At 40.6% G+C, this 962,541-nt stretch overlaps 17 protein-coding genes and 4 non-coding genes across 35 annotated transcripts; 15 read left to right on the forward strand and 6 right to left on the reverse strand.

The window, feature by feature from the left end:
- Nucleotides 1-6,947: 6,947 nt before the first annotated feature.
- LOC109036491 (uncharacterized) lies at nucleotides 6,948-28,342 on the reverse strand. Its single transcript, XM_019050739.2, has 3 exons — nucleotides 28,316-28,342; nucleotides 25,369-25,488; nucleotides 6,948-8,286 (listed from the first exon to the last, which is right to left on the reverse strand). The coding sequence occupies exon 3, from the start codon at nucleotides 8,251-8,253 to the stop codon at nucleotides 7,087-7,089; it is 1,167 nt and encodes a 388-aa protein (XP_018906284.2). The 5' UTR covers nucleotides 8,254-8,286; nucleotides 25,369-25,488; nucleotides 28,316-28,342; the 3' UTR covers nucleotides 6,948-7,086.
- On the forward strand, nucleotides 22,954-27,391 carry LOC109036493 (UPF0235 protein HY04AAS1_1378). 2 transcript variants are annotated; one of them, XM_019050748.2, is made up of 6 exons: nucleotides 22,954-23,183; nucleotides 24,283-24,366; nucleotides 25,084-25,175; nucleotides 25,419-25,515; nucleotides 26,642-26,769; nucleotides 27,137-27,391. In XM_019050748.2, exons 2-6 carry the CDS (start codon nucleotides 24,354-24,356, stop codon nucleotides 27,233-27,235), a joined length of 429 nt encoding a protein of 142 aa, XP_018906293.1. In that variant the 5' UTR covers nucleotides 22,954-23,183; nucleotides 24,283-24,353; the 3' UTR covers nucleotides 27,236-27,391. The 2 variants fall into 2 exon arrangements, with proteins under 2 accessions (XP_018906293.1, XP_018906292.2); XM_019050747.2 differs by lacking the exon at nucleotides 22,954-23,183 and adding an exon at nucleotides 23,286-23,600.
- A 582-nt stretch (nucleotides 28,343-28,924) lies between the features above and the next one.
- Nucleotides 28,925-46,588, forward strand: Mat89Ba (nucleolar protein 6 Mat89Ba). The gene is made up of 19 exons (XM_019050735.2): nucleotides 28,925-29,099; nucleotides 30,092-30,246; nucleotides 30,802-31,068; nucleotides 31,831-32,013; nucleotides 32,725-33,031; nucleotides 34,568-34,728; nucleotides 35,470-35,590; nucleotides 36,046-36,221; nucleotides 36,610-36,725; nucleotides 37,641-37,944; nucleotides 38,468-38,695; nucleotides 39,146-39,428; nucleotides 40,217-40,371; nucleotides 41,352-41,515; nucleotides 42,128-42,381; nucleotides 42,572-42,786; nucleotides 43,344-43,532; nucleotides 44,719-44,820; nucleotides 46,198-46,588. The coding sequence occupies exons 2-19, from the start codon at nucleotides 30,112-30,114 to the stop codon at nucleotides 46,330-46,332; spliced, it is 3,495 nt and encodes a 1,164-aa protein (XP_018906280.2). The 5' UTR covers nucleotides 28,925-29,099; nucleotides 30,092-30,111; the 3' UTR covers nucleotides 46,333-46,588.
- Nucleotides 46,434-81,649, reverse strand: Vdup1 (arrestin family protein Vdup1). The gene is made up of 6 exons (XM_019050746.2): nucleotides 81,325-81,649; nucleotides 62,338-62,454; nucleotides 50,334-50,551; nucleotides 49,176-49,358; nucleotides 48,793-48,978; nucleotides 46,434-48,336 (listed from the first exon to the last, which is right to left on the reverse strand). Exons 1-6 carry the CDS (start codon nucleotides 81,449-81,451, stop codon nucleotides 48,160-48,162), a joined length of 1,008 nt encoding a protein of 335 aa, XP_018906291.1. The 5' UTR covers nucleotides 81,452-81,649; the 3' UTR covers nucleotides 46,434-48,159.
- Nucleotides 81,650-88,367: 6,718 nt separating this feature from the next.
- LOC109036485 (uncharacterized) lies at nucleotides 88,368-93,557 on the forward strand. Its single transcript, XM_019050730.2, has 4 exons — nucleotides 88,368-88,412; nucleotides 89,399-89,504; nucleotides 91,064-91,219; nucleotides 92,593-93,557. Exons 1-4 carry the CDS (start codon nucleotides 88,383-88,385, stop codon nucleotides 92,712-92,714), a joined length of 414 nt encoding a protein of 137 aa, XP_018906275.1. The 5' UTR covers nucleotides 88,368-88,382; the 3' UTR covers nucleotides 92,715-93,557.
- On the reverse strand, nucleotides 93,327-805,253 carry RapGAP1 (Rap GTPase activating protein 1). 4 transcript variants are annotated; one of them, XM_019050723.2, is made up of 15 exons: nucleotides 805,101-805,253; nucleotides 798,594-798,912; nucleotides 708,886-708,945; nucleotides 295,009-295,084; nucleotides 290,482-290,574; nucleotides 151,327-151,560; nucleotides 103,474-103,653; nucleotides 102,575-102,813; nucleotides 101,849-102,000; nucleotides 100,510-100,636; nucleotides 99,804-99,969; nucleotides 99,172-99,447; nucleotides 98,629-98,729; nucleotides 97,993-98,188; nucleotides 93,327-97,209 (listed from the first exon to the last, which is right to left on the reverse strand). In XM_019050723.2, the coding sequence occupies exons 2-15, from the start codon at nucleotides 798,884-798,886 to the stop codon at nucleotides 97,066-97,068; spliced, it is 2,337 nt and encodes a 778-aa protein (XP_018906268.2). In that variant the 5' UTR covers nucleotides 798,887-798,912; nucleotides 805,101-805,253; the 3' UTR covers nucleotides 93,327-97,065. The 4 variants fall into 4 exon arrangements, with proteins under 4 accessions (XP_018906268.2, XP_072157338.1, XP_018906270.1 ...); XM_072301237.1 differs by lacking the exons at nucleotides 708,886-708,945; nucleotides 798,594-798,912; nucleotides 805,101-805,253 and adding an exon at nucleotides 615,799-617,193; XM_019050725.2 differs by lacking the exons at nucleotides 708,886-708,945; nucleotides 798,594-798,912; nucleotides 805,101-805,253 and adding an exon at nucleotides 395,971-397,328.
- LOC109037379 (uncharacterized) lies at nucleotides 134,142-138,393 on the forward strand. Its single transcript, XM_072301510.1, has 4 exons — nucleotides 134,142-134,897; nucleotides 135,189-135,223; nucleotides 135,667-135,819; nucleotides 136,611-138,393. The coding sequence occupies exons 2-4, from the start codon at nucleotides 135,192-135,194 to the stop codon at nucleotides 136,762-136,764; spliced, it is 339 nt and encodes a 112-aa protein (XP_072157611.1). The 5' UTR covers nucleotides 134,142-134,897; nucleotides 135,189-135,191; the 3' UTR covers nucleotides 136,765-138,393.
- LOC109036484 (uncharacterized) lies at nucleotides 655,674-708,148 on the forward strand. 3 transcript variants are annotated; one of them, XM_072301240.1, is made up of 5 exons: nucleotides 655,674-655,858; nucleotides 658,443-658,766; nucleotides 695,805-696,131; nucleotides 700,653-701,288; nucleotides 702,925-708,148. In XM_072301240.1, the coding sequence occupies exons 1-5, from the start codon at nucleotides 655,786-655,788 to the stop codon at nucleotides 703,428-703,430; spliced, it is 1,866 nt and encodes a 621-aa protein (XP_072157341.1). In that variant the 5' UTR covers nucleotides 655,674-655,785; the 3' UTR covers nucleotides 703,431-708,148. The 3 variants fall into 3 exon arrangements, with proteins under 3 accessions (XP_072157341.1, XP_072157342.1, XP_072157343.1); XM_072301241.1 differs by lacking the exon at nucleotides 658,443-658,766 and adding an exon at nucleotides 686,761-687,081 and having other exon boundaries at nucleotides 655,675-655,858; nucleotides 702,925-708,143; XM_072301242.1 differs by lacking the exons at nucleotides 655,674-655,858; nucleotides 658,443-658,766 and adding exons at nucleotides 684,105-684,262; nucleotides 686,761-687,081 and having other exon boundaries at nucleotides 702,925-708,144.
- Nucleotides 696,999-957,898, forward strand: LOC109036406 (glycine N-acyltransferase-like protein 3). Its single transcript, XM_072301243.1, has 5 exons — nucleotides 696,999-697,008; nucleotides 953,363-953,508; nucleotides 953,838-953,960; nucleotides 956,428-956,678; nucleotides 957,429-957,898. The coding sequence occupies exons 2-5, from the start codon at nucleotides 953,416-953,418 to the stop codon at nucleotides 957,856-957,858; spliced, it is 897 nt and encodes a 298-aa protein (XP_072157344.1). The 5' UTR covers nucleotides 696,999-697,008; nucleotides 953,363-953,415; the 3' UTR covers nucleotides 957,859-957,898.
- On the forward strand, nucleotides 765,631-765,749 carry LOC140224928 (5S ribosomal RNA). Its single transcript, XR_011900149.1, has one exon. It is a non-coding gene; the product is annotated as a 5S ribosomal RNA (ribosomal RNA).
- LOC140224925 (5S ribosomal RNA) lies at nucleotides 781,371-781,489 on the forward strand. The gene has a single exon (XR_011900146.1). It is a non-coding gene; the product is annotated as a 5S ribosomal RNA (ribosomal RNA).
- Nucleotides 781,876-781,994, forward strand: LOC140224931 (5S ribosomal RNA). Its single transcript, XR_011900152.1, has one exon. It is a non-coding gene; the product is annotated as a 5S ribosomal RNA (ribosomal RNA).
- LOC140224935 (5S ribosomal RNA) lies at nucleotides 799,174-799,292 on the reverse strand. The gene has a single exon (XR_011900156.1). It is a non-coding gene; the product is annotated as a 5S ribosomal RNA (ribosomal RNA).
- On the reverse strand, nucleotides 809,442-813,828 carry LOC109036481 (uncharacterized). Its single transcript, XM_019050720.2, has 2 exons — nucleotides 813,446-813,828; nucleotides 809,442-812,896 (listed from the first exon to the last, which is right to left on the reverse strand). Exon 2 carries the CDS (start codon nucleotides 812,881-812,883, stop codon nucleotides 811,714-811,716), a length of 1,170 nt encoding a protein of 389 aa, XP_018906265.2. The 5' UTR covers nucleotides 812,884-812,896; nucleotides 813,446-813,828; the 3' UTR covers nucleotides 809,442-811,713.
- On the forward strand, nucleotides 813,973-823,562 carry Pop4 (ribonuclease P/MRP subunit POP4). Its single transcript, XM_019050722.2, has 5 exons — nucleotides 813,973-814,252; nucleotides 815,507-815,679; nucleotides 817,552-817,757; nucleotides 820,897-821,051; nucleotides 822,058-823,562. The coding sequence occupies exons 1-5, from the start codon at nucleotides 814,228-814,230 to the stop codon at nucleotides 822,192-822,194; spliced, it is 696 nt and encodes a 231-aa protein (XP_018906267.1). The 5' UTR covers nucleotides 813,973-814,227; the 3' UTR covers nucleotides 822,195-823,562.
- On the reverse strand, nucleotides 823,719-843,720 carry LOC109036480 (uncharacterized). 2 transcript variants are annotated; one of them, XM_019050718.2, is made up of 5 exons: nucleotides 843,539-843,720; nucleotides 832,927-833,446; nucleotides 830,921-831,273; nucleotides 829,572-829,839; nucleotides 823,719-828,909 (listed from the first exon to the last, which is right to left on the reverse strand). In XM_019050718.2, exons 2-5 carry the CDS (start codon nucleotides 833,428-833,430, stop codon nucleotides 828,703-828,705), a joined length of 1,332 nt encoding a protein of 443 aa, XP_018906263.2. In that variant the 5' UTR covers nucleotides 833,431-833,446; nucleotides 843,539-843,720; the 3' UTR covers nucleotides 823,719-828,702. The 2 variants fall into 2 exon arrangements, with proteins under 2 accessions (XP_018906263.2, XP_018906264.2); XM_019050719.2 differs by lacking the exon at nucleotides 843,539-843,720 and adding an exon at nucleotides 843,361-843,525.
- Nucleotides 893,958-907,707, forward strand: LOC109036536 (glycine N-acyltransferase-like protein 3). 5 transcript variants are annotated; one of them, XM_072301228.1, is made up of 6 exons: nucleotides 893,980-894,069; nucleotides 902,527-902,585; nucleotides 903,191-903,333; nucleotides 904,386-904,532; nucleotides 905,585-905,835; nucleotides 906,764-907,707. In XM_072301228.1, the coding sequence occupies exons 3-6, from the start codon at nucleotides 903,238-903,240 to the stop codon at nucleotides 907,206-907,208; spliced, it is 939 nt and encodes a 312-aa protein (XP_072157329.1). In that variant the 5' UTR covers nucleotides 893,980-894,069; nucleotides 902,527-902,585; nucleotides 903,191-903,237; the 3' UTR covers nucleotides 907,209-907,707. The 5 variants fall into 5 exon arrangements, with proteins under 5 accessions (XP_072157330.1, XP_072157329.1, XP_072157328.1 ...); XM_072301229.1 differs by lacking the exon at nucleotides 902,527-902,585 and having other exon boundaries at nucleotides 893,958-894,069; XM_072301227.1 differs by lacking the exon at nucleotides 893,980-894,069 and having other exon boundaries at nucleotides 902,314-902,585.
- On the forward strand, nucleotides 909,878-916,717 carry LOC140224748 (glycine N-acyltransferase-like protein 3). Of its 2 annotated transcripts, none has more exons than XM_072301232.1 (5): nucleotides 909,878-910,088; nucleotides 910,630-910,777; nucleotides 912,586-912,710; nucleotides 913,720-913,976; nucleotides 915,013-916,717. In XM_072301232.1, the coding sequence occupies exons 4-5, from the start codon at nucleotides 913,771-913,773 to the stop codon at nucleotides 915,428-915,430; spliced, it is 624 nt and encodes a 207-aa protein (XP_072157333.1). In that variant the 5' UTR covers nucleotides 909,878-910,088; nucleotides 910,630-910,777; nucleotides 912,586-912,710; nucleotides 913,720-913,770; the 3' UTR covers nucleotides 915,431-916,717. The 2 variants fall into 2 exon arrangements, with proteins under 2 accessions (XP_072157333.1, XP_072157332.1); XM_072301231.1 differs by having other exon boundaries at nucleotides 909,878-910,063.
- LOC109036415 (uncharacterized) lies at nucleotides 918,915-924,301 on the forward strand. Its single transcript, XM_019050616.2, has 2 exons — nucleotides 918,915-920,101; nucleotides 922,087-924,301. The coding sequence occupies exons 1-2, from the start codon at nucleotides 919,806-919,808 to the stop codon at nucleotides 922,490-922,492; spliced, it is 702 nt and encodes a 233-aa protein (XP_018906161.2). The 5' UTR covers nucleotides 918,915-919,805; the 3' UTR covers nucleotides 922,493-924,301.
- Nucleotides 925,176-935,354, forward strand: LOC109036437 (glycine N-acyltransferase-like protein 3). Of its 3 annotated transcripts, none has more exons than XM_072301565.1 (5): nucleotides 925,176-925,265; nucleotides 928,484-928,613; nucleotides 929,700-929,822; nucleotides 932,183-932,439; nucleotides 934,439-935,354. In XM_072301565.1, the coding sequence occupies exons 2-5, from the start codon at nucleotides 928,518-928,520 to the stop codon at nucleotides 934,920-934,922; spliced, it is 960 nt and encodes a 319-aa protein (XP_072157666.1). In that variant the 5' UTR covers nucleotides 925,176-925,265; nucleotides 928,484-928,517; the 3' UTR covers nucleotides 934,923-935,354. The 3 variants fall into 3 exon arrangements, with proteins under 3 accessions (XP_072157666.1, XP_018906191.2, XP_072157667.1); XM_019050646.2 differs by lacking the exon at nucleotides 925,176-925,265 and adding an exon at nucleotides 926,512-926,668; XM_072301566.1 differs by lacking the exon at nucleotides 925,176-925,265 and adding an exon at nucleotides 926,704-926,864.
- On the forward strand, nucleotides 942,016-949,993 carry LOC109036528 (glycine N-acyltransferase-like protein 3). Its single transcript, XM_019050813.2, has 3 exons — nucleotides 942,016-942,658; nucleotides 945,259-945,509; nucleotides 949,209-949,993. Exons 1-3 carry the CDS (start codon nucleotides 942,542-942,544, stop codon nucleotides 949,636-949,638), a joined length of 798 nt encoding a protein of 265 aa, XP_018906358.2. The 5' UTR covers nucleotides 942,016-942,541; the 3' UTR covers nucleotides 949,639-949,993.
- Nucleotides 957,899-962,541: the final 4,643 nt, after the last annotated feature.

Genomic DNA, 962,541 nt, shown 5'->3' on the forward strand with positions numbered 1-962,541 from the left:
CAGAAACCGTTCATAGGGAACGGTCCTGGTCAAGGTAACGACGTCACGATTATACACAGCAATGGTCGACTTAACCCATGTAGCCATTGCGCGAGGAAATTTATATCGGAAAGTACGGATCAAAAGTCACAGATTTCTCGTGCTCATAAAGATGGGCGGCCTTTCTCGTGACGGTTGTGCACAGTCAAGTTTAAACCGAAATCAGATTTGAGGCGTCCCACATTGTCTATGATCGTTGATCCTCATACAGTCACTGCGCGAAAAATGCGGATTTAAAAGATAATTAAAGAAATGCACTGCACTTATTCGCATTCGCATGTTTCTTTGAACATGAATATTTTTCCATGTATCATTTAAACAGTGTATGTGTTCATTGTTTGTCTCAATCCGCTCGAAATATCGAACGGACCGATTTTTATTATTTTGCTGTTTCTGATGGGAGATAGTCCCTGGATCATCCCGCTTTATTTAGATTAAGTGACAAGCACTGGAAAAAGAAACTCTTGAAGTATTATTTTGACTTGAGGCGTCGTTTCTTGTCGACAAAATTTGTTTTTTTTTTAGTAAAGGAACATTGTTTTGCTATCGTTTCTTTAACCTAAACTTAACTAAAACAAAACGGCGCTTTTTTTAATAAAAAAAAACACTGAAGGTGAGTTGAATCCGCACTAATTTAACTGAAAAAAAATAAATAAATAAATAAAATTGTCGACAAGAAACGACGCTCTAAGTCATAATAATATCTCAAGAAAATGTTTTTTCAGTGAGGGCCCCCGAAGCGGACCTGGAAGGGCGCGACGCGCCGTACAACGATTGGGCCGCGTATCGTCCAGCGGGCCGATTATTGAAACTGATGGACAAAGCGATAGACAAAGAAGACATAGGGAGTATAGAGCGATCTTATTGGTTGACATGGTTGGTTCCTATAGACTAAAGAAGAAAATGATGGACTAACTGTCGGGTCTTTGGTGGGTTGCCGTTAGTTAGTCCATTACCTACCTCCTATGTCCATTGCCACCACCCGCTTCCACCAATATGATCCCTCCAAATCCCTTTTGTCGTCTTTGTCTATAGCTTTGTCTATCAGTTTCAATAATCGACGCGCAGGGATGTACCCCCTAATTCTGAATATTATCCTATGGGTTTATCTCGACTTACATTCCTACACATGTTTCCTCCACGTAGTTCGGCCAAACACGAAAAATGGCTCAGTGGCTCAGGAGTTCATTAACCTCTTAATTAAAAATACTCGCGTGTAAGCCAATCGGCTGTTTTTGACAGAAGGCACGTCACGAAATTTCGTCGGTCACAATATCATAAACTTGTTCTGATACGGCACTTTTTCGGCTTGAGTACTCGCTTCCGCCTCCTGCACGGAGAGAGTTGCTGAATAATAAGGAGGCTCTAGATTTTGCACAACCGATCACGTCACGGCTAAAAAGACGAGAGTAAAATCCAGGAAAGTCCAGTTCGTTTCTGGAAGTAGACTTAGGTTTGATGAAAATGTGGTTGAACCATACTGCCCTGCTAAGGAAGAACGCCGCGCCGTATTAACATTCGAGAGTTGCCAAATTTTCCTTGATAAAACATGTATTTTTGACAACATTTATGCATATTTTTCCTTGGAATACTCAAATATTTTAGATTAAATTGTGCACAACATTGTCCGAAAATTTTGGAGAATAATATTCGCAATTTTTTCTGTACATTTGGTTCTTGTCGATGGAAACTTGACAACGTCTGAAGGCTCATACGGCGTTCTTCCTTAGCACGGCAGCATACTCATTGATGACTTCTTCGTCAACAGTTCTTACAACAGAAAGATCCGAAAGGTTATGGCCTTTATTCAAACAAAAAAACAATTGTCATCCTATGAGAAAATGTGTAATTTTTAAGCTAACTCAACCTTCAGCCCTTGGAAGACGATCCGAAGTCCTTCTTTTTTAATGAAACCACATACAGGATAAAATAGCTGAGTTCTATAAGATTGTTTTCGTCAAATTGTGAACGAAATTTTGCAAAACAAGAACTGCAATGGATTCAGATAAAATACGAACCACGGATTTCTCTCATTTCTTTTGCAATTGTAGCTTTTATTTTAAATGAAGGGTATTGCGCAGATGATGGTATTAAGTGACACTTTTGTGATCACACAAAAAAACGCGTTTAAAATTAAAAATTACAAAGGAGCCCGTGATGAGAGTGAGCTATGAGCTCGATTAATGAGACAAAAATGAGAACTGATTTTCCATTTTCGCACAGTGTGCCTACACAGCCAGATTAGTTCTATTTTACTAGAAATCACGAACAGCTGTGGCAATTTCACTTACCTCCTACATCGATGGGACTCTTCAATTGAAAGCATCTTGTAGCGGTAGGAAATGATCGGTAAATTGTACGTACTTACTTACAGATCTAAATTTTAAACCATTATTCAAGGTATCCTTGGCAATTTTTTTTTTATTTGATACGGCAGGAATTTCACAAAACGTCCAATGAGACGTAAAAAATACAGCAGTTTAACATAGAACGTTGCATACGTTACATAGGGGACAGTGATACGGTGAGCTCTTCTAGGCTCCCCATTTTGAATGACTTTGTGATTGGGGGTCGATTATTTCCTTCCAGGGTGCCATTTATCGGACAGATATTAATAATTGGACTGCATTTGCAATATGGAACCAGTATTGCTATGAAATTGCACGTACATAGAAAACGATTCGTATGAGAAAAATTTTGGAATTGAACTCCTGTATAAAATACACAAAATGCTGTAATTGAACAAAATTAAGTACACGCATCCATACGAGGGTCGCCAAGCAAGTAAATTTTATATTATTTTATATTTTTTAATTAAGTTAAAAGAGATAAATTAAAGCGGTAAAAAGTCAAATTCTGAGAGCTTTCTCCGTTATTAAACTGTTATTATAGAAGCCCAATATTTTTGAAGTAGAGTAACGCTCCATTTGTGAATTCTTCATATTTTTTACAATAATGCAATGTGATTAGGAATCTTACATCATAGTTACTCGATGTACGGTGCGTCGAGAGGAAGGAGCGCTCTATCTAATCATAACCGGCCAAAATGCTAAAAATGAGTTTTGATATCAAAATTAGCTCAAAACGTTTGATATCACAAACAAATCTAATTCGTTTTTTAAAAAAAAAATTAAAACGTCAAGCGTGAAGTATGTTCTATTTTGGTACATTTAAATGTACGGAAATAATGATTCGGTGACTTACCTCGTTAGAAAAAAATATAGTTAAAAAAATGTCTCTCATAAATAATAATAAAACAATGAATTAGCTGTATTTTGGTTTCGCAAAATCATACTAAATATGATAGTTCAAGATCATAATTTTACAACTGACCAGGCCATGCACCCTTTTACCTGTCTGCTTTTTATATTATTTTCTTATGCATTTGCACATTGAGCTGACAATACCGATATAGCATTTTTCAAAATAAATTGAGGGGTTTGGAGGATAAGGCGCATAAGTGCAGATTTTGAAAAAATTGAGATATTCATAAACTCATCCAAAACTAGTTTGGAAGCATATTCTGGGAAAATTTCACAACTGAAATCCAACTTTAAAGCATCAATAAGTGAGTTTAAACTTCCTTTCTGCCATAAGGCTCCATATAGTTTTGAAACTTTCAACGCGTATTTCTTGAAATAGCAAAAACTGCACTTATGCCTTGTCCTTTAAGCCCCTTTATTTAAGTTTTTAACCGGAAACTAGTGATGACATCTGACAGCCATAGATTTGGAGAAACAAAACCAGTGTTGACTCACGATATCTTCATCTCCTCTGCGAACTCGGAGGGTTACTCAGAGACCAACAAAACAGGAAAAAATGACGTGGTTCCTTAATTCTCAGACAATACATACTTGAAGTAGTTCCGTACATCGGGTACGGCGGTGACTTCTTATCATGGTCTACTGTATGCAAACGACCCAACGCATGGTTTCCATAAAACTAAAATGATTTGTTGCCTCACGACACACTTTTCGCCTCTATCAGTAGAACATGACAGTAATTGGACGTATTTCTGTCAAACGGAACTATGTGCATTATGGCGTGAGCCCTGTTATGTATATGTTCATATGGGTCTCAGAGCTCATGTCTTAATGCACACAGTTTCATTAGGCAGAAATACGTCCGGTTGGCCCACTCTCCTCGCCAAAAATCATGAGGGGAATCGTCATATTTCACTGTATACATACACCAATAATTCAATTGAGAAGTAATATAATTTCAAAATGGGTTTCCCAGATATTGAAAAATTAAAATGTCTGGAGTCATGCTCAATTTTTTTCCTTCGCGCATCCTTATAGAATACTAATTAAAATTTAAAAAATGGAATGTTTAGTTTCATTGATACACGTTGTTTATACACTCTGTTTTGAACTTTTGCATTTGTCTTTTGCAATTTAACTTAGCGTTGGTTCTTTCTTTTTAAGAGCAGATTTGAGAAATACTTATTGTTTTAGTGACCGATTAATGCTAAGCACATCGAGTATACTTACCTATCACGCATTGTGGACATTGTTGTTCGTCTTATTTCATTCTGACCATGTATAGAAATGCTATTATTATTACAGTGAGAAAAAGCAAATGTCTGTTGGGTTGTTGTTTACCGACAGCAAATTTCCCTAAATTTGTAATCCCTAAAATATATTTAATGCACATTCCGTTGAGTGCATTTTGAACTTTTATCTGTATTTGAATGTTTTATATAATTTCTTACTTTCAAAATTTTCCAGTGGTCTCAATTTCAAAAGAAAAATAGTTACAGCTTCAAGAATGCATTGTTTGAATTGCTAGAAAAGCTTTTAGCTGACGGATGGTCAATCACAATAAAATATGAGAAAAACATGACTAAACTGGCGATTTTGCGAACTGGCAATTCTGTTTTCTGTGTCCTCCATTTAATATCAATTGAAAATATCGATTTCAGGTGAGGCAAACTGGTTTCGATTGTTTTACATATGTTAAATAGCGGAAAACAGTGTTGCCAACTTGCTACTTTAACCACTGACTAAACATAAAACTAAGAAAAATTTTTCCGTCGCATGAGGCTTATTGTTCTACTGATCGAAGAAGTTAAAGAAAAAATTACCCAAAGAAAAAAAATAACAAACCGAATTAAGATCAATTTGATCGAAGAAAGGAGACACGAAGAAAATTGTCGGGTATCGCTTGGTTGATTACTGTATTTAATGGCTGAATAATAAATAGCTTGAGGTGTGATCATTGCTGAGGTATGTGGACTTTTGTCTACACGTAACGTTCAATGCTATCAAAACACTGTGTTTACTCTAATACTTGTCCATTCAGACCTTTCCACCCCTATCAAAATTTGAGCCGAAATAACGTCGCATGCGACATAAGAGCGTAACTAACATTGAGATGAGCCCGGGAAAGCATTACATTATATAGAAGACAGGGCTCATTGCAGAGTTGTCACGCCCTTATGTCAGGTAGGCGACGATAAACGCTCATTGATCTCTTTGCAAAGCTACTCTGTCGCACAGCGGATCGAGTCAATTAGAGCGGTCGGACATTACATTTTTGACTAAAACTGCAGATATAAATGTTTATTTCGTCACATTTTAAATTTAAAGGGTGCAAAATGAAGGAAATTTCAACGATGAAAACCAATGAAACCACCTTTGGAACCTCAAAGTTTGTATAAACGGAGTTAAAAACGTTTAAAGTCTCCAAATTTTGTCCAACCTCTCCTGTTGACTCGGTCCACTGTATGTCGGTACCAAAATTTGTTTCTCCCTATAGAACATCGGCCTAAGGGCCTTAAGGTGGAAACTCCAACTGTTCAATGCAACGAAATAACTAATTTTAGATGAAAAAAATAATTTTCAGCTTGTGATGCCTAAAAATTCTTAATACTTAAATGAATATTTGACTGATATTATAAGCATTTGGAATGAATCGTTTCTAAAACTGATTACAACGCTGGCATACTTTATTTGTGGTTTCCTCAAATTGCAGCACATCTTATCCTAACTTTCAAATACTCTAAAAGGGTCAAATGTGGAACCTTTGAGCGTTCTTTGCGTGAAATGATTCAGAGTTAATCCCTCTAAGCTATCAAATTTTTATCTCATTTCAGTTTTTTCCACCTTTAGGACCCTTTTGCCTGCCTCTGTCACATATTTTTCTGAATCGTCGAAAGGCCGTCCAAATGATGAGCTGATGCCCGGTTGCAAAGCAGCGCATTTTTCGCTATTAGTACAAATACGTGTACATTTTTCGAGTCAGGGAATACGATTTCTTTAAAAGAGGAAAGTTAAGATTCAAGATTTACAATAATTCACGTCAAAATGTAAGGGTTGTTTTGATAGTTCTGCCGGTAAGAAAATGGAATACTTAGAATCAAACACATGGCAATGTTTCTAAAAATCACGTGTCTTTTAAAATGGCAATATACTTCAAAGCAAGGATTCCAAAAAGCGAAAAAAAGTTATTAAACTTTACGAGCCACAGGGATTTTTTTTTTATTTGATTTTATGTTTGCTAGTTGAAAAATGCATAGAGTTTTAGTAAATAAAGGGGCCGTTCATAAAGTGCAAAATACACCTAGGGGAATTTTCACACCTGTCATTTCTATTTATCCTTCTATTTATACACTGGAAAAAAATCACATTGGATCTAGAGTCCAGACTCCTAAAAACATTGACAAGAAAAAGTACTCTTGATTCAATCAGAATCTAGCTTAAATGAAGAACCAAACCTCTTAATTTAAGCAGATTTCGTTTGGATTCAAGCAAAAATCTGATTGAATCAAGAGTATATTTTCTTGTCAATGTTTTTAAGAGTCTGGACTCTAGATCCAATGTGTTTTTTTTTTTCCAGTGCACCCTCCTATTAACAAAACCTCTTACCTGGAGGAGTTCCCAGACGAAAAAATAAAAACCAGGATATTAGAAAACCAAAACATATTTAAATGAACAAAATTAGATCACATTCACAATAATTTAGTACGAAAAATCATCACTTTGAACAGAATGGGTGGCAGAGAAGCGTACGTGGCACAAGATAGTCCGCAGTCGGGACTCGCGCTCAGTACGAAAGTGCAAAGTGCACGCACACGGCCAGAAGGGCGAGGGCACCGCAGGTCACGTGATCTGCCCCGGACTGGTCCTCGCCGGACTGGAGGGTCTGGGACCCGGAACCTCCGGTTTGCGGGGGCGCGATCGTGGTTTTGTTCCCGGAGGAACTCGTCGAGTTCTTCGGGCTCTTCGTCACGGTCATGATGGAAGAAGACTCCGGTTTGGTCTTGGGTTTCTCCGTCGAGTTGGGCTTCGAGAGCTGCTGGTCCTGGTGGGTCTCTCCATGACCGTTCGTCTCCGTGTCGTCGCTGTCGTCCCCGTCGGAGCTATCCTCGCTGTCATCCTTCGAAGGCGCCGTTGTGGTTTTGGGCTTGGAGATGTTCTCGTACTCACTCTTCGGGTTGGATTTGTTCTTCGGGCTGGGGGATGCCTTTGCCTCGGCCTTAGCCTCGGCGTTCGAAGAGGCGGCAGGCTCCATATCGGCGCTCTCGCCGGCGAACGCTACAACCGAGCTAGGGTTGCTGCCGTCAGGGAGGATGGTCTCCCAGGAGCCCGAAGACATGTCGGCGTTTCCGGTCAGCGCGGCGCTCTCCGAGGAGCCTTTGCCGGAAACGACACCTTTACCGGAAACGGGGGTGGAGTTCGCGGAACTTCCGCTAGACGACGCGCTTTCCGAAGACGAGCTGGAGTCACTGGTAGATACACTTTTACTGGCAACAGGGGTGGGGTTTAGGGTACTTCCGCTGGACGACGCGCTTTCCGAAGAAGCACTGGTCACGGACGCACTTTTATCAGAGACGGACGTAGGGTCAATAGCACTGGATGACGCGCTTTCTGAACTTTTACCGGAAATGGACGAAGAACTGATGGACGAGACACTTTCCACGGAGCTGGAATCGCCGGTCAGGGGTGCGCTTCTACCGGAAACGGGGGTGTAGTTGATGTAAGGGACGCTTTCCACTGAGCTGGAGTCGCCGGTGATGGGGGCACTTTTGCCGGAAACGGGGGTGGCTTTGAGGCTGTCGGAGGCGGCCTCCGCGGAGCTCTTCCCAGAGGCGAGGACGGCGGGCGGGACGTTTCCGGTCAGGGCATTTCCGGTGGGGGTGTTTCCGGCGGAGGAGTCGAGTCCGTGCGCCAGGAGCGCGGCGCAGAGAACTAGGAGTCCGCGGCTGATCATCTTGACGCGTGCGACGGGAGTGGACGCCCGGGGCTGGAAAAACAAACAATGCGGAAAAGTTGTTGATTTTTCCGAGTCGCGATAGGCGAATTTGGAGTGGGGCGCGGCGGCCGAGCGGAGCGTGGGCTTGCACTGCACTGGTTCCTCGTCGGCGTGCTGTGATAAAACCGAAAGGTGAAGTGCGGGCAAATACCATCAATAATTCAGCCGGGCCGACCACTCGTCCCTCCACGCTCCTCCCCACCCCCGCTTAGCGAATGTCTTTTCCGGGACGCCGGGAACTCTGCCGTCCTAAGGAAGAACACAGTATGAGCATTCGAGAGTTGTCAAATTTCCCTCGATAAAACATGTATTTTTGACGAAATTTATGCACATTTTGCACTGGAGAAAAAAAACACATAGGATCTAGAGTCCAGACTCTTGAAAACATTGGCAAGAAAAAATACTCTTGATTCAATCGGATTTTTGCTTGAATCAAAACGAAGTCCGCTTAAATTAAGAGGCTTGGTTCTTGATTTAAGCTAGATTCTGATTGAATCAAGAGTACTTTTTCTTGTCGATGTTTTTAAGAGTCTGGACTCTAGATCCAGTGTGTTTTTTTTTCCAGTGTGCTTTGAAATTTTCAAATAGTTTAGATTAAATTGCGCATGAAATAGTCTGAAAATTGGGGGGGGGGGATGCACAATTTTCCCAATAAATTCGGTTTTTATCGAAGGAAACTTGGTGACGTCTGAAGGCTCATGCGGCGTTCTTCCTTAGCATGGCAGAACTGTTCGTTGTTGTTCCTCAAACCTCTTTTAATTCGTTGGAGGTAATATAGTTTTTCGTGGGACGAAACAATGGTTTGAGGACTCCACAATTCGTCGCTTCTCTCACGAAAGAACGTAACTCCATTTCAATGTTGCCAAATTTTCCCGCAGAAATTGCATTTTTACCAGGCGAATTTTGGAAATTTCCTACTGAAAATGTCACTCATGTTTCTCTTGATCCCATTCGAAAATCAGACAAATTTTAAACGAAAATTATGCAGACTTACTCTCGTAAAATACTTAATTGTTTGGGTTAATTTTGGAACGTTGGAATGGAGCTACTTTCCTTCGTGTGGAAAATGACGAATTGTTCTAATTTTAGAGGATATGAACCAAGTCACAGACGGGCAAAATGGTTTTCTACTCATGTCTAGGGAGGGAGGTAAAATGGCTACATCTTAATTTGGGGTAGGTATCAACTATGCCCGGATTGACGTCTAGTTCTGCAAGTCTAAGGCTGGTATAGAATCCTGGCGGTGTGGCCGAGGAAGAGGGCGTCCACACGGTTCTGCCCCCCCCCCCCCCTCCTTATAACTTGAAAATTTTGCTTTAGAGAAAGTGAATTTTCTGAGTCCTCATAAATGTTTTACCCTAAGGTCCCTCTCCCCGATGAGAAATTTTTGACCGTATATCCTTCCCCTCCCCACGAAAAATTTCTGACCCTGCCACTATAGAGCCCAGCTCTAGAGTCGCTTTTTCGTGCACTTCCAACACAAAAAAAATAATGTTTGAGGTAATTTTGAGTTTATCAGTATCTTTTTTTTTTTTTTTTTTTTTGCTGTCAAAAAATTAAACCTTGCAAGAATTTGTAATATCTAACATCGAGTCGGATTAAAAAGAATAGGCCAAAAAGTATATCTAAAAGGAGAGGGGACCTTTAATCGTATCTCTCTGTTGTAACTAAATGGGACTGGGTTTTATTCCATTGAATTTACACAAAGGTTTTTTTTCAAAAATAATAAGAGTAATAAAATAAATAGAAATTCAATTTGACATCAGAAGAAGGACATTTTAACTTAGGTGAAATGAAATTCAATCAAATAACCACATTAGATAATCCCCCTCCCATAAAACATTTTACGACCATTTTCAGAGTTTCCATCATGAAAACCTTCTCACAATCACAGCACACATTGATGAAAATAAGAATAAAAAGAAGTAAAAAATGCTAAGAACCATAAAAAAAATACCAATATTTTATATCCTTTGCTCCACTTTTTACAAAATCTGAGAAAAATATTTAAAGAGTTTTAATCAAAACACATATTAGAATTTTCAACGTCAAGTAAGAGATCCCACCAATTCTGATCGCTTGAGCTCATGGTTTTCATCAATCACAGGAAAATTTATACCTTATTTTTCAACGTCTGATGGCGTTAGAAGAGTTTTAGATTTCTTCTCCAGAAAATCTGTCCCACGTGCACGAAGTGCGCAAAGATGAGAAACACCATATCCAGTAGCTCTCCTTAAAATCTTTGATTCTACGATTGTGCCTGCTGCGCTGAATCAGCATTTTAACTAATTTCAGAGTCTCTGATTTTCGGCTTTCGAGACTCGAATTTAGACCATGTGCAGACGTGAGAAATTTCTGCCCTGCTATGTAAGAAAAGCTTAACTTCAAAGAAAAACTTATGTGCAAACGCTCTTTTTCGTCCGACACGATCTGTTGTGGTCTTCAAATCATGGACATACGTCAGATTGTTTACGCAAGACGACGCTAGCCGCTCCGCGTTCAAGGTCGATCGGCCGTTTTTCGTAGCCGGGTCTCGGGTTTCCGGGGCAGAGCGCACCGAAAATCGATTTTTATCGTAGAAAGCCGTTGAAAAATATCGAAAAGCGTACTGAAACTCGGACAGCGATACATCCTATGCAAGCCTATTGGAATGTATCGAACTGGTTACGCAGGTTCACTGTTGTTATCACTTAGACGCGGCTGTGACCCGTATAGCCATGTGCGGCCCGACGGTATGGTGTCACATACATTTTTTTTATCGGTTCTTTTCCTAATTGTGCTGGCCGGAAAACTCATAAGCCAACTTGAGCGGAAATATAGTTGGGGTATTTGTTCCAGAGAAACGCTAAGTTTCAACATACTTATACAAATGAAAAAATTAAACACTAAGAAGCGGCCCAAAACTGTATATAACAAGGTGGAGAAATGGTGCTGGGTCCACACCATTTCGCGGGGAAACAAAGCCAAGAAATACCAAAAATTAAAATTAGAATCAAAAATAAATGTTTAGAACTCTAATGCGCACCAGTACGAATACTTATACATTTGTAAGGTCCTCGAGGATAAAAACTAATCGAGGCCCTCCAATGATCATGTGTATAGTGGATTGCAAGTTCCACCTACTTGTCTTGTCTTAGTTACTATGCAACCTTTTTGTTGACTTGGTCTCAGCAACAATTCAGCTTTGGTCGAAATAGTTGTTACCATTTACGGCACATTTCAACGATTGTTTTTTTGCCATGTTTGGTTAATTTCTGATGACCCTACAATAAGCTCAATCCATACTTACACTGAATAAGGTTGATGATAGCTTAGGACGTCCCTTTTATTGGGTCCTTTACGCGCATTTCTGTTGTTATTGTGTTTTCATGATTGAACTTTTGTGCACCAACAATATGTAGTTTTGACCAAACATTTTTGCAGAAGAATGTACGCGAAATTTTACTTGGGAAATTCAAATGTTTTTTCTCTCGCTCCCGCGCTACTGACTGTTATCAGCGAGCGCATTTCCCGGCGGTTATCACTGATAAGATTTTAAGCCGGGGCGACTCGAAAAGTGTCCATTGATAACAGTAAAATGCGTAAATAAAAGGAAAAGTTTTTATGAGTCGTAAGTGCTTGTGTAGTTATACCTGCCCAAGTGAGAGTTTTTAAGACCAGTGGCAACATGGCTATAGTGATAGCACTGAAAAAAGTGACGCGACGTCAGCGGAATAGTTCCCAAACTTCTGTCAAAAAAATGCCTTCTTAAATCAAAAATAAAATAGCTTGAATTGAGCAGATCCCTGTTTGATTTTATAAGAATGTTACTGCTTAAATCGAGTCTTTTTTTTCTAATGTGTCTCGGATCGTCGAATCTTCTGCGACGATTCAGATTCTTTGTAATTTTCTCAAAGAAAAATCAAGGAGCCTTATTTCTTGCATCTTTCTTTGGTGGTTTTTTTTAAATTTTTTTTTTTTTTTTTTAATTTTTTTTTTACAGTATGAGCAGAATATTCTTTACAAATTTCAAAACGTAACGTTTACTGAATTTGCCCTAAAAAATTAAAAAAATGAATCGAGACGATACATGTCTAAATTTAGTCCCAGCAATAAACGAATGAAACATATACTACGAGTACTTTCTTAGAGTAACGATTAATGTAAGTACAAAAAACTTCCGTATACCCTAACGTGGGAGGAGATATCCTCAAAGATTTTGCAAAAAAAAGATGGTAATTTCACTGATACTTAATGAAAGAATTTTATATTTAAGCTCGTTTTATTATTTTAAAATTGCTAATCTGTAAAACGCAAAGATAAAACCATGATTCTAAACTTTGCGCGTGGTAAGAAAGAGGTCTGCATGCGCGTTTGATTGAAATCCATTATGGCGTTATATCAAGTAGCTTAAATAATCATCTAAGCTCTCTTCCCAAAAAATACCTTACGTACTTAATAGCCGTTTAGTGGTGAGTCATTCATATCAGACGCATGAGTTCGGAAACAAAATAAACATTTCTGTGTTTGTCTCTGTGACAGATATGAGGAGAAAAACAGAAACATTCGGTAGCCACAAATGTGATTGTTGCAGCTGATTTACATCAGTAATTTTCATTTTGTAGACTGCCTCGCTATTTGACGCAGTCGGTTAAGCAAGTAATCACTGGTTATGCCATGCCGTTTGCAGTTTTCTTTTGAATCCTGTGGGTAAGTCATCAAAGATTACGATCATACGATGAATTTACCTTCAGTAAAGTTAAAAAGCACTCTAGCTAAAAACAACCTCTACCACTTCATCTATAATGGTTGAAATTCCAAGTAGGCAATTGCTAAATTAAGTGGCGCAATCGATGGTAAACTTCAAATCAAGGAACTTTTTCCTACTACTAGGAAAACATTAAAATTATTCGAGGTAATTAAAATGTGAATTGCAGTATACAGTGTTACTTCAGTTACATTTCATCCTTTGTATTGATCCTTGTAAAGATGAGGAGCGAGAGATTTTGAGGGCTGAATTGAAATTTTGGATTATAGCAACGTTTTGACAAAAAAAAAAAAGCTAAGTACAGCAAGCCCAATGAAAAAATCTAGAATTGCGCCGATACTGAGGGAATGAATCGTGCCGTGCGTATTTTTTTGTGCGCTGGATGTCAACAAAATAAGAATTTTTACCCTCTCTCTTTTCACGGGGGAAAATAGTCCCTCCCACTATAAGATCACATGCAAATTAAGTAGTTATTCAACTTACACCGATTAAAGTATAGTAAATGGGGGAACTCGAATAATTCGCTATATACTCACATCCAGTAAATAAACATCTTTATGGCGGTCAATACGGAAGGATTGCTATTTTAAACGTGTAAATTTGCCATACTATTTATAGATGCATATTACGTTGAAGAGTCCACATGTGACGACTGATTTTCTATAAGTGTTCGGCGTTCCGTGCCACATGAAACAACTAACCATGACCACAGCAATCAAAAAATCGATTGAGAATAATAAGAAAATGAGCAGTTGCAAATCGTGACATCATTGATTCCCTTTCGTTCCATACAATGGACATGGCTTGTCACCAAATATGCAAGAAAAGAACATGAGGTGCACAAAATAACAACGGATTAACAGTTTAAACAAGGTGCAAAAACCTTCGTTTGGGTGATCCAGAGTTCTAGTCATAAGGATCTCTGAAGTGCTTTGGCTCATGCATCCGATAAGGAGGGGTTGCGATTTGGGCCGAAATGCCGATTTCCTCCATGGAATTGAGAAATTTTTGGATATTTGGCAGTTGACGGTGCACATTTGACAGAAATAATCGAGTTTTGCCGACACTCACGTTTTTTGGCGGCAAAACAGGGACCTAAACATGGCTCCGGAGCCGAAAATAGCTGAAATTTCGCGTTTTTCGTGGTTCTACCTAAGATTTCGACCTGGACCCAAAGACGAAGGGCGATGAGCTTCGAATACGATGTCAAGAACACCTAGACACGTAACAGACTCGCATATGATCAACCGTCGCCCTTGGGCCCAACTTCAAAATCGAACATTTCCAACTTTTTAGCCCGAAATAGCTGAAAATCCATGTTTTTCGCGGTTCTACCTCAGATTTCGACCTGGGCCCAAAGGCGACGGGCGATGAGCTTCAAATATGGTGTCAAGGACACCTAAGACACGAGACAGACTTACATATGATCATCCGTCACCTTCGGGCCCAGGTCGATATCTTGAGGAGAACCGCGAAAAACATGGATTTTTCAGTTATTTCGGTTTCCGAAGAATGGTCATACCTTAAGATTTCGTCAGTTTATCCTTTCCTGTCTTCCCTATAACTCTCTCTCTCTTCATCATAAAAAATCGCTTCCGAAAGATGGCCTGCTTTAATTTACAAAAATCAGAGATGTGACAACAGAGTTTGTTTGATTTTCAGCCAACCTTGACTCTAGATGCAGTCTTTCGCTGCAGCAAAACAATAACAAACAGCTGACTTGACGTTCGGCAATGATTGATGGACGAATGCATCATTCTAAGAGATCGACGACTTCATTGACAACTCTATTTCGTGCTAAAAAATAACGCATGTGTTGCTTATTGCACGTTGCACATATGCCTATAATAATTTCTCATAAATTCGTAAACCTTCTTACAGAGAATTTTAAACCAGTATTTCCTTATATTCACCTGTCTTTCACGTTTCTAATATTTTATTTGTTAATGAACCCCAAAAAAAGTTACAACCGGTATACCCCCGCACAGAAAATAAAATAAAAATCAATTGAACGAAAGTCACGAAAGACCGACAAGAGAGCTCGATAAGAACCGTTTCCGGTGTTAAATGCGAGAAAAATGTCAAGAGAGCAGGACAGAGGACGTGCGTTGCTAAAGCCCCTTCATTGAGATGTGATGCAATTCAAGACACTTGAGTACGAATAGTTGCTCATTATCAGCTTCATTGTCTTTCATTTGAAGGGGCTCCATAGATGACTTATGAAGGCATAAAAACGGAGAGCCTTCCAGACTCTGTAAAAATCTGTGAGGCTGCTGAAATCAAAAACTGATCGCACCGCTTATTTAATAAAAAATTCCAATCAAAATCGGGCGGCATCAAAATTACAGAACATATCGACGGTGAAATTACCAGACCAAGTACCTCGTTTGCAATGTTTAAAAATCTCCGCCCCTATTTTATTTTTTTCAGAGGGAACAAATCAATCTCATTTCTTGAAATTTTCACACAGTTTCCTTCGCATAGAAAGAAAAAACACGGACATTTTCAAGAATTGAGGTCGGGTACAGGGTTGGACTGGCATGCATCTAGGGGCGTCGACCCTTGGCTGGTTAAAGGGGCGTAATGCGATATTTCCTGGTGGGGCTTCCCCTACGTGGAGAGGGATTCAGAAAATTTTGGCAAAGCAGCACAAGTTTACGCTATTTTCAGATTTAAAGTTTCTTAATCGTACAGAGTAAAAATTTCAAAATTAAACGTATTGAGGTAACCGAAAGACTTCTGAAATTAAAGGAAACATAAAAAGTTAAAGCCACTAGACGTATCCAAGCACCATTATATCTAAAAGAACCGCGCCAGTGCTGCGGTTTACTCAAGCTTAAGACGTGGGTCTGCAAATCCATGCTAAAAAGAATTATACAAGAACCTGAAAAAAGAAGAAAGAACAAGTATCGACCGAAGTCAAAGACAGGAAAGACGTATTCGGGCCTCTTTTTTAACTTTTCTCCCGAATCTGAGCGACACCCCATTGACAACATATGGCAGAACATTGAGAGCTCACGCTTCGCGTCATCGCGCCTTCAATTTTTCAGATGCAGCACGGACGTTCATCAAGTACGAATAGTTGTATCTCTGCGCCGTCGTGAACGCGCATCCTTTCCCTCACTTTATTTCCACATTGTATTTGCTTGAGTTTGTCTTGTTGCTTCAAACTAGTAGCAAAGAGCAAAGCTCACGACTCACACCATCGCGTCTTAAATTTTTCAAATGCACTGGAGATGTCTCTTATTTTTTAATTTAGAGATAAATTAAGGTTAAGTTTGCCCAAGACATGCTATGATATGTATAAATCAATAGTCATTTTGAAAAGGAAGAAATATGTTTAAAGGTCTCTCAAGAGGTCTATAGAGGATGCGTACGTTTAAGAATCGAACCGACCATCGCTTCTAAGGAAGTTACACATAGCAAATAGAGGAGGGGGATCATGAAGCGCCTGTATGTCAACATGAAGGTGAAAAATTTCACAGGAAATTGTTTACGCTTCAGGAAGTAGTTCCTAGACCCCTGTTCACCACTCATGCGTAAAAGCACATATTTCTTTACTCCTAACTCTCTTTTTCCGTTCATTTAAGACATTTTCCGCATATATTCTCGGTCGTAATTTTTTTTCTCTTCTTGTATTTTGCTATCTGTCAGAGGGGCGCGTTTTCGGCGCGCCAAGGGGGCGTATCTGCCAATGACAGATTGATCTTACGGCCAGTCCGAGCCTGGTTGGGTAGTTTTCCGTTTAAAAAATAATGTCTGACAGGAAGTCTAGAACGTCGCAAACCGAGATGCGTAGTCTGGTAGTTCCACCGTCAATACCTATACAACTTTTTGCTGATGAAACAATTCATTGCATGCCATTTTCCTGTTCTAAAGAGCATTTCCACCCCTCAATATTTTGTCTCTTTTTCGCATCTTTTTCCCCTCTCTTGGTTGACAGGTTCTTACTATATGTGATGAGGAACCCGAACCAATGAGGCTGCAGATATGCGAGACAAACAATGGAGGAGATGGTGATAAATACACCGGCGCATCGCATTCCTGGAAACGTTCAACTTAAAGTCTTTTTGTTTGACGTAAGTGTGCCCGGATAATAGGGTGCAGTAAATTGTTAAGCACATAATCTCCAGCTCGTTTAAAAGTCGAATATTGATATGCGGAAGCCAAAATTTAAATTAACACGGAAGCACGAATAGTAACTGATGGAACAAATGTTTAAATACAGGTATGATGCATTGGAAAAAAAACACATTGGATCTAGAGTCCAGACTCTTGAAAACATTGACAAGAAAAAGGACTCTTTATTCGATCAGATTTAAGCTTAAATCAAAAGGAAATCTGCTCAAATTAAGAGGCTTGGTTCTTGATTTAAGCTTAAATCTGACTGAATCAAGAGTATTTTTTCTTGTCGATGTTCTTAAGAGTCTGAACTCTAGATCCAATGTGTTTTTTTTCCAGTGTGTGTGATGTGTATGAGTAAATGGGAATACTCAAGATAGAATGTCCAATTTTACGGAAGTATCGTTCTTTGATAAGTAAACATTATGTTTCCCTATGATGAATGTTTTCCCTGGCCTTGTTTCCCCTCGTCATATTATTGTTTACCATCTAATCCTCTCATTGTTTGATTAACACGGAATTTAAATTTAAAGTAATAACTTCAATGAGTCCTTCATTTGATTTTTTTCGCAAGTTGTTTTTTCCTGCAGGAGCAATGCATCAAAATGAAGTGAATGTTATCAAAAGCTGAATGGCACAAACATAATTGGCGATCTTAAAAGGGAATTTTTTGGGCAAAAAATTCCCTTTGATCCATATCAATACTGATAACTGCAAGAACTTTCAATTTACATAATATGTAGGTGTAGGTACCACAGCAGAAAATTCCTTTTCATATTTTGTGCATAGTCAAAGTTTTATTCTTTACGCTGCATACTAGCCGATGCTCTCAGGCAAATTGACTCCTTAGCCGCTTGTTAAAGTAGGCTGTTTTCTCGTCAATTGTAATTTTGTCACCGTAAGAAATTACGACTACTGCGTCTTGACCCTTAACCTTATCCTTGATCTTCACCTGTCACGCGACATTTAAGCACCGGCTGTCAATTAATCGAACTGTCGTCGGGGGTGGATAAGCGCGGCAGGGCGACACGTCATAGTTGGGGACTTGAAAAAACAGGTAGTTCACCGCGAGGACCACTTCACCCCCGAAAAGCTCCCAAGTCTCGCACTTTAATAACGAGGAATTTCCCTCGCCCAGCTTTGACATTGATTATGACACGACAGAACTGTTGCCGAGTTTGACCGAAAAAGTTCACGTTGTTTTAAGCGAGAAATACACGATTATAATGGGACTTTAAATTAAAGTGCTTGTTGCGGCTGCTGAGTGTATTGTTTGTATCTCGTGATGACCGGCGCCGGATTCTTAAATTTTTTAAACTACCGCGTGATTGACTTGAGCGGCTTATGAGAAGATGTGTGGGGCACCTTAAAGCTAGAGAAGTACTCAGGGAAGACCCACAAAATGATCAAAATTTAGAATCTCATAAATGGCATTTAAAGTATTCCGTCACTACGTTTGCTAAGAATGAAATGAAAAATTGAAGAAAAATGTACAGATTCTCTCGTTTTCTTCGGTCAGCATTGATTCTTCCTACATTCTTACACATCAATGGCTGCGTTCTATCGACATTAAAATAATCATCACTTTCATGTTTCTACAATTTTGTTCATTGTGCCTCCTCCTCCTACCAACGATTGGATGAAGAAATTCATTAGAGTACATTTTTCCAAGACAACGAATGAAAACAAAGTAAGAACTAGGTACCTACTCAACTTCAAAAATCCGTAATTCTCAAACAAGCTAATACTTTCCAGATTGCGATTTTACTGGTGTGAGTGATAAAATAATACCAATAAATTCCGAACGAAACCTCCAGTCAGGAGAAAAGCATGATGTCAGAAAAAAAGTAAATTAAGCACGAGATCGAGGACAATATCTATCAATAGGTTATCAAAATCGTTAAATCGATTCAAATCAAAGCTCATGGAACGATATGACAGTATGTTAATCAAGTAGATAACTATTCGCGCTCCGCAGTATATTTGTTGCCTATACGGCAAAATTGAAGGCGAACGTCAAAGGGGACGACATCTGTCAATCAGTTTATGCATGGGTTATTATTGGTTCTATTAAAGTTTATGGCGAGAGATTAATGTGTGTCTTTCCAATGTTGGTGTTTCGCCTACGCAGCAAAATTGAAAGCGAAATTCATATGGACGATACCTTGCCTTTAACTACCCTAAAGCTGCCATTTTGAGCTCCCATTTTCATCGAGCAATTCTCATTTTAAAATGTGAGTGTCAACTTCTTTGGCTCGGTAGTTTTAAAGTGTGTGTGGTGTGTGTTTTTTTTCTAGAAGGGTAAAGTTTTCGACATAAATGCATTTACTACGGTAGAGGACAATCCAGAATTTTTTCGTCAACCGATTAGCGAAATGACGTATTTCTCTCTTGATAAGAGTAGCGTTCATAGGAAGTTGCTATTTTATGCAGATTTGGTCATTTTAGATTCATAATTTTTTTCCTTTTCCCCCAAAGACTTACGTGCGTCACATTATACGTCTCCGGATGTTGTATTTTTTAACCGCTGTGCACATTGACAAATTTTTGTTTTTCAGGAGGCAATTCTTGCCTATAGTTGGGTCGAAAAATTGAGTTTTGAGTCTTTAACGGAAAATGCTATCCCTACCCGCATCTAAAGAGCAGGTTGCTGGAAGTTCATTAGCTTCATTTTGTTCCACTCTATGGCCAGAAGTCCAATCATGATTCAAAACTTTTGAGACCCTAACCTGACAGATTTAAATCTCGAACAATATTTTTTCATAAACTGTGGTTTTTGAATAACAATATTCGAAGAGCCGAACTCTGATTTGGTTTGACACGTTTCGTTTGAAATGTTAAAAAAATCCGTCCATGTGCGATCGTGCAAATATCTCAATTTTAAGGTTTTTTAAAAGTTCTTTGAGGTTTATAATTCAAGATGAGCTCTGTAACCTTAAATTAACATTATAATACGGATCAGCACACCCTGAAAAAAAATCTCGGTGTATTTACCAAGAAGAGGGTAAAATTACCAAGAATTCAGGGTTCTATTTGATCCCAGTTTTTTCTTGGTAAAATTACCATTTATGGAATTAGTAATTTAACCGAGAAATCTCGGTAAAATTATTGAACTTTCCTGGTAATTTTACTGGACCTTGGTAAAAACGCCAATATTTTTTAAGTTACTGGGAATTGATTACCAATAAAAGTGGTACTCTTACCTGAAAAAACAGTAAAAATACCGGTTTTTAGGTAAGCTTACCAGTCTATCTTGGTAAAATTACCAATAATTGGTAAAAAAAGTGAGATGGTAAAGGTACCAACGGACCTTGGTAAAAACGCCGAGAATTCTTTTTCAGAGCACATTGATGCTCCAGGCTTTCAAATTCCAGGGGTTAAAAGACCGAATGGAATCCTAATAAATATATTTGTATATTTCTGCAGATCCAATCGTTCATAAGGCTCTCCTTGACGTAAAAATATTATTAATCTGTCAAGCTAAAAATTGAGCAAGAGCAAGCCGTGATTTGTGTGCAATTTCAGACAACTATGGGCGGCCCTTGACCGCAGCTGTCCCTTCGCGCCGCGTCGCTCCAATCATAACTAAAGGGACTAAGCGTTGACTGCGGGGACGGCCAGGAACCAATTTGCAGAGAGCCGTCACGCGTCACTCAGACAAATGAAAACCACTTTCTTCGAGTTGATTTTCAGGGTCATACCGCGAGGCCCGAGCCCGATATCAGAAAGTGTCCCGATCGAGTAACATACTGACCCGCTCACCGTACCAGCGTCCTTTTAATTTATTTATGCTCGATACCTTCCGTGAGGTCAGTATTGTCGTCTCGATGGGCCCGGATCGATTCATGTAAGTGCTTTCTGGGGGAGCGTCTTACTCCGCGAGATCTGAACTTGATTTAGAGAGATATATTCCGAAAAAAGGTTGATTCGGTTTGAATGAGCTCTCACGCTGCCATGCTAAGGAAAAACACCGTATGAGCCTTCAGGCATTGCCAAATTTCCTTTGATAAAATACGAATTTCTTGGTAAGCTTATGAATATTTTTCTTCCAGTCTTATAGTAAATTTTGTTTGCAATTTCACCTGAATTCCCTGAAAATTTCAAGGAAAAATAATAATAACTTTCCTCAAAAATGAACATTTTATCGAAGGAAATTTGGCAACGCCTGAAGGCTCATACGGCGTTTTTCCTTAGCACGGAAGCATGGATCTTGCAGAGCCCAAAATCAGCTTCAGCGTCGGTCGGGGGCCCAAAATCAGCTTAATCGTCGGTACACACTGATCATGGAAAAGTTAATGGGTAAGTGGCAGAGACATACACTGCCGTGCTAAAGAAGAACGCCTTGCGTCTCTACATTCGCTCTGTGTCGCGGTTTCTCGGGTTTTCCTCGGCTACTTAATTATGGCACCTTTTAATAAGTTTTCAGGTTCTCAGACACATAACATAAGACCGAACCACTGGTAAAAGAATAATCTTTGATTTCACCCGACGCCCGAGCTTTTTGAGGAGCACAGGATGTAGAAGGTAATAAGTCCTAAAATCCAGCCTCGATTGATTATCTACACCATACCAGGACTCGGCAATACAACGACAAGGATCCTTATTTATGGACTACCAAGGCCGGATTTACCTATTTGCCGCCCATGGGCCGCCTGTATTTCGCCGCCCCTTCTCATTCGTTTTGAAACATCGATTCAAACAATCAAGTGAACGTGCCGGAGGAGGAGGGGTGCACAAGACGCGTTTACTCGTGTTGGGCACATTTTTTGTGAAAGCCCTATCAAAACTAGCCAAAGTTCACGGAGCTTTGCGCGAAAATTAAGTTCCGTAAACCTATCTCTGTGTGGACAAGGCTTTTCATTCATAAGAAATGAACGAAAAAATTATGAGAGAATAAACACGAATGTGGTTTAATGATTTTAATTTCCGCCACCGCGCCAACCGCACTGTGTTTGGCGCAATGCGTGAAGTATCCCTACAGTCTTGTGGCGCTATGCGTTTCACGCCGACCGCTGCTGACCGCACTGTTTTTAACGCAATGCGTGAAGTATTCATGCAGTCTTGCAGGCACTATGAGTTTCACGCCAACCGCTGCGCTGCTGACCGCACTACGTTTGACGCAATGCGTGAAGTATTCATGGAGTCTTGTAGGCGCTAATATATGTTTAATGCTGACCGGCGCGCCGAGAAGGGCTTCTCCTTTCCATCTCAAGTCCTCGTCATCATTGCTCTCTGCGCCGCGCCTGGCCGCGCCGCTCCAGACCAAATTGCGTGTTTGGTCTCTCTCAACTAAACTAATGAAAGGCGCTGTCTCTTGTATCACCGGTAGACGAACAAATTAGAAATTACTATACTTTAACTCTCAAGAAATGAGAGATTTTTTCGCCTTTTCTCGTTTGAAATTGTTTTTTCTGAATCAGATTTTTTCTTGATACCTACATTTGAAAGAATTACAACATTTGCCGCCCCCTAAATTTGCCGCCGTGGGTCGCGGACATGTGGCCACCCCCTAGATCCGGCCCTGTGGACTACACTTTGCATCTAAGAACTTAAATTTCTGGCTCGGTTTAGAAACAATGTTTATATCATTATTTTCCCGATGCATATATGTGTTTTTACGGATGATCTAGAAATTGTAATTCCTAATTGCAAAATGTTGTCCTTTTGTCCCGGAAGTAGTTGCGGGCAAGTTGAACAGGAGCGTCAATTTGAATTACGCGCCGTCTTTTTGGCGCGAACGAGGGAGAGGGGAGTAATCACGTGGTGTAAATAAACACGGGATGTAAACATAACCTAAAATTAATCATTAATCAAGAAAATAGTTCATGAAGTAGTTTATGAAGCTGTTTGACTTCCTCAATTCTACAATTTACTCAGTGATAAAATTGAATAGAAATTGAAGCATATCATCCCTTGACACCACTATCCCTAAACGATTAGACGTTTCGTGTGCTGTTCATCCACGGAAAATTTTGTCTTGTGTTGCGATTCCCGTTTGTCCTTTAGACATTTCTCAGCCGTAAGTTATCAACTGATCTTTCATTTATTATAAGCATACTCTCATCAGTTCAGTGATTAAAATCTCATGATGTTCATTTTGATCTCCTGGTAATGGCACTCACTTTATTTGCACGTTACCACAACAAGTTATCTAGTGCAGTTCAGAAATCATTATTTCAACTTCAAAAGAAAACAATACTAATTCTCACGATAACCATCTGCTGGAAGCGCATTTTGGAGAAACTGTATTCATCTGAAATGTTTACCAAGATAATGATTTGTGCACAACATACCTAAGTAGCTGCCTGCTTTTCAATTTTAATTGTAACATTCGCTTTGTGATTTATCTCAAATTCATTTCTTAATCCTGTGAATTTGTTATTACTTGAAGTGAAAGGAAATCATTAATCAGCAATGCTGTTTCTTGTTTTCTCAGGTAATAACTTTTTAAGTTGTCGAAAAATCAGAAATGAATTATGTATACCCTTGACTGCAAACTCCCTCTGGTTCAAATATAAATATATGGGTTAGCAAAGAAATTTAATGAACATAACTGTGGAGTTCACTTTATCCTGGGACGTAGGAAGTTAAGTCATAGCATTGGTAAATGTTTCTCGAGACACATAGGCAAGCGCAGGATTAGCCAAGTGCGGTCTCTGGTATATTCACAAATGGGCAAAGCGCTAAATTGGCCTTTTGTAGATGCATACGGGCTCCAGAAAAAGTGAAATTTCTAACATGTTTGAAGCGCTTTTTTTCTCTAAAGAAAAAATATTGCAAAAGTTTTCTCTTCACAAATGCATAAAAGGAATGTAGTTTATTCTCTTGAACGGAGACCGTACAACAGAGCTCCCTCTGATGGTGCTATTAAAGTGTGAAATATGTTTCAAATGTGGAGAGAATCTTCTGAACTTCATTCACTTCCGGAAGCAGGGGCTCCCAGAGTTCCTAAATAGGTACCCTGAATTTTCTTGATCTGGCACACCTACAAAAAATTCTCTGCAAACACCTATGTAGGTACTCATATAAATATAATATTTTCATCTCCGAAAATGTGTTTTTCTAAAAAATAATCTATCACATCCATGGTACTTTATCAGTTAAAATGTTTTTTACAGGTCACTATGGGCAGAGGCAGCGCTTCAATACGTCATATGTGAAAAAGATAGTCAAATTTTCCTTGCTGCTCATGTTCCTCTCTGGTAAGTTTAATAGAAATGCACCAAATCTTATTTTGGAAAAAAATGAGTCGGAAGTAGTTATAAATTTCATCAGTCATAACTTTCCTCCTGCCAAAAATGAACTGAGTAATTTTAAGAACTGAATCATATTCTTTATTGAGCATAAGGATGGCTGAAGTAGGAAACTTTATAACTCCATTTGCGATGTTGCAAACTTCCTGACATACTTTATTTTTTCGTTGGAAGGCTAGTCAATGTAATACTTTGAAAACACCCTTGATATTTCTTCTTCGTCAGCATTATATTCTGTATAATATTTCAAGCTATGAAATTGGCTTGTCTCCCTTTGATAAAATAAAATTCATGCAGAAATTTTGAAACATTGCAGTGAAGATATGTAGTTTTGCACTTCAGCCATTATTATTACCCTTCCTCTTCCTCCTTATCCTAAGCTGAACTTAAAAAATTGGAAAGCGTAAATTAGAGCTCTCATTTTTTAAGGTCAAAAGTATTTTGAAACGTACCCCATCACATGATAATCAAAGCCATACCGACTTTTATGAGGCATTGAAAAAAACAGTATTAATCCAGTGCCATTAAGTAATAATGGAGAAAAATTAAGAGGAGAAAAAAGATAAGTCTTGCTCCTGAGGTGGCAATATTTACATTGTGCCTTTTTTAGCTAGGCTTTGTCCAATTTCATACTTTTAAACATATTTTTTTATTTTCTGTTCATAGTTCTTTCTCGCTCATTATCAGATGCACGAAGACTTAAAATGCCAAAACCTTCAAGCAAGAATGCCAAGAAAAGTGAAGCCAGTGAACCAAAGGTGAGTCTCATTTAAAAATGTTCAATATGAAGTTTATGATGACTCAGAATTAACTCTGGGAAGATCACCATCTTCAGCTCAAAATCCAAATCCAATCGAGTAGGAAAAGTTCATACATCCATGAAATTGAGCAATTCCCTAAAATTTAAAAGTTCTTGTAATAAATTCCTTATCCAAATTAAAATGCACATACCTTACTTTTTGCCTGAACTACTGTAATGAGCACTGGATTTTTTATTTCAGGAATCTTCAACAGCAGATGCAATAGCAGAGAACAAGAACGGGAATATTGTTTTAAGCATTCAAGCCAAACCTGGAGCAAAACAAAATAACATCGTAGGTTAGTTGACTTTAATCACTTTTATTTCTCAATTAAAATGATCACCTAGTAATCATTAATCCTGATATTACTCACCCTGACAAGATTTACCGTTATAATTACATTCTCATCAAGGATAATTTTTACTCTTAAAATTTTACCTCTCTGAATAGTCAAATGAAGGTAAGAGATCTCTCAGTCATCAGGCTTTAAAAATTGATGGTCTGGTGTGCAACAAAGTAAAACTTGTATTTCTTATGAATTTTTGGTAAAAGTAGGAAGTTTTCTACTTAAAAGCAGTGAAAATTGCATCTTTTCTGCAAAATTGTAGCAATCTGGACATTAATAGAAAAAAAGAAAAATTAGATCATCATTTTGGAGGTTTTAAAGAAAAATAGTTTTTAAAATGGGAAGTTGACTTGAAAAATGGGAAAACCAAGAACTTTCTGTATCCTTGCAACTTACAGTACAAACTTCTAGAAAAATTTACATTTTTGCTCCGGATGATCACATTTTAAAATTTACGGAAATTCTACAGAACGAACGAACAGTCGTCAACGAGTTTAAATAAAATGAAAAAACCATTATGTCTCTGGTTTCATTCAGTAACTTCAGACTGTAACTTGTGTCTGCAGGACTGGTCACCAAAAAAGACCATGGACAATTTATTTTCCTGGAAGTGTCAAGCGATTTCTACTTCGAAAAAGAGGAAGATGCTTCTCTTCTTATGATCTGATTTTCTCTATCATATAAATTTTCCTGAATTTGGGTAAATATTGATCACCAAAAAGAAACCTGAAAACTTCATGCCCTGAATGGAAAAGATAAACTGAACTTTATTTTGCAACAAGGAACGACCATCTCTACCTCATCCGTTAAAGCTATTATCTTCACACAGAAACGTTAAGCACTCATGCTGTTGGATAATAAGTGAAAAATACTGGTTCCATTTTGCATAGTAATCTAAAAGGACATCATGGAAGCTGCGTCCTTTTTATGCATGCTTCTAGATTGTTGATAAACGTAGGTCAGGAATTTGAATGTTAAGATATGCATTCTGCATTTGTTCTAATGCTGCGAATACAAAATTTAAACTTTACACATTCCTACTTAGTTGTTAATTTTTATCTTTTATTTTCATTTTCAGATATCAGTTCGGAAGGTATCGGTGTCCAAATCAATGCACCTCCAGTGGAAGGAGAGGCCAATACAGAGCTAGTCAAATTTTTATCGAAAGTTCTTGGAATCAGGAAAAGTGATTTAAATCTGGATAAAGTTAGTATTTTTTTTTTATTTTATTATATTTTATTTTATTTGGGTGGCTTTAGGTATGTCTGATAGTTGGGTTCATGGAACTTTTTTGTATCATTTCATTTTTCCCTAGTGAGTAAATAAAAGATGGCATCATTAGCTCTGATATGCCACTGTTAAAATGTAATTTAAATTGTATTCTTAATATTACAGGTATTGATGTCTCCATCATGTTACCTTAAAATTGAAAAGAAAAAGAAACAAATTGTGAATTTCAGCCTCAAGTTATGTGGAATAGTTAAGAGAAAAAAAATGAGTACACATTTTCAACTGAAAAGTATGCTTCTTTGCCACAGATTGATTATTTCCATTTTTCTCCTCTCTTTTTCAGGGCTCAAGATCTAGGAAGAAAGTTATTGTCATCGAAAAAAGCGCTATATCAATTGATGAAGTTCGCAAGAAGATAAATGAGGAGATAGCAAGAAACTAATAATATTTGATTTTTATTATTAAGAGGTAATGTTATAATTCTTGTAAAAATTATTCTACTTTTTCTGAAGGCAAGAAATATTACAAATTTAGCTGTACTCAATGCATTTGTAAATGTTACTTTACAAAATAAAGTCTGTGATAATTAATTACAGTATCTTTCTATCACTTTTTCTTTATACTTCAAATGAATTTAATCATTGAAACAAACAAACACAGATATGAACTGTACTTAATAGCATCACAGTTCATCTGCAATAATGCCAGAATTTCATGTTTTATTGCCCCAAGGCAATTAAAATTTTCCAGCCCTCATCATGGTTCCAGCAGGAAAAATTGCATAGGTACCAAGGGGAGTCCAGGGGGTCTCCCCTGAAAACTTATCAAAAAGGGACGTTTCTATTGAGCAAGTTTGATCTATTTTTAATACAATTTTACATGGCAACTGTAAATTTAAAAAAAAAATGGATAGTTAAATCGTTCTTTCCTTTGCTTCCTTACGTAATTTCCTACTCCTAGGCAGCTGTCTAGCTTACCTACCTGGTCAATTCAGGCTTTCCTAGGATCAGATTGTTGCACAAGAAGAGAGCCAAAAGTCTCCACTGTCAATTTTAATATGATTTACATCATGAAAAATTATTTTTATGTACCACTAATTAAGATGAAGTGAAATTCTTTCAATATGATGAAAAGATATCACGTTATTTGTCCGAGACTCAAAACATGAAACCAAAATTTCAATTGTAAAACCAAAAATGTGAGGCACAGTCTCAAGAGGATTGGCATTGCTAGTGGGAAAGGCACCAATGAAAGAAGTTACTTTCAGCAATCAAAATAACAATGACATGAAAAACAGGAAAGAGGAATGAAGATGCATCACTCATGAATTTTTTTTGGATTTTCCACATCAAGGTTTAATTAATTCACTTACTATAGATTTAATGGCTAGAAAAAGTCTGGCTGCATGATTATATTTAAAAACAAAAAGAATGATTGAGCTGCTTCACTGTGACATGAAACTGAAATATGGTTACCTATGGAATCCTGCACAAAGCAAGAACACAATAAGAAATTATATTACCCATCTCTGAAAATCAATTTTGTCCAGGGTGATTCAGCATTTAATTTACTCGAGGGATCAACAAGTCTTCTTTGAGGGGTGCAAACCAAAGTCCTAAGGTTTTGGCTCTAGAGGTTAAATTTTTGTCCCATGATCAATGTAACCTAAAGGTTTTAGTAAAACGAAATTACAACTTTGAGCAATAATCTCCCACGTTTCCTTCTGAATGGAACTAAAGCCACGTCTATAATCTTAAAATAAGACTACATTGTATAAAACATATATTACTTAACAGGGAGGAAAATTGTTAATTTTGTTTTTTTCTTTCTTACTGGGTAAGTGTGAAATTCTAGGGGTCTGCTTACCAGTCATATGATTTTTTCCATTGCACTTTTTTATGGGTCATTTCGAAATTAAATAAAGACTGCACGAGGGGGATTTCTATTGAAAGAGAGATTACACGAAAGCAACGTCAAAATATGATGATCTATTTTAAAACTAAACGAACTTTTCAATTCAGTGCGGATTTTGCCAAAGCTTGTCCGCAATTTCAAATTTCGCACTGCTTTTTCAAACGTGACCCCTCTGCGATGACTTTCGTGCGCCAACGGTGCCTCACCATGAATCGCCGAAGATTTTGAGGTTAGGATTTGAGCGTGTGCAGTCATAGTTTTCAAAATATATTCCACTCCAAACAACTCTCATGATTGTGCTTTTCTTTTGAATTCTTCAATTTTTACATTCCGTTTCGTTACGTTTTTTGCTGTAGTTTCATCGTCTGAAGATCTTGCTTTTTTATTTCAAGGTACGCTACACCACACTGCATTCAGTCAGTAATGAAGTTTTACGAGTTGATCACTGTCTCTGTTTCATTCATTGTTCGCAGTGTAAATATTCTCTGTTTTTTATTGCATTGATTTCCTAGTCTCATTTATGGCTAGCATTGAATTCAATTCACAAGCGGCTTCCGCATTCTGAGGAGGCGTAAATGTTCTTGTCATCCAAGACAGTCTCATGATGATCATTATCCGTCTCTGTCAATTGTATGTCATTCTAAATTGAAGTGACTGCAAAAACTTGGTTCATCATCTTATGAGGATGAACTAAATCAAATTTCAGATTTTAAAAATGAGCCTTAGTTACTTTATTAGTCCATGAGTACAAAGTGAAGAGCAGCATCAATTATGTAGGTGCGTGTACGCTGGTTAATTAGTGTGTATTTCCTGATGCTGAACCGGGCACGTCATAATATCTGTCATAGGAAAGTGTGTAATTTTTATATTCACACTAAATTAAATTATTTTATACATCAGGATCAGTATCAAGCGCAATTTGGTGGGACTTATGCTGGACTTGTTTACATTAAAAATCAAGGTGTTACATTAGAAATTCAGGTTTCAATGGTACTATTTGTCACTAAGTATATCATTCCTCTTGACCCATAGAGGGGTGTATGTGAGTAATCTGTACTTTCTTATGCCATTGTTTGAATGTACTAATACATTTATCCTCAGATTTTTCTGCTTTAATTTCTAATCATCCTACATAGTATTCATGTTGTTCAATGGTATTCTCAAACTACATTCCCTCTATGGTATATATTAGGATAGATTAAATTGATCTGCATCAGAATTAATCGAAGAGTTGCTCAAAACATGCTGCTTTATCTTTTTTGGTGTAAGATTAACCTACCTATTGGCAAATACAGTGGGTCAACTGTACTTGAGAGGCAACCTATCGCTCTTGTTAAAAAAATTTCCACAGTTTATACTTAAAGAGGATCTACTCATTTTTCAGGTTGACGCCATCTCATCATAATGACCCAACTATTGAATAATGAGGCATCAATTGATGAATCAGAAGATGAACCTTCAGGAGAAGAAAGTGAAGTTGAGGAAAACTCGGAAGAGGCTTCCGCATCAACACAAGAAGGGAAGCGTAAATTTAGTCAGGTGTGTTCATAAATTGTTTTACTATGCATGTCCTTACTTTAGTTTTTTATACAGAATCGTGTTTAATATTGAACGCAGAAAGTTGCGGTTTGGACAGATCTTATTATTTTTAGCTAATCTACATGAATCAATCATGAAAACACGATTCTGTGACTAGCTCAACTGACCCATTGTGCACAATTGGATTTTTTTTTTTTTTGAATCCATCCAAATTTCTATCCCATCTCATCTTGTATAAAATTAGTCGTAGAAGGTTGATGGCAAATGTAAATGGCTTTGATAGAAAAGTTCCTTGATCGTGAAGACACTTTAGTGAGTAGGTAAGTGTTAAGCAGGCACATTGAATTTAGAATTTGTAAATTAATTAGGAGGTATGTCTTCTAGTGGCTCAATAATTACAAGTCGTTGTAAGTATGTATGTCAAAATTTTGTTGTTGCAAGAAAGTCAAGAATCAAAGCTGATACAAAAAATCAGTGCCTGTGATAGTTTTGATGTTTTTACTGCATTTATTTTACATTTAAAAAAATGTCTTAAGTAATTTTTTATATTCTCAGGTCTCTGATGAAGGAGAGGTTCCAGATTCTAGCAAGAAAACAAAAACAGAATCAGAAGTGCCTAAAAGAATCAGACCCCCAACTGCAGCAGAGTTAAATCGTCTTCGAGAAACAGAGAATTTGTTTCACTCCAATTTATTTCGTCTTCAAATTGAAGAAACTCTGAAAGAATCTAAGCCTAAGGATGCTGTTCTAGACAAAACAAAAACTTGGTTGAAGCAGTTAAAAACCATTCTTTGGAATATTGAAGAAACAGACCCAACAAAGGTATCATGTCAATTATTTTCCGTAATTTAATTTAAATTTTCATCAACTGCAATCTGCACTCATTAACTGCTATGGTGACTCTTGCTTGCTAATCACATAGCAACATGCATTTCTGGAAAATAGATTTGCAAAAAAGAAACTAAACCATGTGTAGCCTCTTCACAGCGGTTTTGAAAAGGAATGTTTAACTTTTACTTCAAAAAATGGAGAAAAAGAATAAGAAACTATGATCTGCCGGACAAGAATCCTTCAAGCTTCTTGCTTGACTTGTTTCTCGATTCGGAGGCACTCGTCATGCATTGAGTAAGCAAGAGAAGCAAGTTTAAGTATTCTACTATGATCGATTGATGATGGTCGATCTACCTCAAAAGCCTGATGAACCATCTGAACGATTGACCAATACAAAATCCAAACTTCTTACTCATCTCATCGTCTCCTAAGGAATTCAAATGGACTTTTTTAAAAGTTATCATTTCTTTTTTCTTGTATTGCAACTTGCAAGTTTGCAGTTCTGTCAGTTTAGGGGGTTAAAAGTCTCTTGGTTTTTAGAGACGATTTATCCTCCTGGTCATCATATTTTCTCTTTGCCTTTCTATAAAAAATATCCAATATGTGTGGATTGATATAAATGTATAATATTCTTGTACCATAAAAGACTGCAATTTTAAGCGTTAGATTTCTCAAATAACTTCTCATTCCTCAATTTTGCTCCAAACTTGCATTAGACTTAAAGTGCTTTCTTTCTAACTAAAATTCATTTAGGTGTCAGAGTTGAGCTGGTTGAAGGAAAAGAAGATCAGACCGCCAATCAAACTGAATGCTGTTGAACTTGAAGAAGAATTTGCGTTCAAGAAGCCCAGTAAAATAGAAGTAGTTGGGTCGTACAGTCTGGGTTACTTCTTAGGATCAACTATAGCCATTGATTTAGCGGTTCAAATTCCACAGGTATGAATTTTTTTTCCTGTGGTGGGTAGACGTCGTAGAGCGCCCTAGAGCGTAGTAAAAGCGACTTACACATACACATGAATTTTTGTTTCCAATCGACGTAAAAATTTGTTTAAACCTAAGAAAACAGAATCAGAGCTGCATTATGTAATGCTACGAAAGGAACAGGAGAGCTAGGTTTCAGTATTATACCTCGACCCAAATTCCCATTGTTGTGAAAAAAAAAGTTAAAAGAATAGGAGAGCCAAACTGTGTCAAGAAAACTGATGAAGAACGACAAGTAAATCATCAAATATTAATATTTTTCTGTTCATATTTATGGTAAAGAATTAATTACTAAAGTATTTGTTACAAACACACTGACAATTGATCCTTTTCTATAGGTTTAAATGTCAGATCAATCGTCTTATTGCAGAGCATGATGCACCACCAACAAGAATTGGTACATCTCTGTCCAGCATTGCGTCATACATGTAAAATGGGGAGAGAGGTCTGGATCACTATCTTGATTACTCTTAAAAAGAAAATGAAGAGAAGATTTAACGCACTCTGTAAAAGTGCTGTTATCTGCAAGTCATAAATTGAGTACTTTCGTGTCACAAGAAATACGCATGTTTGTCAACTCGGTTACCAGGCAGTTTGTGGCGGATATTAAAAATGGCAGTTGTCAAAAATTTTTGTCATCACATATTAATTTCTGTCTTTTTTCAGATTATTTTTGGCAAGAAAGACCATCAAAATGAGAGGTATCATCGTAAGAGAAGCCTTTACCTTTGTCATATTGCTAATGCCCTTTTGTCCAATTCAACCATCGTAAATGAAGACATGCATTTTACGCTCCAAAATCATAACTTTACAAAGCCAGTTCTAGTGGTAAAACCATGCGGGAGTCTCGGCAACAAGATCACTGTCTACATTCACTGTGTTGTTAGTATGAGTATGTGCAAACCAACAAAATTGGCACCCAACAGGAACAATATCAAATCCTCATGGTTCTTGGATAAAGAAGTAAATGAAGGTATACATTTCAAAATTATCTTTATAGTCTTTCTTTTAAGTTGTGTAAGGTCGTACACTGCATGTATTAATTTATAATTTGGATGAGTTATTAGACCTAGTAGATGCAGGTGTTAAAAAGTGGTTTATCCCATGACTGCATGCATTTTGGCTCTGGGGCTATGCAAGTTTATAGTAATATTTTGAGTTGAACCATGGGTTCTTAAACACCATCAGAATGCTCAATACAGTAGGCGAAAATTATTTTCCCGTTGCTCAACTTATAATTCTTTTACTGATAATCAACTCATGATTTGATTTGTATTTACAAACTTCAGAATGAAGATTTCACAAAAGGATGATTTTTAAATGAAATATGAACAATCATTAGATCAAAGTAATTCACTTTTTCATGCATGCCCAAAGATAGTTGAATAAAAAAACGAAAAAGTTTTTTTCCTTTTTATTTTGATGCAGAAACAGTGGAATCTGACCTTTTTTGATTCTTTATTCATGACTTGCCGCGATTTTGCGAAGGAAACTCAAATTTCTCCGATATTTTGCAAGAAACTTGCAAATCCTATCAATTTCTTGTGAAAATTTGCAATTTTAACAGAAGTGTGAGCTTGTCTTCCCATTTATTCATCTGATCATTGCATTATCAGAAATTCTACGTATCCTTCCAGAAAAATGGAAGCATTTTTGCTCAAACAATCAAAATATTCTTCGCAATAAAACCACAACTTTGTGTAATTTTACTTTAACACTTACAAAGAGAACACAAAAAAACAATGTGCTTTCTCTCTTTTATTTGCATAATGTTTAAGTTAATGAGAAGAGCAAAAGACAATCAAATGCAAGCACAATCACCAAACAGAGTTCACAAAAAAAAAAGCCTCACAACAAAAAGGCAGACACAAATTCAAAAGAACGTCAAAAATTCAATCAATTCAAACAAAAACAAAAAAAAATCAAAATCAAAAAACAAAAAAAAACTCATCATTTCAAAACAAAAATCAAATCACAATACAACAAAACAATCAAAAACCCCAGAAAAAAGGAAGCATTTTTGCCCAACCATCAAAATAATCTTCGCAATGAAACCACAACCGTTGTGTAATTTTACTTTAACACTTACATAGAGAACACAAAAAACGATTTGATTTCTCTCTTTTATCTGCATGATGTTTAAGTTAATGAGAAAGTTTTAGATATTTTTGCAGCAAATCCCTCGTGTTAAGCCTCTTTCATCATTGCAGTCACTATTTTTATAGTACTAAAATGAGCAGTGGCAAGTGGCGTGCGTTGCCGATATAATCGATTGTTATGCCATTTAATAACCTGTGGAAAAGGCATCCAATAAACAGGGGTTGTTTGCAGCGAACACCTGAATAATCGATTCTTTACACCATAAGATTTTTTAAATGGGCACATAACAATCGATACATCGCAATTCACGCCACGCCCACTTGGATATGATGCTTTAACATGTATGTATTTATTTGTCAAAAAGTTCAGTTTCTTATTGTCAATTTTATTTATATTTATTTATTTACAGAGGATGAACCAGCAACCCCATTTTACAATTCAAGTATTTTAGAAGATATGGTTACTCTCAGCAATGAAATTCTCAGAAAAAAGATATTTACAGAGAACCCAAAATTCAAAGATGCCATGAGTCTGCTGAAGATCTGGTTGAGACAACGGAAACTTAATGAGGTGTGTGACTTACAATTTGTTTATCATAAGATATATTGAACCAAGCCTGCACTTTTTCCTCCTATCTAAAAATGATGAGGGAACTCAAAGAGCTCTTTCTCTGTCATATTTTCCAGGAAAATCTCAGTATGTGAAATGTTTGATTAATCCAGTATCAAGATTTAATACCATCGCTTGGTGTTTTGTGAGTTTTCATACTTTTTGGAGGCATTTTAACACGGAAAGCATAAAATTTTATGCCTTGGCATGCTCTTAAAACTTCTAATTTTCTTGTTCCCTATTCAATTAATTGCATTTATTCAATAGATGTTTCCCTAATTCGAGGATTTCAGCTTTCAGTGTCAACTTTTCCAGGTATCACCTTTTCTTGAATAACTTTTGATGCAAAAATAAAGTCAAGGCGAGTGAAATACAGTTATGGCCTTAAACTTTCACTCTGGTTCTCCTATTCATCTTCTTTTTCATATTTTTACCCTCTAGGAAGTACTCACAAAGAGTTTCCACTTTAATATAAATAGTTTCTATATTTTTCAGTGTAGTGAAGATACCTCTTCCAGTTATTTTTATATCTACTTGCCATTCAACCCAGAAATTCCATAAGATGGGTGAAATAACGACTCAAATCCTCTGAAGAATATACTAATATCCCCGTAATGATGCTTAAAATGATTGACAATTGAAAAAAGCAAGTTAATTTGCAAAGTGATGGTTGATGTAATTTCGAGCCTGGATGTGTTTCAGGGAGTTGGTTCGTTCAGCAATTACATGATGTCAATGTTTCTAGTCTATCTCTTTCAAATTCGAAGACTCAATAAATTTATGAGCAGTTACCAAATTCTGCGTAATGTGTGGATTGTTTTAAGTAAGTGTTTCGTACATATTTTTCATCCTAATTTTTATTTAAAGAGCATACCATTCTGGTTTTTTAAAGTGATTTTTACAATTGTTATAGATGTATTTTTAACCATAATTTGACGCCAACTAAACCAGAAAGAGGGAGCCCACTAAGCAAGGCCGTGCTCTAACGCTCAGTAAAAAGCCTCTAAAATGCTGCGTGACAATAAACGTTTTGCACCTGTCTTGCTGATCAAACACTGAGAAACTTGATGTAAAACGCCTATGTGTGCTGAGGTATTAAGAGTAAGATAGATCAGAGGAAGGGAGACATACTTTTCTCATCATCCGTAGCTTCGAACCGTTTTCATTGTATACAAGCAACATGGCTTTAACTTTTATTCATAGATATTTTCATGATTTTCAAGGATTCAAATCTCTATTTTATGAATGCAGTCTAACCTATTCTTTTGTTGATTTTAGGTCAAGCAAATTGGACAACTGAGGGTATTTCTTTGCAACCTGCCGTGAAGAGTGAACCAGAAGGGCCCTCAGTACCTAGTATTTCTGATTTTCATGCAGCATTTGAAGTTGTATTTATTGATTTAACTGGATTACACAACATTTGCTCAAGTTTAAGCAAGACTGTTTATTTAAAGGTATGATCCAAGCAAGTTTTTCTCCCCCTTTAAGAGTCAAAACATTACCTTCTTTCCTCATTTTTCCCCAATGTACCTGTGAATCGGTCGAAAAACTAAATATTTTATGGGTATAATTCTTCTCAGCATATTGTATGAACAAAATACTCTCTGAGGACTTATCTGTAATTCAAAGTTACACATTTTTCCAGCCTCTTTATCCAGGGAAAGGCGGCTGCAAAATATAACAGATCAAAGACAAAAAATTATGTAAAAAAACTAAAACGTTTCAAGATAATTGCCCAGTCATTTTTGTCTTTGATCTTTTTTATCTTGCAGTAGCCTCTCTCAGGATTATGTTATTATTTTACTGTGTTTTTTTGACTGATTAAGTTGTTTATTTTTACAGGTCAAACGTGAAAGTGCCTTAGCTTTGGAAACTTTAGACAACTCCAGCGTAAACAGTTTTCAATCATTATTTATGGTTCCCATTTCATTCTTGCAACACTATGACAATGTGATTCAGTGAGTTTTTATTGAAAATATCAATTCAAATGATGGTGCTATGATAAACTAAAATTTTATTACATCACTAGGAAGCGCACTAATGTTTCAACTCCTCATCAAATTCTGTCAAGTCTTTCTGAATTTTTTTTACTTAATTATGTGATTGAAGCTTAGAATATTGAATTGCAAAATTTTTCTGAGACCTTTCAAATTTGTATGCATTCTGGGAACAAATGAATCCTCAAGTCAATCAAGAAAGTAGACACCATTCTTAAAAAATTGAAATATTAGTGACTTTATACAAAACATACTCTAGAGTAAACTTTCTTTCCTCTACATTTTAGCCTTCAGCGTAACTTCAAGCATGCCATGAGCTATGAAACTCAATTTAATTTTGGAAAGTTGAAACTATTAAACTCATTTTCATCCAAATCGCAAAAATTGTACGACTTTCCCAATTGGAGTACATTTTGCAATTAGGAACTACAATTTCTGGCTCAGTTTAGAAATAACTTGTATGTACCATTAATTCCCCTGCACACATAAGTATTTTTATGGTTGAGCCAGAAATTGCAGTTCCTAACTGCAAAATGGAGTCCAATTACCCAAAGACTGCTTTGCATTTCATGTATCTAACTTCCTCTCTTGTCTTTAACAGGAAATGTACGCAATGCAACCTTTCAAAAAATCTCTATAATTTCACTGAAAGTATGTAGAATAAACCAAAAATATTTCAAGGCACCATGTAGCTAAGTTCTCTTCCAATAAAATAAGATCTGGTAGAATATCAAGCAATATCTGATACAGTTAGGCTTATTCTGGTCGATGCCATCCAAATCTTAAAGTAGCCTCACAATAATCCTCTATTTTTCAATCAACAGCGTTCATTTTCCATTCTCTTTACTAATCTGACACTCATTCTCTGTTTTCTAGTTTTCGAGATTTGTCTTTTATGAGAAGTGTAATACGTAAGCACAGTCCTCAAGAGAAACAGCTTGACAGCACCAAAAATGTTATAAGACAGTTCACGTCTCTCATCATTTCACTCGTAGAGAATGGTCTCGGTGATCGTGTCTCTCAAATCGGCATTCAAACTCAGCCTGCACCTCTGAAGTGGTCGATCAAATCCAAACCATCCTCCATCCAAGATTCTATCTCTGTGTTAGTTGGTCTGATGTTGAATTCAGAGACAGCATTCAGTGTTTTGCAAAAAGGTCCTGATGCTAATGTACCAGAGGTATGTCTATTCCAGACATTATCATTGCTTTCTGACTTGTTTTCTTGGTTAATTGATTCTATTGAATTTTAGTTTGTTCGGTGATTTTATAGCACTTACCTAGAGTAAAGAATCTATAAAATAGAGCATTATCAAGAGATACCATCAAAAAGACTAGAGTTTTTACGTTTTAATTGATTTTTCTCTTTCTTCTAAATTATCAAAACGAAGATTTTGGATTCTGACTTGGATGAGGTAGCATAACTTAGAAGTTGATTATTTTAAATTTTAGGACAGAAATTTTAGCTTTCTTTTTTGTACTTGGATTTTTTATGGATTAATTCCAACAATGTTTGGTACTCTATTTAATTTTTTCACTCCCCAAGTACATTTAAGTGAATATGCCTCCCAATATTTTACAGGGAAAAAAGATTAGCCTCAGGCACAGGTTCATAGAATCTGCAGTTATTTTAACACTTAAAAGTTGCCATACATTCAGGTGTTTTCAACCAATTTGACCAATCATGAATGCTGTTTTTTTCAGGCCAAGGGTTTCCGACAATTTTGGGGAAGCAAATCAGAGCTGCGACGGTTTCGTGATGGTACAGTTTGCGAAGCAACTATCTGGGCTGAAGACAATGCTCCTCTCAAAGAAAAACGGATTACCACTCAGCACATGCTCACCTACCTGCTGGACTTCAAATTGAATCTGAAGATGCCCCAGTATCAGTATGTTAGCAATCAAACAGAAAACTTTCTCGATAATAATCAGGTAAACCAACTTTTCAGTTTTGCTACCTTATTTTTCCAATTCTGGGTCATTGTTACCTCTAATTTTCTTCGATCTTGATATTCCACTGATTGAACAAATCGATAGCCCAGTCAAGTATCAAATATACATAAATATAAATGTTTGTATGGACCAAGAATGTTCCATCACATCTTTCCTGCAACTTCAGGGAAGTATTCGCTGGATAAATGCTGCAATTTATCAGATGAGTGTTTAAAAACAATACTGGAATTTTTTTTTTGTGAATTAATTTACTGTGTTAAAATAGCTGATGACATGTACGTACAGTAAAAATCTGGAATTCTTTCTCTAACTTCCTTACAAAAGAACGTTTCATAAATTATAAAATTCTAAATCACCTCAACAATTCGGTCTTTTCAAAAAAAAAAATTTTAAGTGCTCATTGATAATTTTTATGATGTTTTCTTCCAGTTTATTCCACATGGTTTCAAGTATGGAACTGGGGAAGAAGCTTGTCTGCAGGTAATGAGCGCTTTTGATCAGTTAGGGAAGCAATTACGAAGTTTGAAGAACCTACCACTAGATATCAGCACCCTGATCGGCACTTCTCCGGTGTTCCGCTATGCAGACGTTTTTCCTCCATTAGCTCAGACTTTATCGCCTAACCCTGCTGTCACAACTGTCAACGAGGGTTGTGTTATTTTCAATGGCTTGGAACTAAACAAGTGCACCAATTACATTCCTGCAATTGATGGTAGGCTAAGTTGATTTTTTTATGGTTTTGCTAGACCCTTTGCGGTCAGGCAAGACTGGACAAAATTATTTGTGAATTCTGATTGAACGTCAAGCCAGGCCTAAGATTGACTCGCAAGTTTGCTTAGTTAAATGTCAGGCCTGGCCCAAAATCTGACTGGAATTCAGTACTAGTTTAGTCTGGTCTACAATTTACCGCAGAGGGTGAGACACTTCTTCACGGGCCCCTTAAATTTTCAACATTTTGTATTACATTCCATGACATCTCATTCCATATTAAGTAATGAATTAAAACTCAAGGGGGAGACAGTCACAACTAAGTTTTGACCACAAAAGATCGAGTAAACCGGTTGATCAAATACTAGATTTTTTTTAATTTTCTAAGAATTTTTAGTGAATTTCCTGTAACATAGTAGACTTGAAGCTTTTTTAGCTTCTTTTTTTGACCACATCATTTCGCAGCAAAATGAAGTCTCCAAATTTTTTAAGTGCAGTAAATCTGTGATCTATTTCAATGTGCTACGCAGTCATCTCATTCTCCGGAATGACCTCATAATTTTTCTGTTTTTGTATTTGATCATTATAGTACGTCCACATTAAATCAATTTAGTGTTTAAAAAAAACTTGTGCAAATTTTCAAGACGTGGATAAATTGAGATCTGGTGTCCCAGGTTAAGAAATACCTTTGGTAAATCAATGTTTAAAATTTTTAAGTTAAGTTTAATTTTCAAGTGCATTTTAGTTTTGAGACTCATTGTTAAATTTCATTTCATTTCATTCCTGAATCAGGTGTCATACATCTTATTGGAAGTGGAAAATGGCCAGATGATATCGCAGCTGTGAGGAGAATCAAAGCAGCATTTTACGTCAAGTTGGCGGAACTTTTACGAGTGGTTCATCGGCTGGTCTGTCAGCCATATCCAGAATATTTGTCTGTCATTAAGGTAAGAACATAAGATGTGTAATCAAGGAGCAATTCAGTCTGATAGGCACTGAGGCTATCATCTTTGGGTTTTACAAGAATTGAATTTTCATGAGTATCAGGTAGTTAGATGTTCTGAGAGCAACTGAAATGGATTTTTGGTGAAAATTTGCCAGCATCTATGTCACTAATGACAAGATTTGGGAGGTAAGTAAAGTTGAAAGTAACACCATGCATGACTTCATTTCCTGGCAGTTTGTGACGTACGGACATGTGCCAAAAACATTGGAAGAGAGGTTTTCTCCATGGTGTCTGCAAGTCCAGAATTTCCGGAAATAGTACTGATTTTTTAAGGGCGATCCGCAAGTACTGAAAAAGTGCGGAAATTCTACATGATGGTCCAGAATAATTTTCATTTTTTTTTCATTTTTGTCGCAATTTTATCAAGAAATTCAAATTTTTAAAATTTTCAGAATTTCGTTTAATGGAAGTACTGAAGAAGTAATGAATTTTTTATTAAAAAGGTACTGAAATTCTTGGGAATGAACTGAAAAAGTACTGTGCAAGTACTGATTTTGGCCAGCCTGTTTTAGTAGACACCCTGGTCTCAACAAGTTTTGAATCGGGTTCTTCCAAGGAGAAAGCGACAGGTACATTCTGTGAAGGTATAGCAGCCTGAGATTGCACAAAGAGATCTAGAAATATTAGTTGCCAAATGACTTTTGGTGCAACAGATACATATGGATATGGCATTTGGGCGTCGCAAAGTCAGTTTGCTGTTTGAGTGACTTGCTATATTTATCAATGGGCAGTCCGCAATCATGTATTGGTAATTTTAAGATATAGGTAGTGGGCTAGGGGAGCCCAAACTTACTCAATTTTTTAAATCAAAGATCAGATTATTGAAAATGGTTACTAAAGGACTATGTAGCAGTGTAAGAAGAGTATATGAAAATCAATGAAATGCTAACTCGGTCAACAATTATTCTTTGGTTTTCATAGGATGGCTTTGTTTTCCGGTTGAAAATCTTCTATTCAGGTGAAGTAACGTTGCTGAAACGTCGTCGCAATGAAGAGGACTTGATTGAATATCATGATACTGAAGAATCCTTAGAACTGGAACGCAACCTCGTCCATCTACCTCAAATTACTAGTGCTCTGCATGGGTATGTTATGGTCCTCACAGAAAGTATTTTTTTATTCCTTAACCCTCAAGTGGTTTTAGTAGCCATCTTAAGACTACTTCACCCTTCAATCCTCTATGTACAAAAATATGCTTGAAACTGAATCTGTAAGAAAGTATATATTTGGAGCTCTAATTTTTATTGTCCATCATTTTTTTATACTGCATATCGGTTGGTTAATTGGTAAAGCCAGAATCGAACTAAAGTCTAGGAAGCGTAAAATATTCTATCAACATTCATAATGTCATTCTATACATGGACAGCAAATTGTCAAACCTTTGTGCAAATGAAATTGAGCAATTAATGATTCCCATTTGTCTAATAAAATGGACTATAATAGTAAGTGCAAGAACTATGAATTTAACATATTAAATACAGTTTTGTAATTAGTTCTGAAAATCATGCTGTTGGTAATAGCTTTATCACTTCACAAGATTGTGTACAGCTCGGAAGAGAGACAAGATGAACTGGTCAAAATTGCATGAGGTCAAAGACCCTCAAGAATTTGGTAAAGCTCCTTGTTTTAACTTTTTCTTTTTATCTGTGGAAGGTTCAACCTGAGAAATTCTTCATCCAATATTTTTTTCATTTCAGATTGCACTTAAAATATCCCTCCTTTGGGCCTGCGTGTGCTCTTGCTAAAAGATGGCTGAACAGTCAATTATTGGATGATTTCCATTTTCCTTCAATCATCGCTGAATTATTAGTTGCCTCTTCATACACTTCTCCTCATCCACACTCACCTGCGTTCAATCCGCAGACCGTCTTCCTCAGGTTTCTGGCGTTGCTATCTCAGACTGACTGGAACACAGAGCCCTTGGTCGTCAACTTCAATTCTGAAATGCCAGGTTTGTTAACTCAGTTTTTCATCCGTCTGCAGCAAAAGTTTGGTTTTATCTTGAATCCGATGGAACTAATGTAAGAAGAACAATGATCCACCAATGTTAAAAGCCAAGTTTCTGGTATATGTAGTCATAGTCTAGCGTAAGAAAATTTGCCTCAGTCTAAAGTCACCTAATCAGAAAATTTTTGTTGCAGCGAACGTTGTTGTCGAACTAGAGAAGAAATTCCGTGAAGAGCGTGATTCGTTTCCACCGCTGGTGATATTTACTCCATACGATGAAAGTGGTACCGTCTGGAGTAAAGACAGTCCTTCACCAGTAATCTTCATCAGAACTGTGAAGCTTGCCTCCCAAGCACTTCAAAAGTTTGAGACAAACCTTTTAATGATGGATGCTTCGCTTGAAGTAGCGGTATGTATCATATTGATGATGAAATTACAAAACCAAGTCGACGGTGTAAGTCGGCAATTACATATCTCGTTTGCGGTGTCTGAACATCTCCGCCTCTATGTTATTTTTTTAAGGGAGAACAAATTGACATCATTCCTTGAAGTTTATGCAGAATTTTCTTTGCACAGAGAAGAAAAATTACGGCAGTTTTAAAGAATTGCTGTTGAGTAGTTTTCCGTTTGAAAAATAAAATATGGCAGGAAGTCTGCGACGTCGCAAACCGAGTTATGTGATTGCCGACTTACACCATCAAAATGTCTCACTCTGCAATATTGCAGTCTTTCTGTTACATTTTTCTTTTTTGAAGAATGCCTGGTAATCAATATTCCACCAACTTGTGTGTGGTTTTTCTTTACACTTTCAAAAACATCTCTGAAAATCTTGTCCAAAAATTTAGAAATTTGTGTGTCTTTTTGTGTCTTTGTTGTCTTGTTGTGTTGTTGTCTTTTTGTGTTTATTTCTTATCAATAGATGAATGAATAATGTAATTAATTATTTCTGTCTCTTTTTTTCTTTAGGGTCTATTTGTTCCTCCTCTGGATGCTTACAATATTGTCATACGTTTAAAAGTGAGCATGTTACCTCGTCAGTGGTATGCCATTGACGCTCCAACAAATATCTCTAAGCACCAGTTACAGGCTCCTAATTCCTCAAAACTACCTATATCGGATTTTGATCCAGCTCAGTGTTTCCTTAAAGAACTTAGGGTAAGTCAAAGATTCTAAAACTGTTCCTGTCATAATAGCAATTTTTGTCCATCAGCTCTGTCAGTAAAAAAATAGAATAATCCACAACAAGCAGATCCCCCTCTTTTCTCAAAAAATTTGGTTCTATCCTAATACAATGGGCCTGTTGCAAACTTTTGCCAGAACAAAACTAAGAGTTGTTTCTCATAGATAATGCCTCAAAAATTACGATGAGCGCATCGGCAAAGTCTGAAATGCACCCATAACTTCACAATCTGCGTAAGAAATTTGCGGTTATTTGAGCTTTCCCCTTCAAAAACGATACTATGACACAGGTGAACATTTTGTTGGAGGAGTCGTACATGCGATGGGACGAGATAACACCTGAACAGGATTAGACCAGATGACAATCGGCGTGTTTACGTTCATATTTTCCGCGCCCGCCTTGATTGACCTTGAACTCTCCTTGAATTACGCGGGGAACTGCGCAAGCGTCGGTCACGATAAATATTGCTGACGATGGAGCAACTCCTCTAACAAAATGTTCACCTGTGTTGTAGTATTGTTTTTGAAGCGGGAAGTTAAAAAAAAACCGCAAGTTTCTCACGCAGATTGTGAAGTTATGAGTGCATTTCAGACTTTGCTGATGCGCTCATCGTAAGTTTTGAGTCATTATCTATAGGAAACAACTTTTATTTTTGCTCTAGCAAAAGTTTGCAACAGGCCCATTACTTCTCTTATCTTGGACTGCATTCTGCACAGCTGCATTCCATCCAATCCTATCACCATATTCTAAAAAAAAACCTATCCAAGTCTCCTCCAACTTTATCAGAATCCAAGAGACTTTTCATATGGTTACATATGGTCATTACCACAACAACTCCTTTTGAAAATGAATAACTCTCTTTTCCTTATGAGAATTGGTGCTTCTATAAATCCTGAATATGTTTTTATGCATTAATCTGTCGTTAAAAATTTTCCCTCCAAAATAATTTTAGTATTTGCTCGGAGGGTGAAGTGGCAGTGATATAGAATTCATAGCTTATCAATTGAAGTATGTACTGAACTTTCATGAGCATTTAATGTTTTATCATTATTTATCACAAAATAATTGCCCTCTTTTGTATCTAACTTATATGCTAAAGCAATTTTATTGGTAATTGCAATGCTTAATCTGTTTTTTCTAATTTCTTTCACTGAATTTCAGGAAAACTATGATGAATTTGCACTATTTTTCCATGACACTTATGGTGGTAGTGTCATTGGAGTTCTCCTAAAGCCCACCGTCCTAGAATCTTGCGAATTTAAGGTAACCCTAATTTCAGGTTGTTTATACTCCAAATAAGTTAATTTAATTTTCTATACTCTACCACTTGTTGCGTACAGTTCAGAACACATTTTTCAGTGTTTTCAATTTAGTTTATCCTAGATGTTTTCAGTTGAACCTCGTTTTTTTTATGGATCAGTGCCACGGTTTTAACCAGGATCAGCCTAACTGCATTTCACATTGCCTGATTTCATCTCAAGCTCTATATTTTTAAAAGAGAACCAAACAACAGTAAGGAGGTGGATAAATAACATCCAAGAGATGGAGAGTTGCCAGTTTCCGAAAGATCTCAATCTTGACAGATTTCTGTAGCAATTGAGCGTCACAGAGCGTCCCAGTGTAAGAGCGTCTTATACTTACCCAGCAAATAACATCATTTCCTCAATTTTTCAATCCATTTTCCCTAATTTACATTTCAAATCAGAATTATGATAACTTTTTTATTAAAAAAATAAACCATGAAAAGAAATCAGGCAATGTCAGATTCTGGTTAAATATGTCAAATTCGAATCCTGAGAGTAAGAAACAAGTACTCCAAGTAAAACTTGTAAGGTTATAATGTGTTAAAAACAGAAACTTGTATTCACGAATTTACATCATTGAAACACATCCTATTTGTGCCAGCACAGGTGAGATTCGTTTTAGAGTGGTGAATTTAAGAACAAAAGTTTCCATTTATTACGTTTATTAGATTTTTTGATGAGCTTTGCCTTCAACATGGACTCCTAACTTAACTAGCTAGGGCGCAAAAAACTCACGGTGTCTACTGTAAGAAAAAAGAATGGATACGCTGAAAAAGCATGGATTTTCAAAGGTTTGCATGGAAGTAAAGAAAATTTACAGATTCTCCGTAAAGAGAATACATTATACATTGTACATTATACATTATAACATTTATACACATGGGAGGAGTAAAAAGGTGTCGGAATTATAGGTGATAGTCTCATAAGACACCATAAGCTTTAGGCTCACATGAGAACGTTCTCTTCATAACTTCAACTTTAAACATCCTCTGCTCAAGCAGAATAGCTGTTTTGAGTTTTTGAAAGCTTGGGAAACGCGTTTCTTGCTAGAATGTACCGTGAAAATGCCTATTTTTTCGGCTGTTCCTGTACCTTGCGACAGCCTAATTGCAAGACATTGATATTGGTACATTTTTATAGCCTTTATTCTTTGCCATTCAACAAAAAAAATGTCATCTTGATCATTGTTGTTAATTTTAACATTTTAAATTTTAATTTTGTGGACAAGATTTTTTGTAGTTTTAAACATTTGAAAGATTTTAGTCTCACTTTTACAAGTTTTAAATAAAATTTTCATTAACTTATGTACTCATACAAGAAATATTTTCTGTTGCAGGCAAAGTTTTTCAATGGACGATGTCCCTCTGGAGATAAGCAAAATTCTAGCTTGACATTCAATGTAGATGCCTTGATCGAAGACTTTAAGACGATAGGTGCAGGCCTTGTAGAATCTGTAACGTTGCAGAAATAAGTAAGTTTGAACAAAAAAAAATTCTTTCTGGGTAAGTCCATACCAACGGAAGGTATTTTTAAGTCAAACGAATTTCATCAGAAATAAATAAAAAATGATCATATTTTTTTAGGAAATTTTATTTATTAATGTACAAAATAAGTTAAAACTTCTGTTAAATATTTTAATTGTAAATGTATGTACATACATTGTAAATATCCTTTTAAGTAATATTGTTTTGTAGCCAGGGACAAAAGTAATAAAAAAAAATTGACCTAAGTTGCTATTATTATTAACGTGATGTCTACACTCTAACAACAAATTGAGCTAAATTTCTTAAATCTATGTTTCTAATCAAGATACTTTTAGTTGCTTGTAGGTCTTCATAAACGTTTTACTATTGCACAAGAAATGAATAAGCAAGTGTGACTTGATTTATTCGGAAAAATTGTACAAATTAATGAGAAGTTATTGGAACAATAAAAGAGCAAAAAAAAAGGAGCACCGTGTGTAGTGTAACTTTGCTGAAGCATTAAAAAAGTAATTTTTTTTTTCAAGAAAAGAAGGAAAAATAAAAAAGGGGGGAAACTGAACTTAGACTCCCATCTCATCGAAGAAAGAATCTTAAAAAATTTTTTACTAGCACCAAATGAAAACAAAATTTCACCAAGACTTGCGATTGTGTTCCGACTGTACAATGAATATCTCAGATTTAATCACAGTTTAGAAAGGATAGGCTTGTTAAATCATACAATGAATGGGCGGAAAAGTAACATTTAGAACTAATGAAAAACTCACGGAGGACAAATATTGCTGGAGCACTATCTATAACTAATCAAGGCAGTTCATTTATTTAGCGATAACTATATATATTTACACTCAAGAACCTCCATGAAAAAAGAGCTCTTGCTCAATCCTGGTCAAAAAAACTAGTCGACATTAAAACTCTAAGTCTCAAGGAAAACTAACTGCTGTAACCAACATTACGTCTTAAATTGCAAAATATGTATTCCGAGAGAAGCGTTGAACCAATACATTCAGTTAAAAAATACTTGTCTATTATTTTTCCAGGGTTGAAAATATTTTATGCGATGAGTTAGGTCAAAAATTAGATTGTAGACTTTTTTACTCCTCTGACTTCGTTCTTTTGTCAAGTTTATGTTTAAGTATTCGCTGGATGTTTATACTTTGATCAGAAAAGAAGGCAAAAGCTCTTGTTTCATGAGGCAAGCTCAAATCATAAAATTCAGTATTGGTAACAACAGATCTTGTTTCGTTCGTCCTAATCGAACATCCATAATTCTCTAATTCTATTTCAAATCACTGTGGTATTCTAAAAGGCTTACACCTTAATCTAATGGCAGGATCATTCAGCAATGCTAAAGTATTTTACGCATCTGAAATTTTCTTAATTTATCAAAATATGATAGGAAGGGAGGTTACTATAGTTACAATCACAAAGAAGAAAAACTGTTTGGAGTTGTGTCTCTGGATGGGCCTGTTTCAACACAAACACAAGTAGTTGCAGTCAAAACCTATGGTATTCCCTTCCAGTTGCAGGCTTCTATGAGGAAGCCTTTAAATTGAATCAATTATTTCCCAATTTTCAGAAGCATTGAAATTTTGAAATTTAACTCGAAAGGATTATAATTCAAATCAATCATTACTGAATTTTGTTCTGTTTAATGTAATATGCATTTTTTCTCATCTGATATGAATTTTTGGGTGTTAATTTTACAGGATTGGAAAATAATTGACGCATCATGTGTGTGTTCTTTCTTTAAAGAATTAGGACAATAAGGTGAAACTTCTCTTTCATAACCTATCTCCTGGAAAGACACAAATGGATTAAAGTTGAAACGTTTTTTCCTCCAGCCAAGGGCGGAAAATTGGTAGAGTGGATGGGTAGTGAGTTCCTTGTTTCCTGGACAAGGTGCCTTCACTTGTTCGGAGAGGATATGTCGCCATCATTATTGGGAGTTGTAGCTTGACCTCTTTTTCTAAACTCTTAGGAGCTATCACAAACTGTAAAGGAAAATTAGTTATCATTATCATGTGATATAAACAGCACAATCGTTTTATCTTTGAAAGAAGGAAAATAATTCCGTGTATTCGGAACCACATGCCCTTGTAAATGAGTTTTGTAGAGTTGAAAAGTTCTCCAGGAGAGCCCTCAGATGTTATAAAACAATTAATAGGTAATGCTATAATGTTCATACTTCTAGTGTAACCCAAATAGTTCCGCAGCTTTAGTTCTCCAAAATCAGGAACTCCAACGAAATGATGAAATTTTGACAAACTGAGAAATTCGATAAAAAGTCAGCTGTTGTTCGAAAAAATTTGAAAAAAAATGGTTTTTGATTGGAATTGGTGAGGATGATAAATACGTGTGATGATAAAAATTGGCTTAATTACTACAAAGTCGTATAAATGATTACTGAGCGCATTGAAAAATCAAGTTTAAACAAATTATATACTCACATAAACATCATACTGAATTTTGATAAGATGACATCCTCGAAGGTTGGTAGGAGGAAGAGGAGGAACGTATAATTGCTCATTGTCCCATTCGTCCAATTCACCTGGTCTAATTTTTCCTCGCGTTAAGGAGGCTAGTTCACGAGTCTCAGACTGCAGGACCTTACTCCTTGCCATGTACTGAATCGTCTGAAAAAACAAATTTGGAATGAATCCTCCGATAAGCTTGAAAATTTCAAATTGAAGCTGAAAGAAATTAAGATAATCAACTGCAAGCACTTTAGTGAAACAAAAAAATATTAATGGATTCAGAAGATTCTAAGATGCATTAGTGCACTGGTTCTCTCGTTGATTTTAAAGATCCCTGTCATAGAAAATATAGTTACCTCTGTGAGAGCGGCTTTAGTAGATTTGATCGTCACATTGCTTCTATTCCGGATGACTGCTGTTATACCGATGGTTTCTCCTGGCACATAGCCACCTCTGTCTAAAGCCACGTGACAGTAAACTGGTCCTGAGTTTACACAACTGACTCCTAGTTTATGCTCGATATCGCATTCGAATGGTTGCTGTAACAGTAGTACAAAAATTCAGTCCGCTTGAAACATAACTTACAAAAGGAGAGAAGATTGGAATAAATTTTCCACAAGATCTTGAGTTGATTCAATGATCAGCTTGAACTTATTGTCAAATTAGGTTCTCATTTGGATTTGGTACACCTGTTAGATAATTGCTGTGATGGAGACCGGCTCTCCAAACAGACGGCAAAAACCAAAAAATGTATACCTTCATTGCAACATTTGAAAATCTCAGAATGTTCTATTTTTTTTCAAAAGAAAACTGAGTAGAGTATTTCCTTAAAATTTACTGTACGAATTTATTTTAATAAGTGAAGACTATTCACTGAAAATTTCAAGGAAAACTTCACGTCAGTTACCTTTTAAAAAATAAAGCAAGAGCAGACATTTGCAATGTTGCAATCAGAGTGAAAAATTCCTCAACATTAAAATCTTCCTCAAATTTCCTAAGTTATCATAGTCATAGATCTTCAGTTTTGATGGAACAGACCAATTAGTATGAACATGAATTTTTCAAGCAATTGATGCACAGTAGTCACCAAAAACATTTTTTTCTGAAATTACCCATTTTTATCACACTAGTTTTTAAAGATTCCCATGAGTCCAGAAAGACCGATTATTAAGATTTTAAGTAAAGCAGCACGATTAGAGATGAAATGTGATACATTGCATGGTAAAGATAATCTTGTCTTGTGGTACCGACATGGATTCAGTAATCGGGCTGCAATTGAGATAATTCTGCAACTTTGAAACATCCATCGCCATGGAAACTTCTGAACCTAAGTCTTAAGTTCCCATTATTAGTTACAAGCAAAAATTCTGGAGAGGCAGGAAAAAGTAGAAAATGTACATTTATATTAAAGTTTTCACATCAATCTCTTTTCCCTCCCCTGGTGTATTTTTCTGCAGGAAAGAATCGAAACTTCAGTGTTTAGCTTAGTCGGAGAAGAAAGTTAATTTACTCACAGCTAATATTGATGGCTCTAGATTGAGATCGATTGGACTCATGACTATGAACACCTGTTGATTCTTATGTGTCAGCCCGTTAACCTCTCTGAGGGCTGCCTTACAGTAGTACTGCACCCATCCGTGTTTCCCGAGGAAAGTCGAAGGTAGACCCAACGGCAGCCCCAATTTGAAAGGAAAACTATGGATTCCTGGCGATAGAACTACTGATCCTTGTCCTGGAAAAAAGAAAAATCAATGTATCAGTATAGATGCTGAGAAACCCCAGTAAAAAAGGTTGTCAAGGAAACTTCCCTCCTACGGGGAGACGGTGCTCAACCCCCTTTCCCCATTCTGTTGTGCAAAAGAAAATCGCTGTACGAGAATTCGAGAATTGCCAAATTTCCTTCTGTAAAATTCTCATTTTTAAGGAGGGTTATGAAACGTTTCCCCTTGAAATTTTCAGATAATTTAAATCTAATCGCAATTAAAATTCTCGAAAAAGGGAACAAACCACATCAGCTATTGCCGAATTTAACTGGGCAATTTATTTTTTACAAGAGAATTTTTGTGCGGATTTCTTTGAAAATTTTCAGAAATTTGCTTCGTACTGTGCAAAAATTCACTGAGAATTGGTCCTAGTTCCGCTCAACCGTTTCCATGTCAAAAATTCAATTTCCCAATGAAATTTGGCAACAGCTGATGTGGATTAGTTCCTTCTTGCTTGAGGCGGTCCAAATACTCACAGATTTCTCTGAAAATTCGATTTGTATCAAAGAAAATTCGGCAGCGTATGAGGGCTCATACGGCGTTCTTCACTGGAAAAAACCACATTGGATCTGGAGTTCCAACTCTTGAAAACATTGACAAGAAAAAATACTCTTGATTCAATCGAATTTCTGCTTGAATCAAAACGAAATCTGCTTAAATAAAGAGGCTTGGTTCTTGATTTAAGCTAGATTCTGATTGAATCAAGAGTACTTTTTCTTGTCGATGTTTTTAAGAGTCTGGACTCTAGATCCCATGTGTTTTTTTTCCAGTGTTCCTTCGCACGGCGACGGCGGTATTTGCCCGATACAAACCGTCGAAAATGACATCGCCCGCGGCTGTTAGGTGGGTCCCAAAATCGGAACACATGTTGAGTTGGACCGCTAGACGACCAACGCCAATCCGTCGAGTGTGCATAAAAAAAGGCGTAAAGAATCGAACCGTTTACGACGGACAGCGATTATGCAAACGTCGCGCGTCGCTCAGCCGCCTGCGCCTCTGAGCCCAACGACGTTGCCTCGTTGTGCGCAATCACGCGCATGTTCCCGCGAAAATCATGGACAGACCGTGAATCTTACAAGGGAGCCGGCAGCACCGTAGTCGTAGCCGTGGGAGGTGCGACTGTCAGTGCGAATGTCACGCGGAGACGGCGGAAGGACGCGGGCCCCCGCGCGGGGGGCGTCCAGGGGGCACGGGGGGCCCCTGCATGCCTACGGTAAATAGAGGCGAGGAATTTTAAAGAGGCTCCATTATTCGTCGGGAAATTGAAGGGCTTAGGAAGAGAGGTGGATGGTAATAACTCGCATCTGACTTGCGTGGCGATGATGCTGAACGCATGTATCAGCTCAAATATTCGGTGTTGGAGACTCTACAGGGGTGCTTTTAGAGACCGATTGCCAAATTTTCTGAAGAACTTGTCCCGTTGTTTTTTTTTTTTTTTTTTTCGAATTAAATTAGGGTGTTTACATCAGGGCCGGATTAAGGGGGTGGCCACATGGGCCGCGGCCCATGGCGGCAAATTTAGGGGGCGGCAAATCTTGCAATTTTTTTAAATGTAGCTATAAAGAAAAATCAGATTTAGAAAAAAAAATTACAAACAAGAAAAGGTGACAAAATCTCTCATTTCCTGAGAGTTCATTAATTTCTAATTTTGTCGTATTTCGGTGATACAAAAGACTGCGCACCTTTAATCAGTTGAGTTAAGAGAGAAACCAAACACGTAATTTGGCCTGGAACGGCGCGGCGCAAAGAGAAATGATGACGAGGACTTGAGATGAAAAGGAGAAGCCCTCGACGCGGCGGTCGGCATGTAACACATATTAGCGCCTACGAGACTGCATGAATACTTCACGCATTGCGTCAAACACAATACGGTCAACAGCGGTCGGCTCGGCGTGAAACGCACAGTGCCTACAAGACTACATGAATACTTCACGCATTGCGCCAAACACAGTGTGGTCAGCGCGGCACGGCGGCGGAAGTTAAAATTATTAAACCACATTTATGATTGTTCTTTCTTAATTTTTTAGTTCATTTCTTACAAATGAAAGGCCTTGTCCCCACAGAGATAGGTTTACGGAACTGAATTTTCGCGAAAAGTTCCGTGAACTTTTGCTAGTAGTGTTGACAGGGCTTTCGCAAAAAATGTATCCAACACGAGTATGTAAACGCGTCTTATACACCCCTCCCCCTCCGGCATGTTCACTTGATGATTTTTATTGATGTTTCAAAACGAATGAGAAGGGGGCGCCAAATTCAGGCGGCCCATGGGTAAATCCGGCCCTGGTTTACATACTAGTGAAAAGTGGCTTGGAAAAGGCAAGGAAAAAAGTTAACATAAAAATGTTGGGAAAATAAAGAATTTCACGGAAAATGCTGAATTTTTCCCATAAATTATGTTTGCACGCCGGTTCAAGAATGGGGATTCTGGTCGCAGTTCAGAAATCATTAAGCCAGGTAATGTTTTTTATTGTTTAAGTGTTAGGAGCATTTCAAGCAACTGTAATCCCAACCCAAATCATGAATGGAAACGAAACATGTTTTCTATGTTTGTAAAATTATATTTTTGAAGAAAAAATCATGTTTCTTCATTGGAAATGACCTAATCAATAATTCGCCAAACAAAAAGCCTGGGCAATCTAGCGGCACTTTTCGGGTACGGGCCAGATATCTTAATTTTTTTGAGCAATGATTTTGTTGCAGCTGTATGTGCTGTACGTCCTAAAGTTAATGATCTAAATGTTTTTAATTTTTCACTCCGTATGTTTGGAGGGTCAATAATTATCTCCAAAAACGTTACGTATCGCAGCCCCATCAGCCTGTCTGCTGTCAGTAGAAACCGGAAAATATTAGGAAATTTGATGTCATCAGGAAAATTAGTAGGGGTTCAGGAAATTCCGAGTGCATCGAGCATTTTTCAAACTGTACATACAGTTTGGATTGTGCAAAAGTGAAACATTCGATTCAATTTTTGAATACGTTGGTTTTTAAAACCAAACAGCTGTCAATTTATTCCCGTAAATTATCAGGAAATTTCATTTTAAATATCAGGAAAGTTCAAAATTATATTTTAGTAGACACCTTGCCCACGCCAACGATTTTTCCCGCATGTTGGGTCGTAGTTTGATTAGGTTTGGACCGGGGTTCGGTCCGCTGATAGTAGTCCGGACGATTATTCTATCGGGGGAGGGGGGGGGGGGAGGGCTCTCGATCAAGGATTTGTCGCGCTGCTGCATCTTTGAGTGCAATCGAGGAGTGTGTCGGGCACGACGCCGCGCCGTAACGCAAATAATATCCCCATTTTGTCACTCCATTACAGGAATGATCACCATAACAATGAACTAAGAGGTCCGGCAACAACGGTCACTCAGGTCGGGCGACAATGCACTCCGGTTGAGCCGAGCGAATCGCGGTTACGAATCCGGTGACAAATCGGTGGCACCGTTGCGTCCGTTGGATCGGGCGATGGCCAGTGGGAGGAAGATCCCAGGCAAAGACCCAACCGCCACATGCCGCTAGCCATGGGCCCTGACCTGGATACCCGCTGTCGCTGGACCGATACCTCTGAAAAAAACTCACTCCAAATTGTCCAACGACCGATGTTTGGTTACGGCGAGTTAAGGAGGGAGTCTAGAACAGGGTGACCACTTCTTGAAAAATCTGGAGTGTCCACTGGAAAAAAAAAACATTGGATCTAGAGTCCAGACTCTTAAAAACATCGACAAGAAAAAATACTCTTGATTCAATCAGATTTAAGCTTAAATCAAGAACCAAGCTTCTTAATTTGAGCGGATTTCCTTTTGATTTAAGCTTAAATCTGATTGAATCAAGAGTATTTTTTCTTGTCAATGTTTTCAAGAGTTTGGACTCTAGATCCAATGTGTTTTTTTTCCCGTGTCGAGTAGGTAAATTTTACTGGATCACGAAAAGTCTGCTAATTTTTTTTTGTTTAGGCACAATTTCAGACTGGCTTTCATTTCTTGTAAAAGCGGACGTTATCGTAGAAAATAATATTGCAATAATGGAACGCTATTAGATAGCATAAGTAGAAGTCAGAGCGAATCGCTGGTATTTAATATCAGTAAAGCAACAAGGGAAATTATTACCAAAGCGTGAACATTTTAATCAAGCTACAATTTTCTCAGATTTTGCCGAGAGCATGAAGAGCTTACAGCTCTGTTCAAAATCGCATGGATTTGAGCGAAAATGAGCGAATGCTCTTTCAAAAGAAAAGTTAGAAAATTTCGATCTTCGGCCAAGTTGCTTACGTATTCCTTGAAGTGCTTCCAAAAGAGAGAGGACAAACGGAACCAACCCAAGATGGAAATACAGCAAGGGAAAAGACGCGTGCTGTTGACGGCGCAGAGATACGACTATTCGTGCTTGATGGATGTAAGTGTTGCATCCACAAAGTTGAAGGCGCGATGGCGCGATGAGTGAACTCGCCATGCTGCCAATGAGGTGTAACTCAGATTCGAGAGAAAAATGGAATAATGAGGCCCGATTATGTATCTCCTATCTTCGACTGTGTCGATCACGTAGCCCTTGAATCACCATTACATATGAAACAAACTGTAACAACCATAACATGATAATAGAGCAAGAGAAAGAACCGCGTTGATGACGGCGCAGAGATACAACTATTCGTGCTTGATGGATGTCCGTGTTGCTTCTGCAAAATTGAAGGCGCTAGGTGTGAACGCGCATTGCTCCGTTCCATGTTGCCAGTGAGGTGTCACTCAGATTTGGGAGGAAAGTTAAAAAACGAGGCCTGATCACGCCTTTCCTATCGTCGGCTTGTTGACACTAGATTTTTTTCTCTCTCTCTCTCTCTCTCTCTCTCTCCCCCTCTCTCAATTTGACAGCTGTCTCAGAAACTTAACGTCAGCATGGATTTCAATAAATTTTACTCGGGAAATTCAACCATTGCAACACGATTCTATGATGTGTAGGTGCAAAGGAAGGACCCAATCTATGTCGTTCCTAAGGAATCGCTCAATTCAATTAAAACAGTCTAATTGTAAGGGTAAAAAAGTGCAAAAAAACGAAAATCTGATCGAAGCTAACAGTTTTCAACATATTTATCACATTGCATGTTTTCAATTTCAAGAGACCTCTCGCTTAAATATTCTAGTGAGAAGCATTTTAAATGAAACCATGACAAAATGATGTTGAAAAGTTAGCAGATTTTAAGTTCAAATTCCATGAATACTTGGAGCATTTTGAAATCCTAGAAACCTTGTCACCCCGCGACAGGTGTCTCCAAATTATCGCATTTTTTTGTCTTGAAAATACAAACGACTAAAGCCCCCAGTCAATCTTGTCAAAATCTACCAATGCTCACCCGATGACAGGCCAACCAACTGCGATCGGCGCAGACCGCATGTTAGCGCCTGCAAGACTCCAATAATACTTCAGGCATTGCGCGTACTCCACCGTGCGGCGCGCGCGCCGTTAGTGCCTGCAAGAATGCATGGATACTTCACGCATTGCGCTTACGCCACTATGCGCTCCTCAATCGTCGCGTTGTCGCGTTTTCCCGTTTCCCGTCTTATGTGGTTCAAAGTTCCGAAGTGTAAACAACGTGCAACAGCTGAACCGTTTGCTTAACGTTCAGAATGCGTTCGACTCGAGTGTTTATTATGAGCAGGGATTTTGAATTGTATCAGAAAATGTAGTATTTTGGTAAGTAGTTACTTTCAGTAATTTTCGTTGTATAAATCGTGTTTAAAAGGTTCACACTGAAAATCGTAGGGTAATTGCTCGAGAAAATCTACTGTACAAAAAAATATGAAAGTTTCGCATAACGCATAACGGGACCTAACTCTAGTCGTTTCCGCTACCCCTTTGACAACATCACCCCCCCTCCCTCGCTCATTCTGCGCCTACGCAATTCGGTAAAAAAGTGCAAAAACACGAAAAATCTGATCGAAGCCAACAGATTCCAACATATTTATTACATTGCATGTTTTCAATTTCAAGAGACCTCGCGCTTAAAATGTTCTCGTGAGAAGCAATTTAAAGGAAACCATTACAAAATGATGTTGAAAAGTTAGAAGATTTTAATTTCAAATTCCATGGAAAGTCGGAGCATTTTGAAATCCTAGAAGCCTTGTCACCCCGCGACAGGGTGTCTCCAAATTATCGCATTTTTTTTTGTCTCGAAAATACAAGCAGAAATTCAAGCCCCCAGTCAATCTTGTCAAAATCCACCAATGCTCACCCGATGACAGGCCAACCAATTTTTTTTTTTTTTCAAATAAAATAAAAGTGCGTTGTGTCAGACCCCTCAAAACTACTGTCCTATAGTAAAAAGTTCACTGGAAAAAAAAACACGTTTGATCCAGAGTCCAGACTCTTAAAAACATCGACAAGAAAAAATACTCTTGATTCAATCAGATTTTAGCTTGAATAAAGTACCAAGCCTCTTAATTTGAGCGGATTTCCTTTTGATTTAAGCTGAAAATCTGATTGAATCAAGAGTATTTTTTCTTGTCAATGTTTTCAAGAGTCTGGACTCTAGATCCAATGTGTTTTTTTTTCCAGTGTTGTTTGTTTTTTAAATTTTCCGCAGTCGGGTCGTTTCCGCCTGAGGGATCCAAACTAAACCTACTCACAATTTCACCAAATGACATTTTCGCCCCCCCCCCCCCCCGCCTTCCCCGTTCGTGTGGGAAACCCGGCGGGAACGATGACAACGGCGATTTCTCCGGCGTGACACGGCGCATGGCGCGCGCGTCACACGGTCTGACGCGTCCGGGTCGCGGCGCGTGGTCGCGTTTGACCATTTTCCACGCCACGATTCGCATGAAAATGTAGTCCAATAACCCGATGCCCGGTCCGGCGCGCCCTGCCAGATCGTGGCGGGAACCCTCGCTTTCCCCGGGCGGCGCCGGCGATTTCCCACGCAGGCGGGCAGCACCCCCCGACGCTGCGTGTGACCCCCTTTCCCGCCTCTTTGTCGCCGTTTTATGGATTACTCCACGCAGTGTTCTTCCACCTGTTTCCGTCAACTTCTGGCTTTTGTCGTCCGTGCCACGTGATAGGCCGTTCGCTTGCATACTGGGATGAAATTAACCAAAAATGTTGTCGCGGGTAGGACGGTTACACAGAGGCGCAGCTCATAAAACCCCTTTTATAAACTCCCTTTACCCCCCCCCCTTTCTGTCCCTATATTTACGTATATTTCGACCCATTTCATCGAGAAGGAACCAACCCACATTTTCGAAAAAATTGAGTTAAGGATATTTTTGAGTTCCTCTAGTTATATATTTCCCTCTGCCAAAAACTCAAAGTCGAAAAAAATATTAGTTTGTGAAAAGAGCGTTGAAGTTACTTTCTACACTAAATCTTATGGAGGAATAAAACTTCAAACCTCTTTTTCTCAGTTTCAAATTGATGTGGGTTGGTTCCTTTCTGATAAGTCCATTTAAGTGCCAATTTATTATTACAGTAATTGAATATTATTAAGTTAATTTTTCTTACATCTCTCCTCACTAATGTATAATAATTAAATTAAGTATTTTTGTCTCCGTATTTACATTAGTATGGAGTATGAAAGCCTGAAGAGGAAAAAAGGAGGAAGGAAACGATGGGGAAAAGAGAAGAAAAGGAGAGGAAGGGGCAGGAAAAGTGGGGACGAAGATGAAGAGGCATTGATTTGGGGGCAACAGATGCCTCTTTGGTCAGGAAATCACCCTTTGAAGCTTGATTTTTAAGCAAGAAGGCGCCGTTCTGGTGGTGGCGTGGCTTCTGGTTCTCATGTCTCTCTGCGAAAAAGAAGCTGCTCTTGTTGGCGCCTTCCTCTATCGAGAGGCATATTTGGAGACGACGCGTGGCTTCAAAGGCCGAATAGTCGCATCATTTCCAAATCTGATCATCAGTGTAGCAGTGTAAATTAGCGAGCAATGCAGCTGCTGGAGAGAATACTTTGATGAAGAGCGTCAACGCATAAATATCGCCTTCATACTGAAATGATACTTCCTCGCGTATCCTCAGAGGCCAAATAGTTGCATCGTTTAAAAGCCCAATGTGGCCTCATCTAACTACATTTGCTGACTGGGTGGTCTTGCAATTACTGGGATAATGCAAGAGGCCTCGAATAATTACCAGTCTCTATTCCTTTTTGCATCTCCCCCTCGATGGAGGGAGGGGGAGGGAGGAGTATTCAGGACGATATTAGCTAATTTTTGCCAACCAGAGGAGCTTCCTCCAGTTACGCCCCAACTCTGCGATTTTCCTTTCATAGAACGAGGGAAAACTCATCGTTACTGCAAGGCACGAGTTAATCTATCATTCTGGGGTAAGAATCTCATGAAAATTCAGGCGTTGCCTAATTTCCACTGATAAAATACGATTTTTTTTGGAAAACTCGTGAATTTTTCCCGCGAATATATCCTTTGAATTTTTCAGAGAATATTACTCACCATTCCAACTAGTGTATCTGAAAAACTTCAGAAAAAAATATTCACTAATTTTCTTGAATATATATTTCCCTCAAAAATATCCTATCAGATGAAATTTCGCAACGTCGGAAGGTGCATACGGCGTTTTCCCTTTGCACGGCAGTAATAACGTCAGAACTCGGATCCCGAGATGGTATTAGCGGAACCGTTACATCTATCAAATTGTAGCCTCGGTAGACATTTCCACCATCTGCACTCGAGGGAGGAGAGGGATTGTCCAAGAGGGGGGGGGGGGGGATTGGCGCGTGGGTCCGACGCGTGGCTGCGAGTCGGTGCGTCGCGGCGTCGGGTATTTATACTGTTGTTGTTGTTGTTGACCTCGCGGTGAGGCGGGGCGGCGGCGAAGTGCAATTGTTTCGATGGGATCGTCAAAGACAACAGGAGGTACCCACGGGCACCCATCGTCATCCGCACCTTGCAGTGCGGCTCTTTCTTCATTCGTTGCAGCGAGATGAAAGCTTGCCCTATGCAACCAAGAAAACATATTTAAGGTGATTCGATGGACGCCATATTTTGTGTCAGAACGACGTGCGATATATCGCATCGATTGGCTCTATTTTTTCAGCTACTAATAATTTTTCTCGCAATTCTGTTGTCAGAAGACTAAAGCACTCACTTGCCAATGTTTACAGACAAATTCAATGTAATAAAGGCGTGGTTTTTTTAGAGAGAAAACATCGCATTCGATACTGATATCGAAACTGCACTCGATTGCGATATTTTCTCCCTAAAAAAACCACGCCTTTATTACGTTGAATTTATTTGTTAGAATTGGTAAGTGAGTGCTTTAGTCTACTGACAACAGAATTGCGATCTCAAAATTTGAGACAAATTACGAGTAGCTGCAAAAATGGAACTAATTGATGCGATACATTACATGCCGTTCTGACACAAAATATGGCGTCCATCGAATCACCTTAAGTTCGTGTTATCGGCGAACCAAACTTGTATAGTTTTCTCATGAAACTTTGGAAGAATGTGACTTGGTTAAAACAGAAGTGATCTTGAATTTGCCGTCAAGAAGGTTTCCTCTTGAATCAAGAATAGAACCGCTTGATTTGCGAGCAGGTTTCCTGCTGATGTAAGCAACTTTCCTCCTAATACAGACATTTTCCCGTTACATTCAAGAGAAATCATTCTAGGCCGCAAATTCAAGAATATTGCAGCTTACATCAGAACCTGCCTAATATTGACGTCATTTCCATTGATAATCTCCAACGTTTGATCGGAATTAATTGAATCTCTCAGTTCGAAAACCACCCAGCAATGAAATTTTTCCTGAGACGATAAAAACTGCGTTACAATCGGAAAAGGAGCCAGAAAATCGTGAAAAATCCAAGTTGGGTTATTTTTGAACTGAGAGATTCAATTGTGACCGAAACATGTGGAAAGAGACCTTAAAGACGAGGAAATACCTATAGCAAATGCTCCGTTTCTTTTCACGAAAACTAACACCACGTTTCTTTTCAACCGAAGAAGTTTTGCATTGAGACTTCAGGAGCAAAACCTTCTTCAATTTTTTAGATTTTCGGGTAAAAAATGTGTCAAAATTTCCAGTGCATTTGCGAGAAGTATAGGAAAATTTTCTTCCGAAAGACAAGATCCCTTTTCATAGATCCGGTCACAAGTGGACTGCACATGGGCGTAGCTAGGGGGGGCCTACCCCCCCCGCCCAGAAAAACGAGCGCAGTTCCTCCCTGTCACCTCCCGCTCTCTTCACCACGAGAGGTGGTCCCATGGCCCACCCCCCCCCAGAGAAATTTCCTAGCTACGCCCCTGGGACTGCATTTTGCAATTCGGAACTAGAATTTCTGGCTCAGTATAGAAAGAGCGCAATTTCCCTGTGTAGGTACACACGTGCACGTGTTTTCACAGATGAGCCAGAAATTGTAGTTCCGAATTGCCAATTATTGCAATTCGGAACTACAATTTCTGGTTTGGCAATTGCCAATTATTGCATTTCAGAACACATGCAATTTGCAAAATGTAGTCGAATTACTTTAATCCCTCATTAATCGGCAACATCGGGGCAATCCAATTTTAGGATGAATATTTGCCTATTTAACCTGGAAATGATGCTCAATGATAAAACACAAATGAGACTGACCACCAGGAGCCACCCGATCGAATCGAGCCTAAACGGACCAACCGGAAAAGAGACCGAGCCAGGTTAATTGAAACTCGCCCAGTTGAAATTGAAACCCGCAGGAAATGGCCGGCTCATCATCGGCATTTCCCTCTGTTTTGTCGAAATCCGTGTTTCTGCACCAAATCAGGTCACCATACCAGCGCACGCTGCGCTGCTGCACTGTGGGAATGGCCGGATGGATAATCATCAAATCCAGTAATCCAGATCAGCTGTCGGCCCTAGCTGCTTAGCTCATCGTCATCAGGGGACCGTAACCGACACAGTTGCCAATTTTTCCGCAAATTTTAGTTTTATTGAGTGGCAGGCCTCATAGAAAGAAAGTTAGGGACTATACTGAAAGATGGTGGCCACTGCACTATAGATTGTCTGGCTATGTAGACCTTCCAGAAATGGACATATTTATGCTAAAAGCACTTAATTCCTTATAGCATGGATTCGTGCAAATTTAGTTACCAGCACTGACAGCATTGGCTACTAGGTTTGCTATTTAGCATGCAGATTTCATGACACTACTGAAAACGTTCTGGAGATTACCAACAGGCTAATGGTTAAACATACCGAAGTCCAGCACTATATGTGCTGGACTTCCTGGAGATTAAACATGCGTATAGTTAACACTATTAGGAATCTAGTGCTGATTGCCGGATTCTATGAAGATCATGTTCATATATGCAGTCAAACTATCTAGGTATGATTTTTTTATCCAAGCAGGGTTGCTGTCGTCTAACGTAGTTTCTACTTTTACAAATACAAAACACTCTTTATTTTTGCATCATAATTTACACCACGGAAGTACTTTAAAGCGTGAATACGAAAAATGCTTATTTTTCTAATCTCAATCGTTCCATGGATCATAATTGAGTATCGGTAACTTATTTATTTAGAAAATACAAAAATCTCTCGACCGAAAGAACATTAGCGTGAATTGTTACTCTCCTTCGTGCGCACTACCTTGCTCCTAGCTGGTATCCAACCTGATCAGAAGTTTCTCTTAATTGTAAGAAACCTATCATTAATCTCAGCTTCATTAACTTTTGAGTTATTGGTCCACTCGTGGGGCTCAATTATTTAATCATAATTTAAGATTTCTTTTTCCAGAGCCGAAGGTGCAAAGATCGGCTCGAAAGTTGAGTTGTGAACTTACCAGGCTCGCCTAGAAGTCGCATCCGGAAATCGATGTAATTCTCCTTATCGTATATCCGCTCTTGCCTCTGGCTTTTCAGTCTGACCACTCCTTCGCCCACCACGTGGAAATGGAGACCTGAAACACGGAATTGATTTTTAAAGATGATACAAATCATAAAATTACAGTGAGTGAACAGGGCCGGATTAAGATGGTGGCCACATGGGCCGCGGCCCATGGCGGCAAATCTATAGGGGGCGGCAAATTTTGCAATTTGTTAAAATGTAGGTATAAAAAAAATTCGGATTTAGAAAAAAAGTTATAAACGAGAAAAGGCGACAAAATCTCTAATTTTCCGGTAGTATAGTAATTTCTGCTTTTGTCGTCTTTCAGTGATATAAGAGGCAGCACCTTAATTAGTCGTTAAGAGAGAAACCAAACACGCAATTTGGCCTGGAACGGCCAAACCGACCGGCGGCGAGAGAAATGATGACGAGGACTTGAGATGAAAAGGAGAAGCCCTCGGCGCGGCAATCGGCATGTAACACATATTAGCGCCTAGAAGACTGCACGAATACTTCACGCATTGCATCAAAACACAGTGCGGTCATTGCGGACAGCGTGAAACGGATAGCGCCTACAAGAATGAATGAATACCTCACGCCTCACGCATTGCGACAAACACAGTGCGGTCAGCGTGAGACGCATAGCGCCTACAAGACTGCGTGGATACTTCACGCACTGCGTCAAACACAGTGCGGTCTGCGAGGCGCGACGGCGGAAGTTAAAATCATCAATCCACATTTATGTTTGTTCTTTCATAATTTTTTCGTTCATTTCTTATGAACGGAAGGCCTTGTCCACACAGAGAAAGGTTTACGAAACTTATCTTTCGCGCAAAGTTCCGTGAACTTTTGCTGGTAGTGTTGACAGGGCTTTCCCAAGAAATGTGTTCAACACCAGTAAACGCGTCTTATGCACCCCTCTCCCGCTGGCACGTTCATTTGATGGTTTTCATTGATGTTTCAAAACGAATGAGAAGGGGGCGGCAAATTACTAGCGGCCCATGGGCGGCAAGTAGGTAAATCCGGCCCTGTGAGTGAACACATGAGAATTGAACAGAAGAAGAAAATGGGATGAAGTTAGCCCCATGGTATCGCAAATCGTGTTCTACGTGATATTTTGGTTAATTAACATATAACTTTGTAGCTCGTCTAGTGGTCCATTAGCTTGTAACGAAGGGGCCACGCCCTCTGACCGCTCCGCGGTCCAACACCCCGATGCGCTTCTCGCCTCTGACGTTATGCATCAGGCGTTATCCTTACACTTTATATTATAGAGTAAGATCAGATCGTGCGACAAGATCAGCTTCCAAATTTTCAAGTTACGGTCAAGAAACCACAGGCTGCTCTTCGCCGTGAAAGCGCAGCGGTGCGGGCCAAGCCTTGGCTATCTCGGTCATCGGCGTTCGGCGGTTGCGTTAGGCCCCCCCAAATAAGGCGAGCCGGCTTCCGACCGCTCCGCGCGCCAGCTTCATCGCAGTCACCAATCACAACGTCAAAACACTCGTAAAAACGAGCGAGTAGGCAAACAAATCCATTTATTATAATTACACGAGCCAGCCACTCCAGAGAACGGCCCTCCCACACCTCATTTGCCGAGAGATCCGAACGCTTCGGATTTATCTCGAGTTCCGTGAGAAGGCGCACGTACCATTTGCTGGGACCATCAATCGATATTTTTTAATAATCTGGGGAAAGGTACTCGAGATGAGTGACTTAGTCTCCAGAAAACCGTCAACTCGGTTTCTGCACTCAATTTTTATTAGTCGTGCAGATCACCTCACCTACTTTGTTTCGCAATTAATTGACCGTTATGTTTCACTGTTCTAAATTGCTGTGAGCGTCTAGCTCAGCTCCTACGTAACTCCTGCAGGAAAAAGGGGATTTGAGTATGCGTCACAAAGCAAAGGAGAGATAACTGAATCCTAACGTCTTGTAACAGTTCGCACTTGGCGGAAAAGAGATGAAACAATAATGTGAAATAAGTTAGGAAGAAAAAAAAAAACTAAATTAAGAATATTTAGGAATCGAGAGGAAACAAGAAATTCTAGGTCATTTTTGTCTACAGAAATAAGCAGACAAAATTTGGGGGTGGGCTATGCTCGCCCTTGTTATGTGATCTCAGAAGAGAGATTATAGGTTTGCGCAACTAATGCACTACAAAGGAAGAATCCAAAACGAAAAAAAACGTTTACATTATTTGAGCGCCTCTGAAACCACCGACTAATAGTCTCTAAAATTTTAGTGATTTTTCTATGCCGGCCATACATAAAGCAATATTTTATTCAATTTTGAAAAAATTAACAAAAAAGTAGCGGTTTGATGTCTCGTTAAAGACACCAATTCAGCCAAATCTTGAAGAGCAAAAGTTATTTCGGAGGGAGTCTTTTCTGCGGTGGTACAATTTCAGATAATAGTAACATCGAGTCAAATCGCCTGAAAAATGTCAAACTGCCAATACAAGTGAGAGAGATATGGGACGGGTGCCTTTTATCGCCGCTCTGGAAAGCATTTCTGTTTGTTTTTGAACAATTTAGCACGGAAGAAAATTACAAACCGTCGAATTCAGACGGGTCTGTAAAACGAAATGCCGCTCTTTTTTATGTACCTACTTAGTGCACTGAAGCAAACTGTACTTACCACACGAGCGTAGCGTATCTGCTTAGTGTATTGCACATTTCCTCCGCAAAAATAAGTCATAGTCCAGCTCCAGTAGGCGTGTTAGACGGTAGGTAGTGTAGGTATTAATTGCAATCGTGCAATCTGAATCGCCTCCCTAGCGGATGCCATTCGCAGGTGAGCTAAATCTGGACCGCGCGGATACTGATTGGACGTATTTCTATCAAACGGAGCTATGTGCATTAAGACATTAGTCCTGAGACCCATAAGTATATGTGTATAACAGGGCTCACGCCATAATTCACATAGTTCCGTTTGATATGAAAACGTCCGATTATGCTCTCCTCTTATGCATTGATTTATTCATTATGCAAGCGAGAAGTGTATTGATAGCTGTTCCTTTTCAGTGTCAGGAATTTATAGTTGTCGTTTTCCGTTACAAAGGCATCAAAATCCGTTGGTGGATCTGAAGATCTTTTTTGCGCATTCGCCGCAAGTGTGCAATTGGGCGTGTTTATGCTGAAAGGAGCTATGTTACATGCGATCCCTATGCGCACATAGTTCCTTTTAGCACGGATAAGTTCAATTTATTGTGGGATGAAGGGGAGGGATTGACAACTATGCGCTGTGTTAGTCGTACGCTCTTAAACACACGGCCAAACGTGTCATTATTCCATGCTGTGAAGCATGAAATAATAGCTCTATATTTTTTTCTCGAAAGCAAAAACGCTTGGAGCAATAATCGAATGAAATAAAGGGCGCATCATTAGTCTGAAGGTATCAAACAATGATCAACAAGAAACCTAGCGATGTACATCACGATTTTGTCGCATACAAAGCAAATATTTCTTTTTATGCTCAGAAATGCCACCACGTTAAACGCAAAGACTTGTTACTGTGCAATAAAAACATAAAGTAATACTTCACATTTTTCATCCCTGGTAATTCTTTCACCAGTTAGAGAATTAGTGCAAATAATCAGCTGATGGATATATTTTATCTGACCATCAAGAGGTTCAAAACAATGAATAAATAAGAGTGATTCATGTTCTCACAATATGATCCCTCCTTTCGGAGTATAAAGATAAAGAGCAAAATGTTAACACTACTTTAAAACAACGACAAATCTTTGCTACGTATATAAAATGACAAGAGTTTCGCATGACGCAATACGGTATTTTACGCTGGGCGTGTCCGCTATCCCTTCCACATCACCCCCCCCCCCCCGCTCATTCTGCGCCACACACTGTAACGAAACATAGGATTGCCCGGTCATGGACTTCCTCCGCAACTTCTTTCCGCTATATCCTTCGATCTTTATGAAATTTCAGGTCAGAATCATGCGTTCCCGAAGTATTTTCATCGCAGAATCCGATTTTGACCTTAGTTTTGCCGATTTTCAAACGGAAATGCATGTTTTCGGGTGTTTTTATGAAGTATTGCTCAGGATTGTAGGAACCAAGGTGTTTTCGTAGATTTTCTCTCCAGTTTCTCTCAACTGTTTCACTCCCTTTTCCAAAATTTCAAGTTAAATTTCACATAATCTGAAGTATTTTTATCGTAGAATTCGATTTTGACCATAGTTCTATCGATTCATCGACGCCAACATTACATCACATCAACATTAAGGAAGAAGTATCGGGTACAATAAAATTATGCTTTAATATATCTGATTATTGTGCAGTTATTTCAAAGTGGAATAATTAGAACGTATTGAAACAATAGGAAATTAAAGTAAACCGTCAGTTCATGAAAAAACTCTATACTTATTCAGTATACGGTTCGCTATTAGAACACAGTTGACAGAAAAAATCGGTTGGAAGGCCTATGTAATCATCTTATTCGCTGTCGTCCGTTCCGCCATCGTCCATCGATTCCTCTACTTCCTCTACCTCTCTTCAAGAGGGTCCTCTTCGAAGTTGATGTCACTGCATGTCATTATTGCTATGATGAAGGACTAGAAGTGCAGTGGCCTCATGATTTTTAAGATTTTGCGATTAAGATTATTGCGTTTTTATTGTTGTTATCAACCATATACAACTGTTTAATGTAAAACTGATTATTTGATGCATTTCCTCTTATCCCCTCGATTGTTTTGGATACCAGATTCAGGTGGCATAACAGTCATCAATAAATGGTCTAGTAACAGTTAGGATAAAGTCCCCTCGTCGATCAATTTACCTCTAATCCTACGATGGGAAATCCGCATTGGCCAGTTACGCTGTACGTCGCGTCTTAAGCGGATGGAATGTAACCATATTTGCTGATGTTTAACACTACTATGCGTAGTCATTATTATGTTCACAATATTACTTAGATGAAACTGCTACGCCTTACTTCGCAGGGTCTAATAATTAGATTAAGCGCATTTAGCAACCTGCGATATTTGCTTTCGAGAGAGGCAAATACCTCTAAGCTGACACCGGGGGGAGGGGGGGGGGGGGTTATAATTTAGGTATCTTGGGCAGAGGAATGCTGGTCTTAAAACCATACAAAATATATGAACAATTGTACATTTTCCAATTTTTTAGGAGGGACGTCCCTACGTACGCTTTTGCAGGATGCCTTGTGCCGTCTGCAAAATTCAATAAATTTCGCGAATGTGCAGCTATCTGCAAGCAAATATGGCTGATTATCATTCTCAAAAGATTACTGGAGCACGCCATATGCTTACTTTTTTGGCAAAATGCGGCACAATTTTTAAAAGCTTGCTTAAAGTTCAATTTTCATGTTTCTGAAGCGGGTAACTTTAGAGATACGTGGTAGCCTTCAGCGTCGAGATAATTTCAAATGTGGCCAGTGAAAAATGTTCCGTAGAGTCTTAAAAATAAGTTTCAAGCATCAAAATTTACATGGGTTAATCTCACAACAAAATATAAGGGTCGAATTGAGTTTGACGGAGAGAGACCCGCTCGTGCCGTCTGGCCTTTTCAGACGAAAATCAAAGAATCTCACGAATCTGCGCCTATCTGCAGCCAAATATGGCTGATTATCATTCTCGAAGGATTACTTGAGCACGCTATATGCTTACTTTTTCGGCGAAATGCGGCGAATTTTTTGAAAGCTTGCTTAAAGTTCAATTTTCATCTTTTTGAAGTAGGTAACTTTAGAGTTACGTGGCAGCCTTCAGATTTGACATAATTTCAATTATTACCAGTGAAAAATGTTCCTTGGAGTCTCAACAATAAGTTCCAGGTATCAAAATTTACATGCAATAACGTCACAACAAAATATAAGGGTCGAAAAGATTTTGACGAAGTGTGACAATTTCAGGAACAGCGGAATCTGCCACATTTGAGGAGCTCTAGGAAAAAATTGGAGGAAAAAAATTGAAAATACATGCTAGATTCGTATAGTATGAACCCTTAGGAACACTTCATGCCCACTCCGGATCCAAAATTAGAGACACCCCCATGTCCGACCTTTTACCCATTTCGTCACAGTGTGCGCCAATTCAATCCGTTACCCTTCCTCATGAAGAGATACCCTTCCTCCAACCCCGATTCTCCTTCCTGGCCCTTCCGCTTTTTGTCAACCATTCCCAGTTATGAATGAAGGGAAGAAAATTAGTTGAATTTTGTGTGGGGTTTTATTCTTTTTATCAGAATAAATGACAAATGGTCCATTCAGAGTGTAATTGGCAAAAAACTTTAAAATCACAAGTTGAAAAATGCTGCGCGAGTTTGAATGGTCGCGCTAAACACTGCGATCGGCGCAGAACGCATGTTAGCGCCTGCAAGACTCCACGAATACTTCAGGCATTGCGCGTACTCCACCGTGCGGCGCGCGCGCCGTTGGTGCCTGCAAGACTGCGTGGATACTTCACGCATTGCGCGTACGCCACCATGCGCTCCTCAATCGTCGCGTTTTCCCGTTTCCCGTCCTATGTAGTTCAAAGTTCCAAAGTATGAACAACTTGCAACAGCTGAACCGTTTGCTTAACGTTCAGTATGCGTTCGACTCGAGTGTTTCTTACGAGCAGGGATTTTTAATTGTATCAGAAAATGGAGTATTTTGGTAATTAGTTACTTTCAGTAATTTTCGTTGCATAAATCGTGTTTAATGTTCACACCGAAAATCGTAGGGTAATTGCTCGAGAAAATCTTCTATACATAAAATTATGATAGTTTCGCATAACGCATAATGGGACCTAACTCTAGTCGTTTCCGCTACCCCTTTCACAACATCACCCCCCCCCCCTCGCTCATTCTGCGCCTACACAATTCGCTACCCTTTCTCATGCAGAGGTATTCCTCCACCCTCAATTTCTCATCCTGGTTTTCTCCGCTTATTGCTGACAATTACCAGTTCCATGTTCATGCGACACGTTCGTTTGTGTGGTTTAGCCAGGTTTTTTTTCGTTCTTTACTTCTATTACTACTTTCTTCCCCTTACTCATTTGGTTCCAAAGATTTTTTCAGTGAGTCAAGAATTAATCTTTATAAAATTGCTTTTTTCCTCATGGTAAAGTATCATTATTATTGACCCCCGCGATAATTCTGAGCATATTTTTCCTCATGAAACACTCATTTAATGAAAATGTATCTTCCCGTATTGTAAAATATCATTGTTATCGATTGCTTCAATTTCTTAGCCTGGGGGCTTATCATTAATTTCTTATACTTCATCTCCTCTCACAGTTTGGAAAATCGATTTTGGATATCAAGAATACGGTCCCCAGATGAGCCCACTCAGTGGCGTGGTATGCTTTTCGATAGATCGATTTATCTGCCATTTAAACCTGTGGCAAAGGATCGATAAGCAGCGTGTTCGCAACGAACATCTAAATAATCGATTCTTCACTATAGCTTCAAATGGGGAAATGTCGATAATCGATCACTCACGCCTCGCCACTGAGCCCACTTCATAGATTAACCCACGAGGGGTCCACGAAGCAGACCTTAGAGGGCGCGCAGCGCTCGGGGGGTTAAGCCGCGTAGCGACCAGGAGACGCACCCCCTAGTATCTTTTCAAAATCAATTAGTAATACTGGGAAGTGATAAACGATGATACGAGAACATACTCTGTGTTGTGTGCGTCCTGGATGACTTCACACGACCTTCCCACTTTCCTACCCATGCGTTCGAGTCTCCCGGGAAATCAGTTGTCACGGTCAGCGTTGTGACTCTAAACTTATTCAACAATACAGGAGTAAAAGCTAAGGCCTTGGCCGTGGCAGTGTTGTCTTTTTCACGTGAAAATTTGTCGAATCGCTCTTGTTTTGATGAAATATTTACCGGATTTAGCCTCGATTGACAACAGAGATGGAGGAGAGTTCGCACGAAGAACAGTGAACGTTTATCACAACGCTTAGCTCTTCATCTAGGTTTCGTCAGTGGGAAATCTTCATCGTCTACCGCAGAAAATAATGAAACATCTTACACATTATGAGCATTCAGTTGCATTGAAGATGAACATTGGGGGGGGGGGGGGGGTTATCGCATTTATATTTTGATCTGTCCGCTGATGTGCCCTTGTAAATCCAGGATTTTGAAACAATACCCAAAATTGCTTAACGCACAGCATTTTGAAAACTGCTGGACTTATTACCTTTAGTAAACATACAGATTTTAACCTAGCAAAATAAGCTAATAAGTAAATGAGGGTAAACTTGTTTTTTATCTCTTTCTTTTCGTTACCCAAGAATTTATCATTGGCATTATATCGATTGTTTTTAGCAACTGGATTTTTTTTTTCTCATCTGAAAATTCGTTCTCTTCTCTGAACACTATTGTTTTACTTTTAGAAAGCAAACTTTACGTCTTTTGTAATTACTTCTCGTAATTTAGAATTGTAATTATAAGTAGTTGTTTTCTATCTCACTTAAAATTCAGTATTAAAACAAGGATATTTGAAGCCGCATTCAATATTGCAGTCTGACGATCGACGTGGTTAGATTACAGTTAATGTGACATGATCTTGTGATGTTATCAGACTCCTTTTATCCTCTCAAGTATTACGCGAAACCACGAGGCAGGTGTCAGGAGGCTCCAGAAAAATCGGAAATCGTGGGTGTCCAAACTTATTTTTGTGCAAGGTACAAAGCACGATTTGAATTAGCGGATATTTTGAGGTGGCCGTCCCATCACGACTTCTCTCAAAGTCGTTTAGGGGAATGTACAGTTTACACTGGATCTCAGAATTGAACCTGCACGATTGCAAGTTTAGTCGACCATAAACGCCCAGGTGGCACAATTAAAATCGACTTTAATCTCGGCCTTCAAATAAATCACTAACTCGTTTGTACCTCCAAAACTTGCTGCCTAAGGTCTGGGGAGGCTGTAAACTGCCACCCATTTCCTGGAAACATGGACAACTGCCCCCCGTATAAATTTGAAAACTGCCACCCGACTTGACAACTGCCCCCCGTGTAAATTTGACAACTGCCACCGGTAGTGACAACTGCCACCCGTTGAAATTTGACCAAGGAGCGCGATTGAGCGGGGTCGCACAGTTTACCAAACTTTCCTTCACACTTGGACAGGCTGAGGACTGTCTACTGAAAATCAACACATGATAAGAAATTGAGCAGTGTCTGTGATGATTTTTAATAGGCGTGTTTAAAAGTTATTTTTTAATACAATTTTTTTAAAATTTTTTAATATGGTGAAAAGAGGTCAATGGGCTCTTAGTTGAAAGTAGTGAAAAATTGTAAAAAGTATTTTTACAGTAATTTACAGTATTTTTATAGTAAAAAATAGTTAAAAGTAGTAAAATTTTAGTAAAATTACAGTCAAAGAGTACATCACTACTAGGAGCTTTTTTCATCATTTGGCATTACTCTTAGTTGAAAGTAGTGAAAAATTGTAAAAAGTATTTTTACAGTAATTTACAGTATGTTTATAGTAAAAAATAGTTAAAAGTAGTAACATTTTAGTAAAATTACAGTCAAAGAGTACATCACTACTAGGAGCTTTTTTCATCATTTGGCATTACTTTTGTTATTCTTTTTTTTCTTTTTTACCTTTTGAACTTTCTTCTGACTTTTACCTTCTTTCTTTTTGGTGAGGTTGGTGGGATTTTTGGCGAATTTAGTGGAAATTCTTTTCATGAAGTCATAAAGGGACATCACTTCGCCTTCTTTGTTGGGGATTTTTTCATCAAATCGCTTGATGACAGCATCCACCCACTTACTTTTTTTCTTTACCTGGGATCTCCGAAAATCTCTAAATGTCCGCTTCGACCCTCTGTGCGCCGAAATTCATGTGGGTGGCAGTTGTCAAATTTACACGGGTGGCAGTTTTCACTACCGGTGGCAGTTTTCAAATTTATACGGGTGGCAGTTTTCATACAAATTTCTTGAAAACTGCCACCCGGGTGGCAGTTTGCCGTCGCCCTAAGGTCTGACCTCCGACTCGCGCGAGATAGAAAGAATAACGTGACGGCACCATGTGAATTCGGTCAAGCCCCTGCAGAACATCTGATTTCCCAGCGCTGAAGTTTTAATCATTTTGGTTAACTTTTGATACTAAAAATGACCTCTTTTCTCATAGTTTTTATTATTGAACGCAAGTTCTCTGGATTTTGAATAAGCATTTTAATAATGCTAGTTTTCATAAATTATATCTTACATAATCTTAAAAATGCCCATGATTATCAATGGTCTACTTTTCCTTGCAAAGTATACTACGCTGATAACAATCCGCGCTTGGTATGATAGATAGATTGGTTGATAGCTGTACAAACACTGTTCTTCCATATTGTGGATCATCACGTTCAGCGTCCTGAGGGATTCTCGGCTGTAATAACTAGATTCCATGGTTACGACGAGTTACCTCTCGCGGATAGATAACTGAACATGGCTCTGCGGCGCTTTCACCATTCCAAAGATTAGCATACAAGAATCAGTCAATATTACCTAAATTAAACTTATCAATCACCGTGTCTACCCCACACTTTCTTCGAATGTCAGCATTTGGCTCGTAAAAGAAATTAATTTTTCACGTTAATCTGTTTTTTTTTTCTTCTTATTTTTGAAATGTGGAAAGTACTTTATTCGCATATTGCATCTAGTAATCATGATTAAGTGTACAGAAATAGTTAGCCAAAGATGCGTATTTTAGAAATTATATGAAATATGCATCTTTGGCTATAGCCATTTCTGTATACTCAATCTGTCTTTATGGGAACGGTTCGTTGAGCAAGTTTCAAAGCAAATTTTTACAGTCGGGCAAAAATCAACATACAATTAAATTATGTGAGTTTTAATGTTATTTTCATACATCCACATGGTTTTCATCTCAGATGGTTCTAAAATACGGAAAAAGATTTGTGAAAGCCACTCGAGCTTCACATCTGGAGATATTTACAACCGCCAACGGTCCTCGCGATATCTTCGGAAATTGAACACTCAATTTCCTTTGGAAAATTGATCTCCCAGTCGTACTCGCAGATCAAAAATTTCTAGAAAAGTAAAAAAAAATCGGGAATAGGACCGGGAATTTTCGGAAAAATCTCTGATGACTGTTCAAAGTATCAGTGATAATGTATACGTGAACGAGTGTATATGTTTCTGTGTCAAGCAGTGGCGTGGCGTGAAAGATCGATTATCAATATTTCTCCATTTGAATCTCCATTTGAACCCCTTGATAATCGATTATTTTCCATAGATTTAAATGGCAGATCAATCGATATATGCAAAGCACGCCACGCCACTGGTGTCAAGTGTTTCTGTGTGCGCATATGTTTCTCAGGAATGATCTTTTATCCGGGCAAATTCACACTTAGATCCCTACACAGTCGCATCCAATGCCAACATCAAAGACCACCAAAAGTCATTTGGCCACCATCCAGAGGCGGATCCAGCAATTTGGCAACACCCGCGGATTTCCTCCATTTAACCTATGTTAAATAACCTTTTTCCTATGTTAAATAATCGATTCTTGTCGGAGCACCTGGCCCCTTCAAGAATCGATACATTTCCATACGTTTAAATGGGGGGGGGGGAACAATGTTGTCAGTTTGCTGGATCCTCTACTGCCACCACACGAAAAAATGATGGTGCTGCGACAGACCTTTTGTTCATACGGCTCCCACAGTCTTGTACACTACAGAACTTTTGGTCGTGGGAACAGAGTGCTCTGTTCCCACGACAGAAGTTCTGTCTCACAACAGAAAGTTCTGTAAGTGTAACAAAGAAACTGTGGGAGCCGTATGAACAAAAGGTTCTGTCGTCAGCACCATCCATTTTTTTCTGTGCACCGCTATTTTGTTTCCGTCTCACGCCGTAACACAAACTTCACTTGGAAAAGCATCCCGGGGAAAAAAGTTGCTTAGATCTAGAGTGCAGACTCTTACTAACATTTACAAGAAAAAATACTCTTGATTCAATCCGATTTTTCCTCGAATCGAAGAGCCGAGCCTTTGATTTAGGCGGATTTCCTTTTGATTCAAGCGAAAATTCCGACTGAATCAAGAGTATTTTTTCTTGTCAACGTTTTCAAGAGTCTGGACTCTAGCAGAGTACCTGTATAGCGAGAGAATGGACAGATCGCTTCATGGAGGGCTTAGGGCCCAAAAGTGCAGCCACTCTTCTAACCAACTTCTAACGCACACAATTTCACTGCCAGTCTGCAGATTCCAATTCTAACGAAGATGGCTAAGGAAGTACATAAATGAGCGTTCTTCCACAAAAATGAGTAAATTTATGCAAAAACTAAGTCAAATACGTGCTTTATAAACGATGGTTCGTAACAATTGTATTAATAAATCGCTCTGGATAATTGAAATTCATAGGTTGGCTGCATTTCTGGGCCCTAACTTTATTCGCGGAGGCATCGGTGAAGGCCTGATGGATTTTCGGAGTTTCATATCTGTCTGCACTTTTGCTATGCAGGTACTCTAGACTCTAGATCCAAGCGACTTTTCTTTTAGTGGTATAGCAAATCTGCAGAGGAGGTAACCCGAATAGGCAACATGGACCACGTATCGAAGACGTTCATCATCGTTCCGCCGTTTAATGGCGTGCGGGACCCGGGCCAAATTGATCGTCTGGCAGCCGAAACGCGGGCCGCTCACGTATAGACGAGCTTGGAGCTTGCGCTTCGTTTACGACCGGTCCGGACACCAGAAGTCGCGCTTACGTCCAAGACTACGCTCCACGCACGAGGCCCGCGTCTCCACTCGGTCCCGGCCCGGCGCCCCCCTCCCACCCTCCCTGTCTATTCACTTTCTCCGTCGAAGCACCACTCGTAGCGTGGCCATGATCGCGAAGAAAGCCGCCGATCATAGACAAAATATTATGAGGGCCCGCAATGCCATCTTCTTTATAGTATCGACGTTGTTTTTGGGAAGGAATGGAGATGTTGCATGCGTGAGGGATTTGCGATTTGACTGTTGTTTCTTATGTAAAAGTTCGCGAGAAACACGATGGTGCCACTGGTTTTCTCTGAAATTATCTCCCAAGCTCAAAAAAAGCTCTCAAAGTGAGGCCAAAATGGAGGGGATATCCAGCCCTACCCTATGAGAGTCCACCTCTACATCAAAACAAACTCTCCATGCAAAGATAGGGAGCAAATGCATTGACAAGGCTGCAAATTTCTTTGGGGACTCCAGAACTGAAAACACGGCAACCCTGCTAATGTATTTGCTCCCTATCTTTGCATGGAGAGTTTGTTTTGATGTAGAGGTGGACTCTCAGGTAGGGCGGGATATCCCCTCCATTTTGGCCTCACTTTGAGAGCTTTTTTTGAGCTTGGGAGATGATTTCAGAAAAAACCAGTGGCACCATCGTATTTCTCGTCAATTTTTACATAAGAACCAATGGTCAAATCGCAAATATCTCACACATGCAACATCTCCATTGTGTTGGTTTGAATGATAGCGGTTTTGTAACAGTCTGCAAAACAAAGACTCAGTTTGGCAAACTTGCTTCGAAAATCGCCTACTTCGACATTCATCAGTCATCAATAGGATAATAAAATGCTCGACAAATTGGCAATTAATCATTACCGGGCGAAATAAGTGTTGATCCCCGAACTTAATTTCTGCTCCGCCCAATCGCGTATCTTGAATTGGAAGAGTGAGGTCTCTCTGGGCTGAACTGAAAGAAAGGAATCTAAATTCATGGGGGGGGGGGGGGGTGTCAGTAGGAGTCAGTTTTTCGTACATACTCGTCTATCAAAAATATTCGATAAATCATAAGGAAAAGTATTTTAAATGTGGAAGGCGTTGAACTTTATCTCTGACATTGTGTTTTCCTGAGGAATAAAAATGTAAAACTCGCTTCTTCTGGGTTCGATCCTACGTGACTATGTAACAATGCGGTCTGTATCGTTTTGTTACTGTTAGTACTGATACACGCAGTAGCTTAATCAATTGCACTTGTCAGAAATATTTACCATGCGAAAACGGAGAAACTTTGTTGATAGGAAAGTGTCATTAGTCAGGAAATGCTCTTTCAAGAGATGGACACAATCGATTTCACCCACCATATTTATGTAAAATTTTACAGGAAAAACGATGATCTCAATAGTGTTGTGTAACTCCAACATTTATCTCAGGTAAAGCTTTTGGAATCGTATTCATAATCGTCACTGAAACGTCGAGGCCTCTTTTATCCGTGTAATTTATGGCCAAAGGCGGCCTCATCATTTGAGGATCAACTAAGAATACGGCCCTGAGAGTTGGGGCATGAAGGAGGAATTCAGGAAAGGGCAGCCCACCTGCATGATTGGCCAAATCAAGAATTATTGATCAAATTTAAAACCCCTGACTTTTGCAAGGACTTCGTGGTGATAGGTCAAAATGTCCAAAAGTCAAAATGTCCAAACCCTGAATGCCCAAAAATTTAAAAAGGCCAAATATCAGTAATGTCCAGCAGACAAATAAGTCCAAAAGTAGGCAAATGTCCACATGTGAGATTAGGCATTGGTTGAGTTGTCATTGGATTTTATGGACCAAAAAGTTGCTACTTATGACCGAGGAACATTGCCAAAGTTTCAAACTTCTATCTCAATTAGGGAAAAAGATACAGGGGTGATAGGTGACTTTTGGATAACCTTGTACATTGACGTTGCGTAGAGCAATCGACTTGTGATGCTGACACTGATTCTGACGAAGAAGTCTGAAATCAGTCAGTATATATTTACTCTTTCCATTAATTTGGACATTCGCCTACTTTTCGACTTATTTATCTGCTGGACATTACTGATATTTGGCCTTTTCAGATTTTTGGGCATTCAGGGTTTGGACATTTTGACTTTTTGACATTTTATTTGGGACATTTTGACCTATTACCGACTTCGTTACGTAACTGAATGAAACCCTTCGAATTACAAAACACCTTCATTTTCAGAAGTATGCAACTTTACAACATTACATCTCGCATGATAAATGCAGTCCAACTTTAGACGCTCAGAGCAAACCTCCGCGATTCCAAACGCGGCAGGAATGACTTCCCGCTCGCTGTGCAAAAGCCGAGATCTCTCATTATCTTATTATTCGGATTCCGAAAATTCCCACAATCGGCAAGTCGCCGAAACAAATTATTAGCTCGTGCCCGGCTGACATTTCACTTTCGTTTTCGTGGGAATGCTCCATTGCTCCGGCGGCGAGTCCGAATGAACGGGCTTGCTCGCTAAAACACGCGTACGTTGGCCGAATACAAAGCGGTTACCCAACCTGCGGTCTCGGCTTTGCTCAATAAACAAACTGGTCTCAACAAATAAGGCTTCGTCGACGGCGTCGAGGCGGGCATCCGGCGCTTGCGCGAGTGAAAACATTTCCTCCGTGTTTATGATGGGCGTCATCAGAAAAAACTTCAGGGGAAGGATGAGGGTATGACATTTCGTCATCAGTGATCATAAATTGTATACTCTCGGTGATTTTTGGGTGTAAAGTATTATTGATCACAAACTGATTCGCACTGGTCGTAAGATGGTAAGTTGGAATTTCTTTTTAGCCAAAGTGCGTTAAAAATCAGCAAAAAGCTGAAAATCTCAATACAGAGGACAAAAGCTCATATGAGCACAATTTTCCCCCGAAGAGATACGCTGTTTGGTCGAGCTTGGTAGCAGGAAATTCAGGAGGCTGCGCTGCCCTAAGGATTGGCCCAAAACGGCCGAAACGCGCCTGCAGTTGCCTTCCTGAATGGTCGTTACAGGTGTTGTACCAAACAGCGTATCTCTTTGGGGGAAATTGTGCTCGTATGAGCTTTTTCCCTCTGTATTGAGATTTTCAGCTCTTTGCTAATTTTTAACGAACGTTGGCTAAAAAATTCCAACTTTCTGTCTTATTGATCATGTACACAGTTAGACATTTTCATATTTATGTTCTTTGAATTACTTATCGGTCACATCAACAAAGAAGGGTTGTTTAATCGACCAAATTTTTGGTGAAATCGCCGGAACTATAGGTTTTTTGAGACATCTGGGATAAAAAGAGTGTCTTGCTAAACTGATGAACTCTTATTTCTTTAAGTGATATTCAGAGATTGCGACTTGCTAGTAGCTAGCGCACTGGACACATTTTTGTCACCTTCACGATAACTTTCGTCAGTTGATACGACCAGGGTAATAAAAAGGAGTAGGCAACTCCTGCACTCTTTTCATCTACAATTTAATATTCTTTTTAGAAGATTTTTCGAGGTTTTGTGTGCACCCTTTGAACTATGGATTCCGACTAATATTTTTCTGTTGTGACGACAATATGCATTTTGAAATGCATGTCCTCCAAACTGACAGTAGGACAAAATTATTTTCAAATTTATACCTCTATGTGTACCCACCTGTTCGCATGAACCCACGCGCTGTGTAAGTACTCATTGTTTTCAGACAATGCGCAGAATTTTTTTTTTTTTTTTTTTTTTTTTTTTTTTTTAAAAAAGCATCGCTCTCTTTCAAAATAGTGAATAGGATATAAAAATCACCTAAGCTGATCAAAATATACAACTTTTCATATTTTGTTAAAAATCAACATAATAAGATCCTGAAAGTTCTAAATCAGAAATTATTTAATTTAACTGGACCTCTAAGGGCAAGCAACATTCTGACATCATATCCAGATCTTGGATCCCGAACTGAAATAGTCCATTTTCTAGGTTTTACTTTGCACAAAAAATTGATACCTATACTGATAAATAACTTGGGACCTTTCCAAGGGTTCATGGCTATTATTTACATGAACCACTAGACTCTAGCCGATTTCATCCTGAGTCTCATACTGACATTTCCTTGCGTATCATCCCTATAATTAATAGAAGACTTGGGGGACCCATGAGCAAGAGAAAACATTGCTTCATGGAATCGTGATCCTCAGTAGCGAGGTGTGGATGATCGATTATTAATATTTCTCCACTCGAGCGCTATGGTAAAGAGTCGATTATTAAAGTGTTCGTTGCAAACACCTTGTTTTTTTTATCATTTATCATGTGTTTTAATGGCAGATTAATATATTTATCCCAAATTACGCCGCGCCACTGCCGATCTTGCGTTCTGAACCCATCCCACCATAGACTCCGTGCTAAAGCACTTATTTTACACCGATATCGATTGGAAACTAAAGGTCTCATAGAGAATTCGGATATAACTGGAAAAACGCATCTCGCGTGCTGTTATGATAAAGATGAAAAAGTAAACCGAAACACGCATAAAATTAAAACGCTTATGCGTGTTTCGGTATACTTTTTCATCTTTTTCATCTTAATTCGGATATCCTTACTACGGGTCTCCCTTGTCCGCATAGATTTCTGACCCTTGATGTAAGTTCTGCATATTCTCACCCCGTGTTCTATTATAACGACCAACGCGTATCTCATTCCAGCCTTGAGGCCCAATAAAAATCCATCGTCAAAAAACATCGTCAATGATCCTCTGACGTAGGCACCAAAAGATTTTTCTGATAATAATCGAGGATTGTGATTTGGTACATTATGAAAATCGCCTGATATGCATGCCTGAAATACCTGAAAATCGCTTGTTCTGACGAGTAAATCCCAGGTGACGAAACCACGATGTGGCGACATTGCCTTGATTATCATCGGGGATCTTTCAGCATTTCTGAAAATTTACATGCGGTTTTATTTTTACCAGAGATTGATGAAAGCTTATGGGTTCTACGACTTGAGGGATGTACGAGTGAGATAAAAATACAGTTTTTTTCGACTTACTGTAGTTTCCTTGTTTACATTCATTATGAGACCCTCAGCTTGAGTCATGAATAACTTTCCCATTTCACATCTCATCATAGCCCTGACTCACATTCTTTCAAATTATTACAGCTGAGGCTCTCGCTATAGGATCCGAAAACTTTTTCAATGGGTCTCTTGTTCACATGAATCACCAGACTCTACCCTCAAATTTTTGAACTGAACTACTCTGGGTGAGTCTGAGTTCCAGCATACAACACTCGACACATCACACATCGAAGCCACATTTATTTGGGGTCTCCTGGACGTTATGGTCTGGAGTTTACGGTGAAGTCCTTGGACTCCATCACTTATGAAACTTAAAATATTATCCATGAGGCATCCATGGATCACCAGACTTTCATCTCAAGCCCTTCATCACTTTGATGGCTGACCTTTCGAGCAAGCAAATTACACCCTATACCCATTGAAAACTGAAGGTCCCAACTTTGAAAACCATAGAATTTCACGACAGATCTCTCTTTCGCTCAAAACGAATGGACCTTGTTTCCGGACCAAAACCGTACTTGTTTTACCACCTGTCTTCATGAGATGGAGACCTAAGAGTTGTAGACTTATAAATCTTATGATAAATAAAGAAGTGTACACCCCATAGGCAGGCCTCATATTTAAATGAATTAGAGGACCCTGATCTTGAGTTCTGGAGGGATTCCTGCCCTGATTTCAATCAATGCACTCAACTTATCTCTTACCCCCAATGAAAATTGTCAGAAAACTAATGAGTTCTAGGACTTCTGGGGCTTACATGTGAAAAATGAACTCAGGTCCTTAGTGCACTAGCACTAAGGGCCCGAGTTTATTTTTCACATTTAAGCCCCAGAAGACCGACACTGCGGTATTGCTCGGAAATTCTTGGTATGCTGATGCGTTTTCGGGGCCCCTTCCTTTCAGGTGGGGCCCCCTCCGATTAACTCCAAGTCCACATGTATGTGGTTTTTCAAATTTTGGGGGCCCAAAAAGAAACCTGTAGGGGCCCTATGAGCCACCCGTCAAATTTTTGGGGGGCTAAAGTACCCCAGTACCCCTGGCTAGACCGCCCCTGCTCAGTGCAGGCCTCTTGTTTACACGAACCACTAAACTCTGATCTCCAATCCCACTCTAAGTTCCATGGTATCATCCGAATACTCACCCAGCTTATCAACTAACTTATCACCCATTCCAATGGATTTCGAAGGGTCTTACCGAGGACTGGCGTGTCATCCTTGAGCTCGATAAGCACACGCCCACTCAGAAACTGTCCGGGGAAGTAGAGGAGATTCGTGTTGTCGAACAGGATGAGGAACTTCACCAACTTTCGCGTCATTGTCATTTTCACGGGCACTTCACTTCACAGGGAGACTCCACTCGCGTTCCGGGGGGCGCACTCGCGTTTTGGGGGGACGGGAGCCCTCCGTCACGTTTCCGCGGGCCCCGGGGTCATCGGGGGACCGAAAAAGTGCCCTCGTCGATGGGAGCTGGAGCTGCGATCTCGCCGCCGGAGAAACCTCGCTCACTGAGTCGCGCTGCGGTTGTGGCGATTACGCGGCCGAGTCGCGGTGGGAGTTGCCGCGCGACGGTGCCGAGTTTCTGGTTTTCCGCTGGTTTTAGCGGAGAATTTTTGGGGTTTTATGTAGGGTTGGCAACAAGGGTGGAGTGCATCGTTGTCGGGTTCTCGGTACTCTGATTTAGTCTTCAGGTAACCTGTTCTTCTAGATGTACTGGTTGGGCTTTGCACCAGCTGGGGTTGCGGACCTAAGAGAAATTTAGAGACGTTCCTAGTATTCTTATCGGCTGACTTTATTGATGATTCGGAATCTCACATGCCAATAGGTCTCTACAAAAACTGGTTTTTTCCCTCATAAATTTAGAGGTAAATTTTTTTGTCAAAAAGTTTGGAGATAAATCAATTCCCTCTTTAATGCTTATTGCGTACTGTCATAAATCTGATTGAAAAAAATATGCTTTTCCAACATTCCTTTCTTTTTCCGAAAAAAAGTTTCTTAAAATTTTAAAAAAAAGTGTCCATTACAATTTTTTTGTTTTGTCATTTTTTTTCTTTCCATAAATTTTGTACTTTTTTTTCTTCTTTAACCTTCTTTTATTTTTTGGTATGATTTTTTTTTATTTTTTTTGTGTCTGAATTTTCATTCATCTCTTAATTTTTTGATTCGGCTGTGTTAACGTTTGGTGATCAACCTTTTTAAATTTGTTAATCATACTTTCAGACCTCATTTACTACAAAAACAAATGAAAACTCTACCTTAAGAGAAAACGGGAACTCGGAGAGCATTATTACACATAAAAAATTCAATGAAACGTCTAAATAAGAAAGGTGTAATAACAAGTCTGCAAGTCTCTTGCAAGTCTGGTTTCCGGCAACCACCGCCAGGTAGCGCGCGACACCTGCGCTAAGACCGGCAACTCCGGAGCGTTGCATTCTATTCATCCCGGATGGTGGGGATTTGTTCTGGGTCGTTGCTTTGCTGGATTCAAAATACGAACACGGCCTTATAGAGGAGCAGCCAGAGCCCCCCTCTCGCCCCCTGATTCTCCCGCTCCTAGACAACCACCTCAGAGCGCTCCCAGCGAGTTGGAGCTACAGCTGCCACCTTGCACGGCGCGCGGTGAGTCCGGAGGTGGGAAATTCAAATCCATACTACTGATTGGACTCTCGTGTATGGCGGGTATTTCGAATTCCGCACGGCTCTTCTCCTAGCGACGCACAGTGCGGCCCTCCGCGGACAAAAATCAAAAATTAACAACTCGACATCTGTATATTTTTTTGCAGTTTGAAATCTTGAAGATATCTCTGACTCGCAATGATGGTTCATTTTCAAATTTTTCGCCCCAAACTACTTCAAATGTGGGTAGAAAGTGGGCGAAAAATGGGTCGAGAATCACGGGTTCACAACGAAATACACGGGAAAAAGAAGTCAACTTCAAATGAAGATTTCTCGCTTGAAACGCAAAATGCTCCGGGCGGTAGATATTTTCTTAATCCTCAGATACATAAGTTTAATTCTACCCAAAAGATCTTGGGACTTTTTGCTACTATCAGAGATATTTGAAGTTAAAAATTGGGTGTTTCACGATGCTTTTACATTGTTAACATAGGGTTGATTCGAGGTTGCCAACTTCAAATAAACCTTTCTCGAAAAATACGCCAAATATATCCTGAGATATAACATTGTCCCATTCTTCGAGTGTTTATCTTTGATAATGCCAAAGAGTTTTCCTATGTTTGTGCTACCATCTTCATTATTTAAAATTAAGTGCCTATACCAATTTTTGTCCGCGTCGTCGCCATAAGGATGCCGCACTGTGCGACGGTACGATAATTCTCGCAATTCGAGGTGCAAATTAAAAATTTCATCATATCCGATGGTAAGCTGTAATCTGCTCAGTAGAAATGTTTAAAATGTGAGTCTTTGGTAATTCGATATTTTTATTTCTATTCGAGTTAATTTATCAATATCTTAACGCTGGTAAATCGAGCTTCTCCAGTTCTGCCGAACAGATGTGGTTTAATCGTACTCGTAATAATTTATACAGAGGATCAGGTTGATTTCAGCTCGATTGTAGAACTTTCGATTTTGACACTGAAAGACTTGCCCTTCTTGGGAAAGGTAAAATTTAAGCGGATTTTTTGGAGATACGTCGTCGATTCGCACTTTGAACATCGATATGTGACTCGGACATCTATCAAGCCTGAATAATTGCATCGAGGTGCTGTCATAAATGCGTTCGTTGATTGACCCAGCTGTAGATTGTGCGTAAAGTCAAAACGCCTTCAATTTGTTGAATACAATACAGACATCCTGCGAGGTTGAATAGTTGCGTTAAGGCTATGTCATTAACACGTTCTCTCATCAATCGATCGCTAAACACGAGAGCAATTAGTGCGAAGAAAGTGATGAGGCCTTCTGTCTCTTGCAAATGCAACACGGGCATCGACCGAGCACGATGAATTTCATCCATTCCCAACAGAATCAGTGAGATTTTTTTAAAGAATAACAACAGCACTGACAAGCCCTGTACTTGACTCCGTCGGTTCCAAGAGGGGTGGTATGCTCCCCTCTGTCTTTTGGCCGAAAACTGAGTAACCTGCAGGAAAGAGAGAGGAGAAATTGAAAAAAGACAGGGAGTAAAAGCTGAAACAGGTTCCAAACATATTAGTTTGTTTTTGTAGCCGTTCGTTTCGGTCTCCGGAATCTATTTTGATGATGAGTAGATTGATGATTCCGCTTAGCATTTTATTGGAACTTCATAGAGGGATGATGTGGCATGGTTGACAATAGGAGAAGGGCGAAACCCCCCATTCTATTTCCCATGTGATATTCGATTAGTGGTTAAAAACGCACTTTTTGGTCCTCGCGATAGTCAGATTCAGTATTTCTCTGATTCTGAAAGTACAGGATGATCCAGGGTTAAACCGCCAGACTGTAGGATTATGTTTCATGGGCAGAGAATTAAACTAAATTAACACCCTCTTATGGTTTTTGTCCAAAGCACCCCCAGTCGAAGCTACGCCCCCCCCCCCCCCTACATTTTTAGAGAAAATCATCCCCTTTTCTGAATTTTGGTTACGGTTATGAACCAAAACTTACGAAAAATGGCTAATACTCAAAAATTTTAGAGTTGAATTCATCCATGGCCTCTAAGATATCGAAATAGCAAGGTGAATGAGGATTTCAGCGGGTTCAAGGGGGTCAGTTATTTAACCTGAAAAAATGTGAGACCGCCTGCTATCTTCTTTTGACTTGAAATTTCGATTTTTTTCGGTCGTGAATGATTTTAACGCGCTCCAGTTAAGGCCTTATCTCCACGGAACGTTTCATGGGATTTGTCTTAGGGAAAAATCTCACTTGCGAAGTTGGGAAAAATGTTGAGTTAGTCAATACTAATCACAGTGACAATTAAGAGTCATTGTGGAGTCCCAGAAACGACTTAAAATGAAGAAGAAGAAATTGTGTTGTGATGTTTAACGGGAAGCAAGCCCAGAAGTTTCATTCCTGCGATTCGAACTTGCACTGGAAAAAAAAACACATTGGATCTAGAGTCCAGACTCTTGAAAACATTGACAAGAAAAAGGACTCTTGATTCAATCACATTTAAGCTTAAATTACAAGGAAATCCGCTCAAATTAAGAGGCTTGGTTCTTGATTCAAGCTTAAATCTGATTGAATCAAGAGTATTTTTTCTTGTCGATGTTTTTAAGAGTCTGGACTCTAGATCCAATGTGTTTTTTTTCCAGTATGGGAAAAATCCCGTGAAACGTCCCATGGAGACAAGGCGTTAGGGGGAAGGTCATTTTTATTACCTTCTCCCGGTTGACTTCGTTGAACGAGTGAGGGTCTAAGATCATGACCAAAATCAGGAAAATACCGAAGATTTGAGGGCGCCTTAACTCTTTCAGAGGCGTTTTATGTAAAAACACACTAGACGAAAAAACTCTTTAACTCTTGTGATTTTTCCTCTTCGTTAGCAAATAATTCGTTCTAAAATTCAAGAATTAATTTTGACTTTTGCTTTTGAAAAACAGAAATTGGAGCGGATTTTTTAAAATATCACAATGGAGATAGGTGGTTTCGCACTTTGGACGAAATTGCAATTCATCGCAATTTTTCATCGGATATATCTAATATTGCAATCAATTGACGTCGATCAAATTGTGATACTCGTACATTCTCCGATTAAATCGCAACTTGTAGCGATCACTAATATTTGAGGCGGTAGATTGGATTGATTGAGAATTTTGACAGTTTAGAATGCTCCTTAACTATTTTTTTGTACACTAATAAGCACGCTTCGATGGTAAAACTGCAGAGCAAGGATCTCGATCGAAAATTTTCATTTGAAAATTCCGCTCAGCAGGCGACAAGCGGTTGCAATGAAGAAATTCGATGAAAATCGGTCTTGCGTCAATGGGCCACTGGACAGGGTCTGAACTAGAAATTAACGTCTCACAGTTTCTCGTCAAAATCTTTCATAGAAAACGGATCATATAACGGGCGTTTCAGAAATCAACTCCTAGACGATTTATTATCGCAAATATTTTTAGCACAAGTCAAATGGAGGCTTGATTCTAAAGATGACGTAATTTGTATTTTTCCCCTATAACGGATTTGTAAGTACGGATTGTAAATACTTATATGTTGTTTCGAATTTGATTTCTAGACTTCCAGTTGCGTGATTCGCTCTCGTCATACAAGTCCCCGTCACCGCCGACCAACGCGTCTCTCGATCGAATCAACTACAGTTAGTATGAGCAGGGAGTCAAAACGCCTTCAATTTTTCGCACGCAATACGGACATCCGTCGAGGTTGTATAGTTGTATCACTGCGCCGTAAGCAAACGCGTCCCATTGTTTATCGTTACAGACGAATATAAGTTGAGAGAGGAAAGTCATAATGCCTTCAAATTTACGAGTATGCATACATATTTTTGGGCAAATTGCGAGACGACGTTTCTCCATTTGCGACGTTGCAGACTTCCTTAGAAATTTTATTTTTCTTTCGAGAAGGTGGTGAACATAAAACTTAAATTCTCCATGGTTTTTCGTATTCGATAGCAGAAGATTTGGTTCAAAATCTAAAGTCGTAAATTTGGAATGTTTCTCATGGGAGAGATGAAATAAGAAAGGAAATTTTGAAACACCGCAATGGAGATACGTGGTTTTGCACTTCAGTCGGTGCGATACGGACATCCATCAAGTTCAAATGGTTGCATCAAGTCCTCGTCACCGCCGACCAACGCGTCTCTCGATCGAATCAACTACAGGTAGTATGAGCAGGGAGTCAAAACGCCTTCAATTTTTCGCACGCAATACGGACATCCGTCGAGGTTGTATAGTTGTATCACTGCGCCGTAAGCAAACGCGTCCCATTGTTTATCGTTACAGACGAATATAAGTTGAGAGAGGAAAGTCATAATGCCTTCAATATTACGAGTATGCATTCATATTTTTGGGCAAATTGCGAGACGACGTTTCTCCATTTGCGACGTTGCAGACTTCCATAGAAATTTTATTTTTCTTTCGAGAATCTGGTCAACAAAAAACTTAAATTCTGCATGATTTTTCGTATTCGATAGCAAGTCTAAAGTCGATTGCGCGTGGTCCCAAAGCTCGCAGGTGCTTTTAGAACCGAGAAAAGTGACAAAAGTTCCCCTCCCGCGCGTTTTTCGCAAGTTGAGCAAGCCACCGGACTCGCGGAGCATTTTGGATTAGACAATCGGTCTCAGCGGGTCATTACCAAGGAGGCGATCGGCGTGTAACACATATTAGCGCCTACAAGACTGCACGAATACTTCACGCATTGCATCAAACACAATGCGGTCATTGCGGACAGCGTGAAACGGATAGGGCCTACAAGAATGCATGAATACCTCACGCATTGCGTCAAACACAATGCGGCGGCGGAAGTTAAAATCATTTATCCACATATATGTTTGTTCTTTCATAATTTTTTCGTTCATTTCTGATGAATGGAAGGCCTTGTCCACACAGAGATAGGTTTGCGACAGTTAACTTTCGCGGAAAGTTCCGTGAACTTTAGCTAGTAGTGTTGGCAGGGCTTTCCCAAAAAATGTGTTCAACACCTGTAAACGCGTCTTATGCACCCCTACCCCGCTGGCACGTTCATTTAATAGTTTCCATTGATGTTTCAAAACAAATGAGAAGGGGGCGACAAAATACTAGTGGTCCATGGGCGGCAAGTAGGTAAAAATCCGGCCCTGGTGGTTTCGAACGTTGTAACTGTATTTGAGGACTCACCAGCTTATTTGCCATTTTTGAACTGCAATGAAATCGTGAAGTACTTTAGGCCGGAAAATCGAACTCGACGCATCGTTTCAAACGGGACTAGCTCTGTTTCCGCGAAAATCAATGGGTTCATTGCATCCCTCGAAAAATTATACTATCTCGTATGTTTTCAGTTAGTAAATCCCTAACCCAGGCTTGGCAAGACCTATATTTAACGTTTTGTTTGCGACAGTCGTTTAGAAGAAGTCTAAGTATTAAAGAAATCACCAAAGGTTTCCTCACTCTTGTAGCGGGGGAGTAGGTGATAGCATTAACGATACAAAGGTTAGAAAAGTCAATCTGGAAATTACTAAGTTAATTTCCGGGGTTCGAAGGTGGTACTTCGTATAGGGTGGAGCGGGTGGGGTGCGGATAAGGGAGGGCACAAATGAATTGACTAAAGGGTGTGGCCTCAAAAACGAGCTTCGCGTCTAGCTTTGGACGGGTAGCTCAGTCCAACATGAGTGACTATAGTGGAGTGTATCATGAGGTACGTGGCCCACTTTCAATTGATTAAAGCTCACCAAATACCGTTGAAAATCCGACCTTGTAAAAGTGTACAGTTCAACATTTAGATACTAAAGGTTACAAGGATAATCCCTTGGCATGTTCGTGAAAAGTATTACCAGTAATAATAATTAGGAGAGGATTGAAAAGTGCGCTTTATCAAGCAACCTCGTTCGGGTGGTTATTAAACTCTCTAAATTTGTATTCTTCAATTTAAATGCCCTTTCGAGAACTCTCTTTTTGTGGCACTCGCAACCGAAGCAGGGAGGAATGATAATTCCTCCCTGCTAATACATTAAGGTGTATGATAATACATTAAGGTGGAATCGAGAGGGAGAAAGAGAAAGGGTTGAAATTTTTTCCCTCCATGACACTCGATTAAAAGAAGAAAGTTCAATAATGCAATTATTCACGAGTATTCTGGCGTCCTTTTTGAAAATTCATGGCAGACGCGCGTTTCGCCACCACATATGGGGCTTTTTTAGTGCCGAAACTAACGCTAAAATACTAAAAACGCTAAAAATCCTTCGATTGTCCACGCGAAATTGGGCATATTTCAAAAGTTCGTATCACATTTTTAAAAGAAACACTTGAATAAATAAAAATCGACCGATTTTTTAGTGATTTTAGTATTTCAGCGTTAGTTACGGCACTAGAAAAGTTCCATTTGGGGGAGGGGCGAAACGCATCTGCCATAAATTTTCAAAAAGGAAGCCAGAATGCTTGTGCGTAATTGCATTATTACTATTATAGTACTTGCGAATTCTACGTTTAATAAAGTTGAATCCCTATTTTCATACGATTTTCTCGACTTTTCGAGTTAGGTTAGGTTCCTTAGGAACTCTTATGCTTGCTTCGATTTTTTTTTAAAACAAGGGTTGGCTCCTTTCAGCCCAGCACCGAAAAATATATCGTGTCGTTCTTTTATTTCATATCTTAGTTGAAGCATGGATTGAAATCTGGTTTCAGAAACCATTCAATGAGACCACGAAGCCATCTTTGGTCGATCAGCTCATTTTGTATAATTTCGGCACTTGGTATGTTCTGGTGGCAATTGTGACGACCTTCACGACAGGTTTGTGGTTTTGATAATACCATCGAGACTCAGTAGATGAAACCTACTTTCTTAAAATATGATGCAGTGGCGTGGCGTGCTTTACGATATATCGATTGATACGCCACTCAAACCTATGAAAAAAGATCGAATATCAAGGTGTTCGCAGCGAACACCTTAGTAATCGATTCTTTACCATAGCTTTAAATGGCGAGATATCGATAATCGATCATTCACGCCACGCCACTGATATGATGGATCCTCCCCGCGAGGCTGTGTCAGGAACAACTTCGTGACATCGCCAAATATCCAAAGACTCCCGAACCGCGAATCTCGTTTGCAGTGTTTTAAACTTCCCGTCCCCATTTTACTTTTTTTTAAAAAATTAAAAGAGAACAAATCAGCGACATTTCTTGAAGTTACGCAGCATTCTCTTCACACAAAGAGGAAAAATCACGGAAGTTTTCAAAAAAGTAGTTCTGCCTTTGAGGAATTACGGAAGGAAGTCGGCAATGTCGCAAACCGAGAAACGTGGTTTGAGAGTAGGGTGGCAAAATTTTATGAAAAATAAAATCTTGAAATTTCACGCGAAACATTTCATGAAATTTCAGAACTTTATGAAAGATATTGAAAAATACCGGTTCCTTTTCATGTTTCGCAGAATGTAAAAATTGTGACTTTCTTTTATTTTTTTTTGTTTTTGTTTGAAGGCAGGAAGGCATATTATAGCCCCTGAAAAATGTGAAATATTACCTACACAGCTTCGTAAATTTTATGAAATATTTAAATGAAAATTTCCAATCTTTCATTTGTTTCTTACGTTTCATGCCACCCTGTTTGGGAGTCTTACTGTCGCTATCTGAACCTTATTTCAATGAGGCAAGCCTCTTGTCCAGTGCATTTTCTAATGTGCCGTTTTACGCGAGAAGCCCTAGGAGCTTGACCGCAAAAGGTATTTGATTCTAAGAAACCTCAAAATGGAACTGGAGACATTTGGTTAAAAATAACTACACAGTTTAGTTTATCATAATCTAATTGCCCCATCAAATCTAACTAGTATCGATTCGATGTTTCATTTTCATGGTGCATGCATGAAAATGTGTGTGTGCGGCTAAACATGAACCATGTGTGCGACAACGTGCTGGAAAGACCATGCTGTAAAAATTATTTTGGCTGTTAGGTACATTTAATCACACCAATTCTAAATTAATTTTAAATTCTGGTCCCTCCACAAATCTTGCGCGGGAAAATTAATCAGCTTAGAATATTGCTCCTTGAATCCTCGAACTCCAAAGTACTAGTTTCTTTTTCGCACAACATTACCTATAACCCACTCTCTGTATGTAGAGTTTTGGTGCTTCAACGCTCCTTCAATTTTAAGGAATGCAAAATGTCTCACAGAAGGCCGCTGATACAACAGAGGCTGCTAGATTAGTTGCATATCCTAAAAAAAGAAGGCGGACCGCCTTCTTTTCCGGACCGGACGATCGACTTTTTTTCCGAGTAACTAACTGCTTTATGTTAAAGTGTATCGCAGACAGCGCTTTGCAGTAATTATTCTGATTACTGATTCCTTACAGGCATCATTATTCTCTGCTGCTGCACTAAATTTCGGATTCCGCGGACAAAACAAGAAATAGAGGCCGATTACATACGGAATAAAATTGCCAGGAAATTCCAAAAACATCTCAGGATGATTCAAAACAGTGAAATGGACGATATGACTTTAGAAAAAGGTAAGTGACTGAGGTGATCTACGTGATCTCATTTGGAGTGGCTGGGTTTTTTTTTTTTTTTTTTTTTTTTTTTTTTTTTTTTTTTTTTAATACGAGGGGAAGGGCTAAACCTATCATGAGATCCACAGGTGCTAATTCCAAACGCAGACGAGGGGAGGCATGTTTTTTTACATATTATTTTTGCTATGACTTCACTTTGACCTGGATTTTGCTAATTGTAAGAGTCCATACACCCCGTGAAGCATTTTGAACCAAAGGAAACTATGTATCCTAGCCATTTTCCAAGAGACTGGTTTTTTTCTAGTGTAATTGGGAAATGTGTTATTTTTACTTCGAAATTTTACTCGATGTAATCCTTTGCTCATTTTTGCGACTTTGGACAGGTATACATTTTTGAGATGATTGACGGATCCCACGCACTGTGGGACATAGACTCGAGTGCCGAACGCTTAGCGGCTTTTCGGGGCATTCAAAAAGTGGAAGTCGTGTTTTTGACAGCTTTTGACCATTTCATTTTGACCTGAGTTTTGCTGATTGCACGGACGTGATTAGAGGGGCCCCTCGCCCTAGGTTGTGATCGTGATCGTATGCTGTGTTGTTGCTCAAAATGATTAGATCACTGTGGGGGCTAAAGAGGCCCTTGCCCCCCCCCCCCCCCTCTTCACAATATTCCCAGCTACTCTAATCGAGAGAACCAAACTTCTCGTGAATCACTTTGGACCATAAAAGGTTCCTATTTCCTCTTTTTCTCGTTTTATTGAAAGGGACCTGATTTTTTTGGAAATTGATTTGTCCGTGTACAATTGATTTCACTCTTGAAATGTTTATTCGGTAGAAGTGCCAAATGATATTTTTTCCCCTCTAAATCTGTTTTTGATAAAGAACTAATTCCAGGGGTACTTGAATCTGAAAAACTGAACTGATCGTCTTTTATAAACGAGATTGGTGTGTTTTGAAAAAATTGCTGAATGAATTCCATATTCTATATTTTTAGTGTACTAGAGGGCTCTGCCCCCTGGTTTAGTGTATTTTCAGAGGGCATGTACAGCGCACACACTTTCACCATTAAAAGTGAAACACGGCCATAAGAAGCTTTGAGAGAGAAAATTAATTTTGCCTTTATTAAAAATTGAGTTGAATATCCAAACAATGGAAAAATGGATTTGCTGCAACTAAACAATCTTTAATTTAAGGTTCTATCAAAGATTTGTAAAATTATATTGGAATGATAGTCCAGCCAATGAAGTAGTTAGTTGACCTTCACCTCATATCTGCTCGGGCAAAATTTAGAGGATGAAGTCTCATTTTTGGTTTAATAACTGGTAAAAACTGTAAATTAATTTTGATTTGGTCATTATTTCATTTTGTTTCAGCACTGGACCGTGTAAGATCAGACTTTTACTCATTGGAGCCAATGCCTAAGGACCTGAGAAAGAAGTTAGAGCCAGGAGCTGTGGATACACTTCAGAAAGTTAGCATCATTCGGACATCATAAAAGTTCTTAAAATTTCCAACCACCTTATGATTTGGGGTTTCGGAGTAGGTAACACTGATTCAATGGAATTCTAAAATACTTGAGATGAGTTCTTACAGAATTAATGAAAATTTCGAAGATGAGGAAAATGGTAGAGAGAAGTTTCTTGTTCGAAAGTAGTACCATGAATGCCTGAATTGGCTTATGGTCAGTTGGTTTTCCAAATGTTGACCGTTGGTAGGCATGATGGTCATATTATTCACTTTTTCCTGTTGAATATCTTTCGTTTTTCAAGAAAGATTTGAAGGAATTATAAGGAAAATCTATCAAAATTTAAGCAGCATTTGGCTGGAGGAAACAATTTTTAAAAAAGTCATTTTTTTTTTATAAAAGTTGCTGGCTGAAGTTTATGTTGATTCCTGTAAAAACTCTTTTATGCCAACAATTTTAATTTCAATGAGTCATGGAATTTTTACTTGTTCATTTTTTATCAAGAACCAAGCTCTATGGTTTCCAGAAAACTTGAGATCTTCCTGCTGAGAAGAACCACTTTAAAAAAACTTCTTTGTAGAAGCTTCTTCTTTTTATTAATTTCTTTAGAGAGGATGGTATATAGAATGAAAAAGTCAAATGTTAGCTTGAAAACACAAGGAATGTGAGACATTACTTTAATAACCTTTGGTATATGCTTGCGGTACAATTACAGTATGTACAATTTTTTTTTTTTAAAAAAAAAGAGAAAAAGTTAACTTGACCTATACAAATAATGCTTAAGTTAAGTTACGCAGCTAGTCTCTCTGTACACTAATTGTACATAACAGTTAGAACTGTTGTTAACAGTTAATACAATTCATTCAAAATAGATCAACTTTGTTTTTATTTACAGTATCTTGTAAGGTTGGACGTATCCATCCATTATACAGGACCAAACAGTCAGAAGTTTAAATGGTGGAGAAGTTGTAAAAGAAATAGAAACTATAACCAGTAGAGAATAATGAAAACCAAAAAATTATTTTAAATCATCTTTTTTGTGCACTGGTTTTGTACTGCGCGCATTATTTTGAGAAAGATCTCTTACTTTTAAGTACCTAAATGAAGTCGGGACAGTGATTAGATCATTGTTCAAAAAAAAAAAAAAAAAAAATTCACTACTTAACAGAAATTCTGGGAATAACACATACGTACAAGTATAAGTGTACAAGAGAAAACATGTTCTTCAAAAAGCAAGCTTACCGTCTTAGTGTCATTACATGAATCAAATGCATGTAAAAAAAGATCGAAGATGAAAGATTCACAAAGGGAGATGTTACCAACGATTACAAGCTCAAGATGCGCAGCTAGACTGAACATTTGAATATTGGGAAGTTTGAACTGCTTCAGTGGCAAACATGATCAAAACTAGTATTGAGCAAATATGTTCAAACATCATTTTAATTTTCAAGGATTGAATTTTAGAAAGATTTATTTGAGCAGATTTAATACGTGATATGTTTGACAACAGGGCCTCAACTAGATTCCAAACAAATCTAAATTTAGATGTTGGTTGAGAGGGTACTTATGCTTGAAAGAGTAGAAAATACCTAGACTTGGCTGTTTTAATCCTGTATGAATGCTCTCTCTCTGCTAAGAACAATTGGCAACACCTTTTCCTAGAAGGAAATTTTGGGAATGAGAGGAAAGGTGAAGTTAGTATGTACGACAAAAATTGTTTACAGATCACCATCAATAAAAAAATTTCTCTGACAGTTAAAGGCCCTTTGACTCATCGCAACACGTATCATACTGTAAAATAATGTATCTTTACGCTTTGTGTAAGTTTCTATAGCTCTGAATAACAGCAAAAATGAAAATTAACCCTTTCATGTGGGTTAGATAATGAAGCAAAAATACATGAAAATTACATGAAATACCCGTAAGAAGAGATAGATCTGGTAACTTATAGAAAACTGTGAAGAGACCTTTGAGAGAGGGAGAAGAATTATCTGGAATAATAGGCATGGTATAAGGACCTGAGTATTTAAAAAGATTATGGGGACCAGTCTGATTTAGGCTAAGTAAAGGGGCAACCAAGTACTGTTTGACACTGTTTTTTTCATGCCTTAAATAAAATGCTAAAATTATCACTCTTGGACAGATTGTGGTTAGATTCGAACATTTAATTTCATTCCGCAGTATCTGCATTGATAAAGAATCTTTCTAGGAGATGACCCAATACTGCAAAAAGATCGCAAATACTCTAGTTTTTGGAGAAAAATGTTGCTTTTCATGACACTATGAAGTTCAAATAAATTAGTTGCCAATAAAATCTTTCAGCCAAGGGGAAGAGGCAACTCATTTTCTATGATGTAAACCTCATTTGGAAAATAAGGGCTCCTTCCAAATGTTATGTAGGCAATATTGTTTTCGTTGAAAAATGAAAGAAATACTTTACAATGCCTGAGATACAAGATACTTCAGTATTTTCTATCATCGAATTTAAGAAAGAAGAAAAATGTAGGGAGAGATTAGTGGCTGTGAAGGGACAAATATTCAGATCCTATGGCCCGGGGAAAAAATTAGACATCAAATGTAAGTTTTCAGTACACTTGTAGTCAGGATGGTTGAAAAGATTTTCGTAAATTGAATTTAACCAGGGATTGAATTTTGATTATGAAACTAGAAAAACATAGACCTCAGATCATGATGGCTTGCTTCTCGTTGGGATAAGTTGTTTTACTTTTTGAAAAATAGGAGTTTCTCAGGATAAAATGAATTATATTACTACACGGATTTCTTTTCCTCATTGCTTTTTCTCTGTCCTGTTTCTCATCTAATTTACTGTTTTTTTTACGGACTCCTCAGCAATTTTGAAGTTTTATTTGATGTTACTGTATGGAACTAGGTGTGACTTTTGCCTTCCGACAATTGCAGCCAAAACATTGGTGAATATTCTCCGAGAAACTTTAAAAAATGAGCAGAAATTTTGAAACACCTTGATTGAAATATGTGTTTTTCTAGTTTGAGTATCAATATTGACTCTCCAATTTAGTTGTAGCACATAAGTAGGAGAGAAAATAAACGTTTAATGTAAATATATATTGAAACTGGCTTAATGGACATCCTGAAGCGATGATAAAAACTTAAAATTGACGTAAAGTAACAATATGCGCTTAAAATTAAAATAAGTGAATTTGCAAAAGGTCATAAGGTTGGTGCTGACAGACTTAATATAAAAATTATTTACATGAGAAAATTACTTTATGTGTCCATGGTACGTTCAGATAGAAAATCTTTCGTTAAATGAAGGAAATATAGTGCAATCCGTAATGTTAAATTACTGGTCTAAAACTATTCCCCGGATAGTCTAAAAAATTATACAATCAAAGCCAAATATTTTGAAGAAATAGCCTATTGAGCAGAGAACAGTTTTTGAGTCTTGAGAAAGAAATTGACTTGTTAGTGCTGTTGTAAATAAAAAATTCTTACGTACATCAGAGAAAAATTGGGAGTGACAAATATCACTTACAGAAAATTTTATAAAAAATTTGGATTTTTAAGAAAATGATATGTCTGATGAAACTTTAAATGATCTCTCATTTGAGTCGTTGGTTGTAAATGAAGTATAGCTCCATTGCAAAATTTCCACATTTCTGCAACTAGTTTATTAAAAATATAACATGACATAATATAAAACCGATACCTACTGCAGAAAATGCAGTTATTTTTTTTGGCAATGTGGAAAAGGATAGGTTCAGTGAGTTAAGAGTTCTTTAATAAAAAATTGAAGTTCACTGAAATTCTGAAATGCTGCAATTGAGTTAGACCACTTCTATTTCCGACTTGCGTATATAGTGTAAAAATAAGATGCACAATTTATAAATGCCACTTGAGTTCAGTAGAGGTGATAAGAATGCATTAGGGAATTTTTTTTTCTACATCATGATGCTCTTTTCAAAAGAAAAAAAATGAGGCAAAAAACTTAAATTGCCTCTCCTTGCTTTTTATCATGGTTCATGATAAGTCTCTAGTCTTTTGGCTGAATAAAGTCAAAAAATATAAAATAATCTTCATGTATCTTGAAAACCAAAAGATACTTCAAAACAATTAAAAAAAAAACTGAAAATGTTTCTTCAAGGAACAGATCTTCACAAGTGATGTCATTTTAACCAAACAACAGACAATTTAAGTCATTTCCATGACTTTGAGTCACTGAAATATTTTGAGAAGATTTATTTCAGAAATGAATTGAAAAAGGTGCATCCAGAACACTGTGTCTGCAAAAATAAAATTACTCAAAACTGAACAAAACAATTGAAACAAAATATTACAGAAAGGAAATAACAAATGTCTGAACACTATACATTTATAAATAATTTAAATAGTACAATATTTCTTAAACGGGTGATCCTTCGATATTGCAAGTGGAGAAGTCTTTTAGTAAGCCCCGCAGCCTCAAGATTTCTTTTGATGCAGCATCTAGGTCTGACAACAACTGAAGTTCTTTTTCTCTAAGTCTTTTAATTTCTCTTTGACACGTCTGAAACAGCAAAAAAAAAACTTTAGGATAAATTTGCGAAAACAAAGGATCCTAATACAATACATGAAAGATACCAGGGTTGACAAACTTTAAATCATTGAAGCCATTTTGGACCAAAACCTTATACATAAGTTGGCCGCTTGAAATGTGGTGGTTGAAGCCCTTCGCCTAAAATTAAGAGGTCCAAGATTCAATTACCTATCTGGAGACCCAAGTTTTATGATGGATCTTGGTAATGCCAGTGTCAGTAAAAAGTTACATGAGGCTGATGGCTGATTACAGCATTAGGAGGGTAATCAAGCACAGGATTTGTCTCTGGGGACTGTTTGTGTCAAATTAAGAAACTTTTTACTCTCAATGATAACTTTACATTTCAATTAGAAACAACAAGAATTTTTACACATCATATTATCCTATTAAATTTAATACCCATGAAAAACAGCAAAGTTGGACTACAGCTGATGTCTTGAGTCTCCGGTTTCCCCAGAAAATTGACTGTAATTCCACGGGCTCCAGAGAAGTTTACTTTTGTTAATGCTCCTAACAGAGTACCCACTTCCTCCTCCCTACGGTTTTTCTCTGGTTGGTGTAGAAATTCTTTGGTCTACACATGAAAACACATGACTAGGTACTACACCAAAAGAGATTAGGTATGTTTCTTAACTCGCTTGATGCGATGCATTTGTATAAAAAATACATGGAAAATATGAACCTACAGTTCTCACTTCCAGTCGTTGAATAATTTGAAAATCTTTTGAGATAGGAAATATCTTTTTAACTTACCACATTCTGCCGTAGTAAATCTAATTTATCACACTTTAAACGAGTTATTTCATGTGTCAGGGCACACTGCTGCTGGGGCGTTTCTGCTGAGGAGAGACTTTCCAGCCCTGTATCACTGTCTCCAGCTCCGCCGCCGCCGCCACCACCAAGATCGACAGAACTTAAAGATGAGGACTCACTGGAACACAGTCCCATCCTAAAACGACAAAACAAAATGTAAGGACTAGGATCCAGAGGCAGAGATCAATAATTTGTAAAAATAATTGATTTTCTAGTATGAGAATACATTGAGAACCACTCTGCACTGCATAGAAAAAAAAAAACACAAGGAAAATTTTTAGTCATTTAACACAATGGCAAAAAAAAAATATAGAATTTACAATCAGATTAGATCAGCCATGTCTATAATTTAACCACCAAACATAGAACTAAACTCCCTACTCAAATTCCACGCTGCAGAAAAAACTGATAATTATTGAATTCTTGTAGCATTTTTGGTTAGATCAAATTGAAATCGCAAGTTCATCGGATGGTTGGAAGATTCTATAAGTGTCAATTCATGCTGTCCATTTTCTTGAATTTCCTTGGATATTTATAATCATTGATGATAAGTAAAATAATAAAAATGATCATTACCTCTGCGATCGAGTGGGGCGAATGTCTGGACTAGAGGGAGGAGAAGGCGGGGCACTTTTTCTGCTTCCAATACTGCTTTTTGAGAGTGAATTTCGTCCATTCTGAAAAAATTACAAGGCGTTAATATTCACTTGTTAAACATATTAGAATCATGATGGTGCCAACTGAAATTTGAAAATGTGGTGAATGTCAATATGTATTTGGATTTTAAAAGGTTACTTCAATTGAATTAACTAAAAATGATTTTAAACAAACAAATTTAATGATAGGTAGGTATGTCCTTTCACAAGATGCAAACAATGGTGAGGATGAAAATTTTATGGAATTATTTTAGGAAAATTAATTCCAAAAATAGGAGAAAACATACTTTGTCTGGTGAAAATTAATATTTACTTAGCGCACACAAGGGGGGATTAATAATCCAAATATTGAAAATAAAATCCAGAGACAAAACACTGACTTAAGCCCTTGTATTCATAGTATTCAATGAAATCTATAGATTTGGAAAATACAATAGATTAGGTAAACATTTTTAATACTTACAACTGTTGGTGTTTCGGTTGGGGTCACACTTTTCTTCATTCCATTTAATGTGTTATTGTTATTATTGGTATTGTTGTTATTTGTCTCTTGATTCTGATTTCGCACTCGAGCGATGAGAGCTTTCCGGACAGTGTCTATAAATCGGCTGCCAGCTCCGTTACTCTCCGATCGATGAGATTCATTCACAGACTCCGTGGATTCCCCACCGAGAAATTCCCTTGTCTTCTCTTTCAACTCATCGCAAAGAGAACTCAAGAGGGATGCTCTTGTCCTCAGCTGAAATAAGTCAAACAAAGTTATTAATATCTAATAAATATTAATATATAATAATAAAAATGAAATATCAATTCAACTCAGTGCCCCACTGAGAAAATTTAACTTAGTGCCTGTGATATTTATTAGTTTCGTCGCAAAAACCTTAGATGAGTCATACTATAAATTAGCAGATACGTGAAATTTAAATGCATCAATTAACCTAATTACATCAGTTATTGAAATTTTTATTTTACACAACTGCTTGAGCAATTATTTCATTTTGAGTGTTTTTTTTTTTATTTATTTATTTATTTCATCATCTAAAATTACTTAATCGAAACTGAAAAATAAAAAAGGATGAGAGATCATTTACTCACTTCAAGTTTTGCAAACTTGTCGGCTTTGTAGCAGGCGGTTTCGGCATTTATTAATTTTGTGAGTAAGAAATCCCGTAACTCTGCACCTCGCCTGATGATAGGAGGATTTGGTAAACTGGGTCCAAAGAATGGAACGTCATCTCTTGCAGCAACACTAATTTTGTACCTGTGGAAAAATAAAAAACAGTAATGAATTGTTTAAATAATATTGGGGATGAATTATTTTAAATTCGAAGGTAATTAAATCTGATTAAAAATAGAGAATGATAAATCAGCATTTTTTTATAGAAATAAATATAATCTGATATACGTCTTTATCTAACTTTTGAGCACCTGGTTTTATGTATAGCAAAGCACAGATTGCCTATGAAGAGATTGTAAAGCAGAGATTTTTGATATCCTGTCCTAAGTTACTTTCAATTAATTTATTCACTATACTTTAACTGTTAGGCATTAGTTTTAAGATAAAAATAAAACCCCTGTCAGTTACAAAGAAATAGGTGATTTTTTTCATTGCATTGCTGATGTATGATAGAAATTGTCCGATGATGGATTCATAATTTTAATTAATTAAACTATAATTTTTCTGATTGGGGAAGTTGAGCGCATGGAATTAAAAAACTTGATCTCTAAAGACACCTGCATACTCCTGATTACACTAAAGAATTTAAAGTATGCCCCTTGGCTGGTGCACCTTGTAACATACCTTGTATCAGGGGTGCATGGGTCGATTGGTTGAACTACAATAAATGCATGAAGGAAATGAGATGCGATCATGTCAGGAGAAAATGGTGTGTTAGCTTCTTGAAAAACGATGGCTACAATGTCGTTTCCTGTGAACAGTAAAAAAAACGATTTTTCGTGAGAAAATTTTAAAGTTAAACACAAATTTACATCAGAAAATACTACAAATATATGTAACAAATCCAGCTCACTACTCATTTTTTTTTTATGGTGGGGGGGAGGGTGCAATTTTAAAGCTTGTAAAAATTACCCGTTCACATTATTTTACACATTATTTAACGGACTGTGTTACTATAGACGTTGTGAAGAGACATAGCCTCACCAAATACCTACTTGTACCTAAAATAGCGGGAGGAAATCCCTCGGGCAACAAAGTTCAAAGGAACACATTCTTGTCTATCGGTACAACAAAATGTCGACCCCTCCCCTCCTTCGTGTGTAACAGCTATGCTTTGTCACCGACACACTTTCGGTCGCGCGAGGGTCAAAGTTGAGCTTCCGAAGCGAACTTCCAAAGAGTCATGGTCTGGGGACCGATTGCCACCGGCACACGCAAGAATGCAGGCATGTCGGGGAGTGTCTCAATCCTCAGTAGCAGGGAGACAATGACTCCCTGAGAGACTGTCAAATTCTAGGCCGGGCGTTTTACGACGATGCCGGTTGAGATTGTGTCAGAAAAACATACCATAAACAAAACAAAAAAGTTCATACCAGATTTAAGAACCCGATCGTCAGAAACTGAGAGGAGTGACAATTTTTTACCCTTGAGAGTCGATAAGTCATATGTTTGATACCATATAGATTCCTCAAATTTTTATTTTCATCAGAATTGTGGATATCATATCGATTGATGTCCTCTGCCAAAAAATAAGCATACCCACTGCGTTTTTCAAAATATCCGATAATGTTTTATTTTATTTTAAAGGAAACTGAACAAAATACATTTTTAGAATTTTCTGTGAATACATAGGTACGCTGAAATGAGTGGGAAATTCGACGTAAAATTTCAAGAGGAACTTTTGGTTGGTGATCTTTTGAAAAAGTAACACAAGTGCTGATTTACGACGCACAATCAGAGCACAGTTCTCGACTTCAGTCATCAATACAGAGATCCATCCCCCTATTCGACAATTTTCGGCTAACGGTAGATACAAAATGCCAGAGAAGTTTGTTCCCTTGAGATTTTCGAATTAAAACGCATGTTTTTCAATGCGCGTGAGGTGCTTGTTGAGGGTTGGGCCGCGTAGCAACCAAGGGGAGGACCCCCTGGCTCCAAAATAAATTTCGTTCGATGGACTTACCTATGTGCCTTTTCCTTTGAAGCTGCTGAGGATCGTTCTCTGTGTACGGTAGGAGGGTGGAGACGTGGAACATGACTTCTCGGTCCTTGTAAACGTGGTAAACGGCCTCGTCACCCGTCTGACCGAACTGTGTGTCCAGACCTCCTCGGTAACTGAAAATTCACAACGAGAAAATTAAACTTCGAAATCTTCTATAACTGAAGTTTTATAGTTTATAGATCAGTATCTGGAACTTTTAGGCCATAGGTTTCTACGGTAATAAGGCCAAAATGACGGCGAAATGGATTGACCTGTTCGTTGAGGAGCTAGGCAGTTAAGAAACTTACACACTATGATTTAGTTCCTATATAGGAGTGCCCATGAACAAAGGATGCAACTATTCGAACTTGTGAGTCAGTTTTTGGCCTACTCGCCAACATGAAGGCGAAAGGGATTGACTTGTTCGTCCAAGAGATAGGCAGGGAACTACTTCCTATGCATAAGAGTGCAATGAACGAAGATGCAACTATTCGAACTCGTGTGTCAGTTTTTGGCCTACTCGCCAAAATGAAGGCGAAATGAATTGACTTATTTGTCGAGGAGATAGGCAGGGAAATACTTCCTACATAAACGTGCAATGAACGAAGATGCAACTATTCGAACTCAGGTGTATGTTTTTGGCCTACTCGCCGGAATGAGGGCGAGAGGGATTAATTTTTTCGTTGGAGGACTAAGCAGGAAACTCACCCTTTGTGGTCCTTGAGCTGGATGCGCTGTCCGAGGACATGGAGGAACTCGTCGAAGGCGGGGGAGGAGTGTCGGTTGCAGAAGATCTGCTCCTCGGTGATCTGCCCGGGCCGCTGGTAGAGGACCCCGAACTTGAACTGCGACACGATGATCCGCTCGTCGTAGGCCGCGATCAGGTGCGAGCACCGCGGGTGCATCACCGGCGCCCAGTTCACCAAAGTCAGCTGCTCGTTCAACAGCTGAAACCCACACACAACACCGCTCAGTTTCACTTGATATATCCACCAATCTTCCATATTCTTTGTAAAGACGTTAATAGCCTGCGATGCTGACTGTCTCTGAATAAATTAACTAACCAACTAACTTACCAGGGTGTCTACTAAAACAGGCCAACCAAAAATCAGTACTTTTACAGAACTTTTTCAGTACATTCCCAAGAAATTCAGCACCTTTGCAACAGAAAAATTCAGTACTTTTTCAGTACTTCCAATTATTGACGAAATTTAAAAAAATGTGAATTTCGCTCAAATTGAGACAAAAATGACAAAAAATTAAAAAAATTCCGGACCTTCTTGCGGAATTTCTGCACTTACTCAGTACTTCCGGACCGCCCTTAAAAATTCAGTACTGTTTCCAGAACTGTTACTGTTTTTTTCTCCTCATTGTAAGTCTCATCGATTGTCTAAAATGACTTTAATCTGGTTAAAAATGCCGAGGACATAAGGAATTTCTTATCTAACAGAGGTGCCACTGTGGTCAGTGCTTTCAAAATAAATGGCACTCATAGCAAGTTTTACTTGTTACTTGCTTGCCTGATGGCGGCCTGTATCAAACTTTCCATTTTCATCTACGTTTAGATTACGCACGACTAGCTCGATTAATCAAAAGAAAAAGCTCACCTTGGCCAAGTGGTATGGACCGGAGCTATTGGCGCACGCAGCGGGGATGAGGTCGTGGGTGGTTCCCGTTCGGAGCCTGAGGAGCAGCCTCAGGTATTCTTCGTCGTTGTTCGTCTCCGTCTTCACAGAGAGTAGCACCGGGCCCAGCAACTCGTCCTCGCCGACGAAGTTGTGGTGTTCCTGAAACAAACCCAAACAACCGTATTAGTACTCAGCTTAGGCGTGCGTACAAGGAAACCTGGGTAATTTAACTCTCGTAGACTCATGCATGATGAGCGTCGTTATGGTCTCCCTTAATGGAAAGCTGCGTTGGGACAAAAACACGGAGAAATCAAGTCGTGTGAAGGCCAATATTGGCTCTTCATGGAGATTTGCGATTGGATTTGCACTCTAATGAAAACTATAAAATTTCGGAGGATAAAATGGGACACTGGAAAAAAAAACACATAGGATCTAGAGTTCAGACTCTTGAAAATGTTGACAAGAAAAAATACTCTTGATTCAATCGGATTTTTGCTTGAATCAAAACGAAATCCGCTTGAATTAAGAGGCTTGGTAATTGGTTTAAGCTAGATTCTGATTGAATCGAGAGTACTTTTTCTTGTCGATGTTTTTAAGAGTCTGGACTCCAGATCCAATGTGTTTTTTTTTCCCAGTGGACTAAAGGCGGAGAGACCAACTGAAAGCCCACATTTTTGGAGGGGGAAAAAAGGGGTAGGAAAAAAAGGGTAGGAAAAAAGGAAAGAGTGAGGCACTTTTTTTGGCAAGATGGGCAGTAGAAATGTCGCTCCTGCGGAGACCAGCAAAATAAGAGTGAAAATTCAAAACCCGGTGAATGCTTTTCGGGCTTGCTAGGGTTGTGCAGCTGCGTATTTTTCCTTACTGCAGAAGAACTTGAATTCCCTCGCTTCGTGGACTTTTTATTCGAAAATTTTCTAAATTTTGGCTTTATTTTCGCAATAGAATGTCTTAGTCTCAAGCCATTGGTGTCACCTTCGATACGCACAATCTCAGCAAAACTTATGACAATTACCAAACTCTTGTCGATGGCACCCGATTGCTCAAGTCAAAAACTCAACCGCAAAAACACCTCACAACCGTGCCCATTTTTTTTTCTTAGAAAACTTAAAAAACCACCTCACGGGGTCCAGACCCCAGCCGGGGGATCGAGTTACGGGCCGAGGCCCCGTAAATCCCGGGGCGCGAATTTGCATGGGGCCATTTGTCGGGCGTGACAGTAATGGCCGGAGCATTATTAATCGGCCGCCCTCCTCCCCCTCCCCCCCGGCGGAAGACGCATTGTATGATGATTCGGGAGTATGATAATGAGCCACCAACAAAGGTAAATCGCGCCCACGCGACATACACCCCCTCCCCCTCCAGCCCCTCCCCCCGACACCGAGGGGAGTCCTGCGTACGCGATGCACTACGAGAGGGGGGGGGGGGGCGTAAGTTACCCGGATGGTAATCTGGAACTCCGGTGTGCCGGTGAAGATGCAAATAGTGGGGTACCGACGCGACGGTGCTCGTGATGTACTGGATGTCAATGGCAGACGTAAGAGACTCTACAGTATTTAAATGTAAGTACCGGTAGCGGTCGGCATCTTGGAACTTTCTCTCTCTATTTCACTCATGCATATTCTGATGCTGCTGGGAATTTCCGAATCGTGGGATTCAGGGCTGAATTTTGGACGGGAGGAAATTTATTACGAGGTAGGGCGACTATCGAGAGTGCGAATCCAAGACTGCAAGAAGATCTTTGAAAAATATGGTCGAACGGAAAAGAATGGGAAAGAATGAACAAATATTCTTGAATTTGCCACCAAAATGAAATTTTTCTTGAATCGAGAAAAGAGCATGCTTTTTCCAAGGGTAAATATTCTTGGTAGCAAATTCAACTAACTTTTTCCACTAAAAGATACAATTCCTGAATGATAAAAGAAACTACCCTCCTTGCTATCTGCAAATAATATCCATAATGAATTTATTATTAAGTCCAGTGTGCGTCAGAGCACTGGAAAAAAAAAAAAAAAACACATTGGATCTAGAGTTCAGACTCTGAAAAACATTGACAAGAAAAAGTACTCTTGATTCAATCAGATTTTTGCTCAAATCAAAAGGAAATCCGCTTAAATTAAGAGTCTTGGTTCTTGAACTAAGCAAACATCCGATTGAATCAAGAGTATTTTTTCTTGTCGATGTTCTTAAGAGTCCGGACTCTAGATCCAATGTGTTTTTTTTTTTTTTTTTTTTTTTTTTTTTTTTTTTTTTCCAGTGAGGAACGCAAGGCCTGTGCATTTTCGAAGACCATAAGGCGCTGACGTTCAATGACTCTTGAGCCGTTGCCGCAAGTGGAACAGTCCCTATTTCGAAGCGGTTGCCTTGCCGCGGTCAACGTCGCGTGGTCTCGTGGGCAGGAGCCTTGGTGACTTTTGGGTATCGATAGCCCTTTCAAGGGCTCCAGCTTTCACGACGTGGCACTGCGGATTCAACACGCGCCAGCGTCCAACTTCTCGGCAGCAGTGTCACATGGTGCGCCGTTTTTATGACACAAGTGATGCTCTTTTTTCCGAACTGTTTTAATTGGAAATGCTCATGTCATCCAACATTCAACAACCCCTACCTCTTTTTTCCGAGTGCATGAAAACGCATCTTTTGCATTCTGTTACTGGATCAGACGACCGCATCTTTTCGGAACTCATCGGCTCCAAGCTGACAACCTTTCGGAGGGCATGCAGGCAACCTTGCCGCGCGATAAATTTAATTAATTAACCGATTAAGTTTTTGTCGGTGGACCGGTCCTTCGTTCCTGCGGCGCGGCGGAATGAACCACCAACAGACGCGATGCGATCGGCATTTCGGGCCGTTTTGGTTCGCTCCTGCATCCGTCGCGTCTCTTCTCCCGCTCAAAAATTGATTACATCGATTGCATCGATACCGCGGTCCTACATACGCCCAGGTCCGTTGCGCAAGGGCCAAAACGAACGCGCTGCGAAACCTCTCAGTGCATTTATGGAATCTAAACGTACCGCAATATCATTCGAGTTATTCCAAAGAGATGTTTTCCATATCTGGGATACAGAGAGATGATTCCCTTCTCTTCAGATGATATGAAGCTTTCGGGAACGATCGACCAATTAACAAGAATGCATGGTCAAAACTGAGACTTAATTTGGATCTAAATTTGGATTCTCTTATCTGCTGATATCACCAAAATGGGATCCTCGTCTTTTGTTTTTACTTCATTTTATTTTCTCATTTTTCTTCGGCTGATTGACAAGGGGACCGAGACCTCCTCGAAACGCTCCGAACATTTTGACGTACATTAATTTATAGCCTTTTTACTCATGTACGTTTATGTTTTCCTACCGCTACGCTAACTGCAGAGGACACTACGTCGATGCGTCTCTACACCATATTATAAAAACTGCCAGATTTTTCAACTTTGCGAAAGAAACAGGTGGACAATAACCCAAACAAAAAACAGTTGAGAATGTGCTTCCCTGTCGATCCTCATCTCTGCCCATAAATAATTAATAGATTAAGCCATCGCCAGAAGTAATGAAAACTGCCCAACGGCCCGCATCCCGCTGAGAGAGAGCGGGCACATGGCCCAAAACATTGATTGATGGCACGGTCCTGACGTCACGCGGAATGTGACAACTCATTACAACGTAACACTTCGTTTTCCTCCTGATGTAAGAACGTAAGTGCACCGCGCGATGGGCCCTGTCGTCCATATAAATCAATGCTTTATTGGGCTCATCTCCAAGTGTGGTTACGCCTTGCGACAACTTATCACCACGAGCCGGATAGTGCCTCGCGAGACCTCTTTCGGATCACACACGAGTACTTCCGAAAACGAAGAGGGTAATGAAGAGGGAGGGGAGGGAGGAGACATAAATCTAATTGAAAAGCCATGCGCCCAAGTGCCCCCCGCGGTGAGGTTTCGGTGGAAATGGGCGCCCGGCCGATGATAATCAGCCAGGGGGCCGTGTAAATTGGCGAGGTGTGGATAGGACGGCGGCAACGGAGTACGGCTCCGAACTCCCGTATAGAAACCTCAAGCGAATATCCAGACATGGTCGTAAATTGAGCTCGGGGGTGAATGGTTGGTTTGTGGATTCTTCTGGCTCTTAGTGCGGGAGTGCTTGCCGATTGCTTTGAGGAATTTTGAAAAGGGTGTTTGGAGTAGATGCGCACACAAATTATAGTCCTTTGATTGTTATCAAGAATTAGAGCAAGTATGATTGAACTCCATTTTCCAATTAGGAACTGCAATTCCTGACTCAGTTTAGGAATGACATATGTGCCATTAGTTTCCCTATGCACATAGGTGTTTTTACAGACGAGCAGGAAATTTTAGTTCTTAATTAAAAATGAATTCCAATTGAAATGGCATTTCTTGGTCGCGGTGTCTTAGAGTCTCCGCTAACGCTTCATTTGATCGACGTACTCTGTATGTCAGGCGTTTGCAGACATTTTTCCTGAATATTTTTTATGATTTCACAGTGCTCTAAACAAAAAATTTCGGAGAATTTACCAAATAATATTTTAACTGGCTGCCTATTAGAGCACACTGGGAAAAAAAAAAACAAAAAAAAAAACACATTGGATCTAGAGTCCATACTCTTGAAAACATTGACAAGAAAAATGACTCTAGATTCAATCAGATTTAAGCTTAAATCAAAAGGAAATCCGCTCAAATTAAGAGGCTTGGTTCTTGATTTAAGCTTAAATCTGATTGAATCTAGAGTCCTTTTTCTTGTCAATGTTTTCAAGAGTCTGGATTTTAGATCCAATAGGTTTTTTTTCCAGTGCAGCATACTTTGAAATGCACCGGAGACTGACGAAAATGCAGCTCTGTAAATGGAGGCATGCAGTTGGCGGTTGGGGAGTGCAGGAGCAATTCGAATGCGTAATGACCTAATTCCGTAAACGAGACAATAAATCCAATTGAGGGACTCGGTCCTGGTGGCAGCGCATCATCGCCTCGACCGGACGGACCGTCGTGTTCGCCGCAACGAACGCGGGCGCCTCTGAATTTCGTTGACGACCGCTACAAATGACGTCACATTCACATGAGGAACGCAGGGTTGCTCTCGTACACGGTTTTGCTGAATTAAGGACCGTTCAGGAGCTTCTGAGGTAAAAGCTGCAACTTCTTTTCCGTTAATTTCAGAGACATTTTCTGATTCAGGGCTGACACAGAATTTAGAAAATGAAATTCCCTGACGTTTCCCTGACACGTTTTGGTGAAATTCCCTGACAATTGAAGATATGCCAGACGGTTAAAAAGACATAATTTCAAATGATTTCACGCAAAATATATTGCTTGAAACATCAAATCTAGTATAGAAAGCAGATAAAGGTGATTTGGCAATTTTCCCCGGACATTTTCGACAGTTTCGTCATTTTTCCTCACAATTCCAGGTTTTCCCTGACTTTGTAAAACTCCCTGACTGTGGCAACCCTGATTTTCTTACAATGAAGTATAATTTATGCGAGGCTCTAAATCTCGACCAGTGCGTATTCCGCAAAACCGCAGGGCGTTGTAAGGCACGGTAATCAGCGACCCATGTGGGTTATTTCATACATGCGTTTAATTTTTGGAAACTTGGCGCCAACCCGATCGCGAATTGCGAATTGCGAGGCGTTGAAATTGAAGCCGAAGCGGCGGTTGATTGGATCATCGATGGAAACGCGTGAGACCCTTCCCATTTCCCAAGATCCCGAGGGTTCCACTCAACAGCTCCAACTGACAGGGTTAAGTGTTGCGTCAGCGTTGTCAAACCTTAAACTATACGGCAAACCCTGAGACCCAAGAAAGGTCGAGGAACAGAAGGAAGGATCAGCATCTTCCTTGCATTGTCCAGTCAGCGCGGCGGAACAATGATTAATTATCTTGTTGGCAGTGGTGTGCTTTGCGATATGTCGATTGATCTGCGGTTTAAATCTATGGAAAAGGATCGATAAACAGGGTGTTCACGCAAACAACTTAAAAATCAATTCTTTACCATAGATCAAAATGGGGAGACATCGATAATCGATCATTCACGCCTCGCCAAGTCGCCACTGTTGTTGGTGTACAACAAAACCTACCAACAGGTACAGGAGTTAAGAGTACAATTGGACTGCATTTTGCAATTTAGAGCTATAAATTCTGTCTCATCTGAAAAAACACGTATAAGCATAGGGAAACTAATGGCACATACGTTGTTTTTGAACCGGGCCAGAATTTATAGTTACAAATTGCAAAATGCAGTCCAATTGTGGGGCTTGGAGGACAAGGCGCGTAAGTGCAGCTTTTGCTACTTCGAGAAAAACGTGTTTGAAGTTTCAAAATTACATAGATCCTCATGGCGGCAAGAAAGTTCAAACTGACTTTTTGATGCTTGAAAATTGGAATATGGCAGCGAATTTTTCCGCAGAATATACGTATTCAGTACTTAATTTTGATCATATGAAAAATGATATCTAGTGTCAAAGAAGCGAAAAGCAATCGCGTATCTAAAGTTCTGATTACTCGAAGTTTTGCCCAAGTTGATATTTTATGCCCATTTGGATTATAATTTTATTCTATAGAGAATTTTTTTTTTTTTTTTTTTAAAAAATTTTTATTTTTTTTTATAAACATCAAATTAACTGTCGGTTTGAGACCTTGATTTAACGTCTCGACTTTTTGCTAATCCAGCACATTAGAATGACATAAAATGAAACTTCATCTCTTTTCTCGATCTCTGATTAATCTCTCTGAATTTCTCTCTCAAGCTGGCGCGGTCGGTCCAAGTCGCATCTGTCGTCTCTCTCCGTTGTTTGCTTCAATCCTTTGCATTAATCAAGCATCGCTCATGGAAATTGTTAATTCGAGTCTCCCTCGGTTGTCACATTTCCGAAATATCCGCGGAAACGCCCTTTTTGATCATATTTCTTGACTTACTTCGGCAACATGGTTCTCCACTAAGATGCCTGACTCCAGACTCATTATGAAAACAAACTTCGCTAAATGTTTCCCCGCAAACATGCAGCTGTTTAAACCATCGTTCTTCCTCCTCTATTCCTACCGTCCCTGTGTCTCCTCTTTTTTATTCATAGAATCTGGTTTCTTCCTATTTTCTGATTCTAATTCACGCGATTCAAGCTCTTTTTCATGGATGATCCTATTCATATGATACCCGTGTTTCAATTGTTTCTTTAAAACTCAACTTAACAAGAAATTGAGGATCAGAAATATTAGAAAAACTAGACGTCGATGGTATCGCCTGGATGCATAACATCGACATAATTATAGCTGCTTGATTGCTGTGTGGGTTGCATAGCATAAAAACCGAAGGCGCGTTGAGTTTCCTTGCGCAACACGCTAGAAAATTCATAAAGCCTTGATGTATATATGATCTAAAACCATTCTTGCTTGATTACGATTCCTATCGCAACGGTACACAATACTAAGATGGTATGTAACGCAGGATTGCTTACATTAAAAAGTTGAAAAAGAAAAAGAAAGAAGAACAAGAACGAAGAGAAGAAGAAGGACAAGTTGAGAATATCAGAGCATTTGTTCTCTTTTTCTCTTCCTTTTTTTTCTTTGTGATATTTTACTTATCGACTCGAATGATACCTGTAAAACTTTGATAGACCTTCCGTCTAAGATTTTAACAGAAATGAATCAATGTGAAATGAAAGTTGCAAACTTTCCGAAACAACCATTAAATCATTGCTTCGGCGGAAGGCCCATATACAGATTTGGAACATCTGACCACCTGATGTTCAAAAAGACGTCCGACCACAAGAGGCAATACCAAAAAGCGAGTCGCTTTTAACAACCGCGCTGCAGAAATTCAGGCTTCATTAAAAAACGCTCGACGTTTGTTAAAAAAAAGTCTTCCAGTTCGCAAAACGGACACGAGTCGACGCAACGGTAATCGCGACGGGTCCGCAAAAACAAAAAGGATAAAAAAAAGCAATCTCGCGAAAGGAAACAATGGCCGGTCGACTCGTGTTTAATTTTTTCGCGAACCCACCCCCTCCCCCTCTCCCTCCGCCCGGGTGTCCTATCTATTGTTGCGTCCGGCGGAGCTTTAATCAGGGTTGAAAATCCGCGATTCCAGGCGAAAAATGAAAGTAACTCCTACGCGGGCGGAATCGTGACCGCGCTTACAGGGTCGCCAATTTATAAAAATCAAAATTCCCAGTCTCCAACTCAGGGAAAAACGAAAAAAGTTGTCGGATAGGCAACTACGATGGGGATTATGCAACGGCAAATTTGTCCCAGCGAGACTTTTGTGTTTGAGGCGCGCGATTCGACCGCTCGAAATTCGTGCTGCTCACTCGATTGTGCGGAGGGAAAATATGCACATTGATGCGATGTATCAAATGTCTCGATCGGGTCGATAGGTCGGAAGGTTGGTAGTCGAGGCTAATGAAAACATACGCTGCGAGGACCATGATTTAAACCGACGGCGGGAACAGAATTGGGTACGTGCTGCCCGCAATTTTTCCAGGTAATCGCGAACGGCACCGACTATGTTGTCACGAGTTGCATGAATTCGTGGGCGTGAGTGTGGGCAGAAAATTGGGGATTGAAGAAAAAAGCGATGAAAAGAGGCGATCTCTTATTTTTGGACACGTTCGAATTTTAGCAGAGATTTTGATTGATAAAAGAGCATAGCTTAAAAATTATTTTAGCCATCGTCTTTCCCGTTCGGACATCCAAAAGGTGCAGTAATCCAAAAAATTCAGTACCTCCTCAGTAGAAAAATTCAGTACTTTTTCAGTACCCCCATTTGACGAAATTCGAAAAATTTCAAATATTTGAATTTCTCGCTCAAATTGAGACAAAAATGACGAGAAAAATAAAAAAAATTCCGGACCTTTTGCGGAATTTCCGCACTTTTTCAGTACTTCCGGATCCCCCTCAAAAAATCGGTACTATTTCCAGACTTTCCGGAATTTCCGGACTTGTAGACACCCTGAATGGCAAAGCCAAAAAATTTTAATGGGAGAAGGGGTGAGTCTATGACGTAAAGTATCCTGAAAAATGAAAAAGTATCTTTTGCTATGAGGTGTTTAGGTTATGAGTTTTCAGCCCATGGCTTCTGATGCGAGTTACACGGGCTAGTTCTTCTTTTTTTTAAATGAGGTCCAACAAGATAACTTTCTTTCAAAATGTGACAACATAGCGGGTACAAAGTTGCGGGCTGACTTGTGGCGTCTGGGAAGATTCGGGCAGCCTGATAAACTCGGTGTCAAGCAAACATAATACCTTAATTAATAATTGCTGGGGCTCTCTCAGATTGCTGCTTGACAATAATACGCGGTGGTTTTATCGGGGGAGAGCACGCTGCATCAACATTCCTCGTTGGCGTCCCTGGAAAAAGGGTGAGGACCGACTTGAGTTTCAGCGGCATCGTTTAGAGGGATCTTAGAAAGTCAGAAACCTGAAGCCAGTTCTAGTGGTGCTCGGGGCGGGGATACATTGAAAAAGGCATCGTTTTAAGAGGCCACCAGAGTCTCATCTAACCGTAATATTCCGTTCTCTGTAGGGTTCAGGAAAGGCGCGTTCTATAATTTGATTCTGGATGAATTTAAAATGTCTGCGTGTCAAACATATCCCTAAAACTGAAATGCACAGATTGGTTTGGTGCACAGAACAAGAAAATATTCGACATTGTAGACGATTTCAGAGCTGCTTCTGACTAGATTTTGAAATTATAAGGTTTTGCTTTGTTTCTGATGAACTCTTTTTCACAATTCGTGCAAGCAAGGAAGTATCCTCCACAAATGAAGGCGATTTAATATTCTCCGATACAGTCCTGGACTTTGACTTCGATTCCCTTTGACATATGTCCAGAAAATCACAGAAACTGGATCCTGAACAATCTTTCTCAGAACCGTTTGATTTACTAAACCAAACTTCCCGACTTTCAGCAGCTCATGAGCTGTAATTTTTTATTGATAAAGCAGATTTCTCGGGGGGGGGGGGGGGACCAAACTGAAGAAGTATGATAAGATTTGACTACCCGGATAGCAAACCAGTTCATCTGACCGAGCCTTTTTTCAGGATCGACAATTGGACTACATTTTGCAATTTGGAACTATAATTTCTAGCCCGGTTTAAAAACAACGTATATGTGCCATTAAGTTTCCCTATGCACATGAGCGTTTTTCCAGAAGAGCCAGAATTTATAGTTCCAAGTTGCAAATTGCAGTCCAATTGTTAGACACCTTTCTTTCTGCAGAAAACGTTAATCCTTTTCTTTATTTTTTTACTGAAAGGCAGGTCTGTGTGAAGATCCTTTCGGCAACCTTCCGCGGCCGGAAAACTACGGCCTCGGTGTGGAATTCGCGAATTTTTCCGCTCGAGTTGACGGCAAAGGCACCTGAAAAGAAAGGCGAGACCCACGGTGCACCTGCCGGAAAAAAGCACTCGTCGAGAAGGTCGAATTTCGGGCCGACGCGGAAACAGATGGGGTCAGCGAACCGTGCGAATATTATGTCGGGGCTTTCGCGAGACGAGAGCACTTCAAAGCGGGGGCTTAAACCTGTGAAAAATAGAGCGGAAGAGAAAGAAAAATAGTTCCGCGCCCCGCGCCGCGGAGGGGGATGAATAAATTGGAGTGTTTTGGGACGTGGCGCGGGTCGGTTATTGTACGGGACGAGTGCCTTTTATGAGAGACAGCGGAGTGGGATTTGATCCTCAGTCCGGAATAAAAATGTTATTGAACATAATCATAAAAAGTGGAGTACGTGTGGCGGGGTTGTTGCGGGGCCGTCATATTTTGGGGGAGGTGGTAATTTACTCCGCCTAGGTTTGGAAATTAGACAGCTTTTATTTGATCCATTGTGGTGTGACTTTGGGGCTTTGTAAAGTCACTGGAAAAAGCACATTGGAACTAGAGTCCAGACTCTTAAAAACATCGACGAGAAAAAGTACTCTTGATTCAATCAGAATCTAGCTGAAATCAAGAACAAATCCTCTTAATTTAAGCGGATTTGGTTTGATTCAAGCAAAAATCCGATTGATTCAAGAGTATTTTTTCTTGTCAATGTTTTCAAGAGTCTGGACTCTAGATCCAATGTGCTTTTTTTTCAGTGTTCCTTGTTTCCCGAACGAAGGAATGTAACTCCATTCCAAGGTCGCAAAATTGACTAAAACAATTAAATTATTCGCAAGAGTGTACCTGCGCAATTATTGTACAAAATTTCTCTGATTTTTGCATGAGGTAAGCAGAAATATCGGTGAAATTTTCAATCAGAAACACCAAATATTCTCCCGGTAAAAATTTCTTTGGCGAGGGGAAATTTGGCAACATTGGAATGTGGTTACGTTTTTCCGTGGCGGAAACGACGAATTATGCCCCTCGGTTCTCTTGGGATCAGAGACTGCAAAATGATGGACGTAAGGCGACATCAGGGAAGAGAGTCATTTTTGTACAAAAGGAGAGGACCTGTTTCCGAACTATACGGTTAAATTAAAACCGATAATTTGTGGTATAATACAGTCATTTTTCCCATCGAACTTTGACTAACTTTTAGACAAATCAGAGGGCGTCTCAGAGACTGACCACTCGCGGCGATTGCGTTGACCCCTATCACGACTTCTCTATCGCTATATGCATCAGCACCCCGAGGGGCGCACTTCGGTGGCGTGGCGTGCTTTGCGATATATCGATTGATCTGCCAATGAGCTGGCATTTAAACCTACGGAAAAGGATCGATAACCAGGGAGTTCGCAACGGACACCTTAATAATCGATACTTTATCACAGCTTCAAATGGGGGAAAATATCGATAATCGATCACTCACGCCACGCCATTGGTGCACGTACACTTACACACTCACCAGCATTACTTCGACTCGATAGCAATTTTTCGCCACCTCTTTATTCAGCCCGTGCTCTCGCATTTTTATCATTCATCGGACATAATTTCGTGTTAATGTCCATTAATGACGCAATTATGGGCCAAACGACCCGCTCGAAGACGATAAATGGTGTTTTTTATGAAAGGCAGATGAGCGGAGTTGCCACATGAGTCAACTTGGTGCTATCCTCGGTCGCACTGTTATTTAAATTGACTAACTCGTTGAGTTCGACAACTTTCAAGATAAATACTGCACAAACAAATTTCAACTCGGCATTGCCGCACGGTTCGAATATTTTGCACATGACAATGTTTTTGAAACGTACATGAACAGTTGTTTGGTGGGAATAGTCTCCGAAGTATTTTCGTTTCTCTTTTTCGGAGAGACAGCGGAAAAGTTTGTCAACTCCTCTCCCTACCCAAAGACTTGGACTTTTCCTGGTTCAAAGAATGAGTTGGAGAGTGGAGAGCCATTCCCCTTTATTTATTTATTTATTTTTTTTTTTTTTTTTTTAGAATTGTGGAAAAATTTTGAGAATTATGGAAAAATTAAGGAGTGGCATTTAAAAATGGAAGTGTTCTGAGGCATCCAAATCATACTGCGTTTTCTAAGTAAACTTTTTTACATTTATGGTCGGTTCCATTATTAAGATACTTGAAAAATTGAGGTATTTTCATTGTTAACATTGACAAGTTCCGAGCACAGTGAAACTTCATAGGTCAATTTTTTTCCAAGTTAGGTCAATTTTTCAATCTCGTTTTGAACGTTGGCTCCCACTGTGCGTTAGCGCGGCCTTTAAGAAAAGTAGCGAATTTACAGCCGTGGCAGGACATAAATTTCGGACTGAAATCAGCGGCCGGCTCCAAGTGCAGAGCGGGACACCAGGAGACCGATGCGGCCGCGACCTGCAGCCGGCGACTTTATGAGCCTTCGCCATTAACCTTTTTCGCTCGGGATCCGAAGTGGCTGCTGCTGCTGCTGGTGAGTTATCGGGGCGCGCTATCGGTGCGAACTCCGGCCCGCGATTCCAGCAACGAGTTACGAGCAATTTTCACCGCCCCGCTTTTCGCGTAGGTAGTCGCGATTCCAACATTTGTCTCGGGAACCCGAGCTACCTTAGACGCTGCTGCGTCCCACGGTTCCCAAATTGAGGGGAAATTCGTGAGAAAAAAAGAAAAAAGTATGGTTATTTTGACGCCTGGGACCTTAAAAAGTCCAGAAGTGATGAAATTTCAACATTTTTACCCCTTCGCAGGATGACGATACTTCCTCTACCCTAGGGTAGCGAGAAAGTGAAAATTGCTCTAAACGTCCTGATAATGCTTCAGTAAAAGGGTTCGGGTTTAACAGAAAGGAACCGAGGGGGGGGGGGGGGGCATGCGGTAGGATTGTTGTAGATTACACTTTTGATTTCATGTACAAACAATTTTGCGTTTCAAAGTTTTAATTTTCAAAGACTGTGATTTCCTGTACAGAAACAGAAACAGAAATAGACTCCAGGACTTGCCTTCGCAAAAAAATTGGTTTATTTCTGTTCCGTTCAATTCAGAAAATGAGCCGTTAAAAGCCGTTTCTGCATTAAATGGTATAAAATTCAGCGTGAACGGCTTTTCAGATTCAGAGAAAAATGTGAAAAATTAGTGGGTGTGATTCTCTCCTCTTTCAGTTTCCGACAGCCTTTTCGCGTGAAGTTCGACTGCTGCAGAAAAACGGGAACTTCTGATTTTTGGGCAAACTTTGACAATCGCGCAGCTATTACACGCTTACATACGTCCATATTTTACGAGCTTTTCTGTTTTCCCGTCTCGGATGCGGTTATGTACCCCCTCGCTTCGTCTTCCCTTGCATCATTTTTCTTCCCATCCCTCATCCTCATATTTCCTCATATATATCTCTGTAATCCCTTATTTACCGCTTTGTCTTGTGCCCTCATTTTTTTGCCTCATAAATGGAGTACAAGTGTAGGGCACTGCGAGCTAAAAGGGTACGTGTGCATTTGCGATTGTTGTCGACTGCCCTTAAAAATGCACGATGACTGCGGATTTAAAGAGAAAACGTTCCCAGATTTTTCCAGAGTTTCTCTGGCCGGCATAAAAAACTTCCTGGAATTTACATCGACGCGAGAGCATTTTGCGGCAATATTTGTCATAAATTTGAAAAATACCCTGAAATCTCGTACTGTTTCTGATTAAAGTTAGGACTTTCTGCACTCTCCATTGAGAGAGAGGTGAAAACTCAATACAGAGAAAAATATGTGAAGAGATGGAAAATGAGATTTTTTTCACTGATGTCTTATTATTACATAGCTTTTTCAAGAAAGTTTTCCTTTTACACTTTTGGAGTTTCCGACTGAAATTTCCTGATAATTTCAGTTTTCCCGATCAACATGACGAAATTTTCCTGGTTCCTGAAGGCGTCTTTTGTGATCAGCTACTAATTCTGTCAATTATTTACCCTTATCCACTACGGAGGAGTATTTTTTGTCCTCTTTAGGTAAAGCAGACCTCAAATTTTTAAGTCTTCCGTTTCAAAATCACATTTTTTTAAAGTTTCCGTTCGAAGGGACTTCTTAAATCATGAGGAAGAAACAATCGAGCGTGAAAGGAAACTCCTGTCCTCTAAAAATTCCTTGCCATTAACTTCCAACATCATCAAATCTTTTCTTAAAAAATTTCAAATATTCCCCAACTTTTTAAACTTCCTAAAAATTTCTCTGAAATTTTCCAAATTTTCTTCCCCCGCAGAAACCTTTAAAACAGAGGTGCCTGCAGGAACGTACAAACGCATGGAAAAATGTGTAAACGTGAACATTCTCTGCAACAATGTCAAGATCCAAGCTGTGCGAGTAAGGAGAAGCGACCGGGGAGGGTCAAGCTTTATCCTTGCCACTTGTAACCAAGTTCCCAGCATGTAATCAGCGCTCTTGACCAGGAATTCTCTCACAGCCTGGGGGCAGATGGCCGGTCCGTTCGATTCCGCCGGGTCTGCCGTCATCCAAACCTGGGCTTGAGGCCCGAATAGAACGGCGCAATAGAAACATTTGAGATTGGCAACTTGAACATTCCAGCCGGCTGATTGTTGAAATTGGTAGACAAAGCTATAGACGAAGAAAAAAATTATAGAATAGAAACATTTGAGATTGGCAACTTAAACATTTGAGATTGGCAACTTAAACATTCCAGCGGGCTAATTGTTGAAATTGGTAGACAAAGCGATAGACAAAGAAGAAACAAATGATTTGGAGGGATCCTATTGGTGTAAGCGAGTGTTTGCAATGGACAACGAAGGTAAGTAATAGACTGACTGACGGCACCCACAGGAGACCCCATAGAAAGTCGATCATTTTCTCCTTTAGTCTATAAGAACCACTCATTTCGACCAATAGGATCGCTCCATACTTCTTATGTCCGCTTTGTCTATCAATTTCAACAATCAGTAAGCATGTAATATTTTAATGGTCGAAGTAGCTTCTTGTTAGATGAGTGAGAAAAGAAACGAACAGCAGCATTTTGATCAGCCTAAAAGGCCACGTCAAAATCTAGCTAGGAATGATAAACTTACGACGCGAGTCAAATTTACTTCAACTAAGATAATGCAACGACGTCTGCAGAGACAGATCTGAAGAAAGAAGGTAAAAATAAGTTTAGATGCCTGATATTTAACTAAAACTATGGCGTCAAACATAGCTGGATTCTTTCCGGGCGATGGAAGAAAAATGACTAGGCGATGAACCTTTATCTAGGACCAAGTCCAGCGACAAATCTCTTAGAAAATAAGTACTCATTAAGGTTGCTGGGCATGTGACCTGACATCGAGGTCTAACTACTATAATTGAGGTTCCGGTATTCATATCTCCGCGTCCTAATTTCAAGAATCGGTGCGCCGAAACGGTGAAATCTACAAACGGTAACGGAAAAAATTCGGGGACATGTTTGGCGTGTTCGAACGGCCGAAAAAAGTGTCGCATCATTTTTTAGAGCGAGTCGGAGTTGAATCGTGACAGTCGTTAGCATGATGTCATTAGCGCTGAGCTTCGGTAATATTTGTACACTTTGATTATGAATCCGACCAAAGGGGGACAAAAAGAGACGTCGTCGCATAAACTGTGTCACTTTGAAAGTCGTGCCGCGCGGATGGCCACGCGAATCCCGATTTTTCGGAAGCTGCGACGCCAAAATTATTCTTAATTTGATAAATATACTGAGAACTCACGCTGCAAACCATTAACACAGCCGTAACACACGCACTGGGGGAAAAACACATTGTATCTAGAGTCGAGACTCTTAAAAACATCGACAAGAAAAAGTACTCTTGATTCAATCAGAATCTAGCTTAAATCAAGAACCAAGCCTCTTAATTTAAGCGGATTTCTTTTTGATTCAAGCAAAAATCCGATTGAATCAAGGGTATTTTTTCTTGTCAATGTTTTCAAGAGTCTGGACTCTAGATTCAATGTGTTTTTTTTTTTTCCAGTGTGCCTTCACGAGGGCAGGGTACTGGGTACCCATGTATAAATTTTGCATAAAATATCGGAAGGAGGAATCACAAATCTCGCTTTTTAACGTCATTGAGACGTCAATTTACCGTCTCTCATTGCCGGGAGAAAATGAGGAAGTTGCGGATCACGGCAACTTTGTGATGCGCTCGATACCCTCTTGATGAATTCGAACAAAATTAGCCTCCACTTCAAAAACAGCGTTTTTTTTTGAGAGAGCTAAGAACTTAAGGTGCCATTTTCTCCGCCTCACGATTCTATACAAGCTATACAAACAGCACGTAAATTCGTCATTCGTAACTTTCACGGTTCGAAGCGAAAATTCAATCACACGCTGGGGTATTTCACAACGCCCCCTTCCCTCAACATTCACAGCGACCTCGGTTACATAAACTTATTAATCCGAAATTGGTTAGGATAAAAAGTACGGATCTATGACTCTGAGTGGTGCACCGGGTTCGGGTTTCGGTAGCTGCGGTCACTCGAAATCTGGACGGTCGATTTGTAAAAGCACGTGCTATTCGTGGGATCAGTGTGGCGTTGAAGTCTGTTTTGGGGGGAGCCACTCGGTTCGGGTGCACGCGGTAACCGACGCTTGCAGTGACCTCTACCGGTAGGCGATAGCACGCGAGGACTTTCACAACACAACGCAACGGTGCGTGAATAATGACAGGACATTAGTTCCTAGGGCATGTCAGAGGTGACCGGCCGAATTCGGGTGCGTGCTGATTAGTGTCGTGCATCCAGATCATTGAAATTGAAAGACTAAGTTATTGACAAAGAAGACATAGGGAGTATTGAGCGATCCTATTGGTAATTGAAATGGGTGGTTCCTATAATAGACTGAGGGAGAAAATGATGGACTAACTATAGGGTCTCTCGTGGGTTGCCGTTCGTTAGTCTATCACCTACCTCCTATGTCCATTGCAGCCACACGCGTCCACCAATAGGATCCCTCCATATCCACTTTGTCTTATTTGTCTATAGCTTTATCTATCAATTTCAATAATCGGCCCGCAGTTCGGGACGTCTTGTAAGTAAACTACAATATGGCTTTTTTCCAGATTAAATACAGACATATATTGAGCATTACGCGCAACTAATGTTTTCTGATTATGAACAAACTTTTTCCCGGAAACAAACCGAGGTGTAAAAAACAAGATAGATACAACTCACGACATGTCTCAGCGAATAGATTCATGACTAAATTTCGTTCTTACCTGCAACAGAAAGAAAACAGTATTTAATTAATGATGACTCAAAAATCAAGGGTGAAATACATTATTACAGAACCTTTCTTGAGAGATACTGCTTATTATAGTTCAAATTATAAAAAACCAAACGCCGGATTCATGAGAGGGAAGACGGAAAGGAAAATATCATAATTGGATTACATTTTGCAATAAGGAATATGTGGCTCTTCCATATAAGCGCCTTACTGCATAGGAAAATCGATATCATACATGCTGTTTCTAAAATGAGCTAGAAACAGTGGTTCCTTATTGCAAAATGTGGTCCAAGTATGAGTGAAATCGAATAAATACGCCTCTATTTTGTTCCTGCTGATAAAACAAGGATTTTGGAGATGCCTGGACAAATTGGGCCTACTAATGTAATTTTTTTTAGGCAGACAAGAATAAATGTCCGTTTCAAAAGTTTGCGCAAAGTGTGTAGTTGTGAAGGCGGATGCCTTCTTCCTCTGAGAAGAGAAGAATGCGCCTCGAAAGTATACATCCCGTCATGCTGCTGATATCTGCGACACATCCTGTGGACTCGACTAGAGCGTATTCGCAAACATAAGATTCACCGAACTACAAACAAACGAAAAAGAAAGAAACCCCGTTAATCATGGACTTCGAAAATCTGAGTTCGGGCATAAAAAGTAAGTTATAACGGTCGTAGAGTTATGGAGAGGATAATGGCGCTAATCGGCTTAAAAAATACACCGCACCCTCTATCTGCAGTTCCACGTTCCTTGGTCGACTATGAAAAGATCCCGTTTAAACCGAACCGTTGTACCTTCATCAAATAGTTATTACCTATATGACTTGATTGTGTTTGACAGTCTGCATACGGCACCGAGTTAGAAGTGCTGTCGTGGAGCCGAAGAGCGTACTATAAGATTGTAGTTCGAGATATGACAAAAAAGAGTAGACACGTTATATGATTTCAGGAAAGTAGTAAACGTGTTGTTTCTGAAAGTAGTGAGAATGGATTTTTAAAGATTTTCAAACCTCTACTTTTCTACTTTAGCGTTTAAGTCTCTCCCAATGCGCATGGATGAGACTTATGAAACGGCGAGGGATTCGGAAATTCTTTTTTAGACAAATTTATAATACATTGATTGAAAATGAAAATGTACAACTTTTCTATCTCGGCGTTTAAGTCTCTGCAGAGGCGCAAGGAATATAGAGGACAAGAAGACTAACTACAGTTCATGAATTTGAGCCTTGATTAAATCGAACGATTAATTCTGGAAGTATAATCAAGAATGGATCATTAACAATTTTGAAGTCTCTACTTTTCTACTTCAGCATTTAAGTCTCTTTCAATACGCATGGATGGGACGTATAAAATAGTAAGGGATTCGGAAATCCTTTTGCAGAAGAATTTAGTAAATCCATTGAAAATAAAAAATTCACATCTCTACTTTTCTACTTCAGCGTTTAATTCTCTGCAGAATCGCAAGAAATACACAAGGCAAAACGACTGGTGACAGTTCATTTGGATTTGGGCCTTGATTAAATGGTCAAACCACGAGTAAATTGAGAGACTGATCAACCAAAATTACACTTCTACTGGCTGATTATTAAAATTGATGGACAAAGAATAGACGAAGAAGACAAAGAGAAAATGGAGGGATCCTATACCAGATCGAAACGGAAAATGATAGACGAAGTTTTATGCGTTGCCGTTAGTTGCTTTTTGTCTTCTTTATCTATCGCTTTGTCTATCAATCTCAATAATCAACCTGGGGGCCACCGGATTTGACAAGACTCAGCCAAACTACATCAGTCATTGCCTAATTTCCTTATAAATGAGAGAAAAAATGGAACAAGGAAAGAAATTAGGCAACGCGAAATGTAGTTTGGCTGAAAACGGTGAAATGGTCATCCGTAAATACCTCGACCATTTAGAGGGCATTGATGATAGAATAATACACATGGAAAAACGGTTCTACACGTTAGACGACGATTAGAAAAAATCAACACATTACTCCACGGATAATAGCAGTTTGGTAACGTTAAAAACAAAGTTGTCAGATTATGCGATAAAATGTGGTTATATTACATGGACCGAAATGGAAAAATGCTGATTTTTCAGCAATATCTGGCAACAATGGTTGAAAAGGCAACGAAGGCGAGGGCTTGAACTTGACACCCACGGGCCGTTGCACACGGGCGGGGAACCGGTGAGTCGCGACAAGTCACCACTCACCGGAGATCCACCGAATCCGATGGCCGAGAGAGGAAAGGGACGCGGAGGAGGGGGGGGGGGGGCACGGGAGATTATTTGTAATGACGATTAACGGAGCGGCGCGGGCCGTGTTTTCGCGACCATTAGCGAGCCATTAGCGCGAACAGGAGTCGGCTGATGGATGGTGGCAGTCGGGGTTGATGGAGGTACGAACAGCGACCCGAGCGGTGATCTAGAAAACACGCGTTCGGCGCGGAAAAGCACTATACCGTCGATGTGAGTTTTTAAAAATCCCTTTCTTTCACTTTGACCGACTATAGGAACCTCAGCTAGCGTTCATTGAAATTAGTCCTAGCATCTTTCTCAGCTTTTTTATAAAATTGATATTCGTTGAGTTTTTTCTTCTTCTTTTTTCTCACCAAAAACGGAAGAGCGAGGATTGCGTACCTCTGTAAGCATTTTGATCAATTTTGATCAATTTTAAAGCATTCTGGGAGATTCTTTGTCCCAATTTCATCTCCCAAATTGTATCTCTTGTGGTAAACTTTTGCTTCAGGGGTTATGCCGAAATGAAGCTTCCGACAGGAAACTCAAACTACTTTAGGCGTGTAAGACCTCAAACGGTAGATATGCACGTTGATTTTAGGTGGTGACAAATTCTAAAATATTGAATGGTCACAAGTTTAGAAAGTTTCGAGTTTTAAATTATTTTTAATTTTTTTCACGGCTCTTCTGAATTTCAGTCGGACTGTATTAAAATAAGAGGATCGCATGATTTTGAATAATTCTGATGTCACTGGATAAAATTAAATTGCGATGTATATTCTCAGACCCGTAACTTAAACACGGAGGGCAAAAAATCGAAAGTTACAAAATCCTTCCGTGACTTCCGTGAGACAATTCACCCACTGACATTTGATATGCTTGTGAACTGGTCGGATTTGGAATCAGGGTATTGAGCATCAAAACAAGTCAGGATTCATTTCTACCCACGCCCAGAGTTGGAAAGAAATAACGAAAAAAGAGGGGGAATGAGAAAAGACAAAAAATACCGTCACGCCAGGTCAAATAAAACGTTGACGTGTCAGGAAACTCGAGCGGTCCTGCAGTATCTAATTACCGGGGCAGAGGACAAACCGAGGTTGGCGCGTAATTTTTTCGGCTGATGACAAATTACTGTCGCACTAATTATCAAAAAATTGATCAGTTGTTGTGACCACGACAGAGCCGAGACGACAAAATATTTGACAGGTTAATTCATTTTTCTCCTCCTTCTTTCAGTCGCAACGATCAATTACACCTACATTCTGCGATGCCTGGTGAGTATACAGAGAAAGACGGAATCAGAAACAACGCATTCATATTGACAAATATGCATGCGTTACGCTCCGAATATTTTTACTCAGTAAGGGAAGATTTGCAAGCTGAAATACTCAAACGTGCTAATGTTCTGGTATTACTGTAAGCTTACATTAAAAAACATAATTGAAAATAAGAAAGAACGGAAGTAACTACTGATGATCAAATGCAAGAAAAGAAGCTAACGTTTACAAGGTGAAAAACCACTTAATCAGTCAAAATTCACATAGTAAAATAACAACTTAATTTAGGGAAAAGGCTGCAAAAAAACCAGGCTGTTTCTTTGCAGCCTTTTCCCCAAATAAGTTGTTATTTTATAATTTTCACAGGATGATATATTTTTAGGAAATAAGTAGAAAAAAATTGTATATATTGAAGTTCATAAAAACCAGATGCGAACCTAGTTGCGCTGTACATCGTCCTGTTTTGAAATGTCCGACTACTATGAGTCAACCGTTATTCACACCGTTCTGACCATTGAAGTCTTCAAAAAGATCCAAAGGCAACATTCAATAGTGACGTTACTATAAAAATACAATGGATGTGACTTTTATTACCCTGATTATTAAGACGTCCAAACGCGCCTGGGTGGCACGGAGCAGTACTAGAAAATGACCTCACCGTTGCCAAACCGCAGTACAATTCTCCCGCACCCTCCATAAACACCAACGAGAAACAGACGAAATTACGACAAAATTCGGCAATGTCGCTTGGACACCTCTCCCCTAGACTGGACCATCGTCACAGCATCTCCCTAAAAGCCTGCCTAAGACGCTCGGCTTGGGGAATGACCGTCATTTACATACATATTGTAAAATCTACGCTCCAGTCTATTTTCATTCAAATAGTCGCACTTTGGCGTTGTTTATTTTAGATCTAGGCCTCGGAAAATATTCAAAAACGGGCCCGTGGATGATATTAACTGCCCTAGACGAAATATGGTAATTCCCGAGGATAAAGAAAGAGATGACCACGGGACTCCGGGATTACAACGCTTGAGCCAGGAAGAGGGGAGAAATCCTGGCATGACCTACCGGCTCCCCTCCATTTGTTCTTGGGTTCCTATTCTCAAAGAAGGACTCGATAGTCGATTCTTGGTGGAAGTATGCTGCTTGAGAATGTTCGATGGGTGATTTCGGGACTTAGCGAGATAAGTATACGAATTAAGAAATGAAGCGGACTTTGAGGAATGCGAATAGGGATTTTTTGACAGCTATTACGTTCGGAATAGGTGGGGTCCGTTCCCGAGGCATAGAACACCCAGGACTAGGCCCGATAATTGAATGACCCGCCGAGCTGGAGCGTTGCGGAGCCGCGGCGATACCGAAATTTAAAACGACGTTGGTTTTTGACAGTTTTGATTTAAGCGGACTTTCATTCCGGATACCTTGCGGTCACACGAGTGAAGCGCACAGTGAACTCGGGTTCGAGCTTCAAAGCTGTTGAATTCATGCGTGCAATCGAGAGGTCAACGATTTATGTATTGAAGAGTTTAAAAATTAGGTGTAAATTTGAAAATTTAGAATCTGTGCCCGGCTCAAAATAATATTAAATTAATGATAGGAACTATAATCGTGTACAGTGTTACTAATTCGGGTACAAATTTACTAATTGCATTTGTTACAAAGATTTTCAGGGTCCTTAAATTTAAGACATCCTTTCCGAGCATTAGGAACGTCAGCTAAAGTCAGCTTTCACAATTTTTAATCGGTTTTCAACCCTAACGATAAAATAACCCCCCCCCCCAAACACACAAAAAAAGGATACGTTTTACAGACGATTTTCCTTTGGCAGGGCTTCAAATCATTTAAACTGATGTACGCCAGGTTGGGAAATTGGATTTTCGAACAAGTTCTAGTTTGACGAGATTATTCGGCAAATCACTGATCAACGGTACGCAAATATTAGTGATGCTACCCATAAGAGAATGTTAAATCGTCGTGTTGAGACTTGAGAGAGAAAAAATAAACCAGCTCCTATTCAATGAGTGCAACTGTTCTATTAAGGAGAATTATCATTGCATTAACAATTATAGATATTTCAATCTCTGAAATCGGCTTTAACGTTATTATCGCTGACAACGCTTTGACCAACCGATCATCAGCGAGTCCATCCACCATCGAACCAAATTCGGTCCACTGTGAACCAGGTGGGTGCGGGCCTCGAGCTGGGCCTAAAATTCACTCCCGCGAGGAAAGGACTCGAACCGCAGTGCACTCGGATTCCGATGCGGGACTCCCATCGACCGGCAATGTGCAGGGCCGAGCTTAAAGTTCGTTAGATTAGAGCGCCGTTTTAATGGGAGCTTAATTAAATTTATCGCTCGCAGACATGCGAGCGAACCAAGCGGGCCTTAACCTTGAGCCCGATTCGGCCATGCTGGGCAAAAACCGCGTTTTGAATTGGGCGGCCGTGGCCCTTTCTCGCTCTACGCGCCGCCGTGAGAACCACAAATCAGGCGGGGTTGGTGGGTGGAGAGCCGAAAAGTCTATAAATTATGGGGAACAAGCGAAAGAGAACGCGACGTATGGGAAAGAGGAGTGCGATTTACAGGCGCAACAAAAGTAGATGTCCGCCGGAATAGGGTCAATGTTTCCACTAATCACGAGGGACGAGACGAGATAGGTGTGTATTGACGAAACTGCGTGCAAGAGGTTCGGGAATTAGGGGTGACGTCATTCCATTATCACAATTTTCAAGATCATTTGAATTTTTTTTTACCAAGAGTCGTTTTGGTATTGTCGAAAAACTGGTGTGCGATGCGATGTGGAGGCCCTCGGACACAACACTAAAAAGAATTTGAAAAATTGTCTGAACAACACAAAAACATTGGCTTTTCTCATTTGTACTTTTTGAAGAGAACAATAATTGGAATGGACATGTTTTGATAAAGAGGGTTGACGAGTTATTAAAATTTGACGAAATTTACGCTTCAAATATTACGTTCAATTCTAGACTGCTAAATGCTCATTAGCTCTCTTCTCGTAGACAAAGAACGGAAACTTCATGGCAAGAATGCAACATTGACTCCGTAGTTTAAATTTTTACAAGAATACGATATGACTTTCCGTTTTCTGTCCAAAGTTGAGCTGACCTCGTTAGGTAACCAGAAGAAATGAAAGCAGAGCTAGTTTTAATCAGGAATGCTCAAACAATTCTCCAGTAAAAATACAAATAATGATTACAAGTTCTTTAGTTACGTTCTCTAACTCACTGTCATATTTACAAGTTCCTTTAACGTCATCTAGTAAGAAAATGTCAAACCTAGAAAGCAAGAAATAGTACTACGTCTATACCCCAGTTAGTGTGCAGGGAAACTTAATTACCCATTTTTGCCATTATACTACGATCTGATAAACTTGGTCATTTGGCATACTCATTAGTGCGATTTATTTTTACACATACGTCCAAGAACATAAATGCCGGACGTTCAGCGCTGAACACCCTACTGCAGCCAATAAACAACTCATAAACACGAAGCCGCACTCGCAACCCACGCGACACACTGAATGGAATCGATATTTCCTCCTCTTGAGGTGCAATAAGGTCCTGAAACAAGACCGGCGCTCGTAACTATCGCAGCAGCATTCCCGGCAAGAATCGAAGGTGCTATGTTATCGACCGATAAGTTTGGAGCGCACCTATTTTTTCTGAGGATGAAGTGCGTGTTGGAGCGGGTAAATCATCGATACATAAAAATCGGATCTAAGAGGACTGCCAGACCGGAGTGAGTCAGCTGCGGGAACGTGCAAAAACAACTCCGGTTTAACGGCCAATAAACACTTCGCGAATGCATTTTAAATGAGTGTCAGGGTCGGAAACCTTCCATTGTTCCTGCAGTTAAAAAACGCCTCCGCAGTGCTGTTACTGATTCTGGACCGAATGACACACGTAAATTCCAGCTTTGAGGGGGATTGTAGGGAGGAAATGTGAGTTTTATCGCCACACGACCTTGATTTCAAATTTACTGAGCGTCCGGTGATCGAAAGGTGAATTTCTAGCCTTCTTCTCCACTTCTTTTGAAATTGTATCATCGAACGATGTAAGTTAGAAACTTTGGTGTGTTTTCGGGGTATTCTCTAGTCCACTCTACAGAGGAATTTCTCTTTTTCTATGAGGAAAAAAATATTAAATATTTAATATAACATTAAAGTAAAAAATTGATTAGTGGCATAGGAAAATTGCAGTTTAATATTCTACTTTTTAATGATTTTTTTCAATTTTCAGGGATGAAAAACATTTCAAACCCAGACAATCATTTTTTTACCCAAGAGCTTTTCTTGAAAATTCAAAATTTTGTTAAGTCTAACTTGATCGGTAAGTAACAGGACTTGAGGTTATTTTCAAGAGCCTCATTACTTGGCAATGCAAGCTTAAATTGTACATTTCACACTTCAGTTTTCTTCCATATTTATTTCCTCGATGGAAACCCAAAATATTATTGTTATAGCTTGAAATTCTGGGAACATTTCCCAACTTTTCAAAAAAACCCAAAATTAATTTTAGTAGCGTTAGCCGGTTTTGCATTTGTAGACTAACCAATAACAGGACCACCTTTGAAGCGCTGAACGTAGAAAGTTATGCGTACGGTTTGATAATTGAATCTCCACGCCCAGGCGTGCCTACAACCAATATTAGACCTAGCGCGCATTATCTTCTCTTACCGTAACGTTACGTTTAAATACTACATTGAAAGTTCTCGCGGAGCTCATACGGGCTCAATTTCGAAAACCGAAGCCCACCCCGTCCGTTATTTGGCGCGGAAACCGCAAGCACGCATTACGCAACGACGTTAACCTCAGTTTACCGCTACCGCCGACGGGATAATCCTGTCTTTTCGGTCATTTTTGCTTCCTGTTATCATATCCCCGCGCTACAATAGAAAGCTCAAATCACTCTTTCGTACGGTTTCTCCGACACACTCAGTTCAACCTGCGGTCACCGGTTCCACCCCCCTCCCACTCCGCGATTTCTCACCTGGTTGGAGAAAGATACACGATACTCAATGCGCATGCGCTCAGGGATACGAACGCGCCGTAATGAGGTTGCCATGGTTACAAGAAAGTATGAGCCCGCGGGATCTAGAATTTCATGAACATTTTTCGTTTCGAATTAAACATGTTCGCTCCTTTATTGACTTAAGTCGTATTTTGTTCGCCGCAACAATTGTTTCCTGTTACCGATTTTGTGTTATTTGCGTCACTTTTTCACAACCAATGAGAGCAAAGCAGCTAGAAGTGAGGTTAGAAATCTTGTTAACAAAACACAACAGTTTCGTAACAAAGCTCTGAGGACGTTCCGATTGTTTCGAAACAATGTCGCAAAACGTTGCCAAATTGTGCAAAATAATGAAACTAATAAAAATAGGCCACGCCCCTTAACATAAATAACATTCGAACAAAATACGACTGTTACTAGTTGTTCCGAGTTGTTTCGTCGAACAAAATACGACTTTAGAATCAATGAAATTAGAGTTATAGGAAACTGAGATTTAAATTAAACGACTCTCGGCTGAATTCCCGATTGAGTATAGCAATTACGATATCAAATTTCAATTAGCTTGGTAAAGTCGATTTTATTTGTTCCCTTTCTCCCCTCCCTCTTAAATGAAGTTACTAACACCCTTAGAGGTTTTCGGAGGAAACGTTTCACACCTTTTTTGAGGTTAAAGAACTCGAGCTTAAAAAACCAATCTGCGGTTGAAACACGATATTCATATTGGAATGTTGAATTTAAAGGCTCAAAAAATGCCGTTGACAATAAAATAATTTAGAGGAGGAAAAAGTAAGATTAAAAAATTGGGCTGAGAAGACTTGTGCGCTCTCCGCACAGGCTTTCAATGCTTTTCATTTTTACAAGTTGCTCTAGTTGTTCAATGTAGCGACCGGGCAGAAATACAGGTAAACGTTCAAAAACTGTTATTTTTAAAGAATACAACTACACAAACAGTGTTATCTAAGTTTCGATGGTTTCCTACCCCTTTAATCTATAACGCAATTGACAGGCACGCAATTGAAACTTAGCTTTCAATGGCAAATTATTTAATTATCTCGACTAAATGCCTTACTTAGCAAGCCTGCGACCTTCCGAGCGACACGTGCTATACCGGTTCTCGAGTTAGGCTACTCAATTAAGGAAGGGGATGCACGGGGCGTCTCCCGGTGCCTAAAGGGTTTCGAGGGCACCTGACCCCGGGGTTCCTTTCTTACCACCGGAAAGGCTCTCTCGAGCGAAAGGTGGCTAGTGCGACGTAATTCAATCCCGGTCTTAGCGGGAGCACATATTAGAATCGGTCGATGCCAACACCGAACAAGCTCATTGTGTGATGAGCCCTGAAATGAATGGATTCTTATGAGCCTCGCGGCTCATCAAAGAATTGAATTGTTCGTTTCAACTCGGACCTATTCATTTTTCTGGAAGCTTTGAAGGGAGGGTGGGTGAATGCATCGGGGGGGGGGGGTGGATGGAGGGGTAGGGGGGCGCCGAACATCTCCACTTCCGTTGCGGGATCACGCGCCGCTCGAGGATTTCCGGTTCCCAAGGTCCACATTCGCGGCACGGGCACGGGGCTACGGGAATAATGGACCCGGGAAAATTCCTCGGTAATTACGCTTTGTTGTTTTATCGCGATCCGGCCCGGGGCTTGGCATCCTGAGGGCGATGATAGCGCATTCTGGGACCGCGGGACGGAACTACATTCCGTTCGGCCACGCGAGGAGGACGCTTCGTGCCTCTTCTTGCGATTGTTGGTCGATGGGGTCAAAGTTGTTCTGGAGGTGGGTACGAACCCACCCTTCCTGGAAAATTTGCTCCGGTGAGTTTTCAGGGACTCGAGAAAACTGGGTCGAGCTTCGATGCATCGATGCAATTGCTTCAATGCAGTCTTGAGCATCGATGGCCCAAGTGTAAAAGCCACGTAACCCCGTTTGCGTTGCAGACTTCTTGTCAGATTTAATACTTGCATGCAACAATGCGATTATCTTTTTCCACCAAACTTGCACCATCTACCAATTTGAAAATTATCTTCAAAAAATGTGATTTTGAAAAGTATATCGATGGCGAAAGCACAAAACCACGTATGTCCATACCGAAGTTTCCAAATTTCCATCCACACTTTATGAGTTCAAAGATAAACAAGGCGACTTTATAGATTGAAAATATAGAATATTCTACTAACAGAGAAGAAAAATTGGGGCGGTTTTTAAAAAAGTTCGCTGACAATTTGTCCGAAGAAAAAATAAATTATGACAAAAAGTCTGCGACGTTACAAACGGAAATACGTGGTTTCACCTTTGTGCTAGTGCCGTATTATGTATCTCCAGAAAACAATGTCGGACACACCAAACAGTGCAGTGTATACGGCATCATCATCAATAACTTTTAAGAGCACCAAGAATGAACAAACAGAACATCGGGGAGAAGGAGAGGAAAGAGGAAAGGAAAACAGATTTTGGTGAAAACATGTGGTGAACAGTGTTTGGGCACTTCGAAGTCATTTTTAGTAAACGCGTAGGCGAGCAGAGGATAAGCAAACCGAGACGTGTTCCTTTGCAAACAAGAGATTTTCTGGTTCCTCGCTTCACGGGGGGCGGGGAGGGGGATGGTTCGGGCTCTTTATTTTTCCAGTTAGCGCCTCAGCGTGATGTTTTCTTTGCGTGTCACTGCTGTGGTAACATTGTGTCTTATTTTTAGCTTGGAAACCGGGTTCTCCTGGAATCTTCGACGCCAGTGGCGCCCACCAAATTTCAGCAAAAAATACGGTAAAATTATTATGAATAAGACCTTTATAATCATAATAACTTCGCAGTAATATTTGTTTGGAAGGAGGATTATTACCATCAGCATTAATCAACGACAATATGACTACAGACAAAAGGCATACTTCCTGAAATTGAGATATTCTGATTGTTTGCAGGACTGATAACTTTCCGAGCGTTTAATGATATCGCGCCTAGAGTTAATTGAGAGCAAAATCTCAACATGATGTAGGATGAGGTTGACAAATACGCATTTCTGATCGTTACATGTACATGTTCCTGGAAAAACGCAGCCATGATGTTTGACAGAGGCATTTGTTACTTTGTAAAAATGCAGAAAGAGAAAGGAGTTTTAATTTTAGCTTAGAAAATGTTTTGGCGGCAGAGAGAAGAAAAAGAAATAACAAGAATGATTCCCTAAAGTGTGATTTCGAAGTTATAGCTTTCAGAACGGACACGATTTCATAAAATTTTCGAAAATACACGCAAAATATCATAAAATTGACGTTATCGTATGATTCTTAGGTGGAAAATATACAAAATGAAATTAAAAAAGAAATGTTGAGTTTACTACATATTGCAACGCAGCAGAAAGTCAAACTACATTCACTCGCCTGAACTCGTCGGTGTATTTGAGTTTCAGCCCGACGAAAGAGCGTCGATAATGGAAGAAAAGGAAGAAGACAGTACAAAAGGTACAAGTGCATGCATCTCCCGCCGTGGCGAGGGGTGCGGCGGGGCCTAAGAAGGGGATGAAACAAAGAGACGCGAGAAATAAATCACTTTTCGAGTTTATTGGGCCTGATGCGCCCACGCTGTGTGTCAATAGATCTACGGAGCTAAGCTAATACGCTCGGTGAAGACCTGACTGTCTTCAGTGGGTAAATAATTTGTCTCGTTGTCGTCTGGCGACGTTGGTAGGAGGTCGATGAATAACTTTTACAGAGGAGAGAAATCTTTGAATTTCCAGCGTGAAGAGGCAATTGTGTTTTAAACTCGGCTTTTATGATTAAACCTCGTGTTGGAGCAAACACGCTGACGAAACCCGAGATAAGGAACATAGAGACATGGAGGTAAAAGCCAACTCGGGGTACCGGTGCTGGGGTCGCTGCCCCCTGTGTTCATCGAGCTTTCGATTTTGAATATATTTAATCTACAATAATTTTTCAAATCCATTGTTTTTCAGAATGTGACGCGTTGCATTAGACAAAGTGACTTGGACGTTTCGTATTTTTCGGACGTTTAGGAAGTGTCGTATGATGGAATGAAAAGTTTAAGTTCCGAGGGGAAAAATAGAAAAGTAAATGAAGCATTTGAGCATTTTAAACAAATGAAGATCGGTCGCTTTGCGATAGTCAATAAAAAGTTAGTCGAGTCAGGATAGTATACATGCTTTTTCTAGAACGAGATCAAAAATTTCCTTCAAAGCGGTGTATAAGCAACCCGACGACAGCTACGTTTGAATAGTTGTATGCTCAAATGAACGAGTATTAACGATATCTGTGTTTGCGTTAAACCAGTAAAATGTTCCGGTGTGTGTCCAAAAATCGCCTTCAAAACGTAGTATAGGCAACCCGACGACAGCTACGTTTCAATAGTTGTATGCTCAAATGACCGAGTATTAACGAGGTTTACGGCAAATCGGTAACACGTTCCGGTGCTGTCCAAAAATCGCCTTCAAAACATAGTATAGGCAACTCAACGACGGTAGAGTTTGAATAGTTGCGTGCTGAAATGAACGAGGCTTAAATGAAATTCGAGCTAAGGCATTCTAGCGGCTCTGGTGCTTGCACTAGAGCTGCTATTCCGGACGGTCCCAGCTGGGGAGTATCAATGCAGCATGTTACATTGTAGAGACCGCGCGTTGGTTGATGGGAATCGGCGCCATTTTCGGCTATGTTCCTTGTCATGACTTTATTTTATTGCATACTGTTTTATTGTTAGTCAATGCTATGTTGTGTATTGTATTTTTGGAATCATGGTGATACAGTCAACAATTCAAAACTTGTTTGTGCTTTTATCTCGTGATGGAAAAAATGTACTTTACGTTCAAAATTTGAAAATTTGAATTTTAAAGTTTTCGCGGTTAAGGAAGCTTTAACTACTGGGTTGGAGCTTCCTAGTCATATTACTCGATATCAGCTGATAGCAAACAAAGGTTACCAGGGAAACCGTAAACGTCTAACAACTATCGTGGCCATTGGGGCGATTATTGAAATGATATCGACTGTATGTCGCCGCTTACGACAGGACATAGCCCTATCTTAACTGTGTAATATATCGCAATTCGATATTGTTTTGATTTTTAAAAGGAGCAATTCATTCATACAGTTCCGATTAGTTTTGGCGAACGGGCCCTTAACCTACGGCACTCGGCTCATGGGAATTTTTTAACTTGTCCTGGACGGACTCGTCTGTAGCGCCTCGTTCTTCGTTGTGTGTGTGATTTCGTGAAGAAGTTTCTATGGCAATTTGCTTTTATTTGTGAGCTGTTTTTTCACGGGATTTTTGAATGTTCTGTACGAATAAATTCGGTGAGTACCTCATTTATCCCTCCTTCCAGTAAAATTATTTCAACTTTTCCTTCTCCCTCATTCTGGACCCACTCATGGGCTGATTATTTTCTCATTCTTGAAACTTTAGACTGGCAATTTCTATGCACAATCTATAGCTCATTAACCTATAGTTCAAGAGTTCCTCACTAGTGTCTTGCTCTTCTTTTTTATTTTTAAAGCCTCAATGTATTTATAGAATTTCAAAAATTTAGTTTTTGAGTTGACTTAAAAAATGTAGAAAATATAATGCTGTTTTAATTTTCATTTCAGGTAATGAGTCGACGCAGTCAAAGAATAATTCAGAGGTAAGAAATCTGCTTTTACTCAATATGTAAGTGTTAGTTGATATGCAAAATTGAGGAATGTTTTGGACATCTATACGTTTGATAAGACCATTTTAGGAGTTAATACTTTGAATACCTAATATTTAGTGGTGGCTTAATTTGTTAGTAACCAGAAGTTGTGTGGTCTTCTTGAACTGTAATTTGTTTTTCAATGTCCTGTGAAGTAACTGGATGATAATGTATCATTTTACTATCAGAAAATTTGTTTGCCAACTCTTAATGCGATGATAATAAGTAACAAGTTTGCAATGCTTTGCATTTATTATTTCAGTTCATGGCTATTGTTGTTTCACCTTATAACCAATTGTTTAATTTTCTTGTCATAATATGGCAACCAATAAAAAAATTTTAGCAGAAGCTTTATTAATCTACCTAAGAAACTCTCCATTTTTTGCTTGTTTCAGAGATACAGCTATAACCAAATGCAGAAACATTCCTGGTTTTGATGAATCCACCCCGATCCAAAACAATACTATATGCATTGAAACATCTGCACAATCGTATGACGCCGAGCCAAAGAAGGAAAAGAAAATAGAATCGAGTGAAACCTATGCACTGTAAGTAAAAATTTCAGTTAATTCTATTCTAGTTGCAACCTTGCGTTGTTATCAAGTTTATTGTGTGACTTTAGATGTTCCTCAGAAGGTGGTTTGATCATCTTAATTGCCCATTGGCGGCTTTCCAACTGGCAATACTGCAAATTAACAAAATTTCACCACTTAAAATGTTGTAGTTTGAGCATTAGTCTTGTGAAACAAAATTACACTTTCCAAAATCTCATTATGCATATTTGTTTTTTTACAGACGTGAGTATTATTAAGTTTACTATTATGTTTACTATGCGGCTGTAGGTGCCCCTTAAATTGTGGTTTAAGCATCTTAATTATCTATTGGCTGCTTTCCAACTGTTAATACTGCAAATTGACAAAGGAGGGGTATCGTTAAGGGCCTTTTTTGGGCCTACCCTGAAATTCCTCAACTCTGCGTTTTTTTTGGTCATTGAAGGTCTATATTTTACGGAATGCATAATGGTTTGGTCATTTCCGATCTATTTTGGGGTCTACCACTGGCCTAAACATGGGTCTGAAGGCCAATTTTGGCGAAAAATGCGGGTTTTTCAGCATTCAACGCGCTATTGTAACCGATCCTTTCGGAGGACAAAAAATTCCTTCAAGTATGTTCATTAGGGATGTAAGAGTGTCACTTTGGCCAATTTTCGTCGATGTCAAATTTTGCGCTCATAGTTAAAAAAAAACTTTTTAGAATTTTGTTCAACCCAAGTGGCATACATGTAGTAGAATTCCAATTTATTTTTAAAACAACCGATCTTATATTTTCCTCTACACAGGGTGAACGTTGCAAATGATATATCGAACAATGATTCTGATATTACGCATCCAGTAAATGAAGCAGAAAATTCATTCATCGAAAATCTTGAAACACATCAGTCGAACTCAAAGCCTAAAAAGAAGATAAAATCAAAGTCACGTGACTTATCGTAAGTACAAACCTGCAACTTTGTTTTTTATAAAAATAGGAATAATTTTAAATTAACTGTAAAGCTTGGAATAAGTATGCAATTTTTCCCTGCCAGGAAATGTGATAGTTTCAAGAATATACAATTTTTTTTCTCTTTTTTTTTATTTCAACAATGGGCAACCTTGACTTTTTGCCGATGGATTCGTTGGAACTCGGTTTCGGGTTTATCTGAATAGGAGGAAAACGATAAGCTGATAAAAAATACATAAAAGAACAGAAAATACATTCGGAATGCTGTAACCTTTGAGACAGGTACACACCTACATTAAATTGTGCCATGTCGAGGAATTATTTCTACCGGTTTTTGAAAAGAGTTGATCCGTTTTCAGCATTTGCGAACTGAATTAGTTAGTGCTACGGAGAAAACTATTTTCTCTTCGCTGTTACGACTCATTGCTCCGGAGAGAAATTTTTTCTTTTCGGAGCAATTATAAATACCTATAATGTAATGAAATATACACGCTCTAATCATTTAATTTGTATTACCTTTATGTTATGTACCTACATGTTATACTATTTTTATAATAAATTTTGCCAACATGCTTTTCAATTCAGTCTACAACATTTCATTCCGACGTGGCAATAATGATTTATAATGCCCCTAAACATTAAAATGAATTACAATAGTAATGCCGCATTATAATGTCGTATTATACATCGCAACGATTCATGTCCTACTGATTATTGATTATTGTAAGATGAATTCTGTTTTCTCTGATTGTATGTTTCATACGTGCGAAGCAAGTACGGGTCACTAGAAACGTGGTTCGTACGGGTGGCTGATGAAATTGATCTTCGAATACCTTTTGATGAGCTAGGGAAATGGAACCATCTGCATCTCATGGACAATAAATAGTTGCCGTAATTAAGGTCATCCCGTGATTAAGGTGCCGTGATTTAAGTCATAAATTCTTCATCTAATTCTTGATTCATCTCCAAAATGTCTGCTAAAGCTTTCATGCGCTTCTCCTTGTATGCATGAATGAGCAAATTGGGTATCGAACAAGCGGACACTTTTTGAAAATTTAGATGATTCTGGACAATATCGTACAGAAGTCCACGAGCTGCAGATAGAACCATTACCTCTAGCTCATCAAAAGTTATTCGAAGATCATTCAACAACCTCTTTGACAAGTTGCAAAAACTTTTCGTTAACAATAGTGTCACACGGTACTAGGAATATTTACTATTTAACGAACCTTATATTTCCCTGACTCAGTCCTAAATTATAGAAGTATGCGTTACTTTTCCAGCAATCCAAAAAAACAATTATACAAAAAACCAATACCTACACTTTCAGATATAAAAATGCAAATTTTTTGCAGCCTCGCTAAACGACTTATCAACCAGAGATTTTTTAGGAAGCGGACCTCCAAAGAGCTTTCAAAATTAAAAGTATACAACAAGTGATAATGCCATGTATTCGCCATATCAAAGCCCAATACACATTTATACACCGGCTACGTAAATCTGCTAAGTTACAAAACATGAATCGACAGTTGTCGGATTGTACATCAATGACAAAATGTGTCTAGGCCCTCATTCTTGACTACAACTACTGCCCCCAGAGCCGCTCTCCGACGCCAATGCGTTGGAGCTTCCTGCTCGTTTGTTATGGACTGTCGTATTTTTACGTCAGAAAAATTGCGCGCTGTAACGTGTAACACCTGGCAACGCACGGGCGAAAAGTCCCGATAGTTTCGCGTCGTAAGTTAATTGCCTCCGCCGAAATCGAAATCCCGTCTGCTAATTCCCCCGCTCCCTCCCCCCCCCCCTCTGGGGCCAATTTTCTTGGGCCCCGCTCGCTTAGGTTGGTTGTCGAATCGATACGTTCCTTACATTTAGTTCTTAGCGCTTGCACTCACACACGCGCGCTGTTTACGCACACGCGGGAGGGCGGGGGTAATTAACTTACGAGTCTCGCTAAAGTCATTGCTTTTCCGTTCCGGTCCAGCCCGTTCCCTGTTCTGCCTTCGAGGGAAAGAAACGCAAAACTCCGGGGGAAACTTGATGGAGATACGTGGTTTTTCCTTCACAGGGTTGTGTTTCCCAGTCCCGTTTTTCGCGTCAGCGTTGGTTACTCCGCGCTCCGTAGGATGTTCGTTGAAAATATGATACATGGTTCAGGGTTGCCACGGGATTTGATGCATGAAATTCCCTGAGCTTTTCCCCCTGATACATTAATTTCCCTGCCTTGAAGGTGTTTTTAGATGCTTTATACAGTTTTTCAGAGCATTGCCTGACTTTTACAACCCCCTAAATTATCTCCGTTTTCCTAACTTTTAAAGAACATAGAAACAGTATTCATGGTCACCAAAATTGAATTTAACTCCGTGATGCCAAATACAAATCTTTGCATGAGTAGACTTGTATCCCAATGCCAAGGTTTCGAAATTTACTCTCTTATTTTTTTTAAATCAATTTATTTTTATTCATTTTGAGGAAAAACAAATCAATTCTAATATTGAAGCGCGCAACATACTTTCATCGCGCCAATGAAAAACCGTGGATATTCTATAGAATGGAAAAACTATATCGACAAGGTGAAAAAATTTCCACGAATTATAAATAGTGACATAAAATTAAATGGCAGAACTTGCGGGGAGCCACTGTTCACGCCCACGCTCCTCCTTGGAAATAACATTCCACTGTGATACAACAGTTTAAACTCAGGTGCATTTTTTGTATCATTCCTAATTGAAGGCGCAAACTGAGAGTACTGCCTTTGATACTCTTAAATGTCATCTCATTTCACACCTAGCCTACGCTGAAACATTACGTTCTCTGGATGTCTCTCCGAATTGCAATGAAACAAAATTACAACATTTAGATACGTGACGAGATGAGTATGTAGCGATATATTTCATTCGATAAAAGAGCGGCTAATTCCACCACTGTCTCCCAAATCAAAAGATACGCAAACATATTTCCAGTGATACAATAGTTTAAACTCTGGTGCATTTTTCGTATCATTCCTGATTGAAGGCGCATGTTGCGACTGCTGCCTTTGCTTTTTACTTGTCATCTCATTACACACCTGGCCTGCGATAATACATTACGTTCAGTGCATGGCAATCCAAATAGCACTACAAGATTCGAAGATTAAGATATGTGATGAGAAGAGTGTGTCACGATACATGTCATCCGATAAATGAGCAAATTCCACCACAGCGTCCCACAAGAAAAGATATACGAACATTTTTCGAGTGATACAATAATTTAAACTCTGGTGCATTTTTCGTATCATTCATGATTGAAGGCGCATGTTGCGAATGCTGTCTTTGCTTCTTGCTTGTCATCTCATTACACACCTGGCCTGCGATAGAAAACATTACGTTCAGTGGATGGTAATCCAAACAGCAATGAAACAAGATTCGAAGATAGAGATACGTGCTATGTTGAGATCGGCAACCTGTCGCGATAATTTTCTTCGATAGATGATCGGCTGATTCTGCCACTGCGTCCCGAATCAGATGCGAGGACCGTTACACACGGCTCCTGGGTTTTCTTTTATCTCGACTCGACGACGGAGCGATGGATGCGCTATAATATCCGTCGGCGAGTAATTGTAATTTGAACGCGTTTAATAGCTCTCGGTCGAGTCGTTTGAGGAATCACGCGAAATACGTTGTAATTGACCCGCGGGAGAGGGAGGATATTCTTCGCACGAAGTTCCAACGGCAAATCGACAGAACTCGGAATGACCGAATCAATTGTATCAAGAATATATGTTCACTTGATTATTACAATAAAAGGAAAAGTCCAGTGTCTTAAAAGTAGCTCAGTCTTACAAATAGCGCCTTGCAAGTGTCAACCTGAGCTTTGAATGCTGGGTGCCACTGGAGGAGGGACAGGTTTCCCATCTCGTAATTTGTGACGCTAATTTGATTAGTAAAAACTTTGCTACGGTATTTAAATTTCCTTGAGGTTAACATATTAAGGGACTTTTTCGTAATACTGAAGGTGCATACGTTAAGAGGAAGTAAAGTATGCTTAAAAAGTGAGGCAAAGTTTCGGAAAATCTCTAAAAATGCCTTAAATTCGATGATTAGTGATCAAAATTGCCGTAGAGAGATTATTTCTAAAAGATGGCCATAGGTGGATCCAGACATTCCGAACGCACGGGACGGAGGGAGGATCCAGGGCTTTCACCGAGAAAATTTTCGAAATGTTAGAGCATCTAACATGCAATTTGAATCAATTTCGTCATTAATAATTTCCAAATTTAAGTGTTTTTCCTTCTTTTTTCCTCCGTCTGCTTTCTTCTTCCTTTCTACCTTCTTTTTTCGCTCCGTTCTTGGTTCCGCCTATGAAGATGGCCCCTCATGCCCTCCCTAAATGACGCTCATGCTCAGTATCTATATTGGGTCCAATTTTCCTCTGACAAGTAGCAAAACGGTTTCGATCGACGAAACAGCGCCAAAGATCCACCTGAAAACATCCTTCCAACCGAGGCATTTTTCACGTTCCCCTCCGTTTAATCGGACTCGATATCCACCTCATTACTTTTCCGCCTCGAATATGACATATTAGGGACCGTTTCTCGATACCGAGGAGAAATCTCTCCCAATGCAGCCGTAACATCCATTTGGAACCAGATCTGGAAACAATGACGGGAACTGGAGCAAAACTCCCCCTCCCCCCCTCCCCCTCCCCCTCCCCCGGGGCCGAACGTGAGAGAAGGCGCGTCAGATCGTGATGCTGCGTGATGATGAGCTACGAGCATCGCGGCTACCGTTGCTCGGTTGCCAGAATGAACGGTAAATCGCAGGATTTTCGCATGAAATTCTCGATATGCGTGATCGATTTGGCGGCTGGGTCGATGCAGCTGGCCGCTGCGCCGCGATGAAGTGATGATCGATGGGAATTTCTGATCCGGGGACTGCCACTTGCCGTTGCGTCGGTGGTTAGTGGTGCGATTAATCGAAATCAGGCGGATAGATCGTTCCGACGTGCGTATTTAAACGTGTTAAAATAATCGAATCGAAGATCAATGGATCGCGGTTGTTACGTTGCGTTGTTGGCTGTTGCGTCGGCGTGCGATTCTTGGAAACGCTGTTCGAGCTTGTCCATCGGACACTCTTCATGACATGTGCCGTGCGACTTTAATGGACTGCAATGCTCCGTAACCCCCCACCCCCCTCTTTTTCTAGATATTGCTGTTCAGTTCATGGTAAAGAGCGACCATACTTGAAGATATGAGACACATTTTTCGACAGAAGGGTTGATTTTCTGCCCCTTTTTCATTTCGTTCCCATTCTCACCCCCGCTTCTTCCTTCCTTTGTTCTTTATCCTCGATCTTCTTCCTTTACTTCGAACTTGATTTTTCCTCGACGACAAGCTTACTTGGATTTTAAAGTTTAGGAATTTTTTCCTAGCTACCTAAAAACTTGTAAAATTTTTCTGGGATCCGCTTGAAAAGTATAGATCTGGAATTTAATTTTTTTTCCTATTCGATTTCCTGACAACCCTCGTTTGAATTAAACATGATGTAGGAAAATGGATGTTTACAAGAAGTAACAACATTTTTCTGACTCTCATTTACAATGAATTTGTAAATTTGCCTCGACTCTTACGAGAGAAGTAACATCGGACAAGAAAATTTTTGGGGAATTCGTGCGGTGAAAGTGGGGATGAGAGGAATGAGAAAATAATGAAAAATCAACTTACAGGAATGACCAAAAATGATGTTCGAGTATGAGGGCAAAAATTGAAACTTACCTAAAACAAAAAATAAAACAACAAATTACAATTTAGAAAGAGAGGGAGAAACAAATACATCCAACTTCAATGATCCAAAGAGGGAAAAATATGTTATCATGGTTTAATTTTCATCATCCCTCATTTTAGATCATTCACAAATAATCGAGTCTGGGTGAAGAAGCTAACCATCGATTTTTTTCCAAACATTTGGATGGACAAAACCTAAGTCAGAGTGTCTACTAGAATAGGCAGGTCAAAAATAAGATCTTTTACAGTACTTTTCCAGTACATTCTCGAGGCATTCAGTACCTCCTCCAACATAAAAATTCCGTACTTTTTCAGTACCTCCATTTGACGAAATTACGAAAATTTCAAAAATTTGAAATTAAGACAAAAATTGCAAAAAATGTAAACAAATTCCGGACCTTTTTGCGGAATTTCCGCACTTTTTCAGTACTTCCGGACCGCCCTTAAAAAATCAGTACTATATCCGGACTTTCCGGAAATTCCGGACTTGTAGACACCCTGCTAAGTTCACCGACTTTCGAGAGTTCTCGATAAATCGATTATTTTACATACATTTAAACGGACGAAACCTAAGTTCACCGACTTGCGAGAGTCCTCGATATATCGATTATTTTACATAGATTTAAACGGACAAAACCTGGTGTGAGAATCGCCACTGGTTGCGTCCTATTCATACGCTCGCGGGTGACCCACTCGACGCGGGGACAAAACGGCTCGTTTCTCGGCTGGCGATCTTCTTTGAAATCCCGCACACTGACCTACTTCGGGTGCAATTTCCCGCGCGCGATTTAAGTCGCGTTGAAAATAACCGCGGCCCCAAGCGATCGGATAGTGCTGCCCCGCGCGTGTAAAAATAAGTCCACGCCATCGGGACACGTTCGCAAGATGCACTTGTCCCATTCCCCAAGGCTTCACGCTCCTCGAAATGTCTCGTGCACATCAGCCGAAGGAACCGTGACGTCATTCGGTTGCAAAATTGCACGTTCCTGGGGTAAATTTAACTTCAACCGCTTTAGAATATTTTGAAATAAAGGAAAATAGGTCGAGCGTTGGGGCCTGAAAACAAGAGCTTTTTATGAGGAAAGCAATGATAAAATTGGTCTTTATTTCATAAATGGGGAGTACAATTTCTGGCTCATTTGTGCAAACACTTATGAACGTAGGGAAATTAATGGTGCAAATGTTGTTTCTAAACTGAGCCAGTTTAGGTTCCCAATTGCAAAATGTAGTCCAAATATTGTAAGCCAGGCAAACAGCCTCACCGAGATTCGATTGTTTTACATGCATTCAAATGGAGGGAAAACGGTGTAGCCAACTTTCAAAAATCCCCACTGCCTTGTGCACCGGGCTCTTTGCGAAGTTACCAAAAAAAGTGGGAAAATGGAAAATATCGGAGAACGCGAGAAAAATTGAGTGGGGTAAGCCATGAGGAATACAGAGAACGTTTCAGGGAAAATTCGCAAAACGTGAGAATTTTCGGTGCATTACAGAAATGAACGGCCAAAATTTGAAATTCTGGCCGCGTGATTAGTTTCAGCGCTGATTTTTTTCCCTACCCCTGCGTCGCCGGCCGGTGATAATTTTCAACCGCAGAGGAGTCATCACCAACTCTCAGCCACCGTCCGTGTTTGCATTGCGTGAAATGCGTGCGAAAAAGCGCAACCCCCTCAACTCTTCCCCTCTCCCAAGACCAAGCTCTGTTACACCGCTCTCGATTACCCGAAGTGATAGTTTCGCCACTATTGTGCCGTCGAGCCGAAAGTCTTTGTCCTGTGGGAAGCCCCGAGCGTGAGACGAATCCCACGAGAGCCCTGGAATCTCCGCTCGCAATTAATGCCTCTATTAAGCTCATATTTTCTGGAAAAATACGTTTTTTTAGCGCCTCCCCCCGCCGCGCCCCCTCGCGGCCGCTTTTAATTACCCGCCGAAGCCAACGCTCGGAGGGTATTGTTCGGGCGCGCTTATCGGGGTCCCGGGTTCGAGCCCCGTAATTGAATCACGGCGGTTCGCACGCTGGCTCGCCCCTGTGAAGTGGGTTTTTGCGCGACGTGTCTGGTCGGGTTAATGAATGGCGGATCCGGGCTGTTATTAATTGCGCTCGTCCGAGTTTTTCGCGATAACATTTTTTCCCATTTGAATAATGTTGCGGATAGGAATATCTATCAGAGAGGAGACGTGAGGTGGAACGGTCCTTTCGTTGGATATCGCTCGTATCGGTAGAAATTGCTGAAATCAGGATTCATTCTGACGATTTTCTGAAACCTAGAAGTTCAATTTGAGGAAGAAACCTCGTGGTGACTGTTGTTTTGACGAGAAATTTCTGTCACGGCTATTTGACAGTGATGGAGAGTTTGCACCTAATAATTTTATTGATTTATCTGAGACTGCTTAATGAGCTGAGCCCGCAGTGGTTTTCATAATTTTCTTCTAAAATGGGCCATTGTGGATGAATACATTTAAAAGTGAGAAAATTTGCCGCCTTGTGACCCCGCCTTATCTAGCGGCATTCCCCATTTAAACACAAGCTTCTTAGCAAATTAGATCATTTTAGTATATTTTCTCCAATACTTATGCGATTTAGAAAACGAGGATATCTTCGGGCTCAGTTCTCTTGGCAGTTTTAAAAATGAAATTAACAAAATTTTGGACAACTGCAAATTCTGCTTCCCTATTTATTCAACAGGATATTTACGTACCTCGGCGAAAAACGAGAAGAAATCATTTTTCATTATTTTGCGCTCAATTTCTTCACTTTCAACATTCCCTGTGCTCCCATTCGCGCGCTTAACGCACGCGAGGCGAGGCGACGCTCGCTAATCGGCGCGAGAACATCGCAGGTGTCCCGCGGGCTGCGAATAGAAGCGGCGAGTGCACGCGCGTCCGTCGAAATACTACACCGGGCGCCCGGTGGATTCGCACGAGGGCGTCGTGGCGCCGGGGTACGGGATCGGCCGCTTTCAGGAGATAGCGCCGGCAATTGGCGTCAGGTCGGTTTTGCCGGAGGAGTGCGAATTTTAAGAGATGCGCCTCGCTCCTGTCTCCGCGAGAAACCTAACACCTGAGTGCGAATAACCATCGGGGGCTCTTTCACTTACTTATTTGCAGGAAAAGTAGAAAAATAGACTCGGTGAGTCAGTGTAAAAAGTCTATTTCTATATCTTATATCAACGAAAGTAACAGATCATCCGATCCTTTAAAACTCATGTAGAAATGTACACTGGAAAAAAAAAAAAAAAAAAAAAAAAAAAAAAAAAAAAAAAAACACATTGGATCTAGAGTCCAGACTCTTAAAAACATCGACAAGAAAAAGTACTCTTGATTCAATCAGAATCTCTAGCTTAAATCAAGAACCAAGCCTCTTAATTTAAGCGAATTACGTTTTGATTCAAGCAAAAATCCGATTGAATCAAGAGTATGTTTTCTTGTCAATGTTTTCAAGAGTCTGGACTCTAGATCCAATGTGTTTTTTTTTCCAGTGTACGGAAATTGAACTATACTTTAAAGAAATTGTAAATCAAGCTTTTACGGCTTTTTACACTGAATAAAATATTTAAAAATTATTCATACTCGCAGACACATGCGAATTCTCTAACCAGGGTGGAAAATGACTTCAACAGTGTTCCTCAAATGGGTATACCTCTTTTCATATAGGAATTGGAAAAATGGAATTTAGAGCGACATTATCGATTTTTTTTTTTTTTTTTTCTTTTTTTTCTTTACCTGAGGGTTTCTTTCACTGATACACAAGTTTAAAAAATATCACAACTGGCCTTTCATAAACGATAACAAGGAGTTTTCCATCCCTACCAGACCAGCTTGCTAAAATAAGAGACTCCTCTTAATCGATAATTTGCGCCGTTCGGTAACCGCGAAAGCCTGAATATTCAAATTAAAACTTTTGATCAATAAGTGAGAACACAGAAGGACCTCGACTTGATGGCTCAATCCAGGCGGAAAATCCACTCGCCCGAGTTTGTCCCACTGCCAGCATCCACACAACCCGCAAGGCCGATTTTTTCCTTTCTAAGGTCACCAAACGCATCACGCCAGGACGCGACCGCGGATTTTGCATCGAGTTTTGGACTCGGGTTTCCAGACTTCCTCCTATTTGGAAGAAAACCATTTTTCAGCGCTCCGAATACGGCAACCCTGGGAGCTGGCCAAGATACGATCAGCACTGTCCAAACGTGTCACCACGTGGGCGCCGTTGACAAATCGCACTTCAAAATCATGAATTAATTATGTTGGGTTTATGAGTTTCAGGCATAGGTTGAATATATTGTGTGCGACGTCGCTTAGGCCTTCAGATGACACTAGATGCAGACGGTGAGATAACCCTCTTGCGTTGCGCTGCTTCGAGATCGAATTTGTATCCAACGATAGTCTCTTGCAAGAAAAGGGGCTCAAAAATCGAGGTGCACATTTAGCCCGTTCTCGTTGGAAAATTTGAAATATCCTGGAACGGTCGGGCAATGCTGTGATATGACTGATTACTTACGTCAAAGTGTGACGGTAAGACTCTGGCAGTGAAGTGCGGAAAAAGTTTGTTACAGGCAAAGCAGTGGAGAGGCGTGGATGATTGATAATCGATATCTCCCCATTCGAAAGTAAGGTAAAGTATCGATTAGTAAGGTGTTTGTTGCGAACACCCTGTTTATCGATCCTTTTCTATAGGTTTAAATAGCAGATCAATCGATAGATCGCAAAGTACGCAACGCCACATGAGCAAACGAAGTCTCCCTCGAGGCTCTTTGAAAGCTACACCAAAGAGTTTCCTTTGAATGCAACCGAGCTGGAGTTGGTAGCGAAGGGTAAGTTAATAAAGAACTTCTACCTTGAAATCAAGTAGTTTCGATTGATTTCGTAAGGTTCTGACTGATGCATCTACTTTGAACAGTCGGCCTGAGGTAAAACACTCCTAAAAACCAAAGAAACTAACTTATTTTTGGAAGCAAATAGTGAGATGTTAGGGCCAGGACTCCTTGAACCCTTCCCTCTCGGGAATACCTCCGACTCATCTCATTTCCCCTTAACAGAAAGCTGCTTTAACGAAATCTTTGTTCTGACGTAACGCAACTTGCAAGACGAAGCAAATTTAAATGAGAAAGACGATTGGAGCAGATTATACAATAAAGAGCCAATATTAACGATTCACCCATACACCCATTAAAGCACCTTTCTGCAGAGGAAACCTAACTGGAAGACGCATTTATTGTTTTTCAAATGAGCGAAAAATATTGGTCCTTAGTGCAAAGGGTAGTCCAATATATTCTTTTCCATGATTTTTTTTGACAGCATTTTCTTTGCCCTCGGCATTTCATAAAATAATTTTTCCCCTTGCCTCCACAATTTTATTTTTTTATTACCAGCTTTCGGAAGCGTTCCCGAAAGAAAGGTAGGTCCAAGAGGTTCCTTTACGTTCTGAAGTTTAGTAAAAAAAGGTGATTTTCAGTAGATACATTTTATATAACTTAAGCCAAGTGTTCAAAAGCAGTACGCTCGTCGTCCTTTGAATACAGCAGGCGAAACAATAACACTCCCTTATAAGTGAATTACTTTTTCACACAACACCTTCCTCCCATACAAACGATAAGATCACCAGGACAGCATTGCTCAGCACACAGTAAGACATACTACGTGGTTATGAGACATGGGAGTGAACGGTCATCTAGTCTCTCCTCCGACGTAAGAACGTATCTCGGTTCCCCTGTGAACCCTAGAAAGCGAGGAATGAAATGGACGACAGGGCTCATCTCTGAATGGAGTTAGGTCATCTGGACGACGAAACAACCGCGCGCCTTGACGGATGGCCGGACGGTAAATCACGAGCCAGCGGCCGTTTGTTTGTTTAGCCGCTGATTAATCTGTTGCGGTGACGAGACGAATGAATACAAATCTCAGCATCTTCTTCTCAACGCATGCTGGAAGGGAGGAGGAACGAGTCGTGGACGATAAACAGACGAGCCGTGGTTTTGAACTTTACAGCTGACGCGGGGGGAAGGGGAGGGGGAGTGGTGAGGAGGAGGAGGGGGGCACGTTTACTCTGAGCTTCTTGTTGCGCTGGAAACGTGGTTAGGGGCTCCGGCACCCAGGAAATTAGAGACTCGTTAAGCCTGGATAGAGGGGTTTGGGGATATTTCAAGCTTTATTTCGGTTATTTTGATAATTTTTTAGGCGTTTACGGAGGTCCAGGCAAAAAAATTATATGGCCATGCCCACCAATGAAATGTTTGTGTTATGGGAGAAATGAGTGGAATTTAATTCCTGTAAGATATAGTTCTCAGTAAGTTTACAATCTTAAAATTATGCTTGCAAAAAGGGAGCGCTTTATAAGTTGACTTGACAATTTACTTCCAGTAAAATTGTAGTTCTCGGTAAGTTCACCTTCTCAAAATTATCACTTTGCGACATCTATGTTTAGACAAGCGTCTAGGAAGCTAATGGAATTGAAACGTGGAATTTGGTCATCGCACGTGAAGACCAAAATTGGGTGCGCGAGGATGGCTGTAAACCGACACCGCAAAACAAGCGAACTGCAAGGCGCTATTTTTACCGAATCCTCTCCGCTTCATTTCCTGATTTTCAAAATTCGATCGGAATGCAAAGCCGTGGATCGGCGGGGGGCTGGAGCGGTTAAAATTAGCAGACTTGCGACTTGTGCGCGACGGGGCGGTGGAGGGCGGATAATTTATTTGAGAGAGAAGTACCCGAACGTCCGTGCGTCGACATTGCTGGAGAAAATCGCGGATATTAGTCCGCTTTCAGTTGGCAAGCGTGCCAACCGCTGAAAATATTTTCTCCAGAGATTATCAAACTCCGACGTTGCCGGGGAGAAATTTCGGAGTATTTCGAGAAGCTTCTACACATACGTTGTTTCCCCTACGAAGGAACCAGGGCCGCATGAATACTTCACGCATTGTGCCAAACACAGTGCGGTCTGCGCTCTGCGCGGCGCGGCGGCGGACGTTAAAATAATTGATCCACATTTATGTTAGTTCTTTCATAACTTGTTCGTTCGTTTCTTATGAATGGAAAGCTTTTTCCACACAGAGATAGCTTTATGGAACTCAACTTTCGCGCAAAGTTCCGTGAACTTCTGCTAGTAGTGTTGACAGGGCTTTCCCTAAAAATGTGTTCTACACGAGTAAATGCGTCTTATGCATTCCTCCCCCGCTGGCACGTTCACTTGATGGTTTTTATCGAGTTTCAAAACGAATGAGAAGGGGGCGGCAAAATACAGGCGGCCCATGGGCGGCAAGTAGGTGAATCCGGCCATGGGAGGAACGTAAATACATTATAATGTTGCAAGATGTTTCCGAGCATATTGCATTTTTACGAGGAGAGTTGTAAGCATTTATAACTGAGAATCTCACTTATCCTCGCCAAAAGTTGCATGTGAAGAGGGATTAAAAACCAAAGAAGTGTTATAGGAACGGAAAGGGGAAGGAACTATTAAAACCAAATCCCGATTTTGATTTCCCGCGTGATTCGTGTTCTGGCACAAACTGTGTAATCCTTTAGAAACACCCTTAGTCTTATAAATGCGTCGACTTCAGATCATTTAGGTATGAATTAATCTTCCTTGATGAGCACAAAATGCACCTTCCTTAGTCACATTTTTCCATTCTTGAGTATCATTTGGCCGGCAACTGGAAAAAAAGTCTTTGGGGTAAACCTTGCCTCTAGCGCTGTTCCAAAATGCAAACTTTGACAAGCGCGCTAGGGAAAGAGGTTAGGCGCGGTCTATGTCTCTCCAGACGCAAGTCTGCGAGTGCGGTTGGTCTCTGCTTTCCTCGATCCGGCCAAAAACTGTTATGAACTATAATTAAGCGCTAAAGACACCCGCCTCTAATTGCGCGCACTGCGGTAAGGCGTAAGGGCTCTCCCCCCCCCCCCGCTCCTCCAGCTCGTTCTGCCAACTTTACGATAATTACACGCAAAGCGGCGGAGCCTGCAGACCGATTTTCCTGAGCTTCCTTCTCTCGTTACTCTTCCGACACACGTTCCTGTATTCGTTCCAAAATTCGGAGCACTGGACTTCGCGGCCCCGCTGAAATTTTTGTACGTCCGGGCCGACACGAACGGTTTCATAAACTGCAACGCGACCGAGACAACCTGAGTGAATAACCATGAAACTCGTTAAAATTAACGACCAGCTGAAAACGTTCAAAGGAGAGGCTGCGTTAAAAATACAAACCTTCCCTTGGCGCGTATGGATGCAAGCGTGAGTGCCAGTTGTGAATTGACAGAACGGTCATCCATTAACTGCATATTTCAATATTTAAAATCTTTTGAAGTCTTCGCGGAAAAAATAGGGTAGTCGACACAACCAGCGGGTAGTTAAAAATGCGCCAGCTACCGTGCGGTAGTTATGATAACTACCGCGGTGGAGGTCAAAACTAACCCGGTAGTTACATCAACATCCATGTTGATGTATATGATTTATATATTGTTGATATACAACAATTTTCATTCATTGATGCCAATGCATATCGACGGTGGGTGTCGGCAATCACATAACTCGGTTTGCGACGTCGAATACTTCCTGTCATACTTTCTATTTTAAACGGAAAACTACTCAACGTCATTTCTTTAAAATTACCGTGATTTTTCTTCTCTGCGCGAAGTAAATTCTGCAAAAACTTCAAGGAAATGATGTGAATTTGTTCTCTTTTAAAAAAATAACATGGTGGCGGAGATTTTCAGACACCGCTAACGAGATATGTGATTGCGGACTTCCGCCGTAGATAGACTGAGAAGATGAGATTCGAATAAAAATAGTGTGTGGACTTACCCTTCCGAGGAAGTATTTTCGGTAGCACTTGGCGGTGTCATCGGTTTCGATTTTGGGCCGCCACGTGGGTGAGGAGGGGCAGGTGGAGTCTGGTTTTTCCTGGCAGTCGAGCCAGTATCCACCGCCAACAGGTAGCACCACCATCGGGTATGGGGTTGGTCCCCGGAGAGTGTCCTCCAGGAGGGCTTGACTCCCTTCCCGATCCTTCGAACTCCGAGATTCCTCTCGCGAGCTCTGAAACACACAATTACATAAAAATTACAAACGTGGAACAGTTATCACAACAAACTCAAACATGAAAATTCAAAATGACGATAAGAAAAAATAAATAAATAAAAAATATGCTAAAACGGAATTTAGAAAAAAAAGGATACGCTCGGTGTCGCTCAATTTTGGGAGGGACCTGAAGATGTGTACCAAGGACGGCGGACGAAGGAACGTAACTACATTCCAAAGTTGTCAAATTGACTCAAAAAATGTATTTACTTTACAAGATTTTACACGATTGCAGTTAGAAATGCCCAAGATTCTCCTGATTAGTATGCAATTTTTCAGTGGAAATTTTGAAGCATTGAAATGAAGTTACATTCTTTCGTGAGAGAAACCACAAATAGAGGGGAGAGGAGGGGATTGATTTATTTTACAAGAATGTACCTGTGCAATTTGTATCCAAAATTTGTCTAATATTGGCATGAAATCCGAGGAAAAATCATGGACTAAGTCCGACCAAAAACATGGCAAGAAATTCTTCGTGATTCATCAATGCAATTTGAGAGGCGTCATAATTTGGCAAAATCATGAAATGGAATTACGTATCTTTGTGGGGAAAACGACATGGAGGAAAAATCAGTGACATTTTCATGACAGCCAAGATTTTCCTGGTTCATATGCAATTTGAGAGGGAAAATTTGGAAACGTCTAAATGGAATTACGTTCTCTCGTGAGGAAAACGACGGAAAGGGAGGCAAAAGGAGGGGGCAAAGAACGGGCAGAGTTCACGGACAGCCCTCAAGTCGGGTCTCAAATTCCGAGTGACATTTCGCACTCGGCGCGACCCCGTCTGAAAGTTGGTCACCGCGGCTGGATGTGAGTATCATTATCCCGGTGTCGCAACCGGGGAGTGAGTTTACCTTACACGACCGGCGTCGCGACGCCGCGGCGGCGTCGGCGTGCACGCGTTGCGCAATCCCCGCACGCACCCGCAGCACCCCCGCCTCGATCCTTTGCTCCTTTGAGCACTCTACCCTGCTGAATAAAAAACCGCTTAACTCGAACGGCTTCCCTTTGTGAATACGCAGTTAACACTTCACACGATGACACGACAGCGCTCCGTCTGCCCTATTAAATAAAAAAAACGTAACCACAATATATTTCCGATGAAGATACGTGGTTTATGCTTAGGAGTGCTCTGTCTGCCCGCTGAGGAATATCCTCGTAATCCCAACCGATGATACGTGGTTCATGCTTAGCGCGGTCCGGCGGCGCGCAAGAAGCGAATTGATGGGAGAAATCGGACATGGTTTCTGCTGTCTTAAGTAAAACCGCCGTAACTACATTCTTCAATTTTGAAGGAAAAAAAATTCGGACAAAATGCTGTTTCACAAGAAAACTAACAAACGCTCCTCCTTCATTTTTTCGAGTCAACTTTGACATACTATTAGAAAGTTAAAAACTCGAAAACGAAAATTGAGGTCTTGTGGCAATTGGTTTTCTTATAATGGGGCAGTATATGTGTGAAAGAAAATGCGACATTTGGGATGGAGTTACGGCCTTCTTGCTGTGGACGGTAGATTTTGAAACAATGAAAGTTTACACTTACTTACGTTAGTAAAAAACAGTAAAGGTTTTAAAGTGGTTCCGTTGTTTTTCTCGTAAACTTATTTAAAGAAACATCCCTTAAAATGTATAGTAGGAGGGTAAAAACATCCAAATTGGCAGCTTTAAGTCAAAAATTTCACGTCTAACCGCTCTCAATACTTTGTCCCATTGTGCAGCGATCTGGTCTCCTTTGGTCGCCTCAAAGCTCGCACCGCACCGTTGCTCGGTGACTATTGTTCTTGTTCTTGTTCTTGTTCGGAACTTCTCATGATCACCGGGTAATTGCGAACTCCGCGCAAACTTTCGTCACGGGTCGGGGCTCGAAGGGGGGGGGGGGGCGTCGCTGCATTCAGAGCGGAGCCGTGCATTTGCTCTTTGCACGTGATGCAGTGCTTACGGCACGGTGTTTGCCGGCGAGCGTTTCGGCTGATCACGTGACGTTGTTTCAAGGTTGAGGCTGGAAGCTGGAAGCTGAGGCTTAAAGTTGAAAGTTGAAGACTTTCAAATGCGTGGAATTGTTTTTGTTTCTTACGCAGATCGGAGGAAATTGCGCGGTGACAAGTTTTCCTGGATTTTTTTTTCTTTGGTCAACAGAAGGGTTTCCTGGATCTATGAATGGACTTTCCTTTGGTTGTTCAACGTTTTTGAACATGCAACTTTCTTGACCTTCAAAAAATGTTCGGCAGTATGGTTTCGTCTGATTTGTGCGTTTTAATTTCAGTGACTGCAAGCACTACGGTTGAAAAACAAATCTGTTCAGTTGGAGAAAATAAAGATCTGTCCAATGAAAAATTCGTGACTTTTCTCTGATTTTTCACGATTGACTAATATTTCTTGACTTTTCCAGGCTCAAGTTGGAAATTGTCAAGTTACCCTGGAAGGATTGAATAAGCAACGATTGGAGCTTCCGTGCGATACTTTCTAGTATTTTGTGCATCTGAAGGCACAGTTGCCGATTGTATGCTCAGTTTTTATCCCAAGTTTCCCTTTACAAATAAAAGTAAAAAAGTTCAAAAGCTTGGTCTGATACTGAATTTAAAAATATATTATCTTCACGAGTTGCACTTCCTTCTGCTAGCGATCCGCTAAGGTTAAGATATGCTAACATGGTCTCGATTCGCGTGATTTGTAGAAATCGCTACGGTTGACTCTATACAAATACAAAGGGCCTTAACTAAATAAGCACAGGACAAAAAGCCGAGTGCTGGCATATTTGAACTTATGAGTTTGCAATCTTCGTCGTATTAAACTGATTTCTTGAGCATTCAGATCAACATAGAGGAGAGAAGGCATTGAAAACAAAATTTCAACACGCCATAATCGTACAAATAAAGTGAGTGGCTGATTCGAGTGTTTGTCTGCACCGGGCTCTCCAAAATCAATCTTATTTGAGCCACGCCAAAAATTCACTCCACTTGAAAATCGTTTCATAACGCGACAGAATTGCCAGACTGTTTTAGGATGAACCACTTTTTGCGATCCACCAAATATTTGAATATTCGACCTCATGAAATATACGCACTGAGCGTATTGGATCACAAAAATGTGCACTGAAGTTTTTTTTAAAGGGGAGTGTCATAACCTTTGCACAAAAAAGTTGTTCCCTGTTATTTTTCTCTTCATTTTTTTCTTATACGGTCCAGGTTTTTCTAGCTTTTTTTCATCACATTTGAGAAAAATAAACATTTGTAAAGAAAAATTACTTTTCGTGAATTTTTCCACCTTCCCACCTCGAGTACAAGACTCAGCTGCTGTGGGTTACCACACTCATCATCCGAGATCCGCACAATCCTGCCGAACAGCGCGAAAAACCGAGCTCCAATTCATTTTAAAGCATCTCATTAATGATGTCTCACTCCTTTATTTTTTCACGTAGAAAACAAAAAAAGGCCTTTGCCGATGCATTTGCCAAATCTTCTGCCGCGAGGCCACCGAGAGCCAAAAATACTTTTCCGGCGCTCGGAAATTTTCGGGACTTTTCCGGCGATCCGACACCAAGGCAACTCCAGGCTCGAACGAGGTATCAACACTTTCCAATCACGATAATTAAATTTCAATCAATCGGTCTAATTGCGCTCCGTGCAGATCGAACACGCATCGCGGAGGGGCGGCGGGGGCCCAAACACGCGAACTCCTAACAAGGTGCACTCGCCGTGCAGTTAAGCAGTTCGTTTGCTCGTGCTTCGGAGGAAAAGGCATCATTAACGCGCTTTAATTTGGTGTTAATGGCGGTTTAATGGTCTGCTAACCCGCGCCGCGCAATGAGAGGAGCTCTATCGACCTTGAAAGTCTGCGGACACCGAGATTCCCTTGTTTGCTCTCATTTTGAAAGCTCCATTGGCAATGACCGAGCTTTTCGGCCGAACACGTCTCTGTTGAGTTTCTCATGGTTTTAGCAGTTTTTTGTGAGCTGATCTTTTGCTAAACCTTCAGCTTTCCGAGTGTCTGTCTGAGCATCTCAAAAGATTCCTGCAGTCGAAACAAAACAAAAATCTACAATTTTTAAGGAGTTTTCAATGCCTTTATCAAGTTCTTCAAAGAGTTCTGCTTGATCAATGTGAAAACTCGCCTCAGAGTCACAGAAGAAAATCTAAACTTCCGATAGGCAACTAAACTAACTTTGCGGTGACGCGTGGAGTATCATTCAAAACTGAAGGCGCGTCGGGCGAGAGTGATGAAGTGACATTCGGTATAGAATATCAAAGTCGGAGAGATTCTTCAAGCCTGGGGGGGGGGGGGGGGGGAGAAAGGGCATAAAGACTGAGAGAACTGACTGGAGGAACTAGAATTTAATCAAAATTCTTGGGAATCAGACCCAAAATTCTCCCGCAAGGTGAGGCCCTGCTATGGCTTGAAAATCTGAAATTAAAAAAAAAAAACCACAGACGAACTCTCCACGGCCGGAAAATCATCATCAACAAATCCAATTCCCGATCGCCTTAAATCCGACAACAGTCTTCATCGTGACCATCAATCGGTTGCAAGTGAAGGCGCACGGACAAACGTTCAGCTACCGAATCGGACATAGGCGCCAACGGACAAGTCCGATGGAGGAGGGAATGACCGCTCGTGGATTTCGGCGGACAGAACCGTTGCGCCTTCCGCCGCGGCGGGCGGTGCTTTTGGCGGTCCAAGATCGCATCCTCGCACGTCCACCTTGGAGCCCTCCTCGGCATGCCGAGCACGAAGCTGCGATTCCATCGGTGCTCGGCGAAAAACGACGTATCACAGCATCGCGGTTAAGCGGGAAGGAGGCTTTTCTCGCAAATCCTGACGTGTTACGAGTTACAACATCCGGAAAACACAAACGTGGTTACTGAGCATGATGCTTATGTTCAGGACTTCAGGATGAGGTTAAGATTTTCCTTCAAGGCTAAGGATGGAGGGTTCCCGGGAAAGTTGAGTGGTGGGAGAGGGAATTCCTGGGAACGCTCTCAGTTGTCCTTAAAAATGTGAATTTTAAGTGAATTTAAATTTAGGTATGAATGCATGGTGTACACTGCAAATGCGCGCGTAATTCTATCAGTTTCCTGGAAAAGAACATTCCGGTCGAAAATTTCTGGGATGGGGAAGTTGTCTTTTTGATGACTGATACAGGATTCAAAGTATTTCCAAAGTTCCCAATTCCCTGTATTTTCCTTTTGTTTTTTTCTTGGTTTTTCCTTCTGTTGAAGAAGAGAGGAAAAGGCAGAACGTAGTAATAAAAATAATCAGACGCTTAAAACTTAAAATTGTAAATCATTATCTTTGTAAAGTGCCCATGTTCTTTTTTTTTCAGAAGATTTTTCAAAATTCCTACTTTTCAATATGATTTTCACTCATCGAATCAAAGCCCTTGAGTTTTCCTAATGTCTTCCGTCGCAATAAAATCTGCAGACAAATGTCGGATCGAGAACAAGTTTGTAAAACCCTGGTCGCACGATCAATAACTGAGTCATGCAGCTTCTTTACAGGAAAAGTCAACGAAGAAGCAGCGTGACCTTGATATTTGGATGAGCAGATACTCAGCGTGTGGTACGTCTTGTTTACTGAAAAGATTTCTCGCCATTTTTTATCATCGTAGACACCATCATTGCAAGCCAGTATGAGTGTCGAGTACGAAAAAATAACTTTTACACGAAGGGGAAGAGGGTCGTCTCTGCCTACGGCGTTCTAGACAACCTATATAGATCGTGGTTGATTGTTGGTGCGATCCCAAAATCCTAGTCGGTATTTTTGTAGGATTCTCAGCGCTGGGGTATTGTTGTGAGGGTTGGGGGTCGTTCCCTCGTTAGACGGTCGAGGCCCCAGCGCACGCTGCTCAGATGCTGCGGTGATTCACCGGTGTTTAACTGGTTAAGTCGGGATTAGTGGTGAGATCAGAGGCGAGTCTAGACAACAGATCGAAATAATGAGATGAACTCACACTGCGTTGCCACTTTCTTCGTTTTTCGATAAATTACCACCATCCCTCTGCTCATCTCAGCAGGTCTTGGTCTTAATGTTAACTTCACATAATAGCTTCGAGACGTATTTTAATGGGTAAAAAAACAATGAAATCGTCCTCAGAATTTTCTCTGATATAGGCATAAATCCGTCTTCAAACTGACAATTGAACGCATTTATGCCAAAAGGAACTATGTCTCACGCAATCCCTATGCACATAGTTCCTTTTAGCATGAATAGGTCCAATTATACACTCCTATGAAAGTCTTTTGTTGTTGAAAAGTTATCGCTCAATGTCTTTCCAATAGAAGCAGCCTCAGATAGCATTCTTCCTCACACCCAAACCTGACATCTTTCGAGTAACACATATGAAATTTTCCTTAACTTTTTCCCCGATTTTATTTCACCATGGGTTTATGCTTAGTTTAACAAATTCCCACTAATCTTGCAACTTGCATACTCTCTGAAGACTATATTCTGCTAACAAGTACTAGCTGCCTCTCAATTTTCTTCTCGGAGATAGTTTTACTTTATGCATCAAATCCGATCATACGATCCAAAAATTGGCGATAATCGTGGAGAGTGCTTATATACGTTTAAGAAAATTATAGAGTGCTTGTTGTTCCAGACATAAAAAAGCTGTCATCTGTTCGGAATGCCCGTTTAGTAAACTCGGAGGGAAGTATATTGACATCTTTGAAAACAGACGAAGCACAAAGACCACTCCGACATTCATGAGTGCTATTATAGAAGCTTTCCGTTTCATTCAAAGGTAAAGCTCAAAGCAAACGTGACATTATTTACAAGAATAATGATATTGAGTAAGCGCAGTAACGATCTTTCAATTACTCGACACATCCGGGTTTTGCAAGACTCTCAATTGCGACAATAACGAGAACCTTTTACAAACGGTCGTCACTGAAAAAACGCATTTGGTGATAAAAAAAAAACCTGGAAACTGGACGATCCGGCGACACAGTGGAAGGGATCACGGAGGCACCTCGTTACTCGCGTCTTAAGCCGCGTCGGCCGCTGCATGTGTCAGTCAAGGCGTCTGTGTGTGAGTGGAGCGCGGTGCACGCTGCAGTTGTTGCACTCTTTGGTCCGCCTTCGAGCCGGTGCACCGATAAAGGGTTCGCTCTCCCCTTCCTAACGACCCCCTCCCCTCTCCACCCCTCGGCGCCCGACAGTTTAGAATCCATTTGAATTTAGATACAGTTACCTCTCAGCCTCACGCTGCTAGGCCTGCATGCTCAGTCGAAAAAAGAAACATGGGGCGACGAGTCGATTCTTAAATATATTGTTGAAGAAGCTTGGGTTTTAAGACTCATCCTCGTTCGGGTGTACAGGTGACTTGAAAGTTTTTGATAGGTAAAATTCTTACATCAGGGCGACAAGTTTCCACGGATTTTGAAATTACAGAATGTTCGGGCATTCAGACACAAAATCCACAAACTATTCAATGTTTTTACTGGCATCATTTCTCGTGGAATTGTTCTCACGAAATATTACAGCGAGGAGACATAACGTTTTGAGAAAAACACAATTTTTTCTGGCTTTTTCTGGCTTCTTTTCTTTTTTTTTTATACTTTTTAAGAACTAATAATTTTGTTCATACGGTCCATACGCTAGAATACCAATATCCTGGTCTCTTCCACCTTATTCCTGCTGTTTATGACATAAGTGGAACAAATTGGGCGTCTAGCCCAAAAAGGTACCTTGCAACGGCGTAAAATAGGTTTGAGGGGCAATTCCTGCGGACAGCTCAATGCAGAAGAGAGTCTTCACATTACATTTTGTATAATATAGTGGATTAAGAACTGATGAGATGAAGGTACGGAAACAATTTAGCACCTTGAGCAACACACAGAATAACGTTACCAATACCTCATCGATCCTGAATTTAAGTACTACCGCGCACATTCCAAGGACTTGCTCTTCTCGTCATTCTCAGCGCAAGCAAGGGAGGACCCCGGGTCCGGCCTCCAAGAATAGCCCCACCGAAGCGCCTGAAGAATGGGCCGCGACAATTTTGATTTGCCACAGCTGCTCTGGATGGACTCCACTGGCGCCTCTCCGCCCGATAAAAGCGAGCTCTCGGCTGAATTAATACGAAATTCGGGCGTATGTCCTTTGATATGGCGACGCGGGAAAGTGCCATCACAATACAAGTGACTGGCACGACCACCGTTGAGCCTAGCGCACGCAGCACATGGCACACCGGCTCCATTGCCACATCGAGAATGTATATTGAATTTGATTATTGACTGGACATTTGGGCGTGTTTAAATTAAAATTAGCTATCTCGATTGTGATTGGGCCCTGCGACACGCTAGGGTACATGCACGAAAGGGCCCATGTCAAATGGAGATGGTTACTTTTCATTTAAATATGCCCGACGTCCAGATGATTTATACATTGATAGGATTTGGACGGTTGAAACATGTCAGAATGTTGCATGGAAATTTGTAATTTCTAGGGAACAAAATTAACTGATTCAGGCCGAAAATGCGCTGATTGGTCGTGACGTTACAAGGGTCTACTCATGTTTGATTTTTTGGAGAAAAATAAAAACAAACCGACGCTTTTTCTGAAAATTGTGTGGATTTTCCTCAAGTTTTTAAAAATATTCATTGAAAATCTCAAAAAAATATTATGGTAGGACGACCTCATAGCCAAAGGCAACCCGGACGACCGCCCAAGAGATGGTCACAGAGCTGCCTTTCATCCCCGGAGAATTAACCCTCTCTCATCGCCATCATATGTTATTTGTCATATTTATTTTTAATTATTCATATTTATTTATTTATTTATTATCATATTTGTCATATTTATTTGTTAATTTAGAAGCTAGACAAACAGGGTCACGGCCCTAGTCAAAAGGTAGAAGAAGAAAATCTTAAGGAGATATTTGGGTTAGCTTTCTCCTGAAAAAGTAAAAAATAATCAGAGATTTTTAGACCTTGCAAGAAAGATACGCATTTTTAACTTCAGTCATCGCCTTGTTACACAGAATTTTTGCGATGCTCGAAAATGGACTTGCTCTGATTCCAGAGGTGTATTCAGCAGGAGGACGAAAAAAGAAAACCTGCTTAAATTGATCAGTGTTGACAAAATCACTTAGTTTTATCTAGCTCCCCGTTCTTCCAGTTAAAGGAGACCAAATCAAAGGCCAGGGACTGAAGCGGCGCGGCGGTGCATCCCAATTACCGATTTAGAAAACGGAGCAACCCTTGGTGCTATCTCAATCAGTGGTTTGACGACCGTGACACACAACGAGGAGCGCGAGTGACAAGCAGGCTAATCAACCCGGCCGCGGCGTCCGGACATCCGGCGAAAATGCCGACAGAAGAGGAGACATGCAAGCACGGACGAATCATACGTCACGATGATTGGTGGAGATCATGGATTTTCTCCTTTAATTAAAAGTTGACATGGAGGAGAGCGCTGCTAGATCTGAGGAATTGGATGTTGATAAGAAGGAGAGATGTCAGATGATGGAGACAAATAATTTCTGGGATTCTTTTAGAGCATAGCGAGATCTTCACACGAAGAAACAATGACGGCCAAAGTATAAGCACTGAATGAAGATTCAGCTCTAAATGCGTTATATTGGGTGAAAAACGATCATGATTGTACCTGTCCATTTTGTCGAAAAACCAATGAAAATTAGGGCAGGGAAAAGTTCTGCTTATTGCTAGAATTCAGTAATTCAAAGTGGGGCCCACATTTAGGTTGCAGGTGTGCGACAAGGGGGAAAGAGGGACGAAAATGGAGTAAGTGCGTAATATAAAAAGTGGACGCTTCAATCGAGCTTTTCTTAAAGAATTGTTATAATTTCTACCTTTTCGAGTGGCTTTTATCAGGATTTTCCTGATGTTGCATGACTTTGAATGACTCTTTGGTACCGTAGACAGAGATTTCGATTACAGCTATTAGAAAAAGCAGTAAAATCGCCAGGAATTTCCGGTGATTTACCAATTGGAAATTCAGTGATTTCGGTGACTACTTATTCTAATTTTGTTCCCTTTATTTCAGAGTTGCCTTAAAAAACTTTAAAATTAGCTCCAAACTGGCAACCTGGACAAAACTACGCCGCGGCTCCAAGATGACACGGCGTCACTGGCTACAGTTTAAAACGTATGAATGCGGGCGAGTAATTGCTTACTCGATGAAAAATAGAAAAGAAGAAGCTCGAGGAGACGGGGCGCACGGAGGGCTTACGCAGGCCCCCGCGCTGCCGTGCTAAGGAAAAACGCCGTATGAGCCATCAGACGTTGCCAAGTTTCCTCCGATAAAATGTTTATTTTTGAGGCAAGTTATAAATATTTGTCCTTGAAATTTTCAGGAACTTTAGGTGAAATTACTAACAAAATTATCCGAAAAATTGGCAGAAAAATATCCATAAGTTTACCAGGGGATTCTTGTTTTGTTAAAGGAAATTTGGCAACGCCTTAAGTTTCATACGGCGTTTTTCCTTAGCAAGGAATAGCGCGGGTCGCATCTCGGGCGCCGGCTGCGGCTATTGTCGTGTCCCGCGTTCCCAGGAGATCTGTCCGACCGGCGAAGAACCGTTGAGCGTCGTGTCTCCGATTTGATTGGCCGATTGTGATTTGCAGAAGAATGGGAACCGGGGGAGACACGTCCTGTCGCCCGCGTCGGGGAGGACTCTTAACGCAGCTGATTAAGTAAGTCCCGGCTGATCGATGCGTACGTTGCGTAGATTTACGGTCGGCGCCGGTCCCGGTTGGCAGCACTGTTTTGAATACCGTTGCGTTTGCGATCAGGGTGTCAACGGACTCGAGAGAACGGGAATCTTCGACTTTTCACGGTTCCTCCTGGCTGGAAACGTAGAAAATCCCTAAAAAAATCGAAATTCAGGGCAGGCGCGTAGCCAAGAAAGGGAACGGGAATCTTTCACTTTCCACAGTTCCTCCTGGCTGGAAACGTAGAACATCCCTAAAAAAATCGAAATTCAGGGCAGACGCGTAGCTAAGAAAGGGGGACGTGAGGGCTCACCCCCCCCCCCTCTCACAAAAAAAAACAATCCTGGTTACTGCCAGCACCGAGGCAATTAATTTTGATTAATTTAAGTTTTGACTGACTGGATGGAGAATGGACGAGATGAATCGCACGAGAGGAAAAACTTGCAGTTCTTCTCAAGAGTTCTCGCGATAACGTTCTCATAAAAATGGACGTATTTGTGCTAAAAGGAACTATGTGCACAGGGTTTGCGTCTAGCATAGTTCCTTTCAGCATAAATACGTCAAAATAAATGTTTAGGACCCTGGTTTGACCAGGATTGGATCCATTTATGGGGACGAATCACGGTCCGATCATAAACGAACACTGACTTATATTCGCTAGAGAGTTCAAGTACTCTCCTACCTAGGGTAAATTAAAATTATTGCTGAAATGAGTGAATTTTCTACTGCTGACAGGCTAATTTGTGCAGATACAACATAATCGACCTGCGAGTAGCTCAAATTGCATACTTGCTGAAATGAAGGGGCGTTTGGTTTCTCGCTGGTGTTCTGCGTTGTTCTGGATTTTTAGCGAATTACACTGTGAATAAAACTACATACACCTGTTCAAAATAAGACGACAACATTTTTGCATAAACGAGGGCACACATTTCGTTGAGGCCCGATGCACTCCGATTTCAACGCGAGATTAGAAAGGCGAAAACGCTTCAAGATCCGACAAAAGTCGCTCGCAAAGGTGGGGATATCGATCGGCTTCTCACATGGAGCGGTAGTTCGCTGTCGCTCGAACAAAAGCCACCTCGCATCAACAGTTATTATCGGGGGCTCTCTTGAGAGTGCAACGAAACATTTTGACGAGCACCTTTATCGTGCTCCGAGCTCCGGCATTCACCATTCACCTGTCGCAACACCTCACCGAAGCTTACGTTGCACCGAGCGACGCGAGTCGGGAATCGGGAACCGGGAGCGGTCCCTGAAAAAGGTGAGAAATCCCTCGTGGACACGCTCCGCTACCCCCAGCCCGAGTCTCACGGACCGACTTTTCCATCCGAGAAGCCTGACACCTGAATCCATTGCTGTCAAAACGGGCGATAAATAATCACATTATCTACAGATTCAATTCGCTGAGGGCTGATTATTCTACAGTCCTTACATGAGATAGTGTAGACGCGTCGAAATCAGAAGCTCTTAGGGCCCGAAAACCTTCTAACACGAAAGACGCTAGAAAAATGGCACTGCCAATCTTCAGATTCCAATATCAAAGCAAAATGGCAAAAAATAAAAATAGGCGTCCTTTCGGAAAAATGAGTAAATTTATGCAAACACTAAGAAAATACGCGCTTTACAAACGACGGGTCACATCAATTTTAACACTGAATCACTCTAGATAATTTAAATTTATAGATGGGCTGTCTTTTTGGACCCTAAAAGCTTCATGACTTAATTTCCAAAATTACCGACTTGTCACCTTACTCTCCCCATAGAAGTGTTCTAGATTTTATAGCACTATCACGGGTGCCGTTCATCGCAAGCGAACGAAGGCTGTGAACAAATCTGATAATTCGCCCGCAAAATCTAGCGTATGCAACCCGGCCCACCTTGGAGTTAAGATAGTTGTATGTTGCGCCCAAACCCAACTTCATATATTCTTCTATTGTTCTTTGCAGTTGAAAGAGCGTTCCGTTGTCGACCATGATTAAAAAAAGCCTCAGATTTTATCAAAATGCTACCCGTCCCTAATTTGTGACAAGGATTCAAGGAAACTCATCTCCTCCATCATCACCCGTGAAGCTTGCGACAATTAGACGGCTCAACCCGATAAAAATTTAGACATCATCCGAAAACACACTTTCCTCGTCCTCAGACCGGATCCACCGATCCGTTCCACTGTTCCCTCGTGCGCCGCGCCGCACACTGTGGTATTTGACCGAAAAACCTGGCCAAAACCTCAATTTTAAATTTTTTTTTAGTGGAAAACCAATGTGATATTCGAAATCTACACTGATTTTTACCCTGGCAGACATGTATGTACCATTTTTCGAGTGGCTCAATTTCCCGCGAAGAGACCACGAAGTTACCTATTTCTCAGCAATTATTTTGATATGTTTCGGCGCGCTACTCGTCGATCAGTTTACTTCAACTGTGCGATCAAAAGAGGCAAGTTCGGCGATATGCAACACATTCTTAGGGGTATATTCTACACAACTAACCACAGTATTTTCGAAATTTCTTTTTTTAGTGATTTTCACAGGAGGTTGAAAAGTGATGTAAAAGTATACGTTTTTTTCGAAATTCAGAGGCCGATATCTTTTTTCTCTCAACTGTTCTCAAGCAGTTTGAGGCGGGATGTTATAGTCCGAAGTGGGTATTTTCAGGATTCAGCGGTGACAGACTGAGGAAAACTGAGGAAATTGAAATATTTTACTTTAAAGATGGACTTTTGAGCGATTTTCACAAACATGAATGGGAAAAATTATGTCGATACTAACGACTGAAATTGTATTTTTCCAACAGCTCTGACCCATTTAGTACCAATCGGGTGATATTCGGTCACGCAACCTGTTTCTTTGGCCCCTACGCCCTCGAAAGAGGGATAAAAAAAATAATTTGAAAGCGGATGGGAGGGTCACTTTAAAGTCTTGCAAAAGTGTTTAATCCGTTATCTAACAATCTCTTCGTGCATTATCCTTCAGTATAGACATATTTATGCCATGATTTACTTTGACAGACAAATTTGAGTCCATGCGGCCCTGGGGATGGGGCTTTAAAAGTGGCCCTCTGGCACCATGAAATTACGCTGTGAGGCACATTTGAAGCCTCGTAAAAGTGAGATATGTGGTTTTCTTACGAATTTCGTAGTGAAGTGCCTCACTTTGAGATGTGGACCATGGGTTAGGAAGGAACCCATCAAAATGAATCATTTTCACAGGTGCTTTCTGTCCTTACAATGGTTCTTATTATGATAGAACTCATTTTCATCTTATAATTTATCCTTAAATCATCATATGTAGGTCCCGGCACTTTCATACTAGCACTAATTTTGATTCAAAACTATCAAAAATCTGATATCTAGAATGATTCATATTAATTTTTTTGAGAAATGTACTATTACTCCTCAATGTGAGAGATCGGCTGTTTCGTCAAAAATTTTGAAGTGACTTACGTTGTTTTAAAAAAAAACCATTAATGAGGTAATAGAAAGTCCTTATTTCGAAAAGTTGACCATAGGTGAAGGAGAAACTCGTCTAAATGCACCGCTTTAGTTAGATACATTGCGTCCTTTTAAAGGCTTTTTGGAGGGCTTCTTGCACCCTCTTTTAACCCTCCGCAAATTGTCATATGATGTGTTAGGTGGTTAAATTGTGCATATTATCACTTAAGAAGAAGTACTGATTGTAAAATATTTTTAAAACTCGACGATATCTAGTGATAGATAGTTTTGGCCAGCTTTTCAGGTCCAATACCACAGTGTGCGCCGGTTCGACGGGAGGAACGGTGGTCAACCGTGGCTCTCACGGAACCACGAGACCAGAACGCGAAATGCTTTTATTTATCAAAACCAAACCGCGGGCCGGGGGAGGGGGGAGGGGGAAGTCATCATCGTCCCCTCCCCTCGGTGGGCTAATCTCGAAGAAAAGCACCTGCATTTCCGTCGCTGCAAAGGGGTAGTAGCCGCGACGACGGAGGCCGGAAGCCAATGCGATTTATCGATTGATCTGCCATTTGAACCTATGGAGAAGTATCGATAAACAGAGTGCTCGCAACGAACAGCTTTATAATCGATTCTTTACCATTAATTCAAGGGGAAATATCGATAATAATCGATTATTCATGCTTCGCCACTGCCGGAAACGATGCCGGGCCAACCGTATCCGTATCAACTGGTCCCCTCCGAAATGCGGCGAGACATCACGCGTTGCGTAACCGGCGCGGATGTCGAAGCTTCCAGAAAAAGGGATGTTATCCGTAAAAGAGTATGTTATTATGGATACGGTGGTTTGTAAAGGAACTTGGCAACGCTGGTAAACGGATTTGACTTCGGTGCGGTACCGAGTTTGAACTGCGATTGTCGGTTGTGCAACGGGCTTGGCTTCTCAACAGTTGGGCGCGAAATTGAAGGGTACAGGGAGAGGGAAAAAGGGTACTAAAAACTCGCCTGATGCGGAAGTTAAAACTTGAAAAAGTTGGAGGGGTAAGAGCCGCGCAATTTTGCCCGATTCCGCCCCCGAGTAGACCGAAATTATGCACAAAGACGTGTGAAAACTCGTCAGCTCCGTATTATAAAAAACCTCCTCCCTCCATATGCAGGTATTCCTTCGTAACTTTGGGGTATTTTCGTCATATTCTCATGTTTATTTCTGGGCAGTGCTGACACGCGATGGGGCGCATGAAAAATCGTCACTTCCGTATTTAATAGGCAATTATATTATTTTACTCCCGTTACATTTTTCGGATTATAATGTTATCTGATCTTATTCATCATGCTTTTTATATATTTTTTATACACTTTTACCCTACGCTTTCACAATTTTACCTTGCATGGATTTTTTCCCTACAATTTTCCTAGTTTTTAGTCCGATTTTAAGCATTAAAGCCCGAAAATTAGGATCATGGATGAAAGAACCGATACAATTCGGCCGAAGATATTTAGATAAACACAATTCCGGTAAAATATTAAAAGACAGCCCTTTCAGTCCCCTGAAAACGCGAGGAAATGACCTGAAAACCTTTGATCATGGGAAAATGAGGAATCTCAACATTGGTCGTCGAGTTAGGCTCTGATAGTCAACAAACGCGCGAACCTCACATCGATTCCTCGCGACTACAAGCCCTGCAACTTCAGACTGATCATTTCAGACTAGCCGCTGGTGATCAGATCGTAAACCGGTATGAGATAATATCGTTTAAAATTGAACCACTCCGCCGATGATGGTCGGACATATTTTTCTTTCCTTTTTATCAACTTATGCGCAAACGGGATCGGTTGTATGCATGCCAGCACGTCGGCGAACAGGCGCAAAACCGCTTGTAACAGTACTTCGCCGACCAAAAACGGCGTATTTAAATTGCCTCCCCGTTCGCGTTACGTCGTTCTTGCGGTCCGACGTAAGCGCCGCACAGTGGATCGAGTCGATGAGAGAGGTTGGACATGAACTGTTTGACTAAAACTGCAAATTTTGATGTTTATTTCATCACAATTTTAAATTTTAAGGGTGTTTCTGGAAGGAAATTTTACGAGGAAACCAATGAAACCACTTTTAGAACCTCAAAGTTTTGTATAGACGGAGTTATGAGCGTTTAAAGTTTCCAAATTTTGTCCGACCTTTCTTATTGACTCGATCCGCTGTGCGTCACCGTGACTATGCGTAAGCTCGGCTACACGCTGCGGAATGAAGTAGCAATTAACGCAGCGCGGCATCGTGGAATTCGCGATCGTTTCAGGCCGATATTCAAACGTGAGAGGGAAAAATTGGACCGGTTGCCTATTTTGAAGCGGGACAGCCACTCGGTCTCAGAAAAGTTGGTCGTAAAACACTGACGTAACAGGAGACAGAAGTAATTTAACGAGCGGACTTTGCAAAGGAACGGAATGACAGGCAGATCCACATTTCTGAGCGTCAATAGGATGAAGGTCCTGGGTTGAAGTGCCTTTCACTAATTGATTTCGCTAGTTTTATGATTTTATGAGGATCTTATGAGTTGGCGATAACATGCACACCCAAGACACTTTTAAAGGTTCGATTAGATTAGTTGTGAGTTGAGGAGTAACAAGGAGACTCCTATTTATTTCGAAGGGAAAAACCTGTCTCGATATTTTTGAAAAGAATTCCTATTCAGGGCGTCTACTAGAACAAGCTGGCCGGAAACCAGAACTTAGGCAGTACTTTTTTAGTACATTCCCAAGAAATTCAGTACCTTCTCAACAGAAAAATTCAGTACTTTTTCAGTACTTCCATTTGACAAAATTCCGAAATTTTCAAAATTTTTAATTTCTCGCTCAAATTTGCGGCAAAAATGAAAAATTCCGGACCTTCTTGAGGAAATTCCGCACTTTTGCGGTGCTTCCGGACTGCCCTTAAAAAATAGTACTTTTTCCGGACATTCCGGAGATTCCAGACTTGTAGACACCCTACTATTGATCCTAAAGGAAGTGCTTCTCAGTGCACTCTGTAGGAGCCGGTGTTACTCGTATAAAGAGAGGGAGGCAAATTTTAAAAAAAGAAGAAACTCTAAAACACTGCAATGCTTTTAATATATGTATTAGCCAGACAGTGCCCAAAATCGTAGTGCATAATGCCAAAAAATGAGGGTCCTTTCGGACTGGCCCAACGTGACAAACATACCTCCACGAGATTAGGCAAGTGTCAGCGGCGTCCAGTGGAGGTCATGAAATGAAAATTTTCGTGGCGACTCCTCAGTCCTCAGCGGTGGCCTCAAGTGACCCAGATGGCTAAAAAAGGCGTCAAAGAGTCCGTGCGGGACACCGGTGCAATTACGCACGCGCTTATATGATCGGCCAACTCTTCGACGGAATGCGGGCTGCACCCTCAGATCGGTATTCAAGAGTTGACTTTTATTTGCATGACCAAAACAGCACATGTCACACGCATTCCTGAAACCGGGTCCGGTTAACAACCGTGCCGGCATTGCGATCGAGTTCCGATGTGCAGTGTGTTCGACAACCTCTTGTGGATGTAATGGTTCTTAAGTACGATGTATCGAACTCCTCCCCTTTAGCGCTATTTCCAATCGATAGCTACCTTTACTCAGAATTTTTGTACTTCCATCGCAAAATGAAGGCACAAAGGTGACCATCACACGGATTCATTTCATTACTTTCATCTGCACCTAATTTTCTCATTAGAATTGCTGTTATTCTTATTTTAGAACCAGTTCGAAACAAATCTTTAAATTCAAGCCCGAAAGAACCCAAACAGAAGCAGAAACTTGGAACTTTCCATGCTGGCGACAATTTTACCGCCATTTACATGAATATAAGCAAACAAAATTAAAGCTAGCCTGGAGTCTCATTCTCAGACCAGCGGGCTGATTATTGAAATTGATAGACAAAGCGATAGACAAGGAAGACATAGAGAGTATGGAGCGATCCTGTTGGTTGAAACGTATTCTATAGAGTAAGGATGGAAAATGATAGACTAACTATCGGGTCTCTCGTGTGGGTTGTTGGTAGTTAGTCTATTACCTACCGCCTTTGTCTATTGCAACCACTCGCTTCCACCAATAGGATCCCTCCATATCCCTTCTGTCTACTTCGTCTATAACTTTGTCTACATATTTTAATAATAGGCCGGCAGTTATACAACTTAATTTTTCCTGAGTTTTAAGCAAAAATAAGTAAATCGCGCGGTTTTCGAAGTATCCGCGTCGGACTCAGGTTGTAAATACGAACATTGCTCGAAGATTGAAAAAATAAACAGTTTGCATCGTCAATTTTTGTCAAAATTTTTATTTTACGACCGGAAGCAATCGTCTCGGTAGGCACGCTTCGATTTCCCGCCACGCGGGCTCCGAAACGCCGCATGACCCAAAAACTGAGCTCCGTCCAAAAAGAAAAATATGACTCATCTCTGCTCGCGGAAAGCGGGCGGGGAGGCAGTTCGGGGACGTAAACTCTCGCTGAAAACGGTTTCATTTAGTGCCGTGTGGGCAGATTTTATGCCCGAGCGTTTTGACTTTATTGCATCTTTCTCCGTGCATCGGTTCCCGCGACAGATGCATCCGATCTGGAGCTGGGTTTCGAAATCCCGACTGCTCTTCTTTTACGCTAGGCTTCAGTATTTCAAAATTCTCGACGGGCCCCGAGAAATTATTAAATGTGTGGCAAGATTTAATAAATCTTAGTGGAGTGACTGTCAAAAAGCTATATTAGTTTTGGGGTCCAGAAGGCGGTCCTTTTTGGGAACCATTTCATTACAATCAATGGCGATTCTTACAAGTTGGCAAAACAGTTTTTATCCATTTAAATGTATGTTAAACAATCGATTGTAGCTGCCTCACCTAAAATCAATATATTCAGTGCACTGGGGAAAAAAAAACACATTGGATCTAGAGTCCAGACTCTTAAAAACATAGACAAGAAAAAGTACCTACTCTTGATTCAATCAGAATCTAGCGTAAATCAAGAACCAAGCCTCTTAATTTAAGCGGATTTCGCTTTGATTCAAGCAAAAATCCGATTGAATCAAGAGTATTTTTTCTTGTCAATGTTTTCAAGAGTCCTGACTCTAGATCCAATATGTTTTTTTTTCCAGTGTGGATTTAAATAAAGAATTACCAGTGTTCCCAAGTTGCTGGATTTACCACTGATTATGACCCAATCCTTTCGATTGGAGTAACTAGTTTTATAACTTATTACTAGAGGTTATAGAGGTAGAACAGAACTTTTAGATCACCCTGTAGAAGAATTAATGTTAACTGCCTTCGAAGGGGAGAGAGAACCGTCTGGATAAATCACAAAACAAATTCAGCACTCATTTCTCCACCCGTCCAAACTTCATAATAAGCCTAATTGTTGGACAGAACAATCTTAAACCAACGGATCTGCAATGAGGAACAGGGTTCGAGTATTTCCTCCTACAACGAACTACGCTTTGGGTATAATTTGAGCGGGCTCATGTTTCCCGCCCCCAGCGTACTCCACGGCCCCGCCTCGGTGATTTGACTTGAACAATATTTGAATACATTGTTGTCAAACGGTGTGCGCAAAACCACCATACTTCTTTCTAATGTGAAATAACCATCTTTAGCGCATAATTTGGCAGCCGCTCGAATAGCTCAACGGTTCGTCGAAGGAAATTTTGGAGGATCCGAAAAAGCCGAACTCAGCTTTAATCTATCTTTAAAGGCTTCGTAAATATTAAACAAACCGACTATTAGTCTTCGTAGGAAGCTGTAACATGATTGCCAACTAATGCAACGGTGCGTATTGAAAGTAAAGAGCATTTTTACTAGTTGGAGACAACCATATTTATCGTGATTTCCCTATAACATTGGCGAATCGAAATTGAACGGATCTTTCGCTAGATACTTTTTGGAGAGAAAAATAATTGGGTAAAATTTTGGGTAATTTTCTTAATTTTCAGGGGGCAAATACTATAACATCTCTTTTGAAACGAGACGGGGTTATTCTATCAAGCTCATTACATGAATACACCTTCGATCCTCATGATTCAGCAGCTCATTTGAGTACGAAGATCTTCCCTCAGAGAGATACCAATATTCAATGAGACATAGTTCACATAATTATGACTAATCAAGACCTCTTTCGGATCATAATAACTAAGTTGAAAGGTAATTTTACTCATTCGTGATTCTTACAATCCTCAAAATCTCAAATAACTTGTTCGATATCTTGCCAAATGTCCTCCTTCAGAGGACGCAAAATACAAAAGGAAAAGTATGATGCCTAACCGATTTGACAACCACATAACGAAGAGGTTCTTGTGATTGCTCTCAACTCGAGGCACTTTCGACGAAGTCGCTCGAAGCCAACTTGAGTTGAGTACTCGGGCACAAGACCGGCTCACGTCAAGAGCCCAAAATAAGCGTGGGAATTTTTCGCGGGAAACACTTGGAATCGGTCGAGTGATGCTCGTTTCGCCATTGTCAGAGAGAAAACTCGTCGTGGAAAATACAATGGAAAGGAACGTGGAGGAAACTTCAGTCGTTTCGACTGTTTGACAAACAGGGGCCCTAAAGTTTGATAGCTTTTCTTCCTCCTACGGTAGACAAAAATGGAATTCACCACTTATAACGATACATCTTGGAATTGCAGTCTCATGGTTACTGTTGAGCACTGTCAATTCATAAAAGTGAAGGGTTTGAAGTTTATGCACTTAATGCGATATTGACATGGCTCGAGTGTCCTGGCTTAAACGCAGCAACAACTGCACGCTGTATTCTTAATTTCGCGCAAGATTCATTATTGCGCGCAATCTTTTAATGAGCCTCATCTTGCTTGGCTAATCGCGGTAACACTTGAAATAATGATCCAAAGACATAAATACGAGTATGCACTTGTGCAGATACTTGAGCTAAAGAGTTTGGAGTTTTGCAACGGTGAAAGAAAGAGGTCATCTACATTGTTTGCGGAATTTTAAGATTAATACTATCAGACTTATTTGGGTTGGTTGCAATGGTTGTTAAACAGTTATTTGAGATGAGACCCAATGAGTACATTCTGCTGTTATGGAATTAAAACCGTAAAATCACTGAAATGTTGCAAAATCTCCACGAAAAAAGTTCATTTAAAAAGAAAATAAATAAATAAAAAGTTAGGACTATTTTTCTCTGATCTCTAAAAGCTTCGAAGGAAAAATAAAACCGTTTTACAAACAACGTCGGCACTTCTCCAGAAAAGTGCGGCATATTCTGCATGTGTATACGTAGTTTTCCCTGAGACGGCACAATAATTGGACTGCATTTTGCCATTAGGAACTAGGATTTCTGGCTCAATTTAGGGACAACGTTTGTACCATTCATTTCCCTTGGAACATGCTTGTTTTTACAGATGAGTCAGAAATTGTGATTCCGAATTGTGAAATATAGTCCAATATTATGATAACTGATGTTTACCCGCCGAAAGAACTGAAGTTTGCGGGAGAGTTGAGGGTTGGAACGCAAAGAGGTAGGGGGTGTAAAGTCTCTGTTCCGGGGAGGGGGTTTGCTAAAAGTTGAGAATCTTGATGAAATTCCCAAAAATGCACAAAGATAGACCTCAATAACCTGAAAAAATGACGAATTTCCCACGAAGCTTCAATTCTTTGAAAGGCGTCTCAGGCGTTTGCGATTGAAAAGCCCGACGACGCTTCACCGACGGCGGCGTCCATCCAGTCCCTCTCGGGGGTCTGGAAAACTGCGGCGGGTCAAGTTTTCTCCTCACATGACCGGCCGTACACGGGTTTAATCTGCGGAACAACTCCGTGTAACAGCCCCCCCCCCCCCCCCACTTCCTCCACTTTTAGCCGGCGCGGGACGAAGATAAAAAGTTCCCTGACCGTAAATTATTCCGGTGTAATGTCTGCCCGAGACAATATGTGGAATCACCGCGATATTACGCGGACCCTCGGAAAAGTGTAAAATGGTGTTCTGATGGCGTTTCATTATCTTTCTAATGAAATTGTGCACTTTTCCATGACCGTGTAGACCCCCCCTCCGCCCCGCCCGCCGCTCGTAAGTTATCCCCCGTCCCCCCACGACCCCCTAGGAATCCGCGTTCGCGTCGTGGGAGCCGAGTTCGAAACTAGTTTCGATGAAATGGACGTATTTCTGCCAAACGGTACTATGTGCATCAAGACGTGAGCCCTGTTATGCATACATTCTTATGGGCCTCAGGGCTCACGTCGTAATGCACATAGTTCCGTTTGGCAGAAATACGTCCAAATGAGAACGAGTGTCCGCACGAGGTAGGAAATTCGTAGTTTCGCTGATATAAAAACATAACCACACTTTGATATAAGCCTTATATTCCACAGAACACCACGCATTTCAGGGCTCACGTGAAAATGTATTTACGTCCTTTGGGAAAGATTGTCCGCTTCCCTCGGTTCCTCCGTTCCAGGCTTCCTTGAACGGGTGAGGAAAATCTTGACCAAAGTTGCCAAATCGTGAATTTAAATGTAGATATTTTACATGCGTCTAAATTGGAGAAATTTCTGATTTTTCTGCACTATCTGGCAGTATGATCTTGACGCGGAAAAAAAGTTGAGGGGCTCAGGCGGACGATTAAGGCGGAAATCCGGGCGGAACGAGACGGCTACGACTAATAAAAAAAAACTGAGGGGCTTTTTCCGTTGATCCGAGTTTTTCCTCGTCTCGGAAAAGTCTACCCGAGTGATGAGTAACCCACCCCCCCCCCCCCCCAACTGCACGGCCTTTTCGATTTGTCTCCGTGATTTATTGGATGGGTTATGTTGTCATAGTTTCGTTTACAAGTTTCCTTCTAGGTCAAGTCGAATTTAGAGTATCGAAAAATTAAACAAGAAAACTTTGTTGACGTAAATACCTGAAATTAAGATGACGTACTTGCTGGGAAAATTAAGGGGATTCCAGTAAATTGTACAATTTAAAGAAAAAGGGAACGATTCGAGCGAGGGTTCTTAAATTCTTCGACTCAATAATATAGATTTGTGCCACTTCACAAAAGGAAAGGAAAGTTCGGTTCATATAGAACACCGAACTTTTTTGGTTCACGAGACCAAAAATGTCGGTCTTCGGTCACTGAGACCGAAATTCGGTTTTTAAAGGACCAAAAAAGTTCGGTGTTTAGCCCCAAGTTCGTTTTCAGCCTCGATTCAAGTTAGGATACGCTCACTCAGCTTTCCTCATAATTTTTGCCCCGTGGATTAAAAAAGAGGGCAGCAAGAGCAGTAGTAGATCCGTAATGAATCTAACGGGGGAAAGACGTGAGTAAATGGATTATTACCGACGAAATTCATGTTGCATTAACGTAATTTCTCAAGCCACAGCCGAACATACTGCCATACCACTGAGGTGAACGACTTTTCAAAAATGGCTAAAAACCCTAAAGCGGTCCCGACAAACGGAGTCCGTGCTCTTTGAGATGAACAAAACTCGGGATTATTCGGAGCCTATGTTGTCAAACTCTTCGACTGAAAAGCACTAATTAGCGCTCTTGTCTCAGCTCCGTTTCGTCAAAAATCTTGCACTCAATTCGTATACTGCTTCGTTGGAAGCTTGGCGCAATTGAGCTGATCTCAATAATTGCTGCAGATTCATAGGAATCAAAAATTAAAATATGAAATTGAGAATTTACAGATATCTGAAATTTGACGAATTTCGTGTTTAAGTGAATAGTAATGAGTGAGCTGAACACGCGGATATACTTAGTTCATAAATTGGACAATTACTGGAGAAATGATCATGAAAATTATAAAATCTGCTAAAATACATGTGTTTAAGAGAGAAATGCCGTCAAATGACGTCACTAGGCGATGCATTTTCTCTCTTTTAAAACTATTTTTATACTACTTCCAAAGTCAGAAAAAAAATCAAAAACTACTGCGAAATCAGCTCTTTCACCACTTTGAGATTAAACGATTCAAAGTTTTCGTGCGAATTCATCATTCTGTGATTGGTGCATCTAACGCATGATTTCAGCAAACAACGATCCAACGTGCACCTGCTGCAAGGGGTCGGGCGAAGAGGCAGCCAGGGTCTCGCAGCGTGGATGCGTACAAATACCTTACGTATTTTATTTGTTTTGGTATTCTGACATTCTCGGTGGGCTCACCGAGACAAGCGTGTTGCCTAAAACGGTGCGTTGAGTGGCGCGGGCGACTGTTGCAGCAACAAATGGACGGATCAAAGCCGCGTGACCACGGAGAGCCGCGCCAAGACTAAATACCTGAACTAATTAATACCGCCGATTTGACCGGGGAGCAGCTGACAGACGTCAACTTTGACTGTTGACTCCCCGAATCGCTTGGGAAATTTTCTGGGCTTGTGCTCGTCGCACAAGGGTCAAAGTTAGTGCTGTGACGATCACATTTGCAGAAAGTTTGATTGTAGGAATCGGAAGTTTGAAAGCCGAACTTTTGGCTCGTGTTTGAGAGTCGGACCCCTTTCTTCGGTTTAATTCAGATTCGAAAGATCCGTTGGAGGGGGTTGGGTTTAAAAAACCAAAAGTGTACCGAATAATATACTTTATGATTTGCAATGCACTTCCACCGTGAAATGATAAAATACAATTCTACCAAATTGTATCTATGACTATCGATTATGACTAATTTAAACCCCTATCTCCAGAGAAAAAGTAGCTCTTATCTCCTATCTTCTATCTCCTAAGCTCTAGATGAGTCTTTCTGGTTGTAATAAGAGATTTTGAAAGAAAGAACAGGATTAGTGGAAAAATCCGACTCCATAAAAATTGTAAAATCGTTAAATGAGATAACGGGTTTTATAATACAAGATTCAATTCCGAAATGGCTACTTTTGACTCCTGAAAGTTTTATCCATAATTTCTTGGTATTGATTGGATATGTTTTTATTTTTTCTAAAAAACAGAGGGTTGTGATGCAGTCAATAAATCAAACCGAACACAAAGAATTCTCAATTTAAAAGTTCGGATGTGTTTCTCAAAAACTAGAACAGTAAACGTTTGAACTTGATTCCAGCGAAAATTGCTTAAAATGAGCTGGAACCGTGACCTACGAAGCAGAATAAATTAGGGTCGGCAAACTTCGGGACCTCCTTACATGTGCGTCGCCAAGATGGCTCGCTCTCAAAAATCCGCCAAACATTCCTCTCCTCGCCCCTAACTCCCCCCTCCCTCCCTTTTGATGTACTCTCATCCTCTCTCTCTTCCTCCGTAGTAATTAACCTCAATGCATTATGACTGACACGTAATTAAATCTCCCGCCAAAACGGAGAACCTGGCTCACACGCGGCATCGGGGCAACGACACGGAATCCGTGCTGCCGAATCGGGGTGAAATTCAGCTATTTTCCGTTAGTAAGCTGGGTTTTATCATGCAATCTGGCAATTCTGCGCGGAATTGTGCCTGGCAATCGATCATCCCACGAAAAGTAGTTCAGTGGAAAAGTTGGGCGCGGGTTCGATTTGGAAGATTGGTTTTGGGGCCGGAAGACTAGCCAGGAATGGGGGGGGGGGGGGGGTGTTAGTATTTAAAGTGACGTCATTATCGTCTGGCTTGCTTTATGAGGTCGTGGACTTGTATGTGTACGTCCTGGATCCAATAAAACACCTTAATGGGTCAGTTACACGTGTCACGTCTTGATGTTTTGATGGCTGGATCAGGCAGATCGTCAAAAAAATAGACAACATCAATGGCCGCACTTGGAAACCACGTGTTCCAGTTTGCGATATTACTGACTTCAATTCATGCTTAATTCTATGAATTTTGAAACTAGTGAGCGCATTTTTCCTGAAAATGTTCGTGATTTTCTACTTTATTTGTAGAGTATTTTGTAAAAACTTTAAAAAATAAGTTGGTTCGTTTCTCTTCGAGCAAATCAAATAAAATAGAGGCAGAAATGTTGAAATACGTGGTTTTTGCGTTGAATCCTCGACTTTTAGACGCTTTTTGACTAGCGGAAGACACAATCCTTTGAAAACCTCGGTGGATCACGCCATTCATAGCAGTGGTACATACCATCCTTTCTCACCGATTTGGACTGGTTGTTCTACGTGCGTAACTCATAAAACCGAGGTTGAACAACCATGGTGTGCAGATGGACTCACGTGGTGAATGACGTCATCAACCGTGTTTTTTAAACGCCAACAATCTCTCCACGGCGTCTGAAAAGATCTTACTACTTTTTGCTGATCTGCGAGCTCCAACCATTTGAACACGATTCTGCGGCACGCGCAACTTACCCGAGAACGGAACGCAAGCACTTGGCGTACGTCAGTAGCGTGGCGTGAAGGATCGATTATCGATATCTCGCCATTTGAAGCTGTGGTAAAGAATCGATCACTAAGGCGTTCGCTGCGAACACCCTGATAATCGATCTTTTTCCATAGGTTTGAGTGGCGAATCAATCGATATATCGCAAAGCACGCCACGCCACTGGCGTACGTAACGCGACGTGCATGAGACTCACGAACTGGAAGTCCAAACAACGGGCGGCTGAAATCGATTCTCACCTGGAACAAACGGAAAACAAAGATCGATTAGCTCACGGGTCGAAATGGGCAGCGAGCATTGGCTTTGTAAACAGGATACATGGAATTGAGGTGACTAAGGAGCTAAATAATTAACAATAAGCTGACTACCACGACGAGAGGGCGGTAGAGGGCGGATCTGGGTGGACGCGGGTCGTGATCTCATGCGATGCTGCCGATTTTGGCGCGAAAATGGAAAATTTCGAATCGGTTTCTACACAGGAAAATTTAAATTTTTTGAGAATGTGCAGCTTTGCTCACACGCTCGTGATCAGGACTCCGGTCATCGAGTGGCCTGAGTTTGCGAAATTGAAGCTGAAATCCGACGGACATGTCAGAGTACGATGGAGGGGAGGAGGGGAGGGGGCAAAGCCCTGAGTGGACTTAAAAGTGTCGCGAGATCGCGAAATCCGGACAATTAAGGGGTATAGGGGACATTAACCGTAGATCAAAAACCTTTCCTTCCCTTCCCTCTCCCTATGTTCCCTTCCATTAGTGCAAGTATATGTGTCTGCACGCAGTGCACGTGGTGAGTTTTGATAATATTGAGAGATGCACATTGATCGTGTTGGAAGGCTCCAAAATTTCAAAATTCCCTGCGTTTCCAGGAATTTCCTTAAGTTCAGCAGAGATAAATTCCCAAATTTTTCTCAGATTTCCCGCATGACATTAGTCTTGCCTGATGACTGGCTGAATTCAGCTCCCTTCACAGACATTGATAGAGACTGTATAAAGAAGATAAGTACGAGGCTTGTCTTAAAGTACTCCTGCCTAGAAAATTTCATGAACTAACCTGGAAAAACGCTGAACTTTTCGGGGGTTCGAGCGTTCAGGGAGTCAGGTTTTCTCGCATTCCAGTTCTCGCGTTTCTGTAAGTTTGACTTCAGAGAATAAGTTTCCTAGCAAGAGATTTTCAGATCTCCACACCATCCCTTCTATCCTTCACGGTTCCTATTAGCATATAAAAGAAGGGAGAATTCGGACATTCCATAGAGAGGGCTCGACCAAATTCGGCACCAAGAATTATCGAAAGATTCACCTTAAGGCTACCCGGTCCAGGAGTTGAGCAAGCTCTCGAGTAAAACAAACTCAAGCTCTAGCGCGAGTAAATCTCGTAACACTCGCAGTTTCGTTTGCCCCGTAATCATCGCAGAAGTGGATGTAGAGCGTAGCGTTGGGATCGGCGCCCTCGCCGCCAAACTTGGCGCGTTTTGATTGGCTACCAGGGGGATTTGGCGGAAATTCGACAACGGCGATTGGCCGTGGTCCATGGCTCCGACGAGGATCACGTCGCGCCCGCAATAGACGAGTGGCCGGCCAACTGTGGATTGTCCGCTTTCTTCATGCTTTGCAAGTTGAGAGTGAAGGCCACAGCCCCGCCGGGCTTCGCTGTTGTGAGGTTTGTGGTGCTCCATTGGTTCCCTTATGGTATGATCTTACCATTGTCCACTAGGCGATTGTCCTCTTACCAAGTATTTTAAATAAGTTCGATGTTTCCACCTATCGTCGGTGTACATATATTTTCAGCTCAAACTGGGTTTCAGAATACTCTCTGAAAAGTTTGGGGATTTTTTGCATTTTTCCTTTTTTTCAGGACTTAAAATATTTGAAGCACGTAGGATTATTTATGAGAATATTTCTCAAGTAATTTCCTTTGAAATAGAAGTGTGACGGTTCATCGGAAATGGAAATTTTCTGCAGCTGCTGCCGAGAGACTTAAAATTGAGATTATGGTAGCGTTGCTCATAGGTGGGATTCAAGAATATCTGAAAACCGTCAAAATATTTTTAGGTCAAAAAAACTATCGTAATTTTTTATTTGTCTTTTTCAAGGCTCGAAATGGACGGATTACAATAAAGCCGTACATTACTTCAAGGCACAAGAGTCAAAATCTCTAGAATTTTGGGAGTCTTGATAGGATAAAGGCTTCTTTTATAGATCACTACGGCTTCCAGGGCTTATGAATTTTGGGCCCTTTAAGCTCCTCGCTAATAAACGGCCCAAACGGACTTTTAACCCTCACTGGAAAAAACCACATTGGATCTAAAGTCCAGACTCTTGAAAACATTGACAAGAAAAAATACTCTTGATTCAATCAGATTTTTGCTTTAAATCAAAAGGAAATCCGCTCAAATTAAGAGGCTTGGTTCTTGATTTAAGCAAAAATCCGATTGAATCAGGAGTATTTTTTCTTGTCGATGTTTTTAAGAGTCTGGACTCTAGATCCAATGTGTTTTTTTCCAGTGCTCGATTAAGGCAATTAAGGTGCACATCGGACTTTTTGCCCTCGATTAAGGCAATTAAGGAGCACACTTGTCATTTTTTCAATTAATAAAGTATTCTCAGTTCTTAACTCAAATTTCGTTTTCTGACCCAATCCGACGAAAATTGCTCATCTGGACGGTTGTTTCCAGAAACAAAGGGCCGGTTTCCCGGAGAACGATCACATTTAAATACGTTAGCGTCATCCATATGTGATGGAGCCGTTATCGACTCGCGTATGACAACTCTGTAGGCGTATTGCGAAACCCGGCAGCGTGACCAAGGCTCCGCGGACCCCACGATCCACGTCCACGAGGCAGGAACAGGGCGACCAGGGCGGGGACGACGACAAAGCGTCCCTCGCTCCTCCCGGAGGCGCGAGGCGGGGACCCAATTCCCCATTCACTCCGAAAACACCCACAACTGGGTAATCGGGCCACTTCCGACTTCCACAGACCGCCGCCGCCAGCGTGCCGAACAGATGACACCGACGAACCGGCCGGAATCAATCGGGAGACCTGGTTCCATTTACCCGGCACGCGTGTCAAACTTGAGGGACGTAATTTTGACGAGCCCAGTGCATAGTATGAGTCGGATATAAAACAGTGGCGTGGCATGATTTGCGATGTTTCGATTGATCTGCCATTTAAACCAAGGAAAAGGATCGACAAACACGGTTCGCAACCAACACGAACTCCTTCATTATCAATTCTTTACCACAGCTTCAAACGGGGGAAATATCGATAATCGATCATTAACGGCTCGCCACTAACATTAAATGAAAAATTGTAGAGACACTATATCATCAGCTTAAATGAGAAAGGGGGGGTGGGAGAGTGACTTGATTTAAGCAGAGTCATTTTTGAATTTGCCGCCAAGAGGAAATTTCTCTAGAGTGGAGAGGAGAAAATGCGTACATCAAGGGAGAAATTCACTCAAATACAGCAGAAACCATGCCTAATATAAGCGATTTCACTCTTGATTCAAGAGAAAATCTTCTTAGGATTCGAGTCAAACTTTCCTCGCAAAACCTCTTTGGTAGCACAACGCGGTGCATTGCGAGTCCACGCCGAGCGCCTTCAATTTTGAAGACGCAACATGGACATCCATCGAGTACGAATAGTTGTATCTCTGCGCCTTTCTCCTGCGCTACTATTTTCCCGGATCTGAGCGTCACCTTATTGGCAGTTTAGAGCAAATCATTGCGAGTTCATGCCTCACGTCATCGTGCCTTCAAGTCAGCGGATGCAACACGGATATTTATCAAGTACGATTTTATTCTTGATTCGAGAGAAACTATTCTTAATATTCATGTTACTTTTATTGCCAGTGTATGTAAAAGTTGATTCCAAAAATCTGCACTAATTATAGACCGATCATCTCTACTAGTATTCTTTGTTAATTGCGGAATTTTTTAAAGGAAAACTCATCGGTTTTACGAATTTCTTGCGCAAACTGGTTCGCGTGGAGTTGTTCAGTAGTAAATGAATATTAAGAGCAGGCTTTCCAAAAGACTCCAAGATGTAAATCCTCAACGACCGATCGTTAATTCTCGAAATTCGAGATACCTAGTTGATTTCTCCCCCCAACAAAACTCCTGGATTACAAAATCGATCCTAAACACAATCGAAATTAAACCCGACTCGGATGTTCAACCGCGAGAGCTTTGAGAAGTGATTTGTTTGCCGTCCTGTCCCCGAAGGACTCCGAAATTCCCGAAAAGAGTAATCAAGCCGGAAAGCGCGTTCGGGGCTATTTTTACCTCCTGATTAATCGCCCCAGCTTTCCGCGCCCGATCTAGGTGTCCGAGGGCCCCGTCTTGGTTTATAGGTATCGATTTGTCTAGAGGGTGCCGACTGCCGCAGCCAAGTGGGGCCGCAGCGTCTGATACTGCTGTTTGAGACTGTTACCATGCCAATAATAAATAATTCCTGGCTCTTGTAGTCAGTCGGCCCGTCTGGGAAATGACTGCATTTCAGCCGCCGGCACGGGTAACGCCGGAATTAAATATTAATCCCACCCTGACGAACAAGAACCACGTGACTTCCCTCGAAACTCTGTGTATATATACGTGTTTTTCGCTTAATGTCAGTAGTAGAGCACGACTCGTGGTCTCTCCGCGACAAGTGCATATTTTCGCTCTGCAAGAATGTGTCGGCTCCTGTTCTGCCATGTGAGGGAAGAATACCATATGAACATTCGAGCGTTGCCAAATTTCCTTCGTTAGAATGTTATTTTTTGGGAAGAGTTATAAATATTTTCTTTTGAAATTTTCAGATATATTAGATCTGAATGCGAATAAAATTCTCTGACAAAGTGGAGGAAATATATTCACGAATTTCCCTGAAATATTCGACTGTTACTAAAAGAAATTTGGCAATGCCTGCAGGTTCATAAGGTGTTTTTTCCTGAACAGGGCAGAGTTGTCCCCGAGTGAAGGGGAGTGGCTGAAAACAGCATTGCAGCTGTGTCCACGAATATTTATCGGCAAACAGTCGTCGTAGTCTCTGGTCTGGAGCCTGCAAAATTCTAGCCGGGATAAATTTTTCAGCCGAGCAGACCTTCAGAGCGAGCGGAGATAAGCTTTTTGGCATGGGGATCTGCTGGATAACGCTGCCTTAGAAATAAATGATACGCAGTTTTTTTTATTTTTAAATCTTCATTCTTGTTTTTGAATGTAGGTTTGTTCTTGTTTTACGTGAATTTTACCCTTTTCTTCGGACTTAAGGTGAAGCAGTGACCTTGCCAAGGAAATCCTGCAAGAGTCTAGGCCAGTATTTTTTATAAGAGGGCAATACAGAAGAAAAATTCCTAAAATTTCAGAAATTTACTGATTTTCGAAAAAATTACTGAACAAGACCCCCTTACTCGGATCTATGATCAAAGTTTTTTCACGAAAAAATGTCACACCGTAAACAATTCTCCAGAATTGTAGACAATGACTTTTTCAGAAAAATGGCTGCCAGACCCTTGAATCCTCCCTCCATCAATCGAATAGCGAATTCAACCGTTTGTTTGGGATGTAGTACCGACTACATTTTGCAATTCGAACTACAATTTCTGGCTCATTTCAGAAACAACATAATGTACCATTAGTTTCCCTATGCAGATAAGTGGTTTATCTACGAGCCAGAAATTTTAGTTCCTTATTGCAAAATGCAGTCCCTACGATCAATCCGTCCAGGATGAGTCCGAAATATCCGTCAAATTCGAAAACTCAGATAGAACCGGAGGCTCCACACTTTCTCCCCGGAAAAATCGATACAACTGGAATCACATGAAGTCACGCACCCGGGACGATAGACGAAGGAGATAAGATGACGGAAGACCTGGCTCGGAGCAAGGCTGACAAGACCCTTAGCCCGGGACAGTTGACGGATGGGCTGGGGGACAAAACCCGCAGGAAGTAAATAAAACACTGCTTTTGCGGCTTCGCAATCACGGCGATCACCATCCCCTTTACTTGTCTTTTTTTGGCGACTAATGGTCCTCCCGGGACCTTGACCCGGTGACTTATCCGTGATATCGCACGGTGACTATGAGGGAAGACTCCTGAAGGGCGGTGGGTCATCGAGGATTCATCGTCAGTGCAAGCAACCCCATTTCTCAGTTTCTGTCATGCGACTTTCGGTCAATTTTCTTGGATTTTTTAATAGATTACATTTTAAATTAGAAACTGTCTCATCCACAAAAACACCAATAGATTATACATAGGTGGATCCAAGGTAAGGTGTATGGGGCATACGCCTCCCCTTTTCCGAGAAAAAAAGGTGGAAGGGAAGGGGGAAAAAGAAAAAAGGAAGGCACGAAAGAGAGAAGAAGGGAAAACGCTTATATTTGATGATTTTTCATGACGAAATTGACACAAAATGCGCAATAGATGTCTTGAAATGTCGAAAATTTTCTCAGAGAGAACCCCCCTTGCCCCCCTCCCCCACCGTTTGAGGTTTCTAGATCTATGCATGAACTCATAACAGATATTAATTTGAACTCTCGGAATATTAAGTGATAATTGACTAGGGATAATATTCTCTTATTTTTCAAAAATTGATATTCCTCTGACTAATTCCTTCTCAAGTAAGATATTACTTCAAAGCTTGACCGTACTAGAAGTAGCCCACCTACTACAACACACCACCTCTGAATACGTATCGTTATCCGAAAATCTCGACTCTTTCTTTCTACATACTTTCATTAGTCAGGATCCCCTACTGGCGCGAACCCAACACGTCAGCCAAAACGTCCATCAAACCAAGTAAAAGGTTGAAATCGATCGACATTCATTGATCGGCTGGAATATCGATCACCGGCTCGGACGAACATGACACAGCCGTGCTGTCGCTTTTATTCAATTTCAGCGAGTGTTCCTAGGGATAAAAAACTGGGATTTTAGGCTCGAATGGCATCAGAGGAAAGTATCTCGAATCAATTAGATTTCGTCCACACAATGCCCTTGCCTACCGTGGACTGTGCTTGGAACAACAATAATAATTACGCTGTCAAGTTGGCGATGGGCGTCGACGCGGCCCGACACAATGAAGCTCCCGCGGGTTCGTTAAGTTGGCAGTCTTTCCCAGGCGGGCACGCTTTGCATTTGAAAAGCTTTGAACAGGATAGCCCCGAAAACCAATAGCAATGGCTTTTGAAAAACTTGACAATTTTAAAATGACTTAAAAAAACGGTTTTCAAATTTAAAGCATTTTTCAGTATTTTTTCGAGTAAAATTTACGAGAGATGAAATTAAAGTGAAATCATTGAAAAGTCTCAAAAGCTCTACTGAAGTACATTTCAAGACACTCCAAGAAGTGCTGTCAAATTCTGTACAAAATCTACGTAGTTTTTTAAACAATTTTTGGCGAGAATTTTATCAGATACGTTTTAATTTTAAACGCGATGATCAGGAAATTTCCATTTGGGTGAATTTCAGGATTTTTTTGAGAATTTCAAAAATACTTCGCAACAGCCAGTGCCACAAGGGCGCAGTCAGCTGATGAAAGTCCTTCAAAAATATTGTCAAAGCTTTTTACCAAGCGCCTCTAAAATTCGCGCATTTTTTCCTTCAAATAGCCGGTTATGCAACAAACTATTCTTGGAGTTACAATAGTTATCTACTCTGCGCCTTACACTTTAGCAGCGATCACGGGTAGCAAACGAAACTTGCTTTTTGCCTTCACTTTTGCAGCTGTTTACCAAGCTCCTTTACAATTCGCGAATTTTCTCCTTCAATTAGCCGGTTATGCAACCAACTATCCCTCGAGTTAAAATAGTTATCTACCCTGCGCCTTACAATATAGTAGCGATCTCGTGTAGTAAACGGCGCAGCAAAGAGATGTACTTTTTCCTTCATTGCTGAGTGTATAAACTTATCCGTTTGCTGCGAGATTGAAAATGCAAAATTTGAATTGATGAAATTTTACGATACTGTGTTACTTTTACTAAAGCCAGTGAATGGGCCATGCAGGACATACCGTTCTATGACAATCTAGATAGCTCGACAGGCATGTTCTACTTACAAGAAAATGGGCTTGAATTTCCACGGAAAAGCGAGTCAAAAAGACTTATTCGTTTAGGAGGAAAGAAGGGAGGGTGACATTTCAACCCCTCTCTCGAGGGATTCCTTCTTCAGCCATAAAGTCATTTGAAGAGCTTTACAGCTTTCCCTTTCAACTTTATACGCGTCTAATTGAGCGCGGCCTGAAGTTTCACGAGAATCTTTGGCTTAAAGAAAAAGTTCCGATTTTATCCACCCGACAATATGTCTCAATTTTTGCGGGAAGCATTAAAATATTCGTATCCGTAGCAGAATTGGTTCAGTCTTTTACAAAAAGGAAAAGAAGAAGGCGAAAACAAATTTAAACAATTTGGGTCGATGATTTGTGTTATATGAAAAATCCATTCCGGTGATAAAAGACGATTTCACTCATCTAAGATACACTGATTTTATTCAGAAAAGATTAAAAAATGTCGATTTCACACACTTGGAACGGTTTATTTACCAATAAAATCATTCAGTGAGAAATCGATTTTTTCGGCGATGACTGAAGTTGACGTAAAAAACAGCTCTATTATTTTTCGAAGAAAGTATACGTTGCCCTGATTTTTGCAGGAGGTTCAAAATAAAATTCATAGTTATTTCCATCAAAAACCGCCTCCCGAACTAGATCCAATTCATAATTCCAAAGTACCTATAAAAAAACACCTAATCCATTCGTCAAGCTATCACATAAACGACAGTAATAAAAATGATGCGCTTAAAATTTCAATCTTTCACTGAGGACCTACATCCATCTCCTCGATCAAGATAAAAGAAACAATAAAAATGATAAATAAACGCTGAGAACGACAGACCAAATTTACTTAATTCTAAATTTGAGATCAAGGTTGCCTGATCTAGCTAAAATACCCGATAAATTTTTACGGGATAAAAAAAGACAAGAAATTTAAGAGGTCTATCTGTCAATAGGGCCCAGTTTGTTTCACTTGGCATCCTGACCGAATAACTGAGAAATTGCTGTGTTGACGGCACTACTTTTCTTTTCCTGAAATTTATGTATTTGAACCTCAATTCATTTTTATTATTTTTTATCTTTTAAACCTACATAAAATCCATAAAGACTTCATTAAAAGGAGAGATACTAAAGTCACTAGATAGATGGGTCGTGATTCAGGTTGGTTCCTAGCGGTTGGCCATGCGCCGTGTGCGGTTTTCACTTCTTCGCCGCATGCGGTAGGCGGCTGAAAGTCACACTCGCGAATATTCGCCGTTCACTCGCGCGTTCGCGGTTGAATTCGCTGCGTTCCTCGCACTATGTGGCGTCAGTCACAGCAGCGATTCTGATTGGCACAGCTGGCCCGTTCGCTACTTTTCGAGTATTTAGTGCTCAACATTGGTGCCACTTTCACAGGGAAAGTATGCAATTTGGATCGTAATTCATAGTTGATTGTGGGGAAAAGGTAGGAGCGATTTTCCCAGCGATTTTTTGTGACTGTAACCCAGAAATAAGGTGTAAAGGACAAATCTTGTGACAGAGTTTAACTGTATGATTGATTGTTCCATTTTAATTATTATGAGATAAATATTCTAAAATTTGTCGTTTAGACACATAATTCATCGCTTCTTTTACTGAGTTTACTCATTTGAATATGACGTTTCTCTGGTTTTATTGATTCAAAGCGAGATAGTACGTGGACCCAAAAGATAGATGACGAATTTGACTCGATTTTCAGTTGAAAAAGAGGTAATTTCATACCATGAAAAGATAATTTATGACCAAACGAAGCTTCATGATTAAAACTAATATTTCTAAAGGAAAATTCATCAGCTTTCTACCAAACGACTCTTCAAATATTGCCACCGAGAAAACGCTTTAGTCACATGTACCAAGAAGTATTTAAAATCGCCCGAACCATTCGATTTGTTGCACCGAACTCTGATTTAACTAACCGAATACCTATCAATGGAACAAATGTTCGGTTAATGAAATCGAAATTTTCCTTAGATGTAACTAAACGGCAACCTTGCAGCCACTCGATCGACAGGCGATCCGGGGAGTCAAGAATTCTACAAAGGCGCCAGTTGCGAAAAAAGCGTCGCAGGAGCTTGGAGCTTTCTTGTCGGATCCGTCGAAGACGAATGGGTTTCCCGCCGGTAACCTCCGGGTAGCCGAGGTGCCACGACCGCGCTGTTCGAACTGGGTCTTCGGGTCCTTGTCCTTGATTCGGTAGTGAACGCGGTGAATTTGAAAAAAAAAAAAAAAAGCTGTTTTAAATTTTTAATTTGATCGCGTCAGAGATAAGTTTGACCTAGGTGGCGAGATTGTATATCGGGACTCGGGCGCTACCAAGAAACCTACGGAGACAATTAGTCAAAACCGATAGAACCGTTCGAATTTAACAGTTGTTTTAATTTCTCCTAATACATCTTCACGGGTTTTTTTTGGATGCTGTTTTCTTTAAGTTTATGAGAGTGCGCCATCTCTGACGTATCTAGTGTGTAACCTCTGCGCATTTATGAAACTTTCACCTGAACAAAGTTATGTCAAAGTTGATTATCAATCCACTTTTAACATCCTTGGCGATGACTTTCGTGTACGCATTTTTAACCCCTTATACCCTTCTCCTAAAAAAATGAAAATAAATCCTGAAGTGTGAAGTTAAATTTGAGGAGAGAACCAACAGAAGTCCAGTTAATGAAATAGAGGATTAACCTTTGATTAAAATTTCATTTTTGATTAAAATTTATACGCCTAATTAGTTTCTCTGGTGTCTCCCCATAAATAGCTACATCAGGCTCTATTTTGATTATTTCACCAAAGCGCGAAGTAGACCTCCTCGATCTCACCATCAAGATAGACCAAATCCATCTTGATCCCGATATATTCTAAACAAAACAAATAGTTAGTGCATAGTGCACTTGTGCCCGACACTTGAACCTTTCATTCAAGAGCGCAGCGGCTACGGCTGTTCATAGTTGCCAAATTCAACACAACATCCTCCTGTTTCCTATGATTCAGGTACGGAATTTCACACTGTTTTGGTCCGTTCAGACAACGAAGAGGCGAGAGCGGGAGCATGACCACCGTCGGTCGCGTCGCGGCGCCGACGCCGAAGGACATGACTCTCACTATCGCGATCGGACGCTCTTGCTTTCAGCCACTTTCAGCCTCTTTCAGCTTCTTTCAGGGCCCCCCTTAATCGGCCGCTTACGCGCTGCCGGACCCGACCGCTTATCGACGCCGCGCGGTTATCGTCCGATAGGGCGTGACGATCGTCGCGCTCTGGAACTTTCTTGGTCGGCAGCCAGAGCAGAGCGTCGGTGCCGATGCCCGACCTCCTCAGAGATAGAAAAAACGTGTTCTGTTTGGACCGAAGAAAGCAGAAAAGGACCAACAGTACCCTGTGGAAGGAAACAGCAACAGATAAGATGTTGAAATCAACATGTTCATATGGCTGATGTATAGTTTTTAGTTCAGGTGGCCAAAGTTTTCGGTCATAGAGACTGAATTTCTTGCTTCAAGTCACCAAATTTTCGTTTGCCATGCTGAGGATCAATTTATTCTACCAGAGATTATGACTACAATGATAGTGCGGTTTTTATGACAAAAACCCCTTATTATTGACTAAAACCAAGAATTCCAGTGGTCCATGAGAGAGATTGTGACAGTAGATGTATAATGTTTGCTTGGTGGTTTGGTCTATTGAAATCATCAAAATAAAATAGTACACTGGAAAAAAAACACATTGGATCTAGAGCCCAGACTCTTAAAAACATCGACAAGAAAAAATACTTTTGATTCAATCGGATTTTTGCTTAAATCAAGAACCAAGCATCTTAAGTTGAGCGGATTTCCTTTTGATTTAAGCTGAGATCTGTTTGAATCAAGAGTCCTTTTTCTTGTCAATGTTTTCAAGAGTCTGGACTCTAGATCCAATGTGTTTTTTTTCCAGTGTAATAGATTGTGGAATTGGATTTTTACGAAACTTAGTCACACGGTAGGCTGATTTTTCCCTGAAATAGGTCCATGATGTTATAGTCATAACGTCTTCAGCATCGATCATTTTACGGTATTCTCCATTCATTCCTCCATTTATCGTGGTTTAATAATCGGGCCCTGCTTCACCGTATTACGGGAGCCCTCGACAAACGCATCTTGCGGCTAGACATAAATCAGATCAGTCTCGCTTTCGTTCGAGAGCGTTTCACACCTCGCGCTCTCAACGGCGATTAGACATTCGAATATAAACCACACGGTTGTCAGACTCACCGAATAATCTCTGATTATTTTTCCCCGTGCTAAAATGCAGATTTTCCGCACAATTCGGCAATGTCGGCGGGAAGAGCCAGTTGATTTGCGTCGTCCATTGGCGGTTCGGCGCTAATCGCTCCGCCTGGAGCCTCGCGATAAGTTTGTTGTCGTTTTGACTTGGCAGTTCGAAAGCACGCGGGGTGGAGACGGTGAATAGAAAGCTCATTGTGGTCGGCTAGAAAGAGAGCTTTAGGAGGCTTATTTAGTGGCTAACTGAGGATTGGCGAGGAACATTATTCAAAAAACGATTAGGTTTGTGGCTCCGGTTACGGAGAGATGGAGACCAGATCTGTAATTATGATTCCACTAAGACTTTTTCTTTTTATAGATTTATATAAATAGAGTTGCTCTAAGTCAAACTCGGCAGTGCTCTAGTCGTAGACAGATTAGTGTATGTATGGACGGCGGTTACTATAATCAGCCTGACTGTGTTTAACGATACCTAAGCTTCTCGTAAGTTTTATTAGCTTTCTCTTGAACTGATTGTGAGCAGCACAATGATTTGAAACTCTCTGTAAATTTTCCCTAGATTCTGAAATAATTTACTGAGCAATGTCAAATTAGCATATCGTCTGATTTTTTTTAAGAGGAGTCATTAGTATGCTATTTGGCTGATTTTGGGTGTCGCCAATAGTAGCCGGCCGCTTCCAATCCGAACAAATGAGCTGGTTCAGACAAAATTTAAGCGTAGAAATCATCACTGTTTTTATTTTTGTTTAGGATGAGTCTTGGATACGCAAAGCACATTCATCAAACTATAGCCCTTGCTTGCAAAATATAATGCTCAACACTTGGGTCAATTGTCAACATTCCGCAATTTTTTTAAAATTGTTTATAATCTTTGAACATTTTTCTGACCTCGAAAAATAACTTTTACCCTACAAGAGGACAACAGCGTTACATCTTTAGAAATGCACCGTCTCTTGCCACACTGCTATATTCTAACCTCACACTGGGGGAAAAACGCATTGGATCTTGAGTCCAGACTCTTGAAAACATTGACAAGAAAAAATACTCTTGATTCAATCGGATTTTTGCTTGAATCAAAACAAAATCCGCTTAAATAAAGAGGCTTGGTTCTTGATTTAAGCTAGGTTCTGATTGAATCAAGAGTACTTTTTACTGTCGATGTTTTTAAGAGTCTGGACTCTAGATCCAATGTGTTTTTTTTTCCAGTGCAAAATTGTGTCTCTAGTTACACCACTGTGCCCTAAATTTAGTCCTACTATGTCCAGCTTCCAGTGGTCCGTTGACCCAACCAATCAGATCGATACCCGGCTCTGACGTCAGACGCGCATTGTTTGCGTGGGAGAGTCCCGAGGGAGATCCCGTCCGAGTTTTTCCGCGATCCCAATCACGTTGCAGGATCGGATCATCGAAACTTTCCGCGCGGACGAGTGAAAGTTTCGCGGGCTCGGCGAGTCTACGGCACCGAAAGTTGCGGACCACGCACCGGGTGCTAATCTGCTTTACGGCTGTTCGGAAAGACGTTAAATCTTGACGAAGAGATCGGATCGCTCCGGAGTCCATTAATTGGCTCGGAGCGGCGCGCGGTCGGCCAAGGTCGCGTCCGCTCCAATCGGAACCGCGGCCTGGTTGTGATTGCGACCGCGGGTTTTCGATAAAAAGAGCTCTCATTAAACGGCAAGGTTACTGTCACTGATCACAAAAATCCCCCTCCCCCTGCACGGCCCCTCTGCCTCCCGGCTACTTCAATTTTTGATCTGGATTCCCGGAGAGCTTCCAGTGCGTCGCGCTCCAAAGTGCGTCGTGATTTTCGCCAGGGTGTCTACTAAAACAGGCTGGCCGAAAATCGGTACTTTTACAGTAATTTTTCAGTACATTCCCAAGAGATTCAGTACCCCTCAACAGGAAAATTCAGTACTTTTTCAGTACCTCCAATTGACGAAATTCGAAAAATTTCGAAAATTTGTTTTGACCGCTCAAATTGCGACGAAAATGACAAAAAAATGTAAAAAATTCCGGACCTTCTTACGGAATTTCCGCTCTTTTTCAGTACTAACGGACCGTCCTTAAAAAAATCAGTGCTATTTACGGACTCGATCTTTAGACGGGGCGATGGACAATGAAGACAAAGAAAAAATGGAACAATCTTATAGGTAGCAGACTCAGGAGGTGAGTAATAGAGACTATATAACGGAAAACCCATTTTAAATCGACTCTTCAACTTTTCGAATACGTAACGTTTAATCGAGAGAAATTGGCAAGATCCTTGCCACAACATCCAAACAACATCAACATTTTGACCGAAGGAGAGTATTTCCGTCTGATTCGACAGCTCACTCGATTCCTTCGCGGTTTTGTCATCTCGAAAACCACTTTGACATCGTCGGCTCTCGCGCCACGACTCCTAATCAGGTTTTATTGCTGCGCAATTCACTGTGTGCCTCGCGTGTGGTTACGACTGTGACAGAACTGATTGTATCAATATTTGTCACTCGATCGTAAAACTCCTCCAAGTGCCTCTCCGAGGTGCTTAACGACTTTCGTTTTCGATTTCTTTTCTCTTCGGTTTTTGCGCCTTCCTTTCTTTTTTTTTGCGAGCGGATCGGACACGATCAACATTCCGACGGAAACACCCTCAAAGATCCAGAATTTAAGTGCGATTTCAGATGCGATACTGTTGGAAACTGATTTTTTCTTCTTTGTTTTCTAAAAACAAAAACTCTGAAATTTCCGAGCTGGAGACTTGAAAAGAGGTATCAAGAAATCTTGGCGTTTCCTGTTGGATCAACAAAAAAATTGACTTGTTTCCAACAGTGTTCTCGTTACTTTGAAAAGGCGTCCTGACGCTCTTATGACATTTCTGTTTAATTTTACGAGAATTCCTGTTGCGGCATATACCTATGGAAGGAACTTTCTCTTCGACCAATTTAAAACCAAAATTCATTCACGAGTAAATTATTTGACAAAAATTAATGAACTAAAAGGGAGCTACTGTCCAATGGAAGTTTGCAGAGTATGTTGAAAGTCTCCGAATGTCCTAGGTTTCCTAGCTTGAAGCCACACCACTTTACTCGAATTAGGGTTGTAAAAGTTCGATTGATAAAAATTTAAGAGATGTTTCATTATTGGAACTTCAAAAATGTTAAAGAAGACTCACGGATGATAAACCGCTCCGACCGCTAACAGCAGACAAATACAGCTGTGCTCAGGAAGAACGCCGCATGAGCATTCGAGAGTTGCCAAATTTCCTTGGATAAAATTTTTACTTTTGAGGAGAATTATGAATATTTTTCCTTGAAAATTCCAGACAATTTCGATAAAATTACAAAGAAAATTATCTGATAAAGTGGCAGAAAAATTGCACAAATTTTCCTGAAAATTATTGATTTTCCAGAGGAAACTTGGCAATGCCGGAAGGCTAATACGGCGTTTTCCTTAGCACGGCAGAACAGAAAACCCAGTTACTTGGAACCATCTTCTGTGATTGCCTGCCCCGACCGTCCAATCGTTTCTACTCCATCTGCCTTATTGAATGACTTTAAGGCGAGATTCAACGTACTGAACCAAAACCACGCAACTGCAATGAAAAGTGTATTACTGCACACGCGTTTTTCGGCGAACCCGGCTGAGATTAAGTCGAAGAGCAGCGCCGCGGGTTCGGATAAGCCCGATCAGGCCCGGGAGCGATGGAGCAGAAAAGGCAGGATGTGCGGCCTAATGGCCGGAAGTGGAAAGTGGCCGGAAACGGGGCCGTCGAAGCTCAAGATGAGACCAATTATTGTGAAAGGTTCGGGTGGTTTTGCGTCGAATTTCGTCCGCCACTCGCGAGAGTGCCGCAATTTTCTCACCGGAAAAAGGGGAGGATATTCCCTCTTTTTTCACCGGGAGAAAAAATCCTGGAGGAGGGGGTGGATGACCGGGGCCTGACTGCCTAATTCGCGGTGCCGTGGTGATTGAGAGGAACACCGCCTTGCTAAGGAAGAACGCCGTATGAGCCTTCAGACGTTGCCAAAATTCCTTCGATAAAAACCGAATTTACTGAGAAAATTTTGAATATTTTTTCCCAAAATGTTCAAACAATTTTGTACGCAATTTAATCTGGAATATCTGAAAATTTCAAGGGGAAAAAATGCATGAATGTCCTCGAAAATGCTTGTTTTATCCGGAGAAATTTGGCAACTATCGAATGCTCATACGGCGTTTTTCCTCAGCACGGCAGAATAAATTAAGCGGGGAAGCGTTGGAAACAATCAAGACATCCTGGGAGGTGGGTCAACAGCCTCCGTCCAGCAGGGCTCACGGTTGGAATAGTCATGAATTTAGAGTAGCTTCTAGTTCGAGGGTTTAAATGTTCCCAGCGTTAATAGAGAGGTATTTCTCGCTGAGAGACGGTTTGGATTTTGGAGTGAGGGCCGAAAAACCGTAAATCAAATAAAAACGTTGACTGGTGGGATCCGAAGAAAACTGGAAATTGAATTGTAGAGGCTGAAAATAAGATGTCTCTGGCGGGAAAAACACTCATGAGGGTTTTATTTTTTCATTTGGATTTTTAAAATGTATGAATTTTTTGAGTATCCTCGTCAAAAACACAGTCTAAAAATTGACTCTTGGAAAAAAATTTCCCGAACCCTTCAGAACTGGTTCTGCTCATTGAAAATAGAAATTAGAGGGCACAATTTTAAGAAGATGAACGCTCGATATATAGTTGTTTAAGTACATCGCCATGAACCCAGGTAAACTTCAAAGTCAAAGAAGGAGTGACGGTACCGAAGTATCTTTAAAGGCTTTCGAACTATCTTCCAGAGAACAAAATCTTGCCTCCAAAATGAATAGGTACAGAAAATTGGAGTTTGAGTATGAGAAAGAACGTAAAACAAAGATTCCGAATATCAATCCCCATCAAGCTTAAAACTCGAGCGAAAACATCCCGCGAAATTGGGTATGCAGCACACGTGTTCTGATCCATAAAACGTCGTCTCCCTGACGTAAAGGCGTATCTCAATTTCCAAGTGACCCCTATTCTGTATAAAACTCTACGCTTTTCAGGGCTCACGTAGAAATTGAAGGTACGTCCTTACGTCGGAGGAGCGACGCAAAGCGTGCCGCCGGGATAACGGCTCGATTTGGCGCGGAATTTATGGAATTATAAAGGGGATTTGACGGACTCCCCCATCGTCGCGGCGGACCGCGGAAAAGGTGGGGGATGAGGGATGGGGGGGGGGGGGCGTCGCGACGGTATCAAAACCGTAAAATGGACCGTAAAGATGTGACGACGGCAAGACGCTTGTTTTGATTGCTCAACGACCGTATGCTCTTGATTGAACAGCTTACGGCCGCTTGGAGTCTCGATATGCCCGGAATTGTAACACGTAGGGAAGAACGAGCTTTCGGCGGTAAAAACTAAGAAGGACGGAAGGACGCCGTATGAACATTCGAAAGTTACCGGGTAAAAAATGTAATTCGGAGGAGTGTTATGCGTATTTTTTCTTGAAATTTTCAGATATTTTAGATTGAATTCCGATCAAAATCGTCAAGAAATTTGAAGAAAAATAGCCACGATTTCTCTGATAAATTTGTTTTTGACTGACGGAGATATGGCAACGTCTGAAGGCTTTTACGACGTTCTAATTTAGTGCGGCAGTATAGTTATTTTCGCAACTGGAAAAATGGTTTGCAAAGAGGACTTCTTTTGAACAAAACCACTTGAATCGAGCAGATTCTGCTTGATATAGGCAACTTTCTTCTTGATATAAGCTACTTTCTTTCTTGATTTAAGATTTTTCATTGTTGTCAGTTAATTCAAACATACATTAAGTCACTGATTTTCTGAATGGGAAAGTGATTAAAAATTTGGAGTTTAACCACGGTAGATGCCCCATAATCTCAATCTTAATCACCGGCCATCAATTATGACGTGAAGGTGAGTCAAGGTACGAACTAGGTTTACCATGTTCCGGTGAAAGCCCAAGAAAAAGCAGGATAAGCACGAAACAGTGGTTATTCGAGACGAAAAACGCGGAAGCGTCCAAAAAGCTACTCGCAGTCATCTTCAAGTCTAGCTGCAGGCAATTATGCAACCGGCTGCGGCGGCGCGAATTCTGGCTTTATGGATTCGAACAAGGCTATCAAGTCTTCATGAAACTCACCTTTTCGACTTTATTCGTAAATATTAAAAACAAGGGGAAATTGCACGGTCCGGCATCTTTGCCTCGGACCGATTGCGCAATGGTAATCCATACCGTGCGTTCAGGTTCCTCAAGATGAGATTCGGCCGCCGAGGTCAGATCTAACTCGTGCGTGCATGGCGGTTTGGACGATGCTGTACTGCATTAATGGGAATTTTCCCTCGTATTTCTCGGGGTAAAGATTATGAAAATACTGATATCTACATTAGAATTGGCAGCAATGGACTCGGGAGTCTAAATAGACACGCTTTGATGATCGTTACTTGCGGACGAGAGTTTCGTTTTCTAAACTCATCTTGAGTTGAATTTTCAGATTCGATAGATAGAATTTTGAAAGTGAGCACACAACTTAACTGACTAAATAAAATCGTAATTTTTTTAGAAACTGGGGGAAATTCTTACAAATAGATGAAATTGTAAGTAGGTTGGGCACAGAGACAAAATTGCGCAAAGACCCCACAATGCTTTTTCTCTATCGAGTTGAAGTAATTTTCGGATGGCAACGCTCAGATTTGCCTTAGAACGACCGATGACCTAAGTGTTGAGCAATCTGCATCGCAGAAAAGGCCTAGTTTGGCTAAAGTTCGCAAACTGCTCGATTCAACATTTTAATTTTATCATTAAGCCAATAAAATGCTCAATAAATTTCTAATCAATCATCTTTACGCGAAAAACAGTGTTTATCTCAGAGCTTAACTGTCTGCTTCAATCGGTAAAATTGCTAGAATTGGGAGTGCGTGCTGTTCTGTTTAAATGATTTTAGATCAACTGAATCGTGTAGGTAAGAGGTGTTTAATACATAGACCGCTTTGTTCCTTTTGTTTCAAAGGAGAGTCATTAAACTTGCAAGCACGAAGTTTTGGCACTCTTAATGAGCCATACGCCACAGAGCTGTATTAAGGAGCCCTTATGCCTCGAGCTATCCTTGCAACACGAACCTAATCAAGACTTGGGTCTATAAATCAACTAAAACAGAAATTACCTTCAATAACCCTTATCCAATCTTCATTGACTTTATTGTCGAGCTTGGCTCATTAGATTTTCAAGGCTGGGAATTCAGAACGAGAAAAAAAGCATTGCATCGGAGCAGGGGGTTGACCTCTGTATACAGGTCAGTAAGAGCTCCGTCCCGCAGTAAGTTTGATCGATAAATAAGTGGAGGGAAAATAGAGAGTAGGTGGGTGCATTGAGCACGACTTACAGCTTTGAATAACCTTCAAAATTCAATTACTGCGCTTTGCCCTTACCTGCAACAAAAAGAAGAAAATAGAAATTAGTTTTTGAATTTCTGCGAAAGTTTATTTTAAACATTACTCTAACAATTGAAAATGCTCCGATTTAATTGTGGGCGAAACTTTTCCTGAGGTAACCTTGTGCATTTAATTGGGCGAATAGCGTAACAAGAGAGAAAGCTTTCTGAACCGAGTCCTGTGATGTTTCAATCGTGGGCACGGTATTCAAGCTGCTCCTTGGAGCCCTGTCGACTGCGAGCTTTGACATAGGAGGATACATTGACTTTTTAAATGGTCAGCGAATGCCTACAAAGTCATCAGTGAAAATAACTTGTTTTTTCCGCATATCAGCCGACATAGGCTCATTGCTCTTGCATGCAAAAAAGCGAGACAGCCGTGGCGTTGAGCTTTAGGAGCAAAAAGACATTATCGACCGGGGGGAATGACATTTTAGCGCTTGAAAGTTAATTTCATGTATGCGCTCATGGCATAAAGTTTAATGCGCTTTCCCATCCACCAGGTGGTGGTAAACCGAGCGAAAAGCGGACCGTTCGCCGATTCGCCCTGTTGTCGGCTCGATGGAGCCATATGGACATCACTAGAAGTACCCTCTGATAAGTTTTTGTAACTCAATAAAAAAAATCAACCTCATTTTACTGTAAAAAAGGAAAGCACTTGAGTGAAACTGCGATATGTATTCGATATAATTTTTGGCAGATTTTGACGGAAAAAATAAATTCATGACTTCTGAAACATCACAAAATTCGAGCTTTAAAGGACTAGAACGATTTTCGAACGGCGCGAGTAACATGTTCTGCGAACATTCGGTAGGTCGTCAAACGATGTCTGTATGAGGAAACAAAGGGGCATTTGAGGATGACAGGCAATTTACAAGCAGCCAGAAGGCCCGACACAAAGTAAATGAGTGGTCAAAAATTAGCACTTTCAGAACGTTAAACAAGAGGTCCCGAAACCGGCTCAGAGCCTCCAGCAAACGATTCTGGTTTGCAAAACAGCGATCGTAAAACAGACAGAAGATGTGGGCTACATGTTCGTGTGATGTGAGTCTACCTACATCAGACTAACATCATATTTGGGGTTTCGGACAGCAAACGAATTTCACTGCCAAAAGCCTATCAGATCTGTCAATGTGTCTATTAACAGTTTTAAAGAATTTAATAATAACTGTTACACACTCGCATTGCGAAAAACTCACGAAAGTATTTCACTTCAGCGAAAGACATTTAAAATTTTGGAGATAAACATGGACTGATTGTACTTTTCTACAATTCAACTGTCAATGTTATTACAATAAACGTGACAAGAAAACCACAGTAAGGTCGCTGAACTAAAAAAAATACGGAAATTCGTTTTTTTTGACAAGAGGAAACGAGTTTTACATGAAAGTGTATTTCTTTCTTTTCATTTCGTTCCTTTGTCGAGAGAAGGGTAAGTAAATCAACAGAGAAAGGTTCATTAGGCTGATTTAACAGACTTTGAACATCAAAAATGCTGTGTCAGCATGTTAATTTGTGGAATATTCAATTTGGAAGGAGCCACGAATTTCCTCGCAATTTTCCGACAATCATGACAGGCAGCGGACCGACATTCGCGGAAAACACGGGAAAGACGCCGCCCCAGGCCCCGCTAACGAGGCCCGGACTCCACACGTGTGCGTGAGTGAAGCAATCACCGTGAGAGTCCGTCCACCTGTATAAATTAACACGAGAAACACACAGAAGCGCATGGGAAAATGACACGAAAACAAAAAAACACGCTGAGAGGGCCGTGCAAATTCACACCCTCCTCCAAAAACCCGAGATAAAAGTGCGTGAGTCCACGGAACGCCTTCCGAATCCTCGTTGAGCAAGTCTCTGTTTTCGTGACGTAATTTGTCGATCCCTATATTGACAAACGCGGCTGATGAGCCGGGTGTGGAAATGATGGACACGAAGGAGGATTCGTGACGATAATTGTGTTTTTTTTCTCTCGGTATTGGGACATATTTATTTCGTTTGCGGAATCGATCTGAGATGGGCCTCCCGCCAAGTAGGACATGTGATCGATACTTAGTTGTAGTTGGGAATAAATATCCAGGCAGCTAAAAGTGGCCGGTTAGAAGGTGAAGAACTAGAGAGTAGGTTACCCTGTTCGATTTTTCTCCGAAACGATGGAGAATACTGCCAATTGATCAAATAAAAAGCTTCGGTGACCTCACCGTGCTTCCTCTTCGCTTTGGAGAGGGACGAATCAAAAAAAGTTCAGCCTATTTTAAGAGTGAAATTAAACGGCAAACAAAACCATTTTGACCCCTCGCTTATCTGCCTGGACGTTTTTGGGAGTGAGAGTATTATAAGCAGGGGACTGAAGCATAGGATAATTGGGATACCTTAAAAACGGAGTCTAAAATATTTATTTGCCCAAGAAACAGAACAGCAAATACGTATGAATTTAAATATTTCAGAAAAAGCATCATAACGTCCATCTAATCGCAATTATAATTTCCAAAAAAACCTGCTGAAGAACGTCTTACTGCATAAATGAAAAAAGAAGAAAAAAAAAAATTCAGAAAAGAAAATAAACATGAAAGCTGTCAGAATATTGCTTAGTCAGAGCAAATATGCTAAGCAGGCAGTGACATTGACATTAGAAAAAAAAGAAAAGAAGAAACAAATCAAAATCAGCGCGAATAAAGCGTCGAAGAAAAAAGAAGAAAAAAACGCAAATGAAAACCCCGCGAAAAGTTACAAAGCACAATTCATTGTGTTTACGTTATACTGAGGACTGAAAGCACCGCAGAATAATTGCAAAGTGTGATAATTGGGTGCAGAAAAGAAAATCTGCTACCACACAGCACACACACGCGCAGACTGAACAAGGAAAACCACTCACACGCAGGCAGGGGTACCGTGTAAAGTGTTTTCCAGTTCCTTTTTTCCCGGCGTCGAGGCGAAACAGCAAAGTGCTAAGTTTCAAAATAGTTCTCCGTAGAGTCATTGACTTGTGCAGTGGCGCGAAAGAACCTTCTTCTTCCTCATAAAACCCTTGTTCTTCTTCTTCCTCTGGGGCACGTAATACGGAAACCGTCAATTTCGTCGCCTTACAGCTCACTCTGGTCTCAGCACTTTGCATCTTGTTGCCGGGCTTTTTAGTACCCTAACGTTGCCGCTTGTGGCTCAAAGGAATGAACGAACGAAAATTGGGTCAAAGTTTTGAGCACTTTAAGTTTCTTTTAAAAGAAAAATAGGAAGATTATAAATCTGAGTGCACGAAAACGAAAATGAAAATAAAACTGCTTGAGTAGGCTGCAACGCTTACTTGCAAAGTAGAAACTGAACCGAAGTTGTAGATGAATGAAAATAACGAATAATTTTGATTATTCGGAATAAAAGTTGCCAATCTTTACGTGTTAAAAATCAACAAAGGCACGATTGATTTAAATCAAAGTGTTTCACTCGGAAATCAGAAATAAACCACATTTACTGTGTCAATGGGCACAGTTTTTATGCCAACCTAAAATCTTGTGGTCGAAATGAGAAACTAAATCTCAAAATAAAGTGGTACCAAAATATTAGAAACTATTAAACATGTTTAGATAATTTTCAGTCGGAAATGATACAGCTGATTCCCTTTTCTGCCTTTAGTTCGCATGATAACGAATTCTCAGCGTCAGTATTCCGTGCACTGAGAACAAAAAATGTGATACAACTATTCGAACTCTCCTGTCGCTCAAATTGCATAATCGAAGAATTGAAGGAGCACGCTGACTCCCGCCAGTAGCTGTCCTATTTAACAGTTGTTCTGGGATTTCTTCAAGTTTATCAGTCTTAGAAATATATTTTTATCAAAGAATTGAAGGAGCACGCTGACTCCCGCCAGTAGCTGTCCTATTTTACAGTTGTTCTGGGATTTTTCAAGTCAATCAGTCTTGGAAATATTTTTTTACAAATGACTGGATAGTTTGCTACCCGACTAAATCCGCAAAATCTGGCAGCGCTATACTGTCGCGTGGACATTAAAAATCGAGAGCATGCGATTAACTCGAAAAAAAAAAAACCACTCGGTGAAAAAAGAAAAGAAACTGCACATCCTCCTTAGCAGCTGCCTCATTTACTCCGAGTAATGAGCCTCCGTGACCCTGTCCCCTTCCCCCTTTTCGTATGCCTTTAGCTTTAACCTTAAGCCCACCGCCGCGGTGCAAATCGCTCCTGCATGCGCAATTACACCTCCCATCCAATGCACCTAATTCGCGCTGAAGAACGGGAAAACACTTGAGCGTTTTTTTAAACTTCAAGGGGAACCACCTCCGAACGCTGGTGCATCTGCCCTCCCTCCCCCGCGGGGGCGCCTTTTCATTTCGTTTTTATGGAATTTTTCCCCCATCATTTTTTTTTTTTTTTTTCAAGTAATGGCTATAAAAGCCGCCGCGATATGAGCAGCTGTTGAGCTATTCTTAGGAGCAATACGGGTAATCATAAGTTGATCCTGCCCCTATTGTCTAAAAAAACACCTTATTTTGCCTCAGGTGGGCGAAATAAGCATACCCACATCCAGAAAAGTCACCGTTTTGATCGATTAAAAGAGAAATTAATATTATGGAGTGCAAAAATGGAAAAATATTACTCTATTTATTTATATGGTTTTTCTTTTTTAAAGAAAAATGAAAGTTCGATAGAAAGCGAATGAGTGACGAGAAAAAGAAGCGATAAAGATGTTGAAGAGAGCACTATAATTTTGTTTTAAAACTTCAAGCTCCCAAACTTCTCTCTGGAATTCCTCCATTTCCTTGTTTCTTTCCTCATCGCGTTTGTGTGAAATCCAATTATTCATAACTTTTCAGGGACCCAAGGGACATACCATCCTGTCGAACATCGAAACCACCATTCTCACGGTTTAAAAATCACAAAATAAATTATCATACACGATTCCGTAATTGCCAAAAATAACTACAATTCCGGAAACTCTCGCAAAAATAAAACACTGTAAATAATACTTTTATTCCATGCAGATATGACAACAAGGCGAAATGATGATTCTGCGGTTGCGGTTCCCTTCGGATCGTCACTTATCACTGTCACAGTAATTTTTGCAGGCGCTGAGCAGACACGCGTTTTGGCGCATTATCTGCCGCGCTCGTCATTAAGTTGCCCGTATTTATGCTAAAAGGAACTATATGCATAGGGTTTGCATGGGACATAGTTCCTTTTAGCATAAATACGTCCTGTTGGGGCTGCAGCGACCAGACCAGCATCCCACCTTGAAACTAATCATCAATGTCAGGAAGCCGCGACAACGCGAGGACGGTCCACCTTGAGTTTCGGAATCGAAAACCGGACGATCGCTCCTTTGCGCCGTCGTTTTTTCCCCCGTTTCGAGAGCACTCTACCGTGGAGTCAAAACCGCGTAAGTACAATAAAAACCCTATGCGAGTCGGTCGTTTTTGCGAGTTCCTTTCGATTCCGCGATGGATTCGACAGGTGGATCTAAGTTGAGGTAGACTCGGATAGGATTAATGTCGGATCCGATTCGATTCGGTCTGCAGTATTCTGATTGTGTGATGGTTTGACAAGTTGTTTGTGCAAGAGGTTCCTTTACAACCACTCGACAGAGTAAGAATTAAAATACTACAATACCTGTTGTATTGTGAATATCCACTCAGGAAAGGAGGCTTGGTTCTAAAATTAAGTATTTGATGCTATTGCTTCGACAGCGAGTCATCCTTTGAGTGAAAAATTTTTGCCCCTGAAAACTGCAATTTCAATTTTTTTATCCAACTTGATAAAACTTACTCTCCGAAAAAATGTTCCTCAGTCCACTAGGATTTTTTTAGCGTAGACAATCACAAATAACAATCCAAGCCATATGCCGACAATACTACAAATCGATGATGAAACTACCAAACCAAGTATCTCTGTTTGCGACTTTGCAGACTTCCTTTCATACTTCACTTTTTGAATGGAGTCCTGGTCAACGTCCATTTTTAAAAGCTTTCGTTGTGTTTCTTTTCTAAGCCAGGCAAATTCTGAAAAAAACTTCAAAGAATGAGTTCCAACCCCGTCTGGTGGCCAAAATTGCTTCACTTTCCTTTGGCCGTGGCAACTCCGAAACCCGACTGCCTGAATCGGAGCGTCTGGCGTCTGTGCGGGTCTCCCGACTAACTCAAGAAGCACGTATCACGGTATCAGTCTATCAGTATCGGTTTATATCGGCCGCACTTTACCATCCATTAACACGTCGATGAAATCATAACTCGACCTCAACTATGCGCCACTCCACGAGTCCCGAGATAGTGCCGCGGCTGAGACGCCACGTGGAGTGTGTACTCTCTACCGACGTTCAATTCTCTGTGTCATTGTGGAGGTATCAGAGGCTCGGTAGGATATTCGGCAACAGGTCATCCGCGGTAGGATATAGTGTGCGTTCCAGGAGAACAGGGTGTCTCAGAAAAATGTATTGCATTGAAAAAAAATTTTGGGGTTTTTTGAGCTTCTTACGTCACGCGGCTCACACCCGCAACGTAAACTGAAATCCCTAGGCAGGTCTTGATTTGCGTTGCGACAGTTTTGTCCCTTTCATAATCAATGTGCGATGAAATATGCGAAAAAATCATTTTCCATCTTAGGAAATATACGTCCTTTTAAAGTGGGATCATAGTGTCACATTGCTCCAGCCGAATATGTTGTTTTAACCCTTTTTTCGGTTAGAAACGCGTTTTTTGCAGAAATCTACCAAGAAAACTCAAACTTCACCGGCATTGTCTGGATCGTGCAATAGTCTCATTGACAACTTGCTTGAAGTTGCCGTAATAAGTAACAGATTTCAACTTCAGTGAAAACGTTCCACTTGGGTGACAAACTCACTAAAATCATTACGTGTTTGCGTTTTCCAAATTCGTTACTGGAAAAGAGTGATAAAGAAATTCTTACGAACAAAAACCAAACGTTCATCGCCATAGTGTTTCAGCGTTATCAAGTTCCATCTCAAGACAACCTCTTCATACATACAAAATCTCTTCGCACATACTTCAGAAACTTTCCGAGATGCAGGGCGGAAACTCTTATCAAAAGAGAAGTGATACGGATGGACCAAGAGGATCAAAGGAGCGACCAGTATTACAGACAGCATCGCCAGTTCGCGCTTATTTCTCTTGATTCCTCCATAAATATCGAAGTAAATAACGAGGCTATTACATAGATTAGGCAACGTTGAGGAAACTGTTGTCATACTGTTAAAATTCTCTCGAACTCGTGCTGCTACGATGGAATATAATTATGAATATTGAGGACCATTTGATAACCAGAGGGGCCTGTTTAAGGATGTGGGTGGAGGCCACTCCACGTCTGTTCACTTTGGGCTGTCACGTTTAAACGGTCCGGCATCGAATTACTCGGGGTGTTGACAGGTTGCAGTTAGATATACGGATTTTGAGTTCTTTGTTACGGTAAATATGGCCCCTTTTGTGAGATTTGACATGCTCCTGGTCCAGGTGACTTCGTCTGTTCTGAGATTTGAATCATCTTTGTTGAGTCATCTCGAGCGAGTCGGCCGACCGACGGAATTGAAATGTACTTATATGAGGATTAAAATTGTTTCGCCCAGATGTTTAGGCCATCTCTTCAGCGGAGCTTTTAATCCTTTTCTGGTCTTTTGGCTACAAGGGATCCTCTCGAGCAAATCGGGTTGAGTTGGTTACCTTGATCTACAAAAGGTCACTTTTCTGTGACCCTGATGGATGTTTGGGGGAAAATAATTTAAAAAATTTATGGGATCAAAATTATACTGTTCGAATGTCAAATGTCTATTCCATCAATTCTTACAAAAAAGCTTATTTATCTTTTCAAATGACACTCGATCGTTTTGCTCGAGAAAGTATCTGAAAACAAGTAATTTTTAATTTGAGTGAATATGTTAAATTCAACGACTTGAACGCATACAAGAAAAAAAAGCGCGAGGGATAGGACTACGAGGCACATCAAAGTTTGAAAGATAAAAAAAAAAAAACAAAAAAAAACAAAGAGCTTAATTGATATATTTAGATTCACAATAACTCTTGTGTCCTGAACAACTAATTCAGGAATACGAGGCTTCCACTGAGTGCTTACTCTGCGAAAACCAAAGTCACATTTTTCCATCTGTAAAATTCTTAAATGTTTAATGGATTAACCCGCGCACGGAATTTTTAGGTGCAGGGTGTAGTGCATAACGATCCAAAAATAGACCCAGTTCCCGGAGCTTTCAGCGCTGATAAAAAATGTAAATCGAGGCGCCATTTTAATTTAAAATTTCACGTCCGTACGAGCGAGCGAGAACACCTCGGCGCGTCACGAATATCAAAAACTTTTCATTCGCGCCCCTTATCTACATTTCTTCCTGGCGGTGTTCTCAGATCTGGGATAAAGTCATGGAATATCAGAGAAAGACCCGAGAGAAATATCGAGTTAAAATGCACAATCTGACAAATTTACTTTTGACACTGAGGAATCGGCCAAATATTTGTGCTATGTAAACACATCCCAGTCGTATCGCATCGGCTGTCATAGTGTGCGCACATCAACGGCTGAGATGAAGTTTCTCACTTGGGCTTACATATTAGTGAGGAATATTTTAGCACGCTAAATCACGAGGGGTGGGGAAACTTCGATGCAGAAAGTTCAACACTGTAAACAAGAAATACCGGGGCAGAATTGTGCGTTATTAGACGCGATGTTTAGGAATTAAATATAAGTTACACTAATTTGTCTTTGAGAGAAATTATTTTTTCATAGTTCGATAAACTTGACTTTAACTTTTTTTAAATTTCATAAAGAAAGAACACCTCAACGAGTGTTGATGGCGGCCAACGGAACCAACAAAATGTGGAAGTAGAGCAAAGGAAAGAACGCGCATTGATGACGGCGCAGAGACACAACTATTCGTACTTGATGGATGTCCACGTAGCATCTGCAAAATTGAAGGCGCGATGGCGCGAGGCGTGAACTCGCAATGCTCTGTTTAATGGTATGCTAATGAAGTGTCGCTCAGATTTGGGAGAAAAGTAAACAAACGAGAACCAATTACATGTCTTCTATCTTCGCATGTATAGCTCACGTAGCCCTTGAAGCATCTCTACGAATAAGACAAACGGAACAGACAAAATGGGGAAGTAGAGCAAGGGAAAGAACGCGCATTGATGACGGCACAGAGATACAACTATTCGTGCTTGATGGATGTCCGTGTTGCGTCTGCAAAATTGAAGGCGCGATTGCGCGAGGCGTGAACTTGCAATAGTCCGTTCAATGCAGTCAGTGGGGTGTTACTCGGATTTGGGAGAAAAGAAGCTGTGCCAATGAAAACTGAGTGTAACTGCGACTGCGTTCCTTGTGACGTACATTACATTGTAAAAAGGTCCTATTTGGAGGCATGATGAAGCTATACTACTTGACACAGGGAAAAAAATTTCATATTATTTTTTTTTTATTTATTTTTTTTTTTTTACCACTTCAAATACCACACAAGTGGTAATCCTTGCGCTTCCAGTTAGAGCCCCTCCATCATCCGTCCCTACCATGTACTAGCCCAAGGCAGCCGTTGTTTGAGACCATCAAACTCGGGTCGCCTAGCCGAAAGTCGAACCCGGGGCCTCCTGATTAATAATTTTCACGTCAGAGTTTTTTAGAAACACCCGAAATTCTATTTGTCCCGGTAAAATGTTGGTTCCGACAATCAGACTCCAGTCGAGGCTTGACGTTTGGATAGTAAATTTTAGGAGCACGGTCCTAGACCATCAAATGACCATACCTGAGAAGTAATGACAGGTTGAAGTGACGGAGGAACTAACCAAATCGAGGATCGGAACAGAAGTACAAGCAGTAAAGTGAAGCGTGGAACACAATCAAAATCAAAGGGTAGAGTACAGAGTTCCCGTGCACCACTTTACGGGAACCGATAAACCGTCCTGATCACGAGAGCCGAGAGCAGACCCATAAACTATTCAATATCGACGCTCGATGATTACCCCAATAAAAGCCGTCTGGAGCGGAGCTCGCCGCTTTTCATCGGAGGTGAAGCAAGGTACAACGTCTCAGCTGCCAAGCTTCTCAAAGAACTACCCGAATCTTACAGAAATTGTTTGAAAAGAGACTCGAATCTTACCAAAAATCACACAAGTTTATCCAAAATTTCACCCATTTATACAGGGTGTCACAGAACTAAACGCCCAAAATGTCGTAGCTTGTTTATCATTGAGTCAAGCGTTTTTTGTTTTTTTTTTTGTTTAATTCCATTTTTTCAAAAGCGCTTACTCGTGGTTACGATTTGCCCCGCCAAAAATCAGAGCAAGCATACTTTCCCCAAAGTTTAGAGGAGGAGAAGTGGTTTCAACTGGGGGATCTTTTGGCAAATCTCATACTAAAAGCAAACAAACAAGAAAATTCGGCTATTGAAGCTATTCTTACGGGTCACATTAACATATTGTCCGCATTTCGGGCTCAGAGGCCGAAACTTCCGGGTGCAGCACCCGAGCAGTCGAAGCTACGGCTCCAGCACACGGAACTCTCGGCCTCTGAGCCGGGAGCGGACGGTAGGTCTATAGAGCCCGCAATTTTTTTTCAGAGCACGAAAAATCAGTCATTCCGCAAGAATGATCGATTCTGATTAAAAGCTGAACCAAAACCAGGAGATTTCACCAATATACGCCAAAAATGACAGAAGAACCGGAATTTCCAACAAATATTTAAAAATCACGAAACACATCCTTTTTCAGCATCACGCAATCGGATTCTGTGATGCATGCAGCTCGAGATCAATGCAGTTTGGCAGCGATCTTGGATGATGGGCACAGGCGCTCGGGTCTTGTAACTTTGTTTGTTTTAATCCCTATCCCCCCACCCCCTCCCGCACTCACCTCCGGCGCCAGAAGTTTCCTCGGAGCTCATACGGCTTACCCCTCGGGTAAACAATACGGTACCTAGGTCGGGACTCGTGCGTTCCGAGGAATCACATCGAGTTTTATTGATTCTTTTGTCTTTTCCAATCACACAGCTCATCAACTCCGCCACGATCTTAATCACCGAGCAGTCGTGCTCCAAGCACCTTGTTTCGTTACTCCTCAGACGTAGTAACTCTATTTTCACGTGAACCCCGGAAAGCATCAAGTTATACAGACAACGAGGCTCATCTTAAAGCTAAGATACGGTGTTTTTTCAGCAATACAGTGCGGGCGGAGATACGCGTTTACCTTGGAAGAAAAAATGAAATTGGAATCGTAGCGCTCAGAGGTGGTGGTCTATGGGAATGGAAAAACTGATTACACCTAGATGAAATTACGCTAAGTAAAACTAATGGACCAAATGATGAGAGGGTGAGTCCGTGCTGCGAACATTATACTACGGCAAAATCATCACGCAAGGACGTAGATGCTTTTGGTGTGGGGCGAAATGAAACAAACGCTATCAGTATTGTCCGGACGATTAAAGAATTGACGGAAGATTCTGCCGAAATCAGAAAGGGAAATCCCAAATTTTCAGATAGATAATATGTACAATGTTTTCGAAAATTTTCATGCTATCCTTAAATTTTCCCTGTACTTACGCACGAAGAAAAAGTACAAAAATCACTTTTAAAATAATTTAAATACCTAAAACTTTAAACATTTGCTTTTCGTCATTGGATAGTGCCACCTTATTCTGTGTTCGGAACTTTTTTGCACATTCTCCTGCCTAATAGTGTCCTTAAACATTAAAGTGTCTAAATTTTCGTAATTTTCTCTCCTGTCACGATTTCTTGGATCCCTGGCTTTTCATTGAGACTACAGCCAAGACTCCCATAGTTCAAAGCACATAAAAACATCATGTCAGGATATTCAGACGAGTTAACGATAAAAAGAACTACGTACAAATTAATTCAATTGAAAACAACTGCGAAGCATGCAAATCCTCTGGACATACGATAATTCATTTCTACGTAGTTCATTTCTTTTTTTCTTTCCTTTTTTTTTAGCATAAATACATTCTCTCGACTCGAAAAACATCTGGCTCCACTCTGCCAAAGGTGGTGTTGTGGTCTGGATCATAAACAAACACCGCACATCCAATTGTGACGCCACAGCACCACTGAACGAGTTACGATAAGTTTAGTAGGTGAGCTTTACGGTTGTGAAAGTTCAAGAGGTGTCAAAACAAACAAGAGGACTTGTCTAGTGACGCCGAGGATGTACTCGGGACTGGCGTCTCGACCGCGGCTCGACTGTTGAATCGATATCGTTATCGAATCACCTCAATCGATAGAAAGCATTGCTAAGATAGGGATGAATCGATCAGAATCATTCGATAGCGATTCGATAACCGAGCCGCTGCAGCTAATTAACTCAAAGCTCGGATCGTTGAGCTTCGGATTGACATCCGATCTCGAGCAATGATGGTTAATTGGACGTATTTCTGCCGAACGGAACTATGTGCATTAAGACATGAGCCCTGAGACCTATAAGAATATATGCATAACAGGGCTCACGTCATAATGCACATGGTTCCATTGGGCAGAAATACGTCCAATTGGACAGAGTTTTCAAAACGGGATCGATTTTGAAATCCAAGAAGAGTTGTCTGTTAACGCGATGGGCGGCTCAATAAGGACAAAGACGCGGGTACTTCTCACATTTTTCTCCCACATTCGTAATTTTGAGGTCGAATGTGAACAGCCGCTCTTTCGAGTGCAATCTTTGCGTACGCACGCCAAGACGCTTCCCACGAAACGGTTTCGCGGCGTAAATTATCCGATGAATGGTCGGTGTTTACGCGTCGGATCCCGGCCAGGTTTCTATCGCGACGACCGGGTGTTCGGTGGGATGCGGCGTAAAGTTTTGATGTTTATGTATTTCTGGTCGCGAGGGGATTGCAGAACTTCGGGAACGGGAACGGAACGGACACGCGCCGCGCGGATTTTGAAAGGCATAAAGAATGGAATATGGAGAAAATCTCGATTGTAGATACGGAGCTCGACAAGTACTTACGAACGCGGGTGATACTCTCTAAAAACGAGTCGATAATTTAATTGAATCATGCGTAAGTACCTACTTCGCGGAGAGAACATTATGTGCCATGTTTAATATTTTGTTCGATCGGCAAAAATAAACCAAATTCCACATTTTACGGTTATCTCATTTAGGAAACAAAAAGTGGAGGCAAAGTCATTCCCTGAGATTTACAATTTTTCGGTTCGGTCTTATAACCCAGCTAAGAAAAATTGATAAAAATAACAATTTTTCTTGAATTGGACGATACAAGATTTTGCGGCATTATTTTTTAATTCTACTGATTTACTGTACTTTATCAAGAAAACTTTGATATGAATTTTTTCGAGCAAAATCTGGAGGCAATTATGATTTATTGATCAAATTTTTAACCAAGAAATTTTAACTACGTATTTTGACAATTTTTTAAGAGAAAAGCTTCAAATTTCGACCTAGATAAATTTTATCGGTCATTTTCCTACAAGAACGCATACCATCGTACACGACAAACCTCAACAGTGGCAACAATGCCATCGTCCATTTCAGCCATATCTGCAATAGCGACGTGCGCATCGAGTATCCATCGCGGTGGCCCAGTGGCCGGCCTCCATCTCTGGTTACCACGCGCGAAATTTTACAGCTCGAGTTCTACTACTTCGGCGGCGAACGCGGCGAACACAGCGCACGCGCAAGTGACGTCGTCGCCTAGCGAGTAAACATTCCCTTTTTGCTCACGTCCGTTTTGGCACGCTCCGATGGTCTAAGTGCAAAAAAACAGGTTCCCCGTGCGACGTTTCATAACACCCCGCCAAGCTTGCACTAGTTGAGAGAAACGGCCAACAACAGTTTCGGTCGTAAAATTCAGTCGCTGAGCAACACTTTTATTTGGGCTGTTGAGTACGTTATCGCTGGGTAAATTTTGGTTCGCGCCGTAGTTGGACGTCGCATGATCGCTTGCGGACATCTGCCAGTCTTTTTTCGCTTAAATTTCGGATGAGGAAAGTTACCCTGGGACCTTTGTAAGATTTTTCAGCCCTGTAGCTACACGGCTAACGTCGGAAGCTTTTTCTTCGAGGATTCAACACTTCCTTATGTACTATTATAAGGAAGGACCAGTCATCACCCTTTTTTCGGCTGTAGACCTATCTACTGGGTAAATGATGAGCTTGGGGTGAAATCGTGGGCCAAACAAGTTTCCCAAACTCCGGTTGGTTTGCGAAACGGAATTCTCAACACGAGTTTGACCATTCATCCAGTAGGTAGATCAACAGTTGAATGTTGGAGCTCCGAAGGTAAAAGCTCCCACCATTGCCAAGATATCAGTGGAGGGTTTCTTGTCTCTGCTTGTTGTTTGGTTTGAAGTTTACAAAAATAGTATTATCAGTCTTTGATCTTTAATCGTATTCTCATTGAAGAGGAACTTCAATATTTCATTCTACATATGGACGTATCTCTGTCAAACGGAAAGAAGCGCCATAGGGGGAGGAAGGGAGAGGGGGGCTTGGATTGGCGGGTGTTGCGGAACGCCATCCTAAACTCGCAATGCTTTTCCATGGCGCTTAGTTCCGTTTGACAGAACGCGCTATCCGGATTCTAAATCCTCAAAGGAACTCAAATTGGCGCTTAGTTCCGTTTAACAGAAATACGTCCATATATGAATCTTCGGTTTTTCATTGAGAGGAAATCTAGAGTATTTCGGTAGGAAAGTGCAAAAACGGGGCGAGTCGCAACAGTGAAGGTCCGCCTCTCTCTCGGTCTGAATCTCACAATCAGCTCGGCACAATCAGTTTCACTCACGGACGGATGTAGTTACCTGAAACGGCTCATCTTCTCTGCTCATCCGCGATCCGCGCGGATGTCAGGAGTCAGAAGCTCATCGCTGATCTCGATCGCCTAAACGTCGATGCCATGCCGAGTCATCTACCAACTTTTACCCGCACCGACCCCCCCCCCCTCTCCCCCCCTCCCCATCTCCGCCTCTCCGGGAAGCTCCGCTCGAGGGCACCGTTGCCGATGTTTCTAGCACAGGTGGGATAAACATTATGACATTAACTGGTTCAAGTCTCATGTCTACTGGGAGAGAACAAAACATGCTAGAATCGGTATAGGAGCGTCCGAAGGGTATTTTCGAGCTGAAATTCTGGTGAAAGACAAGAACTCTCATTGTGCTGGAGGAGTTTTGCTTTGTGCAGCAAGAATTCTAGTTGCACCGAGGAGACCTCCAGGCAAAAATTTTCAATGGATTCGAATCAAACCAGAAAGGAAGGTAGACTTTCCTCTTGCAGTGTCAACGGCATTTTCTTTGTACCTCGATGATCAGAGCATACATGAAATTAAATGAAGCCTTTAGCGTAAAGCGCAAGCTTCATCAGGAAAAATGTAAGAAATGGTAAAATGAGGCTGATTTATCATGATAGGTATTACTTCCACTGAGAAAATCAAAAAGGAATCAGTGCAATGCACACAAAAAATGTTTGACTACTTTTGACGCACCCCTAACAAATTTTAGCGAAACTTTAAGTGAAATTATCGGAATATCACGATGCGTTCCTACGTACAAAACTTAGCAGAACTGGACGCATTAAATCAAAAGGAACTATATCCATTTTGACATCAGCCCTCTCATGCATGTACACTTATGGATCTCAGGGCTCATGTCAGCATGGATATAGTTCCTTTTAATTAAAAGTTCAAACTTCAGCAGTTTCGAGTGAGGTAGTGAGCTACATTGATAAAAATTACCATCGTGACACCAGTAATGGGTAAAAAACTAATAGAGGTTGACCTCGGCGTGAAAAATTGCTCTATGTACCTAAAAAAATCTTTCTGTGTCAAACACGAGTCCGCCTCAACTAGCAACACCGGGTATGAGCTTGTGAGCCTGCATACTCAGTATAAATGACAATGACGACGTGACATTAATCTTCATACTTATACCCGCTGCCCCAAGGTTGCCGTTTTCCCCCGGAAACCTACATTACCATTTCGATCCGTGTATTTGAATACGTCGGACACGTTCGTTAAAGGTTGGCACCACGGTTCCGGCCTTCCCCGGTCGGCGAGACCCCCCCCCCCCCTCCCCCCTTGTACTCTCAGCGACCCGGCCTCTTCCGACAGTCCCGAAATTTCATTCATCATCCGCTCTCTCATCGTTTCCTCTCCACTTCAGTTTTTCCTCACCTAACCTCTTTCCGGTGGGCCGGGCGGGAAATGGTGCTCTGGGACCGTCGTTGGGCTGTCAGTTTGATGGTAGTTTGACGTTTGTTTGATAGACAAGCAGCCATTCGTGGATAGGTCAAGGCTGAAGTTATGCACTTTAGAATTTTCGGGGAAGTTGGATGAGTCAGTAGCGATGATGACCCATTAATTTGTTGTTGGCCTGATAGTTTGATGGCAATTTGACGTCTGTTTGATAGACAAGCAGCCGTTCGTGGATAGGTCAAGGTTCGAGTTATGCACCTCAGAATTTTTGGGGAAGTTGGATGAGCCAGTAGCGCTGGTGACCCGATCATTTGAGACTTATGATTCGTTCTCTTGTTAAGTGTTGCATTCAGGATGGACCAGAGCTTAATCTTTCAGCCTAAAAAATGCCCCTTCCAGCAAACTGCACGGAGTATAAACATCGGCTACACTGACTAGTAGTCCGATCGTATGAAGCGATAAAGATTCCGGTTCAGATGACCGAGATTTGCGTTGACAGGAACTGAACTTCCGATCAGAAAGCCGAAGTTTTTGATGAAGGTTTTGGTTTGTAAGGATGCCTTACAAAAACTTTGGGCAGTTGCTTTGAAGTTCAGTTCCCATGCCGAACATTCCGGAAACTGGACCTAAAATTTCAGTGTTACATAGGAACCAAAGTTTCTTCTCCTTTTTCTCTCTCTTTTTTTCACCGTGCAGATGTGCGTAATATGATACTTGAAAATACCACTAGACGCTCCTGATTGATCGGAATTCACGCATACTTCGAGATCCAACTACAGCAAAAACCAAGTAACCGTGTAAATTCGGCGACAGGGCAACGCAGCTTTCATTCTTGCGCCCTGCTCTCTCTAATTATGCCATTCTGCTCCTCCAGCACCATCTCCGGCATAATCGGTGTTTCTCCGAATCATCAGCCTGTTGACTGTTGAGCCGGTGATTTGCGCTTTTCGGCTATCCTACGCACCGCACCGCAGCGAGGAGTGCGTACGGAACTTGCCGCGCACCGTGGCCGTAGCGCTGCCACACGGTCGAACGCCCGCCGCGGAAATTACGGCTGCACCCATCGTCGCACAATGAGAACGAGCCTTCGGACATGGACTTGTAAACTGATAATACACATTTTGATGTTAATGTAGTCAAATTAAAAATTTTATGGGGTGTCTCATCGTGAAAATCCTACGAGAAAACAAGTGGAGCCGTTCGTAAGCTTCTACGTTTTGAATTAATGAAGCTGTAAGCTTTTGGAGCTTTCGTCATCTTGTCCGACTCTTCCCGGCGATTCGCTCCAGTGTGCGCCGTTCCGATCGACTTTCTTCGGTAATTAGAAATTAGGTGCGGTCTTGTCTGAAAGGTCAGGGACTGACCGGCAAATTGCGCCCGCACGAATTGCGGAGGTTGCTTTCAGCAATAACTTAGCACCGTGATTCCGAGAGGATAATTCAATGAACGGATGTAGAATCACTCAGGATTGACCGAGTATAGGTTTAAAATAATATTCTCTCAGTTCATAAATACATTTCGAAGTGATTTCGAGAGGATAATTGGATGAAAGGATAGAGAATCACTTAGGATTGACCGAACATTAGGTTTAAAATAATACTTTTTCAGTTCATAAATACATTTCTGAAATACTGCTGTTAGTTGCTTGGATTCTCTGTTTTTCGCAGAGAAAATGTCCAAAATGAATGTTAGAATGAAAGAGGTACCCTGCATAGTTGTTAATTTATGTGAGCGAGCTAACATCTGCACCAAGTGTCACTATGTTGACCCTTCGGCCCTTGGTACTCGTGTTCTATTGCAGTGGCGTGGCGAGAATTATCGATTATCGATATTTCCCCATTTGAATCCGTGGTAAAGAATCGATTATTAAGGTGTTCACCCTGTTAATCGATCCTTTTCCATAGGTTTAAATGACAGATCAATCGATATATCGCAAAGCACGCCACGCCACTGTTCTATTGCTCAATTGCGTTCGAGTACGGTTCTAGGGTCACCAGTCTACAAGTATACTGCGCCGTTCTACAGAAGAACACCGTACGTGCATTCCAGAATTGCCAAAATGGCCTCGATAAAATATTTATTATTGAGAAGGATTGAGGATTTTTCTGATATGCTAGATTTAATTCCGAATAAAATTGTCTGATCACTTCAAAGAAATATTCTCACACGTTTTTTTAGAAGATTTGTATTTTATCAATAGAGATTTGGCAACATCACATGGCTTATACGGCGTTCTTCGTTAGCACGTCGGGTCTGCTGAGCTGGATTCGAACGCGAATATGGCGACGAGCGACTCCTCGCGCCTCGGTCTCGGTACCCGGGTTCGGTAGCGAAACGAGAATAATCGACCATCGATATATTCCTATTTAAAATTAAGGTAAAGAATCGATTATTACGGCATCCGTTGCGAACACCCTGATAACCGATCCTTTCTCATTGGTTTAAATGGCAGATCAATCGATATATCGCAAAGCACGCCACGCCACTGCCCGAGTTCTCCGGTGCCCGCCGCCGGGGGCCCCGGGTCGTTTCGACTTATTTGGTCGCGGAGTCGTAGCTCAATTCGGGACAGGCAATCTGCATTGTTTTCGGGTCTTCGCATCTTGTTACAGCGTTGCCATATCGTGCTGCAAGCTCGAAATGTTGTTGCAGAAAAAAGGTGATTATCGACAATCTGGCAAGGATTCCGTGACTCCTGCCGCGAAAAAATGCGAGCAAGTGGCGCGCCGGTGTTGCTTTTCCAAAACACTGTTTGATTACTAACTGTAATACCTAACGATGGATGGAGGCCAACGCCCTATTAGCCTGGTATTCTACTGTGTTCACCGGTGGACCGTGATATTTACTTCAGGTAACAACTGGATGGTGGCATTTATCGAAAAGAAGCGGAATGCATGGACGAAATTTTAAAAAAAAACCTATCAAGGAATGAAGGAGGGGCTGTTGCCCCCCCCCCCCCACTACAATTTAAATGTGACCCTAATTTTGGGATAATTCTAACTAAAATTTGAAAAATTTAATGGTACTATTGCGGATTTTTACACGTTTCTATTTTATCTCCATCACAAGTTGCGTAGAAATAGAGCTTCATCAAAACTATAGAAAAAAAACTGTCGATAGAAAAACTAGGAGGATTCTGTATAGGTTTAATCTCATCTGAAAAGGCCTACCTACGGCCTTATATTTAAATTTTCTCAGTTTCAAAACAATGCAGGAGCTTTGAAATCTAGCCTGTCAAAATAGCCCGAAACAACAACTTCTTGCGCGGAAACAGAATGAAAAAAAAAAATCGAATTTCTCGTTTCAAACGGCGACATTGCTTACAAACATACCGTCTAAATCAAGTCAAATTAGGAGTTGCTTCCGAAAACCTGCACCTTGATCTCAACAGCGGCCGAGCAGGATTCACAAAAAAATTCCTAAGCGCTCACTTTCGACCATGCAGGTTTTACTTTTTTCTTTCTTTCTTTCTTCTTCCACCAGAGTAACACACGCACTAATAAGAATGAATCCGCGAAAAACACCACGACTGAAACAATCAAAATCGGAGCAAATTTCGAGTCCAGTTTTCGGCCAAGCAAGGCACGTCAATACCAGGAAAACCAAAACGCTAAGTCGAGCCAACTTTGTCCATTTTCGTGAATTGAATGGCAAGCTGCTGATTGAAAAATGACGTCCAAACCAGTGCTTGGAAAATGAGGTAGGAACGACCAATCGAACGTACTATTTTTTTTAAAAATGCGAGCTTTCAAACTTGAACTAATCATATTAACGACTCCTTTCCAAGAACGATAAGTCATTGAAGACGTCAAAATCAGGCTAAGTTCGAAAAATAGCGTTTCGTGAGTCAGCATTGTCCATTCCATGAGTAACACAGGCCGTAGGCTGAACGTTCATTACCTAAGTTTGAGTTCAATTTTGTTTGAGTTAAAATGGATGGTCAACACAAGGTGCGGAAGACAATTTTTTTAATGGAATTACCTGAATTATTGGTAAACTCCATGCTTAATTTTAGGGAAATTCTTCATATTTGGGAACAATGATGAGTTCAACTTTCCTCGGAGATGAATTGAAGTAGTATGACAAGCCACTTTAAAAATCCTCACGTCCGTAATGCCATGTTTCCTTGACTTTTGGGATATATTAACTAATTTTCCCTGACATTATTTTTCGGTTTTCAATAATTGAAGCATTTTTCGGTAAAAAGGCGTAAGGGGCTTGCGATTCTGTTAAGACTGTGCAATTTTAGCGGTAAGATTGAGGAATATGAGATTCATTCACAGTCGTCGTACTTCCTTTCAATAGTGAGAAAAACTCGGAGTAGATTCAGGGAAACATTCATAGCAGAACTTTTGGATAAGTTACTTAAAACCAGAGAACTACGTTGCACAATCTTAGCAGCATTGAAAATCTCATACGCCCTTTTACCGAAAAGTGCCTAAATTGCCTCATTAAATGCCGATAGATTGCGGTTTTTAAAGGCAATGTTTACGCCCTATTTTAGAACAAAAAGGATCTTAAAGATTCTTAAGGCCGCGAAGGAATACAAACTCCTGAGACCTGAAATCTTTCTCTGTAGATTGAAAAGAACGCCTTGAATTTCGTTGTTTGACTCGGGAATAACCTCCACCTCTTCCCCTTATTCCACCGCTGAACTGGAAAATTCATCGGGAAAATGAGGCGTGGCGGCCGGGGGGGGGGGGGGGGAGAAGGGGGCGTAAAAGTATTTAATTTTACGGTGGGTTACGGTCTGATCCATCGACGAGTCGATGCCGTGCGGTTCCGCTCCGCCGACGCGACGGTGTTTTTTCGTCACGCGTTCGAAAAATCGGAGGATTCTTCCCTCTGCGGAGTGCAGAGACTTCCGTTGATCTGAGATGCATCAATTAGCGGTCATCGCCTCTTCGATGGATTCAGCGATGGATGCACCGGTGAATTGGCGGGGCTGGCTGATTATGTAAATTCTTTTCGCTTCAAGATAACGGGGGGAAAAGACGCTTTCAGAGTGGATACTGCAATTTGAAGGTTCCTCTAGCTGTGAACGTAACAGACATATCTTTTGGAAATATCGGTGATAAATTTAGAAGACGGTAAAATAAAATTGAAAGCGTACCCCAGTAAATTAATACGACGTCACATGGACAGCTCCATCCTTGGACACTGATAACGGGACGATTTTTAATTAAATTTTCATAAAATGCATAATGCAATCGAATGTTCCTCTAATCTTAATGAAATCAGCATTAAATTTTAAATCTCCTTTTGGGCAAACTATGGAATAAAAAATCATCTAACTTTTACAGAAATCAGTACTCTCTCGTCAAATTTGACACAGAATATCATGCAATAATGACACTACCAAATTCGATGAAGCCTTGGCAAATTTTCTTGGAAAATTTAGTCACGAGCCAAAATTCTGATTTCCGATGAGTAAATATGCATGTTCACGAATGAGATTACTCAGAAGTGATGTGACCGCCTGGACACGCCGAAAAAAGTACGAATATGATCATTTTTACTATATTTCTGGCTGATTTTTGCATTAGCCAGAGGTTAGTCGCACCAGCCTAAAATGGTTGATTCAACCATCTAATTGTCTACTTCGATCATACCTCCCTTGGCTATACCTCAACACGATTACACTTTTTCGTGCGATTTAGGAATATTTCCAGCGTAAAAAAAAATTGAAAAAATTCTGGCAACAGAGCGTGGTCCCGTGCAAAACGGTTGACCGCGTCGGACTGATTGCAGGCTAACAGCTCGGCTCCTTCGAAGCGTCAGCGGATGGATTCAACAAACCAATCAATCCCTATTCATTCTTAAACGCTTCATTTTACTTCCTCCGTGATTAGCATGATAGCCGCGCGGCCACAGTTAAAACTCACCGGTAATGGTTTTATTACGCGCCGGGACCGATCGCTCACGGGAAATGGACCGCTATTCCGACGACTCAAGATCAAGATCACGGTCCGAGGTGCTCCGATGCCCGCAAAGCTCTTCGTGATCGACACCATAAATATAGAATTAAACACTCCTTCCCCCGCAGAGCTTTCAGGATTTTAATAAATATCTTTTTGGTACTAGTAGACGAAGGAGGAGGAAACACAGTAAAAATTTCAGTTTGAACGAGTAAACTTGAATTCATGTCGCCGGTTGAAGTATTTGTTTGGATTTTCACAATTTTTGGTACATCGCTTACAGGTTGCAACAACTTGAAGCCTCCATAGAAAAAGGAGAGTTAGTGAAATTTCCATTGGTTTCAGGTGACAAATATTCCAAATTTGATAATTACATTGAGTGTTGCGGCTGAATTTAAGTTTGAGCTGATATCGCTCGGCTGAGAATTGAGTCCATTTCGGAAGGGGATTTTTTTTTTCCTTTCTTTTTTTTTTCGATACAGGTAACTTTTCTTCAAAAATTTCCCTTACATCTGGAGATTCCTTGCAACCTAGTATACGCATCAGCTGGATATCACGTCTGCAGTGAGCTAAATTCCCGGCTGAAAAAGTGGGTGAGGCATTCTAAGGTCAGCAGTAAGCGTATCATTGGAGTAAATGCACGAAGCACCGCGTTATACGGAGCTACTGCATTTTTCCGCGAATGCCGCGCGCCTCATTTTCTCCATAAGTCTCATGCTGCTGTGCTAAGGAAGAACGCCGTATGAACCATCAGGCGTTGCCAAATTTTCTTCGATAAAACATGAATTCCCCGGTAAATTTATGAATATTTTTCTTTCCATTTTTCAGGAAATATTCTTTGTATTTTGATCTAAAGTTCCTGAAAATATCAAGGAAAAATCTTCAAAATTTGTCTCATAATTAAACATTTTATCAAAGGAAATTTGGCAACTCTCGAATGCTCATACGGCGTTTTTCCTTAGCAGGGCAGCATGCCGCACCAGCTGGCTCCACAACCAAACGGACTGACCGGGTATCACTGCGCAAAAGCGGGGTACTCCAACGTGAACTCCAACCGGCATTAAATGCCTTACCTACCAAGTCTCATTTGGAAACGCAGGTAGCTTGTTCTTTCTCCACGATGTCCAATGCACTGCACTGGAAATAACCGTCTTGCAGGGCTGTTCAAATTACGCACAGTCGGTGATTTGAGCTGATGGTGCGAGTCAGCTAATTTCGAATCCAAAGCGTTTTCTCGAAAATTGAACAGAAGGAAGGGTCGGCTTGATTTTCTGGAAGACACGTTGAATTGATGCTCTCTTCCGTTTGGATGCCTACACTGATCGGATGCAGGTAGTATTTGTCGCTCATGCAAAGGGTTGTAGAATTCAAATTTTTTGGTATACTAACTCTATCTCTAAACGTTTTTAATTATTTTTAATTTATCAATATTTACACAATATAATTGAACGCTACGACACTGTTCCGTCAAAAATCAGCCGAATCTCAACCTTTAGACCGGTGATTCCTGTTGTAAATACGAGAGGACACGGCTCTGAGTGGTAACGCGGCTGTATTTCGACACCAATGGCGTGGCGTACTTTGCGATACATCGATTAATCTGTCATTCAAACCTATGGAAAAGGATCGATAAACAGGATGTTCGCAACAAACATCATAATAATCGATTTTTTTACCATGGCATCACGTGGGAATACATCGAAAATCGATCATTCACGCCTCGCCACTGTTTGAAACTAAAGTCGACATTTGACAATGACGTAAAGCACAATGACCATGATGTAAAAACGGCATGAAAATATCCTTAGCCCTATCCCTATCACGAAGCGACAGGAACCGCTTTTGAATATTAACTTTGAATAATGTTGTGTGCGCACATGCGTGTAAAGTGTGCCATTTTCAAAAATGTTAACCCGGTTAAGAATCCTGATTTTTACTTTCTAGCTCCCATAGGGTAGAGAGGAAGTATTGTCATCCTCCAAGGGGAAAAAAAAAAGTTGAAAAATTTTTTTTACAGTAGGTACAAAATAATTAATTTTTCTATTCTACAAACCTGACAACGGGGGTTTGGAAAGAGCAGCATCGCACCTATTCACGGCGACCGAGGAGTGGGCGCTAAAATTAACATTTTCAATTTTTTCCCTCCCTTTCTCGACGGGTTGTGCAACGGCGAGGCGTCATAAAATTGCGAGTGACAGTCCTCCCGTGGATCTGACGGGACTACGCAAGCCGATAGCACACCTTCACTCTTCCACGCATCGTATGACACACATCGATATCATGCGTATCGATAGTTCCTTCGCAAAGTATAGGGAATGAATCGAAAATAACAATCGATTTGCGATATATTGCACGCGTGGCTCGACTCGCGGAAGAGAATGACCAGTGAGCTTTAACAAAGGATCGACGTGGGATGAACTGCGGGTAACGTGCCAAGAAATGCGGTTGTACGCTAATCACCGCGGTCACTCTCCAGAAAAAAAAAAATTGCGCCCAGCAGTTACAGAACGAACCCAAGTCCAGAAATGTGCTTTGCAGGGATAACAGTGTTGCCGTTGCTGTGTCAAATTATGTAATTATTTATTAATCTTCCCGTGTGAAAAGCAGAAAGGAACTTAACAAAATTGTATTTCGGTGCTTTGGAAGAAAGCAGAATGTCCAAAAAAATAGTGTTTTCACAGTGAAAATTGAAAACGGATTTTTTTTTTAGGATTATCTTCAACGTGGAAGCTGGGTCACAAAATGTGTCTTCAGAGTCGAGCCATGCACAAATAAATTACCATAATTTGAAATTTTGTAATACAGTTCCCATATTGAAGGTAGTCGGAATCTAAAATGTTATATAGAGTTCGAATTTTCGAGAGAAACGAGAGAATTGTATGCATGACTTCTTACGGGCAGATTACATCTGTATCATCATTCATTAGCGTAATTCCTCGAAGTTCAGATATTCCGCTACAAGTAGCTCGCTCTTTAGGAGCTTTTGAATAATACATCACATCTTATGCATGTAGGAACATTTTGAAAACACTGCTTCCTTCCGTTGCATTTCAGGAAACTAGAAAAGTCATCACTTCAGATTGACATTTTTCCACGCAAATGTTTCCTCATTAAAAAAGTGAAAGAAGTATCAAGAGACCAGCTGAGAAATGTTAAAAAAATCACAAACTCACAGATTGATTGAATGAAGAAGGGGCAGCACAATAATGCGATTCTTACCTGTAACAAAAGAGAAAATTACATTTATTTACGATTTCATATATTGTTGAAGTTTTGATAAAATGCAGCAGAATGAGACGGTGCATGGCTGTACGAAAGTTCACGAACTCGTAAAAACGAGTTTTCTGGGACAAAGATAAAATGTGTGTTCGAGGGTTTCACTCTAGCGTGAAACTACGTCCATGGGACGCACTAAAGTAGTTAACGAACGAATCTACCCGCAAAGTTGCAACTTTGTTTGTTCGAGGTCCCCATCAACTGGGCGCAAACATGGCATGGAGGGTGAAATTTTAGAGGTCTTCCCGCGCTGAAACTCGATTCCATAGCGGGGATTTTCTTTTTCACGAGTCGATGTACTCCGTTTCATGCGGCTGAGGTTTGTTAAAAGTTCCGGAGAATTGAGTTCGGTGCCCTCTCGCATTCTCTTAACGTAAAATAGTAGTCGAGAGCAACCGTTTCTAAAAGCTCCTCCTTTTCTTTCCCTTACGTTCCTTTCTTCGCCAAGTCTGCGGAGTTTAATTTCTCCGTTTTCATTTAACGAACTGCAAAGCAGCACTTAAGATGCTTTCCGAGTATTTTCACTGAGCGAAAAAAAGTTTCCACTCACCCGGCGAACCAGTTCAGTTCAATCAACTCTAATGAATATGAACGATATGATACAACTTTCCAAAAGCTTGAGGGACAGTTAGGGATGATTGTATTTTTGCTGTCGCTCTAATGAAGCTACTTCAAGTTCTGAAAGTTGCAGCTTGAATACTGTCATACATGCCGTCAAAATCACCAGAGAGAAAAAAAGGAAACAAATTATTTTCTTCCAAAACCGTAGTATTCCAGAATCCTATAAAACCTTACTTTTGTAGACATTTCATTCCTTCTGTGTTGTTTCTCTTTTTGAATGAGAAGGAGAGAATTCACCTCTGGTCACTCGGTGGGCCAACCCCCGGGGTTAATTACCATTACAATTATGTCATTACCAAACATGCACTGAACTTAGCTGCGTGAACGTCCTTTCGCGATACAATTACTTGGGTACAACTGAATGGCCTTTAATGATGAAAAATTGCCTTTTATCCTAATAAAGCGGCTTAAAAATGGCATGACTCGAAGAACCCTCAGTTTTTTGAAGATTTTTTTTTCTTTCAGTATCAAGAATCATCTCAATCCTGCGAGTGTTCGATTTGAGTGTTCCAAGACTTCACATTTACACAATAACCCCCCCCCCCCCCCCCTACAAAATAGGAAGAAAAAATCCCTCCCAAGTTGCTAAACGGAGAAAAATTAAGAAACGTCGAAGGAACGCTTCCAACGCTTTAGGATGAAATTACACCACTCCATTCCAACCATTCAAGTAGGAACTTGGTGGCTAGGTCTTAACAACTACTCAACTCCCCACGAACAAACAAGTTCAACGAGACCCACACATTCCGATAATCTCCACAAAACAACCCTCGTCGCGTCGCGTCGTCAAGACGGACAAACACAAGGGTGGGCCCTTCCCTTACGCAATCCACCACTCGGCGACCACTACAACTACCCCCTTGCCTGACCGTTCCGCTCCCTCCCTTGTCCCCTACGGAACGGAATTCGAGTTACGTGTCCGTTCACCCCTCCCGGGCCGCCTATCATCCGGCTAAATGTAGCAGAACCCTTTAAGTTCCTTGCGTGCCGCTTGGGTCTTCCTGCGAGCAGTGATGTCCGGCCAGGGAACAACCGCGTAACTTAAGTGGGACTCCGCGGGAGATGCGCGGTTTTGCGGGAAACAGTGGGAATAACACCGATTAATCTGCTTCTTCGTCCTCGCGGAGTCGCGGGTTGCGCCCCGATGGACAACAGTCGCCATGTTGCCAAGTTTGGTACTAGGGACGGTGGATGGACTGATGGTTAAGCGGGATGCGCGACTTGATTCTTTTTAAGGGTCAAAAAGAGTCCTAGTACGAAAGGCAAAGATAATTTTGTACAGAGCTAAAGATTGGTGGAAATAGGAAAAGTTGACTCGAAACCGCACCTTCTTTTCGTAAACAGGGTGTTTAAAATTTTCCGAAAACCTGTTATTTTGTTAACTTTCTAGAACAAAAAGTAAACATTTCCAGTCATTAAACATAATCCTCCGCTTGCGTGTAAACTACTTAAACATTTTTCAATGTTGTACGGGACTCCAGATTGAGATGAAACACTAATTATGAGAATAGAGACTGCGTTCCTAGCTACGTTAATCAAAATCGTTTAACTTATAGCACATTTCTTTTATTTTTATATTTACTCGATTTATATTTGGAAAATTTGGACAAATAGGCTCCACCGTAATTGAAAGGAACGCACCCTTCAAAGAACCTGAGTTACCAATTGAAAATGCCAAAATTTCAACGAGAAAATGCGCTGTTATTTGGACACATTTTGTAAAGTCTGGGTGAAACAAAGTTTTACCACTTAAAAGTTGTATTAAAGATCCTCCATCAATTTGGATTTATTTTTTTCATCAACTATTTCCACACAAACTTTAGTGATTCCTCCGAATATCCTTGCTAATATTTAAAATCTGCTGGAAATCCAATCGTTAATAGACTAAGTTTTGTGGTAATTTAAGTATTAAGTAAGACAGGTTTGTTGAGTGCAGTTATTTTGTTCCCGGATGCACTCGCGGGAAATTCCCCGGGAAACGCTGGCAACGGGGCCGTGCCTGCGTGCCCGAACCAAACGGAGCGTGGTTTTCCTCGGGTCTCGGGTCCGGGTCGGCCAATTTCCAGCTGCACAGTCATTGCATCATTGCCCACGCCAAGTTCAATGGCTGCCCCGGCTCCGCGTCGCGACGCCACTGCCAACTGCCCGTCTCCAGCGCCGTCTTGGTCTGGGTCGCCGGTGGCCGAGTTAAGTTCCGAGTTTTCAGGGTTGCCCGCTCCGAGCCCCGAGTCACCGCCGCTCCGACACCCAATAAGTCCTCCGCTCAGGGTCACCGTCCCCGCCGCCTGTCGCCGGCCACGTCTCTGCTCCAATTAACACCGCGAAAACGGCATATCAGCAGAACAATCGCGTGCCCTGGAAACCCGTCAGATGTGCCTCGGCCAGAGGTCGGGAGTCTGCTCTCGGACAGACTGCAGTTTCCCAGCGGGCTGGTCATTGAAATTGATACGTCAACGACAGATATGAGCGATGCTATATCAGGTCCAGCTACACTGAAAAAACATGGATCTGATCACTAAAATCGACAGAAAAATACTCTTGATTTAATCGGATTTAGCTTAAATCAAGAACAAGCCTCTTAATTTGAGTGGATTTCCTTTCGATTTAAGCTTAAATCTGATTGAATCGAGAGTCCGTTTTCTTGTCGATGTTTTCAAGAGTCTGGACTCTAGATCCAATGTGGTTTTTTTTTCCAGTGCTGGTTATTGAAGTTGGACGAATTTCTGTCAAACGGAACTAGGTGCATTGTGACGTGAGCCCTGGTGGGCATATATTCTTATGGGTCTCAAGGCTCATGTCTTCATGCACATGGTTCCGTTTGACAGAAATACGTCCGATTGATAAGCAAAGCGATAGACATAAAAAAGGAGGGATTTATGGACGTGGGTGGTTGCGATGGACAAAGGAGTTACTTATAAGCGATATACTATCTATGACGTCAATCCACAAGAGATCCTGCAGTCAGATCATCTGTTTTCCCCTAAGTGTCTAAGAAACCAAAAGGATCACTCCATAATCCCTACGTATTCTGTGTCTATCGTTTTGTCTACCAATTCCAGTTTGAAGCAATTTTATCACGCATCGTAAATTAAAGATTGATTCTCGGGTGGAAGAACTTATTGATATCCCAAGGAATAAGTTGTGAGCGCCTTGTGTCATTTCTCCGCCAATGACGGACATAAACATGCAGAAGAACTGAAGGCAACGTAGACTGAGACTGAGAGAATTTTCTCTTCAAAATTACACGATGAAAATTAAAAACAACGAACTGTTTTGAAAATCAGATGTCACGGAAGATCAAAGCTCCTAAACACACGGTGAGATGCTTTCAGAATGAGCCAGCTAAGTAACGTCGGGAGATCGATGTTTTCGTCTGCAGTTTACAAACACGCAGATGTGAACGACCCCTGCGAGGTAACGAATCGCAGAAATATGGAGGCATCTTGAATTCGTTACCTTGCAATGAAAGATGACCTGGCGCCCGACGAATATCTTCCGAACATAAGGTTGGAATGTTATTAAATTAGCGATAAAAGAATTAATGGTCATTCTCAGCGAGCTCAAAGAGTTCAGCTCCTGAAAGAGGGCGATCTTTCGAATCCCGTGTTCGAATTTTACTGCCCCGCTTGACAGTTATTCGTTCCGTGATGTTTGCGCGAAGTTACGATGGGATGGTTGAAATTTTTCCGCGACAAAGGGCAAATGCCAAAACCGAACGATACATCTTACTCCACGACGAATAGAGCGAATCGGAACGGAACTGCCGATGATATTAAAGTTCACTCACGTTCAAATGCCCTCGCCCTTGATATTTTCGAAAATCAGCATTCCGCTTGCGAAAAAACTCGTCTTAAACGAGAAACGGAAAATGCGGATTTGAATGCCGGCGAAGAAAGTTCGACAAAATTTCTTTGTCTACAGATTTTTTCATATTAATTGTTCGCAATTATGCACATTGACCTAAGGAAATTCCGTTCGATATAATAGTTGTCTTGGCAAAAGTCAAAAGGTAAGAGAGGGCGTGTAAGCTGAATAAATGCCGTTCATTTGCTCTGAATAATTTTACAATCTTTTTCACGGAAATATATTTTTAAGTCCTACTCTCAATCAAATTTTACAGTCTAATTTCGAAAGGTAAGGCATTTTTGAAACTTCCTGGACTTTAAATGACCTTATATATAAGGATTTCAATTCACTTCAGGAAATCTCAAACAGGTATCAAATCAACGTGGTATTAAGGTGCGTCTTAAAATCCTAGCTTTTTAAATGCATAATGCATGCTTTCAGTAATGTAGTACTAAGAATGGCCCTGAATTTGAAATTACACAAACACGGAGACTCTTCTTATTTTATTACTTCCAGAGAAGTGTGTTTTTCCAGTTATGGTTATTCGAGAAAATGTGCAGAAATTCGATCGAAGAATTTGTCGACTCAATTCGATTGATTAGTGATCCAAGCGGCTTTGAAACTTTCCGCAATGAGTATCAGTTTTCCTGTAAAAAAATGACATCCCTATACATTTTGCATGCCATACACTCAGCTTATCACCTCGATTGCATCATTTTCGCCGAGATGAAAAACCGGTAAAGCCCATCTGTCAACCAGGTGGAGTCGCGAACTGGTTACCCTGCATTTATAGAAGACCACGCTTGTCGGACATGAAAAACACAACCACGGTGTTACTGGGCCGCGGGGGGAGGGGGGTAGGGGGGCAGTGAAGAAGAACGACGGGCGCCTCGGCCCACGGAGGGCGCGCCCCTCCCCAGGAAGGAGGGCGGAGTCGGGGGGAACGGGCGAGTGAGCGAGCGATACCTCAATCGGACGAGGGAAATAATGTAATCGCACGTATCGCATCGCCTATCGCGTAATAATGCAGATGAATTGCAGCGATGAAATTGAAATCGGGCTCGCGTTGAGCGAGGGGGGCGGGGGGGGGGGGTCCGTGGAGGGCGTTAGCCCGGGAAAGCCTCCAGTTGGGGACAGGGTCGGTGCCAGCTATTGGGAAATAATATCCTCGCTTTGGAGTTAATATTCCGCCCTCTCCACATGGTTTTTACGGTCTCGTCGACTGTGTCAGCTCTACAGCTGCTCGACATGAGAGGAGTCGAATTCATTACGACAAGAAAGACATTTACCTCGGGAAGTTTTTCGTTACGCTAGAGGAAAGGACCCTTATGAGGCTAACTACGCCAGAAAAAAATTGTGCGTGTCAATGAAAGTTTACTTGTCCTTGGTTTCGTTACTCTTGAAATATTTATGGAATTAAATGCATTTTTGAGAGGTTGTGACTGAAATTTTACCAGACGTAATAAATAATTTTCATACTGAAATGGATATTTTTCTCAGCGCAACAAGAAACTGCCAAGAAGATGTTTTTCTTGGTTTTGATTAATCCAATTTCCCTCGTTGCAAATGACCATATTTTTTCGCATTCAAGTGCACGTTGAGTCGACACTAAATTTATTTTTTTTAAAAAAATAAAAATGCCACCATATATAATGGATTACACTTGCCATCAACTGGTTACCATTAGCTGGTGTGATGACAATTTGGTTAGCGTCAAAGACCAATTTGGTCGATTTTCAGCACCCTACGGATCGGCCGGGCAATTAGCTCCCGAGTGCATCCTCTTTTTTATTGGATTTCAATGCCTTTTGAACTCCTGACTGATATATTTAAAAGCTCTAATTTTCGAATCATGACCCTCGGTTCCAATTCTGTAAAACAGTCATCTGGGGGCGCAAATGAATCCATTAGATTTGCTTAACCTTTCCTACGATCCCCAGAGTAACTTCATAGCCTCTGGAACACTGAACCTCTAGGTACGGCGCACCTAGGTCCTAGGCCCGCAACCTGATCTCCAAGATCAAGATCCCCGGAGATTGGCAACCCCGCGATGGAATCAATCGTTCCTCGGCTCTCCAGAGCGTGAATCCAGAATATCCCGTCCGCGTCAACGACTCTGCAATCGTCGTATCATTCAACTCGCCCCCCCCCCTCCCCTCGTCTTGACGCCCGCCGCCCCCTCCACCGGTCGACCCGCGAATCGTTAATCATTGATCAACGCGCCAGGAGTGATTGTTGCACTGCGCCTGCGCTCTCAAGGCAACGCATGCCCGCCAATAATTATACGGATCGCCTTGACTTTGCCAGGCTGCGTTGCGGGCTCTGGCCGCTGGACGCGAAAAGGCCACCGATGGACGTCATTATTGCTACGTCACGGGGAAGCGATGCAGTTCGGTTCATTATCATCGGTAGCGCAGAAAGGGGTTGATTCGATTCGAAATAATGGAGAAATCATTTTGTGACGTCATAGGGGAAGGGAGTAATCGAGAAGAAAGAAGGGGTTTGTTTCAGAGCGCCCTGTATTTCCCTTACTCATGCCTGGAGAATTTATCATCGTAGTTCCGGATTTTTTTTCAGTTGAGGACCTAATTATGAACCCCTCCTGAAAAGGGTGAGCTTATTAATGGTTAAACTACATTGGGTGTACAGACAATAGGCCTTATAATTCCGGTTTTCTGCCAGAACAATTAATTAATGTATGATTTTTGTCGAAACTTCGCTTCTTGTAGTATTTCTCGCGAGTTGTTAAAAATATTACTGGCTCATTGTGAATTAGGTTTGACACTGGGATGACTTCACACACGAGGATCCTAAAATAGTCCGCAAATTTGAGTTTAAGAATCAGCTTAACAAATACTTGCTGTGAAATCTTGCGCTTTCTACAAGTCGACGAGTTGCATTAGTTTTTCTATTAATTTTTCACCGGATTTAAAATATTATCACAGATTTTAAGCACTTCTCTTTCGCTTCGGGAAAATTCTAAAGCAACAGCAAGTAGACTTTCTGTCTAATTGTAAGTGTGTTAACATAAGCTTATAATTAGAGCACATGCTGTTTGCCGCCATGAAAGTATTGAATTCCTGGGCACTGTGTCAGAAAAAAAGATCTTGTTATTATTTACACTCTTTTTGTTTGAGAAGTAGTTGAATAGCTTAATGAGCTAGCGGCGCTTACACCATGCTCCGAGAATGTGGCGCTAGGCCTGAAAATTTCACATCCTCTTTTCTCTCCGCGAACAACAGGGAAGAGAAACTCCGGCCGAAGAATGACATCACGATGTGCGCATGCGCATGGTGCCCCTCAAAGAAAAAATAATGACGCCAGCAATCGATCCATCCTCTTTTCCCGCGAAGTCTTTAGAAACCGAGTTAATTAAATTTCGTGACCTGAGAAATTCATAACGCCCGGCGACCCGGCAACAAAGACACGACAATGAACCCAACGATGCCAGATTTTTTTAATACAATTCCGGATTAATGAAAGAAAGGTTGATGCTGTATTTTTTCGAATATTTGGCGCCGTCGGATACACCTTGGGGACTTGTTACCGTGGTCGGCGCTTGGGGAGGGCCGGCTACCAGCTGCGGTTATCGAATACTATCATTATTACTCGTTAAAAAAATTGGATTTTGAATGATCTGAAAGCGCACTCCGCGAGTTACATGCGCACTGGCGTGATTAGAATTTTTTTGTGGGAGGAGTCAGATTCCCTAGATGGATAAAACCGTGGATTTTCGCTTGTTTTTGCGATCTTCGCATCGCTCGAGGCGCGATCGGGTCTCAAGTTGACGCCTAGCACGATCTTGTGACCGGGCATGGAAACGTAACAGCTCGTGGCGAAGTTCGCAAGAAAGCTTAACCCTACGATTTCAACCGTCTCCAGGATATGTTACGTGTTCGTGATTGTTAAAAAAAAATTAGAACTCGTGACGGTTTTTTAGCATCTCTTCCGCGAATTCAGGACCTATTTTTGCAATTGATCGCAATTTACGCGGGGAAAGTCGGCTGTCCCGACAGCAAACTGACAGCGGTCCAATTTGTAAAGTCTGAACTATAAACAGAAAAAAAATATTTTTGTCCTTGTGTTACTTTTGGTTAACATAGGAAGTGAATCAAAAAACAACCCAAATCTTGTGTTGATCTTGGTACAGTTTGCGATGAATTTAGCGCAGAGAACACTGGAAAGGCTGAGAAACCCCGAGTCAACCGAAAGCTTGGGTTATTTTGTATTTTACTTCTACCTGGATTTGTATGTTGAATTTTCTCTCTGCGTACCCACATTTTAAATCAAGCTCCTTATCTACATATTTATAAAATTTAAAAGGGGTCATTTCACTTATGATCAACGATCACTCTGTTCGATTCCTCAACTTGCATGGAAAAGTTTCGAACGATTCCAAGAGGACCATTTTATTTTCGTCTTGAAGTTATGCTAAGGCGTTACGAAATCCACTGCAGCTTCCGAATTAAATGTTGAGACAAGCTTCGCAGTCGTGGTAGATACGGGCGTGGCAATTCTAATACATAAATTCAGAGGTGTTGCCTATTTGCTGCAAAAATCGGGGCTTTCTCCGACTGAGCAATGTAGAAAAAGCGTTTTTATACACTAAATTGGCAATGCCGGCCGCAGATATCCTCTCGCAAAAATGCGATTAGTATTCCGCGGATTAGAGAGTCAAGTGGATCCTTTACGGAGCAGCGGATGAGGGGATGAGGGGATGAAGGGGGGCGGGGGAGGAGGCGCTGGAAAATTGCTCCTCACCTGAAAACGTGCCCCGGGGGAGTGAAGTATTGCGTGGATATTTCCTTGGAAAAACCGCGGTGACTCGAACAGAAAAACCACCGTCGCTTCGCGGAGATCGATTTGAATAACGAAATACTAGTGCTCGAGACGTAGTTAAGGTATGGCATTTTGTGCAGGAAAGGGGTAAGCCAATTTTAGCTTTCCCCTTCAAGAATTGGTTTTTTAAACGTGCGGTCTGTTTTTGTGGTAAAGTTTTTTTAACGCAAAAACAGACACAAGAATTTAGAAAAAATGAGAGGATAAAAGCTTTTAGAAACACTTGAAAATAGGAAGGCCATTACGAATATACTATTTGACGGTAGAGAGAGGCTCATTAGTCAACTCGGAAAGAATTTTGCTTGGCTCCACCATCAAATAGGGACAAGCTCAGCATAAAAAAACTCAAGTATATTAAAGCTGAAGTGGAAGTTATGACCTTTAGTTGCGTAAATTTATTTCTAGGAATGGCAGAAATGCAACTACTTGGTTAGATTTTGAGGAAAACGTTAATGCACAAAATAAAGAACACCCTAAAAAATCGAGGATTATCGAAATTGAAAAGATCCGCAGGTGCGGTATGATAGTGATCAACTAAAATTTTATTGGCTTTTAATTTAGAACAAAATCTATTCTTCCTCATGCGGGAATTTTGAACACGGCGTGAGAGGTAGAAAGCCCTGCAGAAAGCTCAAAAAAACTTCATCTCAAATGCAAATATCGATGCACCGCTTCAATAACTCAAAAACCGGACGATTGCGGGGGAAAGGACGGAAGAAAAACTATCCCACCATCAATTTCCCATTTCAATTCGCACTCGGAACTTCGGGGGATGCAAAAAGTGGGCTACCTGCCAAAGTGGCCCTTCTCCTTTCCCTGAGGAGGGGTCTCGATAACCTGACGCTAATAAAAACAATTCGGCGCGAACTTCCCAAGCTCGGTTGACGTCAGCGAGATAAAAGTCGGGCTCCGTGTCTCGGCGAGAGCCATGCCAAGTTCCAGGCGGTGCGCTGCGGAATGTTTACAAATACTCGCGGATCACTCCGGGCCAAGAAAGTTGTAGTTTTTTCGCGCGGTAACCAGACTGTGCGGACTCTGCCGTTCTACTAAGCAATAACGCCGTGTGAGAAATCAGAGGTTGCCGAATTTCAGTCGAAAGTATAATAATTATCTAGAAAATATAATTGTTGGTACCTCGGTATTTAAATTTTACCATGAAATCGATCAGAGTGCGAGATCGAATCACGAGCAAAATTGTACGGAAATTTGGGAGGTAAAATATTCACAAGTTCTCCGAAAAAGTAAAAAAAAATTGATATTTGAAGATTTTTCGCTAGAATCTAGTAAAACATAGCATGAATTTTATTGGACGAAGTTTTTATAAATCCCCGACAGAGCTTGAGAAATTTTGATGCTATTTATCACTTTTATTTTTGTACTAAGTTCCACATCGGAATAAATTATAAAAAAATACTGCGAAATTAGTTTCATAAGCACTCTCAGATAAAGCAAAAAAATTTGCGTGTAAATTCTCTATTACTGTTCTTCCGCTAATTTTTCTGTGATCGAAGAGAAACTTCTGTAAAATCTCCAGAGATTTACAAGAAACTGTAATTAATCACCGCGAAAGTGACTAATTTCACCGCCTCCTAACAAGGTGTATGCCACACACTGTATCACGGAACTCTCCGCAACCCTGGTCTAGATTTGATGGACAACTGTGAAATTCATGCTTGGCTCCGTCCGACACTCCGCATACTTTCGTGAGTTCGGTAAGGGGTTTAAGAACCCCCCCCCGGGGGGGGGGGGGGGGGGGGCTCTTCCACCTGCGGAAATCAATTGCCGCGCTTAAAAGTTGGAGCGGGAGGCACTTGGCGCTGTTGGCTGTTTCCGAGCTCCGTCTCGGCAAGTTTTCAACTTCCGAGCTCCGAGTTAAGAGTAAGACTCTCCAACTCGAGGGCCCTCGTAACTTCCATCCGTTAGTGATGCAGCTGCCTCCTCCGCTCGCCGAGCCAACGGATCGCGGAAATTTGAATTTTCGCGCTCGCGAAGCTCGGCGCTGACGAGAGCATATCAAACATAGGATCGGTGACTTAACTTCTAAAACGCTCATTTTTGTCCCTATTCGAACGGAAAAGGGGAAAAAACGATCAGATTTCTGATCCAAGCAGGTGTTGAGGCTTCAAGACCAAAAAGCTCCGATAAGGAAATCAAAATCGAACTGCGTCACATTTTACGAAAATTTTTTTCAAATTTTATAATCACTGCGGAACAAAGAGTCGCTTGGATCTTGAGTCCAGACTCTTAATAACATTGACAGGAAAAAATACTCTCGATTCAATTGAATTTTTCCTTGAATCGAAGAGCCAAGCGTCTTGATTTAAGTAGATTTCCTTTTGATTCAAGCGAAACTCCGATAGAATCAAGAGTATTTTTTCTTGTCAATGTTTTTAAGAGTCTGGACTCTAGATCCAAGCTACTTTTTCCAGTGATGTTTGCCCAGTTAGTAGATCTCTTTCGAAATGTTAACGGATTAGACTTAATTGGTTCGTTTTCTCGGGGTGTAATTGAAACCGGTAACTTTTAAAGGCCCTGGTGGATAAGCCGACCACACCTTGCGACGACATTTTATTGTTAGTAGTGTAGAAGTAATGCAATTTCCCTACTAAAAAATAAAGATATGTTTTATTTTTACGACAAATTGATGAATTTATACACTAAGTTATGGAACATACATTTGCCTCCTGCACAGAGATGCGTACATGCACCATTGATATACCCGTTCCTCAAAAGCTGGTTTACAATATTCAGTTTGCCTCCTGATTCTCACTGTTGTATCAACTTGATTTGGATAAGGCGCAGAGTAGATAACTGTATAAACTCCTAGGAAGGTTTGTTGCATAACCGGCTAATTGAAGGAAAAAAATCGCGAATTGTAGAGGAGCTTCAAGGGTAAGTTGCGTTTGCTGCACGTGATCGCTACTGTAGAATGTAAGGCGCAGGTTAGCTAACTATTTTAACCCCAAGGATATTTTGTTGCATAACCGGCTAATTGAAGGAAAAAATGCGCGACCGTTAGATGTGTTTGATAAACACCTGCGAGAAAGTATTAATAAACACGGCTGACGCGCGCTGAAAAGCGAGAGGAGTGAAAGTCAAACTGGTGCTATTCTTCATCAATGAAAAGGAATCCATTAATTTGAAATACACATTCGAAAAGTAGCAACAAGTCAAAGTCACACCTACAAATCCTGAGGCCATTTAGATAAATGCAAGCCGCATTCCGCTGTGAAAGCATTCCCTAAACGGCGAGGAGAGGGCGGCTTTTTTCATAAAAACTCCGCCTTTAGATAATATTTCAAACATTTTCAATTATGAGAGGCCCGAAATATCGGTTCCGTCGCTCGGCGAGCCTCAAACAGTGGGAGGCGAAAATGATGCATTCCCGATTCGTGACGCGAGAAAACGTCACAGGGGTTAGGAACGAATGACCGGAAACCAGCGCTAAATCTCCAAGACCGTGAAATCTCGTTGCACTTCTCAGCATCACATCCCTCACACCTTTCCGTTTTTTAACGCAAACAGTGATGCCGGATTGCCGGGGTTTCTGGGGCGATCAGGTGAGTTTTGCCTGAGTTTTACCGGATACCTGGGAACGCTGTGAATCTGCATCATCGAAGGAGCATCCCCGTGCTGACCTTGACGAATCTGTTCACAACCTGAGTCACAGGCGCATGCGTGCCGGAGGAGGATCCTGGATCCTCCTACAAGCTGAGTTGCCAAATTTAGTTACATTTTTTCGATGGGGTTGTGAAGGCAAAAATAAAGGGTGGCTCACGGCGTGTCTTCTTGCAACTGAGGCTGTATCAGTGAATGTCTTCTTATGATTAAGACCAAATTAGTGCACATGGGTCGGGATATCGCTTGCACGAGGAGAAAAATTTTCTATAATAGATTAAATGTATGGTAGCATAACATTTCCAACTGAGAGTCTCCAAAGGGAAATTCGAAAACTAAAGGTGAATACATTATTTTTGGAGAAATACTCACGAGACGTTTTTATTAATCCAAATAAAAAATTTCATCCACGGCGTAATGAACGTGAAACTTTGTGGGAAGAAACTTCGAATATCGGTGGAAAAATGCAAGAAGTCTCACTTAAATGGGTGGATATAATCATGCAAGGTTGCCATGATTTCGTAAAATTAACCGTAATGAGTCACAGCTAAGTGATTTTCTCCCTTCCATTGGCCGATTATGCAACAAACTATCCTTCAAGTTAGAATAGTTACCTACTCTGCTCCTTTCACTGCAGCAGCGATCAAATTAAGCAAACGAACATTTCTTTTTTTGCGTTCACTTACTTAGCCGGTTATGCAACAAATCATCCCTGTGTCTTTTTTTTCTCATCCCTGTAGTTGATATAGTTATCTACTCGACGCCTTATTCAAATTCAAATCTAGTTTATACAATAGCGAACATCAGGAGGCAAGCTGAATCTTGCCAATTAAAATCGTTTGAGGATGCAAGCCGAAAGATTCAAACTTAGGGGTGGGCAAAAAAAGAGTACTTGGCATGGAGAGATTAAGTTCAATTGTCTACGGATTAAGAGACGGTACAAAATAAATTAGTTTTCTCGACTTTCAACGATTTGACAACGAGACCTCCAGAAAGCCTCTTGCTGAGTGATTTGAGGCCCTCTCACTTGGGGTCTCTTTCTCCATTCATCAGACCCGTGTTTTTTGAGTCAACCCCATGGGGCCCAGCCTTGGAAGGCTCAGCCTCCACTCCGGGGCCCGCGGCGTGGCGTAAGCGCATCCAGATGTTTCTCGACTCCGATTGAATACAGATTTTTCGGGAGACACCTGTTTTTACGCTTCCACCCTTTATTATACGCTCAGGAAGTGGAAATCCGGTATCTCGCTCTCTTTTTGGATCAGAAACAAAGCTCCTGTGTCGCGGTCGGGTAGTTAGCGATTGATCGATTGACTGCGGTTTTGGTGTTATTGATTTTTGAGGTTACACGCCGCGGCAACCGGGGACATCAAAAGGCATGATCCGGCCCTTTCTGTTTCCGTCCCTTTCAAAAATAGACCTGCGATTCAGAAGTTTCGTAAGAGCTTCGGTTCGAAATTGCGTCATTATTATCCCCATGAAAAGAGTTTTGTCGGAGTTTCTTTCTGAAATTTCCGAAGGAATTAGCAGTTTATCAGCGTTTGTCTAAAATAGGAAGAGACATGTCAGAGACTTAAAGACTTTCCTCCGAATTTCTTACGGGATACTTACTACCCTTATTGCTGATTCAAACAGGACCTGATTAGCAATGCTATTGGGTAAAAGGGCTTGCACAGAACGGGATGTATACTCCATAAATTGAAGGCGGTTTATATTTCCGAGAAAAAAATGTCACAGATGCCTTCAATTTGAAATCCTAAAGCTTAGGTAAACTTTTCGACTTTAAGTAAAATGTAAAGATCTCAATATCAAAATGAATTAACTATTCAAATCCACAGTAGTTAATGGAACTAAGTTCATTGAGTTTTGATGAGCAGAAATAAAGGGATCCGATTTTCTAAAACGTTGCCCATCACCAGTTCAAAAAGGGGTCCGATTTTCTAATACGTTGCCCATCCCCAAATCAATCAGGACAGTTGTGCCAATTAAATCACTCATTGATCTCTCTGTCAACTAGGATCGAAGTTCAACCATTGATGTGAATCGACCTGCTGCTACACATCAGTATCCGCATCCGATTTGACGATATATACATCAAAAATGTATAAAATCGGGTTTACTGCGTCCCTTGCGGGATGGACATATATATTTTGTGAAAAGACAGAGAATAAATAAATATTTATTCACTTGGTCCAATGGCCAAAGCCCACAGGTCGAGCTTTGAGAGGATTCGCAACACGGTCCAACCAGCCACCGCCACTAAGAACCGGTTTACCTGCCACTCACTTCTGCTCCCCTAATACTCGCGCCATGAATGTCGAAATGCACACTATCAGGACCGCTGATAGATATGTATGCAATCGTGAATGAGGATTTTTACTGACGTGTTCATGAACTAATTCGACGTGTATTATTATTTTTCCTGATTTTTTTGTAATCTTTCATTGAAAAATTTACAAATAGTTATGAACAGTAGAATGATTTAACCCGGTTCATTATTTTGTTCGGCGAATTTATCAATAATTATGACTTCATAAATCAAGCATAAATATAGTGATTTGCTAAGCACAATAAGTGACATAAGAAAGGAGTACTCCAACATCATTGTATTTCACTCGGATAAAATAATCATTCCTTGGTAACGTCGTGATATTTTCAGCTAAGACTCGCCGTATTTGATTCCGAAAAAAATTATTCGAAAAATCGAAGAGAAAAATCCGTTATAGGTAATTTTAGAAGAAACTTGGCAGCGACCGAACGTTCAAACGACTTTTTTCTTCCTCAGCCTCAATGTACTTAAACGCGGATGATCCTTTCGAACAAGAGCAGGGAATCAATTCCGATTCCGTTTTTTTGCGGTTCAAGGAAGATAAAAATCCAGGTAGAAAAAGTGCAGTCTCCAGCCTTTAATTCCGGCGTCTCGATCTCGGAATCTGCAACCCGACGACGAATTTAAAAACCAATCGCTCAGACGAGTAAGCTCAGCGACTCCGGACGGTGGCGTGGCGTGAATCGCGATGTATCGATTGTTATGCCGTTTAAACCTACGGTAATGAATCGATTACTAAGTTGTTCGCTGCGAACACCCTGTTTATCGATCCTTTTCCATAGGTTTATATGGCAGATCAATCGACTTATCGCAAAGCATGCCACGCCGCTGATTCCGGACGACGAATCAATTGAAAAAAGGCCGCCCTCCGGGTTTCTGCTAATCTCCATCTCCAACGGCGGAGGCACCGTCGCGAACCCCGTGATTTCTTCCGATTCCACCCCGCGAAAATGTTCGCGTTTCGAGGCGATTTGGTCGCGGGGTGCGGGTGCTGTGGACAGATCACAAACACAGCTCTGCGAGAGGATTCAGCTGGTATCTGATGCTCCCAGCTTCGCGATATTCTGAGCTACACTGTCACTTCGTGCATGCAAAAGGCGAAATTTGGTTGCTCATTTCCCGCGGCCCAGACCTCAGTTTCCCGCGGAACTGATTTAAAACAGTTTTTAGAGAAGCGATTATTGACAAAGAGGGGTTGAAAATCTTTCAGTACGCACTTTCATCGAAAGTCGCAGATGAAAATCGTAAACTCGGATTTTCACCTGCGACATTCGAACGAAGTTCTCCCTGAAAGATTTTCCACCCCTCTGATCTAAGATAACCTAAGTTCGTCTCTTTCTCTCTCTCTCTCTCTCTCTCTCTCCCCCTCTCGTCTCTTTTTTGCCAAAAACAGGGCGTAAGGTTATGTTCTAATCAGACAATTTGCAGCCATACAAGCAGCCGACCGAAACTTTCAATATCTATCTTAGCCTTTTACTGACCGGCAATTTTTGATCACTGCAAGTCCGGCTTAAGAGGAAATTTTCGAGCTTTTTTCTGCAACATTTAAACGAATGCTGTTATTGACTGAATTATCGCTGCTTTTGAGGCACAAACGTTCATTTTTCAGGAATGATTGCATTAATCGAAATTATAATGCTCTTTTATTTTCTTTTTTTTTCAAACTTTTATCTTTTTTAGCCCTCTGCGTACTCCGCACTGAAAAACAGCTTTGTAGAGGCAAAATCCTCCCACGCCTGCGAAAAATTTTCGCATTATCTGGGAGAGGAGTTCCGGATTGAGGACAGCGCCGCGGCGGGCGGGGGAGGCGGCGACGGGACGCGAAAAGCGGGTTTAAACTTCACCAACATTTCGCGATCTCGTCGACGACGGCCGGATTAAAGCACGGCTGCTGGATCTGCTTTATCTCTGGCAGACATGCAGCAGCCTCTCCCCTCCCCCGCCCCCAGCCTTCCGGGGGAGAGCAGGAGAGGAGAGGAAAGCGGGGGAGGAGAGAGGTCCTTCGGCTTGAAAATCGCGAGTATCGCGCCATGCCAAACGACGGATTGTTCCCATCCGGGTTTCGGCTGTTATCGCGGGAAATAGGTCAACTGCAGGGGCTGCAAGTGCATTTTTCACGGCTGGACTTGATGACGGGGGGGGGGGGGGGATAGCGTTAATTGGGTTGGGAGTCGGGGCCGTTTAAACTCATCCCTTGGGTAATTTATACTAGATTTTTTAAGTTACGTTACAGCAATTGTTAACGATTCATCAAAAAATCCCCTGATTTTTATTCAGCGCATCCAAGCAGGTGTCCGTACACAATTTATCACGCTTCCGAATTTGACGTTCACCTCGCCTCGTTTCCATCAACTTTTGAGCAAACTTCTACTTGCTCTTTTGTTCTGATTAAAATGTCTCTCTCTCTTAAGGTCTCGTTCACGCCCCTTCGAGCTCGAATTAAATATAATCAAAGATAGGCTGTAAAAAATTTGTAAAAAACCTCTGTTGCGTTCGGTGCGGTGTTGAATCTGTTGTTTTCACAGTTGATTAGTTTCGTCGAGTCTTGCATTCTAAAATTCTCTTGTTAAATGATCAAGCCCGAATTTCAATTAAAAATGGCGTCCTGTCGACTTTTCCACTTGACAGCGTTTCGCTTCAACGAAACTTTGATAAATGACTTCGAGTCAAGAAACTTGTAGTGAGCTCCAATCAAGCTATCACCTCCATCGTTGCATAATTAAACATTCAATACGACGGAGAAGTAAGTATACAGCTCCTCGTACCTACAAGAAAGTTCTCAAAATTTCAAATATATCAATTGAGAAAAAAACGAGCTTTTTTCTGAGAGATCCCAAGTTCGGGTAAAATGTTCAGGACAATGTTGTAAACGTGATAATAGAAGTAAAAGACAGCACATTTTATGAATTCCAGGAATGACTTTCATTTCTTGACTTTTTTCTTGGCCTTTTTGGCTATGCAGCCTGTTGATTAATAAGGCAGCTATTTTCCTGAGACTAGACATCCTTATCCACCCTCGAAAAATATTTAACAGTAGAGCTAGGAACATAAATCTTCATTTGAGTCACCATCTCTCCGTCAGGGTAACGAAAAATGATTGAGAAAAAGCCGGAAGTGATAAAAAAAGGGCCGAGGAGTAGAGCGTTGGCAGCAGTGTGACAGGTGAGAGGGGACCAAATGGATTAAGCATTCCGATAACAATGCGCTTTAACGGAAATGCGGGGGAAGGGACTGGGATCGAAGGGAGGCTGCTTAGCCCCGGGACTCGGGGACATGCGGATGCAGGGATGCAGGGATGCAGGAAGGCCACCGGCTTTTTAGACGACAGGGTTGTCAAATAGTGAAAGATCACGGGTTCGCACCGATAAAAAACGCAGAGGTTTTTCAATCGGACATCGCTTTACTTTTAAAACATCATTGAACTTGTCTTATAGTTTCTCATCGTCTATCATTTACGCACTTTTTATCAGGTGCCTTTAAAAAATTGAGGAAGAAGACATTTGTACCAAAATTAATCAGATGAAAAAAGGAAGAGAAAAAAATTATTATCATGAGGAACACTTGAGACGCATTATTTTCGAGAGTCTCAGGGCGTCGAGGGTTGCTAGACCTTCAAAATTTCAACAGAGATCTATTAAAAATAAGTACATTGGTGCTTATCTGATGAGATTTGGACGAGACTCATTGAACGTCTTCTCTTTTTGAGCATTGATTGACAAGATTTACATAACTAATGATAGAATTCTTTTTTTCTAATTTTTCGTTGAAGAAAGGCAAGGAGCTCAGTAGGAAAGAGGAACATTCCACAAGCTTTGGAAAAGGTAGGTATAAAGTTCTTTTATAGAATATTCTCAAATTGGAGACAGAACATGCTGAATTTGGACGACAAAATAGCTTTCTGCTGACAGAAGAGAACGTTATAAGAAGTAGAATGTGTGAATAAATGTGATCATGTTGATGCTGAACCACGTGAGAGAATGCTGCATGTCAAATTGCAGGAATCATTTCAGAGACTTTAACGCAGCACAGAAAAGTAAGCGCACCAACTAGGGCGAGTCGCTTGACGCATGGAGACCTTATTATTTTAAATTTTAATCATGCCAAGCGGTACATACTTATGTCCACCCCAAAAGACCGTATAGAGAGCGAAATTTCTGTTATATCTTAGGCGGTGACTATTTACGTTAGCAATCTGACGCATGTATCGACTTCAACGAAGGACCGTTTCATTTTTCTGCAGCCGAATGGACGTAACTTCATATCGTCACATGGCGTTGCAAAGTTACTACTTGCAATTTTAACTTCTGCTAGGAAACTGTTAGAAGTTTCTGCCTGATAAGTTCACTGATTTTTCTCCTATGCACGCGCAAAAATCAGCAAAATTGTCCACGGATGAAGTCACACGGTGATAGTCATGCAAAAAAAAGTATTTTTCGAGTCAACTTTGCCTCGGAATGGTGATACGCTTCCTCGTCTGAGAGGCGACGTTGTATGATAGGACTTTCGCTCGCTATCCGGCCCAAAGGACCATGTGCTACGGAATCCGCGATTTCCACTCAACCCTTCTAACTCAAAATCGCGGGACTCCAGTGGAGGCTCCACGTCCTCCGTGGATTTCGGTAAGCTCGGCGGTTGGACCCGCGATAATCTAGGGGAAGTTCGGCAACCGGGTCGGTTACCTTCAACCTACCTCGTTGGCTGACGTCATGATGCTTTGGGTCGGCGAGCTAGGTGAGGCCAGCGAGCTGGTGGAGCTGGAGACGCCGGCTTCCGCCGCGTGTCTGCTGGTGCGATCGCGCCATCGGAGGACCCCCATCACTGCATGCGTCCAGCCTCCCGAAGTTCCCGTTCCGGCCACCGTGAAACGCACTCACACAACCCACACGGCGCACTCACACAACGCCCCACTTCCACTTTCCATGCTACGAGCACGATTTTTCACTCCAGAGCTTCGCTGCGGTCTCGTAACCGATAACCACCGTCGAGTTTCCAACAAGATCCGCTTTATATATATACAATTATAAATATAAAACAATAACTAGTCACGAGGAAAGTCTACTGCAACCGGTTAACGAATTGCACCGATAAAAAACACTCCAACAGCGCGACTAACCGCAAAATGGGCCGGCTTTCTCGGTTTCGACGGTGGAGTTGTAAGTTCCACGATTCCGAACTGAAGAATCGGCACAGGGGGTGGACGGCACGCGAGACCGTTACTGCATTCGTTTCGTTGTGATAGCGGCGAAGCACAGATCAAAGCGCTGACAGTTGATTTGTGCACAGATAGGGGTGGATTGTGACGGAGGGGTTGCAGTCAAAGGGTAGCGACATAACCTCAAACGTTTGAATGGATTCGGAGCGCGCACGAGCGATATGTGGGTCACAGAATTGAATAAACAAACACTGATTATATTTTTTATGCGCGAGGCTCCAGAATAATTAAACTGGTGTGTGCACTAAAAAACGTTAAATTTGTTTGAATTTGAGTGGGTGGCCGTTAAAAAACGATGTAGAAAAGAGCGTTATAAAGGGTTATAAAATATTGGGAAAAGATGCACAAATATTAAAGGATGTGGCACAGGACACAAGAAATGCAACGAAGTAAGATGCAGAAATATCCAGTAAAATGCAGTGAACGTTCCGTAATCACAATGTATTTGGAATTCCGTTGAAAAAAACAACGTCCGAATAACTTCGTACTAACTAGCCGAACAGTTTAAAATCGGTGAGAATGTGAAAAGTAAGACAGTGCTACAGTTCACTAACACAAAATACGCGAAAAATGCGATGAAAAATCCGTCCAAAATCCTGGGTAAAATCGGGTTAACTCCGCGTAAACACAGAAAAACACCAGCGAGTACAGGCGAGAGTGGACAACGAACGAACGTGCCCTCGCAACGAACCACGACTCAGAACTGACGGCGGATTCAAAACTCGGCCGCCGCGGGCTCTCTCCCCCCCCCCCCCCCCCCCCCATCGCGGCCGGTGCACCCCGCGCAGCGCGGCGTCTTGGCTCTCCGCGAGAACGAGAAATCGTCCTTTCTCTCCTCTCTCTCCTTTCCTCCGTTTCTTCTCTCCTACTTCCACGGCACGGCAGAGGCACATCCACCTGGCGCATCTTCGCATCGGTGTCGCTTTGACCTGAGAATTATTGAATTCCTCATCCTGACGAAAGATCTCATTTTGGGCTAAATAGCTTTAAAAAACCTAGTAAATACTGGAATTTTTCCTTAAACTTACAGCGGGAACTATACTGATTGTAGAATTTTAAAAGTTAGTTTTACTCTTTGGCACCAGGTGAATTTTCGGAACAACAAAGGTATAATGGCCTGGTTACACGCTCAAATTTTCGTCAAATTCCGATCAATATGATGACCAAGATGGCGGTCGAGAGTTATCTAGATTGATGAGTAAAATTAATTAAAACAGCGTGTTGATTGAAATAAGCACGGTTGTGTGGAAATCAGATGAAGGATGAGCCCCACAGCTACATCATCTACCATCAAATTTTTGCAGGCCGCAGTAATTTGATGGTAGATGGTGCGCACCAGTCACCATTTGATCGGGAATTGATGGAAATTTGAGCGTGTGACCAGCACATTAGCCCTAGGGAAATAGATGCGATGCACGTGAAAACTAAACATTTGAGCCATCACAACGAGAATCTAGTGAAAAATAAATAAGGTCACAGCAGCCAGGGTGAAATATATTTCTGAAAGGGGTGAAACTCATTTGGAAACATGTTTTATTCAACGTCTGTAGCATTAAAATGCACCACGAGGCGAATAATACGGATGGAATAAATTAGATCATCGTTCTTATCTGTTGGCTTTTATTCTCTCTATACATTTTTATACTTAAAGTATTTTGATTTAAATTAACAGTTATTACCATTGTTATTCATTCCGTATGTCCCCTGGCGTACCCCTAATTTTCCAGTCCGGTGCAATCGATGAAAATGTAACCTTTCTTTCTCGTTTGGAACACTGGAGGCCTAAAATACGGAAACCAATCAGAAACAGCAACCTTTACTGTCAGTATTAAAGGGACTCTAAAACCTATTTTAACTGGTGACTACCGATTTGCTATAAATTGCCGCAGTCACTTGTGTCGTTTTGACTTTTAGGTTCCAATATCGCAGAAGACAATGGAGGATGTAATTACAGAAAACACGGATCGGAATTTGTCAACAGCGCGTGGAGTCCTCCTGCCCCGGTAAACGGATAAGGTCTCTGCGGCTTTCGGAGGCAGAGGCACGGTGTGTCAGTCGGCAAAGCAGGTAACTGGTAACTGGTAACTCATCAGGCGAAGAATGGAAGCGACTGGTGCGTGAGGCGTGAGCGTGTCAAAGCAGGCCTCCCGATGGAATGGAAAGTGTTGTCTGAACAATTACGCAGACGTAGTGACTCCGGTTCCGATACTATCATTCGCACACGAAAAAAAAAAAGAAAACAAATCCACGAAGAAGAAAAAAAGGTGCAAAAAATACTGATCGCCTCCTTAATGACCGTGAGTTTGATGAGTCCTCCTCCTTGCGAATTGGGCTGGAGCCAAGGAACAAGTTTGGACTTGAAACTCTTTTCGTTTCGACCATCTTGCCCATGATTCATGTTCTAGCGACTGATTTTTGGTTGCTGGTCGTTGGAGAGCAGTGTTCATTGTTCTTTCTTTGAGTTCAATGCTTCAGTGGTCCGTCCGCATCACAATGACAAGAAATGCGTTAAATTTGAAGAGGCTACTGTGAATATTGCCCTGATAATTATTGTCATATGAATACGGCAAAATATTAAGTTTTCCTACACTTCGAAGAGTATGCAATGTGACCTGCTTCGACGTTGATAGAATTGTATCACGCATTTTGATTCGAGAGGGATCGGACGAAGTATGCGAAGTTGGGTTCGAACCTAACACATACAACTATTCGAACTCCGCGGTGAGGCGGGTTGCATACGCTCGGTTTTTCGGGCGAAATCTGAGATCTGCCGACAGCTTTTGCGATAAGGTGCAGGATCAATTGGTGTTTTGTTCGTGCGTGACGTCTATTTTCGTCAACTATAGTGGACACTTCTGTCGCACATATTTGTATCAACGATATTAACAACCCAAGATGCTTCCAGACCGATTCTTCTCAACACACCTAGCATTTGAAACACCTGACAATTTTTGTACGGTCGTTGCAACATGCCTGTGGATTTGAGTTGTTTTGAGAAAACCGAGCCGGCTGATCTAGAGCGAAGCCGAGGGAGACAAAACAAATAAAGTGGAACAGTGGCAGCGACACGGAAAAAGATGCTGACCAATCCGAGGTGTTCAAGATTTAGGTGTGCAAAAAATGAAAAGAAAACGAGAGAAATAAGTAAATCCGCTGGTTATCGACCTGATCACGCTTGTCATTCCTCAAGATTAGTGACTCAGAACTCGAACAGAGTAGAAAGCTAAGTATTTGCCCAAGAGTGAACTACTCACGTGATACTTTTTCAAAATCCCCATGTATAATTTCAAAGAAACTCTATGCTTTTAAGAATGGTTTTAGCGGAATTTTATCTGCAAAATAACGAGTTATCAGAGCAAGCTTTTCAACTTGCTTTTTGTTTTAATTTTTTATTTCATTTTTAAGTTTCGATGCTAATTTACACTAAAAAAGAGTGCAATCGTGGTAGCTAAATTTTTCGAGTTCAGGATAGAATGGATTATGTGTTTCAACCGGGTGAACGGTTTGAGTAACGGTGCTTCTGTCAGTCTCGTTGAGTGTACCTAAAGTTCGCGATTTGAAAAATAAAACAGTTAGCTCGATGAGGGGCACCAAACGCTCGATTCGTATGAAGCAAAAGAGTTTTTTTATTCTTCTTCTTTTCAATCAGAGAAAGCCATAGATCAGAGCGAAACCGGCTCGATTCAAGAAGAAATATTCCTAACAAAAACGTTAGTTCTCCTTTTTTTTTCTTTCTTTTTTTTCTACAATAGTTTTCAGTGCTCTTCAATTGGCTCCATCGTCTAGTAGTCCGTGGTACACCGGTACATTGGAGTAGCCTCTTTCACGGTTGGAAATCAGCCAAAACGGACAATCAAGTTTAACAACATCACATTTGAAACAAAGCAGAAGCTGAAACCACCGGGCCAACCTCCGGGCGTCCAGTTCCCGCTGGCTCAATTTTGAATGAATTTTACGACGTTGGGCAGCGCGCGCCAGCTGTTGGAAAAAACATAGATCGGGATTTGGGCCCCATACATATTAGTTAAAGACTATTGTTCGCTGCCCGTGGCCCGCATAGTCTCGTAAATTTGATCGGCAGACGCATAGCTCGTGAGCCCACACCCTCCGAATTACGGCTCGAATCGAACTCGGTTTTTTACTCGCCGCCGTTTTATGTGAACGGACACGCGCTGCGTTGGTCAACCGGATTCAAGTTCTCGGCCCCACCGCGCAGCTTATTGATATGACCTAAAATTACGACAAAAAAACTATGCCTATAGTACGTCGTCTCCATCACGAAAGAACGTAACTTTATTTCAATGTAGTCAAATCTCTCCTCACTAGAAAAAAAACACATCGGATCTAGAGTCCAGACTCTTGAAAACATTGACAAGAAAAAATACTCTCGATTCAATCGGATTTTTGCTTGAATCAAAACGAAATCCGCTTAAATTAAGAGGCTTGGTTCTTGATTTAAGCTAGATTCTGATTGAATCAAGAGTACTTTTTCTTGTCGATGTTTTTAAGAGTCTGGACTCTAGATCCAATGTGTTTTTTTTTCCATTGCTCACAAATTGCATTTTACCACGAGAATCTCAGGCATTTCTAATCGAAAATTTGCTTTGATTTTTCACCGGATCTCATGCGAAAATCAAACGAATTTTGAACACAATTTCATAGGTATACTCTTGTTAAAAAAACTGAATTGTTTGCGCCAATTTTGCGACCCTGGATTGAGTTACGTTCCTTCGTCTGGAAAACGACGAGTATACATGTGCTGCCTCCACACGTTTCTTTAGGTTAAGTGAGGAATTTGTGAAAATAAAAGGTTAACCAAGCAACTTTTAACGGACTTTCACTGTAGAAAAGGCCTAATAACTATTTCTAGGGAGTCCGCACCCTAGCCGCTCTGTGGCCCAAACCTCTGAAAGTCGTGTTACTGCCAGCCTGATGAGAAGTATGAGAAAGTTTGAAGAAATGCAATTTAGCGAAAAAATTGAAAGCACGAATACATGATTATGAGAATAGGGTGAACAATTGGACTAAATTTTCCGATTACGGAACTAATATTTTAGGTTCTCGTCTTAACCTAACTTAAGCAAGCCTGACCAAGATGAGCCCGCTTTCTTTAAAATTTTGAAATTTGATAGAATGAGTGACTTTTTGAGGGCATGAAGCGTCTTTTTGAGGCCGGGCCGCGTAGGAGCCGCTAGTTTTGCTGCCCTAGTAAATTTATATCGACTAAGAGGTATACTATTGTTGGAGAAATAATTTTCCTCGCTTTCCAACATGCGGTTCCTAGCTAGCTAGGCTCATTAACAGTGGAGGCCTAATCACTAGTTTGCGGGACGCAAACTCCAGATCGCTTAGCGTAAATCAAATTCGAGAAATTATGAGGCGCCTCTGCCGTCGGAACGAAAATGGAAACGGACTTAGCGTTGAATTTTTTATCCAGGATCTCTCGAGCCTCAGGCCCTCGGAGTAGAGGTCAGCTCAACCACCCACTGACACCCGTTTTCGGTAAGTCTCGTGCCGCACAGTAACTAAAGACCAGATTTTCAATCGCCAAAAATCGGGATCCAAACACTTAATTTTACTAATCGATTATGCCGCTCATAACGACCGAAAAGGCGGGTGCATTAAACGAATATGCCATTTTATGCTAGAGAGAAGTCATTAAAATTACCAGTATTCCAGGTAAATTCATGCAACGAGAATTCTCAGTGATTTTTTAGTCACCTATACCGAAAACGGTAAAATTACCGGATGCAATCTCGCAGGTTCTCCGGTAATTTGACATGGTCAGTGGTCACTGATAGTTTTTCCCTACAACCTTTTTCCCGTGTAATGTCATGGGAATTTTGCAAGAGAAAGATAAAGAACCGGAGGAAAATATCTATAAAATTACCAAGAACACGATTAAATCACTAAAATTCATAAAATCACCAAGAATCTTGAGTGATAATTGACAGATAATTTTCTTGATTCTTTTCTCAGTGCAGTGCGCAAAAAATTTGATTTCATGCAACCATATGCTGTACAATTTTTTGCGCCTGAATCGTCAGTGTTGTGACACTAACAATTTCGGTTCCTGTCCATTGTGCGCCAGCTCCAAAACGAACACTTTTGCCCGTATTTATGCGAGAGCCAAGCCCGCATGAAGATATTGAAACACAAATTTCGATTCTCACCGCACCGTCTGACAGAGGCCGAAAACACCTTTCTTCTCCCGCAATCGTTTTGAATCCAAGAACGCGACGGTAAATCCCGTTGATATCAATAACCGAAGATTAAAATTTCTCGGAGTGAAATGTTAAGTGAAATGTTTCGTTTTGTGCGGCTCGCGATTTGAATTTTATGGGTTCATGAGGAGTGGTGCTGAGGTTTGTCTTGCGTTATCGGGCAAAGGCCCTGAACCGTTATTGGTTTACGTTGCTGAAACGCGTGGTAGGAATCGCTGCCTTAACCTCGATTTTTCTTCTCCTTCTACGACTCTACGTCTCTTCTCTCTATCTTCCTCTCTTCCTTTTTCCCTCTAGTTATTGACGAATTCCACAGCCAAAACCAAATGGTAAAAATGTCCTGAAGAGCACTTGCTACTGAAGCACAAACTACTATCAGGTGACGCCATGATAATGTTAGTGAAGACTCAGAAGCGTTCTTAAGTAGAAAAATGGAACAATCCACTAGATTTGAAAGTTGGAGGCAATATTAATCCATTTTGAATCATTTAAGACCATCAAAGAGATAAATATTGCACCTTAGCTCCCTTTTCCAGGACAAATTTTGTCGCCTTCGAGCAATTTTTGACACCCTGAAACTAATAGGACGCCCCTAGAATCGAAAGAAAGAACTACGGGTTTTACTACGTGCGAGGAAAGAGCGCCGTTATCGTTTGGAAAGATGTCCCTTAACAAATTACGCATTTTCTGAAGAATTTGTGAATAAGACTCTGTCATTTTTCAGGGGATCTTATCCACAATTTAAACTAGTTAATGTGCATATTTCAATGAAAACTATGCATGCCCACGGCCGCATTTACCTACTTGCCGCTCATGGGCCGCCTGTATTTTGCCGCCCCCTTCTCATTCGTTTTGAAATATCAATGAAAACCATCAAGTGAACGTGTTGGAGGGGAATGGGTGCGTAAGGCGCGTTTACTCGTGTTGGACACATTTTTTGCGAAAGTCCTGTCAACTCTACTAGCAAAAGTTAAGTTCCTTAAACCTATCTCCGTGTGGACAAGGCCTTCCATGCATAAGAAATTAACAGAAAAATCATGAAAGAAGAAACATAAATGTGGTTTAATAATTCTAACTTCCGCCGCCGCGCCGCGTCACGTCGACGCTGCTACCGCAGTGTGTTTGACGCGATGCGTGAAGTATTCATGTAGTCTTGTAGGCGCTATGCATGTCACGTCGACCGCTGCTGACCACACTGTGTTTGACGCGATGCGTGAAGTATTCATGCAGTCTTGTAGGCGCTAATGTGTGTTACATGCCGACCGCCGCCGCCGCGCCGAGGGTTTCTCCTTATCATCTCAAGTCCTCGTCATCATTGCTCTCAGCGCCGCGCTGCTCCAGGCCAAATTGTGCGTTTGGTTTCTCTCTTAACTCGATTTATTGAAGGTGCTGTCTCTTATCACCGAAAGACGACAAAATTATAAATTACTTTACTCTCAGGAAATAAGAGATTTTGTCGCCTTTTCTCGTTTGCAATTTTTTTCAGAATCCGATTTTTTTTATACCTTCATTTAAAAAAAAAGTGCAAAATTTGCCGCCATGGGCCGCGGCCCATATGGCCACCCCCTAAATCCGGCCCTGTGCATGCCTCTCAAAAACACCCAATTTACGAAAAAATCGGCTGACCGGAGAAAATTTCGTGATATTTGAGTACACTGACGGCGATTTTACTCGAAACGGAGGCACAGATCAAGCACAAATATCGGCATATTCAATAATACGCCTAAAAACCGACTGCGGACCAAACTGGTTGGGAGTCGATTTTTCAATCAAGAAAACGGATACTTTCATCGGCGGTAGTGAATATGATGAGTGTGAGAACCTCGGTTTTCGGAGCGCGGTGCCATAAAACGAAGAGCCCCGGCTGCGTGAACTTTTTCTCACAGTTCCGCCTTCCGCGTCCCCGGAGCCTGGACTTGGATGGCAGTCTTTGATGTCTTCATACGCTTTGATTAAAAGCACTTTAATCAAAGTTTATGACCGCTCCGCAGCGTGGCTTGCGAGCGGCGGAGGATCAACAAACTCCAACAGCCGTTATTACAAATCATGCGTTTTGCAAACAACGTGATGAGGTGAGGGAATTATGGTTTCGCGTATGTGAAACGAGAGTGGATCGGTTCAATAAACCGTTCATCTTTGCGCCATCGAGGGGCACATTTCATTCCGGATGTGACCAACAGTCAGGGATAAAATATTGGTTATTTGGTGCTGAGCGCAAATTCTGAAAGCGAGATGCTTTATCGTACGGAGGAGAGATTCGCGTTAGTAAGAGACTTCCAGAGAGAGTAAAACTAAGCCTTTCTCCTCGAATTTTCTTTTTTAAAAAAAGGTAAAGTACCGTAGATGCCTTATCTCCAGCACGTCCTTATGGTGTGTCGTCAGGGTTTTTGGCGTAGTTGGACTGGCGTACAATACATTGCATCGCGATTAAGTTCAAAATCATGGCGAAGATTTTGACTTTTTAGCCAAAACAGGATGATTGCCCCGGCGGATGGGTCTAAATAAGAATCAATCTCAACCAAAAATATTACAAAATTTAGAAATGAACGCAGGATTCTTCTTCGGGAAAAAGTTTTTTTTTATGCAGTTCGACCTCTGCATCGAATGCAAAATTTTTTCACCAAGAAGAGTACTGTTTTAATTTCTCTAAATTTTGCAATTTTTTGGTCGAGAATGATTCATTATACACATGCGCACAGGCTATCGTCGTTTTTGCCTTAAGAGTCAAAATCAGCCAAAATTTTAGACAAAATCAATGCGACGAATCGCACACCAATTCGATTGCACCAAGAACCTAGGACAAATCATCAAAATTTCCTAAAGGAGAGTCTACTAAAGTGTAAAAGTTTTTTCATGGATCAGCAGTATCTTCACTTATTGATGACCGATGGACGATTTGGAAGACATATATGTTCAACAAGCGAGATCCAGGTTGTTAAAGTGACTTTATTGGTCGATTATGCATTTGGCATATTGCTCAATGCGCCACTCGTCATCATCAGCCGCAGACGAGTGTCAAAAGGATACGGTCGAATCCCACGGAGCAATTTTCGTCTCACGCATTGACAGTGCTTCGAGCGCCTTTGAGATATTCTTTCTCTTGTTTGACACCTTCCCTCGCAGTTGACCAGCCTTGGGCGCCTGGAAATCAACGTCGATCATGCGAGTGTCAATGTCGAGATGGTGGGCTTTTCGAGCCAGAATCGGCAAAGATGTCAATGCTAGATTGATGTAGGCTTCGGCCGCGGTCAAGATTCGACTTCGCACGTCTAAATATTACCCGCGAAAGTTTATGCGCAATGTTTCGGCGGTGTTTATTATGCGAGATTTACCAGCTTGGCAGTTCTCCCATTCTCACGGATGTCCAGACGATCGCTTTGATGTGAACTTGAGCTTCGTCGGACTGGACTTGAAACGAGCTTCCCAACTCAAGCACGACTGATTTCCCCGGAATTTTTCATTTCACGGAATTTGAAGTTTCCTCAAAGCACGGTTGTGGTCAATGTCGAGCCGAGTGAATGTCAGAATGAAGTTTCTACACACGGATCGAAGTTTTCTTTCCAATAATTGCAAGCTTGCATGCGTTGCATGCTATGAATTTGCGGCTGGGCAACTATTCAAGAACTTTATGGTACCGAAGTTGTAGGCGAAGCAAAATGGAGACGCTCTTTATGTAAAACAGAGCTGCATCCATTTCCCGGGTCAATGACTAGTTCTAGTCGATGATGAGAGGCAATTCTGCCGTGTTAAGTAAAAACGCCGTATGAACATGCGAATGTTGCCAAATTTCATCTTAGAAAATATTAAAGTTTGAAAAAGTTGTAAATTTTTCCCTTGAAATATTTAGAGGTTTTCGATAAAATTATGGACTAAATCCTCTCAAAAATCGGAGGAAAAATATTCACAAATATTCTTGAAAATTCGAGCTTTGACAAAGGAAATTTGGCAACGCCTGATAGGGTGTTCTTCCTTAGCACGGCAGAATTGGACGCTGAGTTTTATGGAAAATTGTGCTTCGGAAAATATTTTAAAAAAATGAACCTCGCGTTTGAGCTTTTTCGATTTGAGTCATAGAATTTTCATTTATTATGTTCCTTGGGAGAAGAAACTGTACGCTGGCTTCACAACCATGAACTACAAAAGTTAATCAAATCGATACTACGCCACACCTAGCCATGTTGCCAAAATTTTGGGACGTAATAATCACATAATCAAATATCTCACGTATGTATCCACATCAACTATTGGCAACATTGCGAATCTACGCGCAGATCCGTTCCTACTCGAGGGAAAATTTAAATTTCGAGTGCTTTTCGACACCACAAAGGCGTTGACTTCGACTCCTCTTCACTCGGGTAGCCCATGATTTACAGCCCGCGAATTCAAGCCCGGGAATATTTCACCAATGGTGCCAAATAGAGCGAAATTCTCTCGATAAGTTTGACTTAATTGGCCCGATTCGTCAACAAGGATTTTTGGGTCTCGGTCAGCGGACCTTGAGATGTTCAGCGAAAGTTTCGCGCCAACTAATTATACTTGTCACGAATCGATTTATTAACATTTTGTAACCCTCCTTCTTCCTCTGTCAGCGCCGTTTGTTCCTTTGTTATTTTTTATTTCTTTTCCCCGACTAGATCTTTCAACTCTGACCGCCAGGGCCGCCAGTGATGTGTTATGGTCAGTTTTGGCTGCGAGTGAAATTTATTACTGAAAGTTATGGGTCAGAATAATAATAATACACAATCGTGTGATGTGACTCACTTTCAGAGAAGTCGAAAATGCAAAGATCTGTCTTGCGTGATGAAAAATTCAAAAACGCAGGAATGGTATTCGTTCTGAGTGTTGCTTAACTTACTAGTTAGGCAAGTGTTAAAGTGCTTTTTTCACTTACTGAAATTATCTAAAAAAACCTAAATAGTGTATTTCCTTCGGAAAATACACTAAAAAACACTGCTTCAAAATGATAAACTATCAAAGTTCACAAAGGCGCGGGAAAAATTTGACAAGGTATACATATTATGATAATTGCAAAATTACGTTGACGATCCATCGGACCGCACTAAGATCTCTTTAATATGCATGTGTAACAAATGCAAGAAAACTCACCCAAACCAAAAGATTTGCTCCAAAAGGAAATATGGCTCCTTACCTGAAACAGAGAGAAGGAAAATATTTGAATTTATTCAACACACTACATCGTAAAGGTACAATACACATGATGTGTCCATTTTTTTGACAGCGACTCTTAGTAATGCGTTTTTATAGTCTCTTTCACTCTTGAATAAAAAAAATTGAATACGAAAGTGAGCGGAAACAGTAAGAAAAAAATGCTTCCAATATAAAACAATCAAAATCCTGAGCAGATTTAGTTTAAAGAGGGGCATTTCATTGGATAACTATCCTTAAAAACGCAGAACGGTAGTGGCGGCATTTGTTGGATAGTTCCGGTCAAGCTTTCAAGTACCGAATTCGGACCGACGGGCTTCCCGTATTTGGTATTTTCCGACCACTTTCACTCGCAAATGTCAAAGAAATTGTTTACGTGCGCGATAAACGTGGCGGATATACTTTTTTTTTTTTGGCTTTACATGTTTACCTCATCCTTCAATAAACCTCATAAGAGCTTTTTATGAGCCTGATTCTTTTCCATATTACGCTAAGTCTTTTTCAAAGTCGCTTCGTGAACTTCGGAATATTGAAAGCATGAAAAATTATTCAAATCAAACTTGAAGTATCCCAAGATACGTGATATGTGTTAGATGACAGAGTGTAATAATATTTGATTATTTTTTAGGCGTGTCATAGACATTCCGCAAGATAAAATGGAAGTTTTTAAGGTACGAACTACGATGCACGCTAACTCTATGCTAATACTTTACGTTATCATAAATACATCCAAATAAGGATAGATTCGCTAAAAGTAAAATATTCTTGATTTGTGAGGTCACCACATAGGATAGCAACCCTGCTGAAACAGTAGGCCCCATCGCGACATTTTATAGCTGAATATGGAGGACTATAGAGGAGAACTCATTCATTGACTGGTCATGCTCCTTCAATACGGCCTAAAATTTCGGATTTAATTCAGAACTTCAGACCTGATTTTAGAGGAAACCACTACATAAATATAAAAGTAAATCTTCCAACCCAAAAATCGATTATGTGAGGGTATATTGATCCCTGTCATTACAAAAAAAAAGTCTTAACCACGGTTTGACGTCCGACACGACATTGACTGAGCACGTCGAGCGGTTTTGATTAATCCGTCAAAGCCAACGAACAAAGTCATCGCGAGTTGGAACAACGCTAATAAACAGCGAAAAGCTCTTGATCAGAGCGACGAGACGCCACCCAGCTGCAGCACTTAACGGCACAAACTCAATTTAGAGCTCGCGTCGCGCGCGCACCGGCCCAGGTGCAAATGACCGCGGGCCGGCTAATGGACGCCTCCTTCCTTGCCTCGAGTTGAAAAATTGACCGATTCGGCAGAAACCCACTTTTCCGCCCGAATAAACGAGTGCGCATTCAAATTAAAACGAGAAAACGTCACTCCTCTGACTTAACAGCGTATCTCGATATCCAGATGAGCCCCAGAAAGCATGGGTTTAAATGTAAAAAAAAGAGTTCATCTGGATATTGAGATACGCCTTTACGTCAAAGGAGCGACGAAAAAAGCTCAATCCAAGATAAAAATCGAAATAAAGTTGATGAATTGATTAAGCGGCGACTTAAGATCGCGGCCGCCTGTCGCGTTACTACAAATTGACGATTTATTAGTCGACGATTTTTACGGCGCGATATATCGATGATAATTCGATTCATCCCACTCGTCGATAACGAGATGCACGGTGGATTTTTGGTGGGACCATTTGATTCTTTACATTTTCGAAATCGGTAATCGATGGTTTCGATTTAACCGATACTTGTTCTGATACTGTGGAGTCGATTTCGAGATGTGTCGCGCGCGTACTTTTGGTAGGTTAATCTATCGATATAAATCGATGATAATTCGATACATCCTACTTATCGATAACGAGATAAACGGTGGACTCTTGGTAGGACCATTTAATTTATTACGACATCTTCGAAATCGATAGTCGATAGTTTCGATTTATCCTATGCGATATTGTGGAGTTGATTTCGAGATGTGTCGCGCGCGTATTTTTGGTAGGTTAATATTGTTATTTGTTGGTTTTTTAAGCATCTGAACCGACTAGATGTCGCGCTGGTAGGCGTTGCGGGCTAGATGTTGCGCGCACCTGTTGAGGTTGACGAGAACGGCCGCTGTTCGATTTTTATGTCACTATAAAATGCATATCAGTGCAGGCAATAAAAAAGGAAGAGACCGATCGAAAAAGGTGTGTCTGACGTTGTTCCTAGGTGAATTTCTGGGGAATCGACGAGCTAGGCGGTTAGACGAGAACTAGGTGTCCCCACACGCAGAGGAGGACTGGTTTAAATGGTGCCCAAATGATTCCAAAACTGTCATCTTGTTGGGTATTTGAAATCTATAATCCTGATCATTGATTTCGTCACGAACTTAGATGCACCAAATCAAACTTAATGAAATCTCTTATGAAAGCTGAGTTTTTGCTTTACTGACATTTCAGTAAATATCATATATCAGGGAGCAATAATAACATAGATAGGTAACATGGATAGGATAACTATGATTCTTTTCTGGGTTGGCTCTATTGCTATGAACATTTTATTGTTTTCATCAGAGACAAGAGACCCTCCACTGGCATCCTGACAATGGACTCCTGTTTACTTTCTGGACTCCAACATTCAACTGTTGACTTTACCTACTAGGTGGATGGTCAACAACGTGTTGTGAATTTCACTTCTCACTTTCGGTCTGCAAACAAACCGAAGTTTGGGAAACTCGTTGGGCTCATTACGTCGCCCGAGGCTCATCATCCACCAAGGAGGTGAGATGACTGTTGCCCCCTCGTAATGGTTCATAAGGAGGTGTTGCATCCCCGAAAGTAAATGCTTCCACCTGTCACTGAGAGGCCAGCGAAGGGTATTTTGTCTCAGGTTTTCATCGTATTTCCCTAGATTTTAATTTCGTCGTCGTGCGTAGACATAGAAATGGGTGAAAATGATAATAAGAGATGGATAAAATCATCAAACAATCAAGGAAAAACAACAAGAAAATAACGAATTTTACGTAAAGGTGGTAAAGATCCCTTAAATTAATGTTTTGTCACTTGGACAAAAAATCCCACTTTCCCGAACCGGCACAGACATGAACTTAGACATGAACATAAACATGAACTTAGACATAGACAGAGACATGGGCATAGGTATGGACATACACGTAGAAAAAAGCAAAGTACAATGAAGAAAAAAACGACAAGAAAAAGACCTATCCTCGGATGAGGAATTTGAGGTAAATGTGGTTAGAGTACAAAAGCCCCCCTTTGCCACTCGGACAAAAAATCTCCATTTCCCGAGCCGGCAATACGGCGTGGGAGTCCTTTGAGAGGACGAAAACCCTTTCCCGCGGAGCCGCGCCGAGGGGGGGGGGGGGGGTGCGCTTATCTGCCGACGGGAACGCGGTGGGACGGGGGGCGCCAGGGCCAATATCGCGGGGGACACCGGTGGGGGCCGGGGGGGGGCGGGGGACAAAGCTTCGGGTACTTCATGCTCCAGTTACGTCCGGGCTTCCTGTCCGTTCTTCCCGCTCCCCGACGTTGTTTCCGGGTTCCCACTGCTCGCCCGATCGGGAATACGAAATCCCAGGGAACTCGTCCTCTGACGCTCGGCTTTCCGTCCGAGGTGAGGACAGAGCGCGGGTAAGTTGATGAGGTCACGAGCGAAATATTTTAAGGGACTCTCTGAAAGCTTGAACCTATTTTAGACGGTCAAGCCAAGCAGTAGCAGTACGCTGGAGAGCTAATCTCGGAGGGAGAATCACTCGGCAGATATATAAACTGTTTGAGCCAACTTTTCAAGATAGGAAGCCGCGAATAACTTATTCTGCCGTGTTAAGGAAAAACGCCGTACGAGCCTCCAGGCGCTGCCAAGTTTCCTCCAATAAAAACTGAATATACTAGGAAAATTGCGAATATTATTTTCTAAAATTTTCAGACAATTTTGTGCGCAATACAATCTAAAATATCTGAAAATTTCAAGGAAAAATATGCATGAATGTTGTCAAAAATACATGTTTTATCAAGGGAAATTTGACAACTCTCGAATGTTCATACGGCGTTTTCCCTTGGTACGGCAGCTGATCTTTCCGGAGAGCAAACTGACCGTACGAAATATTGAGGTAATTTTTTTAAGTTCAAGATTCGAAGGATTTTTGACCCGGAATTCAAGGACAAGACAATCTTAGTCATAATTGGATGTATTTCTGCCAAACGGAACTCTGGGCTGTAAGACATGAGCCCTAAGACCCATAAGTAAATATGCATAACACGGCTCCCGTTATGATGCACTTAGTGTCATATGGCAAAATGGAGTCCATAATTACAATGTAGCCTCAAAACCGTGTTCAAGTGGCTAAAACCAATATAGCCCCGAAAAAAACATCCGTTTAAACGCCAATCTGCTACCTCGACATTACGCTGAAAAAAGTCCCTCACAGTCCAAAACATGTTCGGCCAACACCAACATTCGGAACGACCAGACCTCTGCAGCTGTGATGATGTTTACAGCCGGAACCCCCCGCCCCCCGACCCCATCCGAGGGGGCGGCCTGCTTCCGATCTAGCATATGGATCTTGGTCCTGTCTGGCGTCGACACGGCGCATGCGCACCGCGCGCGGAAATGCCACGGTCACCAAAGTGTTTCCTTGCCGATTGGCTTCTGAATCACCCCACTTTTTTGAAGAAAAAAAGGGAGAAAAAAGTGAATTTTTGCGCATTCTGGCAACTCCGCCCGCGCGTTATGCATTACATGTCACATGCGTCGTAGAGTTGTGATAAAGTATCAATTACACCCACCGCCATTAGGCATGACGGGGGATTGGGCGAAAAGACAGGGAGAGTAACAACAAACAGCCCGATTTTATCTACAACCGTAATTAAAACGACGTGCCAGACCAGCAGTCTAGTGACGGTTCAGGGTTTTTGCGGGCTGACAGTCCACAGTCCAGCTCCCGAATTTGTGGTCGGTTGCCCTCGTGGGGGAGGAAACTGTGGTTAGGCTCAGACCTTTTACACCGCGTTAAGTAAGTTAATTTCGTGGATCAACACCGTTTTTTGCTCACTGGTGGTTGAAGAGCGACTTATAGAGCAATTTGTTCCGCTAGTGAGAATAATTTAAAGAACTATCTTTTAACTTTCAGAAATTTTCAACACGCATTTTGAGCATATCATTGGAAACATGAGAAGAAGAGGAGGAAAAGGAAAGGGGGTAACCTTTTAAATCACTGAGGGTGCGTTATATATCTTTCACGTCGAAAGATATACATACTGTTTTGATGATATAAATAAAGGAAATTGGCACCATTCGTGGACATCATCTGGAAAGCAAAGGCACAGCCGAGGGATAGACTCTTTTGACCAAAAATTTGGGGGAAAAGGTCATCATTAGGAGTTATTTTTATCTTTGCACCTGTGAGACATTTTTGACCGTGGTCCCATGACAAGTTTCTGGCTGCACTCCTGCCTATAGGGATAGTCAACTTCAAAAAATCATCCGAGCAGAATTTTCATGTGTGCATTGATTGATCTTGTATTAATTGAATTGTATTCATTAAAAACTCACTTCTTGATAAAAGTTGGACTTTTGAGTGATACAGTAAAGATGAATCAAAAGAAAGGAAAGAAAAAGAGTTTAAAAAATTAACGATTCGATGAAAATTTCCGCTCTGACAACTCCCACCCACCTGATTCACTTGCATAAATACCAATATTCACTTCTCAAGCTAGACGCGCCCATTCTGGTTCAAATAAGACACACTTACTTTTAAATAGAAACGGACACGTATGTTGAGAAAATAAAAGTAAGCAAAGATGGAACTCAATAGAATGACGAGAAAAATTTTAAAAACAAGAACAAGAAATAAAAAAGGAAGGGAAAGAAACCAGAATTGAAACCTTTTTCTTGGACATGTTCTCGGCAGGTGTCGGTGATCCGTCGAACTTCACTAATTAATCATGTCGCAGTCGAGTGGACTAACCAGTTAAGTAAAAAACTTAAAAAAGTTGACAAGACCGAAACTTTCGGAGCGGAGCATCGTAGGAACAGGGTGGGACCGGCCGAGATTCGACACTGGGGCCAATTAGGCGGTGCATCTATTAGATAAATTGTCGATGTTACACGGATCGGAGCTGTATACACAAGTTGACTTTATGGCTCATTATTCGTGCGGTTTTGTTTTTTGAGGAAAACCCGGGAGAATGCCGCGGGACCCGTTCTGACACTTGGCAGGTGAGACTTGAAATTATTCGAAAATTGCTGTGCAAATGGTGGGTGGAACGTGAAGTATGAGAAGTGAAAGTGTTGAGTACCACTGATAAATTTAGGAAATTTGAGACGTTTTCTTAGGAACTCACTTGAAAAACATGGTAAAATTTGAGTAAGGGCTTGAAAATAAGAACGAAAATCGGCTCATTTTGGAAACTTAAGATTAATTCCAAAAATAAGCAATATAATGAAAAATAGTATGATGTATCGTTCATTTACAGGTTATGGTTGTCTCGAGGAATTGCGATTTTGGCTGTGAATTCATCATACGGAAAAATTTGAACTTTGCAGAAACATTCGTCCTTCACCAGAAAAATTCAATTACAGATAAACTGATTTTAGCGCTAGGTAATACATATAGTTAAGCGAACCGTGTTTTTACCAACACCTGTCCATTTTTAAATTACCTTCACCAGACAGACAGCGGATTCAACCATATTTCTTGACTGACGTCAAACTGAGGGAAGCAAACGGTTGTAATTTATCAAATTTTTTAGCGTTATTTGCTGAGAAGACAGCAGAAAAGAGGAAGTATCGTAGATATTTCGTGCTGTTGTCCAAAAGAATCGGATATTTTAGGGACGAAAACACACATTTTCGTCAAGATAGCGAAAAGATGAAGAAACCTTGTTAAAAAAGAATGACCTCTGGGAGAATACAATCGATTTCGATGAACATTTTCCGCTCCATCAGCATGTTAATCTTGACGAGCAGAACTTTGAAATTAAACATTGAAGAGCAACTTTAAAACCCTTCATAACATTGTCTAGGAGCCAACGAGCCTGGATATGGCGTGAGTTCGAGCTTTTAATAATCGCAGTTGATGTTGTGGAAAAATGCACAACTTCTCGGAAGCACGCGTCGCGTAAGAGCCGCAATAGCTGCTCACTGGAGCGGAGAATCCGCGCAGCACCTCTCATCAAACAAACCGCAACTAAAGTTGCAGGCTCCGTATAGTCTTTTACGGATTAACGATGTAATTTAAATACAGAATATTCCCTCGCGGCCTCCCTTTGTGCGAGTTTCGACGTTTTCCTCTTTTTCTCGAGCCGCAAATCGGTAGCTTTGAGACTTTTCCAAACAAGTAAACATTTTTTCCCGAGTTGTCTCCGATTTGCACGGCGGGCCTTTTATGTCTTCACTTAAAAAATAAGTGAAATAAGCGAGATTAGTACAGAATTTACTTCGCCCCTCCCGGAGTTAAATCAGGGTCTGCGATGCGAGGTTAACAGTTATGTGCAGTTGCAAGCTTCAGGCAGGATAAAGACAGATAAAGACAAGGATGTTTAATTCGTCTCATAACAAAGTGTCCTCCTTGGAGAAAATTGTGCATATTCATGTCTGACCTTTCTTCCAGACTGGACGGTTTAACTAAAGTGTACATTTGTGAGAGTGAATGTTTTGACGAGATCATACCCAGGTTTACCTTTCGTCAAAAAACAAAACGATCTAGTACCGACTAAGTGGTCGAGGACAATTTGATAACAAATTAAATTCAGCACACGTACAGGAGTATAATTTCACGAGACTCGGCTTGTGATATTAATATTTTGAAAAAGAGCTGAGAGGGGGATTAACTAACAAGTTTGCCCTGACGAGTTTGTTTGGCTCTCACATGTAGCTTTAACACGTCTCCAGCAAAAATGCTCTACTGTAAAATAAATGATATAGTTTCATGATGTATTTAGCTCCGGAGCGGGGGAGGGAGAACCAAGGTCATTTTAGGCCCCTCTATTGCAAGGTAAACATATGAGTACTGCGAGCCAACTTCCTCAAAAATCGTAAGAAATAACGAACGCTTCAAACGAATCCGAAACCCCAACACAGTTCGAATTGCGGCCTCCGAATGGTACAGCGTCACGCTATTTATTTATTTTTTGCAGTCCAGGTTGGATTTCGTTCAACCGCGAGGCGAGACGCACAGGCAGGACCTTTCGCCTTCGGAATTGGGAGGCGAAAAGATTACGAAAGTGGGCTGGGAGTCGGTTACGGATACAACCAAAAGGTCTCGGCGTTACCGGATTTAGCGAAGAATTCCGATATTTTACAGTGACTTGTGTCGTTGAAATGCTGATTATTCGGGATGATGTGGCAACGTGGCCGTGTCTTGGGGCTTCCAGACGCGAAAAAAGGCGAGACGCGAGGCGCGCGACAAGGTGGAGTCGCTTTGTCTGACCCCTGAGAATCCGGCCGAAATCAAAGGAGGGTGCATTAATAAAGAAAAAGGCAGATCAGGGACTCGCGACTCCTGGGTTGATCATGGTCTAGAAAAACGTTGCCGGATTGGGCGGGTCTTTTTGAAAGGCGAGACAGCTGCAGTGTTTTACGAGAGGGAATAGTTAAAAAAGTGGGTAAAATGGGACTAAAAATTTTGAACACGCTAAGCCTTGTCTCCGCGGGATGTTTCACGGGATTTTTCCCAAGTTCGAGTTGCAGGAATGAAACTTCTGAGCTTTTTTCCCGTTAAACAACACAACAAAATTTCTTCTTTCTTCCTCTTTTTAAGCCTAGGACTTCACAAGGATTAATAGTTGGTACCGTGATTAGTATTGACTAACTCAATATTTTTCCAACTTTCGCAAGTGAGATTTTTCCTGGGACAGACTCCATGAAATATCCCGTGGAGACAATTCCTTAGAAGGTGGGGTGTTCCCACTGAGTTCGAATGATGCGTATTTTTATGCAAGTTGGTGTTTATTCGACTGAAAAAAATTTATGCTGACTTAAATTGTTCCTTCCTGCGATTTTTTTAAAAACTGTGTAGAGCTTCAAAAACGAAAATAAATACAATCAAGAGTAAAAAAGGCTAAAATTTTTACCCTTTTCATATTATTATTACCTTGTTATGTTAATGAATTACATTAATTCCCGTTTTATTTTAATTTAAAAAAGGGTGAAAACACTGAAGACGGAACATTCCACCGACTGAGTTTAGATCACCGCGCAATTTCATGTTGAATTTCAAGATTACCGACATGAGGACCGAGATTGGAATAACTTTTTGGAGCGACTTAAATCGAGCAACCTAAAGGCACAGTACAGTGAGCAAAAATAAAACAAATCCAAACTTTACCCCCAAAATTAAATAGTAGCTCCATATTTGAAAAAAAAATCCGAGCATAATTCTAACACTGCCTCTTGCTGTTCTATTTTACACTTTTGCCCACTGATCCCTGAAAACTTGAAGAAAAAGCCGAGCAACCGCTGAAAATTCCCACCAAATTTTGAAACTACACCCGGTTATTAGGTCATAAAATCGTGTTGGATCCAAGTGTCTGCAGGCACGAATTACCGAGTTGCAGTCAACTTGCCCAGTGTATTTCATAAATCTGGCAACGTGCAGCAAATGTGCCGCCTGTGACCCCCTAACGTCTTCAGTTCTTCAGTGCAGGCCGTTATTTTTTCCGGATTCTTTTGTCAAGCGCCGCGTCTCCGCGCGTGCGTACAAGACCATCTTGCGACTGCGAAACACGGTCGCCGTCTAGTAGCAAAAAATTATGGGCTCTCGTCTGAACTTGAAAAAGCCCATTGTTGGCATCGATTTTTACATTAAAATCGGCAATGCTGTCTGCGATTTTGCCAGGCGAGCGTGATGTATACCTGCGGAATCCACGCAACGACACTTTTCGGTGAACATCGCGACAACCTTGCTGCAATATCCACGGAAGACAGCCACTGGGGAGAATAATGAGTTTCATTTCTCAGGTGGTGCTTAACGTTTCAACGTTGAGAGGGGCAAATTGGAGTGAAATGCCGACAGCCTATTCCGGGAATCTTTTGTTGTGCATTCTTTACCTATGGCAATGGGCACCAGAAAGTGTACGTGGTGTTGAATCAGGAGGAATCAAGCATTCGTCGAATAGCTATACTCGCACCTGCCATAGACGATAGAACACTGTTGCAGTCTCTCATATCATGACATTAAAATTTTTATGCCTTTTCGGAAATTATGGGAATTCTGGGCGTGCAATACAATGCGAATACTTTGTTTCCCCCTGATAGGATTTCTATCAACTAAAACCGTGTTTACATAACTTTACAACTTCCCTCAGCTTCTTGGCTCAGTCGAAATTCTTAAGAAGGCCGAAAACGCCTTCAGTTTCGCGCGATACTTCACCGCTCACACCAGAGTTAAAATATTTGTATCATAAATTGCCGTGTAGAATCCTCCGCCTTTTGAACATTCAAGAAGTATATACTCTCGTATTTTTTGGCTTGCTCGGAGTTCGTCGAACATTTTTTCGGGGAAATTAAGACTTTACGTATTCTATTGGCCTTTAAATTTTTCTTCAGAACAAATTAAAGAGCGTTTTCAGTTACAACTCAAAATTCAACTTTGGACCAAACTTTATACGACCTTGCTCTAAAACATTACATCTCCGTTTACTGAGGTTTTCTTTCTTTGCGGATAATTACATTGATAAAACGACGAAAGCTACTCATTTTGAGCACAAAGTAATCAAATTTTGGCCAAGAAGACGCGACGAGAGCAACGAAGCTACACAGGAGTCTCGTCGGCGGAAAAAAGGGTTAGTGGTTACAAACCCACACCGCAGAATGAGAGATCAACTCCGAGTATTTTCTTTACGCGAAACGCCCGGCTTGACGACAACAGTCGACGGTTTTCCAGAGTAAACAGGCTCGAAATTACGGCTCTAATAAAGCGGATAAATGACGTAACTCGAAGCACACAGCTTTCCCTAATGACTCTGACACTCACACACCCCCACGGCTGGCGTCATTAAACCGAGTAATTGACAACACTTTAGCGCCTCGAACGACCGTTAGGACCGACCGTGTGAAAAACGACCACCGCGAGGAATTTTGGCGATCGTTTCGAAGTTTATTAGGGTTTCCGATATTCACAAACAAGTTACGCATATTAAGGACGTTGGAAGAGCAAATGAGCGATCAGGGTCGAAGGGGTTGATCTTGGGTGATATTAAGAACCTTGAAGAGCTAAGGGCAACATGCAGGAAGGCGCGGTGTTTCGTCGAAAACTGGAGGTCCCCTTCTGTCATCAGTTCAAAGTAGGTGATCTTGTGTAATAAAGTTAGGTTTGACCGAGGAAGGGTTACTCAAGGCCTCGTCCCTGGTAATGCTTGGGGAAGGCTCTGAGCTGAGCTGTTGGGTTTAAACCTGAGCATGTGATGCTCTCAGATACAAATGACACCTTTTCACCCCTTAGATTTTAAGGGATGAAACAATAATTAGTAAATCAATAATGTAAGTTCATTAAAAGTTCCAGAAAAAATTCCAAGAATTCTCGATTGGTTGCACTAGCTTTCACCAACCTCGTCTTTCTCGACCCACCCTTATTTACGATTCGTGTATTTAAACGAATTGTTCACGTGGGGCATTTTGAATCATTAAATTGAATAAAAAAAGACAATTTTTGAAGTTTTCTCGGAGAATTTTACACAAGAATGGTCCACAATTCATGCTAGGATCTTCGACCATCCGTTGTTTTCTTTGATTTGCCACTCAACAGACAACAAAGGCCAAACCCTGCACGACAACGAGCACTCGGACTCCCTAAATGTTCACTTTTTGGGCACGGTTCATTCTACCGTTCTACTGGACTGATTTCCATGATTATTGCTATTGTTGACAAGTGATAGTCCCTCGATGAGCCTGCTCTATTCAAATTATGGAAATATAACTGAAGTCTTTTTGTGAATTCTCCCGTATAACCGATGTAAATGATCTTTTTGTCGAATTTAGTTCTATAGATCTACCGGGCCTACGAGTATTTTCACGATTTTTGTGGTTATCCAGTGGCGTGGCGTGAATTGCGATACATCGATTGTTACGTCATTTAAACCTATGGAAAAGGATCCATGAACAGGGTGTTTGCAGCGAACACCTTAATAATCGATTCTTTACCATAGGTTTAAATGGAATAACAATCGATACATCGCAATTAACCCCACGCCACGGCGGTTATCGATAGGAGCTCCTCCCTTGGATGAGCTCGCTCTATTTACATTAACTCACAAGGGCTCGAGAAGTGGGCCTTAGAGGGCGCGAAGCACCATTTAGGGGTTGGACCACTTAGCGGCCAGAGGGCGGGCCACCTGGTAATACATTTTTTTCTCTATCAACATCAATGCTCTGTAGAGAAAAAGAGGCGTCTCAAAAATTTACGACGGGAAAAAACACTTTCGACGTTACTCTCTGAAAAACGTATGCACCGAAGAACCGGCAAAGTTTTCCTTCCTGAAGATTTTATTCCTCAAAATAAATTAAACGTGAGAATAACCAGATGTGAACGATCACGGTTCCCTCTATCTCCTCTTTCATCAATTTTCACGTCCGTACATCAAAACTGCACTCGGCGGCGCGTATGCGACATTCATGAATATACGGTACGTAAATAAAAACCCATTCACGGTTCCGCATTTTCCGCAGTTCCGCACGTGTTCTCGATGCGCTACGGAACAAAAGTACGCGTCATTGCCACCCTCTCCGTAGATATGACGTCATCGATACGGTGTAACGTCATGCACGACAGCGATCGTGAATATTTGATGTTACACGCTTGCGTTCGTCGAGTGATGGTTATCGGCCCGACCTTTTCCGCAGATGAGAAAAACGCCGCATGAGCCTTCAGACGTAGCCAAATTTCCTTTCATAAATTACGGATTTCCATGGAAATCTGTGACTAATTTTCTTCCAGATTGTCAGAGAATTTTATTGGCTATCAGATCTGAGTTATCTGAGAATTTCAAAGAGAAGATGTTAAGATATACAAGAATATCATAACTCTCCTCAAAAATAAACATTTTACTGTAGGAAATTTGACACCTTCCAATGTTCGTACGGCGTTTTTCCTTAGCACGGCAGAATAAGGCCATACTACGGAAAAACGCCGCATGAATGATCAGATGTTGCAGAATTTCAGTGGCGTGGCGTGCTTTGCGATACATTGATGAAATTGCCATTTGAACGTATGAAAAAGGATCGAAAAACAGAGTATTTGCAACGAGCACCTTAATGATCGATTCTTTACCATAGCTTCAAATGAGGAAATATCGATAATCGATCATTCACGCCTCACTGCACTGCAAGATTTCCGCGGATAAAAACCGAGTGCTCTTCAAAATTTATTTACATTTTTCATTGCACTTTTCGCACAAGTTCATCCACACACTGGAAAAAAGAGTCGCTTGGATCTAGAGTCCAGACTCTTGAAAACAATGACAAGAAAAAATCGATCAATCGATTTTTGCTTGAATCAATAGGAAATCCGCTTAGATTAAGAGGCTTGGTTCTTGATTTAAGTAAAAATCCGATTGAATCAAGAGTATTTTTTCTTGTCATTGTTTTCAAGAGTCTGGACTCTATATCCAAGCTACTTTTTTTCCAGTGCAGTTCATTAGATGTCGTCTTAGAAATTTGAGGAGAAAACACTCATAACTTTCCTCGAAAATTAATTAATATCTGAGGAAATGTGGCAACGATCGAAAGTTCATTCAGCGTGTTTCCTTAGGGTAGAATACGAAATTACGGCATTCCACTCACAAAAGCTCTCTTCCACAGCCGAAATGTCAAAATACTCGTTTTGACGCGCCGCGCCGGTACGAATGGACTGAATTTTTCCATCGCAGCCCACTCTAACTTTTCCCACGCCGGTATTTTGCGCCTTTGCGCTTTGAGTGGTCGGCTTTCTAAAGGGGTGGTGAGGGCGGTTGACACTAGCTTTGACACGTTGTCAGCAATTATGTCATCCTCGTATTAAATGATGATGGCTGGGCTCGCGTCAACAAAGAAATGTAATTGCATGGATCAATTTGTTATTGGACTACATTTTGCAATTAGAAACCACAATTTTTAACTTATCCGTATGAATATTTATGTGCGTAATGGAAGGAATGGTGGATACGTTGTTTCTAAACTGAGCCGAAAATTGTAGTTCCTAATTGCAAAATGTGGTTCAATTTTCTGGGAAAGACAACTTTCACCTCTCTTATCTGCATAAAATAGGGTTGATCTTAATATATTTCGTACAAAATCAGTCGAGAATGTAAGGAATCCACACTGTCAACTTTGAGCGGGCACGTCACTTTCAGCGCGGGGAGAATTTGGTCTGACGAACTTTAATAGAAAATTACTGGTCGTACCGGTACAAGAAAAATCTTTCTGCCATGGATGATCTCTTCTTAGAGGACACACTTAGTCTCCTTTTGTGTAAATGGTCAAAATATGGTTACGAGAGCGATTTTTTCCGCACATGACGAAAAATCATACCGTTATAGGCGAAATTATTTCATTTACAATCACATTGGATCTAGAATCCAGACTCTTGAAAACATTGACAAGAAAAAGTACTCTTGATTCAATCGGATTTTTGCTTGAATTAAAACGAAATCTGCTTAAATTAAGAGGCTTGGTCCTTGATTTAAGCTAGATTCTGATTGAATCAAGAATACTTTTTCTTGTCGATGTTTTTAAGAGTTTGGACTCTAGATCCAATTTGTTTTTTTTCCAGTGCATGTCCCCGATCGTGGCAAATTTTCGTAGTAAGTTTTGTAAAATTTTGACATTTGTTTACTTTTTCTGCCTTTACCCAAAAAAGAAAATAAAATGTTGACTGTATTCAAAATTGCTAGATTTTCTCTCACTTTCCACCTTTTAAAAAGTATCCAATTTTCGCTACCCCACGTCTTAGAAGTTCGATAAAACCCGGTTAAAAATCCAAACAAAGGATGGTATTGAGAATAGCGAGGAATAGACACACTCTGTGAGACGAGTCGTGTTATTGTCCCATCTGTCGCGGCTATGAATGGACACGATTATAGCTCCCACCATGTCCATTTCGAGACGTTCCGTTTCGATAAGCCAAAACGGGGCCGCGGATTGCGAATCGGATGTGCGCACATTTTTATCGCGGATTCGCGGCCCTCCTATTTCGGGACATGTTTGAACTGGGTGCAAAGAAACGAGCCCCTTCAAAGCCCCGTAACGAACCCGAAAGGACAAAGGTTAGTTCGGTCTTCGGAGTTCGGAGGCGTAACATGACCACATACCGTTGGGCGATGCGCCACGGTATATTTAGTAGCGAGTGCCAAACTGTGCGAAAATGGATGAGGATGTGGGGTACAATGGGCTTCTGCACGACGTGCGAATCAAAGCACGACACCACCTGGTTTCGCTTCAAAATTGTACGAGAAAAACGAATCGCACGACGAATGATCTGGAAATCAACTATTTGAAAAGATATTATAATGTTGAAAATTAACATTAATTAAACGGCAGAAATACAAATTATGTCATTTGTGTAATCTTACGTCCACTTGATCCGTGTTAAAAATACTTGTTGGTATCTCGTTCAGAAGTTGGTTTTCAAACTTCATGGTATGAATCGTTTTTTACGTACAATGTTGAAGACAAGTGACGTTTACTGATTGTTCATGCCTTGTGTAGAGGCCCATACTGCAAACCTACACTGGAAAAAAAACACATTGGATCTAGAGTCCAGACTCTTGAAAACATTGACAAGGAAAAATACTCTTGATTCAATCGGATTTTTGCTTGAATCAAAACGAAATCTGCTTAAATTAAGAGGCTTGTTTCACGATTTAAGCTAGATTCTGATTGAATCAAGCGTACTTTTTCTTATCGATGTTTTTAAGAGTCTGGACTCTAGATCCAATGTGTGTGTGTGTGTTTTTTTTTTAAAAGGTATAACTTATAATAATTGTCTGATGTGACTATTTCAGCATTTTCTATGCCTGAATTTTAAATTCGAAATTAATTTGAATCTTATTTGATTCATTCTTTTGCAATTTTCTTTGCTTTATGATTTATTTATTTACTTATTCAATTTAGTAAAACATAAGAGCCGTTCTTTTGATTCAAGGATCGTGAGCGTTTGGCGTTCGCATCGTTACCTACCTTACTACTCCAGTTTACATCTATTTTACTCGTTACGGCGAATATTCCTAATTACCGTTATCATTAAAGAGCTCTTTTGCGTGTGTAGCTCACTTTCTCTACTCGTCTCGTTTTCTTAAGAGGTCGTCTAACGACTATTTTGAAACACTCTTGTGAAGTAAGAGACATTTCGAAAAATTCTGGGCTCTAGCGTTTTCGTCGCGGGTCTCATTACTGGCAGAAGTTCTGACGCAATTTTAAAATTAATAGTCTTCATAACTTGTCCATTTTCGTTGCTATTTGGTTTACCTTCGGAAAAATCATAAAGTTTACCTCCGTACAATAAGTTTTTTATTTTATCCTCAGTTATGTTTATGACACAAAAATGAAAAATGCAGTTCACAACCTTCTGCTACTCAGATTTTGTGTTTCTGTGTTCGCTTTTTAATGATCCACCACTCCAAGTGAGATTCACGTCACCATAAAACCTCTCAATTTTTAACAGATGGATTCACCAAACTTTTGAACAAATATCATTAAGACTTTCTAAGTTCAAAAATAGATTTCAAAGGAATTTAGTATTTTACAAAATGATTCATACAAATATTCTATTTGCTTTATCCTCCCTTATTTGCGACTTGCCAAGTTTGCTGACATGCATTTGGGACTTGCAAACTCTGAAACATTGTTTCCTGCTCAAAATTGCGTTTGAAATTTTGGGAAAACTCGACATACCTCAAAATTTACAAGTTCCAAATTTATATCATTTTCATTAAAGTTTGAGGGTATGTTATTCCATTACTCAAAATTTGCATGATATGATATGAAATCAGGATTATTTTTTAATGTCCGTTTCAACATATTCGACTCGAAATTATCTCTAACACGGGAGCTAGGTCAAAAAAAAAACTTATACCAGAATTTCTCTAGCCCATCTAACTTAGGCCTGTAGTCCATTTCAATCCAGCGGAATATTGAAATTAATAGACGAAGCGATACACATTGAGGACAAAGAAGAAGTATTTCGTCCATCATCCACCTCTTTAGTCTAAAACACCCACCCGTTTCAACCTCCATTTCCTCCTCTGGATACCTGGAATTCTTTCCCTGGATCGCTCCATTTTCCTGGTGTCTTCTCTATCTATCGCTTTGTCTATCAATTTCAATAATAAGCTCGCAGCTTCCATACTGCAGATAATCCGAATCAAAACCGCTCTTAATTTTTCTCGATGTCTGTCGATGCGAGGAAGGGCCGAAACGTCGACCGGAAAAGTAACGATTGTCGCCATCATCTCGCAACGCGGTGTCGTTGTTTGTAGCCGAAGTCTATCACGGCTGCGTGTTTGTGTGCTCAAGTGTTTGTGGCCGGGCTGGAAATATGGATTTATTCAAGTGTTCGCAAACACGAATTAAATGAGCCCCGATCGACGGCAACAACACCGGAAAACGCAGTACGGGACGCGGCGTGGGACGAAGTTCCGCTGCGTCCGTCTGCCGCGCGGACGGGACCGGCGACACATCGACGTTTCACGTCGAATCAAACGTCGGAACGCACGGCAAGGGTGACGTGGTAACGCTTCGAGTGATCCACTTGTCTTTCAGAGTGGTGGAGATGATGTATGGATTATAGGCTGCGTGCGTGGGTGTATGCGTGAATCGCATTGTTGAGTCGCAAAAGCTTACCGGAGTGGAGGTTGACCTTTGGCGGGGTGCAGGTGGATAATGTCATCGCTAAAGTTCGAGGGTGTCTCTCGGATACGGAAGTTGTGTATGCTTGTACAGTGATCGTATCGTAAATGATTCGAGATACGATCAGAAACGGAATGTTTTCCGGTTGAGTTTTCAATACCAAGCTGTCTGAATTATTCCGAGGAAAACTGAACGTCATCGGTCGCAAACATAGGGAATTTAAGTGCATTGCATATTAGATCAAAGCTGATTTTTCGTGGGCGAACTGGAACCTTCTATCGACTTTTTCCCATTTAATACAGACGTATGGGAGGGAACTTTTCTACGAGCGGATCTTACTAACTATTGGATTATTGCTACTATCTCGAGCAACCATTGATGTTGGGTGGAAAATTACATCCGCAAAATTAGGAAAAACGGAGTTCTTGATAGAGACTTTTGAAAGCAAATATTATTGCTATGTGGTGATCGATTTTACATTTGAAAAACTGAAAACGTTCTAGTTACCTTTACAGTAGCGCCCTCCAGCTGTGCTATGGCGACGAAAAGCCAGGGATGCAACTATTCGAGCTTAAAGGTCGTCCGTTTTGCATACGCAGTAATTGAAGGCGTTTTAAGTATCGCGGCGGAGCACTTCAGCCGTACCTAATCGGTGAATACGCTTAGATACAACTATTTGAGCTCTAAGGATGTCCTCATTGCATAAGCCAAATATCGAAGGCGCAAAGGCGCAAAGGCGAAAAGTAGAATTCAACTTCATTTTTATAGATGACGAATTTAAAGATTTATGTATGTTTTTTCGGAGTTGAATTCCTTAAAACTCGTACATATACTAGTGGAGAATCCTGAAATACGGCACGGTTGGAGTAGAACTCAAACCAGTGTATTGAAAACTTGGTATTTTCTCTAAGTCAGTTTCAGGTCATTCTGTCCAGCGATAGCTGGAGGGGAGCTCGACACCATGGTTATAGTTCAAGAATAATCGCACGCATCGAAGGTCGCACTGCGCAAGGTCTCCGCCGCAGTGCATCTCAGAGCTTGGACAAAGTAAGGGATAATGGACGCCCCTTGCGCAAAAAGAGCGAAAAGCACGCTAAAAGGTTAGTGTTATCGGGCCAAATGAGCCATTTCCACGGCGGCGAGCGAAAGCAGACCGACGTCTTCGGGTTGATGACTCGTTTCAAAATGATCGCCCCGGGCTCGGCCGAGGATGCCAAACTTACGGAAAAGCGAGATCAGTGTATTTTTCGAGAAAACAGCTCTTAACTCTAAGGACAAAGAGGCAGTTCAGCTTAATACAGAAACGTGTTTTTTGGTTAAATCTGATAGACAGTAAGTGAAAAATAAGGTCAATCAAAGCACCAAGTGCCAAATAAGAATTACAAAGACATCACACCTCAATTCCTCATAACACATGATGATGTCCTCAGTTTTGAAACCCAAAGATTGATATCTTGAGGAGTACCATATTGGCGAATAGACGGATCTCATTATTTTTTTTCTACTGAACTAAAAATCGCGATATTGCCCGTTTTTGTGGCAAAGAGAGCGACCCCATTGATAAACTGATACATGAGTGGCTAAATGGAAAAATTGGGTGATAAGTCAACGAATATTCGAGTTCAGATTCTTAAAAAATTTGACAAGAAAAAATACTCTGGATTCCATCGGATTTTTGCTTAAATCAAAAAGAAATCCGATTAAATTAGGATGCTGACTCTCGATTCAGGCAAAAATCTGACATATTTTTTTCTGACCGAGTATTTTTTCCTGTCAAATTTTTTAAGAATCTGGACTCTGGATCCGAGACATTTTTTTTTTCTAGTGAATACAACAGATTTATCTAGGAGTATCGATATTGAGTTTTTCTCTCTTTTTCCTGGTGTGAAGACTGATCATTGACGGTTTCAACAGAACACTATCAACTCTCGAAATGGTATGATTGGCAACTCTAGTGGAGCAGCCAACCCATGTGTGCAAAGTTCGATTATAAAACGCGGATTCTTTCATTAATACTACGGGTAAATATTAATTTTGAGGACAATCTGACAAGATAGTGGTTCTTCTCTGTCTCGTCACCGATCTCATAATTGCATGGAAGTATTCAATTAGAAGAGCCAGCCCGGGACAGTGGAGGATTTTAAATTGTTACGTTAGATCTTATCGATGCTCCGCAACCTTTCATTACCTTCTTCGCTTTTGATTTTCGATTCATACGTTCAGACGTGGCGTCATAGCAGCCCTGAGTGAGTATTGATTATTCGATAAAAATCGATTTTTGCTCAATCAGCGTATTGTGAAAGGTTGTGTGCCTGTTTTTGGATCAAACTAAGTACTATTGACAACAATTACAGCTATTCTATCAAACTGGATCCAAACATTTACATGACTTTCCTCAGTGCTAACAATGAGAATAAATTGATATTTTTCTATATCTAACTCTACTTTATGATCTAAATAGGTTCATGCATGCTATATCATCGTCCAGTGAAAATCTTGTTGCTATAATCCGATTTAGTTTTCCGATGAATTTGGACTACATATAATCAACATCAATTATGAAGAGGGAGGTCAATTTTTTTTCTCATTTCGAAAACGATAAATCTGCAAAATATCTACCTTGACAAAAATGTAGTTTTACAACGCATATGCACTAGTTTCTCTTCGATTCCTGAGTCGTTGTTACAGGACTTTTGGGAGGAAATTCGGAAACGTCTGGAGGCTTATACGGCGTTCTCCCTTAGCAGTGCATCTCAGTAAAGGGGGAATCCGGTTGAAGTAAAAGGACTTTCGATTCAGCGAAGAGTCGTTTCATGAGCTTTCGATATATCGCTACCCGCAGCATACCCGTAACATCGTGACTGGAAAACCTGAGACGCAGACTTTCCATTTCCTGGCGTTTTGCTCCTACCACACTCCCTTTCTCCCGCCGAGCCATCATTTCCCGATACGGGATGTTAACCACTGAGACCGAGTTTCCAATTAAGGCCCCTGCGTCTTTTATTGCCGCATTACGCAATCCATCGACCCAGGACTCCGATATTATCCGTCGTGAGATACTCTAGGATTTGCTCAGCCGATGGCACTGAGCAAAGGTAACGTCGATGCGCTCTTCCGAGAGCAAGAAGCGATCGAGTGCTGGTTCTGTCAACTCTGGTTAAACCGTTGCAATTATGTCTACTCATAGGTTAAACACCAACCAGCTGCTTTTTACCATCTCTTGTCTTGTTCCGTTTAACTTCCGGTCCAATCGACCTTTTCCAGCGAAAGAATGTATTTGTACATTTCAACGCTTTAAAGCTCCCATTCATTCAGAGGTACTTTTACGAGGAATCCGATGGCATTTCTGAAGAAATTCACGGATTTTCCTCCTGCTTCTTCCTAGTGATGAGTAAACTTTTGAAAATACTTAAGGCAGTCATATTATCGTGGAAATTGAATTGTTTGAGGCGATTTTACAACTTTGGAGTGCGGTTGCGTTCTTTCGTTTGGGAGACGGAGAAATGAGGCTTGATATAGAGAGGAACTCTGCGCATATGCTTGAATTCTGTGCATGGTGGCGTGAAACGTACAAGAAAGAAATGAAAGATTGGAAATTTCAATGAGATATTTCATGGAATTGCATGAGGCTGTAAAATATTTCATATTTATCAGGGGCTACAGTATGCAACCTGCACTTAAACATACAAAACTTACAATTTTCACATTTTGCGAAACATAAATAGGAGCCGGTATTTATCAATATCTTTCATGAATGTCTGAAGTTTCATGAAATATTTCACGTGAAAGTTAAAGAATTTTTTCCCCTGGATTTTTACCGCCTCGATTCTGTGACATGTCTTTCGAGCACTTAATTCTGTAAAATTGGCGAAAATTCTTCATAAACAATGTTCAGTAGCTCCCTGGTAAAAATACAATTTACGAGTCGCAATTTTGCAATGCGGAAATGAAATTACAATCCCTCGCCTGAGAAACGACAAAATGTCTCTCTTCACCACAACATTATGCTCTCAAGATGTAAAGCAAATAGTAAAACACCACGTCCGTCTTACGTGTACCTTTTAAGAGCCGTTGCATGCGGGTTGTTACCTCACGTTTTATTCCGCCCGAAAGTTGCCACTTCAGTCAATACTCGCCCATTCTTCACGGGAATAAAACCCGAAATTCTCGCAAAAACGGCAACATCGTTCGGTTGCAGGGCGGTACAAGTGTCGAACTCCTCCGGATGACCGGCGACGCCGACGAGGACTGTGCCGACCGTTGTAACGTCCTGACGTCGCGTCGCATCGCATCGGTGCGAGCTCTGGGAGGTCGGCGGGGGATGGGGCTGGGAATGAGGCTGGGGGCGCTGCAGACAGTGATTAAAATGCAGCCATGATTATTACTCCGCGCATAATTTTTGCATGCGATAATTACGGGCCCCACTCCGTATTTTCGCATTCGTTCCGCCGAGACCTTTTCGCTGTCCGGCAGATGCTCGCCCTTGCCGCCAAATTTGCCAGGCGACCGGGTGGATCTGGCCGAAATGTTGTGACCTGACATTTCTTCACAAGTTGCTGTACTTTATAACCCTGTCTATTTAGTTTCGGATAAAAGTGTGTCCATATGAGGTTGGCATGGTTCCATTAGTGGATGAATTTAAGACCTCTTGTAGGATCATTCGTTGCTGGGGGTCTTGCCGAAGATTTCTCTATAAGCGATGGCTTGGATAATTTTATCTCCGATTTTGCAGAGGGAAATTGGTTTTGCCAGGATTTTAGTTTTTCTGCCGCATTCCAACTCGAGAGGACCTGTAAATTCAGAGACAAAATATTATGGAAACCCTGCACTGTTATCTTCTTCTCAGTGTCAACGTTACTTCGGAAGTCAAAGCTAAAATTCGCCTCGTGATGAGTGATGACCAAAGAGTCAAGCAATTAGTGTAGCAGCCCTAACCAAATTTGCAAAAACTCGCCAAGAAAAGTGCTCACTCCAACATTCATCAGTCATCATTAGGCGAATTTTACTTGACTTCATACTCAATTAGTTGCTCATCAACCATCACTGGGCTAAAAGTAGCGTTGATTTACCTTTTTACGCAGCCGATTACAATGCTCATTTTATCAATGCAGGGTCTCTAAAATGTATTGTCTCTGAGGAGACTCTCGACGTCTGTAAACACGCTGGGAAAAAAGAACACATTGGAGCTAGAGTCGAGACTCTTAAAAACATTGACAAGAAAAAATACTCTTGATTCAATCGGACTTTAGCTTAAATCAAGAACCAAGCCTCTTTATTTAAGCGGATTTCCTTTTAATTTAAGCAAAAATCTGATTGAATCAAGAGTATTTTTTACTGTCAATGTTTTCAAGAGTCTGGACTCTATATCCAGTATGTTTTTATTTCCAGTGCACCAAGAAACTAAAAGGTTAAAGTCGTGGCTTTTATTTTTGCGAGAACTTCAGGACGATTGAGTACTGCCCCACCTGGCAACAGGGGGTTTAGGCCGCGGGCACACGAATCGGATCTGTCGTCGCCGAAACAAATGGCACGTGAGAGGACGACGGAGCCTCCTACGAGATCATGCGGTTGACACGTCATGGGCGGTTGAGTTAGGTGAGTTGGTGAGGACGGTCCGTTGACGCTGGGTGATGATTTGTCGGTCATGCTGAGCGCCGATGAGAGTTGCATGTCGGGTCGTGAGTGATCGAGAGCTATGCCTCTGCCCGGGGGTGACGACTGACTTAGTGCCTTTCTCGGGCTCGGAGCTTTCAAAAGCTCGCTGTGAGTGTGGGTTGGTGATATGACGTTAGTGTGAAAAACTCAAAAATTTTATTTCAGCGTCATGTTCATCGTCAATTCTTAGCTTAAAACACCCCAATTTCATGGCAAGAATTTGAAACCGCGATTTCAGAATCAAATTTTGCTGCTTATGCGTACAATCAGAGGCAAAACAGTGGAATTTTTGGTCAAAAATACTCAATAGTTTCCTACTGAAGGTAAGATTCGCGCGTGAAAATACAGCGTCAAAAAACTGAGGCCAATTGGACTGCATTTTGCAATTTGTAACTATAAATTCTGGCCCGGTTTAAAAACAACGTATGTGCTTATTGGTTTCCCTATGCACATAAGTGTTTTTCCAGATGAGCCAGAATCTATAGTTCCAAATTGCAAAATGCAGTCCAATTTAAGGTTGAATCCTAGTGGAAAATCTAAATTTCACAATTTAAAGACATGTTTGGAGGTATGGGGGTCTTTTGACCCAAAAAAGCCTTTTGACATTGGATCGAGCGTAAAAATTAGGTCATTTACCTTTTTTTCACAGAAAAATAGGCATCAGATAAAAAAATACTATTTACAGCGAGTCTTAACTGTAAGTATTTTCGAGAACAAATAATAAACAAAGCAAATTAAAAATAGGAACGGAACTTTAGTGAGAATTAAAAGCGAAAAATCTCTAAACCTATCGTAAATATCATCATCATCTTGAGACATTTTCAAAACATGGGATTCAGACGAACCGACCGCAAAACCGTTGCGTTGATTTAAATCAAAAGTTGGCGTCATTCATTATAACTACACAGATGTGTTTCGCCTTTGAATCGCTGCTCATGCAAGTAGTCATCCATTTCATAGGATATAATAAACCTAAATCGATGTTACAAACATAAATCCGCTCGAAGATTTGCGACTAATTGCAATCGAGACACGTAATCGCTTAATGGTTCACGTAACACATTTAGGAGCTTGCAAATAATCGAAGTTGAATAATCGATTTCCCGCACACGAACTTTAATTTACACCTATACGGCTGTTCAGAGGCGAGTCTCCCGTTATACTCCAATTTATAGTCGCGTGTTGCTCTTATGAGGAAGGGCCTACTTTGATTCTTATGTGAGCTCTAGAAAGCACACACGCAAACGCCGAACAGGGCTCATGTTGAAATATCGTACCGTGCTTTGACGGGCATGCGGCAGGGGGAGCTAGAGCCATGAATAAAAAACCCGCTATGAAACATTGATTGAGAGGGCGAGTTGTGTAGTGGCCACCGTGAACCCTGAACCTGTTCCCATCGCAGGTCGCGAACCGCAAAATTTTCGTGGAGAGAATTCTATCGCGTAGCATCCGTGCGCGTAGAGAAAAAAACAGGAAGTTGCGGCCATGGTTAAAACTTTTTATGCGTGTTATTTGATGGCGTCTCGGATGTGTCATGATGAAAACTCCGATTACAGAAAAATGGTACACAATGTACGAAAACAGACCAAATTTCAGTCCGGATCCACCAAAAAAAGAGTGCCGAGAGTGCTGAGACATGAGAAATCAGCTTACAATTTTCCAGACATCAAGTTCGTTCCAGCCTGCACCTGCCTTTTTGTTTCTACCTCGAAGAATTCTTACAGCATCAGCGGTTTCAAATCTCGAATTGACCAGAGACCCCCGCTTCGTCTCTATGGTCTGTGTGAAGTACTCTTACAAAGAGTTCGAAATATTTAATTCATGTGCTTAAAAATGACAATTCAAAGAGGATTCATAAATGAATATTTTGCTCATGTGCTTCTGCCCTTGGTTGATAAACGTTGGAGATTGAAAATTGTTGACTGGTTGTAGAACAGCACTTTTATAATGCGCAATCGCTCCATATTACAATTTTAAAGTTTTCAACGAATGCATAACAATTCCAAACCACACTAGGATTTTAATCCTGCTCTCTATTGCATCCTTACCTTCACATTAAATATGCTACTAAGTACTCTTGGAGATGATTTCAATATTTGTTGAGCGTTATCGCAACGATCCTGGATGCCGGAAAAGCATGGAAGCGATTAATCGAGAGGAAATAGGGATCGGAGGCAATTATTAGTCTTTTGGTCGGTTGAGCGTCATCTGGCACGCAGGATCACCAGTCAAAGAGGCACATCGTGCAAGAATCGCTCTCTGCAGCTCCTCACCTCTTCTCTTCCTAACTCAAAATTGAAGCTAATTCGGCAACCACGAATTTGGTCGAAAATGAAGATGGAAGATCAGGACGGGAACAATCTGTTATATCAACCTGTGTGTGTGTGACCTGATCACATGATTATTTTGAGGATTATGAAACAAGCAATGTTGAGCTGCCCTAATGCACGCATTCAATGCTCGTTATCGGCAGAATAACAGAGGGTAGGCATAGATCCAATTAAGAACCAATTATGAATTGATAATTGGTTGCATTCGTGGACGGAGGAGAGGAGAGGTAAGTGATCAGGACTAAGAAGAGAAGGAAGAAGTTAAAATAAACTAAATTAAATGGTGAGGACGAAACATGAATTAGGAGTGTCAAATCTTCAGCTTAATTTTAGCATGTCAAAAATCCAAAGTTCAGAAACAAAATTTTGAACGTTGAAATAGCGATTAAACTTCATCTGAAATGTTGAGCCTCCTAAGGAGCAAAAAATATTAAGCCTCTTTCATTAATTCCAACTTGAAAGGCTTTGATTTCTTTCTGCTCAGTTCGATCAAAATGAGAGAAAGAAGAAATGAGCACGAAAAAAATGAAGATAAAGAAGAAAAGAAAAAAGGAAAGGAATGAGAAGAAAAATGAGCAGGACGAGAGAGAAGCAGGAGGAAGAAAAGAAAAGAGGGGAGTTTTTTTAGTGGTTGACGATCGTAAATATCTCCTCGAAGCAGTGGTACCAATACTTCAATTCTGAGTTTTTCGATAATACGGTTTCCGCTTCTTCTGCGGGAAAAATCTCATCCAAAGACACATGAAATCGGGATTACTGCCTTATGCCTGCTTCGGCGTGAAACAAAACCTTTTATTCTACTTCACGTCCCACTCAGGCAAATTAATCATTTTAACTATGAATGTAAAATTAGAGCAAGCCACTTAAGAGAAAAGCGCATAGTCGACCTTTCCCGCCGACACGCGAGGGCGCAGAAAAAAATGGGCAATCCCACCTGCACTCCGGGTAAACACCGACGATTGTTTCTATTAATATTCGACGGTTTCCTCAAGAGCATGTGAGCTGGAAAAATTTAATTAAGCCATTATTTAACCTGGCATGGATTTGCATATGCTGCCGCGCTAAGGAAGAACGCCGTATGAACATCCGAGAGTTGCCACATTTCCTCCATGAAAAGTTTATTTTTGAGGAAAGTTATGGATATTTTCCCACGAAATTTTCCGGAACTTGAGGTGGAATTGCGTACAAAATTACCTGAAAAATCGAAAGGAAAATATTCATAAATTTACCAGGAAATTCGTGTTTTCTCGGAGGAAATTTGGCAACGCTTGAAGGTTCATGCGACGTTTTTCCTCAGCACGGCAGTATGGCTTCGCGCTGAAAAGCGCGCACTTTGGCGGATCGAGCTGAAAACGTGCATCTGAACAATCATCGCTGACCCAGCGCAGCCTTGGATAATCGCATTATTCCACGCTTGACATCACGGAACATTAGTCTCTCGGAATCGCCGCCGTTTTAATGATTCCAAGGAGGTCGTTTCGGCAAGCAGCCACCGCAGCGCTACTAACGCCAACTTCACAAATCTGGAAGCTCATTGCGGCGCCTTTATTTACACTTACTTATAAATTTTGCTGTCTGACATTGAGCTAATGCACTGAGCTACGGTTAAAGTTCAAGGACAGTGGAAATGTTCACCGTTTTGACCCACATTTTAGTATCTTTAGAGTCGATGCTGTGTACTGAGGCATGTTCCCAAGACAGAAAAGCGTATTTTTTTTCCAAGGTTGCAAAACTAATTCGAACAATTCAATTTTTCATAAAAGTTTGATGGGTAATTTTCATCCGGAACGATGATTTCCGCTCAGAATCAGGAGGAAACGAGTTTTTACACATGAGCCAAACAAATGAGGTCTCTTGTTCCAAACCCAACAATCTCCATTGTCCTATCTAAAAACTGTGCAATCATATTAATTTTCTGTGAGGAAAAATCAAAACGTCCAGTAGTTTTTACAATTTTCCAAATTTGCTCGCTTATTAACAGAAAATTCACAAGAAAACATAAACATGTAGGTTTTACCGTTCTTTCACTTTTAAAATTATAATGATCGCACAATTTTTAGACAGGGCAATGGAAATTGCTGGGTTAGGAACTAGGGGCCTTAAATAGTTCTTCAGGAGTGATGGAAATATAATATAAGAAGAGATTTCCACTTCTAATTCTCTGACTACGATGTGGGTGTGGTACGTCCATGCTCGCTAAATTTAGGATGAGATTAGCACATGGAATGGCTGACAGAATCTTTCAAACAGACTTGCATACCTTCATTAATATAGGATTAATCACGGCGGCATTTGTCGAGGCTCTTATCTCACCTTTCATCTCCTTGCTTAGCGTAATGACATTTCACTTGGAGTGGAGTGTTACACAAATGTATGTAGATATATTGCATACCCCCGGCGTTTTCGTGGGACTGCCAACTCTCGGACTGGTTGGCCTCCACGAAATAAAGTCAGCCACTGATCATAAAGTTGTGAAAAAGGGAGAATGAGTTGACAACCATTCTGCCAGATAGAGACGAAAATATCGCCGCACCTCTGACGTAAGGCCAAGGGCGTACCTCGATATCCGCATGGGCCGTGGAAAGGATGGGTTTATACGTAAACAAGGGCTCATATAAAAATTGAGATACGCCTTCTTACGTATGAAGAGCGACTATATTACGAAGGTAAATGAAAGGTAGAACAATACTGGCGCGAGAGAAATACACCGTACGAATATTCAAACGTTGCCAAATTTCTTCCAATAAAACACCAATTTACTAGGAAATTTCCGAGTTTTTTTTAAATTCAAAATTATTAAGAACATTTTATGGAAGTATTTTAAAGGGTACCTATAACTTTCAACGAAAATACTTGTAAACTTTCTTTAAAATAGAAATTCCATCACGGAGAATTTGGCAACATTTTTATGCTCATACGATGATTTTCCATTGCACGACGGAACGTTTTAATTATTTTCCGCGTCTTAAGTTCCCTCAAGGAGGAACGAACGAGAAATTATTCTAGAAACGCGTCTTACCTCGATGGTCGGTGGAGAGATCACGTACCATGTCCTTTTGAATCTAACCACGTAGGAATTCTTACCTAATAAATTAGCCCAATGACTAGCTTAAAGTCGATTTTTCCTGCAACGCCATATCAGGAAGATATCTAGCTCCTTGATAAATGTTCTCGCCAAAATTTATTATAATGTTACTGATCACCATCAGAGAAGAATTCTCTCTGTAGCGTGAGATTCAACTTCTACAAACCTTAATGTTGATTAGCATAATTTTCACTGACGGTATGTTAAGTTATGATTAATTTGTTTTGTAAGCTCTGTAGAAATAACTAATCAAACCTTTTTGTCATCATAGTTTGGAATTTTTAGTGTAGAGCGGTATGCACTATGTAAGCCAGGTGCTGCCTAGTAAAAACGGAGATCATTCGTGCTTTGAGGTAATTTACATAAACAATCATCGGACTGCAAAAGTTGGAATTTCGGTTGGCCAAATATTTCAAAAATTTTGGCTTACACTGCTATACGAATTAAGAACGATGAATGGGTCCTCTCAACTTCAACAGCAAAAATTTCGGCATTTGCAGACACATATTACATGATTTATAAAGGTTTTATCTGGGTTTGTGGCATTTCCCCCAAAGAAACAAGGATATAATAAATCATTTCTGATAAGTCCTGGGCAAAAATTAAAAGCAATCTCTATCATTGTTAAATTATACTATACTACACAAGTGGGAATCTGATATTTCCAGTTTAATTGCCCTCACTAGCGATAGTATCCCTCACTTTCTAACGTTTTCCCCTTTTCGCACAGTCGTCAAAAAATCCCTCTTATTGTTCAATTTTATTATTCGCCAGACATCATGTTCCTTCATGCACCTCCAAATTTCAAAAACCTGTCTTCGAAATTTTGCAGTCAGCGCGGTTTTAAGAAACAGCTTCGTAATTCACCTTCAGGTGAACGACCCTCTGGTATGTTAATAAGGAGTGTTTTCGTTCAATGAGTCAGTTTAAAGTTAACTGCGATAATTAATCTCTCCGAAATTCACGAAAAACGTTCCCGGACGGATTGCGCAACAGAAACTCGGACAATCGGGTCGTCGACCTCGGTGCAACGGGTCAGAACCCTGGCGCATTAAAATCCGGACTCGATTGATGATGCGCACCGTTGACACTGCAACCAAAATGACGTCATATTCGTGACGTCAACACCGATAGATCACGCGCGCCTGGACGGAACAAAGCCGATCCGAGAAAACAAGGGACTCGAGGTTTATGGGCACGACACAATGCTCGATCAAAAGCCCCCTACCAAAACAGACAATAAAACAGGTAACAATCGTAAAAGAGGGAACAGCCGCCATAAAACGGGACTGCCTTGTATCAGTTCTATTCGAACAGGTTAAGAGCACCTCAGGACGTGGTTTGACTCGGTTTTTGGTTTGCACCGCGACAGGACGGGCATGGAGAAATGGTTTGAAGCGTGACTATAAAATAATCTTTTCGATAAACATGCAGAATAATACATTTCGGTAAAACCGTAGAGCTCCAATAGAATTTTCCGCGGCTACGAGCATGATTCTCAAAACTTCTAGAACTGGTGCTATGGATTGCTGTTCTGAAGTCGCATCTTCTTCGGTTGGTGGGTTCTGCGGTTGCAAGTACAACCGTTTCAACTGTGAGGTTACAACGATGCAACTTTCCGAGCTGCGGTCGTACACAATTTGCTACTATTATATGTAGCGATGTCCACGGTACTGGCTTGGAAAAGCTTGAATATAAATCAACGTAATTCCTTACTTGAGTATAAGAGTGTGGGAGATTGTTACTTTTTTAACTCTTCAAGCGTTATTCATAGCTAAAAATTTCCGTAGTCATGGTTACTTTTAGTTACTTTTTTCCGTCTGATAATTATTATACGAAAAGAACTTGGCTGATCGAACACATTTTTGGCTACTCTGAGAAATCTTGGGATGAAAGGATTTTTGGATACACGTACTTACGTTAAAATGCATTTACGGATAACCGCTTCTTTGGTATCACAAAATGGGGTCTACGTATTTGTATAAATTGATAATTAATTATTGTATTGTATAATTTTGTATATTTGTATAATTATAAATAATTTTGATTTTTATAAATTAGTATATATTTGTGTTTCCTGGTCGAGAAGGGGGTTGAAACCACCCCAAAATGTCCCAGGTTTTTCATTTTGTTGGTATGGCCTTGGTTACCCATTTTCTTGGTTTTTTTAGTTGAATTATCTAGGCTATTTTTGTGTATTTTACTAAAATTAACGTGCTCCATTCTATTTTGGGGCAAAACTGGAGAATTAAACGTTAATACGAATCCAATCTTTACTTACAGGGGAGGGGAGAGGGGTCGAAAGGGAATCGAATCCTTAAATGGACGTATTTCTATCAAACGGAACTATGTGCATTAAGACATGAGCCCTGGGATCCATAAGCATATGCGCATAACAGGGCTCACGTCATAATGCACATAGTTTCGTTCGATAGAAATACGTCAAAATATTCATATAGAAGCCTAAATCACCACACATATTTCCATACTCACTCCTCGTTACGTTGAGCGTAAAAGGTCTCGTTGACACACCCCTCGTCATAAAGTCAAAGGGTCATCGGTGCAGATTCGTTAGTGGGTTTGTTATTTTTTCTTCGCACGCGGCGCAGCATGAGCACGATTGCGGCGCGCGCCGTCGTCGTGACGGGTTTGACGCCTGGACGGCTCATTTGTACGGCTGAAATGACTCGAAGCAGGTCAAAGGAACGATCTGTCACAGCAACAAGTTGCGGGTGTCGAGCCAGCCGAGTGAAAGGAAAGGGCTCTCGGACGCCGCGACGCCACGGCGCGGCCGCCGTCGCACAGTGGCGCGGGCGGCGGCAAAAGCCGGTACATTATATCATCGATGTTTAGACTATGCAAAGCGTAAAATATTTCGAAGGTACTTTGCAAATAATGGTGATATATTATATAAAATATTACTGAGAGAATATTTTGAAAAATATTTAGACAGGAATTTTTTAGATTGTGTTTATTTTTAAAAAAAAATTAATTGAGAAAATATTCATGCAGCTCTTTCCTGAGCATATTAGTGTCAAAACATGTTGGTTTTATTTTATACGTGTGACTAAATCATACTTTGAATAATAAATCCTCAAAATATTCCGCTACTTGCAGGTGAAGTCCGGATTACGATTAAAGGAAGAACATGAGAGCGTTAAGAAGTTTGAAAAGCATTTCTAGCTTGGAGTAATATTTCAGAATTTTTATAAAAAGAGATGCTTTGAGTTATATTTTAAAATTGTTTTTTAAAAAAAATTACTTGCGCCTTTCTACGGAAAACTGGGATAAAAGACATCGAATTTTTGATACGCCAGATATTTTCAACGTTATGTGAATTCATCGCTAAACCAAATTACTGTGCGGTCAAAAGGCTGACTTTGTATCGCGCGCGCACTCTATATGATAAAAAGAAGGGCTCAGGTTAGACTTTCAGTCAGTAGAGCGCTCTGGTATGAACGGAACAGGCGGTCGATGAGCGGAACCACAAGCATACATACGGCAGGTTAAAACTCCTTTCAGGGTAGGCATTCAACAATGCGTTAGAAGAGTTGCATAGCTGCGCATTTGAAGGCGTTTTTTCGCGGTCCAGATTGAACAAGTAGCGAGCGCTTCGTCCTCGCTGCGCGCGGTTATTGTGAATGTTTAGTTCTTTCTGTTTCATGGAAATATGTTTTCTTGAGAATAGTAGGGATAAAAAAAAGCGGCCGTAGGACAGTCGATGTAGAACTAGGCTTTTTCCCAAGGGAGGCCAGAATGGTTTAAGATATGATTACAGGAGGATTATTAAGCATTATATGTGGGATGTGGGACACTTTAAATAGTATCGGCTAAAATTAAACGAAATAACCTTCTACACTGATTCCTAAAAAAACGTGGAATGATTTGTCATTGGTACAGAAAATTAGTATCAATTTACAAAAATTTAATGTCCAAGTAGATCGGTTGAAATCTTGAAGTTTGTCAATACCATTGAATATCCTCGTTTGCGCATATTCAATTTTTGGTTGGCTTAGTAAATAATTTTAAATCTTCACAGAGATAAATTCACAATAATATTTCGTAGATTTGTGCATGAGGTCCGATAAACGGCATTTTTCACGAGGCTGTACTGGAGCGCGTATTATAAAACGGATTTCCCCTTCTGGCACTTTGCATGGATCAACGCTTGACTATAAATACATGAGTGAAAATACGGGATTAACATACGCACAGAGAGATCATTCGTTAGGTGTTCATTTTACATTCGAAAGAGGTTTGCTCAACTGCAGCGTGGAAACGCTTGTTCTCATACAACTATAATTGATGACTGCCGAATTTATCATGGTATCTAATTTTTACCTTAAAAGTTTTAGTGTAAATTTAAATCAATCCTAGCGATTTGACACCACAGACTACCGACGTACAGGAACTATGCATTAACTCCCGGCATCAACCCAGGAGCGCATAAAAGACGCATGCTTTAGCTTGAAAAGGCGGAGTAAAATTTGGAGAAGTATGAGTTTAATTTTAAAACAATGTCACGCATTTCTAGCTAGCGGAAAACCTTCAAAAATGTATAGTAATGAATAAAATTTAAAAACTATACTTCAACAATAATACTTGGAACAGCTTAACTGACCAGAGCTCAAACTGATAGAGCTCAAGCGGAGTGGCGTCAAGTTAACGAGCCTTCCGCGGTGAGCGCCTTCAATAATTAACCCACGATATGCAACGCAACTATTCGAACGCTGCCGATGCTGTGTAGCCTACCCAACGATTTGAAGGCGCGCTTTCGGCGTCGAACAATACGCTACGATTTTGTTGCTCATTAAGGACCTCCAGCCCGTTTGGATACAAATAAGAGGTGGAGTTCGTTTTTTCGTGATCATTGTATACAGTGCACTTGATTGATTTAATATTAAAGGCTTCCTTAAAATTCTCTTGATAAGAATTAATTGATTTTTTGAGTAAAGGAACTATTTGGGGAGCGACTATGAATTCAGCCCTTGCGATTTAATTTCTTAACTTCAAAATTAGACAACTTTAAGAATTTTACTCAAACCGCATCTGCATCTACCTGCGTGTTGCAAATTTCCTTGCATTACATTTGTTCCACACGAAACCGAGAATTATTAAACTTTGATATTGTGAGCTATGTTTTTACATTACGTATGTATGAGCCATTCTCAAAAACTTTCAAAATTCAATTAATATTAGACTTTATTGAATTAGTAATTTTAAAAACAAATTTTATTTTTTTTTAAAACTACAGATCTTATCGGGTCATTTTATCAATTTTTTCGATGTACTTTTCAATTTAGTAACAAATTTAGCTATCTCTAAGGACTAGATCCATAAATTATAACTTTAACTTGACACATTGATGTTATCTTTTGACTAAATCTTCTATCAACTTAAAAATTAAGTAATTTCTTTAACTTCAATAGTAAATTTCATTGCTTCGTTATTCGTTTCGGAATAAACTACAAAACAGAAAAAAGTAAACTTAAGAAGCAAGATGGCCGCGTTTGATTCCTAGATGATAAGATTAAAGAATGTTCAGTCGTATATGTTGAATTTGATCCGTTTTAACTATAGTATCCAGGGCTTGGGAGAAAGAGGCTACGAGCATGTGGCTACGACGTACCTGTTGCTGAATTTTGAAAGCTGCTTCAGTTACAATTAGAACTTTCAAGCTCGTAGTGAGCATTCATTTTTATTTCTGAAGCTGACAAGGGTGAGGGTGAGAATGAGGTGAAAAGCTCAAAGCTCGTCAAAGACTAGCAGCTAGGGATCACATTGCGAGCCCCGCCGTGATCGGAAACAGATTGCCAGATCGCACGAAAAACACCCATTTCCCGAGGGAAAAATCTGCAATATTTCCGGCGATGTGGCGACCCGTCGGAAACACTTGTTCGCGTCGATTGGCGCTCTTTCTTTCGGATGCTTTCCGCGCCACGGATTTTCATTTAAGCTTTGACTGGTTCGTGCTTTTATTCGTCACTAGGAAAAACCGCGTATCTACGTTCAGTTCATGATACGAGGTTCGTGGTTTTTTTTGAAAAGGGTGTCTTATTCGATGTTTTCGAGCGGTTAGTGAGGAGAGAAAAGGTATTGAAACCTGAGCCTAGCAGGTGATCACCCGTCATAATTCGACGCTCTTTGCGGTTAGGTCTGTTTTGTTCTACAGCCACCTTCTTGCTGGTGCTCTTATTTTCTCTCCCTGTTGATCGCGTTGGAAATAGCCAATACGATTAAGGGATGGTCGGTATTATTGTAGTATAATCTGACTATAAATAGCATAGGATTGCTTCTCCTTCGCGGATAGGTTCATCGATTTTGATCATGGAGCAGATTGAATTGAGTTGCCCTGGAATATCATAGACCCTAGTACGAAAATCAATTTTTTTTTTTTTTTTTTTTTTTTTGTGATAAAATGTGTCGGGAACGTGGGAATTTTTAGTAGAATTTTACATCTATGTGTGTAATAACCTGAAATCAAATTAATACCGGGTGAATTTTAGTTTTTAATTACCTGCATTAGGCTCTCTCGTAACCGTAAAACGTAGGCTTTGATTCTTTTGAGAGTCGAATTTGATTAAGATTGACGCGGAAAAATACGGAACAATTAAACACAAGCATGCAGCATTCGAGGGCGGTTCAGATTAAAACTGTTTAAAGAGCTAGATGAAAAATGTTTACCTGTGAGAAATAAGCCGGCAGGACACATCTTTGATCGTCCAGTCGACTGCATTGCACCCTTTCGAGTAATTCAAACAGGTCCTGTGTAGCATTCTGGAAAAAAAAGAAATAGGACATAAAATAACTAGAAAATTAGAACAAGAAAAGGGTTGATTCCACAAAACTTTTCAGATGATTGAATGTGTGTCCATGGCATAAGTTTAAAATCTGATTTCCACGCATACGGCTTTTAGCAAGTTTTAAACGCGCTTACGTGAATTCTAAGAGAGGAATTCAAGGGTTTTCGGATAGGAGACATACTCTCGGAATACTAACGTGCTAAGGAAAATCGTCATAAGAACTTTCGAAAGTTGCCAAGTTTCCTCCAGTAAAATTTATATTTTTGAAGAGAGTTATGAATATTCTCCCCTGAAATTTTCAGATAATTTAAATTTGATCGCGCATAAAATTCTCTAAAACAATCGAGGAAAAATAGTCATAGATTTCCCTGAAAATCCATATTTAATCAAAGGAAATTTTGTAATTTCTGAAGTCTCATACGGTGTTTTTCCTTAGCACAGCAGAGTAGAACTTGTGCGTGGGAAAAATTCCATGAAACATGAGGTGCTCAAAGCCAAAATTCAACGATAATTACATTGCAATGGTGGCTGCTCTCCGCAAAAATTTCAGTCACTCGCAAGAGTGTGTCAAGTACGTGCATGTATATGGTGAAACCGAATATTATGAAGAGAAAAAATGGGATTAGGAGGCAACAGTGGGTGGATTTTCCGGGACTTGGCCGGAGAAGACGTTTCTGCAATCACTACTCAGCTGTCGGCCAATTGCAATCCATCATTCGTCGGGACGGAAAGCGAGTTAGAGGAGAGATAAACTTCTTCTGCCGCAGCTTTTATGATTGATCGGCTGACTTTTTATTCAAAGGAGTCGCTGACTGCCCCCCTCACTATGCCCCCCCCCCCCTCCTCCTGGGCAACCGTGGTGGTCGGACACCGAGCAAACTTTGCTCCGAATGTGTTTTTGGTTTTAGAAATTCGAGAACTTGGTTTACAGTAGGGATTATTCTGGGTAAACTGTCTCGAAATTATATCTACTGCATAGTTTATGTCACCTCCTATTTTTGAGAAGACTTCCGCTTCACTTACTTTAAAAATGTTTGATGAAAATTTTCAAAATCTTCAGAAAAACAAGTCTCCCCGTATTTTGTCAGGATGGGGAATTTGCACAGCATATTATTTATTGCTTCATCTGAGTGCAAATTCTCCGTTAAGATTGGTATCGTCGGAGCATTGTTTATAATGAAGGAGGAGCAAAGAACCGTCTGAATTTAATTGCATTGGGTTAATACGTGTATATTCTGTAGTCATTCACGTATCTAATCATTAGTAATAAAAATATAAAAAAAAACTTAATTGTATTCTTCTCAGTGATGAATCAATAATCTAGAAAATTGTGACCGCTGACATGAAGAGAGGGAGACAAAATATTCATTACTATCCTCAAAAATGAACTTTTAATCAGAGGAAATTTGGCAACTCTCGAATGTTTATGCGGCGTTTTCCTTTGCAAGCACTGGAAAAAAAAACACATTGGATCTAGAGTTCAGACTCTTAAAAACGTCGACGAGAAAAAGTACTCTTGATTAAATCAAGAACCAAGCATCTTAATTTAAGCGGATTTCGTTTTGATTCAAGCAAAAATCCGATTGAATCAAGAGTATTTTTTCTTGTCAATGTTTTCAAGAGTCTGGACTCTCGATCCAATGCGTTTTTTTCCAGTGAGGCAGGATTCTATCCCACTTTTCCTTTTATCTCGGTAAAATGGAACAATTTCGCACAAAAGTCGCCAACATAGTAAAGCCCATGATTATAATGGATCCGGATGGTCACGAAGGTATCCTAAAATCTCCAAACGGTGGACCGTTTCAACACGAAGCAACCTATCACAGTGGCGTGGCGTGAATTGCGATCTATCGATTGTTATGCCATTTAAACCCATGGAAAAGGATCGATAAACAGAGTGCTCGCAGCGAGCACCTAAATAATCGATTCCTTACCATAGATTTGAATGGCTTAACAATCGATACATCGCAATTCACGCCACGCCACTGCTATCATCTAGTTCCCGCTCGTAATTAAACCATCCACGAAAATTCGCCGCCGGGGCCACATGCCATGGATACGACTAGGACGGCGATTTATGCAAATTGCGTAATGGCTCGTAATGGCCACTACGCCGGTCCCAAATTTGACTGCGAACAAATTCGGGCGGCTAAAATGGGTCGCCCACGCGGGCCTGGCTGAGGTGGCGCCACGGCCACCGGAGCGCCGCCGGGCCAGATTTCGGGGAGCCGCCGAGGTGTTCGCAAATTGAGCCGATTGAGTCGCTACCCGTGATTTATTGCCCGCGCTTGGAAAGTGCGGAGGTGTGGCCGAACAATGACACTTGTTTTTCGGTGCGACGTAGAATCGTTAGTTCGTAACGTTTTTTCCACCCTTGCACTGCGTTATGAATGATCGATTCTAGACGAGGGGGTTTGCTTCGTTTAATCGATCGCTTGTCTTACACATGTCGCAGACAAATGGTCAAATTAGGCATTTATACGTTAAAAGTCAAAAAAGTTCTGATTCTTTTAAATTTTTTAGCCAAATAGGTCTTTGGTTCCGTAGGAAATAATTAACTCTAAAAATTGGCGCCATACAATGGTATCTCTCATGATTTCTAGCTCTTGAACATATACATCTCAAAATTTTACAGTATTTCATAAACTGCAGGATTCTGAAAATTTGTATAGTTAGAACATACTTATAAGGAGCATTTGAAGCGAAAAATGCGAGGAAAATTTGTAGTTCAAATTCTTACGTTCAAAACTGGAAAGTTATCTTTGATAAAATGTAAAATTTTAACCATCTGCAGGGGCATTTGATAAAAAGCCTGATTTGACTGATTTCCTGCGACACATGCAAATAAATGGGCAAAATGCTACATTGTGAGGATTCGTAGTTTCCCAGGAAGATGAACGTAACTAAACTACATTTGAATGTTGCAAAATTCACTTTAGACTACATAATTTATACTTCATTCTAATGCAGCATTTTTACTGGAAGACTGATGGGCATGTCTATATTTTAAGATGTCACTGATATTTTATTCTGATCATACGCAGTGATCAACAAATTTTGGATAAAAATAGCCGTCGAATTCCCGTAAAAATTGGCATCTTTGGATCAATTTTGCAACCTTGGAATGGATTTACGTTCTTCCTTCTCGGAAACGGCGAATTGCAACGGTGAGTCAATTTAGGATGGGCTATACTAAATCTGCGATAAATTTTTCCTCTAACTCGTCACTTTTGGATGATATTTTGACGATTTTCTTCCTTCTGGTTCTTTCTCCTATCCACGACGGGAGGCGTGATCGGAGAAAAAGAGGCTGTAAATTTAAAGTTGACCTCTATTACATTTCCTTACGCAACGCCTACCTGCGTCCGGATACGATTGGTTTTGCTTGCTAATTTATTAGGTGGCAAATTCTTATCATGAGCACAGATGTTGGAACCAATCGTCCATTGGCCTTCCTCGTTGATTTGTTTCATATTTGAATTTATTTCTTAATTAAACTTCAACGAAAGCAGGTCAAATTTATGACCGTTGCGTATTCATAAGGAGAGATTCACGCTTTTTGTCCTGGAGGATTTGTCGTGTATGGATTACTTAAAGCGAAATAGAGCCAATTTTTGGGGAAAACCAGAGTCTGTGAGTTACTTTTATGGCAAAATGTTTCAAGAGATTCAGTGTTAATAAATATACACTCTAGATTAATCTGTGATTAAATTTGTGTTTTGTCCGGTCAATTTAAGGAAAACATATCTCACGATGAATACTTGTTCAAAAATAAACCGATGAAAACTTTCCGGTTCATAAAACAGAAAGTGTGGGATGGACTTCTTTTTTAAGTTGCGTGAAATTCTATAAATATAATTTCCTTCTCTCTTAAAATAAATCGGCTTCCTTCAACCTGAAGGACAGAATGAGTAGCAAACTATTCTGCCGTGCTAAGGAAAAACGCCGTATGAACATTCAAGAGTTGCCAAATATTCTTCGATAAAATTTTAATTTGTGAAGAAAGCTGTAGGTATTTGTCCTTGAAATTTTCAGGAAATTTAGGTGAAATTGCGAAAAAAAAATCTGAAAAATTGGAGGAAAAGCGTTTACAAATTTACTCGAAAATTTTTTAATGATTAAAGGAAATTTGGCAACGCCTGAAGGCTCATACGGCGTTTTTCCTAAACACGGCAGTATTGACTCATGCCGCAGAGAAATTTAAGATGACAGAAAACGTCTTGTACAATTAATTAAAATTTGAATAATTTCTTTATCGTTTTTATCTAATGATCGAAACAAATATTGCGTGAGAACACACAACCTCCTATTTTCTAAAAAAAAGAGGGAAAAAAAGGACATAGTATCTAAGATGACTATTCAAAATAAATTATCGAGATGTTGAATGGATGAGAAAAAAATGGGTTACCTTCACTTTTTCTTTCTGTCCGGTGTCTGGCGTGGGAGGCGGGGGACAAAACAGTTGGTTGTCTGATTCTTGACGTCTGAAACAAAACGAAAAAAAATCTGCGTGAGTCACATCTGACGTTTGAAGTCGAGTCCGCGATTTAATCAATCTTGGAGCGTCCGGCAAAATTAACTCTCGCGCGAGACGCACCTTTACTCGCTGAAATCGCGATTTCAAACAGGAGCAGAGTTGTCAATTTTCAGTCTGGTAAAAAGAAAAATAAGAGACTCCCAGAGAAAATTAGGTAAACAAATGATTTAAAAAACCCAGGTCATGAGCATTAAAATCTGGGCTGAACATTTTGAGCCTACACAAAAATGTTTTCCGCCTGACGATGACTGGTGAGCATTCTGTCTTTGACGTCATTTTGCATAAGTAGCTAAAATTTCTGACCCATCTCCAAAAGCACCTATGTGCATAGAGAAGCTAAAAATAAAACAAGAAGAAGGAGAGTTCCAAGAAGTTCCAAAATTTATTATTGGAGTTCAAAAATATTAATTTTGACTCTAATAACAATTTTTGGAACTTCTTGGCTTTGTTTCCCCCTAGAAATGGTGTGGACCCAGCACCATTTCTCCACCTTGTTGCATAGAGAACTAATAGCACGTACGTTGTTTGACGATGAGCCAGAAATTAAAGTTCCTCCTTGCAAAATGTCATTGAATTGATAAATGTCTCATTGGGAAGTTCCAAAAACAGTTTTAAAACTTGGGTTTCTTCATTCAAAGCAGATTTCACGACACCTTGCGAATCTGATCGATCATTTTTGGTAAAAAATAGTGTTGACATTCGAAAACAACATTTAAACCACGCACGGTAAACAAGTGCAGCGGGTTCATTGATAGTGCATACTCTATCTCTCCTTGCACAAATGCGAAATTACTAAAATTTTACGAATTGAAGTGCGCAAATCAAACACAATTAAACAGGATGTGATTATTACTTTTCCGATTTTTCTTTGAAGTGTCCCAGACTTTCTCAAAATCTCACTCAGGTTTTGAATAAGCTCACATTTATGAACGGAAGTGGTTCATGAGGGTATTGAAGGTGAAGGTGAGTTCGTAAAACGTGCCGAGAATCTCAACGAACACTGAATGTAGGTGAATTTCCTTGGGCTACACCCTGATCGAAGTACGTGATTCGAACAGTTTTTGCTCCCCGGTAAAATTTCACGAAACTTCCCGGCGCGGCGGCGAGACCGCAACGCTGCGGCAATATTTACGCAATTTATCCTCATGTTCGACCGTGTTTCAGGTCTTAAAAGCTCGGCGTCGGACTGAAATATGTCACTGCCTCTGAAATTTCACTCGCTCCGCAAACTCCACGCTAGTCGGAGCGCGCTTCAAGTTTAAGCGGGAAACTTGGACCGGCGTCTAATTTCATATTCAAATATGAGCTTTCGAGTTCGAAGCCGTAGGGTTGCCAAATCGCTACTTAAATAGAACATTTCAAGGGGGAAATAAAAAAAAACCACAATCTCAATTGCAGGGTCTCACATTTTAAAAAAAAGTTCATTTCCTAAAATTCCAATGGAATCATCCGTGGTGGTGCCTTCCACACAACATGGGCAAATAAAGCACCATTGTCAACGCTCTTAAATAGAAATGCACCTCTTTTTAAAGTTTCAACAGTATAATGATACTACAAAACCGCATATATTAATTTAGCTCCATCAAAATTTCGGATCCTATTTTATATTTTCAAAGATTACATTCAGATGTAATGTCCAGACATGTTTGCACGAAATTTTCAGAAAATATTCTTGAAGAGGCAGAGAGGGAACACAGCGAAATATTCTGCCAAGTTTTTTTTTTTCAAAAAGCTCATAAGTGAGAGGAAAAATGCGATTCCACGAATCGAGAAACGTGTTTTTACACTTTCTGAACATAAAATCCATCTTTGACAGCTTCAAAAGGACGTAATTCTAAACGATTACCGTTATTACTCAACTTCATGGTAGCTTTTTTCCGGGTGGCTTATCAGCTTTCAACAAGGTGGCCGACTTATACTGAACGTATTTAAATCAAAAGAAACTATCTATATTATAACATGAGCCCTGTTATGCATATATCCTCATACGTCTCAGAGCCCAGGTCCTGTGTAAAAGTAGTTCATTTTGATTTAAATAAGTTTATATGTTGAAATATTACGGGCGAAATTGAAACAAAGTGTGCCAACAGCGCCCACCTACGGCCCGGCGCAGCGCACACATCGGAAACAACTTGACGAACAAATTGAAAACTTAATATTTTACGGGGGACGGCCGAGTCGCGTCGCGTCGACATTTATCGAGGGGCTCCTGACGGCTGTCGGATTAGGTTCCAATTATTTCTTCGCGTTGCTCAGTCCTCGATTTACTGATGAGGAAAAAGCGGGAAGCTGGATTACTTCCGCCGAGCTAATCTTTCGAGGAAAAATACCGGGTAACAAGTGGCCGAGGAAACTATGGCCCGCGGAAAAAGGAGGTGTGAACAGCCATCCCGGTTTGAAGCCATTTTGAGCGTTCACCACGTTAGTAGTGTACGCTCTTTCCCGTCGTTTTGCATCGGGTATGTTACTAATGTATCCATTGGTAAAGGCCCGCACTACTCCATGGGAATCGGCGCAAAGAAATCCACGTTCTCTTGTAAAAAATTAAATTGCCCAGTTAAATTTTACAATAGCGGATGATGTGGCTTGGTTCCTTTCTACTAAACGCGATCAAATTACAAGGAAACTGGAATTTATAAAATATTTCTAACTGAGCTGGAAATATTGGTAATTTGTATTGACACTCTAGTAAGTAGAATCACACTCTCAGTATTATCGACTACGGTCGATCTAATGCTCATTCTTCGTGGCTTAAAATATCTAATATATCTTCCCATGATATTATTTTCTTATTTTATTCGTGTACTTCCTCCTGAAAAATGGTGAGAGAAATAACTTGTATCTTGGTTGAGACTCAATTGGGGTGTTCCAGAGTTTCGATCTATATCCCTTTATTGAATCATATAAAACTAACCAACAGTTGTACGTGAGGTTTTTACAGGGATTTTACATATTCTCTTTTTCTCCAACAAAGTATTCAAGCAAATGCTTCGCTCTTTATAGGAAAACCATCCAATCTCAAAATATTCTGATAGGGGTGAATGAACGTGACGATGAGAAGAAACGAATCAGGGTGGCTTGGAGTATCTGAAATAGAACTGACCAGTGGGCCAATTCAATTATTTGCGCCACTTCAAAAGATGTGAGAGTTGTGGATCAAAGGATCAATCCTCAAGGGGTCGGCGGCCCGTTTCTCTCAGAATTTTTATATCAATGTTGCCAACTGTTCGAATTTTTACGAAAGACACGTAGGCTCGATCTGCTTACATTTATTTGCATGTTCTCCCTTGAGAGAGACATCCCAATACTCTCTGATTCTGTCTCTATATTTTTCATTCTTGCCTGAGGTTTATTCCTTGAGTTAATTTTTACATTGGAACATAATGTGCCTGAGAAGTAAATACATGAAGAGAGGAGTGTAATCATACACTGAAAAAAAAAAGGGTCAGATTTTAGCCGAACTGGTCAGTTCAGCGGCGATTAGGCTAATAGGCAAACTGTTTGAAGTAGGAAACAAAACCTTTGAGCTCCTAGCATAACCAAGTTTATGTGCTATCTAAACCCTATTTTAGATTCATCACAAACCTAAAAGTTTATGTTGTATCTAAACCACTTCTAGGTAGTAGCTGAACTAGTTCGGCTATAATCCAAACTGGCCATATACCGTCACAAACTGTTTAGGCAGGTGCAGTGACGAATCACGTGCGTTTAAAAAAGTCCGTTACTTTTTCAGTCTCAGTTGAAATGCTAATGGCGTCGCGAGTCGGTCGTATCGAGTCGGTTAACGAATTAAAAGTAATAAAAATTGATTATCTCAAGTGCTGTGCTATTTCAAATTCACCGCTCATTCTCGGAATCAGTGGCGCTCTCTGAATGCAGTAGAACTTAACTCTCAGTCAGTCAGTGCTGTTGATTGATGTCAACAGGAAACTGATAACAATAACACCATCCCGGTGGGTGAGTCAAGGTATTATGTTACTAATTCTTTAATCATTAAACTAAACACATCTGAAAGCATTATTGCTGATCTTTAATCTTTCAAGTAAGGCAGTATTCCTTCGTTCAAGAGTGTAGATGTTTAACTAATCTGTTCGTTCGAGCGGCGTGCTGCGTGACAAGAATTCGCGATGAAACCGGAGGACTTTAGTCTGACAGTGATTCTTATCATCAGTTTGTTAAATCAAGAAACATCAGCATTATCCAAATCATCATTTGATCGCTCGATATCGGTGTTATTGTTTTAATACATGGGATAGTAACAGTGTGTACCTATCTATGAGTCGCTCGTAATTAGAATCAGGACCTCATGTATGTATCAAAGCTCAATATTTTGGTTTCTTTCAGCGGCACATAGATTTTAAGGTGACAACTTTTTCTCAGGTAACTCATCTGAAATATTTTTAACTTCGTATAACAACTTAGAAATCAATTTACATCTCCGCTCAGCGCCAGAACACAATTGTTTATTTTTCATTAAAGCTAACCTCAAAATATATTTTCATTCTTTATCCGCCTTGGTTTTTCATAACAGTCACTGCGTATCCAATATATCCATGAAATGGACTGTATTTTGTAGGAAGGTACCAAGTCGCATCAAAATCAAATTCAGGCAAAGAGGTTCAAAGTTTTACCACTTCATATGACTCAACCAGAGATTAGTTCTGGAGGAATTCTTTCAAAGGCTGCCCTGAAATCATTTTATTTCAACTCATTTCTCCATCTTCTCTAGAATATCGATCCATCAAACCTGCTTAGTTCAACATTATAGTTTCTAGCTCTTTACTGCAATTAAATTGCGGAACTATAATTTGACAGTTAGCAGAATATCCTTCAATGTACCCACACTTCCAACCTGCAGAACTTACTTTGCAGATAACTGAACAACAATGATTAGCACGGAGGAGAAGTTCGTAAGTACTTAAGTACATATACACCTACTAGCAACTTTACATATCTAGCCCCATTTTCAGTTACAATATTAATAGTATGTTTCATTTTCATGGAACCGGTTATGACTCCAGGTTTGTCTTCCTATAAGCTGTGTTTTTCTGTGCCCATTATTCAGGAGTCAAGAGTAGAGGATTGGAAGTCTGGAGAAGAACCGATCCATTTAATGCTACATCATTAGCATGTCCAAAATTTTAATTTCCAGAGAATTATGTGGTGATGAAAAGCCAGAGCCCTGTTATCCTCTGATTTCTTGTATTTTAATGATTTGAGTTTAGGTATCAGATTTGTAATGGGTGGGTAGTGTACCTTTTTGATCGATTGATGATAAAAAAATTGATGGATGCTTGTCCTACATTCAATTTAAATTTACAAGTACCTGTTAAATGAATTCATAACGAAAATCAATAATTTCAGTGATATTATTTTTATGCTGTCTACATACACTGGGTTCTTATTCCGTGCCAGGATTGTTATCATTTACCAAAAAATACCTTGAAACTGAGCAAAAGATTTTTTCTGGTATGACCTTTTGGAACTGCATAATAAGGGAATAATGCGTGTTTAGAATTTGACTAGGCATTCTATCCACTTTCCCCCTTGTAAGCTAATCTTTTTTATTTAAGACCTTCACATCATTTTTTCCTATTTTAGAGAGAGTAAGGAAATGCTGATTATAACAAAATTTGAGGAACAATTACTTTCATCCCTGTTGAATGAAAAAAAATAAAACGAAGCACCTACCTAAAAAAAAGAATAAATAAAATAAAGTAAATTAATAATATTAAGTAAATAAATAAAATAAAGTAAATTAATAAAATAAAGTCAATAAATAAATAAAGTAAATACATAAAATACCTGAAGTCTAAAGAAAATCAACCAAAAACACAAAATGAAGTAAAACAAATGACGTAAAATAATATAATGAAGTGAAAAAATAAAATGAAGTAAAATAATGCATTAAAATAAAAATCGAACAAAAGCTTTGTAAATTGGTCAAGATATCCTGGTTGTCCTAGCAATTGGAAGCTAAATGCGGGTTTTTCGTCCCCGATCATTAAGTTCTCGGCATGGCTCAGTAGGTAGGATCCTCGTCTTCGGTTAGGTAGGTCCCAGGTTCTAATCCCGACATAGGCCAAAAAAATTCTGCACGTAAATATCGAGAAATATGCCTCTAAAAGTCTCGTGGACCATATTTTTCGCGGTTTTAGACATTATTTCCGTAAATAATCCATTTTGGGGGGCTCTTTTCAACTGTCCCCTGGCTACAAACCCCAAAATTTGCTGCCGATGCTTCAATTTAGCGATCCAAACCAGGTTTAGATTTATGCCCAACTAGTTTAGATATTAGCTAAACTTCCGAGTCAGCGTAGATACCAAAATCGGGTTTGCCTACTATCCAAAATAACTAGCTGGGGCCATATCAGCTATCCGGAGTTGGTGTTGTACACCGATATTCCGGCAAAAATCCAAACCCTTTTTTTTCAGTGTATGCTTTTTCTGTCAATCAGCTATTCCTAGTTAGATATTGAAAGTCGGGAAAAGAAAATCTCGATAACGACGTTTCAAAAGTTGCGATAAATGTTGACTTTGTCAAGAAGCCTGAATTATCGGCTTTGTTTAATTGAAATTTTTACTCAAATAAACTATGTACAAATTGCCCGTGATTCTTGAATAAATTTCCAATCACATTTAGCACGGTAGATAAATAATCTCCAGAAAAAATCAAATTTGAAAATAAATTTGCAACGTCGCAAATCGATATTCGTGTGTTCCAACATATTCTCTCGACTAAAATCGAGACACTTCATTAACTTGGAACACGTTTGAAATCGAGCAATAACGAATGGAGACCAAAGGAAACTCGGGCGCCGAAACAACGCCATAATTCACCGGCGCGGAAAAATATTCAATGAGCGACTAACCTCCAAAGCGCACTGAACAATCGACCATAAACACTCGGCGGAGATAAATATTCATGACCATTATCACGGCGGTTTTTCACGTCCAATTACGGAATTTATGCTTCAAATGTGCTCTGGTCGGGCGAGGTGACGGTGGCCTACGCGGTTTTCATACAGGGGTGCGGCCGCAGAGCGGTCTGGAGGGTGAGTGGGAAACCGCCTGAACAATCGAACCCCGAGTTCCAAAAACTGAACTTGGCAAATGAATGTAGAACTTATTCTCCCCTTTCTCCAAAATTTTAGTGAGCAATTTTTGATAGGCCTCTTGTAGTGTAGTCTTCGTTGCGCTGAGCTTCAAGATTTTCGCTTCGTACGTCAAAGTATTGAAATCATAATAAACGGGATCCATATTGCTTGGGCGATTGAAGTTTCTGGAAGGGGTAGTTTTGACGTAGGAAAGTTACTCTGCAAAGCTCCACGCAGGTTTTAACGCGGATCTGGTAATTGCGAATGATTACCATTGAAAACACATTCATTTACCAAATAAAGCTAATCAAAGTTGCGAGTCCGGCATGCCAATTTATGCACTATGTTTGGCTCGACAAATTATCAGGCTGTAATCCAGCATTGCTAATGCATTGACGCGAGACGCATCGAAGTACCATTTATGATAAAAAAAAACAAACTTTAGTGTGTTTCTTTCTTCCAGGTAACCGTCAGTGAAAAATATGCCGTTCTTTTCGAAATAATAAATAAATACAACTAAATTGATCCTCACGATCAAAAAGTAAAACATAATTTGTGTAGTGACCGTTTCTGGACGTGCAAATTACATGGTATTCGCAGAATCTCTGATTTTGCCTCTTTACAAGTATGATAGATAGATATTTGGAAAAAAATGAAAACGCTTGACTTGTTCTACATAAAATTTAAAATGAATTTATTTATTGTACAAGGAGACATATATGGTGGATCTTTAATTTTCATCCTGTCAGCGGTCTTGCTTCACCGCTGGAAACAAATCTTTCTTCCTCTAATTTTTCTGAGAAAGCTTCGAGGCTCCTGGAAGTAACAGGAATCATCATGTAGAACTTTTTTGCTGCGTTCATTTCTTAAGAGGCATTGGCGAGGCCTGATAATCGACTATCGATATTATACCATTTGAAGTTATGGTAAAGAATCGATTATTACGGTGTTCGTTGCAAACGCCCTGATAATCGATCTTTTTCATAGGTTTGAATGGCTTATCAATCGATATATATCGCAAAGCACGCCGCGCCACTGTAGGAGCGGCCTCGGTTGATGAGGCGAGGTGCAGAAAACGAAACAGCACAAAAGATCAATTGTTCCTCTTATTACCGCTCGGAGGCACAGAAAAAGATTTCCTCTTGTACGGGCGCATCTTAGGAGCACGGTTGCAACTTTCCTTATAAATTATCAAATTATAGTAATTATCACTGGAATGTACTTTGAAGGACCCGTAACACTCGATTTTTCTTACAATTTTTTGCGCTATAATGGCAACGGTGCCGAAGACTGACGCTCACAACCGCTACGGCCTCAGATCTGCAAGCTCAACGTGTGCGATATTGAGATGCGATCTATCGATGAAGGCCTTTCGATACTTTCAATGGAGTAAGGCGGGATTTCGAGTTATTTTAAACGACTGTTCGAACTATCGGAAATTTGAGGTGTTTGCACCCGGCCACACGCACACTGACTCGCGGGCACATTCACAGGCTGACAGTCCGTAGAAGCATCGAAACGTAGTTTTTCAGGTTCATTGCGTTAAATGAATGAATCAAATAAAAATGGTAAGAATTTCAAAACATTTAAGGAAATTGGTTAGTTTTTTCAGAATACGGAACACAATTGGAGATTTTTAGACGTACACCGAAAAAAATTATAATTCTACAAGAATATGGTGAATTCTATCATCAGCTACTTGATTTTTGATAATTTGTTATTACGGCAATACTGTAGGGTACAGAAAAACCAAACATTTGGTAGCATTTACCATACTTTGGGTGAATTAAATGCGGCTCGAGTTATAGAACTAGCAATAATATAGTCTATTTGTGATTACCATACTCATATAACTGTACTTCTAACCATACTTTTTCTTCAAGGTAGTAATAGAGATACGTTTTTCCGACTTAAGTCATCGATATTTATGTGGACTAATCATTGCTGATCATTCAATCAGGTCCTTCTTAAACATACGAGGTGAACAAATCTCAATTCTTAACGCAGCGTGTTTCTGCGAGAAAGATACGTTTTCGAGTAAACGACAGAGTGAAGGTATTGATCGGAACGACAATAAGGAAGTGATTCGAAAGTCCAAAATATACGACTGACCCCTCAAGCCTGGTTATGGCGCGTTTAAAGTTCACCCTAATAAACCACCCGGCAAACTAATCACAGACGTAAACAATCGCAAAAACTCTAATAAGCCCGTCAATGTTTACTGTCACAGTCCGAGAATCTATTTATCGATCGGGCACCACTAACGCAGCAGTGGCGTGGCGTGCTTTGCGATACATCGATTGATCTGCCATATGAACCTACAGAAAAGGATCGATAAACAGGATGATCGATCTTTCACCATAGCTTCAAATGGGGAAAAATCGACAATCGATCATTCACGCCGCCGAAAGTGCGAGGGCGGAGAGGAAAAAGACGCTCCAGAAACGCGTCCACGCGGGAGTTCACTACGAATTAGTATTCCATTGACATTGATGTCTCTATAAACATACCGACGAGACAATGTCTGGCCTGATTCGATCTGTGTTTGAGGAAAAGATCGGGACCGTCCGATCAATGGAGACATTAAAACAGGATCGGATCTTCATTGAAGATTCTCCGGATGATGGTCCGCTCCGCATTGGTGGGATTTTTCGGATCTTTTACCTATGACAATCGCCCGTCTGATCCGACTGAGTGCTGAAAAAAAGGGGTTTCCATCGTGGTACACAACCTTATATCTACTCCAGTGGGCTGATTACTGAATTTTATAGACAAAGCGATAAGTGAAGGAGGCAGAGGGAAAATGGAGGGATCCCATTGGTTGAAACGGGTGGTTGTGAAATACACGGAAAAAATTTACAATTTAATTGTTGAAAAAAGTGACTACAATGTTTCAAATGTACATTTCACAATGTGGAAAGTTAATTTTACGGCGGGAGTGGTTAAATTAGCATTTTTTTTATCGTGAAATCTACATTGAAACATTGCAGTCACTTTTTTTAACTACAAAATTGTTAAATCAGCAATTTAATTTTTTCCGTGGAGGAAAACTGATGGACGAACTATTGGGTTTCGTAATACTTGGAACTGACTTATCGAAACTTGTAAGATCAGAAGCAGATAGCACATTTATAATTAAACAATTCATACCTATAATTTAGCTCCTACTCATTTCATTATTTTTCATGCGGAAAGCGATTAAGTTTCATATTTGGCTGCTATCTGATCGTTTAAAAGTGATCGAGTCTACTCGGAATCCATAAGGAAATCAGGAATTCTATATGATCTCATTGGTTTTGGCAGTTTTGGCGCTGCAGTTTAGAGTGAAGGTTGCCAATTTTTCTCGATTCGATTAGATGACGGTAAGGCTTCCCATTAACCGTTCGCTCACTCAATTGAAAGAGTGCGAGATTTCTGATGAAGAAACACGGAATGCGCCTTTCAAAAAGAGTCCGTTTATAGGAATAAAAGCTCAAATGAAACTAAAACAAGGCAACCCTGTGTTGACGATGATATGCTTAGTACGTGAGCAAACAAATCGATACAGGAAGATATTAAATCGCGGCAATAACACCTCGTTTTGGCAGGCGTACATTGAAGCGTGAAGGCATCGATTTTCAATATAATGCCGTGCACCATCATAAAAGCGAAAATAATGAATAATTTGCAATTATTAACATACATTTTTGCCACAAAGGTGAGAAAAACAGTAGCTGGAAGCAGACGATCGACTTTTTTAAACAGCCATCTGCTGGTTCCACAAGGTCGTGATCATTTCTTTACATCACACTGATTCCAGACATGCAGAGCATAACGTGACATTATTGTTCAGAGGTGAGTCCAAAAACAGTGTGAGTAAGATACGTAATGAAGAAACAGATTCACTCGTATTGTATTCTAATGCGACTTTCTGGAAAAAATATATTGATCGAGACATTTCTCGCACGATCATTGTTTCTTATGCACAAGGTGCTATTTAAGGAGAGACTTGCGACTAATTTTTCGATCAGTTTATTAAAACTTTGTTATTTTTTTTTAGGAACAATTAACATTCCACGGACGTTATTATGCTTATAGTTTACCTCGAAATGGAGGACTTTAAATTTTAGTCTAAAAATTAGAAAAAAAAATTAGTCCGTGAAAAGTGAAAGAGCCGTGTGCAAAAACGACTTTTTTCGCCTCCCCCCCCCCCCCCACTAAAACTTATTTAAACTTTATCAGTTACTTATACTAGAGCGCTTCTTTCTCCAAATTTTCAGACCCCCAAAAAAATTTTTTTTGGGGAGGGACGCAAGGGGGGGGGGGTGGAAGTCAAACTTTTTTGGGGGCCTGAAAATTTGGAGAAAGAAGCGCTCTAGTATGAGTAACTGATAGACTGACCAAGGGACTATTTTCATTGTACCTCATTGTTCCTTTATTTGAGCTTATGAATTTAAGCAAGAATAAGGTGAGGAAGGGCAAAAGATAACTCGTCGAAATAGGCTCTCCTCAAGTCAGAATTAAAACGAAGGATTAGAGGATCAGAGACAGGGCTGTAGCAATAAATACGACAGTAATACGAGTACTGGTTGATGGCTCTTTCAACCACGCTGAATACCAATCAATTACTTCAAACAAGAGATATGAGGAATGCAAGGTTTATCATTCCTATAATTCTTGAAATATATTATTTACTGACTAACACACTTTCGTTTAAAAAAGAGGGATTGTTTAATGATATTTACGTCCGTAAAATTGTTAAAAACTGTTCCTTCATGAACAACGTTGCACATGCCAATTTTAATGTAAATTGACATGAATTTACATGACTGAGCAATTTTATAAACGGCTCCATGTTTATGACTGTAAACAGAGAAAAAAACGTATGAGAGTTTCTTCTACTGAAAGACTTAGAGTGAAAAATAAACTTTGAAGTTCAACCTAAACGTAACCTAAGAGGGAAATTCTGCATGATGACGTCACGAGGCGGTGCACTGGAAAAAAAAAAAAAAAACCACACACATTGGATCTAGAGTCCAGACTCTTAAAAACATCGACAAGAAAAAGCACTCTGTTTTTATTCAATCAGAATCTAGCTTAAATCAAGAACCAAGCCTCTTAATTTAAGCGGATTTCGTTTTGATTCAAGCAAAAATCCGATTGAATCAAGAGTATTTTTTCTTGTCAATGTTTTCAAGAGTCTGGACTCTAAATCCAACGTGTTTTTTTTCCAGTGTGTATTTTCTCAATTTTAAATCTATTTCCTCACTATTTCCCACACCACAAAAAAATTATAAAATATTCTTCGAAGTTAGCTCAGCAAGCACTCATTAAAAATTTTTCTAGCAAATTCTCCATTACGTCCAAATAGCGTTACAGTTTACTATGCCATTTAAAAGTCATTCTTCGGAGGGATTATTTAATTTCAATCGTGAACATGCGGAGGATTAAGCTGCATGTTCCACTCGAATCCAGCGCAACCACGGCAACGAGGCCTCATTCCAATTTTCGATGCTTACGAGTGATAACCGGGGCTGATTGGACGCTCGGATATTGGACCGGTAGAGTGAACAGTGGGCGAATTTGTTTCGCCACTTTAATTGGGATTTTGCAGCATGCGTTTGGCTAATTAAATTCCTGGCTCCGTTTCCGAGAACTTCGCGATTTGCCTCCGTCCACCTCACGGTTGCCGCCTGGCGCCAAAAATCCATCAAAATTACGATGTTTCTCTTTAAAAATTGAGGATATTTCGCGCGATTTGGCCTGGTTTTTTCACACTTGCTCCTTGGTCCAAAGTTGCGTGCCGGCGACGTGAGACGAGGAATGTCTGGATGAACAACTGAACCGGAGAGCGAAAGAGAGAGAGAAAAGGGTAAATGGGTTTGGTAAACTCTTTCCTAACTTCTTGGATTCCACGCCAAATGAAGTGCTTTAAAGGGATGATTTCAACGAAAAAGGGACTCGGTTTGCTAGAATTTACGACAGTTGAACCGAAAAAGGAGCAAGCTTTTTGGCTCGTTCCAGAAACAGAATTCCAATGATTGATTTGGCCCCTCAAATGAATAGCGCAATGAGATTTCCATACATATGGTCCAAGGTTCTCTTTTTCTAAGCTCTATACCCTTCAGAGGAAATAAGGGATTAAGAACCAAGTAAATACCTTCTTTTTAAGTAAAAGAGGTGTAACGCATACTTTTGATTGAATGGACAGCTAGACAAGATACGAGTTACAGCACACGCTGTTTGTTGTCACGAAAAAATTTTCGGGGGGAAAAAAAAAAAAATCATACAAGAGGAAGTCTGAAAATTGACTGTCTTATACGAGATATAAGTGTTTACAAGTACAATGGCACTACAAATGACAAAAATACAAAAGACGTCATTTTTGTGATCTAACTTCCATTTGATGAGTGTCGATCTCGTTCAAATAGTCATCAGATAAGGATATTTGTGTTTACACTAGATGTATTGGACGTAGAAACGTGATGATTGGACCAATCCTGATATTTAATTCCAAAATAAAAATCAGACACTCGAACACGATTCTACATCATACGTACAACTAAAAACTTGGTTGTAACTGTAGGTACCATTCAATTAACACGATTCAGTAAATGATTACGGAAAGAATCGAATCTACGTGAGAGATCAGATACAGGTAGCTAGTTTTAGTAATGAATGGAATCCGATAATCCGGCGGTAGGGTCACTTTGGTTAATAAACTACTGCGTTTACTTGATTAAAACCCCGTCTGCAAGAGTCGGATTTTTGTGGGAAGATCCGGAAGATCTTGGTCACTTCGGCGGCATCGATTTTATGTGAAGGCTCGGAGTGGACTGATTTCAATCGGAAGGAATGTCTAAAGGCGGCTCATTAAATGAGGAACAGTGGCGCCTAAACGCTTCAGAGGGTCAGGGCAGGGACCAGTTCCGAACTTTGTTCAACCTCAATGGAATTCTTGGATGCGGGAATTCTTGACTATAGGTTCAGATTCAGTTATAAAAGTTCGCGAGATATCGATAGTGCAACGGGTTATCCCATACTTTGATACCTTAGGCCTTGTCTCCACGGGACGTTTCATGGGATTTGTCCCAGGGAAAAACCTCACTTGCAAAGTTGAGAAAAATAGTGGGTTAGTCAATACTAATCACAATACCGAGGAAGATTCCTTGTGGAGTCCCTGTAACGACTTGAAAAGAACATGAAGACCTTTTGGTGTGTTGTTTGATAGGGGAAAAGCCCAGAAGTTTCATTCCTGCGATTCGGACTTGGGAAAAATCCCATGAAACGTCCCGTGGAGACAAGACGTTAAGAAATTCCGTTGTTACCAAAAGTGAGACAGAATCAATATTATCCGAACAAATTGGTTTGTCAAACCAAAATTTTTAATGAAAAGGACTTACTAATCGATCTTGTACGTGACGAAACTTAGAGTTCATGTAACTGAACTTTCGAATTACAGCTGAGCTGAAAAGAGCTATTTAGGAGCACAATTCCGATCACGTGAACCGAAAGTTGAGTTACATGACCCAAAAGTTCAGTCAGACGGACCCAACAGTTTGGAAAGTATCAAAAAATAGAAATTCAATTCCTACGACCGACCTATTTTTCGATCAATGGATAACACACAGGAAACAATCTGACGGGAAAATGCTAAAAATGACACAAGTTAAAAAATCGAGACGTTAAATCAATAATTAGACGCATTTAAATCGCAATTTATATCCATTCTGATATGAACCCTAAGATTCATAAAGATACATGTAAATTAGGGCTCATGTTATAATAAATATAATCCCTTTTGATTTAAGTAGGTCCAAATATAAAAAACTGGATAAGTTTATATGTTTCTGATGTTACGAGGCGTTACCAGTGGCGTAACGTGCTTTGCGGTACATCGATTGAACCTATGGAAAAAAATCGATGAACAGGGTTTTCACAACGGACACCTTAATAATCGATCTTTTACCATAGCTTCAAATGGGGAAACATCGATAATCGCTCATTCACGCTTTGCCACTGGACGTTACGCCATTACAATAACCGTCGTTTTGGCAGAGGACAAGGGGTTCTTCGTTTGACGATCCAGGTTGGAGCGGTGAGTGAGGCCGTCCTCTCACGTTCTCGAGTTATTATACTCCGCCATCAATTAAGCTAGTCTGTGTGAACCTGGCTTTGGATCCAACGTCCCCACGGTTGCCGAACCCCGGATTTTCTCATTCGATTCGACTTTGAAACGGAATATATAAATACTGAGTCAAATTAATACCTGCGGGTTGAAGCCAAAATTAAGGTGATTCGATGGACGCCATATTTTGTGTCAGAAGGGCGTCGCATGCATATTTTGTGTCGTTAAACGACACAAAATGTGATGTCCATCGAATCACTTTAAAGGCGCAATCCTCACTTCTTTGAAATTGAGACGCTTAGAAGGGTCCTCTTGCTGATCTCAAGCTAGAAGTTTGAGGGAAAATTTCAATTTTGTTTTATTTTCGAGTTGTTTTTTCATATGAAAATTGCATTGAGGCGTATCACAATTCCATCAACATTTCTCGGGAAAGTAGATATATTATATTACATGGTGGTTCTTCGGAATACCGCAAACGAGAATTTTCCAATTTTCATCCCTACCACGCAAAATAATAGTTGGTGCTGATGACAGAACCTTCTGATCACAAGGCTTGTACACGGAGAAAAAAAACTTCGTGCGTGGGACCCGAAGTTGAGGTCATATGGATCTCTGAAGTTTTCGGATCACGTATCTGAAACTTGAGGTCCAGCTGCCGAAGTTCGGGTGAGACATCTGAAGTGTATGTATGTATGAGCCGCTTTTACGGCGCGCTAGGGCGCTCTGCGACGCCTATTCTCCACAGGAATCTGTCATGGTAGAGATCCTCTGGAAGGTGGCATCTCTCCATCTCTTCATGGATGCCCTCTACCCACCGTTTGGCTGGACGCCCTCTCCGTCGCCTACCTGGTGGGACCCACTCCAACACCTTCTTCGGCAACCTGGTATCAGCCATTCTCTGCACATGCCCATACCATACCAATTGCTTGGTCATGATATCGTGCACAATCGTCCCCTCAACGCCCATTATCTCTCGGACACGTTCATTCCTGACACGTTCTCTCCTCGAGATTCCAGCCGATCTTCGCCAGAAATCCATCTCGGTCGCCTTGAGCATTTCTTGGGTCCGCTTCTTCAACTGCCACACTTCACTGCCATAGGTGATAATAGGCTTGACAACCGAGTTATAAATCCTCTTCTTGTTGTCTTTGGAAATCCTTTGGTCCCAAAGGATCCCATTAAGCATGGCGATGGCTTTCCTTCCTAGAAGATTACGGTCCCGAATGGCCTGATCCAGCTTCCCATCCGAAGTCAGGTTCACCCCCAGGTACTTGTATTGTTCGCAACTTTCTATATGTTGACCATCCTCCAGGACTATGCTTTGCTGAGCACCTCCAACTGACATCTTTTTTGTCTTACGGACACTAACCTCGAGGCATCTGGGGACATCTGAAGTACTTCGATATATACCGAAGGGTTCGGGTCACACATCTGAAGTACTCCGGTACATACCGAAGTGCCTCGATGTCTGACCCGAACTTCGGCAGCTCGACCTCAAGTTTTCGGATGCGTGATCAGAAAACTTCAGAGATCCATATAACCTTAACTTCGGGTCCCATACACGAAGTTTTTTTCTCCGTGCACACTTTCTTTGTTGTTCTTACAAAATTTCTCTGTTGTGAGGACAGAACTTTGGTCGTGAGCTCAGAGCACCCTGTCCTCATAATGGAGACTTCTGTAGCTGTAACAAAGAAAGTTCGGGAGCCCTGAGAACAGCGCTATTTTATTCATTGCACACGGGTTAAAACCGTCGCATTCGTCGACCGTTTTTTGGAGCAAAACGCCTCGAAAAGTCGGGAGATTACGGCAACGCGTGGCGTGTTGCACTCGGTCCGGAGTGGTTTTGCATAATCCCGGTGGATGGGGATCGGTGTAACGGTGTTATTGACATTAGCAATGAAAGTGAGGATTACGGCGGGAAACCGCGCTTGCGCGGCGCGGCGCAGGTGTGAGATGCTTCTCACCGACGACGATGCGCCCGGCGTCTCACCAGTCACCAGGCACGTGTAATCAATTCAAACGAGCGAAGTCGTCGACGCAGTGGATCTAGAAGACGAAAAATGAAACCAGTTTCATCTAGTAATTGGTGATCAAGAACTAGAGGCTTCCCTCTCCCTCCAGCAAGTAAAACAGAAAAAATGTTCAAGTCTACATTCGTCGTTTCGCGAACGAAGGAACGTATCTCCATCCCAAGATTGCAAAATTAAATAAAACAACTGCATTTCTTACAAGAATGTACCTCTGAAATTTTCTGTCAAAAATTTTTCTGATTTTTGCTTAGGATCAAAAGAAAAATCAGTGAAATTGTCAGTTATCAATGCCCAAGATCCTTCTGGTAAAAATGCGATTTTTAAGGGGAAATTTGGCAACATTGAAACGTAGTTACGTTCCTTCGTGAAGGTAACGACAATATCTATCTATATGAACCGACAAATCCGAGTAATCGATCTGTCGATAGTCGATGAACAAAGTACCATAATAATGTTGTTTTTTTGACAAACAACCCGTCAAAAAAACTGTCTGAGGTCCGTGCGTCAAAAGAAAACGAAACTTTTTAGTCTCCTAGAAAAGGTCCGAAAATCGGACGATTATTTTAAAAATGTTTTTACGACATCATGGGATTTTTTAAAAAATATCATTTAAGAAGAGTATTGTTGAAACTTAACGCTCCTAAAAGATTAATTAGCTTTCGAATTGCTTGTGCTCACATGATATACCTCTCCGGAAAGGATAGCGTGTTGTTCTTAGACGTATACAATGCAGGGCGAACTTAAAACACAGATCTTTGGCCACAGATTGCGCTTTGAAACGAAAAAACCCTTTTGTGAACCATTCAACATTTTCCTTGGCAAAATGAATGAAAATTCTAATTTACCTAATTTGCTAACGAGGTTTTCATGCCTATTTACGTTTTTCTTATACCTACCATTAACAAATTAGACGAATTTCCACAGATTGGTTCACTACATTCAGCTCATTCAATGTCGTAAGATTATCTTAAGAGCAAAATCACAGGAAGAAGTCTCTCTCGGTGATAACTATCATGATTACAGAAAATCCCCTCGCGGCCACGCACCGCAAACCGACGGCGTAGTTGGCGGGGATTAAAAGTATAAATTCAAGCTCCTGCCTTGGCGACACCTCATCTCGGTTCAGGCCACAACCTGAAAGAGGTCTCCGCATTCAAAGTGCACGAATGAAAGGCAGGTTACTTCACTGAAAGAGAGCCCCTTCACCACACACTCCGCGGATCTCCCCGCGTCAGAAGTGTTCCCCGTTGTTGTCGAAATGTGGCTGAAAATCTCGTGACGTCAAGCAACGCTAGCAACCCTTGGGAAAAACAGGGACTTGCATTTTCCGCCGAGAAGATTTCCTCTTGAATCAGTGAACAAAATACTAAAATCTAGCAGATTTCTGATTTATGCATTGGTAATTTCATCTTGATGTAAGTGTCACAGGCAATTAGGAATCGCCAGCGATTTGCTGGCTAGTAGCGAGGAATAGAAAAATATAAGATTTAAAAATTATGAAAAAGGAGCGATCACTGATTTTTTTACTTGAAATTAAAAGCACTATTTTTCCTCCGTTAATGCATGAGCGACTGATACACTTGCACGTGTGTTTAGGGAAATCAGTGATCTTAGATGGATGTGGGTCGGATAGGCAACTAAACTAACTCCGTGACAACGCGTAGAGTATCACGGAAACTGAAGGCGCTCTAAGCTGAGTCTGTGCTTTCAAAGGCTATAACTTCTAAGACCTTCATTATGCTGATGCACATCATTCCGGTTTGCCGAGTCAATATATAGACTGCTTGCATATTGTATCCGATTGTTAATTGCCTATACGACAATATCATATTTTATCCTTAATTTAAGAGAATTTCTTGCTGGCGGAAAATTAAAAATGTTTCTGCTTCGATCAAGCCACTCTTTCTGAACAGTGGTGATGTGGTGGCAGTTTGAAGGTATATTTCCAGATAAATTCGGATTACTAATTAGGTTAATGGGAAAACGAATCCGGGTTACAATCAATTCGTCACTATTCATTTTCGAGGACGAAAGAGTATACGGCATTTCTCTTTTTGAAAAGATAAATTAGACTTGCGAAATTACCTCGGCAAGATTCGAAGTATGATTTCGTGCCTCGATGTGGCAAGGAGGGCTCTTGAGGCTTTTCAGACTATCTCGACTTCCGGTCGGGAAAGCTATTTTTCCACCCTCCAGGGCTTTTTCAAACGCACTTGCCTCTTGCTTCAATACATTCTGAGATCGCGTCTGCCTACGCACAAAGTTTTTTCATCTTTCTTGTCTTTCCCTACTATAAAAAAAGCAAACTGTCTAAAGGGACCAAGCAGCCGGTAAATGGTGCATATTTACGTTGAGGGTCACGAGTGGATTTCGTGTGTTGTTTTAATCGTAAATAATAAATTCAACACATTGATTGCCCTTGCAGATGCAAGAGCGTGTAAAAAACATGCATGTATTGGACTTTCCCTTCTATAGTGTATTTTCCGAAGAAAATACGCTATTTTCTCGATTAATTTTGTCTGAATAAGTAAAAAAAAAAACCTTGCTGCCGGAATTTCATAAAAATAACAGCTGAATAAAAAAAAAAAAAAAACTCCGTGATGATTTATTTAGAAACCATGTTTTTTATTTTCCGAAAATAATCCCTCCTATGATCAAAGCCTCAAGGCATTTTCGAATTTTGATCACTTGGGGTGATACAGTAGCTTCCGAGACGCCCAAAACCGGTCGCCGTTTTGCTTAGAAGCGCCGGGTTGCGACGTTGCCATTTTTTAAAGTGGAAACCTTTAAAAATTCATATCTCCGCCGCATCTCAACCGATTTCAATGAACTTTTTTTTAAAATGTTCCTCTTAAATAGAGCTTTCTAGTGATGTATAGTTTCTTGGGGTTTACTTGGCTTTAAGTGGCACTTACGCGGTTTTAGCAGTTTTTGATAGACACAAAAATTTAGTTTTTATTTTACCACGATCGTGGAATCGACGGAATCTAAACAAAAACCAGTCTAAATGAAAGTTCAGATTCTCACCTTTCTAACGAGCACAAGATCATCCCGGGGAAACGTTTAGTTTCCGAGATATGACCGCTCAAAGTTGGTCACATGCGCTTTTGCGCAATGTGAATGCGTGTTATCACTAAGTCATTCGCGAACTAGGGGTCCCTTACGTTCAATTTACGTTGAAATAATTACACAGAGCAGTAAGGTGTACAACACGAGCCGTATTTTCACCTTCGGCTGCCGATGTGCGACGTTGCCATTTTTTGAAGTGAAAACTCTTAAAGATGCATAACTCCGCTGCATTTCAACCGATTTCAATGAACTTTTTTTTAAAATGTTCCTCTTAAATAGAGCTATCTAATGGCATTTAGGTTTCTGGATTTTATTTACCTTAGGGAGGCACTTAGGTCGTTTATATGGTTCTTTGCAGAGATTTTTCATACAAAAAATAGTGTTGCTATTTATATTTTTTTTTTTCTCGGCGGATTGTGGGAGGGTTTAAAATGGCAAAATTTAAAAGAAAGAACTTTTAAAAAAAGGGATTCTTTTAATCACTATTCTTACGTGTACAAATATTGAAAGCGACGCTCTCATTGTACAGGAGAAGGTGGTGTTGCTAATTTACCAAGATTTTTACATTATACTTTAAGCGATGGTGATCTTCCGATCTAGTTTGAATGTTAAAAAAAATCGGGGGAAATACAGACCCCCTCCTGAAAAAAAAGAAAAAAAAATAGCAACACTATTTTTTGTATGAAAAATCTCTGCAAAGAACCATATAAACGACCTAAGTGCCTCCCTAAGGTAAATAAAATCCAGAAACCTAAATGCCATTAGATAGCTCTATTTAAGAGGAACATTTTAAAAAAAAGTTCATTGAAATCGGTTGAAATGCAGCGGAGTTATGCATCTTTAAGAGTTTTCACTTCAAAAAATGGCAACGTCGCACATCGGCAGCCGAAGGTGAAAATACGGCTCGTGTTGTACACCTTACTGCTCTGTGTAATTATTTCAACGTAAATTGAACGTAAGGGACCCCTAGTTCGCGAATGACTTAGTGATAACACGCATTCACATTGCGCAAAAGCGCATGTGACCAACTTTGAGCGGTCATATCTCGGAAACTAAACGTTTCCCCGGGATGATCTTGTGCTCGTTAGAAAGGTGAGAATCTGAACTTTCATTTAGACTGGTTTTTGTTTAGATTCCGTCGATTCCACGATCGTGGTAAAATAAAAACTAAATTTTTGTGTCTATCAAAAACTGCTAAAACCGCGTAAGTGCCACTTAAAGCCAAGTAAACCCCAAGAAACTATACATCACTAGAAAGCTCTATTTAAGAGGAACATTTTAAAAAAAAGTTCATTGAAATCGGTTGAGATGCGGCGGAGATATGAATTTTTAAAGGTTTCCACTTTAAAAAATGGCAACGTCGCAACCCGGCGCTTCTAAGCAAAACGGCGACCGGTTTTGGGCGTCTCGGAAGCTACTGTATCACCCCAAGTGATCAAAATTCGAAAATGCCTTGAGGCTTTCAAAGATGACTGAAGCAAAAAAAAATAAAAAAAATAAAAAAATAAAATAAAAAACACACTTCAGATTATGAGATAGTAACTGTAAGTCTCTGCTCTTGATTTTATTTATTAAGAAGACAACCAACCAACAGTCTCTATTGAAATTTTCTGTCAAATTATTTTCATTCATCCTAACACACAATTGCATGGACAATTTTTGATCAGTTTTCTTTGGTGAGATTATAGCATGATCGGAACTCAAATGTTGCCATTAAAATAAGAGTTTTTCGCATTAGCCATCGATAAAGAAGGAGAGAATTAAAACATGGGTAAACAAGGCTAAAACATTAAAAACACTAAAAGGCAGGACTTTCGAGCTGTTACCAGCTCATTTTCAGCTGCAAAAAACACAAAAACAAGTAAAAAATTAAGTCCAGCTCGAAACGTCCTGCCTTTTAGTGTTTTTAATGTTCTAACCTTGTTTACCCATGTTTTAATTTTCTTCTTCTTTATTCGTATATTCGGGCTATGTTTTTGGGCTTTATCGCCATCGATAAATCGATCGTACTCAGAATTCATTGTGACAATGTTGAGAGTCTACCAAATTGGCTCATAGTTGGTTACGCAAAGTCTGCTCCTCGCCCGAAATTTTCCCAGTCGAAAATACCGGATTCTCACGGAGCTTTGCGCCCGGATGTGAGGCAATGAGAGTGGGATCGCGAAACGATTGCCACGGAATGGATGCATCAGGAGAGACTGATGCGACGACACCGCGGGAAAAGCAAAAGCAGCGAAGGCCGCGGCCGGCGAAAGCACAAAATTTCGGATTTTGGGGCCCATGATGCCGGGCCGCGGCCGCGCGTCTAGAAAATGATAGGGCAGCGTAATGAATAATCACGGCACCGTGTGGGAAAGGGGCTAACAGATTTGGAAACGAAGAGCGGGTGACGAGAACTATCACTCAAAAATAACTAGTGAGAACGCCCGAACGCACCGTTGGCATGTTCGCTCGAATTTCACCCATTGCCACGACCAGCACTGGGAAAAAAGTAGCTTGAATCTAGAGTCCAGACTCGTGACAGTATTGACAAGAAAAAATACTCTTGATGCAATCGGATTTCTTGCTTGAATCAAGAGGAAATGTGCTCAAATTAAGAGACTTGGTTCTTGATTAAATAAAAAATCCGACTGAATCAAGAGTATATTTTCTTGTCAATATTTTTAAGAGTCTGGACTCTAGATCCAAGCAATTTTTTTTTCCAGTGAGCGGAATCTTCTACTTTGACTATTTCCGAAGAATCAGAGGTTTTGAGCCTGGACTTGGAGAGCATAATGTAGCAGGAATGACACTTAAACCAAACCAGGGAAAGAGGGTGAGAATGGTGAGATGTGGAAAAAGGGTAAACATTTTGAGATAAAAATTGTAGGGGAGTGGGAGGAAAAACATCTAAAAGATCCTTAAAATTCAGATTTTAAAAAAAATTACCAAAATCGATAAGTACATAAACTTCGGAAGGAAGGAGGAGGAGGAAGCAATCGCAAGGAGGAGGTAAAATTTGTTTGAAAATCAAGAGTAAAAAATCCTTCGAAATGTCCTAAACTTGATCAAAATATACCAAAATCCACTCAAACGAAGGTCAACATTTTACGCCATCCCCAAATGCCACAGCTGATATCGTCGCTTCTCTGGTGTAGAGGCTTGCCTTAATTTCCGTATGAGCTCCAGAGAGCATGGATTTTACGTAAAACGGGCTACGTGGAAATTAAAATACGCCCTTACGTCCAGCAACCGCAAGGTTTTTCACTCCGCAATAAAGTTTAAAACCCTTGCCATGTTCTCCATTGGTTAGCTACCCTAACCGACAACACCGAGCACGAAGCCACAACCAAAGTCACAAGAACCAAGCCCTTGGCCCGTTCTAATCACGACAGCTGATTCCCAGCCTGAGAACCGCTCACGGGCTGTGCCTGTGCGTTCGGTCAGGAACGCAAGCTCGCTACGCAAGACGGGAATGCGCTGTGCAGGACATGACCTCAGGCAAGGAATTAAACTGTCAAAATTAGTGTAAGTATCAAACAGGAAAAGGGTGCCGCCAGTCGCCACCCTGCAGCAATGCACACAAATCACGCATTTTACGCACTTGAAAATATGCATCCATCTCTTATTATGTTTCTTAACAAAATGAGGGTAAAAATCCTCCTTGAAGCTTATTTTACCTCATTTCACACTAATTTTCCACTTAGAAGAGAAAAAAAAATTGAATCAGTGAGAACGAAAACACACCAACTCGGTAACTCGAAAATTCTCAATTTTCATTCAAGACGGTCAATTTTCATAAAAGTCATTGAAGTTAGCGCAACTGTTTTAACTTGGACCTTTAAGGTGTTTTAAAGTACTCGTCTTTCGGCACCAAAAATCTTTTTCTGAGACTAACTTCTTTACCTACTGTGCAGGTGTGTGTGTGTCTTGATTATTTTCATTTTTTCGAGTTGGTGTGTCTTCGTTCTCACTCATTCAATTGAGAAAAAGACCGGAGTTAATTTCATTATCAATTAACTAGCAATTTTGACGGAAAGTAATGCGAGCGAGAGTGCTGCAGGGACGCAGTTGCATCGTAATGCATTGTAATATAATCGCAACACTTCTTTATGGGGTTTTAAGGGACAGACCCTCTATCAAACATACGACTCAAAAGTCACAGCGCAAAATTGAGAGCCTCTACCGGTCAAAAAGTGTCTAAAACAGACTTGCAAGTCGCACACTTCTCTGATGATTTCAGAGTGGCACATCGTCTCGTTGTATCTACTTATTAGAGGAGGATTGAAAAAACTCACAGTTTCACCAACATCATAGCTTAAAAAGACTGCAAATTCGCGGGGACATACCTGAAAAATACAAAAAAACATGCTCATTAAAATTGACGAATGCTCGAAAATTGAGAAAGATAAAATACAGATAAGAAGATGTTGCGATAGTGAGGACAAATTCTTTTTACCTCAGCATAGTCTTACAGACTGATCCTTTCCCCCATTCTTTCTGTAGGTAGGTATGTTTTAGACACGAGAGATGAAATGAAATACCAAGAAAAGAGTAATTTTTCATGTACTCTTATTAGATAAATTTAAAGGAGCTAAAATGAACGTATGTTACTGCTAGAGCACCTACATAGGAAAAGTATGGACATGTCGGAATATGGAGCTCTTAGGGCTCAAAAGAGCAGTCAACCTTTAAACAGTAGAATTAGGAATCCTACAAAAATTCATTTGCCAATCTTAAGATACTCAAACGTAGATGGCCAAGAATGTTCATAAATGAGCGCGCTTTCGCAAATTGATTAAATTCGTCTGTAAACTAAGTCAACTTCGTGCTTTACACACGACGAGTTTTTTACATTGTAATAATAAATGGTCCTAGATAATTTAGCAGGTTGCCTGCCATTTTGGTCCCTAACAACTCCATGCCCTAATTTCCGCAATTACCGAAAAGTTCATACTCTCTTATATCAGGAACTCTACTGTAAGCTGGATATCCGTCCAGACCACCACCCATTCTCGCATTTCTACCTGGCTGGCAACATTGATGGAGTAGCCTCGGGGTAGACGCACTAAATTATAGTGGGAAGGAAAGAAAGGACCTAGGCGCTGCAGCGAGTTTAAAAACCGTGTTGCACAGCGGCACATTAAAATCAACCTTTCCATGCAGATTTTCAGAGGATATTTAAGTGATTATCTTGACCTGGCACTCATGCCTGGATGCGTGGTGCTGGTGCAAGAATCCCTGCTTTCCCTCGAACCAACGCATCGCGACGCACGCGGATTAAATTGGCGGTTGATGGTTACAACAACAATCTCACAATGGTGCACCATATGCATTTGAACTTGGAAACAAAGGAATTAAATTTCGTTGATAAAAATATCCTTCTTGAGGGAAATTCTTCTTTTTTTACCTTTTTTAGAGAAACTATGTCCCGCAAGAAGATAAAATAGAATTTACTGGTTACAAGACTCCTGGTTACATGACATCCCCAGGAAATCCTAGTAGCGAATACGAGATTTCTGACAGAGTGTATCACGCGGCTGGTAAACGGTACAAAATGCATGATCAACAGACAAGGAAAGAGAGAGACGATTTTTCAGATTGAAAAAAGAAATCCCATCTAAAGTAAATCATCTCTTTATTTCGTACGATTTGGCAACTTAGACTAGTGACCCCTTAGTGACTCTATGGTTAAGACCAAGCACCATGCCGACGACTATCGTCTCGGATTAAAAACCTATCACACACCCCTGTGCAGGCTAGAACATACTCGGCTCACAACCGCAGGCGGCTTGCATGTAATGCACACACTCAGTGGCGTGGCGTGAATTGCGATATATCGATTGTTATGTCATTTAAACCCATGGTAAATAATCGTTTATTAAGGTGTTCGCTGCGAACACCCTGTTTATCGATCCTTTTCCATAGGTTTAAATGGCCGATCAGTCGATATATCGCAAAGCACGCCACGCCACTGCACACACTATAATATATCCGCACTTAAAAAGGCATTCCTTTGCCTTTGAAACAATATAGAACTGATTTACAATAACCGACTGAAATGCCATGATGTTGAAGTAACGATAGAAACGAGCGAGATGAGCTTTAAATTGGAGCGTCAAAAGTTCAGAAGTACAGACAGGCCGATTCCATGTGACGAAATATTTGACGCATTCCGAAAAGGAAATACGCAAAATTGATAGAGTGCCTTTGGGAAATTCCGCGGCTTTTAATTGATTTAGTCGTCTAAGGCCGCGAGCGTGTTCTAAGCGGCTCATTACAATGACAACACCTGGGAAAGGAGGAATTTTTACGACTTGTCGTTCTATTGTTGTCGGGTAACGTCGTTGTGTGTGTGTGTCACTCATGGGATTATGTCTGCCTATTGAAGCCTCATGAAAATGTCGGCTCAGTTGGACATGAAATTTTCGACGAAGAATGCGATTTGTGCTATTAATTTCTTCATATTATAAATTGCATGCGGTGCTTCTTGAAGGAAATTTTAAGAGAAAATCAATGACACAAGATCTAAAACATATACGTCCCGTATTAACATTAACGCAAGCTTTTAATGTCTTTAAATTTTGTCCGACACCTCTAATTGACGCACTCCAATGCTGGTGAGGCAGTCAGTGTCTACAAAACGCCTTCTCTTTCGTGCGTATGCGACATGGTCATCCATGGTGCCCGAATAGTTGCATCCGCGCCTTACAATGAAATTCGTTGGTTTCCGTCGCATGCGGCGGTATTTGAAGCTTTTATTGTTTCTCCCACACTTTGACTTAATTCCAACCTTGCCCACTATGCCGATGAAGTAAATCTTTATTGAATATTATTGCAACATTGTCAATATTTAGAGAAATGCATTAATTACACGTAACAACATTGCTATCCCTCGAAATCGCAAGAAAATTGGGTATATGAGCATGATATGTGGTTTCCTTGAATCTACTTCGATAAGTCATCCTTGGTTTGGATTTTTTCGTTATTTCGTCTTTTTAAAAAAAATAATCTTGACGTTCAAGTGCGAAATGTTTGAGCAAAAATCTAGACAAATCGCACGGAATTTGGAACCAAAACAATGAACACTCTTCGTTCAGCAAAATGAACTGCGACAAAAATCTGTAACATCACGAGCCTAAATACAGGGATATTTTTTCTGGGTGCAATGGCAAAACTATAAAACACAAAAAGTCAGGTAAACATCAGTGAAAGTTATAACATTTTCTCTCCCTTCTGGAATGTGGGCTGCGCCTCGTATTCTATTCAAAATGTGACTTAATTCCTTTCTGGTCGAGGCTTGCAATGCGATTTGAAGCTATTTATATCTATTAAGCCGAGAGTACATCAAACTCCACTTCTACCTGGGTGTTCCCCTAAAAATTCGCCCGATAAACACGGGACATTTGTCTTCGTTCCTCTCTGCACGCGGACGCGTTATCACAGCAACCTCCGGAGTGCACATCTGTCATGGTCAACGGAGCCGCCTGCCCTCCCGTTCGCCGCGTCAAAAAATGAAACCATAAATGAAACTCGACGGCGTTGTCAGATCGTCAAAAATCCGCATCTTCACATGACTCCATAGTAAAAACGCACCGATTTGGAGATTAGGCAACACGGTCGAGGATAAGTCGCGACGGAGCGCGTTATTCCCCGTTTGTAGAGATTGATGTGTAAAAGATTCCCACGATGTAATCAATTAGGAGGCTACTGACGATGGTCGCACATCGCACCGTTCTTGTCCCGTTCCTGTTGTCGGTTCGTGCGCCGCACCATTCATCGATTTTTCACACCGGTGTCTTATAGACCTACGTTTAGATTCCATCTTCATGATACCAGAGGCAGTCAAATTCAGAGAAACGGAATCAAGTGAGGCGAAGGTCCAATTCGCTATTTTGTGATGATTGGTGAGCAACTTGGTGAATATAAAATTTGCCAATTGATGACTGAAGGAGGTTCGAGTGAACACTTCGCTGCACGAGTTTTTGCGAAAATAATTAATATATTGAATAAAATTGGAATGTTTTGATGGATCCACTGTGTTCAACGCGAGATTTTGATGAGGAACATGTGGTGTGGTACTTAATTTTTTTCTGGTGGTCCACAATCCACATGCTGGGTACATCTGACAACAATGTTCGAGTCATGCCCGCATTAGCTTGATTCCTGGCTGTGATACCATTTTTTTCTACGTTGATCCTTCAATGTCGACGGCGAAGCTGAGACGTCTGACGTCTAGCCTAGTCCAGGGTGCATCTGAGTATAGAGTTGCCCCAGTGGCCGAGGAGTGAATGAAAGAAGTAACTCATACGTGTATGTTTCGTGTGAAAAATATGCATGTATGCAACCAAAAGACGAGATATTCAGTTGACAGTAGTTTCCGATTATCTACCATTTTGAAGCTGATGATTGAAATTGATAGAAGAGCGATACACGAAAGAGGCAAATTCTAAAATGGAGTGATCCTATTGGTGAAGGCAGGTGGTTGCGATGAATAAAGGAGGTAAGTAATATACCAGCTAACAGCAACCCACGAACGATCCTGTTGTTAGTTCATCATTTCCTTCCTTGGTCTTGAAAAACCTTATCTTTCAACCAATAGGATCGCTCCATTATCCGAATGGCTTTTTGTCTATTGCTTTGTCTATAATTTCCAATAATTGGCTCGCTGTAACAGAATTAGTCACGAGAATTGAATCTTGTATATAAATGCAGCTTCCCAGAGTGTCCACAACAGGTCTCTTCACCCACGAGACAGATTTATAAAAACCCAACGATAAGTAAATTTATTGAACGTCAGTGTCTATCATTTAGACTTTTTGTGCCAAACGAAGAGAGAAGAAAAACGCCGGAATGCAGCAAATGGGTTCAAAAAAGCGAGCACTGGAATCTGGTCAGAGCAATCGATCAATCTTACGTGATCAATCATGCTCGGCGAAGTAAGACTCGATTATAAAATAGGAAAAAAAAACTAAAAACTTTTTTTTTTCGTCTGCGTTTAAAAAGTAGGGAATATCACCGACGAAAGAATGGCTTTCGACGGTAATCGAAAATAGAAATTTTCTTTCTAACGCTAAATCTAAAATTTCCCACGTTCGGTGTTTGCGGAAAAACACCGCACCCTCAAAGAGTACGACAGTCAGTTTTATGACGGATACCGCGGGCAGCAAAAACTCTGGACTTCCTAGCTCTGCCGTGCTAAGGAAGAGCGCCGTATGAACATTCAATTGTTGCCAAATTTCCTTTGATAAAACATCTATTTTTGACAATATTCGCGCATATTTTTCCTTGAAATTTTCAAATATTTTATATTAAATTGCGTACAAAATTGTCCGATAATTTTGGAAAATAATATTCACAATTTTCCCAGTAAATTCGGTTTTTATCAGAGGAAACTTGGGAACGTCTGAAGGCTCATACGGCGTTCTTCCTTAGCACGGCCGAGCTGTCGTGGCTTGTGTTTACGGATATTCTTCACCCCGTGCAAAACCAACGTATCTACGCTACGTTTATAACTGCAGGTAGGCGGTTCTCGGTTGGCGGGGCGGTATTCGGGACCGACTTGGCGACCGCACCTCGCTCGCTGCGCAATGGGTAATTAGTCTCTAATCCCCGAAGAAAACAAGCTAATCCCTTTCGACGCAAGCCATAAAAAGACTCGGGATATTCGGATTGCTACTAATTGCGAGTTTACCTAACAAATGAGCCTTCCTCGTTACGGCCGATCAGGACCGCGTAAGCGTGCCGCTCGGCTGATCCGCCTGATTGGCTGCGTTGGCTGGAAAGGAGTAATCAGTTACGTGGCATCAATCAGGAATCATTCCGCAGATGGATACATTAGTGCCAGAGCCAATAACTGCCGGCTGATTTGCGGGCCGATCGCGAAATTTAGTAGTGCAAAGCGCGTTCGGTTCGTTTCAAAATTGCGCGTTGGTTACTGCGCGTTAGACGACTGCGATGGGAAATCCATATCCAACGTCTTCGATGTCTACAGGCTCCGGCCACACTGGAAAAAAAGCACATTGGATCTAGAGTCCAGACTCTTGAAAACATTGACAAGGAAAAATACTCTTGATTCGATCAGATTTAAGCTTAAATCAACAACCAAGCCTCTTAATTTGAGCGGATTTCCTTTTGATTTAAGCTTAAATCTGATTGAATCAATAGTACTTTTCCTTGTCAATGTTTTCAAGAGTCTGGACTCTATATCCAATGTGTTTTTTTTCCGGTGTAAGATAAAAAAATAAATTTTACAAAATTGGTGTCAAAACTGAGTACATGCAACTAATCATGTGATTTGAATAATTTTCACGATGAAACAAGCAAATAGAACCTAATTATCTGCTCTTTTGAAGCTTCTGCAAACGACGTCCGCCATTTTTTTTTCCTTTTACTTTCCATGCGAAGCCTAAGATACCTGAGCCGATCAGAGGTGGATCCTCTGGTGGCCATACTCAGTCGATGAAAGTCGCACTTTCCGCAAAGCCGGAAAATCGCCTGGAAGGCGATGCACTGCCTCATTCCCGACCAAAACCGTAGCAAGAATCTCGAATCCGAAGATAAAAAAGACAAAAAGAAAGCACTGAAGCCTGGCGGCGCGCGGCGCGGCGCGGCGGTGCGAAAGGCGAAAACAATGCTGCTGGAAGTTATGAAGTCGTAAACTGGGCGACTGACGGTGCGGACGACCGCGGCCGTTTTGGGAATCAGTTTCGCGCTCGAGCGGGCAATCAGCAATCAGCACTCGGGGCACGTCTGCTACTGATTCCGACCATCGCGACCACCGTTCCATTGTTGTAAATCGCTCCACCGTACACCGTTGCCATCGATCAGATCAATTTTTTGCAAAGAAAAGGCACAGACAATATAGGTATTTATATATAAAGACTACCTGTGCTACCTCCCCTAAAAGGTTACTTCAAACTTGGAAAGTAGGAGCGAAAATTGTAGTTAATCGGTGCGGTTGTTTAATGGCTCCCTGAAAACGAGTGCAATTTTCAGAGGCTGTCACGCAATGGATGTCAGTTGGTTTGAACAATTACAAAACGTCCAGAATAAAAGACCCCAAATTTACAAAATTACAGCTGTTGAGTATGACTGTATAGATTCTGACTCTCAGTTCGCATTCTGAAAGCGTGAAAAAAGCAAATAGGAAGAGCGTTATTTTCGAGAGTCAACACTCAATTTTTCTCACGTATTTTACGAACGGCTCCCAAGCAAATCTCATGATTTTTTGCTAACCTAAAAAAATTCACCATCTAAACACTGGATCACAGACAAATACGTCATGGGTACCTTTTCAAGTACCTTTTAGCATCAAATATCCACCACAATCAACTGAGGCGGGGCTCTGAACGGCAACATGGGAGCGATCGTTTTGTCTTTATTTGTTCCGTCACGTCGGCTGCGGCAGTGACTCTTTTGGCGGGAAAAAGCCGTAGACAGCCGCGACGCTTTAGGAGCTCATTTTCGACGGCCTTGGGGCCCGGTGCCTTTGCAACCGCGCCGCGCCACGCAAAGTCGCCCGTAATACTACCCAACAAATTGGGCTGTCAAACGCCCTTGATCGAAACGCAGACCGCCGACGGCGAGCCGATTTTTCCCGTCTCAAATCCGCCGAGAAAAATGCGGTGAGGATGATTTTTCTTCTTCTTTTTTAGGCGAGCGAGCGTACAAATGGGTCTGTTGCACACATGAAATACAGGTAACTGCGGCTGATCATGGATTGATAGGCAAAGCCATAGACAAAGAAGGTCGAAATATTACGAAAAAGAAGAAAATAGCACCATAATTTCAGAAAAACGTCATGTTAAAAATATCGATTTTGAAAGTAATCAAGAATGGATCATTAAGGATGTTCAAGTCTCTACTTTCCTACTTCAGCGTTGAAGTCTCTCAATGTGCATTGATGGGACGTATTAAATAGGGATTAGGGGATACTTGTTAAGAAAAATGTAGTAAAACCATTGAAAATTAAAATTTACATCTCTACTTTTCTACTTCAGCGTTAAAGTCTCTGTACAGGCGCAAGGAATACAAAAGACGAGAGGACTAACTAAAATTCATGGATTTAGGCCTTGATGAAATGATCAAGTCACGCGTAAATTGAAAGCTTAATCAACAAAAATCGCACTTACAAACTAATTATAGAAATGTATGGACAAAGTGGTATAAGTAGAAGACTTCAAGAGAAGATAACACGCGATTCTGTTGGTTTGAAAGAGTGGTTGTTGTAAGAGGACTTGAAGACTTCTGTGCTTGGGAGTGCATTTCAGACATTTCTGATGGGCTTAACTTCATTTCCGTACGAGTTTCCTGGAAGGTAGTGTACTTGGTGCAACGAACCCAGTTACTGAGTCCCTCGTAAACAATAAAAGATTGGGCTCTGGATTCTAGTTGATTTTAAAAATTTTCACTTTCACGCTTCACACGAGAAACTTCGATGAGGAAATCGTCATTTTAACTTTGTCTAGTGCTTAATTATGCAGAACCTGGATAGAAATAAAGACTTCCTGACTTGGGACGATTTAATGTGCGCAAACTTTTATAATAACGGTTGGTGTTGCGTAATTAATTAATAAAGCTAGTGTAAGTTTATAGACCTATCGAACCTGCTTGGCCGCTCGGTCGAGCTTCGTTTGACCTCGTCTCGTGACAAAACTGCGCTGAATCTTTGTTTGTCTCGAGGAGAATAGATGCAACTGTGCCGTTATACAGCCATAGACTTATGACGTGTGACATATTGTGCTGATTTCAATGTCATTCAATCCGCGTGGAGTTTTAGAATTGGGAAATTCATCGTGGGAAAACTCAAAAGACCTTGAACAAGTCTCGATTCACTAGAAATTAGATACCTGTTGCGAGGTATTATTCTGGAAGTTTACTACTGTTTATGTTTGAAGGTAATTGGGCAGCGGTTTTGTGAGTTTCTTCCAAGCTACAAAGGGTTATATTCCGTTTTGTACCTACCATTAGATATGCCAAAATGATATCTGGAGTGCATTGTATATATTCGCAAAGGGCACACATTTCTTTTTTAAAAAAAAATACGAAAGTTTGACAAAGGAGCGACCATTGAGCCAGTCCGATCTTGAACCGTAAACGGTGCGACGTTTCGCATAATCAGACGGGCGATTATAAACAGCCGATTGCTTCCCATTAAATTTGCACAGGAATCAGCGTTGCCAGATTGTGCAATAAAATTAGCCTGATATCAATATTTTGTGCAGGAAGCATCGCAAAATTTGGCTACTCTGTTAGGAATGCGCAACCGGGCACTTGATCCACGATTTCGCACGCCAACGCGACACCCGCCAACGTCAATATTGCCAGATGCATTGGTATGCAACGAGTTTAGCTGCTGATCGAAGATGGAAAAGAAGAATTCAAAAAATTGATTGATATTATTGGATCAAGAACAACTTACGATGAACACTTCGGCATTTTTGGAGGGCATTTATGAAAAAAAGGTCTCAGTATCGAAGAATAGAATGTAACATTAAATGGCTCGGAATAATATAAACTTTTAATCTTCTTTCAGTCGCATTTTTTCTTTTCGTTATGAATATGTTTTTTCTCCACGCGTATGGAGGGGAGGGGCAACGAAATTTTTGAATTTTTGCTGATCAATGGAAAGGAACCAAAAGCTTTTACTGTAAATTCTGAAAAATTCCCGGAAATATGAAATTTTCAATATGTTTAGTGAGAGATTAGAAAGGATGAAATTTACACGAAATAAATAGAATTCCATGAGTTGAAAAAAATGTCTTCTTCGAAGGGATTTTTCGAAGAATTGGTCGGAAGAAGAGGGGACGTCGAGAAAACACTTCGAACTTTGAATGATAAGGAAGTTGTAGCATAACGATAAGAATTCAGGGTTTTGCCAAATCAAGAGCGTCCTTTGACAAGGTCGCCTCAAAAAGGCTGCTAAATGGCGGAAACGGCTGTGCATCGCTTAGCTTTTGGATCCGTAACAGAGACGATTCAGTTTATGGGTTTTCTGCAAATTCGAGTGTAGCAGCCTTGGCTTATTTGGACATCCGCCGGTAATCCAATGCGCGATGGAAGCGTTGATTAAGCTCAAAATTGATTTATTTTCTTTGCGACTGAAGATAAAAAGTCAAAATTACACTCATCAATTCTTACGGTAAATTTTCCGCGCCAAATTTATGAACCGTCAGAGCTCAATAGCGAATTAATTTAAGTACAAAATAAGGGGACGAATTAATATGGGCCTCGGTTGTACCTTAAGAAACGATTTGAAGCAATCGATTATCACATTAGGTTTTCTTCCGTTGCATATACGTAGTACTAAAACAGTAACCTTTTAGTTTCTTTGACGTCATGTCAGTGTGCCTTCAATTTTTAGAAGAGGCAACACGGGCTCCCAGGTGGTCGAATAGTTGTATCTTCGTGAAATGACCGTTCATTCATAATAGCTTAGTGGGCAAATTTATTTCTTTGAAACTTCCCTCAGATTTTCTCTGTATTATTCCAAATATTATGGTGCAGTGAGGTAAAAGCACTTGGGTCTTTGCAAAAGAAAAAAAAATCAAAATATTAGGGTCACCTGTTATGAGGTCGAAAAGGTCAAGACGTGTAAAAAACCTCCTGGGATATTACCTAACGGATTCACACCATGTTCCGTTTCATAAAGGAAAGAAGGCTAATAGAGCACTTTAAAAACTCGTGGTTGTAATTTTTAAACACCCATACATGTTCGCCAACTCTCCCACCTGGGTCCGCTGAAATCTTTCGCGAACATTGTAGCACGGCGGCGAGGGCAAGTTCTCACCATCAAGAGAGTAGGCCCGCTCAGCCGGGCATCTTGTGTCTTATCTTTGCATCCGTTAATTGGAGTTGTGCGGCGTCGGCCGCAACACTTGAAGCCCGGACAACTCTATAACGGCTCTAATAAAATCAATTTCAATCGTCCGGCCATGCAAATCGCTCATCAGCCTCCTCTACTCTCCCTCACTTTCTCCTTTTCTCTCCTTCTCTAGGAGCCCTCTCCTTGGTTTCTGTTTCTGCGATGGTGAGATTTCCGAGACGCGATTTCCGAATTTTGGAAACTTTGAAAGATTCTCTTAAAAAGAGATCGAGTTGCCTTTTTTCATCGGAAACATGGAGAATTGATTGAGATGTAATTAGAATGAAAGCTTGGAAAATGAGAAGCCTTTCTTCTGTTATCATTTTCATCTTGCGTGAATCGTGCCAGTTTGAGTTTTTAACACATGCATTCATGCATGGGCTTTCTTCACAATGATAAAAAATATGAAATTTTGCTGCCTAAGAGAAAACTATGTATCCCTGCATAAAAGTAACTTTGTCACACGCTTTCAATTTTTGAATAGCTTGGGGGGAGGGGGTTGTCCTCGATAAATTTTGGAGCATAGAATTCTAAAAACAGTTGTTTTTTTTTTTTTTTTTTTTTTTTTTTTTTTTTTTTTTTTTTAAAAAAAAATAATAATAGGTAAAGTCATATTTAATGTTTTTGTAGGTAGGATTTTTTCCAAAATTATTAGGATTTTGCCAAGATATTTCAGAAGTGGAATTTCCAACGGCAATATAGATAGAAGTGCGGATTTATACCTTACTTGAGTGAGCCGATGAAGCCAGTCGACGTAAACAAAGTTTTCATCCAATTTTTCACATAGTCATATTTAATTAAATGGTCTGATCAAAGTCGGTTGGATTCAAAATTGCAACCAACTCTTCATCTTTCATTCATTTCAATGTAAATCGATGAAATTATTCAGTTGCATGAGCTATTTTTGATCAAACCGCGCAATTCATTTCATTTCATTTCATCTACTTTGTGTAAAGTGGGCTTAACTAGCGAATAAAGATGAGAGATGAAAATGAATGATTACAGCAAAGCGTCCACCACGTTCACTCATTGCCAAGTTTGATGACAAAACCACTGGGTAACCTCCGTCATTAAAATTAAATCATTTCTGGTTCGATCTCGCGACAAGGGACATACTAATTCCAAGGGGCAACATTGTTATTAAAGTGTATGCAAATGTTTTTGACAGTCTATGGTTTCTGTCACTCAACATCTCTCCATCTCTCTCCGTCTCTCGATTCGCGGTAGCGCCCCCTCTTTGTCTCCTCTCACAGGACAAGAATCATCTGTTATGATTACGATTTCTGCTTCTGTTATTGATTTATTCGAGCGTATTTATGCTAAAAGGAACTATGGTGCAGTCAAACCCTATGCACATAGTTCCTTTTGGCGTTATTCCAGCGTTTGGATGTTTAATTCAAGTGATTTAGCTGTTTGCGATCCGTGCGAGTGACTGAGTGTGCTGACCGGATCGTTTTGTTTCAGTAATTAAGTTATGGACGAGGTGGGTAATTTGGTTCTTGTTTTCAATCTGCATTCGAAATGAGTTTGTTCAAAGAGTCGTTGCGGCTTGTGGTTGGGGCCATTGATTTCGATGCAGTTTGTTACTTGTCTCTGCTGAACGTTATTGCTGTCTTGTACACTGAAAAAAAAATCTCGGTGTATTTACTGAGAAAAGAGTAAAATTACCAAGAATTCAGGGTTCTACTTGATCCCAGTTTTTTATTGGTAAAATGACCATTTATGGAATTGGTAATTTTACCGAGAAATCTCGGTAAAATTATTGAACTTTCTCGGTAATTTTACTGGACCTTGGTAAAAACCCCAATATTTTTTATCGACTGTGGTAGAATTACCGAGATAAAATGGCAAAGTTACCGGGAATTGATTACCAATAAAAGTGGTATTCTTACCTGAAAAAAACAGTAACAACGGTTTTTAGGTGAGCTTACCAGCCTGTCTTGGTAAAATTACCAATGATTGGTAAAAAAAAAGTGGGATGGTAAAGGCACCAACAACGGACCTTGGTAAAAACGCCGAGAATTGTTTTTCAGTGTAGCACGAGTGTCAGAGAATGTCAAGTTGCAATAAGTAGTAAACGTAGTTTTTTGAAAATAGGGGCAAAAATAATTTTTTTTTACATACCTACACTGGGGAAATGCTTTTCTCTCAAAATTATTTGGGGAAAAAACAAATTCGTTATTGACAGGGAACGAAGGAGTTTCCCTTAATTTGCGCCAAAGTTAGGTCTCTCACTCGCAAATCCATAGAATGTTTCGAGGAATTCGCAGGAAAAAAAAATCAAGAGAAAGATCGGAATTTAGCTTGCATTGTTTCATGTTTTAGAGGGTAATTTGTCAAAATTATTTTGTTGAAATTTTTAATGTTTTCTTTTCACAGATACGCTGACGGTTAAAAGGTGGAAAATAGGCGATCCCTTTAACAACGCGCGAAGCTGATTTCGGTGCATAATAGAAATATTTTCGAGTTTTCAATATTTTTAGCACGATAAATACATTTTCAAGTTAACTCTTCCAAAAGATTGGTGATATCTTCAATTTACATACTATACGATTTGGACAAAAATCGACCAGGAATAACATGGAATTTGAAGTAGATATTGTGCGTTCTAAGTGAAGTTGTGCGGGTGTTGAGATAGTCAGAAAATGTAATAGAAAAGTACAGGAACAAAATAACTAAAGCTGTGATTCGATTGCTGACTGATATTTCCTTCGTCTGCGAGCAGAAAAAGCGCGGGAGTATATCTTTGTGGAGCTAGAATTTGTGCAAACAAAATTCTCCCCATTCAGTTCCAGCTCCGGCTTGACACTGCGGCGATGACAGTAAACCAATCATATTTCTTCGTATTTGCATGACTCGACGGATGGCTTGGGAATCTTGTAAATGTCAAAGATGATGCCGAGTGACACATTAGCCGGGCTTGCCGGATTAGGCAAGAAAACATCGACATTTTCCCCAGCAAGAACGCAAGTACTTGGAGTTTGGGTAACAACCGCACAACGTGGAAAACTGATCATATTCCGCGGCGAGGTTTTGAAAAGCAGACTTCGCTATTTCCGACAGCAATCGATAGGGCAAAAAAACAGCGTCGCTGCTTTCCCCAATTGTGTGCTTGAGTCTTAAAATCTTTAATCTACTCTCCCTCAAAGTCATTAATGATAATATCTTCAACAAAATCGGATGTACCTACTGAAAAAATCATAATATTTCTTAAAAGTTGGTAGTTAGTTAGTTTACGACGATCAGCAACCAGGCTATTTACATCGTGGACCAAGAATAATACTTCCCCGATGAAAATTTTGTAATATTCGAGATGCAATTAATTTAATGACCTTATCCCTCAAGTGATTACGCCTTTTCTCATGACAGGCCACTGTATTTTGCGCGATGCTACAAATTAAAAACGATTAATGAGATGATTTTAGATCGATAAATCCACTCGAATTTGGGTCATTTGAATGAATAGTTTCACTCCGTAAACTTTTTGTAGTTACATCGAGGTATTAGTTTAAGAAGGGCAAAAAGGAACTTCATAGCGATACATTCAATTCCGAAATCTTTTTTTTTTAAACTCTATACCGAGCCATAAAATGTTCGGATTTCATTTATTTTATTTTATTTGAAAAAAAAAAAAAAAACAGAAACAGACTCTCTTCTCTCTAAGTTTGAGGCACTTCAAATGATGCCGTTTCAATTTTCATTAAAATGGACCGACGAATTGAGAAAATAAAAGAATAAACATTAATATAAAACAAATAAAATTTCCGTGAAATTTTTGAAATGCTACAGCGAACCTGTGCGCTTAGCCTATAGGATCTTATGTGTGCGTGAGCATATTTTGCACTGAAAGAAAAACAAGGGAAAAAAGTCAAATTTTACTTAACAATGGCAACAATGGTCAGGCACACGCGTCGCGGTTCCCATATGCAACGTCCGGAACTCAATCCGACATCTACAGAGAAAAACGACAGTAAGTCGGGTTTTAAAATTGTTCGGCGGGTACAGCCCAGGAAAAGGTATAAGCCCGGTTTGGATACGGTCTTCAAAGGCTCGTTCACCAGATTTGGGGGTCTTAAACCATAAGTCCGGATTTTTCGTATGCATTAAACCACGGTCAAGGTGCGCGTGTAGCGGGTGCATTCTGCGAAAGGAGATCCGGAATTTTTACAGAGCTGTCGAATTGCGGAAAAATGTTATGATTTGTTTCTCATCGCTGGAGCATCGAGTATTTTCGACACACGTTTCGGCAATCTGCATTAATTTTTGTCCGTTAGGTCTGGAAGTGACTATAACTTGATGTGATGTCCTTGAAATTTATTCTACTGGAATTTAATTTTTTCACAGTCACTGGTCACCGGAACTCAAATTTAAAATTTTTGAAGTATGATGATTAAGTCCCGAAAGGATTCAAGGGCTGAGAGTTCAGGAAACGGAATTTGTATTCAATTCTATCGACATATTTTGGAATCGTATAATGGAATCATATTATTTTAAAGAATTCCGATTTATATTCCGTGCTTGCAAAATTTAAAAGACCAGTGGAGACGGCAGAGGCAAAACATCGTACATTGCCATCAAGCCGAACCTGACTAACGGTTCATTCCAACGTAAATAAAAAGTAATTCATTTCGTCGCAAATCTTATTACAATGATTTGTTAAAACGGTTTTCGAGGCGGTTCAACTCTGTTTAGCGGTAACGTGGTCGAATTATTCAGGAAGCTAATTGGACAAAGCTGCATTAAAATGCCATCACCTGCAGTAAAACACTATTGATGTCACTGTTCAAACGTATCGTCACGTTTCAGTCGAATTCGTAAAAAAAATCTCAAAAATGGCAAGTTCAGAGCAAGGTCAGTATCAAAAGCACCATGTTCTGTTTTCCAGTCCGCTGAAAATTTGGGGCCGAGATCAAAAATAGACGGATTCAGTGACTACGTCATTCGATAAAATATCGAACTCCTGGTTCAAACCAAAACAAATAATATGACTCACACGTACAAATTCTTCGTGAGTGAATTGTGTTACTTCATTACATTTTAGTTGACAGGTTTTTGCAATTTCGCAATTTGGAACTATAAATTCTGGCTCTTCTGGAAAAACACTTATGTGTATAGGGAAACTAATGGCACATACGCTGTTTTTAAACCGGACTAGAATTTATAGTTCCAAATTGCGAAATGTAGTCAAATTCATTACTCATTAATACGAGAAATTTCGCTTGTAAGAAACACTCGGGCACATTTCACCACCATGACGCGAGGGACGCGAATCAAATACAAGGTCACGTCTTTGTTTACAATTGAACTATGACGTAGCCACTAAATCAGTCCATTTAGAATCCTCTCGTTGCTTCATTCGAGTTTCGTTCACTTTCTATCGGAGGAGCACGTCTAGTTTTCATTCACCTTGGAGTCAGCTTCCTCATCGGAGGACTTCATCAAGGACGGAGTTGCGTTCGGCCAGGATCGGATGAGAGGAAGCCAGGAATCCGTTTTTTATTTTGATTCGTAATTCCTCTGGAAGCGCCCGGATTCCTCACGCTTGAATAAGGGAATTAGCCACGGTAAACATTTTAACTAGGCTACTGGGCACAGCCACTCAGCCAGCCCGGGAGCCAGGACCCGGGACGACATGACACGGCGCAAACGACGGCGACAGATCGTCCTACTGGTGTATCCTTCCTTCTTTTGAACATTCTGGAATTTCGAAGAAACTTTGTGTGCATTATGAATAAATTATCTTAGATTTAAAGACGATCTTCGAGACTGGATGTGTTTTAATTCAAGTAAAAAACATCATTTAGGAAAATACATTTTCGTAACGTGAAACGGAGGAGAAATATTAATTTGAGACGAAGAACTTGTTTACGTTCAATTTATGAAAACCAAAAAAAATGTCCTCATAGCAATTATTATCTTTCTCATAGCAATTATTTTCTTTCTCACACACTGGAAAAAAACACATTGGATCCAGAGTCCAGACTTTTAGAAACATCGACAAGAAAAAGTACTCTTGATTCAATCAGGATCTAGCTTAAATCAAGAACCAAGCCTCTTAATTTAAGCGGATTTCGTTTTGATTCAAGCAAAAATCCGATCGAATCAAGAGAATTTTTTCTTGTCAATGTTTTCAAGAATATAGACTCTAGATCCGATGTCTTTTTTTCCAGTGTATTATAAAAAAATTACCAGAAATTCTAATGACAAATTTGGACACTTTCAGTTCATAGCGCAAGTACGCTAATAGCCAATCAAAAGTTTCAACGCGATGGTAACATTCAAGGTTTAAAGGCGACATTTCCGTTTGAAATGTTTTGTGCATCTATCAGGCATGAATGAGCAGGTATTAATGTCGTATCTGCCCATGTACAAATTAGCTTCGTTTCAATTCTACCTAAAATCTAAAGAGCACTATAGGTATACACTACCGTGCTGTGGAAATCCGTCTTGCCAGGCATTAAACGTTGCCAAAAGTCTTTCGACAAATCACGAATTTTCAGGGTAATCTTTAAATATTTATGTTCCGATTTTTCAGAGGATTTCGTTCGTAATTTGATCTAAAAAGTCTGAAAATTTTGAGGGAAACTTTTCATAATTTTCTTCAAAAATAAGTATTTTCTTAGAGGGAATTTGGCAATAACCGAATGCTCAAACGGCGTTTTTACTATAACGCACGACAGCACCGAAGTGCTAAGGAAAAACGCTGTATGAACATTCGAGAGTTGCCAAATTTCCTACAGTAAAATGTTTTCCTTAACGGAGAGTCATAAACGTATTCTCTTGAAATTTTCCGATAGTTTAGATTGATTACGAATAAAATTCTCGGAAGAATTTGATGAAAAGTATTAGTAGATTTCCCTGAAAATTCATATTATATCGAAGGAAATTTGGCAACGTCTCGAGGTTCATACGGCGTTTTTCCTAAGCACTACAGTACAATGCTATCAGTTCAACACATGCAACGTCGGATGTGACTGCCTCGGCACGCAACATTTTTCGGAGTTCGTTAACCACGGACAGAGCACCAGCCTGGCGGGGTTCTCCATTCATAGCGTCGCGTCGAGTACGAGTCGCCGGGCTCACATAAAGCATCCCCGACAAAGTGAGCTGTTGCGATGTACCCGCGCGGGATGTAAATCAGCCCGCGGCCTCCCGGCACAGATACCGCACGGATATTAATTGGGCGCGATCCTGCGATCCTGCGGTCCGGCGGCCGACGACAACGTTCCTACCCAGTGGCGTGGCGTGAATTGCAATATATCGATTGTGGTGCCATTTGAACCTATGAAAAAAGATCGATTATCAGGGTGTTCGCAGCGAACACCTTAGTAATCGATTCTTTACCATAGCTTCAAATGGCGAGATATCGATAATCGATTATTCACGCCACGCCACTGGTTCCTACCCCAGCGTTTAAGTCTCCGACGTATTCTCAGGCGGCACACAATGGATCGAGTCGATTTGAGAGGTAGGACATGAAATTTTTGACTAAAACTGCGACCGATCCTGCGGTCCAGCGGCCGACGACAACGTTCCTACCCCAGCGTTTAAGTCTCCGAGGTATTCTCAGGCGGCACACAATGATCGAGTCAATTTGATAGGTCGGACATGAAATTTTTGACTGAATCTGCAAAGTTTGATGGTTATTTCGTCACACTATAAATTTTAAATGGAATTACGAGAGGAAAACTTCACGAGGAAACCAATGGAATCACTTCCAGATCCTCAAAGTTTTGTATAAACGGAGTTGTATGCGTTCAAAGTTTCCAAATTGTGCCCGACCTCTCCTATCGACTCCACTGTACGGCACACGTTGACTGAGTTCCCGCGAGCAGGAAATGGAGGCTGCAATTCGACCAATTATTCTTATGCAAAGTTTTGACAATGAGGCCCAAAATCAACTCTTGAGCTCATAAAGCTTTCAAAGTTGAGGCTGTAATGTAATGATGGTAAAATTTACGATAATTGGAGAGTTTACTTTTATATGAATCCTGTATGCAGGTTCAGAGTTAAATACATAAACAAGGCTGTCACTCAGTCCAAGGGCTCCAAGACGTCATTCCCCCCCGAAAGAACGTAACTAAATTTCAATGTTGCCAAATTTCCCTTCAAAAATTGCATGTTTAGCAGGAGAATCTTGAGTATTCCTACGTGAAAATTTCACTGATTCTTCTCCCAATCTGAAGCAAAGATCAGAGGGATTTTGGACAAAAAGTACACAGGTACATTATTGAAAAAAATGTAACTGTTGAAGTCAATTTTGCAATCTTGGCATAGAGTTACGTTCCCTCGTTCGGGAAACGGCGCGGATTGAAGTAGATAAATTTCACCTTTTATCTTTGGAATCTTAGCTTATGAATTTAGCAGACGTGTGTTTTCACGAATGTTCGTGCAACATTTTTTGCTTTCGTTGATTTTTCAAACAAAATTTTATTGCGTTTTACTGGTTATACCCTTATCTCTTCGGAGATGAACCACCGAACTACTTTGATGCCTCCAAAGTTTACGCCCGAGCCTTTTACAAAAAGCAGCGGCCTTTGCGTTCCTGAGCAGAAAGGATCAAGGTGCAAAGAAAATTCTTATAAAACAACTTGAGGTCCATGAGAATTCTTTCGCGGTTAAGCGTTTTTTAACACCTTCCTAGCAAATGGACCCTTCCCGCTCAACGACGTCTATTTAAACCTCAATCCACAGTGTCGGCGGATGCCTGGACTGACCTGAAGACGAGGTGTCGGGGAAACCGTTGCACCGCGGAATTAGCGCCGATTAAAATGCACGAAAGCGCAGTTACATCATCTGCATTCAACCGCAACAGAACCCCGGCCTGAATAATAAGCCGTTCCCTCGCCCGGCTGATGAGTTGAGCAAAATGCGTCATAGTGGCCCCCATCGTACCCTCGCAATTTCCGGTGCAACCCCCCTCGCCCTGACTCTTGTGAGAAAATTATGGCGAGGAGATGCGGTGGAAAGCAGATTTTCGATGGGAGCTTAACCTCTCGCTGGGAGCTGGCCTCTTCGGTTGCTCTTTCTACCGGGCGCATCTGCATGAGTAACGGTGTTCGGTTGGTTGCTGTCTTGTCTTACGGTTCGCGTTCGAGTTTGAGACGATCTAGGGAGACGCATTTGAACGAATTTAGTCAGATTCACTGGAAAAAAAAAAAAAAAAAAAAAAAAAAAAAAAAAAAAAACCATTGGATCTAGAGCCCAGACTCTTAAAAACATAGACAAGAACAAATACCCTTGATTCAATCAGTTTTAAGCTTAAATCAAGAACCAAGCCTCTTAATTTGAGCGGATTTCCTTTTGATTTAAGCTTAAAGCTGATTGAATCAGGAGTCCTTTTTCTTGTCAATGTTTTCAAGAGTCTGGACTCTAGATCCAATGTGGTTTTTTTCCAGTGCATACTCACAAGAATTGAAGTCAGAAAATTGCGTTGTTCTCAGTTTGAAAAAATAGAACATAAGTATATTTTAAACAGAGAACAATGCAACATTCTGACTGAATTTAGTTCAAGCCGCGCATATTAAAATTGATTTTTTTTTTTTGAAACGCATTGGATATTAATTCTTTCTGAGAAACCGAAGAAAATTAACAGCGTTATTTTTGATCGTGATCCCAAATGTTTCATCTGACACAATTATAAATTCAGACGACACCTCCTCAGCTACACGGTTGCGTAGGGTGAAAAATAATGTAAAAATTAAGGTAAAAACTACGAGCAGTCTATTTGACCATGTTCAATTTTTTCTCTCTATTAACACTCAGTTATAAATCCAGACGAAATCCTCACAGTCAGGCGGATGCGTAGGGTGAAAAATAATGTAACGACCACTCCGCTACACTTTCCGAGACCAATCACGTGCTAATTGGACGCAAGCGGCTCATCGGCCATCCATCGGAAAGGCAATAACATCGCGTGAGAGAAGTCTATTTCGATTTCCGAACGTGCCCGAAAATAAGCTCTACTTTGCGCAAGGTAATTGAGTCGAACTTTCACCGCTTCGACTATCTTTAGCGCCTTTTAATTTACGGAGTATCCGGTGATAATTTACTAATCGGCGTGGGGTTCGGACATGTGTAACATGGATTCAATATAATTATGTCATTTGGCTTCCTCTCGAATAAATTCCCTAAAGCTCTGCGTCTGGAGACCAGCTGTTAGAGGTGATATTTTCTTCCAGGAGAAAACAACAAACAAACAAATCAATGAACTATTTCGGCAAAGGAGGTCTCATTCTGCTGCGTTGTTTCATAATTTCTTTCTAAAATTGTTGTTGCCAAAGGAGAGCTATCATGTAGTAATTGGAGACAATGTTAGGGAGAAAGTTACCTTAAAGTAGATAATTGCGGCAGCTAATTTTTTTAAAAAGCAATTTTTGTTTATTTCGGTCAATGGGTCAGAAATTATAGTAATTCGACGCTGGTGTGTTGAGGATGAACGCCCTGTGCATGACTATGTATTCTCGAGAAGACTTGTAGAATATTTGTATTGAGAGAACTTCCCAAACACAAGTATAGGTGTCCCTTCCTCCGAGAACCCTGGGGAAACATCGACATACGGTTCAAGTGAGATCTCATAATGAGAAAATCTTCTTTTCCAACTTACAATGACTTAGATCCCGTTCGGAGCCTGAACAACATCACAGAATAAACTCGAAAACAGTCTCTCGGATCTAGAGTTTGGACTCTTAAAAAAATTGACAAGAAGAAATACTCTTGATTCAATCGGATTTGCGTTTAAATCAAAAGGAAATCCGCTTGAATCAGGAAGCTTGGCTCTCGATTAAAGCATACTTCCGATTAAATCAAGACTCAAGAGTATTTTTTCTTATTAGGACCTATGACCTTACAATCAGACGTGCTCACTACTAGGCTAACCATACCGGCAAATCCACATTTTATGAAACAAATTTGGCAACGATGGAAAGTTTATACAGTATTTTTCCTTAGGACAGCAGAATGACCCGTCCGGTGCCAAGAAAACCAAACGCACCGCGTGGGTGATTTCATCACTCCGCGAGCTTCATCTGCGTTTTCTGGGCGGCCGTTTTGGGTCCCTTGGGGCGGAGGTTACTTGCAAAAAGCGAGCGAGCGATCGTCTTGTCCGCCTTGGGCTTGCGTCACCGGCGCGGGCGCGTGTATTTTCGTCGGCGATTTACCGGACTGCGTTACCAGCTGTCGTAAAGATCACTCAGAGAGTCGATAAATTGTCGAGCAGCTGCGACCGTCGTGAAGCTTTCGACTGCTTTCGGGAGTAGGTTGGGCCCGTGCGTAAGTTGCACCAGCGTGGATCCGTATTTTGGGTCCGATGCCAGGTCGTCGCTCCGTTGTGCTGCTGTCCACCGCAAAAAAACCGTAATGGGCCTGTTGCAAACTTTTGCTAGAGCAAAAATAAGAGTTGTTTCTTATAGATAATGCCTCAAAAATCACGATTAGCGCATCGGCAAAGTCTGAAATGCACTCATAACTTCACAGTCTGCGTGAGAAATTTGCGGTTTTTTGAGCTTCCCGCTTCAAAAGCGATACTACGGCACAGGTGAACATTTTGTAAGAGGAGTCGTTCCATCGTCGGCAATAATCATCATGGCCGACGCCAATCCGCCAAAACACGTGTGATGGGACGAGATAATACCTGAACTGGATTAGACCACATAACAATCGGCGTGTTTTAACGTTCATGTTTTCCACGCCCGCATTGATTGACCTTGAACTCTCCTCGAATTACGCGCAAAACTGCGCGCAAGTGTCGGCCATGATGAATATCGCCGACGATGGAGCGACTCCTCTAACAAAATGTTCACCTGTGCCGTAGTATCGTTTTTGAAGCGGGAAGCTTAAAAAAACGCAAATTTCTTACGCAGATTGTGAAGTTATGAGTGCATTTCAGACTTTGCCGATGCGCTCATCGTGATTTTTTAGGCATTATCTATAAGAAACAACTCTTATTTTTGCTCTAGCAAAAGTTTGCAACAGGCCCATTCCAATCGATATTTGAATACATACTGCTCTATAGCAATAAATGGAGATGTTGCATGTGTGAGAAATTTCCGATTTGACTATGGATTCTTATGTAAAAGTTAAAGGGGGAAAAATTTAAAAAACTTAGAGTGGAGTTATGATGTTTTTGGCAAAGAGCTCTCCAGAAGAGGTTATGAGTTGAGACTGTTAAAAATTGCGACAGCGACATAAAAATGCGGCCCTAGACCGTTTCTTCTTTGAAAATAGAGCAACTCGTTTATTATTTATCATGAAAGGGTTTAAACGACTCACGGTTTAACCAGAATCAAACAAGAGGGCTGCGTGATGGCAAATTTACGATTGCTTACCTGAAACATGAAAAAATAAGATAATATTAAACTTGAAGAATATCAATAAAACATGCAAAATAGAGGTTGCGATAAAAAGTTGTTTTCTACTGTTCGTGAAATGCACTCGGAAACTAATGTTGCACTTGTTCCGCATTCATTTTCCAAAAGCAAATAGATTCTTCTCATTTACCTCTTTTCCATTGAATGAGACATTCATTAAAAAAAATACTTTGGAGAACCTGAGATACAAGCTCCTCATAGTGCCAGCTCATGACTGCTAGTTGTTGAGTTTGTCAAACTATAAATTTCTTTGTGCGAAAAACAGTGTGGGTCCCCAAAGGCGGCTTTTAAACTTTAAAATTTGTATTTCTAGACGTGGCGATACCAGTATTTCAAGTCAGTATTTACAGATACTTTGGACGAAAAATGACAACATCGCTTTCAACATCGGCTTCAAGTGAAGAGTTAATACTACCAGTCGTTGTGCCAACTCTCAACAATTTACCGTTGAGTCCTTTGCCGCGCGGTGTAACAGCACCCATAAATCCACAAAAATTGCTCCTTGCGACCTTATCAGAGTGCATTTTGGATCGCGCAGCAGCGGCCTGAGGCTCAATGATGAGATGTCAAAAAACCGTCATGAAATTAAATCGTGGCGTGGGCAGCTGCTATACATCGTACTTTGACTCAGCAAAACTCGGACATTTTATCAAGGAATTCAGTCCGTAAGCAGAGTTGCTATATTAGCTAAAAAGAAGTCCTTCTGTGATTTTTTTCTAATCATGAGTATGATTTCAAAATCCAGGAGAAAATAGGGAGCGCCAGGGAAGATTTTGAAATGAAAATACAGTGAAAACCTCTACTTGCTGCGTACCTGACTGTACTAGTAGGGTTGTAAGAAGAAAAAAAGGAATCTGAAGGATCAGAGATTTTCTTTTAATTCGGTACGTGGACTACGTAGAGCGAGGATATCACCTTATTAATTTGTGGTTGTTGCGGAGATCATGTATATCTTTTTCTATTTTTTGGAAAATCCAGGACTCTGGATTTTGCCACCCCCCCCCCCCCTCCTCCGGTAAGGACCCGTAAGCTGAACTCCGACCCTCCGTCTCTAGCGTGAGTAACTTACGTAATACTTGACGAACCAAGAAGCCAAGGAAGATGGGAGGCGAAAAATCAAATAATTATAAAGTAGCCCTTTATTTTTATTTTGATAATTTTAAAAATGGCTTCAAGTGGGAGAATAGAATTCATTTTGAAATCTGGCATGTCAGCACGAGCAACATGGTAAAAACTCACCAAATCCACAGAATTTAGATGTTGCATGTATGAGGAATTTGCAATTTGACTACCGATACTTATGTAAAAATTCGCGAGAAACACGATGGTACCACTGTTTTTTTCTGAAATCAACTCCCAAGCTCAAAAAAAGCTCTCAAAGTTGAAGCTGTAATGGAGGGGATATTCCACGCTATAGGCCTGTCAATGTATTTGCTCCCTATCTTTGCATGGAGAGTTTGTCTTGATGTAAAGATGGACTCTCAGGATAGCGTGGGATATCCCCTCCATTACAGCCTAAGCTTTGAAAGCTTTTTTGAGCTTGGAAGTTGATTTCAGAAAAAACCAGTGGCACCATTGTGTTCCTCGCAAACTTGTACATAAGTATCAATTGTCAAATCGCAAATCCCTCACACATGCAACATCTCTATTTTGAATAAAAAAAAGGTAATTTCGAGCTGGAACTCGGCAACGGCGTCCGGGGCTCCCTTGGCACAGTTCTGGCGGGTATCGACGCTGTCAGTCACCGTCTGTCAAAATATTTCCAGGGCCCGCGCCCATTATTTTCGAGTATCGCTAATTCCCGGTGCCCATAGTTTACCGACTAATTAGCCAATTTGTCGAGGGTGATTCGTCAAGAGGCCCGAATCCCGTGTGGGAGGCAGATTTACTCCCGACGTCTTGTCCGCTTTTGGTAACATCGCCCGCCGGATCGAATTGAATCAGCACCCCGATGATCCGCACGCACGCGTGTCGAAACCTCTGATTGAAAAAAAACCTTGGATTAAGGCTTTTAATTTTAATCGCCGTTGAAACGTAGGAAAGTTCGCGGATCAGGCTTGACAGCATCGGCGATTTTCGCAAGCTGGCGACACTATTTAAAAATTGAATCCATGAAATATCGATAGTAGGTGAGGCAAGAGACAATATATTTCAGAGACTGTCTTCGCTAATGTGTACTTCCGGAGATAAACGCTGAGATTTGTCTAATGATGACTGATGACCGGGGAGTTGAACGATTAATTTGTCAAACCTGACCTAATTTTCCAAAACTTGCGAGGCATAATGTTCACCCCAAAATTTATCAATCAGCATTTGGCAAATTGTATGCTTTAAGGTGAATCTTCGGCTGTAGTTCCGAAAAAATCCACCACGTCGCGCTGCTAAAATCCGACTCCGAAATCAGTGATTATTTAAATATTACAATAAATATTTTAAATTCTAAGACACTAATACATTCTGCTCTTCACTACAGCATTCTAATAGTAATGCATTTCAGTAACGTTCTCATTGCGATATGAAAATAAAACTTCATTTTAAGCCATTTTTTCTTTACATTTACTTATAGCATCCACCTGTTTTAAGTCCTAGAGCTCCATGAAGCTCAAGATGGAGGCACCAATCAAAAGCGATAGCCACGCGGCAACACTCCGCGGATTTCGCTAAATTTCGGCACATTTTTGAGAAGACTGAATCAATTTCCGCGAGGAAAATTCTTTTTCCCGCCGTCGATTTAGCGACATCGCGCCCGCTCAATCACTCGCTTAACTAGCGAGCAAGCATAAGGGGCTGTCAGATAGACTAATCACCGAGTTCATGACAGCAGCCGCCGACGAAGGTCATTACAGTTCAGGTGTGACAATTTACCAATTTTTCGCCCTTTGTCTTCATTTTACGCCCGGCTGACATTTGAGTCCAGTGCATAAATTTCCGAGTCCATTTGTCCACCTTAACTAATTCCCTTGTTCTTCATTCCTCCGGTCTCTAGCACGGGTTGATAAGAGGATACCGCTAAGCGTAAACGTCTTATCTACATTTCAAGTTGAGCCCTGAGGAAAGTGCCTTTCAATGCAATCGAGGGCTCAAGACGGGATTTCGATGGACTTGACGCTGTCCGAGTCTAAGATGGAGTGGTCCTAGGCACGGGTAGGATAGGAATGATCACTGCCGCGACAGAACGCACGGCGCGACGGCAGATATTAAGACCGGGCGTGTGTCATAATGGACCACTTAAATCCGTCGAGAAATAAAAAACCCGGGATGAGAAAATGATTGAGTGCCCGACGCGCATTATCGGAAAGTAATTGGTTTCGAAAACACTCCCGTTGTCCGCGTGACAGGGCCCCCCCGTCCGAGCGTTGGCAAATTATGCAGATATGTCGGGACTTTTCGAATTAGCATATTTTCAAAATCCAGCTCTGATTATTGCTGTCGTTTCGGGCTGTTCATAATGCACGTATTGCTTGAGGGGGGCGGGGGGGGGGAGGGGCAGGGTCTTTGATCGCTTTATGGTTTGTTACGAACGAGTCACGATCAGTGTGATGTGAATATTTCGGCGCCGGTTTATTTTTAGGGGAGCTGTCAACTCTTTAAAACTGACCTCAAAATCGGGAGTGCCTACATGGATGGGCATTCTCTCCACTCAACGCGTAATTTCTTTTTTTTCTTTTTTTTTGGTAAAAATGAAGAGGGGTTGGAGTCAACGGCGCATATTTTTTTAGGGGATTCTCTAATGTAGAAAAACTGATTCTGTAAACAGGGAGCACCTGACATGGACGTTGGAAAAGTCCTATTCAATTAAGTCGTAAAAATCTACATTTTTCTTCTTTCCCCCCTTGCAGTAATAAGAGCAAGGCTCAAAAGTTGAAGAAGCGTATTTTTAGGGGGGAGGATAGAAATAGGGAGCCTGGAATTTCTCAAAAACTGATCTCAAACACCGATAATGGACAGGAATCCTCTCACTGAGAAGAAGGGTTGAGCCTGAATTTGACTACAATTACACATAAGAAACAACTAGATGATTATATGGATAAGCCAGAAATAGTAGCTCCTAACTGAAAAATACAGTCATATTTTTGTCAAGAAGAAATTACAGAAAAAAAGAGAGAAAAAAGCTCGAGTTTGTTGTGATATCAGCCAATTTGAGGGTTAGGATGCCGAAATGGCATCAGGGCGAAGGACCACGCTCAACGGCCCATTATTCATAGCCGTTGAGTTGCGGCGAGAAAGCTCAACGCTCAACACTCAGCGCCGGTGACCGGTGAGTTGTCCGACCGGGGAACACAAGTTCGAGGCGATGTTTATGTGATTGATCAAATAAAAATCCACGGGTTTACGACCTCGGTTCATTCGGACACCGCCCTCCCAGGAAAGAACCACGTACGGCTCGACAAAAACTCCCGCGTATACGAGGTTTTCGCCGGGTCACGATTTCGAGTCGCCTCTTAATTTTCCGCATTTCGTTGATCTCCTGCCAAAAAGGCGTAGCTGAATCAGGAGGTGGACCCTGTTGGTCGAGTATCTAGTGGTTCTCCGAAGCTCACGTAAAAAAAGCGAACTTTTTGCGGTTGAATGAGATATCGGGGTACGGTGACACTCATTAGCTCGTGGCGCCGAAAATATGCGACAAGATCATTTGTCAAGCGATAGAATTAATCGAGCAGTCTTGGTCGGCGAATGAATCATGCGTGCCCCGAAGCTCAAGGGAAAGCCCAGATAGAGGTGAAATGTAAGAATCTTCAGTGACAATAATCATCAGAATGAAAACAAATGTGTCATTCTATGGCATGCGGTTCGATCTTGCACTGCTGGTCTTGTTTTTAAATTTAGATTTTGGAATGGATGAGCTGAGCTTTCCCACTCCGTCGGCGCGTAATTTAATGGGATTGCATTTTGAATTTTGAGGTCAGAGTCAGAGGGACCTAAAATATCAGTGGATTTACAGAGCATTCACGCAGTATGGGTAAATTTAGTTTCCCAGAAAGTTTGCTATTTTAAGAGTGGAAAATAAAGTTATTTTATTTTTTATTGATTCTATGTAACCGTACAGGTAAATGTAAAATCATATATTGTATGAGTGGTAACTCGAAAGTTACAGTTCTACTTCATCTCGTTACCGACGCGATTAAAACAAGATGAGAGTTTGAAACATTTGTATTTCGGCCCAAATCTTCTTAGTCTCCTATTTTACGAAAAAAAAAAACATTGAGCTCTTTGTAAGAACAACCCTCGCAATATTCTTTCCTTCAGAGTCATTTTGCTTGGAAAGAGGCAGAACAAAATATGCATGATAAAACATTCAACTTTTAATATGCTACCCCAGAAAAAGCGGGAAATGCCATGATGAGGAAATAAGGATATGAAATACGGTAATATTTCAACTTTTCTCACTGAGGAATCGTAACAACTTTTTTTCCGCGGTCTAAGCGACTTTATTACTTTTCAGAGGCCTTAAATTTCTGTCAAATTCATTCTTATTTGATAAAAGCTGACGAGTTTTATTCTAAAATAGTCTCCTTGAGTTAGTTACAACTAGGAAGTTGAAAGGTGATTTCTCACACAGGAGTCTTGTCAGTTGGATCACTTGTCACACGAAGTCCAAAAAATGACCTCCTTGTAAAAAAAAGAAGAAAAGAGCCCCAGTTCAAGAAGGGTAGGTGTTACGCTTACACAAACCACCCCCTCCCAAAAACGCATTAAATCGAACAGCTGCAAAAATATTGATCAATCAAGTTACGGTCCTTCCGAGAGGCAGGTATTCTATATAAAGTGGGTGGTTTAAAAAACCTCAGCGAGAGGAGATACTCCTCTCAAGTGGGTATCTATCTTCCGGGGAGAAAACTTTAAAGCGAAGGCTGCAAAGGGGATGGCACATTTCCCAACCCCTTCCGCCCGGCCTGCGATTCAACTCCGACCCCATCCCCATCCCGTTCGCACCCCGTGTTTACTTTTCTTTTTTTCGCCTCATCGAACGAGGGAGCTAATTGTCCGCTTGCGGTTACTTAACTCTCCACCGCGAACTCTTTCTTTTTCTTCTTTTTTTTTGCTTCTTTTTCTTCGAGGGGCGCGAGGATCGACGATCGACGCGGCTCATCAATTATTCACTGGCCCGATGACTTCTGGCCGCATGCGCTAATTGGCGGGGGTGGTCGATCGGGGATGGTGCACTTTTTTCCTCTCGTTACATCTTGGTTACTTCCTCTTCCGCAACTTCCCCCGCGCTCGGATCAAAAGCTTCTTAATTGGACCGGCGGAATGGCCTTTGAGAAAAAGCCGGTTTTCCGGTTGGCCACTCCGTGTGAAGCTTCGCATCAATGTCAAGAGCGCGTCGATAATTTGTCGTACCTCTCTGACGGACGGGCGTATCTCAATTCCCACTTGATCCCTGCTCACTATATAAGTCAATACTTTTCGGAGCTCATGTGGGAAAAGAGATACGTATTTAAGTAAGGAGAGTGACGATTTAAGAGGTGTGATCCATGATCGACATTTATTAATGGGGCGGGTTCCAAACTAGGACGTGCGAAAAAATGTGCGGGGGTGAGGTGTGGTCTGATTTTTTGACCCTGTGAGGAATGGTAAGTGATTAAATTGTTGGGAGATTTTTCTCATGGAGTGAGAAATGATTGAGTGACTGTCCGTCGTATTCCATCTTCGTCCGGATTCACCCTCTACCTCATATTTTCCGTTGGATCTCTTCAGAAGGAAAGTAAAAAAATTATTCTGGAACTGTTACTGTTCCAGAGATATCGTGAGACTATATGAGAAACGAGTACTTCAATCGTAAGGGTGGAATTCAATTGCTACAATCCCATCCTCCGTCCTTACTAAATTAGTTAGGAAGGGTAGAAAATAAATCGTTAAGTGAAATCGAGAGACGGTTACCCTGTAAACTTTTTTAAAATAGATAACAATTTGAACAAACCGTTTTGATATTATGCCTGGCCAGATTCTAGGAGGAGAATTTAGGTTAAGCATTAAGATCTCAACTCGAAAATATTGGTTTACGAAGATTGGTACTCTCTAAAGACGTTAATAAAAATTCCCCTTTCTCACAACAGCTTCGATTCTCTCATCGCAATAATAATTGCAGGCCCTATTTTTCTACATTCAGAAAAAATTTTATTGCTGTATTTTCCTTTTTTCCGAAGACAGTATTGCTAAATTATGCTTTTCAACCGTGTCCCTCTTTGATCTTACTATTGTTTTACCCGCGCCTACTCGTCTCAAAATTACAATATACACCGCGTTGTATGCAAAATAATTATCTCCATTTTGCCTCGAGATATGGCGGACGAGACGAAAACAATGTGAACCGAACACCGTCGCAACCTTCGAACTTTTAAATCAGGCAATAATTAGCACGGCGTAGGGAACGAGTTTTCTCGGCTATCTCCGGGAAAATCTTCAAAGATTTCGCGTCAAAGATTGGTGCCCGGGTCGAATAAATCTCACCTCTGAAGCGTCGACAGCGGCGGCATCTGGTGAGGGATCGAGGAAACAGCATCGTTGCCAAATCCTTTAAAAAAAAATTAAAATATTTCTTGTAAGTTGCTTAATTTTTTTTTCTTAAATATTCTCGCTAATGACTTCACAACTTATTAAAAACTCGGGGAGTTGTATAAGATAAAAATTTGATGACCGCACAGAGGTTCTACTGTTTGTGTTCACATCATAGAGAGAAGGAGATCGCAAGCTTTCTTATTCTGATTATTGCATGTAAAAATCATGCAAATCCTCAATGACTTACCCAAAACTCCTCAATAAAAATTGTTCCTGTCAAACAAGGCATCTTAGTGAAAGAGTAGACAGGAATTTTGTTTTTAAAAGTATAAGAAGCACTTTAAATTAGGTCAATAAATCAAACCTCTTATTTTCTATGGCAACCACACAAATCTCTGAAATACTAAATTATGAGAGATAGGTCATTCTATGTTTATTAATGGCAGGAGACTAACCATAGAAGTTCCGTAAAAGTTGAGCCTTAAGAAAAGCCGATTTAGACTTCAGACAGTTTTACCCCAAAATTATACTCTTTTAACTTCAGACGTCAGACTTTTCTTCTTGAATTACAACTCCGATTTGACTTGGTGCGAACATATCGTCGCCTACTTGACATAAGGGCGTAACTAAACTCTGCGATGAACCATATTTTCCATACAATTCAATGCTTTTCCGGGCTCATCTCAATGTGTAATTACGCCCTTATGTCAGCCAAGCGACGATATAAGGTTTTTTTCACCAAAATTGTGTAAATAAAAGAAAAAAAAAGGATTAAAAAATAGGTTTTCGACCAAAAAATTCGCAAAACATTTATCCGTGGAATGACGCGCTGCAATTTTAACTTTATTATCTTTCAAAACCCCGTTCCGGTAGAAGGTCACGCATGTTCAGTACATGAAATTCTCACGAAACAGGAAGAAAAATCCGGGTCCTAGCCGACAACATTGACACGAAAGAACCCGCGTGCGAGTTCAGTAGCGTGGACCCGGGGCCCGGAGGAGTGAAGAATTTCATTTATCTCGGCATCAAAGAAAGGCCCAGCGGAGAAGAGCTTGATCAGACGACTGGTGGCTGTTGTTTCTAATAGAATCAGCTCAGCAGATCAGTGATCAGTCGCTCCGGTCCCGAGCCCCCCCCCCCCCCCTCCCCTCCGGGTGCTGATTTATGTTCGAGGGGACCTGCCCCAAGGCCCTGTTGCCTTCATGTAGACACCGCTATAAGGCCCCGAATTTCTCGACTTGCTGTCCCGTTGCGCACGACAGAGAATGCGGGGAGAATTTTCCGCGGGATTTGAAATTTTTTTTGAGTGCCCTTTGACATGAGAATGAGTATCTGGTTTATTTTCTGCGAGATAATTATAAATTTTAAACTTTTGTGCTCGATGACTTTTTCTTGACTCTTGAGTCTACCGCTGGAAAAAAGTTATTCAGAAGAGAAATTTTTTCGATGATTCCGATAAGATTCTTAAAATTTAATCGTTTCAGTGTTACAGATACGGTATGGTTGAAAAGGATCGCCGCGAAATTGTTGGACATACGACGAGCTTCCCTCTTTAAACTTAGTCTTCTTGAGACTTTTTCGTGGTTATTGCTCACCAAAAAGCTGGTCATTCTATCTATTTATTCTTCGGTTTCTACGATTTTCATACTTTAATTTTCCGCTTTAAATTTTTTCAAAGAACAATTGATTTAATCGGAAAAAAATCAATCAAGAAACGCAAAGAACGCAGTCTCTTAGTAAAAATACAATTCGCTGATAAAAATTTTGCAACGTTAAAACGAAGTTACGCTTTTTCATTTGACAAGTGACACATAAACGTAATCTGGCTATAGGCGATTAAATTTCTCTGGACAAGCCCACTCTCTTCAAATTTTTTGCATTACCAGGGTGTCTACTAAAACAGGCTGACCGAATATCAGTACTTCTTGGGAATTTTTTCAGTACATTCCCAAGAAATTCAGTACCTCTTCAACAGAAAAAGTCAGCACTTTTTCAGTACCTCCAATTGACGAAATTCGAAAAATTTCAAAAATTTGAGTTTACCGCTCAAATTGTGACGTAAATGACAAAAAAAGGAAAAAATCCCGGACCTACTTGCGGAATTTCCGCACATTATCAGTGCTTCCAGACTGCCCTTAAAATATCAGCACTTTTTCCGGACTTTCCGGGAATTCCGGACTTGTAGACACCCTGATTACGGCTCTCATAAGACTGCCCAAGGGGGGGGGGGGCGTAGGGGCCAAGAGGGAAACCTCCTAGTTTTCTATACTATGAATGGCAACGCTGGCCCAGCAACTCTCGAAGCCCGTGCTCAGCCCCCTTCGAGACGGGCCCGATGCGTAATAACCGCCTGGATTTTCTATTAGAAAATAATCAGGTGTCCGCCGCGAAGTGTTACCTCGATGGCGATCGTAGATACAGAGATGCGCCCGGCCCGTTGCCGTTACGGTTACGGGCTACGGGCTTACGGCCCGTCGTAACTTATCTTTAGGCTCGTAAATATTTCATAATCGTGGCGAATCGCGGCACCCGTCGCCGGAGCACAGCGAGGAAAATTAGAAGCAGACGCGACTCTGAAAATAAAAGAGGAGAGAGAGTGACGCGGGGTGGAAAAGAAAGCGCAGGTTTTTTCCGCGCTGGAGGATGTGTAACGCCTGCCTATAACGTCGTCGTGAAGGTAAAATGAACGATATACGAGAGACTAAGCCATTGTTGAAAGATTTGCGGAGAAATCGAATCTATTAAAAATATCCACATTTTATAACACAATCTGGCAGCCTTGGCCAATACTAATGAGTCCGCCAAAAGTATACCCCAATGAAAAGGAGAGATTCAGATTTGAGGTCTACACTTTCATGTAGACCTCAAATGATGATGATGATGATGATGATGACCTCGAATGATGAAATTTTCGCGCTGATTTCCTGAAAAATGGGCACTTTTTCCCATTCAAATCCATGTGAAACATCCAAATTGAGTAGTACAACCTGGCAGCCTTGGCGAAGACTGATGAATCCGCTGAATCCGATGAAATCTTTGAGCTTCAGAAAAAATAAGCGGAAAAAGCTTTTACAGAGGCTTGTAGCACGACACCTCCCTGTAAGATTTTGAACTTGCATATTTTGAAGACGCCTAACATAATGCTCCATCGTTTATGGTGTGATTCAAAATGTTATACTTTCGCAGTCGTAAAAGCGTTATTTATTGATTCCATACTCCTCCAAATGCTTCTTAACTGATTCCATCATCAGCGAAAATAACTGTTAGAAAGCTCATCTTCCAAGTTTAAAATCCATTGTTTAATTAATAAGAACGAGGAGTTTTTTCATGGCTGGGCTGCGGAGAATTAGTTGAGCGAGGCAATTATCCGAGCAGGAAAACTGCGGTGGAAAACACCCATAAAACTATTAACTACCGCCGTGAGAGTAGAGGTAAATTGGGCTTGTCTTGTTCCCATTAAGGTGTTTATTATACCCTAATTATCACGTAATATTGTTGAGAATCCTGAGTGTGGATGTTGTTTCCAGTCAACCGCAATGTCTAGCAGTGAGTCGTTTAAAATCGGTGTCACGCCTTACTTACGAGCATTGATTCATGACATGATGCAAACGGTGGTTTTGCTTCCTTCTTTCTACCTTGATATTTCTATTTTCCTCTGTTCCTCATTTTTGTATGCTTTCATTGATTTCACTTCCAGCGATGATATTTTTAATGGTGAAAACGAAAAAATTTTTACCGTGAATAAAGTTCATTGTCTCAACTGTGAATCTACTTAACGTCATAAGTTAACGTCTCAACTGTGAAGTTGCTTAACGTCAGGAACATTGAAAAAACGTTGCTTAGCTATAGCCTGACGATTCTTGAATTTGCCGCCATGAGTTTTTTTTTTTAATATTGATTCAAGCTGAATTTTTAGAGACAAGAAGGAAAATGTTTGAGTTAAGCAAAAATGTATGGCTCAAACTAAGCAGCAATATTCAAAGAATTTCTTGGCTGCTTTAAGATTCTTTTTTTTTTTTCAGCGAACGCTACGAAAAATGCCAAGAAACAGTTATTTTTTTGCTCTAATAAATCAGAGAATTGTCACACGAAAGAAAATCAGTATGACTATAGATACAGCCTTTTTATAGCCGTAAAATTCACTGGAAAAAAAGTCGCTTGGCTCTAGAGTCCAGACTCTTAAAAACATCGACAAGAAAAAATACTCTTGATTCAATCGGACTTTTTGCTTGAATCAAAAAGGAAATTCGTCTAGATCAAGAGGCTCGGCTCCCCCATTCAAGAAAAAATCGTATTGAATCAAGAGTACTTCTTTTCGTCGATGTTATTAAAAGTCTGGGCTCTAGATCCAAGCGCTTTTTTCCAGTGTAAATTATAATGACAACGGTAAGTTTTCATTTATTCACTTTATTTTAACACTGAAAAATCACTGGTAAAAAAAAACCTCTTGGTTCAAGAGTGCAGTTTCTTGTCGCCGGATTTAAGAGTCTGGACTCTTGTTTCAATGCAAAATCCGCTTGAATCAATGCAAAATCCGCTTGAAACAAGAGTTCAAGACTCTAAAATCCGGCGACAAGAAACTGTACTATTATGTCAATGCACCGCGGCATTGGTCTAAGAGGTTTTTTTTTACCAGTGATGACCTGTTACACACACTGACCTCTCTTTGGAACCACCGAGAAGTCCCAGTTAAAGAGTTTCGAGGATGCTCAGGAACCAGCACTATGCTCGAGGTCATAGCAGGACCTAGGAAAAGAATGGAAAGCTCCAGGGAGTGGGTCATCGACGATGGCAAAGAAAATAGGAAGCTCGGGACGTCTTTGTTGTGGCCGAGACGAAGCGCACCGACACCGAAATTATTCATCGCTCCCCTGACAAAACCGCATAACTACACATCGAGATGTGCTCTACATCCCATTAAACTCCACACAACTCAGAGCCCATCGTTACGTCCTTTCGTCGATAGAGCGACGTATTTACAATCGGTTGAGGTTGGATCAACAAACGCGAGGGCACCGGAGTGGATCGAGGCTCGCTTCCGAGCGCGAGAACCGCGTAAGTCCTCGGGAGACGGCTCGGGAGATGCGTTGTTTTCGCGGCGGGAGGTGTCGGAAGGTGGACATCTGAGCAGAGGCGCCGACCCGGGGCCCGGCACACAAAACACTGATTTGTATTCGGGGTTTTTCAATGAGCCGTTGATTTTGTCGGAATAAAACGCTAATATTGATTTAGACGCGACGCTGGACGCGGTGGCTTGTGGTGGTGAGGAAAATCTGGCGGTGTTGTCAAAAAAGGCGGAGATTTACCAAGAAAAAGTAGCTTGATTGAGATAGAAAAAGGCTTTAATTTTCTGCCGATATTTCCTCTTGAATCGAGAAGAAAAATGCTGACATCAAAAAGAAAGTAAGCTGAAGTCGAAAGAGAGCCGCTTGAATCAAGCAAAAACCTGTTTGATTCAGGCAATTTTGTACTCAATTCAAGAAAAAATCTTCTCAACGGTAGATTTAGGAATATGTCTGCTTAAACCAAGCACTGTTTCCCAGTGCTGGTAACGAAAAGCAGGTGAATTCGTGGTCACAAGCTATTTTGTTGAATGGACGCGGGTGGAAATCAATGGTGGACAAAGAAGAAAAAAGACAATAAACAAGTCTCAAAGGGCTAGTGTCAATTGGTTTGATTAAAAAAATTAAATAAAATTCTGTGAAAAGTTTTTCTACGTCGAAAACTGAGATACGCCTCACCATTTTCACCATTAACATACTGGTAGATTCAACGCCAAATAAGTTCACACACTTCTGGACTGTGACAGAAAATCTTTTGACGTCACTTAAACGTGTAAAGTAAAAGCAGTCAAAATGGTACATCTTCTGTCGCAGTCTACAAGTGCGTAAACTTAAAAGGCATGGAATATAAGGAGAAGAAAATTGCGATACAACGATATTAACTTCACGGTAGGTCAAATTGCATACACGTCGCAATGAAGGAAAACTAATGATTTTACAAAAGTTAATTTCTAGACTTTTCGTCGTGTGACTCCTATTTCTTGTGAAATATTGAAAACATATATATCGCGTAGTACGTAGTACGTGCTCGAATTCACACCTTGTCTAGAGGCCCCTCGCACAAGAAAATCTAAAAATCCACCTGGATACCTGCTCGTTACACCAACAAGTCTACCCTCGATAATTCACGAGCGAAGACAGGGTCATTTCATTCCGAGTCCATCATCATCTTCTCCAGACACCTAGGCGGGGCAAAATCCAAAATCCCCTCGATCTGGCGCAAACGCCGCCCCTGCGCCACGCCAGGGGGGAGGGGGAGGGGGGACCCGCCCCGAGTTCCTTCGCCTTCGTCGAGGTTGTGAGGCCGGACCTCAGAGGAGGCCGAATACACACTCCAGACCGATGAGGCCACTTAAAAACCGGGGCCCGGCGAAATTCGACCTGTCGGGTACACTGGTATGTAGAGGAGTACCAGACGAAAACCGAATATCTACACGGGAACTCCGTTGGAGGTAGGTGGTTTTCGCCGTGTGGGGCAGAGTAAAGCTCTGTAGATTTACATGTAAATGCCTCGGCCTCGCCCTTAGACTCGAGGGGTGAGCCGGTTCCATTCATGATCAAGGCGGATCCTCACGACGAAATGTCGGTGGATAGTGACGTCACGTCGAGGGACTGCAGATCGAGTGTGAATGATTCGGGATTTTTGATCGATGAGTTTCGTTTTCTGGGTTTAAGAATATTGCCGATTCGGATTTCTTAATTTGAGAGGAGGAATTTCAAGATTTAAGCAGGGTGTCTACTAAAACAGGCTGGTCAAAAATAAGTACTTTTACAGTACTTTTTCAGCACATTCTCGCGAAATTCAGTACTTCCTCCAACAGAAAAATTCCGTACTTTTTCAGTGCCTCCATTGGACGAAATTAGAAAAATTTCAAAAATTTGAAATTGCGACAAAAATGACAAAATATTTAAAAAAATTCCGAACATTTTTGCGGAATTCCGCACTTTTTCAGTACTTCCGGACCGCCCTTAAATCAGTACTATTTCCGGACCTGTAGACACCCTGTTTAAGGGAAACTACTACCGCAAAAGGATTCTTTAAACTACATTGAGCATGAAATAGGAATAGCTGTAAGTTGTCAGTTGCAAATATCACCACCCCATTTTCTGCTTTTCAGCCAATCCATACTTTTCTGCTTCAACCAACGAGCATCCGTGCTACCAATATATCATGGTCGAATGCTGTGATTGGTCCAAGTCATCGAAGTAGCCAATCACAACACCTGACCTTGATATGTTGAGCATGGCTTGATCGTGTGACATTAGCTTCAAAAAAAAATAATAATTAAAAAAAATAAATAAAATAATTATTGAATTAGCATTCTGACAAAGCCGCAAAATGTTCACTAGTTCTGCATTGGGCAAAGTCGTTTCACTGAACTACTAGGCGGCAGATCGAGTGCACCGACGAGATTTAGAAACTGGAAGTGATTTCCTTTGATTGAGGGCTCGTATCCAGGTTGCTAGTAAAACTTATTGGCTGCGAAGGGATTCGAATCCTCGCCCTTTTGTACTGGTGCCTAAAACCAGCGCCTTAGATCACTCGGCCACGCAATCCGCAACACTCGCGGCGAAATCGCGGGATATAAACCCAGCCGCTGCGACGAGCTGGTATCGGGACGGTTGCCCCGCCCATTTCCTCCCCTCCTCGTCCCCCTCCTGGGGCCGTTCATTCACAAGGTCGCGACACGTAGTAGCGTAACGCTCTACTCCGAAGTGAATAGCCTGGATTTCGTCGATTGACGAATTGTAATTTCCACGAACTTTTGAGTCGTATGTAACAAATTTTCGTCTCGTCTGTGAATTACCTATTTTTCGATTTTTTTGAATAATGCACCCTACCTTACGATAGCCGTTCTTTGAATCCAGATCCACGCACAAATCCAGTTATATTTGTAGTCTTCAAAGTGCGAGGGGACCTGTCTGCACTAAGAATTGCAAATAACATCGCTTCCTGGCTGACAGAGGGGTTGAAACGACCCCGAAACTTCCAAGGCATTTTAAAGTTTATTTAACCCTCTTAATCCATTTTTTCTTTTTATTTATGGTTAATGTCTTGTAATCTCACATCTTATCTGTACATCATACTGAGTTTTTTCTATGAGGAAAGTTCATTTTTGTGCACTGATTTCGAATGATGTAACTTTTATCTTGCAGAGAATGAAAAACAACCGTAAATTTTAACAATAGGCTTTTAATTCCTCCCTGAAAAAAGAAAAATCTACGTGGAGTGCGGTTAGCGAAAACACTTCCATAATTTTTAACTGCGGTGATCACGTTTAACGTTTATGACTGAGAACTGTGAGGTAACTGAAAACACAGTCAAGTGAGAGGACGATCTAGGGGGCCCAGACTTCTTATGATCGAAAATTTTTCCCCAAAAGAGATACGTTCCTTTTGGTATCCTTTCTCCTTACAAAAAGTAGTTCTGGCTACATACCTCCTAGAAACCATTACGGTAAACATACTTTTCATGTGTGGTACTTCAAAAATTGATGATACATTACATTAAATCTCAGTGCGAAATGGTGGCGCTCGCATTAAGGCGATAATAGAATTAAATCCAACGCAAAAGCCACTTTGTAAAATTAAAATTCACTATTTCTTTTATAAACGCGCGGAAAAGATTTATTTGACAAGCCCGTTGATTTTCGCTAATAACGATTCTTACGTAAGAAGCGATCAAATAATCGCTACGATTTTCCATTTCCAACACCGGCCAGGATCCAACTTCAAAGGAATAGAATCGTATACGTAAGGACGAGAGAGCAGAGAAGAAAATAAATCAAGAGTGATGAGGAGAAATGCCTGATTATAAAGAGCACAAAGATTAACAACCCGAAATTAAAAACATTGTTATTAATCCCTTGGCCCTCGATTCCCAGGCAATTATTCCGTGCTTACGTTTCACCGTCCGATACGAGGCTAGCACAAAAACTTAACGATGGCGTTCCCGAAGATTACAGAGTGCAGTGGCGCGGCGTGAATTGCGATACATCGATCGTTATGCCATTTAAACCTATGGAAAAGGATCGATAAACAGGGTGTTCGCAGCGAACACCTTAATAATCGATTCTTTGCCACAGGTTTAAATGGCATAACAATCGATAGATCGCAATTCACGCCACGCCACTGGCGGGAGTCAGTTCGGCGATAAATCAAACAGGTTGAAAGGTAAGAGGCAGGAGTCAGGGCGGCCACCGACTAAATCATTGCGAGTTTTTCACCCGCGGCTCGTGATGAAAAAAGTTTCCTTTTACAGAGAAAAGCGGCGGGAAACCCCCGGTTAAAGCATTCCACTCTGCGGAACATTCATTTAGTTTTGGAAAGTTTTCGAATGGGTCAGAGGAGCGCCGCCGTGCTGAGGAAGAACACCGTATGAGCCTGCTGGTGTTGCCAAGTTTCCTCCGATAAGAACCAAAATTACTGGGAAAATTGGGAATATCATAATCCAAAATTTTCAGACAATTTTGAACGCAGTTTAATCTAGAATAACTGAAAATTTAAAGGAAAAATCTGCATAAATGTTGTCAAAAATACATGTGTTATAGAGGGAAATTTGGCAACTGTCGAGTGTCCTTACGACGTTCTATCACACCACGGCAGAGCGGGCAGAGTTCTGGACGTAAATGGCGTTTTGGTGCCTGACGGACTTCGGGAGAAAGAGATGTTTTTGATAAATTCTTGTCTTGCCACGACGTGACTTAAATGGTGGTCGAAATTCGAGACAAAGAGTCATTAATCAGTCCTTGCGGCGAGTCAAGAGGAGTAAGATTTTTTGGCCGGCGAATTCGGGTTGATCACACGATTATTGGTCGGGTCTTTTGATCAATATAAGGCTGGAGAGTTAGGTAGAGATAAAGAAAGTTGGGTGACAACTTACTATGATGCTCTAGAGTATCCAAAAATAGATTCAAATTGTATTCAGCGGGAACTTACCTGAAACATGAGAAAACAACATAAATTAAAAAATGAAAAAATGGCAAAATAAGAAACTGATTTTAAGTGGTAAACGCTGGCAAAATTCGTATACAATTAAAAAGTTGAGCAAATAGTTCGCCAATTTTTACGTAATTTGCGAAAACTCGCAGAGCTGGGTGCTCACCCCGACACGCATCATTCATCAGTCTGCGTATTTTATGGTAACGATTTGAACGAAAAATATCGATGACCTCCGAATTGAACTTTTGCCTCAATCGTTTACATCGCTCAGATTCTTAGTGCGAGGTCTTTAAAACACACTGGAAAAAAAAAAACACATTGGATCTAGAGTCCAGACTCTTGAAAACATCGACAAGAAAAAATACTCTTGATTCAATCAGAATCTAGCTTAAATTAAGAACCAAGCTCCTTAATTTGAGCGGATTTACTTTTGATTTAAGCTTAAATTTGATTGATTCAAGAGTCCTTTTTCTTATCAATGTTTTCAAGAGTCTGGACTCTAGATCCAATGTGTTTTTTTCCAGTGCAATCTGTCCCTACAATCGACTTGGGATCTATCTATTGAAAAGAAAACTTTATAAACCCGTTAGGGCAGAATACAGTATAATTTCTATTCTGTTAAAATCTCCCAAACACGTCCTCGTGGAATAGACATCTCCAGATGAAAATTCGTACGTGCAGAAAGCGTCATGCGGGCCGTTTGCCAATTTCGCGAATCCCCACGAAGGAGATCGAACGACATCCCGTCCGTGCCCGTGTTGAACGATGCGCGGCGTGGACGTGGAAGTCGTCATCGATCGGTGTTTTTTCCGGTTTGCTGATTTGATGACCCAATTCCTATTGTCATCGATGTTCCGATGTCGATGCTCAATGAGAGCAGTTTCCGATCCGTGCCTCTTACAATCGTTCCTCGGGCCCGTATGACTCGTGGCCTTGACCGGCGAGCTTTTATGCCCGCATCCAACAGGCCCGCGCCTCGTAGCCCCGCCACCTTCCCGCCTTCCTCAGGAAAAACGACGTATGATCGGTCGAATATTGCCGAATTTTCCCATAGAAGATATTTATTTTTGAAAAAAGGTAGACATGCTTTCCTCCACTTAGGCTAGATTAATTGGACTGCATTTCGCAAGACGGAACAACAATTTCTGACCCATACATAAAAAAACATATCTGCTCGGGGAAAATAATGGCATAAATGATGTTTCAAAAATAAGCTTAATATTGCAGTTGTAATTGCAAACTTTGGTCCTAGAACGACTAGAAATCTTAAAAAGAGTCGGTGGGAGATGTTTCTTGTTTCGATTTTCCCCGTCCTATATTCTTCTTCTTATGCCTCCTTTTCTCTCCGTTACTCGTCATCTTCTTTTCCTCCTTTTCCGCTCTCCTCCTCCCATGGAGCTTCCTCCAGCTTCTTATTCTCTTTCTTTTTATCTCCTCTCCCTCAATTTCCTTTCATCTTCTTGTGCTTGTTCGGATTTCAAACGCGTCTTCATCTGACAACTGTTGGGAGTTTTGTAATCTGAATATGTTAGACTGAAATTAATAGTGGAACTTTGGCAACATTCGAATGTTCATACGACGTTTTTCCTCGGGGCAGCAATGCTGGGAGTGGAGTTGCTTCGCAGTTACGGGACTTGTAGAATCAAGGGGGCCGGGGCGAGGGGAGGGGTACATGGGCCCCGTTGAGAAGAAACAGAAGGTGGTGCCCCAGTGATTTGTACTCATTGACATTGCATTAGAGAGCAATGAGTAAACAGAGAACTCTAGAAAGCTGAGAAGAAAATCGATGCAACTGATGTAGTCGGAAGGTTTTCCTTTCCCACATGATTGTGACGCGATTTGAAAAATGGCAGTGGGTAATTTTCCAGAACAATATTGTGTACTTCAATGACGCGCACTCACTTTTACTACATGGTAAACATGATTACTACATGGTTTACCCTCATTCATCCTGTTCTGTACCGTCGAATGAAACTTCGCGATGATTGATTTGACTCCAAACCCGCAATTCATAGAAGTTGGAAAAATACGATGGCTACGCACGATGAATGAAAAAACCCCAGACGAACAAAGCGCAAATAGCGAAAGCAAGTTTTACCGCGCAACTCTGAGCCAAGGAAACCGTCACCTTGTGGTTTTTCCGTTTTCGATAGTGCGACGAAAGTTTGTTGGCCCGACCTCAGGCGCCCGCAAAGCGTCAAAGTTAGAACGCATATATCAGTGCGACCAACTTGTTTCCACAAATCTATTATCAGTACAGAAGTTATGGAGCTAAAAATGAATTGTGCACGGGTATGAAGAAAGTGCTCGCTGTTTTTGGTCATCGATGCTACAATAAAAGAGGCCAAGATTGGGAAACACATGCTATTTGATCGATATAAATGACAAAAACAATCTGATCTATGGTTTAAATGTGGTTTTTTCAAACAATTTTGTTGACTGAGCTACTTCGGACGTAAAATATATGCAAGAATCATCAGTAAGGAACAGACCTTAGTCCATTCCATTGTTGTACTGAGACGATACTTCATTTTTAATGGTTTTAGTGTATTTTCCGAAGGAAAAATACCTTATTTCTTCTCTTTCTTTTTATATTCTGTGTAAATACTTGGTGCATAAGCGAACGTGAACATAAAGGTTCCTACTCTCCGAAATAGAACTTTCAGCTGCCACTTGATCCCACCACATCCAGAAGGATTATGGCGGAGAAATCAACAGCGTTTGTGAGCCCGTGCATTTTTCAGTGCTATTCACATTAATTACGAGCACTCACCAGCAATTGATAAAACTACGAATTATAAGCGATAGCATTATCAAACGCGACGACGAACAAAATAACCATACCAGTGGATGCGCTCTGATGTAGGTCAAAAGTTTCGGGCAAACTTTCAAGGGGGGACTGATCGCAGCTGCCAGATCATCTCAAAAACGAGTACGAAACTAAAACTGAAATTTTTAAAGGTTTCTATCCGTGCATACCATGGTAGAAAAGAGAGAAAGACAAAATAGTTTATCAACTGAGATATTCAACTTGTAAATATCATAGTCTTCGCATTTTCATGTCTAAAGTTACGTTAACGCGAATAAAAAGAATTTGCACTGCCTGACGCTCATTACCGTCATTTTGGCCCCGTTTCGAGAGTGGCGTGGCGTGAATTGCAATGTATCCATTGTTAAGCCATTTAAATCTATGGTAAAGAATGGATTATTTAGGTGTTCGCTGCGAACACCCTATTTGTCGATCCTTTTCCATGGGTTTAAATGACATAACAATCGATTTATCGCAATGCACGCAACGCCACTGCCGTTTTGCAAACACTGGAAAAAAACACATTGGATCTAGAGTCCAGACTCTTCAAAACATTGATAAGAAAAAATACTCTTGATTCAATCGGATTTTTGCTTGAATCAAAACGAAATCCGCTTAAATTAAGAGGCTTGGTTCTTGATTTAAGCTAGATTCTGATTGAATCAAGAGTACTTTTTCTTGTCGATGTTTTTAAGAGTCTGGACTCTAGATCCAATGTGGTTTTTTTCCAGTGAAATACAATCCAAATAAGGAATGAAAAAAGGCAACAGAGATAGAATTCAATTTCAACATTTTCTCATGGAGGGCGGCACGACGTCCCCCCCCCCTCAACTCTACATTTCCCAACAGCCCAAAGCCCCCGCTCCACCGCCACGTGACGTCAAAACTCGAAACCCCTTTTTTTCGCGGTTTCCACCACACCCCCCTTCTCCGTCCGCGAATCCTCTTGTGCAACTAGACGTCACCGGCGACTCGTCAACCCACCGGGGAGGGGCGGGGGCTGATATCAGGTTAACATAACTGAATCCGCTTAATCGGGCCTATAAATCAAGAGATGACGCGCGTGGGGGTGCCACGGGGGGAGGGGGGGCAGGGGGCTGCCGCTGGCTGCTGGTGCCGTGGCGTTGGCTGTCGTGGGCGTCAGACGCGGCGGCACGGCACATGGCGACCGGCCGTTGTTGTGACTCGCCTGACAGAAATATGACGTAATGATCCGCGCTGGGAACCCGACGGGACGGGCGCCCAGTCCCGAGGGCCGCGGACTCGATGAGAGGTTGGTATGCTCATACCCAGCGCTAGGTGGGCTCCGGACCCTGAAGCGGACTGAGGGTGCCACTCGGCGAACCGAAGGGGAAAGTTCGGGGGTTGGGACGAAATAGACGTCATACGGGAGATCATTCGTTAGCGGTCGTGGATATGAAAATTTTTCCAAATTTCCGCTTTTTAAACAGATACTTACGAATTTTTAAGATGTGAACCCATATTCGGAACACTTTCCCATGTTCTCACCTCTCACTGGAAAAAAAACACATTGGATGTAGAGTCCAGACTCTTGAAAACATTGACAAGAAAAAATACTCTTGATTCAATCAGATTTAAGCTTAAATCAAAAGGAAATCCGCTCAAATTATGAGGCTGGGTTCTTGATTTAAGCTTAAATCCGATTGAATCAAGAGCATTTTTTCTTGTCAATGTTTTCAAGAGTCTGGACTCTAGATCCAATGTGTTTTTTTTCCAGTGAAGTCGAAAACTAAAGTCATAAATTGTAGTCGCAGTTACCAGTACAACAAAAATAAGACCGTATCTGAGACTAAAATTCTATGTTTCGCCGGGAGCTCACCATTAAAATCATCCAACCACGATTCCTTTTCCTCCGTGTTTCCTATTGGGTGCCTCTAAAATCTAAATCAGTTAACATTATAATACCAAGAACATCCATACGCGTCGTTTGCACAGCGGCGAAGTGAACGCGAAATTCCGGAAAAAATTCCATCACGTTCAGTGCACCGTGCACGCATTGAAAAGTGCAATCAGCTTAATCTGCTTAGTTTAATGTATTCCTCTCGGGGTCCCTGCGCCCTGTGTGCGGGGAGTTGCTCGGGGACCCCGGGCGGGAGCGGGGGTCGACACCAGCGCGCCTGGCGGCGACGTGCGACAGGAAATCTCCGTGCTGGACCCGGTCTGTCGCGGGAATCTGTATTTATGCGAGTCCTCGAGACCTAATATGACATGTTTCTCCACTCGGGCTTACGATCGCGATCACGCCACGGGAACAGACAGCATCGCACTCGCCGCGGCCGTTGCAAAGGCGTCGCGGTGGCTGGCGGGCCGTGTAAACTCGAGCGCAACGCTCTCGTTTTTACCCAGCGAAAATGTGCGGTTTTTGGGGGCACTGGAAAAAAAAAACACATTGGATCTAGAGTCCAGACTCTTAAAAACATCGACAAGAAAAAGTACTCTTGATTCAGTCAGAATCTAGTTTAAATCAAGAACCAAGCCTCTTAATTTCAGCGGATTTCGTTTTGATTCAAGCATAAATCCGATTGAATCAAGAGTATTTTTTCTAGTCAATGTTTTCAAGGGTTTGAACTCTAGATCCAATGTGTTTTTTTTCCAGTGGGATTTTTGCTGGAAATGGGCACAACTTAGCGACGTTGGTCAATCGAATTGCATAGGCTGTCCCAAGGTTCAAACGCTAGGTTACAGCAGCATATTCTGCAAGTCAGAATTAAACCCTTCTCAAGGACAAAGGTTTTTTTTTCTTACAAAAAATTCCAAGCCAGAGGTGTGCCTACCCTTCGAATAATCATCGTTCATTTTTGAATTTTGGCAACGATTATGGTTCGGTATGTGAGACTCGTCCAGATTTCGAGAAAAAAACGATGGTTTCCTGCATAAGACGCGTTTACTCGTGTTGGACACATTTTTTTGCGAAAGCCCTGTCAACACTACTAGCAAAAATTCACGTAATTTGGCACGAAAGTTAAGTTTCGTAAACCTATCTCTGTGTGGACAAGGCCTTCGATTTACAAGAAATGAACGAAAATATTATGAAATCAAAAACATAAATGTGCTTTAATAATTTTAACTTCCTCCGCCGCGCTAATTGCACCGTGTTTGGCGCAATGCGTGAAGTATTCCTACAGTCTTGTATGCGCTATGCGTTTCACGCCGACCGCTGCTGCACGTACTAAGTTTGACGTAATGCGTGAAGTATTCATGCAGTCTTGTAGGCGCTAATGTGTGTTACATGCCGACTGCTGCGCCGCGCCGTAGGTTTCTCCTGTTCATCACAAGTTCTCGTCATCATTAATCTCTGCGTCGCGCCGTTCCGGGCCAAATTCCGTGTTCGGTTTCTCTCTTAGTCTTAACTCGGCTAATTAAAGGTGCTGTCTATTGTATCACAGGAAGACGACAAAATTAGAGATATACTCTCGGGAAATGAGAGATTTTGTCACCTTTTTTCGTTTGTAATTTTATCTCTAAATCCGATTTTCTTTTTAGATATATTTAAAAAAATTGCACAATTTGCTGCCCCCTAAATTTACCGCCATGGACCGCGGCCCACGTGGCCATCCCCTTAATCCGGCCCTGGTTTCCTCACAAAAAAAGGGTAGGCCGTAGCTCTGGCTGGGGCTTTTTCAGGGGGAAAATGAGCTCAAAATGAATGACAAATCATCGTTTACTATGGGCGTGGTTTTCCGCCGAAATTTGACGCCCCTGCCTGGGATTATGTCCCAGATGGACGAATTTAGATCACCGGGAATAATCTAGTTTATGTCACATTCGCCTCCGCTGTTGCTGTTCCGGAAATGAGCCGTCCCCACTTCCGGCGTGCCGTTTTGGCCGAAGCGCCAGAGGGAACATCATACCCAAAACCACGTGTTACCTTGTTATATTTTTGCATAGAGAACTGCACATGAACGGCGATGGTCCTCGAATTCCAAAAAATGTATGTTCTCATGAAGGCTACTCATTTGGATTCAGACATGATTGATTGAGAAAGTTAAAAAAGTTAAAATTGGTAACTCACTTGCACGTTTTAGTATTATTTTTTGCAGACGCGTTTCGGGCATCGGCCCACCATCAATGCTAGATCGCGACTCCTAGATGATTGATTATTCCATAGAAAACGAAGAAAAAACAGCCCCTCTACAACCAAAACAGCGATTGGCGCTTACGTGTTTTGGAAAACAATCGGTTCAATTTTGGTGTTTACTCGGGGAACGGTGGATGAACGAAAACTTGGCATCCAGGTCCGAAAACACCAGCCGGAAATACAGACGCCACGCCAGATATTGCGGCCGCGTAAACCGCGTTATCACAGGCGAACAAGACACGGTATTGACAGTGGTGTCCTGATAAGAATTCCAATTCGGCGATAAGGCAAGGTGTATGTACAGAGCTGCAATAATCCCTCACCCACCTCCTCCTCCTCCCTCGGATGTACGTACTACTTTATTATGAAAAAACGCCGTATGAACCTTTGTCTGTTGCCAAATTTCCTCTGATTAAATACGAATTTTCAGGAAAACTCGTGAATATTTTCCGTTCCATTTTTCAGAGATTTTTCCTCGTAATTAAATCTAAATTATCTGAAAATTTCGAGATGAAAAATTCATGACTCTCCTCAAAAATAACCATTTTGTTGGAGGAAATTTGGCAACTCTGGAATGTTCATACGGCGTTTTTCCTTAGCGTGGCAGCGTAGCCCGCGGCCGATAACCCGCGCTCAGCGTCGTCGCGATCCGGCGTTGTTTACATTTTTCTCGCACCGAACCGAACCAAGGTGCATTTTTTCTGAGGTTGACGACTTTGAAACGTTGCCGGATCGAAGTCGCAATTCGAAACCAACAGGTAAAAAACTGATTTATCGAGGAAATTTGGCAGCCTCGACAATTAAAGAGTCCGACCGTCCTGTTAACGCAGAATCGCGTAACGCGAATAGAAACTCTACGGAGATGGATACGTGGTATTAACTTAGCGGCGTTGAATTAGCGAAGTTTCGCGAAGTTTGATATGAGGTTGTTTTCGTTTGGCATCGGTGGTGATGTATGTAGGTGCGTACGATGGCTAGGCGACGAGGTGTTTGAACTTTCCATTGTTATCAATTCTGGAAACAGTAGCTTTCAGCGTTGAAGGCCACGCCTACTAACAAGCGAAACTTGCGAATATTCGCTACGCAGTTTACAGCTTTCACGGTCAATTTTTGCCTGACTGCGAAAAAAGAAAAAAAGTAACACGGTAATAATTTCGTGCTTTTGTCCCGTTGGTTGAACAGACTTAGTTCACTAAGATTTCGCGAGGAGTAATACAAAAATTAGTGGTTTTTAAGTTTAAAATGTTCGGATTCATTCCTCAAAACGTACTGTAGATCTTTGCAGATATGATGAATTGGGCTTCGTTAAATCCATCGGAGCCCTCAATTTTCCTAAACTTCTGATCAACATTTTCACGTTGAAACATTTAGGTTTATGCACACTGAGGAAAAACTATGGTTATAATTACCATATTAGTGGTGTTCAATATGCACTCTTAATTAGTAGTGGCCATAACCAATAATAGTGCTATTTTTACTGGAGCAATCGTAATTTTACAAGTGTGCGGTATTAAAATTACCATTTAATGGTAAAAATATGTCTATTACTGTTATGACAACTACTAATTAAGATTTCATACTGAACACCCCTAATATGGTAATTATAACTATAATTTTTTCTCAGTGCAGTTTTAGGTAAAAACAATAAAATTTTATGCCTTCCGAAACATCCCAAATCACGATGGACTGCGAATAATTTTTCGAGCTTAAGTGGGGACGAGTTCGTATCTTGATCTGCGAATCAGAAATTTTGAGCGAAGGAGATTTTACACGATTAAGTAACCATCTGCTGCGTTACCTCATCATCTAGAGTAGCTCGATTGAATCTGAAAGTTTTGCAAAACCGGCGAATCGAAGAGGGAAGAGTGAATAGCTCGTTAAGACTGTCATCAGGAGCATTGTATCGTGATATAGAGATGATTATGAGTTTTAGCATTGTATGCGCGCCTGCCTTCTGAATCTATGCAATATCAAGCCGTGAAGTAGGTTAGTGAAGGAGACAGCACATCTTAGTAAATAGTGCTTCCCTTGAGAATAAAGTCCTTGCACGAGCGAGGGATCTGCGATTTAACTGACTATTCAAATGTAAACTTTCGCGATAGAAACACGATGGTGCCACAGATTGTGTCTAAAATCTCTCTACTGGCACGTAAAAAGCTGTCACAGTTTAGATCTTAATGGAGCTTTATGGTTGGAAATGTATTATTAGGAAGGTGAGAGAAAAGGGTGTTACCAGATTGATAACTGAGGGCTTTCGCTGATGTGATTTTTTCCCCCTTAATGTACAAAATTACGCTAGTCATTGCAAGAGAACAGGTTATATTTTCTCGGAAATGTTTTTTCCGGGATTCTTTCTTCTGCAAGAGGGTTTACTTTGTAGTCCATTCGTGTAATGTGATTCCCATGCAACTTTTTATCATTTTTACATGCTTTTCTCGTAAGTACAAATACGTCACTTATTACTTCGGCCATGACATCTTTCAATTTTTTTCAAAATTGAAAAAATGCTTAGTTTATTTGAAAAATGGGTAGATCAGACTGTTCCTCCACGCCTCTGGCTTCGATCTTCTTCTGCACCTCATAAGGTGAGACTTCCAGACTTTTTTGCCTTCTCTGCCGATCTTCAAATACGAGGTGCGAGCAGAAATAAGACAACACGTGAAGGTAATGGATGACGCAACCTTCAACCACACAAAACAAACATCACATCAGCTTCTTTTTCCAATATTTTTCCCTCGCTTGACATTACTTTTGCATTAAGCGCGACTATTTTTACAAGTCGCTGAATGGAGACATTTCAAGCAGAAACACGACACTTCTAGCTTCGGTCAGTATGCCAGTGCATCGGCTCAAGATGGAGAATAATTACAGCACTCATGACGGACGACTCACATCGAATTAAGTCGTAAGAGGGACGAGGGTGCCCGAGGGCGTTTTGGCTACCTGGAAGCGGACTGGACCGAGATCGAGATGCGAGGTGACACGCAGAACGTTGTCGTACTGAGGAGAAACGCCGTATGAACTTTGAGGCGTTGCCACATTTCAATTGATAAAACACGAATTTCCCGGTGAACTTATGTATATTTTCCTTCCGATTTTTTAGATAATTTTGTTCACGATTTCACCAACAGTTCCTGAAAATTTCAAGGAAAAATATTCATAACTTTCCTCAAAAATAGATATTTTACTGAAGGCAATTTGGCAACTCCCGAATGTTCATACGTCGTTCTTCCTTAGCACGGCAGCTCGCGGGTCGGTCGAACGCGAGGCAACGTCCCGTGTTCGCGGTTCTCGATATCACACGCATCGATGCACAAACGTTTCGCGGATGAGAAGCTTGCGACGCGAACGAAGTGACGTATGGTTTGCTTATTTCATGGAGGGATTTCCTGGAGTAAGGTCGTTGCCAAATGCGGCTAAAGCGGAAGCTGTGAGAGTAAGCCCGAGGGCAATATATTTAAGGGGCCCCCCCACTGACAAATTCAGCAATATAATTGGGTGATAAAAAGTTAAGTTCGGGGTCAATGACATTTTCCGCCTAATGATGGTTGATGAGCACAAAATGCACTTTGATGCACTTGTTGCACAAAAAACCGAATCAAATTCTCCTGATGATGACTGATAAAAGTAGGGATTAGCATTTAGCTAGGCGAGTTTTGAAGAGACAGAGGGCCGCCGTCCGTCCGCTGGCTTCTTGGTGATTGGTGGATTAGTAAGCCAACTAAGTTATGCATGATGGCGATCATCGAAAATTGGGAGGAAGGAGAGTCACCAATTCACTACGCAGTGAAATCTGAATCCGACTTGTTTTATATTTTGAAGGTGAATGCACTTCCGTGCTTCTCAATTGAGGGACTAGGAGGACATTCGCATAAGTGCAGTTTTTGAAGGAATTGAGATAACAAATAGTGCGATCAAAACTAGTCTTAAATTATTATTATAAAGAAACATTTACTGCTAAAATCCAATTTGTAAGCATCAAGCAGTGAGCTTGAACTTTCAGTTCCTTCCCTTCATGAGATTCCTTGTAATTTTGAAACTTTAGGCACGTAATTTTTGAGAAATCAACAAGTGCAATCATCTGCCATGTTCTCCAAGCCCCTCAATTCCGATGAATGCATCCTTCGCTCAAATAAGAGCGTCAAGAACAGTGTAGTGAGCAAGGAGTCGACCCGGGAATGACGTTAAGAATCACTGAGCACGATGCGAGCGTGGCGTCATACGTCCACATTTTACGCGCTCGCATGTTTCGCGACACGGGAGCGAGAGGGGGGGGGGGGGGGCGACCGCACAGAATTTTATTCGCGAATAAATCTCTCGGGATGTGACACGGCGCGGGTTCGGTGGCGACGGTGGCGACGGTGGCGACGGTGGCGCTATTTAGGCCGCCGCGGAAAATTATGAATGGGAGTCGTAAAGCGACTCACGTCGAAACGCGGGCGTCCCACACGCGCTTTTAGGGCCGTAAACGCGCCGCGCCGCGCATGAAATACGGCCCCGGTGAATTAGTGGCCCCGCAAGTCGCGGTAGCTACCACCGTCGCTCCAGTTTTCAGCCGACGCCACGGACGACCGTCGAATCGCGAGAAAAGCCCCCGGACGTCGCGACGCCCGCTGGTGCCCAAAGTTCGCGTTTTTTTAAACGCCCATCTGCTGTAGCCGATTGCAGCCGTAAGATTTTCTGGGTAAAACGTTGGAGATTGTACTAAAAGCCCCACGATAGATGTGGCGTCACTTAGACTGCATTTTGCAATTACAATTTCTGGATTAGTTTAAAAACAACGTATACCATCATTTCCTCTGGGCACATACGTTTTTTTTACAGATGAGCCAGAAATTGTAGTAGGTAATTCCAAAATGTTGTCCAATTTACATGTTACGAATACGCGATCATACCACACGATTTTCAATTAAACAGGGAAAAAACGGAAAACGAGGCTTGAATACATCAATAAAACACCAGAGACGTTTTGACTCAAAACTGAGTCATTTTCAGCAGGAAAATAAGTTAAAAATTTAAAAAAAAAAAAAAAAAAAAAAAAAAAAAAAAAAAAATCGATGAAAAACTCTTGAGACCTACACGTTGTTGGCCGAGATCCGGAGAAAAAAAGACCCGTTTTTCTCCTGTTACCATTTTCTCGGGCTACTTCGTAAAAATTTGTTTCAACATTGCAATTAAAACAACTGCCGACATTTCTTTCTTATTTTCGAAGAGTTTGTCACCTTCACTTTCTGATCCCTTATAAGTTTTTAAAAATATTTCCATGCAAGCTTTCGTTAAAATGGCACTATTCTCAAGATTCGAATACAAGCTTGACGCCAGAACTGCAACTCCTGTTCCTCCTCCACCTCGCGCCGCGATGCAATTAGTTGCATGCGCACGGGTGCATGTCCGAGTAAGGAACGCACGCGCGGCGGTCGGGGGCGCATTCTAATGGCCCGCGACGGGAACTATCTTCCACGTAGTATCCTAACGACAGGGCCGACCGCGGGAATGACATCACGTCCGATTATTACCATACAGTGCGGGTTTGTGGCTCCAGTCTCAGTTTCTCGGTGCGGGGGTGGCTCATGAAATCCACGGATGCAACTCCGGAGCATCTCACGCGGTGCAATGCGCAGCCCGTCTTTCTTGCAGTGGCGTGGCGTGAATTGCGATGTGTCGATTATTATGCCATTTAAACCTATGGAAAAGAATCGATCATTAAGGTGTTCGCTGCGAACACCCTGTTTATCGATCCTTTTCCATAGGTTTAAATGGCATAACAATCGATAAACCGCAATTCACGCCACGCCACTGCTTTCGTGCTAGGATGCACCCAGTCAGAGAGCACCGACTTTTGCGGTTTACGATGCGACGATGCATATCCAAACTCTTCGAAGAGACAAAGATTTTAGGCTAAGAAAACCCGAGAAATGAGCATAAACTTTCCGCAAAATATATCGTGGGATTCGCGATTAATGGAATTGTTCCCACTTGAATTACGCAAATTAATCGTAGTTTTGTCTAAAATTCAAGCTCAGTATGTACAGCACTTTAAGTGAGATGAGTATGACCGAATATTGTCGTATTATGGTGAAGTCTATCTCAATGTACGCACATACATTAAAATATCTTTATGAGTATACCATCTGCACCGGAAGTGAATTTCATTATTGAAAGGAGAGTTTTGCTTTGTACAACATTGTATTCATTTTCTCATGAAAAATTTGATTAAAAACTCATGAATTAAAACGGATTTTTTTCGGAAGAGTAGGACTTTCATATGATTTCTAACATTCAATTTCATAAAATCCAAACTTGACATGATACTATAGAGAGAAAACTGAGAGAAAATTTCAAAAGAGCTTCGGTTTGACACTTTCACGAAGATTACACTTTTTGAAAACCAGAGACCTTGTGCACCTTTTTTTTCTTTTGGGGGGGGGGGGAGGGGGGTTGTGACGGGAAAGTGAGAGAACGAACCAAGAAAAATGACATAAAAATAAAAAAGATGCGAAAGTTGTTGCAAACAAATGACAGCAACAGTTAGTTACCAACACCAGTGTTAGTTTGCGATGAAAAAAAATTTGGTCAAACACGACCTTCATTTTTGTGGGTCACTACTGAGAGAATTCCAAGAACTCCAGACTCCAACGTTTCACAACAGTCAAGACTCGAAAAAATGAATGATAAGTAATGAGCCATTGGTTTTCTAATCGGTCTACATGCATAACAGTGAAGTGTTTTTGTTTGCACGATGAAGTGTTTTCCTTCTTTCACTTTTATGCCTCTCCTGTACCGGCCTGCCTTTAGGTCATCTGCGAATCACCTCAAAGGTCGATGCATAAAATAAACGGCGATAAATATACAGCCAAACGATTCAAGCTTTCAAAATTAACTTTTTTCGGTCAATTAAAACCCAGCCCGTGGCAAAAAGAGTCAAGTATGCCAAGAATCAGAGCCAAAAATTAAGCACATACCCTGTTTATAATCGTGGCATAATGAGGTTAGTCGATGTAGTTAGAAGCTTGAGCATCTGTATGCAAGCGATAGTTGTTTGAATATCGGGATGTCTAATTAAATTCACGAGTGCGCAAAACAAGATCGGCGAGGAGAAGCAATTCAGATCAAACGCGAACCAGTTTTTGCGAAAAGTCTTAGGAGAAAGGAGAAACGAACCTGGAGATAGACGGGTCACTGTGTGACATCAATCGAATTTCGGGTTTCTTTTTCGAAGGAAGCGTCGGAGAAGAAAACATCTTCTTTTTCATGTCAGTCGGAAACAAAACTTAAAATTTTGTGCAGGTCGAAAAATGAAATGCGCTAAAATGACTGCGCTACGTTGATGATCGCGAGAGGACTGCGTTTTTTAGAGGGTAATGAGATATTTCGTTGGCAAAACACCAAACACGAAAACTCTACTCTCATGCGTCATATTATGAGAAAATGAGGTTTTATCAGGATTACTTTCAGGGCAGCAGGAAGTTTTGCAAGGTCGGGAGTTAGTAAAAACCGAGAGAACTCACAGTGATACAAGATAGCGGGGAAATTCTCGGATGACCTTGGAGAAGTTGAATTGGACTACTTCTTGCGACCAGGTACGACTGTTTTTGGCTCATCTTGAAAACATTGTATTTGCCATTAGTTTCTGTGTGCAGAAAAGAGCTACACTTTTTGAAAGCGTTCGTAAAATTCCCCTCACTGCCTCTTTTTACCGAATACCTCGAGGAACGCTATTAAATTTTATAAAAGATGATTATTTTTTAATGATTCGCAAAATTGTTGGGTGACGCGAAGCGCTGTTGCGCATTGAGCCAAGAAACCTCTTTCGATACAGCTAAAAGGTCACTGATCCGAGTCAAGATCAAACTAATCAAACCGAATACTTTGCGAAAACATAGCTTTCCTCCATTCTCACTGTATTGACGACATCTTGGATCGAGAGGGAAAACATCTATGCAACGCGCACGACACGAGCTTCAGGTATTCCAAACATTTCTTGGCGGCTGCGACGAGCGGCGCACAGTGGATCGAGTCAATAGTAGAAGTCGGACAAAATTTGGAAACTTTAAACGCTTAAAACACCGTTTATTCATGACTTCGAGGTTCTAAAAGTGGTTCCATTGGTTTCCTAGTGATATTTTCTTCAAGAACCACCCCTTAAAATTTAAAACGTGACGAACTAAACATTAAAATCTGAAGTCTGGGTCAAAAATTTTGTGTCCGACCGCCCTGATTGACTCGATCCACTGTGCGGCGCAGCGCGGCGTGTGCGAAAACGAGAGTCGAATTTCGAGCTTGGCGACCGCGGAAGAATTTTCATCCTCCGGCGCTTGTAACAATAATTGGCGCGGTCTTCATCTGCCGTAATAGCGAAAAAAGCAGTAAGTGCCTGCTGGGATGAGCCTTGAGACACATAAAAGCATGTGTTGACCATGGCTCATACAGAAATGTACTTACTCCTCTCCTCGCTATCACGGCAGACAAGCTCGGGAAAGCATTTCGCTGTTGCGGAGTGTTTGTATACAAACGCACGATCGGTTTAATTTTAATGGTCCGTGTTGGTATTGTTCTCCGCCGATGGAGCTAGTATTTGCACGAGCTGGGAATTCGCGCTTTAACAAGTGTACCAATGATCGTTCATAGGGGAAAAAGGTCCTCGTGCGCGGGGGAACATGTTTTGAAGAGGTGATTTTTGTCATTGACTAAGAGAAAAATTAGTTGAATAGGCAGTAGTATTCTCAAATTTTTCTTCACGAGATTTCTTCTTGAATCAAGAAGAAAAAGGCTTATGTCCAGGGGGAGCGATGCTTACATTGAGAGGAATTTTCTTAGATGAAAAGGAAAATTGGGTATATCAAGCAAAAACCTATTTGATTCCAGCAATTTTGTTTCAAGAAGGAATCTTCTTGGCGGTAAATTAAAGAATATTCCTTCTGAAATCAAGTCACTTATTTCCAAAGATATTTTTACTGTTTTCCCGATAATTTCACTTAATTTTCCTCCAAACACGGCATTGAGACTTCCTAATTATCGGTGACTACATTTAAAATTGGTAATTTTACCATCCACTAAAAAAAAGGCTCTGAAATCCCAAGGCGGATAAAGAATGGTGGTCGCATTTCGATTTTGGCTGCCATCTTGAAGCGTTGTGACGTCAGGAGGGTACGGGTTTTGCCGTGCAATCCGAGGTTGAGTCGGCCCCCCCGGCCTCGGCCAGCCCATGTACCCGATGTACCCGATACCGTGTGACGTCCAGAGGGTACGAAATGCGACCACCATTCTTTATCCGCCTTGCTGAAATCCCGAGTTTAGGCTCTTGTAAAATTTCACATGAAAAACTATTCTTGATTCAATCGGATTCTTGCTTGAACCGAGGGCCAACCCCTTAACTTAGGCGCGATTCCTTTCAATTCAAGCAAGAATACAATTGAATCAAGAGAATTTTTCTTGTCAAATGTTTCAAGAATGTTTAAAGCCAAATTTGGCTGGCTGAGCTATTAAAGACATGGTAAACGATGTATCAAACGAGCCAAAAGCCAAAAAGCATTTTCATCTTTTGCTCGCTGTGTTAACATCAAGTAGGTACTTAAATACACTGAATTATTATTTTTCTTCTGGCTTTTAGCTCTTTGGATACATCGTTTACCATGTTGGAAGAGTCTGGACTCTAGATCCAAGATACTTCTTTCCAGTGTCTCAGTGCGTGATGCTCCCGAATTTCACAAAGGAATAGGGGATTAAACCCGTAATCCCCACCTTTCAATCTCCGCTCAGCCTACAATTAAATCGGAGCTCAGGGGCCTAAAAAACGGTGGCCGGGAGCGCCGAAAATCAGAGCCGATCCCGGGTGGAGCATCTGCCGGCGGGAATGCGATGACCTCCAGGGATCCTCCCTCACCATCTCCGAGACGCCGCCGCCGCCGCGCCAAGCCGCCTTCCGTTAAACCCCGTTTGGAGGGCTCCGAGAAAGGGGGCATGAGTATACTCCACAATGGCCACTTACGAGTGAGTTATCAAGCGACTCAACTTCTTAAGGTGCTCGATCGGGGGTTATCCGCCGCTCGGTGCAGCGGGACTGGTGCATTCTCGGACAACACCCTCACACTGAAAAAAAAATTCTCGGCGTTTTTACCAAGGTCCGTTTGTACCTTTACCATCTCACTTTTTTTACCAATTATCGGTAATTTTACCAAGAGAGACTGGTAAGCTTACCTAAAAACCGGTATTTTTACTGTTTTTTTTTTCAGGTAAGAATACCACTTTTATTGGTGATCAATTCCTGGTAACTTTGCCATTTTATCTCGGTAATTCTACCACAGTTGATAAAAAATATTGACGTTTTACTAAGATTTTGTAAAATTACCGAGAAAGTTCAATAATTTTACCGAGATTTCTCGGTAAAATTACCAATTCCATAAATGGTAATTTTACCAAGAAAAAACTGGGATCAAATAAAACTCTGAATTCTTGGTAATTTTACCCTTTTCTTAGTAAATACACCGAGATTGTTTTTTCAGTGTAACTGGAGAGGAAGTGTCTTGGATCTCTAGTCCAGACTCTAGAAAAATTTGACAAGAAATAACTGGATTCAATCGGATTTTTGCGTCAATCGACAGGAAAGCCACTTACATCAAGAGCTCTCGATTCTAGCGAAAATCCGGTAAAATCAAGAGTCTTCTTTCTTGTCACATTTTTTTAGAGTCTGGACCCTGGATCCAAGAGACTCTCTTTCCAGTGTTAACTCTTGGCAAAAAGAGGGTTTCAATTTGTACGAAGCTTTATGATTAGATTTTTGGAACGGGAGTTAGTATTTTTAATTCTTTAAGGGTTGAATAATATCACGATGAGAGATTTTTGGGAATGAATTCGAGAAATTCTGGCCTATTAAACTTTTCCAGAATTTTTGACGAATTGAAAGAAAAAATAAGTAAAGCGAGTTACCTTCCAACTTCTCTTCCAGCTTCACGAAGATAACGATACAAGTGATGGCAACCTCAAAGATTGACTTAAAAGCAAGGCATTAGTATTTATTATCAACATTAATCGAATGGTATTATAAAGCATTAAAGACGTGGTGAGTACACTATTTGGTCAGTGTTAAGTGCATTTATACGTGGAAATCTCATTAAAAATTACGCACGGTCATATAATTACAGTCAGTTACGTGCGTAACACAATGATAGTTGACGGTTGCAAATCTCATGAAAGATGGACTGTAATTTTTAATTTTTCGAATTCCACAAGAAAATTTCATGAAATTTCACGGTGAAGTTTCAAATTCTTAATTTTCATGATAATTCCCATCTCGGCGTGGTGTAGGCTGTAGGACTTCGATAACCTATTTTTCGTGGATTGGACGAAAAACTTAGCGTTTGGGCAGATCTTAATAATGTTGCCAATGAATGGAGTATCAACACTGGAAAAAAAAACAAATTGGATCTAGAGTTCAGACTCTCAAAAACATCGACAAGAAAAAATACTCTTGATTCAATCAGATTTAAGCTTAAATCAAGAACCAAGCCTCTTAATTTGAGCGGATTTCCTTTTGATTTAAGCTTCGATCTGCTTGAATCAAGAATCCTTTTGCTTGTCAATGTTTTCAAGAGTCTGGACTCTAGATCTAATGTGTTTTTTTTTTTCTCCAGTGAACTATCAAAACACGATTCTATTAACGGGGGAACATGACCCATTTCAAGACGCATGCGTCGAGGGAGCTCCACTGAGCGGCGACGAAGACGGTCGGAGAGGAACGATCAATCATAGAAGCATGTTGGAGAGAGATAACTGGATTAGATAAACAAAAGTTAGTCATTTTTCACATTCACATTCACCCGGTGCAACAACGAGCACCGTTGAGCCCCCGAGTCTCAACAGTGACCGGCGTCTCAGCCTCAGCCCCGCGCGTGTGATTCCAACCGATAGTTCCGGTCACCATAAATATTACAAGGATTATGGTACTTTCCACCGTTGCCATTCCGGCGCTGACGCTGGATATTTTTCACCTCGGGGTGACAAGAATTGGCGAGAGAGACTCAGGAAACGTGCCGGGTCTGAGAACCGAGATTACCGGATTATATCGTCCTTCTTCCGGGTTGCGAAAGAAACTCAGAAAAGGTCCGGGTCTGAGAACCGAGATTACCGGATTGTATCGTCCTTCTTCCGGGTTCAAAGCCCGTAAGTTCCGAATTTGAGAGCCGCAGCTCCGGGCCTTGATTCTGTAACGAGGAATTTTGACCGACTTACCACGTACGTACGGCTCTTAGGTCTGAATAAGTTTATTGTTTTTAATTTGTTCCCGCTTTTACTTTCATTTTCAATAAAATAGAAGAAAGTTGCTTTACTCACGCACATAGCTATAGAATTCGAGAAAAACATCGAGTTATGCCTCCTTCACACTTACCTGAAACAAAAGAAAATAAAATTTTCGTTAGATGATTATAATAACTTAAAATCGGTGAAATTTGGAAGGCAAGCAATAAATTCAATAACCTAATTTAAACACAATAAAAACCGATGTTTTTCATACTAAGCACGGGTTATTAAATCCAAAGATGTGCCTTTCAGTTTTAAAAAGCTGATAGTTGCATCCAGGTTTCGCAAGTGAGAAAACCATCGCGCCTTCAATTTTTGTGCACGCAACCCCGACATCCTTCGAGCGCGAATAGTTGCATCAAGACGATTTTTATAAATAACCGGATGGCATTGCGTTAATTTTTCTGAGCAAGTCACCAGAGGTCAAAGGCATCTATTACACGTTTTGAAGGCCTCATTGCGAATTTCGACCGCGTAATGAATTTTTACATACAGAATGGCGGACAGATAAATACGATTGCATATGAACCCATAAAACGGATCTAGGGTTGGCGTAAAAAGAGGGAAGGAGGAGAGGAGACGGAAGGAGGAAAGAAGAGAGAAGGAGGAAATAAGAGGGAAGTAGCAAAGAAGAGGGAAGGAGGAGAGAAGACGGAAAGAGGAGAGAAGAAGGAAAAAGGAAAGAAGAGGGAAGGAGGAGAGAAGACGGAAAGAGAAAAGAAGGGGGAAGGAGGAAGGAGGAAAGAAGTGGGAAGGACGCTAACATTTGATAATCATTCAAGACAAAATTGACTCAAACTGCATATTACATCTTCTAAAATTTCGAAAATTTTCTGAGAGGAACCCCCAACCCCCTCGCACTCCCCCATTCGAAAAGTCTGGTTCCGCCTGGGATCGAACCCGTCCCGGCCGTGCGGCAACGCTGACCTGCGTCTGTCAGACGCTGGCGGGCTGGCGGGCAGCGCGGCCGGGTGTATCGAACACCGATCGGACACGCAGCGAACACGCCGGAGCGGCTCGCGGTCGCCTTACACTTACAACTTCTTAACCGTGTTTGCTTTATGCCTTTGTCTTGCTCTGCTCCTAACTTATTAGTTTGCACTTGTCTTGCTGTCAGTGCGCCTGCCCCGGCCGCTCCAGCTCGGGTGAGTCGGTGACTCGGTGAGTGAGTCTTTCCCGGCCGGACCGGACCGCGCGCCCGCCTCTAATTACGACGTCTTACACGACGGGCATTACACGCGGCCGATGACTCAATCCCGGGGTTGCGCCGACCTAGTTTGAGAACTGATTTTCCCGTCCAAGGTTTGGGACCTTAAGGAAAACGCGTTTCTGTTTCCATCGGATTGGATGTACAGGGTGATCCAGAAATTCCTTTTTCCACTCCTACAACCCCTAGGGTTCTTGCTGCTTTACAGGGTGATTTCCTAAAAATTTTGAAAGGGTCCCAAGAGTCGTTTCCTTGGACATACGAGCATTCAATAAAATTGCAAATCTCTTCCCAATGTGTTCAAAATTTACAGAGATTTTCTTGGTGCATATGGTGCCGGACTTTTGGATCATCCTGTATAAAATCCGATGAAGCCAGCAGAGTACTCACTAGATGTGGTTATGAGCTGTATCAAAAAACTGCCAAATCGAATCATATGGGAACCGTGAAAAGGGAGTTTAAAGTTTTAATTTTTCCACATACATACACGAGTCGCTTTTATGAGCCGTACTGAGTTCATCAAAAAACTACCAAATCGTATCATACAGGAACCGTGAAAAGGAAGTTTAAAGTTTTATTATTTCACATAAAGATTCAAAGTTAAAGACAAGGTTTAACGACTATTTTCCTGTGCAAAATTTTTTTCTCGACTATAATTTTTTGGCAGGCAAACATTTCCGCCTAGTTGAATTCAAAACTGATCTGGACTCATTTTTCTGTATTAGTGACTCGATACGTTAGGTTGACCTCCCTCAGCACAATTTAAACCGCATACATGGAGCCTTACTTGAGGAGAGGGACTGTTAAAGCAGCGACTACAAACACGGTCCTTGTTGATTCTTGCTTTTTAACATGCATTCTTCGGTAAACGCACAGTTTAAGGGTGCCTCCTTTGGGGTCAAAATAATCCACAGGATCAAAAGGCGAGAACCCGAAGCATCTCATTAAAGGATAAGTCACTCGAGTGTTAACCTTTTCAACTCCACGGGAGCTGCAAGCGTGGTCAACTACCGTTAAAATCACGGGAGGGAGCGGCTCTGTGCGGCGATCACGCTCGAAAAGATATTTTTCTCCGACAAATATAGATAATTATTTGCATCGCTACCGCCTTTGAAACTACAGCTTTTTAAAAAACGGAATAAAAAATCCATATTAATAAGTAGCGATCAGTGCGCATCATCACTTCTCTCACTCTCATTTTTGAACACCCCTCTAGATCAGCCACGTTGGCAGTTCATGCAGATGGAAAACGTCTTGCTGTTTTCTTGTTCTCATATGGACTGTTTCTCTTACATATTTACCAGTTTGGTTTCTCTGAGATGTCATTAATGGTCATGAAAACGCAATTCAGTTTTTTTCCATTTGTCTGACGTGTTCCCAGAAGCCAACTTAATCACATTCCCACGTATATTGAGCCAAATTTTCTCGGGACCACATCGACATATCATACATGAACTGTCTAACAACCCAAATTTTCATTATTTGTTATAGTTCATTATAGAGATATACTTGGCCGATTTACGTGCTTTCTGCGGCTATCCCCATATGAACCATTTGTCTATACATTTTTTAAATATGTCCTAAGGAGCGGCCTTTTGACAGTGCCACTATTTCAAGGGGTTTGGCCGCGTAGTGATCAGAGGGCGTTCCTTTCAATAACATACGTAGTACGTACCCACTGCAGTGCAATCGTTGCATCCGGAAAAAACGAGCGAGACGATACCGAGGTAAAAGTAATTTACGAATATGGAGTAACGTCCTCGACATTGTGAAAGGAATTTTATGTGCAGATTCTTCACGGATGATATTTTATGAAAATAAACGTTTTTACTGATCACTGATTGCTCGCACAGAGGAACAGTTTAAATTCTTAAAATAAAAATATACACTGAATAGAAATGTTCCGCCGCATTTGATATTTTCACACTCGCGGGAACTTCCAAGGGCGAGGGACATTTCCGCACACTTTTGCGAAATACATGTAAATAAAAGTGTGCGGAAACGTCTGCAGCCACTTTCAAACCGAGATTCGACGGAAATTCCGCGGAAAATAACAAATTACTTGACATTGACACTCTCAAGTTCGACCGGACAGCCATGAGATCCCATTAGACCTATCCGGTGCCTAAATTCGCCGCGCAGCCCACTTACCACACGTCCCTGACCTACCTCCAGGTGCCTTATCTCGGAGCGACCCGCGCGGATCGATTCTTCGGGGCCTCGTATAAGCGCGAAGAAAAAAGTATCGACAGCTGAACCGGTGGGTCGCGACGAGAGGCGCGCGGAGTGGGTACAATCGAGATCGTCCTAGAAACGGAGTTCGGAGTCGTACTCAACTCGGTTTCCGCAAACACTTTCGCGAATTTGCCGCAAATATTTGCGCGCCGGTAAGAGGTTTGCTTGATTTGAATGGAACGTAGGAATCGCAGTTGCCAGATAAGTTCGTTTTGGGGGAGGAAAAAAATCTGGGTAGGGTTTCGAAAATTGAATGACACACTGGAAAAAAAAAAAAAAAAAAAAAAAAAAAAAAAAAAACACATTGGATCACAAAATCACATTTGGAGTCCAGACTCTTAAAAACATCGACAAGAAAAAGTACTCTTGATTCAATCGGAATCTAGCTTAAATCAAGAACCAAGCCTCTTAATTGAAGCGGATTTCGTTTTGATTCAAGCAAAAATCCGATTGAATCAAGAGTATTTTTTCTTGTTGATGTTTTTAAGATTCTGGACTCTAGATCCAATGTGTTTTTGTTCCAGTGTGGCTTTCATACGGAAAAAAGCGGTAGGTTGTTGGATGATATGGACATTTCCAATTAACGGTGGGAGTACACCGATTAAGTGCGGTGGTACCCCAATAAATTAGGTCACTGGCCCAAATGTAGCGGTACTACCACAATTTGAGTTGCGCTACTACCACAGTTAATTGGAAATGCACATACCAAACTATAAATTGAGGCAGTACCACAGGTTTAGGGGATGATCCCTTAAACTTTTTTCCGTGATCCGGAAATCATCATTAGCTGTTAATCGAAAAAACAAGGATACGTACAATGAAACTTTGAAAGTGTAAGGAGATAAAGCTACTGATTTCCTCTTTGTAAGAATATGTGTCCTAAATGAAAGTCGATGAAAAAAACAACCAACGGAGGATCACCGATTCATGACTAAATCCCAATAGGACGACAAAATGAAATCAAAATCTTCACAAATATTGCATGCTGGAGTAGAGAGGATGAGTTTCCATTACGATATGATAAGAGAAAAAGAAGGGAATAAAACATCATGAGATGATTCAAATGTTTGAAAAATGAAAATCCGTAATTTTTTGAAAAATGAACATTTTTGGAAATATTTTGTCAGAAAATTAATAAAAATTGCAGAGGAGGCAAGGAATTATAATCTCATATCTAGCTCCGAGCATTTTAAGAGTAAGGCCCTGAAAAGGCAATACGAGACCAGACCAGTGGCTCTAACACACGTCCGCATAAATTTTAAAATAAATTAATTTTTTCAAAGGTTCGACAACGTTGCTCGGGCTAGGAATCAAAATCGAGAATGGTGCGGGATCCATTACGGGAACTGGGAAGGCTGCTCATTGACTCGGTGGCCCGCCGCGATACAGACGGATGACGTCCAAACATTCACTCTCGATGGACCTATATTTTAATTGCTAGTGCAAGCCATGGTCATTACTCAACCGCTCTTGCTCTTGAGCGCCGGCGCTTTGTTTGGGTTTCAACTGCTCGGTGCTCAATTGCTGACACGTCCAAAACGGGAATCCGGCTAATTACTCGCCCGCCGTTGCCGTTGCCGCCCGGGAAAATATTTCGCGCGGAAAACTCGTCGAATCCCTCGCGAAAGAACGTAACTCCATTTGAATGTTGCCAAATTTTCCTCGAAAATTGCACAAAACGTCGTCTCCCGGACGAATGAATGTATCTCCGTTCCAAGTTTTCCAAATTGAAAAAAAATGGTATTTTTTACGAACCTGTACAATTTGTATCTAAAATGTTCCTGTGCAATTTGTACCTAAAATTTTCGTGTGCAATTTTTATCTAAAATTTTCCTGATTATCGTATGAGATCTGAGGAGAAATCAATGCAATTTTCTGTTAGAAATGCCCAAAATTCACTTGTTTAATATGCAATTTAAGAGAGAAAATTTGGCAACATTGAAATGGAGGTACGTTCTTTCGTGAAGGAAGCGATGATTACCCAGGGGAATTTGAGGCGTTTCTATCTGAAACTGTCACTGATTTTCCCTCAGGTCTCATGCAAAAATCAGGATAATTTTAGATGAACATTGCACAGGTGCATTTTTATGACATAAATTAATTGTTTGAGTGAGTTTGACAACCTCGGAATAGAGTTACGTTGTTTCGTGAAGGAAACAACGTTGAACTAGGAGAATTTTAGGCGGTTCTATCTAAAAACTACTTTCACTAACGGTTTCACTGATTTTCCCTCGGATTTCATGCAAAAATCAGGAAAGTTTGGGATAAAAATTGCACAGGTACGTTTTTGTGACATAAATTAATCTTTGAGTAAGTTTGGCAACCTTGGAATGGATTTACGTTCCTCCTGGAAGATGAACGACACGATGAACTGTGAGCGAGAATGGCACTCTGCGAAGGAGAATCACACAATCTGTGATCTCATGGAGAAGAAAAATTCATCGTAGCGGATTACCATTCTTCAAACAGGAAAAGATGATATATCTCAGAAGTAAATAAGATGTATCAACTTCTGAATTTTATGACCCGAGTTTATGGCATTTTTATCGCTTTAAATTGTAGGATGATACAAGTGTATTGTTGGACAATGATGCTACTGAATTCAAGTCTTCGCCTTGTAAGGTAAGGTGATTCGGAGAAATTGTTCCCTTACCCTGAGAGTATTAGTTTAAAGAGATAATCATGGTTATAATGGGCATTCTGAATAAGTTTATGATTTGATTTGTCAGATTAAGCTGTGCTATTAGGAGTTGTGCTTTAAAAATTTCCGACTTCAAAGGAAAATCACCCATAAATAATGGAAAATTAATGGAAATTATGTTTCCTTCAAAGGTCTAAATAGAGGCAAATTTTATAATTTGACATCAGCTAAGTGCGTTTCAGTCATTACACCGACGAAAATGCAAATTTACTGAGTCGCAATTATTTTTTGGAAAACAGGTATCCTACTTGTTCAAAATGATAAAAGGCGGAAATACTCTGGAAAAAACACTTTTGATACAAATAGGAAATGTCTCTCTCCGTATAAGTTAAACGGCTCCTTCACTTAGCATATAGCCACGCATGCGTTTAATTGATCTAGTGATAATATGAATGGCATTATGCCATATAGAACAATGTAAACTACTGCTGTAATTGGGAGTTTTTTGCCTTTGAAATGATGAGCCAGACATCATCGGAAATTTTTATGCAACTGTCGGTTACTGCCCATAGTAATACGCTCGATTGCATTAATATTTATTGATTCCAAGAATTTTGCCACAAATTTGATAACAATCAAAGCATCAAACCGATTAGATTATCGCATGCAATGATAAAATGTATACCGACCAAAACATATCATGATTGTTGTTTCGGCTGGTTCTTTGGCTTGTATTTTATACGTCACAAATGAATTTCATTATTTCCTCACAGATCATTAAAATACGTACAATTACTAGATGTGCTTTGAATTTTTCAGGTACCAAAGTTCACTGGAATTTATACCACCACACCTACTCGTCATCTCCACGAAAATATTTTGTACCCAACGGTATTTGCCCATTGATCTGAAGTTAGTCAGGGTGACCACGTGATAAACCTGACAAACTTTTACAGGGTTGAATTTCAATCTTACAGCATTCAAAATGAACTTCTTCCTCGACGCAGGATTGCAACAGCCACCGGTCACTCTAAGTTCAGAGTAGAGCAACGGGAGGGGGGCTGAACCCTTCCGCACCCCCTGCCGATCGCCACACACATATTCATATCCTGAACAAAAACCACGGATTAACATGATGTTCCCCTTGCAGTTACGAGGTTCTCACTCATACGGGCAGTTCTCGGGAGAAAACCGCATGACGCAACGGAGCTGACCCAATTGCTCGGGTCGGAGCGATCAGGAAACCCGATGACATAACCTCAAAACCGAAAACGCAATCATAACGCGATTGATCCGAGGATGCGCGCGGCTGACACCTCGACAATTAAACGATTAGGCGAGGTGACAGGCTCGCCGCGGCCAAGAAGGCAAAGGACGACATCCAGACAAAGAGGGAGCTGCTTAGCTGGCTTCTATAGAAAGTAAAACCGAGAACGCTTTGTTGTTGAGTAATTTCTTACACCGCTCCACCAATGACATACCTGCGACGCTAGGTGAGGCGCCGTCCACGGGTTTTTGGACCGAGGAAAAGGGAGATGGAGGAAAAGTTAGCGGTAGACTAGTTAGATCCCTCCCAGAAAGTTGCCACTTTTTTCGGGGAACTTCAGATATTTTTTAAAAAGTGGTTGAAATGACATAAAGTGACGAAAAAAACCTTTATTTCCGGCTTGAGCTTTTTCTAGTTTTGACAAGAAAATATGTTCACATTCGGAGTACATAGGTTTTTGGACCGAGGAAAAGGGATATGGAGAAAAAGTTAGCGATAAACTAGTTAGATGCCTCCCAAAAAGTTGCCGCTTTTTTGGACACTTCAGATATTCTTTGAAAAGTGGTTGAAATGACATAAAGTAACGGAGAAAAAACCTTAATTTCTGGCTTGAGCTCTTTCTAGTTCTGACAAGAAAATATGTTTACATTCGGAGTGCATGCGAGGAAATTTTTAAATACTAAATAATGTAAACTTTGCGAAGTTGCACGACCAAAATCAACTTTGAACTTAAAGTAAAACTTTCATCCGGGGCTTGTAGAATCATAAAGGAGTTCAATTTTTCCACATGTTGATGAAATGTCCAGGTTCCAGAAAAAATTGGGAAAGGCTCCTTTTGATAAGACTCTTTTTCTGTTTCCTGGGAGGCGGCGGGACAACACTTCTTTATTGAAATAAACCACAGCTGACAACGAAAATTTTTTGTAAAACTACAGAGGAACCTATGAAAGTGTAAATATCGTCGATTTTCAAACAGAAACGCGTAAGTTTACCTCGATTGGGGTAGGTCAAAATTGCAGTGCATTCTTTATTTCCTTGGGACAGTGCGCACTGACTTCATCCCTCAAAAGAGCAATTAAGAATGACCAAAATACTGTGACGTTGTGTAGATCGTCAATCCCACCATCGGTCTCAAAAAAAAAAAAAAATGTTGCGCTCTGAAACGAAAACAAGAGAAGTTCTTTTCGGCCGCGAAAACCGGGAAGAAAGTTACGTCAAAAGATACGGCTGTCTCATGAGTGGCGCTTTGCGTAGCGCCACTGAGCGACGGGGCTGACTATAGACGGGCAGGATTTATTATTTTTGTGTGACTACGACGGATTCCTCGACCGAGGTCGGAATCTTGCGTGCCGAAGATGGGATTGATGCACTGATGGATATTTATCGAGTCGTCGCTGGGTCTTTGACGCCATTTGTACTTTTACAGAGAGTTACACTTACGACTCACGACGCATTGTTGAGAAAGTACTCTCAACTAGTCAGTCGGACGTGCGGACATTTCCACCGATTAGCTTCTTCCTGCTTGTGAAACCGGGGGCAAATATCTTTTATAGGGCTCTGGCGGGTGAAGGGAAGACCCGTCTGGCGATTTGAGCCTATCAACAAAAGGATAGCGAAGTTCTGTAATCACGTAACTAAATAATAGCGTTTTAAAATCTCCTTTTATATTAGGGAGACACAAAACAATATTATGGCTTTAAATTTGTACTGAGTAATTATGATATGTGAGGAAAAATCGGATAAAATTTCAAAAAATAGTAAGGCGTTTTTCTCCCTTAAAAAGAAATCAGAATTAAACCACGAGAGAAAATTTGCAAAATTTGCATTCGAATGTTTACAAACATGGGGATAACATATTCTGATGTTTCATTTGTCGAAAAACTGCATAGCTCCTCTTGGCTTGGATAATTTGATGCATTCATTGCAGCCAGGGGTCTGATGCAACTATTCCAACACTTGAGTGGCTCATATTGCATAACCACAGAGTTGAAGGAGCGCTGAATTGCTGAATGTTGTCACTGTCAAAATTTGGATTACTATCTCTGATGGCTGAAATGCGTGTGGCAAGAAACACACTACACGTGTTGTGTGTCTATGTTCAGTGTTTTGACTCAAAAATAACTGACCTTACTTAAAAGGTGAAATAAGGGGTCAGTCGAATTTTCATTCGATAAGTATTAAAGATGTTTGTGGCAGATTTTATAAACCTACTTTTTGTGATATAATATCATGAAAACGTACATTGTTCACAAGAACGGACCAATCAATCGTCGCATCTCATTATATAAAAAGCTGCGTGATACATTATGAATGTTTCCATTGTTTCCCTCACCTTAACTGGTGGTTTGACAAATCAATGAGGACGAATTTTCTCAACTTCTTTTCCCGGACCAGGCAAAATTAGAAAAAAGTTTTGATCGGTGACACATTGACCAATTTGTTAAGATTAGAATGCAACCAATAAAGTTCGCTGAACTTTTCATGTGTTGTTTTTTTCTTAATTTTGTCAAAAAGTATCTGAAGAGCGTTATTGACATGATACATTTTGGGTGCGCCCAATCCTTGAGACAATTGGATCAAAGTGGCTTCTTCAAATCAAAATCAGCTTAAGCAAATCTGAGCATAAAGCGCTAAGCACAGAACTAATTTCCTTTTCTCGACTGATTTATGTGCAAATTGCAGAGGATGTATCTAAATACGGCACTTGAGAAAAGTACATTTATCAGGCATACCGACATCGCAGCTCTACTTGGCTCGAATCAGTTAGGAACGCATCTATCAGCTTTCAATAATGCAATCATAATCATGACTTATTTGACTCGACGTCCAAGTTTTCAAAATCCCTCAACGCACGAGTCAAAACTGAGCCGGATGCATCAACGAGCGTTGTTGCAAGATTAAGCTTGAATAAAAACGAAATGTTTCTCTTCGCGAGGTCCACAGGAGCGTCGAAAACTTACACCGATTTGGCAGAGTTTAACCCGCGGCCTCGTAAATTTCTTTCGATGGCTCCAAATCTTATCGACTGCGCGTTGTTTAAGGAGGCAGAAGTCAACAGCCGTATAAAGTAGAATCTTCGAGTTGATGAAGGAAAAGAAGGTGCGAGATAAATTAAATCGAGCTTTCAATCGTCAATCGGGCACAGCACATTAAAACGCACCGATAGTTAACTAAAAAACTAATGTACAACAAGATAAGTGTCTTCATCAACACCTCACGGGAACACAAGTGACACATTGAAAAAAAGCCCAAAATTATCCCATAATGACGAAGCTCATGGAAAAGTAAAATTAGGAAAATAAAAAAAATACTTAAAATAATTATTAGACTTCTTGGATCAAGGGTTGGTTTAATGCAACTGGAAAACACTTCCTGAAGAAATACGACAATTTTTGAATAATATTGGTACAAGATATTATTTTTTTTAATTCTTTTTTTAAAAAAAAATGTTTGATTTTTTGTATTTACGTAAAAATGTTTAAATAAGAGTTTGATAGTCTCAAGAAAGTTTTGCAAGTGCGAGATGAAAGCTTTGGAATATTTCCACCGCACGTGACTATCCACGGGAAAATTGAGTATGCTGAAAGACTCAAAACTAAGTGGTGTTCCACGAAAAATTTAGCACAGAAAGCGCCCAAAAATGTCAAATCAAACCGGAGGTACGACACGAAATAATCAACCATCATGAAAAAACGACCTAATTCGAGAGATTTATGGTAAAACGGCCTGAAAACGGAAATTAGAATCCTTCTGGTTATACACAAGTTTGCAACCGTGGACTCGATTTCCTTTTAGATGAACTTGAGCTTGAAAGGAAGCACGATTTGCTTAAATTTGCATGTTTTGCCCAACACTGCTCCGTCTCTAACAGCTGGTGAATTCTATTTTGGTCCTACTCGAAAGAAGACAATAACGCGCGAATCATCGAAGCTGAACTCACGGTAACTCAGTGTCAAAATCAGATGCTAAGTCTTGTCAGCGATGCCACCATCGGTAAAACTTAAAAACTTTAAAAACTGGGTGAGGTTTAATTTCTCTTTGAACCAGTACTGGAAATTATCCTGAGTCCAAACAGACCCAGAAAGTTGGAGCCAAATATTCACTAAAACAGGTTGTAGAATAAATTCCTTGAAAGCCGTATGTTGTCTATACACCACAAAATTGCGCCAGTTATTCACAATAAAAAAAAATGGAAAATCGAATAACCAGAAATATGCACGGATTCAGGGCTTTATAATTTTTTATGATCAAAGGTGGAATTAACTATGCATTAAAAACATTACATTTACTTTAAAATTACTTCAAATGAAAATAATTTTCAACAACAGACATTTTGCACTTGAAAGTTAAATATTTTATGATCGCAAATCGTAGATAGAAGTAGCGCTCTCTGCTAAATATTTCACTAGATTTGTTGAATGAAAGGTCCTTACCCCAATGAAAGTAATCGATTTTTCGATACAGATGCCCTCCTTTTCCCACAAAAATTGAAACAAGAACCTTTTTTCATTTCACTTGAGTTAACAAAATAATGTCTACACCACAGTAAACAGGCGCAAAGAATTGACAAAAATCACTTCAGCACCTCACTACTTGATCCTCGTGACTGCTAAATTATTGCAGTTCTGTGTTTGTCATCGAAAAATATTCCGACCTATCCCCGAACAATCATGCGTATTCGTCAGAATTATATAAAAACTAATCCAGGAAAATATACCGAAATAGCTGGATAACAATACGTTCAATTCGTTCGGTTGAAAATTGATAAGAGGAGAGTCCATTGCCTCTCCAATAATCGCTTCTAAGTGTCGCGCAAAAAATTACTCCCTCGCCTGTATTTTCTTCGTTCTTTTTTGCCTCTCACGAAGATTACTATGCAAATTGCATCCAACCATTCTGCCGCGTTATGAAAGAACGCCGAAAGAATATTCGAATGTTGCGACATTTCTCCCGAAAAATTAACAATTTAAAGAGGCCTGTGCGACCAATTGTTTAGGTGAAATTATCAGAATGATCACATTACTGGAATCATCCATCGGAAATAAAGATTTCTCGCAAGTTTTTCGTTCTCCTCTGCTTGGGTCAATTGAAAATGATTGATTCTAATTGGACTACAAGGATTGTTTTACGCACACTTAAATGGACAAAATCAATTGTTGCCAATACGGACGAGTCCTATTTTAGGGCTGAAAAAATGTTTTTTTTAAACGCACTCCTCCCTCTTCTCCACCCTTCTCTCACTTTTAAGTGGATTGATGCAACATTACAAAAAATAACTGAGTGACAAAATATTTTTTGAATTTTCAAATTTCCCTGACTTTCCACTTTTAGGCATGAAAATGCACCTAACGGAAAGACAGCAACAAACCCAAAATCCTAGTATTACCGATAGAACGTATGAGTCCGATTGGAGCCGTGAAAAAATTTTAGTGGGAAAAGAAAATTTGATGCGAAGTTTCCTTTTTCCTGGTTTATTAAAATTTGAGTAAAATTCATCGACATTGGAACATTTAATATAAGTTCTTAGGAACTGTGCTCCTGAATAAACTTCCTGACATTTCATCACATATTAATCGTTTTCCATTTGTTTCCCTGGGAAAACTGGAGATTTGGCAACATTTGAATTTCCATACAGCTTTTCTCCTCGGCACGGCATCGTTTGTGTGTGGTCGCGCAATGCGTTGTTGAATTTTCCGAATTTTCCGACGGATTAGCGCCGCGCATGCATCTGCCAGTGTTCTTTCACACATCTTCCACTAGATTTTCCCCTCCACTCTCAACTCCTTATTTCTCTTATTCCCAAGTCATGCTCAGTCCACTTGTTGCGGTTAGAATCGGTGGCGTGGCGTGCTTTGCGATAAATCGATTAATCTTCCATCCAAACCTATGGAGAAGGATCGATAAACAGGGTGTTCGAAACGAACACCTCATTAATCGATTCTTTACCTAGGTTTCTAATGGGGAAATATCGATAATCGATCACCCACGCCTCACCACTGGTCGGAAGATTAATCCGGCCGGTGCAATCGATCAAGCTTCTTATTAGATGGGGAAAAATCGCGGTGACAGGTTGAATGCTTTTTCTCAAATTTGTCCGCGGACTCGTCGGAACGAAGGGAGACGGAAAATACTCGCGCGCATATATTACGCGAGTCTGGGTCAATAACTCTACGTCTGGCGATGGATGGGTTCTCACATCGGGGGTATTTTTCACGTCCGAGGAAAAGTCTAGCTTCGGGAGTGCTTTGAAATTCGGATCAGGCTCCTCGGAGTTCACTGCTTGTCGGGATGAACAGGTCGAGTAGATTTGGTCGGGTAGATTTAGTCGCTTATCTCTCGTCATGAACAAAAAAGTGAAGAATCGGGGCCGTTCATAAAATACGTAACGCTTTACACTGCCGTGCTGATGACAAACGACGTATGGACCTTCAGTTGTTGCCAAACTCCCGTCGATAAAAACGAATTTATTGAGCGAGTTGTGTTTAATATTCTTCAAATTTTTCAGAAAATTTTGCCCCTACTTTAATTCAAAATATCTGAGAATTTCGAAGGAAAATATTCATAACTTTCCTTCATTATACTTGTTTTATCCGAAGAAAATCGGCAACTCTCGAATTTTCCTACGACGTTACTCCTTAGCACGGCGGAAAAAAAAAAAAAAAAAAAAAAAAAAAAAAAAAAAAGTATTCGGGAGAGGGGTCGAAAACAGCATAACACAATTTTATTTTTACGTGTTAGAAAACAGGGACCTAAATAAAAATACGTTACAAGGGGTTGGGGTGGGGGGTTAAAAAATCCCTAATTTAGCGTTATACGTATTTTATGAACGGCTCCTCAGCAATCGTTGCTGAAAGTGTTCAGAAAATTAAAGTTTCATATTCGCGACGTTTTTCACTACAATTGGATGTTGGAACACGATTTAAGGACCAATTAAAACATTCCCGAGGAACACGTTTCCAGCGACAAAATAATTAATCAGAGGTATTTCAGCATCAGCCATAAAAGAAGCAACGAGGTAGCCGCGGAAAGGAAAATTAAAAAATGCAGCACTACATTGCTGGAAGAGGTAATCCCGCAAATCTACAAGCACACGTAGGAGAGAAAAAAATGCGAAAAGGTTCAGAAAACCTACAATGCCGTGCTGAGGAAAAACACCGTATGAGCATTCAAGCATTGCCAAATTTCCTTTAATAAAATCAGAATTTTCAGGGAGACTTGCGAGTATTTTTTCCTCAATTTTTTCGAGAATTTTACTTGAAACTTATTCTGGAGGACCTAACTAACAAATATTCGTAACATTCATCAAATACAAAAGTTTTATCATAAGAAAGTTGGCAACGTTCTAATGTTTTTTACGTGGTTTTTTCTCAGCACGGGGGTATAGCGTTGGATACGGATAACCATCATGGGTGGAGGGCGAGGGTGAGGGGGAGTAAGAGAAGGGCAGGGCAGGGCAATTAGAGGGGGCTGAGTGGTGCAGAACTTCTGTGCACACATGCACAATTTCTGGATCTAAAAAATGCAGTAAATTATTTCTTCTCTTCACTCTTTTCACCCTCAAACAATAAAAGCTATCCTCCTTTTTTTGCGAAGTTTGCGGTAGTTGTCGGGTCGGCACGGAAAATCAACATATTTGAGATTCCTGGAAGGAATTTCCCTTGAAAAACCGAGAAAAGCGCAACTTATTTGTGTGGAATGCAACAAAATCTTGCGCACCTGACTCTGAGTTTAATGACGTAGGAGAGAATGCACGTTACTGAAATAAATATTACGTTAAAAAATGCAACAAATTGAATGAAAAAAAAATACTAGAAAGACGATTATTTAGCTGCAAGCTTAAGATAAAATAAATTTCCTTCCGATCAATATTCCTTTGGATGAGGCAAATGAGTAAAATTCTTGAAAAAATGAGGAGTCTGATACTTTAAAAATAACTTTTTCGGAAGCTAGTAAGTAAAGAAAGAAAAAGAGCGAAAGCTGAAAATTTATTTTAAAATATCACTTTTAGCTTCGCGACATTAGTTGAAACCTTTTTAAGTCATTACCTTTAATGTCATTTTTAAGGTTTCACTTTCTTCTGTTTCAAAATCCTCGACAGAAATCATAGGTTGTTTTCTTCTAGTTCAATTCAGATTTTATTCACTGGTTCTCTCTAACTTTCGCAAATTATGAGCTCAAATTAAAATATTAAGAATAAAAATAAATTGTGAGAAAATCGAAAGAATATATACAGGAGGTGCACGATTTAAGTTTCAAACTTTTAGCGAGAAAGTTGCTTCCTCCGAAATGAATGTACTGATTTTAATAGGCAGATAGATCAGGGAACGAGGAAGAGGCACGCCGAATACACTTTTACTTTTTACTCGGCGTGCCGTCAGCCGTCGACCGTTTCTGGTCATCTATAATTAATACCTTGACCTTCTTATCACAAATATCACATTGGCGAGCCAAAACATTCGTATCCGTCTATTTTTCCACGGAAAAAATGCTATACTCGCCGCATTCAACGGAAAAGAAAGTTTCAAACGCACGATTTTGCTTGATAATGTTGCCAATCCCAATTAAAAATAGTTAAGAAATATGCATGGCGTGGCGAGTAAGTTTTTGAATTGAAGGCACAGATTAGGTTATTACGATGTCGTGTATTGAAAGAAATCTAGTCGAAAATAGTTCCATTGCCAGAGATTGAAACTAGCTATGCTTATTTAAAAATCGAATTTTTCTCAGATTTTTGCTGCAAGATGAAAGCTTTGAATGCCTGCGTCTGTCAAAAAGTCAGCAGGAGTTAAAATACATTACAGTCATCGAATTTCTTCATGTCCGTGGGAAAATCATTTTCATGAATCAATTTTTCAAAATATATCGCATCATCTTAATCCTGGAAGAAACCAATCATGACATCGCGTACTAACAAGTCATTTCCAATTGGTATTCATTCAACTAATCAATTCGATTTTGACACACTTACAACATACTTTTTACAGTATTTCAATTGCGTGAATTTAAAAACGGCATTCGATGTAATTTCTTTTGAAATTGTGAAAATTTCTTAAAACAACATTTTTCTTAACCTCTCTTCCACGACGTAAACTCACATGATTAATTTGTTGCTTATACCCACTTCTATTCATCATTTGCGCTCTCAGCGACTATACATATGACTATCCTTTCATCATCATGGATGCTCATGTCATCCCATTCTCCCATCATAAAAAAGATAAAGTATTTAAAGTAATTTAGCAACATCGCCACACATACCTTCGCCTAGAGAGAGAATACTCCTTCCGTCCTCCCGTGGAGAATTTCATATCTGGATCGCAACACGTGCAAAAAGGTAACTCCGCAAAACTATCGCGCGCAGCACATCGCGTCCCTCCCCGGCGGGCGCCTGCGTACGGCAGTGACGCAACCCGCTTCACAGGTTTCCCGACCCTCAGTGAAAGTGCACGCGGCTTACGCCAAACGGCGCATTGCACCCGATCACAGCTTGATTACGCACTGAAGCACCAGGATCACTTGCTGAGCGGAAAGCGCAACTTCCGGGAAAACGAACAAAATTCACGCAAAACGCACTAGCGCAATCTTTTGAGAAAAAAATAACTATTCGTAAGGGTTGAAAATCATAATCCACCGACTACTAGAGGATAATAATCGAAAAATTGAGTGATGATCTGTTGATGATAATTTTGTGGGTAAAGTATGCACTGTACGTCGATAACCTGGAAAATCGCCACGGCAAAATAAGCTTTCGAAACAATGAAACTACACGAATTCCGCAAAAAAAATCGCAACCCTGACTGAAAACGCAAGTAATTTGAAAAAATTCAGACGCTGATTTGCATAACGAATAATCCAAACTGACTTTTGCTCGATCAGTAACACATAAACATCTCCGGCAAAATGAACGGTTGCAAAAGCAACTCCGATGCACCAAAAAACTCCTTTTCCAGAGCTTGCGGAAATCACTTTTTCATTCCGTTGAAAATTCGACCAAGAAAACTGACACCGTAAAAATCCAGGTAGCGCAACTTGGAAAAAATGGTGGAAAATCACTGATAGCGCACGTCGATAATCAACCAAAAACACCGCAATCCGTTGAAAACTGAGTTAAAAAATCTTCGGAAATCCAGGTAACGCGATTCGAAGATGGCGGCTAATCCCACGTGGAAAAACACTGCTAATTTTTTCCAAAAATCGAACAAAAATACCGTAATCCGTTAGAAATTGGGGTTATAAAACGTTGGATATTCAACCGATGTGTGGTGAAAAATCACTCAGAGCGCACGCCGAAAATCAACCAAGCACACATGGATCCGTTAAAAACCAAGGTTATTAAAAAATCGTTCCCACGTGGAAAATCGCTGAAATGGTGAAAACTCAGGCGGAAAACGGACGGAAAATATCGTAATCCTTGAGAGAGCACAGCACACTTGCTTGACACTGCGACGCGGGTCGCGCCCGGGCAGCTAAAACCGAGAGAAATCCAAGGAAAACTGAGAAAAGCGAGGGATCGAGCGTTGTGAAGACCACGTTTGCGCGTGCGAGCTCCGAGGAAAAACCGCACGCGGGACGCACTTGCCGAGCGCAGAGTTGGGCTGAGACTGAGGAGCTGAGAGCGAGACGCACTCGCCGCTCCGCTCCGGGGCGACGAGACGAGTCGGGCCCCTCTCGCGGACCAACTGCAACGCCCAGTGGAGGTAATCCGCACAGGGGACTTGACTCAAAGTTCCTAAACAAATCCATATCTGTTGATCAACTTGATTTTATTTTATTTATTTATTTTTAATTTTTGTTGTCGTTGTTGTTGCTGCTGCGTTTGTTGTTGTTGTTGTTTTTTGGTTCTTTGGTTTTTGTTGTTGTTTTTTTGGTTCTTGGGTTTTGTTGTTGTTTTTTGGTTCTTTGGTTTTTGTTGTTGTTTTTTTGGTTCTTTGGTTTTTGTTGTTGTTTTTTGGTTCTTTGGTTTTTGTTGTTGTTTTTTTGGTTCTTTGGTTGTTGTTGTTGTTGTTTTTGTTGTTTTTGTTGTTGTGGTTGTTTTGTTTTGTTTTTGTTGTTTTGTTTTTTTTAGTGTTTTTGTTATTATTGTTGTTGTTAATTAGATGTATTGAGTCAGCCTAACAGACTGTCAGGTTACCTAATTTTTTCTTGTGTGGAACACAAATACTTGCATCAAGGTGCAAGAGCCAGAGCCAACTCCAGTCGAAATACTTCGTATAGCTCTGGATGATCAATTCTAAAAAAGACTTAAGAGCCAGAAATTAATATGAGAAAAATAGTATGAAAAAGTTTTAACCGGGCTGTCCTTTTGAGAGCTCTGATATATTACAGCTCCCAACATTGATTAGGTACTCCCATTGATACATAATTTACGATTTAAAACGGGTCGGTTTTTACAGAGTCTGATGGTTTTTTTTTTCGTGTTTTCATACATGGTGCTTCCGTATTTTACAGAATGACCGATTCAAAGTTTCGCCTTAGATAGATACTATGTTATGAGAGTGTACAACTGATGAGTCCGTGCATCTTGGGAGGAGTGAGAAAAGCGGAAGTTCCTTCCATTGTGAACATGCAACACGCATATCCGTGGAACACGAATAGTCGCATCACGGCAAGGCGTCACAGCCAACTCCGGTTGAGATACATCGTAGGTCAAAATTATCACCGATTCGAATCGGTCATTCTAGAAAATACTTGAGTGGCAAAAACTATAATACGAAAAAAACAGGGGAAAAAAGTTTTAAGCGACCAGTTTTAAATTCAGAGCTTTGAAATATTAAAGCACGAATCTCCATTACCTATTTTCTGCGCTAAATTCACCTCAAATAGTGTCAAAATCAACACACAATTCGGGTTGCTTTGAATTTCACTTCCTTTACTAACCAAAAGTAACACGAGTACACAAATATTTTTATCACTGCATGGGAAATGACCAAAATGTTGCAATTTCGTTGGTGTAAACTCCTGAAATTTCATAAACCTATCTTTCTACCCGAGCGTTAAAGTCTCCAAGTTAATCTCCACGGAGGGCGGAGGGCCATAGAGAAAATAGAGATCCTCCACTAGTACGGAGACATAAGAAACGACCAAAATGATGCATCTCCGTTGAAGTAAACCCCTGAGGGCTAAACGACTTGTGCTGAGTTCTCACGAAACCGGCCCACAGTGCGGCGCTGGATCCGTGGACCATGGACCAGTTGAAAGCTGCGCTCGGGCAAAGCTGCGGCTGGGGGCTACCAGAATCGGAAGTCCAGCGGGCGCGATGTGCGCGCACGAGCAACCACACTTTTTCGCATTTTATTCCGTCGCTTTTTTTCTCTTTTTCCCGTCGGGTTTTATTTACACCAACGCACCGCTCGCATCCGCGCGTCGCCCTCGTCGCGTAATTGCCCGGGCAATTATTCAGTTTAGCACTCGCTTCCAAGAAAGAGGAGGGCGGGTGCCCGGCTACTCTGTAGTTAGGTGTCTTTTTTAATTAGTCCCGGCTCGAGACGATGATGTGGTCATCGTCGTCTGGACGTTTATTCGCTCCACACGATTTTGTGCGCCTTGATGTGTGCGGGATTGGATTTGGGAAGGGTTCCGTTCGCAGAAATGGAGGGAGCGGACTTACTGTACGATGAGACGAAAGTTAGATCTGTTGAAAGTAATAGACTGCTTTCATTGGTATGTCATTTGATGGGTATCGCTGTTCGAGGGTTTTAGCTTGGACGGATGCAGATATTCGTTGAATTTATTGAATAACAAATGCGTCGTCGAAGTGTTCCTGATTATGATAATATCCAGAGTTCTAGGGGCCAGAATTCATGATTTGCTGATTGATGAAAAAACTAAAATAATAAAAACCATAATTTGCATTATGCGCACTTGTGAAAAACGTTTGAAATGAATACAAATATCTAAAGCTTGCAATATTGTAATTTATTTTATGAGGAGGTCAATAAATTTGGACTCAAATAAAAGCAGGCTTACGAAAACGCCGGCAATCAGGGATGACTCTCAGTACAAAAACGGAAAAACTCTCTCCAATGATGGGGTAAACTTTATCTTAATTTTTCTCAGTTTACAACACTATCAAACCGAGACACTTGCGTGAAAAATACTGCTGAGAGGAGAAATGAAAAAACAAGAGATGACAACAGGAAGGATCTCGAACTCACACGGCGCATTGATACCACTATTCGTGCTTCATGGATGTGCTTGAAGTATCATCAAAATTGAAGGCGAAATGGGACACTTGGTCTTCACTCCAACCTCGAGTCGAACATTGGGCCGAACTCTTTGTATCAAGACAAACGACTATTCCCGATTTCCGAGCATATCGATAGCAAAGCTGCAAAACCACGTGCGGCGTTGCGGATTTTCCGCCGTATTTCGATTTTCCGAAAGATAATTGACTGCTGTGACAGACACTTGGTCCGATCATTTGTTATCTTAATGCGGTTGTGAGGGAGGACATTTTTTGTTCACCGGCTTTTTCATCCATGAGAGGTTGAAAATAAGAGTCCAAATTAGCCCCCCTAAAATTAAGGGACCCCCTCAAAATCCCCGAAATCGAAAAAAAGGTTAGAAAATCGATTACTTTCTCACTGTTTTTGGCCGATGGCTCGGAAACCGTTGATATTCTGGATATTTGTGTAGCGTGGAACTGAGCTATCCTTAAATTTAGCGAATATACATAGGCTGTCCAAAAAGTACCGAGACTGGTTCCATAACTCAAAAACCAAGATAGCTAAAGGCTTGATCTTGGTTTTATTTGAAAGATCAACTCAATATCTATCGATTGAGACCAAAATCAAAACTTTCGGTCAAATATTTCAAAAGTTACAACACTGTTTGTAAAAAAAATATCTGGACCCCCTACCGTTTTTTATGACTATTTTCTCTTGCCGGAAACACTCTCTAAATTAATGATCGATCAGTGCACGGTTCTTTTGGAACTAATCATGGCAAAACCTTAGTGATTTGGAAACACTAGCTGTCAAGTCGTCGTCGTCGTCGTCCGACTACGGATATAAGGGTTCAAAGTCAACGGAAAAAGAATAAACCGTCGGTCAGCCACCCCCAAAAAACCAGGGAAATTTTCGGCAGTTGTTGACAGTTCACAGTGCGTGCGTGGTCTACGCTGCAGATGGTGAGTGATTTTGTTTCTGTGTTCAAAATTGTTGATACCATCATAGAAAGAGCTAAAGCAGTGGTATCAAACATTTCGAACACAGAAACAAAATCACTCACCATCTGCAGCGTAGACCACACACGCACTGTGAACTGTCAACAACTGCCGAAAATTTCCCTGGTTTTTTGGGGGTGGCTGACCGACGGTTTATTATTTTTCCATTGACTTTGAACCCTTATACCCGTAGTCGGACGACGACGACGACTTGACAGCTAGTGTTTCCAAATCACTAAGGTTTTGCCATGATTAGTTCCAAAAGAACCGTGCACTGATCATTAATTTAGAGAGTGTTTCCGGCAAGAGAAAATAGTCATAAAAAACGGTAGGGGGTCCAGATATTTTTTTTACAAACAGTGTTGTAACTTTTGAAATATTTGACCGAAAGTTTTGATTTTGGTCTCAATCGATAGATATTGAGTTGATCTTTCAAATAAAACCAAGATCAAGCCTTTAGCTATCTTGGTTTTTGAGTTATGGAACCAGTCTCGGTACTTTTTGGACAGCCTATGTACAATTTGAGCTACTCAAGAAGTGAAAAGTGGTATCCCGCATTATGTTTTGTTGGCGAAACATTTTGATGAGGACAAGGTAGGATGCATTTATCTGTCAATGTCCTCTAGATAATTTGACGATTTATAGAAGCTTTCTGGTCTGAAGAAGGGTTTTGAAGTCGGAAAACAACTGTTCAGTCCATTTTCGACCCAAAATATACTCAAAATAAGAAGACAAAGAGATAGCATTCTACTTAGCATACTTCTTAGAGATTGCAAGGTTTGGAACTAAGTTTTCCTTAAATTTAGCGAATATGCAATTTCAGCTACTCTGGAGTTAAAATAGTGGTATCCCAAATTTTTTTAAGCCTGTATACCCGGAACGATAAGAAGTTTTCGGCACCGTCCGATTCCGCACCTAGGTTTGATCCTAGGTGCTCCGATTGGAGCACCGCCGCGGGGGGGAGGGGGGCTGTAATTTGTCGCGGTTCTCGCGGGGGCGGGGGCTAGGGCGTCGGACGGGAGGCGCAATTACGGGCGGGCGCTGACGAGGAGTATCGAATTACCTTGGCATGATTAATTGTGATCCGCGGGCATTGGGCGCGTGGCGCGGACGGCCGAGTGTCGACTCCGAGCGCGAGTCCATGCCGGGCCGGCCCCGTTGATAACTTATCAAATCCGCCGCGACCGCGCTCCGTTGCGGCTGCGGCTCATCCCACGCACGCACCGCCGCGCCGCGCCAGACGCCACCGCACGTCACGAGAGCTGCACAGCCGCGAGAAACGAACCTGAGACTATTCGGATCGTCGCCTCGGACACGAGCACGAAGCTCAAGGGAGTGTGTCGTGTCCCTTCGTGAGCCTTTCGGCGACAGGTGGGCAATTTTCCTATCAGCACTCCACCGACTTTTGACATAAGAGTCGTTCGAATATTGCGCTCAGCATTTAGACAGATTTCTGGATCCCCATCCTTCACCTTCTCGTGAGACGCTGAAATACACCCATAACTGCAAAATCTGCCAGGGCCGGATTTAGGGGGTGGCCACATGGGCTGCGGCCCATGGCGGCATCAGCATGAAACGCATAGCGCCTACGAGACTGTAGGGATACTTCACGCATTGCGCCAAACACAGTGCGGTTGGCGCGGAGGCGGAAATTAAAATCATTAGACCACATTCATGTTTATTCTTATTCATTCACCAATTTTTGTGAGAAACAACTCTTACTTTAGCTCTAGCGAAAGTTTGCAACAGGCCCATTTCGCAGAAGACAACGAGTCGAGTTCGAAAAATATGTAAAAAAGTTGACTCATTAGGAAAAAAAGTAATTTTTTGGGAAGCTCATGTATGATTTGACTCTTATCCTTCCCGCCAGCCACCCTCCCTCGTACGACCCGGTAAAGCGAACTCAGAGTCCCCTTCTCAAGATGTTTACACTGATGGATCCAAACAAAGGCTCCCACGATGCTTCAGCAGAAATAAAGCGATACCCTTAAAAGGCTGCAATGCCTTCAACATGCATTTGACTCAGCCTGGGGAGGATGCGGTAGTTTACAGACATGGCTGTTATTAAGTTTGATCGAGAAGATTACCGTCAAGCCGGGCTCATCATGAGATTATCTGCCGCGTCAGATGGCATTTCGAGCGGCTCATCGAAAGTGAAATACCGAGCTCCGTCCGCGACCGCGTCGAACTTTCGTTCGGTAATGAGGCACTTGCGTCTCATGACCGGTTGCTCAAAGTTTGCCTATTTTGTCACCGTTCGGTTACCCAACTCATTTCTGGTGGCCTTCGTCAAGGTCCAGGGCGAATTCCTCGCGTGTCTCAAGTTCACGTGCGTACGACCGAAAATTCTTTCGATTCTTGGCCCGGATAATCCCGGCCGAGTTAATTCTCGCTGCTACTGTTGCGGTGTTTCCAAGACGGGGTGTGTTACTATTGATTTTTGCGATTTTTGAAGAGATGGGATTTTGGGAACATTATTTGACATTCTAGAGCGCTGTCTTCACTCGTCAAAATGGAAGCTCAAAATGAATCGAATTCCGATCGCAGACAGTGCTCACTTGTATCTTACGACACATGCAATTTCAATTTCCTTTAAACGTTAGCAAATTCAGAAAAGATACTGTGTTTCAAGATTCATGTGTTGATTTTCCTGCGACGCTTTCGGATTCACTATTTACCCTTCTATTTTATTTATTTTTTTCTTACGTGACTTTGAATCTTGTTGAAGAGACGGTCTAATGTTACGTAACCGTCTTTAGTGTATCTTCCTCACTCCCTTTTTCCTTCAAAGTACTGTATACCTACGGTGTAACCAAAAGCTCTCTTAAATGTCTGCGTGACACTTACGGGAGCATACGCAGTATTTACGTACCGCGTACCGATCAATCAAAACGTTTAATGAATATTATTAGCAATGAATTTCTGTTTGAAACACGGTTTGGGGGGGGGGGGGGGGTCGAGCGTACACGGGATTCTTGGGGACTTTTTGCTGGGAGTCCCTGACACTCCAATGAACAACTTGGGCAAAACCTTACATAATTTTTTTTTTCTATTTTTCCTATAATACCTGGACTATTCCCTCGAAATAGGACTACTTACGTTCCGGATACACTTGGTCAAAATAAATTCTTTTCGCTGTACGTCCAGGAGTGGGCCGAAAACTTTCGATGCTTGCTAACTTGGTTTTCATTACTTCCGCGTGGAACTTTTACTTTCGTTCTTAATCCCGTTACAATGCAGGCGGCTTCGGCCTCGATGGATTTGCAGGGCGGTAATGATAACCTATCTCTCCGTAACCGAAAATCCGTGCTGTCCCACGAGGGAGCGGATGTTGCGTAAAGTGGCCGAAAAGACGGCCAGACTATCCCGTTCGAGAATCCATTTCCGGCCGTTGTCGAGCGGCCTGGCACATCCGATTAATAAGAAATAAATCCAGTTCGGATTGAATGAGAGATTAATTTCGTGGCAGGTCATTGTGATTCATTCAGCAGCGTTGCCATTTCGCGGATTTTGAGTTCGTTTTTTTTTTGATCTCCTTTCTTTCCGTTTTCTAGGTCTGTAGACAGAAGAAAATGTTTCCTATTACTTTCACTTAAAGAAAAATTAGTAATTTTGACCTCGTTTAAGAATTGTATTCTGATCGCTTTGCGTCTGACAATGAGGCCTAGTAACCGCGCTAAACTGCCTATACATACAGGTATGTAGTTTAGGTCTAAACTACTCGAGAAAGTAAAGAGCGGTAGATTCATAATGGCCGCCGGCTGATTTTGGCACCCACCACAAATATTCCTCGAGGAAAATTTACAGATGCCAGACATTTAATGAATCAGCATCAATGAGGCGGTAAATTTTCTCAATTTCAGATCTATTTTCTTCACCGTTTCCCACATAAGGGACAAATAATTTTAACAATTACTGGGAACTCAGCTTAGTAAACACTTTCGTGCAAATTCTCCATTCTGGTAAGGGTAGCAGTTCCGTTAAGGTAGTTTGAAGCTTCCGGAACATAAAAACCCGAGACGCCTCTTTCAGACGAATCGATTTTTTTTTTTACATTTTCAATCGAGTAGAATTTCTAATCTCGAAGTTTTACATCTGTGACGTAGGTATATTCATAATAATTCAAATTCTGTACACTGGAAAAAAAAACACATCGGATCTAGAGTCCAGACTCTTGAAAACATTGACAAGAGAAAATACTCTTGATTCAATCAGGTTGTTGCTTAAATCAAAAGGAAATCCGCTCAAATTAAGAGGATGGTTCTTGATTTAAGCAAAAATCCGATTGAATCAAGAGTATTTTTTCTTGTCTATGTTTTCAAGAGTCTGGACTCTAGATCCGATGTGTTTTTTTTTCCCAGTGAATAGTCATCTTTTTCAATTACTATGTAATCTGTATGAACATCCTCAAGAGAAACGGCTGTCCACCTTTAAGGAGAACACGCTGAGGGAGAAAAAAAATGACGACAGAGACGGCTATAAGTCTTAGATTTCATTTTTTAAAATATTCAAACTGGCAACAGCGGAATCCGATGATCGGGCCTGGATTTCATCAGGCACAACGGACTTATCCGGGCGTCTGGGCGAACCGAGGCGTTCCCGCTTTGTCAATTTTCCGTGGGCCGCGAGGGATCCCGGGTTCGCGGGATGCGCGGACAGGTTCCGCGGTGACACCTGATCGGGACGGGATAATCACCGGGTCCCTCCGCGCCTATCGCCGAGTGCGAATTTTTGCCAACGTCCTCCCAGTCTCCCCGTTTTTAATTACAGGTTAGGGCCTTTGTTTCTCCGAAATTTTTGCTCGATTCCTATCCCACAGGGACTAAGAATGAATGGGATGGGCGAAAGATTTTGCTACGGATTTCCGTTACAGGCTCGGGTCTTTTGTGAATTTTTCGCAGAGAAAGAGCGTACCGTTCTTTCGCAAGTGTTTCGGCTGTTTGGAAATATTTAAATTGAAGGGCGCATTTTCACCAGAGCACCACCCTATACCACCCCTTATATTATTGCCGGTCTGATATGATTTGGGTACGATAATATGTGTAACGGTTATGTGAAGTCCGGTATGAAACTTTGAACCTTATGATTTGGATATGAACACTCAGCACCACGTGCCGATAAACAAATTCTCCAGATCCGCTGGAAAAAAACACATTGAATCTAGAGTCCAGACTCTTAAAAACATCGACAAGAAAAAATACTCTTGATCCAATCAGATTTTAGCTTAAATCACGAACCAAGCCTCTTAATTTGAGCGAATTTCCTTTTGATTTAAGCTTAAATCTAATTGAATCAAGAGTCCTTTTTCTTGTCAATGTTTTCAAGAGTCTGGACTCTAGATCCGATGCGTTTTTTTCCAGTGTTGAGTTTTCGATGTGTAGGGTACATAGGTGCGTTTTACGAATATTTTGGAATTAATCGTCAGACCGAAATGATAATCATTGCTTGAATACAAAATGAAAACACAACTCTCAGGTACATCTATCGGGATTTCATGACTTTACATAACGACAAAGTATATTCCCATAGATCTATCAATTTCTCACTGTGGGTTGTACGACGTAATATACTAATTTCAAACTAGTTTATTTCATTTCCAGCTTGCCAGATTATAATTTTCGTTTATCGGACGAAAAATAATTTCGGGCTTGATTTATTAGCAGCATCATCTTCGCATTCCTCGAAAGCTCATCAAAAACCACTTTCATTTAATCCATCGTCCGTATTGCTCGGGTCGAAGCGCATTCAAACATTCACATTTCGATCTGGGTCACTTTAATCTGGAGCGGAATTTGATAGACCAACTGCAGGTCGTAGTTACAGGAAAAGAGTAGGTGTCTCATAACATCGTTAAAAGAAACACGAGAAGAAAGTGCCCACATTCCTGGCACCGATTAGGGCAGTTGGATCTCCTTAACTTAAGCTTAGAGCAAATTTATGAATGGGGGTAAATAGTTGGCATCGACAGGAGGATGCTCAAGGTTATTAAGAGATACGATTCGCTACATTTTATCGTTTTTTTTTTTTTTTTTTTTAAATGTATCCCGATTCATTGATTTATTTTCTAGACAAAAATAGCGTGACTTTCCTTAAACGTGAGGATACCAGATGAGAGGGACTTTAAAAACTGCGAGGTATATGAGGATCTCGCGAGCTATCGAAAAATTAGGGAATCACTTCAGAGACTTTAACGTAAGCGCAGAAAAGTAGGCGTACCGACAAACGCGAGTTGCTTGACGCATCATTATTTGAAACATTTACTCATGCTGTGAGTTCCGCACATAGAATTTCCACGGGAGAAAAATATTTTCGGGGATTAGAACTCCTTTTTGCCCCGATATGATTGATTGATGATGTTTTGGGCAATCTGTCAGCAAAACAAGATCTGTTTTGACAAATATCTTCGCAATATGCTCAACCTGACACCCATTTGTCATCGTTAAGAGGAATGAGCAAGTGGCCTCATCAATAATCGTTCTGCAGAAAAAAGTGTTAATCCCCAAATTAATTTTTTTCTCGCTCATATATTATTTTTGGAATAACCTGCGAGGGTTTTTTTTTAAATATTTTGCCGGTGATACTTTAGAAAAAATATAATTATGGAACTCTTGACTGATCCTAATATTGATACTTTCAGTGGTACTCGATTGGATCCTCCGGGATAGATTGTCATCTTCTCAAACTCCCCAGATGAAGATCCATTCCGCTTCGTAACTGTCAATTGAGAACGGAAATAGAATCAAGATTTATCGAATTATTTAGAATAACGATTATGGTCGAAATATAACCTGATATAGAATGCCAATTCCGTTGAAAGAAACTAACGATAATGTCTAGCTACATTACTAACTGTAAAGAGCTACCGCCGGATGTAAATTCAAATCCACACAGGCCTAGCTAACAGCCTTTTTTTCAATTGATCTAAGAAAAAAATCATTCAAATTCTCGATTCATACCCTAAAAAAGCACTTTTGAAAGGGATTATCGACTCAAAGAAAGCCGCAATGACGGACGCCCCCATAAGTAGGGAAATACGAATCAAAACCGAAATATGATGCTAATTCACGCTCAAAGGTGCACCGAAAGGCGCATCCTTTGATAAGAGAGAAACAGGCCGATGATAACAAGGTGAAGCACCGGAAGGAAGTTCCGATTCGAACTGCGGTGACGAGCAACGCCTCCTGCGGCGGGGACCGCAAACCGAAAGGAGATCGATTCAAATTCAAATCTGCAGCGGTGCAGCGGATCGAACCTGTGCTGGGCGCTCCGTTTTTGATCCGGTTGTTTTTACCCACGATCTCATTGATCGGATCGATCCACCTACCTTTTAATAGTTCAAGGTGACGCTTGTGAATGCTCGTTGTCACATTTATAGCCCTCAGTTATGCACTTTAGAACAGAGCGCTCTTAAGATTTTCTGTTTTGAGTAAATAGAATTTTCGTTCAAAGGACAATTCTCCTATTCAAATTCCTCAAAAGAAAATGTTCTAGTCACCCCAAAGGAATCCTTACATTTGCAACAGAAGTCCGGTTTATTCGAGGGCAATCCCAAAGTGTGCATGTTCGTCAGAAGTTTTAACTCACCCAAACTCGTAGCGGATCCAAAATGGAAGGAGTAACGAGATGATGTCCCCCTTTTTCTACTCCCATAGGACGGAAAAACGAGGGGAAAATAGTATGGAAACATGTAAAAAGACAAGAAAGCAGAAGAGTGAAATCCACCTTTTTAGAAAAAACAGGAGCCAAACAACGGAGCGATTCTGGGCTTATTGTCCGAGTGGATTAGGATAAATGCAAAAGCGAACATTATATAATTTTAGGTTAAGTTCTTTTTGGCAAAGAAATTAGCTTCTCCAGAACAAACAGCCTCAATAGAATGCTTCAAAAATGCAATTTCAATTGCAATATTTCAGAAGAAAAATCTAAATACGAATCATTTTTACACAGATTTTTAGGGGACAAATCAAAATCTATCTCCTCTCTTCACTTCGTCTCTGTCCCGCCAAACCTCCTACTAAGCACCTCCCCGGATTTTACAGAACTGACGCACTCAATTTACAAGTATCTCCCCCAAAATTCTACGATTGAAAAATTGGCAACGTCGAAACTCGGACCGGAGAACAGTAAAGCGCCACCACAAGAACTGACAATAGACTCGGGCGTTGCAAGGCTGGTAACGCGAGGCCTGAATCTACATATGTATCGACGGAGGTATCACAATCGTAACGTAAATTACGCTGCGTATCAATAAGTGTCGGAATGGACTGTGTTGCCGAGCCGTTAAGTCTTGTTAATGTAAACCATTATGAGTTATAACACACGGGAAACTTCGAAAATTGCGCGCTAAATACGCTATCAGAGGTAGATGATGATGTGAACGTAGTTATTTCCTGTTCTGGTTCTTAAGTAGTCCAGAATCATAGTGAAAATTTTTGAGGAATTTTTTTACAAAATCTTGCACGTATATCTATGAGAAATACCAGCCACACTCTAATAAATAAAACCGAGGTGTTAATAAAGTTACATAATGAGTGGGCGTTAGCAAAGATACTAATTTGGAAATTTGGGGGCCGAGAAAATAATAAAAAAAAAAAAAATTATGTAAATACATAAATTAAATGTGAAGATAGCCTGAATATAAAGGTGCGCTTGAGTACTTGAGTGGTTAGTTTAATCAAAAGAATTTTACCTAAAAATGTTTTATTTGTCCAACTAATTGCTAAAAATGTTGCCATGCAACTACCAACAAGATGGTTGAACTCACCGCTTAGATGATAGAAATCTACAAGAAGAAATTTTCATTCATCCGCAATGTTCTGAGGGCTACTCACATTTTGTCTGTGAATAAAACTGGTAAGACCAATTTAGTTCTGGCTAGATCTAATTATAAGATGAAAATGGTACAATTTGGCCAAAACTATCTCACAAACGGATATTTTTACGCAAGCAGAGATATAATATGAAGGTTGCATGTATACTATGTATCGCAGAAAAAATTGAGAGACAAAAAACTGAGGAGCTAGGGGGAGAACAAGGTGTGAAATATTCAAATTGTACATTGCGAAAGGGAAACCGGAATTTAACTCGAAATTTATGCGATCGGTCTCGGAATAAAAGGTGTAACGCACGAATCACGATCGTCATTGAGATATCCGCGTGCGGGTGATCAATGGCTCGCTCGCGGCGTTTTCCATGTGGTTTACTTTACATTTGGGCGTATTTATGCTAAAAGGAACTATGTCACATACAAACCCTATGCACATAGTTCCTTTTAGCATAAATACGTCCATTTTGCCTTGACGCGAGGAAAAGCACGCCCAATTTGCGAGCATTTTTAGAATTTACGGGCCGACGTGGACTATATTAACTTTCATGTCGGACGAAAAATATTTATTAAGTCCTCGGGTAAGGTACACTCTCCTGGACTATTGTGATCGTGAACGGGGCATGGGGCCCGTACTGAATGAAAGACAGTCTGGTGAATACTTTGTAATCGGGGTCTGTCTCGCCCGGAACGTTACAATCTGTGATCACGGACCCAAAATGTGGGCCAAGAGGCCAATATTGGGCCATTCTGCCGGAATTTCTGTTAAAATTTTTAGACTTGCCACTTTTCTGTTCCTCCATTGTCCACTTCTGGAAATGTCCTGTGGATCTCTTAAATAGCACATTTCTATTCATTCAAATGTTATCCAGGTCTTAAATATTGGGCAGAATTAAGCTGAATGAAAGTTATAACAGAGGTCAGAACTGATGCCATTTTGCAAGGACAATTAATTTCAAGATCTGTTGAAGACGTTTGATTCAACAGGATCTCAGACCCCTTGGAAATGTCAGGGGCCCCCGCAACCAAATCATCAGATGGAATATCTCAGTCGATTCGTTGACTTAAAACAGCTGAAAAACAGACTAGGACGTCACACAAAGAGGGTTCTCGTCGTAAATAACACTAAAGTATAGCTAAAATGCTTCACACGTTGGAATTTTCAACATTTGTTATTCTTTAAATACAAGTTTTTTTCCCCCACCGGTGAGGAATATTCTGCTCTTATCAAAGAAGAAAATTATGGGATCCATGCGTATCTTTCCACAATGCCTGACACCATGCCATTTATTCTTAAAATTGTGTACCGTATCCTGGAATAAATGAAAACTAAGTAATTTGTCTTGTAGAATCTTCCAGTCAAAGTTTGTACGACTGAGAATTACCTGCCCTGCACTGTGAAGTTCCGTGAAATATATTTGGTGCCGGGCGGGTTGGGGATTGAAATTTTAGCTGTCATAACTTGGCTGTTCAGCTGGAAATAACACGTCACCGAAGTTTCAAGCTCAATTCGTACGGTAAAACTCTTCGCAGCTCTCTGGAGTGTTTCTTCGGTATTTCCAGAAACTTTTCTGAGATGGAGTTGCATGAGCAAGACGATTTATTGTGAGTGCATCCGAGAAGTATCATTGGCAAACTTCATCTGTGTAAAAGATTGATGTGTTCAATTTTTTAAACCTATTTTCTCCCTCGCAAGACTTCCAGTTGTTGCATGCATATCGAAGGTGTAAGTCCGCACCACGTATCTCGGTTTGCGATGTCGCAGACTTCCTGTCATAGTTCATTTTTTATACGGAAAACTACTCAACGGCAATTCTTCAAAACTGCCGTTCGATTTTTCTTCTCTGTGAGAGGAAAATTCTGCAAAAACTTGAAGGAATGATGTCAATTTGTTCTCCTTCAAAAACATAAAAAATAAAATAACAATAAAGAGGCGGAGATTTTCAAACACCGCAAACGAGATACTTGGTTGCGGACTTACGCCGTCGATTTCTATCGTTTTGTCCATCAATTTCAATAGTTAGCCCACAGTACCAAAAACATTCAATATGAACCATTTGATTCTATAATCAGAATGTTGCATCTCCGTTGTTCTACTTCTTAGATAATTTTTCTAAATATACACCGAGCAGCCTAGCTACCTGCAGCAACGTCCTCTAAAATCAGCATCTTTCCACGCGCTTACAACGGTGAGCTACGCGCAACCGTACTTCAACACCTAGCGCATTGTTCGCGCAGTCAAACATGCATTCCCGCACATCTCCATTTTATATCCACGCTTTTATTCATTTTTTATTTACTTCCTCCTCTCGCGTAACAGGCCGAAACGACTAAATTAAAATCGCGTTCAGGCCCGACGACAATTAACCCCTGCGCCTCACACTCTCCATTACGATCTTACGCGTTATTAAATTATTCGTTTTAATTATAGCTTTGTTCCCGCCCGAGCAAGGACGGCTCTCGCAGCCTCTCCCGTAATGAGAGCACGGTGTTGGAGTCGAGAGGAGGGGGGGGGGGGGGGCTGCACCGGTAAGGCACTGGATGCTGCGCGATGAATGTGGAGCGATTATCGCATTGATTCGTTTGCGCGTTCACACAATTAATTATGCACTTGTATACAAACAGATATGTTTGTAAGGTCCTTTATTTCGCGTTCCTCATCTCGCCGGTGTCACTTTTTATCACTCGGAGGCCGCGAGCACAAAGCGCGCCTCCCGTGAGATGAAGTCCGCTTCGAGTTAATTATTAGGGTTCTGTTTTGCGCCGTTTGTTTTACGGTTTTAATACTTTAATATTTTCGTGACGTTTTTCGGCTTTTTTATCAACCTGCCCCTCCGGCTTTTTTCATGTAAATTTTTTACTCCCTGCTCAGGAGTGGGGCTTGTCATTCCTCGTGTCGTTTCATACTACTGCGTGTCTCCATGCGGCACGATTGTGTTCTACGACGGTTGCATTTGCGCATCGAGCCGCCTGCATTACAATTCTTACCGGCCGGGACTTCTGTCAGGATCTGACGGATGTCGACGTAAGATCGTCAAAAATTTCGTTTTGTTGCGAGTAAAATGACGGCTTGCAAGATGAATATTCAATGACTTTAACTTTTGATAATCGCTCGTATTGTTGTGAGCTGAAAGTGCATGATTGTTACCACTGTTTTGGTGAAGCGGTTGGTGTAGCCTACAAAGCCACAAAGCTCAAGTTCCTTCAGTTTATGCTCGTGAGAACATTTAATTGATGTCCTACAACCCGTAAATATTGCATTTCGGGGACTCCGAAATGCAATCTTCAAGATTGCATATAAGAGGTAAAAGCGATGAGATTTTACGGAAGAAATTTGAAAAGTAGAGTATATTAATTGAAACCTTTGAGTTTCCAAAAATTGACTATTATCCGTTCTTCTTGTTATTTAATTTAAATAAAATAAATAATAAACAAAAAGAGGCGCTAATGAAAAATACTGAACGATAGAGATAATTCCGTTTGGAACTGGCTTTATTGTATATAGTATGGGGCTGCTTCATACACTTAAAATAATAACTTTTCCTTCATTCAGTACGTTACAAATTCAATCCCTTCCTATGAACTTTTTCACCCCCGTTCTTTCTTCCTTGCGTAATAATTAAATGTTTTCATCCCGAAATTACAGTAAATAGAACAGACAACAGAAATGACAAAGTTGGAATGGTGCCACACTCAATCCTTAGAGCACTTAAAGTTGCGCTCATGAATTCTTCCTCTTCGCGGAACTTTTAAAGCAGGGGATATAAACATTTTCGGACTCGAGTCTCAAAGTACTTAGCTCAGTGCATATTCAAGTTGATTTACGTTCGAACCTAGAGACATCCGTTTAATTCAAAGTTACGAGAGTGTTTCAAGCACCATTACTTATTGCGTGTTTAACGGTCACGCAAAAGACTTAAACGCAGGAGTAGAAAAGTAAGACATCAATTTTTCAAAGTTGATAGGAAAAGGTTATCGACTTTGATATGCTTATCCAATGGAGCCAAAATGGCAGTCGCAGCAAATAATTCCTGAAATTCTAATAAGTGAATAAATGTATAAAAATCGTCACTAGATTAATCCTTAGATACAGAGTGATCCAGCCCGACCACTTGATAGTTATCAATATCTGAAAAACGGTTAAAATTTGAGTTTTCTTGTTGAAACTTTCAGTAGGTAAACCTATTCCATGGCATCCAATGAAGCATGTTCAACCCCCAAAACCCTCTTCCAGATGAGGGGGGGGGGGTCCCTCTCGTTTATAGCGATTTTCAAGTAAGAAGGGCGTGTGTAGGAGAAAATTCAGGAACGTGTATCGTGGCACGTTAAGTTGCAGACTTCAAATTGTTTCCATGACAAAATGTTCAAAGTTATTTCTTGAAACTTTCCTAATTTTTTTACTTTGTGTAAGGAATATTCTGTAAAAATGTCAAGCAAAAGCGTTGGCTTGTTTTCTTTTGTTAAAATAAAATGGAAGCTAGAATTTTGAAACTCGGCGAATGAAATACGCGTTCCTGCAATTCCACAGTGAATACTGCTTTTTGTAGAGAATTTTCCCGATCAACTTACAGGCACCTCTCGGTTCACGAAAATAAACTCGGTTACATTCCGCTACATGCAATTCATTTCTAGTTTCAAGGTGTGAAGAAAAGTTTAACGGTCAATCTAAATTCGAGATGACTCATCAAATTGCAAAGATTCGACTCCGGTTGAATCGATCGGTAAGATATGACTACTCTCGCTGGGACCGCAAGAAAGCGGCGTGGACGAAACGACAAGAAACGATAAAAGCTAATAAAAGCTGAGACGAAAGCTGCGGCCCCTAATAGTCCGAATGACCACTTCACGCCGTCGCAAGCTCAGCAAAAACCGCCCATCACCAATTTGGTTTCCACTGAGGTTACGGGATTTCCACTTAGCACGAGCGCCTTGTCCTAGCCGTCGCTTGTAATTTGATAATGGGAGCCTCAAAGCGCCGGATCTGAAAGTTCGAATGATTGAGTCGTGCTCTTTGAGATTTCGGACCGCCGCCGCCGCGCCACTCGCCAATCGGAAGAGGATCCGCTGTCCGGCAAAGGAACGACCTTGAACGAGGTTGACAAGTTGAATTCGTACTCATTTTCTTGAAAAGTTTCCTTCCTTCCTTGTCCTCAACCGTGTCGCTATGTAAGCCTTAAGAGGATCTCTGATCAAAATAAATTTTTAGGATAGAAAAAATTGAATTTGGAGGTGAGCAATACTGCCGTGATGAGAAAGATCGCCGAATGAGCCGTCAAACGTTGCCATATTTCCTTCAATAAAAATTGAATTTATTGGGAAAACTGTGAACATTTATCTTCAAAAATTTCAGACACTATTTTTCGCAAATTAATCTAAAATTTATGAAAATGTCAAGGGAAAATCCTCAAAAATACATGTTTCATGCGGGGAAATTTGGCAACTCTCGAATGATCATTCGACGTTCTTCCTTACCACAGCAGAATGAGTTCTTCCTATTCATGACTCAATTTCGATTGCTCGACCTTTCAATTCCACGAAAGGGACGCGAACGGTTGCTCAAAGCTTGATCTTAGCAACACGAGATGGCGCCTGCGTACCAAGTTTTGAATACCCGATTAGTGTTGTATTAACTTCTAAAGATTTAATTTTATTCTTTGAAAACTGGACAACACGGCTTGAAAACTGCGTCTCGCCTATCTGACGGGTGGAAGCGCGAAGTGAAAACAAATGCTTTCGTGAAGCTCATCGGCTGACCATCCACGGATCGGGTCGTCACGCGCGGAATCGACGTTTAATTTCATTAGATCCTCTGCTTCGCCCCCTTTTCTCCTCCGCTGCACAATGGATGCGCCACGCTAAAGCTGATCTACCGGCTGATTGTGCAGATGCGTGTTTCCTGTGCTGCACGGAGAAAAAGACACTGCGATTCCCTTTACGCTTAAGTCTGATTTTAAGCCCAACCTACATTCCAAAAATATTAATGTAACTTACAATTGGACTACGTTAAGCCAAAGGGAACCAAGGAGCATCAGCTATCGCCAAATTTAATTGGTCAATTTCATTTTTTACATGAAAATAGTTGTGCGGATTTTTGTGCAAATTTTAGTGAATTTTTTGCATGGTGCGAAGCAAATTTCTTAAAATTTTCAGAGGATTCCGCACAAACGTTCTCTCGTAAAAAAATTAATTTGCCCAGTTAAATGTGGCAATAGCTGATGTGGCTTTTGGTTCCCTTCTGCTAAACGTGGTCCAATCAGGCTAGTTTAGGTTGGGCCTTAAATCAGACATGAGCACAGGAAGAGCTACGTTCTTTTTTTCTGCACACTGGAAAAAAAAAAACACATTGGATCTAGAATCCAGACTCTTAAAAACATCGACAAGAAAATATACTCTTGATTCAATCAGATTTAAGCTTAAACCAAGAACCAAGCCTCTTAATTTGAGCGGATTTCCTTTTGATTTAAGCTTAAATCTGATTGAATCAAGAGTCCTTCTTTTGGCAATGTTTTCAAGAGTCTGGACTCTAGATCCAATGTGTTTTTTTTTCCAGTGCACCACTACTGCTCGAGACAACAACTACACTGACAAGAGTGAAGTCAATATGAATAATATGAAGGCGCTGATGTGTATTGGTGCACTGAACCGATGACTAATGACAGAGCGTGGGGCTCGAAGGAAGGAAGCCAAATTTCAGGAAAAACCAAGAATGATCCCTTTTAGTGCTGAAAAGTATAAGTAGAGTTTCGTAAAGAACTGGCTTCACCGTCGGGGGCGCGACGAATTTTCTACACCGTCAGGAACTTTAAACAAACAAGTGCAATTTGTCTAACAACTCACCGACTGCAGAAAATCATGACTCATAATTAGCAAAATTCCAACGAGCAGCTTACCTGGAACAAAACAAAAAATCAAGTATGAGCCGAGTATAAGAAAGAGGGTTGTTGGGTACGTGAAGAACAATGCATTAAGCATTTTAAAGTTTTAAAGAAATGGATACTTACATTTTGCAACTTAACCAGTTTCAAAAATATCATGCAAATATTTAACGACAGGGTGATTAAAACTTAGTATCGTTACCAGCGAAATAGAACAGATACACGGTGTCATCGATCATATTGTATGTTCCCATGATAATATGATATAGGTATTTGTCAGTCTTGTGCGTGGTACTAAAGATCTGAATTCCATTTTTTCAGGCATTAAGGACTATGACCGCCACTTAGTTATAGTTGCCACTTCAAATGATTTGCATCTTCAATTATGAAAATTAATCGCGGAGAAAAAAAGCATCAGCTATTGGCATACATTTTGTTTACATGAGGAAAGAATATAATCGCCCCAGACAAATGTTCGCCTTGAAAGAAGCGAAAGTTTAACTCTAATTTATGATCTTTCTCCGAAAAAAACTCCACTTTTGCTTCATTCCTCGTGACTTGAACTTGAAATCAGCACAAGTGAATGCAACGAAAAAACGGAAGACGGAATCCGCGGCATTTCGCTGCCGGCGTCGTTTTTCGGCAAAACCGGCGAAAACAGGTTTATTACGAGCTGGTCACTTTGGGCGGCGAACTCATTGATGTGCACCTATTTGATGACGTCAGGTCCACCACGATAAGGAAAAGCGCTATGGACCTTCAAATGTTGTCAAATTTTTACCATGATCGCATACATTTTTGAAAAACTTACTTGGAAATATTCAAGAACTACATTCCTTCTACAATCTAAACGTACAGTGATTAAAAGTTGCAGGAAGAGAGAAAAATGTATTCGTTTTCATTCGTTGCTTTGCGTTGAATTTTACTCTCAATTTCATTTTTTCCCTACTTAGGAGAAATTTAAAAAAAATATTCATGAAGTTTTTGAAAAAATTGTATTCCACGAATCAGTGCATCCGAAATACTTGGGGAAAATTATTAACCGGTTTTCTGGTTAACTGGAGGAAATCTCTCGAAACTTTCCGCACAGCCCAATCCAGTGTATTTGAAAAGCAGTAACGAAGCAAGAAAGTCGAATATTGTCTGAAAAATGAAAAATCGAGAACTTGTTTCTTTTTTTTAAATAATTGGCAACATTTGAACGCTGATGTGGCGTTTTTCCTTTGCATGGAGATGTGTGATGCCTTCAGCTTGCTCATCAGCATCGGGTGAAAAAAAAGATTGCCGGTGTCAAAACACTCGTCGCAGTCAAATTTCAGGACGAAAAATAATTCATAAATAATTATGGAGCATCCAGAGAGCGAGAACTTTGATCACCAGGCCCTGTTGCCATTCTTTAGAAAAATACCAGATATGAGGTTACGATCTGTGAAGGAAGTGAGATCTTTCTGTATAAATTTGACCGTGGCGGATCATGAATATCTCACTTTCTTAATTTTTTCCTCTCGGCGTTACTGACACGCATCCAAGCCCGACAAAGACGATTATCTTGACAGAAAAGAGTGCATTCATATGTATAAATGCGCAGCGGCATTGCCGTTTTCGTTAAGTATTGTCGATTCTACGCGTCATATGGACGAAGTTTGACTGCTGGAACTTGACGATGGACAAAAAGTAAGCGGGTTCACCCAATGAAACGGAAAAATTTATTTTGAAAAAAAAAAACAAAAAAACACACATTTTTAAAAAGTAAATCAGTGATAAATACGTTGTTTCTGAAATTAGTGCAAAAAATTGGTCCCTATTCGATGAAATTGGTCCTTTCTCACGTAGATATAACACATGACATAATCATAAAATTCATTCCACGTAATCAACAGCATGGTCTTATTTTCTTTTTAAACTTGAGGTTAAAAAAAAGGTAGAAAGTTTACTCATTCACATTATTTCCGCTTAAGGAACTATTCACCCACGCTAATTCACCCAATACCTTTTTACCCAAAGATATTCACCTTCAAACCCTTTCCGTCTTCATGTCTTTTTACCTACAAGCATTTTAACTAAACAAATTGCATCAAACTTACAAATTGTGACTGTTTAGCTTGCATGAATCAAAGGCTGATATCAAGCCCGCAACCCGCATGTTTTAAAAAAACTTAAACGAAGTAAAATAAGATGAAAAACCGCAATTTTTAATTGAAAATCGGCAACGCAGTAGTCCGTTGTACACAGTCGTACATATCCGAATTAGTCGGAGCATTATAGGTTCCGAATCTTGTGAGCCATGAGACAACGAATACACAAAATATGCTAATCGCTGCCACAGCCACCCTTCCGATGCTTATCGCAAAGAAACCGAAAGGTATTTCAGCCCCCTCCCTCCCGGCCCTCAAGATTTCGGTGGGGACTTGTTTTGGGACAGAAATATTCATTTGATACCCTCCGTCGGGTAATTGCCAAGTTAGTCCACGAATTGCGCCGATTTACAATCATTAAATTATCGATTCCGTGCCCTCGCTGTTTCACCTCTGATGGGGGCTACATAGGTTAGGCTTCTTTGTGTATATAAGGAGAAATGAGACGTGAGAAAAACACTTGATGAGAATCTAATACGTAGATTTAGTTCTACCGATGGTTGGCATTCCCTGTTAATTTGAATAAAAAAGTGAAATTGAAAATATGGTATCACGTAAAACCACAAAGAATAACTTCCGCGTCATTAAGAGATTTCCCCCAGAAAATATTTAGTGCAAAAAATGTATAACTTGCATTTCCTCATGTGTTCAGTGATGTGTTAATGGTATTGTGCGTTATTCTCTTAAAGCGCAGTCCTTCGTTATGATGGGAGCGCCAAATCTACTTCAAATGCAAGATTCAAACATACTGAAGTGCATTGACCGAAAAAAAAAACAACTTTCTGTCTTTGAGATAGTTAAATTAGGCGGAGTTTTTTTAGGATAGGGCCGGGGTGGCTACCGCCACCTGGAATTATGCATCATACCAGCACTCATCTTGTTGACCGTGCATATTATCATGAAAAGTTTCATTATTCGTGGAATTATGAGGCTTTCACATACTTTGCTAGATTATGAAGATACTATCCGACGAAAGCGATCGAAGTTGGCAAAATGTTCAGAAATACATGGAGTAACAATAAGTATATAGGGCTAAGCCAACTTTAAAGATCTTCAACGAAGGACCTTTTTTATTTATAAATTACAATTTGAGATTTTGTAAAGATAAAAATAGCGCAAAAGTTTGGAATAGCTGCTCAATCAATCTCAAGGGGTTTCCCGAAGCAGTTTAGTCAAACCACATTTTGCAATTAGGAACCATTATTTCTGACTCATCCACCAACGCAGCTATCTGCGTAGGAAGACGAATAGCACATGTTTCTAAAATGAGGCAGAAACGTTTGTTCCTTATTGCAAAATGTAGTCTAACTGTCCTCCCTTGCCAGGATTGGGTACATCAGACAAAAAGTAAGAGATAAGAAACAAACAAGATCCTTACGGATATATTCTATGATTCTTGCTTAGAATTGACAACAGCGCCATCCCCATTCCAACGATTATTCAAATGATCGGTAAACATTTACACACATTACTCAACCAATTATAGCTGCATTTTTGCGCACCCCGCGTGCACGAACCAAAATATTGTTTCCCGATTCCCATGTCCATTGGGGTTGCTCACGGTTTTGGTTTCGATTTTGATTTGTATGTATTTCTGCCAAACGGAACTATGTGCATTAAGACATGAGCCCTGAGACCCATAAGCATATGTGCATAACAGGGCTCACCTCATAATGCACATAGTTCCGTTTGATAGAAATACGTCCATTTGTATTTAAATGAATCCACCGCCCAAGACCGCGGAGGGGTGGATTGGGTTTCGACCCCTCTGAGTTTGTTTAACCAACGCCCAGGGTGTGAATCGATCGCTAAGTCCCTATCTCAGCAATGTTATCTATCGATCATACCTTTCCGTATCGATACCTTAATCGGTGCGCGATGCACTTGTGCCGCTAGTTTAAATATCTACACGCCACGCTATTTTAGCGGTTATTGATCTCGGATCGGTTCTTCAACGCCAGGTAGAGGGTGATTGACGCAAACTGAGGAATCAAATATTGCTGACGTATGTAAGTTTATTCGCGGGTTATAAATAAAAGATTTTACATGGGAGTCTGATTTGTGCATATCGTGTTTCTTCCCGAGGGATTTGGTCGATGTCTGGTTTCCGTTTTCTCAGCATTAGCTCGAAATTACCCAATAATGTCCCAAGGGAGAGTTTTTTTTTTCCTACCTTGCGATACCCACAGAACCATTCTTCAGCCTTAAATAATCCTAATGGTTTTAATGATTCAAGGGATTTAATTTTGCTATGCAAAGCACTGTGTAAAAAATGTTCCACGCAAAGAAAAAGGAATCTTGGCTATTACAGATATTGTGTTTGACTTTGGACTCAACCTATATATTTTTCTCATGCATTTTCAATTTATTTTGGCATACATTTACGAAGAGAATATTGTCGAATGAAATAGATTTCTAATGTGATATTTGACAGCTTTAAAGTTGTTTCTACTGGGAAATTGGTCAATTCAACATGATATTTTGGTTGTAACCAAAATCAGTCAGTGAATTAAAACTATCATTCTCTTTCGATTTGAGGATTGTACATTAACCCAAAAAAGAATGATTCCTTGAATGGTGCTCTGTTGTTTATAATTCTACACACGTGAAGATGTAAAATTCACGTTCTGGGATGTGAGAAGAAAATCTTGAGTGAAATTAAATGAAGGTTCTAATGTCACCATCTCATTCAAAATTTAATGGAGCAACTGGATTGTATTTTCAAAGAGGAACCAAGAGCATTCAAATTTAGCTAAGATTATGCAACTTTTTTGCCTTGCAAATATAAACTGATCATCTAAATAAGTTTTATGGTTACTCCCAATAAACTATAAAGTCAAGAAAAAAATTGCCTTTGTAAATTTAATTTTATGCATGATTTTAGAACTTTTATGAACGTAAGTTACACAATCCTAGCTAAAGCAACATCGAAATGCTCCTGGTGCTCTTTTTTGCAAAATGCAATTCAACTATTCCTTTCTCTAACCTTTCTCCCTTCCTCCTCTCTTAACTTCCGATTAGCTCCTTAATCTTGTGTATTTTTCCATCGGAAAATTGCGAAGCCACATACTTTTAAAAATACATAATCCTCAACAGGAATAACTTTGAAAGTTGATCGTGAACTTCAGGAAGGATTTTATACCCGCGAGCATACTGATACAAATATTTGAACACAAAATTTTTATTCCCGATACGAATCGCAAATTCGCGAATAGGATTTACCGAGGAAAACTTTGCCAAGCGGAACAATTTTATAGATTGAAAAAGTTACTTTCCTTAATGCCGTTCACCGAGGTTCTGTAACGTGTCTGAAACGCCAGCAGCGCACTCGAAGTTTTCAAAACACCGCGGAGCACTGCAATTGCATAATTTATCACCCATCGAAGTGATGAAATTCCGAGCGCACAGCGAGATACTTCAGACGATGAAACATCCAGATAGTCGCTCGTCCAATAGAATCCGATGAAGAGAGAATAGAAGCAGGTTGTTTACTGGGATCTGCACTTTGTGACATTGAACAGAAATCTTTCCGCTGCGTCAGGGGGGCCGAGAGGGACCGAATATTTTTAGCAACAAAAATTCAAACCTCCACATCGATTGCGGGTGATATTGTTCAATTATTCATTCGCGGATCCAGGGATGCCAATTCTTACTCTATAAATTGTGTTTGTTTACGCCAACATTCATAGGGATCTTCACTGTTAGCAGCACTGGCATACATTAAAGAAGTGGGGAAAATTAGACCGTGCTCCAATTGCGGTGTTTTGGTGTACTCTGTCCGATGGTGAGAATAATCACACACTTGTCGATTGGGAAAACTTTTTTCCTTGAATCGCGACAGCTGAGGAAGATAAATCAAGAATTATACAGCATTATTAGTTGCGGTCTTGTACGCGCTGTCGTATGGATTATAAGGCTACGCAAATTAAAAACCGCGTGTTAGAGCCACACCCTGATGCCTTCTTGCGGAGCAAGAAGATAGCTTTGGGGGACAAGACAAGGCCTTTTGTACAGCAACTTGGTGAACATTACATCTTCATTGTAAGCTAGAATCTGCAAAATTCTAGACTTTGAGAGACAATTTTTTGAAACGCAAAATGTGTTAGTGCCGCCCGTGTCCGCTATCCGGTACAAGTCCATAAACTGAGCATATTCTACTTCCAATGATAAAATTACAAAGCTAATATAAAATAAAGATAGTAGAGGAGATAATTTATTTTTTTCATGAGAAATTCATCGATTTCCTTGAAATTTTCCTACATAATGACAACATGGAATATTTCTCAAGTTTTCTAGGAGTCTCTTTTATTTCGGCTTATCGATAGCTTAGGAACGATACTACCTGGCTCACGATTTTGGCAAAAATGAGATAGCGACGGTGCCGCATTCTACAGTATAAAATACGCAAACTGATGTTCTTAGTAATTTTCAACTCTGCATGGTACCATTGTGATGTATAAAACAATGTCAAACCCATACTCAAAATTAGAAAAATGGCGAAGTTATTCTTCGTTGTGAAAAAGCATCAGTTGAGAGATACGCGGCATGGTTCTTTAGGGACAAAGAAGTTGGATTAAAACAATTAAAATTTAATTTTTCTTACGACCAACAAATTCCGAATCTGGTTGAGATATTTTGATTCTTACATAGCCTTTTCCTCTATCCTTTCCCAAAGCAAATTGTTGCCTCAGGTGATACGATCCGTTGCCCTCTACGGATCCCCTTTTGTAACGGCTTCACCATCGATGAGTGGCGATGTTGATGGATGAGAATCGGGCGACGACCGGTTCAACGGACGCTTTTACTTTCGAGTCGGTTCGCTGACATGGTCAGATTATAGAATTGGATCGGCTGTCTCACGTCTGTCTATGTCTGTGAGTAATCTCGGAGATCTGGACATCCTGACAGCGCGCCGCCCGTTTCCGGGCCGCGCTTTGCGTAATCCTCGCCGATCTTGGACATAGAAACTCGGCAGCACCTCAGTTGAGATAGAACGAATCCTACACGTGTGCAAATGCCGGCAAATTTTCCTTCGGATATTTTAAACTGGAAAACGGTAGCGTTTCTGACTGAAAATTTGACTACATTTCGTAATTGAGAACTTCTATTTCTAGTTCATCAGCAAAAACACTTATCTGCACAGAGAAACTAACTGCACATACGTTGCTTTTAAAGTGAACTGGAATTGGTAGTTTCTTACTGCAAGATGCAGTCCAATTAAGTGGTAGCAATGGCGTGGCGTGCTTTGCGATATATCGATAGATATGCCACTTAAACCCATGAAAAAAGATCGATTATCAGGGTGTTCGCAGCGAACACCCTAGTAATCGATTCTTTACCATAGTTTCAAATGGCGAGATATCGATAATCGATCATAGCGAAATTGACGCGGAGGTGGTGTCACGCACGTTGCTACTGCGCCTTCAATTTTTGAGGTAGGCAAAATACCCTCGTGAGTCGAATTCTGTGTGTTGGAATTTTGTCTTTATGTTGTTTCGGTATGTTGTTTAGCTGTAAATTATGCTAAAATCTACCCTGTTTAAACTGGCTCGGTTTTTCTATTCAACTCTTAATGTGTATAGATGCTATAAAAATAATAATAAGAATCTGGAATTTCTTATGGGAGGCAAAGCTTTCTTAGCGCAAATGCAGAGAAGAGCTACTTTCGGAAGATAGACAAACCACACATCAAAGACACTACAAAAAGTAAATTGAACAAAAAGTTCGAAAAACAAACCACCTAAGTTATCATAGTCTGTGCTGTGTTAATATTTTTAAGTTTCAACATTCAAGGAAGGATTATCGCACACTCAATATTCGAAACAGCGAATTAAAGCTGGCGACCAGCATGCCTTTCTCTATGCCGACATTTTCCTTCATTTACTGGTCATTTCTTCATTTATGCTCGGAAAGTTCGTTCATTGGACGAAAAAGGATACCAGAGATTCGACCTCTAACAACTAAACACAGAAATCAGCTTTATCCACACGAAATAATGACTGGTTCTTCCACTTCCCTCTTTCGATATTATTATCAATAAAGATCTGATCTACTCTCAAGATGGCAGTTGCATAATCAAACCCTACAGATTGCAAAAGCACGATGAGGATGCACTAAAGTAAGAATATTTCGTTACCACAATTATCGAAAACTCCATTTTTGCAGTCTTACCTCACGCAGCCTCCCAACTTTACGACGCGGCACAGATGTGTGCGTACTTTGTTGATACTTTTTTTTAAGGAGCCACACACTTTTTTACCTTATCCGGCAGCGCATCTCGCTTTACGACTCGCAGATGTGAACCGCTCGATGTTAAAACGTAGCAAACCAACTTCCTGACCGGCTCAGACACCCGTAAGAAATGCCCACTTCGATGCGCTCATCAACAAATCGACTTACGCGGTTTCAACACCGACTGTCATGCGCACAATACTTCTTCGTCCGATCACTCACCGCTCATAAATCCGTCCATTAAGTTTTAATGTCCGGTCATTAGGCGCCCGTGACTCGCTGAGTGAAAACCGCTGTTTCACTCCGGGTGTCTATTGCGGGATACGCGGTTTTGTGTTTGAGGGGATCTTGGGGGTTTTTAGGGACGATTAGTGAAATTTGAGTGAGGGCGATACCCGGCGAAAAAGTAAAAACGCGAAACCGAATCGGACGGCGTGTACGTATCGGCGATGCATTATTTATGAGCGCAAGGGTTCGACAAACGGTCGCAATAAATCGCGGGTCATTATCGTTAGCGGCATCGCGCGCTGCGGGGCCGTGCCCTGACCTCTGCCGCCGAGCGCGACCGCGTAAAACCGCACAACCGCGCGCTTCGCTCCGTTGCGGGGTCGCCCGGCGGATTCCCACATTTTGGAATCGTAAACATTGAAATTGAAAAGAGAATAGGAATAGGGGGTAATCTGCGTGTATGCTCGATGAAAAATTAAGCATAATGGAGAATTATCATGAGGATATTTTACGACATCATATCAAGACGTTTGATGTGCTGAGTTTACAGTTAGCAAAGTTTTGTTTTGAAATGAGATTCTAGAAAAACATAAAAAGTGAGAAAAGATGTTTCTCTAAGTGACGTCACAGAACGGTGTTTCTCATCTATGAAACGTGCAGATCAGAAGATTAAGCTCCTACATTTTCTTCAATACACTGGAAAAAAACACATTGGATCTAGAGTCCAGACTCCTGAAAACATTGACAAGAAAAATGACTCTTGATTCAGTCGGATTTAAGCTTAAATCAAAACGAAATCCGCTTAAATTAAGAGGCTTGGTTCTTGATTTAAGCTAGATTCTGATTGAATCAAGAGTACTTTTTCTTGTCCATGTTTTTAAGAGTCTGGACTCTAGATCCAATGCGTTTTTTTTCCAGTGTATCCGACCAGTTCACCGATCGACGACATTTTTGTATCACTGGGTGGTTTTCACTTTTAAATGGAAATAAGAAATTTTAACTCACATGTGAGTTCTACATTTATTTGAATAACGAAAAAAGGATGAAAAAGAGAACAAGTGTGTTGCAGTCTTATGACGTGCTTTAAATGCTCTATCTGCGGTCGAACAAAATACGAATATAAGTAATCTAATTCTATGTTAGAGAAATCCTCTAAAAATCTGATTTAAAATTGTTGTGCCAACTACAGAATCGTCTAGTTTTTGTTCAAACTAATATATTTGCAAAACTGTATCAGATTTCTGAGACAAATATTGACGGATATAACATCGCCCATCGGTAAAACTGTTTGCGACATCATACACCGGTTCCCATGCAACCCGGATGCAACAAACAACACTGATTGCTCTCCGTACATCACTCATAAAATAAATATATTATAAGAACTTAAGTACACACTGACGTGGTAGGTGACGTCAATCCCTGAAATACAATGTGTACTTCAATAAAAATCAATTCAGGACGAGAAAACTCCCCGATAGAAAAACATTTCATTACCGACAATTCAACACGGCAACAGGTCCCGTTGCAGCGCACTGCCACTGCCAAAACACGCCGGTTTTGACACGAGGAAATTAATGGCTCCGATCCCCGCCGGGGTTGCCAAAACTCGAAAAAAATCCCCATACCAGCAACATTATCACAAAGAAATCCCTGCATCCGGCAACCCCACGAAAGATTCGGAAGAAGCATGGGAAAATCACCGTTTCCGGTTGGCGAGATGACTCTGGTGATAAAACAGGGGTTAAACGACGGAGGAAACCGGGTGCCCGGGGCCCAGGTATAACGGGAGCCGAGCGAAGTTTAATTGCGCATCGCACAAAGATGCGAGTCATAAACTGGACCAATGAAAGAACGATTAAAACTGGGCCGGGCTGCCCGCGGGCGGGGTGTGAAACTTATGACTTGCGCGGGATCCGAGGACCCGCGGCGGTAAAAACTCGAAGGGACTCGTCCCTCCGGTAAAGAAAGGCGTTCGATGGAGGATCGTATCTGTTGGGTGCCGTTTAGCGCGAGAATGGGAGTCATTCATAACTTTCAGCGCGAAGTGCGAGAAAATAACTGATTGGAACACTAGCGGAAGCCTTATAAAGCTTCAGCATGATCGAAAAGCTCTCCTTTTGAGAAAATGCACTGGGGGGGGGGGGGGACACCTTGGATCTAGAGTCCAGACTCTTAAAAACATCGACAAGAAAAACTACTCTTGATTCAATCAGAATCTAGCTTAAATCAAGAACCAAGCCTCTTAATTTAAGCGGATTTCATTTTGATTCAAGCAAAAATCCGATTGACTCAAGAGTATTTTTTCTTGTCAAGGTTTCAAGAGTCTGGACTCTAGATCCAATGAGTTTTTTCTTTCCAATGTTTTTCGGGTAAAATGTAGATTATTTACGCTCAGTTGACCATTTTGCCACTGCATGGTTACACCGCAAAAAGTAAATAAAACTAACGCGAATACCAATCGAATATAGGTAATCTAAGTTTTAGTGGAATTCATTACATTTTTACATAGACGTATTCGATGGCAACCAGTCCAATTGCCTTTCACTTTATGCTTCAGTTTCTCTTATTTTTAATTTTTTAAACAGAAACGTAGACAGCGTAAAAAGCTTAATTTTTCTGTGAGTATACCCGAAATTACGAAGGGTACACGGGGGGGGGGGGGGGGGGGAATACACATTGGATCTAGATTCTAGACTCTTGAAAACATTGACAAGAAAAAATACTCTTGATTTCATCAGATTTTTTCTTAAATCAAAAGGAAATCCGCTCAAATTAAGAGACTTGGTTCTTGATTTAAGCTATAAAATCCGATTGAATCGAGAGTATTTTTTCTTTTCGATGTCTTTAAGAGTCCGGACTCTAGATCCAATGTGTTTTTTCCAGTGTATTCTTCATCACATTCACCAGCCTCCACCGGGGTATAAGATCAAACATACTCTTTTTCGTGCACATAATGAAGCAGATTAAGAAAATAAGTTATTTAAGGTCGTGCTGCGGGGGGAAATATGTCATTTTTGAAGAATATCTAGCGCCCCATAAAACAATTTTGACCTAAGCCTTGATAAACTACTTATAATTAGTAAAATGGCAATAGGAAATATAATATCAAACGTTCTGTTGAATTAAAACAAAAACTTGTGTAAAGAGAAAAGATTTTTTTTTTCTTTTCCGTCAACTGTCCAGGGCTTTTAACAAAATCTGGTTCACACCAAATTCTGTTGCGACCTCCAACATAAACAGTGATGATGATGATCACTTAACAACCTCCTTGGAGATCTTGTTGTTGCGAACACGTCATGGGAACAAGTTCTGATTTCCCTGGAAGTTGCGGGAGTCCTTCCGTCTCAGGAGACACAAGGAAAGGTCCACGACCCGATCATTGGTTAATCGTCTGCAATGCGTCTGGCTTAGTACAGCGTTACTGAGTCGCAAATTGCACGAAGCTTTGGATTCCCTCGTGACGTTGCCGCCTTGACTTCATCACGAAGCGGGTTTCAAAAGTGCATTGATAACGTTCTGTTTTCAATTTGCTCACTTTTTCCTCCTTCTTTCTTTGACACTTTTTGATCCAAACAAATTAGTCTATATGTGTCGCAGGCAATTAGCAATCGCCGGCAGTTTGCAAGCGTTTACATTTTTTTCGATCCGAATCTGCGTAATGAAGGCCTGATGGGTTAAGGCCTTAAAAAGCACGACCTCGCATTGGAGCGCCTTCATTTTTTGTGATACTCAACGCTTTGTCACGGTGTTAGTTTAGTTGCGTGACCCAACTGAACCCGACTAAGTTCATGGTTTCCACCAAACGCTCTCGGGAGTTTATCCGTTACTACCATGCTTTTATGAAGGGAAAACTGTCCACTCTCATTAATAAAGGGTAAATAATCAGTGCTTTAATCTTGTTCCTATAATTCTAAAATCTATTCTTTTCTATTAATTCACTTATAGCTTGCGAATTGCCAGCGACTGCTAATTGCCTGCGACATATGTTAACAATTAACGTGCCAAAGAATTAAAATTCAGCAAGGGGGTAAGGTACAGTTTTACTTGAACAGAGTATCAAGCCTTACTGTTTTAGCCCATTTGGGCTACATTTTGCAATAAGTGGCTCTCATTTTGGGTTCCTTTTAGAAGCAACGCACAAGCCGACATTTTCGCAGTTAAAATCCTTTATAGATGCACCAGAACTTAAATCTGCAAACTGAGTTCCATTTAATGTTTCAAAGAATGTATAGAGTGGACCACGATATCTCTTTACAATTTTGATTGTCTTGCATTAAATTTAAGCAAAAATTTCGTCGTGACCACGTTAGACTTTTACACCCCATGATCCAAAAAAGCGATTAAAAGGAGGAAAGAAAAAAAGAACATCATTTTTCATAATTTGAAAGTAATTCCCAAAAGATAACAAATTGAATGTCCTCCAAAAGAAGAGTCGTCCATTAAAAACTCATTTTTCGATTGACTGGACTTCTTTAGTTTCAAAATCGACCGATTTAAACGCTTCGAGGGTTTTCTTGTGATTGATAGAAAAGTACGAGAGTTATTGAAAAAAAAAACACATTGGATCGAAAGTTCAGACTCTTGAAAACATTGACAAGAAAAAGGACTCTTGATTCAAGTCAATTTAAACTTAAATCAAAAGGAAATCCGCTCAAATTAAGAGGCTTGGTTCTTGATTTAAGCTTAAATCTGATTGAATCAAGAGTATTTTTCCTGTCGACGTTTTTAAGAGTCTGGACTCTAGATCTAATAGGTTTTTTTTCCCAGTGAGATATTATACATGTAAAAGCCTAATAAATATGGCAAATAGGTTTTTTTCTACTCGTGGTCCTCCTTTTTCTCGAAGTGCAGTTCCGTGTCATTTTTGCGCAGCGTGACTCGGACTCGACCGTCGAGTCCGCTGCGTCTACTTTTTTCCGTATTTTATTTTCGTTCGACGTCATCTACGTCGAACTTAACTCGTGTAGCCCTGCTCTTAATGTCGCCACGCAACCATGCGGTAACAGCGCGGCCGGGAACCGAACATCAGGAGCACCGATCGATGGAAAAGAAAACTTGGACTGAAAACTACAGCGTAAGACAAGTCAGTGGCGATTTTGCAAGTTGGCTGCACTGTCTTTCCTACATTTAAACCCATCAAAAATATCGATGTTAGAAAGCTGCCTCGCCCAGAATCGATTGTTTTGCAAAAACAAAACATTTGAATGAAGAAAAACGGCGTCACCAACTTTCAAGAATCGCCATTGTGACAAGGTCTCTGGCAGTGGCGTGGCATGCTTAGCGATATATCAATTGATCTGCCATTTGAACCCATGGAAAAGGATCGATAAACGAGGTGTTCGCAGCGAACACCTTAATGAGCGATTCTTTACCATAGCTTTAGCAAATACGGAAATATCGATAATCGATCATTCATGCCTCGCCACTGTTCTCTTGATGATTTGATGCAAGTATCCACGAAGAACACTGGGAAAAAAACACATTGGATCTAGAGTCCAGACTCTTGAAAACATTGACAAGAAAAAGGACTCTTGATTCAATCAGATTTAAGCTTAAATCGAAAGGAAATCCGCTCAAATTAAGAAGCTTGGTTCTTGATTTAAGCTTAAATCTGATTGAATCAAGAGTATTTTTTCTTGTCGATGTTTTTAAGAGCCTGGACTCTGGATCCAATGTGTTTTTTTCCAGTGAATCCGACTACTCTGACAAGATCAGAGACGAAATCGAAAATCTACGAATTAATTTTATTGCTCTCATTTAGATTGCTAAGAGCGGAATCTAGTGGATGTGAAACGCGGAATGTGCCGAAAACGGAAACTCCAGGGATCCATAAAACCTGATACCTATTCGATTGTTTTTAAAAGATCATTCAGCTGCCATTCGGGGATCGGACTGTCACGCGGGACCTGCTGACCACTAGGTCAGACGTGATCGAGCTTTCAAAGACGCGGTTTCAGCCGGGAGAAACGCCCGAAACCTATGAATATTTAACCGCTGCATAAATTATCAAAATGTCACTTGACACATGTCACAAGAATAAGATTATCTCTCAGGCTTTAAAAGCGCTTTTATTTTGATCGAAATATACCAACAGTATGAGTGGCAAAAGTCCAGTCGGGTAGGAAAATTTTGGCAGTCAAATTTTCGAGCGTTCCAAAAGTTCAAATTGCTACGCAAGACGCCTAGGGGACTTTTAACACGACTCTACCTGCGTGTTTTGTAAGTCTAGCGACACGCCCTAGTTGATGACATTCTTTGGAGAAGAATGTCAATACTCTTATATATGGCTATGAATCGATGGACTTGTGGATTTTTGAAATTTTTAATGATGGGAAGAACGTAATGACTTAGAAATTCCTTTCTTTATTTTTATCAAATAATACCAGAAGTTATTGAACAGAAAAGTAGAAGAACGTTTACTCTGACCCATGGAATATGGTGCAACTTACAATGAAGTGAGAATTAATTTTCACAAACCGTCATGTCGGCCGATCAATTCAAATTGTCAGGAAGTTCATTACTGATCAGCTATTTGCACCAAATTCCTTTAGATAGTATAATAAGTTTTAAAAAAAATTGATAATGAAAAAGTAAGTTTTATTTCCTTTAATCGAAAGAAAAAATCTTCACGAAACGATAAATAGTAAAAAACACAAAAAGTTGAAAACAGCTGCACCTTTAGTGATAGTAAGAAGACTTATCTTCATTTGAACATTTGTCAAGACATCATTTATGAAAACGAAATCTCACGATGGTGGCGTTGAGAGAGCTACATTTTCGAGAACTCACTGGGAGGCCTGACAAAACACCTCCCGTTCAGTTTTCCGGCGGAAATTTCATCGCCCCTCTGGCGTAAGGGCGTAACTTAATTTCCATGTAAGCCCTGTTTTACATATAAACCCATACTCTCTGGGGCTCATTTGAAAATCGAGATACGCTCTTACGCCAAAGGAGCGAGGATTTATGAGGTGGTTGCACCGCACCGGGGCCTACCGGCCTACCTCCCGCGTATTTGTCCCACGATCAGATCATGAGTCATAGATTTTTCAAGATGCCCCTGGAAAAATTAATTTCCTCGTCACCTAGCTGCAGGGAGAAGTCCGTTTGACCTCAGATGTGGGGTGATAAAAGCCACTGTTTAGGCGCAAGGGACTCTGATCTAGGTCTGACTCTTGGGAGCTTTGGTTAAAAATTCGGTTCAATCTATCATCGCACCTAAAGAACAAAGAAACGAACCAAGCTCAACAGATAAGAACCCAGTCATAGTAAGTTGGAATAGACAAAAATAGTTTAGGTCTTAACAACAAATGATTTGTTTAAACGTAAAGAGTAGATTTTGACCTCGTATTATATATTTGTTTCCATTTTGAATTTTTTACGGGAGAAGAGTAATTAATTGAGCAGATGGAAGCGAAACCACGAAAGAAGGATCAGAAGGACTGCTTTTATGAGCATGACATAGGCCGTACAAACTGTACGGCCAATTCTACAAACATATTTGCCCCTATCTGCATCGGCAAATCCATGTTAGATATCAATGACTCGAATCGGAAAATGTGTCCCCGGCCGAGTTGAACGTTGCAAATATTTGATAATGCTATAATTATTCGTTTCAGAAGAAGAAAAACAACCAATTTTCTAGGAATTTTCTATGCACTTCCTCCGCTCATTCAATGAAATTTCCCGAAAAATTTAAAGTGATGTTTTGGTTGGTTGCCTTTTGAAGAATAAAAAATCGGAACTTTTTTAAACGTTGCAATGAAGTTACTCATCTTCCTAATTTGACCATCTATATGTTGTCTCTGAGACAAGCCAAAATAAAAAATTATTTCATTATACTTAGACAATGGCCAATATTAATTACACGGGCTAAATTAGCGGCTTCGCGAGATGATAGAAATAAAAATTTAAGTATAATTGCTGCCGACTGATGAAAAACCCCGCCTCGGAAAACGACGACACCCTCAGCCTGACTCATCCTCTTGCGAAGACGACGAATTGCAGCGACATTTTTCGCGTGACCGTGGCAAAACGACGCCGACGACGACGGCGCACAGTGGATCGAGTCATTAGGAGAAGTCGGACAAAAGTTAGTAACTTCAAACGCTTATAACTTCAATTATATAAAACTTTGAGGTTTTAAAAGTGGCTCCATTGGTTTTCTCGTGAAATTTTCTTCAAGGTGCACCCCTCAAAGTTGAAAATGTGACAAAATTAACATCAAAATTTGATGTTTTAGTCAAAAATTTCATGTCCGACCTCTCAAATTGACTCGATCTACTGAGCGGCGATGCAGGACATTCTTGGGCTGCTCGGATAAAATTCGGACCATTACGCGCCCCGAAAGCCAGACTCGTTTTGCGTTTTATTACTCTGTAAGGTCCTCGTCGTTGTCGAATTTCAGGGACTTAGGCCAAAGGTCTGAAGAAATCATTGTCAGCTTCTTGAAATAGACTTGGATCTTGTGGAACTGAAGGGGCAAAGCCAAGCCGGATCGGGGGCTGGGCCACTTAGCAGCCAGAGGGCACCCCGAGTACCTTTAAAGATAACTTGTAAACGGTCCGCCGGCTATGTTATGGTTAATGAAACGCGCAACCCCTGCGCAACAATGTTTTTTGAAAACAGAATCATTAAAAAGCTCACCAGATAGAGGAGCAGGAAAGAAAGTATTTAAAAAATTACAAAAATTATGCGTGGAATTTACAAACAAGAAAAAACATTAAAAATGTAGCTCAAACTGAAAGAGCAGAAAGATTGTATTGGGTGGGGTCCACACTGTTCTGCGGAGAAATAGCGACCGAAAAATGTCATTAGACTAAAAAAGTTGAACTTTCATGAGTAAGAATTTACACTGTGTAAAAAAAAAGAGTTAAAAACCATGAAACCTCCCACAAAAAACGTTTCACACTCCACAAACGGCAACAGTGACACAGTGCAGAGTTTATTCCTCTCGTACTCATATTATTTGCTCTTTATTCGACAGATCTCCCATCGTTGACAGGTCATCCGTGTCCTCTATTTCACACGTTGCCAGATCGTGCTGTAAATTTGAGTATCATGGATTCTTCAGACCTTAAAAAGCATTTATTTATGCCTTGAATCGGCTAAGCCACATTTTTACACTGTATTTCCTTAATTTATGTGTCCAGTAATTCGAATTCTTTCTAACATGAGCCCCCATTAAAAGAAAGGGCGGCGCGGACGATGTTGTAAAATTGATCAACTCTCACCCGAAGTTTCCCTTGAATTATTTAGAAATGAATGAGATGTTGAAACTACGCGTCGCCTGCAAACCGTGATGAGTAGATTTGTTCTTTGTCAAGTACCATCCGAGTTAATCTTTGATGTCTTCTGCGCTCCTTAATTACTTCCTTCATCGCTTTATCACGTTGCAGAAGTTGGAGCATCGTCCGCTTTTTTCACGATTTTCCTGCTTTCTGTCCTCCTTCAGTCATCGGGATTCGACAAACAAGCGCGGGCCACATTTCCAATTGGGTTGTGTTTTTTGAGTTTCTGCGCTAGTGGGTCAGTTTGACTTACCGAGAAGTAATTAGATTTCATCGCTTGATAAGCGAGAAAATTAGGAGGATAAAATTTGGGTGGTGACTCTGAGTTGGAGTTGAACTCTGAGAATTGAGATGTCAAGGTAGGTGTCGCTATTAAGTCACCCGGAATATTCGGACACGGTAAACATTCTTACATTTGGTGACTGAGTCCACTTGTTTAAAGAAATTATTTACAAGATGTAGAACAAACAAAAATTCAGCATCCCGTAATTCTGCACCCTTGAACTGTTTGTGACTTGGATTGGTGCAAGTTGCTAAGACGGCCGCTTGACCTATCGCGCCTTCATATTTTACATATGCAATACGGACATCCATGAAGTACGTATAGTTGTATCCAACAGCTGCGATGAATGAAACGCACTTGATGCTAACAAAAGAAGAGTGTGGGGGAAATCAACGCGCCTTCAAAACTGTAGGTATGCAACTCGGAAATCCATTAAGCACGAATAGTTGTATCTAAATGTTGCTGTTACTATCGCACATTTGATATTGGGAAGTAGGATGCTTCGATGTAAAGGAATTTGTCGGGCCTTCATACTTTTGGGTAGCCAATACGGACATTCATAAAGCAGGAGTAGTTGTATTCAAAGGTATTTTTTAAATGAGACGTTTCAATTAGAAATGAACTTAAGAACTTTAAATCAAGGCAACATTTTATTATTTTCAACTGACTGAAAATTAAGTTTAAAATGAGTGAGTTTCCGAGTAAAGAAACAATATCAGACCATGATTAAATCCGGTAGTATTGTCGTGACGGTCATTAAAGATGATTTTGTACCTTTGAAGATGATCGATATTCTATTTATACTATAGGGAGACAAAACATCATATTTGACACATCCATAAGCTACGTGATCAAAATACGATTTAATGGCCGGTTAACTGACTTATGAAAGCACCGAGAACTGAGAAACCACACCCGAGTTGCAGTGTTAAGGGAAAACGCCGTATGAACATTCAAATGTCGTCAAATTTCCCATCATAAAGAATTTATTTTTGAAGAAAATTTATGCAATTCTCCTTGAAATTTTCAGATATTTTAGCATAAATTGCGAATAATTTTTTTCGAAAATGCGGAAGGAGAGCATTAACAACATTCCCGATGAATTCGTATTTTAACAAGGGAAATTTGGCAACGCCTGAAGGTTCATACTGCGTTTTTCCTCAGCACAGCATCAGAGTACTTGGCTTAGGCTTCGGGGGCTCGGTGCGACGAAGGACACGGAGTATCCTTCAAGAAGGTGCGTCTCGGCCGGGCGGTGCAAGAACCGTTGTTTCGCACGACGATCGCCAGAGGGCAGCAGGAGCGTGGTCGAAGGAATGATGAGCAACCTTGGCAGAGTGGTTCATCATTATTTGCACCCTGGAGGGCTCCCTTAAATACGGGTCAGAGCAGCAATAAAACGGAATAATTAGGAGAGCCCGCTACAACCAGGAATTACTTACAGGTGCTACTTGCAGACTTGCACTCCCGATCTGACGCTGCCACAGGCTGCCAGATCGAAGAGGAACCGAGAAAAAGGGTGGAAAACGACGTAAACGGGCTTAATTATTAATCGTGGTGATAATGGCGTTCCAAGGCCGAGGGGTTCAATGTGTTAATGTTTTCATCACGACTAGATCGGAGATAAATTACCGACACCTCCAATCCACATTGAATATTGGGGAAAAGAATCTGTGTGGAAGGGTACATGAGACAATATCAAAATTTAAATCATGCTAGGAGTAGTTCCACCTCCTCATCCGTCCATTAATATACTCACTCTAATGTAGTATGCGAATAATCTTAATATTGTAAAAATATCGATTGAATGGATGTAAAAATTGCGAAGATTCTGAGCAAAATCCGCTCCTTTATTGCCAGAACGATTCCTTTTCTCAACACGCAACAAAATTGTATTTTCAGAGTGATTTTTCTCATTTTTTATGATGCACTTCTATTTTTTCGGTAAGATGAAGTAAGAGTTTGGATGGATTTTGTGCTTCCTTCCAAAATAGAGTATTACACAATTTTGACAGTATTACATGTACTTCGTTTTCCTTTACTGAACTCGTTCCAAATAATGTTCCTCACTCTCATGTCCATGTTTTTGTTTTTTTGTTTTAGCCTATGAATTGATTACAGTAATTGGTAAAATTTTTTCGAGGGAAAAAGAATTTCTCTAAAAACTTGTTCTACGGTAAAAAAAAAAAAAAAAAAAACCCCAACTAACGGCGAAAAAAATCCAAAAAATCCCTCGAATTCATCGGAGAAGAAGATAGGTATACTCCCCCGCGTCAAGTCACCACTAGAAGAAAGTGATCGAAATGGTGGGCAAATATCATTCGCAGATCGTTTCGTCAGAAATATACGAGATGACCATTGACCCGTCATTTCTAAAAAGCATATACATGTTTTTCTATCGAAGCCATTCGTTATGAAGTACAGTGTAGCAACAATGTATAATATAAAATAGACTGCTTCGTCCAGCTTCGTCCCACAAGTTGAGGTGGGGCTGTTGATGCCAGAGCTTTGGCCGGCTAACAAAGTTTAACCATTATGTCCATGTTGCCACGTCATTTTGCAAAATATCTCTAAGTCTAGAAATTAAGGTTAGGCGCTTCATTTTTGACATCATATTTCCAAAAGCTATCCATACCTATTCGATCTTGCATTCATGATGTAAGTGAATTCTTTTGGTGGATCTACTGACTGCAATTTCTCGTATTGACTTCCTTCCCCTTCAATTACGCATTCCTAATTCTTTTTCTTACGGTGAAAAAGTATATTCAGATGAGAGGAAGAAGGATATGCACCATGAACGCATAAGACTGCTAATTTATGTTGAAATTAGATCGATTATTGAGGCTGCCTTTTCAAGGAAATGTATACCTAAATACCCCTGAATTTTTTAGCAAACACCGGCGCATATTCATAGGTTAAGCACGGTGTAGTTCTTAGTCTTTATCAAACAATTACAACCAAATTGTGCAAGTCTTGCGTGCGGTTTAAGTAAAACAAAGCTGCAACATTAAACCAGAGGCTTGGCGTGCTTTGCGATAAATCGATTGATCTGCCTTTTCTACTTATGGAAAAGGATCGATGAACAGGGAGTCCGCAGCGAACACCTTAATGATGGATTCTATACCACAGCTTCAAATGGGGATATATCGATAATCGATTTTTCATGCACCGCCACTGCATTAAACATTTTTTGTAAAAAAAAAAAAGGAAATGCTAAAATCTATGAGAAAAAAAAGAAGAAAAAGAGTTGAAAAGAGCAAAATAACAAGAGAAATATTACGACAGATTTTCAAAAAAAAAAAAAAAAAAAAAGAAGAAAAAATTTTAAAAAACAAAAAGAAAATGGACGAGACCAAAAATTTGTCGGAAAAAAGGACGGAAAAAAGACATCGAAGACAGAACTGAAACCAAAAACCCCGAACCCTACGTCTCAAAGTCAAAGCCTACCTGAAAGCAAAGGCCGTCAAGCCCATGATAATCTTCATCGTCCAGCTGGTCCGAGTACCATCAACCCGTTCTTCGGCTGAGCCGGCGGTTGGGCGTTTTTCACGTGGGGTCCACGGCGGACACTTTCACATAAAAGATCATTCAGGCTGTCGTCGTTCCGACTCGGAGCGCATTAAATGTCCAAGGTCCCGATCTGTTTACATTGTCCGCGTGCGATACTTCCACACGCGAAGCTCGCCGCTTTACGCTTATTGTCCGCCGGGAGGCGATAAACCGCGCGGAAAAGGAGTGGATCGATTATGTTGGCTTTTCGAGTGGCGAACACACCCTCATGGTCGCGGTTCCAAGCGCTGATCGTTATTGGTCCTCGGATTTACGCTCTGCTTTGCTTTGGCTCTGGTCGCTCCGGTTCCTGAAAAGAAGAGCCAGTCAGTGCTGCCGATTTTCCGGTCGGAATCACCGGGGAAAAAACTTTACTGGAAAAAAGTCTTCTGGATCAAGAGTCGAGACTCTTGAAAAATTTGACAAGAAAAACTACTCTTGATTCAATCGGATTTTTGCTGATTAGGTTAGGTTAGGTAAGGTTAGGTTAGGTTAGGTTAGGTTAGGTTAGGTTAGGTTAGGTTAGGTTGGGTTGGGTTGGTTTAGGTTAGGTTAGGAGAAATCCGGTTAAATCAAGAGGCTGGGCTCTCGATTGAAGCAAGAATCTGCGTGAATCAAGAGTAAATTGTTCTTGTTGATTTTTTAAAGAATCTGGACTCCGGATCCAAGAGACTGTTTTTTCCAGAGTTCAATGATTCAGTTGTGCTGGGAACAGAATCGAGTTTTGATGACTTTAGCTTATAGATTAGCGAAAAATAATCAGATCTATCCAAACACCTAGTTTTGAAAAAGCCAGCGCATGGTCTAGTAATATATTAGATTTTTTTAGTGGTAGTCTATTACCTAAAATCGTCAAAACACAATTTTGGGACTTGCACAGCTCTGACCGCGCAGTAATTTGATAAGATTTAAATAAGTTACTGGAAAAACTATGCCAATCTGGTGAATTCTACTAACTATGTGGATACTTTCAAAAAAGGTCAACTAGAAAAGAAAATTAACCAGAATCATGAGAGTCTTACCAGAAACGTATTTGAATTTATCAAAATTCAAGATCGACGGGACAGGTTTTTATAACGAGCGAAAACGGAAATGCAACTTCATTGACGAAGGATCCAGTAAAAAGATTTGTCCTACGACCGGCCAGACCCGAGAGTTATCGGTTCAAGCTGTATAAAAACGATGACTGAGCAGAAACTAAAACTGTTTTTACTCTAAATTTTTTTGTCGAGAGAGAAAATCTCCTCTCCAGAAGCTTGGGAAAGGAGAGAGAGAATAGTCGGGGGAATTCCAAGCCAATTACGCCGGGGGAAAATTGAAGGGTTGTCCGTTATTAGAACATTCAATACTTTGAATGTTCAATGAACAAGAGTTCCAGTTCAAACAACGCCAACCTGAGGAGAAAAAAATTGTGGAAATATTTTTTCTAGATTATTATCTACACCGATGAACTTTAAAGATCAACTTTTTCTGAGCTTCCCTATTAATTTTTCTTCCTCCTAGGTTCTTATATATGGAGCCAATGATACTTCAGCTAGTTAGAAAGCATATGAATGACCAAAAAACAAGGAAACAAGAGCAGTGACAAAGACGGAGCATAAAAACCAGGAGCTCACAATACACATCAGCAAACATCCAACAAAAACACGTAATTATATCCAACCCTGGGGTCAGATAAACGCATGAGACCCACCCCAGGGGCGAGGATTAGCCGACGCATCTCTGCATGTACGACTGTCAAAAAAATGTCAATGTTTGTTCCCGCACCCTCAAGTGTACCTTTGTTTGATCAAAAAACAAAAAACAGGAGCGGCCGAAAAAACGCATGCAACAAACCGATATCCTCATTAAAAGGCCAGAAGTTATTCACGTAACCGAATTAGGAAGTCTCGTCCGTGAGATCGCGAGCCTGCATCTAAATATTCATATTTCATTAGCAGTCTTTAGTTTCGGCGAATCGCGCAAAGACAATGCAGCTAATAGAGCAAACCGAAGCTCGAGGAGCTACCCTTGCTCGCGGGGATGAATTAATTCCGGTCACTGTGGGGGGTTCGCGACCTACTTTCGAGTTCGGAGGGCCGCTGACGAATTCAAATGAGGGATGGAAGGGATATCCGCCCGAGGGATCCGAAGAGGAGTCCTCAAGATCTATTCAGATGTGTCGAGTTGTTTTTTTCTCTTCCTTTCATCGTTCGTTTCCCCGCGTAGTATTTTCATTCTTCCGAGGGTTAATTCATGCACTTTACAGGTGGCGTGGAAGTGCAGCTCTAAGTGGGGCACACCCGAAGGATCCCCGAGTAGGAGAATCACAAAGAGGATTAGTAAAGTAAAGGAAATTAATTGATAACTGTTCGATTTCTTCGATTCTCAGCTGCTGAGATTTTATATCGAGCAGGGAAAGAGTGCATTATTGGCCTCGGCCCGGGACGCTCTGCGAGATTAATTTTACGCTTCATTAGATATTCGATGAGGGTCGTAATGCAAAAATCGTGTAAAACGATACTGTAGGATTTACTGCGAGGAAAAAGAGGTGAGGAATTTAGAGCACTGGAGTTCTGGACAGACGCAAACAAAGGAAGTAAAGAGGATAATACAATGCGTTGACGTCAAAATAGAGAACGATTCGTTCCATCGGTGGATTGTGAGCATATGCAGTAACGACTTTCCAGCAAAAGTGGACGAAGTATTCAGTTAATAAACCTTGCAATAAAGTTAAGAACGTTTTTTGTCATGACTCATCGGAAAATGCAACTCAACGATAACTTCAGGGAAATCTCTGAGGAAATTTTTAGGGAAAACACTCCTCTGACTCACAAAATTTGACTTCAAAAATAGTGAACAAAAATTCCCTGATTTGACTGTAACGTGTAAATCGTCATAGAAAAAGTTTATCGCGCATGAGTATCTCTGCAATTTTTGTTTTTTTAGAACGTTTTTCTCTAAGTTTTAACTAAGGGCCTGATTCTTTTCTGCTAAACTTCGTAAAAAATAGCTCAAACGGGAATTCAAATCCTCATGAAACTCAAGAATTAATAATTTTTCAGCAGTGCAGGCAAACCAGTGCGCCGATTCTGGAACGTTGGTAACACCGTTATACCTCCATTTAAATGTATGAAAAACAATCGGTTCTCGGTGTGGCAGCTCATTTCACCTAAAAATCGATACTTTTAGAGGATTCGAATGGAGGAAAAACAACGTTGCCAACCTGTAGAATCTCCACTGGTGCGAACTTCGTTTACTCCTCCCGTTGAAGATATAAACTTTTCGATAACAAACCGAAGAGGGAAAAGAAGTAAAGCATTAAAAGCACATCCCAATTAATTAGCCTCATTTTCCTAACTCTCGGATGTTGCGGGAAAAGCTTGGAAAAAGTATGTGAGCTTCATTCGAAATCCCTGTCTTTCTGGGATTTTCTCCGTGCTTCCTTGGCTCGCATGAAAATTCCAAGCTCCTATCCTTCCCTCTTCCCTCTTCCCTCCTACCTCCTACACGTCCTACCTTCTTCGCGGTCTCATTAGCGGAGACACGGTTACCACTCGGGGGTGTGGAAAGCGTGAATCCGAACGGCATCCCGCCGACTGATAATTGAGACAAGTGAGCGGTGGAGAACTAAATACTCTCGTCACTATTAGCTCAGGACTCGTGAAAGACAACATAAAATACGCGAAAGGGGTATTCTCCCTGTAAAACCTCCTATCTTCCCAACGTTAGTCGATTGAAGTGAAGCGGTTCTGGGTTGGATTAATCCAGGGGCCGGCGGGGCGAGGTGAGAAGCACAATTATTCCATTAATAGCCGGGCGATGCGATGGGCTGTTTGCTGTTTGTTTGTCGACAACCAGATCAATTTACTCGGGAGCTTTTCGTGGGGCGCGGCGGGGCGGGAGGGGGTTGCTGGGGATGCTGGGGACGGACTGCGCCGTTGCCAGGAGGCGGGATCCCCGGGTACTTTCAACGTCGATAAAACGGGATTTTCGAGCGAGGTGTGGCATCGATGGACAAGAGTCACGCGATTTCGGTGTTCGCTGTTGAGCCGTATAATCAAGTGATCTGCGCGTGAGAAAAGCGTCGTCGTCCCGCGGATTGGTCGAATGCGATGTTGCCGCTCTGAGCAAGAATTTAAACAAAATTTCAGTGAAAAAATTTGTCAGAATGTACTATGTTTCATCGTATGGTAAAACTATGACCAAAGGAGTCCTAACGACAAAAATGTTCTAAATGAGAATAGATGAACTTCACTGGACAAAAAACCGCTTGGATCTAGAGTCCAGACTCTTTAAAATATTGACAAGAAAAAATACTCTTGATTCAATCGGATTTTTGCGTAAATCAAGAACCAAGCCTCTTAATTTGAGCACATTTCCTTTTGATTCAAGCAAGAAATCCGATTGCATCATGAGTATTTTTTCTTGTCAATATTTTCAAGAGTCTGCATGGACTCTAGATTCAAGCTACTTTTTTCCCAGTGTTTAGCAACGAGGAACTACTATTTTTGGCTCATTTTAGAGACGAAATACGTGCCGTTATAGTTTATCCTTGCAGATAAGTGTTTTTAGGGATAAGCCAGAAAAAGAATATCTAATTGTAAAACGGAGTTCAAGTATGGAAACGTGTACCGACCACTTTCAACAAGCAAATATCTCTTTCCCATGAAAGTTGGTACCCTTTCGCTGAGCGCTGATCATTTTTTGACACGTGGAAGCTATCTACTGTCCCAAAAGCGTTACTCGACGTCACACGGAAAACATGATACAATGTTGCTAGATGCAACGAGAAACTCAAAATAAATACACTAAAAATGGTTTTAAACAAGCTCTAACAGAAAAAAAACACAACCAAGACGTTTTACGGCGATTAGATGCTCATTCTCTATTGGCACAAAAACTAAAAATGAACAATGGAAACAAGCATGATAATGCACTAAAAATTTAATTTTGTATTTTCCTAGTTTGCAACGTCCTAGGTGAATGTTCTTTTTTTGTGTGCGTGTTAGACTTATTAAAACCATTTTTAGGATATTAACTTTAGGGTAATTAGCTTTACATATTTAGGCTCTGATCCCCTACTGTAATTTTCTATGCACCGAAATAAAATCTTGAGAGTTAAACAGTTGTGTTTCGAATTGGCGGCACTGACACAGAGAGGCATCTCCTTTCTGCATCCATCTGTCGACTCGGTCCAGCGCCTCAGCCTCCGCAAGGATGCACCGGCACGCAATGGCACCAACCCCTTAATCTTTGCTCCTTGAACTCTTCCAGTCGGAAAACTGGTTATCCTAGTCTTGCCCCCGTAGCATCGGGTTCTTAGCTTGAGCGGATTTTTTATCGAATCGTGCTGAGGCTTAATCAGACGTTCGGTTACGACTTCTCGGACATATCCTTGATAATGATGACACCGGTACGTAAAAAATACTGCGATGAAATAATATCTTAACTCGCTGGACGGTGAAAAAATCGTTTGGTGGGGTTCATAAAATGCTCTGGCCTTTGGCGAGAAATGGTGACACGTTGAGATCCGAAAAAACATTAAGTATTTAATAAAAATATTAGAGCCAATGAGTAGTGAAAGATTATTTCTTTCTACGTGCTAGTATAGGATACATAAGGTCTTAGAGGGCATTTGGGCTACCCACGAATGCCATGCATCTGAGAAACCAAATATTTGAAAACAAACAGGTACTCGCTTGAGAGTATGTGGTTGCAGCTCAGGGGCATGAGAAATGAATTTTCAAAGCGTACCGGCTCTGATTTTACTTGATGCTTATAGGCGCTATTAATTTCAACATGTTCAATTAGTAAATTCCCACGTTCAAAGTAAGAAAAAAAAAAACAGAAAATAACTCGGGTTGAAAATTTTCGAACTACTGAATTTTATTATCAGTAAGACCAGTAAGACCATGCATACTTTTCCAGGCCACTGAGAACAACGGAATATTCAGCTTGTGATAAAACCCTCCGGCAAATAAAAAGATAAAAAAAAAGTTTCCTTCAAAAATAGGAGAGTACCTCCGAGATCCCTTGAGTTAACCCATGGAGTATCCACTTTCAAAAGTGTTTCTCACACTGGGATTTTAGTACACGCGGTGATATTTTGCCTGGCACTATCATTACACAATCAGTGTCATTGTTCCCGACAAAAAAGTTCAAGGCGCCGGGTTATAATGAAATCAAAATAAAACAAACCGAAAAAAAACGATAATTGGATGGGTGGAATAATTTATCCTCTCTTCTCCGATTTCCTCTTTTTTCGATGAACTTCATCTCCCCAGACGGATTAGTTTGATTAGTTCATCTTCTCCTACTTTAAAAACAACAAGCGTACAATGCGCACGTTTGGCCGGTCTATAAAAACCGCCGAACAAAAACTTCGCGTAGGACAAACTAACTGAGCGAAAAAAATCTCGGTAGGAGCGAAAAAAATGCATCCGAACGGCACAGGTTGAAGTCTGGACGAATGCATAAAAAGTGCGGGGTCGGTGTGGAGGGCTTTTTTACCGGACTTTTTTACCGAGTGGTTGAAGGGAGAAAGAGGGGGGCATTCATACGAGAGGTAATTATCAAAATCCTCCTCGCACAAAAAGGAGGGAGTGCGCTATTTACCGTCTCGCAGCCGACCGTTCGTCACTCGCTCGGATCTTGCTGCCGGATCGCTCGCTGCGCCTGGATGGCATACTCGCGTTGTGCGGGTGGCGAATAAGTTGCATAGCAGGAAAATTGAAGGCGATTTGAAAAGACACGGAGACGCGACGCTCATTGCTAAGAAACATTCGCATTTCTGGGTAGCGGGCGGATTAATCGTGCATTCGGAGGTATAGCATTATTTCGCCGATTTATAACGCTTCGTGTCCTCTCGAAACGCGTCCAACAAATAACCATTTAGTGAAAGCGTGAGTTTTTTAAATTTCTTAAAAGTTTTAATGCAACAGCTTTTACTGTTAACAAAAAGTTCGATTGTTTCATTGAAAATCACGAAAAAATTACGGTTTATTTTATTAATTTTATTTTGTTTCCGAAAAATGGAATGAAGCAACGAAAACATTCGGGAATAAACCAAAACTAGTCTTTAACTCAACTGGATTAAGTTTGTAAAACAAAACACGTCACTTTCTTATTTATTTCATTTTGTTTTAAATAAAATTTCGTTTTAGCCGATTTTCAACGTATATCATACTTGCTCGTATCAAAGAATACAAAAAACTTCAACGTACTTCTAACTTTTCCCAAATATTTTGACTCCGCTCTTTTCTGTTGAATGCAATCCAACTGTAATGTGGTTAAACCAGTAATTTACCTCTCAGTTCCATGACAGTCCGTGTATGCCTCCCATAAGTAATGGTTTAAAAAATCAAACAAGTCGCTCATAAAAAATGTGGTGGATTACAATCGAACAAGGAAATGACAAAGTGAGCGCGAGTCGGGAGGCTGGCCTGGGAGCAACAAGTTAAATACGGCCATCGAAGAGGGTATTTATTTTATCATCAGTTACAATCTAGCTACCTCAGCGGGGTGCCCCGCTTGTCGTTGGCCCACTGCTTCCCCCTTTCTCCCTGATTGATGACGAATAGTCGGAATCTTCTCTACTTAATAATTATTGATGTCTGATTCTCATGTGTTTCTTTTAATAACTGTTATTTCTACTCCATTATCGTGTCGAATATCGGTTTGTATTGTTCCGCGTGATTCTTGTATTTCCCATGCGCTCTTTACTACCGAGTCCTTGCGTTCGATAAGAGGGAGGAAATCTTAATCGTTACCGCAATGGTAAGCTATCTTGGCGAAGAAAAAACATCCTGGGGGTTGTACGGGTCTCAATGCGCATGAGATTCAACCAAAATATTTAAGTTGAAGCTTTGTCATAGTCTTTGGCTCCTTCTTCATATTTTTGTGTGCTTTGTCCTCGTCGTTTTTACACATATGCCATTTTTATTGAACTTTACACAGAGAGAAAACTCACCACAACATTTTGGATGATATGGAGAGTAAAACACAAAACAACCAAAGCCTTCGGTTGATTCTGGGGTTCCCAATTCTCTACGTTGTTTTCTGCGCTAAATTCACATTCACACATTGGCAAACTGTGCCAAATTGTACACACAATTTGGATTGGTTTGTGTCTCACTTCCTATATAAACCAAAAGTAGGTAACGCAATAACACAACAATTTTTAACCGTGTAGGTCTTGGATTCCTCAGATACTTCAACATAAGAAAATAAAAGCTTACTTAACATATCATTCATTAAATACGTGGAAAACGTTAAATACGGCCGAAGTCAACAAAAACGCTTACGTTTCCCTTGAACTCATTTGTCTATCGCTTTGTCTACTAATGTAAAGAATCAGCCCGGATCTGCATGTTTCACGGAATAATTCCTGGGTTCACCTCACCCAAATCCGCTCTCCCGGTTTACGCGTTTTCGATCCAGATGCTTGAGAGAGATCGATATTTTGCAATATTCATCGAACGATCTTAATCGATGCATTCCTATCTTAGCAATGCTTTATATCGATCATTCGATAATGGTATAACAATTGAATCTGCGTGTTTAAGGGAATATTTCCTGGGTTCACCTCACCCAAATCCGCTCTCCCGGTTTACGCGTTCTCGCTCCAAATGCTTGAGAGGGATCGATTTTTTGCAATCGTTATCGAACGACCTTAATCGATACATCCCTATCTCAGCAATGCTTTATATCGATCATTCGATAATGATATAACAATCGAATCGCGAGGGAAAAATCAGGGGGGTGGCGGTCGGGTCGGTTGGGACGGCGAAACCGCAGCAGGGAGCGATTAAAACGGACATTAGTGGCGCTCAAGGGAAATGACTCGGGCAACAGCTCCGTTTAATACCCACCTGAGCGTAAACCGCGCAACTTGTCGTAGAATTGTAATGTAGATACGTCTTTTTAGCTTCGCGTGGTCATGTAACCCCACCGGAGGAAGGTCTGACCACGGTGGATGCATTGCGTTTCGATGGGTCGGACGCCGGGTTGTCGCTTCGGGCCTTCCAAGATAAGGGATGAGTTTCCTGGGAGAGGTAAAAATGCTAGGAAATGACGGGACTATGAATTTTCTCAAATGCTCTTCAAAGTGTGAGTAAAACTAGAGTCCCTTTATACCGAGAGTCAAGACAACACCCCCTCATGGAGTCACAAACTGGAAAAAGATACACAAATTGAACGTTTTCGTAATCTTGATCGCCATTCTCAAATCCTTTCTCCGTTCCTCTCAATCCGTTTGTTTCTTGCGAACCGCAATTACCTGTCCATTCCAGATTATAATCTTTGCAATCGTGAAATGTAATCTTATTCCGTTTGTGACACTGCGAAGGCCTAAAATACGGGAACCAATCAGAAATGGATTCACACTGTCTTGACTTTCAGTATAAAGGGACTCTAAGTAAAACTGTGTAAATGCGTGTGAGTGTAAGTGTGCTGTGCGCGTGCTGTGTAAGTGCGTGTTCTCCATTAAAGTTTCCCGGGAAAGCAGATTCGGGTTGAGATTTTTTGGGAATAGTTCCGAATGGCCCTTGAAAGTTTAGGTAAATACTGTGAAATACGCGCGTTTTTGTGCTTCTCCATGAAAGTTTCCCGGGAACGAAAATTCGCCAGCCGGAAATTCTCAAGAGCGCTCTGGGAACGGGAAAATTTCCACCTCGATCTCTAAGCAAGATCGCAAGCAATAAGAGACACGAATCTGCAAGGGAAAGAGGAGAACATGTTTCTGCACACATGATCAGTAATATCCTTCAATTTATAAGATTTGGTGGTCATAGAATTCTATTAAGAGGTTATAACTTATTTTGCAATATTATTTGGCTTCTAATCCTTTGTAGCAAAAATAGTGGGATCTGCCAGAATGAAAAATTTCTACGGCAATTCGAGAAACGCGTTTAATGACGTCATTCACCGTGAGAGTGCATGGCATGTTTTTCCCCATTTTGAATTCTCAATTCAATGTATATTGGTTGTAGCACGTTGATTATTGAAACCGAGTCGTGAGAAACCGTATTAAACGCTAGTGGCTTGCGGAAGAGGGTGGTTCCGTAAATATTAACCGTGGAAACTTGGCATTTGACGTGTTTCGCCAATCCGAGTTTAACCCATCAAAATCCAGTTATATGCACGTCTAGCGCAGCAGACCCATCGAATTAAGATTAGGTTTCCATTCGATTTTCAAGTGGAATTAAATAATAAAATTGCAGTAAAAATCGCGTTAAAGAACAAAGCACAATACAATGGTTTAAATTTCCGTATGCAGCTCGAGTTGAAGACATTCCAAATAAATGAGCAAGAGAATTGGTACTTGAATTCCTGAACGAAAATGAAAGTAATGACAAATGAGAAAATAAAAATAAATAATCAGGATTAAAAATACACGGATTTTCTACAAGAAGAATGAATCTTATCTCTTTTTTGCCGAGGGTTTGACAAATTGAAGTAATGTGGTGGACAGAAAAAAAACTAATTGCAACAAGAGAGAAAAAAGTGGTCGGAAATTTGCTGGGGCTAGAACAGGGGATTTATAAACTTGTAACTGTATTTTCATTCCTCTCTCATCGCATTTTTTCCGATTTATATTCATTGTTCGGGCTGCGAGAGGTCTCTTGCGTTTATCCTCATTTTCCTCCGCGCCGCACTTCAATCTGGATTTCTATAAAATATGGAAATTCGCCGCCAGAGTTATGAGCATAACGCGAAAATATTTTCATCGACATCAAATTTCACCCCTGGATAGGCTAGGAACTAATCGAAAAAACCATCAGCCGAGCTGTAATCGTTAAGCCAAGACAAGGAGACCATAGATGCCAACTCGCTCTGAATATATCGATCGGCTCAAAAGAACTTAAGAAATGAGCATAATTGGTACTTAGCGTCTTTGAGCTTTGGCCTTTTGAAGTTTAATCACTTTTTCAATTATTAATTTTGTTGCTTAGTTCCCTAATTCGAACTTAAGGTGCCATTACTCGTCGCGTCGTTTCGTTCCATTAAGTTCTCCAGTACCGATCACAAAAGACTTTTCGAAAGAAATTTTCAAAGTGGGTTGGGAACGATTCGAGTTGTAAACGAAGAAATGAAAGTAATGATTGCACATGGGTCTAAAGAATAATTTAAAACAAAAATATAACAAATTTCGAAAAATCAAATAGGGGGCTCGTCTATAAAAATTAGAGAATTAGCATAGACGGGAAAGAAGAAAAACATTTTCATTTCCTGAGACTTATTTCCTGTTCCCGATCACCGCAAATACCTTTGCTTGGACGATGTGTCTTGATGATCCTTGGATTCTCCAGTACGCTGATTATTGAAGTAAAGATAGCGATGGACAAAGAAGACAAGAAGAAAATTGAGTTTTCCTACAGGTTAAAACGGGTGGTTCTCCATACAACTGTGAGATGATTGTGATGGACTAACGATGAGGTCACTAGTGAGTTGCCTCTAGTTGGTGTATTACGTGCCTCCTTTGTCCATTGCAACCACCCGCTTCCACCAATAGAATCGCTACATTTTCCAATTATTTTCTTTATCTATCGCTTTGTCTATAAATTTCAAATATCAACCCGGATGTACCAGCGGGTTAATTATTGAAATTGATAGACAAAGCTATAGACAAAGAGGACATAGGGGGTATGGAGCGATCCTATCGGTTGAAATGTGTGGCTCTTTTAGACTAAAGGAGAAAATGATGGACTAGCTATCGGGTTTCTCGTTAGCTGCCGTTAGTTAGTCTATTACCTACTGCCTTTGTCCATTGCAACCACTCGCTTCCGCCAATAGGTTCCCTCCATATCCCTTTTGTCATCTTCGTCTATAGCTTTGACTATCAATTTCAATAATCGACCCGCAGACATCATACTTTTACTCCTTTACCAAGTTTTTTTTATTTTTCATGAGACGATGAATTTGGCGGCACCGCGAACCGGCCGCGACCCAGACCCAGACGGGACTCGGGATGCGCAGCTACGCGTGACACATTTGTAATAAGCAGAATCTTCCGCCGCCGCCGCCGCCGCCGCCGCCGCCGCCGCCACCACCACAGCGCAGTGCAGCCGCCGCCGGGAATTACTGGAGTGGAAACCGTTTCATTATCGAACGAGGAGGAGGAGGCCAAGACGGCCAAGAAGTCAGGAGACGATAACTAGGACCAGGAGCGCCCGGTGTCAATTCCGCGAGGATAGTGGGCCACCGCCATGCTCGCTGCCTCCATTGTGATCCGACGGCGGAGTCCAATCGGCTTCCGCCGTTATACCGCTGCGGGGGAGCAGCTTCATTTTGGCGGTCTCCAAGGGCCAAGAGCAGGGAATTCGCAATTGAGGAGCTTTCCGGAAAAAGGGCATACAGCAAAAAATTGCGTTTGAGAGAAATGCATTTTAAGTTTTGATCATCGCTTTATGGCCACTGACAGTGACTTTCGTTCGAAATCGGGAGTCCAAGCTGCTTTGAAAGGTACCATCAGTGGCCAGAAATGAATGATGGAAACTTAAAATGCATTTTTCTCAAACGCTATTTTTTGCTACGTGCCCTCAAGCTCTTCAATTTGATATTTAACCTATGTCTGGCCGACTTGGATCTTTAGCCCCGAGGTTTGCTTCTTCAGATGCAAAGAAGCGATAGGGTAATACCAGCATATGGGTCGTTTTGAAAAAGGACGTTTGTGGGTAACAGCTTAGAACTATTCTAACATGTCAAGTGGAGACGCAAAAGAAATTGAACGATGAAGGAACAAGAAGGAGATGAGGAGGAAAGACAAGATGGCGAAGGAGCGAAAGAGGGGGATGAAAACGAAGAAGAAGGGGAGGAGGAAAATAATGACAGAAAAGGATTGAAAGAGAGGTGAAGGAGAAGATGAGGTGGAAAAGAGGGAGAAGAAAAGGAAAAACGGAAAGAAAAAGACGAAGAAAAATAAATTCGTCCCCTTCTCTTCCTTTCCCTCCTTCTTTCTGTCCTTCTTTTCCTTCTATTCCTCTTCTTCTCCTTCATCATCTTCCTCTCATCTTCATCTCACCTCCTCACACAATCGTATGTTCCTCGTGACACCTCATTCGTATCAGCGGAGAAACGGTCAAAATAAACACAACGCAGTGTTCAGTTGCTTTAAACAGTGTATAGTTTGGCTATTCCTCCACGGATGCGTTCGCGTTCGGGGAAAAACTTGAAGGGTCAAGCTAAAGTGAATAAATCGCTTTCTCTTCTTTTCACACTCTCTTTAGCGCCAAATTCAGACAAAATTAATTTCTCCAAGCTCGCGCGAAGCAGACAGCACCAAGAAAGGCTCGAGGAAGCCCTGCGACATCGACATCGAACCACGCCGGATGCGAAGCCAGGGGTCCCGGTCCGGGGTCGCGAGGTCCCCCAAGAAACGAAAGACGGTCGATCCGTCCGGCTGGAAAATTAGCCCCGCGAGAAACGCGCGAGCGCCCGGGCCGGGACGCCCCCTTTCAGCCCCCCCCCCCCCCCCCCCGGCCGGTTGGGATGATGTATGATGTTGACGTCATCGGTCGTGAGCGGCCACCTGTTGCCGGAGAAGGAGCCCGGTTTTCGGTGGCGTTCGGTGTGAAAAATCGATCCGACGGCGATGGATGGTGGTAATCCGAAAAAATTAATTTGCGTGGTCGATTCGGCCCGCCCGGGAGCGCCTTCCGATTTCGATGAGCGTTGGTTCCGTTTGAAGCTGTGGGAGCCGGGAGTGCCTGGTTGCCGTTGCGACGAGAATCCGGATATTCAGGATAATCGCGGAATATTTAGAGATAATTCAGGGTGTCTACTGAAATAGGCTGGTCAAAAATCAGTACTTTTACAGTACTTTTGTAGTACATTCCGAGAAATTCAGTACCTCCTCAGGGGGAAAATTCAGTAATTTTTCAGTACCTCTAATTGACGAAATTCGAAAAATTTAAAGAAATTTAATTCCTCGCTCAAATTGCGACAAAAATGAACAAAATCTGGACTTTCTTTCTGAATTTTCGCACCTTTTCAGTACTTCCGGAGCGACCTTAAAAAATCAGTACTATTTCCGGACTTGTAGACACCCTGGAATCCAGATATTTAGGATAAGCGCGGAATATTTAGAGCTCATTTCCGGTGAACCGCAAATAAGATGGAAAAATACGTTTTAAAACATGTTTTTGAAAATATTATTAAAATAGTGATGTCAAAAAATCTGTTTTAATTAATTGAATTTAAGGTAGCCATACCTAACAATATTCAAAATGCGCAAGATTTCCGAACAATTTTCAATTGTGTAATTTTAACGATCCATTGTCCTGGTCGAAGATTAGGCCATGACTTAATTAAAAATGCTCATTCTTCATACCATCAAACACGACCTAGCAACAGGGCCTTGCCCAATCCCAAAAACGAAGCGAAAGCCGGCGTGTACCGTTGGGCGGGATTCGTATCCCATCACGCATGCGCATGCGCACCGAAGGAGCGGCGGCGATGACGCAATCAGGGGGTCGCATATTGCACGCGGGCACGGGCGCCCCTGATCGACTCCGTAATTCGGGCCGACATTAAACATTATGAATTTCTATTTATTCGCTTGATTGTTTCGCCGCGCGGCCACTAATGATAATTCCGCCACGTACGCCGGGCCCCGCCGGATTTCACGCTTTGTCCGATTTGACGCTGTCAAATTTCTCGGGGGTCGGAGTTCAGCTATAATTGTGCAAGCAAATGTGGCTTTTTGTCGTGTACTCCTGTCAAAATATGACGGACGACGAACGAAATTAATATCTGGGAACATATGGTAAAACCTACAGCCGCTATCTAATTTCTTATGCAATGGAGTTTCACCGGATTTTACTGGGTGCGAACGAATTGGATGTAATTTTTCATCCGAATTCGAGTCAAACTGATGCTGCCATCTTCGTGCTTGGATGGAAAAAAAGATTTGACTGTCTTCGACACAAAAAATATTATTTTGTACGGTTTAATTGTATACAAATTAAAATTGATGAACTCTTTCCGTCTGGAATTGTCTTTCCTTTCTTGGAGCCCTCATATTCAAAGCGAAATTTTTCGAGTAAATTTGGAACCATACACAATTAATGAGTTGATTATGGTACTCTGCGGTGGAACTAATTAAGGGTTTTAAATACAAAAATTAGATGATACTTATGGGAAAGGTTTCTTTTTCATTTGCACATTAAAAAAACGCAAAATAAATAAATAACTAAAAACCTCCAAAAGAAAATTCCAAAATTCGAAAAACCCACAGATTAATTTTTTTCCGATTGCTCAACGAGAGAAATATTGATTGAATTAATCGAATCATGAGAGAAGCATTGGATAGAGCTCGAGAGCAAACAAAATCCTCGGAAGCACTCATAATGCGTGCCACTTTTACGCCACGTTCATCGCTCACAAAAAACGCACAAAAAAACTCGAGACCACCTCGCTAGGAATCTCGGAAAGTCATAATTCAGTTATCAAATTATCGTCCTCGACTTCATCCCGAATCAAACCGTCGGATTCTGTTTTTTACGCTTCTTAAACGCTCACGCAGGAGGCAATTCCTAAAAACCCACTTTTCCCCTATTTTACAAAATTCGGGAAGCAATTGTCTCCTGATCGCGGAGCGCTTTACCGCCCGCCGTCAAATCCCTGCTGCGGTCACCCTCCCTCTTCCTGCCCCGCAATTCATCGAGTGAAAAATCGATATTTTGCGATACATCTTTCAGCGATTGGAAAAAGGAATAGAACAAGAAATAGAACAAGCCTTTGAGTAAAATATACTTCACATTGCTGATGAATCTATTAGTAGACCTATGGATTTCTGGGTGGATCCTCAAAAATTTTGTGGGCAGAAGTCCAACTGTTATCAAGCCTCCATGGACACGATCTACCAGTATAGTTGAAGGGTCATCATTGGCGTAAGGAGATTTGAGATTTTACGATTTAAAAACTGGAAAATCACTTATAATATGTTAGTTTTAATTTTTCATTATTAAAATAGATTGAGTAAGTATTTTATCAAAAAAAGGGAGTATTGATGTACAAAAATCATCAAACCATTCATTTTCCATTTGAGTTTTTAGAGGTTTGACCAATTTTTTTTGTCCAATAAATTGACATCCATACTATTTCTTGTTGTTTTCCGATCCAAAATATCAGATCGGTGTGAAGTCAAAATTTCAGACTCGCATCGGTGTAAATTTTTAAGAGCTTGAAACCCTGACTTGTACAATTAGACGCTCAAGAAAAGTTTGCTCTCCTTAAAATGTCCCTTTTTTAAAAATTCTTTTAGTATGATAAAAAATTTAATTACTACATAAAACGTACTTTTTATTTTTTTTTAGAAATCTCTCATACTTTCTGAAAAGTTCATTTCCCCAAAAAATTGATCAAAAGGTTTATCTTCCACCAAAAAATGCATTCAGAACAACACGATGCAACTGCAAATAGGGAATGGTGCATTTTTTTGGTATACCTGGCGCCGCAGTCGCGCGAACCCTTTAATTGCGCTGCGGTGGGAATCGGGCACGGTGTCAACAGCGGTTTATCAGCGCCGCGGGAGGCTTTTCTTCTTTATTTTTTTCCTCGATCGCACCGAATTTGGACCGCGCTTCCGAGCGCCTTCCGGGTCCATTCGCAGCGCCTAATGAGCATAAAACAAGTGCTAAGGGTTGACACCGCGGCTGTGGGGTCAAAGACACTCCCTTCCCACCCCACCCCCCACCCCGTGGACCACAGCGCGCGGAAACAGCGGAACTGATATCACGATGATGGATGGGTTCATAATTGGGTGCGAATTAAGCACCAAACAATGCTATTGTTCTCCGCGGCTAAAAGGGTAGCGATTTTTTTTGTAGGAGTAGGAAGTTGCTGCACTCAAAGTTCGAGTACCTCTGAAATCCGACCTGACGTTCTCGAGGGTAGCTTTTAGCGGGATAATGAGATAGTAATGAGCAAAGCTCAGCGAAAAGGAGCTATTCTATCAGTGTGCAATCGTCTTGCTTCCTGCTATTCCCGATAGTTTTAAAATTGGATTCTTAACGAAACTTGAGGATTGAGCAGCCCAAGCAGGGTGTCTACTAATACAGGCTGTCCAAAAATCAGTATTTTTACAGTGCTTTTTCAGTACATTCCCGAGAAACTCAGTGCCTCCTCAGCGGGTAAATTCAGTACTTTTTCAGTACCTCCAATTGACGAAATTCGAAAAATTTAAAAAAAATTAATTCTTCGCTCAAATTGCGACAAAAATGAAAAAAAATCCAGACCTTCTTCCGGAATTTCCGCATTTTTTCAGTACTTCCGGACCGCCCTTAAAAATCAGTATTATTTCCGGACTTTCCGAAAATTCCGGACTTGTAGACACCCTGCCAAAAGATTGGTAGAACAAATTGGTCATCAAACTAAGAAAAGTTTGAGTCCTCAGGCAGTAGCGTTGGAAAATTGCATCAACAATTTTAACAATAGATTGGCTTTGTTCTGTCCTGTACATAAGACCATAACGTTAGTGGGGCTCTAGACAAGGCACGAATAAAAACACTTCGCAAGATGTTTTACTCTTCAAAATTTCACGACAAAAACGAATCACGGGACAAAAAGTCAAAAAATCAACTCCTAAACCAGATATAAAAGTTTACAAATAACATTGGTTCAATCTCAAAAATACAAATGACTTCATTCGTACATATAATCTAACTTACATTATCTGTGTTTAAAATATTTGCTAGAATCTCGTTCAGGAGTTAATGTCTGATATTTCTGTTGTATGATTCGTTTTCTATGTAAAATTTTGAAGAAAATTCATGTGATGTTAATTTCTGGTTCAGATTCTGTCTAACGTGATGATCAGTATTCTAACAGCGGCATTAGAATACCTAGTTCAAACATACACATACTTGAAAAACCACTCTTCTCCTATAGTGGTTCAGAATGTAAATTTGTTCCTTTTTCTAATTTATTGGATAGATACACCACTAAAATTGAATGACAAGCAACGAGTCATATTAATCAAAAGGTTTCATAAATGCGCTCTCACTTTATTTCGTGATAATTTTGACATTTTGATGTGTTTAAATGTAAAGGGAGTTCAAATTTTGACCGCACAGCATTGAATCATTTTGCTCCTGTAGCAAAATTTATACTCCTTCGAACTTTCGATTACTCCAAAACGAGCTCCCCGTTTACGATAGGATTTCATTCAAGCACAAAGAACTTCTGCATGTTTCTAAGAGAGGTCAACTAAAAAAAAAATTATATGAACTCTCCTAATTTATTTAATTTTTTTAAGATGTTTTCAGTGGTACCATCAGCGTTTAGCTCACATTCAGAACCAACCCCAAACAATGAAAAAGAAAACAGATTTAAAAAATCCAAAACCTGTAGGATCCAAAACCGTCGATGAAAAGTTGCATTTCCGTTCCCGCTCAACACAAACAATTAAACAAACACCTCATAAACACGTCCTGAAAAACATCCGAAAACAGTCAGGAATCACCAACACAACGGACATCAAAAAACGGAAACAACGCGTCACTCGAAACACCCCGAAATCACTTACGAAAACACCGAGATATGATCGCCGAAAAGCGCGGTTTAATTAATTCAGCGCGAAGCGACACGAAGCTACAACACCACGCACGCAAGGAGGCCAGGATCGTACTGTCATTCAAGAATCAACAAGTAAACGGGGGAAGCCGAGGAGGGCTCGAAGGAGCCGAAGGGAGGGCGAGGGGTCATTAAGAAAAATACCGGCAGGGGTAAGTGTAAGTCGGTAGCTGCGGGGACGTAAAAAACGCAGGATGCGCGCGAGCGACTCGGAACCCGTGAGAGAGGCCCAGGGACAGGGGGATGGGGGCAGGGAGCTACGAGGGAAAACAACGCATAATATTTACATGCCCGTAACTACCTGTGTCCCTTGTAAGTGCCGTGTCACGCATTTTTCGCCCTCTATCTCGGCGTGATGATTAATGGTGGACTGATTTTCGTCGGTTTTGCATAGAAATGACCATCGAAATGCACCTCGTAACCGTAGACTTGGGAGCTTAGCCCCAGGGATTGGAATTTCACGGTGGTGTGGTTTTTCGGTGCAGCGTGGAGGCACAGCACGGGCTGGTAAACACCGGTGTTTCCGTTTGGTAGGAAAGCACTGCTTTTTTTAAAAAAGCTGGGTGGATATTTTTGTATTCATTTTTTTCTTAATTAGGAAGTTAAATGCTTGTCTTCACTGGAAAAAAAACACAATGGATCTAGGCTCTTGAAAACATCGACAAGAAAAAATACTCTTGATTCAATCAGATTTAAGCTTAAATCAAGAACCAAGCATCTTTTAAGCGTATTTCGTTTTGATTCGAGCAAAAATCCGATTGAATCAAGAGTATTTTTTCTTGCCAATGTTTTCAAGAGTCTGGACTCTAGATCCAATGTGTTTTTTTTTTTTTTTTTTTTTTTTTTTTTTTTTTTTTTTCAGTGAACATCAATCATTGAGCTTTGAATAAATAAGTAAAGCTAGTATCGGTGTGTCGGAGTTTGAGTTTGAGACGATTTTCTACGGAGCGAGACTAAAGGGCGGCACAAGAAACAATTCTTTGATGAGATAAATATTGCTGCTCGGAGGATGTTCTCTGGCCCATCTCAAGCAATGAAGGCGGAATGGTAGGAATACACTGCTTTTTCAAAAAGCTTCGACTCTTGGAGAATATTTTTACAGTAATTTTTATCTGGATTAGGAAGTTAAATGCTTAGTTTGTTTATGTAACCTCAAAAACTGAAATTTGAATGAATACAGAAACAGCATCAAAATTGGAAAGGTGGAGAAGATTTTCTGCGGGGCGAGATTAATGGGCATACAGCACGAGAAACAGCTCCTTGAAGCGATAATTATTGCTGCTTAGAAGATGTTTTCTAGCCTATCTCAAAAATTGAAGGCGTAATGGTAATTTGCGTTATCTCCCTACCGCCTTCTTAGCGTCAATTTTGCTTGCTCTAAATGTCTATCCAGGAAACGCGCGGTCATACTATATCTTAGTTTTACACATGCAGCGAATGAAAAGACCTTCCACTTGCCTCCTGAGTGAACTTCTATGTTGGAAGCTTGAAACTACCCTCCTATTGGCTGCAGAGGGACGCGCTAAGCAATCTATTTGACAAAAAAACCGTCCTACGGTGTACGTTCTTCAAGTTGTAAAACCTTCGATTCATGTCAGACTATTTTTTTTCTGTGCACCTCCCGTCGAAAATTCAACCAAAGGAATCAACAAAAACCCAACGAGCCGTAAAAGTAAAGATCCCGGCATCAAGAACGCGACGTTTAACTTTCAACTGACCCTCACACTGACCCACTGAGCAAACGCAGGAATCGTAACAAATAGCTCAGCAACAGTCATTTCCAAAAGGGAACAAGTCCGTTTTCGGTTGAGCCTCGGAATCCGCAAGAGCGCGTGTATCCGAGGGCTCAAATAAAAACGACTTTTGAAAAACAACCGATTCCCGAGTCACGCCTCACTAGTGAAAGGGCGCGCCTGCTAGAGACGTGTGAAACACAGGGGGAGAAATTACACCATATTTAACACCTGAAGGTGATACTTCCGAGCACATTATGTCACAGCCGGACAATCGAGGCGAGAATTAGAGGGTGAAAACCCGCCACTCACCGCCTAACGACACTCAATCAAATCCGGACAAATCCGCTGGAAATCTTCGCGGACCCTCACGAGTCGCGACTTTCACGCCCTCGGCAAGCTCTCGCTTATCTCGGCAGATTATCTCGAGGGCGACGGTCGGTGACTTGGATGTTTCCACCCTTTTGGGCTTCAAAGACAGGGGTCAGTCCGTGATTTTTGGCTCCTCTCGTTGTCTTCATTTAGCCGAGGGTTTGATGACGCGAGGATCAGGAAAATTGAGATTTATAGTAACTTCGCTTTGGCCGAAGTACGTAATTGTCACTTCATGTGAGCCCCAGAAAGTACGGTAACAAAGGGAGCTAGTTTCAAATTTACTCAGACCTTTTACCAGTCTTGAAATCATAGCAAAAGAAAGTTAACAAAATATAAAATAGCCGCCAGTGATATGATACCTTTTCGTACTAGAGTGCTTATCCTAGAGTGGATCATCGTATTATCTACTAATGTGCATAATTTTAAAGATCACATATTACGATAGGACGTAATAAGTTACAGGTGCCCTGGTGCCATTCAATTGTTTTCAAAAATTGATCAATCTTATACCTAAACTACTGAGCGTTTTGTTCCTTAAATGTTGTGAAATAAAACATGGATGAATCTTTTTATTTTCTGCTTGATCGTGCGATTCAACCACCAAAACACGATTCTCTGATGCGCACAACTAACGTCGTCCATCTTCCATTATGAAAGTTTAGTAGATCGTCTTTCGATTCCCAAAGATAGAACTTCGACACATTCGTTACTTCTACATCGATGGCTATAAGTTGAAGAATGCGTTTCTCCATTAAAACGCTTACAAATTTCCCAATTTTGTTTTATATTTTAGTAGGAACCTAATCATGATATCCCTTCAATATTTTCCTTGAATCCTATTTAATAAATGAGCCAAAATCACTAACATTTTGTTAAAAAATTGTGGGTTAGTTTTCTTTCAATAAAGAAAAAAACAGCGGAAATTCACAACATCGCAATCGAAAACATGCACTATTTTTAAACTCCAGCCATCGCAATACATCTTTTTCCGTCGGATGATCTTCCGTTACAGATCTAGCCGAATTCCATTCTCAAACCAACCAAGTTTCCCGCGATGCGAATCAGATTCCACACCCGTCCACATGCGATCACGCTCCTAAAAAAAAAAACTGCAATGACAATTTTATTTCTCGGACCAGAACCGCGCTTTTGTTTTCCGCACCAACGACATCTTAATAAACGCCGGGGCGTACCGTTCGAATGAAGTGACCGACCCTCGGCGTTGCCATTTCGTGCACAAAAAATAGATACTTGGAGGGAAAAAATTGAAATAAGAGAAGGGACGCGGCAAGGGGGACCGCGGAACGGGCCCATAACTCAAAACGGTACCTCGTTAATTCACCCCTAGGTGGGCACATGAATAAATTGAGCGTCCGAAAAATCAAGTGCAACTCCTCCCGGAGGGCCCGGTCCGAGATTTATGAGCTGCTCCGGGTCGTGCGATCGGCTAAGTGTAACGAATGCCGATTGGATAACGAGATAGCGCCATGTACTCCGTGTCTTCGGCGTTCCGTCCCGTCCGTGCACCTTGACCTGTTGCTCCGCTAATTAATGGCCCGGTTATTGAGTCGTTCCTTCATGAGCCTGCATCTTCTTGCGCTGCAATACTGCCTTGCTAAGGAAGAACGCCGTACGAGCCCTCAGGCGTTGCCAAGTTTCATTCGATAAAAACCGAATTTACCGGAAAAATTTTGAATATTTTTTTCCGACATTTGCAGACCATCTTGTACGCAATTCACTCTAAAATATCTGAAAATTTCAAAGAAAAACGTGCATAAATTTCGTCAAAAATGCATATTTTATCGAAGGAAATTTGGCAACTCTCGAATGTTCATGCGGCGTTCTTCCTTAGCACGGCAGTACAATACGTCCGCAGCATCTCCGATCTCGCGGCTTTTGTTCTGGATTTGTAGATCACCGAGAGCTGTAATTGGACCGCGTTTAGCAGAAAGGAACCAAGCCACATCAGCTATTGCCAAATGTGACTGGGCAGTATATTTTTTTACAAGAGAGGGTTTGTGCAGATACATTTGAAAAGTTCAAGGAATTTGCTTCGCACAATGCAGAAGCCCTATTGCAAAAGCCGTGGGCAGATCTCAGATTTCGCCTGCAAATTCGAGCGTATGCAACCCGGCCCACCGCGGAGTTAAAATAGTTGCATGTTGGGTTCGAACCTAACTTCAAATGGACCGAGTTTAACAGAAAGGAACCTAGCCACATCAGCCGTTGCCAAATTTAAGTGGGCAGTTCAATTTTTTACGAGAGAACATTTGCGGAGATTCCTTTGAAAATTTCAAGGAATTTGCTTCGTACAATATAAAAAATTCACTGAAATTTGCAAAAAAATCCGCACAACCGTTTTCACGTAAAGAATGAAGTTTCCCAGTCAAATTTGGCAATAGCCGATGTGGCTTGGTTCCTTTCTGATTGACGCGGTCCAATTGTAATCGTTCCTCGTGGCTGTTGCTCGTTACGTGGCTGAAATCGGGATGTTAAAAAAAACACAAGAAAATTAGTAGAAACCAACGCTAAAATTACACGAACATCGAGTAGAGAGTTACACAGCTTGTGTGTGGAACTTTAGCTTTGTTTCTCACTAATGTTTTTTATTCTTCTTTTTTGTGTCATACATGTCGAGCCACCATAGTTTTAAAGTTTTATTCACGAAGTTAACTAATTTAATTTTCTTTAAAGTGTTATTCACGAAGTAACCTAAATTAATATGTTATTGAAAGGTTGTCTCAATTGATCCTTCCGTAAAATTGCTTTTAAACCATTCTTAAACCTCCCTTAGTCAAAATGTAACCTAAAAGAGTCTCCCTACGGTAAGAGGATGCTCAGAAACGGCTGCTGAAATCACTACTCACAATCAGTTTAATCAAATAAAATCATACCAAAACAAACATGAAGTTATTTGCGCGAGTAAACACAGTTATTATATCAATGTCTGCAATCAGTGCAACAATGTGTTTCAGCATCTTACATCCCCGAACCTGTACTGTGAATGTGATACAATGTTTAACAAGGAGTGGTTGAGTGGAAGCTATAATTCATACAAGCAAAGATAAAGCAGTCAAGCTCAATCGCAAACTGCATCGCTAACAGTGATGCACCGGCAGATAGCTGGCGCGGATGATTGTGGTCTACGTGGGTTTCCACTTTTTACCCTTATTTTATCCCGTTGCCGCAGAACACAATCATTGGGGTTTGATGTGTTTGTACTCTGAGCGTAAACACAAGTGCGTTTAACAGAGGGTCGAGAAGTCAGGTTCTTTCTTCCCTCTGCAATAAAAATTACACCCTTCATAACTGCTGCTTTTTTAGTGTGAATTTAGCGGTAACCTTTCCAAGAACAATGGAGATGCAACTTTGATCAAAACGATAAAGTAAAAAAGTAAACAAATAAAAATTAAAAATAGAGGAATTTACTGTTCAATCGACCGCAAAAATACTCGTGAACAATGGCAGTTCCTCCAAGAAAGCCGTTACAGACTCACACAAAATACAATGTTAGACTTGTGTAACGTAAAATTCGATTTTTCCTACGGAGTTACTCATTCGCTGATAAAATATTATGAATTTGTTTGAGCGAAAACCAAATAAGTATTTTGAACATAATATTTGGTTAATTTTGGTATTAAGTTTTGTTTAAACTCGATAAATCAAGTCAACACAGATTTTTTTAAAAAGAGAGGTGGATTAACAGATGCATACTTTTGAAGCCATAAATGGACGTATTTCTGCCAAACGAAACTACGTGCATTATTACGTGAGCCCTGTTATACACATATTCTTATGGGTCTTAGGGATCATGCATTAGTGCACATCGTTCCGTTTGGCAGGAATATGTTCAAATTTCCAGTGACTCGGGAAACAACATCATACACATTTCTAATTGTTGAAATTTTATCGTTAAAAACAGAGAGAATGAAGTTTGGGCTCTCACACTTGAGCTGACAACGACGAATAATTGTTTCGGCTAAAAACGGCGCATCTTCACTACTCTATACCCAAGAAACAAAAAAAGCCAAAATATCATGCGATGCACTGGAAAAAAACACATTGGATCTCGAGTCCAGACTCTTAAAAACATCGACAAGAAAAAGTACTCTTGATTCATTCAGAATCTAACTTAAATCAAGAACCACGCCTCTTATTTAAGCGGATTTCGTTTTGATTCAAGGAGAAATCCGATTGAATTAAGAGTATTTTTTTTGTCAATGTTTTCAAGAGTCTGGACTCTAGATCCACTGCGTGTTTTGTTTCCAGTGTGTGCATTGCTAGTATTATACTGCGTAAGATTAAACCAGGTTTGCCTCCTACACGAAGCTTTTTCGGTGAATAAGTATTTCAATCTCACACGTCTTCCCCTATTCAATTTTATTCTAAAAACGGAAGCATTACACCTAATCCCTTCACGTAAACGCAACCTTAATTAATAAAGGAAAAAAGGATAGAAAGGGGGAAAAAATCACTCGGCCAGCGGGTCGCGTAACGAGTCAAAAGGACTTCCAGCGGATGTAAGAGCCTCGGGCTGATTATAATACCCATTCCCACGAAAGCTGGCCGCGGCTTCTGGCACACGCTAGGTACACGAAAAAAACTTGGCAGGCCGCGCTGACTTTTTTTATTAAATAACCACGTAACTCGAACCTTTAAACCTATGCAAATCCGCGGTTTCGGAAGGGGGGTTGCACGGCGCACAGCAGTGCTGCAGTCCTGAGGTAAAACGCCGTATAAGCCTTCACGCGTTGCCAGATTCTCCTCAATAAAAACCGAATTTACTGGACATTTTTCGAATGTTTTGCCTCAGATTTTTCAGACGATTTTGTTCGCATTTTGATCTAAAATACCTGAAAATTTCAGGGAAAAATATATGAGAGACCTTCCCAAAAAATACACGATTAATCTTGGGAAATTCGGCAACTATCGAATGTTCATACGGCGTTTTTCCCTAGCACGGCAGAGTGTCTCAAGAAAAGGATCGTTGCGCTGTAGCATTTATGCATGGCTGATTAGCTCTCCGGGCTGCTGTCTATAACGGAACTCCCTTATTATTTCGTTTTGGGAGATGGAATAAGTCATTTTTCAAGCGGCAGCGATGAGCCCTCGTATCACGGTGCGGTGAAAGTCCTCCGTGCGGAGGGGTGCCATAATTATTGTTGACATAATAGCTTCCCCTCAATTATGCTCTGTATTGACGTTTCTCTTTATCTTCGGTGGATGCCTCGCGGCCGTTTTCTTTGCTCGTGTTAGGAGGTGAGTTTGCTCAGACGGGGACCGTCCCCATTGCCTCAGGGGTGGGCTCATCGATATGTGATCGGGAGGGCTCCTGTGTCGAATTTGGGCTCACGGAGCTCGCTCCTTGAGAAATATTGAAATTTTGGAGTCCTTCACGCTTTTGGAGAAGCTTTCGAGGGGTGTAGAATAGAGATTAAAAGGCGAAATTTTAAGATGATCCTTTGAAACCGCTTGATCTCACTGGAGAAAAAACACATTGGATCTAGAGTCCAGACTCTTAAAAACATCGACAAGAAAAAATACTCTTGATTCAATCAGATTTAAGCTTAAATCAAGAACCAAGCCTCTTAATTTGAGTGGATTTCCTTTTGATTTAAGCTTAAATCTGATTGAATCAAGAGTCCTTTTCCTTGTCAATGTTTTGAAAAGTCTGGACTCTAGATTCAATGTGTTTTTTTTTTTTTTTTTTTTTTTTTTTCCTTCCAGTATGTGTCTAAAACAAGCATAAGGATTTAGATATGTAAGAGGAAAACTCAAATTCAAAAGCGTCACGAAAAATAAACTTAAAATGTATGTCTATGTAAAAATTAAAATTAGCAAGAGATGTACTTCGATTTGTGACGGCTATATTTCCCCACTCATTTTTCCTTTCCTACTTCTTCATTGGAAGCATTCAAATCCAAAGGGACTATATCCTTCCTGACGTGAGCCTTTTAAGTTTCATATAAACGCATGCCTCGCAGGGCTCATGTCACAGTGGATATAGTTCCTTTTGATTTAAGAACGTTCATTTGTCTACAGAAAAGTCAGCCACTTCTCATACTCATGTGATTCTTCTTAACTGGACTGCAATACGTTTCTAGACAGCGTTGTGCTTTAATTCATATATGAATTAACACAACGCTACGTGTTTTCTTTTCAAAATTCCATAAGGAAAACGAATCACACATCGAAAAGCATGAAAATCAACTCCGGAACAAGATATAAGTGTTTTTTTATTAAGATTGCGGTTAAATGGTAAAAATACAAATGACGTCAATTATAAAATTGAACCTTCATTTGATCTGTGTTTACTTGTGTTATTTATGTGTGAAATATTGAGATCTCGCTCCGGCGGAGTTGATTTTCAAACTTCCCGTTCTATGAATTGTGTACTATGTAAGACTTGGAAGAGAAAACATGTGACGTTTCCTTTTACCTCAGACCTTGTCTAGTGGCCAATTTGCGGTGAGGAACCAATACGTGCCATTGGTGCCAACGTGCAGATAAACGTTTTTGTGGCAAAAACGGGTCCAATGTATTTTCAACTGTCTAAAATTCTGTGCAAAAATATTGGTCTAGTTTCTTTTAAAAAATAAGAAAAGAGCACGCGTTTTCTTGTTTCGCCATCAATACGAGAGTGCTCCGTTTGGGGAGCCACCCGATATGAAATATACACCTGGAAGATGAACAACTCAATCGAGTTTCAGCTGTCAACGTGTGCCTAGAACTTACACCAGAATTAAATGGGCGTGAACGTCTACTTAGAGATATTTCCACGGCGGACAGCAACCCCGCTCCGTCACATCTGAGCGGCGAGCGACAATAATTGACTTATTTTGCGGTTTTCCGACATCATCTCAACGCATGTCTGCGAATTAAAAGGCCTCAAACGCCGTTGCCGAATGTTTGAGCCGATAAAAAGTACCATACGTGGTCTGTCCGGAAAGTATCAGGACTTTTTAGATTTTGAGAAATTGAGCTTACCTATGACATTGTGGCTTTAATCTCCTTCGAAGTACTCTCCGTAAGACACAATGCACTTGTTCCAGCGATTTTTGAGCTGTTCAAAACAGTCCAAAAAGCACTCCTTTGGGATGTCCTTCAGCGGTCTCGTCGTATTCTCTTTTGGGTCATTGATGGAGTCAAATCGAGTCCCTTTCATTGGAGATTTCATCTTTGAGAACAGCCAGAAGTCGCAAGGAGCTATGTCTGGACTGTATGGAGGATGTGGAACCAGAGGAATACCGAGCTTTGCCCAAAAACTGTTGCACAAGACAGGAGGAATGAGCCGGAGCGATGGCACAAATTTCGCTGCCACTCTACGGAGCCCGAGTTCTTCAGTTAAAATTTCCGCAACGACGGTCTTCGGGATATTTAGCTGCTTTTCCAGTTCCCGCATGGTTAACCGACTGCCTTGGGCAATAGTTTCCCGAACTTTTTCCACATTATCGGGAGAATTCGTCGACGAAGGTCTCCCGGACCGCGGATCACTAGCGACTGTTTCACGACCCGATTTAAAGCGATCATATCACTCATAAATATTGCTCTTGCTCATAGAATCAGTGCCAAAAGCTTTCCGAATCATTTCCATGTTCTCCTTGGCAAATTAAAGCAAAATTTAATACAAATTCTCTGATCTTCACGCTCGGTCATTTCACGAAAAATAAAAACGCGACGATAGCACTTGACACACACACTTTGATCAGTTGATTGCAATCGAATGATTAAAGGTGTGAAAGCCCGATTGTGTGGCTGCATTGGAATGGACATTGGCAAAGTCCAACCCAAGTTTCAGCTCATTATATGCATTACATTCCGAGATAATAAAAAAGTCCTGATACTTTCCGGACAGACCACGTACTTCTTTATGCGTGCAGTTGATTCAACTCGCGAGAGTAGACATAACATCTTCGACTGAAAATGATTCAATTTTGAGTCGAAACGTCTTGGGTTCATAAATTGTGTATTTTTAGCCTTGTTTCCCGTTTTTTCATCCTTGTTTTTCCACTGTTATCATAGTCTTGGGCTGCTCTTAAAAATTTGTATCCATGACATCTTTACTAGATGAAAAACTAGCTAAAATGAGGCTTTTAATGGCGAGAGGGTCAAATAGTCGGCTAAAATGGCTAAAGTGCTTGAGGGTCCCTAAAAGACGTCCCTTACCTACTGATTTCATGGAATCATGTACCGTTGTTTTTTTTTTTCTTTGCTTTTTTTTTGCAAAGAGGGCTGATTTCTCTATTTCAGCGGAATCATCCAAACGAGGGTGGTAGAATTTTGAAGAAAACACAATTTTGAAACTTTGATCGCAACTGACTTCAACGGTACACTGGAAAAAAAAATAAACACATTGGATCTAGAGTGCAGACTCTTGAAAACATTGTCAAGAAATAATACTCTTGATTCAATCAGATTTAAGCTTAAATCAAAAGGAAATCCGCTCAAATTAAGAGGCTTGGTTCTTGATTTAAGCTTAAATCTGATTGAATCAAGAGTATTTTTTTTGTCGATGTTTTTAGGAGTTCAGACTCCAGATCCAATGTGTTTTTTGTCCAGTGTATCATGGTAGTGTGGTCCGTTATCCCCTTTGAGAGCTGAAAAAGTTGGCAGCGTTGGTTTTATCTCGGGGCGCGGGAGTAAGACACAAGTAAGTGGGTTCATTGACGCGGCATGGGGCGTAATGAAAAGGAATGTCTAATTACCATTGCGGAGGCTCCTTGCTTCCGTCTTGAACCGCAGAGAGGCCAAGGGGCTACGACCATAGCCACCGAACTCGCCGTGCCGTCTGCTCCTCGCGGCCGTAATTACGCCCTCTGCAACCCTGTTCGCGCCAAAGGCCAAGCCCCTTGCGAAAGTCCCAAGCTCTCGCCGTGCAGTGGCCATGTTGCAAGTTGGCAACACTGGTTTTTCTCCATTTAAATCCATTAAAAATATCGATTTTAGGTGGGACAAGCTGCCTCACCAAGAATCGATTGTTTTGCGTACATTTGAATGGATGAAAACAAGATTGCCCACTGGTCATAATCGCCACTGGTCGTGATTTGAATAATACGCGGAACGTAAGACCGTGGAAGAATATTTGGACTGCATTTTGCAATTTAGACCTATAAAGTCTGGCTCATCTGAAAAAACACTTATGTGCATAGGGAAACTAATGGCACATACGTTGTTTTTAAACCGGGCCGGAATTTATAGGTCCAAATTGCAAAATGCGCAGTCCATTTGAATCAGTGAGAAAGAAAACACACCAACTCGAAAAAATTAAAATAATGAGGACACACAAAAAACTGCACAGTAGGTGAGGCATAAAATCAGGAAGAAAATTTTTTGTGTCGAGAGAAAAGTATTTAAGGACACTTTATTGGTCCAAGTTGGAACAGATTCGATAACTTCAATGACCTTTATGAAAATTGACTGTCCAAAGAAAATAGAGGATTTCAGAGTTACCAAGTTGGTGTGTTTTCGTTCTCTTTGATTCATTTGAAGTTAGGTTCGGACCCAACATGCAACTACTTTAACTCCGCGGTGGGCCGGGTTGCATGCGCTCGAATTTGCAGGCGAAATCTGAGATCTATCCAGGTCCACGGCTTTCGCGATAGGGCACGGGTGCAATCAGTACTTTCCTCGAGAGTGGCGTCGATATATTTCGGTGAACTGTTTGGACGCTCGCACCTATCAAAAAGAGCAGCAGAGACGAAATTTACGAAATCGAGTTCAAGTTTCTTCGAAATTCCATGAATCTGATTCGAGAGAGGTGAAGGTTCCACTAAGATGACATCTGCCAAACTTGCATGGAATACACAAGGGAGCGCACAAAAATTGACTTCACGTTTGACAAAATAGGAGCAAGTCCAAAATATCCCTCCAAATAGCTATCCTGCTGGTTTGTGTAAACGGGTACCCTTTTGGCCGAGGTATGAACTTTGTTTTTGTCTATTGTTTGTTAGAAATGGAGCCAAGCAAGAAGTAAATTGCTAGCACTGAAAAAATGTATCAATAATAAAATAGCTTGAATCAAGTAGAATCCTACTTGATAAAAACGTTTTTATTTTTGCGACACAGCAGGATTGTTTCTTGATCCGAAAGGAATGTCTTCACGGTGACAAGACAAAGTATATTTTTGATCGAACTGAGTCGTGTTTTTTCCCGGTGCGACATGAAATAAACAAGTTCCTTTTTCATATTCGAAGGTGAAATTCATCGATTCATAAAGCTTAAAAAAAATAGTCTTCTAGATGGCCACTATAAACATTTTACAAATGACGTGTCCACACATGTCATAACAATTCACGTATCCACATGGTCGATGCACTGAAAATGTAGTGGTTAAAGGCAATAGAGCAAACTAAGATGTGTCTATGTAAAGAAGAAAAGGCTCAAGGAACTTTTTTTCAACAGTCACTTTAAATAGGGTAGTGCCTCATCAAAAGATCGAAATCACCACTATTTAAGTCAATGATGAAATTAATAGTAAATATCCGCAGTTAGGCACACATCACGGGCCCACATTGTGGATACATTCGAAAACACGCACGATGCGAATAAAAACGATCGTATTCAAACGTTGAAAAAAATTTGAATAATGTGAATACAAACGGGGAGAACGAATGTAAAGAAACGGGATACTTAGGAAAATAAATAAAATAATACAGTCATTTGCGACTCTCTTTGAGGCAGGAGCGAAGATTTCGCCCGGGCGAAGGGGAAAAAAAGAATAAAATAACACACTGACGGTGGCCTGAATGCATCCTTTGGGTCCGCGGGCTAATTTTCACTCATGCATAAAGAATTCCCGGCGGAACACGGATAATCCTGGCTAATTGGGATTCGATTCGTAAATCGTGCGTTTGTTCGGATGAATACCTGCAGGAAATTGGTTTTTGAGAAACGGGCGCGGCGTGCACTTGCGACTCTTCGCACTTAATAAGCTCGGTTTTCCGTGAATAAATCCCGATGTGAGCGCTGGATTTAAGTTTGGTGCTCTCTCATTGCTCCGCTGTTGCCGCATTTTCAGATATTGCGGAGAGTACGGTTGTGGTGGCGGAGAGAGCATAGTGCACAAAATTTCATATCATTCTCAATTCAAATGTTATAAAATATAAAAAAGTGCACAGTCAATGTGAGAAATAGATCTGCTTGTACGAAAAGACACGCAAAGTCGGGAAATAAAAGTTTACAGGAAACAGCCTCAAAATTAACAAAATTGCGGGGGAAAACATGAATTTAAAATGTAAAAACCAAGGAGTGTTCAAATTATTTTCCCGTTTTTCTTGGATAAGTTAAGACTCCTTTTTAATGTTTGCTTTACTGTTTGCTTTCATCGGACAGCAGAAAAAAAGAAAACTACTTTGAGTACGTTTGGTAAACTCGATAAAAACAAAAAGTCGAACAACGTTTTGTGCGAAAACGATGAGGAGGACTTCTTCAGATAAGACAGGAATATTTGTAATATCTCAAACCAATATTTACGTGATTTGGTACTTTCACTACCGGTAAGATTATTTTATTTCAAGAAACTCCTTGATTTGTTCCATCCTTTCAGTACTTTACTACTTTCCACTGCTCCTATTACAATCTTCCTCCTTTTTCCCGAAGAGGCGTTCAGGGTTTCTACTAAAACAGGATAATCAAAAATAAGTACTTTTACAGTACTTTTTCAGTACCTTATCAAGAAATTCAGTACCTCCTCCAACAGAAAAATTCCGTACTTTTTCAGTGCCTCCATTTGACGAAATTCGAAGAATTTCAAAAATTTGAAATTGCGACAAAAATGACAAAAATGAAAAAAAAAAATTCCGGAAATTTTCGCGGAGTTTCCGCACTTTTTCAGTACTTCCGGACCGCCCTTAAAAAATCATTACTATTTTCGGATTTTCCGGAAATTCCGAACTTGTAGACACTGTAACTGACTTTAGGAAATAATGAAAAAGTATTCCAAAGCTTCTCCTATCAGCTTAGAATTTACAAACACATCAGCAATACTGGGGATAATTCAAAGATTTGGCACCGGGAGGTCTCCTGCGGCGGGATCAATCGAGCACCTTTCGCGTCACTTACGGGCGGATTATCGAGATTTTATTATTCATCCCTTTCGTCCGGGCGCAACCCTTTTCTCATGCGGGCTCCCGAAAGTTGGGCGATTCAATGAGTTTTCGGACTGATTGATGAATGATGCGATGAGCCGGCAAGGAGCTGCATTTCCGACGCTTCCGATGCAGTCCCATCAACGCCCGACCACCTAATCCGCGCCGGGTCCTGAGAATCCAACGCGACACAAAAGCCGCGAACAATCACGGGAGCTTTGCAAGGTAAGTTCTTTCAAACGCCTCTTGTTTCCAACTGTTTCTCCACTATAGATTTGAATTGAGAAAAGGTCCGCGGATGAAGCGTTCATTTGCAAGAGAAGCATCGAAAATTACAAGGGAACGAGGAGGTGATGGATGTCGGAAGTTTCAGAATCAGAAGTGCATGCATCTTAATTGGACTTCATTTTGTGATAAGGCACCATTACTTCTGGTGCTTTTCAGAAACAAAGTATGTGTCCGATATGAATAAGTTGAAAAAATCAACAGTCAATGTGTTATAAATTGAAATTTATTTTGCCAGAGGTCTTTCCACTGCTTATAATATTTGCTTTGACGAATGGTTTGTAGCATGATTTTTTTGTTATTTAGTTGCACTGATAATGCCTAAAAGGCATCTAGCAAATGACGTTCAAGGTATGAAACCTTGGCTGCCTTCTTTTTCAACTCATTCATAGAACGCAATTGGTGGTGGTATAGTAAATGAACAATGTTCGACCAACGCATGCGTTATTAGTTTTTCTATGCAAATAGAATTGCAGCCCATTCATACATGTGGAAGGCAGTTAGCGATCACCAGCAAAGTGCAAACGCTGACTTGTTGTTTCCATAAATCGCAATATTGTGTATCTGCATGATGGAGGTTGCATCGGTAATGACCTTTAAAATCACGATCTCAGCTTACAGCGCCTTCATTTTTCTGTGATTACTCAACGCTTTGTCACGGAGTTAGTATAGTTGCCTGTCCGATCCAAACTCGAATGAAGTCGTTAATTTCACCATACTTTCACGTGACTGCGCCAGGTACTGCCATGTATTGACGAAGGGAAAAAGCGTATTTTTTAAATAAAGGCGAGAGAAGTACACTATTGCGTGTAATATTGTAATACGGTAATTAGGTGACTTACCATCTGGACATAAACGGCATTGACTCGAATGAAATTGAAATTGAGACTTACCTAAAACAGAAAAATAAAATAACAAAATTAAAATAAAGCAGAAACCATGTTTTCTCTGTCCTCATGAACACGAACTGTATTGTTGTCTCAACATTGGACATGAGAACTTAGTATTTGGTCAGATCTTATAATATTTCTTTGATCTGAAATCATCGAAATATGATACCGTGACAGGCGCAACTGACCTATTGGCCGGCGAATGGTGATAAACTTAAAAAAACGGAAATTTATTACGTATCCTCCTACGTTTGAAAAACGATATGCACGCTCCTCCATGGCGCATGAAAGGCAACAAATCATGTATCGGCTTCCAAGTTCCGGTGGGAACTTACAGCGTAATCGCGGCGCCTCCTCAATCTCCGTAAGCCGCGCACTTCACCTGGAGGGTTAAATTTATTTACAACCTGCAATGCGGCCCCCTCCGGCTCCATTTTATGACCAGCGCTACCGACCAGCGACCACTCCACCGTTGTCAAGTCTCATCATTTACCCACGCATATTTGATGCAAAACGCGTGTGATACAGTGCGGGCCGGCAAGGTCGGAGTGCCCTATGCGTTTGTGCATGTTGCGATAATCCCGGACATTGAGGTCCGCTCGTAAAATTACGGCGGCGTCCGTTGCGCAGCGCCGTAAAAGTCCCCGAAAGCGCGGGTCCCGCGGAAAAAGGCTTACTCGTCCCGCGCGCCCGGCCCGGGTTTTTTTATTCAAAACCCCGCGACTTTAATTGCACTGCCCAATGATTTAAATCGGGCTCGCGCGTTGCCCGATGGACGATGAAAATATATGAATTTAATTTTACGGAAATGAGGAGTCACTCACAGAATTGCGTGGAGGCAACATGCAGTGGCGAGGCGTGAATAATCGACTATCGATAAGTCCCCATTTGAAGCTATAGTAAATAATCGATTATTAAGGTGTTCGTTTGCAGACACCCTGTTCATCGATCCTTTTCCATCGGTTTAAATGGCAGCTAAAACGATTAATCGCAAGACACGTCAAGCCACTCGCAAAAAATCCCAAATTAGCAGTCGTTTTCTTGCAATCAGTAGGGTTTTTTGTCTGACGGTCTAATTACTACTTAGGATTATTGAAAAGTGGACGATTCAATGTCAAAAGCTGGACTGTAAGGCATAATGTGCGATCTGCTCAATTTTTCAAAAATATGAGAAAAAAAACTGCAAGTAGGGACCCATTTATACCTTATTTTCCACTTTTTATTCATCTTTACTTTCTGTAAACATCCAGTTGCGTTAATTGCAGGATCGGGGTGTAAGAAGCCTTAAACTACCTCTCTATATGATCAGAAAATATGAAAATAAAAAAGTGTGGTCAAAAAAAAAAAAAAAAAAAAAACATAAAATACATTTTTTTGGAACATTTTGAATGTACTTTACGTTTTGAATGTACATTTTGTTTGTGCTTTAAAGTTAGAGATAATTCTTTGGCCAAAGTGTCGAATTCTCCGAACGATGTTGTAGGTATTCAAAAGTAGTGAAGAAATAATTTAGTTTCTGAGTATTGAGGTACATAAGAAACTTTTAAAGTGCGTTTGGCGATTTGGGTGGTTCCCTGGTTGCACTTTTCAACGGCTTAATTTCAGAATTTTTTTGCGAGAAGAAAAATATAACTAAATAAAACATGGACGGACATACAAGTCAATCAAGCAATACAAAAAATAAGAAAAAATGAAAAAGTAAACAAGAGGAAGCAAATGCAGTGATGAGACATCCTGCGAATATAAAGAACCACCGCCTTACAAAAAATATGCAAGAAAATCCATTATTTACGAGTCTTAACGCGGCATCACCGCACTGCATCCCTGTCGATAGAGATGCAACCGGCCGCTCGAGGCAGTGCATTGATGACCGCGGTTTTTTTATGGAATTAAAGCTGCGGTCGTAAAAATCCTCCGACCACCATTCTTTACGAATTTATTGGGCGTTTTCCGGTTTGGTCAAGGGACTGGGCAGAGGGGGTTGATTCTCCGCTTTGCCACCCCGTTTTCTCACCGTTTACTACATCCGAAAGTTGGGCCGGGCATCTTGTCACATAAATTCGATGATTAGAGAGTGACAGTTATTCCTTCAGAATGCCTTCCGACGACTTCATTAGCCCTACTTGTTGAGTGGACGAAAGAGAAGTTGGCCGTGCTTTGGTTTTGAGTTAGTTGCAAAGAGGTCTTTATCGCGAAACCGTTTCTTCGAGAAATCCGGTTCAGAGGTTTTGGTCTGCTTATTCGTTCATGCTATCAAGTAAAAATTGTTATGATTACGAAAAAAAGTAATTCTATTTTTTCCAAGTTTGAAGAAAACCACATGTAGGCAGAATGCAACACACGTATCTTCTTCTTGTTACTTTTACGATGTGATATGTGAATGAGCTTTCCACTCAAGTATTAAAAAGCGTTGATGGTATGAAAAATTACTTAAATTTTACTTAATTGTCAAGTGAAATAATGTTATTACTTCTACAGGGTTTTTGTTTTTTCTACTAGGGAACACGTACTCGTAATTCCAGGATTAAACAAGGGAGAGGGTTGTTTTCACATTTGTGAGCATTTCATTTCTAAGCAGTCAGGTAAAAACTGTCTTCACAGTATAACTTTTCACAGTCATTTGGTATTCAGCAGGCATTAAAATTTAGGAATACCATAATTCCACGGTTACCAACTTTCTTTCTAAACTGTTTCAGCTGAATGGAGTCACTCCGTTTGCGATTTGAAGCTTTCGTTGGAGCTTAAAGCTGCTGGTTCTATTTTGGGCAACAGCACGGCTTAAGACTCCCACGTCTCGTAGTTCCATACTCGACACTAAAAAGAAACGAGTACTTAGGAACGCTATAACAACAAAAACCTTAAACTCAACATTTTCTCCCTTCCCTAACGACCCGGAGCAGCTGGGAGCGTGATTTCCGCGAAAAATTCCCAGAAATAATCCCTGAATCTCGAAAGTCGTTCTCGACAAACGTGATTCAATTACTCAACTTCCCGCATAAGCGCTTTGAAAGGACAACCGGGGACTCAGCGACGCCCGTTGAAAGTCATCTCAAGAGCTCTACTTTAACTAACCCTTTCAACTTTCCAAGGCTTCCGGGCACTTGTGAACACGTCTTGGTCTTGTCCGGCGGTTATGACAAATTAATTTTCGTTTTCGCGTGTCGCAATGCGCTAATCGCTCCGGGAGGACAAGACACCCGCATAACCAGATCTCGAAGGGCTCAAAGGCTTCAGAGGCCGACACCTTTGAGGGGAACGTTGTCAAGTATCGTTTTATTCCAAGTCGTCGTTTTTGACCCTTCACGTTTTGGTAATTCCACGACACCCACATGATTGAAAAAAAAAGCCTAGAAGTGATAAAATTCCAACTTTTTTTTGAAAAAATTGCAGTATCTTAAAGGGATAATAAACGCTAGCAACCTTCGGAAAAATAATAAACAAAGTTTTGAGTGGACTACCGACATTTGGACCGAGCTCATCAGAAAGGAGCCAATCACATTAAGCTGAAACTGAGAAAAAGAGGTTTGAAGTTTTATTCCTGCATAAGGCTCAATGTAAAAAATAACCTTTAACCCCTCTTTTCACAAATTCTGTTTTGTTTTTAGACTTACAGTTTTTTGCAGGAGAAAATATACGGCTAGTGAAGTTCAAAAACGTTCTTAACTCAATTTTTTCAAAAATGTGGGTGGGTTCCTTTCCGATAAACTCGGTCCATTTCAAGAACATTCTGTATTTTTGGCTACCTATCAAGAAATGAACTAAATATCCGGACGAATCGTTCTCTCTCAACAACACGAGCGAAAAGAGCAAACATTTTCAAACCAAACTGTTAATCAAACCCTTCAACACTGCGAATCCGGTTGTTTTTTTTCTGCCGAATTGGCTACCGGTGCCACTTGACGAGATTAAAAACCAATTTGCAAATAACGACGCCGCGGGCCACTCGAGAGCCGAGAGCAGAGGAAGGGAGGTTGACAAAGGCTCCTCAAGGGCTGAGCGACAAATAAAAAGGATACAAAGTGATTTAACACCCCACGATTGGCCCGGAGTAATCCGCGACATATTAAATCGCACTTGAGTCTGGTCTGGGGGCCCCTCTTCTCGATCGGCGGAACTGGGAAGATTTCTGATCGATCGCTGCTCCTGGAAGATTTACCTTTGTTGTTGATGCTCCGCTGTCTTCGGTCCATTTTTCTTCGGAAGCGGAACTCCGCCTCGCTAAGCAATACCCGCGTATCTGTACGGGATTGTCGGTGGAGTTAGGTGGTTTTTGCTACGTAGGGTGGAAGTTGTATTCCGGGTGCTAATTGGTAGCGATTAGCGGCGCGGCGATGCCGGTCGTGTGGGAATGAAAATTCGTCGGGGGAATTGACCGCAGACTTATTATTACAATATTTGCAGGACCGGTGAGGAAGGAGAACGAGAACAGGAAAAAGACGACAAAGAGAAATGACTGTCGAAAAATTATAGTATTCAATGAAGGCTTAAACTTGAGAAATCAGCGAGTAAAGAGCTGGAGTCGGATTCCGTAGTTGAGAGCTCCTCGTGACCAAAATTTTCGTTCATTCAACAAAGGCACGAATTTTAAAGACCTTCTCCAACTTCTAAAACTGCCAAATATTATTCTTGGACACAGTGGGCTTGGACTCACAATGACTGCATTAAACTATCTGTTTCCTCTCATGTTTTATTTTTTCGAAAATGAGCATCATTCTGGCTTGAAACGCGGAATGATCTATTCTTCATGATTGAAGTAAATTCACAGAAGTGACGCTCATATTTTGGTAGAAAATGTAAAACATAAGAGGAAATTATGCAAAGTGACAAGCAGTTAGACTGATTCTAACTTCAGCCACCCAATCGATCAATGATGCACAAATGATCTCTTAGTTTTTCTTGTGAAAGTTATCATTTTGTGATCTACTATGTGATTTCATTATTTTCCCTACTTGATAAATGTATGAAAATATTAATGTATAACTTGACATATTTGTAACAGCCTTTTTGTGCAGAAACAAACAAACATACATACACGAGTTGCTTTTATAGCGCTCTCTGGCGCTTTTTTTTCTTTTTTTTCTGTTGTTTAATGGCTTTGTGTCAAGCACCTGCAGTCAACATTAGGCTCTGGCGCTTTGCAACGCCTAATCGTCACAAAACTCGGTCTTTCCACAGTCAAAAAGGGAGTTGACATTCCCTCATTTCATTTAACACCCCCTGTCGCCACCCTCTCACTGGGCGTCCCCTTCGTCTCCTCCCAGAGGGAACCCAATCAAGCATCTTCTTTGGCAGTCTCTCTTCCGGCATCCTATTAAAATGACCGTACCAGACAAGCTGTTGGGTCATGACGTCGAACACGATGTCATTTTCGACTTCCATGATATGACGTATTCTCTCATTACGGACCCGATCTCTCCTAGAAATTCCTCTAGAAATACATCTCCGTTGCTCTTAGCATATCCTGTGTCCGTTTCTTCAGTTGGCAAACTTCACAACAAAAAACAAACAAATAAATCTAAAAAAAAAAAAAAAATCGGCATTTACATTCCGACGGTCATGGACAGACACTCAAAGGGAAGTCAAAACTTAGGCAAGAGTTAAATATTTGCGATCTTTCCCCCACCACACTTTTTTGTAAAATTTTTTCTTCCGTCTTGTCCAAACTTTTCTAAATTTATGACTCCGTAGATACACAAAAGCTCAATGTAACTTTTTCCTACGGAACGACAACGCCAAACTTCGGACGTCGATATGCAACAGGCCGAGCTCTTCAACAACAGGCTCCCTTCCTGCAAGTCCGCACTCGATTTCATGCACCCATTCAACCGTATAGTATCCAGTATTGTCGCTCCCCAAAATCATTCAACGATTCATACCAAAGACAATTTATCTTAGAGACCCCACACTAACAATCAAAACAATGTAATTGTGTAAAGGAAAAGTTAAATTCGGAGGTCAACGCTAATTTGCGCCTAATGATGATTGATGAGCAACTTGCTGAGCAAAAAATTAAATTCGCCTAATGATAACTAAAAAATATCCAGGTAAGAACTTTGCTAAACGAGTTTTTACAAATTAGGTTAGGATTACCATGTCAATTGCTCAATTCTTCAGTCATCAGTCATCATTGGGCGAATATGATATGGACTACATTTTGCAATTTGGAACTATAAATTCTAGCCCGGTTTAAAAACAACGCATGTGCCATTAGTTTCCCTATGCACATAAGTGTTTTTCCACAAGAGCCAGAATTCATAGTTCCAAATTGCAAAATGCAGTCCATATGAGCGTTGACTTCCGGAAGTAGCATTTACTCTAAGAAAAGATAGCAGAGCAAGGTATCTGAAATACATTGCCTCGGCGGGCTAATTTTTGGAATTGATAGACAAAGCTATAGACAAAGAAGAAAAATAGAAAATGGAGCTACCCCATTGGTGAAAGCGGATGGTTGCAATTGATAAAGTAGGTAAGTAATAACGACAATCCAAGAGGGACCCTATAGATAGTCCATCACTTCCCCTCTTAGTCTATAAGAACCACCCAATTCAACCAATAGGATCACTCTATAGTCTCTTTGTCTTCTTAGTCTATCACTTCGTCCATAACACTTGAGCTCGCTGTTCCATACTGTAAGAGCCCAAAATAAACAAGTCTTCACACGCGGCTTGGCAACGCCATGTCTTCGGATCATAATTCCTCACGAGGACAGGTATATCGACAGAATATCATAAGCGGCTTGAGCGATGGGGACTAACACCGCTAAGTATCGAGCTAATTGACGGGATCGAGAGCTTAAACACTCGACCCGTCCGGTGCTAAAAGCTCACATGTCCATTCCCTGATGAGCCCTGACATGTAGGCATTCTTAGGCGCTTTAAGACTCATCAGAATGCGGGATTTTCAAGCCTCGATATCGACCTCTGTTTCTCGTGCGCAGGTAGGCAACTAATCACTTTATTGAGTGCATACTTGATTCGGGTTAATCTGCACCCTCGTGATTTTCGTTTCAGCACGGGAGCGGTTTTAAGGGCCCGATCAAAATATTGAAATGAAGTGGGGTAGCGAGCACCTCATCCTTTGAGGAGGTGCATCGTAAAGAGTGCATAGAATGTCGCTGATCTTTAGTCGTTGGGTTTTTAAATCTTACGCACGTGAAAGTTTGTAACTGCCGTTTCGGGTTTACGATCGAGATGGGTCGACGCCGGGAAGAGACATCGAGAAATCGAACAAATACTACTAAATTACTGGTTCCACTTTAGTTTGTTGGCGAAAAATGAATCAATTACGTATGGAGCACGTTTCGGCTTTCTTCCCTAGTAATTCACTTCGTAAAATCTAAAATAAAGGTGAAAGTTTGCATGTGCGAAATATTGCATTCGATTGGTGGAATCAAACGGTTGATTTTCACATTTGCATAATTTCAGCTTTAGGGGTTTATGGAATAGATTTGTCGAAGAAAAACAGCTAAAATGTGTCTCTGGGGGATATCGATCTTTGTTTATCCCCAAAAATTTGAGGTGAATCAGTATTTCATCAAAATATCTTTCATCTTGATTACTCTCATTCTGGACTCGTCTTAATTTCAGAGAGAAAGAGAATAGTAAAATTTTTGTGAATAACTTTGGTTTACTCAAATAAAAAGAGAACTTCCTACTTTGTGGATGCCCGAGAGTTCTGACATGAGTGAAATACTCACAGACGCAAATCCCTGGGCCGAAGATTTGCATCCTATCCATCAAATTTTGAACCCGCCCCTAAGAGGGGAATTGAGAATTTTGGATGCTGTAGTCATTGCTGCACTGAGAAAAAATTATGGTTATAATTGCCATATTAGTGGTGTTCAATATGAACCCTTAATTAGTGGTTGCCATAACTAATAATAAATATTTGTACCATTAAATGGTAATTTTACTACCGCACACTTGTAAAATTACGATTGCTTCAGTGAAAATATCACAATTATTGGTTATGGCCACTACTAATTAAGAGTGCATATTGAACACCGCCAATATGGTAATTATAACCATAGTTTTTTCTCAGTGTGCCAACGTGAGAAATTGAATGTTGCAGCATAGATAGGTTGGATTTGCCTAGTGGTTACCGCTAGCTCACAGGAAACCCTGGATAGTTATATCATCTTCCGGTAGTTTTAGTAATGTCACATTACTGTATACCCGAAATTTATAGCTACTTAGCCAAAAAGTGGGTAAATTTACCGAAAATACAGTAATGTCACCATATTCCCCAGAAAAATGCCGGATTCCTCGTTTGAATGCAACACGTTTACCACGTCTTTAGCATAAGTCGAGATCGGTGGCACTCGCCGAAGCTTCAGAGCTTCAGGTAGAGCGCCTCTCTTGGGGGCCGTTACAAGAGAATAGAAGGGCAGAAAGGAGTGAGGGGTGGGGCGGCAGGGGGGTTGATTAGTGCAACCTGGATGCATCTTATCGCCGTTAATCACCGAAATAGCGGAGCCTTTGAGGTTTCTGCCACCCCGCTCAAGTGATCGCACCAATAACAAGCTATTAAAAATGCATTGACCTTCCGTGTCACGCCGAGGAGGTCGTTTATACCTCAAAAGGCGCAACAAGCTATAAGCAAAATGAGAGACCATTGTTGCCGCGCCGATCTGAAAGCTCTGAGCTATTTAAGGGTTAAATTTCTACTTCCGCTTTAGATCATTCCTCCGCTACTACATCCTTTTCTACTTCGTCTTTTCCCTCTTTTCCGCCCTGTCCATCTTCTTCCTTTCCTTTTGCAACTCTTCTTCTATCTTACTTTCTTTAGTCGGCTTCATTTTCCTTCTCACTTTATTTTTCTCTCCTTTTCCTCATAACTACTCCCCATTTTCCGTCATCTTTTCCCTCGTTTTATAAAAAGTTTCTCTCTGACTAAAATTCAGTCTACTGACCGATTTTTCCTCCATTTGTTTCTTCTCACGTTAGACAATTTTTATATTAAACTGGCCGATTTACAGGTAAAGTTGGCGCGCTTTTTTGAACCTAATCTGGGATTTGGCTAGTTTTCTTCAGGATTTGGTTGAAAATTAGATACTAGATTCTGATTGGTCCAAATTCAAACGGTGGTGTCATCGGTTCAACGGTGATAGTCATTTCTCCAAAAAATTAACCGAATCCAGTCGCGAAAATTCGCCTTTTTCCAGTTTGTGCTTTTTCCTTTCCTAGATCAGATGCAGGCTCATTTTACCTATTGTTTTAATTTTTAGCTTTGATTCCAGTTCAGAATGGGCATATTATTGACCCAAAACGTTTTGGCCGTGTTTGACTACTATTTCAGCTGCAAAATACCCATCTTATTAGTGTATATTATTCTTACATTTTAATTAAAAACAAATAAAGCACGAATGCTCGTCATACTTTGATGTTGAGGAATGTCACGATTCAGGCTTGCAAGCTGCCACCCCTGGGCTCAAAACTCGAACTCGTGCCAGATTCGGCATCCAGGGGGCGGATTAATTTTCCGCGCGGCCGAGTTCCGGGTCCGGGCGGGGGCTGCGCCTCGCTGGGGGTGCGCCCGCGCCCCGCGCCCCGAGCCGCGCCGGCGTTAATTCACGGTCCCCAAGAACAATACCACCTCCGAGTTAAGATGTGCTGCGCGTCTTGGGTCTTCGCGCGCGCCTCCTTGCACCGTTCAACCCCCTTTCCGACCCCCTTCGCGGAGCTTCCGCTCCCGGTGGCAGCGGCGTTCGTTCAACGACTTCACCCCCCCCCCCCCCGCCCAGATGTCATCGTGGGGTCATAACTTATAACTTAAGCAAATTGGTTTCGATGCAGGCGCGCTCTGTGACAAGAGCTTCGCTCCGGATTAATTTGCACCGGGTTCAATGGTGGGCGGAGATGATAACGGTCCGTGCTCAGCAGTGGATGATATTAAAAATGCTCTGATGAATGAGACGCTGGGGTGGGGTGGAAGTTCGGGTTATTTGATGCAAGTTTAGAGAGATGGCTGTTTGGGGTGACAGGTTTTGTATGATTTCAGAATGCCTTGACTTCTCCATTACTTTCCAGGGTTTTGAAATTTGAGGTTATCGGATTTGTCCATTACTATTCATTTTCTTTACTTCTCTTTTTTTTGGCACGATTTCTGATGAAAATGTTTTTTACAAAAAGAGAGAAAAAAAAGAAAAAAATCAGTTCCAAGTCTCGAAAAAATTAAATTTCAGAAATTACAGGCAGCGTGTAAGTGCGCAAGAAAATCATTAAATTTTTCTGCCGGAAAAAAAAACATTGCGAGGTTCATCGGCATAATTTTACGATGACTTTTCAGGAATGGGCAAATTTCTTCGAATTTTCCACGATTTTAATTGCTTCTCAAAAACACGCTATCCTCCTATATGTTGCTTGATGACTAATCGTAAGAAACACTTGCGTAACGAATTATGAAAAATCAAGAGATGACAACAGGACTAGGATTTCAAACTCACACGTCTCTTTGATACCACTATTCGTGCTTTGTGGATGCGCTTGAAGTATCACTAAAATTGAAGGCGAAATGAGAAACCTGGTCTCGACCTCGACTTAGTGCCACGCATAAAGACGACCTTTTTCCATCTAAACGTGTAAATATCCCAGAAAGCCGGGTGTATCTGGATTCATTTCGAAAAACGTGATCAATCTAAACCAAGATCAGATTATTTGATCAAAAGTTTGCCAAATTATGGCTTTGTTTAAGGGATGCATGACTATCACCTTATGACCTTAGGTTTTTCTTCGATCAACGAGTAACCCTTACCAAAATACGCGGTTATAACTTTTCAGATGCTCTTTTGAGTATACAAATACCGCTACACGATACTGTGTTTCTTGCTATCCCTCCGTTTTTTGGTTAATTCGATTTTTTTATCAACACATGTAATCGTCAATTTGAGATATATTTTTTGGCCATTTTTCCCTGCTTTTTTTAAATTTTCCACCAAAAACGCATTACTTAATCGCAAATTTGTTTGAAGTAAATTGATCAGACATTGAGAATATTACCATTGAAGGACATAAATGAAAATATGGAAAAACTTTTGTACAAATTAGGCTAAGGACAATGTAACCAATTTTCACAATTATATCTTGCGAGTCAGTAACAGGGGTTGCGTCGATTCATTGTCCATCGGTCACGCTGCAAAATTTTTAGTCGGGATTAGGTTCAGATCACCACCGCTGTAGAACGGCACTTAAAAGTGAGGCTTTCAGCGCTGGAGGTCTCAATTTGCTTTTAATGGAACCTGGGAAGCTCAAAGTTTCGCGACCCCTGAATGTTAAATTTAATTACACGATACGGGGATCGCACAGTTTAACGGCGTCATTTCTCTCTACACGTGTAATTTCCCTCGCGGAGGTTGAAAAAGATTGTGATTCAATTTCGGGACGCAACCGTACAGCAAGCCGCCGCCACCCGAAATCTCGCTTCGCCCGGATGTCCTGTGCCGCGGTAACATCCTCGCGAGATTGTCATCAACCCCCGCCCCCTTCCCACCCTCCGCCACACGCACGGGGCCCTTAACCCACCCCTTCCCTGCCCCAAACGCCCCCAAAACGGTGGTCGGAGCTGGGAGGTGTAATTATGACACACGCTCCGCAATCCAGATTTAAATTAGGAACCTCGTAATTACAGTTCTGGGCCATGATTTCCAACGAATAAGCTTGCATTTCGTTGCATCCACGCTCGGTAAGGAGCAGCACATTTTTTGCCTCCATTTTTTTTTCACCTTCGGTTTTTTTTCGATCATTATTATATTTTTTTGCCTCAACGCTCTGTGGGTCATGAGTAGGGTCCGGAAATTCTGGGAGACAGAAATTTCAAAAAGGGTTTAAGATAGGGTAAATAATAATTAAAGGAGTATTAATTCAAAAGTAGCGGTTCTCGTGTTGAAAAAAGTTAATAGTGAACGTATTTCATTTTATTTTTTAGAGATCATGACAAAAAGGTAAACTTCTGATACACAGATTTGGCAAGAGCGATCGTGCGCATAACCAATCGGGTCTGTGTCTCACAAAAATATTGTAGAAATTCACAATGTAACCGTCGTAGTTTTTACGATATACAGGAGAATCGAATTTAAAAAAAAACAGAAGTGGCCGAGGTTTGCTCCAAAGTCCTTGGACAAAGCTCTTAATGAAAAGCGTCTACTTCTCGGTCTGTTAAGTAATTATATCACACCCTTCAAAGGCTGAAAATATTTTTTTCTCTTACCAGGGTAATAAAATTGCTGACAATCAAGAACCTTTTAAAGTCCTTTGGGAGCTAATTTTTGTATTTCTTGATCTACCTTTTTTAATTTTTAAAAATGCACTTTTAGGACACAATTTTGCACACTAAAATCTTTAAATCTCTTAAAATATCTCATGAATTGAAACAAAAGCTAATCATAGGCATATAGCTCTCTATTAGGGTCGTTAAGAAATTTATCCCACCCTAGAATCTGGAACTTGAAATTGGGCCTTAATTTTGCATAAGGCTGAATTTTGCGTGAGAATAGCCTCAAAATCGGCTTCAGAGCCATCAATACGTCCACAATTTCCATGCGAAACCCTTAAAAAAATCCCCAGACCTAAGCGTGTAAAAGTGTAGGCAGGGCACCTCCAAGAAATTATTGCTCCAGCTATTCCTATGAATATAAAATCGTCAATCATAAGCATATTAAAACGAAGCTACACAATAAAGCAAGCTCCCCTCGCATTTCGCAACTGCAATTCTCCACATGCGAGCTTCAATATTTAATGACGACGGAATCACCACAATATCGGATCAAATCGATTAACCCGGATGCATTCAGCCATTAGTGACAGCGCCAACTGTTGCAGCGAACCCTTCGCCGATAAAATTCGAGCATTGTCGTCGGGGGCCTTTGAGGGGCACTGGACTGTCCATTCCCAACGGAAACGGCGGATCATAAAAATCAGACAGGTTTGCGAGGATGATTCGGATTTTTGCAAACGAGGCCCCCGATGACTCGGACGTCAGGGGTCGACGAGTCATCGATGGCTAATGACCGGATCCGAAGGAGCACCGATCACCGACGCGATGGACGGTGGGAATCCGACTTCATCGCCACCGCTGTCTTATAAATCAAGAGACAAAGCTCTAATGACACCACCGCGCCCCGCCTTCCGCGTTAACTTTCGCACCGAGAGGGGAGGGGAGCCCCCATACAAAACCGCGCATCTACGATAGGGGATGATTTTTAGATTGTGCGCTTTTTGCTTAGGCCGCGACGCAAGCTGCCTGAAAAATAGCTGACGATTTTTTCGCCGTCATGAAAGGAATGACCGGTAACTGAGGGGTGAAAATTATGAATAAGAAAAGTAGTGCATCCTGGCCGGGAGCGGGGGGCGGGGGGTGACTCCAAAAAACAATTAACACGTGGCTCCCGTAAGGAGGCGAGGGGAGGGTCGAGGTATCGAGGGTGAGTATCGAGTCGCCCTTGTGCGATTGAGGACGGGTGGAAGGGTCGAGTTTCGAGTGTCGAGGATCGATTCGAGATATCGCGCTATTCACGCGAGAGGTAAGAAAGGCCTAGTTTCTGTTGAGACGCGCTGAATGCATTTTGCCCCTCCGTTAGCAGCGTGTTAAGAGGCTGGGGCTGAAGCATGAAACATCCCTTGTTGCCATTGATAGTATTTTCGTATAAAATATGTATAGTACCGTTCCGTTCAGCTTTTCTCCCATTTGCTATTCTTCTTATTTTCATTTTCTATCATTCCTTCCTTCTTCATCCCTTACCGTGCGGCTAAGTCTTTGGAGAATTTCGCGACACCAAAAAAGACCTCCTTAATGACATCTTAAAGGTACTGTTTAGATTGCTGAACAAAGATTTGTCTTGAAATGACAAGCCTTTTTTACTACGTTTATGATAATCTCGACCTAAATTGAGCTAATAGTCACGGAAATAAACCAAAATAAGTTTGAATAGAATTTTTGATGATATTTGGATGATGGGTATATAGTATGTGGATTTTATTTGATGGGTGGACATTTGATAGAATAAAACTCAGAGAAATCAAACATCTCTTGGCCTAAATCGTTATTTCACGGTTAAAAACAAGAGCTTTTCAATCAATTCGGACAATTTTAAATGTACCATGAAGAGGACTAAATTTAAAGTTTCTCAACACTCATAACCTCAGGGCAGTAAGCTTAATATACTTTTAAAACGATTCCTATTTTATTACTTCAATTTTTCCATACATACCTCCCAAATACATCGGCAAAGACGAATTTTATTTTTTTTCACACTGCTAAATCTTCACCACCAGCCTTGCAAAATCCTTGCAAAAGGAAAAACTTTACTGTAATTTTCACGATAATGAGTGTTTCAATGAAACTCTGATGTAGTAAAAAGAGACGAGTCCAAGAAGTAAAACACACCAGAGGAAGAAAAGAATCGACCGACAAATTCGGAGGAGGATTCGGTCGTGAGCAGGGTAATTTTTCAAAATTTTGAATTCATCAAACGCTTTGTAAATCACTGGTTGTCAAGATGGCAATTTTGAACAGAGACGTGACAAAGCTGAACTTTAAAGTCACGCAAACTCGTTCTCGCAAGGGCACGCCCCTTTGACTAAACGCCGTTGTGGTGACGGCGGCAACAGTGCGGGTCTCACTGCAACACCCCTTTCTTCTTGCACTCCCGGTTTGTTCACCCCTGTTACAAGAGGCAAGCAGAGACCGCTGCGTACCACTTAATTCATAGTTTCCAGCTTCCTCCAATTGGTTTCCGATCGTAACTTTAGAACTAATCCACCTTTGTTCCCGGCACAGCAACCTGTAAAAAAGGCACTCGAAGGCCAGTGCAAACATCGACAAGGGTTCGACGACCGTTTGCGAGTGTGAGTGTGAGTGAGAGCTGTGAGAATCGCCGCGCTTTGAAATGGAGCTTTTTTAAAAATCCCCCCCTGAGCAAATAAACCCGGGGTCGCATCGTAAGCTTCGATGGCCGCTGCCCTCTCGCGAATTTTTTACCTGTTGCCCCCGTTTCGCTTCGAACAATTACTTTCTTGGATGCCCGTTGGAGCTGGAGCCCCGGACCGCGGTGCTACAGTTGTAAAAATAATTGTTGCGCCTCAATAGACAAGGGGCTCTCTTGTTTGCTCTAGAAACAATGGGGGCTCTGCGGTGTGGTATATCATCACGCAAATGGACTCCCAAGATGGGAACTAGTTACTCTGATCAATATTTCAAATCCAACGCTCAATGAATATCGCTCTTTTCGTTTGGTTATGATTAAAGGGGGAGTCAGTTAGATCGAGTTCGACAGACAGGAACCATGGTTTTTGGCAAACAAGGGGTGTGTTTATTAGAGTTCATAAAATTACGAAACGCTAAATTTAATAATTTCGGTTGGCTCCTCCCGGAAGTGTTACGTCTTTTTGTGAACTGCCTCTAGTTCCTTGGAAGAAACTCATACGCATCACTACGCCGAGCCGTTGAATCTTTTTTCAGAATTGATTTGAATTTTTTGCATTCAAGAGAGGGGAATTGAGTTATTGAAAATTGTAAAAATGTAATGATTCTTTCAGCAAGGTTGGGGGTTTCTTTTAAAAAAAATATAAAATGAACTAAGAAAACTCTTACAGTTTATTAAAATAGTTATTTATAAAAACAAAAATCGGATGATTTTTTTTCATCCTTGCGACAAGATAGACGAGAACGTTCAGCAAGGTTGGGGGTTTCTTCTAAAAAAAATATAAAATGAACTAAGAAAACTCTTACAATTTATTAAAATATTTATTTTTAAAAACAAAAATCGGGCGATTGTATTTTATCTTTGCGACAAGATAGACGAGAACCTTAAAAAGTTTAGTGGATGAAAAACACTGAGGTTTTTAACATAACCTCGCTTTCAATGAATAAACAAGTAAAGTAACTCGAAAATAAACTACAGGTTTTACATAAACTTTTGCGAGCCGGATAACTCACCCCAAACTATATTAAACAACGACTCAGCAGTAAACAAATGAACATCCAAAAGAAAATATTAAACTCTTCAGTTGGCGAGCCAGTCTCCGAGAAACGAATTTTTCTCCAGAAAAAACACAGTCAGAAAGAGAGGTTTCCTCCGCTAATATTTGCTCTGAAAAGTCAACTCACTGCGGCAACTTTCCTTATTTACTGCACCGGAAAGAAACTTTCCAGGTACGTACAAAAGAAAATTGCACGGTTTAATTCAAGTGCACTGTCGGAGAGGAGGAGGGGCTGCAATCGGATTTGCAGAACGAGTCTAGGCGCTCTAGGGGTTCTACTGGGGTAAAAAAGGGGGAAATGAAAGGGCGGGGGTTTTAACGTGGCTATTGCATTAAAAATGGAAGCCCCACGGAAAATCGTCCGCCAAATTACAAACTTTTTTCAACGCTCAGGTTTAGAGCTCGAAGTGATGTACTTTTAAAATATCGTAATAAAAAGATAAAAGTTTTGCAGATGGGAATTGGCGATGCATTTCCCTGTTTTGTGCAATTTTCTGCATTCATATTTGAACGTAAGCTTTTCAGTGGATTTTGTCGCTAGTTTACAGAGGCTAAAAAGTTAGGTGCGCTTTTTAATTTTGCGTTAACACTGAGGTTATTGCTTAGCTCAGTAGCTTAGCTGGTTGTTTAGCTTGGGGAAGGGAGGGACCCGGAAAAATGTTAGGGTTAATTTTCGAGAAACCCACCTTTAATTTTACCGTTATTTGACGATCAAAAGATCAATTTCCTCATCTTCCCACTTGGGTTGGAATTTTGAGTTGAGTCTCATGTACTCGGGGTGTTATATTATTGACAGTTTGGCTTCCAGAACTGCAAATTTAAAGTCCTGCTTGTAACACAAATCATTAATTTTCAAATACTTGAAAAATCCACTCCAAAGGTTTAAAAACTTCTTGGAAGTGCTTCGTTGCGCCTTGGACTATGATACCATTATTTAAACTTACGTGAAATGAAAATTGCATATCTGAATAAATGAAGGCAATTTTTTCAGTGGCTGCGATTTGTTGACTTGTATCGTCCGTTTTTTTCTTTTTAACTTTTCCAGGCGAAAATTTGCATTCATGCAGACAAACATGCGACGTGAAATTAGAAATTAATCGATTCGACAACTGAATAATAATCAACCTTCGATTAAATATTCTAACGACGCTTTGTTGAACTCGCTGAACCAGCTAAATGGGTAGCTCGCTTCTTGAGGCATAGGAGTTTATTTTTATTCATCTAATAAATTCTTTGGAAAATTTAAAATTTTGAAGGAAACTCATTAAAAGAAATCCTTTCTTCAAAACTTCGTTAAGCACACTGAATAGAAAAAAAAACAAAGTCATTAGCTGATGACAAAACCAAGTGTTTCCTCCGTATTTTAAGCTCCGTATCATAATTTTAAATTCCAAACTAACTTCAATCTTTTCAGCGCGGAACTTATTAATTTCATGCCGCGGAAAGTTATGAAGGCACAAATGTCGACGTCGCTACGATAATAGCAACAAACAAAACGCGCCCTTGTACAAGCACATCGCTACAAAAGGATGCATATTATTACAGCGTCATCACTCTACGCAGGAAAGCAGCTTCCCTCTCATAAAAGAGCTGGGAAGCTTTAGTTTGCGAATTAATGACTCTTCTAAAGTTTCTACCGTGCCACGCAAATTTTCAGCGATATTTTCGTCGTAGCTGACGGTTGCTTACAACTTCAGTGACCTTGACTTACTCTGCAAGCGCTTAATTTTGGCCGACCGTCTGAAAAGCAGGATCAAGAGTTGCACAGTTTTAAAGAATATTCGCAGAGTTCACTTTGCCGCTCGAGGGAAAAAAGGTTTTTCCAGAAAATCGTCAATTCTGTGGCGGACTCAAGCCATAAATCGCTCATGAAAATAAATCATAGCCCGGCTGTAACCGCTTCCGGCTTTTACGAGCATTTTAAGGTCAAAAGGAGAGAAGGAGGGGCAAGGCAAGGATTATTTTATAAGGGATGAAAAATTTGCCATAAAAAAGGAAATACATGATTTGATCCTGTGAACTAAAGTATATGTATAGTCGGCAGAACTACCCTCTTTGCGCGAGTTTGAGGATATTCAAGCTTTAAAAGATGCCTCAAAAGGCAGCGGATTTTAAAGGCATACACTGATAAATATCTCGGACTGCCTTTCACTCCGGAGCCTATTTTGACCGCTAATAACCGTTGTCATATGAGGACTGCGAGTTGATTATTGAAATTGATAGAAAAAGCGATGGACTAAGGGAAAATTCAGTCATCCTATTGCTTGAAACGAGTGGTTCTTACGGACAAAGGAGGAAAATGATGGACACTGATTTGTAGGGTTTCTTGTGGGTTCCCGTTATTTAGCCTATTACTTACCTCCTTAGTTCATTGCGACCACATGCCTTACATAGGATCGCCCTATTTCCCTTTGAGTCTTTTGTCTATGGTTCTGTCTATCAGTTTCAATAATCAGCCGGCAGATATATTTGAGAAACATGAATGCATTTAATAAATGTACCAAATTTATCAGAAAGGAACCAACCTAACCCACATGAAATTAATACTGAAAACAAGCGAGGTTTGAAGTTTTATTCCTCCCTAAGACGCAATGTAGAAAATCAACTTCAACCCCTCTTATTTTTTAGAGCCAATTTTTTTTTTACTTTGAGTTTTTGGCAAGGGAAGAAATTCGACTAATGGAACTCAAAAACATTCATAAGACAATTTTGTCGAAAATGTGAGTTGGTTCCCTTCAAATAAACTCGGTCCAAATATAAAAAGAAGCGTAACGCTTAAAACTGACGGGCAACCTTTAGACATAAGAAAGCCGATACTGAAACCACAGCAGGCGAGGCTTTTTCCCACCCCCTACAGTCCTACACGATACGTCACTCCTGAAATATGAGGCTAATTTTCTCTTACGATCCAGAATAACGGTCAACCCCCACAGTCTCGCGGTTCAATCAAACCTGCCATTGTCAAGACCGATCATTTTTTTCGCGCACGCCGACGAGACACAACCGCATATCGACAACCTACCCCCGCACTGGACCGTCCACGACGGGGACGTTATGAAGTCGCGACTACCTCATTAACAGGGCATAAATCCCCGTCCGGGAAGGGTGAAAAAGCGACGAGGGTGACATCAGAGCTTTTTGATTCTGGCGCCCCCGCGTCGGCTGATAAATATCTATTACGGGCCTCAAAAGCTCCTTAATTGGACCACTCGAGTGGACCGGTTCGAGCCCCGAAAGAGGTTCCCATCAGGGAACTATTCGTGCCTGCTTATACATGTAAAAGCGCTTAAATGACCCAATGTAAATAAACGACAATTGGCAGGTATTAATGAGTCAAGCCGGCGACAACCGCGGGACAAGCCGCTTATGCAAATTCGCCTCGTTATGCAAAATGCGGTGCAGTTCTCAGTGGTGCATCCGAGATTTTTTCTACGGGACGGATCTGCCCTCGGACGATGAGAACCCCGCGAAATTAAACTCGTGGGTGGATCATTATTTTCTTCCGTAAGATTTCACAAATTAGATTAAATAGCCCTGAGAAGAGGATAAGACGCGGTTTCGGGCCGTTCGGTTCGCGTTGTTTAGTGCAAAGGCCTCGTTTTCATTCATGCTTGGATGGTTCCGAATGCGGAACTTTCCAACGGACTCTTTTTGATTGAGCGCGGATACCGTAAAGTTGGTGCTTGAGAGCAGCTCTTGGATTCCGGCATGGGAATGAATTGTTTTTGAAGAATTTTAAAATTACGTATCTATCGAGAACGGAGCGAGTTGCGTAGACGACTGTAAAGGAACTATATCTATTCTGAAGCGAGCCCTGCTACCCATGAGGATAGAATGCATGCCAGGGCTTATGTCACAATGGATGTAGTTCCTTCCGATTTGAATACGTCCAACTATTCTGCATTTCTGAGCTTTTTCAAAAGCTTTTTCAATCGAGCTTAGAAACTTGTGCAGGTCGAGTTACATGAAAATGTTTAATTCTGATTATGCAGCAGGAGAAAGGAAATACATTTGAGAGTTAAAGAATGAATTGCACTAACTAGGATTTTTGAGAAAACGTGTCGGAGGGTCGTAAAAGACATTGTGGTTCAGCGATAAGATTTACTTCAAAATATTTCTGATTTAGGGAACCTTAGCATGAATTTTGGCGAGAAAATCGATCGCGCAACCAAAGAGGTCTGTGGCTCCGTAAGTAGAAGATAGATATTACTGGGGAATACAACCTGATAACTTGAGGCTCAATTTCGTGAGGTTTCGTATGCATTTTTCAACTTACCTGTAACAGACAAAACAAAGAAAATTAATTCAATCTTAAAAATTAGTTAGAGATGAAAATGATTCAGACATTTTTGACAAGAAAAATGCACACCCATTTTCAATTAACGCCACATCCCTATTTTTCACTTAATTGGACCGGGATAATCAGGAAGGAACCAACCCACATTTTGAAATAACTTGAGTTAAGAATGGGTTTGAGTTCCACAAGCCGTATATTTTCTCCTGCCAAAAAATGAAAGTTGAAAAACAGAAATTAGTTCGTGAAAAGAGGGGTATCATTCCTACATTTCTGTATCATTTTCTACATTGGGCCTCCTGCAGGAATAAAATTTCAAACCTCTTTTTCTCAGTGCAACTTGATGTGGGTTGCTTCCTTTCTGGTGAGCTCGGTCCAATTTAAAGGGGGACCAAAAGGCACCACCTCTTGAAATGTCTACGGAGTAAAGTCGACGTGAAGTGACAAAAGTTCACCTCGGGCAACAAAAGTGCGTTTCATCTAAAATGTGAAAGTTCATTCAACAGTTAACAAAAAATGAACAAAGAGTCCTCCCCCACCAGCGAGGGGGCAAAATCCCTCACGTTGCGACCGGGTTAATTTAACCCGGGAAGATGAGATTCAAGCGGAAAGCCTTTCCGAATGGGAAACTGCATACTCGACTCGGGAGCTTTCGATTCGGGAGGGCAGGGGGGCGGGGGGGGGGCAGGGGAGGGCACCTCCGACCACGTGTTGTAAACAAGGAGCCGTGCTTTGTATCTTCGTACGAGCCGCTCTGAATTGAGGTGAATAAATTACGATTCAAAGAGCAAATCTCCACGAGGGGAGGTGCACTGCGGAGCCTTATGAATAAATCAGGCTAGTTACACGGGCTGGATTAGCCTCTAAATAGAACGGTCAGATCTTCCGCTTTCGCGGAACCGATGAAGTTCCGGAAAACTTCTGGCATCGGGAAGTAATTGATCCCGGAGAAAACGGTATGCGTTCGTACAATGTAAGGCTCATTCCGCTGTCCCAACTTGGCTTGCGAAACTTTTGGCAACTTTTTTTTGCTGAACTTGAGATTCTATCACCGCGGTATTTATAGCGAAACATTCTAGATGCCATCTGTAAATGAAGTTAGAATGGTAGAAAGGAAGAAGGATCAAGGAGTCCTTGGCCTATGCTTGACGGGGGGGGGGGGGGGGGTCGTATCAATCCTGACATCAAGTTCTCAGTAACGATTGAAGCTGTCCGAAGACTGAAAAACTTGAAAATTTAAGAAGTTAAGCAGAAAGGAAAAAATGAAATTTCTCTATACTCGGTTCACCGAATCAGCTAAAAATATACCTTCTCTTCTGAAATAGGTTTTTCTAAGTAAAATTATTAACTGAACTACAGCCTTAATCATTCTTCTCCTTCAAAATTGGTCTATCAGGGCCGGATTTACCTACTTGCTGCCCATGGGTCGCCTGTATTTTGCCGCTCCCTTCTCATTCGTTTTGAAACATCAATAAAAACCATTAAGTGAACGTGTCAGCGGGGTTGGGGTGCATATGACGCGTTTACTCTTGTTGGAAACATTTTTTGGGAAAGTGCTGTCAACACTGCTAGCAAAAATTAACCGAACTTTGCGCGAACGTTAAGTTTCATAAACCTATCTCTGCGTGGACAAGGCCTTCCATTCATAAGAAATGAACGAAAAAATTATGAAAGAACAAACATAAATGTGGTTTAATGATTTTAACTTCCGCCGCCGTAAGTATTCCGACAGTTTTGTAGGCGATATGAGTACCACGCCGACGACCGCTGCTGAACGCACTATGTTTGACGCAACGAGTGAAGTATTCACGCAGTCTTGTAGGCGCTATGCGTTTCACGCTGACCGCACTGTGTTTGGCGCAATGCGTGAAGTATTCATGCATTCTAGTAGGCGCTATCCGTTTCATGCTGACCGCAGTGACCGCACTGTGTTTGATACAATGCGTGAAGTATTCGTGCAGTCTTGTAGGCGCTAATATGTGTTACATGCCGACCGCCGCGTCGAGGGCTTAAGCCCTCGTCATCATTTCTCTCTCAGTGACGCCGTGCCTGGCCTTAGAAGAGAGTAGTGTAGCGGAAACGTTGCATCGGACATCCGTGGACCACACGAAATGATTCCGTGCGAAACGGAAAAGAGAGCGCGAGAGGAGTAAAAAGTCGGAAACAACACAGAAAGTTCTGCCACAGTCGGTTTCGATCGAAATCGTGATGCACTGACGTGACTTTTCAGTTGAACATCAACGCTATTCTTCCGTGCAAGGGACGAGGACGACACCCTCACAATGCGATTTCGGATTAGAAAGTTCCTATCTACTTACTAATTGCGACTTAATGAATGGATTAAGTTGTGACATTTAAACACATCGTGTACTTCAGTGGCGTGGCGTGCTTTGCGATATATCGATTGTTATGCCACTTAAACTTATGGAGAAGGATCGATAAACAGGGTGTTCGCAGCGAACGCCTTAATAATCGATTCTTTATCATAGGTTTACATGGCAAAACAATCGATACATCGCAAAGCACGCCCCACCACTGGTGTACTTTGCAAGCTGCTAATGGGGAGGGATCTTAACAACTCCTCCCTCAAACGCACTTAAAATTAAAATGTAAATGGTGATTCACTGGAAGATTGAGAAATAAAAGATAACGAGAAAACCTCAACATTCTAAATGTTCCCAGTGCTTACATTAGTTATTGGGAATTATTTTAATTTTACTATCTTTCTCGTAATTTTATCGGCCGTTCAAAATAAAAAAATAAAAATTAAACTATCAGGAAAAATTAATAGTAAGAGTGGGGGTTTCCCCTCAATATTGACACCAAAAGTATATGGAAAAGAGTTGCAAAAAGGTAAGAAGCACGGTATTTTCATGGCACAAAATACACTTAATAAAAGTGCTTGGCTCAAGTTTGACGCTTCTTGTATTTACCATCAAGGGTTTTTTTACATCTTGCCTGAAACTGAATTCTTCTAGGAACTAGTGAAAATGATTGAGACAAGCAAAAAAGTAGCTTAAATCAGGCAGCATAATTATTAATTCGGGACAAAAGTATATCTTGGTGGTAAATTTGAGATTTTTTTCCAGTGAATAATCGATTTTCCAGCCTATTCGACTACGTAATAAAAGGAGGCTTTTTGCTAATTCTATTCAATTGAGGAACATTTCCTTGCTTTTAGATTTTTCATGCATTAGATTTTGCATTTTTGAACTGTTCGAGATAGAAAAAAAACTTTATTCCTTGTTCTACTCGACAGCAGCGGCTCAATGCTGCCTAGGCTTTCGATTCACGAAAAAACAATAACTTCTATTTCCTGTAATATTCTGTAGATGTCGACCCACTGACCCCGTCTGGAGCTGCGAGCGTCAAAACGAGGAGCCAAAATGACCACCTAAACTTTCCGGCGCCTCCTCACTAGCTTAACGGTGATATAACAGGCTCCGAAAATCCCCTCTCTACCCAATTTCATCTTTTACGCGAAGATTAAGGTAGTAGCATCAGGTCAAGGCAGTCCCATTAGTTTCCATCATGCAGTTGTAGAAGTAATCAAAATAATCTTGTCATGCTCTCAACGAAATAACGCTCCGTCCACTAGCATGTTCCAACTCACCTGAAAACTAATCTCGGGAGGATAAAAAGGAAGGAACAGAGAGAAAAGAAAAGACGATCAAATGGTTAACGGGGCGTTTTCGTGTCGCGATCCTGTGACACTTTTCCTCTCTCTCTTTCTTTTTCAATTGTTGAGTCTTTATCGAAAGAATCGATAAACCTCTATCTTAGCAATGCTATCTATCGATTAGAATCGTTCGATAACGATGTAAGAATCCAGACGCATATCGATTACTGTATCGTTATCGAATGATTTTGATCGATACATCCTTATCTTACCAATGTTTTCTATCGATTGAAGTGTTTCGATAGCGAGTCGATAACGGACCCGGAGTCCTCGCTCGGACGGGCAATAAATTACTCAGAAATCAAATTACCTGCACTTCGGCAAATTTCATTTACTCGACGGTGATTTTTCTCGACCCCCGTCCTGAGACAAAACCGCGGATTTACGTTGCGTTTCTTTTGGAGTTGAGTGGTTCTTGACTGGCAGGACGGATCTCGGACCATAATGTGGCCGTACTTTCTCTCGCGAATTCCACGGTTAAAGTTTTCTTTCTTTGTCCAGATTTTTCCACCACAGTTTTTCTTTCTTCCTCCGCTGACGCTTTAATTAGAGATGTTGGCCCGAGTCGCTCGCTAATTAAATTTTTCTTCCACCCTCCGGCCCTTCTTTTGTCGCCAGCTCCTCCTTTAATCTTCATTTCCTAGTCACGCGCATTAATTATTTTCGAATGCACTTTTTATTTGTATTTATTTCTTCTTTCTGTCGCGGATTCGTCCGTGCATGCAGGTGCTCCAGATTTTCGGTCTCGCGTTCTTCTCTTGCCGATCAGTCTCAAATAATGAACATTTTCAGCTTACAAATCTATGAAACTTGCTAAAAATCTTCGGTTTCCGCACAAATGGAACGTAACTCTATTCCTGGGATGCAAAATTGAATTAAACAATTTGATTTTTTATGAGAATGTATGCATAAAGTTTTCTTTTACATTTTTTTCTGATTTTTGTATGAGATCAGAGGGAAATCACTAACATTTTCATAATGAAATTCATGATAAAAAAATGCTCAAGATTCTCTAGGTAAAAATGCAATCCAAGCGGGAAAATTTGGCAACATTGAAATTTAGTTACGATCTTTCGTGGAGAAACGACGAAATTAGGCGGGCAAAGATTTCTTATACAGAAAGAATCAAAGATGACACTTCTAAGAAGCTAAAATACAGTGTGTTCCTTTACGGTTTAGTACGGCCTCAGCGCCCAGTTGTAGACAAAATATGACACAAGGAGACCCCCACACGTGCATGGAGTAACACCGAATACACACGCACACTGTGGAGCTAGGGAGAAACGACGTTTTAGCTCTCGGACGTTGCTACATTTCATCAGATAAAACAAATATTTTCTAGAAAAATTCTTAGTATTTTCCCCCAAAATTTTGAGAAAATCTTATTCACGACTCAGTCTAAAACTTCAGAAAATTGTATCGAAAAATATTCATAGCTTTCCACAAAAATAAATGTTTTACATCGGGGAAAATTGGCAAAACTCATATGCTCTTACGGCGTTCCTCTTCAGCGAGGCAGCGCACTGCCGTGCTAAGGAAAAACGCCGTATGAACATTCGAGAGTTGCCACGTTTCCTCCGATAAAATGTTAATTTTTGAGGAATGTTATGAATACTTTCCCTTAAAATTTGCAGGAACTTTAGATGAGATTGCGAACAAAATTATCTGAAAAGTGGGAAGAAAAATATTCATAAATTTTCCCGAAAATACGTGATCTACGACAGGAAATTTGGCAACGCCTGAAAGTTCATACGGCGTTTTTCCATAGCATGGCAGCGCACACCTCGAGTTTTTTCAACCGTCAATAGCCGCTCACACACGCATGCTAATTCGGAGAACGTAATTCCGGCCAGACACTTGACGGTGCGCCAGACGATCATCGAATCGAAAGAAGGGCCGGGCACTTAATAAACGGATGAAAAAAAAATTAATAATGCGCGTTCGACAAAGCAGATTCCTTTCAGGTTAAGAAAAAGAAAAAAAAACCGTGAATTGAATACCCGCGCAATTCGTCGTAATCTTCAACGAATTGGGTAATTGTGTGGTTGGAGCATACCTATGTGGTGAGGAAAGGGGGAAGGGAAGGGGGAGGGTGACCCGCATTATTCAAGAGACAAACGACTCTTCGAAATATGCATGGTTAAATCGTTAAGAGTCGATGGTGATTTATCTATTGAAATTGATTAAAAGTACACACTTTGTTTTGGTACCTTTTGCTGTCTTGTGGATCATTTGCGCTAGGTGTAGATCTCACTTTAATGAAATGTGATTCTGAACTACGCATAACACAGTGATGGCGGACGAATTGACGTCTTTTACCGCGCTGGTGCATGAAACGTCGGTTTGCGGACGAGGGAACATAAATATTTCCAATTTTGCAATATCGATTCAATTTTTTACAAGAGGATGGTTGTACAATACATGTCCACGATGTTGCTGATCTTTATGGGTGACAGGTAGGGTGGCCCTTATTTTGGACTTTTTGGAATTTAATGAGCAGCACCCCCTAAATTGGTTCTATTTGATGTAAAAACACTGTAAAAAAATTTTTAGGCCTCTACGTCAAGGTTAAATGGTGCCGAAAACAGGGGAAAGATGCAGCGCGTAAAACTGAAGAAGCGCACTTTTACGCTTTTCGCCGATTTGACTGCCGTCTTTAAGGGAGTTGTAGATGCTCAACACCCATTATTGATGGTGTTTCTAACACAACTTTTTGCGTAGATTTAGAATATTTTAACAGATTTGGCCTCAGGTAATTACCTACCCCCCTTACGGTAGGCTAAAGTGGCCCCAAAACGTCATATAAGCTCCCGAAATCGCTTTTTTCCGAAGTTCGGCGCTTGTTACCGGCAAATGAAAAGACTTCAAGAAGTATAATTTTCTTGTATGTGGTGCAACTTATTCCGTAGATTAAGTATATTTTAACATGTTTGACCTCAGGCAATTACTCCTCCCCCCTCCCCCTCCCTGCACACAGTAGGTTGAGGGGGCACTGGAACGCGATTCAAGCTCCTGGAATCAGATTATTTCAAAGTTAGGCGCTCGTTACTTGCAATTTAAAAGACTGGAAGAAGCATAATGTTCCTCCACGTATAAAATAACTTTCAAATACACAAATTTTAAGAAATATACTGAAGAAGGGTGTAAAAAAACTTACAATGACTTTGGTTAGTCCGCTCTACAGTTTCTTCCGTAAAGTTGATTTTTTAACGTTGGGAAAAGCTTTCCGATAATCGCTAACAACCTGAAGAATCGGTTGCCGCTCTTCGTCCGATTTCGTGAGTTTCTGGCTGTACTCTTCAAACAATTTAACGCCGCGTTCGGCTGTGTCGTTGACAACTTTGATTTTTTTCACAATTTCGCGATTTTTGAGGTACTGAGGATTTGCTAGCCATGTTGATGGATCTTCTTTAAGAAAGTTTGACGAAAGATGGAATCGCTCAAAAAATCTATATGACGAACAAGAAATAAAATTGGAAACATCTTTTCCTGAAATGTCTTCTGCTGATCGTAGTTTTGTTTTCTTCTCGCCATCTTCGAGAGGGTTTTCTTCAGATAAAGCAGTTACCATTTTCCGTTTGCACTCAACAGAAATATCTCTGTCAAAGAAAGAAAACGCTGCAGCTTCAGGGATCGGGTACCACAAATGGCTCGTGAGATTTGATAACGTAGCTACAGAGATTACCGGATCGATTTTTCTATAATTTGATAGAATTTGCAAGAACTCGATGTCATGTTGGGGAGCTTTCACTGAACGCGTTGAGGTAAACCGAGTTTTGGTGTAAACTTTCACAATGAAAACACAGACATCACAGATACCCTTGAGCTCTGATTCGCTAAGCTCAAATTGTCCTGTAAAGAGGTAAATTTTAAGTGAATAAATAGCTTTCATCATCCAGCGCGCGTGGCGAAAAGCACCTTGTGCGTATATTACCGGATTGGAGCCAAATTCTCCTAGAGAATATTTTGCTAAAATTGATTAAATTTTCATGAGCCATTTGTGGTACCTGATCCCTGAAGCTGCAGAGTTTTCTTTCTTTGACAGAGATATTTCTGTTGAGTGCAAACGGAAAATGGTAACTGATTTATCTGAAGAAAACCCTCTCGAAGATGGCGAGAAGAAAACAAAACTACGATCAGCAGAAGACATTTCAGGAAAAGATGTTTCCAATTTTATTTCTTGTTCGTCATATAGATTTTTTGAGCGATTCCATCTTTCGTCAAACTTTCTTAAAGAAGATCCATCAACATGGCTAGCAAATCCTCAGTACCTCAAAAATCGCGAAATTGTGAAAAAAATCAAAGTTGTCAACGACACAGCCGAACGCGGCGTTAAATTGTTTGAAGAGTACAGCCAGAAACTCACGAAATCGGACGAAGAGCGGCAACCGATTCTTCAGGTTGTTAGCGATTATCGGAAAGCTTTTCCCAACGTTAAAAAATCAACTTTACGGAAGAAACTGTAGAGCGGACTAACCAAAGTCATTGTAAGTTTTTTTACACCCTTCTTCAGTATATTTCTTAAAATTTGTGTATTTGAAAGTTATTTTATACGTGGAGGAACATTATGCTTCTTCCAGTCTTTTAAATTGCAAGTAACGAGCGCCTAACTTTGAAATAATCTGATTCCAGGAGCTTGAATCGCGTTCCAGTGCCCCCTCAACCTACTGTGTGCAGGGAGGGGGAGGGGGGAGGAGTAATTGCCTGAGGTCAAACATGTTAAAATATACTTAATCTACGGAATAAGTTGCACCACATACAAGAAAATTATACTTCTTGAAGTCTTTTCATTTGCCGGTAACAAGCGCCGAACTTCGGAAAAAAGCGATTTCGGGAGCTTATATGACGTTTTGGGGCCACTTTAGCCTACCGTAAGGGGGGTAGGTAATTACCTGAGGCCAAATCTGTTAAAATATTCTAAATCTACGCAAAAAGTTGTGTTAGAAACACCATCAATAATGGGTGTTGAGCATCTACAACTCCCTTAAAGACGGCAGTCAAATCGGCGAAAAGCGTAAAAGTGCGCTTCTTCAGTTTTACGCGCTGCATCTTTCCCCTGTTTTCGGCACCATTTAACCTTGACGTAGAGGCCTAAAAATTTTTTTACAGTGTTTTTACATCAAATAGAACCAATTTAGGGGGTGCTGCTCATTAAATTCCAAAAAGTCCAAAATAAGGGCCACCCTAGTGACAGGGGTCTAGTGATACGTTCGGACGGTTCGAAGGCGAAAGCTTGGACACAGTATAATCTCGCAATAGCGATAATTTTTGCATTATTTCAAAAATTAGTAAGAAAGGGCCATTCATGGTCTCAGCCCGACATTCGACTAAAAATCAGTTTACGGTCAACAAAGCTCCAGCTTGTGAAGTATAAAGAGAGTGTTTGATCTCCGTTACTGCAGTTAATTAGCAAGATTTCCTATAAGTTACTATAGGGAATTTTGAAAGATACCACCCCGATGCACAGTAAAAAAAGGAGTAACAGACACATTTTGTTAATATGGGAAGTAAAAGTAAAGCACAAAGTAGCCTGAACATACGGGACATGCAGCTTTTCTTCGGATCCTCGCTAAAAGTCAGACCCAAGCCGCCAGGTTCGAACCCGGATACAATAGATGATAATCCAATGCACTGGCAACTTGCAAGTTGCAACCTCTGAGATTCATCGCGAGAAACAAGAGTACGCTTCTTCTGTAGGACACTTCCTCCATCCCTAGAGGTCTCAGGTTAACCTACGGTTTCTGTCGATTCAAACAAAACTTTTGTCGATGAATCAAACCCATTTCATAAATCTGACCGAAAAAAATCACTCCGACTGGGTATCTACTGAAATAAGCTGGCTAAAAATCAGTACTTTTGCCTTTCTTTTTCAGTACATTCCTGAGAAATTCAGTACCTTCTTTCTTAACAGAAAAATTCAGTACTTTTTCAGTAACTCCAATTGACGAAATTCGAAGAATTTCAAAGATTTGAATTTCTCGCTTAAAATGCGACAAAACTGACAAAAAATGAAAAAAATTCCGGACCTTCTTGCGGAATTGTCGCACTTTTTCAGTACTTCCAGACCGCCCTTGAAAAATCAGTACTATTTCCGGACTTGTAGAAACCCTGTCCAAGTAACCAAAGGTAAACATAATTACGGAAATATTTAACGATGCACACGTGGAAAGATGCGGGAAATAAATTTTTCACCGCACACCGTGCAAGTTCAGCGGTGCATCCGTACCGCGTAACGGCAACACCGGTGAGACAATCAATTAAATGGAATTCGCACAAAAGGAGGGGCAAGAAAACACAGCGGGGAGGTCCAGGAGTCCTCCGGGAGAGATTAAGCCCGGAGATAACCCTTCCGCAACCTTAAAAACCTCTTCCCTCATCCCTCGGGCCATCATTTGTAGGATAAGAGTGCGATCGAGATTGTAATAATATTATTAATGATGGCGACGATATCTCCGACTCCAAAGCTCGGGCCGATTTCCGCACATCGTTTGGGTCTTTTTGTCGAGTCCGTTTCCGAACAAAAAGGCTCTTATTAGAATGCCTTTCTTGGTGCATCTATAGATATTGAAATTACTTTGTCCCAAAGAGCTTCCTATTCTTTATCAGTCAGTCGTCTTTGACCCCGTCCAGGTAGGGAGTCGTGTTAAATGATACACGCAGTTGTGTAAATAGGAGGAATGTTCGAAAAAAAAGCGTTACGCAAACAAACAATAAAATAGTGAGATTATGACTTTGCGGTTCTCATTGTTCGGCGGAGGCTGCGAGAGAGCAGTTATCGAGTTGTCTTGGTAAACACTCAAATTCCGGTGAGATGAAGGTGGGTCATGTAGGTCATAGGGTGACAAACTTTCTGGAACTATAGAATGGTTCAAGTTTTCAATGACTTTTTCGATAGTTTTCATTTAAAACCAAAATAAACTTGCCGGGACGCTTCTTGCAATAAATTTCTGGAAAATCCATTCATATTCCTCGATGCATGGTACCCTCTCTGGATCCCCTCAAACTTTCCTAGTCCCTACACAAAATATAAGATTGGAAGATGCAATGACTGGGTATCTCCAAAAAGTTCATCATATTTTTCGTTTATTTAACCTATTTTAACGTCAACTTAGAATTGATTGAACGATGATTGCTTAAGAAACTAGCATTTCGATTTTTCAAAAGAATCCACCTTACAATTGGACGTATTTCTATCAAATGGAACTATGTGCATTATCACGTGAGCCGTGTTATGCGTGTATCCTCATGGGTCTCAGGGCTCATGTCATAATACACATAGTTACGTTTGATAGAAATACGTCAAATTGGACTACATTTTGCAATGTAAGTGCTAAAATTGCTTGAAATTTTAGAGACAACGTAGGTATCATTTGTTTCTCTATGCACGTCAGTGTTTTCCCTAGTAAAAGTGAATCAGCCTGACGGATTAACCAGAAATTGTAGTTCCTACCTGCAAAACGCGGTCCAATTATTTGAGGCTCATCGATCGTGCCCTATGGACGCTACTGCACAAAAGCTGAAGATCTACCATAATCATGTTTTAAGGATGAATATTCAATTACCAGCAGATGAAAACCTGTGAATCCACTTCGCTAATCACTCCTCAACGGGCAAATCTCGTCCCCCGAAATCAGATACGTATTTCCGGCCGGTTTCCGTCACTTGGGGAGCGGAGGAATTTTCCAGGTGATAAAAACTCGCGGGGCCGGGGGGAGGCGAGATATTTCACAAGTTTTCCAGCTAAGCGTGGGACCGCGGCGCTAATGGGGTTTTCGACTCGGGCGTCGGGTCCATTTTCTCACGTTTCGCGGTGTTTTCTCCCGCGACGCCGCGCTGGACAGGATGAGGTCTTAATCGAACGGGTTATTTATGTCGTCGCCGACTGCGAATTCAGGATTGTGGAAATTCGGACGCCGCCGCCACGGCCGTCGCCACCGCCACGCTCGGACCCTCAACCGCCCGTAGCCGTCATTTACCGGATACGTGATTTACGGACCCCTGTTGCCGATTCCCACGGTATATTGCATGGAATTGAGCGAACGGAACAGACCTTAGCATGTAGGCTAGGGCCAGGTTTAGGATTTTCGGGACCACAGGCGCAGTCTTAGTCTGTGGCGCGGACCCTCGATAAGTTAACCGGAAAAGGCACCTTAGCGGTGGTTAGAAAAGTTTCAAGAGAGGATACGATACCGTTGAATAACTACTTGGTAAAAATGATGATAAATCGAAAATATCACGCCGGAAGTAAGGAGAGCAAAAAAAAAAGGCGTCGCAATGTCATGAAAGTCCCGAAGTAGTGTCTTAGACGGTTCCGGGAATAATGATTGCAACTCTATTATTTAAAAAGAATTAAATGAAAATAAGTAAATAGGTAGGGACATGAAATGCACAATATAACTAAATTGATAGTTGATATGCAGCTATATGTAAGTAATTTAATCTATTTTGCACAAAGACTATGTCAATTGCACTTCTTCCCAATTTCGAGCAAGACTGCTGTCGGTCTTGTTTCAAAGTTTTGTTATCTGATAAATAAAATCATTATTTAAAAAAAAAAAAAAAAAAAAAAGAAAAAAAAAATAAATATCATGAAAGATATTTTCCAGTAAAAATGCAATATCTGCGATGATGGAATTATGCAAAAATGAAATGCGTCGCCCTGTCCTATTGCCAAAATTATACGACCATACGTCTAATATAATAAGTCCTTAAACGGCATCTTTCCTTAAGAGACTTAATGTAGTTTACATGGTGATGAGGTGTGGTTTAAGGAGCTCCTCATTATGGCATCACACGTAGAAAAACTTAAACGGATCTCGAGTCGATTTTGAAGTACAACTTGGGGAATTGATCCTCGCGAGGGATTTTGATGATTTGCCACTAAAAATATTGTAAATATAGAGGAAACTCCCACAATTTTGACAGGTTTAAGGTAGGTGGAGACCTGCCTTAAAATTTTCAAAACCTGACACATTTTTCTTCTGATTTTTTCAATGTTTTTTGGAGGCAAATCATCGTAAAGATGCAAAGATGCCCTTGCAAGAATCAATTCCCGAAGTTTCACTTCTAAATTTTACTTGTAATTCGTTGAAATCATCCTTTCTATGATGTCCTGTTGAGGAGCTCCTTAAAACTCCCTTAATCACCATGTAAACCATATGAAGTCTCTTTAGGGAAGAACCTATTTAAGGAAAGACTATATGGACACGGTCCTGAGGGTACGAATTCAAAAGCTTAAATACTCGAGCATTTAAATGACTTTTTAAAATAATCAAATGCTTTCAAGGACATGCAATTTAAGGGAAACTCGCTCGAGGCTACTCGACCCGTTCAGCTTTCGATTCGGTTACCGGGTGTGAAAATTCCCGGTCCACTCGTCCGCGGATTCGCCCATACAACGGCACACCGACAACGGCGCGGCGTGCATGAAATATTGTTTTTCTGGAGCAGCGCATCTCCGGTGCGCTGTTGTTGAGAGAATCGAAATTGAATTGGAGCGAGCGGAAAAGACTGTAATTTTCATTCTTGCGATGACTCTTCGTTCGCTATTCAAGATACGTCCTCCCATTTCGTGCAAAAACATCGAATCTGCATTGGCATTTCATTGGAGTTGCGCGGTTTTGTCTCGACAGGGCCGCGTTTCAGTTCTTTTCCCCGGGGGCGCTCGACGCCGTGCCCGTGCGTGAAAAAAGCAATAGGAAGCGCAGTTGAATGGAGGCCGCCGGGCGTTTAGGCGATGATATTCAATCCTCCATTAATTTCCCTCCGTCGGCGAATCTCGCATGCAAATGGTTTCTCGGCTATGCTTATAAACCCGAAAATCACTTTCGAAGCTCGAGATTTCTGTATCTTATACCCGGCGCAAGTTGTGGAGCCGTGACTCGGTGAAATTCGTCGGGTGGAGAGGCATCCTTTCCTATCGTGCTACGGAAGAACGCCCTATGAATCTTTAGGCGTTACCAAATTTCCTTAAAAAACCGAAATTACTGGGAAATAGTGACTATTTTTCTTCAATTGTTTCAGCCAATTTTGTTCGTAGTTTGATCTGAAGTGTCTGAAAGTTTGAAGGGAAAACATAAAAAACTTTCCTTAGAAATACATGTTTTATCTGGGGAAATTTGGCTTCTTAATAATGTTCATGCGGCGTTTTTATGTAGCACAGCAGTATACGCTTCTGACAAAAGAAAAATTCGCTGTAACACCATTAGTATTCCTCATATTGTTTTTTTTCTAACAAACTGCTGCAAAACAAGGAGACTTAGTCTTAGTCGTGCTATGATTTTTTGCGGTTTAAGTACCAAATGGTGTGCCTTAGTCATCTTGAAAATAAAATAAGTGTAAGTTCAGTGGTTATCTTGTAACAGAATATTTTATTTGAAAACAGTTCAAACACCCTGAGATGCCGTTGTGACATTCCACCACAGGAGCACAGGAGCAGAAATTGAACTACTCGTATTTTGTTTTATTGAGGCAAAATTGAAAGCAGAGAGCAAAAGCGCTTAAAAAGTATAAAAAGCGCACAAAAAATATAAGAAGCGCACAAAAGTTGCAAAAAGTGCACAAGCGGAGTCATAATCCTTAACATAACCTTCAGCATAAAAAATCGCGCATTTGTGAGCCTTTCGCTTTAAAAAACGAACGGCCGCGAATATATAACTTGAGACTTTGTCATTGAGATCTTTGAGGAACCAACTTTGAAAAAGATAAACCGGATGCAAATCGAAAATTCCTTGACTTAAAAAAGTAATCCGATAATTAATTGTGTGCTGGACTGGAATGCTTTTCTTGCTTTGCTTTGGCGTATATCAACTTACTAAAAACTGGAATGATTCAAAATCGCCCTTTCAAAATATCGGCTCATAAATTAACGTGCAGGGAGGTAGTTAATTCAACGTCATGGGAAGAGCTGCACAAAGTGCATACCGACAATAAGAAAGCTCGCTCTGAAATACAAACTTCCTCGATATAATGCAGTTGCAGTTGATCCTGTCGGATTCGGTCCATAAATCTGTCAATTCCGACGTGCTCATCGCATGGGGGTGGATTCAACAGGAGATCCATCCTTTAGGAGGAGGCTCCGTTCAAAGGAGCAACACGGTTGCAGTTTGAAATATTGCAGGTGCGACAACAAAGACGGATTCTGCAGAGTTTTGTAGACAAAGGGGTAGGTATGTATAAAACAAGTACTCAAGATCCCTAATGGTTGCAACCGTGCAACAAGAGCGCTGCTGCCGGCCTTCCGCGGAATTCACCTTTTCTTCAGCGTGTTAACCGAGGTTCGAAATCTTTGGATATTTTTTCGTTTTGGATTAATTTCTTTTTTAGATATTTTGGAAAATTAGAAATAACGCCTCCCTCTCTTCATTTTACCCCAACTAAATCAGAATCACAACTATATACACGGTCTCACGATTTGGGTTATCCGCGATCTGTTGAAGGAGTTTTCTAGCGCGTTTAAGGAGTTTGAATAAGAATGCTTTTAAAACAATTATCTAATAAGTAAAATTTCCTAATACTGTAAAGTAGGAGAAATGAAGAAAAAAAAAAAGTATATGTATTTTATTTCTTGAAAACACTCATTGTTCTCTCCTCGACTTGTTTCAGTTCTAACCGATAAAATTATAGTTCTCTGAGAGAAATGGAAATAATATTTGATAATTTTTCAAATCAATTTTTGAGATGAAATTGCTTCAGTTAAGTTTTCAAACAATATTTCAGTCTTCAAGTAAATTTGTTTTTAAATGAGTCAGAGTGCCTGTGATCCAAATTATTGCAGATATTCAAGAAATAATATTATTAAATTTCACGTATACTGAGAAGTATATTTGATCGAATAAAAAGTAACATCTATTAAATATTTCATGCAATAGGCTTTTGGTTGGTTTTTACATAATTCGAATCAGTCTAAAAAGAAATGAAGAGGTGTCTCAGTTTCTTAGGACGAATTTCGGTTTCCTTGGAGGTAAGTTTACAACTACTAGAATTATTCTGCAAAAAATATTCAATAGAAGTTCCTTCTGATTAAAATGATCATACTTCAGGGTGCACATTACTTTCCAGAAAAAAAAAAAATAACTTCTTTCATTTGCGATCTGGCAACGTGCAACGGGAGTTCCGAGCCACGGAAGTACGGAAGCTGCAAAAAACCCCTCGCGGCGCGATTAGAAATGTAAATCCTCAGGTCAGCGCGAGATGAGCCGGGCGGAAGCGGGGTCAGCGGTGCCCTACATCCCAGGGGCGCGGGAACAATGGCCGCGAAATCGGGAAGGGTTGGGGTCACCGGCGAAAGAGTGTTTTAAACTGTTACAAGATGACAATACTCTCCTCGGGCCCATTGTCGAGATTCGCACGTTCCGGCAAGGAGGGATCCCTGTTTGGCAAGAACCCAGTATATCCAAAGGGATTCTCGAAAGGAGATGCGAGGTTTTTGATCGACGGGAATAATTGGTCAACGCTCCGTCGACCCACTTTTAATGTCTATATTGTCAAATTAACCATTGCTTAAACTCTCATCTTTATCCGGATGATGAATGATCAAACCCTGGATTTGCGGAAGGGATAGCGGGGTAGCAGCGGGGGTATGGGCGTTAACGAATCCAGATTCACTGTGTGAGTTTTGTTTATTTTATTTCGTTTCATAAAACATGTTTCGTGCATGTGCGAGTATTTTGCACCGTTCAAAGCAAACATGCCAATTCTATTCCAGATTTTTATTCTTCAATTTTTGTGGCAGAATGTTCCAATAGGAGAGAACCTCATCCTATTTTGGCGCCTCTTATAATATTAGACTTATCCAGTATCGGTCAGTATCAGAGGATGGTAAAACTATTGAATTTTGGCGAAGATGGGTGTTCATACATTTTCATCAATGGCAGATCCTCGATAAAATCACTCGCACTGCAATAAAATCAAAATCGGAGGAAAAATGATAAAATTGCCTGAAGTTGGTCGGTAGGCCATTTCAGAAACTGTGGCTAACTGCAAAAATTGTTGTTGCATTTTGCAACACTCATTTTTCTTTTTTCCAGTTGACAATTATTTCACTATGACAATTATTTCAATATGTCAATTATTTCACTATGTCAATTATTTCACTATGTCGATTATTTCACTTTGTCGATCATTTCACTTTGTCGATTATTTCACTTTGTCGATTATTTCACTATGTCAATTATTTCACTACGTCGATTATTTCACTACGACGATTATTTCACCATGTCGATTATTTCACTATGTCGATTATTTCACTAGGTAGATTATTTCACTATGTCGAATATTTCACTATGTCGATTATTTCACTACGTCGATTATTACACTATGTCGATTATTTCACTATGTCGATTATTTCACTATGTCGATTATTTCACTACGTCGATTATTTCACTACGTCGATTATTTCACTGTGTCGATTATTTCACTTTGTCGATTATTTCACTATGACGATTATTTCACTACGTCAATTATTTCACTTTGTCAATTATTTCACTGTGTCGATTATTTCGCTTTGTCGATTATTTCACTATGTCGATTATTTCACTATGTCGATTATTTCACTATGTCGATTATTTCACTACGTCGAATATGTCACTATTATTAAAATAGTCCTCTCACTTTGTCGATTATTTCACTATGTCGATTATTTCACTGTGTCGATTATTTAACTTTGTCGATTATTTCACTATGTCGGTTATTTCACTATGACGATTATTTCACTATGTCGATTATTTCACTACGTCGATTATATCACTATTATTAAAATAGTCCAATAAAAGTCGTGTCTTTTATTCACAGAGCGCCTATAACCGGTGGCAAAATGCAACCATTTTTGTTGCAAGACGCTATGAGCCGTGGTTTAATGAACAGATACCATTGTCTTGTTTTGATCTTATTTTTTTGCATTTGTTTCGCTAGTTGGGAATGGGCATATGATTGGTCAGAAACGCCCTGGGTGTGTTTTTGATAATATTTTAACTTCGTTTTAACCACTTGAGTGTTTTTCCTTGATTTTGAAACAAAATACGAACTCCAAATCTCCGTTCTTGACCGTGTAAAAGCGGCACCGGCGTTTTTCGTTTCCGTTTTCCGATGAGAGCCGAAACCCCGGAGCTCGAGGAGTAGAAAACCACATCATATTTTTCCCCGATGCACTCCTTCGCCCTTCAATCATCGGCCGCGGTGCTGTCATCACGCGATGGAACGCTGGTGAGTGACGTCACGTAGCGTCGCATCACCGCGGCGGCGGCGTTCTCGGTCACGTCGGGACGTCATGAGTCCGTCAGCTCTCTCCGCGTTCGGTACCGTCATGACGTGCCATCGTTCCACTCGACCGCCCGATCCGCGAGTCCGAAATCCAACGCTGCGCCCAAGAACGTCGCACACTGGAATGAGTCAGTGGAAAGAATCTGACATGAGACTCTTGACTTAACAAATTTTGATATTTCGTTCGTCATTCTGTAAACTTTAAGGGGTACTTCTTGAGCAAAATTTTACGAGAAGACCAATGAGACCTCTTTTAATCACCTGTGTTTTGTATTGACTTAGAAGTAACCTTTCAAAGTTCTTTAGAATAATGTCCAACTTTTTCCATTGACTTGTTCCAATGTGCGCCGAGGGCGAGGATCCCAGCAGGCTGGGCCGAACAGCTTTTCAGTGCAATTTTCACCACTAGATTCCTAAAAGACAGCGAGTTGAGTGTTGAAACTTGGTAGTCCAAAACATCGCAAATCTATATATTACGCACTGGAAAAAAAAAACACACACACATTGATCTAGAGTCCAGACTCTTAAAAACATCGACAAGATAAAGTACTCTTGATTCAATCAGAATCTAGCTTAAATCAAGAACCAAGTATTTAATTTAAGCGGATTTCCTTTTGATTCAAGCAAAAATCCGATTGAATCAAGAGTATTCTTTCTTCTCAATGTTTTCAAGAGTCTGGACTCTAGATCCAATGTGTTTTTTTTCCAGTACGAGGCATATAAATAGGGTTATGTCTTGTCTTGTTTTGCCGACAAAGCAAGAAATAGTTTCCCCAATCAGCCAGCTGGAGACAAAAAGTTAACTTCCGCGATACTCGAAACCAGAGAATGTCATGGGTTCGTGCTGAGGCGTCTTAAAATACACGGGAAAAACACCACAGCACTCAGCCTTAATACTTCAGGTGAAATACTCGTGGCGCCAATTTTCGGCGGTAATGCTGAACTCTGCAGCTTTTGAGTCCAGTTTTACAGCTTTAGGGTCCATCCCAACTGCTTGCAGTTGACGTTATTATGGCTCAGCGCTAAGTTGTTTTTTTTCCGTCTCTTACATATATTGATTAAGCAATTTCGATCCATTGTGCGAAGTTAAATAGTTCTGAAAAAAAGAATAATCTAAAATATGTTGGTTTCGATAAGGAATTGCCTATTGGGTGATAATTTACACTGCGCTAATCGTTAAACTATTATTTCCACTTGAAACGGTACGCTACACTCAGGTTGAAGTTCAAGCTCCGAACTTCGCTCGCGGACGACAAATAGAAGCTCCGACCGAAAGCCACAGTCATTAATATTTCACGAGGGAAAGACGATTCACCGCTCCATCTTGCCCTAACTCTCCAATTAGCACGAACAATAGCTAATTCATTGTCGCATTGTGAGGGTGACAAAATGCCGCGGCTACCAGGAAGCAGCTTTGACAGCCAGAGCTTTCGGATGCGGGCCAACTTAGAATTATGTTTCCTCGTGCCTTTCAATTTGGGGCGAACGGCGGAGACTGATACTGCCGTGCTAAGAAAGAACGCCGTATGGACCTCCAAACATTGCCAAATTCCCCTTAACAAATCATGAATTTTCTAGAAAATGTATGAATTTTACCCTCCCGATTTTACAGAGAATTTTCTTCGTAATCTTATCTAAAATATCCGAAAACGTAGAGAACAAATACGCATAACTTTATTCAAAAATAAAATAATTTCTTGAAAGAAATTTGGCAACATTCAAATGCTCATGCGATGTTTTTTCTTAGCTCGGAGGGATAGTCGTTCAAGGTCTCGGTCAGCCTAGACCCGGTCATTTCGAGATAACGAGGCTACAGTCACGTGAAGAAAGGACAGTTTATGGATTGTGATAGGAACAATTTACGAAGAGAATTGAAGAGACGGGATTTACTAGAAAGTGGCCAACCTAAATTATTGGGGAGGAATTAAGTTAGTCCAACAAGTCATACATTTTCAACTATGAGGCTTAGGAACAATAGTGATAATATACTTGGATTTTGATGATGGACAGTAACGGACAGTATTATTTATTTTTCATAAAGTATCGTGGGAAGGAATGAAACAGCCTAACCTTTTTTCCCCAGGTTTAAATTCATGAGTGCCGATTCATCTTTGCTTGACTATCTCAGGATCAAGGCACGACACCTTTACCTATTAACCTCTGACTAACCTAGTAACTTTTGAACCATCCAACAGATATGGCTGTCTCTAAAATATACATCTCTGTTAACTTTAATGAGAGAAACAGGTACAAAATTTGCCTTAAAATAGACTCTGCTCTCTTAATCATGTGACGGTCCTTCTACAAAATATTTGCGCCATGATTATAACTTGTTTTCCTTCTGAACGGTACAATAAGCGAGTGCGCATGTATTTTAAAGGACATTTTCCCTACCATATAAGATTCACAAATATTTCAAGAATCGTTAAGCCGACAAACTAATTTTCGGGACAAAAGAGGTAGCTTAGTACGTGCTCGAATTCTAAGTGATACTTCGAATAAATAACATGAATTGAACAAGAACTAAAAATTAGTAGGGAGTCGGATAGCGAGTAGCAGAGGGTCTTCGGAACCACTGTTAACATTCACAACTCACACACGCACGGTGCGGTGTGATGTCTGAGGGGTAGTGAAGCGCCTACAAGAAGACCAGCCGGCCACCCCTTCACCACGCCGCTGTTACTGCATTTCGAATTGCATACCGCGCTTATTGAAGGAGTTTCTTCCCCGGTGCTCTTAGGCTACGGCGGTATGCTTTGAATGATTTGCATCCCCCATATACGCGTATTGTTTTATGTTTCTACCAAATTATGAAGAGATATTCTTTGGCATCTGTTTGCAGGGGTTTCATTTAGGAAGGACACTGGGGGACTGCGGGGGCAATTGTCTTTCCTCTAACAATTGATTTTGAAATTTGTATCACTCTTAAGGAAATATGAGAGATTTTATACGATTTGCCAATTTGCCCACTCAAAACAACTTTGGGGCTCCTCGGATATTTCAGAAATAACGCAGCTATGCACGTGAACCAATTGAATAAAACAAGTTTTGACGTATGTGACTCAAAAATTTATTTTCATATTAAATTATTTCCAGAACTGCTAAACTTTGTTTATTATTTCCTTCGATGATGTGTTAATCCATTCCTCGGACCAACTATATGAAGGGCGCTAAAAATCGCGATCCTCAATTTAAAAAAAATGGGGCCAAAGCATGCATTTGCGTCTGGTGCAAGAATATTTATTGTTGCTTTTTGAAAGTCGATGGTCATAAAACAATCTTAGCGCCGTCAAATGTATGACTTGAACTTTGGGGTCTTGCAATTATGACGACTACAGAGCTCTCAGATTGCTTTTGTCTTTCGGCTTATAGGACCAAGCGAAAATACGGATTAAATTTGTATTTTCGCACATGCTCTGAGCAGCGTGCGTAGGACCAGAGAACATCATTTAGGGCGTTGCGCAATTAAATAGGAACAAGGTGTTGTGTTTCGTCACTTTCGGGCGCCGTGAAAATATGATGGACTGGCTCGACGTCGGTTAAAAGCCCATTCGTATGCACTAACGAGACCCCCCCCCTAATAAAATTTGTCCGTATAAAATACCACATTGCCATTTTTATCGTGAAAAAAGTCCAACGAAATGGAAACGTCGGACCTAATGTGTTTGAGAATTTACAGAACTGACTCAGAATCGAATTTGCAAACGGCAAAAATTTTTAGTTTTCAGAACTAAACAATACCTTTTTAGGAATCCAACGTTTAAAATAGAAAAGTTATTTAAACCAACTAAAGATCAGCGCTCGTTCGATACGTCATAAAAAAGGGCAAATAATCAAGATAATTTTCTAAGATATTGAAAAAGGGCGTTTTCTTTTCTTCCTTTTTTCTCAAATAAACATGAAATATTAAAATAAAAATTTGAGTCGTAGACGCACGGTAGACGCAAATGTAGATTAAAAGATATGTAGATACGCAGACTAAGATACGTAAGAAATGATAGGCTTTTTTCCCAAAGTGAAGTGACTGCAAAACGAAGAGAAATACATGAGTAGGGAGCTTGGAGCTTAAAAAACTGATTTTCGGGAATAATTCTTGCAAAGCGATAATGAATAATTCTTTTCTCCATCGCGCGGGAAAATTATACACTGAAATTCCTCAAAATAGTGACAAAGTATGCAATGCATTTTGAGTCACTGCATCGCTAAAGTCCACTATTATGAAGATGTTAAAGAGAAAACTTTGCATGTATCATGCATAGGCATACACAAGTAAGATTTATCAAAGATCGCAAGTTGGCAAACGCGCAACGAGCTTTGGCGCTTCGCGAAACTCATCTCTGGGAGGGTCAGCGAAAAAAGCACCGTAAAAAGTGATTAAAATCGTGTTTTATTGGAGTATTGCGTAGGGCTGATCTTTTTTCAGGCGTGCTTTGTTTATATGTTGAGGCCGCGCTCGCGTCGTTAAGCTCTCACCCATCGATTTAAGCCGCCACGTCCGGTTTCCTGTAAAATACTACGTTACACCCTTGCCATCTTTCCAGAAATTTCTGAATATTTTGAGCGACAAATTCTCCGGATTTAAATCCACACTATATCCACAGCGTGTCTACTAAAACATGGCTGGCCAAAATTCAGTACTTTTACAGTACTTTTTCAGTACATTCCCAAGAAATTCAGCGCCACCTCAACAGAAAAATTCAGTACTTCGTCAATCCCTTCAACTGAGGCAATTCGAAAAAGTTCATAACTTTGGATTTCTCGCTCAAACTGCGACAAAAAAGAAAAAAATTCCGGACTTTCTTGCAAAATTTCCGCACTTTTTCAGTGCTTCCGGACCGCCCTCGAAAAATCAGTACTATTTCCGGACAATCCGGAAATTCCCGACTTGTAGACACCCTGCTCCATATTCAATCTCTACTAAAGGAAACTAGAGAACATTTGGACCGCATTTAGAAGAAAGGAACCAAGCCACATTAGCTATTACCAAATTTAACTGGGTGACTTAATGGTTTACAGGAGCACATTCGTGCGGATTCCTTTGAAAATATTGAGGAATTTGCTTCGTACCGTGTGGAAAATTCACTGAATTTGTGCAATAATTCACAAAACCGTTTTCATGTAAAACATTAAAAACCCCAATTAAATTGGGCAATAGCTGATGGGGCCTGGTTCCTTTCTGCATAACGCGGTCCGTTTAAAAACTTGTTGTGCAATACGGAGTGGATATCACTCATAAATAGCTGACGAGGATCCCAAATGATATGAATGGGGAGAGGACTCCACTCACCGCTTTTACGGAGCGGAGTCCAATTTTGCGGAGTAAACCTAAATATAACGGAACAGATGTATCGTAACCCTACATTAAAATCACTCGGATTCCTTGATAACTGCATCCTGCATCCGGAGCGAAACTCACTCCGGATTTCACTCCACACAAATATTTCCAAAACTTTATTTTCCTCGAGACTTGGCGGCAGCGCGGACGGGTGGCAGCACTTATACTCGCGTAAAATCACACCTGGGCGCGCTTTTTACGCGAATGTGTTTTCGGAGGCGAGTATAGGTTTCGTTTGGCGGTAATGGAATTCTGATGCTAAAATATGTCGTCTCTCAGTTTTGACAGTTGGCGACCGCTCGCGACTGTGTTCGTCGCCTTTACGACCGGCTTAAAAAGCTCCACCGAATATCATCTCGGGACCCTTGCGAAATCTTAACGGTTTTTTTTTCCATCTCTCCGACATAACGGGCTCATCCCAGTTTTCAATCGATTTTTTTATTTTTTTTTATCACGGCGAGGTGAAGATGAAATATGTCAGGCGTAAGAATATTCTTGAGGTTTTCCGTTGAGTCTGTCACTTTCCAGGAAGAAAACATTTCCCAGAATTTCCACGACTCTCTGAACCCGAAAATGAGAATCCCTAGACTCATGTTTATAAATAGTAAACGTGTCCTACAACGTATTCATGCTGGGATCCGAATTTTTTGCTTTCTGCAAGATCCCCGACTTCTTCCCCAAACGAAAGTGAAAATTGTATTATTTTTCCATCAAAACTAAGGCTTTGTTACTAAATCTTTTGTTCTGTTTTGATTTTACTGCATTTGGACCGCATTAAGGATAGAGGAACCAAGCCGCATCAGCTATTGCTAAATTTGATCGGGCAATTTAATTTTATGAAGACGGTTGAGCGCACTTTTGTGCAAATCTCGGTAAATTTTCTGCGTAGTACGAAGCAAATTATTTAAAATTTTCAAAGGAATCCGCAAAAACGTTCTCGTGTGAAAAATTGAATTGCCCGGCAGTGCTTGATGTGATTCGCTTCCTTCCTGCTAAACACGGTCCATTTAGTCCTACGGGGTGAAAATATCGTTTATACCAAACGAACTAGACGATTCACGAAAGTCCGTGTGGAGCTTTTAGTCTTGGAAGCATAATTTTGATTGATATAGTGAAAGTTAGAGTACCTGTATAGCGAGAGTATGGACAGATCGCTTCATGGAGGGCTTAGGGCCCAAAAGTGCAGCCACCCTTCTAACCAACCTCTAACGCACAAAATTTCACTGCCAGTCTGCAGATTCCAATTCTAACCAAGATGGCCAAGAATGTACAGAAATGAGCGTTCTTCCGCAAAATTGAGTAAATTTATGCAAAAACTGAGTCAAACACGTGCTTAATAAACGACGGTTCGTAACAATAGTATTAGTAAATCGTTCTGGCTAATTGAAATTCATAGGTTGGCTGCATTTCTGGGCCCTAACTTTATTCGCAGAAACATCGGTGAAGGCCTGATGGATTTTCGGAGTTTCACTTCTGTCCATACTCTCGCTATACAGGTACTCTAGTGAAAGTTTGTGTGAAATGCGAGTCTTAGCACGGCTACCAAAACTTCACCCCTCAAACTAAACCAGAATCCGAGTTTGGTTTCCATGACCAAGAACTTCGGTCCCCGCAGTTGAAAACCTCGGTGTTTCGTAGGGACCGAAGTTGTTCAGAATTCTCCATGAAATTCAAAAGAAAGTTGCGGGACTACTACCATCATGAATGCGCACATTACAACTTTTTACATACTACAGATAAGCAACAATGAATACAAGTTTTATGAGCTAAAGAATTCACGAGTGACTATACAGCGAGATAACTTAAGTTCAACCATTCAAACGAGGACTTCTCAATGGGGAGTAAAGGTGAGCGAGAAAGCTGGCCTGAAGGTCGACCGTTCAATAATTATCGAAAGACGTCAATCGATATATATAATTTACTAAGATATGGGTATATCGATCGAGTTCATTCGATTGACGATTGATCGATGCTCTGGCGTGGAATGACATCGATGATGAGAGGATTATAGCGCGTAAATCCCATCACGAAGGCTTAGGAGCTGCTCCTCTTTTCAGTCTCTTGTAATCGGGTTTTGAACCGTCATTCACCTCCGAGAAATCGGTATTAGCTTTAACAGGAGTTGGCGCAAGTTTGTGCAAATATTTTCCGAGGCGTTTCCACCCTCTCAGTTGACATCAGCGTGTCAGACGATTAAAAACTGGATTAAGACCTCGGAACCTTTCAGAAAAGTAACGGAATAAGTCGAAGATTTTCGCGTCAGCTATGTTAAATTAGTCACGGTTGGGCTTAAGAATAGCCACGAAAGTGGCATCCAACATGCATATATTTCGCTACAAATGACATTCAATATTGTCTGAAACACATCTGATGTTTGCTTCATCGAGAAGAAGTATTTATGACGATGGTTGCGAATGAGGAAAAATAATGGGTTTTGACGTACAAAGAATGTCTGTGTAGAATCTACTTTGGCACTCACAATCAGTAAACGTGCTAATTAAGAAGTATTAGTAGAAGAAGTAATTAGTATTCCAGTAATGAATACACTCAAAGAAAGCAAATAAGTACACATGCACCAAAAGTCTAAAGCAGTTACTGATATTTCACTAAAAGGGGTCTAGGATGGGTGTACAATTAACCTAAAAAGATGCTCAACTAAAACTTCGGATTGAAGACATTTATAAAACGTTCTGGATGGAAACTTTTTTAAAACCGAAATGTAATCGCTGCTTGTCAGAAAAAAACCCTAAACAAAAACGCGACATTTAACTGACCGTCTGGCAGCGCGATTACCTCCTCTTCGGAAAATGTAGATCGGTCGATTTTTTCAAAACGCCTACAAAAAAGTCAGGATGCAACTATTCCTGCTTGTCTGCCGGCAAAATTGCATAAGCAGAAAAAATGAAGGCGCACTGGTAGCCGTTTCGCGAGCATCCAGCGGTGAAATACGCCGTGCAAACACACTTTTTAAGGTTCGCACCTTACGACTCCATCAAAAGCGTTACATCGACATTAGAGAGCTCTGGATAACAAAATATAAAAAAACGTACTGTTATTCTGGAATAATGAAACCGCGAGAAGTGCTACTCGGAAAAATGACAGGGGTCAAGAGAGCGAGAACGAACACGTACGATTTACCGAAAGACCCTTGATTTTATTGCAGGTTGTTGTACTTCGGTAAATCCCCGGGCACGACTCACAGTGGGTCGAGTCAACAGGAGAAGTCGGACAAAATGTTGAAACTTTAAAAGCTTGTAACTCCGTTCATACAAAATTTTGAGGTTCTAAAGGAGGTTCCATTGGTTTTTTTGTAAAATGGAGATGTTGCAAGTGTAAGGAATTTGCAATTTGACTGTTGATTCATATTTAAAAGTTCGCAAGAAACATGATGGTGCCACTGGTTTTCTCTGAAATCAACTCCCGAGCTCAAAAAAAGCTCTCAAGTTGAGGCCAAAATGGAGGGGATGTCCCACGCTATTCTGAGAGTCCACCTCTACATCAAGACAAACTCTCCATGCAAAGATAGGGAGCAAATACATTACCAGGGTTGCCGTGTTTTCAGTTTTGGAGTCCCCAAGTAAAGTTTCAGCCTTGTCAATGTGTTTGCTCCCTATCTTTGCATGGAGAGTTTGTTTTGATGTAGACAAGGACTCTCAGGATAGCGTGGGATATCTCCTCCATTACGCCCTCAACTTGAGAGCATTATTTGAGCTTGGGAGTTGATTTCAGAGAAAACCAGTGGCACCATCTTGTTTCTTGCAAACTTTTAAATATGAACCAGTAGTCAAATCGCAAATTCCTCACACACGCAACATCTCAACTTTAGTCAAAAGTTTCATGACCGACCTCTCTGAATGACTCGATCCTCTGTGCGACTGCTCTATTAAGCAACGTTTTACGGACCAATTCACTTACTTTGTCCTCCGTAGCGCTGAGCTCTTATCGAGTTAGTCAGCTTTACGGTCTTTATCCTGTTGTTCGGACTGCTTTTTTTACGGCCGCTCTCTTACTTTTGTTTTAGGGGACGTTAAAGTGAGAATTTGGCTCTGCAACCGACCGACGCAATCTCTATAAAACATAATCTTCGCGTAAAAGGGGAGCTGTAAGCGTGTCTTTTAAATGCTCTGAGGTTGGCGTAAGATGCACAATCGGACGGCTTAGACCAAAATCAGCCCAATATCAATACATGTTGCCTAATATTTTCGAATGTTTCGTTTTTAAAAACAAAATTAAAAACGAATTTTTCGCATTTAAATTTTATGGGCTGCTTCACAAACCGTACATTTAGAAGATTCTGTAGTATTTTACTTTCAAAAACAGGGGAAGTACAAAGGTGAGATAAAATTAGTAATTTCTCTTTTGCATATTTTACTATGATGGTCTAGTAAGTGAACGATTTGCCGTGCGAGTAGAGACTAAGAAAAGTGAAATAAAAGTACCCATATAGATGAGCGGTAAAACTTCTGAAGTTTTGTTTTCTCTCGCCATTCTTATCTAGGTTCAGCGCAGCGTCTGGAATATTCATATACATTCGTGCGATAACTGATTCTTTGCAGGTAAAATTGCGAGAGAAAAGTTATCACACGATGGGACTTTATATACTCGCGCTGTATTTCAAATATCAAGAGGAACGCTAAAATTAAATGTTCGACAAAGTACATTCTAATCAGAAAAAAAATGAAAAAATGATCTCAAAAGTTTTGCTGGAATGAATTACTCCGCTTCTCGACGAAAAACACTGAGGTTAATGAGTGAAAACTGATTGACGTTACATACAAGCCGAAAATCATGCAAAAATTTGCTAAAATTTGATGAAACCCAGGAAAGAAATCTTTAATGCTATCAAATTTTACCTTAGACAAATATTTCTTAGGAAATATTTATTTTAATATTTTGCCTTAGAATTTTAGGATTCACTTGCTTGAATTACGAAGTGAATTGACTGAAAAAATCAGGTAAAAAGTCTCCTCAGTTATCCAATGTATTAAAATTCTACCATAGAAACGGCAACATTCAAATGTTAAGACGATGCTCCACCTATGTGCAACAGAACGCGTTTCATATCCACAGGCGACTTCCCGGAATCATAACTCACGGTCACGGGCGAGATTCGGTTAGTGAGGGCGCGTTCGGAGCGCCTGCCACGTATGCAATTTCGCCTGCAGCTGTGCGCGTGAAGGCGCTCACATGGAGATAAACTTTCAAATACAGCATCGAGTCCCCGCTTCACGACCTTATCATCTATTACTGACTGACGTTAAGGTGTGCTGTTTGATCTGTTCTGAAACTCGCTGAGAAAAGCAATATGTAAACTTCCTAATCGAAATTATGAGCTGACTTTCCAGCACAAGTTTCAAGATAAATTCGTGCTGTTGGTAGCGATAAATATCATATTTTCCTCCTACTTTATAAAAAGAAGAGACTGAAAAGTAATAAAATAAACTTTGATTAAGAAGTATCTACGCTCAATGGTGTTCGTACTTTTACCTTCGAAACTTTCTATGCGCGGTTGGAGCGAAATAATCTCATCGATCAACTTAGAAAGCACAGATTAAATTTGTACGCTCAATTTGATATTAAAATCATGAAAGAATCATACTTTAACAGTGATAAGAGTGGCGGTAAATGTTTTGGGGGTCGATTTTAAGATTCATTTCATGAATCTTCATACTTGATCATTAAGAGGGTATATACGTCACATATAAACCGGAAAAAACGAAAATCTACTAATAAAATCAGTGGAAACTAATGACTGAAAAAAATGAGGTCTTCGGAAAACGATAAAAGAAGATAATTGAGTTGTTGCCTCGCGGTTTTCGCAAGAAAAAGAAAGGAAAAACTTTCCTCGAAGAGCTAATCAGCTCGCTTAGTGAAAATCCTAATTCAAGTGACTGGAATCTTTAAACGGAATGTTCCTCTTTAATGCGAGACATTAATTGGAATTCGTTTGATCTATCAGAATTGTCGGCACATAGATACAGTTGTGTTGTTACAATTCCAAGCACGCAGATACAATTCATGCAAGGCAGAGGTAGACTTGACACTTTAACATTTTTGAATGATCACTCGTTTGAAAATATCTTCGCGATGCCAAACTTGCCCGAACTGAGTTAAGCTGAACTTTGATGAGCCGAGGTCACCACGCTGAAATGTATTATCAAAGGTGTAAAAATCAGATAATAGAAGTCAACGTTTTGGCTAAAACGCCCGGCGATTCCCGTCAAGATTTTGTCGCCTTCCTGACATGAGAGCGTAACTACACTCGACGATGAGCCCTATTGTCCATAAAACTCAATGCTTTCCCGGGCTCATCTCAAATTGGACTGCATTTTGCAATTTCGAACTATAAATTCTGGCTCTTCTGGAAAAACACTTATGTGCATAGGGAAACTAATGGCACATACGTTGTTTTTAAACCGGGCTAGAATTTATAGTTCCAAAATGCAAAATGCAGTCCAATTGTAGTTACGCGCTTTTTCCAGTCAAGCGACGATTTGACGGAGGTTAGCCTAACCAGCCTAGAAATGCCGCACAGCGAGCTGATTATTGAAATAGATAGACAAAGCAATTACCAAAGAAGGCAAGGGGGGAAAAAAGCAACCCTATTGGTTGAAATGACTGACTACAATAGACAAAGGACGGAAATGATAGACTACCTATCGGATCTCTCGTGGGTTGCTGTTGGTTAGTCCATGAACCCTCCTTCGTCCTCTGCAACCACCCGCTTCCACCAATAGGATCACTTTGTTTTCCCTTTATCTTCTTTGTTTACCTCGTTGTCTATCGATTCCAATAATCAGCCCGCAAAACTGGGATAAACTGTTGAGAGCTGTCAGACATGAAATGTTTTCATAAAACTGCAAATTTTCATGTTTATTCTGTCACAATTCAAATTTCGCGGGGTGTTGTGCTGTGTTAGGAAAAGGTTACGGGAAAATCAACGGTGCCAATTTTAAAGTTCTACATTTTTATTAACAAAGAATTAAGCTTTTAAAGTTTCCGAATTATTTCTGACCTCTATTAGTAGACCACCAGTGTGTGCCATGCTGGGCTGAATAAAATAATCATAAAAACATTCGAACGTTCCCAAGTTTTTCTCATAAAAACCTAATTTTCTGGAAAACTTTTTCGTTTTTAACTTAAAATTTTCATTAGGATCTTACTCGTAATTTATTCAGTGTCTCTGCAAATTAAAAACAAAATCGTTAATTTCCTTCAGAGCAAAAACTTCCTCGGGAAAGATTTAAAAGCATTCGAATTCTTATACGACGTTCTATCTTTCACCGGCAAAAAAAGGAACAACGGTCTCATTGCGTCCCGAAACGAATCCCACTTTCGGTATCGATTAAAATCCTCCACCGCCTTCGATTGTCGGCCAATCAGAGCAGCGGCGCCATCACACGGTGACCCTTGACCGAGGTCAGCGGATCATTCTGCGCCTGGTTGCCGTTTGGGAATTAAAAAAACCGAATTACCAACTTGCAGTATAATGCAGAATAGGAATCACAATGACAGACGTGGCACATCGGATTTCGCGTCAATCACACGTCCCCCGTGAAAGTGTTTGAGCATCGATAAGAAAATATGATTAATCCCAGCACGTGTGTGTGCGTATTGTTTCATTCGAGAGTGAGTGTAATTACGCTCACCGTGAGAGGGTGTGTGTGTGTGCGTGATGCAACGGTAATGACTGACAATTTTCGAGCAGTCATTGCGTCGTGCATGCAGCTTGCATGGCATTGTCGGATTTCCGAAAACCTTTCGCTCCGAGAGACGCACCCAAACGGCTAAAGTCTCATTCGATGCCGAAAGAGATGTAAATTTTTAGGTTTCACGGAGAAAAAAAGATAAATTAATTCTTCAGAGTCATTCATAGTTTATCTGTTGCAATTGGATGTGTAAAACATGAAAACTCCAAAAATCCCGCGAGAAATGCTAGTTTACGTACACCTAATTGCAAAACCACTAATAGTCACAAGTATTATTATTGAGGTACTACTATTTAGTCTGTCTCCTTAGCCATACATGTATTGTTTAACACCATTTCAGAGAATTTTTTGACGAAAACATCAATATTTTTGGGATTTTCATCAATAAAATGAGGTTTGCTTCCTTTTCAGTTTTTGTTATTCAAGATTCATCGTGATCACTGATGAATATTCCCCCAAAAAACGAAAAATAACATGACAGACGACAGAGAGAGAGAGAGACGACAAAATCGCAAAAATCTACGACCACACAAGAGAATCTTTGGAAGTGTTCCGAAAAAATCATGAAAAAAGAATTGCTCGTCTGTAATCGATCGAAATCAAATTGCTTTACGACTAATTTAATTGAGGACTACTTCCGACTCATTTTCTTTCAAAATACAACTTGATGTGTTTCGAATGAATTAAGCTCGCATACAATCATGTATGGTGACGTCAATGTACACACTGGAAAAAAACACATTGGATCTAGAGTCCAGACTCTTGAAAACATTGACAAGAAAAAGGACTCTTGATTCAATCAGATTTAAGCTAAAATCAAGAGGAAATCCGCTCAAATTAAGAGGCTTGGTTCTTGATTTAAGCTTAAATCTGATTGAATCAAGAGTAATTTTTCTTGTCAATGTTTTCAAGAGTCTGGACTCTAGATCCAATGTGTTCTTTTTTTTCCAGTGTGCAACACAAGGTCTGTTTCTCGGGATGAAAATTAACGACCAGCAGCTCAATCATAATGTTATTACGCCTCACACGGCAGCGCTGTAATGTGCGGAATGGTCCGTGCAATACGCGTTTGAATTAGCTGCAATTACATCTTCCGCTACGAATTACAGGAGATAAAACAAGGCAAATACCCAGACGTCAGGTTTTGATAGTGGTGTTTCTCCCGTCCGAGATGGCATTGAAAGGGCGAGGAATTATTGGAAAGGGATCGTTTCTGCAGCGTGATAATTAAGTAACCTTGATTCATTGAGAAATGTTCATGCCGCGCTCTGATTTATGAAACAGAACTCCCACTTCAAAATTGTAAAATTCGGTGAGCCGTAAGCTAAATTCGTCCCGATAAGCTCTCAATAGTGAAGGTTTCACGCCAGGGGATTCCTTAACCCTGCTATTGCTTTGAAAAAAAGGACTACACTCACAAAAAGGAACTAAAAGTATCGCTAATGATTTGATTGTTCGTTTTCTTCCCAAATAGCACATCCAAAAACAAGTTCATGTTAAATAACTTTTATTTTGGTCCTTTAAAAAAAACAAATTTTATTTTGATCCCTAAGAAACAAATATGAAATAATTAAAAAAAAATTTTAAGCAATTTCAGAAAACAACTAGAACATGCTCTATTCTGGAGAACATCTGGGACGTGAAACACAAACCAAATCTTCCTTGTTGATTTTGACACAAGTTATTTTTTTGTCGAGTTCTCTTTTATAAAGTTAGTTAGTTATTATAATTTTGAGACATTCAGCGACTCAGGCTATTAACGTCTTTACAGATAATTTTGAAAATAGGAGTATAAACGAAAATTTAGATTTTTAAATTAAGAGAGGTGAAGAGTTTTAGAATTTTGGTGGTAATATTTGTTCAATTTAAAAACCAAAGATATATCGAGCTTAGTTCTCTTAGTGGTTCGTCTGAAGCATGAAATTCACAGAATTTCAGGGGCCTGGCACCTGCAAATTCTCCATTTAGCACGGAAAATAATGAAAAAACCAGGAAAGCTCAGGATCAACCGAAGGGTTGGGTTATGGGTTACATTGTGGTCCACAACCCATATTAACCGATGCTCTTGTGTTAGTTTCGTTCTTAGCGATCGTATTTTTCTACACAATTTCCCGGAGTTCCAGTGCACTAGGAGGGAATATACACAGTGATTGTGCGGCATTAACCACGGCAATGCGAACTATGGTTTCTTCAATTTTCTTTTAATTCGTTGTGTGTCACATTAGCAGTACTGTATTAATGATAGATAAATCCAAGGTGCATGAAACAGCTTAATGCACTATTGTGGCGAATGTCGTCAATCACCGTGGAAACTTTTAGATATTACTTTCTGTTAATCTGTAGGATTTGGCCTCCAAAACACGGTTCTATGACTGGCACAACAACCCATTGTCATACGTAAAGAATGTAGTATTTTGTGAAGGATGTCATTGAAGATAAGTTCCTTGCTTTAGGATTGCTGTTGATTAAATGTCACGATCAAATGGTCTTTAGACAAGGTATAATCTAGAAAAAATGTCAGAAGGTAATCGCTTCAAAATCTTGCATAGAAAACGAATCACACAACAAAAAAATCAGAAATCAGCTCCAGGCAGAGATATTAACAAGCATGCTTAGCACACATCAAATGGAAGCTACGTAATACGAGTGAATAAGTAATTTTTATTTTTGTAATTTGATCAGTTTTAATTTAAGACCCATACATTTGTCTGAGGAGTTGATTTGCATGACTTTTGTGGTTTGATCCGTTTTTTTCGTCAAATTTTGAAGAAGAAACATACGTAATGCTTTCAATCATACCGCGTCTAGACCCATTATTCACTGAATTTCTTATCCCTACTTTCCGATTGATTTTCGAGGTCTCCACGGACATTACGAAATCATTTGGGCATTCAAGCGCCAATTGAACATCGAATGGGCTCGTGAGTAAGTTTCTCTCATTTTTTCAAAGATTCCTATCACGGATAAAACTACCCGCACTGAATGAGACTTCAGGACTTGAGCGAACAACGAAAGCTAATTATTTTTGCGTAATTTCCTTCCATTAAAATGCACACAAACCCACTCGGTTATAATGAGCAAGTCTGTCAGAGAAACAGTGCGCTGAAATCGTAACACAATTTAAATACTTGCAAGGCCACGATTGCTAGTAGACACAGTTACCTACATAACTAGTAAAATGTGATGAAATGAGAGGCAAAACTAACAAGGGAGTTTCGAGCGCAGTCTAAACACAGAGAAAGCGGCTAGCGTGACGGTACTTCAAAAGAATAGATGAAACATGTTTTTTGACAGTAGCAAGGAGAAAATTTCAAGTTTTGAGGAAAAGAAAAATAGACTCAGTTTAGAATCAGACTTTTTCACCAAAAAAGAGAGGGAGAGAAAAAAAATTGAGTTATAAATAATTTTGAGTTCGGTTAGTTAACTTTCTCCTAGAAGCAATTACAGTCATCAAAAAATGTGTACAATCTCAGTATGAACAAAAAAACCATTTATTATACTGCGTATTGGATTCTTACTTACAACTTTTCATTATTACTCATTTACACTATTTTACTCTCCGATTATTTTGATGGGGTTCGAAACTGAGTTCGAAATCTGAATCAGACTTTCTTGCTCTCTGTTGGTATTAGAGTCAAGCGAACTATTCCAATACTCACATTCGCTTCCGTATACTGCCATTAAAATCTCACAGGACTGTATAAATTTTCAAGGGTGAGGATGTGTTTACAGCGTTACAAATGTAATAACTTTAAATTGATACAGTTACGAAAGATGTCATCGATGTCTCAACGATGTTTCAACGACTTGTCTGGTGCAAAGCTTAGCAACTTACCTGCAACAGAGAGAAAATGAAAAACAATTAGCATGTGCAGGAAAAGTGGTAAAAAATAATTGTAATTACGATAGAAATTGGTTTATTTTTTTGATGAAAATGAGTACGAATTTTACATTTGTTTTCGATGGATCAGTTGCGTTTGTCACAGAAGATTCACATGATCCGAGAATCAAGTAACTTTTTTGGATCTTCGAACGGCGATAGCTCTGTTGTTGTTGGACGTAAAAATTTGGCGTTTGGACAATTCCTATTAAATTTTGTTGCTACACACAAGCTGCGACTCAAAAGAGGATTGTGTGACAGGCGGCAATGACCCATTACGCCTTAAATCAATCGCCAACGCTCTTTGACTCTTGATCATCCTTGTGTCAACTCTGTCCTCTGGGTGCCAGTGATTTCTGCTCGGTCCACCGTCCACCCACGGTTACGGAAGCCCTACGATCGCGACTCCGGCAAGCCCGGGTCAAATTCACCGCGCACTGCTGCCAAATGTCCTGCTTTAATGGGCTTAAGCCGGCTCCAGACTACGCGGCATTCGCCGAATATTACTCGCCGAATACCGAATATTTGGCAAGTCCCGCGTAGTCTGGATGGAACATTCGCGTCCACTTGGCTCGTGTTGACGCGAGGCGAGTCACTCGGCTCGGCATTCGCCCCAACCCGCTGAAAGTCGGTTTTTGTGACACGAGTCAAAGGGATCGCGAGTACGAAGCCGAGCGTCCATCGCGACATCGGAGCAACATCGGGGTGCCATCCAGACTACTCGTCCTCACTCGCCGAATGTTCGCTATAGTTTTGTAGGAAGGGGGCGAAGAGGTGCAGCGTTTTCCAGTGTTTTTTCTTCACTTGGCGAACATTTGTCCTATCCAATCAGATATTCGTTATTTACCAAATGACGAGCCAAGTACGACTTTCACGAGTAGTGTGGCGCTGTACACTCGTGGAAACATTCGAATCTGCCCGTCGATTCCCGAACCCCGAATATTCGTTACTCGGCTCGGCATTCGGCGAATGCCGCGTAGTCTGGAGCCGGCTTTATCTAGGCAAAGTATGAATTAAAACACTGCACTACGCATCGTATTATCTCTTTGAAAGTTCACGAGAAAAACGAACAACATTACGGCAAGTCTAGAAATCAAATCCTAAATATGATATCAGTATTTAAAATTAACATTGGTCAAAATAGCGAACAAAAATGACATCATCTGCACAATCTAACTTCCATTTAGTCTGCGTTAAAAATACTCATAGTATCTCGGTCAAAGGTTGATTGCCAAACATTCCTTCGTGCGAATCATCCTCGTCGTCCTGCATACGATTTTGAGGAGAAAACATCTGAAGTTCTTGTCAGATTTGGACTTTTTTCATTTGATATAAAAGCTACTTTCGGAAGTCAACTCTCGGATTCGACGAATGATGACTGATGGCTAAAGAGTTGAGCTAATGATTTATCGATCCTCACCTAATTTGCAAAAACTTGCCTAGCCAAGTGCTCACCCTGACGTTTATGCGTCATAATTAAGTAAATTCTTTTATTTTTTGCTTAAATAGTGGCTCACTACCCATCGATGGGCAAAAAGCAGCGTTAAACTCTGCATTTAACTTTTGCCTCGCGTGATTACAATGCAAACAATTTCAAAACGGGGTCTCTAAAATATATTTTCTCCGTAACTAGACTTTATGTAATAAAAATATTACAGAACAATGACGTCACACTTTAACCAAATTATTTCCGCTAATGGTGCATCTGGCATCGAGGTATAATAGTTGCGTGCCGTAGAGGCGGACGAATTAATCGCAATCAAGCGAATAGCTACACACTCGATCGAGCGATGAAATCCCGCGATGCATCGATGAATCGACTCGAACGACTCCCATTTAAACCTCTGAAAACAATCGAATCGATCGATACATCGCGAATCGATTAAACGGTGGGAGCCGGCGGTGCTAGGGGGCGGTAATCATGGGTACAATATGGTAAAACGAGCCCGCAAACGCGCCCGTACTCGCTCCTTAACGTCATAAATCATCAGCGCCCGCTCTGCCCGCTAAGCAAGAACCACAGAGCTCCGATTGAAAAACTTATGTAGTTACGCGGTTTTTGATCAGCACGGAAGCACTCCGTCCCCCGTTGAGTTCCCCTCCCCCTCCGACGATAGAGGCTCCTGCTAGACACATGCAATTTCCTTGAATTTTGTTAATTTCTTCTTATTTCTTCATGGATAGTAAGAAACAATATAAGCAAGCGGGAAAGCTTTGAACCCCTGATACTTTTGTATTGCAAAAGTGCCTAGCTGTTTTCTAGTCAGGCGCGTCCGTAAGTTCTCGGAAGAAGATGAGCCCCGTTGATATGAAAGAACTCGCTCACCGAAAATTTCAAACATCAATTTTGAGACAACTACACTACCGCTAAAGAAAAAAATAAATTATAGACTAAAGATTATTGTCCTCCGCGCTTTGACAGCAGGGTGTATCAAAATAAACCATCAACCTTGTATATCTTTCGAACAGATGCGAATATCAAAAACCGCTGGAATGAGAGGCTACGTATTGAATATTTTTGAAGGGGATCTCAAAAATATTCAATACGTGTTCCGATGTTTTTCAATGATCGAAGTCGTTCAAAGATAAATAATGTGCAAAGTTTCTTTTGAAACATCTGGTGTGCAAAGTTTCGGTGAAAAACATGAGGTTTATGATGACGATGAGAGAAATTTTTCGAAACCACCTTTCCAGAGGAAGTAGCTTCCTCCCGCATATGGACATCCGAGTCCTTAAAATTTGTTTAAAAAAAAAAAAAAAAAAAAAAAAAAAAAAAAAAAAAAAAAAAAAAAAGTGCGCGCACCCGGTAGGTGACGTCATCCACCACGTTGTCCGTTTACGTAACTGCGCTTTTTTACCGGAGCAGTCGTGCGACGCCGAAAAATCCTATCTCCGACTCGGATCTCGGGGTGCGACTAATACCGCGGCTCGTTTTGCCAACCCGGCTCACTGTGTATCAAGTCAATCACAGAAGTCAGACATGAACTTTTTAAGTGAAACTGCAAATTTTTATGTTTAATTCGTAACATTTAACTTTTTAAGGGGTGCATGGAAAAACAGATTTCACGAGGGAACCAATGAAACCACTTTTAAAACCTTAAAGTTTTGTATGAGCCTAGTTATGGGCTTTAAACTTTCCAAATTTCGTCCGACTTCCCCCATTGACTCGATCCATTGTGCGGCTGAGCCCTGCGGCGCGCAGCTTTCGACGATGTCGAGACACGCGAAGTCGTGGCCGCGGCTATCCTGGAACGCGGCAACGGATGACGGGACGGAACGGGACAGGAATCGAGAGTAATTGCAGTGTGAGGGCTTGAGTGGCTCGTGGTGTAGAATATTACCGGGTTCGCTTCCTGGTTGCCCCACGAATTACGCTCTCGTTTAGGCCGGATCCGGAGAAAAATCGAGGGACGCCGACTACGAACGAATCGTCGAGAATATTAACCGGAATGGAAATCGAGACGGGGAATGGGACTCTTGCATGCCACAGGGATTGACGATTGAGATAATTTCCTGGACGTGATATTTCGCGAGAAACACAATGGTGCCGCTGATTTTCATCGAAATAAACTTGCAAGCTCAATTTTTGTTTTTAAATGGGACGTATTTCTGTCAAACGGAACTAAGCGCCATCGGGGTAGGAGGGTAGAGGGGGCCTTGGATTGGCGGCGGAACCGGGCGTCGGGTTCATTCGTTCCTATACTCGCAATGCTTTTCCATGGCGCTTAGTTCTGTTTGACAGAAATACGTCCAATTAAAAATAATGAGTATAATATAATTAGTATGTTATTGTGCGTTGTAATATAATACATATTGATATAATGTAAGTAAAGAGTGTCATTTTTGGTATCTATATGGGCTCAAATGGACGTACTTATTCTAAAGGGAACTATACGTATAGGGTTTGCGTGTAACATAGTTCCTTTTAGCATAAATACGTCCAAATCATCCCATTCATTATACCACCTTCGTGATAATCGCACGTCTCCGATAGACCATGCGACCCTCGAGTTCCTCATGACTTCCATCCCAAACAATAGAGGAAAACGATTCTAAATAACTTCACGCCTGGCACGTAGGAAACGTGCACTTGGGCCACTCTTGCTTTCAAGACGGATCCCAGATCGATTCCGAAATTGATTTCGTCAGCCGGGACGTCAACAGTGACCCCCAGTAGCGAGCCACCCAACTCGTGCGCGGAGTTTCCATTCCGCAAGAAAAATTCAAAATTCAGCATTGAACCATGTGAAATTTCTGCACGATCTGACAAGCATGGGTTTGGTGAACCCATTCACATGCAGGCCGCGGCGCTTTGTCGACCAATTTGCTGCGTCGGGATCAATTAAAACAAGCAGGAAGCTCCAACGCATTGGCGTCGGAGAGCGGCTCTGGGGGCAGTAGTTGTAGTCAAGAATGAGGGCCTAGACACATTTTGTCATTGATGTACAATCCGACAACTGTCGATTCATGTTTTGTAACTTAGCAGATTTACGTAGCCGGTGTATAAATGTGTATTGGGCTTTGATATGGCGAATACATGGCATTATCACTTGTTGTATACTTTTAATTTTGAAAGCTCTTTGGAGGTCCGCTTCCTAAAAAATCTCTGGTTGATAAGTCGTTTAGCGAGGCTGCAAAAAATTTGCATTTTTATATCTGAAAGTGTAGGTATTGGTTTTTTGTATAATTGTTTTTTTGGATTGCTGGAAAAGTAACGCATACTTCTATAATTTAGGACTGAGTCAGGGAAATATAAGGTTCGTTAAATAGTAAATATTCCTAGTACCGTGTGACACTATTGTTAACGAAAAGTTTTTGCAACTTGTCAAAGAGGTTGTTGAATGATCTTCGAATAACTTTTGATGAGCTAGAGGTAATGGTTCTATCTGCAGCTCGTGGACTTCTGTACGATATTGTCCAGAATCATCTAAATTTTCAAAAAGTGTCCGCTTGTTCGATACCCAATTTGCTCATTCATGCATACAAGGAGAAGCGCATGAAAGCTTTAGCAGACATTTTGGAGATGAATCAAGAATTAGATGAAGAATTTATGACTTAAATCACGGCACCTTAATCACGGGATGACCTTAATTACGGCAACTATTTATTGTCCATGAGATGCAGATGGTTCCATTTCCCTAGCTCATCAAAAGGTATTCGAAGATCAATTTCATCAGCCACCCGTACGAACCACGTTTCTAGTGACCCGTACTTGCTTCGCACGTATGAAACATACAATCAGAGAAAACAGAATTCATCTTACAATAATCAATAATCAGTAGGACATGAATCGTTGCGATGTATAATACGACATTATAATGCGGCATTACTATTGTAATTCATTTTAATGTTTAGGGGCATTATAAATCATTATTGCCACGTCGGAATGAAATGTTGTAGACTGAATTGAAAAGCATGTTGGCAAAATTTATTATAAAAATAGTATAACATGTAGGTACATAACATAAAGGTAATACAAATTAAATGATTAGAGCGTGTATATTTCATTACATTATAGGTATATTACAATCATTTTTGTCATTGTTGGAAATTTTGATAGTTTGAATTTTGATAGTTGATAGTTGATAGTTTGAGAGTTGAAAATTTGGTTATTTTATTTAGTTAAGGTGATTCGATAGACGCCATATTTTGTGTCAGAATGGCATGCGACATATCCCATCAATTGGTTCCATTTTTTCATTTACTCATCATTTTTCTCCAATTTTAAGTTTCGCAATTCTGTTTTCAGGAGACTAAAGCACTCACTTATCAATTTGTATATTTATATTGAGTTAAGGGTAGAGACGTATTCCTCACCGGAATTGAGGAATGGAGGTGTTACAGTAAGTCCGGCATTAGGTTCCATTTCGACATCAGCGACGATCAACGCTACGATACTGGAAGCCAGTCTTCCGATATTAAATCCCTAGCGGGGAAGAAAAAAAATGCCTAGATTTCGCTAAAAATCCCTAAATCCCCAGATTTGCTCAAATATACTTAAAAAATCCCTAGATTTTGCAAAAAGCGCCATTTTTTTATGAAGAATCATGATGTCATTCGATGTAGCGATTTGCAATATTTAAATCTGATTGGCTCGTTTGAATTTTGGCGCTCTCTGAAAGCAGTGCTAATCCAGACCAATAAAATGAAAGAATATTAGTTGATTTCTTATTATTAACAGGTTGAATGCAGTTGAATGTCAAGTACATCGAAGGACGCAATCGTTTTAATTTCCAGCTTATTTGCGGGGAAAATAGTGTTGCCAAAAAGGCCTACAAAATATAGATGAAAAAATGTTTTCGATTGTCGAAGCTAGAATTGAGGTTAAAAAGTTGATTTTTGGTAACTTTACCTCATCAAAAAAAAATCCCTAGATTTCCTGAAAAATCCCTAAATCCCTGGAAATTCCGGAAAATCCCTAAATCTAGGAATAAACTCTTAGACATCGGATGGCTGTTGGAAGCATTAGAGTCAACATTTGAAACGCTGCTGCAGAATTTGCCGGGAGTATAATCGAGTGTTGAAAGTCAGTAGAATTGAACAATGTAATAATTGCTTTCCGAAATAAGCGTTATAATAAAAAAACAACGAATCTGAACTGTTAATACTGGAACACACCTTCTATAAATGTACCTTGCGAGAGATAAGTAAAAAAATAGATGTACTGGAGGAGAAGTGCTTCTCCACAGAGTTTGAAGAAGGAAAAAAAATGCCCAAATTTACTTACTTCAGCATTTTCGGCAAAATCACTGCAATTTCCGAACCTTTTTCTGGCCAGGGGCCAAAATTAAATGATTATGAAGGGCCACTTAGATGTTGTAGATAAAAATAGGACTGTTGAAAAAGTCGCCGTTTTCAATAAATATGTACCCGGAATGGAAGACATCTAGGGGAAAATTGTTACGATTTTCCGATGCAAATATTTTCCTACAATCTATTTTCCTGCGTTTTGGGATTATACGTACTAAGCAGGCTAAGGGCCCGTTCGCCAAAACTAATCGGAACTGTATGAATGAATTGCTCCTTTTAAAAATCAAAACAATATCGAATTGCGATATATTACACAGTTAAGATAGGGCTATGTCCTGTCGTAAGCGGCGACATAAAGTCGATATCATTTCAATAATCGCCCCAATGGCCACGATAGTTGTTAGACGTTTACGGTTTCCCTGGTAACCTTTGTTTGCTATCAGCTGATATCGAGTAAATGACTAGGAAGCTCCAACCCAGTGGTTAAAGCTTCCTTAACCGCGAAAACTTTAAAATTCAAATTTTCAAATTTTGAACGTAAAGTACATTTTTTCCATCACGAGATAAAAGCACAAACAAGTTCTGAATTGTTGACTGTATCACCATGATTCCAAAAATACAATACACAACATAGCATTGACTAACAATAAAACAGTATGCAATAAAATAAAGTCATGACAAGGAACATAGCCGAAAATGGCGCCGATTCCCATCAACCAACGCGCGGTCTCTACAATGTAACATGCTGCATTGATACTCCCCAGCTGGGACCGTCCGGAATAGCAGCTCTAGTGCAAGCACCAGAGCCGCTAAAATGCCGCGCGCCGTGCCAATTTGTGCCGTTATTAGCGAATTTCCAATTGGATAAAAAAGGTAGACATGAAATGGACGTATTTCTGTCAAACGGAACTATTTGCATGAAGACATGAACCCTGACCCATAAGAATATATGTATAAGATGGGTCACGTCAAAATGCACATACTTCTGTTTGGCAGAAATTCGTCCAAATGGACTTCCTGCAATTAGGAACTTCTATTTCTGGCTATAAAAGCACAAATTTGAATAAGGAAACGAATGGCCTATAAGCTCCTTCCACCATTAGCCAAAATTATTGGTTCAAAGGGATTGCAAAGAACAATCTGAATGAATCTGTGCAGTTCCGCGATTGAACGACTTTTGTTCTTTACTATTTGTAGAAAATGAGGTATCGATTATTCGGAATGAAGAAACAGCCTACTGCGACACTTTTTGCGACTTGTAGGATTTTCGAAGATTTTCAGTTCTATCCATTGGTCTGGGTTAAAGAGAATAGTTATGGTTACTAGATTCCAAGGTGCATTTAACAACTTGAAAGCTCGTAGCCAAGAAAAATATGTGTTCGCCATCCACTATATCCATTACAAGAGTGGCTTAGAGTCGATAGAGGATTGACACGTTTCCTCTAATTTGAAATTGGCGACAAGACCAAGATTTCATGAAAATTTGATTAAAATTTTGAGAATTTTTCATTAAAATTCAATTTCAAAAAATGACTTTTGTGTTACAATAACCAACGATGAATTCATCAACGAGGATTCCACGTAAAACTTTGCCGTATACATACTTCTTTCAAAATGTAGAATTTTCAAATTAGTTACTGATATTTAAATCGTTTTACTTTTTCTTCAAAAAATTGATCAAATGCCAAACATCCCTGAAACCAGCAGTCCCTGCACTGGAAAAAAAAACACATTAGATCTAGAGTCCTGACTCTTGAAAACATCGACAAGAAAATGGACTCTTGATTCAATCAGATTTAAGCTTAAATCAAAAGGAAATCCGCTCAAATTAAGAGGCTTGGTTCTTGATTTAGGCTTAAATCTGATTGAATCAAGTGTATTTTTTCTTGTCGATGTTTTTAAGAGTCTGGACTCAAGATCCAATATGTTTTTTTTCCAGTGTACTTCAATGATGCCGGTTTCGGGCCTTCAACCAAAATTGATAATGGACCACTAGACAAGTTACGAATTTCAGCATTCTGATTTATGTTTCTTAACCAAAATTTCACGTAAAACACGATGCGCACAACAAAACTTACCAAAATCAACTTCTATGAAGATATTTAATGATTCTTCATGCGTGAATCCAAACTATCCGCTCATGAAAACTCAATGCTCTACGCGATTCACATCGCGCTCTAAACGGTATCATGACAGTCTCTGCGGTATAAAAATCTGGCAACCTCGATCTTGACGCTTTGGCTCAGCTATAGCAAATTGCTTATAGTTTGAACAACACATGGTGGGAAATGAACATTACTCGATTCAGAAGCTTGCTGAAACCGTTGTAGTGGGCGCTTTGACTCACGTAGAGCTTTGAGTTTCTTGTCAGCGGGCAGTTCAAATTCATCGTAACCAATGTGAAATATAAATGTTAATATATTCGTTATTAGTTGGTTTCAGTAAGTTTCGTTGCGCGAATCGTGTTCTGCGTGAAATTCTGGTTAAGAAACTAGTATTAGATAGCTTAAATTCGTACCTTGTCTAGTGGTCCATTATGTGATTTCGTTTTTAATTATTTCTTTTCCAATAGGAAACATGGCACCGCTAGTCAGGAGCGTGCCATATAGGGCGTCCTGATGAGAGTGCGTTTGGTCAAGCGACGGCATTGCCTGGACGCAACTGATCAAACAGATCACGCGGGCAAAACAATTGGTAATTATCGTGACGTCACATCCGCCGGATGACTTTAATTATTAGTCGTGAGCCGAGTTTTATTTTTCTTCTTTCTTTTTTCCGTGCCATTGGACATGAAGTCGCTGTATATTGCTGATTTATGGTCTATAGATTGATGATTGGCAAACAATGATCGCGAACGGGCGAACGTATGGACTGAGGTGTTGGCGAATGCGTCAAAGAAACTGAAAGTTTGACTTTTTGGTCTCGTGATTCAATAGGAGACGCACAAAATAATCATAGAATTGACGATTCAAGCGCAAAACAATTCCATTTGGTAAAGATCACGATTGAGATGTTTTTACGCTCAAATAATATTTAAGACAAGTGCTGGGTGACACTATTTAGCGGAGAAAGCATGATGGCCAAAAAGTTCGATAATTTTCAATTGGAATAAAAAATTTCGAGCTTCAATAAGTATCAGTACACGACTGAGGCGGGAGAGTGTTCAATTCAGGCAGCTTTATTAGACTATATTTGAATATATATAATACATTCAAGTTATGCTAAATGCTGCTGTCATCTACATATCGACAGTGAGACTCTTAAAGCATGTGTCTCGATCGTTTGCGGTGGTTTAAAATCTCCAATCCTATTTCATTTTTTAAAGGAGAACAAATCAACATCTTTCCTTGAAGTTTTCACGGGATTTTCTTCGCAAAGAGGAAAAAAATCACTAAAGTTCTTAAGAAGTGAAATTAAGCAGTTTTCCATTCAAAAGATACAGTGTGAAAGGAAATATGCAACGTCAAACCGAGATATACGTGGTTTGGTCAGGTTATATGTGTCTATTGAATACCTGTTTATGTGCTTAAGAGGTTGATAGGATGTCGATATGAATGTTCCAATATGAGAAAGAAAAAAGTAAAAAACTGGGAGCGATAACTTTATTTACTCGAAGGGGAAAGAGAGGACACAGCGTAACAAACATGTGAATCAACGCGGAAAGAGAATTCTCAGACCGAATATTGTCACTGACCATCACAAAACCGCATGTTGTGCACTGAGAAAAAACTATGGCTTATAAACCTATTAGAGGTAAATATGGAACACCACTAATAGTAGTACCTCTACATATAATAATAGCACATATACCTTAGTTATGGTACCTGTACCTTAATTAGGTACAGAGACCTTAGTATGGTTCACAGACCGAGAATCATTAGTTTATTTACGACTATTATAGGTGTTCCATATTTACCTCTAATAGGTTTATAAACCATAGTTTTTTCTCAGTGTGGATGAGTCGACGAGAAACAACGGATGAAACGCGTCCTGTTATCGCGAGCAATAAAAAACACACGTGAAAAAACCGCACTGGACTGACAAATATTTGTCCATACGGGTAGGCTAACAACTTTTAGATTGTAACTGACTTTAGCAAACACAGTGAATCAGCGCTGGAAGCATCCGATGTACGTTGAGGGAGGAAAAAGAGAGATTACAAGATTTCTTGAGACAATGTTTTACTATCGATTGTGACCCTTTACAAAAGAAGAGATCTAAACACTGAAAAATTTAAAATGGAACACTAGACAAGGTACGAATTTCAGCATTCTGATACATGTTACCTAACCAAAATTTCACGTAGAACACGATGCACACAACGAAAATGACCGAAATTAACTCCTTACGAAGATATTTAATGATTCTTGATGCGTGAATTGAAACCACCCGCTCATGAAAACTCAATGCTCTACGTGATTCACATCGCGCGCTAAACATTATCATGATAGTCTCTGCGATATAAAAATCTGGCAACCTCAGTCTTGACGCTTTGGCTCAGCTACAGCAAATTGCTCATAGTTTAAACAACACGTGGTGGGAAATGAACATAGCTCGATTGAGAAGCTTGCTGAAACCATTGTAGTGCGTGATATGACTCACGTAGAGCTTTGAGTTTCTTATCAGCGGGCAGTTCAAATTCTTCGTGACCAATGTGAAATAAAAACGTTAATATCTTCCTTAGGAATTGGTTCCAGTCATTTTCGTTGCGCGAATCGTATTGTGCGTGAAATTTTGGTTAAGAAACATGTATCAGAATCCTTTAATTCGTACCTTGTCTAATGGTCCATTAAGATATTGATAATAGGGGTCGTTCATGAAATACGGTGCGCTCTAGAGAGGGGAAGAGGGGTCTGGGAGAGCACCATGCCATTTTGTTTTTACATATTGACGGATAGACTTTGTAATTTGATAACATTTTGGTGACGTAGGTCCCTATCCTTTAACTCGTAAAAACAATGCGTTACGCTCTCCTTGACTCTCTCTCCCCTAGAGCGTTATAGATGGCTCCATAAGGACCTACGTTACGACAGCTTTACAAAGGGAGAGGTGGTAAAAAATGCCGAAAAAGTGCGTCACGCAATTTATGAACGCTCTCTTGCCACCTAAGAGGAGTTTTAGAGCATTTTGCCAACGTAAAAAGTAACTGAACGGCTTTCAACTTTTTCTTATGAATAGCAACCCTGTCGCGAATGGTGCGTCATGAGTCAGGCATTTATCACCCCTATGAAAACTAACCCTTGCAAAATGATGAGCAGTAATCGTGCCTTATGCGGTGGAGGGCTTCATCTAATTACAGAGTGACGAGATGAATACATGACAGACACGATTTTTTGCGGAGCAATTTACATATTAAATTAGCAGCAGCCGCACTTCATGATCCCTGGTATCAAAGATGAGATCAAACATTTAGAATACGTGGGTCTGTGGTTTCAGCGCCACGCTTGCGATAGCTCTAAATTGGCAATTTTTACATCATTCTAGCTTTTTTGAGTCGTATGATTTTACTCTAGTGAATGGAGCAAAAATGACCGCGATTAAGTTGTTGAAGATCGGGTTTCCTCGATTCTTTTACAAATTCACTAATTGCTCCAAAAGCACACTGAGAAAAATATATGGTTACAATTACCATATAAGTGGTGTTCAAATGTACTCTTAATTTATTAGCAGTGGCCATAACCAATAATCGTGATATTTTTACTGGAGCAATCGTAATTTTACAAGTGTGTGGCTGTAATATTACCATTTAATGGTAAAAATATCTCTATTATTGGTTATGGCAACTACTAATTAAGAGTTCATATTAAACACCACTAATATGGTAATTATAACCATAATTTTTTATCAGTACATTAATGTTAAATCCGAAGTGGAATTAGACTTAGACTATACTGTAGTGGATGACTTAAATTATTGTTATTCTTTGGTCGCACAACCAATAAGTATGACTGAGTATTTTGCGTAATAGAATACTAATCTTATTTTAAAATACGAAATCATAAGATTAACGCGTAACGCTTAACGCAAGAAGCGCTTAAGCGTGTTGGGCTCGGGCCGCGAAGTGGTTGAGGGGCTTCATAGCCCCCTGGTTTTTTTTGGACAATTTATGAGGATCTGGATATCAAATTAGATGTGCAATAGATAATATTTCGAATAAAATTATCTAAAAAATGTGAACAGCGTGTCTACTAAAATTGGCTGGCTAAAAATCAGTACTTTTGCAGTACTTCTTCCAGACATTCCCAAGAAATTCAGTACCTCCAATTGACGAAATTCGAGGAAATTCAAAGATATGAATTTCTCGCTTAAAATGCGACATAATGACAAAAAATGAAAAAAATTCCGGACCTTCTTGCGGAATTTCCGCATTTTTTTAGTGCTTCCGGGCCGCCCTTAAGAAAATAGTACTATTTCCGGACTTTTCGCAAATTTCGGACTTGTAGACAACCTGGTGAAGAATGAAATTCAAACAAGTTTTCCAGAGAATGGCGCTTCAGGATTCAATTATCCAAACACAAATTTTATGACTTGCACAATGGATGGAGTGAAAGTAGTTCCCACAAGCATCAGGTTGAATATCTATTACTCGGCGAAGGGTATTATTATAGATGACAACGTCTGTTGCAGCTTGCAGGGGCAACAGCTGACTACTGCGCCAACTTCTCTTCGAAAGAGCGAGGGGACCCGGGATCTGGTATCATGACGTTGCTCTCTAGGCTACGAAAATACCTCTTCTCGACTATTTCCGATCCGCAAAGGTCGATTGTAGTTATGTCAGTGGTATTCCGACACTTAGTTTAACATGCAATAGTTGTTTGGATTTTTTAACGTCAGGTCGCTACCAAAAGCAAGTTTCAAATTTTGTGTTGAAAATGCGAAAATGGCTTCAACATTGTCGCAGTTCTAAATTGAATTGGAGTTTTTGCTGAAAATGGATTTCTAGCTCACTCAAGATGTTCAATCTAAACATTGCCGAAGTATTGTTCTTCCTCCTACACTGAATTTTCTGAGCGGTGGACTTTTGAGAGCGTGGTTGTTTTTCTTATCCTATCGTTCAAGTCTTTTGACCTACATGATAGGAATATGATTCCGAAGTTCAAACTCACTCCAGGCAATCAATCTGAAAAATGCTACATCATCGTGCCTTCTCCTGAACTGAATATTCTGGGAGTTGAATTTTTTGGTAGCGTGGTTGTTTTTCTTATCCTGTCGTTTAAGTCTCTTGACCTATATGTTGTGAATATGATTTCGAACTCCCTCAACGTGTTAAATCTGAAAATTTTTACAGTTTTGTCCCTTCTCCTTCACGGATAATATCTATGGTTATCGGACTCTTGGGGGCGTGGTTGTTTTTCTTATCCTATAGTTTTAGTCTCTCGGCCTTTATTATAATTGGTAAGAGGCATCGCAGGTACAGACTGAGACCGTTTCATACATTATGTCAGGGTTCCATTGGGACGGAGGGATTAGAGAGGTGTATGACATATATATTATATTGGGAGAAGGGGAAGGTCAAGCTGAACCTGAAAAACCTGAAGAACAACCAACCAAAAAATATTCACCGCATGTTTGGGTTAAATTATGTTCTACTGTCCACATGAACACAAAATGTTAGTTATTTTTCTTACTGTAAAAGAAGGAAGTCCCGTTTTTTTTTTCTTAGATCGTCGTTTTCCTTACAAATAAATGTAACTACATTTCAACGTTGCCAAAATTCTCCTGGCGAACATTTTTACAAAAAGAATCCAAGGCACTCCAAACTGGACCGCGCTAAACAGAAAGGAGTCAAGCCACATCAGCTAATGCCAAATTTAATTGGCTATTTTAAATTTTTTACATGAAAACAGATGAGCGGATTTTCGTGCAAATTTCCGTAAATTTTCTCCACAGTACGAAGCAAATTCCTTAACATTTTCAAAAGGATCCGTACAAACGCTTTCTCGTAAAAAATTAGATTGCCCAATTAAAATTGGCAATTGCTGATGTGGCTTGGTTCCTTTCTGTTAAACGCGGTTCAACTGAGAATTGAACTGATTTTTCTTCTAATGTCATGCAATAATTGGGAATTATTTGAACACCAATTGCAAGGTCACATTCTCGTAGAAAATTGCATTGTTTGAGTCAATTTGGCAACCTTGGAATGGAGTTACGTTCCTTCGTGCGGGAAAGGAAGAAATGTCGGCCTGCGGACCGATTATTGAAACTGATAGATAAAGCGATGGACAAAGACGACAAAAGGGATTTGGAGGGATCCTATTGGTGGAAACGGGTTGTTGCAATGGACAAAGGAGGTAGGTAATCGACTAAGTAACGGCAACCCACGAGAAACCCGACAGTTAGTCTATCATTTCCCCCCTTAGTCGATGAGAACCACCCATTTCAACCAATAGAATTGCTTTATACCCCCTATGTCATCTTTGTCTATCGCTTTGTCTATCAGTTTCAATAATCGCCCCACTGACTCTTCCACCAGTATCTTCATTTCGTCTCTATACGGATCGGTCCGCTTCATCGACTTCATCCACGACCGTTAATGGTTCGTCTCCTGGATCATAAGGTCCTCCGCGGATCCCGACCTGCCTGGGTGTTCGAGTTTTTGGCATAGAGTTTCGAACTAGTTCGTTAAAACGAAACCGAGAGACGTTTTTGGAGGCGTTTTGGAAAGGTTTCAGCCGGGCGCGCTATGATCCGTGCAGAGCGGAGAAGCTGCAGAGGGCTCGACGCGGCCCGAACCCATAAACTCCATAAAGTACGCTCTGAGTTATGCTCCGCGCCGCAACATTGTGGCAGTTTTCCAAGCGTGAGTCAGCGCTAGCATTACGGAGGAACCGAGGCAGGGTTGCCGGATTTATAAAACAAAAACCTACACCGAGGAAGAAGAAAAAGAAGAAGAAGAAAATAAACAAGATGAAGAAGAGGAAGAAAATAAATAAGATGAAGAAGAAGAAGAAAATAAACAAGATGAAGAAGAAGAAAATAAATAAGATGAAGAAGAAGAAAATAAATAAGATGAAGAAGAAGGTAATGAAGAAGAAGATGAAGAAGAAAAAAATAAATGAGGAAAAGAAAAATATGAAGAAGAAGAAAAAGAAGAAGATTAAAAAGAAGAAGCTTGCAAATCAGTTGAGAGCTTTTTAAATCAGTAATAACTGTGGCCCCACAACATGAAATTTAACCTCATAATAAATTAAGCCATAATCAGAGACCAAAGTATATGCGTAGGGGTCCAAGAGTAGGGTAAATATCAAGATATTTGGTCAATTACCGAAATAGGGAATACAGAATTTGCATAGATATCTAAAATTTTGAGAATTTCATGTTCAAGAAAAAACTACTCAGTGAATTAAGCATGAGAATATCCTTAATTGGTTTTTAAAATGAATAATTATTAGAGGAGATATGCCTAAATGATCTAATCGGCATGCATGTGTTTGAATGGGAAATGCAACCTGATAACGTCACAAGGTGGCAGATTTTCTCATTTTTTAATAGTTTTCCTTACAATTTCCTATTACAGAGACGATTATGAAAAATAATGTGAATTCAGCTCATTAAGCGCTCTCAAATGCAGCATTAAGATTTTCTTGCAAAGTGTCTATTGAGCATTTGCTCGCGTCAAAGGATGCTGATGGCCGAATCTTAAAAGAGAAGCTGAGTGGATCTTACTTGATGCCAAACTCCTAGGTTCTTTGGCTATCGTCATTGAAATGAATGAAATTTGATTCCGTTTCTTTACGGTCCTCATAATCCATACAGACAAACAAATGATCTACCTATCAGAATCGTCGGATTGAAAAGTGGAAAATTTTCTCTGAAATTTGGCAATCCAGGTCCAAATGACCGCCATCACAGTTTATTACCGAGTGCTACAACATTGACAGAAGCGTTGATGGACGAGGACTCGAGGGCGACCAAGAAAAATGAAAACGCCAATATTGACGGGTTTCCTCCCCTCCTTATTGAAATTGCACCTGATCTCAAATGTCAGCAATATAACTTGTGTTCTGGCTGATGAAGAGATCGCTCGATCGACGTCTCTATAAAACCGTCGGGTAGGATTGCGCACATACATTTATGGGCGATGATTTGCAGAACACAAACGCACCAAAAATTGCAAAAACTAAAAACTGGAGAGAGCCTGTCAGAAAAAAGGGGGCCTTCAGATACCCCTTTTTTCCACCTCGCACGTACAAATATTCGTAGCAAGATGGTATACCAATGAGAACAACCGCATTTATTTTAACTTCGCACTGAAAAAAAATCTCGGCGTTTTTACCACGGTCCGTTGGTACCTTTACCATCTCACTTTTTTTACCAATTATTGGTAATTTTAACAAGACAGACTGGTAAGCTTACCTAAAACCGGTATTATTACTGTTTTTTCAGGTAAGAATACGACTCTTATTGGTGATCAATTCCTGGTAACTTTGCCATTTTATCTCGGTAATTATACCACAGTTGATGAAAAATATCGGCGTTTTTACCAAGGTCCAGTAAAATTACCGAGAAAGTTCAATAGTTTTACCGAGCTTTCTCGGTAAAATTACCGATTCCATAAATGGTAATTTTACCGAGAAAAAACTGGGATCAAATAGAACAATGAATTCTTGGTAATTTTACCTTTTTCTTAGTAAATACACCGATATTTTTTTTTCAGTGCCCTTTTTTCCACCTTACACGTACACATTTTCGTAGCAAGATGGTACACCAATGAGAACAACCGTTTATTTTAACTTCGTCCAGTCCAAAGGTTCTTGACATCCAAATAAACCCTCAGGCTATACGAACACTAGCCTTCGGTCAGACTAACAGTTAGTCTCGGTTCCGAGGTCAGGGCACCATGTCACTCTCCGAGTCTTCGCACCCTTCATCAACTTTCAACGCGCTGAGCGTCTCAACTTATGAGAGGCGCGTCATCCAGCGCATGTTCGATTGTCCCCGCAAACTCTTCATCTTGAACGTCTCGCGTTGCAAAATTGAACAATTTAAAATGTTAATCCATGATCCTTAATCCACACTTTCATACAAAATTGGGAACTTCATTTATGTTAGGTACATACACTTTTGGCATTGGGCAAAAACTACATGGATTTCATTCTGCAGAAAGGAACCAAGAGCATTTCAATGTCGCTAAGATGGTGCAACTTTTCTACTTCGCAAATATAAACTAATTATCTAAAAAAGTTGTATATTTACTCCCGATAAACAATAAATTTTATACGAAAATTACTTTTGTAAGTTTAACTTCTTGCAACATTGCAGTAATGTTATTGCAAAAAATGTAAGGAGCACAATCGTAGCAACACTGGAATTCCCTTGGTTCCTTTTTGCAAAATACAATCCATATGACGAATAATAAGATGGACTAACTATACTGCCATGCTAAGGAAGAACGCCGTATGAACATCCGAGAGTTACCAAATTTCCTTCAATAAACTGTTTATTTTTGAGGAAAGTTATGAATATTTTTCCTTGAAACTTTCAGGAGCGTTCGGTAAGCTTGCGAGCAAAATTATCTGAAAAATTGGAAGGAAAATATTCATAAGTTCACCAGGAAATTCATGTTTTATCAAAGGAAATTTGGCAACGTCTGGAGGTTCATACGGTATTTTTCCTTAGCACGGCAGTATAGGGTCCCGGTCCCTTTTGAGTTGCCGTCAGTTAGTCTATTTCTTACCTCCATCGTCCATTACAACGACCCACTTCCACCAATAGGACCGCTCTAGTGATCCTTGTCTTCTCTACAAATAGAGTTCAAAAATCAGCCCGCTGTATCCTTCAATAGTTTTCCAAACCAGTAACATGACTACATGGTACCAACGGTATGGGCCTCGCACACTTCGGCTCACCCTAAGAGCTTTCTTTTCACCCGGCTGATAAAGGCAATGAGTAAAAGGCAACGACGCAATAGTGACAAAGTTAGAACCCATGTCAAGCGAGATGTACGAAAGGTGTAAACGCGCGGCTGTCCACGCGCAGTCGCAGGCGCGGCGGAGCGGAACCGTTGGTTTTACATTTTCCTAGGTGCAGATTTACAGCTGGCGGAGTTTAGAGGTTATGTCAACAGCAATAAACAGCGACATATCGCCGATGGAAATTACTGGTTGCGTCCGCGTCCGAGCCGGTCGGGCCTGGACACTCAAGGGAGGCGATTTGCAGCCGGTCCGCTAACCAGCTGACGACAGTTGCCGACTTTCCGGTGATCTTAGGTTTTCCGCCAGAACTAATACGTATTACTTGTTGCTAAAAATATCCTCATTTGAAAAATAAAGAAACAAAATAGGATTGTTCAATCATCACTGAACTTTTTAGAAGCTTTTGACGATTGAAAAAAAAATTGATTTTTTTTTTTTTTTAAATTGTTAATGCAGAAACATCTAATGAGTACAGAATCTCACGCGAGACGGCAATATTTTTTCGTTAGCAGTGAGATTTCTACATAGTGCGTCTACTTAGCTTTCCTCTGTAGCTTCGATAGAAAAAATTGGTGGTGATGATAGAGCAACAATGTTACTCGGTAAGACCCTTCAACGGGCTATTCTCAGAGAAATATCTAATCGACTAAAATGAAAATTATGGCAAAATACGTAATAAAGAATTTGAATGTGTCCATAATTTGATGAATTTCGTGTTTAAGTGGAAACTACTTAGTGAACTGAACACAAGGATACTCTTAGTTCATAAATTGAGCAATTATTGGAGGAGATATGACAAAATGATCGACTCTGCTGTAGTAATGCATGTGTTTAAATGGGGAATGCCACCGGATGACGTCACCAGGCGGTGCATTTTCTTACTTTTCAATCTATTTTAAACTATTCCCCGTAACAGAAAAAATTATTAAAAAATCCTGCAAAATCAGCTATTTGAGCCCTTTCAGATGAATCAATAAAAAATTTACTTGCAACTTCTCCATTCCCATAATTTTAAAACACATTTAGCTTCTTTTTTCTTTAAAAAAAAGAAAAAAGAAAAAAAGGACGAGCTATTCATTTTAAAGGAATAGAGCATTTGCAGATATTTGAAATTTTGTAAATTCAGTTGAAGTCAAAACGGAATCTGATTTTTTTACGCACAGACTTGCACAAATTTTATCGCAATTTTCTCATCATTCCCCCTCCCCCTTTCTTCTTTCATCCTCACTACGTTCTTCTCTTCGATCTGGAACCGACAATCTAGTTTTTCCGCTCGTGAATCATTTGATGCTAAATGACTCACAGAAAAGATGATCATCGAGGTTAACATACGTTTGAGAAGGGGTCCATTCGAATCTCGAGTGACGAGACGGCCGGAGACTAGTGTGCGGGCTTCTCAATTAAAAGCCTATTTGAAAAAAGACGAAAAGCTGCGGGGTGCCTTGAGTAAATATGCGGTTTTTGGAAGAAGTGGTTCGATTAAAGGCTCGCTGAGCAATTACACGGGATGCAGGAGTGAGAACAAGACACGAACAGCGATCGGTGGCGCGTGGGCTACCTCTGATGGGCTACCGGCGATTCGTTTGCGACCGCTCCCGACACGCCACTACGCGCCGCTGAGTAGGCAGTAATTAAAGTTTTTGTGGCTCAAAACTAGAAACATCGACTTTATGGATCAAAAATAACTAAATGTATGGAGAAACTAGGGGGTCAATAAACGTCAAGAGAATAACTATAGTTATTCCGGTCTTCAGACGATAAAAACATACGATAGTAGTTTTTGGCGCACTGGTAAAAAAAGTAGCTTGTATCAAGAGTCCAGACTCTTAAAAACATTGACAAGAAAAAGTACTCTTGATTCAATCGGATTATACCTTGAATCGAAGAGCCAAGCCTCTTGATTTAAGCGGATTTCCATTTGAATCAAGAGTATTTTTTCTTGTTAATGTTTTTAAGAGTCTGGACTCTAGATTCAAGCTACTTTTTTTACCACTGCGCCGTCGATATGAAAAGAAATACGAAACTGGGGGAAAAGTCTCTTGGATCCAGAGTTCAGACTCTTAAAAAATTGGACATGAAAAAATACTATTGATTTCGTTGAATTTTTGCTTGTATCGGGAGTCAGCATTTTAATTCAAGCAGATTTCCTTTCGAGGCAAGCAAAAATCCGATTGAATAGAGCTTTTTTTTCTTGTCAGATTTTTTTAAGAGACGGGACTCTGGATCCAAGAGACTCTTTTTTCCGGTAAATAGGAAAATTGGATTCAAGAAAAAAATATTTTTCCGAGTTCCTACACCATATCTTACGACAAAAAGTCCAAGTGAATCTTCCGATGAGTTCCAGTTCAGAGGCGATTTATGTTGAAAAAAGTATCTCCTTAAAACTGCCTGAACTTTGAGTTTTTGGGGAAAATTACTTTATTTTGTGAGCTGTGACTTACTTATCTACCAATAAGCAAATTAATTGTTTAGGTCCTTTCAATGATAATGACTCAACGATTCTTGGTCGAGAATCCTTCATTTCTATCCACTGTGCGCACCTACCGTGCAGATTAATCTACTCCAATCAGGGATTTCGTCATATGTTTAATAACAATTTGGAGTCAATGGGCGTTTGGGGCAAGAGGTGGGGTCAATGACTAAAGTTTGGGTGTTTATATCAAAATTGGACGCCTCCGCACAAAAGAGTGGAATCACGATAGATGTATTAATTTTCCACGGATTAAAATTATGATTTTTAGTGGCTAGAAGCGTAAGTTTCTGTAAAACCTAAGCATTTTTCTCTTGGAACTTCAGGACTAGTATCTCTTTCAACTTTTGAGCTTTTAGGGTCAAACTTGCAACGGAATTTCCAGATTTTCCTCCTTTACGCATTTGAAAAAAGTTACAGGAAATTTTCTCCCGAAAGATAAGGTCCCATTTCATCACAATCCCGGATACATTTTGTCCCCCTGATGTTCAAAGCAGTTCACTCAAAAATTCAACACTCCTTTTCTTGAGTCTCATGAACAAGTGTTTACGGAGGAAGTCAAGCGACCTTTCATGACATAATATTTAAAACTTTCAAATTTGTATTCGTGACGTGCCTAAAAAAACTAGCGCGATCATGTTGCAAACCAATTACTTGAATTCCTCAGTTTCTGGAGATGAGAATAAGACGCTTAGAGAAAGATAACGGATTACTAACTTGTGGATAGTAAAATGGACACTTGATGATTATCTGGGAGAATCCCTTTCTCGAACCCGATTCGCAGTTTTACGTCATGCTGCTAGGTTCACTGGTTTTAGTCTTGGAATAAAAAAATAAAAGTATGAAAAAAATCCACAGAAAATCTTTCTACGTTGGATCTGATAGAGTAACCGTGGTGGATACTCTTGTAGCTAAGAGTGTTTACTGCAAGCAAGTCTTCAGAATATAAAACGGTTCTGAGAAAGTATATTAAAGGAAAAATTAAACATATATATAAAAGAATCACACTTAAATTATAAAAAAAAACATCATTTGGAGTTTATGACCTCGACCATGTGCCTCGCTAGGAAGGAGCAACGAAACTCATAGATCTTATCAATATGCTAGAGCCCTGGTACATCTCCGCGGAATGTGAACTTGAATTAATAGCTGTCACCGAGTGACTTTAATCCGACAAACACAGCTGTTTGTCTTTTTTATTGTGTGCTTTTTGACAGGACCACCGCATCAGAGAGGTGTTATTAAGACTATCGCCACGGCGAGTTTCGGTAATTTGCGAACTTCTTTCATTTTTTAGCTGCTCTTACTATGCAGATACAAATCGGTTGAGTTTTCTGCGCGGTTTCTGGGTTGGGCTCCCGTTGGAATTTAATTAAACATAAAACAGAGACTCCAGCTTCCAGTGCGTATTTCGTGAAAAAACCTAGGGGGAAATGAGGATAGAGAGAGAGAAGAAAACAGTCCGGTGGTCGCTCAGATCATCTGAATGAGTGTAAGCGGAATTTTCCTAAAATTACATTAAGGAAATATTCAAAGCGTCGCAGAATGTATAGTGGCTCAAAATACTGCTCCGGTTTGAAGATTTAAATTAATAAAGATTAAATACGGTCAAAGAGGAAGTTTGCTTTAACTCATCAAGTACAACTATTTGGAAGTATGAAAAAATGCAAATATTCTCTCGCAGCACTTGAATTAAATCAATAATGCGGTATTTCCCTAAAAACGATTCCGTTAGAAATTGATTTTCCTTATATGCCTTGGATCAAACAATTCCTTTCGGATCTGAGAGTCGAGACATGGGCTTAATATCTTTCACACCCAATTTGCCATAATGATATTAAATTATACTTTTTTCAAAAAGAAGATACCGACAAGTTTTGAAAGGATTAAATGTACAAAAATAATCAAACGACCAAGAGGATGTGTTCTACTGGTCAAGTGCGGAAGCGCAACATCAGAAATTGATGGATGTCCAAAAAAGGTAGGAACTCACATGGGAAAGAGGAGGTGTAGGAGAGGATAGACTCTGAAAAAGAAGGAGACGAAGGATGCTGAAAAAGTAGGAGAAAGAGAGGAAGAGATAATACAGTGAAACCTTTCAGCTTTCCAGTATAACGCACGAGATTTAGGAATAACGCGTGATTTTTAAATAATATAAATATTCGCGAACACTGGAAAAAGAACATAGGATCTAGAGTCCAGACTCTTGAAAACATTGACACTCTTGACTCAATCAATTTTAAGCTTAAATCAGAAAGAAATCCGCTCAAATTAAGAGGATTGGTTCTTGATTTAAGCTTAAATCTGATTGAATCAAGAGTATTTTTTTCTTGTCGATGTTTTTAAGAGTCTGGACTCTAGATCCAATGTGTTTATTTTCCAGTGAACTTGATTCGTAATACTTTAAGTTCTGTTGAATCAAAAAAGACTTTACGGCTTCTACTGTACAGAAGATTACACAATTATCAATAAAAACAATCAATTTTTCCACCAAAATAACTCCGCGTCTTAGAGCAGAAATTTACATATTCAAATGAAGAGACGGTCACACGGTTCGATCTTTTTCAAACCGAACGATGTAGCTTGGAAATTAGCAGTTGCTAATTTTAAACGGCCGACGAGCCGACCAGTTGTTCGGACTAGCGAACATCAAAAAGCGACCGCTGTGTTCAAATATGGCTCGAGGAGTTGGCGACTTGCTCGCTTTCGGGCGCCTTCCCGCAGCGCTTGCTTTTCGATGAATCGATTGATCCTCCATTTAATTCTATGGAAAACAATCGATTATCAGGTTGTTGCTCAGTGATCGATTCTTTACCGTGGCCTCTGAGGAGAAAATATCGATATCCGATGAATAACGCTTTGCCACTTCTCTCCGAACAGATCCATATTGCCTCCTTGTTGGAAATTATGGAGTTTTCCATGTACATCGAGGTAATTTGTGAAAATTATGCATTAAAATTGGCGACGTTGGACCAGATCTTATCCGCCAAGAACGTCATCGTAGGGCTCTTTCAAGAGCGGACCAGATCAGATATACTGGGTGACAAGCCGTGCAATTAGCTTCCGTACAGCCGTGAGACATGGATGCCGTGCTGTGCGGTAATTACATGCAAATTTCGAGTAATGGGTTGGTAATTATTGTGCGTATCAAAGCATCTTGTTAATACGGCAGAATCGCTTAAATAATAATCGGACAAACCCAAATTCCCAGTTTCTACGATTCGACGGTCGCAGAATCACATCAGGTCACTGCCCTTAGAAAATGTCAAAGTCTAAGACATTTTTATACACTTTCGAAGAAATTCAATAAGTCTAACTTTCCTCCTTGGAGAAAAACTATGCATTTTGAGTAAATTTTCCAGGATATTTGCAAAAGATAGGAAACTAGTCTCTAAAGAGGTGAGGGCCATTCTGTCTCATCAGTTAAAGTCATTAATACCCATCAAGGTTCCTGTGGGCTCATTGTTGAAATCGGTCGACGAAGCTATAGATAAGGAAGACATAAGGGATAGGGAGGGATCCTATTGGTGGAAACGGTTGGTTGCAATAGACATAGGCAGGAGGTAGGTATTAGACTTACTAACGGCAACCCACAAGAGACCTCATAGTTAGTCCATGATTTACCCCCTTAGTCTATAAAAACCACCCATTTCAACAAATAGGACCGCTTCATACTCCCTAAGTCGTCTTTGTCAATCGCTTTGTCTATCAATTTCCTTAATCAGCCTGCAGAAATCAGACGCGTGTCTACTGGAAAATGAAGGTCTACATCAGGTTCAATCCGGCACCAATGTTGATCCGCACGAGAAGGGGTGGAAGACTCAAGCTTATCATCTCGGATATCTTGACACTGCGGTATACGGTAAATCAGCGGTAACCACAAATTAGGTTAATCTTACATCGGGTCAGTTAAGCCCTTTCATTTACTCTACAGCTCGCGAGAAAATCACGACAAACGAATCGACATCTGGACAAGAGGCTTTTTCCGTTGGAATTAAACCTATATCTCTAGGATCGACACCAACCACTTCTTTACGTTTGAAGGAACCGGATAAGCGCTAACAAAAGACATCAGAAGGGAATCCGTTGAGAGCAAAATCAGTGCGAGAAAGCAGAGTCAGAAATTCACTATTGACTATTTTTTTCTCGAGCAAGTTCTACCGTAAATTCAAAAACAATTCGGGGATGAATTCCAACTCAAGGTCATAATCATGAAAGAACAAATACTTATCAGAGTTCCGCTTTGCGATTCAATTATTGAAGTTGATAGATAAAGCTATAGACAAAGAAGACGAAGGGAAAAAGGGGTGATCCTATCAGTGGAAGCGGATGGTTAGACCCTAAAGTTAGTCCATCAGTTTCCTCCTTACATGGAAAAAAAGAGATAGAGGTTGTTGGATGATACGGGCATTTTAAATTCATTGTGACATCAGCACCCCCTACACCCCCAATAAATTGGAATACTGACCCAAATGTTGCGGTCCTATTCAAACTTGAGTTGTGTTACTACCACAATCAATCGGTAACACCCATATCATCCAACAAATTGGGGTTATACCACACATTTATGGAATAACCCTCAATACTTTTTTTCCCATGTACTTTTAATCAACCGTTCGTTTCAACCAATATAGGATCACTCTATTTACCCGTCTATTCCTTCGTCTTTCAGTTTCAATAATTAGCCCGCAGTAAATGTATCACGCCGGTTGTTTGGGAGCAGAATGGGCAAACCACTGGAAAAAAAAACCACATTGGATGTAGAGTCCAGACTCTTGAAAACATTGACAAGAAAAATACTCTTGATTCAATCGGATTTTTGCTTGAATCAAAACGAAATCCGCTTAAGTTAAGAGACTTGGTTCATGATTTAAGCTAGATTCTGATTAAATCGAGAGTACTTTTTCTTGTTGATGTTTTTAAGCGTCTGGACTCTAGATCCAATGTGTTTTTTTTTTTTTTTTTTTTCCAGTGAATAGTGAAATATAATTTAGAGAAAAATAAATAAATATATAAAAATATATAAATATATTAATAAAAAAAAAATAAAAAAAAATAAAAAAAAAATAAAAATAAAAAGATAAAAAAAGATAAGATATAAATATATTTTTTAATATAATTTATTTACAGTGTGTAGCAAATCTAAAAATCCACCAAATTGCAAATTTCGTTGCAAAAAAAGAGCTATCGAAACAGACCGATGTCGCGAAATCAGAGCACGGATTCGACACGAGGCGCGGAACTAATGAATGTATTCATGCTAAAAGGAACTACGGGCATAGGATTTAAACGTAACACAGTTTGTTTTAGCATAAATACGTCCTAATTATCGGAGGATCCCGGCCGGAATTCGATTTTTCGGGGCGGAACGCCTCTCATCAGTCTCGTACTCTCGTCGCGTCGGGTTGTGTCGGGCGGAACTTAAAGCCCGCTTCCGGCATGTGTTGCATCGCGGGTTCGCGGGCCCGGAGCGTGGCCAGTCGAGTGGTGCAGCGCCGAAATGAAAGGCAAAAACGAGAAAGAGAAAAATCGCAGACCTGCATACGAATCTAATACAGCTTACGCGGTTCTAGTCGAGGAGGGCTGAAGTGCCTCTCGAAGATGAGGACCTATTCAGACGTCAGACTCGTGCCGAAGCGGGGCTGCGAGACTGTACTGGAAAATTTATTCAAGTTTGAATCTTAACTCGTCGTTTCTCGGCGAAAGGAATGTAACTTAAAAGTTGCAAAACTGACTCGTGTGATTCAATTTTTTACAAGAATGTATATCCGTGCAATTTTCCCCGAAAGTTGTCTGAATTTTGCATGCACTGGGGAAAAAAAATACATTGGATCTAGAGTTCAGACTCTTGAAAACATTGACAAGAAAAAGGACTCTTGATTCAATCAGATCTAAGGTTAAATCAAAAGGAAATCCGCTCAAATTAAGAGGCGTGGGTATTGATTTAAGCTTAAATCTGATCGAATCAAGAGTATTTTTTTTGTCGATGTTTTTAAGAGTCTGGACTCTAGATCCTATGTGTTTTTTTTTCCAGTGTGAGGTCAGAGGAAAAATGCCAAAGATTCTTCTGATAAAACTTCTACTTGCGAGGGAAATGTAGGCGGAAATTGAAATTTAGGTACATTCTTTTCTGAAGAAAACGACGAAATATGGATAGGATTACAGATTAAGGAACCAAGTCACATTCACGAGAAAATGAGTTTGCTTATAACTACATGCATGCAGCTCCGATCAAAAATTATAGTCGAGAAAAAATACTACTGATGAGAAAATACTGCTGAATAAGAATGGATTACATTTTGAAATGAGGAATCCCTATACCTGGCTCTTTAATAAAAGCAACTTTCTACACAGGGAAACCAATGGCATTAATGTTGTACCTTAAATGAGCCAAAAATTGTGGTTCCTTATAGCAAAATGTGGTCCAAATATTGTGCTTTTCTGCCGGAGTTGATCAGGTATTTCTCTGATTACAGAATACGTTTACCAGCTACTGTACACCACATAGTAAAAAATCTAGCACAGATAGGAACTTCCTAATTTTCTGAGTATCAATTACAATCAAGAATCTAACTACCAACATTACTATTGATCTGAGCGGAAGAGTACAAAACTTCACTTTTTAATACCGATTTTCGGACGTATATTCTAATTTTTTTTTGGTGCGTCGCGGTAAATCCCGGGTGCCTAGGGACATCATACTCATGCTGGAGTCATCTCTTTGGTCTGACAATAAATGACTCGAATCTGTGGTCAGGCGTGACCCAGTTCCCACATCGGAGATAAACTGAGCAGAACTTTTTTACGTGCTTACTGTACTCCACTGGAAAAAAAACACATTGGATCTAGAGTCCAGACTCTTGAAAACATTGACAAGAAAAAATACTCTTGATTCAATCGGATTTTTGCTTGAATCAAAACGAAATCCGCGTAAATTAAGAGGCTTGGTTCTTGATTTAAGCTAGATTCTGATTTAATCAAGAGTACTTTTTCTTGTCGATGTTTTTTAGAGTCTGAACTCTAGATCCAATGTGTTTCTTCTCCCAGTGTCGAAGAGGATCTCCTCCCCTGTCGAGGGGATCGGAATGGCTTGGCAACGGAGCGCGGAGCCATTTGCGGAACGGGCACTTGAGCGACTGACTGACAGTGACACATCTTTAGCCTCCCACATGCCGTCGGGATGTTATGTTTGTGCTGCAATATTTACCGGTACTATTCACTTATTCAACTCCACCGCAGGCAAGGTGAACGTTCTTGGATATGAAACTTTGAAACGATTCGCGTGTCTCAGGCAAAGCACGATCATTCTGAAAAAAGTACGATGGTATGAGCTGTGAGAACATGGAAACAGTATGATAGTTTCGACTGTATTCCAGCGCCAGCCCAAAGTCTTGTTGTTCTGCTGTGGTAAGGAAGAACGTCGCAAGAGCGTTCAGCCAAAATTCCTCTCATAAAATATCTATTCTTGAAGAAAGGTATGAATATTTTTCTTTCCTATTGACACATCCGATGGTAAACAATTAATGTAATTACCTAGGGTAAATTAACTTATGATTACCCTTTTAGGAGAGACTTTACCACCACCAGCAATGAGTTCATAGATTCTTACCTGAAACATAAAAGAATAAAAAAAAAATTATTTCCTGGTAATATACAATAATTGATAGTGCTATTTGAACAAATATTGGTTGACAATCCTTTGAAGGTTCGTAACCTAGCAGCGTTTTTTGCCGATCGGAGTTACATGGAAAGAACAAAAAAGTGTCACTAAAGATCTAAAAATCTCTGTTGTAGTTCAGCATCAATATGAGCAAATTTTTTAATACAATATTGATAGGTTCTCCGTGCGTTAAATCAAGTCACTCGCATTTGTTGTTGCGCCTACTTTTTTGCCCTGCGTTAAAGTCTCTGAGGTGATCCCCGCATTTGCCCGTCTTATTGATCTCTCGTGTTGTTCAGCATGATACAATTTTTACGGTGCGGAACCTTCGGAACGTCAATCCGCGGCATCTAACACCGGCACCGCACTGTTCCAGGCGAAAACGCTCTGCATCTTAGTCAAGGGATGAAAGACACTCAGATATCGTTGCACGGCACATACGAACATCAAGTAAGGTGAAATATGCACTTTCGATGAAATCATTATTTTTGAAAATCGATACTTTAAAACGAAAGCACACTGGAACTGTCACCACGCTTGACGAAACGCCTTCAATTTTCAAAAGTAGGCAATTTCTTGACCTAGGAGCACGTTGATTTGTATCCATTTCGCTGTTCCTTTTTGTCATTTTAAGAAGGTTAAAAGCCGTTTTACTATGGTGTCAAGCTCCATGTCGATGCTTGCAGATGACTTAAGGGGCAGAAAAAAGAAAAATAAAACGATCATCCTCTGAAATTTGCCACTGCGTTTCCTTAATTTGCCACCTCAAAAAATGTGTCGCCATTTGTCGTGGCCCATGTGGCCCCTCTCCCTCTAAATTGGACCACGTCACCAATTACCGCCATTCAGGAATATTTGTTTCCTCCTCCTCCTCCTCCTCCTCCTCCTCCTCCTCCTCCTCCTCCTCCTCCTCCTCATCCTCCTCCTCCTCCTCCTCCTCCTTCTCCTTCTCTTCATCTTCCTACTCCTCCTCCTTCTTCTTAGAAAAAATGTTAAGTAGAAGCAGTCTCAACGTTCGTCTTAAATTTTCAACCTTCTTTGCTCTTCTCCTTTTCCTTCTCATTTGTTTTTTTTTCTAATTTTACTCCCTTTATGGACAAATATCCAAACAAAGCTCGACACATCTCGCGCCAGAAAGCGTCGTATCCCAAACGAAGGCTAGTAACTTCGTTCCAACGCAGCAACATCGACTTCAGCCATCTTTCTGCAAGACCATTATAATGCCGGATTTCCAGAATATTCTTGCTTTTAGCGTGAAATTTTTTTTTGTACCTTCAAATTTCCCTCAGGGGATAATCCCACGCTTGCCGTCCCTAAATTCCCATCCCTCCTCAGTCCCTACACTAACCAGCCACAGGTGACCGTCATTCGAGACCGTCAAACTCGGGTCACCCAGCCGCGAATCGAACCCGGAACCTCCCGATCGTAGAGAAAGCGCTACAACCACTACACACCACAGGAGGCCGACAAATCGACGAAATCGACGGAATGACCACTCGTGGTTCCAGTTAAAACCGCCTAACCGTTCCCGGTAAAATCAAAATCTACGAGTGAAAAATGCAACATTGTAATGTGTTTACATCCTCCCGTTTGGGCATCGACGAGAGACCCCGCGAGTAATACGACGCGCAACGGTTCTGCCGCGCAGCCGTGAATTCGTGATACAACTGACCCGGTCCCCCCCCCTCCCGCCACCCACACCCCCACCCCCGCTCCGTCATTCATTTCCCGATAATAGCGTCGTCGTCGCCTTCCGCAGCGGGAATAATAAGTGCATCGGGAGGCATGCTGCAGCGGCGGGCTCTTCCGCCATTTTTCTTCTGCCGCCAGAAATTTGTCCGACGTCCCGCCGCCCCCCGGCGGATTGTTCCGTTGCCGAGTGCGATACGTCACGACGCAACAGATCTGCCACACTGACCGGATTCCGATTGTGTTGGGGCTTTGTTGTCCGCGGCCGGGGAGGTTAGCGACCTCTCTCCGGTCCTCGGGGACCACGCTGCCGTGCTAAGGAAGAACGTCGTATGAACCTTCAGACGTTGCCAAGTTTCCTCCGTTTAAAACTGCAATTACTGGGAAAATTGTGAACATTATTTTCTCAAATTTTCAGACAATTTTGTACACAATTTAATGTAAATTATCTAAAAATTTCGAGGTAAAATATACAAGAATGTTTTCAAAAATACATGCTTCATCATTGGAAATTTGGAAACTCTCGAATGTTCATACGGCGTTCTTCCTTAGCCCGGCAGCACGGGCGCGGGAGATGGATGGTTTTCACGAGGGGACCGGTCCGATGCGCGGTGGCTCCTGGCTGCTGTTGAAAAGCTTTCCCGCTTCGATGGTCCTGCTCCTGGATGCTCGTTCTGTGCGCGCAGTTCGTTCGTGCAGATGAAGCTTGACCTAATTATGTATTTTTGTTGTTGTTCTTCTTCTTTCTCCTCTTTCTCTCGGCGATCTAACGCTCGTCTTGAATTTTCCACGCCGCTTTGTGTTCGGATGACCTCAAACTCGCCTATTTTACCACGGAATTCAAAGCAGATTCATCCACTGAACGCAAAGGTTTTTTCAAGAAATCTCGATAGGGTTGTCTTCCGATTGCTTGACCCTGGACTGACTGACTCAGGTCGAAGGACTCCTTACATATTTTAGATGAAGATGCAAGGGCAGCATCCACGAGGAAAACCGATGGTGTCAACTTTTCAAGATGCAAACGCGGGCGCAGTGTAGGATCCGCACAAACGCACAGGGGATCGAGTCGATTAAAGAGATCGGACATGGAATTTTCGAGTAAAACTGCAAATTTTGATGTTGATTTCGTCACATTTTAAATTTCAAGGGGTGCTTTTGAAAGTAACCTTCACGAGAAAACCAATACAACCTCTTACAGGACCTCAAAGTTGTGTATAAATGGAGTAATAAGCGTTTAAAGTTTCCAATTTTTCTCCGACGTCTCCTATCGACTCGACCACTGTGAGTCGGTGAGTTCGGTGGCCGGTCGCGGGCGCAGGGAGTCGAGTCGGTCGAGTCGGACGGACACCGAAATAAAACGATGATTTACGGGAACGCGCGATGGGCGCGCGACACTCCACCGCTGCGTCCAGCAGCCAACGAGAGGTGTTCCCTGCTCCCTGTTCCGTATTTCCAGTTAGTTTCGTGGACGTTGCCGCTCTGCGGAAATTTTTCCGATCAGTGTTCGAAACTCACCTTTGAGTTTTAGGAGCCATTTGGCGCATCAAGCCCGATTTTTAGGCGCCATTGAAGATTTTTCAGGGGCCAAAATGACTTTTCACCTACATATTACGGCGCATTTAGTGAAAAGTTAAACGCAATATGTTTTCGTAACAGAACCAGTAAGTGGCTGTAACTTGGGGAAGACAGAGGCACTAAGGATGAGATTTTGAAGAATAGAAAAAGCCTTCACTTGTAGTGCTGGAAATTTCGAATAGTCACCTAAAATGAAAATTCAGATTTTTAGGGAGCAATTTTTAGGGGACATGTTGGCGCAGAGCCTTCATTTTTTAGGCGCATTTGGCGCGTTGGCGCCTGTGAGTTTCGAACACTGTTTCCAATGGTTAGAAAAACAAGCAGGAAGCTCCAACGCATTGGCGTCGGAGAGCGGCTCTGGGGGCAGTAGTTGTAGTCAAGAATGAGGGCCTAGACACATTTTGTCATTGATGTACAATCCGACAACTGTCGATTCATGTTTTGTAACTTAGCAGATTTACGTAGCCGGTGTATAAATGTGTATTGGGCTTTGATATGGCGAATACATGGCATTATCACTTGTTGTATACTTTTAATTTTCAAAGCTCTTTGGAGGTCCGCTTCCTAAAAAATCTCTGGTTGATAAGTCGTTTAGCGAGGCTGCAAAAAATTTGCATTTTTATATCTGAAAGTGTAGGAATTGGTTTTTTGTATAATTGTTTTTTTGGATTGCTGGAAAAGTAACGCATACTTCTATAATTTAGGACTAAGTCAGGGAAATATAAGGTTCGTTAAATAGTAAATATTCCTAGTACCGTGTGACACTATTGTTAACGAAAAGTTTTTGCAACTTGTCAAAGAGGTTGTTGAATGATCTTCGAATAACTTTTGATGAGCTAGAGGTAATGGTTCTATCTGCAGCTCGTGGACTTCTGTACGATATTGTCCAGAATCATCTAAATTTTCAAAAAGTGTCCGCTTGTTCGATACCCAATTTGCTCATTCATGCATACAAGGAGAAGCGCATGAAAGCTTTAGCAGACATTTTGGAGATGAATCAAGAATTAGATGAAGAATTTATGACTTAAATCACGGCACCTTAATCACGGGATGACCTTAATTACGGCAACTATTTATTGTCCATGAGATGCAGATGGTTCCATTTCCCTAGCTCATCAAAAGGTATTCGAAGATCAATTTCATCAGCCACCCGTACGAACCACGTTTCTAGTGACCCGTACTTGCTTCGCACGTATGAAACATACAATCAGAGAAAACAGAATTCATCTTACAATAATCAATAATCAGTAGGACATGAATCGTTGCGATGTATAATACGACATTATAATGCGGCATTACTATTGTAATTCATTTTAATGGATTAGGGGCATTATAAATCATTATTGCCACGTCGGAATGAAATGTTGTAGACTGAATTGAAAAGCATGTTGGCAAAATTTATTAGAAAAATAGTATAACATGTAGGTACATAACATAAAGGTAATACAAATTAAATGATTAGAGCGTGTATATTTCATTACATTATAGGTATATTACAATCATTTTTGTCATTGTTGGAAATTTTGATAGTTTGAACTTTGATAGTTGATAGTTGATAGTTTGAGAGTTGAAAATTTGGTTATTTTATTTAGTTAAGGTGATTCGATAGACGCCATATTTTGTGTCAGAATGGCATGCGACATATCCCATCAATTGGTTCCATTTTTTCATTTACTCATCATTTTTCTCCAATTTTAAGTTTCGCAATTCTGTTTTCAGGAGACTAAAGCACTCACTTATCAATTTGTATATTTATATTGAGTTAAGGGTAGAGACGTATTCCTCACCGGAATTGAGGAATGGAGGTGTTACAGTAAGTCCGGCATTAGGTTCCATTTCGACATCAGCGACGATCAACGCTACGATACTGGAAGCCAGTCTTCCGATATTAAATCCCTAGCGGGGAAGAAAAAAAATGCCTAGATTTCGCTAAAAATCCCTAAATCCCCAGATTTGCTCAAATATACTTAAAAAATCCCTAGATTTTGCAAAAAGCGCCATTTTTTTATGAAGAATCATGATGTCATTCGATGTAGCGATTTGCAATATTTAAATCTGATTGGCTCGTTTGAATTTTGGCGCTCTCTGAAAGCAGTGCTAATCCAGACCAATAAAATGAAAGAATATTAGTTGATTTCTTATTATTAACAGGTTGAATGCAGTTGAATGTCAAGTACATCGAAGGACGCAATCGTTTTAATTTCCGGCTTATTTGCGGGGAAAATAGTGTTGCCAAAAAGGCCTACAAAATATAGATGAAAAAATGTTTTCGATTGTCGAAGCTAGAATTGAGGTTAAAAAGTTGATTTTTGGTAACTTTACCTCATCAAAAAAAAATCCCTAGATTTCCTGAAAAATCCCTAAATCCCTGGAAATTCCGGAAAATCCCTAAATCTAGGGATAAACCCTTAGACATCGGATGGCTGTTGGAAGCATTAGAGTCAACATTTGAAACGCTGCTGCAGAATTTGCCGGGAGTATAATCGAGTGTTGAAAGTCAGTAGAATTGAACAATGTAATAATTGCTTTCCGAAATAAGCGTTATAATAAAAAAACCACGAATCTGAACTGTTAATACTGGAACACACCTTCTGTAAATGTACCTTGCGAGAGATAAGTAAAAAAATAGATGTACTGGAGGAGAAGTGCTTCTCCACAGAGTTTGAAGAAGGAAAAAAAATGCCCAAATTTACTTACTTCAGCATTTTCGGCAAAATCACTGCAATTTCCGAACCTTTTTCTGGCCAGGGGCCAAAATTAAATGATTATGAAGGGCCACTTAGATGTTGTAGATAAAAATAGGACTGTTGAAAAAGTCGCCGTTTTCAATAAATATGTTCCGGAATGGAAGAGTTAGGTTAAAAAATTTAGAGTTAAAAAATTCCCATGAGCCGAGTGCCGTAGGTTAAGGGCCCGTTCGCCAAAACTAATCGGAACTGTATGAATGAATTGCTCCTTTTAAAAATCAAAACAATATCGAATTGCGATATATTACACAGTTAAGATAGGGCTATGTCCTGTCGTAAGCGGCGACATACAGTCGATATCATTTCAATAATCGCCCCAATGGCCACGATAGTTGTTAGACGTTTACGGTTTCCCTGGTAACCTTTGTTTGCTATCAGCTGATATCGAGTAAATGACTAGGAAGCTCCAACCCAGTGGTTAAAGCTTCCTTAACCGCGAAAACTTTAAAATTCAAATTTTCAAATTTTGAACGTAAAGTACATTTTTTCCATCACGAGATAAAAGCACAAACAAGTTTTGAATTGTTGACTGTATCACCATGATTCCAAAAATACAATACACAACATAGCATTGACTAACAATAAAACAGTATGCAATAAAATAAAGTCATGACAAGGAACATAGCCGAAAATGGCGCCGATTCCCATCAACCAACGCGCGGTCTCTACAATGTAACATGCTGCATTGATACTCCCCAGCTGGGACCGTCCGGAATAGCAGCTCTAGTGCAAGCACCAGAGCCGCTAAAAAATTCTGACTCTGTTTGAGACATCTCATATAATCGTAGTATAATGGAACTATGCTGCGGAAAAATCGAAAACCTGCTAAATTGCGGGGAATTGTCGATACTTGGTAACAAACTATGATCTCTCGATAATTCTAATACTAGGGGGCTATGCCCTCTGGCCGCTACGCGGCTCACCCCCTAGAGGGCGCTTCGCGCTCTCGTAGGCCCGCGTCAACAAAAGAACGACTCAAGAAACTGAAAGATTTTCATCCACGACTCTCATGTATCCAATCTCTCTCTCTCTCTCTCTCTGGCCGAGAGCGATTGGACCAATGAGAATCGAATGAAAAAATCGGCATTTATGTCAAACTCCACGCCAATTGACTGAAACGAAACGGGACGGAGCGTTTCGTCGCTTTTGGATAGTCTGTAGCAAAGGAGCATACCTTTGATTCACTTACCCTACTAACAGACCGACTAAAGGTCCGAAAAGCGAGTACTGCGAATGAGTGTATCAATGTTGTCGATGTGCAGAACGGCAAGGCTGCGGAGGTCAGAATGCAAATATCGAGGAATAAATCATGGCCTGGTTAGTCGACCACATTCGCGCTGTCAGTCGCGCGCGCGGCCTGATTGGTTTCGGCCGGCTAGCGGTCACCGTGGTACCGAAAACAGCCAATGTCGTCGATAAATTTCACGAGAGCGCTCAAATCCACGGCTGTACAGAGCTTCGACCGTTAATTTTTGCACCTACCGCGCTACCCCGCGCGATCTATCGAACTATACTTCGATATATCATCCGCCGATCAATGGACATCGAAGCTGAATCGACGTAGATACCTTAAATTACACTGCCTACTGCTGCCGTGCTAAGGAAGAACGCCGTATGAAGATTCGGGAGTTGCCAAATTTCCTTCGATAAAACGTTTACTTTTGAGGAAAGTTGTGAATATTTTTCCTTTAAATTTTCATGAGCTTCAGGTGAAATTGTGAACAAAGTTATCTGAAAAATTGGGAGGAAAATATTCATAAGCTTACCAGGAAATTCTTGTTTTATTAAAGGAAATTTGGCAGCGCCTGAAGGATCATACGGCGTTTTTCCTTAGCACGGCAGACTTGGAAGGGCGACACTATTCCCAAAAGAGGTGATTCGCTGGGTTGGTCGAGGCCACCGCACGACGCGAAATGATCTATGGTTCGCTAATCTGACAGCCACGTTCATTTAGACTAGATTTCTCAAGAAGGACTATCTTCAAATGGATTCACTGACCACGCCGTTTGATTAATGGGAAAAAAAACGGCTCAAATTACTCTGAAAAATATATGGTATGGATCCAGCGGTAAACAGGAGAATCTCGTGGATTTTACAAAATCAAGGATAGTTTTGAGACATTTTTATTGAATTTGAAGCGACATAGTAAACTGATGGTTTCACGGTTCGAACAAAAAAAACTGGTTTACCTAATAGCAGGGATGTCTGAGTTAATGACAAAAAACTAAAGGTTCATAGTTATGGGTTCATATTTAGTTCATACTTCTGAATATTTTTCCTCCAATGTCTCAAACAATTTTGCTCGCAATTCAATATAATATATCTGAAAATTTCTAGAAAAAATATTCATAACTTTTTTCAAAAATACACGTTATATTCGGGAAAAATCGGCAACTCTCGTATGTTCATACGACGTTCTTCCTTAGCCCGGCGCACGGTAGATCGAGTTAATTAGAGAGGTCGGACATTAAATGTTTGACTAAAATCGCAAATTTTGATATTTATTTCCTCACGTTTTTAACTTCAAGGGGTGCTTCATGAAGAAAATTTTACGAAAAAACCAATGAAACCACTTTCAGAACCTCAAAGTTTTGTATAAACGGAGTTATGAGCGTTTAAAGTTTTCAAATTTTGTCCGACCTCTCCGATTGACTCGATCCGTTAAGCGGCGGTACACGGCACTCAATCCTGGGGTTTTAATTTTCACCCCCTAGCCCTAGGACTATTCCCACAGCCGGCAAGTCCATCCCAATCAATCAGTAAAGTTGTCCCTGCTCACGGTTTTAATCGGCGCGCGGATTTCACTCTCGCCCTTTGTTTGTTCTCTGTCTGTTCCAGGTAACTTATGCAAATACGCGGGTCCTCCCGGAGGCCCCCCCCCCCACCCCGCGGGGTCCACGCTCGGTTACAAGCGGTGGGTCCGGTGTTTATCTAAGTGTTAATGCGACTTGTCGCCCGTCCATCCGCCGGTTCACGGGGTCAGCTGCGCGGAGATGGAGATGCGACTGTGAGCTTGTGGATATAGGTCACGGCCCTCGACCCCTATCCTGCCGCGATAGCGAAGAGAGCAGTAAGTCCACGCTGGGATGAACCTCGAGACACATAAAAGAATGTGCTAATCGTGGCTCATACAAGCAGCCACTTACTGCTCTCTTCGCTATCACGGCAGTATCACTCTGACCAGGAAGTCGACGGAGCTACGCATCGCACTCTTTTATACTGCCGTTCTGAGGAAGAACGCCGTATAAGCCGACAGACATTGTCTTCTTTCCTTTTTTTTTTTTTTAAAAAAAAAAAAAAAAAAAAGAATTTACAGAGAAAATTGTGAATATTTTTCTTTAAAATTTGCAGACTATTTTGTACGGAATTCAGGCTGAAATGTCTGAAAATTTTAAGGGGAAAATGAACATTACTTTTCCCAAAAATGCATGTTCTACGCGGAGGAATGTGGCAACTATCGAATGTTTATACGGCGTTTTTCCTTAGCACGGCTGTATATAAGCGGATTAAGGATATGTATTGGTCGACCTCTCGTTTCCTTGCGTGCCAAGTTAAGTGTCACCCTTCGTCCTAGACTTGAGTTGTTTCATTCTTTTAATTGTATAATTGGGTATTTGTGACAGGTCTCGCAAAAAGAGACTTTATCAACGAAAAAATGAATTGAACTACTGGATCTCTGTTTAGAGTAGTATTTCAGGGCGGATTCGGTTTAGAAAGGACGCTCAGAAAAGTCAAATCGAACCAGAATTGCAATGATTTAAAGTTTACAGTTCAAAAAATGGAATTTTGAAAAAAACTGCAACTTACAGTTTTAATAAGTCTGTTGCACGCAAGGGATACAGCCGCTTGAATACATCCTCTTCTAGTAAATTCGCTCTAAAACCACGTTAAGCTCAAAAAAAAAGCCTAAAATCCACTCCTTAGCGCGCAATCTGCGTAGATTGTAACACTTTTTCAAATTTACCGCGTCTGCGAGCAGTTTTCCTTGGTTACTTGGTTAGCGGCAACCTCAGTCAACGCATAACGACGACGGCGTAGCGATACGACTATTCATGTTTGACTAATATCCGTGTTGCATCTGCAAAATTGAAGGCGCGACTCCGCGAGGCGTAAACTCGCAATGCTTCGCTCTATGCTACCATAGAGGCGTTCCTCAAATTCTGCAGGAAAGTTTAAAAACGAGACCGAAAACAGCCTTCGGCTGTGCTGCTCACGAAGCCCTCAAAGCACCACTACACATAAGGCAAACGGAAACAAACACGATATGAAAATAGAGGAAGGGAAAGGTAACGTTGATGACGGCGCAGAGATACAACTATTCGTACTTGATGGATGGCCGCGTTGCATCTGCAGAATTGAAGGCGCACTGGTGCGAGGTGTAAACTCGTACTGGCCCACTCTGGTAAATTCGCTCGAAAACCACGTTAAGCTCATTAAAAAAGTCTGAAATCCACTCCTTCAAGCGCAATCTGCGTAGACTGTAACACATTTTTTTCTTATCGCGTCTGCGGGCAGTTTTTCTTGGTGGTCGGCAGTCAGATCTGCCCGGAGAAAGACCTATCCTAAGTAAACAACCAATCTCGGGAACTGTACTAAATTCTCCTTCCGTAAGATTTCAATCAATTCAACGGTTTTGTTTTTGCAACATAAAGTAAGAAAAAAGAAACGAACGTTTGACGCCGATTGAAATCATACAAAAGATAAAGTTAGTGAAATTGTTTATTTATACTCAGGTTAGTTTTTGTTACTCCTGTCTATACAAACCTGGTCCGCGGTGACTGATCGTGAGAAAAACTGCCCGTAGACGCGGGAAACTTGAAAAAGCGTGTTACAAACTACGCAGATTGCGAATTCAGCTTGCGTAATCTATCGCGTATACAGTGAGAAAAAATTATGGTTATAATTACCATATTCGTGGTGTTCAATATGAACTCTTAATTAGTAGTTGCCATAACCAAAAGTAGAGATATTTTTACCATTAATGATAATTTTACTACCGCACACTTGTAAAATTACGATTGTTCCAGTAAAAATATGACTATTATTGGTTATGGCCACTACTAATTAAGAGTGCATATTGAACACCAGTAATATGGTAATTATAACCATAGTTTTTTCTCAATGAGAATGCGACAAGTCGCCAACTCATTTTCGCCTAAATTGTCATTTATGCGGTATTGTTCCTTAGTCCTCGTTACGTGAACAAAAAGCAATTCGGTCAACTGCCGAGAGGGGTCCCAAATAAAGATGTAAAACCAGGGGTGGAACTTCATCGATAACCACTTGATGGTATGTAAATAAGACTGTTGACATCTTGATGACACTGCAGTTTTGATTGGACGAGTGTCAACAGGTAATCAGCATGAATGCAATCACAGTGAAGCTCAGCGACAGGTTTTGCGCCTCGGGTGGTGCGGTCGTTATGGTCAAGGGGTGCAGTTGCAGTGTCCAAACCTTTAACCCGTCTTGCACTTTGGCCCTGCGCTTCTTGTTTCCCATGGGACCGATTGACGAAACATTCGGAAATCGATTTCATGAGTGTATATTTGAGTGATGATTAGAATAACGGTTTTGAATGAGCACACTTGAGTGCACTTGTCAAAGTTGATAAAACAAGGCGACATCCTCACCAACTGCCTTGCAATATGAACAACTTCAAGATAAGAACGGTGATTCTTCGTCTGTTTAAAAGGCGCAGATGCATCTGCCCCCCCCCCCCTTAACCTTGTACTGATATTCATTGGAGCTCAAATTTTTGAACTTTCTGGCCTTGTTTTCCCGCAAAATAGTGTGAACCCGGCACCCTATAGGCGAAGTTTAAGGATTTTTTTCGCGATGAGAATCATTTTTCTGGGCTTTAAATTCTTAGCAATAGACAATATGTGACTTAGTTGAATTCAGAACTGTTCCAAGCTCATTTTTTTTCCAAAATACATATAGATGTTTAAATTCTGTTGTTTAAATGTTAAAATCTGTTTAAATTATTCTAATTAGTCATGGAATCGGTTTTTCTTTGTCTGGAATTTTTTAAATCATAGATAATGAACATACACTGCGTAAGTTTATTTGAAAAAGTATACACCTTTCCTTTTTCAAATTTTTCGAATTTTTTCCCTCTAAATAGGAGTTTACGTCCTATCATTCTGTTTGTTCGCGTGTAGTCAGTTTTTATCAATAGCAGGGATGCGCAAAGGGCAGCCAGTGGAAGATGAATGTGTACGTGACCAGTGTGGAAAGAAATCATAGTATGCGCAAAGTAGGTGGATGATGGGATAAAACCCTAAATATTCTTGTTCCTTAGCAAAAATCAAAAAATTCCGACCAAAATTCCCTGTTTGCCCCAGGTGTCAACGTGGCATGGAACAATTAGCACCAACTCTGGCACGGTGAGAAATTGGTGCGAATTAAAAAACTGTCAACGTAGAAAGTCAGAAAAATCGCGACCGACCTACAAAGCGCCGAATCCTCCGCAATCACTCAGACTCGACAGTCGATACAATCGATTAATCACACAGAGCTAAACGGCTGAATTTCGACCCCAACCGCAATATCGCAGAAAAACTCGATTCGCGGAGTTGAAATTCCTCGCACGGCCCGGTCCCCAGTTGGGCAGGCATTCCGTCCGTGCGCCGGGCGCCATGGCTGCCAACCTCCCGAATTCGCACGTGCAAATTGATAGAAAATGGAAGTTGGGTCTCTCAAAGTGGCAATCCTGGTTTGGTTTAATTTGGACTGGAGGAGGAGATGGGCCCTTCGCTCATTTAAATTATAATCCGCCCGGTGTTAATTGGGATCGAGCAACGGTGTATTGCGGGGCTGTCGCGAAATCGAAAAGGGTCCCGGGACACTGAAGCGCTCAGCGCGGAAAGCTAAAACACAATCAGTTTCAGCTGAACCGTTGAATATGGCTCGTTAGATTCAGCCAAGGAGTTCATAAAATATAGATGTTCGATTCATTTCAATTTTTTTTTGAACCAGCAGAAAATGAGGGGGGGGGGGGTGAGAGGATGCACCTAAACAACATACTTCCTAAAAGTCATTAAATGTATCGATGTAAGATGGTGACTAGATTGGGCTTTGCTGAAGTATCTTTGGCTCACATAGCTGACAGTTCCGGCCGAAACAGTGCCTTGAGACTATTCGAAAATCGCGTGACGTTTCGCGGGCTGAGTTGAGGTGAACGTGTTACCGGTATCGTTACGCATACAGTTAGTGAACGGATGTGTTGAAAGAAATAAGGTTCTCTTCTTAACTAATGAATTTTCAACCGTAATTTTGCGAAATGTTCGGCAAGTAAACAGAGAAAAAATCAAATTCTTGATGCACGTCCAATGCAACAGTGTTTTCTGTCATTTTTGATGGTAATTCTATCTCATTCGAATAATTTTATCGTTTTTCCAATCTTTATTTCGAGGTTGCAAAATTGATTCTAACATTTTAATACTGGCGCACTTTGTGTAGAAAAACTGGGTGACTTTTACATACGAGATTAGAAATGAGCACTGACATTTTCAGTTAGAAATTTTCAAGATTCTCTTGGTAAAAATGCAATCGCACGGGAAAAGTTGGCAACGTTGTAATGTAATTAAGTTTTTTCGTCGCAGGGGAAACAACAATTCAGCGCTCTTTTTGTAGTCGAACGGACGGTTATTATTAGAAACACATCGCTGTGAACGAGAAAAAAATGTAAAAAATGCATAGTCAAGATTTCAGATATTAAATTAAAACTAACCGTACCTAACTAATGTTTTATATTCATTCTTTACATGACAACTTTGAAAGCTGATGCAAGGGGTAGGGGATGGGGGATTTTCTACAGTTACATTTTAAATATTTTTAAGAGGAATAGCCGGGCAGAGTGTAATGAGGCGTTACAAAGGGTGATTCGGTGTTAAAGTAGTAAATTTGACTTCACTTAAGTTATTTAAAAGAGATAATCCCATTTTATTTAATCTATTTCAATTTTTTACTGTATATTTTCCTTTAGCGAGGAACGGGAGAGAGAACATTAAGTTCCGAAGGTAATGCAAGGTTTCGAAAATTGAAACGGTGGCGTCAACGAGACTTCTGCAACACGCAACGAGTCTTTAACCTCTAGAACTGGTTTTTCATGAGTGGATATTTCGTGATCTTGACCATCGCGAGACCGATGACACGCTGAAATCTGACGCAAAATCAGTGCACCAGTAACCTACATCTTGCATTCTTGGGAGATTGGAATTTCAAAATGTTCCTCGGTCAAATTCCTGAGCAGCGACTGATGAAAGGTCAAAGAATGTCCGAATTTTCATCCCGGAGTTTTAGCGACACTCTTTATTGTCAAGGCTCCTTTTGTATCACAAAGTTGCACTTCAAAAACGCTTGAGTCGAATATTTCATCAGAGGTATTTCTGAAATACTAATGACGTCACAATGAGCGATATCTATGAATTTTTAAACACAAAAAATGGACATGGTTTCAAAAAATTCCGATCAAGCGTGACTTTCAATGACCACGTTGCGGAAAGTTAAGGACATTTTGAATCTTAGTCGGGCAGCGTTTATCGCAAAGGAACCAAGTGACATTTTGGAGAAGAAAAAAAATTAAAGTAAGGATGGTTTTAAGCTCTCCTACAATTTTTTTCTATATACAGTAAAAAAAATATTTAGTATCCAACAAGAGGGCTTGACGTCATTTTTTCTTTAACATTCAGTTAGACGAAGAACTATAGTTTCAAACCCACTTTTCTCCGTTTCAAATTTATATAACTTGGTTCAGTTTTACTAACCACCGCTAAAATATAGTCTTTTTACTGTCCTATTATCGGTTATAGTCAAACAAATAAAAAATATTCAATGCTGAGTTTAAGCTGGAGTACTTGAATAGAGGGAATATAAACACTGAGTTCCATTGATTCCCTTAGAGCCCAGAAAAATGGTGGGAGCTCTGTGGGCGAGAGACTGGGGTTTGTCAAATTGTTATTGTTATTTTCCCCTGCACTTGCTGCCAACCTTTCCACAATAAAGGTAGGGGTTGAAGGTATTTTGTTGGACGTAATGTACAAAATTGGTTTCACGACTATTACGCTGGTTACGCGACTTTACGCTTCATCAAGTTTTGGTAAGCAAATTTTACCGCGTTACGCAACATGGATTATTGATTCGGCTAATTTCTCCGTCACTATCTGCTCGGGTCCAGCGTCCAGTTGCAGTTGATTATTTATATTATTGCGGAGGATCAACAACAGTACAAAGAAATCAATATCATGTTTGCTCTTCCCTACATTCTCAATTGCGATATGATTGCGGCCTCTTTGTGCTCAGAACGGATCTCCGTTAACAGATAATATGTTGTTCTTGGTAAGGGAGCGGTGCGTAGAAACTGACTATGCTTTAATTGAAAAAGAGGTCACTGACTCAACTGACTCAGCCAGGAAGTTACAACAACTACCATGGTAAATGTTGTAACTATCAGGTTAGCTGTGTCCTCTACTGTGGTAGTTATCGTAACTACCGCACGGAGGCTGACGCATTTTTAACCAGCCGCTGGTTGTGACGACTATCCTATTTTTTCCCGTGTGGACCAAGAACACTGGTAAAAAAAGTAGCTTGGATCTAGAGTCCAGACTCTTAAAAACATTGACAAGATAAAATACCCTTGATTCAAATGGAAATCCGCTTAAACCAAGAGACGTGGCTCTTCGATTCAAGGAAAAATCCGATTGAATCAAGAGTATTTTTTCTTGTCAATGTTTTTAAGAGTCCGGACTCATGATCCGAGCTCCTTTTTTACCAGTGAAGGTAAGTAATAATAGACTATTTAACGTCAACCGACAAGAGATCCTACAGTTATATAGTGCATCATTTTCCCCTTTAGTCTATTAAAACCACCCGTTCCAACCAAAAGGCACGCTCCATACTCCTAATGCCTTCTTTGCCTATCAATTTCAATAATCAGTCCTTGCATGTAACAAAAGACTGGGTCAGGAACTATTAGATGAGACATTAACCTCTTCTATAGGGTAAACACCCCTCAGACCCTACAGTTAGTCCTTCATTTTCACCTTTTAGTCTGTAAGAACCACCCGTCTCAACAAAGAGGATCGCTCCATAATCCCTAGGTCTTTTTTGTCTATCAATTTGTCTAACAATTTCAATGATCAGCCCGCCGTTATTGCACGTAACCACTGGGTCAGGAACTATTCTGCCGTGGTAAGGAAAAACGCCGTATGAACATTCGAGAGTTGCCAAATTTCCCGGATAAATATGTCTTTTTGAGGAAAGTTATGCATATTTTTCGTTGAAATTTTCAAATAATTTAGATCAAATTGCGAACAAAATTGCCTGAAAAATGTGAAGAAAAATATTCACAATTTTCCCAATAAATTCGTTTTATGTTGACAGAAATATAACAACGCCTGACTGTTCATACGGCGTTCTTCCTTAGCACGTAAGCCCGGCAGTATTGGATGACCTCTTCTGGATGGACCCCTCACCCTGAGCCAATCAAAATGAATTACAGGATCCACGACCTCCGGCAATTAAAAGCTCGGAGCGGCCGCCTCATCATCGTAATAATCCGGTGGAAATTGCAAAATCCCCACCCATACGAGTAAACCTAGCTTCTACCGGTCGACCACGCAACGGTCGATTCGACTACCGAATTGGGAGCTGCCGGTGCGCGGTTCGCGGTGACATGACGAATGGCACTGCATCCAGGGACCATCGCCATCTCTATCACCCGGGTCACCGACTCCGACTTCGGCTCGCTCTTCGTCCGAGATGACAACTGCCGTGCTGAGGAAGAACGCCGTATGAACATCCAAGAGTTGCCAAATTTCCTCCGAGAAAACGTTCATTTTTGAGGAAAATTATGAATATTCTTCCTTGAAATTTTCAGACACTTTAGATCGAATTACAGTCAGAATTATCTGAGAAATTTGAAGACAAATATTCACAGATTTTCCTGAAAATTACTGATTTGTCGAAGGGAATTTGGCAACGCCTGAAGGCTCATACGGCGTTTTTCCTTCGGCAGACAAGCAGGAGCTCCGGTCGTCGGATCTGGACCCGACTTAATTACGTTCGTCACAGCCGTCTGCTCCCGCCCTCTTCGATGCCTTCGCTTATGCCTCGTATATCATTTCTGGGCCTTTCTCCCACAGGAATGCACAAACACGTAAGATGCACACTCGAGCGTTGCCAAGCCAAGATGCAACAGAAGCCCGAGAAAATGTAGCTTTTTCGGCATTCGACCACAAATATGCAATACCCGAATTTTTCGCCAGAATTGGCCTTTAGACCCATGCATCATAATGCATTTCGTGGACCAGGGCCGGATTTACCTATTTGCCGCCCATGGGCCGCCTGTATTTTGACGCCCCCTTCTCATTCGTTTTGAAACATCAATAAAAACCATCAAATGAACGTGCCAGCGGGGGAGGGGTGCATAAGACGCGTTTACTCGTGTTGAACACATTTTTTGGGAAAGCCCTGTCAACACTACTAGCAAAAGGCCACGGAACTTCGCGCAAAAGTTAAGTTTCGTAAACCTATCTCTGTGTGGACAAGGACTTCCATTCATAAGAAATGAACGAAAAAATTATAAAAAAACAAACATAAATGTGGGTTAATGATTTTAACTTCCGCCGCCGCGCCGCGCTGCTGCTGAACGCACTGTGTTTGACGCAATGCGTGAAGTATTCACGCAGTCTTGTAGGCGCTATGCATTTCACGCCGACCGCTGCTGACCGCACTACGTTTGATGCAATGCGTGAAGTATTCATGGAGCCAAAGCGTCGATATTGAGGTTGCTAGATTTTTATAACGCGGAGACTATCATGATGACGTTTAGCTCGCAATGTGAATCACGTAGAACATTGAGTTTTCACAAGCGGGTGGTTTGAATTCACGCATCAAGAATCATTAAATATCTTCGTAAGGAGTTGATATCGGTAAATTTCGTTGTGCATATCGTGTTCTACGAGAAAATTTGGCTAAGAAACATGAATCAGAATGCTAAAATTCGCACCTTGTCTAGTAGTCCATGGGCAAAAAAAATTGTAGATTTTAGGAAATTTAGAGTGCGACCAAAAGCGGCCCTTACTGATACCCCCTCTTTTCAATTTAAGGTAGTAATCTTTTCAACGTCACAGAGTAACATAACATTGGAAGACTTTGATTAGCAAGGATAAAGCACATTGCGATATTTTCAAGTACTTTTCGAAATAAAAGTCGGCATGAATTAGCGTTACCGGAACGTTTTGCTATAATCTTGCAATTATTTGCTTAAACTTCGTTGGTTCCTTGAGAGGGGTGGATTGAAAACTTGCAGTGGTGATTTAACAATTTCAGTGATAAATTTACGATTAAATTCCTAATTTATATCGGGATTTGCGATTTAAAACCACTAAATCGATGAACACATTCACGAGAGTCATCATGTCACAGGCATGGCGTACTACTAATTTTGCTGAAAATATCCGTTCGAACTCCTGAAAAATTCTTTGGAAATGAGGCCGTGAAAGCGGTATAATTCAGCACTACGAGGGTGACTGTAGGAGGGTTAATTGAGCGACGGCTAGATTGTCATTAAAATTCTCTATTCAAAGATGAGACTGAATGCTTGAGCGCAGAGTTATCATAAATGCGAGCTAAAAATAACCCGAGTGATAATTGCAGTTCTCACATATACTGGCAGCAACCCTGTTCATGTAATCAGCAGTAACTGTACATAGAATATCTGAATAATTACGGAGGTGGACTCATTCATACTTTGTCAACTTGCGCTAGCTATTTCAGTCGTACTTTGAAGAGCTTTTTGTGAGATATGGAAGAAACTTCTCCCTGTGTAATTCGTTCCGCTCTCTACGTAGAATTAGAGGCAGGGTTGCCGCTTAGTTAAAGAACATAAATATTATATTTAGGCCACAGTTCGTCATCTCCCGGAGATGGCCTATCTTCAGATAGGTTCTTCTCCTTCTTCTTCTTCCTCTTCTCCTTCTAACTTCTGACTAGGGCCGAGACCCGGTTTATCTAGATTCTACTTTAAGAAAATACTATAAAACTTAATCAGGGTGTCTAGTATTTTTTAATTTTGAAAAATCCTGATATTTTCCTAATTTTTCCTGATATATTATAAAAAAATTCCTGATTTTTTCATTTTGAAAATTTCTGATATTTTCCTGATTTTTCTCGACTCCTGGCACGGTAGGCAAAAAGCAGTAAGACTTTCTCCGCTGAGGAGATCCGCGTAAGAAAAATTCCTCATAAAACGTCCAATTTTCCCCATATTCCTGATATTTTCCTGATTTTTTCCTGATCGGCCAAAATTCCTGATATTTTCGGGGTTTTCCTTATGCTAGACACCCTGTTAATGGTCCTCCGAAAAATAGGTTTACACCCCACAATTTCATTATTGGTAAGCTTCTGAGACAATTTGTCTCCGTTTCCTTAGGAATGGAGGCAAGGAACCAAGACCTGGCAGCGCGGTGAAGAGCGCATCGTACACCTGAGGATTCTCCCATGCACAAACTGGCGGGCCGTGCTATCCCGTCTCATCAATGACCCGAGCTGGTGCCGCCGCTACAAGTTGGGCGGTTGACTCGACGAGTAAACAAAGAGAATTTATGAGCCGTGCCAGACGCGACTCGACGCGGATTACGTGTGCTTACGCCGCGCCGCTCGCGAAAGTGCGCTCATGAGAATTCGTTACAGCTCCTCATCACCGCGTTTCGGTTTCGGGGGCGAGTGAGGTGAGTGAGGGAACGACGCGTCGCATCCTGAAAGAGAAGTGGGAGTGGACCGAATTCAAAACGATAAGGCACTAGGTGGAATTTTTTGTTGTTGTTGAGGGGGGGGGGGGGGAGGGAGGGCATTGCGCAAAAAACACCATGCGGAAAAAAAGTGTTACTGTTACAGGTTATCCCCTAAAATTGTGGTACTACCCCAATTTGTTGGCCGATATGGACATTTCCAATTTATCGTGGTAGTACCGCCACATTTGGTTTAATGACCTAATCTACAGGGATGATACCACAATGATGGGGTACTACCGAATGGATTGCATTTTGCAGAAAAAAACCAAGCCACATCAGTTATTGCCAAATATAACTGTGTAATTTAAGATTTTACAAGAGAACGTTCGTGCGGATTCCTTTGAAAACGTTGAGGAGTTGGCTTGGTACTATGAAAAAAAATTCACTACGAGCACTCAAATCCGCACAACCCGTTTTCATATAAAAAATGAAATTCCCCACTTAAATTTGGCAATAACGGACTTGACTTGTTCCTTTCCTTTTTACGCGGTCCAAGTGATAGACTAACTGACCGGCAACCGACGAGAGACCCTGTAGTTAGTCCACTGTTTCCCAATTAGTCTCTCTTACATCCACCCGTTTTAACCAATACGACCGTTCCATTTCTCCGTCGTCTTTTTTCTCTACATTGATTTGTCTATCAATTTCAACAATCTGGTTTTTCTAAAACCAACGCGCAAACAGAATCTGTCCATTTCGTGAGATGGAAATTCTTTTTGGATTAACGTGAAAGCTGTCTGTGCACAGGAAATGCCAGCGGGCCAGATTGCAGCTCAGGTCGCAAGTCGAGCGTGTTTAGCGAGCAAAGTTGAGCTGACGAGATAAGGGTAGGGTAGGGCCGCTGGGCGTAGGGGTACTAATTAATCGCGGAAAATGGCGACAAAACACACCTTCCTCCACGCCTCCCCCGCTGACATCTTCCTTCAGCGCTTCCTATCGTTAATTGAATCACAATTACTTCAGATGGGTTTTAATGAGCCTGGCGGCACACAGTGGATCCAGTCAATCACAGGGGTCGGACATGAAATTGTTGACTAAAACTGCAAATTTTGATGTTTATTTCGTCACATCTTAAATTTCAAGGGGATGCTCATGATAGAAAATTTCACGAGGAAACCAATGGAGCCATTTTTAGAACATCAAAGTTTTGTATAAACGTAGTTATGAGCGTTTAAAGTTGCCTTCGTTTGACCTCTCCCATTGACGCGATCCACTGTGCGGCATCGCGCGCTGCCATGTGGACCACTGCGGGGGTGAAAGGATCTATCTCAGAGATAGACTTGTAGAAATATCGGGTTTTCTGAGGGAAAACAGGCTCCGAAGTGAAATTCACTCCCGGTCTTTACTCCGATATCTCTGACAGTGAAGTGCAATTTGACCGTGTTAAGCAGAGAGGAATCAAGCCACAGCAGCTTTCGATAATTTAACGGGGCAATTTAATTATTTACATGAAAACGGTTGTGTGAATTTTTAAGCAGATAGTGAATTTTTTGCATAGTACGAAGCAAATTCCTTAACAATTTCACAGGAATCCCCAAAAACGTTCTCTTGTGGAAAATCAAATTGCTCAGTTAAAATTGGCGATAGCTGATGTGGCTTGGTTCCTTTCGGCTGTGCGCGGTCAAATTCAAGGTGTACAAAATAGGTCGTCTCGCGTGCTCATTTTTGAGAAAATTAAGTAGTAGACGTCGGGATGTGTGAAATCAAATTTAAAATTGTGTGAAGTTCTAAAAAGGTCCATGGTGTCTTTGAATCAAGATGACGCCAAAATTGACCATCAGAAAACCGACAATTTCTACATTGTGTCGCAAATCTGACTGAGATGTTGTTCGAAATAAGAATGGTCATGGGATTCGCGTTCAACATTTAAAAAGCTCTTCGACGAAAGGAGTGCCTCTTCTCCAAATCCAACATGGCGGCCAAAGTGAGCGCTTTTGAAGAAAAATGGCTGACTATCTTTTCCGCACGAAGTGTGTGGTAATTTTTCCGATTATCGTTGCCGCACAAAATAATTTTCGCACAAAAAATGTTCTGTGGTTTGTGGCAACGTTGAGAAAAATATGAGGCACATTTAAGAAAAATGAGTGAACAAAGATTGAAAAAAAATTTTTTTAACATACTCAGCAGTCCAACAGGGATCGTCAGGGTCCAGTTGCTGTGCGATGTTGCCAGATGTTTCAGATATGATTTGTGCGAAAATAATTCTGTGCGGCAACGATAATCGGAAAAATTACCACAAATGTACTTTGTGCAGGAAAGATATTCTGCCAGAAAAATACCCAAATTTGCGCCATTTTCTTTTCGTAAATCTTTTACGTGCACCGACTCAGCGGAATGCCCCAGGTAGAGGATTGGGTTAACAAAAGATTAGAACTGGCTGAAACGCAGGTAATCCCACGTTAAAAAAGTGCATTTTTGTCGTTATACTACTTAACTCGTTAAAGAGCAACGAGAATGTGCGTTTAAACTGCTGATCGTTTACGAGCGACACAGGAGTCGATATAAAAATTCTAATTCCCCATGGCGGAGGGTACGATCTGATTCGGTGTCGTTTGCATGCGCCAAACGAGTTGTAATTGCGTGCGAGGCGCGGCGCCTGTTAATGGTTCTCACAGTTTGTTTTCACAGCCACCAGATTCCGCAGCTCCCACAATTAACCTCCGCCGAGTAGCCAAATCGGTTTACCACTTTGCGGCTAAAAGTTGCATCTGAATTGCATCGAAGACTTTGCAACTTGACTGCAATGAAAATTTTGGAGCTTGGTGGTAAAGAATATTGACGGCGAAACTCTCAAACCACGTATCCCGTTTGCGGTGTTTAAAAACCTCCGCTCCTATTTAATTTTTTAAAGGAGAACAGATCAACTTCACTTTTTGAAGTTTTCGCAGAATTTTGCTCGCACAAAAAAGGAAAATCACGGAAGTTTATGAGAATTGGCGTTGAGTAGTTCTCCATTTAAAAAATCAAGTATGACAGGAGGTCTGCAATGTCGCAAACCGAGATACGTGGTTTGGTAATCTCACCATCAATATGCAAATAAATTGCAATACTTCTGTGAGTCTTGATTGAACATACTGCTGCTGCTGGCTGAGCTTACTTGACTGAATTTCATTGAATTGACAAAAATTTAACGTGTAATACCTGCAACTACTGCTCTACTGGTCACAATTAACCTTGGATGAAACGGCTCGGCCAAAAGCCTGGCATGAATTTGTGACGATTTTTTTGCAGTTACTTAATTAAGAAATTTAATTGAAGTTTTGGTCACGAAATATCATTACAATTTTTGTAGAATACTATTGCAAGGCTCTTACAACACGTGCTCCTTGGACATTGCTTGCTGCTGCATAAATAGATATGGATTACCTACATGCAAAACCACGTATCTCCGTTGCAGCGTGTCAAAATTTCCGCTCCTAATTTTAATTTTTTCCAAGATGAATAAGCCAGCTTGAAAATACAGATTATTCTACCAACAGAAAAAAAAATTCAAGGCAGTTTTCAAGTAATTAAATTGGCTAGTTTCCCAAAGAAAAAAAGAAGTAAGAAAAACAAGCAGTGAACTCCAACACAATGTGTTGATAAGGCGCGTCATTAACTCGCACATATCAACCCCTTTAGTTTTCATTTACAGAGATTTCAAAATAGGCAAACAGCATAAAAAGAGAATTCACGATCCAACACTGCGAGGTCAAAGACGCACCTTGACGAGACCGTGTATTGTGAAAGTAGAAAGCTATTCGATCGAATTTAAGTTTTTTGATCTGCCTCAAGCAAAATCTTATCAGATTCTTGAAGAAAAGTGCTACGGAATAATTTAAGCGAAGAAAGGAAAAATTCTGTCGAACTCCTAGAAGATAAAGTCGATTTAAAGGTATTTTGGGGCTAAAATACCCAAATCACCGGTAGTAAAAATCCCGTTATATTATTGAAAAGAAATTGACTCGATATAAATGCAATTGCATTAAATACGTCTTGATTTTGTTATTTTAAACGTCTTTCCATGCAAAGAAGTTCAACCATGTCGTTGCTTTATTCATTCATGAATTGAAAGTAAGCAATCTACATCCCGAAAATCTACTGATTTGCCGTAAAAAATTGCAGAAACTTGATATACCAGGTCGATGCACCCACTCGTTGAATTTACCAACCAATTTTGTGAGTGCAAATGTGTAAGAATCAATATGCTATAGTCATTTTGGGTGCATTTATTTTTCATGAAACAATAATAATTTCAATCCCGAAAAACCATCAATTTTCCGTATAAAATCGAAAAAATCAAAATATGTCAACTCCCCGACGTGAAAATTAGATTCTACGTATGTAAAATGTAAATACTTATGTATCGATATGCTGAACAGAACTATGTGTGGACAGTCAGAAGCCCGCGGCAACATTAATTCAACAGAAAAACTGTAAAAATTAGATAGGATTTTAGCCGCTTTGCCCGCCTCTCCTCGCTACTTACAACAAACCGTTCTTATACTCATCTCAAAATTTTTCTCAGAGCTTTGGGTTATTATCAGCTTCCATTTAAACTCCGGTTCGATGGCCGAATCGGCTGCCAAAAAAGCAAGCCACTGTTGAGGGGTTCTATGAGAAATTCGTGATATTATCGGCTCTCAGGAAATCACCCCATGGCTAAAATTGGTGGTATAAATGTTTAAGTGCTTAAAATAATCGTATTCAAGAAACTAAGGAATTAAACTATGGAGTCAATTTCTTTTTAATAATATAACGAATTTACTACCGGTGATTTAGCTATTATAGCCCCAGAATACTTTTAAAGCGCCTTTGCGTTCCAGAATCTCGACGGAATTTTTTTTTTTTTTTTTTTTGCTTAAACGATTCAAGAAACATTGTAGTTAAAAATATAAAGATTTTTCGATTTGGACGTATGAAAAATGTTTAACTCGTTCAGGCACATCGTGTATTGTATGGAGTACTGCTGTTATTCGACCGTTGTCTTCAGGTCAAAATTCTTACAAAGAAGCCCCTTGCAAGAGGCAAATTTTTTGTAATTTCTCCCAGTTTTTTCAGCGTTAGGTATATAAATGAATTGTTTGTCAAATTTTGAGGTCAATTATATTTAATTGTAATTTATACTTTCTTTTTTTCCCCTTCATTTTATTTTTCGTATCGAGGAGTCGAGGTTTTGTTGATTTCTTCGGATTTCGATTACTGTAACTTCTCTTCTATTCGGCCGATTTTTATGAATGAGGTCTCTTTTTATTTGTGTTTTAACGGAGAGTAAGGAAAAAATTGCTAAATACATGCGAAACAATTTTTTTTGAAAATTGGATGAATCCTAGCGTGACGGTGAAATGGTTAATGAAGCGTGAGTAATTGGGGTACGGGTATCGGCCGCGTTGGGACCCAAGGCCCATTGTTCTTCGTGACGCCGACGCAGTGATCAGGAGCGTGGGGACGAGAGGGCTTAGTGGACTCCTGTATGAGCCACGTTTAGCAAATGGTCTAATGAGTCTCGAGGCTCATCACAGATTGCACTTACCACTATCCTGGTGGCCCCGGCTATCAGAGCAAGGAGTACCAACTTTTGAAAAGGATAACAGTGTTGTGGAGATATGTCAAAGCAACGTTGTGAACAAAACGGAGTGAGTGAAATTCTCATTCAAGGAGTGCCGAACTGGTCAGCCATCCTCGAATCAGTTCGCTTGCTTCCGCTTATATATGCATATTTTAAATCAGCGCGCCCCATTCTAAGGTTTTTTTAAAAAAAACCAAGAAACGTAGACTCTTGGTATTCATTACACATAAACTAGCGAGCCCCAGAATGAGAAACAAATTTTAATCATTATTATTGACGGATTAGTAAACTTTTTACACGCTTTGGAAAATCTCAGAAGTTCTTGGTAGTCACTTTTCGGTAAGGAACTAGGGGACTCGGTTATTGTATCGGGGGGGGGGGGGGGGGTCGAAACGATCGCAAAGGCGGTATACTACGTATACGCGCCAAAAGTTTGCAACGTTAAAAACGGAGATACGCAGTTTTATACTTTGGGCATGGATATGCAATATTCCCCCTTGAAACTAGAAAAAAAGTCATATTCAACACTTCATAAGCGTTTATGCAGTAGCTGCATGTTTGGCAAACGTGCAGACGAAATTAATTACCGCCATTAATTAATTTTGCTTAAGAAAATAGACCGAAGGAAACAAAAAACTGGTTCTCGCGCTCGGTGCCATAAAAAGATATGATGCAAATGTTGAACAACTATATTTCAGGAGCTTCATAATAAACCGTTTTTTTTTAAAACGGTACCACAGAGCAAGGACCAGGAGCGTCTAAAACTGATCGCGAGGGAACCTGCATCCACACGCAATGCCTTTTTTATTGCGAGCGAATCGAAAAACTCGATCCGTTTTGGCAACGAGGCGATCGCGGGAGATTTTAACCGCTTATTATACACTGCAACACGCTCTCCGGCTCAATAACGAAGCTGCGAGGAAAATTCCAATTCCGCCAGACACATAGCTTTACGCGGAGCGACATGAAGCTCCAATTTTTTCTACACGAAATGGGTCCCCAGCGAATACAGGCAAGAGCAATTCTCAAGCGAGGAGAGAAATACAAACTCTTGGAGCGCGGACACGGATTCTTTTTTCATCGACCAGATACCAGAACGCTGCTGCACTTAGGAAGAACACCGTATGAGATCTCCACCGTTGCCAGATATATTTGATTAAAAAACGTATTTTCCGAGACTGGAGACTTCGCACGCAAATTTTTTATTGCTTCGTCTGAGACTGCTTGAAAAGCTGATTTTTCAGTGTATTTGATATTTTTTTTCTGATATGTGAACACTGAAAAAAAAACTCCAGCCGTGGGAGCCGCAATTACGGGCTATATAGTATATAGACATACCGTCCGTTCCGGGCTCAAAGGCCGAAAATTCCGGCTGCTGGAGGCGTAGCTCCGATTGCTCCGGGTTCAGAGGCCGAAGCTACGGCTCCAGCAGCCGGAATTTTCGGCCTTTGAGCCCGGAACGAACGGTATGCCTATACATAGCCCGTAATTGCGGCTCCCACGGCCGGAGTTTTTTTTCAGTGAAATAGTTAAAAATAGATTTAAAAGTAAGAAAATACACCGCCTTGCGACGTCACCTGGCGGAATTCACTGGAAAAAACACATTGGATCTAGTGTCCAGACTCTTGAAAACATTGACAAGAAAAGATACCTACTCTTGATTCAATCGGATTTTTGCTTGAATCAAAATGAAATCCGCTTAAATTAAGAGGTTTGGTTGTTGATTTAAGCTAGATTCTGATTGAATCAAGAATACTTTTTCTTGTCGATGTTTTTAAGAGTCTGGACTCTAGATCCAATGTGTTTTTTTTCCAAAGTTCCCCATTTAAACACATGTATTTTCGGAGATTAAATTATTTTATCCTCGAATAATCGTTTACTTTATAAACGACAGGTCTCCTCGTGTTCAGTTTACACAGCAGTTTCCACTTAAACACAAAATCCATCAAATTTCAGACACCTGGAAATTATCAATTTCATTAATTTTTCATTTTTTTAAATTTTTATGAGGATTTTATTCGCAACTTCATCTGGTATGCGAAAAAGTTTCAATGAAAAATGTTCAAGTTTTTACTCAGAATTAATTGTCTCCCTGGATGAAATTTGGCAACATTCGAACGATAGTACGGTGTTTTTCTTTAACGGTCCAGTTGCGGCTTGCGGGGGTGGAGGGACTCACCTCTGGTCCAAAAATGTAATTGAGTGTTAAATTATCACCGATTTTTCGCGGACCGCTACGACAGCTATTAGATGCGCGACACCGTCGAGATCATTATCGCGTCACGAGCGAACAGAAACGTAGGTCGTTCCTACGCGTACTTAGCACTTGTACCTAGTATTGTTCGTCTCTAATCACGCGCAGTTTACGGTCGTCAAACCTGATATACCGAGAAAGAAGAACAGAGTTTATGGTCAAATGAAGTCTTGACATAATAAGCTTCACTGGGAGAAAAAGACTTGATTCAAGAAAAAATGTTCTTGAATTTGCCGCTAAGACAAACATCATGCAACATTGAATCAAGCAGGAAATCAACTTACACCAATTAACAAGTTGCTTATATCAAGCGAAGTGATTCTAATCTTGAATTAAAAGAAAATTTTCCTGGCGGCAAATTCATTTTTGCAGTGGTAAAATTCCTGCTTGGGTGTTTTACGTACACACGGTTTCGTATAAATAATTTCCAAAAAAACCTGAGAAATGAAGATTTAAGGTTTGAATTTTAAAAACTTAGGTTTAAGAATAACTTAATGAAATCTGAAAACTACTTTGTTCATAGTACCAAATTTATAGGCAAGGGGTAATTTCAAGTTCTAGTGTGGCATAAAAATGAATATCTTCTTTGAGAAACTTGAATGCATTTTCCGATAAGGGCTTAAATGATTAATTCCATGCTAAATTCGAAAAACAGAACTCACTTTAAAATTTCCCTACATGCAGGAAGCAGTGAGGAGGCGTGAATGGTCATTGGTCAAGTATCGATACTTCTCCATTTGGCATTATAGTAAATGATCGATTATTAAGGTGTTTATTGTGAATATCCTGTTTATCGATCCTTCTCCATAGGTTTGAATAGTAGATCAATCGTTCGATATATTGCAAAGCACGCCACGCCATGCCACTGACAGAACGGTTCCATTGTCCAAGGAAATCAAAGATATTAGACTAGAATTTCGATTACTTACATTTAAAATTGAAATATCGTGAAAAAAGTATCCTCCAGTTGAATAAAAGAACATCAACTCACCTGGAACAAAAAATAAAATGAAAAATTAGACACCTACTTATTGGATATTTTTTCATAATCACGAGGAGTCGGCCGAAAAGACAGCGACATGATACATTGCATTTCCTCGGAGCCTACTTTTAATAGCTGTTATTATTTAATCCTCGTCTAAGTTTAAGTTGATGGGAACAACGACTCGGACAAGGAAGTGGCCGAAACCGGTAGCTCACCTCCTGGCGTTGGACGGACATGGTCGTTTGGCCGTCGCGACGCACCAGGCTCCGGATCATCGTTGACGGATGGTGCTGAGAATCAACACTTTTCCCCGCATAAACCCATGTAAAATAGCCGTAATTTATCAGACAATCCGGCAACCTTCCTCCGGATGAGCCCGAGGGCCGCAGTCTCCGCGGGAGAAACTCGGTCCGATTCTTGGGAACCAGCTCTTGGATGTAGAATCGTTATCGAAAATCTTGGATCGATGATTAGCATCGATAAGATAGGAATCTATCGATCGAGGTTATCGATGACGATTAAAAAATCGACCAAATGGGTTATAGACGACTATAACCTCGTACAAGTATCCTGACTCGCGGTGAAACACAAGCACCCTGCAGCAACCTAAAGGGAACGGAGGCAAATGGAATTTTCTGAAATCGAGTCTGAGCCAACGAGGTTATTAGACAGGAAACGCGCTGATTGGTACCTTGTCCCACGCGTTAGGGTCACTACTTGTCCCTCAACTCGGTTTACACGTAAAATGGCCATTGAGGCATACCTACGCCGCTGCCGTAAAGTGCTACAGTGAGTGTCGTTGTAACGGATGTATCAATAAATCGATGCTCAATTTGACAAAAATCGCGGTTAGCTTCCCGAGGAACAAAATTGGACCTATCATGTGCAGGATAAGGCTGAAATATGTATGATTCCTCTCTGATGACTTCGTTAGTGTGAGCAGAGTTGACCTAAATTAGACAGGGTGTGAATTAAAGCCGTACAAGATCTGTTTCCTCATCAAATTTTAACGCAGACCGAGTTCAAGAAGCCCAAAAGTTACGAGCGAGATTATAAGTGATCACAGAGAATATTGGACTAAGTCATACGTTTATGGGCAAAAACTATGATTTTCAAAATTGTCAGCTAACACACTTGCTACTTCCTCGTCATGCTACTGCTAGAAATAGCAGTGCTGTGCGGTTTGAGTAAGAAAGGCGAACCCACCGAAATTTTAAAAAATTATATCTTGCTCAATTTCTCAGACCCTCCCCCCATGACCGTAGTCTTGCCACAGATTCATAGAAAACATCGGTTTTTTTAACGTAAATAGGAAGAATTGTCAAAGAAAGCAAGTATTTCTATACTTCGATTTTTTCGAGACTTGCATTTTGACGGTTACGCCCTTCTTCAGATAACCCGTTCAATTGAGATGTTGCATGTGTGAGGAATTTGCGAGTTGACCGTTGATTCTTATGTATAAGTAAGTTCGCGAGAAACACGATGGTGCCACTGCTTTTCTCCGAAATCAACTCCCAAGCTCAAAAAAAGCTCTCAAGTTGAGGCAAATATGGAGGGGATATCCCACGCTATCCTGAGAGTCCACCTCTACATCAAGACAAACTCTCCATGCAAAGATAGGGAGCAAATACATTAGCAGGGTTGCCACTTTATTTGGGGACTCCAAAACTGAAATCAGGGCAACCCTGCTAATGTATTTGCTCCCTATCTTTGCATGGAGAGTTCGTTTTGATTTAGATGTGGACTCTCAGAGTAGCGTGGGATACCCTCCATTTTGGCCTCAACTCGAGAGCTTTTTTTGAGCTTGGGAGTTGATTTCAGAGGAAACCAGTGGCACCATCGTGTTTCTCGCGAACTTCTACATAAGAATCAACAGTTAAATCGCAAATTCCTCACACATGCAATATATCCATTTTCCCTCTTATCCTGGGTGACGTCACTGAGGACGTCATAACGGCGAAACGGGCAACGTCAGTCGTCGCGTCGTCGGGCGAGCGGAAGATTTGGACTGGAGTCAAGATCAAGGGTAGAGCACAAGCGACCGGGGCCGAGCGACGGGCACGAGCCGAGTCGTTCTCGCTCGTCGTTGGCCAAACTTGTTCCCGGTCGCGATCTGGTCGTATGGAAATTCCTCGCGTCCTGCCGCGGCTTTGCCCCGCAGTCACACCCCAAAGTTCACAACCGGCTTCATAGGATCCAAGCCGCGGACCGCGTTGGCAGATCAGATCCAACGGATGTATTAAACGTGAATCGCTCGTTTATAAAATCTATTAGAACATACAGGGTTATCCAAAAGTCCGGGACCCCCCTTATAACTTCTGCTAGAGATTTGAAATTTGGGGAACGTTCCTAGGTCCCCGAACGTTCCCCAAATTTCAAATCTCTAGCATTTTTTGTTCAAAAGTTATAGGGGGGGTCCCGGACTTATGGATAACCCTGTATAGGAAATATAGCCACTGTGAGATATGTCCTGGGTGAAATATCTGTCGGAGAGGGTTTTGGCAATAATCGGTAATTCGCGAGCAGCATGCGTGTCATAAGCGGATCCATGGAGGGGGTGTCCTGTCCGCCCGAAAAAAAGAAGGAGGAAAAAGGTAGTAGAAGTAGTAAGGTAAGTTTACTTTAAAGCGGTGCTTTAGCATCTAAGGCCATTTACACCTCTGTGTGTTAACATGGAAATCAAGGTTACATCAGTGAAAATACGAAAGGGTTGAGGGGGAAGGTTAAAAGGACCGGAGAAAGAAAAGAAGGAAAGACGCGAATATTTGGTAATTTTTCGACGAAATTGATTCAAACTACCTATTAAATTATTTAAGATTTCTAAATTTTTTTAGGAGAAGTCTCCCAGAACCCCTCCCCCGTTCAAAGTGTCTTCCGCCTACGATTAAGTTGTCAAATCGCGCATAGACGGGTTAAGGATTCATTCGTAAGAAGCTTCAGAAATATGACCTCAACTTGGAGCGCCTTCAAGGTCGGGTGATACCCTTTGCATTGCCAGGCAGTTAGTTTAGTTGCCTATCCGAACCAAACCCAAAGAAGGTCAATATTTCACTACACAGGCTCGCTGCTACCATGAATTCAGGAGGAAAAAAACGTCTGTATGAATTCCAAGCATAATACTTTCAATCCTGTTTCTTCAATTCTAGGTGTTTTTTTAGGAAGCAAAAATGGATTTACAGTTCGCCGGTGATTGCTGATAGCCTCCAAAATATCGATAGGAAGATGAGGAGCCGTTTTAGTATTACGTGAGCTACTAAAGGGTAGGGGGGAGCGGGGCGGGGTCTGAGTTTGTCAAACGACGTCTTACGAGAATGGAAAAGGGTCAGTTTTACGAAAGTTTCCCACTTTTGACGAAGTGCGGATAGAGGCTCCATGTGGTCGCCTGACAGTTGAAACTCACAAGACGAAGTTTAGAGCACTAAATTGGTAACAAGTGCGCAGCCTTGAAAAGTCGAAGAGTCTTGCTACCAGATTAATGTCATACTTGGCATATACGTTGGACGTTGGTTTTAACGTGATCTTCTATTTTTCCAACAGTTCTTTTGTTTCCTCTGATTTACTCAAATCACAGAACGATCGGTGGTTCCGCGAAACAATTATTGTTCCTTCTCAATTCCTATTTTCTCTCCTGCAGACCTTCCCAATCTTCATGTGTTGTGTTATTTCCACTACTATTTACCGACGCAAATCAAAGGATGGGAACAGCGAGTTAATTTTAGATTTTTCCGAAATGATCGTGAATCACCTCGAATACCTCCGAGATGAATGTAAATTCATTAATCACGACGGGAAAAAAGTGAAATGCATACGCGCGTCGCGTCCTGATTTTACTGGCCTCGTGAATATTCTTTGGAAATTCCTCTGTGACGCTAAACGCCGGTGTCAGTAATGTCACGGCGTAAATCATGAGCATGCACCAAGCGTTTGAATTATTTTTCAGTTCGCGCGCTTAGAATGTCACCAAGGCGTGAATCGGTGTTGCCAAATTCAGAGAGGCATGGAAATATTAGTATAGATTTATCAGTGACTTGGGCCAGTCAGCGCCTCACTACTCCGGTCGGATAGGTGACAGGTTTTTTAAAACAATTTCAGTGTTCTTCAAATAAAAATATCCAAGAGTTTAGGCAAAGTGTCTTGGCTTTTTTTTCTTTCCTAATGTCAATTTTAGCATTTTTCCCTGGGTCGTGTTCTTGTGTTAAATATTGATTGGGCTACTTTAAATTTTTTTCTTCTTAAATGTGACTTACATTTATCACTTAAAGTAACTTGTAATGAATAATGACTTAACTTGAGTGCAATCTGTGGTAGGAATCCCTAGGATTCTGACTCGAGCCATTATCATTTATTGTAAGCAGTCTCAGGGCTAAAATAAAAAGCTTCCAGAAATGCTTGATGCCGCAGAGAGTCAAGAAGGTGATTTTCCAGACTTCGATAATTTCGAAGTATTTAAAACAGACAAAAACGTCGTATTAAAGTTAATTGCAAGGTAATAACTGACAGAGATACCGAGATAATTGGGTTTTTATCTTGACTCTCATTAGCACCTGAGAAGTATTACACGTCACTTAATATTAAATCCTCTGGGTGCCTTCAGAATAATGTAAATCCTCTTGCATATTAATGAGGTTTTAAACTCAAAATAGTATTTACTCAAGACTGAAAGAAAATTTTATAAACTTTCGATTTGAGTCTACATGCTTGACTAATTTTTCTACAGGATCAAACCAATATACAAGTTTAGAATCATGTTAAGAAAATCAGAGATTAAACTCTCAGAGGATCTCATTGTCTTCAAATTCTACGTTGCAAATCTCCAGTACATTAAATCGTAAAAAAACATCTCGCTATTATTCAAAAAGTTGAACTTTTGATTCTACATAAGAGTAAAACGTTAAGAACAAATAACGACTATCGTCGTGTTCACAGTATTTTTTTCCACTTTGAATTTTTGGTGGGAAAAATTTACAAGTAGCCGAATTCAAAACTACTCGTAACTAATTTTTCTTCCAACTTTGTGCAATTCAATTTAACTCGGCCCATTGAGTTTATCCTTTGCCATCGAAATCCTACTGTAGAAACAGATTTATTCGTCGAGACAAACAAAATCTCAACAATCACCGTAGGACGGCAGCAATCCGGCTCGGAAAAAAATTATGTGAATACGACATAATAAACCGAAAAAAAAACGGACCACTCCGACGAAAAAACACGTAAATCCAAGACAGTCGGCGGCCAATTTGGGGGGAGCGTAATCCAGCGTCCAGCGTGTCGCATTCGTGTCAAAAACGGGCGAATTTTGACAACCCTCTTCCATTTTTTATCCCGTTTTTTCACCGGCATGTGTATTTCACGCATCACTTAACAAAGGAGATAATAGACCCGAGGTGGTCGCGCATTGTGATGAGCGCAGGCACTTATGCGACGAATGAGGCTTATAAACTCCGCGACTCGCGTTGCGAGTTCGCGGATCGATAGCGGAATTAAAAATCGATATCAATATCGATATCGAATCCAGCTCAATAGCGCCAACTGGTGGAGTTCTTGCAAGGACGTGTAGTCCGCGTTTTGACAAATTTTGATTTTGACAAATCTTTTGTGATATTTTGCAAGATATGCAATAGTGCCACTGGTTTTGCTTTAATATCACACTCAATGCTCATATAAAAAAATAACAACTAAATTTGGGGGAAAGGCTACAAAAAAAGCAACAAAGGATAAACAAACCCGGAACATATCAAAATGAAATTGTTACTACTTCGAAACGTTCCGGGTTTTGTTTATCCTTTGTTGTTGTTTTTTTTTTTTTTTTTTTTTTTTTTTTTTTTTTTTTTTTTTTTTGCAGGCTTTTCCCTAAATTAAGTTGTTATTTTATTATGTGTATTTTGGCTGATTAAGTTGTTTTTCATGTTTATATAAAAGCTTTCAATGTGCAGTTCTTACTAAATGATTATATAAGATTCCAATTCTTCATTTGTGATTTTATGAATTAATCTTATACCTATGAAAAACGAATCATTAGACAGAGTTAATACTAAGGCACCGCAAGATATATAATAACCTTAATAAAATTTACACGTAAACTGGAGGTTAATTTTTATGTTTAGGAATCAAAGAGCTTCTGGTATGATGAACTGAAACCAGTACATTAAAATCAATCCTCGCAACAAACACAAAATCCGCGAAAAAAACACAATTAGCCTGAGTTGAAGCGGTCATAAAAAAGCAATCTTATTCGCGTCTGAACAATAACTACAGTTTAGTTACGGAAAACTCTCTCCTCCATTAATAAAAGGATTTTCTAAAATTAATTGCCATACGCAGATATCGCCATGCTTATGCAATTTATAACATCGTAAAGCTCACTGAAATAATATCTGTGCCGAATTTGACTTAATTACTTTTTTTTGGTTGGCAATCTGGAAGTTCGAATTGGCAGATACAGATACCACAAATTTCTCACTTAATAAGTAATGAATTCAATTTAGAGATTCACGATGTGCTCAGCGTAAAATTTCCGCTTAAAAATGCTTCGTGTTGCTTAATTTGAGACTTTGTAAAGTTGCTCATTTTACCAAAAACAGCGCTGCGCTATGGGTTACTGGTTTTCCTAAAGTTAGTTTCAATTCTCACAAAAAGTATTTTATGTTAAAATTACAGTGCCACTGCAATATCAACACGAATACGCCCGGAGCGATAGAGCTGAATTAACCAGAGTTTCAACTCTATGTGAGGTCTCCAGTCGGTAACTACGATGAATTTTCAGTAATTTTACTGTATTCCTGGTATTTTACCGAGTTTTTTCTCTCCGAGAGACCTCGCAGGAATTCCATCACGCACGAGGGAATGGGAGACGGATTCGATTATCGACCTATCGCACCATCGAACCATCGCGATGAACACAAGTGAGTGCACTTAATGTTCGACCGGAACGCACTTTCATATTTTCTCTCTTTTTTGCCGGTATTTTTCGGCGGGGGGAGGGTCCAAGCCGCAGCACGGAGTTAAAGCGAGCGTCGAACAATATGTGCTTGTGGATGATGGATCGAACATGACGAGCACAAAATAAAAAGTTGAGTGCGTGGAATGAAATTGGAGGAAAAAACTCGAAAATATTGGAAACTCGTTTGTTCTTTTTTTGTTTTTTTCGGGCTCGTTTGTTTTTGCCTCGCCCCTGAGTGAGTAAGCAACTTTGTTTCAATTCACCCCTCCTCGCGGCGAATCCTCTTTTTCGGGGGTTTCGGGTGTTTCCGTAAACTCGCCCGCGTCACCCAATATCTTGTGAAATTCCCGAGGCAATGTTTTGACGGCCTGATTATCTCTGGTTACGGGAAGACGATACGATTTTGTAGGACCTGCCTGTATCCTTTGAAAGGTAATATGTTAGATTTGCTTGAGATGGAAAAAAGGGAATCGATACTCATCTTTGATTTTATGTTCACGCTTGGATGATTTCTGGGTGAACAGGAAGCGTTCGCAAAATCAGGCGGGATTTTTCCCCCTGAAAGAGTTCCCAGGAAGGGTTGAAACTTTTAAATTACACATTAAGGGATAAATCAAAGTAGCCAAGGCTTTTAAAACAACCTGATATTATCGAGAACAGGTATACTCTTATAATGCGTGCCTGACACGATAATGGCTGCACAAATAGGGCTAATACCATACCGTAGTCGAAGAAGGAGGAAAAAGAAGAAGAAAAAAAAGATGAAGAAGAATAACTGCAAACTGTGTTGTATGAGAAGGTGGGTACCTTAAAAAAACTCACTAAATCGCACTTTAATATACATTTTCTCCAAAGTTTTATTTCCTCAAGAGGAAACTAATTGCCAACACTATTCTACCTTGAAAAATGTGAATGCACAGATCCCAAAATCTAAGAGAAACCTTTAATATTTTAACAGTGACTCCTTGATTATCCGTCCTCACCGGTGTCATATTTGCTGCGGTTGATCAAAACCGCAGAGAACCCGAAATGTAAGAAACATGGCCTCGAAAAACTATTGACCAGATATACTCCATTTTTCAAAGCTACTTTAAAATATTAAAACGTTTAAAATACAGGTGTTATTATAGCTAAAAAATAAATACTTTTTACCTCATATTTAAAGACAAATTGAAGTGAAAATAAAATTTTCAAAAAAACTGACAGAAATGACGGGCTCAAAAACTGATGTTCCATGTTTATTTAAAGAAATGAATTAGCCCCAAAAAAGTCAAAGAAATCTTTTCAATTAACCGGGGATAAACTCCAGAGTGCACATGATCGGACTGCGCTTGTTCGAGACTCGCGCTAAACCTACGCCTGCGAGCTGATGATAAAAACTTATGGACAAAGTGACAGACAAAGGGGACGAAGAGAAGATGGAGCAGTCCTATTCGTTGAAAAGGGTGGTTCTGATAGACTAAGAGGGGAAACAATGGACTAACAATAAGGTCTTTCGTGAGTTGTCGTTAGTTGGTCTTACCTCCTTTGTCTATTGCAACCACCCGCTTTCACCAACAGGATGCTCCATGCATTTTCTCTTTTCCCTCTCTGTCTATCGCTTTGTCTATTAATTCCAATGATCAGGCCGCTGGATGGTTGAATCGTTATCGAATGGCCTCAATTGATAGAACCCTATCTTCGTAAAGCTACTTATATTGATCTAGGCCCTTTGATGACGATCCGACAATCGACGCGCTGAACCTGTCATGAATTATGACCACATTCGGAGACTTCAACGCTCGGGTATAAAAACAAACTCGGCTATTGAAAACCGAAATCAATATTTTCAATCAGGAATCGCGCTTAGATTTATTAGCCTCGTATTGAGTGATTACAAGTAACGGTAGTTACGCGTACATCTTCATCCACACATTTTCTCAGCGCTTGTTCTAGCAGCTTTTGATGCGACATATCCGCCCTTCCGGGCGGAGCTGAAATTTTGTTTTGTACATTTCATCGGTCATAAAATTAATCCCGAATCTCAGGGTTGCTTCCGAGGAAGACACAAACACGAAGCGATAAAACGATTAAACAGCTAAAATAAAAAGATGGGAAGTCTTGGAGAGGGTGAGAACGCATACACCTCGGTGGCACCTCCGACCTTGGCAGCACTTAGGGCGCTAAACTGCTCGTAAAACCTCGAGAGGAGGGCTCCGCGAATAACCGCGGGACGTAAAAAACTTTTGAATTGCCCCCGTAATTTACGAATGTTTTGATTTACTGTTATTAGTGACCTAATTAAATAGAAACGGCCCGGGATAAAAAGTCGCGCGCGGATGAAAGGTTTATCGAGCCGGAGGGATGAAATGAAAACGGCAGATTTTTACTTTCCACCCCGTATGACCGCCGCCGTATGGCAGCTGAATCCCCACACTTCCCGTCGCGCAGTATCGCGTTCAACCATGAAACCTGGCCAAACTCAAGTCAAGGAAACCTTTTTAAGCGAAATTGCTGTAGAACGTATTTGGAATAAAAACCATTTAATTTACATGGAAAAGCTGCAATATGCCTAATTAAATGCAATTAATTCTGATAGCCCACGGATAAACAAGAAAGCCATCCACTGCGATTCTTTTGATTTATTATTGAGGACCAATTCATCGTCTGTTTTAAATCGGTTGCACAACCACCAGAGGGCAGTCAGTAGATAGGCATGGTACGGATTTATAACGGTAAATACTACAAAATTATGGAAAATTTATCCAGAGATATGTATACTTTTTTGACGAAAATAGATATTGGAGAAACGTAGTAAATGGACCGTTTTAGACAATTTTGACTAAAAAAGACGATTTGTATCAAATGATGTGTCACATAATTGAAACACAGACTTTCTTGACGAATTTTGAGGGAACTAAATATTGGATAAACCTTATAAATGGTCCGTTAAGGAGGATTTTAACAAAAATAGACGATTTGAATAAAACGATGTGTCAAATACCGGTTTTCATAAATATCATTCATATAATTTTGATAACACTGTTATAACCAGGTAAAATTACTGAAAATGTCATCCTCAGAAAATTCATTCTTTCAAATAAAATGAGTATAGTTCCAGCTATTAAATATTTTTGTCCAGGTTTTAAGATCGAACAATCCAATGTGCGCCGTTCCATCCCTCTATGTTTTTTAGGGGCGCTACTTTTGTCTCTTTCGATTCCGCATTTTTCCGTTGATCTGCGCTCGTTTTTCACTCGCTTTGATCACAATTGCGGCCAAAACTTCGAGTTATGACGCTGTCGTTGGGATTTTTTTCCTGTTTCTTGGTCCGCTCTCGGCGCTGACAATGTGTGAGAACAGCGAGAACTTTATGGACAGGTGAAAAATGAGGAAGTAAAGAAGTGCTCCTTCATAGAACAACTCAAGAGCTTGTTTCTGTAACTGTCGGTCTCGATAGTAGAACTTGTCTGCGTTTTTTGTCGCCCCTTTTTCTCGAAAAGTTTTTTCGGTTCTTCGAGGATGTAAAAAATACACGTGGCAAGTTGAATTTGCGCGTGCGTTACCGGATTGGTACCAACGCGTTTTTGGTTTGCTAATGGAATTGTCGGGGGAAAATTAAGTTAAATTTAATTATTATCGTTTAGCATTCATTTCTAAAGAATGCGGTCGGTATTTTTGAAAACAAATACCAGCTAAAAGCAGCGTATCATAAAAATGTTCGAGGCTAACGAGTAAGATCCGATATTTGAAACTGCTGATAAACTTGCCAGAAAGTTGCCTTCGTAATGTCACAGCATTTTTTTTTCTTCGCTTCAACAATCGATACAATGTTTGTAGTATATAACTTGTTGACGTCAGAAAAAGAAAAGGGAAACAAATATTCAAATTTTTAACTTCAGACCAACTAGCACGCTAACCTAGAGAAAAATACCAGATTTCGAAGAACTAGGTTAAATATAAAACAACTTCAAGTTGTGTTTCAGCCTTGCACTCTCAGATTTTTGACGAGCCAGTATTCTCCAACAAATATTTGTACCTATTCAAACTTCCTGTCTACTAAAAATATTTAAATAATTTGTTCGGTTAAAGTACTAAATAAAATTGAGCTACCTGGGTATTGCTGCAATTTTAAATAACTCTAGGATTGGCAGAAATTGCAATAAAAGGTAAAATTGTACCTCGATCACGGTGTCCCGAAATTGTTGTTTCCTTTATTTTTTTTATTGGGATATTATTTGACACATTTGGTTGTACTCTTCATAGAATGTCTTTAAGAGAGTGAAAACAATTAATCGAGAGCTCCAACTAGCGTAGCTAAGATATTCGATTATTCTGTTGTAAAAAGAAAAGTGACGGAATATCGAGACCGCAATGAATGCAGATACGTTGTTTGTCTACTTTAAATATAGCTTCCATTACTTCGGCTCAGTATGAACTGGACACTTTTAACTTCCCTACCACCTCCCGAAAAAAGGGAGGATATAAATCAATTCATAAAAGCGACGTCGTCGTCAGAATATAAAAATTACAAAAACACCTGGTTAATATTTCAGTCATAAAATAAACTCCCTCAAACGGAGAAATATACGAAACCCTCTTGGAGAGATGTCACCGGAAGATCGCTGCTGAATAAAAAGGCCGCACAGACATTCAAACGTTGCGACATTTCTTCCAGAAAAATTCGAAGTCCCAGGAATACTCATGGATTTTACCCTTAAAATTATAATCGGAACCAAAGATTTCATCGGCCTCTTTTCTAGTGCACCTGAACATCCCGAGCAAAAATATACATATATTTTCTCCACAATACATATTTTAACGTAGAAAACTTGGCAAATTTTAGAAACTCATCCGTCGTTTTATCCTAGGCACGACACAACAGAACCAATTCAATCGGTCCGATCGAAAGAGGTCAACAATAAAAGGTGCGCGTCGTAAACTCGGAACAGTCACAACGACGGCGCATCTGCCGCGGAACGAGGACCGGCTGAAAATAAACCACTCAAGTCCGATAAATACTCTCCTTACTCACGCGGTTCTTACAATAAAGGACGAGAAGACCGGCTAAACACCTATGTAATTCAGTGAGGCCGCAGTTAATAGCCGAACGACTACAAGCGTGAATTGGATGAAGACATCGCGCGAGGGTGTTAAAACAACACTCATTTGAATTTTGGTCAGCGGGCCGCGGCCGCGCTGCCTCGATTGCTCGTTCCCCCTATTAAACCAATGTAAAATAGGCGGATTTTATCGCACGATCTAACGACATCGATTAATCCACCGTTGCCGCGCGCGGTGGTGGAATTCGCCTACTCTGCCGTGCTAAGGAAGAACACCGTATGAGCCTTCAGACGTTGCCATGTTTCCTCATATAACAGCCGAATTTACTGGGAAAATTGCGGATATTATTGTCCAAAATGTCCAGACAATTTTGTACGCAATTTAATCTAAAATATCTGAAGATTTCAAGGGAAAATATGCAAGAATGTTGTCAAAAATACATGTTTTATTAAGGGAAATTTGGCAACTCTCGAATGTTCATACGGTGTTCTTCCTTAGCACGGCAGTACTCTGCGGAGGAATTAGGGGAGGTTTTCGATGAGTTGGCAATGTGTTCTTCGCGGGGGCGTCATGTGGACCCCGCGAGAATTCGGGGCCTTTGCAGCGGGCCGGGCTCCGCATGGTCGTTTACATGCTTTTAATGAGACCTTTTGTCCGGCCGCGAAGCGGCCCGATGGAGCGTGGGGTCATCCGAGGGGCATTGTTGTGGGGCGCTACTTTCGCGAGGGCCCTTTGCGTGGACGCCACATCTCGGGAGGGTCAGTTCCAAAGTGGTGACTAGTAAGGGATGGTCTTGGAGCTCAGTAAAATTGAAAAATCATTTATAAAAACGAAATTTGAGCTTTACAGTTGTACTTAGATTGTGCGTCATTTACGGCAGAACAATTTGATGGCATACCTACAATTTTCATCCCAAAAATCTTTTAAAGTTTTTCCTAATTTTCCTAAGGCTATGACAATCCAATTTGGTTTTTCTGGAATTACACCCGAGTCCGCACAGTTCGAGCGGCATGAAGAGCATATTGATGGCTAAAAAGCGACACCACATGTCTCCGTTTGCGACATTGTAGACTTCTATTCATACTATATTTTTCCTTGGAAAACTGGACGCATTTATGCTGAAAAGAACTTTGTGCATAGGGTTTGCGTACAACACAGTTCCTCTTCGCATAAATGCATCTAACTAGTCAACGAAATTTCTTGAAAACTTCCTTGATTATTCTTCTCTAGGAGAATGTTCTGCACAAATTTCAAGCTATGAAATTGACTTGTTCCCCTCGGAAAAATAAACTAGGACCGGAGATTTTGAAACACCGCAATGGAGATACGTGGTGTCGCACTTGAGCCATCGATTACGTTTGTTCAATTGGTTAGTGGAACGAAAGTGTCAATTTCAATGTTTTGAGTATTTTAAGTTTCAATGGCAAGCGCAACACTCTCGTGAACGTTGGGTGATTGAGTCAGGAATCTATGGCTCCTTCAGAAATTAACGTCGTCCCAACTTTTTTCTAAATACGAAAACATGAAAATGGATTCCATGAAGTGTATTTTTATTCTTGACTGTTAAGTACTTACCTAACATCGTGTTTTGTTCAAAGCACAATATTAGGTATAAAAGAAAAAATAAAAATATACTACATGAAATATCAGAGAGTGCAAGATGCGAGTTAAAAAAATGGATTGGTCTCATGTTCAATTAAGTTATCCTGGTTTCTAAAAACGCAAAAACCTAGATAGGTGGAACAACAACCCCCATTGTCGTAGAACAACCCCCCTCCTGTGTATCCATCCTGTTTCTCTCATTTTTTACGAAGTTCTCTATGAATCACGCTAGACCAGCTCCCAATAGCAAACCTCCCCCTCAATAGGTCCGGTCATCTATAAATCACCAGCGATAAAACACCCGGCAACGCAGCGAGGCGCTACCGTCGCAGCCCCGCGTTTAATTGGTTCTCAATCGCCGGTTTTTTTGGCCGCCCATCGCGCCCGGCTTTTCGTCGCCGATTATTTGCACTTAGCCCCCCGCCTGCTTTGTTGTGCCCGATTTGCATAGCCATGAATGGTGTTTATTTACTCGCACGCAAACCGGAAATGATTGACGGCAGTAGCGCAGCCTCCTCACGATAAATCGATCGATCCGCCGTATAAACCTACGAAAAAGAATCGATTTTTAGGTTACATCTTGGTAATCGATTCTTTACCATTGTTTCAAATGCAAATATATCGATATGCCTATGATTGACGTGGCTGCGGATTCGCAAAGGCCGGGGCGTGACTCGCCAATCTGGGGTCCGAGGATAATACGTTGCCCCTCCGACGTAAGGGCGTAACTCAATTTCCACGTGAACCCTGTTTTACATGCGAATTCATGCTTTCTAGGGCTCATCCTGAAATGGCTATACGCCTTTACGTCAGAGGAGCGACGAATAGTCGCCTCGTGGCGATAATGGAAAAGCCATCGAAAACACGCCCTCCGCCCGACAACTGTATTACGCTGGACCAAAAAAAGCTGTATACAAGTTTTTGAATGAAATTGAGTGTCGTGACGTGAGGGGTTTAGTGGTAACGGCATGTACGCATAGATTGAGGAGCACGGTTCAATCGGTCACTTTACTCTGGGTCGCTTGATTGAGCCCTATACACGATGGAAAACGTTCCAGCGACATTTGCACCTAGAAAAACGTGGCAGCTGCAGCCGAAATTCGACGATAGTTTTGTAATTCTCAAACGATGTGCCGAATTTTCGGTGATCGGCCGTGTTTGGTCGAGAATTTTATCTCCAGCTGTAGAGCTTTTTGGAGCGGGTATATTGCTTGAGAGTTCTCAGCGTGTAACCTAATCTTGGCAACATGCATTATAAATCTCTTCAGCCCTATATCAAGTGACAATCTATGTCAACATTCGCAAAATGAGAATTTTTACATTTAACGAATCTGTTATGTACGCTGATTGATAATTGTATGGGTAGACTACATTTTAAGACAAGGTACTACTGTATGTGACATATTCTAAAAACATCTATCTGCATAGAGTGGCGCTGCCTCTAATGTAAGCCAGTAATATTAGTTGCGAATCACAAAAGTCAGCCATAATCTATTCGAAGAGCAACATTCTTCTATTTTTTTAAAAGAAAAACAGTGTCAAATTGAAAAAAAGACGAAGAAAAAAAAGTCATTCTACTCGTATATCATTGACAGAGAGAACAGTATCTCTGTTGGAAAGATAAGGGTAATCTAATGTTTACAGTTGTATTGTTTTGTCAGACTATACAACACAGGGAAACTTACTGAGCTGAGAACATATTGCCTCAGAGAGGAATAATCCAGGAATCTTCCTAATTTTAACGTCGTCCGGGTTTGTAATGCATTTTTACTTCTTATACCGCATTTTTTTTAAAAAAAAGTCAGTTTCGTTCCCAAAAAATCGTCAGTTCACGAGATCTCTCACATAACGTTTATTCTCATTATACTATTAGATAAATTCAGTTGAATTAACGCCTCAGTAGCGTTTTCCCATTCCTCGATCCAAGTCAAAGTTCATAGACAGTACCTTACTCAAAAAGACATTCGAAACCAAATCTGCAAAAACCATTTATCAATTCCCAATAATTGTGTTATACATCAAACCGTGGCGATGCACACATTCAAAACTCGCTAATTTCGTTGTAACCTCCCCGTATTTTGACAACTCGGGAGTCAATAACTCACCGCCACGTCCTCCCTTGACGAGACTCCTCAAGCGGGCCCTTTTCATCGCTTTTTACAACGCATTTAACACCGTGAATGAGTGTTTTCGGAGGCCGACAAATGCTTGCATAAATTGGGAGATCCGCTGAAAGCCACTCGAAAGATGCGCGGAGCCTAATCCCACTTGCGGGCGGCGATGCCAAATCGGGCAAATTTGCCACGAACGGACACGGGCGGATTCGCGAAAAGGCAACCGCGGCCCGAATCGGGATGGGACGGGGCGCGTTTTAAAACGGTACAAGTTATCATGTTTCAACCACCCCTGGGACGCGACCCTCCGCGAAAAAAGGACAGTCGTAAAAAAGGTGGAAAGGCTCGCCGAAGGAGGTCTTTGTGCGCGCTGCCGTTAATTAGACTGCATTCAGGAATCCGCGTAGACAATGCGCAATTAGTCGCCGAACCCGTTCGACCGTGCGGGCACGGGCGTGATTGTTTTCTTATACCCGAATTGTATATATAGCTGTCTATATATATAAAAGGTATCTCTACATATATAAAAGGTGTCTATATATACATAACTGCACGGTTTCGGAATTTCGGCCTTCCGATGCAACCCTTCTCTTCTTTGACGGGTGTTCATATTTTTTGACCCCTCGAACGATACCAGATTTCATGCCCGGTTTTTTTTCGGGGCGGCTTGTAACAACTGAGTGACCCTTTATGAGCGTGTCCGGGCGATTTTATGACCCCCGCGTCATCTGGTCGATCAAGCGTGGCGCCGCGCGTGAAGCGGAAGAAGCGGATCGGTCCGGGCTGCAAAAACGGAGGAAAATTGTAATTAACCCGTCCGAAAAGGAGCGCGGACTGCCCGTTGTTAACGCGTGCCTTGTTCGCGAGAGCACAAAAAAAATGATGATGAGCTAAGAACAATACGTTTCATGGCGCATTGTGGAATGGGATGTTTATGATAGTGAACTTTTGGAACGCGCATCAAGACACATGGTATGACAGTTAGAAGGGTTTGGATGCACCGACACGCGCAGTAAAAAATAATATTGGAGGTTACTAGATTTCTGATTATGTGTGATCTGTAGGAAGTCTAAATGCCAGAACTAGATTATTGGCAGTTCTTATCACGCGGCTGGTGAACGAGAGCCAACGATTTTGTAAATTGGCAACACGGTATTTCCTCAATTTAAACCCATTGAAAGTATCGATTCTAGTGGAGCAAGGTGTCTCGCCAAAAACCGATTATTTTACATGCATTTGAATGGAGAATAATTTACCGTATTTTGCGGCTATTTTCAAAAGAAGTACTATCATTGAAACTAGACATTACTCAGAGTCTCAGCGAATCAAACGATTTCTTGCAGAAGTGTCATATTATCCGCTTTTATGAGAGCTGAGAGGTTTTTAAACGCTTAGCAAAAATCTAATGAGAATGGTGAAACGTATCGATTCTCAGGCTTTCAATACTCCGAAGTGATAACTTCGAATTAATAATGACACTAAGCCTTGTTTTAGAGGATCGTGACAGCTAAGGAGAATATCGAGATAGATATTTTCGATAATGTACTGACAGGAGTCTCAGATAAAGGGGTCAATGTTTCGTTCTGAACGGCCTCCATTGACTCGGATTCCACCTTTCCCTGTTAATTGATAGCAAACTCAATAATATATAAGATCACTCTGCCACTAATGATATACCTTAAACTGTGCTGGAAGAAAACTTGGCTTTACTCGAAAAGGACCCTACAACAAAACGGCCAAATCGGCCTAAACACGGAATCGTACGATTTTCTCAGGAATGATAGAGGGTCTTCCCAGACACTCAAAACTGGTCATATTTTTTTGCCTAACCCCCAGGGAAAAGGGGGAGAGGGGGTCAAAGTCAAAACTTTTAAATTAGCATAACTTCTCAACGGTTTGTCATAGAAAGATGATCTTGGTGTCAAAATTTCCAGAAAAATGAGAGCTTTCAGAATATAGGTATGAAATTAAATAAATTTTAAAATTTGACCCACTTTTGGGGCATTTTACAAGGTCCCCCTTTCGTAATTTTCGTTTTTTGAGATTTTCGGTTGTTCGGTTCGCACGGATCAAAACAAAAACAATTTCAAATAAAAGTAGAGCGTTTAGGCTTTAAAACAAGCCCAAGATGATCTTGGGGAAACGATTAGAAGCGGAGTTATGAGTCTTCAAAGTTGACGCGGCGCGCGGGAACCTTGTATGTTCCGAGTCTCAAGGTCACCTGCGCGCCCCGGATTGCCTGCAGGTTGCAAATTTTTGTGTTTTTATGCTTCTGTAGGTCATTCTTAATGTAAATCATTCAATGAAGATAGAATAATCGAAATTTTTTAATTTTACGGGAGGAGCGAGAGGGGGCTTAGAGTATCAACCATTATGTCCATCATACCTCATTAAACATTTGCTGACGATGATGATTCTGCTCTTATAATTTAGAGGAAACCATGGACCCTCAGTTCAAATATACATATGCTCCATACAGAACTGAACCATTTAGAAATTATAACCCATTGATGCCAAATTTTGGGGTACCCCTAATTTTAAATTTTTTTAATTGAGCTATAAGCTACAGCGCTTGACGGAACTCACTTGTAAAGCCAAATAGTTTCTCGTAGAAGCAGACGAGCTTTGAGCTTCAAAACAAGTCTCAGTTATTCTTGAGGGGGCTATTTGAAACGCAGTTAAATTTTTTTGACGTTAATGTTGTGTACCTCGCCGAAGGCCCATTGTGTAAAATAAAAAAATTCTGATTAAACTATCTTCATTGAATGATTTACATTAAGAATGACCTACAGAAGCATAAAAACACAAAAATTTGCAACCTGCAGGCAATCCGGGGCGCGCAGGTGACCTTGAGACTCGGAACATACAAGGTTCCCGCGCGCCGCGTCAACTTTGAAGACTCATAACTCCGCTTCTAATCGTTTCCCCAAGATCATCTTGGGCTTGTTTTAAAGCCTAAACGCTCTACTTTTATTTGAAATTGTTTTTGTTTTGATCCGTGCGAACCGAACAACCGAAAATCTCAAAAAACGAAAATTTACGAAAGGGGACCTTGTAAAATGCCCCAAAAGTGGGTCAAATTTTAAAATTTATTTAATTTCATACCTATATTCTGAAAGCTCTCATTTTTCTGGAAATTTTGACACCAAGATCATCTTTCTATGACAAACCGTTGAGAAGTTATGCTAATTTAAAGGTTTTGACTTTGACCCCCTCTCCCCCCTTTTCCCTGGGGGTTAGGCAAAAAATATGACCAGTTTTGAGTGTCTGGGAAGACCCTCTATCATTCCTGAGAAAATCGTACGATTCCGTGTTTAGGCCGATTTGGCCGTTTTGTTGTAGGGTCCTTTCGACTGTACACTGAGAGGGAAATAATGAGTGCGTAACTATTTCTTCCAGACTTCCTCAATTAGTACTTCCATCGATTTCAATTTTTGAACGGTCGAGGAAAATCAACTGATGTATCAAGTTAAGTAAGTTCAGCGAACAGTGTAATACAATGTCTAAAAGGTAGTAGCACTGAATATATTGGTATTTGGAGTGTAGCCAAATGCTAGAAATGATGTAAAATTTTCTTTAAAAAAACTCACATTTTATTAACAAACTTTGATCAAAGCTTTTGATCTAGCTTTTTTTGGATCGAAGCTTTTGATCCGAGTGTTTTGATCTTTTAGTTTGTTATCAGTTGTTACCACTGAAATCTGTTACCTTGTCTGAAATTAAATTATGGCCTTTGTGATACCTATTTTGTGACTCTGGCGATGAAGCGCTTGCTTCGAAAAGCTTCGGTCAATGTTTGTTAATAAAATGTGAATTTTTTTAAAGAAAATTTTGCATTATTTCTAGCACTTGGCTACACTCCAAATACCATGTTAAGTACATTAAAGAAATTTATAAGGACATTCAATCAACCTTAAAATAACACATGAAGTCAATTATCGTAACAAGTTGCGGAATTTCGTATTGTGTTTTTCTCTCTGCCCAGAGAACAAAAGCATAGAGAATCAGTGGGAACATGGTATGATTAGATACATTTTTGTTTTAAAATTACATCTAAGTGATTTCAAAGAATTTGGTTCGTATTGCATCATTGAATGGGTATTTAATTTAGCAATAAATAAATTATTTTCTCGTTGTTTCAACAGTTCGCAGGTTGAAAAGTTGATTCGGATTACTCTTACAAGACTTATGAGCTTTTAACTACGTCAAACTTTCACACCAAGCGGCAATGATTTGAAAACCGATTTCTCCGCTTCATAATTCATTTGAAAACAATTTAAACAACATTTCCGGCTTTTTTCTGTTGATTTTGATCCTACTAGCTGGCGAGGAATAATAACGATGACGAGTAGCGATTCGTTGCCAAGTAATATCGCTACTCCGATGCTTAATTTCGAAATTAGTGTGAAAAAAAAATTGGCGAAAAGGAGTTCCTGATCAGATTCGATATTGATAAACCTTATTTGGCGGACTAAATGGGGTCCCATGTGTTTAAAATCTCTATATTATCATTCTGCCACTAGATTATAACTTCTGATATCTGATCTTGCGTGCTCAGAGCAGTTGGAGCTGTAGGGCCGCCTCTTCAATTCGAACTTGTCGAAGAAAGCAGGAAAAAGTTCAATGACTAAACATGGCGAATTCGGAAGATTGAAGAGGCTCCTTAAATAGAGCGATGCGATGTTGATCTTTAAATTATATCGACGTGCGATAGCAAAAAAAGAAAAAGGAATAAAGAAGAAACGCGTAGAATTTGCCGTATAATTATTGCAAAATATATACGGAGTATATTTCACGCTTTCACGACAAGGAAAACGGCGCCGCGCTCTAGATGCCTTCCTCCAGCCCTCAAAATTCATGACCGACAAGAAATGCGCGTGGCGATTTTGGTCTTAAAGTTAGTTGTAAAGCGAGACCAGTGTTGCCATTTAGGCGCATTCATAGTTAAAGAGATTATATTATCATGTTCAGTAAAAAAAATTAAAAAATTAAATTTTACGATTCCTCCAAATAATGGCGACGCGTTGTCAGTGGCGAGGATGACGCGTGGAGCTCTAAACTAGGTATTCAATCTGAAATACGTCCAGTTTTGGAGATTGCAATATATTTTTGGCAAAACGGTGCGAATGAAATATAATACCATTTTTTAGCAATGATTTCTCAAATTTGAACCATAACTTGGGTTGAAAATATGAGTAGATTTTGCGCCATCTCCCAATCACTTCACAGTCGAACAGAAAACAAGCAGGAAGCTCCAACGCATTGGCGTCGGAGAGCGGCTCTGGGGGCAGTAGTTGTAGTCAAGAATGAGGGCCTAGACACATTTTGTCATTGATGTACAATCCGACAACTGTCGATTCATGTTTTGTAACTTAGCAGATTTACGTAGCCGGTGTATAAATGTGTATTGGGCTTTGATATGGCGAATACATGGCATTATCACTTGTTGTATACTTTTAATTTTGAAAGCTCTTTGGAGGTCCGCTTCCTAAAAAATCTCTGGTTGATAAGTCGTTTAGCGAGGCTGCAAAAAATTTGCATTTTTTATCTGAAAGTGTAGGTATTGGTTTTTTGTATAATTGTTTTTTTGGATTGCTGGAAAAGTAACGCATACTTCTATAATTTAGGACTGAGTCAGGGAAATATAAGGTTCGTTAAATAGTAAATATTCCTAGTACCGTGTGACACTATTGTTAACGAAAAGTTTTTGCAACTTGTCAAAGAGGTTGTTGAATGATCTTCGAATAACTTTTGATGAGCTAGAGGTAATGGTTCTATCTGCAGCTCGTGGACTTCTGTACGATATTGTCCAGAATCATCTGAATTTTCAAAAAGTGTCCGCTTGTTCGATACCCAATTTGCTCATTCATGCATACAAGGAGAAGCGCATGAAAGCTTTAGCAGACATTTTGGAGATGAATCAAGAATTAGATGAAGAATTTATGACTTAAATCACGGCACCTTAATCACGGGATGACCTTAATTACGGCAACTATTTATTGTCCATGAGATGCAGATGGTTCCATTTCCCTAGCTCATCAAAAGGTATTCGAAGATCAATTTCATCAGCCACCCGTACGAACCACGTTTCTAGTGACCCGTACTTGCTTCGCACGTATGAAACATACAATCAGAGAAAACAGAATTCATCTTACAATAATCAATAATCAGTAGGACATGAATCGTTGCGATGTATAATAGGACATTATAATGCGGCATTACTATTGTAATTCATTTTAATGGATTAGGGGCATTATAAATCATTATTGCCACGTCGGAATGAAATGTTGTAGACTGAATTGAAAAGCATGTTGGCAAAATTTATTATAAAAATAGTATAACATGTAGGTACATAACATAAAGGTAATACAAATTAAATGATTAGAGCGTGTATATTTCATTACATTATAGGAATATTACAATCATTTTTGTCATTGTTGGAAATTTTGATAGTTTGAAATTTGATAGTTGATAGTTTGAGAGTTGAAAATTTGGTTATTTTATTTAGTTAAGGTGATTCGATAGACGCCAATATTTTGTGTCAGAATGGCATGCGACATATCCCATCAATTGGTTCCATTTTTTCATTTACTCATCATTTTTCTCCAATTTTAAGTTTCGCAATTCTGTTTTCAGGAGACTAAAGCACTCACTTATCAATTTGTATATTTATATTGAGTTAAGGGTAGAGACGTATTCCTCACCGGAATTGAGGAATGGAGGTGTTACAGTAAGTCCGGCATTAGGTTCCATTTCGACATCAGCGACGATCAACGCTACGATACTGGAAGCCAGTCTTCCGATATTAAATCCCTAGCGGGGAAGAAAAAAAATGCCTAGATTTCGCTAAAAATCCCTAAATCCCCAGATTTGCTCAAATATACTTAAAAAATCCCTAGATTTTGCAAAAAGCGCCATTTTTAACGAAGAATCATGATGTCATTCGATGTAGCGATTTGCAATATTTAAATCTGATTGGCTCGTTTGAATTTTGGCGCTCTCTGAAAGCAGTGCTAATCCAGACCAATAAAATGAAAGAATATTAGTTGATTTCTTATTATTAACAGGTTGAATGCAGTTGAATGTCAAGTACATCGAAGGACGCAATCGTTTTAATTTCCGGCTTATTTGCGGGGAAAATAGTGTTGCCAAAAAGGCCTACAAAATATAGATGAAAAAATGTTTTCGATTGTCGAAGCTAGAATTGAGGTTAAAAAGTTGATTTTTGGTAACTTTACCTCATCAAAAAAAAAATCCCTAGATTTCCTGAAAAATCCCTAAATCCCTGGAAATTCCGGAAAATCCCTAAATCTAGGGATAAACCCTTAGACATCGGATGGCTGTTGGAAGCATTAGAGTCAACATTTGAAACGCTGCTGCAGAATTTGCCGGGAGTATAATCGAGTGTTGAAAGTCAGTAAAATTGAACAATGTAATGATTGCTTTCCGAAATAAGCGTTATAATAAAAAAAAACCACGAATCTGAACTGTTAATACTGGAACACACCTTCTGTAAATGTACCTTGCGAGAGATAAGTAAAAAAATAGATGTACTGGAGGAGAAGTGCTTCTCCACAGAGTTTGAAGAAGGAAAAAAAATGCCCAAATTTACTTACTTCAGCATTTTCGGCAAAATCACTGCAATTTCCGAACCTTTTTCTGGCCAGGGGCCAAAATTAAATGATTATGAAGGGCCACTTAGATGTTGTAGATAAAAATAGGACTGCTGAAAAAGTCGCCGTTTTCAATAAATATGTTCCCGGAATGGAAAAAAACAGCTCACAAATAAAAGCAAATTGCCATAGAAACTTCTTCACGAAATCACACACACACAACGAAGAACGAGGCGCTACAGACGAGTCCGTCCAGGACAAGTTAAAAAATTCCCATGAACCGAGTGCCGTAGGTTAAGGGCCCGTTCGCCAAAACTAATCGGAACTGTATGAATGAATTGCTCCTTTTAAAAATCAAAACAATATCGAATTGCGATATATTACACAGTTAAGATAGGGCTATGTCCTGTCGTAAGCGGCGACATACAGTCGATATCATTTCAATAATCGCCCCAATGGCCACGATAGTTGTTAGACGTTTACGGTTTCCCTGGTAACCTTTGTTTGCTATCAGCTGATATCGAGTAATTAACTAGGAAGCTCCAACCCAGTGGTTAAAGCTTCCTTAACCGCGAAAACTTTAAAATTCAAATTTTCAAATTTTGAACGTAAAGTACATTTTTTCCATCACGAGATAAAAGCACAAACAAGTTTTGAATTATTGACTGTATCACCATGATTCCAAAAATACAATACACAACATAGCATTGACTAACAATAAAACAGTATGCAATAAAATAAAGTCATGACAAGGAACATAGCCGAAAATGGCGCCGATTCCCATCAACCAACGCGCGGTCTCTACAATGTAACATGCTGCATTGATACTCCCCAGCTGGGACCGTCCGGAATAGCAGCTCTAGTGCAAGCACCAGAGCCGCTAAAAAGAACATGAAATCTGGAGATGAACATGATGAGGTCTGAGCATGATTTTTTCGCATGTAGTAGTTGCAAGTTTAGATTGACACATCACCTTTTTGATAAATGCGTATATGTATAATGTATACAATTTCATCATAACATACTTCCTAAATTTTAAGAAGATAACTCTTTGACGGATACAATTTTTGCGTGAGAAAGTACGTGTGACATTTGAATACTTTTGTTTCATTTCCTTATATCCGAAATTTTATATGGGATCCAATTTGTTTGAAAAATGATTGTTCATCTCTCGCTCTTGATTTAATCCTCAGAAGTTTCCATAACTGAACAAAGCAATCAGAAAATGCGTGAAATTATAAAGTAAATTCATTTGAATAAACACGATCTTGTCATCTCTTCATCCAGTCTAGTGTTTTATTGCACTAATTTACTCTGAGGAAAAATGTGAGGTTATCAGCACTGACGTGGAAACAAGGAGATCACAGCTTAATGAGATGAAATCAAAGCCACCGGTGGGAAAAACAAACATCTGGTTGTTGTCACTGAATCCGGTTGACACTGTCATCTTCTCTCAGCTGATACTGATCTTAAAGAGTCAATTTTTATGGGACGTCGATCAGGAAGTAACGGTGGGAATCAGGCTTCGAAGCGTGTCTTGTCTATTGTTTCTTTTTGCTCATTAGTTTGTCGACCGAAAAAGTTGTTAAAAAAGCACCGTTGGGGCGACTTGTTTCCTTTCTAGAAAAGTACGGAAATGGGCACTCTCTGGGTACGTAACGCGATCAGTTATTCCGTCGAATGATGATTTTTTTTCTTCTTCCGTTTTGTCGAATTAGCTAGACTTGGGTCATTTTTCAATAGACAATGGCTCGACATAAAGTAGAAAAACTTAATAATCGAACATCAGAGGAAAAAAAGTGCGAATTAGAAAGAGGAAGGGGCCTTTTAAAAGAAGTTGATTCTTCAAAAAAAAAAAAAACCTTATATAAATTAAAATATTCTTATAAATTTTGACGGTACAAGGTAGTGGAGTGGTGTGCTTTACAATACATCGATTGATCTGTCATTTAAACGTATGGAAAAAGATCGATAGACAGGGTGTACGGAACGAACACTTTTATAATCTGATATATCGATCGGAGAAATATCGATTATCGATCATTCACGCCTCGCCACGGAAAGGTTATATCAATGATTAATTTCGACCGGTATCACCCACCATCACAGATTCTTGCTAATCTAAATTAAAAATAATTTCCGATATTGTATTATCAGAAAAACATCGGAAATGAATATTGAACCTTCTCAGAAATGTAATTTTATTTTCATTTCATTCTTAAAATATGTCAAAATCGAGAAGGAAGATAAACCAAATGCGAATTACTTTTCAGAAATATATAGCATCATTGTGTAAACTATGATGAAAGTAGGCTGTTAGGAATATGGTCGCCCAGGACGAACATTCAAACCAACTATTAATATGTGATGTCATCATACAATGAACTCCAAAATCCTAAAAGTAATATTACTAAAATTATTCCTAGTCAACCAAAAACTTGAAGCTCATCAGCCTTTCTTTTAAATGAATACAAGATGAGGCCAAATGTTTGCGGAAAAAGAAAAAAAAAAACTCATGGTGACGAAAAAGACTACGATGCTTGTAGCAAATTTTTGCTGATTTTCAAAGAAGTTATTCCGAAATTAATCCTCTCTCGTTCCGTCCCTTCCTCCTGCACTTGAGTTATGCCTCCTCTGAAATTCTGCTAAAACGGCACCCCTTTACAAAAAGGTTCTTATCCTGCAATATAATTATTCATATTTTTTGAAATAGGCTTTCAAGGATGGGGGCGGAAGCACCCACTTCAGATCCTAAAAACGCAGTAAACGGGCAACTGAAAAATCGGATCGCATGGACAAATGATCCGAATTTGCCAGACAATAATTCATATTTTTCGCTCACTTCAAGAACGACATATCTGCCACTTATTTCTACTCTCCAATATGTGCTTTTATAATTGTATCTCAGTACTTGGTTCTTTTTTTAACCTCGGTACAAATTACCCTCCGTACACAACCGAAGGGCACGGGAACCAGATTTCATTTTTCGGGGCATAACCGGTACGCCGGATGCTTCATATTCATTGCACTCTTCACGCTATTCATCCGGATTATTTTTGTTTATTTTCAAAACAGCGCGGGTGGGGATAATCTCGACAAAGGCCTTTTCAGCGACCATGTTTATGGTCCATTCAAGAACCGACTTTTACGGGATTTCAAGAGCAGCGCTGTCAAACTGTGCAGAAAGTAGTTCGCCGATCAAAATTGGTACGATGTAATCGAGGCAAAATGTGCAGAGTCAGCCGGGAGTTGGCCAGATAGCAATCGAGGGGTGAGATCGGCGTTGCCAATCTTAATACATAGAATCCATTAAAAACACATCGTAAACATATCAAAATAAGAACAGATGTCCTTTAAAATAGGGTTACTGATTGGGTGAACAAATAAAATCGACGCGCCCGTCGACAGGGGGGCGCAGGGGGCACTTCCTTCCCCTCCGTTCGTCCGAAAAAAGGAGGAAGGAAAAAGGAAGAATGGAGTGAGAAAGAAAGAATGAAGAAATTGAAGAAAAGAGAAGAATGAAGAAAGCGTATATCTGGTGGTTATTCGTTTGACTGAAGCTGCATGTTGGATGCTTGAAAATATCGACGATTTTCTGGAGGAAGCCTCCCTCCCGTTCGAAGCGTCTAGATCCGCCAATGTTTTCACGTAAAGGTTTCGATACACGATCATGTTCCCGAACCGATTTTCATCAAAGTGTCGGGAGTTATCAGTCTTAAAATCCTTACTTTGCTTGATTTTATAACGAAAACAGGGCAGAAATGTTTCGTGCGGCAGAAAATGATGAACGTTGGCACTCCATTCTGATCAAGATTTGACGGCCCGTCCAATTTTAATCAAAGAGTACTGTTGCATGGTGACCATCAGTCATCAACTGGTCTACTTTGATGATCAAAAGCCCTGGATAGACGATCAAATTCCCGAACCAATTCCGATCAAAGTAGCATCAAAGTGTCGGGAGTCATCAGTCTTAAACTCATTAATTTGCTTCATTTTAAAATGGAAACTTGGCAGAAATATTTCCTATGGCAGGAAATGATGAATGGTGGCACTCCGTTCTGGTCTTACTTTGAACAAAAAAGGGCGGCCCGTCAAAATTTGATGGTAGGTGACCACCAGTCATCAGCATGTCTACTTTGATCGGAATCGGTTCGGAATTTGATCGTATATCCAGGGCTATAGTTTCACTGGAAAAAAAAGTCGCTTGGATCTAGCGTCCAGACTCTTGAAAACAATGACAAGAAAAAGTACTCTTGATTCAATCGGATTTTAGCTTGAATCAAGAACAAAGCCTCTTAATTTAAGCGGATTTCGTTTTGATTCAAGCAAAAATCCGATTGAATCAAGAGTATTTTTTCTTGTCAATGTTTTCAAGAGCCTGGACGCTAGATCCAAACGACTTTTTTTTCCAGTGTTGATGAGAAATGGCTCGTTCTGATATCGGCAACTCTGCGCTCGGGCTCATGCCGGAGGGCCGAATGTTGACTACGGTTGAAAGGAGTACAGTGAATCTTTAGGGGGGGGGGGGGGGGAGGGGGTTGAAGTACCGAAAATCGAGCACTTGAGCGAAACTACTGCACACATGCCCCTTGCACTCGGCAACCGGGCGCGCGCCCGGCGCGGAGCGGCGGCAGAGGAGCCGGCGCGGCGCTGGCTATTGTCGCGATTTGCATATTATCTGCATATGAATGCGTATCGGAATCGCGGCGGCGAATAGCCCGTTGCGTCCTGCACCGAGGTCTGACCACTTCAGCCTCGTCCGGTAATGTGCTTAATTGCTTCCTGATGCATCCACGCTCGAGTGTTTGCCCCTCGTCGTCGATGCGAGGTTTTACAAATTTCGAATTCCGTAAAACCGGGAAATGGTCGCCGTTGAGTTCGGTCCCTAGGGCGAGACTACGCTGCCGAAGTGAGGAAAAACGCCGTATGAACATTCGATACTTGCGAAATTTCCACCCCTAAAATGTTTATTTTTGAGGAAAATTATATGAATATTTTCTTTGAAATTTTCAGGAACTTCAGATCAAAATACGAACAAAATTCTCTGAAAAATTGCAAGAGAAATATTCGTAAGTTGACCAGGGAATGCGTGTTTTACCAAAACTTTGGCAACGCCTGAAGGTTCACACGGCGTTTTTCCTTACCACGGCAGTACGGTCCGTCGTGGTTTGTTTAATATATAGTGGCAGGTCAAAAACTTGTAATTGATGTAGATACATACGACTCTACTTTAAAAAAAAAAAAAAAAAAAAAAAAAAAAAAAATTGTACGTAACTACGCCAATTCAAAGTTTTTGACCTTAGACGCTATGTATAAAACAAACCACGATAGACCATACTGCCGTGCTGAGGATAAACGCCGTATAAACCTTCAGGCGTTGCCAAATTTGCCTAGGTAAAACACGCATTCCCTGGTCAGCTAACGAATATTTCTCTTGCAATTTTTCAGAAAAAATGTTTAGACACCGAGAGACACCGTTTCCTATACCCAAAGCTTTAATTTTGGGGCTAACATCATTCCCTGACTTCTTTATGTGGTGCTCTTTGCGGTAACTGGCCGCTGCCGGTGATATTTGGTGGTTTTCAAAGGTATATCCTCAATCGGTGGATGAGGTTGGGTTAGAGACAGTAGTTCTCTTAACTTGATTGTATCCCCGCTATTAATGTCAAAAAAATAGAAAAAAATAGGAAATTAATTTGAAACAAACTTCAGAACCGCAGAGAAGGGCCCAGAGGGCATCTCAACCAACTACCGGACGGCTCCCCGGTGAATAAATCGACGAATTAAACGCTCGACGGTCGCTGGGCCCGGGCCTGCTTTATCACTTTTTAAGTGGGCCCCATTTGAGGCCCATTTGACACGCCAGTGAAAAATAAATTAAAAAGCGACGAGCGATTGTTATTATTACGCTTTTGCGTGTCGCGGGTCACCGCTCCTGCCGATGCAGCTTGGCCGCTGGTTTAGGCCGCCTCGTTCTGGGATGTTTGTTTTCCCTGCAAGCTTCCTGCACCTCTTCAAGCCATCCTCGCGTGGCCCTTGCTGCTTCCGTTCGATGGTATCCCTTCAAAGGGCTTGTTTCAGGTCAACGACCAACGTACTAGATCAAAAATATCTATAGGGTATCATTCACCGTGAGTCAAAAGGTAATGTATACATTATTGACTCGTGTTTTAGAATGAAATAAATTGAAGTTATACAGTGTGAAAAAGAAGAAAGATCAAGATCCATCCACCCACACTTCACGTTTTGGCCGAGGTAATAATGGTTACGACAACCTTAAAAAAAAAGACATATAATGCATAATTTACACTATTCATATACTAGTGCCTACCATGATAACTCCACTACTAGGTTTGCGACGCTAGAGAATTTCTATCATACTGCATTTTTTGAGTGGAAAAATATATTATCGTTAAATGAATTATAAATATATTATAAAAATATAAATAAAAAAATATATTATAAATCGTTGTCTCGTGAATGTCCCTAATTTTTGATCTCTGTGTGAAAAATGCTGTATGAAAATTGTATATATTGTTGGTTTATTCTCATTGCATTAAATAAAAGTAGAGATTTTGAAACATCGCAAACAAGATACGCGTTGCAATGCACTTGGATTTATAAGGGTTTTCCGTCAAGCAACCGGTGTAAAAATGCGGATTACTAGGATTCAAGCTGGAGGAAACCACTACGAGTTGAATTATTCGTAAAATTATTTAAAAGGTCGCTCAAAAACATCTAAGAGTTTTGCGTGAAAATACATGTTTCAAAAAAAGTGCAACGTTGGAATTCGAGCTTTTGTGCTATATTTCTAACGGACTTTTGGGTGTCAAAAGTTGCTGTTATTAAATTCACAATAATTGCTATGAGCCAGCAGGTTGTATAAACGGATCTTGCGATCCGATTGGCATGATTCGCCTTCAATCAGCCGTGATGCAATTCGCGCTCCCAGGAGTTAAAATAGTTGTATCACAAGTCATGGACACGAACTCCTAAACCAGCGTGCACCAGAGTGTTAACAGCTGCATTACTCAGCGTATCTGTGCGGAAATACCGATGCAAATTTTGTACATGAGGTTTTTTTTACAAAATTCACCGGCAAGGAGTTATAAGTGCGAATGCTATGGTCTGTACCTTTTATTCCAATGCAAACCTACCGAATTTTTTCCGAAATCAGAGCAATTTCACAAATGGTATAGAACGTAAATACTAAATACTGCATTGTCGCCAACTTTGTCGGAGTCAATCGTAAATGTTACTAAAATTTTCCATCAAAGTTTCACCAATCCAGGTCATTTTAGGTCGGACAATGACCCTTTTAACCCGTCTTCAAAATTCTTTTATTTTATTTTATAGGATCCGAACTGATCATGGCCTGTACAGATGCCCCCGAGAACAAATTTTCTCGTAATTTTGTGCATGAATGTTGCCAAAGTGTTGAAAAAAGTTTACATTTTCTAAACATTTCAGGAGCTTTGGCTACAAGGCCCACTTACGTAGCTTTTTTACGAGTGAAATTTTCAACACCAAACAAATATTGTACTTGTGATAAAATTGTAAAACTCTTTAAACTCAACCTGCACTGGTAAAATTTTCCATATCACATTCTTGAGTAATACTTTCTCCCTTGCACCTAGGACTTAGTTGTTTTCCCTTACTTTGTTGGGTTAAAATTGTCGGCCGTCTTCCAAATTTTCCACGATTTTTAGACCAGCGGACACATTAAAACCACAAAAAAAGATCCGCACTCACCCATTTCCTTCGTCCTGGACGAAATGTTCCAACATCTGAATTTTCAGCATCTCGGCAATCTTTTAATCCATGCTCGTCAATCCAACGCGAGTGTAAACGCACTCGCCTGTTCACACACACCACGTCACACCCGGAAAAACAACACGCGTGGAAATTTCCCGCCGCGTCGTCGATTCCAACGACAACGCCGCCCGGGGGAAAATGCGAGGGAACCGGAAAATTTGCCAAACCGGGAATAGCGCGGTTTCCGGCGCCGGGATACCGGGAACCGATAAGGAAGCGGTCGTTAACCGAAGAATACGTTACGACCCAGACGCTTTTCCAGGGAACCAATCGCCGTTAACGCATCCGTTCTTTCCAATCGGCAGATAAGAAGCTGCGGGGATTAGGTGACACCGATGCCTTTTCGATGAATGTTGACGGTCGGGCACGAAAGGAGGCTTCGTTGAAATTTCAAGACGTAAATAAAACACTTTGCACCACTCCCGCACAATCAAGCAATCAACAAAAAACCGCGAGGAAATTACAAGCTGCGTTTGATTTCAAGTTGATTAAAAAATGCTGCTTATGAACTCTCGGAAATTGTCGGAGATTCGATTCTGCATACGGAAAAAACTTCTTTTCAGTTCATGAGACGATGGCAACGCGAAAAACTGTTTACGTCGCCGGAATATTTTCTAAAAGTAAACGCACAAGTAAGTATGTGTGGCACTGCATGTCGAATGAGGCTTTTAACAGCTTTATGAACAATTTCAAATTGTAGAGCGGCGCAAAAAGTTGGATGTGCTGCTACAGGAAGCGAAATTTGCACTAGATATGTTAATTAAGTAATTTTTTCACGATTTATTCACGTTAGTAACATTTTGAACGATCTATCCATCGAATGTGTCAAAATTGAAGTTGAGTACACTGCAAATTATCCGATGACAACGAGAAATCCGGTGGAAAATTCGTTGTTTTTAGGAATAGGTTGAAAAAAGTAAACACAAGCCGCGGCACATGAAACTCGCGGCGAGAAATTCTTCCAATTTCCCAAAATTTTTTCGATCACATTCACAATGTGGTTGTTTAATGCAAGGAGGCTAAAAAAAGCTACAACACAACCACACATGCGTTTTTTCACGCAATTTTTTACGTGACGGAAATTTCACGCAAAAATTATCCGGAAATCGAAAAAAGCAGCCGCCGAGAACACCATCACAACACAAAAATCCACTCTAGAAATTCGAGAAAACAACGCCACGTCTGACAACACGAAAAATTCAGGATCCGCGGGAAAGCCGGCAGTAAATTCCGCGTTTCAAAGATCGCGTGGAGACCACATGGTCCGGGGCGAGCACACACACGGCGCCGTGTTCCGACCTGACTTGGGTAGCAGCTCAAGTGTCACTGACTTGGCTCGCCGGGTTGTATATCATGCTCCGCGGGGTGACGCCATGCCATCGCGGGCTGCGACGCTAGCGCTGCTACAACCGACCCGACCCTCCGCTCCCGCCGTCATCCGTCGCCGTGAATATTCATCCTGCGGCCGCGGGCGGCGGGGCCCGCGCACCGTGGCCTAGGTCAGTGTTTATTGACGACGCGCACAACCAACGGGACTCGTGGAGGTGCGGGCGGGGGCCCGCGGGAACACGACGTCAATGACGTTAGACGTCACGAGGCGCTACAGTCGCCGGTATTGACAGTGGAGCCTAGGTTAAGGTAAATTTACACTGGGAATGTGTAGACAAATGTTTAACTAATTTTTGCTGGATTAGAGGCAGAGATGCAAAATTGCATGAAACTTCGTAGGATTAAACGTGAGCTATGGAAATTTTTAAAACCACCAGGGTTACAAAAAAAAAAGAAAGAAAAAGAAAAAAAAGGTATAGAATGGACGGAACGCATAAAAACAGTTAACAAATTTGAAATTTAAAAAAAGAAAGAAAAAAAAAAAAAAAAAAAAAAAAAAAAAAAAACATGAGTCAAATTTCACATTTGCGAATTGAATTCTTTGATAATTGTTGCGGGTTGTATACGCAACCCCTGAAAACTCGTTAAAATTTCATGAGAAATGAAAGTTCACCATTCAGCGAAATGAAATTTCATTTTGATGCCTGGTCATAAATTTGACTTTCAAGCTTGGACAAAAATGGATCCATTATGCCTAGGTAAATTTTAGGCACCCTTCCCTCCCTTAGGATTTATTTTATGATCTCTAGAATGAAGCTAGATGTATGCGAATGCGTAATATAAGTATTTCAATTGATAGGTTCAACCGAACATTAAATTTTCGCGCTCGCAAATATTTAGCATCATTTTAAAGTCTGAAGAATAGATTGACACACATTGAACGCGCCCTCAGGCGTGATGGATTCATGTGTTGCCTAATTTTTCAAGTGGCCATTGTTGCTGAAATCGAGTGAAAATAACCAAATCTAGACGAGCAACTATTGATGCTCATAGGGCGCCCAAATTGCCTATGCGCCTCTGTGAAGGCGAACTGGATGCAGGATTCGGAGCCTCGCCTTAATGATGAATTTTACAAGCGCCTGAATCTTACATGTGAATGACGAATTTCACAGAGAGGATGTCACCACACACTGGAGGAAAAAAAAAACAAAACACATTGGATCTAGATTCCAAACTCTTGAAAACATTGACAAGAAAAAATACTCTTGATTCAATCGGATTTTTGCTTGAATCAAAACGAAATCCCCTTAAATTAGGAGGCTTGGTTCTTGATTTAAGCTAGATTCTGATTGAATCAAGAGTACTTTTTCTTGTCGATGTTTTTAAGATTCTGGACTCTAGATCCAATGTGTTTTTTTTCCAGTGCATTACACTTTTCATGAACAACTAGGGAGTATACCCCCTGACTGCTTTGTGGTAAAACCCCTTCACAGCCTCGGGCGTTATTCATTATACGTGTTACTCGTATGATTTTATATTAGAGAGCAAGAAATTTGTCATTAATATTCTGATATTATACCTCATAAATATATAAATATATATTATACATCAGCGTTCGATATTCACTTGATAATATTAGATCAGAGAGATATTAGCGGTTCCATCACTAGCGGCATACTAAATGCACCTGGTGGGAGACTGAAGTGATTCGATTCATTCCGTTTAAAAATAGACGTCACTCTAAAGAAACTAGTTTCCTTGGAAGGAACTTCACCGTAACTAAGTCTAGCCGAGCGAAAGTGAAATTTGAGGAGAGCCGAACGGATCAAAAGCGCGCTCGGATGAGATGAGAGGAAAATTGGATTAAGCAACTGTCAAAGGAAAGGAAGGCGTGAAACACTCCAGATAAGCTGCGAAAGATGACTTGAAAGTCAAACGCCAAGTTGAGAATGAAGTGGAAGGAAGTGAAAAGAAAGCTAGACTGCCACGTTGCGGGGAAAACTATTTCCAAGAGACACCGAGTGACCGTTTACCCCTCGCCGATTTTATTATCGAGGCTTTCATTGAGCAGTTTTTACGTGTTAAAAATAAGTGTTGAATACAGAGCCGGATTAAGGGGTGGCCACATGGCGGCAAAATTTAGGGGGCGGCAAATTTTGCAACCTTTTTGAATGTAGGTCTAAAAATGGGAGAGAACAATCGGATTCAGAAAATAATGTACAAACGAGAAAAGGCGACACAATCTCTCATTTCCTGAGAGAAAAAGTATAGTAATTTCTAATTTTGTCGTCTTTCGGTGATACAAGAGACAACACCTTAAGAAGTCGAGTTAAGAGAGAAACCAAACACAATTTGACCTGGAACGGAGCGGCGCGGCGCGGCGGTCGGCTTGAAACACATAGCGCCTACAAGACTGCATGAATACCTCACGCATTGCGCCAACACGGCGCGATCGGCGTGGCGGTGGAAGTTAACATTTTTAACCACATTTATGTTTGTTCTTTCATGATTTTTTTCGTTCTTTTTTAGAAATGGAGGGCCTTGTCCAATCAGGGATGGGTTTACGGAACTGAACTTTTGTTAGTGTTGACAGGGCTTTTACAAAAAATGTGCCTAACACGAATGAACGCGTCTTATACACCCCTCCCCCACCGGCACGTTCACTTGATGGTTTTTCTAGATAGTATTCGACGGATCACACAGGTGAGATTATATTGAAATCGATTTGTTCAGTATGTAACCAAAGCCTCAAAAGTCAATTGAGAAATCTGAGGTAACGGGTCTTATGTGATCGAAATTTTATCCTCTCGAGTACCAAATGACAATGAAAAGTGAACTTGTCAGGAATTTTCTCATTTTCAGCTTTTCCAAAGTAAATCCTAAAACTTTTGTTTTTTAGGTTATGTTCTATTGTTTTGAACCAAACTATACATCGAACCACTGTCGAATACGATCTATTGATGTTTCAAAACAAATGAGAAGGGGGCGGAAAAATCCAGGCGGCCCATGGGCGGCATGTAGGTAAATCCGGCCCTGGTTGAAAATAATGTTATCGATGACTCCAGCCTGGACCAAAGCAACTTGACTTTAAGGATTCAGAAAGTACGAGATGTCGGAGTCCAGATCCCGCGAAGTAAGAACAGCTTTTACTCAGGAAAGATAAGATTTTCTCCTATCTTCCTGTCTTCGTTTGTCGAAAATCATGCCATGCTTCAGCCAGCGCGGAGCGCATTTGCTTGCTTGCTTTCTTTCTTTATTTTTCTTCTGGCGGGAAAACCCCAAAAGTTGGATCGTTTTTTCATATTCCTTTGATATATTGGGGTACAATTTTTCGGAAGAATATATCTGCTTGAATATAGGCCATCTATGGCCAGAAAACGACATGACTGCTATAACCTACAATTGTCGTAAAAGGGACATTGTTATGAGATGAGAGCTCGTTCGGTCTGAAATACACTCCACGCGATTAACTTAACACTGGGGGCAAATGATGAGAGGGAGAGAGAGAAAAAATCAAGTTGAGACCGTGATGAAATGGAGAGGCACACCTGCATAAATTTAAACCATAGTATTTACTTAAGTAAAAGCCCTTTGGGTTCCTCTCCTTTTTTTCAAAGCTCGCGTTCTTTTCCCTCTTCCGTTTCCGTCCGGATCGTTACGTCGCATTTCCATTTTTTTTACGTTCTCGCAAACTAAGTGAATGTACACAACTAACGCAGCTAATTTCGTAATGAACAAGGCATCGAGGCGCGAAGACGACGAATCTGACGTCAAAGGAACGGAAGCCACGGGTGGCGAGGTAGGGTGGGGGAGGGAAGGGGTAGAGGGGGGGTGGAGGGGGGCTTTGGAGCGGGGGATTCGCTTCCATTTGCAAAAATTTCGCTCGCAGTCATTCTTTCCGAAGATCCGTCGCGACGCAATATCAATTATCCGAAGCACCGCCGGCTGCATAAATTAAGGGGTTTAGTTGGCCCCGGACCTCCCCGGGCTCCCACGTCACGAACTCACGATCCCACGATCTCCTTCTGCGGTGCTACGGAAAAACGACGTACGTGCATTAAACATTCCCAAATCTATCTCGATAAAACGAAAATTTTCCGAAGAGCTTGTGATTTTTGCGTGATTTGAGTGGTTACGTGATAACGGCTGGGGTCGGATCGCCACTCAATTTTTTACTCGTTTTTTTTGTGTTTTTGCAGCTGAAAATGAGCTTGTATAACAGCTCGGAACGTCCTGCTTTTTAGTGTTTTTTAATGTTTTTAGCCTTGTTTACCCATTTTTTAATTCTCTCCTTCTTCTTTCTCTCCTTCTTCTTTCTCTCCTTCTTCTTTCTCTCCTTCTTCTTTCTCTCCTTCTTCTTCCTCTCCTTCTTCTTTCTCTTCTTCTTCTTTCTCTCTTTTTTCATTGTGGTTACGTGATAACGGCTGGGGTCAGGTCGCCACTCAATTTTGTACTTGTTTTTTTTGTGTTTTTGCAGCTGAAAATGAGCTGGTTACAACTCGAAACGTCCTGCCTTTTAGTGTTTTTTAATGTTTGTAGCCTTGTTTACCCATTTTTAAATCCTCTCCTTCTTCATTCGCATATTCGGGCTGTTTTTGTGCTTTATCCTTGTGATTTTTTTCCCTTAAAATTTTTTAGAGGATTTCAATTGATAATTAAATCTAGGATATCTGTTATTCTGAGTAAAGATATTCATAATTTTCGTCGAAAGTAGAAATTTTAGGAGGGGAAATCCGGCAATATTCGAATGTTTGTACGGCGTTTTTTCCTTAGAGCGGCAGCGTCACTGTGTCGTTAAACACGCCCTCTTCTAACTTGGGCTTAAATTTCGGCGCGATTGTTTTTACGCCGCCCCACGATGGAAATTTTCGCTCGGGCTCTGCTTTTTGGGCTTCGCCGGGGTAAGGGGGAGAGGGGGTCGCGAGTTATTAATTCGCAAAGAGGCACGAGGCTCCGTTGAAACGGGGTATGAGACGGGGATGACGGGTTGGCTTAATTTATCACGCCGAAATTGCTTTCATGAGTGGTATTGCTTCTGGAGTTTGTCGGAGGAATGACAAGTTTTAATTAGGGCAAAAACTGTCCCTTTGAGGATCAGTTATAATGCTGCGAATTCAGGGGTTAATTTAGTTTCAAATTAGAAAGCTAAAGCTCAAAAGCGAATAATTTTGATTGTGAAAGTCACTAAATATAGATGATAATGCTTTGAAGCATATTTGGTTTTCAAATTTGATTATTTGAACTCGTCTTCACCAAAATTTCATTCTTCATCAACGACAGAAGCAACACCTCGAGGCTTCATCATTCTTGCGATATTTCACAGATCAATTTTCGGTGGTTCCAATGTAAGCGATAAAACACATTTTGATTTTAAATTTATGGTTGTAGGTACCTTTGTTTTCTTTACTATCCAAGTAAGTCTAAGTTCTGCAAAGATTTCATTACAATTTTGCAAACATCAGTTGATAACTTATCAAACACGAGAAATTTCGATTTCAAGAAACACTTACAGACACATACTACCACCACCTTGCCGTGAACATGATGAGGTTTTCAGGGTGTCTACTAAAACAAGCTGGCCAAAAATCAGTACTTTTACAGTGCTTTGTCAGTGCATTCCCAAGAAACTCAGTACCTCCTCCACAGGAAAATTCAGTACTTTTTTAGTACCTACCTCCAATTGACGAAAATCGAATAATTCCAAAAATTTAAATTTCTCGCCCGAGTTGCGACAAAAATGACAAGAAATGAAAAAAATTCCGGACCTTCTGCGGAATTTCCGCACTTTTCCAGTACTTCCGGACCGCCCTTAAAAAATAAGTACTATTACCGGACTTTCCGAAAATTCCGGACTAGTAGACACCCTGGTTTTGTGTCTGTTTGCAAAGGAACCATTAAACAGAGTTATACATCGGATTACATAGTTTACGAATCGGTCCATTCGAACATCTTCGTGCACATGGACTTCATTCATAGATGAAGGTGACCAGCGGCTCCCCTCTCGATTCCAAATTTTCAAGAAAGGCTCATCCTTTGAAACTGGATTGATGCGATATATCAGCGAATCGCGATGATAATCGGATGCGTTTGTACGGAGCCGTTCATTGACAAAGTGTGACCAAGCGCTCCCCTCGCCATCCGGTTCCGATAGGATCTCAATAGAGCGGCGCGAGGCGTCGCGTTAGGCTCTCCCCTCCTGGAAACGGGGTCGCGGCGACCCTACTAATTCCATGCGAATGTTTAATTAGAGCTCCCGGCTCACCTTGGCTTTTTATTGTTCTCAATTGACTCGCAATTGACTAATCCTTCACTTCCCCCGGCCCGACCAGCTCAATCTCGGCCGATCCGCGCCCGGATAAATATTTTTAAACGCCGCTTTAGATCCCCGCGCGATAGGCTACGAAAACCAAGTATCGGTTCGAAACGAAAGGGGCCGTTAGCAAAATCATATGCCGCGATCACACGCTCACTGGAAAAAAAAACACATTGGATCTAGAGTCCAGACTCTTAAAAACATCGACAAGAAAAAGTACTCTTGATTCAATCAGAATCTAGCTTAAATCAAGAACCAAGCCTCCTAATTTAAGCGGATTTCGTTTTGATGCAAGCAAAAATCCGATTGAATCAAGAGTATTTTTTCTTGTCAATGTTTTCAAGAGTCTGGACTCTAGATCCAATGTGTTTTTCTCCCAGTGCTGAATGTGGGAGCTGAATGTGCATTGAATGTGGAAGACATCGGCCCGATGCCTGAATTTTGCCCGTGACGCGCAAAATTCAGAGACGATTCTCAGTGACCATCCGATAATGTCGGATTTGTCTGAACTATTCGTATAGATTTGGTGCACATTCGGATGAAAATAACTCGAATTAGTGAAATTTCAGCTGTTGAGCGCTGACTGTTGACTGCCACATTCAGCTGCCAAATTCAGCGTGTGATTGTGGTAATAGTCGTAATGTAAATGAAAGAGCTGGCACCACTTTTAAGCATTTTCGGTTCCCGAATTCCGAGACTCCTACGTCACACCGGGTCACTTTTTCGATACATAATCGATTTTTATCGATAAAAGGGGACCCGATGATCTGATGTAAACAAAGAGGATAGGAATTACTACGTATTCTACATCGCCATTTTGGGTCGAAAATGTATCGAAAAAGTGATCGAAGCTCGGCGCGCACGGGGCTCGGAACTCGTCGACGAGAATATGGCGTCAGCTTTCCCATTTACATTACGACCCTATGTAGTTACTTTGGGAGTAAAATAAATAACGCTTAAGCCGTGTCTACGGGCCGTTTCAAGGGCTTTGTCCCTGGGAAAAATCCCGCTTACGAAGTCGGGGAAAATATTGATAGCCAGTCTCTTTACCCAATTTTGATTGGTCCGAAGTTTTTATGGTTCATGTTAAGTTTGTTCAATAGTTGTTTTTTTTTTTTTTTTTCTTTCTTCATGTTTGTTGATGTTTTTAGAACCAACAGTTTACTTAGTCCAGTTACAAGCAATGATATAAGTGCTGAGATTTCGCCAAATAATGAAAGTGAACCCTTAGATGCCTAAACTGGGTGAAACTGACCCCAAGATTGCTGAAAACACGTGCCCCGCGGGTTTTATGGGGCCGGTACATCCGAACTTTAGATGTATAGGTCTACAAATACATCTTAAAACAAGCGGGAAAGTTCTAATACTGTCGTATTAGAAAAGCGCTCAGGTGTTAGTCAATGTATTTAGTGAAGAAAGGAAGTATAAACTCCGTCGACTTGGCTGGGTAATGGAAATAAAACATCAGCTGATAGCAAACGAAGGTTACCAAGGAAACCGTAAAACGCGTTTTTTTCGTTTCCCGAAAATGATAGTCACCGTTGAGCTCATCAGGTGCGTTTTTTTAAGGCTTCATTTGAGTTCAACGATCAATTTCGATAAGAATTACTCTACCGCTAAGAAATTTTCTTATAGACAAACGATCGAAACTACCCGCGCAATACGTTAAAAGCGTAAAATACGGTTTTCACAGCTTTATTTATTTCAAAACTGGACCCCCCCCCCCCCCCCCCAAAAAGCCTACACATCGATGGGCTGGTGCGCCATTTAAACGAATTAGCACTAGTATACTAGTACTCTAGAGGCAAGTCGAAATCAAAAAGCGCTGCCTATCGGCTGAGCGCTTAAAAGAATAATATATCAAATTTAAGAAAGAAGGGGAAAAATCAAATATTAGCACAGCCGAAGGTAGGAAAGACCTTTTGCGTCTGGCTTCTTTAACTTTTCCCCGAGCCAGAAAGACAGTTCATTAGCAGTCTAGAGCGGAGCATCGCGAGCTCACGCCTCACGCCATAGCGCCTTCAATTTTGCAGATGCAACACGGACATCCGTCAAGCACGAATAGTAGTATCCCTACGCCATCATCAACGCGCAACCTTTCTCTTGCTCTATTTCCACGTTTTGTTGGTTCCGTCTGTCTTATTTGTGGTAGTGATTCAAGGGCAACGTGAGTAAAACAGACGAAGATAGGAGAGATGTAATCGGGCCTTTCTGTGAAACTTTTCACCCGAATCCAAGCGACACCTCATTGGCAGAGTAAAGCGGAGCATTGCGAGTTCACACCTCGCGCCATCACGCCTTCAATTTTGCAGACGCAACACGGACATCCATCGAGTACGAATAGTTGTATCTCTGCGCCGTCATCAAAGTGAGTCCTTTCTCTCACTCTATCTCCATGTTGTGTTGGCTCCGTTTGTCTTATTTGTAGCGGTGCTTAAAGAGCTACGTGAGCAACACAGCCAAAATATAACTTTGATTTTTGTTGGCCAAATTAGGTTTCGGGTAAAAAAATTGGGTGAAGTGTCTAGCTACCACGATGTTGAGTTATAATCAATACTTTTCCCGGTACCATGTCGTCAACTTCTGGCCGAATGTCACAGGCGCTATTTTTATCGATATTGAGTTATGGAAAGTTTTTAATTAAGAGTATGCATTTACATACGAAAAAATGTTTTATTTTATTTTTTAGATTGAAAATGAATAAATATGGGAAAAAATCTGTTAAATTTGATGAGCCTCCGTATCACAAGCGCCAGGGGCTCTCAGAAAACCCCGAGAACGCGGTGTCACAGGCGCCAATTTTCAAAAAAAAAAATCGTTCTTTTAAAGAAATTGTATTAAAAGGCTAGCAGTTGTGCTGGAGCAGGATTCCAAGTTTTAAACCGAAACTCCATTTTATGCGGTCGTGAATAAGTTTTTCGTGTCTTCTGAAAAGTTGGCAAAGTGGCGCTTGTGATATACTGTTGTCGGGGTGAAGAAGTGTAGCTCCTGTACCCCTAAGACCAACTGAGAGAGAAAGAAGAGATGAAAGCTAAATATGTGATACTTTTTAAGTACTAGATCGTTCGTGTTTGCTCAACTAAAATACTGTTAATCGTGAGTATCGTTAATCCTGTTCAATTATTACCTTAATTGTGGCTATAAATACTCGATTTTTACGAATTTATCTTCCCGCGCAAACTTGTCGCAGGAACGTGAGAGCTTCGTCCACTGGGGGAAAAAAAAACACATTGGATCTAGAGTCCAGACTCGTGAAAATATGGAGAAGAAAAAATCCTCTTGATTCAATCGGATTTTTGCTTGAATCAAAAGGAAATCCGCTTAAATTAAGAAGCTTGGTTCTTGATTTAAGCTAGATTCTGATTGAATCAAGAGTACTTTTTCTTGTCGATGTTTTTAAGAGTCTGGACTCTAGATCAATGTGTTTTTCTTCCAGTGTCCCGTGGAGACCGGACCTGGGAAAATTCCAAGAAGTTCCATTCCTGCGATTCGAACTTGGGACAAATCACATGAAAACGTCACAAATTTTTCGAGTCCCTTCGTAACGCTTTTGTAACCTAGGTCCCTATCTTGTGACACGTAAAAGCAAGATGGCGTGACGCTCTCGGCTCTCCTTGGCCACCTTACACTCCCCTACCCGCTAGAGCGTTACGTATTTTACGGACAGCCCTTGAGTCGATGAGTAGGGCATCTTGTGGAATAGCACGATTAGCAAAAAATTATATCCTGTATTGATCCTGACCGTGCTGGAATAGTATTTTGAAAGTCCGGCTTAGATACCAGTTGTTTTATTCACCAATAGATTCCATCCTGTACTCATTTCAGAGAATGTTACAGTTACGTGTGTTAAAGTGAGCAGTTCCGGTTTATGATGATGCCAACAGATAATAACAGCAACGCAAACTCAAATCGCCTCCATTCCATCGCGCTCATCCCACTTCAATAATCCAGGCGTGCTTCCACATTCCGATTCGGGATTGGGGGTGAGAAGGTGGGGTCATCACGAAACAGAATGGAGGAGGGGGGGGGGGGGTTTAGTCGATAGCATTGGAAAACAAACCGAGTGGTAAAAATGAATTATTTCCGCTATTATGAGTTCAACCTCAGGTTAAACGCATTACGCAGAATTAATACTCGTATTTGATGAAGTGCGGCGAGATGTTCCGAAGAGGGATGATGGCTCGTTCCAATGGCGTGGCGTGCTTAGCGATATATCGATTAATCTGCCATTTAAACCTATGGAAAAGGATCGATAAACAGGGTGTTCGCAAGGAACACCTTAATAATCGATTCTTTACCATAGCTTCAAAAGGGAAAATATCGATAACCTGGTCCGTTCATCTGCCCAGTGGCGAGCTGGGTCCCGCTTTGAGGAGGGCCGCAGTGGGCACCGCCCCGGGCCCGGGTAGGGTAGGGCAGGGCTTGGATTTGACCCTTTGAAACCGATCGGAATGGAAACAAAGGTGTTGTGAATAATGAATAAATTCGGACGCTTTGTAGTTGTAGTGGAGGTGCATTGACACTGGGGAATGAATGATCGATGATAAATATGAAATTTAATTACAGGAGTATAAGGCTCCTAAAATAGAGGTTTTTGATTGTTTCTTTAACGCTTTTTAATGAGTTTTGGAGCAGAACTAGATTGAAATTTACCTAAGGGGTGGTGTTCACCTATTCATTTACTGCAGCATGGTGATACAGTCACTTCTAAAATGATCAATTGTATTAATTGTTCATTTAATGTCTTCAGCGTAGACTTTTAAAAAGTAATTTACTTTAAAGTAGTACATATTTTAGACTTTTTCAAAACATTTAATTAAAAATTATATCGGTTAAAATCTGGTGTGACAGATTCAATAAGTATAAATAAAGTTTGTATATTTGATGGAGTAAGCGCAAAGCGAGAAGGGAAAAATGATGCAATGGAAGGGGTAGCGGACACGCCCAGCGTAGGCGCCGTTATGCATTACATGAAACTCATATGAAATTACACCCTAGAGCATGAAATGCTATAACAAGATATCGTCACCTTGCGGTTGATTCAAAATTTCCGCCGCCATTTCATTTTTTTTTACAGAGAAATTCTTCAACGAAGCTGTCCAAAAATTACACTGAATTTTCTTTGTGCTGCCGATGGAATTCAGTGAAATTTTCGAACAGATTCAACCAACAATTCCGCTGTATAAAATTAAAATGGCAGCGCATAGCCCTTGTGATACTTTGGCAGGGAGGTGACGATATCATACACTTGAAATACTCGCCTTTTGATGGTTTTTTAGGTTCTATGAAACATAAGATGACTGAAAAAATCAAAAATGGATCCTCCAATGACCCTACTCTCGATACAAAGGAACTCTACCCGAAGAAAAAAACTTCGTGCGTGGGACCCGAAGTTTAGGTCATATGGATCTCTGAAGTTTTCGGATTGAGCATCTGAACACTTTAGGTCCAGCTGTCGAGGTTCGGATCACACATCTGAAACTTCAGTTCTTACATCTGAAGTACTTCGATTTTCACATCCGAAAAACTTCCGAAAAACTGAAGTTTCAGATGTGTGATCCGAACCTCGACAGTTAGACCTGAAGTGTTCAGATGCTCAATCCGAAAACTTCAGAGATCCATATGACCTAAACTTCGAGTCCCACGCACGAAGTTTTTTTTTCTCCGTGTAACTTTAACAACGTCAGAGAGACGAGACTGCATCCTGAAATGCCACGATCATAGTATGGAAGGCGGGCCTTTTTAAAATGAGACACGCGACTCCGACACCTCAAGAGGGTGTGATTTCATTGTTGGCGGCTCCATTCATCCTTCATTCAAAGGAGCCACAGCGAGAGCCGCGGAGGGAAAGATTAGGAGCACGACAGGAGCCACGTGCCGGCTGCTCCCCCATCGTCTTGGGCACCAACCACCTTATTAACAGGTGACACCGACACCTTGAACCAGAATCCCGGTTTCTACTCCTGCCTCTCGCAACAGGTGGACTCTCCTAGAAACGCTCAGGGTCGTATCAGAGACTCAGAAAGACCCTCCAATGCTGTACCGTTAATGATGGAAGTTTTTACTTCAGGGACTCTAACATTCAACTGTTCTGACTTTACAAGCACTAGAAAAAAAACACATCGGATCTGGAGTCCAGACTCTTGAAAACATTGACAAGAAAAAGGACTCTTGATTCAATCAGATTTAAGCTTAATTCAAAAGGAAATCCGATCAAATTCAGAGGCTTGGTTCTTGATTTAAGCTTAAATCTGATTGAATCAAGAGTCATTTTTCATGTCAATGTTTTCAAGAGCCTGGACTCTAGATCCAATGTGTTTTTTTCCCGCAGTGTGGGCGTTGAACAACGTGTTGAATTATTTTGTTTCACGAACAAACCGAAGTTTGGTAAATTTGTTTGACTCATTGGATGACCCGAAGCTCATCATCCACGAAGAGGGTAGGTCAACAGCCAAAAAAAAAAGGTAATTACTTTTGCTCCCTTATAATTGGACCGAGTTTATCAGAAAGGAACCAAACCATATTTTCGAAAAAATTCAGTTAAGAATGGTTTTGAGTTCCACCTGTCGTTTATTTTATCCTGTCAAAATCTGAAAGTCGAAAAAAAGAAATTAGTTCGTGAAAAGAGGGGTTAAAGTTTATTTTCTACATTGAGCCTTGTGCACTTGTGCGGGAGTAAAACTGCAAACCTCTTTTTCTCGGTTTCAACTTAATGTGGGTTGGTTCTTTTCTGATGAACTCGACCCAATTGTTCATAAAGAAGTATCGAATCCCCGAAATTAAAACTATCCACCTATCGTCAAGAGGCTACTGGAGGATCTCTCTTTGTGTCTGAATCGTATTCATGGTCATTTCTTAAGCAGCTCCATTCCTTAGGAGGTCCCATAAGATTTACACTGTGATTCAGGAAGATACAGGGAGATTCTTAAAATAGCATCATAAAAAGGGTAATTTTTGCCTATCTCGAGTTACATTCAGGATAATTTTTGCCCACCTCGAGTTACATTCAGCAATATAACTTTAGAGATAGATCCTTGCGAGAGAATACAATGATTTGCCATGCAAAAAGTACAAAATACGGGGAAAAAATTTAATGATTACAAAACAAATTACGCAGATTTTACGTTCCTAGAAGAGACTCACTCCCGATTTTCAATCGCAGGGAAAGACGTCTTGCAGGTCGAGCTCATCGACATCGAATCGAACGGGATACGTCCATGCACGCATGCGCACCACTATTGCCAAGTAGTACGTGCCTCATATTATTTTAAGTTGTGATGTTATTTCCGTCTACAATGACTTTGCAAAAATCATTTATTCGTTCTTCTATGTTCGTTGCAATGGAAGAAAAGAAGTTGCAGCTCTGAAGACATTGATTTTATTATGGACTGACGAGGTTATCAACGTGACGTACTTATTAGGAGAATTAAATCTGAGCCTGCGTTAGGTATATACGATTGACCAGAGAGTAGAGAGACTGAAGCTCGTTTTTATACAAATGCGTGACAATCTAAAATGCTCGATCTAAAAATCAGAACTACCTGCTTTGCCATGACCAAAAAACGCAACTGTGAATAAAAAACCCTGATTTGCGCTAATTTTACCTAAACCAGAAACTGCTGAGGTACACTGTTAGTTTAGGATTGAAATCTAATGTGCAGTACACGCCGAACTATTTGCCCCCAAAAAACCCCCCGAGCAATATGAATAAATGGTAAAATCAGCGCAAAAAAGGTAGATTTCGCGCCGGAGTCATATCACTTGTGTTTCCTGAGGCGAGTGAGATGCACCCCGAACTTTACTCCGGTATTGTTAAAGGCTCTTTTCCACGCACAAAGGAGTTCTCAAAGAGGCTTACCGGTGCAGTTTTTGACTCTCTGATTGGCCAGCGGAGCGATTGGAGATGATCATGGAGCCGCTTTGACAAGGGGGAAAAAAGTTTGGGGTTATGGCCTAAAATTTTGGTATACTATCCCAATTTGTTGGATGATATGGATATGTCCAATTATAATTGTGGTAGTACCGCAACATCTGATTTATTGGGGTACTGCCACAATTAATTGGGGTATCACACTGGAAACAAAAAACACATTGGATCTAGAGCCCAGACTCTTGAAAACATTGACAAGAAAAAATGCTCTTGATTCAATCGGATTTTTGCTTGAATCAAAACGAAATCCGCTTAAATTAAGAGGCTTGGTTCTTGATTTAAGCTAGATTCTAATTGAATCAAGAGTTCTTTTTCTTGTCGATGTTTTTTAGGAGTTTGGACTCTAGATCCAATGCGTTTTTTTTCCAGTGCACCACAATGAATTGGAAAAGTCTACATCATCTAACAACCTCGTTCTCTTTTTTCCGTGAAGCCTCTAGCTTTTCCGCGCAGAAAGTTGACAGTGTACTTTCTGACGGCTGATTTTTATTTTGTCCGGTGCAAAAGTTAAATCCATGGCTCATTCGGCAACGCGGGTCGGAGGTAGGAACGAAGCCGAAAAACACCGGTGAGTAATCGGAGTGGACCGCTGCGTCCACCGATGCGTGAACGCAGTCGTGCGGCCGCGGACAGCCGATGGTGATTTACTGGAGTGCCAATCGGTGCGTTGCCCTCCCTTCCACCGGAGACTCATCACATAATTAATCACGTAATGTATCGCCGGCTGGTGTTTGTATCAGAATTTGTAGAAACGACTTCAATATGTCCAAGTGATTTGCTAATCACCGAACGGCAAGTAACAATGACAGATTTTTGAGTAGACCTTCTACTGTTCCCAGTACTTCGGGAACGGAATGGGCTTGTAGCAAACTTAGATGTGAACGGTTTCTCAGCATTTTTAAAAATAAAATTCTAATGGTTCTGATAGTTTTCATATGCAAAATGCAAAAAAAATCTCCTGATTTTCGCGAACTTTTGGGCGAAAAAAAATCCAAGATATTTCCATGGTTATTTTTTTCCTGAATTTTCCTGAATTTAATGGGGTTTAGCGGGTTTTTTCCAATACAAAAAATCCCTGATAATGCCCGGCATTTCTGGTGTTTTGAGTTGTACACCCTTCACATCGAATCACCTTCGATTTTAAGGGATGACTACAAAAAGTTCATTTCCTGATAGTTTCATGATATTTTCGACAAGATTTCCTTATTTTCCGTGCAAATAAACTGACACTCGTTTGATTTGAAAAATCAACATGCTTAATAAATTCAATCAAATGTTTGAAAAATGCTTGCAGCACTCAGAATTTCCTGATCCATGGCAAATTTTCCTGATTTTTCCTGATAACATTGAATACTCTGATACATTCTGGTTTTTACTGATGGTAAACACCTCTTGTTTACCTAAATTTATACTAGCCTACGATTATTAACAACACTTGAAAATTAACAGTTTACAAATTATCGTGTTTTTTCAGCCTCGATCCCCGCCTTTTCTTGTCCTATTTTTTTTTACATCCATGTTCGCGGGCTACCAAAGGGTACATATATCCATATATTATTAACAACTATTTTATATTTAGACCACATCCCATCACAAGTTCCAATAAATCTTGCACGCAAATCGCGGCGTGCAAATAATCGCTTCCCCGAAAATAGCGTAGCGGCGCACCCTCAGGCCGCGAAACGCACCCCACAGCCATCGACAGATTAGACTGGCAGATTGCCGGGGGGACCCCTAAACTCGATAATCGACTCGTCAAAAACAGACAAATGATCCTCGGGTTTCGTTTTGATTGAGCACGGTGAATGGCGTTGTTTGCATCTCGGTCCTCGGAATCCGTGTTTCGTCGAAACTGTGTTTTTTCCGCCAATTGGGCACACATCAAAGAGGATCCAATGAGAGCCGAACGAGTGAGCGCACGTTAATGGGAACCGGGGGAAAATGAACTGCTGAGGGGATTTCGATTGTGACAGATCACGGTTTTCGCATCATTACCGGCTCGAGGATGGAGAGTTCGTTTTAACAGTGTCCCTGGATCTGCGAGCTTTTTTAAGATTGGGGATTGACAGTTGTGACAATCGTTACCCAATCGTCTCTAAGAACTCGATGAGCGAGCCAGTGGCGTGGCGTGAATGATCGATTATCGATATCTCGCCATTTGAAGCTACGGTAAAGAATCGATTACTAAGGGGTTCGCTGCGAACACCCTGATAATTGATATTTTTCTATAGGTTTGAGTGGCATATCAATCGATACATCGCAAAGCATCCCACGCCACTGGAGCGAGCTCCCTCCGACTCATTGCGAAGTAAAAGACTTTGGGCGGCATTTTTTTTTTAAAAATGACCCTCCGAATAGAAAAAAACTTGGTGCCAAAGAACACAAAATTTAGACGATGGCGCCACAACAATTTTGGTCCGAATGAGCACTTAAATCCGGTACACTGGAAAAAAAAAACACATTGGATCTAGAGTCCAGATTCTTAAAAACATCGACAAGAAAAAGTACTCTTGATTCAATCAGAATCTGGCTTAAATCAAGAACCAAGCCTCTTAATTTGAGCGGGTTTCCTTTTGATTTAAACAAAAATCTGATTGAATCAAGAGTATTTTTTCTGGTCACTGTTGTCAAGAGTCTGGACTCTAGATCCAATGTGTTTTTTTTTCCAGTTAATACCAGAAATGAAAAAGCGGAATATAATTAAAAATATGCATGGAAAACGATGAAAAATCAGAGTTAACTTAAATGAATAAAAAAAGAGGGAAAAAAATGCCCTCACTTGCACTTACACAATTAAATTAGGCACGCGTTGCGGGGTAGTTCGCTGACTTCTAAAGATTGGGTCGTGGGCGCCCCGAAACACGTACCTGATTTAATTGTAGAAGTGAAAAAGAAGTCCGAGTTTTTTTTACGAGCTCTTGCAACTACCGTAAATAATCTTTCAAGTTGTAATCCGACAGAAATTATTTTGGATACCCTTAATTGTCCTTAAAAAATCAGAACACAATTACATACATTGAGACCTTGTTTTTATTGTTGCCATGGCAAAGTTCAATAAAAACAAAGATACGATAAATATTCGGTGTTTTCCTATGTTAGAGACTAAAAATACTTCAGATAGTACAAAAACACTTAAATTAAAGTTTCAAGTGTTGACGATTATCTGTAAACTTCAATGGAGGGAAGGGAGGCCGTGTGTGTGTTTCGTTCACATTCCCTTTATTTCTTGCACCTAGAAACGTTATCAGAAGATCTTGATTGAAGATTATCAACCTACTTCCAGAATTTGTGTCTCTGAGTGTGGATAGTGTGTCGATTTTGATTTAGTGATCATTAAATCTTACTTTATGAAAATCATAAGAATAACGCGTAGCGCATGACGCCTGAGACGTAAAGCACTTTCGGGGTTGGACCGCGAAGCGGTCAGGGGGCGTACTCCCAAGTGAGATTTTATTTCAGAAACATCTGAGCTTAAACAGAACAGCGGCAACTTGGTAAGTTGTGGCACGTTTACCGCACCATGATTCACCATGATATTTTGCTGGCATGCTTTCTCCTCTTATGTGCTATTCACACAAGCGCAGGAGTAGACCAGCAACCCTCTTACCTACATCAGAAAAATCTTACTGAGTTAGCTTTCAAAGTATGCCAGAGCACCGTTAAATATTCTCAGAAAAAACTGATATTTATTGCAGATTTCAACTCGAACCCCGTTGTTCCGCCTTTGATCCGCCTTTTGCACGACTCTTCGATCCAGACCGTCCTTTTAGACCACCCCCAAAAATTGACAGACTTGACAGCCACGAGTTCCAGGAAAAATTTAATTTTCTTTCTCAATGACGTCGGGGAGTTAGTAAGTTTGATATTGAGTTCAGTCTGTGAAAAATATTTATCTGGAGGTGTACTGTACGTGATCATAAGAGTCTCGTGTCGAGTGGCGATTACAATGGCTCACTTTTCGCGGATAGTGTAAAACACAAGGTACACAATTTTCCTGCCGATTTACCTCACTATTGCATTCGTGTAGATGGTGTTTTATTGGACCCTAAAGAGAATATGATATGTGATTATCATGTGAGAATATCCTCCGAAGAGCTTGGCGATATTTCGACTTTATCAGACCCAATACTTAATTTGACTCATGGCTTGTACTCCAACAAAATTTGGAACTCGGATAATTACCTAATTTTTATACTGTCCACACTGAACGGAAAAATCTTCAATGCTAAAACTTACATGGAGAACCGTAATATAGGGTCATTGAATTATATTGATTCCGTCAACGAAACTTGCTTCGTGGATACGTCAGGAAAGGCCTTCAGCTTCAAATTTTTTTGGCGCTTTTTCAGAGGTCTGAAAACCATAATCTGCGACCAAACAGGCTGCGGAAGGTACGACCCTTTTACAGAGAATATCATCCTGTACGAAGGAAATGAGAATGAACCTTATTTTGATTTTACTTGGAATAACATGCACCATAAAAAAATCCGCTTTATCTTTGACTCAGATCGTAGAGTGAACGAAATCAGCACTCTGACAGTGGCCAGTTTTTGGTCGGTGTTTTTTTTTGAAATTCTTGATGATCTTGCAAGTTCAATGAATTGCACTGTCGAGTATCAAAATCAGTGGTATCAACAGTATCCCAAACGATATGTTAATCACAATACTCTGCTCGGCCAGAAATTTGGAGTTCAACTGCATTCATTGGACATCATCGGGATTTCCCCGAATTTTCCCAGCACAGATGTTGATTATTCTGTTAGCGTCGACTCTCTCGTGCTAAGTATTTTAACCCCACACAGTCAACTCATGCCTCAATATTTGGTAATTTTCAAAGCTTTCACACCAACGGTATGGGCTAACATCCTCGTAACGATTTTTATTTTCGTTTTGACGCAATATTTCTTTCAATTTTCGCAGCGGGAAATATTTCGGCATTTTTATTCGGATGCAGAAATAAGCTCCTATGAGGGGACCTCTTCGTTGTTGACGGTCTACTCATATTTTATCTGTGGAAGCCCCTCAACCTTGCTCCTGGGTCGCCTTTGCACGGGCAAGTTGCTTTTCGTCATTTTCAGTTTCGCCACGATTATTATCTCTACGGTGTTTTTAGATGGTATGGCGACTTTACTGGCGAGGCAAGTTCAATGCCCCGAAATAAATTCTTTGGAGGAATTGGGAGAGAGTAACATGTTCATTCAAGTCGTGAACGTGGAGCTAACCTCAAATTTTTTCCTCCAAGAAAAACAGCATAAAAACCTCGTGACCAAATTAACAGGTAGCTTTTATTCAACCCTCTCTCCTCTCTACCGTGAAATTGGAGAGAACCAGCATTTATTTGGCGAATATGCCCTCAGAAATTGGACCTTGGACGGATTGGATTCTCTAGGTGAACCTCAAAGTAGTGATAATTTAAATAAAACTGTGCAAAATTTGCGTATGATGTATGAAACGGATGCATTCTTGGAAAGTATTCCCGAAGCCTTAGTCTCAGAGCAAAGCGTCAGCATGGAAAGCGCACTTGACAAGAAGCCGATTGATTTTCACCTGGTTCAGGAATATATAATGAAGTATCCTGTATCGTATATATTCTTGAAAAATTCATTCCTCTTTGAGAAAATCAACCAAAGATTAACCCAGTCACTGGAGACTGGCCATGTACTCAAAAACTCACTTGCCGTAAAAGATATGTTTAACAACAGTGACACTTACAGACAACTTACAGATGTTGGGGAACCGAGGCCGTACTGTTTAAGAGATATGCAACCCGCGTTTATTGCACTTCTCGTCGGTCTATTTCTAAGTTTCATTATATTCTTGGTAGAGATACTTGCTGACTTGTCAGGAAATTCAATCGCTTCAAAACGTTTTGGGTGCCTTAAACTGTTCTCCCCTATCCGAGCACGATGAGATTAATATTATCGATTAGTGCAAATAAGTACTCCACACGTGAACATTTCTGTGTTTCTGTATATTTTTGGTTACTTTGAGTTGCTTCTTTTTCGATCAGATCAACCGGATTTCCGTCAGGACTTGTTTGATCGATCGACTTTTTTGTTAAACCGACCAAGCTATACGTTATGCTGCTGAACCAAGGTACTGTCGTATTGTTTCTTTGAACTTCATTCACGGACTGCAATTTTTCTTATTCAGTTTTGCTGTTAGGCAAAATGTTTCTATAGATCTGGGTGTTTACTTGGAAATTTCAAAACCACCTAGGGCAACACATTTTCGAAGAACTGAAGAGTGGATCTGCAGAAACAGACTCTACTTGGCCTTAATCTCTGAAAATTTGAAAGCCTGGAGCATGGATGTATACTAACCCTAATCCTAACCCTAACCATAACCCGATGCTCTTCCAAGGTTGCAGAATCCTCGAATAGATTAAAAACCTCTGATACTTTAAAAAGAAACAAAAAGAAGAAGAAGAAAAAAACCCACAAGAAGAACTATACTTTCTCGCCGTATGATTCGTGGTCGCCCTCCTGACATAAGGGCGTAACTAAACTGGGCGATGAACCCTGTCGTCCATATAAATCAACGCTTTCCCGGGCTCATCTCTAGGTGTAGTCATGCCTTATTTCAGCCAAGCGACGGATTGACTAACGACACTTCGATCGATCCCCTGGCTACAGCTTCGGAGAGCACGTCATGAGAAAAAAAACTTGTCTCATCGGAATGGCTCCATCCGAGATGGGAGCGCGACCTTGGGAGCAGATGCGTTTGGCCAATCGGCGGATTAATTAACACCGTCTCGAGTGAGTGCGACTCGGCGGTCCAGATCACTCCTCGGAAGGGATTCCACCTCTGTTTCTGTTTTCGCCGAGGCTAGAGACGTTGCATCCAGAACGAGGATCCCGCCACGGCGACGCACGTTGCCCCATTAATTAGAAACACGCGACAGTTCGACGCAACGACGCTCGGATAGGCCGTTTCTTCTTCGGTCAATGTCCGCACTATACAGTCCGCATACCCTGCTCCACTCTTTCGGATCATCGCAAGGACGACGACAACGTTGCAAGCTTCGCGAGGACTTGTGCCCAGGAATCCAAAGTTTTTGATACAAATGGACCATTTACAGGAAGGGAAAAACTTCTCGACCATGCGACTAGTCGATGCTTGGCGTAGTTGGCGTGAGAAAATGGGAGAGCCCTGAAAACTAGAGTCCCTTCATACTGAGAGTCAAGACAATGTGAATCCATTTCTGATTGGTTCCCGTATTTTAGGCCTTCACAGTGTCACAAACGAAAGTAAAGATTACATTTTCACCGATTGCAAAGATTATAATCTGGAATGGACCAGGGAATTATGGGTTCGGCGAGGAACAAACGGAATGAGAGAAGGAGCGGAGAAATGAATTTGAGAATGGGCCGATCAACGATTACAAAAAACATTCAATTTCTGTAATCTTTATTCCCCTTTGTGACTCCATGAGGGGTGTTGTCTTGACTCTCAGTATAAAGGGACTCTACTGAAAACGGGAGGGCGCGTTTGCGCAAAAATCGAGTATTTTCTGTGATATCTTTACAAAAATCGCGTGTTATTTTGCAAAATTGCTCGGATCAGTTCCACGGGCAACAGAATCGTTTTCTGATGGTTTGAGCTTATGGATCAGCAAAAAATAATATGGTAAAATTTTCTACATCCAATACTCACAGAGGTAGCGCAGATCGCTCATCAAATTACACGTTGCATGACGTCTTTCACTGCGATAGTGATATCATGAACCATGGTGGAAGAAACCATGATGTGCACCGCCGTGGTACCACGGTGGTAGTTGACATCATGGGCCGTGATTTTCGAGAGGTGACATGCCCAATATTGGACGTGGAAACTTGATATTTAGACAGATCTGATTATTTTCTGCTGGCCCGTAATCTCAGATCATCAAAGCATGGTTTTGATGACTGGCGCAACTGGCTGGTTGATGTTTTTTTTTTCGAACTAGCAGCCTTTTGTAAGACAACAGTAAGAAAGGTCGCATTTTCTTTTATTTTTTAAATTTTGGGAAAGAAGAGGTTTCTGAAATGGCAAAGCCAATTTGAATGGTGGGAAGGCTGAACAATTTTTGCATCCCTGCGACCACAGAAAAAATATCCGCGGAGGTGAAGACAAGCGGACCACGGGAGAAAAGAACCAAAATTAGTTGTCAATCGTTCCAATCTGGCAACGATAGACTTAGAGCGCCCGAAGAGAAGAGGGAACAAGTAACTAAGAATGTTTTTTTTTTTTCTTACGGATTTAATGTCTTAATGCACTGAATCTCGAATCAAGAGGGGGGTACTCATGTAGCGGACAATACGTTGCACACTTTAGGACGTTGTCTGATTGCGCGTTGCTTAAATCAATCTTGATAAAATGATGACATTGAAATTGTTCATTATAATCTTATTTCTATTGATAGAAACAAAGATTAGATTCTTTTTTTAACATTGCAAGCGTTAATCTAGTTGTATTCCAAAAGTTTTAAAAAAAAATTCAAATTTTATGAAATTACATTCGACAACTTCAGAATTTTCATACAACACGGTTCTTCCGATTGGCAAATGGGAATAGTAGTATAGAGATTCTTAGTTAGATCGAACTGGACTCTGACAATAACGTTGGTATCCCCTTTTTTCAATGTTACCAACGAGAAAAAATCGAATATATCGCTTTTCTCTGTCGTGAAATGTTACGTCATTCACACTGGAAAAAAAACACATTGGATCTAGAGTCCAGACTCTTAAAAACATCGGCAAGAAAAAATACTATTGATTCAATCAGAATCTGGCTTAAATCAAGAACCAAGCCTCTTAATTTGAGCGGATTTCCTTTTGATTTAAGCTTAAATCTGAGTGAATCAAGAGTCATTTTTCTTGTCAATTTTTTCAAGAGTCTGGACTCTAGATCCAATGTGTTTTTTTTCCAGTGCAGAGAACTGTGGCATGTATTTAGGTAGACCAAACTTCGCGGAACAAAACGAGCCTATACGGCTTATCTGTCACCGATTTCCCTTTACAATTAAGTACTTAGTTCTATACATTGTCATGTATTTATTTGATTCCCTCAACTAAACTTGCCCCGTAAGACGGCAACACGGCAAGAGCTACCTGTCTTCGAAGCAGACTGCTCTACTAGCCAGGGCAGGCGTGAGACATGCTAATTGCCAACAACTCATTATCGGGACTAATTGGAGACATATTTATCCTGCTAATTGCAACGGAGTAACCACGCTGGACACTCGACAAACAGCCCGATTTTTATGGGCATTTCCGCCGCTGCACGTCAGTGGCATGGCGTGCTTTGCGATAAATCGATGGATCTGCCATTTAAACCTGTGGAGAAGGATCGATAGACAAGTTGCTCGCAACGAGCACTTAAAAATCGATTCTTAACCATTATTTCAAATGTAGAAACATCGATAATCGATCATTCACGCCTCGCCAATGCTGCACGTCACCCACCTGCCACACAAGGCACTGCGAGCTGCGTAAGGTCCATGCATAAATACACACTTCAGAACTTAAATTATGTAACTCGATCGAGAAGAGGAGAAACAGAGGTTCAATAAAAAACCACGTATCTCGAGTGTGACGTTTAAAAGTGTTGCGTCCACAGCGGAATCCAGATTATTCAATTAAATAGTGGTGATAGGGGGCGTTGAATACAGAAAATGTGGGATAAATCGGGATAACTTGCCGACTGGACTACCGCACCTATTTTTATGTGAAAATCGGAAAATTACGATAAAGTAAGAAAGTTTAAAAGACTAGGTTGGTCTTATTGCGTAAAAAAATGCATAAGTATATGCTGCGCTTAAGAAACTCACGAAAGAACTCTACTAGAGAGGTACGAAATAGATTCTTCATGCGCCTTCAGAGAGGAGAATACTTCCCTCAACGCATTGACGCCGTTGGTCAGTTCATTCTGATTGGATTTGTTCCGATGAGGGGGTCATGATTAATTAATACAACTGATGAAGAGAAAAACGTATTATGCACTGCAGACGTAATGATGTTGAATGCTGCAATCTAGCATAATTTAAAATTTGGATCTTTTTTGAGTGAATAACTTAGAGAGTTAAGTAACCGTACTTACAGAACACCTCTCTCAGAGAGAACCCGTGAAGCAAATTGAGGAGAGATACAAATGAATGCTTACCTAAAACATACAAACAAAAAAGAAGAATCAGATCTCTGTGATTATTTCTGAAAATGATCAATTTTATTATAGATTTAAGAAGTCGTATTTCCGTAACTGACACTTTTAAAATACAAAGATTAAAAGCTGTCTTCAAACATTTGGAGTGCTACCGTGCTCGTAATGATGTTTCGTTCGATCCTACATTTTCAGGCATGTTTTACTTCTTTTCGACAACAGTAATTTTCTTTGTTGAAAAAAAAACCAAAAAACAAGGAATTTGATTTGACTAAATCAACCGACGCAAAACCACAAATATATCAGTAGTTTTAAGGCTTGGGGAGAAATGGTCGTATCTGATTCTTTCTAATCTTTATACAGAGTGATCCAGGGTTAAACGGCCAGACTGCAGGAGCGTGTCCTATGGGTCAAAATAAGACTTTTTTGTTGTACACAATTTTTTTTTCCAAAAGTGCCCTCAGTCGGAGCTACGGCCCTCAAAATTGAAAGTAAATCGTTTTTCCCGAATTCTGGCAACGGTTGTGAACCAAATCACATGCAAATTAGTATTCCCCTGTACTTTTATACCCCGAATTCATGAATGATCTGGAAAAAAAATCGAAATCTCTATTTAAAGAGAGGGTTTAGGGGTGTTTCGGCTCTTGTAGTCTGACCGTTAACACTGGATCACCCTGTATGTCACAAGCAAACGCCCAGTGGCCCCTTCGCTTCTTATATAATTCGCAGATTCGGAATTTTCACGTTTTTCGCCAGGCGGTAAAACTTATCACCGATTTGTTATCGCGTAAACTCCCCATCAATCTTTAGTATATTGAGAATACTCAATTTTTCAAAAAAAAAAAAAAAAAATCAGTTACGACCCTTTTGCTCACGGCTTATTGTACCTATGTAGGTTTCCAAAGTGTGTTGTTTTATTTTGGTTACTCAGTGCAGTCAATTCCGTACCGAGGAAAGTTACTTTAACTAACGACAGAAAAAAAAGGAGAAAAAACAATGTGACGAAGTCTCGAAGTTACATCAAAATCTTTGACTGGCGATACGCTTTCCTTCATAAGCTCACCCAATTCAACGCGAATTATATTGCGAAATCGAATTATTCCAGACGTCAAACTTCACGTGACGGCAACGTCAATTTCTCGCGGGTCGACGTTAAGTGCCGCTCGGAGGAGACGAGACGGATCTCGCGCGAACTTCCGTGCGCCTTCAGAAACACTTGGATACTTCAAGCGATGCAACAACACACTTGGTGAATTCGCACAGCTCGGCTAATTACTCCGGCAACAATTTGAGATGTTTCGAAGTTTATCGGCGGAATTTCCCGTCGATTCTGCCGCGCTAACGTAAAACGCCGTACGAATCTTCAGGCGTTGCCAAATTTCAATTTATAAAACACAAATTGCCTAGTAAAATTACGAATATTTTTCTTCCAATTTTTCAGATAATGTTGTTTGCAATTTCACCTGGAGTTCCTGGAAACTTCAAGGAAAAATATTTATAACCTCCATCAAAAATAACCATTTTATTGAAAGAAATTTGGCAACTCTCGAAAATTCGTACGGCGTTCCTCCTCAGTACGGCAGAATTCTGAGACAGAGTCCCCCGACTATGATTAAATTGGATCAAATTTTAGTTACGTCATCTGTGCAAAGTTTAACAGGGGCCGAGTGGCGTGGCGTGAGTATGATGTTATGGTCGGAATTAGTACCTTCGGGACCTGTCGTAAGAGGTCCTCTTCAGGATGCTGGTAAAATTTGAACAGGTGACAAGGAGGCGAGAAAGTTACGTCTAACCTCTCAAAATGTATTTGTCGTGCACCGAGACAGTATCATCACCTCTCGGCCAAAGTATCACAAGCGTCATGCGACAATTCAAAATTTCACTGCTTTGGAAAAAAAAACATATTGGATCTATAGAGTCCGGACTCTTAAAAACATCGATAAGAAAAAATACTCTTGATTCAATCAGATTTAGGCTTAAATCAAGAACCAAGTCTCTTAATTTGAGCGGATTTCCTTTTGATTTAAGCTTAAATCTGATTGAACCAAGAGTATTTTTTCTTGTCACTGTTTTCAAGAGTCTGGACTCTAGATACAATGTGTTTTTCTTTTTCCAGTGCGCCATTTTTACTTTTTTTTTACAGAGAGATTGTTGGTCGAGTCTGTTGGAAAATTTCACTAAATTTCATCGGCAGCACAAAGAAAATTCGGTGAAATTCCGGACGGCGTCGTTGAACAATTTCTCTGTAAAAAAATAAAATGGCGGCAGAAATTTCTAAACGTCGCAAGTTGCTTGTGATACTTTGGCCAGAAGGTGACGATATAGTCACACAAAATGAAGTTTGAAAGTTACTTATACTTGAGGAGATCAACGCTTGGATTCGCTCAATAATGACTAAAGACCAAAGAATCGAGCCATCTGTTCAGCAGTTGGACGCATTTCTATCAAACGGAACAGTGTGCATTACGACGTGAGACCTGTTAGGAATATATTCTTGTGGGTCTCAGAGCTCATGTCTTGATGCACATAGTTCCGTTTGTCAGAAATACGTCCAATGGACCACTAGAAAAGGTACGGATTTCAGCATTCCGATGCATGTTTCTTAACCAAACTTTCACGTAGAATACGATACGCACAACGAAAATTACCGAAATCAACTCCTTACGAAGATGTTTAATGATTCCTGATGCGTGAATTCAAACCACCCGCTCATGAAAACTCAATGCTCTACGTGATTCACATCGCGCGCTAAACGTTTTCATGACAGTCTCTGCGATATGAAAATCTGGCAACCTCAATCTTGACGCTTTGGCTCAGCTATAGCAAATTGCTTACAGTTTGAAAAATACATGGCGGGAAATGAACGTTGCTCGGTTGAGAAGCTTGCTGAAACCGTTGTAGTGCGCGATTTGGCTCACGTGGAGCTTTGAGTTTCTTGTGAGCGGGCAATTCAAATTCCTCGTAACCAATGTGAAATGAAAACGTGAATATCTTCGTTAGGAGTTGGTTTCAGTAATTTTCGTTGCGCGAGTCGTGTTCTACGTGAAAGTTTGGCTAAGAAACATGTATCAGAATCCTTTAACTCTTACCTTGTCTAGTGGTTCATTAAATGAAATTTTATAATTTACAAATCTGTGGGAGACTCGAAAATCGTACGATTTTTCTCCCACGCTCAAGATTTAGCGGACGGATCATTGTAAATGAAATTAAATGTCGAACCACACTTCTCGAGACGTTTCGGAAAACCTCGGAAAATATTCAATTTCTGCTCCGTGGGAGAAAGTTCAATCCCCACGCTAATACATCCGCTTCCTCTAAATGCAAGGCAAAATGGAATTCTTGATGTCGTGGAGCGAGGTTCAGAACATCGGTTGAGTCGCTGAAGCTTGCACCTGAGACCTGGGACCGAGGCTGACTGACACTTTATTTCATTGTGATCGAACCGATCTTTCTGATTCCCCCCCCCCCTCCCTCACTTCGCCCCCATATTTCGCCCTCGGAGTGGAAGCGAGAGAGGGAGAGCATCTTAGGATAATTCTAAAATACCACACTTGATATCGGAGGCTACGAAGTGTAGTTGTCGAATTGGCGTTATTATTAACATTTTTCGCGAAGAAACAGTAAAAGGAAAAATAAAGATAAAGATAAATAAAATAACTGATTTAAAGAGTCATAACCTAACAAATAATGTTTAATTAATCAAGTAACAAAACTTGCATTTTAGCTAAAATCAGTTAGTTTATTTTATTTATAATTCGCCTTGCTCATTGCAAACATGTTTGAATAAAAATAACTTAATGTTTTGTAGTGAGGTCATCTGTTACATCTCATTAATTTCATTAGGTTATTTTTAATCAACAATTATCAACCTTCATTTGTTTCTTAGTAATCTTCAATCTAATACTGCTGATTTTCATTCTGTTGAGCGTTTAGAGAGATGGAAATTAAAAATAAAACTCATGAAAATGTTTGATAAATTCGATTTTCCTTTAAAATAAAATAAAATTTAAAATAACGCAAACCGGGGTACAGGTGTTTCTTGTATAACCATTAGTATACTTTCTGATCCAGTAGCATCACTCTATACAATACTCGACTGTTTGAAACACTCCACCAAAATAGTAAAACACCAGCCTTTTGGGCGCTTCTGGGTACCAGATGCGCCCTTTCCAACCGTTCGACTCCCCCGATGTAACATGTACTATACTACATGCCCTTTTGCCTTATGGGTAATGACGCCATTCTGGTACACCCGGGAAAATTTGATTTTTTTCTGCATCTGGTATTCGTAAAAGTTTTCGTGAAATGTTTTGCTTTTAAGCATAACAATCTCGCACGAACGTATTACCTGGTTAAAGTATTTTAGGGCCTCCTAATGCTTTAAATACTTATATCCGAGGCAGTACTTTCAGATCGATTTGAAAATATTACGAACAGTCACGTGATCTCTTCATTTTAGTGACGTATTACTGTGCTACTTTGTGATTGGTTCATTTTATTGGCGCAGCATCGACACGTCAGCTGTTTGCGGCATTGAGCGGAAGGTTTAAGGTTATGTCATGGACCATGAGAATGAATAAGGACCCCCAACTCCAGTTAGCGGAGACATTAGCGCTGCCTATATTTTCATCCATGGCCGATGTCACCGCCGGCCGGCCGGTCCCTCTCTTCCCCGCGACCCGCGCTTCCCTTCCCCCTGGCTGAACTCCTCTTGACGCGGCCCCCCCGCTCCCCCGCGACCTGCGCGCCCTACCTCGCGGCGTCGCGACGCCGCTGTCCGCTAGATCGCGTTGACGCACCAGCTTTAGAGGTTCCGCCGCTCTTTCCCGTCGTCTGATTTACAGTGGATCCTTTATGTTTCCATTCACCACCAACTTACGCTTGTCACAAAATGCTTGTGGGAAGTTTCAGATCTTCGCGGTCGATCTGTAGCTTTGAAGGATTTTGCGTATAAAGAATCCCTCTTCAAATTCCATCTTCGCCAGCCTTCGGGTACATAAGTTGGTAGTAATATGCTTTGTCAAAGAAGCGCCCTTCAACGCTTGGGCGTTGGAACTGCTTGTTTTAGTTCTCTGGGTTTTTAACGCACGTTGACCGAAAAAGTCCAACTTACGGTCTATACTGCCGTGGGAAGGAAGAACGCCGTATGAGCCTTCCGACGTTGCCAAATTTCCTTTGATAAAACACACATTTCCTGGTAAACTTATGAATATTCTCCTCCTAATTTTCCAGATAATTTTGTTCGCGATTTCACCTAAAGTTCCTGAAAATCTCAAGGAGAAATTTTCATAAGTTTCCTCAAAAAAACATTTTACCGGAGGAAATTTGGTAACTCTCGAATGTTCATACGGCGTTCTTCCTAAGTACGGCAGTATACGACTCGTGCATCTACCGCAATCAGTCCATGAAAATAAAAAAGCTGATCATTAAACGAAATTTACGCGATGTCCTGTTCGAATGACACTTTTTGTCCTTGTAAAAATACAACCGTTCATGAAGTTTAAGCTTCTTACAAGATAAAAGAGGCGACAAAATCTACGCGGGATTGCAACTCGAGTAAATTCCTACTGCGAAGTGCAATCCAACTTTGGAGTGCTTCCCGATTCCGCAAACTAAACACCGCTCTCGAGTGTTTAGACCGGCAACGCTCCGAGAAAGCGGAGTGAAATACACAGACAACCCGCTCAAGATGGAAATAAAAGCGCTGGGAGAGAGATAAAAAAGTTTGTTTGATTTCGAGCACTGGAGATAAACTTCCCACGCGGGAGTATCACCTCTGCGCACCTCGGATTGAAGGATAATGGGGCGCGGGGATGAAGGGACGAGGGGGTGGCTGCACAGGTTACAAGGGAAAGTGAGACGAAGGGATGAGCTGGAGCTAACCTCGACGAGGTTTCTTCCATTTTCGCGAACTCGCTCTCGGTGCAGTGGCGGTTGACTATCGATATTTCGCCGTTTAAAGCTGTGGTAAAGAATCGATTTTTAAGGGTTCGTCGCGAACGCCCTGATTATCGATCCTTTTCCATGCGCTTAAATGGTGGATCATTCGATAAATCGCAAAACACGCCACGCCACTGTTCGGGTGCAGTTTTTCTCATTACGACTGGCTCGAAATGTAAGTTACGGAAAGGAAGACAAACGGCTGGATTCGTCCGTTTGTTTAGGTCAGGAAAAAGTCAGGGGCTGAAGCGAGGGAAGTGTGGGGCAGTTGTTTCGGCGGTGGATAGTTCCGTGTTGTCTTGGACCTGCTACATCATGCACACTGCACGTATACGCCTCGTCCTTACATTATTACAGTTCGCCCTCGCCCATACAAAGAAATGTAACTCCATTCATAGCAGTGTTCGAAACTCACAGGCACCAAGGCGCCTAAGAGATCGGGCATGACGCCTAAAAAATGAGGGTTCTGCGCCAACGTGGCCCCTAAAATCCCCCCCCCCTCCTAAAACAATCATAATTTTTCTGTTTCGCGGTCGGCACCATATTCTAACTTTTCAGTAAATGCGCCGCGATATGTAGACAAAAAGTCAATTCGGCACCTAAAAAATCTTCAGGCCCCTAAAAGTCGAGTTTGGTAGTTCACATGGCTCCTGAAACTCAAAAATGAGTTTCGAACACTGATTCCAAGGTTGCGAAATTAACTCAAACAATTTAATTTTTTAGGAGGATATGATTAAACTAGGGGGCTACGCCCCCTGGCCGCTACGCGGCCCAACCCCCTGAAGGCGCTCCGCGCCGTCAATGGGCCGCTTCGCGCCCCTATTTTTACCCTCCTATCGGTGTTAGTTTTATTTTTCCCCTAAAAAATTACGATATGAGATATACTTTACTTTTAGAATATAATACTTTTTGGTTTTGATGAATAAAGAAACACATTTTTTTTTTAAGTCTAAAGGACGCGTTTTGAAATGACTGCTTGATGAAATATTGCAGTAAAACAACGATCATTGATAATCAGGTATTAATTAAGTATATCGGGATGTGGGAATCGAACCCACACCATGATCTGAGTGGACGCTTCCGACGTCTTTGACGACTCGGCCACCGCTCGTCTTGACGGAATCAGTCAAATCTTGTGTAGATAAGTGTAGAGCTGATGCGCAGGCTACACATGCTACTGCGCAACCTCCTTGACCACTGCGCATCCTCCCGCGCATAGCGGTAGCAGTCTCGGAGCATTCTGAAAATTCACTCACTTTTATAACGTGATTGTAAAAAAACCTGGGTCCTATTTCAAAAATCTGAATAGAGCGGGCTCATCTAGGGCCAATTACCCGTCGATTACCGCAAAAAACTTGGAAATCGGCCCGGTAGAACGCTCAAACGAACTATGACAAAAAGTATAAATTTACATTGTTTAAATGGGAGAATTCGCAACTTTACCACTTAATATAAAAAAACCTGGGCCATATTTTGAAAATCTGAAAAGAGTTGGCTTATCTAGAGACAATTGCCCGTCGATAGCCGCAAAAATTATAAAAATCGGCTTGGTAGAACGCTGGAACTAAGCGTTACCAGTTTCGCAAAATTAGGAGGTCTCGGAGCTTATAGTATAGATACCACTTAATATAAAAAATCCTGGGCCATATTTTGAAAATCTGAAAAGAGTTGGCTTATCTAGAGACAATTGCCCGTCGATAGCCGCAAAAATTATAAAAATCGGCTTGGTAGAACGCTGGAACTAAGCGTTACCAGTTTCGCAAAATTAGGAGGTCTCGGAGCTTATAGTATAGATAATTTGTGCTCAAAATTTTGCTGGTTTTTGCGTACAGTTAAGAAAAATCGGTGAAATTTTCAGTTACAAACTCTAAACAGTTATCTTTTAAAGAAAACAATGCAAGAATGGAGATTTTACAACACTGAAATTAAGTTACGTTTTTCCGACTGAAGGGCAACGAATTACTGAAATTAATGACTTAAAATTAAACGTATCAGTCGACGTTGATATCTTTTGGTTTGCTGAAATCTCGAGTGCTGGGAAGGAATCATCAGGATAAACTGGCAGAAGAATTTGGAGTGTTCACGCATCAAACCATAAAGTGATCAGCTCAACTTCTAGGGCAGTTGACAAAATGCTCAGGACTTTTAATCCGAAAACATTTTTTGAAGACGACGGAGTGTGCGATAAATTCCACCTCTTTTAGTCTTATTTACGTTTCCTTTCTTAATCCAGAAGTGAAAAATCGTTCATCGCAAATATTGTGGGAGGAAACTACGACAATGTATAGGGCACGTTCACTAGATATGAACTAATTTACTCAGCTTTTAAAGTCACCCTTTTTAACTGACTCTAAAGAAATTCTTGTAAATGCGTGTGTTTATATTATCGACAGAAAAGTCTGCTCACGCAGTTTAAAAAGTATATGTTTCCTCGCAATTAAGAAAAGGAAACTTTCAAGGTTCCAAAAAAGACATGGAAAAACAATCTTTTTATAAGAGCTCCAAAATTAGAAGAAAAATTTTTAATACTCCTTACACGACTTGGTGTTCCCACGTTCTTACTTCATTGACCTTAAAGCCTTGAAACTCGTATCAATTTGATTGTTATGAAATATCACTCAGTATTTTGAACGCCAAAAATTTTCACAGGTAAACTCTTTTTTGATAAAAAAAAAATTAAAACAATTAAAGTTGTTTACTCTCAGCGTGACCCACATGTTGACGAATTTTAAAATTGAGTGTAAGCAAGAGGGATGAGCAAAAAGAACACTACGAAACGAACACGATACGTGACATTTAAGGTGATTCAACGGTTGCTGTTTTTCGTGTTAGAGCGACATGCGATATATCGCATCAATTTGTTCCATTATTTCAGCTACTTGTCATTTTTCCAAATTTTGAGATCGTACTTCTGTTGTTTGGAGACTAAAGTATTCACTTACCAATTTTGACAAACAATTTCAACACTGGAAAAAAAACACATTGGTTGTAGAGTCCAGACTCTCAAAAACATCAATAAGGAAAAATACTCTTGATTCAATCTGATTTTTGCTTAAATCAAAGAACCAAGCCTCTTAATTTAAGCGGATTTCCTTTTGATCTAGGCAAAAATCTGATTGAATCAAGAGTATTTTTTCTTGTCAATGTTTTCAAGAGTCTGGACTCTAGATCCAATGTGTTTTTTTCCGAGGCGTGGTTCTTTAAAAAGGAAAATATCGCATTCGGGTGCAGTTTGAATATCAGTATCGAATGCGATATTTTCCCGGTTTCAACGGTGGCCGTTATTTGTGTCAGAGCGACGTGCGATATATCGCATCAATTTGTTCCATGATATCAGCTACTTGTCATTTTTTTTTAATTTTGAGATCCCACTTCTGTTGTCAGGAGACTAAAGAATTCACTCACCAATTTTGACGAACAAATTCAACTTAATAAAGGCGTGGTTTTTACGAGGGAAAATATCGCATTTGAGTGCAGTTTCGATATCAGTATCGAATGCGAGTTTATTCCTCTTAAAAAACCACGCCTTAATTACGTTGAATTTCCGTGTCAAAATTGGTACGTGAACTCTTTAATCTCCGGACAACAGAATCGCGATCTCAAAATTCGAGAAAAATGACGAGTATAGCTGAAAAAATGGAACCAATCGATGCGCCGTATCGCGTGTCGTTCTGACGCAATATAGCGTCCATCGAATTACCTTAAAGAGCTGAGTCCATAAATCTACACGTAGTCGCTTAACTGCTACGGAAATCAGGCACGCAGATTAGTGGTTTTTGCAGAATAGGCGGCCCCTAGAGTTGTCGCGGTTATCAGAATAGATGAACATTATTTCATCGGGTCTACTTCGGCGTTGATGAGACTGCATCCTCGCATCCAACCCGTGCACCGAATGAATATCAATCGCAGATTAAATATTCATACCAGCCGCGTAAACCATTTAAACTGCAGCTCGTAAAAATAATGAATGAGAGCTCCTCTGTCAGATTGTGCTCGAGCGAGTCGGATTCATGATATGCGGTTCCACCCTTTCAATTGGCTCTTTCGTGGACCGTTACGCTGAACGGACAGGCGTCGATAAATGTTGAACGTAGGTGCGCTTGTGTGAATGACGGTAAGTCAAATCCACTATTGATACCTGAAAATAGAGAATTTGCAGGTGTCTGAAATTTGATGAAATTCCGTGTTTAAGTGGAAACTACTGAGTGAGCTGAACACGAAAATACTCTTGGTTCACGAATTGAACAATTGATGGAGAGGATAGACAAAATGATCTAATCTGCTAAAATATACGTGTGTATAAATGTGAAATGCCGTCAGATGACGTCACTAGGCGATACATTTCCTCAATTTTGAATCTATTTTTATACTGTTTCCCATATCGGAAAAAAACTACAAAAAATACTGTGAAATCAGCTCTTTAAGCACTTCCAGATGAAGCAATAAAAAATTTGCATGCAAATTCTCCATTCATACTGACCCTCAAAAATAAATTTCTTATTTTGGGAGCCCGTGGTGCGGAATAAGTTGGTAAAATATCTCATATCCAAATGGTGGTATATGAAATATCAATGGAGAAATGTTATTCACATATTTGCTAAGTTGCGTAATTTTTGTGACATAGTGGTTCCTTGTTGCAAAATGAAGCGGAGCTTTCCAGACGCCGCAAACGAGTTATGTGATTGCCGACTTACACCGTCGATGTGTACCATTTGTTTTCCTATACACATGAGTGTTTTTAAAAATGAGCCAGAAATTGGACGGAGTTAAACAGAAAGGAACCAAGCCACATCGGGATCGAACCGAGAAAAAGATGCTCATAGTTTAGCTCCTGCATAAGACTCAATGTAAAAGATAAACTTCAAGTTTAATTTCTGCAAAATTTGCTCCAACAAAAACTTTGAATTTTTGGCGATAGATAGTAGAGCAGTGGCTGAGTTCAAAACCACTCATAACTCAATTTTTTCCGAAATGTGGGTTGGTTCCTTTCTGCTTAACTCAGTCCAATTATACTTCCGAATTGCAAAACGTAGTCCAATTAGTAGTAGAACAGTTCAAACAGATTCCAGAACACACTGAACAAAAATTATCGGCGTTTTTACCAAGGTCCGTTGGTACCTTTACCATCTCATTTTTTTACCAATTATTGGAAATTTTACCAAAACAGACTGGTGAGCTTACCTGAAAACCGGTATTTTTACTGTTTTTTTCAGGTAAAAATACCACTTTTATTGGTAATCAATTTCCGGTAACTTTGCCATTTTATCTTGGTAATTCTACCACAGTCGATAAAAAATATTGGCGTTTTTACCGGGGTCCAGTAAAATTACCGAGAAAGTCGATAATTTTACCGAGATTTCTCGGTAAAATTACCAATTCCATAAATGGTAATCTTACCAAGAAAAAACTGGGATCAGATAGAACCCTGAATTCTTGGTAATTTTACCCTATTCTTAGTAAATACACCGAGATTTTTTTTTCAGTGCATGATTATCATTGAGACTGTGGCATTTTCCCTTTTTCTGCGGCAACGCTGGTTGGAGCGCGGGGCGGTGTTTATCGGGACCGAATTAATTCCCGATTCCGCGATTCATATGTTAATACTACGTCACCGTGCACCGGTGCCCCGATTTTCGGATTACCGTCGGAATCGTTGACACGCTCCATTATTTCACCATTCATCTTTTTAATTGCCCCGCGCCAAGCCGGCCCGTCGATTGCTTCCCCGGCCGGGGCCCCTAACTGCCCTTGCTCTTGTGCATGTTAAATTTGCCCGCCACTCGCCGACATGGTTGCCGGATCGGTCGAAAAATCTTTATCGGGCGTAGCGGGTGATAACTCAAAATTTTCCAGGAATCTGGCAATTTGGATGATCCGTTTGGGGAAAACCCGGGAAATTGGAGGAGATGTGTCGAGGAAATTGTAAATGAAACTAAATTGCTAACTGACTCAGTGGGAAATGAAAATTTCGGAATTTCACGTGAAACAGATCATGAAATTTCAGAAATTTCAAACTGTGAAAATTGTGCCTTTCTTCTATTTTTTTGTGATTGAGTACGGGTTGCATACTCTAGCCCCTAAAAAGTATGAAATATAATCAGTGCAAACTCACTGATTTGCAGGAGTTTGCACTGATTCCTACCTCGATCAGTTGCATGCTCATTTTCTCGTTTTAATTTTTACATTTTTTAGCTTCTGTTCCAGTTGAGAATGGGCATGTAATTGGCCCGAAACGTCCTGGTTGTTTATGTATCCTCTAGCCTTGTATACCCATTTGTTTTTTGTATTTTAGTGTGTTTTTATTAAAATAAAGTAATATAATAATGTGCAAGAATAATAAAGATAATGTAATGAACAATAATAATGTTTGTCTTTTGCAGTTATGCGGTAAATACTGATACCATTCCTATCAATTCAGTGCCCTAGATCATAGATAATTATTCTTGACGAAAATTTTTTTTAATTGGATTGATCCAAATCCTCCATTGTGAAATGAAACTGAATGGACGGAGGTAGGTGAGGGTATGCTACTGTTCCGAGTTTCTTCCCTTTTGATCGTTGCACAAAACAATAAGTGAAACTGTGCATGGTTGATGTGCCTCAAACGTCTTTTGTGAAGTAATGACCAATACCTTTTGGCCCAGATGACCCCTTAACTACAATAAGTAAAGAGCTTTTTCTAGCCGTTCCTAACATGTCTACCAATAATTCTTGAACAAGGTTACAAATGAAAGAAGATAATAACATTTCCACTAATTTTTCCAGTAAAATATTATAAATGAGAGAATAAAATTTCGCCCTAAAATACGCTGAAGGCCGTACTCATTTGCGAAAATAATATAGTAAGTAAGTAAGTAAGTAAGTAAGTAAGGCCGGGCTGGCCGGCGAGGCGCCCTCAAGGGGCCAAGGCAACTGGCAACTGCCGTCGTGCACCCCGAAGTTGGACCGTACTCCTTAACATATCTTCGTACTATTGACACATTGAGTATCATCTATATTTCCGCAAGGCTCAGCGGCCGTCTGATAGCCAACGGAAGGTCTTATCAAAGACTGTGGCAGACGCTGCAGAGCACGGACTTTCGGAGCACGACCATGCCTCCACCGAGTTGGACTATGTTGATGCAATCTACACTGATAGGTAGCGCTGGCAGTCGCGCACACTACGAGTGATTACCGATTTTTCACAACCCAGTCGAACAGTGCAGACGGATTACTTACTGGGTGACTATGTCCCTCCCGCACCCTGTAACCTCGAAGGGTCAGGGTATTGGAGTGGCATAGTCATCCACAGTCACGATGACTGATATTTGAGTGTCCTCAAATATCAGTCACCTCCGGGGATTGAACCCGGGACCTCAGTGTTGGCAGCGAACTGCCTTGACCACTACACCACTGAGGCTGACGCGAAAATAATTTAACCAATTGACCTTTTTTATACTGAGTTACTGAAGTTTTCTGGGTCCGTCGTTTTTATTCGCCGAGCTCCCAGATGCGGATCTAGCAATTTGGCAACACCGGAAGTCCTCCATCCAAATCTGTGTTAAATAATCGATTCTTGTCGGAGCACCTGGCCCCTCTAAGAATCGATATATTTCCATAGGTTTTATATTGGAGAAAGAAAACGTTGCCAATTTTCTGGATCCGCCAATGGCTCCATTATTGGGGTACACGGCTCGTAGGTCCAGAACTTTAAGCTCTTTTTCGAAAAGGTTATAATCAACACAAGCTAAGGTTTTTTAATGGAGAATAATTCATTAAGAATGATAGAACAGATCTCTTTGTCACGAAAGAGGAAATAATGCCTAAAAACCGATTCATGACTTGCGAAATGATGAGTGCATTCCAGGTGCATTTTTGGAGTGTTTCACATGAAATCTCTGAGATAACCTTCCACTTTCATGCGAAGAATTTTTTAATCGGACAAAAACACCCATAACGCCTTTGTGAAGAGAAACTAGGCACATGCATCATGGCCTAGATCAAGTAGTGAGAGGGATAATCACGTCTGGGGAGGCATATTCGAACGTCAAGCATTTTTTTCCGAATCGGAAAACTCTTAATGCAGTTGCAAAACAGCTGTTCATTAATTCATTTTTTGTGTGGGTCGCGTCATGGAGAAAGAAAGTCAAACCTACGACTGTTTCCTGTAAGTCGAATTCGGGAACCCTTCATGAGCCCACCTTAATACGACCCATGTCACTTGATCAATGGCCAGACTCGATAGAAGTGGTTTAGTTAAAACGTTTCAGCGTCTCTTAGTTTTTGGCTCGTAATGATTTTGCTAAAGCACCTGGTTGCTCTGGGCTTCCTTATTACATGCTCAGTTTTGTGCAACGATGAAAAAAGTAAGTTGTTCCTTCATTCACTCATCTTCCACCTCATTGTAATACATTTTTGTACACCCATTAAGATTATTCCGCGATAATATTAAAAGCAATGAGAATGATTTAAAAAGGTTTACAGATTTTAAGTTGAACATCACCATTGTAAGAGCAGGCAATGAAAAAAACCGAGGTATTGCGAACGTTTCGAAAGCTTCAGTGAAGGGACGTACACAATACCTCGGCTTTTTCATTACCTGCGATTCATGGGTAGGCAATGATAAAATTAGAAACTGCTGTTTTAATGTAAATGAAAACCTGGATTTTAATCTTAACTGATAAAATGATCAAGTTCAGTATTGTGAATGATAGAGGTCGAGATATTCTATACATAATAAATACTGGGAATGAATGATATTGAAATGGTGCAATCATTGAACCCGTGTCGTCACCTCTTTGAAATCTGAATTTCTACCGAAACTTGAGAATAGATCCATAAGGACCGTGAAAATTCTGTGAACGGATTCTTACCAAAAGAAAGAAAAAGTTTCCATTTGAACATTTTTGCAGGATACCTCCTGAAGCACTGCACTCAGCTATGGCTAATAAACCAATAAGTGGTTCATATGGAACACCTCTAATAATATTAAAGACAACTTATAATAATAATAATAGCACATACACATACTACCTTGGTAATGGTAAATATATACCTTATAGAATGTTACGAGATACCTTAGTATGGTTCACAGATCGAGAATCATTAGTTTATTTACGACTAATAGTGGTGTTCCATATGAACCACTAATTTTTTTATAAAGCCATTGATTTTTCTCCCTGTGGTACGTGAAGCTTCACTTTGATTTTCTTCAGCACCATGCAGGGCATATTTCCCCGCGGACGGTCAAAAATCGACAATGACTTTATAGACACATGGATAACATGAATACGGGTTTTATACTTGGACTGCTTGGACTACTTGGAGTGCAATAAAATACAATCTACGCGTTAATTTCCTTTTTAGATATTATCACTAGAAATTTTGATAGGAATTGAGAGGTTTCGATAAGGGCCGTTCTTGGGTCCACCTTTGGTAAATTTTTGCATGTCTACCATTTTGTTTCATCGAGTATCTATATATTTTACGGATTGTATCATAATTTGTTCGTTTTCGGACTTTTTTCGGGTTCAATACTGAAACATGGGTCTTGAAGCCCAACTCTGGAGAAAAGTGCACGGGTTTGCGATCGAATGCCGGAAAATCGGCCGTTAGACCCGTGTTTCGGCCAATTAGCCCTAAAAAGAGACCGAAAATGATCAAATAATGATGCATTACGTAAAATACAGACCTAAATGAGCATTAAGGGTCGAGTCGTCAAAATTCAAAGTGGGCCCAAAAATAGCCCTTATATACACCCCCCCCCCCTACTAGGGGTAGGGGTATTATACCCCTACTTTTCAGAGATTACGATTACAAAGGCAAAAAATATCACACACAATTCCGTGCAGTGATGATGACGAGCCATATCCCTAAAAAAAATACAAAAAATGCGAAATACCACACCGAAAACAGAGATAATGGTCGCAAACTGTTGCTAGAGCAAAAATAAGAGTTGTTTCTATCAGTAAATGTCGCAAAAATCACGATGAGCGCATTGGCAAAGTTTGAAATGCACTCCTAACTTGACAATCTGCGTGAGAAATTGGCGCTTTTTTGAGCTTCCCGCTTCAAGAACGATACTACGGCACAGGTGAACATTTGGTTAGAGGTTTCGTTCTATTCAACCCCTGAGCACTAGGATACTTCACGATATTCAATATGGCTGACACCAATCCGCCAAAACACATGTGCCTAGACGAGATCACAAACATTTTTTAAAAACCCAGCGTGCTTACCTTCACAATTTCTTCGCGTTGATAAAGATTCGTTTTGGTCTTGTGCTCCCGATTCCGATTTGCGTGCGGAAACGTCGGCTATGTTGAGTGTTGCTATTGCGAAAGGGGTGAATGGAACGACTCCTCTAACGATTTGTTTACCTATGCCGTAGTATCGTTCTTGAAGCGGGAAGCTCAAAAAAGCGCCAATTTCTCACGCAGATTGTCAAGTTAGGAGTGCATTTCAAACTTTGCCAATGCGCTCATCGTGATTTTTGCGACATTTACTAATGGAAACAACTCTTATTTTTGCTCTAGCAAAAGTTTGCGACTGGCCCATTATCTCAGTTTTCGGTGTGGTATTTCGCACTTTGTTGTATGTCTTCAGGGATGGCTCGTGATCATCATTGCACGGAATTTTTTGTGATATTTTTTGCCTTTGCAATCGTAATCTCTGGAAAGGAGGGGTATCGATAAGGACTATTTTTGAGCCCACTCTGAATTTTGACGACTCCACCCTGCATGCTCATTTAGGTCCGTATTTTACGAAATGCATCATTATTTGATCATTTTCGGTCACTTTTTGGGGCTAATTGGCCTAAAGGCCAGTTTATCGGCATTCCACCGCAACCTAACCTAACTCTAATTATCGCTGTAGCAACAGATTGCAACAAGCCGATCAGTTTCAAAGTTTAATCATCGAAATGTATCTTAGCGTACTAATCGATTTCAGAGCCGAGGCCTCAGACACCCTGGGAGTGCAACGAGTGGTGTCACACGGAATTAGGATGCATCCACGATGAAGCGCCATGGGGTTTGCAATGGGTCGCAAACGGGGAACTAGGAAAGAAGTGCCAGTGCCAATTCGACCCGGCATTTTTGGAATATTTGGAGAGCCGGGGGATAAACCATCATTCGCATATAATACGAAAACTTAGAAAAAAGGGGACTCATGAAGTTAAGTCATTGTTGGAAAAATGGGAAATTCCACTGACTCATGATTGCGAAAGTGCAGCTCAGTCTCTCATCGAGGAGGAGCATGAACACCATATTCCAGGTGAGTCCCTGCCGTATATTGAGTGATTAAAGCTGCGATGACCTGGCTACATCTGCTAGCCATCTTTTTAAGTGTAAACTACCGTAAAAAAATCATGTTTCATCTACAAATACTACCAACATCAATTCAAATCACTCTATGTTTTATGCCCCTGCTGATTTTTTACTGCCTTCCTATATACAACATTAGATCAAGATTTTTCGGTTTTCGACCCATTGCAAACCCCATGGCGCTTCATCGTCGATGCATCCTAATTCCGTGTGACACCGCTCGTTGCACTCCCAGGGTTTCCGAGGCCTCGGCTCTGAAATCGATCAGTACGCTAAAATACATTTCGATGATTAAACTTCGAAACTGATCGGCATGTTGCAATCTGTTGCTACAGCAAATATAAGAGTTAGGTTATTTTGCGGAGGAATGCCGATAAATTGGTCCTTAGGCCAATTAGCCCCGAAAAGTTACCGAAAATGATCAAATAATGATGCATTTCGTAAAATACGGACCTAAATGAGCATGAAGGGTGGAGTTGTCAAAATTCAGATTGAGGGCCCAAAAATAGCCCTTATCGATACCCCTCCTTTCCAGAGATTACGATTGCAAAGGCAAAAAATATCACAAAAAATTCCGCGCAATGATGATCACGAGCCATCCCTGAAGACATACAAAAAGTGCGAAATACCACACCGAAAACTGAGATAATGGGCCAGTCGCAAATTTTTGTTGGAGCAAAAATAAGAGTTGTTTCTATCAGTAAATGTCGCAAAAATCACGATGAGCGCATTGGCAAAGTTTGAAATGCACAACAACTGTTCCTAACTTGACAATCTGCGTGAGAAATTGGCGCTTTTTCGAGCTTCCGGCTTCAAGAACGATACTACGGCACAGGTGAACGTTTGGTTAGAGGTTTCGTTCTATCCAACCCCTGAGCACTGGGATACTTCACGAAATTCAATATATAACAACTGTTCCTAACTTCACAATCTGTGTGAGAAATTGGCGTTTTTTTTAGCTTCCCGCTTCAAGAACGATACTACGGCACAGGTGAAAAAATCGTTAGAGGTTTCGTTCCATTCACTCCTTTCGCAATAGCAATACTCAACATAGCAGACGTTTCCGCACGCAAATCGGAATCGGGAGCACAAGACCAAAACGGATCTTTATCAACGCGAAGAAACACTTTCTGTCCGACTAGTTTGTGTACGATTGTTCCCAGGTTTTTTTCCAAATTTAAACTTGAAAAAAAATCTTATCATTCAAATAATATCGTGTAAGATGAAGCATTTATTTTAAATCTGTCGACTACGTAGTGTCGTTTTCTGCGCTGAGTTCGTTTTTAGCCTTTGAAAATGTATGCATTTACTTTTGTGAGCAATTTTGGCAATTTCCCTCACTTTCAGATTTTTTTTTTTTTTTTTTTTTTTTTTTTTTTTTTTTTTTTTTTTTTTTTTTTTTTTATGAGCTTCGATCCTAGCCACACCTTGAAAAAAAATTAATTAATATAAACTAGACGCTATGTGTATAATTTCTTTACCCGCTGATTACAAACAGTTCCGATGAAAAATTTCGCATGCGAGAATCCTGCGGTATCAAGACTATCTGTTCATTTCCGACCGAATATTGTAGCTGCAAATCCGAGGAGCGCTAATACAATTGATTCGATTGTGCCAAAGCTTGTCATCCGTTATCGATACAATTGGACGCACAGTTACAAACCAGTGGCGTGGCGTACTTTGCGATATATCCATTGATCTGTCATTTAAACCTACGGAAAAGGATCGATAAACGAGGTGTTCGCAACGAACACCTTAATATTCGATTTGTTACCACGGCTTCAATGGGGAAATATCGATAGTCGATTGTTCACGGAACAGTTTCCTCTTGCCGCTCCCTCCTCCTATGCAAATTAAAACCATTCGTTTTTACGACCGAGCAATTTATTAATGTTTCCACCGTGGGTATACTTGGATAGTTAGCTATGCGAGTCTTTAGTGACGCTCTTCTTTTGATGAGGTTGTAGATGGGTGTTATTGATGGGATCGAGGGTTTGCTGCGCTTTGTGCATTGTGCAAGCTGTATGATTAAAATTCACGCCGCCTCGTTTGGGACAAGGTCGGAAGTTGTCGGAAACCTTTGGCCGGGAAGTGAAAAAAGAATGGTATTAATGAAAATATATTCTTCTGAAGCTCTAATAGTGTACCTAAATACTATTTTAAATTAAAAAAAGTTAGCATCGCTTATATTTTTACTTTCATTCGACTTAAATTTATATTTCATCTAACTTAAATAAGTCTCAGCCACGGGGAAAAAGAGGTAGGGGTTAAGACCCAACTTGGGCATTCCCATTTAATTGTGGTAGTACCCAATTAAATTAGGCTACTAACCCAAGTGCTGCGCTACTACCACAATTTAAGGCGATAACCCATAACACATTTTTTCCGTGCAATTTAAATGATTTTAATTATCTTTAATACCGTTACTAAAAACAGTAAATAACTTGGTGTTCGAGACAGAAAAAAAAAAAAAATTGTTCAGAGAGGATAAAAATACTTTCTCTGCTTTGAACGCAAATATAATATGCAGAGTGTTATGACTTTAAAGGCACGGAGGATGACTCATTGCTGAAAAGTGACATAATACGCACACTGACTGACACCATCTCTACTTAAAGCAACAGTACACAATGATTCAAATGAAAGTGACGCAGATTCGAATTATTTCAAGCTCGTTTCAGAAATGTTTCCGAGAGTAAAGATGTTTTAAACTCTCACGTTATTGATGTAAGTCGTTATCGAGACAGGCAGTTAAAAGCGACAGGCAGAAAGGTGCATCATTGTGCCGAGCTTCAGCGCTAACGAAATTTTCAGAGATACATACATACATATAAGTCGCTTTACAGCACTCCCTCGCGCTAACCTCCACTGCTCTCTTGAAGCGGAAATTTTAAGAAATTACTTTTTTTATTTCAGCTCCCACTTCCAAAGCAAATTCTGCCTCCCTCCCCCGTTATATTTGGCTGAAACAACACCACTGCCGTGTAGAAACACCGAATATTTCCGTGACAATTTGATGTTAACCTCAAAGTGGTAAATTTGTATGAAGAAAGATGTGCTGGTAAATATCCGTGCAGGGCACATTGAATCGAGTCAATTAGAGAGGTCGGACATGAAATTATGACAAAAACTGCAAATGTTTAATTCGTCACATTTCAAATTTTAAGTGGTGCTTCTAGAATGAAATTTTACGAGGAAACCAATGGAACCACTTTAATTATATCAAATTGCTGTATGAACGGAGTTATGAGCTTCTAAAGTTTCCAAATCTCATCCGACCTCTTTCATTGACTCGATCCACCGGGGGGGGGGGGAGGAGGAGGAGGAGGGATCCGATGATTCGCCGACCTGTGATGCATACGTTCCCCTCAAAGTGCATTTTAATAAATTGCACGCAAAAATCTCGTTATTTCTCGCTCGCGTTGTTCCGCGGAGTATGAGAACAATCTGTCTGGCGGCGGGGGGGGGGGGGGGGGGGGGGCACGTGAAAAAATCATCGATTCCCCGTAATTTACCGGCGTAACCGGGTGTTATTTGTTATCCGATCCGCGAGTGGGCTTGAGAGCAAATAAATAGTGTAAAAGGGAGTGAAATAATAAGACGCATGGACAGGAGTGCGGGACGTCCATCTAATAAATTACTAGAGGTGCATCGTCACTGATTTATTTTCCCCGGTTCTCCGGCCGTCGGAACAGGGAAGTTCGTGCACCCCTTTTCGTTTACCCCCTTCGACGGATGGGGGGTGGGATACTCTCTTTATAATTGAAGCATGTTGGATGGAAAGGGCTCAAGGGCGCCTTTTTTGACGAAAACCGCGACATAACATTTGGGGTCTACGGGGTAAATGTGTCTGACAAACTCTTGATAATGGAACACTAAACAAGGTACGAGTTTAAGCTTTCTGATACATGTTTCTTAACCAGAATTTCACGTGGAGCACGACTCGCGCAACGAAAATTACTGAAACAAACTCCTAACGAAGATTCCTTTTATTTCCCACCTTTATACCTTTTACCTTTTTATTTCACATTGGTTACGCGGATTTTGAACTGCCCGCTCACAAGAAACTCAAAGCTCTACGTGAGTCAAATCGCGCACTACATTTTCAGCAAGCCTTTCAATCGAGCACTGTTCATTTCCCACCATGTGTTGTTCAAATTATAAGCAATTTGCTATAGCTGAGCCAAAGCGTCAAGATTGAGGTTGCCAGATTTTTGTATATCGCAGAGACTGTCATGATAACGTTTAGCGCGCGATGTGAATCACGCAGAGCATTGAGTTTTCATGAGCGGGTGGTTTGAATTCACGCATCAAGAATCATTAAATATCTTTGTAGGGAGTTAATTTCGGTAATTTTCGTTGTGCGTATCGCGTTTTACGTAAAATTTTGATTAAGGAACATGTATCAGAATGATAAAACTCGTACCTTGTCTAGTGGTCCATTGCCATCATTTGGACTAAAAAGACAAAAAAAGAATTCGCCGCGGAAAAAAATCAGGTAGCTTTTACCATGTCGACGGTGCAAGTGGTCAATCACATAACTCGTTTGCGGTGTCTGAAAATCTCCTATGTTATTGTTTTAAAGGAGAGCAAATTGACATTATTCCTTGAAGTTTATGCAGAATTTTCTTCGCACAGAGAAGAAAAATTACGGCAGTTTTAAATAATTACCGTTGAGAATTCCGTTTAAAAAATAAAGTACGACAGGAAGTCTGCTACGTCGCAAACCGAATTATGTGATTGCCGACTTACACCGTCGATATTCTGGTTAATATAGGGCACAACCAGAGAGTATGCTAACTTTCATCAAAATTATCGTGAAAGTAAAAAGACTTTTCCTTATTGTGACAATAATTTTGGTGGAAGTCACCATACTGTCTGCTTGTGCCGTTTTTTAACCAGAGGATGGTGAATTCTAACCAATTTTTTTTTTCCGTAAGGGGCTTGGAGGACAAGGCGAATAGGTGCAGTTTTTGCTATTTCAAGAAATACGTGTTTAAAGATTCAAAATTACATGGAGCCCTATGCCATAAAGAAAGTTTAAACTCACTTTTTGATGCTGTAGAGTTGGATTTTACTTGTGAATTTTTCACAACATATACTTTCAAATTAGTTTTAGTTGAATTCATTAACATCTCGATTCTTCAAAAACTCCACGCACTTTTAGACTGCGAAAGGAGATCGTCTGGCGTCACTTTAGTATGCGGGAAGTAACTACAAGAATAAAGATGGAGGATCTTCTGTCGCAGTCTAAAAGTACAGACACTTAATTGGGGTGGACTCCAGTAAAAAAAAGAATGATAAGATCTACTATAAGCCTACTTGATTTTTTACACAGTGATACTAATATTAGTGAAAATAACCAGAATTATGGTAATGTCACCAGAGCTCTGGTGATACTCACCATCATATGGTAAGTGCTCCCATAAAATCTGGTTTCAATAACCATATTCGTATCTCTGTGTCAGAGTATGGTAAAATCTACCATATTTTTTTCAGTCTCTATATGGCCTTGGTTATTCTGACTCTAGTCCTTTTCCTCTTAGTTATGATAAGCCACGGATAGGAGAGGGCCTCTGTTTCTATCAATATCTCCTTAAGATGTTTTAAAGCAAGTGAAATTTAGAGCGAGAGTGTGCCATTCGGTGTGAGGTGAAATTAATTCCCCACTGTTTGAGATGTCACGATCCGTGCACCGCGAAAGCTCGCGAAAGTTAGAAAAAGCTCTGAAATTTCGGCAACCACGAACGCTCGACCGATGAAACCGCGGCTGGACTTAGCTCCCGAGTGGAACGAAAACACGGGTTAGCGGACGGGTACAAAACCAACAGTCTCCAATTTGAAAGACAAGTAAGCAACTAGAGGACTCGCTTTCGGACCAGCGCTGCGCTGCATGGCCGGCTGTGGTCGTGCGCAGTGGCGTAGCGTGCTTTGCGATGTATCGATTGACCTGTCATTTAAACCTATGGAAAAGGATCCGTTTACAGGGTGTTCACAACGAACACCTTGATAATCGATTCTTGAGCATAGCTTCAAATGGGGAAATACCGATAGTGGATCACTCACGCCACGCCACTGGTCGAACTGTAATCAATCTCGAACGGAACACTCGGAAAATGCCCGATCCGTTTACGATTGGGAGGATCAGACCCTGAAACTCGTGACAGGGTCGTTCAGAGGGACAGTGCTCAATCAAAAACACTAAACTGGGCGCGACAAAAATATGAAATTCGTTTTTTTAAAGGATAAGAGAACAAAAAACACCCCTGAAAATAAAGAATTTCCATTGAGTAATTTGTAGGGTGGCAACAGATTTCTTCCCCCACAAGAAAAGGGAGGCGAAAAAGTAAAAATAAGGATGAGTCGAACTTCAGAGTGCCGTATGTTTAGAGTTAATAATAATTCTTCTGAGATGTGCTCAGTGCGAACATTAGTGCGATTGTCTAATTTTTCTTTATTATAGACAACAAATTACAAATCATTGAAAACTACTGGCTTAAATAAGTTTTTCCCTTTTTCGTCTCTTCCTTTTTTGTACTTATGTACTTTTCTATCTCAGAACTGGGGCGTGTTTCGACAAAACGATTCAATTTCAACGAAATTACTTGAGGCAGCGCGCGCCTTCATCGCGACCAGTTATGCAAAAAACGCGCCCGCGAGTTTAAATAGTTGCCGAACTAAAAATTGACTTTTAATCTCGTCTATCAAATGCATGCCGCTGAGAGCTTGTTGTAACGCGCGAAAGGTATCCTGGCGGCGGGGAACAAACTTCCTTAATTTAATTTCAAGCTCTAAACAAACTCATGCGTTTGCCTGCCGACACTTAATTGCGAGAAACGAGCTCTATATTTTTCACTCCATTCTCTCTCTCAACCTCTCATACCAGTCTTACTAAGATAGAGAAGTTACCATAATTTCAATTACTGCGTCAATGAAGGCGCGAAGTCAAGTTTTCGCCAACTTCAGAGGTACCAATCTGCTCTCGGAAGTTTTGGGTGCACTTTTACTTTCCAAGTTTGCGGATAGAGTTGCTCAAACTGTAAGTACGTCGGATGTGCTCAGATCAATATATTTATAATCGTTTCCCGAGCAAGTAGAAGCGGATTTCAAACTTTGACACGCGTAAGTTCAAGGAAAAAGCGAGGATATTCACACTCAATGTCAGATTATTTTTTCTAAAATATAGGATTCAAGATTTAAAATCAAATAAATATAATGTGATTATATAAATTTGACTGGTCCGTTTCAAAAGAATGTTTGCTAATCGATGGGGTTCTTTTTTAAAACTACGAAGTATGGAAAAGAACAAGAACACATACTACACTTTCTTCATTCCCAAATGAGGGGTTTGGGGAACAAGGCGCATAAGTGCAGTTTGTGAAAAAATTGAGATATTGACGATTTCAAGTAAAACTAGTCTTAATACAAATTCTGTGAAAAATTCGCTCCCAAATTCCAATTTTTAAGTATCAAAAAGTCAGTTTGAACTTTCTTTACGCCATACGGATCATTGTAATTTCGAAACTTTAGTTACGTATTTCTCGAAATAGCAAAATCTGCACTTATGCGCCTTGTCCTCCAAGTCGCTCAAATGTTTCTGAGTAAAATACAAGTTTGGTCGATTTGACCAAATATTTGGTCGATGAACCAGGTCCTCTTGGTTGATCCGAGTGAAAAATGTGACTCAAAGTAACTTAACGTAACCATAAACACGGAAAGTTTTAAATGTGTGGATTTGAACAGTTGTAAACCACAAGGAAAACTTGCGCTGAATTGAAAATAAAACTTCACGGCTTAATGACATTAGGGCGACGTTAAAACCTTTCCACTTGCACTCTCCTCGAAAGGTGAATTCAAACTTTCGAAAGTGGTCATCGTTGGCTACTCGCAAAAAAAAAAAAAAAAAAAAAAAAAAAAAAAAAAAAAAAAAAAAAACAGTGTTCGACCCAAATCATATTTGGAGGGAGGTTGTTACGTCCGTGGTTGGCATCACATCTAGTAAAGGTCGTCAGAAAATTTTGCCATCCCACTTAACTATGTTATGAAAATAGCTTAAAAATACAAGATTAAGGCCTTGAAGAAATGACGGTCGCAATGTTCCAACGAAGAATCCTCCACTTGTCATGACATTTCCAATCTGTGCGACTCTTAAAAATTGTTTGTGTACTTCATAATCGACGAATTTCATTTTTAACAATAAAACCCGGAGAATTATTAAAGTCATGTTACCAAAAACTAAAGTTGGCGTAAAAATCTGCATGCTTCCGTGATTACCTTTTAAACTTTAGACTAATTCTAAGGTCAGAAATCAACAGAAAAGTATTCCAATTTGCTAAGCACTGCAGTAGGTATACATGTTCCTCGCAGAATGATGTTTAATTCACTGCTGTTTCGCCATACAAATTACGTAAATTACGTAATTATTTACGTGAATTTTTGCGCACTTACAGCTCCCTAACTTGTTAGCGAAAAAGGCATGTTTTCCTATTTTGGAGCGATCATTAAGTTCATATAAATTAGACTTATGGCATTACGAGGAAAACTCGATTTAGAATTTTAGCCTTCACGACTCTCTTTGAAATCACAGCAACGCACCTCGTCTGATGTTTGAAACTGAGCACAAGTCATCAAACCCTGAACTTGTCGTTCCTCTGACGCGTCGCGTCGCGGGCGTAACGTCGTTTTCACATGAGCCCTGAAAAGGAAGAAGTCGAGGGGAAAGTAGGGCTCACCTATTCTGTCGTGCTAAGGCAAAACTCCGTATGAACATTTGAGAGTTGCCAAATTTTCTCGGCTAAAAATCCTAATTATTGAGGAAAGTCAAGCATTTTTTCCTTGAAATTTTCAGATATTTTAGATCGAGTTGGGAACAAAATTTGAAAAAAACGCTGTTAAAAATCCCGGCGCGAAATTCACGCTTACTCAGTTGCTATTTTGACCACCTCTTACTCTGAGTGTATGGATCCGGCGCGAAATAAGCTCGGCGCGAATTTCGCGCGCTGGCCGGAGTGAAAATCTGACAGGCAAACGTAAAACGGAACCGCCGCAGCATGGGTTTGAACTCGAGTCGCGGCAATGGTAAACGAGTGCTCTACCACTTCGCCATTTGGCGCTCGAATCAGATAGCCCTGAATTTACGATACTTGAGGTACCTCAAGTAATTCGTCCGTCCTTGGTGATATTCACGCTCTGATCTATTCACTCAGAGTACGGCGCGAAATTCGCGCTGGATTTTTTTTTCGCGCCGGCTATTCACTCGGAGTAAATCACTGATTTTTAACAGTGAATATATTCAAGATTTTCACAGTGAACCCAATTTTTATCAAAGGGAATACGGCAACGTCTGAAGGCCCGTACGGCGTTCTTCCCCAGCACGGCAGTGTAAATGTATCGACACCCTTACATCAGATGAGCCGCGACTTGTAAATTCGTTACGATTTCGAACACGTCATACCTCGCACAAGCCCGTTACCTTGACTTTTGACTTTCCCCCTCTACAAACACAGTTGACACGAAATTCCAGTCATTAGTCCCTTCCGGCTCGCACTCGGAGGTGTTTCTGTTTACCGATCCGCCCATTCGAATTCCGGGCTCCGTATCCAAACCCCATAAAAAAAACGCCGGGGCATCGAAAGAGGGGGTGGTCCGCCGACGACAAACGCGGAACCACCCTCTCTCCAAATATCCGTGCGGGAACGCCGCCGTACGGGCAGCTGCGGTGCCCGCTCTCGAGTGCAGCGTTCTGCGAGCGATGCACCCTGACATCCCTTGATGAATTTATAGGTGCTTATTTCGCAATTAGCATACTCCTTTTGAATCGCCGTATCGAGAGGGTTGAGTCTTCCGCATTGCCAGGAAAGTAAATACCATTAATCACTGCGACAGAAGTCGGACTTGTGCACCAATAAGCAAACCTGATCTATTTATATTTTCGCGCTCGAATGAACTCGCGTATGCTCGACGGAGCTTTCGAGCACTTGCGTGCTTTTTCAGAGATGGGGGAATTCGGATTCATCGTGTATCCTTGCAGTCGTGGAACCGAACTGGTGATTTATGGTGGATATTATTAATTACGCGACTGTATAGGTCAGCTGTTTTTGCGTATGCCATTTCTGAGAGCATGAAAAAACTCTCTCTCGTGACGTTATTTTAGTTTAGTGACAGGTTTTTTTTTTTTCTTATAAGTGACTGGTTTAAGTTAAATAACTTAAATACATCTTATTTCAGGGTTGAATCTTCAAATGTGCGAGCAAAACTTTATCAGCGGGGATAATGTCATCCTCGCTTTTACTAGATTCCCTTTTATACTCAGAGTCAAGACAATGTGAATCCATTTCTGATTAATTCCCGTATTTTAGGCCTCCACAGTGTCACAAACGGGAATAAACATTACATTTTCACCGATTGCAAAGATTATAATATAGAATAGGCCGGGGAATAACGGGTTTGGCAAGGAATAAACGGAATGAGAGAAGGAACGGAGAATGGAATTTGAGAATGAGCCGATCAAAGATTACAAAAAAGTGCTAATTTGTGTAACCTTTATTCCCGTTTGTGACTTAATGAGGGGGTGTTGTCTCGACTCTCAGTATAAAGGGACTCTATAGCTTTTACATGACTTTTACAGATTTCTAATTATAAAATTGCCTGCGTCTTCTTACAGTTTTCGGGGATGCAAATAGCAAAGATGCTTCTCGTGCTATTTTTGACGGTATAGGCCCTTCGAAACAGAGCGAGCACACATATCTTAGGGTTCTTCGTATCTCGAAGCAATTTGTCTAAATTTTCCGGGAGAAATCTTTTTGAGCCCCTCTAGGAAGCTCCTACTTTTACAGGAAGGTAGCAATTTTTCCTGCCCATGGTGACGAATAGGTCACCGTCTACATAAAAAAAGCTCAGACCAGGGCCTGAAACTTTTTAATAAAGAATGATGCAGTGTTGGATTGAAAAATAGGCAAAATGTGTGAGCGGTTTGATCAATTTTAAGGTCAGATGATTGGAAAATCGCATTTCATTCCGGCCTTTGAAGCCTGGAATGTGGCAGATTAAACTTTTGCCTGATCGTCCCTTAAAAGTACTTTTGGAAAAACTTCAAATGGTCAAAACTCCGTTTAATTTTGACAGTTTTGGCGTTTTCCGTCACAAATGTTCGTATGGCACATTTTTATTATCTTGCATCAACTAAAAGTAGTTACAAGTCAGTTTTATTGTGGATTCAAATGCATCTTCCCGTAAAAGCTCAGAAAGGTATGTAAATTCCAGACCTGCTCATGGCTAACTTCCATTATGCTGGAGGACTAAACTACGAGTATTCGGAGAATTTTTCCGCTCCGATTCTAGCCAACAACATTTCCCTAAAATGCGTTGTATTCCGGAAAAGCTATCAAGGAGATTAGAGGCGGATTCACATGAAATTTCCAATTTCCGCGAAGCTCCCGATTTCCACGAAATCCCTGATTTCGTAATCCGACGTCGCTTCTCCACCACGGAATACCTCGATAAACAGGGATCAACAGGGGCCGTTTCAAAAAGGAGCCCCGTCGAAGTCCCAAGCTTTTTCCGCGAAGGTCAAAAATAAACAAAGTCGCTTGGGGCGCGCATAAAAATTTATCTGCCCTTCGCGACGCAGCATTCGATCTTTTTGTACCTCTTCACTTCCTCGCCATTCCACCTGTTACTGCGCCCCTATGCACGCGTTTATCAGTATTTGCATCGGCCCCGTTCTCACTTTTATGCCTCTTTTACTGCCGTGTTGCGCAAAAACAGCGCATCTTCAATGGTGCAGCTATGAATGCGGAGTGGTTCTCGCTCAGCACGGGAGTTTTTACCGTTGAAAGGCTCCGGTGCATTTCCCGCCTTTATTCGCTTTTTTACTGGAGGCAAGTTTGCCAAACGACGAGGATAAACTCTCCCATTGCAGTATGCTTCCAACTGAACGGAAAAATGTTGGCGCATCGGCAACAATGCTCGGAGTCCCTCGTTGATTTATCTTTTCAGAGCTTTCTGGAACAGAAAGCATGCACTTAAAATACTGGTGTTTCTGAATACGTGCATATTCTCTTCGTTCTCAAGTCGATACGCCAACGGGGGAGCGGGGCGAGAAATAGCCCCTACTTTTTGTGATGGAAATTCAACTTTTGTGAAGGCAATGCCGGTCAATTTCAGGGCATTCTTAGGGAAGTTTTGCACACCTACACCCCCCCCCCCCCATGAATATTTTGCCGCCTCTGAGTAAATTATATCTATTAGGGGAAAATAGAGATCACACTTCATTTGGACAGTTTAACCAAAAATAGCTTGACTGCATTTCAGGTTTCATAATCTCCTTTAATTTTTCATTTTCTGGGCATCATGAAAGAAGAAGAACACATTATCTCTTGAAGATTTGACACATTTTAGACATGTTCGTCAAAAGAATACATGATAAATTGATAAAAAAAAAATTGGTACTATTAAACGCAGAAATAAACCCTTTTTGAAAACTTTTTTAGATCCATCCCTCCCTTAAAGTTAAGGAGAGCCTTAACCTTTTAAGCCTTTCTTATTAGAGCGTTCCATCCCTTACAGTTAAGTTAGCTCTTTGCTAGATCCTCCTCTCCCTTAAAGTTATGATGCTCTGAATTATGGAACAATTCGACGATCGGTCATCTTCGAGCTACGTCTGCAGAGCACGGTGAAAATCAGTGAGCTGGTATTTTGGTTTAGAAATGTTTTAACATTGTAAAGATTTTCTTCAAAAGTTTTGTGACACATCATTTCGTTCACGTGATACACATTCAGGAGGGAGAAATTCTACAGTCAAGCCTCAGATACTTAAGCCCGTCACGAAGTCATGTGCGTTAACGAAAATTCAATATCGATCACTCGATACTCATGAATTACATTTGCAATGACACTTTCGCCTCCAATCGTTGATGCTCTTCACTCCGGAGCACTTCACTTTCGCGCACCCGCGGACGACAATGGATGACGTCATTTTGCGGTTGCGCACGCGTGTGAGGTCGATGGCCAGGAGCATTGTAATGCGGGGCTTCCGAACGACCTATTATGATATTATCGACAGATTGACAGAGGAGCGCCATGCTCAGACCCCTTCCGCCTTTTCAGGTCAAGTTCGAGTAGGCATTATTAGGAGTCGTATTGTCGTCTGAATCCTGGATCGAACATGGATTTAGGGGGCGTCCTGAATATCCCGAATTAGTCCCGGTTGACATTGACACGAACGGAGTGTGCTATTATCTATATTTGACGATGTTGCCAGAGCTACCTAGCACCCTCGGCCCCAAATTATACTTTTTTTCCATTCTAAGTTTCACGGATACTAATAAATATTTTGTAATGAGAGGAAAATGAACCTCCTTTGGGTTAGTTAAAAATAAACTAAGGTAATTTTTAGGCGAGTAAAGGGTTCACTGGAGAAAAAACCACAATGGATCTAGAGTCCAGACTCTTGAAAACATGGACAAGAAAAAATACTCTTGATTCAATCGGATTTTTGCTTGAATCAACACGAAATCCGCTTAAATTAAGAGGCTTGGTTCTTGATTTAAGCAAAAATCCGATGGAATCAAGAGTATTTTTTCTTGTCGATGTTTTTAAGAGTCTGGACTCTACATCCAATGTGTTTTTTCTTTTTTTTTCCAGTGTATTTTTCGATGAAAAAATTAGTTGACGAAAGCGGAGAATGATAAGTCGATGGAATCCATTGTTTTGTGATTTATTTTATGAGAGTACGGAGTAAATTAAGGTCCTAGAAAGTGGGCGAATCCACGTGGGAGGCGTACAACCCCCCCCCCCCCCGGTTTGCTCGGAAAAAATAAGAAGAAAAGGAGGAGGGAGGAAGAAGGAAAGAATGGAGGAAATAAAAAGGTAAGACGCTTACATTTTGCAATTATTCATGACCAAATTGACTCTAACTGCATATTCGATGCTTCACAAATTTTCCGGGTAAGGCGCCCAGATCCCTCTTGCCCTTCCCCCCTCTTCATTCGAGGTGTCCGGATCCGCCTATAATAGGATTCTTTTCACTTTAAACGGCAGAAAAATATCGTTGTGGAAATTCCACGCTTGAAACGATATTTTTAGCGGACGCTGGAGCCGAAGACGTATACAGCTAGGCGGGGGAGCGGCGCGGCGCGGCGTTCGCTGATTGGCTGTTTCCATCCCCTAATTTTATTCGCACAGACATCGGACCAGACATCGCAGAGCCTGATGGATACCCGGAATCACATAAATGTACATATTTCTGCCAAACGGAACTGCGTGCATCATGACGTGAGCCCTGTCATATATATATTCTTATGGGTCTCAGGGCTCATGTCTTAATGCACTTGGTTTCGTTTGACAGAAGTAAGTCCAGTTGTGCTTTCTCTCCCTACATAAATGCTCTAAACTTGGCATCGCAGTCGCGAATTATTTGTCAAACACACGTCAATCGAGGCTCCCGCGGTGACGCAACGGCCGGCACTCGAGCCTCTCCGCACTTTTGCCGGGGCACTCAACTCGTTAATTTCAACCACCATTGTCACGGCCACCCTGATCCCCTCCCGGGAGGCTGCGGTCAAGATCCGAACCGTTAGTTCATCAAATGATATTGTCACAATCGCGCCGACTCGAGTACTTGCGTTTAATTGTCGAGATGAATTATGCCGTGCTTGGCGAAAAGCGCGTAACCTCATCCGGAGCCCTACGCAGATACGTGATTCTTACCGAGCGCGCTAGGATTCAAGGGTCCTTCGAGGGCTCAGGGGAGAAGGTCCGTCGCACAGTGATACGAGCCTGTGGGAGAGGTTGGACATGAAATATTATTAACTAAAATTGCAAATATTAATTTTTATGTGGTCACATCATACATATTAGGAGATGTTAGGTGTAACCTACAGGATGATATATCGAGAAAACTGATGAGGACTTCTTAAAACTTTTAAGAAGATGTAAGCTTTTAAAGTTTCCACGTCGTGTTGGACGTCTCCCACGGTTTCGATCCACTGTGCTTCGTGCGGAAAAAGCTCTTGGCAGATTCCACGAGGATTTCGGTTTTAGCTTAGGCCGAGGGATTATTTCGCGCTGTTTGTTTATGAAATTTTCTCCTTGTCACGAACTCGACACGGGTTTGCGTTCGTTCGCAAACCACGTCACGCTTTTCTAGACCCTCCCTCTATCCAATTTTCTTGCAGGTATTTCTACCAAATACGGCGAAAAGTTTTCAAAAGATTTCAGATCACTGTTAAGTAAATGTCAAAACTAAAAGAAATTAATCTCGAAAGAGAAACTTACATGATTATTATTATTGCGAGTAACATTTTACATGAATAAGAACCGCTTTTACAGCGCTCTCCAACGCCTAACTGCCGAAGTCTCTTTCCTTCCGAAAGCTCTTCTTACTGGCAGCATGATACGACTCCTTGTATAACTTCTTGTCTTTGACCTTTCACGAATTTCCATCCCCAAGACCAAAGGCTGCAAAGACAAGCTGTTTTCTTGTGATACTGAACCTGACATTTATCAGGGCAGATCATCCGAAACAGCAATCAATGCACACACGTCAAAAGCAAGCCTGTACGTATCATGTACCCATTATAGTTTTCAGTTTGAGGAGACACCTGGTTCCCATGCACAAGGGGGTGTTTCCAGAATGACGTTAAAATCTGCAATGCGAAACGACCCTGCAACCGACCTATATAACCTATATTAAACGTAGTTAACGGTCACACGCTCAGGCTACACGAATCGCTCGATCGATCTACCATTTAAACCTGTGAGAAAGGATCGATAATCAATCTGTCGATTATAATCGATTCTTTATTATACCCTCGGATGGGAACCATCATCATACACACCTACTGGTGCATCGGACCCCGGGTATCGCACTCAAACGACCATCAAACGACATAATTGGGTGGCGAAACTGGATCCCATAAAATCCCGATCCGCGGGGGATATTTCGGTAGTGAAACTGGAGAGCCCCGCTCTACGAGGTCATAAAAGTTCGCTGCTCCCGGTGACCATAAATTCCCACGAAACCGTTGAAAACGTCGGAAATATTCCTTGAATTATCGGGGCGGTCCCGGCTTACCGACGTTGCAAAGTGAATTCTGTGGACAAAAATTTAATGTGTGGACAAGCACTGAAAAAAAAATCTCTGTGTATTTACTAAGAAAAGGGTAAAATTACCAAGAATTCAGGATTCTATTTGATCCCATTTTTTTCTTGGTAAAATTACCATTTATGGAATTGGTAATTTTACCAAGAAATCTCGGTAAAATTATTGAACTTTCTCGGTAATTTTACTGGACCTTGGTAAAAACGCCAATATTTTTTATCGACTGTGGTAGAATTACCGAGATAAAATGGCAAAGTTACCGGGAATTGATTACCAATAAAAGTGGTATTCTTACCTGGAAAAAATAGTAAAAATACCGGTTTTTAGGTAAGTTTACCAGTCTGTCTAGGTAAAATTACCAATAATTGGTAAAAAAAGTGAGATGGTAAAGGTACCAACGGACCTTGGTAAAAACGCCGAGAATTTTTTTTCAGTGAGAAGTCCCTGGACGGAGAATGAAAATTACCCTACATGAATGGTCACAAAATGACCCCGAATGGAACCTATTATTTCATCATCGCTTAAGGCGGTACATCTGTAATCGCAGAGATAGACAAGTCATGATATAATAGAAACAAGTCGCGGTGATGGGAAACTTTTTCCCTCTAGCCGAATGGTTCTTAAGAATCCTGCTTTTAAAAGTCGTTGTATGCACCTAGTGTCCTTTTATACTGAGAGTAAAGACAGTGAGAATCCATTTCTGATTGGTTCTCGTATTTTAGGCCTCCACAGTGTCGCAAACGGGAATGAAGATTACATCTTCACCAATTGCAAGGATTATAAACTGGAATAGACCGCGGAATAGGGACGACAAGGAGCAAATGGATTGAGAGAGGAAACGGAGACAGGAATTTGGGAATGGGTTGATCAAAGATTACAAAAAACGTCCGATTTATGTAATCTTTATTCCAGTTTGTGACGTCCATAAGCCGCGTTGTCTAAACTCTCTCTATAAAGGGACTCTAAATGCACCTCAATAATGAATTGATTCATTTGGCTCATCGATGATTTGACAACATTGCAATGGTTTTAGAAGCCGCGTGGCGCGAAGAGCGCCTTTGAAATGCTGAAATGCCAAGACTGCAGGGACAATGGGAGCTTTTGAAATCGGTGCAAAGGCGCTAATCCGGTCCCGCCTCCTTGCAATATTTTCCTCTCGGCCTTTGTTGACACCTCTGCGGGGTTTTCTTTCACACCCCGGGCATTGTTTTCGCAGTATTATTTTAAGCTCGTTCGATATTCAAAACTGCTTTCGCGCCGTAAAGGCCATACATTCATCCCACAAAATTTTGATTACGAAATTGACTTCCCGAACGGCTGGTTTAAACACAATTCCTTTTTTTTCTTTTTTACGCGCAGTGTGAGGATATTTTTTCTTCTTAAGCAACTCGTCGCCTACCTGATATAAGGGCGAAACTACACTCAGCAATGAGCCCTGTCTACTATACAATTCAATGCCAGAGGCGGGCCCAGCAATGGAGTTGTTGCATGTGTGAGGGATTTGCGATTTTACTGGTGATTCTTAAGTAAAAGTTTGCGAGAAACACGATGGTGCCACTGGTTTTCTCTGAAATCATCTTCCAAACTCAAAAAAAAGCTCTCAAGTTGAGGCCAAAATGGAGGGAATATCCCACGCTATCCTGAGAGTCCACTTTTGCATCAAGACAAACTCTCCATGCAAAGATAGAGAGCAAATAAATTGACAGGGTTGCCGTGAATTCAGTTTTAGAGTCCCCAAATAAGGTGGCAGCCCTGTCAATGTATTTGCTCCCTATCTTTGCACGGAGAGTTTGTCTTGATGTAGAGGTGGACTCTCAGGATAGCGTGGGATATCCCCTCCATTTTGGCCTCAACTTGAGAGCTTTTTCTGAGCTTGGGAGCTGATTTCAGAGAAAACCAGTGGCACCATCGTGTTTCTCGCGAACTTTTACAGAAGAATTAACAGTCAAATAACAAATTCCTCAAACATGCAACATCTCCATTCACGGTTACCGCCCTGTGGCCGGTGTCGAGCCGATGCGTCAATCATCGGTGACGCCGATGAGTGGTGAGAATCCGCGGGTAATTAACCCCGAAACCACGTGATCCACCGTTGTCCGACAGTATCTTAATCAAAGCGATCGGCAACCCCCTCCCCCTTCCGTGCATCGAACCCCGCGCCTCGTCACCCCTCTGCCTTCCTGCGCAGAAACAGGGTAACTCTGCTGGATTCATCATGCGCGATACGCGGTTTTCGTTCGACACGGCGGCGGTCCTCGGGACAGATGCACGGGGCGAACCCATCCGTGACGAACTTCGCACGTTGCTCGGGGGCGATCGGTGGGTGTCTGTGACAGCGGCGCGCCGTTCGGTGATCGGACTGCCACCGGATTGAAATTTAGAAATTTTTTCTTGGGAGATCGCGGAAGAGAGGGCTATTACGGTCGGATTTGAACCGGGGCGTAGAGTTATTTTCTTCTACGAGCGGGGACTAAAGTACAGTGCTGTCGTGCTGGGGAAAAACGCCGTATGAGCCTTCAGGCTTTGCCAAATTTCCTATGAAAAATACGAATGTCTTGGGAAGCTTATTAATATTTTTCTTCCCGTTTTCTTGTAAATTTTGTTCGCAATTTCACCGTGAGTTCCTGAAAATTTCAAGGAAAAATATTAATGACTTTGATCAGAAATAGATATTTTATCAAAGGGAATTTGGAGACTCTCGAATGTTCGTACGGCGTTTTTCCACACCACACAGGCTCGGACTGGCCATAAGGCCAATCTGCCATTGGCAGATACGCCCCCTTTGCGCGCCGAAAACGCGCCCCTCTTACCGATAGCAAAATAAGAAGAAAAAAAAAATACGACCGAGAATATTTGAGAAAAATTTCTTAAATGAACGGAAGAAGAGAGAGTTAGGAGTAAAGAAAGTAAAGAAAGGGACTTTCACGCGTGATAGTGGTGAACAGAGGTCGAAGAACTACTTTCTGAAGCATAAATACTTTTCTGTGAAATTGTTACCTTTTTGTCGACATACAGGCGCTTTATCATCCCCCACCTTCATTCGCTCTGTGTAACTCCCTTAGAAGCGAAGGTCTGTTCGATTTTTAGACGTACACGCCCTTTATAGACCTCTTAAGAGACCTTTAAACATATTTCCTCCTTTTCCAATGACTATTGATTTGGACATACCATAGCATAGCTCGGGTAATCTTAATTTATCTCGAAATTCAAAAATAAGAGACATCTAAAATGTAAACGCGATACAAATAATCGCGCAAGATGGATATCCACAATGCATATGAAAAATGTAAGACGCGATGCCGTGAGTCGTGAAATCGCAATGCTCTGCTCTAGTTTGAAGCAACATTACACATAAGACAAACGCAAACAAACACAATATGGAAATAAAGCGAGGGAAAGGATGCGCGTCAACGACGGCGCAGAGATACAACTATTCGTACTTGATGGACGTCCGTGCTGCATCTGAAAAATTGAAGGCGCGATGACGCGAACCGTGAGCTCTCAATGCCCTGCTATATACTGTCAATGAAGCGTCGCTCTGATTCGGGAGAAAAGTTAAAAAGGAGGCCCGAACACATCTCTCCTACCTTCGGCTGTATTACTCACATAGAGCTTGAAGCACCATTACGAATAGGACAAACGGAAACAAACACAAATGGAAAAAGAGGGAGGGAAAGGATGCGTGTTTACGACGGCGCAGAGATTCAACTATTCGTACTTGATGGACGTCCGTGCTGCATCTGAAAAATTGAAGGCGCGATGACGCGAAGCGTGAGCTCTCAATGCTGTGCTTCACGTTCAATTTTGCAATTTTTACTCCGTGCGATCAATAACCTTTGAACCTGAATATAGCGTAAACTTGTGCTGATTTGCCAAAATTTTCTGGACCCCTCTCCACGTAGGGATGCCTTACCAGGAAATATCACATTACGCCCCTTTAACCAGCCAAGGGTCTACGCCCTTAGATGCGAGACAGTCCGACCCTGTCACCACGGCAGAGTCAACCTCGGTGTATACCGGAACTCCGAGCTATCCGAATTCATTTGTCGAAATATACTCCTCACTTTCACGTAATTGGGGAAGAACAGCAGAGAAAACTGGCAGCTAGCCGAGCGTAGAAAAAAGTAACGGATTATTTTAAATAGGTAAAGACCAAACAGCATTTTGTATAAGTATACTAAATATTTGTATAATAATTTTCTATGATAAAGTATAAAATTAAAGTAGTTTGCATTCATTTCATAGACTTTCCATTCATTTAACGAAAAGGAGTAACTGACTCTGGATTATCCGAACTGCGGGCCGATTATTGAAATGGATAGACAAAGAAGACATAGGAAGTATTATGGAACAATTCCATTGGTTGAAACGGGTGGTTGTCATTGACAAAGGAGGTAAGAGGTAGACTAACTAACGGCAACCGGCAGACCCTACAGTTAGTCTATCATTTCCCCCTTAGTCTATAGGAATCACCCATTTCAACCAATAGGATCAATCCGTACTCCCTATGTCTTCTTTGTTTATAGCTTTGTCTATAAATTTCAAAAATCGACCCGCTGGCGGACGCCCCACATTACTTCGGACAATCCGAAGTCAGTTACTCCTTTTCGTTAAATAAGTGGAAAGTCGATGCAATAAATGCAAACTGCTTTCATTTTATACTTTATCATAGAAAATGTATTTCGAAATTTTCGGAGATTATGCCCTCTACGACGAGGCTGGTCTTAGTAACGTAGCATGGAATTCGCGTGAGTAGAAAGAACAAAGTAAGACAAAGTAACCAACTTCTTTGAGTAATATTGACCGAATCTTTGGGTTGAAAAAACTTTGGGCTAGACACCTTCATACCCATAATGTCCCCATGTAACCTACGGTCTCGGTAGATTTAACCAAAAATTTGGTCGACCAACCAAGTACTTTTGGTTGATCTGACCGAAAAAGGAGTAACTCAAAGAATCAATAACCATAAACACGAAAATTTTCGACTATGTATGAGGCAGATCCAAGGTCAAAATCGCTTTTCTCATTACATGACTTCGTGGTAGGAATCCTGAGGCTAGTAACAATGGCGTGGCGTGAATTGCGACTTATCGATTGTTATGCCATTTAAACCTGCGGTACAGAATCGATTATTGAGGTGTGCGCTGCGAACACCCTGTTAATCGATCCTTTTCTATGGGTTTAAATGGCATGACAATTGATATATCGCAAAGCACGCCACGCCATTGGCTAGGAGGGGTTTATGATTCCCAGAACTTTTATTTGGCTTCACTCCACCTTACGTCCAAAATAGCCGTTGCTTAATAAATACGCGAAAAAAGACAGAATAAAAAGGAGGACGTTGCCCAAATAGCCTGCTTCTTTGAAAAGCTTGCGAATTTAAGAATAGCGATCTTCCATCACAGCCCGTCACCATCTTCGGCGGCTCGAAAGCCCATGGAAAAAGGGCTAGACCCCTTACTCCTTTCAATGGCAGTGGCGTGGCGCGCTTTGCGATATATCGATTGATCTGCCACACTGAAAAAAAATTCTCGGCGTTTTTACCAAGGTCCGTTGGTATCTTTATCATCTCACTTTTTTTTACCAATTATTGGTAATTTTACCAAGATAGACTGGTAAACATACCTAAAAACCGGTATTTTGACTGTTTTTTTCAGGTAAGAATACCACTATTATTGGTAATCAATTCCCGGTAACTTTGCCATTTTATCTCGGTAATTCTACCACAGTCGATAAAAAATATTGGCGTTTTTACCAAGGTCCAGTAAAATTACCGAGAAAGTTCAATAATTTCACCGAGATTTCTCGGTAAAATTACCAATTTCATAAATGGTAATTTTACCAAGAAAAAACTGGGATCAAATAGAACCTTGAATTCATGGTAATTTTGCCCTTTTCTTAGTAAATTCACCGATATTTTTTTTTTTCAGTGCATTTAAACCTGCGATAAAAGATCGATAGACAGGGTGTTTGTAACGACCAACGTAATAACCGATTATTTACCACAGTTTCGAGAGGGGTAAAGTATCGATCATTTACGACACGCCACTGTTCGATGGGTGTTTGGATTGAAAGCACCAGCGCGTGTGACACGATTGATCGATCGCTTTCCACCGTGGAAAATGTGACTCGTCCCTGTCGACAGGAGACGAAGCGCTTAACGCCGCCGGTGCATATTTAGTTCCGGCTTAGTTACCGATCGGGATGTCTTTTTCAGCCCGGGTACTTGCTATGCGCTGCACCCATTACGGTTGCGTGTTTTAATTTGCCCGCCCCTGGTGAGCATGCTTCATTAGCGCGGCTAAATATGTTGAACAGTCTCGCCGGCTTTGATTATTGAGCGTTCACATAAGCGCAAGCATTTACAGCTCTGTCAATCGATGTGCATCTGCCCATTGACGGCTTCCTTCATCAGTTGCGCGCGTTTAACCGATGAGATATGAATAGTTATCGTAGGCAGACCAAACAGCTTGTTTAGTACGGTCGTGTCAATAGAATGATGGGAGAAGGGCTGCCAAAAAAGATGCTTGATCGGGTTTCTCCTGGGAGGAGACGAAGGGGGCGCCCGGTGAAAGGTTGGCGACAGGGGGTTATGGATGAGATGAGGGTATGCCAACTCCCTGATGACCTGTGCGAGGACCGAGTTTTGTGGCGGTTAGGCGTCGCAGAGCGCCGGAGAGCGCTGTGAGAGCGACTCTTATGTATATATGTATCATAGGCAAATCTAAACGCTTTGAGTAGGAGGAAGGGATTTGAGGGGCTTTACCTAGAAAATATTCGAAATATTGAAGCATCTATCATGTAATATGAGTCTATTCCGTCATGACTAATTACCAAACATGAGCGCCCTTTCCTCTTTTGTTCTCCGTTTCTTCCTTCTTTTTTCTTTTTCCTTTTCATTGAGCGAACGGGGGCGGGGGGGGGCATACGCCTCCTACGCCCCGTCCTTTGGACCCGCCTATGCTGCCGTGCTAGGGGAGAACGCCGTATACGCCTTCAGGCGTTGCCAAGATTCCTCCGATAAAAACCGCATTTACAGGGAAAATTGTGAATGTTATTTTCCGAAATTTTCAGAAAATTGTGTAAGCACTTTAATGTGTAATACCTGAAAATTTCAAGGAAAAATACGCATGAATGTTGTCAAAAATACATGCTTCATCAAAGAAAATTTGACAACCCTCGAATGTTCGTACGGCGTTCTTCCTTCGCACGGCAGTGTGGTAGTCATGATGATTGAAGAAGAGGAGACAAAAAGTTATCATCCTTATGCGCATATCGGAGAAATAGACAAGAGAGGGTTCGGACTTTTTCTTTCATGTTTCACTGGACTAAATTTTGCAATAAAGAATTAAAATGCTTGACTCATCCATGACACAAGTGACACAAAAATGACACACAAAATGACACAAGTTCCGTCCCTGAAATAAGTATAGATAATAGTTCCCTTTTGCAAAATGTAGATCATTTGTACACTGTAAAAATGATAATTTAAATATGAGATTGAGTCAACCTTTTCTCTATTTGTATTTGTTTCACAGTGTTTTGGTAAATAACAATTCTCGTCGAAGCATCCACGACATTGTTATGAAGCAAAGCCAAGTTGGCATTAAGAATGTGAAACAACGTAAACAACACCCATCACCTTGTTTTGAAACAGTTATCGGTGACGCAAAGGCACCGGAGATAAAGTTTCAACATTACAAAATATTGTTTCAAACGACAGAATGGCTCGATTTTAGCAACTCAAAAATGACAACAATTTTTCTAATTTGGAAGAAATCAAAATTTCTAATCTGTATCCAAGGGACTGGCGCAATGTCTAACAAATGAAAATTACACATATTGTTAACAGAGGTGACTATACGATCTACATCGAAACGGAATCAGACGCGTGCCTACGTAGGATAGCAAGTCCTTCTTCGCCCTATGCGCGTAATAAGGCCCACACCCACACATACAGCACATACCGAAAGAACAAGTTATATCTGGGACGAGCTCTAAAGTTGGGCAAATAACGAAAGTGCGAAACCACAAAATAAACTTACGGTATTCACAAGTTTGAAAATTAAATCAAACATATGTACTGAAAAAAAACTCCGGCCGTGGAAGCCGTACCTACACCTCTTACGGGCTATATACCTGGAAATACCGCCCGCGACCCCGGCTCGAATGCCAAAAGTTCCGGGTGTGACATCTGGAGCAGTCGAAATTGGACGTATTTCTGTCAAACGGAGCTATAGATAAGTGCAAAAGATGGGGTGTGCTCTAGAAAGGTGGATTAGGAACAATATAATAGTGGACGTGATTCCATTGGGAGAAATGGAGAAGCGGGATTTTACATTCTGTCAAACGCAATTATGTGTCTACTAAATGCGGCACCATGAGCCGTGGGCAGGTGACAAAAGCGTTGTGGATAAAGTTCATGAGTTAAAAGACCACCACAAGCAACGGCGCACTGTCGATCGAGTCAATAGGAGAGGTTGGACAAAATTTGGAAGCTTTAAACGCTTATAACTCCGTTTATACAAAACTTTGAGATTCCAAAAAAGGTTCAATTGGTTTCTCCGTAAAATTGTCTTGTAGAGGCACTCCTTAAAATTTGAAATGTGACGAGATGAACATCAAAATTTGCAGTTTTAGTGAAAAATTTCATGACCGACCTCTCCGATTGGCTCGATCCACTGTGCGGCGGCAATGGCTTCATCGCCGCTGACGTCAGTGGCGCTGTATAGTTCCCATTCATTCTTACGGTCCTCAACTAACGAGCACATCCCCTCCTTTCCCGCCTGTCTTCGGTTCCGTTTGACAGAAATACGTCCAATTGCGGCTCCAGAATCCGGATTTTTCGTCGTTTGAGCCCGGAACGGACGGTATGTCTATACAGCCCGTCACTTTTTTTTCGAACAGGGCCCCTTTCAACGTGAATTATCCATCTTGCGATACATGGAGCGATACCGCGCATTTATCGGGTTTGAGAGAAGCGAAAGCAGGCTTCAAAATATTTTTTTCATTTGAAAAACTCACGATGTGGCTGCAAAACATCCTCCCGAAATCAAAAATCAATTGTTTGCCTGAGCCACACTAATGACACAGCAAGTTACAACGGCAGTTTTTTTTTACATGACGCACCAGAACTTGAAAAAACAACCTAAAACCAATAGCGTCTGTTTCTGCGACACGGATATCATTTGATAGGCAAATCGATGCGAGAATAGTAGTCAGAACGCTTCGTTCCAGCTCGGACGCCGTGCCGTTTCGATTTCAGCACTTGATGACTTCGCTTGGCTGCCTTATCGTCGTAGGCCTTTTCGGCCTGGCCCCAGTTTTGAGCGACAATAAGAACAGTAAGTTATTGCACCGTTCCTCATTCTGCTACCTTTCTGCCAGTGAAGTTTTCTGTGCGATAATATTTTAGGATAAAGAGAATTTTTCATCGATAGGGCCGAGAATACATGGGTGATTTCACGATAACAGGAATAGCTAAAATGTGCTACCCTAAAAAATAAAAGCTCACCAATTTTAAACAAATTTCATTACTTCATTTTAAAGGTATAAACTTCTTCTTTCCAGCTTTGGCACGAATTATTTTGATTCTGTACAAAGTTATAGTGATAGACAAGCAAGCCATTGAATCGCAGGTATCAGCTCTTCCCGCGGGACTACTGGAGGTCCACGCAAACATGGCGGCACTACCAAATTGTGTCGGTTACATAACCGACACAGCGTAACCGACACTTGAAAATGTGCAATTAAAGATGATACCAAAGACGAAACTTACCAATTCTTGAGATGTGAGGTGAAATTAATGCTGCCTCCAAAGCTTTCAAAACTTTGGGGACTTCCTGTTAGTTTAACAATATTACATTGAGGATTTTGTGTAGTGTGTAATTAGTGCTGCAGACCTAAAACTCACTGGTTTTTATAAAAATTAAATATTTCAGTGGAGAAAAAGCCGACTTATTAGTGATAGTTTGGACGAGAGGATTTCAGCCAACAATTTTATGATAGTTTTGAAACTTTTTTTTTTCATTTCAACCAGTTTTGGTTTCATGTGACGAGATCTGCACTTAATGCAACTGCAAAAATACGTTGCCAAATGTGGCGCCACTCTTTCTAATGACTTTTTTCACTTCAAAATAAACATTTCAGCTCAACATAGTAATTTTGTTGAACATTAGAGTCCCCTTTCGGCAAAAATTTCAAAAGAATCCATGTTCAGTAATGATTTACTGACGCCAGTTGCTCTTTCCCTTCAAAATCGGGGTTGGCAACGCGTAACCGACCGGACATTTTCGGCCTTTAAAGTCTCATATTATTAAATACAATCATTATTTATCATCCTTTTTAGCATAGATAAGTTCAGGGACATCATTCCTGTTGATTTATCAACTTGGTTTCCAATCGTTTTGCCCTAGGCTTCATAGCCCACGGCGCGACACGATTATTCCTATTATCGTGAAATCACCAACATGGGAGCTCACCCAAAGGAACCATATCCATTTTGACATGAACCCTAGGATCCATAGGAGCACATGCATGACAGGACTCAAGTCACAATGGATACGGTTCCTTTGGATTTAAACGCGTCCAACTTTTAACACCACAATTCTTTGAGAAGCTGCGAGTATGGTTGCATTAAATGTGGTACTATATTAAATCTGGTACTATATTAAATCTGTTCGATCTATTAAATCTGATACTACGGTACAGGTGAACATTTGGTTAGAGGTTCCGTTCTATCCAACCCCTGAGCACTAGGATACTAAACAATATTCAATATGGCTGACGCCAATCCGCCATAACTTATGTGCCTAGACGAGATTCCAACCATTTTTTAAAAACCCAGCGCGCTTACATTCACAATTTCTTCGCGTTGATAAAGATCCGTTTTGGTCTTGTGCTCCCGATTCCGATTTGCGTGCGGAAACGTCGGCTATGTTGAGTGTTGCTATTGCGAAAGGAGTGAATGGAACGACTCCTCTAACGATTTGTTCACCTGTGCCGTAGTATCGTTTTTAAAGCGGGAAGCTCAAAAAAGCGCCAATTTCTCACGCAGATTGTCAAGTTAGGAACAGTTGTTGTGCATTTCAAACTTTGCCAATATGCGCTCATCGTGATTTTTGCGACATTTACTGATAGAAACAACTCTTATTTTTGCTCTAACAAAAGTTTGCGACTGGCCCATTATCTCAGTTTTCGGTGCGGTATTTCGCACTTTTTTGTATGTCTTCAGGGATGGCTCGTGATCATCATTGCACGGAATTTTTTGTGATATTTTTGCCTTTTAAATCGTAATCTCTGGAAAGGAGGGGTATCGATAAGGACTATTTTTGGGCCCACTCTGAATTTTGACAACTCCACCCTTCATGCTCATTTAGGTCCGTATTTTACGAAATGCATCATTATTTGACCATTTTCGGTCTCTTTTCGGGGCTAATTCTGGGCCGAAACACGGGTCTAGGGGCCAATTTATCGGCATTCCACCGCAACCTAACCTAACCCTTTTTTTTTTTTTTTTTTATTGAGAGTTTAGTGGCTTCTATTCTCTTAGGAATCTACAGCCATCTATAGGCACTATTTAATGTCCGAAGACATCAGGGAGTTTGGTAGACATCCATGCTCGGGCTTACAAATTTTCACGGATTAAGGCCGAGCGAATTCTGCTTACAGATCCACTCGTCAGTTCCATGAAAATTTGTCGCCACCACCGGGATTCGAACCCGGGACCTATTGACCTAGAGTAACCTAACCCTTATTTTTGCCGTAGCAACAGTTTGCAACAGGTCCATTAGTTTCGAAGTTTCATCATCGAAATGTATTTTAGCGTACTGATCGATTTCAGAGCCGACGCCTCCGACCTCCTGGCAGTGCAACGAGCAGTGTCACAAGGCATTAGGATGCATCAACGATGAAGCGCCATGGGGTTTGCAATGGATCGCAATCGGGCAACTAGGAAAGAAATGCCAGTGCCAATTCAACCCGGCATTTTTGGAATATTTGAAGAGCCGGAATGTCAACGAGCAATCGGCTATAGAAACGCTTAGAAAAGGGGGGACTCCTAGAGTTGAGCGATGGTTGTACGAAATGATGATCGACGTGACTCATGACTGCGAAAGTACAGCTCAGTCTTCCATCGAGGAGAAGCATAAACACCATATTCCAGGTGAGTCCCTGCCGTTTATTGAGTGATTAAAGCTGCGATGACCGGGCTACATCTGCTAGCTATCTTTATAAGTGCAGACTACCGTAAAGCAATCATGTTTCAACTACAAATAATACCACCATCAATGCAAAACACTCTTTTTTTTACGCCCCTGCTGATTTTTTACTGCCTTCCTATATACATTATATCAAGATTTTTCGGTTTTCGGCTACTCATGATGCAAAAACAAAAGCTGAGCTATTAGCCGACTTAACACATGCAATGACTGCGACTCAGGCCATACTTTAAGAAAAAAACAAAGTGCAAGAGGATGTTAATATATTTACAATTTTAGCTTAACATGGTGGACACGCATATATTTGTTAAGTCGGCTTAAAGCTCAACTTTTGTTTTTGCAACATCAGACCTATCCCGTTTCCTTAGTAATTTACCTGCTGTAATTCATCGCCACACCCTGCAATCATCTTAAATTTTAGGTTCAGACTCTCTCCTATTCTACTATCCTCCAGCTCCAGACTGGTATTAAGGGGATAAGGGGGAATTTTGCTGATGCTTACGAATAGTTTTTCTTTGTAATGGGTATTTCTGTCACATAGAGACAAGCACCAATGGCTATACCGCGTAATAACAACTTCCGAACCTAGTTTCGTTCACTTTTATGTTAGATCATAGGCTCGTACATCATGTCTATTGATAAACACATGGCGCAGGTTATCACTTAAATCAGGCATTTTTTCAATTGCCCGAGGCACATTGACGAAGTATATAGATCTAAAAAGTTCTAATTGTTTTGAAAAAAGTGTCTCCACGTTTCAGCTTTTTGAAAGAGACGTTGAACAAAGTATGACAGTAACACGATACCAATTTTCTAGGAGGAGAATAAACCAGTGTCTTAGGGTCATCTAGGCATCACACGAAAGAAAACATGAAATGTAAACTATTTTGTAACTAAACAATTAGTTTCGAATCAGAAAAAAATTAATTCAGTACCGGGCATTCTTTCTCCTCATGTGGAAATATCCTTCATTTATCATGAAAAGCTAGAATGATAAGCGTGCCAATTTACTTTTGGTTTCATATGACGAGATCTGCACTTAATACAAATGCAAAAATACGTTGCCAAATAAGGCGACACTCTTTCTAATGACTTTTTTCACTTCAAAATAAACATTTCAGTTCAACATAGTAATTTTGTTGAACATTAGAGTCCCCTTTCGGCAAATATTCAAAAGAATCCATGTTCAGTAATGATTTACTGACGCCAGTTGCTCTTTTCCTTCAAAATCGGGGTTGGCAACGCGTAACCGACCGGACATTTTCGGCCTTTAAAGTCTAATATTATTAAATACAATCATAATTTATCATCCTTTTTAGCATAGATAAGTTCAGGGACATCATTCCTATTGATTTATCAACTTGGTTTTCAATCGTTTTGCCCTAGGCTTCGTAGCCCACGGCGCGACACGATTATTCCTATTATCGTGAAATCACCAAAATGAGAGCTCACCCAAAGGAACCATATCCATTTTGACATTAGCCCTAGGATCCATATAGGAGCACATGCATGACAGGACTCAAGTCACAATGGATACGGTTCCTTTGGATTTAAACGCTTCCAACTTTTAACACCACAATTCGTTGAGAAGCTGCGAGTATGGTTGCATTAAATCTGGTGGTGTGATTACTCCCCCAGCGATACTAACTTAAAAGCAAAAAAATAGCTGGAATTATGAAATGTGCATTCGATAAATCTGTGCGTGACAGGTTGACAAACCAATTTGCGTCTCCAACATGACTATCCACATTTTAAGAATAAAAAACCTTATCTCAAAATAACGTGCATACTTATCGCGTCGGGTAAAAATTTATCACATAAACCTCAAAGCCTTGATATCAGAATCTAAATTGGGATTTTTTTCCCCCTTTCAGGCCTCGTCTTAGCTTTAAATTCCGAGTTCACGTTGCGACCACAAAAACACGTATCTCGACTTTGCTGTTATAAAATATTTCCTATATAGTCTTCAGGGCGGAAATTACAAGCCTTCTTCTCGATAAAGAATATAATTGGAAAGGATAGAAAAATCCCACTTATTTCGTGTAATAATGATAATCGGTCATCTTTCAAGGCAGTAAAAGTTATTAGAACGCCGAAATTCAAGACGCATGATTTTATAGTCTCACAATCATTAATATGGGTGATTTCACGATAACAGGAATAGTTAAAATGTGAAATACCTGAGAAATAAAAGTGCACCAATTTTAACAGGATTTCATTACCTCATTCTATAGGTATTAAACTTCCTTTTTCCAGCTTTGGCACGCTCTATTTTGATTCAGTGCAAAGTTAAAGTGATTGATAAACAAGCCATTGAATCAGGTATCAGCGCTTCCCGCGGGACTGCTGGAGGTCCACGCAAACATGGCGGCCCTGCCAAATTGTGTCGGTTACGTAACAGACACAGCGTAACCGACACTCAAAAATGTGAGATTAAAGATGATACAAAAGATGAAACTTGGCAATTCTTGAGTTATGAGGTGGAATTAATGCTGCCTTAAAAGTTTTCTAAACTTTGGAGACTTCGTTTTAGTTTAATACTATTAAATTGAGGTTTTTGCGTAGTGAGGAATTAGTGCTACACACGTAAAAATCACTGGTTTTCATAATAATTTAAGTTTTCATTGTAAAAAAAACTGACTTATCAGTAATGGTTTTGTCAAGAAGACTTCAGCGAACAATTTGATGGCAGTTTTGAAACTCCTGACTCCATCTGGCGAGATAAACACTGCACTTAATACAACTGCAAAAATTTGTTGCCAAATGTGGCGACACCTCTTTCTTATGACTTTTCTCGCTCAATAATAAACATTTCAGTTCAAACTGGCAATTTTCTTGAACACTAGAGTCTCTTTTCAGCAAATATTGCCAAAGAGTTCATGATCAGTACTGATATGTTACCGCAAATTGCTCTTTTGCTTCAAAATCGGGGTTGGCGACGCGTAACCGACCGGACATTTTCGGCCTTTAAAGTCTCATATTATTAAATATAATAATAATTCATCATATTTTTTAGCATGGATAGGTTCAGGGACATCATTCCTATTGATTAATTAATTTGGTTTTCAATCGTTTTGCCCTATGTCGTTAATAACCCACGGCGACACGACTATTCCTATTATCGTGAAATCACCCATATAAACTTCGAAGGATTTCACCTTTTCACTATTTCATTGATTTCACCTTTTATTCCGTCCGGCATTGCCAGATTGTGCGATAATGTGAATATTTTAGATGGGTTTGAAAGGGGGAAAGTACTGGAAAAGCAGCATATCTGGCAACAGTAGAGTCTGGAAAGGACGAGAGACTTCCCTCCTGGGAAAATCCAAGATTTATCCGGAAATGTCATTAAAAAAATTGGTTCCGTTAGAAGCATCAGATGTATTCTAGGGAAACCTGTTTTAAAATAATAATTGTAAGTAAACACAGATGCTACAAAATAGAAAAAATGAAAAGAAAAAGAGACGATAATAAAAAGTGAACAGTTCTGTTTTTCGAATTTCTTACCTTCAGCTCATATATTTTAGACGATTTTTAGTAGATATTCATTGTTTTCTCTTTCAAGAAGGTACTTTATGTAATGCAGTGCTTGACCCCCTCCCCATAATTCCCTTCAGTAAGGCGCGACCCAATCCCCCCCCCCCCTCTCTGAATGCCTCACTTGATATATGGACTTAATATTTGGGGGTGCCTCTGAATATAAAAAAAGAAAGGGGGCCCTTTTGAGGATTCGTCTATAATCGGCGCACCTCGCCGGTTCCGATTGAGATTTGCTGAAAAATGCGATCGCGATGTCAATCGTGAATCGAGATCCACGGTTGTCACTTTCCTCCACCCGAATGGGACTGACGCCCCATCGAAAAGCGATTTTGTAGAAATGATCGATACCATCATTGCTTCATCTCCGCATATTTATTAATGTTCTAATGATGGGACGTTCCGGTAACAAGTTTCTGTGACAAAATCATTTTTGTCTTGGTAGTCTCCAAAATGTACACGTCATAGTGATCAAATGGACGTATTTCTACCAAACAGACCTATGTGGAGGTGAGAAATATGGGGTGTGCTCGTTAGTTTTCTGATCGTAAGAGTGAATGAGAATAATAAAGCGCCAGTGACGTCAGCAGCGACGATGGAGACTCCGAGCCGCGGATCCGTGTCTTTAACTCATGAGCCCTGTGCACAAGGCTCTCTTGCCATGCCCGCGGCTCATGAGTTCCGCATTCAGTTAGCACATAGGTCTGTTTGGTAGAATGTAATATCCCGCTTTTCCAATTCTTCAAAAGGAACCACGCCCACTTTTACATTGCTTCTTATGCAGCTTCGACGAGCACACCCCACATTTCTCACCTCCACATAGGTCTCTTTGGTAGAAATACGTCCAAATGTTCAACTACTTAGAAAAATGGTTCGCGGAACGTACCGAGTGTTACTCTCGTAGCGAATGAGTGGAGAACCAGGGGACGCAGCCCCCTCGTATAATATACTGGTGGAGCTAGTTTAATCAGACCTTGCTATAGGTCTCTATGATAACATGAGTGGCAGTAAATTCTTAAGATGAAAGGATAGAGAGATGACAAGTGACCTATTTAGATAGAAGTTTTAACGTACATGGAAAAAACTCAGTGTGTAAAAACCTGTGCCCTATGGTGGAAACTCAAATTGTTCATACGGAGACAAAATCGGTCTCGGGTCAAAGGTAATCGATGGGGGGAAGTAACACTGAAAGAAAATTATCGGCGTTTTTACCACGGTCAGTTGGTACCTTTACCATCTCACTTTTTTTACCAATTATTGGTAATTTTACCAAGACCGACTGGTAAGCTTACCTAAAAACCAGTATTTTTACTGTTTTTTCAGGTAAGAATACCACTTTTATTGGTAATCAATTCCCGGTAACTCTGCCATTTTATCTCGGTAATTCTACTACAGTTGATAAAAAATATTGGCGTTTTTACCAAGGTCCAGTAAAATTACCGAGAAAGTTCAATTATTTTACCGAGATTTCTCGGGAAAATCACCAATTCCATAAATGGTAATTTTACTAAGAAAAAACTGGGATCAAATAGAACCCTGAATTCTTGGTAATTTTTACCGTATGGGGGACTGTTGTCACAGGTATAGCAATCCTGCGGACCCCAGCTGGTAGCCCCTGCCTTAAAGGGGATAGTGGAGATGGTCACCGGCCTCTGGGCGTATGAACCACTTGCTAGAAGGGCAGACAGGGCTCTGAGCTGAAGTGAAAGCAACCTGTCTAGGAGAGGCAACTCCAAAATCAAACCCTGGTCGTCCAGGTTGGGGGTTGAGTCATCGGGCTGACTCCCCGGTACTTATAAAAGGTTTCACTGTCAAAAGACCTAACGTAACAAGCCTCGGTACCACTGGAAACAAACGGACATGTCGACAAAAATTAAGAAAACGGACATTGATATTTGGGACGTGGAATGTCCAAGGCATTTCGAATAAGCTACCGGAAGTGATATCGGAGATCCAGAAGCTTGAAGTGGATGTCGCTGTTCTTACTGAAACCAAGAAGAAAGGGCACGGGTCAGAGAATTACGGTGACTATGATCTATTCTACAGCGGCGTGGCCAAAGATCAGCGTGCTCAGCAAGGAGTAGCAATACTCATGCGGAAAAACCTACGTAAGTTTGTGGGCACCTGGGAGGCCGTCAACCAGCGACTTATCAGAATGAACCTCAACCTATACGGCCATAAGATCACGCTGCTTGGAGTGTACGGTGTAAATGATGATGCCATTGTCGCGTGTAAGGACCAATTTTTTGAAGATCTGAATGATGAAATTCTGAACGTTGGTGCTGGCAGGGAAGTCATACTTATGGGTGATTTGAACTGCAGAACGGGACGACGAGTAAACTGTAAAGTTGTTGGACCGTTTGGGGAGGATGCTGTTAATGATAACGGTGATCGGCTCATCTCAATTTGTTCTCAAACTGAGATGAGAATTTTGAATGGCTTTTTTCAACACAAAGACATCCATAAGTATACCTGGGTCCAGCCAACGCGAGGATTGAAATCCATCATCGATTATGTGATTGTTAAGCACTCTACTAAGCTGAAATTGCAGCAAGTTAGAGTGTGCAGGGGACTCTCCTGCGGCAGTGACCATCATTTCCTCCGAGCAGATATAGCGTTTCCCGTTAAAGGAACTAAGGATGTAGAGCCAGTGCCTGAACAACAGCAGGGACAGGGGATGCAAGAGCGTGAGGTAAGATACAACATCGAAAGTTTGCAGCACCCTAGTGTCAAGGCTCTGTATCGGAAACGCTTGGATGAGAAGTTGGGAGATGGGCTTTCGGGTACCACTGAAGAGCAATATCATTTCATTAAAGATTGTATCCACTCTGCAGCTAAAGAAGCCCTAGGTATTTGCAAAACCAGTAATAAAAAGCAGCATCCTTACTGGTGGGATGAAGAAATTGAAGACGAGATAAATCTCAAGAGGCAAAAACATCTTATATTTCTGTCGTCTAAAAAGGCTGAAGATAAAGTTGCTTACAGGAAAGCTCAGTCTAAAGTTAGGAGCCTCATAACACGGAAGAAGAATGAAGCTTGGGAAAGCAACTGTTCTAGAATTAACACCTACCTAGGGGGGAGAAAAAGTGCTGAGAGCTGGAAGTTAATTAAAGGTTTACGTAGAGACATGAAGCGCGACATCGTTTCTCCGATATCACTTAAAAAACTGGAGGATCATTTTAAAGATCTCTTGACGGAAAGGCGCCCAGAGTTTCGAGACAGCAGCACGGACAACGGAAGAATGAACAACTTGGAGATTCACACTTGTGACATAATTAAAGCGGTTAAAGAGCTAATTAATGATAAAGCGCCGGGTCCTGGCGGGATTCCTGTTGAGTTGGTCAAGTACGGGACTGCCAAGCTCTTTGAGTGCCTCAGGAAACTGATGCAGCAATGCATCAGGGGTGACGAGGTACCAAGGGAGTGGAAGGAGTCCTGGATCAAGGCCATCTACAAAAAGAAGGGAAGGAAGGACGACTGTAACAACTACCGGGGGCTCTCAGTGACCGGGACAATAAGCAAAGTGTACGGGAAGATACTGAAAGCGAAGATTGAGGACGAATGGCAGGATCACGAAGCAGAGGAGCAGGCTGGTTTTAGAGCTGGCAGGTCTACGATAGATCACCTCTTTGTTATTGTCCAGGTCATTGAGAAGAAAATGGCCGTAGCTCAGGAGCTGCATTTAATTTTCGTGGATCTCCAGAAAGCGTATGACAGTGTGCCGTTGGTGAAACTTTGGGAGGCCTTGGAAAAATCGAATTTTAACGGGGGGTTGATTGATGCTGTCAAGCGATTTTATAAAGGGAGTTTTACCAAAATTAAGTATCATGGGGGGTTGTCAGCGGGATTTTATGTGACTAAGGGTTTAAAACAGGGATGTTGTTTGTCGCCAACATTATTTAAAATTTACCTCGAATGTGTGCTAAAGGAATGGAAAAGGAAGTGTTCTGGTATGGGTGTCCCCTTGGGTGATCTTGAAACTCTGTTCACTCTGTGCTTTGCTGATGACCAGGTGGTGGTTGCTCAAGATCAAGAAGACGCGGAGTACATGATGCGCAAGTTAGTAGAAGAATATCGGAAGTGGGGTTTGGAAGTCAGCATATCCAAATCTGAGAAGATGACTTTTGGTGGTGATCAGCAAAGCATTGAGTTAGAGGATGGGCAGCAGATCAAATGCTGCGAGCACTTCAAGTACTTGGGAGTGCGGTTGACCCAGGATGGAAGGACGGATCAAGCTATCAGGGAAAGGAACACCTTAGCAAGGAAGGCTATAGCGATGTTAAATGGAATCCTCTGGGATCAGCGGATTTCCAAAGATAACAAGAGGAGGATATACAACGCTGTAGTAAAAAGTATATTAACATACGGATGTGAAGTTTGGCAGCTGAAGAAACGGACACAGGATATGCTAAGAGCAACGGAGATGGATTTCTGGAGAAGGTCGGCAGGAATTTCTAGGAGAGATCGGGTCCGTAATGATAGAGTGCGTCAGATAATGGAAGTCGAAAATGACATCGTGTTCGACGTCATGACCAAACAACTTGTTTGGTATGGTCATGTCAATAGGATGACGGAAGAGAGGCTGCCAAAAAAGATGCTTGATTGGGTTCCTCCTGGGAGGAGGCGTAGGGGACGCCCAGTGAGAGGTTGGCGACAGGGGGTGTTAAGTGAGATGAGGGAGTGTCAACTCTTTGATAACCTGTGGGAAGACCGAGCTTTGTGGCGATTAGGTGTCGCAAAGCGCCAAAGAGCGCTATAACAGCGACTCGTATGTATGTATTCTTGGTAATTTTACCCTTTTCGTAGTAAATACACCGAGATTTTTTTTCAGTGAATCGGGTGAAAGTATCGATTTTGTTTCCGGTCCTGAACTCTTTTCAATATGTACTCTCAAGAACTTTAAGCGACTCCAACATGGGCGGATCCAGCAACTTGGCCAGACCGTACTTCCTCCATTTAAACCTATGATAAATAATCGATTCTTGTTGGAGCACCTGGCCCCTCCGAGAATCGATACATTTTCACAGGTTTAAAGGAGAGAGAACAAGGTTACTGATTAGGATCCGCCGAAGGGTGACAATGGAGAAATGGTTGAAGGAGTGCGAGACATCCTTATTGTTTTATGCTTCAGATGGGGACGGATTGAGCTGTTCAGAAAACTGTTCGAAGGACTTTGGGTGCATCAACGGTTCCCAAGGCACCCGCATTCCAATCGCGATCGGGGCCATCAAAGAAGTAAAAGGCTCAGAGAAATGCGAGTGCCGAATCAGTTCCCAGCTGAAGGCTCTACTGGAATCCAAAGGGCTCAGTCGCAGCCAATTGAAAAAAACATTGGATGAAGTCGACACCCAGATTGGCGCTGAAGAAATACTTAAAGTCATCGAATTGGTGAAGATCCACACACAACAAGAAGTCCAATTCCCAATTACAGGCTCAGTTTCTAGCGGAAAAGAGATAAGTAAGTTATTGAACCCTTCATCATAACCTGCAACCTTTTCATGTGACTGCCTTTTCGCCAGTGAAGTTTATTGTGCGATGAACTTTGGGATAAAGAGTATTTTTCATCGTAAGGGCGGAGAAAACACGGGAGCTCGACTGGATTAGATTTATTTTATTTTTTTTCTAATTGAGGGAGCTTTTCCGCGCAAGCTGGATGTAAGTAAATCAATAGAAACCACAATCATTTTGATAAAAGCCGTGAGATCCATATGAGTACATGATGCATGTGCACAAGAGTGGCGGGTCTCAAATCACGATGGGTAGACTTTCTTACCAGTGGCGTGGCGTGAATTGCGATGTATCATTGTCATGCCGTTTAAACCTATGGTGAAGAATCGATTATCAAGGTGTTCGCTGCGAACACCCTGTTTATCGATCCTTTCCCATAGGTTTAAATGGCATAACAATCGATTTATCGCAAAGCACGCCACGCCACTGTTTCTTACGATTTAAATGCGTTCAAATTTTAATACCACACTTCGTTGAAAAACTGAGAGTACGCTTGCATTAAAGCTGGCGAGGTTACTTCTCCAGCGATGCTAATTTAAAAGGAAAAAATAGCTGGAATTATGAAACGTTCATTCGGTACATCCGTGGGTGACACGCCAATTTGCGTCTGAAACATGACTATCCACATTTTCAGAAGATAAACCCTATCTCAAAATGCCTTGATCAGAATCTTTTTTTTTTTCCTTTTTTTTTGGGGCCTTTTAGTTTTGAATTCTGAGTCCGCGTTGCTACCACAGAAACATTTATCTCGATTTTGCTGTTTTAGAATATCTCCAACAGTCTTTAGAGCGGAAATTACAAGCCTATTTCTCAATCGAGAACATAATTGAAAAGGATTGAAAAATCTCACTTTTTGTGCATGAATGATAATCGATCATCCCTCAAGGCGGTAAAAGTTATTGGAACGCCAAAAATGAACACGGATGGTTTTGTAGTTTCAGAATCAATATAAATTTGTGAATCTGCCAGGTGTAATTTGCCCAATGGTGGAAACTTTTGTTCATACAAGGACAAAATCGGTTTTGGGTCAAAAGTCTCAAAAGTATCGATTTTGTTTTCGGTGATAAACACTTTTCAATATTCTCGTGAAGTTTGATCGGCTACATTTGAGCCGAAGTTTCAAGTCATAATTTGCATTATTGATGACGTTGTAAGCATTTACGTGAATCGTCCCTGAGAATTGCGACAGAACTGGGAAACTTTAACATCAGTTTTCTCAAATTTTCCATCGTACGTTTTCAAATTTGATTTGTTGTCAAAACGTCCACGGAAAAAAAGAGGTAAGGGTCAAGCTCCAACTTGGACATTTCCTATTACTGGGTTACTTAACCATGGACAAATTTTGAATTGCCAATACATTTTTCTGTAGGTAAATGATGTGTAGAACAGGGTGCGCACATTAAAAACGCAAAAATATAACTCAGAAATCGAGAAACGCGCTATTAAAATAGCGCAACTTTTCCGCAAATTTAAAAATCCCCGGTTTCGCGCCAAACCGAATGGACTCAGCACCAATCAGAGGCGAGCACGGGTTTCGACGACTGCCGTCAAATGTCTTTCCACTCCTCGCTTTTGAAAAAATATGAAAGTCGCAACTATATCTTCCGAGTAAAGGAATCGAATCTCCATCATGTGACCTACAGTTAACAAGCAACGATTCCAATTTGAAATGCTTTTTATTTTGAAAAATATCGGAGTAAAATTAGAGGAGGTAGCGATTTGACTGCCATGTAGCTCATACCGTTCCTAAAAATGGCGACAGCGCAGCGCTCGCAAACTTCAACATTGGTTTTCTGGAATTCCCCTTCTTCCATTTTCGAATTTGAATTGCTGTCAAAGCCTTGGCTGTAGAATTTTTGGACGAATTGGTGCCTAGAACGATGAACAAGACGTTGCGACGAAATGGATCACATTTTGCAATTAGGAACTATAAATTCCGGCCCGGTCTAAAAACAACATATGTGCCATTAGTTTCCCTATGCACATACGTGTTTTTTCAGATGAGGATATTTTCCTAAGGGCATTTGTCCTAATTTCAATTTTAAAAAATAACATAAGTACCTCACAAATTAAAGTTATCGACAACTCCATCCTCCTCTTTGTATTGAGGGTATAGAAGGCTCGGATTGTGCAGTATCATAGAATAAAGAGACTAACGTCAACAGAAGCGAAAGCCGCCGCCATTTTCATACCAAAGAAGCATAATGAAGGGAAGCTGTTTTGATAAAGTACTGTTTACGTTTGCGGCAGGTCGACGTTTAGGAGAGGTCGAATAACAACGGATACATACATTTTTAGGAATTGAAAGAGTTTTCTTCAAACTTATTTATCGTTGAACCGGAGAAGCACTGTGAATTCGCTTAAAATTTAAGGTTTTTTCCCACTTTTATATTAGCAGGTAACCTCGACGTTGGTTTCAGTAAGTACCGACTCTGAGAAGAAAAATGTTTACATTGGTTCTTACGGAGCTTTCGCTTCTGTTGACGTGGTCTACTTATTCTATGGCAGTATCCTGTTCGAGCGATTACATTTCGTCTCGCCGCGCCGCGCCGAGGAAACTTTACTCCTTTGCTCAAGAGACGTCCTTCATCATCCCTCTGATGTCCTCTTGTTCCTTTCTTAGCTCTCCAAGTCGGCGATAGAAGGAAGAATGATGCGTTCCGACTAAATTTTTAAATCGGCAATGCCAGCCCTCCGTCACATTCATCGTTCTTGGCTCATTATTTACAGCTACGGTGTACTGATTCCACAATGAAGATGTTGCACGTGTGAGGGATTTGCGATTTGACTGTTAATTCTTATGTAATAGTTCGCGAGAAACACGATGGTGCCACTGGTTTTCTCTGAAATCAACTCTTAAACTCAAAAAAAGCTCTCAAGTTGATGCCAAAATGGAAGGGATATCCCGCCTTACCCTGAGAGTCCACCTCTACATCAAGACAAACTGTCCATGCAAAGATAGGGAGCAAATACATTGACAGGGCTGCCAGTTTATTTGGGGACTCTAAAACTGAAATCACGGCAACCCTGTCAATTTATTTGTTCCCTATCTTTGCATGGAGAGTTTGTCTTGATGCAAAAGTGGACTCTCAGGATAGCGTGGGATATCCCCTCCATTTTGGCCTCACTTTGAGAGCTTTTTTTGAGCTTGGGAGATGATTTCAGAGAAAACCAGTGGCACCATCGTGTTTCTCGCGAACTTTTACATAAGAAACGACAGTCAAATCGCAAATCCCTCACACATGCAACATTTCCATTTTGGCGGGTACTACGTACGGCGTTTTCGAAATCCATCAATAATGATGCCTCTCATTTAAAACTATCGAAATAAGCCGCTACAGGAACAACATCATTAGATGTAGGGTAGAGTATAGGTTATAAAATCTATAGGCCAATAGTGAGGGTGTCTTCTAGAGACCAATGTAAGTTGCGAGGTTACGCCAGGAAAATTTTAATTATTATTTGGACAAACACCCGTAGGAAAAAAGCCAGTGGGACATCTCACTCGTAGGACTTACTGTAATGAGACAAAAAGCGAGTAGCAAAAAAGTATTAGGAAAACCTGATGTAGGAAAAAAATAATCAGGAAAAATGACCTAGCACCTAAAAATTGACTCGCAGCTCAGAAATGAGGAGGCGCGTTCAGAAATTGCGTATACGCTCAATGGCCGCATGCTTCACAGCTGTTTCGAAGCTCCACCTTAACGTCTTTGCCCAATGAGATTGGCCTTGAGGCAAATTAATATTTGGAATCTCATGAATTATATCAATCAATTGTTTAATATTAACGTCTGATTTCGGCAAAATAGACGTGATGGGTTCTCTAGAGCAATTTTCCACCATGCACATTGCTCATTATTTTTTTCTTTTATTCTTGAAATTTGAGATTGAAAATGGCGGCCGCCACTGTCCACTAATATACACGCAATTCAATTAGAAAATGAAACAATCACAGTAAAGCACAGCAATAGGTCACTAAATGAAGTGATCACCTGACTACTTCTAAATCTTTCGAATTTACTCCGAAAGTACGGATCGGATACAAAAATTTAAGCATGACGAGGACCTTAAAATGGACTACATTTTGCAATTTGGAACTATAAATTCTAGCCCTGTTTAAAAACAACGTTTGTGCCATTAGTTTTCCTATGTACATAAGTGTTTTTCCAGAGGAGCTAGAATTAATAGTTCCAAATTGCAAAATGCAGTCCAAATGATGTTACCCTGTAATAAATCCGTGCAAAATTTTTTGGCACCGAATCCGACATTCTACGCATATGTTCAGAAATAACAGATAACAAACAAGATCAACATATCACCGCATGTGCCAAAATGGCGTATCTCCCATACCAGAAGCGCCCAAAGAGCAAACCCTACAAGCTGTGATATAGTTATCTTTTCTTCGCTTCCACTGTGAGGTGGATTTTGCCCGTCGGTGTCATAATAAATATATCATGTCAATTGATTTCAGAACGAGAGCATGGGCTCAGCGAAGAGAAATGCAAAGACAAGTGCCGCAAGGAGGCCGGGTACCGCTTAGTCGAGACAAAAGATAAGGTAGTACGGGCATGGATCACAGAGGGGTATATTCGTCCGTCACGGATCTTGCCGAGGACGAAAAAATGCGAGTGCAAGAGCAGTGAGGTTCTTATGAATTACATGTTTCTCAAGAGGATCGACAAGCAGAAATTCGAATCACTCCGCAAAAACAAACAGTGGGAGGAAATGAAGAAATGGTTGAACCAGCATGACTTATCTTTATCAGTACATGGACAGGAAAGGGGTGATGATGAGGATGGAACGAGCTGTACACAAAAATGTGGGAACTCGCATGGGTACATAGAAGGAGACACCCGAGGCTCCCACATTTTCCTCATGATCGGGGAAATCAATGATAACAAATTCATTAAGGTACAAGGACGGCTACAAAGAGACGTGGCTGATTGCGAGTGCCGGATCAATCCAATCCTGAAGGAACTACTGAAATCCAAGCATCTCAACGTCAGCGAATTCGAAAAGGCAAACAAAAATTTCGAAGCCGAAAAATGGCTGCTCGATCATATACACAAACGAGTCCACTTCCTGGAGCCGAAAAAATCCTTAGAAGGTAATATTATATGGACTGCACTTAGCAAAAAGGAACTAAGAGCATTCCTAGGATTGTGTAACCAGCATTCTCCGCAATAAAATTACCGAGATCATGCAGACAATTTTCACAAAGGGAATTTTCGTCTTGAATTTATGATCGATTGGGAGTAGGGATGAAACTTGCTTCGATAACTGATCATTTTATATACGTATTCAAGGTAAAAAAAGGGTGCACAATCTCAGCGACACTGGAATGCTCTTGATTCCTTTGTGCAAAATTGAATTCATTGGTAAGCAACCTAAATGCGCGTAACAAAAGCATGAAACCCCAAAAAACTTGTGTGTTCTTCGGTCTTCCCGTAGAATTTTTCAGAGAATACGATTTAATCCATCGTATAGGAGAATTTCGAAGAAAACTATTCAAAAATTTCCTTGGGACTGAAATTTTTAGATGGAGAAATTCTGCTACATTCAAATTTCCATAAGACGTTTTTCCATAGCAAGACACCATCGTGGAGCATGCCAGGTCTGTGTTGGCATGAAAAAAATAAAGAGAAAGAAAAAAAAAACAGGAAGAAAAAAAAAGATGGGCCGAAGGCTCAACATTTTTTACGACTTTTAGTTACTTTTCTGTATGTCGAGATAAAAATAAGTCTGATTTTGACAACGATTGCTAATCTGCATTGCACGTTGCGTAATTTGAGATTAAATCTTTTTACACATTTCCTTGTTCCCGAATAGTTTCGCCAAGGGCGATGAAAAAGTTGGTAAACACAACACAGAGACGTGTTGCACTGTTTTTGCAATGGTAAACCCGTAAAAATTAAGAGAGATGGGAAGTTCCAAAATTGTTATTGATGGAATCCATTGAAAACAACTGTTACACAGGTGCCACGTTTTTCCAACACACATCCATTTGCTTGATGGAAAAATTAAATGAGTTCATGCATCACTAACGTTGTTCTGCTAAATCAGTTATCGATGACACAAAAGCACCGCAAAAGGCTTTAAGCTAACGTTCCATAAAGATTCTTCTGAAGGGCGGAACTGCTTAACTTTTACTAATTCAAAATTATCTCAACCTTTTTAAACTTAAAAAATTAACTTTTTTCTCACTTGCGACCGTAAACGAGAGTGGGCGAATGCGAGTGAGAGGGAGTGTAGCCAACCTTTAAAGTTTATCACCTGCTCCAGATGTTACCGGCCTTCCAGTAGCAGATATACAAGATCAATTCAACCGCAAAATCACTTACCTCGATTGCGTTTTTCAAATCGATCCCTTCTATTGAAAAAGAATACTTACGAAATTTTGCTAGGAGCAGTGAGTATTCTTGACAAAGTAGGAAAAGATCACTCTAAAGGTCCGATACAGTGGCGTGGCGTGCTTTGCGATATATCGACTGATCTGCCATTTAAACCAATGTAAAAGGATCGATCAATGGGGTGTTCGTAGCGAACACCGTATTGATCGATTATTTACCACAGCTTCAAATGGGGAAATATCGATGGATCGCAAAGCACGCCACGCTACTGGTCCGATAATGATGATCAATCACCCCTCCAAAAAATAGAACCTGCTAGGGAAGATGCAGCGACGCCAAAAGCTGAGAAGCGTTATTTCGTGTTTTAACGATCAAAATGTACTTTACTTTCAGGACCCAGAGATTTGCTGACCGTGAAGGGATGTGAGGAGCATTGCCTTGAAAATGAGGGTTACATCGGATTCGGACCATTCAATGCGAATCGTTTAAAGGTCGCAAATGGTAAAGTGGTGGAGGACTCACGCACGGGGCCGAAATGCAATTGCGAAATCAACGGGGTGTTTATTGATTATTTGAAAAAGAAGGGCCTGGATTCTAAAGAATTTGAGGCGCAGCGCAAACTAGGGAACGGAAAAGAATGGTTGAAATACCACAAGATCGTAATCACGTACAAACAAGCATCATCTCCTGTTACACAGAGACATCAACATCCTCCATCTCCGGCGAAACGGGAGCCTCATCCTCTTCCGCTTTCAAGTGAGCAGAAGAATCAACATCTACCTAAAGAGAAGAATAAGTATTCAAGACCTCCAACTGACCACGCGCATCACCGTCAACTACCTCCACCTGAACAGAAGAACAGTGTGCAAATGCCCGCCAAACAAAGAACTCCTAATTAAACTGAAACCTATATTAGAGGAAACTGTTTACAGATCATTCGAGGCGGCATGGAAAGACCACTTCCGAAATGGTCTAGATGTTTTGCGTAATCACAACTTCGAAGTCCTTTACGATAAGCCCGAAGCGGAAAGCGAGAACAGTTCCCAAAGACACGAAGTACTAAAAGCAACAACAAAATAAAAGGTTATGGAGCCAATATCAATGGGGAAATCATCAAATATGCTACTGGTGAAATCCTGCATGGTAAATAAATTCGACAAGCCTGCAATTCGTATGACAAACATACTTAATTTGCTGGAATTCATACACACACAATCATGTAAAGAAATAATGGGTCACTAAACCTTGAGTTTTGATTTAACATTCTGAAAGTACCATAAGGGTGGTTTCACGATAACTGGAATAGCTTTGTCGCCGTAACCGACAACACATTTTTCGTCATATTTTTAGAAGTAATGATAATAACTCGAATTTTTTGCATTAATCTACACAAGGTTACGTGTTACAACGCTTTTCAAGGATTTGCCGCTCTACTTTTCAATTTCAATAAATATAAATGGCCGAAAATGCGCTGTCTGTTACGCTGACTTTTTACCGCGTATAACAGATAGCACATTTTCGGAATTTACATAATATTAATTGAGAGGTAGAGCAAAACATCATTAGAAAGCGTTATAATACGCAACCCTTTCAAGATTAATGCGAAAAAATTTAAGTGATTATCATTTTTACTAAAAATATGACCGACAAAAATGTGTTGTCTGTTACGGCGACGAAACTATTCCAGTTATCGTGAAACCACCCATAGGGTGGTAGTCTATTCCGTGTTTTTGGGGACAAAATCCCGGACAAGGCCGCTTTCAAGAAGTCCAAAGACTTGAAGGGATTCGGAATGGAGGGAAAATAATGGAAGTGATGTACTGCAGCGGTCAAATCGCCATCTCCTCGATTTTTTCATGCTTGTTAAAATGAATCGTATTTTCAAAGAATTTTTGCTCGTCTACGACCGATAACGCGAATGAAAGATTCTTCGGTTCTGATGATATAATTCCGAATTTCCTATTTCTTTTTCACAAATGAGGAGTAGATAAACATTTGACAAGGGTCGTTGAAGCCCGCGCTCGCTTTTGATTGGTGCCGGATGACATCATTCGGTTCGGCGCAAAACCGGGGCGGTTTAAATTAATGAAAAAGTTGCGCTTTTTGAACTACGCTTTCTCGGTTTCTGATTTTCTTTTTTGCGTTTTGAATGTGCGCATTGTATTCTCCGCTCCGTTTACCTTTGGGAAAATGTATTCGCAAGTCAAAATTCATTCATGGTTTAGTGACCCATAGTTCCATAGACCCATAGACCCATAGCTAAAGAAATACTCCGTATACATATTCAGACGTCGACAAAATCCTCCTGATTGAATGAAACACTTTCCGCAAACGTGTGTATTTTTTCTCATCAATTTAAGTATTCATCGTTTCTAAACATTTCAAGCAAAAATATTCATAACTTTTTTCGAGACTGAATATTCGAAGGAAAAAAAATGGGCAACATTCTTATTTTCATCCTCTATTTCTCGATAGCAAGACAGAGTTTGGAGGCGTGCAATTTATAGTGCAGGAAAAAGAACCTGGTTTGTGAATAATTTAGATTAAGTTTAGATTAATTTAGTTTAGATTAATTTTCCTTTTAATTTTCTTCGGTTTCAAAATTACATGGACTGGTTTCTTTCTCTAGTACCGAGTGCGATGATTCGATCACTCACATACAAGACGTCTACATAGGATTTGCTCTTTTAAAAATCATTGCATGAGGATCATTTGAAATATATTTAGATCACATCGCAGCACCAAATGACTTTACAACCTTAAAACAACTTAGGAGTTTTTAAGTCATTTAGAAGTTCCAGAGATTCCATTGATAATTTTTTTTTTTTTTTTTTTTTTTTTAAATTGAAAGTTGCATGCCATACCGTGCCAAGTCATGCCGATACTCATGAAAATTTAACGGAATATTATGCATTTCTCCGCATTGGAATTCTCTCATACCTATTCCACTGTTTTCTCTAACACTTTCGGACATATGTTCTAACTTCCTCATGTTATTATTTTGCCGAGTGTTGTCACCGTTAGATAGAGATGGCTCATGTAAACTCTAAATGTTCTTCGTTTTACTAAAATATAAAAGAATAAATAAATAAATAAATAAAAAAAATAAGTAAAAAAAAAAAATCAAGGGTGTAGAAAATACAACAATGCGTAATTCTGGATCCCTGGTTATGGTGGAGGCGAAGGCAGGTTATTTTAGTAGCGCCTGTTTTTTTAATTATGCATTCTTCCCTGGAGAAACTGTTCAACTTAATCACGTTTTTACGTCAAATTCCACTTCTCGTTCAAACATTTTTGCTCAATGCTTCTTGCGTGCGAAGTACCCATTCATCCACGGAGAAAAAAACTTCGTGCGTGGGTCATATGGATCTCTGAAGTTTTTGGACCACGTGTCTAAAAAAACTTAAGATCCAGCTGCCGAAGCTCGGGTCAGGTATCTGAAACACTTTGATATAAACCGAAGGGTTCGGGTCACACATCTGAAGTACACCGGTACATACCGAAGTGCCTCGATGTCTGACCCGAACTTCGGTAGCTCGACCTCAAGTTTTCAGACGCGTGATCAGAAAACTTCAAAGTTCCATATGACCTACACTTCGGGTCCCATGTACGAAGTTTTTTTCTCCGTGCCGTATAACACGAACCCTTTGCATCGCTTCATGATAGAATGTCATGTCAGAATAGCTGATTTTCTAGCTCTAGATTATTGTGTATCATTGGCATGACGATTCATTCCGTGCTGTACTGTCGACAGGTACTGATGTTACCACATCTTAAATCTTAAGTAGTAATTAAATCATTTCCTAGTGATAAATAAAAAGGTTCGTGCGGAGAACGCTCTCCATGCAACGTCCGTTCGTTGGAACCCGCGGCGTGCTTGGCGATTTATCAATTAATCTGCCATTTAAACCTATGGAAAAGGATCGATAAACAGGATGTCCGAAATGAACACCTTAATAATCGATCCTTCACCATAGCTTCAAATGGGAAAACATCGATAGTCAATTATTCACGCCTCGCTATTGGGTGACGTGTACATTTCCCCTTTCAGAGAGATACCTCTGCACTGAAAAACGATAATTGAATTTGAGGTCAGTGCGTACTTCCCTGCATTTCGTGGAATTCCTTGAAAGTGAGGGGGGTTCGGAGGGCAATCCCTAACATCCCCGGTGAGTTAGGAGGGAAAATGCACACCTACACAAATATTACAAATCTGTACATTAAAAAACAAAAAACGACGAAGGGGTAAAAAATCATTCCCCTTGTCGGAAGCTACAGCGAATGATCGATTAACGATATTTCCCCATTTGAAGCTATGGTAAAGAATCGATTATTAAGATGATCGCTACGAACAGCCTGTCTGTCGATCTTTTCCCATATGTTTAAATGGCAGATCAATCGATACATCGCGAATCACGCCACGCCGCTGGATAAAACGGCGAAATTTGAACATCGGACCGCAATGGTTTCGTTGTTTTCATTGCGTTTCCAATGGGATAACACCATAGTTGCCAATTCACTTGAAATATCAAAATGACGAAACTGTAACACGCTCAGAGTGACATTTTTCTGATGCGATGTGGCGCCATTGGTGGAATCGCGGGACGCGTGTTGCAGGGATTAAAGGCATCCGATCTCTTCGCGTGGCTGCGTAACGGGATTAAGCGCGTACTGCCACGCTCCGCAAGAACCACATATCTACGCTGGAATCAGTGGCGAGGCTCGAATAATTCGATATCGATATTTTCCCATTTGAAGCTATGGTCGAAAATCGATTGTTGAGGTATACCCGGATAATCGATCCTTTCTCACAGGTTTTAATGGCTTCACCAATAATAATCAACCAATCGCTTCATCGCATGCCACGACAAGTCACTGGTTGGAATTTAATGAGAGTTACGCGGTTCTTCCTTGCCACCAGTGGCGTGGCGTGAATTGCGATATATCGATTGTAATGCCATTGAAACCTATGGTAAAGAATGGATTATTAAGGTGTTCGCTGCGAACACCCTTTTTATCGATCCTTTTCCATAGGTTTAAATGGCATAACAATCGATATATCGCAATTCCCGCCACGCCACTGCTTGCCACGCCGGTATAAAACCGAGCCTCGCGATTTAGCGGTTTAGGCCGGTTCATGATTTCGATCCATCCACCATATGGGCATGGCACGGTGAAATACGGCCACCAACCGCACGTCATATTCACCAGGATGGTGTGATCACTGGAAAAAAAACACACTGGATGCAGAGTCCAGACTCTTGAAAACATTGACAAGAAAAAGGACTCTTGATTCAATCAGATTTAAGCTTAAATCAAAATGAAATCCGCTCAAATTAAGAGGCTTGGTTCTTAATTTAAGCAAAAATCCGATTGAATCAACATTATTTTTTCTTGTTGATGTTTTTAGGTGTCTGGACTCTAGATCCGATGTGTTTTTTTTTTCCAGTGTATAATCTCAAACTATGTGATTTATTATTGCAATTGTTACAACCCGTTGTTTGTGAAGCACGAATTTGACTTAGTTTTTACCCTTAGTTATACATTATTTTCAAATCGCTTTCAGATTCCCTCGTCCTGCCATTAAAATTTGAAAATATTCCGAGTATTTTTTATTTTAATATACTTCAAAGTTCTAATAGTTAAAGGTCCCGCCCCTGCTGTTTCCTGTGCGAATGCATTGGTTACAAAAAGCTTTTTCCTAACGGGTTTGAAAACTTACAAGATCGAAAAGTGGGGCAAGAAAAATAATTCCAATCGCTTCCTCAAGTATTTCCTGTTTCCTAGACATTCTCGTGTAAGAATTTCCTGTCTCCTGGACATTCTCGAGTAAAATTATTAAATTGAGCTTTCCCGATTTTTCCCTATTCTTCAACTCCAGTAGACCTCTGGCGACCACTGGGGTCGGAGACGGGAAAGAAGAAACTTTAAACGATACCAGGAGGAAACTTCCGAGATTTATCGACGGACTTATTGAAAAGTCTGATATCCAGAAAATCTCTACTCCACCCGCTTTATAACTTTCAGTTAACTAACACGGCTATTCGTGTGCGACCAACCACGGTAAATGATGGGGGAGAGAGTGAAAAGGAATGGCTGTGTGTGTACGGGGCGAATAAATCCTAATCAACTCAACAAATCCGATAATCCTTTGTCCATTCTGTTCGGAGTTACAATAGGGAATTATCACAGAGATTTTTATTTTAATTTGATTGTAAGCGATGCCGTTTGTAGAAAAAGGGAGGAATCCGATTTGTCGTGAGCTGCGAAGGTAAAATAATTAAAGCTCGATAGAAATTAACCATTAGACGATTTTAAAAATGGCGAATGGATGATAGAGCCTCATTGTCTTACCTTGATGATGATGGGCTTCTTTGAGAGAGAGATTCGATATCAGATGTGCTGCTCCGCCACCTGGGAACAAAAATGCAAGCTAATTAAAGAGTTGGAAGTATTTTTTTCGCAATATTCGTCGTAATGAGAAAAATCATGATAGTCTGTTTTCGTGGCAAAACAATGTGCTTGTAGCACCAAGCAAATTAATGAGAATAAATAAATATTCTTCGCGTCAGGACGGGGGCTTAATTATTTTATTGTCATTGGTTGATGATAATTCCTTGAATGACAAAATTATTTCCCTTGTTGTGACGAAATCGTTTAATGAATTTATATTTTTGTTCAGGAAGTTTTCACTGCGACAAAGACACTACTCATGCGAGAGAGTATTTGGCCATATTTGTCGGTTTCACTTATTAAACTTTTAAATAGACTTAAACAGGGATACTGCCTAAAAAGGGGCTATCAACATTAAACAATTTTATGCCCCTGCTCTAAAAAAAAGGAAATAAAAAATTGAGCGATCAATTTCACACCAAATTGCTAAAGGTTGGTTTGAGGACTGAAATGACAAACCAAGCTAATGGGCCTGTTGCAAACTTTTGCTAGAGCAGAATGAAGAGTTGTTTCCTATAGATAATGCCTCAAAAATCACGATGAGCGCATCGGCAAAGTCTGAAATGCACTCATAACTTCACAATCTGCGTAAGAAATTTGCGTTATTTTGAGCTTCCCGCTTCAAAAACGATACTACTGCACAGGTGAACATTTTGTTAGAGGAGTCGCTCCATCGTCGGCAATATTCATCATGGCCGACGCTTGCGCAGTTCCTCGCGTAATTCGAGGAGAGTTCAAGGTCAATTAAGGCGGGCGAGGAAAATATGAACGTAAACACGCCGATTGTTATATGGTTTAATCCTGTTCAAGTGTTATCTCGTCCCATCACACGTGTTTTGGCGGACTGGCGTCGGCCATGATGAGTATTGTCGTCAATGGAACGACTCCTCTAACAAAATGTTCACCTGTACCGTAGTATCGTTTTCGAAGCGGGAAGCTCAAAAAACCGCAAATTTCTTACGCAGATTGTGAAGTTATGAGTGCATTTCAGACTTTGCCGATGCGCTCATCGTGATTTTTGAGGCATTATCTGTAGGAAACAACTCTTAGTTTTGCTCTAGCAAAAGTTTGCAACAGGCCCATTCTAAGGAAGCTCTGCAACTCCATTGATATTTCTTGAAAATCAAGTATTGTGGCTTTTACTTTCTTTCTTTTTCAATTTATCATTTATTTGATAGTTGGTTGGGTTGTAACGTCCCCTACTTACAACAACGATCTATACAAAGAGTTTGTTCGCAGAATTTGTCTTGAAGTTCGCGGAAACGGGCTTTTTCCTAGCCCAGTGTTCTAGGCCACCTTAAGCTTCCCTTGCCCGCACTGTGAACCAAAAGTACCTCAGTCTCCAGTGGCGTGGCGTGAAGGATCGATTATCGATATATCGCCATTTGAAGCTATGGTAAGGAATCGATTATCAGGATGTTCGCTGCGAACACCCTGATAATCGATGTTTTTTCATAGGTTTGAGTGACGTATCAATCGATATATCGCAAAGCACGCCACGCCACTGTACAGTCTCCGCACTAACGATAAGAGGCATTATTCAAAGGATGACAGTAAGCATGGCAGGACCTACAATTGGACGTTTTCCTGTCAAACGGAACTGTGTGCATTAAGACATGGACCCTAAGACCCATAAGAAAATATGCATAACACGGCTCACGTCATAGTGCACATGGTTCCGTTTGACAGAAATACGTCCAATTTGCTGTCGCGCTGCCGGCGAAAGGGTTGACACGAATGTGCTTCTATCCAAAAGAAGTATAACCTATGAAAATGAATCAAAGCAGTGGGAAAATTGAAACGCGCAAATTCTACGCACATATTTCCTGCTAAATAAGTTCATTTGTAAATAGTCTCTTTTAGCTGAAATACGTTTGAGTGAAAGCTCTTGTAAGTTAAATAAAACGCGTGCGGACACAATTCAGACAGCTGTGTGCTTTAACGACCGTGGCACGTCGATTCCGACTCGACCTTTCACCTGGTGTGAATTAATTTCGATCTGAATTTTATCACCCGGGCTCGATCGAGTTGTTTGCTCAGATGTTTACACGAGCGTGCGGCGGGAAAATTCGGCTAGACGATGTTTGGTTAGTCTTTGGCACCGGAAAGTGTGAAACCGGATTTTTCAGCGCCGATGTTGCCATGCTTCCGTAAAATATAATTCGGAAGGCATACTCCGGTTGAAAAAATGATAATTATCTCAAGAAGAATCATAAAGAGTGATGCCAGTTAAAATTGATTTTGTCTCATCATGAAATTAGATATATGAAATTATAAGATGAAGATGCTGGGACGATGTAAATTGGTTATGCAGGACTAAAAAACATATATGTTGGGGCGAAACACTGGGACACTTTCCGACTCTAAAAATCACTCTTTTGTTTAGCAGTGGAGCAGTATCACTGCCCAGATAAGGATTTATTTTGCATTGATATTTTACTTCAGAAATGTGCATCATACGTTAGGATTTTAAACGATTTTCAACTCTTGAACAAATCTTTTTCCCAAAATATTGATAACTTGTGAGCTCCTCACCGTAAATTTACAAAATTTCATGACCAGTCGACATTTGACTATTTGCCTAGACATTGGATAAGAAGAATGATTTTACTATTTGCCTGCGACATATATAGTGTGCTTCAACGAATCCCTCCTTGGTGCACACATTTTGACCCGCTAAAAAAAAACCATAATTCTGAGCTCTGAAGAAAATCTGACAACGCTTGGAGGACATCCGAAGCTTGGATCTTTAATCCGCTTTGATGGATTCGCTGGTAACAGTTCTAGCCGGGGTGACGCGCGATGTTGCGCGAACAATAGCCGGTGACGGATTGTCGCTCAAAACCAGTTCGAAATTTGCATGCGAGATTGGGCGTGTTGAAAAATATTATAATTATGAAAATTAATCAACTCGGTGCGGGGTGTATCTTGGACAGTCCCTTCAGCGGCGTGCAACCTCAAAGTGGTGTCACTCTGAGCGATTGTCACGCCCTCTGGTTGCAATTGTAAAAGGGTCAGCATTGTCAATGCAATGACATTATGACGTTTGCCATTCGTTGGTATCCATTGAAAGGATATGCGATTCCCCGTTTTTACGCCCTTCCTCTAAACTCTACTCTCAGGCGAAGATTTGATGATATATGTCCCTTGAAATTGTGAAATTTTAAACCTTGCCAAGAAAAAAAAGTAACTTCCTCGGCCATTTATGGAACAAAACCAAGTACGACGTAGGAATATAATTTGTGCATTTTACCATTCCACATCCTCTTAAACCATGCGTCCAAATTGACTGAATTGAAAAATCATTGGTTTTTTTTACTACGACAAAAATTTGGTTCAGCCCTTCACACCGCGATGACAAGCAGAGGCACACATCGCCCGAACACGTGACCATTGTTTCATGAACCAGCCTCCGAGTTGAGACCTACCGTCTGTCGGCTCCGATAAACCTGTTTCTACACCCGATCAGGATAAATCGGCGATAAATAACGCTAATGCACCGATACACGCTACCAGTAAAACACAGCGCAGCAACGCGGCGGCCGAGATAAAAAACCACGGAGGCGTCCCTGTTTAATTATACAAATGAGCGTTTGTCAATAGGAATTATTGCAGGCAGACGAGGTAATCCCCCCGTGCGGCAGGGGGGGGAGGGGGGCAGGACTTGCAGTGCTAATCCTATTTCGTGTTCGGCAACTTGTTACGGCTGCTTGCCGAGTCGAGTGGTCTTGATGGTTTTTCGGGGGTGAAACGAGGGATATAATGTGAAATTTGGCAAACGTGCTTCGTATGCACGTCCAGGCGGTTGAGATGGAGACCAACGCGACGTGCGCCAGGAAATTGTCTTTCCAGAGGGAAACATATGGCCTGAAACATGAGGTGCGCTCTCGTGAGAAATGGAACGACGACGCGACGGCAGTGGCAATTTAGCGCAGAAGCGGATCCAACAATTTGGCAACACTGAATTTCCTCCATTTGAGCCTATGCTAAATAATCGATTCCTGGTGGAACACCTGGCCCCTCCACGAATCGATACATTTCCATAGGTTGAAATGGAGGAAATCCGGTGTTGCCAAATTGCTGGATCCGCCAATGATTTTGCGAGTTGGCAACACTGCTTTTCCTCCATTTAACTCCATTAAAAATATCGATTTTTTTTCATCGCGCAAGCGCCTCACCAAGAATCGATTGTTTCGCATGCACTTAAATGGAGGAAAAACAGTGTTGCCGCCTTCTAGGAATCGCCGCTGCACTGGTCGAAGGTGAATCTGAAAGAACGCGTGACTCGCTCGCGATATTTCAAAACCTTCGATCAGTGGCGATTTCGCAAGTTGGCAATTTGTTTTCCCGCCATTTATGATCCGTCTGCACTGTTCGACTGGGTTGGGAAAACATCGGTGATCACTCGTAGTGTGCGCGATTGCCAGCGCTACCTATCAGTGGAAATTGAAACAACACATTCCAACTCGGTGGAGGCATGGCCGTGCTCCGAAAATCCGTGCTCTGCAGCGTCTGCCACAGTTTTTGATAAGACCTACCATTGGCTATCAGACGGCCGCTGAGTCTTACGAGAATATTGAGTATACAGAATATATCAATAGTACGAAGTTCAGGGGGACGGTCCAACTTCAGGGTGCACGACGACGGCAGGATTCTTGCCAGTTGCCTTGGCCTACCGAGGGGAGGGCGTCTCGCCGGTCAGCCCGGCCCTTACTAACCACTTCCTTACTCCTCCATTTAAAACCATTAAAAATATCGATTTCAGATAAGGCAAGCTGCCTCATCAAAAGTCGATACTTTTACATACATTTAAATGTTGGAAAAACAGAGTTGCCACCGTTCAAGAACCATCACGATCCTAAAAAATCCCTCTAATTGAGTAATGAGTGTCGTTTAATCTGCATGAGATCTTCCCTTCGCTCATTATCAACGATCATTTCTTTTCAACCGTCGAATTTATGGCTGGCGACCTTCGACCTTGCAAAACTCGATCATCCGAGAGTTTTTCTAGAGCTATCGTTACTTCCCTCTTTCATTTTAGCCAACTCATTCCGGAGTGCATCGCGAAATATTAGCGGCAAGAGACCTCATTTGAATAAATTGCGCGCAGCGGGACGCCGCGCGCGGCAGGCTTCGATTTTTTGCCGGCCACTATTTTGTTTCATCCCGACAAAAGTAATAAACAGTGAGAGAAAAAAGACGGGGGAAAAAAGGAATAGACAGCACTTGGCTCAAAAAGCGCAGTTTGAAGCTCCGGGACAGCATGCTCTATTAATCTCCATTAGACCTCGTCGGCTGGGTTTATAAACCGCTGTCACATCACGGAAACACCATCGTCTTTCACTGAACTTCATAGACGAGATACACAATTGTAACAGGCAAGCTGGCAACGCCTGCTCATAATCAGCCGGTGTGCAAAACAATGATGTCACGGGGCATTTTTCAGCCACCCGGGCTGTCCGATCGAAAGTTATTTTTTTTGAGGCTCGGAACGCCGGAGAATAGACCCAAACAAATGGAACAAAAAGCTATTGGAGAGTGGCCCATTTTTTAGGGTGTCGCGAGACGCGGTCTCCGGAACGCGCCCCTAACCACTCGATTCGTGCCCGCTTTTTGAGAGTCCTGGGTTTCTGTGTCGTCACTAGCTGAAAGGGTCAAATTCCGTGTCACGACGCACGATTCCAAAATAGTGACCTAATTATGAAGTGGCAACATGATGTTTAAGGTGATTCGATGGACGCCATACTTTGTGTCAGAACGGCATGCGATATATCGCATCGATTGGTTCCATTTTTTCAGCTACTCGTCACTTTTCTCCAATTTCGAGATCGCAATTCTGTTGTTAGGAGACTAAAGCACTCACTTACCAATTTTAACAAGGAAATTCAACGTAATAAAGGCGTGGTTTTTTTAGAGAGGAAATATCGCGATCAAGTGCAGTTTCGATATCAGTATCGAATGCGATGTTTTCTCTCTGAAAAAACCACGCCTTTATTACGTTGAATTTCTTTGTTAAAATTGGTAAGTGAGTGCTGTAGTCTCCTGACAACAGAGTTGCGATCTCAAAATTGGAGAAAAATGACGAGTAGTTGAAAAAATGGAACCAATTAATGCGATATATCGCATGTCGCTCTGACACAAGATATGGCGTCCATCGAATCACCTTAAAAGCGCAGCGACTTACATCGATTTGAAATAATGGCGACTGCGCCCGCAAGAAAGTGGACGTCCAAGTCTGATACTGCGATGAGCGCGAGGCAAATTAACACGCCTTCATAGTTTTGGATATGCAACCCGGACATCCATCAAGCACGAATATTTGTATCCAGGAGTTGCTATGAATGTTACAGGGCTTATGCTAGGACAAGCGCGGTGAAAATCAGAATTCCAAGGTCAATGAATCGTACAATTGATAAGCGATAGTAATGTTATTTTTACCATGAAGGGTACTTGTACTTACGTAGTGGTAAGATTATAGATGAAGTGGTAAAAATGCGATAATATTGATGATTATGACAACTAACGATCAAGAGTTCAAGAGGAAAACTATCAATACGGTACCTACACTATAGTTTTACCACAATGCGGTAACGCCTACGTGGTAGTTCACACCGTGTGATCATGTACCTTGAACACGAAGAACCTCAGTGCGAGAAAAAAGTGGTTTAGGATGATACTGCCGAAAAATTTTCTAAGCTCTGAAGCTCAAAAAAAAAAAAAAAAAAAAAAAAAAAAAAAAAAAAAAAAAAAAAAAAAAAAAAAAAAAAATCCCAAATCGACTGTGCGTCCAACGGCACAAAAAGGGCCACTTTTTGTGTAAAGGTAAGTTGAAGCATCCGTCGATACTTTCCTTCGTGTTTTGGACATTCAGCTTGTTTTTTCTGTTATTGGACATTGATAACTGGATTTTTGAAAAAAGGTATTTTTTGCAGTTTTGGACGGACATTCAATTGGAAAAAAAGTCTCTAGGATCCAGCGTTCAATCTTTCGGAAAATTTGACACGAAAATATACTATTGATTCAATCGGATGTTTGCTAAAACCCAGTGCCAAGTCCCTTAATTTAAGCGGATTTCCTTTCGATTCAAGCAAAAGTCCGATAGAATCAAGAGTTTTTTCTCTTGTCAAATATTCAAGAGTCTGGACTCCAAATCCAAGAGAATTTCTTTCCGGTGAATTTATGTTTTTGGGCTTCGGTCTTTGGACAGTTTACTTTTTGACATGACAATCTATCACTATAAAAAAATAAAAAAAAAATAATGAAATAAAATAAGGAACCAGTACAACAGTCTGCGACAATTTTAACCCTTTCATCGTTCAAAGTACAAATGCACTTAAATTTAGAGCGCGAAATGTCGGCAAGTTACGATTTCTGCCGTTTCAAGGAAAAACGCCGTATGAGCTTTCAGGCGTTGCCAAATTCCCCTCGATAAAAACCGAATTGACTGGAAATTTTTTTAATGTTTTGATTCAAATTTTTCCGACGATTTTGTTCGCAATTTGATCTAAAACACCTGAAAATTTCAAGGAAAAATATGAGTAGCTCTCCTAAAAAAATACACGATTAATCCGAGGAAATTTGGCAACTCTCGAATGTTCATACGGCGTTTTTCCTCGGCACGGTTGATTTCCACCCCCGGAGGCCCTAACGAGGAACAGACGAGCATGCCAAACCTCAAAAGGCTCATCAAGGTGTCGTTTCACGGCCCCGACCCGCGACTCGTCCACGTCACCACCTCGCAACGTGCGGGCGTCGACGCCATTATTGCCAGATAGTGCTAAAAATAAGCACATCCTCCATTTAAACCCACGTAAAATATCCACAACTCGGCAACCGCGGTCGGAATACAAGCTTTCATCAACACGGCAGGGGTATAAATCAACCCTTCGCGTAAGTGCGCCGCTGATGGAACCACAACCGCCTGTTTACATAGGATTTTTGATTGGAGTTGTGCTGTTTTTGCGGAGGCTGCGACTCGCTAGGTTAGGTTTCTCTCGCCGGGAAAGCTCTGAATTCATTTGCGGCTCCCGGGGGAGGAAGCCGAGGAGCTGGGAATCGTAAATGGGACACCGGCGCCGCACAGTGGATCGAGTCAATGGAGGTGTTGCGTCTGTGAGGAATTTGCGATTTGACTGATGATTCCAATGTCAAAGTTCGCGAGAAACCCGATGGTGCCACTGGTTTTCTTTGAAATCAACTCCCAAGCTCAAAAAGAGCTCTCAAGTTGAGGCCAAAATGGAGGGGATATCCCACACTATCCTGAGAGTCCACCTCTACATCAAGACAAACTCTCCATGCAGGGATAGGGCGCAAATACATTGACAGGGCTGCCACTCTATTTGAGGACTCCACAACTGAATACACGGCAACCCTGCTTATGTATTTGCTCCCTATCTTTGCATGGAGAGTGTACGATTTTGACTGTATCATGTATATATCTCTTGTATGTATCTATGGTTACGCACCACCACTTGTCTTTCTGATCCTCTCTCACGTTCATACACTCTCTTCTGATCCCGATAGATTTGTCCTTATTTCCTTCCCATTCCCCCCTTTTCCCTACAGAGAGTTTGTCTTGATGTAGAGGTGGACTCTCAGGATAGCGTGGGATATCCCCTCCATTTTGGCCTCAACTTGAGAGCTTTTTATGAGCTTGGGAGTTGATTTCAGAGAATACCAGTGGCATCATCGTTTTTCTCGCGAACTTTTACAAAAGAATCGACAGTCAAATCGCAAATTCCTCACACATCGACGGTGAAATTACCAAACCACGTATCTCGTTTGCGGTGTTTAAACATCTACGCTCACATTTTATTTTTTTGAAATAGACCAAATCAATATCATTCCTTGAAATTTTCACAGAATTTTCTTCGTACGAAGAGGAAAAATCACAGAAATTCTCAAGACTGGACATTACATAGTTTTTCATTTAAAAAATAAAGTATGACAGGAAGTCTGCGACGTCGCAAACCGAGATACGTGGTTTGGTAGTTTCACCATCGACATGCAACATCTCCATTAGAGAGGTCGGACATGAAATTTTCGACTAAAACTAGAAATTGTTGTATTTATTTCGTCACATTTTACTTGTCACCGGGTGCATTTAGAAAAAAAAAATTCACGACGAAACCAATGGAACCACTTTTAGAACCTTCAAGTTTTGTATACATGGAGTTATAAGCGCGTTTAAAGTTCCTGAATTTTGTCCGACCTTTCCTATTGACTCGATCCACTGTGGGCCGTCACGTTGAGCCAGGATTCTCGTAGGGTTTTTACGGGGATCGGGGTGGATTGGGCGAGTTTCCGAACCTGATCTAGCGACTCGGGGTATAAGTTCATCGCAGCGATTGTTGGTTTATTTTGTTGTCGTTAAAATAGTTCCATGACTGGTGATGAGAAGTTGCGTTGTAAGTACTCAGGCGAGGAGGAACCTGCAACCTCCTCAGGTGGCAAGTAAAATGGAGAGTGTTTTTTGCCAATTTTAGGCAATATTAGTTAAATTTTTGCAGGAAAGGCTGCCGAATGGGTTTCTACTGGGAGGAAACGAAGACGACTCCCAGTGGAAAGGTGGCGACAGGAGATTTTAAAGGAAATGAGGAAATGCCAACCCAACTCCCTGGTGGGGGGGGGGGGCGCTTTAGGAGGATAGACTCTCGCGGCTCGGGGTCGCAGAGCGCCAGAGAGTGCTGCGAAAGCGGCTTTTATGAATGCATTTAAATCGTTATAAGATAATGATATTCAAAATCTTTCAAAAATTTTCAAAATATTTATCAAAATATATTTTTCCGAAAGAAATTTACAAAAAAATAACCTGTGCGTTACGTGATACTTGAATGCCCTCTCCCCTATTTCAGAGCAAATTTGAAAATGATCATTTTCCGTCTTGAGAAAAATAGGAAAGCGAGGCTGAGACACCCATGCCTCAGAAAACCACTCCACAGACAAAAAAACATCTGCATGGGCCATAAATAAAAAATCTGGAGATGCTGAATTTCTCCTCACCAACAGTTTTTTACCTGTTGATTGTCAAAAAATCATGGACATCGGTAGATATACGGTGGATATCGGATATAACGACCTTGAAGGGACCGGCCTTATTCGGTCGTTATAGCCGATAGTCGTTATAACCGATAGTGGAATTTTTTCGGTAAAGTCCCAGAAACTTTTCCGAAAACAATGTTGTGTCTGGAACGGAACCAATGTATCCACGCATGTGAACATTTAAAATCTGCTTTCCCAAATTGTTTGCCGAACTCGTTTGCTTTTTATTGCATGATAGGTCCATTTAAGGGAACATATTTTGAGCGTTGGACCTTAAACCAAGCTAATGAAGCTGCATCAATGTCCGCGTACTCATAAAATCTCTGTCGTTTACATTTCCACTTGTTTTTTTTTTTTTCAAAAAGCTCCAAGATTTTTTCTTCCTTATTCAAAATTGTGGATATTGTGGAATTTATAATACAAACACATGACTATGACAAAAAAAATTAATATTTTGAAATTCAGAGGGTTTAAAATGAAAACAAATACGGAAAGTGAGCTCGATATAATCATCCAGTCAAATCAGCTCAGCTTACTTTCCTGTCGATCGAAAATCTTCTCTTTTAAACTCCTACAGCGGCGGCACGCACAGCAAATCGCAACCCCAACCCTCTTCGCGCCAGGAACAAAAAATAAAAGTAACAAACAAAAAAGGTGAAAAAAGCAAAAAAAAAGCCACGCCAGAGATGAAATAAAGCTGCGCCGCGGAGGGTCCAAGTACCAAAGGGCCGCACGCAAGGCTCCATCCTTCTCTCTCCCTCTTCAACCCGCTCGCACGAGCGAGAAAAAGACAAAGGGTTGAAACCGGCCGTTCGTCCCTCTTTAACCTCCAACATGTACGGCTAAAACCGCGTTATTGCATACAGGATCTTCACCATAGATACGCGATTCGTAACCAGAATGCGACCGAGGAGAGGGCAGCATCCCGAGTTTCCAGCACATTGTCGCTTTCGCCACAGGCCGCTGCGTGTTTACCCTACAATCCACCCCCCTCCCCCCGAAAGGGGTGGGAAGGGGATGGATAAAAGCGCGGAAAAAACGATCTACATAATAATGATAATAAAATTCAAATTCACTTAAAGCGTTTTTTAATCGCGTCGCGCCGATACTGGACCAGTTCTCGATTTTTCTGAGTCGGTGGTCATTAACATTGGAGCATCATTTATCATGCGCAGAGCGCGGTCAGTGGAAGGTGAGTCCGTCTCTCTCGAATTGAGAGCGAACGTAGGAAAGGGCTCGCGTTTGAGCAGTTTTGTCTTAACTTCGCGCGTGACTTGCGTATAAGGGGTGTTTATGAGCTAGAGGTAAAGTTATGGATACAATAATGCTAGAGGAAACCATGCACATATTAAATCATATCAACGAGAGCCTGAATTTGAGCGGCTTTGAAGGGATGGGTCACTAAAACTTGTTTACTTTATTTAATATTCTGAAAGTACTAGGTGAGTAAGTAATGTAGTGATTTTTCCGCATTTTAATAGAGCCGAAATCGCGGAAACCGCTTTTGCTGCGGAGAGAGAAAGATTGGTAGAATTTACCATTCCTTAACGCTGTATTTCACACAGCGTCATAATTCAGAGTCAATTCTGCCAGAAGAAAGGTAAACGTTACTAGATACTGGTTCAGGTAACCATTCCTCTGGCAGAATTGACTCTGAATTGACGCTGTGTAAAAAACAGCGTGAAGGAATGGTAAATTCTACCAATCTTTTTCTCGGCGTGAAAAATCCAAAAACTGCAAGACATTTCAAATGCACCCAAATGACGGGAAACTAACGGTGTCGTGTACTGCGGTAGTCAAATCGCAATCTTATCGCATTTTCCACTGATGTTTGTTGAAATAAATCGTATTTCAATGTGGAATCGTTGCATGTTTCCTAAAGATAACACAAATGAGATTAGATTCTTTCATTCTAAAGATATGATTCCGACTTTGGTATTGTTCTCACATACGAGGAGTAGATGGACATTTGACGGAAGTCGTAGAAACCCGTACTCGCTACTGATAAGTGCCGGATGACATCATTCGGTTCAGCGCGAAACCAGGGCGTTTTAGCTTTGCGGATAAGTTGAGAGATTTGAACTGCGTATTTCTCAATTATTGAGTTACTTTTTCGCGTTTTCAATGTGCGCATCGTGTTCTACGCGCCATTTGCCTTCAGAAGAATATATTCGCGAATTAAAATTCGTTCATAGTTTAGTGACCCATTTTGCAAAAAGCTCAGGGCCGGATTTACCTACTTGCCTCCCATGGGCCGCCTGTATTTTGCCGCCCCCTTCTCATTCATTTAGAAACATCAATAAAAACCATCAAGTGAACGTGCCAGCGGGGTTTGGGTGCATAAGACGCGTTTACTCGTGTTGGAAATATTTTTTGGGAATGCCCTGTCAACACAACTAGCAAAAATTCACCGAACTTAGCGCGAACGTTAAGTTTCGTGAACCTATCTCTGCGTGGACAAGGCCTTCCATTCATAAGAAATGAACGAAAAAATTATGAAAGAACAAACATAAATGTGGTTTAATGATTTTAACTTCCGCCGCCGCGCCTCGCAGACCGCACAGTGTTTAGAGCAATGCGTGAAGTATTCCGACAGTTTTGTAGGCGCTATGAGTTTCACGCCGACGACCGCTGCTGAACGGACTGTGTTTGACGCAACGCGTGAAGTATTCACGCAGTCTTGTAGGCGCTATGCGTTTCTCGCTGACCGCACTGTATTTGGCGCGATGCGTGAAGTATTCATGCATTCTTGTAGGCGCTAACCGTTTTACGCTGACCGCAGTGACCGCACTGTGTTTGATGCAATGCGTGAAGTATTCGTGCAGTCTTGTAGGAATGTAGGCGGTAATGTGTGTTACATGCCGACAGCCGCGCCGAGGGCTTCTCCTTTTCATCTCAAGTCCTCGTCATCATTTCTCTCTCAGTTCCTGACCAAATTGCGTATTTGGTCTCTCTCTTGACGCGATTAATTAAAGGTGCTGTCTCTTGTATCACTAAGAGACGACAAAATTAGAAATTACTATACTCTCAGGAAATGAGAGATTTTGTTTGTAATTTTTTTCTAAATCCGATTTTTTTTTATACCTACATTTAAAAAAATTGCAAAATTTTCCGCCTCCTAGATTTGCCGCCGTGAGCCGCGGCTCATGTGGCCAGCCCCTTAATCCGGCCCTGAAAAAGCTCCTGGGACCAGGATTTTGGGTACCCTTCTCCTGAGCTGTCATAAATAGATTTCAAGAAATTTAGCCTAGTCTTGCATAATATTTGCCAGATTGACTCAAACATTTTCATCAGCAAGAATGAAAAAAGTTGTCAGAGGCATCCGTCATTTCCCAGTGTTGTGTCAAAAAGAGTTTCCTGGTTTCTATCCAAGTGCGTTTACACTAAATTATTTTCAGTTTTATTTTTTGATGAAGTATATAGCGTCAAGTAAATGGCAATCCACACAGCTGTTATTGTGGTCCAAATCACTAATCTCTGCAGTTTTTAAGATTCAATGTTCAAAAGTCTGCAGTAGCGAACGAAATAAAGCACCGGACGTTTGGAAGTTACTTTTCAGAGGAAATCTCGATGTTTGAAATGACTGATGATCATTACTTTTGCATTGTGGACTAAAAATGATGATATCTGCCTGGGAATTTTCAAAGTTTCCTCGACTAGCATTCTGCTTAAAATTTGAACGATAGGGCCTACAAATGAATGATTTAGTTTCTGCTGTGTCTGTTGGCACATAACAAGCGTAGTTATTACGGTACGCGAACGACTTAAATCTGAAACACCCTGTATACTCATGCGTTCAAATCTGCGGGGTGAGACAAAAAAGGGGTCGACGCTGGACTCACGACCGGTTGGAGGAAGGCTTGACGTTTCGGCAATAAATCATTACAGCTTCCTGAATCTTTTGATGTTTTCTGCACTTGCTTCGCTTGCATTACTGACCGCTAGGCCTGTGCAAACGTATGCGTTTGGTGATAAATGAGAGTAGGTCGGAGACATCTGAGGGCCTTTTTTTAAAAATAACGAAAGTCTAATGCATTCCAACCGGAACGTACGTTATTTCAACCGGGATGGCATGCTGGAGAAGCGTGCCCAGGGCCTGCCTTAGGGCTGACAAAGAGTCGGAGGTAGTTTTATCGGACAGTTGCAGTTGCATCTGACAGATGTAGGTGAAGAATAATTGTTCGGTTATTTATTTAGAGCGAACGATTGACCCGGCAAAAATGTTTTGTTCAATTACTCTCCTGCACAGTTCTTCAGTCACTACGGAGCGAGTTTTATGAAAAAAATGACACCAGTTTCCAGTTGTAGAAGTAGGGGTCTGCATAAATTCATTTATTTTTCAAAAAATATTTTGAAAAAGGTTAGAATCCACGAAAATAGATCCCTTTTCGATGTTAATACGTGAAATTGAACGGAAATTTTTTGAAAAACTACCATAGTTTTACAGGGGTTTTGCAACACTTTCTCTCAAACATTTTGGTGTTAAAAGACTAGAAAATGGGTTACTTGAACGTAATTATATCAAGTGTTTTCAGCTTCATGGAAAAATGTTAAAAGTTTTTTTTAGAATTGTTGCGACTGGGGACAGACATGGAGAAAAAAACTTTTGTTACAAAAACTGAACTTCAGTTCCTATGCCCAACTGAAGTTTCGAGTCCAGGTAACTGAAGTCTTCAGTCATGAGATGTGAACTGAAGTTTTTCGTAAAGAATTTGACTCTTAGAATTAGTAGGACCGATACAAACTTCGGTATCTGAGCTGAGGTTCGGTTCCCATGACTGAAAAATTCAGCTACACGGAGAGAAATTTCAACACAAAAATTTGGTTAGTACGGAAGGTAGAACACAAAATAACCCTAGCCTTCGGTTGAAAATGTCAAGAGAAAATGTCATCTAGTCTCCTTTAAGATATTTTATAAAAAAGGAGTGGTGTATACCAACGTCGCAATTGGAGGAATCCATTTTCCCAATCTCTCCACTATTTTCTGCGCCAAATTCACCGCAAACTGTACCAAAATCAATACAAGACTTGTGATGGTTTGTGTTTCACTTGCTAAATCATCCAAAAATAACACAAGAACACAAATATTTTTATTTGTGTTTCTGAAATGAAAACTTTAGTAGGTCACATGAACCTCACTGGAATGAAAAGTCGCTTGGATCTAGAGTCCAGACTCTTAATAACATTGGCAAGAAAAAATACTCTTGATTCAATCCGATTTTTAGCCGAGCCTCTTGATTTAGGCGGATTTCCTTTTGATTCAAGCAAAAAGTCCGATCCGATTGAATCAAGAGAATTTTTCTCTTCAATGTTTTTAAGAGTCTGGACTCTAGAACCAGGCTCCTTTTTCCTAGTGCGAAGTTTTTTTCTTCGTCATCTTACACAAGCAGATTAAAACAGCTTTTTCTCTTGTTACTTGAGCGTACAGCTAGTCCGTAACTTACCGCTCGTCCGCAGCTGAAACCGACGCTCCTCTGACGTAAGGGCGTACCTCGATTTCTGCATGAGCCCCAGAGAGCATGGATTCATATATAAAACAGGGCTCACGTGGAAATTAAGATACGCCCTTACGTCAGAGAGGCGACGAAACGGAGAAGCTTACAAGGTTTTTTGAAGCGACCCGATGGAGTAGAAGTCGTCATGCATGCACAAGGCGCGGGAGGGGGGGGGGGGGGTGCAGGGCCGCTTAATACAATTTTGATGAGGCCCGATGTACGGGGCACGGTGCGCGATGCGCGTTGCACTTTCCGCGGCGCACAGTTGATTCAAGGCGTCTACTAAAACAGGCTGATCAAAAAAAGTACTTTTACAGTACCTTATCAAAAAATTCAGTACCTCCTCCAACAGAAAAATTCCGTACTTTTTCAGTACCTCCATTTGACGAAATTCGAAAAATTTCAATAATTTGAAATTGCGACAAAAATGACAAAAAATTTCAAAAAATCCGGACCTTTGCCCGGAATTTCCGCACTTTTTCAGTACTGCCGGACCGCCCTTAAAAAATCAGTGCTTTTTCCAGACTTTCCGGAAATTCGGAACATGTAGACACCCTGGTTGATCGAGTCAATCATAGAGTTCGGACATGATATTTTTGACTTAAACTGCAAATTTTGATGTTTATTTTGTCACACTGGAAAAAAAAACACATTGAATCTAGAGTCCAGGCTCTAGAAAACATTGACAAGAAAAAATACTCTTGATTCAATCGGATTTTTACTTGAATCAAAACGAAATCCGCTTAAATTAAGAGACTTGGTTCTTGATTCAAGCTAGATTCCGATTGACTCAAGAGTACTTTTTCTTGTCGATGTTTTTAAGAGTCTGGACTCTAGATCCAATGCGTTTTTTTTCCAGTGCACATTTTAAGTTTTAAGGGAGGCTTCAAGAAGAAATTTCACGAGGAAACCAATAGACTCACTTTTAGGACCAAGTTTCCGACTTTTGTCCGACCTCTCCCGATGACTCGATCCACAGTGCGGCGGTGGCGGCACCAGCCCGTCACACGTCAGTCCACACTCCACACGCTCCTGCGTCCTGATAAATAATCCACACCCAATCGACATCGGCCCAGGAGCAGCCTGCATTGTGATGCCGACAAAAAATGAACCGCCCCGCCGCACAACCGGTAATAAAGGGCATCAAGGAGAGTATAGAAAGTGCAAAAATGAATTTTTGATTAGAATTATAAGTAAGTATGAAGGAGTTTTTATTTCTTTGTGTCGCGGGGGTAAACAGCTAGACTTCGGCAAGTTCTCTAATCCACGGGTTGAAATAAGACTTCCCTTTCTTCTATGAATTTTTTCCTTCCATAAGTACTATCACAATCAATCATGGTTGCGGTTTTTTTTTTTTTTTTTTTTTTTTTTAAATTTTAACGGTGATTCAGGACCAAAATTCATAAAAAAGACAGTTTCCCGATAGTATTTGGCGTTAAAATGACCTAAGTCATTAAACATATCGAGGCCTCAAGTCAAAGCATAGAGAAAAAAAAGGAGGTGTTTACATCTTGAGGTTTGTTTACCCTATGACGTAGGTTGGTACAACCTCGCCAGCGAAATCCGGAATTCGAAATATGAAAAACGGACCATAGTGTCCGATTTTTTTGCTTAAATCAACTCATGATATAATTTAAAGCATTTTTTAAAGAATGACTTTTTTCCATAAATTTCACCATTTCCAAGAAATTCGATGAAAAACTCGCCGTGCCGATACCTACGTCATCAAAAAAAGTCCAAGATGCCCGAAATGCAAACACCTTCTTTTTTTTCTCTATGAAGTCAAAGTGAGTCTTGGATCCTTCACAGTAAAAACTTGGTTTCTCGCCTGCCCCTGAGATCCCCCCCCCCGAAACCCCCCTTCAAGGATTCCAAGGTTGCAGAATTGACTCAAAAAGTTCGATTTTTGGCAAAAATGTGCCCGTGCAATTTTCGTCCAAAATATTTCTGATTCTCGCTTGAAATCAGAGGAAAAGTCAGTGAAATTATAAGTTAGAAATTCCCAAGATTCTCCTTGTTTAACTGTAATTTGTGATTGGTCACACTGAAATGGAACTACACATACATTCTTCAGTTCTTACGTGAAGGGATCGACGAATTATGGGGAGAATTATTTTTCATCAGTTTCAGCCCAAAACTGTCGCCAAGTCCGTGAAAGAAAACATAAATCGAACGATTAATAATATCAGGGTGTCTACTAAAACAGGCTGGCCAAAAATCAGTACTTTTTCAGTACATTCCCGAGAAATTCAGTACCTCCTCAACGGAAAAATTCAGTACTTTTTCAGTACCTCCATTTAACGAAATTCGAAAAATTTCAAAAATTTGAATTTCTCTCTCAAATTGCGACAAAAATGGACAATTCCAGACCTTCTGATGGAATTTCCGCACTTTTTCAGTACTTCCGGACCACTCTTAAAAAATCAGTAATATTTCCGAACTTTCCGGAAATTCCGGACTTGTAGACACCCTGAATATCTTTTCAGATGGTCATTGATAATGTTACTAAAGGCGGAGAGCTTATTCATAGGAAATCTTCTGCATAAAAAAATATTTCTTTCATTTTCTTCGAATTAAATTTTCAGGCTTACTGCTGAAATGCTCACTGGTCTTGCGAATCTTAATTTGAAACACCCGAAATAGTAACTTTCGGCAACTGTGCGGCATTTGTATCTGACCCGTGAGTGACTTCGGGCGTGAATATAGACCGCCTGACACCGCGTGACCCCCGCCTGCGGTCAGTAGTGACTCCAACTTCGGTATTGAAGGGATGGACAGCGGGAATTGGCCCCGTTCGGTCAAACCGGCTTTCAGCCCGCAGCCGAGGCGCGAGGCTTTCAGGTCGCATACGGCCCTTTGAAATGCAAAGTTTAACCCTAGAGATACGCACAATAAGCTTTTTTCAGGGGATTACAATAGGAAACGCTTGACCAATTCGTAAAAAGACGGGGAAAACGATGACTGCATCCTCCCTTTTGGTTATACTACACGTAGACGTTTTAAAATTAAATAAATTAAAGAACTTATTGGACGCAGTGGTGAGGCGTAAATGATCGATTTTCGAAACTTCCCCATTCGAAGCGATGCCACCTTGATTATCAAGGTGTTCGTTGCGAACACCCTATGTATCGATACTTTTTGATAGGTTTAAATGACAGATCAATCTGTATATCGCAAAACACGCCACGCCACTGATTTGACGATTTACATTAAAACTAATTTGGACTGCGTTAAACAGAAAGGAACCAAGCCACATCATCTATTGCCAAATTGAATTGGGCAATTCGATTTTTTACATGAAAACGGTTTCCCGGATTTCTGTGCAAATTTCAGTGAAAATTCTCCCTGGTGCGAAGCAAATTCCTTAAAATTTTCGACGGTGTGGGATTTTTGCTTAAATCAAGAACCAAGCCTCTTAATTCGAGCGGATTTCCTTCTGATTTAAGCAAAAATCTGATCGAATCAAGAGTATTTTTTCTTCTCAATGTTTTCAAGAGTCTGGACTCTAGATTCAATGTGTTTTTTTCCAGTGTAGCTCGATGATCTTAAGCTTGGGCAACGAAAAAAAAAAGGACAAAAAAATGGCAAACGTAGAGTGGACGGTACTGTAGCTGCACATACATAAATGCATCTTATCGTCCAAAATTTGCATGTAATCGCATCATTAAGGGTTCATAGGTCCTCTTCCACAATGCACGATCAACACCCACGATATTACTCTGATAAGGAGGCGATCCACATTAAAACCAAGTAGAAAGGATTAAAATTAATGTACACGTGCTGTACGCATGGTTACACCGGTAGCAAGTCCGGTGACTGTGTCGACCCTCCGACGGAACACGTAAAAAAACAAGAAGGGCATTCATTGCATTTGACTAGGCGCGTTATTAACATTCGGGTCCGAAGGGATGAAGGAAGATTGAGTCACCACCCTCCGGTATTTTTATCGTCGTCGATCTGAAACTGGACGGGCTGCGACTGCGACCGGCGAGCAAATTAATTTCCACTTACTGCTCAAATCCGGCCGGACCTGATTGCAGATCCTATCGGCGGGACAACTTAATTCCGGCCAGGATGCGGTTGTTACTCCCTCATTAAAAGGCACCCGTTCTGCCGCGCTGCGGAGCAACGACGTATGCACGTTCAAATGCTGCCAAATTTTCCCTGTTGAACTGAGGCAGGGTGTCTACTAGTATCCTCTTATTTAAATACTCCTTGCTTTTTCAGTACCATTTCCTTGTTTTTTCCTTACTTTCACTGGTAAAAAAACACATTGGATCTAGAGTCCAGACTCTTGAAAACATCGACAAGAAAAAATACTCTTGATTCAATCGGATTTTTGCTTAAATCAAGAACCAAGCCTTTTAATTTGAGCGGATTTCCTTTTGATTTCAGAAAAAATCTGATTGAATCATGAGTATTTTTTCTTGTCAATGTTTTCAAGAGTCTGGACTCTTGATCCAATGTATTTTTTTTTCCCCTGTGTTCCCGAAAATTCCTCGTTTTGTCGATTCTCAAAATTCCTTACTTTTTCCTTACTTTTTCTTTACCTTTTCCTTACCTGATACGCATTTTTAACTGTACTTGAATTGAGAAATTAGAATGATGGAATGACAAAGGAATTAAGATTACTTTCCCGAAAATTCCTTCTTTTGGAGATTCTCAAAAATCCTTACTTTATTCCTTATACCTTCTCCTTAACTCACACCCATTTTTAACGGTATTTAAATTGGGAAATTGGGATGATGGGATGTTGAAGGAATAAAGATTACTTTCCCGAAAATTCCTCTTTTTTGGCGATTCTCAAAAATCCTTACGTTTTCCTTACCTCACTCGCATTTTTAACTTTAATTAAATTGGGGAATTGGAATGACGTAATGACGAAGGAATAAAGTGAAAAAGACGAAGAATCGAACCAGGAACTTAATAAACGGACTGTGTCTGGAAATTGCATACCTTCAAGGCTACTTTTCAGAGTTCAACACAAATATCTCGATTTTCCTTGCCATTTCATTGAAATTACGTACCTCTGCCGTCTTTCTGTACCGACCTTCTGAAACCCATGCTTTTTCAGTGTGTCCGTACTTTTCCCATACAGTAGACCCACTGACCGTTCACTGTTGCGGAAAGTTATGCGTATTTTTCCTTGAAAGTTTCAGATATATCAGATTAAAGTGCGGACAAAATTGTAAAAAAAAATCGAAGAAAAGTATTGGCAAGCTTCCCGAGGAATTCGAAACTTATCGAAAGAAATTTGGCAACGCCTGAAAGTTCAAGTGTCGTTTTTCCTCAGAACGGCAGCGTTGGTTAGTGTTCGGGTCGGTGGTTGGGGCACTTCGATTGGGTGCCCGTTCCACTGTCAAAATACGAACGGGTCCTCGTTAGCTTCGCGCTTATTCGTGGCCGATGCGAAACATCGATTATCAAATATCGGCACCGCAGATGATTGTTGAAGCGGATTTCATTCAGTCTCGAGTGAAGGAAATGTCCGTAAGTTGACAGCCTCCAATTTACTGGTACAGAATTTCAGAGGGGAAAATTAGTCAATGGTACAGCGGGCAGGAGCAGAAATCAAGTATTGGATTACATGTTTCCTCGTCAAAAGACGTGAAGCTCAGTGGACACATTGAAGCATAGGAATCCGTTCTGCCGTGCTGAGGAAAAACGCTGTATGAACATTCGAGAGTACCTCACTGGAAAAAAAACACATTGGATCTAGGGTCCAGACTCTTAAAAACATTGACAAAAAACTGGACTCTTGATTCAATCGGATTTTTGCTTAAATCAAAAGGAAATCCGCTCAAATTAAAAGGCTTGGTTCTTGATTTAAGCTAGATTCTGATTGAATCAAGAGTGCTTTTTCTTGTCGATGTTTTTAAGAGTCTGGACTCTAGATCCAATGTGGTTTTTTTCCAGTGTAAGCAAAAATATATAATAACAGAGGGTCCGATATTAAAAGATGTACAAACAACAAGAAGTACAAAATTACAAATTTTAAACGACTATTAGTGCCAAATTTAGGCTATCAAATTGCGTCCTAGAAATACGTAAATCCACGATTCAGATGATTCGTAACAATGTGTATATCCCAGTTTTAGGGCTACCACTATAAATGCTCGTGGGAGCTCGTTTTGCCTAATTCCTCATTTGAAGGCGAATCCGTTTGCGTTAATGAATTGAGTTCTTGTTCCGGAATTTAGAATAGCTCAGTAGTTATTGCAGCGGCAAATTCCTCCGTGAGAGAGACTTTTTTGAATAAAATTAGAGGCGTGGTTTTTTTTTTTAATGAAATCTAAATCATAACGTTGATTGGTCCTGGTTGGAATGCAAAAAGGAACTAGAGTTTGTATGGAGAGAGGAGGTCAGCTCGTTAACTATTGAAGAGCTATTTGGTCTCGGCTTCGAAGCGACGGGAAAAGACGCTCAAAAGCTCATGGAATTTGTTGGCAGATACACTGCTCTTACTGAAATGCGTTATCGGATATTTATACGTTTCGTGATCTATCTACCTCAGATTTCGTGTATGCACTTGCGCGCCTTCTTCCGAAAAGCGGTCACTTCGAACTGAATAAACCTCTACTATCCCAACAAACTCTGGTTACTTTTCGCGGAAATGCTGTCCAACTATGAGTATTCTTCCACAAAACACATCACGCATTCTAATGAAAATAAAGTTCACTGGAAAAAAAAACACATTGGATCTAGAGTCCAGACTCTTAAAAACATCGACAAGAGAAAGTACTCTTGATTCAATCAGAATCTAGCTTAAATCAAGAACCAAGCCTCTTAATTTAAGCGGATTTCGTTTTGATTCAAGCAAAACTCCGATTGAATCAAGAGTATTTTTTCTTGTCAATGTTTTTAACAGTCTGGACTCTAGATCCAATGTGTTTTTTTTCCAGTGAAGTAAAACGAAACGTGCGTTATACTTTGAGTGTAAAAACCTTAACTACGTCGTTAAAACCTGTAATATTCCTAAATAATCGATCTCAGCCGACATTCTTGATTGTGATGAAGTACAGCCTCATTAAATATTCAAATCGGCAAATTAACATTTTACTGAGCGATTCAAACTTTTTCGACGAAGAACCACTATGGAAAAGCTCAAATAAATTCAATTTGCATGCAACCTATATTCTTATTTTCAACTAGAGCATGACGCGTTTTGCATTAAAAGGCAATTTAATTATACTATAAATATATTAACACATTTCTGATAATATTCGAAACTCCCGAACGTGCCGAATAAATTTCATACTATAACGCGCATTAATGCTAATGTAAAACTTTTCGCAACAGCCATAAGGGAGGCTATGATTCCAATTTTTTTCTAAGAGAAACATTTGATACGTCTAAAAAGTAAAGTAAAAAAGGTACCCAGAAAAAGTGCTCCAGTTTTTATCTACTTTTTTTTGTTTTAACCGCAAGACAAACCCCGGTAATTACGGGACCGAGCCCGAATCCTCGCAACTGGAGCGGGCATGATCAATGTGACACTCAAAAGTCGCGGACAATGAAAACGGGACACTTCAACTCGTCCCAAATTCCGAGAGGGGAGGGCCCGAACGGGCCAGACAGCCGCCGCTGGGGCAAAAAATGCGGAAAAGTCAACAAATCCACCGCGAAAAAATATGTCCGACATTGTAATAATTGCATAATAAACAGATACACCTAATGAAACATTGACAAATTATGGGACAACCCTTTCGGGCTCTCGGCCAGGAAGAAAGGCTGGCTCGGCTGTCGCACTGCGGCCTAACAAAAATCCTCCGATGTTTTTTATTCAGATCAAATAATTGTATCCGAGCTTTGTTCGAGCTGCGACCCACTGCCGCGGAATTGAAAAAAAAGGTTGAAAGGGGTATGCGCGACCTTCCGAACCTTGAGGCGACGAAGATATTGTTCGGAAGGTATGCCACCTGCATTGTTACATAGTATTTGAATCTTCGTTCCGACAGTTTTATTCAGATTGGTGAACGATTTTTCTATTCGATGAACAATTATTCAATAAGTTTCGGTGTAAATAAACAGTCGTGTGCGAGCGCAAGTCACGAAAAACAGATATTCACCCCCTTTCAAGAGCATAAAGGAAGCGTGTGTCACAAAAATCAGTTTTGAACACTATACAGTCCTCTTGTAATAAGCTAGGGGTTCGAATAGTTTAGTATCATAAGAAGTAGACCTAGTTGAAATATCAGTAACTGAGCGACGAGAGATTATAATTCCCCGCACTTTTTAATCAAACTATCAGCATTGTATCTTTCCACTTAGGTCCTGCGAATGGTCGACTTCAAAAAATGAAATATGTTCATGAAGTTGCAATCATGCTTTTAAATGAAGTTGACAAAATTTAATATTCAAGTGTTAAACTGTGATTTTCCTCGAAAAAATGGCATATTCCGAGCCAATCCAATGGTTCACATCATGTGTTCAATGTGGAAAAAAGTTTCTTTGTGAGTCGGGATAAAAATTCTGCAAAGGCTGTCCCACAATGACCCGGACTGGTGTTGTAACTCAAAAAGCAATCAACGGATCAAACTGATCTTGGACTCATTCAAAAGATAAAATCAAAAGGAAACGATTGCTTTGAAGATCTCTTTATTTGGATAAAAATTTACCAAGTGATGACATTTCTTCTCACCTGAGCGCGTTACGTAATACGTACACTGGAAAAATAAACACATTAAATCTAGAGTCCAGACTCATAAAAACATGGACAAGGAAAATACTCTTGATTCAATCGGATTTTTGCTTGAATCAAGAACCAAGCCTCTTAATTTGAGCGGATTTCCTTTTGATTTAAGCTTAAATCTGATTGAACCAAGAGTATTTCTTCTTGTCAATGTTTTCAAGCAGAGTCTAGACTCTAGATCCTATGTGTTTTTTTTCCAGTATACCAGCTCCCAAGGAGGGGCGTGTTTTATTCATGATGGTGTCAAAAATGTGATCCCTCATACCCAAATCCACGCATCGGTTTAGTATGAACGACACACAAACAAGTCCAGCTAAAAAATGAACCTAATCAGAACGCAGAAATCTCCCCACACAGATCAGAATCTCTATTAACTGAAAATGTTGAACTTCACCGGTGCAAGGAGTATCAATATCATTCGCCACTCAAGCACGACGAATATTGATGGAGCATCGACGGGCGCAGCTGTCCCAAATGTGCTCCACTTAAAGTTAATGCAACTTTAAATGACACCGGGAAGAATTTGAATAGGTCGTACGTCAGGAATCGAACACCTCGCGAATGGCGGCGAGGGCAAGGGTTGCGCTAATCTGCCCCGCCTCAGGTGTCCCCGGGGCCGGAGATCGCCCCGGGAATCGTATCGGAAAAGGATTATTCAGATCGATCGGGATCAGATAAAGATCGCACGTTCGGGAAACCGAATAATTTGTCAAAATGCCACGCGGTTGTCTCCGAATGTAAACTGTATGCACGGATCGGATCGCGGACTTGTCAGTTGCATCGACCTCGCCCTTTGCCACGATGGGCATCATATTTGAATTTATACCTGGAATATTATCGGCGATTTTTTTCATCGAGAGATATTTGGACTCCATTTTTTAGTTAGGAAAATACGGTTTCAGGGTCATCCATGAAAGTGCCTACACTGGAAAAAAACACATTGGATCTGGAGTCGAGACTCTTGAAAACATGGGCAAGAAAAAATACTCTTGATCAAACCGATTTTTGCTTAAACCAAAAGGAAATCCACTCAAATTAAGAGGCTTGGTTCTTGATTTAAGCAAAAATCCGATTGAATCAAGAGTATTTTTTCTTGTTTTCGATGTTTTTAAGAGTCTGGACTCTAGATCCAATGTGTTTTTTTCCAGTGTACACGTATAGGGAAACTCATGGCACACATGTTATTCCTAACATGAGCCACAAATTGTAGTTCCCGATTGAAAAATGCAGTCCATTTTCAGATTCACTTGGGAGTAAAAAAGTAGGAGACAGGGATCCTGTTTTGGCTTTCATAGGCACTAAATCTAGACCGTTGTAGCGTTGCATCATGTCACTGAGAGACGTGCGACAAGGCAAAAAAACGCCTTCAACCGTGTTGAACACTGTGCAACACGCTGGAGTTGAAATATTTGTATCAAAGAATCGAATCCAACATCAAGTGTACAACTCCCTTTCAGCGTCGCGTCGTCGCCGTGGCGTGAATCACGTGAAAGAGAAAAATGCACTAGGACGAAAAAACGCCTTCAATCGAGCTGGATACTGTGCAACACCCTGGAGTTGAAATACTTGTACCAAAGAATCGAGCCAAACATCAAGTGTAAGATTCCCTTTAGCGTCACGCCGTCGCCGTGGCGTTGAATCACGTGGGAGAGGAAAATGTATCAGAACTAAAAGAAGGCCTTCAATCGAGCTGGATACCGTGCAACACACCGGCGTTTAAATATTTGTATCAAAGAATCGAGTCCAACATCAAGTGTAAGCCACCATTTAGCGTCGCGTCGTCGCCGTGGCATGTATCACGTGAAAGAGAAAAAAGCACTAGGACGGAAAAACGCCTTCAATCAAGCTGGATACTGTGCAACACACCGGAGGTGATATATTTGTATCAAAGAATCGAGCCCAACATCAAATGTACGACTCCCTTTTAGCGTCGCGTCGTCGCCGTGGCATGAATCACGTGAAAGAGGAAAATGCACTAGGACGGGAAAACGCTTTCAATCGAGCTGGATACTGTGCAACACACCGGAGTTTAAATAGTTGTATCACAGAATCGAACCCAATGTCAGGTATGAGACTTCACTACGCACAACTTCTTGAAGAAAATATGGACAGTTCTGTGTTCAGAAAGGAGGATCGATCAAAAGAGATAGCTCTATTGGTGTGCTCTAAGTTATTCTGTGTCGTTCTGCATTGATTCAGTCAGCAACAAAAGCTTGACGATCCCCGTTGTATCAGCTTAGTAGACAATTTACGGGACCCCCTGTAAACGGATCCTCATCACTTGAAAAAGTCTTTGGGATTCTGAGTCCTGATTTTTAAAAAAGTTGAAGAAAGAAATACTCTTGATTCAATCGGATTCTTGCTTGAATCAAAAGAAAATCTGCATAAATTAAGAGACTTGGCTCTGGATTCAAGCATAAATTCGATGGAATCAAGAGTATTTTCACTTGTCAAATGTTTTTAGAGTCTGGGCTCCGAGAGACTTTTTATAGTACATAATCACCGAGGTTGTGTATCAGGGTACGTCCGAGTGTCGGACGGGCGACAAATTATAAAAGCACCTATCTGTCCGGAAAACTCCTCAGCAGATAAGTTCCTCCCGCAGTCCACACACTGGAAAAATAACACATTGGATCTAGAGTCCAGACTCTTAAAAACATCGACAAGAAAAAATACTCTTGATTCAATCGGATTTTTGCTTAGATCAAGAACCAAGCCTCTTAATCTGAGCAAATTTCCTTTTGATTTAAGCAAAAATCTGATTGAGTCAAGAGTATTTTTTCTTGTCAATGTTTTCAGGGTCTGGACTCTAGATCCAATGTGTTTTTTTTCCAGTGCATGGACCACGGTCCCGTAGTGGAAACCCTGATAATAATCCACTTTCTACAGTTCTACCTGGCAACGTCGCAAAAGAGCGTAACCAGGGACGCGAATGTCGCCGCTCGCGCGTGACACCGCTGCGCGACGCGTGTCGGACAATGGGCTAATCAGAACTGGGGCTCTCGCCGGGCCCCGCGGGGCATCCCTGCGGCATTCACGTTTCGCGCACCGTAATTATCATCTTCATTTTTCAAATCCCGAAATTCCGCCGCCGTGACAGCTGCCGCGCTGCCAGCTCTACGCCTCCCCGGAAACCCCGGAAAACGACCGGAAATCAGGGGTCGAAAAAGGTGAAATTATAGGATCCATCCCTGGAAACTCCCACCTCTCCAATTAAGCACAACAATGGGAGTAATTGAAATCATTATTAAACGTGTGTTGAAGTGTGTGGATTGACTGTTACACCCGTAAATGTCACTTCAACAATTCATTTGTAATTTATGAGTCAAAACACCTCTTCCGGAAGTGAGAGGGTGTAAAGTTTTGAATTCCGTCTCAGTATTTTCATCCCCAATAGAGTTTTCCGCCGGTTCAATATGGTGGTGGTTGTTCGGTAATACTGTAACGGTGAGAATAGCCAAGATACGTTTAGCTCTTAGTGTGGAGGTTATGTGCTCATAGTTTTTTGACGACGGTGTCATTTATTCTGTTATTTTCAGATGATTAGACATGGATATATGCCACCTGATATTGTTTTTTTCTCTCATTATTTTACGGAGAAATATATGCCCAGAAGCACCTTCTTTTAAAAGTTTTTTCTTCTTCATTTTTTAATTTTCTCGATTTATCCGCACCATTTTCTCTCTTTCTTCCCACTTGAAAAGTATTACCATAAGAGTTGTACCATAGGAAGAAATCTTAGTCTTACTTCCTTTTTTAGCTTTTCTGCGATATTCTACCAAATTCTGTTAGATATTTCAGGATGTATAAAATATTTCAGAGTTTCTAGATGCAGAGAGTAGTAAAACATCTCTTCGTAAAGCGCAAAAACCATTTAAAAGACCATACAGGTCGGATGGTTTATCAGCTATCGTTGACTTACTCATTACCTCTTTAATTCTGACCGATTCCTTGACTTTTTTAGTACATTTTTTCTTAATATATAATTATTGCAAACACCAAGATCCTGAATTTTTCACCGGTGTACGAACAAGGAGAACATGATGAAAGATTGAAACCGGAGTCAATCAGAGATGAATACCGCAAGCCTCAACCCCTAAATAGGAATTCTCTGAGGGGTTGAAACCATCGCCAAAAATAACGACGACCGAGTGAACTTGGCAACGTGGCGACAGATCTCAGACTCGGTGACAATTGGAAGATCCGTTTACAAATTAACATTCGTCGCGATTTGGCGACCCTCGCTCAGTTCGGAGCACGTTTGCAGAGTGTCAAGCCGCACGCCAAGCCGTTGGGGTCACCCGAAAAAGTTACACTTTGCGTCCTTCCATTGGAGGGAGGGTCATACCTCTTGACAAAACAACGACAGAAATGCACGGGACTAATTTATCAAGACTTCCGCGAGGGATGGAACATCAGCACCGCATCATTCATGCGGTACCGTTCGTTGAAAGCTTGACACAGTCTGCTGGGGTGCTTCAACGCCAAAGTTTGCGTTACGGTTTTCGGCTTCGGATAAAAAAAAATATGCAAAAAAATTGCCAAAACAATGGACAAAGTTTGCGTTGTGGTTTATGCTGCGGGTAAAAAAAAAAATGCCAAAAAATTGCCGACATAATGAACGCTGTGCTGTGTGTTAGCAACACAACACTTCATGTTGTGCGGACACGAGTTGTGTTGATCTGACACAGATTTTGGGTTGATTAATAGCACGATGAGCTCCCTGAGGGATGTTCGATGGCGATAAAAAACCTGAGCCACGATGGCTTTTTTGCGCACCAAAGGTATTTTAAAAGTCGGGAGACTTATCAGTAGTGATATTGTTGTTGCATGAAATCACTAAACGCAAGCAATAAGCAGTCCCAAAAACAAGTAATCACTGGAAAGCACGCGGCTTACACGCTTTCGAATTCTCGATGAGTCATTGCAAAAATGCGCATCAGCAAAAAAGGTTTGATGGGTAATGGCCTTTGAATGGCACGATTTCCACTTGGAGCGCCTTCATTTTTTGCAATACTCTATGCTTTGTCATTGAGTTAGTATAGTTGCCTTACCGATTCAAACTCAATATTAGGGTCTTAGTTTACACTTCACATCTCCTAAGTTTGCCTGCTACGACCATGTTTTTACGAAGGAAAAACTGTCAATTCGCATTAACGGCAAAATAATTGGCACTCTAAACTTGTTCCTTTAGTCCTGAATTTTACTTTTTTCATACTTCTATTTTTACGTTATTTTTTTAAATTGCCAGCGACTGCTAACTGCTTGCGACATTGACACTGTCAAGCTCAACTGCTTATTAGCAATATTTCAACGGCACAGAGGAACTCGAAGAAAACCACTCCACGACAAGGCCGCCTTTTAGAACGTCGCAGATTCTGAAGGGCCGGGCGAGCGCTAAAAAAGAGGGCATCAGGAAGAAAATAATTGCTCGGGGTGTAACTAAAGCGTCGATTCATTAGAACAGCGCCTAAGCTGAGTGACGCAGAAAAGGGGAAACAAAGCGTCCTGTAGAGGAAGAACCGCGTATCTTCAATGGAGATCCAGCGGAGATAAGCGGTTTTTACCGGGCACGGCAGCAAAGTGGGAGCCACCGATCGCCGTCCCCTTCTGTCGAGTTAAGGAAGAACACCGTATAAACCTTCGTGTGTTGCCAAATTTCCGTTGATAAAACACGAATTATCAGGAAAATTTAGGGATACTTTCCGTCCAAGTTTTCATAGAATTTTCTTCGCAATGTGATCTAAAGTTGCTGAAAATTCCAAGTGGATACATACATAATTTTTCTCGAAAATTATTATTTTAAGAGGAGAAATTTGGCAACATGCAAATGGTCATACGGTGTGTTTCCTTTGCAAAGCGGCTTTGACGGCCGTTTTGAAAATGTTACTCCGGGCACGGGGACGCATCTTAATGAGGTCGTCAGCGAGAGACAACGACTAAATTTACTGAAAGTGAAAAACGCGAAGGGATGCGACCGGTGATGCCAATCGGTCAGCGGTTCGTCGAATATTGTAGTGAAAAGTGGACATTTTTTGCACGATGTGGCATCGTCACCGGAACTGTAAATAATACTGCAATTACCTGAAAGCGCACGTCGAGTGAGACGTTGGCGAAGTTGGCAGGGAACGCGCCCTTGAGTGCTACAGTAGGGTGAAAATGGGGATTTGACCACAGTAAATTATCCAACAGCGTTGCATGATTGTGCAGAAAAATATGAATTAAATTACAGCGTTGTATAGGGATTATTGTTCAATATGGCAACGCTGTAAAAAGAAAGTATTGCATGTTGCCCCTTCAATATGCGGGTTATGCAATCGTGTATAATGCCCCTTCATTTTTCGGGTTATGCAATGGTGTATTTTTCAAGATGGCGCAGCAGCGTTGCCGCGTGGTGCATGTAAATAAATGATTTATTTATTGGTGAAATTTTGCAACATTGCATTTTACAGTGTTGCCAGATGGGGCAAGAAATTAGTTGATTTTTCCGTACAGTGTTGCCAGATTGTGCAAAAAATTCGGATTTTCGGACTTGTAAAATTTTTCGGTTTCGAGAGACCGTATCTTGCCATATGGGTCGGTATCAGATACTGTAGATTAGGGTCTGATTCGGTAATTTCAAATTTTGTACTAGTGTGCGCTTGGAATGGATATTGCAATGTTCAACAGTTTGACGAATCAAAAATTTTTTATTGGATATTTACAGTTTCAAACAGTTCGCGTTTAGAAAACGCAAACACGTTTCGAAAACGCAAACACGTTTCGAAAACGCAAACACGTTTCGAAAACGCAAACACGTTTAAAAAACGCAAACACGTTTAAAAAACGCAAACACGTTTCGAAAACGCAAACACGTTTAGAAAACGCAAACACGTTTAGAAAACGCAAACACGTTTAGAAAACGCAAACACGTTGCATATTATTATTTATACGAAATCCTTACTATCGATCCAACTATTGTGACTCGCGTCCAGACCCAACCATTTGACAAAGACCTGGTTTTTCTTGCGACGCAGAATTTTCTCCACCAGGAACGTATCTTTATAGTTGGTGGGTTGGAGTTCTTCGCGGTAGAATTTTCCTTTGATGATCGTATCGTGTGCGTCTTTCAGATCGTACGTGATCGGAACGGTGGGATTGACGCTGACAATCTTGAAAATTTCCGTGCTCCAATTCGGTGTGTATCCTTTCTCGAACATGGCTTTGAGTCTCGAGATCCGGACGTGATCACCGACATTCAGTTTTCGTCTGGCCAGACGTCTCTTTTCAATTTTACTCAGCGGCGGTCCACGAAGCTTTTGCAGGATCATCGGTACATCCTTTTCGGTGACATCGATTGGTTTCATCCCGATTGTGCGATGAACGCTCCCGTTATATTCACGGATGAGTTTCGGTAATAGATCTACCCACTTGTAAGATCCTTGCGCGCTGAACTCTTTCCACATCTTCGTTTTGAGCGTTCGGTTGAATCGCTCCACAATGGAGGCTTTGGTTGTCGAGAACGAGCTGTACATATTGATATGGTGACGCTTCATCAATGCCTGACATTTGGAGTTGTAGAATTCCGAGCCCATGTCGACTTGTAAATGTTTCGGTGACTTTCCGGCTGCTTTGAGAACGCGTTGCAGAGCAAAAGTGACATCGGTGGCCGTTTTCGATTTGAGCGGTTCGGCCCACGCCTTTTTCGAGCACGCGTCGATGACGGTGAGGAGATATCTGTATCCTTTGTTGACCGAGGCGTACGGTTGCATCTCGACGAGATCGGCTTGCCATAAATCGAACAATCCGAGAATCCGTACTTTACGACGCGGATAGTTTCGTCGTGCAGGTTTATGTAGCTCCTCGACGATCCCACGTTTTTCTGCCGACATGATAATTACCGTCGACGTCGTCCGCTCTCTCGATTCAAATGCTGTTTCGTTGCTACTATTTTAACCAGACGATTGTAAGATTGCTGAAGTTGGTGGATACGCTCCAGACAGTGTTGAGCTAATTTCATGGCTTCCTTCCACTTCCGTTCGGACCATTGTTTGTTCACCGCATCCTCATCGCTTTCGGGATCTTGCACTTGACGAATCCGTTTGTTCGATACGATATAATTTCCGTCGGAATCCAGTGAGAATCCGTCACCTTTTGGACCGCGGCGGAATTTCGATCGGCCAAAACCGTCCGTGTGACTCATCGCAACACTATTTTCCTTTCATTCGATTCACAACCTCTAATTGACTGATTCTATTTTCCAGTCGTGATAATTTCGTCTCGAGTCGTTGCGCGATACTTTTGTATTCTTCCATTTTCTCCAAACAAAGCTGTGCTAAATTCATAGCTTCCGTCCACCTCGAGTCTGTCCATTGTTTGTTCACGGCGTCGGTATCCTCTTCGGGATCTTGCAGTTGTCGGATCCGTTTGTTGGATACGAGATAATTTCCGTCGGGATCCAGTAAGAAACCGTCACCTTTGAGACCTTGCTTCGTGTTGCGAACGTAAGTTCCTTTCGATCTTCCAAACCGGTCGGTGTGACTCATTTTTGTGCGGAACCTATATTTAGTGGATGTAATCTGCTTCGCGAAGCTCTTCGACGATACTCAGAATTTCACGATCGTGATCGGTGTGACCAGCTTGTTTCGAAGCTACAAGTAAAACGAGACGTTGGACCAATTCGTTCGGATCGTCCCAATAGACGAGTTCCCGTTTCGCACGGTGAATTTTGATACCGGAGCCTTTCTTCAATTTTTTACGCGATGACTTCCTCGTTGATCTCGGAGTAGATGTAGCGAACAAAGGTTTGATGAGATCGCGGTATTTTTGACTGCGGTTCGAGTTGGGTCTACCGTGTGGATGGTGATTCCTCCAATGCGCATTGGTGAGCGTAACTACTCGTTGGAAATTAGCACGATCATCTGCTGTGTAATTACGCGGATGTTTCTTAAAAATGAGCTCCAAGAACCCGGGTGTCGGTTCGAACACCTCATCGCCACCGTCCAAGATTAGTCGTCCGTCCGAATCGAAACTTATGGTTCGGTTTCCGATAAGATAGTTTCCGTTGATCGCTTTCCGCACACCATACGTGGTATCGGATTGTTTCGGTTGTTTCTCCAGATCGTCCAAGTAGAACTGTACGTGCGGGGCAGTGATTGTGTTTCGAGAATCGACGTCGTCGTCTTCGGTGCGACTCGTTGTTTGTTCTTTACCCGTTGCATCTTGGAACGATTCATCATCGTCATCATCATCATCATCCTCCTTTGAATCATCATCATCATCGTTGTTTATATTTTTCGGTGATCCGAACGAAGCAAATAAACTATCAACAAACGTTGTTCCATCTTTCGTTTCCGATTTTGAAGCTTCGATCTTGGTTTTCTTTTCCTGAGGAGCAGCGACAAGTGCGGGAGTTGACGACGACGACGACAGTTTTCTGCAACGCTGCGAGCGGATCTGTCAACGGTTTGAAAACTTTCTTCAACGTCACCTGAGCGTCCGCCTCTCCGGTGCGAATGGTATTTAACTTCCGTTTGATATCTTGACGGATTTTATCGATACTACCGTATTTCTGAGCGATCGTCGACAACGATAAGTTATCCATCTTGTTCAATAAAAGTATCGAAGCCTTTCCGGTACCTTCCCTCGTTCTTATTACTATCTTTATCGATGACTAAAAACCCGTACTTGTCCTGCCAGCACACCGAGCAGATGTGTCTGAAATCTTCGAACGTGAAATCTGTGTTGACGTGATCGTCGTAGATGTGTCGCAAGTTTGTATTGTCCTGTTTGAAAACTACGAGCAGGTTAGCGTTATCGCGAATCAATTGTTTCGGTATGCGAGAATACGTTTGACACAAGTAGAAACTGTCGACCGAGCTGTGTCTTCCCATACTGAAATATTCCCGCATCGCATTTTGTTTGTCACAAGCGACATCATCGAAAATGAAGACCGAGTCTGATGCGGCATCGTTTGGTGGAACAATCTCGGCCGTGTCCGAATAGACGTTGTATCCGAGACCGTCGATTCCGTCGAATATCTGACGCAGTTCTTCGTACTTGGGTTGGAACGGTGTCTTGGAGTACAAGTACACGTTGCGGAACTTCAATCCGTTCGGATGTTGTAGCAAGCAAACCATCACGTTTGTTTTACCGCAGTTGGACGGTCCAACGACAATGCAACGGATACTGTTCGGTAACAGTTCACTGTGTCGTCGTCGTTGTCGTCGGTTTTCATTTTGCTTCTTCCGTTTGTCGAGGTTCCGGACTCGCAGTGACTTTCTTTGCTTGACGAGTCGCATCGTATTCGTTCCCTATTTTATCGGACAGTTTTTTTTACTTCTCCGTATAAATAGTATGGAGATTTTCGTCAGAGTATGTCACCGAGAAGAACATCAACTTGCAGCAAAACCAATCGAGGACGTGGACTGTTAAACTCGTTGATAAATTCACTACCGTTCGAACTACACTTACCGGGCGACTACAGGTACTGCGGACCGGGCACTCGCCTCGCAGAACGATTGAAACGCGGAGATCCGGGTATAAATCCGCTCGACGAAGCTTGCAAGTCCCACGACATCGCTTACAGTAAGACCAAAGACACCACCGAGAGGAACAAAGCCGATCTCATACTTGCCGACAGAGCTTGGGAACGTGTGAAAGCGTCCGACTCATCGTTGGGTGAAAGAGCGGCAGCATACGCCGTAACGAACGCTATGAAACTCAAAGCCAAACTCGGAATGGGACTAAACAAGACGGTGGCAGCGAAAAAACCGAAACCCAAGAAGAAGAAGAAGAGAGCGTCGAAGAAGAAGACGAAACCGGTGGAGCGGTCGATCGAACGAATCTTGGCTCTCCCAAAGATGGGTGCCGGAGCGTCGAAGAAGAAGAAACCGGCGGAGCGAATCTTGGCTATCCCGAAGACGGGTGCCGGAGTCAAGAATCTTCTGACGAGTATCGGTCTAGCCGCGCGAACAATCACACCGGTAGCGAAAATGATCAAGACGGTCATCGACGGATCTTTGAAGAAAAACGTACACCTCGGTGAAGGATTGTACTTGCGACCGTACCGTAAAGGTTACGGACTTTACTTGAGACCTTACCGAAAGAATTTAAACTGATCCGTGAGCTACCGCGCCGAGCGATGACGGATGTTGAGTTGAGGATCGCTGCGACAGAACAATTACGAATCCCGCATTTCCGCGGTGTGTTCATGATCGATGAATTGGCGACCAAGAAACCCAAACGTCCCGAGTGCGGTATCATCAATCTGGACCGAAGCGATGGAGCCGGTACACATTGGACAGCATACCGGATTTCAAAGAGCGGTAATGCATTGTACTACGACAGCTTCGGTGATTTACCACCACCCGTTGAAATTACGCGATACATTTTACGCTCACGCGGTAGCTCAACGATGACGACAATAGGATACAATTATGATAGCGAACAAAATTTCAACTCGAGCGTCTGCGGGAAACGATGTTTAGAATGGCTCGTACAAACCAGGAATATATAGTATTCTCGAAACCCGAATATGGAAACTCAGAAAAGATGTCACACGTTCATGTTGACGGGGAGGAGCAACGTTCTCGAGTTTGCACTGCCTAGACCTCTCGAGTTGTTCGGACCTTGCGAGATCGGTCTGACGGGTTTTGTAACTTATTATTCCATCCCGAACATCGATATAACGAACAGACTGCTTTTCTACTCCGAGAGCCCTGAAGAGAATTACTCGGCAATTTCGTTCCCGATCGGAGCCTACGAGATCGAGGGTATACAAGAATACTTGCAGGGAGATCTTGGCGGAGCGGAAGCTATCAAACTCAAAGCGAACAACGCTACGCTTAAAGTAAGCATCAAATCCAAGTACTGGATCGATTTCCGCAGACCCGGCACTTTACGTAAGGTGCTCGGATTCGGAAAGCGTCTCTTGGCACCGGACGAATGGCACGAAGCTGACTATCGCGTCAACATCTCGCCCGTAAACATGATATGCATCGAATGCAGCATCGCCGACGGTGGATACGTGAACGGGGTGCGCGGACATCACATTTATGCGTTTGCTCCCGATATCGAACCAGGATTCAAAATGGTAGAGCAACCGTCGACGATTCATTACTACCCCGTCTTGGGTGATAAGATCCAACGTTTGCTCGTTAATATAGTAGACCAACAAGGAAGAGCGATCAATTTCGGTGGTGAAGAAGTGACAGTGCGACTGCACGTGAGACCAGTAACTTATGGGTAAACGAAGGATCCAGAACGACGATACGTTCCTAAATTCTCTCGCATATAATAGTATTGATAATCCACGGACTAGTTGTCAACAACAGCAGCAGCAGCAGAGGAAAACTTTGAGCGAATATTCCAAGAGGGCTCTCACACAACTCGGATTCGTGGTGAAAAATCCGAAATAAGAACAAAATGGAAGCTTGGCGACAAGAGATCATCGAATACGAATACATCCGTTTCGGTCCGGTCGACGAACGGCGTGGAAACAACGATTCGATCCGGTTCACCCCCGATACCCACGGTCTGATCACCGTGCCTCAAGATTCGAGGATCTTCATGCGTTTAGAAGTGAAACTCGAGAAAAATCCTGGAGCCGCCGCAGATGCTGCGAAACCTAAAGTCAAGTGGGCTAACAATTATCCCCTGCACTTGTTCGACCGTATGCAGTACAAAGTGAACGGGACGGAAATCGATAGCATGCAGTGTGTCGGAGTGACATCGACCGTGAAAAATTATCTCACATACACTAGAGCGGAAACCGCGGGACTCGCAACTGCCGGGTTTTGTGACATCTCTTCTTCATGGGCCGAATGGGATATGACAACGTTGGATGAAACTCAGTGCGCCGTCGTTCCGTTGTCTTCACTCAGCGGATTCGCAGTACATTTCAAAGACGTTCTAGTCAGATGCTCGCAAGAGTTGATCCTAGTGCGCAGTGGTACGGATAAGAATGCATATTATATCACCGACGCGGCGACCGCGGACGGTTACACCATCAAATTTAAAATAATCGAAATCTATTGGGAGATTCCCGTCGTCAAATTCACGTTGGAACTGGAAAAACAAATCTTGCTCAAGATGAAGAAGAACGACAAGATGAGTTTCGGTTACATGAATTGGGAATCGCACGACATCCCTGGGATTTTTCCGACCAAGACGTTCAAATGGAGCGTAAGAACAACCAGCAGGCACAAGCCCAAATTCGTGGTGTTGGTATTTCAAACGGATCGACGGGACAATCACCTGAAGGATTCCTCTCGTTTCGACCATGTAAATGTGCGCTCGGTCAGCGTTCAAATCGGTGAGCGTCGGTTTCCTCAAGTTGATACGATCTACGATTTCCCGAGTATGGATTATAATCACGCCTACCTGAACTACACCGATTTTATGAGAGACTACTGGAAAGGTGAGAAACTCTGCGAGCCAGCTATGTTGTTTGAAAATTTCAAAGATCGCGCGATTTTTGTCATCAAATGCGTTCAAGGTGAAGATCTAAAAACAGCTCCGGTGGATATCACGTTGACCGTTGTGGTAAAAGAGAATTTCCCGGCCAACACTACAGCCCAAGTGATTCTGATCACTCCTGTGAAGTATTCGTACGAACTACTGCACGGAACCGTGAGGCAATTGGATTGATCTTAAGCAAAAATTTAAAAAAAAAAAAAATAACATGTTTATTTTTTCATTTTTTTTTTTTTATTTTATTTTTTTTTTTTTTCAAACATTACATCATTTACAAAGAATACAAACATGACATACAATATAAATCAAGCTGCAACGTTTGGAACGAGTGCGAATTTATATGTTCTTCCGATCGGGCCTTCGTAGATGAGATCGAAGGATCCAGCGTTGATATCCTGAATTGCATCGTCCGTCAAACGGTTCGTAATGTGCGAAGGTAGGAAGAGGAGACGATGATGATTCTCGAAGATGATATCGGCGGCAACGGTGATCCCGTACTTGGTTGGTATTTTGATGAGTTTGTTCATCTTGTAGCGGGCGCTTACAGTCAGCTCTTTAGCGTTGACGATCAAGATTGAATTGTTGAAAACTTCCATGTCGTCAGTTCTTTCAAGGTACAAATGATTCCAATTTTCGTGCGCTAAATATTTCGAGTGAAACAAGTTGTTTGCTATATTAAGCACGGATACTTTTCGACTGCTATATTTCGCTTCGATAATTCGTCTGCGAATGATTCCACTTTTCGTGTGCTATTTATATATATTAACTCGGGTTGATTCGACAATTTGTCTGCTATATTAAGCACGGATGATTTCACTTTTCGTCCGCAATATTTCGGTTAGTTCAATCTGACTTTTCATCTACTACTCCTTTATTATTATCGGGGTGATTCCTTTGTTCGTCTGCCACTATAATCTTCTCCTGCCATTGCATGATTTCATCTGTGAAATAATCACGATAATAAGATGCCGACATCCACATACACAATCGGAATGCGTTCGACATTGCGCAGAATGGATGTACTAAAGGACACGTATATGCTGTCGACCAACGAGCCAATAGTCGCAAGGACGGACAATCTTTAGTATCCAAATTTACAACGATACATTTGTCCGGCACGAAACTACTGATGAAATTTCGTTTTTGTTCACCTTTAACATAAAGTACATCGTAGCGGTTCCCGATGCTATTCATTTTTGAAGTGAATTCATCGTACTCGAGAAACCCGCTTTCCCATTCCAAGTGATGATAATTGCGTGTTAACCAGTTGTTTGTCACAACGTCTTTAGCGCTCAACATGCTGCTCGGGAACGGAGGTTTGAATAAATAGAGTTCAGTTTGAGTACACTTCATGTCCACAAGACCAAACTCTTTGACGATGAAATTTCCTTGGCTCCAAAAACCTTGTACATCGAGACAAGCCATCATTTGTTAGTTGCACTTTTACTATTTTCAAATTCGAGGTTTCTTAACTGACGGTTCTCCAGCAGAATTATTTATACTATTTATACGAGGTTGTTTAACAGCGAGGATGTTCCTATTTTCAAATTCGAGGTTTCTTAACTGACGGTTCTCCAGAATTATCTATACTATTTATACGAAGTTGTTTAACAGCGAGGATTTTTCTCAACTCGGTCTCGGCTCCGCAACTTTCATCCACCATGCAAGGATCTTTGTTGTCACGATGACCCCAAGGAACAGTGCTAACACCGTCTTCTAAAATACAACGTTTATCGTCTAAGCCGGAGAGGGTTCTTTTTGTAGTTTCGAAGGAGTATAGTTGGTGTTTCCGCGCCCCGATCCTGCGCATCGAGGCGGTCATTCTCGATTCAGGATCTTTTAATACTGTGAGAAAATTGGCAAAGTTTAGCGATCTTACCACTGGTGTTGATATCCCTTTTGCCCTTTTCTCTGTTTCCCCGTCGCTAAAACGATACGCATACATCTTGGGTCGCAGCGCGACAAACTCAGCAATGGGTATTCCACCCGTTTCATCCTTAAAACTACCCATTACTTTACGGTTTGTCGCGCTGCGACATTGATGACCTTCTGGGAAGTTGGAGGTGTCGTACAAGTGTAGATCTGACATCATATCATCGTAGACGTTCGGTGTAGTCAACTCGTAAATGAACGAGTCCGTATCCATATAGAGAAGTTGAACTTGGTCGGGATTGTACTTCTTAAGCATGTGATTATAGTGGAATTGATACATGTGTACTTTACTCAGATCTAAGATTGAAAAACCAACAATCATTGGTCTGTCTATGACGACCTCTGTTCTCCGTAAATGGATTGCTACCAATTCTTCTGCGAAAATCGTGCGATCTACGAAATCGACCCGTGAGATGGCTTTCAATATCTGTCTGCTGTTTGTACCCAATTTAATATTCTTTCGCTTCAACGGGTTCTCGATAAATTTTCCGTAGCAAGCGTTGCTGCACAGTTTCAGGAGCGTTTGGTGGAACGGATTCGTAGCGTCCCGTCTCAACCGGGCGTTCAGCTCGATGAAGGGTGCCAAGAAAGGAGCCTGACGGAATTTGATGGCCCGGTTGACGCGCAGGAGTTTTAATCCTTGACCGAGCGCTTCTTTCAACATTACATAGTGGATAACATAGTTGTTTTTATTAGCTAGAGTCGTCAATAGTTTCGTACATTTCCCCGCTCCCGATGGTGGTATTTCGTTCTTGCACAAGAACGGAAGGTCCTTGTGCAGGTCGTGGAGGTGTTCTGGATATTCAATATCTACATCGAGTATGTACCCGAAAGGAGCGTCGTCGGGATGGTTGATTATAGTTTTCGCCAGAGTTAGCAACTCTTCTCCTTCCGGGACCCAAGTGTAGTTATCGTAGGGCAGATGCTTTCTCATGGTGTGTGCGTAAAGTGCCGTCACATCCAAGTATTGTATATAGTTCACTGGTTTTTTAGGATCAAACTGATCCGGTATCAAAGGATTGTTTGCAAGAGCGTGCCGTTTCACCACCTGTGTTATCCCACCTCGGATCGAGCTCATAATCATGAATACCATATCCATATCATTGAAGAGTTGAATTTTCACATTAGTTATTTTTAGGAATGCGTCGAACGCGAAACCGGGTAGAGTCAGGTAATTGGCACAGTCCAAACTATAATTTTTTATTCCGAAAAGCCGGAACTCCTCAAATACATCGGTGAGGAGGCACACATCGAGTCGCAAGTAGAAATCTGAATACTCACCGAGATTACGGAAATTGAAAGTTTGCCAAACTTGGAGAAACCGTTCGTATTCCTCTTCGGAGATGTCCGTTTGAGTCAGGGTGTTGAAGAAAGCCTCTCGCGGTGGTGGACGCGTCTCGTTCAGCTTGGCCGGATTGTCAACGTAATCGTACGGGAACGGAGCTTTCCGACAAACCATGTCGAACTCATTGTCTGTGCGAGTGAGTTTCCTCGTGCGAACGAAAGATTCGCGCGGGATCGTCTGAACCAGTTTATCCAACGATGCGGGGAGGAATCGGAACGAGTCGATGAACTTGATCGAAAACCTGTTTCCCAGATGGACCGTCATACTGATGTAATTTTCCTCCGTGTGTGGTATTATTTCGACGCGATGAGGATATTTGTTCAGAGCCAGCACTACCTCGTGGAAATCATACCTGCTACCATTGTGCAGGACGACTCTAACACATTTCTCATGTCGGAAAATAAGATTGCAATTTGAACATAAGGCTTTTCGATAATTGGACCTTGTTTTCCCTCCCGCTCTCTTTTGATGGTCATGATCCCTTACCTTTACGATACCTGGTTGTGAGAAATCCACCTCACAATGTCCACACCTATTTTCCGCTTCAAATGTGGCCCGGTCTTCATGTGTCATTATTATTTTACTCTCTTTGTCATTGTAACTCTCACTGATTCTTCCTACGAGAGTGATTATATCGTCCAGAAATTTGATATGTGCCTCTTCGCCACGGTACAGTTTCGGTTCCGTCATTTTAAATTCGGGATCCTCCGTGACGAGGAGGTAAGCGTAAGAATTTGAGATGTGCCGCCTATACGCAGACGCTGGATGCTCCGAGTCACCATGAATTTGTTCTAAGTAGGCTTCAAAGTCTGCATAAATTACATAATTATGTTTTATTTCCTTGTGGTGATTTTCGAACTTGAGGTATCGCTCGTCTGGAAATGAAGCTAGAAATGCGTCTTTGCTTACCAAAGAGCAGAGAACTTTATGTTGATTCAATTCCTCCATCGAGTTCTTGTACGTAAAGCATTTCTTGCAGATGTAGATACGAGTTTTATGTTTTGTCAACTGATTACGTACAAGTTGTTCAAAGTTACTGATCCAGCAATAATGGTAACTTAAAGGTACGGGGGTTGAGAGACATAGTAGGTCGGTGTGGTCCTCTCTTTCCGGGTCGGCAACTTTAATTGGGTAAACTGTATAATTTTTCTTGTTGGACACCAAACTCTCACGGAGGCCAAATACCGAAACCGATACGTTGTTCCTTTTCTCGAATTTGATAATGTCATCTATGCTCGTGGGTAATCGAACGTCCGAGAAATCGTAACGATCGAACAGATTTACATATATTTCCGGACGAAATTTATTCTTCTCTTCCTTCGGGACGAACTTTCCCAACATTGCGTACAGGAAACAATCGTTTAATGCACCGTTATTTACATTGACAACATTGTTCGTTCGAAACGGAAGCTTAACGTACGTTCCTCCTCGATGTAACGCGTAATAGCGGTTGATACGTAGCTCCATACCTTGTATCTTCTTCAGCACCCACCCGGATCCGTTCATGTGAAAATCGAATGACTCTTTATTGATCTTGGCCCTGAACTTTTCATAATACTCGTCCAGATCCGTTGACGCGAAAATAGCTTCGTTTTTAGTCTTAAACTTTTTCAACTGCATTCCTTCCTTGTCCTTATCATCAGCTTTCTCGTACTCGGCGTAAACTAGTATATTAACCTTCAATGCCTCGCCGGTGAGTTCTTCTTTTATTTTTTTAATTATGAGGTCTTTAGCCGATAGGAGGTACTCATCTATGATGAGATTCTCTGGCTGGAAGTTTGTGATGAAAAATGTTTTCAACCTGCTTTGACAAGCAGTCTCAACTTGAACAATCGGTACTTTCATCTCGAACAAATTTCTTATGTGACTTGCAGATTCTTCATGTTTTTCTCTTTTATGGTATGATATTTTACACGTGTCACAATATTCTTGATCGTTGTTGTCATCGGTAGGTGATGAGGTGGACATCTTTTCAATATGTTCGGGAGATTGCTCATGATTCTCTCCCTCCGCATAAAACTCATCACAAAGATCACAATGGATGAGGGCGTTGTGCTCCTGTTTAATGTGCGTTTCATCGTTGATACCCTCCTCCTTCTTAATTTGTTCGGCACCATGTTCGTGCTTTTCACCTTGTCTATAAAATTCATCACAAATATCACATTGGATGAGCTCCTGTTTAATATTCGTTTCATCGTTGATACCCTCCTCCTTCTTAATTTGTTCCGCACCATGTTCATGCTTTTCACCTTGTTTATAAAATTCATCACAAATATCACATTGGATGAAAGTTTCAACATTCTGTTCTTGAGCAGCCATGATAAAGATACTATTTTAAGCTCAAAGTCTTCCGAGTCGGTCAGAAAAGAAAACTTGCACTTTCTTTACGTTTGCTAGATTCTGTTCACTGAAAAGATTTCAGAGCGAACAAGTGAATACTATTTTAAGCTCAAAGTTTTATACTATTATAAGCTCGAGATTTTCTGATTTCGTCAGAACAGAAAATCAACACTATTTTCTCGTTTGTAAGATTCTGTTCTCTGAAAAGATTTCAGAGTGAACACTATTATAAGCTCGAGGGTTTCCAAAAGTGAGACTGACGAGTTTTCTACGCGGAGGTAAAAATATATAGTTTCCTCACCGAGCGGAAAGAAACTGTAGACTCATGATTTACCTCAAAGTAAATATAGTAGTATTTGTTAATCACCAAACTCGGTTTCACTCGGGCAAACTGTGTAGTCATAAATCGTAACATAAATTACACTTTTATGTAGAGTTATAATTTACCACGGAGTAAATATAGTAGTATTTGATAATCACCAAACTCGGTTTCACTCGGACAAACTATGTCGTCATAAGTCGTAACATAAATTACACTTTTATGTAGAGTTATAATTTACCACGGAGTAAATATAGTAGTATTTGATAATCACAAAACTCGGTTTCACTCGGACAAACTATGTCGTCATAATTTGTCCAACTCGATTAGGTCGGTTACGTTAGCACTGGACACTGGGGACGCTGGCGGCGAAACTATTATCCACGAAGGCGAAGACAAAATGATTCCCCTACCTACTGCGCTTGACTAGAGTGGTTCGAGTAGCTGATGCAAGAGGCGAGAACGTTGCATCACCCAGAGTGGTTCGAGTAGCTGATGCAAGAGGCGAGAAAGTTGCATCACCCAGAGTGGTTCGAGTAGCTGATGCAAGAGGCGAGAAAGTTGCATCACCCAGAGTGGTTCGAGTAGCTGATGCAAGAGGCGAGAAAGTTGCATCATTGTTATCCACCACTTAAGTGCCTCTACCTCGATAACGCCCACTCGAGTCTGTCTGAGTGCTAAATTTTCTCAAGTGGGAAAATTATCAATGCGAGTCGGGGGAACGTATAAATAGTGTCGAGGAAGTGTGATCGATCATTTCAAAACAAGAACTCGTCAAGTATGGACGCTCCAACCCTCAAATCACAATCGATCAGAGCGATGAACACCTTGGATATGGTATATGAGGCTCTCACTTTCAAATTTACAGGAATACGAGCAGAGCTTTTGATCAAGTTTGCCCGACTCCTTTTTCCTGACAAGTTATTCCACCATCTCAAACTCAGCTCAATAGACACTTCCGATCCCGTCGGGTGTTACGGCTTAGTTGAGATAACGGAAAGATTTTGCCTTCTCCTAGAACGTGTCGCAGACGAGCACGAAATAATTTACTTCCTAAAGCAGGGGTACAAGAAAGTAGACGAAGAGGACTGGAAGATAGGTAGACTGTTAAGTGCAATTCGCGTGGTATTAAACACAAGAGAGAGAGGAGAGCGGGTCTAGCAGTTGGATTTCGTATAAATAGTATGCATTCTCTTCTCAGTATCGCAAGGAAGAAATCATGATTGAAAAAATAATTCTCATCACCATCATCATTGCTGTTGTTGGAGTGAAATCCTCACTGGTGGAAAACTCATCCGAAGCAAACATCACAATGTGCCCTGTCTGTCCGGAAATCAAATGCGCACCCTCTACCTTGACGGATGTTCTTCTATTCATCTTGAGTTTACTGGCGCTCATTTGCTCCGCACCGTACCTGTACTCCAAGTACCTTTCATCCGACTGCAAGTTCCGTTTCATCAGGATGGCCCGGAAAAATAACAATCGGAAACTCGATGACATAAGTGTAGATTTAAAGTTCGGAGAAGGAGAAGGATCCGATGTTTGTGGTTGACAACCCTCACGTTTTTAGTGCGTTTTCTAAACGCGAACTGTTTTTTAAACTGAAACTGTAAATATCCAATAAAAAAATTTTTAATTCATCAAACTGTACATTGCAATATCCATTCCCAAAACACAAGGTTCCCGATACGCATCGGAAAACCCTCGTAGTCCAGCGTTCGTTAGCGTTCCAGGGCATAACGTGCAAGCGACACTGTGCGACATTGTGAAAACTGGCCCTAATCATAGGGTAGGCTCCTACATGGCGGTCAGAAGCCTTTCGAAGGGACGAACAGAAACGAACGGAGAGCGAGAGTGGGAAATCCCTCGTATAGTCCAGCGTTCGTTAGCGTTCCAGGGCATAACGTGCAAGCGACACTGCGCGACATTGTGAAAACTGGCCCTAATCATAGGGTAGGCTCTTGCATGGCGGTCAGAAGCCTTTCGAAGGGACGAACAGAAACGAACGGAGAGCGAGAGTGGGAAAACCCATACGGTCTCTCGAAACCGAAAATTTTTACAAGTCCGAAATCTTGAAAACCAAAACTCGTATCGAAATTCGGTCCGTACAGTTTTCCGATCTTCGATAGCGTAAAAGAATCGAATCGGTCCGCGCCGGATCGGACGAGGGTGATTTTCCGAAAATTTTCCAATTTTACCGAATCAGACCCTAATCTACAGTATCAGATACCGACCCATATGGAAAGATACGGTCTCTCGAAACCGAAAAATTTTACAAGTCCGAAAATCCGAATTTATTGCACAATCTGGTAACACTGTACGGAAAAATCAACTAATTTCTCGCCCCATCTGGCAACACTGTAAAATGCAATGTTGCAAAATTTCACCAATAAATAAATCATTTATTTACATACCGTCCGGCAACACTGCTGCGCCATCTTGAAAAATACACCATTGCATAACCCGAAAAATGAAGGGGCATTCATACACGATTGCATAACCCGCATATTGAAGGGGCAACATGCAATACTTTCTTTTTACAGCGTTGCCATATTAAACAATAATCCCTATACAACGCTGTAATTTAATTCGTATTTTTCTGCACAATCATGCAACGCTGTTGGATAATTTACTGTGGTCAAATCCCCATTTTCACCCTACTTGCTACTGCTAACAGGTGGGAAAATATTGTCATCTCGATCCTTCCGGTACGGAAAAACTGCGCCAATTATTGACTGGTTCGCGACAGAGCACCCATTTAGAGAGAGTATTGCCGTGTCAGTAGGCAAGAAGGAATGTCTTCAGTTGAGGCATACTTTCACGGAGAAAAAAACTTCGTGCGTGGGACCCGAAGTTTAGGTCATATGGATCTCTAAAGTTTTCGGATTGAGCATTCGAACACTTAAGGTCCAGCTGCTGAGGTTTGGATCACACACCTGAAACTTCAGTTCTTACGTCTAAAGTACTTCGGTTTTCACATTCGAAAAACTTCGGTTCTCACATCTGAAGTACTTCAGATGTAAGAACTGAAGTTTCAGATGTGTGATCCGAACCCGACAGCTAGACCTTAAGTGTTCAGATGCTCAATCTAAAAACTTCAGAGATCCATATGACCTAAACTTCGGGTCCCACGCACGAGCTTTTTTTCTCCGTGTTGGTTCCCGATAGATCACATCGGTTAATCTTAACCTACATTCATACATCTCTGTCACATTTTCAAAAGTTTTCTAGCTTGATTTTATCTGAATTAATATTTTTTGGGTAAACCGCGTTTTCAGAATTCAAAACCCAATTACTATTCTCAAAAAATTCGGGTCGAAGCGCTTGTAATTTTCGCAAGCTAAAGTCAACCCAAAAATATTTGTACCGGAAATAGAACGCTGCTTTCCTCGTGACGAAATGTTACGAGGAAACACCTAGAAAGCTTTTGAAAAAAGTCTACCCCAAAAAATATATCAAAATTAAATCTACCCCTTTTGAAAGGGGCGAAGCTTATGTACTTTGAGTCATAGAATCCGAAAATGTCTTTCATTTTTTCAATCACCCTCAAACTTTTCCGAAGGCAGAATTTTTCCATAAGGAACCGGCGTTTGTATTCATTTCTTGATGTCTTTACGCCTGTTTTCCTAGTCGAAAGAAACTTGAACATTCTTCAATAGAGGTCAGGTTGTAAATTGTGTTAATAATCCGGCAGAATTTCTACATTCACCGGAAAAAAAAGTGATGCTGATTTAACATTCTGGGTGTAAAAAAGTGTGCGAGAACTCACAAAACGCTGAATAATTAACCGTTACGGCTGTTACTTTAGCAATGTCAAGATGTAAAACCAACTGCTACGGCGGTTAATTCAGCGTTTTGTGAGTTCTCGCACACTTTGTTACATCCAGAATGTAAAATCAGCATCACTTCTTTTTCGGTGTTCATGTTGCACATCAGACATCACTGCAGGGCGGGAATCCATCATGAACGTTAGATAAAGACCCCTCAGTTTGCGCCTTGATTTCTTTTTACCTCATTTCGTCGTTTTCCGCACGAAAGACTACAATTTACTACTACATTTCAATGTTGCCAAATTTCCTTTCGTAAATTGCATTTTAACCAGAAAAGTATTGGGCATTTCTAACTGAAAATTTCACTGATTTTTCTTCCGATTTCATGCAAAAATCAGACAAAGTTGGATATAAATTGCACACTTACATTTTTGTAAAATAAATTAATTGTTGGAGTCAATTTGGCAACCTTGGATTGGAGTTACGTTCCTTCGTGCGGGAGACGACGATTTAACCCTCGAGGAAGCCGGAGAAAACTGCCTAGGGGATCGATCAGCCTGGGGCTTCATTCAACTCGAGTTAGAGAATCCAAGCTTTGAGATTTAAACTCACTTCAGCTTCGTTAGGGCATTCCCTCAAACATTCTGCTGAGGGCGATTTAATCGATGTCCGCATTTTAAACGCGCCTGCTGACGAGAGTTTGAAAAGGCTGAAAGTTTCGTCAGAATTACTTTTTTACACCTCCCTTATCGGCTTACGGACTGGGGTGCACTGAGAAAAAACTATGGCTTATAAACCTATTAGAGGTAAATATGGAACACCACTAATAGTAGTACCTCTACATATAATAATAGCACATATACCTTAGTTATGGTACGGGGTACCTTAATTAAGTACAGAGACCTTAGTATGGTTCACAGACCGAGAATCATTAGTTTATTTACGACTATTATGGGTGTTCCATATTTACCTCTAATAGGTTTATAAACCATAGTTTTTTCTCAGTGTGTCACTAAAAAGCCCCTAGGTATAGATGAAAAGATTTAGGGCTGTGTCACGTTTGGCTGATACACCCAAGCTACCCACCGACACCCCCCCCCCCCCACCATCTTCAGTTGGAGTTGTATTTTCGAGGAAACCTCGGGGACCAGTTACCCTACACTCAAAATCCTAGTTTTAGAGTTCGATGTTTGATAATCCTCAATATGGCTTAGCTTGTTTCTCTCAGAAAAAATTAAATAGGAGCAATACTTTTGAAACACCGCAATGAAGATACGTGGTTTTGCACTTTAGCCATCGATATAGTGCTGCTTTCATCTCAATTTCGTCGAAAAGCTCTCTTGCCGTGCTAATGAAGAACGCCGTATGAACATTCTAGAGTTGCCAAATTTCCCCGGATAAAACATGTATCTTTGAGGAAAGTTATGCATATTCTTCCACGAAATTTTCATATGTTTTGGATTAAATTGCGCACGGAATCGTCTGAAAAATTTGCGGGGGAAAATGCATAATTTTTCCAGTGGATTCGTTTTTCATTAAAGGAAATGTGGCAACTTCTGAAGGCTGATACTGCGTTCTTCCTTGGCAAGGCACTCAGTGGATCGAGTCGATGGGAGAAGCCGGACAAAATTTGAAAACTTTAAAAGCTCATAACTCAGTTTTTACAAACTTTTAGGTCTTAACAATGGTCTCCTTGGTTTTTAGTAAAAAGTTATTTAAGAATCACCCCTCAAAATTTACAATTCGATAGAATTTTTTTTTTTTTACTATTTCAAGTAGCCCCCAAGGGCTAATCCTGCGCTTCAGTCCCGTCCTCCCTCCGTCCCTAACAACCAGTCCCAGGCAACCATTGTTTGAGACCATCAAACTCGGGTCACCTGGCCGGGAATCGAACCCGGGATCTCCCGATCATAGAGCTAGCGCTACAACCACTACACCATAGAAGTCAGACATAATAATCAATGAAACGACGAATAAACATTGAAATTTGTAGTTTTGATCTAAAACTTCATGGCCGACCTTTGGGATTGACTCGACCCACTGTGCGGCAGTATGCTTCAAATATCCGTCAGACGAAGCCTTTTGCTAACTCCATTCGCTCGTGGAAAATTCGCGAGATTATGGGCTGCGAAAGGTGACGCGACGCGACGAGGACGACGAGACAAGGGCCTTAAATCATCGCTGACAAGTTCAGGTTGATGAGCGCGCGCCGTCGGAGGTAGTTAAGCCGGGACTCATCGCTGAAGCCGGCTCCAGCCGGCATTCGCCGAATATTACTCGCCGAATACCGAATATTTGGCAAGTCCCGCGTAGTCTGGATGGAACATTCGCGTCTACTTGGCTCGTGTTGACGCGAGGCGAGTCACTCGGCTCGGCATTCGCCCCAACCCGCTAAAAGTCGGTTTTTGTGACACGAGTCAAAGGGATCGCGAGCGCGAGGCCGAGCGTCCATCGCGACATCGGGGCAACATCGGGGTGCCATCCAGACTACTCGCCCTCACTCGCCGAATGTTCGCTATAGTTTTGTAGGAAGGGGGCGAAGAGGTGCAGCGTTTTCCAGTGTATTTTCTTCACTTGGCGAACATTTGTCCTTTCCCATCAGAAATTCGTTATTTGCCAAATGACGAGCCAAGTACGACTTTCACGAGTAGTGTGGCGCTGTACACTCGTGAAAACACTGGAATCTGCCCGTCGCTTCCCGAACCCCGAATATTCGTTACTCGGCTCGGTACTCGGCGAATGCCGCGTAGTCTGGAGCCGGCTTGAGAGACTGAGACACTCAACACTGAGGCTGAGGCACTGCAGCCCGTGCAGGATACGTGATGATCCTCCCGCGAGAAGATAAATACCCCGGCACCGTGCACCTGATACCTCGCGCGCGGCAAGCGGGCTCGCGCGTTTAGCACGTGTCCGATAGCCAAGCGCCTATGACGTGCACGCGTCATCAGACGAAATACGGGGTGTCAAGATTCGAGAGGAGGCTCTGGATCGGCGAGCAGCATTGCGATTTTTTGTGAAAAATGAAATCTTGAAATTTCAGAAAAATATGGAGGATATTTAAAAATATTTTTCAAAATTACATGCAAAATTGAATGAAACACGAAGGATTTCTGCTTGTTGATGTTTTTAGTGCAAGGTTGAATACCCAGCAGTGTTCGAAACTTACAGGCGCCAATGCGCCAAATGCGCCTAAAATTTTGGTCATGGCGCCTAAAAAATGAAGGCTCTGCGCCAGCGTGGCACAGAGGGCCAGGAATCGAATTTAGCTGGACAAAAGTCCATTTTGGCTTGTCCAGAAAATTCGAAAATAGACACCACTGAGCGATAAGGTATATCATGGAGTATCTGTACATCACTGGGTTTGGGGGTCTTATCACTAATAAGACTGCGATGCCAAGATTCTCCTGAGCGCGCGTGGTGTGTTTATTTATCCTCTATGCTGGCTTGGTTCAACGCTCATCCAAAATGTTATGTTTCACAAATCTTCGAGTGTTTCCCAACATGGCGATTGTTTTACCAAGTTAGATTAACATGTTTTCATTTTACTTTAAGGTATTTTTATCAATTTTGTGCATTGTATAGTCAGGTACACAAAATTAAAAACTGGGCATGAAAATGGCCTAATTTTTAGGTTTAAAGTGGTCTGCAATTTTCTGTAAAGATCTGTAAGGTTACGGACCGCTACCATGTGGTTCAGTACATCCTAAACATCTAAATTTTCATTGGTTCATTTGCCTTTTCTTGCCTTACCGTGAGTTATGAATTTTTTTGTGACGCAAGATCGAGGATTTTAAGCTAATTTCCTATATTAGATCACTCACGTGCCAGGCATTGGCGATTCTTGCATGTTGGCATCAATGCTCTTTCTCAATGTAAATACATTAACGAAAATCGATTCTAGGTTAGGATTTTCGATATATATCGATTCTATCGTAGATGTGCTCATATGGATGAAAGGCAGTGTTGCCAAATTGCAAGCATGCCGTATAATGGCGCTATCCTATGCTAATCTACTTATATTGTTATTATAGATGTCCATACGATTGCGGCCCGACTTATAGGGTTAAAATATGACTGATTCTGAATAAAATTTTCTAATTCAAGGTTTTATTCCGGCTTTGCCTTTCTATCTTCTAATTTCTGGCAAAAGAAGTGCATTCTTCAAGGCAATATTTACATTGGTTCCGCCAAAAAATACGCGACATGCAGACGACTCTTGAATTTTCTGGACATGTCTGGAGGGTTCATATGGTCAATTTCGTGTAAGAACACACTCTGAAATTTTAGAATTTCTGCGGTTTACTCGCAATTTTTCGCAATTTTCTGAGCAATGAGTATTTCCGTTGGGCGAGATGAGATTCAATACTATAATAACGCTGAAAAATACGCGACATGCAGACGACTCCTGAATTTTCTGGACATGGCTGAAGGATTCAAATGGTCAATTTTAAGTAAAAGCACACTCTGAAATTTGAGAATTTCTTTGGTTCACTTGCAGTTTTCGGCAATTTTCTGAGCTATGAATATTTTCGTTGGGCGAGATGAGATGCAATGCTAATTCTGCTGAAAAATACGTGACATATATTCCCATATATTACCCACAGATAAATCATCATTTTTCAAATTTTTTGAATTGTAAACTGAAAAATGTTGAACAAAGAAAGCAAAACTGTAATTTACTCACCAAAATAATCCTCAGAAACCAATTTCTTCTCACAAAACAAACTCAGGTACCTCTGAAGATTTGAGTGAAAAATTGCTATTAATTACCCGTTGAAAAAGCAATTTTTTTTAATAATTCTCATCAAAAACTTCAAAATTTCTTTACAAAAACCCAAAATATGGATTCAGCGACCTAAATTACCCCTTTAAACATACATTCTCTCATATTAGTAAGTTCAGGCGCCTCTGAAGACTTTTGTCCGCCTAAACTCGGCTGCTGGCCCTCCGTGCGTGGCCCCTAAAAACTGTCCCCTAAAAATCTGGAATTTCACAGGAAGTCACATAAAAAAAGAAAAACAAATCTATTTGAACGGAAAAAACTCAGAATTTTCAGCACTACAAGTGAAAGCTTGCTTTTTCTATTCTTCACGATGTCATTCTTAGTGCTTTTGTCTTCTCCAAGTTACAGCTACTTGCTAGTTCTGTTACGAAAACATCTTGCGTCTAACTTCTCACTAAATGCGCCGTAATATGTAGGCAAAAAGTCAACTTGGCCCCTAAAAAATCTTCAATGGCGCCTAAACATCGGGCTTGGTGCGCCACTTGGCTCCTAAAACTCAAAGGTGAGTTTCGAACACTGGTTGCGATTCGAGAGGAGGCTATGGATCGACGAGCAGCATTGCAATTTTTCGTGGAAAATGAAATCTCGAAATTTTGGAAAATGTGGAAGATATTGAAAAATAATTTTTCGAAACCACATACAAAACTGAATGAAACACGATGGATTTCTGCTTGTTGATGTTTTTAGTGCAAGGTTGAATACCCAGCCTCTGAAAATGTGTTTCATATTTTCCATAATGTTCCCAATTTCGTGACATTTCATGAAATATTTCACGGAAAGTTCCATTCATTCATATTTTTCATTTCACTTGTGCAAGCCTGTCGACGATTGCGTTTTCTGATTTCATGTTAACACACGAGGAAATCACAGGAGTACATTCGAATTTCTCCAAACGAAAACAACCTGTCACCCTGCAAAAACAAAGAAAAGATCAAGGGTTGAACCGCAATATTTTTGACTGTATCTATCTCCATTCACTTGCGCCCTTATTTTCACGCTCCCCATTATTTTCTCGTCAATAATCTCTGCTTTCAAAGGGAGGCAAGCGCGGATAACCCGACTTGCGTCACGGTTTAACACCCTGTACTTAGCAGCATCAACGTCTAAAATCTTATATCTCATCCGCGGAGACATCAATCATCTTGGCGTGACACTGTCGATCTTCTCGTGGCAGTTCTTGTTATTCCTCAGCTGCTTTGAAGTCTATCGCCTCCTTTTTTCGCCGATTTTTTCTGCTCGTCCGGACAGCGAGCTTAAGCGGCGTAGCGTGCTTTTCGATATATCGAATGATCGGCCATTTAAACCTACGGAAAACGATCGATAAACAGGGTGTTCGCAACGAAAACCTTAATAGTCGATTCTTTATCATAGCTTCAAATGGGGAAATATCGTTAATCGATTATTCACGCCTCGCCGCTGAGCTTAAATGGGATGAAAAACTCAGCGTGTCTGAGTAGCTATTCTCTTGTCAGCGAGATAGGGACTTTCTCCTTCGATCAATTAGGGATGGATAGATCATAGCTGCGCATGAATGATAGTCTCGTTGCTCGAGTTTTGAATAATCTATGATATTATCGTCGGTTTATAAATAGACCCTTAATGAGGTTGTTGTGAGCTATTGCTGGAGTTTTAGAGAGCGATTCAAAGGGTAAAAACCCTTTGAAATCATTCATTAAAAAAATCTGAAACTTACGTCTGGATGCACATTTTGCGGGTTTTTAAACTCACTCGTTTCAGAAAGCATACCACAGCAGATACGTAAAATAACACACGAGTGGGAGTGATTGAATAATTGACAACGCGCAAAACCTTTTTGCTGGCCGTAATTTGAAGAAAAAAAAATGAAAATATGAATATTTTGGGGGAGAATCCCTTTGATTCGTTTCTCTTTAAATCTATGGAAAAAAGCTGCATTTGATTTTAAAAATAAGTTTTGAAAAACAAAAAACTCGCTATAATTCCATTCTAGATTATTTTATATTCTTTTTTCTTTCCTCATCAAATGCTTCGCTCAACAAGAAACAAAAATCATTAATCCATTATAGTTTCAGAGTAATTGTGGCATATCACTGAAGGCTTAAACCAACGAGATTAAGTACGATAGTAATCAGGGTTTCTCGTAATTTGTGGAAGAAAAATCCAAATTCTTGGAGTTGCTACACTTATAGATAAAAATGAGCAAAACGTGATTTTAAAGCAAATATACTTTGAAAAAAGCTCTCTTAGGCTTTAGCAAAAGTTTGCAACAATCTCATGGTGGCGCTTGTTATACAGTTAAGAGATTACAAAAGAAGCGTTGAACCAAGACTTAATACAGCCTAGCGTGACGTCATGGGGATTGAAATGAAAGTTCCCTGGAAGAAGATAATATAATGGACTGTCAGTTGCACGTAGCACTTGCACGTGGTGAGGTTGGCTTCCGCAGATTCCTCTAAAATCCACTCTGATGAACCAAGAAAGTTTGGAGCCTTCCTAATTCTGTTAAAAAATCTCAGCTGCAGCTGAAGTTGATCCCTGGCTGACCGAAAAAAAGTTGCTCGCGGGTTAGTTTCGTCGCGGAGTAGCGGATTCAGCTCTGATTTCATCCCTTTTTCAGCTTTTCGAACGACCGGTTGAACACGAGAAACAGAGAGAGATAGCGAGAGGGATATTAGGGTGGGGAGTGGGGAGAAGTTTGACCACATACCTCCTTTTTCCATCTCATTTTACCTCCGTCCTTTCAGAGCCGATTACCGGGATACAAACTTTCTGGTTGTCGTTAGTTCGGATGCACCGTTGCAGTTTAGTCAGGGTTGCCGCAGGAATTTAGAGAATGGGGTTCTCCGACATTCTTCTAACCAATTTGGGTAGAATTCCTTAATATTTGAGCTAAAAAGACTTATCATACTCTATAATATAATTTGAAATAATCACGGAAAAAAGCCGTTAGAGGTATACACTGGAAAAAAACACATTGAATCTAGAGTCCAGACTCTTGAAAACATTGACAAGAAAAAGGACTCTTGATTCAATCAGATTTAAGCTTAAATAAAAAGGAAATCCGCTCAAATTAAGAGGCTTGGTTCTTGATTTAAGCTAAAATCTGATTGAATCAAGAGTCCTTTTTCTTCTCAATGTTTTCAAGAGTCTGGACTCTAGATGCAATGTGTTTTTTTCCCAGTGTACCCTAAAATTGTGACTCTACCCCAATTTTCTGGGTGATATGGGCATTGCCAATTAATTGTGGTGGTGTACCGCAACATTTGAGTTGAGAACCTAATTAATATATTGGAGTACTCAGTACTCCAATATATTAATTAGGTTCTCAACTCAAATGTTGCGGTACACCACCACAATTAATTGGCAATGCCCATATCACCCAGAAAATTGGGGTAGAGTCACAATTGAGGGTGAGGGTGTGTGTGTGTGTGTTTGTGTTAATTGTGATACAATTAATTGGAAATCTCCATGCCATCCAACAACCCCTGCCTTTTTTCCGTGATTTTAATGCAACATTCGTTGTTCGAGGCGTCAAAGACATTTTAGAAAGCAGATAAAGTTGACCTGAAAATATTTTTCTGACATTCGTCATTTTCCCTGGCATTTCATGATCTAAGGCCCTGACTTTTTAAAATTTCCTGAAATTTTCCGGTTACCTGACTGGGGCGTAGTTTTAAGTATAGCCATGAAATATTGTTCCTGGCAGATTGTATTCATTAACAGTGTCTTCGTGCACCGACGCACACTAAATTAGGCAATAGTTACTGATAATAAAAATTAAAACTCATATCTGAAGCACGGAGCCTCTCCTGGCTGTCCGTAATTTTTTATATTCATTTCTCTATTTATTGTACTCACGGAAAAAACAATTAAGCGCTGAGCCCTAACACTTCAGGCAAAATAGCACCAACTACAGGAAAATAGTGCTGAGCCTTACAGCTGTAGGGTCCAGCCCCACAAAATATAGGACTCAGCCGTACTGCGCCTTGGGCTAACGATATTTTATCTAAAGTGTTAGGGCTCAGCGCTAAGTGGTTTTTTTCCGTTCTTAAAATCTTGGACGATGGGTGCTTCTACTGACGGACCATTGGCCAACATTAGAGTACCCATAGGGAGAGTACGGAGAAGTCGAAATATGGAGATCTCATGGCCCAAGAGAGCAAAAAACCTTTGAAAACGAAGAATGTCATTGCAGCCAATCTTCAGATTCCAATATCGATCAAAATGACCAAGAATGTCCATAAATGGGCCTGTTTCCGCAAAAATGAGTAGGTTTATGCAAAAACTAAGTCAAATTCGTGCTTCACAGACAACGGGTCGTAACAATTGCAATAATATATCACATAGTTTGAGATTATACACTGGCTGCCCTTTTCCTTTTGGGCCCTAAAAGCTCCAGGACGTAACTTCAAAACTATCGATGTATGCTCTCAGGCAGGACAAAATTGGAGGTAGATAGATGGGCCTATCCACGAATCCACCTGCCCGGCTCCTCGCCAACGGCCATACCACGTTGAAAGCACCGGTTCTCGTCCGATCACCGAAGTTAAGCAGCGTCGGGCGTAGTTAGTACTGAGATGGGAGACCGCTTGGGAACACTGCGTGCTGTTGGCTTCTATTTTAGCTCAAATTCACGTTTTTGTCACGAGGCTATTAATTTGTTTTACATAGTTCATAAATGGACGTTCCTCCGCAAAAATGAGTAAAATGCAGGAACCAAGTCAAATACTCGCTTTACCAACAACTGGTCATAACAACTGTAATAATCAATCAGTGTGGATAATTTGAATTAAGATTGGCTACTCTCTTGGGCCCTAAGAGCTCCATCATTTAACCTCATCAAAATTACCAACATGTCCGTGCTCTCGCTATATAGGTATTCTAGCCAACACTGGAAAAAAAACACATTGGATCTAGAGTCCAGACTCTTAAAAACATCGACAAGAAAAACAACTCTTGATTCAATCAGATTTAAGCTTAAATCAAGAACCAAGCCTCTTAATTTGAGCGGATTTCCTCTTGATTTAAGCTTAAATCTGATTGAATCAAGAGTCTTTTTCTTGTCAATGTTTTCAAGAGTCTTGACTCTAGATCCAATGTGTTTTTTTTTTCCAGTGAAAGTTATCAGCATATCATTGAAATAGTCCGTGCTCTTTATTAATAATTGCTTGAGTTTAATCAAAATTAAAATGAACCAAACAGGGGGTTAATTTTTGGTTACTTTTAGAGTCGACTTAAAATATGGGAGCAACTTTGTGCGCTAATGGCGGGTAACGCAGTGGTTGAAACCCCAGTCATCAAAATGCGACTGAGCGACTTTCGTATAAGACTGACAACAGTTGGGGTAGCCTTTAATCCGTGATGAGATCCGGTAAATGAGAGGACTTGGGTTGTCCGAGGTCGGGAAATGGAGAGAGGAGCCGGAGCTCGCGAAAAAAAGGATGCAGCTCTGACCTTTACGAAAAAGTGGCTAATCCCTTTTCCTCGCGAGGAAACTCAGCGGGATCGCAATCATGGATGTTTGAACTTTATCCGTCTCCCACAAATTGCCGCCGCTGCGAGAAAATCCCTTTCCCGGCTCCCAAATTGAGCGGCGGGAAAAAATTCAGCGTGGAAACAAAAGGAGGTCTCCTTGACTTCCGCAAAGCTCCCGGAGTGAGCTCAACAGGTCCACGGGTGTCCGTTAAACAAAAACCGAGAATTAGATTAAGGGACGGAGAAAATGGAGGCAGGAGAGGAATTAGGGGGAAAAAAGAGACTGAGACAAAGTGTAAAGGAAGAGAAAAATGTAGGCGGAAAGTTTTGCGGATAGAGATTTTTCCACGTGTCGATATAAATGTACATATACCATCGAAAATGAACGGCGTGGAGAGAAAAAAGACCATTTGGTAAGGCAGGGGCACTATGCCAGGTGATGAAACAAGAGGGTATAAGGGAGGAGGGTGGGTACCTAACAAAATCTTCTACATGCAGTAACATTTACCAAAATTCCCTCAAAGATAAGAAATGTTGAGTGCATAGTAAGGCAATCGCTTACCCAAATGTTATATGTAATCTTGTATTATAATCCGAACCCTTGGCTTTAATTCTACCATGAAAAGGGAAAGCGCCGGAAAAACATTCGAAAATTGCCAAATTTCTTCCAACAAAATGTTTCTTTTTGAAAAGAGTTATGCGTCTTTTCTCTTGAAATTTGCAGGTGATTTAGATCTGACCACGGATGAAATTTTCTAAAAAGAAAGAGTGGAGGAAAAATAATCACCAATTTGCTTTCAAAATCGTATTTTATCACAAAAAAAAAAAAAAAAAAAAAAAAAAAAAAAAAAATGGAAGCGTCCGAAAGATCAGACGGTGTTCTTCCTTAAAACAGCAGAAACCAGGTAAAAATCCTTAATTAAAAAAAAAAGTTTACGAATATTTTTACTTAAAATTCGAAGAGACAACAAAAAAATAAATCGCGAACAAAATTCTCTGGACACTCTGGAGAAAATACGATGAGAGCGCTGAAGGTCATCCTTAGGTAGGCCGGTTTTGAAACGGTTCAGATTGTATCCTTGTATCAGACGAGATTGAAGCCTAAGGTTGGAGGTTAGCTCATTTCCTATAAAAATATAGAAACTATCGATACTTTCCGAACAGATTTCATGTTGCAACTTTTTTAGAAGATTTTTGTCTCTGTTTGAGGAAAGGGATGCCCTTTTATATAATACCCGTTAGAAATTATCGATACTTTCCAGACAGATCTCGTATTGCAACTGTTTTATAGAAGATTTTTGTTTCTGTTTGAAGAGAGGGGTGCTCGTTTTTCTGTGGACGGCAGTATACCAGAATTACTTTCGCTAGTGTCTAAACGAACTCTTCCTGTTATTACGAAACATTCAGCGGGTCCATGTTGACACCAGACAGGAACGAGGTCTCATTCTCCGGGTCGAGCACGTCACAGACACTCATAAACCATGTCCTAACAATCGCAACCCCCAAAACCCGACCCGACTCTCCGCCCACCGCGGCGCCGATAAAAATTTTACACCCCGACACGCGGGAAGGAACAAAGGCGAGACGGATGTAAATATTGAGGACAAGCACTTGCACGCGCGTTACCGGTAACGCGATAACGCGGCCGACAATGGCCGGCCTCGCGGAAACAGATATCAAAATCGCTAAACCCACACGAATAGGTTTTAGATGCGTATGAATAAAAATCGAATCACATTATAAGGCCGTAAATAAGCCGGCCCGAAAAAGGTGGCCGCGAGTGGTGTAATTTATGGGCCCGGGGCTAACGGAAGCCCTCGGCGCTGAGAGTGATAATAGCCCCAATAACAAAACGCCCTGACACGGAGGCATAGCTATAGTGCGACCCTGGGCCGCGCATGTGCGTACGGGGTGTCCCATTCCAATTGAACTTCCAACGAACAACTGAAATTGAAAATTGAATTGAGAGTTACTTCCGCATCGATGGAGTAACTAAACAACACTGGAAAAAATATATATATTTAGAATCTAGAGTCCAGACTCTTAAAAACATCGACAAGAAAACATACTCTTGATTCAATCAGATTTAAGCTTAAATCAAGAACCAAGCCTCTTAATTTGAGCGGATTGCCTTTTGATTTAAGCTTAAATCTGATTGAATCAAGAGTATTTTTTCTTGTCAATGTTTTCAAGAGTCTGGGCTCTAGATCTAATGTGTTTTTTTTCCAGTGAAACAAATATCCCCAAACTGTGCGTACAAGCGTACAACTTTTTCCTTTTGTTTTCCCCGCGAAATGGTGTGGACCCGGCACCATTTCACTACTTTGTTACAAACAAATATATCTTGATAAGGAAAAAAACACTAAAAGTCATGGCCCGAGCTGTGTATTACAAGGTGGTAAAATAGTGCTGAGTCCACAATATTTCGGGGAAAACAAGGCCAGAAAGTTCCATAATTTCAATTGGAGACAAAAATGTTGCCAAACGAGTACCAGTACAAAACTGAGGGGTCATCTGTATGATGTCTTCTTATTGGACATTACGGACGCTCGAACAATTGCGCATTGCGTTGTTTCGTGGGACGATAACTTTCCCGATCTCATCCACCTGTAAGTTTTAAAACTTTGAACTCGATTATAGGACACATGCAAGTGACTATCTCTCATATCTACAACAGAGCTTTTAAGCTCCGCAGGGTGTCCACTAAAACAGGCTGGCCAAAAATCAGTACTTTTACAGTACTTTTTCAGTACATTCCCGAGAAATTCAGTACCTCAACGAAAAAATTCAGTACTTTTTCGGTACCTTCATTTGACGAAATTCGAAAAATTTCAAAAATTTGAATTTCTCCCTCAAATTGCGACAAAAATGGAAAAAGTCCGGACCATCAAACGGAATTTTCACACTTTCTCAGTCCTTCCGGACCGCCCCACAGTGGATCGAGTCAATTAGAGACATGAAATTTTTTACTAAAACTAAGAATTTTGGTGTTTATTTCGTCACATTTTAAGTTCCAAGGGATGCCTTTAAAAGAAAATTTCACGAAAAAACCAATGGAACCACTTTGGAACCTCAAAATTTTGTATACACGGAGTTATAAGCGTTTAAAGTTTCCAAATTTTGTTCGACCTCTCCTATTGACTCGATCCACTGTGCGCCCTTAAAAAATCAGTACTATTTCCCAACTTTCCAGAAATTCCGAACTTGTAGACACCCTGCTCCGCTTCGCCCCTGTAAAGACACACTGTACACAACATATCCGCGCCTAGATAAACCTCGGTGTGTAGGGGTATGTTCAAATCCCGGTATAAAGTCATCCCTGCTCGGGACGCGGCGCGGCAGATGCACGGCTCCAGATGGAGCATCCCTTCCGGTAAAGTGTGTTTGCGTCGCGCACAATTAAAAAGGGTTTGATTATTTCGAGCATTTTGTTTTTTTCCACCTCGGCCAATTATTCAATGTCAACCCCCCTCGCGGAGATTATTAAGTGACACAATGCAATAATTACGTGTCGTCCGTGTTGAGCGGGCCGGTTCCGAGAGTTCATCGCCGGCGACCCGGGGACATAACTCATATTTTCGCGCTTTTCTCTCGCGAAGGGATGGCCCCCGGAGCCACGCGCGGGGCGGAACAACCTGGATCACTCCCTCCTCCTTCGGTTTAAGTACCCCCCCCCCCCCAACTGCTTGCGTTGGTTGTTGTGAACTCTGATAGGCCACCTCTGTTCCATCATTGCTTGTCAAAATTTTATCTACTTGACAAAGCAGAGCTTTAGATGCTGGTTTTGTGGATTTCGGATCCTGTAAAATGAAGAAAAGTTTGCTCATATGAACCTAAGTTAGGTGTTCCATTTTGATTTAACTAGAGTCCCTTTATACTGAGAGTCAAGACAACACCCCCTCATGGAGTCATAAACGGGAATAAAGATTACACAAATTGAACGTTTTTCAAAATCTTTGATCGACCCATTCTCAAATTCCCTTCTCCGTTCTTTCTCTCATTCCGTTTGTTCCTTATCGAACCCGTAATTCCTCGGTCCACCCCAGATTATAATCTTTGCAATGCGTAAAAATGTAATCTTTATTCCCGTTTGTGACATCGTGGAGGCCTAAAATACGGGAACCAATCAGAAATGGATTCACATTGTCTTGACTCTCAGTATAAAGGGACTCTAAATTTAACCACTCGGTTTGGCAAAGTGAACGTTCGCTTTATGTAAACTTTTGAATTAATCAAAACACGACAAAAAAGGTTCGGTTGCACAAATTGAGCGGCTCACGCAGGCGAGCATTATCAGTGGCAATTTTGCAAGTTGGCAACACTGATTTTCCTCAATTTAAATCCATTAAAAATATCGATTTTAGGGAGGCAAGCTGCATCACCAAGAATCGATTATATCACATGCAATTATAGACAAAGAAAAACAGTTTTGCCGACTGTCTAGAATCGCCACTGGTCATAATCTTAGCGCTTTGGACATAACGATAAACTTACTCCAACGAGAAAAAGTTATTTAAGTTAGCGAAGAAACTATATCGAGTTGCGCAAAAGTTGTATCGTCATCTCTTTTAGTTCTAAAAGGGTTGAAAGTGGCAGAAGCTGTTTGAAGTCACAGAGTTGCTTCTGTGTATTTTGCGGCAGTTACACCAAGAATGAAAACGTTATCGATGATCGGGAAAAAATTCAGGAATGTGGCGATTACTGATCCTAATTATCTTCGACTCGTGCAGTCTAAAAGTCTGACCGGATTTGATGAAGTGAGCTACGGAGAATGTTACGAATTTTTCAATGGACCATTTGATTGCTTAAGAGTTTATTTCACCCACGGAGGGGGGATGGGACTTAAAGCGTGGGATTAGCCCTTGTTGGCTATTTAAAGTAGAAAAAAAAAAAAACAAAAAAAAACAAAAAAAAAAACAAAACCAGATTTCTCATCAAAATTTCAGTCAATCCTGCCCAAAACACGTTGAACGTAATCAACTAACTCACTATAGTTCACAAAACATCAAAACATTTCAGATCCCTGCTGAATAAATATTTAAAGTTGATTTTACCCAATGTCAATTGAGTCTGTTTAACTGAAACAAGCGTTTCTACTAAACCCTCATTATTATTCGATTGAATTGCGAACAAATGATCAAATTAAGTTATGCGCCACTTATTCTGTCATGCTAAGAAAGAACGCCGTATGAACATTTGAGAGTGGCCAAATCTTCCTGGACATAATATTAATTTTTGAAGAATGTTTCGCATATATTTCCTTGAAAGTTTCAGATATTTTAGATGAAATTGCAAACAAAATTTTGCAAAAAAAACTAGAGGAATGTATTCACAATTTTTCCAGAAAATTTAATTTTTATTGGAGAAAACATGCTAATCTGTGAGGGCTCATACGACGCTTTTTCTTAGCACGGCGATGTTCGTCATCTGACTAAATGTATCAAAATTTTCCGGAGGCATGTAATTCTATCTTAACTGTTGACATTTTATGAGAGAGATTACTAGGGACACTTACAACCTCGTCGTCGACTACGGTATCAAGGAGCGTTGTTAACTCTTCGGAAAGCGGAGAGTCAAAGGAATGAAATTTACAATTTACAAAGGACGCGTCGAGCGGAAAAATAATCGCGCATTAAGAAAACTATCCGGATCCGAGGATTTGAAATGAAGGTTGGAGGTGCTAAGTGGAAGCTGAAGAATCCGCGAACTATTTCTGTTGGCATTTCGAGGAATTAGGAAAATAGTTCAACATTCCACCGCCATTTAACACCTTCGCGGAAATATAATAAAAGCGGGAACCGTCGCGTCGGAAAGGAAGCTCTTAAAATCTCGATTAACGAGGTAAAACAATGACGAGCTCGGAACATCCAGATTCTAGATATAAAATGATGGCATGCGAAAAATTGCAAGATCTAAATTACCGTTATTTTTGTCAACGTTGCCATTTTTGGAGCGGAATTTTCCAATTATTGCCGAATACATATACAGTATTTTTTTTTTTTCTTAACAAAATTTAAATAAAGTAGAGTAGCGCATTATGCGTGTTATGAATGGACCATTTAAATTAAAATGAAAAGTCTTGCCTTACTCGCTTGTTGGTGTTCAGCACGCTTCTCATTTTAACTTTAATTTCAATATTATCTATGATTATTTTCTCCTTTTTTTTCAAAAGAATTGAATGTGGCTTGCATTACTTTCTTCGTAAGGAGGATGAGTTCAGGATAATTCTGCGCGGAAGTCGTGCAATAATAAAATACTGCCCGTAAAATAACCAAGACAAAGGCCCTTTGAGTTGAGTTATTCCTTTCCATTTTTATAGGTTTGTGCATTTAGCAAATTGGTGCAGGGGCGGATATTGTATTTAGGAAAACGGACCGATCTTCAGTAGAATCAAAAACTTGAAAGAGATTTTGATACTCTGATGGAGCTATTTCAATTTTTTGAAATAAACCTAACCTATTGCTGTGTTTGGAGATTTTTATGAATTTTTCTCACTCGTTCAAAAGTGTTCCCATGAAGTTTCATGGATAAAGCTTAGTTGATTTTTTTAAAAAGAAGAATTCTTAATCCGAGTTCGATACTCATGTACTCGATGTTGTAATACTGTCACGCTAATGAAAAAACGTCTTATGTACATTCGAGAATTGCCAAATTTCCCTGTATAAAACCTGTATTTTCGAGAAAAATTATGAGAATTTTTACATGAAATTTTCAGAAATGTTCTATAGAATTGCGAATAATGTCTGGAAAATTTAAAGTAAATATTCACAATTTTTCTAGTAAAGTTGGTTTTTATTGAAGAAAATATAACAAAATTTGAAGGCTCATACGGCGTTCTTCCTTAGCATGGCAGAATTAAGATACAGATTGTTTAACAGCAGCCGTCGATATTTCACAAGTCCTTCGACTACTAAACTTAGGTTTTTTTTTCAAAATTCTCAATGTGAATACTTCCCATTTGCTCCGTCCATTTCATCTGACGAAATGGCATCTAGTGACAGCGGAAAGTAATGCCGGAGCAGATGCGAGAAAAAGCGCTGAAAATATTCGATGAGAATGATTACTTATTGTTAGTGCTACTAATTGATACAGGAATAACTAGCTCTGAAAAGGCTATTTCCGTCGCAAGACCGTTAAAATTAAAAGGTCGTGAAGGAGGAATATTTTCTCTCGGGTTCGCGCTTAAGGGCTGCATCACACTTTGTAAATGGTTGAAGCTGTTGTCAAATTTAACAAAAAAGCAGCATAAAAATAGAAGAATCTTCGCGATTGTTCTCCTATAAAAACTGTAGCGACGAATGTAATTTTACAAAACCACAAAAGGTAACCATGTCTTAAAACGAACAACAACGCACGTTTGCTTTCATTTAACAATGTATGCATCGAACGCTCTCAAAAGTCGAAAAGGCGGAAATAGAAATGTTGTAAAATTTTCATGCCTGCTAAAAAGTGTTTCTACGTTTTATACAAATGAAAGATAAAGCATTGTGACGTAATTTTCATCATGCGACAAATTCACCATCATAATTTTTTACTAGGATCAGATCGCTAAGCAATTTTTTTGAGAATCTTTACCTACTGTTTTTGCAATTGAAATTAAATGAGTCTAAGACGACTCGAAACGCCCTGATTTTCGGGTGTATTTATATTATAGCCTTGCTCTGACCATTTTTCAACTCTATTCTCTTGTGCTCACCCATTACGTTAGTAATTTTGCCACTTCAAAGGTAAAATTTTCACTTGACGGTAAATGACGACTATTTTTGTCTACTGATTGGGCCGGCTTAGCAGAAAGGAACCAAGCAGTGTTCGAAACTCACATGCACCAACGATAAATAGTTCCTAACCTAACCTAACTTGGAATGGACCCATCACACACCTCGGCGAGTCTATTTTCATCGCGCGCGGGTCTCCGATGAAACGCTTCGTCGGTCCCGAGCTCCGTAATTAATACCGAGGTGCCGAAATAAAACGCGATACACGTTAATTTCGTTACCTCGTGTGCCGCACGTCCAACGTCCAACGTCACTGAAAAGGGATATACGTCGATCTACAGGGTGTCCCAGGATTAAGTACGAATATTGAGGGCGTCGATTTTCTGGGTCAAAAAAGACGTTTTTGTAGTATAAATAACTTTTTTTTTTTCCAAAAACGCTTTCCCTAGGGGCCACGACTCCCCAAAGTTAGAGGAAAAAAATTCGTCTTTTTAACACTGTGACGATGTTCATCAACCGATGTAAATGAAAATTGGTAACGTAATTTGTAATCTAATCTTTGTAACGCTTGTAAAATTTGTAACGTAAATATGAGTGGAGAAGAGCTATAGCCCAGGAGGAGGAGGGGGAGGGCACGGTGGCATCCCCCCCCCTTTACGCCGAAACCGGAGCGAAGAGAAAGGAGAGGAAGAAGAGACAGGGAGTAAGATTAGATTAGCATATCTAAAAATTTACTGCGCTGGTTTTACGATTTAATTGCGCTACTGCTTTTTTATATTGTCCGCTATTATTCCCCCTAATACTCAACAGCCCGGGGGTAAATAGTGTAATTACTGAACAAAAATCACAATAAAAGATGTAAAAATCCGTCAATTTTGATCTTTCAAATCTTTTACGAATATTAAGCTAAAACGGTCTGAACTTGAGAGGGATTATTTTATGAGCATTTTCGGGGCTGGCCTTTCCGACCCTCCCCCCTCTCTTACCCTACCCTGTAAATTATTTCATCGTTAACCACACTAAAACTGGTTTAGCGCCCGATTTGAATCGAGTAAACTGTACACAAGCGCGCGGGAGGTTTAAAATTAAAATCTGAATACGTAACTCGTAGCTCCTTTCATCCGAAACTAATTTTCGATCAGTAAAAAAACAAGTGCTTGTTATGACATCACCGAGGGACAAACAGCGGCCGTTTCGGCATTTCCAACGTTAGTTTAAACGGCAGACCGAAAATGAGAAGTTTCCGTTAAGTTGTAAGATTTCCAAAGCGGTCGACGTACCATATTTTAAAATCATCAAAATATAAATGACCACAAGGAAGTTTAATTAAGTTGGTATAAAACACCCTAACTCGAAAGTTTTATGCAAGAAAATACCGTATAAAATGAAATTTTATTATTTTTAAAGGGGGAGAAGCAACGATCTTAACGATCGGAAACTCCCGTAGCTCAATTCGTAACTTTCAGAACTCCTTGAACTGAAGAGGAGCATCACTTAATGCTCTCAACAAACAACCGTATTTAGGAGGCAGGCCCGCATTTAAATAATTCAGAAAGTAGCTTTGAATCCATGAATATTCACACTGATCTCAAGAGTTTCCGCGGCTTGGTCTGGGTGAAAAATTCGAAAGCTCATTTTGACCCCTCTTGAATTCCCGACGACTTCAACCGAATTTCCTTACCGTTTTCTGCGAGTTTTAAGACGGTCCGAGAAGCGATATCCGAGCCGTTTTGTTTTAAAGACTAAAAGTAAACACTTCAGTGGGCATTTTGAAAAAATTTGGTTCTGTTTTTATTCCCCGCATGGATTTTTTCCTTCTTGCAATTCTTTTGCACCAAATACATTACGTAATCGCCCATCTAAAAATTTTAGTTGGTCATCTTCTGGTGGCTGACGGAGTATACAATCGCTGAAATGCGATTTATTATTTTAAAAAAAAAACGGTTATTACAGGTGTTAGCGTCAAATTGCGTAATATGTAGAATTTATCGACAAGGAAAGCTTCAAAAGTTCAAACTCGCTAGAAAAGGAGACAGCGTAAAAAATTTAGAAGCACAGTATCACATTATTCACAATTATTACAACATAACACAGATAGCACTTGAAGCTACACTGATCCACATCTCTATCAGGCGAACGGTCAACATTCATTTATCAAATGATAGTTTGGTACCTTAGTAAATCTTAATAATGAGTGAATGAATACACTGCGTTTGCGCATTACGTGTCCTTGAATGAACCATGACAAAAATTTGTTTTACACCCTACAATTTTAAATCAACGTTCAGAGAAAGGAAAATGAACAAATTAATGCGAATGAATGCCACTGCCACAAATCCGTTGGGTTGGGCTAATTTTGGATGAAAAGAATCAAGTCACATTTTATCAGAAACTTTGACTGGTTTTGAGCTCAATATGCGATCTAAAATTCGTTCTGCTGAAAAATCGTAGCCCAGAAGAAGTTTTAACATTGAAAATGAAAACTCAAGACTTTTCGCGTTGAGTTTCATGCAGGGAAAAGTTCTCCAAGAATTTCTTCTCCGTTTTAACTGAGTGTGACTTGGTTCTTTTCTACTAAATTCAGAGGGATAATAATTATTTAAGTTTAAGTAATACATAGCGAAAGCCAATCAGGACTTACTGTATAGGTATGAAATTTCCATCGGCAATGCACACAATTCCGTAATCTTTGAAAGTAAAGTTGAAAGAAGTTAGATATTTGACTCACCTGAAACAGAAAACAAAAAGAGAAATTTAAAAACTGAAACTTAACGACTGAAATTAAAAAGACCTACCAAGTTTCTCGTGTCTACAAACAAAGCAGTCAGCGTGAAATTAAGGCTTATTTGGAAGGTTTTAAGTAAGATCGACCTAACTCACCAATCGTCGAATAATTTTCTCTCATTCTGTATTTGTTCAGTGTTTTCCGCCGCCGCGCCGCGCCGGCCGCACCACGCAGGCCTACGGGAAGTGGAAGCGGTGCCGGTGATTGCTCGGAGAATCAAAACGCCTTTACTTCGCCGCGTATGCAACCCGGACATCCGTGAAGCTCGAATAGTTGTATCCAGGGGCGATACTAAATGAAGGGGGCTTTAGGTTAAGCTTTTTAAGTTCGCTTGTTTCTGTTGGCGAAATAGTTGTTTTTCGCCAAACGACGATTGATGAAGGTCCTGCTGAGCATTTAGCTGCTTGAATTTTCGCAAATTTGGTTAGGATTGCTAAGTCCTGAGTCTACTGAAGTTTCATTTTGGATTTTCTTGATATTTTAAATGAAATATCCTAGTGTTTTCTTTACTAAGTTTGATTTTACACACCAACAGATTTAATCAATTAAATAGGATGTTTCACTATTTTATGCACTAAGTGCACATAGTTGAAAAACGCATGACACTCCTGGAATTTCCTGATCTATCACCAATTTTCCTGGTGACATAAAATTTCCTGACTTTTTCCGGTTTTTACTGATGGTAGACACCCTGCAAAAATTGTAGTGTCTCTGAAATCAACGAATTTCTAATAAACAGATGGAAAATCTGTTGTTTCGACTTTAGGGATTGACAGGTCTCCATATTAAGGTACTTCAAATGGACCGCGTTAAGTAGAAAGGAACCGAGCTACATCACCTACTGCCAAATTTAATCGGGCAATGTAATTTTTTGAATAAAAATACGGTTATATGGATGTGTGTGCAAGTTTCGGTGAATTATCTACATAGTACGAAGCAAATTCCTTACAATTTTCGAAGGAATTTGCACAAACATTTTTTTGTACAAAATTAAATTACCCAGTTATTGGCAACAGCTGATGTGGCATGGTTCCTTTCTGCTTGACGCGGTCCACATAACCACGCGACCACTCACCAAACAGAAAAAGGCTAGCGAACTAGCGTTCGATCATTTTCGGTCATCGGTGCTGGCATCGATGTGCCTTGTTTGTCATCAATTTTCTCTTTCTCTCAGCTCCCGGCCGCCACCATGTAGGGCTCAGGTTTTTTATCGTTTTTCTTTTAAATTTTTGTTGTTTCCGACTGAAAATGACTCAGTCTTGAGTCGAAACGTCTCGGGTTCATAAATTGTGTATTTTTAGCCTTGTTTCCCGTTTTTTCATCCTTGTTTTTCCACTGTTATCATTGTCTTGGGCTGCTCTTAGTTTCTAAAATTTGTATCTAAACAGAAAAAGGTCGATGCGATTTCCCTGCCTTGGCTGGCAACGGGGGATGCAGCACTCAATTCTCTCGTTTAAACATCCCCCGAGATCGGGCCGCTCCAGATCCAAAGGTTGACGCTATTAAACTCTCCTCCATCTTTTCCCGACGGCCCCCCTGATCGAGACCGCGCCCCCGCCTCCCGGGGGACGTGTCCCCTCTCATCGGATTCGGGGCTCATCAATTCCAACGGTGGCAACGAGCTACCGATTCAAAAAAGCTTAGCTCGCACAACCCACCGAGAGCTTCGCAAGTTCGGGATTTATACCCACGGAGGATTCGCGTTTTGAGGAATATCCTTAGTATGTTATCTAAAATTTTAAAAAGATTGAGTTTAAGTATCTCCGCATAGGTATAGATCGTATTCGATAGTGGTTTAATGTATCGTTCGGTTCAAAACAATAGAACATAACTTCAAACGAAAAGTTTAGGATTTATGTAGGAAAAGCTAATGATGAGCATATTCCTCATTGCCATTTTCTGTACTATTAGCTCCGGGACCTCCTAATTGTGCATAACTGGTAATGCATAGTTCCATGTAGCATTCTACCGGGCCAATTATGACCCAGGTTTGTTTTACATTACGTGGTAAAGTTGCGATTTCTCCCATTTAAACAATGTAAATTTATATTTTTTGTCGTAGTTCGTTTGAGCGTTTTACCGGGCCGATTTCTATGATTTCTGCGGCTGATGACAGGTAATAGTCCCTAGATGAGCCCGCTGTATTCAGAATTAGAAAAAAGGACCCAGCAGGTCTGAGAGAGGTCGCGGGCCTAAGAGAGCGCGAAGCGCCCTCTGGGGGTTGGGCCGCGTAGCGGCCAGGGGGCATAGCCCCCTAGTATACTCAAAACAATCACAACTCTATCACACGAAACCCGCGTTCCCTCAGATTAGGTATACTCAATTGACTTTTGAGGCTATGTTGGCATGTTGAACCAATCGATATCGATGTAGCGAATACGGTCCATTGATCTCCTTCAAAACGACGACATGCAAACAATAATACGCTAATGAGATGACAATTGCATGCCACACTATTGTAGGCGTTTTATTAGGATGGATGTTAACAAAGACAAAGATCGACCGAGTCGGATCAAAATCGAACCGAGAAGAAATGATCTGAGGTTTTATTCGTGCCTATGGCTCAATGATTAAAATGAAGTTCGGCGCCCATTTGCGCAGTCAGAATTTTTCATTCTCTACTTAAAATTTTGGACGGGAGGTTTGTAGCTACTTAATCTTAAAACTAATGCTGATTCATTATTGAAACTTTGAGTTGATTTCTTCCCATTCAATTCAGTCAATCTGGCACCGACGACTGGTCTTAGCTAGCGACTTCCTATATTTGCTTTATTATTATCTAGTTTATCATGAAAAAAATTAAAGAAAGAGTGGGAAACCAATTCACTTTAAATGCGGATCTATAACATTCTGGCAACATGAACCTTGGAGTAAAAACTTATTTGTAAGACTAGAGATAATATTGCACGTTAAGGATTGGCAGGGATTATTACGCAATAGTTCAAAATTTCGGCTTTTGCCCGGGCAAATCGCGATGCACCAGGGTTTCGGGGTTTGGCCGTAACATATCGATGGCAGCATAATATTCAAGAACGTCAGTAACTTGCGATAGGCAAAAAGCTAAGATTTTCCTTCAATTTCGAGTGATACCACATAACTACTCCAGAGTTCGAATAGTTGCTCGCTTGCTCCCGAGCGTGAAAAATTGAGAAATTACGCAAGTTTCATCTCAATATCGCAAGAATTACGCGATATTTCCGGCGGATTTGTCATATCCTGAGAATATACACGCTCTTCATCGCGGTAAAGCAGGAAATGCGCGATTTTTCAGGCAAATTTGTAAAGAAAGGAAAAATTATGCGATAATTACAGCAATATCGATTTGTTTTAAAATTTCACTTCATTTAATCGACAGCAAAAGGGAAATTCAGTGAAATTTCCGAACAGATTCGTATGACAGTTTCTCTGTGAAAAAAATAAAAAGTCAGCGGAAATTTTTAAACTTCGCATGGCGTGATACTTCGGCCGGAAGGTGACGATGTGACTTTTCAAGGACTTCTCACCCTACTAGTGACACTTTCAAGAAGATTTCAAGTCGAGGAAGTTTCTGAAAGCGTCTTGAAAATTTGACCGCGACTGACCAATCGGATGAGTCGCGCCGGAACTTTTATCCGTGAGAGGGTTGAAGGGATCCGAGCGATGGGATACAGTTAATTATTTGAACCGACTCGATTCCGGCCCTGCCTGCCTGTCCCTGTCCCGTCTCCAGACCCGAACCCGCCCACGGCCGTGACACTTTCATCACGTCCCGTTGACGCGCCGAGCTCATGCGAATGACGTGACGTGACACATCCTTCGACGACCTCGCCGACGTTGCCACATCTTGAAAATCTCGAAATTGGGTTATGACAGATGCGTTCCAAGAGTTCTCAGACTGGGACCGTCCTGGCCGAAGACACGCAAGCAGATATTTTTTTTTATTTTTTTTATTTTTTTTTTTTATTTTTTTATTTTTTTTTTATTTTTCTTTATTTTTTATTTTTTTTTATTTTTTTTTTTTATTTTTTTATCTTTTAATTTTTTTTAATTTTTTTTAATTTATTTTTTTATTTTTTAATTTTTTTTAATTTATTTTTTTATTTTTTAATTTTTCTTAATTTATTTTTTTATTTTTTAATTTTTTTTTTTTTTTTTTTTTTTTTTTTTTTTTTTTTTTTTTTTTTTTTTTTTTTTTTTTTTTTTTTTTTTTTTTACGCCGAACGTAATCTAACTCGAGGTAGATGGATGGGCGTATCGACGGTTCCACCTGCCGAACATTTCGCCAACGGCCATACCACGTTGAAAGCACCGGTTCTCGTCCGATCACCGAAGTTAAGCAACGTCGGGCGTAGATAGTACTTAGATGGGAGACCGCTTGGGAACACTGCGTGCTGTTGGCTTCTCTGTTAGCTCTTTATATTTTTGTCACGAGGCTATTGATTTGTTTTACATAGTTCGTACTTTTTCCTTTTCTCTAGTTCAGAGAATACTCCCTAAAAGGATTGAATATTTTTGACAATTGGACGTATTTCTGCTGAACGGAACCAGAGACAGGTGGGAAGAAGGGGTGTGCTCGTTAGTTCTCGGCCCGCAAGAATGAATGGGAGCTATAAAGCACCAGTGACGTCAGCGGCGAAGAGGAGGTCGTCGGACTCGGGATTGGGGCTCTGTAACTCATGAGCCGCCAAGACGTAACATCAAAACTACCGACGTATTCGTGCTCAGGCACGATGAAATTGGAGGTAGAAAGATGGGCGTATCGACGAGTCCACCTGCTGTGTCTTTCACCAACGGCCATACCACGTTGAAAGCACCGGTTCTCGTCCGATCACCGAAGTTAAGCAACGTCGGGCGTAGATAGTACTTAGATGGGAGACCGCTTGGGAACACTGCGTGCTGTTGGCTTCTATTTTTGCTCAAATTTACGTTTCTGTCGCGAGGCTATTGATTTATTTAACATATTTCGTGCTTGTCAGCGACAATTTTCCGCTCCCGAGCGAGAACTTCTCGTTGGGGAGAAACTAATTTTCGCTCATATACAGGTGCTGTCACAGACTTCTTCGTGCACTTGATTCCTTTTCAATTGAAACTGCTGTTGCGAATGCCTTAAAATTGTCTAGAATTAAAATGTTCATAAAAAAAAAAAACAAACAAACAAATTAGGAGTGGAAATTTAGCCGCATTGGAACTTCGACCAGAGTGTCCTTACGTCTGAGAAACGAAGAGCGACCCTTTTTCAATGAGAGTGAATAAGAAATAACCAATTCCTGAAGAAACTAAGCAATACTAGTTATCTCTTCCCATCTGTTCGAACGATGCATTTGGGGAGCCCGGGCAGCCTGACATCCCTGTAGGGCGTAGGGCTCTCCATTTCGACAAACCCACACGTCATCGGATTTTCGACTCGAAACGAGAAGTTGACAGTTCGCAGACGTGTCCCTTCGAAGATTAAACACGTTCGGTTGCAGTGCTGCCGTGCTAAGGAAAAACGCCGTATGAACATTCGAGAGTTGTCAAATTTCCTCGGATAAATTTTTTTTATTTTGAGAAAAATTATGACTATTTTTCCTAGCGATTTTCAGAAACTCAAGATCAAATTACAAACAAAATTATTTGAGAAATCGGCGGAAAAATATTCGAAAATTTTCCTGAAAATTAGTGATTTACCAGTTGAAATTTGGCGACGCCTGAAGGCTCATACGGCGTTATTCCTTAGCGCGGCAGAATGAAGGAGCTCTCGTAACGTACGATCATAAAACTCATGCACCGTCCGAATAAGAACCAGTGGGTTGATTATTGAACAGTGGCGTGGCGTGCTTTGCGATACATCGAATGATCTGCCATTTAAACCTATGTAAAAGGATCGATAAACAGGGTGTTCGCACTGAACACCTTAATAATCGATTCTTTACCATAGGTTTAAATTACATATCAATCAATATATCGCAATCCACGCCACGCCCCTGTTATTGAATTATTGAAACTTTATTACTCCTTTACTGAATGACCTTCTTCGACAAAGCCGTATATCTAGCGATGCCGTTTGTCGATATGGGTCATTAAATTAGCAGCCCGTAGTCTCGATGGACCACCAGACAAGGTGCAAACTTAAGCGATCTGACGCACGTATTCCAAAATTTCACGTTGAAGACGATTCGCGCGACAAAAATTACTAAACTCAATTAAAAACTAAGATATTAACGTTTTTGGTCTACACTGGTTACAGGAATTTTGAATTTCCCGCTCACAAGAAGAACAATAGTCTACACTGGAAAAAAATTTAGGTATTTGACCCAATTGCACTAGTGTCCGTAAAATTTGCGTACGATGACAACAATTTATTTACGCTCCCAGCAAATGAATTTTACCTCGACTACAACCATCTACACTACGGACCCAGGATTGAATACGTGAAGGCGGAAAATCGGTTAATTTATGCCGGGCACCAATTTATTTTTACAGCGGGCTGATTATTAAAATTGATAGACAAAGCTATACACAAAGAATATATAGGGAGTATAGAGCGATCCTATTGGTTGAAACAGGTGGTTCCTATAAAGTACGGTAGAAAATGATGGACTAACTATTGGGTTTCTCATCGACTGCCGTTAGTTAGTCTATTTACCTCCTTTGTCCATGGAAACCACCTGCTTCCACCAAGGGAATCCCTCCATATTCCTTTTGTCTTCTCTGTCCATAGCTTTGTCAATCAATTTCAATAATTTGCCTGCAGGACGCAAAATTATTGGCGCCGTCGAGTAATAACAAGTTACTTTTGAAAAACAGTTACCCTTCTTCCGCGTAAGCTGGAAGAAAAAATGGCGTCGAGTCGGCCACAGCTTCGGTCTCGCCGGAAAATTGAGGAGACTTCGTGGAAAAAATCATTTTAGTTTAATAAGCGAGAGCTCCCTTGTCTCGAAATTACCGCGAACTTACATTTACGCATATGAACGGCACGGGAGAGGGAGGCCCTGATTATTGAAACTTCACCGCTCCTTCATCGAATGACGTCAATCGACAAGGCCTCATCTTGGAATGTCTCTGTCGATCTGGGTCACTTTACGAGCTGAAAAGTTTCATCGTTGATAAAATTACTCGACGCAACGTACATGTATTAATTATCGTCGAAGCTCTACAAGGTCTGAACGGACGGAAGAATATGGACGGAATTTTATTTTCCCCCTCATAACTTGAGCTCGAGAGACTGAGATGTAACAAGTTCGACGAGGAAATGATTGAGAGGGATGATTGAACGCTGAAATAAAACCCGAACCGCACTTCCGGAATTTATGACTTGAGATACAAAAGTTCGGGCCGTTCAAACTTGAACCAGCAAAGGGGGGGGGGATGGGAGCGGGAAACGAGAGAAAATACGTTTCAACAACTGAAAATAACTTAAAATCTGCCGAAGGTTACGCGCGGCGCAACAGTTAAATCGTCCCCCTCCGACGAAAGAGCGCACTTCAATTTTCGTGTGAGCCATGTTCTCTTTATAACCCTGTGCCTCCCGGGTTCATGTTGAAAAAAGATACGCCCTTGTGTTAGAGGGAAGGCGAAATGTAAGATTGGTGGTATCGTGCCGAAGACAAATGCGTGCTACTTTGTTTAATGGCGAAAACAAGCAAAATAGAGGGGGGCTAATCTCGTTCCTTTCCTCGGCAGACGGCTGGAGGGGTAGGGAGTGGGTTATTGGTAGCTATTAACCACACCAAGAACCGAAGGGAGAATAAAGTACTTGCGGAAAGTAGAATGAGCCTGGAGCTGAGGCGTTATTGATAAATTTGTTTCGTTAACTTCAGAAAATTGCGTCCGGTCACAAACGGATAGGGAATAGAAAACCAGGGCCGGATTTAGGGGGTGGCCACATGGGCCGCGGCCCTTGGCGGCAAATTTAGGGGGCGGCAAATGTTGCAATTTCTTCATATGCAGGTATCAAAAAAAAAAAAAAAAAAAAAAAAAAAAAAAAAAAAAAAAAAAAAAAAAAAAACCGGATTCAGGAAAAACATTACAAACGAAAACAAGCTGCTGGTTCCAACACTACTGTGTTGGAGAGCTCGCCTTTGGGAAACTATTAACAACTATTAATGATTTTTTCTGAAATTGTATATGTATTAAATGAATCTTTACCCAATTATCAGAGGTTACATGCCGATGCAAAATGTTATGACGTAATTTCATATGACAAATTTTTCACATTACAATAAATAAAGAGAAATAAAGAGAGAGAAATGGAATTATCTTTTATGAATGTGATTTTGCGGCAAATGTTGCAATGGCTGTTTTTGCCATCGCATTTTTGTTTCTGGCTTTCATCGTTGATAAGCTTTTTCTTAACTTGTCAACAATGTAATGAAACCATATGATTTAATTTTAATTTTTTTTTTTTTAAATCAAGTCGCCAACTTGAATTAAGGTTATACTTTGTTAAGCTGGCAGTCTGAAATTCTGAATTTTTATCGGTACAGAGTTCAAAGAAACTATAATTTAGCACGGTTTGGAGGAACGTTTCTGCCATAATTCTTACACAATACTTATGGTATACACTAAGAGCTGAAAAGGAATTCACTTGAATTTTAGCGTGGAGCTCGAGAGACCACTTCAAGCCTTTGTATGCGAGTGGCTCAATGGAGCACATCACGCCTTTGTAGGTATGGGGTGGCTCAATGGAGCACCTCGCGCACTATAAATAGCACGGAGCTCGAAAGAGCACTTCATGCATCTGTATTTTAAGGTTAAAACGAACTCTAAAGAAACTCAATGCGAGGCTCAAACGAATTCTCAAGCATTCTAAATGCGAGGCTCAAACGAATTCCCAAGCATTCTTGATGCGAGGGGCTCAAACGAATCCTAAAGCATTCTTAATATGAGGTTTAAACAAACTCTGAAAGGATCCCAATGCGAGTCTCAACCGAGCTCTCAAGCATGCAATTATTTTGAGGTTAATTAACCTTCTATGGTACCAATAACGGCAATCTTAAGGATTATCCATTAATTATGCGCAAATCTCAATCTTAGTCTTAGTAACTTAAAATTAATTGAACAAATTATTAAATCACGTCGAGGTCACCATGTTTTTTATTTTGTTGTTGTTGTTGTTGTTGTTGTAGGTTGATTGGCCTAATTCCGCTTTGCAGATAAACAGCCACTTACAAAAGTTCGGGATCACACACTAGATGATCATTTCCCTAGAGAATAAACAAAGTTTAATGTCTTGGTCAATGGGTGGTTCGATAATAATCTACTAAAATTTTGTTCCGGGATGGATGATCTTCGAAAAATAATTGATCACGTCCCTTTGAGGTTAAGCATTGCCATCACTGTCCAGATCATTTGACGGTTAGTGGAGACCGCAGATATGCCCAGGAGGAAAAGACGGTTGAAGGAAGGATGAAGAGCGCAGAAGTCGGGAAGAGAAGCAGGGTTGCGAAAATAGGAAGACGAAGAACTGAAATTAGTGAAAGGAAAAAGTAAAGGATTTAGGCCTATCAAAAATGGCTCCACCACTATGAGCCTGCAGCGAAGCGACCGCCTCCGACCGTTTTTTATTTTAAGAAATAATAACAATTGCAAGTACAACTGCACACAAAAACTGCATTGAAAAGATAAGAGGATGATAACATACAATTAGGTTATTTGATATAAAACCATAGCAACATGCTATGATATGCTCGGCCACTGGAAAGTGCTGCTCTCTAGTGTAGCAAACGAGGAACAATTAATCCTCAGTTGAATGAGGGAACGGAAATGTTCGACGGAGGAAAACTGTAACCCGCGAAAATTCAACTTTTAGACCTTGAAATCAATGGGATTTTGGCCGTTCCTCCGACGGCAACGAGAACCATCCATTCGTCGCCACGGACACTACCAATGCTAAAAGAAATCGATCGCAAAGAGCTCTCCCGAGTGGGCGAGCTCAAAAGGCGACAAAATCTCTCATTTTGTGCGAGTTAAAGTATAGTAATTTCTAATTTATTCGTCTTTCGGTGATACAAGAGATAGTGCTTTTCATTGGTCTAGTTGAGAGAGAGACCAAACCTGCAATTTGGCCTGGAGCGGAACGGCGCAGAGATCAATGATAACGAGGACTTGAGATGAAAAGGAGAAGCCCTCGGCGCGCCAGTCACCATGAGACACATATTAGCGCCTGCGAGACTCCATTAATACTTCACGCATTGCGTCAAACGCAGTGCGGTCAGCGTGAAACTCATAGTGCCTACAAGACTGCATGAATACTTCACGCATTGCATCAAAAACAGTGCGGTCAGCAGCGGTCGGTGTGAAACGCATAGCGCCTACAAGACTGTAGGGATACTTCACGCATTGTGCCAAACACAGTGCGGTTGGCGCGGTGGCGGAAATTACAAATATTAAATCACATTCACGTTTGTCCTTTCATAATTTTTTCGTTCATTTCTCATAAACGAAAGGCCTTGTCCACACAGAGATATAGGTTTATGGAACTTAACTTTTGCGCAAAGTTCCGGGAACTTTAGCTTGAAGGTCACCGGAAAAACTACATCAAGTTCTTTCTATGACACCCCGAAATCACGGATTTCCATCGTGTGCCCAACCCCCAACCTAGAAACCTGTAAATCCAATAAATCTCGTACTTCCCTTCACCTTCGCAGGCTCTCGCAGCAGAAAACAGAGTTATCTGGTGCAGGGGAAGGAAGGTAGGGTAGTCACGGCGCACAGTGGATCGAGTCATTTAGAGAGGTCGGACATAAAATTCCTGACCGAAACTGCAAATTTTCACGTTTATTTCGTCACATCTTAAACTTTAATGGGTGCTTTTTGAAGAAAGTTTCAGGGGGAGACCAATGGAACCACTTTTAACTTCGGAGTTTGATATATGCGGAGTTATGAGCTCTTAAAGTTTCCAAATGTTGTCCGACCTCTCCTATTGACTCGATCCAGTGGGAGCCGCCTCTGCTGCGGGAGTATGAAAAAAGGCGTGATACAACTATTCAAACGGCTGAGTAGCACAAATTACATACACGTCTATTTGAAGGAGTTTTCAGATTCTCGCCGTGAGCTGAGATCTCGGATCATTCGGAGGCCTTTTCGAACAACTTGAAACCGCAAATTTTTACGTTTATTTCGTCTCATTGTAAACTTAAAGGGGTGCTTTTTGAAGAAAATTTTACGAGGAAACCAATGGAACCACTTTTAGAACTTCAAAGTTTTGTATAAACGGAGTTATGAGCTTTTAAAGTTTCCAAAGTTTTTCCGACCTCTCCCATTGACTCGATCCAGTGTGCGGCGGCGGCTCGACCCGGGCGCAACCCCGAGAAAATGAAATAATTCATTAGAACCCCCCCTCCCCCTCCCACGGCCGGCTCCTTATTCTTTCGATACATCCATTCGTTATGAGTCTAATCGCGAAATTGCGGGCGGGGTTGCCGGCGGCTCCGGGCGGCTCGCCCGTGGGATCCGCGCGGGAAGCCGGAATCGACGGGCATCCGGCGGACGGTGGGTCGGCGGGGATGCACGCGCCGCGCCGCGCTTAATGGTCCATTACGGGTGGATTTTAAGATTGGATTTATGTCCGCGCCAAGATGAGATTCTTTCATCAAAGTCAGGCACGCGATCGATCAGGCGAGCGTCTGCGGGGGTGCCGGACGGCGTGAAAGAAACAGAACACACTGGAAAAAAGAACACATTGGATCTAGAGTCCAGACTCTTGAAAACATTGACAAGAAAAAATACTCTTGATTCAATCAGATTCAAGCTTAAATCAAAAGGAAATCCGCTCAAATTAAGAGGCTTGGTTCTTGATTTAAGCAAAAATCCGATTGAATCAAGAGTGTTTTTTCTTGTCGATGTTTTTAAGAGTCTGGACTCTAGATCCAATGTGTTTTTCTTTTCCAGAGCACGGACCCAGTTTAGCAAGAACACGGAGGAAAAATTCCTGTTGCGAATTGACCTCTGATAATGTCCGTCAAAAGGCGAGTCCAAAGGAGGCATAGGGGGCTTAAGCCTCACCCCATTCGCTCGAAAAATGGAGGAAGAAAAGGGGAAGAAAGAAAAAAGGAAGGAACAGGGAAGAAAGAAAGGAGGAAGGAAAAGGGAAGAAAAAAGGAGGGAAGGAAGGAAGAAACGGAGGAAGAACACTGGAAAAAAAAACACATTGGATCTAGAGTCCAGACTCTTAAAAACATCGTCAAGAAAAAATACTCTTGATTCAATCAGATTTAAGCTGAAATCAAGAACCAAGCCTCTTAATTTGAGCGGATTTCCTTTTAATTTAGGCTTAAATCTGATTGAATCAAGAGTCCTTTTTCTTGTCAATGTTTTCAAGAGTCTGGACTCTAGATCCAATGTGTTTTTTTTCCAGTGAATGTCAGTCAGAAGGCGAGTCCAAAGGGGGCATAGAGGGCTTAAGTCTCACCCCATTCGCTCGAAAAATGGAGGAAGGAAAGGGGAAGAAAGAAAAAAGGAAGGAACAGGGAAGAAAGAAAGGTGGAAGAAAAGGGAAGAAAAAGGAAACACTGGAAAAAAAAAACATATTGGATCTAGATTCCAGACTCTTGAAAACATTGACAAGAAAAAGGACTCTTGATTCAATCAGATTTAAGCTTAAATCAAAAGGGAATCCGCTCAAATTAAGAGGCTGGGTTCTTGATTTAAGCTTAAATCTGATTGAATCAAGAGTACTTTTTCTTGTCGATGTTTTTAAGAGTCTGGACTCTAGATCCAATCTGTTTTTTTTTTTCCAGTGAAGGAAGGAAGGAAGGAACGGAGGAAGAAGAAGGAAGGAAGCATATATCTGGTAAATATTCTGGACAAAGTTGACTGAAACAGCCTCAGCATATTGGAAGCTTTAAAATTTCGGAATTTTTCTGGAGGAAGCTCCCCCCCTCCCCCAAGGTTCGAAGCGCCTAGCTCCGCCCATGATTCCTGTATTTGCTAAAGTCTGTTTAGAAGCAACGTATATGTATGATAAATTAAGTGTCGAAGTGACAGCATTTTTCCCATCAATTTAAATCATCTCGCGTAGTCAGCAGTCGTCGGATTACATTTTGAAAGAGGGTGATATAATGCATTTGAAACTTCACAAAATTGTATTACACTGGAAGACGTTTTGGAATACAGTTTCAATACTTCAGGGCATTTCATGAAAAAAACTTCAACTCGAACATGTTTAAAACATGTAACTAGGATTGAAATTCATCTTTAAAACTGTAAAAAATTAAGACGATTAATACTAACGATTTGTCTTTAGACTGCTCAACGAAACCCTGTGAATAATGTTGTTGCACATCGAAGCTAGGACGTGATTCATCGATTCGTTTGGGTTTATCAATTTTAACAGATTTGGTGGAGGTTTGACAACAGTGCGAGCTTGTAACGACGCCTCATCAACCGGAAACAAAGCTTTCCTACCTCCACGCTAAGGAGACGAGGGTGGAACAGGTTTCCTGTGAGTGTTTAACCCCATACATCTAGTTTAAGGGTACTTCCAAACCATTATTCAAATCTGAAATACGCTAGCAATTATAGGATTGTGAATCCTCACCTAGAGGTCAAAGTCCCCGGGAAAGTTACTTGCCCAGAACGGTTGGAGAAATTCTCGGACTTTTTCTAAGTGTTCGTGAATACTTCACGTGTGTGAGTGCATGCGTTTTGCTATGCAAGTTTCCCGGAAAATAGAATTCAAACGGAAATTCCCTGAAATCCAGGATTTACTTGCGTTCATTGGTAAATGTTCCCGTTTTGATTCTTGTCGTTCCTATGATGGAAAAATTTCATGACTTGGAAGCCTTGAAATATCTTGTGAAATATTTTGAGAAACTTTTGAAATTAATTAAGTAGTATGACATAGGTTTCATATTGGACATTATCAACCCAACGCTATGGAATTAATCTGAAAAGGTTCATTCAGCCGATACTTTTCGGAGCTGTTATTTCATTGACATTCATTTCTCGTGTTTTGTGAAGAAAAATAGAAGGCGAAAATTTATGAGGAAAGCAGAAAACAATTTTTGTACTTTTCAGTGATTCTGAAGTGGGATATACTTCGTTGTGATTTTTGAAACTATTCATTTAGTATTTTCTTTAAACAGTCTCGCATATGTATTTTTCTGAGGAAAAAACGACTGTATTTTAGAAAAAATGCAAACACAACGCTCGACGAAGAAATTGCTGGTTTTCAATTCTAGCGTGACATAGTTTTCCTTCCAATGAGAAGGTAAGCAAGCTTTCGACGCGCATTACTGGAACGCAAATTGTATCCACCGCTTTTTGAAGGCGCTTTGTCACCGATTGCGAGTCATAACATCACAAATTATCGTGTTTTTCCCCTTTTTTTTTGCTTTCATGTGTGTATCGAGCAAGTATAATTCTTAATGGTGAAACGATAGTATCTTAAAACAGTTCAAAACCCAAATTTATCATTTTGAAGAGGTAAAAATAATTATAACAATCAATGAGATATTCTTGGACTCCTAAGGGCAGGTATGACATACTGAGGCTAGTGCTTTGTGCGCAGTTCACATTTGCAGGATTTCTTCAAAACTGCAATGCTTTTAATATAAAGTATTCCATAAAATTAAAATTTAAAAAAAAAAAAAACTCTAAGTCTTTTCTTGCTCGCATGGCAAAGGAAGAACGGAAATTAAAATGATAATGGCGAGAGAAAAAAAGAAGCAGAAGAATAATTAAATAATTATTTGCCAGAACAGATCACTCTTCATTTTATGGGGGAATGTTGGTTTTCAATGCTAAATTTTGCCGTTCGGACTCCAATCTTAAATTTGTGTAAATGAAGCCATATTCTTGATCAAATACTTTTCATTTCAAGAGGCAGGTGAAAAAAATGTTTTCATTAACTCGGGACATTTAAATTACTTCATTGAATGCACCTAACATGTAAAACCTACAACCATAGAACTGGGAGACCTCGCAGAAATACCAAAAGAAAAAGAAACAATCAGAACAACAAAACACATGAACTCGGAAACCTAATGAGACGTCACGCATGTCGTCACATAACAGAATCCCGATCTCTGATTGATTGCAAAACCAGGGTTTCTACTAAAACATGCTGGCCAAAAATCAGTACCTTTACAGTACATTCCCGAGAAATTCAGTGCCTCCACAGCGGGAAAATTCAGTACTTTTCCAGTGCCTCCAATTGGCGAAATTCGAAAAAATTAAAAAATTGAATTTCTCGCCTCATATTGCGAAAAAATTGAAAAAAAAAAAAATCCGGACCTTCTTCCGGAATTTCCGCACTTTTTCAGTACTTCCGGACCGCCCTTAAAAAATCAGTGCTATATCTGGACTTTCCGAAAATTCCGGACTTGTAGACACCCTGAAAACACACCGCAATCCTCGAAAAACAGCAACCTCCAACACTGGAAAAAAAACACATTGGATCTAGAGTCCAGACTCTTGAAAACATTGACAAGAAAAAATATTCTTGATTCGATCAGATTTGAGCTTAAATCAAAAGGAAATCCGCTCAAATTAAGAGGCTTGGTTCTTGATTTAAGCAAAAATCCGATTGAATTAAGAGTATTTTTTCTTGTCGATGTTTTTATGAGTCTGGACTCTAGATCCAATGTGTTTTTTTTTTTTTTTTTTTTTTTTTTTTTTTTTTTTTTCTTTTTTTTTTTTTTCAGTGAAGGTGAACTGAATTCCAAAATCCCTTAAAACCAAAAATACAAAGGAAACACTCCTCGAACTTCAAAAATTGAAGTATTCAGAACACAAGGACCCTCAACAAGAGCGCAAAATACAAAAGACGAGGGATCGATAGCCAGCCCGCGGGCCCGCAGGTGAGAAAAAAAATGAGGATATGAGAAGACTGAACCGGGGTCGTCGGTAGGCACATCAACGCAGCGCTCTTAGCCTCAGCGCAACAAAAGAAGGAAGTGACATGCAGAAAGCTCTAATCTACCCGCACCGAATTTCGACTCGTGGAGGAAGCTGAAATTGCGGGTCTGCAGGCCTCGGGCTTTAGGCAATCTTGCCTGCTTCTGCGAGGGAGTTTCGAATAGAATTTTCTTACGAGTATAATTCAATCTGCCGAAGGTGGCTCCGCCACGAATGTCACTTCCTTCCCAATCCTGTATTCCAGGTTCCCTGCGTCATTGCCGCTTTCTCACATGCACTCAAAAAGAAGAAAAAATATATACCGAGAAAATCAGACAGGGAGTGCCTAGAGTCCCTTTATACTGAGAGTCAAGACAATTTGAATCCATTTCTGATTGGTTCCCGTATTTTAGGCCTCCACAGTGTCACAAACGGGAATAAAGATTACATTTTCACCACCCTAGAGTAAATATTACCTTGCGGTGAGCTAACCATCACCTTGCGGCAAGGTATCGGCCTTGCCATCCTCTCCGAGCCCTCTCCGAGCCCTCGCCGAGCCAGTTCAAGGAACTCGACGACCGGGAATAAAACCGTATGACAACACTGTAGACCCAAATCCAGACGCAGGGCGCGAAAAAGGCGACACAGCATCGGGAAATACCCCGTGTTGGGCTTGATTTTCGTCTCCAACGTTGCCATGCATAATTATTCCCAGTCGTTAAGTTCCACGAACTGACCCGGCGAGGGCTCTGATAGGGCTCGAAGAGGGTGGCAAGGCCGACACCTTGCCGCAAGGTGATGGTTAGCTCACCGCAAGGTAATATTTTCGCAATTGCAATTGCAAAGATTATAATCTGGAATGGACCAGGGAATTACGGGTTCGGCAAGGAACAAACGGAATGAGAGGAGGAACGGAGAAAGGCATTTGAGAATGGGCCAATCAAAGATTACGAAAAACGTTCAATTTCTGTAATCTTTATTCCCGTTTGTGACATCCATGAGCCGAATTGTCTTGACTCTCAGTATAATGGGACTCTAGGAGTGCCTAGCTTTTCGCGGTTCAGCAGCCATTTCGCGTGTGACTCGATAGCGGTTTTAGCAAGGCCACGATGAAGCTTTTCATTTTCAAGCCTATATGATTCATGACAGCTTTGAAAAACCGAAGACACGCGCGGACTTTCGAGGAATTTCCAGTTTTGTAATCAAGAACTTTTTGAACCTTCCGAAAAAACTTTCAAGTACTTAAACAGGGTTTCCATGATTTCTTCATTTTCCGATTCCTTGACTTAATTGCGTTAACCTGACGCTCTTTTTGGAACAAACTTTTTGGCTGAGCATAGGCGGGTCCAGGGGGCGTACACCTCCCCCCTTGTTCACCCGAAAAAACGGAGAAAAGAAAGAAGGAAGGAACGAAGGAAAGGAGGAGGAAGGACACACTGATTTGGTAATTATTTATAGCCAAATTGGTCATAAAAACCAACTCAAACGACATATTAGATGCTTTAAAATTTTCAAAATTTCCTAGGAGGAGCCCCCCGGATCCTTTTTCCCGGAAATTTTAATCCTTTATCCCGACTATTCAGGCAGACGTCCAAACTGCATCCAGACTTTTCGGGCTATTCCAATCTATAGACACTCTGCCAAAGGATGGATAATTTTAGACTGCGTTCGACTGATCAGCCATCAGCTGTCACCGGGCCGATAATTGAAATTGATAGACAAAGCAATAGACAAAGAGGACAAAAAGGATTTGGAGGGATCCTGTTGGCGGGTGGTTGAATAGACAAAGGAGGTAGGCACCCACGAGAGACCCGATAGTTGTGCCGCAATCAAACGCTGAATTTGGCAGCTGAATATGGAAGTCAACAGTTAGCGCTCAACAGCTGAAATTTCGCAAATTCGAATTATTTTCATCCACATGTGCATCCAATCTATTCGGATAGTTAAGACAAATCCGACATTATCCGATGGTCGCTGAGAATCGTTGTGCGCGACACGCGCAAAATTCAGGCATCGGGCCGATGACTTCCACATTCAAGCCACATTCAGCTCCCACATTTAGCGTGTGATTGCGGCATAAGTCCATCATTTTCTTCCTTAGTCTGTAGGAACCACCCATTTCAACCAATAGGATCGTTCCCTACTCCCTAGGTCTTCTTTATCTATCGCTTTATCTATCAATTTGAATCATCAGCCCGCAGAACGGGTTCTATTGCGGCAACTGCGCCCCGCTTCTCCTCCTCCCCTAACTTCCGCTGAATAGCAAAGGGCTGAAATGGGGGGAGGGGTAAGGGGAGAGGGGCTGGAAATGCTAAGTTCGAATTCCACCTTCCCCGCGGCTCCACCCCCCCCCCCCCCCGGTTTCCATCAAGCACCGATTTCCGTCGCAATCTCGCGATTTCGGTTAATATTCCCCCACACTTCATTGACATTCACTACGCACTTTGATTTTCATCCCCTTTTTTAAACTCTTGCTCGACTTCCGGCCTGGGTTTCGCATTCTTCCTCACCCGAAAGTTGAGGCTGTATAGCGTTCGACTAATTTCAGGCAATTCGAGATAAAAACAGCCTTCCATCTCGTCATTTACTTTTCCGATAATTTTTCAGATGAGAGTGGGGAGGGGGGGGGAGGCAAATCTTCAGTTATTGTTTTTCACGTCGTACACTGGATCGAGTCAATAGGAGAGGTCGGACAAAATTTGGAGACTTTAAACGCTTATTCCTCCATTTGTACAAAACTTTGAGGTCTTAAAAGTGGTTCCGTTGGTTTCTTCGTGAAATTTTCTTTCAGAAACCTCCCTTACATTTAAGATGTGACGAAATAAACATCAAAATTCGCAATTTTTGTCAGACATTTCATGTCCGACCTCTCTGATTGACTCGATCCACTGTGCGTCGAGAAAATTAAGTACTTCGATGGATGATACAATAAAAATCGGTTACAACGACCTTCTAAGTAATCTAGTAGTAAGTAAGTAATCTCTAAGTAAGCTAGTAAATCGGTCATGCATCGTTACGACCGATGCATAACTACATTGTATAAAAGGGATTTCTGCCACAGGACTAACCAGATTGCATGCCGTTATAATCGATATGCAATTAAAAAAAATGTAGGATTATCCAATTTCCACTGTGTTTCTGAGTTAATCAAATAAAAAAGAAATAAATGAGAATTCACTGATACATGCTCTTCACTGCCAGCTTACAGTCTTTGTTATTTGAATGAATCCCCTCAAAGAGAAATTTTAGAAAGATTCCTTACGTTTACTCAAATTTTAACCAACAACGATGGAAAAGGGATATACTGTTTACTCAAATGTTGACCAACAACGCTGCAAAGGGCAACTAACAGCTGAGAATACGTTTTTATGACTTTATGCGAGCTAATGTGAACAAAACGCCTCGGTCTCTGAGTTCAAAACTAGCGAGAGTCCTAAATCTTTACAAATCACTCTTTGCTGTGACCAGTTAATGAAGAAATCACGTGAAAAATGGAAACTGAACAGATTTTTATTTCTTTGAGTATTTAGTTTTATGCAAAAGAAGACATCAGTTTTCCAATTAATTTTACAAATTTCACCCTTTTACGGGTGCAATTTTCTAATGATCTACAATCAAAAAGGAAATAATCCCCATACTCAGAGTCAGAAGTTAGACTAAAATCGTAAAAAATAGATGTCTTACTCCTTTTCCTTGTAGTTTCCGACGCTTCACAGTTTAGGATGAGATATCAACTCGCTTTAAATCCTGACTCTCATCTTTCATGAAAAAAGGAAAAAATAATTATTATTTTTAAAATATTTGCAAACTGATTAGAAGAAGTTGCGGTCAAATGCTAAATAGACATTCCTGCGAAAGGGGTGCAGTTCAAATAGTTCCTGAGAAAGTATAGCTCTCGGAGGTGAGCAAAATTAATGTGGGTTTAAAAGAAACTTAGCTTCTATCTTAAGATTTTTAAATTTTCCCCTTGCGGGACTGTGCAAGAAAAAAGGAGGTAAAATAAGGAAAGTTTTTCCACGCAAAGTTTTTATTCGACTAGCCTGGAAAGTACTCGACACGCGACTAAATGACTGAATTAATAGGTCGAACTTGTTGAGTTCCAAGAGCGTGCTTTTCATACCGAAGCAATTACTTGAACAAAGCCGAACCATCACCCCAACTCTCGCACCACGCTAATTTTCAATCAGACGATGAAACGGTGAAACTTTACGACGATTTACGATCCTTGCAGATAAGAGAAACTATGATTTCAAAGTTCCAAAAGAATGAATGGGATTAAAAACGACTACAAAATGGGAGTTGTGCAAATTATGTTTCAGAGGTTACATCTTGTAGATGAGCGAGAAATGACAAGAATGTCAAATGCGATTTTTGCATCGTTGCGAGCATAATATTCATCGTCAATGACGTGGGATGGGCGAACCGCTAAAATTTTCCTTCAATTTTGCGTGATACCACATACCTACTCCGGAGTTCGAATAGTTGCTCGCTTAATATCCGCGTGTGAGAAATTACGTTTTCACTTCAATATCTCACAAAAAATACACGATTTTTCTCGCGGGTTCGTAACATCCTATGAAATTCCACGCTTTCCATCTCAGCATCACGGGAAATGCGCGATTACTCCAGCAATTTTGTAAAACAAAAGAAAATAAAATAACTGAATTACCCGATAGTTACCGCAATATCGCGACAAATGCGCTGTTTTTCTAGCGGTTTTCTAAAACTTTTGAAAAATAAAGCGTCACTCACTTCAATATCGCGGCACCTACGTAAATTTTCCAGGGGTTGATAAAGAACTTTCAAGATCACATGATTTTCAACTCAAAATCGCGGAAAATACGCAATTTTCATATCGATGGGAGCAATATTCCTGAACATCAGTAACTTGAGATAGGCGAAAAGCTAAGATTTTCCTTCAATTTCGCGTGATACCACATACCTACGCCGGAGTTCGAATAGTTGCTCACTTGATTTCCGCATATGAAAAAGTCAGAAATTACGCAAGTTCCTTCTCAATATCACGAAAAATATACGATAGTTCCGGGGAGTTCGTTAAATCAAAAGAAACTATGCGCTTCGCATCTCCTCGATATAGGTGGGAACTTTTTTCGGAGTTCCGGTTAAATGTAACTCCCCTGGAAACTAACACGGGAAAAACACACAGTGCACAGTAAAATGTTTGCCACTTTGAAGAACCACCGGGAGCTTTTTAGAGATGAGAGACCCTCCTCTAGTCGCCGAGAAGCCAGTGGAGGGTCTCATGTCTCTGGTAAAATCGCTGCCACTTTGAAAAGCCACCAGGAGCTTTTCCAATAATTCCCGGGATCCTTCCCGTTCCCTTTCTTTGATACATACATATAGGTCGCTTTACAGCACTTTCTCGCGCTCTACGACTCCTAACCTCCACTGCTCTCTATCGAACCACAAATCTTGGGGCATTGAGCACCTGAACATTCCCGCTTAAATCTCCTCCCTCCAACCTTTCATTGGGCGCCCTCTGCGTCTTCTCCCAGGAGGGACCCGATCAAGGATCTTCTTCGGCAACTGGTCTCCTGCCATTCTCTGGACATGACCACACCAAATAAGTTGTTTCGTCATAATGTCATGCACGATTGTCCCTTTCTTTGATTTCCCGGCGAAATTTGGATCCCTTGATGACAAGTAGTGACGTATGTGACTTACGTTTGCTGGAAGGTCATGGTGGCGGAGCGTCTTGGGGGGTGGTGGAGGCGCCTGCGGAGGGCGGCCGGGCTGGGCTGGTTGTGTCCGGCCGAGAGCATCCTCTGGAGGGAGAGCTTGGCGTCGCCCTCGCCGGTGAGCTCCAGGTCGGCGTCGATGTCCCAGCCGAGGGCCTCCGCCGCCGGCTCCTCGCTCTCCTTCTCCTTCTCCCTGTCCTTGCTCCGCGACCGCAGCCGCGATCTCTCCGCTCCGCACTCCTCGCGCACCTCCGCATTCTCCCGCTCGCCCTCCTGCATTCAAGCCCGCCCGGAACCCGCCGAAACTGGAACACACGAAAACAAGACCATCAGGAATCTCCATTGGGAACCTGGAGTACCTGTATAGGGAGCAAGGACATAAAGACAGAGTGCTCGTATCTGAAAGCACGGGGAAGAAGTGAAGCCATTCTGGCGCTGTGAATCCATGCGCGGGATAAAAGTACGAAGGAAAAAGTATCGAGCGGAAAATTGTCGCTGGTAAGCACGAAATATGTAAAACAAATCAATAGCCTCGTGACAAAAATGTAAATTTGAGCTAAAATAGAAGCCAACAGCACGCAGTGTTCCCAAGCGGTCTCCCATCTAAGTACTAACTACGCCCGACGTTGCTTAACTTCGATGATCGGACGAGAACCGGTGCTTTCAACGTGGTATGGCCGTTGACGAAAGACCCGGCAAGTGGAACCGTGGATACGCCCATCTTCCTACCTCCAATTTCCTTCTGCCGAGCACGAATACGTCGGTAGTTTTGAAGTTAGGAGCTTTTAGGGCCCAAAAAGGCAGCCAATATGTGATCTCAAATTATCCACAGTGATTTATTATTACAATTGATACGGACCTTCAATTGTAAAGCACGTATTTGACTTAGTTGTTGCATAAATTTACTCATTCTTGCGAAGGAACGCTCATTATGAACAATTTTGACCAGTAGGTATGGCATTCTTGGTTTGATATTGGAATCTGAAAATTGGCAGGGCCATTTTTGACGTCAAAAGGTTGGCTGCTCTTTTGGGCCCTAAGAGCTCCATATTTCGACGTGTACCGGTGGCGTGGCAAGAATAATCGATTATCGATATTTCCCTATTTGAAGCTATGGTAAAGAATCTATTACATATTCAGGTGTTCGTTGCGAACACCCTGATTATCGATCTTTTTCCATAACTTCAAATGACAGATCAATCGATAAATCGCAAAGTACGCCACGCCACTGACGTGTACGTACTCTCCCCATATAGTATGCTATGGTGATCTTCTGACAAGAAAATAACACACCCGCCTGGTAAAAATATCCAGAATATTATTTTATTACAATTGTTATACACCCCGTTGCAGGGCCGGATTTACCTACTTGCCGCCCATGGGCCAAATGTATTTTGCCGCCCCCTTCTCATTCGTTTTGAAACATCAATTAAAACCATCAAGTGAACGTGTCGGAGGGGGAAGGGAGGGGGTGCATAAGACGCGTTTACTCGTGTTGCACACATTTTTTGCGAAAGCCCTGTCAACACCACTAGCAAAAGTTCACGGAACTTTGCGAGAAAGTTAAGTTCCGTAAACCTATCTCTGTGTGAAAAAGGCCTTCCATGTGTAAGAAATGAACGTAAAAGTTATGCAGGAACAAACATAAATGTGGTTTAATAATTTTGACCTCCTCCGCCGCGCCGCACACATCGCACTGTGTTTGGCGCAATGCGTGAAGTATTCCTACAGTCGTGTAGGCGCTATGCATTTCACGCCGACCGCCGCGCCGCTGAACGCATACTGTGTTTGACGCAATGCGTGAAGAATTCATGAAGTCTTGCAGGTGCTAATATGTGTTACATGCCAACCGCCGCGCTGAGGGCTTCTCCTTTTCATCTCAAGTCCTCATCATCATTGCTCTCTGCGCCGCGTCGCTCCATGTCAAATTGCATATTTGGTTCCTCTCTTAACTCGACTAATTAAAGGTGCTGTCTCTTGAGTCACCGAAAGACGCTTTTCTCGTTTGTAATTTTTTTTCTGAATCCGGTTTTTTTTTTTATACCTACATTTAAAAAAATTGTAACATTTGCCGCCATGGGTCGTGGCCCATTTGGTCACCCCCTTAATCCATAGATAGACATACGATTTCAACATATCACGGAGCTCTGTCCTGGAAGGGAGGAAGTGAATGAGTAGAATTCTAGAGGAGCGCGCCCTGCGCCCCCCCCCCCCCCCCCCCCGGTTCAAAACTGAAAAACGTTGGTTTTCAATATAAACTAAATTCATTTCTTTTTGTATGACTCAATTTGAAGAGTGTGCGGATAAATGTGTTGTTCAGACAACCGAACTAAAACTAAGTCTCAGCGCTAAAATTACAAAAATACTAGCCTCTGATGCGCCAGAAATGGAATTATTTAGAATGATGTTTCCGCTGAACTTTCTTTCAATTTAATCGGCTCATAACTGCTACTGGGTAGATAGCGATTTTTCGATGCGAAGCTGACACAAGCTTGTCACCCATGCAAACGGCAAATTTGGCACCCCCCCCCCCCCCTCCCCCAACCTCCCTCCAGCCAATGAACGAAGGGAGTAATTAAACATTAAGGTGGACAAGCATCATCTTCTCCAAACAAATTAGAATAACGATTTATTTTTATTTTTTTTGAAGCGTTTAGTGTTACAATATTTGTTTAAAAATGACGTACATGGTTCAGGATGAAGAAATAATGAGTTTAAAAAAAAAAAAACAGAAAAAGAGAGAAAGAGAGCGGAATCCCTTAAAAATTTAATGAAAAAAAAAGCAAATAAATAAATGCGAGAAAAACTGGCGCCCTATGAGAGTAGATGTACTTGTTATACCCCTTGCGACGAGCCTGCTTCAATGACCCCATAATTAAACCGCTTTTGCAATTAGAAACTAAAATTTCTGGCTCATCCGTGTAAAAACTTATAAGCATCATGCGCTGTTTTAAACTGAGCCAGAAATTTTAGTTTCTGGGTGCAAAATGCCGTCCAATTGTTCATAAATTGATCGTTTTAGAAGATGCGGAAGTATGAAACTTGACGAGATATGCAGAACACTTATTGGTCTAATCAATTCTGAGCATTTATATACAGCCATGAAGACAGAAAAACGCCTTCAATTCAATGCCTATGCAATTAGACCAACAACTACCTGCGCTATTTAGTGTTCGATGATGCATTACTACTCGTTGAGGAGAAGACGTCCACTCACGCTTACAGTTTGCATTGAGTGATTTTCAGATTATACACTTTTGCAAATTTCACGTCTCACACGCTAAATACGAATGCCTACCAACTTTACACGAACGGGTAGAGGATTTAGTAGTCGTAAAATGTTTCGTAAACAACTGTGGAAAAAATTGCCAACCAAGGCTAAACATAGTTAACATGGTTCGAATAATTGCAGTGACCTCGAGACGAGCTAAATTTAATTTTCCTCTTATAACAAAATTTGGCCATTAATGCTTACCAAATTGACACTTAAATTCCAAAATCGGCACATAGTCGGCCAAATTAGGGCCTCCTCCAGAAGTAGCACCTGGACCTCGCCGTCTTTGACCCATTCGACGGCATATAATATTATTTGGTCACGAAATTGATGTACGGAATTCAGGCTATTTTCTGAATTAAAGAACCCAAAGTATCCAGATTTTGTGGTCTTGAGGCTCCCTTAACCTCTTTTGAGGGGAAGCAGGAGAGGTAAGCTGGAAAGTCCAGACCAAATATTGCGATGGTCTTGTTAAAGTAAAAAATACCAGCAAGTAACTTAAAGTGACACAGTGACACTTCAACAAGTAACCATTCATCCTTCATATACTTCGGAGGGGGGGGGGGAGATGTCGTAAGAAAAGATTACGTGTATTTGTCAAAAATACTATATGAAAGCTATTTCTTGTCGGGAAAATTTCAGCAACGTTGCAATGCCTTAAATGCACAAGATCCTGACCGTATGTTAGTTGTGTCCTACACCGACGCTCAGAAAACTTAATTTTCACCAACAGTATGCATCGTGGAGTTGAACTTCATAGGGTTTTAGGGTCAGACGCATCCGTGCGCGAATAATAGAGTTAGTCAATTTAGTAGGATTACATTTTCGTTGCTTGAGGCACCAGTGTTGCACGCGCACCAGAAAGACACCGCTTCGCAGAGGCTTCACCGACCATCCTACGAAAGATCCAATTCGAACATATGATTTTCCTTCAATTGTTAGGCTATGCAATTTCAGCATCCGCAGAAGTAAAACTGTTGAATGTATCAAACTTTTTCACCTGGCATACGAGGAGTACAGCTAGAGCTTAACAGTAGACCATCTGACAATTTAAGAATCGAAACACTGAAAAGTACATATTCTCTCCAAAATTGAACGTTCCGTCAGGTTTCCACCCTTTTTTTCTAGAGTTTCGGAGGGAAATGAAATTTTTCTCTATATTCTACAAAAAAAAAAAAAAACTCGTTTTTTTCTTATGTCATCTACGACATCAATCCCGCGGACGTTTAACTATAAAATTATACTATTTTAGAGCGAAAAAAGAACAAATGGACAGCAGAAATTAGCCGAGGCACAGGGACAAGTTATTCCGAACGTCATAATTCCCTAGCTTTTTAAGGTTTTTAAATTGAAAAAATGTACTAAATGTCCTGAATGTCTTGTTAAACGTCCTAAAATCCTAACAATCCCTTGGACTGACATTTCCCTGAACTATCAGAGATTTTGTGTATGAATATGTGTTTCATGAGAGAAACTAGGTGTGAAATGCGAGCTCTGCTGATAGAAAACGTGAGTTGGGCGGAAACATATGCAAAAATTGCGACAAAAAAATAAAATTCAAAGGGACATTTTCTTTATTTTTCCCTAACTTCTTATGGTTGACAATGACAATGAGTCTTTCCAATCTTCCCCAGGGCTTCTCTAACTTTTTAAAAACTTGTCCTTGTGTCGGTCCTAGCTGTCAGAGCAGGCTGATTTTCCTGAATTTTGAAATTTTCTGACTTTCTCAAGACTTTTCAAGGCTTTTGAAGGAACGATTTCCTGGCATTACCTGACTTTTTCCATGAGTTTGGGCATGAAAATGTACATCAGAGAAAAGTGCAAGTTCCAGGTTCAGAGAAGTGCAACATTCGAGCACTGGCGGAAGAGTCCATGAGTGAGTATGTGTTAGAGGCCGTAAAAAAATTTCAACAAAACAAGCAAATTCAAGGTTTAAATTGAGAAATTTCCTAATTTTTCCCTGACTTCTCAAGAATTTAAGGCATGAGTGTGCGTTTCATGAGACGAAAAGAGTGCAGAAAACAAGCTCTGAAGATACAGAGCACGAGTGAAACTGGAGCCGTGAAACAATTTCAGGGGGACAAGAGAATTTAAGGATTAACGGGGAATAAAATTCTAGAATTATCCTCGATTTTTCATTTCCATTGTCGAGTAAAATTTCCCGACTCTCCCGAGTTTTCAGGGACAGTTCACGGACTCGTCACCCAGTCTCAATCCCAACGCCTGGGGGTGTTTTTTCTCCACTGTATGGTTCCGAGAAGCAACAGGCAACTCAGACCCCACGCGCTAACACGTAAAAAGCACACAGCATACGTGATGATCACCTCGCCGTTGATTGAAAAATTAAGTTTTCTCGTCTGAATTGTTCTCATAGTCCCTGTTAATCCAAACATCGCTGTAGCAGGAACGTGCATTAAAATTACGTAAAATACAATACAAATTGGTCTGTACCCTGACGAACAGTCGTCAAAATTCAAAATATAAAATACACACTCAACCATCTTCCAGAACTCTCCACGATGCTCATTTCATGGGCGGTCGTCCAGGCATACTTCATTCTCGGGGTCGTTTAACCACATAAATTTCGACTGGCCTCTATCCTATTTACCCACTAAAAGCCATTCCTTTTTCCTAGAGCCGGTCCATTTAACTCACGTTAGCCACAAAATTTAGAAAATGAAATTTCCTGACATATCCCTGATTTCCCTGACACAATACATTTGAGCAAAATTTCCTAAGGATTGGAGGTGTGCCAGATGGTTAAGACATCTAATTTGAAGTAGTGTCCAAGCAAAATTGGTTGTTCAAAACTTCAAACCCATTCTAGAAAGTAAGTAAAGGCGAGTTAACGATTATTTTCTGACACTTCAATCATTTTCCCTAACACTTTCGTCATTTTCCCTGACATTCCAGGTTTTCCCTAACTGCACTCGCACTGAAGACGACCGCAGTTGTTGGCGTTCGAAGCGTTTGTTTTCATTGTGTTTCCTGTGAGTTTTCTATTATTTCTCATCTCTGTGTAGTTTGAAATACTATTTGTTCAATTCATTTTTGGCTTAAGCTCAAATATTTTTTCAATGATTTTATCATGTTTTCCCTAACTTTTTAAAATTATCCGACACATCCCGGATTTTCCGGTATTTCCTGATTGCAGCAATTGCAGCATCCCTCTTTAACCGCATCCTGCACCACACAAACATGACAAACAAAAAAAGTTACCTTGGCTGAAAAGAGTGTAGTCCAATGGAGCGCGCCGGCGGAAAGGTCGGCTGCTCTTCTTCACATCCTGGCGCACGGTTGAACACGCGAAAAACCCGCGACTCGACGGAAAAGCGGCGCGAGTGGCCGGACCACGACACGATGGGCTACTGGCTGAAATTCGGTCCGGCCGGCTGCGGCGCTGAAGCGAGCTGCAGCGGCAGCGTGCGCCGTAGCCCGTCGTCATGGCGACGCCTGTCTCCGCAGAATTCGCCCAACACGTCACCGCCACCAGACTCCCTTTTCCGCGACTCGGCGATTTTCCACGTCTCGCCGGGTTTCCACCTCCAGGTGCAGGGCACTTAAGTTATCAGTAGCGCACTTAAGGGAGCCGGAGTGTTTGGTCTATTGGTTGTGGTCTGACGCACGGGTCTAGGAAACACCTACATTAGTACCTGCACTCACGCTTAGAGGCGCAACTTCCATCGATGCGTCCAAACCACACCACCGGCCAATCAGAAGCGCTAATGGAGATGTTGCATGTATGAGGAATTTGTCATTTGACTGTTGATTCTTCTGTAAAAATTTGCGAGAAACACGATGGTGCCACTGGTTTTCTCTGAAATCAACTTCCAAGCTCAAAAAAAGCTCTCAAGTTGAGGCCAAAAGGGAGGGGATGTCCCACGCTATCCTGAGAGTCCACCTGTACATCAACACGAACTCTCCATGCAAGAATAGGGAGCAAACACATTGACAGGGCTGCCAGTTTATTTGGGGACTCTAAAACTGAAAACACGGCAACTCTGCTACTGTATTTGTTCCCTATCTTTGCATAGAGAGTTTGTCTTGATGTAGAGGTGGACTGTCAGGATAGCGTGAGGTATCCCCTCCATTTTTGCCTCAACTTGAGAGGTTTTTTTTTTTTTTGAGCTTGGGAGTTGATTTCAGAGAAAACCGATGGCACCATCGTGTTTCTCGCGAACTTTTACATGAGAATCATGAGTCAAATCGCAAATTCCTCACACATGCAACATCTACATTCAGGGCCGGATTTACTTACTTGCCACCCATGGACCGCCTGTATTTTGCCGCCGCCTTTTCATTCGTTTTGAAACATCAAAAACCATCAAGTGAACGTGCCGGAGGGAAAGGGATGCATAAGACGCGTTTACCTATACTCATGTTGGATGCATTTTTGCAAAAGCCCTGTCAACACTACTAGTGAAATTTCACGGAACTTTGCGCGAAAGTTAAGTTCCGTAAACCTGTCTCTATGTGGACAAGGTCCTCCATTTATAAGAAATGAACCAAAAAATTATGAAAGAACAAACATAAATGTGGTTGAATAATTTTAACTTATTCCGCCGCCGCGCCGCGCTGATCGTACTGTGTTTGGCGCAATGCGTGAAGTATTCCTGCAGTCTTGTAGGCGCTATGCGTTTCACGCCAACCGCTCCTGACCGCATTGTGTTTGACGCAATGGGTGAAGTATCCATGCAGTCTTGTAGGCGCTAATATGTGTTACATGCCGACCGCCGCGCCGAGGGCTTGTCCTTTTCATTTCAAGTCCTCGTCATCATTCCTCTCTGCGCTGAGCTCCGGGCCAAATTGCGTGTTTAGTTCCTCTCTCAACTCGACTAATTAAAGATGATGTCTCTTGTATCACCGAAAAACGAAAAAATTCGAAATTACTATACTCTCAGGAAAGAGAGATTTTGTCCCCTTTTCTCATTGATAACTTTTTTTCTGAATCCGATTTTTTTTATACCTACTTTCAAAAAAATTGCAAAATTTGCCGCCATGGGCCGCGGCCCATGTGGCCACCCCCTTAATCCGGCCCTGTCTTCATTGTAAGCCAAATTTAAATGCATTCGAGACTCGTCCTAAGCGTATTTAAGTATGGTGGAACCACGGTAGGGAGGACCAACAAAAGTCAGCTCTGCGGCTCCTATATGGGTGGAGCTGCACGACGAAAAAAACTTCGTGCATGGAACCCAAAGTTGAGGTCATATGGATCTGTGAAGAAACTTCAGGTCCAGCTGACGAAGTTTGGATCAGACATCTGAAGTACTTAGGTATGACTTCAGATGTGTGACCCAAACCCTTCGGCACCTGGACCTCAAGTTTCCTCAGCGATCCGTATGACTCTAACTTCGGGTCCCATGCACGAAGTTTGTTTTGCCGTGTGTAGGAGGGCCAGAAGGGTTTCTTATTAAAATTGAAAGACGAAGCTATAGACAAAGAAGAGGGAAAGAAAATAAAACGAGCCTATTGGTTGAACTAAGGGGCCATCCATAAATTACGTCACCCAAGCAGGGGGAGGATGACGGTACGTAACGGGGATGGATGGGGAGGGGGGGGGTCAAGCCAAGGATGACTTGAGCTTTCCTGAAGGCAAACAGAAGTGTTTGTTTAAAATTTGACCATAACTACTATTTTTATGCGTGTTCTCCCCCAAAAATGAGGATACGCTGAGGATGACGTAATTTTTAAGGAAGGTCTAACAGTGGATGACGATTTGATACGATCGGGGGGAGTTAGATATATTGAAAAAAAATGGATGACGTAATTTATGGACAGTTCCTAATTATAGGGTTTGTCGTGGGCTGCCTTTAGTCAGCCTCACTTTCTTTATCCGTTGCAAACAGCCGCTTCCACCAATAGGATCCCTCCATTTTCCTTTCGTCTTCTTTTTCCATCGATTTGCCAATCAATTTCGATGATCAACCCACTAGTCCTCTGATATATACCTCCCCCCCCCCCACCCTCCCAAGAAAATGTGATAGATTTTGCGAAAAAGGTGTGTGGCATTTCTGTCATCCTTAAGACTCTTGGCATTTCTGTCAAGACTTCTCAATTTTCAACCCCTTTCCAAAGAGGTCTCCTCGATAGGGTAGTTTCTCTGTGCTCCCAGAGGCACGCCCCCTTGATGAGGTGTCTTTTTGGCCAATCTACGGAAAATTCCTGATTCGACCTATAAGCAATCTTAGGAGCGAAGGTTTAAAAGCCGGAGGGCTTGATTGCACTGCGAAGTTTAATTTGATAATTTATTTGTTCACTCAAGGACGCTTGCAATTTGGTTTTTGAATTTTTTGGGGTATTTTCTCGGTGTTTTGAAGAAAATGTCCTCAAATTTTTACTTGGAAATAAGCATGCATCTGTTCATGGATTAAAATACGGCATCAGATAAAAATTCGAAACGTTGCAATGAACTTAAACCCTGAGGCTCTAAACCCTTTAAACTACATTCTACTAAGGTGGCGAGTCGCACTAATTTCGGGGACTGAGGCTCAACAAAGCAACCATGACTCCCGATTTTGGAGTGTAAACTCGGCGTTAGGTTGCACTCTAAAATGGTGCTCACAAATTTTCTTCATAAAGAAAATACATTAGTTTTAGATCGTAAAATTTCGCATCAAAAATCGCAGAAACCTTTTCTCTAACCATCACGTAAATTTTAATGTTATTAAAAAAAGTATTAGCTAATATCTTGAAGCACCACAACTGAGAGACATCATAATCGGTATCTTCTAGTTACACCATCGATATGCTGAATTCTATCGTGATCGTGCCACACCACTCATTCTAAACGCCTGACTCAAATGCGTGATACAACTATATTAACGTTAGAGCAGCTCAAATTACATAACCACTGAAATTAAGGAGCTCTGAGTTCTTCGCAGACCTTACACTCGTGTATTCGTGCCAACTTGCAGTTTGGAATGATTTCAATTAGAGTTATATGCACATTTGCATAATGCACATGCTTTATTCTTCGGAAAATAGTTTTCACATCGAACTATCCTTCAAAGCAGAATTTTGAGACAATATCATGAACTGTTTGATTGTAAAATCAAGAACTTTCGGGTACTTTACAAGGAGTGCTGTAAGTTGAAAAATATTTCAAGGACTCGCTAACAATTTAAAAGGCCCTAAAGGAAGCTTTGGAAGTGAAAATTTTGTACCCATTCCTCGTATTTTCTACCGAGGGCATGAAACATCTACAAATCCTTGTTGCAAAAAAGTGCCAGATCAGGACTGATCTCCTTAAAATTAGTAACCAAATCAAGTCAGAGACAGGGACATTCGAGGAAGTTTTCTGAAATGAAGGATTTCTAGGGAATCAAGTAATTAAACAAATAAATTTTGTCAAAATTTCTTGGAGCGTCATGGACAAGGCCTGGGACAATAGTTCAAAGATGGAGGAATAAATTATCAAATTCATTTCATGATACAGTTAATAATTATTCAAAAGAGAGTGCTAGATCTCCTGGGTAGGAGAGTCATCTGCCACTGGTAGATTAGGCATATCCACGATATTGGAGCAATTGGATGTTGGCAAAATGATGTTTAAAGAAAAAATTAAAACATTCAGTACACAATTTATTGAAAAACATCGGGTGTATTCTTGGTTTTTCCATCAACAAAAAGCGATAGCCCAATTTTTTTGTTTAAATTTTTGAAGCCAATAAATCGTACCTAAGCAAAAATGGGAACATCAGCATGAAAGGGTTATTCCTGCTTGTCTTAGTACGTCCTTAAAAATAGAGGATATTAATCCATTATCCATAGCCACTTCTGTTGTATTATCGTCGAACATGTGAAGCAAAGTAGTGAGTTGGAGAGCCTCACTAAAAATAGGACAGCCAGGACTCTTAATGTGACAAAGTTTTCTGATACCTAGCTTCTCCTGATACCAAACCTTATAGGTGGTCACAAATGTTTAAAAACAGCAAATGTGGTGGTGCAAAAGTTCATACTTGCAAATACTTCATTATAACTGGAGATGAATTTGATGACATTAATCAAATAAAGGAGCCAGCTTTTACAGCTAATTTAGAAAAGAAATCTACAAATAATTTTTAGACACATCTGGTTTGACTTTTGGAATAGAATTCCTTAATCCAAAGTATTACACTTAAAATAGAGGACTTTCAATTTGTATTAAGTAACTAGACGATGGAATTTGGAAAAGCATCAACTCATCAGATTCACAAAACCGACCGGCTCTTTGGAGTTAAAACAGCCTATTTTTTCAAAAACAGTCAGATTTAATGCTCTGTTCAGAGAAAAAAAATCTTTGATCAACTGCTAGGAACAAATTAGTCATAATCAGAGAAAACTTGGAGCGTGATTTCATCTCAGACCCAAAGCGACAACAGAAGCTTCCAAAAATTTGAATAGAAACTGTTCCGAAAAAATATGGAACTTCAATTTTTGAAACAAATGTTCCATGATTGTGGCGACTTACAACTAAATTAAATTCCATTATGAATTTGGAACTAAAATCGTAAGAATCTAGTTTGCTTGAGTATTTGGAAAAAGAAGAAAGAAACGGTGCTTAAAGCAGAGGTGCGTTTTCCAAATTTTCCTGAAACCACTTTAAAAGTTGTTGACTGACTAAAATAAACCACAAGAATAGAGATTTTTCACGGATGAAGGTATTGATAGTTTCATTACATTAGTAGAAATACATTTGAAGTTTAAAAATAGTGTACCTATTTAAAGCAGAGGCAAACATTAAGACACTTCCGGTTCTATTCGACATTCCCTCACACATACTTGAATGCAATTGGTTTAGCTCAATTTAGTAAAAAATCGACATCTTCCGAAATGACACGCATCTTGTCTCATGGGAAACAGTATTTCTACAGGAAATAATCCAAGCTAAAGACTTAATTAATGGTATTTTTGAACTAGCTGCAAAAATTTAAGTTAAAATTTTCAACCAGCCCTAAAATTTTGCGGTTGCTTTCCCAAGAGGGAAAATAAGTACTCCTTTGATATCATATTTTAATGACTTCGATCACAAATACTTACAGACTTAAATCACTTACTGAAGTGATGTTTAAACAAATTTAATCGCAAGAGCCATAATGAAAATTAGGGCCGAAATATGAATTCCAGCCTTAGCTAATTTTTTTCATATAATAGGAAAACTTAGGATAGTTTTACATGCGACAAAGTCTCTTTATTATCAGCTAATCACGCTAAAACGAGGCAGCCGAGTCCTCGTTTTTTGCAGAAAAATTAATCATAGGACCTACATGCAGCTACAGCTGTTTCTCATTGCTTTCCGTGAATAATTCTAGGATGTTTGAGACAGGAGGACAATCTTAAACTGATGACTATCATGGCAAAGAAAAGAAGAGATAAAAGTCTTCTAATACAGAAGGATTAAAGAGATGGTCGATCACATCTTATGGATTTTATTAAACTGATAGAATTGTTTTCCGTGCGCTAAAAATTTTCAACCTCTTTTTAACCATTTTTTGGTTTAAAATCCAATTTTAGACGGCAAGAAGGATAATTATCTGCTCCAGCAAGTGTGAATTGACATTTCATGTGTACACAGACATTTCCTGAGAAGGACAGGAATTTATTTGTGGTGGATCACAAGAAAAAGATGTCATTTAGATAAATATTGACCTCCGCCAGTTATGGATCATACTTAAATCTGATGGAGAGAATTTAATATCTTACTTAATCGCAATTTCTACTATCATTTGAGAGTACTTGGAAGTGAAATTATGGCAACTTAGGTACATACTTAATTGAAGAAAAATTTAAAGGCATAAGCACATTAAGTGAGGAAAAATGTTAAAAACATCAGGTACTTACATGATTTCAATAACTAAAAGTGTGACTTCTTAAGTCTTTTTTGTCTATAAAAACTTTTCATGCCAGAATGCCTCCTTTTCTTATCATGCCTAGGCTGAGATGATGATGAACCAAAATTATCGTCTAAAGCTTCAATATCATTGTTATTCAACGTTCCAAGTGTAAATGGTTTCTTTTCTTTTTTGTGGATTAGAACTGGGCAGTCTTTGGCAAAGTGCGTTACATCTCCGCACCCTTTGCATGCCCCTCCTTTTGGATAGATACCGCGAGGGTTATCAGGACACTCACGAGAAATATGGCCTTGCTCATTACAAATGAAACATTTAGCGAAACGAAAACTGCCATGTTTCAAACGACACTCGTGGCTAGTGTGTTCTGTTGACCCGCACTTGTAACAGATACCAGTTTCTACAGTAGGCTCATTGACAGACTTTTTGTACTCAGGACAGTCTTGTACAAAATGACCGGACTTGCGGCAGTTGTAACAGACATTCTTCATTTCTCGCTGAAGAGCTTTCTCAGCTTTTCTACGTTCTAGCTGAATGGTTCGGACTATTTCACCATGTGGAATTTTTTTTTCTTGGTAAAGTTTTTTTCTTAGTTCATACAATCTTTTTGCATCTACCTCTTTAATATTGAACCCCTCAAAATTGACTACTTTTGTCACCTCCCCATTTAGAAGCATGGTATAACTTAAGTCGTCTCCACGACTTATGATGCCATTTGAGTTTGTTTTTTTGAAACCAGAGGGCTCAAAATTCTTTGAGCGGTTATTGAATGGTCCATTTCCTAGTTTCTCTGAACTAATTTTAGAATTAAAATCTGGCTTACTGTCTCCATTTTCACTGCTTTGCGATTGATTTAACAGAAGAATTGAAGAGTTGCCGCAAGTAGTCCCATCATCAACCAAGAAATCATCATACTCACTTTCTGTTTCTTTCTCTTTGGTGGCAGATAATTCTGCCCAAACTTTCTCTTCAGGTTGATCGACGGTGGGTTTGGCTGAGCTTTGTTCATCTTCATCACTAGAGCTCGTGCTTTCTTCAGAGTCAGATTTTTCCAGAGGGTTCTGCTTGCTTGATAATGCCTGCATCTGCTTACGCAACTCTCCCCATGGAGTGCTGGGCTCAGGTAACTTCTCATTGGACGCTTTGGAGCCTTTGGCACGGGCAAAACGGGTCATATTGCAGAAATGCCTGCAACAAAAATCAAATATGATAAAAATAGGAAAATGTGAGTGAAGGCAAAGTTTTGAATCCTAACATGTTTGTGAAGATGACAGAAATTATTTCTAGAGAAAATACCCTGCAAACAAAATTCAGGCTAAACACTCATTAATGCACTGATTTTGGCAATCCTAGACATGTGAACAGATGGCTGGTCGGTAACGCAGTGAAATTCAAGTTAAGTACGCAAGTGGGGATGATGGGGTTTTCCGCCAAGCATCTGTTTCTAGATCAGAGAGGAAGGAAAGGTGAGACACTGAAGTTCTGCCAGTGCTTGCCTTTAAATTACAAAAGTAATACATTTTGGGCAGCTCAATGTTTTCAATAATGCCAAATAATTTTCCTAATTTCATACCTTCTGAAACCTGCGACCAACATATACGGTTGATTTGTTCAGACCATAAACAATTGTCTCATTACTCCAAAGTTTTCCTACATTTACAGTGTACGATCTTCAAAGAGTTCAAATACAGAGAGAGCTGTTAATAAATACTACATGGAAGAGGTGTTGTAACTCACAATTTATGTAGCGATTGGGCGACCAATCTGATCGAACGATTCACTATTGATGCCTTGCCGTTTGGATTGGGAGGTAGAGATGGTTCCGATCACAGCTTCTCCACAACTTCAAGGTGGAAAAAATATAGCGGTAAGTAGAGTAAGATTTTGGAGGAAAAGTAATAGAAAAAGTGTGACAAATTATATCACGTGGAGACAGTACCTCGTACCTCCAATGATTTTATTTTCTAACCTCTCGTTGTAAACAAATCAAACTTGCAACTTAATAGGGCACAATTAAACTAAAACTATTTCTGAGAAAATTTACGATACAAATTACGAAAGTCAATAAAATAAGGAAATGAAATATATTTAATAATTTAAATTAAAAGATACAGTATAAAGACAAAATCTAAGTGAGAAAATATGAAAAGATTCATAAGGTGTGGATATTGCACATTGTGTATTCTGGATTTGAAAAGTCGACATCATTACAATAATAAACAACAAGTTAATTAGTTAACCTTAAAAATTCACGTTGTGTCGTTCCGAATGTCCAATTGGAATGGTTACAGATCATAACTTATTATTCCAAACTTTTTTAGAGTCAAATAAGGATGTAATTAGTTCCTCAAGTTCATCAAATGTATCAGCTCCTCTGATGTCCAACCAGTCATTGTGCATGTCTTTTAATTTCTGTGTTCCTCTTCTTTCTTAAGCGTGCATCGAGGAAAGATTGATGTTTCGGACAGTTAGATGATCCACCTCTTCTCATCACTGAAGAATTAGTCCTCAATCACAATATGTCCACAAATTCCAAAAGAAGTAGTAAGTCCATTCTCACCCCTCACATATTTTTTTGTTTTTGTTTTTCTGAAAGACACCTAAGCGGTTACAACTTTCTCATCGTTTGTTGAGACGTCAGTCAAATCTTGCTCACATCAACATTGATTAAAAATATCACTTCTTGAGTACATTTATTAACCTTTTGATGGGTGTTAATGAGGTGCTGGTCAGAGATGGAATTTTCTGGCAACATACAGATACGTTTGAACAAGCTCTGGCAGGCTCTGTTGCAGAGTTAGGAAAGAATTATTTGGAAATTATTTGGTCAATCAGCAACGTCCCATCAATCGTTAATTGGACGAGCAATTTGATGTTTGATCTACCTCATCTGGTGGAGAATTCTGAGGAGCGAGCGTCTAGTCAGTGTTGCAGCACCAATTTCAGTAATTTCCGAATTATTCGCGCCCAACTCTGCCCTGTTGGTAGGAGGGGAGACTTATCCTAGCTTAAAGTACCTGCTGTAAATGCTCTAGAGCTCTAAAGCCTGTTCATTTTTATGTTTTTAAGAGGCTTTGTTCTCATGCATCATGCCCTAACATTCTTGGTATGATCGCATTATCGATGGCCTCCATCATTCATGCGGAATCAGCAGTCTGCCAGCGGAAAACCTCATCATAGCCACTAACTTGACTTGAATTTCACCATCCCACCGTACACTGAGCCAATGTTCATCTTTTCCAAGAATAAGATTAATTTATCGGCGCTTTTGTACTTGTGTTTCATTGTTTAGTCTCTTTTTCAAGTTTAAATTGGGGCTCCCGAACTGGCACTAATTCCTTTATTTCTTATCCGGAACTGTATAACTTTGTGTGTTTAGCCCCAGAAATTTCATTTTCTCTCTTATAAGAAATCATTGAAATCATCCATAGGTTTGAAAAACCTGATGGGTTCGAAATCATCCAGTTTTTTAAACAAATACCTAGAATTTTAAGGAATCAACTTGAGCAATTTTTAATTTCCTCAGTTAAGTATGTAAGTTATCTTGCATATCATTTGTTGTCAATATTTAACATGCTTCGAATGTGTGAATACTTTGAAACATTTTGAGAAGGGAATAAAAATTAGATCACTTGTCAAGATTGACAAGATAGTCTCCTATTAATGTGTATGTTAACTTTCATTTTTAACAAAAAAAGCAGAAAACTTAATGGTCTTTGAAATCAGCTACCTATTTTGTCTCAGTTTCCAAGCCAGGCTGGTAATTTTTTTTTTTTCATCTTTTTGTTTTTTTTTTAGATTGGAATGAACCACTTCCTCCAGACGTGAAACAGGGATCAAAATGTTTTAATCCAGATGCACTAAAAACGCACACTGAAAACTTGGAGGAGCGCGAAAAAGCACTTATCAAGTATGCTTGTAAGACTGTCACCATTGAAACGATAGATACCATCAAAGCTGGTTTAGAAAGAGTAAGTTCCATGCCTAATCAATTCACTGTTGTAGGTATGAAGAAAAGAAAAAATAAGTGTATTTTTAAAAGAGCTAGGTAGGTAGATTTGTTTAGATTCATCAATCTAAAATATCTAGGGGACCCAAAAGTAACTGGACTGCTTTCGCCCTAGGCTGTCTGTTATAAAATTTGACTTCTCTCTTCAAGGAAATTTCAAATAACTCTTAATGATGCACTGTGTCCACTAGCAAGAGCAGTGCATAAAACCCTCTTAAAACAATTTTATGGCTGTTTCTTTAAGTGTCTTTTGTTTCACGTTGACTTTCCTGTGAATTTCCTCATTCTGCACGTTATATAATACTGTAGTTATTTAGAATGAGTTATATCCCCAAAAAACAAGTGGCAACGACGGTTTATGTTTCACCACAAGAAACCCTGCCTGATAGTGTAAAAATGATGATCTGAGCTTGCGAAGAATTTTGCTTCTATTTTTCGGTAAGTATGTATTCCCTTTGGTAGGTATGACAGTAATTGTAGAAATATCAAAGGCAAATGTCTCTGGTTTTTCTTGCAGTACAATATTTTGTCAATTGAGAAAATGAGAAGTGAAAAAAAACACCAAGAAGTGGCCCGAGCTGTATGTAACAAGGTGGAGAAATGTTGCTGGGTCCACACCATTTTGCGGGGAAAACAAAGCCAAGAGGTTCCAAAAATTAAGATTAGAGTCAAAATTAAATTTTTTAAAACTTCAATGCGCACCAGTACGAAACTGAGGGGGGAGAGTGTTCAGCTGAGGCAGTTTGCATTGGAATATTAAATTGGAGCCGAGAGCTCTATACCTGTTTGGGCCTTTTTAGACCTCATCAGCAGATCACACTCGGCAGTGAACCCAACTTAACATGCCGCAAAATCCAATTATCTTTCTCTAATCTTAATTTTTAGAACTTCTTGGCTTTGTTTTCCCTGCGAAATGGTGTGGACCCAGCCTCGATTTCTCCACCTTGAAAATGAGAAGTTTAGAATGAATGAACAGAGCTCTTGCTTCGAAAGACAACGCATCATTCTACTTCTTACTTATATTTGTTTCAAAGCTCTTAAAATCTCTTCCAATTTTTGTTGTATTCTCCATATCAATGGCCAAAGTGTGACATCTTGTATCTCCGTTAGCAATGTTGTTGACTTCCTGTCATACTTAATTTTTTCTGTGGAAAACTATTCGATATAATTTTTTGAAAACTTCCCTGATTTTGCTTTTCTGTAAGCAGAATATTCTGCGTAAATTTCAAGCTATAAAATTGACTTGTTTCTCCTCGAAAATGTAAAATAGGAGTGGAAATTTTGAAACACTGCAATGGAGATACGTTGTTTCACACTTCAGCAATTTATATGATGCATGATAAATCAGCAATTGAAATTTAACACCTCTTAAGGCTTCTGGTGCTAACTTAATTCGCTAATTTTCAAAAGTTCTCAATAATCATTAACTCCTAAAACATCTAGCTTAACTTTTACCAGAAAATAATACATTATCCCAGAGTAAAAGGTCATTTCACTCAATTTTTGAAAACACAGAGTTATTGGTGTTCTGAAATTCTGCAATCACATCTCCATGTACGAAATATAGTAGCGGCGGCCAGTGCTGATTCTAAGACACTGAGTTTCAAAAATTGCAATTCATATCGATTCAATCAATAAAGCAAATGCATAGTTTTTCCATTATCTTGAAATAGCTGAAATGGAGTTACGTTTGGACTGGACAGTATAATGATGAAGACCTTCAACTCAATATACTCAATAATAGCTCTCAATAATTGTATTACTCCTCATGAGTCGGTTAAAACTTATTGTCTGATGAAAAGAATATTAGATTACTAGTTTCATTATCTTTCAGAGACAAGGATTTAAATATACCAAGAGGAAAAGAGTGGATGAACCAACAAAAAACAAGACTTCATTATCAATATCAAAGAAGCGTCAATTAGGACTCTACAGCCTGCCGAGGAACACCATTAGCTATGCAGATGCTCTACCTATGCACCAGTTATGGTTAGAATACATTCAGCCGTTTTTACCAAACATGAAAGTGAAGCCTAACGTGTAAGTATTCCATCTTAATAATTGTCATTCTCAAATAGGCCCATTCAAGAATTTAAAATATAAGAAAAACTGAAACAGAGGCAGGAAAATTGAGGAATGAAAGACTTTTGCTAAAATTTTAGAGAGTTTTATAAGAGGGACCGGAATAATTGCTTCTTGTAGAATTTGTCCAATTGTGTCTTCTAAGCATTTACAATTGCCAGGAGAAAAATTCAGGCAAGGAAAATCAAATGGTTTACTTTGAAAAATGCTCAACTCTATTGTACTGTCTCAGTTCTTTCTCATAGGTATATTTTCCCATGTGAATAGAAAACCAACAGAGGTTTTCATTAAATGATGTGGAACATTTTTATTAAATTGGCTGATATTCTTCACTAAAATTAAAATGTGAAACGAAAAATGAAAAATCGTAATAAAATTGGGCTATTTTCAAAGTGGGCCATTTGATCAGGACCTTGATAGAAAAAAAGAGATCCTTAAGCTCAGTTGTGAGATAAGCTGTAATTTATTACTGAACCCGGAAACCTCGTATTGACAGTGTAAGTCGGCAATCTCATAACTCGGTTTGCGACGTCGTAGACTTCCTGTCATGCTTTATTTTTCAAACAAAAAACTACTCAACAGCAATTCTTTAAAACTGCCATGATTTTTCTTCTCTGTGCGAAGAAAATTCTGCAAAAACTTCAAGGAATGATGTAAATTTGTTCTCATTTAAAAAAATAACATAGAGGCGAAGATTTGCAGACACCACAAACGAGACATGTGATTGCTGACTTACGCCGTCAATATCTTGGTTTAAGATTATGATAACTGCTCGTCTGTCTTTTCTTTTTTTAAATTCGAATGACCTTTCAATTCATTTTCTTGATTATTTCGGCAAATTTTCTTCCCTGTTTCAAAGATCTTCTTCTTCTACCCCTGCCTCTTTCTTTTTTTTTTATGACCAGGACATGAGCTTTTATCAGCTCCAGCCAGCACAGGATCAAGCATGTATTAAAGCAGGTAAAGTAATGTAAAAATGTGCGTGTATCCTCATGGGTAGTTGTTAAAAATTAAATCATAAAACATTTCCATCATCTTTCAGGGGTGAAAGCCACCTGTATTTTGCTGCTGGTTCCTCATCATAAATCTGTCTCAGAGTCTGAAACTGTTATTTGGTATCCTGCCATTGAGGAGCTTTCCGGAAAAAGGGCACATACCAAAAAAATGCGCTGTGAGAAAAACGCATTTGAAGTTTTCATTATTACTTTTTGGGCACTAATGATGACATACATCGGAACTGGGGCACTCATATCAATGTTCCCACACTCCAGAATGAATAACGACCATTGGTAAAACTTACACTTCTTTCAGTGTTGTGGGAGGAATTTTTTAAAAGTTTCCGTTTTATGCCCTTTTTCCGGAAATGGACCGGTGTTCGTAGGTTTTGGCTTTTAAAGCTGAATTTTAAAGACTTCAACAAGTTTCTTAACGAAAATAAACAATAATTTCAATCGCAAATGCGCGGGTGGATCATCTTTGATTATTATTAATGAAAAAGACAGCGAAACACATGTAAAACTCGAAAAATTTAAACTCGCAAGAGACCATTAAAAAATTGAATTTATAATAATTACAAAAATTCACGAGAGACCGGTGCAACGCGTTGACAAGCGCTGCAACCCGATGATATTGCATTGATTAGCAGAATCAGTGCGATGCATTTGTAGTGAGGGATCCTTATCAGTACCCATCCAGTGGCGTAACGGACTTCCGCTGGGCCCCCCTGCAAAATTTTTTCTAGGGGCCTCCTAAGTCGATAAAATTCCAAAATTATCCCCCCCTCTCCCTTCCTCACCCCTTCCCGTTTTTTCTCGTATGGTCTAGGCCCGCAGCCCGAAAATTTTTGAGAAAATCAGCCTTAACCACCAAAAAATCAAAGTGGCAGCAGCTTATATCTTTTTACCTTTAGGTATGGTATGTGCAGGATTTAGCCTTCTTTTACTTTATGTTCTGAGGTGGAATTTGATTCACTTGCATGTTTGCGCAAATAAATATATTTTAAAAAAAATAAAAACGTAAAAGTACCCGATTAAATGGAGCCCCTAAAAGATCAATGATCTAAAGGAAGGCGGGGGCTCAGCCCAGGCCCATGAATCAAAGGGCCCCCAAGGCTTTTAGATTCTTGGGCCTCCCCAAACCCGAAATACGAAAAGTGGAATCATTGAGTGGACATGGGAAGGCAGGGGCCCTCCAGCAAACAAAAAGTTAGGAACAGTCCAAGAAAAGTATGAAAAACCCCGAGCTAACAATAAAAATCAAAGGAAGAAGCCCCATCTCGATAAGTAAAGGCCCAAAGTTTGAAACCAAAGCTGAGGATCAAAGAGAGAGAGAGAAAAAAATTCCGGCGGCCGAGGGCCCCCTAGGCGCCAGGGCCCCCCTGCATAGCAGGGTCTGCGGGGGCGCCCGTTACGCCACTGTACCCATCACCTGCCTGCGCCCTGCGCGCTATCTCCTCAACGTCGCAGTGACCGTACCCAGAGGCAAATAGATGAAATACTCCTGATTCAGCCTCACAAAACTTGGTCTCTTAGCTCCAAAAATTGATTAATTAAGCTGAAACTCGGGACATTGGCACATTAGGATGCGAGGAATCCATTTCTGCCATTTCTGGATAAAGGGCACATTGGTGTATGTGCCCCTTTTCCAGAATGCCCCTCAATTCTGTTTGAGCGTCAGCAGCTTATGATAGAATAGGTCCTACCATGATCTTTTAAGTTCAAACTCTACGTTCCTTGTCCATAAACCTGTTTCTCTGTAGATCACCAAACAGGGTGCAAATTAAGGGCCTAAATGCATATGTACTCTTTTTTTTGGAAATTTCACCTAGAATATGATGGACACATCGAAAATGTTCAAATTCAACCAATAAATAAATTAGAGAATAATATTCTTTGTGTACATAAATTCTACGTTCCGAGTCACAGAAAAACCAATTCCGGCAAAAATTAAATATTTCTAAAATATTGATACTGAAGCCTGCTTAATTTTATATAATAATTTTTCTCGCGTCCTGAATTCTCAAATCCCGCATTCTCTACATGTTTATCGTCAACTTGTCATTGTGATATTTCTGTATAAAGTTTTTATTTCATTTTAGAGAGCAGCGATTGAAATTCTTCAAGCAAGAATATATTGGAGCCATGATTGAAGTTGTTCGGTCAAAGTGTCCTTCTCTTGTCGGTCTCCGAGGAATAGTTATTTTTGAAACAAAATTCACTTTTAAAATTGTTTGTGAAGATGATATCTCCAAAAGTAAGTTTCTGTGTACCTATCATTGACTCTGCCCCCGTCATGCTTTAATTTGAAATTTTTTAGTGCTTTAAAAGTTGAAGAACTTAATGATTTCTAGATACTTTCTTTTCTGGAGCCTCAATTTCTTTGTCTTTCAATAACAAAATCCTTTAATTCTAGCTCGAAAAAGAGGCTTGTTCCGAAAAGTCAGAGTGTTTGGTTGAAATTAATGGTCTGTGTGCACTGGCATTGATTTTTTTATTAACTTTTCTGTAGTGTCAAACGAATACTTATTCATGAGCATCAAGTATTCGGTTTCGTTCCTGGATATTTGATATTTTCATACTCAGGGCATTCATCTTTGAAAATTTTTTCCTACTACCCAGATATAATTCGTAGATTACTGTACAAAAGATGTCGGAAAAAATTATGAAACTTAGAATTTTTTTACTTTATTTTTAAAATTGATAGCAGCTAATCTTGCGAAATCATTTCATGGAAGTGAATTTTTGTGGGAAGGGGGTTCTAGAGAAGAAGATTTTTTATCATAATATTAAAAACTGAAGGAAGCCTTGGAAACAAGAGGTTAATTGAGGACTTGAGCCTGTGACCCTCCTGGGTACAAGACGAGTCCAAGTATTGAGCCATTGTGCTACCACTAAAGATTATGCACCAGGCTGATTATCATGCCTCCTGCCTTGGATGATCATCAGGAGGCATTCTTGGTCAATTTTTAGTGGCCCATTGACAAAAGCTGAAAAGCACCCATCATTTAGCTATGCTTGAACTGTTCATAGCCGCAAACCACATCAAAATCGGAGGCTGCCATTTATGATCCCCCTCCATAAGTCAAAGCAACAACTAATTTTTGCTAGCTTGGGAAAATCCCAACAGCTATCCGTTAAACTATTTTAATCATAATAGAACTATTTCAATAGCTCATTAAAAGTCAATAAGATGCCTCTATGCTAAAACTCCAAAACCGACAAGTCTCTATTGACCTTAATCTCATTTTTCTCTCTTTCAGTAATACCCAAAGCATCCTGCGTTTTTTCAGTTATCATCGACAAAGTTTGCCTCACTATTTATGGGAATTATTTCGTTGTCAGACCAGCTGAGAGGATTAACAAGAAAATCAAACAGAAAGTACTGTTTGACCTGTAAGTTTTTTTTTTTCGTAATTAATTTAAAAGTCCCTAACAGAAGTGTTCTAATTGCAATCCATTTTTCAGTCCGTCCCTTCATCAATAGCTCTTGATCAGGGAAAATACATTTTTAGTCGGTATTTTTGTTATACTTTTTAGTGATGAAAATCGTAAGAAACTGAAAAGTGTTAACTGATAGCTTATTACAAGAGCCGAACAACTTTTCCTTGGAAATATTTAAGCTTATACCCTTTGTCCATAATAATTACACATAAGAAAATCTGTTCAGCAGCGAAAAACTCAGAAATTATTAACTTAAACTGTATTTTTTTAAATTTAATTTTAAAAAATTTAATATAATTGAAAATATTCCAGCCATTGTTCATCATAAGAGATGGGGCATTAAGGGTAGATAAAATACACACTTTGTCTCAAATTAGATGTGATTTCCTTAATTTTACTATCCAACCAACAAGACTTCTTGTAGCAGTAAACTGCATTTTTTGTGGAATGAAGCTTCATAAATTGAATGCCTTGAATCAAAAACTGCTCAACTCTATTGTGACATTTCCATCTCGCCAGTTGCTTTTTCATGTTTGCAAAGAACATCAATCAACATTTTTGATAAAAAAATTTCACACTTCCACATTGACAGGAACTGCAGGAACGTCTGTATCAGCTTGCAACGTTGCAGACTTCCTGTCATATTCGATTTTTTAAGTGGATCAACACTCATTGTCACTTTGTTTTTTAACTTCTCTGATTTTTCTTAGTTATTTGAAGAATATTCTGTGATAAATTCAAGCATTAGCGTTAGTTACTTTTCTTTTGATAAAATTGAATGGGAGCGCAGATTTTGAAATACCGCAAGTTAGATACATCTTGCTGTAGTTCCACCGTCAATATTTAATTCCTATACTAAGAAATTCTTTGTTGAGTATCATTTTTGGTTTCTTTATAATCCAAGGAAAAATTCAACTTACAATTAGTACTGGAACTTCATAATAGATATTAGGCAGTCTTTGAAGCAAACCATTTAATTGAGAATCATTCAGGGGTTAATTTCTGACGCATTGCGCAGTTATGAATTTAGATGCAAACGCTAAAACAAATTTATCTTGGGTCTGTGTTGAAAAATTACAGCCATTGTGTTTTAAGCACCACCCAAATTATCCTCATATTTGCTGGAAAACCAGCAGGAAAAATCAATTTATACAATGATTCAAGTATTTAGACTTCCTGCTCTATGAAAAATAGAAAAAAGGCAGAAAACTAGAAAAAAATTTTAGAGCCTAAAGGTCCAAAATGCGTATGGACGAAAATATTCAAAAATTGTATGCTAATGAGTTTTAAACTGTCATTATGTTAATTAAAATTTTACCTTCTAGCTGTTACTTATTCTTCAAAAATCTGCTTATCCAATTTTTAATATCAATTAGAGAGAAAATCTTAGTACTTCAGACTAAGTAGCTTATCCCCGAACAACAGATGGTACAAAATACCAATGAGAGTTTGGTAACAGAATGGTGAAGCACAATACGAGTTGGAAGGTAAAACAAACTTTTATTTTAGAAAACTCTTGTTGCAAAATAAATCGGAAAAATGTACACTCTTTTTCACAACAAATAAGTTCAAATGAGAGGTAATCGACAAATAATACAAGAACTGTACAAGTACAAAAATAAAAGATGAAGTTCACAAAACAAAAATTTTAGGTTCAAGACTCTAAATTATGACTAGGATTCTAAAAATATGACCCCTGAGCTTGCGCAGCAATTTAAAAAAAATATCTGAGGTATTATTAGGAGTGGGAAATAATTTGATGATGTGTTTCGAGACTCTCCCAAAGTCAAGAGGTCACTTTCAGACTAAAATTTGTCTTCAATTTATTGAAAATCTGTTAAAGTTGCCGTTAAGTATAGGAGTTAGCTGCAAAAATAAATAATTGTCTCTCTGAACAAGCGCAAGATCACATAATTTGTGATCATGCAATCCTCTGTTTTTGAAGAGTGCAAAAATTGACCAGAACAACAGCAATCAGTATGAATCGCTTTGAAAGCATTATATGAACACTGAAGTGGTGTCCATTTTAAGTCATAGAAAAATTGGAAAGAGGCACTGAAAATTGAAAGCTGCAAAAATTGACGTCCACTTGTTGCAATGTAGATTAAATTTTAGGGTTGCCAGTGAAATAATGAAGAAATCTCCTAATATCATATCTGACCTCCACTAACCACACTTAAAAAAGGTGGGATTTTAAGATCCTAGCAAAGAGCTTTAGAATTATGAAGAGTTTATCAGGAATTCACCAACACTTCTGTGTGTTCTTCAAAGTTGTTTGATGTGAAGGTCACCAGCAACCCTAAATCTCCGGATCTTGTCCTTTACAAATAGTATAAAATTAAAAAATTATCTTGTTTCACATATTCTTTTCAAGAATGGTCTAACTCATTTGAAGACCACAAAATAACAGTCCCGTAGAAAAATAATTCTTTTCCCTCACTCCAAGGATTCAACAATTACATACAGATTATTTCTTTTGAACAAAATTTAGATTATGAATTATTGGTTCTGTTAGAATCAATCTAAGAAACAAAATATATATATTTACATAGATGTAGTCTGAACTAAAATATACAATCTTAACAGAATAATATCTGATTATCACAACAAATTTCGTAATAGGTAATGCATTTAACACTAGATAAATATTTTATGAACTATGATCTTAGGATAAGAGAAGGAAATGGCAAGCTGTCTGAATTCATTTTTTGTTGAGAGAGCTTCGTTCATAGAATGTCATTTTAAAATGGCACAGAATAAATAATATTAAAAAAAAAACAGTGACTGATCCACCTGCACGAAAATGATTTTGACAAAGAATAAAATGTAGCTGCAAAAGTGAAACAAACGCAGAGTAAGGCTATCGTTAGGGAAAGGTTTTTTTTTTTTGGCAAAAGGGCTCAAATCTAACGCTATGCTTTAAAAGTGTCTGCAATGTTTTACTCACGTGAGTAAATTGTGGAAAATTATGATAAAAAACAGTGACTTTCCTTGATGGTGTTAGTCAAGATCGCAGCGCTTTTGGGAGATCCTTTTCCTCCAAACTGGTAACCGAGTAAATTATTGCAAGCAATTTTGAAACATTTTATGGCCACCTTGCAAAAGCCAATGATTTTCAGAACATAAATTGAGTGTACCGCGATAAAGGATACATTACCCTAGCCGTTAAAAATACCTTGGTCTTAGAGAGGCAATTCTACAATATTTCATAACTTAGATTTCAATACTTGGAATGTACATGCTTAAAAAAATAAACTATATCAGTTCAAAACACTGGATTCTTTGAAAATAGTGAAGAAGAATAGCTGTAAAAACTTTCTTGTCTCTAACAAGATTTAAAAATTGACTTTCTCTCTGTGCAGGCAAAATAAAAGTCACCAACAAATCATCAGAAAATGAAACTAATCCAACATCATGTTCGACAGGAAGGTGAAATTATCAATCTAAAATACCTCAGTCAGAGATGTAGTTGTATCCAATGTGATGAAAATTTTAGGTCCATAAACAGTTCAGAGAGAAAGTTTGAGGAAAGTTGACACTAAATTTCGTTTTTCAGTTTAGACAGACAGAAATGTTACATGTGCACCTATCTTAAGCTTAGAGCCAAAGAATCACGACTGGCATTTTTGGCAGATTCTAGTTAGATTGAAAGAGAATAAACACATTCTGCAAATGTCTAGAAAGAGCTTCAAATGTGAGAAAAAAATTTACACATGATGTTGGAGAAACTATACAAAGCTCAAAAAATATCGCAACTTAAAGAATTGCAGGAAATCCCGTTTTCCCTATGGCTTCATCAAGCAAAGCAAAATAGTGACTTTTTTAGAAAAATGAGGGGCCTTCTCGAAAATTCGTAGACAGAATTCTCCATAAGAATGATTGCTAGGCCAAGTGCAATATTTATTTTCTATGGAATAATTTTGCCCTTGTTTCAATTAATTACCTATGTAGAAGAAACCATGTCGCAATGCTAAACAAATGGTAATTTTCCTACAAAATTCAATTTTCTTGATCAAAAATTAATACACAAAAATCCTTAATTTTGTTGGGCACAAGCTCTATCAAGAAACTAATGTGAAATTCTGCCGACCACTTGCAATGAAGGGACCCTCTTTCTGACATTCCACTTCTGGTAAAAGGTACATTTATTCTATTTCGAATCAATTAAAATATGATTATGATTCTTTGACTTTAAGGTACAGATAGAACAAGAGATTTCAGAACCTGTTTCAAGATCCCAGAGTCAGTTACAAGTCAGCAAATACAGGGTGAAGAAATCCCCTGAAAAATTCCCAGATATTTCAGATTTTTGCCTGCGAGTATGACAAAAATTCCCTAATTTCTCCTATTGACAATACAAAAAGAAAAAGAGCGAAATTCTTGCCATTCATTTTTCTTTAAGAGCTCTGTTTTCTCACGAAAGTTAAATTTTGAAATTCTTATTCCATTGATGAACAAACTCAGAAGATAATGAAAAATTGAAAAGGCAGATAAATTCTTATGATCTAATGAAACTTCTTGAAGCTTTTCGGGTATTTTGTGGGTTGAAATTCCCTCCCGATTTTGTCTGGTTTTTCAGATATTTTAGCTATCTGAGCACCATGTCACATAATCAAGCTGACAAATTATTTTATGAGGGAACGGCAAAGTAAGACTGTTCGAATAGTCTGTTCCACGCATTCAACCTCAAATTACACAAAATTAAACCATCAGCTCTGGATAGTCCTTTACTGAATAGGTGCTGATGGGGTTCTTGTTACAAGCCTTGAAATCTCTTGGTGCAAAATTATTAGAGCCAAGATAGGAAAGCAAATTCATTCCCTCACCAATATGTTTGCTTACTACATAGATGCGGAATTGTTTTTTATACGTTGTCGATAACTTCCACTGAAAACGGAGCAGCATTTAGCTACAGGGAACTATTTCATGGAATATTTCATAAATGTTTTCTTTGTTTCATTTTTATAACAAAAAGCCTATCGCTGAATATTAACTCGAAACTTTCAGTACATTTGTTTTTTGCAAGAAAAATATTTATCTCAGATATCAAATAGATTTGGTTGTTCTTTTGTTGAATAAAGAAACACAAGAGGAAATTTTGAAACTTTATAAAAAAATATTTCAACATAGCAAAATACTGTCTGCCTGTGCAATAAGCATACATATTTTTTGTGCAAAGAAATGCTTACACGTATCTTGGCTACAAATGAATAATGGTTGTCACTGATTTTAGAGAAGGGCAAAGGCAGCCGATTGGTTCTCAATGGAAAAACCTCAACATCGCATGATTCTCAAGCCTTAATGAGATTACATGAATGTTGATGACTGAAGTTGAAAAATGGGTTTCTCTGATTGCAATGTTGTGAATCTCATGTTTTATTTTTTTCTAAAAAAAATTAATCAGCAGTTTGTCTAGAAATTATCTAAGAACTTCCTGCACTTTTTCAAAAATATTTCCACAAAATTTCAAGGATGTATTTTGATCACTTCCTTTTTGAAAAAATTAAATTATCCATGATATAAATTTTTCAACTTCAGCCATCAATATCTACTTTCAGAAATAAAATTAAAGGTAACACTTAACTACCCTTAAACAATACATTTGTGACTTTGAGTTGAAAATTCTTTAAGAAAAATACATTTTCTAGCAACTAGAGTTATGGTAATTATCTATTCTGCCTACAAATGGCTTAAAAATGGTGTGAAAACAATGGTATAAACTCAGCAAAACAACTTTCTTCCACACAGTAGAGTTCTTAAATTTAGCCTCAGCCCTCCCCAACTCATGAAAATTTCAACTTGCAACCCTGTTAGAATTATTCTCTGAAATTTTAGTTGATTTTCAAAATCAGTTAAATTAATAAATAAAGAAATAATGATAATTTGTTTGTATGAAACAAGTCGGACAAAAATGATTGAACAATAAGATATTCCAATTTTTTTTTCTTAGAAAAAAAAGGACAAACTGTGTGTGTGTACCCTGAACATGCATCTATTCTACATTGCTGAAAATAGTTGATTCGGCTGTCATGTCGTAGGTATTTTTAGTATTCAGGCGGAATTTATTTGGTAAACCTCGCATTGATTAAAGTGAGGCTTGGAATTTTTTCATTAAGGCGGAGAGGGAAGGGGGTACTAACTGATATTTTTTCAGAGAAAATAAGAACCAATCAGTTCAACATTTAACTATTTCAAAGAGAAACTTTAGAACTTTAGTCTTCCTCAAAGTCCAGAATACACACACAAAAAAAAAGAATATTGTTTTAATCTTCAATGAAACCAAAGGATGAGGAATTTCAATGGAGTCATTTTCTGAAAAAGAAAAAGGGGAGATTGAGTTTGGTTCAAAATGTCCATGATGCTGAGAGGAACTTAAAAATATTTGAATTGTCATAAATTACCTAATAGCTGAAACACTTAATTAGAAAATCAGTCTTGACATGAAGAATTCCCCTCTCTGGACTCTAATCTGCTTCAATGATACCATTAGGAGGTGAAGGTTGACTCGATGCTCCTAAAGCACTGATTGTCACATCGTATTGTTGATCGTTGGATAACTGTTGAGGCGCTTGAGGCGCGATTCCCCCGCCACCAGTTTGCAGGAAACTGGCACCTAAGTTGTACAGATTTTGTAGAGATAGTGTGCCGTGTAGAGATCCTAAATTGGGGTCCTGAAAAAGTGAAAGGAAAAATCAAATTCCGTGTTTTTTTTTCTATATTTCATTGGCAAGAGAACGTTACTTACAGAGATTGACAGTTTTTGCCTTGTGGGTAGGTATGTAAGAAATAGCTTAAGAGAGGAAAAATTCAGAAGAATATTCTTGTGCACTAAACATAAAGTTTAAGGCTTCTGCTAAAGTTTTGTCAAGGAAGAAACAATTAAGACTGCAAAACGTTGATTATCAGAATTGTGAAAATAAATTGAACCATGACTTCAGCCAAAGCTTCAAAAGCTACCCACCCAAAAAATGTTGGTGAAACTAAAATATTACAAATCTTGGTGGTGCCCTTGGTAGATCTCGTAGATTTTCTGGCATATTTCTCTTTTCGAAGAACAATCATCATTTTTCTGACAAAAACAGGTACTTTTGAAACTTAAAAATTTTGAAATTTAGTTCTTAAGGTTCTTTCATTTTTTCTGTTTTGCCATCCATTTTCCATGTGTGATGACATGTTTCATGCCAGAGCTGATCTACCATGCAATGACTGAGCTAGATAAATGAGTAATAGGAAGCATGAGGAATGAGCCATTCAAAGTTTGATAAAAAATGTGATTAATGTTACAATATTCGTGAGAAATTATGGGGGTAAAAGAGTTAGGGAGAATACACACCTTTCTGGGCCTGCCTCTTTGCTTTGGAGGGTAAGGTTTAGCTCCATAAGAATGTTGCTGTTCCACATGGTATTTGAGCTTGTCCGACCTGGAGAATGTTTTTGCACACTGATTGCAGGCATAGGGTTTCTCTCCAGTGTGGGTTCTTTGGTGTCGCTGCAGATGTGATAGCCTTAGGAACTTAGCACTACAATATGTACACTGATGTTGCTTTTCTCCGCTATGCGTTAGTAAGTGACGCTTCATATTTTGCTTGTTCATGAAGTACCTGTCAACAGAAAATAGAATTACTTTTAATATGATATAAAATTAAGTAAGTAGGTAATAGAGAGATATAAATAGGATGTTCAAACAGTGCTCTGTTCACACTATTCTCAGAGAAATACAGAGCTAAGAAAGTAAAAAAACTTCCAATTTTGCTCTGATATCTACGTATCACGTAGAATCTGTTAGGTTTCATTTCGGGCTTCAACTTCAATTTTTATACTTCTTTGGCTTTGTTTGGCCTCAGATCGGAGATCACTATTTTGCAAATTTTCAACGCCTTTCCAAATCAAAGTGGAGGTTCCTGCATGATATGATGTAACAATTTATCATAAGGGCCTTAGTTAAAAGAAATAGACAAAATCCCCTCATTACTCAGTCTTTAAGTATGCCATAAATTTTTAGCGAAGTCAGTTTTCTGTTCATGGACAAACATAGCAACTAAATTCCATTTTTGAACTTGAGAGATAGGGTGAGCTTTGGCAATCAATTTGCCTCCTGTAAGCAAGGGGAAGATTTTACATGTGAATGCACGTTCCTTGCACTTCAGGACTTAAAAATGTGTTTCCTGCCGAACTTAAAAGTTCTTGAAGAAACTTCCACACTGATGACAGTTATGTGCATTATCTGATGTAGCTCCCAGTTTAACAACGAGTAGCATTTTTAAGATAAAAGTTGCAATTAATTTTCATCTCAATAAATAAGCTATCGGCAAAATTTCTTTTTTTAATCCACAAATAGGAAAATCTTCAATGATGATTTTATGTAATTTTACAGCAAAATATGGAACATGCAGAAATATGCAACTTCTTTGACTGAAGCACTTCCCATAAGTTTTAAGTCAAAGGAGAATTGCTTCAAATCAGAACCAGCCATTAATAATAATTTCTAGTCCTTAAATTCTACTCCACTGTATTCGATCCTTTCTGTAACAATTCTGAATTGCAATTGCAAGTATCTCATTTTTTCCATAGCAATTTTCTCTTTAAGATGAATGTTCTGAAAATTGCAATAATTAGACGATTCACTTCTTGGGGCTAAGAGTGAAGAAGACAACTAGGTATTCAAAAAGAAAAACAACTTACCTCCTACAAATTGTACAGAAGAGATCTTTGTCAGGTATCATACTCCTATTCATTAATTGGTTGGCAGGACTACCATTCTCGTACATGTTTTTGAAATCATACAGTGTCAGAAAGTCTTTTTGTACATGTTCAGGAATATTCGATAAATCTGTTCCCACATCATCAAGTTTTACTTTGGAGATTTCTAAGCCCTCTGGGACGATACGTTTCTCACTCAAATGCTCCATGAATCCGTTTATAATATTGCTGGCTTGAACTTCATCTTTGCTACTGCTGTCATTTGAGTCATTAGAATGTGAGAGACAATTTCCATTCCCATTCCTGGTTTCGTTATTTTGTTCAATATTTTCATCCTGGGAACATAGAGGAAGAATGTGAGTAAAGCATACAATCAACATGAAAAAAAGCTTATATTCACCAATGCCAAAAAGAAAAGGATCTCAGGGCAGCCTTTAAGGAGGTAGGCTGATAACTGTCATTTTTAAGGCACTAGGACAAATGAATCGGTCAGTTAAAAAAGGGCTCAAGCGCTAAAAATAAGAATTTGAGAAAAATACCTAGAAGTAACCGTTTCAATTGAACCCTTATAAATCTCAGAGCTCTAAAATATTAAAGGAATGAAATAATTTATCACGTTATTCATTCATCTGCAATTTAAAACGGGTTGGTTTGTACATTTCCTCCTGCTTCTTTTGTATTTTTATATCTGGCGCTTGCACTCTTTTGTAACTGACCGATTCAAATGTAGCCCATGCCGAGTGAAGCCAGCTAGGGTGACATCCAGCATTGAACTTGCAACTATTAGGTACCCAAAGCTCCTTTTTCAGCAAGTTTGTCTCAAGGAATTACCTATGATGCCCTCAGGGAGCAGCCTTCTTTCACTGAAACTAGTGATGAAAAAATTTTTTGCATGAAAAAGTAGAAACATGCAAGTTTCTATGACTTATTAGGTGTATCAAAATCAGATGAAAGGGCCTCTGCATTGATATTTGTTCAAAATATTTCCATTCTCGAGCCTTGGATTGACTATTTTTTTTTAGAATCAGAAAATGCCCTTGTAGGTAGGTATTGACAGCAACCAATTGCAGGAACACCAACATTGAAGGCTCCATTCACTTGAGCCTTAAAGGAGAATTTTTCTAAATTTTCGTTTCTTGACTTCAAGAGGCTTTCTCCAAAGAGTTGGCATTTCAGGGGGATCCGAATCTTAGATCAGCAGATATTTATAATTAGAGACAGGCATATAGGAAGCCCCTTTTAGTGGTTTGTAACTTTAGAGAACTCTCGATAAGGTGTTCAAAAACTCTCCTGAGTCTTGCTGTAATTTTCTAAACCTTAAAATTTTTGGGAAAAAAGTTAAAAACTTTTTAAAGAGTACCTAGTATTTTCTAAGACATTTTTACATAAATTTCAGTAGACATGCCTAAGCCAAAATTTTCACTTAAAAATATTCAAAAGAAAAGGGGTTTTCTAAACCATTATTTTTGACCGTTTTTCCAAGAGTTTCTGAAAAGTAGTTATAAGGGTCTCTGTTGCAAAGGACTTTTCAAAACAAGATACTCATCGCTCCCAACCAGGGTGTCTAGCATCAGGAAAAACCGGCAAATATCAGGAATTTTGGCCGATCAGGAAAAAATCAGGAAAATCGGAAAAACTGGACGTTTTATCAGGAATTTTTCTTACGTGAATCTCCTCAATGGAGGAAGTCTTCCTGCTTTTTGCCTACCGTGCCAGGAATCGAGAAAAATCAGGAAAATATAAGGAATTTTCAAAATGAAAAAATCAGGAATTTGTTGTAAACTATCAGGAAAAATCGGGAAAATATCAGGATTTTCCAAAATTAAAAAATACTAGACACCCTGCTAACTGACATTTAAGCACACAATTTTCATCCTTTGGAAAACCCTGGGTTCAACTTTAAAGTGTTTAAAATTATTAATTTTACTTGACTGCCTCTCGATGAACTTTGAAATATGAACAAACAAAAACTGTGCAAGCAAACTTACATTCTCGTGCAAATCCATGGGCTCACATTTGACCATGGAGTCTGGGGATTCACTCTCAGAGGCAGAATCATCTTGGGGTATGCTCTTTGGTGCTGGTTCAATTTCCACCTCCTTTCTCGGAGACGCTTTCCCTGGTTCTGCACCCTTCTGAACCAACCCTTTGACCTGCAGGTCATTGGCCACTTGCAGAAGGCAGGGTAGATCGTCTTCGTGGACATCTATCGCTCCTGCGTACATGTACTCCAAAATTGCCTGCATCTCCTGGCGCAAGATCCCTTTCAAGATGATGACGGGATGTTTGCAGGGAGTTTCTTTGAAGATGGTCTCGAAGTAAGGACTGCATGCAGAGAGAACCAGTTTGTGGGCCTTCAGGAAACCGTCGGCGCATGATATCGTTACATCAACCAAGTGTTGTTCGTTGTAGAGTGATTCGAAGAGTGTTTGCAGATTTGAAAGGTGGTTGTTCCAGCGGAGATGAAATGATTTGCCGCTGGGTCGTGCCATGTTTAAAGCTTACAATCTGCAACACATTAAAAAAGGAAAATTATTTAGGAGTTCATTTCTGTAAAGAGCGACAGGAATAATCATCACCTACTTAAAAGAATAATTCGTGATAGATAATCAGAGTAATGTGTTAAGGAGGAGAGTGGGGCTTTTAAATATGAGGAAGATTGCGCTTATATTTCATGAAAAAACTGCGTCTGCGCAGAGCCGGATTAAGGGAGTGGCCACATGGGCCGCGGCCCACGGCGGAAAATTTAGGGGGCGGCAAATTTTGCAATTTTTTTAAATGTAGCTATAAGGAAAAATCGGATTCAGAAAAAAATAATACGAACGAGAAAAGGTGACAAAATCTCTCATTTCCCGAGAGTATATCTCTAATTTTGTCGTCCTTCTGTGATACAATAGACGGCGCCTTTAATTTGTCGAGTTAAGACTAAGAGAGAAACTGAACACGGAATTTGGTCTGGAACGGCGCGGCGCAGAGAGCAATGATGACGAGCACGTCAGATGAAAAGGAGAAACCCTCGGCGCGGCGGTCGGCATGTAACACATATTAACGCCTACAAGACTGCATGAATACTTCACGCATTGCTCCAAAGACAGTGCGGTCGCAGCGGTCAGCAGCTGGCAGCGCGAAACTCATAGCGCCTACAAGACTGCATGAATACTTCACGCATTGCGTCAAACACAGTGCGTGCAGCAGCGGTTGGCCCGAAACGCATAGCGCATGTAATAAGACTGTAGGAATACTTCACACATTGCGCCAAACACAGTGCCGTCAGCGCGGCGCGGCGGCGGAAGTTAAAAATTATTAAACCACATTTATGTTTGTTCTTTCATAATTTTTTGGTTCATTTCTTGTAAATAGAGGGCCTCGTCCGTACAGAGATAGGTTTACGGAACTTAACTTTTGCGCCATGTTCCGTGAACTTTTGCTAGTAGTATTGACAGGGCTTTCGCAAAAAATGTGACCAACACGAGTAAACGTGTCTTATGCACCCCTCCCCCTCCGACACGTTCACTTGATGGTTTTTATTGATGTTTCAAAACTAATGAGAAGGGGGCGGCAAAATACAGGCGGCCATGGGCGGCAAGTAAGTAAATCCTGCCCTGCGTCTGCGGCGTTTTTCTTCACCGAAGTTTCGAGGTTTCATCTGCGAAAGATGACTTGCTTATGACAAGCAATCGAAACGGTGGGCATCCTCAACTCGAATGAACATAGAAAAAAAGAGCTGGCTTCTTAACTCAGCAACTCAGCAAAAAACTTAAACAAGTGCATAAAAATTGCCTACAAGCGAAACAAATGCAAGCTGACACGACATCCGTGTTGATATAGTTCTCACGTGCAATTGTGAGGTTATACGATGAATCCTTTAAAACGCCTTCAAAAAACAGCCACATTCCGAGCGATAACTATTTCGACACTAGTGTCGTGTGTAATCGCATACCCTGGCATTTGAAGGCGCGTTTGATCAGTCGTTCAGAATTCTCCACTCTCTTTGAGAATTAAGAATCGCCAATATTACTTATTGCACTGGCGTCACGTCATTTACACTATTGCATTCACATTTTCATAGGTACAATACTAAATTTTTGTTTTCATTTTTTAAATTTGAAGTCAAACTTGAGCGTTTAAAATCGTGCGCAAAATATGAATCCATCCACGCTTTTAAAAAAAAGTCCTCGGTACTTGAGAGCAGGGAAAATTACATACAACATTTTAGAAATTGCAAAATCGTGTTCTTGTTAATTATCGAATAGCTTGAGTTAACTTTGCAACCTTTGAATGGGGTTACTTCGTCCCTTCGTCAGAAAAACGTCGATATTACATCACAAAGAGTCTAATTTTGGCCTTAATGATAGCGACGTTAAAAATCATCGTGTTCGATCCGTGGTCATGCAGCCGCAACCATAGAATGCAATTCTGCCTAAGGCACAAGGTTGAGGACTCGAGCACTGCCGTGCTAAGGAAGAACGCCGTAAGAACATTCGAGAGTTGCCAAATTTCCCCTGATCAAACATGTATTTTTGACAACATTCATGCATATTTTTCCTTGGAATTGTCAGATATTTTCGATTCGATTGCGTACAAAATTGTCTGAAAATTTTGGAAAAAAATATCCACAATTTTCCCTGTAAATTCGGTTTTTATTGAAGGAAATTTGGCAACGTCAGAAGGCTCATACGGCGTTCTCCCTTAGCACGGCAGAGCAGTGGCGCGGCGTTCTTTCCGATATATTGATTGATCTGCCATTTAAACCTACCTAAAAGGATCGAAAAACAGGGTGTTCGCAACGAACACCTTTACAATCGATTCTTTAGCATAGCTTCAAATGGGAAAATATCGATAATCGATCATTCACGCCTCGCCACTGGACTGAAGAACACGAAGTGCGAAATATCAAGCAGTCCTTGATAGTTGCAAATTAAAAGATAAAAGTGGCAAGACGGGAGAGATCGCGGAAATTTGAGATCCGCGTGGTTACGGGATGAAGTAACTTCCGCTGCGGCTGGGACATTCCGGGGGCGCGCTCCAGAGGGTGCTAGTTGTTACGTCACGCTTCGATGAATCGCAAGAAATCGGCTACGGCCAGGTTCGATCCGAAGCAAGTATATCCTGTCTCTTACAAACCTACTTGACCCACATTCTACACGAATAAATTTACAGCCCCCTATGTTTCAAATGTAACTCCGGGAATGGAGATGTTGATGTGTGAGGAATTTGCGATTTGACTGTTGCTTCTTGAGTGAAAGTTCGCGAGAAACACGATGGTGCCACTGGTTTTCTCTGAAATCAACTCCCAAGCTCAAAAAAAGCTCTCAAGTTGAGGCCAAAATGGAGGGGATATCCCACGCTATCCTGAGAGTCCACGTCTACATCAAGACAAACTATCCATGCAAAGATAGGGAGCAAATACATTAGCAGGGTTGCCGTGTTTTCAGTTTTGGAGTCCCCAAATAAGGTGGCAGCCCTGTCAATGTATTTGCTCCCCATCTTTACATGGAGAGAGTTTGTCGTGATGTAGACGTGGACTCTCAGGATAGCGTACCCCCTCCATTTTGGCCCCAATTTGAGAGCTTTTTTTGAGCTTAGGAGTTGATTTCAGAGACAACCAGTGGCACCATCGCGCTTCTCGCGAACTTTTACAAAGGAATCAATGGTCAAATCGGAAATTTCTTTCACATGCAACAATCTTCATAACTAACGTTTATGAATGGAGGAATTAAGCTTGCATCGCTAAATGAGAAAATCAAGCGTGCAACTATTCGAACACCGGAGTAGGTATGCGGTATCACGCTAAAATGAAGGCAAATCTTGTCTTCTTGGCTGTCTAACGTTACTGAAGTGTTTAAATGCCGCGATATTCACGTGAAAAATTCTTTATCCGTGTTACATTTAGGGTTAATTACTTTGTTTTCATTGTTCCAGAGTATTTATGCCTTTTCGAAATTCGAACTAGCAAGATTCATCAGTACAGCTATATCGATCTATCGCTCGCGTGCAAGCTAAGACATATCGATGCGCGGAAAAAAATTCAAAACATTGGAGAGCAGCTGCACTTTGAGCTATTCAAAATTTCGAAGCGTCTTCCTTAAATAGGCGGCATGTCGACGGGAAGGGGGGGGGGGTTGAAAAAAAACCCACATTTGTTGGTATATTCCTGCTGTGCCCGTCCTCTCCGCCGATTCACCGAAGAACATTTTTTTTTCTTATTTATTCGACCTTTTATGAATATTGAATTTTCGAAGTTCAGATGGTGTTAATTTCGAAAAAAGTGGGTATCCTCCAGGTCTTTTGAAAACGAGTGCGTCACTAGACGGTGGCAAAAATATCCCATAACTTTTTTTGAGTGGCATTTTCCTCGAAGCACCACGAAAAAATTTGAGTAAAGGGAGGAAAAACGGAATCCTGCTTAAGTGCTAATGTCTAACTAGGGGGCTTCATTTCAACCTAGTTTAAGAGGGAAACGGTCGAGAGTATGAAAAATTTTCATAGGGAGCGAAATTTCAAAAAATCTCAGAAAAAGCCCCTAAAACAATCGGAATTTACTGAAAGAACTCTGAAAAAATCGTCAGCCTTAAAATCCATAGGTACTATGGAGGCAGTCGCCTCACTCCAACTCTTCCCAAAAGGTTTCCCAATTCTCATCACGTTCTCTCTAATTTTAATGCTCCGATGTTAGAATCCGCAAAACCAAACAATGCTCTTGGCTCTTTGGCCCAGCAGTTTTGGGTGAAGCAATTCAAAGTTTGATTTACGACGGTCGTAAAAACTTGCGAATCAATAAGGAAACACAAGTGGAACGATGTCGAAAGGTAAATACATATACCTGTGAACAAGTACAAAAATTACAAAAAAGAGTGTATTCTATTAAAAAAATGGTCTCAATGGAGAATTTGCAAGGGTCTGAAATTTGATGAATTTCCTGTTTAAGTGGAATCCTCTGAGTGAACTGAACACGAAGATACCCTTGATTCATAAATTGAGCGATTATTAGAGGAGATATGACAAAATAACCGATTCTGCTAAAATACATGTGTTTAAATGGGAAATGCCGCCAGATGACGTCACAAGGCGGCGCATTTTCTCACTTTTAAATCAATTTTTCTCCAATTTCCCATGTCAGAAAAAAATTATGAAAAATATTGCGAACTCAGCTCATTAGGCACTTTCAGATGAAGCAATAAAAAAATTGCGTGCAAATTCTCCATTACATCATTTCCCTGCTCCAAGAATTCCGTTTTAGATAAATTGTTAGTAGACTGAAAAATCCGAATTGTAGTAGGTACAGGAAATCCGTGGCCAAGATTATGATGAATAAGTAAAGCTGAGAAAAGTATCGTTTGAGGAGCCAGTAGCGCAACGTAGTTGTACCGGGCCCCCCGCGAAATTTTCCAGTCCGATTAGATTCTGAAACAACCTCCTTGATCCCCGCCTTTATCCCTCCTCTCCACCCTTTTCCACTTCTCTCAAGGCCCGAATTAAGAAAATTTTCGAGAAAATTGCTCTAAATATAGCTTATTCCTGGTAAATATTGGCAGTAGGAGCTGCGTTTCAAAGTAACAGGAATTCTTATTTCCCTAGAATACTCGTTTTTAACGAAGGAAATATGGCAACGCCTGAATGCTCATACGGCGTTTTTCCTCAGCACGGCAGTATATAGCAGGGTCAGTCTTCTTTTGACGGTTACGCAGTATCCCTACCCCTCTTTCAGAAAATTAAAAAGGCGAAGGAAATTATGTGTTTGACCATAAAAGTTTTTGACTAGCAGCAAGTATCGTCAGACTTAACGGGGTACCCGACAAATAACGAGTCGCTCTCTTTTCTTGAAGTTTTTGTGACAGTGACTTTTTCAATTAGAAGCTTTACGATACCTATACTTCAAGAAGTATAGGTATCGTAAAGCTTTTTTTTCACAAGATTGTGAAAAACAAAAAAAAACCCAGCCAATGATTTGATCAGAGCAATTTCGATATGGGATAGTTATCGTTCTCGCGCAAGATAAATTGATGAGATTAAAAGTTGAAACGACGCACGGTGGAACGAATCTTTGGAAGAGGTCGGACATGGCATTTTTCACAAAAATCGTAAAATTATACATTTATCTCGTCACAATTTCAATTTTTAGAGGTGCTTTAAATAGAAAATTTAACGAGAAGACCGTAAAACTACTTTTAAAACGTCTACATTTCATATTAATGAAGGTATACGCTTTTAAAATGTTTAAATCATGTCCTACCTCTCCTATTGACTCGATCCACTGTGCGACGAAACGTTAGGTCAGTTTTTTCCTGGGCTCGCACCAAAGAGTGGAGGACGAAGGGGGCTGAGGGGGGCGGGGAACTTGACAACCGTCTTGATTTTTCAACGATTGTACGCTAGCTAGATAGTGGTCTTGTACCAGATTAGCATGCATCAACTTCTAATTTTTTTTCCTATCTTTCGTTCACTTTTCGAAGACAAAACAGCCCAGAGGTAAGATGCAAAAAGCAAACTGAACGGGAGTTCACCTACATAGAGCCGATGCACTCGGCGCACGCGTTGAAACACATTTGGCGCGTTACATAATACCAAGGTCTTGAAATTTCGGTCCCGAACATTTTTTTATGTCCCGTATCAATAATTCAAGCGGTTATGTAACGGTGTCTTTATTTTTCATTCTCCTTTTATTATTCTATCAAAGCTTCGGCGAGAGAATTTAATGAAAAAGAGGGAGCTGTTTGAATATTTAGAGCTTTAGGATTCTGCACACCGCTGCCATCGTGAACTTTATTCCTCTATTCTCCTTCCTAAATAGGTGATTATCAATTCTGCCGTGCTAAAGAAGAACGCCGTATGAGCCTTCAGACGTTGCCAAGTTTCCTCGATAAAACCCAAATTTGTGGGAAAATTGTGAATTTTTTCTCTTGAATATTTCAGAACATTTTAGACGCAGTTTAATCTAAAATATCAGAAAATTTCAAGGACGAATATGTGTAAATGTCGTCAAAAATACGCGTTTCACCTAGTGAAATTTGGCAACTCTCGAATGTTCATACGGCGTTCTTCCTTGCTAACAGAACTGATCTGTTTCTGCTTGCTAAATTCATTCCTGAATTTTAAGCAAATGCGGCAGTCGGTTGCTTCTAGTCAGGCTCTCCCCCAAGAAAAATTTCAGGCAACTCATCTGATGGCAGTTACAGCTTCCTTCTAAAAACCATGAACTATAAGCAAATGATGAAATGACCATTACCCTTTTCCAGTGCCAGAGGCAAGTCAGTAATGATGGGGGGGGGGGGGGGGAGTATCCCTATAGGAATTCTTTCAGGCAGAGCCACGCCAGAAGGGGAATTAGTCAGGGTTGCACAAGAGCGATGAAAAATATGAGAGCTCGGATATTTTCGTGAAATATTTCTAAACTTCACAATACTTTGAAGAGAAGGATTGACATATTTTTAGGGGTTCGGTATGCAACACGCACTAAATAACACTAAAAAGCAAAAATCGTCTGCCTTCCGTTATGTTCTGCATTTAGGTACCCAATATCGATAAAATTCAACATTTTTCCTGGAGTGTCATGACATATTTTGTACACGTAATTTCAAGATTTTATTTTTCATGGAAAATGGCAACCCTGAGAGTAGTTAGCAAATTGCAAGAGGGGGCAAGGAATCTGGCCATGGGGCCCAGCCTCCCTGTCGCTACGACCGCAGCTCTCCTCCGAGAGTGTAAGAGAAGCGCACGATGAACTTCTGTTATTACGTTTTAAAATTCATGTGGACATTTTTTCCCCACGGAAGTCAAACCCAATTTTTTTTGAAAAATGTCAACGGTTAGGGTAGAAATCTAATCGAAATTTTGACGAATAAATCTGATGACAATGATTTCCTGTGCTGCCGTGCTAAGAAAGAGCGCCTTGTGAACATTCGAATGTTGCCAAATCCGCAGCGACACCGCATTGGCAGCATATGGAAGAGTATTGAGAGCTCACGCTTCGCGTCATCGCGCCTTCAATTTTTCAGACGCAACACAGACATCCATCAAGTACGAATAGTTGTATCTCTGCGCCGTCGTAAACGCGCACCCTTTCCCTCGCTTTATTTCCATATTGTGTTTGTTTCCGTTTGTCCTATTTGTAATGATGCTTCAAATTAGTAGTCATAAAGCAGAGCATTGTGAGTTCACGACTCACGTCATCGCGTCTTACATACTTCATATGCAATGTGGACATGCATCTTGTGCGAATAGTTGTATCGCGTTTACACTTTAGATGCCTCTTATTTTTGAATTTCGAGATAAATAAAGGTAATTTTGCCCAAGATATGCCATGGTGTGTCCAAATCAATAGTAATTTTGAAAAGGAAAACATTAGTTTAAAGGTCTCTCAAGAGGTCTATAAAGGGTGCGTATATCTAAAAATCTAACCGACCATCGCTTGTAAGGGAGTAACTCATTGCAAATGAAGGAGGAGGATGATAAAGCGCCTGTATGTCAACAAAAAAGTGAAAAGTTCACAGGAAAGTGTTTAAGCTTCAGAGAGTAGTTCTTGGACCTCTGTTCACAACTATCATGCGTAAAGGCACCTTTCTTTACTTCTAACTCTCTCTTTTTCCGTTCATTTAAGAAATTTTCCGCATATATTCTCGGTCGTAATTTTTTATCTCTCCTTATTTTGCTATCTGTCAGAGGGGCGAATTTTCGGCGCGCCAAGGGGGCTCATCTGCCAATGGCAGAATGGCTTTATGACCAGTCCGACCCTGGACGAAAATTTCCGAAAATGTCCGAAAAACGGAGGACAAAATTTTTGTCCTCCGTTTAAACTGAATTATCTACAAATTCCAAGGAAGAGTACGCATAACTTTCTTCAAGCATAAATCTTTTATCCGGGGAGAATTGGCAACGTCTGAAGGCTCATACGGCGTTTTTCTCTGGCACGGTAGAATTCTAACGAAGGAGGGGTGGCGGCTATGCTGCCGTGCTAAGGAAAAACGACGTATGAATATTTGAGAGTTGCCAAATTTCTCCGAATAAAACATGTGTTATTGAAGAAAATTATGCGTGTTTTTTCTTGACATTTTTTCGATATTTCAGATTGGATTGTAAACAAAATTGCTGAAAAATTGGAGGGAAAATATTCAGAATTATCCCAGTAAATTTGTGGGTTGTTGAAAGAAATTTGGCAACGCCTGAAGGCTCATATGGCGTTTTGCCTTAGCACGACAGTATGCTGCTCTCAAATAAAGAATGAGTCTAGTCCGCGTGGCAAAATTTCCCACAAAAAACATGGTAGCCTTTATCAGTGGGAGTTAAGCCGGGGTGCTGGAACCCCCCCCCCCCCCCTCCAGAAACGGGTTATTCCGCGGTAATTTTCGGTTGTTTTCTTCGTGTACTACAATCAAATCTTATATTTAGGGTACCCTTGGAATATTGAAGGTTTTGAGAGATTGGGGAGGCCCAGATATTAGAATTTAAGGGGTCATGGCGCCCTGGAAGTTAAGACTTTAGGGTCACTCATTACCTATCGGAAACCTGACAGTGAAATTTAAATGGAACCGAGATGAGGATTTTTGTGGCCCCTGCATACGACTATGTCCATGAACTCATGAGCTCTGATTTCAATATTTTATCGGACTGTTAAGACGACGTTTCGGTGGGCTTAGAGAGTACTTTTTTGGAGTGAGGATGAGGGGAACCGAATTGGGGAAGAACCAATAAGATTATCTGCAAAGTGAGGAAAAGAAGGAGCAAAGTGAAGGCATTTGGGACAAACTGCGCAAACCGCCTTCAACTTACGAAGTATGCAACCCGCATTAAGAGGGTCCTTTTAACCGCGAACTCCCCGTGCCCCTGACCCTGAGCGTTAATCCGACCCTGGTTGGTGTGAAATGGTATGAATTTCGTCATCTAAAAAATACTTTAGTCCTCCTGAAAAAACTTCCTCTCCTCATGAGAAAATACCTTCTATTTAATAGCGAATTCCAGGGGTTACGTGATAACGGTTGGGATCAGGTCGCCACTCAATTTTTCACTTGTTTTTATGTGTTTTGGCAGCTGAGGATGAGTGGTAACAGCTCGAAACGTCCTGCCTTTTAGTATTTTTAATGTTTCAGCCTTACTTACCCATATTTTAATTCTCTCCTTATTCTTTATTTAAAAGCGAGCTTAATTCACTCTTCAAATATGAAAATTCCTCATACACCGGGGGGTAAAATTTTGAACGCAAGTGAAGATATCGAGAAATAAAAAAGCATGGCTGGGAGCCGGGCCGGGAGGTTCAGTTGAGATATTCTCGACGGAGCAGAGCATAGCGGGGGCAAGCGATGGGGGGATTGATAAACTAGGGCGACGCGCGTCGCGCGGCGATGACCATGAAAACAACGTGGTTATCAACAGATTCGGAGGTGATAAAAGATGACAAGACAGAAAGAAACGCTTCATCGCTGGCTTACGCGAAGTATCCAGTGCGATCACAGCAACTATCCGAAAGCACGAAACGGATCCAATCCTGGAATTCCTGTCGAAGTAATCCACCACTGAAACTCGAGGCACAACTTTGAACAGAGGGTTGATCCGGTGCAACACCCCACAAAATACACAAATTCCACACCGCTTCGCAAAGCCACTTACCGAAAAAGCAAAAATCCTGGAGAGAAAACGGGAAAAGTCACAGGATCCACATGAGGAACACAAAATCACGGGCCCGAAACGAAACTCGCGAAATTTTCGATAAACAAACTGAGGAGTCACGCACGCGGCACGACCAATCCGCGCCGGAGTTCGCTCGCTATTCACGATTTCACGGAAGCGAGCAGCTGCCCTCTCTGCCCCCTCTACGGCACCCCTCATCCCCTCCCCTCCCCTCCCCGCCGCCCGCCCGCCGCGCGCTCGGCGCTGTTGCTTGGCTTCGCAACATTGGGGAGGTGTAGGTTTTCTGTCCCCAACGGGGGGAATTCAAGAGGGGGTCTGACGTCAAAAAAAAAGTATAGTAATAAACCGTACAGTCCCCTTCAGAAATTAAACTCCTCCCCCCCGCGCCCGGCCTCCCTCGCCCTTCGGCGGGCTTCTTCCACCCCACGCGATTCCGCCGAGCGTGCAGGGCTTTTCTTGCATTTTGGAATTTTCGCTGTCGTCAGTGGATTCGGGCTGTCGTCGTCGTAGCTTGCCGCTTCTCGTTCGGATTTAGGGTTTTCCGATGTTGTCGATGAGCGCTCGCAATGCCTCCCTTCCAGCGGGACGATTATTGAAATTGATAGACAAAGCTATAGACAAAGAAGACTAAAGAGATATGGAGGGATCCTATTGGTAGAAGAGGGTGGTTACGATGGACAAAGCAGGTAGGAATAAGTAACGGCAACCCACGAGGGGCCCGATAGTTAGTCCATCATTGTCTCCCTTAGTCCATAGGAACCACCCGTTTTGACCAATAGGGTAGCTCCATACTCCCTATGTATTCTTTGTCGATCGTCTAGTCTATCAATTTCAATAATCGGCCCGCAGACCCCCGTTCCCCCGCTCTCGTCGAAAGGGAATCGCCGGATAACCAGGGTGGCAAAATTTCATGAGAAATAAAATCTTGAAATTTCACTCGGAATATTTCATGAAATTTCAGAAATTTGTGAGAGATTTTGAAAAATGCTGGTTCCTTTTCTTACTTCATAAAATATAAAAATTGAGGAGCTTTCCAAAAAATGGGCACATAGCAAAAAATAGCGGTTGAGAAAAATGCATTTCAAGTTTCCATCATTATAATTTCTGGCCACTGATGGTATCTTTCATCGCAGCGTGGACTCCCGATTTCGAACGAAAGTGTCACTGTCAGTGGCCATATAGTAATGATCAAAACTTCAAATGGATTTCTCTCAAACGCAATTATTTGCTGTGTGCCCTTTTTCCGGAAAGCTCATAGATTGTGAATTTCCTCTATTTGCGTGTGTTTGAGCGCGGGTTGCATGCTGTGCCCCCTGAAAAATATGAAATATTTCAGTCTTGTGAAATTTCATGAATCGTGAAATATTTCACTGAAATTTCCAATCTTTCATTTCCTTCCTGCGTTTCATCGCCACCCCGCGGCTAACTTGAGGGGGCCTTGGAAATGTCGGAAAATCCTGAAGAAAACTCGAGCAGATTATTAGCTTTTAGAGCGCGATTTTGAAATCTTCCCTTGCCCTTTTTTTGTAGTTTGGAGTTTGTAAGAGAGGTTCCCTTTCTTCACTTCTTCCTCTCTTCTTTTTTCTCCTTTTTTTCACCGCATTTTTCCCGAGTTATTCGTGGAACTCTAGTGGATATGTGCGTATAATTTTTCTGCCGGCAAAATTGAAATATAAGAACTGCGAAGAGGTAGATTTTTCCTGGGAAAATTGCGCAGTTTTTTTTAAGCTAAATCCTCCGGTGCGTATGGAAAGGGGATAGCTAGGGGACACATATTTGCCGATCGTAAAGCCCTTAACACTGAAAATCCGTTACTCAACTCGTTCTCCCACCCCGTAGCTCTCCCCGTAACCTAGATCTACAACCACTTAGAAAATTACGTAACGCTTTGATCACTCCCTCCCAACTAAGCTTTTCGTCATGAATTCTGGGTGAAAAATTGCCAACTTGCGTAGGTTAGATTTCGGTGAAACCGGCGTTACGCACCTATTTCGGCGCTACGTAATGCAGCCATGAACTTTACCCTTCACTGTAACGCATACGTGTCTCAAGCTCAGAGTGTTACGTATTTTATGGAGGGTTTCTTAAATTGTCACTTTAATCGAATACCTCCAAATTATCTCAACGAATTTAAATTCAATCGGGAGAGAGGAAAACCCCTCATTTTATCTGCAATATTCTCCAGCGTTCTCAGATTTTTGTCGCAGCTTTCATCCACCCGTGATGAAGTCCGAGCGAAAAAATGGAAACAGCTAATGACGAAAGAATACCGCGCGCTAAGTGTGAAAGTTCTCCCGCCTCCATCAACCCCGAGTTAAAAATAACGCAAAATTAGACCCGCAAAAAGGTTCCCCGCGCGAGAGATTTTGCCGAAACGCAAAAAAGTTCGAAAGTGAGGCCGATACCTACTTTTTACCGCGCGGGAAACGGCGGGTTTTCCCCCGAAATCTAGCAACAGGAACCGTTCGGCTTCGACACATAACTCCCCGGACATTTTTTGGCCCGGGTTCAAGGAGTTAAAAGACTTTTCAGCAGCGGCGACAATTTTTCGGAGCCCCCCGTTTTTATTTCCATCGTAAACGTAGGTATTCGCGTCGGATCCGCGACCGGCCGAGCTGTCACGGGGCCCGAAATGACGGGTGGAGAACTTGCGAAAGGGGGAGACGAAATAGGTCGTTATGTCACTCCGTTTGTGATCCACGCATCGATCGGATAAGATGAGCTATCATCTTTATATCGTGAGTTCTCTTGCTACCCAAAATTTAATTTTTCATCGTGGTTATGGGTCCGTGCATACTGCATAATTGAATCGGTCCGTTACAAAAGGGTTTTTTTTTTTTTTTTTTTTTTTTTTCAAAAATGTACGACTAGCCCCTTACGGGGCTATTAATTACAAGAGTTTTAACAGTATACTTAAAGCTAAAAACTTACTAAGGCTAGATTTTTATGTTTTTCCTACTAACTAAGCAGGGTTGGACTGGCTTGCACCTAAGGGCGTCGACCCTTGGCTGGTTCAAGGGGCGTAATGCGATAATTCCTGGTAGGGCATCTCTTACGTGGAGAGGGATTCAGACAATTTTGGCAAAGTAGCATAAGTTTACGCTATTTTCAGATTTAAAGTTTCTTAATCGTACAGAGTAGAAATTGCAAAACTGAACGTATTGAAGTACCCACTAAACGTAAGTAGCCACTAGATGCATCCAAGCACCATTATTTCCGAAAGAACCGAGCCAGTGCTGCGGTTTACTCGGGCTTAAGACGTGGGTCTGCAAATTTATCCTAAAAAGAATCAGACAAGAACCTGAAAGAAGAAGAAAGAACGAGTATCAACACAGCCGCAGACAAGAAAGACGTATTTTAACTTTTCTCCCAAATATGAGCGATATGTCATTGACAGCATGCAGCAGAACATTGAGAGCTCACGCTTCGCGCCATCGCGCCTTCAATTTTTCAGATGCAGCACGGACGCCCATCAAGTACGAATAGTTGTATCTCTGCGCCGTCGTAGACGCGCAGCCTTTCACTAGCTTTATTCCCATATTGTGTTTGTTTCCGTTTGTCTTATTCGTAATGGTGCTTCAAGCACTACATGAGTAACACAACCAAAGGTATAGGAGATGTTTTCGGGTCTCTTTTTTAACTTTTCTCACGAATCTGAGCGACACACCTCATTGACAGCATACAGCAGAACATTGAGAGCTCACGCTTCGCGTCATCGCGCCTTCAATTTTTCAGATGCAGCACGGACGTCCATCAAGTACGAATAGTTGTATATCTGCGCCGTCGTAGACGCGCATCCTTTCACTGGCTTTTTTTCCATATTGTGTTTGTTTGCGCTTGTCTTATTGCTTCAAACTAGTAGCAAAGAGCAGAGCAGAGCATTGCGAGTTCACGACTCACGCCATCGCGTCTTAAATTTTTCCATATGCAAATGTGGACATTCCATCTTGCGCGAATAGTTGTATCGCGTTTGCACTTTTAGATGTCTCTTATTTTTGAATTTAGAACCCGAAGATATGCTATGATATGTCTAGATCTATAGTCATTTTGAAAAAGGAAGAAAATGTTTAAAAGGTCTCCTAAGAGTCTATGAATAGTTGCGTATGTCTAAAATCGAACCGACAATCGCTTAACAAAAGGAAGTTACACACAGCGAATAAAGGAGAAGGCTCAAAAGCGCCTGTTGTCAACAAAAAAGGTGAATAATTTCACAGAAAAGTGTTTACGCTCAGAAAGTAGTTCTTGGACCCCTGTTCACCACTACATGCGTAAAAGCACATTTATTTACTCCTAACTCTCTCTGCTCCCGTTCATTTAAGAAATTTTCCGCATACATTCTCGGTCATAATTTTTTTCTCTTCTTATATTTTGCTATCTGTCAAAGGGGTGCGTTTTCGGCGCGCCAAGGGGGCGTATCTGCCAATGGCAGATTGGCCTTATGGCCAATCCAAGCCTGTAACTATGGCTAGATTTTTATGTTTTACCTACTAACTAAGGCTAGATTTTTATGATTTTGCTAAAGGCTAGATTCTTATGTTTTTTAAAAGGGCTCAAGCGCCAAAAATGAGAATTTGAGAAAAATGGTAATAACCGTTTTAATCGACCCCTTATAAATTATATAATATAAATTACTCTCTAAAATTTTCAGGCAATTTTGCACGCAATTTGATCTAAAGAATCTGAAAATCTCAAGGAAAAATATGCCTGAATGTTGACAAAAATACATGTTTTATCATGGAAAATTTGGCAACTCTCGAATGTTTATACGGCGTTCTTTCTTTAGCACGGCAGTATTGTCAGCATTTGCACTGCCGAGCCGAACAAAAACCACGCATCTAAGGGGTTTTCCCAGAGTTACGTGATTCTTCCATACAATAGGGCGGTTAGACGCTGTGTCCACGGCTGCGCCACGCTGCGACTCCTCCCTCTGGCACGTTCCACCCCGTATCGTCCCCGAGCCGGCGAAAATTACGAAAAGAGAAAGCCGCATCCACAATGCCCCAGTACGTAAAACCACGCAATTCCGATCGTAATGCCGGGTAAACACGCGGTTTTTGCCCAGCGCTGGGGTTGCAAAATTCGGGGCTACTTCGCTCGCGTTAACACCCGCTCGACAACTTTCCAATCCGATCTATTTTCGAGTCGACGCGGGTAATGAACGCCATTTAAACGGATTCCAAAACCGCGGAAGGCGAGTGACAGGTCCATCCTCCCCTGCGCACTCTCTCCCCTTGCCCTTTGCCCTCGCGGGGCTAGGTAGCGGTATTTCTGGCCCCTAATGACCGACTCAGGGTCTCGATCTGCCGTGCTAAGGAAGAACGCCGTATGAGCATTCGAGAGTTGCCAAATTTCTCTCAACAAAATGTTTATTATTGAGGGAGGTTATGAAAATTTTTCCTTGAAATTTTCAGGAATTTTAGATCGAAATACCAACAAAATTCTGTGAAAAATTGGAAGAAAAATATTCATAAGTTTACCGGGGAATTCGTGTTTTATCAAAGGAAATTTGGCAACGCCTGAGGGTTCATACGGCGTTTTTCCTTAACACGGCAGCGATCAGGTCAGCGCCAGTCTTCGTCACATCCGACCTCGGGGCCCGATGGCCGGTGCCAGTTTCCGCTGTGGGCCCCCGGAAAGGTATGCGAACCCTCCTCTCACTGAAAGACTAGCATGGTATCGTATTGATAATCTAATGGATTATGACGCGTATATGTTGTATTGTTTCACCCGCTGTATGAAAAATGAAGAAACCAGGTATCTGAAGTATTTAATGATAAATGATCCTCTACATGTTAAAGGCTGAAATTGATGATATAATATTTTATATCTTAAAAAAAAAAAAAAAACAGGGGACCGGATGATACCCGGTGTTAGGGACTCGCAGTCCGCATGCAACCTCTAGCTCTATTTATTGGAGGGGATGGTTTCAACACAGTATTCTTAGTTCACTCATTAAGCTTTCAGTCGATGCGACAAGAGCTTAAAAAACAATCTTCATCTGAAACTTAATCAGGGCAGCTAAAGTTTAATCGGATCGTTGCATCGAGTGACCTGGCTCTTTCTGTCTAAAATGTTTACTTTTGCGTGCCATTAGAAGAAATTTCACTAAAATTTTCTGTTGGCAATGTTCATCAGTCTTCCAGTAAAAACGCGATTAGAGGAAGAATTTTGCAGCGTTGAACTGCAGTTACGGTCCTTCATGATTTATATTGCATCCCTAATTGATAAATGGACTGCATTTTGCAATTTGGAACTATAAATTCTGGCTCTTCTGGAAAAACACTTCCGTCCATAGAGAAACCAATGGCACATACGTTGTTTTTAAACCGGGCTAGAATTTATAGTTCCAAATTTCAAAATGTAGTCCAAATCTAAGATTGAAGAAATCTTGATATGCACTAACGGTGGATGACGTCATTCATGTTGCTTTTCGAAGGGTGACACCTTGACACCACTGACAGCTCCGTGAATAATGGACCTAGAAACTTGGGCGTTAGAACAAATGGACGTATTTATGCTAAAAGGAGCTATGTGCAAGTGGAAAGATGGGGTGTGCTCGTTAGTTGGGTCATAAGAAACAATGTAAAAGTGGATATAGTTCCTTTTGAGAAAATTGAAAAGCGGGATTTTTAATTAAATCAAAAGGAGCTAAGCGCCAAAATATGCTAACTCATGAGCCGCGGGCATGGGAAGAGAGCGTTGTGGACAGGGCTCATGAGTTAAAGACACGGATCCGCGGCTCGGAGTCTCCATCGTCGCCGCTGACGTCACTGGCGCTTTATATTCCCCATTCATTCTTATGGCCCGACCACTAACGAGCACACCCCATCTTTCCACTTCCACATATCTCCTTTTCGCATAAATACGTCCAAATATGATCATTTTCTGCCAGTTTTCAAGCTTAAACCGTCGAAACGCGATTTCATGTCATGCAGAACTGACCTTTTCACCCATTGACACCAGTTTGCACTCGACAACCGGTTACTGCGTATTGTTGAGTAGGTGATCTGAACCTGGGTCGGATCTCCTCTCGTGTGCCCCCCGGAGGATGCGCCCGGGTCCCGGGTATTTTCCGTCGTCGGCGTCGGCGTCGGCGTCGGTGGCGGCCGGGGCGGGAGTCTGGAGGCTGAGCCTTGGCGCCTTTTGGGGGGCCGCGCGGACAAAGGCGGGCCCGCAGATGTAAATTTAGGGGAAACGGGTCGGCGCGCCGCGGCTGGGGCCCCGGCTCCATCCGTCCCCGGCTCCGGCCCCGAGCCCCCATCCGCCATCCACCGCCACCGGGAGCCGTCCCGCACCCGTTGCCAAATTGCACTCAAAATCCCGTAATCTATACTATAAGCTCCAAGACCTCCTAATTTTGCGAAACTGGTAACGCTTAGTTCCAGCGTTCTACCGGGCCAATTTTCATGATTTTTGCGGCTATCGACGAGCAATTGCCTCTAGATAAGCCAACTCTTCTCAGATTTTCAAAATATGGCCCAGGTTTTTTTATATTACGTGGTAAAGTTGCGAATTCTCCCATTTAAACAATGTAAATTTATACTTTTTGTCATAGTTCGTTTGAGCGTTCTACCGGGCCGATTTCCATGATTTTTGCGTAAATCGACAGGTAATAGGCCCTAGATGAGCCCGTTGCAATCAGATTTTGGAAAAAGGACCCAGGTTTTTTTAAAATCACGTTATAAAAGTGAGTGAGTTTACAGAATGCTCCGGTACTGCTACCGCTATGCGCGGGAGGATGCGCAATGGTCGAGGAGGTTGCGCAGTAGCTGGGTAGCCTGCGCATCAGCTCTACACTTATCTACACAAGATTGGCACTTGCTACTTCATGTCGAGCAGTGGCCGAGTCGTCTAAGACGTCAATCGCGTCCGCTTTAATCACAGTATGGGTTCGATCCCCGACTCATGGAATCTTAATTATTACCTGACTATCATTGTTCATTGATTTACTGCAATATTTCATCAAGCAGTCATTCCAAAACGCGTCCTTTTAATTTTAAAGTAATTTTAGGTAAAGTTTAAAATTAAAGTATACCTCATATCGTATCTTTTTAGGGGAAAAATAAAACTAACACTGATAGGAGGGTAAAAATAGGGCCACGAGGCGACCCATTGATGGCGCGGAGCGCCTTCAGGGGGTTGGGCCGCGTAGCGGCCAGGGGGCGTAGCCCCCTAGTAATTACATAACAACCAAGGAATGGAGATGTTGCATGTGTGAGGAATTTGCGATTTGACTGTTGATTCTTATGTAGCAGTTCGCGCAAAACACGATGGTGCCTCTGGTTTTCTCTAAAAGTAACTCCCAAGCTCAAAAAAAGCTCTCAAGTTGAGGCCAAAATGGAGGGGATATCCCACGCTATCCTGAGAGTCCACCTTTACATTAAGACAAACTCTCCATGCAAAGATAGGGAGCAAATACATTACTGACAGGGTTGCCGTGATTTCAGTTTTGGCGTCTCCAAATAAGGTGGCAGCCCTGTCAATGTATTTGCTCCCTATCTTTGCATGGAGAGTTTGTTTTGATGTAGAGGTGGACTCTCAGAATAGCGTGGAATATCCCCTCCATTTTGGCCTCAACTGAGAGCTTTTTTTGAGCTTGGGAGATGATTTCAGAGAAAACCAGGGGCATCATCGTGTTTCTCGCGAACTTTGACAGAAGAATCAATGGTCAAATCGCAAATCCCTCACACATGCAACGTCTCCATTAAGCAAAAGTTGTTCGATAACTCGATGTTCGCTTACCTACTTCCGGTGTGTATTTCATTCACCCTGAGCTCAATCCACACCTGAATAAAACCAATATAGAGGTATCGAACAAATTTTACTCGACTATTGGTTTCAGGAGATATGGGTAATGGAGATAATGTCTATGAAAGACGAAGAGGAAAGGGAAAAAGAAAAAAAAACAGCAATTTATTCGGTCCCATGTGATGATTTCCTGTAGAGGTTTAAGACAGGAGTAAAAGTGAGAGCAAGGAGGAAAGTGTTCGGCGTTCCTTAAACACACCTGGCCTGGCTTAATATTTTTGGGACCCGTGCCTCATTTGAGGGCGGCATATTTATGAGCCCCCTCCCCCTCCACCACTTCAGGATTCCTATCCCGTGCTCATTCCTGGAGTTTTCTTCACAGTATAATAGGTCCCAATATGAATCCGGCGTTTGTTGCCATTATCTCTGTTTTGAGAAACTGATCAGACATGCGAACTGGCCTTATGCGTATAGAACGCGACGCAAAATGTCTCAATTGCGCCCCCCCTCCCCTCCCCCAGGGGGCTACGTTATGCGATATTTGAATGACCCCCAATCGATTTGGCTGAATTGATTGCACCTATTACATTGGGCTAGTTGCGCGCTATCGGTGAAATCGTGTTTTGGTGATATGCACGTAAATCATAACGGGGCCCTTTGCGTTACGAGTGGAATTCAAGGAGACAGAGTTAAATTGAAAATAGTTTTCCAAATTTATTTCACCCCCTTCCATTCACAATTTTAGAGGTGACAATACTCCCTTCGCCCTCTTGGGTCTATTGGTACATTAAAAGGGCACTAAATTATACCGCCGTACGAATGAGGAACATCGTATGAGCATTCGGATGGTGCCAAATTTCTCCCGCTAAAATATCTACTTTTTAGAAAAGTAATGAACATGTTCCCTGAAATTTTCGGATACTCTCGGTTGAATTGCGCTAGAATTTCTTCATAAATTTTAAGAAAAATATGCACAAGTTTCTGAGAATTTTGTATATTATCAAAGGAAATTTGGCACGTTCGATGGTTCATACGTTGTTTTGCCGTGACAATTTTGCCGTGCTAAGAAAGAACGCCGTATGAACATTCGAGAATTGCCAAATTACCCTTGTTAAAATATGTATTTTTGACGACATTCATGCACATTTTTCTTTGAAATTTTCAGATGTATTAGATTGAATTGCGTACGAAGTTGTCTGAAAATTTTGGAAAATAATATTCGCAATTTTTCCGGTAAATTCGGTTTTTATCGGAGGAAACCTGGCAACGTCTGATGGCTCATACGGCGTTTTTCCTTAGCACGGCAGAATTAAGGTGGTAGCTTAATCGAAGCCTGAAATCTAACGCCACCAAGAGCGCTAACTGAGATTGCTAAGATACCCCCAAACGCAAACGTGGGCAGTTAGGTATCGCGGCGCGCGGCATCCGGAAACCCCCGAATTCCATAGATTTGCTGAAAGTGCGGGGGGATTTTACGGAGTCCGACAACATTGCTATGAGGTGAGGCCCAGAAAGACACTGTTGTCTGATTTTTTGTGGAAATCACATATATCTGCTGTCCATATGGTAAAGGTGGAGACGAAATAATTTTACTTTTTTGCCGATTTGACGTCTTTGTGGGGACTGCTCATCGCAGCAGTTACCAAGTGCTGTGATGACTCCGATTACTTAATAACCAGGTAAAAATATGGTATACTATATATGGACTCACTGTTTATCTGTGCGTGTCGTTTGCGAATGGCTCGAAAACTGGGAGAGGGTCTGTAGAAGTAAATAAAAGTCCAAAATTAATCATGACCCGATGAAAATTTTTGGCTTTTCCTCGAAATTTCGATTTTTGAATTGCAATCGTCAAAACTCTGTGACGCCGATTTGGTTTGAGAGTACGCATTTTTCATCTCTAAGTGTTCGTGAAACACCCCTGTATGCCTTGCATCATATTTTTTTGTAACCTAGGGCCACTTTTCCAATGAAGATCACAGTTTTGGCCCATGCCCCCTCTCGATTCCAAGGCCACTTTTAATCGTTGGCACCAAACCTTTCAAACCACCTTTTGGATAAGAATTTTAAATGGTTTTCTCTCGAAATTTCGATTTTTGAATTGCAATCCTCAAATCACTGTAACGCCGATTTGGTTTAAAATTTTTACGCATTTTTCATATGTTCGTAAAACACCCCTGTATGCATTGCATCATAATTTTTCGTAACCTAGGGCCACTTCTCCAGTGAAGATCACAGTTTTGGCCCAATTAATGCCCCCTTGCGATTCCAAGGCCAATTTTAATCGTTGGCACCAAACTTTTCAAACCACCTTTTGGCTAAGAATTTCAAATGGCTTTTCCTCGAAATTTCGATTTTTAAGTAGCCATCGCCGATTTGGTTTGAAATTTTTACGCATTTTTCGTCTCTAAGTGTTCGTAAAACACCCCTGTATGCCTGTAACGTAGGGCCACTTCTCTAGTGAAGATCACAGTTTTGGCCCAATTAGTGCCCCCTCGCGATTCCAAGGCCGCTTTTAATCGTTGGCACCGAACCTTTCGGACCGGACCCGAGCCAGCCCCGAACGAGCGGATCGCATCGAACTCGAACAGTTTTATTTGTCGACGGAGCCGGCCGCTCACCGGCCCGGCATCCACTTAGGAGCCCCCCGCCTCGCCCCCTCCCCGGGAGCCAGCCCATTTTTTAGCGGAAAACGCCGGGGGCCCCGTAGGGATCGTCGGGCACGAAAATTAAAACCACGTCCGCCTGTTACCATGTTATTTCTCCCCTCGCCCCAGCGCCGTGGCCGTGGGTTGAGGGCTCTGGGACCCGGCTCAAAAGGAGGGTTCGGGCTGGGGGATAGGGGCGGCCCACGGCGCGGAAGAATAGGCCCACTATCCGCTATCTCTCCCCGGTTATTATGCTCCCTGTTGACCCTCGCTGCCGGATCCACCGCGTCCGTCCCCCGCGAGGTGGTCTCAGGGGGTGAAATCGGCAACCCTGTTGTTGACTTGCTTAGCCCTTGGCCCCAGCCCACCACCCCTCGCGGACCCCTCGCGAGGTTGCCAAAGTGGCGCTGTAATCCCGTCGTCGGGCCCCCCTCTTGGCTCCGAGGGGCGCTGTCGCTGCTCCGATATCGATCCCGCGGTCAATGCAGCTGTAACATATGCCCCTTTTCCGATGCGTCAGCCGCCGTATCAAAAATCACGCACGCGCAACTTTGATGCCACCCGTTATCTAGTATATCGTGATGCCCAACATCAAAGTATAACTTAAACTACTCGTGTTACTTGCGGTTGCAGTTTCTTTGCATCTTTTCAAGACACGTTTTAATTTTTTGGTTTCGGATTATCTGTAAAGCGAACACGAGGCGTGTTCATGAAATTGTGCGTTTTATCTACGTATGATCGGAAGTGTCACCCCCGAAAGTGATGGATGGTGATTTGGTTTCATTGGATGCTGCGAAAATCGCTGATTTTCAGTTTATCATCGTATAGAATATTTGTTTTCCAAGACTCCTGGAAATTTTTAGACTTCGTTTTAAGGGTTTTGAGGCTTCTTTATTGGTTTGGGGGATGCGAAAATTAGGCCAAGGGCCCAGTAAAATCCAGCAATACAAAAGTTTGTAATTAGAAAAATGGGCATTGTGCTGTAGCCGATTCAACATAAAGGAGGCTATCAGCGGCAATTGTTTAGTTTTTTAAAAGAGCTGGTGCTTAAATTTGGGAGCACTTTTTTCAGCCACTGTATCACCCACCTTTTCACTAAGCTCGCGTCACAACATTCGTATACACTAGTATTTGTAAGGTTGCATTATAAGCATAAAGCAAATAAAATGTAAGAATTGCCATCATGACGAATTTGTGAGTTGCCTCTTTCAAGCCTGTGTGTTTCTAGGGCCTTCTTCCTATTTTATGAACCTTCTGCATCTTCTTCCTGGCAGAAAATGAACACATTTAAAAGAGAGAAAAAATCGTTGAAGGGAAAAATGAGGACTATGTCGGGAGACGGGCGTACGTAAAAGGTACGGTGTTTCGAGAAAAAACGTACTCGAAAGTTTGAAATGGTGTCTCGATAAACTGCGTGGACCGATCGGTTGGACCAAAAGCAATTTCAATAACGTAGATCGTGGATCCCCAAGTTTTGAAATCCATTCTAAGTGTGAATAAAACGAGGTTTAAAAAAAGGCGTATTTTGAGATATATATACGCCCTTTATCCGACATAGTCTTCAAATGAGGACGATACAAGAAAGAATAAAGAGAGCATACGAAAATCTTCTCGGATGCGCTCTTTCATAATTTTTTAATCAGAGATGGAAAAACTCCTTTTTCAGCAATCCCCAGGGATCTTCAATCATACGTGTACATACAGAAGATAAACTTCAGCTAAATATTTTGAACTTCGAACGCTGTAATTTTTCACGCAGACGCAGAGTGTTACCGCTGTTACCGGAACTAACGTTTGATTCTAGGCAATAGTCCAATTGGACGTATTTCTACCAAACAGACCTATGTGGAGGTGAGAAATATGGGGTGTGCTCGTTAGTTCTCTGGCCGTAAGAGTGAATGAGAATAAAAAAGCGCCAGTGACGTCAGAGGCAATGATCGAGCGCGAGCGCGAAGGGGAGATGGTCGTCGGGGCGCTGTAACTCATGAGCCCTGTCCACAACGCTCTCTTGCCATGCCCGCGGCTCATGAATCTCGCATTCAGTTGGCACATAGGTCTGTTTGATAGAATGTAAAATCCCGCTTTTCCAATTCTTCAAAAGGAATCACGCCCACTTTTACATTACTTCTTATGCAGCTTTCTAGAGCACACCCCATATTTCTCACCTGCACGTACGAGTAGGTCTGTTTGGTAGAAATACGTCCAATTATCAAGTCATTAGTCCCATAATCTTAAGCACTAGCAGGCTTTGATAACTCAAGAGAAGAAAAAAAAACCCTTGATTTACGAAGTAGACCCTTATTCCTGCATGAAAAACTGCCAAAGGCTTTCTGGGAATTCAACATGTGCAATTTTTGATAATGTTGCTGGTACGAGGGGCAGGGGCAAGCAATGAAACCAAAAAATTCTCTATGGTAGGGGGCCACAGCTCATTATTTTGAACGAGGAAAATGTAATTAATAAAGCCATGCACTTAGAGTTTTTCCATGATGTCTGTGACGCACTTCCACTGTGATTTTTTTTTCTTCAATTTTTTACTGAGGGGGCACTCTCTAAAGTTCAATAGGCAAGGCAGTCAGAAACATGTTTTAGGCTAAAACCTACAAATCATGGCAGGAAATCAGAACGATTGTGCATGTCTCACGATCAGCCCGTCCTACATTGGAAAATTTTTGCGAACTTATTCATAAAAGCCAATTGATGGTAAAGGAAGAGGTTTACTTTGAACTTAGGGCATGCTATATGGTACAGTCGCGAAAGATAGTTACCTAGGTCGTGCGAATATGCAATATGCACCAACCTTCTGGAAGCAATGTGCACTCCTCCCAAGTGCGCGCTCAGTGGTATGAAAAAACAAGTCGCAACGGATTTCTCATCGTTTCACCTGAATTTCTTCGGAATTTCCTCTCGAAATTTTTTGCGTGCTATTCACTTTCGTAAGGGGTATACCCACCTGGCCCCTTCATGAATCGATATATTTCCATTAGTTTAAATGGAGAAGAGACAATGTTGCCAAATTTCTGGAATCGCCGATGGCGAAAAAGGGTTTCAGAAATCCAAATTTTCTAGGTCCCTTAATGGTCATGTCCATGAATTTCTCTGCTGAAGACATGCAATGAAAAAATAACAAACCATTTTTGGACAGGAAGCGCACACTCATATCCAGGGAATGGAGTTAAAATTCCATGGCTGGGTGCAACGAGTTTAGCTGCAGGCTGATTTTTGAAATTGATAGACTAAGCTATAGACAAACAAGACACAAGGGATACGAAGGAATCCTATTGGTAGAGGCGGTCGGTTGCAATGGACAAAACAGGTTGGTAGTAGACTAACTAACGGAAACCCACGAGAGACCCTATCGTTAGTCTCTTCTTTTCTCTCTTAGTCTATAGGAACCAATCATTTCAACCAAAAGGATCGCTCAATACTCTATATCGACGGTGAAACTACCAAACCACGTATCTCGGTTTGCGACGTCGCAGACTTCCTGTCATACTTTATTTTTTAAATAGAAAACTACTCAACGTCAATTCGTGAAAACTTCCGTGATTTTTCCTCTTTGTGCGGAGAAAAATCTGTGAAAATTGTAAGGAATGATATTGACTTGATCTCCTTCAAAAAAATAAAATGTAAGTGGAGATTTTTAAACACCGCAAACGAGATATGTGGTCTGGTAGTTTCACCGTCGATATGTCTTCTTTGTTCATAGCTTCGCCCATAAATTTCAACAATCAGCCCGCACGCCACATAGGATTTCACTGTCCAGCAAAGCAAAGCTCCGAGCTTTCTGTGCGACGTCAATCACGGAGGCACGCGATCAGGCAGGCCAGGCCAAACTCGATCAGTCGACAAAATGTCGAAATTTCTTTTCGGTGCCTCACGTCATCGGTTGACGCTGCGACCATCAACACCAACAGGAGCGGACCCCCTTCTGCCGCGCTGGGAGACTCCTCGTCGCTACTATGCCAAGGCCGCCTGCATCCGTTAATTGGGAAGGTAGGCTGACATTCCGAAATATGGTTTTGCCGACGAGACGCGCTGCGCGGCGCCAAGTAGGAGGCGACAACCCGCCCGAAACTGTCCCGATCAGCGAAAACAACCCAACTCCCACGAGGATCCGTACCGGATATGCGATTTTTACTCAGCGCGGCGGGTGCGATTTTGTTCCTTCGGGACGGATGAAATCGCGTATCTCCGGGCGTGAATCTAGGGTGGATGCGCGGTTTTCGGGAATCTGGTTTCGCCGCGACACCCGATTTGCCGTGCTAAGGAAGAACGCCGTATGAGCATTCGAGAGTTGCCAAATTTCGCCGGATGAAACGTGTATTTTTGACGAAATTTATGCATATTTTTCCTTGAAATTTTTAGATATTTTAGATTAAATTGCGAACAAAATAGTGTGCAAAATCGGAGGAAAAATATTCGTAAATTTTATAGAAAATTCGTGATTTACCAAAGGAAATTCGGCAACGCCTAAAGGTTCATACGGCGTTTTTCCTGAGCACGGCAGCGAACCTCGCCCGATCGCCTCGCGAACCCGTAAAGGGCGTGTGCGGCACATATCATACCGTATACGAGGTGAGGATGCGTTGCTGCATGCATTCAACTCGCTCTGTTTGCAAGTGAAATTGCGTCACTTGACATTAAAGTGTCATACGTGTTGCCGACTTCCGTTGGAATAAGTCGGTTCTGCCGTGCTAAGGAAAAACGGCGTATGAACTTTCGAGAGTTGCCAAATTTCCCTTGCTGAAACATGTATTTTGACGACATTCATGCACATTTCCTTTTGAAATGTTCAGATGTTTTAGGTTGAAGTGCGTACAAAACTGTCTGAAAATTTTGGGGGAAAATATTTACAATTTTCCCAGTAAATTCTGTTTTTATCGAAGGAAACTTGGCAACGTCTGAAGGCTCATACGGCGTTCTTCCGTAGCATGTAGCATGGCAGCGTTGAAATGAGTCAGTATCTGCCGTGCTGAGAAAAAACGTCGTATGAACATTCGAGAGGCGCCAAATTTCCTTCGATAAAATGTTAAATTTTGAGAGTAATTAATTAGGAATGTTTTTCCTTGTAATTTTCGGATACTGTAGAATGAATCCCGAATATAATTCTGTGAAAAATGGCGAGAAAAATACCCACAAGATTTCTGGCAAACTCACAATTAATCGAAGGAAGTTTGGCTACGTCTAAGCACGTCTGAGCACGTCAGAGTTGTGCGGGTCATTGAATCGTGTCTTGATGGCTGATCCTAAAGTTTTGAGATCAAAATAAAACGAGAAACAAGAACAAAACACTAAGAAACATGGCCCGAATTGCATGAGTAACAAAGTGGTAAAAGATTGCTGGGTCTATACTATTTTGCGCTGAAAATAAGGCCCAAAATTTCAATTAGAGTCAAAAATTTGGAGCGCTAATGCGTACGAGTGCACGATAGATTAGAACTAGTGACTTTTAGTGCATTAGAGCTCAACATACTCTAATTAAATTTTTTAAACTTTTTGGCCTGATTTTCCCCGCCAAATAGAGTGGCTCCAGCACTATATGACCACTTTGTTCAAATGTGAAATAATAAGGTGATTTCACGATAAGAGGAATAGTCGTGTCGCCGTGGGTTATGAACGATATAGGGCAAAACGATTGAAAACCAAATGAATAAATCAATAGGAATGATGTCCCTGAACCTATCCACGCTAAAAAATATGATAAATTATTATCATATTTCATAATATGAGACTTTAAAGGCCGAAAATGTCCGGTCGGTTACGCGTCGCCAACCCCGATTTTGAAGCAAAAGAGCAATTTGCGGTAACAAATCAGTACTGATCATGAACTCTTTGGCAATATTTGCTGAAAAGAGACTCTAATGTTCAAGAAAATTGCCAGTTTGAACTGAAATGTTTATTATTGAGCGAGAAAAGTCATTAGAAAGAGGTGTCGCCACATTTGGCAACAAATTTTTGCAGTTGTATTGAGTGCAGTGTTTATCTCGCCAGACGGAGTCAGGAGTTTCAAAATTGCCATCAAATTGTTCGCTGAAGTCTTCTCGACAAAACCATTACTGATAAGTCAGTTTTTTTTACAATGAAAACTTTAATTATTATGAAAACCAGTGATTTTTAGGTGTGTAGCACTAATTCCTCACTACGCAAAAACCTCAATTTAATATTATTAAACTAAAAGGAAGTCTCCAAAGTTTAGAAAACTTTTAAGGCAGCATCAATTCCACCTCATAACTCAAGAATTGCCAAGTTTCATCTTTTGTATCATCTTTTATCTCACATTTTCAAGTGTCGGTTACGCTGCGTCTGTTACGTAACCGACACAATATGGCAGGGCCGCCATGTTTGCGTGGACCTCCAGCAGTCCCGCGGGAAGCGCTGATACCTGATTCAATGGCTTGTTTATCAATCACTTTAACTTTGCACTGAATCAAAATAGAGCGTGCCAAAGCTGGAAAAAGGAGGTTCAATACCTTTAAAATGAGGTAATGAAATCCTGTTAAAATTGGTGCACTTTTATTTTTAAGGTATTTCACATTTTAACTATTCCTGTTATCGTGAAATCACCCATAAGTAAATAGAAAAGTTTGCTGATAAACACAATTTGTAAGCGAAAAGTGTCGGTGGCAGGAAAGACTTCGAGGCGACTTCGTCGGGCGTACAGAAGAACGTGGTCTATCATCAATTTTTCCAGATTGTCTGTGACAAATTTTGCACGAAACACCTTAAGTCTCAGAGGAAAAATGTTGCTCACAGAAAATATTTCCCTTTATCAAGAGAATGCTGCGGTGATTGGATGGAAGCTGTCAGACAGCCCCCCTTCCCCCAGGAAAAAGAAAAAAACAGAGATAAAAAGTGGTAATGTATCTCCATTAGCATTAGACAAAAATGCTTAGTGTGTAATCAGACGTTATTATTTTTTGCTCATCCATGCGTTCAAACCACCAACGCAAATTTAGGACACGTAAAACTGTTCGAAATCAAGCAACAGGAACAAATCTACATTCCGCCTTTTTGAAAGAGCCTCCCTACTTAGCGGAGGATTTGAGTTAAGGTGGATCTGGGGTAATTCTACACTCAAGCCCCTCGGCATATTAAAAACTAAGCGTCTGAAAGCTGAAACGTCGGCCTTGGGCAAATAGAACGTTTTTTCTATGCATTTTTACGGAAAGTTCCAATTGCTGCTCAGTTCATAAGCGGAAACTGAATGGAGCAAATGAGACATATCTTACAATTAGTACGATTACAAGAACCTAGCTGGCCTTAGTGTTAAATGAAACTTTGGGTGGTTTTTGAAAAAGTTCCGAAATTCTAGCTCGAATGCCGACACCCTCCGTAACTTCCGTAACTCTGTATTTTACAATCGCCCCAGCGGCGATGCATGAATCATCGACTGTCGATATTTTCTCATTTGAAGCTTGAAGAATCGATTACTAAGGTGTCCGCTACAAACACCATGATAATCAATCCTTTTCCATTGGTCTAAATGGGAAATCAATCGATTTATCGCAAAGCACGACGCGCTTCTAGATCGCCCGCATCGGGCATACTTTTTTATTGCACATGGTACCTAGGACTTTTTTTCAAAACTCTCCATGCAAATGGGCTCCATTTACCAAATTTGGTCCAGCTAAGTTACACTGCATTACGCGAGAAGCAGCCAATGGGGAAGCACTTTACTTATTGTTAACAGTGATTCCAGGTCAATTTACTGATCGAGGAGTAACCCGTCATTATAAACGTAATTTATGGCAACATACGGATGGCATACCCCAAAGAATCCCCCTGCGCACAGTGGAGCGAGTCAATTGGAAAAGTCAGACAAATCACAAAATCCGGAAACTTGGAAAGCTTTTTTTTTTTTACATTATGAATCAAAAAAGTTTAAGAGTGGTTACATTGTTTCTTTCGTGAAATTTCCTTTCAGAATCACCCCTTGAAATTGAAATTGTGACGAAATAAACATCAAAATTTGAACTTATAGCCAAAATTTCATGTCCGACCTCTTCTATTATTTCGTCCCACTGTGCGGTGATGGGGCATCGCGTAGGTAAAATGCTCCCGGACGCGGGATCGAAGTCCACTTTGCCGCGCTGAGGAAGAACGCCGTATGAACATTCGAGAGTTGCCAAATTTCCTTCGATAAAATGTTCAATTTTGAGGAAAGTAATGCATATTTTCCCTTGAAATTTTCAGGACTTTTCGGCGGAATTGCGAGAAAAATAATCTGAGAAATTGGAAGAAAAATATTCGTAAGTTCGCCAGGAAATTCGTTTTTTATCGAAGGAAAGTTGGCAACGCCTGAAGGTTCATACGACGTTCTTCCATAGTGCGGCAGCACTGTCCGTCGAGAAAACCTGCGGCCGAAATCCCCGCCAAAACGAGCGGGGATTTCCGGGCCAATCATCGTGGGGGAAATCCGTGGAACTGCAGCGGTTGCAGTTCTGGCCAGCGACGGCGGGAAGGGTGAAACGTGAGAGGGTAGGCGCCCACCGGCGGGGATCCAACCCCGTGTCATTAGGTAATCGGTCAAAGGGTTGTCACATTAGGGGCGAAATTTCTCTGTTTCAAAACGAGCTGTTAGGAAATGAGAGAGTTAACTGATGTCATCAGTAGTATAGGTATGATAATTTGTATTTTTGAAATGGAGGGCATTTTGCGATAGGGAACTACTGTTTCTGGCTCATCCACAAAAGCACCTATCTGCATAGGGAAACTAATGGCACATATGATGTTTTGAAATTGAGCCAGAAATAGTAGTTCCTTTATAAAGTGTATAGTCCAAATATGAAAGAATGTCAAAAGAGGACCAGGGACCTTTGTCAACAAAAAATTTTGTTGACCAGCAATTTTTTCTAAGGCACTAGCAACGACTTTGCAATTCAAAAAGTGTCAATCGATGCAGAACTCGAGGTTCTTGAAAATAGTTTGGCTGTTGGCTTCCAATCATCGAAAGTTCGAATTTGTCGGTGAAATTTTGATTAGCCACTGTTTCTAAGTCACACGCAAAGACTAGCAGGAGGCGAGCAATATTTTAGTCTGACTTAAATTTGTTTGAAAAACCTACGTTAACCTGCGTTAACCTCGAAGGGGTGAAAAAACTGGACGAGAATTTTTTTGGGTTATAGGGCTGGTTGTGTGTGATAAACTTTTATTTCCATTGATTTTTATTTTATTCTTTGTATTTGTTGGCGACGCATGGTCGTCAGTGACGCACAAACGGGAATTGAGAGTTGACACACACCGAAAGAAAAAAAATACTCAATTCCAATTGGAAAATACTGGAGTGTTTTCCTCTAGCTCGACTTTCCCTCATCTTACGAGTCACCACCGGAGATTGGGGAAAAGTATAACTTTGAAAGGAACACTGGGAGGTCAACTCCAAAATTAACGGTAGTAAGCACGGTTACAAGTAATGCGTCGCGGTGGCTATCTGATTGCCCAAAAAAGTTCAGGCCAACATTGATGGCTTCTGTGTTTAAGCTGGGTATGAAGTACTGCTTCACCCAAAAAATTAAGAGTGCTTTATCATTTTTACATGTTTTTAATCAATTATAAAGAGTTGAATAGATAAATAGAGCTTGTTCCTAAATCGTCGAATGAAATTCAGATGAATTTACTGCGATGCAAAAGTGGACAACACAAGACACGAATCCTCTAGTAGGCAACTATTCCTGCATGGAGGATGCTTTCTCGCCTATCTTTAAAATTGAAGGCAAACCTGTAACGTGCGGAACCTCCATACCTCCATCGTGTTAATTTTGTCTCCTTAAAATGTTCGGTCGGAAAACGATAGGTACTGAAGGCACTTAATGATGAAAGCTTTATTCAAGAAGTGAGTACCAACAATAAGGGTATTGAATACGACTTAATTCGCGCATACGAGGGAAAAACGGAGAGCTTAAGATCGTTGATGCCCTGATACCAACAACTGAAAAAAAAAAAAAAAAAAAAAAAAAAAAAAAAAAAATTAAACAACTCGTAAATTTACGTAAAAAGAGATTCATTTGCGTATTTTTTAGGGCAGAAATTCAGATCAGTAAAATTTAAATAATAAAAGAATTCAACAGCTATTAAAAAGTCCATCGTCCTTTCTAAACACTTACAATTTTCAAAAAAAGTTGTAATAAAATCTCTAAAAATTGATGATATATTGTTTTTTTAACTTTTCAATTAAATGTTTATGTTTTGTGCATTTTAAACACAAGATAGAATAAAAGAACGTTGTCTTTTACGTAAGGTTCAACAATTTTTTCCAGAGATTCTTAAAAATGCTTTTCTACAGCTATCCACTAGGTTTCCTCGGAAATTATCCGATGCTCATTTTCACGTTTTTCCCAGGTCAATATTGAACCCTAAACTAAAGAATACCTCATTCATTCGTCCAGGAAAAAAGGGGGATAGTATCATAAATATTGGAGTTGATTTCTTAGCGAAACCTGAAATTTTCCCCGCTGTGTTATGTAATACCGGTGGCTCGACTCCCCCTGCCCCCTCTTGTCACCGCGTAACACAGTTAGAACCCTTCTCCTCTCCACCCTTTCAGCCCATTACGTAATTAATGAACGACCCGTTACTCGGATACGCAGGCAGTAGCCACGAATCCCAAAAATGCTGCTCAGTAAATCGGAGTCGAGTTTCGTCAGAAAATCAAATTTTAATCAACTTCTAAATGCACTGTCGATCGATCGACCACCCTTGTCCACCCTCCACACGCGTCAACTTTCGGAAAAATTAAAGTTCTTTCGATGGAGCAAGGTTTTCAACACTTAGAGAAGGTAGCTGACGCAGTCATTTGAATCAACTTGCATAAAAACAGCTCCTATCTAATTCTTCTAATTTTGAAAAAACTGGGAAAAAATGCTACACGCTCCTTTCCATTGATCGTACTTCTATGGCTATCCCAATTACTCCATCTATGATGCCAACAACTTCATCTTTTGTACCCTTGACTTGAAGTAAGCGCTAAGCACATGCTCAATGTAACAAGCCCTAAGAACAAAAAGGATTTGTCTTTGAATGAAAACCGTTTTAGTAGTGTTTTTTCATCCTGAGAAAAATACTTGTTGCATCAAAAAAGCGGCTATATATTCCGCCGAGTAAACCTATACAGTTATGTCTACGCGGATTTATGTGTACTCATCTTGGATTTTCATGTCTTTGTTGAGATAGAACCTTTATTTGCAGTTTAGTGTTTTTTCTCCCTTTTTTTTTACAACTGAGACAATTTTTCTTGGTGTGATGGCTTTTGGTTTCGAAAGCAGGAAACTTCACATCCTGAGAATAAATTGGACTACACTTTGCAATTCGGAACTAAAATTTCTGGCTCAACTTCAAAAACACTAATATACACGCATAGGGAAACTAATGGCACAGACCTTGTTTCTAAACTGAGCCAGAAATTTTAGTTCTTAATCGTAAAATGTAGTCTAATTGATAGTTTGCGACACTTTTGGTCCACATTTTGCAATTAAGAACTACAATTTATAGCTCATTATGGATATAACATACGTGTCATTTATTTCCCTATGTAGATAGTTGTTTTTGTGTATATGAGCCAGAATTTTTGGTTCCGAATTGAAAATGTAGTCCATTTCGCAAGCAAAAAAGGTGATTAAAACACGCTGTGTCCTCACACCCGCTCTTAGATTCAGAATTTTTAGAATTTTTTTGCCAGCATTTTTAGTTCCGAATTGCAAAATGTAGTCCATTTTGCAAGAAAAAAAGTGATTAAAACACGCTGTGTCCTCACACCCTCTTACATTCACGCGATTCATGGCGCGAACTACATGATCTCGAAAAGTTTTCATAAATTATACTTTTTCAACCCTCGCCACAACTGGACGTATTTCTGCCAAACGGAACTATGTGCATTAAGACATGAGCCCTGAAACCATAAGATTAAATGCATAACAGGGCTCACTTCATAAGTCACTTAGTTCCGTTTGGCAGAGTTACGTCCAACTCGAAATCCAAAGGCGAAGCCCCACGAGTGATTCTGGCGTGGAGCCTCGGAGCGGGTGCGCGCGGCTTCAAATTTCTCCTCGCGGGGGTTTCTCCGGACCCGAAATCCTCCCTCGACCCCTGGGAGGGCCGCCCCAACCCCCGCCACCCTCCGCGCCCCGCAAATAATCAACTCACAATCAGCAACCCCGACGACGGGGAGCCCAAAAGTATCTTTCCCTCCCCTGCCCCCGGCCCCGGCATTCCACCCTCGGCACCAAATCCCCCTTTATATTTTCCTCTTGCTCAACTATTCATCCCCCTCGGAACGGGAACCCGCTCTCCCTCCCTCCGGCTCCGGGCTCTGTCGGCTGCAGAGGGGCGTATCAGGTGGGGGCCGCGTCGCGTCGGCTGCCCCAGCGCCGCTCCCACCCTTTTTAATTATAGGTCCCCGCTCTCGCTTTCTTAGGAACAAAAAGGGGATCTCCCGCTCGATATTTCGTTTCGGGATTCCGGCTCCCCTCTTGCACCATCAAACACAATTTTTCGGCCGCGCGCGTCGCTAATATGATCGTAAAACGCCGAGGGGTGGGGGAGCTAAGGGGGTGGCGAGGGTAGCTTTGATAAAAAATGAAAGATGCCCGCGCCCGCGACGAGGGAATACACGCGGCTCCGCTGGAGATAAGTTACAGGGAGCTTTTTTTCCGTGCGAGCGCAGGTAGTGGGACAAAAGTTCGGGTAGAGCGTGCGACCGGCCGGGGGTGGCTCAAATTCGAACAGAGATAGAATACTTTAGAGATGCTATCTCCGGTGGTAAAATGTTGCATTTGAGGATCACCAAACAACCGAACTACTGTTGGACTAAGGAAGACAAACAGCACGTGCAAAATAGACGTATGTCGACGGTAAACTAAAAGAACGTGTATCTTGATCGGGGCGCTTCGAATATTCGGTCTCCGTTTTATTCTTTGTGGAGGGTATTTCTGATCATTTTTGAGCGGAATATTCAAAGCATATTTTTTGGAGAACCAAAAATGTTCATCGTTTTTAATGTTGTGAAATAACAGTCAATCATTTTCTTTAAACAAAAAAAATTGTGACAGTAAAAGTTAAAGCTATCCAACGTCAAAAATCAAGATAAGAGGTTTTGTGGTTTTACAATATTGAAGCTCTGAGAATCACAGGCTGCAATCTCCATTTTGATGTTTAAGAATTCGGCAGATTTTAATTTTCCAAAAAAAAGACAGAATTTTATAATTCTTATTTGTTAGATAAAGCTCTTATCATCCATCGTTACTTTTCAATTTTAATTACTTTAAATCGTATAGATAGATACAAGACATATCATGAAGTTACGTCATTTTTTAATAAAATTTGTGAGTAAAAAAAAAAAAATTTTATTTTTCAAGATGGAGTACATAATCAATAAGACTTCGTCCGTAAAATACTGCTATACTTATTTTCTTGCTGTCATGAGGGCAATTTCGAAGGATTACGCACATAAAAACTGACCTGTTCTCTTCATAATAAATTAAAACGATTGTCAAATTTTTAGAGAGCGCAATAAAAATTGCAGCTCTGGTCCCAGGCGCCTCAATTGTCGGGCAAAAGCCGTAAATATCACTCGGAATGATTCGAGTACCAAAATAAATGCAGGCGTGAAACTGAACTGTCCATATTAACGCGGAAGAACTTTTGATCCGCCCATCAGACGCATGAAATGCACAATGCACATACCTGTAGCTTTCTTGTTTTCCTTGAAAAGTTGAAAAGTCTGCTCCGTGCACATACTGTTCTGTCCCCTTGCACGGCGGTAATTTAGTCTGTGATGATTGATGTTCAACGTGCTGAGCAGTATTTTTATGCCCTTTGCACACGTTGCAAGTTTTAAGTCGAAAGTGGGGGTCATCAGTGCATCACACATCGATGATAGTGAAATTTAAGCCCTGGATAGACGATCAAATTTCGAACCAATTCCGATCAAAGTAGACATGCTGATGACTGATGGTCACCATCTACCACCAAATTTTGACGGGCCGCACTATTTTGTTCAAAGTAAGATCAGAATGGAGTGCCACCATTCATCATTTCCTGCCACAGGAAACATTTCTGCCAAGTTTTCATTTTAAAATTAAGCAAATTAATGAGTTCAAGACTGATGACTTCCGACATTTTAATGCTACTTTGATTGGAATTGGTTCGGGAATTTGATCGTCTGTCCAGGGCTTTACAGGGCCCGCGCAAATTTCACGATCATCGATGAGGGTTTTTGCAACACATTTCACAATCATCGATGAGTGATGCACCCATGATCCCCACTTTCAGTAAAGCATTTGCAATAACATGTTGCAAAGGGCAATAAGGACTGAGCAGATCCTTACTGGAAAGTCTATTTCATGCACATACATACTGTTCTTTCCCTTTGCACGGCGGTAATTTAGTCTGTGATGATTGATGCATGGCGTCCTGAGTAGTATTTTTAAGGACTGTGAGGATCCTTTACCGGTGTACCGCGCAACGGTGAAAACTCCTCCTTCCGGGAATTTAACATTTCCTTATGGATAAAGGCACAGATTCCCCGGAAAGTCAAGTGCCGGGAACGGAAACGGGAGAGTTCCCGGGTTGTTCCCGGGGTTCCCGGGAAAGTTTCCCGGTGACTCTTCATTAAAATGAACGGTTCCGGTGTACCTGTGCATGTTTCCGTCTTAATCTGTAAAAGTTTCCCAGAAAAGTTGATTTTATAAAACAATCGAGCACTTCCGGGAAAATATTCGCGATTCCGAAAATTAACTTGAACATCCATCGAAAGCTATGAGTGCGCGGTATATGTCATCTGGAAATTTTGACAAATAAATTTAGATGGATTTTTTCTTTTTTTTCAAAAGAGTGATGTTTTTGCCGAGGATCGTAAAAAACTAAAAATCTCCGAATCTACGAGGTGTTTAGATGGTAAGGCATGAGAATGAACATGATTGGAGCAGAAGGTAATTCTAATGGAATTCTGAGTACCTGCAGAGGAGGTAAATTAATCATATTTAGTATGCATTTAGAACATATCATGCATTTACTATGCATTTACCACTGCAATTGCATTTAGAACATATCTGAAAACTTCGTGATCATCGAAACATCAGCGGTTTCGGACATTCTAATACCTCCCTCGGCATTCGGCAACCCTTTAGATGACAAAGTTATTCGGTACCATTTCCGATCTTAAATCTAAAATTAAGTCCTCTCGTGTCTGATAAAACTGAATTATTCCTGATGACATCGCCAATATTGATATTTCGCCAATTTCAAAAAGCGTTTTCCCGTAAAGATCGAAAAATTTAGAGATCAGGAACTCTGACAGCATTTTTAACCCCTTGTCCCCCTCTCCAAGAAAAACTACCAAAGATTTTACAAATTACTCTGGTAACATTGTATTGATCCAAGCCTGATTTTTTTCAATTTGTAACATTATCCGTTAAAATCATGAGCCAATCGACTGAACACTTTTCAACCTTACTAATCGATACCCACTGATTTGTTTAAAACGGTCTCAGACCAGAAATTTGAGTTGGGACACAACATTGCGCATTACTTGTGATTTTAAGTTAGTATATCAGCAAAAATTTAACTTGAAAAAAAATTCAGATTTTGAGTATCAAACAAGTAGGACATTTAAATTGAATCCAGTGATCGCAAAACCGCGCAAATTTGTTGTGAAATGGAAACAAGTTTTTTTCGCATCATCAACCTGACGGGAAAAGTGCCCCCAAGTTTTTGCCCCTCCCCTGGAGCTTTTATCGGGCGTTTTGGTTTTCCTCGTCGGAGGAGGAAAAAATATCGAAACGTTCCCTCCATTAGCAGCCCCACCTAGCCATATACAGAGAATTGCGAGCGTGCGAGAGCAGTGGGGGCTCGGGGAACCTTGAAAACTTGGTCACGCGGAAAAACAATAGACGGAGAACTTTAGCTTTCTGCAGCTTGGTCTGGATTTCACTTCTTTCAAAAACATTCCTCCTCAAATAAAATTCTATAAATTACTTATTAAACGTTATTTTCGCATTAACGGGCTACTTCTTGCAATTTGGATCAAATATTTTAGACTTATTTTAGAAATAACTTACGTACTGTTAAAGGTCCTTTGCAGACCAGTGGCGTGGCGTGCTTTGCGATATATCGATTGATACGCCACTGAAACCTATGAAAAAAGATCGATTATCAGGGTGTTCACAGCGAGCACCTTGGTAATCGATTCTTTACCATAACTTCAAATGGCGAGATATCGATAATCGACCATTCACGCCACGCCACTGTTGCAGACAGGTACTACTTCCTTTTCTTCAATTTCTTCTTCTTCCTCTCTTTTTTCATCTTCTCCTTCATTTTCTTCTTCTTCTACTCCTTTTTTTCATTTCCTTCTTCCTCTCCTTTTTTCATCGTCCTCTTCCTCTCCTTTTTACATCTTCTTCTTCCGCTTCTTCTTAATCTTCTTCTGCTTTCTCTTCTTCTTCTTCTTTCTCTTCATTTTCCTCTTCTTCCTCTTCATCTCCTCTTTCCTTTTCTCTCTCTCTCTCCGTACTCTTCCTGTTTTTTTCATCCCCTATGTTGTCTTCTTTTTTCTTCCTCTCCCTCACCTTATGCTTCTGTTTCTCATTTCTCTTCTACTGTCTCTTTTTCTTCTTATTTTTGTTCTTTTCCCTCTTGTTTCTAATTTTTTTCTCCTCTTTCACCTTGATTCTTTCTATACAGGTAGGGCATTTTATGGATGAGTCAGGACTAGAAGTGCAAAATGTGATCTAAGTAGTACTCTCTGTCAGATTTTCCAGGAATCTTGGAGTCTGAGGAGTAAAAAAATTCAAGTATGAAAGTCGTAAAAACGATTTCTATGAATGTGAATCTGAAAGTCTTTCCAGGGATGGAATCCTTTTATGTTTTACTTTTAGCCACTTACATTTCTGGGAAAAAGAAGAAGGAAATAGGAATTTCTACGTAAAGTTGGCGACAATTATATTTTCTGATTGACAACAAAAGAATTGATTTTTTCAGAGAGGCTCAGTGGCTGAAATAACCTTTTTTACTACAACTTCACGAGGCACTTATCCATTACTGTCCCTCCTCATGATGACACAGGACCTCCTTGCAAAAAATAATTTCGACCTTGCTTTTTGCTGACGTACCCGTATGATTTATTACGTCATATTCGATCAACAGCATGGTAGATTGAAAAAAGAAGAGAAAAGTCCGGGAAACAATTTGAGCATGAGAGAAAAATAAGAAAAGAAAAAACAAAAATAATTGATGGATTCTTGGAATGTAGACACACGTAAGCCCTGAGGCAATCTCACGTTGGAGAGGTATTGTAGGATGTAGGTACAGTACATGCCTGAAATAAGACTAAAGAGATTCAAGCAAGATGAAAATATTCGTTCTTTAAGTTTTCCCATAACTTTTTGTTAATATGTTAATGCCTGAATCTTCGTGGTTATACCGTCGGAGAAAGTGTTACACCCGCCATTGTCGGTGTTTCTAACCCAATAACTTCATCTGTTACGTTTACGTCCACATACTTAACAGAATCGCTATTCATCCCCGCGAATCAAATAAAGTAAGTAAAAACAAATTGAAATAATGTGGACATTTGAACACAACCACGAAAATATTTTTAATTTTTATGAGAATATCCAAGAGTGAGTAAACCCGATTTAAAAATGCATTTCATTAAGTACTTTATTTAGCTTTTCAATTGGATTGCCTCATCAGATCTCATTCAATGATCGAGACCTAACTTTCATAATAAAAGCATTAATGATTGAGCTTTTTGAGCCACAATGAAATCAATAATTATGCCCTCGATTATGCTTTAAGAGACAGATCGAGCATTTTATATTTTCTGATTTTTGACCCCCTCTCTTCCTTTCCACGAATTAAACTTGTACAAAGGTCGCTAATAGACATACATAGATGTCTTTTAAAGCTTAATTAATCTATAAGTATAACTTAATTATAATATATAAACATTTTATCTTATAAATTTTCAAAGTTTTAACATAAAAATATCATACTACCTCTGAATATTGAGGAGCTCTAAAAACATAATTACTCCTAAAATAAAAATGCCTTTTTGTCTTAACTTTGTTTTTGTCTTTGTTTTATTGAAGACTACGGTCGACCGACACCGGCCGAAGACCTAAGCACCTCTGATCCATCCGAAGATACGGGGAGGCACACTAGTATTATGGGAAAAATTTTGAAAAGCCCTGAATTCCAAGCTCATAGGGCTTACGTCTTTTCAACCTGCGATTACATCGGTCCCATTCCAACAGCGCAAGCGCTTCTTGGTTGGGGTGACGATGTAGTCTCATCTCATACGCAGAGTACATCTTGGTGATGTAATTCTCTACAGAGTCAATATTGAGGTCAGCGCGAATATCTGCATTCCTCTCATACCACCGAGCTTTAGCAATACTTCTTAGAATCTTCATCTGAATGATTTCGATCTTATCTAAATTTGACTTGGCTGCACAACCCCACAATTGGCAACCATAACTCCAAACCGGCCTCAACATTGACTTGTAGAGAAGCAACTTTAGTTGTAGGGAAAGTCGAGATTTGCGCCCCAAGAGCCACTGCATATTAGAGAACTTTAGTCGCAGTTGAGCGACCTTTTTTTTAATGTGAGCGCCCCATCTGAGCCTGGAATCCAGGTGGAGGCCAAGATATTTTGCGATGTTATCGTTTGGGATTTTAACTTCTCCTAAAAGTAGGGGAATATGGGTAAATGGTCTATTAGTGAAAACAACCTCAACCGATTTAGACGCATTTAGTTTGGTTTTGTCTTTTTTTGTCCATTTATCTATTTTGTTTAAATGAGATTGAGCGTTAAAACGTGCCTCCCTGTAACTTCGAGACGATGTTAGCACGAGAGTATCGTCTGCATAAATGCCCAACTTTCCCCCCCTCCCAGACTGTGGGATGTCCGTGGTGAAGAGAGAGTATAGAAGAGGAGAAAGACAAGAACCCTGCGGAACTCCTGCCCTTATAGGTCTTATGCTGGAGACTGCATTTTCATATCGGACACGAAAATGTCTATCCGTAAGAAAAGATGCTAGGAGCTCCACATGGTTGCAAGGGAGCATTTTATAGAGCTTATCAACCAAACGCTCGTGCCAAACACGATCAAATGCCTGTGCTACGTCAAGAAAGACTGCCACACAGTATTCTCCTTTTTCGAGAGCATCTTCTATGAATTTTGTTACTCTGTGAAGCTGGTCCACAGTAGAGTGCTGGGCTCTAAACCCAAATTGAGCGTCAATAATTAAGTTTTTATGTTTTACTATTTCATTTAAACGTTTGATGTATAGTCTTTCGAATAATTTCCCTATGACCGGTAAGAGCGAGATAGGTCTATAGGAAGCTGCTTCTGCTGGTGGTTTATCAGGCTTCAGTAGAACAAAGATTTCAGCGATTTTCCATTGTGCTGGAATGTATTTACAGCGAAAAACTGCGTTGAAAATAGCAACTAGTTTCATTAATGCTTTTTTGGGTAAATTTTTCAAGATTAAACCTGAGATTTTGTCGAAGCCTGGAGCTTTCTTAATTTTGATCTTTCCTTTAATTTCCTTGGAGAGCTCTGAAGGAGAAATGGTCTTAATTTTAACTGGTGGAATCTTTCTGACTTTTTTACGAGGTTTCAATGCTGACGCCTCCCCCTGATTTTGTGTTTCTGAGACCGAACTGTCAGTGGAAGCTCCCTCCGAATCTGATAAAGATGAATCTGTTTCGATGTCATTGTGAGGCTTAAAAGCTGCCTCAAAATGATCGGCCAAAACTTCAGCCTTTTCTATATCTGAATTGGCCCAAGAACCATTTGCTTTTCTGATTGGAAATTTTAATTGTTTAGGTTTTTTCAGATATCTTGTAGCTGCCCACCTTTCGATGCGAATTTCGTGCGTTCCTTTGATACCGAGAAGAGAACTTTACCTTCCTCCCCCGATGGGTGAGAGGGAATTGCCAACTACATACTTTTCAGCGGGCTGATTATTGAAATTGACAGAAAAAAGGGAACATGCTTGGAGCGATCCTATTGGTTATTATATCGGTCCATCGCATTGTCCATTTCAACCACCAACCCCACCACTAGACTCGCTCCATTTTCCCTTTTTGTCTTCACTGAAAAAAAATTCTCGGTGTTTTTACCATGGTCCGTTGGTACCTTTACCATCTCTCTTTTTTTACCAATTATTGGAAATTTTACCAAGACAGACTGGTAAGCTTACCTAAAAACCTGTATTTTTACTGTTTTTTTCATGTAAGAATACCACTTTTATTGGTAATTAATTCCCGGTAACTTTGCCATTTTATCTCGGTAATTCTACCATAGTCGATAAAAAATATTGGTGTTTTTACCGGGGTCCAGTAAAATCACCGAGAAAGTCGATAATTTTACCGAGATTTCTCGGTAAAATCACCAATTCCATAAACGGAATTTTACCAAGGAAAAACTGGGATCAAATAGAACCCTGAATACTTGGTAATTTTACCCTTTTCTTAGTAAATACACCGAGATTTTTTTTTCAGTGTTCCAATTTCAATAATCAACACGGAACCTTGCGTATTACTTCACGAAGTTTAAGTACGTACATAGGATGTTTACAAATTATGACCAACGACAAAGGTTCAAAGGTACCAAATTATAACCTTGTCATTGATTTCGAGTCCGGGACCCATCAAAATACGTCGATGAGTGATCAGAGCAGCGCACACGGGGGATGCTCGATGACGTCAGTTTGCACGAGTCGACTGGAGCAGCTGTCCGTTGGTTGCTCCGAGTCGCAGGGTAAAACCCGCCCGGGGACGAGACTCCAGCGAGCGCCGGGGGATGTCCCCGCACCGGGAAACTGGGAACAATATCGAAAGGGCTAAAAGGCCCGCTCCGGCTCCGGGCCCTGAAAGTTTCGCGCGGAGTCTTCACCTCTTACGTCCGTGGAATTCCCCGATGTCTGGTCTGCGTAGCCCCTCGATTTCCCATTCCCCCTCCCTCCCCCGCCCCGCGCCCCACCCTCGGCCCATCCCCGGGGCTCCGGACCCCTCGGCAGCAACACACCCTGTCGCCAAACCTCCCCCTTCGCTATCACCCCCGTCCGTCCCCGGTTTCGAACGTTGCACCGTCGCACACGGGGCCTCAACGCTGAGCCCTAGGAATCGTCCGTCCTTCTTCAGAATTTATTCTCATCCACAGCGGGCCGATTATTGAAACTCATAGACAAAACGATAGACAAAGAAGACATGGGGAGTACAGAGCGATCTTATTGGTTGGCGTGGTTGGTTCTCATAGACTGAGGGAGAAAATGATGGACTAACTGTCGGGTCTTTGGTAGGTTGCTGTTAGTTAGTCAATTACCTACCTCCTCTGTCCATTGCCACCACCCACTTCCACCAATAGGATCCCTCCAAATCCCTTTTGTCGTCTTTGTCTATAGCTTCGTCTGTCAGTTTCAATAATCGGCCCGCAGGGGCCGCTCCAGTGTCAGAGATCACGCCAAATAAGTATAATCTTGATTCCCTCATTAGTTTACAGTTATAAGTGACGTCAGGCGATACTCTGTCGCAGTCTAGAAGTGCATAAACTTATTTTGCGTGGACTCTGGCTATCTGCGCGAGCTTGCCTTTTAAGGTCTTATGAGGGAGGATGTGGGGTCAAGCCCAGTCTTTACTTTCCACTCGAAAAAAATGTTATTTTCAAATCAAAATGTTTGTTCAAATATTTTTCAGACTTCCTCCGTTATTTTCTGAAAACATCATGAGGGGAGAGATGTTGTTGCTCAGGTGCCTTAAAAGAGGGAGGGGATCAAGAGGTCGGCACAAATGCCTTCCTTACATATCACTTGCTTGTCCCATGGTGCTTTTTTCTTCTTTTTTTCCGTTAGTTTTATGGTTTCTATCTCAGTGGGGCCTACAGCCAAAAGAATGCTTTTTAGACTAAAAAATGAAATACTTGGCGGTCCCTTTGGCAGTTATGCGGTTGAATTGCTAGGACGAAGACGGCGCCCTCAGGGATTTATGAGGGAACTATCTTGTTATGGAAAACGAGAACTACCCTTGGAAGTTCCTTGGTGCGTCTACAATATACACACACATGTCCCACTGTGAGTCGATGTTTCAAATCTTGTGACCTTAAAATCGACGAGGCTCCCTCCTCCTGCTGGCCCCTCGTTCTTTTCTCCAGCTTGGTGCCCCACCCACCCCTCCCCTCCCCTCCCCTCCGCCGCTCTCTATTATTCACCCCTCGCCAACATCTTTTCGGGCTTCGTCTCTGTGCGAAAGTTCTGACGCACGCCGACGCTTCACCTCAACGCGTGCGACACAAAGTTCAACAGGCAAAGTTCAAAGGTTCGTGGAAAGAGAAAAGTCGCCCCGCAACAAAAGAGCGCCAGGCAGCGACGGTTTTCACGCATCTTTCCCGGGGTCCTCGGGGAACCGCAGCGAACTTTCGTCGTAAGTCCTGCTTTTGAACTTTTCGTTTTTATTCAGGGGAGCTTTGAAACTTATTTGAGGAAAACGAGCCCATCTTGGATGAAAAAATAATCATTTCAATCAACAAGGAAGTGTTGTTGTATATGTCGCAGGCTATCAGCAATCGCCGAGCAATTTGCGAGCCACTAGTGATAAATGTAAAATAATAAAATTCAGAAATAAAGAAAAAAGAGGAGAGAACTAATTCTTCTGTTTCAATTTTAAACATACGATATTCCCTACGTAAATGCATGATAACTACTGACATACTCGCATGAGCGAGCGGTGAATCAGTGACAGCAGTTGGGTTTAGTCGGGTAGGTAGCTAAACTAACTGTTTGACAAAGCGTTAAGTATCACGGGAAAATGAAGGCGCTCTAAGCCGAGAGATTGCTTTTGGAGGTTATTGTCACTAATCTCTACGTAATGCCGTTGCCGACCATTGCTAATTGTCTGCGATGTATAAAAATCTTAAGAATGATAATTTTAATCAACTCTTGATAACTCTCCATGATAACTTTATGATAGGTTTTAACTATTACGAATAAAGAGTGCATTATATGGAGTGCAGCAAGAATAGATATCAAAATCATATTGAGCGTTGATTAAATAATATTTGTCCCGACAAGGTATGATTAAATTAGATAGGGTAGACTTGGCCAGACCCCATTAGACCCCAGTAATTTCATATTTTTCGATTTTTGTCTGAATGCAGTTGATAACAGTCTGTTTAGGAACGTCTTAATGGCGCATTTAAATAGCAAAACTAGGAAAATGCGTATTTTGAATAAGGTCTATCACATAATTGCTTCTTTAAATGAAGTAGTTTTACGTAGAGGAAGAAGAAACCAGAAAAATGTCCTAAAATTTCTGCAGAAAATTCTGCACGAAAATGAAAAATCACGAAAATTCTCAACGAATACCGAACGTTGTTTGTTATATGTTGAGAGAGAGGAAAGGGATTGGCATCTTTGTTCCCTTCATTTCACAATCAATTTTTCATGTTGCGATTGATACAATATTATTTCCACAATAGGCAACTATCAGTGTTCTTAAGTTGCATAAATTACCTGCACAAAAAACTGAAGGCGCGTAGTATTCGAATCCGAGGTTACCTTATATCACTAAAACACACATATTAGGAACAGAAAGTTGACGGATCAGTATTGAAAAATCGAGAAGTTTTTGAATATTGATTATATTTTGACAATTTTTTTAAAAATTATGATCCTCATAGAAAACGGAGAGACGTCTTTAACTTGCGACTGCAAACTTGTAGGCAGCGAGCGCTCCATTGCAAGTCATTGCCTTGAGATTCATCATTCCTAACCGCCAATTCGAATTATTATACTTAAATATGTCCATATATACAAGAACGTGGCACCAATAGGTATATTAAAATAGGTATTTATACAAAATTCTAACCGTCCACAGGATCCAAGCCTCACTACCTGTTTGTTTCAATGCACAAATATAAAACATGCGCCTTAAGGTGTAGTTTGCCTTCAAATCAGACGGGTAGGCAAGAACAGCTCCTAGGAGTTCAAATAGTCGCATCCTCAAAGTTGACCCGCTTATTCCGCGCTCTTGCGATACTTTTCATAGCAAATAATTGCAGCAACGCTTTAATTTTAATCAGGGCACCTCCGTTCGATGATGATGAGGCCATTCAATCACACAACTCACACAGAGCTTTTTATTACAAAAAAGAAAGATTCTATGAAATGATTTGGAAGGTTTGATACTTATGCTGTGTACCATGACTTGGTTTGTATTTAGTAGCTGTGTGCTATTTTCTTCATTGAAGCTTGTGCTTGTCATATTTTTTTTCGATATTTAAAGTGTTCATTTTTTCTGTATCTCAGTTTTCATATTTTTCATTAGTCTGTACTCCCATGGAGTCCATTTCCAGTTTGTAGTTGCTTTTCCGAGCTTTGTCGTCCTCATTGATTTCCTGCGCGAAGCGTCGGTCTTCGGATCGCTTTTGCATGGAGATCCATGAGCATGATTTCTGCTCTAGAAAAGGAGTTCATTTTCTAGTTTCTAATTGCCTTTCTGAGTTTGGATCATCCTCGTGTATTTCCTGCGCGAAGCGTCGGTCTTCGGATCGCTTTTGCGTGGAAATCCTTGAGTATGATTTCTGCCCGGGAAAAGGGGCCGTAGTTCTCTCCGGGGATGCTATTTCCTTGCTTCCGCGATTTGCGCGCTGGCACAAGTTGGGCATATCTTTTATAGGCTTTCCCTCTTTTGTGTTTACCTCTCATCCAGCGTTGCCTGCGCGAAGTGCTGGTCCTCAGGATCGCTTTTGCGCGGGGGCAAGCGTTTGGGTATGAGCAGGAGCACATATGATCGGACGAGCTGGGAAGGGATCCCTGCCTGGCCACCTCGGCTGCGCGGCTCCAGGTCGCATTGGGAAGACGCAAACCTAGAGTTTGCTATAGCCATATTTTTGTCTCTTATGAGTTTCCTTACTATTATTTTTTTTTGCGTGCCCGGGTTTTTCCTCCCACGCATTGCTGAGCTAGCTGGAGGGTTATTTTTGATAGCCCGAAGCCCGAGGCACGACACCCATTTTACCCCTCCCTGGCCCAAAAACTGTAGCCACCTAAAGACTGTACCATTGCGGATCATCCCCAAGTAAAATTCGCTCCTCTCAAGGGATATCATTCTGGAAGAGCACGAAGATCCCTGGTTACCGACTACGTCATGACGTAGGCGTCGTTGCGGGGGCGGGGGTGTTTTGACTGGCGCGGAGCCGGCGTCGGCGTCGAGTTGATTGCGATGCGAGTGAGTCGGAGTCTGAGTCTGAGTCAGTGGGTCAATCATCCCGCTCGCGATTCCCATTCACGGCGAGTGCGAGGAGCCGTTCACCCCTTCGCCCTCCCCTCCGCCCCTCCGCCGCACCCGCCACCCTTCCCTGCTCCGCTGCACCGCCGCCCGGGCTGCATCCATTCACCGTTCGCCATTCACGTCCACGTTTGGTTCTGGTGCGCCGGGTTTTTTTCAGCCCCGCTCCTGGTGTTGGCGCGCTCGCCCCGATCCCCGTTTCCACACTGACTCCGCGATGCGCCCGGTGTCGCACCACTCACCTCTTAACCCTTCCGTCCCTGCCGCGGGATTTGGGTCACACACAGGGTGGCGTGGAACGTAGGAAAGAAATGAAAGATTGGAAATGTTATATTTTATGAAATTTCACAAGGCTGTGAAATATTTCATATATTTCAGGGGCTAGAGTATGCATCCCGCACTCCTAAACGCACAGAATTAGAAGAAAGTCACATTTTGTTCATTTTGCGGCACATGAGAGGAAACCTATATTTTTCAAGATCTTTCATAAATTTCTGAAAATTCATGAATTTTTTCTCTGCCTCGGGATTTGGGTCACACACAGGGTGGCATGGAACATAGGAGAGAAATGAAGGATTGGAAATTTCAGTGAAGTATTTCATGAAATTTCACGAGGCTTTGAAATATTTCACATATTTCAGGGGCTAGAGTATGCAACCCGCACTCATAAACGCACAAAATTAGAAGAGAGTCACATGTTTTACATTGTGAAACAAATTGTGTTTTACAACATGAGAAGGAACCGATATTTTTCAGATCTTTCATGAATTTCCGAAATTTCATTAAATATTTTTCGTGAAATTTAAACATTTAAACATTTTCTCGAAAAAGATTTTATTTTTCATAAAATTTTGCCACCCTTTTCACACAGGGAGAATATTCAACACGGAAGTTCGGTTAATACGGGAAGTAAAAAACAAAATAACCCTCAGCTTCATAGAAAAATGTTGAAAGTTTCCTTGGAGTTCTTGCAAGTGGGGTGCCGCCCATGGGCCGCATATATTTTGCCGTCCCCTTCTCATTCGTTTTGAAACTCGATAAAAACCATCAAATGAACGTGCCAGCGGGGGAGGGGTGCATAAGACGCATTTACTCGTGTTGAACACATTTTTTGGGAAAGCCCTGTCAACACTACTAGCAAAATTTCACGAAATTTTGTGCGAAAGTCAAGTTCCGCAAACCTATCTCCGTATGGACAAGGCCTTCCATTCATAAGAAATGAACGAAAAAATTATGAAAGAACAAACATAAATGTGGATCAATGATTTTAACTTCCGCCGCCGCGCCGCGCCGCGCAGACCGCACCGTGTTGGACGCAATGCGTGAAGTATTCACGCAGTCTTGTAGGCGCTGTGCGTACCGCACTGTGTTTGGCGCAATGCGTGAAGTATTCATGCATTCTTGCAGGCGCTATCCGTTTCACGCTGACCGCAATGACCGCACTGTGTTTGATGCAATGCGTGAAGTATTCGTGCAGTCTTGTAGGCGTTAATATGTGTTACATGCCGATCGCCGCGCCGAGGGCTTCTCCTTTTCATCTCAAGTCCTCGTTATCATTTCTCTCTGAGTCGCGCCGTTCTAGGCCAAATTGCGTGTTTGGTTTCTCTCATAACTCGACTTATTGAGGGTGCTGTCTCTTGTATCACTAAGAGACGACAAAATTAGAAATTACTCTCCTCTCAGGAAATGAGAGATTTTGTCGCCTTTTCTCGTTTGTAATTTTGTTTTTATAAATCCGATTTTTTTCATACCTACACTTTAAAAAATTGCAAATTTTTGCCGCCCCTTAGATTTGCCGCCATGGGCCGCGGCCCATGTGGCCACCCCCTTAATCCGGCCCTGGACCAAATCGCAGATTCAAAGGGCCTGATGAATATCACTAGGCTGCATGGCATTATTAATATCAGACATTTAAAAAAGGATCTACCTATTTTTAGAACGAGTTCAACTTTTTAGTCGCATGGAGGCTGGGTTTTAGCTGATTCTATGTGTAAGCGTGCGCACGCAATTTTTTGTAGATGTCTAGACCATGAAAATACCAGTTTTTTTTTAAAAAAAAAAAAAAAAAAAAAAAAGTTCAAAGCTCTGGAGATTCCTCCCACCTTTATAAATGAGACCGGGGGGCGTTTCCTGTAAATTTTGGAATTATTCCACAATATTTTTTAAAGCGCAAGTTGAGGACGATTTCGAACAATAATCGCGCGCTCGAGACAGAAGCTGCATGACCATTTTTTATTCACTCAAAAACTTTCGAACCATGTTTGAAATAAATGAAAACGTGTACACTGAGGTTTATCCCTATGCAATGTTGGCTTTTTGCACATTGAAAAAATATGTAACTTTGCCCGAATCGTACTTGCGTCTGTGACAGTCCAATTTATAGCATTGCTCAAAATTTGTGGGCGTGCTCCGGACCTTGACAATTGTTCGCCTATACTGCTGCGCACGCTTATCATCACTCTCTCACGCGAAGTGTCATATCCAAGCGTCAAATATTCCATGTTCTAGCAAAAGCATAATGGCCCCTGCTGTAACATTTTCCTGTTATTGATGACATTTTTGAAAAAGGCTAGGGTTCTTTGAATTAACTTCGCAAGTTGCTATCGATCATCGTTTCAAAATTCACCCCTTTCATGCCAAAAAACTTCAGATAGCAATTTTCATCCAAACCGGCCAATGAACAACCTAACAACCAAGTTACCACTTTTCCGCCAATTTGAACTCAAACTGTTTGACTTTTTGAAGCGGTGATAGATAAGATAGCGACCTACGATTAACGAAAAATATTTTCTTTTTCCATATTCTTTCTAAAGCGATATCACACGATGGAGTTTCCCATTTTAAATTCAGGAGTTGCCCTTACCCTCAGAGAGGAGGGGGCGGGGGAGAGGCCACTACTCCTCACGAAAAATGTACCTCCTTTTGTCCAAGGAAGTTTCGTTCAAACCGCATGTCAATATCTGTAATCGCTATTGAGTTATTGACAATTATCCATATTTTGTGCATACCCTGTATAGATGAAGCGCCCTCCCCGGAAAAACCCCGAGAGGAGCTTTGTGAAAGCTGCAGGAATATATATCAGAAATATGTTAAATAATCGCCGTAAACTGATTTTCAATATCTACATCAGGAGTTACGGTCAGAATTCGACAACAAAGTACTTGGAGAAATGAGTGAAAATCGGGGACTCTGTCTCTCTCCATATAAAAAACGGTTCGATTACTCAACTTGAAATTACTGTAATGTGTGTAAGGAGTCATTTTAAGGATGAGAAAAATCGCACGCGGGCCCCTATTTCGAGGTATCAATGACGGGTGGTTTTTGGCCCTTTTTGTTCGAAGTTCTTTATTTTTTATCCTGTAGAAATTCATCTAGAAAATTAACGAGGTTCGATGAAGGAAGGGATACATTATTTCGATACACCTCGATACTTTAAAAACGTTCATAGTGTCCTATTAAAAGACCGAAATGTTTCATGTGTTTGGCTATGGTGCTTTGATTCATTTTGAGCACTAACACGCGCCAAAAACATTTTTAATTCACCAAGGTTTTTTTTTCCTTTCTCTGGATTTTGTTTTAAGTATACGGCACTTTCCGAAACGCGCTATTCAACTATGGTTGGATTCATCCTGGCCAGCAGTCGCAAAAAATATAATTCCGTTTAAATTCTGTGACATTTACGAAATTATATTCCTCGTAGAGAGTGTAAGCTTTTCCAAAAACGCTTCGAAATTAGCTGTATTTTCAAGTTAAAACGTTCGAAATCAGAGCACTCTCCGAATGCCGATTCGAATTCAGTGGCGTGGCGTGAATGATCGATTATCGATATTTCTCCATTGAAGCTGTAGTAAAGAATCGATTATCAAGGTGTTCGCTGCGAACACCTTGATAATCGATCCTTTTCCATAGATTTAAATGACAGATCAATCGATAAATCGCAAAGCACGCCACGCCACTGGATTCGATACTAAAAAAAAATGAAAATATCATCGATAGTTCGTCACACTGTTTCAAGCAAAGTGCTGGGAGACTCTGACATATGGTAACTACTTATATTGACTGCGTGACCGAACGGGAACAATGTGGAGGGAGAACTGACAGTTTACTATATTTTTTTCAGAGGTTGTAGGGGGTTTTTTTGTTCCAATATGTCTCGGGATTTGCGTCAAACATCAAAACCGAGGAAAAAACGGGGGACTCGCAAGAAACCATTAACCTGAAACTTCTTGTCACCGTTAAAATTATGAAGAGGCAAAAAATGAATAGCAGTGATCTCGCGAAATTTAAAATTTGCAACTTTCCGGGTCATATTCACAGGGTTCATCATTTATAGGATCATCCTTTCAGATACGTATTAGAAGATTGCTCAGGGATCTATTTCACTTAGTATAATTTCTTAATTTTGAAGATGCCTTTTAATGTTCAAGGAATAATCAAAACGTAAAATCAAGTGCCATTCAGCCGACAAAACTTTGACGGGAGAGGCTGCGGCTGCATCGCACATATGCATGCCTATACTTGAACTCGAACTTTTTTCCCACTTACCCCCTCCCCCTTTTTTTTACTGTCTGTGCTCGAATCTATAGTTAGACGAGGACTTCTTGTTTCAGTCGCAAATTGAGCTTACCTGATGACGTCAATTCAACAATGCCATTATTTTTTACAGTCGATTAATTTTTTCTCTTAACCATATGGCTTGAATACTTTCTTTTCAGTTGCACTCAATCCAAGCTTGAATTCAACCAATTCACAATAGAATTAATTTTCATTCAATCAATGCCGATATGGAATAAAACAATCGAGTTGAAATGCCAGAAATGTAAATTAACTGAATTTACTTTTCTTAGAATGATATGATGATTTAACTTTTTAAAGCAGTAAAAAAATTGCGCCTTCAAAACACCAAGACGAGCAGAATTCTTGAGAAAATTTTAATATTGACACGATGGATGTCATCGCTTGCTCTGTAATCAATGTGTTAAATTACAGAATCATGTTTACAGACACGAACATGTTTCATGTTTTCATGGCTGAACCTTACAGACTCCAGAAGAACTTAAGGGGAGCCAGACACTCTATCTTCCCAATGTTAACGTTTGTACCTTTTTCTCAGGATCTACTGAACAAAAATTACTTCTCTTTTTTTTGTTTTGAACTTTGAACCCTCCTGAACATTTTAACACGGGCTTTTTCTTAAAATTTAAAATTTTGAAATTTTGGTGAATTTTTGAAATTTTTTTGTTAGAAATCAAAGAATTTGGACATTTGAAATCAAATTTAAAAAAATCCAGCTCGAAATTTTGGAAAAGCTCGTGTCAAAATGTGCAGGAGAGTGCAAGGATTAGAACAAAACAAAGTTTTTGAAAATCGGTTTAGTAGATCCTGAGAAAAAGGTACATGAGTGCGGAAAAATGTAGTTTTCGGGAAATGAGGAATTAAAAAAACAGCAAAATCAGTTTTAGTGTAATTAGTAGTGTATTTAGTAAACCTTCCCTCACTAAACCGCGCGTAACTTCAAAACTACTCATCAGATCAAGTAAAACTTGGTCTGAAATTAAACGTGAGGAGTAGGAGATTAAGATTAGCCAGAAAAAAAAAAAAACAAGAAGAAAAAATCCAACATGAGTATGTTGGAAAAGCGTGCCGAATAACTGAAATGTTGGACAAATACCTCTTATTTTCACGTCTTTGCTTTTTGCATCAATTGGTACTTTTTGCTAAATTTGGGAGAAAATATTGATTCATGAACGTTGAATGTAAATTAATTTTAAAGATTCCGTCCAATTATCTTGATTTTAAGCTGATATGCGGCATTTGCGCACGGCCGTGATTTGGGCGAACTGCCGTGCATCGAAATCGCGTTCAGTTAATCTCTTTGGATTTCGAACTGTAACTTCTCTCCTATTCGGCCGATTTGTACAAATGAGGTCTCTTTTTATTTGCACTTCAACGGAAAGTAAAGAAAAACTCGCTAAATAGACGGAAAACAATTTTTAAGAAAATTTGGTGGATCCTGGCATCACGGTGAATGGTTAATCGGTTAATCGCCTCGCCGTCTTTTATTGCCTTGCTCGAAACCGGACACCCAAAGCTATATCGCGAGATAACTGTAGTGGTTTAAGTGGATTTCGGCAGGGGCCATGGTTAGTACATAGTATAATGAGTCACGAGGCTCATCACAGATTGCACTTACAGTGCAAGACGCTCATTGGCTATAGAGTTTTGGCGGGAAAGAAGGTTCTAGAGTTGAGTCCTCCGAGCGTAAGAAAGCTCCTATGAGGTTTCTGTCAAATTGAATAATACGGTTTTTACAGAAAAATGTTCTCAAGGGTTTCCAATTAGCAGTTCATTAGATTTTTTGGTAAAAGACCATCAGGGCTTGACAGTGTAATGGTTCAAAGACAAAGAAACGGGTGCGAGGAAAAAAGTATTTGGACGACCCGTTGAATAGCATTGGTTGATCTGTGTGCTGTACTACGGTACATCCGAGTGATTTCAAAAAGCGAGCCCTACTGGCACGCTTAAAACATTTGTTTTCAATTTTCAAGTGTCTGGCTCCCCATAATAAGTAACGCTTATTATACACTATTAAAATAATACTCCGTTTTGTGTTAGTATGTGGGATGTGAGCCAAATATTTTCTTGACCTCGAGTTTCGTGTGAGGTCGCAGTCGGATAGTTAAGTCAAGCACATTTTAAAGAAAAGGCACGCGAGTCGGTGATTAACAACACCAATCTGTGTTTTTTTTTACCATATTTGAGTGAATTCTCAATAATATGCTCAGGTTTATATTACCTCACTATCACTGAAAAAAAAAATTGGTCGTATGATCCGATCATCGGTGTTCCATATCATACCGATTATTCGGTTCGTCAAACTGAACTTTCGGTTCGTGTAACCGAAAGTTCGGCATACATAACCAAACTTTATTCGTCAGTTTCTTTTGCCTTTAAGTTCGGTTACACAAACCGAAAGTTCGATCACACGAACCGGAAGTTCAGTTTGACGAACCGAAATATTTGGTATGATATGGAACACCGAACTTTGGCACATACGAGAACTTTTTTTTTCAGTATTTGACTGCGATTTTACAAAAAATCCGAGGTTTGGAAAATATTTCACTCAGTCCTCATAATCTCGTAATTTTTTTATCGTTCTCGATGCCAACTTTTTTTGTTTCAAACCATGTGTCAATATGTTGTCGACATGACTACTACTGTTTCAAAGACGCCACCGTGAAACTGGTGAGTTACGGCATTGGTTTCATACTGGTAACATACAGACAATGACATGGTATCGCATCATTAGTAACATTCTGGAGTCAACTTGGTACCATTTTACTTACGAACATTTTCGTTTTTTGCAGGGAAGTCCTAAACTTTTGCACTCATGTTATTTTCCGAAATACCCAATACACATAGTACCTTTTCCTTCTTCGTGACGTCCAATTAGCACTAACCAATCTCATTAGGGTAAAAGGACCGGGAGGTTAGAACTTCCGAGAACCACCTCAGAAATTGAGTCAAATTAAATCGCGAAAATTCCCCCTTGTTGCTGCGGCTTCTCCCGAGGGTCGCGAGAGATCGGCCTGCCCCAAAAGTGACACAAGAATTCGATTTCCCGCAACCTCAGGGCTCGCCGCGTGGTTCCCCGTCCGCCCCCTCCCCCGGGAGCCCCCCTTCCCCTCTTCCCCGGGAGTCCCCCACGTGGAATTTGACGAAAAGTGAAATCGGGGGAGGGGGAGGGGGAGGCCGCCGCTCGCGGGGTGCCGGGTGGTTTCGAAAATATCGATTGCGACGCGGGGGGTGGGGTAGGGGGAGGGGGCGGGCCTGGATGGGGCTGGGGGTTGCGTTGGAGCCTGGGGCACGGCTCACGAGAAGGGGCGATCAAAATGAGGGTTCGAGGGTTCGAGGGATCCGAGGGTCGAACGAACCCGCCTATATTTAAAGAGCACAGTACGGTCCGCGCCTGCGTTGTTGCGAAATTGTTTGGGGGAAACTTCCCGCGAGAGACTCAACTTGTTTGGTTGTTTTCAGGATAGGATCATTTTTTAGGATGGTAAGAGCTACAATCCGGAAGTCTTCGATTCGAGAGAAAAAAACGTTCAATCCCAAATTTCACACGACACCACATGGTATTAATATAATCATAAACTATTTGGAGCATATGACCATGCACTGAAATAATAATGAGTTACATAAAAATCCTAAGTCAACTCGATGCAGCTCTGTTGGAACGACCAAAAAATTCAATGTTTTAACTCCAAACAGGCATAATTTGTGTTGGTCCGACGCAAAGTCTTGTTGATCTGATACAATTTTAGGACTCGATGCGATGAAATCAGCGTTGAGTAAAACTGGCCGATACAACGTCTTATGCTGGTTGGTCTTGGTTACCCCAACTTTTCGTCGGATCAACACGATATATTGCGCCTCGAAAACACAATTTTGAGTAAAACTTATAAAATGTTGTGTTGCTTCAAATTATCGCGTTCATTATGTTGGCTAGGTGATTCTCAATCTGTATATAGCCGTGCTTCGATATTGCAACCGAAAACTAAACTGAACTCGAAAGCGCTCCGTAGGATTGGTTGAGCTGCAGAGTGCAGAGCTTAGGCGTATGAACTTAACGCACGGTTAACACGGTGACGTGTATCGAACAGTGCACGGCCCACACTGAGGACCGAACGGTAGTTCATACGACCGACATTTATTTTTTTGGTATGGATAAATAAGAGGTGAGGAACGAGTTGAGGGAAAGGAAGTACAAAAAAAAACGTCTGTAAGTGTAAATGGTGAAAGGAGCCTTACTGTGGCAAATTCTCCAGGGGGTTTTCTCCACAGCTGAGTCCTGGGATTTGCGTATGTGAGGGGAAAAACTCTGTAGTATCCTGAAAAATAAGTTGCAGGTGGTTCATTCCATTTTTAAGTCGACCTATAGGGTGTGAATTTGCATTTGGATTGAACAATATTTCGCCTCGAACACGATGGATCGAAAAATGTTACCCAGTATTTTCTCTAAACCACATCTTTTGAGATGGAAACTTCAAACTATCATCCTGCCGATTTTGTTCGTCCGTTGTGAGCGTTTTTTGTGTACAAAAATGTGAGTAAGACTCCTCCAAAGAGCGACACCGATAGCTCAGTTTTGAATTTTTCGGTTCCCAAGTTCCTTTCCCAGCGGAATGCATGCCGGTCAGGTATAATTCTTCGTTACTATATTTTAACGTTGCAAAGTTTCAACTTACGGGTTTTATCTCCACTCAGAAGTTATTGACCAATTTTTAATGAAAACTTCACAGACTTTCGCACGGAAATTTGCCAAAAATCGTCAAAATTTTGGAGAGAATTTGCACTGTACCTCACGTGATAATAACCGTGGAATAAGAATTTTGCGATCCGTTTTAACTGAACCTGTTAGAATTCTTTTCTTAGGAAAAAAGACGAAACTCTACCCTCTGATCGGTCAAAATGCATGCCGGTTTTCGACTAATCAGCAAATCCTGTGACCGAAATAATACAGGTGTAAAACGTAACGTAGTCCGTGCATCAAAAGAAGATAGCATGAGTGAGATGATACAGGTATTGACTCCTAGAGGTATGACTCCAGTGGCGTGGCGTGCTTTGCGATATATCGATTGACCTGCCATTTAAACCTACGGAAAAAGATCGATATTCAGGGTGTTCGCAGCGAACACCTTAATAATCGATTCTTTACCATAGCTTCAAATGGCGAGATATCGATAATCGATCGTTCGCGCCACGCCACTGTATGACTCCAAGAGCTCGTTTAACTCAACACCATTGGGGGCACCCCTCACCCGGAAAAAAGTTTCTTAAACATAAGCAATATTGAGAAGGTAGATTGCCGCATTTTATAGAAAAATTGATATGTACGTTTTCGTTGGTCCATGTACCTCATGGTTCCCTTCAATATGCATAGTTTAAAAATACACTCGCGGTACTTTTAAAAATATACTCGCGGTATTCTGACCGTCATTTTACGCTTAAGCTTTCGAAATTACTTACGTAGACGACTTTGATTTAGGTCGGCTCGAAAGCTTGGTTCCTAAAAAATCGTCGCTCCTTTGACGTAAGGGCGTATCTGAATTTCCACATGAGCCCTGTTTACCCTATGAATCTATGTCTTCTGGGGCTCATGCGGAATTCGAGATACGCCCTTACGTCAGAGGAGCGACGAAATGGCATCCCGTTGATCTCATAGGGAATGGCACGATTAGGAAAAAGCCCGATGGGGAATGACGTAAGCTTCCATCGAACGGCATCAATTACCGTAACCTTTGGCTTCAGCGAGAAATAAGAGAAACTCTGAAGGCGTATTTTAGTCGGTTTCGTTTGGATAGAAAAAAAAAACCAGATTTCCCCGAAGTTTTTATTAGGAGTCAACGAAATCGCGGGTGAAAATTGCGAATCTGGTGTCAAGGTTAAGAGCACTTAACGCTTTCGCGCATTTTTTTTTATCGAATTTCCCTGACTTCCGTCCAAATTTTCGTTGAAGGGCGATAAAATGCAAAGGTCATGAACACCAAGTCAATTCTCCTCTGACGCTTCATAGATGAGCTTTAACTCTTGCGAAGATGAGGACTTTTTTTGTTAATCTTCCAAGGGAAATTCACTTTTTTTATGCTCTTCATCATGAGTATATGTGCTCTTAGAAAATGGCTTTCACATGTCATCTAAAAAATCGATCGAATCAAATATCAAATGTTTATTGAACGTGCTTAATGCTATCAAAAAAAGTATGATTGCCTTGAGAATAGGGAAATAGGTGATATTTTCATTCTATGCGTGAACTTGAGTCTTACTATAGGTCTTTCGAAGAGGATTTGATAATAACTGGAAGAATTGATTTGCTGAGTTTTGGAACATGTTTTTCTGAGTCCTCGGAAAAATCGGAGAACAAAATTTTTCACATAATACACTCGAAACATACTTTTAGAGTTAAATTCCAAAATACGACTATTTCTTGATTAGGTGCGGTTGAAACGCGCTGCAACATGATGTACTCCTTAACGTTTCAGTATAGAACGGTCCTAAAATCCGAACTTTATCCATTGATTAATGAACTATCAAATTATTTTCAAGGGTACCATCTGGATCCATACCTTAGCTTATATTTAAACAAAACTACTGGATGTAGCCTGAATAGTATTGGATGAATATCATAAACTCACTGTCCGTCAAAGGTCAATATTATTACCGCTTAAGATCACTATTATGGCCTTTAATGTATGATGTTATAATCTGCGTAGCCCTAACTACTGTTATGTGTCTTTCAAGTGTATTCAACGAATAATATTGCTCCAGAAATTAAACAATTCCCCCTCTTTTTACACGTCCCTAACGACCATGCATAAAAAAAAAAACTGTTCGTGAGTATAGTGTGAGATTTTAGCGTGTGCTAAAATCATTATCTGAAAAAATCACAGTGATAATTTTAAAAATCCCAAGACTCACTTTTTCCTCGTCAATTTTTTTAGGGGAAATATTAATGGCCGCTTTTATAAAAAACACAGACGTCATAGAAACTCCATAGTAACCCGTTAAAAATGTTTAGGAAAAGAGAAATATTCCCTACATAACCGTCTCCCCATTCCTGAATTGAGGCACCTCAGTAAAGGACAATATTTCCGTCCTATCATGCTGAGAAAATACGTTTACGAATGAAAACAATTTCCAAGAAATCAATATTTTAATGCAAATTCTGTGCAACAAAAGCTGCGATATTTCGTGAAGAATGTATACTCTTTGTACAGTTTGCTTATTTTTAAATCATAACAAATTCAACTTTAAAAAGTGTCATAAATAATATAAGAAAATGAAGTAGTGCTTTGTTTTCTTCAAGCGTACCTACATTCAACCTTACTTAAACCGACGCAGTCTCATGTGTAATGCATATTATATATTATATACCGAAGAACATAGTCTCGGGTGAAAAAATCTATCAAAATCAGTTCAAATTGACAACAGGGCTCCAAAAAACCGTGGGGTTTCCTGACTGAACTGTAAGCACAACGAGAGAGGATCTCTCGCTCTTCTGGCCCGGAGAAAACCCCGGAAATTCGCGTATATCTGGCAATCGCGCAGCGAACTCCCCAGGCCCCAGCCCCCATCCCCAACCATATTGATACACTAAATAGACTCTCTTTTTAGTCGCTCAATAGAATTTTTAGGCCTCCCGTTTTTCCAATCTTCTGCTCTTTATTCAAATACATAAAAGTGTTTTTTCTATTTCACCCTCCTAGTTATTTTTTTGCGCGGCGTTTCGGCGTGACCATTATTCACCCCGCTCGGTTTTAACCCCTTCCCTCGCGCCGAGCAGGGGTGCCTGGTGCATTCGGGGATGAGTGCAAGCAGGGTGGTGAAATTGTGCCATGCCCTCTCGGATTCGTTCCATAAAAATTCCACTTTTTTCATGCGTTTGGCAACGCATGTGGTAGCATGGTGTTTTGGTAGCATGGTATCAAGGTGCAAGTGCCATTTCTCGTCGAACTTTTGAAATTGCACCGGTTTGAGTGCTCAAATGACCCCAAGGATTACCTTCGCGCTGCAGCTCTTCAAAGATGCGGCTGTCAGATATTTCAACATGTCTCCTAAAGAAGAGGGTCATCCTTCAAGTAACGATTTCTGACCCCCTTCCCATCGCCCTCAACAACAAGTCTCATTAGAGTTGAGAATGCAATCTTTTATGAGGTGCTGGAGACGCAGTTTTAATCGTCGAGTTTTTTTCTTTCTTTTTTTTATGCATTGGACCAAAAGGAAACTCCGAATTCAATTTTTTCTTTCGCCATATCATATATCTTGAAGGGGGACGGTTGAACTAAATCATCGCACATATTCTGAGTCCTCTGTGTTACATCAAATCGAAGAGCTAAATTATCTCAAACTTTTCTGAGAATAGGAAGAAACTGAAGGACAAGATGAAAAAGGCAGATGATATATTGCGAGTGAAATGTTTGATCTGAAGAACTCTCTTTTGCCGACTTATAGTCATTTTCAATTATGAAAAAGGTTATTCTAGGCTGTGATAATGTTTATAAGCGTATTTAATGTTTATATAATACCTATTGGCAATTCGACCCCCTATGGTTATTTCAGATGTACTAGTGAGGTTGTAAAATAAGTAAATTAGCTGTAATAACTGCCCCCGCCAAAAAAAAAAAAAAAAAAAAAAAAAAAAAAGAAGATAACTAGTCTCTCGCATACAAACTAGACCGAAAGGTTATCTACCATCTATGCTAAAACAGATATATCTTTGTGGGCGATAAGTAAATGGACGCTCGTGATGATGGAGAGTTGCCGAAAAAGGCCGCACAGAAAGCCCTGACATAATTTTGAGTTCGCCTAATCGTGAAAACAGCCTCTCAACATGTGCGTAATTGTTGTTGCGTACCGCAGAATTCACGGCGCAGGTTGTGGATTCATATTCGTTGTAATGAAACAATCATTGTAGAGCAGTATGGGTGGGAGTCCTCGGTTTTTTTTGTTTTTTTTTTGAAGTTTCCGGGAGAAAAACCGGCGACTTTTCTCGAAGATATGACAGTTTAAGTCCCCTATTCCGCCGGATCCGGCACAGGGTTTCTCTTTATCTCTAAGTACTTCATTTGTAAGTACCAATGCGTCGTAGATTTTATTATTTTTATCGCACAGTTTATCTATTTTCTGGACAGCTTTCTCCACTGTTTTGTTATCTGTAGTTGGTGTTTTCTCTTTCAGTTTTTTATTTTCTACCTTTAGTTTTTCAATTTCCCGCTTCTGGTTTTCAATGGTTTTGTCTTAGTTCGCCAGTTCCTTTTTATAGTGGTAAATCTGTTTTGACTCAAGTATATTTTCCAACAGTTCTCCCAGTTAAGTGTTAGCTTCCTCTCTCATGTTTCCCACACAGATTTAAAGGATTTCTTTTGAAAAAAGACTTCCAGGGTTTCGTTTCATTGTTTCGGGTTGTTTTTTGTCTCTGCTTTTCTGTTCTTGTTCAAGTCTAGCTTTTGATCTGATTCCTTCTTGGTCTCAGTGTATTTACCCATTATCCATTGCAACCACCTACTTCCACCAATAGGATCCCTCTATATCCTTTTTGTCTCCTTGTCTATTGCTTTGTCGATCAATTTCAATAACCGGCCCGCAGGACAGGCTAAACGGCTGCCAACTAATTCTAGGGGAAAATTGTTGACCCCCCATGTCCATTGGCGGATCCACCAAATTGGCAACGTTGTTTTTCTCCATTTAAACCTATGGAAATTTATCGATTCTTGGAGGGGCCAGGTGCTCCGACAAAAATCGATTATTCAACCTAGGTTTCAATGCAGGGAATCCGATGTTTCCAAATTGCTGGATCCGCCTCTGCCCATGTCCTCATCTAAAATCTGAAACTGAATATTTTAACGCTATTGTAGTTTCTTTCAGACGATAAAACACGGAAGGGAATTTCTTGGGCGAATCAAACCGTGGCCCAAATTTTGAGAATCCTGACGAGGGGGCTGCGCCGCGGCAAACTTCGCATCCGTGCGACCCCGGCCAGGATCCACAGGCTGCTTCGGGGGTCCGGCCTCCCCCCCCCCCCCCCTCATGGTCCCCCGAATCTCGACCCCCTGGCGGCCAGACATTGTAGCCTATCACAAGAAGAAACCACTCGGGCGCTTTTTATGGGTCGCACGGCGCTGATCCCTCTGTTCTTCAATCGGGTATTAATCATTCACGTCCTACTCTCCGAGTTGAGCCTCCGCGCGGTGTCGCCATATTTACTATTTTCATTTTAATCATCTGCATGGCCCAATAAGCGTTAATTATTATGGCGCTAATATCGAAGAATAACCAATAAAACGGAAACTAGCTGGTTACGCCCCCTGACTGCTGCGCGGTCCGTCCCTTTAAATTGCTTCGCGGCTCAGGCGTTATGCATTACGTGTTACTCTTATGATTTCATATGATAGAGTATGATAGGTAATATAAATTCAGATGAGTCGATTGCGCTCGTCACGATAACGTGGTTGATGGTTGATGGTTGAGGAGGACCAATTCCACATTGGGACCGCCTTTTTGACCGGCGCACAGTGGATCGAGTCTATTAAAGACGTCGGACATGGGATTTTTGACTAAAACTGCAAATTTTGATGTTCATTTCGTCACATTTTAGACTCCAGGGGTGCATCTGGAAGAAATTTTCACAGGGAAACCAATGGAACCACTTTTAGAACCTCAAAGTTTTATATAAACGGAGTTATAAGCTTTTAAAGTTTCCAAATTTTGTCCGACCTCTCCTATTGACTCGATCCACTGTGCGGCGGCGTAGCACTGCAAGCGGAGAATAGAGTTGGGAGTTGAGGTTGATTCGAGTTGAGTCGGAGGGTATACGGAAGGGTTGGGTGGTTGAAAGTGTGTTGAATGGGTGTTGAGAGTGTGATGACAACACGCGATGAGAGCGTGTTAAGGGTAGGTTGATCCCGCGGGCTGCCCCACCCTGAAGTGTTGATTCCTCCTCCAGGGGATGTTGATCCCTCTTCCTTCCCGACAGTGTTGATCCTTCAAGGGAATTGCGAGGATCCCTCCCAGGAGTAACGATCCTTTTTCCCGGGAGTTTTTATCTCTCCTCCCGGGCGTGTTGTCAATTTCCAGCGGGTTGATCACTTCTGGGAGTGTTGATCCTAACCGGGAGGCAAAAATTACATATCTACACGATTTCGGTCCCAGGATCGTTCTACATCTACATCGCCCAGAGGACGTAGGATAAGGGTCACGAAGGGGAGGGGTGGGTGGGGGTTTGCACATACAGGGTTATTCAAAAGTCACACATCACTGGCCATAACTTTAGTTCTAAGTGCCGACGTTCTAATAACTTTATCGATTTCCGATTTGTGGCATTTTCCTCTTATTGAGATGGAAACTTTTTTAGGTGCTTTTCCAGTTTTTTACCTCCTCAGGGGGAGAGGGGCGGGGTGCAACTCAACAATTTCGATGGCCACCCTCCCCCCCCAATGGCTAGTGGTGCGTGACTTTTTAATAACCCTGTATACCAGGTAACACCACATGGTCAAAATAGAAGGCATCTGGTATTGGCTCTAATATTTCCTAGATATCATATAGCTAGACCGTCCAGCAACCGGTGCTCATTTTTCTTTCTACGTGGAACCGTCCAAAATTTTAAAAAAAGCCTCCCCAAAAATGATACGAAACATTTTTTGCTCCTCTTCCGGGAACCTCGGAAATTTCATCGACTGCAACAGAAATGAGATGTCACTAGGTTCTGATGAAAGTTTCAGATTGCATGTAGCATTGTCTAATTTATATTCATAAGTGTTATAAGCATTAAAAATGCCTCTTTTCGTGTACATATGGTGAACTTTGCAAGATTATTACACTATAATCAGCTTTGAAGTCAAGATAGAATTTATGTCAAAGGCATGTCCTCAATATGAGATCTCATTTGAACCAAATCTCAACAAAATCCCTGAGTTCTCGAGAAAAGGGGCAGTTTTTTGGAGGCCCTTAGAACCGTCCGCTGTTACCAGAGGAGGTTAAATCTCGAGTGCAGATCTACTCCTTCAGTTCTTTTAAGCAGCCATCGAAAAGACAACGCTAATCTAAAATCAACACCGGCTCGGGGTTAGGTTATGTGTTTCGACACCCCCCCCCCCCTCCTCCTCTCATTTCGGGGACGGAGTTAATTATTCTCGAGAGTGGGCGCTCAAGAAAAGCTCATGGCAACCGAAGGAAAGTCCCGCTACATAGCTTCTCTTTCGGGCGCTAACTCAGAGGGTAATTTCTGAGTACTTCTTATGGTCGCACGGAGGGGGGGGGGGGGAGGGGGTCGGGAATTGGGACCGGGGCTTGCTCGACACAGGGAAACGGAAAGAGAGGCTTCCTCGGTCCTCGGGGCACTTCTAAGGTTTCCGAGGAGTGAGCGACCCCCCCTCCAACCCCCCCCCCCCCCCCGGCGGTGCCGGAGACACGAGGCGGCTAGGCCGCACGAACTTTTCCAGGGGTCGGTGGCAGTCGCGGGGGGTTTAACTCCCTCTCAGCGTTGCCGGGTTTTTGCAGGAGATTCGAACGCATTTTATCGAGGGGACCATGCCGCCGTTCGGAGGAAAAACGCCGTACGATCCATCAGACGTTGCCAAATTTCCTTTAATAAATACCGAATTCGCAGGGAAAATTGTGAAAATCTTTTTATTCAAAATTTTCAGACAATTTCGTACGCAATTCAAGCTGAAATATCTGAAAATTTCAAAGAAAATGTGCATGGATGTCGTCGAAAGTACGTGTTTTATCGAGGAAATTTTGGCAACTTTCGAATGTTCATGCGGCGTTCTTCCTTAGCACGACAGCATGAGGGGCCATTCGAGTGTTACGTAAACCACTTAGGGGATGGGGGTTTAAGCCTGCATTACTGGGTTCTGCGACAGGGGCGGGGAAGAGGATCAAGTCTTGTCTTACGTAAGTCTTCCGTTGAAAAAATAAAAATCAATGAGAATATTTTATTTTCTACGTATTTTTGAGGTCAATTCGCTGTTTTCCTCAAAATTGGGGGGGGGGGGGGGGGGTTCAGGCCAGTTTTGCGCAATGCGAGAGTTGCGAGGTAAGGGGTTGTTCTTAAGGTGATTCGATGGTTGCTATTTTTTTGTGTCAGAGCGACGTGCGATATATTGCATCAATTCATTCCATAATTTCAGCTACTTGTCATTTTTTTTAAATTTTGAAATCGCACACCTGTTGTCATGAGACTAAAGAATTCATGTACCAATTTTGACAAAGAAATTCAACATATTAAAGGCAGGGTTTTTTTTAGAGCAAAAATATCGCATTCAACTGCTGTTTCGATATCAGTATCGAATGCGATATTTTTCTTCTAAAAAACCTCTACCTTTGTTACGTTAAATTTCTTTGTCAAAGTTGGTACATGGATTCTTTAGTCTCATCACGGAAGTGCGATATCAAAATTCGGAAAAAATGACAAGTAGCTGAAACTATGGAAAGAATTGATGCGAAATATCGCACGTCACTCTAACACAAAAAATAGCAACAGTCGAATGAACTTACGAAAGGGTAATGTGCAAAAAAAGAAAGGGTAAAAAATTTGACCAAAATGCCTTACCTAGTTTTTGAGTGGCCCCTTAGGAGCGATTAATAAAGATTTAAAGATTGCGTAACACGTATATTCGTGGAGGGAAAAGTTGAGTCAGAGTGTTACGGGACGTTTTGGCGAGGGGAGAAGGCTGAGGCCTGGTATTGCGTCACGATATACAAATCTTAGAAATATTGTAAATTCTGGGGTAGGGGGGGGGGGGGGGGGGCTCGACTAGTATTCGAATCATTTTTTTTTTTCAACTGGAGGAAGCACGTGAGCACTTGCTATTGATTGTTTGTCAAAGGCCGCTGGATCGTTTTTTTGTATAAGGGAGCAAGTCCGTCAGAACGTTACAAAATTGCTACAGACAGTTCATTTTCACTCGGTTGAAGACTGCGGGAAATATCTACCCGGCAATTTTACTGGATTCGATCCGTCGCAAATGGAAAATTCATTATTTTATTCCCTCAGTTAGTTCGGCGATACGAGGATGAAACGGTATTTAGTTGGAAATATGGAGCCGCTATCTCTAAACTCATTTAAGGGATAACGTGCGTGCCATTAGTTTCCGATGAAAGTTTGTTCTAATGGACGGGCCATACAAAGTATTCCCACATTGCAGAATGAAAACCAACTGGCCATGTACATTTTGAGACGTTGCGATGGACTTACGCCCTTAATTTAGAAATCGATTCAAATTACGTCACATTTAAACGGGGTGTCGGAGTCGGAGCTCGCGCGACGCGTGGGCGGGAAGGGGTGTCTAACATTGCATGACGTCACGCAAAAAATACGAAGCGCCGATTGCTTAACCATTGTGCGAAAATTTTAGCAAAATTATCGACAAAAGATACATATTTTTCACGTAAGAATGAGAAATTCAGCAAAATTTAATTTTCTAGGGGGGGGGGGGGGGGGCTCAGATCTGCGTGATGCGTGCGTGACAAAGGAAAAGAACTGATGTAAATTTCCAAATTTCAGCGAATTTCAGTCACATACCTAATGAGCGGACCCTTAACCCATCACCGTAAGAATCATTATAATTTCCGCTGCTGTTCCTTCACTATTCACCAGGGTCGGACTGGCTCGCATCTGAGGGCGTAGACCCTTGGCTGGTTCAACATTGTGAACCAGCCGTGACATAATGTGAAATTTCCGGTAGGGCATCCCCTACGTGGAGAGGGGTTTAGAAAATGTTGGCAAAGCAGCAAAAGTTTACGCTATTTTTAGGTTCAAAGTGTATTAATCGACAGAGTAAAAATTGCAAAATTGAACGCATCGAAGTAACCGACAGACTTCTGAATTTAAAATAAAAATAACTAATTAAAGCCACTAGACGCATCCAAGCACCATTATTTCCATAAGGACCGAGCCAGTGCTATGGTTTCCTTGAGCTTAGGGCGTGGGTCTGCAAGTCCAGTCCATCCTAAAAAAGAATCAGACAAGAACCTGAAAGAAGAAGAAAGAACGAGTATCAACACAGCCGAAGGTAGGAGAGATGTGTTCGGGCCTCTTTTTTGACTTTTCTTCCGAATCTGAGCGACACCTCATTGATTGACAGCATAAAGCAGAGCATTGAGAACTCACGCTACGCGTCATCGCGCCTTCAATTTTTCAGATGCAGCTCGGACGTCCATCAAGTACGAATAGTTGTATCTCTGCGCCGTCGTAGACGCGCATCCTTTCCCTCGCTTTATTTCCATATTGTGTTTGTTTGCGTCTATCTTATTCGTAATGGTGCTTCAAGCACTACGTGCGTAACACAGCTGAAAGTAGGAGAGATGTGTTCGGGCCTCTTTTTTGACTTTTCTTCCGAATCTGAGCGACACCTCATTGACAGCATAAAGCAGAGCATTGAGAACTCACGCTACGCGTCATCGCGCCTTCAATTTTTCAGATGCAGCTCGGACGTCCATTAAGTACGAATAGTTGTATCTCTGCGCCGTCGTAGAAGCGCATCCATTCCCTAGCTTTATTTCCATATACTAGCGAAATGCCCGTGACTGGAGTCACGGGTCTAGAGGCCGCTAAAATATCTATAACCCCGAAAAAGTGGTGGTAGGGGAGCAAGACATGCCATAAAAAAAATGATAAAATCGATAGAAAAATGAGCTGGGGGAGGGGGGGATGTAGAATAATTTTTTTTTTTAATTTATTTATTGAGTGAAATAACAACAATCTACAGACACAGTATTTGGTTGAAGTTGGATCAAAAAATTAAAACTAACCTAGCAAATATTTATTAAAAAAAAGAAAGAAAAAAAATGAAAAAAAAGAAAAAAATAAATTGAAATAAAACATCAGCTGATAGCAAACAAAGGTTACCAAGGAAACCAAGGAATGGAACTTTCATAAAAACAGATTAGTGGAAAACAGCGTAAGCAGGGCACTTACGTTAATTACCGTTTATAGGTAAACGGTAATTGCGATTTAACCAAAAATCTATACAGTTCTTTATAAGACCAAAATGGACGAAATTACAAAATTTGAATAGGCTAACGTAAATCTAACGATAGTTATCGTGAACGAAAGAATTGATGACATAGGTCGGGTAACTATTATAGGTGGGATGGGATGGGATGGGATGGATGGGATTGTGTTTGTTTGCGTCTATCTTATTCGTAATGGTGCTTCAAGCACTACGTGCGTAACACAGCCGAAGGTAGGAGAGATGTGTTCGGGCCTCTTTTTTGATTTTCTTCCGAATCTGAGCGACACCTCATTGACAGCATAAAGCAGAGCATTGAGAACTCACGCTACGCGTCATCGCGCCTTCAATTTTTCAGATGCAGCTCGGACGTCCATCAAGTACGAATAGTTGTATCTCTGCGCCGTCGTAGAAGCGCATCCTTTCCCTCGCTTTATTTCCATATTGTGTTTGTTTGCGTTTGTCTAATTCAGTGGAGCTTCAAACTAGTAGCGTAGAGCGGAGTATTGCGAGTTCACGGCTCACGCCATCGCGTCTTACATTTTTCATATGCAATGTGGACATCCATATTGCGAGAATAGTCATATCGCGTTTTCACTTTAGATGCTTCTTGTTTTTGAATTTCGAGATAAATGAAGGTTATGTTTGCCTGAGATATGCTATGGTATGTCCAAATCAATAGTCATTTTGAAAAGGAAGAAATATGTTTAAAGGTCTCTCAAGAGGTCTGCAAAGGGTGCGTATTTCTAAAAATCGAACAGACCTTCGCTTCTAAGGGAGTTACACAGAGCGAATGAAGGAGGGGGATGATAAAGCGCCTGTATGCCGACAAAAAGGTGAAAATTTCACAGACACGTATTTATGCTTCAGAAAGTAGTTCTTGGACCTCTGTTCACCACTATCATGCGTGAAAGCTCCTTTCTTTACTCCTAACTCTCTCTTCTTCCGTTCATTTCAGAAATTTTCCGCATATATTCTCGGTCGTAATTTTTTTTTCTCTTCTTATTTTGCTATCTGTCAGAGGGGCGCGTTTTTGGCGCACCAAGAGGGCGTATCTGCCGATGGTAGATTGACCTTATGGCCAGTCCGAGCCTGCTATTCACTTGGAATTCAATCAGATTTTTCCTTGAATCGAAGAGCCAATCCTCTTGATTTAAGCGGATATCCTTTTGATTCAAGCAAAAATCCGATTGAATTAAGATATTTTTTCTTGTCAATGTTTTTAAGAGTCTGGACTCTAGATCCGTGCGACTTTTTTTCCAGTGTTCCTATTAGATGACGTCACGATTGAAACGTACGTCTCGCCTGGGCGTATCGCGCCGCGTTGACTGCGTTGGCGCGGGATATTGCTCCAGTGGCGAGGCGCGAATGATCGATTATCGATATTCCCCCATTTGAAGGCATGGTAAAGAATCGATTAATAAGTTGTTCGCTGCGAACAAGCTATTTACGGATCCTATTCCGTATGTTTCAACGGCGATCAATCGATATATCGCAAAGCACGCCACGCCTCTGCTTCCCTCCTCTCCTCACATGCTTAGCCCCACTAGATTTCAGTGCCAATCAGCTGGTCAACGACGACCTAGATCGTAGATGAATCGATGCACTTGAGTCCTTATCTTCTGTGCTATGCAAGAGTGTCTCTAATCTGTTATTTTTGTTTTTGTTACACAAATATTCAAGTTATCATGTGGAAGGATGAGGACTGAAACTACCGAAACTCAGTTTCAATAAGTTAAACGTATTTTTTTTTCTCAAATTTTCTTACCAGTTGAAAGAACAGTCGGAAAGCGGAACGGAGCAGCTTTGAAATTTTTCTGTCTGTGAAAGGTGCGTCTGAATTTCGTTCGATTTCTCTCTGGTTTTATGGACATGCCTGATCGAGTTAGAATTTGATACCTACACGTGGGTTTTTGTTACGTGAAATTATTGAGTAAACTGTAAATTCTTTCATCTCCTATTAATTACAAATAAATGTAATTCAAGTCCGTGTCGTGCATATTGAGAAAAATTTCTAAGTAATATTCCTCGAAGTACTTAGTGAAATCAACTGGAAATCTCTTAAAGTAACAAGACGTTTCTTTGAAATATCAGAGATATCAACAATAGTTACACAGATATCAAGCAGGTGATTTCCAGTAGACTCAACGAAAATTCTCGACCGGGAATTATTAATTTGAATCACTATCGATTCAGCAGAAAATTTTTCTCCATGCATTCAAATTCTGATTGACAATTGGACTGCATTTTGCAATTGGGAATTTCAATTTCTAGTAATCTGCATAAACACTTATGTGCATGGGGAAAGTAATGGTTAATGCGTTCGTTCCTGAAGTGAGCCAGAAATGGTAGCTCCGTATTGCGAAATGTAGTCAAATTATTTATCATATATGTGATATTAATTTAGTTCCCTACTATTCTTTTTCCATGATTAGCATATCAAAACTCTAAAGCATAACTGTGCGTATAACTCTCACGAATTATGGATTTACCAAATGATCCTTTACAACCAATTCCATGGACACAAATGGAGGGACTTTCGAAGAAATTACTCGCTGACGCGCCCTATTCTCTTGTAGTAAGTGCCTGAATACAGTTGATTATATTAGAGCCAAAAAATAATAATCATTGAGAAAAGATAGATAAGACAAAAAATTAAAATACAGAATTGACATTTTTTTTTGTCGTTTGTAATCTCATCAAGAAATGCGTACCAACGTACCTACGCATACAATCAATTATTCATTCAATATGTTTACTGGTTAAAGTTCAAAAAGCACTCCAACTCAGATCTGTTCTGAGTACTTGTATATTCGAAAATTATCTCGTTCTGGGATATAATCAACAGAAATCCAAACATTATCATACAGCGCAAGTTTTTAACATTCCGCTCTATTCAATGTATCATGTAAACGTGTGAATTTAGGAATCAAGTTCATGAGAAAGAGTTTGTCTCTTTTGTAAATGAGGTTTAACTGTTTGAGCGAAAACGTTACAAAGCCCTCCCAAGCAGACTGTTTTTTACTTTATTTTATGATTTTTTTTTTTTTTTATTTTTCAAAAACATGTCAGTGACTTCAGTTATCCGTGATAATTTTGGAGGAATCAAACGAAAAGCCACTTCTTTTGTTAAATTTATCGGCCACATTTTATCAAATTTTTGTATAACTTTTTCTTACCGATTTTTCTGACATTTTTGTTGATAATTCCTACACCAAAGCCAAAAACCAAAGCCGTCCTCAATTCTCAGATAGAAAGCATCATAACAACCGTAATTACCCCTCCCACCTTGATGAACTACTACATGATAACCAGGGAGTGAGGAAGAAAGACATAACAACGAATGCCAGCGTTATCAGTCACATCGCGAATTCAAACGCGGACGCGAATACCGAACTACTCGCGATCGCGAAAACGTATCATGATTTTAGTTTTTATACAGTTTTAACACCTGACGATGAGCAGTTGCTTGAAACAGCTGTAGTGTAAGAATTTTCAACAAAAATTTCAGAAAAATCGGTAAGAAAAAGTTTTACTAAATTTGATTTGTTCAAACGAAAAGCGTTCTCACTCGACTGTGAAACTAAGAAAAAACGTAATGTTGTAATCTAACGTTATGCTACTGGTCAGTCTTATCTGAGGTGTGTTTTTCAGATGCACGGGACAATACGAATGGCACTTAGATGGAGGGAAACCGAAGCTGGCCAAAGGATCACGATATACAGCACTAATAATCGCTTGGATGATGCTGGAATCGTCGGAATTTATAAGAAGCCGGTTAGATTTTTTCCTTTCAAATCTGACAAGAAGTAAAAGAACGGAATCATGATTCGAGCATAGAAACCATCCCTAAATTATGTGCTAGCGTTATGCGACGTTACACAGGGAGAGGGGATAAATGTTGTGAAATAATATTGAGCGAAGCATTACTTAATGATTATTTCGTGTGATTTTTTCGAGCTTTCAAAATTTTCTTTATTCGTTGTCTGTGCCGTTTTGAGTGCTTTAAAAAAAAGCCCAGGGAAAAAATGTCACTCTGTTAGCATTTTCGCGACTGTAATTATTATTTTATTAACTCTACATCATAAAATATACACCCCAATTCACTCGGGAGAAATTCAAACTTGATTTGTTGGAGAGATGGTCCAGGTAATCGTTGCGTAATTGTTTAAGGGTTCTAACACCGCATTACGGAGCTTTATAGAAGGGGGGAGGGAGGAAGGGGGTTAAAAAAACTGCATATTTTGCATTACGTATTTGAGGGATGGTCCTCGAGAAAAATTGACTTTCACCGCCATCATGAGCAACACGATGGCACCACTAGTCCTGAGCTTATGAAAAACGTTCAACGTTGAGGCGGCTGTCATGGTGGAAGCTGCACATAACTATAAGAGAGCATACCTCCGTTTTAAGACAAATTCTCTGCGTCGAAGTATGAAAAGATACGTTTAAGGCATGCACTTCTATGCCAGGACTCTTGAGTTTTAAGAAGTAACGTGAATCTTAGTATCTTACAACTAACCTAATGCGACGCCTAGCCTGCACAAATGCCACTATATCAACACAGAGGAGCCCTGGTTGCATGTCTCTTAAAATGAAGGCGCATCTTGCCTGCGAAATCACTGATCAAAGAAGTTGATTTTACTGCTACACATTAAGTCATTTTTCGGTCTCTCTCTCGTTGTAGAGAATCGTTCAAACGGACTTGCCCTTCGGGCTTTAGTAGCACTACATAATTTTGTACTATACACTAATTTATGTCTGTTCTATATCAACATGAATCACTTAATTTTTTCAAACTTAAGTTGCTTTTCCTCTGTCTTACATAGGGCTCCAAAAACTACAGGATAACTCTTTATTGCTTCAGCGAGGACACGTCGGTTTTGCAAAATGCATTATTGAAGACGCAGAGGTTTGACTGGGATTCGCCTGATACCACGTTGTTTTTCTCCGCCATACCCGAAAAGCTGATGCCAGTCTTAGAGAGGACCTTACCTCAGCGTAACTGTAAATTCGAATTTAAATGCAATACAACTTACAAATGGAGGACTCCTGATCAGCTAGATTCTTGTGACCACACGTAAGTGCATAATGCTATATTTCACATTAAATGGGCCGTGTTTAGCAGAAAAGAACCAAGCCACATCAGCGATTGCCAAATTTAATTAGTCAATTTAATTTTTTGAAAGAGAACCTTTGTGGGGATTCCCTTCAACATTTCAAGGAATTTGCCTCGCATTATGCAGAAAATTAGCTGAAAGCACAAAAATCCGCACAATCGTTTTCATGTCAAAAATTTAAGTGCCCAATTAAGTTTGGCAGTAGCTGATGTGGCTTGGTTCCTTTCTGCTTTACGTGGTCCAAATCTAGGCGTGACCATTCTACGGCTATACTAAGAATCAACGTTCCAATGTTTTTTGGTCCCCAGAATTCCAGTAATTTAAGTGCACGTCAGACAATTAACAGTCGAAATTTCCTGGAAATTTTCGTAATTTGTCTTTTCTTGTCCAAGGAAAATTCTGTGAAAATGTTAATTTATGTACCGCACCAATCTAGTTAAAACTCCCGTCCTCTTTTTTACTAGAATTCCTTGCGCAAGTACACACTCTCTCATTCAACATGTTTCGAAAATGTAATGCTTGTAAACTGTCCTTGACAGAATTTAAGAATAAGAAAAAAGAAAAAAAGAAAAATAAGAAGAAAAAACCAGGCGATTTTGAACTAGATGGAAGCTCAAGGGGAGGCTTTATGTACAGTGAAAATCCTTCCAAGAAAAAACCCTCAATTTTTTGGTCGAAGATCTAACCAGTTCGTTGTCAGAACTTGCATGAACTTACTGCACTACATGCTTTTTCTTGAAAATTCCGCACGGAGGGTCTCGGTCTAGTGCACAGGGAATAACTTGTGATCCTTTTCAACAACTTTGAATTGAAAGAAAGTTACAAAATATCACGATCCTTTCGATCCTTCATGATTCACTTACATTCGATATCAATGTCATACAACAGGTGTCCTCCCGATGTCCGGCTGGCGCCATTGAGTCTGGAGTACGTAAAACTGGTCCAATCCCACTGGTTCGACGACGTCCCTGATGCAGCCGATTACATTACCACCCTCATAACGCACAACCAGAGCATGGGCGCCTACTCGCGCTCCACCGGCGAGCTCTGCGCTTTCGTCCTGTTCAGCGAGTTCTGCACCATGACCATCCTCCACACGATGGAGGAGCATCGCAGGAAAGGGTACGCGCAGCTCATCATCAACGCCATTTGCCAGCGGTTACTCGCCGAAGGGCTCATCGTTGGTGCCACCGTCATCGAGGGCAACACGGCGTCCCTCAAGTTGTTCGAATTACTCGGGTTCAATACGAGTCGGGACTTTTTCCTCTACACCCTAGCGACACCGTTGACCCCAGGACAGGAAGAAGTGACGTGTAAAAAAATAAAATATTGAGGCGTTTTCTGACAAGCTGTGATGAAAAACTAATTTTACAAATTTGATAGGTATTATGTGTTATGCAAGATCAAAAAAACATTAAAATTGTGTATCTCTTGCATGTATGGATTATCGTAGTAATTTCTGGGGGGCCGTCTACTTTTATATCATTGCAGCTTTGATGAAGTTGCAATAATATGGTGCGGACGGCACTAAGAATAAACATACTCTTGACCAGATGCCAGTGTGCCCCAGGTAGAGTTGTGATGGGGGACGCGGGGCGTACCACAGCGTAATGGATAATGTGGAAAGAAGTAGTTGCTTGTATGTAAGTATTACTGATATGCGGGCCTAACTTAGCAGGTCAGATGCGCAAAAAAGTTAGGTACCTACAACGCTCAAGGACCAAATCCGTCTTGTGTCTTTGAGGCAAACCGTTTTTTACCGTGAATGTTTCTTTTTCTACGTTTTCTTGTGAATTTGTATAGCATCCTAAAAAATACATGAAAACACACCAGATCGTCTCTCTTTTTTTCTTTCATTCACTATCCTTTCACTAAGATATATTTAACCTTTTCTCTACTACCATGAGCATGTTCTTTGTATGTCTGGACCTGCTATCTTGCCGCAACCCGTATCTTACGAGTCGTACATTTTTCAAGTGCCTCTGTTACGTGCACAGTGAATACTCGGTGTAAATGCCTCTTTATCAACGCGCAACGTTTGGACGTTTACTTTTCAAGAGACAAGTATGTATCCTAATTCCGAATATTAGTTATCCAGTTAAAATCAAAACAAAATTAGAATGAGCGACGTATGTCCGTAGTACCTGAATCTTATGGTGCCAAAGATAGTTGACACCTTTATGTGTCAAAGGCGAGGGGAGCCTAGCCCCAATACTGCCGTGCCAAAGAAGTACGCCGTATGAACATTCGAAAGTTGCCAAATTTCCCTCAATAAAACGTTCATTTTTATGGAAAGTAATGAACATTTTTCCTCTGAAATTTTCAGGGCCATTAGGTGAAATTGCGTAAAATTAGTGAAAACAAATTATCTAGCAAATTGAAAGGAAAATATTGATAAGTTTACCAGGAAATTCGTGTTTTATCAAATGAAATTTGGCAACGCCTAATGACTCATACGGCGTTCTTCCTAAGCACGGCAGAATAAATGAATGATTCCCCTCCCGAAAGTCTGAGTCTAGGAGTTATGGAATACCTCCCCTCCGTGTATACGAAAGGGGGATCCACTGCCCCTCCCGGAAAGGTTTAGACTTTATCGAGCTTGGAGCGGTTCGTTGTAAGTTTGCCTTCAATTCACAGTGTAGGCAAAACGAGCTCTCACTAGGTCGAATAGTGGTATCACCCTCAGAAGTCAGGGTCCGACGAGGCGAAAAGCGGGAATATATTTCACCAAGCGTGGAGCGGTGACTCTAGCTCATTGCCGGTTAGCCTTATGATTTTAAGGTAGGCAAATCGTGGCCGAATAGTCGATATCACGTTCGTATGTTACGATTGCTCAAGAGGAAAAAACAGCAATATACTTTGCCGAGCGTGAAACGGTGACTTTAGTTAGTTCATTGCCAATTAGACGTATTTATGCGAAAAGGAACCATGTGCATAGGGTCTGCGTGCAACATAGTTCTTTTTAGCATAAATACGTCCAATTTGCTTCCAGTTTTCCGAGTAGGCAACATGGCCTGCTGATGGGCCAGATAGTGATATCACCCTTAGAGATAACGATCACTTGTCAAAAATAAAATTTCAAAAAGACGTATAGCCAGATCATTTTTCAAAGAGGGAGGGGCTGGCCGGTGGCAACACACTAAATGAATGACTTCCCACCCTGTCCCCATCCACCGGGGGATCTGAGGCGAATGGAATGCCTCTGTGTCGTGATGGTGCGGGTTCTGGGGGGGGGGGGGAGGGTTGTCCCGGGAAATTTTGAGAAATTGAATGCATTTACATGCATTTTGAGGCTATGTCGACGCAAATTTTTTTAAAAATTTTGGAGGTTTTGTGCCTTTACAGCTCAAAATTGGATGATTCAAAATGAAGGGGAAAATGCCGAAAAATTTAAGATACGCTCGGGAAATTGAAATAAGTGATTCAGAGAATTCCATTCTATTCAGAAGCGTTCATAATTATATTTTGCAATTAGCGGACTGACGGGAAAACGTGGATTATGTCTCTTCGATTCAGCAAGGCAGTACTCTGTTTAGTAATGCGTCGCAGCACAAAGCGTGTTAAAACTTTGACTTTGCTGTTTGAATTTGGCGCTAAGACTATCAGTTCGCACTTATTGTCTCCCCCCCCCCTCAGACTCGGTTGATGACGGTGACGGTCAGCTGATCAACGATGACCTCAATCTGGTACAATATTGACTCATGCAGTTGGTATGTTCGCGGCACGGAGGTCAAGCTTCTAGCCCACGTTCAAACTGGGGCTCTCAAACTGGCACAAATTCTTCAATTTCTCGACCATTTTTGCACGAAATTTCTTGACAATTTCGAGATCCAATCTCTGATGTGTCCCGGACACATCGGTTACCTTCAAAGCTCGTCGGTGCGACGATCTTTGAAGGGCAACAGTCAACGGTTCCATCGATGTGCCCTTTTTAAGCCCCTGTTTGAACGTGGGCTGGACGCTTCATGATACGCAGAGAGTTTTTATCTCTCAAGTCTAGTCATGTCTCGTATTGACTGATAAGTTCTGTCGTCGTGCTATCCGTGCATGTTGTGTTTTGGTTTACATTTGAGTGATAAGCAAACCACACCTTTAAAACAACTGAGACAGTGGAAGTTTTTTTTGGCTAACTATAATTTATTCGCAACGTGATCATCATTTAAAAAGATACTTGAAGTTTTTGCGCGGGTAATGCTGAATATATCTGTATAAAGTGTGTAAATAGAAAAATGTTATTTAATTCGTGAAAACAGATCCTTTAAATTCAGAAAAGTGCGAAAATGCAACAGCAACATCTAACGTATATGCTGAGGCCGTATATTTTACATTAAAATTGAATTTCAGGTCTGCTTAATTTACCTCATCGCAGTGTAATATGTTTCTCATTGATTTAAACATGTTTACAATGAGCGATGCGAATTTTAAGTAAAATACAATAACTGATTTAAAGAGTCATAACCTTGCAAATCATAAAAATCATAAAATGAAACCTACTTTATTCTGCTTGTATACTTTATTCAAAGATGCTTCATTCGGTAATTTGTTTTCTCTTATTATTCGATTAGATTTGTTTGTTTCTTAAAATTTTTTGTGAGCTACTGAAGATGAGCTATGCCCGAAAGGCGCCTCTAGCTGAAATAATGTAAGTTTTGTTACTTAATTAAATATGTTTTGCAAGGTTATGGCTCTTTAAACCAGTTATTTTATTTTATTTCTCGTTGATTATTTTATGTTTCCATTTATTCCTTTTTCAGGCAGCTCTTACAACACTAAAATTTGCGCATATCATAGACTTAAACCAAAGATGGATTTGACAGAGGATCCTCTACAACTGGTTCCATGGACAAAAATGGCAGAACTTTCGAACAAATTACTTTCTGATGTGCCTTACTCTCTCTCTCGGTAAGTTATGGGGACCCATATTAGTTATTATGTAAATAACTGATGGCGGAAGCGTCGACAGAGAGATGTTAGGTAGTCAGTTTGGCCGATGACTTTCAGGAGGATAGGCATATGTGGCGTTTGAGTGTCGCAGAGCGGCAGAGTGCGTCGTAGAAGCGACACATGTGAATGTATACATGCATTTCATCAATGCCAAAAAAATAATAGGATGCAGTTGGAGAGTAAGGTTCTACGTCTATCCATGAACGAAATGCCTCATTTTGGTTTATCCGAACACTTACACGACACTGTTATATGGATCGCATTTAGCAAAATGGAACCACTATTTCTGGCCCATTTTAGAAACAACACACATGCCATTGGTTTTTCTTTGCAGATAAGTGCTTTTATGGGAGAGCCAGAAATAGTGGTTCCTCATTGCAAAATGTAATCCATATGTATTTCACTGAAAATGACAGTCTACTTAGAGCCTACAATTAGATTCTGTACACGCATTTCGCACTTACTGTTAGGAGCTTTGAAAAATAAAGAGTTTTAGAAAAGGTTGTAAAATAGTGCTGGATCCACACTAGTTTACGGAGAAATCAAGCATTTTTTTACTGTTTTTTTCTTGTATAGAGAAAATTAGGAAATTCAACCACGATCTTTTCTTTTCTGATATGCATAACTTGAAAATATCAGTGCACGCAGTGAAAAGTTTATTACACATTCTAATAGGCCGATTAAGGCGGCACATGGGCCGCGGCCCATGGCGGCAAATCTAGGGGGCGGCAAATTTTGCAATTTTTTTAAATGTAGGTATAAAAAAAAATCGGATTAAGAAAAGAAATTACAGACGAGAAAAGGCTACAAAATCTCTCATTTCCTGAGAGTATAGTAATTTCTAATTTCGTCGTCTTTCAGTGATACAAGAGACAGCACCTTTAATTAGTCGAGTTAAGAGAAAAACCAAACACACAATTTGGCCTGGAACGGCGCGACTTAAAGAGAAATGATGACGAGGACTTGAGATGAAAAGGAGAAGCCATCGGCGCGGCAATCGGCATGTAACACATATCAACGCCTACAAGACTGCACGAATACTTCACGCATTGCATCAAACATAGTGCGGTTATTGTAGTCAGCGTGAAACGGCTAGCGCCTACATACAAGACTGCGTGAATACTTCCCGCATTGCGCCAAACACGGTGCGGTCGGCGTGGCGCGGTGGCGGAAGTTAAAATCATTAAACCAAATTTTGTGTTTGTTCTTTCATGATTGTTTCGTCCATTTCTAATGAATGGAAGGCCTTGTCCATTAGAGATAGGTTTACGAAACTTGACTTTCACGCAAAGTTCCGTGACCTTTTGCTAGTAGTGTTGACAGGGCTTTCCCAAAAAATGTGTTCAACACGAGTAAACGCGTCTTATGCGCCCCTACCCCGCTGGCACGTTCACTGGATGGTTTTTATTGATGTTTCAAAACGAATGAGAAGGGGGCGGCAAAATACAAGCGGCCCATGGGCGGAAAGTAGGAAAACCCGCCCTGGTCCTGAAAAAGGAGAAATCGTTCAAAAGCTTCATCAGAAAATTGAAGAAACAAACTTTCTTTCTTGTAATCTGCATCTACTTATGAATCACCAATTACAAGGCAGTTATTTTTCTAATGGTTGAATCTATTCGTCAATTTGTGTTGCCTGTCATGAGAAATATAAAGAAAAAAGGGGGAGAAGAAAAAAATCTTAAAGATGAAAGGCTGTTAACCAACTTTTCTTTAGCTTCTGATTTTTCTTATTTCCATAAATTTTAAATACTTGAAATGTATTGCAGGTGTACGGAGCAGTGCAACAGGCGCTCAGGTGGAAAGAGACGGATAATGCCCAACGAATGATAATATATAGCACTGATAATAATCGTTATGAAGTTGGTGGAATCGTCGCAGTTTGCAAGAATCTGTGAGTTAAATCCTTTTAAGACAGATTTCAGTAAAATAAAAATGTGAGAAAACCTTACTTTCGGTGAGAGTTGATTCTGAGTTATTGATCAAAAGCTATCCGCCCGTGGACCTTTGAGATTTAAGAGTCAATACCAGAATCGATAACTCCCAGATTGTTTGTACCTCCAGTCTGATGCTAGTTTGTGCGTCGGGAAGGCGCTGATCCAGCCCAGTGTGAGCTAGTGGCGTGGCGTGTTTTGTTACATATCGATTGATCTGCCGTTCAAACATATGGAATGAGATCGATAAACAGGGTTCACAACGAACACCTTCATAATCGATTCTTTACCATATCTTCAAATGGGGAAATCGATAACCGATCATTCATGCTTCGCCACTAGTGTGAACCTATTTTTACGTCATAATACAGGAGCCTTTGCTTAAAACAAGAATGTACGATGAGTAAAAAATTGAAGCATTTTTCGATAAAAAGTGTATATGAGACCTTTAATTCTGGTGAGATTGTGCAAATTAGTTCTCTAGTTGTAAGTAACATATCCGACAGTTCTGCGATGGATTCTTTCCTGAATCCGCTCCGAGCTTTTCCTTACCATTGTAAGGAAGTAAGCGGACTGTAGATGAATTTCTTTTGCCGCAAACGCTGTAAAAAATTACACTATCTTAGCAGCATTGCAAGCGTCATATCGACGGTGAAACTACCAAACCACGTATCTCGTTTGCGGTGTTTAAAAATCTACGCTCACATTTTATTTTTTTGAAGTAGACCAAATCAATATCATTCCTTGAAATTTTCACGGAATCTTCTCCGCACAAAGAGGAAAAATCACAGAAATTTTCAAGACTGGATGTTAAGTAGTTTTTCATTTAAAAAATAAAGTATGACAGGAAGTCTGCGACGTCGCAAACCGAGATACGTGGTTTGGTAGTTTCACCGTCGATATGCGCTTTCACCGAAAAATGCCTTAATTGTAAAAAAAAAGTACTTATTTGATTATTGTTTCTGTTAGGATTCCATTGACCGGTGGCATCGAATATTCCTGCACTGTTTCAATGAAGACATGAAGAATTTACAGGACGCACTTTTGACGACCAATCGATTTAGGTGGATTTCTTCTGAAACCATGATATTATTTGCAGCGGTAGCTGAGAAACTGATGCCTCTCGTAGAAAACTTCGTATCTCATTGTAAACTCGAAATCCGAGAGAATGACAAGACGATATACAAATGGAGAATGCCTGAACAGCTCGGTTTCGGTGATATCAGGTAAGGACAGTAATAAATACACGGAAGTACCTCTAGAAAGAACGGGAAGTAATAATGCGAAAATTGGATTACATTTTGCAATAAGGAACCACTATTTCTGGCCCATATTAGAAACAACATACATGCCATTTGGTTTCCTTTATGCATGTATAAGCTTTTATAGGAGAGCAAGAGAGTGGTTCCATATTTCAAAATGTAATTCAATTCGTCGCCCGGATGTCAAAAGGGCGTAACAACACTCTGCAAGCAATGAGTCCTGTCGTTCATACTATTTATTGCGTTTCCAGGCTCATTCCAGTATGTAGTTGCGCCCTTTTGTCAACCGGGCGACGAGTTGTACGTTTGATTTCGCGATTTTCCATACGTCTATTTTTGACACATCGTATATCACTATATAAAATGTCGACCTCCTCCTAAACTTTATTACTGCCAAGCGAAGAGGCCGGACTCACCAAATTAAATAGTAAATAAATAGGTAGACCTCAATTGGATTGCATTTTGCAAAAAGGAACCACTAGCATTGCAAAGTTGCTAAGATTGTACAACTCCTTTTGTCTTGGAGGAAAAACCCGATTATCCCTTAATACTTTCTATTTTACTCGTTAAAAACTGTAAATTTAAGACAAAAATTACCATCTAAATTTCATAGTTTTTCACAATTTCCGCAATTTTATTGCAAAGGATGAAGTTGCACAATCTTGGCATCATTGCAATGCTAGTGGTTCCTTCTTGCTAAATGCAATCCAATTCATCGTTCCCCTCACTAAAGAACGTAACGTAACTACATATCAGTATTGCGGGATTTCTTTTCGTTTACTGCACTTTTTACCGGAAGAATCTTAGAATCTAACTGAAAGTGTCACTGATTTTTCCTCTGATCTCATTAAAAAGCACAGAAATTTTGGGCAAAAATCACACCGGTAGATTCTTGTAAAAAAATTATTAAATTATTCGAGTCGATTTTGCAACCTTGGAACAGAGTTACATTCCTTCGTCCGGAAAACGACAAATTATACATTAAGCCTTTACTTTACAGATGTTCTCCGGAAGTCCGATTGGCACCCTTGGGCCTGGAGTCGTTGGAACAAATAAGGTCAAACTGGTTTGATATTAAAGGTGCAACTGAATACCTTGCAACTCTAATCAAGCACAACCATACGATGGGCGTGTACTCACGCTCCTCTAGTGAGCTTTGCGCGTGGGTGCTTTTCAGCGAATTTTGTACCTTATCAGCTCTTCACACGATGGAACAACATCGTCGGAAAGGTTACGCAAAGCTCGCCATAAAGGCAATCTGCGAAAGGCTCCTTTCCGAAGGACTCTTAATCGGGGCAACAGTCCACGAGCACAATACAGCGTCACTGAAACTGTTCGACTCGCTTCAGTTTGAATCAAGTCGTGATACTTTCCGTTATGTCGTTGCGTTACCATTAAACCAGGAACCATGTGGGTGAATTAAAGCGTTATTTCCAATTTCCTAATAATTTTTTGGTACTAAAAATATTGAATACCTTTACGTGAAAAATGTAATACTGATTCTGTTCTTTGGACAAAGTGCTCTCATGTTTAAATTTAAATAAAAAAGAAATAAAAGTTACTTTTCCTTACAAAGTGTTGTTTTTCTTTGTTTTCAATCTATATCGACGGTGTAAGTCGACAATCTCATAACTAGGTTTGCGACGTCGCAGACTTCCTGTCATACTGTATTTTTTAACCCACATATGCCCAAAACTCATTTTTTTAAAATTTATTTTTTTATTTACTTGTTGATTTTGACGTAATGTAGACAGGATAAACACGTGTTGAGGTACAACAAAAATAAAATAGACTTGGCTGTATCCCAGGTATGGATTATCCTGTGTTGAACACATGAAATTCCCTAATATACACTATCACTAAAAGTCAAAAACTGCGATGGTTCGTTAACGACCCAATGGGCATATATGGGTACCGAAAACTACTTAACGGCAAGGCTTTAAAACTGCCGTGATTATTCTTCTCTGCGCGAAGGATTTTCTCCAAGAACTTCAAGGAATGATGTCAATTTGTTCTCGTTTAAAAATATAACATAGAGGTGGAGATTTTCAGACACCGCAAACGAGATATCGACGGTGAAACTACCAAACCACGTATCTCGGTTTGCGACGTCGCAGATTTCCTGTCATACTTTATTTTTTAAATGAAAAGCAACTTAACGTCCAGTCTTGAAAATTTCCGTGATTTTGCCTCTTCGTGCGGAGAAAATTCTGTGAAAATTTCAAGGAATGATATTGATTTGGTCTACTTCAAAAAAATAAAATGTGAGCGGAGATTTTTAAACACCGCAAACGAGATACGTGGTTTGGTAGTTTCACCGTCGATATGTGATTGCGGACTGACACCGTCGATATGCAATCGTTAGTAACCCAAGAAGCACAGGTTGGATTAAATTGCAATCACATGGTAAAATAATTGATATTGTAGCTGAGTGTTGCGCATGTTGTCTTCTCACTGATTGAAGGGGCTCCTCACGGTAGGTTCTTTTCATACAGCGCGAAAAAATCATGGAAAATTTTAAGAAATGACGTTGAGTATTTTTTAAATTTAAAAAAATAATGTATGACGGTAAGTCTGCAACATTGTAAACAGAAACAGCGGTCGTGTAGTTTCGTCAATGATACTTTCTCATTCTTCAAATCTCTTATTTTGTTAAAAATGTTAAAAAGCTACATTCGTAAATCTAATTTCATACGCGCTCTGTACTTAGTGTTTTTTAATTTAATAAATTAATCTTAAAAAAGCGCTGGTTTGTGCCGCTGTGTTGTCCTTTTTTCTTGGTTCTCCATTAAGATGCACAACTTTGGAAGCTCAAGCTCTCAGGCTCGGACCTTTTTTTGTCCTCAAAATTAAATCAAAAATGTAAATTGCGGATGATATTTTTGCACTCTTAAATTCCATACTTTAGTTTTTTAAAAAAAAGTGTGAAGGGGCCCATAAGTTTTTACAGTTTTCCTGACAGGCACTGAAAGTTGAATAGCACCCATTTGTTAATACTTGCATTAACCTTTGTGATCCTTTTGACTGTCTTAATAGGCGCAGAACTTGAACTCGCGTAAGAAACATATGGGTACATGACAGGTTAACTCTGGGTATTTTCAGCAGCCCAGAATATTGTCATAAAATTTCTGTGTATGGCATCACTCGTCAAAGTGTAAATATATGTTATCAGAAAATTATGAATTCCATACATAGGCTTCCATGAGTTTCCTGTTAAAGCTGATACAAATATTTTTCCGTGTTTATGAGGTTAGTTCTAATTTTAACGTTGTTAAGTCCGCTCTGTTTACGTTACTGTTACATTCTCTTTCCTAATTAACGTTCCTACAGCTTAAATAAGACCCTCTACGAGTAGAATTTAATCGCTGCGATCTTGTTAATTCACTGAATTCAGCGGCTGAATGGTTGTAACATACCTGTTAACATAATATGGAAACGTGAGAATACATATCGTTGCAAAATTGATTGTTATATATATTTAAAAACTTTATCTACATCTTAAAACTCAGTGGGCCGTATAACCAGTGGGCATATTAAGCAGTTAAGAATGTCACTGCCAAGAGATCCTTTGCAATTACTTTCATGGGCAAAAATAGAGGAGCTATCTGATATATTACTGCCTGAAATACCTAAAGCACTCACGGTGAGTAATACTGACCTAATGATAACGCACTATGCACATAGATGGGGACTTATAAATATGTATGGTTCATAATGTGATAAAAATATGAACGGGAAAATCCCATCATTTTTATGAATGGTCACAGATATTCTTTTGATGCTTCTCGTGAATCATTTTAGTAAGTACTTTGACAAAAAAATGCGTGAAATTTTTCATCTAAAACATAGACACAGCCTCGAAGTAATATAAATATCGTTAGCGTTAGTCCTCTCGCTCTCATTCTTTTCAATTACTTTATATTAGCGCTCCACGTGAAAAAAATTACCCAAAATATTTAACTTCAATTTCTAGTGCCCTATTTCTTCTAGCGCCGATATGAAATCTAAAAGGCTTAAAAAATGTGTCATCATTGGTAACCAAGACATTAATTTACACTGAGAAAAATCAGTTTACTGTGAGCGCCGAGTTAGTAGTGTTCCAGTCCGATGTGAACTTTTAGCAATCATAACGAACAGTAATGGTATATTTCTTTAGTATTTTACTAAGGTAGGTAATGGTAAATCACGTAATGGTTAAACTAACACTATTATTGGTCATGGCTATACTATCAATTAAGCGTCCATATGGGAAAACATCTTTTTGGTATTCACAACTTCTGATTTTTCACAGAGTAAATAAAACATGCATTTAATTATCAGGATTTTCTTGGTTTGCTTCAGAGTGTAAAGTATACATGTATGTTTCCAGGTTTACGGAATGACGCAAATTGCTCTGAGGTGGAGAAATACAGATGCTTCCAAGCAAATTAGGATATACACAACGAGTAACAAACTGGAAAGTGCTGGAATTGTGTGCGTCCTTAAAGTAATGGTAAAAATCTAGCATATCAAACTCGTGTTAAGGAAGGACGCCGTATGAACATTCGAGAGTTGCCAAATTTCCCTTGATAAAACATGTATTTTTGACAACATTCATGCATATCTCTTTGAAATTTTCAGATATTTTAGATTAAATTGCGTACTAAATTTTCTGAAAATGTTGGAAAATAATATTCACAATTTTTCTAATGTAAACATTGTAAACACGTAAAAATGTTTGTAAACAAAACTTCTAATGGAATTGTGATAGACAGGTACCATCAGATTCTGAAAAATTCAGAGAATTATAATTCCCTATCAACTCACATCGAATATTTTTATTTTAGGGATATAAAAGTGCATCCTAAAACAGGGCCGGATTTACCTACTTGCCGCCCATGGGCCACCTGTCTTTACCACCAATAAAAACCATCAAGTGAATGTGCTAGCTGGGGAGGGGTGCATAAGACGCGTTTACTCGTGTTGAACACATGTTTTGGGATTTCCCTGTCAACACTACTAGCGAAAGTTAAGTTTCGCAAACCTATCTCTGTGTGGACAAGGCCTTTCATTCATAAGAAATGAACAAAAAAGTTATGAAAGAGCAAACATGAATGTGGTTCAATGATTTTAACTTCCGCCGCCGCGCCGCGCAGATGCGTTGTTTGGCGCAATGCGTGAAGTATTCACACAGTCTTGTAGGCGCCATGCGTTTCGCGCTGACCGGACTGTGTTTGGCGCAATGCGCGAGGTATTCACGCAGGCTTGTAGGCGCTATCCGTTTCACGCTGACCGCAATGACCGCACTGCGTCCGATACAATGCGTGAAGTATTCGTGCAGTCTTGTAGGCGCTAATATGTGTTACATGCCGATCGCCGCGCCGAGGGCTTCTCCTTTTCATCTCAAGTCCTCGTCATCATTGCTCTCTGCGCCGCGCCGTTCGAGGCCAAATTGCGTGTTTGGTTTCTCTCTTAACTCGACTACTTAAATGTGCTGTCTCTTGTATCACTGAAAGACGACAAAATTAGAAATTACTATACTCTCAGGAAATGAGAGATTTTGTCGCCTTTTCTCGTTTGTAATTTTTTTTTTCTACTTCCGATATTTTTTTATACCTGCATTTAAAAAAATTGCAAAATTTGCCGCCCTCTAGATTTGCTGCCATGGGCCGCGGCCCATGTGGCCACCCCCTCGATCCGGCCCTGTCCTAAAATAATCATTAAATGTTGCCCACCATGCGACATCTTGGCATTTTTTTACGTTGCAGTGTATACGCAGAATAGCAAGAAGCTAATTCTTAAATTTTTTCTGCGATGCAGGATGCCCGAAACCACAGGATAAGCATCCACTGCATCGATAAAGACACATCGGCACTGAGGCATGCCTTGCTGACGACCGAAAGGATAAATTGGAGCTCGCCGGAAACTACTATATTCTTTACTGCGTTCCACGAAAATCTATTACCCATTGTACAAGCATGCCTCTCTCATCACAACTATAAAATAATTGAATACGTCAATAGTTTATATAAATTTCCGGCCAATTTACAAGCAGCCAAACATGTATACAAATGGGCAATTCCTGATCAACTCACTTTGTGCACCTGCTCGTAAGTATACCTGCCTCAGATCTTTCAAAAGTTATAAATACAACGGATCCTTATGACGACTTTGACCAATTTTTGTGTTGAAATTATGTCATTATTTCCTTGGTAATTAGGTTTTCATAAAAAGTAAAAATCCAGAGCGATTTATGTCAAACGTTCGCGGAACGTAAATAAAAAATGTCAAATAATGGCTCCCATTTTTCCTAGTGTGACAGTTGTGACACTGCCGTGCTAAGGAAGAACGCCGCATGAGCCTTCAGGCGTTGCCACATTTTTTCTAATACAAAACAAATTTACTGGCAAAATTATGCATATTTTTCTTTAAAATTTTCAGACAGTTAAGTTCGCAATTTAATCTAAGATATCTGAAAACTTCAAGGGAAAATAAGCATAACTTTCCTCAAAAATACATGTTTTATCCGGGAAAATTTGAAAACTATCGAATGTACATACGGCGTTTTTCTTTAGCATGGCAGAATAGGAGGCATGCAGCATTGAAATCTGAAAATCAATGTTTTTTACCCAGCTTTAGACTTTCCACTTCTCTGAAAAATTTGCGCTTTGACCTTGTGGCATATTTTTCCTTACTCTGTCACTCACATTATATGTAGATAGGCCACGGACAACTAGTAAAATTAGGCTTTTTATCAAACGCTTAGGCGGATAGTCAACGTTTGTACGTTTACTTACAGAGTTCCTTATCGACGGTGCAAGTCGGCAATCACATAACTCGTTTGCGGTGTCTGAAAATCTCCGCAACTATGTTATTTTTTTAAAGGAGAACAAATGGACATGATCCCTTGAAGTTTTTGCAGAATTTTCTTCGCACATAGAAGAAAAATCATGGAAGTTTTAAAGAATTACCGTTGAGTAGTTTTCCGTTTAAAAAATAAAGTATGACAGGAAGTCTGCGACGTCGCAAACCGAGTTATGTGATTGCCGACTTTCACCGTCGTTATGTTTTGGACGAAGAGCTCTCGAAATGCAATAATGTTCTGGGAGTAAGAAATCACCAAAATAAAACTTTTCTTGCACTATTTTATTTTAAAAAATGGTCCCGGCTCATTTGAACAGTAAAAATTATGAAAACTCTATATTTTATTAAATTTAGCAATTTGTTAGATACAATTGTATTCAATGGCTAAAAACCATAAAATCAACTATTATTTCCATAGTTCCTTATAGTATAATTGAATCGCGTTGAGCAGAAAGGGACCAAGGCATAACAGTTATTGCCAAATCGTCGCTCCTCTGACGTAAGGGCGTATCTTGATTTCCAATCGAGCCCTATTTTACATTTAAATCCATGCTTTCTACGGCTCATCCGGAAATCGAGATACGCCCTTACGTCAGAGGAGCGACGAAATGTAACTGGGCAACCTAATTTTTTACAGGAGAACGTTTTTGCGGATTCCTCCGAATATTTTAAAGAATTTGCTTCGTGCTAAGCAGAAAATTTACTCAAATTTGCACAAACATCCGCAAACCGTTTTTATGGAAAAAATTTAATCGTCCAGTTATCTATGGCGATAGCTGATGTGGCTTGGTTTCTTTCTGCTTAACGCGGTCCAATTATTTTAAAAAAAAAAAACCAAAGAATAATACTTTCAAAAATTAGCAAAACAATCAACATTCAGATCTGAGTAAGGATATTTCGACGGTGTGGGTCGGCAATCACATAACGCGGTTTGCGACGGCGCAGACTTCATGTCATACTTTATTTTTTAAACGGGAAATCACTCAACAGCAATTTTTTAAAACTGCCGTGATTTTTTCTTTTTGTGCGAAGAAAATTCTGCATAGACTCCAAGGTATGATGTTAATTTTTTCTCCTTTGAAAAATTAACTTAGGGACGGAGATTTTCACACACCGCAAATGAGTTATGTGATTGTCGACTTACACCGTCGATTTGACGATTCGCCTGGGCATTTGACAAAGTGCTTGCGGCAAATCAAATACACCTGAAGCTACCTCTTGTTTATTCCAGGTGTCCGCCAGAAGTTCGTTTGGCACCTTTGAAACTCGAATCTTTAGAACTGATCAAATCGAACTGGTTCAATCATCCAGATGCGGCTGAGTACATTTCAACCCTCATCGAGCACAACCCAAGTTTGGGTGTCTATTCGCGAACAACTGGCGAACTCCGCGCCTGGGTCTTGCTCAGCGAGTTCTGCGCGCTGACCATGCTTCATACGGTGAAGAAACACCGGAGAAAAGGCTACGCAAGGCTCCTTGTCAATACCATGTGTAAGACTTTACTTTCTGAGGGTCTGGTCGTCGGAGCTGCAATACTACAAGGCAACATTCCGTCTCTGAAACTATTCGAGTCTCTTGAGTTTCAGTCCAGTCAAGACTCTTACGTCTACACCCTTGCAGCGCCTCAACTACTCTGAAATTTAAAGTTCTGGGGGTTAAAGTACCGAACAGAGCGGTAACTCCAGAAATATAGTTTTAAGATAATGAACCAAGATTTTGTGAAAAATTACACTGAACAAGTCCTCCCCTCCAGTCTTTGTAAAATACTTGTTTATAATCATTCAGAAGACTCCGAGAGTAGTTCAGATGTTGGAGAGAGGGTGAGAATCAACTAAACGTACGTTACCTTTGATGAAATGGACTTATTTGGTGCAACTTAGACAAGACAGTATGTCCTATCTTATGCGTGCTTGTAAGATTATGTTTTGACAAAAAAGCAAACAAGAGTTTGCTGCAAACACGACATTGACCCCCCACCCCTTCATTGACTTTTTCTACCCACAGGTCTCCCTCTGACTTCGTTCGCATTGATTACTTTTACTGGAGCCTTTCTTTTTTTTAAATTTTCAGACCCTTAAACAACTTTAAGGAGACGGTCGCAAGCAAATGATCTAAAAACAAAAAGAGATAAAGCAACGAATCGTAAAAAAATGTTTGCTTTAAGATTCTTGGAGAGATATACACGATAGCGCTACTCTGAACTGCATAGTGAGATTCAGTCTCTTCAATGAATAACAAATTAATTAGGAATTCGGACATTTCAAACCCTTCAATTCTGCCTATTTTTCATCAAGGTGCAACCATTATGAGCACGAATGTCTCTTATCATCTATATTGTTTTGTTTTTATCTTTGTTTTTTGTTTTTGGTAAGGAAAAGAATTTGGAATTTTTTTTTTTGAGATTTGGATGATCCAGTTTTCTCGGTCGCACACTGGACTATAGGCGAGAACAATAGTGGAACATGGAACAATAGTGAATACATTATGGCGACGTGCGTTCATATTTGACCTACATCTATTTATTTGTCAAGTGGTGGTCGCATGATGAAGTCAGTATTTAAATGACCATGATCTTGACTCACAGTAAAAACATTATAATGTGTAACATATAAGTAAAAGCAATGAGTATCTATATAGCAAAGTTTTAAATATCTAGTGATGTATTATTATTTCAATAGAAAAGTATTCAAGATATCTCCTTGATTGTCTTGGGAGTATGTCAAAGTGCGCGAAAAAATTTCTGGAAAAATCGCAGTTGAATTCTTAGTTGGTTTTCTTACTTCCTTTTTCCTCCAATAAATAGTGAAATAAATAATTAGGGGAGACTCAAAACGTCTCAATAGAAGATACTATTTTCCAACTTTAACCATCGATATATTATTTCTTCCCCACTTTTATATCACTCAAAAACGCAAATATAGAGGCATGGATTTGGCTTGTGAGCTCGTGGCTTCGCGCAATAAAATCCACTATCTTACACGTAGCGCTGATTTTACAGCTCGTTGGCAATGCTTTTTGCAATCGCACGAAATTGACCAACGTCCTTAAGTCTAGAGTTTTATCAAATTCCGTGAAAAGGAAAATAGCCAACACGCAGTGGAAACATGGTAATCTAAAGAGTGGTTCCGGTCACTGCAACGTAATCCACAGTCAGCCTACGCACAATGGATTGAGTCTATAGGAGAGGTCGGACAAAATTTGGAAACTTTAAACGCTTACAACTTCGTTTATACACAACTTTGAGGTTCTACAAGTGGTTCCATTGGTTTCCTTGTGAAACTTTCTTCCAGATGCATCTCTTGGAGTCTAAAATGTGACGAAATAAAACTCAAAATTTGCAGTTTTAGTCAAAAATGTAATGTCCGACATCTCTAATTGACTCGATCCACTGTGCTACGGAGGCACGGTACGTAGGCTACCGAAGTTTATTTTCAGCAGTATACCATATTGTGAGCCATTCTTGAGCCATTCTTCTATACTATAATAATAATAATAAAATATAAGCTCCAAGACCTCCTAATTTTGCGAAACTGGTAACGCTTAGTTCCAGCGTTCTACCGGGCCGATTTTCATGATTTATGCGGCTATCGACGGGCAATTGCCTCTAGATAAGCCAACTCTTTTCAGATTTTCGAAATATGGCCCAGGTTTTTTTATATTACGTGGTAAAGTTGCGAATTCTCCCATTTAAACAATGGAAATTTATACTTTTTGTCATAGTTCGTTTGAGCGTTCTACCGGGCCGATTTCCATGATTTTTGCGTAAATCGACAGGTAATAGGCCCTAGATGAGCCCGCTGCAATCAGATTTTGGAAAAAGGACCCAGGTTTTTTTAAAATCACGTTATAAAAGTGAGTGCTTACAGAATGCTCCGGTACTGCTACCGCTATGCGCGGGAGGTTGCGCAGTAGCTGGGTAGCCTGCGCATCAGCTCTACACTTATCTACACAAGATTCGCACTTGCCACTTCATGTCGAGCGGTGGCCGAGTCGTCTAATACCGTCAAATGCGTCCGCTTTGATCACAGTGTGGGTTCGATCCCCGACTTATGTAATCTTAATTATTACCTGACTATCATTGTTCATTGTTTTACTACAATATTTCATCAAGCAGTCATTCCAAAACGCGTCCTTTTAATTTTAAAGTAATTTTAAGTAAAGTTTAAAATTAAAGTATACCTCATATCGTATTTTTTTAGGGGAAAAATTAAACTAACACTAATAGGAGGGTAAAAATAGGGCCGCGAAGCGGCCCATTGATGGCGCGGAGCGCCTTCAGGGGGTTGGGTCGCGTAGCGGCCAGGGGGCGTAGCCCCCTAGTCACAACTGTTCATTCTCGTTCACCTACCGTGTACTGTGGGAAAACCGTATTTTATTCTCGGTGTTTATCAGGAACATTTACTGACAAAGGTATTATAGAATTGAATTCTACTACCAGATATCAAGCATGTTTTTTATTCTCACGAGTCGCTCAGTAATCGCTTAGTCAATCTTTTTAATCCATTTTAGCGACTGATTTCAGTGAGAGATTTCAGAGATTAGGTACTCACGTAGCACAGATTGATCAGAATCGCAATTATATATGAGGGGCTTGAAGGACAAGGCGCATAAGTGCAGCTTTTGAAAAAAATGAGATATCAATGATTTCGAGTAAAACTAGTTTTAATGTATATTCTGTGAAAAAATCGCTCCCAAATTTCAATCCTCAAGCATCAAAAAATCAGTTTGATCTCTCTCTCCGCCAATGGATCAATGTAATTTAGAAACTTCCAACCTGTATTTTTCGAATAGCAAAAACTGCACTTACATATGCGCCTTGTCCTCCGAGCCCCTCATATGGTAAAATTATTGATACTGCATCGGAGTGGTGTGTATGTTGCCTATCTGCTGATTGAAGGCGCACGGCTTATTAAAATTTATTGAAATAAGTTGGAAATTTTTATTGCACTCCTACATCGCATATCTTTCTGACATGTGGAACTTACTTTGTTGATTTCTTTTAATCGGCATTTATTGACCAAATGATGTAAAATTATTGCAATTCATGGTAAAACAGTTTCAATTTTATTCCAATAAATCTCAATTTCATCTCAATATTTTCATTGCACTGTGCCACTTGGGTGAAAATACATATCGAAATAAACGTTTGGGTACCACTCCGTCTGACGATTGGACCGGTCAATACCACCGTGCTATGGAAATACACCCTAAAAACACACAAAAACACACACATTCTACATACCACATTTTTCCACATTCAAAAGTTGCACATTGTCTCCAGATAAAACATGATTTCTTGGAAAGCCTGTGAATATTTTCCTTCCATGTTTCTGAAAATGTCAACGAAAAATAATACAACTTTTCTCACAAAAAAATATTTTACCGGGAGAAATTAGGCAAAATTTAAATACACATACATACGGCTATTTCGCTAGCACGGCAAAGTAGAACACGCTGTAAAGTCCTCACAATATATCAAACCGACTCTTCTCGTTGGCGATAGCGTAAAAATTGGACGTATTTTTATCAAACGGAACTATGTGCATTAAGATATGAGCCCTGAGACTCATAAGAATACACGCATAACATGGCTCACTTCATAATGCACATAGTCCGTTTGACAGAAATACGTCCAGTTGTCGATTGAAGTAAAACAGTTTCAAGTGATTGATGGTACTTCATATCGTGTCATTGCTTGTGTAATGATCTTGTAATTTGCAATTTTTATTCCTGATCTTTTAGAATTCCGTTGCTTTCATAGTTTCTGTTCTTATTGATTTTTTGTTTGTTTATTTTGTTGAGAGCAGCTTTGAGTAAGTATTTTAATTTATCTAACTGCCTCAAGGGGCTCCTTCTTTTGCAAAAAATTGATTCTTTTTAAAGGAGGAAAAACAAAATATTGAACAAATTCTCACTTAATGAAAGCACTCGTGCTTCCCCGCTAGGTGCTTATTCTGTCCCAATCAGAAGCATATACGTATTATTCAAATCTTGCGGTCACTCACAAAGGTAAGAGCCATGTGTATAGAGAAGCTTATCTGCAACATTCCAAAATTTCACGTGACAACTTATTTTCTATTCATTAACGGATGACTTTTTCATATCAAAAATTGCAGAACTTTTTGAGGAAGACACTGAAAAAAAAGTTGCTTGCCTCAAGCATAATGATTCTTGAACTTGCCGCCAGGGAATGTTTTTATCTTGATTCAGGCTGAATTTGTTAAGGGACAGGAAAAAATGCTTGAGTTAAGCCAACAAGTAGATTAAATTAAGCAGCACCATTCTTAATTCGAGAACAAATATATATTGGCTGCAAATTTAAGTCTATTTCAGTGAAACCTGCAAACGCTTGCAGGAAAATGATTAAATTGCCAACTGAAACTTTACAAAGTGCAATGCAACGAAGCCCATATTTTTAGCTCTTTCGCTCGCCCCTTCATGTGGTCATGAGACACAGCACCACAAAAGACGAAATTTTCTTTTAATTCAAGAGTATACAGGGTGATCCAAAAGTCCCTTCCACCCCCTCTAACATTTTACCTAATTGAGGTAAAGATTTGAAACTTGGGGGATATTCCTAGGTCAAAGGGAGCTACTTTTTGGCCCCCCTAAAATTTTTCGGGGGCCCCCCTTGGGGGGGGGGGGGGCAACGGCCCCCAACTTTTAATTTTCAAATAGGAAGACCCCCTTTGTGATAGCTCGTTCGAAAGAGCATAAAAAAGAAAACTTTTCGCGCAAACCCGCGAAGTCAATATCTCAAACCGTTTCAAAATGGCGGCCGGTTAAAGTTCAAAATGGCCGAAAATTCACAGCGGTTATTTGTCGATGGATTTGCGCGGAAATCGGTATGTAGGGGTATTTTGACACGAGAAAAACGAATTTGACGTTACATTTTCAAAAAAACCAAAATTTCGAAAATGGTCGCCGGTTTAAGTTCAAAATGACCAAAAATTGATTTTTTTAGAAATCTAAGTTTAAATTTGTTTATCTTATGCCAAAATACTCTCAAATTCCAAGTTTTAGGCAAATCCATTAGGAAAAACCCGAGGTGAAAATTGTCGGCCATTTTAAACTTTAACCGGCGGCCACTTTGGAAATTTTGGTTTTTTTGAAAATGTAACGTCAAATTCGTTTTTCTCGTGTCAAAATACCCCTACATACCGATTTCCGCGCAAATCCATCGACAAATAACCGCTGTGAATTTTCGGCCATTTTGAACTTTAACCGGCCGCCATTTTGAAACGGTTTGAGATATTGACTTCGCGGGTTTGCGCGAAAAGTTTTCTTTTTTTATGCTCTTTCGAACGAGCTATCACAAAGGGGGTCTTCCCATTTGAAAATTAAAAGTTGGGGGGCCCCCGAAAAATTTTAGGGGGGCCAAAAAGTAGCTCCCTTTGACCTAGGAATATCCCCCAAGTTTCAAATCTTTACCTCAATTAGGTAAAAAGTTAGAGGGGGTGGAAGGGACTTTTGGATCACCCTGTATTTTGAACTTTTAAGCTGTGCCTTTTTTAGAGTAATTAGTGTGTATTGCCTGTTCTTGATGACACGAATTACAATTATACAGACATTGTAATTAAAATCGTACAGCAACAGTTAAATGTTAGTCTATAATTCATTTTTTTAAGGCACCAAGAAAAAGTCTTCATACTTGAATCGAGCATGGATTCACCCGGAGATCCTCTACACCTGGTTCCATGGGAGAAGATGGAGGAACTTTCCAAAAAGTTACTCCCTCATGCACCTCATTCTCTTCATGTAAGTAAAATGAGTAATCAAGAGGAACACTCGGAAAATAGACTTGGGGGAAAAAATTAAAAGAGGTCCTTTGCTTGTTGAGTTCAGGCGTCTTTAGACGTATACTGAAATCGCTCCGATTACCTGCATGTTCTTTTTGAGTTTTAATTTCATGAAGTTCGGCAAACCAGTCATATCTTTAAAATAAATCAATAAAAAAATAAAATAAACAAATAAAAATAAACCCACGTGCAGTCGTAAAAAAATTGTAAAGAAAGGATTTTGGTGCAATGGAGATGTTGCATGTGTGAGGAATTTGCGATTTGACTGTTGATTCTTAAGTAAAAGTTCGCGAGAAACACAATGGTGCCACTGGTTTTCTCTGAAATCAACTCCCAAGCTCAAAAAAAGCTCTCGAGTTGAGGCCAAAATGGAGGGGATATCCCACCCTACCCTGAGAGTCCACCTCTGCATCAAGACGAACTCTCCATGCAAAGATAGGGAGCAAATACATTGACAGGGCTGCCACTTTATTTGGGGACTTCAAAACTGAAAACACGGCAACCCTGCTAACGTATTTGCTCCCTATCTTTGCATGGAGAGTATGTCTGGATGTAGACGTGGACTCTCAGGATAGCGTGGGATATCCCCTCCATTTTGGCCTCAACTTGAGAGCTTTTTTTGAGCTTGGGAGTTGATTTCAGAGACAACCAGTGGCACCATCGTGTTTCTCGCGAACTTTTACATAAGAATCAACAGTCAAATCGCAAATCCCACACACATGCAACATCTCCGTTGTATGGAACATACGTTACTTGGGAACGCATGTGATAAGAAACGGAACCACGTGCACCGGGGCCCAGTATGGAAGGAAAAATATTGTATCTGCTCCCAGGCATCTCAATTTTAATCCTCTATCATTTTGCGCGGCTTCTCGTAGGTAGGTACATCATCATAAAACCAATATTCTCATGACAAAATACCCAAATTAGTCCTCTAAACATTTAGGCTCTCTTTAAAAAGACCCAATTTGGATATGAATGATTTGCTTGAGGCTACCCTGAATAGTTTCGTTGCAGAAGGCTTAAAAAGCACATGTTCTTTCAGGTTTACGGTGCAATTAGGATGGCACTCAGATGGAGAGGAACTGAAGCTTCGCGACGGATCACCATATACTCTACTAACGATCGATTTGAAGATGGAGGAATTGTTGCAATTTACAAAGTTACGGTTAGTCACCTTTCATTTAATCCTAATGAAGAATTTTGCAACCGTCAATGACCAACTTACTTTCCTTTGATCTCACGCATAATCGAAAAAGGAGCTCATAAACCGCGGAGCGCGTTCGCATGAATAGTGAATTCTGTATGAATGTTTCCCCTCCTCCACTATAATCTAGATTTAGTGATTTTATCAAAATTTGAAATATAATAATGGGAGGAGGGATTCATTAATTTATTTGTAAATATTGGTTCACTTCGTGGAAATGAAATGAAATCATTCAAATTAAGAAACTAAACTACAAGTGAAGGGAACTGCATATTTAAAATTTCAAAATAAAATTAAACTTAATTTACAAATTCACGGTTAGCGATGAGTTGCATTGCTGCACTGCATCTTAGTAACCGCACATTTTCTGAGTACTAGTACTTGATTCCAGATACTGCAGTTTTTAAGCGTGCCTATAGGGCTCGCTTTTTGAAATCACTCGGATGTACTGTAGTACAGCACACCGATCGACCAATGCTTTTCAAGGGGCGGTCCGAATTTTTTTCCCGTCGGATCCGTTCTTCCGTTTTTGAACCGTTATAGTGTCAAGCCCTGAAGGTCATTCATCGAGAAACCGAATTATCCTGTTACTGGAAACCCTTGAAAACATTTTCCCGTGGAAACCGTATTATTTTCTTTCATAGGTACGTCAAATAAGCTTTTCTACGCTCGGAGGATTTAAATTAGAAGTTTAAATGCCGCCATAACTATTTAGCGAATCAGCGTCTTTTCAAAAGCGGTTAAACCCAAGTTGGCTGCATCGCCATAGTTACAACTGCAGCGAAGTGAGCAATCTCCAATTCGACCAATTGGAAGGCAGAGTTTTGGAGGTTAGGTTCCCTTGTTGATTCTCTGAGTGTAAGTTGCATTTTTTTTTTTTTTTTTTTTTTTTTTTTTTTTTTTTTTTTTTTTTTTTTTTTTTTTTTTTTTTTTTTTTTTTTTTTTTTTTTTTTTTTTTTTTTTTTATTTCCTGAAAAGATACCTTAAAGTCTCATTTTAATACAAATCAATCGAAGAAAAGAGAAAAGACAAAGTTTGACTCATTAAACAGAGTAAACTCCATACTCTGCTGCTGCAAACTGAGCAATCTCCAACATGACGCAACAAACTGAACAATTTCCAAACTTTAATTTGAAATTCTGAATGAACCAATTCAGTTAAATGATTTATGATGTTATTTTCTTTGTTCATCCAATATAATTATGTTACTTTCTTTATTCAATAAAATGTATTTTCAATAAAATGTATTTACATTCAACGGTATCAAATCAATAATTCCTCCCCAATTTGCAGAGAGTACTAATTTATACACATCTCGTTGAAATGGAAATAGTGCACACACTAGATTTCAGTTCTTCGGCACGCTTTTCCAACATATTCATGTTGGATGTTTCTTCTTGTTTTCTTCTTAATCTTAAAAGTTAAATCTACCAAGAAATTGCGGGCGAGCGGCGGGTGCTTTCGCAAGGGACGCTGGGCATGGTATCTGCCGGAGCATTGCTTTAAATGTGGTTCGGAAAAATCACCCGCGTCCCGGAATTTCGTTTTCCCAAATTTTCCTGACTCAAAAACGGGAATAGTGACTGTAATATTTAGCCAGATAGTACAAGAGATCTTTAGGGGGCAGGGCCCCTCATCATTTTTTATTTGTAAGTATATTTAAATACACATAAATAAATATAGGTAACAATTTAATCAGCCCAAAATATGTAAATGAAATGAGAAGAACACGGGGTACAGGCTGTACCTAAATGAAAGTAATTTGGACGGGACGTTTCGGGGTTCACATTCCCCTTTTCGGCGGTTGAAAAAGGGAATGTGAACCACGAAACGTCCCATCCAAATTACTTTTATTTATAGCCTGTACCCCGTGTTTTTCTCATTTCATTCACATAACTAAATATACACTATGGTAACCCGAGAACAGAATAAAATTTAACAAGAAAAGGTGGGGGCGAGGCTGAAAAAACACAATAATTATTACAAAAAGGGGGATATTTCGAGCAGTCTTTTTTTTATTAATATTTTTTAAATTTAAATATTTTAAAGGTTGTAATGAATGCCATTACCAGGGACCAGCAACATTGTTTATCAGCTTTGTCTTTTTAGATTTTTTAATTATTTTTTGACGGTAAATAATGACCGGGAGACCGTTCGGAACGTCCCGTGTTTTGTAATAATTATTGTGTTTTTTCAGCCTTGTCCCCGCCTTTTCTTGACCAATTTTTTTTAAATACATACCTAAATATCTCCCATTTTGAACTCTAAAAAATCATGTCAACGTTTGGGTTTGTGTAAACTAAATTACTGTTTTTGTCTAGAATTCCAATGATATCAGAATAACTTTCCACTGCTTCAAAGAGAATGTGACTTCTCTAAAGAACGCATTACTTACGACTGGCAGAATTGATTGGAACTCACCAGAGACTACTATATTTTTTATTTCGATACCCGAAAAACTGATGCCGCTTACGAAGGACTTAGTATCTTATCGCAATTTTAAATTCTTGACTTCGAATCATACAAACTTGATTTACGAGTGGAAAACCATTGATCAACTTGATTCGTGTAGCAGTTTGTAAGTAATATTCAACAATTTTTCTCCGTGTAATCCTTGATTTATAAGAGAGGTGGTATTATTCTTACAAAAATCAGGGCCGTATTTAAAGTTGTTCCGTTTTTTTCTTTTTGGAGACCCAATACGGCTTACATTAAGAGTAAAGGGCGTTAAAGGAGGTCTTTAATGTGAAGTCATCAGAGAAATAACAATTGTACTAGTCCAGGGCAGGGCCAGGTTTGCATTTTTAGTGCCCTAAGCTTCCCTGTATTAGGTGCTCCAAAAGTAGGAGCTTTATGAGGAGGGGAGAGGGTGGAGGAGTCCTGGTCCTCCTCCTATCCCGTGGAAAAGGACGATGACAGGTGTGTCCTTACACTACACACCTGTATCGATATCTTACGGTAGAAATGTTTCAATCCAAAGCATTTTTCAGGTACCAATTTTGAAAATACTGACGACACCAGAAAAAAACTGATTTGAAAAATAAAAAGTGACAGAAGACACGATGAATACATTTTCGATTCGCAATAACTGAAGTTTTGGAATAGATTTTCAAAAATTTATCCGAGGAGTTTTGCGCTTGCGCCCCTAGGCTACAGCCTATGCAGCCTAATTAGAAATCCGGCCCTCAGTTCTTTGCGCTTACTCAGACCAGCTGTTCGCCTTCAAAAATTAGAAAGGCAATTTTAGCGTCTTTGGGACAGTAATGGTTGCTAGTAACGATTTGAGCATGCTCATTCGGTTCTAGCAAGAAGAGAGCATGAAATTTCGCTATTCACAGCGTTTTGTGCGCCTGAGGTCACCAGTTCGCCTTCAAAAATTTGACAGGCAATGTGAGCGTCTCCGGAGCAGTAATAGTTGCTTTCACCAGTTTGAGCATGTTCATTCGGTTCCAGCAGGAGGATGGAATGAAGTTTCTTTTACCACAGTGCTTCCATGGCCGTATTTGCATTTTTAGCGCAGCAGGTTAAACGCGATTGGCGCCCCACAAGGAGGCGCTATTGCCAAAATACCAATGGATCGTACTTGATAGTGGTTTGATGTATCGTCCGGTTCAAAACAATATAGCATAACTTCAAACAAAAATGTTCCAATTCAAGTTGGAAAAGCTGAAAATGAGAAAATTTCTAGGAATATTACTTCTCATTACTATGTGGATTTCATTTTGCAATAAGGCACCTGGCACTTAGGCACTCAGAGTAACAGTTGGTCAAAATAGCAACTGAGTAAGCGTGAATTTCGCGCAGGGATTTTTAACAGTGTATCACCAAAAAACCGTTCCCTCAGATTTCGAAATTGACTTTTTGAGGCTATTATCACATTTTGAACCAATCGACATCGATACAATCTCACCTGTTTGATGTATTGAATACGATTTATGGAGGGTCTCCCCTCGTTTCTGATTTTTTCATTAATTGAGGAATTTGGAGGAGAAGGCGCATAAGTGCAGTCTTTGCTGTTTCGAGAAATACGTGTTTGAAGTTTCGAAATTACATGGATTCTTATGGCGGAAAAAAGTTCAAATCGACTTTTCAATGATTAAAAATTGGAATTTGGGGGGCGAATTTTTCACAGCATATGAATTACGACTAGCTTTACTTGATTTCATTAATATCTCAATTTTTTTAAAAACTGCACGTATGCGCCTTGTCCTCCAAGCCCCTAAATAGAGAATTTGCAGGTGTCTGAAATTTGATGAATTTCAAGTTTACGTGGAAACTACTGAGTGAACTGAACACGAGGATACCCTTGGTTCATGAATTGAACAATTATTGGAGAAGGTATGACAAAATGATCTAATCCACTAAAATACATAAGTTCAAATGGGAAATACCGCTAGATGTCGTCACTAGGTGGTGCATTTTCTCACTTTTAAATTTATTTTTATACTATTTCCCATCGCAGAAATTTTTTTTAAGAAATACTGCAAAATCAGCTCTTTAGGCACTTTCACGTGAAGCAATAAAAAACTTGCGTGCAAATTCTCCATTAATTTGAAGATTAATAATGTATTTCGTAGGTGCCCACAGGACGTCCGACTTGCACCTTTGAGCCTCGAGTCCGTAGATCTGATCATGAATTGTTGGGGTGTCGGCGGTGATCTTCCAGGAGCGGATGAGTACATTGCAACCCTCATCACCCACAACCCTAACCTAGGGGTCTACTCGCGCTCCACCGGGGAACTTCGTGCTTTCGTGTTGTTCAGCGAATTTTCCCTCTTGACCATTCTTTACACGATGGAGGAGCATCGCCGGAAAGGATACGCACAGCTTTTATGCAATGCGATGTGTGAGAAGTTGCTTCCCCTGGGATTCATCGTGGGAGCAACGATCGTGAAGGTCAATACAGCATCATTGGCATTATTCGAGTCACTTGGATTTCAATCGAGTCCCAATATTTTTGTAAACATTCTCGCGGCACCACTATCGATGAACGAACCTCTTGTAGGGCCAATAAAACCAAAAAATCCTCGTCCTTTTTTGTCTAAAATTTCCAAAAAGTAAAGAATTTTGTGAAGATGTTGAGAGTCCCCGAGGACTGGCGTCTGGCAGTGGCCGGTCCATGGGGGAGGGCCGGAGGGGGGCATGATGCACGGAGAAAAAAACCTCGTGCGTGGGACCCGAAGTTTAGGTCATACGGATCTCTGAAGTTTTCAGATTGAGCATCTGAACGCTTTAGATCTAGCTGTCGAGGTTCGGATCACACATCTGAAACTTCAGTCCTTACATCTGAAGTACTTCAGATGTGAGAACCGAAGTTTTTCGGATGTGAGAACCGAAGTTTTTCGGATGTGAGAACCGAAGTACTTCGATTAACTCGATTCACTGAATAACTAGAAAATTGTCAACTGCACACTTTCACATATGAGCTCTACCTCCCTTTAGATCTAGTTGATGTAATGTACTTGGTTGAATATACTAGTAATGTTCATTTTCCGTCGTTTTTTTTCACTTATGATTAATTTATGTTTTAACTAGGAGGCTTGCGCCCGCCCCCTGGCCGCTACGCAACCCAACCACCAAGGCGCTTCTTACTTTTCCTACTCCCCTTCCTCACCCCGTCTATCGAGCGTCTTGAAAATGATTCTATTAGAATTTTCCCACTTATGAACTTTGAACTCCAGCCCATCGACCGTTTTACTCCCCTTCCTCACCCCGCGCGTCCATCGAGCGTCTTAAAAATCATTTTATTCGAATTATATGTATTAATTTATTTATTTATTTACTTGAGGGATTATTTCAGATCGATTCCTACCCCATTAAACCCTGATTCAGAAAGAATGGTGAGATTTTACGAGGGAAATCGATACGAGGCAACACATTCATGTACGTAAATAGTTGTAATTTTTTATTGCAGAAAATTATAGTGAGAATGAACTTTATTTTTTCGTTTTATACGTTCTGTTTTGTATTATACACCTAGATAGCGTTTCAAATGAGCTCATCTATTTCATTGAATCATTCAAATTCGACACTTAACTGCTTTACACAGATCGAAGATTAATAAACTTATATGTGAAGTATAAAATGGAACCGTTGATTTCATATAAAAGAAAATATAATCAAAAGTTAAAAAAAAACAATAAAAATATTACAAATCTAAAACAAGAAAATAAAAACTTTCAAACATAAGGAAAGAAAGTCCACCTTTGAGCCGGTAAGGAACACGGGATCTTCAACTCCTATTGTAGAATTTTGAAAGAAGGTAGAAAAAAAAGGTCATCGTAATATCTTTTGCTATACTGTGCTAAGGAAACATACCATATGAAGGAACCATTAAAAATATGTGAATTTTTTTCTTGCAACTTTTCCTTTTTTTTCCGCAGAGTGCTCCATCGCATTGAAAAATCTTAAGGAAAAATAATCTTAATAGTTTTAAAAAGGAAAAATTATACCAAATAAACTTGGCAAAATTTGAATGCTCACACGGCTTCCTTTTTTTAGCACAGCAGTGTTGAGAGCACGAAAGGCGCCGCGTCCAAATCATGGAGAGGTCACCTCTTGATTCATCAAGATTCAACCGAATGTAAGAAATGTTCCACTCATTTCGGCAACACAGTCGAGAGTTGACTGTATTAGGAAACAAGATTACTTACATCTTTCGATACTGTTAAGCGCGCTAACCGGACCAAAAATTTTTTAAGTTCCTGGGCTCGATTTCCTGGGGCCTGATGCCAATAGAGTATCGGTCATTGGGAGGTTAATGGACTCTTTCCTCCTTTCAGAAAGTGCCCGGTGCCGTGCTGAGACTCGCTCGGTGCACCGCAGCTTTGAAGAAACATCGTATGCGCAATCAAATGTTGCCACATTTCGTCCGATAAAATCAACATTTCTTGAAAAAAAATTCATGAATATTTCTCTGTGGAATTTTCAAGAGCAAAAACTTCAGTCGTAGGATGAGCAAAACTGTTGGAAAAATGTATGCATTTTCCAAGGAATTTGTATTTTACTGAAAGAACTTTGGCAACGTCGAAAAGCTCATACCGCGTTCTTCCTTAGCAAGGTAGAGCTGCGGGGGACAATTCGAGTCATCTTTCGGCTTTTTTTCTCCAAAAGTAAAAGTACAGGTTCCAGTGCTTTCGTCAGCCAGCCGGTTGACGGTCCAGTCAAGCCTGCCGCTACTTTATAGGTGCCATCGCGGCTCGGTCAGTGGTACCTTTTTTTAAATTTGTTTTGTGCATTTTGTATCGGCAAGTGATTTGCAGCCATGATTCCCATCTGATTTATAACTTTGTCGGCACTGGTCAAACGTGTCCTCATCCTTCCCCTTACGGCCGCTCAAACACATCCAAACGGTATGATTTTGTATTTCCTCTTTTACTGAATCTTTCTACATCCTAATTTTTGTATGGAGTTCAAATAAGAGCCTCGGAGGGCAAGGTGCATAAGTGCAGTTTATGCAATTTTTTCCGAGAAATACTTATTTGAAGTTTCGAAATTAAATGGATCCTCGTCGCGGAGAGAAAGTTCAAACTGAGTTTTTGATGCATTAAAATTGGAATTTGGAGGGGATTTTTTACAGGATGTGCATTAAGACTATTCTCACTTGAAATCGTTAATATCTCAATTTTTTTCAAAAACTGCACATATGCGCCGTGTACTTCAAGCCCCTTAAATAATATAGGGCATAATTATTATATTTCGATAAAAAAGAAAAAAACGTTTAGGAATGATGAAATTTCAACTTTTTTTCCCCCCTTGCAGGATGACAATACTTCCTCTACCCTAGGTCCCTAGGGGAGCGAGAAAGTAAAAATTACACAGCCAAAAATTGATGGTAAAGTTCAATATACTCCGGAAGTTAGATAAAGTTTACCATGAATAATGAGACACTTTTTCTAATTATAAACTATAATATCATTGGTTTTTTCTATTATAATAGAAATCATGATTGAATTTTTCGTTTTGCCTACAGTCTAGATATATCTTCGTCTTCAGATCCTTTTGAAATTTTTCCGTAGACTTTCTCATTTGAATATCTCTTAGGAATTTTAAATAGGACTTCTAGGTTTGATGAGGTAAGCCAAGATTTTTCAAAGAGCCTTTTGAAATTCCAGTCCAGAACAATGGTGCCTTTGATACACAACACTATGATGACTGATCGAGAAAATGTCTATTTTAATCGAAACTTGAAGTGCTCTTAGTGGAGCCTCGCGCAGTGCTCGCACCTTGCAATCGCTATTCAACCTATTTTGCCATTTATTAGCATTTTCAGCGTTTTTCAAAGTACGTCATCGTATTTTACTGATTTAAAAAAAATTTCCCTTCATTGTATTTTACATCGGTACTCAGAACAGAGCCACTCTCCAACACAAAGATAATGGAAATTTCTGCAAATTGTCACCACAACCAAGGGACCAAGGGGGTCAAATTGTCATTGGGATCAAGGATCAAGGTTCCCCAACATTATTTTTGCCATCTCGATATTAACCGCGCGCCGAACCCTATAAATCTAAATTTAAGGTTGGCGTTATTCGTTGGTGGTACCGTCAAATAAAACGTTATTCGTCGGTATCGTATCCCTAACCATAAAATCTTCTAGGTACCGCAAAGGCGACTTTACGTGATGAATTTGAGTACTTAAAAGTTCATAGCGGAGAACCAGCTTTAGATAGAGCTGCCGATTTTTTTACGCACACGAAATTGTTACTGCATAACGTTTTTTTTCAAAAAATGTGAGCTAGGTACTTTATTACTACAGGGTACTTTTATATACTTCAAGGATTCATAAAGAATTGACCATATTTCCCTCATCAAAAGGTAATGGGGTTCTATAATACGTCATCAACCCCATAGCCTCCCTGCATTGTTGCGCACATTCTCCGTCAGAGAGCTGCAGCGCACGTTGCACCGGTGAGCCGGTTTGCGGAATTTCGGGAGGGGTTGTTTTATACACTGTTGCAACCTTTTACTCTCCTTTTTTAAGGTTAGAGTAAAGATATTCACTCTTATCAGGATACTCATACTATCAGTGGTTTTGCATTTGTGTCGTGTATGTAATCCTTGTGCATTTGGTGAGAAATATTTCTTTCTTTTTCGTCTGAATATTGTTTCTCAGGACCTCAATGATCGAATCTACTTCAGGTCTTGATTCCAAAGTGTCTTTTTCTCCCCAATTGTTATCAGTCACTGTTTCCACGTCATTTACACTATGTCAGCTATAGTACATGTACAATAGCAGAAAATTGAGTCTCCCTGATTATGCATAGTTTGAAATAATCAATCGAAAGTTTAGTAATTTTAATATCAAAATGTATTATTTTTTCGTGAGCAAACCCATTTAATCTCTGTCAAAAATTATATGAGTGATTTTATCTGAAATTTGGCAGCTGCGTATGCACCTCTGCAGGTGAGAGCAGGGTGAAGGAACCTGGATGGAGCGTGTAAAATGCTTCATTCCCTCGCTAGAGGTCGGGTCATGTTGGGGCTCATTCAGTCCACTATCCGGGATTATTTCCAATATTCTCTTAAAGAGAGCGGCACATTCAATTCTGAAATAAACTTGACGTCATCCTTTTTTTATACTTGATTCATCGGTAATTTCCGAACTAATTTTTGTCGTGCGATATCTGTGCCTCCTTAATTTCTCCTTTTTCTTCTTCTCCTTCTCCTTTTTTTCTTCTCCTTCTTCCTCTCTTGCTTCAGTTCCCCAGATAGAAACGTAGAATTGCGAGAGAGATCTACTAATAATATTTTCACGGACCCTAAAAGTCCCGTTGAAAATTTCAAATTTTTTCTCAAAGTCACTAGACTTCGAAGATCATTCAACTTGCAGTTAAATTTCATCCTACTCTATATTAAAATCCGAAGGCTAAAATTTCGAGCGCTGGTTCAGGTGAATAAACTAAGAATGTTTACAGTTAACATTTCGATAAGATCTGAGCCTTCTTTTTAAACATTATACATAACGGAACGCTCTTTCAACTCAAAAAGCACGAAGAAGGAATTGTGCGAAGTTGGGTTCTGACGTAACATGCAACTATTTTAACTCCGCGGTAGGCCGAGTTGCATACGCAAGACTTTGCGGGCGAAAACTGAGATCTGTTCAGAGCGCACGCGCGCCCCCGATGTGCAGCACCCATGATAGGGTACACAGATGCGATCAGCGTTTTTCTCCAACGTATGCAACCCGGTCCATCAATAGCTGCATATTGCGTCCAAACCAAACATCGTACATTCTTCCATTGTTTTACGCTCAGTGCATTATGCAAACGCCGAGTTCGTCTTGAGGAAAATATCTCAATTTGTTAATATCGCGTTACAAATTTATGCGACAGAAACATCTAAATAGTCGACCAAAATGGACGTCTTGCTCGCAGAAAAAAACATTGCGCTCGTATCCTACTGCGAAAGCCAAAGATCTCGCAGAACTCGGATTTCGCCCGCAAAATCGAGTGTATGCAATCCGGTCCACCGCGGAGTTAAAATAGTTGCATGTTTGGTTTGAATCCAACTTCGAATATTTTTCCATTAGTTTACGCTCCACGCATTATTCAAATGCTGAATTTATCTGTTGGAAAGACATCTTATAGTTGGTGTATATATGGTGTTATTCTGTTCATGATAGCCTAAAATATCAGTTCATCATCGGAAAATGTAGTCCAATTGTTCAGTTCTCTTTTCATAATCATGCAATTGTTCTTTTAATTTTTTTTCTGAATTGCATTTTTTCAAACGTTTTTGATAATTCTCATTAAGATGGCAGTGACACAAATCTCCGGGGGCTTGGCCGCAGAGTAGCTAGAGGGCGGAGTCCCTTATTAGGTAAGGGCTTAAAAAGTCTACAGGATATTTTGACTCCGCAAGTTGACCCGCACCAACGCTTGCTCCACCGCAGAACTCAACATTTATTCCATTGTTCATTTACAAATTGGTTACTTTCTCCAGTCATCAGCCGCTTGGTCACAAAACTTGCCTCGAGTGATTTTCACCTCTTTCCAGAATTGAAATCGGGTCTTTGCGGTAGTAGCTTGGCCATCAAAAACAACGATGAAATTATCATATCACACTTGCAGCAATTATTGATATGGCTTCAGGATTTAAAATAATATAGCATGAAATTCCCTGGTGTATCCTCACGAACTAAACTGCTCCAAACACAGCTTAAAATTATTTTGGATAATGAAGCATATCTATGGTGAAACTGCAAAAATGCGTACCTATCTCGGTTGTGGTGTTTCAAAATCTCTGCTCCTATTTTATTTTTTAAAAAAAACTAGACCAACATCAACAGATGGCTTGACATTTTCACTGCAGAATAATCTTCATGCAGAGAAGAAAAATCGCCGAAGTTTTCAAGAAATAACGTTTACCTAGTGGTTTTCAATGTAAAAAATAAACCATGATAGGAAGTCTGCAACGCCTTAAACCGATATGCCCATCTCTGCAGTTTCATCATCGATATTCCTTATGAGAATCAAGTATATAAATTGTTTTGTTAAAAGAAGAAAATATTATATTTTAGAAAAAAATCACTCTCCTGATAGAATTTCCCGCAGAAAATTCGGACTCCTCATATTGTGGACGGCTGTAAATCCTTCCATTTCATTGATTAGGTATTTGTTACGATCATAATTATTTTATTTTGCAGGTGTGTGAAGCTAAAACTTCTACTTTAAAAAAAGGATCGAGGAATAAAACATGCGGGACGATCCTTTGCAGCCAGTGCCATGGACGAGGATGGAAGAGCTTTTGGAGAAACTGCTGTCGGATGTACCAAATTCGCTCACAGTAAGTTTCTTTTGGTGTTGATAAGTTATTTATACATATTTCCCGAAAAGAAAAAAAATTAACACTTCTCAAGTGGCTTCTTCTCTGGAGTTTTAGCAAATTTGCACGCGAAATTTTCAAACATGTCGCGTCAAAGTATATAGACGGTGAAACTACCGGACCACGTACCTCGTTTGGACGTTTGCTGCGTTTTAACATTTCTGCTTTCATTATTGTATATTTTTAAAGGAGAACGAATCAATATCTTAACTTATAGTTTTCACAGGGTTTTTTCGGAGGAAAATTCTCGTAAGTTTTCAAGAATTGACGTTGATTTTTTTTTTTTTTTTTTTTTTTTTAAATTTTATTGGTTAATTGATCTTCTGTACCTACAGAAATTACAATTGATATTCTGTACAGAAATTACAATTGACGTTGAGTAGTTTTCCATTTTATTGATTAAGTATGCCGGGGGGTCTGCAACGTCGCAAACAAAGATATGTGGTCTGGTATAGTTTCACCGCCGATATTTAATGCTCTTACGTTTCCCAACTGAGATCCACATAAAAACTGACAAAAAATTGAAATTTTCTCTTGCAACACTGAACCGAATGAAAACAAAAGAAAAATATAGTGGTGGACTCTTCTTCTTAACATGTGTCATCTAATCATTTATAAGTACTTTTTGAAGAGCTTTTTATGAGCCTGGTAGTAGATTCTTGGCAAAATCAAAAATAATGTTATAATTATCAAAATTTAAACAATATTGTCGTTTTTATTAATTTTTTTTTGTTTTTCGGAAGAATTGATTGAACGGCAAGAGGATCAATATTGATTTCGATTAGTTTTTTTCTCGACAGTTGAACTTGCGGCCCACTCGACTCACATAACACTTTGAATCTGTTTTTAGGTGTATGGAATGGTACAAACAGCTTTACTATGGAGACAAACCGAAGTATCCCATCGGTTTGGCTTATACCACCAGTGATCGGTTTGAGGGAGCTGCAATAGTCGGAATTTTTAAAATTTCTGTGAGTTTTCTATTCTCTGCTTATTTGAAGAATTCAGAAACTGTTTAGTGTATAATCTGATGGTGTAACTTTAAAAATATTGTTTCTTTGCAAGGTAGAACATTTGCCGAGTTTCACTGAAGATTGGTAGTTTTATATGCTGGGACAAACTGCCTTTAAACGATGAATCAAAACATTTAAGCAACAATTATGCGTAGCTCATATGTGATTATGTTCTTGTGAGAAATTTCGCGGAATTTTTTTCGGATTGGGCCGAAATTTTGTAGAAGACATTTTTGCTTCTGTTTTTAGGGGGGGGGGGGGGGGGGGGGGGTTAATTCACTCAGGAGATCCACAGTTTTAATTTGATGTCCACTCGGCGCGCACCGCACTAAGAAAACGTGCTATATATAAATTCATCGTAATTTTTTAACCATTTTCCAAAAGAAGCAGTCTTCTTTTTGCCACAGCTAAATTTCTAGACCCCAGGATAAGTGAAGCGTATTTTTACAGCCCCTTTGGCCGAAATGCAGCTTCTCGGTCACGCCATCAAAGGCCTGGCGCGGGATTCAAATTTCGACAATTTTATTTCGACAATTTAATTTTGTCTTGCCCCTAAACAAACATGACCTAATTCTACTGTTGATAAAAATTAGGAAATAGCCATCTCCTAAAAGTTAATGAATTTTCACTCGAAACGAATTTGCTTGCACGGAGTTTTTTTTTTATTTTTATCAACAGCATACGGTCATATTCGTCTTCAAAGATTGCAAAATTGTTTAAACTGAAACTCGCGTCATGACTCTGAGGGCGGTAGCGAAAAGCTGAACGCTTTGCATTGCAAAAATTGCATTTTACAATTTGATACTACAATACGTGGCTCAGTTGAGAAACAACGTATGTACCATCAGTTTTCCTATGCACACGTGTGTTTTACAGATGGGTTAACAATTTTAGTTCCAAATTGCAAAATGCAATCCAATTTAGCGTGAATCTTTCAAACGGAAGGCCCTCAAGCTCGTCAAAACTGGAATCTTATTTGGACTACATTTTGCAATTTGGAACTATAAATTGTGCCTCCGTTTAAAACCATCGTATGTGCCAGTAGTTTCTCTACCCAGATAGGTGCTTTTACAGATGGGTCGGAAGTTATAGCTCTGCATTGCAAAATGAAGTCCGTTTTATCACAGCCGGCCGACATGACGAAATGTGGCGGATGGGCTTATTCAGTTTTCTTTTTAAAAAATTCACCATTACAAGAAAAAGAAGAAAAATAAATGCGCAAAGCTCTAGCTTCCAAGAGAGGAATCATAATAAAATTTTCTGACTGCAGAAACAGTATCCCCATCTCGGATACTGAATTACAGCAGTAAATCCTCAGGCTGTAATTTATTCAAATCCTCTTATTCCTCTTTACTTCTGCATGAATTAGCTGCAAATAAGCGTCGCCTGCCTCATTTCTCTCGCACTGCATTGCAGATGAAAAACAAAATAAATAATCAAGTATAAACAACGGTTCAGGATTAGTCTGCAAATTCTAATCCATTTCTACGACCACATTTAACCTCCACTGAAATGCGAAATATTAAATTTTCCTGCGTGTCTGCGGGTCGATTGTTGGATCGTTATCGAATGTGTTTGATCGATAGCGCCTTACCTGCACAATGCCATAAATCGATTATTCGATATATATATATGTAAATCGATCTCGATAACGATTCAACAGTCGAGTCTGGCGTGTAAACGAAAAACGTAGCATGGGCGATTCTGCCGTGGTGAGGAAAAACGCTATGAGACATCAGGAGTTGCGAAATTTCCTCCGACAAAATCAAGCTTTTCTGGAAAGCTGCGACTATTTTTCCAAATTCGCGAATTTTCAAAGAATTTAATTCGCAATTCAACTTCGCATATCTGGGTAATTCTACGAAAACTGTCCAATTTGACCTCCCAAAAACTAAAAATTCAACTATATTATTTTGGATTGAGAGTTGTTTTCTTAGTTCAGCATAGTATCCGGCTTAAAATTTCTATACGAGTACCTATTTTTATTAGGCATTTCTACTTTTTATGAGAAATTGTTTTAAAAATAGATCCCGGATGTCACGACCGTCACATCGATTATTTTGGTCCTTCAGAAAGAGATATGGTCAAATATGCAGTTTTATTATTATTATTATTATTTTTTTATACTGTTAGGTCCTATGAAGTAGTGAAACAACTAAAATTAGTGACCCAGTGTATATGTTCATCATAAAATAGCAAACGTTTTCTAATTTTTGCAGATTTTTCAGTTTTTTTTCTCGGAGAACAAAAAAAAATGTTTTTCTTGGAAAATTGTGAACACTTTTCTTCAAATTTTTCAGATAATTTTGTTCGCTATTTGATCTAAAATATCTGAAAATTTAAAGGAGAAAATATATGGATAAATACCTTAAAAAATACATGTTTTATCTAGAGAAATTTGGCAACTCTCGAATGTTCATACGGCGTTTTTCCTCAGCACGGCAAAATGGTAGTATTAAACCGCAATACAAGCAAGATTCTGTTTCACAATCCTATTTAAAAAATAAAATAATTCCTCAAAATAATCAACAGCTCGTCTCTCTAATTTTTCTGCGCAGGATTCTCATGACTACAGGGTGACGGTCTATTGCTTCGGAGAAGACACTTCAATGCTGCAGGAGGCCCTGCTGAGGACAAATCGGATCAAATGGAACTCACCAGAATCGACGATATTCTTCACTGCCATCCCCGAAAAACTCCTGCCAGTCGTGCAGCGGTGTGTTTCGGGCCAAGGTTTTGGCATTGTACAGACAGAAAATATAGTTTACCAGTGGAAAACTCCCGATCACCTGAATTCCTTGAATTACTCGTAAGTGAACTTGAAAAGTTCCCTCCCAAAAATCTTAAAATATGTCGACGGTGAAACCGCAAAAATTCGTATCTCGGAAGCAATGTTTCAAAATCACTGCTCATACTTTATTTTTTAAGAGAAGACCCAACCAATATAACGGTATGAAATTCTCACAGAATATTCATCACTTAGAGAATAAAAATCACCGAAATTTTCATGAATGACTTTTGGTAGTTCTCTACATCGTGGCCGGATTCACCCACTTGCCGCCCAGGGACTGCCTGTATTTTACCGCCCCCTTCTCATTCGTTTTGAGACTCGATAAAAACCATCAAATGAACGTGTCAGCGAGGGAGGGGTGCATAAGACGCATTTACTCGAGTTGAACACATTTTTTGGGAAAGCCCTGTCAACACTACTGGCAAAAGTTCACTATCTCTATGTGGACAAGGTCTTCCATTCAGAAGAAATGAACGAAAAAATTATGAAAGAACAAACATAAATGTGGATCAATGATTTTAACTTCCGCCGCCGCGCCGCGCCGCGCCGCGCAGACCGCACCGTGTTTGGCGCAATGCGTGAAGTATTCCGACAGTCTTGTAGGCGCTATGCGTTTCACGCCGACCGCTGCTGAACGCACTGTGTTGGACGGAACGCGTGAAGTATTCACGCAGTCTTGTAGGCACTATGCGCTCACGCTGACCGCCACGGCGCCACCGCACTGTGTTTGGCACAATGCGTGAAGTATTTATGCATTCTTGTAGGCGCCATCCGTTTCACGCTGACCGCAATGACCGCACTGTGTTTGATGCAATGCGAGAAGTATTCGTGCAGTATTGTAGGCGCTAATATGTGTTACACGCCGATCGCCGCGTCGATGGCTTCTCCTTTTCATCTCAAGTCCTCGTTATCATTTCTCTCTAAGTCGCGCCATTCCAGGCCAAATTGCGTGTTTGGTCTCTCTCTTAACTCGACTTATTAAAGGTGCTGTCTCTTGTATCACTAAGAAACGACAAAATTAGAAATTACTACATTCTCAGGAAATGAGAGATTTTGTCGCCTTTTCTCGTTTGTACTTTTATTTTTATAAATCCGATTTTTTTTATACCTACACTTTAAAAAATTGGAAATTTTTGCTGCCATTAGATTTGCCGCCATGGGCCGCGGTCCATTTGGCCACCCTCTTAATCCGGCCCTGTTCTACATAGGAAATAAATTATGAAAGCAAATCTGCAGTGCCGCACACCGAGATACGCATTTCTGCACTTTCACTATCGACATGCAGTAGAAAAAATGTAAACAGTTGATCATGATATTCCATTATTATTCGAGAATTTTTTCTGTACATGCTCAAAGTTTATGCCGGCAAAACTAGGGGATCATTTAGACTCCTGGTTTCACGGATGTCCCATCCCAAGGTGATCAATGTAGGGAAGGAAAGTGGCCAATTTATGGTCCATCTTGAAATTTTCCGTTACTTAATATCCGATTTTGGAAACTTCAAATTGTGTCGAATTTTCTTCGTTTTGTTGGTATCGGGAAAGCATACCTGCCTTTCATTCATCTCCATTTCATCACCGTCTCTGAGTAGAGCGGTTACGCCCAACTCTCGGAAATCGAGTTTCTTTCAAAATTCGACCGGTCACCTATGCGCTTCAAGCAATGTAATAGCTTACAGCACAGTCTTTATTAAAATGACGTAGGGATGCATACTTGGGCCTTGTCCACACGAGCGCAGTTCGCGGAACTTATTCCTCGAACTTGCTCAGTTCCCGGAACTTATTCCTCGAACTTGCTCAGTTCCCGGAACTTATTCCTTGAAACGAGGCATGCTGTCCACACGGGTTCGTCCGAACTGGAACCGGAACTTCAATAAAACTATACAATTATTGCAAAATAATATATTATTATGACCGCCAAAGTAACAAAAATAAATGTCAAGATCATATGTAAAGGACGTGAAAAACAAAAACAAGCAAATTCACATCAAAAGAAACATATTTAGAAGCTCGGAGCACGGGGGAAATTCCAGGTTTTGGAGGAATAAGTTTCAGCTCAACAAAAAACTTGTTCCGGGAACAAGTTCCTCGAACTGAGTTCCGCGAACCGCGTTCGTGTGGACAAGGCCATGTATTCCTGCTCCGTGGTTGTCCAAATGGCAGATGCAAACTGTGGGGGCTCGAAACGTGGTGACCCTGAAAAGGGCCGATTTAAAGGGGGATGGAGCCAGAGTGGGACAGTGGCGTGGCGTGTTTTGCGATATTGATTGATCGGTCATTTAAACCTATGGTAAAGAATCGATGAACTGGGTGTTCGCAGCGAACACCTTAATAATCGATTATTTACCACAGCTTTAAATGGGGAAACATCGATAGATCGCAAAGCACGCCACGCCACTGGATTGGGAGAAAACGGGATGGAGCAGGAGTGTCGGAGCGTATATGGATGGCCGCGGGACAGTGTCGGACATCGCTGACCACTGTACCGGCCCGCCGCGCGCCGCACAGTGGATCGAGTCAATTAGAGAGGTCGGACATGAAATTTTTTACTAAAGCTGCAAATTTTGATGTTTATTTCGTCACATTTTACATTTCAAGGGGTGCCAGCTGAGTGAAATTTCACGAGAAAACCAATGGAACCAATTTTAGAACCTTAGAGTTTTGTATAAACGGAGTTATAAGCGTTTAAAGCTTCTAAATTTTGTCCGACCTCTCCTATTGACTCGATCCACTGTGCGCCGCGCCGCACGATGGATCGGGTCAATGGGGGAGGTCGGACAAACTTTGGAAACTTTAAAAGCTCATAACTCCGTTCACAAAAAACGTTGAGGTATTAGAAGAGGTATTATTGGTTTCCTCGTAAAATTTTCAACAAAAAGCACCCCTTGAAATTTAAAATTTGACGAAAAAAACATCAAAAATTGTAGTTTTAGTCATAAATTTCATGACAGACCTCTCTGATTGACTCGATCCACTGTGTGCCGGTGGCCGATATGTATGTAGCGTGGTATGCTGAGTGCGGTGGCCAATGAGCAGCCGATGCGAGGAGCACGGCAGTGCAAGGCGCTGATTGGTCGCGAAGTGAACGGCGGGAAAGCTCGGTGAACTTTGTAGGGAACTTGTGAAGGGAGACTTTTTTTTTTTTTTTTTTTTTTTTCTTTATTGAAAGAATAGAGGACTACATGGTATTAACTCTATTTCTTATAACTAGGAACTAAGAACTACTTTTACAATAATGGGTAGGCTGGTACGACACCGGCCCTATCTAGATTACAGAATGTACAGGTGCTGTACAATGGCAACCGCTGCGGCGGTGGCCAATGAGCAGCCGATGCGAGGAGCACGGCAGTGCAAGGCGCTGATTGGTCGCGAAGTGAACGGCGGGAAAGCTCGGTGAACTTTGTAGGGAACTTGTGAAGGGAGACTGGCTTCCCTCGCAGTTTAAACTATCATCAGGTTCTACCGTGCTTGATGACATAAATTGGAGGTATGTTGACAGCGCCTGAATGCAACTATTACCGCTCCAAGGATTCTGTATTGCATATACACATTAGTGAAGGCGCACTGATTCTTTTAACCTCAGTCAGACACACCATCCTGAATCTAGATGATGAAAGAAGGACGATGCTGTGAAGAGAGGAGTGACAAGTGACAAGAAAATAATGTTCGTTTTTTTTTTCTCGTTCTTCATTGTATCTATGTTTAATTTTTGCTTCAGATGTCCGCCGGAAGTTCGCGTGGCACCCCTGGGTCTCGAGCACGTGGAACTTATCCGGAAAAACTGGTCGAATCTCCCCGCTTCGGCAGAGTACATCGAGACGCTGATCAAGCACAACATCAACTTGGGCGTCTACTCGCGTGCCACGGGGGAGCTCTGCGCCTGGGTGTTATGTAACGAGTTCTGCGCCTTGACCATGATGCACACCATGGAGAACCATCGACGCAAAGGCTACGCGCAGCTCTTGTGCAACGCCATGAGTGAGCGCCTCCTTCGAGCAGGCATAATCGCCAGGGCTGTCGTCATGGAAGAAAACAGACCCTCCTTGAAGCTTTTCGAGTCCCATAAATTTAGGTCCAGCCGTGATTTCTTCATTTATGTTCTTGCCATGCCCCGTCGGGCAGTGGACAGTGGACAGTGGGAGATTTAAAATGCAAAAAAATGTTTATCGATTGTTGAGCGCATAGTCCATCTTCATTGGGACAATTTATAGAAAAAAAGAAAATAATTTGTTTAAGGCACTGATTGATTGATTAGGGTTGGGGTTTGGAGGGTGGCTTGTGCAAACTTTAATTGAGGGGCTTGGAGGACAAGACGCGTAATTGCAGTTTTGCCATATTGCGAAATACATGTTTGAAGTTTGGAAATTACGTGGATCTTTATGGCGGAAAAAAAGTTGAAACTGATTTTTTGATGCATAAAAATTGGAATTTGGGAGCGAATTTTTCCCAGGATATGCATTAAGACTACTTTTATTTGAAATTATTAATAACTCAATTTAAAAAAAAAAAAAAAAAAAAAAAACTGCACTTATGCGCCTCGTCCTCCAAGCTCCTCAATTCTAGAACCTTGCTTTGCCATATTACATTTGCAATGAGGAGCCACCATTTCTGGCTCATCTATAGAAGCAACTGCAATACCTGCATGCATATGGAAACTTATGGTACATACATTGTTCCAAAAACGAGCCAAAAATAGTAGTCCTTCATTGCAAAATGTAGTCCTAATGGATGACAAAGCAGAGAAAAGATATGTCTTGGTCTGAAGCAAATAGAGAGTTTTTCTCGGAGATAGACTCATTTTGCGCAGCGCTCAAACTTGCGAAATGTGTGACGAAAAGAACAATATTTTGTATACAAATGAAAAACTTTCAACTGCGTCTGGTTTTTAATGGGGTCTTGCGTGGTCTCTGCAAATGCTTTTGTTTTTTTTTTTTTTTGCTTTGCAGTAACCGCACCAAGCCCTCTTTTCATTTCGCCTTCGCCACTTTCTAATATAACTCACCATTCCTAAACTACTGCACTTACTACTTTTTTTCAATGCTCCCAATGCAGATGAACTTGGTTCGAATGAATCGGAATAATGGAAAGAAAGGAAACACTCGCATTATTTTATATTTTATGGCCAATGACTTTAATTTTAAGGAAATCAGGATCCTTCATAGTCGGGTTTTTTTTCATTTCAATGATTACATGTACCTAAATATACACAAACACGCAAAAATTCATAATGCTCATCTCAATATTGGATCTCCGTGTTTGCCCGGTACTTCTAGCCTTAATGCAGTTTAAATAGTTCTCATATTGTTGCAACTATTTGAACATTTAACCGTTTATTAGAAATTATTTATCGTCTATATATCTGTACTTTTTATTTTAAACTTATAACTTTGATTTTACAATTGATTTCCTATCTATATATTCATTATGATATTTACAAGTATATATTTCATGTATCGTTTATACTTATGATAAATCTTAACGCTCTTTGCATGAACATGATCTATTTGTAATAAATGCAAAACCAAAGCTATTATACGATTTGTGACTGATGTCAGAGCAATATACTCATTTTTAGAATATTTCACAACGATGTCTAAATTATTTCTGTCGGTGCTCAAATCATACAACACTCCCTCGGCAATGGTTCGATACAGAATCAGGTTGCTTCAAAGTTAAAGACACGAAAATTTGCTGAATCGATTTTTGATGTATAAAAATAATACGTTTTTTGGCGGTATATTTCGCTTCTCAAAAACTTCCCTCCGAAAGTGGTCGTCTCCCAGACTTTTGAAAATAATATCCATTTTAAAATTGTAGCTACCTTTGTAGGTCAAAATTGATAGAATTGATAATTGAGCGTAATTTTAAGCTTCCAGGTAATTTTTGACCCCCTAAAAGAGTTTGTTTCCCTTCTGGAAAGCCCTTAAAACCTTCCTAAATTTCCTAAGTGGAGCATCATAATTTTTACCCTAGAAATAAGCCATACAGACAAAACTTTCACGCAAGTCGCCTTGTCCATCGGTTAAATTTAATTTCTACATATTACATATGTAAATAAGGCATTTTGATGGCTAAAGTGCGACACCACGTACCGCCTCGTGATTTTTCAAAATTTTCGCTCTTCTTTCAGGAGAACAATAAGACACCTCCATAGCTAGAAATGTATACAAAATATTCTGATGATAGAGAGGAAAACTCAAGGGAGAAGAAAAAATAAAGTATGGCAAGAAGTCTGCAACATCGCTAGAGGAGATATGGAACGTGGTTTCGCGATACAGCCATCGATTTATTGATGATTGAGAAGCTACGTCCAGGTCGCCTGACCGCTTCGCGGTTCAACCCCCCAAAGTGCTTCGCGCCTTAAGCATTGTACGATATGTGTTAATATTATGATATCATAATATCGAGTAATATATCTTTCCTCTAACTTTTAATCAAAAGGAAACTAATTATGTTCCCTTTTTTACGAGGGTGTGAAATGGACACATGCTTAAAATTACTCCCGGAGAGCGATTTTATCCTGACACTATCATAAATGAGGGGCTTGGAGGACAAGGCGCATAAGTGCAGCTTTCAAAAAAGTAGAGATATTAATGATTTTAAGTAAAACTTGTCTTAATGCATATGCTGCGAAAAATTCGTTTTATTAAGCGTCAAAACGACAGTTTGAACTTTCTTTTCACCATAAGGATTCATGTAATTTCGAAAATTCAAACACGTATTTTTTGAAACAACAAAAACTCCACATGCACATTGTCCTCCAAGTCCCTAAAATGTCGTCAGAATGTTTAAAACACTATCCATTCCAAAAATTTAGGGGACTAACTCAAAAAGAGGTGTTTTCTTTCCAAATTTGTTTAACTGCAACGAAGTGGTTTTTTTTTTTTACTCAAAGAACAAAATTCCGAAATCTTTACGTTTTATCTCTTTTTACGTTCGTTTCAAGTACTTTTTGAACATTTTTGCTGAATGATAATTACTATGTGATGACAGTGAGCCATCGAGATAGAACTTTCAAGGTTTTTTGGTTAAACGCTAAAACTTGAAAACCTAGCCGTACCTGTCATCACATGAATATTTCCAGAAGCATACTCCAAATTTTCCGATGCACCGAATAATTAACGACTCGTATGATCTTTAGCTGTTAGCACACGGTGAGTAGATTGCTGTTTTTGACGGCCTTAATTACGCCGGTGGGCAATTATCGCAAGAAAATTGAAGCGGTTTCTGTTAGAAGGGCGCAAGTCTGAAAAATTCATGAGCCTTGACGTCATGCGTGAGCAAAGAAAATCAGGGCTCATGAGTTTAAATACTTGCGCCCCTCTATCAGAAACCGATTCAGTTAGGTAAGGAAAAGCCTACGGGAAGATCAATGAACCATACCCACAGTTTTCTCTTCTCTGGACTATCGTAGATGCAGCTTTGTTCAGCTACACAAGTTTGACTTCTAAGGTGCTAATTTTTTTATTATTTTAAACTTAAATGATTAAAATTGCGTTCCGCTTGTGCCACTTGAGAGTGATAAAACTGGACGTTGTGAGAGGTGAGTAAAAACACTGCGATATCAGCTTATGCCTTATTGATATTATAGAATTCTAAATGTACAGGGTTATCCAAAAGTCACTGACCAACCCCTGTAACTTTTTTCCTAATTGGAAAGAGCCGATCCAAGTTGGGGTGTTTTTTGCGCTGAGCGCTGCAGATTTAACCCTTAACATTCTACTGTCTTTTTACGAATGTTTTGGGAACTGAATTCTATGTCTATGAACTATGTCTGCATGATGCCTCTTCGTTTTTGGATGGTGAGAGGTATCTGCCAAAAATATGGTACTTTCTTGCCAATTTGCAATTAAATTGTCTCGTCTGTCTTAGGTACTAGCACTTCAAAGCTCACATAATCAGTGACATCAAACAAAGAGTATGATATGTTGCCTATAGATCCTCTACAGCCAGTTCCATCGACAAGATTGAAAGAGCTTTCAGAGAAGCTACTTGCCGATGTTCCCCAGTCACTTACGGTAAGTTTCCTTTCCTCTCACTAATTTTTTTTCCATAGAAACAAGAAAGAGAGGAGACAAGAACGAGGAGATATGTATTGGCTGTTCGATACGCCTGAAAATATTTTAGATTAAAAAATGCTGTAGTTTATTGTACATGCCTCAAAGTGCACTATGGCGCGTGCATGTGTGTGAGTGCACTCGTTTTTTCGAAGAAATTTTGCTCAAGTTGACGAATAAAATAGATCCAAAACAACTAATCATCTAAAGGAAATTAAATGCTTACTCGTAAACGATAATTATGTTCTTTAGGATGCGTCTCTAATGGAATTTTGCTTATTGATTTTTAGGTGCATGGAATTGTGCAAACCGCTTTAGAATGGCAAGAAACAGATTTTTCGCAACGGATAGGACTGTATAGTACCAATGAAGACTTCGAAAGTTCAGCAATCGTCGGGATTTTTACAGTGTCGGTAAGTTTAGTATTTTGTTGCTGTCCAATGACATCGTTTGGTCTATGGACGAAGTCTCATTGTATTATGAACGGTGATGAAACATATGCATAATTTGTCTATAGTGTTTCATTTTAATGTGAGTATGCACGCTAAATTAGAATATGTGTATAAAAATCAGGGCCGGATATAGGCGGTGGCCACATGGGTCGCGGCCCATGGCAGCAAATTTAGCAATTTTTTCAAATGTAGGTATAAAAAAAATCGGATTCAGAAAAAAATTACTAACGAGAAAAGGCGACAAAATCTATCATTTCCTGAAAGTTAAAGTATAGTAATTTCCAATTTGTTCGTCTTTCGGCGATAAAGAGACAGCACCTTTCATTAGTCAAGTTGAGAGAGAAACCAAACACGCAATTTGGCCTGGAGCGGCGCGGCTCAGAGAGCAATGATGACGAGGACTTGAGATGAAAACGAGAAGCCCTTGGCGCGCCGCGCCGGTCAGCATGAAACACATATTAGCGTCTACAAGACTCCATGAATACTTCACGCATTGCGTCAAACGTAGAGCGGTCAGCAGCGGTTGGCATGAAATGCATAGCGCCTACAAGACTGCATGAATACTTCACGCATTGCGTCAAAAACAGTGCGGTCGGCGTGAAACGCATAGCGCCTACAAGACTGTAGGACTACTTCTTGTAATGCGCCGAACACAGTGCGGTCGGCGCGGTGGCGGAAATTGAACTTAATAAACCATGTTTATTCTTCCATAATTTTTTCGTTCATTTCTTATGAATGAAAGGCCTTGTCCACACAAAGATAGGTTTACGGAACGAAACTTTCGCGCAAGTTCCGTGAAATTTTGCTAGTGTTGGCAGGGCTTTCACAAAAAAAGTGCCCAACACGAGTAAACGCGTCTTATGCACCTCTCCACCTCCAGCACGTTCACTTGATGGTTTGTATCAATGTTTCAAAACGAATGAGAAGGAGGTAGCAAAATACAGGCGGCCCATGGGTGGCAAGTAGGTAAATCCGGCCCTGATAAAAATCCCAAACAACAATCTAAGTCAAGCATTCCAGTCCATACACTTAGATTGAATATAATTCCTTCACAGAGGTGCGTTAAACCATCAAGTGAACGTGCTGGAGGTAGAGAGGTGCATAAGACGCGTTTACTCGTGTTGGGCACTTTTTTTGTGAAAGCCCTGCCAACACTAGCAAAATTTCACGGAACTTGCGCGAAAGTTTCGTTCCGTAAACCTATCTTTGTGTGGACAAGGCCTTTCATTCATAAGAAATGAACGAAAAAATTATGGAAGAATAAACATGGTTTATTAAGTTTAATTTCCGCCACCGCGCCGACCGCACTGTGTTCGGCGCATTACAAGAAGTAGTCCTACAGTCTTGTAGGCGCTATGCGTTTCACGCCGACCGCACTGTTTTTGACGCAATGCGTGAAGTATTCACGCAGTCTTGTAGGCGCTATGCATTTCATGCCAACCGCTGCTGACCGCTCTACGTTTGACGCAATGCGTGAAGTATTCATGCAGTCTTGTAGGCGCTATTCATTTCATGCCAACCGCTGCTGATTGCTCTACGTTTGACGCAATGCGTGAAGTATTCATGCAGTCTTGTAAGCGCTATGCATTTCATGCCAACCGCTGCTGACCGCTCTACGTTTGACGCAATGCGTGAAGTATTCATGGAGTCTTGTAGACGCTAATATGTGTTTCATGCTGACCGGCGCACATTGGGACGAGCCCATTACAGGAATGGGACATTCACGGTAAAAATGAAAATCATTAAAAGCAAGAACCAAAGGTGTAGAAGTTACCTGGAGGGTCTAAACTTCCAGAATAACGAAGATTTAAACAATTTAATTGAGGAATATTCAAATGACAGGCGTAGAGAAACGCGTGTTTCGGAAAGATGAAAAAAAGAGGTAAAAGCGCACGTATACAAATGTTTGAGGGGTATAGAATTCAAAACCTGGTAAGCACCATTAGATGTTGTTGATTTTGTCCTTAGTGTTCTTCACCGTAATAGGACCTTAATGCCTTTGCCTCGTGGGGGTACATCGGGAAATTGCCTCTGAATTGTGTCTCATATTTGGACGTATTCCTAACGGAACTAAGCGCCATAAGTGGAAGAGGGGAGAGGAGGGGTTGGATTGGCGGGTTAGGTGACTGAGAAACTCCGCCTTCGCAATGCTTTCTGATGACGCTTCGTCCCGTTTGACAGGACGCGCTATTCGGGATCATAAAATTATTAAAAAGAACTGAAATTGACGCTTAGTTCCGTTTAGCAGGAATACGTCCATCCCATGGCTAGTGGTTACCTATTCAAGTGATGAGAGAAATAGTATGACAAAATCCCAGGACGCTTACCAGGTATCGAATTTCCACTCTTTAGTTGTCTGTGTCGCCGTTCCAAACGTGTCTTCTGAACTTCCGTGACTTGAAAATATTTTGAGTGAATTTTTTTGCAGGAGTCGAATGATTACAGTGTATCTATGTATTGCTTTGGAGAGGACACATCGGAATTGCGGGAGGCGCTAATGACGACGAGCAGGATAAACTGGGGCTCACCAGAAACGACGATTGTGTTCACGGCAATCCCAGAGAGGCTGCTGTCCGTCCTGGAGCAGTGCCTCTCGCATCATGACTTTAGAATCGTACAAACCGAAAAGAGCCTCTATAATTGGAAAACTCCCGATCAACTTAAGACCTGCAAATATTCGTGAGTGCATGCAATCAAAGAGTATTTTATGTCGGTGGTTCATGGCACCTAAACGTCACAGAACATACAGCCACCTCTTTATCATTTCATTTTTCAGACGTTACACATTTTTTTTCAAAAAAATAAAAAATAACCCTAAGAAAGTCATTTTTTAAATCGAAAGTTGTTCCAGACCAATGTTTCACTCAGAGAATGCTATTTTCTGAATGAAATAAATGTAAAATTGAGTTTCAGAAAATGAAGATGAATTTAAAAAATTCGGTCAAGATCTGCCTAAAAATTGGCTTAATTACATCAGATGTTTGATAATTTTTTCTCATTTTCATTGTTTCGCAAAATAACATGTGTTGCAAGCAACATTTTGACTGAACAAATTGTAAAAATATTCTTCATAATTCAAAGAAAATTCACAGACAGTTTTAATTGGCAATGTTCTTTAGTTTAAGTTTTCTATTTGAAAAACAAAGTAACGTGAGAGGAAAGCAGGGAATATGGAATTCAGTTCGACTAATGGTGGTTAAATCTGTCATTTAAGTTTAGCAATCAGTGATACACAATATGACCTACATTATTGGTCATATTGCGGAGGATACCGCTAATCGTGCATATTCAATACGCTGATTGCCTATCCTCGAATTTTAAGGAGAGCTGGACATGTTGTGAGCCTTAAGGTATAAGATTTAGCAACTAATTAAAATACCAGCCTGTGACGAGGGTAAAAGACCAATTATAAATAATATTTTGTTCCAGGTGTCCTCCGGACGTCAAACTAGCACCTTTGGGCCTAGAATCAGCAGAGTTGGTCAGGAAATATTGGCACAATCTTCCTGGCGCTGCCGAGTACATAGAAACGCTCATCAAGCACAACGTTACTTTGGGCGTCTATTCGTGCTCCACCGGCGAACTTTGCGCCTGGGTGTTATGCAACCAGTTCTATGCGTTTACCATGATGCACACGATGGAAGGACATAGACGGAAAGGCTACGCACAAATCCTTTGCAACGCCTTGAGCGAGCGACTTCTTCACTCAGGTGTCATCGTCAGAGCTGTGACGATGGCTTACAATAAACCCTCACTGAGTCTCTTTAAGGCACACCAGTTTAAATCGAGCCAGGAACTCTTCGTGTATACCCTTGCGATGCCATTGCGTACAGAAAATTGTCAACAATACGAATTGTAGCGACACACCGAAAAAAAATAAAATGCAGTTTTAGAATGTATATGATCTCAAAAGTGTATTTGGTCACCCTAGTTGCTGGCTGGCTGTCTCCGTTAACTTTACATCATAGGTATACAAAATTCACCACGAGGATAGTCAAGCCAGCATCCTGGGATTGTACCCACTACATTAATTTTTAATATCCCAGATGCTAAAGTAGCATATTATTTTTCTCGATGCGCCGAGCAGTCCTGAGACGTAGACAAGGAGAGACAAAGCTTTTCTCCCTCCTCAAATATGATCAAAGTGCCCTTCTTCCCCTCAAAAAGATCATTTTTTCATGATTAACAGGAATTTTTTTAACCTTAAGAGCACCCATCCCCCCTATCTCCCCCCTCGAATTCATGGAAAAACTGTTGGCCAAGCCTCATATGAAAACACTGAGTTATAAGTTTTAAGGGCGTTTTTACGCAACCATACCTAGAGTGTGCCTCTCATCTGTACTTTTAATAATACTTCATCATTGCTTTTAATGAAGTAATTATACACTTTTGAACATTCGCACGGTATATTTTATTTTGCATTTAAACTTAGTTGATCTTGAGAAGTTTTCGAGAGCCTCCCATAATAATACCATAAAATACTCTCTATTGGTAACTGTATTAATTAAATACTAGCTAAAATGATTTTTCAACGTATTACATACGGTTGTTTTCAATTCGCCTTCAGCTGCGTCCGCAGCAATTGTTGTTATGAATATGTTGTGCGTGCTGATTTCAGCTCATTACATACTCGACTCTCTGAAGGCGTTTTATGTCCGAAAACAGAGCATCCTGATGGAGAAAAACAGAAGTGAGATTGAGTAAATTGCTCAATTCCTCCTTCGCTCGTTCTCCAACACATTGAGCCACTCGTACACATAAATAGCATTCAGAGATCCGAGTATGTAATGATCTAAAATCAGTAAGCACAACATATCCGTACAACAACAATTGCTGCAATCGCAGCCGAAGGCGAATTGTTTTCGCGCATAACAAACCCTCAGAGAATCAAGTAGTATGTAATGAGCTGAAAACAACACGCACAACATATTCGTAATAATTTTTGCAGACGCAGCAGAAGGCGAATTGTGCAGTTAAGAAAAAAAGAACATGATAGGAAGTCTGCATGCAACAAGAGGGTATGAATTCGATCGAATGAATAGAACGAAAAATACAAACGTGAATCGATCGACACCGATTAAAGGACAAATAAGTAAAAAACCGAATCCAAATCAGTGGAAAACTTGCGTTTATTATGGAAATTTTAAATTGCGAAGTCTCGAAAATTGGGACAGCCAAGATTTTGATTTCGATTTTAAAGTCCACGCGTACCATAGAGTACCCTTCTGCAAACCGTTTTTGGGTACATTTTTGTCATATTTGTTTTTCTTTTGCTTCAAGATCACTGCACTGCGTCTGGTGGTCAGAAAACCCCTATAAAATTCCTGATGTGACATCAGAATCCTTAGTTCTTTCGGTACAAGCAATAAAAAAAAAAAAAAAAAAAAAAAAAAAAAAAAAAAAAAAAAAAAAAAAATTGTGCAACAGGCCATTCAACAACCTGCTCAAATACTTCACTAGGTATAACTATCGCAGGAGCCGGGTTCTCAAGCGTGCGTATCGTCCTGAGCAGTGGCGAGGCGTGAATGATCGACTATCGATATTTTCCCATTTGAAGTTATGGTATAGAATCGATTATTAACGCGTTCGTTACGAACATCCTGTTTTTCGATACTTTTCCATAGGTTCAAATGGCAGCTCAATCGAAATATTATCGTGTTTGTTGCGAACACCCTGTTTATCGATCCTTATCCATAAGATGAAACGGACCGCGTTAAACAGAAAGGAACCAAGCCACATCACCTATTGCCAAATTTAACTATTCAATTTAATTTTTTACGAGAGAACGCTTGTGTGGATTCCTTTGAAAATTTTGAGCAATTTGCTTCGTAGTGTGGAGAAAATCCACTGAAAGTTGCACGAAAATCCGTACAAGCGTTTTCACGTAAAAAATTAAATTGCCTCGTTAAATTTGGCAATAGCTGATGTGGCTTGGTTCCTTTCTATTTAACGCGGTCCAAATCTCGGTTGATCTGCTGATCAATCGATATATCGCACAGTGCGCCAAACTTCTGGTCCTAAGCTGCGACACATTTAAAGGCCTTGTCCACACGAGCGCGGTTCGCGGAACTTATTTCGAGGAACTTGTTCCCGGAACGAGTTTTTAGCTGAGCTAAAACTTATTCCTCCAAAACCCGGAACTTCCCCCGTACTCCGAGCTCCTACATATGTTTCTTTTGATGTGAATTTGCTTGTTTTTGTTTTTTACGTCCTTTACATATCTTGACATTTATTTTTGTTACTCTGGCGGTCGTAATAATCTATTATTTTGCAATAATTGTACAGTTTTTTTGAAGTTCCGGTTCCAGTTCGGGCGAACTCGTGTGGACAGCATGCCTCGTTTCAAGGAATATGTTCCGGGAACTGAGCAGTTCGAGGAATAAGTTCCGCGAACTGCGCTCGTGTGGACAGGGCCCAAGAATGGTGCATTTGATGAGGATCGGAAATCGGCGAACACTCGAACAGGTGCTCGTTCCCATTAATCACGTCGAAAAGCGCGTCCGCGGACGGGCGACCCCACGACTCCTCCCCGCGACGAGGCAGGGATAGAACTCGGGAGGCTGCTCATTTAGCGGGCGTAAAGAGTGAGCGGCGAAATCAGGGATTCAGGGGTCGCCCGAGCCGGAGATATTGCACTCGACTGTATCGTAAAAAATGAGCGTTGCTCGTTGCTCTTACCCCCGGCCGACGCCCCGGGTCCCGGTTATTGCCTCGAATCCCTCGGGGCTCTCCCCCGTTTCTCGGAACAAAGCCCCGCTTTTCCACCCCACCCGAGCCGCCCCACACCCCGCCACGCCCCCGTCCTCCCCCTCCGCTCGGCGAATGTGACTGTGACCTACCGTATTGTCAAGACCCCACGCGCCACCTCCAAGGTTACGCTCCGGCTCAAAGTTGCCGAATTTCGGGTCGGTCGGAGGCTCTTCAAGGAGAACGAGTTGTTTGAAGTGCTAAAATTTTGGCTATCTATTTTTTTTTATTATTTTTTTACATGGTTTTAAGGCGTTTTATCGGGTAGATACTGCGGCTTTGGATGGGGTCTGGAAATATTAAAAGGGTAATTTGTTAGTTTGTTTTAGGTATAGAAGGATAGGAGTGTTAATTAGGTTTAGATTTAGAGATTTGAGATGATTTGTAGGGGATAGAAGATTAGAAGAGGCTATCTATTTTTCCGCGCTATGCTAAGGAAAAACGCTTATGACCATTCAAATACCGAATCCTCCCTCCCCCTCACCGATTCACCCATCCAACCGCCCGGATAAAATATTAATTTTTGCGCTAGTGTATGTTTTTTTTTTTTTTTTTTTTTTTTTTTTTTTTTTTTTTTAAAGCAATTTTATTTAAGTAAATGTAACTACAAGAATATGCCTTGTAGCTTTTAATTTTAATTAATTTTAAATTTCATTAAATATACAAAATAAACGTTAGATTTTTTTAAATGAAATCATTACTTTTTAGTGTCTGTCCCGAAAAAAACCACTATTCTTTTCTTCTTGAACTTTTTACATGCACTAAATTAAATCACGGAGAAACATCTCTGGCAATTCAAAGAAGATAATTCACAGAAATTCAAAAAAAGTTTTCCACAACACTCGTATTTTATCAGATAAAAGTTTATACATCATTTGGACTACATTTTGCAATTAGGAACTATAAATTGTGCCTCAGTTTAAAACCATCGTATGTACCATTAGTTTCTCTATCCAGATAGGTGCATTTACAGATGGGTCGGAAGTTATAGTTCCGAATTGCAAAATGATGTCCATTTTTCCTAGGCATAACTCATTCCAAAACCGGATTTTCTCGTTGACCCCGTTAGAATTATATCCAGCTCAGCTCATCATACCTACTTTAGAGGCTTAACGTAATTTTGCCTGTGGGGTAAGCAGATGAAAGGATCAAAACATCGTCTTATACATTTCCAAAAGTTAATGGCACTATCCAGAAGCATAATTGTGAAGATCTGGGAAAGAAAATATGAGGTTACGACTTAATGGCCATGGAGAGTAATCACTGCAGAAAACCGTTATCATGTTGGATCCATGTTTGGCTTCCACCGGTGTGCCCACTATTTTTAATCCACTAGGCATACGAATGGGGTATCAGGGTGCTCCATCAATGTAAGGGGTCAACTCGTCAAAGCACCGATCCTAGGAAAAGGGAGAGCTCTGTTGAGCTAAGGAAGAACGCCTTATGAGCCCTCAGACATTGCCAAATTTCCATTTATAAAACTCGAATTTTTAGGGAAATCTGTGGATATCATTCCTCAATTTTTTCAGAAATTTTTATTCCTAATCAGATCTAAATTATCTAAAAATGTCAAGAGGGTATATTTATGACTCTCTTTAAAAACGAACACTTTATCGGCAAAATTTGGCAACTCTCGAGTGTTCATACGACGTTCTTCCATAGCACGGCAAAGCTCCTCTTAATGCGCGACAGAGTAAATCCCGCGGTGCATTTCGCGCACCTGCACTAATTGCAATGGAGTGATTCACCCCAGGTTACCCATTCATCCAAGTCATCAGTGTTGCCGGATGATCGG

This window comes from Bemisia tabaci, chromosome 6 (genome assembly GCF_918797505.1).
Source record: "Bemisia tabaci chromosome 6, PGI_BMITA_v3".
NCBI lineage: Eukaryota > Metazoa > Arthropoda > Insecta > Hemiptera > Aleyrodidae > Bemisia > Bemisia tabaci.

What these genes read in the sequence shown, in the direction of transcription:
- LOC109036491 (XM_019050739.2), bottom strand. Translation starts at nt 8,253, where the DNA reads ATGATCAGCCGCGGACTCCTAGTTCTCTGCGCCGCGCTCCTGGCGCAC.
- LOC109036493 (XM_019050747.2), top strand. Translation starts at nt 23,579, where the DNA reads ATGCTGTTTCTTGTTTTCTCAG. An exon ending in GTGAAGCCAGTGAACCAAAG is followed by an intron (nt 25,176 to 25,418) that starts GTGAGTCTCATT and finishes TTTTTATTTCAG; the next exon opens with GAATCTTCAACAGCAGATGC. An exon ending in AAAACAAAATAACATCGTAG is followed by an intron (nt 25,516 to 26,641) that starts GTTAGTTGACTT and finishes TTTCATTTTCAG; the next exon opens with ATATCAGTTCGGAAGGTATC.
- Mat89Ba (XM_019050735.2), top strand. Translation starts at nt 30,112, where the DNA reads ATGACCCAACTATTGAATAATGAGGCATCAATTGATGAATCAGAAGAT. An exon ending in TAGCGGTTCAAATTCCACAG is followed by an intron (nt 32,014 to 32,724) that starts GTATGAATTTTT and finishes GTCTTTTTTCAG; the next exon opens with ATTATTTTTGGCAAGAAAGA. An exon ending in CTGATGCTAATGTACCAGAG is followed by an intron (nt 37,945 to 38,467) that starts GTATGTCTATTC and finishes TGTTTTTTTCAG; the next exon opens with GCCAAGGGTTTCCGACAATT.
- Vdup1 (XM_019050746.2), bottom strand. Translation starts at nt 81,451, where the DNA reads ATGACAATGACGCGAAAGTTGGTGAAGTTCCTCATCCTGTTCGACAAC. An exon ending in GCGACTTCTAGGCGAGCCTG is followed by an intron (nt 50,552 to 62,337) that starts GTAAGTTCACAA and finishes TCTTTTTTCCAG; the next exon opens with GACAAGGATCAGTAGTTCTA. An exon ending in AAATTCAGTATGATGTTTAT is followed by an intron (nt 48,337 to 48,792) that starts GTGAGTATATAA and finishes TTTCCTTTACAG; the next exon opens with TTTGTGATAGCTCCTAAGAG.
- LOC109036485 (XM_019050730.2), top strand. Translation starts at nt 88,383, where the DNA reads ATGAGTGACTATAGTGGAGTGTATCATGAG. An exon ending in ATAGTGGAGTGTATCATGAG is followed by an intron (nt 88,413 to 89,398) that starts GTACGTGGCCCA and finishes ATCTGGTTTCAG; the next exon opens with AAACCATTCAATGAGACCAC. An exon ending in TGTGACGACCTTCACGACAG is followed by an intron (nt 89,505 to 91,063) that starts GTTTGTGGTTTT and finishes GATTCCTTACAG; the next exon opens with GCATCATTATTCTCTGCTGC.
- LOC109037379 (XM_072301510.1), top strand. Translation starts at nt 135,192, where the DNA reads ATGAGTCGACGCAGTCAAAGAATAATTCAGAG. An exon ending in AGTCAAAGAATAATTCAGAG is followed by an intron (nt 135,224 to 135,666) that starts GTAAGAAATCTG and finishes TGCTTGTTTCAG; the next exon opens with AGATACAGCTATAACCAAAT. An exon ending in TCGAGTGAAACCTATGCACT is followed by an intron (nt 135,820 to 136,610) that starts GTAAGTAAAAAT and finishes TCCTCTACACAG; the next exon opens with GGTGAACGTTGCAAATGATA.
- LOC109036484 (XM_072301240.1), top strand. Translation starts at nt 655,786, where the DNA reads ATGATTTTGCTAAAGCACCTGGTTGCTCTGGGCTTCCTTATTACATGC. An exon ending in TTTGTGCAACGATGAAAAAA is followed by an intron (nt 655,859 to 658,442) that starts GTAAGTTGTTCC and finishes AATCGATTTCAG; the next exon opens with AGCCGAGGCCTCAGACACCC. An exon ending in GCCGAAAAAATCCTTAGAAG is followed by an intron (nt 701,289 to 702,924) that starts GTAATATTATAT and finishes CTTTACTTTCAG; the next exon opens with GACCCAGAGATTTGCTGACC.
- RapGAP1 (XM_019050723.2), bottom strand. Translation starts at nt 798,886, where the DNA reads ATGCAGGAGGGCGAGCGGGAGAATGCGGAGGTGCGCGAGGAGTGCGGA. An exon ending in GACAGAAAGAAAAAGTGAAG is followed by an intron (nt 290,575 to 295,008) that starts GTAACCCATTTT and finishes TTTTTTTTCCAG; the next exon opens with AATGCTACACAGGACCTGTT. An exon ending in CAACCGAAACACCAACAGTT is followed by an intron (nt 98,730 to 99,171) that starts GTAAGTATTAAA and finishes TAATTTTTTCAG; the next exon opens with AATGGACGAAATTCACTCTC.
- LOC109036481 (XM_019050720.2), bottom strand. Translation starts at nt 812,883, where the DNA reads ATGACCCGTTTTGCCCGTGCCAAAGGCTCCAAAGCGTCCAATGAGAAG.
- Pop4 (XM_019050722.2), top strand. Translation starts at nt 814,228, where the DNA reads ATGTCCACAAATTCCAAAAGAAGTA. An exon ending in TCAAAGCTGGTTTAGAAAGA is followed by an intron (nt 815,680 to 817,551) that starts GTAAGTTCCATG and finishes ATTATCTTTCAG; the next exon opens with AGACAAGGATTTAAATATAC. An exon ending in TGAAGATGATATCTCCAAAA is followed by an intron (nt 821,052 to 822,057) that starts GTAAGTTTCTGT and finishes TCTCTCTTTCAG; the next exon opens with TAATACCCAAAGCATCCTGC.
- LOC109036480 (XM_019050718.2), bottom strand. Translation starts at nt 833,430, where the DNA reads ATGGCACGACCCAGCGGCAAATCATTTCATCTCCGCTGGAACAACCAC. An exon ending in TTCTGTACAATTTGTAGGAG is followed by an intron (nt 829,840 to 830,920) that starts GTAAGTTGTTTT and finishes TTCTGTTGACAG; the next exon opens with GTACTTCATGAACAAGCAAA. An exon ending in AAAGAGGCAGGCCCAGAAAG is followed by an intron (nt 828,910 to 829,571) that starts GTGTGTATTCTC and finishes TCACTTTTTCAG; the next exon opens with GACCCCAATTTAGGATCTCT.
- LOC109036536 (XM_072301229.1), top strand. Translation starts at nt 903,238, where the DNA reads ATGGATTTACCAAATGATCCTTTACAACCAATTCCATGGACACAAATG. An exon ending in ACGCGCCCTATTCTCTTGTA is followed by an intron (nt 903,334 to 904,385) that starts GTAAGTGCCTGA and finishes GCTACTGGTCAG; the next exon opens with TCTTATCTGAGGTGTGTTTT. An exon ending in CTAGATTCTTGTGACCACAC is followed by an intron (nt 905,836 to 906,763) that starts GTAAGTGCATAA and finishes GTCATACAACAG; the next exon opens with GTGTCCTCCCGATGTCCGGC.
- LOC140224748 (XM_072301232.1), top strand. Translation starts at nt 913,771, where the DNA reads ATGAAGAATTTACAGGACGCACTTTTGACGACCAATCGATTTAGGTGG. An exon ending in CTCGGTTTCGGTGATATCAG is followed by an intron (nt 913,977 to 915,012) that starts GTAAGGACAGTA and finishes TTTACTTTACAG; the next exon opens with ATGTTCTCCGGAAGTCCGAT.
- LOC109036415 (XM_019050616.2), top strand. Translation starts at nt 919,806, where the DNA reads ATGCAGGATGCCCGAAACCACAGGATAAGCATCCACTGCATCGATAAA. An exon ending in CTCACTTTGTGCACCTGCTC is followed by an intron (nt 920,102 to 922,086) that starts GTAAGTATACCT and finishes TGTTTATTCCAG; the next exon opens with GTGTCCGCCAGAAGTTCGTT.
- LOC109036437 (XM_072301565.1), top strand. Translation starts at nt 928,518, where the DNA reads ATGGATTCACCCGGAGATCCTCTACACCTGGTTCCATGGGAGAAGATG. An exon ending in TTGCAATTTACAAAGTTACG is followed by an intron (nt 929,823 to 932,182) that starts GTTAGTCACCTT and finishes GTTTTTGTCTAG; the next exon opens with AATTCCAATGATATCAGAAT. An exon ending in CTTGATTCGTGTAGCAGTTT is followed by an intron (nt 932,440 to 934,438) that starts GTAAGTAATATT and finishes TGTATTTCGTAG; the next exon opens with GTGCCCACAGGACGTCCGAC.
- LOC109036528 (XM_019050813.2), top strand. Translation starts at nt 942,542, where the DNA reads ATGGAATGGTACAAACAGCTTTACTATGGAGACAAACCGAAGTATCCC. An exon ending in TCGGAATTTTTAAAATTTCT is followed by an intron (nt 942,659 to 945,258) that starts GTGAGTTTTCTA and finishes TTTTCTGCGCAG; the next exon opens with GATTCTCATGACTACAGGGT. An exon ending in CTGAATTCCTTGAATTACTC is followed by an intron (nt 945,510 to 949,208) that starts GTAAGTGAACTT and finishes TTTTTGCTTCAG; the next exon opens with ATGTCCGCCGGAAGTTCGCG.
- LOC109036406 (XM_072301243.1), top strand. Translation starts at nt 953,416, where the DNA reads ATGTTGCCTATAGATCCTCTACAGCCAGTTCCATCGACAAGATTGAAA. An exon ending in TCGGGATTTTTACAGTGTCG is followed by an intron (nt 953,961 to 956,427) that starts GTAAGTTTAGTA and finishes ATTTTTTTGCAG; the next exon opens with GAGTCGAATGATTACAGTGT. An exon ending in CTTAAGACCTGCAAATATTC is followed by an intron (nt 956,679 to 957,428) that starts GTGAGTGCATGC and finishes ATTTTGTTCCAG; the next exon opens with GTGTCCTCCGGACGTCAAAC.